The following is a 1153433-nucleotide window of genomic DNA, read 5'->3' on the forward strand; positions in this document are numbered from 1 at the left end:
CTGCCCCCAAAGGATGCTCCCGGGGCGGCGGTGACCCACGTTCCTCCATCCTTGCGCGGAAGCCCGGCTAGCCTCGCCTTTCCCCACGCGCGCCGCGTCCCCGCGGGGAGGTGTGGGGGGGGGGGGGAGAACCTGCCACGCGCCCATCCGTCCGTCCATCCATCCATCCATCCATCCACCCTCGGGCGGGGCGGTCGCCGGGGACCGTGGGGTGGGGTGGGGAGGGGGTGGCGCGCGCCGAGCCCGGCACCCCGCCCCCCCGATCGCCGGTGTCCATGTGGAGCCCTCTGCTGCTCTGCTGCTCGCTTCTCGGGGCCGTGCCCGCCGCCGCGCTCGCCCAACAGCTGAGCCCGGAGAACAGCGCCATATGGGGGCCCGGGCTGAAAGCCGAGGTCGTCCTGCCCGCCCGCTATTTCTACATTCAGGCCGTGGATGCATCTGGAAACCGGTGCGTAACCGTCCTCGACTTTCCATCCGCTCCAACCCCACCCCCAGTTCCTGGACCTCCGTTTTCACCCTGCCAGGGGCCCTTGGAGTGTGGTTGCGCACCCAGCTGGGGGGGGGGGGGGGCGGCTGGTTTCCTGTCTGGGAGCACAGGCTCGGGAGGTGCAATGTGTTCCACCACATTACGGGGGCGATGCCGTGCCACCCTATGGCGGCAAGCTGAGCGCCTCGCCATCCCCGGGGGTGGTTGTGGTCGAGAGCAGAGCCAGGGCTCCAGGTAGGCAGTGGTAAGGGATTTAAACCCGGTTGTTCAGGGGCTTGCGCACAATTTCTCCTGTGCGGGCCTCGGTTTTTGGGGCGGGGGGGGGGAACAGATCTGTCAGTAGGCAAAGCGTGTCTGGAAGTTCTGGAAGAAGAGTGAAGGACCCATTCAAGCTAATTCAATGTGTATGTTTGATTTAAAAAAAAAAAAGCTCAGGGGGCTGGAATTCATGCGGTAGCACGGTGCTCGCCTTGCATGCATGAAGCCCTGGGTTCGATTCCTCAGCACCACATATATAGAAAAAGCCAGAAGTGGTGCTGTGGCTCAAGTGGTAGAGTGCTAGCCTTGATAGTGGTCAGATCCTGAGTTCAAATCCTAGACCAGCGCATGCATGAACACACACACACTTTAATCTTTATAATTCACAACTTCTGTCATGATGATGTTCATTGTTTGTGGATGCTGACTGTATATGTTTTACAGGCACAAAAGACAAACAAAAAAACCTTGGGAATTCAATGTTGTCCAAAGCAAAGAGAGGAAAGGTTGCAACTTTTGTGATTTGGCTATGAATAGTATGAGTAGAAAACATAAATGCCATTTTAATAGCAGGAGTATTCACTTCAGAAAACTGATGACACTAGTACAATTCGCCACCTTCTTTGATTTTTTTGCGTGCGGCTGAGCACAATTTAGGATCGTGATACTTTTTAAAGCATCACTGAGGGGCTGGGGATATGGCCTAGTGGCAAGAGTGCTTGCCTCATATACATGAGGCCCTGGGTTCAATTCCTCAGCACCACATATATAGAAAATGGCCAGAAGTGGCGCTGTGGCTCAAGTGGCAGAGTGCTAGCCTTGAGCAAAAGGAAGCCAGGGACAGTGCTCAGGCCCTGAGTCCAAACCCTAAGACTGGCCAAAAAAAAAAAACAAATAAAGAGTCACTGAGAACAATTTTTAAAAGTAAGGTCCTCCCTGGTTGGGGCTGGAGATATAGCCTAGTGGCAAGAGTTCCTGCCTGGGATACACAAGGCCCTAGGTTCGATTCCCCAGCACCACATATACAGAAAACGGCCAGAAGCGGCGCTGTGGCTCAAGTGGCAGAGTGCTAGCCTTGAGCGGGAAGAAGCCAGGGACAGTGCTCAGGCCCTAAGTCCAAGGCCCAGGACTGGCCAAAAAAAATAAATAAATAAAAAGTAAGGTCCTCCCTGGAAAAAATTACGTTAACTGAAGTAAGTCAGGCTCGGAGAAACTGTGTCTGTTTTCTCTCATATATGGAAGTTAGATCTAACTTATAAATAGATGTGAAAATATACACGGGATTCTATACATGCATATAAAGTATAGTATACTTGGGGGAGGGGCATTCTCATGGTTTAACTCTTCTGAACAACCGAATGTAGTCTAACGAAATAAATACCAGAAAGCTGAAGCCTGCTTGCTTGCTTGCTTGTTTGTTTGTTTTGTGGGAGTAAGGCAGGGGAGGGGAAAAGAGAGACGGACAAATGGTAGGTAAGTGAAGTGATATTCAAGTGCAGATATGAATATGCAACTGGGCGACTTGAGGGGGTAGGTGGGATTGGGAGAGGGGAGGGAGGACTGCGGGAGGGGTGACATTGATCAGGATGCTGTTGTAGTTAACACTTTGTATGTTGACTTGAAACTTACAACTACTTAAAGATTACCAGAAAAAAAGGCTACTTGCCTGATACATTGTCCAAAAAGCAATGTACTCTTTACCTAACTTATATAATTGTAACCCCTCTGTACATCACCTTTATAATAATAATAAAACATTAAGGTAATAAAAAAGATACAAGGTCCTCTTTTAGGGTTCCATTTGATCACAAACTTCCAAGTAGGAGTGACATGAATAAATAGACTGATAGGAATATTTTTACATGTGGAATACCTAGATGTTCTGTGCTTACCTTGATTAGGAGTCATATCTCATGTGTCATATCCTGTTAGATGAATATATTTTCCCTTAGTGGAGCTATTGTTTAACCTTTTTTCAGCCTGGACCCACCCTATTTATTCTTGAAAACATAGAAAGAAGCAATAGGCATATGTTAGAACATAATCACTATGCATTTATTCCGCCTAATAACCTTTCCTTTCATTGCTTCCCCAGGTTTACATCTTCTCCAGGTGAAAAGGTGTTCCAAGTTAAAATCTCAGCCCCTGAGGAGCAGTTCACTAGAGTTGGAGTCCAGGTTTTAGACCGGAAGGATGGGTCTTTCATAGTAAGATACAGAATGTATGCAAGCTACAAAAATCTGAAGATAGAAGTAAAATACCAAGGTCACCATGTGGCCAGATCTCCATATATTTTAAGAGGTACTTTGGAATGTAATTTTGTAACAGTCGTGTTGGAATACAATAATATCTGTCCTTCCATCAGTAAAAACAATTTAGTGTATTATTTAGTCAATGAAAGAAGAAAAGTAGATGTTACTTAATTGAAAGTAAAATTGCAAGTCTACTTATATGTGAAAATATCACAGGACTATCTTGTAAAGTTTACCTTGATAAGTTTAGAGGGCCTGCTTACTTGTAAAACCCTGTATATCTCTTTTATAAGATATTTTCAAGCCAGGCACCAGTGGCTCATGCCTGAAATCCTGGCTACTCAGGAGGCTGAGGTCTGAGGATTGTGGTTCAAAGCCATCTTAGACAGAAAAGAGACTGTTAACCACTCAAAAAAAAAAATGCTGCAAATGGAGCTGTGGCTCAAGTGGCAGAGCACTAGCCTTGAACAAAAAGAGCTCAAGGCAGCACCCAGATCCTGAGTTCAAGCCCACCTAACTAGGCAGAATTCAGGCAGAGCATGATTTGGATAGTTGTTACATGTTTCAAATGCTGAGTAGAATTTTCACTTGTACTTTTGTGTATCTAAATAGGGCCAGTTTATCATGAGAATTGTGACTGTCCTTTGGAAGATAGTGCAACCTGGCTAAAGGAGATGAACTGCCCAGAAACCATTACTCAGATTCAGAAAGATCTAGCACATTTCCCTACTGTCGATCCAGAAAAGATTGCCGCAGAAATCCCAACAAGATTTGGACAGAGGCAGAGTCTGTGTCACTACACCTTGAAAGACAACAAGGTACATTGTTTGGTTCAGGTTTGCTTGTTTTCCTGACTCTGGTTTGTTTTCTTTTTTTTTTTTTTTTGGCCAGTCCTGGGCCTTGGACTCAGGTCCTGAGCACTGTCCCTGGCTTCTTCCCGCTCAAGGCTAGCACTCTGCCACTTGAGCCACAGTGCCACTTCTGGCCGTTTTCTGTATATGTGGTGCTGGGGAATCGAACCTAGGGCCTCGTGTATCCGAGGCAGGCACTCTTGCCACTAGGCTATATCCCCAGCCCTGGTTTGTTTTCTTTTAACCGTAACTAGATAAATAGTTTTATGAAGCATGGTCTTAATGGGAATCATTGTGACCAGGATTTCTTCGGGGAAGTTTGCCAAGACTTTCAGACTGACCTACCAAACGTTAACTTCTCTTTCAGGTTTATATCAAGACTCATGGTGAGCATGTAGGGTTTAGAATTTTCATGGATGCCATCCTGCTTTCTTTGACTAGAAAGGTGAGACTATATGTCGCATATATTTCCTGTAAGTATATATAGGCAGTGCGAATCCTGGTATTACAGTGTAACTTTTCAAAACCAAACGAATAACATGAGAAAGGGCCTGCTACTCTGGAGATCTTATTATAACAATATTCTGAACTTCCATGTCATATATGAGAGCTACTTGGATTCTTTTCCAAGGGCTGCTGTAACAAAATGGTACGAACTGAGTATCTTAAAACAATGAATTTATTCTCTCACTGTTCTGGAAGCCAGACCAGAAGCCCCAAACCAAAGAATGTCAAGGCCATTTTCCTTCTTTCTGAGGCTCTGGTCCTATCTGTCCCGTCTCCCCCACTCTGACTTGCTGGTTCTTCCAAGCTTCAGGGGCTGGCTTCCCAAACCTGGAGTGGCCTAGTTTTCCACTACCACTTGAGTCTTTGAAGATGCTGATATTTAAGAACAAAGCATATCTTTCTTGAAGAAACATCTCACCCCTACGAAACCATGACTTGTGGCAAAGAGAAAAATGCCTTATAGTAACATTACTTTGGTACCAAACCTACTTTGAGTCCAGTGAAGGCCTGCCTTATACCAAACTGTTCTTGGTGTTAGGTGTTATAATTGAGTGCCAATAGAATAGTTAACAGCATTAAAGTGGTCAGAATAAAAATGATAGCATTTACCAGTTGTATGTTTGTTATCTATCATAATATTTATTTATCAGATAAATTCTGGACAGCTTAATTGAATAACTCATGCAAGAAATGTGAAAATGATAGTTCCTTTCCTCCCAAGTTTGCAAAGCATTTACAATCACTTAATTCTGAAGCAATGTATATAGAGAAGATAGGATACATCCTTTAGGTTCAGACAGTGGAACAGCAGCAAATACTCCTCATTTGTTGATGTCAATGCAAAGAGAGGACTGCCCATTTCTGAAGGTGCTTCTTAGACTGTTCTCCCCTGGAGTGGGGGAGGGTGTATACAAACATCCATCCATATATAAAATAATTATGTATGATATTACATGCTATATAATATATGATTGACATACTACTATATTAATATAGTGATATAGGTTGTTCAGCTTCCAGAGTTCAGATCCTTTTCCTACCACTTATCAGCAGAAGGAAGGAAGCGTCTGGCTCATTTACAATAAAGCACGGCTGAGTGCTGTAATTGCCAGTGATTTTCTTTCTCTCTTTGATCATGTATTAGTACAGAAACGACCTTTGCATCTCAGCCTTGTAAGTCTGTTGGGCCAATGTGCACATCACAGAAAGGAAATACAGAATGCTTTTACTGGGGTAATTATCATGGTCTGAAGCTTGTAAGGTTGGCCTCTCATTCCATGCAATCGGTGACTTAATAGATAATTAAAAGGTGGCATGCAGTGTAAGAGCTTTGAGTAATACGTTCTTTCTCTTCTTTTCCCTAGGTGAAGATGCCGGATGTAGAGTTTTTTGTTAATCTGGGGGACTGGCCTTTGGAAAGGAAGAAATCTGATTCAAACATCCATCCAATCTTCTCCTGGTGTGGCTCCACGGATTCCAAGGACATTGTCATGCCCACCTACGACCTGACCGACTCTGTTCTCGAAACCATGGGCCGGTGAGAGAAGAGTCAGGGTTGACCCCCAGCCTTGCTTTGCTCTCTTTGGTGAGTTCTCCTCCATCTGCCTCGGTGACTTGGTGGTTTGGGAGGAAGACGTGTTGCGTTTTCTGTCTTCTAGTGTGAGTCTGGATATGATGTCTGTGCAAGCCAACACAGGGCCGCCCTGGGAAAGGAAGAACTCTACAGCTGTCTGGAGGGGACGAGACAGCCGCAAAGAGAGACTGGAATTGGTGAAACTCAGCAGAAAGCACCCAGAGCTCATCGACGCCGCCTTCACCAACTTCTTCTTCTTTAAACACGACGAGAGCCTATACGGTCCCATTGTGAAGCACATCTCGTTTTTCGACTTCTTCAAGGTGGGACACTAATCCTCAGGTCATCCTTCCTGCTTTTCCAGTGTACAGTGATATGGGAATTTTAGGCCGAAGTATGTCGGTGACAGAGGGGTGGCCAGGCCAGCCCAAACCATAGTGAGCACCCTGGCACGGAGCTGCTGAGAACCCGTTCCCACTCCCCCCCCCCCAAGCTTTCCCTTAAGATAAGTGCAGGTCAGCGCACGTTCTTTTTCTGTGAATGAATGCAGGTGGGTCATTTCACAGACGCTTCGCAGAAGACACACTGCACCCCAGGCAGGAAAGTGGAAGCCAGGCGGCCCTGCTCAGGCCTTGTGGTGGGCAGTGACTTGAAGCCCAGCTGGACGGCCAGCCTGGGAATTCTGAGGGTGAAGGATGGCTCTCATCTCGAGTGTGGGTTGCTCCTGTTTCTCACATGTAAATTTTTTTTTTTGACGGCTCCCTTTTTCAAGCAGTGCACGCCGCTCTGTGTTTCACACCACTGATGATTTTTGTTTTGTTTTGTTTTGTTTTGTTTTTGCCAGTGCTGGGGCTTGAACTCAGGGCCTGAGTACTGTCCTTGGCTTCTTTTTGCTCAAGGCTAGCACTCTGCCACTTGAGCCACAGCACCACTTCAGGCTTCATGTATACAAGGTGAGCACTTTTAGCGCTAGGCCATATTCCCAGCCCCTACCGATGTTTTTTGAAAGTCCTCTAAAATGTTCTATGAAAAAAAAATTTTTTCTTCTTTTTTTTTTTTTGCCAGTCCTGAGGCTTAGACTCAGGGCCTGAGCACTGTCCCTGGCTTCTTTTTGCTCAAGTCTAGCACTCTGCCACCTGAGCCACAGCGCCACCTCTGGCCATTTTCTGTATATATGGTGCTGGGGAATTGAACCCAGGGCCTCATGTATACGAGGCGAGCACTCTTGCCGCTAGGCCATACCCCCAGCCCTATGAAAAAATTTTATTCAGAGCTGTTCTTGTTCCAGAGTTTATTAAGTTCCTCCCAGCACATGTGCCCATGTGATATTTAATAGATATGATTAACATGAAACAGAATGTACCATCATGAGGAATGCATGCGTAATTACTAAAGAAGTGGAGGGGCTGGGGCGTGGTTGAAATGATAGAACAATTGTCTAGTGAGTACAAGGCCTTGAATTCAAACCCTACTGTGGCTAAGCAAAGAAGAAGATAAAGATAAAGAAGATGACAAAGAATGATGATTATTAGAGGTATTACAAAGTCACAGATAAATCTCCCTTCTTGTGTAGTGGGTCAACCATTTTATGACTTTATCAGCTACTTGAACATGAGATTTATTGTTCTATTTATGAAATTTAGAAGCACATCGGAAATAAGCACCAGCTCTAGGTCAGCCTGGTACCCACCAGTACTGACTAAATGGCAAAGGCAGGGGGCTGGGAATGTGGCTTAGCAGCAGAGTACTTGCCTAGCATGCATGAAGCCCTGGGTTCGATTCCTCAGTACCACATAAACAGAAAAAACTGGAAGCAGGGGGCTATGGCTCCAGTGGTAGAGTGCTAGCCTTGAGCAAAAGAAGTTTAGGGACAGTGCCCAGGGCCCTGAGTTCAAGTCCCAGGACTGGCAAACAAATTAATATGGCAAAGCTAGTTGGAATGGATGTGGGGAATGGGAAATGGAATTTAACAAAGGTTCCTTTCCTCTACTGTCATCATACAGCACAAGTATCAAATAAACGTCGATGGCACTGTGGCGGCCTATCGCCTGCCCTATCTGCTGGTAGGTGACAGCGTTGTGCTGAAGCAGGACTCCATCTACTACGAGCACTTTTACAATGAGCTGCAGCCCTGGAAACACTACATTCCAGTGAAAAACAACCTGAGCGATCTGCTGGAAAAACTCCAGTGGGCAAAAGATCATGATGCAGAGGTAAAGTTAGTCTCTTGAAAGTTAGTCACTCGAGCATGCGCACTAGCGACGCAGCCATGTTGGACATGTCTAACAGAAGGGTGTTAAGGTGCTCAGCTACAGCTTTTACCTGTGCATGGGAAGCTGCTAGCTCCCAGAGAGTGCAACAACTCCCTTCAAGACAAACACAGCCTGCATCTTGTATTAGCTGTCCATTTATCATATGAAACAAAAGCTAAGCTCTGGCGGGCTGGGAGTGTGGCTTGGTGGTAGAGCGCTTGCCTGGCATGCATGAAGCCCTGGGTTCGATTCCTCAGCACCACATATATAGAAAAAGCCGGAAGTGGTGCTGTGGTTCAAGTGGTTAGAGTGTTAGCCTTGAGCAAAACAAACTCAGAGACAGTGCTCAGACCCTGAGTTCAAGCCCCAAGACTGCCCCCCCCCCAAAAAAAATAAAAGCTAAACTCTGGCCTTGGCCATAGCTTTCTCTGTCAGTAGAGTTGTTCTGAAAGGTAAGTGTTGCCTCTGCTAGCAGTGTGACTAAGCAAGAGCACGAGGCCCTGATTCAAGTCCCACTACTGACACACAAGAAAAGGAGGGAGGGAGAAAAAGAAGAGAGCAGGAGAGAGGGAAGGAGAGAAAGAAAGGAGGAAGGGAGGAAAACTGGGAAGCCAGTACATTAATAGGGCATCCTATTTTGTTTACTTTGTAGCACCGTTGTTCCTTTGTGTGCTGGGTGTCTTCTCTCCCCTAGGGTGTGCAATATGACTACTCAGACTTCCCAGTCTTCCAAACCACTCTATGAACAAACATACTCTGTTCAGTGTTCCTTTCCCCACATAAGTTGACCATCAAGTGTTCCTGCCTTTGCTCATCCCATGGGTGTATACGCTAAAGATATGTTTGTGTCTCTCAACCCTAGGAGAAAATATGTTCCATGAAAGGATTTTCTTTTCCCCCGTAGGCAAAGAAGATAGCAAAAGCCGGACAAGAATTTGCAAGAAATAATCTCATGGGAGATGACATATTTTGCTATTATTTCAAGCTTTTCCAGGTTTGCATTTTCTAAGAAAATAATCTTACAACTTAAAATTGGATACCCACACCTATATAGTATGTATTATATGTAAAATTGTATATACATATTCTAAATTGTATAAAAGATATTTTGATTAATATAAATATGTAGCTGATTGCACATATATGTAAAATTGAAATATACATACCTTTTAACATTTTCTAAATGTGGATTAACATAAAGCATGTAGAGACACATGAACCTCTTTAGATGAAAAATCAAATAAATACTAAGTAACAGGTAGCTGAAAACCAAAGATTTAACTGATAGAGAATGTTGCAACATCCAGTAAAAGGTTTTCTTTATTTTGTTTGTTTGTTGTGCCAGTGCTAAGGCTTGAACTCCAGGCTTTGAGCTCTCGCTTAGCTTTTTCACTGGAGACAGGTGCCCTATCATTTGAGCCATACCTTGACCTCTGGCTTTTTGCTTCTTAATTGGAGATAAGAGCCTCGTAGATGTATGCGGCCAGGCTGGCCTCAAACTGGCTTCAGAGCTCATCGTCCTAAGTAGCTGGGATTACAGGCACGAGCCCTACTACACCTGACTGTAGTGACAAGTATATTAGTATTACAACCATGTGAGATGGGATTAGCAGGTTGGCCTCTGACCCCGTGGACTCCCATTTGCCCTTCATGTTACATTGCTGCTGCCTTACGCTTTCTTTATTTAAACAATACGAGATGAGCCCAGCCAGTTGCTCACACCTGCAGTCCTACCCAAGAAGCTGAGATCTGCGGGTCACAGTTCAAAGCTAGCCCAGGTAGGAAAGTCCACGAGACTCTTATCTCCAGTTCACCATCAAAAAGCTGGAAGTAGAGCCTGGCTCAAGTAACTGTAAAGGCACTAGCTTTGAGCAAAAACAGCTCAGGGATAGCCCTCAGGCCCAAGGTTCAAGCCACAGTACTGGCAAATAGGTGTGCTTGCGTCTCTTACTATCACCTCAATTGAGCCCTTACTGCTTTTGAAAATTATTTTCATGAACCCATGCATTTAGAAATTGTAAGCAAGGCATATATGATACTTTAAGAGGTTTTATTTTTTTTAAGGTGCTACACCATGGGCTGGGGATATGGCCTAGTGGCAAGAGTGCTTGCCTCCCATACATGAAGCCCTGGGTTCAATTCCCCAGCACCACATATACAGAAAATGGCCAGAAGTGGCGCCGTGGCTCAAGTGGCAGAGTGCTAGCCTTGAGCAAAAAAAAAGAAGCCAGGGACAGTGCTCAGGCCCTGAGTCCAAGCCCCAGGACTGGCAAAATAATAATAATAATAATAATAATAATAGTACAGAAACACGATTGAGCTTGCTTTCTCAGAATTTCAGATACCGAGCCCCATGTTATGGGGCTCAGCTACAGAACAAAGCTGGTGTTTCTGGCCTGCAATGACGCCTCCTGTTCTTTTACCATCCCCGGGAGATGAGCTGCCGAGGGTGATCTGTGTAAAATGAATGAGTGAACCAGGGGAAATCACGGTCTGAATTCCTAGAAGACCCACTGAGCAGTGTTCCTTCCCGAGTGCTTAGCACAGTGCGCAATCCCAGTGTAAGAGCATCACCAGGGAAGAGGGCAACTGAGGCTTCTGCCCGCCACATGGGCACAAGGCAGAAATCGCTCTGTCCTCGGATTCTCCCTCTAGGGGAAGATCATGGGCAGCGTTATTTTCACTGTCAGGCAGAGGTGGTGAAAACACAGAAAAGCAGTCATGCAAATTTGGGGCGGAATCGTGAGGGAAATAGTCAGTGTGATGCTGGTTCTCTGATTGGAGAAGGCCAAAGAAAATGACAGGCCAGTAAGAATTGCTGTTGGGGCTGGGAATATGGCCTAGTGGTAAAGTCCTCGTCTCATATACATGAAGCCCTGGGTTCGATTCCTCAGCACCACATATATAGAAAATGGCCAGAAGTGGCGCTGTGGCTCAAGTCGCCAAGTGGTAGCCTTGAGCAAAAAGAAGCCAGGGACGGTGCTCAGGCCCTGAGTTCGAGCCCCACGACTGGCTAAAAAAAAAAAATAAGAATGGCTGTTCTGTGTTATTTATTTAAAGGCTGACCTGGGGGCTGGGGATATGGCCTAGTGGCAAGAGTGCTTGCCTCGGGAAGGCCGACCTGTCCACAGACTCGGCAGCAGTAGCAGCACACAGCACAGCAGCCCTCCATACGTTGGCCCGTCTGCACTCTGTCCAGCAGTGGTGCGGACTCATACTCCCAGGAAACAGGTGGCATCTGGCCAAGTACAGCCACAAGGCTACCTAAGGGAGGGCATGCATTCAGGACTTAAAAGTTACACGAATAAATATGTCGTGCAGCCAAATCATAGGCCCAAAGCACCTCCAGAAATTCCCGCGATGAGAGAGCCAGGTATATATCCATCCCACTTTCCATTCAGATAGCGTTCACAGGATCCACGGGGCCCAGACGCTCTGAGTTACACGAACCTGGGAATTCTAAATTTTGGCATGTCTCATTTGATGAATGTGCTTGGGTAAGGAATGCTTCTTTTTTTTTTTTTTTTTTGCACTGTTGCGTCATAGGAGTATGCCAACCGACAAGTGAGCGAGCCCCAGATCCGGGAGGGTATGAAGAGGGTAGAACCACAGGTGGAGGACGACCTCTTTCCTTGCACCTGTCACAGGACAAAGGTAACAGAACTCAGCTGCTGGCCAGTGTCCGTGTAAGAATGAAGGTGGAGTGAATATCAGTAATTAGGCAACAAAGGGTTGAGTTCCTCCTGACACCTCCTTTTTATTCATGCTTTGTTATTTTTTTCTTATTTATTGTCATACTGATGTACAGAGAGGTTACAGTTTCATATGTTAGGCATTGGATACATTTCTTGTACTGTTTGTTACCTCCTCCCTCATTCCCCCCTCCCCTTTTCCCTCTCCCCCCATTAGTTGATTTACACCTAACAGTTTTGCAAGTATTGCTTTTGTAGTCGTTTGTCTTTTTACCCTGTGTCTCTCGATTTTGGTATTCCCTTTCGCTTTCCTAGTTCTAATACCAGTATATACGGTTTACAATGTACTCAGATAAGATACAGTGATTAGGCTAGTCACAGCAGAGGATCACAAGAGCCCAATATATACCCTTATGAACACATAAGATGATGCTAAGTGAAATGAACTCCATGTTATGGAAACGACTGTTATATCGCTGTTGTAATTACTTTCAACATGCCATGTGACACCGTAGCTTCTATTGTTGATGATCCTCTTGTATCCCCTTCCTGTGCAGCTCAGTTCTTAAGAAGGCAAACTAGCTCCCTGGCAAAGCTAAGGGAAGCCTCTTAGAATGTGAGAGTTCAGATCACATAGCTCTGAAAAGATGTTGGCAATCTGAAAAGGATTTTCACGGGAATTATCCATTGCCCTCATCTTCCCATGAGATAAATCAGCTGTGAATATTCTTGTTACTCAACTTACTCATTTTAATGTAACCTCAATATTAGGACGTGATGACTGTTTATAAAAATCAAATGGAGGGCTGGGGATATGGCCTAGTGTCAAGAGTGCCTGCCTCATATACATGAGGCCTTGGGTTCGATTCCCCAGCACCACATATACAGAAAATGGCCAGAAGTGGCGCTGTGGCTCAAGTGGCAGAGTGCTAGCCTTGAGCAAAAAGAAGCCAGGGGCACTGCTCAGGCCCTGAGTCCAAACCCCAGGACTGGCCAAAAATAAATAAATAAAACTAGAAGGGCTTGGAATCTGTTTCTTGAATAGTGTAAAGGTAATACGTTAATGTTAGGAAGATAGGGGCTGGGAATATGACCTAGTGGTAAAGTGCTCACCACGTATACATGAAGCCCTGGGTTCGATTCCTCAGCACCACATACATAGAAAAAAAAAAATCAAATGGACACCTGAACTTGTGAAGCGAGAAAGGGGCCTGGAGGTCATGAAGTTATTCTCTTTATGGTTAGCAAAACTGAGTCCGAAGAAGAATTTAGCTCAGAAATCACCTACCTGGATGATAGCAAAGCTAAGCCCAGTTTCTCATGATCAGATTGTGTGTATGCTTATATGCAGAGATATGATATACAGGGAGAGTAGGAATGTACTGTTTGAGATTAGTGTAAGCAATGTCATCGTGTTCTGAATGAAGAAACTTAAAATTGTGGGAAGGCAAGATTTAAAAATCATTATATTTTGCCTGGCAAGGATATTCAAAAAGAATAAACTGATGTAACTAAAACAAGTCATTTGAGTTCCTGATGGCTAATTATTTCTGGATTTAGCATACTAGTTAAGATTCCGGTAGCTTGGAATTAACCTGGTAGTAATATTTATGCCATGATGGTCATCAGCACACGATATAAATCAGAATTTGTGTTGCTTTATTTGTATCTTTGTCTTTTTTTTTCCAGTCCTGAGGCTTGAACTCAAGGCCTGAGCACTGTCCCTGGCTTCTTATTGCTCAAGGCTAGCACTCTACCACTTGAGCCACAGGGCCACTTCCGGTTTTTTCTATATATGCGGTGCTGAGGAATCGAACCCAGGGCTTCATATATACGAGGGAAGCACTCTACCCACTAGGCCCCATTCCCAGCCTTTGTCTTTTTTTTTTTTTTCTTGAGAACTGATTTACCACCGAGTCACTGGTCAGTAGTGCATCATCAGTGTTAACAATCAAATCATTTCTTACTCTTTGTCTACTCCAGTCGTAACACAAGGGCCTATGGTAACCCAAACCCGTGGATGCTTGGGTGAGGGGTGGGGGTCCCCATGTGAACCCCTGTTCTGATCCTCCAGAAGCAGTTCTGGGCTCTAAAACCATCTAGCCTTTTTATTCCTTCATTTTTGTGGGGGGGCGGGAAATAACTCATTGTCTAATACAAGTTTTCTTTAATTATATGAAACGTCTTACTAGTTTTAAATATTTTGTTTCTCAATTACAGACCAAAGATGAACTCTGAAGTGCAAAGTACCTTCCACTCAAATAATGGTGCTCCGAAGACGTTTAACTTTTTGCAAAGAAGAGTATTTTTTTAAGCCTGAATTCCATAGACGATATAACAACTGCTGTGTGCATTATCAAGGTGTTTCTACTTATAAAGTATTCGCATGTCTATCTTTTACAGCATTTTAAAAAATGTTTTATAATAAAAACCACCTTGATTTTTAAAGACTTATGTCGTGCTAATTATTAGCAGTCCTTAGACCTTGGAGAAGAAAGGGAAAAGTCGGAGTCTGGCTCCCACAGCTGGCTGACCACCTGCCCTGAATTAATGTACAAGACTGAAGAGCCAAACTTTGTCCCCTGAAAGCTGTTATTGTGGATGCTTATTCACTCTGGCCACACCTCTTTCTAAGCCTCATCCTAGGCCTGCCTTCCTGTGGGCAAAGTTCCTCCCATAGGGAAGCCCCCAAATGAGTAGGGCCAGTCCTTTCTATCAATGCCTGTTTCTGTTTCTTTTTCTTCTTCTTTTTTGCCAGTCCTGTGGCTTGAACTCAGGGCCAGGGCACTGTCCCTGATCTGTTGCTCAAGGCTAGCACTGTACCACTTGAGCCACAGCACTTCTTGTGGCTTTTACTGTTTATATGGTACTAAGGAATCAAACCCAGGCCTTCATGCATGCTAGGCAAGCTTTACTCTACCACTAGGCCACATTCCCAGCCCTTGCTTGTTTCTTTTTGCTGTTCTTTTTTCCCTTGGCCTGGAAGCTGACCCAGACTTGGCAGACCTCTGGTCTAGCTCCAGTGCTTAGCTCAGGAATCTGAGCACAGTTCCTCACTAAATCTTCCTGCTATCTCTTGGTGTCCACGGAACTATGTAGCAATGACCTGTAGATTCTCTCCCGCTCCCCCATATTTTCAGCAACTTGATTGAGGATACCAAGCTTTGCTTCTGAAAATGTGGCTTCTCTCTATCTCCAGACTGAATTCCTGTATAACACGCCTTTTCCTCTACCTCTTCCTCTTCTCCTCCTCCTCTTTCTCTTCCTCTTGTGTAGTGCCACCAACAAGGCTTGAACTCAGGGCCTTATACATACTAGACTGGTGCTCTCTACCACTGGACTCAACCCTCCAGTCCAGGATCGTTTTCTTTTAAGTCTCTCACTTCAGGAGGAGAAGGAAGAGGAGCAAAACATACGGATGTGAAATAAGGAGGCTGGGTCTAAATTCCAGGCCCTGCTCTCACAACTATCCTGGTGCCTGGCGGGGGGGGGGGGGGTGGGGGGGGGGTAGGGGGGCTTTCGCCCAGCTCAGAAAAGCCTCGAGGTCAGACAGATCTCATGAGCCGCTGGTGCAGTAGCTTTTGATAGCACAGAGAATTTCTGCTGTTCTCGTAGCTGATCTTTGAAATTTTTGTTTATTTGCGTGTGTACTTTGCTGAAGATCAAAATCTTCAGTAGGAAGAGCACACCACTGGTGGGTCTGACACTCTAGATGGAGATCCTAGCTCCAGCTCATGTTTATTTGCTCTTAACTACTTTCTATATTTGTTATTATTTTGGTTCGAAATTTTTAAAATAGTATTGCTAGCTAGCTAATGTGTTTAAAAGGACTAGAGATTTATGTATGTTCCTTGCGAAACCATGTAAAATGATTTGATCTGATCAGGTGTTTGCTGTTATTTTTTTTTTCCTATTTGAAAAGAGCAACAGTGTCTCTTTCTTACTTTTTTAATAACTGGAATTGTTTTCCACCCTTAATTGCCCTGGCTATAAGTTGTGCCACAAATAGAATGGCTGTGACGATAGAAGACATTTTTATCTTCTTTTGGAATTCCATGGTAACGGTAGAATTCTCCAGAGACAAAGAACTATATACAATGCATCTAAATAGAAAACTGTATGAAGAAGTTGGCTCACCTATTTCTGGAGGGTTAGCCAATCCAAAGTTCTGTAGTTAAATCCAAAGGCTCAGAGACTCAGGAAGAACCAGGCTTGTAGTTCAAGCCTAAAGGCTATCTCCAGGTAGAATGCCTTTCTGTTCAGGTCTGGTTTCGGGTGCTATGAAGCCCTTCAACTGGTTAAACAAAGCTTACCCATGTTAGAGAGGGCAATCTGCTCCACTTTCACGACTTCAATGTGCATTTCACCAAAAAAAAATACTCTCATAGAAACATCCAGAATAATGTTTGAATATACACCCTGGCCAAGCCACAGTGACATAACCAAAGTTGCTCACCACAAATAGAAATTCATTCAATAAGTATTGGTTGAAGATCTTCTATGTGTCAGATGCTGTCCAGCAAACGACTGGTATCTCTAGTGGGGGAAAAGAGTGGAAACAAGTAAAACATAAACAAGGTAATTACAGATTATAACAAGAGGACGATGGCAGCGACTACTGCCATGAGAGGATGATGAGAGGTTACTGCTTTTTCTCTTTCAAGATGTTTGCTATAGTTTATGATTAAAAGCACTATTAAAATATTAAATTCTCGGGCTGGGGATATGGCCTAGTGGCAAGAGTGCCTGCCTCGGATACACGAGGCCCTGGGTTCGATTCCCCAGCACCACATATACAGAAAATGGCCAGAAGCGGCGCTGTGGCTCAAGTGGCAGAGTGCTAGCCTTGAGCGGGAAGAAGCCAGGGACAGTGCTCAGGCCCTGAGTCCAAGGCCCAGGACTGGCCAAAAAAAAATATATATATATTAAATTCTCCTAATACTAGTTTATTAATAAAGATTCTCAGCAGGAAAGGCTCACATTCTATTGATGCTTTTGCGGTTTGTTGAAATGTCCTATTTCCTTACACTGTGCACTAATGCACAATGAACTCCATCAATATCATTCTAATTGCGAAACAAAAGTCCATGGCCATTATACAGTATGACTTTAATACAGGCCTGTGTTCACTGTGACAATTATTTGGGGATATTTCAGACTACAACACACAAGCAAACTCTTCCCCACCACCTGGCTTTGTAGAGCTCAGAAGCTAAGAATAAGTTTTAATGTTTTCAGTGTTTTAAAAAGTCAAAATATTTCATTACATACAAACATATGAAGTTCAGACTTTAGTTCATTAAAAAAAGCTGCTTATATTAGCTTCCTTTTGCTGCCATTAAAAAAAAAAACGCTGACTTTGTATTCTAAAACAACACACGTGGCTTTTGGAACCGTTTTGGAGGTCAGTGTCTGCAATCAGTTTCTTTGCATTAATGACTGGGTACTGACCCAGCCAGTTCCTTCTGGGGACAATGTTTTTCCCAGCCTCTTGGCTTCCGATCCTACTACATTCCTTGCATTTCTGGGCTTGAGGACTTTCCTCCATCTTTCAAGCTAGCAGCTTAGTACCTTCAAAACTCTACGTCTTACCTCACCTCTGCCTCTTGTACTGATGTATCCATACCATGCATACTGTCCACGCGGCCATCACATGGTAAGTGGATACCTACACAAAACTATTGAGTAAATGGCTGGAGGAGCTTGTTTACCTGGATGAACTGGGAACAGAAGAGAACGTGGGAAAGAATCATCCACCCATGACATACCTGTCCAGGGGTTATTCCCTACATAGGCGATTCAGCACACACGCACAGAGGCAAACACCTTATCTATCTTCATAAGACACACACACAGGCAAACACCTTATCTATCTTCATGAGACACACACACATACACAGAGGCAAACACCTTATCTACATGAGACACAAACATACACACACAGAGGCAAACACATTATCTTCATGAGACAACACACACACGCAACCACCTTATCTACATGAGACACACAAGCACACACACACGCAACCACCTTATCTATCTTCATGAGACACACACGCACACACACAGAGGCAACCATCTTATCTATCTTCATGAGACACACACATAGGCAAACACCTTATCTTCATGAGACACACACACAGAGGCAACCACCTTATCTATCTTCATGAGACACACACATAGGCAAACACCTTATCTTCATGAGACACACACACAGAGGCAACCATCTTATCTATCTTCATGAGACACACACATAGGCAAACACCTTATCTTCATGATACACACACATACACACACAAATACTTTATCTTCATGAGACACACACACACACAGAGGCAACCACCTTATCTATCCTCATGACACACACACACACACACACACAACCACCTTATCTACAAGAGACAGTTCACTATTCCAGGAGGAAACGCATGCACAGTGGAGACCAGAAGTGTGGGGAGATGATGGCCCCTGAGCCCGAGTGATGTGTGTGTGTGTGTGTGTGTGTGTGTGTGCGCGTGCGCGTGCGCCTGCTCCACCAGATCCCTCAGCTGTGGAGCCCCAGGCCGGTGCAGTGCCCCCCGAAGGAAGACCTCCCCGGAAGGGTGGCCGGCCCGGGGTTGGAAGCAAGACTCCTCCCTTCGGGTGCTCCCCGTCCGTGTGCCCCTTACTCAGGCAGACGCGGGAACGCGCGGGCTGGGCGGTAGGCGCGTGCCCGTGCGCGCCCTTCCTTTCCCCTGGCCCCGCCCCACCCCCCGCGCGCGCGCCGGCGGCGGAAGCTGAGCTGGCGGCGGTTGGTGGGAAAACTCCCACTCCCGGCGTGCCCCGCGGCGCGGCGCCGGAGCCGGGGGGAGGGGGCGGGGCCTGGCGCGCGCCGGCGCAGAAAGTGCCCGCGCTGACGGCGGGGAGCAGCGCGGAGCGGCGCGGCGCGGCGGTCGCTTCGAGCGCGCTCGTCGACTCCCCCCCCGCCCCCTCCATCCCCTCCGGGAGGAGACGGAACCCGCGGACGGGTTTGGTGGCCGGCGGCCGCTTCTTCGCCTTGCCGGGTAGGCGCGGCGGCCTCGGGGCGGGGCGGGGCGGGGGAGCGCGGCCGTGCCCGGCGCGCGCGCGCGCGGGGGGCTCGCGGGGGGCGCTCCTCAGCGGCGGTGGGCCGTGCCGGGCGGCGGTGGGCGGACACGGAGCGGCGGCGGCGGCCCGAGGCGCGGTCGGTGCGGCCGTGGGGTGGGGGGGCGCGAGGCCCGGCGCGGCGGCGGGGCCCGGGAGCGGGGCGGGGGGGGGCGGTGGGAGGAACCCGCGTGGAACCCGCGGGCCGCGGAGGTGGCGCCCGGAATCCCGACCACCCGTCGCCCCGGGTGGGGTGGGGGGGGGATGGGAGGGGAGGCGAGTCCCGGTCCTCAGGCCCCGGGCTCGGCACGCGCGCGGACCGCGGTGTGCTTCTTAACCCCAAGCCCCCCACCTTCCCCCCCCCCCTGAGCGGCTCGTGGAGCCCGGGGCGGAAGATGGGGGTGGGGGTGGGGGGGGTCGCGCGTCCCCGAGACCGAGGAGTCAGCTGTCGGGGAGGGGCGGGGGGGGGGCGCGGAGGGAAGGTCCGCCCCGTCGGGCCGCCCGCCCCGTCGATGATCAATAGCCACCCACCGGGGCTCCCCGTGGACGACCGCTGACCGCTAACCAGGCGCCCAATGGAGGATCGATTACCACTAATGGGGCGCCCCGTCGTGGTCATTTCGCCCTAAATAGGACACGCCTATCGATTACCACTTTAAATCGGGGGGGACCCTCTTCCACGATCGATTCATCGCCCCGTGCCCCCCTGCCGCGCCCGCCCCCCACTCCTCTCCCCCTGCACCTGAGGCGGGGTTGGGGGGGGGGAGCGCTCCATTCCCGGCCTTCTTGGGTACACCAGCCAGCCGAGATGAAAACCTTCTCCGTTGCCCAGCGGGGTGCTTTGTGGGGGTGGGGGGGGGTGAGTGTCTCCCGGGACAGACAGTTTGAGTGTGCCCCGTGAAGTGGGCGAGGACACGTTGTGAAGAACGAGTTGTTGATCACAGCCTGGAGGAAGGAGAGTTTAAAAGACCGCCACCCGGACGAACGGAACCCCGGGGAAGCAAGAACGTTCTGATTTAAGACAGTGATTGAAACCTGAAATCTCAGCGGCCTTGGCGTTAAGGGGCCTTGCTTGTGTGTGTGTGTGCGTGCGTGTGTGTGTGTGTGCGTGCAGGCAGGTGCTGGGGCTTGAACCCAGGCCTGGCCGGGCACTTGTCGCTTAGCTTTAGGGACACGACCCCCACTTGGCGCTCTTTGCTCGTTATTTGGGGCCAAGAGTCACCTAGACCGAGCCCTGGCGGCTCACTCCTGTAATCGTAGTAGCATCCTAGCTACCGAGGAGGCCGAGATCAGAGAATAGCGGTTTGAAGCCAGTCTGGGCAGGAAAAGCCCGAGACACGTAGCTTCTTCAATTTAACCCCCCAAAGCGGAAGCGGAGCTGTTGGCTTAAGGGGTTTTGCGCGCTGGTCACGAACACAAAACCTCGGGGATAACACCCCAGGCCCAGAGTTTAAGCCCCAGTATCTGCAGTTTTAAAAGTCGTTGGCTATGTGGCTTCCAGATGTCTCCTGAATCGAATTACAGGCATGAGCCACCAGAGCTCAACTAGTAAAGGGAGTTTTAAAGACCATCACACAGGGATAGAGTTTTGAGGGAAACCGGAGGATGCAATAAAATGATGAACTCTAGAAACCAGCTGTCTTAGCATACATTCACATAATTCTAAACCTGCTGGAAGGGATGCTATGAAACAAGTCTGCATAAAACAATATTTTTCAAAATGCACACAACTTAAGAGTCACTGCACATCTTTGCAATAGGGAGTGAGGGTAGCGGTGGCCTGGAGTGGGGAGGCTTGAATAAAAGTAAATTAGGTGAAATCTGTATAAAAAGCAGTTATTTTAGATCTCTCACTATTTCCCTCTTGGGTGACTGTCTTTCCTACTCTTAAAAGACTGGCGTTCATCGAGAAAGTAATGGAGAAGATTTTTAACTGATGGATGCAAGGCATAGTAAATTATGTTGTACATTGTGGGAAAGAGACAGAAGCCTGTATTGCTTCATTCCCTTTTGTTAACTTCCAAACTTGTGCAACCAGCCAGACTAATACTTTCCAGGCTTAAATAGAATTGAGAATTGTTGGTGAAAGAGGGTCAAGTAAGGATGCACAGTTGGTCATAGCAATTGCTCCTGGAAAAGAATTGGATTCCTGAGAGAAGAGTTTGAAAAGACATTATTTAACACTTTTAAAAGTTTGTGTTAGCTGAGTGCTAATGGCTCATGCCTGTGATCCTAGTAGCTATTCAGGGAGCTGAGATCTGAGGATCTCAATTCCAAGCCAGCCTGGGCAGGAAAGACCCGGAGAAACTCTGTCTCCCCTTAATCATGGAAAAAGCCAGAAGTGTTACTGTAGCTTAAGTGGTAGAGTGCTAGCCTTGAGAAAAAGAGCTTAGGGACAGTTCCCAGGCCCAGAGTTCAAGGCCCAGGACCAGCCTCACCCACCCACCCAAAATGTGGAAGGTACATATATTACCTACCTAAAAATCAAATCTATTTTTAAGAAGTTATGAACAAAGCTTGACAAAGCAGTTCTTCTCTTAGGGCCTGTGAAAGTAATGTTAAGTACAGTATTGCCTGGATGGATAAATGAATTAGTAATATTTTGGGATAATATTGGGGGAGAGAGGTTTTGAGTGAGTGACCAAAGTGGAATGTCTTTTTCTCTACATGGTTAGTATATTTTGAAATTTGAACCATTTATTGTTGCCAGTTAGTGAATAGGTGAATTTCAGTGGGGCAAATGAATGAATAGTGGAGTTTGTGACATTGATAACCTGAAAAGTAAAAGCTCTCATAATGTAAAGGAGTATCACCTAACAGTCTCAGTACTCTAATGGGTTACATTTTGTGCACACTGTCCTTAGGTCACCTGTGGCTTGTTATGGGTGGACCAAACTACTCCAGCCATTTGGGGGTGGGGGGGGGTGACTTCAAATGTAGTAAATGTTAAAGGACTTAGAGGAACTTGCCTTCTTACTCAGGAGTGGTACATCGAAACTCCTGCCTATATTCTATGAGTAAAAGCACCTCTCATAGCCAGGACCCAAAGTCAGTAGGATGAAGATGCAGGCAGTGCCTCGAGGGAGGCACTTCAGAGTCACATGCCATTACAGGAAAGAATAAAGGCAATAATAATAATAAAGGGGAAAATAAATAGCAATGCCAAGAAATTAAGCGGAAACTGGTTGAGATTGGAGATGCTCACGAAAATGTGTTCTTGTAATTTATTTTGCCAAGATACAGCATCCTACTTTGAGCTATTTTAAGGCTTTTATGTCATATCTGTCCTATCTTATATAACATTTGCCAACCCAACACCTGCCCTATAATAAGCACACATAGAAGCCTTTGGAATAATATTTGGTTGATATACATATAAAGACATCAATTTTAGGCAACTAGTTCTATTGTGTTTATTTCAACTACTTAATTTGGTTTTATTCATAGATTTTGTGTCATATCCATGTCTGACAACTCACCTTTTACAACACAATCTTCTTTTCAGGGAGATGTCCTTTGCTTCCCAGATGTAATGCACCTTAAATTTACTCAAGAGTGAAAATGAATCATACAGAGGTAATATTTTCAGTTATTCTTTATCTTTGAGTTAGTGGGGTTTTGGGGGGGTTTTTTGTAATGACTTTAGAGTGATTACTTTCATTTGGACTATAAGAAGATATAGTCATATTTAAGTATTCATATTTAAGCATGGTGATTTCCGGGCCTGGCGCCAGTGGCTCATGCCTTGTAATCCTAGCTACTCAGATGGCTGAGATCTGAGGATCATTGTTGGAAGCCAACTTGAGCAGAAGAGTCCATGAGATTCTTATCTATAATTAATCACCAGAAAGCTGGAGGTGGGCTGTGGTAGACTGGTAAGAGTGCTAGTCGTGAACAGAAAAGCGCAGAGACAGTGCACAGGCCCTGAGTTCAAGCTCCAGGACACACACAAAAAAAACAAAAGTACTCTGGAACAGACTGATGAATTCTAGCAATATGACCTGAGCAAGTAAGTTATTTAACTTGCTGTACCTTATCTATAAAATCAGCATCATAGTAGTAATTGAATCATAGAATTATAAAGGCTTAAGGATTCAAAAACCTATAAATTGCTTATAGTATCTAACGCAGAAACCTCTTAAGTTCAATTATTATCAATGTTTTTTATTTGGAAGCCATAACTTAAATCATGAAGCTCACAGGAAAACACTCAGACAAGGAAGATTTAATGCTTGTATTCTCTTTAATTTCAGGTTAAATTGAAAATACCTTTTGGAAATAAATCACTGGATGCTGTTTGCTTGGTACCTAACAAAAGCTTAGCATATGGAGTAATTCTTACACATGGAGCGTCAGGAGATATGAATCTTCCTCATTTGATGTCACTGGCATCTCATCTTGCAACTCATGGATTTTTTTGCCTGAGATTTACCTGTAAAGGCCTTAATATTGTACATAGAATTAAAGCATATAAAGCCGTTTTGGTAAGAAAGTTTCTTTATTTTTACTTACAACAAGATTCTTTTTAAAACTCTTTATAATAAATGACTGTCCTTAGAAACTCAATAGTACCTGAAGTGAAGGCTGTTTCATGGTCAGATTTCTCTCTTCTGTCATCAATTCATAGAGATGAATTCTCATATCATAAATGTTTCTCCTGACATCGCTCAGGAAACTCCTAGGACAAAGAGATGAAGACTGGAGATAAAGAGTCTGCTTTGAACTGCAGTCCTGAGATCTCAGCCTCCTGAGTAGCTAGGATTACAGGTGTGAGCCACCAGCACCTGCCTGAAATTTATTTTATTATAAATTATGTAACTGCTAATTTTTTAAAATAAAATTTCATATAGATTAGAAGTTTTTAGTTGCCTTCTTTTAAAACTTGTTCCTTAAACATAGGGCAGTGCTCACCGGGTGCCAGTGGTTCATGCCTCTAATCCTAGCTAATCCAGAGGCTGAGATCAGAGGATTGGTGTTTGAAGCCAGAGTAGGAGGGGAAGTTCATGAGACTTATCACCAATTAACCACAAAAAGCTGGAAATGAACTGTAGGTCAAGTGGTAGAGTGCTAGCTAGTCTTGAGCAAACGAGTTGAGTTCAAGTCTTAGTAGCAGTGTGTGTGTGTGCGCGTGCGTGTGCTCAAATGTTTTTATAAAGATAATTTATTTTTCATTCCTGTAGCTTTAACTTAACTGATCCCAAGCTTCTTTTGCTCAAGGTTAGTACTCTACCGCTTGAGCCACAGCTCTATTTCTGGCTTTTTGTGAGTGGTTTGTTGGCAATAAAGTGTCTCATGGAATTCTTTCCCAGGCTGCTGCAAACTGCAATCCTCAGATCTCAGCCCCCTAAGTAGCTAGGATTACAGGCTTGAGCTACCAGCACCCAGCTAAATCTTTTTCCCCCCCTCACATTTGCTAACACCTACTACCCAACATGTGATCAAATAGTAAATTATCAGAAGAGGGACCACTCTACCTTCTTCAAGAAGAATTCTTTAAGATTTTTATGGTTATTTTTATGTAAATTTTCATACCTGTTAGTAATGGAAAGAAACAGCTTTGCAGTAGAATGTGTTTTAAAAGAAAATTAATGTTTTGTATTTGTTTTTGTATTTTGGTGTTGTTTTGGTTGATTTACCTAGAATTACCTAAAGACCTCAGGAGAATACAAACTTGCAGGTGTTTTCCTGGGAGGTAAGTTTCAATGCTTTTGAATACTTGTTAACCACCCCTTTTTAATATTAAAACTGGCAACAGGAAGTTAAGTTAAATACTTTTGTTTTGGTAAGTAACCTCCTTGAAGTTAAGATACTTTATATGCTTAAAACAAATTTAAATCTTACATAAATATGTATTGTAACTTGAAGACCACTTTTTTATTTCTGTCCTTGAATGATTCTCTTGCAAGTGGAGAGTCTATGAATTATTTCAGAAAAACTGCTTTTTTCAAAACTTTATGCTGTTTGTAACTTTTCATAATATAATTATTTTTTCCAGTGAGCAAATATGAATAGCAGTAAATAGACTCATAATTTTGCCACACGATTGCTGCTGCTTTTTTGTGTCTGTTGCTATTTCAAACTGAACTTAATTGTAATTGATTTTAGGTCGTTCTATGGGCTCAAGAGCAGCTGCCTCTGTAATGTGTCATATTGAGCCAGAAGATGGTAATGATTTTGTTAGAGGCCTCATTTGTATTTCTTACCCACTGCACCATCCAAAGCAGCAGCAAAAGCTCAGAGATGAAGATCTCTTTCGTTTAAAAGATCCTGTACTTTTTGTGTCAGGCTCAGCAGATGAAATGTGTGAAAAGGTAAGGTGAATTAGAACTCGGTTTTGTAGGAATGAGTCAGAGATACAGGAGCAGGATTAGCTGAAGCATTTAGTCTCAGAAAAAAGGCTAATTTGCCTAATGCTAGTTTCATGCCTTTGGAAAAGAAAGTTGGTAAGTGCATTCTTCAGGAAATGGTTTTGACCTTAGAATGTACATTTGGTTTGTGACTTCAGTATGTAGGCAGACTTACAAGATTAACCTTTAAGAAAGGGTTGGCAATATTTACTTATTACTGAGTGTTATCCCAGTGCTAATTTCCAGAGCTTATAATTTTCTTGGGAAAAATAGTGTTTTGGGAGGGAAAAATTGACAAGCTCAAGTTTCCTTAAGTTTTTATCCCTGATAATCAGTGCTCAGCCTCTTCGGGGGTATAATGATGTCTGAGGGAAGGGAGCTGCCACTTCCGTGAAGAGTTTTGTGCATTCTGTTGCTAGCAAGTTGTCTGTGGAGTAGTTATTTAATGAGTACTTGGTGAGTGGATGCCAGTCTAGGTGGGGGAGGTTCGAGAATTCTTTATGAAAACAGTAGAGCATTAGTCTAGGATCCTTTTCTTTTTCTCTTTAGAATTTGTTGGAGAAAGTGGCACAGAAAATGAAAGCTCCCAATAAAATCCACTGGATTGAGAAGGCAAACCATTCCATGGCGGTGAAAGGACGGTCAACAAATGATGTTTTCAGAGAAATAAATACACAGATTTTGTTTTGGATCCAAGAAATCACTGGAATGGACAGGAAATAATTGTCCTTAGCTAAAAGCTGTGTTATTTTGAGTACAGATATTGTTCTTTATCAAAGAACAGTATACCTCTCAGCATTATGGTGAGACATATTTCAGACTATTGTTGTTCAATGTTGCCCTATTTTTGAAACACATTTTAATTGTGAAATATCCTTTACAAAATGTCTTTTGAAAGCACTGTTATAGTTGTATGAAGATGATGTACAATATTGAAGGTGGTCTAAATATAATTTATTTTCTTTAGTATAGTTAAGTTTTGGAAAAAAAATTAAACATTTGAATTTTGTTACAATGGTGTTTTTGTCTTGCTGAAATGGAACAGAGGAAGTACTCAGTTTTGAGTTTGTCATCTTTTAAAAAAGAAAAATGCCAGTTGCTGGTGGTTCATGCCTGTAATCCTACCTACTCAAGAGGCTGAGATCTGAGGATTACAGTTTGAAGCCACCTTGGGCAGGGAAGTCTACAAGATTCACCAAAAAGACAAGTGGCGCTGTGGCTCAAGTGGTAGAGTTCTAGCCTTGAGCACAAAAGCTCAGGGACAGTGCCCAGGCCCTAAGTTCAAGCCCCAGGACTGGCACAAAAAATAGAGAAAGAACTCAGTAATGTAGCGTAGTGTTAGAGTAATTGATAGAACATGCTCAACTCCAAGCTTTTATTCTTAGCACTTCAAAGAAGAAGAAAAAAGAAAACTTACTTTTCTACATTAAATATAGCCAGAGAATGGTAAAACATATACAGTTCTCCATGTTGTCTTTTTATAAATCTCTAGGAAAAGGAGTAGGGGTCCATCTTAAAAATAGGACCCAACACTATTTTCAATACGAAACTATTCTCATTCAAGCAGTGTTTACTGAATGCTTGATAGAAATCCAGCTTTATCTGGTTAGCAGATTTTAGTAAGCATTTGTGCTAGGGCGAGTCAATGAGTAGGAGTAGTCCATTCCAGTTGAAAGGGAGGAGAATTAAAAAGTGGAAAAATGGTAAGACTAATGTGCACTTTGCTTACGTAGGATTAGAAGAGCTTAATTTTGTCGTGGGAAAATCAGATATCTCCTGGATTGGACTTTGTATTAGATTTTTTTTGTATTTCTGTATTTTCCATAAAGTGCACAAAATGAGATTGACATTAAATTTATGGTAAGGAATGGTTTTTCTTTTTGAGTGCAGTACTGGGGGGGCGGGGGGATGAACTCAGGTTGGCACAATACCATTGAGTCAACCACAGTGGCCTTTTTTTGTTTTTTAAGTTTTTGTGTCAGTCCTGGGGTTTCGAACTCATGGCCTGTATGCTGTCCCTGAGCTTTTCTACTCAAGCTAGCTTAGCTCTCTACCACTTGAGCCACACCTCCACTTCCAGCTTTTTGGTAGTTAATTGGAGCTAAGAGTCTCAAGGACTTTTCTGCCCAGCCTGGCTTTGAACCAATCCTCAAATCTCAGTCTCTTGAGTAGCTAGTATTACAGGTGTGATCACCAGTGCCCACCAAGACATAATTAAAAAAAAAATGCACACCTTAGTTACATAAAAATTTAAAACAACTGAAGACCCCGAACTATAAATGGAAAACATATCCAGAGCTATCAAAAAGTATAATCATAAACCAATGGGACTAATATGAATAGAAGCAAAATAAAATGGAAAATAAAAGGTCTGGCATAATGCAACTCAGAATGTACTACACATGCTAGGTGCTGGTGGCTTGTGCCTGTTCATCCTTAGCTGCTCAGGGAGGCTGAGATCTGAGGATTGTGGTCTAAAGCAAGCCTGGACAGGAAAGTCTGAGACTCTTAGCACCAAAACCATAAAGGCTAGAAGCAGAACGGTGGCTTTGTGGCTTAGGCGGTAGGTGGAACACTAGCCTTGAGTGAAAAAGCTCAGGGACAGCACCCAGACCCTGAATTCAAGCACTGCCACTGGCATGCACAAGTGCATGTGGGCACACAGCCCGTACATAATTTCAGTGGATTTAGGAAGTTACCATGCTTTGCAGTTAAAGTAGTTAAATTTATAAAATTAATCTACAAGCATACAAGTGGCCACTCAATTACTTCAAATACAGATGATGTAGCTAGCCATTTAGAAGTTGACATAGCCCTGAGCAATGCTTAAACTACATTCCTACTTGTAATCCCTTGCTAGTACACGGTTCCCTAATCATGGTTAAGGACCGTATAATTGTGAGAAAGATGTGTGTGATATTTCTAAGGCTGCAACGAACGTGTAGGAAAAGACCTCATCTGCTTTCCTTCCGAGTGGCCACATCTTGCAGGAAATGATTCAGCCCTTTTCAGGTTTGAGCTATTTAAAGGACCCACCTTTCTGCCTCACTTGGGAAGAGAGTAATCACAAGCGCTCATCTAGACCAGTATTGCTTATCTGGAGGCATTTGGCGACGTCTAGAAACACATTAGAGTATCACAACGGGAGCAGGGGATTTCTGTGGTATCCTGTCCCCTAAATGGAAGAAAAGGATATTGTAAATACTGTCAGGCTGGGCAGAAGTGTGCACCGAGCCATGTGGAGGGGCTTGGTCTTCAGCCCGTTTGGAGATGAACGCATTTGCTTCCTTTGTGTTTGCCCTGCCATCGCTCTTACTCAGGCCATTATCAATTCTTACTTGTAGGAACTACAGTAGCTTATTATTATTCCCTATTTATTTACTTATTTCCCTATTTTATTATGACTTTGATAACTGCTATTTTCAACCCAAAAAACTTGATGTGAAACGGCCTGCTTGATGATACCAGCAATCGAAAGGCAGGGCTGGGGTGTCTCGAGTGTGAAGCCCCCTTTCCTATAAAGGGAGACTATCAAAACGTTAGCCTTCCCACTTTATACGGTTTTATTAGAAAGACAGTCTTGCTTCTTCTTCCTGAAGCTTTCTTCTATCAAATCCTGCTCACCCTGTAAGGACTTAAGACAAGTTTTCAGCCCAGCTTGGATACAGTCGTCCCTCGCTATATCTTGGTTCAGTTATTGAGACTTCACTGTATTATGGGCTTTTTAAAAAAAGAATAGTGATCCCTCACCTGTCGCCGGAGTTATGCTCCAGAGACCCCCCGTGATAGGTGAAAATCAGAAGTAGCAGTAAGGGAACCCGATACAGCGGGGGATGACCATCTAACCTGCCTTATTCACCTATCGCGGGGGTCACTGGAGCGAAACTCCCACGATAGATGAGGGATCCCTGTACTTTCTCCCCTCTCTCTTGTCAGTCCCACTGCCTTCTCATTAAGGACGATCCCATCCGTTTTAGAAACTACAAGGGAAGTAATACATTTTATTCATCTTTAAAGAACTCTTTGTTCAGTGCCTTCCACACTTACGAATTAAGACATTTATAGCAGAATTCCTAACTTATGAACAGTTTTTGATTTTATGCTTGTATTTTATATACCTGTTATTCAGACTTTCTCCTTCAAAGAACAGAAACCTCTACAATTCTGTTTATGGTAGTCTCTAATTGAGCTAATGTTGACTAGCTGCAATCTGGTAAGAGAAATTGGATATATGATGGGGAAGCCCATTAAAATACCTCCTTAAACACACATACACACAAGCTAAATAAGAATTAAAAAGTCTAGCTGGTTGTGGTGGTTCAAGCCTGAATTCTTAGTTACTTGAGAACAGGAAATCCAGCAATCAGAATTTGAGGCCAGCCTAGTCAAAAAGAAGTATGTGAGACTTCCATCTCAACCAGTGGCTAAAGGTAGTGGTAAATGGAGAACACAATGTCTGGACACAGTGGCACTTGCCTGACATCCCTCGCCACAAACAGGAAGATCACAGCTCGGCAAGCAGCACACTACCTTGAAAATAATATTAAAAAGCGCTGGAGGTGTCGCTCGAGTGGTAAAATGCCTGCAGCTGCACAAGTGGGAGGCATTGAGTTCAATCCCCCATCCTTAATATCCCCAAATAATAATGAAAACAGCTTAAGAAGAAAAAGGTTTTTACTCAAATCACTTCCTTTGTGTATATGGAGACAGGGAAGGGAGAGGCACGTGTGTATACTTTACCACAGTTTGAGAAACTCAGAGTACTTGTGGTTTCTTCCAGTGCTAATGAATGCCTCCTTTGCTAAGGCAAAACCAACATCAGAATTAAGCCTGAGGAGACTCGTTACAGTAGACTGAATCTAAACAGATGAAATTCTCTTTAGAATGTGTCATTGGTCTCATGATCCTCACTAGAGAATGGAAGAGCTCAGTAAATCTTTGTTGTAATCCGAAGAGGCCTGAATGATTTACTCCTGCGAAATGAATGCTGCTTTCCAGTTTTCCTGACTTAAGTGATGCCAAAGGAAGTATGAATTACATCTTCAGAGGAAAAATATACTGTATCCAAAATAGCATTGAAAAATTTCACCTTTAGTACACCCTATCCTGACTGAAATCAGATGTGCTCAGCAAGCTTCCAGTTCTACCTTTGTAGACTTAGGGAAAATAAGCAATACTTACATCAACCTCAGCCCCACCCTTCAGTTCTGACATCACAAGTAGTTCTTTAAAATGAGTGTAGGCATGGTGAAAGGCAAGTAACCAGGAGGCCATTGCAGAGTCTACATTTGGTTTACAGCACAATATATTACTATATTGTAGGAGAAATTAAAGGGAGCCCGTAGAGCAAAAGAAATGAGAAAATAAGTGCTTTGAGAAAAAGAAATCTGGCAGTTTTATCCTAAGAGACAAGTTACTGTATATGTTAGAAAGGGGCTATAGGACGTACTCCTACAAAAAGCCTATTTGGCCTAATGCAAATTAAAGTGGGCACCCAATATTTTAATTTGCTACATCTGTCAACCCTAAAGTTGTCCTAACAAAGGACTATACTTTCGAAATAAATGCAGAATACACAGTTACTGGTTGTAATAGAAATATTCAATCAAATGCCTCCTACCAATTCAAATGTATTCTATATTTTTCAATTATATGGCCATGATAATATTTAGAAAACATATAGAATGCTTTTGCTTTCTATGAAATTAAAATAGTTTTTAAACTTAAAAAGCCCCTAGCATTGTGTTTCACCAAGTGAACTTGCAATACTGCTGAAAGTAGGGTGCTATGAGCTCAGTGAAATGCCCACTGTGACACGTCCGGCCCTTGGGCCCAGAGCTACACTTGGTAAAACGATGAGTAGCACTAACATAGGCTTCTGGCAAAGCTTCGTATGCGGTTGAGATGGGCATACCACTTTTTATGTTTGGGGCATCTGAACTCAAGGACTTCTGAATGAGATACCAACCCATTTCATATATTACATGAAGATGTCAATGTCATATTATTTCTTTAAAAATCTAGCACGAGATAGATCAGAAGACAGCACGTTTTTGACACTATGGGACCTCCGAGAGTCTTGGATCTTTCAAAATGATTGGATGTTAATCTTGTTTATAACTTTCCTAGGAATTCTTTTTGAGGTAATACTCATAAAAACATATGCATCCCTTAAGAAGAAACCTGTGTGTCCAGGAAAGAGTAGTTCAGATTCCCAGCAGGTAAGGATGAAGTGATTAACTTACACTTTGCTGCTTTTCACACATAATTTGTTTCCGGGGGCTGGGGGTTCGTGCCCGTAATCCTGGCTACTCAGGAGGCTGAGATGTGAGGACCTGGATTCAAAGCCAACCCAGCCAGGAAAGTCTCTGAGACTCTTATCTCCAGTCAACCACAGGACTTGTTAGAGCACTAGCCTTGAGCAAAAGAGTGCAGGGCCAGTGCTCAAGCCCCACAACCGACAAAAAACAAAGCAAACTGATATTTGGATTCTCTAACATTTAACTTTCTCCCTTGAAACAGAGTGAAGATACTTGCCTAGAAAGCGTGGCATTCGGTAAATATCACACTATTTCTTCTTTTAACGTGGAGTTTTTCTAGCTTAAGTTTCTTCACTGATACTATGGTTTTTAATTCCTATTTAGCTCCGATGAGTCCATCAGTTGTCTATACAGCTCCAAAAAAAAGGTAAGTGATATGTTGTAAATTAAGTGAAATAGGTCATTTGTATTTGGTTGAAAAGTGTATTTGAGGGCTGGGATGTAGCTCAGTGGCAAAGCGCTTGCCTAGCAAGTGCAACGTCCTGGGTTCGATCCCCAGTACCAAAAAAGAAAACAAAAAAAAAAATACAGTTAAAAAAAAAACCCAACCGAAAAGTGTATTTGCTTCTGAAATAGAGAAGGATTTTGCTATGAGTACAGTGGAGTGTAACTGTTCAACATCAGAATTCATTCTAACATCTATCTTAAACGGTTGCTACATTCTAAGGTATGTTGAGAGTGTCTTCTATATTATTAAAATTATCTTTCAAGCTAAAAATTATTATTTTTAATATGTATTTATTAATTAAATTTTGTTGACAAGGTGGTGTGCAAAAGGAGTACATTTACATAATAGGGCAGTGTATACATTTCTTGTGATATCTTTCACCCTCATTTTTCTTTCCCTTCCCTAGATCAGGTAGGCATATATACAATACCCAGTGAACCAAAAACATATACAGTAGCCACATGGCCTATGCCAAAGGAAATTCACCTAGGACTTTAAATATAATGTCAACAATAGAGTTTGCTTATCCTTGTCTTATATGATCATATGCACATAGCTGTTGAGCTATTGTGATCCACTGAGAGGTCTATTTTAGACCTTTTTATGTTTAGTAGTTGTTTGGTTTTAGTTACATAATGTAAGGTTGCTGACCCAAACCTGTGGGAAATATCATTTGACAAGAAGTTTTTTGTTTCACAGACCCCTCCCCCCCAACAGTCATATATCAAGGAGACCATGCCCCTTTGTTCTCTGTGTTCTAGGCTCGCCTCGCTCAACATTATTTGTTCGAATTCTGACCATTTCCCTGCGAATACCAATATTTCACCATTCCTAAGCGCTATGTAGTATTCCATTGTGTATAGGTACCACATTTTTTTGATCCATTCTTCTGTAGAGGGGCATCTGGGTTGTTTCCATATTTTGGCTATTGTGAATTGTGCAGCGATAAACATGGAAGTGCAGATGTCTTTTTGATATCCTGAGATCTGTTGTTCAGGATAGATGCCTAGGAGTGGTATGGCTGGGTCATAGGGTAGGTCTATGTTGAGCTTTTTGAGGAACTTCCATACTGTTCTGCAAAGTGATTGTATTAATTTGCACTCCCACCAACAATGGAGAAGGGCTCCTCTTTCCCCGCACCCCCTCCAGCATTTGTTGTTTCCTGAGTTCAGAGTATAGGCCATTCTAACTGGGGTGAGGTGGTATCTCAGGGTTGTTTTGATTTGCATTTCCTTTACTGCCAGGGATGTTGAACATTTCCTCATATGTTTCTTTGCCATAAAAATTATTTTGATAGATAAGAAAAAGTAAAGTTTAGAGAATCTCTAAATTTTTTCCTCTATAAAAAATAGTAACCGCTGCTTATTATAGTTCCATGAAGATTGAATCTGAAAATCATGTCCATCTAATTTCTTTCATTTGTCAGCTGGAAGGGGGCTGAATTGATTTAATCAAGTTGCTTTCGAATGGCACCTCGGGTTCTATAGGTGCCTTACATGCGCTCATGCGCGGCCCGTCATGACGCGAGCGAGATGGGTGTATGTTCAGCTTGACAGACAGACAGAAATTGGTGGTTGAGACATCAAAGTCATTCAGAACCAGAGGATAAACGTGAGGAAGTGATAAGCAGAACTGGGGAAAAAGAAGTGTTCAGTCGGAACAAGGGCTCCTACGTGTTCAGCCTCCGCGTGCCGTGATTCCTTTCCTGCCTGGGCGGGAGTTAATCCTTAGGTATTTCGAGGGGACACTGGGAAGATACAGCCGTGCTACCCCAGCTTGCGGTTTCACTTGGTATGGTTTCAGTTGCCAGAGGTCGACTTTGGTCTATTAAGGTGAATTAGACAATTCCAGAAATAAACAGTTCCTGAGTTTTAAATTGCATGACATTCTGAGTAGCATGATTGAATCTTGTCCAACCTTTCCAGGACGTGAATTAGCTCCAGCATACTTCCCGTGTAGATGCTATCTTCCTGCTAGTCAAATAGTAACTACTCTATGTGATTGTCTCAGCACTACTGAGTTCCTGCTTAACCTCACACAATACCCCAAGACAAGAGACAAGGTGCTGGCAGTTCAGATATGCCAAAAAGAAGTTGAAAGAAGTTTCCTTTTAGAGCTGGGCACAGGTGGCTGAGAGCTGAGGACGAGGTTTGAAGCCATGATCAGGAAAGCCCATGAAATTCTTTTTCCAATAAACTACTGAGAAAAAGCCACAAGTGGCATTGTGGCTCAAGTGGTAGAGCCCTAACCTTGAGCACCAGGCCTGGCCAAAAAAAAAAAAAAAAGCTTCCACTTAAAGTCTGAAATAAAGATTTTTTTTTTGAGGCACACTATTTGTCATATGATATACTGATATAATTGTTCTCCTTTATTAGTAGTAGTCTCCTAACTAATTCATAAGTTAAAATTTCAGGATGGTTCACCGATAAATCATGTACTTAGCATGCTACGGGCCCTGAGTTCAACCCAGAAACACACTTCTGAGTGGTGTGTGTGTGTGTGTGTGTGTGTGTGTGTGTGTGTGTCTTCACTGAGGAAAGGGTTAAGTTTTATGTCTATTCACCTTGTAGATGGAAGTAAGCAATGGAAAGCTTAGAGCTAGAGGTAACCATTCAGCAGTATTGACCAAGGGCTTCCCTGTGCCAGCCATTGTTCTAGGTTCTTAAATACACAGTGAACAAAACACAGATTCTTGGCTTTCCTTTTTGCTTTTGTTTGATTGTTTTGGAGGGAGGGTAAAATAATAAACAATAAGATAACAAATTACATTTTTCAAAAAGATGTAATGTGAGACTAGGAAAAGTTATGCTTGTGAGGCTTAGTTCTAGAAGGCCAAAATAAACAAAAACCCTGCTGATCTTACATTAGGTTTGGAGGAATGATTTGTTCCAGGTTTTTCTTGTGCTGGGTTCAGATCATGTCTATTCCTAAACTAATGTGATTCCTATGTTGCACTGAAGCTAGTCATCTGAAGTAGATTGGGAAATATGTGTTATTATCATTAATTCAACAAGAGATATGAAAAGCGACCTTGCTACCAAGAATTATATACTAAAAGTAACAAAAATGTAGACACAGCCTTATAAGTCTGCCACAGCTGCCATAGTCAGTTACCCACAAGGTATCAGAGCTTAGGTTTCTCCGACAGCCTTTCTTCTTGGTTTGTAGGTAGGCACTTTCTTGCTGTACATAATCTGGTTGTTTCTTGTATGCATATGCCTCTTTGTCCAGATTTTTTCTTCAGAAGAATTGAACTCTTTTTTTTTTTTCCAGTCATGGGGATGGAACTCAGGGCCTAGGCACTGTCCATGAGCTCTTTTACTCAAAGCTAGCTCTCTACCACTTTGAGCTGAGCCACAGCTCCACTTCCTGTTTTCTGGTGGTTAATTGGAGATGAGTCTCACAGACTTTCCTAGCTGGTTAGCTTTGAATTGTGGTCCTCAGATCTTAGCCTCCTGAGTAGTTAGGATCACAGGCGTGAGCCACCAAAATGCTGCTAAGAGTTAAACGCTTAACTCCTAAGAGCTAAAATAAAAGGATTCATGGTGCTGTTATAGGTGCTAGTGAGGAGGAAAGGTATGATCCTTTCCTTAGCCTTCATAAATAAGGCAGCATTGGAAAATCTGCCTCCTAGACCAGAACTCAGAATGCCTTTCTTCTTTTAAAAAAAAAATTAAAGATTTTAATTGTTAATGTAAAGGTGATGTACTGTTTCATAAGTCTGATAATGAGTACATTTCTTTTTGGACAATGTCACCCAGAACATTTTTCTTAAGGAAAACTTGGACTGGACACTGGTGGCTCGCACCTGTAATCCTACCTACTCAAGAGGCTGAGATCTGAGCGTCACAGTTCAAAGCCAGCCTGGGCAGGAATATCCATGAGACTCCTATCTCCAGCTAACTATAAAAAGCCAAAAGTGGAGCAGTGGCTCAAAAGTAGAACATTAGCATTGAGCACAAAAGCTCAGGGATAGAACCCAGGCCCTGAGTTTAAGCCCCAGGGCCAGCAACAATAAATGAATAAATGAATGAATGAATGGGAGGCTGGTGTAGCTTATGCCTGTAATCCTAGCTACTCAAGAGGCTGAGATCTAAGGACCCCAGTTGGAAGTCAGGCCAGGCAGGAAAAGTCCCAAAGATTCTTATCTCCAATTAACCACCAGAAAACCTGTGCTGTGGCTCAAATTGGTAGAGCACTGACCTTGAGCCAAAAAGCTCAGAACAGTGCCCAAGCCCTGACTTCAAGCACCCCAATGGACAAAAAGAGAAAAAGAAGGAAAAAAAACAGGAAATCTTGTGGAAGCAAGGCATAAATAAGTAGTTCACATTGAAGCTACACTGGAGATAGAAAGATCATGGTGATATGAAACACTGGAAGGCTTTGGCGTAGGAGGACAACAAAATGGCTGTTGCTCCTGTTGAACGCAGAGACACCTTGGGGAGCCTCAGCGAGGTGTGGGTTAAAGCTTTAATGAACATTCAAGAGCATGAAAAGCAGGGGACACCCTTGGATTATGACTTGTAGCTCAGGAGGTTGAGACCTGGAGGATCTTAGTTTATGCCTGCCCTGGCAGAAAAGTACAAGAGATTCCATCTCCAGATAATCATCAAAAAGCCAGGCTGGAGACATGTTTCAACTGCTAGAGCACTCGCAATGAATGAACAATGCAAGAAAACTCAAGGCCTCTGAGTTAGAGCCTCTCTGTGGGAAAGTTCATTTATTATTTTGGGTCTGTAGCTTTATAACCAATAAGCTCCTTGTCCTCTTCTCTCTTTCATACTCTGGCCCTTTGTAATTAAATTTACTGCATCTTAGAATTTTTCTCTTATTTTAAGGGTACAAATGAAGAGTTTCAGAAGTTTGGGTTGGAGGAGTGGCTCAGTTGGTAGAGCGCTAGGCTGTGAGAGAAAGCATCAGGTACCAAGTTCAAGTCCTGGTCTCAGATGTTAAAAAAAAAAAAAGTCTCAGATTTTGTTTCAAGTTTCAGACTAGTCTTTTCATACAGTGATTTTCAAATTTTATCGGGCATCAGAATCACCTAAATGGCTAAGACTCAGATTTCAAGTTGGGTGCTAGTGGCTCACACCTGTATTCCGAGCACTTCACAGGAGGCTGAGATTTTAGGATGATGGTTCAAAGTGAGTTAGGGCAGTAGAGTCTGTGAGACTCTTATCTTGAATTATCTATCAAAATGCTGGAAGTGGATCTGTGGCTCAAGTGGTAGAGTGCTACACCTGAGCAAAAGAAGCTCAGGGACAGTTCGTAGGCCCCGAGTTCAATCTCCAGAATTGACATTAAAAATAAAAGGATGCAGATTTCTAGGCTGTACTAGCAAAGCTTCTGATTCAGTAGGGATAGGGTGAGGCTTGGAAATTGGCATTTTTAGCCAGTTAAGACATTTTGTGAGAGAAACAGAACCAATGGCATGTACACAGGTGTGTATGCAAATATACTATTAGTTCTGTGTGTGTGTGTGTGTGTGTGTGTGTGTGTGTGTGTTAGGATAGTTGTAGTGACTAGCAACATGTGCAGTGAAGTCTAAGGACCATTTCTGCTTCCGCTGGGGAGGTTAGTCTTTTGTTCTATTTGACCTTTTGCTGACTGTAAGAATGATACCCATGTTAGGCAGAGCAATCTGCTTTTCTTCGAGTCCATGGATATGAATGTTAATCTCATTCTCTAAACACTGTCACAGAAATATCCATTGTTATATTTGACTATGTCTCTGGGTACTGTGGCCCAGCCGACATGACGCATAAAATTAGCTACCACATTAAGCATTGCTGATGTTATTGATCCTGAACACTCATTAAACTGACAGTCATTTGAAGTAAATGGATCCTTTAATATGATCATTACCCCCTTGCTCTGACTCCCAAATTGTATTGAGAAATACTCTTTCAAAATGTAGGCTTTTCAGTTAGTTACAAACCAATAGCTGTTAAGATATTGTTGATTATCTACAGAAAGCTATAGTTTATACTACTAAACTTCTGATAAAATTTCCAAAAAATTATTTTCTTCTGGTAAAAAGTTCATGTAGAGAACAGAAACAAATTGATATTCTTTGTAAAAGAACAGTAATCTTGGCACTTCGACTCCTTGGTGTTTGTTTTTATAAGTTAAAATAGATTTCTCTCATTCTCTGAGATATGTAAACAATTTGCTTTACCAGCTGGTTGGTTAATTTAAAAAATGAAACTAGGTAATTATTCTGTAATGTGGATAGTATTTTTCTTTTTTCTCTATGTTGATCTGTTTTTACTTATGATATGGAGTTTTCTTAACTTTATGGAGACCTTGTCAGAAATAACTCCTAAGTGAAATTTCATTTGCACAGCCTTTTATGTTTTAGAGATGACATCTTTTCAGAAAATACTACTTCAACACTGACATCCGAAGAAAATGAAAGTAACCTTGAAGATCGCATTTTATCCTCAGATGAAACACTAGGCACAGGGACCATTGAGAGTGACTCTCAAGTAAACTTCTATTGCAAACGCCACAGGCCGTTTCCGGCTGGTGCCAGCTCATCTTCGTCATTGCTTAATTCAGAAGTCAAGGAAACATTTCAGAGCCATAGAGAACATTCAGAAAATAAATATGAGCCAAAACATTTTTCTTCAAAAAAATTATTTTCCATAATGAAAACCAACAAAAATAAGACGCCAGAGTTTTCTTCTGATCTTAGTTTATCAAAAACTTCTAAATCTAGCAGAGAAAGCAAGGATCTCAATGTGGCACCCTTCCCGCCTGCTCATTTATTTCTTCCTAGACACCAAGTCAGACTTCTGGAGGAAAATGTGAGACATCGAATTTCTTTAAAACCCAAATTTACACTACAGACTAAGCATAATGACGTATATCCAAGACCCCAGGAGAACTCTCAACGTCCTGTTGAAATGCTTATTTCTGCCCAACCACAAAATTCTTTTCCAGAACAAAACGCTATTCACAATCAAGGGTTTTGTGATGCCCAATATGCTAGTCAAGCCCAACAATGTATGTACAACCAAGAATCGGTCAGTAACCAACCTAGTAACACAGGCAGCTATTTTGATCGAGATTTGCTGGTGAAACCATTGTCCAGCAGCACACAGGGCTCCTCCCAAGCCCGAGATATGGATAGGAGCCAACATTTCATCAAAGTTCCCTGTATTATTGAGGTGAGAGATTTACTCAAGAGTCTAGAGGCGAATGAATACTTGGGCCATGCCCAGTATTCTGCGTGTTTCAAAGATGCAAACATGACTAAATGTTCAATCAAGGAGCAAAATAGTGGTTTTGAGAATGCTGAATGTTTAGCTTTAAGTCCAAATTCAGTTGTTAAAGGTATGCCACAACTAAAGGAGAAAATGCCAGAAGCCCAGGGAAAACTGGCTTCAACTGAATTAAGTCAGTATTCTGGAAAAAGTTCAATGCCTTTGCCTACCATTAAAGAGCAGAAAAACAGAAAAAAATCATCAGATGATAAATGCAAACTCAGTCTTAAAGTTCCGTCCCTGAAAGCTAAGAAAACATCCACTTCACAGATGTTTCAAATCATAATGTGTAACACTTCAAAAAATAAGGATGAGTTAGGATCGAATCCTAACACTGACAAAGAAGAATTACATCTTATTTCTGTCTCTAAGATTATTATTCCATACATTAAAAAGCATTCTAGAGCAAATCTAGTGAAAGTCCTACCAGAGGTAATAAAATGTGACTATTTTGTGAAGACACAAAATAAGTCACCAGACATAGAGAAAACCAATTATGTGGGTTCTATTGAGAGAGGAACGTCAGGCATTATTGAAAACTTAAAGCAATGTGGCAGAGAAAATACAGCACTACAAAGAATTTCATCAGAATTGTTGCCTCCATTTGAACAATCTTTTGTGGTCAACACTGATAAAGTAAAAGCACCTTATTTCTTTTTAGAAGAAATAAGCAAGAGGAGCAAAGAATCGCCTGAAGACCCTATTGAGCAAGCATTTCACCTGGATATTCCAAAGCGTGGGATAGCTTCAGAAGAAGCTATGTCAAAATCTCAACAGGAACTAACCTCATCTCTCAGAGTAAAAACAAACAGAGAAATAAAAATGAAGGAAGATCTACAAAATGCAGTGAACAGAGAGGAGTTACTAGCTAGTACACCAAACCTGCAAGGGGACTGCCCAAAAGATAATATACAAAAACCAGATGATTTACTGAAAATTGTTCTGGAATTCTCAGATGTCAATTTGCTTATTTCTCTAAGACCCAAAAACCATAAAAACAGTGAATTACAAGGCATAAAAGTACAAGCAAATACTGAACGTGTACATCTAAAGAAAAAGATACCATTGTCGCCCAACATTACAGCACATGGTAACCTAACTGAACATGAGAAAACAGAATTCAACACCAGAGGCAGTATAAAAAATATGCATCACACTAAAAGCTCATCTGATGTATTTAATGATACAACCTATGCTACCATTTCAGAAATGCCTGATACAGAAATGCATAGCAGGTCAAGTGCCAAAGTAGGTACATCAACAATAAGGCTTAGTAATTCAGTATTAAAACAAGAGAAATTACAAGGTGAAAAGGAAACAGAGGAAGCAAAACAGATTGATGAAGGCTCTGTAGTTAAAGAGCCACAAAAATGCGACAGAGAAGAAGAGAAACAGAGAGCAGTTCTACCACCGTCAGAAGACCTCAGGTTCTGCACTGATAGAAAGAAAAATGGTAAATGTGTCAGATTTAATATAGAACCCATCAACTTGGAAAGCAAAGCCAATAAAGAGCAACCAGTGTGTCCACAAATTCCTTCTATACAAACTGCTACAAGGACTGTTCCATGCCCTATAACTGATCAGTTCCAAGTAGAGAAAGTGAAGCAAAACATATCCAGACCTACCAGCAGAGAAAGTGCTCTTGCTCCTGTGCATCCACTTATGGCAAAGAACTTGCCAGTTGGTGAACATTCAATTGAAACAATAAAGAATCGGGTCCCCTTATCTGAAAACCTCAGAAAGAAATTAGATGGTCATATTGCGCAAGAGAAGGAAGACTTAAAAAGTGGTTTATCTTCAGTTGCTATAGAGTCCTTTGAAACCAGAAAAAAATTGTCAAGAACAAAAACTGCACTCAGTGTCAGACAAGTAATTAGAAAAGTAAAGCAACCTGCAATTTCACAGATGCTTTATATCAATGGACATGACACTTCTAGCCATAGAAGAAAATTGAGAGATAATGTTGAAATTATCATTATACAAATGCTGCAAGATAAAAGCTTGACAGCTGAGCTTCTGAATGTTTACCCTAATGTGTCTGTTTTGCCAAATCCTGGAATGTATATCAGATTAAATGCAGAGAATTGCTGTTATCGCAAGTTAACACAAGGAAACCCCCAGCTTGACAGTACAGGGAAGCATTTACATTCCTTTTATGAAGAAAACACATCTCAAAACATGCTGGAAACTAGATTGCAAGATGAAATGAAATTGGTAGGAAAAGCTCAACCCAAATTAGCCCCTCTCGATAGCTGGAGATTCAGCTATGACTTGGCCACCAAAACTAAAGATATGCCTCAAGGTACAGAAGCAGCAAATGAAATGTGCTCTTTAACAGACATCAGTAGGATTAGTGAGACAGAAACAGAAAAAGGGATACCAAGAGAAACACGATTCATGTCTACACAAGGAAAGCATGAAGCCAAAATTACATCAGAGGACATCCAAGAAAGCAAACTTCAAGATGAGGAAGAAAGAGAACAAGAAATGTTGTTAAAAGTAACTCCCCAGTCCAGCCAACATCTTGAATTCTGCTCGGGTCAAAGGAAAGATCTGAACTTTTGCAAACCAGAAAGCCAAGCAAGTAGGAAAATTCCGTATGTTCTAGAACAACCTGCAGATCCAGTGCAGGGAAAGGAGCTGAAGAAAAGCACACAGGCACAAAACAACACGGCGGGTACAGCAACTGTGAAGCTTTCAGCTCTGAAATCAGAGGAATCGCTAACTGACGCACTGCCCGAGGAGAATCGTTTGACAGTTATACTGCACAACTGGAGTGGAGCGGAAAAGGCGGAGTTTAGAAATGACCCACGAGCAGCTATTCTGGAATCTTTGGACCGCTTCAAATCTGATCTACCCGAATCTAATAGGCAGAGAAAAACATTTACTTGTAAAGCCTTAAAAAGTAAGAGACTCACATGCATAATTATGAAGGTAAAGAAGCCATCAATTTCAACGATATTTAATATTCCACAATGTGGTTGCCGAAAATGTCTACTTCCAAAGACCTTAAAATCACAAATTGTTGAATTTTTAACCTGCTCTGGGATCCTATCTGATAGATTTTATATGATTGTACTAGAAGAAGAGAATCAGAAAGGATTAGCACAAGAACCACCAGCAGTTTTGGAGTCTTTGACTTTCTCCACCGGTACTTCACTGGCACCTAAAATAGAGAGAAGCAATTTAGTACTTATGGACAAAGGACTTAAAAGTTCCAAATGTGTAGCTTTGAAAGCAAAGAAGGCACCGATCTCCCAAACGCTTAGTGTCCTAGGATGCAGTACACTAAGCTACAGAAGGCCATTACCATGCAGCTCTGAAACCAAGATCAAACGAGGTGAATCAGTGGGAGATGTGTTCCTAAACGCCATCTCCTCTTCCACACCTCAAGATGAAACAGTGGAAACGGACCCTCATTCTGAGGAAGAAGTAAGCAGTGTTGTAGGTCTAGAGACTTCATTTCCAAAAGCAGAAGAATCAGAGATTGGCTTAATGTCCTGCGATACAAATTGTGATGGAAATCTTGGAAGGAAATGGGATAGTACCATTTCTGAAAAAAAGCTACAGGATCAAAAAGACTTAAGAGATTCAAAACCTGCAAGTTTGTCTAGTCCTGCATCAGCTCAATCTAAAAGTGAGAGCTACACGTTGGAATATGCGGGCAAAAAGGATATGCGTCCCAGGCATAAAATGTTGGGGGCAAAACAACCAGGATATCCTACAGGAGGCCATAGAAAGAAAAAGCAGCACAAAATTAAATACCAGGAGGGAGAGAATCGGTGGTGTGCAGGTGGGATAGAGTCATTATTCAGTGACACCGAAGATGCTCCAAGTCCATCATCCAAATTGATTATGGATAAACTATCATTTGATACAACAAAAAGGGACACGCTACCTGAGCGAACCCTTGAAAGTATTGTGAGTAATCATACAACAGTAGAAAAGGGAAAGGTAGAAGAAAACATTGCCCCAAATTGCTTGAGATCTGTAGATTTTTTTATATCTGTTTCGTCTGACTCCAAAAGCAAGGGAAACATAAGACAACTATTGAAAAGTGAAATTATAGTGACTCTCAAATGTTTAACTGGGAAGGAAAAGAAGCGATCAGTTTTACAGATACTTAAAATCAATGGATGTTGTATCATAAAACATAAGAAGAAATTCCAACTCCATTTAAGAAGTAAAATGAGAGCCACAGGGCACGTCAAAAATGTGACAGACATATTTCTGAATACCACTGACTTCACATCAGATTTCTTTGACATGACAAGGCAAAACCAATTAAAACCAGAGATAGCTACAAGACAATCAAGGCATAATCAAACACAGCTATCACAAGCAGTATCACCTGTTGAAGGCCTAGCAGAATATTCTGATTCCATTAATGAGGGTGATGCTTTTAACCTTTTAAAGGAAGTAAAACTATATAATGGAGAAAGTGAAGGAGAGAAGCAAAAACCGCTAATAGAAACTTGTCCTTCCTACACAAGCAACTTAACAATAAATGTACAGCTTATAAAGGAATCTGATCCTGGCAAGTCAGAGGACGTGCTTTTAGGAGAGCCTTCCTTCTCTCAAAGCCAGAGTTGTGAAATGAATCCAGAAATAAATGTAAAATTAGAAAACAACAAAAATGTGCAAGTAACTGTTAAAGTTGGACTCTCAGAGATGGAAAAATCACCTATTTGTGCAAAACTCAGTGATCCAACAGATGATACTGCATCTAGAAAATATGATGAGAAAAAAATGAACCATTCTGTTTTAAAAGAAAAAGCTCCATACCATTTGGCAGCAATTGTAGATTCTGTGGACAAGCAGTTATCTGCTTCACAAGAAATGAAAAACTTGGCAGATACCCTGAAAACACCCGAAATGTCAAGTGCTAAAGTTATACCTTCACAAGTAAAACAACCAGCACTTTTACAGTCACGTAATGCTGTAAACCATGCTACTGTAACCATTAATAAAAAACAGAAACAGAACTATAAAGCTGAATCAAATGCCAGTGTAATATCAACACCTGCTTCTAGGCCTACTCTACAAAATATGAAAATGGAGCAATCACTTAGTATATTGGATGTATATGGAAAATCTTCTACAAGGGGAAATGCCCTATCCAAAGCAAAAGTTGGAGAGGAAAAGGTATATAAAAAACAAGTTTTGTTTAAAAGAACTCTACAGAATTGCCAACCACTTGAGTTTGAAGTAGTACAAACCAGAGAATCAGAAGCACCTTTAATCAATAGAGTATGCCCCAAGAACATCCTTTCTCAGAAAATAGATATTAATTTAATGAGTCAAAATGTAGAGTTAAATGATGAGTTTACTCCAGAGCCTGACTTTTTGTCTGAGATCCATCCTACTCAAAATGAAAAGCAGAATGAATTTAAATCCGGGATGTGGAAAACAACGAATCCCAAGACAATTGTCCCGCACAAGAAACAGCAAGAGTCCGATGTCCCAGAAGCTATCTGGAGTTCGACTTGTGCTTCCATTACTATGTATCCTAAAATTATAAAATCTAAAGATAAGGCAAAAACAGATGATGCGAAAAACACTCTGCCCATCAGACAGAAAAAACTGAAGGCCAAGAGAACACCGGTTTCCCAGTGCCTTGGAATTGGTACTGGGAGCAATACAAAAGGACAGAGAGTTCGCATACAGCAGCCAAAGGCATTCCTATTGAGCGAAAATGTAGCAAATCTAGTTCTTGAAGGTCATTTGGACTCTGGATGCCTTATGTCTCAGCATAAAATGCTTGCAGAAATGAAAATGAAGCAGGACAAGCTGAAAGAGGGGGAAGGCATCCTCTTACGTGTAAAGATGGATAAACTACTAACCAAAAGGCCTCTGTTGTCATCAGGATGTGTCGATGTGTCCAGCGTCATTGAAAAACTGGAAGAAAATAATGGAAAAGAACAACAAAGTCACCAAGACATTTTAGCAGACATTCCCCAGGGCTGTGTGCAACCATCACAGCCCGAGTCACAACAAACGAAAGCACTTCACCATGACATGTTAGTTTTACAAAGACAGGTGTGCTTTGAACCAATTTCACGGAATGATGGAACTGATCACATTGATAAGAGTGCTACGCCAATCACTCTCAGGAGGCCAGAACACTATAACACAGATCAAAAAGAACTCCAAGTTCTTTCATTAGACATTTTCCCACCATGTAGAGATTACTTAGTGGTTAGCCCACAAATAGAGAAACCTTACCATGTGAAGTCAAAAGTTGGCTTGGAAAGAGAAGTAGTATATGGTGGTGTATTTCCAAAGAAGACAGACACCAGTGGCAATATATATGATACCCAAAGAGTTAGAACAAATGCAGAACCCCTTCATCTGGAAAACATAGGAGAGTTACCTAAGGAAGGAGAAGTGTGTATTAGCAGAAAAAATATATCCAGTCTTTTGGGGGACGAAGGATTAAATGACACTGGTATTTTTCTAAATTCCAAAGGACAGAAATTTCTAGGGGGTCTGCACAAAACATGTCCAGCTTGGAAAGAACAGGCAAAAACATCTAGCGATCCTAAAAGTATTCTAGATTCTGTATCCTGTGCCACTAGGAGGCCTCTCCATTTAAACCAGACACTGAGTACGACAAGGAGACAAGATGATAATATCTCTCTAAATGTCAGTGTGGACCCATGGGGTCATAAAGAACGATCGGAGTTATTAAGTGCTATTCCAATGCGATCACAAAGATGGAAAGTGGACTTTTCAGAAAAACCAAGGGTAAAGCAGCTGAACATTTGTAACCAGAATAAAGAGAAAATTCTGGAATCCATTTTCTCATGTGTGTTGCGTCAATTCCACACTGTAAATTCAAAGAGACAAGGAATGTCGAGTTCATCAGTTTTAGAAAAAGCATCGAATGAAGTTAGTATTCCAGCAGATCCTCCTCCACGTACTGAAGGGATTGACCCACATTTTGGAGGGAGAGAAGAACACCCGGGAAGTACACCCACAGCTTTTCCGACACGGGTTTCAAGCTCTCTGCACGATACGTGTCAGATTGCCTCACCACAACGAAGCGAAGCAGTAAAGCCAACAAGTAGTCGACAGTACACTTCGGATACAGAAACGAGGAAACAGAGAGAAAAACATAGGTATGATCATCTCCCAAAGCCTACATCTCACTCCAAAACAGATCTACTTCAAATGACACATGACTCTTCAACTCCACAGACCAGACAAACACTAAGAAAATTGGACATGATCAATGGCTATACTCAGAAAAGAAGAAACAGACAGACACAATATCACCCGCCAATTTCCTATGATAGCGTCCAGGAGACTTTGTCTTACTCTCAAAATTATCCCTGTCATTGGCCACACTTAATGCCTCAGATGAAGGAAGTGTCTGAATCAGGTCGTGTTTCAAACAGGAAAAAAGGACTAGACTTGTGTTTTAAAAATCAAACAAGTATGGAATGCTTTGTGCCATTAATGGCTCCAAGGCAAATGAAAACACAAAATGCAATGCTGCCTTTGGAAGCATGCAGTAAAACCATAAAATACTGGAATCCTGTATTTTCGAAAGGAACCCAGTCATCAGATAAGCCACAGGTCACTGAGACAATAGTTAATAGTAACTCACCCAAGATAAGAGTTACAAAGAAAGGAGACTTATGTAAGGCCAAAGAAAAGCAAATAGAAGCATATGTGCCTAGAATACTTTTACATTTTCTTTCAATATGTATGCATCTTTGGCATGAAAATAAGAGACAGAAGGGTGGCCTGAAAGAGGGGGTTATGAAAGGCATACGATGGCCCGAAAGTAGAGCTCTGAAATCTGTATTTTCAGATACATTTGGTGCCACTGACTGCGATATCACAAGCAGTGGACTAGAAATGCAATGGAACATAAAAGATAAAATAATAAACATAAAACAGAGGCATGGTGACCAAAATTGGATTGTCACAAAAATAGGTGAGCCCATCCCTTCTTTACCTCACTTCAAATCAGGTGAAGAGGCAACAGGTGTGATTGGCTCCAGTAGTATAAAAAGAACAAAACAAGCATCGCAAGAAGAGAATGGTGCAAAGGCAGTAGAAATGAAAGGAATAAGGGACTCTGACCTTATTTCAAAGACAGAGAAGTCATCACTGTCACATGTCACTGGGGAAGAATTACCTTTGTTATTTAATATTGTAAAACAAGAGAAAAAGGTACAACTTGGTGAAGGTAAATTAGCTGTGAAACTGACAAACACTTGCACTTTCTTACCATCTTTGTGCCATGCTAATTTGAATTCAACAATAAAAGTAGGACAGAATAAGTCAAAAATACTAAGGAGCAACCTGCCACCACTAAAGTCCCAGAAATCATCAAAAGTCAGAGAAGTATCACTTTTAGAGTCAGCTAATCAAGCTAATTTAAACAATGTAATAGAAGTAAAATGTCTGCCACAGAGGAAGAAAGAATGTGCAGAAAATAAAGTCGATGTAAAGGATATAATGGACCTCATATGTACCACTCTAACAAGGAAGCAGTCACCTTTTAATCACTTCCTGCATGGAAGGGGACCATGGCGGAACGACAAACACCGAAAGAAAATAGCTCAAGATAATAAAAATAGTCTAAGCACAGTTCCAAATAAACTGTGGGATTCCATTCCCTCTTCACCTCAGTTGGAGTGGGATACTGAAATAAATGAAATTTACAAGCAAGGAATAACAAGATTCTGTCTTCCATCATTGACACTCCAGGAACTGTCAGATGCAATGAGAACAGATAAGAAGCCAAGTGATGCTACCTTAAGCGGTATGAGAAGAGCAAAACATTTGCCACGGAAAGGCGGAGTGGAAATAGCTCCTGCAGAAATGATACAGTCGGAAAGAATAACTGTGAGGCTGAAGCAATCTTCAGTAGTGAGTAAATTACAGTTGAATACTGAAGAAGAGGAGAAAAGGATGCAGGATGATAAACAAGGCACGATTCAGAGTGACTATTCCATCTCTTTTCCACCTTATTCTGAAGTGGACATGAACACAAAAGGAGAAGAAGCTAGGCAAAGGAAGGTAAGATTTTGTCTTCTACAGCCAGAGCTTCAGGAGACATTGGCTAGAGATGAAATAACATACAAAATGTCTGCATCTAGTCCTACCTCAAACGGTGTAATAAATGCCACAGAAAAGATAATGTACAAAGAAAGGGAGACTTCGAAAGTGGAAGAGGTCATATCTTTGAAGAAAAATAAATCATCACATTTACAGAAAATTCAGCTCGAGAAAAAACATCAAGAGAAATATCTACAAGATGATGTTCTGACCAGTTCTAATGATTCGACACCTTCTCATCCAAAACTGAATTTGAATGTAGAAGAAATGAACTATGTAACCAAAACATCGAAGTATTCTCTTCCAGAACTAGCATGCAAGATATCATCGGTGGCAGTGAGAAAAGCAAGTAAAATGTCCATCAAGGGTAAGATCACAAGTGGCACCGAAAATGTAAAAGAATATGTACTGCAAAAAGAAGATGATAAAGTAAAAATATTAGCCAAGAAAGACATAATATATCCAAAAGATAAATATTGGAAAGGAAGTAAAGAGCAAGGGAAAATGGACCCACAAAGTGAAAAACAAGCAAAACCAGATGGAGAAGGCATCAAACAAAAGAAACAGGATGGCACAGATCAAAAGAAAGTGGAGGGGGAAGGCAGAGAACAAGGAAAAAGTAGAGACCATAAAATGCAAGGGAAAATGGAGCTACAAGGCCAAAAGCAAGAGAAAATAAACAGAGAGGACAAAGAACAAGAGGAATGGAATCGAGAAGATAAAGGACAAGAAAAAGGGGATCCAGAAAGTAAAGGCGGGCAAAAGACCACAGATTCAGAGGGTAAATTGCAAGGGAAAGCAGATGCAGAAGGTCGAGGACGTGGGAACAGAGGCCCAGCGTGCAAAAATACAGAGATCGTTATGTATGCACATTTCCATTTTGAATCTTCCCAAATTAACCATGAATCAGATACAAGAACGAAAGGAGAAGAAGCCGCCATACAAGGAGTATCAAAATGTGCTATTTCACAACTACATCACCAAAGATTGTATGATGCGGGGCAAGTGATACCTACCAAGCCCGTCGTCGGGGATGACAAGTCCGATGACACCAAAACAGCACGAGAGCACCAGCCACAGGGAGGGGGAGGGGGAGGGGAGAGGGTGCGTGTGAAGCTCTGGGCAGGCAGGATTTCCAAGGTAAATCAGTGCCCACTGCCATGCGTGCCCCGCACTGCTAGGCGTGGTGGCTGTCAGACCAGCGAGAAGACAAATGCAAATGAAAACTTGGGACATGTGCCCCAAAGAGAAAGTAAACGAGGTGAAGTTCTGACCCTACCTTTTTCCCCCTGCGGTAAATTAGACAAAGGAAAAAAAGCAAGGGGGGAGAAACAAGAATTAACAAGATCCATTCTCCCCTGTACACAGAACATAGGGTCGTCCAGTTTAGAGAAATTCAAGTATATAGTGTCACCTCTGAATGACATCGTCAGCAACTCAAAACGAACAAAAAACACAATAAAAAAAGTGCAAGGAGAAATGGAGCCAGGAATAATGAAAAGCTGCTTATCACCTCTTGTGCTGCAGAAATCATTGCCTGCAAGACAAACAGCATCTATAAAGACGACTGCTAGACAAATGAAGAAGGGCAAGGCCCCTCTTCCACCAGAAGAAGACCGAGTACAAACTTTAGACAGAAATGGCTTGACACACCCCAATGGCGCACTTTCCCAGACACACACATCTATATCTCCTTTGATGTCTCTTATCAATCAGTGCAGTATAATGAGCAAGAGAAAAGAACCACAGAGGAGCAGTGAAGGAAAAGCAGGACAAAAGCAAGAAAGAATAAGATACTACAATGTGGTTCTTGACAAAACGGATTCTTCTCTGTCACATCCTTTGCAAGTAAAACTTCCTGAGCCATCAGGTGCGGGAGAAGTCCCATATGCAGATGTAAATCAACAAAAGCTGTGTGAAGAGGCAAAGGCCAGGGTGATAACAGAAGACACACAGTGTGGAGTACTCTGCCAAAGTACAACTTTAAGAGTAAAGATATCCCCACCTGCATATAGGTTCAGTAGAAAGATACTACCTTTGAGTATTAAGGAGCAAAGGAAAGAAGTTCAAGAAGCTAAAAGTAAACCTAGCATGGTTCTAAAGAAATCTTCTTCCTTACCTTCTTTGCCTTGCTTTAAATGGGACAGTAGAGTAAATGAAAAGGAAGGTCTACTAGGAAGAACACAGTTCTGTTTCCCATCACTAACAGTTCAGGAGAGTGAGTCAATGGAGTCACTGGATGGCAACAGAAAAGAACTGATAGGGCCCATAACGCAGGAAGAAGAAAGAGAGAGGCTCCAAATAGATGTGAAAGACTTTTTAGATCCAACAATAAGGAACTTGTTATATTCACATATTATCAGGACTGAAGAGTTGCAAAGGAAAATCAAAGAACAAAGAAGAAAGACGCAGGAACATAAGAATGAACTACTTTCTGTTCTGGAAGACAGAATTAAAAAATATTCTTTCACACAATTTCAGCCCAAGAAGTCATCAGATACAGTTAGAATCACATGTCCAAAAATAATTGATGATGGAGATCTTGTGAATGATTTACAAGAAAAGAAGAACAGAGAAAAAGTTGCAAGTATGAATAATGTAGTAGACCCCACAGATAGGTACTTAAAGACAGAGAAATCACCTATCTTAAAAACATGCAATTTCAGTAGCCTTCAGTGGAAAGCTAGCGAGCAAGAGGGAAAGATCCAAGAAGGGAAACGTGAGCCAGATTTGATGCTGACAAAGATTTCTACGGCTGGATATCACCTGCCTTTCCCTAGCACATGTGCTGGGATGGAGGAAAAAAGATTAATGTCAACAAGATCCTCTTTGTCCTCAACAAAGTTGCTGAAACCAATCGGACACGACAGCAACACGTATTTAAAACCAGTTACCGGTGATGTTTTAATCAATCTACAATGCAGAAAAAAACATATGCCAGAGAATAGGGAAGAAGATGAGGATCAAGTAGGAGATACACCAGTGTCCCCCAAACATCAAGAAACGAAAGGGCAAGAATGCAAAGATGAACCAAGTGTGGTTCTCACCAAGTTTGTCACTTCATTACTGTTTCTGCCTCGCTTCCAGTTAGAGAAAAAAATAGACTTAGATGATGGAATGCTAAGACTTACAAGATCTTTGCAGAGAATATCAGAAGCAGAAGAGGTAATGCCTCGGGAGACAATTGTAGGAGATAGCACAGAAGATGCTGCCAATCAAGACATGTCTCAGAGAGGAAAGACAGACAGAAAAGAGACCATAAGGAAGAGACCCCCTGATGTAATTATGAAGGGAAGGAAATCACTTTATTCCTGTAAGCTCCATAGAACAGAACTGTATGTGCATATCAAAGGGCACAAGGAAAAGGAACAGGAAGAACAAGGTGAACCACACGGTGTGATTCTAAGACAAAGTCATCCTTCTAAATCTTCTTTACCTAATCTTAAGCGAGATGAAAGTACACAAGTAGATGAAGAAAAGATTGGAAGCAAAACTTCTTTACTTCCGTTAATATTTACAGCATTCTCTGGTGTGGAGAAAATAGCAGACACAAAGGCCTTGAGTTTTGATGCCAGAAAAGGAAACCCATATAGGACTCCAAAAGGAGGAGGATTCGGAGTGACTACCACAGACATGACAATCAAGGTACATTGCAAAGGGCAAACAAGGTCGCCAGTTCCACATATCCTTAATACAAAAGGATTCACCCTGAATTTGAAGGTACGGGAGAAACAAGTGCATAAACACAAGGGTGAGCCACGCGTGATTCTGTCGCAGACTTTCCTTTACACACCATCGACATCTCTCTCTCATCTGGATTCAGGGGACAAAATAGACAAAGACCTGTGCGGGATCTCAGGATCCTCTTGTCCACAGCTAAAGCTCCTGGAACCATCAGGTGTCACGGAAACAGCAAAGAGAGAGTTGGTTGAGGGTAATGATAACAATGCTATTAGAAGTTCAAAACAGAATGCTCTGCTCCAGAAAGAGACAGAGCAGCAGTGGATCTCAGATTTCATAGTTGATACCCAGCAAAGGAGTGAACCTTCAAAAGTTAGATCAGAAAGAGATTTAAATCCACAAGGCGAGAAAATGTATCTCAGCGGATTCGGTACCATCAGGCATGGGAAACTGCTGGAATTGCACTTGATGGAGCAACAGGAGGATGGACCTGAAAAATATAAAAAGAAACATTTAGCTACCTTTAACTCCTACTCCACAACTGGAAATCTGAAAAGACAAACAGACGTCATCAATAATTCTAGACAAAACGTAAGTCCTAAGGTTTCCGCTTCACTGCCGAGGCAGATAGCCAAGGGAATGTGTGTCACGTTTGGCACGCCTGTAAGTTTAAGAGGATTCTCTGTCGCAGAGAGAGAGACCCACCAACAGGAGACCATATCCAAAGTATCTCCAGCATCTGTGGATTCCTTAAAATGGTATAACCCAAAGAAAGATGAGCGCAATAGCGACAGAATGATCGAAATGTTTTCTCCCCCAAAGTTAGGATCACTTGAAACAATGAATACCACCAAGTCGACTGCCCCTCAGAAACTAGAAAAGCAAGATGCTATTGCAGAAAAACAAATAATGCCGCATTCCAAAAGTGGTCACAAGGCTAGGTCAAACTCGACCCTGTCTCTTAAGTTTCCCTTCCGGGATAGAAAGCAGGAGGAGACGTTAGAACTCGACGTGGGTAGGAAAAGGACAGTGTTCACCAGCCTCCCCATGCTACCCGCGGGGCACATGGGCATCACCGAGCTCAACAACGCCCTGGGAAGGAAAGCAGAGCTGACCTTGCTTGGTCCGGCCCGGGAAGCGCATGTTCTGGAACTGCTTCAGAACTCCCTCAAACTACTCTGGACCTTTCTGCTTCAGTCTGGACACCTAGAGGGGATTCAGAAAACGAACCAAACCACCCCCGTCCACCTGGAGCAGCGGGGGGGAAACGAGGCTCAAGGCGTCACCCATGCAGAGAACACCTGCCCCGGCCAGCAACCACAAGAAAAGGGGGGGCGAGCATCGCCTGGCACAAACCCAAACCTGCAAGCGCGGGAAGCCCTGGGGAGGGCACCGAGTCCCCCCAAGGAGACAGGTGCAGAGCATCCTACGCCGCCACCGAGGCTGGGTCTCGCCGGACGGGGCGCGCCCACCCGCGGGACGGGACGTCGCTTCAGGAGAACGGACGGTGTGATTTCCCGGAGCCGAAGGAACCCAAGGGTCGTGATCGGAAGAAACCTTTGCCTGTGCGTGAGGAGCCCCGGTGCGGGAGGCCCCGGGCGCGCGCGGGGAGCCGCTGTCTCCCGGTTCAAGGAGGATGCAGCCCGCGCGAGCCCCGCGAGCGCCGGGGCGCCCCTTGGACGCGGCGGAGGGGACGGGCAGCTCCCCCCGGGGGCGGCAGGAAGCGGGGGGATCCAGAAGCTGCGCCTGCACGTCCTGGAGCGGGAGGGCAGGCTGCCCCCCAAGTGCGTCCTCCCGCACGCGGGGTGCCCCTTCGCGCTTGCAGATGCCAGCGCCACGGGGGGCGTCCGGGCGGAGAGGCCCCCGAGTGCGGCCCTTGGAGGAGGAGGAGGAGCCCCCCGCGAGTCCCACGCCCCAGCGGGGAGCCGGGACACGGGGGCTCCGGACGACCTGGGGACACCGCGGGGACACCCACCCGGGGACACCCCCCTCCTCCCGCCGCCCTCTCCCGGGGGCTCGCCGGCTCGGCCAGCCGCCCCGGGTTCCCAACCCCACGCCGTCGTGCCGTCGTCCTTCACTCCCGGAGGAAGACACGAGCCGGCCCACGACCTCGATTGGAAAGTTCTAGAAATAAACCGGAAGGCCGATCTGGGGCCTGACGGCTGGACGGTCGGGGTTCCGGATGGAGCTGGTGCGCCTGGACTTGCCGGCCCCCCCGCGCCCGGGACCCCCGACGTCCTCCAGAGCTACTCGGCCCAGCAGAGGGACCGGCTGCTCATGCACCTGTCCATGAAAACCCTGGAGATCCAGATGAAAGCCCCGTCGAGGGTCGTGCGGGACTCGTGCGCCCGGGCCCGCGCCGCGCACGGCGGGAGAGCAGCGCCGCCGCCGGGCAGCTGCGTGCACCCCGCGCCCCGGGCGCCCCGGCGGAGGAACCGAGTGCTGCTGCTGTTCGAGGAAAAATCCCTCCACCAGATCGACCTGGATCTGCGCTCCCGCTACCTCCGCTTCCACCGGGGCCTCGCCCCGCACCGCGCGGCCCGGGAGCAGGAGAGCCGGGACCCCGGTCCCCCGCGCCGGGAGAACGCGGCGCTCCGCAGCCGAGCCCCGGAGCCCGGCAACCCGCGCGCCCGGCCCCCGGCTCCGTGCGCGCCGCTGCGGCTGCGCCCAGACGCCAGGCCGCCTTCCCCGCCCCGGCCCTGCGCCGCCGCCCGGGCGGAGGAGGAGAGACGGCCCGGCGTGCGCTTCCGCGAGCCCGGGCCGCGCCCAGCTCCGCCCCTCGGAGCCCGGGAAGCTGCCGGCGGCGTGGAGGGTTCGCACCCGAGCCCGGTTTCTGACCGTGTCTCGTCTCAGAGGGGCCCCGCTGCGGGGCTGAGTGACGACGACGAGGAGTGTACGTTGCTAGCTGGCACTTTGACGAAGGAACCGCGGGACATCCCGTCCGAGCTGCGGAAGGGCCTGCCTTTGGGAGACAGCACTGACTTGAAGCCGCCGTTTCGCTGGGAAGTTCCGGGAGACCGTCCAAAAACGGCTTCTCGAAAACACGCCTTGAGTATGCCCTCGCCCCCCAGCGGGTCCCCCAAAAGCGGGAAATGCAGACCGCCCCCGAAATGTCTATCTCCGGACAGGCTGCGCCACAGCGCACCGAACGCTGTGGACGTTCACTCCGCGCCGTCCTCGGTACCGTTTGATGGAGAGAAGAAGCTCGCGTGGACCACGTCGAGCACCGCAAGCTCCCTTTCAGCTTCCTCCTCCGGGTGGGTCACTCAATTCCATCCTGGGAAAAAGCACCGCCCGTCTCACGCGCATCCGGAAAGCAAAGACAGAAAGAAGACCTCCTTTGAGGTCTGTGGAAAGCACGCGGGTCACCGCGGCCACCCCCGCAGCACAGAGAAGCGCGCCAGAAGGAAGGAAGTCGGGGACTGTGAAGCAGAGAACGCGACCTCTTCCCAAAGCAAACGCAGACCAGCAGCAAAACATCATCAGGGGGACATCGACTTCGGCTCAGAAACACCAAGGCAACCCTTCTTCTACGCCTGCGTGCCCGCGGACACCCTGGAGATCGTGCCCCAGACTGTGCGCTGGACGATCCCCTCCAGAACCTTAAGGAAGAGAAACTTCAAAGTTCCCCTGGTGGCAAAGATCACGAGTTCTTGGAAGATATGGGGTTCACAGAAATAGTCGTTGGGGTCCTTCTCGGCACCCTCCAGTGCAGGTCATCAAAGTTAATATCCTGCGTGCCTTCCTCCAAATCAGAATGCTGGCTGCTGTGGCCGTGAAAAATAAAGAAGGATGTCCGATCGTTGGCTTGTGAAGTGTTTCCTTGGCAGATACGTACTTTATTTCAGGTTCACGGAGGCCAGGATGAGTGAGAAGATGGCTTTGGATGGGGTCTTACCTGGCCTGAGCTCTCCCTTTAACTGATGCTGCAGTCTGATAGCAGAGCATTCCGTAGGCGCTCGGTCACCCAGGGTCAGGGGGAGGAATTGGAGATGGCACGAGATGCGAAATGTCTAGAGAGCGAGGACAAAGGGAGCGCAGGGAAATCAACGGTCCGGATTCCAGGGTCAAATCCTGCAAATTATGGGACAAAATAGAGTATTAAGTATTTTAATACTCTCTATTATAGAGAACTTTGACAACAGGGAGGGAAGGAGGTGGGAAGAACGAGGGAGGGGAGAGAGAGGAAGAGAGGAGAGGGGAGAGAAATGAGAGGGGAGGGAAAGGGAGGGGAGGAGAAGGAGAAGGAAAAGACAGGAAAGGGAGGGGAGGAGAGGAGGGGAGGAGGGAAAGGGAGAAGAGAGGGGAGGAGGGGAGGGCTTCCTGGGGCCTCTTTGATAAGGAGTTAGGATGGATACTACTTCTTTGTGGAGCTAAAAACACCTCCAACTAGCAGTTCACGCAACGTCCAGCAGGTGCCGCTGCCTTCCCCTCTCAAGCCAAACTCCACACCTCTGTAGGTCATGTTTAGAATACTCTGCCTTAAGTTCCTTTCAGTGCCCAGTTGCCTATGGTCTGTGCAAGAGCACATCTTCAGACAACAGGACAGACGAAGTGTTACGAGTGGGGAGAGGGAAATGTGAACATAGCGAGACACTAAAGCTGGGTTCATGGTTTTGACCGCCACGTTCCCTATGTATATGAGCCACTTTAATTAGGATCATTTTCTACTAATAAAAGTCTGGTTGACTTTAGTGCATTATGATAGTCTGTTCATTGTCCATCTGTTCAGATGCCCCCTCTCTTCCCTTCTGTAGCTTGAACACCTTCTCTGAATTTTTAGAAGCAAATGACCTTGTTTATAGTCCCTCGAAAGCTGAAGCGACTTCTCGGATGCTTTACCAAATCATCTCCGTATCTTTCTCCCTGTATGTCTACTTTGAGGTGGCAGTCACAAAGTATCTGAGACTCTGCAGTTTACAAAGATCATCAAGTTCGTTTCTTACAGTTCTGGAGGCTTGCAAATCCAAACCAAGGCACCAGCCGATGCAATGTCTAGCGGAGGCCTGTTCCTCATGGATAGTAGGTTCTTGTTGCCTCCTTACATGGCAGAAAGGAAAAAGAGGTGAAACAGGCTCCATTATGCCCTTTTATAAGGATTCTAATCCCATCCACAAGAGCACTACCCCATCAGCCAAACCACTTCTGAAAGACCCCATCTCAGAGACTGAAGTGGGAATTAAGCTCTAGCATGAACTTTGGGAGATTCGAATGTTCACAAAATAACATTCCTCTACTCCAGCTTACTGTGAGCATTTCTGCTTTGTTATGTCAACATCCTTTGTCTTGTTTTGTTTTTTGCCAGTCCTAGGGCTTGGACTCAGGGCCTGAGCACTGTCCCTGGCTTCTTTTTGCTCAAGGCTAGCACTCTACCACTTGAGCCACAGCGCCACTTCCGGCTTTTTCTATCTATGTGGTGCTGAGGAATCGAACCCAGGGCTTCACGTATAAGAGGCGAGCACTTTACCCCTAGGCCACATTCCCAGCCCTATGTCAACATTCTTTCATGCACTTCCCCACTATTTCTAGCCGCTTACGAGCTTTCATTTCTTTCCTTAAAAAAAAAAAAAATCTCCACACACGTACCCCCATTCCAACTCAGTTCCTAACTTTTCCCTTCCTCTCTGGAACAAAGGTTCTCAGAATTATCTTTTCCTCAAAATCCAATTTAAACATTGTGTTTGTTGTTTTTAACATTTGCTGTTGTTAATAAATTCTTGAAATTTAAATTTTTTTTCCTTTGGTGCTGGGGATTGAACGTAGGGCCTCATCTATTCAGGTAAACACTACTGCAGCCTGCCCTGTGCATCTGATCTTTAAGGGGGAAAAAAAAATCCAAGCACATAGGGTAAAATATTAAGCGGAAACTCTAAAGAGTGGAAATAATGGCAGTTATTAGTCTGTATTTTTTTTCTGTAATTTTAAGCAAATAGATCACTATTACTGAAGGTTAGGAAACTTGGAACTGTTAATTCCATTTCTCTACTTAGAGGAAAAACTAATCTATACCAACTCCCCGGTTTATGTGGTCTGAATTCTGCTGGGGAAATAGGAAGAACTTGTTCCTCTTGTTTATCCCTATGATTATTGTTTCTTAGACATTTAATTGGCATCTTTTTCATGCCAATAAGTAAGCCAGGTGGCAAAGTTTCAACCCTCATTTTTCCCATACTCTATTTGAAAAAAGAAAAATTCCTTTTTTTTCTTTTTTGGACTTTTGACTTGGGAGGGAAATTTTATTAATAAAAGAAGACATACTCATTTTTGTCTTGCCTAGAAAAATAAATATGCATATATACATATACATATATATACACATAGCTATGTATTACACAAGGGTTTTTTAATCATATTTTTAAGAGACTAGCTTCACAGCTAGGAACAGAAGCACAAAAAACAGACATTCAAATCTGTACTCACAAATCTCTGATGGACAGGAACCCAAAGTACCACAGCAGAAAAGAAGAGTGCTCAGAGTCTTCTGCCAGAGGCACTGTGGAGGACATGAGGTTTTTACTTTTCCTCATTGCTCAGGGTAAAATTGCTCCAGTCTGAAGGCAACATGGAGAAGGATTAGCATAGGACAATGACCTTGAGAATCATTTCCAACTGAAGCTGAAAAGAGAACAATTCTGAGAGAGCTAAACCGCACCACACACACAAAAAAAGATGACAGAGCCAGAATGTATGCAGAAAATGTTCTAGAAGACGTCTTGGTATGGACCATGCCTGCTATCTGCTGAAGGAAACACAATTGCCTGGGCAAAACGAGGCAGGAAATTTTTTCCTATGAGGAAAACAGTTATTTAGGGAGGAAAAATGGCTAAGCCTGATGTTTTAAAAAAAATCTATTATAAAAAAGAACGATTCTAAATAAGATGACTTAAGTTTGATGGCACTACAGCATTTATAACTGATCTGTGACCCTTTCCCCATTGTGCCAGCATAGCTAAAAAAAAAAAAAAAAAGGCAGGCTATATTTGGGTCTCAGTCTACTTCCAGAGCACCGCGGGGGGGGGGGGGGGGAGGGGGGGCAGAAGGTTTGAGGTGTCAGGGATAATGCGGGTGGAATCACGCCACCGGGACAGGTGCGGGGCAGAAATCTCCCAGGAATGCACGTTGACTCCCATTTGCCCTCGTGTAAGGGAGAGGACTGGCATTCTCCTGTTCTGTCCTGTTGATCCCTGGCTTGAGAGAGGCTGAGAGATGACAGCCCTGTTTTCCACACATGTGTAATTGAGTATTTCTGCTCTCGTCGCATGCTGCGATCCTTCCTTGGGGAGATCACTGTGCTGTCATCCCAGCACCTCGAGTGATTATTCATGTGTCAGGAATGCAAAGATGACCCGTGCCGGAGCCCCTGACAATGCCCTCGCCCTGCAACCCACCGCGGAGCGCCAAACCTGTGACTATCCGCCTGCGATTCACGGTATCGGCTTCCATCCACTTGGTGACTGATTTCTGATTTCCAGTCAAGGTTTTCTGCAAACATTGTGAGAAATGATTCGTACAATCACAACATCGAACATACCCCATTATCACCAAGTCTCCATTGAAATATTAAACTGTCAAGATTTTGTTACTGTGTACTGTTGTTATATTCAAAGTTTTGGGGGTTTTCCACATAGATTTAATTTTAATTTAATTTTTTGCCGGTCCTGGGGATTGAACTCAGGGCCTGGGCACTATCTCTGAGCTGCTTTTGCTCGAGGCCAGTGCTCTATCACTTGAACTGCAGTGCCATATCCAGCTTTTTAAATTTATTGAAGAGAATTGTACAACTCACGGGGAGGGGAGGGAATAAGGAGAGGGCAAGGAGTATGAAAAATGAGGGAGGAGGTAACAAGTTGGAGAAGAAATATATGCACTGCCCTACGTATGTAACTGTAACCCCTCTGTACATTACTTTGACAATAAACAAATGAATAATTGGAAAAAAAATAAGAAAAAAGAGAGACTCTCGAGCTTTCTGCTTGGGCTGACTTTGAATCACAATCCCTAGATCTTAGCCTCCCGAGTAGCTAGGATTACAGGTGCAAGCCACCAGTGTGTGGCTAGATTTCATTTTTCTAGAGCAATTTTAGTTTACAGCAAAGTGGAATAGAAAATACAGTTCCTTCCTATATTCATCATGCATAACATGACGTTTCCCACCCTCCTCCATCGCCAGAGTAATTTGTGATAACGAATGAGCCTACCTTGACATCTGTGTCTCCTAACACGTATGGTTTGCATTAAGGCTCTTTCTTAACATATAGTCTATGGGTCGAGACACGTGTGTTGGACCTGGGTAACTGCAACTGTAGTCAGGACACAGGGGATGCAGAGGCGAGTGGACCAATGCACACTTTATTTTAGGAGGGTCAGGGTTTATGTAAGGTTAGAAATCCATTCACAACTGCCGGGCTCGGGTCGCCTCCCCTGGCGTGGGAACTAAGGCTCTGTTATGCTTCTAACAGCTCCCTTTCTCACCCTCTCCCCTGGTCACCCGACCCGCAGGCAAGGCCAGGGTGGAGTGGGGGGCTCAGGAAAGACCTCAGGTGCACGGGGCGTACGAGATCGCTTTACCTCCCTCCTTACCCGTGAAGAAAGCCAGGCGTGCGCGGACCTCGGAGACGCTTCGTGAGCAATCTGATTTATTAGGGCGAGGCAAAGGCTAATAGTAGGAAGGGACGAGAGAAGGCTGATCGGCCAGGACGCTGATGATAGGCTACCAGCTTGCCATAGGACCCTCCCATGAGCTAACGTCACTCGGAAAGCGCCAGGCCAGGGGGAGACTGGGGGCACATGGGCTGGCGAGAAAGTTTGGGGGCTGTTCGCAAAGCCGGTTCTTCTGGTTCCGGACCCAGAGAATTGTGGCCTGCTTCCGCATTCCCCAGGGCGGTGTCTCGGGTGCGCGCTCCAATGCCCATCCCCCGTCAAGTCCAAAGGTGAACCCCAACACACAACTTCAAGAGTAAAGTTAATACAGAAAGATATCCATATCAATACAAAAGTTGCAGGATGTCGCTACTGCAAGGGATGTTGCTACTACAAAGGTTGTTGCTACTACAACAAAGGATTAAACCAGTCAAGGCAGAACTCTATCACCTAGCTACTATTTCCTCAAGACTAATTATCTTAGACCATTGGCTTCCCTGTTTACTGTAAAAAGCTTTCGCTGGAGCAGCTGGGCAAACAAGTCTCCTCAGGGAGGCTCTATACAGGGGGAGAGAGTCTCATGACAAAGTGGCTTCCTTTGGCCAACAAACACAGGATACTCTTTAATGCAGATTTTTCCCCATAGGCCTATTAGTTTGCTAATAAGGCATCAGAATAACTGTGCCGAGGCTAAGTCCCCCACTGGTCAGAGAAATTATTCTCCCACACATGTGCCTGAGACCTAGCTGTCATTCTAGTGTCATACAGAAGAGTTTCCCTGCCCTGCCACTCTTCTGTGCACAACCGCTCATCATTCCCCCACCCCTCAACTCTTAGTAATCACAGATGCTTCTATTATCGCCATAGCTTTCTCTTTTCTAGACTCAGTATTTGTTATGTATCTTTTTTTTTTTTTTACCCTTTTCTCCTTTGGAGTCACATTGGCTAAACATTTTTATTTTTAATCTTTTCAGAGAAACATTTTTTTAATCATTCATGGAACTTGAACTCGGGGCTTGTGTGCCGTCACTAAGCTTTTGTGCTCAAAGCTAGCATCCTATCAGTTTGAGCCATAGTGCCGGTTCTAGTTTTCTGGTGGTTAATTGGAGGAGAGTCTCATGAACTTTACTGCCCAGGCTCGCTTTGAACCACAATCCTCAGATCTCATGTTCCTGAGTAGCTAGGATTACAGTTGTGAGCCCACTAGCGCCTGACCAGGAAACAACTTGTAAGTTTGCCAATTCTTTGTAAGTTGTTGTTGTTGTTTTGGTGTCTATTTTATTGATTTCTGCCCTATTTTTTTTTCTTTTTTCCAGTCCTGGGGCTTCGACTCAGACCTGAGCACTGTCCCTGGCCTCTTTTTGCTCAAGGCTAGCACTCTACCACTTGAGCCACAGTACCATTTCTGGCTTTTTCTATTTATGTGGTGCTGAGGAATCAAACCCAGGGCTTCATGCACACGAAGCAAGGACTCTACCACTAAGCAACCTTCCCAGCCCTTGGTCCATTTTTAAGTTTTATCACTCATTTTCTTACTATTGAGTTTTCAAATATTTTTTGTACATTTTGGATAACAATCTCTTATTAAAATAGTCTCTTGCAAAAGTATTCTCTGAGCCTATGACCCATCTTATTCTTATTCCTTTGATGATGTTTGCACAGCAGATATTTATTTTAATGTAGCTCAGCTTACTTTTTTTGTGGATGAAGTTTGGTTTTATTTGACCATTTATTTCTTTGTTTATTGAATGTTTATTTATTTATTTTGCTCAGATAGAAATAGTTGTTCTGTAGCATCTTCCTCTCCTCAGGGAGGAGCTTACCCTATCTCCAGCACTGAAGGTAAGGCTCACAAAGGCTGTGGGCAGCTCATGAGATACTTACAAATGGGCTTTTAACTAAAAAAACCTGTGCTGGTCACTTGCATTATTCATATTACCATTTTATTAGCATTACTATTAACATTAGCATTTTCTCAGAGTAGTTCAAACAGCCTAACTTCCACCAACCTCAGGTGCTGTCTGCGTACCTGCCTTGAGGTAGGTCAGAGGAGGCAGAACTTCTCTTACCCCTGGAGTTTGCTTAGTCATCTTTCATTCCTTTATACCTACCCTGATCCTTGGTGATAAACCCTCACTTGTTCATGTTGTATTTGTGGTTGAACCCAGTCTCTTCCTGACTGCAAAATCTGTGGCGGTAGTCCAACCCCTCAACACCTACCATCCCAAATGATCTGACGCACCACATGTTACCACATACCATTAGAGCTTTTTCCTTAACAGAAGAACCAATAATCATTTTAGGATTAAAAGGATTATCCCAATTTGTATTCAATTCATTTAGTTTGAAATTGAAGTGATAATGAAAACGTGTTTCAGGTTTGAGTTAGGAATGCATACTCCTTATGGAAAATGGAGCCAGCATATGAGGATGGACAAGACTCTTGCTCAGTTTTTGGTCATCCTTCCCATCCTCTCTCCTCTGGCCATGGCAGACAGTCTACACGGGGACTCATGATCATAACCAATGTCACCTCCACTCAGTTCTTCCCACCGTGCTTCCTTACAAAGACTTGTCAGATGCAAGGTTTGAGGCACCTTAACCTGAACAACCCAGAAATGCACACAGTTATATCCCTGGGGTGTTTGTGACCACTGGCTAAGAGGAATGCATGGAAACAGTTCCCACTTTGGTCCTATGGTGTAGCAAGTCTGAGTTGCATTTCAGAGAGCTCCTGAGGAGCTCCCAAGAATGACTCCCAGAACCCGCACCAGTGAGCAACGGAAAATGTATCTTGCTTTTGCCTTTCTTAGTCTCTCCTCTTGTGCCTGGATTCTACTTCTAGGTAAAGCTTGCATGAGGAGCTCAGATTATGACAGCTTGTAATGAAAGGAAACAAAAAGTCCACTCAAAACACATCTGACAGGAGCTGGGACTGTGGCCTAGTGGTAGAATGCTTGCCTGGCCTACATGAAGCCCTGGGTTCTATTCCTTAGCACCACATACATAGAAAATGCCTGAAGTAGCTGTGGCTCAAGTGGCAGAGTGCTAGCCTTGAGCAAAAAGAAGCCAGGGACAGTGCTCAGGCCCTGAGTTCAAGGCCCAGGAGTGGAGGGGAAAAACACACACACACACACACACACACACACACATCTGTCAAAATGTAATTACTATTAACATTTCAGTCATGCAGGTTATCCTATCATCGGTGATTTTTTTTTTTTTTTTTTTTTGGCCAGTCCTGGGCCTTGGACTCAGGGCCTGAGGCACTGTCCCTGGCTTCTTCCCGCTCAAGGCTAGCACTCTGCCACTTGAGCCACAGCGCCGCTTCTGGCCGTTTTCTGTATATGTGGTGCTGGGGAATCGAACCTAGGGCCTCGTGTATCCGAGGCAGGCACTCTTGCCACTAGGCTATATCCCAGCCCCGGTGATTTTTTTTTTAATCCAGCCTTTGTTATTGTTGTTACAGTTATCATCAGCATCAGTGATATGAGATTGCACACGAACACTGACACAGACATACACACACACACACACACACACACACACACACACACACACACACAGTGGCCTGGCTATAATTCAATTACATATGTTAACAAGATCCTGACATCTCAGTTTCCCCCCAAAGCCTTTGTCTTGACTTTGTAAGATCCGGTGGCCATGGAACCACTTTCTGGGGCAGATGTTCATGGAGGCAGCGTTACGGAAGCGCTTCTTCATTTCTCCACTCCAGACCTCTGTGTGGACTAGAGAAGAGAACAGGCCAGATGCATTCCTTCTAGAACTTTCAGGAGAAGGTAGAGGGAAGAGGTTACTTTCTCTACAGAGGTATGAAACAGCGTCACAGGCTGACTAGGTTAGAGCGACGAGCAGCAGAGCAGACCCCCCAAGGCAGATGGGCCCCTCCAATCCTTTTCTCCTGAGCAATGCAGCCCATTTGTCTCACGCCTTGTCAGGGGCACCTCACCAGAGAACAGGCTGATCTACAAGGGGAACAAGAACAGAAGGAATTCCCCGCCGTGGAACATCCCCAAATGGTTTCACCAGGTAAATACATTCTTTCCTAATAGAGCTCTGTGGGGAAATAGTTTTCTCTCAGAACCATGGCCAACTGCTCCTGCCAAAATCAGAGCAGCACCGGGTACAGCCATGTCCATTGTCCTCTGTGGTCCCCCCCTAGAATCCAGGGGCTTCTGAGAGAACCAGGTTGGGGAGGAGAAGACCCTGAGGTGGGAGGTGGACGCTGAAGTAGAGGGAGGGCAGCCCTCTCCTGGCTTGTCCTCTCCAGCACCCTGCTGCCTCCGCACCCCACATCTGGCCCATTTTCCATGAAGCCGAGATTCCTGGGATCAACTGTTCCGCCAGCGCTTGTTAGAAAGTTATTTCCTATCCAGTCCAAGCCTGCCTCGGGAGCTTACTTCACCAGCAAACCCTCCAGAGCCCCGACGAGCCGGCAGATTAGCCTGCCTAATCCCTCCACTGGAAAGATTTGAACTCCCGTGTCCCTGCCCACCCTCCCCGTCTTCCCTCCTAAGCCTCGGGCGCTGGGGGTGGGGGTGTCCCACAGAGCCACCGCAGCAGCTGCGGGGAGCCAGGCCCCAGAGGGCCGCTTAGCCCCAGCTTCCTGGCTCCTCCTCAAGCCTTTGCTCCAGAGTTTCAGGCTTCCGGAGACTTCTGATGGGAACTGCAATTCTGAGTGGAGGATCCTCTGCTGTAACTCATCCCGACTCCTGGAAATAAGAGAGCAAATGCACTGTATATCACAATTACATCCATATATACATCTATTTTATATATATATATATATACATATATACACATAGTACACTATGTATGTGCATTATATACGTATTATGCATAAACATTTAAGCATTGCAACCAGATTTTAGTTTGTTTTATAATTTTGTTGCATTGATGAAGATAGAACACGGGGCTTTGAGCATGCTAGGCAATTACTTTACTACCGGGTCTATCCCTTGTTATTTTAGTTTTTGTTTAGCTTTTGGTGCTGGTTCTAGGGCTTGAACTCAGGACCTGGGCACTATCCCAGGCCTTTCTTGCTTAAAGGTAGCACTTTACCATTTGAGCCACGTATCCACTTCTGGCTTTTTTTTTGGCCAGTCCTGGGCCTTGGACTCAGGGCCTGAGCACTGTCCCTGGCTTCTTTTTGCTCAAGGCTAGAACTCTACCACTTGAACAACAGTGCCACCTTGGCTTTTCCCATACATGTGGTGCTGAGGAATTGAACCCAGGGCTTCATGTATGCTAGGCAAGCAATCTACCACTAGGCCATAGTCCCAGCCCCCCCCACCCCACTCTGGCTTTTTAGTGGCTAATTGTAGATAAGAGTTTCACAGACTGCCCTGCTCAGGCTGACTTTGAACCACAGTCCAATCAACCAGCGATGACAGGGAAGTATGTGTCAAAGATGGGCAGAAAACTGAAAATCGTTTTTTTATGTCCATTTGAACCACTACCCATCCGTTCACTGATTGAACACTCCCAGAAATGACAATAACCTACGGAGTCCTTGGGGATCTCCATCACAGGACTGGTATTCTTTTTCTTAAGGGTTTTAGAGCTTCATAAACAAACAAGATTTTCCTTCCAACTACTACTACTACTACTACTACTACTACTACTATATTATTTTGTTGGGGCTTGAACGCGGAACTGGGCACACTGTCTCTGACCTCTTTTACTCAAGGCTAGTACTCTACTATTTTGAGCCATGGTGCCTCTTCAGGTTTTCTGGTGGTTAATTGCAGGTAAGTCTCACTGAGTTTCCTGCCCGGGCTGGCTTTGAACCATGATCCTCACATCTCAGTTTCCTGAATAGCTAGGATTACAGCCACGAGCTACCAGCACCAGTACTAGCCCTTATTTCACTTAACCCCAATACAACGGCTTCCTTTTTCTTGGAAGAACCTCTCTGATGTGCTCTTCCTGCCGCCCCCTCTTAATCACCCTGAGTGTCGCTCAGGACAGATTTGCAGACAGCTTTCCTCTTTTCTGGACTCGGGGGTCCTGGGCAGATTTGATGACAGGCCCACTCCTCCCCGGAGCGACAAGGAGTGTGGTTGGTGTGTACCAGGTTTGTAAGCCTGTGCAAAACCCCAGCTACCCAGCCCCCACTCCATTAAATGTGAAATCGAAGTCCGCATTACAAATGGCAGCACAGCAACTGGATACGGCTAGGGAAGCCTCCGTTCTGCTGGAGAGATATTTCTGGATCTTTTAAGGGCAATTCCACTTCATGTCACAAGACCTCTGTGTGTGTCTGTGTGTCAAGAGACAGAGACAGGTATGTGTGTGCGAGGGAGGGAGGGAGGGAGAATTCTAGCGAGGTAACGTCTCTGGGTACTAGCAGGTAATGCTACCCTAAATAACTTGAACTTCCACTGGCTGGCTTTTGTTCGTGACAAGCTAATCGGTCCAGGTGCAGAACTATATAACACATGAGGGACTTAAAGGACACACTGAAATCTCAGTCTCTTCTGCTTCCTGAGGTAAGTCAGCCTTTAAACTAACAGCTGGACACTGCTTTTTAAGAGCACTAACAAGGAGTCCCTTTGAAAGACTGTGCAGCTCTTTAATAACCGCTGACATTTGATACCGATCATAGTTCTATCATAACAGGCATGGGGTAGAGGAAGGCAGTGGTTTGGACATTGCTTTCCAATGCACTGCTGTCCGCGGTGCGGGGAATGAAAAGGGGATTTCTCCTGTGAACTACTGTGGAGGAAAGAGAGTCCCTTCACTTAACAGGACTAATGTCACCCATATTTGAAAAGGTTTCCTTCCCTTGCATGCAAAAGAAATGTGTCCAGTGTGACGTAGCGCGTGGGGTGGCCCGGGGGGGGGGGTTCTGTGTGCCGTGGCACATCGCGTGTGCACGTCCACGCTCTGTGGGGGTCACTGCTCTCGATTCCTGTCACGTCACCCAAATCACAGTTTCAACAGACACTGCCCACAGCAGAGCCAGCTTCCGGGCGGACTCCTCCCCACAGTGCTGGGCGGTAACTAGTCGTGGGGCTAGTTGGTCCTGGGGCTTGAACTCGTGGCTGAGTGCTGTCCCTGCGCTCTTCTGCTCTACCTCTTAAAGCCACAGTGCCACTTCCAGTTTTCTGGTGGTTGATTGCAGGTCAGAGTCTCACAGACTTTCCTGCTCAGGCTGGCTCTGAACTGCCATCCTCAGATCGCAGCCTCCTGAATCGCCGGGATTACAGGCGTGAGCCACCAGGGCCAGTTTAGTGGGCTATTTGTTTTTTTTTTTTTAATTTTTAAGGTGGAACCACTAACTTCTTGGAGCTGCAAGCGAGCTTTAGAGGAGGAAGAAGTAAGTATGTGCGCGAGGGGAAAACCCCCGAGTGGGGCAGGCACCGGCAGAGCATGCTTGGGCTGGTTTGGTGAGTTGGCCAGCCCGTTCCCTGCTTGAGCCCAGGGGGGGACACCGGTGACTTCCCAGCTGGACTCCACTGTCGCCTGCCAGCCGCGCCCTGGGGAATTGGGGCCTGGGCTGGGGTCTGAATCCTCGCCTGTGAGACAGTGCACAGAGCCATGGCTGCCTTCTGGGGGTGGTGGTGGGGGGGGGGATTCCAGGAGGTCACTCGGTGTTCTAGAATGTGCTAGCACGCTGGCTCACAGTGTGGCTTTGATGCCCATGTGGGGTCCTGCAGCCAGCCCCCCCCCCCATCTGAATGTGGAGTTTTCCTGGACTCTGAGCTGCCTTCACCCTGCTGTTTCTCCCCCTTCCCCCCGCGGGTAGCTGGCAGATCCTCTTCTACCCTTTGGCCCATGAGGAACTGGGCACTGGGGGGGGGGTGGCAGAAGGCCAGGGGTGGCGAGCTGGGCCAGGTCAGCCTGGCCCTCGGCCGCCTTCCAGCAGAGCCTCAGAGGAGAAACGCAGTTCAGGCAGATGGTGGGGTGCTGCAGACCTGCTGGTGAATGCAACGCAGCGATTCACAACAGCACCCCCAGTTTCCTGTAGAGGCCTGAGCAGCCCGGAGCTGCGCCCCAGGCCCCCCACCCCACCAGCTCTGTCCTGTGGCGGGGTGTGCCAGGCTCCCCGCTTTCCGTGCCTCACTCTGCACCACCAGATGGCAGTTAGTGCCTTGGGGTTCGGCCGGGCTGGCGCCGGACAGAAGCCGGCAAGCAGCCGTTCTTCTCGGCTCAGCAGATGCTAAGGCGACAAGTTAAGCCTGGGGCGCCCTCCAAGTCCCACTGGGCTGCGGGGGGAGGGAGGAGGGGGGGAGGAGGGGGAGCTGCCCAGTCCTTTGCTCTCCGCAGGCTCCGGTTATGGACGGGAGTGGGGGACAGACCACGAGCTCCAAGGACGACGGCTTAGAAGCCAAGGAGGTGGGCGCTTTCCAGGAAAGTGACTCTGGGGGACCCCCAGGAGGTAAAGCCCTTCTTCAGCGAGCTTTCCCGGCCTTGCTGTGTGTGTTCAAGTGAAGGTCAGAGACCACAGTTGCCATTCCTGATGAATGCTTATTGTAATGAAGCAGAGTAGCCAAAGTGCCTTTGTCCCTGTGTTTGTTTACCCAGTTCACCAAGTTCTTGTACCTTACGTAGGAACGCGAGAATGTTGTCATTGCAAACACTTAAAAAGTGCCGTCTAGATTTACTCCCGATGGAATACATTCATACTAGCTTCTTCTTTCTAGCATGGAACCTTGTAATCATGATATTCTTCCTTGAGGACAATGTATGAGTTGAAACTTTCATTTCTGGACATGGACTCAGAAGTAAATAAGCAAGAGATATAGCATAGGTGTAATCAAAGCTCCTGAAAATTTTCCACTCATTTCCAGTGGAAAGGTCCAAACTCGACTGAGGATGTTCTTGGCTTTTACTGAATTATTTACAAGTGCCACTCTACCTTGCCTTGAAAGTGACCAGGTTGGCAGAGACGTAACCAATGAACAGACTGGAAGTGCGATAAACTCTTTTTCATCTCCGCAAAACTGTGAAGAGATGTATTGGACAATAGTCATAGGCCAGTCTTTATAAATAATGTTGAGATGGGCTGTGGGGCAATACACACCCGTAAGCCCCACACTTGGGGAGGCCGAGACAGGAGAATTGTGAGTTCAAGACCAGCCTGAGCTACAAAATAACAAAGGCAGGGGCTTGGAGGCACGGCTCCAATAGCAGAGCACACGTTCTTTTGTTAGACGTCAGAAACTTCCCAGGGGTGGTGTGCAGGGTCTGCGGGTCCCCTTCCTTTCTCCTGTTGCCTCCCTCTGCCCGCCTGGAGGGCAGCACGTGGAAGTAGAGGACGGGGACCCGCAGCCCCTGCCTGGCTCTCTGGTGGTTCCAACGAGCTCCACGGAGCTCAGCTTTGTAGTCAGGGAGGTGGGGAGGCCGCTGCAGGCGAGGAGGCGGCCTGAGGGCTCCTGCGTGCTCAGAGACCACTCGCTCCACGGCCATGTCCCGATGCACCGTGGGCCCTTCCTGTTGTAAAATGCCACAAGAGGGAACTTCTGGGAGAACTCAGTGGAGACACACACACACACACACACACACACACACACACACACACACACACAATGTCCGAGCCTTAGGCTGCTCTTACCCTTCCTTCCTCAGCCGACTTTCAAGCTGCACCTGCCACACTGACCCTACTGCGAGCAGCCCTGGACCCGCAGTGGGGCTGTGGGAATTTGGGGTACCTGAACTCTCCACAGGCTGGGCCCCCCGCACCCTCAGGAAGGACCACTGGTGTGACTCCCTCCCCCAGACATGGTTTCCGTGTTCCCCTCGCCCACCCCCTGTGGCCGTTTCCATCGACAGCATCTCAAGTCCTCGCTCTCCCTGCCCCCTGTTCCAGTCGCCGTCCGAAGCCCCGATGCCACCCCAGTAAAGACCTTGTAGGCCACGATGCCGAGTGCTCTGCAGGTAGAACCAGGGCCTGGCCCTCCTCCCTCAGTCAGTGCCCCCGATGGCGGGCTCCTGCCCTGCCACCCACCAGCCACGGTGCCCGGGACACCCCGCCCCGCCTTCTCCCTCCTGACATTGCACCTCATTCCTCTCGAAGTCCTGCAGTGCTCGGTCATCCGCGTGGCAATCTGTGATTCCTGCTGTCAGCCGATCCGGTGTGCAGTCCCTCGTTTTAGGATATCGGGGTGCTCCTCTTGTGGTCACGGGGTCAAAGCAGTATTTAAAGCAATCGTAACTCAATAGCCAGGGCTCAGCCCACAGCCGCCGGCCGCACACCTGTAGGGCGGGCATGTCCGTGGGGGGGTGGTGGTGCACACCTGTAGGGCGGGCATGTCTGTGGGGGGGCTGTGCCTTTTGAGGGAATGTTGTGAGCATTTCAAGAACACACTCCAACCAATGTGTGGAATTATTACTTCAAGACCTAAAAATAGTTGGGTGTTGATTTAGTTTCCCTTTCCGGAAAGCTCTCTCGGGCCATATTGCTTTCTCCTGGCATCAGCACACGGAGTAGACATCGGCTGTGTCGAGAATGCCCACAGTCCCAGCACGTGCGGTGTGGAGCCAGGGGTGACAAGTGGGAGCCTGGCTTGGTCTCCATAGCAAGGTCCCGTCTCAAACAATGAGACCAACAAAACACAGGGTGGGGGAAGGGAGAAGTCCCCCCTGCGCCCTTCTCCCGGAGGAAGGCCGTCCAGGGCGTCCTGCGGCACAGGATATCGATGCTGCTTCTAAATCCCATGCCCCCCGCACCCCGTGGAACCCCACGTGGGGCTGGAGGGTTGAACTTACCGTTAGGTGGCGGAGCTGAGTCCTGTCTTGCTAGTTGGACCATCAGTGCATGGCATTGGAGTATTATATTGGAGTATTGCATTGGAGTATTATATTGGAGTATTGCATTGGAGTATTATATTGGAGTATTGCTCTGGTGTATTGCACTGGAGTATTGCACAGGAGTGTTGCACTGAAGTATTGCACTGGAGTATTGCACTGGAGTTCTACATCACGAGTGGCACCTTATGTCTTCTGCTTCCCAGATGTTAACAGGGCGGAGCCCTCTCCGCAGAGCCTCCAGCAGTTCGTTCCCACCGACTACGCGAGCTACACGCAGGAGCACTACTGCTTTGCGGGGAGGCAGATCGTCATGCAAGAATCCATCGAGAGCTTCGGGGCGGTGGTGTGGCCTGCGGTGAGTCCCTGCACTGGGGACGTCAGCTCCCGGGGGAGGAAAACTGCAGGAGTTGTGGGGTGTCCCGGGAACTGACCTACACGTTCAGCTTTGTGCCAGGGCCCCCGTGCTGCACTTGCGCTTTGAAGACACCTGACAGTACTTCACGTGATCTAAGCATGTTCCTTTGCTTTTCTCCTCCCTCCCTCCCTCCCTCTGCCCTCCCTTCTTTCCCTCCTTCCCGAGTAGCTGAGATGATAGGTGTGAATCCTTGTGCTTGGGCCCCCATTTCACTTTCATTCACAACATGGCCTTTCACCTATCCCATTATAACTCTGTTATGATCCGTGCACACCCGGTGACCTGGTACGTCTCGGTGGAGACTCGAAGGTACAGAGAAAAGACCTTTCACGAATGGATTTGTTTTCATACAGTGTGGGCCACCCCACTGACGTCACCTAGTAGACAGGTGGGCTCTTGATCCTCCGCCCTTGGCATCCGAGGCCCAGCTCTTCCACGAGCTCTTCAGGATGTTTGTTGGCTGCCTAGAGATAGAGCAGCACGGTCTGTTGGAGGGGCTCTTACACAAATCACTTAAGGGAGGCGGGCCAGGGCCCCAAGCCGCTCAGTGGTCTAACGCAGCACACTTCTAACCAACCCGAGTGTGGACAGGAGACCGCCACGGTAAAGCCGGTGGGAGAGGTTTGTCGTGTGCGCGTGAGAGCTGACACCATCCACTAAGCCTCTCTCGGGACCCCTTTTCCTTGGCTATTCGGTCCACTCACGTAGATGACAAATTCGTTTCTGCAGTGTCTTCGCCGGCATTGTACTTTGGACAAAGGCGGGGCACCGTGTGAGATGTCTTTTGGTTGAGGTGAATCCTGTGACACACTGATTGTATTTAACACTCGCCCTCGGGCTTTCACGGGGGGGGGGGGGGGGGGGGGGGGGATGGGCTCCTGCAGGTGCCGGCATCCCGGGCTCAGGTGGAAACTGTTACTGTCATCACTCTTAGGCTATGGCTTTGTGCCAGTATCTGGAGGAACACACAGAAGAACTGAAGCTCCGAGATGCGAAAATACTTGAAATCGGCGCCGGGCCAGGCCTGGTTTCCATCGTGGCCAGTATTTTAGGTTCGTCTAGACAGTTCCTTGCTCTTGTCCTCACAGCATCCCTGTGCCCGTGATAGCACACGCAGCCATGATTCGCTCCCCCGCGTTTCCCGGGGTGGGGGGGGATCCATCCTGCTCTCCGCAGTCCAACAGTTCCAGGAGGTGAAGCTGTCTACAGAGGTGCCCGAGTGTCCCCTGGTTGCCATGACTGGGGTGGGGGTGACGTTGGGGTTCACTGGACCAGGTGGGGCAGGACTAGAGAGGGCGGTGACCACACAGTGGACAGGAAGGAATCCCCCCCGCGCCCCGGGAAGGCTACAGGTGTCCCGGCGTTAGGGAGGCAGGGCGCAGCCCTTGGGCGCGGGGCGCACGGTCGTTGCTCTCGTAGGCGCTCGGGTCACAGCGACGGACCTGCCCGACGTCCTGGGCAACCTGCAGTACAACCTGGCGAGGAACACGCGGGCCGGCGCGGCGCACGCGCCCGAGGTGCGGGAGCTGGTGTGGGGGGACCAGCTGGAGCGCCAGCTGCCCAGGGCGGCCTTCTACTACGACTACGTGCTGGCCTCGGACGTGGTGTACCACCACCACGCGCTGGACACGCTGCTGGCCACCATGGCGCACCTGGCGCAGCCCGGCACCGTGCTGCTGTGGGCCAACAAGTTCCGCTTCAGCACCGACTACGAGTTCCTCGACAGGTTCCGGCAGGTCTTCCACACCACCCTCCTGGCCGAGCACCCCGAGTCAACAGTCAAGCTTTTCAAGGGCGTGCGGAAGTGAGGCTCCAAGACCAGGTCCACGTGTCCCACCGCCAGCGGGCTCGGGGCTGGCGATTCTGGGAAGGACCGCGTCTCACCGACCTCCCGGCCTGGGCTGACTTTGAACCGCCGTTCTCAGGTCTCACTCTCCTGGGTCGCTGAGCCACCTGCTGCGGCCAGCGTCGGCCGTGGGTGGTCGCATCGGCTTTGACAGAGCTGTTGTCGCTTCAGAGGGACTTTCACTGAAGGGGGGGGGGGGGACGAGTCAGACAGACGCTTCCCACTGAGCAAAGGACCTGGAGGAAGCGCACGTTGACTGAGCTGCAAGTACCAAACGCTTCCCCTGTGTCAGTCCCCTGTGACGATGCCAACTTGCTGAACGGTTCTTTGTCCCCAGCTGTTTTCCAATTAAAATCCCTCAAACACCAGGGCAGAAGGATTTTTGTTTAATTCTGTAAGTATAGAAACAATCAACAAGCCACACGCTCAGCGTCTTTGTGTGACGGGAAACTGAAATGCCTGCTATCCTCTCTTGTCAAGATTAGGAAGATTTTTAGCGTAAGAAAACAAAACTTGTCAATGTGACATGCAAGTACAATTTGTGCTGCTCACGGGCATTGTGGGGTTAGGCCGGGTCACCCAGGGGCCAGGAGGCGGCCAGTCTGGGAGGCAGGCAGGCCCACCATGGTTGTTGTTTGGCCAGTCCTGGAGCTTGAACTCAGGGCCTGGGCACTGTCCTGACCTTCTTTTGCTCAAGGCTGGCACTCTGCCACTCGAGCCACTTCTGCCTTTTTGTTTACGTGGTGCTGAGGAATCGAACCCAGGGCTTCATGCATGCTAGGTAAGCACTCTACCGCTAAGTGACATTCCCAGACCAGGCCCAACGTGCTTGCCGGCGGAAAGCGGAGTCTAAACCATCCTGCCCAATCTGACTTGCAGTTGCTTCCTGGGTCACATGAACGTATGTGGGAATCAGTGGATTGTGAGAATGAATCTCAGTCATCAAGTCACTTGGCAGCAGCAAAGGGGAGCCATGTGGGTAAGAATGGAACAGGATATATTTAAGAAGCAGAGCCACACGTCTGGCCATGACCAATACTGACACAGGCAGCCAGGCTAATCAAGGGGAAAGAATGCTTTTTAGGCCAGTGGTCTCAGGACTACTTACAAGCATGTATAACCTTGAAACTCCTCTAATTTCATACATAAAACCAAACTGAAATAGATCATACATCTACGTTGTTATGAGGCTACAAAAACTACAGTACGTTTAATACAGTATGAAATCTGTGACTTAGGGTGAGATTTTTTTTTTTTTTGCCATTAGTGGAGCTTGCACTCAGGGCCTGAGCACTGCCCCTGGCTTCTTTTTGCTCAAGGCTAGCACTCTGCCACTTGAGCCACAGCGCCACTTCTGGCTTTTTCTATATATGTGGTGCTGAGGAATCAAACCCAGGGCTTCATGTATGCTAGGCAACCAATCTACCACTAGGCCATATCCCCAGCCCCAACTTTGGGTTAGATGATGATAGCTTAAATACCTCAGATACCAAAGGCTCAATTCAGAAATGAAATTTAAAAGACATCATGGAGGAAAGGTACAATGAAAACATTGGGGGTGGGGTGGGGTTAGATTATTTGCAAAACATACCCGAAGGAAGGGCCTGTATCCCAATATAAAATGGACTCCCCCTACTCAGTAAGAGAACAGGGCTGGGGATATGGCCTAGTGGTAGAGTGCTTGCCTCTTACACATGAAGCCCTGGGTTCGATTCCCCAGCACCACATATACAGAAAACGGCCAGGAGTGGCGCTGTGGCTCAAGTGGCAGAGTGCTAGCCTTGAGCAAAAAGAAGCCAGGGACAGTGCTCAGGCTGAGTCCAAGGCCCAGGACTGGCAAACAAACAAAAAAAGACAATTCAACTGATGGAAATAGGCAAAAGACTTCACCAAGGAATACACACAATGTACACAATGTATAAGGTCAATATTTAAGAACATTTGGCTTAAAAATGAACAACACACGAGATCCTCTAACACAAGTGCTAGAATAGTCAAAGACGTGATGCAGGTGGGGAAACCTTGGTACAGCCCCAGTCCTTACAAGGTTAAAAAGCAGCACGCGACTGAACAGCAATTCTGCCGATCAACTGGATAGATGGTGTGGCACAGCATACGAATGGAACATAACTCGGAAGCAAAAAGGACTGATCGTCTTCAGTGTGGATCGAAGTCAAGGCCATTTTGATGCTTCACTATGGCAATGACATCTTTTTCCTTTTTGGTTTATGTCCGGGGTTTCTTTTCTGCGTGGTACGAGGGATTACACTCGTAGCCTCGGGTGGGCCACCTAAGTCACAGCTCCAGCCCCGCAGGGCCTCTCTGACTGGCTTGTTCCACAGGGAAGTCCGGCCCAGTTGGGAGGCGAGTCCCCACGTGCCGGCTTCTCACGCCTGTGATTGCAGAGAACGGCGTACCAGGCTCACTTAATTCACAGTGACTCTTCCATGAGAGCAGATGATGGGAACACAGCTGTTTCTAGATGGCGCCTGGTGGTGGAGCCAGGGTTGGATGCCCCCCCCCCCCCCCAGCAGGGCCGGGCCGGGAACCCACCCGGTCATCCAGCCACGGGGTGGCAGAGTGAGAAAGGACGGGGCTCTTCTGGGATAAAGCGCGGCTAATTCCGGGAAGCGGGCACTATCAGCAAGGAGCAAGAAGTCCACGGAGGGGAAGGTCCTGCCCGGAACCCTCAGGTCCCACTTGTGAGTGAGCACACCCCGGGCAGCTCCCAGCCCTTCTGGCTGTTTCCAGGGGGCGTGGCAAGCATTGGCAACACAGACCAGCCATGCTTTTGAAGGCGCCCTTCTCCCGTCCTGCGCCGTCTCGTGCAGCTTGCACCTACTCTGCGGCTCACGAACGTCCACGTCCTCCAGCAGGCACGGGTGCGACCCAGCACAACTCGGTGCGCAGCGAGCGCGCTCCTATCAGCGTGCGTGGAGGACGAGGAGGGGCCGAGGAAGCCCCGGGGCCCGTGGGTTCGGGGCAGCGCCACCGGGGAGGTCAGGTGTCGCCTGGGTCGTGCACGTGGGCGTTTTCTCAGAAGGGCGTTGGGCTGTCCCCACACAGCGGGCGGGCCTCCCGCCGCGCCGGCGCGAAGCAAGGACGGCGAAAAAACCACGTCCACGCACAGTTTGGCACCAGACAAGCGGCCATACGCTTTTTAATACTGTCTATTTCTATGTATTTCATAAAGGCGGCAGGGTAAGAGAAGCAGGAGTAACCAGAAAGGTAAAATAAAAAGTTAAATGTACACAATAGTTAATCATACAATAGGAATTGAAACTATATTCAAATCATTGCGAGCCTACAAAGAAACATTATAAAATAAATTACCTCATGTCTAATTTGTCTAGGAATTTAATATATTATTTTGTTCCAACCCCAAAGTTGATTTTATGAAAAATTAAGAACAACTTTCAGAAGCTTCAGTATTCAGTTTTATTATTTATAAAAAAAAAAAATTAAGGTATCAGAGTGCATATGGTATTTTGGGACCGTGGTTTTGCACATTTATTCACGTGTTTTACATTATTTCAACGTTAATAAACATACCATGTGCGCATCTTTACAATACCGGATAAAGGTTCAGCTGTCTGGCACTTATACATGTATTACTGATTCATTCTCTACTGTGCACTTCAGAGGAGAATGTACAAGACTTGCCTGTCATAATCCCAAGATGAAACAAACTGAGTAGTTCTGTTCCGTGGAGCACCACCATTTGTGCCTGTTTTATTTTTCTCCCTTAACAATGCAAATGTGTAGCCAAAAAAAAAAAAAAATCTGGAAGTGATGTTTTAATTTTCAGTCCAATAAATAATTTTAGCTACACTTAACGTAGCTTTTTAAGGCCTTCATACAGTTGGAAAAAAAAATCTAAGTCAAGCATTTTAAAACCCTGTTCATTTATAAAATAAAAAATAAAATGTACAAGTTTGCAGTTAAAAGTTACGGTTGGGGGCCTCTCATGCACATGGCAGAGCTGCAGCGCCGGCGGCTGGGCCACACCTCCCTCGCCAGCTGCGGGCCAGAGGCCGGGACTCCCATGGACCAAGCCACGAGCCGGCCGATTCTCGGATAAATACACATCATTTTAATGGTCAGCATTGGAGAGCGATGAAAACATGCAATAGACTAAAAATGCCACAAGTTCCTTATACCCATTCACTATAAAACTTTCTTTGTCAAAATGTAAAGTCTTGGATCTCGGTTTAGAACACACAGTAGTCGGGAGGATACATGATGGGCAGCCAGTTTTCAGTGAAAGATGCGCAATGGGTCCAGCCGAGTAATTTCATCAGCTACAAGACAGCAATAATGTACGATTAGAGGAGAACACAGGCCTCCCGGTCCACTATTCAGGGTAAATTCTGAGCCAAATACTTAGTAATAACAAAGTAATAGCATACGGAACCTTCCTTCTATGAAACAACCATTAGTCTACCCACCTGTCACCTTCCCTCCTACCAGCCCCAGGGGAGGAGAGAGTGCTCATACAGATGTGTTACACTGCCACACACAGCCACTTGCACACCCACAGGGTAGTACTAAACACAAAGGCGGCTGCTCTTGACTACAAAATTCAGCTGTAATTAGCACCATCAACCCTCTTCTGCTTTTTACACACTTTAGGAAGGAAGCCATTATTTGTATCAAAAACAATGAGATGTAAAATAATTTCTGGAAAAATAAGTTTTTATACTAGAAACTAACAGAAACAGCTCAACTAGAGAATTTTTCTGCATATGACATATGGCAAATAAACATAGCCTATCGTGTTAAGAGTAAAATGAAATATAAACTCCACAAACCACTGAGGTGAAGCATATTTTCGAGGGGATGTTTCTTTCCTAAAGGAAACTGTCTTCTAAAGTATTTTACTCTTGCTGAAAATATCTGAAGCCGATAGAAGTTCCCTACCCAGGAGTGACAAACGTTCTTCAGTGTTGCGGGGCTCTCAGACGGTGCCTCACGCATGGCTTCCGGTTCCTCTCACCTGGTTCAAGTCCCACCCGGCAGTGGTAAGCCCTGACCCTGTAACACAACACCCGCTTCCCTCCAGACCCCTTGCCGGGCAGTGAACAGGTAGGCCACTCAGCAGTGATGACTTCAATGGAACTTACTTGAATACAGTTCTTCCAGTTTTCTTTTGTTGGTTTTTCTTCCACAAGTTTAGTTGCAAACTTAAGGCCTCTCCCATACATTTTATTTACTAGTGCATGTTTGTATGCAAATGTCAAAACCTATGACACAAAAGAGAAAATTAATCCATGAAATATTTACATGGTAAGCCATACAGCTTTTAATAATGGAAGCAATGAGGCTTTAACTGAAGCATAGCTTCTACGGTGAATATGTTACATTAAACATTTCTAAAAAGAATAGAGCGTCTTCAAACAGGTCTGACAGTTCCACAGGAGGAGAAATGTACTTGGGGGTAGGAAACTATTCTTAGGAGAAATCACCGGCTGGCCATTTAAATCCACTCTAAAATACTACTTCAGACAAAAAAAACACCAGAGTTGACATAAATAATGACTAAAAAAAGAAAATTAGAGTAGAGATACTAAAACTTAAAGAGTGATGAGAAATCACTACAATGGTAAATAAGAATCAGACTACAAAAACATGCTCTTTTAGTCTGCAGCATCTGTCAACCATAATAGTTTATTTCTATTCTCTAGAACATGCAGAATGTCGTCCAGTAAGGCATCAGAGATAGCTCCCAGGCCGAGTTCAAGCCTCAAGACTGACAAAGAAACAAACACACCAACACACACACAACCTGGTTGTCTAGAGATTGAGCTTATTAGATATCGGAGTCCTGAGGAGGAGAAATAATATCTAAACCAATCAGTGTGAGCCCTTCTTCCCCTAACAAACAGGTATACAGATCTGGTTTAACCAATTAGCTACTACCTACTTTCTGAAAATGCTTCCAAGGTTACTGCTGAGCAGACACACCCTTTGCTGACATAAAATAACGGCGATCATTTTAAGCAATCTGGCCACACACGAGTACCAGGGCTGACAAGGGGTCCTGTTGAGAGCAGAGCCGAGTCCCTGTCATTTATCCCTGTCCTCTTTGGCAAGCAGGCACAAAGGAGTCTGTGAGGGGCCACCAAGAATTGTGCTCCAACAAGCAGGTTACCTTATTGTCAAAAAGGTCTGTCCATTTTGTAGTTTCCCAAAACGTCTCTGACAGAGAATCCAACGTGCTCTCTCCGTCCTCGTCCTTGGCCTCCGCGTCCCCGGCGCCCGCCCCGTCGTGGGCCTGCGCGTGGAGCACGTGGTCGGCCAGCGCGCACCCTTTCCGGCACAGCGCGTCTACCAGGGTGGACTTCTGCTTGTCCATATCACTGGGTGCCAAACCAAAACACAGTTCACACATCAGGAACATGGCTCTCAAAAGACTGTCTGGTCTGAAATTAAATGAATGTAGGTTTTGGTTTTTTTTGTGTGGCCTAACCTACAGTGCAGGTATTTGGTAAATCCATGGATATCAAGTAAGACTCCCTCTTATTAATGAAACACGAGCCACTACGCTGAACACAAAGGTTAGCAGTACTTGAAAACAGAAGGCCATCATAGGCAAGAGTTGAAATATTAATTGACTCTAAATTCTGTCAGCTATGTTACCCTTAACCAGAGCAGCATCTTTTAAATCTATGGCTTTCTTACAAATACCATGTGCGTGTACAAATGGACAGAGGCTCTTTTAGTCATGAGCATGGTTTTGTAGGTAACCGGAGTAACAAATACAATGCTTACTCTGAGTGTGCCATTTAAGCATCTTAAATCATTGTAGTCAAAAACGATCTTATGAGTAAGAAACTAAGAATCACCTCCATTTTGCAAAGAAAATTGGGGGCCGGAGGTCAGAGATTTGGCCATAGCCCTCCAGTTAAGAACTAAGTTTAGGGGCTGGGGATATGGCCTAGTGGCAAGACTGCTTGCCTCGTATACATGAGGCCCTGGGTTCGATTCCCCAGCACCACATATACAGAAAACGGCCAGAAGTGGCGCTGTGGCTCAAGTGGCAGAGTGCTAGCCTTGAGCAAAAAGAAGCCTGGGACAGTGCTCAGGCCCTGAGTCCAAGGACCAGGACTGGCCAAAAAAAAAAAAAGAAAAAAAAAAAAAAAGAAAAAAGAACTAAGTTTAGCAAGCAGGTTCTGGAATCTGTGCCCGCGGTCCCTTTGAAGGCAAAGCAAGCCTCCCAATGCATTCCAAGTGCCCGGGACCCTGCCTGGCACAGACAGGACACGTAATCATTGTTGAGTGAAATATGGCCACAGCTTCACGCCAAGGGGAAGTATTCCTCTAAGAGAAGCTTACTTGAGACTTTTTGTCAACTCAGGGCAGCTGCTTGTGAAGACACCAAAGCCGAGTGATGACGGGGAGGCCCTGTCTGGGGTGAGAGTGAGTCTCCAGGAGCAGGAGTGAAGTGTGCGTCCTGGGATCTGCTGGGGCTGGCAATGACAGCCCAGCAACCTGGGGGCTTGGGGCTCCTCCAGGAGCTCACCCACATGAAACCTAGCTAGTGGAAAATCTGCTGCTAAGACACTGCCTAAGACCCGGGAACACTCACAGGTTCTGGGCCCCTTGGATTCGGTGAGGTCACTGACAAATTTGCAAATGGAGACGAATCCATTCCTGCAAGGTCACTGAGAGTTTACAAATTAGAGTGCTCATTGCTCTCTGTGTGCTGTGTGTGCCACGGCTAACATTCACCAACAGGTGTCCAGCCGGCCTTACCGGCTGGGAGTGGCTTCCCACAGTGCCTGGGGCTGGAGAGGGCCCTTCGTGGAGGACCAGCCCTCCTCGCCCCCGCAGTCCCGTCCCAGCCCAGCCCATGCACTGCCTCTCACTGCCAGCCTGCGCCAGGAGGCTGTGATACTGGCGCCATTTGCCTCCTACCCTCCAGCTCTTGCTCGTTTTGTCTCTCTTGGAAAGACTCATCTGCCAAGAGTAGCCAGGCAGGCAATTATCTTACACACTCTGGCTGGACCAACAGAAGAAGGGATGTTCTTTCTTCCTAAGTCCCAGAGGCCTGGCCACTCATGTGGCCGTTCCTCAGACCTTACTGACACACCAGTCATTCCTCACGCCTAGTTTCAGATGTTTCAGGAACCTCACAACCCAAACTCCTCATGTGAGCCTTGGCCTTTGAGGTCCGATTTGGTTGCTTTCTCTTCTCCATCACCAATACCTAATGGTGGAGAAGGCAAAGTACTTCCCCAGCTGAGTCTTAAAGGACTTCAGAAAATTACTGTAAATTTCCTAAGATGAGGTAACCAACTATTGATAGTCCCGATGATGAAGATAGGAAAAACAACACCCTCAGTAACAATAGCAAAAGACAGTCTCTCATTTTTAAACAAGTAACTAAGAAATGAGATGCAAGAAAGATTATTTACTGGTTAGGTACTTTTTTATAATAGCTGCGTCAGGCCGGGGGTCAGTCTTCATTGCAATGTAAACTGCTAAGGCTGTTTGATCTATATGAGAAATAACAGCATTTGCAGCTTCCACAATTTCAGTCAGTCTTTTCATTCGTTCCTAGGAGGAAAAAAAGGAAAACAAAAAAAGGAAGAGAAAAAGAAATGAATATGTGACAAGTGTTTCATGGCCGTCATTAACTGCTGAATGAGGACAGTCGCCCCCTGCCACCTAGAGGCTCCACGCTACCTCCTCACGGGAGCTCTCCACGTGCCAGCATTTCTGAACACTTGAGAGCAAATGCTGAAAACATCCAAATGACACCCCTCCTTAACTCCTTGTCTGCATATTGTGAAGACTTCAGAACTGTGACTGGCTGCGTTACTCCCTTCCACAAGAAGACACAAATAAACAACAGCTACGAACCCTACCCCCAAATCCAGTCCTAGCTGATGGAAACAAACTCTTTACCCTTCCATTAAAAAGGTAAAGATAAAATAAACAAGATTATGATCAACAGAGTCTAACTAATCAATTACCACAGTATCCTCCAACAGCTAGCTTCTGGAAGTCTTTTAAGAGTTTCCTTTACAGAGGTAAAACCCTGTACAGGACCTTTAAGTGATGATGATTGGCACTTTCCTACAAACCTCACTACTATAAACAAAGTAAGGTTAAAGAAGCGATCAAAGCTAACCTTTTCAGCATCCAACTGATGAAGCCGTGCGACGTACAGAGGAAGGTAAGAAGGGTATGTTTCTTTCAGTTCATTATAAATGTCACTAGAATCCAGCCTGAGCATGGGTGAGAGAGAAATATTCACTACTTTCTTTTAAAAAAGAATTTTCTAACAGAAACTATTTAACATTGTTTAGAAGTACCAGTCAACAAAATAAGACAATGATTTAAAAACATAAGTATAGGGGCTGGGGATATGGCCTAGTGGCAAGAGTGCTTGCCTCGTATACATGAGGCCCTGGGTTTGATTCCCCCGCACCACATATACAGAAAACGGCCAGAAGGGGCGCTGTGGCTCAAGTAGCAGAGTGCTAGCCTTGAGCAAAAAGAAGCCAGGGACAGTGCTCAGGCCCTGAGTTCAAGCCCCAGGACTGGCCAAAAAAAACAAACGTAAGTATACTCACTGATGAACGTTATCATTCTTGGCATGCATACCCAGAACACCGAGAAAACCAAATCAAGCTATTTTAATTACTAATTCAAGAAAACAGGCATGTATACAGCTGAACAAGTATTACTAGATACATTAAATGTGAGACCACATTTCTATTAAAAAGGAGGAAAATACACTTGTAAGATCTACATGAGGAAAATTCTAAAGCGTTGAGTGAAAAGACTATCCTGCTCCTCAGTAGGGAAGTTGAAAAGTGTCCATTCTTCCACACTGTACATCTTATTATTAGGGTAGAAACAATTAAAATGAATACCCAAACAGTAAATAACCACAGAAGACAGGACGCTGATGGCAAATTCACTTACAATAATCAAATTCACAGAAACATCATGAAGAACACAGTTATGGAAACAAGGGAACTGAATTCATGCAACTATGCACACTGGTTCTTTCTACCAAGAACTAATTCAAGCCAGGAACCAGTGGCTCATGCTTGTAATCTTAGCTACTCAGGAGGCAGAGATCTGAGGATTACCATTTAAAGGCATCTGGGAGCAGGTAAGCCTGTGAGATTCTTATCTCCAAACAATCACCAAAAAACCAGAAGTGGAATGGTGGCTCAAGTGGCAAAGTACTAGCCTTGACCAAAATCTGAGGGACAGCATTTAGATCCTGAGTTCAAGCCCAGGACTGGCACAAAAAACAAACAATTGAAATTGTTTTTCCTCTCTTTTTCCCTTCCAATAATTATTTTTAAAAAATTTATTTTATATTTAAATCTACTCCAGCTTAATTATGGAGAATGTTCTTTACAAAAGCATTTCAGGACTTCAAAAATTCTGCAAAAGGGGATCTCTACTAATTATTTTTATTTATTTCCTATCGGGGGCAATGGTTCTTTTTAAATTTTCACCTCCTAGCTGTGAACTGTCAAACCATACTTAATCTGGACTTGTGAATAATAATACACTTCATTTAATTCTCTAATATCATTCAGATCAATTTATTAGCTCATGAATGTTTCACATAAGACTTGCTATTTTGCTTTTTTTTTTTTTTTTTGGCCAGTCCTGGGCCTTGGACTCAGGGCTTGAGCACTGTCCCTGGCTTCCTTTTTGCTCAAAGCTAGCACTCTGCCACTTGAGCCACAGCGCCACTTCTGGCCATTTTCTGTATATGTGGTGCTGGGGAATCGAACCCAGGGCCTCATGCATACGAGGCAAGCTCTCTTGCCACTAGGCCATATCCCCAGCCCCGCTATTTTGCTTTTTAAAAACAAATCTTATTTGGTGGCAGGTTGAAAAAAAAACAACCCTTAGATATTTCTCATCTCAACCCACTTATGGCTAAGTGGTGTTAGTATATTAGCAGACAAGGGCTGGGAATATGGCCTTGTGGTAAAGTGCTCGCCTCGTATTAGCAGGCAGGTAGAAGAGCCAGGCGTGAGCTAACTCTGGCTGACCAGTGGGTCAGCCAGTCAACTGTAAGAATTCTATCACAATCTTCCTCTGGCTGTGCTGGCTGTGCAGGCCCTTCCCTCCTGTGCACTGCTCCCCGCTGAACCAGCCAGGGCCCCCAGAAGTCCTTACCTATCATCAACACAGAGAAATCTCTTTCTTATTTTAACTGTCCTCAGCATCCCCAGCTTTCCTAACCCTAAGCTGTTAACTTACTGCTGCTGTGTACCTTTCCCTATTTTGAATAGGATCATGAAATAAGTAGCTTCTTTGTGCTGGGAACTTCCACTTAGCATCCTAGTTTTAAAGTCAAGTCAGTCCTTTTCATGGGTGTGATGTGTGAATAGACTACATTTTGTTTGTTTCTCATGAACATTTGGTCTCTACCTTGCTGGCCACTGTATGAATAATGCTGTGGGCAAGCTTCCACTTACGAGTTTCTGCTTAGATGTATTTTCTTCTGCCCATACCGGGAGTGCGATTTCCAGAGGAAATGACTTTCCAAACAAGTTGCAATGTTTGATATTCACATCAGCAGTGTCTTAGAATTCTGCTTTCTCCAAACACTAGCCACAACTGGCTATCCCCTCACTTTGGGTATGACGCACTATGGCTTTAGACAGGGGTCCTGAGGATCAAGGACGCTGAGCACCTTTCCGTATGTTTACAAGCGGATCATAGCCTCCTTTGACAAATGTCTACTCAGTCTTCGTTCACTTAAAAAAATGGAGCCATTACCGTGTGGCTACTGAGTCATAACTTTCCTTTTCTGTACTGCTGAGCCACACCTCTCACCCTCATCTGTCTGATTATTTTGAGACCTGGTTATGCCTCTAGTTCGGGTGTGCGCTTGGACTACAATCAGTATCTTTTAGGTTCCTTAGCGTAGCTGGGAAGATAGGCATATAACACCATGCCCAGCTTCTTCCATTGAAATGGAGTCGCTCAGACTTTTCTGCTTGCTGGCCTTGCTCAGCCTCCCAAGTGCCTAGGATTACAGGAATGATACCATACTTTGAAGCACAAAAGTTCTTTAATTTTGAGAAGTCCAAGTTACTTTTCCTTTTGCTTTTCTTTTCTTTTTTTTTTGGCCAGTCCTGGGCCTTGGACTCAGGGCCTGAGCACTGTCCCTGGCTTCTTCCCGCTCAAGGCTAGCACTCTGCCACTTGAGCCACAGCGCCGCTTCTGGCCGTTTTCTGTATATGCGGTGCTGGGGAATCGAACCTAGGGCCTCGTGTATCCGAGGCAGGCACTCTTGCCACTAGGCTATATCCCCAGCCCTCCTTTTGCTTTCTTTTTTTTTTTTTTTTTTTTTTGCCAGTCCTGGGCCTTGGACTCAGGGCCTGAACACTGTCCCTGGCTTCCTTTTGCTCAAGGCTAGCACTCTGCCACTTGAGCCACAGCGACACTTCTGGCTGTTTTCTGTATATGTGGTGCTGGGGAATCGAACCCAGGGCCTCATGTATATGAGGCAAGCTCTCTTGCCACTAGGCCATATCCCCAGCCCTCCTTTTGCTTTCTTAACTAAGAATGCTGCGCCCAATCCAAAGTCATAAATTGCTATGTACTACTATGATATAACTTAGCTATTAAAATGAGCACTTAATCTGTACAGATGATATAAAGCAGGTCTAACTTCATTCTTTTCCTATGGCCGTGTACTTATCCCCAAACCCTTGACTAAAGACTATTAGACTATTTTTCCTTATTAAATGGTCTTGGTCTTGATGCCCTTGTCAAAAGTCAGCTGACTACAGACAGTTTTCTTTCTAGACTCTTCCCTATTTCATTCATCTACATTCCTTATCCTTTGCAGCACACCACTGTCTTGTTTACTGTTGTTTCATAGTCACTCTGAAACCAGGGCTCGAGACCAACTTTGTTCCTTTTCAAGATGGTTTGGCTACTTTGGACCTCCTGTCATTCCATACCAATTGTAAAATCAGTGTTTATATGGAAGTCCGAAAGGACTCTGATGGGGAAATGCTGTAACACAATTAAACCCATGAACATAGGATATTTTTTCCACTACTTGGCTCTCTTTTAATTTCTTTCAATAGTGTTTTATAGCAGACTATGTCACATTTTTTGGCTTACATTTATTCCTACATATTTTCTTTTGGACCTTTTGTGAATGGAATTATTTTCTTACTTTCATTTTAATATTTTTATTGATGTCTTTGGGTTGGTTTCTGATATTTTCCCTTTCACTTTATTTTTGGTTCACCAGTTCTCCTACCATGGCTAAGTCAGCAGTCTCGCCCGGGAAGAGGAGGTCCTGATGTGCTTACTACCTTCCTCACAACATAGGAACCCATGGCCGTTCATCAGTACCCAGTGACACGCATGACACGATGCGCTCAGACCCAAATGACTGGACTGTGACGTACCATACACAGCTACAGACGCAAACTCGGGGAAAAACGACTATGTTTGCATGCTAAGGAAGCTACTTTTCTTTTGTATATTCTCCAAAAAAAAAAAGTATCATCAGAAGCAAATTAGAATGGGATAAAAATAAAATTTTAAATTATTTTCTTATAAAGATAGAAAAATACACGTAAGAAAAATTCAAAGCACCCGAATGTAAGAAAAATTCAAAACACTTGTGACCCCAACATCTGCCATTAATAGTTTTGAATATAGTCTATGCATATGTACACAGTATTACCACAGTTGAGGAAACGACACTGAAGGTTCAGAAGGTTAACCTACTTTGTCATCCACTGAATTTTAAGATCTCGCAATGCTTCAGTAAACTCCTCTTTCAAATCTTTCTCTTTCTCTGAATCTTTGTCTTTGTCTTTGCTGCCATTCTTAGTCTTCGTTGGTGGAGGTATTAGGTAGTAATGGACAGGGATTACATCCTACAGAATGTGAGAAGAGATTCTTAATTTGACTTGAAAATCATCTTCAACCACTGAACATCACGTAAAGGGGGCTGAGCCTGATGTGTTACATTGTCTTCCAGATTCAGAGGTTCATGAAACAAAACCAACCAACAAATAAAAGTCACTGTAGTTTGCTCCTAAAGTCCTGAAGCTCTCTAAATAGCTCCTTTCAATAAAGAAGATGAGAACAAATTTGATTTTAAACACACTCCATTTGAGTGGACTTAGTATTCTTAGCTTTACTGGACAGACTAAGGAAATTTCTTTGAATCTACCTTTAAATCTGGGCAGGGAGTGAGGGAAGGATAACTGAAAACTAAATAAGCAAGCGTCCTGGTTTTAGGAAAACTCTAGGAATAAATTTATTCCTGTGTGGAATTGGCGGCTTCCCCACAGGCCAAAGCCTCTCCACCTTCACAGACACTATTCTAACTGGAGAAGTAAGACAAACATGTCAGCATTTGTTACACAGTTACATATACGGCACGAAGGATATAAAAAAAAAGAGAAGGATAGAGAGTGTGACTCTGAGGTCAAGTACAGGCACCAATGCAAGGAAAGTGGTTTCAGAGAGGTAAAGGAACTTAGGCAGGACTATAAATAAACTTGAATGATCTAACTCAACAGAGGAGGAAGGAGCCTATCTGGGGCAGACTGAGCGTCTGCAGTTGAAGATGAGGAAGTGAAAAATCCTGAACTTGGAACATGAATACTGGCCACAGTAAGGAGGGTTTGATGGAATACGGCAAAATATACAAATTGCAGTGCAATATTTGGAAATGAAGTCACTTTACGACTTGTTAGCTTTGCTTTGTCACAATGCCTTGCTGTCTTTAAAGTATTATTAAGTCAGTTTCCTCAAATTCCACATTTAGGTTTGTATTTAAAAGTCGCGTGCTTCTGTGCGTACATGCGCGCACACACGCGCCAATTCTGGGTCTTGAACTCAGGGCCTGGGCACAGTCCCTGAGCTTCTTTTCTTTTGCTCAAGGCTAGCACTCTACTACTTAAGCCACAGCGCCACTTCTGGCCTTTTCTGTTTCTGTGGTACTGAGGAATTGAACCTAGGGCCTCGTGCATGCTAGTCAAACACTCTACCACTAAGCCATGGTCCCAGACCTTAAAAATCTTATATTCCTTTTAATTGGTCTAAATTGGAACAAACTACTTTACCAAAGGACAGTCACTGCTTTCAACAGAGTGTGTTAGGAAAACTTCATGCAAGTTCAGTCCAGGGTGTCAGCACTGCCACACCGGACTCCCCAGGTGTGATTTTTAGGTGTGCATCAATACATTCATGTCAACAATATTCTCAAAATAGATTTTGGGTTTTAAGATGACATAGTAGCAAATAAGAGGAATAAGGTTTCAACACAAATAGTATCATCTCTTTATCATGATTAAGACATAGAAATTCACTTCGCTGTGCGCTATCCATCCAAACCCATACACACCTCATCGCTGCTGTGCCCCGCGCTCCCGTGGCCCCACCCCCACCCCGGAGCCTAAGCATGCCACCAGGGGCTTCTACCAGACACACGACTGCTGGGAAACAGGTTTACTGCTTGGGCTCATTCTTTCAGGACTTTGCCACCTGTCCTTTTTCTACTCCTTGAAGATCATCACTCTCCTGGGGGGCACTGCCCTGAGCAAAAGCAAAGGTGCTTGAACACGAGCCTCAAACTTAGAACCCGTTCTTTCTGTAACAGACCGTTTCACTGTCCTGTGTTCAGCACAGGCAACTACCTAGAAGTAGAAAGTACAGGTCTAAGCACCCTCTGTTCTTTACTTTCTATGAATACAGCACTGTTCCCTTTGGAATCCGACTGTTCATTACCTAGCATGTTAGAATGTGAATGACACTTGCCTGGCCGTCTCCATTCATTCTAACAGCAATGTGCCTTTCCTTAGTTTCCCAGGCTAGGGAGCCTATGTGTTGTGAGGCAATTCTCTCTCCTGACTGTCAAAGGTAAGGCATTGGCTATTACTGCTTTAGTACAGAGGCAGAAAATAGAAGTGAGTTTAAAACTAACAAAGACCTACAGAGACAGGAATAATAAAGATGGGGGAGCATCTTATTAAAGTACATTATACATGTGCATAGTTTTTTCAATAAAATCTCTGTATAATTAATGTTAATCAAACTTCTAAAAAGAGATTCTATCATAGCAAGCTTAAACTATCAACAATACAGAAGATTATGATGAATTATTTTAGAAAAATATTCAAGTTCTAATAATCAGAACAACTGCAAGTGTAACTATCTTATAAAATGTTTTAGGACAGTAATTTTTTATTATTAAAATTTAAATTAAATTAAAAATTTTAAATGTAATCAAAAGAGAAGTGAAAACTGGGGACATGGCTCAAGTAGTAAAATGCTTGCCTACCAAGCCTGAGGCCATGAGGTCAATCCCCAGTAGTGTAAAAGGAAAAAAATGGAGTAGTGGCTTTCATTTGCCACTTGAAGAAATGCTCTTTGTTCAACAGGTGTTTTCTCAGCTCACTTCTCAAGGACTTAATGCAGGGTCAGTTTCGTGGAAATCATCTGTACCTTAAAGCTGGAAAAATCTTGATTATGGTTTAGAAAGTCAAAAAGAATCATTAGTGCCAAAATAAAAAAAGAGTTGTCAAGATACCAAGCAGTAAGTTGAAAACTTTCTCTAGCTATTCACAAAGTATTTCAAGTGTCCAAATGGAATCATATTATTTACAAGGTTAAACTCACCCACCCAACCAGTAAAAATTCTTTGGGAAGCCTAATGCATCATCATTTACATTCTGGTTACAATTTCCTTCGTTTTTAAGTTACTAGTAACTCTAAATTCAAAAATTTTACACAAACTGAATGACTTTAATGATTAAGACCATATTTGAGTGCTATTTATGATCTGTCAAGAAGTAACTTTTCAGTTACACACACACACATTTTTCTTTGTAACTTGCCTACCCTGTTCATTCTTTTAACAGCTTTTGTGCACTTGCGCTAGAAATAGGAAGGAATGGGCAGAGATAATTCTAGCTGCCAGAAAAGTTAAAGGTAACTCTAGTTGCTGAGTTCTTCATACAAAACTTTACTAGCAACCATCTAGTTATAACCTTATTCATCTACCGCTTCCTAACTCACACAACATAATCCAAACAAAATCCAGCAAAACTACAGGAGGACATTTTTTAATGAGTTCCTAGAATACCATTACCCTTTTCTCCAAGCCGTGACTTTCAAACTACTTTCACAATACCCCAAGGACACTAAACACATGGATACTAAAATAAAATACAATTTTCTGAACATTAACTATGTCCTATTCAATGAGTTTTCATGGCTGCAAATGGGTCAAAACACCCAGCTGAGAAATACTAGTCGTTAGTCCTGTATCTGGGAAGATGATTCCTAGTGGTATATTTTGTTTGAGGAAAGAGTGCTTATCATTAAACAGTGAGGTGGACATTTGCTTATATAAAAATGTATTTTACTTACTATAATACAGCATACCCAGAGAATTATCACTATGTATCAGGAAACATTAGGTTGGGTGCCGGTGGCTCACATCTGTAATCCTAGCTACTCAGGAGGCTGAGATCTGAGGATTGTGGTTTGAAGCCAGCCCAAGCAGAAAAGTCCCCATGAGACTCTTATCTCCAATTAACCCCTGGGGCTCAAAGTGGTAGAGTGCCAGCCTTGAGCAAAAAGAGCTCAGGGATAGTGCCAGAGCCCTGAGGTCAGGCTTTATGACTAACAAAAACAAAACAAAATAAAACACGTTTATGTCACTGAAATGCTTAATGATGTCAAGCAGATGTCCTCACCAGATAGCCAGTGAGTTTCCTGAAATATGTGTCCCTTCCTCTACAATGTACTTAAAATTATCAGTTTTCTGTTTTGAGTTAAACTTGGCTACAGCAGTCAATAAAGACTGCTTAATAAAGCTGCAAAGAAGTCTAGCAGTCCATCCCAGTTCTTAAAATCTGTCTGTGCTCCTGCAGCAGGTTTTATTACTGTTCCTGTTCTCTCTAATGTTTTCTCTCTTTTGTCTCAGTCTTCTCAGAACTAGGACAGATACAAGAGCAGAGAATAAGCTTCTCTTCAAATGGATAAAATACTTTATTAATAAAATCATCTAATTTAAAAATACTTCTGGATTTTAATTGCTTTGCTTCTGTGGCTAAATTATCATACAGTTCTCTTTATGGGACCATAGATAGATATTCAAAGTTTTAAAATTGATTACTTAATATTTTATCTGGAGCAAGAGATGAACAGCATTAAATTTTTTCTATATAACACAGGAAAAATAGGGGGTCTTCCATCAATTTATGGTTGAAAAAAACCTTTAGAAAAGCTTGTAGAAATAGCTAATAGCACTATACTATAGAATGTAAACAAAGGAAACTAAGGGAAAGTTTGTTCTTTTTTCTTTTAAAGATTTATAATAGCGACAGAAAGTTTATTATGTAAATAAGGCTTTAAGATATGGTTTTTAAAAACTGACAATCAGTACCTTTTTAAATTTTCCTTGTCGTTTTGCTGCAGACTGGCCCTGGGAGTTAGAACGACATTCTGTAAGAAAACATGCACAATCTACACAGGATGGAGACACCACCTCTGTCTAACTTTCCTCCAATCTACACGCTGCCTGAATGTGTCACAGTATACAGAATAGTCGGGTCTGTGATCAAATATGGCATGTTCTTATAGAATGAAACATTGCCATATGTGTTTAAAATGAAAATGTATTCAAGTGTTTAGTAACCAAGCTCCATTAGTTATGAAAACGTTTTAAAAGAATTAAATTTAGCTGACAGTCTGCAGAGTCTGACTTAACAGAATTTTATAACCATCACATGAGCCCTATGTGTAAGAAACACTTAGGGTTATTGTGAAGTTACTATCAAAAATGTAAGTAGTATAAAACTACTGAGGACAGGCTAACAAAACTATGCAACGAAAACTGTTAACTAAGTCAAGTGCTTAACATCCCTGCTCTTTTCTTAATATGTCTACCTTTCTAACTACAGCCAATCCCACACTTAAGTACTTTAATTTCACAACTGACTCTGAAACAGTACAGCCAGGAAACACTCTTTCAAAGGAGTTAATTTTTAAAAGTCATCTGTATGAAAAATTCACAACTGAAGCCTCATAGTTATACTTTCCATGAAGTAAGTCTTAAAAAAAAAAGAAAGACCACCAGGATTTCGAAAATCATACATGTGTCCAGTATTAAGTACTGATTTACCTCAAATTACACTAAAATATAAATGTTTAAATTGAGATCCAAGAAACATCAAGGGAAACAATTTTTCTAAGAGAAAATCCTCAAATTATGCTTCAATTAGCCAACAGATGACCTTGGTTCCACAGTGCAAATGTAATTTTCAGGATGTATGAGATCATCTATCTCATTTTGATAATAGCACTTATAGATTTCAGCATTATGAAGTAGATTCATTCAGCTTTGTATGAACTGATGCAAAACAGAAATGCAAAACTGTAAGAATGACAACTTTTACTGGTACTGAGTTGTGATACCACAATAAAAAGTGACAGCTATGTAAACACTGTTCTCATAATGAATTTGCAACGAAAACACAGATGGAAAAAAGTTGTACCTATAAAGCTGTAACATTTACTTCTATAAACTTAAAATCAGAAAAATGTTTTTAACAAAAAGCAGAATTTCAAAAATTTTAAAGGCAACGTCAAAAGGAATACCTCCTATTTATTTATACAATTACGCAAGATTCTAGTAAGTATGTACAAATGTGAAAAATGTTGCTCATTAGTAACAGTTGTTCTGGTTGGGTTTTAGAAACAGCTCAAGAGATTTTTCCCCTAACTATGACACTGCTTTGGTCAAAATCCTGTAACATGCTCTAATTTTAAATATCCCATTTACTTAAGCCGAGTAGGACTTGGATCTACTCACTTCATAGGAAGCTCAAGCACATTAGCCACTGAGGTGTATAGATTCAGGGCATGAATATGTAGACTTGTAAAAAACAAATAATAATATTTTAAAATGACAACACACTTTAAAAGGCAGCCCAAGTATTAATTTACCTTCACTAGTAACTCAAGGGAAAAAAAGAAAAAGATTAAAATTGTTTTCCTCCACCTAGGAATAGCTTCATTTGCCCATTTGGAAACATCTTCAAACAAACAGAGATTTTGGAATGGGTACTCTGAGTGTAAAATACGTAATACTTACAGCTTTCTTGCCAAGTTCAGTCTTTGACAGCGTTAAGGATCCTGCCAGGTAGCATCCAGGCCCTGCCCCTTTAGGTACTCTAGTAAGAGAATTAGAGAGGGGAAAAAAGCAACAAGAGATAGTTTCACAAAGATAATTAAGGGAAAACATCACAACAATTCTGAACTGAAATAATTTCCATGGCTAAGATTTCAAAATCAAATGGAGGAATAACTTGAAATGATTAATGACAGTCTACTATAAATCTGGCCTAATGAATTCACAATACAAAGACTACAGTATGTAAAATAGGCATTCTATATCAGTAATGTCATCACTTACTTATCATCAGGTAAGGAAGTAACAAAGAATGGCTGGTTATATTTAGGTGGCAATGTCAAATTGTTTGCTTTCTTCTTTCCTAGAAGTGCAAGGCTATGATTTTCGTGAATATCTAAGCTCAAGGTATTAGACAACCTATGAGAAACAATAAATGGAAGATCTTTAAGACGCTCCAAATCACTGATTTGCTCATGACGAATCTGTAGTCGAATTGTATAATCTCCTTTCTCCAATTTCAAAGAATACTAAAAAAGAAAGACAACATTTGGGAAATGTAAGTTTAGCTAAGTACAATGAAAGGGGGAAAAAGGGGAACAATTCCATTTGCAGACTGCTGACAGGGCATGAGGGACAGGGTGCCACTCCTCAGATGGGTTTCTACACCCTAGGTGCCTAGTGTCCTTGAGGGCAGAGATCAGGGAAACCAGGTGCCGTGCCCAAGGACACAGAGAGTGAAATGCAAGGGAGTTGAGGTCAGGTTTGAGTCCAAGGCCCTCCTTTTGCCCACAGCAAATTATTCTCACATTACTGCATAATCGGTGTCTGCTCCATCACCTACAGTGACTTTTTGTACATGGGTTCTCAAAGGGATCGTATAATATCCATAACAAATAGACATTATATATCAATCCATGTTGAACGTTGGAAATTGTTACCTTATAATCAAAAGGTCACCCCTTTAATGCAAGCAGGAAAACTAGTAACAATCAACAGGAAGAAAGCTACTTTGCTTCTCTATGCTTATGAAGATGAATGCTGAACTCTGTGTAAGTTTCTTCTGAGAAGGTTTAAAAAGTATCAAGTAATGGCACTACAGTAATGTACTATACTGATAAAACTGCTGCTTGCTTTGAGGAAATAGGTATTATCATTCCTTGAAAGACTAAAAAAACTCCACAAATTATTTTCATGATTCAGTGTACAATTGTAAATGCTATGCTCATTTCTCCACATAAAATTTCAATCATAGATTAAATTTCTCTAGGTTATATAACTAAAAGATCTTTTCTCCTTCAATCTAACAGCCCAAAACAAAGCAGGTAGCAAGTACTCAATACAGAGTGCGCAACCGTGAGCACTTACTATATGCTTTATTGCATTCAGCTCTGAGATGGAGTCAAGGTGCTAATATACTTCAGGGGATTTCTCACCACCTGCAGACAGGTAGAACTACAACAAACATCCACACTGAGCTGGTAGTGCAGCTCAGACGCAGAGTACTTATTTCTTAGGATGTCCACGGGCCTGGGTTTAATCCCCAGCACACATACATACACTTAAAGCTCTGCTTGCTAGTGTCTTAGAAGCACTGTTCTGTCTTCCACTACATGATGACAACAGTCTGCTATTCAATAACTACATCAAGAAAGCATCTTGTAGTTGGTGAAAGGACTAAATGAAACATTACAATCTTTTAAAAATTTTATCAGCATAAGAAATCAGGAATTAATCAGCTCATGAAACAGGTTTCTTTTAACTGAAAATTTCACTGCAAACTTTATACCTGGTGTGGATAGGCATCGCCTGAACCCATTTGCCTTTTGTTCTGGTCAAAAATAATCCATAGTTGGCTGTCAAATTCTGATTCATATAACAATTCACAAAGCAGTGGGCAACTTGGAGTTACTTCTCCACTCTTGGGCTATAAAACAGTAAAATTGATTATTGATGTGTTTGTACATGATTTCTAATATAGATTAGCTTGATTATAGGCATAAGGTTTTTGTTATAAAATATTCAAAACACTGCAAAAAATGTCAAATGAAGACTATTTTGGCACTCATTAAATGCACTTTATCTTTTAGAAACGTTTAAAGATATAAGCCAAGTGATATATAATAGCTTTATATTAATAAAGCAATGTATGTTATTGAGTATATGCTTTATAAAACTGAAATTTAATCTCTTGTTTCCTTAACACTAAAAGCAAATCCATATTGTATTTCAATAATTGTTTTATTGAATGCTCACTGATCCTAAAAAAAAAAAAAAACAAAAATACCTCTTTGGTCCCATTATTTGGGTACCTTATTTCCAACTACTTTAACTGTTCATTCTATAAGGAGCAAGTGTTATCAGGCTTAGCATTGTTACCAGCAGGGATGTGGTATCTCTGAATCATTTCACGATGCCCTGCTCAGGAGGCAATGGTAGATGTGTAACAATGCTTATCAAAATCGAGGCTGAGAGGCCAGGTCATCACTAAACTACACAGACATCACAGCGGAGTGGTACTTAATTAACCATAATTTCCTAAGAATCATTCTAATTAGTGAGGGTTAACAACTTGATTTTATTTCATAGATACAATGTAGTATGTCCTTCTACTTTTGATTATTCATAAAATGCAACATTCAAGGTGTAGGTATACTTTATTAGGCAAATACTTACTTGATGAAAGTTATATGTCAGGACCATCTCATAAAGCTGACGATTATTTGGCAAGACATCTCTTGTTCCTAAAGGTTTTGTTTTTGCACTTACTGGGCTATAAGAAGGCAATTGCAAAATCATTTGATTCAATAATCCATTTAACGAGACTTAAAACTCTTAAGAAACAAAATCTATAACGTATTATATAAAGTGACACATCAACATTCTTGAAAACCTTGTCAGTATACTTTGTATTTTAATCACCAGCATGTAATTTTTCTTCCTTGAATCAGAGCAATATAGTCTAAAATTTTGCAAAAAGACAAAAAAACTGCAAAGAAAGTCATCATGATCAAAACACTGCCACTGGCTCTCAGCACATCCTGAGCTATTAATAGTAGGGTGACTGCCACCAACAGCATTGAAGGTACATTTTGATTTGTATCCTCTATTTCAAACGTGGCTTAACATAGACATGGCTCAAGCCATAACCAGTACAGCTGCTGTTCTCCAAATGCTAGGCTGATGCCCAGTTTTCCTGACCCTGAGAAGAGCACTGAACCTTTTTGATGTTCATTAAAGCAAATTATTAAACTACAGACATTCAAAAGGAGAACTCTGAGACTGGGAGAACTGTGGAAACGTGAGGCAGGTGCCCTGCTCATAACACCTGTTCATAACAGGTGTTGCTGGGCACAAACAGTACACTACTTAAGCTTCTCCCATTCACTAAGGTAAGATTAGGCACTACTGCAATTTCTGAAAATGTTTGGCAAAAGACTCATAAAATAAAATCAGAGAAGCTTAACTTGTTAGTTATTTCATGTCAAGGAATAAAAAGCCAGGTGGCGATGGCTCATGTCTGTAATGCTAGCTACTCAGGAGGCTGAGATCTAAAGATCACTGTTCAAAGCCAGCCTGGGCAGCAAAGTGTGTGAGACTCTCATCTCCAATTACCACCAGAAAATGGGAAAGTGGTGCTGTGGCTCAAAGTGGTAGAGTACTAGCCTTGAGCCAAAAAATTCAGGGACAATGCCCAGTCCCCGAGTTCAAGCCCCACAATTGTCATTAGAAAAAAAAAAAAAGAATGAAATAAAAAGGCTACTGATAATTGATCCGAAGTAGCCATGATAGGAACAGCTATTTTCTTCTGCCCTAAACCTTGCCAGGCAGGTGAAGAGCAAGACCAGAGACATGGCCGGGCTGCATCTCAAGAGATCCGCAAGGATTCAATCGTTCTCATTACCACACAGTATCTGTAGCCCTTAAAACAAAGAACAGTACCGTAGTGTCTGGACCCAGCTCTTCAAAGTTATGCAGGGTGCCAGATCTTCATATTTCAAGGAGGACTGAACATCAAAACGGTTGATTCCTTCTGATGCATGCTGTAAAGGATATTTAACAAGTTGATTCTTCATACCTTAACAGTACAATCTAAACTAAATGTATCTAATATAAAGTTTGCCCCACATTAAAAAATTACATCCATGTGCTACACAAGTGGGTTTAATTTTGACATGTCCATACAATGTACCTTGATCAGACTCATCCTATATCACTCTTCTACTTCCTAACCCAGTCTTAAGCTTCACTGTTCTAGTTTCACAGATACACCTAAATTCAATCAAAACTTCGCCCTCCTTTACTTTGTTTGCCTCTCCTGCTCCCTCTGCCATTAATACCCTCTACCTTTGACAAGACCTGTTTTACATGCCTGTCATTCATATTTTGAAGTGCATCTGAACTGTTCAAAGGAGTTTCACCATGGTGCTTGACTCACATGTAAACAATACTTTAATCACTGTCCTCTCAAAGTCATAGTCTCCCTGTCACTCGCATCATTTAACAGCTTTCAGTGAGTTTTATTTTGTCATCTTCATTCATAGATGCAATGTATTTCAGTATTCTTACTTTCACATTCAGATTATCTAATGAAAGGTAAAACCTCGACAATACAATTCTTTTTTCACAGAAACAAAAATGGCAGCAAAGAAGGTGCAAAAACTTACAATGTTTAACTGCGGAGCAGTACACACTATGCCATGGAAAGAAATTGTATAGTCAATATTGACATCACTGAGACTTGCCCACCAACGAGCTATGCAAAACTCAATTGCTTTCCCACCCTGCGGATAAAAATAAGAATACATTATATAAGTTGTAATATATTACACATATAATATATGAGTCACTTTTTAAGTTTTTCCTCAAACTGCAAAATATAAATGTCAGTGCAATTCTTTTTAAGAGAACTCAGAACTTTTCTCATTTGTGCTAAGAATTAAACAAATCCAATTTGTATAAGTGGGTGCAGGCAATTTAAAGACAGTTATTAACTAAAGATTCTACTTCACTAGAAAAGGTGTGAGGCAGCGTTTGAAAGCCATGGGGAAAAGTATAACCAAAAAAATTGAGAAAAGATGGTAAGTTTGTAAAACTTATTCACGAAGGCTGAGAGCTGCCTGGGAACTGAAGTGGAATGAAATTATGGTCACTGGCATTTTTCTTTCTGTTAAAAAATAACAAACTGGGTACTGTAATCCTAGCTACTCAGGAGGCTGAGATCCAAGGGTTACGATTTGAAGTCAGCCCAGGCAGGAAAATCTGTGAGGTTCTTATCTCCATTACAAAAAGCTAGAAGTAGAGCTGTGGCTAAAGTGGTAGAGTGCTAGCCTTGAGTACAAAAGCTCAGGGACAGTGCATAGGCCCAGAGTTCAAGCCCTAGGACTGGCAAATAAATAAATACATAAAAATTAAAAAAGGAGATTACTTTAAGTTTTCTAGAAAACTTTCCATCAGCAAGTTTAAAAAGATGAATTATTAATGCAAAGATTTAAAATACAACTAAGGGATTATGAGAGACCTGAGAAGATTATATAATTAACCAGAGAAGCAAAGTAGTAAGAATAGACAGCATCTCAAAACATCTACTCCTCCATGTATGGAGGGAGGGCTGGGTGCCTCATTGTGAGGTGGTTTGCTTCAGCTCACAGATTCTCCACAGAGCATTAGTAAAATGACTTAAGTGATCTGTCATAAAGTTTCACAGAAGAGTAACAGTCTACCACATAAAGAAATGAGGAGATGTAAACTGAAGTCCAAATTATGAAGTGCCAATTAGATTAGCATTATTCATTGACTGAACTGTTTGAGATAAAAAAGAAACAGTGGCAGAGGATAGAGTTCAGTGATAATAGTGCAGGCCTATTATGCGTAAGGGCCTCACTTCAAACCCCAGCACTTCAAAACAGAAGCAGAACCCATTCAGAGTTCATTGTAGTAATCTAATTAGTTTACCTGTCTTCCGACTGCATTTGTTAGTCTTAGCTCATGTCAAAAAGGCAAAGAAAGTACTTGGGATTTCAATCTGTGAATTAAACTTACTAAGACAGGGAAAGCTTCAGTCAGTGTTCCTTTTTCTGGAAGGGAACAGAACTTGTAGAATTCATGGCTTCGATATGCTCTTTGCTTCACAAGCTGTACTGCATGTAGAACAAACTTGGCTGATACCTCAGAAGAACAGGAACACACGGTAACCTCTAAAACAAGGAGTATAAAGTTTTAAATGGGTAAGATTTAAAATGCTCAGAAAATGGTGTTATAATGTTTATTTGGTCAAGAATTAAAGGATCCATTCAAATGGAAGTAGAGGTTTCTTTAAAGACAAAGCAACAGAGTATTAGTAAACCTGGGAGAATAGAAGATATTTTATAGGAAATAAATGTATTTAAATAAACCACCGCCATACTAAAAACTGCCCACTGATACACACACAAGTATCTAAATAGGGTTCCTTTAAAAATATAACTTTTCCTTTGGCTTTCCCTGAAAATCCACCCATTTGTGATTATACAAAAGGGATGATAAATTTTGGAAACATCTATTTCTTCTACCTAAATTGCACTGAGTATCTATTCCACTTTTCCTAGCTTGACCGCTCCTCTGGTCTGTGTCCACACTGCTTCTGCAAAGTATGACCACCAGAAGCACACCTAGGCAGCTTTGTAGCAAGGCAGAGGCGGAGGCAAGTTGAAATCACTTTGGAGGCAAGTTTATCAGCTCTTAGAACCTCTGTCAAGAACACAAAATCCAATGTTTCTAATTTGAAAGATAAGCCATCTGTAATACTTTCTAATCTGACCCTGTATAAACCCCAGTACTTGGGAGGTAGAGAGCAGAGGATCATGGCTGGAGACCAGCTAGCAAAACACTATCTCAAGAGCGTCCTGGGTTGGGAGTACATGCCCGTGGGCCCCAACCCTGGGGAGGCAGAGGCAGCAGGACCACAGTCCAAAGCTGGTCAGGGGGGAATGGGACACCCGTTCTGAAAATCAAAAACAAAACCCTTAAGGCAAAAGGACAAGAGTGTGACTCAAGTGATAAAGCACTTCCCTAGCAAATGTGAGGCCCTCAGTTCAATCCCCAGTAAAGTTGTTTTAAAAAAGACAGACAAACAAACCCAAATGACAAAAACAAACAAAGTAACTCCTCTATTCCTAAGGTATATTCAAGACATTTTTCAGTAATGGCACCTGTCTACCCTATAGGACTGTGACAAAATAATCTGTATAAAATGCCTAGCAAGGACCACAAGTATGCAGTCACCTGGGTTACGAATTTCCACTCACTTCATATGTCTGTGACACAATCACGGAGAGACGGAATGTACATAAAAATAAGGTCCAGACAGCAATCCTTCTTACCAGCCCAGGTTGCGCCCTCAGGAACCTCAACAAAATGCCTTCGAATCTGACCAGGTTTAAAATGCACATCTGTGAAGGCCACATCATAATGTGATGACTCACTTACTCTGAAAATGAACCAAAGTCAACGTTAATAAAGGGGATATTCTTATAAAATAGCTCTATAGACTTAAAAATAATGAGTCCACTGATACTCTTGATCTTACTAATATTTTAAGAGTTACTTAGAAATAAACACTGGGACTTGTTACAGGCTGGTTACAAACAGTAAGCACAGTATTAGGCCATATTTGTAAAATATTAGTAGGCATATACAACTATAGCAGAGTACAGGTGATTTTTTTCTACTTATCTTTTTAAAAATAACTTATAAAACACATTATCCAAAGCTCACAGTCTTTTCTGTTGAAGGAACTTTATAAAACAGAATTTTCTGATTTGAATTATAATAATTCCTAGATACTAAAAACAAGGGCAGTGTTTTATCACTAATACTGTTTTATACTTCGAATAAAACTGATATTAATGCCTCTTGCAACCTTTAGAATGGTTTCATGCTATGAAACAGTAAGTAAAGACAAACTACTTTTAGAAGAAATCAAAGAAACTACCAGAATAGCCAAGTATATGCTAGAGTCAGCATGATAAACATTTAGGGAGGGTCTACTATACAAGAAGCATTGTGTCAAAGCCAGAAATGTAACACTGAAAAAATATTGTCCTTTGTCCTAGACAAACTAGTGGGGAGAGAAAAACTATCAGAGATACTTAATACAATGTCCCGGAAAGAAAGTTGTGGGAATAAAGAAAGTGTTAGGAAACAGATAAAGAATGCTTAGTTCACTCAAAGGGAGACTGGGAAAGCTTCCTGTGATAATGTTATTAGGTGTTATATACTGGCTTAAAATTCATGCCAAATTTCTAGGAAATACATGACTAAGGATTTAACTGTAGCGTAATTTTCCTTTTGCATGCCATTTAAAAAAATGTAATAAACTTAAATTTCTAGGTACCTTGTGGGATGAGATGTGTCACAAGCTTGTTTACCCAAGTACTCAACAGAAACTGTTAATTAAGGGACAAATAGGAGGCGGTGGAAGAGAATGAAGAAACTTTGTTACGTATTACAAAGGGATGGGGAAGGAGAAAATCATGGAGGTCCATACAGCCATTAACCATCAAACATGCCAACAAGCTGTGAAAGTTCTCACTTACTTTTCTGCTATAACTGCAGTGATCGGAACTCTGAACAGAGGACCCGCGTTAGGGGATGCTATGTCATAACCACACACCTTAAAGAAAGAAGGGTGAGTCTCGATAGCCATAAACAAACTTGTAAAATAGGAGATAAATGTGTGTGTGTGCATGTGTGTATTCACAGAATAAATTCATCTAATGTTAAAACTTAAGCTGACGTTATCAAATTCCTGACATAATTAACAGTTAAAACAAACCAACAGGAGGATTTTACTGTTGTCAATGTTTAATGTACTAGGTGAATTTCCTTTGACGTACCCCCTGTGGTCACTGTATGTGATTCTGGTAAACTGGATATTGTATATATGCTTATCTGAACTGGGGAAGGGAAAGAAAAATGAAGGAGGGTGTAACAAATATGACAAGAAATGTACTTACTACCTTATTATGTAACTATTCCCTCTCTGCACATCACCTTATTAATAAAATTTAATAATAAAAAACACACACACAAAGAAAACAAATCCATGTACCACAATCCTTGGGGTAAAATGAGACTTCAAGTAATTAGCTAAAATGAAGACTAGCTCAAACAATTTTTAAGGTACAAATACTGCTATACTATTCTATATTTATGTAACCACCAGCACATGTTTTTATAAATATTTTCATTTGAATGTTAAAGATAATTTCAGTCACTACAATTTAGTAGGATTAAATAACCGACAAACTATACTTGAGTGAAAAAGCTGTGCAGTTCTGCGTCTTTCCCTGGCTTCCTTTAGACAAGGATATCTACATGTCAGACATTCAAAAAGTACCCAGCTGTTTAAATAGGTGCAGATAAACTGGATGCAGATAAATCGGGTGAATACAAAGGATGACTTGTTTCTTAACCTGAAAGCAACACACTGCAAACACGCTTGCAACTGCTTATTCTGAACTCTTAACAATTTAAAGAGGAAAGGAATGAAAAATGAAACCATGACAGTACCTCTGTGTAGTGCAATCCTTCTCTTAAGCCCCTGGGATCCACACGAATGTTTATGTGTCTACATTGATTCATGAGTTCCAAATGGCTTGGACACTGAACCCAGGATGAATTTGAAGTTAAAGCTAAATGAAGCTGAAGGGATATTTTTTCAGAGTTTTCTGTTATTAAAAAGAGCAAAAATTAAAATGAGCAGTATTTTCCCCTTTCCTTCCAAGCTCTATTTCCTGTTAGGACAATTTAGCAATTTAGTCTGGTCAGTTGTAAAACACAGCTTGCTTAAAAGTCACAGAATCGTCCTTATTAGACTTGTTCATACTTTCAAACACTGCTCCAGGTGTTAGAGAGTATCAGTGAGTATTTTATAGCACCATATGCAGAGATTAACATCTGCTGAAATACTGTCAATTATGCAGTGATAACTACCTTTGATTTGTATCTAACTGAACGGTAGCAGTCCTTGCCTGCTTCTGACTCTCACTCCCATCTCAATGCTGCTACATCCATGGGGTAAAATGAAGAAAGAAAAGGAATTTGAAATTTCATTGCCAAGCTACTAGACCTGTAGGCCACTGAAAAGTCTATCTACTGTTTTCCTTGTTGAGATGCTATCTTAAGTGCCATAGTACTGGGACCTAATCACCCTAATGTTTGCCCTTAAGCCTACTTAGCTTTGAAATAATCATGGTATTTCCTCTGCAGAACATTAGCCCAACAGTATTCTTCTATTCTGTACTGCTCTTGTGAACCAGCAATGGGAATTCAACTCATGGCCAGATTATAACTTACCTGTGTTCTCTGGAAATGCAGGCTCAATGCCAACGCCATGATCTGAAGGTGCAGCCACCTGCACAGGGTCTCGGAGGTAGATGCCACGGTTATTTCCAACAGTCACAGTAAAACCTAATCTATTTGCAAATGATGTATTCTGAACGAGGTAGTCATAGGCTTTATCAACCTAAAAAAACATAAATGATAAGATATAAATGTTTGGGTCAAGAAAATATTTTATTGCAAATTACAGGCCCATTTTATTTCAGCTGTAGCAAAGTAGAAGTGACTTTCTATATTCACCTCTCCAATGACACCTCAATAAAGTCAACTGCACATTTTAAGCAAATTGCTAATCTAATTACACTAAACAAACCTACTCCACTCTTCATTCACATTTACTTCTCTGCTTTGCATTTCCAGCCTCTATCTGTCCTCTATGTTTCTCTAGTGTTACTAAATTTGTCTCAACTACAAACTTGGTGTTTTACAACTAGTTTTTCATGTGGACAATAATACCTGAATAATACCATGTCCTTGGGCAAATACTTCAATATTGTCAGCCTTCACTGCAGTGTTTTCTAGAGCTCTTCTGACTGAATGAACTGTATATTCAACATTATTAGCTTTCAGACCTAAAATAAAAAACAAAACAAGAAAATTAAGAGTCAGTGAGCTTGCTAGTTGAAATCTTTTATTCTTCATCACTATGATGGAGATTGAATCTCTGGTTTTCACGTCATATTTCATCACTGATTTTTTTTTTAAACATACTTTCTTAAAAACAGTCCAAATAGTCATAGTCAAACTGCTCGCACCATACAAAGGCTTCATTCAAAGACATCACTGCAGGGGCATTACTGCAGGCCCATGCACGGGTGACAAGCATGTCAAAAGAGTAGACCGCTAAACGCATCTGCATCTGAGTAACATTCTCTTTAAAGCACTGTTGATTAAACACATTGGCGGCAGGCCATGTTTTGCAACACAGGTGCATGTTTATAAGCACCTGGAAATTCAGGCAAAAGGCAGAAGTTTCATGAAATAGCAATTAAAATCAGAATCAGGACTAGATTCCAGCCAGCATATTTTTTTTTATTAAAACCTTCCCATCTGATCCCAATATGTGGCCAGCAGGGTTGAGAAGTCCAGGAGGCCAAAAAGTAGTCAGGCTTGAGTGACTGACTGCTGCAGAGATAAAGCATAAATAGTGCATCATTTTTGTCCCTTCCACAGCATCCAACATAAAAACCCTTAATTACACTGTAGTAAGAAAACAGTACAAACATGGAAAACATCATGAGTAAGAGCAAACTGACGAAGTGATCGGTTTTATTCATGAGAATCCGAAAGAGATGGAAGCCCACTGGCAGACAAGCGGGGTCTTCCAACACGTGGGAGTTTGCCCAAAGAGAAAAATGAGACACCTTGACATATTTGGTGAGCTTGAAAAGGACCAGAAAAGTGGGTAAAGGCATCAGGATCCCATCCTGAGAGCTCTGATTCAATCTGGCAAGTGATCTAACATTGATGAGCTTAAAATAGGAGGCTCAAAGTAATTCCTGGCTTGTTGCTATCCTTTTTAGCACTGTGTGGATGAGTCTCATGAAGTCAGCTATAGTGGTCAGAGAAAGACTACCCCGCAGGGGACCTGGCAGGTGACCCTGACAACACCCAACTACAAATCTTACCTCTCTTTCTCCATTTTGCTCCACAGTATTTATCAACTTCTAACATGTATTATAAACATTTTAAAACATTTTTTTTTGGCCAGTCCTGGGCCTTGGACTCAGGGCCTGAGCACTGTCCCTGGCTTCTTCCCGCTCAAGGCTAGCACTCTGCCACTTGAGCCACAGCGCCGCTTCTGGCCGTTTTCTGTATATGTGGTGCTGGGGAATCGAACCTAGGGCCTCGTGTATCCGAGGCAGGCACTCTTGCCACTAGGCTATATCCCCAGCCCTAAAACATTTTTCTAATATATATTTTCTATTATCAAACTGAATTACAGGGAGGTTACAGTTTCATACATTAGACATCGGATACATTTCTTGTACTATTTGTTACCTCGTCCCTTGTTCCCCCTCACTCCTCCCCCTTTCACTTCCCTCCCATGAGTTGTTCAGTACACCAAACAGTATTATAAACATTTTAAATTTTTGTTTCAAGTTTGTTTACTCTAATTATAATATAAACTGCATATGCTTGATACTGCTTGATAATTATTAACAATATATATTTGCCACATAAACGAACCCATATCAAGTTATCACTATCCAATAAACCATTTTCTATCTTAAACTTTACTCTGTCCCCAGGACAGTATCAGCTTTCCCCCATGTTCTAACTCCAAGATATCCAGCAAATATAGTCTCTGGTAAGCGATGAGAGAAATATGCAGTGACCTCACCTGAAAGTATCAGGGCGATGCCTCCACATGCATTGGGGGAAGACATAGATGTCCCATTCATGAGCTGAGTCCCCCTCAATGTCCAGTTAGGAACAGAAGCAATAGCTCCTCCTGGTGCACTGATGCTCACACCAAGGGCCCCGTCAGCACTAAACACAAAGCCATGGGAGTTTGAGTAGGTCAGTGAAAGACTGATATACATACAGGAGCATTCTGAAAAAGGCCACCATTTCAGCTCAACACTATGGACAGTATAAACGATGACAAAGATACTACTGGTATCAATGTTATCAATGGTGGAGCAGAATGAAGAACTACCCAGCACAGCTATTTTCCATCACAATGCATTTGTTTTTCCAGTCTAGGTGAAAATTTTCCATACCAGGTGCTGATGGTTCACACCTGCAATCCAACCTACCTGGAAGGCTGCGAACTGCAGGAGGAGGGTCAACAGTTCAAAGCAAACCTAGGCAGAAAATTTCACTAGGTTCTTCTCAATGAGAAGTTTTAGAGATTTTTGACTCAGGTGTGTCCCCAGAGAGGAAGTGAGACCCCTATCCTAAAAGTAACCAATGAGAAACAGTGCTGGAGGCATAGCTCTTTCGTATTGCCCCACACGAGGCAAGCAACAAGTTCAAAACAAAACAAGAAAAGACAAAATCTGTACATGTGTTGTATTGGGTTTACACGTAACAGGCCAAAGAAGTCAAGGTATATTTCAAGAGAAAAAACTGAAAAGCCTACTTTTAGGCTTCCCATCTCAGAAATCACCTCCAGGGAGATGGACTCTCACAGGCTTTTTTGCTAAACTTGCCTGACACCTCGTTCCAACCACTCTTATCCTTTCACGCAGCTTGCAATGACAGGTGGGTGCAGGGCATCGGCTGGAGGCTGAGAAGGCTCCTATGAACTTGTCTGCACGGGCTTGCACTGACTTTCAGTCTTCTTGATAAATATACTTTTTTCCTACCTAAATGAAATGCTTTTCACTTTGTTTAAGGTCTAATTTAGCACTGTACAACAGAAACATAAGGGGGCCTTGTATATAATTACGAATTTTCTGAAAGCCACATTTTAAAAAACAAGCTAACCAGAAGCTGGTTAATTTAGTAATATATTTTCTTTAACAAGATATTCAAAATATTTTAACATGAAACTGCACAGAAACACTGAGATTGACCTCTTATGATTTGTGCCTGCCAAACCAGAGAGCTGACATCTAACAGGACCTCCACTGTTGAGGGATTTGGCTGAGCAGTGTGGAGTTCAAGCCCTTGGAGTCCATGATCACATGGTCATTCACCACAAGCTCTCTCCTCTGTTCTAAGGAAAGTGGTAACCTAATGGCATGCTACTTCCCTAGAGGCTCCTGGAATCTCCCTTTATGACTCTCCCCGTAAGTGTCTAGTATATGGTTGTTCCTGACTAGGAATATTTGAGATAATTAGTTTTACTTTTTTTTTTTTTTTAAGAGAACTGAGAGCAATGTATGCATCTTTTCTTTGAAAGAGGCTAGCATCACCCCTTTTGGTAAATATCTTAAAAGAGACTGTTAAATATTAGCTGACAGGATATTCATACCACAGTCCTGAGTGACAAAAGAACACAAACACAATGATCTGCAATGAATGTCATTCTCAAAGGAAAATGACCCATGCATACAAATCCCAGGTGATGACTTAAGAGTGACTTTCACTTTGTTCGTTTCTGGGGGTGGGGGGTGGCTTGAATTCAGGGTTTCATGGTTGCTAAGCCACTACTCTACCCCTTCTGTTGGGCCTTCAGCCATTTTCTTGCTGGTTATTTTGGAGGCAGAGTCTAATGAGCTGCCCTGCCCTGCTGGCCTCAGCCACAATTCTCTACTTCTTGGCTTCTGGAGACATGAGGATTACAGATGCCAACCAGCAGCAGCACCAGCCTGACTTTTACTCTCTTGTTTGTACATTCTACATTATTTACTAATGCTTACAATGAATTCTGGGTATATAAATGGAAAAAGTGATTACAAAGACTCATGAATTTTAGCTGACTACTATTGCTGTTAATCTTCTACTACCCTGCAAAATAGCTAATCATAAAGTATTTCTCTAATGATTAAATCAATATTCTAAAAATGATTTTAATGAAATGTTTCATTAAAAATTTAAAAATATTTGTGGTATCTGTTTTAAATTACCATACACAATACAATCTCAACCTCTTTCATGTAAACATTGTTGGTAACATCTTTAAGAGGTTTGTCACACTTGCAAACATCAGGAAATGAAAACAGATACTGAATGCCTAAGTTTAACACTGACAGAGGAGCATTGGTTTCCAAAGTGCACTATCAAATATGTAGGGTTTGGCAATTAGTCCATATTTTATATCCTAATAATTAAACTAAATCTATGCAGTTGTATTTCAACTTGCATTAAAAAAATTAAAAATTTTTTTTGTCAATTGTGGAGCTTGAACTCATGGTCTGAGCACTGTTTGAGCTCTCTCACTCATGGCTAGCACTCTATCATTTTGAGCCACAGGTTCCACTCCCAGTTTTTGAGTGATTAACTGGAGATAAGAGTCTCACAGACTTTCCTGCCCTGACTGGCTTCAAACTGTGATCCTTAGATCTCAGCCTCTTGAGTAGCTAGGATTACGGTCACGAGTGAGCCACGGGTATCTTGCATATGTTGCTTTTTATAATGACTACAATATAAAATTTAATATTTCGTGGGCTGGGGATATGGCCTAGTGGCAAGAGAGCTTGCCTCATATACATGAGGCCCTGGGTTCGATTCCCCAGCACCACATATACAGAAAATGGCCAGAAGTGGCGCTGTGGCTCAAGTGGCAGAGTGTAGCCTTGAGCAAAAGGAAGCCAGGGACAGTGCTCAGGCCCTGAGTCCAAGGCCCAGGACTGGCCAAAAAAAAATAAAAAAAATAAAAATTAATATTTCAAAATCAATTTTACAAGTAACATATTTAGTAATTTAAAATGTTTATTAGCTGAACAAAAAAACAAAAACCACAAACTACTGCTGGCCTCGGTTCTTATCATTAAAAGACCAGGTGTAGCAAGTAGGACAGTTGATGGTGACAGTACGAGACAAAGCTTTCAGATCAGAGAAGACACACAGCTTGGCAGTTTCCAGTAACAAACATTAGTTTGTCAGTCAACTATACACATTAGTCTGAAGCAAGCTAATAAGTTTGTTTCTTAAATACTAGGAGGATACCCATAACTTAGAGAATTTGACATCATCCTATTTGATGTGATCCCGATCAATTTTCTAATCTTATCTTTCAATATACCCCACCACTGACAGTTCAAATACACCCAAGTACAAGCTTTTTCCTCCCTAATCTACTAAATTGATGTAGCATCATGAATCAGTTTTACATTAAAATCTGCTTCTCTTTGGTAAGACAGAAGTACCTTCTCTGCCCACCTCTGTCAGTCCTTCAAGGCTGACTCTAATGCCATCTCCTTCATGAAAGGTGCGGATGACTGCTCCACTCCTCAGGTCCCAGCGCCCCTCACTGGCATTCTCGATTGAGAACACAAACTGTTGATGCCTTCACTACTTCAGACAGTAACCTATTTGCTGCACTAAAGTCAAAGTCCATCCTGCTTCTAAATTAACATCCAAGACGTAAAGTGATTTGTTTACTCTCACACTCATACTCATTTGTTTACCATACTCATTGATGTCATATGGAGGTATTATAAAAATTAGGACTTAATACACCTCTTGGGAAAGACAATTCATTCTTGGAATCAAAGAAAAACAGATGAGAGTCATGAGAGTCCTAAGTCAAAACTTGCTTACTTTTGGGTTTCACCCAGAATGTTCAAAGTAGTTCTAAGTTCAAAAGCACAAACACTCATAGGCAGCCTTGGCAATGTCATAAACTACAAAAGCTTAGTGTTATTAATAACAAAATATCAGACTGATTTAAAACAAGGCTATTTAAAACTCTTGCCCTTATCAACTATGCAAAGTTTAACAAAATACATGCAATCCATCACCTACCTTGGGCCTCTTGAAGACCACGTATATTGATTTGCAGGTAATTTCTCTCTTAGTGAATACTCCGCAACCATCATATCAGGAGAAACATAAGCACCAACACCTGTGGGATGGGTTTATTATTAACAAAACAAAGCAAAGTTTACTCAGTAAACACTAACTTTCTCAATGAAATTCATGTGCTATATTCACGTGGATTTTATGTGAGTAAATTGACTTATACCAATTCACTCTTGCAAGACAGAAGGCTAAAAATGGAGAAGGAAACAATGGAAATTTACATTATATTAAGTGCACTGCTTTTGGTCATAAAAACAACTTCCAGGATTATTATGTGGATTAAATAACGTACATGTGTGCATCTATTAACTCACTTATTTTAGTTTTCTTTAAGTTCTAGATAAGCTAGTTCCTAAGGACAGTTACGGTCTACAGTGTCTTGGGTATGGGAGAGAGACAACTGACAGATTATTAACAGGGCTCTTTGCATGGCAGTCCAGGACAATCTCTATCTTGAAATCCCCCTGCTTAAGCCTACTATTTCCTTTTTTCTTTTTTTCCTCTGAAACCTCTATTTCTCTAAAGAGAAAACTTACCTATCACACTTGATGTGGTTCCACCTGGACAACCAACTGTAGACAGGCAAGGACCATTGTTTCCAGCACTGGAAACATAAATTATATTATGCTTCCATACTGCTTCATTGATTACTTCACATATTCTCCTGAAAAAGAATAACCTCTTTGAATAAATAGAACCATTGATTTTTAAAATTTTATACCAAAACAAATTACAACTGGGTGCTGGTGGCACATGCTTGTAATCTGAACTACTTGGGAGGCCGAGATCTGAGGATCTCAGTTCAAAGCCAGCCCTGACAAGAAAGTCTGTGAGACTCTTACCTCCAGTGAACCTCCAAGAAGTTGGAAGTGGAGCTGTGGCTCAAATGGTAGAGTGATAGCCTTGAGCAAAAAAAACTCAGGGACAGCACTCAGGCCCAGAGTTCAGGTTGCAGGATTAGCACCAATTAAAAAAAAAAAAAAGTACTACAATGAGGGTTCTAAATTGTAGAATCAAAACAGTAGCTATAGGAAGTATGCTTTGGAAACAAGAATAAGCTTTCTAAAACTATACGTGCTCTTCCTCTATTCTTAAAGCATGTGTATGTGTGTTTGTTTTATGTAATACATATTTATTTAGATACACACAGAGTATCAAAATCATCTTTAAATATGCCTCTAAGTGCTGACAGGTCTGCTTGCAGTGAAACATGATACAGCCTGCTGAAATGATATGCCATAGTTGTGTTTTAGTGTATGGAAGGAAGAGTAGTTATGAGGCTAGAATACATATGAAGAAAATGCTGGATGCAAAACTGTATTTTGGAAAATATACTTCAAATTACTAAACTTTCAGAAGTGACTAGGTAGTGAGACAATAAATGCTTTTACTTCTAGCCTCCCCTTTAACAGATTCAGAAAAGAAAAACTTCCCTCAAGGGAGGCCTACATCTATTTTTGGCTAGGAACTATTTGACAAAAAGAGCTAGTATCGTTAATGGCAAGGAAAACAAGAAACAAGCTACTTGGAAGGCAGAGGCAAGAGGATCTAAAGTTTAAGCCAGTCCAGGCAAAAAGGTAGGGAGTTCCCATTTCAAAAAGGGTTGCGATGTGGCTCAAATGGCAGAGCATTTGCCTTGCATACACAAAGGAGGCCCCAGGTTCAGTCTCACCGAAAAAGGAGAAAAAAATTACACTTAGATGACAAAAAAAATCATGAAGCAAGAGAGGAATAAGTCTACAGTAGCCGAGGATGAACAACAACTGGAGCTGATGGGTACACACTTTGAGCGTAGCACTGTGATGTTGCACAAGGACCCCCCAGCAGTGATTTGAGAAAAGCAACAGTGAATTTAGTAACAGGCAAGTACAGGCTACAACTCTGTAAATTTTGCATTTTTACAAGACTTTATAAAGTTTCAGAGGCCAGATGATTGGTATACTTTAATGCCTTAGGAGAGAGAGATGGCTAGAAAGTAAATGCTCTAAAGCAGGTAATTTCGGGCTGGGGATATAGCCTAGTGGCAAGAGTGCCTGCCTCGGATACACGAGGCCCTAGGTTCGATTCCCCAGCACCACATATACAGAAAATGGCCAGAAGCGGCGCTGTACATATACAGAAAATGGCCAGAAGCGGCGCTGTGGCTCAAGTGGCAGAGTGCTAGCCTTGAGCGGGAAGAAGCCAGGGACAGTGCTCAGGCCCTGAGTCCAAGGCCCAGGAATGGCAAAAAAAAAAAATAAAATAAAATAAAGCAAGTAATTTCAAAGTCTTCACAATGAAGAAAAGTTAAAGGTTACATCAGATCAAGGCCACAACACTGAATGCGGAAGGAAAGATACTGACACCACCACCTGGGATGAGGGAAGAAGACCAGGTGGATGGGGAAGCATGGGGGAAAAACAGAAGTGCATCAGGTAGAGAGGTGAAGATACACAACCAATGCGCAGGGAAGCTGAAGGAACAGAAGAGGAGTGGGACGATCCTGGGTGTCTGTCAGGTAATTATTACTGAGCAAAGTTACAAGGTATTTGTGGAGTGAATAATTTTACGAACAGTCAACCACAGTCCAACAGATCTGACAGGTCTCTACTGGCTAACGAAGGGAGCAGACAGTGGAATCAAAAATAAAAACAAACAAAAACAAAATGCAAAACAAAACAAATACACACAGGTCTTGAGGGCTTTGGGCTTCAGAACTACTCCGGCCACAGAAGAGTGCAGTACTGAGATTTCAGATATGACCAAAGACTGATATTGATATCCAAGGACATGACAGTACAAATTCTGAGGTTTAGGAGATATACAGTTAAGCAAATGACTGTGGTTCTTTAGTTACGTGAAACATCTAATGATCTTCATCAGCCTATGTGTCAACAACAGTCAAAAAAACACTCACCCAGAATTTGGCCAGTGAGTTGCTTCTCCATAGCTGTAGTTGACAAGATCACACTTATGATTTATAACTTCTATCATCTATTAAAAAGATTAAGAGTCTAGTTTAGGCAGAAGTTTCTAGAAACAGATTAGTAAAAGTATTTGTTTTTTTTTTTTTTTTTTTACAGTCCTGGGGTTTGAACTCTGGGTCTGGGTACTGTCCCTGAGCTTATTTTGCTCAAAGCTAGCAGTCTACCACTGGAGACACAGCTCCACTTCTGGCTTTTTCTGAGTAGTTTATTGGAAAAAAGAGTCTCATGGACTTTCCTGCCTGGGCTGGCTTCAAACTGCAATCCTCAGATCTCAGCCTCCTGAGGAGCTAGGATTCCCACTAGTGCAGCTAGTAAAGTTTCTTAACCAAGCATATTCTCATTTAAAAATGACATCTAGACATATCGTGATAAATAAAAGAAGTGGTAGAAAGAGATATACAGTAGAGTAAGTAATCAATAATAAAATATTATTTCTAGGATGGAGTGGGATTAGGGGAAGAAAGAGACAGGCTTTGAAACATGATAAAACAAAGTACAGAATATTTGTGCAAAGTTTTAAATATCTTTTAGCTGATGGGAGTGAGCTAGATGCTTTTCAAAAGTGTTAATGGTTTTACTAGCAAGGATGGGTAAAACTTTTTTTACTCAAATCATTTTCCTGATAATTTTAAAGAAAAATAATCGTAAAATGATATAAACATATTATAAGCAAATATAGTTCAATAAACTTCCACAACCACCAATGGGTAATCTATATCAACAACTCACAAATACTCACAGCTCTGATGAGGCCTGTTCCTGTTTCCATAGTGCTAAGCCGTGTATCACCAATCTTGATGGAAAGGATTTGTGCACCAGGAGCTACTCCATTCCGTTCAGGCTCTTCTGGAAAATGTCCAGCTGCTATACTGGCTACATGTGTCCCATGAGCTCCTAGAGGAAGGAAGGGGGACGGGGGAGGGAGGAGGAACATTCTCACACATATGAAAAATTTAACCTTTCCATTCATCCTGTACATGAAGAATACTGATTTAAAGAAATAGCCAAGCAAAATACATCCTGATCTAATTAATTTTAAGTCCAGTATTACAATTCACAAAGATAAAACCTTTTTGATTATATATACTTTCTGCTACCCTGGATTCTATTCTGTTCATGGACAGCAAAATACAAGTCAAGTCCCAAGGGTGACAGTGATCAGGATGCACTGTACTCGTAATACTCACTTCTGGAACTGAAACCCCTTTGTACAACTACTTATTAAAAAAGTATTTCACAAGAGAGGCTACCTCCACATAGCAGATAAGCCTATGAGATGATGCTTAGTTATCTGGGGAGTTGAAAATTAAAGCCATAAGGAGATACCTTATATACTTTCAGGACAGCTAACATTTTAAAGACTGGCAATACCAAGTGTGGACAGGGTTGTATATTACATGCTGCTGGTGAGCCTAAAAGCTCAACGTAGGTACACTCATTGATCCAGGGATCCCAACGTGAGCTCCACACCAGAGGAATGTGCACACATACACAGGATATCCTACCCACCATAATGTCTTGATGCATTATGTGTAATTCAAAATCCTAACATGAGTTCAAGATCATTAATAGTAAATGAATATATGGCATCTCCATTGACAAAACTGATCACTGGACCTATAAATATGGATTGTTTTTGTGTATTATGAAACAAAAATAAGATTGAACTGAAGTGCCATACAAAAGGTTTGATTAATTTCATTTACATATGGAAATAAATATATGGAAAAAGGCTGAATCATGTGAAATGGCCCAGTATTTTATCATTTCTGATGCAGCATGTGGTAAAAAGTAACAGTAATAGAAATCAGGGCACAGTTAATGAGCTGACTTGCTGAGGGAATAAGATTACTGAGAACAAGATCATGATGTAGGTTTGTAATGTTCTTGTTCTTTTTTTTTTTTTTTGGCCAGTCCTGGGTGTTGGACTCAGGGCCTGAGCACTGTCCCTGGCTTCCTTTTGCTCAAGGCTAGCACTCTGCCACTTGAGCCACAGCGCCACTTCTGGCCGTTTTCTGCATATGTGATGCTGGGGAATTGAACCAAGGGCCTCATGTATACGAGGCAAGCACTCTTGCCACTAGGCTATATCCCCAGCCACATGTTCTAGTTCTTGACCTAGGTAGTGCCACCAATGGATAAAATTATCTGTATATACAGCTCTATGAATAAAGTAAAACAAAAATGCATACCTCCTTTTTCCCCGAGTGAAAAAGTTTCTTAAGATAGGAGTATAGAGAAATATATGTCACAACTATTTAACAACAAATAAGCAATGCAGGTACAGTGACAAATGACAACGGGGCCTTATTATGTGGGGAGTGGAGAAGCAGAGCTCCAGGACCCTTCAAAGTAAGTCTGCCACAAAGCGGTCTGAGACTCTCCTGCTCTGGAAACCAACTCTGGTCATTTCCAAGAAAATACATACTCAAGATTTCAAATTCTCATATTTACTCTTTCATTTAATTTTAGTGTTGTTTCCCCTCAAAAAAATCTTGTCACCACCACCCACCCACCTACCCGTCAAGAGTGGCTATCCTAAGGGAAGACCGAGGACCCTGGGCACAGGCAGCATGAGGGACACGAGCAGCTCCCAGCTCCCTCTGCTGGGATCAGAGGAGGCAAACCACCAACCTGTTTTTAAAAATTCAATGTGCTTTTGGCATATTGAATCAGAACGCTTAGCTACTGGGCCAGATAAACAAAAACCTATTTCCCTATCAAGGTTCATACACAACTGTTGAAACAATCTAAATATCTACAAGCAGGTGAAAGGATAAATGACTATGCCCATGTGATAAACACTACTGAGCAACGAGGGGAAAACTATTACATACATATAAAGGTCAATGTCAAAATCACCATGCTGAGTGGGGGAAAAAGAAGTCTAAAAAATACCAAGTAATTCAGATAACAGAAAGCAGTTAAGTGGTTGCCTGGAATGCAGGTTGAGGAGGCTGGATCACAAAGCTTTAGGAAGAGACAGATGTTACTGTAATGATGGCTTTTCAAGTATATACACATATCAAAATATATAAAATAAGTGTGTGTGTGTGAGTGTGTGTTATATTTTAGCTACATTTCAAAAAATTTGGGTTTGGGGAATGGAAGAGTTGAAGCCCTTCAGGGCCATCTTACTTCTTTTTCCCTCTCCAAAGTAACCACCATCGTAAATAACATCATAAATACATGTACCTGTAAACAGTACACAGTACTACTTTGCATGCTTTTAAATTTTATGTAAATGTTTCATAGCTACATATATATTTCATTAAAATTATGCACTTGAGATCTCTCTCTGGTTCATGTTGACTGTTACATAACATTCCTTGGTAGGAATAACATTAAAACTTTTTTAAAAAAAAGTTACTACACATTTAGGTAGTTTCTAACTACTGGCAAGTTACAGAGACTACTGTAGTGAGGATCCTTTTACTTGATTCGCTATACTCATGGGTGTTATGAGTGAATTTCTCAAGGGTTAATATTTGGAAGTAAACTTACTTTTCATATTTTGCTGATGGATTTTCTGATGCTAAACCATGTTTATATTTTTGGAATGAATCCTATATGTGGTTATGACTTTAAAACCCAACACTGTTTCAAGTCATATCTATGTTTTTAGAGCTAGTCTTATAGTTGGGAATCTCCAGATTAAATTCTGTAAAAGGCTGCTTTGTACTATAGGATTTTATTATTCTACTCCTCCATCACCATCTCTCATTAGTAAACACAAAAGGGAATACCTCCACTAGTCACAATGGAGAGCAGGTTTCCATCATCATAAATATTAACAGAATAATTCAACATCTCAGCTGTGCCAAAAGAGCCATATTCTTGGGCCACATTGTAGTTTCTCAATACAGTAGATTTACTCAAGTCTCCATCTTCATTGGAATCAATGCAGGCTCTGTTAATTGAGAAATAAAATCAGCTATCAAATTTACCAATTTTCTTATCCTGAATGACACATAGTAGTCTGTTACCTTCTTACTGCTCTATTCTTCCCATTATTCAAACACAATAACTAGCTTCCTTTATTTCGGAGTCAGCAGTAAGGCCTAGACAAGAGAATTCCTAGGAATCTTTGCTTAAACCATGCAGAAGGGCTTAAGTACATTGCCCATGAGTAACCTGCAATGGAAAAAATATCTGGTCACAGAAGAACTTTGACCCAAAACTTGGGCTGTAATATTGGATACTTTAAGATGGTTTAGACAAAGCCTAGTCTCAGTTCCTGCTGCTCCTCTGTGAATCCAGAAACCTACACAGGTGTCCTCAACATACATGAACTATTATCAGACTTCAGTATTACAGTTCAAATGAGCAATCATCAAACTTTGGTATTAGGCATATGCATTTTATGGCTGTGCTGCCTAATCTTTCTCTACTATGTTCCTAATTTTAAAGACCCGTTTCAAAATTGGTAGGTAGTGTAAGTAAATAATTTTAATATTAAAAAGTCACAAATGGGGTGCACAGCATTTAAAGATCCATATTACATTTTTTGGTGCAGGTCCTGAGGCTTGACCTCAGGGTCTAGGCAATGTCCCTGAGCTTTTTTGCTCAAGCATGGTGCTCTACACCACTTGAACTTGTACACCTCCATCCCCTGCTTTTTGGCGGTTAATTGGAGATTAAGTCTTTCAGGCATGACCCAGCTTTGGAACACATTTCCTAAATCAAAAATTGTGTTTTACCAAGTTGAACCTCTGTAAGGTCCCTCATGATCAAACTTCTACTTGTTTCCCCTGTGCCTTCCTTCACAAAACATTCTATGGCGGACTGGGAATGTGGCTTAGTGACAGAATGCTTCCTACCAAAACCAAAAAGCCAGAAGTGGCAGTGTGACTCAAGTAGTAGAGTGCTAGTAAAAGCGGCTCAGAGACAAGCAAAAAACCGAATAAATAAAAATTCTGTGGCCATACTAAAATTCTTACACTTTCTCCAATGGCCTCTGATCTTTCTTCTTTATCTTTTAAAGTCTTTTTTAAATCCAAAATAGTGCTTTGGGGAAATCTTCCTTGATACTTACTAGATTGGTCCCATATTCCCAATACAGAAGCAATGATTCTGCAGAATCTAGGACCATGGAATGGCTCCTATCAAGTTTTACTTAATAAACACTCACCAAATGATGAAAGAATTCATGAATCGACATTAACAAAAATATGGTGATGCATTTTTCACACACCAGATTCTTACAATCAATATCAACTTGGAGTGAATCAACAATACAATAAAAACTTATGTAGTTATTAGTGAGTTCACTAACTCCACAGAGGACAAATGTGAAACTGCTTAAAAATTATAACTTTCTTAAGAGTTGGTTGGTTTAATCTAGCTGTCAAAATCCAGAGAAAGAGTGTATGAAAATGAATTTATTGATACAGAACATACTGAGGAGCTTAGGATTGATAAATTACATTTCCCACATAGTTCTTTAACCATTTTCTATGTAAGAATTTCAAAGAATGACAAAACCACTGAAAAACAACCTGACAGCTTTTTCCTTATGTAATCATCTGTAATAGTCTAAGTGAGTGACAAATACCTAAAAAGAATCATCATTTTAGGTCATCTGCTGAGCAAAGAAACAGAGTTAAACAATCAGAAATGTGGTGCGAGAGGACAGATATGATATTCTTTTTTTTTTTTGGCCAGTCCTGGGCCTTGGACTCAGGGCCTGAGCACTGTCCCTGGCTTCTTCCCACTCAAGGCTAGCACTCTGCCACTTGAGCCACAGCGCCGCTTCTGGCCGTTTTCTGTATATGTGGTGCTGGGGAATCGAACCTAGGGCCTCGTGTATCCGAGGCAGGCACTCTTGCCACTAGGCTATATCCCCAGCCCCAGATATGATATTCTTTACATAAACATATCTAACCATATATAAGGATTTTTCAAACAGGTCACTTTTCCCCTCTCAGAAGTAGATGACATTTCAAAAGCAGAAACAAGAACACAGATAGTGCTTCAATTTGCCTTAGGAATTTTGGGACCCTTAAGATTCTTCTTTAAAATCTTTGGACCCAAGCCAGGTGCCTGTGACCCACACTTGTAATGCTAGCTACTCAAGAGGCTGAGATCTGATGACAGCCACCACTGGGTGGAAAAGTCCATGAGACTATCAACTCCAATTAACTACCAAGAAGCCAGAAGAGCTGTGGCTCAAGTGGTAGAGTGCTCACCTTGAGCAAAACAGCTAAGAGATAGCACCCAGGACTAAGCCCCAGGACCAGCACAAAACTACAGCATTTATTGTATCATGCAAAACAAGTACCACCTGAAAGAATAATTTTGCTGCATAGATTATACTACAATTTTCACAGATTACACTACAATTTTCTAAAAAGTCCTCTAGGTTTCCAATTTTATACTACAATTTTCTAAAAAGTTCCTCTGGGTTTCCAATTTTATTTCATTTAATCTTTGAATTTCATTTCTAATACCAAAACTCTAAAGGTAATAGGTATTAACAAACTACTACAAATGAATCATTTCCTCCAGAAAGTTTTCTGTAAACATAAATGGGACCCTGCTTTTGACTCTAAACTATTGCTCTTAGAGCTAAGGACAAAACTAATCCGCAGTGTTTTCAGTATCATGGCCAATACTCTCCAATCCCCACTGACATTTTCATATTTAAGTCCTTCTGTAGTATATTCAGCTTTGCATTCAGCATCGCCCTTATATTTTGCCTTGCATCCTTCTCACACACCAAAAACTTAATTCATGTTTACCTAACAAAGTGACAATCACTTCAATAGCACACCAAGTGGTACATGTACTAAGATATACTGAACTATACATGTAAATTACTTTATAAACACTGTGACTAAAAGTTTCTGTACAAAACTTGAAGGGAAAATATCAACACATGTACATGCCTACACAGACAAACCAAAATATCTGAACACACATAAAAAATAGTTTGGATTCAAACATGCATCTTATTAACAACCTCAATGTCACATAGAACAGAGACTTTGACTAAATAGTAGTGAACAAAAATGAGCTGGGACTGGCATAAGCAGGAAGGCTGTGTGGTAAAAGTGAGCAACCTCAACAGTTATCAAGCAATGATGTCGTAATCCATATGGCCTTTGTGTAGGGATTTATATTGCAAATGCTTCCTGGTTACAAGGTTCAAAGAAGAGGCCTGCCTTATTATTGTAAGGAACTCTAAAACATAAACAGGACCCATCTGAATTCAGAGCGCATTTGTATTCATGCAGATAGCAATGCAAGAAGAAACTCTAATTACAAGAAACACATCAGCTGTGTACAAGTTAAAAAAGATACCAAAAATTAACTTGGTGAAAATCACATTATTATTACTAGTGATAGATATAGTAGCAGAAATAATTGCAGAATAGCTTCCATTTACTGATTCTTTACTGTATCTGGGAAGACCAAATTTAATTTTCATAAAACATCCAACCAGGGGGCTGGGAATATGGCATAGTGGCAAGAGTGCTTACCTCGTACACATTAAGCCCTAGGTTCGATTTCTCAGCACCACATATAAAGAAAATGGCCAGAAGGGGCGCTGTGGCTCAAGTGGCAGAGTGTTAGCTTTGAGTAAAAAGAAGCCAGGGACAGTGCTCAGGCCCTGAGTTCAAGGCCCAGGACTGGCAAAAAACAAAAAAACAAAAACAAAAAACATCCATCCATACTATGATCACATAACTAGACAAATAAACAGGTTTAAAAAGGTGTAAATACTGTATTCAAAGTTGGAGGATTCCAACTCAGCCTTCAATCACTATGTTATAGTGCTTCTTTTGACTCATTACACTGTCTTTATTTAAAACATTATCACCCAACTTTCCTCCTTTGTCACTGGTTTGTAGTAATGCAGTTACTTTCAAATTGTTCAGGTGCAATGAGGAACATTGCTGTGAACACTCACCATCAACAACCTACTACAACGAATGAGATAAGTTTCTTAAAATAGAATCCACAGATAGATGAAATTTACCTCCAAGCTTCGCCATCATGCCACACCAAGCAGTCATAAACAGGACCAGGGTCACTATACTTTTTCTCAAAACAATTTAACAATTCCACTTGACTTTGAAGCTCTTCCTTAATTAGTTTATTTGCCTAATTAATTAGAAAACAGATCATTATTAGTACATTTTGTGCTTTTAAGAGCTACTAACAAATGACGGAAGACAGTGGTTGGCCAAAAGCAAAGCCACTTTACCATGGTAAGATGTTTCATTAAAATTTTTTATACCTATGTAGTTCAGTTCAATGAAGCAATATCAATTTGTAAATGAAATATTTAAGAATTCTTTTAAGTGTTTTAGTCACTTCCTCCACTTGCCTTCAATTTGTTATAAAGTAGCATACCAACTTTCTATCAAATTTACTTTTCAAGAACTCAAATAGGGGCTGGGGATATGGCCTAGTGGCAAAAGCGCTTGCCTTGTAAACATGAGGCCCTGGGTTCAATTCCCCAGCACCACAGATACAGAAAATAGCCAGAAGTGGCGCTGTGGCTCAAGTGGCAGAGTGCTAGCCTTGAGCAAAAAAAAGAAGCCAGGGACAGCGCTCAGGCTCTGAGTCCAAAGCCCAGGACTGGCAAAAAAAAAAAAAAAAACTCAAATAATGAAGTGCATAAAATATCTGAATCTCTTTAAAAGTTTTATGTACACAGAAGGACTTAATGGGGCAAGGATTTATTGGGACTTTATTTTAGCTTTGTAGTCATGAGACTAAACAAATGCTTTAAAACAGATTATGGACACACTGAATAACCAAACTCCCAGGGACATGACATGTTTAAACAGAAAAAGAGGGGCAATAAAAATCTTGTCACAAATAACCAATTATAGTTTGGAAACAAAAATGTTTATTCATTATGTAATTATTAACCTCCAGTACAAGTTGAAAATTGTGTTATGTGGGCTAGGACCAGGACCAGGTCTACCTTGTTTTAATCTAGCCTGGAGTTTTAACTGGAATACAATCATAGCAAGCCAGTTACACGTTGCTGTATTTTCATAATAAAAATGTTGCATAATCATGATATGTAACATTTACAGAAAGGTTTAGCTACCTCTGAGAAGCAGCACTTAAGACTGTTCAAGACCAATTTGCTTTTTGCAAATAGTGCAGTATGCGTATTATCTTAGAGCTGAGAAATGTTAGTTCAAACCTAGTTCTGCCATTTATAAATTACTCAATCCTGAGCAAGTTACTCATCTTCATGGTACTCCTGGGAGGCTATCGGAGACTGGCAGGACAATATTGCGGACCATCATTTGAAAATTATACAGATGTTGAAAGGAATATACACATATTGTGCAATATAAGCTTAATTTGTACACAGGAATATGGATGGGAATAGGTCAGTGCTTTTTTCCTTTCCTAACGTTAGCTGTACTTTAATGTTCCTTGAGAGCTTTAAAAACACCTTTCTCCTATATGGCTTGAACTTAATTTCTTTCTAGGACACGGGCACTGGTATTTTGTATAATTCTCCAGCAGTAGGTCTACAACTGCCAGTGAGAGTCCATTTTTGGTTAGTGAAATGGTAAATGTGGTGTATTCAAAGCACAATTCACAACTTCCAGTTGTGATAAACATTCCTGGTCTTAGCTGTATGAAGGCTTTCACCTGCTGCTTCTGTACACTTGGTCATCCCAAGTTGCTGCAATTAGCAGGTATTATTTATTTATTTATTTATTTATTTATATATTTTTTGCCAGTCCTGGGGCTTGACTCAGGGCCTCAGCACTGTCCCTGGCTTCTTTTTTATCCAGGCTAGCACTCTACCTCTTGAGCCACAGTGCCACTTGAGACCTTTTCTGTTTATATGGTGCTGAGGAATCGAATCCAGGGCTTCTTGCATGCTAGGCAAGCACTCTTACTACTAAGCCACATTTCCAGCCCATGTATTAGTCTATTTAATTATTTATTTTGCCAGTCCTGGGGCTTGGACTCAGGGCCTGAGCACTGTCCCAGGCTTCTTTTTGCTCAAGGTTAACACTCTTACCTCTTGTGCCACAGCACCATTTCTGGCTTTTTCTGTTTATGTGGTACTGAGGAATTGAACCCAGGGCTTCGTGCATGTTAGGCAAGCACTCCACCACTAGGCCATGTCCCCAGCACATCCCACATATTATTTTTATAATAAGGAAATTACTTTCATTTTAAATTGATTAAAAATTAGTGGGTTTTTCATATAGTTCTATTGGGAATACAAATTAATATGATCAGTTTATCACCTACCAAAGACATATTGAATATTTAAAAAAATTAGCATAAACAGACAAAAAATTAAAACTAAGCAAGTAGCTGTTGGCCAAATGGGTAAGCTGTGGTACATACACTAAACAGAACGAACTATAATGCCCCATGATGTGAACAGATATCCTAACATTACCAGTGAAACAAGCTCTGTGCCAAATCAGAAAATCCAAGATAGGAAAAATCATTCCACAGGGTGAAGGAGGCAGAATAATGGCTGCCTTTGGGGAGGAGGAAGGAGCAGGGGCTTGGATGAAGGCTAGTACAGCTAACGTAGCATAATTCATAACGCCTAGTTGAAACCATTGATAAATAAATACAAGAACGGTCATCAATGTAAATAATAAAGGAAAAATCAGTGAAATTAACCCACTAGGTGGTAAAAATAAAACTGTAAACCTGTGAAAAGTAGTTTATGCATTCTCTAAGAATTCTAAAAAAATTCTGTGGCAATGTATAAAAAACCAAGACTAGCACCAACTTGGGAAGTGCCGTTGTTGCTGACATCAAATTCTTCCTGTTTTCTACAGGCTTCTGCAAGGGCCACTCTGTGAACTGGATCCCAGATTTTTTCCTTCCGTTCTTTCTGTAAAGACAAAAGACTGACCTTACAATGGGACTAGGAAATCTTCAGGTAACCCCAGACAGTAGTCGACATGGATGTCGGCTGGTCAGCAGCTATGATGCCACACAGCTATTTTACAAGAACAAGCACCAAGACAACCCTCTTCTTCTATAAAACACAGAAACGGCATCAGAACATGGAATTCTCAGTCATTTAGAAGAAGAAAACACTGAACTCTGGCATTGCAAACTGCCTGAAGCAAGTGAAGTCAAGGATGGGTGTTAAAAGGACAGCAACTAATGGGGATGGGCATGCAGGCATCCCCAGTCCTAATCACTCTTGACTGCACAGGGGTCTAGATTCCTGGAATGGCCCCTTAGCCTTTATCTCCACTGTCTTTAGCACTCAGTGACTTCCAACAGAAGTTAGAGGAATCCTTTTAACAAACTAAACAACTTGACTAAGTAAGCTAAAAGAAGGTTCCACTTCAACATTTCATATTATATCTTTCAACAATTGATTAAAGCTTATGTACTGAATAGCAAGGTCACAACATGTTTGTTTCAGCCTGAAAATTAAAATAAAATAGTACTCAATCAATGTTGTGTGTATTAGAATAACAAATTCTGTGTTGCAGACCCCAGAAGGAAGCATATACCTCTGAGGTCCAGAGGAATCACTGCTTGTTTACAGCCGCAGCGCTGGACTTGGACCCACCACCACAGCATCTTACACGTGGCACCGTCAAATACAGTGACCACTAGCCACGATTGCTATGAAAACTTACACAATTAACATTCCAATTCCTCTGTTACCTGTGGATTTCAAGTCCTCAATGCCTACTGGGGCTGGTGCCTCCCTCCCGCAATGGACAGAAGAGATACTGAATAAACACTTCAAGCACTTGTATGCTGAAAGAAAGTTCTATTTTAAAGCAGGAGCCTCACCACTCTTATTTAAGCTCTTCTCTAATGACAGCCTTACGCTTCTTAAACCTCACTTCAGCAGCTGTGCTCTGATTATAACCCTACACTTAATGGTGACTAACTGTACAAGAAAAAGATAGTCAAACAGCAAGAAACGAGGCAAACTTTCTTAGAAACTTCAGGAACAAAAATAAATGTGGTAGGTCTAGACTTTAAGTCAACTATCTGTAATACTTTTCAAATAGAAGTCTTTCAAAAATCTAATGAAAATTCTATTTCATTTCCCAGAAAGCACAAACACAGAAAAGTTTGAGTGTATTTTTTATTGTATTTAGATCCCTTAAACTTTACCATGAGTGGGTAAGAATCCATTAATAATCTTTCTTTATGTAATAATCTTTTGAAAGTCACCCAGTCTCCAAAATAAAAGTTAATAAAAGGCTAGGATGTAGCTATAGTGGCAAAGCACTTACCTAGCAAGTACAAAATAGCCTGGATTTGATCACCAGTACCAAAAAAAGAACAGACCAAAAAAAAAAAAAAAAAGAGATGTTATGAAAGACCTTTTTCTTTCATAGGAATAAAGCCCCAGGAAGATTTACAAGTCACGGACACTAGCTCTACATACCTGTATCCTTTCCTTGAGAGCTTTTGGATAGAAGTCGTAGCCATTTTTTATGCCAATATGATACTTGCCTGAAGGGTTTGTCCAGCTTGTCGGAATCTATAGAAAAAAGGTAAATCATTCACTCAGTGTTTTCCAATAACCAAGAGTACATCCTGACATCCTGGGGTAGAAAGTACTTTACATTTGTGCTTCATGGTTCACACTGGATAAGCTAAGCATCTGTTAGAGAAATGGGTTTAATATTCTAAGTAGTTAATATCACTATGGCTTCATTTTTCACATCTATAAACAAAAGACTGCTCGACCAAAAATCCTTTCACTTACCCAGTGCTTCTGTTTATAAAGTGTGTACAAAAAAATACTACTTCATTAAACCACTAAGAATATATATATACACACACACACATATACATATGTATATATTGCCAGTCCTGAGGCTTGGAACTCAGGGCCTGAGCACTGTCCCTGGCTTCTTTTTGTTCTAGGCTAGCACTCTTATCACTTGAGCCACAGCACTACTTTCAGCTTTTTCTGTTTATGTGGTGTGGAGGAATCAAACCCAGGGTTTCATGCATGCTAGGCAAGCACTACCACTAAGCCACATTCCCAAGCCCTGTTAATATTTTTTAAATATTGCTGATACCTCACCTTACTCTTCACCACACTTGAGGAGGTAGGGAAACAACTCTCCACACACACCACAGGGATAAAGAAAGGATGCTAAACAAGAGCTCTGTGAGCCCCGGTGCAGAAAAGCTCTATAGAATCATATCAATTACACAATCTATCGTACTTTTTAACTACCTCTCTGTATTTAAAATAATCCTTAACACGATTTTAATAGAATGAAAGCAAATCATAGTCAGCTAACAAGTGGAACAAGCCAAACAGCAAAGAAGTTAAACTACTTGCTTGAACATGGCATTTAAAAACCCAGAGGCTCAAGCCAGGTGCAGCTCCTCACAACTCTGTAATTTTAGCTATTCAGAAGGGTTCTACTGGTAGGACCAGAGTTCAAGACTAGCATAGGTCAAATGTTAGCAAGACTCGGTATTAACCAACAGCTGAATATGGTGGTGCACATCTACAATCCCAGGTACATGAAAAAAAGCATAAATTGGAGGATTGCATTTCAGGCTGGCTTGGGCAAACACTTGAGACCCTATCTAAAAATAACTAAAGCAAAAAGGGTTTCGGGTATGGCTCAAGTGGTAGAGCTTCTGTCATCAAGTGTGAGGCCCAGTAGTTCACACCCCAGTACTACAAAACAAAATCGGCCCAACCCAACCCTAACCTGGAACGCAGCTCTTCTGGAAACCAAAAAATTCAGGGTAAAAGTCATGGAGTTTTAAACAACTCAAATGTGGCTATGAACCTAAACTCTCTCTGAGGTAAAGGTGGGGGCCTCACAGGCTTATTTTTTCTTATGCGCAACTTAAAGAATAACAAAAAGCATTGAGAATCAACTAATTTGAAATGACATGGTTTTTTGGGGGGAGAAGGGGTCCAGTTGTGGGCTTGACCACAGGGCCCAAGTGCTATCCCTGAGCTTTTCTGCTCAAGGTTAGTACTCTACTCACTCTAAGCTACAGCTGCACTTCTAGTTTTTTGATTATTAACTGGAGATAAAACTTTCTTGCCCAGGCTGGTTTTGAACCACGCTCCACAGATCTCAGCCTCCTGTTTTTTTTGTTTGTTTTTTGCCAGTCCTGGGCCTTGGACTCAGGGCCTGAGTACTGTCCCTGGCTTCTTTTTGCTCAAGGCTAGCACTCTGCCACTTGAGTCACAGTGCCACTTCTGGCCATTTTCTGTATATGTGGTGCTGGGGAATCGAACCCAGGGCTTCAAGTATACGAGGCAAGCGCTCTTGCCACTAGGCCATATCCCCAGCCCGATCTCAGCCTCCTGAATAGCTAGGATTACAGGCATGAGCTACCATATCCAGCTTTAAAATGCCAGTCTTAAATGGAATTAAAAAACTGAAAAATTAAAAGGAATGAAGACATTTAAAATCACAATTATTTAAACATCACACAATGAAAATAATCCAAGACAAAATTTATACTTAATAATAAATGAAAAACTAGGAGAGCAAGGGAAGGGGTGATACTGTTCAAATAAAATGTACTCTTTACCTGATTTATGCAGCTGTAACCCTTCTGTACATCACCTTTATAATAAAAATTCTTTTTTTTTTTTTAAAAAGAATGAGACAAAAATTTGCAGGAAGCAAGGAATCACATATGTCAAGTCATGACTACATATTTCCCATACACTGATGACAGACTACACAGTTACACAAACTGTACACAAGCTGTACTCTGGTCCTCACACCTGTAAACCTGGCTACCTGGAAGACCAACAATGCAAGGATTGGAAGTCTAAGGCCAGCTCAGGCAGAAAAGTTCAAGCAGTAAAAATCCTTTTAGGTTCTCCCTCATCCAAGTGACTTCAGACTCTGCAGCCTAATGACACATGCCAGGGCAGTTGAACACCATTTCCTCCAGCTGTCACCATACCTACATTCTGTGCTAAATCTAGCCATGGTATTCAGGGTGACTAGGCTTGCCCTTTACATTTGCTGTTGTTTTCTTAAAACATTTGAAGCTAAATGCTAGTAATTTTTAAAGTATTTTCAACTTAAAAAAAAAAACAAAGAAAAAAAAAAAGCACAGCGGTGTTCCCTTCCAAAATGTGACTACAATTAGAATGGGATGGGGAACCACTCGAAAACAAAGGACGAAGACAATTAGGAAATGAGACGTGAGAAGGTCACCACATTTTGAAGATTGTAAAATGAAAAAAAGGGAGTAATACTGGTGGAGAAATACATGGTCCTAGGCTATTGGGACTTCTTGTAGAAAAAACAAATAGGACTTCTGTTTCAAACCAAGCATAAAATCTATTCATCAAAGTCTAGACCAGATGTGAAGAGAAAAAGTAAAGGTGTTTAGAAATATAGAATATCTTCATGATCAATGGGTCAAAAAAGTCATAAATTAAAAATTCTATTGAAAAGACAAAGATAGTTTTTCAACTAAGTATTGTGGAGGGGGCTGGTCATCAGGCTTGAACTGAGAGGCTAGGCACTGTTCCTGAGCTCTTCACTTTGAGCCACAGCACCACTTCTGGTTTTGAGTGGTTAATTGGACTTTCCTCCCTGGGCTGGCTTTGAACTGTGATAGTTAGATCTCAGTCTCCTGAGTAGATAGGATTACAGGCAAGAGCTACCAGTACCTAGCTTCAACTAAGTTTAAGCATGTCCATCATCCATTCATCAAGCTAAATTATGTGGAAAGTAAAAATACATTATATGTAAATAAAAATACAGACTGAGGGAAAACGCACAGACACACACATGCAATACATATAGTCTAAGGACTGGAAAATAGATTGAAAATAGCAGACAGTTCAGTAGCATTAAAAAAAAAATAAAAGGAACAGAAGGCTCAGCTTAAGTGATAAAGCACCTGCCAGAAGCAAAAAAACAAAAACAAACAAAAAAAAAAAAACTTGAGCAAGAATACAGGCCCCTAGTTCAAGGTTCAAGCATACAATAATGGCACAAAAGAAAACAAAGAACATTGCTACATACCTACAACAAACAACTAGACCTAATTGAAGCCAACAGTAAAGACAAAAAATATTACTATTATCTCAGAAACTTCTTGTCTCTTTTCAGATTACAAGCAATTTAAACTTCTGTGGTAATAATTTCCTTCCTTTGCAGTCTGACAACTTCTATGTGAGCACATAAAATGAAATAAAATTTAGTTTTAACTACTTTTGAACTTTATGTAATGGTTTCATTCCTGTATCATTTTAATAGTCTCTTTTTTTAATCTTTCTTTTGTTGTGCTCACAGGACTTGAAATTCTTTGATATTTTAAGATTTGGCCATAATGTTACATGTAGCAATAATCTGTTCAGTTTTAGAGCTGTAATGCCATAGCCTGTGTATATACAGCACATTCTATCCATTCTACTGTAATATCTAGTGAGAGAGTGTCACTAGCAATTTTTTAGACAGCTTATACACATTTATTATGCATGCACATATATATTTGTCATGGAGACACACTTCACCCTTCTAACGCTCTATATTTTCAGATTTTTAATTGTTTAAAACATGCTGAAGAAATACATCAAGTTGAAAAAACATGTTTTATTAATCTTATCAAAGGTTTTCACCTCTCTTAATGAGAACATATATATAGTATCCATGTAATTTTACCTTTGAGTACTAATGACATCAGTTCATATGATTTATTCTAAACAACAGGCTACTATAGCTATCTAAAAATAAATGACTAAGAATTATATCTGATATGGTTCTAAATCTGAAAGACTTACTAGGAATGCTGTTTCCTAGAGTAATGTAATTCATTCCAAGCTAATTCTGTTTATTAGCTTAAAAAAGAAAAATGATGAAATTGCCATCAATTTTTTCCATCCTCCACACTCACTTGGCTAATATCTCCTAACTACTCTTGTGTTTGTTTTGTAATTATTTTTTGTTTAGCCTATGGAAGGCTTTCTAGCAAGGACACAGAATAAAGGCCAAATATTTAAATCTACAGTTACTATGGCCTAAATATTCTTCCTAGTCAAGTGAACTGATAAAATTATGAAGGGATAGAAAGTGATGAAGTCAAACTACAGGGGATCACTTTCTCCACTCTACTATGCAAAACTTAAAAGTGGAATTTTTCAACCTCATGAAAAAAATAACCCCTGCTCTAGGTGCTTTATCAAATAACAAAGCAAAGAGCTTCTTCTAACATGATCCTAATGACCAACATCCTGTAATCATTGTGAAATTCTTTCCTCTCAAATGTATGCTGGAGATACTGAGTTACTCCTAATGAAAAGAATTCAGTGAAGTGATAGAATATCACTTTCAAAATTACTCTATAAAAGACTGGACTTTCACCTGCCCTACGATAAGATAGCTGCCATGTTATGATATAACGCAGCATGGTGGAGAGGCCAAGACATGCCTAAACCCTTTGAATAAGCTTGTAACAGCTACATACACATGCACAAGTGTGTTGAGCCTCCCTATAGCCAATAAGATGCAAGTTTCTGAGAGACCAAGAACAGGAGGTTATCCAGCTATCACAACTAGATTTCCAAATCACAGAAATTCTGAGTTACTTAAAATAGCAGTTGCTTGGTGATTTAAACTTTGACTTTCTATACAACTTGGGATGGGGCTGGGGACTGGGGAGGAGGAAAAGTGGGAGAAAAATAAGGGAGGAAGTAACAAGTTTGGCAAGAAATGTACTTTTACTACCTGACGTATGTAACTAACCCCTGTGTATATCACCTTGACAATAAAAATAAATTAAAAAAAAAAGCAGCAACAACCAAAAAATAAAAATGAATGCACTGGAAGAAAAGAAAACTTTGACTTTCTGGGTAATTAGTTTTGCAGAAAATGACTATCCTGCCAACAAATGTAAACTAAAAACATTACATGTTTGAGGTAACAGTACAGTAATAAAAAAAACCAATAAGAAGACAACACTAACCTTAAGCACTCTTCCTGAAAGACCAATAATTTCACCATCTTTTGGCTCTACTTCTGTAGCAGTATTCACGTCACCACTTCCTGTTGTATCAATGATATCAATGATTTTTGGTTTTCCATCAGTTGTAACCTGAAAATTGAAACAATATCAATTACAGGTTTTAACTTTTAAAGATAGCAATGCAAACCGATATACATGTGCACATGTATAAAATTTCCCACAAAAGTGTATTTATTTTAAAAAGAGAATTGACCTGTTTCAGGCCCAAAGCCTAACAGATACTAATAAGAAAGTTTACTTACAGAAATGCATCCTAACTTTAGATGTTGGGGACACAGCAGAGATCAGTACATGAATATCTCTTATCTCACAGATCATACAGTGAGGAAGCAACCAATAAACTAATAAAAAAATGCATTCCACAGAAAGGATAATGAAAAAGGAGCCGAGGTTCATGGGCTTTCAATTTTAGCTTGGCTGGCCAGGGGAGGTCTTGCTGATAAAAATGTGAGAAGAGATCTGAAGGAGATAAGCTTTGAATATGAACTTTAAAGGAAAAAAAATACTTTCTGACTTCCTTATTGAAATGCCACACTTAGCACTTCAAATTTAAGTATACCAAGTTCAATGTAACATGCCCCCAAATCTGTTTTTCTCCAAGCTCTGCCTTCTCAGGAATCACCACACAACTCTGCTTAAGCCAGAAACTAAAAAATTCTTTTCTGATTCTCTACTCTAGTTTATGACTTGCACCAAATGCTAACAGGAAGACCAATTCTTCCTTTAAAGTAGTTGAAATCCATCACTCCACCTGATTTTTCACAACCCATTACCCTAATCTTCGACCACTAGCTTCTCTTGCCTTTCTTTGCCTTCATAAGCAGGTCACTTCCTTAGTGTCCTCTTTACTTCTACTGCTGGCCTCCACCATGCACTATAGTAAAAACAAGCTCTCCATGGATGCACAGAACACTCAGAATATAAAAACCTGCCAATCCTGTTCACTCATGACTCCTAACCATAGTTGCCCCCTCTCAACTCCAGCAACATACTAACCACTCCCCTGACTAATCATCACCCTTTGCACAGGAAATGTTGTGCCTGAAATTCTCTACCCCTGAAGTGGTTCTAGAAGACCCAATCCTATCTTTTGGTTTTCTAGTGAAATGCCCTCCAGGAGCTGCCCCTACCCGCACCCCCCACCCATGACTGCCATCTAAATCTTGACCTCTTTCATACTTTGTGTCCTTCACAGACATAGAGTACTTTGTAATTATCAATTTCTACTATCATATTGTAAGCTCCACAAGGACAACAACTATAACTTCTATTCACCAACCTATACCCAATTCCAAACAGCGCATGCCTGGCACTCAATGAGCCTCTAATTACTATTAAAATACTAACACTATTGTTTTTGCAAGGCATATAGTTTCTTGCCAGACACACCTTTTGTCTGCACCACAATATGCTTGTATAGGAAACAAAAGCACTATATATTCATTTGAAAAATCATTTCTATATACTTTCTGGAATAGCTTTGCAAAAGTTATTCACTGAATTTAATAATATATGTATTAAGCTCTATTATGGTAGCTCACACTTGTAATCTTAGCTACTTAGGAGGCTGAGATCCGAGGACTGCAGTTCAAAGCTAGACCAGGAGGGAAAGTTTGTGAGACATTTTTTTCTCCTTCTGGGTGGTGGGGCTTAATTCAGGACCTGGGCCCTGTCCCTGAGCTTTATTATTGCACAAGGCTGGCAGCTCTACCACTTTGAGCCACAGTGCCACTTCTGATTTTGACGGTGAATTGGAGATAAAAGTCCCATGGACTTTTCTGCTCCAGTTGGCTTTGAATCAGATCTCAGCCTCCTGAGTAGCTAGGATTACAAACATGAGCCACCAGTGCCTGGCTCCATGTGACAAGCTCCAAAATACTCAGAAAAGGCTGGAAGTGGTGTGGTGGCTCAAGTGGTAGAGTTCTAGCCTTGAGCAAAGCAGCTCAGGAACAGAGCTCAGGCCCTGAGTACAAGTCCCAGACCAGCAACAACAATAACAGCAACAAACAAAATACCACCAACAACAATAAAAGGAGAATCATCTCAACTAATGAAATTAAAAATGTAACAAAAAAAGGAACAAAATAGAAACAGAAACAAGAGGAAGTCAGTGCTACACCTAAAAGCTAGCTAGATCATGCACTGTAAGAAAATGTTTCAAATAAATATGTAATCTGAAAAAATACACAATAGCCTCTCTTCATCTTTAAAAAGGGAACCATCTCTATGACAAGAACAAAAGATCACAAATAAGTCAGAGTTCTCTCATTAGAAACCTCATTATGAACATCTGAGCAAAGGAAAGAAGCCTACTGGGACCTATTGGGATTTAGTGGCTTATTTACCATCTATTAATTCTACAAGCTTTACTCTCAAATTTATCTTGCTCCCTCCCATCTTCCTCATTCTCTCTTCCCATTTCCTCCTTTCACCTTGATTCCCATCCCACCATACACAATACATTTTCATTAAAAAAAATTATGTGCACTTTCCCCACCCATTTACTTTTAATTTTAAAATGAAAAGCAACCACTTCACTGAAGACAACAGTATTTAAAGTTAGAAGAAATTAAAAAAAACACATGAGAATTTTGCAATGGACCATTAGGAGAAGTGAAACTGGGCACCTGTGGCTCACACCTATAATCCTAGCTTCTTAGGAGGCTGAGATTTGAGGATTATGGTTCAAAGCCAGCCCAGGCAGTAAAGTCTGTGAGACTGTTACCTGCAATTAACCACCAGAAAACCGGAAATGGCTCTATGGCTCAAAGTGTTAGAGTGCTAGATTTGAGCACAAAAGCTCAGAGACAGCAACCCAGGGCCTGAGTTCAAGCCCCAAGACCGACAAAAAGAAAGAAAGAAAGAAAGAAACAACTATAAATGTTGGAACTATGTCCTCCATCCATCTCTGAGGAGGAAAAGGTGCCCAGTAGGTGAGTGACCAAAAGCCTGGACAAAGCTCAGGTAATACACTTTGTCCTGTGTGGAAGACTGAGAAATGCTAACAGGCCAGACAAAAGAAACTGCCCAAAGTTTCCCCCAAATGTCAAAAACCCAAGTTACTATCTCCACTATAGCCATTATGCTGAGGGAATTGATGAGCGTTGTGATCCACCCACTGAAGCACCTGGAGAAAGGAGTGAAACAAGAGGGCAAAAGCAGAAACCCAGGTGAATGTGTAGGTATTTACTGGAGATACTAAAGGGAGACACTGAAAATGTGCTCCCAAGTAAGAACATGCCATACGTGAGTAGTATGGAGTGATTTTTATTCTGAGAACATATGCTAAATGGGCAAGAGGATCTTTGGCTTTCAGAAAGTTTTCCATCATTTGAGAAATATCAAGTAGAGAAAATTATAAAGGTTAAGCACAGCTTATAAGAAAGAATCCAAGGGCTGGGGATATGGCCTAGTGGCAAGAGTGCTTGCCTCCTCTACATGAGGCCCTGGGTTCGATTGCCCAGCACCACATATATGGAAAATGGCCAGAAGTGGCGCTGTGGCTCAAGTGGTAGAGTGCTATCCTTGAGCAAAAAGAAGCCAGGGACAGTGCTCAGGCCCTGAGTTCAAGGCCCAGGACTGGCCAAAAAAAAAAAGAATCCAAGAACATAATAAAACCTAGCTTTCAAGAATGTTAAAGAGATGACAGACAGCTAATAAAAATTCAAAGTAGGCTGGGCGCCAGTGACTCACACTACAATCCTAGCTCCTCAGAAGGCTGAGATCTGGATACTCAAGGCTTGAACTTGGTACTGGCAAAAAAATGTCCAATTAACCAGCAAAATGCTGGGATGCAAGCATGGTTCATGTGGTAGTGATAGCCATGATCAAGACGGCTGAGTGAGCTTGAGACTGAGTCGGAGCCCCCAGTACCAAACAAACAAATAACAGAGTAACCAGTTATATACTACACAATATAATTACTTCCTCATCATTTTTCTCCACAAGAAAATCATATGCCCGTATTATGTACATACATTATATACTTTTTCTACTAGCAAAAAATTTAGCAGTACCAGATTACAAATATATTGATATATGCTTTCAAAGAATTTTAACTTAACCAGGAAACCAGAACCTAAATAGAAACGTAAAGTATTTTAAAGAGGATATGAACAAAAAAGAGGGGAAACCCCTAACTAAGACTACTGTCTTAGTAGGAAATGAGCTTTTTAATCTTGAAGCCATAGGCCCTCACAAAATGGCTAGTACATGCAAATATCTACCGAATAGGAGGCTGAATTCAATCAATGATTTCCTAAAAGCTGATGATGTCAAGAACCAGTTGAGTTGTAAAAGCATTAGACAGAGGTTTACAGGCAATGGGAGAAGGCGTGGGGGCAGATTAAACTCCACATGCAGGGGCATGCGTATTGGGAAAAGATCAGCAACATCTGGGTGACCAAAAAGAGGAAATATTCAAGGGGCAAGCACAGAGTAAAGGATGGTGGCTAGCAGGCTGCAGACAGATGAAATGGTGGGAATTTCTAGCCATATAAGAGACTGGAGTTGAATGTTAAGGGTCTTAAAATATAAGCAAGATCCGATTTTTTAAAAAAATACTTACTCAAAAAGCAATTGAGATTTCAAAATAGTTTTGTTTTGAACAAAACTATAACACAAGTTTTTTTTTTTTTTTTGTAATACAAATGTGGCAAGGTAAAGCAAGGATCAAAAAGAAGACTAGTGGCATGGAGACTTGCTGACTGCTGCACTCAGTCCCGGTCTAGTCCAAATTCCATCTTGTCTGTGAAATCCTACTGGTCAGGCTCTCATAATCCTCCCCCTTCAGCCCATGTCTCCCATCTCTGTAATAGCTACAATACAAAGCTTCACCACTGAACAAAAGACATCTTAGGCATCTGGAAGAGTCTTAAAGTTTGTGGAGGAAATATTTAGTCACTTACGTAGTAACTACTCCTCTTGTGCTATCATCTACTTCTTGACATACCCAGAAGCTATCACAAAAGAGAACTTGGCCAAAGAAGTCACCAAAGAGCGAGACAACTGTACTTCTTCCAAATTCTATGTCTCCAGGTCTTGCTTTAGGACTTGCTTGCCAAATGATCAGTTCCGCCTCTTCTTCCTGTCTTAGTCTTCCTTTTTTATTTTTACCCACTTTATCTTAATGAGGTATATATAAATCTACAAAATAAATTTGAGGAGAAAATAAAAACCTTTAAAACTCTAATCATGTTTGAAAGCCATCTTATACTGAATTTCTTTCACCTTACCCTATTTGGTCAATATCTCAGTTAAAGTTGTTAAAAGAATTGTTCCCATTTGTTTTCAAACATTTTACAGCTTGAACATGTATTATGGTATTACATGCAAATAGCTAATACATTTTCCCTTTACATGTTGAATCAAAGACAAGCATTCAACTCCTCAAAAATTAGTTTAATATTTTAAAAATATTTAGTACTTTCCTTGAGCACTTAAAAGTGCTCTAAGTCGCATGTAATTAATTTTCATAACAACATCGAGGGGTGAAAATGGTTACTCCACAGAAAGTAACAGATTGGACAGGCAGACTACTGAGCAAAATTGCTCCAAACTCCTGATTCCAGATCCTCAAAAGGAACCAGTGAGTCTCTTACCCAGCTATTCTCCACCCACTTAGCCCTACAGAAAATAAACACACAGTGAGCACAAAGGGAAGCATAACCACTCTACAATAAAGCCTCAATGAGGTGATGCTACTCTTCTAAGTCTCAGGAGTTTTTAATACAGTAATTATAGTTACGAGGAGGTAACTCATCATCACTGCTCCTCTTCTAATTCAGATGCTGCTAGGCAAGACCATCACAAGTATGTCATTCTTCTCTGGAGAGAATTCACATAAGGAAGCAAGATTCCTGGAGGGTTTTTATAGGTAGTGGCCAGACTGGCTTCCACTTTTTTCTTTTTCAACTAATTTTTATTATCTTTCAATTCGACATGTCTGCACCACATATCTTGACCAATGTCACCCCTTCCACCAGTCCTCTCCATCTTTCCCAATCCTATTCATACCCTCAAATTACCTGTGTCCATTTTCACATATGTGCATGGAATATCATGACTGCCCTCACCCTTCTGTATTGCCTAGGAACTTCAAAACTGCCACCTCAATGATCAGAGAGGAATAAAGGACCCAGAGGGGAGGAACATCAAAGAATGATTAAGCAGAGCTTAGAAAGGGGGGGGGGGCGCTAAGGTAACAGATGAAGGAAACAGATAAAGAAGTGACCTATGGCCATCAGGATTAGCTAGGGAAGACTTTGGGAGATAGATCCCGAACAAGTACTTCATTTTGCTTACTAATACATTTCAGTAAAAGGTGAAGTCTACAAAAGTTAAAGTTTAAAGACAGAATGCCTTTAATTGAGGACATTTGTTTTAAAGTTAAAAGTGTTCCAGTTTGGCACCTGGAACTAAAGATTTTAAAACTGCCTAAGGCAAAACGTTAATATTTTAAACCGCAATTAAAAGTATGCTCTCTCGCGTTCGGAGGCTTGAAACAAATAGAAGAATTATTTTCACAAGGCCTGAAAAGTTCGACCAAAATAAAGGAACTTGACTTCTTATGTCAAAGGCTAGGCTACGAGATGCAACGACCTTACTAAACCGATACACTACAGATCGCTTAAAAACAGAATGCACAAAACTATCGGAAGGGGCACTACCGGAAGTGGACGGAGTTAAAACTTCTGGAAAGCCGGCTTCGGTGCTGAAAGATCGAAAAAAAAAAAAAAAAAGACCATTCTTTCCAACACCGAATCCCCCGAACCACAGCAACAGCAGCAATTCCGTCAGGTCTTTGGCTCCCTTCTATTTTCTTCACCCTACCGCCGCGCCCCCCGACCCCCCACCCCCGAACCCCACGATAAAAAACGAAAAATTTCGTCTTTAAAACACCAGCCGAGGCTCAGTGCAGGAGACACTTTGGGGAAGGGGCGGGGGGGGGAGGGAACCCCCAAGCTGAGGTGGCGCGGTGGGAAGGACCCCGAGGGGAAGCCCGGCCTGACACCGCCGGGGCGCGGAGGGTGGGGTGGGTGGGAGGAAGACGCGGGCGACCTGAGGCCCCGGTTCCCCGTAACCTCCGCCGCAGGCACTTGGCTTTTGTCCCGGCCGGGTTCCCCGCGCGACCGGGTTCCCTCACCCCGCGCCCTCCGGGTCCCGCGCCCGGAGCTGCCTCCTTCCCCGCCGGGAGGCCGGGCGGTGCTGATCTGCCCCCTCCCTCCCTATCCCCACCCCACCCCCCCCACACACGGCCCGGGCCCAGGGCTGGCTGGGCCGCCTCGGGGTGGGCTGCGGCCTGGCGGGCTGGGGGCGGCGTCCCCGCCGGGTCCCTCACAGCCCGCGCCGGGCGCTCGGGGGGGGAGGGGGAGGGGGGCGGCCTCACCTGCATGCCGGGGGCCCCGGGGTCGACCCCCGTATCCAGCACGGCGATGAGCACTCCCCGCCCGTCATACTCCGGGTAGCGGCAGAGGAACGAAGCGGCTCCGGTCTCTTTCTTCGGCAGGAGACCGTGGAAAGGGAAAGGCTCCTCGGTCGTGGCGGTGGCCATGGGCGCCGGGCGGGAGGACGACGAGGAAGAGAGGCAAACCGCCAGGCCGCGCGCGACGAGCAGCGCGAGGACACCGGGGCGACCGAGGCCGGCGCAGCGGGCGCGGGGCGGGGCCTGCCTGCGGGCAGCCAATCCGACACCGCCAGGCCGAGGCGGCCAATCACGCCGCGCGACGTAACCTAACGGCGCCGCTCTCTGGAGCCGGGTCCCCGTGTTGCCCCGGCTGCAGAGAAGGAGGCGGAGTCTGCGGTGCGTTAGGGTTGGATTTGGCTCTCGAACCCGGGGACTGGGAGACCCACGGTTGGCATTTTGAGGATTGGGGGAATTTATTTTATTTTTTTTTGGCCTTGATGCCCAGGGTCCTGCCGTCCTAGACGGCTCGACCGCGCGGGAGACGCGGGCGGGAACGCACCGCCGGCGGGGAGAGGCGGGGACCTCGGGCCTGGTGGAGGAAGGTCTCTCAACTTGAGGTGGCGGGAAGGTTGCGGGGGGGGGGGGCTCTGGGGGGGCCGCAGCCCCGGGGCGCGGGCAGGAAGGGGGCAGGCGCGCTTCTCTGCGGCCCCATCTCTAGCTCTCGTCCTTCTTGAAGGAGACATAATCGATTCGGTGGCCTAGGCGTCCCTGGTCATGGGTGGCGGGGGTGGGGGTCGGGGGGGGTGGGGTGGGGAGGCAGCGTGGGGCTGGCTGCAGGTCCAGTCAGCAGAAGTCGGGGTGCCGGCCATCCTGTTGTCTGTGGGGCCTGTAACAAAGCCAGAGGCAGAAATGGGCCCCTGTTACCCTTGGCATCCAGGATTGTTGTAAAACTGTGTGTGTGTGTGTGTGTGTGTGTGTGTGTGTGTGTGTGTGTGTGTGTGTGTGTGTGTGAAATTGAACTTCCTGACCCGCGCCTTACCGCCGGCTTTCGACAGGGTCGTGGAGACATCAATTCAGGGTCACAGTCAGAGCCATCTGTTGCCGCCCTTGGCAGAGCTGTCTGCCCATTTCAGGGCCAGTCTGATGTGGGCCCCTGGGCAGCATTGTTTTTAAAAGCACCCCGTGAAACCTGTAGGACGATAAGGAGAATTATTTGTAAAAGACACTTATCAAGAATTCTATTTCAGTAGCTTTACATATATATGTGTGTGTGTAATTCCACGTATGCTTTCTGCATTAACAGGAGGTAGTGCCACGTTCAATTCATACCACAATTTCAGAGTAGTAGAGCAACCATAAATGGCACAGTTAGCTGTCAGAACTGCACAGTCAAGTTCAATTTTACTGATGAAAAAGTAAACTGCTAATACTACTGATTATTGTCTACATCTATAATTACAGGAAATGTTCAATTAGGTTAGAATACAGATGCTCTTTTTTTTTTTTCTACACAACTTTTTGAACCCCTGTATTCTACTTAGGGTCTCCCAAGTTAAGAATGACTATGTGTGCCAATTCCCAAACCAGAAGATTTAGGAAACCATGAGTTTCCAGTAGCTGCCCTATGAGCTATGCAGTGGTTCCAGCAATTTTCTTCACCACTTATTTACTCCATAAGATCAGAGAAGCATGCTCTCTTCAGTGGAGAGTAAAAGAAAAGCTAATGTGTCAGATAAACTCTAGTTCAATCACTTCATTTTACATGAGGAAACAAAAGGGATGATGTCGTGAGAAAATGAGATACTGGAAGAGCTGGATTACTGTTTTCATGGATTTTCCCCAGTATTTTCTACCACTACATGTATATGTCTGTGCTAATAATTTCCTACCCAAAGATCAGGGAGTGAGCTATTTATTATGAAACCTAAGTGTCCAGACTATTGTTAGACTCTTGAAACAGTATGCCTTACGTTGTCATTATTATTTTGTTTTGGCAATATTGTTTTCTTTTGGCAGTACTGGAGTTTGAACTCAGGGCCATGCACTTGCGAGGCAGCTGTTTGGCTGCTGAGCTATTCCCCTAGCTGTTTCATGGGCTGCAGAATATGGGCCTGGACCATGAACCACCTATTTTTGGCTTCCTATCATAGTTGGGATGGCAGACGCACACCACCACACCCAGTTTCTGTTGAGATGGAGCTTCTGGACTCTGCTGCCATCTCCCTCTCAGTCTCGCATATGTAGTCAGGATGACAGGCTACACATCAAAAAAAAAAAAAAAAAAAAGCCAGTCATATACTAAGGCATCTTGTTAACTTTTCAGATTGGCCTGGGCTAGAACCACATGAGCCACCAGTGACTGGCGGATTATTGCTTTTTACTGTGTACCTGACAAAAGTGTTTTAGCAACAGTATGTATACCCTCCTACAGTTGATGATGATACCTATATTTGTCATAAATTTAGAAAATTATGAATGACATAATTTAAGGCATATAATACCTTCATGAGTTTTTAATAACTTATTTAAATATATCCAGTTGACTATATCTGATATTTTGATACCTGTCATTTATTTATAAAATAACCAAACACTTTAACCAGTTGCATGATTTACATCACTATGTCTTAAAACTTTATTGCCAGTCTACATAGGTCATAATGTGATTTCCATTTGACCTATTATAAATATAAATCATATCAAAATATATCTGTCAATACATACATAATCAAGATCTGCCCATTGAAATTTTTATTTTGGATTATCTTTCATTACAAAGATGATCAAAACTGTGAATAAATCTCAAACTGCTCTAAAATGACAGAACATGAGGTAGGGATACAGATCAGAGGTAGTACACTCACCTTAAATGTATAAGGCACTGAGCTCAATCCCTAGTACCTCAAAAAGAGAAGGTTAAAAATTAAGCAAAAGGCCAGGCACCAGCAGGTCATGACTGTAATCTTCATTACTTAGGAAGTAGAGACCTGAGGATTATGGTTCAAGGCCAGCCCAGGGAGAAAAGTCTTGAGACCGTTTTCTCCAGTTAACTATGAAAACTCTGTAAGTGGAGCTGTGGTTCAAGTGGTAGTGCAGATAGCTTTGAGCACAAAAGCTCAGGGACAGGGTCCAGGCTCTTAGTTGAAGCCCCTGGACCAACACACACACAAAATGATAGAACAAAAAGAAAAAAAATGGAGAAAGACTTTTATTGGAAAATGTAGCTATTAAACAAGCCATACTTGCATTAATGACAGGGCTAGTCTAGTTACAACAGGGTTTTCATGACCGTTTTTCTTGTAAAATTGGAACCCTCAGCTGCTAACCTTTCAGGAAGCATGACCGGGGTAGAGAAACATTGTGTAACTTGCCTCGAAGGTGACATTAATGAGATTTAGACGCACAGCTGCTCCCATTTTATGAGCCAGTCATCTGACAAATGTCATCTTTTGCTATAACCTTTGCCTAAATTGGAGAAAAGGTGGATTTAATGAGACAAATGAAAAGTTTAACATAACACACAGTAGAGCACTGTATGCTGCTGGGCTTCAGTGTTTATTTTCTCGTGCCTGTTCCTCAAGGTAGATTCTGGGATGTTTTGAAAGTCTGTACCCTTTTTCTAATAATCATGCTCTTAAAATTTGTTCTTGGTTCCCAAACCAAAAAAAGATTCATGGGTCGGGTTGGTGGCTCACATAATGTTAGCTACTCATACAGTTCAAAGCCAGCCAAGTAGAAACTAAATGAGTCTTTCATCCCCAATTAACCCCTAGAAAAACAGAAGCAGAACTATGTTTCAAAGTAATAAAGCACTAGCCTTGAGGAAAAAAAAAAAATCCTGGGAAGGGAAGGTGAAGGTAGTAGGATGGAGGCCAGCCTAGGCAAAGTAAGACCCCATGTTAAAAGAAAAAATGCTAGGGGAATGGCTCCCTTGTTAGAATTCTTACCTAGGTACCACATATAATACCTAGTACAGAAAAAAAAATCAGTGAAACAATGCATAGGCATTGGACTTTGATTGAACAAAACTTTAGGTTGTATAACTCTTGCCCTATAAAAAGTGAGAGATTGGGTGAGGGTAACTGTTCAAAAAGAAATGTACTCATCACCTGACTTATGTAACTGTAATCCCTCTGTACATCACCTTTACAATAAAATTTTTTTCTAAGAAGAGAGATCCATCCATAAAAATAGGAGGTGCAAAAGAGAACAAACGTGACCTTTATCTAAACACATATAGTTAGGATCTTTTAAGGCTCTGAAAATTATATAGGAATGCTTTGTGACTTGATCACTATTTTATACAAGGCTTGAAATCACTTGAGCTCAATATGGAGTCATTCATTCTTTATCTTCAAGTTGTAGTGCTGTATGTTTATACTGTTTACTTCCTTGATGTAATGTTATTCCCAGCTGCTCCAGGGCGGGTGTGCGGTGGAGGGAAGGGCAGGGAGAATATCAAAGTGCTAAGTCAGTTTGTGCTACTTGACACCTTGACAGCCCACTGGATGTGGGAAGGAAGCAAGTAGAGGATAGTTGGCAAGGAAGAGGCAATATAGATACATAAAACAAGACTTAGATAGGGGAGAACGGGGAGGAAAGAGCAAAACAAGGTCATCAGGCCAAGGTGTCGGTAACACTACATCAAGTAAAATAAAAAGTGATGCCCCAAACCTCCCAGGAAGTGGGAGGCAGGTGTGACTTCTCCTTTTCCCATGACCCTGTCCCATTCGTCCTCACTGCCAGTCAAGGCAAAGGTGCCATGGAAGGCAATATTTCTGCACCATGTAATTTTGTTTTCCAGTCCTGGGGCTTTGACTCAGGGACTGGGCACTGTCCCTGGCTTCTTTTTGCTAGCACTCTACCTCTTGAGCCACAGAGCCTCTTGCAACTTTTTCTGTTTATGTGGTGCAGAGGAATCAAACCCAGGGCTTCCAGCATGCTAGGCAAGCACTCTACTGCTAAGCTATTCCCAGCCCTGTACCATATAATTTAAAAAAACGTGTGTGTGTGTGTGTGTGTGTGTGTGCGCGCGCGTGTGTGCCCAAGTCGGCCCTAAGGTTTGAACTCAGGGCCTGGGGGCGGTGTCTCTAACCTTTTTTGCTCACGGCTAACTACACTTACAGCTTTTCGTCGCTTAATTGAAGATAAGATTCTCACAGATTAGCTTCAAACAGCAATCCTCAGGTTGCAGACGCTCACATAGCTGGAGTTACTGGTATGAGCCACCAGTGCCCAGCCATTTAGAGAACCCTTTAAAATCAAATTTCCCAAGCTGTGTAGAGATTGTGTAGGTTCCAACATGTTCAAATCATCCCCAGAAGGCCATACCGCTTTCTTTTTTTGTACAGATACAAGCATATTATACTAGTCTCACTGTTCTTCACCTTTGCATATTTTGCAATAGTTTCTGAAGAATGTTATTACACAGAATAATTCTTTGTAGGCATGCATACTATTGTTTGGACATGCTATTGTTTATTTAATCTCGTGGGTGTGTTTTAAAATACCTTGGGGAGCTGGCAATGGGTATTTTCTTGCAAGTACAGTTGTTTCCAAAACACAAATCTATCATGAAATAAACTTCTCCATTTACTTCAGTTCTGAGAAAATCGAAGTTTCATATGTGGCTTTTTTAAATCCACTTGTAGTACTTAGAAAAATCTGACCGGTGATCTCTGCTATGTAGGCAGGGAGACCACAATCTGCGTGCTTTATGGCAATTAGTGATTGGCCAGGAATGGACTCCCAGAATGAAGCAGATAGAAGGAAGCAGGGAGGGGCAAGGTGGAGGCTTAGACTGAGCTCTTTGAAAGGTGTCTTCCAGGGCCTGATGTGGCCTCTGGGCCACCATGGACCCCAGATCTGTCTGTGGTTCTACCCCTAGAAAAGCCCAGGCCCAGGAGCCTTTGTTCCTGTGAGTCCCTTACTTCTTTACATGGAGCACTTTTGCTTGACTTTCTTTGGGATTTTCTCTGACTTAAAAAACTATAATGGTAACGGCACATTGTATGTGTAAGACAGCATTTCCTTACTATAAAAGATACATGAGATTATCAATTTATAAAAAGATATAGTTTCAGATATGTGGCTCTATTGCTTTAGGCTCTTGATGGTAGATGATGATTGGAATGCTTAGTGGAACAAAGCCACTCTCCTCACAACAAGAAGTGAAAGAGGAAAAGAAGATAGGGCCGGGGTCCCACTACCCCCTTCAAGGGCACACTGCTAGTGACCTAAGGGCCCCTTCTACTAGTCCCACTCTTAAAAGTTTCTACTCCTTCCCAATCGTGCCACTCTGGGGACCAGTCCTTTGGGGGACGGTTAAGATCTAAATGACAGCATTGCATGACTTTTGTTTGAATTTCCCTGCAGAAACATACTCCCATTCAGTTTTCTGACAGTCACCATGGTGATGATGATAACTCTGCGTTAAGTGGGGCAGGACTGGAGTTACTGGCCAAGGTGTGGTCCCTACCACAGCAGGAAGCACCTTAGGGAACCGTGGGCCTCTTCATGCACTCAAGCCTGGATCTGCCTAATTGGGATAGCTGTCTTTTGCAATATCTTTATGGTGTTTCATAACTTCTGACCATCTGCCCACACTTGAGGTGCCAGAAAAACATGTTAGGTCTAGGATTCCAATTAAAGGCCAATCTAGATGATGGCTTTAAGCCTCCTGAGCTGAGAAAAAGAGGCAGGGGATATGGTTGCAAGGCATATTTAGATAGAATTTAAAGGACCTTGTCTTCCAGATCTAGTTCTGCCACCAATTAGCTATGTGGTCTTTACCAAGGCCCTTTTTCCTCAACTGTAAATATGGGAGTTTTATAATAGTTAATGAGCAAAATAATAACTTCCACAGAAGTAATACCTAATTGTTATTATTAGCATGTGGCTGGTATATAATATAGATCCAATAAACAGATGAGTAAAGTTTAACATTCTACAATTTCAAGTTAAGACAAAGTATCGTTTAGAAGGATTGTTAAATTTGCAAAGAATTTTTTAAAATCTCAATTTAGGCATATATGGTAAAGAGCCCTTAAAAGCCCATTTCCTTGAGATAACTAAACAATGTATAATTTGTGAAACATTATGGACAAATGCTTTTTTAAATCTTTCTAGAATTTATCTTAAATAGTTAACAACTACGTACAATATATAATATTATTTATACAGATATATAAGATCTCTGATTTTATAGCACTATTCTTTTTCTCTTTTAACAAAAGAATGTCATGGGCATCTGACTGTAAAAAAAATCACTAGTTATAAAAATCACATAGGCGGGAATAGCACCCTTTTAGGGTGACAGACAGAATTCTTAAGTCATTTGAAGCTGCCACTAATTTCCAGTTGAAACATTTTTCTCATAAATTCATAAAGCACTTATAGAAGGAATCAGGCACAAGGTGAAAATGAGAGAAGAAAAATTTTAAGTGTAAGCTTTTGTTTTACTAATTAATAGATTTCTCTAAGATTTTCAGTTATTAATCTCAAGCAAAAATAATGTAACAATTACATTTATGCATGGGTGTATATACACAGTAAAAATAAAGGGCGTTATAACATGAAAACTGAAAAGGGGGGCTGGGAATATGGCCTAGTGGCAAGAGTGCTTGCCTCGAAAACTGAAAAGGATATTTCCCGAACTAGTATTGCAAAGCTTGCCAAAAGATTTTAATCACCTTATGTTCTTATTTAGAATACAGAGTATTCTATCCAGACTGCTGAACCAGGCTGTCTTGAGGGGAGGGCTCCAGCCATTTGTATTTTAAATAAAGAACTCAAGGGCTTCTTACAATCAGGAAAGCTAGGGAGATTGTGAACTCACCAGTACTTGCTTGCTGTACTTGGTACTAAGACAGTTCTGTGATAGAATTAAAACTAGAAAGTGTTTCTAATATTTTTTATTCCACTGGGGATGTGCCAGTTGTGAATTTATTGCTTTTCATCTTCAAATCCACCCTTTTCTGCTCAGCTGTGTGATGCTGGGCTTGGGCCCTGGAAATCTATCCCTTTGCCAGCTGGAGTAACCCTAAGCTTTGCAAAGTTTCTACATTTATTGTCTTCAATTAACCTCCTCTCCCTCCCCCCCACCCATATTCTTAAGAACTCTTGGATTAGGCTTCCATTTTTTTTCCCTCTGAAACTAGAATCTGCAAATATTTCTTTGAAACTGTGTTTCCTTGGAAACCCACATGGACTACACTTTGCTTGAGACTGTTCATTCAAGCACCTCCATACTGCTGAATCAGAAGGTGGAGTCTCATGTTTTCACTTGGCTGTGAGCAGTCTTTCACAAAGTCAAGCTGCTTCCTCCTTTCTTCCTTTGGTTTTCAGAATAAAATGCTCCCCCGAAGTCTCCCTGTTCTCTTTGTTTCGGTCTCCTCTGCTAGTTCTTCCTGCCCGTCTGACTTCTGCCACCGGCATGAACTAAAAATTAGTCTACGTGCACTGAACTCTTTCAATGATGACCTCAGTTGCATGATTTGAGGTTCTGAAGACAGCAACACTGGAAGATGGACCTCTCTCCCAAATTTCCATGGCCGCCTTTGATATTTCCACTTGGATACCTAATTGGAATTTCAAACTTAGCTGCAGACCTAACTCAGTCTTCTCTTTTTGCAGACTTTCCTCAATCTTCTTAGTTATGTCGTGTTTCCAGTTACTGAGGCCAAAAAATCTTGTCTCCTCACTCTCCTCTCTCATACTACATCCAATCCATCTACAAAGTCTATTGGCACTGACTTGCAAACACGCCAGCAACCCGATCCCTTCCAATCACCTCCACCGCTAACGTTTCATCCCAGCGGGATGCATTCTCTAGATGGAACAGTGGCTTCCACTCCCAGGACAGGGCTAGGTGATATAATCAAAACGATCTCCCAAATCTAGGTGCCTCACCTGTTATGTCAGTCTGGCTCAGTCATCATTGCCTCATTGCCTCATCCTCTGACATCTTTTCAGCCCCCGGATTGTAGAGAAGCTGGAGATGAGCGCCTTGCTGGTAACTATGTGGTTCGACGGGGGTGGGGGTGGGGTGGTGTGGGGGGGTGGGGAGGGAAGAATAATCAAGAATACAGTGGGTGGTGGTACAGTGGCTTTGAGTACATATGGCTCCTCTGCTTCCGTGTCTTCGGCCGGCACCACCACATGCTGGAGTGCTACAGGACAGGAACGTACACTGATTCTTGTAATACTCTATCAGGTAGTAACACTCTACACAGTTGTTGTCAACTGCATATTGATGAGCCAGTGCCGCTCAGTTAGGAAACATGGGGTCAGGTTTCTGCGAAGCTCAGGGGAGCATATTTCCATCCAGGGAACTCCCTGGGTCAGCATCCTGTAACACAAGTCAGTCTCCTCTGTGCTGGAAACCTGTCCTTCCACACAATCCTTTTTCTCCATCTCACTCACATGCATAGGTGTTTTCCATAACTAGCCCTTTGCATATTGGGCTAGTAGAGGTAAAAGCATGCCTTATCCTGGGACTGGTCCAGTGGCAGCGTCTTCTTCCACAGGGTTGCCCTTCCCATCCCCCTCCATCTTGCTTCAGGCTGAGAAAGCACCTCCCTTTCCTGTTTGTTGAACGTCCTGCAGTGATAGAAACTAAGTGCGTGTAGGACAACACACCCAGCATGTTGGCAAAGACGCGTCTGAACACTCATCATCCCAACCAGCTCCACTGAGCACAGTTAGTGATAGATTGCCTCGGCTAGCAGCTCTGCCCAACAGTCGAGTCCCAAACTGGCTTTCCTGGCCGTATGACTCAAGAGCAGTGGCCTCTCCAGCCCCATGAGCTCACCAGTTCCAGCAGCTATTTCTCAATTCCTTTTAAGTGTCCAGGCCTCAGAACCAGCCCCACTGCCAAGCGGAACATTTCTCCTGCCATATGGTCTGCAACAAGCCAGCCTACAAGCGCTGGCCGAGAAGGGTTTCATGCTTTTCCTACCCTAGGGAACATGACCTGGATTACTTTTGGCATCCAATCTCAAAACAGGCTTTGTGGTCGGTGGTCATCACACCTCTGGCCTGAAGGACTTACCTCTCCCCTCTTGGCCCAATCTTCTTATGTATCTAAAGATGGAATATGAAGGATTGGCCCCCCCCACCCTTTTATCCCAGGTACACCGGGACGTTAGTCAAAACCCCAGGTATGTGCGGACGTGCTTGGCCTGCAGGCAGGGCAATGTGACCTCAGCCTAGCTGGAAACATTTCATTGTGGGCCTGACTGACAGTCCCTGACTCCCCAGCCCCAATAGTCTTTTCGATAACCTCTGTGTCCTTGATCAGACCCCATAAAAGCCTGATTCCAACTCCACCTCTGCCACAATCTCCACTCCTGTCAGAAGGTTGCTGCCCCTTGCTGTTCCTCAAGAAACAACCCTTGCCTGTTCCTTTTTCCTCCATTTTCCTAACGTGGCCTCTCTCCTGTCTTTCCCAAGGCTTTACTGCATGCCATAGATGTTAACTTCTTGCACTTTGGGGCTTGGCATTCCCTACAGATGAACGCATTTACTGTTTCTTTCCATGGACATACCTATTGTTGATTTGCTAACACTGAACTCATGGCTGATAGCACTTATCTAGCAAACCTAATTTTTCACATGGCACACCACAGACTTACTGTGTTTAAGAACACTAGACAGTGTGTTGGCATTAAACTTGGGAACCATTTTACATAGCAAAATTACCTACAAGAAGCACAAAAAAGTTCATACTTTTCTTCACACATATGCTAGCAAACAGAATTTGGAAAGGACTCTTATTTAGGATATGGAACTATGACACGAAGGCAGACAGTTGCTTTGCTTGACTTCAGTTGAGATCTTGTCCAATGGCCAACTCCATGTTTTCCTCTACCTTGAAAGTTGGTTTTAGAATAACAAATAAACTTGGAATAGGGAACCCATGGGTAAGGAGCCTCAACTGTAGCGTTGTCTCTCAGGGAGAACCACCATACTTTCACAGACAGTAGGGGGAATGGATCATACTCCCTGACTGTCCTCCCTGAGTTAGACTTTGCCCAATTCCTCCACTGTCCCCCATCAGCCAATGTCCTGATGGAAGACAACTGAAATTCTGCTGCTTTTCTGCTGGAGACAGCATGTTATTTTGGTGGCAAGCTTTAAAAGTACATGTTCAGTGGGCTGGGGATATAGCCTAGTGGCAAGAGTGCCTGCCTCGGATACACGAGGCCCTAGGTTCGATTCCCCAGCACCACATATACAGAAAACGGCCAGAAGCGGCGCTGTGGCTTAAGTGGCAGAGTGCTAGCCTTGAGCGGGAAGAAGCCAGGGACAGTGCTCAGGCCCTGAGTCCAAGGCCCAGGACTGGCCAAAAAAAAAAAAAAATACATGTTCAGTTGTATAGAAATCCATTATAATTATGAATAGGAATATACTTTAAAAAATGCCAGTCCTGGGGCTTGAACTCAGGGCCTGAGCACTGTCCCTGGCTTCCTTTTGCTCAAGGCTAGCACTCCACCACTTGAGCCATAGTCTCTTTTCCTTCCTAGATAATGTGCCTGACTGCAATCTGCCTTCTTGATGCTTCCCAACAAACACCACCACACCAGATGTAGTCTTGTGGACTTTTCTGGGTTAGCTTCAAATCTATGATCCTCATGATTTCAGTGCCCCATGCAGCTGGGATGGTGGGCTGTACCACCTTTCCAGCGATTGCATGAGAAGGGGTCTCCCTGGTCTACTCAGGCTGGCCTTGAACCTCCATCCTCCCAATCTCAGACTCCTAAGGGGCTAAGGTTACAATGGTGAGCCACCTGAGCCTGGCTAGAAGTATACATTTCTTGATTCTTTGATCCATATAAACTCTATTCTGTTTATGTGTGTGCACATGCGTGTGAATCAACGGCAGAAAGTGTAGTAGATTAAAAGCAATGTCGTTTTTTTGGCCAGTCCGGGGTCTTGAGTTCAGGCCTGGGCACTGTCCCTGAGCTGCTTTTGCTCAAGGCTAGCACTCTACCCCTTGAGCCACTGTGCCATTTCTGGCCTTTTCTATTTATGTGGTACTGAGGAATTGAAACCAGAGTTTCATGCATGCTAGGCAAGCCCTCTGCCACTAAGCCACCTTCCCAGACCCCTAGGTTTGTTTTTGTTTTTGTTTTTAATTCAGCATTTGCTTTGCAATCTCGCCACCTTCTGGTTGGGACCTGCTTTTACAAGGCAGACTCCAGTGCATGATCATTTGTAGGTGGTTGGTTATGAGATTTTTGTCCTTGGGGATGTTTCAATGACTCAAGGAAAACAGGTCTGGCAGACTACAGCCGAAAATTCTTTCCCGAAATGTGCCAGAAGATGAAGAACACATACAATATACAGAAAATTGACCTATGAGCTATACACATACAAAGAATTCAATACAAGTTAGTGTGCTTGTTTGCTCATTTCTCCTTTAAGAAAGAAACAAATGGAACTAGATAAGCTTCAGAAAACACTAAATAAAATAATCAGCTCCAGATGCCTATGTCTTCCTACAGTTCTGAAGAAAACAGACTTTGTTATAATTCTGCTAAAGGTTTACTTTGAACTCTCCTCTTCATGCATGGTCCTTTCTTTATGTTTCCTACTCGGGCCCTCTGCTCTTTTTTGACATGGCTTTCTAGGAGAGCTGTGTGTCATTCCCATCGCTGGACATGCAGGAAGGCTTGTTGAGTTTCGTGACATGTTCAGTGCCACCAGAGAAGGTAGGGAAGGCTACCTTTAAATGCAGTTTTATGCTTCTGCAAAGCTTGATATTGGGAAACAAACTGTGGTATATAAATATAAAAACTTCAGAGTTTTGATGGTTAAAGAACTCTTCAGATCCATGAAAAGAAGCTGGTCCAAAGCAAAGGAGTGAAGTTTTTTATCTACTTTATTCTTCTGTTCTTCTCTCTCTTTCTTATATTCTCATCTAAATACTGGTTTATTTTTATAAGCTAAAATCAAGAGGACAAACACTAGTGGATCATGACTATAATCCTAGCTTCTCAAGACATTCAGATGTCAGGATCCCAGTTCAAAGGCAGCCCAGATAGGAAAGTCCCTGAGACTCTTATCTCTCACCAGAGTTGGGCAAAAAGCTAAAGGATGGGGCTGGGGATGTGGCCTAGTAGCAAGAGTGCCTGCCTCATATACATGAGGCCCTGGGTTCGATTCCCCAGCACCACATATACAGAAAATGGCCAGAAGTGGCACTGTGGCTCAAGTGGCAGAGTGCTAGCCTTGAGCAAAAAGAAGCCAGGGACAGTGCTCAGGCCATGAGTCCAAGCCCCAGGACTGGCCAAAAAAAACAAAACAAAACAAAACAAAAAGCTAAAGGATAGCATCTAGACCCTTGTTTTATTAATGTCCCAGCACCCAAAAAGAAAAAGAAAGTGGTGGCTCAAGTGGTAGTATGCTGGCCTTGAGCAAAAATAAAAGCTCAGGGACTGCCCTCAGGCCCTGAGTTCAAGCCCCAGAATTCACACAAAAGAAAAAAAAGAGAAAAAAATAGTCCTATTTCTGTATGTACATATGTAAAGGAACAAAACTGAAGCAACATCTTATAGTATATACAAAAACCTCAAAATATATGGAAGACTTTAGCAAACAATCTGAACTACTAGAAGAAAATACAGGGACAAGAATTCTCGACAGTTAAGATATGACTTCAAAAGCCCAGGCAACAAGAGGAAAAGTAGACCTACAGGATAAGGTCAAACTAAAACATGTTGGCATAGCCAAAGAAACAATAAAGAGACAAACTACAAGTGGCAGGAAATATTTGCAGATCTTACATTTGACCAATATCCAATATTAATAAAGAACTCAAGTACTCAAAAGCGAGAAAACATTTAACAACTAGCAAAACCATTATGTTAATCAAATAAGCCAGACGGAAAAAGACAAATAACATATGTTCTTTCTCATATGTGGAATCTAGATCTAAAAAAAGAATGATCTGGGTATAAAATGGGGGAGGCTGTTTTGGGGTGAAATCTAGTAGGAGGGGAAAGAGGAAGGAGAAGGAGAAAGCGGGGCTGTCATGTACATATGTGAAAATGGAACTCGAATCCAGGGGATGGGTCTAGTGGGAACGACGAAGAGCTGACATTGATCAAAGCGCATAGTATACCTGCTAAGTTGAAACCTCTTTATACAACTATTTGAGGATACTAATTCAAATGCGCCAAATATATTAATGTAGGTACATTGCTTACTCTTCATCCTTTTAAAATGCATTCAAACTATCATTCTTACAGCAAAGTTCAACGGATTTAGTAAGATGTTGTGCACTAAATTACTATCTAGATGCTGGAAATTCTATTATTATTATTATTATTATTGCCAGTCCTCGGCTTGGACTTAGGGCTTGAGCACTGTCCCTGGCTTCTTTTTGCTCAAGGCTAGCACTCTACCTCTTGAGCCACAGCGTTACTTCTGGCCATTTTCTGTATATGTGGTGCTTGGGAATCGAACCCAGGGCTTCATGTATACAAGGCAAGCGTTCTTGCCACGAGGCCCTGGAAATCCTTTTAATATTGTGATACTTTTAACAAAAAATATTTTAATTTGCAATCACAGAAATTGATGGAATCTTTTTAGAGATAAAAATGGGTTCTTAGTTAACAAAAAAATTAATTCTTCAGATGCCAAAATTTGCAATTGAGGGGCTGGGAATATGGCCTAGTGGTAAAATGCTTACCTCACATACATGAAGCCCTGGGTTTGATTCCTCTACCACATATATAGAAAAAACCAGAAGTAGAACTGTGGCTCAAGTGATAGAGTGCTAGCCTTGAGCAATAAGAAGCCAGAGACAGTGCTCAGGCCCTGAGTTCAAGCCCCAGGACTGGCAAAAACAAAAATTGCAATAGAAAATAAAACAGACTTAAGTTTCTTTTCCTTTTTAATTGGTCATGGGGTTTGAACTCAGGGCCTGGGTGCTGTCCCTGAGCATTAACACCCAAAGCTAGTGCTCTACCGCTTTAAGCCACAGCCTACTTCTGGATTTCTGGTGGTTAATTGCAGATAAGAGTCTCATGGACTTTCCTGCCTGGGTTGGCTTTGAACTGTGATCCTCTGACCTCAGCCTCCCAACTAGCTAGATTACAGGCATGAGCCACCCATTCCCAGCTGGGCTTAAGTATCTTATTGATTTCACTATGAAGCACACCAAACAAAACTTATTCTTGAATTGATACGTAGATGTTAAGAAATGTATGATTTTTCAACTCTTCTCTAAAATTTGGTAACAAGCAAAGCTCTTAGCTTGCACACATATATTTATATATTCACTTCATATTTCAGTCACCAAGACTAAAAGGAGACTTGACAGATCAGATCTGGTGGTTCATAAACATGGATTTCCTTCCGCTTGCACCAAACAAGGAAGCACCATGGCTGTCCCAGTTCACCGTCTATATTTGGACTTGTGAGATAATTAGTCAGCATATTATTTATCTCCTACACAAGAGTATTTCAAGGTCTGTGGGAGGTTTTTTTCCCCCAGTTCAGATTGATCAATCTTGATTGCTCTCAATTTTAGCTTCACGGATGGTGAGGTTTGGTGAAGATTAAAAAAAATTAAGAGAAGTTAGCTAATCATTTTCAAATTTGCCTTCCTTTGCCTGTTTCAAAGACCTGCATTCCTATCGCTATTGAAAAAGGAACAAATATTGAAAATACCAATGACAATGGTAAACTTCTTATCTCCATAACTTGGAGTCCATTTCATTTAGCATCACCTATGTGTTCATATGTACATAACCATTGAGATATCTTCTGCTAGGACTATCCTAGACATGTACAAATTATTACCAATGAGGGAAACCATAGCGCCTATGTTTCTTTGGGTCTGGCTCACTTAGTATGAAATTTTCCAAGTCCTTCTATTTCCTTACAGAGGGGGCAGTGTCATTCTTTCTGATAGAGGCAAAGAATTCCATTGTGCATATACACATTTTTGTGATCCATTCATCTACTGAGGGGCATCTGGATGATGGAAAATTGTGCTGTGTGGTCATTTTTAAAAAAAATAGAGCCCTGTGCTTTTTGTCCCAATTGGCCTTCAACTACCATCCTCCTGATCTCTGCCTCTCACGTAATTAGGATACCAGGCATGAGACACTGTACCCTACAATGTCTGCATTATTTCATAAAACTCAAATCACTGCTTGAAGCTAGCCCCTGGGTTCCTGCGTGACTGACATTGCTACAGATGCACTACAGTGCTAGATTAGGTTCCTTTCCTGTGACTGCAAATCAGACTCTGACCTTCTGTTGTTATCCCCAAGTGCTACCTTGGGCAATATTCTCCTTACTACTCGTCATCCGCTGAGGATGCACACTGTGCTGTACATGCCTTGATTGTGAAGGGACCCATCCCCTTCATGTTTCTTTGCCTCTTCTGGAGGCGCTGCTTTTGGTGCTGGGTTTCCGTCCACCTCTGGCTGATGAATGAATCTTGAACTCTGCTCTGGTAGAAGCAATGTCTTTGCCTGTGCTCTTCTCAGTCCTGTTTATAGCACTTCCCTTTTCAGGTTCTTTTGTCTATTGCCGGGGAAAGATAACAGGAAAGAAATATCAACTTTAATAACCGTGTCTTTATTTTGATTCCATTTTGTGGCAAGCCATGGATTTTTGGCTTCATTAATTTTCTTTGTGAAATTGCTTAAATTCTCTCCAAGTCCTCTGCTTACATTTGAATGGATTTGGCACATCCACAGTTATTACCAAGAGACAGCCAGCCATTCAAAGCCTCTTGCAAATACAATCCAAATAAAGACTTGTAGTTAAAAGGGATTTCAACATACCGCCTCAAGTGACACAGTGGTGGAGTCTCATGGGACAGAAATCCATATACAGAGTGGAATAAGTTTTCTACTATGCAGATTTCTCAATGTCTTTAGGTTGAAAAGTATTCCTTATACAGCCTGAACATCTTTCCTTCAAAAATGTGAATTCTAAAAATGTTCCAAAAATTGAAAACTTCTTGAGGGTAATGATGTTTCCCCCCCCCCCTTGGGGGTATTTTGCTGGTGAAATCTACACAAATAGCCAAAATTTAGAAAACTCCAAAATCTGAAGCTCTTCTAGTCTTTGATATCAGACAAGTAACATTTGAGCCATATGCTACATCTATATTTCTAAATCTGTATCATCTTTCACTGGAGACAGAATGTCCCTTGAGCCACACGAAACCCATTAGGATTTCCCCCACCGTTTCTGTGTTCTCTCCGCCATTCGTAGGTCTTCCTTGCTGAGGGCATCATCCTAATTATCCCCCAGATTTACCCACTAGGCTGAATTTCCCAAGATGCACAGCTCCTTAGCTGAGATGAAGGACCGTGGCCATGTTGGGAGGTGTGCATTTCATGGCACGTGGGATGCACGGGCAGGCTCTGTTCTTGGCTGTTTGGAAAAGTCATGAGCTGCAGTCATGACTACAGCTATGAACTGGCAGGCATCCTTGATACCAGAGACTCAGGTCTCCTAAGCCAAGTGCCTGGAGCAGGGTACTTGATTATGCCATACATATTTATGATTAGTGGCTTCTAGGATGTGCCTATGGATGCTCTCTTTGTGCACCATCCTCCTGGCTGGAGAAATGGAAATTGGAGAGAAAACAAGCAACCTTATATTTCCAAGTATGAGTATAACCAGAGGGAACAAGCTTGTCGTAGATTTCCTGCCAGCTTGCAATTTGCAAGTCTTGTTTATGCTGAATTTTGTGGAGCACACATCCATGAAGACTGCTCAGATCTCCCTCGGGGATGCCCCACCCCCAAAATGGAAAGGCATCTGTGCAGCCCAAGTCGGGAAAACCTGCTAAAAATATCTCCTCTTTGACATAACGTTAGCATATTGAAAGAGCGTATACTTCAAAGTGGAAGTTTCTTCCTTTTATTCTCTTTTAGTCTTATTATCCATTTTTGGATAAACCAAAGACTTGGTATTTAATCTGAAGACTCTGCTAGCTAAAAATAAGTTATTGATTTTTGTTTTGTTTTGTTTTGTTTTGCCAGTCCTGGGCCTTGGACTCAGGGCCTGAGCACTGTCCCTGGCTTCTTTTTGCTCAAGGCTAGCACTCTGCCACTTGAGTCACAGCGCCACTTCTGGCCATTTTCTGCATATGTGGTGCTGGGGAATTGAACCCAGGGCTTCAAGTATATGAGGCAAGCGCTCTTGCCACTAGGCCATATCCCCAGCCCAAACGAGGTATAATCTGTTTTTTTTTTTTTTTCAGAACTGAGGTTTGAACTCAGGGCCTTGTGCTTGCTAAACAGGCATTCTACCTCCTGAGCCACTCCCAAGCCCTAAGTTATTGATTTTTAAAATAAACTGATGAAAAGATTTCTTAGGTGAGCCCTTCGAGTCCTTCTTAAGTACCTAAGTAAGGTTAAATATGGAGAGCTAACACAGCATTACAAATTAATCAAACATTTTAAAAGCAATTGTTATGTTGTTTGCTTTTTATGTAGAAATTATCAATTTGGCTTTATAAATTTAGTAGTATCAAGGTACATAGTGGTAAATCCAATTTTGTTGTCGTTGTTGTGGAGCTTAAACTCAGGGCCTGGGCATTGTTGTTGAGCTTTTTGCTCAAGGTTAGCTCTGCACCACTTTGAGCCACAGCTCCACTTCCAGTTTTCTGCTGGTTAATTGGAAATAAGCGTCTCATGGATTTTCCTGCGATCCTCAGACCTCAGCCTTCTGAGTTGCTAGGATTACAGTTGTGAGCCACCAGCACCTGACTAGTCCTACCTATTTTTAAAAGTTTAAAATTAATTTAAATTTGTGTGTGTTTGTGTGTGTGTGTGTGTGTGTGTGTGTGTGTGTGTGTGTTGTTAGGGCTGAACTGTCGGCCTAGGTGCTGTCCCTGAGTTTTTGTGTTCAAAGCTAGCACTCTACCACTTAAGCCACAGCTCCACTTCTGGCTTTTCTGGTAGTCTATTGGAGGAAAGAGTCTCACGGACTTTCCTGCCTGGGTTGGCTCTGACATACAGTCCTCAGATCTTGTCCTCCTTAGTAAGCTGGGATGACAGATGAGAGCCACTGAGCTCACGTAACCTGTTACTGACAACAATAACATAATAATTCTGTGTACAATAGAAACGGATGTAGTAACATATACATAAGAGCTCCTTAACAAGGAGTAGGAGGCTGCAGATGTCTAGGGGAATTGGCACACAAAACAGATACATTTTCATAAAGGGCTGAGGGGGAGTTGGAAGTGTGTCAGGAAGAAATGGCTGCGTGGCCTGTGGGTGAGGTTGTTGGAGAGGAGAGGCCACAGTGCCCTGGGAGATGCAGTAGGAAGAAAGCCTAGAGGATTCCCTTCCTTCCTCCCCATCCCCAGGTGCCGCTGGGGTTCTTGCAGTGGGATTTGCATCCCTGGGAGCAAACGCAGGGCTCTTCCTGCCTCCTGGCACACCACCGCGTGCGTCCACTCGGTAGCCTCTCCTGCTGCTCACCCTTCACCTTCTCCCACGTTCCCCTGGCTCTTTCATGTCCACCTGCAGGCACACGGAAATGTCCCATGTGCCAGACAGACCTGGGGTCTCAGAGTCCTCCATCAGCAATGGCTTGCAAGCGAGCTTCTCAGGGAATGATGGAAGGGGTGATGTGCTTATAAACTGGCAGGCTGAAACTCCTTTGCACACCTTGTAAAGATAATATGAAACAATAAAACCAGAAACAACCCCTCTCCAAGGTTCCCTAGAAATGGCCCACAGTGAATTAAATCTTCAAAATAATTTCTCCAAACACCAATACCTGCAGCCTGTGGCAGCTGCTTTCTGGGAGAGAGGGTCTTGTGCGGATACTGCTTGGAGATGAACCACAGATGGCGTCAGTTTGGGTTTTAGGCTGGGTCCTGAGCTCCGTGCCTGGAGTCTTGCTAGGGAGAGGAGAGTGAGATTTGGGAAGAGGAGACAGGGAAGGAGGAAGTCATGGGAGGATGAGGCTACCACTGGAGATCTGCAACTCTCAGCCAGGGAGTGGTGACAGGAAGGACGGCCACCACCAGAAGCTGGCAGCAGCAAGGGAGGGCCCGGGGAAGGATGGTTGCTCTCCAGACAACTTCCTCTGACGTCTTCACATCCAGAGACGGGAGAACAAACGGGTGTTATTCTCAGCCACCAAGTCCGTGGGAACTTCTGTAGCCCCAGGAGAGCCCCTCATATGTAATCATCTTAATTTAGCGCTGGTCCTGGGGCTTGAACTCAGGGCCTGGCCGCTACCCCTTAGCTTTTTCCACTCAAGACTAGTGTTCTACGACTTGGGCCACAGCTCCACGTCTGCCTTTTTGGTGGAGATAAGAACCTCACAGATTTTCTTGCCCGGGCTGGCTTCCCTGATGGAGTCTTGTTCTCTTTGGACTATCTCTTAAAGTTACATGGCCTTATTCTGTGGATTTGAAAAATGAGTCAAAGGAACTGGCTGTATTTTACTCAAGAAAACAATGTGAAAAAGGTCAAGGAAACGTTGAACAGAATCTAAGAGGTATAAAAGGAAGTCATATTTTTATGAGATTATTTTGCCTACATTTGTTAATTGCCTCAAATGATTGTCCATTTTTCTGTAGGGGGAGTATTTAATCACAATAATTGAAATTTTTATTACTAGGGCAATTTCGTATTGTGTAAAGGTTTCATATTGGCTCCTTGTTATTGCCAGGGAGCAGAGAAATGTAGAAAAACATTGTGTGAAGCAAAGTAGCTCTTTAAAACCCAAGAGACTTAAATTAACATCGTAGAATATGAGCTATTCTAGAACGAAAACATTTCATGTAAACAGCCGTAGGAGATTCATAAACACAGAAGCTCGCCACAGCACTAGGCTGACTTGGGCTGGAAATACTGAAGGGAGAAAATGAATGTGTTTAAACATTCCTCACACCCAAGGCTGCGGGTAAGTCACTTTCCACAGGCTTGCCCTTCACGAAATGGGAATTAGCTACACCAGCCTGGAAATGACACCCGTTATCCTCTCCATTGTGAAAGTCGCAAGGCAGATCACACAGGGTCTCTGACTGGACTTAGGAGTCGACAGGATGGAGTTCTGTGGGGGCCTCTTGCTCCCCAGTCACCTCTGGGGTTTTCATAGCTGGGGCGTTGTAGCTCTGGTTGGGGGGGAGGGAGGTGAAATATATTTATGTCTAGTCATTGTAATCGACATTGCAATGAATGGTTCTTTTCTTTCCTACTCCATTGTGAAGTATAGGAAGACAGTCTGTTTTTCTCACTTTTCTCTCTCAAAGATGCAAGCAACGCACAAATAACATTTTCCAGCTCCATTTCCCTTTCAAATGTTTCTATGCCTGTCCTCAAAAATGTTTACATGTCAAATAGCATCAAGAATTATTGCTCATGTATCTTCATAGATTTTTAGAATTGAACCAGTGGCATAAATGCAAGCACCTTTTCCAAGACAAGCATGCACTTCTCAGTGGTGTTTATTGCTTGATACTTTCTCTTTCTGGCTTAAGTGCTGGTCTTTGTTCCCTACGTCTTAACTCTCAACTGCTTCTCCTTATTCTTAATGCTTGGGCCACATCGTATGTGTGCATTACATAACACATACATTATAGAACCTTACTTGTAAGCTTTTGATTTATCCTGACAGTGTTCTTCATTCCATTGCTTACCTGTCAGTGCAGAGAATGGAACAGATACATGATTGCCAATACTACTAAAGAAGAGTATATTGTAAAGCAACAACAACAACAACAACAACACAGTAGCAGGATGTCCATGTTGTTGTAGCTAGGGCTGTGTCTGGAGTTTCCTTATTGAATTGCGTGCTGGGAAGGAGATGTTCACCCTCCCAGTGAAAATGATACAGATGAGTTTAGACAGAAAAGGTTTTCTCCTGCAATCCAACTGATAAGAGTTGGAGAGATGTCCACTAAGCATTATTACTATATTTAGATTGAGTGGCTAATCCAAGATAAAATAACATTTTGACAATGGTCCAACTTCCTTTCATTTGTTACCAAATAATCACCAAACCTGATTTTATTTTCTACTGGGAAGATACATACAGAAGCCCTTTTTGACTTTGAGTCACAGATAACTGTCCTCATCTTCCCTTTCTTGATTGGTAGCGTTTAGGGGCTTCTCTTTCTGAATGACTGAAGGGGAGGCGCCAGATGGCTCCTTGGTGAGCTCTACAACGGGCATTCAGAGAGAAATAGCAGTCAAACCAGTGCGGTGTAGGTACTGGTAGTGAATCGGGACTCTGCTTTTTCAGCATCCGGGCCTCAGGCGTCTCTTGGACCCTCCAGCGGGTGACCTGCCTCTGCTGCTTCAGTGCTGGCGGAGGAGGTGATTGAGGCAGAGTCAAGGGGACTGGTGCTCCCTAGGACCGTCCATGAATCCCCAAAGGGCCGCAGAGAATCACCTAGCAGAGGCAGGAAGGCCCAGAGGAAGACAGCTCTTCCATCCACTCATAAACCGGCTGTCTAAAATTTCAGTTTCACATTTATATGCTAGTTAGATACAGCAAATTTTGATCAGTGAGTCATGGGAGACATCGGGGAAGATTAAAAAGTTCTTAGAATCGGACAAAAATGGAAACACAACTTAGCTACTAGAAAACTTGGAGGATTGTTTGTGCTTCTGAGTGCGTTCATCAAGAAATGAGGGAGATCCCAAGAGTAAGGCAAGGATGCACCCCAGGCTCCTAGAAAAACAAGAAGAAGCAAAATCCCTAAGCAGTAGATGAAAAACAAACAAAGAACCGGGGAGAAGTTAGTGGACCAGAGATTAAAAGAACAGTACAATCAATGAATCAAGGAGTTTGGGTCTTTGAAAATGTAAACAAGATTGACAAACACACAGCCACACGAACCAGAAACAAGAGGAAGAGATAAACAAAATGAGACTTGAGAAAGAGGATGCACAAATGCCGATGGAATTCCAACAAGCACAAGGGAAGACTGAGAATCTGTCTTCACACAAACCAGAAAACGTGGAAGAATCTGAGAAATCACTAGATGTATATGAGTCAAGAGGATTTAAAGGACATAAATGGGTGCATAACAAACAAATGAGACTGAACCAAGCAGGCGTCCAACTTCCATCAGCTGCACCCAACCTGGGTCACTTTGCCCTGCATACCCTCCTGGGAATTGAGTGCTGCTGCCATCTAGTGGGAACTGGCCAGAATTGGTGCTTCCACCCCAACCCTGTTAGCCCCAATAATGACAAAGAGCCAGTCCAAAAGGTCAGTTGTGCAGAGAGGCCTAGAAATTCTAGAAGAAATCCTTTGCATGATTCAATGCATATACTCCACAGAAAAGCAGTATGAATGGACGAGGGTCTAGAATTCAAGTTCTGAGGCTGCTAATGAATACTTGTGTGGTTTCACGGTGTGTTCCCTCATACCTCAGTTTCAGACATTTCATTAATAAAGTGAGAATAGTCCCTGCCTGTTGTTCAGATAGCTACGAGGGTCAAGTGGGATGACACGGTGTGTGAACAACACACTTGTGAACAGTAACATTGATTAAATTGAGCCAAAGGGCTTTTCCAGTGGAAGCAACCCAAACCCCGAAGTGAGAGTAAGATGCTAAAAATTGTTAGAGCCTCTGATTCAGCTGCTGAGACTATCCAGATTCATTAATGCAAATCTGACGCTTGGTGGAGACTTGTCCTGTAACGACTTCTCCTTTGCTGTGAAAGTAGCAGCCACTGCCTTTCACAGAAGTAAGTTTCTTTGGCATCTGAGTCATCAAAGGTCTCAAACTTAAGCGTGCATCAGAATCACCAGGAGATTTCTGTTAAATCTTCTCAAGTACAAGAATCTAAACCTGAATGATAGATTTAGGTGTATAGAGGCATATACTGTATGTAGAACAGGATTAGAATGGTGGTTCTGTTTGGAGGGCTGGGGAGGAGGGGGGTAGACAGAGAAAGATAGAGGATCAATCAGAGCAAAACACATCATACCTATCTATGAAGATGGCATAAAAAACTTCACTGAAATTTGTAAAACAGTGGGATAATGAGGGTGAGGAAAGAAGAGCAAGAGGAGGGTTAATCTGGCTAAAATATGTGTGCATGTTAAGTACAACTAATATACACTTATAAATGGCAGGAAGCCATATACTGGTAGCCCATGTCTGTAATCCTAGCTACTCAAGAGGCTGAGACCTGAAGAATGGTGGTTCAAAGCCAGCCCTAGGCATAAAAGTCCACAAGATTCCATCTCCCAAATAGCCAGCAAACCCCACAATTGGTCTGGAGGCATGGGTCAAGCGGTGCAGTTCCAGCTGAGTGAAAGAGCTGAGCAAGCATGAGTTCCTGAGTTCAAATCCACATCCAAGGTGCTGGGGAAGAAAGACAGGAGAGAAAAACAGGGTGGTACCAGTGGGAGGAAAACAGACATGAAGCTTGTTGAAATTGTTTGAAGGAGTGTTGGAGGAGGTGAATTTGATGTGTTATATTGAAAGCAAACATGGAGATGTCATAATACACCCTCTTGTGCAACTATGTGCATACATATGAATAAAACATATTTTAACCTTCCTTTCCCACCAGCAGAGTTTCTCACTCTGGAAGTCTGGGCTGAGCCAGAGAAATGACATGTTCTGGAATTTTCTAACAAGTTCTCAGATGACACGGAGCCTGCTCCCTTGGTGTCCAGATTGTTGAGAGGCCCTGTCAGCCCCATTGCTCCCCAGAGTTCTGAGGAGAAGGGTTAGGTTTCCAGTGTCCAATTATCCCTGGCAAACTTTGGCTCTGCACGGTGCCGCGGGAGCTTCTGGCTCTGCACGTTTTGGTGGTTCACTGCCAAGCCTCCTTTGACATACGGAATGGATTTATATTCCTGGCATGCGAACGCATCTCTCATTAATTCCTTGCCTAACGAGGCCCACTTACTTCTCTTTCCCACTCCCAATGGTGTTGGTGATGGGAGAGATTTAGTATTGGTAATGGCTTTGGCTTGTTCCCATTTGTGCAAGCGTGTTAATGGCAGAGGGTGTACGCTTGGCTGACACGAAGACAGGATGTGCTGATATATTGCAAATGAAGAATAATTTTGTTTACCCTTAATTCAGGAATTATTGCACCAGTGGAAAGCAAACATCAGTGAGCATGAAAGGACATGTTCTCTTTTGCCTCAGGGTCAATGAGAACCTTTGCCTACAGTGCCTCTTCTTGGTCTCCTCATTCGGTGGGTGGACTGAGACCTCAGGGCTGTGGAGGGATTTGGGAGGCACCTGCTTCCTCAGCTGCCTACAGGGAGGGGATATAAATTCCTCCACGTGCTTTCGGCATCTGTGGACAGGCAGGGTTGGGAGGAGCAAAAATCCACCTGGCTGTCCAGGGCCCCTCAGTGTTGTTTTCCTGAGCACTGTGCCAGTGGAGTAACAAAGAGAAGCAGAGATGGGAGCTCCTGGCCTTTCCCCCTCTCGGTCCCCATTTCCACTGAAATAAGTGGCAAGCTTTGCCTTTCTACCTTGCAAGCTTCTGGAAACTCTCCTGGGCATACACAGTTGAACTGGCAATTGTTTTCTGTATTGAGAATCTTCTGTTTAGCTGTGTGGGACTTCATGTTACATCTCTATGGGTCAAATCTTCTTTTATTTTACCTACCGTGACTCTAGGCCTCTCAAATTTACATATAAGAGAATTGACCTGACCTTGTGATTTCCACCAGAGATAACTAACTCTCATAGCTGTAAATCTGACGTTTCCTGGAGGGCAGCAGCCATGATGTGCATGTGTTATCACAGGACTCCCGCATGTTTGAGCGAATGATAAGTAGTTGTTGGATAAATCAAGAAGCTCGGAGTTAACTCTCATCACCATTGTTATTATTTTATAAAGGACGTCTGTGGAGGTCTATGGAGGTCCAAAATGGATTTATTTTCTATTTGGTGTAGTGGAAAGTCATTACTATATTTATTCTAACAGCTTCATTGAGATGTTATTGGTAAATAAAGAACTGTTTGAGTAGGATGGATACCTCCCTCAGTCTATCTTCCTTGGTGTGTGTGTGTGTGGCTTTTGCTCCTCAAGGTCAGAACACTGGGTGCTAGCTCTCCCCTTGCAGTGGATCTCACAGGGCACAGCAGGGAGTGTCGGCCAGTGGCAGTATCTGTGGAGCAGATCTTAGACTTGTTGAATGGCTCCTTCCCTTTCCATATTGGGTATGTAGTGGTAAACATAAAGCACTTCGAAGTCACTTAGTAGGCCTCTAGTGCAAGGAGAAGTAGAGTGCTTCTCCTTTCTAGCATTGTTTTCCGTTTGCATTGTGAAGCATGTGTTATTCCAGAACGTTAGTGAATTTTGCTCTGGTGGCCTCCTGTGGTTGACTTGGAAAGTGCAGAAATGTCGGAAGGCATGGATCAGTGCTAGGAAGTGTTACCAGGAAGTTTAAGAACTTGTACTCACAAACATGGAAGGATGTATCTGACTTTCCGTTAGTATACTGTCTGCACTTAAGTTAACAAACTAGGCACCGCTAGGCACCGGTGGCTCACGCCTGTCATCCTAGTCATTCAGGAGGCTGAGATCTGAAGATTGAGGGTTGAAGCCAGTCCAGGCAGAAGAGACCATGAGATTCTTATCTCCAATGGAAGAAAAAAAAAAAGCCAGAAGTGGTAGAGCATCAGCCTTGAACACAAAAAGCCTGGGGACAACACCCAAGCCCTGAGATCAAGGCCCAGTACTGACACACGATAGAAAACAGAAGAAAGGACAAAAGAAGGAAGAAGAAAAACAACAGAGGAAAAGAAGAGAGAAATAAGGAAAAAGAGAAAACGATAAAAGCAAGGCAGGTGATCCTGGGAGACTGGAAGCCTTGATGCTATGCGGTGGCTTATGGGAAGAGTTTGTTTGGGAGCGTGTGCATGGTAACAGGGAGTGACGTTGTGCGGAACGTCCTGTCATGATGACCGGCTGAGATGACCACTTACCTTTGCTGTCACCTTGCCACGCACATCAGCCTCCTTCTTTGTCGAGCTCCCTCACCCCTCCACCAGCAGGGCAGGATTCTCCCTCTCCACCGAAAATTTTGTTTGGTTTTGTTTTTGTTGCCAGTCCTGGGGCTTGGACTCAGGGCCTGAGCACTGTCCCTGGCTTCTTTTTGCTCAAGGCTAGCACTCTGCCACCTGAGCCACAGTGCCACTTCTGGCTTTTTCTATATATGTGGTGCTGAGGAATCGAACCCAAGCTTCATGTATATGAGGCGAGCGCTCTACCACTAGGCCATATTCCCAGCCCTCCACGGAGACTTTTGGAATGGTGACTCAAAAGTTGTACTACACTCATAGTCAGCAGACTGCGCGCTCCCTCACACAGAGAGCCAGAACTCAGGCCATGAGTCAGTTTCCATCTCCCTGGAGTGTTTTAGTAGCAGCATTATGGGAGGTGTGGATTTAAAGGTTATTTACAAGTGCATTTGAAGGTTTAAAACTTTTTTTTTTCAGGCAAGAGTCATGTGCGTCAATTACATCCCACATACTACTGTGCTTTGTAGGTCACAAAATCACAGCTCTGTGTTCAGTGAATATCTCGTATGCACTACCATAATTTACCACACCTAAGTTTCTTGAAATCACCACGTGTTAGTGCGGAGTGTCATTTTGGAGGTCCTTGGGAAGCTCCTGTTTCTGCCCAGCTGATCAATGCTGATGGACTCACTAGCATCAGTGGAACCAAACCCCAAACAGCTCTGCCTTCCAGAACATTTCACTGTTGCTTCACAGATTGAACACAAGGCAGGACCACTGGCTTTTTGTTTTCTTTTTAATTATTACTGCCTATTACTGTCCTCAGATAAGCTTAGTTTCCCATCGTTATGGGGATTTTTTAGCTGCCATGCTCCTTGTTTTCTCTCCATATTAGACTACCCATTTCCTGTTCTTGTACAAACAAGTATTTTGCCTCTGCATCTGCTTATGCATCCTGTTCTTCTCTCCCTGGGAGATCTCTCTCCTCCTTTGCATTCCAACTCAGCAAGGACTCTCTGACCTAACCTCATTTATCGCTTATCCTTTTCTCTGAATCCCTACTGCAGCCTAACTCTAGACTTTCTATGGTATTTGTCATCCCACAGTATGAGAGGCATTGTTCCTTCCCATGGCCTATGAGTTGTCGAGATTGCTAATGGGAAATGGAAGTCTTAAAGGAGGCCACAGTGTCAGGAATGGAGGACCCTGGCTTATTCATTTTGAATGCTTCCTAGAATTGATGTGGCATCAATTCTCACTAGAATAGAGGATGTGCAGTTGTTAAAATTGGAAAGCCGTCTTGCCACAATGGAATGTATGATCCATACAATGGCTTTTGTCTCCTGTGGTAATGTTAGTACAAACGGAAAACAGCTAAGTGAGTTTTATTCCCATGACTTGACTCATTTGTTTGTGGTAGGGGACTAGCAAGTCTGACAGTACTCCTGTCAGCCATCGCCTGTGTCTGCATCAAATATTATTGAACTCCTAAAACTCACAAAGAGTGGAACCTAGTGAGGGAAGTACAATAAATGTGAGCAACTAACTGAGGTTCTGCTATGTCCCTGGGTACACACTACACTCTGTGTTTTCCATGCATGATCATTTACTGTTCCTAAAACAATTGCGTGCTTTCAGTTCTGCACAACTTCCTTGAGAAACTTCAGTGACCCAAGATTTACATGCCATTTGTAGGCATAGTTCTCAATTTGAAATTTCATTTCAATCTATTACTGAGGATCTACAATGTAGAAGGGATGAAAAAAAATAGTATTTGTGTGAAGGATGCCAGTGGCTCATGCCTGTAATCCCAGCTGCGCAGGAGGCTGAGATCTGAGGGTTGCAGTTGAAGGCCAGTCTGGAGAGACAAATCACTGAGACTCTTCTGTCCAGTTATCCAGCAAAAAGCTGGTACTGAAGATGTGTTTGCAGTGGTAGAGGGCTAGGCCCTGAGGTTGAGCCCCAGTGCGGGTGCTTGTGTATTTGCATGATAAACTCTAGTTCTATCAATTCCATAAGGGCAAATGTACGATGCAGGGCAGTTCCCCAGTGCTCTATGCATGTGTGGGCAGTTGGACGGTGGGTTCCAGGCAAGCAGGTCTGCAGATGTGATGAGGTAAGTGAGCGGACTCTTGCCAGCGAGCCGGGCCGCCTCACCATCTGCTACAGAAGTGATAAAGCTGTTACCTGGCTGAGGCTTTTATCTTCAGTAAGATGAGTAACACAACCCACTTTTATTTCTAATCTTTGCTTTAGAACGAGACTTCTCATCCACTGGCCCACCACACTTGTTCTAGCATTGTGACAGGAACTGAGGACCAGAAAGAGTCCAGGCAAGTGCTCTTGCTTCTAATAGTAAAGGAGAGGGGGGGTGTGGAACCCCCAAAATGAAAATTAGATTTCCGTGCAAAATCATGAGGCAGCTGCCATTGGCTTCCATAGGCCACGGTGCGTAGATCGCATGCAACAAGAAGTCTCAGTCCTGGAACCTGGGGGTTTGCATGTGTGCGGATGCGTGTGCAGGCACGTGAGCATGAGTGTATTCAGTCAGCCTGTTGCTGCATGACTCACCGTGGAGTTGTCATGGAGGGAGATGGAGAGATGAATCAGCTTCATTGACTCCCTTCAGAAGTGATGTACCCACCCGTGAACATGCCACGCTTTCTTAAAGCTTCCTCCTCCGCTGACCCGCAGCAGCACAGGCCGTGGAAGACAAAAGCGGAGCTTTAAGGAGAGCTTCGCAGCCCGGGACGGTCCATAGTTTTATGGACCACTGGAGATGCTTTTGGCAGAGAGAAGGAGTGGAAGGAAAACAATGGTTCCTCATACTAGTGATGGGGCAGGTTCAAATCGTACGGTCAGGCGAAGTGTGGACATTCGCTGCATTCCTGAAATCATTATTGCTGAGATTAGCAAATGGAATTTTTTTTCCTTGTAGTATCTCGTATTCTCTTGCTCTGGAAATGCAAGTGTTTCCTTAAGTCATAATACATTAAAAATATTGTTAGATGATGATATTTTCATGAAGAACATTATATTCTGTTTAGTGTTTTTTAAATTACATAAATCACTAAAGTTCAGTAAACTTAGATTAAACTAGATAACATCATTTTAATACTTTTCTATGTTATAGGACATGGTAATGTAAGAATGTGATTTTTCTGCCAAGTACTCTCAAACCTAAACTGTTCAGAGATTCTCTCACTGTTTCTGTCTCTGTGTCTCTCTCTATCTGCCAGTCTTCCCCCCCACACTGTGTATAGATACATACACATAAATGCACACAGATATTTCATTTAAACATACAGTTAGAGATAGGAGTAGCTTCTAGGCAGATGTGTTCATCTGATCTTCACAAACACTTAAAATTTTATGCCAAAATCCCTTGTGACTGCAATTTTATGAAAATGGGATTCGGAGCTTTTATCTTCCTGTTCCAAGGATCTCTGATTCGAAATGATTATGAATGAGTGCATTAAATAGTATTGAAAAATCATTGATAAAGCTAACAATTGTCTCAATAATTAGGAAATACATGTGTTTGCTGTTAATGACATGAATATTTTCAGTGACATCTGTAGTGTAACGAAAACGTATACCGCGAAACACATTGTTGCATTATCCATCCTTTCCTTTCTTGTACATGTGATACCTACCCTGTGTCCCGTGCTGTGTGTGTCCGTGCCGTGTGGATGAGAGCTTGGTGTTGGATGGCTAGATGGTTGATCTCAAATATATTAGGTTTGCATCAGAGCATTTCCGTTTCAAATCCCCAACTTCCTAGTCCATTTTCTGTGGCTTAACTCTGCAATATAACTATGATTCCCTGAAAAATTTATCAGAATGAATATGCAATTTACCTAGTTGATCATTATTAATATTACCAAGAACTAGACTGGCAATCTTTCCTCAAGATAAATTTCTCCAGTGCATGAACTCCATGGTGAAAACTAGTTTTGCCAAAGTTGTTTCTTGGTGGAATAGATATTTTAGAATAGACTCTGGCCAACTCTAACCTTCAAAGTTGGTCCACGGGCAGTGAAATGTCTGCCTTCTGGAAACACTGGACGGCTCAGATTCCAGCTGGTCAACATCTGAGTTCCTCATAGAGTGGCAGAGGTGGGGTCGGGCCCCACTTACATGGAGAGTGGGTCTGTGTGGACAGTCCTGTGTATTCCAGTTATCCATCACAAAGGAGCTCCTTCATTTTCCAGTTATGCCTCTCCTCTTAAGGTTCGCTAGGAGAGGCTCAGTGATCACCCCACCTGCCCCTCTCCCCTGGGAACTGGTAGAACCAACCAAAGCAGGCAAAGTATTCCGAGGCCTCAGAACTCCTGTTTGTGCGTTGAGACCAGAGTTTCTAAATGTAAGCTTGAAGGAGGCATGTCCGAATGTATGCATGGGCAACAGAGGGCGCTCGGGAGCTGGAATAGATTGAGGTCATTTTTGTACCTGGCCCCGTTTCAAAATGAACTTTGAGGCCCAGGCATGGCAATGTATGTCTAAAATAACCAGCTGTGCGGGAGGCAGAGGTAGGAGGATCACAATATGAGGCTAGCCTAGGCTCAAAGCAATCCCCCATCTGAAATATAACTAAAGATAAAAAGACAGAGGCATGGCTCAACTGGTAGAATGCCTGACTGGCAAGTGTGAGTCCCTGAGTTCTGCCAGTTGTAGGGCATCCTTCTCCTCCTCCTCCTCTTCCTCCTCATCTGGATGGACCTTTGAGACAAGACTCTCACGAGATAAAACAACACCATGATGATAAGGAAGATAGTATCTCCCATAGGAAACAGTGGTTTTGCAGTTGTTCAGAAACCATTTAGGGATCATTTTTGTGCACGATTCCGTTACCTGCTCTGCTTGGCCTTAAGTCTCTTCGTCGGCTGAGTCGAGCGAGGAAAGACACGTGTGTCAAATAGCTTGAGTGAGTACTAAATTATCACGTGGTAGATAAAGAAATGGGATGCGCGGAAGCCAATGGACAGTCACCGAGGAGGACTCCATATTCTTCAGCTGTCGTGACAGGGAGGAAATTCTTCGAAAATGTGTGCATTGTGACTTGAAATCAAAACTGGAAAGGCGAGGCAGGCTGTTTTACGGGTACTTAGGTATGGTCCCAGGACAGAAGAAGATCTTTAGAAGTTACACACAAACTAGGTATGATTAATTATATATATACTTTCCCAATATTATTCATATATATATATACTTTTCCAATTACTTTAGAATTGTTAGATTTTTCTATCTTGCTTAGAATTGAGAAATAATAAAAGCAGTAAAATCACATTTTCTGATAACTTAAATATTATTCTACCACTTTAGAAGTTTATTTAGATATATATCTAAATATAAAATGATGTATATTCATATACATATGTTTATACATATACATTATTATACATATTCTGTGATATGGATACTATCTATGAATGTTCAGAGTAAGTTAAAGTCCTTACCTGACTAATGGCAGAAATAATTGGCACTCTTACCTTATAAGTTTGTCTGCTCATGCATAACTGAAAGAATTCTGCTTCTTAAATTGAGAAATGAGAAGAAATGATGAGGAATTGTGATTGAAAATCAAAGCTGTGATCCATTGCCATTCCTCCAGCTTCCTTTTCTTCTCCTCCTTTTCCCCATGTTTTTTATTCTCTTTCTCCTGCCCTTCTCTTAGTATTCTATAGTCCAATATTATTTTAAAGTTCATTTCATAAAATTCTTCCCAGGTGTCGTTGTTCTCCAATGTAATGTGCCTCCTTATGATTCACATTCTTTATTTTGATTGCAAATTCTTGTCTGTGTTCTAGCAGCATTATGGAAGTCCTTTTTTGTCTCCTCCTCCTCTTCCTCCCTCTCTGCCTCCCCTTCTCCTCTTTCTCTCCCTCCTCCTCCTCTTCCATTAGGTTTGAGCTCAGGACTTCATGTTTACTAGGTAGGTGCTCTACTTCTCCATGAGTCTTTCCACCAGACCTTTTTGCTGTGGTTATTTTTGAGATAGAATTTCACTTTTTTCTGGCTGACCTGGACTTTGACTCTCCTATTGAAGCTTTGCACCATAGCTGGATGACAGGCTTATATCACCACACCTAGGACGATGAGCTGTCTCTGGCTGCCACATAACTGAGATGACGGATACAAACTGTATGCCCAGCTGGTTTTTTTTTTTTTTTTTTTTTTGCCAGTCCTGGGGCTTGGACTCAGGGCCTGAGCACTGTCCCTGGCTTCTTTTTGCTCAAGGCTAGCACTCTGCCACTTGAGCCACAGCGCCACTTCTGGCCATTTTCTGTATATGTGGTGCTGGGGAATCGAACCCAGGGCCTCATGTATATGAAGCAGGCACTCTTCCCACTAGGCCATATCCCCAGCCCGATGCCCAGCTGTTGAATGAGATTAGGGGGAGGGTTCTCATGAACTTTTCCCTGGGTTGGCCTTGAACTACATATGGATTACAGGCATGAGCTACCACAGGCCAGCTGGGTTTGGAGTCTGAGATTAAATCCTGAGCTACTCAAGTATGAATGGCAAAATTACAATAACACTAGCATTTCAGTCCTTCCTTCCTTTCTTCCTTTCTTCCTTCCTTCCTTCCTTCCTTCCTTCCTTCCTTCCTTCCTTCCTTCCTTCCTTCCTTCCTTCCTTCCTTCCTTCCTCCCTCCCTTCCTTCCTCCCTCCCTTCCTTCCTTCCTTTTTTTTTTTTAATCAGTCCTTGTACTTGAGCTCAATCCCTGGATGCTGTCCCTGAGCTTTTGTGCCCAAGGCTAATGCTCTACCACTCAAGCCACAAGCCACAGCTTTATTTCTGGTTTTCTGGTGGCTACTTGGAGATAGAGTCTTGCAGACTTTCGTGCCTGGGCTGGCTTCAAACCACAAGCCTCAGATCTCAGCCTCCCGAGTAGCTAGGATTACAGGCGTGAGCCTGTAACCTCTTCAGCACCCGGCATCACTTCCGTTTTGAACACCACAATTTACAGAAAAACAACTTATGGCCCAAGAGAGATGTGTGGAGTAAGATATTTTTAAAAAAACCTTTATTATAATAGTATATATATCTGTACATAACATTTTGTACTTTCGAAACCGTTTCCATGAATACAATCTCATTTATTTTGCTGAGGATAGCAGGATAAGTATTATTATCCCTACTTCCGCATAGACAAGAACAATGAAAGTTTGAAAGGTTCAGTGGTCTCCTAGCCCAAAGAGCTTATAAAGTTGAACACTCAAATTTTCACATGCCGTTTTTCCAGCTTCCTTTTAATAAGGATTATCAAGGAGAAAATTGAGATGGATGAAGTCATTTTGTAATCTCAGTTAATTCTAGTTTTCTTCTCACAAAAATTGCCTTCAAATGGCTGTTGTACTATGCCTCCTTTTTATTGACTAGAATTATAATCATCCCAGATAATTGAATAATTCCATATATAAGAAGGAAGCTTATGGATAGTTAGACATGTTTGAATCCAATTCAATAACCATAAAACCCATCTGGACATTGATATTCATTATTTTATTTCTAAGGGTAAATAATGCTAATATTGGCCTTAAACAACATCAACATTTAAGAAACACAGAGGGTGAGTTTCAGCTTAGCATTATGAAGAAGGAGTAGTGGTGGGTGAGGGTAGGGGGAGGCAAAGAGCTGACTCACTTTCTGGAATTATACATCTTGAAGAGCACAGCACAGTGGAGTATTTGGCTCTTGACATTCACCGTGAATACAGAAGGAAAGGACTCACAGTCATGTCGTGCCTGTAGCTGTCTCTCACTCGTTTCCTTGCTAGCGGCTGACCCTTTCCATCGGGACCTCTGCCGGGGCTCTCCCTCGGATGCCCATACACTGCTAGCAAGCATAGCTAGATGCTATGCAGAGGTTGAAGCTTGCTTCTGGTTTCTATGAGAGTACTTGGAGAAAGAGAGGATGACAACGGGTTGCACCGTGGAAGGTGACAGGTTGTTAACATCCTGCAATTCCTCTGTTCATGTGAAGCTGAACCTAATGCCCTGCAAGCATAGGTTCCAAAAAAGTAGAGTGGGTTTGAGAGAGCTCATGAAAATGCTATTTTAGTACCCAACCCGTGAAGTACACTGTTGTCGTGTGTGGACTTGACCTTCACCACGTAGAGCTTATACCTAAACAAGGAAGCATCTGGCTAGCCGTCCAACCGCAGACATCCAGTCTTTCCATCATCCTACCTGGTGAATTGGCACCCAGTCTAAGGCCAAGTAATAAACTGTACAAGACCAAGGTTGTTTTTTTTAAGTTTTAAGTTATTATTATAAAGGTGATGTACAGAGGGGTTATAGTTACATAAGTCAGGAAATGAGTGCATTTCTTTTTGGACAATGTCACCCCTTCCCTCTTTATAAGTTGTAGAGTTCATTTTCAACAGAGTGTCTAGTGAGTACCAATGCTGCATGTGTTTACCCTTTGTTCCCTCCATTTCTGTGCTCCCCTGTCCTCCCAAAGACAGATAAATGAACACACAAGACAAAAAGAAAACAAAAATGACAACAAAAAGCCTCTTGTTTCCATTTCTTGGAGTTAATTTTGATAAATATTAATTTACACGATCAGAGACACATAGGTATTGCGCCTGTGTGTTCCTCTCCTGAGAGTGTCCTGAGTCTCGCTGTGAGTGACTGTCTGGAGTCCTCAATCATTTATCAAGTCCTGGTGTATTTTATTTTATTTTTATTTTATTTTATTTTCTCTCACCTATGGGGGAAAGGGAAGGCGATCCAAACCATTCGATACTCGGTTAAAATTCAACCTCCAGAAGGATCTACTTACTTTTTAATTTTATTTTTTCTTTAAGTAGTTATACATAGGAGTTGTCATTTAAGAACCTATTTGCTTCAAGGAGTTGAAACATGAATGGGAATTTGGAAATGATTGCCACGAGTGTAGACTACTCTTTGAAGCCATTGAAGACCGAACAGATATAGAAAGGCAAAACTTTATATTGCTATACATTTTCCTTTAAAAATCATAGCTTCAGGGAGGAGGCAGGGGAAAATGAGGGAGGAGGTAACAAGTTGAACAAGAAATGTATTCACTGCCTGACGTGTGAAACTGTAACCCCTTCGTACATCACTTTGACAATAAGTAAGCAAATATTAAAAAAATCTTAGCTTCCTGATTTGAGAAATGGCTCAATAACACGGAAACCTGATTATGGATTAGTTTTATTAATCAGAGGCGTGAATCAATAGAAGGATATGGAGATTTTAATGGCTCTTGAAAATTTGTATTTCTTGTTTCAAACGTTTGGCTTAGATGGGAGTGTTCAATTTCTCATCTGTCAGCTTTCAGTCCTAGCCTTGGCCAGAAAAGCCTTGCAGAAAATTATTCATCCTTGTGTCAAAAAAAAAAAAAATCTTCTGGGAATGGTTGACACACAGTTATAGTGCGCATCTGTGTAAAGTCCAGACGGCTCGTGCACCCAAGCAATACTACCACTTGTTTTCTTGAAGCAGACCTTCTATGACTAAGGACAGATTCATCGCTTACCTCATCTTAATTAACTTATATTTTTGCCTCAGTGAAAAGCAAACAAATCACAGTCTGGCAGCCCGGAGATAAATGCTCTCCACATTAGAGGCATGCTGTGTTTCTTGGGGCTTGTGCCACAGCATCCATGACAATGAAGACTTGAGATGAGCTAGGATAACTTGGAGTTAAAGAGGAATCGGAACAGAAGTATGGAAGCGTATGAAAAGGAGTCATCTAAATGGCCAGGTGGTGTCCAAGAATTGACTGGGGAATCGTTGAATCAGAAATTTGCTCTCGTTGCTGGCCCAAGTACAAGGCTCCCAAACCAAAGGCCAGTGTCATTATTGAGAGATGACATTCTTGCCCCCAGCCTTACTTTTTTTTTTTTCTTTTTTTTTTTTGGCCAGTCCTGGGGCTTGGACTCAGGGCCTGAGCACTGTCCCTGGCTTCCTTTTGCTCAAGGCTAGCACTCTGCCACTTGAGCCACAGCACCACTTCTGGCCGTTTTCTGTATATGTGGTGCTGGGGAATCGAACCCAGGGCCTCATGTATACGAGGCAGGCTCTCTTGCCACTAGGCCATATCCCCAGCCCCAGCCTTACTTTTTACTTACATTTTACTTAGACAGATTTCTTTTACTACTGGATCCTGGTGTCTTTAAATTGAGGGGCATCTTCAAATTTAGGGGTATTCAAACACTATTTTCCTATGACAGCAGAAGGGGAACAGGGAGATAAGGAGGGGAAAAGAGAATGAACTTGGGAAAAGGAAACCCTGAAGTCAGATTTCACTTGAACTGTATCTAGAGACAGCCAGGAAAGAGACAGGAAAGGGCAGATAAGCAGTTGTGAAAATTGATAGGACTTAAGAGTGCTGGCCACGGCTGACAGAAAGTCTGCAGGAGGACAGGCAGTTCAGGAGCTATTTATGCAGAAGGCTAGGAGAGGTTCTTAACCTTGACAGCACATTGAATCACCCAGGGAGTCAAGAAACAAATGGATACTTGGGTTCTGTTCCCGAGACACTGATTTCATCTGTCTAGCTATCCTCTTGAACATCCAGAGTTTAAAAGTTTTCCATGTACAGTAATGTTTGAGAAGCACAAAATGTAAATCCCTTTACAACATAAGAAGATAAGTATTTCAATCTGGTTTTATTTATCTTTGTGTCCTGGTATTGGGATATTGCCCAAGGCTGGGGCTGTACCACTTGAGTCATACCTCTAGTCCAGCATCTTGCTGGTAAATTGGAAATACACTTGTCTGTTCAGGCTAGCTTTCAACATTCATCCTCAGATTTTCATCTTCCTAGATGGCTAGGGTTATAGCCACAGTTGCTTGACATAATTTTAAAAGTGACATAAGTAAGGCTCAGATAAAGTCATTATTCAAAGTCATATGGACAAAAAGTGTCAGTGAGGTGGCACCCACTGAGGTGTAGCTCTTGGCTGGTGCTTTCCTGGAGCTCATCTCCTATTGATGATACTGATGATACTGCCCTACATTGACCAGAGAGTTCGGCCACTCATTATTCATCGTTTTAACATTATTATATTTTCCAGGATTAGAGGTTGAACTCTGGGCCTTTCATTTGCTCAGCTGGTGCTCTACAACTTGAGACACATCTTCAGCCTAGCTTTTTTGCTAGTTATTTTGGAGATGGAGCCTTGAGGACTATTTTCCTTGAGCTGTGTTTGAACTGTGATCCTCTGAATCTCAGCCTCCTGAGAGGCTAGGATTGCAGATAGGAGCCACTGCTATCCAGCGTTGTTATTTACCTTTTGTATTAAAAAGTAGTTGTACATTAGATGTTAGAAGCTTAGAACAATACTACTCCCATTGTACAGCCTGATGTGTATAAATGAAACTGAGTTTTTCTGTATTTACAGAGCTGAGGTTGGGTCTCTGTGATCCTGGATTGTAAGAAAAGAAAGGTTATGTTGGAATTATACTTCAAAGATAGAAACCAGTTCAGCTTTATGAGTGAATTATAGTGAATATATTTAGCATTCTATAATTTGTCTTACCTCCTCTATTACGTTTTTTTAGGCTCACTTTTCAAGTGACAGAATGACTTATTGACTGTTTTTCAACATTCCTTTGCGCTGAACCAATCGTGAATGTGAAAATCTGCCCCTTGACCCAACACTGACTCAGATATTCAGAGGCTTCATTTGATTAAAAAGAACTCATCAAGTGAAAGCTAATAAATGTTAGAATAGAAGAAAATTGAGAAAATCCCAAGACTTAGTCCTTCAAAAGCCACCAGGAAGCAATCTAAATGACCAGAGGCAGCGATGGCTTTTGATTTGCAAATTACATGTTTTAGCCCACGTTTGCCTGCTTCCCACCGACTCCATCATCCGTACCTGAGGAGCCAAAATGCGTGTGTGCCCACGTTTCAGGAGACACTCTCACTAAACACTCTTACTCTTCCATGCCTCCTGCCAAAACCTGGAGCAAATTTACTTGCAGGAGGAGTTAGCTATGCATCCCCAGATCAAAATCAAACTTCTAGGTTTGTTCAGAAATGAGTTAATTATAAGGGATCTGGGAAATAGCTTATCAGAGCAGATACTCTCCTACCTGGGCCACACCTCCACTTCCGACTTTTTGCTGGTTAACTGGTGATCAGAATCGTCCTGCTTTCTTCTGCCCAGGCTGGCTTTGAACTGTGATCCTCACCTGTCAGCCTCCTGAGTAGTTAGGATTACAGGTGTGTGTCATGGGCCTCCAGCTCCACAGGTGTCATTGAGAGAGGAGTATGGTAGGGGCTGAGTCCGGGCAGCACGGGCTGGTGGGGTAGGAAGGGCAGTACTGGTAGGGTGACATTGCTAACACGCAGAGGAACCAGTCAAATGAACCCACTAAAGTAACAAGGCGAGGCCAGTGTCGTAACAAGAGGAAAGTTCTCCAAATATTTAAGGGAGAAAATGAGAATGTGCACTGTGGCGTGGACTTAGAAGTGTAAGTGTGTAAACACTTGATTTTTAATGTATGCAGGCAATGAGATCAAGGTAAACACAAATGGGTCCCGGTGTTTAGAGACATATAGGTCCACATGTGTGATTTCACGTGTGGTGTTCTGTGTGTTCACATGGATGGCCCCTGAGAGGAGCCGAGAGGAGCCACGTCCCAGCGGACACGAGTGTGGTTACCACCGAGATTCTGGCTTCCACCCGTTCTCCGTGCTAGGGCAGTACTTACATTCTGTGGAGGAAGGGCTGCTCCATACCTTGGGAGGAGCTGGGAATTTTGTGTGTGTGTCCGAAAGCACAGTGCTTCAAAAATCAACGAGGACATTAAAAAAAAAAAGACACAAAGCCAGCCCCTGATATTCAAATGGAGCCCAATTTGAGCATCCACATTAGTAATGATAGCAAGGGCTCACAGCTGGTTCTGTAAAGCGAGAAGTCACAAGTCCATATGAACTGTACATAAACACATCCATGAAAGGTTGAAGGGAAACAGATCGTTCATGTCCTTTGCCACAAAACACCTGATAATAAAGAGAGAGGAGTAAGAGCAAGCTCGTGGGACGCCCCTGGTGGACGCGGCCCTAGCACAGAGAGCAGGGGTACCCGGGAGCCACGACCAGCATCAGAAACCACCTGTGAGGAGGGCAGCCAAGTGCACAACTTGTGTGCGGCTCCTGCTGTAGGCCCACGCCACACATCCAATCACGTGGAGTCGTGAGACACACCCACAGGCTACGAAAGCTATGAGCCCACGTCGCTGACAAGTTTCCTGAGCAGGGAAGTCCAAGACACTGCATCGGGCTGAGGAAGACGAAAGAAAGAAAAGAAGTCACACCACGTGTCTGCAAGGGCAGCAGAGGCCTCGTGTGGTTCTTGAGAGAACGAGACTTGGGGCGGAGGGCTGTGTCCACTCGAGATTTCCTGATGGAGCTGTGGGTTACAGACGAGAGTGTCCTCCTGTGTCAGAGACGCCCCTGACACACTCATTGCTACCAGGGCATCATCCTCTGCTACCAACTGTTCTTGGATGCGTCAGGACAAAGGAAACATTCATGTCTTGCCCCTTTGCAGTTTCCTTGTGAGCTTGAGGTTCATTCACATTAAAAATCTGAAACGAAACCAATCATCCTCAGGTGTTCTCAAATTTCCCTGCTCTTCCTGCTTTTTCCCATTGCCAGGCAGCGTGGACTCTTCTTGATTTTGGAACTCTGCAAGGCCCCGGGGGAGCAATTACTCTCAATCTGGTGCGAGGTTCAGATGGCCGCATGCTCCTCAGGCTGAGCCGAGACTGCTGACCCGGCTGAGTCAAAGCCATTCCCAGGAGACGAGTTAGAAAAGGCCACCTGCCACCTGCCCAGATGAGGGTGGTTTTGTTTTGTTTTGTTTTTTTCATTTCTGTGTTCTAAAATATAGAGCTATCGGATAGGCAAGAGGCCATTTCAGAGCCTCTCTCAGGGGAAATAATGAACCCCACGTTTCTGCCATCTGGGCTTGCCCTGACCACCCCCAAACACTGCCTGGCTGCTCTGCCCTGTCTTCCCCTGCCAGCCTCACCCTAGGCCTCCCCCCCCTCCTTAGCTGGCAGGCCCCTGGCACGCTTGCCTTCCATTGCACACATCCCAACGTTCCGATCGCGTTCCTCTCTCCTCAATCAAGATTTATTTGCAGGTGTAAGTTGAATTTACTCTACACGAATAGGACTTATTGGAATCCGGAAATGTCTTGTGCGGAGATGAGCCGCTTTTAACTTTCATCTGTGCTTTACAAATTTGCAAACACGTGCGTGCATTCCTTTGCAGCCAAGAAAAGGCTCCTACAGTGCAGAGCAGATCCTTGGAATGGATGGGGGTATGGCTCCAGAGAGATCGCCCCTGAGAGAAACGCTCGCACAAGCGCAGAGGCAGAGTTCAGTCCTGCAGCTACTCCGTTCCTGTTTCCCCCGAGCGCAGCCCCAAATCTCAGATCCTTGCTTTATGACAGCCATAAAGCGCATGCACTTTTACCTCAGCAGCGTTGTGGGTACCATTTACTTATTTTTATTGTTATCGTAAAGGTGATACACAGAGGTTTATTGTTGCTATTATTATGAAGGCAATACGCATTACATATGTCACGTAACGAGTACATTTCTTTTTAGACAGTCTCATCCCTTACTTTCTCCCAAACAAACAAACAAAATAAAAAGAAAAGGGCTGGGAATATGGCCTAGTGGCAGAGTGCTTGCCTCGTATACATGAAGCCCTGGGTTCGATTCCTTAGCACCGGATACATAGAAAGAGCCGGAAGTGGCGCTGTGGCTCAAGTGGCAGTGCTAGCCTTGAGCATAAAGAAGCCAGGGGCAGTGCTCACGCCCTGAGTTCAAGCCCCAGGACTGGCAAAAAACAAAACAAAACAAAACAAAAAGATAAAAAGAAAAGAAAACAACAAAGACAAAAACCTATTGCTTCCATCTCCCAGAGTTCACTTCGATGAATATTATTGAATACGACGAGAGGCACACAGGCATTGCACCTTTGTGTTCCCGTCCTAAGAGTATCCTCCTTTGGTCTCAGCATGTGTGAATGCCCAGAGTCCTGTGTACTTTTTTGTGTCCCAGTGTCCCTTGGTTCTAGCCTCCACATGTGTGACAAAACATGTGCCATTTGTCTCTCTGAGCTTGGCTTGCCTCACTTTACATGGTATGTTCTAGGTCCATCCATTTTCCTGCAAAGGACATATTATTCTTTCTAATAGTGGTATAAACGTCCACTGGGGTACATCAACTTTTTTTTTTTTTTTTTTTTTGGCCAGTCCTGGGCCTTGGACTCAGGGCCTGAGCACTGTCCCTGGCTTCTTTTTGCTCAAGGCTAGCACTCTGCCACTTGAACCACAGCGCCACTTCTGGCCATTTTCTGTGTATGTGGTGCTGGGGAATCGAACCCAGGTCTTCATGTATACGAGGCAAGCACTCTACCACTAGGCCATATTCCCAGCCGGTCAGAACCACTTGTAATAAATCAAGGAATAGAACAACCTTACCACACACCCATTGTATGGATCTATTATCTGAATAATACATTGAATGGTGAGAGCTTTTAGTCAAAAGGACACCTGCTTTGTTGGAGGACTTCTGTTGCCTTTCTTTTTTCTCTCTAATTGTCCACCTTCTTTAAGGATGCTAGACATACAAGAACTTTCTCCTTAAAATCAATTCACATTGCTTCCATTTGTTCCAATGGAACGCACCAACTCACAGTTGGTTTTAAGGGTGAAAATGACAACAGAACAGCAAATGTCATATGGAGTAAGTGGCAGGTCTGATAAGAAGCCATGTTAATTACATAGACATTAGAAGAGTACCAATAAGTGTTACAAGTTGCCAGTTCTAGCCAGGTGCTGATGGCCCACACCTATAATCCTACCCAGGAGGCTGAGATCTGAGGATTGAAGTTTGAAGCCAGTTAGGACAGGAAAGTCTGTGAGACTATTATGACAATTAACCACCAAAGCCAGAAGTGGTTCTGTGACTCAAAGTGCTAACCTGGGGCACAGAAGCTTAGGGCTTTGAGTTCAAGCTCCAGGATTCACACACACACACACTCCCCCCCCTGCCAATTTTTCCACAAACCAAGTTGTATTTATTTCTAAAAAGGAAATAACTCCTTCTGAAGCACTTTTACTTTGAAGCGCTTCTACTTCAGAGAGAAGTAATGGTCAAAAATTACTTCAAATGTTATAACTAAATGGGAACACTAATGTTGCTCATGAAGGCAATGTATATTGCAAAGCAAACAACAGCTTAAATGTAACTTTTGATCTGCCAGGACAGGAGACATACTGAGGGTCATTTAGATGGTAGGAAGTCTTTTGGAACGTTTCACCGATGATTAGCAAGCACTAGAATAGTTCCTGAGACATAAGCGAGGAGGAGAGAGGTTCACTGAACGTTTGCTGGGTGTTGAATTCTGTTTCTTTGTGAATATCTCTAGTTACAGCTCATGCAATCCGAATGGCAATACCTAAAGCATGTATGTATGCCTCTCCCTGAGGTATTTTGGGGGCAGGCAGTTATTTGGGAGTTATTTGGCAGTTATTTTGCTTTGATGATTCAAACTCTTCATGACCTAGAAGTGAGGTCAAGGAGAAGGCAGGGAGACCCTGGCCATAGATTGGAGGTATTTCCTTCCAGCATTTCCAATAGCACAGCTGTGAAATTCCTACCTGTATTCACCTTTCTACTCCTTCCAGACTCAGAGACAGGGAGGCGCTGTGGTTGACTGTGCCCCTCAAACTCTGTAACATATCTAGTTTTGGTCTTTTCTGAGGAAACATGCTTTTCTCTACTTCAATGATTTGTGATCTAGTGAGAATTGCCAGTTATAAAGCATCAAACTTTCTTTCTTTCAAGATGGTTGGGTAGTGCAAGTCAGCATACTTCCTTAGCATTTTTATTTAGTGATGGTGGTAGGGTGGTCATGGTAAGAATAATTGATATAAAGGATCATGAGCCCACTTTTTCTCTGGTGTCATTCTGATGTTTTCTGTTTTGACTGTTCTTTAGTGATTGGATCATATCTTTGCAAAGTTAATCATATACTTTGGAATGATTAACTGAGCTGTAGGTTGGCACCAATGGAAACGAGAATTAATTGGTTCAAGAAGGCCCAGTGACTGTACACTTAGAGAATGTTCTTCAGTTATGTTGAAAGGGTAAGAGGAGGGAAGGAAATTATGGGACAGAAGAGAATGGGGTTTGCCACTAAATTTAATTCTTGACTGGTTGAGATGGCTGGTAAGTAAGATGTAATCAGCCTGGCTTATTGAAAAAAGATTCACAAGGGAGAATTAATTAAATGGTACAAGTCCCTTCCTTCTGTGTTGCAAACTTCTATTTCTTTTCTATATATTTTTTTCAGGTTAATAACCCTAGCTTTCTGTCCTTCAAAGTCTCTTCTGAATTCCCAGCCAGGGTCTCTCTTTGTGGATAATAAACTTGATCTGGAATCCGCTCAATGTTGCTTTAATACGAACTTTTAAAGCCATAAACCCTGCTGGGCACAACAATATCCAAGATCTTTTAGTAGATGTAATATTACTTAGTTCCTTTAGTAATTTAAATCCTTCAAGTTGTTCTCTACTAATAAAACAGTAATGCATTTAGTTTGGAAGAACATAAAGATTTATAGTCTTCTGAAAATATTGGGTTTGTCTTAACTTTCATTCAGTACAATATTTATCACTCTTTTGGTCATTAGAACATAATGTTCATTTCAAAGGAAGTCAATACTTTTCTATGCCTGTGAACACGAAGTGCTGTTAGATTCTAAAGCTGATTCGAGCTGACAAAAGAGTGACTAAGCAGTCCAAGTTTGCCTCTTGTTTGAAAAATCTCCCACTTGTAGAAATGTGTGACTTATGAGCCACGCTGGAAAGGTTTATGAATCTCTCTGGTAATCAGATAATTCTAGCAAACAGTACACTTGTTAGAATTTAGAAGGGACATGTTTAAAGTCAGGTGTAGGGAAAAATCAAAGCAAACAAGACTAAACATTCAAACCGTTCAGGTAGATACCATTTGTTAAGAACAAGAAACTTATTAATATGCCCTTCCTCCTGGGGGTCCTTATTCTGTCCTCTGTTCTGACAGTGACAGTCACCACTGAGGAACCTCAACAAAGATACATGGGGCTTCATTTGCCCAAGGTCTCTGCTGCATGCAGGCCCTTTGCTAGGAACTTCTCTTGAAGGGGAGCTCAGTAGTGTCTGGAAAGAGAGTGGCTTGTCCCTAGCTGGGGCGTTGGGACAGACATCTGGAAGTGTGTCTGATTCCACCAGCGAAAAGGCTGGCTCTGGTGTCCCCTGCAGTCTCCCTGTTTGGGTCTGTGTGTCAGAGGTGATTTCATGGGCTGCAGGATGGAGGCTGAAGTTGGAGTGAAAATGGTTGCTGTTAAAGGAGCTTATCTACATGGCAGAGAGCCAGTCAAAGGCCAAGAGCTTGGAACACTACAATATTACAGGAAGTAAGCTAAAATGTCCAGAGGGAGACAGGAATCTGTAGGAATGCCCATGATTTGGACCAGTGGACTAGAAGTTTCTGATCTTTATGTAAAACACTTCCTTTTTCATTGAGGTATAACTTAATAACTTCACAAATTCTTCATTTCAGTGTAAACATTTGAGGGCCTTTCTCCTTATCTTCTACTTTCTGCCTAGAAAGTCCTTGTGTGTTAGGGAGTGTTTCATTACTTAACATCTGTCTGTCTGTCTGTCATTGTGTTTGTTGGTGGTGGGGCTTGAACTCAAGGCCTGTGCTCTACCACTTTGAGCCACAGATGCATTTCTGGTTTTCTAGAGGTTAATTGGAGCCTCATGCACTTTCCTTTCTGGGCTGGTTTTGAACTGTCATCCTCGCATCCTGAGTAGCTAGGATTATAGACGTGAGCCCGCAGTGCCTGGCTACCATCTATATTTTTAAGGCCATTCAATCTCACCACAGGCTGCCATACATCCACTTGGCAGTGATCAGGAGTCATGTGATTTGCCAGAGCTCCTCATCCTGTGTGCAGCCAACACATCCCTTGGGGTTTTGGCCAAGGCCATCTGTTAGTCTGGAGACTGGATTTCAGAGGCTTGCACACTGGACTCCTGCACGTTCTGTCCTGTCTTCTGCAGCTCCTCCGACAGCAAGGAATCTCCTCCTTGGAATTTAGCAAAAACTCCAAATTATTTGTGTTTGTGTTTCAGCTGGTTCTGTGCGTGGTGTGTGCCTTTATTTCACATGCTGCTGCTTTCCGGCTGGGCATTGAAGGAAATGAGTCTCCCGGATCCAGATGCCTCTGTAAACCAGGTCCTAGGGGTCTATCTGATTCTTTGATAGAGAAGTAAATGAACCAGCCAAATGAGGACATTTTGAAATTATGTTAACATGTAGACAACAAACTCAATTTTTGGAGAATATTTTGTTTACTACATAATTCTGGCTTTTAAAGATCTCATGGAAGACACGAGAACTAGGATAATATGCAGAATGGCTTCTTAGAACTCTTACAACATTGCTTGACCAACTTTCTCCCTCCCTTTCCAAAATACAACAAAAATAGAACCCTCAAAGGAAAACTTTCTGACATGCCACAACCTTTTTTTTTTTTGCCAGTCCTGGGGCTTGGACTCAGGGCCTGAGCACTTTCCCTGGCTTCTTTTTGCTCAAGGCTAGCACTCTGCCACTTGAGCTGCAGCGCCACTTCTGGCCATTTTCTGTATATGTGGTTCTGGGGAATCGAACCCAGGGCCTCATGTATATGAGGCAGGCACTCTTGCCACTAGGCCATATCCCCAGCCCAACCTTTTTTTTTTTTTTAAATATAAAAATAGCTTAAGAAAGTCGGGCACTGGTGGCTCACGCTATAATCCTATCTAGCCAGTAGGCTGAGATCTGAGGATCACGGTTCAAAGCCAGCCTAGGTAAAAAATCCCAGGGAGACTCTTATCTCCAATGAAGAACTCAGAAAAACAGAAGTAGCCCTGTGGCTCAAGAGGTAGAACACTCGACTTAAGCACACAAGGCTCAAGGACAACACCCAGGTCCAGAGTTCAAGCCCCAGGACTGGCAAAAGAAAAAGAAGATAGGTTAAGTAGACTCATAGCTACTCAGGAAGCTGAGATCTGAGGATCATGATTCAAAGCCAGTCCAGGCAGGAAAGTCCATGAGACTCAGGCAGAAAAGTCTATGAGATTCTTCTTTCTGATTAACCAAGCAAAAAGCTTGGAAGTGGATGTCTGGCTCAAGAGCTTTGAGTGAAGAAGCCAAGTGAGAGCACGAGGTCCTGAGTTCAAGCCCCAGTATGGGCAAAAGAAAAAATTTTAAGCCCTTAATAAAAGTCAATATAAACAACTCATGTGGGATGTAAAGTGTGGAATTCATATGTGTATATGTGCATATATGTATGTATGTAAGTGCATATGTATATATACATATATATGCATATATATATATGATTGGCTACTCCTTGTAAAATAAAGACACACTGCGCAACAAATATGTTACGTTCAAAGCAGAGCTGGGCAGATCATGTTCTACAGGCCAAATCTGGCTGATGACCTGTATTTTGTAGACTCTGCAAGAATTTGGTTTATTACATTTTTAAAGGTTTACAAAAGGAAATAAAAGAAGAATATGTAATTATATGTGGCCTTCAAAGCTTAAAATATTTAGTAGCTGGCTCTTTCCAGAAAGTGTCCTCTGAGATAAAGGCCAATGTTGCTGAGGCACTATGTATCTAGTGAAGCATTAGAAACACAAAATGCAAGCTTAAAAACAGCTCAATTAAAGTTGTCCCACTAATAATGATCTCTTATCTGGACCTTAAAATTTTTATTTTATTTGATTGTTATGTGAATCAAATAGTCGTTTTTTTTTCGCTTCTTTTTTGTTTAGTTCTTCAAGGGCAAGACATGATTTATGAGAACGAGACTTGTCATCTAATTAAGGAGATGTCACCGGAGGTCAAGACACTAGCTAAAGTGGCTTAGATAAAATAATGCATTATGCTTTGGTGGCTGGCCTGAACTCTTCCTGGTCTTGTACTCTTGTGCTCAGATATTTGTGGTTTAATCATCCCCTGAAATATGCTGATGTGGGAGGACAGCCCGGTATGATGGTCAGGGAGGCGGGGGTCAGAGGCCCTGCTTCTTGTCACAATGCCTCTGCCATGGATGGATGTTGAACCCATCGACTCTCTGCCCCCTCCTTCTCTTCTTCCTTGTCCTGGATCATCTTTTCCAGGGCCAGCTCATAGTCTTCTGCTTTGAATGCACAATCCTACTGACTCCAGTGTGGGGACCAAATGTGATCTGATGTCGTTTTATTTTCCCCTTCTTGATGATCACTCCTGTAATCTTGTCTTCTTCCAAACCCGGCCATTTTTTTTTTCTTGTGTGTCTATCTTTGCATTTACAGTATTTTCAGAAGCTGCAAATGGCATTATATGCTACAAGAGGAGAGGCCGCTCTCTTCTATGGGAAGATAGATAGTGCAACAGGTCCACCAAGTTCAGCTCCACCGTGGATGGAGCGGAGGCACAATTAGATGACCCTTTTGGCAAGACTCAGTCTACATTTGGCTTTGCTGCAGTTTCTGAGGCTGGCTGTCCCAGACATGATGTAGAGGGTAGTCCTGTGCTTCATACGTTTCAGCTTTGTTCTTTGGCCTCTCTTCCTGCACTGTTCAAAAGATAGAAAATATAGTGAATAGCATACCATTGCCTATGCATTTTCTCACTGACAACCTGAAACTCGGGAAATGCTCTATGACTTGTCTGTGGTACGATCTACTTATCTCTAATTTGTCAGCTCCGATAGTGTTACTGCTAAAAGCTTCGCTGATTTCTTTTCCTCAGCAAAAGTCTCTACCTGATCATAGTCTACCTCAGCACATGCTCAGAATAAACAAAAGTTTTAGCTGGGGACTGGGGTAAATTGGAGAATCTGTGATATGCATGAACTCACTTTGAAACGGTTCTTAAGCTGGGATGCATTCCATAATGTGATTATGCAATGTAGCAGGCTTCTACTTGTTGGAGTTTTAAGTTGTCATGATTACTTTACAGTACATGGAAGTATAAATTCCCTGCACATGATATGTAAGACGTCCCGTTACCTCATCTCTTCAGTGAAGACTTACCCAAGCTCATTAACTTGACTCCTAATGACATCTCAGTTATTCGAAGTCAAGTCAATAAACATGTTATAATCTTTCTAAGTTCTCTGTCATATTGTCCTAAATCATCATGTCCTGTTTGGACTCCTGTAATACGGAGCAAAGAATGGATAAGGAACAAAGAAGTAAATGATTGCATCAACAAGTATTATAAATGCATATAGTTATGTAAGTAAACAAACTCAACTCCATTTGTTTCATTATAGAAATATAACTATCCCACCATCTCATAGCTTCTGAAAGCATAAATGTGTCTCATATTATACAAACAGCCACTTTGGGAAAGAACTAAGCTTTTTTTTAAAAAAAGATATAATTTTATTGTTATGATTCAGGTGTTGTACCATTTCATAAGTTGGGTAATGAGGACAGTTCTTTTTTGGAAAATGCCACCCCTTCCTTCGCTTTAGGACTAAGCTTTTTAAAACTCAGCTGGACTTGCTGCTCCTACTTCAGCTCTTCATCTGTAATTTCAACACATCTAACAACAACCCCCCCCCCCCGATAACATATTTCCCAAGCTATTCAGATTGTGGTGGCTGCTGAGAACCCTCTAAACTCCTGATTCATATTACCAGTACCCATCCCCATCACTTCCGCTCACTGACCCACGATGTCTTTATTCTCCATCACTTCCTATTTTGTACTTCTTCTTTCGAGACTTATTTGTTCAGTTCATTTGCTCGTTTGTGATGGGGTTGTATGTCCATGGAAGCTCTGTGTGTACGCTTTTGAAAGAATTTGTGATGGCTTTCCAAACTAACTTTACCATGCTACATTTCCATCAACATGTTTGAGGCTTCCAGTGTCTCCGCGCCCATTCTCGTTCTTAGCGGGTGTGATGTGGGATCTTGTGCTTTGCTAGCTAGGTTCATTTCCTAAATAACTAATGATGCTTAGCATCTTCTTTCATGGGCTCCTTGGGTGTCTCTATGTCTTTTTGCAGCTGTGTCTGCTCAGCTCCTTTGCTTGTTTTTGAGTTGGAATGGCCTTTGCATTTATATATTCTCGCTACTCCTCCCATATCATACAGATGATTTACAAATATTTCTCTGGTCAAGTGTGTTTTCACTTTGTGATAGGTCCTTGAAATTCCCCAAACTTTAATTGATCTATTTTTTTTCTGCTCTCACTGTGCTTTTGGCGACATACCTAGGAAGTCTTTGTCTGCCCTATCTTTTAATACTAGCCAGAAAAAGAAAATGATTTACCTCAAATGCCTTTCCTCTTCTGGTGCTTGTTTTCTTTTTTTCCTGAGTTCTTGCAAAGGCTTGATGAGGATGCTGTTCGCACAGCTCTTGTTTTCAACTCTCACTTGGTGTCTACTCTATCATTTCCATCATCCTCCCTACTCCCTGCTGGGAATCCTACTGTTTGGGACCTTTCTACACCTTCCATTCCCACATCCTGTCCCTATCCAGTCTCCCCAACATCTATTATTGACTACTGTTGGCCGGCAACAGTCTTCCCCTAGAAATGACATGGCTGCAGGCAAGACAATGTTTTCTATGATCTGCAACATGGGGGTGGGGAGGAGGGTCAGTCCTGAGATTTGAACTCAGGGCCTGGGTTGTCATCCCTGACCTTTATTGCTCAAGGCTGGCACTCTACCACTTGAGCTGCAGCTCCACTTCCAACCTTTTAGTGCCTTATTGGAGGTAAGAGTCTCCTGGTCTTTCCTGCCTAATCTTGCTTTTAACCTTGATCCTCAGATCTCAGCCTCCTGAGTAGCTAGGATTGCAGGTGTAAGCCACTGGCACCCAGACACAGTTTCATTTTTTAAAATATTCTGTACAAGATTCGGATACTACTTTGTGTAACAAATGCCTATTAAAGTATTTCTCACCTATCTATCCCCCCAAAAAAATTCAAGCTCCCATCAGAAATATATTATTGTAATTGAAAGAGGAAGCTAATTAAAAATCGTTCCCTATTATTTCATTATATATCATGTGGGAGGGACAGGGACACGCAGCAAGTAATAATTTATTTCCATTATTTCCAGTAGAGGTTTCTGTGGTATAATATGGCTTTAGTATAGGGTCATGCCCTGGCAGAAGAAATCACTCAACAAAAATGGTAACAGTGGAAGAAGGTACCAGGTACAGTGGCAATTTATCTTGTGAAGACTTGCAGGCATTTTGAAATTCCCTCAAAATCATTTTCATTTTTTTTAATGTAGTATATTGTTCGCCCTCCTTTCCTCACATTTTATTTTCCTCACCGAATCCCCTCAAACAGTCCCACAATTGCCAGCATGTGCGCGTGTGTGCACTCCTGCTCATGCACGCACACACACACACACACACACTTACAGTTGAAATAGTCACAATGCTCTGGCAGGACCGTATAGTAAGATGGCTGTAGTATAATTTCTCCCTACTGAATGTGGGGATGTCTTAATGGCCAGTCTCCCCCCTCCCATCCTCAGGGCACCAGACCTAACCTCCCAACCTCACTTAGATAGAGGAGACCTAGCTGGCATCACTTGTATTTCTTTGTGATGGGCTGATGTTACCTGTCCTGAGTTTAACCATTGTGGAGTTTAACCTTGACTCACTAACTGCTTCTTTACTACCCACTAAAACGATCCTGCTGAAATGTTCACCAATTATATCAGAAGGATGCATGCCTTTAAGGTTTAATTTCCCCTCCTTCTCGCTCCTAGTATTTTTATGCTCGAAAAGGGATCAAGTCAATAGTGCTTTTCAAAAAGTCCTTCTACCTCTTCTCTTTTTCTGAGAACCTAACCTAAAGTGAAGCATGCTCACGTGACTTCCTTGAGCCAATAGCGGGTGTCGCTTTTATCTAGAATCCTTCCTATGTGTGATGCAATGAAGGGAGTTCTCCTGTCTTTGGCTAGAGAATGGAGTCACTGAAGAGCAGAACTCCTAACCAATGAACATACAAACGAGAAGTGAAATTTACAAACGTTCTAGTTGTTGACATTTTGCCATAATTGTCTGACCCAGTCTGTAGAACTGTATTTCAATCCAGGATCCCGGGGGGACTACTTAGAACGTTGCACAGGAGTTGTACTAATCTGTGAAAGTTCCTGAACTCTGGACTTATTCCTATATTAAAAACAAAATTACAATTATTTATTTGGAAGTAATTTTTTCTTATTGGCTGACCTTAGCAATAAGGTTTCGTTGATAGAAGGAAAAATAATGAAGTAGAGATAGCTAGCAGGATAATTGGATTTCTCACAATTTTTCAGTATTTTTGAAATTCTAGCAGAAATTATATACTTGCCAATAATACGATGTCCTAACTGAGCAAGGCAAGTTGCCTTGGCGGGTTGAGTTGAAATTGCACACATACAGACTCAGTAGTCTAAGACTTAGGATGGGAAAGATCTGAATTTGGGACTGAGTTCCACAATTTCTGGACAGATATCACTAAAAATTTTTTTTTCATGTGAAATGGGTGGTTTTGTACCTACTTAGGAAAATTTTGCAAAGATTAAAACAGGTAATAGGTAGAATATCTTGTCCAGATATTTCGCTTTTGGTGACTTAGTTGGAAGTTTTAGAATTTTTAGAGAAAAACCAATACTATGTGATCCAGGACAGTTAAAAACAAATATTGTGAACCATTCAGTTAAATTAAGTGCTGTTAAACTGTTTAGGGCAGTTGTCTTGAGGTTGAGAAAGGGCAAAAGCAACTGGGAAGCTCTGCTTTCATCCCTTTTCTATATTCACACCTGTGCTTTATAGCATAACACTGAATATCAACAGAAAAGTTCTCCTTGCTACTAAAAAATGTGTGATAGTTATTGACTTAGAGAGGTTTAAAAATAGGTATTTGATGTCACCTTGACTAAGGTTTTCCATCTAATGGTGTCATTTCACCCTTATTAAATCTCTAAGTGGAAACATTTACTTAGGGACCTGGGATTATTTTGTAGTCAAAAAAAAAAAAACAACAAAACAACCCCACATGCACCTTCCCTTCACAAAAAGACATTTTTATTAATTCAGATCACATTTGCATTTCCTCAAAGCATTGTCACCACTAATGACTGAGTTCTCACCTTGTCTCACCGAAGTTCATATGTTTGAAAGAGAATTCTGCCATAGCATGAGAGAAGAGAACAAAGAAAGACCTTTGCTGCTGACCTTCCTGCTGTAACAAGGCAAAGTCACGGCCATGTATTGAAGAACTTGATTTATTCTCGGAAAACCATTTTGTAGATCAATGCCGAGGTCCTGAGTATAAGCCAACTATATATAACTTTTGCTTTTCAACTACCCAAGTCGCAAATCAGTTTTCACCAAAGATGAATGAGGATTTGGGCATTTTATTCCACTCCCAAGCTGGGTGCAAACAGCTACACAGATTACCCATTATTCTTAGACCTGGGCAAAACTAAGAGGGCACACATGAGGCTGTCCAGGAAACCAACCTTTTCTGGCTTTGTTATTCTTTTCTTTTCCCCCTCCTCTCTCCTCTCTTTCTCTTGCTTCCCTCCCCTTCCCTTCTCTCATTTTCCCTGTCCTGCAATCCTATCTCTTCCCCTTGCCTATGAATTACATGCTATTATTGCTAGACAAAAGAACTACACAGTATCTACTGGCAGAAACTGAACAAATCACAGTAGCTAAATGCCATGTAGGAAATGTTGCAAAGAACACTGGCATTGAATCATGGGAAGGCTCTGATCTAACGGTGAAAAAGCTGTGATCCAATGGTTGTTGTGAGATGGCTTGAGGTGACTTGGCCAACTTGATTCTAGCTCTGAATAGTTATTCCTTCATTTATTCTACAATGTTAGGCATGGTGCTACTTTCTAGCAATATGGAAACGAATGGTACAGTCGTTGAAAATCCCAGTCTCCTGATAAAATATGTGTCAGTGAATAGATAACAGTGGATGCATTCCTTTGGTGAACCAGCTGAAGTTGATAGTGTTCAAGAGGAGAACACTGACTTTCAGGAGATGTGAATATTCATGGTGGACCTTAACATGCCAGGGGGAGACCGAGGCTCATATGAACATGGAGGCGCAGAGTTCAGAATCACGGTGGGTCCTCTGAGGTGGTGTACTGCTGACAGGCTTTCTCAGGAACCACGGCATGCCTGTGCCTGGGGGGATGGGGTGGGGGGAAAAAGGGGACTGGAGGCAGAGGAGCCAAGAGTCTGAGCCTGAGTATTCAGTACCAGGCCAATCTGTTTCTCTTCCGTCTCCCAACTCTCAAAGTGCATGCAGCCAGGCTGACCATCTCAAACAAAACTAATATCACAGGCTCACAGCTCCAGTCTAGAGTAACTGGTTGAGCTGGGAAAATCTAACACCGCCAGTCGAATTGCTCGTATTTTCCCTTGACATTGTCTTGTTCCTATGTTTGAGGATTACATGAGCCTTTTTTTTTTTTTTTTTTTGGCCAATCCCGGGGCTTGGACTCAGGGCCTGAATACTGTCCCTGGCTTCTTTTTGCTCAAGGCTAGCACTCTGCCACTTGAGCCGCAGCGCCACTTCTGGCCATTTTCTGTATATGTGGAGCTGGGGAATCGAACCCAGGGCCTCATGTATACGAGGCAGGCACTCTTGCCACTGGGCCATATCCCCAGCCCCCTTTTTTTTGTTTTTAACTTACTCTTAAGATCGCAAGGACAAAGGCATTCAAAGGACTGGCCATCACAGACACAGAACACACACACACACACACACGAACACACACACACACACACACACACACACACACACACACACATGCACACACCAGGGTCTGTCTTAGCTGAAGTGCCAATGGCCTGGCAAGAAGCAACCCACTGTCTAAAGGATTCTGTTGTCCCTGTCACTGTTGCAGCCACAGGGTGTCACTGTTGAAGCACAGGCAGACCAGCTGCCAGCAAGGTCTCTTTGTCCCCAGAGCTGGGCAGGAGCCTCCTGATCTCCATATTCACTTCCTAAATCGAAACAACCTGCAGACATGGAAGCTTGATATCTGGTCTGATCCAGGTCTGCCTTCTGGCTCAGTTCCTCCATGGGCGGAGTCACCAAGACTTCTGACACAGGCACTAGACATGCAGGGATGTCATCTACCTGTCTCAGGTGTGCAGACTTCTGAGGGTACACACCAGCCATCTGGGTTCTCCTTCCCTCAGTGCAGAGCAGCTTCTTGGGCTTAGACAAGCAGCGGGGGTGGCATGCTGGAGATGGCTCGATTTAGTTTTCCTCCCTCAGCCCAAAAGAAAAGACACAACTCTTTTTCACCCCCCCCCCATTGTGTGAAGTAACTGGTTTATTAATTCTGAAAGAAGGGAGGATGGAGATTGTTCCATTCAACTTCATTGTCAGAAAAGGGATACACAGTTTTTAAAGTTTAAGTCAGTCTTTCCCTTCCTTCCTTCCTTCCTTCCTTCCTTCCTTCCTTCCTTCCTTCCTTCCTTCCTTCCTTCCTTCCCCTTCCCTTCCTCCCTCCCTCCCTCCCTCCCTCCCTCCCTCCCTCCCCTCCCTCCCTCCCTCCCTCCCTCCCTCCCTCCCTCCTTCCCTCCCTCCCTCCCTCCCTCCCTCCCTTCCTTCCTTCCTTCCTTTCTCAGAGAAAAACTTTGTTATGTTCTCAAAAGGCCAGGGCCTTCTTTTGGGCAAACGCGTTTTCTTCTAGTGAGAAAGGGCTGATTAATGTCTTACAGATTGAAAATAAAACCAAGTGACTGAAGACATCCTCAGTTTAAAGGGAAATGGGAAGGTGGGTGAAGGTTTTTTAATGGGAGCAGTAGACATGCAGGTTCTAGCACAATACTGCTGTGGTCCAGACTCGGGGAAGCTGCTGAGGGAGAGACCTGCCTAGGACAGCTGGTATGGGTTCTCCGGAACAGAGGACATAACCGTACCAACTTCCCAAGGACTTGGCTGGCCCACACCTGTAGCCGGTGATGGTTTTATTATGTTGGGACTGGCGGAGCAGGTTGGAAAGCTGGAGTTGGAGGGGATGGTACAACCTGGAGAGTGGGATGCTAGGCTCCTTTTTTCTAGGAGTGAGTGAGTGGAAGAAATCATCTTTGGAATATGGAAGATAATTGGTTTCTTTAACTACCCAAGGGACAGTGGGCGAATTCCTCAGCCCTTAAGAATGTACCTTTTTAAAACCAGTGTGGCATTTGGATGCTAAGCCAGATTAAACTTAAATTTGGAGATAGCATGAGAGACTGGATGCTAGTTTTGAGAAATAGTTTGTAGAATTTCTCCCTCCACCATGCTGGTTAGTTCCTCCATTTTCCTGGAATCTTCTGCTGTGCAGAGTGTAGAAACCCTTTCCTTTCTTTAGTCAGTTTCACCAGCTATCAGCTTGTGGGAGATTGGGAGATATATTGTTCACAAGAAATACATACTGGGCTAGGCACTGGTGAAGTTATTCCATCGTTCTAGTCCACCAAATGGTGCATTCAGGCCATTGTAGTATGGGAACATTCCGATGGCAGCTATGCTCCATCCCCAAATTCTACTCATGAATGAGTTTCCTTTGTGTCACTGGTAGGGTATTAAAACTATGGAAATCACTTGGAAAAAGTCTGCTGTGGGCTCAAGGGGAGGACGCAGGCCATTTCCTGTGCTCTCATTTGGTGACCTCGCTCCATTCTTCCTTCCAAAGCTAGGAGCAGGATCTTTCTCATTCTTGTTTCCTTGGGAATCTTAGAGAGTTTCATTTGATCTCTAGTAGATGTAATTTTTTTTCTGGTTCTTTCCTCACGTATGTGCCGCTCTCTTATTTTGTAACATAATCCTAGTGGGTTTTGGTGTCATTGGCATGGACATTAGAGATGTTTCCATTTCCATACCCTCTGCCTGGAGCCCACGGTCCCCTTGGAGATGATTAGATTTGGGGATGAGGTGTGTCTGGGCTTTCCTCTGGATTCTGCTTCTGACTTTCAGATCCCTCAGGAGACGATCACTGCTGGCACGTTTCATTTAGTTATCTCTCTGATCATCTAAGCTTTGTTTCTTGCTACTTCCCTGTTTTGGGTGTGTTCAGGCTATGCTCCTGGCCAGTGCTTTGCGGTCAGTGAGTGCAGCAGGTGGCCTCCCTGTCTGGGAGTGCCTGGGGTGTGATTACCAAGAGCATAGCCACATAATCCCCGAGGTGAAAGCGTGCAGGCTCCTCTCTCCGTCCTTCCGATCACTGCCACGTGGAGAGTGTTTCCTCTGGACAGAAAAGTGTTGAGAAGAACCCAAACTTGAGTGTTCAGATGACTGGGAAGGTATCCAACTTGTCACGGCTGTACTTCTAGTACTGGATCACTGGTCACATTCATAGTGACCTAAAAGAAAGAAGTGGGCCAAATGTGCTGACCTTCCCTCAATTCATGCCTGCTTGCTGCCAAATGCACTTATTCTGGAACTCTCTTTGGGGCTCTCTCCAGTTGTGGAGTTTCTGCTACTTCCTTTATGGCTTTCCTTTCACTTTCAAATAAACTTAAAAACGATACACTCATTCCATCCCAACAGCTCCCAAAGGCTTAGCTCACTCCGGCATTACTTCCACAATCTGAAGTCCCAACACTCATCTCAATAGAATCAATATCAGTCCTAAGTGATACGGGAGGGACAGTTCATCCTCAGGTACAAACTTTGTCTTCCCAGTGGTAAAATTATCCTCCACTAGGGAAGTCGCAGGTTTCCAAAGTTGCTGTGATGAAACAGGTCCAGGATGAACATTTCCATTCCAGAAGAGAGAGACAGAGGGCATACATAATGACCAGTCCTGAGCCAGTCGACATCTGGAAGCCAAGGCCGGAGGATGATCTCACAAATGTGAAGCTCTGAGGCCTTCTGCATCCAGCTGGACAGTGGCACTCACTCGGGGACTCAGGGCCATGCTGCCGGGCCTCCCCAGCTCTGCCAGGTGGACATTGCCTCCCCAGGAGTCCTGATGGCCATGAGCTAAACTGCTGAACACTGAGGATGAGACAGTGCCGTCTCTCTGCCTCCCTCTCAAAGTGAGGAGCAGACTTCTGGTGATCTTTGAGCTCATGGACGTGCCCAGTGGCCGTATGGGCTGGCCTTGTGCCTACCTTCATTCCCTCCTATCTTCAACTCATTTGTATTTCTCCTCACCATTTTTAGACTTGTGGCTTTAACTGAAGAACACTCCCTCAGAACCCTGCTTCTCCTAAAACCCTTCAAGTGTGGAGGTATTTTTGTTTCGCTCATGCACCACATAGTTTAAAGCCAGGTGGTAGGGTAGGTGTCTTCTGAACGTTCACCACCACTTCTGAATCATTAAGGCTCTCATGCTTTTCTTTGTACAATTGCACGCTCATAGCAGCTGACTGTCTCAGGGTGCCAGTCAAAGTTCCAGCAACGAAACAGATGGCATGCTCAAAGGAGGAAAATTCACAGCGTTTTAAAAAAGAGAGCATTTGCAAAGATACAAGCAGGATGGAGAGCTACCACCAAGAGTCGCCGAGGGGCCTGCTGCCGGTGCTAGCAGTTACCTGGAGGAAGATAAGATGGATTGACTCCTTGACTTTCAGCCAAGAAATGCAACTTGATGCGATTTGGGGGCAATAAGCCAACAGGAAAAGGAGCCCTTATGGGATATCCTTATGAGTTACTCCATACAGGAGTCTTTAGGGTCACAAAAAGTAAAAGGTACAGTGATGCCTCATAGGTACACAGACATAGCCTAGCCAATCTCCTCTCTCTCTCACTGCCGCACTTTACCATATATTCCACTGACCTCCTGCTCGTGTGTGTGTGTGTGTGTGTGTGTGTGTGTGTGTGTGTATGTATGGGGTGGGGCTGGGCTTGAACTCAGGCTCTGGGCACTATCCATGGGCTGCTGTGCTCAAGGCTAGTGCTCTACCATGTGAGCCACAGCTCTACTTCTGGCTTTTCGGTGGTTGGAGATAAGGCTCTCATGAACTTTTCCTGCTCAGATTGGCTTTAAACTATAATTCTTACGTCTCATCCTCCTGGCTAGTTAGGATTAGCCCAGCTAACCCTTTTTCATAGTCTTCGTTTTCTCCCCAACTCAAAGCCCCTTTCTCAGTGATGTCAGTATCCTGGTGCATCTGGCAATGTGGGCTTTGTGGTCCTTTGGCCATTATTTCTTCAATGATCTTTTCTCTCATTCCCCCTCAGACTTGCAAACCCACAATGCACCTGGAACTTGTCACTTGTAGAGACAACACTGGCTTTGAAATCTTCTATTTATCCCAATTAGGCAACCACCTCCTCTCCTAACAGCTCATGCGCTCACGTAATCCTACTGAGAAAATTCTTAACATTAACTAAGTCTTTCAAATGGTCCATCTCAATACTTTCTCACTATCAAATAGCCTTTCGTTGTATAACTCAGCCCATGATGTTTTATTATTATTATTGCTCTTTTGAATTCTTTAAACTTTTCGTTCCTTTTGTCATATTCTGCCTGGTACGACTCTGATCTACGGTGACTCAACCATCCAGGCACGTGTTCAGTTCTTACATACAGACAGTTAGGAAGGAATACAAAAAGAAAGGAATGCAATCAAGCATTTAAATAAATCATATAAAACTCCATGGAGCTACTCAATTCTGAATGACAACTCAAATCGAGATATCTTATATGTTCCTTTACTCTTGGAGCTAACTGTTTTGTATCTTTTCATTTCTCCACAAACTTCTCATTCTCCCTTTCTCTACTTCTGTCCCCACAATTTTTTTTTTTTTTGTCCTTTGTAGGGCTTAAACTCAGGGCCTGGGCGCTATCCTTGAGCTCTTTTTCTTAAGGCTAGCACTCTACCATTTTGAGCCACAATGCCACTTTCAGTCTTCTTGTGGGTAATTGAAGATAAGAGTCTCAAACTTGCCTGCCTGACCTGGCTTTAAACTATGATCTTCAGATCTCAGCCTTCTGAGTAGCTAGGGTTACAGGTGTGAGCCATCAATGCCCAGCTGTCCCAACTCTTGATAATGCTTCTTGCACTTAAACATAAAAATGATCAGCAAGGAATTTGTTCTTCTCATTGACATGTTTAGAAAAGTACCTCATGTCCTCTATCTCTTCAGAGGGTAAAAAAAGTTTTGGTTTTTATTTCCAGTCCTGGGCCATGAACTCAGGGCCTGAGCTTTGTCCTTGACTTTTAATTTGCTCAAGGCTAGCACTCTAACACTTGAGTCACAGCTCTGCTTCCAGCTTTTTTGATAGTTTATTGCTAAGCGTCCCATGGACTTTACTGCCTGGACTGGTTTTGAATTGCGATCCTCAGATCTCAGCCTCCTGAGTAGCTGGGATTGTAGATGTGAGCCACTGGTGTTGGGCTAAAAAAGGTAATTTTTGTAAGTTCTATGCCTTTGATGTTTCTTTGAGGCCTTGGATCCTGTCTCTTTCAGCCTTCTCACATAGTTTAATAACGTTTCTACCTTCTGTTGCAACTGGCACCAATGCCGCATAAATACTAATGATTTTTCCAGCCCCCTACCTAACAGAGTCATGTTTCTGATTTTACTGCTAGTACTTTATCTCTCAGCCTCAGATGTGTCTTGGCTTGTCCACTTGTATTCCTGATTTTCTGCTATCTAGAAGGAAGCTTTCCCTTCCTTTCCTTTCCTGGAAACTTCTGCTCTATCCAGTGCCTATTCAGGGATGAATTCTAAAATTCCCCAGCTCCTTCACAACTCTTATCCACTCTCTTAAATACCAACTAGCCACCAGCAATATTTTCTCGTCTAAGATTACGCTCTTGCACGAAAACGGTAAGGAGAAGAGATATTTATGATCTCTTACAGCTCTAATTTTTTTTTTTTTTGCTCATTTCTTTATATTTTGCCTTTTTCCGTTCCCAAAAGGTCCTTTCTAATGAGAATAGTCTGTGCTCTTTTTAGGCGAATTGTCAAGGCCCTGGGCATAGAGGGCAGGCATAGGTCTCATTTACTTGTCACCTTCCTCCCATTATGGAAGGCACATGGTAATACTCTTGTCTAGCTAATGAGAACACAGGACCACAAACCTTCCCTAAGAGCTGTCAAACCATCCACTACTGGTTTATTGATTTGGAACAGATGATAAGCCTAATTTGCGATTCTTGGTCTACACAATTCCCACAATTTAATGATTGCAGTCTCATTTCATTCAGTTTCATTGCATTCTCCTCCCACTTCTTTAATTGGTAGAGCTCATTTAGATGATAGACCCCCCCCTTTTAATGTGAATTGTTATATGGAAAATCTCTAATATCTACATAAAGTAAACACCCATATTTACATTTATTTGTAATGTGGCTTTTTTTCTAGATCATTTGTTTCAGGTCTATAATCTGCCGTTTGTTTTGTTTAACAAAAGCACTTTCTGTCTCGAAAGTGGTAACCCACACAATGTTTAGTTGAGATGTATTAGGCTTGACAGTAACTGAACTTCCCACAACACTAAAAACAGTGGATCTATATAACCAAAATTACACAAAGGTATGGAGTTTTTCTTGTCCTGTTGGATTCCTGAGAGAAACCATAATTCCCACCTAAAATTAAAAAGAAAGTGAAGCAAAACATTATCCAAGGGAGTTTGCTTTGGGTTATCAAAAATGTTTCTAGAAATAGATTCTAGAAGATAAATTCCTCCATATTTTAGCCTAGATCTTTCCAAACACAATAGGGAATAATTTTGACATAGAATTTGCTAAGTGCCTCAATTTCAGTAAGCTGTAGTCCAGGAATCAGTCCTGGTGGTGCATCTCATGTGACAAAACTTTATTCTCTTCATCTTGACTCAATTCCTCCTCCATAAAATGGACATGTTTTCAAGATCCTTTTTTTTTTCAATTGGATACACCTGGACAGTTGGCCATTGATTTAATATTCATTAACCTCCTAAAACCTTTATGTCTGGAAGTATAAATATTTGGAAGTCCAAATAATAATAATAATAATGATAATAATAATAATAATAATGATAGTAATATACTTGTGGTAATTGGCTTCTTAGGAATGGAGTTTTTTCTTTTTACTTCCTTTCTTTCTGAAGTCATGTTATAGAATATATACCCCCCAATCTACTTGCATTATTTATTCTGCATCGTTTAATAAATACTTCCATTAGTATTTATCAGTTTTAAATATTTTGTTTTGGAAATGCAAGGCTACATAAAATAGAATAAACAAATCATGGATATTCTAAAAAGAAATAATAATTTCTTTTTATTTTTCGCTTTTTTCCCTTCAATCTACAGAAAGAAGAGGACAGGGCTTATGTTTTCCCTACCTGAAACAGTCATGATAGGTTTTGCTCATCAACAATATATGACAGTTGAAATGTGAGGAGATCCCCAGAAAAAAACAAAATGTTGGCAACTTAATTCTAGTTTAGCTTGCTTTTTTTGGGTTCTCGTCAAAGCTTTTCTTTTTTAATTGCCCAGTATTTGTTTGTACCTATGGGGTATGTGATAATTGCCTGTATGTTTACAATGTCTAATGGCCAAGTCATTGTCATTTTCATTGTGTTGTACATGTATCATTTATGTTTGCAGCCATCAAACTCTTCTGATCTTGTTCTTCATAAAATATGTCATACACAGTTGTAAATAAGTCTTCCCAAATTGCTGTAGAACACTGAGTTTATCCCTCTTACTTAAATGTGTTATCCAACCTCCTGCCTGAAGTAATTTTGTTGCTTAGGTCTCCCATCCATTTTATGTTTACTTTTTTATCTGGTAAAGAGGTGGGTTTAGTTTTATCTTCTTGCCTATGGATATCCAGTTTTCCTACCACCACTTACTGAATTGGCTGGCCTTTCTCCAGCATGTTTGGTGTTTTTGTTGACAATCAGCAGAGTATGGATGTGTGATTTATTTCTGATTTTTTGTTCTGTCTGGTTTATAAGCCAGTGCCATGCTGCTTGGTTACTTCAACCTTGTGGTACATCTTGAGATCAAGTATTGTGATGCTTCCAGCCTTTTCTTTCTTTCTTTCTTTCTTTCTTTCTTTCTTTCTTTCTTTCTTTCTTTCTTTCTTTCTTTCTTTCTTTCTTTCTTTCTTTCTTTCTTTCTTTCTTTCTTTCTGTTTTCTTCCTCAAGATTGTTGTGGCTATATGAGACCTTTTATAGGTACATACAAATTTTAGGAATTTTTCTATGGCAAATAATGCCATTAATATTTTCATGAGTGCCTCTTAACTAGATTGTGTTTATATGTGAATATGATCAGTTTCTTTGTCTTATTTACTGAGCCACACCCTTGAGGTAGAAGCAATAGTCTCAGATTTCCTTCAGGTAAGGGTTTGGTCTTTAATAATAGCAATGATTTGTATAATATTTTTCTTATTTTGGGCACAAATGAATAGTTCCTCCTTTCAAGATAGAGTGATAAAAAACATTTCAATTTTCCAATTTAACCAACACTACAATAAGAATATTTCCTTATAAAACCATATTTAGTGTGAATTTTTTTTCTGGATAATTGATTTTGAAGTTAGGCTCCAGAAAAAAATCACAATGAAAAGAAAAGGTGAAGATAGAGTAGAGGAGGAGAAGGGGCAAGGCATACCAGAAAACAAGGTTCTGCTTCTCCACATTATGTGAAAACAAGAGAAGACATTTCTTCTGTGAGCTCCTTCTTCTTTCGATAAACAAACACTCCACCACTGCCACCTTGCAAAGCCTTTATAACCAAGTCCAACAAAGACTCTAGAACCAGCTGCCGTTTTGCAAAAAGTGTAGAGAAAAATGTGCCAAAGCATGAGTGTTCATTCAGTGAAATCTGGTGATCCATAACAACAGGATTTTTCTTTTTAAATGAATGAACATAGGTAACAAGATAGAGGAGAAAGAAATGGAAAGATATAACCTTTCAGAAATGGGAAGGTCAGGGTGTAGGGTGTAGGGAGGGATACTGACTAGGGTAACAAAGCAATAAAAAAAATAGTGAAAGGAAGTGAGTACTATGAAAACCAGGAGCATGGCTCTTTTGGAGAGAGAGAGAAGAGAGAGAGAAAGAGAAAGAGAAAGAGAAAGAGGAAGAGAGAGCGAGCATATGCACATGTGAGAGAATTGTGGGTAGTATTGGACAGTTTGGGCATTTCTAAAGCAGTTGCGTAATACTTGATCTGTGAACTGGGTACAGGTATCTTGAAAGACTTGTGGAAGAGCAGACAAACAGAAAATTATCAGAAGGAAGAATATACTAAGGATCAGAATAGAAATAAAGATGAGGAAGAGTATACAAAAATCAACAAAAGTAAGAGCTAGTATTTTAGAAACACAAAAGAATGTAACCTTAACTAGACTAAAAAAAAGACAGAAGTCTCAAATGAAATCAGAAATTAATGTCAAAGTTGAATTAAAACTCAGCAGTAAAGTATAGATTAAATAAAGAGTAGGGTTGTCACACCAATTTATTAAAGTGTCTGATAAGATTAAGGATTTCCAGTAAGTTCTTTTCCCCTTTAGTTATTTTCTGCATAGGATCTTTCATTTATGTCCAGTGTTGGCCTCAACCACGATTCCTCTGTGTCTCTGATTTAGCTGGGATTATAGACATGAACCACCATAGCTCAAGTTCTTGGCTGAGATGGTGAGCGTTTTCCCCAGGCTGGCCTGAAATTTGAATCCTCACAATATCTATCTCCTGAGTAGCTGGGATTATAGATATGAGCCAGTACAACTAGCCTACATTAAATCCCACCCTTTATTTATCTATGTTTTCTTAGAGACAATCGCCTTGTTTTTCAGGTACTAACTGCATTTGATTTCCTTGTTGTTTTATCATATACTTCATTATTAACTATAACAAAACTTAACCAATGAATCCTGTTTTGTGTTTAGTTTTTCTCCTGGCTATCGGAAAACTTAGCTTTCAGAGGCAATTCTCTCTATCTGATCAATCTTCATATATTTTATGACTCTCTATCCTTACAAGTATTTTGTAGTATGTTGGCTCCAAGGAAGGAATCAATAATCATAACTTTAAAAGATGGAAATGATTCATTTTGTTTTGAGGGAATGGTATTCCAAGTCACACAATTTTAAGATGAACATGTGAAATACAATCTGAAAATTCAGTAATTCACTGATAATATTCTAGACATTACTCAATATGTTTATCTGAGTAACTTCCTAGATGCATTCATTTCCTCTTAATTTTATGAAAAAAAGTCACGCATTTCTGATAATATGTTATCTGTGCAGTACCTCAAGGAATGACTCACCGTTATCATGCAATTGTAGCCTGAACTATAGTCTAAATTCCCTACTGCTTCCTTATGCCACTGTCTTATTTGTCCCTGAAGTTAATAGTTCAATGTCAATTTTCCCTGATGTCAATTTTTCCATCTGTTCCAATGTTAACTTCCTATATTAAGTTCATAATTCACCTGAGTGATTTCTCTTTCCTGAATCAAATACTGACTGATAGTCTTTGTGTGTGTGTGTGTGTGTGTGTGTGTGTGTGTGTGTGTGTGTGTTTCCTTTCCTGTGTATTTCATTGCCTACCTTGACTAGCGGTGGCTAGTATTCTCTTCAGAAAGAATCCTTCCCTATTTTATCCATGTGGTTTCAAACACTTTTAATCTTTCCAAGATAGTTGACTAGTATAAACTCAGTCAATCAAAGAATTTCCCTTGAACTTCTAAAGTGAACTCTGAATAACAAGTATCAGGTATTGAAACTTTTAAGCAACTACAGGAAGGAATAGGGAAAACACTGCACTCATTGGCATAGACAGAAACATCCTGAGTAGAATTCCAAGAGCTCAGCAAATAGGAGAGAGAAGCTTAAGAGCTTCTGCACAGCAAATGGTATCGTTTCTAAGTTAAAAAAGAAAAAAAAAAAGCCTACAGGATGAGGGAAGATCTCTGCCAGCTGTACATCTGACAAGATTTCAATAACTAGAATATATAAGGAGCTAAAAAAAAAACCCCAAAGAATCAATTACTCAATTAATAAATGGGCAAAGGAACTAAAGCCACTTTTCAGAGGAAAGTGGTCCATAAATACATGAAGAAAACCTCAACCTTCCTGGCCATAAGGAAAATGTAAATCAAACAATATTGAGATTCGATTTCACCTCCAGTTAAAGAATACAAACAATAAATGCTAGTGACAATGGCAGGAGAAAGGGCACTCTAACATGTTGTTGGTGGGAACGTGAACTAGTGCAACCACTGTGGAAATCAGTGGGGAGATGCCTAAAGTACTGGGCATGATTTGAAAGTGCACATCAGCACGTCGGGTTACTACAAAGACACATGCACATCCACGTTCAGCTCAGCCTAGTTCACAACAGCCATGTTAAGGAAACAGCTCAGGTGCCCTACAATAGATGAGTAGATCAAAAAATGTGCTGAATAAAATAAACCAGGTGCAGAAGGACAAAGCCCATAGGTTTTCTGTCACATGTGGATCTCAGATCCAAATACAGCCTCCCATTTAAACACACAGGGAAGCACAGATGATGCAGATGAATGTAAATTGGGGTAAATTCAGGATACTCAGCACAATCTTTGACTTGAAAATTTTCTACCAGATTTTATGGTCAGCCAGTGTTTCTAAAGTTCACATAAGATATTTACAAAGATGGAACTAGTTCTCTTGTAATTGAATGTTAAGTAGCAATAAAAATGGACACATTCCGGATTCACACAACAATGCTGAGAGTGGAGCTAGGAATATGGATGGTCTAGTGGTAGGGTGCTTGTCTCTTATACATGAAGCCCTGGACTTGATTTAACCAGAAGTGGTGCTATGGCTCAAGTGGTAGAGTGCTAGCCTTGAGCAAAAAAAAAAAAAAAAAAAAAAAAAAAAAAGAAGCCAGAGACAAGGACAGTGCTCAGGCCCTGAGTTCAAGCCCCAGGATTAGGGGGAAAAAATCAGTGAGAGCATTTCATGAGTCAGTCCATGTAGACAGAGTTGAGCATGAGGCAAACGGGATGGAGAGGTGGTAAACAGTGGTTGCCCCGGACGCCGAACAATGACTAGGTTATTGATACAAAGGGAGTTTGGGGATGAAGTTAACTAATACTCCTTGATTAGGATGCTGGTAGTTAAAATTCATTGAAAGTATCATTATAATTCATGACTTGTTCTATGTAAAAATCATATTCTTTAATATACATTTTTGGCTTGAAGATTTTTTATTGAACTTCAGAAAATATTGGAAATAAAGAAGATGAATCCTGCAGAATTTCACATATAAATCTTCCAGTTTCCGCACCCACATTTATCATTCAATGGCGAAGCAGTTATCATGCCGTAAACATTCACCATGATGTATGTGCCAAAATAGAAAACAGGCAAAGGGAGACAGTAAAATATGACTTACAACATTATTACAACCTATTCTTTAATATTCCAAAGTAGATCTAATCACTTCAATGGATATATAGACTTTCTATTATACTTGCAAACATAAACCCTGTCTTGAATTCACATTGCCATTTATCTAGCCCTGATAGCTGTCTCTGCATAGGCATCTCAGAGCCTATCACACCTGAATGAGAATGGCAGTCAAGAGAAAGCAGTCGCCTTATGTTTATGCTTGTGAAAGTGCCATGTTGGAGAACAGGAAGGGAGAAAGAGAAGTCATGAAAGTGGTCTAGAATGTAGGCATTTTCCTGCTGAGTGTGAGGGTCTGAATGTCTATGTCTCTCCCAAATTCAAGTGTTGAAGCCCCTGCCTGGACCACACGATGGTATTTTGGGTGGGACTTTGTAGGGTAATTCAGGTGAAAGGAGATTAGGAGGATGGGGACTTCATGGTGGGGTTGTTGCCCTCTTAATAAGAGACACAGTTCTCTTATCCCCTCACTCACCTGTGTGCACCAGAAAGGTTGTGTAAGCACACACCCAACTGGTGACAGTCTGTTCATCATGAGTAGAATTTTCATCAGATACAAAGTCAGCTGGAGCTTTGATCCAGGACTTCTCAGCCTCTAAAACTCTGAGAAAATAGATTTCTGTTGCCTAAGCTATCAAGTCTTTTGGGTGTTTCTGTGGTAGACAAGGAAGCTAATACAAGTGGATGGCCTTATGAATAGAGAAAGCCGAGAGCTCCCAAAGACTCAAGACAAGTTCCTCGCATTCCCAGGTGCTTGTCAAATCTTAATACATTCACTGGCTTACTGCCAGAAAGAAAACCTGTAGACATGCCTGATACGGATTTTCAAGATTTTTAATAAGCAGAACAATTGATCTTCAAATCAGTGGTCTACTCTGCTTTTTTGTCAAATGCCACTGAACACTGATTTTTATATGGAAAGATAGTCTTTATGTACAGAAGATGGCATTCGTTAGCCTAAGAGGACACTGGTCCAAAGACATTGTCTCTTCAGTGATTTGCATTCCATCTTAAAGAAATGATAGCTAACTTTAAAATACAACAGGCACATGATGTGAAGTCCACAGTTTATCTTCAAGATATACAGAGCCAAGTTAATGGAAGACATTTCACATGGGCTCAGATGGCAACTTAGTACAGAGAAAATCTCTGAAAGCCAAACTATCCTCTCTCTCTCTCTCTCTCTCTCTCTCTCTCTCTCTCTTTCCCCCTTCCTAATTACCTACTATCTATCCACCCATAATAATTTTCAAAACAGTTGTAAAGAGCAACAACTTTGGCATTTAGCCTTGAGTAGATTCTCCACTCTGGAAATATGAACAAAACTCTTCCTCCCCTCTTTAAACTGCATTCTGTTTTCAGTGAGCATTTTTTAAAAAAGGAAAACAGTTTAAAAGATGTAAGGGAAATTGTGAAAAGGAGCAGTGAGCTTGTAACAAGAGTCCTAGAAGAAAAGGAAGAAATTAAGGAGAAAAGAGCAATGTTAAAAAATAGATGCATAGGTTTTCAGACATCAACATATGAGTTCATCTAGCCAAGCCACATAAATAACAGAAAATCACTTCTGGTCACACCATATTCAAGCTTCAGAAAAGGAACTACAATGAGGAAAAGGTAAAATGAGACATCACTTTTAGATGAACAGAACAAGTGTATTGCTTATTGATTTGTCAAGGAAATTATTAGCCAATACTAGTAACACATTGCAAGTATCCAAAGAAAAACTCAACCTAGGATTATATATTTAGCAAAAGTACCCTTCAAAAATGAATGTGAAATAAAAACTTTAAAGGACAATGCCAGAAAAAAAACAAAGAACAACCACAGAGATCATTAAAATAAATACATAGGGGGCATGAGGGACAAGGTAACAAACAGTACAAGAAATGTATCCAATGCCTAACGTATGAAACTGTAACCTCTCTGTACATCAGTTTGATAATAAAAATTAAAAAAAAATACATAATGGTTATAATGACAATGCACGGTTTAGAACATATGTCAAGGTAAAATATATTTAAGATTATTACAAAAAAAGAGGCAAGTAGATTTGAATTGTTATAAATTTATTGCATTATTTGGTAAGAGACAAACTGTCTGAATTCAGAATTGAATATGGGAAACATTTAAAAATGATTTTTGATGGGACTTGAGATTGTAACACCAGCCAGTTATAATAAAAAGGCTTTGCTTTTATGTTCTCTCCTGTGCTCACTGGTTGAATCCTGGAAGAATTCTACACAAATATGCTACACCTTTAGCTTTGACATTTTTAAATAAAATCTTGGCTAATAAAATCAAGACAAAATACAAGAGACTTGTGTTTTCTCACTAATATCACCCTGCACACAAATGAGTTGGATTTGAATTTCTAAGGAAAAGACAAGCTTATGTGTGATCTACCTAGACAGAAATAAGAAGAATTCATGTGGAAACAAAACCTTTCTATCATATATGAATCAACAACACTGATTTCATTCATTTTTCTAAAATAAAGAAATAACAATACTTTAATTTTTAACAGCAGCATTATGCAAATGAACTTCAATACCAATGAGAAAAATTTGAAGGATACATTGTTTAAACTTATCAATTTTGTCTTCTATAAATTTTTACAATGTTTGTTTGAAGTATATATTTAATAATACTGTGCTCATCCAAGACTTAGATAATTTACTTTCCTTGAAAGACATAATTTTGAATTTAATGTGTATTTTCTTCAACATCAAATTAATTATTCTAAATAAATTTGAACCAGCTTTGTCAAAATGAGTGAAAATATTAAGGAAATACAATTCTTTGATAGTCAATTCAATTACTGGAAAATTTACGTACATTTTGAGCACTGTGCCTATCTGATATTTTTTCAACTGTAAATTTTATAGTATCACTATATATAAAGTAATCTCAATTGAGATATACTAAAATCAAAACATTTTTAATAAATTTTGAATGAAGCGAAAGTAAGTTCAATGAACAAAAACAAAATTATTTTAAAATGGTATAATAAAATTAATAAATGTAAGAATGATTACTTAGGCTGGGAATATGGCTTAGTGGTAGAGTGCTTGCCTTGCATGCATGAAACCCTTGGTTCGATTCCTTAGCACCACGTAAACAGAAAAGGCTGGAAGTGGTGCTGTGGCTCAAGTGGTAGAGTGCTAGCCTTGAGCAAAAAGAAGCCAAGGACAGGGCCCAGGCCCTGAGTAGTTCAAGCCCCAGGGTTGGTCAAAAAAAAAAAAAAAAAAGAAAGAAAGAAGAAAAGAAAGAATGATTTCTCAAACGTGAATTTTGAATGACATTATTGGGAATAAAAAAGGCATCAGAATTTACAGATATTAAAACTATAAGAAGATATTTTAAATAACGTCGTGCCAATTCATTTACATAATACGAAAGAGTTGCTTGATAAACACAGCAAAACTGACATGAGAAGAAAATTCCAAAGAGTTCTTTATCTGTTAAAGAAATCTGATCTGTGATTATCCTGTGTTTACATAGATATGCACATTCCATGATACCCCATAAATATGGACAATTTTTAAATATATTTTTATTATCAAACTGAATTACAGAGAGGTTACAGCTTCATACATTAGGCATTGGATACATTTCTTGTACTGTTTGTTACCTCCTCCCTCATTCCCCCCTCCGCTCCCCCCTTTCCTCCGTTCCCTCCCCCCCCCCCCATGAGTTGTTCCGTTGTTCAGTTCATTTACACCAATATGGGCAATTTTATGTTTTTGTAAGGGTGAACTTACTAGCCGCATATCACATTAGACAAGTTGGTTACTTAGCTTGAAATGCCCCAATTTTATCCTCACAAAGTAGAACTCATAAGAATGCCTGTATCTTCAGGCTGTGGTGAGCATGCACTGCTAAATCTCTCGTCATCATGGTGACTATTGTGATCACATTCTGTGGGCATCATGATGTCTCCAGTCTCCCTTTGTACTTCCTCCTCTCTGTGTCCCACTTGGGGATCCCAAGGTAGCCGTCTCGACTCCCCTTTTCTCTGTCTTCAGCTGGGTTTGGGTAATGGAGGTTGCAGCTGAAGAACAGAGGCAAAGGGAGGAAAATCAGAATGTTGCTTCTCTCTGTCCTCTGCTTTGGCCGTGGGAGTGTGTCATGATGGCAAACATTTTTTTTTTCCACTATTTTTGCTCTCCTAGAAATATAGGGCCCTGGGGTTTCCACCTTACCAGGGACTGGTCACCTGTTCATTGAAACCTGAGAACAGTGCTATTAAAAAATCTCTTTAGTGAAGTCTCACTGGATGGTGTTGACTTTTCACTTAGATTTTTTTTTTTTATGAAAACAGAGTTAAAACAAAACCAAGAACAACCCCTTCGATGCACTTCTCATTGAACACTTTCAGATTGAGCCCAAACTCCATGGAACAATAGGCCATAATTAATTTTGAACTTCATTTTGAATCAAGAGCCCGCAAGTCCTGATGAGTGTGTCTTCTTTAATCCCGCTTCTATGCGAGGCCCCTTCTCTGAGGATAGGTTCCTTGGTCTCCAGGGCACTGCCCAAAGGGCTTCTTAGCCCATGGCTATGGAGACAGGAAGACCAGGCATCAAATAATCCAAGTAATGCAGAAATCGGTCTTCTCTGGAGGGGTCAACTAGAAAAGAATTCTATTTTCTATATCGACCAAACAGCAGAGGTATACCCTCTGGGTTGACCTATTTAGAAAAATGCACTAACTCTAAAGGTCCAGTTAGGAAAAGACAAGCCCTGAGGCAAACTAATAATAATAATAATAATAATAATAATAATAAAAAAGAACAAAAATTGTCCTTCCTCATCTACTTCCACTTCCAGGTGGTTGGCAAGTGAACAGTGAATCACATTTTAGTTCTGACTAAGGCCTTTGGGGTCAGTGACTGCCTTTGAGCTGTTCAGGGACTAAACAACAATGTGTAGCTGAAAATAGTGGTCTTATACTATGTGTTGTAAGAAATAAAATGGAATTATTATTGATAAATTTTAAAAGTTCCATTTTGTCTTTTCCCCTCCTCTACTTTGGCATTTTGGTTCCTGCTGCTATTAATATTCATACTATAATTTGATAAAAGTGGTACAAGTTTCACAACCAAAGCATATGACTAAGCAACATTAATATAAGACTGTTCTATGTGGTCCTGCTCTGAGCATAGCAATCTCCTGGTTTCCACTACCTGAATGTATTTGAAAACCATATTTTAAAATCTTAGCTTAATAGAGCAGTATCAGATTCAGCTTACTAATGTACCTTCGAAACAGAAGAGACGTGCATTTAAAGCAGATGCATCCCTAAAACTTGGGAATATCTGTATAAATTATTGTATTTAAAAAGGTAGAATGTGCTCATGTGTATCCTAATTAAAAAGTATTCCTCATGGGTTACACTGATTAAGGGAAAATGATTGGTATCCAGGTTAAAATATAACTTTGTGCCTTTTATTCCATTTTTATCTGAATTACAAATATGTTAAAATATAACCTAAAATATGAATGTGGATATGCCTGATGAATTACTTATGTTTTATTTCCATGATTTTTTTAAAAAATGGAAATGAGGTGAATGCTAAGTAGTAGTTATGCTGTGCTATTATACATCAGTGTCTATGTTCCTTTATCTATTTTATTTAGACAAATAAACTAAAAGTACCTTATTGTCTGGGTGCCAACAGTGCATCAAGTCAAATGAAATTTAAAACATAACATTTTAAATTTTTTCACACCTTCATAGACAGCCATTTAATTACATGCACGTAGATCTAAAATATTGTGTATGCTTATGAAAATGGCTGCGGGTGGGAAATAGGACCCAGAGTTGAAATACATGTGGAAATTAAATACTGAAGACATCAATCATTGAATACCTATGCATAGGAGGTTACCAGGATTCTACCTTAAACAAGTTAAATAGCCTTATGTTTTTGCCTCCTAGGCGCTGATGGTTTCAGAGACTTGTATTATCTCCCTCTGGAGTCTAAATGCTTTCTGCATTTTTAAAATAACCTTACTATGTGACCGTTTTCTGAGAATTTCAATTTTCACAGTGATTTTTGATAAATTGCTTTGTATATGATAGATTTTCACTTTACAAAGGAGGTTTCATCTTATAGGTCAAATAATTGTGTGAGAGTTGGTTTTTATTTTAGAAACCTCTTTTATTTTGTGAGGAATTATAAAGCCATAAGTCTAAGTTATTTTTATTCCACTCTGAGTGAAACGTGCCACAGGTTCATTTAGATTCTTCCCCAAAAGTAGCTTGTTAGAAGCCCAGGCTGGAGTGCTCAGTAAACACTTAAAGAAAGAACCCGTTCTTGTTTGTGTGTAGGGTGTAGGATAAAACATGCAGATTGGATTGAACTGGCGTGTAGGTACCAAGTGAGCGATCAGAAACTCAGAGCAATTTTTTTTCTTAATCACCAAGGCATCAAGTGTTTCTAATGTCTTAGAACCTGGGCAGAAAAAGGAAACTGGGGCTTCTTATCTATTTGAGATCAGGCAAAGATAACTGAAGCCTGTGGATGATTTCTGGCGTCTATGTTTTAATCTAGGAATCAAGGATTGCTGGGGAAGCTGGGAAGTGAATGTCAAGGAGACTACCCCACAACCTAACATCCAGAAGCACCAACAATGGATGCACTCAAGAACTGGTTGGTGAGTAGCTGGGATTTTTAGCCGTCTGTTGTAGTAAGTGACTGTGCTGAAGGATAGACCAGGCAGGAAGACCTGCAGCTGTGTTCAAGAATAATGGCTTCCTTTTGCTTCTGTCATCCAACTTTTACTTGAGCGCCTCTTGTAGGAGAGCACTAAACTGTAGCTTTATAGATTTGGTTCTCTGGGAAATTTATTCTTCATTTACTCTGGGGAACCTGGAATGGGATGCTGATCATACTGGGATGACCGCAGCAAGGTCATTATATAGAGGGATTTTCTGTGTGGGCATACATTCAGTAATGCTGCTCTTATTCCATACTTAAATAAATTTTTATGAATTAGCATCCAGAGCGAACATTCTATGTTTTGGAATTGACCAACCTCCTCACAAACTGAAAAACTCAGTAGAGATATTCCTTCCATAAATTTACAATGGCAGATTCACAGTTATTCTATCTAGTTGCTGGAGAAATTATGGAATTAAATTCTATGTATAGAACGTTGTGGCCTCTCCTTTGAGTAGTTCATGTTATAGAGAAAAATGAAACATTTTTAATCATTGCCAAGTTTTGGGTTAGAGAGCAAGGAAAATGTGGTTTGAAATAGTGTATAAAAAGTTACTATAGCTTTGATTTTTTTTTTTTTTTTTGGCCAGTCCTGGGCCTTGGACTCAGGGCCTGAGCACTGTCCCTGGCTTCCTTTTGCTCAAGGCTAGCACTCTGCCACTTGAGCCACAGCGCCACTTCTGGCCATTTTCTGTATATGTGGTGCTGGGGAATCGAACCCAGGGCCTCATGTATATGAGGCAGGCACTCTTGCCACTAGGCCATATCCCCAGCCCTATATAGCTTTGATTTTGTTTTAATCAAGATATTTCATATTGAAATTTGCACCCCATTAAAGAAAGTTTAATACAATTTTTAGTAGGAGGCATGTATTAGAAAGTTCCAGAGACATGGATACAATGGGCCATGTTGCATAGATCTTCCTCATGATTTAAGGCTAGTTCTACTTGTAAATACCTATTTCTGAGAACTTAAGATGGCTCTTCTTGATTCTTGCTGGGCTACACAGAATTTGGAGTTTTATTGCTACATGAGCTGAGCTGACATTCGTTTCTGTGAGAAATGAAGCCTTGTGGCACATAGCCGAGAGAAACTTATATTCTGAGAACTCAGGGTCTGTTTTCCCTTGGATCTCTTGGTGAGTTCTTCATGGCTTTTTTTTTTTGTTGTTGTTGTATTTTCTTACATTGTTTTTCATTGTTAGGGTGGGGAAATCAAAGGTGATAATCCTTCTCTCCTCCACTTCTAAGTTCAGGTGCGATTAGGCAAATGGGTCGTTAACAGTTACATTGAAGGAGATAAAACCATTAGTGGTACTACTGATCATGCTATTTAGGCAGGAAGAGATTGGACCTGTGGAAAAGAATTGAAAATTGCAGTGATCACCCAAGGAAAGCGTTTGGGTGCAGCAAGCAAGAACGGGTCTCAAAATCCAGCTTTCCCTTTCTAGGCCTGTTTTGGCTTGATCTTTTCACCAGAAAATGAAGATTCCAGTGCAAGTAGTTTATTTAGGAAAAAAATACAGCAAAGATGAAAGAGCCAGAAAACATGGTGATAAGCCACCTTAGCCCGGTGGAGAATGTCTGAATCCCACATGGAAATTCTAGGAAAGGGTGTAAAATAAGTACTTCATCATTATCCCTCCCGAGAGGCAAGGGAGCAGGAAGATGAAGGGTGGAGAAATTCTTCTAGGAGCCGAGTGTTAAGTCCCAGCCTTGCCTGTGAGCACCTAAGCTTAAGGAATTTACATGGTTTTGGGTGGGTGGGGGAGGGGGGCGGAGGAAAGTCCAAGGATCAGAGACAGAGGTAGAAGTGACTATAGGTATACCTGAGCACTCTGAGATGGAGCAGGAAAGGAGTGTGGAGGCCACAGGGGTTTAGAGCCTGCACAGGTGTTTAGAGAGGAAGCTCCAGATCTGCCTCTAGAAGGGAATTACGGGCTCTGAGTCTGGACCAATGCTTCATTCATGGAGAGCACTGAGCAGAGGAGTATCCTTGAGTCATTCCATCTTCCTTGAGAAGTTAGGAGGAATAGAGAGAGGGACTGAAGGGAAACTTCTAGAATGTTTTCTCCAGGAAAGAGGAGGGGGTTAATGTAGGAAGGAACATGGGAGAGGAAGAACAGGGTGTAAAGAACTAGGACTGGGATGGAAGATTTAGGATTATTCCTTAGAAAGTAAGAATTATTAGGAATGATTCCTACAATAGAAAAGTGGGTACAAATAATAAGAGGCTCTATCTTTTTGAAAGATGTTTGTAAATAGTCAGTAAGCTCCTTGAATACACAATGCTCCGCTTTTTCTATGTCTACTCCGTTTATAACTCTTTCAGTTGCTTCCTTCTCTCTTCTGCATCATGATCAAGGTTTTATCATCATAGTCATAAGTTCTTGACTGACATGGGTTAAGGATTGGAGCAGAGAGGGAGGGAGATGGGGAAAACCATCCATCCTATAGTGGGTATTTGTGCAGGTGGTGTCGATAAGCAAGGGTGGTTTGGATGAGGCAGTCAAGAGATAGAGATATCCCAGTGAGGGGAAAGGAACATGTAGACTGTGAATAAAGCCATAGGTTTTATGGCATATACGTCTGTCTACATCACTTCAAAGCTAATAACCCCAATATATGTAGTTATCAATATAATGCTAAGTCCCTAGAAGATTAAACTTTTGCAAGAAATTCACACAAAAATGCGATGATTCTGCTATGACCATTCAATGGCTCATGGAATGTCGTCTCCTCCTCTGCCCCCCAGATATCTTTCTGTTGCAACTGAATGCCCCATGTGACAGCATTGAAAGGTGGGCCCTCACATGGCGAGACCCCTCACTCATGGGATTAGTGCCCTGGGGTCTCCTCGTACCATTGACAGCACAGCTAGCAGGCACTGTCCACCAGCAAGCAAATCTTTAGCAGAGGGTGAATTTGCTGGTGCCTTCAGCGAGGACTTCCCAGCCTCTAGAATTATGAGGCATAAACTTGTGTTGTTTACAAGTGACCTAGTTTATTGTATTTTGCTAGGACCAAGACAGGCTCAAACAACATAAAAGTGTTTTCTCTATGCTTTAACAATGCAAAAGCAGGTGAGCAGTCGCAGATAGAGGAGCAGCTCTGCCCAAAGTCCCAGGTCGTGTGTGTGTGTGTGTGTGTGTGTGTGTGTGTGTGTGTGTGTGTGTGTGTGTGTTGATCTTGTACCCCACACTACTTCCCAGCTCACCGGAAGGGTTGAAGTGGAACCACTTCCTTTGTGGTGAGGAACTTGAACACACCCTTGGGGATCCCTGTGCTCTTCTCAAACAGTGGTACGAATTGTAAAATAAAAGAGCAACAAAAGGGAGTAAACAGGAAAAAAAATAATGCTCACATAGTCTCACATATTTTTTGTTGACTAATCCCCTGAATGTTTTTTTTTACCTGTTCTGTATTAGAATAAAATATGTGCAATTTATGTGATGAAATTCCTCCCATTATACTTACTTTATGTTTGCTTGCTATGAATCACTGACAGTAACTTTAATTTTTAAATGAACTTGACTAAGACTACGGGATTTATTTTACTTTAGGCTTATGAAAACATAGTCCTAAGATTTTTTTTAAAAACCAATGAATTACAGATGTCATGGTCAATTCTTTCAGTTTTCACAAAGAGTTGTTTATGTTTACTTGCCTTCGGTTTAAAAGTTTGCAATGCTTTTCCACTAGTTTCTGTTTTATCATCTAATCTTGATTTAAACATAGTGTGGTTAAGCCATGTGATAATTACCTTCCAAAATGAACATTAAATAGGTTCCTGAGGTAGAAGTCAACCAAATAACTGTGAACCAGCTCTCATCTGAGATGAGGCTTCTCCAAAGCCTAAATTAATCCTAGGCTATCATTTGTTGTGTCATAGGAAATCTTACCTTCGCCTTTCATGTGCAAGTCTATACAGCTACTTTCAACTATTGGCTCAATGATTTACATTAGGCCATTCAGAGCTCATCTGAAATTGTGAGTCCTTTGCACCCAAAGACACTTGAATTTATACTCATTTTCTTTTCCAGAAAAATAGTGCCTTGTCTGATGTTTGCTTAATTATGGGCAAAATAGCCTGTGTGACATAAATAAATAATGTTCTAGTAAAAAGCATGTACAGAATCTCAGAAAAGTATGAGGAGCAACTAACAGCGCCTGGCATAACAGATTCTCAACTGGCTGCAGGTTGGTACCGTATTCCTTAGGTTGCAAGACAAAAGATTTTCCAATAGGTAGCACAGAAAACCATAGCTTTCTGGAAGCCATTCTTCATTTTAGTAGGGAACAAATTTACTTTCACACTGTAGGGAGTGAAATTTGGAATTTTAAGAAGTGCCAGCTCAAGAAATACTCTTTATATAGACTTAGCATATAAAAAGATGCAATGATTACAGAGTATCTTCCCCAATTTTACTCTACTTGTGAAATGCCCCAGGGAACTCAAAGCTTTTATGGAACCTTAGAGCCTGGTGGAGAATAATTTTAATTCAACTCTTTCACCGGCATTTGCCCAGTGGTGTAATACATTAGGATATTCTGGAACCCCCTAGAGGACACCAGAATGTTATAGAAGTAGCATATGGTATCTGTCTCTGATTGATATAAAAAAAATCATGTCCTAATTATTTGCCAGTGCTATTCTACTTTTCCTTTTTTTTCCTTTGAAAAAGAATTAGCCCTATTATTTTTTTCCAGGTTACTTCTTCACAGTAATTCACTTGGCATTAAGTTCATGTATTCCATCTATACGTTCTAAAACTTCTTCAGACTGCAGTTCATCTTGGGAATTCCTTTCATCTGTATGACGTGATCCTTTTGACATGTACAAGGAAGTCTGATGGCTTTCCAATTTCTTAACTTGAATAGGTTTACTTGCTTTATTTTTAATTACTGGCAACTAAGAAGTTTATCTTGAAAACTCAGATTCTTCCATCAATCCTCAACCATATAAACCTACATCAACACCTATTGTTTATGAGACTGTTTGCTTATATCATGCAGTAGAAGTAATTTAAAAAACATCGGGTTGGAGTTTCTAAATGTATACTTTGAGTTATATTATAGTGAATCCAATTTTGGTGGATTTCCTTCGGAAATGGAAGTATGATGGTATGACTTTGCCTAAACAGAGTGAGCACGGTCAGTATTGTGTCTCCCAAATCTTCATCTCTCAAGAGTCTGATGGAAGGCTAATTTTTAAAAATTATTTTTAGTAATGAGGACAGTGGAGTTCATTACATTACTCTCTGTAACTACTTGCATATTGTAGTTATTCCTCCAACAAAACAAACCAACGACTCTGCTACCAACCTTTTGGCTTTCTAAGTAGGAAGCTGGTTATGAAAAGAGACCACTGGGCCCATTTTGTTGAGTTACATTGAAGTGTGGGTGACATGGGTAGAAAAGAACTAGATGAGGATGAGTTCAGAATTAGTTCAACGAATGGGGGCAGACCCAAGCAACTAGGCTGCAGTGGGCTTAACCAGGGTGTTTGCTATATAATAACATACTGAAAGATAAAGGGTTATCTGTCTAGGAAGGATATACATTTCCTCATGTACCTATGAAGCCTCTGTATAAAAATGTGTCTCTAGATTTCAAGGATCCTCTTCACTCTTACGTTCATACAGAGATGTCTATGTCTGTATCTGTACCTCTATTTATATCTATATCTATGTCATCCACGTCTGTAATCTCAGGACCTGAAGTAGGATCCAAACTGTGAGAGTTAAGGGAACTTGAGTTTTATTTCGTGCTTGTTCAAGGTGCTGTCCACACAGCTTCTACCAAGGCGAAGCGGGGACTCATTTTGGCGGATGCCAAGTGGTACTAAGCGCCCGGTTCCCTTCCTTCCTCTCTCCCCAATCCCCATGTCTCCTCTAAACTGGGCTCATTATACTTGTTAATCTCCCCTTTTCTAAATTCACTTTTCACAGAGGGCTGTTAGATTGGCTCCTAGAGGCGGCAGCAGGCCGACTGCAAGGCTGGCGAGGAGGGAGAGGGGTCCCACGGTGGGTTGGTGGTGGGCTGGGGCTAGGTTGGCTGAGGTGGGCAGCTCTGAGGAGGGACCGGCCAGCCCAGAGACTGCAGTGACTGCCCTCCCCACCTCACTGGTGACGGGTCTGAAAGCACGTGGCTACGTCATGGAAAGCCAGTCTTTTCAACGCAAACTTCCACTCCTCCTCCTCCTCCTCCTCCGGCGAATGCCTGCAACTCCCCATCCGAGGCTGGGCGAGGAATCCGGAGGGGAGATTTTTCCTCATGCTCGCGCTGGTGGCTGGAACCTGGAAGCCAGAGAGAGGCAGGAGGAAGGAGCTCCGGGGCTCTACCTCCCTACTCCGAGACTGACCAGGGCAGGGGACTCCATCCATCCATTCTTCGTGCTGATCCAGAACTGCAGGTTCAAGCCCATGCCACTTGGCGCTGCCGATTGATTATTATTAAAAGGAAAAGAAAAGCCCAACCATCTCGACACTGGGGAGCAAGAAGGAGGCTCTGGTCTCCCTCCGGCAGGGAGACATCCAGTCTGCGAGGTGGTGGTATGGATGAGTGAGTGTATTCGGTGCTGCTGCTGCTGCTGCCTTTGCTTTTTTTTTTGCCTTGCCTTCTTTTTTCTTTCTTTCTTTTCCCCCTTCTCTTTTCTGTTCTTTTTTATCCTCCCCCCACCTCCCCCTCTCTTCTTCCCTTTTCTTTTCCTTCTCTCCTAGGGGCTACACAATGGCAGTCTCCTCTCAGTGAGATGAATCCGGCTTTGCCTTCCGCAGATCCACCCATCCTCACCTCGACCGAGTAACAAGGCTATGGTTTTCTCCTGGAGGATTTTTGGGGTATTCCTCTTCTCCCCGATTAGTTGTGATCTCAGTTGGGATTTCTTTGGCTTCCTGCTGAAAAAAAAGGATTTTTTTTTCTCTCTCTCTCCTCAACCTTGTGCTAATATAATCCGGTGGTGATCAAGGAAGGGGAAATAAATCATTCACCCTGGCCGAGAAAAAACAATCACTGAGAAGTCTCCAAGAAATAGACCACGTGAGGGGGAGAAACTGGGAGAAGACCCGGAATCTCATCGTTTTTCCTATGGTAAAACCGGTGCCCCTCTTCAGGAAAACTGATTTCCAATTATTATTATGCAACCACAAGGATCTCTTCTTTCTCAGGGTGTCTAAGCTGCTGGATTGCTTTTCGCCCAAATCAATGTGGTTTCTTTGGAACATTTTCAGCAAAGGAACGCATATGCTGCAGTGTCTTTGTGGCAAGAGTCTTAAGAAAAACAAGAACCCAACTGGTAAGCAAAACAGGCTTCGTGCTCTGCTTTTCTAAAAAAAAAAAACAAAAAACAAAAAACCAACAAAAAAACCCCCCCTCCTGGCGCGGTGTCCGCGGCTCAGCCGTCAGACCTGCCTGCAGTTGTGCTATGCAGGCAGGCAGGGGAAGCGAAGTGGGGAGCCGGACACAGTGTTGCATTTCGAGGTGTTGCTTGAATAATCAAGTCACAGCTTGGATCTGCGTCTACAACCCCCCCCCCCCCCCATCCCCGAGCAGCTCAGGTTGTGACACAACCAAGCCGAGGAGGAGGAGGAGGAGGAGGAGGAGGGGAAGGAGGGGGAGGAGGAGGCAGGAGCAAACTTTTTCTTTTTTTTTTTGGGTCCCCTGTACGTGCATTCATTCGGGTCGGGTGTCGGGTGTCGGGTGTCGGGTGGAAGGGTACGGTGGCAAAGGTTGCGCCCGGAGGCGGCCGTGGCCGTTGCTAGAGAAGGGGATTGGAAGGCTCCCTTCACTTCGGCTGCCTCCTGGGGGCGGGGTGGTGGTGGTGGGGGGGGGGGTGGGGGGAGCATAGCTCGACTTTCCGGGGAGCTTGCACGGATTCGACACCCCCTATCCTCCTCCTCCCCCCCACCCCATCTCGCTCCGGAGCCGGAGCCTTGAACTCCATCCCTCCCCCCGCCCCCCCCCCCGCCCCCCAACGTCTGCCACCGCCGGCCAGAGCGCAGCGCGCAGCGCGGGGCTCCGGAGCCCGCAGGGAACCCCGGGATGGGGGAAACCAAGCCCGGGACCCTCGAGTGCACCGCATTTGCATCCTCGAGCCGCCCCCCTCCCCTTGTCGAGAGCGCTCGCCCCGGGGTGTGGGGTGGGAGCGGGGTCCCGCGGGGTTCGGGGTCGCCGCCGTGCGTGCGCCTGGCTCCCGAGGGTTCCGGGAGGGAAACTTGCGGGTGCATTACATAAGGAATGCCAGGGCCGGGGCCCGGGGGGCAGCCGCGTCCCCGACGGGGGAGGGGGAGGAGGGAGCGCGAGGAGCCCCGGGGTGGCGGGGGGTGGGGGGCGGCCAGGCCGGCGGGCTGCGTGGTGGCGGTGGCCGGGCGTCTGGGCGCAGCCCGGCCCGGAATGGGGTGCGCGGTGAGCGGGCATCCCCCGCGCTGGCGTTTCCCTAGCTGAGTTCACCGACGTGGGGGACCCGGGGCCGGGGTTTGTGTGTGGAGGAGGGTTGGGGACGGGCGGGCCCCGCAGTGGCGGCGCTGGAGGCTCCCGAAGCGGGCACTGCGGTGCGGACCATCACGGCTTGGCGCGGGGGCCCCCGGACACTCCCAGCTCGGCGGGGGCACTGCCCGCACCCCGACAACCCGCCCCCCCCAGGCGGGGGCTCGCAGCAAGTGGCCGCTGGCTCCCCGATGGCGCCACCCCCCCCCCCCCAGCCCCGAGCTGCGCTCCGAGGAGGCCTGGGCTGTCCGCGGGGGGCGCGGGGCGGGGACGGGGCGCCCCGGGTGGAGGTGGGCGGGGATGGGGGCCGTGGGTGTGGAGGCCCAGCGAGCGCCCGCCCTGTGAGGCCACGCTGGGCAGCGAAAGGGAGGAGGCCAAAGGGAATGGGAGTGGATAGACGGTGGGTAGACGCGAGAAGGGGCGCGGGGGAGATGCTGGCGTGGATGGAGGGGGGGGGGGGGAGGCAGACGCCGGCATGGAAAGATGGCCTGAAGGGCAGATGCAGGCGTAGATGGGCGTCCAGGGTGCAGATGCTGGAGTAGGTGGGCGTCCAGGGGGGCAGATGCTGGAGTAGGTGGGCGTCCAGGGGTAGATGCTGGCGTGGATGGGCGTCCAGGGGGCAGGTGCTGGAGTGGATGGGCGTCCAGGGGGGCAGATGCAGGCGTGGCGTGGCGTCCAGGGGGCAGATCCTCCCATGCTTGGGCAGATTAGGACGTGTTGCTGGCCACGAGTGTCCACTGAGTAGCAGCCTCTGGCCGCCTCGCGGGGCCGGGGTGGACACTGTTCCTCCGTCCTGGGGCCCTCGGCCCGCGTGCTAGTTCTTCACCGCGTCCAGCCATCCTCCTGGTCCCCTGTCCTTTTACCCTTCTCTGGCTCAGCTCCTTCATGTGAAGCCCATGGAAATGAGTCCGTCTGCCTTGCAGAGAGTTGCCAAGGGGGCATAGCGTGGGCAGCTGACTTCACCTTGCTCGTCTGGCTGTGAGGTGCACCCTAAGCCCTGGCACCCCAGCGATTCAGGCCGATATCTGGTACCTACAAACAACCCCCACCCTCCCAGTCCCCTATTGGCTTCCTTTGCAAGGTTTCCCCCGTGGGACAGGCCCGGGGCTGCAGTGGGAAGGGAGGAACTACTACTACACACCAACAAAATAGTAGTGCCTGGCAGTCTCTTGTCATCTGCTTGCGGAAAAATGTGGTCCCCTTTTGAGAAAGAAATACTGGGAAAGCAGTTGAAAAAAAATTATTTTGAGCTTTCGATGTTTGCCTGGGGACCTTGAAGTTAAGTTGCTCCATGGTACTGGAGCGTGGGGGATAAGACACAAATGAACAATACGTTTCTTAGTAGGCCTTTGTTGTTGTTATTATGTTTGGTAAAGGATTTTGTTGGAAACCCTGCTTTTCCCCATATACATGATTCAAGATTGTTTTTACTAGTCTTCCCTCCTGCCACCCACTTGCCTTTCTGGGATAGATATTTTTCCCCATCCAATGGGTGTCACACAGACGATCCTTTGCTTTTAGAGCCATCTATTTGGTAGCTTATGAATGCTAAGGAATCTGGGCATGAGGTGATGGGTTATGTCCACAGATGTGGCTCTGAAAACCTCCTCAATGCCTATGACATAGAGCTATGCAGAGATGGCCAGGATGAGAGTTTGCAGCCTGGGAGTTTGGAACACTTAGTGATTCTTCTTTTTTTAAAAAAAATAGGACGTGTATGCCTCATACTTTTAATTTCAGTTTCTAAAAGTTCTAAGCTTGAAAAGCCTAGCCATTCCCTTCCAGTCTTGTACGTAGTGACTTTCATCCCCTCTGCTATTACCCAGAAGCCTACAATCTTTTGCAGATTTTTGATCCCAAGATAGCAGTACAACTAAGAAGTTAATTGGGTAATTAAAATAAAACAAAGGCTAAAATCCTCTTAACTGTTAAAGCCAAAAGAGGAACAGATTGACTACTACCTATTATGTTATCTTAAATCTAAAAAGAGGACAATTAACCGCTTTCAAACTAAAAAGCTCAGCTGAATTCTACCAAGGACCAGTGAATTTGGTGTGAAGCACCTGCCTTATTTATCTGCTGTTATTTCAGGGATAAATATTAGTATTTCCTGTAAGTTAGGAAGTAAGTTACTGATCACTCCCAGTTATTTAAATTGTCAGCAATTTCTGGTAGTTTGGTCAGAGGTTCCTGGGGAGAATTACAGTATGAGTTGATATGCAAATAGGCAGATAATGAAAGTGTGAACTTGAGGTGAAGTTTATGCAGGCAGCTTTTAATTAGGTATGCAATACTTAGAGTATTTTGAAGTTGCTTTATGTAAAACTTAACAGACAACCTACAACATGTGTTTATGCTATGTACACTTAAAATAAATTACTATAGTTTTAAATTCTGGGTATATGCTAAATTTGCTATTTTCATAAAAACACAATCTCACAGTACAATGATTATCAGAGAACAGACTTTCTCTCTCTCTCTCTCTCTCTCTCTCTCTCTCTCTCTCTCTCATGTCCTACTTTCCCTTATTTTTCTAGCAGACCAATAACTGTGCACTTAGAATAAGTGTTACTGGCTGCAACTTTCATTGTGTGAGTCATGCCGGGTTACTATATTTTAAACAATCATTGAATAGAGAAGACCAAGGTACAATAAGTACCTGGAGGAAGCTTGGTATGTTTCTTTGAACCAGTACAAGAATTTAGATTGACCAGTGTATATAACAGATCAGTTTAGGAAACAATCTAGGTCACTGCTTTTGAAGCAAAGTGTGATAAGAAAACTGGCTAAAAAAAGCCCCCAGTAAAGATAAGTACTAAGGTCATAGAATTGCTATCTTTTCTGACATATAATATAAAATAATCCAGGGACTTTAAAATGTGTCTCCCCAGTAAGCCACGACAGTACTTCTAAACCTCTTTACCTGACCAGGGCTCGGAAAAATACAGAATTTAAGATAAGTCACAACCCAAAGAGACTTTTATTGAGTTTCAGTGTCAAGAAAGGTGTGTGTAATGCACATGTCCTAGGCCTTGTTCTGCATAGCACTCTTAGAATAGCTACAAGCTGTGGCCCTGACACTCTCCATTTCTGAACCCAGTCTCTTCTTCTGCTGGGTAACTTATTGCAGGGCTGGGCAGGACTCCTAGGCACATGCTATTTCCCACTGGCCTTGGGTGCCTTTCTGATCTGCTTTTGCTTTCCTCTAAGCTGTTTCAGTATATCAAACCAGGTATGCCACTGTTTTTCATTTTTCTTTTTTTTTTTTTAAGCTACTTTATGTCTAGGACCGGCACTGTGTTTTGAAGTTAGGATATAGGGAGGGAGGGAAGAAAACAAAGAGTAAGCACTTTTTATTCCTTCTTTGGAGCCTGCAGACACATCCTGGCTTTCTCTAGAATTGGGCGAACCACAATTAGGCCACAATGTCTGCATTTCTAAACCCCACAGTCAATGAAAGCATTGACTTCAGGCTGCATGGCTGGGACACCAAGCAGGTGTAAGTAAGGTTCTTCTTCCACCACACTTGGCTTTGGAGTGGGATTCCCTGTAAGGCGAGATGGCCTTGGGCTCTGGCCAGGAAGCTTCAGTTACTAAGGTAGCAAAGTAAGTGCTGCAGAGCAGTGCTGCTTTGTCAACCAAAAGATGGCATTTGCACTGACTTGTTCACTTCTTGAAGTTTATATTCAAGTTAACAACTGTAAAGTTTAATTCATAGTAACCTAAATACAGTTCTAACAATGAAGGCGACTTAGGCTCTACTTATATCCGCTTGTTCTTATCTTCCTCCATGGGGAAAATCTGTCCAAATATTGCATTACTCCACAAAGGGGCTAAAGCTAATTCAGTGTCACACTTCCTGTTTCCATTGTGAACTTTCATATGTTCAAACCCAGCCTTCCATGTTTTAGCAACACAGATACTGGAGAGTTTTGTGAAGTGTTTTTACACGTAGGTTAACTAGAACAACAACTAAGGTTTTCATTTCGTTGTACATTCTGGCATCCTCGTGACGGACCAGTTTTCTATAAATACCATGTTAATGTCTCAAATGGAAGCATTCCCCCCCCCCCAAATAGTTTATGCTTTAAGGGAAAACAGTTGGGACACCTCAACAGTGTAGCAAGAATTACTCTATTGTTTTAAACCCACACATTGCATTGTCCTATGTTTATTTATTATCCTTAAGTAGTTGTACAAAGGGTTTTAATTCAACATGTCAATTTGAGAGCAAATTGACCAAGGTCATCCCTTTTATCATTCTCCCCCATTTCTTTGAGTCCCCCCCCCCCCCAGGTGTGGGGGAAGATTGTGGGTCAGAAAAAAATCTCTTTAACACATCCACCAGTAGTGTTGTGGCTTGTGTAGTGTTCCTTATGGTTTTTTTTTTTTTTTGTCCGTGTAGCATACATCGGATTTAGTTTTCAGTTGAACCTGGATATGGAATTGCCAGGAATCTCCTGAGGGAGCTTGTCTCAAATTATTTTTTTAGCAATAATTTGTTTAAAAAAATTGTTCAGAATGTAAAAGAATGGATAATGAAAGGAAGGGAAGTCAAAAGGAGGAACTCCTAGAACTTGTTAACCATGAAGGCCAAAAGGAGGAAGAGTGGGTTCACAGAGAACAGTGCCATTTCCTGAAGGTTTGGTTGGTCTCACCGACTTACATCATGGAAGAAAGTCGTCCAACAATGTTGCCTGCGCCTGCCCTCCTCCGCTAGTCTTTGCCCTGGATCCATGGTGGTTGTCCGAATGGGTGGGAAAGTGTAAAATGGGTATCTCTACAAAAGTGTACCTAAAAGGTAGTTTCCAAAGTTCAATGAATGCTGACCCTTCTTCCAAAAGGACCAACCAGATTTGTTTTATTTTATTTTATTTTATTGTCAAACTGACGTACAGAGAGGTTACAGTTTCATACTTTAGCCCTTGGATACATTTCTTGTACTATTTGTTACCTCCTCCCTCATTCCCGCCTCCCCCCTCCCCCTTCCCCTCTCCCCCCATGAGTTGTTCAGTTGGTTTACAACCACACAGTTTTGCAAGTATTGCTTTTGTAGTCGTTTGTCTTTTTTGCCCTGTGTCTCTCCATTTTGGTATTCCCTTTCACTTTCCTAGTTCTAATACCAGTATACACCGTTTCCACTGCACTCAGATAAGATACAGGGATAGTGCAGGTGCAACCCCAGGAAGGGGATCCAAGAGGATCATCCACAATGGAAGCTACGGTTTCGCATGTCATGTTGAAAGTGATTACACTAGTGATCTAGCAGTCGTTTCCCTAACACGGAGTTCATTTCACTTAGCCTCATCTTATGCAGATTTGGTTTCTAAATGGTAAAAAAATCAAAGACAGAAAGCAGCCACCAGCGCGTGGCCATTGTGTGTGTGTGTGTAGCTTTTTCTTTCTTTCTTTTGTGCCAGTCCTGGGGCTGGGGGATGTGGGGTGGGGGGGGGGGGGGGAGTCCTGAACTCGGGGTCCCCGAGCGTCTTTGCTCAAGGCTTAGCTGGCACTCTACCCACGAGCCGCCAGTTCTGCTTCCAGATGTGTTTTTTGGAGCTCTCAACTGGAGCTACGGCTCATGGACTTTCCTGCCCCGGGCGGGGGGAGGCTGCTGGCTTCGAACTGGCGATCGATCCTCTCATCTCATCCTCACGTTCCCCCCCCCCCCCCCCCGGCCCCCGAGCCGCGCTCCACGCCCCGCGGCAGGGCCGCCGCTACGCAATGCGGCGGCGGCGGCGGCGGCGGCGGAAGCGTCCCGCCCGGGCCACCGTAGCGCGGGAAGTTTCCGTTGCTGCGGAGATGACCTCCGACCCCGGGAGCGTCCCCGGCCCGCTGGCTGGCGGGCGGGCGGGCGGGCTGGCGGGCGTCGCGCGGCCGTCGCCATGGAAACCAGGGCGGGGCCCGAAGGCCCCTGCGGCGCGCGGATGGGGGCGGGGCGTGCGGGGCGCGCTCCTGGGTCGGCGAAGGAAGTTTGTTGCGGCCCACAGGTGGACGGACGCCCGCCCGGGGCAGGGGGGTAGGGTGGGGGGGGGTATGGGGGGGGGAGCGCTGTCCGCCCGGGAGCGGATGATCTGGGTGGGGGGGGGGGGTTGCACCCTCCCCTCCCCGCCCCCCCGGCAGTCCCCCGGGGTGTCTGTGACTGTGCCCACCTCCCTTCCCTCCTCCTCCCTTCCCTGCACCTCTCTTAAGCGGGTGAGGAGGCCCTGCCCTGGCTGGCCTTCTTTCTCCCTTCTTGAGCTATTGGGGGAAAGATGAGGAGGCTGAGATCTGAGGGTTGAGGTTCAAAGCCAGCCTGGGCAGGAAAGTCCTTGAGATGGTGAATCTCCGATTCACCACCAGGAAGCTGGCCGTGGAACCCTGACTCCAAGGGTAACCGGGCCATATGGCACTCAGGACGAAGACGCTCAGGGACAGGGCCCAGGCCCTGAGTTCAGACCCTCCCAACACCCGCAGAAATACAAGTGCCAGTGGATGGGAATAGAAGGGTTCCGCCCTCAAGGAATTTGCAGGAGAGACAGAGGAAAGGGATGCGTTTTGATGATGTGATTGGTGGTGGATGGAGGTGCCCTAGGTCCGACAAAAGTATGCCCTAAGCTATTGAGGCAAGACCTAAGGGTGTGTGGTTCAAGACCTGTAAGGAATCTGTGGTGGGCTGGAAAGGGGACGATCACGTCTGTGCGTTCTCAGATCACATTTACCCTTTAGGCAACCATCGTGGCACAAAGTAGAAAACGACTTGGAAATAGGAACTAGGGAGCAGCTAGTGAGGCAGATGAAGGTCCGCATCTGGTGCCTAGGAGGGGATGGAGTCCCATCGCAAATGACAGTTTGAATTTGGGCAAGGAAGTTGAAAGAAGAGTCTGGAGTGCTCTGCCGGCAACCTTTTGTTTGGACAACTCTTGGTGCTGTAATCCTCTGCCCATGTGTCCATAATATGCCTTTCTTTTTGAAACGTGCGGTAAAATTCCAGACTGAGGAACTCCATGTTGCAAAATTGAGGAAACTTGTTATTGAAACAAGTCAGAAAATTTGACACTCTTGTTCAGAAGAGGAGGGGGTGCCCTAGCATGAGGCGTTTACATTTCCTGACTTCCAATATGAAAATCATCCGGGATGAGGAAAAATACTTTAGCATAAAGATAAGTCCAGCTGTTCTTTTTATGAACATATTCAGTTCTTTTTATTATAATATTAAATTCTTTGCCAGTAGTAGATATTTAAGGAGACAGTGCTTGGTTCAGTTTGACTAGTCACATAGTCCAATTAAAAGCTAAGTTTTCAGACTGACTATACAGGTCTGGCAAGGAAAGGGAAGGAAGTGTGAATTTGTTGATTTACATATCTAAGTATATGCACCTGCTTTTTAGATAGAAATGAACGTAATTGTAATTAAAGTGCCTCCTGCTATCAGTTTTTGTCTGCACCATCATAGTGGATCAGCACAGTGTGTGTGCCAGCCTCTTCTGCAATGCTGATGCTGCCTCCTAGATAAAGGGCGCTTGGGAGGAATTGCCAGCTTGATTCTCTCCACTTCCTGTGCGCAGTACTTGATGCCTTATTATTGTACTTTAAAAAAAAACAACAACAAGAAATGTGGAAAGAAGAAGGCCAAAGACCAAACTATATGTCACTTAATTGTGGGCTTTATTTTTTAAGAACTAATATCACTTAATCGTGAGCTTTCTTTTTTTTTTTTTTTTTTTTGGAATCAGTGTCATACTCATCTTTCCTGTGTCACTGATGTGTAGCAGGTATTGTAGTTCTTAAGCAAAGAACGGGCCCTGTTTGCTAGGAGACCAGAATCACTTCCCTAATGAAACACTGAAAGGTCATCGTCCGTCTGCCCTAATGTTTTATTGTTGGGCAGATTGAAAGCAGTAACCCAGTATGCTCAAATTTCCTGACTTATTTCTTAAACCGTGATCATTTTCATTAACTTAATAATGTTTCTTTTCTATTACAAGTACTTTCTCACTCACAGGATAGTTAAGTGAAGTTGCCTGTTTCTCACGCATACAGTAATAGGTATGAAATATGGGGAATCATTTTCAAAAATGTAACTGGTACATGAAAATTACACATCTGTAGGTTTCCATGAGCTATCTCAATACATGTCATATCTCTAGGAAACACTTTTACCGAAGTGAATATCAGCTGTTAGAAATATTTTCATGATGCAGTGAATCGACGGGGGGGGGGGGGGTATCTTGATCTGTTTTCTGTTGCTATGACGATACCCTAGGCCAGGTGATTCCTAACAAGCCGTTTATCTAGATCAAGGTGCTGGAGGCTGACACTGGTCAGGTGAGGATCTGTTTCTGTGTCACCACGCGGCAGGAGACATCATCTCACGAGACAGGGCAAGCTCCTAAGCAAGGCACTCCCTTGCTAACGCCTCGGTCCCCTCACAGAGCTAGAACTTCCCTAAGCCCCATCTCAGGAAGGTGCCACAGTGACCGTAAGATTGCCACTTGACTTTCTTCTGAAGGGGCAAACCACATTCAGTCCAAGGCCCTGTGTAATGGTTTTGTGTAAGTCTTGCTCATTCCTAGACCCTGCTTCTATTTTGTTTTTAAAATACTGGGGAAAGTCTTAAGGACACGGCACTAAGGTGACTGGGCGTGCATGCCTTTGCACAGGGACAGTGACCCGTGCCACACAGGCAGCCGGTGGCCTGCGGGCCATGGCCAGAGGAGGATAGGACTGACTCCCTCTGGCTCTTTGCTCTTTCCTATGCCAAAGTGCTTTTTCATCCCTGAGAATCATCTCTTTGTCTCATCGTCGTCCTACCCTACATTTCCTCCTATCATAATTTTCCATTTTTCCTTTTTTAAATGTCTTTTGGGAGTTTTGTCATAAATTTCCTCTTCAGGCAATTTCAGGATTACTACTCCATCGAATTTTCAACTCTTACATGCAGTACATTGGGGAAATAGGCAAATAATAGAGTGGTCAGAAAGTAAATGGATACATCTGTCTGAACTACAAACACCCAAGAGGCATCATTTGACTTTAATTCCCCCTCCCCCCCCCCGTTGTGTTTCAAAGCAACCAAATGAATCTGTTAGTCTGTTGAATTATATGTTTAAATTATCTGGGGGTTATTATAAGGAAATAGCTCGCCTAATTTCCCCATTAATGGGTGAAAATTAAACAGTAGATTTTAAAAGCGTATTATTACTCTTCTGCTTCCACACATTATTCTGAATTATTTTAAATTCTTTTATAATAACTTACTCGCTATATAGATAATACAGTTACTGTTTAGAGAATCCTTTCTATTTGCTCTATTTGTATTAGGTAATTTAGTTCTTAAAGCTACAGGTAGGAATTTCTGTTATACTTCTGTAATAAATTATGAAGCTAGGACTGGATATATGCCTCAGTAGTAGAGTGCTAGACGAAAAATAGGAAAGAAAAAAATTATAAATCTAAAGCATGACAATTTTAAGGAAGAGTCTTAAGAGTCTCCAGTTAGTACTAGAAAGATCTGGATACATACCTGAGTAATACTAATGCAGAACAGATACCCTTACATTGTGCTGCCTCTTTAAAAACAATGTCCTATAGCATATATGTGAAGTGATCAATAGATTTGTAGTTTTATAAGTCATTTTGACTTATAAAAGAGTGCAAAAAATTCAGTGTTTAGAAATCTAGAATTTTTAATGTATTAAACTTTAGATAGCACTTATATACATTTAAATGCACATTTCCTTGTAGTTTACTGCTTTTGACAATTATGGGCATCATTGTAATCACTATCCCAATCAAGATACAAGGTGGTCTCATCACTCTAGAAAATCATCTCCATTTCCATTTAGTTCCTACCCTAAGAGGCGTTTGAATTTTAGAACCTCACATCATTCAGATACAGAGTTCTCATACTTTCAAGTTTGTTTCCATCAACACATTGCTTTTCTTGACGCTAAACACAGCTCTTGCTGCAAAGAGAATAAAAGAGAATCTATTCTGGTCCAAATATCAGTGGCCAAGGCCCAGAATCAGGGATTCAGATCACGTGGCGTAACTTGTTCCACCAGAAGGTGACTTGTTTATAGTCACAAAACAAAAGAACCTCCTAAGTCACTGAGTTTCTCAAATACGTTGCTGGGGGCGTCCTTAGACAAGCTGCAACAGAGCTGAGAAATAATTTCTATAGTTTTCAGCTTTAGGATTGGTGGCGTCTAAAATTCTTCTAGGTTAATCAGTGTAACCTGGAGGTTTAACCTAGTGGTCACACTAGGGTGTCAGGTCACACGCCAATGTTGGAGGTAAATGGCTATTAAAGAGGTCAGAGATAGCCCAAGGTAAGGTGGCTCTTAATCCGCAGCAATCCATCTCTCCATAGTCATCATGTTTTAGTCTGCTGGTCAGTCTGCAGGGTCTTCAGCATAGACGTGGCTTCTTCAGAGAACTTGAGTTCACACACTGTTTGATGTATAGAATTTGATGTATCAGCTTCTATTTATTTAGTAAACTGGGACTTTGTACCTGAACAGACTTTTAACATCCAGAAGTTGTCATACACAACCCAGGGATGGATTTTCTGCAGTTTGCTGGCCTGCCACAGTTAACATAGGAACTGAGAGACAGAGACCTCTGGGTCAGAGAAAAACAATTAGGCAGATCATAGCAGGCAGCAGGAGCTTCCTATTCTCACCAGCTCACCTTGCCCCCTAAGTCCCTCAGGGACAATGCTCCCAGGACCAATAGAGGCTCGTGCTCAGTGGATTTGTGTGGCAGCGGAGGAAATCTCCAATCTTTTAAGGGGGCTTCTAGCAAATCCACCTAATCTTCTCAGAGAGGATGGCATTATGTTTATTATTCCCTTCAGAAAACAAATGTGTCCTCTAACCCAGAGGGAAACAATACCTTAGATCCCAAGCTTGTTTGCTATGCAAATATTCTTGCAAACATAGTCTGGTGCAGGCAGTCAGACTGCAGAAATGCCATGGATACGTTGTCATTTAAATCTATTTTTTGCCAGGCAACTCTCTCTTGCTGTTTCTCAGCATGTCATAGTATTCTCATGGCTCCATAAGTCTTTAGAAAAATATCTGGAGCTTATGTCTTAAAAATAATCTTGAGGTTTTGAGCTGATGTGCAGTATATAATTCTATATGATAAATCAATCTGTATTAGTTTATTAAATAAACTACCATGTGATAACCATGTCAACATTTAAATAATATGTGGGATAGTATGTTAATTCCTGGGAGAGATATAAAATCCTCTATGATGATTTGATCCTTGACCCACAAGTCCCTAAATGTATAGACAATCCTAGGCAGGAAGCAGTTTTGCCAGAAGATCCATCTAGGCTAAAAGGAGAAGGAAAGAAAATCTTTTAGAGAAGTATGACCAGATGAGATTCTTCATGGTTTAATTGGCCAGAGAGATAAGCATAAATCCTTGACAAGGGAAAAAGGTAATATATGTGATAGAGCATCAAGGTAGGTGTTTGGAGATTTGTGGGAAAGCAAATGGAATCATATTTTGGAAGATTAGTGGAATCATATTTTTAAAGTCTAAAAGCCTGGCAGAGGAGTGAGACTGGAGGTGTAAAAATTAGTGAACTAGAGAATGTTTCCAAAAAGGAGAGTGAGAAGATTGAGAATTGTAAGATTGCAGTTAGGCACTGTAATTGATGTAGCTGATTGTGAGGAGCATAGTGCTGAGGGGAAGGAAAGGTTTTGTAATAAGAAGGCAATCTAATGAAATGTCCTGTTAGTTGGAGAGAGGAAACAGGAACTTGGGTGACAGGGTAATCTGGGGTGTATAATAGGCAAAGAAGGAAAATGGCTCATCAAAGGCCTTCATGGGAGACTGGAAGGAGCTCTGCTTCCTTCTGGGCTTGGAAGGGGGAATAAGGTGAGAGGTGTAAATGAGCAGTGTTCACGCCTTCCTTGCAGAGGCTCATGGGAAGTTGGCTTCCATCAACTCTCTAAGGTTATAGATGTTCTGCAGAGAATGCCAAATAGGAAGTGTATCTAGTAGCTACATTTAGTAGGTAGTTTATAGAGATGTTCTGATGGAGCTACATGTAGTTGAGAGTGATGAGCAAATATTAGAGCTTTTCCAATGTAATTTGAGACGAGCTCCCTAGATCTGGTAACGTTGTTGGCATTCTAAATAAGGGGAGAATGGCTTTTCTTTAAGGTGTGGCACTGAACCACTGTGGAGCACTTAAATGCTCTTCTAGAAACAATGTATTTCCTGAAAGATGAAATACCATAACTGGTGAAATACCACAACTGGAGAGGACTAAAATTGTCACAGGCTCTTTGGACAGAAAGAACTTGGCACAAACTTGGACCACTCAGGCCTTCCCATATACTACATCCTTTACCATCTGAGCCATGAAACCTGAAAGACACGTTGTATTTATTTCTGTAGAAATTCTGAGGTACTGTCTGGCTCTTCTGGCCAGTCATAAGGTTCAGTAGCCCTTGCTGAACAGTGCTTTGTGGAGACATGCCCTACGAAACAGTTTACTAAAAGCACAGGTTTGTAAAGGAACGTTGATTTTCTACGCTTGTCTATTACAAAGTTTAAATTGTGTTTTAAGGGATCAGTATCCATGTCCTGGATATTTTAATGACTAGGAATACCACAGAATTTACAAAATGATGTTATAAGAGAGATAACTTTAATTAAAGTATTAGTAGTTAACTTTACTTTTTTTTTGTCTGTTGTGGGATTTGAATGCAGGGCCTGGGCAATGTCATTGTGCTTTTTTTGCTCAAGGCTAGCATTCTACCACTTGCCCATAGTGCCCCTTCCTGTTTTCTGGTAGTTAATTGGAAATAAGAGTCTCACAGACTTTCCTGCCCAGGCTGGATTTGAACCACGACTCTCAGATCCTAGTGTCCTGAGTAGTTAGGATTACAGGTGTGAACTACGAGTGCTCAGTGAAGTAGTTAACATATTAATGCTTAACAATTTAAAAAAAATGTAACTAACGATGCCATATAATTATGATTTTCAATTTCTTTTGTGTAAAACTGGCATCTTTGCTAGAGATCAGTTTCTAAGACTTATGTTTAGCCAACTGGCAGCTCCCACCGCGTGGAATGAATTGTCATTTCAGTGGGCGACTGAGTAGTGATTTGATCAAACATTTTTCAGTTAGGATAAAGGCAGTAGTCAGCTGCCCAGTACCAAGGGTCTGAATGCTACAGCATTTCAGAAAGCATCTGACTGTTTTGCACTAGCATATCTTTGCATAAGAAGTGAAATGTACACCCTTTGCATAAAAAGATGGCACTGTGGACTCATCCCAATCTAGGTCTTATGGATGCATGCACAACTTCTTACCCCATCTCTCTGGTGTCCACTCATTGCATTTGTTTTAGGGTCTTTCCATTTGCTCTGTGACTTGCAACTTTCTTCAGCTTCTTAAGGTATTTGTCACAAAGAATATTCATCCAATGAATAATGGGGAAAACTTTAAAGAATATTTTCCGTTATACAAAAGTAATCTAAAGTAATTTGTACTCTCATAATATTGATGTGATAAAATTTCCCAAATAGAGATTGAGTTATAAATCTCACTTTTATAATAGCTTTATTGAGATATAATTCATATAGTATAAATTTATCATTAAAATGCATTTCAACAGTTTTGTGAATAGTGTATTCCCATTACTGCAGTTTAACTTAAGAAATTTTTCATCAGTGTATAAGAAACCCCAATTATCAGCAGTCCCTTCCCATTTTCCCTTTCCCCATCCCCTAACTGACCCTAGTATTCGCATCTTAATCCTAACTATTTTCTACTGAAGTCTGCTATTCTTTGTTAAATCAATCTATAATCAAGATTAAAGCTGGGCCATTCCATAGGAAGAGGCTCTCTAGAAGCAATTGGACAGCTTCAAGATCAATCACTTAAAAGGAGAATGATGTAGCTGGGAACATGAACACTAACAGTGCGAAGTAGCCAAATAAAAATGTATAGTTGTATGGTTACAGAAGCAGGATGTTTCTTTTGGGTTTGGGGATTTAAACGGGCAGATAATATTGAACATTGAAGATAGGTTGGGAATTGAGGAAGGGAGGCATCCGAAAGTTAAATTGAAATTGAAATAAGTGAACTATATGTTATTCAGCTTCACGACATTCCATGTTGATTTCTTCTGTGTGACAGCCAAATACTTAGTTAGCTGTTACACATTACATCCTTGCCTTGGTTGTGCTCTGGGGAATTAAGAGAAGGAATGATTGTTACTTAAGCCCCTGTATTTACTCAGAGCAGTGAGTGTTTCCCTTCTGAAGCCGTCATTAGTGAGGTGGGATGGAAGAATATCAGGAGACTGGTGCAGATGTACAAAGTCCAACTCGCTTTACAGTGAGAACATTGGAGGATATTGGTTTTATTTTCTTCTTAAGGAATGTGGTAAATTTTTTCTCTCCAAGGTATTTTTTTATGACAAATTCTCTGCAATTACATTGCCCAAGAAGAGTATCATTGTATCAAATGAGTTTTGCTTTGCTATTCCATCTTCCTTACTTCTTAGACAAATAAGTGAGTTGGCTCCCAACTTGTGGAATAGGGCATTAGTATTAAAACATTAAAAATAATTTTTATTGCTATCATTCTTCTTATGGATAAAGCCAGAAATATATGAATCTTGACTTAAAGATTGAAAACCTAGTATTGCAAATTATGCTTTAGGATTTGCTTTTGTTCATTTTGTTTTTGGTAGTTGCATAGTGCAGTCATATAGCTCAGCTAAAGAAACACACAGCATGTAGACATTATTAGTTATTTTGTACCTATTTCCTTGTCTGAAACAATGTGTGCTATATTCTCAGATGAGAGATTGATGCTAACATTAGTATTTTTATTAACAGAATATTGAAAAACATTTACCTGTATTTAGTTCTATAGTGTTATTACACTAATATATATCACTTTATTTTTAAAATAATTTTTTGTGTGTTTTTTTTAAGTTAAACTTCTTTCTTTATTGTCAAAGTGTGGTACAAAGAGGGGTTACAGTTTCATATGTAAAGCAGTGTGTACATTTCTTGTTCTACTTGTTACCTCCTCCCTCACTTCCCCCTCCCCCTTCCCTTCTCCCCCCAAGAGTTGTGCAGTTGATTTACACCAAATGGTTTTTGCAAGTATGGCTTTTGGAATGGTTTGTCTTTTTGTCCTTTGTCTCTCAATTTTGATATTCCCTTTCCCTTCCCCAGTTCTAATACCCGTATAAACAGTATCCAGGGTATTCGGATGAGCTATAGTGGTAGCGGGGGTACAACCACAGGAAGGGTCTACAAGAGAAACAAAACTAAACAAAACATAATTTACTTTTTAGAGCTGAGGTGAGGCTCAAGTGATAAGAGCACTCTCTTTGCCAGTGCAAAAGCTCAGGTTCAAACACCAGTACTTCAAAAAAATTATTTTTTAAGAAAGTTTTAAGTTCACAGGAAAACTGAAAAGGAAATACAGGGATTTCTTATATCCTACACCCTAACACATGCATAACCTCCTCCACATTTGCTAAAAGTGATGAATCTACATTGAAACATCATTGTCACCTGAAGAGCATAGTTTATATTAGGGTTCATTTGTGATGGTGAATGCTCTATGAGTTTGGACAAACACACAATGAGTCTTCTATTAACATGACAAAAAATAATTCTTGTTCAAGTAAAGGCTGGAGGTAGACCCATTTGGGAACCTAGGAAGAGAAGTTTTCTCACTGAATCTCATTTTGTACTTTATGAGCCTAACCTATGTTTTTTGTTTTTTTTTTACTTGTAAGCCTTTAAGACCTAAAGGAACCTAGGAAATTATGACTTCTGCCCAGTCCTATTGGGACTGGCTGTAAGTAAACAGTTTTCCTTATTATTGTTGAACTTTTAAAGAACATTGTCATGTATCTGCTAGAATACTGAACTATCTTCTTACATGCACTGGGAAGTTGAATATTAGCCATATATTCACATCAGAATGAATACTTAAAAATTCTAGGCGTTTATAATGTATAATTTCAATATTTTTTATTATCTTCCTAAGTTGTTTCACCTAACAATAATGACTTTAGAAACTTATAGGTAAACATTGTGAGTTTCCCCATCTTCTTGTGCTTTGTACACTAGTTAAAAGTGAATAAAACACATTTTAAAGCTAGAGTTTTATGTCATTGTTCTTCTAGAGATTGTTCTCATCCAAATCTTATTCCTTCACATCTTTGGGATTAAGATAATTTTGTTTGAGGCTTGAATTCTGAATTTTGCACTTGGGCTTATAAGTTTCTCTTCATAATTCTCTCCACTTCTACCCAGTTGTGCCATTGATAATTCTGCTCACAGTTGAAAATATTGAAAATAGTTTTTTTTATTAAACATGCAAATGGTACCCTCTTCTTCAGTTTTTTAAGACTTAGGGCTTTGCTATTCATTTCTTTCCTCAGGGAACAATGTAACATAGATATTTGGAGTCTAGCTTGAATATGACACTTCCAAAGGCTCTGGAGGAGGCACTGTTCCATAAAGACCAGACAGCTGGACCCTGCAGGTCACCTTCTCCCTGAAACTTAAGTTACTGGTAATGTTTTTCATGGTTCTGCACTTGGACTGGTGGTTACAAATTGCTTGGGAATGCCAATACCAATACCAATGAGTCAATATAATAGGAGGCTTCCTTTTTTCCTGGAATACCACCAGGAAGCATGCAATTCCAATGTGCACAGAAAATACAGTTTAGAGAAGGCAAATGTAGATCCTGATTCAAAATGTCAGTCATCTAATTGAATAACTCACCTCCTGTTGAATGTTTAGTTATGAGTCTTATAGCTGAACGTATATGAGTTGGAGTATATTTAGTTTCATTTGAAGCTAATTCATTTAAGGTTTCATTAAAAAAAAGCCCAATTACAAAATAAAGAGTTCCATACTTCAAATGAGATTCTTTTACACCCAGAGAAGTAAAGACACAGGAAATCAGACAGCTAAACAATGACATGAAAAAATTACTTGAAAATGTGCTTCATTTTTTACATAGGGCATATTGAATACCACGGTTTCATTTGTTCACCCTCCCTCTCTCCATTTCTGTGTCCCCCTGCTCCCCTCTGAAAAGACAGCTACCTTAGGTTTTAATTTCTTAGAGTTTTCATTTTGATAAATAGTATATTAGAAGTTCAGAGGAGTTACCTGTGGGCAGGGATGGGAGGGGGCAACTGGAGTAAAGTGAAGGAAGGGGTGACGTTGTTTAAGAAGAACTGTGTTCCTTACCTGACTTGGGGAATTGTAAACTCTATGCACAATACCTTAATAAGAACAGTGCAATTACATTACAACTCTGCTTCATTCATTTATAAGTAGTGTTAAAAGCACCTGAGAATGGGAAAGACCCACTAATATTCTAAATAGTACAGGTCCACAAATATGTGGCATCCAGAATTCTCTAGTATTGGTTTTTCCTACAGGCAGGTCTTTGGGGGGAGAAGAAAGTTAAGATAGCTGCCAAATAGGCAGTTGTGTACCCTATTTATAAGAGATAGGGGAATCACTAAAGACAGGGGGACACTACCAGTGTGGCTTAAAACTGAAAACAGAACATTTTGGGCAGAGGAGAGCAAATAAAAGCAAAGGAGCTCACAATAGGGTCATTGGAATATTTAGTGAGTAAGCCTTTGCATTGATAGCACAATCTTTAAAGCAGGGTTAGCAGTGTGATGTATGGATACCAGCTCTTAAAGCATTAGAATTAATAGATTTTTCTTTTAATCAGATTTGCATTTCATAAAGATCATTTTAAAAGAAGATGCATTATAATGTATATTTTGTTCTTCTGGTCATAATTTTTGACTTTATATGTCTAATTTCTTACTGTTGATGAAATAAATGTTTATTAATCATCATTCTGTCATATCTTAAATATTCTTTATCATGGAGAATCCGCATCATTTAATAGCAAGCTTATATTTTTGGGAAATCGATCAAATTGTTGGAAATATAGTTCAATTACATAAACTATCAATATATCTCCAATCATGTTAGAACATTTCAGTTTATTTCTTGATTGAAAAGTCTCTACAAGAGAAGTCTCTATAAAAAGGATTCATTGTAGTAAGGGTTTAATAATTTGGCTAATAATCGGAATACTTGGTTATATTTTTATGTATATCTATACATGTGTTTAAATTTACCCAGCCTTTATAACTATAAATTTTCACTTTCACATCTTTTCAAGAAAATATGTAAGGTATGGAATTTTTCTGTGGTAAAAAAGAATTACTTCTATCCATATTACTCCCCTCTTTACTCAAACACAATTCCACAATTCCTTTATTTCAATTAGCATAAATTAATTATAAAAAATGGAGTTTCATTGTGATACTCTCATGGATGCTTACGAGTGGACCTAATTTCTTCAATAAACCATCATTCAATCAGGTTCAGTGGTACATTCTTTATTTTGTATTACAACCATATATATGCCTACAAAATCATAGGTTCCAAGAAGATCTCAGGCGTTTAACTCATGATTTGAAAGTTCAGTGCTTACATGGCTATTTTTCAGGTTATTTTAATAGATATTTAAAAATGAATCAAGTTAATTATACAATTTTAGTATCTCTTCAGTATATAACCAGAACCTAGTAAACAGAAGGGTAAATAATGTAGGAAAATACTACTTCAATAATTTATTCTTAAAATTTGCACATCCGAAGACAATTCGAGTCCAGTCTAGGCAGATCACCCTAGGGTCGCGTGGGTAAATCAAGCATACTGAAATCCCACCCATTCTATTGTCCCATCAAATGTCTGAAGTCCTTCTGTGGCACTGATTCTCAGTCTTAGTCATGTACTTGGGAAGTTAAAGAGAAGTTCCAGGACTCAGGTCCTCCTCAGTCCAATTACATGAAAATCTCCTGGTTTGGGAGCCAAGCACTGGTATTTTTGAGTTTTTTTTTTTTAATAATTGAGTAATAGACTAACAGAGGTCCTTTATGATTCCAGTGTAAAAATTCAGATTGAGAACTATTTTTATATAAAACCCCTACAAAGATTTTTTTCTTTTTCTTTTTCTAGGTTGACTGAACTCCTCTAAAGATGAGCTAACAGTTTTGGGTTTATTCCACTTATTAAAATGTTAACCTAATTGTAAGTGTTCAAATTATAAACTAGTTAAATTATATAACATAAATCTGGCTTAACAATTTAATAATTGCTGTTTATAAACAGCACCGAGGAGTGACATTTAACTATGAATTATTTTCTTTGAAGTAGTATTTCAACATTTTTGAATGATTTCCAAATGGCTGATCATAATAATCACAAGTATCTTCAAATTTTACTTTGGCAGTCATCAAGTTATTTGGTATGACTCAGATGAACATTTTGCTCTATCAGAAAGCAGTACGATCACTTTTTTTTAATATCTAAGGAATCAGAAGTGATGGACAGATTATACTTGTTTTTGGGTCGGCAGCATTTATTGTTAAATGTTAGGAAGGGAATTTGTTGTGATGTGATGGCTTCCTAGGAAAGTGACATACCATGTGGGAAATGTCAAATATATGGAAAGAATTGGGGAATGGTGAGGCTTTAATTTTATCTCTTTAATTTTGAGGAAACTTTACAGAAGGTGGTAGGTAGGTGACAGCTCCACATACACAAACCTACATTCTTGCATAGAAAACTATAGATCCTGAGTTTCCTGTGCCAACTACTTTGAGTACTTACGTGTTTTCTTTGGCTCTTTGGTAGTATGTGACCGTAAAAAGTCAATATATGGCATCACTGTTAAGTACATTCTGGACCCAGACAGGTTGGGCAGAGTTTTGCCTCTGTCTGTCCTCATGTGTTGTGGCTTTGAGGAAATTCTTAGTCTGTCTAAGCTTCGTTTTTCCTATTTGTAAAATAGAGGTAATAGCACACATCTTATAAGGATGTTATATAGATTCATAGTAATAATGAATATCTAATCTCATAATGACTTCTTGGCTATAGGATGTCTAACCTAAGTTATATAGAACCAAAGTTCTGTATTGCATTAGGATGTCACCAATATTTCTGGGTAAATTGCCATGACTATAAAATGAAGTATTAGAAGAGAGCCACAGGACAAAATTCCCAGGTGAAGTAGTTCACTGAAAACATCACCTTATTCTCCTTTATAAAAAAACCTTGTGTTTTAAACAATTTCCCATTGAGAGTCCTAATATCATAGTCACACCTGCAGGGCCGTGACTTGGTTTCTTTTTTTTAAAAATATATTTTTATTATCAAACTGAATTACAGAGAGGTTACAGTTTCATACATTAGGCATTGGATACATTTCTTGTACTGTTTGTTACCTCATCCCTTATTCTCCCTTCCCTCTTCCCCCTTTCCCTCCCCCACCCCATGAGTTGCTCAGTTCATTTTCACCAAAGTTTTGCAAGTATTGCTTTTGTAGTTGTTTGTCTTTTTTTACCCTGTGTCTCTCAATTTTGGCATTACCTTCCAATTTCCTAGTTCTAATCCCAGTATACCTGGTTTCCAATATACTCAGATAAGATACAGAGATAGTGTAAGTACAACCACAGGAAGGTGATACAGGAATATCATCAATAATAGAGGCTACAGTTACATATGGCAAGTTGAAAGTAGTTACAACTGTGATATAACAATCGTTTCCATAACATGGAGTTCATTTCACTTAGCATCATCTTATGTGTTCATAAGGGTATAGCTATTGGGCTCCTGTGATCCTCTGCTGTGACTTGCCTAAACCTGTACTAATTATTCCCTATAAGGGAGACCATAGAGTCCATGTTTCTTTGGGTCTGGCTCACTTCACTTAGTATAAGTTTTTCCAAGTCCTTCCATTTCCTTACAAATGGGGCAATGTCATTCTTTCTGATAGAGGCATAAAATTCCATTGTGTATATGTACCACATTTTCCTGATCCATTCGTCTACTGAGGGGCATCTGGGTTGGTTCCAAATTCTAGCTATGACAAATTGTGCTGCGATGAACATTGTTGTGCTGGTGGCTTTAGTGTGATTATGTCTGTGGTCTTTTGGATAGATACCCAAAAGTGGGGCTGCTGGGTCATAGGAGAGTTCTATGTTTAGCCTTCTGAGGAATCTCCATACCGCTTTCCAGAGTGGCTGAACCAGTTTACATTCCCACCAACAATGAAGTAGGGTTCCCTTTTGGCCACATCCCCTCCAACAGTTGTTATTGTTAGTTTTCTTGATAGAGGACATTCTTACTGGGGTGAGATGGAATCTCAATGTTGACTTGGTTTCTTAAGTGCTGTATAAAAGGGAGTAGTTGAGGCCCCTGTAATATTTCAAGAAACCTATCCCGATGAGAGTCCTGGTCAATAAAGATATCCTAGCATCCCTTTATTTTGTTATGTGTAGAGTTGCCAGGTAAAATAAAGGTTGTTTATTGAAATTAAATTTTTTTTATCAGTACCTATTTTTACTCGTATAAGTCTGGCCTCAATATCACACGGGGTGTGGTTACATTAAAAAGGTCTGTATTACCTGAAATTCAACCTTCAACAAGGATCCTATGGATTTCTCATCTTAATTCTAAGGTTGAGATACTAGGCAGGTTTTCTCCTAACATAATATTTTTGAATGAAATAGAAATACTGCTTGATTAAGTGAGAAGGATAAATTATAGCACAAAATAGCTTCTTGAACATTACATATATAATTAATGTATTACACATACACATATGCATGAACACAAATATGTGAATGTAGTAATTTCTATACACTGTAATGCTGGATTTTCCTTCCTGCATGTTCTCAGAACTTCTTTTTCTTCTTTCATTCATTTGTGCTTAGTGCTGGGGGTGCAAAAAATAAACAAGACAGAGTCTTTCACTCTGTGGAGTTTATAATATGACTTAGAAACAAATATAAAATTGAAATTATCATGTAATGTAGCAAAAGTTGTTAATGGTGAGATGGATTATTTTCAAATGAAGACAAAAGAGTCTGAAAGAGGCTTCATTGAAGAGGTGATTATTGAATTGGATTTTCTGGTACCAAGAGGGCAAGAAGAAAGTTAAAGCTATTTTAAGGAAGGAGTATGGGAAATGTAAGGGTCTATTTTTTGTAGAGGAAAGAGAGAAGGAAAGAGAGAGTAAAAACAAAAGCACTCTGAAAACCAGAGACAACTTGTGAAAGAAACAGGTACAATTTGGAAATATCACCCAGGCGACAGGTGAAGGGTTCAATGAAGACAGGTGGCAGAAAACACCTTCTAACAGATTTTGTATTTTGAGTTATATTATCACATCAGCTGGGTTTTAAGTAAGAGAGGTTTTAAGTCAATAAAACCAAATCATTCACTTCAGGAGTAGTCTTTGAATATAAAAAAATTAGGTTGCCAGGCTTTGTGGAAGTTCTGGGGTTCATGATAGTGAAAGGAATAGAGTAGTTTACTCCAAGTAGAGAGATGGTGCAAGGGGAGATTTTCAAGGAGAACGAAAGGAATTGAGACACCTTTCTCCTTTTCTTGCACTTTCTTCCTACTATTCTTTCTCTTATTTGTAGGAGGCAGAAGAGTTAAATGTGTGTGTGCACATGGGAGTATACATGTACCTACATGCACACATGTGTGCACGTTTGTTTATATTATTTCCCCCAAGTCTTATATGTAATATTAGAGGTAGGAACTGCTTACTAGTAAACATTTATGTTCAATAAACTTGTAGAAAGAAAGATGAGGGTGCATTTCTACGTCTGTACCTCATTTTTATTTTGAGAACTCTTTTTTGGTATTGCAGGAATAACATGGGATGTGTAGTGACATACCCATTTTTCATCCCTTGTAGAGAAATAATCCAGGAGCCTGATATGTAATGATCTTACCAAATCACTCCTCATCTCTAGTGACTTAGGCCTGTGATGGGTATCATTTCCTTTGAAATTTGATTATCTACAGTTACTTTTCAATGCTTTTATTGTGTCTATAGAATTGTTCTCACTGTACAGTTAAGGAGTTCAAAGCAGGGACTGCGAGATAGACTAAACTATGGACTTGGAGTTTGTGGTTATAATTTGGAGTCTTGTGCTTGAACCATAAAGCCAGAGACAAACAACAATGCCAATGGGGAGGCGTTTCATGTTCAAAAGAGGGTATTACTTTATTTTCATAAATCATAGATGCTAGCACTTCACTTTTCTATATAATTTGTTTTTTGCTTTCATGCTTTAAAAAACATTATCGTCGAGGTGATGTACAGAGGGGTTACAGTCACATACGTAAGGTAGTGAGTACGCTTCTTGTCAAACTTGTTACCTCTTCCCTCATTTTCTTCCCACCTTCCCTCCTCCCCGAGCCCTCCTCCCCTGCTTTCATGTTTTATAACGCTGATGTACAATGCTGTTTGATTGTGATGCCAGTTTCACGAGCATGTGTGCAGGTAGGCACACCTGGGGAGGAGGTCTCAGGGTGAGGTCTTCATGCACACCCAGACTCTACAGTAGCAGTACTGAAACTTGCACAGGTGAAGAGCCATGGGGCCACTGATATCGTAACTTCCGGGTGACACTCTCTGCAGGGGGACATTGTGTCACTATGACTCAGCACTTGCACAGTTAGTGTGAAGCTGGGTTGTCAGGTGGCCTCCTACATTCTCAGTGCTGTCTGCTTCTCATCTCGTATCGTCTCTGGCTACAGCTGGAGCCAACAGAATGGTCATGGGCAATTGCTCTTCTCACTTCTGCCAGGACCATGCATGACACTTACTTTTACAGTGTTGCAGGGGTCTGTTGGCCATTGCTGGAACCCCTTCCATGGACCATGACAGAAGAGGGCCTGGCTGTCTCCATGTGGCTGAAGAATTCAGTTGTGTGACCCACTATCCCAGATTTAGGATGTGTGAAGTGGGAAAATAACATAGGCCAAAAAGCCAAGAGCTGACATCCAAAGGATAATGGGGGACTGATGGCTTGTGTCCTAACCCTAGCTATAGCTACTCAGGGGGCTGAGAGCTGAGGATCGAGGTTAGACTCGGATCTCCAGTTAACCACCAAAAAGCCGGAAGTGAGTTGTGGCTCAAGTGGTAGTATCTTAAGTGAACAAGTGAAGGGTAGAGCCTTGTCCCTGAGTTCAAGCTCTAGTGCTGGCTGAAGAAGAACCCCAAGATGAAAAACAGCAACAACAACAAAAACCAAATAGACCAAAACAACAAAACCCCCAAATAGACCACCAGTGTGATTAGTTTCTCAAGGAGGAGGCATTAGTTTGTCCGTTGAGAGCTCAGGACACATTCTCTGTGAAATCCTTCTGAGGTGAGTCCTGTAGAACAGCATTATGTCTGCTGGCACATACACACCTGGATTGTATTAGAGAAAAAATAATTCCTTTCAATACCTCTTGCTCATATTCACTTAGAGGACCCAATTATACTTCCGTTTTTAAAAAATGTTACTGAATTTAAGGACCACAGAGGCTGTCACATCTTCTCTTGGTGAGATAAAGGACACATGACTGAGCAAAGGTTGTGTTTAATGGCCCTTCAGTATCTACCTAAAAAGGAAGAGAACTGCCATTTTGGTCTATAAGAAAACAATGACTACAGTAATCCTGAAGTAACTCAATGAATGCTTATGAGGATGGGTAGGGCTTTTAATTGAACTGTAATCATATGTGTCGTGTTTTATGTGTTAGGAAGAAAGCACGCTGCTTTTGCTGGAACTATCTATCAGATAAGTCCAGTCCCTTAAGCTTCCCACAAGCATTGAGCTTTCAATGCATAGGTTGAGGAATTGCCCTGGCATAAATACTCTTATTCACCTACCCTCACACAGTTCAGGGGAAAGAGGGACTCCCCACCACCTTGAGTATTTATAGCTCCTTACCATGTGGTACAAGTATTATTGAATTTACTTTATTATCTTCAAGTTTTTAAGAACAAGGGAGTTACCATTTTCAACTAATCAGTTTATGAATACAGTGCATCTCGATCCATGATAATCCTTTCATCGTCTCCCCTATCCTTCCCAACCTTCTTTCCTCCCCTCTAGTTTCTTAATTTTGTAAGACATGCATTGAATTTTGTGGCTATATTCTTCCTCTTTTTATTCATCTAACCCCCTCCTCTTGACAACTGCCCATCCCTTCCCTTTCAAGCATTGGATTTGCAGTCCTTAACTTTAAATTATTTTCCAATTAAGTGCTGTAGTGAGAGAACATTCATTACAGGTTTCTTTTTGTTGTAAAGTGAAAATCAAGGCATACCCTTGAGAATTTTTCATTTACATGTTCATAAAGTTGTTTTGAGTAGGAATTTATGCATAGTATCTGGATTATTAGCTTTGTTATTATATTTCCTTTTCTTTCAAAAGCAACACCGTGAGCTACATTTTATTCCTTCTTTTTTAAACGAATGAGGAAGTGAGCTGAATTAACCAAAAATTCTGAAACTGATCACCGTCTGTCATGATCTATCATGTATTGGGTACCCCTAGGAACTTAATATAGAATCTATTTTTCGAATGAGTATCATTCTTTCACATAGGTGGGATAGAATAAGCTAGGTTATACTATAATATACTATGAGACTCAGCATCTCCATGCCTTAATAGAGCAAAGGTTTATTATTGTTTGCTCACAACTCATCATAGTACCCAGTAACTTGCAATTTCTTGGCATTTGCAGTCAGAAGGCCTTAGCCTGGAAGTCCGACATATCACTTTCCTTCAAAGCTTTGTGATCAGAGCTCGAGTTGCATGGACCGGTGTCACTATGAGTGGGATGGGAGATGTAAAAGATAAATGGACATTGGCAAACAGGGTTCCATCTCTCACAACGTTGTGGAGTTTTCAAATGAGAAGACTGAAGTTGAGACATCTTAGATCGTCTTGTTTCTATGGCATGCTTGGTAATTAGTAGGTTTAGTTGTGTTAAAGAGATCACTTGAAGTCCAAAGATGCTGGTTAGGTCTTCCAGGCCACACTCCCTGGAACTGTCACTGGATTCATAGTAGCCAGCCTCTAAGGTGACTCCTAGATCTCCTGGTTTCCCAGAGTTCGGGTCCTTGTGTATTCCTTTCCACTGACAAGAGAGTTGCCTAGTGTAATCAATATGATATTGCAGGAGTGACAGGGTGACTTCCGAGACCAGGTCATGGAGGAGTGGTTTCCATTCGCTCTCTATTGGACCCTTCACGGGGGCAAAAGCCAACTGTCATTATGATGGCACGAGACTGGCACATCCCTGTGGGAAGCAACTGAGGCCTGGCGTCAGCACCCAGAGCCAATGCCCTGTGAGGCTTTGTCGCCTTGAAGCAGCCTCAACCTCTGCAGCCTCCAGCCTTCCGATGACAGAGCAAATCTGTGAGAGGTGGGGCCTCGTGTGAGGTTTCTGGGTCTTTGGGGGCATCTCCGTGAAGGCACTTCTGGGTTCTGGCTTCCCCTGATTCTGTTGTTTCCCGGGCAGTATTGCTGCTCTGTCCTGCACACGTAGCCTTACCACAGGTCCCCAAAGAACGGAGTCAATCATTGTGAGAGAGTGGAATCTCCCAATCCGTGAGGCAGAAATAACCTTTTTTCTCTTTATAAATTAATCATCTCGGGTATCTGTTATAGTGATATGACGGGGATTTCTTTCTTTTATTGCTTCTTTTCCTCTACTCTGGGACTCTTCCTACTTACCATAGGGAGTTTTAAAAATCAGTTTGAGTTGTAGAGTGGTGCATTTGCCGGTGATTGCCACACAATATACACACACCCTGACGCACAGTAGGGCAGCATCTGGTCTCACGAGCCTAAGTTGACAATGCACTTAATACACCTGTCCTACCAGCCATCACAACAGTGTTAAATGTTTTAGAACATTCACAGCTTATAGCTCGGTAAAATCATCTAGCACAGAGGTATTTTTTATGACAGCGTTGACTATTTTATATAATTTATAGAAAAGTACGCTGAAAGTGAAAAACAGGTGTGCGGCATGCTTTCATGCCAATATAAAGTCAGGAAAGTGTGAATTGAAACCTCATAAACTCAGGCCTGCCTAGAGTATGTTAGACAATTTTAGCTGAGTAAATCTTACTTTCACTTTAGTAGTTGTAGGCTAGCTCAATATGAAAACTTACACTAAAAGCAAAACAACAGAAACCCTCTCTATACTCTTCTAGTTCAGAAGACAGAGCGTTCTGCAATTTATTTTCCTGACAAATGTTTATTTTTCTGTTTTAAGAGATTACCTTCTGGAGGTTATTTTGTATTGTGAATTACATCATGACATTTTGAGAAAGAGCAAGCCAAGGACATTTTTTTTCCTTGTCTCTTGTCCGCTAAAAGATAATGTAGCGATACCTGCTTGTTTATTGGTGGTGAAGAGTGTTTGTAGTGTCACAGTGCTTATGCCAAGGCAGAAGATAATTGGGTGTGGAGGAGAGAGAACCTCATTACCACGGACACCATGGTGGACTGCCGTGTTCACCAAGCCCATGTGTGTGTCATGGAGCTACACCCAAGCATGTGCATGGTTGTGGCATACTCAACTGCTGATATTTAGAGTATTAGGCACCATGTTGTAGTGACAAACGTGATTTTCTGAAATAGTAGAATTCAATAGGATACGTGTTAATATGTGGTGCTTTTAATTTTTTAAGTCACCCGTGTGTTGCTCTTTTGCTCAGTCTCTCAGAAATGAACTCTAAGCTAACTATTCTTATAGTTCCCAGGCTACCAAGAGGGGAGGAGGAGGTTCAGTTGTCTAGGAGCTCCAGTAAAAGGCAACCGGATGCTATTTCTATTGTTTTGTTAATGGTGTCTTGACATTTCGGTTTAAAAATCTTTGTGGTATTGGATGAGATACAGATTTCTTAACAAAACGTTTTTCATTTATTCATGCCCATTTGTTTCTTTCTCTATTAGCAAATACTTTATTTAGCAGAAGCTCTTAAGTTTCTATCTTGGCTTAATTTTATTTTTTAATTTAAGTAATTGTATAGAGGAGTTCAACCAGTCAGGTTAGGAGAGCACAAAGTATCTTTGTCAATGTCACTCCTTCTATCATTGTCCTCCATCTTTTCTAGCCCTATCCGTAGTCTGAAATTATGTAGTACCGTTTTTACATATGCATATTGAATACAATGGTTGTATTAGTCTTAGCTTAATCTTTGTCAGCGTGGCAGATGACTGAGGGAAAACCACTGAGCTCGAACAAGACAGGCTCGATGGAAGCACAATTATCTCATGGAAACATGGCCAACTCAAGGGAATAATCGACAGTCATTTGCACATTTAAATTTTGTATACTTGCATTACAAGACTCTAGACCCATCTGTATGTTTTCCCTTGTGACAGTGTATGTTTACAACAGGTTAGAGGAAGGGGGTAGGTCTCAAAAGAAGTCTGAATTCAGCGATGAACTTAGCAAGGTGGGGCAGAAAGTAATAACTGGTCAAGATAGAGTAAAGGAACATTAGATAGATCTTAGAAGACAAAGGAAAAGGAAAAGTCAAAGATAATTCCAAGGTTTCTTTTTTTAAAAATTTATTTATTAATTAAACAATTTTTTTGACAAGGTGTTGTGCAAAAGGGGTACAGTTACATAATAGGGCAGTGTGTACATTTCTTGTGATATCTTACACCCTGTTTTTCTTTCCCTTCCCTAGATCAGGTAGACATATATACATTGCACAGTGTACCAAAAAGATATACAGTAGCCACGTGGCCTACGCCAAAGGAAATTCACCTAGGGCTTTAAATGTAACGTCAACAATAGAGTTTGCTTATCCTTGTCTTATATGAACATACATACACAGCCAAGGTTTCTAATTACAAGGCACACTTTAACTTGCACAGGGAAAACAATAAGATGCTGAAATACATAATAATTTTTATTGCTAGGGCAAAGGGAGGTGGTTACAACACAGATGATGGTCCCATTTTATAAACTGGAAAACAGGCTGGGACATAGTTCCTGTATGTGTTTTGAGGAAAACTTCACAATTAAGAAGGGACATTACTAGAATAATCTGAATCTGGCCCTGGCTTCCATGTACCATTTGATGCCACCGAGACTTGGGTGACTGTGGCGTGTCCCATTTAGAGGACTCACGCCTGAGGCTTTGGAAGGGGCGAGGACCGACAGTTGAGGAAGCTGCTCTCTCCTTGGCGACGGTGGGGTCTCCTGACGGGAAGGCTGATGAGATGGCAGCAAGTGGCCTTCTCAAGCATTCCATCACCGAAAAGTGCTTTTCCAAAATGGAAGGATCCCACGGACTGAAGAACCTTGATGTGCACCAAAGAGAAAGCACTGAGGCTGGAGTTTATTTAACTCTTTCAAGGGGAGCTTTTGCCTGGGTTGGGGCCAGCTCTGCAGCGAGTCAGACTTGGGAGCTTGGGCTCCACCGCAGCTCGGGTTCATGCAGGGGGTTCCTTGTGTTTCTGGAATCTCTGCCGTGGATGGTTGGTTTTGTCCTTTGCTGCGTGCTGGTGGTGACCAACCGCAGTGGTGTGGAATGAACGGTCTGTGGTTTCTGACTACTGGTTGTGGTGCAGAGATGGGTTTGAGTGACACTGGTAGCTGCCTATTGAAAAACTGCTTAGGCATTATTATTAAGGGTGGCCCTCTGGTTTTTCTTTTTTTGTGTTCAAAAGCCAGATCCATTTATACTCTGTCAGCAAAATATTCTTGGCTTTCATAGGCAATTTGTAGAGTGGGGAGTGTCAACTGAGCAGCCTTTCAGTTGCTTCAATCCTCTCAAGAATTTCTGTGTCTGCTCTGGGGCTTGAACTCAGGGCCTGGTCACTGTCCCCGAGCTTTTTTGCTCAAGGCTAGAGCTCTACTGTTTGAGCCACAGCTTCACTTCTGGCTTAAAAAGAAATGGTAGCTGATAGAAGATGAGAGTCTTCCGGGCTTTCCTGCCCTGGCTGGCTTCCAGCTCCATCTCCTGAGTAGCTAGGATGACAGGTGGGAGGCACTTTTGCAGGCAGCGTTCTTAAGTATGAAATAGTGAAGGACTACTGTGATAGAGCAGGCCGTAGACACTGCCCAAATAAATTCAGCCTGTGGGAGGATGCTCCTTCTGTTGGTATTACCGTGAATGTGCAACCTTTCTTATGTTAAAATGAGTCCACTATGAGGTTCTAGCCTGGTTCCAAAGCCTTGAAACCATAAAAACAATTCAGCATGCTGGTGATACGGCAAAGAACTTCCAACCACTTCTACCGTACAACATGGTACGCTGAAAGATAGTTAACGGCACAACGGTTTGGGACATTTGATCATTTACCAGAGCTGTTGTATCGTTTTATTTTTTTTTTTGTAAGAATGCTTAAATTGTTACAAACGTGATATACAGAGTTATATAAGTAAGATAAAGAATACATTTCTCTTTGGACAATGTCACCCCAACTCTTGCTTTCTCTCTCAGTTTTTCCCTCCCATCTGCCACTCACATAGTGTATATTCATTTCCAACATAGTGGCTCACATCATTTTAGATGTGTGCACTTAGGCTATTGATAATTGATTTTAAAAGTTGACAGCACACCAGGTGCTAGTGGCTCATACCTGTAATCCTAGCTACTCAGGAGGCTGAACTCTAAGGATTATGGTTTGAAGCCAGCCTGGGCAGGAAAGTTTGTGAGGCTCTTATTTCCAGTTAAGCACCCCCAATCCCCTACCCCAAATAATCCCAAAACAAGCCAGAAATGGAATTGTAGCTCAATGGTTGAGTCCTAGCCTTGAGCACAAAGCTCAGGGACAGCACCCAGGCCATGAGTTCAAACCTCAGAACTAACACACACACACACACACACACACACACACACACACACAAATTTATAGTAACCTTTCTATTATGACACAATAGCTGTAATATAGTTTCAGACCTACTGCCATCAACTTGGGTATCCAAATAACCTAAATCTTTTTTGCTTAACTCTGTGTCTATCTGAGCTAGAGATGAGGAAGATGAAAGTGTATTTCTGGGCTCAGGTGTCCTCATTTGACCAAATTACAGCAACTACTTTTCTTCACGGAAGAGCCACTGAGAGGCTCTAGTCAAGGTCTCATAGGCATGGAGGCCATTCCTCTGAAACTTGGAAGTATGTATTTGTGTTGTGCTAAATATGTGCGAAAGCTATCTTGCTATAAATGTGAAGGGGTGCATCGTGAAGAGATCAAACTGTTTAAAATGGCCTCAGGATAAGAAAAGTGCTCCAAAGCAAGAGGATAAAGATATCAGGTTAAAATACAACACATATCCTTTTTAACCTCAAGGAAATGGCTTTATTTTCCTTTTGGAACAAGAACAGATATTCATCTTATTGAACGTATCACGGGAAAAGTAGTTTGTAGGAGATCACTGTGGAAATGTGTTTGGACATTCGGTGGTGTAATCAAGCCCATGCAGCGCTAACCTTTTAATAAGCTCTAGTTTACAAAGTTCCCTTAACAGTATCTCATTTAAATAGGCTAGAATCCTTTTTCTGACTTCTTAAGTGACCATGTAAAATGGAAAAAGTTCCTAAGCCTTCCTGAAAACATTCTTTTCTTGCAAAATATGGAAGTCAATGCTATCCTCAGTGACTGCTTTTTTTCCCCCAACAAATAAATGCATGAGAATGTTTTCTATGTAAATAAATTAGCAACCACTAGAAGGGAATGCCACAAAAAATGGATGTAAATATTCAGTCACTTAACCATTTAATCTGAATTTTGAAGCAAGTCCATTCTATGAATGAGTAAAAGAGTTTTGTACAAAATTGCATTTCAGTTTCTTTGACACTTAAATGTTTTTCTTTCATATGTAAATGTATAATATGTAGTAAATATGATATACATCACAAACCATTGTATTGTTTTGTAAATTGCAATAGTGGAGTATTTTATTATAGATTCTAAAGCATTATACCTTAATTGTACAATTTTCCTAGCATGCTCATTTTTGTGATTATTTTTTTCCCATAAGAAGTAAATAATTTTCTTTTTCAGCACTTCAAAAAGGTAATATTTTCCACATAGATTGTATTTTTGTTAGTGCTTCATATTTCTACCAGTTATATACGCTTACTGTTGGGAAGAAACAAAAGGCCTAAAATGATGTTACATGATTATTTTCAAAGACAAAAACTCTTACATGTTACCTTTTTAAATATAAAGTTCAAAGTTTTGCCCATTGGAAAGAAGATTTTCCTCATGGAAGAGGTTCCCATCAACATGGGAATAATTGAGCTTTCCCTGGTTAACAGCCTTTCTAGTCTCAAGCGTCTGCATCCCATTATTTGGCTTGGAATTGCTTCTATAGCTAGTGTCCACCCACAGACACACAATCTTTCTCTAGAAAACAATGAGATAGACCCTTTAGGAGTAATTTTTATGACCCTTAAGTAGGTGTACAGCAGGGTTTCGGGCCAACATGTCATTTGTAGGTGGCTTTAAGAATGCAACAGTACCTGTGTGCTGTGGACTCTTACATGACGTCACTAGAATCCACAAAACTTTAATCAGGGCCTTAGGTATCATAAGTGATAGCTGGGACACACAATGACTGTATAAATTTCATTGGGCACCATGATAAAGGGACCAATATGCCTTCTACATTTGTTCCTTTGTCACGAACTGTTGAAGCCCGTGCTTTATTAGAATTTATGTTTGAAAATATATTAGCCAATTGGTCTATTCTTATTACTTCTGTCATTCATCTCTCATTGAATAATTATTCGGTCCTTTCTGAGCAATATGTCTTAAATACTGTGTGCAAAAAGGTGAAAAAGGCATATCCTTCTTTTTCTTGAAGCGGTTACAAAGGCGAAGAGTTATATTACAGCAATAAACAGGCTGAGGGTTGCGGGAAGGGCAGGAGCAGCAGGGGCTGGTTATGAGCTGAGGTCAAGGAAGTTTGCACACATAACTCTTTTTCTTTTTCTTTCTTTTTTTTTTTTGCCAGTCCTGGGGCTTGAACTCAGGGCCTGAGCACTGTCCCTGGCTTCTTTTTGCTCAAGGCTAGCACTCTACCACCTGAGCCACAGTGCCACTTCTGGCTTTTTCTATATATGTGTTGCTGAGGAATCGAACCCAGGCTTCATGTATATGAGGTGAGCACTTTACCACTAGGCCATATTCCCAGCCCCACAGATAACCCTTGATCTAGGCCTTGAAGGATGAGCAGATTTGACAAGTAAGTGAGACAGAAAAGTCCTTTTCTACAAAGACAGAATAGGCATAGGGGTGCGTGCTCAGTACACAGGTAATGAAACTGCACACATCAACCAACACACAACTTGGCCTAAGGAAGAGAAGTTGCCAGGAAGCAAGAAAGTAGAATGATATCAAAATAGAATGACATCAGAGGAGTCCTTGCATAACCACAACAACAAATTTAGACTCTGGTGGTGGGCCTGGGTTTCAGAGAGGTGGCTGATATAAGGAGGAAAAGCACTTGAGCTGCAAAGGTGAAGAATGGATCTGCAGGCTCTTGTGATCCTCTGCTATGACTTGCCTAAACCTGTACTAATTATTCCCTATAAGGGAGACTATAAAGTCCATGTTTCTTTGGGTCTGGCTCACTTCACTTAGTATAACTTTTTCCAAGTCCTTCCATTTCCTTACAAATGGAACAATGTCATTCTTTCTGATAGAGGCATAAAATTCCATTGTGTATATGTACCACATTTTCCTGATCCATTCGTCTGAGGGGCATCTGGGTTGGTTCCAGATTCTAGCTATGACAAATTGTGCTGCGATGAACATTGTTGTGCTGGTGCCATTACTGTGATTTTGTTTGTGGTCTTTTGGATAGATACCCTTATGAACACATAAGATGATGCTAAGTGAAATGAACTCCATGTTATGGAAACGATTGTTATATCACAGTTGTAACTACTTTCAACGTCCCATCTGTATCTGTAGCTTCTATTATTGATGATGTTCTTGTATCACCTTCCTGTGGTTGTACCTACACTATCTCTGTAATCTTATCTGAGTATATTGGAAACCGTGTATACTGGTATTAGAAATAGGAAATTGAAAGGGAATACCAAAATTGAGAGACACAGGGTAAAAAAAGACAAACAACTACAAAAGCAATACTTGCAAAACTGTTTGGTGTAAGTGAACTGAACACCTCAGGGGGGGAAAGGGAAAGGGGGAGGAGGATGGGGGGTATGAGGGACAAGGTAACAAACAGTACAAGAAATGTATCCAATGCCTAAAGTATGAAACTGTAACCTCTCTGTACATCAGTTTGAGATAATAAAAATTTGAAAAAAAAAAAGAATGGATCTGCAGGGTCAAGAGTGCAGGGAAAGGAAAGTTAATAGCTGGGTACAATCAATAGTTGAAGAGAGAGACTGTGGGGTTCAGAGGGGGGGAGTTGAAGAGATCCAACTACTTAGGAAGTAGAAAGGGGGTGAATTAGCAACCAATTTGAGCTAGGGAAAGTAGAGGCGCAAAAGGTAAGCTTGATTTTGGGGTATTGTACCCAGAAGTGCCTGACGAGCTTTTGCAGACAGGACAGTTGCTCTTGGTTTAGGACAGCCCAGAGTCTGAAGCGCTGGGAGGGTTTGCGGTGTGCTGGTGTAGGTACTGGGAGAGCAGAGCCGTGAAGAGGGGACTGGGCTGGTACAACGGTAGTGATCACAGAAGTTAATAAGTGAACCCGTGGGAGCTGATGAGACCACCGGGAATGCCTGGCAGATGAGAGCACAAGACCACCCACACAACCTCGTATCACACAGATGATAAAGATTTGAATGGCAAAAGGGAATGAGCAGAGAGTGTGAGAAGGAATGGTGAGAGAGATGAACCAGCAGCGCGTTCTGGGCTGGAGTGTGCTGTCGTACATCCCTCTCTGCGGTCATGGGTGAGCTCGACGTCTTCCTGAGCCAACCACACCCTTCTTGGTAGGGATGCCAATTGTGAATTTCACCCTGGAATTTTGTTTTAGATAAGACACGTTAGAGGAGGAAAAGAAATCTGAACTCTTGTGGTCTGGGCACTTTCTCATCTTTCAGGGCAACTGAAATAAGCAAAGTGGGTAGAAGAAGGGGTGAGATTCTATTGTGAGAGAAGGTACTTTGAGGGGGAAATATTATCTCATTGTGCTCTCACTAGCTGTATCTGTAAGGAAGTTTTAGATTGCTTCTGGCTGATGGTAGACTTGCCTTAGTTTGTGAGTAAATGTAGATAAGGTGGATAAGCTATTGCTTCGTAAACCTTCCCTCATGCTTTTATCATCTTTTAGTGGTTTTCAATGAGCCCTATAGGTATTCTATGGATAATGTGAATTTGAAATTTGTGTGTGTGTGTGTTTGTATGTATGTGTGTTTAGACAGTTGATAGATGAATAGATTCTGAATATTTTATAATGGGGCAAACAATGAACTTATATCTCTCAAGTGTAAGTCTCACTCACATGTGCTATTTGGCAACTTCCAGCTCTATTCATACATCTCTCCCTTCCAAAAGACTGCATTGTAAATCTTTGCTTGTGGGTAGCAATAATGTCATAAGAAGAACTTGAATTCAGGCCTTTCTCATTGTGGTGGTTTGAAATGCATCCAGAAATTTGTTACACACCCTTCAAATGGTGGAAGTAATTCCCCTCTTGAGCTCAGCCTGGATTTAGTGACTTAATTACAAGGGGTAGCATAGGAGACGGATCTGCCACGTGCCTGAGCCACCCCTGACTTTCAGACCCACAAAACAGAAGCTGCTTTTGTTGATTTCGTCTTCATTTCTGAAGGCAAATTTTGGGAACTCTCAGTAGCGCTTCCAGATCTATTACTTGGGTATAACTTTTTTTTTTATCACGTTAATAACTATACAGAAAACCTCTCCTCATCTGCACTTTCATTCTTCATGGTTTCAGTTATCTGAGTTCATCTGCAGTCCAAAAAACATTAGGTGGAAAATTCCAGAAACAATCGTAAATCTTAAATTGTGCATTATTCTGAGTCATGATGACATCGTTTGCTGTCTAGCTCTTTCTTGCATGTGTTTTCCCTTTGTCCCATGTAGCCATAGCACACATTAGCTGCCTGTCCATTTGTCATTTAGTAGCAGTTTTGGTTATATGGTTGAATGTAGAAATGTGCAAGTAATTTTATTTAATTTAATGATGTTTACAAAGCATAGGAATAATGATCCTGGAAATTTAGAAATGTGAAAGAGAAGCTGCAAAGTGCTTCCTTAAGTGAAAATTGTGTGTGTGTGTGTGTGTGTGTGTGTATGTGTATATAAGAGAGAGAGAGGAGAGAGGATTAATCATATTTTTATATATTTTATATTACAGTACTTATTACATTTGTTTTACTTTATTATTACTTCTTTCTTCTTTCTGTTATGTTCTTCCTGTGCTTTCATTTGAAACTTCATCATAAGAATGTCTTACCTGTACAGAAAAAAAGATATATATATATATTTATATTGATATATAAAATTTGGTACTGTCATGATTTCAGGCATCCATTAGGGGGTCTTAGTACATATCCTTGCTGGAACAGTGGTACGATCTATGTTTTATGAAATTATGACTCATGAGAAATGGAGAAGAGAAGTGGAAGGGTTTTCAAAAGGCAAGAGTTGGAAGCACAGCAGGAGGAAGAAGGAGTTCAAAGGAGAAGTGAGGCTGGAGCTTGGGAGTCAAGGGTCTGTCGGAGGGAGCAGAATTTGTGTGGAGACGGGAAAGGAGCAAAGACTGTGTGGCTGGTGATTCTTCTCCCCAAGGAGAGCAGCTTTTTGTGTGTTGAAGCATATGGTATTGGACTGATCTTGAACTTACCATGTCATTAGGGAGGTGGTGGGTCACTGACCATTTACACGTAAAAAGCTCAGATTAGGTTGGATGGGCTTGAAATATGAAATAAGTCTAGAAGCTAAGCCTCTTTTTAGCCTGTAAACTTGTTATTCTTGCCTAGGTTCCTTTGACTTCCCATATCTTTGTTTTATACCCAAGTACGTGGAAGGTTGTTAAGGAAAACTTGACAACTATATCAGTTCTGTATAAAGGCCATGGCAGGCAGCTAGACTTTTGCCACATCGTATCCTTCCAATACATTCTACAAGGTACAAGATAGAAAAGTATACTGGGTAGGAAAATACAGTTGGAAAAGTGACCCCTGTTGAGAATTTCCATTTTGGATGCCGAGATGCTGTCCCCCTTTACTCCAAACGAGCCCAGGACAATGCTTGGGACATCTACAGAGTCTTTCCTTAAGAGTTTTGGAGCAGTGAGTTCCTGAAGGTGCATAGGGCTGGGCCATCCTTCATAGTCACATGGTGATTCCCATTGGTAAGCGTACTATCATACATGGTAATTATTCATCAATAATGAATGTTTTCCCAGAAGCATGTGCTTCTAACAGGTTACTATAGTTCATAGCCACTCTTGGGTCTTTTTCCTTCCTAGATATGTATTTAAAAACAGCCTGGCACAATTCTGTGTGTGTGCACATGCCTATGTTCATGTATGTGAATGAAATATTTATATTTTTCTTGTTTTTAGTGTTTACTTTTAGTCTGAAGGACAAAAATAGGATCTATCAAGTCTACCAGACTATTGCTTGATGAAAGTAGTACTATGAAATACTGATTTGTCACCCCAGGGTTTCAATCTGGCATTCTTATTTGGGTGAGTTCAATTTAAAACTGTGGGTTCATGTTATGTTTGGATAAAAATCAAGGAATCAAACATGTTCAGAGTTTTAAACTTTCTTCCTAGAAAAATTCAACTCTTGGCTTCCTGGCTTTGAAGTTTCTAGTGACAGAAAGAAAAATAAAAGCTCGATCTGTAGAGATATGCTTATTTGTTATATTTGATGAACTAAAGCTTGTAGATTTTATGGATCTGTATAAACACATTTATTATAATAATGATCTTTATGTGTTTATCCAACATGTTCAAGTTAAATACAGTGAACAATGCATATAGAAACGTCCATTATCTTTGGGGATTTCTAGGTGCTAAAATGGATGTTACATTCATTGTTGACCTGGAGAATAGAACTGAGGCTTGTATCACCCAAGGGAAACCACATACCATTGAATAGTTGGAAATGGGGATGTTAATACAACTGAATTTATCAGTGGAATCACAGTTTCTAAGTTGGTAGGACCAATTTTTTTGGATGAATAAAAAAGGCCAAGAGAGGATGTTTTGTATTATTTACAGTCTCCTTTCTATCAGAACAACTGATTTGGGCCATAGTTTCTCATGGGAAGGGATGTCCTATACTTTGGAGAAGGTTTGGCCTCATCCCTGCCCTCTACCCAATAGATGACAGTGATCCTACCGCATTCACCCAGTTATGGCAACTGAAAACGTCTGCCACTCTTTATCCAGCAGCTGGGATAAACCCATGAGAGGAGGAGGCATTATATATCAGGAGAGAAACACAGTATAAGTTTTTCTTTCTTTCTTTTTTTTTTTTTTTTGGCCAGTCTTGGGCCTTGGACTCAGGGCCTGAGCACTGTCCCTGGCTTCTTTTTGCTCAAGGCTAGCACTCTGCCACTTGAGCCACAGCGCCCCTTCTGGCCATTTTCTGTATATGTGGTGCTGGGGAATCGAACCCAGGGCCTCATGTATATGAGGCAGGCACTCTTGCTACTACGCCATATCCCCAGCTCTTTCTTTCTTTCTTTCTCTTTCTTTCTTTCTTTTTCTTTCTTTCTTTCTTTTTCTTTCTTTCTTTCTTTCTTTCTTTCTTTCTTTCTTTCTTTCTTTCTTTCTTTCTTTCTTTCCTTCCTTCCTTCCTTCTTTCCCCCCTCCCCCCCTCCCTCCTTCATTTCCTGATTGTGAAAGGGTTTAGAGAGAAACAGTAGCTCTTTAATGATGCCTCTGTGCAGAGCCGTCTTGCTAAGTAAGCACCCAGGCTTTGGTATCTTTAAGGTTGCTTTGGACCCCACTGACCCGACATAGGTCCTGGAAACAATTTGCACTTCTGTCTTAGCTCCCAGCTGAGTTCTGATGCATCTCAGAAACCCCATTTTCAACACCATTATCATAGAATGGACTTCCTTTGACTTGTCCAGTGTTGGACCTGTCATGATTACCTTTGTGGTTTTCTTTATGCCCAGGCTTACTTTCCTTAGTTGTTTTTATATTTGTTTTTTTCTATTGAATGTTTGCATTGATTGCCTCCTGAAGGTTGGTAATTGCCTTCCTTAATTCACATTACATACTAATGGGTTCAAGGAAAATACCTTCCTTTTTTTTTTTTTTTTGGACTCGTTGTATATATATGTTTTTGCGCATCAATGTGAGACACAGTTCGCGTACTGCAGGGTCCTTTCCAGTCCCTCCCAGCTGACTGTCTTTTAGGGGACCTGGCTGTCAGCATATGCCACAGTTGTCAGTCCTCTGGTTACTGAGCATGTCATCTGATGTTCTGACCATGTATTTTTAGGGAATATCTGACATTCTGAGCAGTCACTGTTTTCTTGGAACTCATCTTTTCTACAGGGGACATTTGAATTATTTTACATAAATGTATAATTTTACACTTGCCCACATCAAAGCTTATCTGTGAATTTCTTGCCCACACACATATCCTCCTGTGCTGTTCTTATTGGGTTGCATTTCATTACCCAGAAAAGCATTCTTAGGGTCATGAGCATTTGTAGAGGCATTGGTGTGTTTTATGGTCTCTCTTTTCCTAGTCATTGAAATGATTTTTAAGTAGGTATGAATTGACCCTTGGGGAGACAGTCCATCCCTGTTCATGTTACCGCATGTTGCTGAAGAGTTCCCAGTTCAAGGGGTGGCAGTGATCCAAATGCACTGTACTCATCAATTGATTCGTTGAATCGAAGCCCCGTTGTACAACTTCTTTAAGAGAGAAATTAAAAAAAAAAGTAGCTTGAGAAAGGAATTTCCTATCCATGACAAGGCAGAGCTGCAATCGGATTTGGGGCTGAGAGTGAACCCGTTTCCTCGCATGCCACCTGGTTTTCCTGGGAATAGGTCCCCTTGAGAAGGTTGGAGATCACCGGGAGTCCGCCATTGTCCTCTGAGGAGTGTTTTATGTCCGGGACCCTTTGGTTTGCGAGTCTGTTCGCAATGATGGCTGTCTATGCAACAGCGTGAGGTTGCTCTGCAAGGGGCCTTTCTCTCTCCCAGTGCGCACACTCTGAAGGGCTCTTCTGGTTTGAGCACTGAGCATCCTCCTTGCCGGTCCTGCTCCTGACTCTCTTTATGTGCTCATCCCACCGCCGAGAAGCTCTTCCAGGCCACCCAGCACAGCCGCCATGCCAAAAGCTCCCCTTCAGGGCAGGCCATGTAATTTGATGATCATACATGGACTCTAAATGACAGATAAATGTAGTAGAAGCCTACATATTCTATTACAGTTATTATATTAGCTCTCCATCATTCTGGGGATATTAATACAATAGAACCTAACACACTTTGGTTAAGACTAATTGGTTGATAGTTAATGGACAATCAGTTGGATAGAATATAAACTGGATATGCCGCCCCCCCCCCCCATATAACCCTCTCTTCCCAAGGAAGAGCAGGAGAAAAACCCATCCAGAAAATCTATAAGGAATTTTCATGCCACATTCTAACGATCTACCTCTCCAGTAAGAGGTCTATAAAAGTAAATAATGTTGAGTTACTATGACGAGCTTATAGTGAATCTATGCTAGCTCCTTGAGTTTTTCCTATTTTCTCAATAATCTAGGGGGTATGAACACATGGAGTTTAACTTCTTATGCCATGGGCAAAGTAAAATCTATAGCAACACATTCTATACAGCATATAAGATAGATGTGTGTAGGCTTTTTACTTTAGAAAGGGTGAGGAGAAAGGAAGGAATGGGGGAAAATAAAACCCAAGATAGGAGAATTTTTATTTGCTTTATCATTTTTCTCTTGGGACACACTGAATTTCGAAAAGAAGAGAAGGACATGCAATGGGATTTTGCACTGCTTAATAAAGTCATTATAGCGTGAGATGCATCTGAATGCAAAATAATTACTATTATTAAGACAATAAGTACCTGAAAATAATAATTATGTTACTTAAAACACGGTCTTATTTACTGTCTCTTTTAGTTTTGAAACAGCTTGGTAGTCTATCTCTCAAAAGGGATAAGGGATACAGAAAGACTATGATTTCTCCAGGAGCTCACCGCAAGTTACAAGTAGGATTCAGAACACAAAACAGAGGACACAGTACTAGACTCTCATTGAGGTGCTGGTGGCTCACACCTGTCATCCTAGCTCTAGGAGACTGAGATCTCAGGATTGTGATTTGAAGCCAGTCTGGATAGGAAAGTCTGTCTGTGAGACTCTTAACTTCAGTTAACCACCCCAAAGCAGCAACTGGAGTTGTGGCTCAACTGGTAGAACACTAGCTTGGAGCATAACAGCTTAGGAACAGTGCCCAGGCCCTGAGTTCAAGCCCCAAGACTGGCACAAAAAAAAATACAAGAAGAATTTCTTCTCCTAGGTCTATTTTGGGAGTGTGAGTCAGGCTTGTATAATTGTTCTTGAAGACCATTCACAATCTAGCCCCTGGCTTCCTACCCCTACACCATCCTCACTCAGGAATGTCTTGTTGTTCACCCCAGTGCTGCCTCAGGCCACTGGGTAGTGGACTGCTCAAGTCTCTAAATAAAATGCCCATTGCCCTTTCCTTTACCTGAAAAAATGATTCCTCATGTACCAAACTTCAGCTCCTCACCCCTTGGAAGGCTCGAAGGTTCTTTAGGAAAGAAGATTCTGTTTAAGTTCAACTTCCTTGAGAGGGTGTAAGAATCTGAGCTTGTAGGTGTAGAAATTTGGCAATATCTATCTATTTATCTATTTTTTTAACATTCTGCCATCCAAGCTCTTTGATTAACTTAGTTTTTAATAGGTATGAGGACTTTTTAAAAGTATTCCCACAGGCTAATTTATTCATGGAGGATTATTTAATAAGTAATGGATTTCATTCCTTTCACTTTTGGTAGAAATGGAAAAACGTATATGGATTGCTGCTACTTAATAATTTTACTGATAGCTAGGAGCAGAACAGATCACACTGTGAATTATATAATTGCTTCGAAAGTACTCTATATTCTTTCTGTGACAGAGTATGAAAAACACAAGGCACAGAATACGGTTATTAGATTTTTTTCCCCCTTGTAAAGCTTAACCATGTTGTATTTAATAGTATAGTCTGAGAAAGACTGGCTTAGAAAGATCAAAACAGCTGCTCAAGAAGTATATCTTAATGTCAGCCTGGAGTGGCTTTGCTTTTTCCTGCTAAGAAAATCTAACAGGATATTAAAAAGCATATTAACCTTCAAACGATGTTTAGATTTTTCTCTGCTTCTGTAGAGGCAATATGAATGTAAGAGCTATGTTTAGTATAAGGTTTGACCCATAGAATTTGTAGAAAGAGGTCACTTAAATTTAGTCTGGAAGCTACCACTCCTATGCGAGTGTGTCTATTGCTGAACTCGCCAAGCCGTTCTCCATACAGTTACCTCCCTAAAAGCAAATCTGATTAGGTGATCATCTGTTCAAAGCCCTGTAGTGGTGAAATCTAAGTTGATTGGTTCGATAGACCTGGAGTGGGCCTTTTTGCCCTCGAAATGAGTGCTGGAGCTGTAAGGAGTGGCTGAGAATGTCCTCCACACCTCAGCCACTGGCCACTTGCTGTTGTTTTCCAGTTGGGTCTATCTGTATGGAATATGTTGTCTCTGTCATGCCCCAGGAATCCCGCCTTTCACCCTCCGGCTGCCCCTTATCATTGTCTTTTCAAGCCACCCATAGCAGTTATGGGCTCACTTTCTCATCCCTCTAAGATTCCAGGCTCTGCTTAATGACATGTGGTGATTACATAATGAGAGTTGGTTGAGTAGATTTATAAATGGAGCCACTAGCCCCTGAGAGACATGTTGAATGGTCCCACTCTCAGAACATGTTGACAGCAATTTCAAAATAAATTGTCTCCATCTTGGGCTGTTTTCTCTGAGTTTTTCTTGCTATACATAGTGATGACTGTATGAATCTAGAAGTTGGAAATGTTGAAATTCAGTAGCTCTGGTATAATTTTAACTCTTACCCAAGTACTTACATTTCTTTAGAGGAAAGTACCTTCAAAAAGAAAACAAGCCCAGTAAACAAATTTCTGAATCTGAACCTTTTAAAAACTCATGTATGGACACCTTCCAATAGATTTCTACTAGTCATTTTGTATATCACCAATAGTGTTGGATATGTTTAAGATTTTGTAGAGAGCAAAAATGGGAAAGATGTCACTATTTTTAGCTGGCTTCCTGAGGTTGTTTTCCTTATGACAATTTAGTATAATTCTATGTTTTGTTCTCTCTTGAGCTATCACTAATCTTGGTTAAACCTCAAGATGGTTGTTGTTGCTTATTAAATTATAGAAAGTCCTATATTAGCAGGTAGATCTATCTAACTACAGAATTAGTCATTATTTGGGTGAGTATAGAAGTAGATGTTGCCTCTTGGATAGAAACAGAAACATAAAGTAGTGTGGAGTTCATTTTTCCTCTTCCTCCCCGTCTTCCTCTTCTTCCTCCTCCTCTTCCTCCTCCTTCTCATTTTTTTTTAATTAAGAAAATGGAAGCCCAGAATCTTAAGGGACTTAAGACTTCAGAGAAAATTCAGGAAAGCTCTAAGGTCTATGCAGGCCCTTGTAAAATACCTCTGTTACCTTTTGTGTTGGAAATCCATTCAGTGGCAGCCCAGTTCATGGGCACAGGGCTGGGAGCTGGGAATAACACCTCAGATCGCCTTCCATTGTGTTCTGTTGCCCCTTTGCAGACCAGTGTCTCATGCATTATTATTCTTCAGTGAATCAGAAGACAGAGGCGTAAGGCTACCTTGGGAATTTTAGGTAGTGGCTTAAAAAGATCAGAAAATCGAGTTTCTATTTGAATCAGCAAATAACTTTGAGGGAAGATTTCTATCCTGGAATTACTTCTGTTAGCAAGTGAGACTGTTGTTCTCCTGACGTTTCTAAGATCCACATTCAGCCGGTTCTGTTAGAATTGACGACATGGAGCCATGGATAAACCAACAACAGAGGCAAAGGGAAAGAAAGAGGCTTAGAGGAAAATGCAGATCGTCTCTGGGGTTCTTTTGAAATATATCCACACACCTGTCCCTGCAGGGCGCCTGTCTGGCATTCTTCCCCAATAGGTCAACCATTGTGGTTAGATGGCTTCAGTCATTTTGCAGTTTCAAGTTAGCAAAAACATAAAGCAATACCCTATCTGTCCGTCAGCTTCTGTCTTTTATTCATAGTGAAGGAGAATGTAAGAAGTGATGAAAGGATTGGAGTTGAGGCTCAGAGTGATAGAGTATCAGCCTAGCAGTAAGTCAAACAAGTATGAGTTCAAGCCCTGGTACCAACAGACACAGGTACACACACACACACACACACACACACACACACACACACAGTAATAAAAAATATGTTCTGTCTTGGAAATCTTGCAAGGTGATTGCCATTCTGATCATATATATAATTACTTCAAGGGGCAATTTTATCCAACTTCTTTCTTGGAGCTGATAATAGGGGCAGTAAAAAGGTGATAAAGGGAAAGGACAGCCTTCAATTACATGTCAGTATCATTTTAAGAGAAGCAACTATATGTGTTTGTAATTCTTCAAAGCTTGCTACTGTTTTTTTAATTATTATTTTGATCTGAGATCTGGACTTGAACTCAGTATCTGATGCTTTTGCTCACCACCTACCACTCTACCAATGGAGCCACACCTCCAAACCTGTTTGCTGTTATCTTAAAAGCAGAAGATCCCTCCTAAAGAATTTGCTTAATTGAATGATTGGTTGGATGGATGGGTGGTAAATGGACATTGTAAGTCTAAGTCATTGTGAATGACACAGGATCTCCAAAGCAAATTTATTTTCTCATAGTAGAGTACTTTTCCTTCCTTCTCTATTTGCACAAATGAATAAATACCCTCTTATTTTGCTCTAGCCTCATAAGAAAAACATTTTCTCTTGTTTGTAAAACTCTGCACTTTTATTGTGGATTGTGTTCCATTGTAATTCTTGGTGCCCTTAGCTATTTCCCTAGCTTTCTTAATGTCTGCCTCTCACAAGGTCCCCCACACTCCTCTGGGAGGTTCAGCTGCTTAAAGGTATAGGAAGGGCTTTTTCCTCCCTCTCACCTTAAAAAAAATTATTTTTAACCCTGTTGGACCTGAGGTTTGAACCCAGAGACTATCACTTGCTCAGCTTTGTTTTCTTGGCTAATGCTTTACCACACGAGATAGGCCTCCCACCTGACTTTTTGCTGGTTACTTCTGGAGATAGAGTCTCGTGGAATTTTCTGTCTTGGCTGGCTTTGAATCATCGTCTCCTGAGCAGTTTCTCTTCTTAATTGCCTGCAGCTTGGCTCAAACTCTTTGAGAATGGACACTTCCACAATTTAAAATGGAAACAGCAATTCTCCCTAAGCTTTTTCTCAGTTGCTTAGCATCTACACAGAATTGATGAGTAGTTTCTCTAAATGTGGTGTTGTGACAAGTATCAGAAACAAAAGTTTTTATTCTGATCAAGCTTGGATCGCTTGTCTTTTTCCCCCTTTTGTTTATTAGAAGTTTGTCTCAAGGCATAGCCAAAGTTAACTTCCTCCAAGAAGCATCACGATACTATATGTATTTCTAACACAATTACTTTTCTTACCATAATCATGCAAAGCAATATAATAAAACAGATTTTACTCAAAAGACTTCAGCATCTAGTTCAGTTTTGAATACTTAGTCGTTAAAGAATTAATGCATCTTGATTGACCAGACCATTGTACACATGGGGGGACTGACGCTTGTTTGAGTCAATTGGATTGCAATTTGATTGCAGACTCTGAATGCCCACTAAAGTATATTCATCTTGGTAATTTAATTGATCACTTCCCTGTTCTGCAAGAGCTAGCTATTATTATAAGGAACCCTATACATCTTTATTACTACCTTCTTGATCCACATATTGATCTTTAAGTTTGTTTGCTAGACCTTTTACTGTACTTATTTTCATATATAAAAGGTCATTGTAGTTTCAAACTATTGTTTCAGAGGTAGGAAACACAGTTTTAGACAAAAAGAATAATGAGATAATAGTGTATTCTTGGTTGTAAGTTCTTGATTGTATTGGGTTGTATTACAAGATTTTGCTCTATGAAGCTTCTGGGATGGATAAAGTGTATTTTTGGCTCTGTGTGTGTGTGTGTGTGTGTGTGTGTGTGTGTGTGTGTAGGCTGAGGAAATGATATTAAGACAAGGAATTTCTGATAATCCTAGATATAGCTCAAAGAAGAACAAGACTATAAGTATTGTGGTTTTATTTTCCTCTTTTGAATTCTCTCAAAGATGTTTATTCATATGAAAAACAATTGCTTCCAGTTCCAAGCTATATGACTTCCCTCTAAGGGACTTGCCAAAATGACAAAAGAAATGCAGGTGGGGAAACTGGAGTATAAAAAACAATGCAGTTGGCAAGAAATTCAGGGCCTTGTCCAACTGGACAGAATTATAAATGAACTAAATTCAGTGGAATTTTTTTCTAAATCTATGACATGTTGGAGATCTGAAGACCTTAACTTTTTCTCCCTTTTTTTATTGAATCCAACATATTCAAGTGTCTGAAATTCTTAAAATTTTCTTTTTGTTATTATTAATGTAATATACAGAGGGACTACTGTTACATAATTCAGAGTACATTTCTTTTTGAACAATGTTATCCCTTCCCTTGCTTTCTCCCAGTTTTTCTTTCCCATCCTCACCCACAAGTTGTATAGTTCATTTTCAACATAGTGTCTACTGAGTACCACTGCTGAATTTGTTCATCCTTTGTCCCTCCATTTCTTCCTGACCATTTTTTTTTTTTTTTGCCAGTCCTGGGCCTTGGACTCAGGGCCTGAGCACTGTCCCTGGCTTCTTCCTGCTCAAGGCTAGCACTCTGCCACCTGAGCCACAGCGCCCCTCTGGCCGTTTTCCATATATGTGGTGCTGGGGAATCGAACCTAGAGCTTCATGTGTAGGAGGCAAGCACTCTAGGCCATATTCCCAGCCCCTTCCTGACCATTTTTGTACAGCCAATTCACCGTCCTTCCATAGTTCGGATGTTTGTCATTCTTTTATTTTATTGTTATTGTAAAGTTGATGTACTTAGGGGTTATAGTTACATAAGTCAGGTAATGGGTACCTTTCTTTTTGAACAGTATCACCTCTTCCCTTATTTTCTCTCAGTTTTTCTCTCCCAGCATCCCTCCCCTACAAGTTATATTGTTCATTTCAACATAGTAGCTAGTGAGTGTCACTGTTGCACTTGTTTATCCTTCGTGCCACCATTTCTGTGCTCTTCCTTTCCCTCTCCAAACAGATAAACTTGCACACAGGACAAAAGGTACAGAAAAAAAACCATAATAAAGGGGAAAGCAAAAGGAAAAGCAAATTAACAAAAAAATGTTTGTTTCCCTTTCTTTGGTTTCGTTTAGATAAATATCATTTTGTATGATCTTATGTCCATAGTTATTGAACCTTTGTCATCCTCTCCATTGGCCTCATTGTGTGAATGTCTAGGGTCCTGTATGATTTATCATATCCATGTTTTCAGGGTTTTTTTTTTTTTGTCTTTTACCATTCAGCATATTTACTTGTAGATTTAAAGGCACTTTTTTAGGGGGGCCAGTCCTGGGGCTTGAACTCAGGGCCTGAGCACTGTCCCTGACTTCTTTTTGTTCAGGGTTAGCACTCTGCCAGTTCAGCCACAGCACCACTTCTGGCTGTTCTCTATATATGTGGTCCTGAGGAATTGAACCCAGGGCTTCATGTATACGAGGCAAACACTCTTGCAACTAGGCCATATCCCCAGCCCTAAAGGCACTTTCTAGTTGTAAAGAATGAGGGAAACTGTGCAACCTATGTTTCTTTAGGTCTGGCTTACTTTGCTTAATATAGTTTTTTCCAAGTCTTTCCATTTCCCTAACGAATGGGGCGCTGTCATTCTTTCTGATGGAAGCATAGAATTCCGTTGTGTATATATACCAAATTTTCTTGATCCATTCATCCACTGAGGGACATTTGGGTTGATTCCATATCTTGGCTATGGTAAACAATGCTGCAATGAACATGACTGTGCTTGTGGCTTTACTGTGGCCTTGTTTGTGCTCTACTAGATAAATGCCCAGGAGTGCGATTGCTAGGTTATAGGAAAGCCCTATGTTTAGTCATTTGAGGAATCTCCATACTGCTTTCCAGTTTATAGTCCCACCAACATTATAGTATCATTCTCCTTTGGTCATATCCACACCAGCATCTGTTAGTTTTCTTGATAATGGCCATTCCAACTGGGGTGAGTAAAACCTCAATATTGTTTTGCTTTTGCATTTCTTTAATTGCCATGAACATTTGTTCATGTGTCTATTGGCCGTTCTTATTTCTTCTTTGGAGAAGTCTCTCTTTAAGTCTTTTTTTTTTTTTTTTGCCAGTTCTGGGCTTGGACTCAGGGCCTGAGCACTGTCCCTGGCTTCTTTTTGCTCAAGGCTAGCACTCTGCCCCTTGAACCACAGTGCCACTTCTGGCTGTTTTCTATATATGTGGTGCTGGGGAATTGAACCCAGGGCTACATGTATACGAGGCAAGCACTCTTGCCACTAGGCCACATTCCCAGCCCTCTCTTTAAGTCTTTAACCCACTTACTAATGGGGTTGTTGTTTCTGTGAGGATTTGTTTTTTTGGGGGGTTTAATTTTTGAGCTCTAAATATATTTTAGATATAAGGCCCTTATTTGATGTGTAGTTAGTAAAGACCTTCTCCCATCCTGTGGGCTTTCTATTTATCTTGCTATGTCTTTTGCCATGCAGAAACTTTTCAGTTTGATGGAATCCCTCTAATGTTTTCAGAGCTTTAATTCTGAAAGGATGTTGAATTTTTTTTTTCCTTTACTGAGATTAAGTAACTACATAAATTTCACAGTATACAGCTTTACCTTCCCAATGATGGATGGATATCGTCATTCTAATCTAAAAAGCTTATAAATTCTACAAACATTAGGATGTTGAGTTTTTTGTCAAAGTTTTTTCTACATCAGTTGAGATGATGGTGAGATTTTTGTCCTTGATTGGCGTTCTGTGCTGTGTTGCGATTACTTGATACATACAATGTGGAACCATCCTTGCATCCTTGCTCCTCATTAAGGTAGACAGAGAGATCCTTTTCTAGAGAGACTAGGGAATACGAGCTCACACTGACATTTGGGGATCCCAATGAAACCATCGTGGCTTGCTGGTAATGGAGCCTGGATTATGTCTGCTAAATTTATTTGGGTTTCAAAGTGAACTCTTATTAGCCAGGCACTGGTGGCTAAGGATCTGAGAATTTCTGTTTGAAGCCAGCCCAGAGAAGGAAGGTCCATGAAACTCTTATCTCTGATTATCCACCGGAAGTGGAGTTGTGGTTCAAGTAGTAGAGTGCTAGCTGTGAGCACAAAAGCTCAGGGACAGTACCCAGGCCCTGAGTTCAAGCCTCAGGACTCGCAAAAAAAAAAAAATCACATAGCAGAAGTAATTTAGAAAAGTTCCTGAAGTCCAAATTCCAACTGATAGAATTTTCAGCAGGATAGACTATACCATACTAAGCGGTACATAGGAATGATGAAATGAGGGTAGCATGTAGGTATAATGTGGTATCTGTGATGAAGCTGCTCTCTCTCTCTCTCTCTCTCTCTCTCTTTCTCCCCCCCCACTCTGAATTTTGAGGGAAAAAGGAACCAAATTCAAAAATACCTTATAAAACCACATTACTTCCCAATGATTAAAAAAAAAAATACCGTGTGTGGTACAGGAACTTAGAATTCTGTTCACCAAAGCCTTACAGAAATACATGCTTCTATCTCGACCTCATCTGTCATAACTGGCACGTTCTCTGGCCAAGAGAGGGAATCTTTGTGCAAGGGGGGGTGATATTGAGGTAAAAGAGGACGTCTTGCGCGGCTTTACTTCACTGAGTAAAGCCGATGCCATCGCTGTTTCTGGAGAGTGGCCACCACTGGCATTCATTGACACAGACGATGTAGCTACCTCCAGTCCTTTAGGCCATTTGAGCATTGAGAGAGAAGGGATGCTAACATTCCATCAGAAAGGTTCGAGCGCGATGTCCTCTGCAGCATCACTTTCTATGGCATCGCTGGTGATCCCCCCTGCGTGATGAGCAGATAGGACTCAGCCTGAGATGGTCAAATCAAGTCTAGATACATCCCAGGAATTGAACTTCAAAATCCTCGTGACAACCCCTGACTTGATTACCACCGGATGGCAGGGGAGCATTTCCTGTTCACCTCAGGTGGCTCTTTCTCAGGGCTGGTGCACACCCCTTTTGCATCATCTATCTCTGTGTGTGTGTGTGTGTGTTTGGAGATACTGGAACCGAACAGATGGCCTGGGTATGGGCTCCCATGACTACCAGGCGTGCCAAAACAGGCAGATGAGTGATCTGGCTTGTTCTTTCTTTTTTAAATTGCTGTCAGCCAGGGAAAAGTAGCGAAAATAAATCAATGGCTCCCTCCTCCAGACCCAGCATGTACCTTTCAGTCATCAAAATAGGCGACATTCTGGGGCAGCTGTTGGGTGATTTCTTCAGTAGGAAGAGCCTTTCACACCCTGAAGATTCATTTAACCAATGGCCAAGCTAAGCTTCAGAAAGACCCTTTCTTGGGGGAAGGAGGGAGGGGTCAGGGACCAAATGTTGGGCACTGAATAGCCCGTAGCACGTGCCCTGGGAGCATTGTCCATTTGTTCCCAGATGCTTTGCATCCTTTGTTACTGAGGTCAGCGTTTGTGGCAACTGGTTGGTAACTCTTTCCCTTTCCCTTCCTGCAAAGTCAGGAAACCACAAACAGGAACCTTGCTAAGTAAGGATCACTCCTGGCAGTGCCTTTGGGTTCCCACTATGCGGAGAGCCCAGGACACTTCCTCTTTTGGGACACTCATTGCTTTGACTCCTTCCCTCTCCCCAACAAAACAACATAAAACCAACAAGAAAAACTGAAATCCAGAGATTATATAGCAAGGGGCTAAGTTTAAGATGAATGTTTAACTCTTGTTTAATCTTCAGATAACAGGTTGACATTGGCATGGATTGATTCGTGGCCCTATTTTCTTTCTTTCTTTCTTTCTTTCTTTCTTTCTTTCTTTCTTTCAGTGGAATAGAGACCTCCCTCCTACCTTGCTTACAAATCTATGACTCAAAGTCTCAGAGCCCCCAAACAGATTATCCACTTAGAAATCATGGACATTTGACGTGTTTTCAAACAGTAAAAATTTACATATGTGAGAGCCATGTGGGGTTAAGATAGAAAGGAAGTTTTACTTTTTGGAATGAATTAAAATTCATATGTATATGGTGACTTCTCAATTTGGGGAGTTTCATATGGCCCGTGGGTGGCCTGTTGGATATCCCAAGATTTACTTAGTGCAGTATGATAATCTAGCTCCAAATTTTTACATCGCTTAACACATAGGCTTTGTAATGTTTCTAGAAATACCATGCATAGAAATATCTTCAGAAGGGCTTTATTTTGTTATTTGCTTTCAATTTTTATTAGCTGACTAGAAGCATCATAGGATTTTAGTTGGTCACATTAAGGAATTAAAAGGCTCTATTTCTGATTTGGTTATGACTCAGTTTTTTTTTTCTTGAGAAAGGTTGTTTATTACATCTCATCAAGATGATTTTTATATATCTATCTCATCTATATCTATATGCAAAACAAAGCCATCCAGTTTGCACAGCTTTGGAGGTCTTCTTTTATAGATAACAAGGCTCTAAGTAAAAATTGTTCTTGATGGTTGCATTGCTTAGACCCGTCAGGAAGGGATGGCAGCATTTCAGCCCGCCCTCGAGAGGAGACAGGTCTGCCGGGAGTTAGTCATTGCTGGGAATGATGTTTTTGAGGACATGATGCACAGAATTTGAATTCATAAAACAGTGTTGGTAAAGCTCTTTTTGGAGGCATCATGAATTGGTGCCTTACGTTCCGGGAAGATGGAATTTTCCCTCAGCCTCACAAACATAGCAGAAGGGATCCTCACTATTTTCCATTTTCGGATTCTCATTAGTGTTTTACACATACACACACACACAGTGTCAATAAAATCTGTGATAATAAAATCTTATTCAGGTTTGAGATGCATTAAAAATGTTAATATATCATGGCATCTCAGGAAACAAAAAAGAGTATTCTTCACTTATTTTGGGGAGACCAGTGGTCCACTGTTTATGCTCATCTTTTCTCACATATTCTACATATTGACATAGGATGTGACCCTTAGGCACTCATGTCTTAAAAAGTTTGTCTTCTCCTTTGTCTACCTTTAGGATTTAATCACTACTCCATCTGCTTCAAATTAGTAGGCCCCTCTGATGTATGGCAAGTCCAAAAAATCAGGAAAATGACCCTACAGAGGTGAAGAAACTAACTGAAGAAGTGATTAGATAGTGTCATGATTAGAATTCAGGTCATTGTACTCTTTTTATTTTCCAGGTCATTATACTATTAACTCCGTTCTTGCACAAATATTTATTATGTTGGATGCTGTGCTGGTTGCTATTTCTGTGGCCTTTCCATTCTGCTATGCTGATGGTCTGTCTTTGTTGTGGGAGATTGCTCCATGGAAGTTATTTCCCTTCTCCATGTAACATTTTCTTCCTATTAGTCTTCACATAGATGTAGGGGGCATTCTCAGTTTCCTCTTTTATTCAGTGAGGTTGCTGGGTGGCCAATTCTACTTTCACAATCCATCGTCTTTTCATCAAACAGACATGAAAAATGCATTTGGATTCTGAAAATCCTTTATTGTGTGTTATATTTTGCTGGGGTCCATCAAGTTATTTTTGTTTTACATCTTCAATTCTTAAAAAGGGCCTGCAAAGTAATTCTGTAAAGCTTTTTGGTGATGCAGGGCTTAAGCAAAGGGTCAGTTACTTTAATCAGATGATTATACTTTTGTGTTAAGTTCTATGTGAATTAAGGGTCAGTTACTTTAATCAGATGATTATACTTTTGTGTTAAGTTCTATGTGAATTAAGGGTCAGTTACTTTAATCAGATGATTATACTTTTGTGTTAAGTTCTATGTGAATTAAGGGTCAGTTACTTTAATCAGATGATTATACTTTTGTGTTAAGTTCTATGTGGATTTGTGAGGTGTGCATTGTCAAGTGTATGTGTTTGCACATTAGCAGCAGCTGGAACGACTCTCCTTGGGAGCCAGTATCATAGGAGGAAATATTTAGCTAATAAGTACAAGCCAACTACAATGCAATGTATAACAGAACTAAACCATATTTTTCAATGGGCCCATGGTATTGGGATAATGTCAGTATTTGTGTTAAATTATAGAAACTAGATGTATGTCTGTTGGGGCTCTGGGATATTAAAATATTAGAAGATGAAGTAGTTTGGGATGTAATCTTGGAAACTGCTTCGTATAGTTTGACCTTGGGTAATGTAACAGTGGCCATTCGTTTTTTAATAGTTTCTTGTGTCCTCAAGAATTTGCTTTACTCACAGAATTTTGTGTCCTAACTTTAATCATTCTGTGCCATGGCTCACTATACACGTTCCACAACATATCTAGAGCACTGAAAGCTGCTATTTATATGGAGGATTGTCAGATTCCAAAGCTTTGTTGTCAGGAAAGCATCCCGCTTTAATTCTCTCACATCCATTCATTTAGTCCTTCCCCACATATTTGTTGGCCAATTATCATTTTACGTGCTACTGTAATAGCGTAAGATAAAATGAACAAGTGATTCTGAGCTCACAGAACTGTGAGCTTGTAGGGGTAATAGCAAGTGAAATCATGGAATGTCACCGTTTCACAGGAGCTTTGAAGGATAATTAAGCAGAGAAAGAAGCATGGAGCAATAAGGAAAAATCCAAGGAGATTGCGTTGGAGCAAAGACATAGCAGAAGTAGAGGAGGAATATGACTGAAACCATATTGTACATTGCTTATTAGAACTAGGAGCAGAGAAATGGTAGAGAATATGAGCGGAGAGCCTGGTGGTAAACAGTTTGATCCTGTATCGACAATATGTGCGATCATTTTAAAGATCTGAGGTATCAGAGTATGAAGGGTACGTGGCCTATACAAGAAGGAAACCTGATGCAAGTGAGTGAGATGGGAATTGTGGTAGCCATGTCCTCAAGTAGTTGAGGGCCAAGTACAAAGTACTAAGTGGAAGACTTGGTCATTATAATAGGAGGGAGGTGGAGGTTGGGGGGGGGAGGGGGTTTGCCTAGATGCCAGTAGTGAGGAGGGGAGCTTCGGGAAATTCTCTTCTAGTGGCTTCTATGTTCTTTTTGGCAGAAGCAAATCCAAATCTTGAGAGTGGCTGGGGGAGGGAGTGTTGGGAATCTGAAGCAAGAGTGAAGAGCTGTCCTTCAGAAGAGGGCGGAGAGGGCGGAGCCTCTGCCAGCCTTGAGGGCTGGTTGCCAGGTGATCAGAGGGAAAAGAAAGCAATGGGCATGTGAGTTCAGGACAGTGAACCTCTCCTGCTTCAAGACGCCCACAGTAGCTGGGGGAAAAATGTTTCGTTTTGCTAGAAGAGTGTAATAATGAGAAAATCTGAGCTGGAAGGTTGGGAAAGGAGTAGAATGAGGGGCACAGGACGGGTGTAAATCAGATTAAGAGAGAGGGAGGGAGGTGGGAAGAGGAGGCTGCAGGCTGCTGGACAGTGGAGTCATTCAGCGTAGTAAGTTTTTCTGGCTCTTTCGGGGGGCATGAAGAGCTGAGGCAGCTATCAGGGGACACAGTCCCCGGAAGAAAGATTCAGGGGCTGGAATGCCACCTCACAAGGGAAAGCAAATTATTCTTGGAGAGCTAAAAGTTAAAGAACTCAGATCACAATAATCAGAGGTTGAAGATGGATTTTGAGTGGTGGAGAACTGTCCGGCCATGATGAACACCGCCTACAGGCAGAATTGAGCAGCTGAGGTCGAAATGGAGAATGAAGGGACGTGGTCCAGCAAAGAGGAGCCAAAGGATGTCAACCTAGTGTTCAGCACCATCATTTGGGGGAGAACAGCAGCCTTTACATGTGGCCTAAAAAGAAACAGAGTCAGGAGAGAGCCAGGTAGGCAGCCTTGTGTGGCAAGAAGCTGAAGGGGAGAGTTAACAGAAGCTGGGCACACCTGGACTTGTCCTGAGGGCTATGAGCTTGAAGGCACAACACCAAGAGCTCTGGGAGTTGGCAGCGTCAGACAGGAAGGTGTGTAGGGTGCTAGGGATTGGCAGTGTAAGAAGGAAGAAATAAACCAGACCTTCCTGCATCCTTAGAGCTAGAAAGTAAACTTTGCGTCTTTGCCTGCTTGGTGGACTCTAGGCAGGCAGCCACGGCAAGGCTGATCCAGAGGCTTATGGGGAGCAGACAGGCCTCAGGGTTCTTCCTGAAAATGATGCCATCACTTTCACTAGGAGCACCAGACATTGCAATGCTCTTCAAACTCCGAGGATGTGAGCAGTGTCACATTTGCAATCTATACAAGATATTTATAGGTAGGAACTCATTTTCTTTATTTGTGAGAATAAAGAGGGATTCCTCCCTCCTCTCTTCCTTCCTTCATGTGATTGCTCTTTCTTCCAGTGCCATATTAAGCAGTCTAAGCATCCATAATGCATCAAACAGTCCTGCAAATACTTGAAAGGCGGGAGTGGGAGGGAGCTCCATGGATGGTTGGCGTCCTTGCTTGGAGGCGTTTACAGTGTAGACAAGCAAGGATCTATTCAGATGCAATGACTGCGAGAGGCAAGAAGCCTGTGACAGGTGCCCCGATTGCAATCATTACCAGGTTCATGACAGGCATTTTAAAAGTTTATATGATTGGACAGGAATTATACAGGGGATTTTTATTGTGATATTTACACACATGCATATAATGTTCTTTACTGTCTCTTAGCTCTCTTGTCTTCTCCCTGGTGACTGTCTGTTTGAGAGGCAGTACTGAGAGATCTATTTGGAATTGGATGCATCTATTAGTAAGTTACTACCTACTCTCTGCTTACATCATGGATTGATATCACGGATAACTGTTCTTACCCATGCTAAGTGTTCAGTGGTTGTGTATGGTTGTGTGATTCCCCTTCTCCTCTGTGTCTTGCATTCTTGTATTCTAACAGCTGTACCACGAAGTAGCCAAGCATGAGGAGTTAGGCATATGAGCGTTTGTGAGCATCCCTGGTAATGAAAGTAAAGACATAGGCACTTAAATGGTTTGCATCTCCTTGGCCCACTGGGGAGCCATTGGATGCTTGGCATGTCATTCCCTGGCATTCAGATGAAGGTGTGAACACAGATGAAATGTGAGCAAGGAGTCTGGAAAGCAGGTTGCTCATGCAAGCCTTTTCATCTGAGTGGTCGGAGTTTTGCTCTCCTGGACGACAGCCAGCTGTTGTTCTGGTTTAACAGGAGTCTGCCTCCAGAGGGGACTCACTAGGGTTTCTTGAGCTTTTCTGCCATTTGTATTTCTATTGATGTGTAGTTTATAGATTTTAGACTTCGTGGTCTTTCTTTTCCATTCCATTTAAGAGTCCTGGTAAGGACTCTGAAAAACTTAGTTTCGTCACATGGGTACAGACTCGAGGCAGAACATCAGATTTTAGAATGCCGTTACTTATAATCATTTTGGAACTATTTTGAACTATTTCACATATGAACCCTTGTCTTGCTACCTTAACCATACTCATTTTTTAAAAATTATCTTTAAGCAGTTGTCCAAAGGGGTTTGGATTCAACCTGTCAGTTTGTGAGTACGATGCACTCCGGTCAGCGTCCGCCTTCCATTGTTCTCCCCCTCGTCTGCACCCCACACAACCCCATGTAATAACCAACACCAGAATAGACATGTACTCATTTTCTTCTTCAGGAATAAGGAAAAAAAATGTGGCTGTCATGTTTCAGTGGAAACATTTCTTTTCTCTAGTTGCTGCATTTGATATTTTTGATTGTTTCTTGGTTTCTTCTGTTTGCAGCTAGCAATCAGTTGAAACTGGAATAATGCTTATAATGCTAGTGATTCATCTTAACATTTCAATCACATAAATCATAGATACTGCAAGTTCTTTTTCCTGTTAAGAATGTCAGCCAGAAACACAAGCTTGTTTTGTTTTGCTTTTAAATATCACCTATGTCCATTGTAGCATTTGCAAAAAAAAAATCATCAGCATTTAAAATTTATTGAATAAAAATTTTTAATGGCAATCACTTTTTATATACATCCAGGATATATAAATGAATGGAGGGATGGAAACAAAACGAGCTTCATATTCAGTTTGGGGTAGGCAAGGAGAAACAGACTGAAAATAAGCATTTTTTTTATAAAGCTTGGTAGATTTAGGAGAAAGAGTACACCAGGAATGCTAGATTAGGGATGAGGTTGAATCTTTTAACTATAAATAGTGAAATCAGTGCAGGCTTTCCCAAGCAGTTGATGGAGTTTCCCATGATGCAATCTGGAAGATACACTCAGGTGATGCATGGGTGGACAGAATAGCTGAGAGAACTGAGAAAGAGAACAAGGTTGGAGCCAAGATCAGAGAGGAAATGGTCCTCGAAGGAAATCATGGGGCTTTGAATGGCCCAAAGTAGTATTTTAAGGACTCTTGATATTGTTTCCCTTCAACAGTAAGAGAATTCATTAAAAAAAATGTAGCTTCTTCTGTTGGTGACTTTGACTTGATTTCTTATTGGATGCTCTGTTCCTTTTGGTTTGAAATATATAATCTTTTTAGCTTTCCTTGGGAAGGTCTTATATTTCTTGTGTCTTTGGGGGAAATGCTTGGTAACAGTTTGTTGGAGTCTGTCATCTCTTATCGAGTTCTTTTCATTTCCTTTACACATTTTCTCTGTGTTGTTGCAAGGGTCTTTAAAAAAGTCTTATAACTGTATTGTGCTATGTTAGTGTGTTTATGATAATGGATTGATAATCACAGTAAAGTTTTGAAAAGTTCACCTTTTAACATTTCTAAAATTATCAACAGAAATAAAAAAAATACCAATTAGCAGTTAGCAGGCAATGTGGTACAGTGAAAAGAGGCTGTTTTAGTAAGTCATTATTTAAATGTGTTAATACAATTTTCTTACCCCAAAAGGCAATCACTGTACTCAATAAAGAAAGAAAATTGAATGGAAAAGACACTATTAACCCATTTATCTCAGTTTCCTTGTATGGAAAACAGGATTAATGATGGTTTTATACAGTTGTGAGAAATAGCAATCATTCTTTTTATTGTTTTTATAAAATTAAATTTTACTGTCAAAGTAATATACAAAGCAGTTACAGTGGCATACATAGATAATGAGTACATTTCTTGTCGAACATTGTTACCTTCTTCCCTAGTTTTTCTCTCACTTTCCCTCCCCCCTAACTCCTCTCACCCAAATTGTAAAGTTCATTTCCAAAATATTGTCTTGTATTGCTGTTGCATTGGTTAGCTCTTTGTCCTTTGTTTCACCATTTTGTTATTGCCCTTCTCTTTCCCAATTCAGATAAACATATACACAAGACACAGGGTACCAAAATCAAATACAGTGGCAACGGGGGGGGGGGGGGGGGGAAACTAAAGAAAAAAGAAATCACACAGTGCATTGAAAACAACAACAAAGAAAAACCTCTTGTTTCCACATCTTGGAATTCATTTTATTAGCATCCTCTTATGTGGTCATATGTACTTAGCTATTGAGCTATTGTGAGCCTCTGCTAGGACTATCCTAGATATATACTAATTATTACAAGTGCGGGAAACCGTAACTACCATTTATCAAGGGTCTGCTTTGTTCCAGCAGACCACTGTGCCAATAATAGCTTCCATCTGACCTCACAAGGACCTCAGCATGAGGACTCCATGAGGGAAGAACTCTCAGTACTGTTCATTATTGTCTTCTAACACAGAACACAATGCTTATCATGGTAGGCATCGGATACATAGTGATTGAATGATCACAAATGCTTACTTTCCAGATGTAAATACTGAGTTACTATATGAAATTTATATAGGAATTGAGTCTGTATAGATGATCCAGGTGGATATATGGAGTAAACGTTGGAGCACAGTTGAACCAGGCATTCTGAGCCAAACCCAGCTCTAAACTTCAGTACCTGGAGACACTTACTAGTGGTTTTATGTGGCATGAGACCAGAGGGGTCTTCTCATTCCTGACGATTACAGTTCTTCCTCTCCTCTTATCCAAGACTGAGTGCGCCATTCAGCACACTGAATCTTAGTTATGATTACTATCTGTGCTTGCAGAAACATGATCACATCTCTTATTTTCCCCATAATACCAGACAAGAATATAGATGGCAGTTCTCCAAACACACGCACACACACAATCACACACACACTCTCACACACACATTCACTAGCTCATGCCTTCCCGCGGCTTGCTGGGATCGTCTGGAGACTCATGGGAGATACAACTCTTGTAAGATCCCTTTAAACAGTAGTTTGAGGCATAATGAAATAACCGCTGATCTGGACTAAATCTGTAACAAGTGATAGGGGAACAAATGAATCCCAGTTTTTGAATTTCAGTTCCCCAAAGGCCTGGCATTTATTGCTACTAGGAGTTAGCTTTCTTTCCATATTTCAGATATTGGTTATTTTAAGTTGTGTACCTTTTCCAAGGTTTAAATGTTAAAATAATAGAAGGAAGTCTAGTAAGACCTTACTGTTTATATATAGAAAGAAACCAAAAGAAAAGATTCTTGGTAAATTTAATCAGGATTATTATATTGCTGATATGATTTCAACTTGACTCAGTTTTTTGGTCATTTATAATTTAATGTCAATGCCAGTTGAATAGTGAAATCAGGCTTTTATATGCATTTATTTGTTAGATGAATCACATGAACATTATGAACGGAGTTTGCACTGGCATTCAATTACTCTATCAGTAAGAAAAATAAGACAGAAGAAGAGTAGATTAATGAAGTATATGGAAAATATACTTTTTGTGTTTGTACTACTACTGGGGCTTCAGGCCTGGGAGATGTCCCTGAGCTTTTCACTCAGGCTGGTGCTCTACCACTTGAGCCACACCTCCACTCCCAGCTTTTTGGTGGTAATTGAAGATAGGAGCCTGACAGACTTTCCTGTCCAGGTTAGCTTCAGCTCCCAGTTCTCAGCTTCCTGAGAGAAAAATATTCTTATAAGTGTGTTGCAACTATTATTTTGATTTAATTTGAAGACTCATACTGTTAAGTAATCTGTGACGAGTAAAGCACAAAAGGTCTCAAGCTGAGGTGGAATAATTTTATACACCACGCACACCCACACCTGCACACCTGCACACACGCAGACACACATATTGGAATGTGTCAAATACTGAGACGGTAATGATAATAATTTATATATTGACATCACAGCAACTTCCTTAACCTTATACACTTGGGCAAAACAATGAAAAAATTAATTGTTAATTTAATCAAGTCAATAGTAACCAAAATTTCAAGATAGAGAGAATTCACAGGTTTTGGTGGTTTCAACTTTATGCTACTTGTTAGCTTAAGATATGCTGTGATAAGAGCAATCTCATTTATCTAGCTTGTACCTTTTGCTGTTGTTCTTAATAGCACATGATGAAAGTTTGTTTTTATGTGATCAGCTTGGACGAGACCAAGATAGGTAGCGTGAAAGTTGATGCGTATTTCTTTAATAGATGTGTGGAATCAGAAAACATGTTATAATGTGAATTTTAGGAATAATTGATATTTGCTTTATGATGAGACTGTATACTGTGATACAGCTTCTGAAATTATCAAAGTTTCATGGTGGCATTTATGTTTGACATTATTTTTGTGGCCTTGTGGATGATAATTATACCAAAAGAAAATGACACAGGTTACAGGATATGATCTACAGAATCAAAATGTGATTTACAAATAGGAGTGAGTTAAATGTTAGATGAAGTATTTGGTATTGTTTTGGAAGATTATAAGCATCTCAATGTCCAATCAGTAGTTTCTGAGCTATTCTCTTTTTAGTAGAATGCCTGTGACTCAATACCAACTACTAAAATCAGGGCAGTTATAGGGCCTGCAAAGCCGAATTCAAGTATTAAGTGGCTGAGTTTGCTACTAGAAGAGTTGGTGGTGATACGCTGCACTTCTTGGTGCGACATTTAGGAAGAATTATGTCAGTGTATTTAGTTAAGTGCCCCTTTGGCTCTTTCTGGAAGGCATGTCTCCAGACCATTCGTTTTCCATTCCAGTGAGTCGGTGGCGCCACCATGTCTGTGTGCTAGAGTTTAGGTGCTTCTCTACTAGGCTCAGTAGGCTCAGTTGGCTCTGCCTGAAGACATTGAAGCTATTTCCTAGTACAGTCCAGGCTGGAAGAATTGGAAAGGCCATGTGGAATTTTAGGTTTGACAACAAAATGTGAGATTGTTGGGGATGGTTATGGAAATTAATCTTTACCTATTCATTAGTATGAACCATGAGTCTTTACTAGAGCATCCCAAGATACTGAAAATTTCAAAATCATTATAAATTCAATGCTAATTAATAGCGATCAGCCCGATGTGAAAATTGAACTTTATTGTATTTGAATGTCCTGTACAAGTCTAGAAAGTATATTAAGGCCAAATCAAAATAATTGAACTGTAAGCACATTTAAAAAAATTTTATTTTTGTTATCATTGAATAGATGTGCAAAGGAATGATCATTCAACAAGTACAGTGCATCTTGGTCGATGTCAGTCTTTTCGTCATTCGCCCTCGTGCCTCCAACCCATCCCTCCTTTCAAATTCCTTGGTTTCATAGGGCATGCATTAAAATATGCATGACACATCATGACTGCATTCTCTGCTTCCTTCCCTCATTCGTCTATCGCTACCCGTAGTCCTCGCCCCTAAGCTTATGATCCAGCAATACTACTCTTGGGCATTTATCCAGAAGATGACAAGAAACATGAAAGCCACTGCACATGGCTGTACTATGTGTTGCAGCCAAGGTATGGGATCAGCCCAGATGTCCCTTTGTGGATGAATGGATCAAAGGATGTGGTATATATACACAGTGGAATGTTACTCATCCATTAGAAAGACTGACATTGTACCACGTGCAAAGAAATACATGAACCTGGAAAAAAATATGTTAATTGAAGTAGGTAGGTGCAGAGAGACGAAGGCTGCGTGTGTTGGGGATATGTAGAAGCTAGAATTAATTTATAAATGTACAAGTTAGCACATGTGGGATTGTATGAAAGTGAACACAAATGAATGGAAACGTAAGCAGCTTTTGACAATAATTCAAATGTTCAGTCACCTTCACCTGTAATCATATCTCATTTATGCATACACTTTAGAAAGTGAGGTATAAGCAAACCAAACACTGAGAATTTATTGAGGATTTCTATGAGCTAGTAAAGATTTATTAATAAGTAAAAAGTTTAGCTTATAATAAACTTGAGAGGTATTAAATTTCAAATTCATTAAACATTTAAGTTATGTATAGTTGCACTATTACATATTCTTTGCACTATAATTCTTTAGAAGTGGCTAATTATATGTTACTTCATCTATGAAATTATAAGGTAACTCCAAGTTTATAAAATTGACATATAAATATGGAAATTAATAGAATATGCAGAACTTGAAATTTGCCCTTTTTTGTCTCATCTCTCTCACTATGTATCTATATATGTATGGATGTATGTATTTATCATGTTTGTATGTATGCATGCATGTATTTATCATTTATCCATCCATCTTTCTGCCAGGTTAGCTGTATGCGTAAGTTGCTTATTCATATTGAATCAAGGAGTTGTAGAAATGTAGATTTAAAGTTAGCCATTAAAATAATTAAGATCTGCAATACTAAGTAACAAAAAGAAAAGAATATAATTTGACTTAGAGATTGATACACTTGTCAGTACAGCATGCATGTCTTGTAGGAATCATAAATTCTTCTTTTAGGCTGGGAATATGGCCTAATGGCAAGAGTGCTTGCCTCATATACATGAGGCCCTGGGTTCGATTCCCCAGCACCACATATACAGAAAACGGCCAGAAGTGGCGCTGTGGCTCAAGTGGCAGAGTGCTAGCCTTGAGCTAAAGAAGCCAGGGACAGTGCTCAGGCCCTGAGTTTAAGGCCCAGTACTGGCCCGAAAAATAAAATAAAATGAATTCTTTTTTAATGACTTTATTATTATTATCACTAAGTAGTTGTACAGAGGGTTTTGACATCAGTTTCTGAGTGTAATGCATCTTGTTCAATGTGTCCCTTTTCAAAATTCTAACAGTGTTGAATGGCCTAAAGTTTCTCTGTATTTAAACGATTCCAGGAACAAGATTATGAATTGGCCACTATTCTAGAAAGGCTGCTTAGAATCTGGCCATATTGAGTCCTTCTGGGGAGTCTATATGATTATAGAATTAGGTACGGTTTCAGTGGGGAAGGAACAGCTAAATAGGAGGTTAAGTCTTGCCTCTAAAAGTGCTCAGAAAGAGCCACCGACCCTTCTTCCTAAGGTGCATTTCCAGGTGGGGACGGCTCTCAGCGGCTCCGCTGCTGTCCTGGAGTGAGGAGGAGTCAGGCCCGTCTCCATCTGAGTCAACACGGGTGGCCTGAAACTTCTACCTCATGTTTGCTACGTCTGTGGCTCTGTGAGTCTCACCGTGTCCTTTATCTTTGGTAGTTTAAAGGGTGCTTCCTCATACTCTCTTACTCTCTGTTCATACTTTGCACCCTTTGGGCGAACTGGGACTCAAGCCAAGCCTGTCTGATTCTCTCCCCAACCATTGTTCTCACAGGTGCACATCACCGGTCATTTAAACAACAACAACAACAACCCCAATAACACGCTTCATATACTATTTGAATGACAAGTTGGAAGACTCAGCAGAGTGCTTTTCATTATTCTATTCATGTAGATTGATATACACACACAGAGGTATATTTGGATCCGTATGTGCACATGCAACATTTGGTCTACATATGGCTCCATGGATGTCTGTGTGTGTGTAATGCATACCTGTATCTGCATGTCACCATCTGTGTATCACTGTCCATAGCTAACGTCCTCTAGGCATCCGCCTCGAGCTGGTTGTTTCTGAGTAGATGGAGAAGAATGAGCAGCCTGTTGTTTGACTTGAGAACTCAGAAAGCCCCCCACCCCTTACCCCTCTCCCCATGCATTCAGGACGTTTCCTCATCTCACTTGGCTTTCAGTGAACACTGACCTCCCTCCTATTTGGCTCCCAATACTGCCACTGGGATGGCTATATCCCTGTGGTCTTCGTTACCCCTCACCCTGTCACCCTTGCTGCGGAGCTGCCTTGCGGCGCGTGTCGGTGCCGTGTGGAATGGAGGCCGAGGCCGACAGAAGCGAGGGGGGAGGCCAAGCAGGGCCCTGTTGGCTGCTAAGCCCCGTGGTCGCCTGTGAAGCCCTGGGTGGCCTCAGAGCCCCTGTGCCGAGAGGGAGGCACGCTTCTCGGCCCAAGCAGCGTGCACTTTCCAACCTTTGCCAACTATGATTAGACATGTAATTGTGCAGCTAAATTTAGTCTACCATTTGCATGTGTAATTAATTATAATATAGTTAGATCTCTCTGGTTCCCTCTTGGTACAAATCGAATTACTCAGGGGCTGTTCTATGACACTGAAATTTTCTTTGAAAAGTACATGTGACATCTTGAAGTTGAAGACGGAGTGCTATTTATAGTGTTCCAAATCAAAGCGGGAGCGTTGTTGCGCTGTGATCAGGGCCTGTCTTTCAGGAGACACCTCCTATAAAGCTTTCCCATCAGCTTCTCTTCGCAACAGTGTTCCACGCTGAATAGTTGTCAGGGAAATCACTTCACCCCAAGTGAGATACTTTCCATTGGCACTCAGAAAGGGTTACTCATTCATGAATTCACTTATTCACACATATATTGGGTACCAGGCGTCGTGTGCCAGGCTTGTCTGCAGGTCGATGTGGATGTCCGTCCTAGGATTATGGATTGAGCTCTGCCACCTACCTCCGAGTTTATATGTTGGCGTCCTAATTCCCAGTGCCAGCATATGACTTTATGCGGAAATTAGTTATGATAGAGTCATACTGGAGTAAGACGGACTCTAATCTCATGTGACTATCAGTATACAAAGTTAAAATTGGGCACTTGCACATACATACACACACACACACAAACTGACACAACAACAACAACAACTCTACATGGAGTTAGAGGCAAAGATTGGGAGTGCTTCTCTAAGCCAAAAGATGCCAGCCATTGGCACTAACCCAACAGAAGATAGGAAAAGGCACAGGTCAGATCCTTCCTCAGTCCTCAGAAGGAATCAATCCTGCCAACTCATGTGAGTGTGTGTCTCTCTGTGTGTGTGTGTGTGTGTGTGTGTGTGTGTGTGCTCACTGATCCTTGGGCTTGAGCTAAGGGCCTCATGCTAGAGGGATTTTCACTCAAGGCTAGTGCTCTACCTCTTGAATCACACTTCCTCTTCCAATTCTGCCGTCTCTCAGATCTCACCCTTCCAGGCTGAGATAATAAACTTCTGCTTTCGGAGCCAGTTAGTACTTTGTTCTGGAGGCCTGGTAAACCAACCCACCGAGGTCTCTAGTTTGGGTGGAATGGGGCATCGTGGGGCTGAGGATCAGGGTCCTCTGTTTCTGACAGTTCTAACAGCCGGAGGACATCCCTTTGCACCGAGTCCAGAAGAAATTCTGAATGCTCTCAGGGGTTTACCCCACCTCTGGGTCCTAAGTCCCTCAGGAAGCTTGAGGGTCGATCTCAGCCTTCCAGATCTTTGGAAGAGCCTTGAGTTACTGGAATTTGTAGATTCCTTCGTATACTGAACATGCCAAATGCATTAACATTAAAAACTGTAGGACAGATGGGAAAATAATGGAGAAACATTTGAGCAATTGAAAGTCAAGCATGGTTGGGTCCAATTTTGATTTTCAAGTAGCCAGAGTGAGGGCCAGAGGGTACACAAGAGTATTCGATTTTTGTGTGGAAATGGTTTGTGTTCTTTCCAGTGTTGTAGGAGGCTGGGTGGGGGCAAAGGAGGAATTACCTGCAGTGAGTGCAGACACTGCAGATAGAGAATTTATCAGCAGTTGCAGAAGTAATGGTTTTCCACGTGGTCAAACTGGAATTTGGAGCTGGCTGCCACCCAGGCAGGGGTTAGGAGTGGGAGAGGAAGGCCAGCCTTGGGAAGAGGGCTGGGCAGGCCAGTGGCCTTGTTTGTAGATGGGTAGACACTATTTACCCAGTGGAGAAGAGGGTGTCCAGTCCTGCCCAGGATGGGAGTCGTTTACCACTCTCAGACTTCCTGGGCGCCATCTGTGAGTCCTGTGTGCTCCTATGGTTTGGCAAGTATGTAAAAATAAATAAATAAAAAAAACCCAAACCCAGAGGCTTAGAAACTAGTACAACTTATACATATTCATTTATACTGAGATGATGTAATTTATAACAGGGAGAAAAGGGGGCAGGGGGGAAGAGCCAGAAGAAAGAACGAGACATTTTTTCAAATAAGCGAAGAATGGATGAATTCACTCCTCATATCTCTACATTCATTGCCAACCTCTGTTTTAAATGGAGGCCAGTTTTCTAATAATGCTGATAATATACAGAACACATGACATTTGCGTGTAAAAGGTGTTACCTTTTCTATGCTGGAGCCCTGATGCGCTTGTCACCCCCTTTATCCCTCCCCGCCGCCCCTCCCCCCATTACTTGCAAGGACAGATGTACCTGAAATGCTCCCTTTGAAACGACTGCCTACAGACACATTATTCGCACACTTTCCATTGTTACCCTGCATCGTTACTGTTGCTTTGACCTACCACCCAGTTTTCACATGAAAAGGGTATGCCATGAAGTCATGACTGAACCCTGCATGCCACTAAAGAGTCCAAAGTGTAGGATCTAAGAAAGCTAAGTTGTTCCACAGTCACAGCACTGAGCCTTCTGCTAATCTCTGGCCTGCCACAGGCCACTGGATTTATTTTATATACATATATATATATATATTTATTTATTTATTTTTGCCAGTCCTGAGGCTTGGACTCAGGGGCCTGAGCACTGTCCCTGGCTTCTTTTTGCTCAAGGCTAACACTCTGCCACTTGAGCCACAGCGCCACTTCTGGCCATTTTCTGTATATGTGGTGCTGGGGAATTGAACCCAGGGCTTCATGTATATAGAGGCAAGCACTCTACCACTAGGCCATATTCCCAGCCCAGGCCTCCGGATTTAATATGAGTCTTTCTGTGGTGACGTTTAGTTTGAGTCCTTGCCTCCTCACAAGGTATATTTTCACTAAGTAGATGCATAGTTCACAGGCTTTCATTTCTCTCTGAACATGAGATGGAGCCTGGAGCTGCGTAGTGTTTATTGCGCACCCAAGTAGTTATTTGCTAGTTGCACAGGCTGGTATGTTCATGGCGGTGTCCAATAAAATATACAATGGGGCTTAAAAAGTATCGTGGGGCATTGTGTAAAGGAATCATTTGCTCGGTAGGTGGGAAAAGGGGATTCAGAGGTCCCCGAATCTGTATTAGCCTCCCTGCCTTGGTGCTTCTGAAGTCTTACCCGGTCTACCTCAGGTTGCCTACTTGGGTTGTTCGACGTGCACATAGTGGCAAAGGAATTTGGAGCAGACATTTCCCAGTGTGGGTTTGCAGTCTGCTTGGGGATCTTCAACTGTTGCAAGAGGGATTACCGCATAGCTCAAAAGAAAATCCATTTTCCATGGATTTAATAAAGGAGCAGATGTCGTTGGGCCCCGTTCTCTGGTGGTGGAGTTTCACCTACACTACGCTAAGTCCCGGGAGCGTGGAGGCCAGCATTTCCCAGTGCTGCAGCCCAGCGAAAGCCGCGTGGGAAGGTGTGGTGGGTGCCCGGGGCGCAGCGTGCAGGGAGGTGTCTGTGGGAGTGCTGGCTTTCAGAAGCTCAGGTCGAATTTCAGCAGAGAGATCAAGTCCCTGTTGCTCAGTGGAGGTGCAGCCTTGGCGCAGTTCCTTCTGCTTCTGCTAGTCTGACGAACTTGTAGAGCAATCTGGTAAGTAGAAGCACTTCCGCTTATTCCTTTGACCTACTTATTAGAAGAGAAAACATGTGCGTATGACGTCTCATATTTGTATAACATAGACATCAGTATTTATTAGACAAATCATATCTATATAATATTTAATATCTGTGCAATATATACACATAGATATGTATACATCCATACTGACATTTACTAACCTTACTAATATATACTAACATATACTTATTCATGCACACATACTGACATGCATGTGAATGTATGTGTGTAGATTTTATGTGTGTGTGTATTGTGTATACATTTGTCATAAATTTATATGTACATTATGTAAGTATATTATATCTAGTGTACAAGCACGTGTGTGTTTATATATATGCTCCACGTGCATAATTTTGTGGTTAAAGCTAGTAGAAAGAAATCAATCAACAGTGTATTTACTCTAATACCCACTAGCTGGCCAGTGTGATCAAGTACTTGCTTTCAAAGCCTAGGAGGAAATCTCCAGGAATCGATACACAAGAGACGATTATTTTCTGAGGGCGGGCATTAACTTTCAAAACAGCGTCAGCAGTTCTTGTAAACATGGAGACATGTTTGGCATTAATTTATTTACATGTCTGAGTCCTTCTTGAATGCTTACTTGAGTAATTGCCTTATGAATAACTACGGGAACACAATCCCTCTGGCAACTCTGAGGACAGGGTGGTTTGTTAGGAGTTATGGAATCCTTGTCACTGGCAGAGTCTCTGGCAAATGTAGACACCATAGATGTAGTGTCAGATTAGCATAGCTAGGCAGTGCTGGGTGGACATGTTCAAAAGCCCATGGAATGAGCCAGTGGGTTTATATGTGAGCTGTGATGCGCTTCTTGTGCATATACTAAATATATGGGGCCATTGGTGGAGAGACAAAGGAGTTGCAATGGAGTAAAACCTAAGATTCCTTTGTGGAAGTGTTTCAGTCACGGCTTCCATTTGCTAAACGACTGTGCTAGGCAAATCACAATGTTGCTAATTGACTTAGGGCCAAGACAGATTTTCTGTTTTTATGCAAGCCGTAGAAAGGAATTTCTTTTTCTTCCTTTCTAACTGGCCTCTAGAATATGAGACTTTTCTTCATGGGTCTGTGGAGTTCTTTGATGTGTTCTTAAACGGAATCTTTTGAATAAACATTTTCCAGTCTGTCTGTTGACTGGGTCAGCTCATCTCAATCTGGTAGGCTTGTCATATAATTGCTGCATTTTCTGCCTCACGGATGGATAACAGGGTTGATATTTTTTGAGAATTGGTATTCAATAAATTATTGCTTAATTATTGCCCTTTTAACCTTATCTTATTTCTCTATATTGGGTAGCCCTGAGTTACTGTGTTTGGTGTTATGAAACTGTTCAGGTGATATTGTTTTTCTGGCATTTGGACTTTTGAAAGCATCTTAAAGGTTGATGACTATGACTGGTTTTCTGTGGAGACTAACCTGAAGGATGCTGTTGAATGTCTCTTATTTTAATTAAAATAGTTAATTTATTGAGACAGAGTCCTACTATGTTGCTCTAAATTGGTTTCACACTTTCAATTCTGCTATAGTCTCCTAAGTACTGCTTTGCATGAATACATCCTTTAACAAGAAAATGTTATTTGCCTTTTAGCTGGGTATAGAAGTTGACAGTTTTGATGTCACTATTATTCATTTAAATATCTATTAAATTAAGAATTTGAACTAGCTCAGTTCAGAACTAGTTCCTTCTCTCCAAGATACAACTAGTATATTTCTGAGAGAACTCTTCTGGTTTTCTCTGAGTCTCTTGCTTGGATCATGAACTGTGGTTTCAATGTTAAACTACTTACCATTTCCTGAGACATCACAGCCCCTTCAGGAGGAATAATATGCCTTCCCCACTCCAGCTCTGATGATACCCTCCTGCTTGTCTTTCATAACTGAGCTCAGATGTTAACCCAGGATACTCTGACAGATTTGGAGATCTCTGGTTGAAAGAAAGAATAGAAAGTGAAGTTGAATTTCACTTTGGCTGAAATTCACAAGGAGCCTAGGCACACAACTAACTGTAAGTGAACGCTAAGCAGCCCTGTCTCTCTTGCCTGCTAGGACTTCCGGTGTGGCCTCTTCAAGGCACAGGGCTGTGTGCCAAGTTGAGATTTAACTCTTTGCTGGACAGATGAATGTGAACCGTGCCCAGTCCTTAGTCCTTAGAGGACTGGAAGTCTCTGGACGCTCCAGAGCTGCTCTGCTCTCCTTGAACTAGATTGACTCCTGTGGTGGAGGCCCAGGAAGGGCAGACTGGCTCTGGAGAATCCTGGCCAGGGAGGTGGAGGATGCCCTCATTTGTCTCCTCTCCACCCCTCCTGCTTTCACACGGCCTCTGAGTCACTTCTGAGGGGTGAGTTCTGAACCAAAAGGACATGCTGAGAACCAGCGCTTGCATGTCACGGGCCGTCTCTTTGTTGGCTACATGTTTCTCAGGACATGATGGATAGAAAGTAATCTACAAGAGTGTCCTGCTTAGGAAGCTTTCAAACCTGCTACCCCCACACTTCAGAAGAGCACACCTTCTCATACAAATAATCACTCATGATTTTTCCTGTGTCAAGGACTGGATCTCTCTATTTATTTCATCTGTCTGTGGCTCACAGAGCTGGATTTATTGTGTAGTGACGTAGTGCGACCAGCGAGTATTGTCAGGGAACAGAACTTCTGGAGGATTCCATCCATCCCCAGAATATAGAGATTTAAAGCCATTTGTCCAAGTGTCAGCCCTATCCATCCATTCTTTCAGGTAACATGTTTTGAGTGACCCTGGGTAAGGCTGGATTTCCCCACTGGTGAAACAGTGATGAAGCTGGCCTTTGAAGTCTGCTGTGAGGACCAGTTAGGCTAATCTGATGGACATTTTTTTTTTTTTACTAAAAATAAGATATTCTTTATTTTCAAAGAATATTAAATCTCTCTAACAGTACATTTTTGTTTTCCTACTAATATTCAACTTATGGCCTTATAGAAAGGGCTCATCTGTGTCAAACTACTCCACATCCCCTCTTGAGTTTTACATTCTGTGATGGCATACCTTTGTAATTTTGAGATATACCCTCGCTATGTAGGCAATGTTGCCTATGAGAAAATGTCTCTCTTTTCCACTTAAGACCCTCTTCAGTGACCCTGAAGGCAGAGCGTCGGGTGTGTGTGCGCTGACTGTTGGCTGTCTCCATATCAGCCTTGCAGATAACTAGGACTTGAGTTACCAACTCGTGGACCGGGCATACTGATCAAATATAGTAGAATGCTGGATATTCTCTTCCCATTTTTACCTACTACAAGCTCCCATAATTCCCATGTGTGATCACAGCTATTTCCAGGAGACAAGTTCCTCCATTTTTCCTTAACCTCATAACAGACCCAGGGCTAAAAGCCTATATAACCTCCCTCTCCTTCTGCCCCACTCCCTCTTTCCCTTACAATTTCTACCCCCCCTTTTTTTTAATAGTGGTAAAGTGTACACAACATAGAATGCACTAGCCTAACATTTCTAATCGCAGTCTGATGGACATTTTTGAAAGCAAAGTATGAGTAGGACCTCTGATGGAGGTCCTGACATAAATTCTCTCCTATGAAGCACATTTATTTAAAGGAATGTTTAGCTGTTGTACTTTATATTACGGAACAGGGACAAAGAGAGAATAGTCACAGACAACCTTAGACAGGATGGAATTCTGTTCTTAGCTGATAGTCAGAGCATGTTCCATACCAAATACAACTTCAGGCCACTTGGTTCCCAGATTCAAGTGTTATAAAGCTATAACTACAAAAGAACAAATTCTAAGAACTAATAATCAAATATCAAAACATGATATCTAAGAACAGGTAAATATTGCATTCTTTTTGGTTTGCCTCAATACTTTACAAGAGAATTTTTAGTGGTTGCTTTCCTAATTACTGTTGTGTCTTATTATATAAAAGGAATATATCATTTTTTGATGTGTGTATATATGCATGTGTGTGTGTGTGTGGACGTATGTTGGTACTGGGGCTTGAACTCAGGGCTTCCTGCTCTAACTTTGCTTTTCCACTCAAGGCTGAGGCAGTCCCACCATAGCCACACTTTTGCTTCCACCTTTTTGGCTGGTTATATGGAGATAACAGTTGCTCATGATTTGTCTGCCCAGATTGGCCTTGAACCACAACCCTCAGATCTGAGCCTTCTGTGTAGCTATTACACAGACATGAGCCTCCAGTGCCCAGCTGTCTTTTGTATTTCTAAGAACTATTCAGAGCATTCCTTACCTTTGATCCCAGGCATTTAGGAGAGCTTTGTCTTTTTAGATCCCCCATGTTAATATTCTTCCTTAAAACTCTTTGCTTTGCCTGACCCATAATCTCTTCTGCTTATTTTTGCTTCCCTCTTCCTTTCCTACAGTTCTGCTTCTGGTCATGGGTAGCTTGACAGCTTTTCTGAGGTATATAGTATTTTTCCACATCACTAACCTGTCCCAAATGCTTGAAGTGACTTTAAACTGGGCCAGACTCAGCTGTGAGAAGCAGGGACACTTGCCAGCAGGGGCGTGGTGGTTCACACTAGAACCACCCTTCCTCCTTCTTCCTCATTGACAAAAACCTCATGTGGCCTTAAAGACTTCACACAGAAATGGCGTTTTCTTCAGCACAAACCACATAGCTGCGCCCAGTAGATCATAGAGCTCAACTCTCTGGAGCCCAGAAAGCAGGGCACAAGAAACTCCTCCCACCAGGTGATCTGTTCATGACCTTCATAGAGGACATTTCAGGTGCGCCCCCAGACGCATCTTCTCCCCACCCCAAGAAATATCCTCTTCCTTTGGACCATGTGAAACATAGCAAACAGAAGAACACTGATAGAGGTTGGATTAGAGAAGCTTGTCCAAGTGGAAGGGCTGGACAAATTATTGTTGAGTTGTGTGTGTGTGTGTGTGTGTGTGTGTGTGTACACAAGTGTGTGAATGTGAAGGGAGGTGGGCTGGGGAGGGACACAGCTGGTCCTGGTAACCGAGGCAGCGCTCCATCCTGGAAGGGCACAGGCTGGAATTAGATCACTCCCTCCACGCTGTTCTCGGCTCCTGAAGATGAGACCCTGGCAGTCACTTCCTACCCCCAAGGGCGAGCAATCTGCTCTGGAGTTTGTCTCCAAGTGACTGATTCAGTCCCCAGACCACGGATGCCAGATCTGGTAGAGGTCAGGCTTCCCGTGGTGGACATGGCCGTTATTTCGTTCTGCTAGAGGGAGTGAACATTTCCTGGTAGAGAACTTTTACTTTCTGCCTTCCTCTACCTCCAGGCCCAGGAAGCCATTTTTTATTCCATTTTTAAGGCACCAACTCTTGCAGACAGATACAACCAGGATACATATTACAGCTGCTCTGGTGCTCCAAGAGAAACAACTCCATTTTAATTCAGAGTAAATTCCCTATCTCTTGAATATTTATCAGCTCCATTCATTTCTCTTCCTTCTCAAGGTCACTTCCACTTTTCAAGTGACAGGTTCTATGTGTTGCAACTTTCACCTGAAAGAGTAATTCACATAATGAAAACAGAAAAGTGAAAGGTAACTACCTAAGGAGAAGGGGAAAGGTGTGTGTGTGTGTGTGTGTGTGTGTGTGTGTGTGTGTGTGTGTGTGTGTACTTGTTTGAGAGAGGGAGAAAGAGAGAGAGAGAGAAAGAGAGAAAGAGAACAATATTAAATCGAGGAAGAACAACTCTATCATTTATTTTCCTTTCTTTTCTTCTGCTGGCGTTAGAATGAGAATTTGTCTGTGGTTTATCCAGACTCAAACCACACCGCTGAAAGAGACGCTGAGGCTCCAGTTATGGGGCCTTAAGGAAGCAAACTGCCTCGTTTTATGGGACCAGAAAACAAAACCAATCCTGATTTGGTGAAACGACAACTTAGATCCACACAGAAATGTCTGTGGACAGTGAATACCTTGTGTATCTTGTGAGAGGTATCTGTGCACAGCTGAAAAATTTAAAGTTACAGAGACACTAGCAGTGATTTTCTTCTAGAATTTACCAGACTCAAATTCTACTAGTTCAAAAATAGTTGAGATGCCAGGATGGAGCTAAAGGCAGGTAGAAGACTCACAGAGGAAGAGAAACCAATGCAAATCCAAGAGCACCCCCCTCCCCGGCCTTCCCTGCCCCAAGCAAAATACGTGGCTCTAAGATTGCTATTTGTAGAATTTTCTGCATTATGATTCCTTTATTCGCGCGACTTGTGGATGGATATATAGCTGCAGTTCCTGGCAGTTTTGTAACAGACACTACTAATTTTTAGCCTCCCAGTTTACTAAGCATTTCAGGCTGGTGGGATTTCTGCAGTCCATTACTGAGTGTACTTTCTCCTGATTCCTCGCTTTGTGCCCAAGCTGCCTGGGCCCTTTTGTATAAGAGACATCATCTATGGGAACAACGCGCGACTCTCTCCCCTCTTGTGTCTCTTTGATTCTTTCCTAGCAGGATTTAGGCAGAACCCCCTCTGCTCACTTGGTACTGCAGCGTGGGTTCGGAAGGGGTGGCTAATCGAATACCGTTACCTAGTGGATCATATAATCTGGGTCTGGCAGAGTTCCAGAGCCTGCCTTGCACAGGAGAGAAGTGTGCTAGCTTTTCCAGGCGTGCTGAGTATGGTGTTTGGTGCAGTGCAGCAGGCTTGTGTAATCAGCCAGACCGCGTTGATGGGCTCATCGCTCTACTTGGAAGAGTGGGAAGTGTTGGCTCATGGCTGAGCAAGGGGCTGTGCGGAGATCATGTGTATGTGTGCATTTGTGTGGGTGCGTGTTTATTTTCCTTCAAATCCCATTAACCAAGTGTCAAGCACGTCTGCCGTTATGTACTTAGCAAGGTTACTATTTCTGGTGTCCCATTTTTATTCAGGTCTTGGAAAATTCATTACATTTTTCTGATACTTAGGAGCGTTCCTTTTTTCAGTGTATTACATATATGTATATATCTGAAATATCTGAAATAGTCCAACATATATGACTTGACCTGAGATTCATCTATTTGATCTATTTGCGGTTTTCTGCCATGTTAGTTCCCCAGGTACCTAGGACCCACACACATTCACTGCCCAACACTTTATCCGAGATGCTGTCTAAATCTAACATTTCCCATCTGTCAGGACAGATGGGCAGATTTAGAGTAGAATCATGGAACTCAGAATGGTATGTGATACTTGATATATGTCCTTCATAGGATAAGATATATGATGTTTGCATAGACCAATCCTGCCTTTTTACAGATGAGGAAACAGAAGTAGGCAAGTGAGGTGTTCAAGTTAGTCAGGAAGAGCTCAAGCTAGAAACAGAGTCTGCTGGCTTTTAGTTTAATTCTGTTTTCTGATATCCTAGCATTGATTATTTTATAAATAACAACAAGTTGATGGAATTTTTGAATTCTCCCTGATATAGCCTATAGCTTTCTTTAAAGCCATGGTGGTTACCCAATAGATCACGGAAGCTCTTTTAATTTCTCTTGTATGTTACAATCAATATACTTAGAAAAGTGGTAAATATGTTCATACATGCTTGATCCACACATAGTTGGTGTCTAAGAAATGTTGGGTCTGTTTTGTGATTGGGATTGTATTTGAATAGAGGGGAGATGACTGAATTTTATCCCCCCACACCAATAAAGAGGTCTCTGATATTCTTAGGGAGAAGTATGATTTTCTTTTCTTGTAAGCCATGGGGCTTGAATTCAGGGCCTGGGTTCTGTCTCTGAGCTCTTTTGCTCAAGGCTATTATCTACCACTTTGAACCGTGATCCTCAGATCTCAGCCTCCTGAGTAGCTAAGATTACAGGTGTGAGCCACAAGCACCTGGCAAGAGGTCTGATTTGACTCAGTTGTTTGGAGAGCTTTTAGTTGAACTGTCCTCAATGTAAGGCCTTCTTCATACATTTCTGCCCCTGGCCCAATCTTCTGGGACTTCATTTGACAGGGAGGGCTGGTAGTGAAGGAAGTTCTAACCTTAGCGGCACTGCCTGCCCGTTGCATATTTACAAATGAGTTGTGAATTTTGTTAGTCTGTCCTGCCAAGTGCAGTGCTCTTGGGGTACCATGTGCTGTTAAATAGGAAGTACTTGGCATGGTACATGGAATGCAGTGTCCTCGTACACGCTGCTTCTGTGAGACACTTGCTAGGGGATTTAGTAATCACCCTCTGTGTGTGCCCCCTGGTCACTTTACTCCTGTCACCTGGGTCTCAGTTGCTGATCTGTGGAACGGGGTAGTGACATGACATTGCCTCATCAAGTTATTGTGGATATTAGATGATTCACTTCACGTCAAGTGTGGAGGAAGTGTAGCACATCCTAACATGTGCATCTTCTAAAAATTAGTAATTAGTACTGCTAGATAAATCACTGGACTCCATAACTCGTCTATAGTATCGCCTCAAGAAATAGTAGCTCTTGTTGTTACTATTGCTTACTTGCTCTTCCTTTTTAAAATGAATCCACAGAGATAGCATATCATTGTAGCAGCATTTCTAGGTTTGCACACCATTCCCTTTCTAAGTTCAAGTTATAAGTCTCCTCTTGTACCTTTACCTTTAATAAGAAAACCAGAACACATCAGTATGAGGTTCCTAATGCTGCTGTAACAAATTACCACAAAGGCAGTGGCTCGAAAACAACACAAATTTATTATCTTACAGTGCTTTAGGTTAGAAGTTTCGGGAGAGCCTCACTTTGCTAACATCAAGGTATTGGTGATGCTTTCTGGAGGCCCTTAGGGGAGAATTTGTTTCCTGCTCATTTGGATGCTGGCAGACAGTTCCACTCCATTTGCTTGCTGGCTAGCAGCTGAGGAGCCCCCTCATTCCCAGAAGTTTCTCTCCTGACATTCCTGTAGTCTCCTGGATCTTGGAACCAGGAACTGGGTATTGAATCCCTCATTGCCTCTCTCTCTCTCTCTCTCTCTCTCTCTCTCTCTCTCTCTCTCTCTCTCTCTCTCTCTCTCTCTCTCCACAGCCAAGGTCAGTTTCTGATTTATGGCCTTGAAGAATTAGATCAGACCACCTGGATCATGTTGGAGCTCTCCTCATATTCAGGTCCTGACCCTTGGTCTTACCTGAAGACTCTTCTTTGCTGTCTGGGATGACATACCCAGCAGTTCTGGTGATTAGAATATGGGCATCTTTGCGGGGGACAGGCACTCTAGTTTGCAGTACAATTGCAATTCCAGTGGGCCAACAGACAAAACAACTCTGGCCCACCAACCTCATGGATTGTGGATGGTTCACGTGAAGGTTGCCACAAGCTCCAAGTGTCATGGTCCCAAAGGTGGAAAGGCCTGACTGCTGTAAGAGAAGATGGGCTACCTTCTCTGCTTAGTGCTTTGGTCTCATAGACCTGGCAGCACCCTTCTTTGCTGATTACTTGATTCCTCTTCAGGTAGTCTTTCTGATACCCAGTCTTATTTGGTGGAAGTGCCAGGTCTGTGGGACAAGGGCCCATTCCTTGTCCATCTGTGGCCCTCTTCCTCCAAGGGCACCATTGCCACGATGCCCTTTATTGTGTCCTTTCAATCTATCTTCTTTACTTCTTTTCAGAATATGTGATTCTCCTTTTTGTCTTTCTTCAATCATTCAACTCCCTCTCAATCATTATATATATTTCCCCTGCCCTGATTTTGTCTAGGTACATGCCAAAGTTGCCCCCTTACTGAAAGTTTGTCCACAGTTAGGATTATTTCTTTCAGTGTTTTGGATTCTTGGCGCTTCATATCGTGCCTCTTAGAAGACAAACAGGCCACGGGTATTGGTGGTATTTTCGTGTGCTGATTAACAAATGAGTATTTGTCTAATATGTCACTCACCAGTCATCTACTGGCCAAATACAGGATGCAAAGAATACTTGTAGCTAGAAGCAGAGCAATATATAAACATAGTTCTGGGCCCCTGGGGCTTTGCAGTCTAATTTCTAGGGACTCCTTAAAGGATGCATCTCTGACAAAATGAAGTGTCCATTACTCAGGAGGAGATGCATGCTAAAAGCTTTATTTCAGGGTAGGGCAGGCCACTGAAGTTATTTAACTTTCATCTCTTAAGTACTTCCCCAGAGGTACAACAAAGAAGCCAAACACGATTCAGGTCTTCTATCTTCGGTTTAGATTGATATCCCTATTTCCTGTAGTGTATGGTATATCAACTCCACACCCAATATTGACAACGTTAGGGGCCTCTCTAAGTTGGGCCCAGAGCATGGCAGTAACTTGATCATCTGAACACTGGCTGCCTGCTATTGGCAGATTGGTTCACTGGAGTCAGGTGGATTTCTTTCTCAATACTTCAAAGAAGGAGAAAGGATGGAAAGCAAAGAAAGAAAAACATGAACAGAATGGTAAATTCCTATGTAGAATGGCTAGGTTCAGATTTCATATTGGCTTTTTTTTTAAAAAGGTAAGTGGAGTAAGTTTATTTTAAAGAAATGCTGTGAAAAAGAAGTAGTGAAACTCTTAATTTGGAGAGTGGTCTCAAACACGAGTCCACTGTAATTGGCTTCTTAAGGCAAACTTAAGTTATTCTAAGAAAATGCAATATACAGAGCTAATTACAATACCATTCTGGTAATAGCACCATACTTTCAACCATAGGCTAATATTTCTGTCTTGGTCTAATAGTGATATTTTCTTTCACAGTCGTGGCCTGACCATTATCTTTCAGTTTCTGCCCTGTGTGTTTGCCTTCATCCTGGATAACCTGCATATGATTGGTAATTGTTATATTTCAAATTACAGCTATTGCCTTAGCAGCAGAAAATTACAATTCTTAATGCATGTTTTAGAGTTCAGGGTTCATTCTTTGGAGCCGTGTTCCTATAGTTTAGGCTATTTATGCCATTTCACAAATTTACTGAAATGCTGATAGTTAGGGCTCTGTTGAAGGTCAAAAAATATAGCCAGCTGTTTTTGAAAAAAGACAAGTCTTACATGGAAAAAAAAGACAAGCCTTTGAAAAGAGGTTACGTTTTATAAAAAGACTAGTTTTTCTTTAGCTGTTTTATATCCCAAATATATATTCAATGCTACGTTGAATTTTTAAACATAATTATTATTTTAGGGCTCATGGCATTTCTAAGTTTGCTTCCTTCACAATGGACTTAGTCTCTCTCTCTCTCTCTCTCTCTCTCTCTCTCTCTCTCTCTCTCAACCCCCACCCCCCCATCCCCCATCCCTTGGCAGAGGGACTCTATGTACCCCAGGGTGGTCACAGATCTGACATTTTCCTGCTGTGGCCTCCCAAACGTATTGCTGGCTGATGGGTGTGTACTTCCAGGCCTGGCCTCACAGTGGATTTTGTATGCATCATCTTTCAATTATCTTTTGGCACATAATAAATTATCTTAAAGCTCAGTGGCCTGAAACAAGAAAAATCTCTTACCCTGTCAGAGATTTTCTGTGGACTAGAAATTCAGGAGTGTCCTAGCCGGGCAGTTCCAGCTCAAGATCTTTCCTCTGGGTTGTAGTTTGAGTGCAGACTCTTTGGTCTGCCAAGGGCAGGTTGCTGGGGCTGGGGTGATACCTGGCGGATGCTGGCATGCAAGTACTTGAAGAGGGAGAGGCACTACTGCACCGTCCAGGTGCCCTCACCGCAGCTACAAGATCCATCCTACTTGATGGAGGAGAGGACTGTTAAAGACCATGGACACTTGGAGGTGTGAAGTCACGGGGGTGTGGAAGTCTGGCTCTCATCACTTGGTCCTCTTCCGTGTTTATTAACTCTGTCTGCCTAAATAATGCTGCTTCTGCATACTTAGAAAAGACGATTTAGATGAACAGAGGCTAGATGAGACAACTACATTATGGAAGCATCGGGAGCCCGTGCACTGGGTGTTAACAATGCTGGAAATAGTAGGGCTGGATTCAGAATCAGAGCGGCGGCAGGAATCTGGGTCAGGAAGACGGGTCCAGAAAAGAGCAGGTATTGAACTGATCTGCAAGGCAGGCGATCCCCTCCTTGGAGCAAGAGTTCATTGTGTTTCCTAGGAAGAGAGGCGTCCAGGGGATGGGCTCTAGAGAGGAGAGGAAGATGCATCACTGTGGGTACATGCAGTGCCCAGAAATCTCGAGCTCCATTTGAATCTAAGGTACCATTTAGCGTTTCAGCTGCTGCATAAAGTTTAATTTTAAAAAAAATGATACGCACTGGTTATGCTTAGTCAATTTAGACAAACAAAAGGCTGTTGGGGAAAATGGAGCTTGAGTGTGTGTCTCAGGTCCGCTTCATACACCCTGTGGGTGTGCGGCTTTTCATGAGTTACTCCAGCCATCTCTGTTAGCCTTCATTTCCCCTCTTGTAAATGTGAGAATCACTAGGAGGATTTAATAAGACCATACTGAACACATAAAGCTCTCTATGTGCCTCATGGAAAATGAATACTCAGTATATGTTAGCTGTATAATTCATATCTATATAGATACACACTTTTCAAAGATTTCAATTCATTATTTGATAATCATTTATTGATTTGCTTTTATGAACCAGGTGTATTTTGGGGGTCTGGGGGAATAAAAGTGATAACAAGTTATCAAAATCTCCATCCTCATAGTGTGTAAGAAAGAAATATGAAGTGTGTAGGATGATGATAAACCCTGTAAAGAAATTCAAACAGAGAAAGTTGGGAGCCAGGGCTGTAGTGGTAGAATGATCACTGTTTTATAGGCTGTTATGGGAGTCCTCACAGACAGCTTCCCACAGGACTGGCAGGAGGCATGCACAGATCTAGGTAAGGCCTTTTAGGTAAAGTGAGAGCCAATGCAAAGCTACTGAGGTGGGGTGCCTTCCTGGCTCAATCGGTAAGCATTCTGAAGTCCTCTGAGGCCCGAATGGAGAAGGTGAGAAACCAAGTGGGCCTGTCTCCAAAGCAGAGTTAACAGAAGACAGAGAGAACCCCGCTGTTTCTTTCTTCTTGGCCTGAGCATTCACAACAGTGAAGCTATGGCTTACTGGGATGAAGACACATGTGGAACCTCAAGGTTGTGGGATGACAAGTCTGGTTTCCGACTGGCCTCTTTGGGAGCCTTTAGAGATAGTCAGGTGGAGGTGGTGAACCGACAGCTGGATGTCTGAACCTGGAATTCAGAGGAGAGGATAAGGCCTGGAGACTTAAATCTGGGAGTTGCTATGCTTTTTTTCTTAATGTCACCGTGACAAAATGCCTTAGAGAAATAACTACAGGGAGGGATAATTCATATTTGCTCATCGTTTTGGAGGTTTGGGTTGGCTCTGTTGTTCCTGGGCTGCGTTGAGGCAGAGCAGCATGAGGACCATCTGGCAGAGCAAAGATGATCGATCCTCTTATGGTGGTTGGAAAGAAGATAGAGAAAGAGGAAGGGGCTGGAGACAAGATAGAGCCTCCTGAGACATGCCCACAATGACCGACTTCCTCCAACTAGGCTCTTCCTTCTGTAGTTTTCACCATCTTCCTCCCACCAGTCTATCCAATTATGAAATCATCAAGTGATTAATTGGTGATGTCATGCGCCAATCCCCTGTCAATAATGCCACCAGCTGGGAGCCCATCCTTCAACACGTGAGCTTCTTGAGGTCACGTCCTCTATAAACGATAGCATACTTGATTTCACAGCGCCCTCTGGAGAGTCAGGGTGGCTGGAGGAGAGGAGCCCCTGGCCGGCTGGACAGACCTGGGATGGAAGTACAAAGAAAGCATGAGTCCAGAAGACACGTAACAGAAGCACTTAGAGAGAGAGGTGGGTGGGGAGAGGGAGAGAGCGAGAGAGTAATTACACTAATAATTATACCGCTGACATGTTAAGTGGGATAATGACTGAGATCAGCCACTAAAAGATCTCCACCGTGGTGACTGAGGAGTTCCAATCTGCAGAAGACAATGGAAAAGGCTGACGGGATGTTTGAGAACCTTTGAGAATTTTCCGTGATGTGGCAAGAAAGCACGGAGTGAAACGGCTGTGGAGAATGCTCCTGGAGTGGCTGAGGAAGGAAGGCTGGGGAAAGGTGCAGGATGGTGCCGACACCTGTCCGCATGCAGGTGCGGGTCTGGGAAGAAGAGCTGCTGCTGCTGCTGGTGGGAATGTGTCATGAGCATCTGATCGTTTTTCTCCTTTCTTACATATCTCTTCAGTGAAATCATAAGTAAAGCAGGTGTTCGGTGACTAAGAACTAGAATTTTGAGAAGAAAGGAGGTATAAAATAATCTTCAGGGATGTTTCAGATTGTCTGCCCGCCCCGGAGGCCCATGTGATGCTGGTAGTCATGGTGACGCTCTGGGCTTTTCCTCACTCCATTTACCTGTGTACATGCAGGTGTGGAGTGAGTGGGTTTCAAGGCTGTGTGGGGAGGGAAAGATGAAAGGGAGGCCCGAGGGAGGTGAGGGGGTGGGGGGACAGAAACCGAAACCAAAGCTTTCTGTTTTTCCATTCTGCCATTGGTTATAATCTACCTCTTCCATTAATGTACACTTATCTTATTTTTTTGATTTTCCCCACATAGTCCATAGCATTTTTTTTCCCTCTAAAGTAGGACATCAATAACTGCCAATTAAATTATGTTTTCATATTTTTCTTAGTCATTTTACATCAGTTACTGATGCAAAATTTTATTGAAAACTCTTTTTAAAAAGTCAAGATTCCCTATAAATATGCATAAGGAATCCTGTTCCAAAATGCCACTTTTGATTATAGGTACAACTGCAAAGCTAGAGTAAATTAAAAAAATTTAACAATTTAGTCAGTATCTTCAAATTAAGTAGATGGAGGAGACACAATACTTCAATAGGAGATTTGGCTGAAACGATTTGATTGGATTGTTTGCATTTTGTCAAATTGACCTACTGGCCAATTCCCATTTTATTTTCAGGGAAGTCTAAAAGATAAAAAATGCAACCACTTTACTTTTGTAATATAATGTCTTTACAATGATTAACAATTTGGAATGTTGTTCAGGGCAGGTATGTAGGCATGGGAAGGAGTTGATAGGGTCAGGAAAGGAACATGAAATATAAAAAAAATTAGGTTTGGGATCAGTGAATGGTAGACAATCCATAAAATACCTTCTCATGGGTGATTATGTATCACATAAAATGCTGACCGATTAAAAACAGTGTCTTGGGGTACATTAATAAATAAATGGAGTCACAAAGAAGCATTACACAGCTTCTGGGGCAAGGTAATCTCATTTCATGGCTACAAGTATAAAATCAGAAAAACAAAATGAAGATTCTTACTGTAATGATGATTAAAAGGACTTATAAGCTAGAATTCTTGTAGACTTAGAATGGGAACTGGCTGGTCATGGGTGGTCTGGGAGAGAAGATTACAAAGATCATTCAGAAGTTCTGGCCTTGAGTCACTGAGCCAAGAAGTGGCATAGATTTGTGTAGGGTACAGAAGCGAGTGGAGTCTGTGGAGAGGTGTGGTTCAGATGGTGAGGGTATATAGTTGGTATGTACAGGCATTTTATGGAAATGTCCATGTGGATGGGTTATTATAATCAAGGCATAGAGAACTTTCAGTATAACAAGGCAGGCAGGCGTAGACATCACAATGCTGCAGTTTTTAGGACAAGGGGAGGGAAGATTTGTAGAAGTAACAAGAAGGTTGGTGGGAGAAATTAGCTTTGAGCCAGGTTCTGAACGAATGTTGATTGTTGCTCACTTAGAAGATAATCCTACTTTATATTTATGTATGAAGTCGATTCTAATTTTTGAGGATGAGGTTTGCATTTCCTTCACACAGCAGATTTGAAATTATACGAGCTGGTAGCAGGAAATAGAAGTATATTCTAAAACTGAAGTTTCAGTGATAGAACATGTAGCTTTAAAATATCAATTAAGTATATTTGAATTTCAAAGATGAAAGATGTAGGTTCTATATATTGTGTGAGCGTGTGTACGTGCGCGTGTGCTTTGTCACATATTTTTTCTTTCCCTTGTGTTGCTAACATAGGAGTTGGAGTGACTTTTTATGTTACCTCATTGCTGTCGTCTAAGACTCTCTCCGTCCTGAGGACATAATCTCCTGTGCTGCCCAGCTCATTTCCTTTCTTTTTTTTTTTTTTGGCCAGTCCTGGGCCTTGGACTCAGGGCCTGAGCACTGTCCCTGGCTTCTTCCCGCTCAAGGCTAGCACTCTGCCACTTGAGCCACAGCGCCGCTTCTGGCCGTTTTCTGTATATGTGGTGCTGAGGAATCGAACCTAGCGTCTCGTGTATCCGAGGCAGGCACTCTTGCCACTAGGCTATATCCCCAGCCCCCCAGCTCATTTCCTTTCTTTGTGGCTATACTTTAGTCTCAAGGCTAATGCCTGTAGGAAGTACTGAAGGGACAGAAAGAAGAGCCTTCATCAGCCTGGAGTTTCCTTCCTCGCTTCACTCACCTGCCACCTCCCTGCCTCCCATCCCCTGCTCCGTCCAGTCACCTGCCCTGGGAGAAAAGGGTGATGTCGAGATGCAGGTTGGGTTGCAGCCAGCCCCGGGGTTCATCCCCTGTTTGATTTTCCTTGTGATCCCTTGCCTACTTACCAAACCAAACCCGGGGCGAGAGGGTGCTCCTAGTGGAAATCCAAACAGCGCAGCCAAGCCTGTGCACACACCGGAGATGACGCTGACCTTTCCACACACTCATTCCTTAATCCCAACACACGTGGCTTTCAGACTCTCTGGACGGTTCTGTATTTCTAAGGGATTAGCTAGCATCCTTTTGTTTTTGCTCCTCTGATTTGGATTCTCAAGTATATTTTTATGAATGTCCTGTTAGAAATGACTCTCCCAAAGCAGATTCTAGTCTGAAGCACGTTCATTTTTTTATAGGGACCATTTTCCCCCTGGGTGGTAGTGGTGGTGGAGAGGGGCAGCTGAATTTGTCAATAACCATTTTAATCCCATCGTTGTGTGCTTAGAATATTGTGCTATCATTTTGCTTAGAAAATCCTAATAGCTTGGTTCATTTCAACTTAGATGAGAATGAGTTTGCTGCTTACGTAGACAGAGACAGCTTTGTCACCATCATTGAGGAAGATGGACTGTGTTGGGGAAGGCAAAGTATGTCTTTGAGGTCTTTCTTTCAACATGGAGTAAGAAACAGCTTCACATCGGGATAATCTTTCTGGTATAGAATTGATTACCTAGAAGCCAGGAGAGAGGAATATTGCATTAGTTCACTTTCCATGCCTACTCCTGCTTAGTGTACTTTGAAAACACAGTCCTTCTGTTTTAAATGATGCTGTTTTCTTAGACACTGAATATAATAGAAATAGTTTTCAGCTCCTTTGTTCTTGAGGATTTGTTTGTTCCTACAACTTCCACCCAGCACACTGCCCTGTTGGTCTAAAAAGCTACTTTAACAGATTTGCTTCTCAGAAATGGCACAGTATAATTAGACAATTACCCTCCTGTCTAGAGTCCACCAGGGGAAAAAAAAGGTGACAGAATTGCACAATGGGCTCATTATGAAACAGTGCAAAATAAAAATCTGAGCTTACCAAATGAAGTAATGTTAGAAAAAAGCACACTGTAAAATATTAAGGCATGGGAGACAAAATTAGAACTCACCTTCTACCCCATGTCTTTGTCAGCTGGGATCAGTAGTAATTTAGTCATTTGAAATGATAAGGTAGCAAAAAAGGAAGTGGAATAAGGAAATTATTAAAAAATATGCACATACACATTATACATCTTATTTCATATGGATATGTTAGAGCACCAGTCCCTTTAGGCCAGTCTGTGATGTCTTCCCTGATGATGGCTGAACTGGCTTGGAAGTCTTACAGAAATCACACCTGTGGTTTATCATTCCTGATTTTGTTATGATGAGCTGGGGCAGAACATAAGGTACACAAGTACAGTGCCAATACGTGCATTGATGGAGCTAGCGATTGAACTCAAGGCCTCACATTTGCTAGGCTTGCTAGGCAGGTGGTTCGCCATTTGAATCACCCCTCCAGCCCTACACCTTTGTAGTTATTTTTTTTTCATTATTTAGAGAATACTTTATTAGTTTCTGTAATCAAACCCACATAGATAAGACCTTACATATTTAATACAGTACATTTACCCCTGTACAAATGGAAAAAAAATTAAGTTTAACGTTTCTAGACCAATATGGCTATTAAAAGATATTTTCCCCTTCCTTTTTTATGTAATGGGATTTGAACTCAGCCTCATGCTTTTTTGGCATTTTCACTTGGTTGGACCTCTACCACCTGCCATGGCCTCTAGTCCTGCTTTTTGCTGGCGATGGAGTCTCCTGAACTTTTCTGCATGGACTGGCTTGAACCTGTGATTTTCTGCATCTCAGCCTCCCAAGCAGCTAAGATGACAAGCATGTACCACCAGTAGCCAGGGCTCTTGATCGTTTATCATATAAGAACCTACATGTTCCAATAAATAGTTTTAGCCATTTGCCGTTACTAAGTTGTTTCCAAATCACTGTTTTTCATAGATATAACAACTCTCCCTTGCAATTACATTCGTCATTTCAAAAATAATTAAGTGACATAATTACGATAGCAAGTACAGCGTGTATAAACAAGATGGAGACTTCAAAAAAAAATACAAGTAGCACTCCATTGAAAGGAGTCTGTCAGCCTTGCTCACCACAAGGTCAGCTTTCTCTAGGCACTCCCATGTTGCAGGACAGAACAGAAATAATGGAAAGGATTTTGGTTGATTGAATTGTTCTGGCCCTTAGAATTTAGGAAAGGAGAAGGCGTGAAGTTTTACTTCTGCGCAACTTCTTAATCTGGAATGTTTAAACTTTATGGGAGCTCTACTTATTCCCCACAGAGGGTCCTTCCTCAACTTACACACGAATGCTGCCTTTGCCCTCACCAGCGAGCACTGGCACTGGCATTCTTACACAGCCTGTGTAAGAATGGCATGCGTGTTCTGATAAACCACTACAGTACATGGTTGCTCACCAAGGTCCCAACTTCTTTAGCAGCCCATTCTTTCTCCAACCAAATGCCCCTTGGCTATTCCACGACACCATATCACATGGAGTTGTTTGTCACGATGGACAGTTTTACCAACTTTCCTTATTTTGGATGGGCCTGACAGCCTTGAAGAGCCCCGGTTAAGTATGGTAGAGATCATTCCTCAGTATTGGGGTATCTGGTGATGAGAGGTTCCTGGAGAGGAACGCCTCACTCTGGTAAAATCTGGATTCTCTACATTCTGTCAGAGGTGCCTCTCAGTGCCACCGGCACTGGCCTTCATCTGCTGGGGACAGTGCAGTCCTCTCTCCCCTGCAATGTTCGGTTATTTTTTAACCAATGATTCTAGTAGGCAGATCGTATTCACTGGGTTTTTATAGTGTAATAGTTTGTGACAGTGAAGTGGCAACGTGTACATTTCTTTTTCAACCATGCTCTCTCTATCATGGACTCGGACAACTTGGCCTCTAAGGATCTTGTGGATAGCTGAGGGGAAAAAGACCTGCACCTCCCATACCTTCTTCATACTGCTAGTGACTTCTACTTTTCTCATGATGTTTGTGTTTCTTGGATGTTAGTGACCAATGGAAGGAAAAGCAGCCTCCACAGTTTGCATTTGTTGGAGAAATGCAGCAATAAGGTAGCACAGGTATGCTCTGCCATTGCAGATCGCCACAGAGGCCATTCCTTGACTTTGTTTTATTAGCATCTGTGCTTAGTATTTTGATGGAAATTTCTATTGTTCTCACTCCTCTTGTGGGAAGCTAGGAAAACCTTACTTGATAATTGTGTTGTAAAATAACAGCAGATGACCAAGGTCAACACTATAAGTCCATTGCCGTAGTTCTCAGGGGAAAAACAGATTCTAATATGCTCCAGACAAGAGTTTTGTATACCAAGCTGAAAAGCCACAATAGCTCATCACCTTTTACTTGGCAGAAGAAGTAGATGCACCAAACATAAAAAGCAGTCTTTAAGAGAGAGCCAGATTCCTATATAACGTCAATCAATTGGAAAACATTTTGATATAAAACACAAAGAGATCTCTAAAATTCAGAGGCCGTCTGCACTAAGAGGAACAGAGAAGAATGCAAATTTGTAGCTACTGCTCACATTTTCAAGCCCTAAGCTTAGATTACAAGTGTACTTTAGAGTTATCAGGAGCTGAGAGAAGTACAATTAACTTAAGTGCCTGATGACCATAATTACAATGATTAAGAACTTAACTCAGTAAAGTAGAAGTTGATACCATGATTTTTAGGTTTCTTCCTATTTTAAAATCCTATAGATGACCAATTTAAAATTAATCAATGAGCTGGGGGTGGTGGCCTAAGCCTACAATCTCAGCTGTGTGGGCGATGGGGAAGGAGGACTGAAACACAAAATTCCATCTGCAAAGCAAATGAAAGTACACAAGACGGAGCTCTTGTTCACTTGCCTCTGGGTAGGACCCTAGTTCAGTCTCTACTGCTTACAAGTAGAACAACAAAACCAGTTACCTGAACCAAAGCCCTCCAGAGATGAACGAGAGTGGAAGGCATGCAAATAGGGATCTTTCAATATTCTGAATGATGCCACGCTTACCTTTAAATCACTTGGCTTTCAGGATGCGAAATAAACACAGATCTTATGTGGGGCCCACCATTGCATTGTTCTGACTCATTCAGACAGCACTGGATCCTTAGGAGCTGGGCAAGGAAGAAACTGCGCCACAGAAAGAAGAAAACGTTCAAGAGCGTTCCGACCAATGGGTTCCAGGGGCTCAGAGTGGAGATTAAGGCAGTGATTGTCGAGGAAAAATTAAATTTGAAAGATGCCACTAATGGAGTCAGGATAAAAAAGTAACCACTTTGGCAACTGGAAAACTAGGGAAAGTCAACTCGACGAGGAATGAGAAAGTACCAGATGAAGCAATGCCATGGTATGAAAGTCACATTCTTGAAATTCCTATTTCCAATGTATTTATTAAAAAATAACATTAGATGACTCATTACTAATATAGAGAAAGGGTGACACGTCTAAAAGTTCCAAATATATATATATATATATATACATATATATATCTTTAAAACAATACTCTTGAAAAAGACCAATGGAGGACAAAGATTAAACAGCGGTGAACAGGTTCGTTATCTTAAGAAAAGTAGTAGAAAAGACAGTCAATGGCATTTGAATGACTATAATTTCTCATTGAGCTGATTTTGTCACTTGTACCACATCATTCACAAATTTATGCTTTTGAGATCTTGGATGAAAGAACCCACTTAGGTTATGATTGTATAAAAATTGCTGAGTTCCATTTGTTAGTGATTTTTGCCTGGTATTTATGGATGTTATGTGTTTATTTTTGTCTACATTGCAACCCTTGAATACTTATGAAACATTGCTGTACCTATGACAGGTTGCATGATTTTCTCCCCTTTGTGCACTCAACTTGTGTACTACTGGCTCCTATGATATTTTGAATCAAGGGGTTGCTTGTGCCAATCTGCTATCAGCAGAGGATGCCAAAAAAATCTCCATTGTAACACTTCTCAGCATGCAAGTGGGAGCACACTTCTCAGCATGCAAGAGAGAATCACAGAGGCAGAATTTACAGCCTTTGTTCTTTTCTTTTTTGCATATGATGCAGCCAAAAGAATGCAAAACAAAGGAGGATTTATTAGAAAACAGCACCAGAGCAAAATGTGCTAAATCACCAATCCTTGGCAAAATTCAGCACGGCATGAGAGATACCTTGTCAGAGGCCCTCTTTCCTCAAATGGTTTTAAGTGGTATTTCTGCCCAATCTTTGGTTATATGAAGGTACACACTACTTACACATCTGCAAGCCGGCACCGACTTCAACAGAGACCCAGAAAGTGGAAGGTACAGCCTGGCAGTCCCCTGTGTGTGCATGCACTCACTGGTCAGGACAATTGCAGTACTCAGGGTAGCAAGAAGGACACAGAGAGGGCACACAACAAATTAGTAAGTAAACTTTGTCACCCTTTAAGATGAGCAGGTGCCAAGCCAGAGACACTGGCCATTTTTCTGTAAATTAATTCAATTCACAAAGCGCACTGAGATTTGGAGAGGTGATAAGATACCCGGAGATGTCATGGTACAGATGAGAAAGGCTTGGGAGGAAGGGGCAATTCTGGACGTGTGAAGTCCCTGTGCCACCTGTTATACCATCTTCTGGGAGGTAGAATCAGAACTTTAGGTTGGGCTTGGATTCGATACTAAAAGATGATACTAAAAGATACTAAAAGATGATACTAAAAGATGATAAAGTGGGGTTGGTGAGAAGAAGGCTAGAATTTGCTGATTTTTTTTTTTTCCTGTACTGCCTGAAAACCTGGGTGGTGGTGATCTTCCTTCTCTACTGTACCTGGAACAGTTGTGAGCAAAGGCTGGAGTTAGGCAAAGGTCCTCTTCATTCATGACCATGCCTGGTATTCTGAAAGCTGCAAGTTCTGAACACAGGGCATTTACTTCAGTTTATAGAAATCATCAGTGATGACACTGGTCCAGTAGAGAAATAGGTAGGGTCACTTTATTATCACAGTTGTCCAAATTGACGCCTGCGCACCACTGGCTCTTGTGGTTGTTGACTCCATGGTTAGTCTTCCTAGTCTCCATCAGTGACTGCTGAGAGTGGTTTCCTGTCCTGCTGTCTGCTGCCAGTTTCCCGTCTCAAGCCTGTGGCTGTAGGTGCAATGTTGCTTTGCTCTGTTGTACGGTGTTTTGCATTCTTTGCTTTGGAGATCACAAAAACTCACCAAAACCTCAAAAGAAAAGCTAAGAATTCACATGCTGAAGCATCTGGCGGGTGTCTGAGACTGCCGCAGATGCTGTCTACACACGAACCAGGGCAACCTGAAATGCAAGGGGCATGTCTGAAAGATAGAATTACCTAGCTCTGGCCTAGGAAACCAGTGACGACACAGACCTCAAATCCTCCAGCACGTTTCAAATTCTGGCAGACAATATCTTCAGAGATTTACCCTCTAGAAGAACAATACAAAAACCAATCTCCCACTTGGAAAAGGTTTTGAAAATTTCCATATTTATTTTGTTCTAGCATGTAAAGAGATCTTTGTTAGGTTCAACAGGGACTTCTTTAAAAATCTAGGATTTTGTCAGCTCACTGAAATTTATAACAAGCAGGTTTTTAAAAAATTTATTAATACCAACAACAAAGTCTCAAAAGAATTTTTTCCCCTCGTATCATGTTATCAAGGTATTAAAAAAAGTTGGAGATTTTTCTGGAATGACAAAAGATAGAAGAGGCCTAAGATGGCTTTGCATTGACCATAGATCCATGCAAAGTAATTAAGTACAGGCCGGAAGGACAAATCTGGGCCGTCTCGGGTCGGCTGGCGCTTCTGCGGAGACTGGGGTAGGGCAGTGCGGGGAAGTCCAGGTTGCAGACAAGGCCGTCTGCAAGGCCAAGAACTGTGGAGTCAGCAGTAAGGTGCTGACTCACCGCAGCAGCGCTGATCCGCTCCTCCCCGGACGTGGCTCAGTGAGCAGCATGCTCAAGGTAGGAGTGATAGCTCCGCTCCTATCATCTCCTTCCAGGTGGTCCAAGGCAGAGCACCCTGCTTCTGGGGCCCCATTGTGTCCTGCCATGCACACTGGAACTGCTGGTGTCTGAGCCCTCTCTCTCTCTCTCTCTCTTTCTGCTAGCTTCCTTCTTAGGACCACATTTTATTCAGTTGAAGTCTCTGAAATCCTTCCCTTGGTTTCTCCAGGGCAGTGTGGGACTGTGTAGGATGTTTGAGCTTGATAGGTGGCAGTTTTCTGCTTCTAAAACATTCTGTGTATCAACCCATTGATTTTTACCTTATGCCTATGCATTTATTTACAGGTGGTAAATACTTAGCACAGAAAAGAAAAGAGCCCCACTGGTCTTCTGATAGCCATAATTTGATGTTTTTTCCCCTCCAAGCTAGAGAAAATGCTAACAGGTTCATGTCTCTGCATTTTTGCCTTGCACTTGGCATACAGTTTCCTCTGCCCATCCTTTTCAAGCTCCATATAGAAAATGCCCAGGATAATATAATGTTTGTAGGGAAAATTTCAAAGCACGACATACTTAGTTTTCCTCGTAAATGATGCTTCGTGTAGGATTTAAGCTAATTTGTATAGTCGTTTCGAGTGGAATGAACTGTGCAGTTTGTTGCTGCAAAGTTAGAACATTTATATCAAATATGCTTTATAACATGACCTCTTTTTACTGTTTTTTTCAATCCATGGACGGAGTCTGTATGGGGCTCACTGCCTACAAAATACTTTTTGTTCCTTTCCAATGCTTTGTTTTTTTTTTTTGTGTGTGTGTGTGAAAGTGTTATAAAGCAAAAGCAAAAACAACAACAACAACAACAGAGAATGTCACTTTGAAAGTGTTGTGGGTTATATAATTGATGCTTAATTTCTGCAGCTTTTGCCTATAGGAGAATTAGACCGTGTAGGTTTCCGTAGATCCATAATGCCATTCTCACAAGAGGATTACTTTTGGTGGACTGCGGTGCGTTGTTTGAAGGCGCAGTCAAGGGGCAGAGGCTGGTGACAGCTCTAGGCGAAGAGTGTGACAAAGAGGTTAAACGGCGCTGAGAGGGAGACAGGGCCTTGGGGGGAGCTCAGGGCTACGTCCTGCCTGGTACTCCACACTGAAGGCCAAGACCCACAAAGGCAGGGCTGTGCGATGCCCCATGGAGGCCCCGGCTCAGGCACAGCCTTGGAACTGAATGGCGAAGCGGGAAGCACGCACCAGAAAAAGGCAATGAAATGTTCCTTTCAAGCTGATGGGGTGCTGACCATCGCGCTCACAGCCGTGGCAACTTTAATCACGGGCCAGGTGGCTTGTTATCGTTTATCTAAGTCTGCTCAGACTGGGGTAAAGGCACGCTCATGAAAGCTGGTAGTTTATAACAGAAACTTCTCACAGTTTTCTGCAGGCTACAGAGTCCAAGACCCTGAGGGGGACTGAGAGCCCTCTGGCTGCACTAGCCATGGGGAGGGGGTAGAGAGAGACAGAGAGAGAGACAGAGAGACAGAGAGAGAGACAGAGACAGACAGAGAGAGACAGACAGACAGAGACAGACAGACAGAGACTGAGAGACAGAGAATTCACACACACATAAATAAGCTAGCCATGGTTTTAAGATATCTACAGTTTGTGTGTCCGACAGTAAACCTGTTCTGAGTGCTTCAATCCATAGAGCACGCACAGTATAGGGTCTGAGTCTCAGTTGTAACTGAAAGCTATCTCTACATGTGTAAAACGGGTCAATTCCACACCTGTTTTTGTATGCACCATAGATTAAGCTAAAAAAAATTAAAAGAAGAATAATCCTTTGTGGTTCATGAACAATTATAAACTTCATTTAACTGATAGGATTTTAATTTAGGTGTATAGGCAATGAAATAAAATTTCATTAGAATGCAGGCACGTCCTGTTTGTTGTACTTGCATCTTACGATTGTTTCCATGTTGCGATGGTCATCTTGAACAGTCTCAGCACGAAGCTGTTCATCCACCAAGGCTAAAACGTTTGTTTAGTGGTAGCCTCTTTACCCAAAGTTTATCCACAGGCTTTTTAGTATGTTAGGAGGTAAATAATATCATCACACCATTAAAATTACACAGGAGGTGTGAGATACAAGTGAATAAAATTGTGCAACAGTATGTAGAAATGTAGTCATATTAACCCTTCCCTTCTTATGAGCAATAAAATATTCACTCCTCTGGCAACCACACTCGGGGAATGCTAAGTGAATTATAGTTGGTGGTGGTGTTAGGTAACACCAAATGTGGAATGTGGTTGCTATAGTGCTGAGGATTTTTATCACACACAGGGGCAAGGAAAAAGCTTAGTTGCATCCACTGTCTTTGGTTAAGCAGGGCGCTGTACATACTGTAAACAAAGCCAAACCCTAAGACAACCAAAGCCAGAATATGGAGAAAACATCAAAGGATCTACACTTAAAAACGAGCAAAGCACTACCTACAAGAGTTCGTAAAATTATAGGAAAGAATTTTGCTCCGTAAAGCAGTGACTGAGTTTATTTTTGTGTCTTTCAGGATCTCTTTAAATTTTATGGCAGTAATACCTTTTTTTGACAGATTCAAAATGCTTGTTTAAATTTACTTAATAATATTAATTAGTATTAACTTGTACTAACAATATTATTATTTTGCTTAAATTTAATATTATTAGGCAATGGCAAAGAAATGTAAGTCTCCTGTTTGACCTTTAAAACTAGTACAAAGCCGAACCTTTGAATTAGTCTTCCTGCTAATTATTAATAAAATAAGAGAATATGTAAAAATAAGACTGCCCACTCAATCATGGGAGGTTGTTTTCATGAATTTGTAATAGGCTTCAGATTTCCATCTTATGGATACTATTACTTTCTAGATCTTTCCCAATTGTGATGAGAGAAATTTTAAAAAGCTAGAAAGGTAAAATCATTATTTCAAAGTGGTGTTGATATAAACAAAATGTCAGTGTAGTAGACAAGAGCCTTTGAATTTTGAAGTTTGTAGATTCAACTTCAAAGCCACTTTATCCTTTGACGCAATTAAAAAAAATTATCTGTCCTCAAAAGATTCTAGTTCATTTGTGTAGCTTCAAAAGCTTCTCATTTATCCATGGATCAAACAATTACTGAGTGCCTACTGCGTGCTAAGTTTTATGCGTGATGCCCGGAATCACAAGACAGAGAAGGAATGGCTACACAGTACGAGTATACGCCTAACTAAGTAATAAACTAAGGTGGCTTTGGTCTCTGACTACAGTCATATTTACTTTTCTACTCTTAATCCCAGACATAGTATGAGAAATATACTGTATGCACACAAGATTTACAAAAAGGCCAAACCAAACACATGTATACATACACATACATATATGTGTATATATGTAAATATATACGTGAGGGTCTCCATACCTTGAGTCTCTAGCTTTCGTACTGATAGCTCTCAATAAAAAACTCAGATTTAAATGAGGGAGGAGGTAACAAGCTGAACAAGACCTTAGAGTCCATGTTTCTTTGGGTCTGGCTCACTTCACTTAGTAAATTTTTTTCCAAGTTCTTCCATTTCCTTATGAATGGGGCAATGTCATTCTTTCTGATAGAGGCATAAAATTCCATTGTGTATATGTACCACATTTTCCTGATCCATTCGTCTACTGAGGGGCATCTGGTTGGTTCCAGATTCTAGTTATGACAAATTGCGCTGCGATGAACATTGTTGTGCTGGTGGCATTACTGTGATTTTGTTTGTGTTCTTTTGGATAGATACCCAAAAGTGGGGCTGCTGGGTCATAGAGGAGTTCTATATTTAGCCTTCTGAGGAATCTCCATACTGCTTGTCAGAGTGGCTGAACCAGTTTACATTCCCACCAACAATGAAGTAGGTTCCCTTTTGGCCACATCCCCTCCAACAATTGTTATTGTTAGTTTTCTTGATATATGACATTCTTACTGGGGTGAGATGGAATCTCAATGTTGTTTTGATTTGCATTTCCTTTATGGCCAGTGATGTAGAGCACTTTTTCATATGTCTCTTGGCCATTCTCATTTCCTCATCAGAGAAGTCTCTTTGTAAGTCTTTAGCCCACTTGATGAGGGGGCTATTGGTTCATTGCGGTTTTGTTTTGGAGGAAGGTAATTTTTTTTAGTTCTGCACATATTTTAGATATGAGGCCTTTGTTCGTTGAATGGCTGGTAAAGATCCTCTCCCAGTCTGTGGGCTTTCTGTTTATCTTGGGAGCTATGTCCTTTGCCGTGCAGAAGCTCTGTAGTTGATGCAGTCCCATTTGTCCAACCTTTCTTTGATTTGTAGCCTTTCTGGGTCTTTGTTAAGGAAGTTCCGTCTTGCGCCAAGGAGCCCAAGTGTTTCTCCTACTCCTTCCTTTAGTGTTTTCAGGGTGTCTGTTTTGATTTCGAGGTCTTTAATCCATTTGGAATTGATTTTGGTGCAGGGTGATATATAAGGATCTAGTTTTAGTTTGTTGCATGTGTTGAACCAGCTTTACCAGCACCATTTGTTAAAGAGGCTATCTTTCTTCCAAACTATTGTTTTAGCTCCTTTATCAAAGATTAAGTAGGCATAGTTCTGTGGGTTCATTTCTGGGTCTTCAGTTCTGTTCCATTGGTCTTCAGGTCTGTTCCGGTGCCAATACCAAGCTGTTTTTATTACTGTAGCTGTATAATACAGCTTGAAGTTGGGTATTGTAATTCCTCCAGCATTGTTCTTTCTGCTTAGGATTGTTTTTGCTATTCTAGGTCTTTTATTGTTCCATATGAATTTCTGGATTGCTTCCTCTATTTCATTAAAAAAATGGTGTTGGGATATTAATGGGTATTGCATTGAATTTGTAGATAGCCTTTGGCAATATTGCCATTTTGATTATATTAATCTTCTAGGAGCATGGGAGGTTTTTCCATTTCCTTAGTTCTGCCTTAATTTCATTTTTCATGTTTTTAAAGTTCTCATCGAAGAGGTCTTTCACTTCTTTGGTTAAGGTTATTCCTAGGTATTTTATGTTTTTTGAGGCTATTGCAAAAGGAGTTGCTTTCCTAATTTCCGCCTCAGTCTTTGGGTCGTTAGCATAGAGAAAGGCCGTTGATTTTTGAGGGTTTATTTTATATCCTGCAACTTTGCCAAAGTTTTGGATCAGCTCTAGTAGCTTGGGGGTAGAGTCTATGGGATTCTTTAGATATAGGATCATGTCATCTGCGAAGAGAGAAAGTTTAACTTCATCTTTTCCTATTTGGATCCCCTTTATATTTTCTTCTTGCCTAATTGCTCTGGCTAGGAATTCTAGTACTATGTTGCAGAGCAGGGGAGAGAGTGGACATACCTGCCTTGTTCCTGATTTTAAAGGGAATGGCTTTAGTTTTTCCCCATTTAGAGTTATACTTGCTGTTGGTTTGTCATAAACTGCCTTGATTATATTCAGGAATGTTCCCTGGAATCCCAGTTTTTCCAGGGCTTTTAGCATAAATGGGTGCTGGATTTTGTTGAACGCTTTTTCCGCATCCAGAGATAAAACCATGTGGTTCTTTACGTTGCTCCGGTTGATGTGGTGGATTACATTAATTGACTTGCGTATATTAAACCAACTTTGCATCCCTGGGATGAATCCAGTTTGATCGTGGTGTATGATTTTTTTTGATGACCTGTTGAAGTCGATTGGCCAGAATTTTGTTGAGAATTTTTGCGTCTATGTTCATCAGGGAAATCCGTCTATAGTCCTCTTTCCGTGATGAGTCCCTGCCTGGTTTTGGGATGAGGGTTATGCTGGCTTCATAGAATGAGTCTGGTAGTGAACATTCTCTTTCAGTTTCATTGAAGAGTTTGAGAAATATTGGTGTGAGTTCCGTTTTGAAGATGATCATGATCTTGTAACGCTACAATTTCAGACCACCACAGTGAAGTCAGTCATAAAGACTTCCTGAATGCTTTTTTTTTTTTTTTTTTTTTGGTACCACAAATAATGAGTGAATGGAAAAAAGTATTCTGACACAAGAGGGACACAAGAGGTGGCATTTCCTGGCATACTTCCTTAACAAATTACCCCTGTGGCAGCTTGTATGAGCGAGACTGAGGGTGGAACCACATGGCCAGTGGCCTCTGAAGAGGTCCGTGTGAGAGTGAAGCAGATGCAGAAAACCAGAAAGGAACTGGGACTGAGTTTAGCCAATAAATATGGAAGCCATTGCAGGCCTGGGGGCAAGAAGATGACCCAGCAGAGGAGGAGCTTCATTTGCTTGCATGTGATGGGTAAACTGAGGGGCAGGACATCTTTTCCACAGAGTGCGAGGTGAAGGTCCTCGTCTCGTGTGCTCAGGAGAGAGCGTGGGGAGACATACGTCGGGAAATGGTGAGAACGTGCAGTGCTCTCATCCCCGGGAACTCCGCTCCCCTTCCTTTTTGCAGTCCACGTAATGTATGAAGTTTGAACAAAGCGTGGAAGATGAAAGAAAGGCTAAGAGAGTTACAAAAAAAAAAGCTACACTCACCTGCTGATTTCTTTGCAATAAGGAACAATGGCTGTATTACGGTTATATTTATTCATCAGTTAGTGTAAAGTCTATTAAGATTTGAAAAGTTGAATTGTTTGCCTCAAAACTATGAGCAGGCATTTAAGTTTGATATCCCTGATGAAATGCTTTGGTTTTATGTTTCCATCATTTTATGGCTAGATCATGAACACAAATATGTTCCTGTACTTGTACTCAAATACACAGTGGTATTTCATCTAAAATTCTTTTACACCGACATTAATATTGCAGCTGAATTAAAGTTTTTTTTTTTTTAAGCAAAAAACATCTTTTGTAGCACCAACTGTGCTTCCAGCTGTCTTTTATTTGTATCCATTCTGGGGCTTACACTCAAGGCCTGGGCACTGTCTCTGAGATTTCTTACTCAAAGCTAATGTTCTGTCACTTGAGCCACTGCTCCATTTCCAGCTTTTTGGTAGTCCATTGGAGATTAGAGTCTCACAGAGCAGTTGAAGTGGACAATGAGTTCGTAGAAATTGTTTCCCCTAAATCTTTGAAAATCCCCTATCTTGAACTGTTTTAATAAAGGAAATGTTCTAAAACTAGTTGCAATCTACGCTCAAGTCTAGGAAAATATGGAAAGGTAAAATTTATGCCAAAGCATTGTTTTTGTTTTGGTGAGAACTTTTGGGGAGATTTAATTCACTGGCCCAATACTCCCTTCGAGGTCACTTAATACACATCTTCCGCCCCGGGGTTGGCTTCCAACCACGCTGCTCAGGTGTCAACTTCCTGAGCAGCAGGGTTCCAGGCAGGAGCCACCAGCTCTTCGCGACTGCTTCCTTCTTTTCCAGCAAGTAGACGCTCTAAGCTGTGTACGTGGCCATGTGTCTTAGAGCTCGTGGCGCTTATGTAACAGAGCCAGGCAACTGGCATACGTGTGAAAAGAGTGTGAACAGCTTCCAGTATATTTGTTTAAAACAAAAGGTGTGGCATTTCCACGTCTTCTCGTTCCTGTGAAGTGGAGCGTAACTGCCGGCAGGAGCTAGAGTTGTTGTCTTCAGCGATGGGGTGAAAATCACCTACCAGAGCAGCCACACGGAAGGAGGCCTTGCGTCCCTCGTGCCTGAAGCCAGGGGTCCTGGGTTCAACTCTCAGTACCTCAGAGAGAGAGAGAGAAAAAAAAGAGAAAACTTCGATTGACTTTTGTGAACCGATTCCCCCGGAAGCTCAAGCCCTTGGGGGCTGCAGGGAAGAAGGAAAGAAAGCAACAGCAGGAACAGATGAAAGCTTTTCACCCTGCTCTCTGAGTTCCTTCTAGATCCTTCTAGGGTAGGGATGGCTTCCATTGCTTCAGGAGGCCCTGTTGACAGCTCAGAGTTCAGTGGAGGAGGCTGGCTGTCCCCTCACCATTCCTCTTCCTCCCCAGACTCTGTCTTGGGTTCCCACTGAGCTCCAGGACTCACAGTTTCCTCTGCACCCAGGCCCTTCTGGCTTCTCTAGTCCACACGTCCCCTCAAGGGAGCAGAGGCCCCGCTGGCCCCGCCTGGCAGTGGGTGCCGTGTACCTGTGAGATCGGGGCAGACCCAGGCTAGTCAGGCTGAGGCTGGGTTTCATACTTCTCCTGTGCTTCCAACAGTCTATCCGGGTATTTTTCCAAAGCAAAGACAGCTTTCCTCGGGGTGACTCTGGTGCCAGCTGTTAAAAATGACATTTTCTTCTAGCTCGCTACATAATGTTGAAAAGATAAATAGGTTACTTATGCATTGGTGATCGGCAGGTCTGGATTACATTGGAAATAATTGACTATTATTTTTTTTTTCCTGAGGCCCCGTGGCCCAAGTAAGAACTATTATTTGAAGAGAGGAAAGAGAGGAGATACTAATGATTATGTCACAGGCACAGGACTCCATCCAGGATGGACTTCAATGTGCTTGTAATAATGGTATAGCTCCCTGATAGAGCAAATCATGCATATCATGTAGTGTAAGGCCTGCCCCCCCCCCCCCCCCCGCCCCCAGCACGCCCCAAATCAGCATCATGAGAGGGACAATTCCCGGAGGCATTTTGGGGGAGGGACTCAGGGCCTAGGGCCCCAGGGACATTTCAGAACCTTACCCTAGATAAGATGTTAATTGGTATGAGGGCTTAGGGTTTTAGACTGTGCTGTAGAAGTTTTCCTTTACTCATTTGCTGTTTTTCTTCTTTTCAGTGAGAAAAGTACCATGTCATAGGAATTAGGCACTACATTCATTGCTTTGTAAGTGGCATTGGATTTCATCCTCACTAGAAAGCTGAAGAGACAGGTGAAGGCTCCTATTTTCAGATTAGACATGTCACTAAGAGCGTCAAGTATGTATTATCCTATCTCACACAGAAGGGTAAAGTTAAAAATCAACTTCAGTCCCATCATGCCGTGATCATTCAGAATGTGCAAATCACAATTCTCTATTACTCACGTCTTGAACTTAAGACTTTGTATTTTAATCATTCCCTGAACAATAGGATCACAGTGCTTTGTAATTCTACAAGAAGAGGAGTGAGACAAATGTCATTTGGAGGGAAGAAGAATGAGCTGTTTCAATGAGAACTGAGTCTCTCTATTTTCTTTGGTCTTTTTTCCCCCCGTTATTCAATGACATTAATATTCTCATTCTTACACGCTATTTTTAAAAGGGGATTATATCAAAAGGGCATGGCTCATCAACGTGATCTTAACCTTTACAGAAATGACCCACTGGAATGACTCAGAGGAGGGTCTTGGACTCAGGTGTTTGTCTATCCGTCTGTATTGACCACTTGACTCTGCAAACATAGAGGGTTTTCCTTCTGTGGAAAGATCATGGAAATGATCTGATAAAATTACTGTAAACATTAAAATGTACAAATACAAGAAAACTGCTTAGAATGTCATCTGGCATCTACATTTACTATTAAATTATACAATATAAATAGACTATAGTATTATACTTGATGAGTGTCCACAGACAACAGAGATGAAGACATTCCTATGATGAAACTCTAAGTTGAATCTGGGCACTGACAGCTCAGATCTATGATACTAGAGACTCAGGAGGCTGAGATCTGAGGATAGCAGTTAGAAGCCAGCCCAGGCAGATGATTCCAAGAGGCTTCTTTCCAGTTAACCAGTAAAGAAGCTAGAAGTGGAGTATGGCTCAAGTGGTAGAATGCCAGTCTTGAGTGACAATGCTAAGAATGTAAAGCCTAGAATTCAAGCCCCAGTACTGACAACCCCCAAATTAAACAACTCTTATTAAGAACATTAAAAAGAAAACTTTTGCAACAGAACTGGTCAACCATAACATGTACATTTTAGTTAAAATTTTGCTAACTATAGTGCCGTTTTAATACGCAAAAGATGGCAATACCCAGAACCTCTAACAATAGACTATCAGCTTGTTATAAGACGGTACTTCTCAAAATATCATGCTTCCTACTTAATGCTTACACATAAATATATTATGGGGAAAGGATAGAAACATTGTATGAGTTGAAATGAAAGCTGCTATTGGTCTATCTATCTATCTATCTATCTATCCATCTATCCATTCATCTCCACACATATATACAGGACTGGAAGGAAATAGAGCTTTACATTAATAATAATCCCCTAATGGAGTGATTGCAAATCATTTTAATTTTTTTATCATCTCAATTTTTCTCCCATGGCTTTTTAGTACTTTCACAACCACAAAATGATGTTGAAATAAAATTGAAAAAAAAAACAAAACAAACCCCACAACCCTGTTAGCATATGTCACAGGAGAAACACTACGTGTTGTCGTATCATCTTTGGCTCTTGCGAAGTCACCCCCTAGGGGCTTGAGCTGCACTCTGTGTTTCTATTTCTTCATTACACTCTGAGCAGATGGCACTAGACCTTCTGTGTTTGGTGGAATTTGATTTCTCCTTTCACAATTGCTGTTTGCTTCCAATCATCTAGCTTCAACTTAGCAAATGAGCATTATGAAAGAAGCAGAGAGGAGGCTTCCAGAGCAATGCAAGCACGTTCTGAGTGTCCTGAACTGTTTCCTTACACAAAATGTGTGTAGAGTGGACTTTCCCTGTTTAGTTTATGGGTCTAAACTCTTGAGTTTTGTGGCAAATTGATTCATTGAGGCAATGATGCCTTTTGAACCAATCCCCAGCCATCTCCTGCTTCATCTACCCAGTCAGTTGATTAAATACATCAGCCCGTAACAGAATAGCTCTGGGAAAGGCCATGGCTGATGTCAGTACAGATCACTGTTTTCTTTGTATCCCTCTCTCTTTTTTAGAGCGAAGCTGCCTTTCCAGACTTTTTTAACTTGTCTGCTGCTTAGCTTGTGACAGGCGAACTCAGAGCCTCGGGAGAGCTGGCTGCCAATTAGCTCTGTAATTCTGCACAGCTCTACTTTCTTCCCCAGGCCTGCGTGTTCCTCATCTGGGAGCAAAGGGACTCTGGAGGCATGGGGCCGTGACTCAGATGGCCTGTGAGCGCGCGCCCTGGGTGGCTTCCGCAGGATTTCAGCTGTACTGTGGTGTTCCTTTGGCGCATCCAGTTATAGAACCTGGTAATGGAGCCCTTTCCGCTGGGTGGGGTGGAGCGGCTCCCCCAGGGGCTGCGTTTCCAAGGGGGCCTCACTGCAGCCCCAGAAAGGCATGCAGCTGAAAGCTTGTATTTGCTTCTGGGCCCATCGGTCTGCCCAAGGCAGTTAATAATGTCCTGGACTGGGGGAATCTTAAGGCTCTAAGTGATGGATGTACATAAATGTAGTCAATTAGGGACTGGCCATGGAAGTCCACGAGGAAGCTTCCAGGGGGACCACACAGGAACCACACTTGCTGCCATTTCTACCTGTGAGCCGAGCTCTTTATTCATTCACCATTGCTCAGAGTTGGAGACAGGGCAGGAGACAGGACTGACACAGAAAGGTGGCAGAGAAACATCCTCTCCTTCAGGACAATGTGTTGTGACTTGTTCAAGCTTGAGTAACTTTCTAACTGTTCATTTCTAAATACCTTTAAGTAGTTGCTCAAAGAGGCTTCCATTCAACCTGTTGGTTTATAAATGGAACCCAAACGCGTCTCCATCAATGTCACCTCCTCCATCATTTTCCCCATCTCTGCCTGCCCTACCGAGTCCCCCAAGTTCCCGGCTCTATTTTCATCGTATGTGTACACTGAATATTAGGACTGCATTCTCTTCCAGCTTAAGTCCCATTGGGGAATCAGCCAGGGGCATATAAATTTAAAGCAAGGAAGGCTTTGCATTGTTTAAAAAGGAATACAAAGTCCATAATGATTTAAAAAGTAGAATTTCTTGACAGCCATTGGAAATGAGGTTTATCATCAATTACCATCTTGTCATTGTCTGCTTCTGTTGGAAAAATAAGGTGCACAAAAATAAAGCTATTTTCTGGTAATGTGACAGTTGATAAAAATCAATGCACAAAATTCTTAGAAAAAGAGCTAAAATTTAAGATGCAAAAATTCAGGCAAAAATATTAATTTTTATCTTTCTAGGTTGATAGCTTTGTAGGCAGCAACTTTGGCTTTCTAGTCTTTACTTCTTTGCTTTCATTAATTTTATAATGGGGTGATTGTCAGCACAAATACCCACACCTTACCCACACTATAAAATTAGTCATAGCTCTATTCTGTTACGAATGGCAGCACAAGGACCTTGCAATCTCTAGTTCTTTGCATCATTTACTGTCAACTTTCAAATGTCACACTAGTAACTAAGCACATCGTTCTTGTCTTCCTACAGACTTATATAAGACACTGCTTAAATAAAAAAAGTTCTCTAAATATCATCAAGGCCCAAACACATACATCTTTGCAGGGTTTCAGAAGGAAGATTAGTTATGTACTTCTTAGGCAAATTAAACAATGCACCAAGACTTCAAAACTCTTCTAAAAAGGAAAAAAAATGAGTCTTTGAACTGACAATGAGTAAACAGTCTTTTCAAAGCTACACAATTCTTTTTTGATAGCCTGTGTAGAATGCAAGAAATTATCAGACATGTTCTTTACTTTTATCTTTAGGAGAAGAGTTCAAAGAAAAGATCTTTGCTGAAGTGTTTCTGATTTCAGCAACAATAAACTTAGTGAAGATAGATAGACAGACAGACAATGAGACAGAAATTTCCATAAATCCCTTGTTTGCATTATATTCGGTAGTTAAGCCAAGTCATCAAATCACCAGTATTGAGCCCTTTTCTATCTAGAAGTATCTTATATTCTCACACATTTCGAGAACAACTTTTTAACTCCTGTTCATGTCTGACACTAAGAGGTCTTAGACTGAGCAATTTATTTAACCTATTCAAGCCCATTCCATGGGCTCTGACTCTAGAGTTTATACTTATTTCTTACAGCACTTCCTAAAAGGACTATGTACCACTTGAGTCTTTATCTAGTAGAAAGGTGCTAGCTTAAGATCTATCACATTGGCTTTTTATTAATCTTTTTTTAACTGTTTATTGTTCTTAAGTTTATTTTTATAAATGTCCATAAGCAGTTTCATTCTGTCTCACACACATATTTCACATCAAGTAATTCCTTTTTGGAGGGAATTAAACTGAGGTCAGCATGTTCTCTTAGGCTTGGCAGAGATGAATTTGGGGAGATATATTTCCTTTGAGAGTCCAGAACCCTCTGCACTGAGAACAGCACAGGACGGGACTTTAGAAGTAGCATTGCTGTTCAGAAGTTTATGAATTCATAGGATTAAAGGACCGAGATATAAATTCTATATTTAATATCCTTTGCAGGAATCCATGTAAGCTGTTGGCCCTACTGGAAAATTCTTCCCCAATGAAGAGCCTCTATATCTAAAACTTGACTGAATACTTTGAAATGTATTCCACCCCCTTGATTTTCTCAAACATTTCAAAAGTGGTTTTTAATATAAAAACTGGGAGAAGAATCACTCTAGGTTTGAATGAAAAAAAATTACACAGATTGTGAAAAAATACTTCTTGGTACAGATATTATGATTTAAATTTCTTAGTAGACAGCATTTTTGCCTATTTTAAAATACAAAGGATGAACTCTGTAATTTTTAGAGTGACATAAGAGGGATCTAGTCTCAAGATGCACGTCAGAAGTTTCTGTGGAACGTTATTTCCCACAGGGAGAACTAGGAGAAGCCAGTAAGCCGTAGACATAACTGGTCTCTTGAGGCAGTAATGTTAACACTCAAATATTCTAAGACTCTGTCCCTAGGCAACAATATATAGTGTTTAATTACTGAGGATTTCTGGATATTTATGAATAGATTGCTATCACTGTTACATAAAAATTATTAGATAATCACGAGAAAGCTCCACATAAAGCACATAATATATCAGCATAGTTCTCTCACCTGACACCTGAGACTCAACGACAGAATATGCCAAGGCAAACAAAACCAGGGTATGGGGTAAATAAGTGGTTTTCAATATTTTTCCATGAATTTATTTTCCATTGTGTGTGTGTGTATGTGTGTGTGCACACCTTCTTTGATAGATTTTAATCTCTAAACCATATTCTTTTAAAAAGGATAGACATAACAAATGTGTATTAGAACTTTTGAGAAACATCAGAAAACTTGGCATTTTAGTCTTTTGACTTATGGATAACACAATTTTCTTCTGAGCATCTCATTCCAGGCTCCAAGCAAACAAAGTTGGGGGCTGTTGGTCTGGGACAGAGCACTTGCACAGCCCGTACAAAGCCCTGGCTCAAATCTCAGCATCACCCCTTCCTCCTGCTACAGGTCGAAGCAAATAAGGCTAATCCAAGCACACATGTATTCACTGCCTAAAAGAGTCTTAGGGCAGGATAAATCGCTAATAAAATTCCAGACCCATTAGAAAGAACTTTGATTTTTAGTTTATGCAAGGTTGCTTTAAATATATGTAACATTTCTTTAGGATTTTAGCAGGGCTTGCAGAGTATAAGTAAACAAGTAAACAAGATGAGAGTCATTGTATACAACATGGGTAATGCTGTGTTAGAAGAATATTTGAAGAGAATGTATATAAAAAAGAGGGCGGAATTAACGATGCCCCGTTGGTCATTGACTGCCTGCCACATGCTTTTTACAACACCTTGGGACAAGACTCCAAGAGGTGAGTGAGTGCTAGCACACTATTTCAATATGATCAAATGAGTCCCAAGGAGCTGGATCACTTGCTGAAGGTCACATGGTTTGAATGGTAGTAACTGGATTTGCTTTCAACCCTGACTATACAATACGTGCAGTGTTTATGACTAAACCAGAAAACAAAAAAAGGAGGCCAAACAGCAGAGAAAGAAACATTTTGTTTCTATAGGTACCAACCGTGGACCTGTATAAAAAGCAAAGAATGCTGAAAGGTGCTCAACTGGAGGAAAACATTTACTATGAATCACGAATACACCTTAACCATCAAAGTAGCCCTAAAAATAACACAGTTGTCAGCTTATTAAATTTCAGGAGTTCTAAATTAGTGTGCACAAAATATCTGTTGCTAAAATTAAGTTTGTGAATGTAACTATTTTTTACTTCATTCTTCAGATTGCAAAATTTACCTTTCAGTAAGCACAATGTTTATTTTTGTCGGGCGCGCATGCCGTTAGTCATGCTGGCGAGGGGCCATTCTAAGTCTTAGGAAAAGCACACATCTGAACAGGTGGTCCATGTTCAGATTTCCTTTTGGTGAAGGCTGTGCACCGGGAAGGAAATTACATGTTGTGGATTAATTATGTCCCATGCTGCTATTTCTTTTTCTCACAAATTCTATTTCCTATAAACACCATTAGTTGACGGATCAGTGGTTGGCTATTATTAACTAGGTTCAGTATTTTTTTTTTTATGTCCCTGTCCAAAAGCCACTCAGCATGGATTGAACCACACCATATGTCCACTATTGGTAGATTGGTCAATGGTGAATGCAGTAAAGTTCCATAGATGTCCTTCAGCTAACGGGAAAATAAATTTTTTTTTTTAAAGAAAGAAAGATGCTGGATTTAGATTTTATAATTTGTCTCCTGACAGGTCATAAAATGTAGTTTCAACAATGGCAATCTAAAATTTGCTTTGTTTGCAAAACTCTTGTTTTTGACTCATAAAATATATTGTTAAACTAAATTAAAAATGCATTAAAATAAGAAAATGAAACAATACCTTAAAAATAATTTAAAAAATGTTTACTAAGCTGGGCCTGGTAGCATATGCATGTAATCCCAGCACTGGGGAAGTGGAGACAGGAGAATTGGAGGTTCAAGGACAGCCTGGGCTACTTAGTGAATTCTCAGTTATGAGTTGTTTCCCTTGTTTCAAAATGAGATTCATAGAGTGCAGTGGTACTGATGACAAATGATGGAAGACCCATTCCCTGTCCTGTCTTAGGCTCTGTAGTTATCAAGATAACTACAGAGGGCTGGGGATATAGCCTAGTGGCAAGAGTGCCTGCCTCGGATACACGAGGCCCTAGGTTCGATTCCCCAGCACCACATATACAGAAAACGGCCAGAAGCGGCGCTGTGGCTCAAGTGGCGGAGTGCTAGCCTTGAGCGGGAAGAAGCCAGGGACAGTGCTCAGGCCCTGAGTCCAAGGCCCAGGACTGGCAAAAAAAAAAAAAAAAAAAAAAAAAAAAAGATAACTACAGAGCTGCTGGTCAAGTTCTGGCTCACAGAGTTATCAAACTAGGAGTGGTGAATAGATGGGATTCAGCCATGTTGTAAAGATTGTCAGGATGGTGATTAGATTTGCTTAGGAAATTCATGATCTCTTATGTTTGAACAAAATTAGTATAATTTAAACTCATTTATTGCTCAGGCTGCTCCATAAGGATGATAAAAAGAAAAGTTCTTTAAATGATAAGTAGAATCACACTGGCTGTGGTTATGCAAAATAACTTTCTCATACTATTGATGTTGAGAGGAATTTTTAGAGCTGCCAAAGTGGACAATGTTTTATAATTATGATCTCTTGCTAATCGTGCACTTTATAGTATATTCCTGGAAATTACCTTAACCACTGAGTTCACTTTTATGTAGTTGGTCACCTCCTACGTTTTTGTTTTGCTGATATTTTTAGGAATATTAGGGCCTAAGAAATCCTTTACTCTCTGTTTCAGGCTATGAACCAAACCATTTAAATGTTATTTGAATGCATAACGAGAAGGTTCTATTTCAGCAGAATGCTAATTATTAGATGATAGGCTAGAAAACTGAACACTTATCCCACTAGGACAAATGACGTTTCTGTCTTCTCTGTGACCTATTGAACAATTTTGTGATAGAAGCAGATAACACCAGTTTCCATGGCAAATTTTTCATTAACTTACCATAGGATGAGTCAGGCTTTTGATATAAATACTATTTCCTCATTTGTCCCTATTAGAATAGTAAAGCATATTTTCCTCCCTATTCTTTTGTATATCTATCTTAAAGGATTATTGCTATACATTTCTAGATGAGATCATGGGCTTGGTGTGTTTCCCATTAAAGTGATTTAACTTATAAAACTAACACACTTACTGTAAAATTAAGACATAGCGGGCGGTTATGAAATGAGAACTATTCCTTGTTCTGTTTTTCCATTTTATGCATCAAAATCTTTATTAAATTTTATATATTTGTATATTTTTCTAGATTTTCTTTTGAAACACTGTATACATGTAATGTGCTTTGAGTCAAGCAGATTTTCTATAAAATCTCTGATATTCAAACAATAGAGTAATATTCCTTGATGTTCTAGTACATATGTAAATATTCATAGTGGTGATTTTTAAGTCTTCCCTATAGGGTCTCACATTATTCCTTTGTATGGACTATGGCAATTTTCTCTCCAATCTTAATGTGTGAACCAGTGAAACTGAGTCCTGCAAAATACTGGGACCTTTTTTTTTTTTTTTTTTGTGGATGGGAGGTGTTAGGAGCACAGTGCTGGAGGAGATGGGTGGAAGTCTCTCTTCCAAACACTCACATTTTTGTGCTCTTAACGATGGCATCCTGGAAGGATGACTATAACATTTGAGGCTCATCTCTTTCTAGAAGAATTTTGTAGGCATTTCCCTATCACGTTGGTTATTGGGAATAGATGTAGAGATGTCTCTGGCCTCTCTGCAAAGCCTCCTACAACCTAAGCTGCCCAGTATAGTGTTGGGGACTGGAGGCAGCTGGTAGACCAATCTCAGGAGGGCAAGGGGCCAAGCAAGGCCGGGTGGGAGACCATGACTGTGAAACTCGGCTTCCACCACAGACCAGGCCTGCTTCTGAGAAGGTTTAGTTAGTGTTTTCAACCTGACCATTTCAACGTAAGCCTTTACAACATACATTTATTTATTGATTGATTCATTTCTGCTAGTATTGGGGCTAGTATTGGCACTTCTCTGTTGAGCCTTCTCTACTCAAGGCTGACATTCTGTGACTTGACCCGCAGCTCCACTTTTGAATTCTTCCCAAATGAATGAGATATAAGAATCTTATGGACTTTTTCTGCCTAGGCTGGCTTTGAACTCTGATCCCTAGATCCCAGCCTCCTCAGTAGTTACGATTACAAGTGTAAGGTACCAGCGCTTGGTGTATATAACTTTGCTTTTTTTTCCCCTCTTTTTGCCAGTCCTGGGCTTGGGACTCAGGGCCTGAGCACTGTCCCTGGCTTCTTTTTTGCTCAAGGCTAGCACTCTACCACTTGAGCCACAGCACCACTTCCGGCTTTATCTGTCTATGTGGTGCCGAGGACTTGAATCCAGGGCTTCATGCATGCTAGACAAGCACTCTATTGCTAAGCCACATTCCCATAACTTTGGTTTTTAATGTAAAATAATTTAAGATGCCGTATCTTGAGCATTTAGGATCATAAAGACATTACAAGTATTTCTTGCACTATCCATGAAGAAAAGTTTTCCACTCGTGATTCTGAAGATGAGCCAGTGCTTTGGAAGGTTCACATTTGTTTGTCCAGTGGAATCTACTTTTGTCCCTACCATAGCTGATGCATGCATGGGCCCACAGCGTTCAGAGAGAATCACGTAGCCACGTTCAAGGAACTGAAATGGGCATCAACCTTCCCTGACTCTTGACACTCTGCTAATGAAACCATTCAGCTCCTCTGTGAATCGTTTCGGATCCTCACAGTGAGGAGGCCCTGAGCATACTCCCTCCTACAGAGCTCCAGCTCAACCAAACTTGCTGTAACCCGTCTATTTTTAGGGTAGTAATCGTTTCTTTATTGGAAAAGCAATATGAAAAAATTTATCTCTAACGCATTACGAAAGTGAAAATAAGACTACGACTCATTTGAATTCTAGGAATATGCAAAGCTGATAGCCACCCTTGCTAGGAAGGAATCATTTAGTTATTATTTTTCGAGCCCTTCTGTCATCTTCTCTTCCCTAGATCAGGAGAAAGAGGGTAGTATAGCAGGCTATTTTGGAATATGCAAGACATGTGCTGATGAGCTATAATTACATAGTGACATCTTAGGAACTGCTATTTGTATGCTGTTCCTTGTTAATCTATAATTCCTTAAAGATGCTACATTCACACTGGTTTTCTTTGACTTTCATCCTCCCTGCCAACCCTCTCCCCCTCTTTTTTGTCGGTCATTGTGTTATATGGTACATTATCTGAGAAGCTACATTTTGAAGGATTGAATCTTGGGAGTCTTTATTAGAGCATTAGCAGTCTGCAGGCAGCCAGTTGTTACAAAGGCCTGCAGCCTGCAAATATACTCAACACTGTCAGGAAACAGGCCAGAGAGGAAAGACAGAACAAAAGCAGTACTAAGAAACCAATTCAGCTCCAATGGAGAGCTGACTTGGGATGCCATGGGGAGGGAGACGAGCCAGGAGACGGGACACAGAAGGCAAAGACAGAGACATGTGGCATGGCATAATGACACCTGGGCTGGTGTGACAGTAAATAGGGTCAGGCCAGGGGCTGGGTCACAGGAAGCTCCCAGTTCCAAGCACTTGACAGACAGGTTCAATAACCTATGGGCCAAATACACACCCCTGTCTCCAGGGATTTGGAAACACCCCTCACCTGGGGTTGGACTTCCCTTCCTTCAGGAAGTCAGGGACACCCATCAAGACAAGATGTCAGATAGTATAACTCACCATGTGGCCAATGATGGCACTGGCCAGATCTGACCTCCTTATTACTACAATGGGGCTTGAACTCTGGTCCTGGGCACTGTCTCTGAGCTCTTCAGCTCAAGTGCTCTACCATTTTAAGGCACAGTGCCACTTCTGGTTTTTCTGGTAGTTACTTAGAAATAAGAGTCTCAGGGACTTTCCTGCCTATGCTGGCTTTGACCCTGCTGTCCTCAGATCTCAGCCTCCTGAGTAGCTAGGATTACAGGTGTGAGCCACTGGCCCGTGACCCCCACCCTTTTTATCTTATTTTTGATAGTCCTGGATTTGAATTCCCCACTTGAGACACACACCTGCCTTTCTCCCATTTCTTTAAAATTAGGAGCATTTCTGTTGGTTGAAAAAAATGTAAAGACTTTTCTCTGCAACATGCTGCCAGCTGGACTAAAACTTAATTGCAAACAGCAGAAGTGAAAGGTATTTAAGCTCCCTAAATATTGTCCCATATCCACTCCTGTGTTTCTGGGGTTTGGTTGTGTCCGGTTTTAGACAGTGGAGATGGGTCTTACTTGCAGATGGATCTATACTCAGGGCTAACTTTATCTCCCCTAAGAAAGAGCTCTATACATTTGTCCAGGTAGAACAAGTTAAATACTCATTTTTGTCTGATATCGGAATGTTGCTGGACGATGTGTATGGAGAGACAGGAACAATAACTACAGGGGACAGTTGGGAAATCTTAGGGCCTGGCCTCTGGCTTTCTTGAGGAATCAGGAAATGCTATCTGAGAAAGTAACTTCCCTGCTGAGACACTGGAAACAACAGACTTTATCCACAGACAGAAGTGCAATAGGCCCAGGGAAATAGCAGATCTAACAACAAGGAAGTAAGAGAGTAGGACATACTTGTGTCATGGCAAATTATTGGATGGGATAACAATTTCCAAATGCTGATTCAGCCCATTCTTAGCTCACTTCCAAAATGTCTTAAAATAAGGTAAGTTATTTCCTCTCCTCCTTCCTCCACTTTCCCGGTTAGCTTTTTGAAACAGGATCTCACTATGCAGGCAAGTCTCTGAGCCTGGCCTCAAAAGTCTCTCGTCCCCTCAGTGTGGGATTGCAGGCTCCAGTCACCACGCCCAGTGCTATTCTGGCATCTTCTAGTGCAATGGGCACAAGTCAACGTGAAGGATGGAAAATGTCGCAGCCTTACTCAGCCTATTAATAGGTTGTGGTGAATCAGGGGAAGGAGTCGTAGGTTTGCAGAGAAAATCTGAAGATGGCAGTCGCTGATCATGTGTGCAGAGTGGGCTGCGGGGGTCTGGCAGACACAGTGCTGGCATCCAACACTGAGTCACTTGATCTGCATTTGCACAGTTTTCATCTGACAGTGAAGGGAACTTCTTTCCCAGAATCTGGGCGGGGTAGGGGGAGGGGAGGGCTTTAAAACCAATGGTGAGCTGATCTATTTTTTTTTTTTTTTACTTAAAATAAACTGTGCTTTTACTTGAGGTATAGATTACTGAAGAGTTGGGTATCAGGTATCCATTCAAAAGGCAACCAGGACTGGGTGCCTGTGGCTCATGCTTATAATCTTAGTCTCTCAGGAGACTGAGATCTGGTTGTAAGCCAGCCCAGGCAGAAAAGCCTTAGCTCCAATTAACCACCAATACCACAAAAGCCAGAAGTGGAAGTGCAACTCAAGTGACAGAGCACTAGCCTTCAAGTACACTTGTGAAGGGCCTAGAAAGTCGCAGGGCGGTGGCAGGGATTATGAGTGTAAAAATGGTCTACCTTCAGGGAACAAAACTTGGTGAGGAGCCAGCTTGTACCGGAGTGACGCATACAGAAACAGGCGGACACGTGCTGATGGTGGGCAGCCTGGAGGGTGCGAGACAGGTCTACAAAGACAGGGAATGTCACTTCACAGTCACTGGAACCCCGGGCTGCACTGAAGGAAGTTTTCATAAGGGAAGGATGTTAGAGAAGCAAATTTAGTTAAATGATCTAGGCGGGAAGGGAAGGGAAATGAGCTCCAGGAGGGAGTGTAAGTCAGTGTTCTGCGCGGGGCAGGCAGGCTGAGAGGTGGTGCAGGGGACACTGGAGAAGGGACCGGATTCCCACTCGTCTTGGCCCACCATGCTGCCATCTTATCTGGAGGAAGGCTGAGTCTTTCACATGGCGGCTGAGAAAACTGTACTTGAATCGGGGACAACCTGTTTGACTGAGGTTGCCATCTTTAGAATGTGAGATGCCTGAGATGGATTCTAACTTCCTCAAGTTGTTTCTGATGTCTTGAGGATATTTAGATGCTCAGAAGAATCTATGTGCAAGTAAAACTATGCATAAAACTGCCAGAGTCAAAAAGGATCCCAGCTATCTACCCATGGATGAACTCACACCTTATTATAATGTTCCCTTTTTTTTTTGCATGGCATTTATTTATTTTTTTTAATAATTACTTATTTATTGTCAAAGTGATATACAGAGGGGTTACGGTTTCATACATTAGGCCATGGGTACATTTCTTGTACTATTTGTTAAGTCCTCCCTCCCTCCCCCTCCTCCTTCCCCTCTCCCCCCATCATGTTCTCTTATTAGTCTGACGTGGAAGGTATTTGTTCTAAATCTGCTGAGTGGATCTGACAACGTTACCTTACCGTTTGTACACCGTCCAGTCAGCAAAAGAAATCACACACTCATGTCTGCTAAGTTCACATGTAGGTTCCCTGGCACCCTGTCCACAGCACGAAACAGACAGAATAAAGAATTCCTTGAGACAGCTGCCACTCTAGGGAGCTCCGCCTCGAGGCACAGCACAGAGAGTCATTGGCCCTCTGCCAACTGCCACCGTAGTCCTCCCAGGTGCTGCCAGTCCACAGAACTGGAGATACCGGGGCCGGAGATGCTGACTAATCCAGGGATTGGCATCCAAGCATGCGAATGTCTAGGAAGTCCTCAAAGGGAGCTAAGACAGAGTCCCTGAAGAACTGAGAGCCGTGTAAAGTGGGCCAGGGGCGGAGGCAGCCCGTGTGCCTGTCTGCCTGGTCTCCTCGCCTGGAATCTGAGGACCAGGCAGGAGGAATGGGTGAAGCACCTCATGCACAAGCAGGGCTCTGCCATTCTCTCAGCTACAGGTGTAACTGGCTGAGGGACTGGCGCGGGGAAGGCCTTGAGCTAGCTCAGCTTGTACTGTGGGAGAATCCATTGCTCTGAGTGAGAAACTGCAGACGGTTCTGCACATGTGCTCTGGTTCTTGCGCGAAGCCCTCTCCTTTCCCGTGGCACAGTGGAGGCCAATAGGGAAAACAGAACTACTGGGGCACAAAAGGCACATGGTCAGAAGATCGGGGGTTGGGTTCGAAATACCCATGCTCAAGAAAAGGACAACTATCTCCGTATTGCCAAGAGAAGTTTGGAAGTATTCCAGCAAGGTCGACACATTGCTAGGCACTACCTACCTTAGCTTCTCTTGAAAGATTTCTCAAATATGTGTGTTCTAGGTTCACAATCTGCTTTTCACCCCTCCCCCAAGCCCTCAACTCACACACACCCATGTTTGATGATGAAAATTCTATTCTTCCTGCGTTTAGAATTTGAGCAAAGACTGAGTCTCACCCTCTTGACAGGTGACAGGCCTCGTGTACTTTTCTAATGGATGAGTGCATTGTTTTGAACCATTGTTAAATTCCATTTTAATTTTTCTAAAACCTCCTTTATCTCCCAGACCAGGGGGAGCATGGCTGAGGTATTCTGTTGAAAGGCAGTTCTAAGGAAGTATGCCAAGGTGTGGCCCTGGGCAAAAGTGCTCTGACAGGGACTAGTCACTTAGAAATGAAGGGGCAGGGTGCTACTCGTCCTCATTCCAGAAGCCTGGTCTTCACTCTGGTAGACACACAATGAACCAGCTGTTAGTAGCTGTTGGTCTCTGGGCAGAAGTTCTAAGGAAGAGAGATTGTTTTCCTTTATTTAATTGTCCCTTCCCCAGATGCAAAATTTCTTGATAAGATAATTACATGGAACCAACACAGAAAATTACATTACTTTATAATCTTACCTCACTATGAGCAAGGATAAATCTTGTTGCTCTTGTTCCATCATAAGACCTTTCTTTATATATCTCTGCCCAAGCATTGGGAACACAGCTGATTGTATAGGAGAGGCTGCTTTCTTTCCTATTTTTATAATACTTTCTTTAAATAGATTGCTTCTCCTCCAGTCATGCTTGCTTTTTCTTCATGTGTGTTTGTGTGTATATGTGCTTTTATATATATCTTTATATATAAATACATATGTATAAATATATGTGTATGTGTGGGGGTGAATTGACCAGCTATGGCTTGATAACGTCTTTCTATAATTATTTATTGCTAAAAAGTGGTTAGTCTCTTGGACTTGATTTTCCATTTATAGTTTCTCAAGATCAAATTTTCCCCCAAATTTTATCAATAGCTATAGTAGTTAAAGATCATATATGACTCTTCTGACATGAGAGTGGGAAATTCTGAAGTGGTCTACACTGCATTTCTGATTCCCAAGGGCCAAATCTTTCCATTTTGATCAATAAAAATTAGCGCTGAGAAGGACTCAAAGGAAAGAGGGTTTAGACTTTGAACTTCTGTGTCAAAGCAGAAGTCACTACTATTTATCTAAATGGAACATGATCAATAACTTTAGAAGTGTCATCTAGCTTTACTCTGAAATGACCCCTTAGCAGTGAGTGAAACAAGAACACAGTAAGTTGGTCAGCAGAGCCAGTAGCTTGTAGTCTCTGTTGCATTTTCTCCAGGACTTCGAGCTTTTGTCATTTACTTTCCAGTGCGAGTATTTGTCCCCCAGGTGACGTTTGCCCACATCTGGAGACCGTTCTGTGTGGTGTGTGCTGGAACACAGGCCTGCTGGTTTCTACACAGTGTGGCCACTGAGCCTCCTACCATTCTAGATACATCCCCAGCCAGAGAACAGGCCAGCTCCCAAATGTCGAGATGCCACTCTGGGAACCCCGAGCTGCACCTGCTGCGACCCTCCAGCGTTGGGGTCACCCGTGGATGTCCTGCTCATCAGAGTTCCCGGGAACTTCAGTGCCATGTAAATCTGCTTCTGAGTGGGCCTCATTCAGCCTCCGGAAAGCGGGTTCTGATTAGCCTCCCTCCAGAATTTCCAGGCAATTCTAGAGTGCTTCCAGGCACCCTGAATTGCGGGTTTGTGCGGTGGATACTTAATCATGAGACAAACACAACCATTAGCTAGATCCTGAGGGCTGCTGATCATGGTATATTTTTGGAAGGTGGGATCATGAATCAGCGTTTTCTCCAAATAATAGCGAGATTCCCCATCACCGTTGTGGATACCTTTCCCTCTACTGATGAGGGTGCAGCCAACCAAAATTATATCAGAAAAACACAAACAAGGAAAAGAATCTGAACCTTATTGGCCTGGCCATGGGTGGATTGTGGCTGCAGGGTACAGACCTGTCTCAATGACATGGAATGTTTTCCTCTCTCAGGTTACTGTCAATCAGAAAGGCTCCTGACTTACAAGGCCTATAAGCTACTAAAAGTACTTATGTGTACAGTTGACACAGCTTTTCACATTCATTCCTTAGTTGGGGAACTCCTCAGGCGGTATTATTGTCATTTCCATTTCATTGATGAGGAAACTGAAACTCGGCAAAGGTACCTAGTACTGAAGGTGCAGAGCCAGAGCCTACTGTTTCTTTCCTTGACACAGGGAGTCTCCTACTCTCAGTCAGACTTCCCTTGGCGACCTCAGCCAGGGAAGTACCTGTGCTCTCTCTCCATCATGCCATGCCTTCTGTCTTAGCCTTCCCTGTGGAACCTGCATTGCACAAGTACCATATTTATTTCTATTAGGCTCTAAAATGTGCACAAAGTCCCTCCAGCTCTCTTCGTTCCGAACACAGTCCAGGCAGATTGGACTAACCCTGAAGATTTTCTTGTGTGTGGGGTCAGTATTAAGTTGAGACTGGGTATAACATTATATCGACTTAATTAATTTTACCCAATTGTGGGTTGTGGCCAGTTATAAGCTGAGATGCAGGGGAATAAATGCAATGTGTTTGTGGGGTGCTAAATTTCACTTCAAGTTTATTGGTGATTTAAATAATGGTGTACTCTTGCCAGTAAAGCAAGCATTATTTGAGGATTCAATGAGCCTTGGTAGAAGGATAAATTTGCCAGTATTATTTGGAGGATAAGAAAGGAAAGCTGAAAAAGAGTTACGCAAAGGGTGCAGTTAGGTATGTGATTTCCATTGCGGCACCAGAGCTGGGTTGTAACGGTTCTGAATCCCCAGAGTGAATGTGGACAAGGTTCTTCTCTGACCAGTAAAAACTTGTTGCAAAAGTATGTTTCATAGAATAAGAATTTACCAATATTTCAGATGTCTATAACAATGCTTTTCAAGATCTGTTCAATGAAATATTAGATTATCACGATGTTAGTGTTCTCCAAAAATTATTACTCAGGTAAATACTTGGCTATGCACAAGTATGGCAATGTCTACCACGTTTGTACGTAATTCCATTCCCCTCGGCCTGCCTGGTCCTTTCCATGTGCGATGGGGATGGATTCCTTTTTCCCAGGAGAGAGACTTGCAAGGGACCGTGACGTTTGATTACTCTCGGGGAGTAATGCTCCTTTCTTATAAAAGAGACCAAATTCAGGAAGCTCAGGCAAAATAGTTTAAATTCCAAACAAGTATATGAAACAAATCCTGAACTTCTCTTAGGTCAGAAGAGGCTCTGGTTGGAAGCTTGTATCCCAAGAAATGGGGGTCACCATGGAGCTCTCTGGCTCCCATCACCTTGGCTCAAGTCTTATCTTCCCTCTTCTCCCCTAGGGGCACTTCTGAGGACTTCTGAACCCTGGTTCCATTGACAGGAAACACAGGCTTTTTTATTCCTGGAATAGTCTCCTCGTAAACTGTAGGCCTCCAAGCAGAAACCTTGTTCAGCCAAGTGTTCATCATCTACTGGGAATGTCCACGAGCAGAGGACTAGGCCTACTGTCTTTCCTGCACAGTCTGGACCTGGCTGGGTGGAGGAAGTCTCATGCCTCCCTGAGCACGCGGCCTGCAAGTGTAGGCTAACCCAAGCAGGTGCCGGCTCTTCTGATCTGTTTCTACACCCAATGGCCAGCTCTTCTCTCAGGCCGCAGGGGTCCATTCTAGAACACAGGAGCCGTTCTTGTGAGGAGAGGAAACAAACCAAGAAACGTGGAAGTCATTTCCAAGACCCTAAATTCTGCTTAGGGGTTTGAGGACAAGAAGGGGGCACTTTCTTGATTATTTTACTTAATTTCCACTTAGATCTAAATTTAGCAAATAAGGGAAAACATGATATTTGTCTTATTGAGTCTGACTTGTTTTACTTAATTTCCATTTCCATCCATTTTTCTTGCAAATGATATTATGTTTTTCCTTAGTTCTTAGTAAAATAATACAGTGTACGTGTGTGTGTGTGTGTGTGTGTGTGTGTGTGTGTGTATCACTTTTTAATCTAGTTATCTGTTGATAGCCTAGGCTGATTCTACAGCTGGCCTCACCATTTCTATACTGAATGCATTGTTCATATTTCCACACTTTTCCTCTTCTGGGATACTGCCTATCTCAAAGAACTATGTACTCTGATCTACAAAACGCCTGCCTACAGCATTTCCTCACTAAATGTTTCCTCATCTTATTAAAGTTGTTAAAGTAGTACCCACTAATATTTTCTAAAAGTCTAAGAGATGGGGACAGTGTTGTAAGTGTCTTCTTCTTCTTCACCATAAAGCTGAATTCAGTTCCGTGTAAACACCTAGTACTTTCTTGTTGATAGCAAAACCATAGTAGAGGAATAAACTGTTGAACAAGCCTGGCTATGACATTTTTCTCATTTTCCTCTGTGGATAAGGAGAATCATTGTTTCTTCTCAGCAAACTTTGCCTTTTCTGTTGGTCCAGTTCCATCTCTGTTAAGTTTTCCATTTACATTTGACAGGCATGAATGTATTTTTCTACTATGTCTTCAAACCAAGGCATCTTGATCTCCAACAGTTAAAGTAGATATGGTAGCATTGTTTTACTTTCCTGCGTTTATTCAGCAGTGCAGTGCTAACTGGTAATTTAAAAATCTTAAACATTATAATGGCTGCTAAGCTAATGTGACAACTAAACACCAGCAGGTTATTTACCTTATTAATTGTTTATTGAGAGTACATGTAGAGATGAAGGAAAAAATAAGTCTGGGGAATAATTTTCCTTCTACCTTAGTAGATACTTTTGTCAAGTGACTTGACCTTTCTGTGCTTTATTTCTAAGAAAAAGGACAGTGCTAACATTCAGCTAACACAAGTTGTATAGTTCATTTCAACATAATATCTAATGAGTATCACTGCTGAATTAGTTCACCCTTTGTCCCACCATTCCTGGACTCCCCTTTAGCCTCCCCCAAACAGATAAATTTACATATAAGACAAAATTTACAGAATTAAAAGTTAGCAACAAAGGAGAATGCCCCACCCCCAAACAAAACCACAACAAAAAGTAAAATAAAAAGCTCTTGTTTCCCTTTCTTGGAGTTCATCTGGATAAACATCATTTTATATGATCTTATTTCCATAGCTATTGGGTGTTTGTGATCCTCTCCTAAGAATATCCTTTCTTGGTCTCACTATATGAACATTTAGAGTCCTGTTTAATATATCATGTACAAGTGTAGTTTATTTTGTCTTTTTTGTTTACTTGTAGTTTTATAGACACATTCTAATGACTACTAATGGGGGAAACCATGGTTTCCCTTTTTGTTTTTTTAGGATAATCAAAGTCCTTCACATGTGTGATTGTGCTTATTAAATGGTTTCATTTTTTCTGTTAGTGCTCATTTAGTTCAGTGAATAGTCCAGTATGTGTGTGTGTGATGAATATTATCTATTTTCACAACATAAATTATTTTTCATGATTCCTATTCACAGAGAGAAATAACACAACTGGAAAATTATATCAAAATGTTAGTGGCAATTGAATTAGAGATTATATATATATTTATATACACACGTTTCTTCTTTGAAAATGCCATTATTATTAACTTAACCCTATCATTTATCTAGTAAACTTTCTATCCAATGTCTCCTATGTAGCAAGCACTTTGCTAAGGCCTAGTCATCCAAATATGGACTAAGACCACCTTTCTCTTCCAGGTGAAACTTGGCTTGCATTTTGTAAAAGAAGTTTCCAGTAATTGTTTTATAATATTTTCTACTGAACAGATTCTGCTAGCAGAGTTGATATTTGCATTCTGCTGTAGGTGTGGTAGGACACACACATTATTGCTCTTCCCAATAAATTTTTAAGCCGAACTTTTCAGAGCGACTCTTTGATATATTATGTTTTTCTATAGATGGGGCTCAATAATAGGGGCTCAGTCAAGCTTAGATGGGAAGCTGATGGAATCTGGGATTATTTAAAGAAGGGGCACAAACACAAGATTGGTTTGTCCACTGGTTGGGATTTCTGAGGAAAAGTTGAGATAAGAAAATTCTGCTGCCATTTCCTAAATACATTTTTTTCTTTTGACATTGATTAGAGAAGGCTGATAATTTCTGTATTTTATGTACTAAGAAAAAATTGGTGGTTTTCTACTATGTTACTGAAGGGCTGTTATCGTGAAACTGTTTCTTTCTGCAGTTCAACACGTTCAACCTTGTTTCTCTGAGCCCTCCTCGTGTGTTGATGGAACTGTGTCTCTTCTTGGGAAATGAATTCTTGGAAAAATGCAATAACGGTTCCGCCCACAGGGTCTTTGATGAAGATGAACCGAGTGCACTGGCACATGCATTGTTACATTTTAATATCCTTTATTTGTGAAGATCTGTTTACTTCACAAAGCCATTCATGATCAAATAACCAACATGTGATCAAATGACACCTAATTTTCAACAGGTAAAAAACTTCAGCTTGCTGCATTCAAAGAACTAGAAACCTAAAGGACGTGAGATAATTCATAGGTGTTCTCATTCTAATGAGTATTTGCACATGAGTATTGGTGAATAGAATTCTATAATTTTAAGAGACTTAAAAAATAAAAATGCTGTCCTCTCCTTCCCTATTTCTGCATGTGAGTTGGTCAAAGCATAGAATTTTGGGAAGGCAAAGAGGATGTGAGAACCACAAAAGCAGAACCTTTGCATACCTGTTCTGATGTATCAGGGATGGGGTTTTTACCTCACACCCAACTTGCAAGTTGCATTTCCACCATGGAAAAACTCAGGACCAATAGGGAATGTAAAAATGCCAACCTCAACCCCATCACAAAGCTTCTAGTCCTGCAAACGCCATGAAAAATAGAATGCCAGAATAATCAGTATCAGATTGAAATTTACAGGACCCGTACATAATACAAATTTTAATATTTCTCTCACTTAAGATTTAGAATTTAGGGGAAACTTTGAAGTAAGTGTAGGCAAAGAATTTAGTGGCCATACCAGTAAAGGACTTTAATGGGGGATAAAAATTCCAGTATCCAATAAGTGGAGTTGAGAGTAGGAAGAGATTTTCACAAGATTGGTTGAACCTAGACAATCCAAGAAGAGGGACATGAGGCCAGAAATATAAAATCCTCATTAACAGTTGCTAATGAACTTATCCTTGTGTTTCAGTGAGAGGGGTTGTTCTTTACAGCTATTGTACATAATTTTTCTCATTAAAATACTAGTAATTAAATCCACGGTAGCTGTCTGTTGACTGGTAGCTACTGGTAGCTCTTCTAGCTGAAGACATTGTACATCATTTATTGCCTATTGTATGTGCATATTCCATGCACACAACTACCATAAGACTAGGAGAAATTAAGGAATGTGCACCAAGCCACTCTGCTACTAGTTGGGAAATAATGAATTTTCATAGCACTCATTTTCAAATTACTGATCATTTACCATGATGAACTTGTCAACTGACTATTAGTATCAAATATTATTTTTTTGCCTGTCCTGGAGCTTGAATTCAGGGCCTGGGTGCAGCCTCTGGTCTATTTTGCTCAAAGCTAGTGTTCTACTACTTGAGTCAGAGCCCCACTTCCCATTTTTTTGGTGAGATACCAATTCAAAAAAATTAATTGGAGATAAGAGTTTCTTGTGTTTGTCTTCCTGAACTGTCTTTAAACTGTGGTGTGGAGATCTCAGCCTGCCAAGTAGCTAGGATTACAGGCATGAGCCACCAACACCCAGCTTCCTCAACTTCTTTATAACAGTGATTGGGAATTGGTTCTCTCCCCCATTCAATTTTGTTTATTACAAATAAATGTCGGCCCTAGATGTTTATTTGTTACCAATGCAATGAGATTATAAAATGACAATCTATTTTGTACTTAATTTTTCATAGAGCATCAAAAGAGCATATTCAAGTGGAATTACTGCTTGAAAGTGATCTTCTAAAATTAAAAAAAAAGCAGACTTTGATTGAACAAATCGGTTTCTTCTGTATTTTTAATGGGTAAAGCTAAGCTACACCTGAAAGGGTTCTCATGGCAGCCATTGAAAGCTCGAGGACAACTTTCCCTTGTGTGATAGTCCAAGTTAGTTTGACAGGGTAGGTTGTTCTGCTTTGTGATGTCATCCACAGACCCAGGGCCATTCTATATTGCTGCTGTACTCTCTTTTAGGGCTCTGTCCTCATCTCCATGGCCATTTTTAGATCGCTGAAAAATTACTGTTGTAGTTCATGGGGGAATAAGGAAGAATGGTAGAGAGCATGACTGAGGTTTTTATGGCCAAAGTGTAGAAGTGACATACAATATATATTTTTTTTTTTGCCAGTCCTGGGCCTTGGACTCAGGGCCTGAGCACTGTCCCTGGCTTCTTCCTGCTCAAGGCTAGCACTCTGCCACTTGAGCCACAGCGCCGCTTCTGGCCGTTTTCTGTATATGTGGTGCTGGGGAATCGAACCTAGGGCCTCGTGTATCCGAGGCAGGCACTCTTGCCACTAGGCTATATCCCCAGCCCGACATACAATATTTTAAAGCGCTTCCAGTAATAGGCGTTAGTCACATGATCATGTCCAACAGCAAAGGCGGCTGAGAAATACAGTCCGTCTGCTGTACAGCCAGGTGCCTTCTGCAAGAGTACAGAATTAACTTTGAGGGAACACAGTCATTAGAAAATAGAGTATTCTACAAAGATACGGCAGATGGATCAAATGGACTTCAAAGCCAACTATTGGGAGATGGGTAAAGTCTAAGGATGGAAAGGAGATGTATCCAAAGAAGGCAATACTACATTCTGTGACTTAAAGCCTATTTCAGAGAGCGTGATTAGAAGTGTATTCTCCCACTTAATAGCATTCAGGGGTAGAGACCAATAAGTAAGAATTGATTAGGCCATGAGAACTCCAAATTCATGGGTGGACAAATGCAGTTTTCAGGGGAGTGGCTTTGTAATTGCAGAATTTGTTCTCCTTTCCTCTCTCTTGCCCTCTCTTTGCCCATCTCTCATGGAATGAGGCAGCAAGAAAACCCTTGCCAAATGTACACCTTGATATTCCATGTCCCAGACTTTAGGAACAGGAACCACAAATTTTAGTCTAATGACTCAGTCCAAAGTACTTCATGGTGGCAGCCCAAATAGATTAATGCCACTGGATGGCACAGTCGGGGTGTGGCTCTTCTTGTGAGTCAGGTTCTTTTTGGTCATTACAGCTAATGTAAGTACAATTTAAATGAAATACAGTCCCAAATGCCCGGGGGGAAATACTAGGAAAAGAGAGGACAGCAGCAGGACCAGCTGGCCTTTGTCAGCTAATGACTGACTTATGCAATTTATTCATCTTTTACATGCGTTTTATTTCATTTCAGCCTCACAAAATGGATTATTCTGTTGATGCCCCTCATAAAGATTGCTTTATTGAAATCCAGACCAATAAATGCAAGGCACAAGGATTCGTTTTCCATGAAGGAAAACCATGTCTCTTTCACTACCCTTACTTTGCGGTCCTAATGCTAGAAGAGGTCATTTAGTTTATTTCCCATTTCCAGGTTGCTGAGAGCAAAGATGCTTTAAATCTTAAACACAGAGCCAGCAGAACTTGCATGACTTGTAGAAAATTATTCCTTACCTAAAAATAAGACTTCCTGGCAGGAGCTATTTGCTGGATCAGAGCTTTAGGACTCTCATTGGTGAAATTTTGTCTCTAGTGGTTTGTCTCTGCTCATTGTACTCTAAACAATCACTTTCTTTCTTCATTAAGTGGATGGCTTTGTAGGTAATGAGAGGACAGGTTGGTGCTACTTATAGAAAGGGTTTTTTTTTTGTTGTTCATAATGTAAAAGAAGACTATCTTGATGTTGAAGTTCTTGAGCCCAAATTAGCAAGGCAGGTGAACGATCATATTTTCTCTGCAGCTTAACTCCAGGGGGATTCTGAACTGTTTTTGGAAGTTGTCCCAGTTCTTTCTGACTAAGATGCAACAAAAATATGACTGTTTTAACTTTATTATTTTTTCTTATTGTTTTTAAAGAAGACAGTTGGGGTGTGGTCACTGCCACTGTGTTTTGTGATATGAACTGTATTACCTAATAATTCTAGGACACACTGTGAAAGAAGCTGTTAGAGACCCCTGTACTTTATTTATTAAGGTAAAGGATAGGGAATTTGGAATTATCTTCCAATTTTCATGGGGTGGCCTGTACACGCATACTGTTCCTTCATTCTATGGGAATTATATTGCTAGTAATATAAGTTCTTCTAGCTGGGATGTATCAGTCTTTCTGCTTTTCTCTACAACCTCCAAACCACTTCTTATCAATCCAGTGGAAAATATATTCAGTGAAAAATGACAGTTATCTGAATTTGTATTTCCTTGATCTCAGATAAATTAGAGCTCAGATCTCTTGCTCACTCACATTTTGGGCTTCTTTTCTCTTAATGGTTTGTAGAAACCTTGTCCATTTGTCAGCCTGAATACTTTCCTAGTATGAATTTTGATGAATAAAGAGTAAAAATGATTCTCCTAATAAAAATTGTTTCTCCTACTCTTTACCCCATTATTGTTTTCCTTTTCTCACTCCTTCTGGAACTTACAGGTTATTCTGTGGAGATGCTTATCTTCCATCCTCTGTAGTTTTCTATAGCAGTATGGATTCAGTACGTCACAGTTGGTGAGAAATCTGACTGTGCTGTTTGAATTACAAACTAGGTGTTTCTCAGGATGCTACTTTGTAAAAGATGGAGACTAGAAACTGGATAAAGAGGGAAATGGAAAGTGGGTGTACATTGTTTCTTAAAGATGCAGCCATCTGCTCCTGAATTTGCTGGAAGAGATTTATTTTAGCTGTACAATGTTACAGGCGAGCTCAGAAGGGAGGCAAGCTTTGCAGAGTGAAGACAAGTCTTCATTACATAATGTGTGCACTGGAAGAAGCTATCACTTTGTAGAGCAGAGAGTAGTGGGGATGGGCTTCATATTCTGTCTTTACAGCACTGTGCATACAATTGTTTCATCCATTAAGTCTGAGTGCCTGCGCATGATGTTGTTGAGAGTGACCTACGTTATCTATAGGAAGGATTTTCTGTCCATATGATGCTAACAACAATGTAACACTGGAGATGTGATAAGACAGCAGCATTACTGGTACTCTCTTTGAGGTGGGCTAGGCTGGAAAGCGGGGGAAAGAGTCCTGTGAAAAGTTTCCATCATAATCATATCACATTTGGGGAGTGCCAATTTTAATGAGAGACTTTGTCTAATCAGAATTCATTTTGCATTCATTCTGTGAAAGTATAATTTGGATGTTTGATCCTAACCATGGAATTTTGGATGATTTCCTCCTTGCCATTGATGTTTCTTAAAGGGGTATGCCTTTAAGTTTTGCGTTGAAGGAAAGGACTTCCTGGTCCTTTTTCTAGAAGCTGGCCTGTGCCAAAAGGTGATACCTGTGAGAATGCTGAAGGGAGTTGAGTAGGAAAAGCAAATACAAAGTATTAAAAGCCAAGGAAATGCTATTTAGGTTTCAAATCTTGATCACTTGATGACTGTTCATTTTCAATAATGGAAGAATTTAATACATATATCCATCTGTGTGTATGTATATATGCTTTTTTATTTAAATGTGCAGGTGATCCCCGTTCTGGTAAGATGAGGAAATACTATCAAGGCATATGGACCATATAGCAGTTTATTCAGCTGCATTCAAATCCCACAGCTGAATATTGTTCTCAGCTCTCCTTGCTATAGTCAGTGGACAGCGGTACTTGGTGCTGGCTAGGAATTCCCCAGCCAGGCAAGAGGGAGTCTGAATCTGTGTGGCTCCCAAGATTCATGTCGAGAAACACCTTTTCACCTCTAATAGAAACATACCATGGACCATAATTTATCTTCTTTGTATCTCACTAGTAAGTGGTACATCAGATATTTCATTGAATAGAACAAGAGACCCCCCCTACCCCCAAACATCCAAAATGCCTCCAAGCAAGCAAGCCAGCCAGCAAACAACAACAATAACAACAACAACAACAATAACAACAACCTTCTCAAAATTGCTGGGCCCTAGTATGACAAAAGAGAGAATCTGATTAGGAACAATTGCTGGTTTCAGGGCTGTGCGGTCTGTGGGACTTGGGCAGGAATCTGGCTCCATGGCTTTTCAGTTGTGACATCAGCAAGTTAATGTCCTCCCCCAGCTCAGCAGGCGCTACAGGCTTTACTTTTTAGCTCCACAACCCTCCATCTCCCCTGTACTTGTACTCACCGAGTGTATAAGCAAAGTGGTTCATAGGGGTCGGAAAGACCTTCAGCCATGTTCTTCTCTTTAAAGGTTCTTCTCTGTGAATTACATTTGATTTTGCATGTTCTGCTTTATGAGAAACAGACTTAGAAAGTACACTTTTAAGACAATAAATGAGCTAAGAATAGGAGAATGAAGGAGCTGTCTGTGTAAAAGCCCTACTAGATTGTTTTGATATTTTAACTAACATTAATAAATCTCTAAGTAATTACATTAAAACATCTCTAGCTAATTTGCTGTATAAATGAATCAATGGCCTGGCTATCTGCCATGTCACCGTCTAATTTTCGAATCTGGATTCCTGGTTATAAAATACAGAGCTCAGTTTCTGAAATAGCATCCAATGGAGAGGTGAGATATGCAAATGACCTTTAATTGAAGAAAAACACACTAGTGATGTGTATATCCTTGGCAAAATAAAAATTCGCTCTGCAAAAGGTACAGGTGGAAAGGAAGGACAGAAGATGAAAACCTTCATGTTCTACACGATTTTAATTATCCCTGGGAAAGCGCTTGTGCTCTGCTCTGTCTTGAATTATGACATTTGTTCTTGGCATTTGTTAATCACTGGATTAACCTTTATCCTATCCTTTTAAAGCCTCTACTTCATATTTTCTTGTTAAACCATTTCATCAATGTATTGTGTCTCACGCCGGCCTTTACAACATACATGTCTTGTGTCCCAATTATCACATTTCATAAGCATGCCAATTTAGTTAAAAGACAAATGTAATGATGATAAAGAGAATGTCTCTTATTAAGCACACGCTGGGTACCTAAATGGCAATTAACTAGGCTTGGGAGGAGTATAACTACCTGCACAATTAAAACGTATGTAAATGTTAGACGTAGGATTCACCTGTGGTAATACATGTTCCTGTTACCAGTGTAGAGGAGCTACAGGACTGGTTGACTCAGTAGACGGTGCCCCAAACTCTGCATCTGTACATGAATCTTTAATCCTACATCACATTGCTTCCCTACCAAACTTAATACCTGACCAGCACATGGCCAGGTAGTGAATGCTAGGGAGGTTCTGCACAATCTCCACCTCTGGCCTTTTCTTTCCACATGCCTAAGCTTTCGGAGTGGCGCTTGACTTCCCAGGGCAATTCGCCTTTCTGGGTTCTTGCCATCTATTGTTATGCTTCTTGTCGATCTGGGCTTTTAGGGGTAGTTCAAGAAAAGAAAAAAAATGACTCCGATGAGAATGCTCAGTTTACCTTTGCAATGGTAAGTGAACATGGATGATGTGGTATTCAGTGCAGGCAGAATTCTTGCTAACAGTTCTTTGGGTGATTTTCCTTCTAGAGAGACATGTCATACAAGGCTGTTGCTAATTTGTTTCCTCTGTGACCATCTATGACCAGATAATCTGAAACTTGAAAGACAGGGATCCTGTGTCAATCCATCAGTGAAGCAAGAGCCAAGGAGGTTTACCAGCTAGAGGCAGGGGTCAGGACATCAGAGAGATGAGGAAATGTTCTTCCTTGATCTGATTCCCTTTGGCCCTCAACTTAGATGTTTAGTATATGTGTTTGGATAGCCTTAGGCAGATCTTTTTAAACCTTAAGGCACGTGCAGTTTCTCCCCAACAAGGGATTCAATAAAGCCCAGGAGGTCTCCAGCTCTAAAAAATTGCCAAGTGACCTGGATTGCTAGTGGCTTGGAGGGCCAAAGTTTGAGTAGCAAAATCCAAGAGCCAATTTTCAATAAGCAATTTTATTGGGTTATTTAATAGCTGAGTGAAGATGGGATCTGTGATTTATTCATAATCTTTATTCACTTGTGAAACTTTAATGATATGCTGGGATTTTATTATTATTTTACCTGGTTTAAGAAGTCACATTATTTGGTGACTAAACAGTGCAGAAACATAGAAATAAATCCTACAATGCAATTCCCAGAGGAGTAAATGGTGCCAAAAAGTTTTTTAAATTTTCTGTTTCAGAAATTTGCTGAGCGTTTTTGTAATAGAACTGGTAAATAAACCCGATTAATGAGTCAGATGATTTTCAAATGATGCACTGAGTTTAGCAGGCAAGATCTAGCTCTTTCTGCAGGGCTTGGATATTCTAGTCTACACGAATAGCAGACATGGGTACAAAGGAGCACAGCTCACATTTATGCACACAGTCCCTCTTGCTTATAGAAAGTACGTGTGATCATAGGAACCAGGGTGCCAAAATTCATAGGACACTGGGGAGATATGGAAGGTTTAACTTTTATAAGCTCATATATGATTTATTAATGATATATATTTAATGCATTTGACATATATCTGTGCATAGATCAATACATGTATGCAGAACTTGAGAGAATAATCGTTGTGCATGGTAAAATGAATGTCAAAAACTATTTTATTTGTGCCCTTCAAATAGTTGTACAGGTGGGTTTGGTTTACTATGCCCATTTGTGCATGTCACACCTTGATTAGAGTCACTCCCTTCTATCGTTCTCACGCCTCCGAATTGTTTTATTGGTGGTTGAGACAATTTCGTGGTCATTTTTAAGTGTGCAGTTCTTTTGTATTAGTACTTTCACATTGCTGTGTAACCAGCAACCCCTTCCAAGGCCAGAGCTCATCGTGCAAAGCAGAGCTGTGCGTAGGTACCAGAGCGTCCTGCTCTCTCTCTGCCTTTGTGATTTTGGCCACTCGAGGAATCTCATGTAGGTGGAAAACATCTACTGTTTAATACCTAAATGCTGACGAGCATACTTTATGAAGACAGGTATTTCAAAAGCTTGTCAGCAAACCAATTAGAAACACATTAAAAGCCAGCATGAAGCTGGACTGAGGATGTATAAATCCAGTTTCTCAGGAAGCTGGTGTGTTTGCATGGCAGCCACAGTAAGTGTCCTGGTGATGTTTCTGGGTTTCTTCTGCCTCATGGAAACAGCCCAGTGTCTTAGGAGACTTTCACATCTGTGTCTCACTGCAGCTAAGGGACTTCAGATATTTCATAATGACAGTGGGGGGGGGGCTGGATCAGGGATGGACTTTCTAAGTCATCCCGTTGTTGATGATGGAATCTGAGCTCTTCCCTGTGCCAGCTGTGGTATTGGTGGTGAAGAAACAGCAGGGAGGGAGACAGACAGCAGTCCTCATCTCCTGGAACTTTTGCTCCAGTGAGGAGGTGAGCCCCCTACGGATGTAAAAGTCAGTGTGACAGAGGAGGCAAGAGAGCGAGAAGGGGATGGTAGGCAGGGCCTGAGGAGGCTGTCCTGAGAGCAGAGGGTTACAAGCTCAGGGAGGGAGGAGGGTGCTGTGTAGCGGATTCACGTGGGTGAATGGCAGCAGTGGGGTTGGGCGTGTGGAACTGTTTTATACTTGTGCATAATCTGTCGAAAGCCCACTTCTCTTTCACTTAACATATGATGAGGATATTTTAAAACAAAACTACGACCTATGATTTTTTTTTTCTTGGTTGGACTGGGGTCTTGAACTTGGGGGTCCTGTGCTTGCTAAGAGAAAATGCTTGAGCATCCTGACCACACTTTAGCCACTCCCCTACCATCATTTTGTTCCAGTACTTGGCCTTGAACTCTGTGCCTTGTGCTTTTGTTTGACTTTTTAGCTTTTGACTGGTGCTGTACCACTTGAAACACACTTCCAGTTCTGGCTTTTTGCTGGTTAATTGGAAATAAAAGTCTTGAGGATTTGTCCTCCTAGGCTGGCATTGAGCTTTGACCTCAGACGCCAGCCTCCTGAGTAGATGAAATTCTAGGTATGAGACGCCATGGAAGGCTTCGGCTCTTTTGGAGTTAGTTTATTTTTTAGATAAAGTTTCATAGTTTTTGGCAGGGCTGGACTCTGACTTTAATCCCCTACCTAAGAGCCTCCCATAGTTAGAGCTACAGGCACTCAAGCTTGGCTTTGTGTGTGTGTGTGTGTGTGTGTGTGTGTGTGTGTGATAAGGTCTCTAATTTCTCTTGTCCCAGGGTTTGCCCTGAATGGAGAAACTTTATTTGTATCTGCTAAGTAGTTGAGGTTACAGACATGAGCCACCAGGTCTAGTTTAAAGTACTATTTCTTTTATTACTATCAAATATTAAACGTAATGTTTCAGTCTTTCTTAATATTCATGTAAAAAGCTAATTTTACCTATTCTTTTGCGAACAAGTGTTGAATAACGTATTTCTCTTTGAAGTGATTGTAAAGAGGATGAATTAAAAAGTATAAAGAATACTCCAGCAAGTTTATCCTTGGGACAATATATGCTCAAGTATGTTAAAAATTGAATATATTAACAGTAGGTCAAAATTATTCCTATGGCTTGCAATCTAGAATTCATTTTTGCATAAAAGCCACCTGGTAGTTATTCCCAGCACCATGTTGTGCTTCTATATGTCACAGAACAGGGTTCGTTCAGAGTGATATTTGTGAGCACTGCACATGGGATAACTTTTGTTTTCAGTAAATGAAAAGCTGAGGTGCATGTGATTGTCACTGAGTATTTACCTAGTGTTCCTTGTCTTACGGTGCCTTGTGAGTTCTTTTTTCTTTTCTTTTTTTTGGCCAGTCCTGGGCCTTGGACTGAGGGCCTGAGCACCATCCCTGGCTTCTTCCTGCTCAAGGCTAGCACTCTACCACCTGAGCCACAGCGCCACTTCTGGCCATTTTCTGTATATGTGGTGCTGGGGAGTCGAACCGAGAGCTTCACGTGTAGGAGGCAAGCGCTCTTGCCACTAGGCCATATTCCCTGCCCATGAGTTCTTGATAGGTTCTATAAACTCTCAACTTACTATTTAGGTAAAATTGTTTTGGATTTGAATTGATATTGCTTTGTATATAATATTTTTATCTGATTGGTTTGTATCTTAACAGCACTGTGACCTTTTCTTTCTGCTTTCATTTGTGTAATGTATTTCTTTTTAGTACTACAGACTGAACTTGAGTCAGACCCAAGTTTGCTTTGCATCTGTGTTTCAGATGGGGTCTTGTGCATTTGCTCTGGTGATCTTTCTACCTCAGATTCCTCAGTAGCTAGGATTACAGGCATGAGCTATAATACCCAGCTTTAAAAAATGTAGTTAGCTTGCTTCATCTAGCTTGGTGGTGATACATGAGTTTGGATAGTTTAAAGTACAATATCATAGTCTTTTACATTGGTAGAAGTCTTCCTTTCTCCATTACCTATCAAAGAGGTATCAGGAATTAGGAAAGAATTAAGGGTTGCATAAGTTAAAGTACACTATAGTTGGATATAACTGACATATAAGTCTCAGGGTACTAGTAAGTAGTAACAATATTAATTTTATCAATAATTTATTGATTATATTTTAGAATTTTGCGTGCATCCTTTTATTCACTGCTTGAACTGTTCTGTGACTTAAGTATTAGCATTCTACTCCCAACCTTTGAGAGAGAGAGAAACTTTCAGCATTTCCCCATTGCCATTTAGTCAGAAAGAGGTCAGACTTGGTGCCTGAATCTCCTAACATCCATGGGGTGATGAGACCTCCTCTCCTGGTGTTCTTAGGATAAATGGCAGAGTCAATGGACAGAGCCAAGCTGGACATGGAGTGCACAGACTTTGGCTGGCTTGTTGATTATGTAGTCCTTCAGAAGTAGCACAGCTGCAAAGCAGCATAATGCAGATATTCATGGTGTACCTCCCAAGCATTTGCCTTACAGTTCTTTAATTCTATCTATGGAGATAACTTGTCTCATGAACTCTTCCTTCCGTTCTGGATTTATTTTTTCTCCTTCATCTATAAGCATTTCTAGCTCCTTCCTGCAGCCAGCTCTCATCCTGCTGGAGAGATGACTTTAAAAATAAACAACAAATATCTAAAAATGCAAAACAAGGTACTTATTTTACATGGCCTCCATAAGCTGTTGAGCTGAAAATTGCCATTCCATGCATACATTATTTGCTATTCATTTAAAGCTCAGGACATTAAGAAAAGATCCATATATTCTCCAACATATTGCATCTTTATCTGAGAGGCAGAAATAAAAAAGACCAACAGCTTGATTCACCAGAGTAGCAGATATCATGATAAGACATTACAGAACAAGAGAAGGAGAATAGTTTATTGGAAAGAACAGGTTTTTTGAATCGAGATGCTTATGAACTTCTTTCATCTTCTGAGCAAGTCACCTTAGTTAGCTCTTTAAGCCTGCTTCTTTACCAGATACATAGGGAGACATTTTGGCTAACATTGGCTTGAATATTAATATGGTATATATGGCATATGGCTTTGTCCATTTTAGCTGTGCATTTGTATAAGTTTGGGGCAGCATCATAGCAAAATTTGGTGATTTTTTCAATGATTTATGCAAGTGTTTTAGAGGATTACAAACAAATGCTCTCATCTGCTCATTCACTTTGCTAACTTGAGGAAGCTAGGGGCCTTCAGGAATGACCACCACAAGTCTGAAATAACTCCCACCCTAATAGAAATAGGACCAAAATGTGTATCTACTTCCTTATCCGGGAACCCCTACTTCTCCCACCTTCTACTAGCAGCTGGACCCTCCCAGGTGCCTTCTCTGCTAGCCCTACCTGTGCTCATATTCTAGGGGTGGAGCAGGGCTGAGGGCCACAGTAAAAAATTGTTCATTTATGTCTCCAAGACACCTCTTAACGGAGGTCTAATACAGGACTCTATTAATTTCAGTTTCCAATTATTTGTTGTTTGCATTCTCAGTGCATTTATTAAGGAAAATCATTTCTTATTAATCAGTAATAGAATAGAACAGGTATTTAATAAATATTTATTGGAAAGATGAAAGCCATTTACTTTTTTTTTTTTTCCTGTAACAAAGACATCCATAACACACTGAGACAGTTTGCCCGCATGTTCACATGGGGTCTGTGCATGGTCACAATCCAGCTGTATTTAAAATTTAAACTTCTACTTTTCATGGAATCCAAAATTTCTAATCACGGACACTGGAAGCCATACATTTAGCTATTGGACAGGCAAAGAGTATTCTATTACACCCTGACTATGCCCCAAGAAGCCCTGGGATTGGATAATGAAAAAAAAATTCAGGAAAGGAAATAGAGAGGGAACAAGAAGGAAAGAGGGGGACATGCTGTCAAGAGAGCACCATGTCCTCCGGGTAAGGCAGTAAATCCTTATTGGTTGCACCTTTAGAATCATTTCCACCTGCCATTATCAGTAGCAAGAGATAATCTTAGGAAGGAATACTGGACAGGGCATTTGCATATGCAAATTCATCACGGTCTCCTCCTGCCTCATTTGAAGAAGCATGGCCAACATTAAGCTGTGGGGTTGAAGTCATAAAATTCATGTGGAATCTTCTCCATGGATCTTTTCCCATCCTAAGTGCTGATTCAGTATGATCGGTCAGTTCTCTTGCTGGTTGCATGGTCCATATGCAATTAGGAAAACAGAATTAGATATCACTGCACAAGGCTTTTGTCTCTAGCAAACAAGAAACGGTCGTTAACTTTCCAAAGTCTCCTGTGAGTGAAAGATCCCATGTAGCACTGGCTGCTTCAGGGTGAGGTAGACTGGACTCTGACCTTTTTCCTGGGATATAATAACCACTCTAGGAAGAGCCAAGGTAGGGGAGGTTGGTTCTCTCTCAGACTAGACGACAGGAAACAAAGAGATGTTAGAAGTAGTTAGAAAAGAGAAGACCAAACTCAGTAGAATATGGAGAATTTCCATTTTAAAATCAACCCAAAATGTATGAGGGATTGCAGTTACGCACACTCTTGGCAATGGACGGGCTTTATGTTTCAGTGTTTGTGGGGAGGTGTGTTATGTTTAGAAGGGAGTGAGCCGAATTCTCAAGAGTTACCTCTCAACCTCTACAGCTATGCAGTAATACCGGAGCAAAAAGAATTCCAGCGTTAGCAGTTCTTCATTGTGTGATGATGGGGGGGGACAGGTCTTAATTAATCAGGCCTTAGTTTTCTTATCTGTGGGTTAGGAATTATCATGGGCAAACCTATGTGGTTATGCTGAAGATAAAACAGGCTAACATTGAGGGCATACTTAGCCAAAGACCTGATGCAAAACAAAGAATCAATGAATCTAGGTATTGTCATGATGAAACGATGAGTGGATTGCTAAATCAATGAATAGGTTGATAGACAACCACTGTTTGTGTTTAATTATAGGGAAATAGCTATGAAGCATAAATTAGGTAATTCTAACTCTAGAACTCAATATCTCCGAGTAAATCCAACAGAGGAAGGCTACCTGCAGTGGGACTGAGAATTTGAGTGACTTCATATTCATTTGGTTTGCTTTCACCACTTCCTAAAGGACATTCCTGTCAAAATAATGAATCTTCACTTTTATTTTTGAACAACTAGGAGAAACATTTGTGTTGGCAGAGAAGTAAAACTCTTCAACGTACCTGAGGGTAAAGATAGCAGGATAGAGTTAGTATTCATTTGTGATGAATGAAAACCGTTGAAATAGGAAAACCTGCCTCAATTCCTCATCCAGTGGGTAAACACGAAGAGAGTGTTAGTCATTACAAATTTTCACTAAGAAATGTTGGCTGTCACCCAGTGAGGACTAGGGATTGCCATATCCCAAGGTTGCCCTTGTAAATATGTTTAAAATAAAGAAATCTGGAAGTATATGTGAGTTAAAAAAAAAGTGTTACGTGCAATGTATGATAAAAGAAAACAAGGGAGGTGGTGGTCTCACCTTGGTTGAGCAGGCAAGATGCCAGATGGTGTATATGCCTGACTGAATGACACACAAGACAGGAACCCACTACCTGTTACTCTGAGAACACAGTGGGTAGAAAGGGAGACTTCCTATCCACTCCCTTGACAACTCTAATGTTTCCACACTGAACATCTCTCTGTTACCTGTCTCTATTACTCTAGGTTGCAGTCACATAAAGGATACAATTTAATTACTAGGTAAGTATTAGTAGGGGAGGAAGACTCAGAATAAAATGCAATGAAAACACATATTCAAAAGTAGTGCAAATAATCTGATTGGAAGAGAGCATAACTGGAGACGAGGCAATCTAGCAGAGAAATGATCTATGCAATGAGCAGATAGATCTTGTCTGCTAGCTAAATAGATCAGGCCATCCCAACGTGAGCAAAAGTCAAATTTCCTAAGACAGGGCAGTGTGTACCAATGCAGAGGAGGGATGGGAAAGAACCCCAGGGCAAAGCTCCCTGGTGTGGAAGGAGAGATAGGGAGAGATATTAACAGACCTTGAATATTAGTATAATAGCACAGGCTTTACTCTGAGATGAGAGTTTATTAAATATTAAACTAGAAGGGACAATGACCAGAGGTGAGCATTAAAAAAGAGAAAGACCATTAGATTGGAAGACTACCCCCAGGAACATGAAATGGTGAAATATAGGGACAGGGGAAAATTACCGCTGAAATGTTTATGGGGGTGCATATATGAACAAATATGGTATTATTTTATTTTTCCTGGATTGGACAACATGAATGAAAACAAGTGCCTTTCACTAAAATGGGATGGGGGGGGGACAGAAAGAGAAGATAAACTGAGAAGGGAATAGAGGGATGAAGGTCAGATGTGTGGCTACAATGATTGTTGGCAATTCACACTGAAAAATACTGTTAGTGTTAGAAGTAAAGATTTTTTCCCAAGGGAGCTAGCAGATAGAGATTTGGGAATAAAATAAAATAATAAAAGCAATGGTTATAAGCATGAGTAAAGAAGATGTTGCCTAAGGAGATCAGGCACAGAGAGAGAACCAAAAAAAAAGATTAAAAACAATGAAAGGATTTCATCTTAGATTTCAGAGATAAGAATAGACTGTAGAAAAGGAGACTAAATAATACTTGGAGACATAAGAGGGCAATGAGAAGGATGAATTGTTGCTGAAGTATTACAGTCAAAATGTTGAGGAGCATTTCAACATTATTACATTCCAAAGTATTACCTGTTGTCAAAAAAGTTGAATAGGAGAAGTAATAAGAGATTATTGAAATAGACATTATCGGTTAGAAGTACGAATAACTTCAAGCAGACAGGTAAGAAAATTTGAGGTAAGCATAACCAGGTATTAGTTACTGAGCCATTTCGTGGTTGGTTAACTCCAGCCTTCCCAATACTGTGGTGGGACAGAACTCATCCCTAATAGATAATGTTGGTTGCAGAAATCAAGGCATGGAAACGTTAAATAGCTTCTTCAAGAACACAGGGATGTGGCTCAGTGGTAGACAGCATGCCTAGATTTCATAAGGCCCTGGGTCCAATCCTCAACATAGAAACAAGTAGATGGATAAATGGATAGATAGATAGATTATAGATAGATAGATATAGATAGATAGATGGATGGATAGATAGAAACCTCACGCTGTGAGTGTGGTGTTACATGCCTACAATCCAAGTTACTCAGGAGGTAGATAAAGGAGTATCGTGGGTCAAGGTCACTTGGTGTACAAGGACTTGGTGTACAAGGACTTGGTGTACAAGGCCCTACTGAAAAACAAACTAAAAGCAAGAGTGTTCCTTAAGTGAGAAAGTACTTGCCTAGCAAAGGTGGGGCTCTGACTTCAATCCCTATTACTGCCAAGGGAGAAAGTGGGGAGGAAGGCAGAGAGATAGACAGACAGAGAAAGAGAGATACAGAGAGAAAAGGAAACAAACCCAAAGCTGTAGAAATGTGCACAGCACCTCTCACCCCTAAGTGTAGCAAGCAAGGACCGGACAGGAAGCGAGGTGAGGCTTTAGAAGTTGTGCTCACAGACGAGTTCCAGCCAAATGGTGGACTGGCAGGGCCTGAGCATAAGCCACAGAAGAGCAGTTAAATAGAATATGTAAGAATCGGCAGGGATTACAGATGGAAATGAAAAATTTCCGGGATGTGCCCACAGTTCAAGTGTACAAACATAGGCTCTAGGTTCAACTCAGGGACAGTCCCAAAGGCGGTTGCCTCAAATGGTAGTTATAATTACAAATGTTGTAAAAGGAAAAAAAAAACCCCAGAGAATATTGTTTTCAATGAAAATCATATTTGCTTTATTATCTAAATGTTCGGTTCTTTCCTATACCCCCCAGTAGTGTGGCTTATAAACTAGCAAGAGAAAATCAAAGAGAAGACGAATTTTGCTGACCTGAGAGCCAAACAATTTTTTATGAACCATTTTTTGAATCAATCTTTTAATCTGTATTTTTCTTCCATCCTGAGTATGTACTCATAAAGACTGATATTATCTGTTGAGATGTGATCAGAAAGAAGCAACGTAGAAATTCTAAATTTGCTAACTGTGGCATTGATTTAGAGTTTGAAATAAATCTCTTATTATGAGCTAATGGACAGGCCTGCTGTTTGTATTCATAGAAAATTGTTTTCTCTGGAGCATCATAAAATAAAGGAAGGCCTAATGGTTCGGAAGAGCATCGCATAATTAGTCCTCCGTGGTGCCCACACACCTGGTCTGCCCTGGTCTAGCCCTGAATGAATGCAGAGTTAAAAATGGAGGAAAACGATCTCACCTAGTGCTATCATATTGGAAATATGTGTATGGATTTGCTGGGTACATGGAGAAGACAGGAAGAAAGCAAGAATCTTTGGTGGCAGAGCCTCTCTGAAGGCTCAGCACTGGGCCAGTAAAGAGAAGAGGGAAAGGGAAGGACTAAAAGGGTGACAGAATTCAATGAAACCATTTCTAGAGCTGGGAGCTACGGGGTTCTGTAGGAGGAAAGCATACGATTCTGAGCCTTGTGAAGCACCTAGCGGTGGGGCTGGGACATGGGTGCCATTGGGGGCAGGGAGTGAAGAGCAAGCAAGCTCTTCTCAGAAGTGAGGATGAAAGCAGGCTTAGAATCCACAAGATGATGGACATTCTGGTGGAGAAACGATCAGAAAGGAACTACCGCCCAGCGTTAAAAGATCAAGTTGCAGTATTGGTCCAACAATTCATACAACAAAATGTGTTAAAGCAAGCCAGGTGCTAATGACTCATGCTTGTATCCTTAGCTATGCAGGAGGCTGAGATCTGAAGATGACAGCTGGAAGCCAGCCCAGGCAGGAGAGTCCAAGAGATTCTTTACGTTCAATTAACCACCAGGAAAAATCAGGAAGTTCGGCTGTGGCTCCAGTAGTAGAGCCCTATCCTTGAGCATAAAAGCTCAGGGACAGTTCTCCAGGCCCTGACACACACACACACACACACACACACACAGTTAAAGTAATTTTGTTCTCTGTATGTGGTGAACTTGAATGGAGGCTACAAATGATCAGCTATTCGTAATTAAAGACATAGTATTTCTTGAGTTACCATAAAACAGGCAGCGAGAGTTGGAGAACATGAGAAAAACTGAGCTAAAACATTTCTTTTCTCGGTCATCTTTGAAAGCAAGGCATTACTCCCAGGGATAGAACTAGAGCTAATGTACTAGTAATGATGTCGTGTCTTTCATATGATGGAGATCTGTTGAATGGTTCAGTTAGACTGGCATGAAAAAAAAAAACCAACAACAGCTTACCAAGTGATTTGAAATTCAATGTGTGTACATAGCACAATTTTCTATCTGGAAATACTGTCATAAGTACTGCTTGATGCCTTTTAAAATCATTTTTTTCTGTTTGGCTTTGGTAGGATCATGAATGGTTTGTGAGTGGCTTTTCTTTGTCTTAGGATCCCTAGTGGAAATGAGAAACAGCATCTATTTATTCAGCATAGCAGGATTGGAGTATATCTGGGCATACCAAGGAGATGACACTTGGCTGACCCTGAACAGAGTACAATGAAAATAATTCAGTATTTATGAAAAGAAGCCATAGAGATATCCATAGAGATATCACCAAGGAAATGATTCTGAAATCATATTGAACCTGAAACTTCTTTATAAGTAGTGTAGAATCTGCCAGAATGGCACAGAAGGAAGCTTCATTCTTTGGAGGGCCTTGGCGCTGCCTGGGAATGCATGTGTTAAGCCATGTGTCCCCATCCCTTTATTTTCCTGTGAATTATGTTAAGGAAAAAGTGATAGGATGGAAGTATGTTTGGTAACATATTGCAACCAAATCTTCATATTCGTGTCAATAGATTTGCACATGTTTAAAAAAAGTGCTTTCAGAAGCTGTGAAATTTCATCCTCCTGGGTCATATGATCAACCCAACTATTACAATTGTAATTTTTCTAGCATAACAGAAGGAAATATAAAAATCTTTCATTAATGTGTGGTATTCTATAATGAAGTATTAAAAAAACTATCATATATAAGGCAGTGAGCATTTTATAAGTGACAATTGGTGAACTGCAGAAAGAAACAAAACTTAGAGTGGATACTGATGGACCGAAACAGAGATATGACATGTAAATTCTGAATATAGATTGCAAAGCAAGGGCAAGACCATGATGCCTCCTAACTGTTTATAAAATAGGGTGAAACTTGTAAACATCCATAGGCCACAATAGGTGACTATCGCCTTGAAAAAGGAAAAATAAACAGTAAAAATTATCCTTGCAAGTATGGATAAGAAGGCCCTGAGAAAATTCTGACCCTTCTCAGATACCGTAGAATTCACACACATCATACCAGGTACGTGCTGGAAACAATCAACGTGGAAGGCATAAAAACTGCCATATATTTTTGTCCCCCTTGCATCTCCAGCAATGATGTAATTTTCTCTCTTGAGCTAACACGTTCCCGGTTCCTGTGCTTTGCCTTCTGGCCCCAGGCGCACACTTGTCTCTCTCTATCTGGGCAATGGCGCTGCTTCTTCCTCTGAGACTACCCTTCTTCCCCCACCCACCATGTCTTTCTTATCCCTGCCCATGCCAAAATTTTGGTGAAGGTGGAAAGTTGTGGAGTTAGCGTTTCTCTAGGGTGGTTTTTCCTCTGGATAATTTGGAATCTATATTTGGAAGTGTAGAAAATGAGGTTTGAAACAAAGTGAAAGCTAGCATATTCCAGGACAGTTGAACTGACCCAGATAGCATCTCCATGGATGATAAAAAAAAAACAACAAACCCTCTACTGAAAGCTAAGTTCTACATAACCCCTTCCACCACAGTGGGAATGGGACTCCATGTCCTCCTCCGGGGGGCTCGAGCTGCGTTCAGGGAGGACAAGGTCCGGAGCTCGTTAGGCAATCAGCAACCGGGCTGGTCGGAGCATGCCCACAGAGGACTGGTTTCTTTCGGACGGACGGATGCTGACTTTCAGGAAGGGTTTTGTGAGAGTTGTGTTTCTGGAGAACAGCCAAGTCTCCTCAGAGCCTGCAGGATGTTCACCCTCGGATCATCCTGAGAAAGACAGGCTTCTGGACCTAGATCTTCAAAGAGCATCTTCTAGATGGTTTAGAATAGGCGACTCTTACACCTTTGTCTTATCACAGACTTAGGACTAGTGGGCAGGTGGCACAAGGAAATGATTTGGGCTCTGAATTTCTCTGACAAGTCAGTCTTAGGAGCTTCTGAGGTATTTTAGGCCGAGTGTGGCGAACTATTGGCCAGATTTCCTCAATATTTGGTATAAGCAATGTCTTTAACAGTGGTTTCAACTTCCAAAATGACTTGAATTAACTGTGTAAATGGTCATTGTATCTGTGATACAATGTTCAGTTCTGAATACTAAATTATTCCTACCAGGAGTGTCTAGCACCCTAATTAGAGGAAACAATAGGCACAGGGCTAAGTGTGTATGGTGTAGTATGTGGAAGATATCAGGAGAACCAAGAAGAGTCTGGGTAGTAGAGTAAATGAACTGACCATGACGGTTATCCTAGAAAGAAACATTTTCCTATGTTCTCTACTGGGTGGGAATGGGCTGTGTACTCCAGGAATGCAATTAGTGTCGAGGAAAAAGGCCTTGGATATCTGTGAGGAATTCCACATTGGTGTCAGCAAATGATTTTGGGCTCTTAATCAGTGATTAAAAACTCCTAGTCTGGGGCTGGGAATATGGCCTAGTGGTAAAGTGCTTGCCTCATATACATGAAGCCCTGGGTTCAATTCCTCAGCATGACATATATAGAAAAAAGCCGAAAGTGGAGCTGTGACTCAAGAGATAGAGTACTAGCCTTGAGCAAAAAGAAGCCAGGGACAATGCTCAGGCCCTGAGTCCATGCCCCAGGACTGGCAACAAAGACAAGACCAATTAAAAAAATAAAACTCCTAGTCTCAGGCAGGCACCTGTAACTCCTTAGGAGGGTGAGATCTGAGGATTGTGGTTTGTAGCCAGCCCATGCAGGGAAGTATGTGAGACTCTTATCTCCAATTAACCACCAGAAAACTCTAGGTGGTAGGGCCCCTGACCGACAAAAACAACAACAACAACAACAACAACAACAACAACAACAAACTCCTGGTCTCTACAAAGTTAAGTGACATATTCTGACCCAATTTATTTGTTACATGCCATCTGTGTTCTACCTAGTGGGATTTTAACCGGAAGAAGAAAGCAATTCATGCAAGGTGCTGGTGAGTCCCGCTTGTGATCCTAACAACTCAGGAGCCTGAGATCTGAGGGTGATGGTTCATAACCAGCCTGGGCAGGAAAATCTCTGGGGATCTTATCTCCAGAAACCTACCAAAGGAAAAGAAAAAGATGGAGGTGGAGCTGTGGCTCAAGTGGTATAGCAGTAATCTTGAGCGATAAAAGCTCATGGACAGTGCCCAGGCTCTAAGTTCAAGCCCCAGGACAGGCACAAAAAAGAGGAAGAAAGAAAAAGAAAGAAAGAAAGAAAGAGAGAAAGAAAGAAAGGAAGGAAGAAAGAGAGAGAAAGAAAGAAAGGAAAGAAGGAAGGAAAGAGAGAGAGAGAAAGGAAGCGATGTATTTTCTAATCGAAGAGAATACGTTAAGTCATTCCTACAGCTTAGAAGCAAATGAAGGCCATGACATTAACACACAAGGAAATGGACCATTGGAAACCCAAGGCTTAGACAAAACAGTCTCTCTCAGGATCTGCTGTATGTCTGCTCTCTTTCTAATGCGGCTGATGTCAGTGCTTCCGTATTCCCCTGCCAGAGCACTCTTAGCCTGCTGTTGGGCCTAATACCGGTTGCTGTAGCTGTCCTGTAAAGTACACTTCCGGTTTTACAGATGGGAAGATGAGGGATTGGCACTCTGGCCGATTAGGTAAGCCATCAACAAGCTGAATCGCTGAGTCAACACTGCCGTGTGCACTTTAGTTGGAGACTCAGTTCTACTGCACGCAGGCATGATGATGTGAATGTGAACCTGTTTGCTCAGGGCTGCCTCAACCTGGTGCAATACGCAGCCCAGCGTAAGCATGTCCGTGGTGGGGGCTGCACATCTCAACAGTAAAGGAAGTTCTAGCACTCTCCGAATTGTTCTCTGGGAAAATCCATGTCACACTTTGAAAAAGTCTGCTGTTGCCGGGCAATAAATGCTTTTTGCATTAGACAGGGAAGGCCGAAGAAGGGAGGACTGTAACAATATTTTAATCCTTTCCAGCAACTAAGATTGTGTTTTGACAGATGCTCTAAGTAAAAATTCTTTCAACATCTTCAAATATCTGGATAGGCAGCTCTCTTCCTTCATTTCTGCATGTTGCTGATAAATTGCTGATAAAATGCCCGGTTGGGATTTTATGTAAAGAAGTAGATTTTGTTCTACTCATAACTAAAAGGGAAGTTTCATTAGAATTCTTTTCCTTAGACTCTTATTTTGGTTATGATTTCTGAAGCAATAAGCACTCTCTAACCTCCAATTCTAATTTCCTACACTAAGATCGGCTGCACAGTAGCACAGCCAAGCACGAGAGGTCAGGTTCTTTCCTTGGGCGAAGGGCCATTCTGCTATGGTCGAAGTTTTGGATTTCAATCATATTTGCTAGACATGACCAGTGGGGACCACATGGGCCCTGTGTTCAATTCAAGCAGAGCTCTAGTTGTGAGCCAAGAGGTGGTTTGGATGAGAGATCATACTTCTAGCTAAGACTGATTGTTCTGGGAACCAACGCTGCACCTGCAGAGCTGGGCCGCACCACGGACGAGGGTCTGAAAGTAGATTGTGCCAGTGAAAAGTGAGATGCATGAACACTAAAAAGAATATTTATTCTTGTAAAGCGGGGTCAAGATTTACTTTTTAGGGGAATTCTTTGAAACCATTTCAAGATATGTTTGCTACGCATTACTGGCTTGCTCTTCATAATTGAAGGGGTGTTGTGGTGCTCCTTAAGCTCATCCTTGGTGTTTCTGGATTTCCCAGCTGACTGATGGCCTGGTTCCTCCTCTCCCTGCTGTGACACCTCATCCAGGGCCCCTCCCCTTTTCCAGTACTCACTGGTTGGTGAGGTAGCCTGTTGCTTTGAATCTACATAAGAAGGTGTGATTTTTGACTTATGAACTGTTTTTCGTTGTCTGTGTCAGTATCTTCTTGACTTCTTGGCTACCCTCTTGGGTACCTAAATGCTAATTTAAACACATAGAGTAGGATTTTATTTGATCCTTGCTAATAGAATAAAATGTGATTCTTTTTGACTACTGGAATGTCTTTTCATCTCATTTGTAGCAAATAAGTTCTTAGCATCAATATGTTTTTCTTTTTTTTTTACTACTAATAAGTTCAGTAAGTTAAACAATAGACATAGCACTGAGGGTAGGCTTGGAAGTTTCTGGATTGTAATTTTCCTTAAAACAAAGATCATGCTATGAAAGTTTTTTAAGAGTATGATTTTTCCTTGCAAGGAGATTGTAATAAAACTGCCTCCTTCCCTTTCATCTTCCAAAAGTATCTTAGAATTGCAGTACTGTAGAGTTCTTCAGAAAAAAAGCAAGTTTATCCTCAGGGACATTAGCACTTAATTTATTAAGTTTTGATTCTCAGTTACCATTGTATTAGATAGGTTCGTGACTCAGTTTGCTTTCACTATTGCTAACATATTTTGTCCCTACTACTTAGAACACACTGTGTAATGTGATACTGAAGTCTTCCATGTAAGTTTTTGCTTATGAGCCTAATACTTTATGCATACTAGTCCAATGCATTAAGGATACATAAGTGCCCTTGCTTTAAGGAATGGGAAATACACTTTGGGGTACTCTGAGTGGCCCGTTCGAGGTCATCGGGTGAGCAGCTGGGTGGAGTGGCAGATGCAGCCTGCTCTGTCTAGGTCCGTGGTGGTGGAAACTATCCCACATCCTACTGGAGTTCCTCAGACTCAGGATGAGGTGCCTCACAGATCAGGGCTCTATGTCGCGAGGGGAGACAGCACCTGTGAACTCTGCGTCTCTCCCACCACAGAGAGCCCTCTTTCTTCCTTGCCAGGCTTCTGTAGGCTTTATGAGGTTTCTTCCTCCCACCACTTAACTTCATGCCCCATTTAGTCTCTTAGCTCATTTCTATAAATATTCTTCTACTTCTCTTGTGACTTCACTTCACATTTTTGGGCCTATCTGGACCTCCATCTCTGACTTTTCCTTCTCCCACTCCATCTGCTCCAGGCACTTGAAAATTACAGTGTCAATTCCAGCTCAAGAGTGAGTGAGGACAGCAGGGAGGAAGTATGTCTAAAATAACACACTGAGCGTCCTCACCCCAGTTCCACTCAGAGATCATCAACATCCACCAACTTCAGCTCAGTATTAGGCCATGGGGCCCGCCCGTGCCTGGAAAAGTACAGTGTGAGATGACCCAGGACTCCGAGGCTGCTTTTGAAAAGCAAATCTTGTACAAGAAGTACATGGAATATTCTAGTCAGAAACTTAGAAACAGGGGCCGGGAATGTGGCCTAGTGGTAGAGTGCTTGCCTCACATACATGAGGCCCTGGGTTCAATTTCCCAGCACCACATATACAGAAAACAGCCAGAGGTGGCGCTGCGGCTCAAGTGGCAGAGTGCTAGCCTTGAGCAAAAAGAAGCCAGGGACGGTACTCAGGTCCTGAGTCCAAGGCCCAGGACTGGCAAAAAAATAAACAAATAAACTTATAAATAGTCTCATGTTATCATGCCATTGCTGGAAATGGGGAGGGAGGGGAGAAAATATCAATGTTTGATGGTTTAATTTGGGTATCTGACCACTTATAGACTGTCTTGATGTTGGCATGGGGAGGACCAGACATGGTGTTTATGTGGGGACATCCCCTGTCTAGGAGAGTTCTGTGTACCTTTTCTCAATTTGGAGCCAATTTGCATGAAACATATGTTGCATTTATATATATATATTTTTAAAGAAGTACAGAGAGGAACAAAAATAAAGAAGCAAAAAAGCAGCACCCACTTCTGCTTAAAAGCTTATTTTGAAAAGCTGGAATCAACTTGGTGAACTTTCATATGCATGTGTATGTTACTAGCATTCTAAATTACTATTTAGGGGATGCTAATGCAGTCGCGGGGCATCAGAGGCAGCTGACTTCAGGTCCTTCCGTCTCAGTTTTCTGTAGCTGGGAGCCATTAGTTAACCTGTCAGTGTCTCCAGTTTTTCAGTACATCATCATTTGCATATGAGCCAAAAAAAGAGGTAAATTGTGAATTTTTAAGCTTAATTTTCCTAGAAAAGTGCATAGTGATCTACTTATCCTTCACAGGATGTGGGTGGTGGCATTTATTTGGCACTAAAAAAGAACGCCTCTTTCCCACTCCTTTGTTCACAGGTGAGTTGTTCTTTCAGGATTCCTGGGAGAGCTTCAGGCTGATGAGTACAGTGATCTTTCCATACCAAATATGAGCAAGTCAGAAAGAGAAATCATCTAGATCAGGTTTCTCAGTCTTGATACGATCTATAGTGTAGGCTAGATAATTCTGGTCGGGGGGGGGGGGGGGTTGTTGCTCTGTGCTTTGTCAGATGGTGATCAACTTCCCTGTCTTCCTCCCACCCAATGTCAGGAGCAAGAGCCATGTCACCACAACCAAAACTGCCCTGGGAAATAGGCATAAGTTCCCTGGGGTAAGGAGGTAAAATCCCTTCTGGTGGAGACTTCTGCCCAGGAAGTACATACATTGCAAATGGATGACTTAAAGACAACTTGGTGGGAAGAGACATTCTCAACGAGTGCCTGGCTTCTTAAAGGAGGACTAAGGGTTGCAACTCAACGCAAGGAATATGACTTGAGTTGATGGATTTAACCAGCTTAATGGGTAGAGTTTTCAGTCCTGTTTACTGAGCGATGACTAATTTACTCACACAAACGCAGAGAAGGCTGTGGATTCCTCTTGAGACTGCCCAATGATTTGCTCCTAGGAAAGAAAATCTATCACTTCCTGTGAACCTCCTGAATCCTACGTGGAAAGTAAGCTATTCCAATGAAAAGTCTAAGGAGACAGGGAAATGACTCTCTGTCATTGCTTCCAATGATGGAAAGTTTCCAGTGTCAATAATTCATCATTCAGTTGTGAGTAATTAACAGTGAAGAAAAAGAGCTAATGAGCAAGACAGGAGAGTGGAAGGATTTTTCCCAGGAAGTGATTCTCATCCTCCCAGGTACACTGAAGCCAAGCAGCAGGAATCCTGTAGTGCAATCCAAGACCCTGAAGGGAGCGTGAGGCTTTGTCTGGGCAGTAAGTAGTGGGCCCAAGTAGTGTTTCCCAGTGTGCCTGCCACTTCAGGAGAGGGGTTCTTTGGTTTGTGTCACCTGAGTCCTGAGTGCTGAGCTGAATGCTACCTGGTGGGCCTGTCAGATGGAAGACACCATCAGTCTTCTTCCTTACAGAGGCCGAGACATTCTGGAAAGTACCTCTTAGTCCCAGAGACTGAAAAGCCTGCTAACTAAAGGCGATAGACAGAACACCAGGCAGTGCTTCATTAGTGCAATCTAGAGAACCGAGGCTATGTCCGGGCTAATCAGAGCTGCGTTCTTCAAGCTGGTTTGGCAGCCAGCAGGCAGAAAGAGACACTGCTGAGCTTATTGTTGGAGGAAGGAGAATAAAGAATGATGCCATTTTAGTTGTTAAGTCTATTTCTTCTGACTCACCAGTGCCAACCCTCTGATTTATTGCCTCTCTCATTAACATTGACATGACAATTATTATCTAAATAAGTACAATATTTCAGGGTTTTCAGAGAATTTTCTCCTTTGGGCTTTGATTTATTGGCAGATGCTCTAACAGAGTCTCAACTTCATAGGCACTTGATGAATCGACTTCCATACATCTGAACGTTGACTTGCTTTGTGTGCTTCCAGTTATCCTTGCAGAGAGCATTGGAATGATTCTCTGTTGTATCTCCAGATCCCTCATACTGCAAACACGCAGAGTGATTTAAGAATCACAAACGGAGAGAAAATTCTAGGAGGAAGCCTGCGTGTGTTATTTTCTAACTCCACGATTCTAAATTCTTCCATTGATTCTTCCCCCCCTCCCCTTCCAAGGTGAATGGCTCTATTAACATGTGGTCCCCCTCCACGGAGACCATGTAATGTTCAGTCCATATGTATGCTGTTTGTAAAAGGTAATGGCAGATTTCCCTCGGCAGTTCATTGCGTGCACAGATTCTTCAATTGCAAAAGGAGCTGGGGAAGTGCGGGCTGCAGGCGGGGGCCTCCTGCCTGGCATACTGCTTTCTTAGAGACTTCTAAGAAATCTCCATCTTTGCCTCTGTCTCTTTCAAGGTGTTGAATAATTTCAAACGTGGCAGTTGTAACAATATCTAAAAAACTGCTGACAGCTGGCAGCATGCACCTTACTTCTGTGTCCCTTTCCTGGAAAACACAGTGTTTTTCATTTTGGGGGGGGGGGGGGGAGAAATAGAGTTTCAGGCTTTATTTGAATGTGGGCACATGGTAGAGTCTGTTAAGCATACTCCTCCCAGAGCCAAGCTTTGTAGGAACGAGCCTGCCTTGGTATTTTGGTAGTTTTTCCTTCAATCGCCTCCACGTACCTTGGGATACTTGCACTCGCCGGGCCATGCGTTTATCTCCAAGGGGGTGGGAGTCTATTTTCCTCCCCCGATGGTTGTTCTTCATGCCTCACGAATGTCAAAACCACGAGTCCCCGTTTTGTTCCTTCAAGGCCTGCGTGTGGAGTGAGTTATCTGTAGCTCATGCAGCATCTCCAGAGCTTAAGGCCGGGGAGAAAGGCAGATGTGGGAAGGATGGTGGACTTGCCGTTGTGGGAAGGATGGTGGACTTGCCGTGCAGGTGCAGATTGCTGCGCCCTGGGCTCTGTCAGTGGGCCCAGGGTCCCCAGAATAAGCGGCCTGGTGGGACTTCATTGTGATCCAGACTAGGAGGGCTGCTCTAGGCTGAGGCTCTCGCACCATTTACTTGGAAAGAAAGAAACAGGTTGGCCAATGTGCATCCTGGGAGAATACCATCTGAGATGAAACAAATAAACAAGGAGCTCTGGAGGAGTTCTGGGGCTGGTGAGAAAAGCACATGCTGGAAGGGCAACGGTTGGAAAGGGAGCCGTGGATCTGGTGAAGGGAACTGGAGTCAGGACCATCTGTTCGCTCCCAGCAAGGCTAAGCCCGAGGATTCACCAGGGAGCAGCCGAGCCGTGGTGAAAGGGGGAGTGGAAAGCAAACTCAGACAGCTTGACTTAGGAACGAGCAACGTTAGCAACGTCCTGTGCACATGAAGCGCCATCACTAACCAATGGAAGCCTCCAAATGGAGAGCCTGCTCACGAACAGGGGTCTGAATTGTACCCCCAGCTGGTAGCTGCCCCGAGAGAATTTTCTCTGCCAGCTCCTTGGTTTTGTTTGAGACGTTTTCTAGAATGTGAATAAATTATGGATAACCACATCGATTGGGAGGTCTTTTTGAAATGGCGCGCTAAAGGAGCACTGGAATTCATTGGACCATATTGAAAAAACGATATTTCATGTGGATGTGGAAGGCAGTGCAGTTTTCCTCTTGACTTGCCTGGTGTGTGGCACAATAGGGGTATCAGTGCATGGCTGTTCTGTGCAAGCAGAGCAAGTCCTAAGCATGGAAATTTCACCTGAGTTGGTTTTTTTCTTTTTTTTTTTTAAATCTTTTCCTTCTAGTCCTAATAGGTCAGGTAAGCAACCCATTGAAGCTGGTATTTGTGTGTGTGTGTGTGTGTGTGTTTCTTTGGTGAAGAGACACAAATTGGAATACAGTCCATCATTGATAAGTAGTTTGCTTTATTTTTTTCCTAATGAGTCAGTAACACTTCTGGAAGGGTCTTAGATAATCGACTTTGTTTCCAGTGTAAAAAAAAAATCCCAAATTTGTGTGTGAATATATTTCACACACAAGTGGGGAAACATACTTTATAACTGTGAGAGGAAGATTGGAAAGAACTTTAAATAAAGTGCTCTTTAAACTCATTTGCTTGCATACTGCAAGCACACAAAAATAAATTAGGAAAATTTATCCCTTGGAACATTTTAAAATAAAGCCAGATATTTATATCACATGTTGAAATACACAGATCCAATGTATGTAGTCTTAAAAGAAACTCTTCTGTTTGAGAATAAAGTGTTATATCTCTCCTTACCATCCTCCATTTGAAAACTACAGAACAATGGAAATTAGCATACGGAAACTTTCAATCATGCCCTTTCCACCACAAGCTCATATTTTATCCCACTTTTTTTTTTTCACAGAATTTAACTAACAGATTTGTTCTCCAAAGTCTTATGTTGATCACACTTACAAACTTCTCTGTAATAGAAATATTTATTATGTAATTTTATTCTTTCTGAATTCAACTTTTCACTGGAACCACTTGTCAAAATAATAAATTTTAGATTCTGGTCTGGTGATTAGTAAATATAAAATCTAAAATTGTTTTAAAATGAGTTTTTGAAATGCACAGGACATATACAATTCAATTAGTTCATACTGTTATGCCAGATTTCTGGTCCCCAAAGACCACCAAGGAGCTGATACCGATGCAAACGCATGAAAGTCTTTATTGCAAGCTCCAGCCTGGACTCCCAACCGTCACTGACCCAGCAGATCTGGATTGAGAGTCCCGGCCCTCAGATAGGCAAGGTTTTTATTGTGATTACAACAGGGGCAGGGTATTTCCAACTTGGCAGATACTTGGTTGGATGGCATTTAACAAGCAAGTCTTGTCTTATTTCTATTAGCTGTCTACCCTTTTAGTCATCTATTTTGGCTTTGATATCAGGAACTGGCCTCGATATCAGGAATTGACAACAGGTGGTCACGTAGCACTGATGCAGGGGGTTAGTGCAGAGGGTAGAGCGAGTCACAAATGGGTTAAGTAAGCCATTTACAGAAGCAGAATATGCGGTCAGGCTGACCTAGTACCAACTTTATTTTAACAATTGTGACTATGTTTTCCCATTACCACTAAGCAAGCTTGAACGGGCTAAAATAATCTAGTACTCAATCATAAGTAAACCAACCCAACAGTTACCATGGCGTTTCTACTACTATTATGGTTATTTCTATAGTCTATGACTATGATCATTTTTTACTGTCCGTTACCATGGTTGTTACCCAGGTATAGAGGTGAACAGGTGCTCCCTACATTTTTAAATGTCAAACTGTAAGAAACTATTCTAATGGGTGGGGGTGCAGCGCTCTATCACGGAGTCATCACCAGGGTTTAGAAGCTGTTATAATTTTAACACTAAAACTTATATTTAGTTACTCGAGTTTTCAGGTCAGCCCTTACAATACATCTGGAATGAATACAGTTTACTCCTTGAATGACCAAAGCTCCAACATCAGTGCTATGTTTATTATTTTTTAAGTGGAGATTCAATTTGTTCATATAAATGAGTTCACGTGAAAAAGGTTTACTTGTTCTTCCTCCCTCACTGATACTGTGTGTGTGTGTGTGTGTGTGTGTGTGTGTGTGTGTGTGTGTGATGTACCTGGGGCTTGATTTGTGCTATGTCAATAGTCTTCAATTTGAAGAATTCCTTGAGCCTTTTATGTTCTGGTTCTCTTTGAGGTGGGTTCTCTATGCTTGGCCCGGACCAGCCTGGATAGCAGTCTTCCTGGTTACCACTCCTGCTGTAGCTAGGATGACAAGAGCAAGCCACGATGCACACACAGCTCTGTTTAGTGAGATGGAATCTTGTAAATTTTTTTTCTGTTGAGCTGGCCTACAACTGCAATCCTACAAAGTCCTAGAACCACAGTCTCTCCTTCCTAAATGGTTAGGACATAGGTATGAGGCACCAGTAGTGGGCCTCCTGTAGTCAATAAAAAATTGGGTTTCTCTCTCTTTCAGTATATGCTTGGTTTCATTGGCTAGTTACCCACAGATTATCACAGGTCTTAAAGGCAGAATCAAGATTTTGATGGCTTGCCATTTGACTGAGTAGTTCTTGGCACAATTAAAAATTTCCTGGATGGAGGGTGTCTCATAACTCTTCCTAGATTCCCCCCCTTTAGAGGAGAGACTTTATCTGTGGAGGTCAAGAAGCATGGAAAAACAGGACATTCAGTGTCCCTCAGGCCCTGCAAAAGGCCCCGCCCAAGGCTGAGCCTTCAGGCATGTGGCCAGTGTCTACCTGTACAGGGGTACAAATGCCTGAAGCTGAAGGCTCATCCTGCTCTTGGGTTCCCTGTAAAGTGGCCTGAGGCTCCCATTGTGACTATACCCATAGTTCAGAGTTCCTCCTCACAACATGGCTGCCTCATGGCCTTGCATAGCCCTTCCGTTCTTCCCTCCATCTGCTTCTGCTTCCAAGAAACCCACGGCAACACATCCATTCATGGAACTGCATGGCAGGTGAGAGGTAACCTTGAAGAGGGGAAACAAATCACTCTGATAGATGTAGAAATGATAGAGTGGGCCTTTTCATTCCTTGTAGTTATTTTAGGGGCGTGTGTGTGTGTGTGTGTGTGTGTGTGTGTGTGTGTGTGTGTGTATGAAATATCTACATTAAACAGAAAGATCAGATGAAAACATGTCCCACCCCTTATAAATACTCTCCTGAATTTTTCCCTAACAAGTCAATAATGTTTTGGCTACACATGCCTTGGATTGTCCACCTTTCATGCAAAGTCTGAGACGTAGACTCAACTTGGGAGTTGAATATATTTGAGTTTAATAATTTTGTCACGCCCTGATTTAAAGTGTCTCCATAGGAATGACATTGCAGTTGAGGATTTCAGTGCCTAACAGACAAGCATACATATTCCTTAATAGAATGGAGCCAAGGGAAAAGCCAACTCCAGTCCATGAATAATGCAAAATTTTGCTGTTTACACCATTTCCATCTGTTGTGTGCATAGTATTTATGGGAGTCACAAGCTAAACTGATAGGAGTGTGTGATCTGCTAATATGTATATTTTTAAAAGCTTTAATTACTGTATTTATGGAAGAATGATGCCATGTGTTCTGACTCCAGAGATATGAGTATTAGAAAATAAAATAGCAACATAAACAACTCTTGAACACCCAGGCTTTATGTTTTCTCAGGAATGATGGTTGGTGAGTGTCTCATTACCATGGCGAGGACCTCAAATGCTGGCTGGCATTGGCTTCTGATTGACCATCTGGTAACCAATCAGGTTAAGAACTTGCTGGTCTGCTTCTGATTTTCCCTCTGAAGACTGTTCGCATCTCTGCCCTCTCAGGGGCTGTGTGTGGAGTCGGCTGAATGTGAACATAGTGACTCTGGAACTTCTTTTGGAAATTAAAATTTTAATAAAGCAAGAATCCCTAGAGAAAATAATCCAGAAACACATCTTTTTTTTTTTCCTTCTCCAGAAACCAAAGGCACAATATACTCACCAAAGGAAATTTGCTTTATAGTTTATTGACTTTTTATTTTTGTTTAAGAGGTGATGGGCTTTAGGGGGAATTAGTGTGGACAGAAGTACTGAATGTTTTTGTCAATTGAAAGAAAAGCACAGGTTCATTCTGTGCCTATGAGACGGTCATTCAGCTTCTTTGAACTTCACTTTTACAGTGAAAATCATGCGAGGTTTGGCCTAGGTAACTTTCCATATTATTTCACTCCACACTTCTTTGAGAATTTCTGAAACCACTTTGTACAACCATTTGAAGATAATTAATAAAAAGAACGAGGAAAACGTACTATATGAAAAAAAAGATCAAATTGTCATGATTTCAGTGGTCAATAAAAAAGAATTTTAAATATGAGAGATTTTTAACCTGTGCCACATTTGAAGCAGGTTGTCAGGCTGTTGCCCTTGAGGCAAGTGCTCTACCATTTGAACCATGACTCCGGCCCTATTGCTTGTATTTTGTTTGTGAAACAGGGTCAGTTTGCCGTGTCCTTTGTGGTCTGGAACTGGCGATTCTTTTGTGTCCTCCTTCTGAGTATTCGGGACTAGAAGAGCGTTCTATCATGTTGACATGGGCTGATCTAGGTCCAGATGCACGGATTCATTAAACAAAAAGTCTGTGGCGGCTCATGCCTAGAACCTGGACTACTTGTGGGGCTGAGATTGGGAGGATTTGGACTTGAAGCCCTCCTGGAAGAGAAGTTTTCAGGACTCACCTCAACATGAGAAGCTGGGCATGGCAGCATGTATCTGTCATCCCAGCCGCAGTGGGAAGTGTAAATGGGAGGATCATTATCCAGGTTAGCATTGGCAAAAAGTGAGAACTTATCTCAGAAATAACCAAGGCAGAAAGGGCTGAGAGTGTGGCTCAAGTGGAAGGGTGCTTGCCCAGTAAGCTTGAGGTCTTGAGTTCAAATCCTAGTACTACTAAAAAAGACAACAGCAAACACAAACAAACAAAAAGGAAGAATAAAAGGGAAAATCAAAAGCCCACTGTTTTCTTAAGCAAAACTGGGGAAAATGTTGAAAAAAATTATTAAAACACCCTTATTTTTTCCCCCATACCAGTGGTTTTCAAATGATTTTCAGATACTTTTATCCCCATTTGTGGAAAGATTTCTAAAATAATGTGGAGCCTGTCTCTCCTCAACGCTAAAAATCTTATCTCTAAGTAGTTGTACGAGGCCGTTTCAATGGAATCTGCCAGTTTGTGAGTATAATGCATTGTGATCAACGTCGCTCCCATCAATCCTCCTCCTCATCTCTCCCAACTCTCATCGCTCAATTTACCTGATTCATTTCCACATATGTACATTGAATATTCTGGCTGTATATTTCGTTATTTCTTCTTTTCATTTTTGAGCCAGTGTCTTGCTATGTAGGACAGCTGGCCTTGGACCAGAGATATGCCTGCCTCAGCCTTACAAATGCTGCGAGTACAGAGTTACCTCACCATGACTGGCTTTCCCAACTTTTTCGTTAAACCAGGGGCTTTGCTGTGGTTTATTTTCAATGACTTCCTTTTGATAGTTGTCGTAAGTGTAGACATTTAGAATTGAAAAAAAAAATGGCGTCTGGGAAGCTATCTCATTAACCCAACCGGGAAAGTGCTCATCCCAAAGTTCTGGAAGGAAGGATTTGTACTGACCGTTTTGTTTTGTCAGATTTGGATTCTTTTTTAAGGCATTAATGAATATTAGCTATTCAGTGGTGTGATGGAGCCGAGATAAAGCCCAAAGATTGCTGTCACTGCCAGGAATTGCAGCAAATATCCATGCTTCTGGTCTAGAAGAAGCAAAGTACACACAGTCGTGTGTGTATGTGTGTGTGTGTGTGTTTTGAACTATCACTGGTACAAATTAGTTAAGTGTTTCCATTCCAACACTTCCACTGGACTGTCTTGGAATCCTTGCAGCACTCACCTGTTGCATTTCTTCACCAGAGAGTCTTTTGCTGCTGTTTGGAGAAAGCCAAGTCCAGAACTAGTCCTTGTCCACCCAGATGGACAGTATTGCAGCTTTTTTTTTTTTATGGGTCTGCTACTCTTGGCTTGCCAGATGCATGCACACTCTCCATTCCTACTTCCAGTGTGCTTCTTCAAGTGCTTAAACGAACTAGTTGGTGTCGAGTGCTCCCACACTGCCTGCGTTATTTCCTATGGTCCCAGGGCTTTGATCACGTAGACCGTGGCCTACAGTGTATCGATCTCTGTTCTTTTCTCCTGAAAACAGATTTATCCCTTGTCTTTCCTCAGTTTTACCATAAAGATTCTTCTCAGGGGCGTAAGTAGAGCACTAAGGCCCTTGCGCACCACATGAATGGGTGCTTGTTCCATTGGCTCAGTCCCAGTTGCTGTGGAGGGTTTGCACAGAGTGGTGGAGGAGGTCATTCTCTCTAGTCTGAACATTAACTGAAATATCAGCGATGGAGCTGGGAGCGTATGGGCTGGGGGCTGGCATGCCCACTTGCTTCCTAGGGTGTGGCACTATGTGGGTTATGGCAGGGATCGTGGACAACCGTAAAATAATGGGGAGGCCTAGACAAATCTGGCAAAAGTGGGTCAGAGATCAGAGCACTAAACACAAATGCTATGACCTCCCAAGTATACCTTGATTACACACAATTTTGTTTTAAGAGCTCAGCTTAGTCCGTTTTGCATCTCATCGTAGATTTATTGGGCACTGTTCTAATGTAAACGATTTAGGTGAGCACCCGAGCAAAATCTGTGTTGCTCTGCAAGACTAGGGTCCTCCACGCACAGTGGTTGGCCACAGAGTCTTTTCCACTGAGTGTGGTTAAGCTAGTTCATCTGCCGGAAGCCTCTCTCCTAATTAAGAGAAAGTAACAATTAGGCTGTAATTAGCAGTTACTTCCAATTGTACAGTGTTTCATAGAGGGATGGGGGGAATGGTCTCATAGAATTAAATTGTATTTACCTTAATGCAATCTGGTATTAATCAGGAGGAAAAAAAGACATTGTAACCTCACTATAAAACAAAACAATGAGACCCCAGAAATAACATTTTATATCTAATTAGAAAATGTGTAACATTAATTGACTCAATAAAATTTTATGTCTTTTCAATAGACGTATCCAAGATTTGAGATATCAGGATTTTAAATATAATAAACATAATCACATTCTGCTAATTTTTCCTATCATTTTCATTTTGCACTAAAATCAGTAAAAATATGCAATTTACTGTCAAGGAACTAACAGATGAACGCCAGGAAACTTTAACCAGAATATGAGGACAAAATATCCAGTCCTGAGCCACTGGCGATTCTTCAGAGAGACTATCATTTGAACTCAGGGTTATTCAAGGTTTTTTTTTCTCATAAAAGTCATACAAAAAATCTATATGTACATCATCTGATTGAAGATTTATAATATGAATTTAAAAACCATGTTCTTTTCAGTCAACCATTGAGCTTTCTGGGGACTGTCTTACATAACCAGCTGTTGATGTGTGTTTGAAAGATGTCAATGAACATATTACACTACTTGCATCAGAAAATCATATTTCAGGGGGAAAATATACTGGTACCAAAATGAAAGAAAATGCAGGCTGTATTAAAATGTCTAAGTGAAGTAGAATTTCCTTTGTGTGTTGTAGCTCTTCATAATAAAGCTGGATGGGTTGACTACCTTACCTGTTCTATGTTCTATCTTTGTCTTTTCTGGTGATTCTTTATCTGTACTAGAATTGAAAGGATTCAGGGAGACTGTGATCATCTTGGGGTCAGCACTGCCTCTAGAGTAAGAATCTTACTGACTTACCTCATAGGTAATTTTGGATAATGCATTAAATTTGCAGTACTCTACTCTGAGCATCTTGCTAGTGATTGACTATAATGTTATAGAGTCTATAAATGGAGATCCCTGCACCCCCCCCCCCCCGGCCCTGATTTTCTACTACTAGGAATATCACTTCTCACTGGGCTCTGGTGGCTCATACCTGTAATCCTAGCTACTCAGGAGGCTAAAATCTGAGGATCTCTGGCCGGAAAGCCCATGAAACTCTTGTCTCCAGTTAATCACAGAAAAAGCTGGAAGTGGCACTGTGGCTCAAGTGGTAGAGAACTAGCCTTGAGTGAAAAGGAGCTCAGGGACAGAGCCAGAATTCAAGCCCCAAGACTGACAAAAAAAAAAAAAAATCACTTCACTACAAAACTTTCCAAAGGTTTAGAATGAAGAGCGAGTAACGTAACCCAGGATGAGAAGGTCAGCAAGTGCTAGAAGGCTAGAATGAAAACGTTTAATTCTGCACTACACTGCAGATGAATAGGATTTTCCCCAGCACAGCAGTTGTGATCAGGCATGAACAGAGGATTCACTCTGTCGTGTTAGCCACACGCTAGTGTGATTAGTGGTGCTCTGTTACTCCTCCTCCGGCTCTCTGGCCCATCATGCTGGCTTGTAGCCTTCGTTCCCTGTGTGTAATAGCATGACCTTGCTGCTTACTAATGAGGCCTTTCCTTGCAGAGTGGAAACAGACATTACCCACGTCTGCACCACCATGCTGCTGTGTGTAGGCCTTCTGACAGGCGCTTGGCGCCGAATGTGACAGGAGCCATGGTCCATTTCCCAGCGCGCTGGCTCATGGGAAGACAGCTGCTCACAGAATTAGGGATGAGCCAGACTTTGGTTGTAGTTTTCAATCCTTGCCTGCCACTCTCTCTATTCTTTCTTTAATATAACCTATGATCACAATCCTACCAGCTTAATATATTCTTCAACAACCTCCCTCCACATTAGTTTCTCCTTCTATCTATGACCATAGTCAATGGTTCATCATTTAGCTGGGAGCCACACATGATTTAACATCCTCTAAACTCACGCTAAGGAACCAGATGCATGTCTCCAAGAGACTCCAGAAGGGATTTTATCCTTTTTTTTTTTTTTTTTTGGCCAGTCCTGGGCCTTGAACTCAGGGCCTGAGCACTGTCCCTGGCTTCTTTTTGCTCAAGGCTAGCACTCTGCCACTTGAGCCACAGCGCCACTTCTGGCCATTTTCTATATATGTGGTGCTGGGAATCGAACCCAGGGCTTCATGTATACGAGGCAAGCACTCTTGCCACTAGGCCATATTCCCAGCCCGGGGATTTTATCTTAATTTGTTGGTTTATTTTACTTAAGTTTTTTTTTTTCAAGTACTAAGGCTTGAATTCAAAACCTTAAACTCTTACTCAACTTTTTTTCTTAGGTTGAGACATACTTGAGACACACCTACACTTTTTTTTTTTTTTTTTGGCCAGTCCTGGGCCTTGAACTCAGGGCCTGAGCACTGTCCCTGGCTTCTTTTTGCTCAAGGCTAGCACTCTGCCACTTGAGCCACAGCGCCCCTTCTGGCCGTTTTCTGTATACATGGTGCTGGGGAATCCAACCCAGGGCCTCATGTATACAAGGCAAGCCCTCTTGCCACTAGGCCATATCCCCAGCCCCTACACTTTTTTTTTTTTAAACTGGTTGATTGGATATAAGAGTCTTGTGGACTTTTCTGTCCAGGCTGGCTTTGAACTGCTATCCTCAGATCTCAGCCTCTTGAGTAGGTAGGATTACAGATGTGATCTAGCAGTGCCAGCTCAGAAAGGATTCTCAATGAAGCAACTGAAGAATGTCGGTTGGTGGGGCTGAGACTTCAGCTAGGTCCCATTCATAAAAAGTCTGTGACTGTGTTTGGAGGGATGAGGAGAAGGTCACGTCTTTCTTTCACACAAGGATGTCCTTTCCTTCTCTTTCACTCGTCCTGTAGGTATTTTCACTATTTCCTTTCAGTTTCTTTCATAGTCTCTGTCAGGGCAGGAGATCTGAAAGTAGACAGCTGTCCCAGATAAGTAAGTAACATTTACTCACAAAGAGATACTGCTCCCCAAATCTTAAACTCAGTATTCTTATTTTAAACTCTATTTGAACTGACTTGTGATGAAGAAGTTAGACTTCTAAGAAAATCTGGGGTCTTCCCTGTGCTATTGTTTGCATATCTGTCCATGTCTTCAGGTTATCAGAGGTGTTTGGACTTGCCTTGGCACCTGGAGGTGTGGCTGAGGTGCCACCCGCTTGATACGATTCACACACGATGACTGCGTTTTCCTTTTCTGGATGTCGCTAGTAATAATGACGTCCAGTTCATCAAGGATAAAGCGGGTGGACATTCTTGACTGAAAACAAAAGTGAATGAATACGAGGAGGTCTGCATTTGTGCATGGCTAGTTGCCTATCCAGGCACTGTTGTATTTCTCTAGCCTTCATTTTCTCTAGCCTTCATGACTTTTGGTTTTCCTTTCTTCTTCTGTTTTGAAGATAGTGGGGATTGAACTCAGAGGATCCTGATTTATGAAGCAAGTGCTTTTTCACTTGAGCGAATCCTCTTGTCCTTTGTGCTTTTAGTTTGATTTGGACATAGGCTCTTAAACTAATCTTGCCTGGGCTTGTCTCCAACCAAGAACCTCCTGCTTATACCTCCTGCGTGGCTGGAGGGACAAGTGTGTCTTGAGAGATTTTTATACATGTGTACAGACTTCTAGGGCACACACAAACATATGTCATTATAGGACTAAGGGAAGTGGACCTATGAAAGTGAGTGTGTACAAACATTTGCATAGCTTGGTGTGGATACGTGTATGCTTTCACAAATTGGTTCAATCCTGTGACAACGTTTTGTGGAAGATCATGAGGATCCCACACCACAGATAAATACACCGAGGCCACATGGCATTAAGAAAAATCAAAAGTAATGCTAAGACTTCATCATTGGCTTCTGGACTCTAGCCTTGTGGTCCTTTTACTCAAATACCTTTTAAAAACCAGTGTTAGGAGGAAAGCACAACTTTCTTGGAAGAAAGGGATTTGAAAGAACATCTTAGACCGCCCCCCTCTCTGGGGCTAGGAAAGAAGCATACAAACCAAGGAAAAAGACAAGGTTTCAGTAAAAAACAGACACATCGTTTCAGTAAACGGGGGGACTGAATGTGGAGGGTATGCAAAAGTGAAAGATTTGAGTCTCTGGATTGTTTTTTTTTTTTTTTTCTGCAGAATTGGGTTATAAAGGCTATTACCATAGTCCATGAGGATTGGGGTAGAGATTCTCTGTGGAATGAGTTACAGCGTGGGGTGCAGAGATAAGGCATGGGGTATTTGCACCTGCCTGGCCTGGAATGGAAATAGGAAACTGTGAGCAAAGGAAGCTGGAGAGAGAAATAGTTTTGGAGGACTTGGCCATGGTCTAGAGTTAAGGATTGGGATTGTAACTCCCTCCCTTTCCTCCTTCCCTCTCTCCCTTCCTCCCTCCTTCCCTCCCATGGTTTCTTTTTTTTTAATCACCTGAAGAGTTGGTACCTTCATGAGGCATAGTCATATCTACTTCATTGTATTGTTCTGAAGATAAAAGAAAGAAGCTACTTAAAGCTCATCTGAATCCAGTACCTACCTAGCATTTTATAAAGCACGCTCTACCTATTATCACTTTCTCTTAACTCTTCTTATAGCTTAGCTTATTACTTTAGAGGGAAAGTGGTAGGAGATGTTTAAAAGTAGTATGAAACTCCTGTCATTCCTTGGAGGACAAAATACTCCGCTAAATGAAGGCTGTAGGCTGCTTCAGCTAAGAAGCTGCAGACATCTGCCTTTCTGTCTATGAGATTTATTTTAGTGTGGATGGACAATTTCTACCATGATACTGTGTTAGTGACTCACGACAAACAATAAAACTGAGAACCACCTACACATCCTTATGAACCTTACAAACTGTAATAGTGGAGTGTTGATGCTTCTTGTTCTGATTTATAACAACCTGAACCACTTGTTCGTGTGTTCAGTGGGGATTTCCAGAGGTCCTTTCACGGTTAGAGTTTGGCAGAGTGTGGACTAAGCACTTGCCATTTACTCAATGAGCTTAAAATTTTAAACCCATGGCAAGGTAGGATATCCATTAGCTGTTTCATATGCCCACGAGGAAGGCATTAGATGAGGGTGTATGTGGGGTGGTATTTTATAGATCCTTTGAAGCATTGGAATAGTCAAATCGCTTTGGCTGAATTTCCTCTTAATATTTAAATGACAGTCAATTCTGAGAGTGATATTCTGAAAATCCAAAAAGAAATAGAATTCTGTCAAGCAGAGCAGAAATCTTTGGTCTCCAAGAAGGGACTAAAATGATCCCTCCCCCTCCCTTCTTTGCCCCCTCCGAAGTATGCCCAGTTCAATTTCTGCACGTATTACTACCTGGATGCATTTCTCAGACCTGCCTCCTATTTCCCAAGGGCAATTTTAGGAATCGGCAGCTATCAGTAGAATATAATTTGGGTGGAGGCAGAAAGGCCCACATGCCTGACATCTCCACGCTTCGAATCATTAAAGGTGAAATGGGCTATCGTCCAAGTTTGTAGGTGTTGTGTTTTGTATTGGTGTTCACAGGATGTCCTGGAACTGTGAAACTGGAAGTTACCTTCTATAAGACTGCAGAGTAACGTCCTCTTCCAGCTGAACCATGGGACCCTCAGCCTCCGAAGACCGTGTGTCTCATGTCTTTGACACTTGTCTAGCCATGAGCCTGAGCTCTGGGTAGTCATGGGAAAGCATCATTGTTTGATGATGATGATGATGATGCCCCAGTGGACTTTGCCCAATAGGCAGTAAAAGGAAAACCAAATTGGATGAGGGTTTGATGGATGGTTAGAAGAGGATTCCTCTGCCAGGTGCCAGTGGCTCACGCCTGTAATTCTAGCTATTCAGAAAGCTGAGCTTCAGAGGATTGTGAGTAGAGGCCAGCTCAGGCAGAAAAGGCAGTGGGATTGTTTCCCAGAAAAAAGCAGGGTAGGAAAAACAAATTTTGCTCTCAGCTATGGGATCTTTGCGATGATATCACCCACTGTTAACCATGACATTATTGCTTACCAACTAATGTAGAGAGTGGAGGCTGGGCGTGGGAAGAGCGGACGTATTGATCACAGGATAGGGTAAGGAGCAAAGTTTGGTTAGATGTGAAGAAACTTTAGTGATCTAGTGTGTTAATGGTGACTGCAAGAAGCAATGATGCAGTACTAGTTCAAAATTGGTCAAGGGGCAGATTCTATATATTTTTACGTCCCCAACCGATAAGCCTGTATGGTGGTAGTGATAATAATTAGCATGAGTTACACACCTCCTTGTAAACACCCCTCATAAATGTCACATTGTATCCCATCAATACATGCAATTAAAAGTAAGACTAAAAAATGATAAGCCTTTGGCCTGAGGCTATTAGATATCTCCCTGGTCAGTCAGAGATCCTTGTAGGACAGAGGCCCCGGGGAGAGATAGCTTTTCTTCCTAGAATCTGTTTTCTTCAGTCCAGATTCTTTTTATAAAGGACTCAGTTCTTTCTCTGCCTCTAACCACTTCTATTGACTGTTCTGGAGAAAAAGCAAATGAGTTTAGCATTTGCAGCTGATGTCTGGAGGCCATGAGACCAGGACACTTAACTCAATATGATACGGTTAGCTTTGTTTTGAATTAAAATCAGAACCAGTAATGTCTTAATTCTCTTGTCTAGACAATTGTCACAGCTGTAAATTATCATCATAATAGCCACTGAATAATTTCTAATGACTTTACCAAAACATTATTTGGCAATCTTATAAACTTTCAGAACATGCTGTTTAGTTTATTCTAATTAATCTATTAAGAGGAGACTTATACATCCTGCTACCTCACGCCAATGTGATATTTGAAGATTTAATTCCCTACTTGATGCTAAGACAAGCTGGAATCTCACTGAAGATTTAATTCTGTCTTCTGTCTGTCTGCAACAAGTCTAATAAAAATAATCACTAACCAAATGCAATGTTCTGTTTTGTGTGTTTGTAGGGAGCCTATTGCCACTGTAGAGTCTTAGAGTTGCTCTTCTTAAGTGATTAACAGCGATGTACATTTAGGGCAGCAGAGGGTTGGAGGTACATTGCGTAGGTTATGGTATACACTGATCAATGTAAATGAACTCTTTTAAGCAAGGACTTGGAGAGTTCAAGATGCTCAGAAGGCAGTCCTTTATCTCTAGGGGCTTGTTCATGGAGTATGGCAGCAGCGTCTTTAAACCAATCGCAGGAGGAAGCCAATTCACCTTGAATGTGAATTACATAGGCAAAATCTCAGCTAATATCTAAACTGCCTAATATCTCAACAAGCAGCTAATGTCTCAAACAGCTAATGTCTCAAGCTCTAGTGTATGTACTATTGCTTGTTATTAGGGGGGAGGATGTTAGGATACTAGGGAGTGAGAAAATGATGCCAAAGGAATTAAGAACATATTTAAAATCCTGGGAAAATTATCTCTTTAGTCTGTGGAATCTGTAATCAAACCTTTGTGTCTTTCTTTTGCCAAAGCCCCATGGACGTCCATTGCTCTCTGATAGGAACTTTTTCTGCTGATCTTTCTGCCAGCAAAATATGAGCCCAATAGCAGGGACATGACAGTTTATGGTCCATCGAGAGGCTGATTTAAGATTGGGATAGAATTTACTATTGCTGCTTTGTTTTCGTAGCTGGGACAGTTTTAGCACCTTCTTTCTTTTCTTCCTTGGATTTAGTTTTCTTTGTCTGAAAACCAAAGATAGAAGTAATACCTGCTTCCTAGGATTATTGTAAAAAATATGATTTTAGCTGCCACCACCACCACCATCATGACATCGTACTCCTGTTGCCATTATAAGACACACAGTTATTTCAACCAGCCAATTTTTTTCATGTAATATTATCTTTAATTACCTGAAGTCGTAAGGCCATATAATTTACAAGTTATCTCCTCTACCTGAATCCTAAGAAGCTGGCAAAAAGCACCACTGTCAATCACACATACACTGTAGTCCACAAAAAATTGTGTCTATGGATAGCTGCATAAAGAAAATCCTGAATTATGTCTTAGTAAAGAGTTCAAAAATAAATTTGGCATATTTTCTATCACAGTCATTTAAAAAGTATCTGAACTTATAGATGAGCTATAAAATGTGAGAAGTGTTAAATATTCTTTATTTGACATTTATACACAGCTACACTAAAATGCCTTTCAATAAGTAAAAGACGGATTTCAGAGAGACAGCAAATTCTAATGGAATTTGCATAGTCAAGACCAAAAATACAGACATTGCTTCCTTATCTTCAACTATTGCCTTTAACAAGTTAATAATCACAAATTCAAACAGGTTAATGTTGCCTGGTTCTGAGACCTTGAAGGGATTTCCCCAGTATTTAAAGATGTTCTCATAATTAGCTATATAAATTTGAATACGAAACCAATATGACAGATTTGGAGATGGTATTATTCCCTAACTTGTTGAAAAAAATTGAGCATTACTAAGCCTTATCATATCATAGAAAGGGGAAAAAAATGACAGTATTTAAAAAAAAAAAAAGATTATATGCACTTAACCACAAACCAGTTTTATTTAAATTGGGCCCATCCAAAAAGATTCTGCCAGCCATTCATGATCTGACATCTGATATTGGAGATTAATTGAATTATGGCGCACATTAAAAAGCCACAAGACATTTGTTTTGCAATAAATAAATCAGGCAGTGGCTATTACTCATTGGTAGCTTTTTTGCAGTAAGCTGTCAAATCCGCCCTTTCTCCCATCTTCTTAATGCCAGCCAAGATCATTTGTGTTCCAGGGATATGCTTGTGAGGACTCTCCAAATACTCGGTCTGTGTATCCTCTTCCCCAAGGATGCCTTTGTTCTTGTTGGCCTCTGAGTAAGCGAATCCAGCGGCTTGCCTTGTCTTCTGAGCGAGCAGACCACGGAGATTGGGCCTTGCCTCCGTTCTCAACAATGTAGCACGGGGCACACTTCTGGACAACAATCTTCTTGCCCTTGTCAACATCACCCATGTTAAATTCTCTCCTCTATGGCTACTACAGCAGAGGCAGCAGCTCGGAGACCAGGTGTCCTACTCACTTCAACCAACAAATTATTTTTTTCTCATAATGACCCCCAGTTCCGTCATTGGAAGGTATCATCCAATCTCCCTTCTAGTTTTAGCTTTGATCTACTGGTTGTTTAGGAATGTGTTCTTAAATTTTTCCAGACTTGTAACTCCCCAAATTTCCTCTGTTACTAATTTCTAATTTCATTCCACTGTATTGAAAAACAACAACAACAGACTTCGTGCAATGTTAGACTTTTAGATTTTATTGTTAGCCTAGTATATGACTCTGTTCTGGGAAATGTTCCCTGTACATTTGAAAAAAACTTGTCTTGCAATGTTATTAGGAGGACTGGCGGATCTGGCTATTTGAGAATTATTAGAGAATGTTATTTCCTTGGTAACTTTTTTTTTTTACCAAGTTATTTAGCCATTATTGAAAGTAGTCTAATTATTATTGCTAATTGTTGGTTTTAACTATTAATTCTGCAGTTACGGCATTGTATTAGCAGTCTATGTTAGCTATATGCATGCCTATAATTATTATTTCTTATTAATAGACACTATTATCATTACAAAATAACTTTTTGTGCCTAGTAATAGTTTTGGTTTTAGAATGTCTTTTGTTTGATACTAATATTTCAGCTATATTAAACTCCAGTTCTCTTTTGGTTAGTTTGTGATACTTTCATTTTTAACCTATGTACTATTTTAACTTAAAATGTGTCATGTGTAGGCAATATACAATTGGATTATGTTTTCTGTTCATTCTTCCAATATCTGTCCTGAAAGGCTTATTCCATTTGCAGTTAATATAATTACTGATAAGATAGTATTTATGTTCTGTCATTTTGCACTTGGATCCTATATATCTTCTGTTTCTCTTCCTTTCCATTACTATATGTTTTGTGTTAAGTGGACCTTTCCTAGCATAGCATATTAATGTTCTTTTTTCCTATCTTAAAGTGGTTTTCTTAATGGTTGCTCTGAGGATTACAATTGTAATCGTAACAATCTAATTTAGATCAACACTAACTTAACGTCTACAGCATACAAAACATTGCTATTTAGCCCCATTCTTTCACCATTCTTTGTGTTTTTATACATTGTAATTATAAGTATTTATGTAACTCCATCAACATAGTCATATAGTTATTGCTTTACACAGATATCTTTCAACAGAAGGGAATAACGAAGCAAAAGCACTAACTGCTGTCTTTTATATTTAACCATATCATTACCTATCGTAGTGTGCTTAGTTATTTTTAAATGTAGATTCTACTTAGTGTCTAACATTTCAGCCAGAAGGCCTTCATATAGCATATCTGTGTGTTACATCTGTAAAGGACAGTTTTCCTGTTCATCTTACAGTGTCTTCATTGCTTCTTCATTGCTAAAGGATAGCTTGTGTGGTACAGAATCATGCTTGGACCTCTTTCCTTCAGCATTTGGAGTTGCTCTTCCATTGCCTTTTGGGTACTGTGGTCTTGCTGAGGAGTCAGCTGCCTACCCTTGGCTGTATTCCATGTTCTGTTTTTAATCTTTGACTTTTCATAACAATTGGATTTGTATGTAAATCTCTGTAGTTTGTTTAAATATATCCTTTGGGCTTAATGCTTTAAAAAACAAATTTGGAAATTTCAGATATCATTTTCTGAACTATCACCTCTGTCCTTTCTCTTTTATCTCTCTTAGACTCTCCTTGTGTAGATGGTGGTGTCACAGAAACCTGGGAGTCTTTGTTCATTTTCTGTATTGTTTTGTTTTCTCCTTTCTCCTCAAGGCAGAGAAGACCAATCCATCTATCACCAACTTCACTGGGATCTTAGTGTATTAAGTGAAGTCTGTTGTTAACCCCCTCTGCTGAATTTTTCGTTTCTGTTATTAAGTTTTGTGGACTTTAATTTTCTATTCTTCTAGATAATTTATATTTTTATCAAAATCTCAATACATCATTGCTGAGATATTATTTTCATAATTTTTATACTTTTCTTCAAGTTTTCTTCTTGGTCTTTGAATATAACTATAATGGATTAAAATTAAAGTGATAATTTAAGGTAATTCTTATTTTTTTGGTGAAGAATTACCACATATGGCTTTTTTTTCAGTGACTGTATATTAAATATAGTTTTCTGCTCTTCTCTTTCTTTGGTTTTGTCAAAAAGTAGGCATTACATAATATAATATCACAACTCTTGGAAACATTTCTCCCCATAGTTATTTTATTATCCTTATTTGTTGGATCTGTGTCTCTTACAAAAATGAAAGCACTGATAGTTTTTCCTGTGGAATGACCGATTGCTTAATGGTAAATATGTGTGCAGATACTTCCTTAAATATCTTGAACCACGACTAGTTCAGTCCTTCCTAAACAGTTTTATGTGAATTCAAATGCATGCCTTTAATTTTCTCTCAGGCAATTGAAAACTCTGCCTTAGCCTTCATTTCCTACTTACTCAGAGTCTCAAGTTTAGTCAGCATGGAGGAATTAATACTCTCCCAGGACTTTTCAAGAAGAAATGATTTTGCATGTGAGAACAGCATTACTTTTGTGTTCATAGGACTGGGATGTTATGGACAAAATACTTGTGTCGTCCAGCTATTCTTATGTTAAAGCCTTGAACACAAATAGCATTGTATTTGGAGGTGGGAATGTAGGAGTATTTTAAGGATAGATGAGGTTGTGTGAATGGAGCCTCTCACAATGTGATTAGTTCCCTCATGAAATAAGAAATCTTGTTCTTCTCTTTCAGTGTGTATGCAGCCCCTAGGAACACACATCCAGAAAGTGACTATTTTCAGGCTAGAAATGTGACCAAATTAATTTTTGTTGTTTAAACTACTCACTTAATTTTTGTTGTTTAAACATCACAAGCTCCCAGTTTGCATTGTTATAGTGCTACTCTGCCCAATCATTTTTTCCACAAGTTTATTAAATTAGTGAGTTTGTGTTGGTCTTTCTAACATTGGTTTTATCCTTTTCGGTTAAGTAGAGTTTGGGTAGGAGCTGACTGATATAATTCTCAGATCCAGGGGTAACTCCTTATTGGTGTCCTCAAACTTGACATTATTAAAATTGTGGACCCAGTAATTTTGTGTTATGAAGAAGGGTTGTTCTGTGCATTTATCAGCCTTAGCAATCTTTAGACTCTACTGACAATGCCAGTAATGGTCCAGTTTTGATGGCCACAAAGATGGGCAGACATTGTCTCATGTCTCTGGCGGAGTGAAATTCCTCTTGGATGAGAATCACTGCTCCAGTCAAGTTAGTACAGTTGCCCATTTTTCTGTAAAAACGATTGGTTGAGAGAATCCAGGCTTTTCTCTTAAATCATGTGGCAGTTCCCTGGCTCCAGTTACTGGCTCATGAGTGAGTGCATAACCAATTTAAGACAAGGAATCAAGACAGAAGGCTGTTGGAAATTAGTGGAGAAAAAATTTCTTCCCTTCTCATTCTGTGTTTGGTTGTATGAGGACATAAAGTCTGTTGGATGGCCAGTCCACACATGGAACTAAAAGCACAAAACATGTGTATGTGGTGCTTAGTGTCATTATTAATTCACAGATGGGCCTATAAAATGGCCATTCTTTGTCATTTGAGATCTATTTTATCCATAGTCTTTGAACTCAAATGTGTCACCAAGAGTGGTAAAGGGTCTTCCTCCATAATAATTGAAGACCTTCTTTACAGGTTACTTTAACTGCCTAGCTCTCATTTCATCTCTTATTTAGTTAATTGAGATACTTACAGTTCCCATAAGCTTATCAATGTTTATGGGAACTGCTTTATTTATTTCTCAGTGCTTTATTCACTACAACAGTTGTTGCATGTTTTATAAACTACCATTCATAAAACAATCTCTGGTCATAATCTCTGACCTCTCCAGCACACCCTGTATCCTGCTAAAGTTTTGCAGGTTCTTTAGATGTCAATGTGCTAAACCAAAGATCAGTAGCCCATTGGTTAGCTTGGTAGCCTTTCAAATCTACCCATCTTTACTTTATCTGTATAAACTAAACTTTAACCAGCTGACAATGGTCAGAACTCCTAGAACTGATCTCATATTTTCCTTCTTTTTATTTTTCTTATGTTATTCCTGGTACTAACAGATTAAAGTATCAATTAAAATGCAGTGTAGAGCTAGTCTTTGTTAGATACTGTGCCTTATCTAATTTCACTCTCTACAGCAAAACAAGATGAAAATATTTCCAGTCATTGTCACTAAGAAGCAATTATCATTTGGAGAGTTAAGGGTTGTATAGGTCCTTGAAAACACTCCTTCCTTCCTTCCTTCCTTCCTTCCTTCCTTCCTTCCTTCCTTCCTTCCTTCCTTCCTTCCTTCCTTCTTTCCTTCCTTCCTTCCTCCCTCCCTCCCTCCGTCCCTCCCTCCTTCCCTTCCTCCCTCCCTCCTTCTCTCCCTCCCTCCCTCCCTTCTTCATTCTTTCCATCCTTTCTTTCTTCTCCTGTGAGAACAGTTCCCTTTTGTTTTGATTTTTTTGAGTATTTTGATTTTTTTTCTTATTTTGATAATTACTTATCATTATCTGGGTATACTCTACCTTCTTTAAACACATACCTAATATTGATCATGGATGATTTCCAGTTTCTTTCTGTTCTAATGCCACACTTCTGTGTATAATAACTTGTGTGAGCTTTTGGTTTGCCTTCCTATAGTAGTTACTAAAAAAAAACTTGAGAGAGCAAAATATATGAATATTCTAACTTCTTTTGATAAATGGTGCGCAATTGCTTGCCAGCCTCACAACAATTTTCACCTCCATCTACCAAGTCTGGGTTTTCGTGGTGCCCTCAGTGACCTGAATATTATTCTTTTTCCATTTGACAGGTAGACCTTGTATGACATTGACTTAATCAGTATTGTTCAAACGGATGAGTTGGTTTTGATCATAGTTATTAACCATTTCTTTTCTTCTTTGGAAACTTCCAAATTTCCTTCTTGCTAATGAACTTACCACTATTCAGAGAAACAGAATTGCTAAAAAAAAAAAAAATTGAGAGTTATGCTGAGTAGAATGGTCAACCATCAGTTCACATGCCATCTGGTAGTTTAATGGATCTGAACTAGGAACTTATCTCTTCCATATCCATGGATTTGTGCTCTGTTCCTCCTGCAGATCTTGATTGAACTCTCACCTGGGCTGTACTCTTAGTCACCCTGTGTTCAGTGTCCACTTCCTCATCATTTTGTTATTCTCTTCTCAATTCAATCTCTGAGACTTGTAGCAGTTACCAGGATTAGAGATTAGAGCAATAAATGGGGATGGACAGAATTCAGTGCTTGCCTTCGTTCTAGTGTCATGTGATTTGCTGTGGATCTGTTCACTGTCCACAATTATGTCAAGGTGTATAGAAGGAGCATCATTATTCCCTAAAAGACAGAAACCTAGTCACTCAGTAAGAGACCTAGAGACTTACCTAGAGAAACCTGAGTGTTCTTGTCATTGTTTTTCTTTCAGCTTCAGTTGCTCCAATGATGTATATGTTTAAAATTTACTGAGCACTGTCCACGATACGTGAAATGGGCAATGGCCTGAATGCTTTCTTCCATTCCTTCTAATAGTCTTATTTTGTGTCTGAGCTGGGTTCCACTTGTGTGAAAGAGACTCTTCCCCCTGTGGCATCGCTAACCAAGTAGGGCAGTGGGTTTTCCTCTGCAGAGTCAGCTTGTGCCTGATCTCGGCCACTGTGCCCCACAGTGGGACTCAGGTGGGTGGGTACAGTGGAATGGGAAGCAGATGTGAGATGACCTTCTACCTGGATGGACGGGGTCTGAGCTCACTGAGGAGCAGAGGCAAACGTGGGTTGCCAGTGCCCAGCAGACCATAGACACTTAATGACGATTTGTTATTGCTGAATAAAAGATGCTTTCATTAAGTGACCATCTCTCCTCACATGAAAGCAAGGTTAACTCTGCGAGGCAGAGGCAAGCTGGCAAGGTTAACTCCCTGTTAATGACTCAGACCTTCTTGAGAAGTTCCTTTCTGTGTTCTTAACTTTCTCTTCTTTAAAATGACGCTACCGATTTCCAAGGAGCATGATTAGCAGTAGTAAGTTTGAACTTGTTGGATGCATGACTGGTAAGTACAGCAGTATAGTATCTTTCTTTACCAGCAGTCTAATTAGTTTCTGAGAGCCTTCCAGGGATGAGTTCTGGACATGACATAGCATGGTCTCACTTCTCAAAGAGGACAATATGGAGTTTCCATGCCTTGCACAGTGCAACACCAGCCATGGTCATGGGTGGTGGGGTTCCACTGCCTCCCTCTGTGGAGATGACTCTCTGGGGTCCTTGGAACCAGACATTCTTCCCCATATCCTTCCCAGCTGTCCCAGACTTCATCCACATCCTACCCTTACCCATGTGTTTCCTAACCCAGCTGAACAGTGCTCCAACACCACCAACTGTGTGAATAAACTTTACGAGTGCATAGCATGGTCATCGTAAGAATTGGTTACAGGTCTTTTTGAAAGCTACACCAAGGGAGCTATCTTTTTGCAGTTTATCTGCACCTGCCATTTAAAGTGGGTAAACGATTTTGTTTTGAAGTATTTATTAATAAAAGATGGTCTTATATATCTCCCTCTTGACAAATTTGAAACTTGCTAACATGAAAACAAACCAGAGGGACTGGAGGCATAAAAGCATCGGGAGCTGAGTTTGGGACCTAGAAAGCAAACCTAACCGAGGTGAAGAAATTGTGGCTGGGCATGTTGGCATGTGGCTGTAAGCACACCTCCTCAGAGGCATAGACAGCAGGATGCAAGCGGCAGGCCCTTCCAAGAAGTTCATGGAATTGTTATTTCAGAAGAAAGCAAATGGGCGGGGCCAGGGCATGGCTCAAGAGGTAGTACCCTTGCTTCCCATGCTTGAAGCCCTGGGTTGAATCTCTAGTAATACTAGCAATGACAACAACAAAAACCTTTGTCTGACAGAACCAGATAGTATTAAGCTTTGGGGCCAAGATGCAAAATTGAAGCCATCATTTCATTATCTAACCCAAATATCCACAGATTTTGATAGAGTTCGATATCGGTAAATGATAGTAGTAATATTAGTAATACTTAGTAATCATGAGAAAGAATAATTGCTACTGATAATGAAAATGTTAGCAATAATGACAACCAAGAACAAGTGGGTTTTTATTTATTTATTTATTTATTTTTTTGCCAGTCCTGGGCCTTGGACTCAGGGCCTGAGCACTGTCCCTGGCTTCTTCCCGCTCAAGGCTAGCACTCTGCCACTTGAGCCACAGCGCTGCTTCTGGCCGTTTTCTGTATATGTGGTGCTGGGGAATCGAACCTAGGGCCTCGTGTATCCGAGGCAGGCACTCTTGCCATTAGGCTATATCCCCAACCCACAAGTGGGGTTTTTGTTTTGCGTTATAATCTTGTTGTACCGTAACAAATGCATAAGCCTAGTGAGGTCCACAATACGAATCTGCTGTGCTGCAGCGTGGTGCTGGAGGGCCCCAGGCCAGCACAGGTAGCACTGGCTCAAGTGAGGTCGCTGGCCTGGCTGCATTCTTTTGGAGACACTGCCTTCTCCACCTGCTGGGTATTGCTTGAGTTCCCAAGCCTTCGGCTTTTTGCTCTGTGCTCAAGGCCAGCACAGTAGCACCTCTCTACCCTGCTGCTATTGTGATTATTTTTTTTTTCTGCTGTGGTTCTCTACTTTTTCAGATGGTGTCATTACCTTGTGTCCATCTGCAATCCAGACCAACCTTCAAACCTTGGTTCCATGAGTTAGTTTCCCCGGGCTTCGATAGAAACTCACCACCAAATGGATAATACAAAGCATCAGCAATTTATATTCTCACAGAGCCAGAGGCTAAAATTCCAGAGTGAAGGTGCTGCAGTCACTCTGGGATTCGGTGCAGCATCCTTCCTTTCTTCTCTCGCTACTGGCAGAGCCTCTCCACTCTGGCACTCTGGAGGGATGTACGCACCTGCACTGCTCCTCGTCTCTGCTGTTGCGGTCACCTGGCCCGCTCCCTCCCATGTCTCTGTCCCTCTAACACAGGAAACAAGTTACAAACTGGATTAGAACTATCCTCGGCCTTTAACATTTCTCGATAGGAGACATACTCCAACCCATAATAGTGGTATCTTTCGTTACATATTCCAAACTTCTTTTACTGCGTGCTGTATTTATAGATTCTGGAGATGAGGGTGTGGGTAGCTTTCGGGGCTATTATTCTGCCTACCACTCTTACTAAGAATAATGGAATTCTTTTCTTTTTTTTTGAGAAAATATTCTGTTTAATTGGGATTGAGAGCCACATTCCCTATTATCAAACTGACTGCAAGTCTGGTAAAAATCATTCTCAATTTTAGATCCTACAAAAACTAGGTAGAGTATTTGATTTGGCTTTGAGGCTATCTTTTGCTGACTTCCTCTAAATAAAATCTTATTTAGGACAAATACTAGAAGAGTGTTGCTAGAAACACCATTATTAATATAAGCATTCTTTGAAATACATATTAGAAACAAGTCTCAATCCTATGCACCTATACATAAACATATCGACAAAAGTATAGTTTTAGCAGGGGAGGATTGCAATGGAGTAACCCAAGTTACAACTTAACAAAATGAATACCAGGAAGCTGAAGTATTGTCAGAAGGGAGGGCAGACAAATGGAGAGAGGAAGAGCCAGTGAATAAAGTCCATAATATTCAATGTACATATGTGAAAGTAGAGCTAGATAACTTGAGGGGATGGGTGGGCTTGGGAAACAAGAGGGAGAATTATAGAAGTAACACTGATCTGTGTTCATACACTGTGCTGTATTCATAAAGTGGTTTGTTTTACAGAAACCCCTTTGTACAACTACTTAAATAAAATAATTCAGAAATAAAGAATAAATTAGTCCAGTCGTGAACTAGATATGTGTATGTAAATATATGAAACAGACCATTTTGAATAATGCTTGCCAGATATAGGGTACAAGCTTTATAATTGGTTTATTTTAAAGAAATGCTATGTTAACATGCACAACTCTGGACCAGAATTTCATAAGCTAGGTATATTTTTCTCAGTTGTTCATAAGCAAGAAAGTACCACCAGGCTTCACCATTAGGAGGTGGTAAAAAAAACATGTATTTTTTATTTAAAATAACTCATTTTAATAGGTTTCAATAAAATCTGATATTTGGGCAAAATTGAAGCATGGGAATGATTAGTAGTTTGTTCTAATGATTAACATTCCTACTGTCTGTAGGAAGATATCCATTTCAAAGAGTGTGTCTTTCAAATTGGAAAATGGTATGTGTTGACATTTAACTGGCTAGTCTAGATGTGGCCTTAGAAGTCAATGCTAACCTTTTTTTTTGATTGATTTCCACAGGAACTCCAATTGCCAGAAACGTGTTGGGAATGTTTTTTTTCCATATTAGTAATAAAATGTAAAGTTGGAGAGATCCAATCAGGATGGCAAATGGTTAAGTAGAAATGTGGATTGGTCACACTTATAAATCTGATTACATTTCACTGGGGGTTATGTTGAAAGGTGTGGCCTTGATCAAGACATTGTATTCATAAACTGCTTCGTTAAATAGCAACTCCTTTGTACAACTATGTAAAGATAATACTAAAGAAGTAAAAAGAAATAGTAACTACAAAGATTTTTGGGAGCAAAGAAAGGGGCTATCGTCTGCCCGACCCTATTCATAGGGTTATCCTTAGGTATGCATTTAGTTTCTCTTCCATTTATTATCATTAAACCTTTACTCTAGAGCATGAACAGAGAATAGTAACGAGGAACGTTCCCTTGGGAGCCAGCGTACATGGGCTTAAATCCCAGACCTGCTACTTCCCTGCAAGCACTTAACTCTCTTACAATCTCAACTTACTTGTGTATAAAATAGTCTTCAATGTAGTATCTAAGTAGAAGATGATTTCTGGAAAATTCTTGGAACAATGTGAGTATTGCATAAACGTTGCTCTTTGTTCAGTGATGATAATATTCACTGTAAGGAAAGGAAGACGCTGTACAGTGAGCGAGGCAAACCTCAAGGACACAGCCAGCAGGAGACTGTGCAGTCCTCGCACAGGTAAGAGAGGGCTGGCTGGCTTCAGCTTACCATGGAAAGGCTTGCACCAGAACTGAAGCATCAGGTCCACAGCAACACTACTGGTCAGAGCAAGTGGGAGAGGAGCAGGCAGACATATGTTTGGTTATTATAAATACAGTGTTAATTCTTGAGGAGAATTGGATATTTCGTCATGGTGCCTATTTCTTGTTTTGACTTTCTTGTCTTATTTTTTTGTCTGTTTATCTATGTATTTTTGAGATGGCAGGTTTTTCACTATTTAACCCAGGCTGGCCTTACGTTCACCATCTTCCTGTTTTAGCCTTCCAGCTTCTGGGATGACAGATGTGTGCCACCATCTCCAGGGAATATACTTATTTCTCTATCCGTTCTTACTTGCCTAAGGTGAGCCCAAGAGTGACTGAGACTTTATGTTACACTCTGCCTCTGTGTTACTTGGTAGATAGCTGCTCATTTACAGACTGTGTAATTGAATTCCATTCTGCAAGCTTCCTTTGGGATTTCTTCTAGATTTCTTTCATTTCCCTTTCACTCTCTTATGTCCTTGTTTTTTTTCCCCCCTAACATATTTTTCTCAGCTTCTTTTCCTCATGGCTGTTACTGTTCTTACAATATCAGCTTCCCCCAAGGATGTGTAGCATCGTGATTACAAAAAGTGAATCAGATCAAAAATTGCATTAATGTTTAAACCATAATCACAAGCGCAATTTCAAATTAAAGTTGAAGTAACTAATGGTGACTCTTCCGCAGTTCTATTGGAGAGCCAAGGAATTACAGTGAAATTGGTGACCTAAATCAGCAAAGCCACTTTTTAGTAGCCGTTGGGGGTAGTGTTTTATAGAGAAAGAAGGCGGTAATTTGCCTTGGAGAGTTTTGGTTTTCCAACTGCTGAAATGGTAATGGTGTTTCGCTAGGCCCCATTAGCAATGGCTGGGCTCTCCTTCCCTTCCCTTCCATTTTCTTTTCATTCTCTCTCATAGCTACTGAGGCAGAATGGAGGTGTGGAGATTGTGTTAGGGAAATGAACAGTGAACAGTCTGAGGTGGGGAGGGAAAGGTACGGTTGGTGAATTCAGTCATGAAGATGTTGCCCTGGACTTGTGCTGGGGGTGAGGGTCTGGGGCTGGGGAAGGCTGGTGTTTAGTGTGTGTGTGTGTGTGTATGTGTGTGTGTGTGTGTGTGTGTGTGTGTGCTGTCACTAGAAAGGGGAGGGGCATGAACCAACAGAGCTGTGTGTTGTTGGCTATCTGTCATGGCCTCATATCAGCTTTCATGTAGAGGTTTGTATGGACTCATTGGGGATCTGTTTAAGGATTTGCATATTTTCTTTCACAACACATTTAAAAGAACGTAGTGAAATCCGATTTCAGGTAGACATCATGAAAGGAAAGGAACTTTTTTTTTTTCCTGAAATGGGAAAGCTTTTTTCTTAATAATTTCTTCTGTGTCTCACTGGCCTTAAATAGCTCTCAGTAATAGACTCCCCTAGCAAGAGTACAGGACTTCAATGAGCCCAAAGGTTGCAGAGAACTGTTAGCATTTCCCTAGCCTCAGGTCCTCAGCTCCTCCCACTAGCCCCCAGATCCACCCATACCTAATGAGCCACTCCTACTCACTACCTAACTACTTCCCCTTTACCCCCCCAGAGAGTAGCTGCCACCTGGATAAGGTGCAGACGCCATGTAGCTCCCTCTCCCGTGGGAACTATGACCCCACTAATCAACCTCCTTAAGAACCTTCTTCTCCTGTCTGTGATTATCTCCGCATGGTCTTCTGGGATGGCCGGGACATGTCCTTTCAAGAACAGTGTAAGATAGATTTGCTATATGGACATCAGCAGATGCAGGAATCAGAAAGATTGTGTTTCTTTGACCTGTAGGAGTGAGGGTGTCCAATATCAGATTCATAAATATGTGGAGCTTTCATAGAAGGAGATGATTCTCATCAAAATAACTCAACCAACCAACCTGGCACTAAAAATGATTTAGTGTCAGTGCTGGAGGCTCATCCCTGTAGTCTTGGCTGTGCTAAGTGCCTGAGATCAGAAGGATCATAGTTCAAGGCTAGTCTGGGCTGCAAAGATCACAAGACTCTTTCTTAACCCATGTCTGGCTGCAGTGGCGCACATTTGTCACTCTAAGCTATGTGAGAAGCTGAGATTACGAAGCTCGTGGTTCCAAGGCAGCCTGGGCATAAAAATCCATGGCCCTCCAGCTCCACAGAGAGAACAGCAAGTGCCGTTGGGGATCTGTTTTCCCAGCACCCACAGAAGCAGGTGGATTTCCGCACCATCACCGCCCAGGCAGGAAACAAGAGCCCATCCTAAAATCACCAGCAAAGTCAGGATTGGAGGTGTGGTTCAAAGTCAGGATCCAGCCCAGCATAGCTGGAGTCTCTGAGCTCAAACCCCAATATTGCCAAAAAGAAAGGAAAAAAAAAAAAGAAATAGATGATTCAATGGCCAATAACCCCAGTTTTCCAATATGGTTCCTTCTGTGCTCAATGACTTATATAATTGTTTACATTATAGCACAATGAAGTTCCTTTTTGAAGAACGATTTGTCACTTGCAAAATTATTTACTAGTTTTTGTACAAAAACTAAATATTTTTCCAAGAATAAAATGAGAAATGAAAAACTAAAACTTACTCTTTTCATGTTCTTCTGTTAATTCATATACTAATAGCAAAGATAAGCTTTTTTGTTGTCTTTTCCCAGAAAGATTTCCCAGCTAAGGAAAAAAATTAACCCCTGAAAAGGGATGTCATGCTATAGTTAGATGAAGACTCTGATGTCAAAAACTATTTCCTCATTTGTCTTTTCTAATGAATAGATGTAAGTACTTAAGTGTCTTTTTAAAAATTACTAACCAATCAGTTTCTTGTGTGCTTCCTCTGGTGACCCTTCATCAGCCAGTCATTATTTCTGTGCTGAGCTTTGGAAGTAGCAGGTGTCCAAGAGCTGACTGACTTTCCTCTCTGAAAGAGTAACATCAGAACAGCACACGGTAAATACTGCTTTAAAACTTATGAGCCTCTACATATATGGTACATTTGCTAGGGATTGTTTAAACTGTCCATGTTTACATTGTCCCAGATGATGTCTTTATATCCACAGCTGTATTGGTTTTCAACTACAGGATGTTTCCTGCAAAATAACTAAGAAAACTCAATACTTTTTACATTCCTGATAACAGCTTTTACCTTGTTAGTAGGTTTACAGCAATGCTTTAGCAGTGCTTTGCGTAATTTCCTACACTTTACTCAAGAGGAAGCCTTTTTCAGGAGTAATGGTTGAAAAATGTAGAAGCAAATAAAACCAAAGTTAGAACAGAAGATTACCATAGGATGAAGATTATAGATCAACTGCAAGGGGCATAGAAGAAAAATTTTGTTAATCCTTTTAATTCATTGAAAGGATTTTTCCACTGATTTTTTTGTGATCTGGAGGAGTATAGTGTTGGGTAGCTGATTTTAACAGAAGGATTTCTTTTCTTTAAAGAAACCATTGTTGATTAAAAAATATGGGGTCCTCTATAGGTATATAGGAACAAAATCTACCTTATTATGTTCTTTTTCATTGTAGGTCTTTTCAATTGTAAGTTGAAGTGGTTGTAAAACCAATGTCTTTGTGAAGAACGTCATGTTCAGAAATAGTTAAGGCTTCTTCGGTTGCTTTTGTCAGTAAAGGAATTTCTCCCTAACCTGGACCAGGACAGCAGTGTGCTTGGGTGTCAGACAGAAGTAGCAGCATTGCCATAAAATGAGGAGGAACGGGAGAAGAGGAGGAAAGGAGAGGACAAAGGAGAAGAGGGAGAGGAGAAGGAAGAGAAGCAGGGTGAAGAAGGAGAAGGAGGGAAAGGAACAAGGAGAGGAGAAAAAAGGAGCAGGTGAGAATGAGAACAATGCAACAAGTAAAAAGAGAGTTGACATTTCATACAGTTGGATTTTTTATGACATTTGAAAGCTAGGATTGATTTTTTTTTTTTTTAAAGAGAGGCAGTTGTTATCCAGTGCTGTGCAATTTCACAGTCACTAGCCCATGTGGCTATCTAAATTTGCATTGATTAAAATGAAACAAAAATAGCCTCTCAGATTTCTCTCCCACACTTGGCGAGCCCGTGTTCACGTGGGGGGCTGAAATCCCACAGGGAAGGCTGCGTTCCTCAAGGAACTCCCTGTAGTTAGCTGGGATAAAGGGACCCCATTAGGTTGCTTTGGGGGGACTGGTATAAAGCAGACTTAGATCAATTAGCAGGCAATACATTGTTGTTGTTGTTTTTTAAATTTGTTCCTTTTCCTGCAATAGTGTGAATTCCCAGAATTGGTTGCATATTTTCCTAGCGGAGAGGCTGTAGTTGTTCCTTCTGCTTTCTTGAATGTCTAATGGGCTGGCTATGCCAAGTGCCTCTTCTTCCTTAACTTCTGCATGACATCCTTTGTGCTGGGCACAGGGACACACAGAAAGCCCGGCCTGTGATCCAAGTCCTGTGCACAGAGACTCGAGTTGCTGGGGTCTACAGGAGCCTGGGAAGCGGCGAAGTACCAGCTAAAAAAAAAAAGCTCTTTTAATGATGCTGTGAGGAAAATGTGAAGAATCATAAAGCTAGGGCAAACTAACTCACCAAGGGGAACTATTGAAAGAGTCAAGACTATGAAGGAGGATAAGGCCTTTTGGCTAGGAGTAGAGACTTTTCAGTGTCATCTAATCTTCATTGTCTAAAGATGATTAAATCCGTAGATTATCCATGGATCATTATGAATCCAGAGACTCACAAATCCAGGGATAGAGTGAAAAAGAGCCAACTGAATGTATGCATTTTAACTCACACCTAGTCCCAGAGACTAGCTAGCCTGTAACAGATTCTCCATATTCCTTTCCCAACTCTGCTGTAGTGTCCTAAGCTCAGGGCATCAGCAATTCCAACTCTCTGTAGTTTCTTTAGCATAAAGCAGGATCTTCAAACAGTTCTGGTAGGGAAGAGATTGCTACAACTGAGAATCAACACTAGCTTTTTCCTGGAGCTCTCTGCTGGTTTGGTGTCCAGGCCCTAAATTCAAGTCCTGGCCACCCCACTCCCCCCAATAAACCCTAATAAACTTCAGATCTCTATCCTCTATTTCCTGGGTTTTTCCCTCCCTCCCTCCCTCCCTCCCTCCCTCCCTCCCTCCCTCCCTCCCTCCCTCCCTCCCCCTTTTTCCTTCCCTCTTCTTTTGTCCTTCCCTTTCTCCCTTCATTTCAATTACAAAACTGACTCCAGCTCTGAAGAACATTGCTATGGTCCTAGGAAAGTAAACATAAAAATGCTAATGTTCTGCCTAAATCAATTTTAAAGCAAACTGCAGCCACGATGAAATAATAATTTGTGTTAAACAAATAGTATGCCAATGCACGTTTAATCATAAGCAAGTCAAAAATAAGCCACCCAACTATTATTGTGCGTTGTACGCTGGATTTATGCAAAACAATTTCTTCCCGTCATTTTCAGTGTCTGCAGTGTGGCGCCATTGCAATCAGCCGGGAGCTGTGCTCTCCGTCCACTGCTTAGGTTCAGCAATCTCGTGCTGCTGCTGCAAGGAAAGAATGAACTACACTAAAGCTTTCTCCTCCTTCTCCCGTGGTTCTGAGGACTTACCAGAAACGCATTCATCGTGTCTAAAAGTAGTAGTTTGGGGCTCTTATCTTTAGTTTTCCTTGTTCTGTCCCTCTTTTCCAATTTTTTATGATGGAGATGGCAGCTGCTCACTCTTCCATGGATGTGAATTTATCTTTTCATTATTATATTTTTTCTGTCAGTCACATCCTAACCTTCGTTCAGCAGTAGGATGGAAACTTTATTATTCGGGTTGGTTTGCAGGTAGGAATGTGTCTGTGGCCAGATTAAACAATCTGGACATTTGTATGTGTTCTCAAGTTTCTTGCAGTGCAAGGCCTTCCTTCTGCAGCGGGATTCTCCTAGGAGAGAGCAGCATTGATTAGACCAGAAGCTTCCAGTTCAACATTTAAAGGAATGGCCTCTGTAAAAGGAAAAGAGTTTGTAGTGGAAAACGGAATCCATCACATTAAAAAAAATGAAACATCGTATGTGCTCACCGTACATCTAAATGGTGTCAGAATTCGGAATACTGCCAAAGGTACGGACATAAGAATGGCAGTTTCCTAAGAGCTGGGAGTGAGGGTGAACACAACGAGCATGGTCTTCAAGGACACATACAACTAAGTAAGAGGCTGGAATAATTTATATTCCAATTTATCAGCCATGTGCTGGAAAATATAACCTGTGTCATTCAACGCAGAAGACAGTTTGTGGCCCAAAGAACAGATGATCTTCCTTGTAAGGAATGTATAGACGCACTTTATTTAGCTCATCGATGGGACACAGTTGAGGGAAAACAAGATTGTGATGACTGTGCAGTTGAGGTGTGACCTTACTGTTTCCTGCGGTCACAGTGATCCATTGCAATTTGTATCACTGTTGATTCAAACTTGAACCAGGCCAAATGTCAACTGAGTTCACGGGCAGGCATCGCTCTGCTCTCCGTGACTACTGGACACTGCCTTCCCGCATGGACTTTTGTTGTTTTTGCTTCCCTTGTTCGTTTAATCCTTACCAGTAATTTGATAGCATACTTTGTCTCCAGGGGAAAATGACAAGCCTGGAGGCCTGGAGGATGGAATAAAAAGACAAAACTAAGGAAGTTATGGCCTTTTGGAAGGTCAGGGTGCATCGTGGTTCCAGGAGAGTTTCTGTAAACAACCAAATGTCTACACTAATCACGGAAGGCTCACCGTGAAGTTGGTCCTGGAGGGGGCAGGGTTACACAAAGCACTGATAAGGCTGGGTCCTTGCTTTGAGGACTTTGAAACTCTGATGGTATGAGATTTGACCATCCTTGTGTGCTGTTATATAATCCACAGTCCTTCAGTGAAAGGTGAAGAAATCAAATTTTGTGAATGTAGAGCAATTCATTGATTCAGTGACCTCATTTCCATGAGTTCACCCATTTAACAATGGTTTTATTGACCAAACTCCTGTTTTGTGCAGATAATGAGTACCTATACATTAGAATGAATGAACAGTACCATACTTCAGAACAGGACAGATTTCTTGGTTGAAGATAGGTGCAACTGTAAAATCTCACATTGTTACAAGAGTGTAGGAGGGGATTCTCAGGGAATGAGAAGGAGACAGGACAGATGACAAGTATGACTGCACACTGGTGTTAGTGGAATTTGTTGAGATACTGCAGGTTTGACATCTTTGCCTGGCTCCCGTGGACATTTTTCTCCAGGAATTGTTTACATTCTTGGAGTGTCTATTTTCTATATGCTATAATCAGAAATCCTATACAAATATAAAATTTCATGTTTAATGGAATGGAGAGGAAGATTTAAGGATTTTCTTTGTATATACATTCATAGTCTGTGGAAAAAAATGAAAAATATCTCTCAAGGTTTTTTAAGCTATAATTTTATTTAAAAAAATTTAGTGAGTGTTTTCACTAAAATACCATGTCAGAAAAGGAAAGAAAATTAGACTCTGTGTGTGTGTGTATGTGTATGTGTGTGTGTGTGTAAAATTCCTGGTTCCTTTATTTGTTCACTGTTCTTGATCTATCACCTCAAAGATTGCAAGGCATGGCTTTTTATTACTCAACAGGAATATTGCTCAAGTTATTTAGTTTGTTTCAAACCATAATTTGAAAGAAAATTTATGTAGTGTATCAGCTTGTACTACTTTCCTGAGGTCCCTTTACTGACTTTTTCAAAGCCCAAGGTTCTCTGGAATTAAAATCCCACGTGTGTGCAGCTGTTTAACACAGTGCGTTCTCTGTATCTCCTACTTTCCAGACTTCCAATTTTCTAACTAGTCAGAGAACTAGAATAAAAAAAATCCAGGTTGAATGATTCGTAGGTAAACAGAAATCAGAACTCCTATGCCTAGTATTTTTTTTAATTAATGGAAAGCTATGAAAAATATTGTGTGGATTAGGTTAACAAAATAGTTTGGGTATGCAAGCCAAAACAAACAAACAAACAAAAAAACCTAGTCCCAGGTGCTCCTGATTCAAGAATCACTTTGAGCAAATCTCATGTTTTAACTAAAGTGAAATTAGGGTTGGAACTCAGACCATATTGTTCTTATAGCTACAGTCTGAAGCAACCATTAATGTGTTTTTTATCAGCCGCTTAGTGTTCAGCTTCAGTTATATTGTCCTTTGCAATACCTCTTCCACACAGAGTGAATTCTTAATATTCATGATAGTTGTGTTCTCTAAAGTCATCAATTGAACTAGCAACAGGTAAACCACTGTGCATAAACAGAAGGTTAAGTTCTTGTGAGCCTCTATCACGGAATTTCCTCCAACTGAACAATATCTATAATCTTGTTTCTGGTTAGTATACACTATTGATTTATTAAAATCAAAATAATGGCCAGAGGCGCTGTAACAAAACTTTCCCAATAAATGTACTTTCTCCATAAGGTAAATTGCAGCGTTCTTAATGCTAAGCACCATTACACTATGCTTCAGTACTCTCGTTTGGGCCATTTTAAACAGCAAACGACAATACAAAGCATACAGAAGAAAACCCTAAAAACTGTGACTCCCCAAAACCATTTGGTTTCAGCGAGCCAGCTGGAGCACGAAGTGAGCAGTTCACCTTGGTTGGTGTCAGCGGGGGGAACGTGAGCATGTACAAGGAGACCAAAATGTTCCTCCATTCCATTTGTGTATACAAAGATACTTTTATTATCTTTAAGTAGTTGTACAAAAGAATCTCCACTTACCAAAGCAGTTTATGAATGCAGGGCATCTTGATCAAGGACACCCCCTTAGTCTTCTTGCTCAGACCTCCCACCCCACTCCTTTCCTCACTGTTGTCCATTTTTAGGTTTTATATATATATTGAATGTTCTGCCATTTAATCAACCATTTTTTAGATACAGCACATCTTGATCTATATCCTCCCTTCAATATTTTCAACTCCCCGCCTTCAACCCATCCCTTCCCTTATTTTTCTTGGTCCTGTGGCATATATACAATGCATTCTTGCCTGCGTGCGTTCTACTCATTTCACCTGTTCATCCTTTTACCCCTCTGTCCTTTGCTCTTCCCCCACCAATTAGTCATTTCCCATTACCTATTTTGTTGGGCTTTGGCTTGGCCTTTCTAAAGAACGATGCGATCAGTGCTCTCCATACGTTCTATTATACTTCAGTTAATTCATTTATAACCCCTGGATGACATCCAGTGTGTTTGCTTCTAGATTTATAGGCACAGAACCAGAGAAACACAGATTAAGTTCTTTTTCTGTCATCACTACTCTTCTCAACATTTTAACTGTTAAAATGAAATGGAACATTACACATGCATCTAAAGACTTTCTGGTTAGGTATGTATTTTTTCTAGTTTTAAAAATCTTATTTACAGACTGGCACTTTCCAGTAGACATTTCTGCAGTAGTTGGACTGTTCTCTCTCTGTGCTGAATTCACCACACTGACTTAGTCCTTGAGCCATTGACAGTGTGACCGAAGGCCTGCCAAAGTATTAGATATATCAGATAGTTTCGCTATTGACCACCTTTTAAGAATGTTTGCATTCTGTGATGATGTACACATTTCTTCTTGCATTTGTTTACATGACTCCTCTTCCAGTTCTCCATCTTCATCTTAATTGTACACTTGCCATTTTCCTTTATTCATTCTCCACTAGGAAGTAATCTATAACCCATGCCATCCACGCGGAAGACATTCCTGTGTTCTCTGAATCCCCCAAGGATTCTTTGTTGTTTAATATTATCCCTACATAACTTCACTAACAATTCTCTAAGGGCAAAAACTAGTGAGTAGTAAATGTCTAACAGCTAGGAAGAGATCCAATATATACTGATGGAATGATAGATTATCCAGCAAATAGTTATTTATTGACTGCTTTTCAGCACTTCTTATCTTCACAACCCTGGAGACTGGTGTCATGCCTGAGACTCTAGCCTAGTGGATACTTCCTCAGTGGAGAATGAACAGCAAGATTTCCAGTCTAGTAAAACATGACAGAGTTTGCACATCAGATTTGCACTTGTAGCGTTCATGAGAGGACAATTTACAAAATAAAAGTGGAGAGGGTATGATACCAATCAACTGTCTAGTAATCTCTTCTCTCTGCAGGCATTTGTGAAAGGTCCTTAATGGAATGAAAAAATAATTTTACGTATCTGAGGAAACTTTTATGACCTTCTCCAAATGAAATGTGTGACCATAGTCTTAGCAAGGTTGTTTATTTAGAGCTACTTTTAAATCAGGTTTGGTTCTCCAAGAATGGGAAATACCATTCACCTTTTTATTGTTTTAACCACTAACCCACATACAAATTAGAGGCACACTACTAGCCACTGAGATTGAATGACAACATTCTCATAAAAAAAAGTCTTTCCTAAGCATCCATTAGGAAGAATGCAACATCTTCTCATGCATTGGGCTGAGGCTCACTTCTAACAGTAAAACCCAGTGATCCATCACTATGACTTTGGGAATAATTTACTCTATCTTTTTTTTTTTTGCTTTTAAACAAAACTTGCCATCAGTTAACACCTAGCAAAGTCTCTGGTTATACTTGAAAGTCTCAGAAACTTTATTGGTGAATTCTGAATGAGCAGAGCTCTCCAGTATGGCTTGTAGACTTCCTAATGTAGACTTGAAATAGTGGACTCTGGATCCAACATACTTTTATGTTGCAAAGTATTCATTTGTCAGCCTGAATATTAGTCTCCACATCCTGGCATCTCATCTAAAAGAATTGATTTTTTAATGCAATGTTCATTTATATTAATTGCTTTGGAAATTCAATCCATGGGCTTCAACATGCCAAAAGACCAGAACAGCTCACAGTGCCTTCCGCCAAAAATCTGTTCTTCTAAAAGCTTTCTCTTCAATTGCTTTCAAGTATGTGTATTCCTGTGATCCATCCTTATAATTTATCACAAAATGACCAAAATAGCAGTCTTTGTTCTGCCTCTGACCAAAAGACCATGAGCTTGCTGAAGCTTCAGTTTTTATTTGAGGGAGCAATTGTTTTGAAGCGTGCTGCACCCAGGCCCCGACGCGCTTCAAGTTAGGAAATGTACATGAGATACTAGCCCTATCCTCAGCACCTGTTTTCCTCTTCCCAAAGCCAAGTGCAAGGGTTTACAAGAGCAGCCCTTGCTAAGTGTACGGAGTCTGCCCCATGGTGGCCAAGGCAGACATGCCCGGAGATCCCCAAGTCTCCTGTAGGAGAAGGGTAGGGGAAGGGAGCTGGATGTTGGAAATGACATGATTAGAGGAGGTGCAGGAGTGGAGATGGCATTGGCATGCAACAAGTAGCTTGGTGATGACTGGAGTGGGGGGAGTGTAGTCAGCCCTGAGCCATCTTGCTATGACAATGTCTAGAGGACTGTCCCCAGGAGAAGGGGCCATGGCAGCAGGGAAAGGTTGAGTGGGCTGCCTATGGCCGTGTCTAGGGAAGAGTCGAGGATGCCGGCTGGCCCCTGGTCTCCTTTGTAGAGCCCTGTATGGTGATTCTGTGTATGTGTGTTGTGTCTGATTGCAGACAAGGACCAATAAGGAAAGGGCCAAAAAATGTACCTTTCTTAGCTCCCCTTCTTGGAACCCTGAGAAGAGTGAGGAAAAGGAGATTGTGTTACTAGTGGAGCATTTTATACAGGGGGGGAGAAAGAGAGAGACAGACAGAGAGAGAGAGAGAGAGAGAGAGAGAGAGAGAGAGAGAGAGAGAGAGAGAGACCTTGAAGAAGACACCAGAACGAAGTTTTATTTTTTTATTTTATTTTTCAAATTTTTATTATTAAACTGATGTACAGAGAGGTTACAGTTTCATACGTTAGGCATTGGATACATTTCTGGTACTGTTTGTTACCTCGTCCCTCATTCCCCTCTCCCTCCTCCCTCCCTCCCCCTTTCCCTTTCCCCCCCATGAGGTGTTCAGTTCATTTACACCAAACAGTTTTGCAAGTATTGCTTTTGTAGTCGTTTGTCTTTTTTTACCCTGTGTCTCTCGATTTTGGTATTCCCTTTGAATTTCCTAGTTCTAATACCAGTATAGACGGTTTCCAATATACTCAGATAAGATTACAGAGATAGTGTAGATACAACCACAGGAAGGTGATACAAGAACATCATCAATAGTAGAAGCTACAGATACACATGGGATGTTGAAAGTAGTTACAACTGTGATATAACAATCGTTTCCATAACATGGAGTTCATTTCACTTAGCATCATCTTATGTGATCATAAGGGTATAGCTATTGGGCTCTTGTGATCCTCTGCTGTGACTAGCCTAAACCTGTGCTAATTATTCTCTATGAGGGAGACCGTAGAGTCCATGTTTCTTTGGGTCTGGCTCACTTTACTTAGTAAAATTTTTTCCAAGTCCTTCCATTTCCTTACACATGGGGCAATGTCATTCTTTCTGATAGAGGCATAAAACTCCATTGTGTATATGTACCACATTTTCCTGATCCATTCGTCTACTGAGGAGCATGTGGGTTGGTTCCAGATTCTAGCTATGACAAATTGTGCTGCGATGAACATTGTTGTGCTGGTGGCTTTAGTGTGATTTTGTTTGTGGTTTTTTGGATAGATACCCAAAAGTGGGGTTGCTGGGTCATAGGGGAGTTCTATATTTAGCCTTCTGAGGAATCTCCATACTGCTTGCCAGAGTGGCTGAACCAGTTTACATTCCCACCAACAATGAAGTAGGGTTCCCTTTTGGCCACATCCCCTCCAACAATTGTTATTGTTAGTTTTCTTGATATATGACCAGAATGAAGTTTTAAATGGAATCATTCTTTTAGGGACCAAATACTCTGCAGAAAGAAAGGGAAATTTGGCAAAATACAGGAGTATTGAAAAAAAACAAACCAAAAAACATTTCAATAGTGTCCCTAACTGAGGTAACATCTTAATAAACTGGCTCCAAGTGCTAAGTTTCTTGGTTTGTGACAGAGATAACTTTTACTCATAAAATTCCTTTTCCTTCCTTCCTTCCTTCCTTCCTTCCTTCCTTCCTTCCTTCCTTCCTTCCTTCCTTCCTTCCTTCCTCCTTTCCCTTTTCTTTCTGGTCCTGGAGCTTGAACTCAGGGCTTGGGTGTCATTCCTGAGCTTTTTCTGTGCAAGGCTAGCACTCTACTACTTGCTCCACAGCTCCACTTTTAGCTTTTTGGTGATTAATTGGAGATAAAAGTTTCAAGGATTTTCCTGCCTGGGCTGGCTTTGAACCACGATCCTCAGATCTCAGCCTGCTGAGTAGCTAGAATTAGAGGCATAAGCCACCATAGCATCTGGCTATTACAAGATTTCTTCATAAAACTTAGGCTCTACTGAGTGTGTATGGTGATTTAGAACTTAAATGTATATGAAATTTTTCTATTGGCCAGGGATCATGCCAGGGGTTAGAATACAACAAAAATGATAGGTTTCATTGTATATACTTGTATGAGCACTAGGGAAGGGAAATATCAAAATTGAGAGACAAAGGATAAAAAGACAAACGACTCCAAAAGCAGTACTCACAAAACCATTTGGTGTAAACCAACTGAACAACTCACGGAGGAGAGAGAGAAAGGGGGAGGGGGGCAGGGGGAATGAGGGAGGAGGTAACACGTTATACAAGAAATGTACCCATCGCCTTACGTATGAAACTGTAACCCCTCTGTGTATCACTTTGACAATGAATAAATAATTTAAGAACTCATAGGTTTCCATAAAGTAATAAACAGAAATTACTCTACAGTTGATAAGCGAGAGAGCAGAAGAGTAAGCCGTGGAATGTGTGCACCTCTTTGTGAATAGGTCTTCCTAAAAAACCTAAGTTCCATGGCAGTCACTGCTATTCATTTAGACTGTAACAGAGTAAGGAGGTCTACCAGCCATGTCTCAGCTCTGTCTTCTGAACTCTTGTCATGTTGATTTTTCTATTTTTCTCATCCTCTGAGGCCAGCCCTATAAAGTTTTCATAACTATGTCTGGTTGAATTAGTGCCTTTTTTGGCCTATGCATTTTGTTCCTATCACTGATTATTACATTTACCATACTCTATTATGGCTAAGCGAGAATGTTTTTGAATTGTACTATGAATGGTAAATAATACAATTTGGTTGCTAATAGGTTGTGTCTAGTCAGTTGACTTCCACAAAATTAGCTGTAATTCAATGTGTACATATTCATATCCAACCTCTGAATCCTCAAAGTAGAGGTACTCGTCAGATTTAGATACTTAATCATCTTCAGCTTCTCCATGAACTCTATGCAATATAGAAACTCATGGTGGAGATAATGAAATTCAAAACTAGGAAAAAAAATCTGCTTTTGCTTCCCGTCTTCTTAAATATTGTTTGAGTATCTCCCCAGCTAGAACAAGGAAAGCAATGCCTATCTCAAAGGAATTATGTGAGAATGATCTAGAGCAGTGTGTATACATTGCTGTGCCCAGCCATAGTGAGAGATTAGTGAATCTTAGTTGTTTGAATTGTTTCTATGGTTACTTGTGATTGTTTCTCTCATTGCTTACAGTAGACGAGGTTCCAAATGGAGGAAGGAGAAATAGACATTGGTGTGCTTTGGTTTGCAAACTTGTTCCCATGCTTTTTCCTCTTCCCTACAGTGTCTTGAACAAAGTGGGGGGAAAGGAAGGCTCTCTGAGATTAACTACCTTTCTCTACATAATGGTACTCATTTCTTTAATGAATGCCAAGCATCCTATTATGGAAATCAAAGTTTCATTTAAACATCCGCCTGAATTTGGCCGTGGGTTGTTGTTAAAACCTTGAGGTGTATGCTCAAGACCTTAAGGGAGAATTTGTTTTCAGGAAAATTAACAGAAAGTTAGGGAACTGAATCTAGGCTCTCCAGAAAGATCTTGTGAACCCAAATTCTCAAAATGGCAATAGTTTATATTACCATTTCATTTACTGTATCTCATTTGATCCACCCAAAGCCTGTCAAAAGGCTGTGCTGAAACTCTTACTGCTCCACTGCGTATGAAAGAGTGAACCGGTGACTGGAGGATGTAACCCAAGCTTCATGAACCAGGATTTGAGTTCTATTTCTAGAATTTGCCATTATGATACAGACCCGTTGCCACTATTATTTTTGGAAAAAAATGCCTATGTATGTGGTGAGAGGACCTACTTTTAAAAGTTCGGTTCTTTCTCATGGTCCATCTACAGAGTAGTCCCCAGCTTTGGTAGTTAATTTCCTTCTCTACGAACTCCTTTTCCTCTTCAACCTCCCTTGCTCTTTTGAAAATGTCAGGTGTGTCTAGAGAAACTTTGCCTCCTTTGAGATGATTCTGCTTTCGGCTAATTGTTTCATTCTATCGGAGAATCTCAGGTTAATGTACATAGGAAAAAATAGCACCAGGCTCCTCTGTTCCTCGCAGCTGCACCGAAGCAATGCCTGGCTCAGTGTAGGAGGAGAATGAAGTCACACAGAAAGTCACAAAGTGGCTTCCCGAGCCGCCAGAAACAGGCCTCTTCAGCAGCCCCCTCAGATTTTTTAAAATTAAATTGTTCAGCAGAACTTGAAACATTAGTAGATTAACATGTCAATACATTTTTTCACATCACTGCACCGAGGTAAGTTGCAAGAATAAAATGTACTGTTTAGGCATTTTTTTTTAAAAAGAGATATAAAAATTATAGATGAAAGCAGAACGCAGCAGAACTCTAAAAAGCTCTTTCTATTTTGGAATTGAGGTTGTGGTTGCTGGTGGGATCCAGATCTTAGTTCTAGCAAATTCCTTGACACCAGTGTTATAGGCTGTATCAAGCTCCTGGAAGATTCACAAAGACACTGTGTTTGGACGCTGGATAGAGACAGAAGTGGTGGAGTTAAAGTAGGCTATCAAAGTGGCCCTTAATCCAATTTTGACTGTAATCTTTTTTTTTTTTTTGTCAGTTCTGGGGCTTGAATTCAGGGCCTGGGCACTGTCCCTGAGCTTTTCTGCTTAAGGCTAGCACTCTAACACTTTGAACCTCAATGCCACTTCCACTTTTCTGGTGGTTAATTGGAGATAAGAGTCTTATGGACTTTCCTTCCCAGACTGACTTTGAACCGCGGCAGTCCTCAGATCCTCCTGAGTAGCTAGGATTACAGGCGTGATCCACCAGCCCCTGGATGACTGTAGTCTATTAAGGGACAGGTGATGAGATGAAAGAAGACCACATAGGGACACAGGGCATCTAGGAACGAAGGGGAAAGGCCTTAGAAGAAGCCAACGTTGATCTCAGACATGGACTTCTCAATTGTGAGAATGGGAATTCTGTTGTTTTGGCTTCACAATTCCTTACTCTTTCTTCGGGCAGCTGCAGCAGGCGGAGACACCACCAGAGTTTTCCTGGTGCTCATTGCTCTTGCCAGGTCTTAAATCTGCAGAGACATGATGATGCAAGGTTGGCATTGTTGACAGCAAATTGCACTCGGTAAATAAAAGCGTTCTTTATATTCAGAGGTGTAGAAACAGCAATGGGTGCAGGAGCTCAGAAAGGATGGAGTCCCACAATGAGCTCTTTCATGCTTTGTGCTGTCAGGGGGTGAAACCGGCTGCGTGAGGACTCAGGAGCTGTGTGCATTCCACTAATACTGTAGTGTTGGGTAATGGTGAGATGTTAGTGAGCTAATGTCCAAAACGGCCCCACATAGAAACTATACAAGTTTCCAACAAGTTATTTTTTAAAATGTGAGCTTTATTTGAAGGCTAATGTGGAACCGAAGGCACTTGAAGTCTAACGTAACTTTATCATAGGTTTTTAATACTAGAATGGATGCACCCTTGTCCCTTGGGAAGAGCTTTGTAAAGGAACCATAAGAAATTAAGTATGTGTGTGTGAGTGTGTGTGTGTGTGTATGTGTGTGCTCGCGTGCACATTTCCCATGATAATGAACAGTAGTCTATAGTCAAGAGACACACTAGCCAGTGCCCACAAAAATTTGCACCCACATTTCAGTTAGAATCTAGTCCAGATAACCAATGAAATAATATCATACAATAGAGTATTTTTTAAGATTTTGGTTTAAAATTGTATTTGCCTAATATGAAGTTGCTCCTCTTAATTATTTATGCTACCCTGATTTTTACCCCACATTTGCAAAGAGAAGTATCAACTTAAGTTACAGGAAGATTCAAAAACACATAAAAATGGAATATAAAAAAAGTCTGACCTTGGGGCTGGGAATCTGGCTTAGTGGCTAAATGCTTGCCTAGCATGCATGAGGCCCTGGGTTCAATTGCTCGGTACTCTACAATCAATAAATAATAGTCAATAAAATATCTGACTTAGAAATTTTTATTTATGATGAATGTGATAAAGTGATTTTTATATATTTTTGCAAAAAATTCAGATTACTTAACCAAGTTGTCTGTTGGAAGTATTAAATGACTTGTCTTCACATGTCAATTAGGTTACACTTCCATATAAAATTTGGTAAAGTAACTGAACAGAAAATTAAATATAAAACTTGAGAGAATAACAACAGAAAATACATTTTATACCAAAAGAAAAATTCCATTTTTGTCACAGAAGCTGTTGATGCATTATCCATTAGAGCCTTGAAGGTTCTATGCTTGGTAGAACACTTTAATTCCTAATTATTAAATAAAGATTTTTCTAAAGATCACATGCCTTCTAGGTATGGGGAAATTGCTGTGTTTTGGGCAGTTGCCAAAGCTAGAAGAGTAATTATCACTTATATTGTGTGTGCTGGGAAGAAATTCTCCGTAAGACTAACACCTACATGGTTATTTTTTCCCTACTATTTGGCATGCAAAGGCTTTTTGCAGGGGCCCAAGCAAGGCCGCTGACTGGGAGTGGATTTGACTTTTTGAGTCCCTTTAGCCTCTTCCCCTCTGCTCCCAGTAAAAAAAGGCCAGGCCTTGGGGGTGGCGGCGGGGTGGGGGGGGGCTCCCCTGCTGGAATATTTGCATTTCAAAAGTCTAAATGGAGTAGTGTTTGGGTTTTACCTTTTGGTGTCTTTCTCCCAAGAATGACCTTTTTGGTCTCCCTGTGAATTGCTACCTTGGGTCCTGATTTCTTTGTCCTGTCTCTTGGTTATTTATTTCGAACACCCACATATCAGGGAGACCATGCGCCATTGGTCTCTTTGTTCTAGGCTTGCCTAGCTCAACATGATTTGTTCTAGTCCTGTCCATTTCCCTGTGAGTGCCATTGTTTTTTTATCATTTCTAGTAGCTGTGTAGAATTCCATTGTGTACAGGCACCACAGGTTTTTGGATCCATTCATCTGTAGTGGGGGCATCTGGATTGTTTCCATATCTTGGCTATTGTGAACTGTGCAGTGATAAACATGGATGTGCAGGATGGATATCCTGGATCCTGTTGTTCAGGGTAGATGAACTAGGTAGATGCCTAGGCTGGGTCATAGGGCATGTCTGTGCTGAGTTTTTTGAGGAACCTCCAGACTGCTCTCCAGAGTGGTTGTACTGATTTACACTCCCACCAGCAGTGCAGTAGGGTTCCTTTTTCTCCGCATCCCCTCCAGCATTTGTTGTTGCCTGAGTTCAGATCATAGGCTGTTCTGAGGTGGGGTAAGGTGGCATCTCAGGGTTGTCCAGGCAGTAAAGAACTCCAATGATAAGGAAGCAAAAGACCTCTTCGTAATCAATCTTAGAGAAACTAAAGGACCCTATACCCTTTACCGCACACAAGATGTATACGTGTGCACATCTGAAAGAAGCTGGGAGGAGGGCACAGAATGGATGGAAAATGGGAGGGGGGATACAATAGGTAGGGCCTAACAGCTGCAATGGACACCGATGAAAACAAACTAAGCAGCTCAAGGGCAATGAGGGGGGAGGGGGGTGGGAAATTAGAGAAAAAGAAGGAACAGCTTACACCAACCAAAAGAAAAGAGATGTACATATATATCACCCGATCTGGAAAGAATTGTTTTACAGGTAATAATCATAAAGGATATAAGCATTGTAGACTAGACTGACAATGTACATCAAGGGTAAGATTTTAATGTATCTACTGCCTTACGTATGAAACTGTAACCCCTCTGTACATCACTTTGACAGTAAATAAGTCATTATTCATAAACAAAAGAAGAAAAGGGTAAGATTTTTATTTTTTGAAAAAAATGAAGAAAGCAAGGGGGGCAGATTGAGTGTTGTGGGGAGGGAAGGAGGGAGAAAAATGAGGAAGGGGATAACAAGTATGACAAGAAATGTATATGTATTCACTACCTTAAATACATAACTGTAACCCCTCTGTACATCATCTTGACAATAAAAGAAAATCTAAAAGGAGAGTATAAAAATAAAAAATGTGGTTTTGTTTATTTTTTCTTATTTATTGTCAAAGTGATGTACAGAGAGGTTACAGTTTCATACATTAGGCATTGGATACATTTCTTGTACTGTTTGCTACCTCCTCCCTCATTCCCCCTCCCTCCTCCCCCTTTCCTTCTCCCCCCATGAGTTGTTCAGTTGGTTTACACCAAACAGTTTTGCAAGTATTGCTTTTGTAGTTGTTTGTCTTTTTATCCTGTGTCTCTCGATTTTGGTATTCCCTTTCACTTTCCTAGTTCTAATACCAGTATATACCGTTTCCATTGTACTCAGATAAGATACAGTGATGGTGCAGGTACAACCACTGAGAAAATACTCTTGGAAGTTTGTACCTCGTTCCTCTGTGTTTTGTTCATTTTTCTTTGTATTTCTTCACTGTAATAAATCATAGTGATGCTAAAAAAAATGTGGTTTTGACATGTACAGGAACGGCAGTTTCTAACAGTCGGTCTGCTAAACTTGCAAATCTTTCCACTGTGGTGGTATTTGCCATGCGGTGCTGTTCTCCATGTCTGCCTTGCTCTGTGTCACAGGGCACTGTCTCGTAGCTTCTGTTACAGTTCCTGTCCAGGAGAGGTATGAGGTGGTGTCGTGTGAGTGGCTGGTGTTATGAACGGATGCATCTGCCTGTTTCTAATGCCTGCACTACTTTTGCAACAAGCTCCTGTATCTTACTTACCTGGCTACACTTGGATCAGAAGGTCAGATTGAGATTTCAGAAAACTAGAATTAGAATCCCATGGGTTACGTCCAGGCACACCTTGAGTCAATGGCTTCATCTCATTTCCCATTTCTCCATCTGCTAGTGGAGACATTTCATTCTTTTTAGCAACCCACTCGTCTAAGTGAGGTGGCCTAGAACAATAATTTCTAGGGCACAGTTCAATGTAGAAGGTTACATATTTTTGAATTCTGCTTTACTCAAGGAATACCACTAATAAGTCTTTTGATGGCATAATATAAAACACAACTCAAGAGTAGAAGCTAAAATGCAACTAGAGGTTGGGAATTAAGTTTCTGTCAGCACTTGGGTTTTAGTCCTTTCTCAAATTATCCCTGTTACTCTGTCTGCTGCTCTTTTCCTATGTTGTATATAATCCACTTTTAAATTTTTAAATGCACATATTTTGGAATTGCGATAGGACTCTATTAACAAATAGGAATGATTTTTAAAAGTATGGTTTCTGGTGTATTTTACTTTACTTACAGAGAAATAAGGTATCATTCTCTAAATGCTTTTTCTCTTTGGACAGAATTTCCTGTTCCAAATGTATTTAAATAACCACATGCAATGATTAATATTATTAATGCACCAATATTTCCCCAGATGGATTTGGGGCCTAATGTAACTCTTGAGAAGAAACACATATATCATTTGCTATTCATGCATAGCATGGAAATTATAGAGATCTTGCAGTGTAAAGACTATTATTAACTAGTTCCATTGAAGGAAAGTACATATTTAGAAAAGAGAATGGTCATATGATTTATCATGAAATAGGAAAAAAAAGATCAGACAACCTAGCTAAAAGGTGCTTAAGCAATCAAGCAAGAAGTATGGAGGTAGAAAAGTTTTACAGTTGAGAAGTTCAGCAGCTCAAAAACATTCCTCTGGACTCTGCTCTTCTGTATTACTGCTCTGAGACCATGATGTATTGACTCTTGATCTTACAGTTACAAAATAGCTGCAAAAGATCCAGATGTCACCCAATTAAGTCCAAAACACTCTCTTTTGGTAGCAGGTCTTCTCCCAAATCTCACTGGCCCCAAATTAGGTTCCATGTTTCTAAGACAGACATTGAAAAGAAAACCAGCCATCACGATTATTATAATTGGGACCCACAAAGTACAGTTAAGAAAGGTTGTCACATTCTCACTCATAATATCTTGAAAGAAACTGAAATTCTGTTAAAAATTGAAGAAAGGAGATACTGGGTGTTAGAAACTAAGATAACCTATTACACTGGTTAGACAGGAATATTTATTTTTAAATGTATGCATTGCATGTTACCAGAGAATTACTTGGTATTCATCTTGCTTCAAATGAATAGATAGAAAGACAGGAAGATAAACAGAGAAAAATTCATTCATAGAAGGATTAACTTTTCTGATTTTGATCATATGTTAGAATTCCTGTTGCTTTTATTCTTTCAGGTGGAAGGAGTTCAAGGAACATGTACTTTTGATGCGTGTGACTTCATGCGTGAGTGGCAGGCTACCACAAGGAGGGGTGAGCCTGCCTCACTGGGCACAAGCGAGGAGGTGAGCCTGCCTCACGGGGGTACATGCAGCGTGTATGAACACAAGTGGCTTTGAGGAGGCATGGGGAACTGGAAGTAGACATGGCCACCCTTCTGTGACGACCATTTCATAATGACTGTATCATACAATACATATGATCTCACCTAGGGGTTTTCAGACTGTGCCTCAGAAATAGTAAAATGTCAAGAGATCCTACAGGGGGGTTGCTAGCACTGCTTGAACTTATTTTAAAGCTTATGTTACAAATCTATTAGAATCATAACAAGCAGTACCTATTTTTGTAGGATGGATCCATCTGAACATGTCAGAGATCATAAACCTGTCACGCAGATTCTTACCACTGCAGACACGCTGCTCCTAGTTAGTCTCCTCCAGCCTTCTGATGACCCGCAGGAGCTCTGACTCTCCCTCCTCCTAATTCCGGCTTGTACATGTTCGTTATGTAACACGGTACAGTTCCTGCTGCAGTGCATGTGTGGTTACCTAACTGCACACCAGGCAAGGTTCAGGAACCCTGTGGCACAAGCGAGGCCTGTGAAAACTCAGATGTCGATGCCCCTATGTACGAGTTTTTGTTTTTTTTTTCTAATGTGATGTAAGTTTGTTAGATCAGCCTTGACAGGTCACAGACCAGAGACTACCTAGCTTAAACGATGGAAAGCGCTCTCACATTCCTTCAGTCTTGTGAGAAGGAGTTTGGGTAGGTGCCAGGAGAGAGGGAAGGTGAGCTAGGGCGTCACCTGTCATACAGGCACCAGTTCATCCTGAGTGCTCTGTCCCCCCCCCCCCCCCCCAACCCCCAAACACAAGCAGCCGCGGCTGGAGGTCAGGCCCCAGGCATGCCTTTGGGAGACACCCAACCAGTTTACACCAGATGTTAACATGATTCCTTCAGTGATGGATACTGGGAGGGTCCCATTGTTAGGCAGAACATTTCCCAGCATTCACTAGGGCTCACCAGTGTCAGTGAAGAGTATTCTGACCGCATGACCAACTTGCTAAGACGGTATTGTCATTCACAGATACTTACTTGAAAAAATTCGTGAGTTAAAAAAAAATTCTCTATAGTTAAGATATTAATACAGAAATAAACTAGAAATACAGAAATAAACTGAAAAGAGAAGGAAGACTGTAGCTATTTCAACTTTTGGTGCAAATATGGATTCTATTCTCATTTAGTTACTGTAAAGTAACATATATCAATTTATAGGCTATCACATATATATATATAATGTTACCAAATATGTTAATTTGTAGTAATAAAATATACCTGATCTTTTTGGTGTGCCAGTTCTGGGCATGAAGCCAGGGCCTTGGCCCTGTCCCTTCGCTTTTGGCTCAAGGCACTTGATCCATGGCTCTACTTCTGGTGTTGACGCTCAAAGCTCAGCCTCCTGAGTGGCTAGGATTACAAATGTGACACATTGATGCCTGGCTATTTTGTATAATAACTTCTAGTTATGGTTTTGGTTTCTTGTGGATATACGGTTCTATGTAAAATTCTTGGTCTAATTAAATGTTTTAGAAGGAAACTAATGAATGATGGATGCAATAAAACCATTCAGAGGTTCACAGGAAGAACGAATGGTTGTAATTATTTTATTCCTTAATTATAGCATTCCTGGGATGTATAATGTTTTAGTTGTAAGACTTGGGAATATTTTTTTCTCGATAATCTGCCTACTACTTCATAGGAGCTATATAATGTAAACATTGATATTGTCCATGGCTCTGGGGGGCCTCTGGAATCTGTAAGCTCAGGTGCTCTAGGGGTGACAGCTGAGACGAAACAAAAGGGGACAAACTTCATCCAGGCCATCGTGCATTGTACAGCTGGCAGAGATCTCTTCCCGTTGTTAGGTTGTCTTTGTAGCCTAGTAACGATGTCCTTTGCTGCATCTTAGCTTGATGCAGTCTCATCTGTCAGTATTCTCTCTGATTGGCCCATGCTGATAAGTTCTAATGATGCTCTGACTCCTTCCTTTAGTAGTTTCAAAGTTCTGGGTCTTACTCTGATGTCATTTCTACTTTTAAAGGCACAGTACCTCCGTAAGCTTTGTTTTGTGTTGATTTCCAGTTCCTGGCTCTACGAAGACCCAGATCCTTATGATCTGTCATAGTTATTAGTACTTGTTGGACCTTTGGAGTGACAAGATTAGAAGCTTTTTGCTTAGAGAAGGTGGTTGGTTTTTCCTTCTTTCCAATAGTAAAACAGCTGTTTATGATGGAGATATTCTGTAAGCATGACTCAGGCACAAAACCACATCCTATTTTTACCATAGTGCTATATTTGCTAAGACAAGATATAATAATGCCTGTTTATTTACAGGGTGTACAATCCATCTTGTGAGCCATGTTGTGCTTTATGATTTTAGATGGAAATTACTCTGTGGATTTGAATTGTGCTCTAGACAAGTATGACTATTTCTGCAATTTGTAGTAAATCGCTAGACTGCCATAGCAAAATTTTATGTCCTGATTTATTCATTGATAAACATCACTAATTTTATTTACATCTAGAGTTTTAGGAGTCATTGATATCTTCTTACTTCCTGAAGTGTGAATGTTTTTTGAAAGATTGAGAGAGGGAACAGAGCAAAATGGTACACAGTTCAGTATGAATATGTTTTGGTCCTTCTTCTCAGATTTACTGAAAACATGCATATCTACATATCTTTCCTCAGCCACGGTTCCAAATACAGAATTTTATCATTTTCAAAGCTCTTTTCCCCAAAACTAGCCTTATTTGTGCCCTCTAGTGGTGGATGTATAAATTTATGCAGTAAGCTGGAAAAAGCTGACTGTTTTCCCTCTGTTGGTATGTAATGATTCAGCACCGAGCTGAATGTCAATTATATATGGGCAAAACCTTACAATAATTGCGCTTAATGTATTTTCTGCATGCATCAAAATTATATATTATAAATTTAATCCTATTATTAATGCAGCAGGATCAAGTTCTTATAAAGCAAAGATGTGTTTCCTTGTGATTTTGTTTAAAAGTCCGTTTGTCCAGCTAAATGCTGTTACTATCTGAAAATGTAAGCACTGTATTCACAAATACATTTTGTTTTTTTTTTGGAATCTGTTTTCTGGAAAACCTTGTAAATTGCTGCATTAATCCATAAATTTCTTGTTTCGTATTGACAAGTAGCACGACAAAGGTATATAGAACAGATCATCTTGTTTATCATGCAAAAAACTTATTTTGATCGAAAATTCCCAGGTAGACATTGAGGATCCTGGCCTAAAGGCCCCACCAGACATCTCCAAGACTGATACCCAGTTATTCCTGCTGAAGCAGACACAGCCTTCACTGGGCACGTTCATTTTCTTACATGACCAAAGTTGTCTGGGCCAGGAATGTATTCTTATTCAAACCAAGTTCACCAAGATGTTCCTTTAGGATTATTGAACTAATCTTGGGGGGGGGGTGGAGAGAGAGAGATACAGAGAGAGGAGAGTATGTGCCAATCTACTCCTAGTATAACAAACTCTAGGATACATGTGTTTCTGAAACTATTAGTAGCCATGTGGTTAGTCAAAGAACTGAAAGACAGTTTTGGTGGTGTTTAGACCTGCTTTCTGTCTCTGCTGACAATTGTATGTTATCCTGGTGTTGAATAACATATTAAATTCCTAATTTGAGGTTGAACATGTTTGTTTTTAATCGCTTTTCAAGAAACCTAACATAAAATATTACAAGATATGTTGTTCTTAAATTTCCCCATAGCTCCGTTTTACAGTGAGAACTCTGAGAGGTCAGGGATGGGATTTCTGCAATGTGGTAGGTGGTTCCCATCACACCGTTGTGAGGAACTATTCCACTTCCTTTCTGCCACTTTACTCCAAGGCTGCAACTGTCTTTCTTCCTCTAAGTGTGTTGACTCTTCCTCCTTTTCCTCTATTAGCAAAGGTAGCTCATTTTATAAGCATATGAATGTGCATACATGGCAATTTGTTATATCTTATAGGTAATTGGCACAAATAGTGGAACGATAACCTTGGTCTTTTTGAAGTAATTTTGATTTAAAAGTGGGAAAGGGAACGTACGTGAGTGGGCCCTCGTTTCTTGTCTGTGAAATGATCCAGCATCTAAACTCAGCCCAGCACTGTACATTCCTGTGAACACGTGGGTTCACCCCCTTTAATGCCCACAACACAGCTAATAATGAAAACTTGTGGAGGTGTCCGGTGACAGCGAGGACAGCCTTTGTCACATCGGGCTGCTTTCTCCCCTTAGGATCAGCTCTGCATGGCAAGGGGCAGCTCATTGAGCTGTAAGGCATTCTCTCGCTGTGCTACCATTCTCAAGGTATCATATCAGACGGTCAACCTGAAATCCCGAGCTATATTTCCCATCCACCCCAGTCGAAGGCCATCACCCATCTAAGGCCCGTCTCCTAGGTTACCATCTCCTATCTCCAGACTCATATCTCTCATTGATTGGCAATGGGATTTTTTTTTAAATCTATGGTTAAAAATATTGCAGTCTAATCTTACTGAAGACATGTTAAATATGGAACCAAACATTTTGACCTTCCCACCCCCCCCCCAATTATCCAGATTTGGTTGAAGGAGAGGCAGATATCTGATGACAGGTTGTTTCAGCAGATATATCGTAATCAATGGAAGCACGATTTAAGAACAAGTTTACTGAAAAGATCGAAATGGACAGCAAGGGTTGAAGGAAGGATTACACAACGGTATAACGTATAGAATGCCAACAACACCCACTTAGCATTGAAAAGTCGGCCTAGTTTAGGAGTGACCTCGTTGCTGTTTCTAAAATACAATGGGCAGAGTGGCCTAGTTTCTAATTCATAGCATTGTGGCAAATTTTGTCAATGTTCACTAAAGAGCCTAATGCTCCAACTTTCCTCCCTGTCATGCTAAGAACTGTCTATTGGGCCCATTTGACATATATGGCGGCTATGAGGTAGGAAAAGCCAAAAATACATATGCTCTAGTTGAGATAGCAAGCACAGACCTGGTAATGGTAACATTTCATGTGAACATTAATTATACTTACTTCGAATGATTTTATATATTCAAGCCTGAGGACTTACCAATCTCTGTGTCTTTTTTTCCTTCTTAGAATTTATTTATTTAATCTGTGCGCTGTGTCATAGCCAGGCACGCTGCCTGTGTTGATCCTAGGAGAATTAATTCTTCCAAGAGAACCATTCTGATTGCTATAGTGTCTTTTGCAATTAAAGCTTTTTGAGTAAAGGAGCTCATTTTCAAAACAATGGTGTGGGTGTGTTGGAACTGATGATTATTATTTTTTTTAATTAATGTGAATAGCATAGCAATCAGAGACTTAACTTGTAATAAGACTACTTTAGGTCTGCCACCTAATGTGTGATCTTGGACAACACTTAAATTTCCAAGGTTCAGATCCCTTGTCTGTAAAAAGGGACTAATAATGAATTATAGCCAAACTCTTATTTAAAATTCCATTAGGATTAAGCTTTAGATCTTAAATATAGAAAACTTCTGTTTACAGGTAGTCCTCTAACTGTGATACTTTGTCATAAAAAATCCTAAGATCTTGCTCATTTTTAACTGCCTTCATATTACTTGTGATTAAAAACACCCAACTAACAGACCACTCAAAGGAAATTCTGAACTTAGAGAGATTTCTTATAATTTTTTCCCCTAAAACTGTGAAATTTGCTCATATGGCATATAGAAATCAAATAATATTAGGTTTTCTCTCAGTACATATAAACTGATCTTTACAGAAAGGGCTTAATTACTTCTATGGCAATTCCCATAGAAGAAATGATTTTAAGAGGGACACTGCCATGTTTACTAAGAGAGCTGTTTTTGTGTGTGTGTGTGTGTGTGTGTGTGTGTGTGTGTGTGTGTGTGTATTTAGACTGTTTCTAGGAATCTTCTCTAGTTTGCTAGCTTGAGAAGACTGAGCCTGAGGATTCATTGAAGAAGTTTGAACTAAAGAATCTAAAAATGATGAGCAATCATTTTTACCCACATAGATATTTTAGTTGGATTTAAAAATTCATAATTTAATCCACCTTTAACTTGATAACCAATAAATATTTAATTCTGAACTTATCTGTTTCAAGATGCCCTTTCATTCATACTAATATGTATGACTCTCTAAATGCTGAGTTTCAGCACCGTATGCCAAACAGCCATTAGCAAGTATTCCAACTCGTCATGTGAGGGGAACCCATTGGCCAGTGTGCACTGTGAGTTTTTTTCCTCTCTCAGTTTTTAAGTCATCATGATTAAGGTTATTAACTATATGACGTGCAAGGACACAAGGCTTAAGATAGAATAAGAATCAATAATATTAGTTGTCCATAATTCTTTCATTGATGATGATTCTTTCATTGATGAGTTTTGGTGTATTCCTCTTTATCACAGGTAGGCAGAAATATGCCTGCAACATTTCCTAAGCACACAGAGGAAAAGCTTACACATTTGGTCAAGCAATACTACTTGTGGGGGATGGGGCTAGGGGTCTTCTTTGCTAAGTCTTGGAAAGACTAAGGAAATGCGAAAAACAGGAAATAACTCTGGACAGGGAATAGCATGGAAGACAGGAAGGAATTATCTCTGGGTAGGAAACAGCATGAAAAAACTGGAAAATAACTGACTGAAATAACCCAGCACTTGACTGACCCCATTCTCTCTCCCAGGCTGGCTCTTGTTGGGAAGGCCTGGCACCTGCCATTTCTGTTGGAATGTTTTTGATACTGGAAGTCCCAAGACATAGAGACAATATATACTCCAACAATACAAAAAACATGTAGAAAAACCTGATGTGGACATGGTTTAAATGATGGTCTACTTCAATAAGACTTCTGAAAAGCTAAATCTTTTATTTCTTCAGGTATAAACAATCCTTTGTATGCACCTTTCATGTGTGCACTTGTTTAATTAGCAAAGCTACTCCAATTTGGCCATATTCTTTTACATTTTATGGAATAATTATGATGAAAGAGCAAAGTGAACTGGTCTGTCAGAATAAAATCAGTGCAGACATAGACTCACAATACTAAAAAGCAATTATTTTAAAAATAGCACTTTTATTAAAAATAGTACTGTGCTAAGGGGAGATTGTTGGTGAAAATAAATGTGTTCAGATAGAAAATAATGGTCAGCAACCCACTCCAAGTGTAATTGTAGGCATTAGAATAGAAAGGCCTTCAGTTTGGATGGTTTTGATAGCAGATATTTAAAATTTCCCTGCTGACTCTGCTTCTAGGGGTAAATGCAGCCACTCAAATAGGAATGTATTCAGGTCAACCAAACACATGAAAGTCTTGTTAATAGAGCTATAAAATGTTCATTCCTTTCAGAAGGAGGAGGTAATATTATTTAAGACAAAAAGCAAACTCTATTTAGAAACAGAAAACTATTTCCAACCTATTTTGTCCTGTTACTTTTCTTCTTCCAAAATTTTAATTAATGTACAATAACTGATCAGATTTATAGAATACTAGGATATAACTTAATGTATGTATTGATCTTAATGACCAGATAATCAAAATGAAGACATACCCAGGGTTTGAGTATTTTTTATCTATCTGCCTGTCTTTTCATCTACTTCCTCAGTTTGATCCTGAGAATAAGATAGTTATACTTAAAATTTAATAACACTGTACATAAAATGGAATTTTGTGGAATTCCCTAAATCTCTCTCACTCTCTCTCCTCTGGCTCTCTCTCGTGATTATTTTCTCCTATTATGCACACATGACCCACAGTGAGCTATCCTAAATCCCACACCCTCACAATGGACTGTAGCTTCCATTCAACCCTCATTTCCACATCAAAAGTAGGCCATGGAAAACACTGTGTCATGTCTCCTGGTGGCTCTGGTGAGAAGTTCTTTAGGACACATACCCAGAAGTTGAGATTGATCTGTCTTCAGAGACATATACTGTTCATGTCATAAAACCTGACCCAGAATGGCTCCTTAACTCCTATCTTTTTGGATTACTCTTTACTAACAGTTGCTAATATTGACTTTCATAACGTTGATCGTTTTGATGAATATGGTGTGTTATTTAGTCATTTCTCGTTGTGATAATTTATGGTTCTGTGATTACCAGTAAGGTCGCATATTTTTCTATGTCAGACAGAAATAAAAGATAAGATGTAAAGTCAGAAGCAAATGTGAGGTCAGAAGCAATTCATATAAAAATATCATATAGAAAACAATCTCTGTGACTTCAGTACTAACAAGATTTTTAAGTATGATAGATCTGAGTTGCATTTGACCAAGGATTCATTTTTTAAAAAAAAATGTTTAGGGATGGTTTTGAGAAAAGTCACTGTTGTAGGCCAAATAACATGAGTGAGAATATGAAGTTGGGAATGTCCTAAGCTGAGACATGGGGAAGGCCAGATGCATTCCTTTTTAAAAGACATGGAGGGAGCCACCTGTGCTTTCCTAATATAAAGAAAATCAGTTGCAAGAGGAATTTAGTGTGCGCTACCTCTTTGCTTCACAGAGACAGCTAGTCACATCTTAAATTCCACTACAAGCATGGGTGACACGTCACACGTAGCAAGCAGTTCAGACTTACGTCTCAATTGTCAGCTGCTTGTTTTCAGAGAACACTTAGCCTCCATTGTTTGCTGCCTTGGGTAAAAATGTTGGGAGAGGGACTCCCATGCTTGTCTGGGGACATCGGAAACATATCAGCTGATCTTCGCTTTTAATTTCAACTCATTTTGAGTCATCTTGTTTGGAGTGCTGGCTGTGCGGAATCCAAGAATATCCCCAGTTTGGCTATGTTTCTTCGTTTGCTAGAAGTCATATCTACACAAGCAGGAAGAAGGGGGTACACAGAATTCATTGCTTTGAGCAACGTTTACCTACTTTGGAGCCTTTCAGGGGGAACATTTCAAAATAATAGCTCTGTAATTATAGTCTGCAGATAAAGAAGATTGTATCCCTGAGACTCACTAAGGCTTGTCTTTCCCATACAGAATTGTAGGCATCCTACATATTCAGAATTTTTTTTTTTACTTTAACATTTTAAAGCAAGACAGGTGGACATGATGTTGGAAAGTGTCATATTAGGACATTTAACTTTTTCTTGTATTTTCTTTTTCTTCAAACTCTATTCCTTTGTTTCTTACATGCTTGATGCATTATAGTGGCTCACCAAATATGTCCATAATCTAAATGTATGGGTATATCTTGCTATTTGGCCAAAGGGAATCAAATATGCCAAGAGAACTGAAGTTGCTGATCTTCTGACCTGAAAATAGGCAGGTTATCTTGAATTATTCGCATGGACCCAATGTATATAATGTGGAATCCTGAAAGGGCAAGAAGGAGGCAGAAGAGGTCAGAGGGGTGGTAAAAGATGACCTGCCACTTCTGCCCAGGGCAAATGATAAGAACATAAGTCAAAAAACGCAGCCAACCTCCAGAAGCTGGGAGAGGCAGGACACCCATTTTCTCTTTTTCAGAAGGTAAGAGGAGCGTGGCTATACTCACACTTTGACTCTAGCCCAGTGAGATCTATCTTGGATTTCTGTCCTCCAAAATGGTAAAACATAAATCTGTGTGGTTTTATACCTCTACTTTGTGTTAGTCTATTATGGGAGTAAGGAAAAACTAAAACAAATACTCGAATGGCTTGATGTGGGCCAAGCAAATCATGTTTCATAATCTACTAGCTCTGAAATGAGGAACTTCAGTTTGCCAGGTTTACCTTAATTCTCTCTCTCTCTCTCTCTCTCTCTCTCTGTGTGTGTGTGTGTGTGTGTGTGTGTGTGTGTTTTCTGGGACTTGAACTCAGGGCCTGGGTTCTCTCAATTTTCTCTCTTCTTCAATTTTTCTTCTCTCTCAAATTTTCTCTTTAATTTTTCAGTTTTCAAATTTTCTCTCTTCTTCAATTTTCTTTCTCTCTCATTTTTTTTTTTTTTAGCCCATTAGCTACCGCTCCACTTCCCAGCCCTATGGTGGTTAATTGGAAATAGAAGTCTCAAGAACTTTCCTGTCTGGGTTGGCTTCAAACTGCAATCCTCAGATCTTAGCTCCCTGAGTAGCTAGCATTGCAGGCATGAGCCATAGGTACCTGGCTTTTAACTTAATTTTTCATTGTACATTGTTCTGCGTCTTCCTAAAGAATAACTAGCATGTATAAAGGACTAGAAAAACTCCTACAATATAGGTCTCTTCACTGGTGTTAAATGAGACTGAAATCTATTCAAATGCTGGAATTTTAATATCACTACGCTCTCTGTGTTTTGATAAAAGGGGGATAATTTATGCCAGGTTCAATGCTCTTTGTGGAATTTGTCAAGGAGTTATAGAACTATATCACAATGAAGTTATTAATGAACCTCCTTGGTTCAGTGTTTAATCAATGTCCCCAGAAATCAATTCTACGTGGAATAAACAAGTTCCATAAATAGGGAAAGTAATTTTTAAATTTAAGAGAACTCCGCATTTTTTTTTTAAAAAAAGAAGGAAAGCCTGCAGGGAGTGTAATAAACCTCTCCCAACCCAAAGACTTCTCTTTAGAATACAGCTCCTGTCTTTTTCACTCGCCTTTGTTTGGGGTCCCTGAGAACCACAGGAAAAATATGGAGCCTCTTTTCTACAGTTCCGGCGCTCTCTTTGTCTCTCAGATAGGAAAGGTGGGGTTTTCTCAAACTCAGCAGGTTGAAAAACCCAGTCTGTCTGATTTGTTACAACTAATTTAAATGTCTTTTCAGAGCTCTGGGAGGCTAGCCATCTAGAGCCTCAACACGGCAGGAAGCAAGCGTGTCTCCTGCCTCAGCTTTCTGGTGCTCCAGGTGCTCGGTGCTCCTGTTAGACACGCAGGTTTGTCCAGCTTCTTAAAGAGACTGTAGGTCCTCCATGGCTACCCTGCCTTGTGAGGTAAGGCTAATGGTGACAACCATAGCTGCTAGCTGAAAGCTACTGAGCTCTTGATAAGAACTTGTTGCGGTTCCTCACTTCAAGGAACCTGCTTTCCCAACACTTAGGGGTTAAATGACCTGGTCAACCTTTCTACAGATGAGATTGTCACATTATTGGAGCCTGGATAATGCAAGCAACGCCTCCAGGATCCTTTCTTAGGAAGTGCTGGGGTCAGGAATTGCTGTGGGGTGGTACAGAGGAAAGAGGGCCACTGGGCTGACTGGTTCTGTGTAAGAACTGAGGTGGGCAGTTCCCTTCACCCTTGGTGAAGGACAAGTACTTCCTTCCCACGGAGACAGGAAGAGCAACAGGAACAGGAGAAGAGCCAACAAGTGAACTCTACATGCCTGTACTGTCATTTAGAGTCAGAGTCACATGGTAGCTGACAACTCAGTCCTCGTGTCTGAGAACAGGAGAATTCTTATCAAGTGTTGACATTCTTAATGTATGTTCCTTTATTTATTTCCTTTAATTTCTCCTTCATTTCAGTCACTGACACACAGGCACCAACATTGCATGAATTTAATACTTGGAACGGAAGAATAGAACTTTGTTAAATTAAATGGGTTTGAAATGTTTGCATTGTTTATAATGGTTCTGTATGTTAAAATGATACGAATACTTTATTTATGATGCATAGTTATTACTGAGTTGATAGCATGGATTTTGAATTTGTGCAATTATAGTGTAGAAGCTTTCCTGTACAACTCAGTAGTTCTGTGTCCTTGGGGAAATTATTTTTTTATTATTTATTTGTTTATTTATTTATTCATGTATACGAGGCAAGCATACTTGCCACTAGGCCATATTCTCAGCCTTAATTTTCTTTTATAAGACTTGGCTTCTACTTCATTTAGGCAGTGGAAATGATAATAACAGCTCATAGGTTTACTGAGAATTTTAAACAAGTTGATACACGTTAAAAGTGTTTGCTCTAATTCTTATGGTGAAGACATAATCTCATAAGGAATAGGTGCTTATTGTTATTTTGTTATTGTTTCCCAGTTTTATTTATCTCTTTTCCCCTAAGTCAAGGAAACTTATTTAAGAGACAGAAGAAGGGAGAGAGAGAGAGAGAGAGAGAGAGAGAGAGAGAGAGAGAGAGAGGGCACTCTATCAATATATAAGGTTAATGTCACTAAAATTACAATGTATGTGAATTTCCATGGTGGGAACCCTTTTCAAAGCAAAAAGAAAGGAAAGAAATGAGAGCATATAAATGAATGGGTATGCATGGTGAAGTGAGTTGTACTTTTTTTTTTTTTTAACTGTATTTTTTTTGGTCTTTTTTTTTTCTCTTTTGGTACTGAGGAATCGAACCCAGAACATTGCACTTGGTAGGCAAGCACTTTGCCACTGAGCTACATCCCAGCCAGAAGTGCATTGTGTCTTTTTCAGAGGGTCTGATGATGATACTGACGAGTCAGCAGGAAGTAGGGGCTGGGAACGTGACCTCGGGAGATGCGGCTTATTATCCCCAGCAAACCACTCTCCTTATGTGGAACTTGACTCACTTGTGCAGTCTTCGGTAGAAACAACCCTGTTCACATGGTCCCACGTGGACCGTTGCCTTGACGCGCTCATCTCCATTTCCTTATCTGTAAAACGAAGTTAAAGCTGGTCGCTGTTGCACATGGTAGTTGAAAAAATAAGAGAAGATTCCAGCATTTGGAGAGGGCCTCCTACGTACATTAACTGCATCATTATTGGTATTTTTTACATTAATTTTGGTATGAATTTGAAATGATTGTGCCTATGACTTAAAACAGTTTGATAGATGCTCAAAAATATTAAAGGTGGAATCACCATTACCCAGCAGTTACAGTCCTAGGTATATACCCAGAGGAATAGAAAGCGGACGCTAGAGCAGGTGGTTGTACCCCATTTGGCCCAAAATTGGAAACAACCCAGTGTCCCTTAAAAGATCAATGAATAAGAAAAGCATGCTCTCTGTTATTCAAGTCATAAAAAAAGAATGAAATTCCAGCCTATGCTTCCACCTGTGTATAAATCCTGAAGTTCAATAGTCCAGACACAAAAGAACACTGTGGTATGATTCCACACACATGAAGTTCCTAGAAGCAACAAAAGTCACGTAGACATAAAGGAGACAAGTTGTTAGAAGTTATTTTTTTTTATTATTGGGACCAGATTCAATGCTTGGGACGATGAAAAAGTTGTGGGAAGACAATGGCGAGGATTGCAGGCATATTGAATATGCCTCTACATTCTACAGTTTAAAAGGGAACGAGAAGGAGTCAGCATCTTTTAATTTTTTTTAGCAACCAAGTTCAATACTTTCAACTGGGACAGCTTTTAAATTTTTTTAGCAATTAATTAATACTACTTTTTATCCTCTCTTTCTTCCCTTGTTTCCTAGAATTTACCTGACAATGAACTATTCTCATTTCCATTCTCCTTGCTCAGATTTCCTTTCTTGTCAGCCATTCCCTTTCTTACCCTTGTCTATTGATACTGGGAGACGATCCCTGGAGAATCTTTCATCCATACGTATTCTTCATCCAAATCTAAACATACTTTGAATTCTGCAGTAAGTACTGAGATACCATTAGGGGAAATTTCTGTTAACTAAGGTCATTACTTGTGTTGCTAGGTTCAGAACACTTCCATTCAAAAATATCCTCATAAGTGGCCATTGTTATCTTTTCATCCCTTTTATTTGAAGGGCCTTAGCTCTTTAAAAATAAATCCATTGTAAGTCTCAGCATGTGAAGAGTTTAAATCTAGCTGGAGGGGCAGGAGACATCCCCCAAATCGTTTAACTTTGAAGCTGTCAGTGACCCCAGCTATATTCCACACACGAACTCCTTTAAAGACATAGAACAATAAGAAACCAGAAAAGTAATGGGAATAATGGGGAGATTGGAGAGTAGGTATTGGGAGCTTAAAAGCTTCCTATTATTTGAACTTGGAAGCTTGAGCAAAGAATTACCTTTTCTTTCTACTCCTCAATATTCTGAACGTTAGTGTCTCTCAAGAAAAATCAATTCTTTTATTTAATCTTCCTCTCTGGACTGAATCCTGAAGCAGCAGCATTATATGATTTTAATTAAGCGTTCTAATATTTTCCTCTAATATCCTTGCTTCCAACTTAATTTAGCTATCGATTAACCTTGTGTTTTCCCTCCTCCTATCTTGGTGATTTTTTTTTGAGGAAAGAACTTACAAGAAAATAAATCTTCGCAACCTGGTATCAATCATAGCCAGCTGCTGGGGGCTTAGAAATGTTGTGTTAAACTTGACTTGTGTATGTGCACGTATATGCGTGTGTATGTGTGTGTGTGTGTGTGTGTGTGTGTGTGTGTGTGTGTGTATACCAGTACTAGAGCTTGAACTCAGAGCCTCATACTCTAGCTTGGAATTTTCTGCTCTCGGCTGGTATCCTACCACTTGAGCCACACTTTCACCTCTGGCTTTTTCCTGGTTAAATGGATGTAAAGAGTCTCATAGATTTGTCTGCCCTGATAGGCTTTGAACCACAATCCTCAGATCTCAGCCTCTTGAGTAGCTAGGATTACAGGCGTGAGATTCCAGTGCCTCACCAGACTTGAGTTTTATGACCTGCAACAAATCCTTCCATCTTTCTGTGTTTCGGTTTTTGTGCACCTGCTAAAAAAAAACCCACATGGCATGGAGGCGGATGCGTTAGCCCACCCATGCCATCTCCACATCTGTCTGTCAAGTTCGTGGTAAATTCTGCACTCCTCAGGAACAAGTCCGAGTGAATGCTGTGCTTGGGTCCTGCAGAGGGCAAGATCTGAGGCCAGACTGCGTCCATTCAGACACTTACTGCTTTCTTCCTTGGCCTTAGGTAATTTGGATAAACCTTCTCTTTGGAGCCTATGAATGGAGAGTTCAATAACTCCATGTTATCCGAGGGATTCAATGTTTTAATTAATAGGAGTCAGTATATGGAATATTTGGAGCCTATGGAACATTGAAGTTCTGGATTGGTATTTGTTGTTACTGTGGGGGATATTTATTTCAAACTCATTTTCAGTGCTGTTCTCTTTAGAGCACACTGTTCACTTCCTGCCAGAGTAAATACAAACTCGGGGACATAATGCACTTCCCATTATGAGTGAAATGCTTAGCAAAAGGTGTGTTTTGATTTTCAGCAGTGTAAAATACTAATTTAATGGCCAAGTTTTTAAGGCCTGAAAACTGTCAGTCAGTTTTAACAACAAGGTGAAGACCCAATATGAAAGGGGGTTCATAGGAGGATAAAATGGGTTTCCCCTGAGAACAGGGGGAGGATGCACTGTATAGAGTGAGATATTCAGTAAAAAGTATCTGTGAAAGAAGAATGATGGATATAGGCAAACATGACCCAAGGATGTATTGTCAACAGACATGACATAAAAGGTCCTGGGTATGATGCTCAGTACCGCAAAAAAAAAAAAAAAAAATAAGATGCCTGATGCAAATACAAGAGAAGAGGTAAGAGGATGGAGTGTGAAGTGTTTTAAGAGAATGGAATTGGAAAATCCTAGCTGCGATCAATTGCCGTGCTACTAACTTGTGGATAGTAAGTGATTATAAAAACAGCAAACTACCAAGAAAATAGCAAATTTCAGACTAAGACTCTTTGTGTGTTGGCTGATATCCTGTTTGGATGAACATGTGAATAAAGTAAATTGCTTTTTAAAATTTGTTGTTTGCAAATCCAAAACCTCCCTGGAGAACAAAACCCATAACTCTAATATATCCCATTGCAATTACAAACAATATTTCAGTCCTTAATGGCTTTTACATCTTGTCTTTGTCAATTTACATTCTTTTCCATTCAAGTGAAATGTTACTTTTGAGTGCCAAAATAAGGGTCTCTTAGTGGGAAGTGGTTTTCTTATGCTATTCTTCGAAGTTGTACTGATTCTTTTTTCCTTTTCTTATCCTGGGGCTTAAACTCAGGGCCTGAGCTCTGTCCACTTGAGCCACAGAACCACTCTGGCTTGTTCTGAGTAGTTTATTGGAGATACAATCTCATAGACTTTCCTGCCCAGCCTGGCTCCTCAGATTTCATCCTCTTGCATAGCCAGTCTAACAGGCATGAGCCACCAGTGCTAGGCTTATACTGATATTGTGTGTGTGTGTGTGTGTGTGTGTGTGTGTGTGTGTGTGTGTGTGTTATCTGAGGCTGCGAACTTTGGGATCTGGTTCTTTGGTTCTTCAAACCCTTAGGGTGCCTTGCAAAGCTCTCTGGGGTGCACATTTTGCCCACATTCTAGACGTCTCCTGGGCAGCCAGTGAGCCAGGACACTGGGAACACCTGCCCACTCTGCTTCTTTCCCTCGTACTGAAAGCATTGCTCCTCTCAACGTTCTCAGCCCTTCCCTCACTCTTCTTGATCTTTGTAGGGTAGACAGTGGATTCCTGACTGTGTTCTCTCCTTCTTCTCACTGGATCCCAGCCTTGAAGCCCTGTGATCATCGTGTCTCCCCTCCTAGCTGGCTTACACCCTCACTGGAGTGGCTTTCTGGTCTCTTCCTAGGTCTTACTCAGTTGAGGCCGCTCTGTGTGGCGCCAGACTTCCTCTCTGTCCCCGGCCTCGGGCCTCCCCTGCATCCCGGGGCCTCCCCATCCCCTGCACTTCATAGCTGTGTGTTTTCATCTTTCCACTCTACCACCTTTCCCTGATGACTGTTGATTTGGCAGAGTTTTGTTGGGCCTTATCAAGCCACATAATGGAGAGTTGAGGAGGGGTGAGGAGTTCTCTTTAGAGACGTGGGATGCCAGCATCTAGCCAGGTTGGGTGGTTAGGAAGGGGGAGCGTGAAGAGGAAGGAGAAGGTACAACCTGGGCTGAAGATCAACTACACAGAAATTCATTAGCAGCATTAATGCCCAAGGCTCGTCCGGGCTAATTGGAACCTCTGGCATCTGTAACATTTTAGCTTTTATGATGGAAACGTTTACGCATACAGAAGACTCTAAATCCTGAAGCAATGAATGCCTGTATTCACCATCCGGCTTCAACAGTTGTTAGCATGTTGTTATTTGTTGTGTTTAGGCTCACCTGCATGGAAACATGTAAATATACCAAGGAGGCACACACACACACACACACACACACACACACACACACACACACACACTGCACTGATTCAGAGACCAAAGTCCATTCATTGCACTGTTGTTCATTGCACTGTCTCATTCTCCTGCCCCTCAACTCATAAGATTTAGAAAACCCAGCTACTTGTCTTGGAGAGTACGGATCCTTAGAGTTGACCTGCGTGCTTGCTGGCTCAAAGGATTAACTAATTTTCCCTTGAGGCTTATATTCCCTAGAAAAAGGAATTTAAATCTAAGTGTTTGATTAGACCTAGCTTTACCCTTTTTTTATTTTATTTATTTTTATTTTTTTGGCCAGTCCTGGGCCTTGAACTCAGGGCCTGAGCACTGTCCCTGGCTTCCTTTTTGCTCAAGGCTAGCACTCTGCCACCTGAGCCACAGCGCCCTTTCTGGCCATTTTCTGTATATGTGGTGCTGGGGAATTGAACCCAGGGCCTCATGTATATGAGGCAAGCTCTCTTGCCACTAGGCCATATCCGCAGCCCAGCTTTATCATTTTTGACAAGGGTACATCAAGTAGATGATGACGCCATGGATTTCCTATTGCCTGGGCCCATGATGTCACTGAAGATGATGATGGATAAATCTCCTTGGGATAGAGATTTATCACTATTATCTCAAATTTATTAAGGATTATAAAAACTCTTCATAATCCTGGGGTCCATCTATCTTTATCAATAGGCAAATGAACTATACTTACTACAAAACAATAGTAAACTCATCATCATGTTCTCTCATTACTAATTTTCAGAATAAGGATTGTATAACAGTTATACCCACGGTTTCAATGTAGGATCATTATTTTTTATTTTTCCTTTTGTAAAGAATAACTATGAGGGAAACCATAGAGTCTATGTTTCTTTGGGTCTGGCTCACTTCACATAGTATGATGTTTTTTTCTAAGTCTTTCCATTTCCTTAGGAATGGGGCAATGTCATTCTTTCTGATAGAAGCATAGAATTCCATTGTATATATGTACCACAGTTTCTTGATCCATTCGTCTACTGAGGGGCATCTGGGTTGGTTCCATATTTTACTACAGTACGTCACCTTACCAATGAACAATAAAAAAAATAACTACCAATTGTGTTTACTTTCCATCTAACAAACAAATATGTAATTATAAATTCATTTTGTTAAAGTTGCAAAGTAGTAGTCCTTGTAAGTTCACCCAGGGGTCTTTTGAAATACCTTATTACAATTGGGAGAATTATTTGCTTCCTGGCACGAACTGTATTGATTGCCTCTTGCATTTATCTTTTCACTTGTTTGAAACTTCTTATCTGTTTTTGCTACTAGCCACTCTGCCTATATGATGTCTATACTTGTGTGGTGGAGATGGTGGTAGTGATGATTGTGGCAATTGGTACAAAATGTGCAGGTGCTATTCAGATTTCCCTATTATCTCGTCTCATCTCTCTCTGTCTCTCTGTCTCTGTCTCTCTTTGTCTCTGTGTCTGTGTCTGTCTGTCTGTCTGTCTGTCTGTCTGTCTGTCTGTCTCTCTCTCTCTCTCCCACCCCCGGGCTTGAACTCAGGGCCTGGGCACTGTCCCTGAGCTTCTTTTGCTCTAGGCTAGTATTATACTACTTGAGCCAGGGTTTCATGCATGCTAGGCAAGCACTCTACCACTATGCCAATTTCCAGCCCCTATCTTGTCTCTTTACTTGCCTTCTCCCCTTCCTTTACTCATCCTCATCCTTGCAATTCAAGCAGGCCTACTCATCCTCATTCATGCAGGTTCTCTTCTTTTGAAACTCGGAACACAAACATCTCCCTGCAGTTTTAAGCACCTCATCGGAAAATCATCCAGTCCACAATAATAATCTTTACCCCAGGACTCCTCAAATCGTATTCCTATTAGAACTACTTGTCATGTTTTAAAAATACTCATATTCCAAGGCAAAATGATACCTGAGCACATACCTCCAGATGTACGAAATAGCATCTGTATAAGGAGGCATTCTTCATCACAGCAAAAGTCCATCAGCAACTCAAATGTTCATCTCTAGGGCACTAGCCAAATAAATTATGGCAAACCTATTCATTATGCTAACAGAGAGAAAAAGTACTGTATTGGAGAGATCCTAAGAATGGACTATTTTAAGGATGAGAAAGGAAAAAGGGTGATATGCAGACCATGTATATAAGTCACATAGTCATTTTCTAGAACATAAAATTAAGAAAAATGTATATATTATGCAAGTATATTTGCTTATCATTGCATAGATAAAAGTGGTACCATAAATTATAAATAAACGATTTTATATAATTTTGACTTCGAGCCAGATAGACATGACAGCCGATAAACACAATAAATGGCAGGGCACATACCTGTAATCTTAGTGATTCAGGAGCCTAAGCAATGAGGATGGAAGCCAGCCCAGGCAGGAAAGTTTGTGAAACTGTTATCTCCAATTAACCACCACAAAGCTGGAATTGGAACTGTGGTACAAGTGGTAGAACGTTAGCTTTTGCCAAGGAAAGTTCAAGGACAGTGTCCAGGCCCTAAATTCAAGCACCGGGTTGGGTATTTTAAAAAAACAACCCACAATAAATGTATGTAAAAGTGTGTGCAAAAGGGAGAACTAATAACAAGTCAACATGATTATTTCAAGTGACTTAAACACAGAACTCTTTGTATATATCCAAGACAAAAGTAAATCTAGTATGAGAGACAGAGCAGTCAAGGAAAGCCTGGCTCAGGGATTGGCATGCTGTTCTGTAGATATCAGCTAGAAAATATTGTCAGCATCAGGGATCATAAAGTCTATGGAGACTATCCAACTTCACCGCACATACAGAATGCAGCATAGACAGAATAGAGGATAGTGAGAATTTACAAGACTGTAGATTCTTGCCCACATCTGTTACACTTATCTATGTAATTGCATTTCTTGTCCTCTAACATATATCTTAATCATTTTCTGATAGTGTAGCATTTTGCATCATCAGAAGATTTTACACTAGAGTTTAAAAGATATCATCTCTTTAAGAACCAAAATAACACACACATGTGGACTTCTCAATTAAATGTGTAATTTGACATTTATGAACAAACCTATACACATCCTCTTGTAAAAAACAACAACATAGATTTGAACATATACCTGTCCATTTGGTAAAGTAAGGCACCAGGGTCGTTACAAAGAGCTGATGCTGTATATTCCAGATTTGACTTACACAAATCTCTTTTTCATGGCATTCCCAATTCTAACTTCCAAATACATGCTAGGAATATAAATATGTTTGAGACATAGTCTGCTGAGATGAATCAGTGAGAAGTAAGCTAGTAAGACATGAAGCTAGCCACATCTCCTGTTGTCCTAATTAGTAGAATTTGAGTAGCTCATAAAGACACAATTACATGAGTAGCACAAGGATAATGGGATGAAAGAAAGGATAAGTGTATTATTTCCTCAAAATGATATAACAGAATTTACAAAAAATCAGTCTGGATCAAAAGATAATTATGATCATTAAAAAATGAAAAAGTCACATAAATGATGTAATTCCTACTTAATAGTTCATATTTAGTGAGTACTAATGAATTATACTTAATATGATTCAATGTAATGCCATTGTGTAGTCTAACCATTTCTAAATATCCTTAGAAGTTTCTATAAAAATATAATCCCATAAGCCATTAAAGCCACTGAGGATATTACGTACACATAAGTTATTATGCACACATGGGTGCAAGTGCACACATGCACACACACATATTGAATATAAGAGTCCTGAAATGAGACTAAAAGTCTTTAGAATAACTACACAATGTAAATCTATCTTTCTGGCTAAGGAAGACAAAAATGCCCCCTTTCTCTGGCGTGTCTACCACAAAGGCCAGCTCCATGTCCTTCTCTTCTCTGCCCATGTCCTATAGACCCTGGGGCTAATGCCTTTGCTTGGGTAGTTCCATCTTTCTCGAATGCCATCATCTTCTTTCTTAGAATTTAGAATCTACCATTTTACAAAAACATCTGGTTCTCAGCCACTTCCTGAGACAGTGTTCGTGGCTCACAGCTGGCTCCGGCTCATGCTACAGATGACTTTCTCTGAGCTCACTTCTCTTCAGATCCATGGATTTTCTCTCATGCAAATAGCATTTATTTGAATGGAATATGGTTTCTAACTCTAGGAAAGATGAAGTTGGCATGTGGTTAACTATTAACTAAGAAGTCACAGTGCATTTCCCTATATGCTGCAGAAAGCACATTAAGCACATTTTTTCTCAAGCCAGCCCTGATAAAAATATATGATTCTATCTACAACAAAACATTGAGAATTGTTTACAGTTAGCTGTCTACTTCTGTAAAGCTTTTTCACCCATTGAGTGTAACAGTACATGCACATTAGAATGGGTATTTTGCTATCAATCACTCAACACTACATTGGCTAATTGAACAGAAAATGTTCAAGCTAAATGTTATCCTAGAAAGGAAAATGGATTTATTTTGACAAAATTAATGTTCATTTGACACATAGAAAAATGTTCTTAAAGTTGAAGTATTTTCAAACTCCTTAGTCCAATGTAAAGTCTGCTCCATTTGAATGTAAGCTTCTTTGGATAGAGACTCTAAAATTAATGATGACCTTACCACAGTCTAGACTTTGTCACCATCACAAGTGAATGATGATTGAGTATGCAAAATGTTGGTGGTAATATGTTGCTATATATAGTAGCATATGGTAGTGATTAATAGATGGTAGTGTTGACTATTGAAAACAAAATACATTGTGTATTTACGCTGCTGTCTCCTGATGTTCTGGCTACACTGAAATGTTCTGAAAATTGAATTCACAAAATGACAGGCAGTGCCTATTTAATTTACTTCTACTTAAAAAAGATTCTGGTTCTGAACCACTGAATGCTTTGCAAGAACAATGTGTCAGCCAAGCCCATTTGAAAGAATAAAATAAATGAAACAAGCTTAATGCCCCACTTAGCTATATTTAACACAGAATATTTCATCTACTCTAACTGCTCAGAGACCCCCTTTATTACTCATACTGATTTATAAGTGATAAAAAAAATACTTAAAGAGCCCTCAGAATTTCTAGAACTTGGCAATTCATAAACATTTATACACAAACATTCTCACCATCATGTGTCAGATATTGTAAAAGAAATAAAAGTGGACTAAAATAGGTTAGTGGTTCCTCATGAAAAAAAAATTAATTGTCTCTCATAGAGGTCAACCATGGTCAATTAAATGATCAGGGGAAAATACCTAATTATTCTTCCAGACCTACTTAATCCTGGCAGCAATTTTCTGCCCTTCTCTTAGAAATAAGAAAGATTTTGCCTGAAACAGTAGTAAAATATTTTGAGTGCAAATGTGGCATCCTAACCTCCAGTGGCGGGATACATGGCTTCCAGTGCAGCATCGCTGGTTTACTGACAGGAAGGAACGAGTCCAGTAACATTATTATTGTTAAGTTCTTAGCAAACACCTCTCAATCAAAGCAGCAGGAGAACAATGTGGTGGAACAAAGCCATCTTACATTGGGAAAATTGCTGATTCCCTTGCATATGGCTTATCTTGCCGCACACTCTGTGTGGATTTTAGACGAGTCCTTGCTGTCACCTGGGTTTCGATTCTGGAAATGCACTTTCTTCTTAATTTAAATCCCTAAGTGCCCCTGCATGTTTGTAAATGGGGCACTGTCTGAGGCCTCGGGATTTCAGAGGGGCGAAGGAAGGCCCTGGGAGGGGTGGTGGCAGCTGAAATTGCCAGGTAACTCTCTCTCTCTTCAGGCTTCTGTGATCGCTGGGATGTAGATGCCTTGGAGGTTGAGAGTTCTCAAGTCACAGATCACTTATACCTGGGGATAAATGAATAAATGTTAGTAATTTTGTCACCGGTGGTAAGTGGTTTCAGTCCTTTTCTTAGCCATAAAATGATGTGATGATAGTTATTTTGCGACTTATTATTAGGGAACTGATAAAAAAAAAACATTAGAAGAGTAAAGTGCTTAACTCAGTACATGGCAAGTAACACATTTAATGGGTGCCCATTGCTATTTCTCTCTCTTCTTTAGTGAGGTAAGAGCTGAGAGCCTCATGATTGCTGAGTAGTGATTCTACCAGTCAAGGCACACCTCAGCATTGGTGGTGTGAGTTTCATTTTTAGATAGGATCTTCTGATTTCAGCCAGATGAGCCTCAGGCTACAACTCTTTTGCTCCTGCCTCCTGAGTAGCTGGGATGGTAGGTATGTACCACCATCAATTCTTTACATCCTCTCCTTGTAGGCTCAGTGCAAGTTCAGTGCGAGTCCAGAAACTCACTGTAAAATCTTGTTAGTGAGTGTAATGTGGATAGCAGTGCTGAGGGATGGCTTAGGGGAAAGCACCGAACTAGAAGACAAATGAAGACAAATACAAAAGACACATGTAGGGGCTGGGAATATGGCCTAGTGGTAAAGTGCTTGCCTCATATATATGAAGACCTGGGTTCGATTCCTCAGCACCACATAAACAGAAAAAGCCAGACGTGGTGCTGTGGCTTAAGGGGCAGAGTGCTAGCCTTGAGCAAAAAGAAGCCAGGGACAGTGCTCAGGCCCTGAGTTCAAGCCCCAGGACTCGCAAAAAGAAATAAAAACGACAAATGCATTATTTTGTGGTTTTAGTTCAGGAAACCCCTTTTTTCTGCCCTTTTTGGGAAGGAGAATGTGGAAGTCACAGTAGGGGCTGAGGAGTTGAGAACTGCTGTGGTGGCGAGCAATGGATATAAAGAGTGGAGTGGGAAGAGACCTGGGGAAGGAGCAGCTGGAGAAATAGGATGGAGCCTCAGGCTCTGTCGCCAACTTGCGAGAAGACCGGGGTGAATGTCTATAGGTCTTTGAGACTCTGAACATCCTTGATTCCAGGGGTGGTGGTAGCTTCTACATTACCCTGCGGTGGGCAATGGCAGAGTCCAAGGCGGAAGAGGCAAGGACCCGGATCATGCCCACACGGGCAGAAAGGAACTCTTGTGTCTCCTTAAGCTTTGCCCTGATGAGAAGGCCAGGAAAAACTCCTCTTCCCAACTTTACTGCTCAGAGTAAAGAAGCGCCATGCTTCTTCTCGTCAGTCCCAAGCTTCAAGATAGTTGTCAACAAAAAGCAATTTCTTTTTTCTGATTTCTAATACCATGGCTTACAAAAGGAAGTTTATTTAACATCAAATTGGCAGAGATCTAGAATGGTAAGGAAACCATTTTTAAGTGCTTGTGCTGCTTTGGGCAAGGAAACACTTGTCAAATTCTTTTATATTCTGCCCTTGTTACTACTGATTATACACATAAACAAGAATATATATATATACATATATTTACACATATATGTATATATGTATGCATTTATACATATATATTTAAATAATACATTCAATTAATCACCCATGAATTTGTTGGATCAGTTTTCAGTAGATTTTGTCTTTACCCCTTAATAAAATGCTCAGTACTGTATTTAACAACTTCTGCTGGCTGGTATCCTTCCTATAGGATATATTAGTAGTATAGTAAGTTGGTGTTCTCAGGGAGAGAAACATTGTTCGACTGATTCTTATACATCTATAGAGTAAGAATCTATAGGCTCTTTCAGGCACTTTTCTTAGGATAAGCACAATTTATATTGGAGATGATGAATAGGTACAATCTACTGCCTTTGTAAACCTGGACCATGCTCTAACATTTGACAAACAATTAAAGGAAGGATTAAATAGTGGATTTAAAGAGGAGGGTTTAAATAGTGAATTTTCACGGCATCACTTTCTGTCAAGTGTGCATTTGTTTGCTCGTCTTTCTCTCTGAGCCTGTTCATCGTATGATACTGTTGACAAATTAATCACAGCTAAGAAGAACCAACTGTAGACACATTCACTGAAATACTGTGGCCTGTTTCAAGCTAACCATTTTCATTAAGAGATTTTCACTATAAAAATACTCTATAGATTTTTTTTTCTACAAAACATTCTTTGCTAGAAGTCTAGGGACTCACTAGAAAGGACACAAGGCTCTAAGCGGAGGTGAGGAGTTGAGTAGAAGGGAGATGAGAGACTGGTTGAGGAAGTGGAAATAAGGAGCCCGCAGTGTGGGGCTTTGGGCAAGCTCTTTTAGCTTCCTAAACTTCGGGTTGCTCCGCTTTGAGATACAGATGGGGCACGGTTCCCAAATGCTCTGCAAGACTGAGTGAGTATAGGTAGGTATGGGAGGCACCCAGCTGGCGCCTCTTTGCGGTAAATACATTAGCAAGTGGTGCTGTCCTGTATGAAGGGAGTGACTTTACATTGGAAGCTGAGTGAATCTGGCTCCAAGAGGCAGCTCTTCTCCTGTGGAACCTCAAGGGAGCTCCCAGGAGGCAGCAGAACGTGACTGTCCCCCAGGCTCTCATCTCCAGGCCCTGTGTCACCAGTAATGGTAACAGTGTCCTTGCACATGATATGCTGACTCCACAGGTCGGCTGTCTGCAGCACTGTGGAGTGGGGACTCGGCTGCTATTGCAGTCTGACCTTGACTAACCCATCAACAACTTTACACGTTCCCAAGGCTTGGCAGGCTGGCCAAGGGAGAGAAAGACGTGGCTCTCCCTTCACCTTCCAGTGTGGCGCGGGCATCCCAGGCTGCGTTTCTCGAGACTCTATCTGCAGGTGTTGGAAAGAGTGGTATTCTTGTGTTTGTAATTCTTTTTTTTTTTTTTTTTTTTTTTGGCCAGTCCTGGGGCTTGGACTCAGGGCCTGAGCACTGTCTCTGGCTTCTTCTTGCTCAAGGCTAGCACTCTGCCACTTGAGCCACAGCGCCCCCTCTGGCCATTTTCTGTATATGTGGTGCTGGGGAATTGAACCCAGGGCCTCATGTATAGGAGGCAAGCACTCTTGCCACTAGGCCATATCCCCAACCCCTGTAATTCTTGTATCCTTGGGTTTCTGCTCTGCAATTTTGGCCTGGGGAGGGTGCAAGAGGGCCATCACTACCTTCCCAGCAGTCTCTTCTGCCAGCTCATTTGTGCACCTGGACCCTCTGCCAATGCCATCGTGCCATAGGGTTGGTTTATAATCAATTCTTCTTTGCTGGGACAAGTCAAAACCTAACTATGATATTCTCCTTCAGACTTACCCCGTTCCATTAGGACTGGTCTTATTTGTCAAACTCTTAAGACCTAAGTCCAAAGTTATAAGACTTGACTCTGAAGTCCAATTCTTTTTTTTTTTTTAAAGAAGACCCCCCCCCTCCCCTCAGGAACCTATATAAACCTCTGGCTGTGAACACATATTCCTGGAAGAGGAATTGCTGTGGACATATATAAATAATGACTCTCCTATTGTTGGAGTCCTATTAAAATAAGAACTACACAACATCATCATTAGTTTTTTAAGTTTTATTGAAGTATACTAAGAATTTTATCAGTCAATACAGTACAAATACAGCTATGAATTTATTCAATAATTTGACTAAATAGGACATATTAACAAATGCCACATGGCATTGTTTAGGTACATGTAGTGAATGAACTTCGGTTTTGGCACCAGATGAAGCTGGATTTAAATTTTGATTACCACCTGCTAATTCTATAACTTTGAGTGATTTACTTAGGTTATAATTATTTTTAACTGGGGAAAGACAATGAACGAGATGTTGTACATCTCATTGTAGGAATGAGATGATGTACAGTAACTGTATAAAATTTCTAGCTCAGTGTCTGTAGAATAGTAGATGCTTAATGAGTTGCAAGTGTTTTCATTTTTATGTCTGGGTAATCTAGTTCTAGGGAATGGCCTGCAGCTATGTGGCAGGCGGCTGTGGACCAGAGCAACATCTGTGGGGAGATGTCGAGGACAGTGGTTAGCACAGCAAGGCTGTGCTGCTTCTCTATCTGGAGACTCAGTTTTGCAAGCATTCTGCCATTTCTATTCTCTTTCTATCCATTTCAGTCCTCATTGAGCATACGGTCCTTTTTCTTTTTCCTTTTCCACTCCATTTATCTTCCCTGTGTGTGCATTCCTATGCCCCCTGGGAGAAAAAAAGGATGACTTTTAGGAACATGTAAATATGCCATATGGCTAAAAGACCCTTAGCCAAGGCAAAGTAGAAATAAGGGAGGATGACTCCCCCCACATGACAGAATTTTGGATGGATCCTATAGAGTATTATACCTTGATGATATGTCCATTCTCTTGGGGCAAACACCTGATTTCAACCCGATTTGTTTTTGATGATATGTCTATGATCTATCTACCATTTCTTGCTTATTTATTTCATTAAGAAAATCACTTTCTATCCTTTATACTTTAATATATACTCAATATATACTCAAGTCAGTCTGTTTCTTCTTCTCAGAGTATTTACATTTTGATGTCTATGTTTAATGTGTTGTGAAGGCTTTGCACTTTTAAAAAACATTTTAGACAACACACCAATCGAAGACACAGCAAACCTTCACAACCTAGCCATTTCCTATCCGCGGCATTTGAACCATGTGCCCAGTAGGTATCCCCCAAAAGTGGGGTTAGAGGCTCCTGAGGCTATGCAGACCCCAGGGTTTAGCACATCCTCGCACCTGCCATTCTCTCGTTGAAACTGTTTTAGGTAACAATATTTATAACCCCTTTTTGCTTTCTAAACAAATTCTTGCTTGTGTCATCATTCTGTATCTAAATCTAATCAAGCCAATTATGAACTGCAAATTAATGATATTGAATATACTAATAGAATGTAGCAGGAGGAAATTATTAACTGCTGTCAGTGAAACATCTTCCCAAACTGTCACATACTATGCTGGTGTAACCACATGAAACTTAGCCTAAAGATAAGCTTGGGCTTGGAAGAACTTGTTCAGAAGATACGATGGCACTTTTATTTGTAAGAAACAAACTTTAGGAGATTATCTCAGTGTTATACTCAGATATCCGTCATATTAACACAAATATAAATGCCCAGGGACTTTCTAGAAGTGAGGTACTAAATGAAAAGCAAATTGCTAACAGTCTGTTCTTTTTCTGCATGGAGGCTCGGGGAGCGTGTGGTGTGATGCTTGCATTCATCACTGCTGGTGATACACAGGGCTAGCGATTGGGTCTTGAGACAGCTTCATCAAATGTGTACAATGAGAATAGATCCAATCACAGCAGTCCAGGGAATGCGAGAGACGGGAACCAACCCACCCCAGAGGAGAATGCGCAACACTGCAGTAAGCAACAATCTCCTAGGCTTGGGCTAACACTCAGCAGTTTCCCTTTGGGTTGTCTGCTCATTGTGACACATAGAAACAGAGCTCTAGCTCATAATTTGCACACCTGTGCTCTGCCATCTTCACTAGTGAGGTTTACACACTCAGCATTTATTATTAATATTAGTATTGTCTGATAGCTCCAGTTCTGTTCCTGTTTAATAGAATGGCTCTAAAGCCTCCTCTGAGCATCGTTTGATGAATGCTTTCTAGCACATAAAGAGCTTCCTGGTAAAGGAGAGGAGGCTGGTAATGTGAAAATAGCAAAAGCCTTTCAATCATTTGTACATCCTCCCCTCACACCCCGACTCCCCCCCTCCCCCGCCCCGGCAATCTTTGACGTCAAGAGTTTGGCTTTCTGCTCCCCTATTACTTTTATGCTTGAGAATGATTGAATTAGTCTACAGATTTTGGACTCTTAATCATTTGGCTCATAAGGAATATGGCCGAGTTTCAAGTCTGCTTGTGAGACAGAACCGCTGCCTACTTAAGAGGGCATGATAAATATGTCTGATTTGGCTGGAGGATCAAATGGACAAAAGAATTCATTAAACTTACTATAAATTTGTCTGATGCATATTGGGAAAGCATGCTGGACAGAGGGATCAAAGGTCAAAGTGCAGAAACTTAGGAAAATATTGAATTCGGAATCTTCCCGCTATAAAGCTTCAGTCATTTGGGGACAGAAGGTGCATAGGTATGTTTTGAAAAAAAACATGGTGACCATTTAGAGATTAGTATGGTCAGCATTGTGAAATAAGGGAAGTTTGTCTTCAGTATTTTACGACAAGCACTTGGGACTTTGGAATTTGATATGGAAAGAGAGAGAGAGAGAGAGAAAGAGAGAGAGAGTATGTGTGTTATTTTCAGGGCTGAGACTTGAACTCAGGGCCTCTCACAGTTGCTCAGTGTTTTTGTTCTACCACCTGTGTTACACCGTCAGTTACTAGAAGGAACCTCATTTTTAAGAACACAGTTTTGGTGTGTTTTTTTTTTTTTTTTTTTTTTTTACTGAACTCCATCATCAGTGAGTGACTATGTTAACAAGTTGATTTACCTTAGTAGAGAAAGCCATTTTATCGCAAGTATAGGAGGGCAGATGAGGTACAAATGGACAACTCCAGCAGGGACAGGCACTGGGAAGAATTAGTTTGAAGTGGTATGTGTGTTGTGATGATTTCTTGTGTCCTGGCCCATACATGGTCCTGTTTAACTTCTTCCTGCCCCCACTCTCAACCCCCAGGCCATGAGGCTTGAACTCAAGGGTTGGACGCTGTCCCTCAGCTTTTTTGTTCAAGGCTCTCTACCACTTTGATACACAATGTTACTTTGGGTTTCTGGGGGTTCACTGGAGATAAGTCTCATGGACTTTCCTGCACAGGCTGGCTTTGAACCACAGACCTCAGATCTCAGACTCCTGAGTAGCTAGGATTACAGGCATGAGCCACTGGCACTAAGCTTGGCTTTCCACATCTTGCCTGCTCCAGAAGTGTGTTCCCCTAGGTGCTTGCATTTTGTATTTACTCTCTCAGGAAGGAAAATCTAGGCATGTTAAGTAGAAACTTGAAATATGATAATCTGGGTCTAAACTGCATTTTTGGAAAAGTCAAGTCTGAGTCTCCCAGCATCCTGTGGTGTAAAACAGCATACATATAACAAATTCCCTCTTCTGTTTTTTCCAATGAGTAAGCGAAATCTCACATAGAAACCCTGAGAAATAATACATTCTTATTTCATTTTCTTTTTCGTGTGTGTGTGTGTGTGTATGTGTGTGTGTGTGTTGGTACTAGGACTTGCACTCAAGGATTGAGCACTATCCTTTTGCTTTTTCTCCCAAGGCTGGCACTACCAGTGAGCTATAGCTCCACTTGGTGGTTAATTGGAGATAAGAGTCTTATAGACTTTCATGCTCAGGCTGGTTTTGAACTATGATCCTCAGATCTCAGCCTCCTGAGTAGCTAGGCTAATAGTGGTGAGCCACTGGTGCCTGGCTGCCTTTTTCTTTCCTTCTGATTTTAATATTTTAGTTGTAATAGTAAAGGTGATTTACAGAGGGCGATAACAGGTACATAAGTCAGGTAAAGAGTACATTTCTTTTTGGACAATGTCACCCCTTCCCTCCATCTCTCCTAGTTTTTCCCCTCCTGTTTCTAAGCGTTCAAGATGGAATGCCATCACCATGTTGTTTTTTAGAATTAAGAAGGACACCATTAACGCACACCAGGGAGAGACTCGTACATCAGGACTGTCTTTGACAAGGCAGTACGTTGAGCCCTGTTTCCCAAAAGGTCTAACCCTCAAGCCTAGTGTGTAAATGAACATAGAGCTTCACAATTTAGTGACTTTGACTCCTCATCTGGGAAGAGAAGTTCAAACAGATTCCCAGCATTTCCAGTGTTCTTTCTTTTTGGTTGACTATTCCTGCTCAGTGCAATTTGCCATTCATTCCTGATTTTATATTTATTGAGCTGACCTTTATTAAAACCCATTATAGTCTCCATGTAACCTAATAACTCTTCTTTGATTTACTAAATATCCAAAGTGATATGATGTCGGGGGTTTTTAGCCTCCCAGGCTCTCCTGTCCTACGGGAGAGACGGCAAAACACACCCCACCCGGACAAGCCAAGAAGAAGAAAAGAGGGCTGACAGACTGCCACCCAGCCCCCCTCTCAACGGAGGACACACAGACAGCCTGGGAGCCAGTCAGCGCTAAAACTCCTTTAATGGCGGCAATGAGCTGTTCTTTTAAAGGGGTTGGAGGGCGGCAGAAGGGGAGGGGCATGTGCACCTATGCTCGGGCTGTGATTGGACGCCTGAGCTGTCCGTCAGGGTGGAGCTCCGAGGGATCTCCCTAAGGGGCGGCCTACATCTACATCACAGGCCTACCTCTACATCATGGCCCACAGGACTGCCTCTGGGTTCACCACCAGCCGCCATCTTGGCTCACACAAGGTCGGAGGAGGGAGGAGGGGCTGGTTAGAGCTGCCTTTCCTGTTCTGGACCCAGAGAAGGCAGGTGGAGCTAACAGCCACCGGCCCCAGGGCTGAAGAAGAGGTGGACCTGCTAGGACCTCCTCTTAAAGCTGCAAGCCAGTGCCCCACAATATGATTCAGCTCTTAATAATCCAGAATAACATGCAAAGTGACAGTGCCTCAGTTATACCAAAGAAGTGTAACTTGTATTTGAATATCCATCACCATCTTCATCTCCATCTCCATCTCCATCTGTGTATCTGTGTCACAGCCAATGGATTTCCAAAGCGAAAAATGCCTCTGAGACTGCTTCCTGCCCTCATCTAACTGCCCTCCCCCTATGCTGTCAGGATACCCTCATCCTGACCTCCCTCCTTTATGTACCCCTTTAACCTTGTTCAGTTTGTATTCAACTTGCCCACTCATAGGCCCTGTTCTTATGGGTGTGGTAAGACATCCTCTGATGGTCTTACTAGAGCCACAGACTGGGAAGTCCCAAGCAAACCTCCCTCTCCAGCCTCCATGATCACAGTGCCTCTAGTGGCCAAGTCCTGAAGGAGGCTAACCAAACTGAATGGAATTCGCAGGAGCCCAGCCAAGCCAAAGGAAGCAGAGTGTGGAAAAAGGAGCTTAGAACCGAGAGACAGTGAGTATGGGTCTAGTATACTCGGTTGCTGTTCTACATTTCCCAAATCCAAACATACTCATTTAAATCAGGTCATCTGTGGACCTGTACTAAGCATCTGTCTGTCTATCTTAATAATATATATTTCATTATCATGGATTAGTCTTTTGCTTTGTTTTTTTTTTAATGTCAGAGGTATCAGGTCAGGTTGATTTATGTGCTATGTATGGAGAGTTCATTTCATTTCACAATAGCACAGGAGATGGTAACGATAATTTGTTGCAACATGTGGACTTTGGGTCGCATGGTGCTGGAGCCCTAACTTGATTCAGGCAGAGGAACACATCCTTTGGCTGGTTCTTGTCAGCTCAGAGGGCTGGTGACAAGTGATCTCGGGTGTGAGGCACAGCCGTGCAGAGAGAGGCCTCCTGTGCGGTTAGGACCTCACTTCACGAGGGAATCTTATCACAGCTGGTGCACTCTGCTCATTCCGGAGTGGGCCTAAAGGAATGAGAGGGGAATTTCAGCAGTGGCTTTCGTTGTCCTCCGCGGATGGGCATTGGGGAAAGTGCCACATTCTCTGTCCGTCATCCTGTCTCAGTGGTGAAACTCTGTCCGAGAATCACCATCCGGGCCCGGGGTGTTATAAAAACTATTTCCAAAACAGTGTTCCTACTTGGGGAACTTTTCCATCAACTGAGTGCTCTGACAGGGGTTACAGCAGCTGCAGGTAGTAAACATCATCTCCATTTGATACAGTGTTTACCTAAGGCCAATGTAGTGAGTGTTTTACTTTGTTTTTCTAAAGGACCATCAACAAGAGCAAATGACCCCCTTCACAGAATTTTCTGTTACTTCAGCTTCAGATATATCTAATAGAAAATCACAACACAAGAGAATAAAGAGAATACAAGATAAGGCTTTATGAAAGGCAATTCTTCCCAACAGAGGATTTCCATGTATAATCCTTGGACACAAAATAGAGCGTGCTTTCTTTGGGTGTCCCTGGCTTACTCTTATAGTCCTAGCTACTTGAGGGGCTGAAACCTAAGGACCATGGTTCAAAGCCAGCCCAGGCAGGAAAGTCCATGGGACTCTTACCTCCAATTAATTACCAAAAAGCTAGAATTGGAGCTGTGGCTCTAATTCTGGAGGATAGAGCACTAAAGGAGGATAGAGCAAAAAAGCTCCAGCGGCAGAATACTGAGTTCAAGCCTCAGGACTGGCACAAAAAACAAAGAGTACTCGCACATCTCATTAAGAATTACTTGAAAGACAAAACTAGGATGCAAAGTGAACTGGAACAGTTACCTGATTGATAAGTACTTGCCTCTGCCACTCAGGAAGTGAGACCGACTAAAGCTACCATTGTTTTCTATCTCCATGTCCTAAGATTCAGTGAAAAGGATTATTTTGAAGACTTGATTCCATGAGGAACATTAGTTCTTAGCTCTCTTCTGTAATACAGGAAGGATTTTAGAAACCACTATGAAATGTAAATGTTCTTGAAGGTAAAAATTGTTAAGCTAACCTTGAATCCTTCGGTAGTGATGTTGATTAGAACTCAGTTAACCTGGCTCTTAAAACTGAGCTGGTGATAAAAGCAGTAGTGTCGGTTTTCTAAGCATCATTTATTAAGGAATATTCATAGTCTTTGCAGGGCAGGAACCATTTGACTGCATCAAACTAAATACAAGAAGTTGGCTCCAGTTCTTTTCAGATGCTCTTCTTTGATACTTTCCCACCCTCTTTTTTTTTTTTTAACCTCCATGCTACTTTGGTTTACTCACATCTTGCATCTTCAGGGTTATTCATCGTGGGTATAACCTTCTGAACTGTACAATGACCTTTAATAATTCCAATTCCCTCAACTTTTATCCGTCTGGATCCTATTTCTTAAGCCCACTAATCTGATGAACTAAACTATGTTAGGGTTTTTCTCTAGTGCTCTGTGTTCCTCCTGGAGAAAATGGTACCTTTGCTCTTAGAGATAGATTTTTTTTTTGCCTTGAATTTTATAAATCAGGCTCTTAGGAGAGCCCCCAGGTCAGGACTGTGCTCCTCATTTCACCCCATATCAATTTACCACCCACCACTAAAGTGGGTTTTATTTGCCCAATATATTGATCTTAAAGAACTTAATGGTCTGATTCATTTGTGTAAACCTAGCTTCACATATTGATGCAATATGTCACTTGTTGAATTTCAAGAACTCACCAAGAACAATGACTTTTTTCGTCCCTCCCTAATTGGGTTCATCATTCCGTCTTGGGATGAAGAATGACAAAAAAAGAGAGTAATAATTATTGAATATCTATGAATGCTAGAATACATAATATTCAAAGCCTTAGACTTAAAAATACATGTGGCTTTTATCGCCTTAGTGGCTTTTCTTGATAAGATCAATTAAGTTCTCATAGGTGAAATGAAGGGATTGTATACAATGATAGCTAAAATACTTTGTGAGTCTATGTTTAATCTGAGTTGAAATCAGCAAGCAGATTTTGTTTGTAGTCAAGATCAACTATAAACCATATAAATAAGATCTAAGAAAGAAAACCCATCATCTTTCCTTCTTTCCTTCCTCCCTCCCTCCCTCTCTTCCTTCCTTCCTTCCTTCCTTGCTTTCTTTCTTTCTCTTTCTTTCTTTCCCTCTCTCTTTCTCTCTCCCTTTCTTTCTCTCTTTCCTTCCTTCCTTCCTTCCTTCCTTCCTTCCTTCCTTCCTTCCTTCCTTCCTTCCTTCCTTCCTTCCTTCCTTCCTTCCTTCCTTCCTTCCTTCCTTCCTTCCTTTCTTTCTTTCTTTCTTTCTTTCTTTCTTTCTTTCTTTCTTTCTTTCTTTCTTTCCTTCCTTCCTTCTTTCTTTCTTCTTGGTATGAGACATGGTCTGACGGGGCCTACATAGTCTTAGTTGGACTTGAACTCCCAAGTCCTGTTTTAGCATCCAGAATGCTGAGCTTTATGTGTGTACACCTGACTTTTTTTTTCTTTTGCCAGTCCTGCGGCTTGAACTTAGGGCCTGAGCACTGTCCCTGGCTTCTTTTTGCTCAAAGCTAGCACTCTGCCACTTGAGCCACAGCGCCACTTCTGTTTTTTTCTTTCTTTCTTTCTTTCTTTTTGTTTGGCCAGTCCTGGGCCTTGAACTCAGGGCCTGAGCACTGTCCCTGGCTTCCTTTTGCTCAAGGCTAGCACTCTGCCACTAGAGCCACAGCGCCACTTCTGGCCGTTTTCTGTATATGTGGTGCTGGGGAATCGAACCCAGTGCCTCATATATACAAGGCAAGCTCTCTTGCCACTAGGCCATATCCCCAGCCCCCTGTTTTTTTCTATATATGTGGTGCTGAGGAAATTGAACCCAGGGCTTCATGTATACAAGGCAAGCACTCTACCACTAGGCCATATTCCCAGCCCTCATGCCCATCTTTGTCTTCAAACTTTTAATAGCGCTGTGGTGTGTAGCCTAACTTTCTGTCTCAAGCCTTTCTAAGTGTTCCTTAGTTCCTATATAGGTTCATTTATTTTTTTAAAACTCCACTTTTGTTTCCATTTCTTGGAGTTCATTTATTTTGGCCAGTCGTGGGCCTTGGACTCAGGGCCTGAGCACTGTCCCTGGCTTCTTCCCGCTCAAGGCTAGCACTCTGCCACTTGAGCCACAGCGCCGCTTCTGGCCGTTTTCTGTATATGTGGTGCTGGGGAATCGAACCCAGGGCCTCGTGTATCCGAGGCAGGCACTCTTGCCACTAGGCTATATCCCCAGCCCGTTGGAGTTCATTTTGACAAATATTGTTTTATATGATCAGATGCACATAGGCATTGTGCCTTTGTGTTCCTCTCCTAAGGGTATCCTACTTTGGTCTCACTGTGTGAATGCCTCAAGTCTTATATAATTTATCATGTCCTTTATGTGTTTTTTAAATGGCTTCCCGTCCTTTTGCTTGCTTTAGGGATCTTGGATATTGAATACATGTTAAATAACTTTAGTTCTCGCTATCACCTAGTAAGGCTGAGAAAATATCCTATGCTTAATTTTCAAGATTGCTACTAAAATAAATTTTGAAGAGCAGGAGTCAAAGGTGCCTTGCCTGCTTTTGCCTTTGCCTTTGTCTTTTGCTTTATACATGGAGTAAGAGTGTTTCTCCTTCCTTTACTTTCAACCTATATCCTCCCTAATGGACTATGGAAAGAATTCCATATTACCAACTCTGCCCTTTTGACAATACCCAAAGCAGTTGGTGATTACCTTAACTGACTGGGTCTTTGGTTACCCAAGCTTTTCATCTCAACTGATCACAGTTACTCTTAGGACTGTTCTTTGTGAGAGAAACCACAGGACTCATTTTTGCTTTTCTAAATAACAATCTAGGAAATGGCCAGTGCTTTCCATTGTTAAATATTGTCAGTCACCTGTCAGAACTCTTCTCTTAATAGCTGATCACAAATGGACTAATATAATCATAAGCTGGGTTAGAAAACAAAACATGCAATTGTGTGTTGTAAAGTCTTTATTAGTCGAGGGCTTATGGACAAGATCTTCATTTTTTTTTTTACACTGTTTGGTGTTTAAACACACTTGGATTAAATAAAGTAGCTGGCACATACAGGGTTCTGGGTACTTGGTAGCTCACACCTTCTCATCAGAGTGCATGTTATTGTATGCTGAGCAATGGAGAGAGAGGATAAGAGAGATAAATTTAGCGTTAGTCTTAATAGAATTGAATTTATTCAGTAAAGTATGTGGGGAGCATATGACACAACGTGGGCAGAGGAGAGGTGGTAACTGTTAAGGCCAATTATACTACTTGTTAACTTCCTTTGTTTAACTCTGCTTTGTCTTATATTGGGGCAGTGGCAGTTCCTATAAAAATCCCAACTGCCATCCAAGGATAATTATTTGGAGTCTTGTAGGACCTTGTTGTTTGGAGAATGAAGCCTGGAAAGTGTCATAGTAGGAGGGATTGAAAATCAGATTTCTGATACTTTTACTCTTTTTTGTAGTTTGGAGTGTCACCAGATTAGATGTAACAAAGCAGTCATGGAACATGCTAATTGGGAAGTACACCTAGGCAAGCTAGGCTTTCCTAGCAAGGAGGCTCTCCTGCTGTCCAATGTGCTCACCACTCGCTGATTAAGAGACCATCTTCACAGCATTTCCTACCGCTTTCCCCTCCTGTGATTACCTCCACAGCTTCCTCCTCCCTTTGACTATATATAACTCATATCATTATTATAATGATATTTACATCTCACTTCCAGAGCAGATCTTCATTTGATGCCCTATCCTGAACTGATCAGCAGAAAGGATTAGGCTTCTTGAATCTTGGTTAGAAAATTAGAGCAAAATATAAAACTAAAAATAGAAACAGGAAAATTAGGAAATAGTATGATGAGGAAACTTAGGAATGGTAGAAAAGTTAGGAATAGTTGATATAGATAGTCATGGATATATAGATACGTAGATATCTTTCAACAAAGATTTCACTGATACACACACACACACACACACACACACACACACACACACACATTTTTCAACAAGTATTCGCCACTAACTAGTCCTCAGTGCCAGAGATAAATCTATGAACAAGAAGAAAATCCCCCAACTTCTTAGAAACATAGAATGTATATTCTAGTCAGGCAAGAAAAATGACAACAAATAAGGCTAATGCATAATCTATTTTAAAAATACTGGGAACAATACAGGAAAACAGTGGAATCTGAGTAGGGCTTAGGATATGAGTGGGGAAGTTGCGGTTTGGAGAAAATAATACTTGAGTAAACATTTGGAAGTCAGGTTGGAGTTTACCTTATAAACAGGAATAAAGAGCCTGTGGAGAGGTGATTGAGTCTTGATTGAAGGCTTTGGGATGGAATGTGATTCCATCCTGAGGACAGAGCCAGTCCTCAGACTGGAGAACATCATAGAGAAGTTGGCGATGAGCCTGAGAGGGAAGAGAGACACATCTTAGAGGGCTTTTCAGGTTATAGTAGAGATTGTAGCTTTTATGCTGAACAAAATGAGAAGCTATTTATCTCATGATTTTGAAAAATGTGTTGAGAATCTGCCACAGACTTAAAAGGTACAGAATAGAGACAACTAAAGAAAACCAAGATAATGGGGGATGCAGCTCAGTATTAGAGCACGTGTCTACATGTGCAAAACTTTGGATTTAATCCCCAGGGCACGCACTGTGGGGGAGAATAAGGACAAAACAAGAATGTTTGGACCAGGAACTATTTGATATGTTGGACGAAAGACACTTGGGGAAGTGATGGCTAGAATAGTGCTAATTTGAAAACAGAGCAGACTTGGTGGTTGAATTAGGAGTGATTGCGAGAGACATAAAGGAATCAAGGACTGACCGTCACATCTCCTATCTTGAAAGGATGGAACATTGTTAAACTTGGGTGAAGGAACCAACTCAAGTGACCATTGGCAAATCAGTTCCCTTGAGTTGTTAAATGAATTGCTGAGATGCCCTCCAAAGCATGGACCATTAATCTGAGTTTAGAATATTTCACTTATCATTCAAGGCCCAAGGATTTATGGATGTATTTTCTTCTTGAATATTGGCCTCCTTTTTATTTTTTTTTTCTTATCTCTCCTAGTTTTGAATCAAACAAGGTTTTTAAACACATCATTTAAATAGACATCGATTTGTTTTTGTTGCTGTTGTTGACATTCTGGTTTTAGCTCTGGCTCCTGAAATTAATGAGAACTAGTCTAGGAGAAGAAGAATGAAGGTCGTTTGACAAGAGTTGGTTCTGCACTGTCTGCTGTCACAGGGCTCCTTCTGTAATGAGCGCAATCACAAGAGGAAAACTTCACCTTCTTTCTAACGCCAGGAAGAAGCGTTGGTGGTGGGCTTGCCTCATGCCAACAAATGTGTGTTGTGGTATTGGTTTACCTTTGAGGTTACTGCTGAGAGATGATAGCATTTCACAATAATTTCTCACCATTTCACAATTTTTATATCGCAATGTCTCTAGGGTACTGTTCACAAAAAGTTATAGTACTACTTTGTTCCTTTCCCATTTTGAAATCATACTGTAATTTTATTGGCAATAGTTGAACATAGAGCTCCCTTATGATATTATCCTACTGGATAAATGCATCCAGACAACGGTGGCTACTTAGGAAGCTGAGAGTGGGAAGATCAGGTTCAAGACCAGCTCAAGCAACAAGGCTCATGAAATTTTATCTAAAATAAAACAAAACCCAAACAGCAAAAGGCAATGCTGGAGATGTGGCTCAAGTGGTAGAGCACCTGCCTAGTAAGCCGAAGAACCTGAGTGCAAACCCCAGTCTGCTATCCCTCAGAAGGAAGGGTGAATCCAAACATGCTGAAATTTCATTACCTGTTTGTTTTGGCTGCTTAAATAATCACAAATATTTATTTTTATTTCCTTGTTTGTCAGGGAGCTTGAACTCAGGGCCTGGGTGCTATCTCTTAGCTCTTTTGCTCAAGCCTACCATTCTATCACTTTCACTTCTGTTTTTTAAGTGGTTAATTGGAGTTGAGAGTCTCACAGACTTTCCTGCCTGGACTGGCTTCAAAGCGATATCATCAGATTTCAGCCTTCTGAGTGGCTAGGATTACAAGGTGTGAGCCAACAGTGCTCACACCTAATACTAATGGCTAATACCAGCTATTTTTAAGGAAACACATGTTACTATTTCGGTGTTTTCAATGTGAATATTACGTTTTCACTTATAGAAATCAAATCTGTCTGCAACATTAGACTTATATATGTAGAAACACATTCTAGTTTTACTTTTATAATTTCTACCATGCTTGTTCTTAATTAACATGTAAGTATGTAAAGTATTTAAAATGTAAGTTCATTTTCACAATTAGATGTTATCCTTACACAATAAGAATTTATAGAATGGAATTTTATTCAGCCATAAAGAACAAAATGGTGTCATTTGCAAAAAAAAAAAAAAAAGAAGAAGAAGGAGCTAGATATATTATGAGAAAAAAAAAAACCAAACACAGACAAATGTCACATGTTTTCTCTCATGTGTGGAATCTAGATTTTAAAAATATATATGAAATAAGAACAGGGTCTATTTAAGGAAGAGGAAGGAAACCAATGAGAGGGGAAAAAGAGGACAAGAGTTGGTTCTGTGATCAAAGCACATTACACATGTATATGACAATTTCATGTTGAAACACACTAGTTATATTTAATGCAAATTAAAAAAGACTGTTGTTTTACATGGTAAACCAATGCATGCATTTGTGGTAACACACATAAACAAATATTTGTAAGATGATTATGTGGTTAGCATATGAATGAGTTGCAGCCATAAAATGCCAAAGCATCTATTTCAATTGATAATTACGTCACATTATAAAGGAAGCAGCAAGGGTACAGAGTTGCATTCAGGGGAAGGTTCTGAAAGGTTGTAGAAAACCCGTGGGTGTGTCTCAGGGAGCCTCTGATGGAGCTGAGCAAAGAACGTTTCAGAGATGAACAAAGCATTCCAGCTCGATGAAGGGCAAAAAGAAAGAGCAGAACAGCCTGCGGATTCCCCGTGTGTCTTCCGGAAGCCTAAGTTCTTTAATTAAAAATATTGTTTATTTTCCTTTTCTATGTTTTGTTTGGTACTGGAGGATTGAACTTGGGGGACTGGGCTCTATCTTGAGTTGTTGTTGTGTTGTTGTTGTTGTTGTTTTGATGAAGGCTATTCCTCTATTATTTTGAGCCACAGCTCCACTTGTGACATTTTTAGTGGTTAATCAGAGATAAGAGTCTAAGGCACTTTCCTGCCCAAGCTAGCTTCAAATTGCAGTCTTCAGGTCTCAGACTCCTGAGTAGTTAGGATTACAGTCATAAGCCACTGGCACGTGGCAAAGTATCATTTCTTGACCTAAATTCTTGTACATACTTAAAAAGTTGTTATTGTAAAGTTGATGTACAGAGGGGCTACAGTTATATATAAGTCACCTTTTTGGACAATGTTGCCCCTTTCCTCCCTTTGTGCAAAAGTTTCAACATCATGCCTCCATTCAAAACTTTAAGGACTGAGCCAGGGAGACAAGTCAAAATGACTTTCTATTACTCTGTTTGACTGAGAATGGACGATAGAAAGAATGCTTATTTTAATTTATTAGCTAAATAACAGACGATGCCTCTCTGATGAACATGAATTCGGATTCTGTACGTGTGTGTGTGTGTGTGTGTTTACATAGTTTACGATTTCTCCTGATATTTCAGTCTTCTCTTCATAATGCTTCTAATGATTGTGAAAAGTTAGAAGAAGGTTGCAGGCAGAATAAAGGCATTAGATTACCTCATCTTCTCTCATCCAGAGGAATAGGTCATTGGTTCAGACCAAGAAAGACAGCAAAATGCACCTTGATCTTCAAAAATGCCTGATGGCTTTCCCTGGGGGGGCGCGGGGTGTCTCTGGACACTTGCAGCTTGCCTCTCCCCATGTATCTTGCTGTGAGGCAAATTTTATTTGGCCTTTAATTCAGCAGCACAATATGATAAATCTAGTAGATGCGCAATTTGAAAATGTGGCTAAATTAGATCATTACCCATAGAACAAAATGAGCTCCCCTGAAACCAGGCTAATTCCTCATTCTGTTGTCTGTGTGTCAGGAATCTGTTCTGCAGGGAGGAGAGGCTCTGCAGACACAAGCCAACCTTCCTGCTTGCAGGTCAACATCACTTAGGACACTTTGGAAAATAGCTTTGTTTTCCCAGACATTGCACACATTGGGAAGGCTGATTATTGGAAGAAAGTGGTATACACAGATGTAGGGAACAATGCTTCAATGTGCTCATCTTCAAACAAAAATGGCCAGCAAGGGAGCTCTTGGTCATAGGGTGAGAAAATAATCTGGAGGAATTGACGTAGGTCCTTTTGTTCAAGACTGAAGAAGATGTGGCTAAATCCCCAAGTTTTAGAGTGCTTTGAATCTGTACCATGTTTCCTCGAGTTTTTGTGGACACTTCTTCAAAACACATACAGAAGGCGAGTATTTCTCACGCCCTTCTGTGTATCATTTATCAGGACATTTCTGTCCTAACAGTTGTGGTATTTACTCAATTGCTTTTTCTGCACTTAATGAGATGATCATGCACTTATTCTGTATTCTGTTAATGTAGTGCATCTTTTTTGCTTATATTTGTTTGTCAGACCATCCTTGCATTCCTATGATTAACTCTACTCGACTAAGCTGAATGAGACTTCCAATATCCTCTTATGTTCAATTTGCTACAAGTGTGGAAGGCTTAGCATTTATGTGCGTCGGGGATATTAACCTCTAATTTTCCTTTCTTGTCATATCTTTTTCTCTCCTTGGTATCAGAGTGATTCTGGTCTTATAAAGTGAAGTACTCCCTTGTCTCTAAGACTTCATGAAATTGTGGACTAAATATGTCCTGTTCACTGCTGTCTCTTCTGTGGCTCATATTAAACATGATAAGTGGAAAAAACAATAACTATCAAGGGGAAGATGTTTTTATTTAAAGGCCTATGAATATACCTGCATTAATTCTGTTTAAAAATCCATATTTTTGGCTGGGCATTGGTGGCCCATGCCTATAATTCTAGCTTCTAAAGAGGCTGAGATCTGAGGGTTGTGGTTCAAAGTCAGCCCAGGTAGGAAAGTCCATAAAACTGCAATTTTCAGTTAACCATCAAAAGTGCAGAAATGAAACTATGTCTCAAGTGGTAGGGCACCACCCTAGAGAGAAAAAGCTGAAGACAGCTCCCTGGGCGCCCTGATTTCAAGCTCTTGTACCAGGAATACACACACATGTGCACACACATATTTATACATAACAGTGTACAAATTCAGGATTTTACCCCTGACATGTGTGTATGCAAGCTTTACCAGTTGTTGCTAGAATAGAAGAGAAGTGGCGATTCCTGTACTTACCAGCAAATGGGGTGCTAACTTCCCATGAATTTGGTGGTGAAGGATGAGGTTTAATACATGGCAAAGGCTAAAACAAAGGTGTGAATTAAGGGCTGGTTGGACACCAAGGCAAGCTTGAGTTGTATTTACTTGACAAAGCAAATGTACAGTCATTTGTAGCTAGAAACCATGAAAGAAAAACACGACATTTCACGTATTAGAGCTTAAACACCTATGTCCCTCTGAATGGAGGTGGGAATATGATATATTTTGGTATTTGTACTCCTCTGTCTTTACAGGGGTATGAATTCTGATTTGTCCCAAAATCTCCACTCCTTACTGCCTTGCATCAGCCAATTTGCAAGTTGATATTACTAGCCTTCTTCCAGGAAGATGTTTGATATGGAGACCTCAATTTACAACTTCGATTTCCATGTTTCCTAAGTTCTTTGTTTTGCTTTGCCTATTATCTGAGTGAGATTGCAGGTATTTTTTTTTTCCAAGAAGTGTCAATGAATGATATGAAGGCTTATACGTGTTTATCCAAAAATCTCATTCTGTTTTCTTCACACTTTAGAACTACTTACCTGTGGAGAAATTAATGAAATCTAAAAGCTTTTCCTTAGAACTGTACCTGCTATTCCAATGTGCTGTATAGATTGACTGGTATTGCTGTTGGAGTTTGAGAAAGGGGTATATTCAGCTGTTTAGAAATTGTATCTCCCTGTATCAGATGGTTCCTTTTAGTTCAGAAACCCTTCTTTCTCTAGTATATTGTTTCTGTTTCTGATGCTTGTTTATTAATCTTAAAAATCTCAGAGTGACATTTTGCTCTGCACCCATTATTTATTTCTCCTATGCTGCTGATTACAGGTTGATTTTTAAAAAAATTTTGGTGTAGCTCCTGGGGAAAATTCTGAAGGTCCTTCCCTAAATCAATGACGCCATTTGACCCACAAATAAATCCTTCTGTTGACTACTATTAATAAGGATGGCAACTCTATGTATCACATTCTACCCCCTCTGTCTCTGTCTCTGTCTCTGTCTCTGTCTCTGTCTCTGTCTCTCTCTCTCTCTGTGTTTGCATCATGTTCTATTGCCTTTGTCCTTTGTCATTTCCTGGGTTATGGTTTAGCTTTTTTTCCACAAAGATTATGTTGTTTACTTCTATCCTTATTTGAAGGCTTCAGAGCAGCTATGACCTCTGCTTTATTCTGCTGTAATTTTCAGAGGAGTCTAGGCCACTATATTATTCCCCAGTTGGTATCTTCTGAGGAGAGAGAAAGAACAGACAAAGACTAGATATTTCTGTATCTACTTAGGAGCCATTGGTGTAAACACAGAAGAAAACTACCATTCCATGATGTAGAAAGGGGAGAAATAGTGGATCCTTTTCTATCAAGAAACATTGTTCATATAAAAGCACACAAGAAAGACAGTGATGAATCAGTTTGCTGCTGCTTCTGGAGGAAATGATTTGCTGTTATTTAATCTTGGCTTGATGATTATAAAAAAATTCAAGAGGTAGGAGTAAAAGTAGAACAGAGAGTAATTAGAGGGAGGCCAACAGAAAGCCAAACAGGGCCAAGTAATGTATCAGATAGATTAATGTCATTAACTTAAAATGGAATATCCCCTGGAGATGGCTGGAGCTTCAGATCATCAATCCCAAACTGGCCTGTTACACATTTTATTGTGAGTCATATGCATGGTGAACATTTCTCTTCAGTTGTTTTCCATTTGCTTACCCACAACGGCACTATATTTAAACCTCCCTACAATCTTACTCTGGCTCTTTTTCCTTGTTGTTTTGATGTTACTTTATCACTCACTATCAGCATACAAGTTCTTTCAAGGACAATGAGTAACAGTTTAGTTTTCATTCTTTCCTCCGCCCCTCTTCTTGTGATTCTTACCCATGATGTAGAGAGGAGGCGGACTGGCCTGGTTTTGCCGCCAGTTCATTTTCATGCTGAAGTTGTAAGATGTTTGCCTTTCCTTCAGTGATCGTTTATTCTCCTTGCCATTGAGGTCACATTCCATAGCTAAAGAGCCAGTTACCCAGTGGTGTCACAGTGTTCAGTTCCTCTTCATCACATTATTTATGAGGACAAGGCAAGCTAGGTGTAACAGAAAAACAAAAATCTTACTTAAAAATGCCTTATTTAACACAAATATATTGGTCTTGTTTCCCATGAACATTTTGTACCATAGTTTTATTCCTTTGTCAAGGTGCTGCTGTTACAATTTCAGTGGATCTGTTTCCTGTAAATCATTTGGGGTATGGACACTCAGCAGTTTTTCATTGAACAAACGCATCTCCTTTCATCCAATTCCTTATCATTATCAATATTTCTAAATTATCTGCATGATATGAAACAAATGATGAGTGGTATTTCTGTAAGGCAGAATTCTGATTCTCATCTGTGAATACCTGGTTGGGTATGTTTAGGTATAAGCTAGTTAGTCTCCTTACCTAACAACTACATATCCATATTGCTAAAGTGACAGGATTAAACTAAGTGCTTTCCAAACAGAATTTAGATGATCACATAACTCAGAACAAATCAAATTTCTCATGCATGTTGCTTATTTTGTGCAAACTTCAGCTGGAGAAAAGCAATTGGAGGAAAAACATAACTTCTATGTGGGGCTAGGTATGCTTTGGAGAAAATATCTGGCCCAAAGGTAGGGATGAGAGCTTTTGTGGGTAAGCAAGAGTATGAGGAGAAGGCAAGTCAAAATCAGGCTGTGGGTGTTTTTCCTGCACTCCACAGGATCTGTTCTTCTTTGGGGAAGGCGCATTTCATGAGTAGCACCAGAAGATATAGGCCAGGTAGATGGGAGGGACTGGAGACAGGAGGGTAGACCCACAATTTCTAGGTATGAAGTCTAGGTCAGAGCATACAAACGGAGATGAGATTGGAAGTCTGCCAACTAAAGGATTTTAATTGAAAACAATTAGAATTCTACAATAATCATCAAGCTAGTTTAATAAAAGCACATGGACGTAGGGCTTACAAAAATAAGGAAAGAAATAAGAAGAATATTACAAGAAATAAGGAAAGAAACAACTAGATTCCTTACAGGAACTTTGGCAACATTGCAGGTATCATTGGGGAATACAGAGGCATATTGGAGAGAATAAGCTTTGTTTTCTATATTTGATAGATGCAATGTGAGAAGAATCTAAACAAAGTAACCTGCATTCCATGATGAACACTTGTGTGTATTACTGCTTTTATGGTTCCCTGTCTTGGGTAAAATTGTATGGTTATTGATGGGGTAATTTCACTGTTTCTTTGGAGTGCTTAATTCATTCCCAGTTGAAAATTAAGAGCCCAATGCAAATTAGATGTCAAGGAAAGCAATAGCTTTTTAGGTAGTTATCAAATCACATGCCACAGTAACAATGATAAAGAATTTCGAGTACATGAACTAAGACATGGAACTAAGATTAATTTTTCAAGCAAAGTTACTATTATGAATTAGCCATCTATTTTAAATTCTGAGCATTCTACCATGATAATGAGCATGGATTCATAACACATTAATAACCCCCTGCTTAAAATCAGAGTATATTTTAAGCCAAATGTTATTATTAATGTATTAAGTGTATTCTTGTGTGCTGACAGTCTTAACTAGCTGCTGTTGAAACATAGTTGAATAGAACCAAGAGCTTCTACTCAGGATCTACACCACAAAAATGACTTATTATACATCAGAAATAGAAGCACCTGAAGACTTCAGTAATCAATGATCTATAACAATGAGTAAGCAACTGATGGTTTGTTGTCAGGCTACTTCATATTAAATTTCTGTTCCAATCACAATATATACATATATCTTTATTGTGCTATAAGCATGTGATATTTATTGCTCTATATGCATTTAAGCTTTTATTTTGATTTTTATTAGTATTTTTAAGACTAGTTCCTGCTATTTAGTCCAGGCTTGCTTTGAACTCATAACCCTTCTGCATCTTCAGTCCTAGGATTACAGGTGTGTGCCACCACACACATCAGCTCTTTATTCATTTTTAATTAAACAGTATTATCTTAGATTTTTGGAAATAAATTTCATAGTTGTAGAAAAACGAACATAGGAAACATTCTACAGGGATGGTTTATGAAGGGCTACTATACTCTCACAGACTCTGTGCTCGTCATTGTAATTGAAATATGTTATTATGATTTAAGGACCTAAGGGAACTGAACTCCATTTGACTTCACTTTTAGGAATAGGGCACAATTTATTTTAAATCAATGCTTTGCCTCAGATGTAAATTAGACATTGTAAACTTTTATAGTAATGGTGTCAAAAGGTTGAAAAAGTGTTACATGAGCAATATTTATATTTGAGCGAAATTTCTAGAAATTTCCTCTACATGAAGTCTATCTAGCTTTAAAGCTGAACACGACAGATTAAACATTTTAGTCTTAATATTATTTGAAGCAGACAGCAGTGTTTAAGTGCTTCAAACTCTATTTTATGGAAGTATTTCATTTGGGGGCTGGGACTATGGCCTAGTGGTAGAGTGCTTGCCTTGGGTTCAATTCCTCAGCACCACATATACAGAAAAAGCCAGAAGTGGCGCTGTGGCTTAAGAAATGGAGTGCTAGCCTTGAGGGGGGCGGGGGAGGAAGCCAGGGACAGTGTTCAGGCCCTGAGTTCAAGCCCCAGGACTGGCCAAAAAACAAAAAAGAAAGAAAGAAAGAAAGAAAGAAAGAAAGAAAGAAAGAAAGAAAGAAAGAAAGAAAGAAAGAAAGAAAGAAAGAAAGAAAGAAAGAAAGAGAAAGAAAGAGAAAGAAAGAAAGAAAGAAATGTTTTATTTTTAAAGAGAAAGTAACATCACCATTTGTGATAGAAGTCAGCATTTTCAACAATCTCTTTATGTTTCATATGTTGTCAACAGATTCAATTCTATACCACATTTGAATTGTTTGATATATAAAATGCTTTGCTTTTTTAGGGCAATCTTTTAGTTTTATTTTGTATTCCTCATATAATTATAATCTTAAGATTTTACATGGAACAATCTTTTTTATTGAAGTTTGAGTGGGAGAGGAATGTATTTCAACTACTTCAGCTTCTTTTTTTTTTTTTTTTTTTTTTTTTTTGCCAGTCCTGGGGCTTGGACTCAGGGCCTGAGCACTGTCCCTGGCTTCCTTTTTGCTCAAGGCTAGCACTCTGCCACTTGAGCCACAGCGCCACTTCTGGCCGTTTTCTGTATATGTGGTGCTGGGGAATCGAACCCAGGGCCTCATGTATACGAGGCAAGCTCTCTCGCCACTAGGCCATATCCCCAGCCCTACTTCAGCTTTTTTTTTTTTTTTTTTTTTTGGCCGGTCCTGGGCCTTGAACTCAGGGCCTGAGCACTGTCCCTGGCTTCTTCCCGCTCAAGGCTAGCACTCTGCCGCTTGAGCCACAGGCGCCGCTTCTGGCCGTTTTCTGTATATGTGGTGCTGGGGAATCGAACCTAGGGCCTCGTGTATCCGAGGCAGGCACTCTTGCCACTAGGCTATATCCCCAGCCCTACTTCAGCTTCTTAATAAGGCCTGAATTTGTGTCAAATGGGCTACAACACGGAGGTGGGTATTTTCTGATTTTTGGAATCCATGTGTTTGTATGTAACATTCCTGAGATGAATCTAAGAAATAGCTCTCCACTGACATTTTGAGGAGCATTTAAACTACCTCCTAGCCAGCTCATGAGGAAAGCACATTGTCTTCTGACCTCAAAAAAGAAAAAACAGAAGAGGAAAGTAAAGAATAGAAAGGACACAATTCAACAATCTTCCAGCCCAAATCCAGCATGAATCTACCCAGTTCGTGCGCGCACATCCTGAGAGCACACTGTTTCACAGTTGTGTGAGTATTCTAACTAGAAATTCAACGAACAAAGCCTTTGTTTTTTCCCATGTTTTCAATTGTTTGCTATGACTTCTGATAAGATGCAGTCATTTTGGGGGGGGGGGGGAAATCCAACTTGGGCTGGGGATATGGCCTAGTGGCAAGAGTGCTTGCCTTGTATACATGAGGCCCTGGGTTCGATTCCCCAGCACCACATATACAGAAAACGGCCAGAAGTGGCGCTGTGGCTCAAGTGGCAGAGTGCTAGCCTTGAGCAAAAAAAGTAGCCAGGGACAGTGCTCAGGCCCTGAGTCCAAGGCCCAGGACTGGCAAAAAAAAAAAAAAAAAAAAAAAACACACCAAAAAAACCCACAATCTAAGAAAATGGCGAGAAGTGGCGCTGTGGCTCAAGTGGCAGAGTGCTAGCCTTGAGCAAAAAAGAAGCCATGGACAGTGCTCAGGCCCTGAGTCCAAGCCCCAGGACTGGCCAAAAAAAAAAAAAAATAATAATAATAAAAAAATCCAACTTTTACCCTGGGTTGCATCTTAGTTTTTTTTTTTTTTTCAAGACTCATCTCAAATATTTAGATGATAACCTTCTTTAACATCCTTCTGCTAGTCTGGATGATAGGGTAAATTAAATAGTTAACACTAGTAGGGCAGGGAAAAGGATTTACTCTGTGTGTGTGTGTGCTAGGAGGGCAAAATTCCCTTGCTGGCCATCGAGCAAGATTCTATTATGATCTTTATGGTGTCTTATAAAAGAGATCCCACTGACTGCAGTGTGAAGAATAAACAAGGCCGGGAGGAAAGCTCAGTGTGGCAGGAGCTGTTTCACAGATTCAGACACTGGGTCAGGAACATGAAGGACAAATTGCACTCTGCTGACCCTGCATCAGGGAAAGCACCTCAGGGACAGGGCGTAGCATGCAAAAGCAGAGGATCTGTAAGCCCGCCACACACACACACACACACTGGGGATTTAAAACTGGGGTGGCATGGTGTCGTACTTGCGAGGCGTCGGACTGTGAGAAACCATCAGGCAACTGGCAGAGTTTTTGGTGGGGGGGGGGTGGGATTTTATTGCGAGATAGAAAAGTAGGACTTGGCGGGTAGGTAGTGAACTGATATCTGGACGTGCAGTCACCCACAAAGACACTGATGAGAAATGAGATGGAGGTGTGGGTATGGAAATGGAAAAGAGGAGAGACTGTCAGAAGGAATTGTGACCACCACACCCGTGGCTTTTGGTGATTGGTGTCCAGTGCATGCTGAAAGATGACAGTAGCGTGTACCCCTGGAGCCTGCGAGCAGCCGCGCTGCCCTGTGTTGAGGGAGAAGCAGAAAAGGAGAAGCACAGGACCTGTGTTTTAGATATACTACATTGTATTAGGGTTGTGACATCTAGGTGTATTGTCTAGGAGGTTGTAACTAAGGGATTTGGGGATATTTGCTAATCAACACAGAGTGGATAGTCGCCAGTGGCATCAACGAGGCAGAGGAAACCCAAAGACCATGTGAGGATCGCAAAGAGCACCGAGAATGGCAGTGTGCATAGCCAGCGAGGGGAATGGAGCCCTCTGGTCTCTCTTTGTCTTCCAGGATAAAGAGGGGCAAGCTGAAAAGTCTGCGAGTGGCTCCTAAACAATAACTAAACAACTCTAGTTGTGTAGAATTTAAATATAGAGTCTACAGATGATGTCCTTTATAAAAGGAGATCTAAAATTCCCAGAAAGAACACCTTCACATGTACTCATATAAAAATTATCTTTGTAGGAAGATGTATCTTACCAAAAGGGTATGGCTAAAACTTACAGCCCTTCAATAGTGCAGTCAACTCTCATTTTGCAAAATGTGGTCCTCATGTTACAGTTTCAAAGGCAAGTAAGCATTTCCTTACATGAATGAAAGCAAAACTGGTATTTCTGCCTTAACTTTAGCTCATTCTGTCTTGCCTTATTCTCGACGTTTTTGTGAAAACCTTAAGCAAATGTCTATAACTATGATAACATACATATCAAGCACTAAGTAAGTTTTGCTCCTATATCTGGAATTCAAAGGAATTTGAGTAATGAATTCTCCTTTTCCCATTCACTTAACACTTGTGGGAATAGTACATTTTATATGTGGTAGCTGTCATGTAGTTAAAATAGTGAACCCTTTTCTCTTAAGGCTCAGAATTAGAAAAATCAAAAGAAACTGAACAAAAAGAAAATATAACAAGTTCTATTTACTTTTGTATGTAAAGGTATGTAATAATTTTTAAATCCTCACTGTGCAAATTGCAAGTTCTAGGCCATTATGTGTGTTGATTAACTTTTTTCCTCTGGGACATGAATAAAATTTGTTTGTATCCCAAGGCTCATCTGAGAATTAACCATTTGTAAAATACTAAGTAGATACATGAAACTTAGAAAGCACTTAAAATCTTTTCTTTTTTTCTTTTTTGATGCAGGCAATTACTGTTATATGCTTAACTCTTACAACTGTTTTTGTTATGTCGCAGTATTTTCAAATGATTTTTCTACTTTTGTTCATCTCAAACATATTTTTACAATTTACTTTCAGTTTCTTCCTTGACTTATTGACTAATTAGGTACATGTTTAGTTTTCATGTTTTTATAAACATCTGAGTGTTTTTATTTCAGCCACCATAACATTGCAGGCAGAAGAGTTACTGGGTAGTCAGTCTTGTTGAACTTGTTAAAATTGAATATACTATGGTGAATCTTCTCTGTGTGCTTGAGAAAAATATAAAGTTTCCTGTGATTGGATAAAAGATTATGTATGTGTCTGAGAGGCCTACTTGGTCTATAGTATAGCATAAATTCAGTATTTCCTCATTGATTTTCTTTCTTGATGTTTGTTATTTTTGAAGGTGGGTCATTGATTTTTCCCACCTACTGTATTATGGTCTGTTTTTTTCCTTCAGCTTTATTAATATTTGTTTTATAAACTTTGGTGCTCTGATACTGGTTGCCTAAACATTCACAATTTTAAGAGCCTCTAGACAAGTCTATTTGCTACCATTGAATCACCTTTTTTCTTTCTTTTAACAGATAATGACTTAAACTCTATTTTGGTCTGACATGACTATAACCACCTCTTTCTCTTTGTTCCCATTTTCACAGACTTTCTCCATCCCTTCAATTTCAGTCCACATGCATCTTTAAAGATGAAGTGAGTGTCTTGTAGACACTACATCCTTGGATGTACTTATTTATATCTGTCCACCAACTCTAGTTTATTGAGTGGTTAGTTTAATGCATTTACATTTAATGTAATTATTCATATGTGATTCTTTCCTACTACCATTTATTCGTGTTTACCATTTGATTGGTAGATTCTTTGTTTCTTTCTCCTTTTATTAATTTTTCTTCATAATTTCCTGTAAGAAATAGGTCTGATTTTTTTGTTCATTATCTTTACTCCATTTATGTTTTAATGTGCATCTTCTTATATCATATAACCCTTAAGAAATTGTTATAGCTATTTTTATTTTAATATTTTTCACTTTTAAATTGCATACTAAGATATCAGCGAATTACTAACCACTAATGCAGTATTAAAGTATTTTGACTTTGTGCATACTTTCAGTAGTTTTATACACTCAGATGTTTTGTGCTACCCATTTGCATACTTTTTCTACCTTGAAGAACTCTCTCTAGTATTTCTTGTGAAACAGGAAATAATACTCTTCCTCAGCTTTGGCTTGTCAGAGAATATTTTTTTTCCTCTCCACTTCTAAAGGACAGTCTTACTTGTATAGTATTTTTGATTGCGACTTGGCTGCTTTCATGTTAATATCCCACCGTCTTCTCATCGGTACTCTTTCTGATTCTCCTTTGGGACTCCCTGCAGAATGAGCTCTGGGAAGGGTGCCTGCCCTGTGAGTCAGAAGACTTTCAGAGGAGTATGATAGGACACCGAGCCAGCCCCTCAGCCTGAAGCCTTGTGTGACTCCGTTCATGGATGGAGATAAGGCTTATCTTCCAATGTGGTTGTGAGTGCAAAACACAGGAAACTAAATTAGAAGGTACAATCCATCAACGCATATTTTCATAGCAATCATACAGCACATGCACTTATCATTATCCCTGTTTTCAGAGAAGAAGAATAAGACTGATTACTTTTCTTAAGGCCACAACAGCTCATATGTGGCACTGTCAGCATGCAGTATAAAAACCATGATTTTGTTCCACAGCCTTCTGCAGGAAGAAGATGTTTCACACCATCCCGATGAAGCATCTGATTCTATGGGCTTAATGTAAATCCTTTCATGGCTAGAAACTCTGTTTCTTCAGAGTAAACTTTAGCTCAAATGAGAAACTTTGCATCAGTTACTGCTTTCAAAGAAATCTAATCTTTCCTTCCCTATATCTATCTCTATCTCTCTGTCTGTTTATTTCTTTATCTGTCTGTTTCTATCTGATACTGTCTTTGTTTCTCTCTTGATTCTCTCTTTCTCTCTCTCTCTCTCTCTCTTTTTTTTTTTGGCCAGTCCTGGGCCTTGGACTCAGGGCCTGAGCACTGTCCCTGGCTTCTTCCCGCTCAAGGCTAGCACTCTGCCACCTGAGCCACAGCGCCCCTTCTGTCCGTTTTCCATATATGTGGTGCTGGGGAATCGAACTGAGAGCTTCATGTGTAGGAGGCAAGCACTCTTGCCGCTAGGCCATATTCCCAGCCCTCTTTCTCTCTCTTGTTCTCTCTGTCCTCTCTCTGTCTCTCTCTTGCTTTTCTTCAATACTAGACTTACTTCACAAGTGCTTTCCTCTTGAACAACCTTTTTAGTTGTATTTTTTTTTTGTCTGGACTGGCCTCAAACCATGGCCCTCCTACCTCTGCTTACCAAGACTTAAAATTTTTCAGTACTTATTCTCTCTTGAGTAGTCCGATGAGTAAAATAAATTTCTTCAAATATATCTCAAGAACAGAAATGATTACGAGGTTCATTTGATGTTTCTTTTTCTTTCTCTTCCTTCCTTTCTTTCTTTTTTTCTGTTACTGGGGTTTGACTCAGGGCTTTTTGCTCTTGCTCAGTTTTTTTTCCACTTAAAACTTGCATTATACTACTGGAGCAAAACACCATGTTCCAGCATTTTACTATTTGTTTGGAGATAAGTTTCATAGACTTGTCTGCTAGTTTTGAACCTCAATCTTTAGAGCTCAGCCTCCTGAGTACTTAGGATCATAGGCATGAGCCACTGGCACCTAGCTGAAGTTTAATTATAAAAATTATTGTTAAATAATACATTTGATCCTTCCAATAAGTGTATATGTTTGTGTGTGTATGAGTAAACAAATAGTTCAATGATTTTTCACTCATTGTACTATTTCTGCTTAAAAAACCTTAGTGTCTTATTTAAGATGCAATCAAGAAAAAATGGAATATTTATTTATTTTGGTAAGTGAGTTTTGAGTTCTAAGTGTAGTTCTTGAGTTTGTAGCCAGTATTGTATGTGTTTGATTCTGTAAGTACTATACAAATAATGCATTCTTAAAACTGTTATGGTAAAATCTGTTACTCATCTGATACCTCTTCAGCAGATCCCTTTGATAAGATGATCTGTGGCTCAACTGACATTTTCCCCTGAGTAATTAAGGCAGTAGTAGCCATGGGGAGATGAATTACTGAGACATTAACACCTATTCTAAATTAAATCATCAATAATGGAAAAATCACAGTTGAAGACCAGCATATGCATACATTTACATTTCTTCTGTTTAAAAAAGTACTTGTTGATGGTCAAAAAGAAAATAAGCTTTCAGTTAATCAACTTGTGCTTTTCAACAGCTGACTGAAGATGAAATAAAGTAGTTTTAACAAAACCTCTCAGAATGTTCTAGAAAATATTGACTCACAGACAGTACCCACAATTTGTTCGCCGTGCCATTTGAGGGAGGAACAATGAGAGCAAAATGGCCCTTTAATGCAACAGTGCCTTAGACTGTGAAATAGAGATTGATGACTAAGTCTCCAAATTTAAATATCAGCATCTATGCTTTCTTTTCATATTTCTGCATTATCATATTCTTGCTTTTACGGCTGTTCGGATTTAATTCATGTTCCCGTGAAAGAGCAATAATTGCGAGAGTTTCCATTAGTGCTTCTAAAATCAAACTAAAAAACATTGCCTGATAGTATGTGCTGACTTCTCTTGATCTTTACAGACAGATGCGAATAATAATGGTGTCCATTTGCAGTTACTGCCAAATATAATGTAGCATGCTCATTTTTTATTGTACTGATGTATCGTTTTCATGTTAATAACTTTAGTATAAACATCTTTGCAGAAATCCGGTTTTAAGAGACGACTAGAAGAATTTAGGCATAGGAACTTAGAGAGAGGGTTGGATCTTCAGGTTGGCTTGTGGCCAACACTCCCTCTCTTTCTTTTCTCTGTTTCTGTCTCTCCCTGTCTCTGCCTCTGTCTCTGTCTCTCTTTCTTTACTATCCACCATGATTATCAATCAGATTTTGAACCCTTCTAAATAAATGCCATGTTTGATACTACGGTGTCTCCAAGCAGCTACCAGAAAGAGTATTCTACAGGTCAATTCTTAGAGATTTTCAGGTTGATTTAAGATTCACTACTTACACAATTTATTTGCTCATTTAAAAACATGCCACCAGGGCTGGGGATATAGCCTAGTGGCAAGAGTGCCTGCCTCGGATACACGAGGCCCTAGGTTCGATTCCTCAGCACCACATATACAGAAAACGGCCAGAAGCGGCGCTGTGGCTCAAGTGGCAGAGTGCTAGCCTTGAGCGGGAAGAAGCCAGGGACAGTGCTCAGGCCCTGAGTCCAAGGCCCAGGACTGGCCAAAAAAAAAAAATAATAATAAAAATAAAAAATAAAAAATAAAAACATGCCACCAGAGCCCATGAAGAAGACATGTTATTGGCTATCATTCCATGTATCAGGTACCACACATTATTTCTTATCAAATATGCATAACTTGTGCTACTTCTTTTCAAAGGTCCCCATGTACACTGTAATGCGTTCTACAGCCCAATTTTCCTGCCCTTGAATGGATACTCATTTCATGACATTTATTATTTATTTCATTACACATGATGGGTATCACAGTGTCTGCATAGCATAGCAAACTCCCCTGGAAAAATGATTTCTTTACATATTCACTGAGAACTTCTAGCTCCGCCTTTTCTGCCATTTTCATTACTCCTCATGAAGTTCTGACAACTTAATGTTTATAGAAGAGATCAAGCCTTCCCACTGACTGGAGAGTTCCACATCTGCATGTGATTGCGTCTGTGGTTACTGCCTTTCTTCCCTTGAGGCAATCCTAAGGATCAGACTTAGCTGATCCTGGGAGTTGTCTGGCTATGTGCTCGCCCAGGTGCCTGATGGGAAGTATCTAAGATAATACAAGGTTATCTTCCAGTGTATATTTTACTAAAGAAAATGGAACATCAGAATTACCAGATAAATGAAGAAAAGGACAGCTTTGCTGGTATGAGTAAGGAACACCAGTGGGTTTGTAGGCAGATTTTTGTCATTGTTGCCATTTTGTTCCTTGTACAGTGTGGCAAGAAATAGGCATTCCTATTTGTAGTCCGCTTAAGGGGGCCAGAGTTCTTTAGTTTTTATTTCTTCAAAAGATGTAGAATATACTAGACACATTTCATCAGTGATTTCACTGAACTGAAAGAGTTCTGAGTCTACCTGGTGAAATAACCTTTTTATGATTTGGTATGGGAAATCCAATATTTTTTTTCTTCTTCAATGCCAGAGGGTCATTTGAGATTACATTCTTTTTCCTGAAAGTATCCTGTGTTACAATTAAATAACTTTGTGGGATTTTTAGGTTGGAAGTAATTCATGTGATGGTCACTTTAAGTCAGGGCTATTCCCTACCTGCCATTCCCATGTCCCTTAAAAACGATAATAAATGTTATGCATTTTTTCAAAGGAGGAGAGAGTTTGCTTTCATTCTCTGCTCGAGAATAGGATCTAGTATTTGAAAAAAATGCCTGTTGATATAGAATGAAGATAGAGCACATGTTCTTATGAACAATGACTTAAACTCATGTGTTTCTTCCAAAAAAAAAAGAAAGAAAGAGGAGTAGATTCATGTGATTGGTTTAGGAAAAGCAACTTTCACATTTGGAATCTCTGATAGCCAGGAGGAGGAACAAAGAAAAGCACATTCAATATCTTATCTTGCATAATTAGTAATTAAAGCAACAACAGAGTCTATAGAAAGCCAGTTCCTGTGCAAGTGGTGATAAGGCCACTGACTTCCCTAAACTTGACTGAGCAGCGTCTCGGTAGGAAAGAAAATCGTGATGGTTCCAGACATGTCCCCCTGCAAGTAAAAGGCTTGAAGGTCAATTAATAAGATGGCCAGAGCCACTCTGCCTTAACTTGGGCCTTTACACTGTAGTGTCATTTCTGTGTATCCCACTCCTAGAATCTTAGGATCCATGCTTAGCAGAATACCAGCCCTGCAAGCTCTGCGATCTCCTCACTGCATAAGGATGGTGCAGTAGCCATGGCAAAAGTGAAGCCATAAGGCAAAGGGACATGGGCATGCCACAGGACAATGCTGTTTGAATGTTATTGCAAACATTTAAAGCAACAACAAAAAGTCTGCTCTCTTCCTTGCTCTGTTCTTGATTCTGGGTGCTAGCACTGAGTAAAAAATGATAAAAAATCATCTTCCTGATGGCATTTCTATTCTAGCTGTTGCACACTATGAGATGTGCCTGTTAGACTTAACATTCAATACAAGAGCCAGGCACTGGTGGCTCACGCCTGTCATCCTAGCTACTTAGGAGGCTGAGATCTGTGGCTCAAAGTTGCAAGCCAGCCCAGGTGGGAAGTCCATGAGACTCATCTCCAATTAACTACCAGAAAACTGTAAATGGAGGTGTGGCTCAGAGTGGAGTGCTATCAGAAAATCTCAGGGACAGTGCCCAGGCCCTGACTTCAAACCCAATGACCTACAGAAAAAAAAAGTTAAATGCAAGAATAGCCAAGGTCACAAAGGAACAACAATTATGACTTTCTAGAGGACAGTGACTAACAAGAAAGAGAGGAGTGAACTGTACTCATCGTTGGTAATGAGCTGAATTATCACACATTTCACAGTTCAAGGTCATGTATGGAAGCGCCTGTTTCACTAAGTGCTGCCATATTTTTATTAACATTTCTTGTCAGCTGCATGCTGCAAACCACCCTTTTATTGGATACGGGGATTCCTGCCCCATGCTAGGTCATAGATGAGCCAGAACTCATGCAAAATGTTTTATTTTGCTTTTTTTAAATAAATATTTCTATTCAAGAGAAAAATAATTCAAAAGAGAAGTTCTTTCTCTGTCTTTGTTGATATCCTCACTTTTGTATTATTCATGTTGTTGTGCTGGACATGAAATGAGTTGTGTAGATTCAGAGCAGGCTGGCCTCTGGGGGATTAGGTTGAGTATCATTGGGTAATAGCATTTAGGAAGAAATATGAAGAAAATTAGAAATTTCATTCAGTATGGGTGATTCTGAAAGGACATGAAAATATTGGAGGGATTATTTCATCTCTCTTTCTCTCTCTCTTTCTTTCTTTCTCTTTCTTTCTTTCTTTCTTTCTTTCTTTCTTTCTTTCTTTCTTTCTTTCTTTCTTTCTTTCTTTCTTTCTTTCTTTCTTTCTTTCTTTCTTTCTTTCTTCCTTTCTTTCTTCTTTGTTGTCAGAATTGTAGCTTCAACTCAGAGCCTGGCAATACCTGGGCAGTTTCTCTACCATATGAACCACACTGCCAGCTCACAAGCCATGCAATTAGAAAGAATCTTGACTTATGTGTCGGGACTCCCATGGGTGGGCTGCTTCCCCCAGGGGAGGGTTGGACCTTTCTAGAGAAATCTAGAAGTACTTTGGCCTCTGTTACATTAAGAATACTCCTAAATGTGGCTTGTACTAGTTTATAGTCCTATCAACACCTGTATGGGAGTTCTTCTTTCCCTGCATCTGCTCTAGAATTTGTTTATTTTTTTTATGGAAATAAGAAAACATTCTGATTGGGATAAGATTCAATTCTAGTGTCGTTCTGATTTATATTTCCTTTATGGCTAGGCCTGTCAAATACTTCTTCATGTGTCTATTCGCCAATTACATTTCTTCAGAGAACTGTGTATACTGTGTTGGCCCATTTATTAATTGTAATATTACACATTACTTTACAAATATAGTTTAGAAATACTATATGCTATCCTGTGAAATAACACCCATCCCCCTCTCCCTCTTTAACTACAAAGGGGGAAGGGGTACAAATGTTATTTCAAAGAATAGCCAATAATGAAGCTGGTCTTAAATCTTAATGAGAAGCCAATCTTACCATAGCCTTTATTAAATGAGTCAGCATGCAAATTAATAAAATAAAAACAATTGGGTCCCACTTGGTCATTAGGTAAAGATTATAATTCTTCCAGTTACACTTGGACTGACTGTTCAAGAACCATGAGACAACTGAAATGCATATTGTAGCTTGTCATTCATATGTGTTAGAATTTTCAGAGATTTAATAAGCTGGAACAGAATCAGGACATTGACATCCAATAAATATTTATTCATTATTTACAGTCTATCCTATGAAAGTTTTCCCAGTATTTCACTATCTCAGTGATGTCAATATGAAGTCGTTTTTATTATCTACATTTTACTGATACGCAATCAGGGCTCAGTAATATGGAGTGATGTTAGACTCTTCACGACTCTTTCTAAGCAACTGTCATTGTAAAAGTGAAAGGTTTTCTGAAATTCTTGACATTCTCTCTGTCGAACTGACAAGCATGTAAGCAGCACTCTCTCGTGGAAAGTCACTCTATACCTGAAAATGTGAGAGATGCAAAGACAAATGTGATTATTCACTGTGCCCAAAGCTAGTAAAATATAAGATTGTATAGAAGAAAGATTTGATCGCATCAGTTATCGGATGGGTATTAAAAAACACAACAGCACAGAATTCAATATGTTAGTATGCAGAGAAGGGCAAGAATTGTTAGGGCCAAAGGGGGAGTCTTTATAGAGAAGATCACAATTTTAGAGGCCTTGAGAGTGGACAGGATTTTGAAGACAGATGACAAGTTGCGGGTGAAAGTGGTCTGAAGATGAGAGTGGTTTGGGTTGGTTATGGTTTGCAGAGGAATATGAATATTCAATCCATCTTACTGTAAGGGGACACTGGAATCCACATAGAGGAGGGATTCCTCTGATTGGGGAAATCACCAAAAAAGTAGATTTTGAAAAGCATCCCATTACTTTCAAAGGCATAAGAGATCTATGGGTTATATTATGCCCCTTCAAAAGATATTTTGAAGTCCTCACTTCTTTAGGGCTTCACACAGGCGAGGCAAGTTCTATACCGCTTGAGTCACATGCCCGATCATTATCACAAAATCAGTAACTTTTGTCCCGCTGGTCTTGAATGTGAGTAGAACTTCTCACCTCTACCTCCTGAGTTGCTGGGGGTATAGGAGAACACCATCATGCCTAGATCCAAGTCTTCATTTCTGGTACCACTTAATATGGCATTCTTTGGAAACCAGGTCTTCTTAGAGTAACCAAGTCAAGATTAACGTCGTTAGAGCGGTCCCCAATCCAGCATGACTGATGTATTTAGAAGAGAGAAATTTGAATGGAGACTTATTGAGAACAAACCTCATGTGATAACAGGAGCAGGAATGGACTCCAGCCCCACAAACCTTGAGCACCAAGGACTACCAACAACCAGCTAAGCCCAGGAGACAGGGAAGGGCTGGACCCCACCTCAGAACCGTCCGAACAAGTCTGCTGATGCTATGATGCAGACCTCCTCACCTCCAGAAGAGAGAAAGTAGATTTCTCTTGCTCTAAAGTGTGTGTGTGTGTGTGTGTGTGTGTGTGTGTGTGTGTGTAGGTAGGTACTACGGCTTGATCACAGAGCCTTGGTGCTATTGCTTGGCTTTTTAATTTATTGTCAAAGTGATGTACAGAGGGATTACACTTTTGTATGTAAGGCAGTGAGTACATTTCTTATCAAACTTGTTACATCCTCCATCATTTTTCTCCCACCTATCCTCCTCCTCAACTCCCCACCCCCCAGTTGTACGGCTGGTTTGTCCATATTGTTGTGGCATTGGTTTGCCTTTTACCTGTTGTCTCTCCATTTTGATGTTCCCCTTCCCTTCCCTTGCTCCAATAAATATATATACAATATCCAGGGTACCAAAGTAAGTTACAGTGACATCAGGGGTAAATCTACAGGGAAGAAAAACAAAAGAAAAAGGCATAATTTCACATAGTACATTTGAAAATAACAGCAACAATGCTTAGCTTTTTTTTTTTTTTGGCCAGTCCTGGGGCTTGGACTCAGGGCCTGAGCACTGTCCCTGGCTTCTTTTTGCTCAAGGCTAGCACTCTGCCACTTGAGCCACAGCGCCCCTTCTGGCCATTTTCTGTATATGTGGTGCTGGGGAATTGAACCCAGGGCCTCATGTATACGAGGCAAGCCCTCTTGCCACTAGGCCATATCCCCAGCCCCAATGCTTAGCTTTTTTGATCGAGGGTGGTGTGCTACCACTTGAGCCATAGCTCCACCGCAGCATCTGGGGTATTAATTGGAGATAAGTGTCTCATGGACTTTCTTCCCAGGCTGGTTTTAAATTGTAATCCTCAGGTCTCAGCCTCCTGAGTAGGTAAGATTATAGGCGTGAGCCACACACCCAGTTCATGTCTCTTGGAAACCCTATCGAAGGACTTTATAAGAGCTTCATGTACTCTCAGGATGAGATCTTCCTCCTGGAATCTACTTCTTTCTGTCTGATTTGTGAAAGGAAAATAAATTTACATTGAAACAGGAGAACTAAAGAGATGATATGAGTGATGAAGAAAATTTCCCTTTCATTAATGAGAGCAACCAAAACAGATCGACTATTCTAACATGCCCAGGTGACAATGGGGTTTGAAGGAGGACAGGCTTGAATTCAAGTTGCGATTTTACCATGTCGTGATTCATCTGTGTCCTGTACCTGGGCTCTGGTCTCCCCCTAGTGAATAGTGAAGACAGAGACCTATCTGGAAGCTTCTGCTGAGAGAACTAAAGCAATCTATGCAAACACAATTTAGCACCCGATGTGATGCACATTGGAAATGGTCATGTGACAATGCTTTTGTAGGAGTTCATATTATCATGTGGGGCAGAGAAGATCTCCCTTGGAGCTCACTGGAGAGCCGCAGTACCCGTCACCACAGACTAGCTAGAAAACAGGCACGATTCTACTTGACTTAAACGTGATGCTTTATTTCTTGCGACTATTTTTGCAGTGTTTTTTTTTTTCATTTTAGACATATTGCATAGCAATAGTACCTTGATTATTTTTAACTTTTTGTGGCACTCTATGAAATTTTGTGCCTAATCATAATACCTAAGCTTCATTAACACAGGATGTGTTTAACAGCCAGGATGAGGGAACAGGCCACTAGACCAACCACCTGTCCCCCCAGCGAAACCTCTAAGTCCTAAGAGCTCCCCTCCCCCACCCCGTCATTGGTCTCCCCACAACAAGGAGGAAACATCAGGCGTTTTTAACAGGATGGCGGGTCGCACTTCATTGAGTCAGCGCCATCTCATTATGGTCTGCTGGCGTCCTGGGCTCAGTCCTGGGCACAGTCTCTAGGGAACTTGGGTTTTAGCCTCTGCATTAACATCCTCTCCCTTTGTATCTGCTGCCACAGTGTGCAATCATCTCCTTTTCCTGCCGTTAGATTTTTTTTATTTTTTATTAAATAGTGCTTTGATCTCAGAAAGAAGGAAAGCACAGCTGTGGAAGGCAGGCAGAGCCACATTTGCATTTCCCTCCGCTGGGGGCCTCCTTGTCCTAAGCTGGAGCACTTTGCAATGAGCGGCTTTGCAGGCAGATGTGGCGCTGACGCCCTGCAGTCTCCAGACAACAGCGCCTTCGCAGACTGCACGGTGGCGGCGGCCTGCTGGTTGCCCGAGCTGATGGGCTGCACTCCTTTCAACTGCTTTCAGTTGCAATTGTGAAAGTGTTGCAACATCTGGGTTTTGCTGAATCCAAATGATTACTAGCAAAAATAAAAATAAAAATAAAAACCTTAACGTTGACAGCAATGTCTCAGAAGTAGTGAGTGCTCTTGCTGAACAGACAATGCTTTTTTCTTTTTCTTTTGGGCTAACACTAGAGCTTGAACTCAGGGTTCGCGTGCTATCTTTCTTGCCAAAGGCTAGTGCTTTACCACTTGAGCTCCATGTTTGGCACTTTGGTGGTTCATTTGGCTTTCTGCCTAGGCCGGCTTCAAATTGCAATCCACAGATCTGTTTCCTGTGTTATCAATGCCCTGCTAGACATTGCACTTTCATATAGCTAAGTATCAGGTATATCACTCTTTTCCCCTAAGCCTGTATTCCAGCATGGATACTCAGACCTTGTCCTGAGATGGGCTTTACAAATCAGGACAAGTTCTTCTGAATGCAAAAAACGAAGAGGCTAACTCTTGTAAGTCCTGTTATATGCTATAGTAGCATTGTGTATTTATGCGTGTGTGTTTGTGCACGCGTGTGCACTGCTGGCTGAAATATTGATTGGGTTGATATAGCCAAGTGTGTTCTACTAAAAGATAGCATGCTTCTTTTTCTCCAAGCAGTCAGTCCAATCTCATGCTTTCTTCCCTAAATATCCTGCTAGCCATGCATTTACTTCTTCTTATAGTGAGCCTATCACAGAGCTATTTTATTTCATTTAGGCCTCTCCTGTGACTTGCTGGTGTTTGACACACTTTTGGTTTATACGTTAGTTATAGTCAGATGCAATTTAAAATGTTTTGTAAATCAGAATATACTTCAAATGCCATGAAAAAATAACATTGATCATGGAAAATCTGCAGATATGATCATGTGCACGCATGGAAATAGAGTCCAGGCTTTAAGGTCTGTGCGTACTTGATGCAAAGAGTTTTTCATTCTCGGCCATTGTGCAAGAGTGAGAGGAAATGAAATACATAGTCACAGTCAAGGGACGGCTTGATTATTATCAAGTTGATTCTTCTGAAGAATTTTGGGCCAAAGTTAGACTTCTAATTATGATTTTTTTCTTGTGTAGATTTCACCCAAAGGATGCCCCAAAATACTAATTAGAAAGGAATATCCAAGAAAAAAATAATGCACACTTCTGGGATTTCTGGTGTCGATCTTCAGTACCTTCCTTATGGGTGATCTTGTATTTGGATGGCCTTCTGTATTTGTCTGTTACCATGCACTTCAAAAGAATGAAATCATTGCTAGGTCTGCCCCAGGCCTGGATTCCCACCAAACCACGTAACACTTTTCTGCACCAGAGACCTGCACACAGGTGATACCTTAAAAGACCTTAAAGCCTTGACGACCTGCCCCAAGTGCTAGCAAGTGAGCAGCACAAGACCCGAATGGAATTTTTCATATACTATGGAAGGGCCACAACTCCATAATCTCAGTCTTTAATTCAGAGCATTGTCTTCAATCCTACTTTCATATGGAATTGAAAGTGTCAACATTTTACCAAACTATTGCTAAGCTGAGAAGAAAAGAAAGAATTTTTAGGGAAGAAAGCATGAGCTTCAGAGTAACAGCAAAATGAGCTTTAACTCCTGGGGCTAGCCCTAAGGTGGAAGAATTTCACATATCCTAGCTCAAGTATTGTAAGTGCATTTATTCCTCATTCGTGAAGAGTAAATAATACACAATGTGTGCTAAAACTCAGGCAACCACCATCTTATTCTAATATAGCATGATCTAAATTTCATTTTTCGTGACTGAGAATATTCTGTTCAAATCTTTCTCATATCCCTGGTATCTAGTTAGGAAAGATAAAAAAAAAAGGAATATGTCAAAGGAGAGGAAAATTAAGCAGCATATATATTCTTCGTGGGTGGTTACATAATGTGACACTATGCAGAACACTTGGTAAACCATAGATGTAAAACATGAATGTGTTTGCTGCTTAGGATTTTTATATAACTATAGGGGAGGCACGGGAACCAATTTTATTTTGACTTATGTTATAAAGCTGTTGCCAAACACCCTACGCTTAAGTCAGGGTTCGTGTGGAGATCGTAACTCTTAGCGCCTTTCTAGGTAATGCGCATTGTAATTTTCCCCTGCAAGGTGGGAATTTGAAGTTCACACTGAGCATTCACTAATTCCATGTTCCATCGAGAATCACCTCAGGGGCCTGGATGGCGGTGGGAAGGAAGGTGAAACAGCGACTCTGTGCGAAAGGATATGGGCCGGGGTAGCAGATGGGAAGTTGCCAGCTCCCGCTTGCCTCCCCTTTCCTCCTGGCTTCTTTGTTGGCCCTTTGTAGACTCTAGCTGGCCCACGAGCAGCAAGATAGTTATGGACTCAAGGCCTCGGTGAGCTTGGATACCTGAGCTCTCCTTGAGGATGGTGGTTCCCATTCACAAGATTGTGAATCCTTGTGGGATGACGCTATGCCGTTTTAATCTTTTCCATGAATTCAGACAGGCTAGGCCTCTCCTTGTCTGGTGCCAGCTGCGTGTGAGCTGTTCTTCCTTGTGTCTCATAAGTCCCCCTGTTGAAGGCTGGTTGGTTGGTGACAATCATTTCTAGGTAAGGATACCCAGCTGCATCTGTGGCCTGTGGGTTCCTTGTCCCACCGCTGAAGGGAGGTGAGAGCCGAGCATCCCCTATGCAGGTCCCCTGGGATAGACTGAGATAGGCACTGGCATAGACTGATTCGAGAAGCGGATTCACTTTTTGCCACTTCAAAGACCTTCTGAAGCCAAGATACACTTTTACTGCCTTCCAACCATTTTATCTAAAAATCGAATTATTCACACGCAAAAATAAGTTTCTTCTCCTAAAGCCTAACATTTTTCCCATAGGAAATAATGGTATTAGGAATGAAAATCTTTTATATGGTTGATAAAGTTTTGCTAAGAAAAAAATACTATTGCAAATTGGACACATTATTGCTCTCTCTCTATCCAATTAGAAAAACCTTAGACTACTTCCTATACACATGCTCTCTGAAGACAAGAAAAATTATCTATCTGTTGTTCACCTCATATTCTAGCATTCCATATTGAGTGAGAGGCTCAAGGTCTGTAAATAACCTAATAGATAAGCAGTCTAGACTTTTTTTTTTTATCTTTCTTATTGATTAGTAGCTCTCGACTCCCAGAGAGATTGCCAGTTCCATTTCCATTGTGACCACTGTTTCATAGGGATAGATAATGGGAATGGAGAGTAAGAAAAAGCAGTTTTGTTTTATAACATATACCTTACAAAGATGTTTGTTGTTTCCGGTTATAAAATCTCAAAATCAAGTATAATGACTCCTGTTGTTTAAACACATTGGAACCATACAGAGAAAGAGTCACAAGGGGCTATCTCAATGTTATTCAGTCTTTGAATTAGTTAGAGAGACACAATGTATGTCCGTCAACATACATAGAGCTGGAGGGACTCAAGCCGTTACACTACTCAAAATGTGTGAAAAATATTTGTGATACAAGTATTTGGGTAGGAGGATGCTTCTTTCTCTTTGCTTCTTTTTTTTTTATTTTGGCCAGTCCTGGGCCTTGGACTCAGGGCCTGAGCACTGTCCCTGGCCTCTTCTTGCTCAAGGCTAGCACTCTGCCACTTGAGCCACAGCGCCCCCTCTGGCCGTTTTCCATATATGTGGTGCTGGGGAATCGACCTGAGAGCTTCATGTGTAGGAGGCAAGTACTCGTGCCACTAGGCCATACTCCCAGCCCTCTTTGCATCTTAACTCTTGAAAGTAAATAGTAAAATGATGAAATATATTTTCTATTTCCTGAAACCCATAATAACCTTAACTTGTAGGAGGACTGAGTGTTTTGACCAACTGCTTTATCCCTAAGCCCCAGAACTTTGCATTAGCTAGGAACTAAGCTCTTCTTTCGGAATCCCCATGCCCCAGCAGTCAACTGGGCTCTGCAAGCTGGCAGAAGGCACGCTTGTGTCATTTACTAGTTTGCTCTAGGAAGGACTGAATATGGTCTGGAACTGTAGGAGGGGTGGTTTATAACTCTAGAGATATAGTTAAGGAAGAAATGGAAAATGTATGTTGAGATACGCTATTAACAAAGGAAAAGCATCTTCCACAATGCATGGCAGCAATACATTCATCAAATCAGCCTTTTTGGATGGAAGAGCATCTGTCTTAAATAGACCTGGCACTTCCTCAGCTTTGAAGAGAGACACACACATGCAAGACAAGAGACTGTCTTCTTCTGCCCTTCCTTTTCGTGCGTGTGTTGCTGTCTGGCTCATTTTCCAAGCCAGCAAAATTACCATGTGTGCAGTGACAAGCGTGTCGCCATTGTTTGTATATTAATCAGGCGAGTTTGACGTGTGCACTGATGGGCTGTGGGTTCCTAATGGATTCCTAATGTGGATTCTGTTGAGACTTGTCTTCAGTGGCGAGGTGATTACTCTGTGTAAAGAGAAGGCAGAGGCCGGCATGGTAGACCCCAAATCTAGCCAAGCCTGGGGTGGGGAGACCTGGAGACGGATGATAAATGCTCCAGGGGAGTTTTAGATGAGTATAATTCATTCTGCGAAATTTGTTTTTCCATGGCCAGTCTTTGTTTATTCTGGAAGAAGGACATCTGTTCTTCAAAGCCTAAAAAAAAAGGACAGCATCGAAAAGAATCTCCTCCTGCACAGACTTGAGAGTCTGAGCAAGGACTGACTTTTGCGCTGTTGTTCCCAATGCATGGAGCCCTTGTGACAAGGTGAGTATGTAGTGAGCGCTAGAAGCATTAAACTTTAACATGGTATATAGTTTACTCAGACTATGTCAACAAATATACCATGACCTAGCATAGCTTAAAAACACAAGAGGTTTTTTTTTTTTTCATGTAGTGCTAGAGGCTCAAAAATTGAACATTGAGTCACCTATAGAGTTTTTCTACAATGGCGATGGACTTTCTGGTTGAGGGATGGTGCTTTCCTGTTGGTTCTTTAGTGGCAGAAGAACAATAAGTGCACTGAGCAGCTTGCATCAGCCCCCTTCTTTTTGAATTTTTAAAACTATAATTTCATTGTTATTATTATTAAAGTGTTGTACTGAGGGGTTACCGAGAATAACATGGTCGCATTTGTTCCTCCCTCCCTTTCTGCGCCCTGGTCCTACTTCCAGGGCACTTCAAGCTACACTTGTGATCAGGTTTCAACACATGAACATTCGAGCAACATAACCATTCAGGCTACAGGGAGAAGGATCAGAAGAGGGGAGGGGGGCATCAGGGGCGAAGGGAGGGAGGTCATTAATGTAGCTAGCTGTCTTTTGAAAGACATCTTCCTTCCCTCCTTCCTTCCTTCCTTTGGGTTGTCTAGTAGTGACAGATGGCAGAGTTGTGTTGTACCACCACAGAGAAGAGGTGAGAAATTTGACTATATTAAGGTCAAGTCAACCCAAACCAAGTCTCAGAAATGGCCACGCTCTTTGTCAAATAAAAGTTGATAAGGGTGATACTGTGCAAAAAGGAATGTGCTCATTATAGGGCTTATGTAACTGTAACCTCTCTGTATATCACCTTTACAATTAAAAAAAAAAGGTGACGCGTCATCAGAATATTTGTATTGAAGAACGAACACCTGTAACATTAGTAAAGGCCTCTTTTCTGACAGCAACAATACCAGCAACCTTGTTACTATAGAAATATCAGAATCCTGTCTCTGACTTTGCATTCATTTTATTTTGGTTTTTTGTCAGCGACGATTTCCAGTTGTGGCGCAAGTCCCCAGTTGTGGCAGAAGTCCCCAGTTGTTCGCTTGCAGCGTCCCTGGCCTCTACCTGCTGTATGCTACTGGAGGAAGCCATATGAACACATAAGACTCACCTCACCTGGGGCTACCCATAGTCCTCTGGTCATTTTTTTTTCTGCCCATGTCCCTATTCCTGGCTTTGTCTTATTTCCAAGAGAATTTTAAACATTTCCCTCGACTTTTTTTTTTTGCCATAACTATAATGCTAGACAAATCTGAGTCACGCTTACATCCTTCCCTTCAGAAAGTCTCTATAGACCTTTTCCCATTCCCAAACCCTTTCTTCTTGTATGCACCAGCACCATATCCATCAAGTGGCTACTTAATAGCAACTAACTAGAACATGCTTTCCCTAAATATTTTAATATAATTCATTCTCTCATGCTTTTATTTTATTTTTGCTGTAGGTAAAAGAACAAAAGCATGCTTTCTTTCTGAGCTAAATGTCATCTTCCACTGAAGGAATCGTTAATGTTTGCCTGCTGGGAAAGGGGTGGCCCTCCTTCCTGACAGGAATACAAGCCCAGCTCTTATCCTTTAATGACAGAAAGACAATTTTGACTCTCTTAGCCCTGGCATTTGAAGTGTGCAGTTGTTACATAAACAACAGAGGTATACCTTCCGAGAAAATATAGCAGAGAATTGGAATACCACTCCATTACTTACTACTTGTGGAAATTTAAGCACATTTCCATTTTTCCAAGGGAGAGGCAGAAGGACAAGCTTATCCTGGAAAAAAAAATGGAATGCTTATCCATTTTGATAATTAGGGAAGGCAGACATAAATTTCTGGAATAGGAAACTAGGACTCTGAAAGTCTTGGCTGGCAGATAAGGAGGTTGCCAGGCAAATGGATGTCACGGTCCTACTCTGGAAACAAGTCTACAGAGCCAGACTGCTCTGTGTAATAGAACAGAAGCAAATGAGTCATAAACCCCACTTGCTATTTGGATAAAGGACATTAATGGGAGGGAGGTGGAGATGGCCTCCTGTCCTCGTGGATCTCCAGGTGATGGCCTAGAAGGGGTCAGAAGGTGAGGAGGGGATCAGACCAGCTCAGTCTGTTTTCAAAGTTTTCATAACTCTCGCTACTTGTCTCATCACAAGGCTCAACCTGTTGTCCTCATGCCTTGCATCGAATGTCTTCACTGAGCTAAACTTAGTCTCTCCTTTATCATCTTCTACTTGGAGAGTGCTGGCACCGGAGGTAGCATTTGGATGGGGTAAATGATAAGGATTGGTCCTCAGCTTTGGTTGGAAATGACTGAGGATGTGAATGAAGCATGCATGTTTGATCTCTGTTCTTGGAGGTTTGTTCCAGCAGATCTGCAGTGTTGGATGAGAGACTCATTCTGTGACTTCCCTATTGACACAAATATAGCCCATTGAAGAAGAGCTGCCATGTTTGAAAATATTGCTTGGTCCCTTACCTGGTTGGAGCTTGAACCCACAGTTGGGCCTATGGATTTGTGTAGGTTTCAGCCTCACAGTGAAAGCTCTCAGGAAAGTCACAGCTAGGAAAGAATTCATACCAAAGCTTCCACGTGATTATAGTTTCTTCTGTGTGGCTTTGTTTTGTATTGGTTTGTATTTGTTTGTACTGGTTTTACATTTATGTTTTGAATCTCAAAACCTTTACAGATTATTCTGACAGCAGTTAGCTAAAATTTCTAACTAAATAGAGTCATACATATTATAGTATGGGAAGAGAATGAGGAGTTTTTCTCCACTATGATTTTTAACCTATAACATGGGAATTACATACAATAGAGCTGAGTTGGGTCCTAGGATCATGTGAAGGATTAAATGAGCTGAAATAGTAATCAATTGTGCCCTAACTACTTAAATGTTAGTTGTGATTCATTAAAACCACAAACTTGCTTTCTTTTATTGAGAATATATTTATGCCAAGTCAGGATAATTGTTTGCCAAGGGAACTTTGGAATGAGGGACAGAGAGTTCTCTATTCTGTCAGCTCAGTTTCAATGATTAATGATGGATCTGATGTGAGAGACTATTTCTATTTGTTTAATGCTTTGAAAACAAACTTTTAGCACACTGCTTGCTGAGAATACTACTGAAGCTGAAAATCTTAGCCTGAAATAAGACTATTTTCAGTGTCTGTAGGGAAACAAATGCACCCTGTGTTTTAGGGGAATGTTTTTCCATTTGGGTAACAGCATGCACTGAGCACTTAATTTTATTAACACTGTTGCTGTAGGTTCTTTGGGAAAAATAGCACAGAAGTCAATGGTATTATTTCTGCTCCTCACCCTCCAAACCCTGACCCCATGGGGTGGGGGGTTGCGATTTAGACTTGACTCTGATGCATAGCTTCCATAATTGATGCGAATGGTGCTAATCAATTTGAAAACCACATTCAGGGACAAAGACTTATAAATGGGCCACCACAAATCCCTTCAAAAGAATTTATCTTCAATGTCTTCTATGTGTAAGAACCAGGCTAGAGAGAGCAATTAACAGGGAATTAATAGTTCATGTTTTCAATGCTACTCAGTGTTTCACAGTGTACCGGTGTCTACTAAAATGATTAGGAAACATTTTATAATTTGAAAAGATATCAACTTATTTTCTTTTTGTTTAAAACATCATGTTTTCAATGATTAGGGATTTTGATGTAAATTACAGTTTATGTTCTCATAATTTCTCCCTAGTCCATGATTGCTTTACAGTTTATTATTTGGAATATAGACAACACAACCATATCTATGAGTTCTGATATGAATTTCTAATCTCTCAGGTTATATTGATTTGAGAGATAAGCTGTATTTTCAATTCTCTGTAAGGGCTTATTTCTGTGTCATGGTGGGCTGCCAAAGGCATCTTAAGAGACCATCTCATTGATATAACAATATTTTATTTTTATTGTGTTTTGCTTCTCAAGGTACAGTTGAATAAATGGTCTCATTTTGTTCCCAGAAAAAAAAAATATATCATTCTTACTTTGCACACCAAACACTCATGCTCAGAGAAGGTGGCATTAGGAAGAGTGTCCAACTATGAAGCTTGCATTGGGTGAGATGAGGCACCTTCTGGCACCTTTAGGAACTCTAATTAAGGAAATGTAACCAAAGAGAAGGCCTTGCTGCAAAATTCAGACACCTCTTCTACTTCCTGATCTGTTGCATTGCAAAGAGAGATTCTCTGCCAGGACTGCCCAGGACCAGACTGTGCAGTTTCTGAACTGTGCCTGAACTATGTGCTTTGCACATTCATCTGTGCATTCCATAGAGATGTTAAACAGACAAAAAGCATTCTTACATTTAGACTGTGCAGTTTCTGAACTGTGCCTGAACTATGTGCTTTGCATATTCATCTGTGCATTCTATAGAGATGTTAAACAGACAAAAAGCATTTTTACATTTACAATGTGAACTATTGGTTCTCCTTTGCATTTTACCTCTGTCAGACAATCAAAGAGAAAATTGCCAGCATAAGGGGAGAAGTTTGAGGTGAGTATAGGATACTTACAGTTTCCTCTCCATGTTCGGGTACAATGCATTGGGGTTCCAAACTTTGTCTCTGGAGTTAAGACTGTCCAGACAAATATACTGCTCCACCACCACATTTTTTTTTTTTTTTTGGCCAGTCCTGGGGCTTGGACTCAGGGCCTGAGCACTGTCCCTGGCTTCTTCTTGCTCAAGGCTAGCACTCTGCCACTTGAGCCACAGCGCCACTTCTGGCCATTTTCTGTATATGTGGTGCTGGGGAATCAAACCCAGGGCCTCCTGTATACGAGGCAAGCACTCTTGCCACTTGGCCATATCCCCAGCCCCACTACCACATTTTTTGACCCTAGGGCTGTTCTCAAACCACCCTGTGATTCATTCATATCTTCATTCATACATCATCCATCATCATTTATACATCATCCATCATCATTCATACATGTCTTCGTATGTAAGATGGGACTTTTTTGATTAAAAAAACTACTGTTAGGTGTATGACTCCATTGAAAGCGCCTAGAATATAGAAAACACTCAACAAATACTAGCTTATAATCTTGTGTCCTTGCTACTGGAAATTCTCTTCTTATTCCACCTCTAATTCTACCTCTTATAGTCATTAGACTTTCAGCAAATCTCACCATGTCTCCAGCTGAACTTATCCTCCATAACAGAATAGTTATTTGGTGTAATGGTGTTAGGGATAAAACCAAATGATCTATATGACAGTGCCTAGTACACACGAAAGGACCATGAAACAGGTAGATATCAGAAGTAACTCCTCTCAGCAGACTGTGCTTCAGAACAGCAAGATTAAACAGGAAGTTGCACATTGTATTTAAGTTGTCATATTGTACAGCTGATGGGTTCTGTGATTCCAGAATTGCACCACTCCATTGGATTTCAGAATCTTGTTTATTTATAAATTCTTGTTTCGGTGGAAGATTTCAAACAGCCCCTTGGCAGACAGCAGATCATTTGTGAGCATCTCAGAATTCGTGACAAGAACTGTAAATAACCATTCAAGTGTTGTTTCTTTTTAAATGTAAGAAACCAATCTCTAGGAAAAAACTGTGATACATGCACTCAGTAATGTTTCTTTAAATTGTTGGATTCTTGGCATTTAGTTTTCTTAGACAATTTTTTGAAAAATTAAAGTATGGGACATGTTAGTAGGAAACTGTAGATGTGCAGGTTAGTTGTGCTTTTAGTTTTACATCTTTTCCTTTTCAATCTCTTCCTCTTCCCTTCTTTTCTACCTCTTTCCTCCCTTGTTTCCCTTTGTGTGACTCTGCTTCAGTACCTGTATTCTTCCATGGAAAGGAGCAATAAGATGTTTTGAAGGAGTAATTTATCAATATTTAACCATCATTAATACCTCAAATTGCAACAAATCAATGCCTGATCACTTAACTGAGCCAGTCATCAGAGCTAAGTTAAGTCTGGTCACCCACTGAAGCAATTTTCATCCATGTGCCAGTGGAATATGGTGGGGTATGACTGGCAGAGCTCTGTCCTTACAAGTCCTATTACTGGGTGTGGCTCCTCTCTTGCCCTTCTCCCCCCGCTTCAATCATACCAAATCTTAAAAGCCAATGGCTTTAGTTTTCATCATTTGATTTATTTTATTTGTGACTCAAATTATTTCATTTAATTGTAAAGAAAATCTACTGTGGATCGTCCTAAAAGTACATCCTGTTCTTTTATCAATTACTTCATTTCTACTAGCTGCCTCCCATGAGTGAAATAAGTTCTCCAGACCCCTACATTTGGCAAGAGAATGTATGTGTGAACACTCCACATTCAGGCTAAAACATTCAGAGTATTTCCTTACAGAACGTGACAAAGTCCTTCCAGACATCTGGATGATTACTACAGAGGAAGCATGGTGTTAGGTGAGAAACAAAGCCTTCGGTTTCTCTTTCCAAATCCTTCTCCTGAATCATCTCCAGAAAGCATTCCGGAATGACCTGGCCATTCCTGGTCACTGATTCGCAAAACCTATTGGTCTAAAGTAGAACGTTGAGAGAGTATTTGAGATTCCCCTATGCCCCTTCAGCCCCAAGTGGCAGCTTAGGAGATCTTGGTTTCCACATCAAATCTAGAAAATTTCAGTAATCAGTATTATTTTAGGGGGCAAGAAACATAGCTACATCACCACAAATACCAGTCATTCATGCACAAAGCCATGAATGATACCTGGAGCTAGACGCTTTGTTTCATCCATTCTTTGGCTAAGGAGTTCTTCATGCAAGGGTAGAAAAAGATACTTCCTTGGCAGATGAATAAAATGAAACCAGGTTATTTGTAGAATCTGTAAACAGAATTGGGCAGCCAGAGACTCTTCACTCCTGTGTTCTTTCAGAAATTCCTCCATTAATTGCCACCAAATGGGTGAAAAAGCATTCTTTACATAGCATCCTGGGTGACATCCGGGTTTCTTCCCCAAGCTCAAGCTCTATGGCTTAACTAAATACCCACATAGCATTGAGAGACTCTGCATGGGAGTTTTCTCCTGGGTATCAAAGAGATCAGAAAATAAAAGGAGTGTAGATTATCTATTAAAAGATGTAAATATGTTGGGTGAATTTTATTGGATACTCTGTGATAGAAGGATTAAAAATCTGTCATCATATTGATTTTATTGCAAATGATGTTTAGGAGACTATCATAAAAATTAGAAAATTAGTAAAATGGGTTTGTAACAATATCGCCGTACATGATTCTCAAAGGAACAAAATATAACAAAGACAAGGTCTTCAAGTTTTAAAAACTGCATTTCCATGGTGATAAGGACTATTAGCTTCTCATAAAGGGCCTATCAATGGACTAATACACTAAAACGAACAATGCTTTTATTAATAGGAAAGCTAGCCTAAGCACATTCATTTCTTTTTTTTTTTTTTTTTTTTTTTTATATTTTTTTTTTTTAAATTTTTTTTTTTTTTTTTTTTTTTTTTTTTTTTTGGCCAGTCCTGGGCCTTGGACTCAGGGCCTGAGCACTGTCCCTGGCTTCTTCCCGCTCAAGGCTAGCACTCTGCCACTTGAGCCACAGCGCCGCTTCTGGCCGTTTTCTGTATATGTGGTACTGGGGAATCGAACCTAGGGCCTCGTGTATATGAGGCAGGCACTCTTGCCACTAGGCTATATCCCCAGCCCAGCACATTCATTTCTTAAGTTTAGGATATTATGCTTTACATATACAATGATGGAAATACAAGTTCACTTTTTTCAGTATAATTTTGCTCCTTATTTTCTTATTGCTCATTTCTACTCACAGATGATTGAAGCTGAGCAAGTTATTGTGCTTCTGATATGCTATCCTGTTATTCAAATGTTTTACTATTTTTTACTGTTTTTTATTATTTGTGGTCATGAGGCACTGTATTTATGGTTCACCATTTTACCCTGTGCTGGGTGCATTGTCTACAGTCACCGGGCAAGAAGATTAGTCCTATCATGTTTACTCTGCAAAGGAGAAAGCTGAACTGGAGAGAAGCTCATACATCTAGGTAGCAGAGCTGGCAAGTGGCGGAGCCCGGTTTGACACTTAAGTCTCTTTTCTATAAAAACCCAGTCATCATTCTTTCCCCCAAGAAACTGAGCTGTGATCATCCCCCAGGATCTCAGCTTTGGCACCAAAAGCAGTGTTTTATACGTGCTTATTTTGTAAATCAACAAACACGTTTAACTTTGCTTTTTTTTTTTTTTTTTTTTTTTTTATAAACCACTGCTTTCCTGTTCTGCACCGAGAGCTGGTGAGGTTCCTCCGCTGCATGGGCTGCATGTCTGCGAACTCTGAAATGCAGACCCAGGCAGGAGACAGAGGCCCTGGAGAACCTTCCTCCTTGCGTGCAGCACCTCGGGTTGCCGTTTTCATGGTTTGCTTTGATGGCTTCACATCAACTTTATTTTTTTTGTTTCAAACCTGTTATATAACATAAACCCTCACGGTGAGAGAATGTTCTGTTTCGGCATTCAAATGAGGAGCTATGCTATTTCAACCCGGTACTTAGTAAAAAGAGAATGGCTCATTTGAAGTGTGAAAGTAACTAAATAAGGCCCCGGAGGTAGAAGAGGAATCTTCTTTCCCTCTACCGATTGCAGACCTCACTCTTTTCTTCGTGTTTAGTTTGGGTGGTTGTTATTTTCATCATCAAAACTCCAAAAATTTGAGAGTCACAAAATTTTGTACTCAACCTTGGGTTTCTATGAGTTGGAAAAAACGTGTTCTTTGTGGCATCGCAGTCTGACTTTAGAAAGTTTGGCTAAAAGGCTTCATATTGCTAGAGCTCACTGTACCTGCTATGAAGGAATACTCTAAGAAAGTATTCTGGATTGTTCCTTTTAGAAATCTAGAAACCAGGCCGTAGTTCACCTACAAATAGAGTTCATCTTTAAACAGATGCGTTGAATCTTTCATTAAAATATTAATATATTGGGATACTTAAACAAGCTAGAACTATTTTTCAAAGGTAACAATGATTGTGAAGATATTCAGAAAAGATTAAGTTCATATCATAGTAGTTGATGCTTATATAGTGTGTACTATGTGACAGACAATTTTAGAATAAAAAAAGTGTAATTTGCCTCAAATTTTCTATTTCTCATGTCACAGTTACACAGTAATGTGTAACTGCATATAGATGTAGAAGGTATGCTAACTATAATTTATAATAAAACTACAAACTCTTGCATATCAAACTCATAAACAACAAGTTCCAGTGCCTTGAATATATAACAAGTTGATCAAACAAGAAGCATTGTATTTATAACCCGATTTATGGAATTGTAACCCCTTCGAACAACTACTTACTGACAATAATAAAAAAGAAGTTGATCAAGCTCACACCTGTGATCCTAATTAGTCAAGGAGACTGAGATGTGAGTATTATGGTTTAAAGCCAACGAGGGAAAGGGAAGTCCTTGAAACTTTTATCTCCAATTATTCACTGAATAGATGGAAGTGGAGATGTTGCTCAAAGTACCTTGAGCAAAAAAGCTAAGAGACAGTGCCCAGGACCTGAGTTCACTCCATAGGACTGCCCTACCCATGAACAAAAAATTGAAAGGAATTGGTTAGAATCTATATCAATAAAATAAAAACAGCATGTGGTCAATGAACATAATCCTATAAATATCTATCTATGTATCTATGTATTTATCTATCACTATCTAAACTGCTCATATGGAAAGATGCTTATAACTTACTATTTAATAAAAAGGGATTATAAATGTGATTTATCAATGAATTTATACATACGATACATGCACACAAAAATGTAGAAGGTAAAGTATGAAATAATATACAACAAGGTACTAAACATGTAAAATACTTTGGATTTGTATTTTCTGGACTTTTTTTTCCCAAATATATATATATGGCTTTTGCATTAAGGGAATTTTTTTTGATAGTACTTGGGTTTGAATTTAGGGACTCATGCATAGTAAGTTGGTGCTTTACTACTTGGACCATCCATCAGACCAAAGGGGAATGTATTTTTGTGCATGTTAATCCATTCTCCCAAATAACAAGGTGGATGATAGAGTATATATTAGGTATATTAGATCTTTACTGATGATGCAATGTAGACCTGAAATTGAATTAGATCAACAGAAGTTATGACTGATGTCTGAATATTCCTCAGTCTATTCCACCCAACAAATTTGTGTGGTTGCATGTCAGTTTTATTGGTCACAAAAACCTACATTGAAAATGTTTGATTTATATTAAGTAGATTGGTTCCAATAACAAGTTTAATAAACATCTGCTCACATCCTAGAAAACACAATTACATCCAAATTCACACTTCCTTTGTTCAAGAGAGCTGTCAAAGCATCATTTGAAAAGAAATAAATATCCCATTCATCTTTCTATTTAAAGACAATTACTTGTGTGACTGGTCTAAAAGAGAGAAAAGTCACATGGCTAGGCGTCAGTGTCATTGTATTTTCCTAATGACACATGTCGGGTATTTCTAGCACTCTGTACTATGGCATGAAGTCAAACAGCATGTCAAATGGAAACCCAGAACTTTAAAAAGTTGCCTTAGGAAGTGAAGAAATCTGAAGTCTGTTCATCAGACAGAAATTATTTTAGTAATGATAAAGTGATTTGCACTTGGGTTATGATAGGAAAGTCACAACTGTGGAAGATGAAGAGCAGATCAATATGTTTGCAACCAGATATATTAGAAGACCATTTTACTGCTTTCAGAGATGAAAGGTTTGCGCTAGTTCATAGCAGCTAATATAAACATGGTAAATGCATAGCAACTAGAGGGTGATTGATTCTCATTATCCGGTGTTATTTGAAATTTCTCTTGGTACTCATGACTGCATCATCTAAGAATATAAAATTAAAGTATGTCAAAACATCTAGAGATGTTTATGACAATCTGTATATAAACTCCCAATGGGATACAGAAAACTGAATACCTCATCTGTTTATTCTATCCCTTTATTCATTTCTTGATTCTACTCTCTTTTATCTCCATTATTATCTTCAGTGTGACTTAAAGCTTCTTGTTTTATTCCCTTGATTTCTTCTTCTTCATCCATCGGATTTATTCTAATGAATAATGAAAGGTCTTGGGGCTACAGTAGAACCTCATTACAGTTTTCTCTTTCTAGTAATAGAAATGCATCACCAGGGGACCTGAATTACAAAGTGAAAGGTCAATAACCCATGACATTATTTAGAAAGAAACCACAGGCCTTGTCCCTGGCCTTCCTACTTCCAAGTGAGTCTCACCCTGGACAAACTCTTTGGCATTTCAGGACAGCACAATCTGATTGGCAGGAAAAATCAGATTGTCCTTTGGGGACAGATAGAGAAATACAGTGAGTCACAGAGTCCTGGAATAGCACCCTGCTGGACTGGACAGTGTCCAGCAATGATGGGACTCTAATCTCCCTTCTCCTCTTTGGTGAGGAGTATATCATTAAGAAATCAGAAACATGCTAATAGCTCTACCCCCTGCATACTTAAAATTTTATCCCATGTCTTACACCAATGTTAGAGATATATTGGTAGCTTTTTGATTATTGAATGTATTTGGCCTCAAAGTAAAACTTATAGTAAGGTCTCAAATTTATTTGAGTCACTTACACTGTACACAGTGCATTATTTTCAGTTTAGATCATCTTATGATTCTGGAGGAGGAAACCCAAGATTGTTGTTATTAAAACAAACAAAACACTCCTCTTCTCTTCTCCTGCCCTTGGTTACTTTTGGCTTGTTTCTATATTGAACTGCAAAAAAAGGAGTCATCTTTTATAAAAGGCAGGTCATTTCTACATAATTTCCATAGTGTCAGGGGTATTGGTGAAAATCATTTTTGCTTCTAAGGTTTTGCTGCATAATCACAAAAAGATTAATAACAGGTGGCCTCCCATTGAGGCCTCCTGGTTAACTAGATGGCTTACTCCGAGTTCCTCTCATTATTGGCTGCTGTGGTTAATTTTTATTGTCAACTTGATTGGATTAAGAAGTGCTTGAAGAAAAGCATGCTTCTGTATGTGTGTGTGAGAGCGTCATTACAGGCCATTGGTCCATGCAGACTCTGGCCGGAAGAATGGGTTCATCCCTTGATGAATTCACAGTAGGATAGCACTCCTGGGTGGGGGCAGAAGGTAGAAGGCCCTGTCTTGTCCTGGCTTCTCCTCTGGGGTCTCTCTGCTTCTGGCAGCCAGGAAGTGACCTGTACTACTTTCCCACACACTCTGCACAGTGTGGACTGGCACTGCTGAGATGGTACATGACAATAGGTAATTCCTCCCTGAGCAGTTCCCACATACTTTGGTCACAGTGACACAAAGTGAACTGATAACTGACTGATAATTAAGTAGAACCGCTGCTGTTCTCTTTTTTATTTTAATTTTTTTTCTGAGGCTGGGACTCCAATTATCTAGGATCACAAGTTCAGGAACATTTAATTGGTTCAGGAGCTGGTTAAAATATTTAACTTTCTTTATATTATTTTCCAAATTAGTATAACAGGAGTTTTTGTTTTGTCAAGATTTTACCACTCTCAAAAATGCTTGAGAGATCATCACTGGTTCATTTCCCTGCATTGATTCCCTGTTACATCAGAAATCATGTTTCAAGAATGAATGGTATTTATATATTATATCAGATAGATGAATTTCACCAGTTATATTAAATGGATGAACATCACTGGGCTTTTTCACATTTGATTCATGACAAGAAGCAGATGACAAGAAGCGTCACCTGTTTCTAAGATGACTGAAATACCCAGGGAACCTCTCTATAAATACTGTATTGACTCTACTGTGTCAGCTAGATAGGTTATGTGTGATGTGCACTGAGCTCCAAAAACCAATCTGAAAAAAATAACCTGCCAATCTCTCCAATATGGGAGATCTTGACAACCAACATTTTTCCTGCACTGCATTAAAAAAAGTAAAAAACAAAAGCAAAACCCACTAAAACATTGAATTCTAAGCCACCCTGTGATCAGTTCAATGGTGCTGACTTTGCTCAGAGACAGCTCTGCAAGTTTAATAGCTGCTGTTTGCATAGAGAAAATGCTGTAATTCAAGAGCAAAATCCACATTTCTTGGGCTTATTTGCATTTGATTATCTAACCATGTAAAGATATTTTTTTAACAACAGCATCACTAACAGGTTATAGACACACACAAAAAAAGTCTCCCTCTGTGGCAAATAGATAGTAATGCAAATGAGGACATTTGTATTATATTTGAATTCGTTTCTTAGATTAAATCCCAGTAATAAATTAGATTAAGTGTCCTAATGTCATCTATTGTCTGAGATTCCTAATAGAGTTTCTTCTCTGGAAAGGAGTGGATGGCTCCCTTTTGGTTCCTTTTTCTCCAAAGGCAAATCAGCTGTAATGGTTATTGAGGGATGAAAAAAATATCTCACATTCAGGCCCAGGAGTTAATCAGGTTAATATGTGCTTGGAGAGGAGTCAGCTAGGGAGGTATGTTGTCCTGGAGAGAAGGCATTTCTCAGTTGATGGGCATTTCTCTCAGTAGAAATGAGGTTGCTCTGAGGCCTGTAGCGAACAATTGGCTAAGATGTCATTCATCCCCAAAGGAATCTTCAGGTCAGGCTTTTGCACCTACCACACCTTGGGGTGTAGAGTTGTGAACCTGACACAGTCCAGGCTCAACTCAGGGAAAAATTGTGTTCTATTCCTGTGTCGAATCATGTAAACATACTATCCTGAAGTGACTCATGTCTTTTCTTTCTCTAAACCTAACCAGAATGGAATAATTTCTGGTCCTTTCTTTTCAAGTAGAGGCCCATTAAAGTGATCTTTATTTCCCCCTCTGTTAAAGGCACTGGCTGTTCCAACCTGAGTGAACAAATAGTGCTTAGTTTTGTTTGTATTCTTTTGGTTGAATGAGTCTAGTCCAGGTAGAGGCCTGGGCTACCAGTTTCCTGAGAAACTGGGTCTTTTGTGCTTGCTCTCAACCTTTCTTCTGTATATGAGGATCACACAGTTGACAGTAGGGGTGGGTGGGGGGGCAAGTTGAGGCATTAATGAAGAGCACCAGATAGTAAATTGGAAGTCTGGGGTCTGGTCAGCATGTAGCTATAACATGGATGTCAACTGTACTTTGTTGTCTAAATTTAATATCTGTTTGTTTCTGAGCTCTATATAAATTGCTAGAAGTACTTAAAATTGTATTTGAGTGTGAGGTTGTCATCTGTAAAACCAGAATAAAGCTGACAAAAGAAAGGGCAAGCCATATCCCTTTGATCATTTCTACATCTACATCATACATTTATTAGCATTGTACTTTCAACGGGGAAAATACTGTTAAGAAACGTTAGTTTAATTTGTCACACGTGTCCAAATGATCAGGTAATTCAATATTATAAATTTCAATTCTTCCATTTTTTATGTCTGTGAATACTTTAATTGCCAAGTCTGTTCCATTAAAGAAAATATTAAAAACTTTGGAGGTTTGCCATGTATCCACTTGTAAGTTATTTTTTAAATCTTTTGACTTTGCTATTTATTACAGAAATAAAATCTGATCTTTAGAGTTTAATAGTTAAATGTGATTATCAGTTTCCTCTTCATCAAATTAAAAATTGATTTGATATTCCATAGCCATCACGTTTAACAGTACTTCCCAGGCCAGAGTTGGAACTTTCTCCAAAATGTATTTGCTAAGGAAGGTATGCCGGCAGTGGGACCATTTGTGAACATTTGATTTCTGTATTCCCTTTTTCTGCTTCCTGTCCAGGCATGGATTCTTCTGCTCAGTCTGCCATGACAGACTGTAGACGCTCAAACAGTTGCCAAAATGCACACTTCATTTCGGGCATTTTAGACACAATTTCACAAAAGTACTGCACAGAATAAGCTACCACAGATATAAAAGGCAATAGAAAAATAGAAAAACAGAATAGAACAGTGGGAAAATCTAAAGAAATGGCTGTATCCTCGTGGGGTACAGACCAGATGGAAATCCTGGTTTCTGAGGTCAGTACCATCCCGCTAAGGACGCATTCATCCGTCCTGCCGGCCCGCAGTGATGGGAGAGGAGAAGGCCAGCGCCATCGACGACCTCCAAACTGCATTTCACAATGAGGACCTGGCACTGGAGTCTCCATAACTCAGTGTGTGAACCATGGAGGCGAGCCAAACGTCTCTTAATGCTTGCTGATTTTTCTGTTGCTAAGTTTCTATGGAGCAGTCATCACTTAAAATCTCTTTCCTGGATTTTGTCCATCTCCTGAAATCAGGTTGTATGCTTTAAAATTATTTTCCTTATTTCTAATCCTTAGACTCACACTGACTTTTCTTAATAGATCTTTTCCTCGACGCGGCCCTTCTGTGTCCCTAAAAGATAAGAAAAAAACAAACAAAGAAACCCGATCTTTTTGACTGTGAGTCCTTGTAAATGTTTGCGGCCAGTTTTTTTTGATTGTCTTGGTTCTGCTGTCATGGGTGTTGGATAGATCTTTTCTCCTGTTTCCATGGCATTGATTTCTGCTGTGTTTTTCCCTCTTTCTTTCCTGACGCCAAATAATAATTCTCTTCCTAAACTCTAGCCCTGAACTTGTGTTCTAGTCTCTTAGCCCTCTGAGTTCCTTGACTTTTGCTATTCTCTCTCAGTAAATAGTCTAACCTTCCTCTCTAGCCAGAGCACATTATACACAGTTTCAGTGGATTTCAGGACATTTTCTGTCACAGACAAATCATAAGATTAAAATAAGAGAGCCCAGGGCTCCTCTGAGGTCCGAGACGGGATGAGCAGGTAAGCCACCATGACTAGGATCAACTGAGAGTTGTGACATTGGAAGAATGAGCATCTAGGGGAACAGATACACCAAGGAAAAGGGGAGAAAGAAGCAGTGAGGCAGAAAGTTAGAATACTGGCTCACGGGATATATGTTGGTTATCCAGATGTTTTCCTCTCTTAGAATCACAAAAACCATATACCCTCTAGAAGAAACAAGAAAGTATAAATTTCATTTGCCTTAATCTTACTGCCTAAAAATTTAAATCTATTTTAATTGTCATTAATTTTTATAAATTCTGCTTATGAATTTCTAGTGGCTATACTGAAATTTTCCATGTCTGTATACATTTTTAGCAAAGCTCCTTGGCTCAATGTCTAGCTTAAGAGTGGCTTTTGAGAAATCCAAGGAATCTTTTTTTTTTTTTTTTTAAGTCATAAGGGTTTGAACTGAGGACTTGGGCTCTGTCTTTGAGCTTTTGTGCTCAAGGCTAGTGCTCTACCACTGGGAGTCACAGCTCCGCTTCGGTTTTCGAGGTGGTTAATTGGGGATAAGGATCTCATGACCTTCCTGGCCTGGCTGGCTTTGAAACAAGGTTCTCAGATCTCTGCCTCCCGAGTAGCTAGGACTACAGGCATGAACCACCACCGCTTGGCCCAAGGAATAGTTTTTGTGCTCTGTGGAGACTCTTGCGCTGAGTTGATCCTGAATGGCTAAGGCAGAGGAGGGACCTTGTGACCCCTTAAAAAGAAGACAGCACCCCATGTGAGAAGACAAGAGCCTGGCACTTCTTTTATCATCTCAATGTCTGGCTGGGTTATGTCACATTACAGGGTTTTAAAAAATTCATCAATAAAATTAGGGGCTTTGGATAAAAAGACAAACGATTCCAAAAGCAATCCTTACAAAACCATTTGGTGTAAACCAACTGCACAACTCGTGGTGGAGAGAGGGAAAGGGGAGGAGGGAGGGGGGAACGAGGGAGGAGGTAACAAGTTGAACAAGAAATGCACTCCCTGCCTTACATAGGAAACTGTAACCCCTCTGTACCTCACTTTGACAATAAAGAAAGAAAAAAAAATAGGGGCTTTGGATTAGTTTTCCTATCCTGTCTCTCTTCGCCTCTACTTCTAATGACTCTTAGTGCCTGAAGTTAATGCATTAGGAAGCGTCAGCTGCATGAGTATCAAGTGATCGATTCTGCTCGAAAGTAGAAATGTGGAGCTCAAGTGTGAGAACTTCGAATGTGTAAAACCCTCCCTGTCCTTTCTCCATCTCTAGCAGGCAGATGCTTCTCCCAAGGAAAGTCACTTTGCCCAATAGTTTGGTGCTTTTAGAGACGGGACTCCGTGTAAGGGGAGAATTAATAAAGACCAGAAAGGCTGAAACAACCTGTCTCAAGTGACCGCCTGCCACATGGGGTGGGGGGGGGGGGCTTGTCACATTGCCAGACTCTGCTATTTTCTTTGACTCATAATTCAACGAATGATGTACATATTCCATCGGTGGTTTTAATCACAAACTCACACCACCACTTAAGATGCTTTAGACACACATTCTTTTAGTGAAATGTCAAATTAAAATAGGAGTACTGAGATAGTGCAGGTAACAATACGAGCTTTTCGCAGCCTCTACTTTCTACGCTGTGCCCTTTTCTTACCCCTTTTCTCCCACCCAGAAATTCTAAGAAGCAGAGTTGGAATATTTTCCTGAAGCTTAAAAATCCGATATTAACCTCTAGAACAATCGCGTTTAGCATTTGCCTTTGGACATTCACAACCTTGTCAGGCAGTAAGTGCAGGCAAGTCTACATGAGCTGGGCTGGCAGTGTGTGTAATTGTTGGGCTGCGTGGGATGGCCCATCACTTACTGATGGGAAGTAAAGGGACAGAGCAATGCAGAGCCACGCTGGACCCTGTGTGTCGAGCGCCATCTTGGCCTCTGAGTGCACCAGTTTGCAATCTTGCACACATACGATGCGTTCCAGTGTGTGAGTGTGATCTTTCTGACATGGCGCCATATCCACTCCCAATAAAGTTCAGCACTATAAAAACAATAACAGCAAATGAACATGAAAATAAAGAAAAAGCAAAAGAGAAAACCTAAACGGGGCTTTCAATGACGCTTGAGAACATTGCTGCCCTTTAGATAGTCCATGAGCACTTAGACGTGACAATTGATGACAGGCATTAGAGACCTTACTTTAGCAGGCAGATGTTCTATTCAAATTGCTATAATTATTTTTATCTCCTGATTATTATAGCAGCACAGAGAAGGTAAAGAAGAAAGATAGGTGTTTATAATGTCCTTGCAGTTTGATTAGCTATCTATTAATGTGTCATGCCTAATTACATAACAAAATTCATGATAGTCCCATAACTGCTTTTAATCATGTGGAGAATATACTATAGCATGTAGCCATCTTTCAAACAACTGGAAATTGACTTGAGGAGGCCTACTGATTCAAAATGAGTAGCAAGAGATAGCATTGTAAATTTAGTAAAATGTGTGTTTATTGGCATATTTTTAATGTCATATGCTACCAATTTTATTTCCTACAGTTCATATGAACTTCAAATCACAAAAGTGTATTGCTTAGGAAGTAAAATAAAAATTTTATAGTTGTGCTTTATGGATTTGTGACTGGTAGCAGATGATTTGATAGTCTCTTGGGGACGAAACCAATTTATAATAACCCTCTAGAAGTTGTTTAGAACACTATCAGATGCAAAGATCTCATTATTTTATAAATCTAAAGAATGTATTTTCATCTATCTCATTGGCAAAAAGTCTTTTGTACTGAGAGTCTTCAAAGGATACCTTAAAATTTAGAATGTGAATTTTCTAAGATCTTTGATACACAGCCTATTCAATACCCAATAAAAGAGGTATATATATATGTGTGTGTGTGTATATATGTATATATATCTCAATAATAATCCATTCATTTAATTTTCATTTTTTATAAATCATTTTGGACAGCCTATAAGGAAATTAAAGGAGCCACACAATAAATAGCACTCAGATATCATCTAGAGTAAAAAAGAAAAGTCTGGAATTTTGAGTTATTTTGTCTCTGTGTATAAACACACAGTCCAAGCCGTTCACAGTATCAGAAAGTCCTTAGTTATACATATATAATATGTTATATATGTATATATATTCATTCATTACTGAGTGGAAGGAATAGAAGAATTCTTAATAGCCTTGCTTCCACATCCAGCCCATGTTTTTATTTTCCCAACAAAATCTTTCAGAGCTTGTCTTTACTTGTCTTCCTCCTCTGTCATTTTCCTGCCTTCTCTTGTTTTAACTGATCATTCTCTAAGATTTCATTTTCTCTCTTAATGGAGATTCTCTGCAATATTTTTTTCTAAAAAAAAACAAAACCCCAAACCCAACAATCCGTAGTGGTGGTCTAAGAATTGCAGCACACACATAGCACCCTAGTGTCAAAGACCACCGGGGCGCTTCGCACACCAGGCGGTACCTGAAAACGTTCCCAATCTACCCCTCTCTCAACCTTCACCCTTTTACCAATTCATAAGCCGCACATACCTCAGAGATTATTGCTAAAAGTACTCTGGAGAGGGCTGGGGATATAGCCTAGTGGCAAGAGTGCCTGCCTCGGATACACGAGGCCCTAGGTTCGATTCCCCAGCACCACATATACAGAAAACGGCCAGAAGCGGCGCTGTGGCTCAAGTGGCAGAGCGCTAGCCTTGAGCGGGAAGAAGCCAGGGACAGTGCTCAGGCCCTGAGTCCAAGGCCCAGTACTGGCCAAAAAAAAAAAAAAAAAAAAAAAAAAGTACTCTGGAGAAACTGCTACGTGCTAAATTAAGATACAAAATGAAATGCTTATTTCCCTTTATTTCTTCTTTAATGTGCTTAGTTTCTTTTGATCAAGTTTCTCATGGATGGAATGCCAACTAGGAGAACCTCTCAAACTTCTCTCTCAGAAGCTTCTTTTGTAACGTGTTACAAAAACGTGTCTTTTGGTAACGAATTAGCTCAATGTGTGTTTGTCAATAGTCTTTATTACTCACAAGCACAGGATAAGCTAAGAGCTGGTGACTCACACCTGTAATGCTGGCGACTCAAGGGGCTGAGCCTGAAAGTCCAGATTTGAAGCCATCCCAGACAGGAAAGTCCATGATTCTCTTTTCTCCAACCCACCAGCAAAATGCTGAACTGGAGGCATGATTCAAGTAGTATAGCATGATCTATGAGGAAAAAAAGCTTATGGACAACATGAGGCCCTGAGTTCAAGCCATAGTAATGGCACGAAGTAAAAAAAAAAGGGATCAACAAATAAATAATTAGTTATAAAAAAATACAGTTAGTAATCAAAAATACCGAGGTGATAGCTTTTTGTTGTTGTTCATGATGCTTGTTCTTTAGCAAGTTGAGATGTTTGACTCTACTTTGTTCCTGCCTGTATGCTTCCGGAAGAACTCTAAGTGGTATCCTTGTTTTTCTGTATGTAAGGTTTGTGCTTCTCTGATTTCTCTTGCCTTTCTTCTTGCCTTTGACTTTCTGCAGGCTGAATACAATATGGATGGCGGGGGGAGACATTTTGTTCTTTACCCTGCTTAGTGTTTTCTGAGCTTTCTGGCCTATGGTTTGTAGCCCATCATCAATTTTGGAAAATTCTCAACTAATTACATCATGTATTTCTTCTATTCCTTTCTCCCTTCTCCTTTTGCTATCCTAAATATATATGTATATAATTACCCAGCAATTTTGAATATACTGTTCTTTGTTGTTGTTGTTGTTCATTTTTTTCTCTTTGTTTTTCAGTTCAAAAACTTTTTTTTTTTTTTTTTTTGGCCAGTCCTGGGCCTTGGACTCAGGGCCTGAGCACTGTCCCTGGCTTCTTCCCGCTCAAGGCTAGCACTCTGCCACTTGAGCCACAGCGCCACTTCTGGCCGTTTTCTGTATATGTGGTGCTGGGGAATCGAACCCAGAGCCTCGTGTATCCGAGGCAGGCACTCTTGCCACTAGGCTATATCCCCAGCCCTCAGTTCAAAAACTTTTATTGACTTATTTTCCAGCACAATGGTTCTTTTTTAGATGAGTCGAAATTTCCAGTGAGCCTCTCAAAAGGTACTCTTCATTTTTGTCCTCACTTCATCTATAAAAAATATCATTTCTAGTTTCTTTCATTATTCTCTTTATATCCTATGTTCCTACATCTTTCTCAATTTTTCCATTAAATTCCCAACATATTAATCATCATTACTTTAAATTCCTGATCGGATAATTGCAAGTTCTCCATTAGATCTTAGTCCTGCCACTTGTTTGTGATGTTTCAGACTGTGTGTGTGTGTGTGCGTGTGCGCGCACACGCATGTGCGTGTGTATATGTGTGTTATTGTCTTTCTTTTCCTTTCCTTTTAGCATACCTTCTGATTTTTTTTAAAGTAGCTATGGTTTGTTGGATAAAGGATTTGAAGTAGATAGCCTTCAATAGTGAGCTTCTTTTTCTTTTGTTCTGGCTAGGAATGAGACCGTGTTTTTTTGCATGTACAGTCTTAGAGTCTAATTTTCCTCATCTGCTTTACTGCTGTCTTTGGGTGTTCCTGCAAATAGGTGCTTCTTTAACTGGTTGTGAAGCTCATCTTGGTTATTTCTGCCTCTATCTTTCTGGCTATGGTCCCCCACTCTGTGGTTAGCTTTGCTTTTAGTTAGTTTGTTCATTAATACCAGGACTAATGGCAGTTGATTTAATCACTTTTTTCCTCGCAGTTTTGCTCTAATTAAGATTGTGGCTTATCTTTTTGCTGATAACCCAGAATCTTGTCACCTTTCTAAATCTAAATACATCTCTCCATGCATTTTCACATAAACTTCAAGGTCTCCAAGAAATTTGCCTGTGTCTTATTATAGGAAAAAAAATACTCTTTCTGCATGTTTCAGTTGTGATCCTAGAGCAGGAATAAAAATATGCTGGGTGCTGGTGGCTCACACCTGTAATCCTAGCTACTCAGGGGGGTGAGATCCAGAGGATTTGAAGCTGGCCTGCATATAGAAGTGTGCTGGACTCCATCTGCAAAATAACCAATAAAACCTGGGCCAGGTGTATGGCTCGCGAGGTAGAGTGCCTGCCAAGCCAAGTGACCATGAGGTCCTGCCTCTAAAATCATTGGCCTAGAAATCCAAAAAGAGGACACTGGAATTTAGTAAAATGAGTAATATTTAGAAGTGGATGGGTTTTTGGAAGAATGCCAAGAGTCTAAATTTTAGACAAAGTTTGATGTCTGTTACATGTTCAATAAAAATTTCTCAGAATACCGGTGCATAGTTGATATGTTTTCTGAATTTGTCTCAAAAGTGTTTTGATTCTAAGCTGAGAGATAGAACTGTCTTTATAAAAATATATTCCAACATTCCTATCAACACTTTCTATAAATCCAGCAAAGAAAACAATAACAAGGAGGCCCATTTAACTGATTCATTGTTTTGATATTTTATTTGGCCTAGAACACTCTTTGTTTTGTTTTTGTTTTGTTTTTTTGTCTTTTCTTTTTTGGTACTGGGGATCGAACCCAGGACATTGCACTTGCTAAGCAAGTACTTTGCCATGAGCTACATCTCAGCCCCAGACACTCTTTTTCATTGGGATTTCTATAAACATTAAACCAAACACTTCTGTTTCATGTAGCACAGCTTGAAATAAGTCCATATAGACTAATTACAATTCCAGTGTTAAACTGGCATGGAGTCAGAATATAAGAAAGCATTCAGCTGTTACTTTATAGATCTCCAACAGGTATAGCCATGAAGTAGAATGGACCAGCAGAAAATTGGAAAACATGTTTATTTATTTATTTATTTTTAGAAAGGAGGCAATGAAGAAACAAGCTATTAAATGTATCCATTACTGTTACTAAGGGAAAGTCTTCATGGAATGTTTGGAAATGGGAACAAAGTCTAATCATGGTTAGGCTTTCCCTAGCTAATAGCAATAAGTTATTGTGATAGTAGAACCAACTTGAAAAAAATAATTCTCAGGACTCAAATGGAACCTTGTGTCCACTCAAATGGAACCTTGTATTTTTTCCCCTCTAAACAATGTTACTTTCTTAGCCCCCAAATTGGAATTTTCTCTGTTTCATCTGCCATCTGTGTACAACTAGATGAGTAGATAGGAATCAAATTAAAACCCAAGCCTCAGTAGCCATAGGAGTATATTTGGAATCTTGCAGCCTTGGCAGAAGGAGTGAAATTGGCAATCTGATTATACAGACATTTGAATGAAACTTTGGAGAAAAATGAGAACTCAGTATGGCATTTTTATTTTAAAATATCTAAGCTGCATCAACGTCTCCAAAGGTAATCTTATGAAGCTTATAGTTTGAGTATTGAATATTAATGACTTAAAATAGCTACAGGTAGCATTTCATAGGTTTTGTGTGCAGTTGTATAATGAGACAGAGATGCAGAGGGAAGCGACACATCTTCAGGTTTCTTTTTGTATGAACCACACATTTATTTTTCAACAAAGAAAAGGCTATTTCCCTGGTAACTGCCCTCCCCGCATGAAGGACAGTCCTAATGCATTAGCAACCTGTCATCTATGATTAATGAGAACGATTCAGTAAAACCCAGCAAGACACTGAAATAATGAGATTTTTCTGCATTTTAGGAATGAAATCATCTTAACACATGGCCCGCCAGATATTTTAATGTATGTGTTAATTTGTTTTTAATTTTTAAGTTACTGAGCATGATAATATAAATAGGTTCTGGGAAAATAATGAAAAAAAACCACATCCATCTCCTTCTTTCCTAAATGGAAATCACCTACACAGCTGGGACTTCCATCAGTTCATTCAATTACTCTAACTTAGGATGTGCTAGCAGATTGAGGACTCCCCCTGTCCTTTAAGCAGCTGTCTAGGGGTTAATCTCTGTTAGTTGATGATTTCTGCTTGTAGAGGAATGGAGAATCTGTTTTCTAAAGCAAGTTCTGAGATAATGGATGCTAGGTAGCACATCACTGCAAGTCTTGAATCCATGACTAGTTCTTGGGTCACTTATGACTAATATGGATTATTGGTGCAGCTATTTTTCACATTCTAAGTGTTTGCCTTTCCTAATCCTGCAAAACCCTAGGGCTAAGCCATAGTCTAAATAGATATTATATACATTTAATTTTTTTTTAAAAAACAGCTCTTCTGTGCTTTTCTAGCTCTAGGTTTTCCAGGTTCTCTGATGGGTTTAATTGTAATATTTTCATAACTCAGGGCTGCATTCCCCAGGACATTACCTTTTCTTAACATTTCATGAACATGTGTCTTCAATACAATTTTGTCATCCTGATTTGTCTTCAGTTCAGTTGCGTATCTTTGGAGAACACCAACTCAGTCTCCTAAAATGGGAGCACTGAATTCTGTAGTTGATTATTTGGAGACTGAAGAAAATCACGTATGCTAGCATTGGTTAAATCACAGTGCCATAATTTGGAGCTGAATAAATCCCTTCTTCCAGTAGCTTCTAACATTGCAATTGGAAGTGAGTTTTGGTAAATGCATTTAATTTATTTATGATTCAGTGACTTTAAGTTTTACCCCTATTATTGAACAAACTGAAAACTAAATAAAGCACAGGTTCTTATAAAAGAAAGCTTTGTAAGTCTTGGATTATCAGATAGATAGACAGACAGATAGACAGATAGATATGATCTTAGTATAGATACAGATAAATACCTTTTAAAAATTGTTGTTTGAACTGAAGGAGATTAAATTTCTTTGAGAATGGGTTCAAAGATCTTATTCCTAGCAAAAATCATGTTTTAAATATTGAATATTTACTGGCAATTAGTGTTCAGAAATTTACCAAAAGCTTGAATTTCAGATGTCTAGGGTTAAAATATATAAAGAACAGACTGTGTTCCAAAGGTAGTTCCAGTGGAACTTATCGTCCTAACAATGACACAGAATTCACCTTGTATAATCAGGTTAATTCTGTTTTTAGGAAAAGTGAAAGATGACATTGAGTTGTAGGAATATAGGAATGGATGCACAAGATTCTGGGCAGTAAGAAGCCGTGCAACTAATTTATTTACATCCTAACAGGTAAGCCCTGAAAAACAGGTTGTTTATTTATAAATGCAAAGTAAATGTTAAAGAACCACTGTGATCAACTATTATCATTCATGATTTGATATGTTTTTGAGGAGCACCTGGGTTAATTATACCCATGAGAATTTTAAAATAAGATGTTCATGCATAAGTGGATATAATTGCATTAGAGCAAGTCTGTTGCATTACACCTCTTAAATATAGTCAGTCCCTTCATACCCTTAAATTCTACATCTGCAAATTTCCCTGATTGAAATTTAAAAAATTGCATCTGTACTGTACATTGTGTGTGTGTGTGTGTGTGTGTGTGTGTGTGTGTGTGTGTGTGTACATGCTGGTACTGGAGATTGAGCTCAGGAGTTGGGTGTTGAACCTGAGTTATTTCGCTCAAGGCTAGCACTCTGCTGCCACTTGAGCCATGGCTCCACTTTCAACTTTTGTGCAGTTAATTGAATATAACCACGCCATGGACTTTCTTGCCCAGACTGGCTTCAAAGTGGGATCCTCAGATCTCAGTCTTCTGAGTAGGAAGAATTACAGGCATGGCTCACTGATGCCTAGCCACTGATAACTTAAGACATTTTTACATGTTTGTCACAATTTCTCAGACAATAGAATATACCAGCCATTAATGCAATATTTATATAGCAGTAAGTGTTTGAGTAGCCTGGAAATGATTTAAAACATATATGAGAAAAGATGTCTAGGTTATTTGAAAATAAACATGCCATTTATATACAGCAGTCTTGTGTCCATAGATTTTGGAATCTCTGAGGAAGCCTGGCTCCGATCTCCGAGAGATGGTAAGGCAGGGCTCTACTCGGCTTGTGCCCCGTTTTCCATTTTGCCACAGACTTAGCTTAGAAGCCTGACTAGCATAAAATAACCCAGGTGCTTAGTCTCCTGCATATTTATTCAAAACAGGATAGTTTGATCAGACAATCAGTAAGGTTTTATTCTGTCTTTCTGTTCTCTATAAAAGGAAGACAACAATAAAAGGTAGTTTAACAAAAAAAAACCCATGATATTTCTTCTCTTCTTTTTTTAAAGAAGGCTTTGTGTCTCTATAACCAATTCCATACATTTTGCCTGAGATCTGCCATGAATTGATGCCAGACATGTTTGAGATGCAAATTTGCACTTTTCCATAGAATATGAGCTGTTTTGATTCATTGTTAAAGAATATGCTGCAGGTTAGAGATGCATACCGCTGATGTGGACTTTTAATTCTTCACTTTGCAGGGTGGCGAAGTATGTCAGCACTTATTCCAGGATGTCAGACCATTCACATCCCTGCTTGAAATTCTCTTCTATTATTCTGTCCTGAGCAGTGGCACGCTTGAAAAATATGTCATAGTACTGAATCTTAATATATAGGGAGTTCATTTAAATTTTAAAACCATCAAGTTCCTTTAGCACTAAACCTGTTGAATTAAGTTGGAAAGTCATCAATTTTATAAACATGTTAATAGGAAGTAGGTTTTTGAGGTATCCATTACCATGGACAGCGCAAAACTGCATTTATGCCTTGAACCTGAAAAGTTAAGAGTAGCACTGAAATTAGAGGGACTTTCCACTAAACTTTGCCTCGTGGATGGATGCATGGGGGACGGGGAAGGTCTCTGGAAGGCATGCTGTCTTTGAAGCTCTTCCATTTTGTTTGTGATTGCTCCCACAATGAAGCTAAAATGACCTTGATAGATGCCTCTACTGAACCCCAGGCAGGTCCAAAGGCTGGCTTGCGTAGTTGGTCTAATGTCTTTGCCATACCCTTCTTGCCACTTGGCTGATGAGAAGCTAGTTTGTGCTTTCTCAGCCTCCTTTTGGCCCACAGTTCTGAAGACTTTCTAATCTTCACTGGACCTCTGAAGACCATAATGAGAACTAAGTTTGCGAACCAGTGGGCTTCTTTTTATCTCACATCTTGACATGATTTTGAGCTCATCCTCCTGTGGTGTTCATTTTCTGATCATTTCCCATCCAGTGTTCTTAGAACTCTTGCTTGCTTCACTAAATGTTTATTAGTCCCATGATGAACTAAAAAAACCAAACTTTTCGTATTGTTATTTTTAGTGCATGCACAATGCTATAACCAGAATCTGTGGGAGTAGTTTATATACAACAGAAATTTATTTAGGTAATTCTAGAGGTTAAGAATTCCAATATCAAAGTGCTCACAAATTATTTTCTCTCCCACTGCTGTTCTATTGATCATTCACTTTCAGCATGGGAATCTGACACACAGACATTCAGCATGTATCCTGAGTGGCTGTGTTCCAGAACACATCTTTGTTGTTATCTAATTGTTTCTGAGTTCATCTCTATACGTGCATAGAGACTTACTGGCATCTAGAGAAGATTCCTTGATGATTGCAGCAGAATATTGAGAAATATTGTCACTCTCCAAAAGAAGTGGTTATTTCCTAAAGAGCCCCATTTTTTCCTTTTCCTCTTTCTCTTCTTCCTTTCTCCTTCCTTCCTTCCTTCCTTCCTTCCTTCCTTCCTTCCTTCCTTCCTTTCTTTCTTTCTTTCTTTCTTTCTTTCTTTCTTTCTTTCTTTCTTTCTTTCTTTCTTTCTTTCTTTCTTTCTTTCTTTCTTTCTTTCTTTCTTTCTTTCTTTTGCAAATACATATGAGTCCATATCTATACACAGAGACATCATACACTATTCCTTATCAAATGCTTCATGGTAGAAACTTAATCAAAATCGTTATGATTTTCTAATTAAAATGTTATTTTTTTCCATTTATGATAGACTTTTTTTACATTCTCATATATTTGAAAATACTCTAATAATCAAAATCTTTGGATGGCCAGGCACTGGTGGCTAATGCCTGCAGTCTTAGCTGAGATCTGAGGAATGTCTGTTTCTAGCTGGGACAAAAAAGTTCAGGAAACTCTTGTCTCTGTTTAACTACAATAATGCTGTAAGTGGAGCTGTAGCTCAAATGGTAGAGAGCTAGCCTTGAGTGACAAAGCTAAAAGACAGGGGCTGGGAATGTGGCTTAGTGGTAGAGTGCTTGCCTAGCATGCATGAAGCCCTGGGTTCGATTCCTCAGTACCACATAAACAGGGGAGGAAAAAAGCTAAGGGACAGCACACAAGCCCTTAGTTCAAGCCCCAGTACAGGCAAAAAAAACAAAAACAAATCTTAGATTGTTACTTTGTTTTTTTTTGTTGTTTTTTTTTTTGCCAGTCCTGGGCCTTGGACTCAGGGCCTGAGCACTGTCCCTGGCTTCTTCCCGCTCAAGGCTAGCACTCTGCCACTTGAGCCACAGCGCCGCTTCTGGCCGTTTTCTGTATATGTGGTGCTGGGGAATCGAACCTAGGGCCTCGTGTATCCGAGGCAGGCACTCTTGCCACTAGGCTATATCCCCAGCCCTTACTTTGTTTTTTTAATCATTGTTAATCTAATGAATAATACTGTCAAATTAACTCATAAATCCATGTAAAATATATACTGTTACTATAACTATACCTTTTCTTTGTTGACATAAATAATTAGAAATATTTTTTTTTGCAATTTTGATGAATTTAGACATCATTGCGCATGATTGTGCTTATGAAGTAACAGGGTATTTTTTCCACTATGGAATGGTGCAAAAATGAGATAATCCTTTAATTTTTCATAAATAGTTATAATAGCACCATGAGTTTTGTACTTCTGAGTAGTTAAAAAAAAATTCCTGTCTCATGACATAGGTAGCCTTAAGAATGATAGCAGCTTCCAGTAGCCAGCATTAAGTATTGATTGACAGTTAAATGAGAATCCAGAAATTGGTGCATTTTTCATGCCTTTTCTGGCTTCACTTTGACCTTTGCTTGTAGTAAATGAATCTGTGTTGTCTTTGGAGTGAATTATCATACTGTTTGCTTTATTTTCCTGTTTTCTTGCCATCATCCTGAAACAATTCTCTATCAAGCTATTTTCTTCCTTAGTTCATATGTGTTAAATTGTGTGACGATACAGATTTTTAAAAATGCTATTTGCTCTAACCTATTCAGGATTTATCTTCATGTGCTTCATGGTTTTTAAGCTTCTTTCTAGTTCAACTTCGGTCCTTTGTCATCCTCTTCCAGCTTCTAGATATAAGGCCATGCAATGAGGGAAAAACAAGCAGACAAGCGAACAAATATACACGACCTCAAGTGTAGAGGCAACAGGGACCCAGATTCAAATCATGGTGGTCAACAGGAAGTTACTTATACCCCTTGCCCCTCTGAAAAACAGAGATACTAATGCCTATCTGGAGGTTTGTACTGGAAAATTAAGTGAGACAAAGAGAGCAAGTCATGTATTTCTTTGCCCTTTGTGGGAGGAAATAAAAGGATAGAATCAGAGTGAATGTTCTCCCTCTCTCATTTATCAAATGTGAAGAATACTTAACATTGCTCTTGGTACTTAACAAATATGAATGTATTTAATTTCCACAGCCATCCCTACAAAATAAGTCTCATTAGTTTTCCTATTTCAACCCCCAAGAAAACAGAATTTCTGAATAGTGAAGTCTCTTAATGAAGGCTGTGCAGCTGGACCTTTTCTGAGCCCAGGTGTTTGGCAACAGGCTCGTGTTTCGGCTCCATATTTCTTCTTGTTCAGTACCTAAGAAAACAAAGTCAAAGCTGACAAGGTTTCTTGTTTGGAGATTTGCTGGTACATTGGTTTGAGATGTTCTCTTTCACTCTCTTCTCTGCTATTGGCCTCAGGAATTCTAGCACACGTTGGCCATTACCTCAGGAAGTCTCTAACAACATGACAAGATTGAGCAGGACTTTGTATAATGAATGAATTACTCTCCTCACCCACTAAAAGTACTGATGTCCTTCAGTACCTCAGTACCCTTGTTAACCTGGCCAGAGATAATAATTCATACATTTTCACATCTGGCATTTACATCTGGCATTTACTAAGATTAGCATTGCTTTCTATGAATAACTAATGAATTCTAATGATATTACCAGCACAAAAATATGAGAGACCTTCCTATTTGGTTTGTACTTATCTGATTTAAGGCTTAGAAAACCCATTTGGTATTTAATTTGAAAGCTAATTCTTCATTTTTTAAAAAAGTTTATGCAAATAACTTCTTTAAAAAACTCATTTGCTTTGGCCTTTTATATCACTGGCAGAAATGTCTTTGATAACAAACCCCCCATCCCCTTTCATGCTATTTAGTGGCACTTGTAGCTCCATGGAGTTGTGATTAAAATCGGAAGTTACAGAAAGATATCAGCTCTACTAATGCAAATGGGAAAGAGACAATAAGAACAGTATGATTATAGTAGGATAGAAATGTCAAGAAAATGCCACAAGAAAATATCCTGCTCTATACAGATTAGGGGTAAGTGGAAAGCTTCATTAGCAAGACAAGGGCAGCAAGGAAATTGCGCTTTGAAAGTGCAATGCAATTAGAGGAGATTTGTCTGTTACAGCTGGAAGGTTGCACTTAACAGAATACTTTAACCATCAAAAGAATCCCACTTTTGTTCACCTTTTAAATTTTCCCTCTTTTTTCTTTTTGCAAGATGTATATGGAGGTTAACCATGGAGCCTACAAAGATGAAATTATTATTCCATAAGCTACCCCCTCCCCAAGTTGTAAAGTTCATTTCCCAACATAGTGTCTAGTGAGTACCACTGTTGCCTTTGTCCTGCCGTTTCTGTGATTCCACTCCCCTTCAGCAAATCAGATAAACTTATGCAAGATGAAGGGTACAGAAATTAAAAAAACAACAACACAGTGACAACAAGACATAAACCAAAAGCAAAAAGAAATAGCTACAAACAGCACAGTATAAAGACCTCTTGTTTCCATTTCAGAGTTCATTTTGATATGCTTCATTATATGTGGTCATGTGTCTTGAGCTCTTGTGATCCTCTGCTCAGAATATCATAGACATATTATAGTTATTACAAATGATGGAAAACATGCAGCCTATGTTTCTTTGGGTCTGGCTTGCTTCACTTACTATCATCTTTTCCAAGCCTTTCCATTTCCTTACAAATAGCACCTTGTCATTCTGATGGGAGCGTAGAATTCCATTGTGTATATATACCATGTTTTCTTGATCCATTCATCGACTAAGGAACATCTAGGTTGGTTCCATATCTTAGCTATGGTAAATAATGCTTCAACAAACATGTCAACATTCATTGTTGTATCACAATGAGGAAAGGGTAGAATGCCAACCAGGAAACAATCATCATTTTGTTCACTGAAAAGCATAATATGTGCACACATAAGCATTTCTCGTCTCTTCTGTGGTGTTAGATGTCAGGGCAGTGGGTCAGCTTTAGGGAGGAGGGGAGGAGGGATTGGAAGGAGACATATTGGGATTCTCATGGGATGTTGCTAACCTTCTGTTTCCTAATCTGGTCAGTCATTACACATGTGTTGGCTTTCCAAAAACCCATCTAGATATATATTTGCCATTTGAGTACCTTTCTGTACCAATCATTCTTCCATAAGTATAAAACTTAACAGAATAGAAAAGATGGCTTGCATGAACTGTGCTAACTGTTCTCGAGCCTCACACTAGGTCCTGAGGTGCCCCGAGGTGCTCCCAGAACCCACTGTGATGCAGGAAAGAACAAGATGCGGCCTCTACAGACCACTCATGAAATCTATCTAGGGTAACTCGCAGCAACTGCACCATCTTCACTTCAGACATATCTTACGTTTGTGAATCTATATTTTGCTTTTGATGTTATCTGCAAGAACTGTAACAAAATCTTTGTACTGCGGGGAAAATTAACCATGAAGATGAGAAGATGGTGATCTAGTATCTAATCGAACTCCAAGGTTTACAAAATTGTACAGTACCTAACAGAAGCCCATAGCTTCTTAATAATTGTGGCTAGCAATGAATGATATAAAACTGTAGTTAAATTACGCCCTGTCTAGTAAATTTTTAGGGCATCAATGACTGTTAAGTTGTGAGCACATAATTATTTCATAAATAGATATGGGTGATAGGTTTGTTTTGGCCTCAATGTAGTGTGAGAGCTATTGAGATACACAAAGAGTGGGAATAATGGGTTCTTAGTATTCGGGCGGGGGGGGGGGCTACCAATTACCTTCCATTGGTGACTCCTCTGTGATCTGGTCAGAAAATTAATGCTCTACCAAAAATGCAAACTTAAATTCCAAAGTGAAAGAGTACATAAAGCCAGCATTTGGTAGGCCTGTTGTGACATTACTGAGGCTAAAGTCGTGATGAAGGTCTGGTTGTCTTTCCAAAGCTATAACGTGTAAATAGAGGGATCTAACCCAGATGCAGGCAGCAAGTGGAGGCTGATGTAATGGAGGTTTGTGAAGTTAGAACAGGTTTGTGGTTAGAACAGAGGGACAAAGAATTCTGAATAAAGGAAGACAATCAAAGGTGAGGTTTCAGGTAGCAGGGGTTTCACCAGACAAAGGTGGTGTCGAATGCACTGAGATGGAGGGAAGAGCTAAGGTGAGTGTTGGGGCCAGGGTGAAGAGCAGGTCAGGTCCCTGGGCTAAAGCAAATGGTGTGAGCCACAGTTGAGATAGAGGCAAGAGGGTGCCAAGATCCCGTGGTACCAACCAACCAGGATGGGTGTGATGTTCAGCATTGTTTAGGGAGATATTCATCGTTGTTTTCTGGAAATTGGGCTTGAGTCTACAGCTAATTAATGGAGCCAGCTGAGTGAGTCAACAGACAGGGAAAACTCCAAAAACTACAGCCTTCGTCCCTTTGTCTCTTCTCATCCGTTTTACTCACTATGTTTCTCTTCACCTTTCAGCTCCCCTTACAAGTTTGTTTAACATGAATTTCTTGGCTTTTATCTCAAGAAGTGTAATTGTTTTATCTTTCCGACTCAATGAGAAATTCTCTTATTTCACCTAGCTTGGGCCTGTACACATGCATTCATTTGGAGGAATTTATTGCAGAGCTGTGTGATCTTGGGCATTATCTGTAGGAATACTGGAGAGGTGCTACAGGCTGTTCCTCAGCTGTTGTTTGCAGTTTGGTTCTGTTAGTGAGGAAGACGTTGTGCACAGGTCTATCTTAGATGACTAAGTAAGGTCTGAGAGCATTATTTAAACAGGGAACATTCCTACAGTGTGGGATGGAATAGCAGACTCCTGTGTCAACCCTGTAGCCCTGCCTAACAGAGGAGGGGGAGCATATTAAATTACTGCAACATATTAAAAATGCAGTGTTGGGGTATCACCAGTAAGTATAGAGATTCTTCTACAACTTTGAGAATTTGACAAGGACTTGCTTGGTCATTTCTAGATTCCCGGAGGTTTGATGTGGACCTAATCTTTCTTCATTCTGTGGAAGATCCTACAGCATAAAATGGATTAAGAAGGCAGATATAGTAGTTAAACTTTAGGCCTGTCAGAGATACAACATTCAATTACCGTACCAAGTGACACAACCTATTTACTAAAATGTAATTAATAAAAATTTAGACCTTTAAGCAATATTGAAGAAAGAATTAAAGCTAAAACTAGCAAATGAACTATCCAACACAAAAGGGGAGTAAAATAACTACTGAGGTGTAGGAGAATATTTCCAAGTCAAATTCTACTACTTCATAAAACATTTAGCTTTGAATATAGTGTGAAATTTTTCCTTTGAAAAATGTGGGTATATTTAGTTTAAAGGTATTAGAACATTTCCATGGTGATAAGTTCTGTAGGAAGAAGATAACTTAAAAAAAAAAAACCCAACACTCCTGTGTATCATTAACTCTTGTGTTGAACTAGCTGGTTCAATGATTTTCTCAAGAATTTTAAACCCACAGAATTTTTTTAAAAATGTAGTTTTGAGTGCACTTTTCAATGACAAAACATTCTTTCTCAGAGCCTAAGAGGACTATGTAGCTTTAAAAATTCTGAAATGAATTAAAACTTAATTTTGCATAGGACTTTCTGTGTGGTCCATTAGGTAATTGGAAACATCAGTGAACAGCACTATAAAGTCAGTATTATTTTCCCATCTAGGATTCTAGGAACCATAGATTCAATTAATCTGAAATGTCACTCAAGAGAGCTTCTAGACAGAACAAATTGCAATATGATCTCAAAAATGTTTTTGTGCATAGAACAAAATACATTGTGATGGGATTCAGAGTATAGCTCAGTGCTCAACTACGTGCTTAGCATGAGTTCTTAGCTCCAGAAACATATGTCTGTAGAAATGAACTACTCTTAAACATGCACTGGGAAAAAAAAAATTGAAGAAGTATTTGCTCTTTTACTAAGGCTTTGAACCCAAGGATTTGAATTCAAGGTCTAAATTGCCAGTGTGTTATCTCTATTACAAGTTGACAAATGCATCATAGAATGGTTGTAAGAATATAGTGTGCTTAGAGACATAAGAGATGGAAGAAGAACTACAATTCGATCTCACAGGATTCTACATGCAATTCCTTTGTCTTCTTATTCCTTCACTTCATTGAAACAATATTTGGAACTCAGCAAGAAGCTTCAGAGTCAGAAATGTTTGGGACTTACTTGTGATTACTCAAATAAGAAATACTGGACTACCCTCAGTCCAGAGTGGCAAGCACAGGTAACGTTGTTTAGTCATTCGTTGGTATGCTGGCACTTTACTACTGCCAAGTACAGTGGTAATGGTTGTCATGAAACTAAGGCAGTACATCCCCACTCAAAGTAGGTTCCAGGAATGTTTTGAAGACTCAAGTCCTCAGGTAGATTTCTTACACCTTCCTTTTCTTCCAAGCCTCCTCATCTTTGAACCAATGACTGGGTTAACCTCAGGCTCTAGGCACTTCTTTTTTTTTTCCTTTAGAAGCATAAATTGAAATGATAGACAATAAAAATGAGGAAATCTAAAAGCAGACAAAAATTAAAAACAAAAACACCTGTCTACCTAAATTCACTTAACTCATTCAATCCCCACCACCACAGAGAGGAAAGCAATCCATCCATGTGAGAGTACCCTTCCTTCTTCGGAACTCTAGTCAGTTCAAACAGTGCCCAGATCCAAAGCAGTCTGATAATGGAATGAACCACTCAAGAGCAAATGGAAGAGGGATAAAGGAATTATGGGAGAGAACATGGATTCATATTCACATGTCTTTGCAAATACAATATTGTAGATACCGTAGGCTACTGAATTCTCCTACACACTTGCATTTGGGATATTAATCTAAAAATGTGTCCAATAACCATCAGAAACAAAAATGATTTTGTATACCCAACAGTTAAAATACTTACTGGTATTTGGTGAGTTAAGAAATCTAATAAACGTCTTTCAGACTCTTAGACTGGGTTATGAGGACATTCTTAATAAATTAGATATAGCTATTATATCACGATCTCACCTTTATTCACTTACATTAATCCATCTTCATTTCTGAGACAATGTGTGTCACTTAGTGCTATACTTTCACTTGTTTGAGTAAGAGATTGGTTATAGAATGCCATCAATTATAGCTTCCCCTCTGAGTCATCCACCTTAGCTAGTAAGATTCAGTTGTCTTAAATAACACCTTAAAGCATCGGAAGGAAGCTGGCTACAAATTCACAAAGTAAGGGTTAACCCAGTGACTCATTTCCATTACAGTGGTAGGTAAACTTCCTCCAACTCTGGAAAAGAAAAGGCTACCAGGGTGCTAGAACCGTCACCCTCACCCATCTCAACAGTATTCACCATCACCCTGATCCATCCCAACTGTATTCGTGCGTTCGCTATTTCTCTTTCAAATTAGGCAGCAGGAATGCATTGGGCTCTTCGTGTGTCCGAAGCATGTGGTAGCTTTTGTGGAGGATTCACGTGCGATACGAAGGTATCATAAGCAGAGCAGGGACCGGGGTGGAGCCCCCAACGGCTGCTTACTATGGGAGGGATGAAAACACAGAGGCATGAGAACAAAATGTATAGTAATGTCGACTTAGAAGAGGCTGTGAAAAGCGGATTAAAGACCCCGTGATCATTAGCTCCCATTGATTTTCTCATTGGGATTTGTGCAAGTTATTCTTGAGAAGGAACAAGAATTTTCCCATACTAGGTAAATAGCCCTACCACATGACCTGGGAACAATCATACCTTGTTTGTTCTGTAGGAATTAATGTTGGCACATACTTAGCTTGACAATTTCTACTTCTCTGTAACCAGAAGGAAATCTATGCACATAGTCAAGCAAATGTGGAAACAGTGGTGTTTGCAAAGACGGTATAAGAGGAGGTGAAAATGACTTGTAATCATTCAGATCCACTAGAAAACCCCACCTCTGGACACCCTATCCATTCACACCTGGGAGACATAAGTTTTAAGGTTCATTCTCACTGACCCACTGCAGGAAGCCCAAGGGCACACGACAAGGTGGTCTGCTTAGAAAGGATCCTATGGAATACCTCCGTGTTACTTGCCTGATCACTTTTCCATATAGCTGAGTATTACAACACTGATCCATGCTTGGCGTTCTTATTCAAAGCACGGGCCAGGTTGCTGTGAATGCAACTTCAAACTAACTGACTGAAGTCTTACTTGGATGGAGTGGTTTTCATAGACATTCCATTAAATCTTTTTTTTTTTTTTCTTACTTGATCAGGAACCCTGCTGTAACTTACTGCATCTTGGTATCTCTAGATTCTTCACTCTGGTCGACCCTCACAAAGCACCACTTACTGGGTGGTTTTAACAAAAAACAAACACAAAAACTACATAGTCTATAGGTTCTGAAGTGTAAGAAATCTAAACTCCAAGCATCTGCAGAACCATAGTCTAAAGTGCTTCTTACAGGCACCCTGGCCTACACTCAGGTTTCCCGTTCATGTAAGGACAGTAGTTGCCCAGGGTTAGCACCCCCTACCCTGTGACCTGATTTCACCCCGATGTCCGCTGTAAACATCCTGCTTCCTCGTAAGGCCACATTTTGAGGTAATGGGGTTTACGATTTCAGTATGTTTAGAGAGGACATGATGCTAGTGATAATAATCTTGTCACCCTTCATTGTGTTGTGGATATACTGCAGAACTAAAGAAAATCATAGTGACAGCCAGGGAAAGGTGGGTTGTGGTGGCCATGGTACTGTGGCGGACTCCTTACGGAAGGTGCAATCACCACTGCTTTTTGAGGATGCCACTTCTCTTGAAACATGTTAAGATTGGGCTATGATAAACGAAGGGGAGTTTCTTAACCCTCTTTCCGAGGGCAAAAGCAGTCCTGTCCCTTAAAATTGATCATTCTGTATTTTGAGCATCCTTCCCCTCCACCCCACCTCCCCTACTCCCAGAGAAAATTGACTTTTTCTTCATTACATGCCTGTATTTTTTCCCCTGTCATGTTATTTAAAAGATCCAACAAAAAATCCTTTTCTAAGATTTCCAGTTCCTTGTAGCGTGAGATACTGGGAATCAACATTCTTTTTTTTCCCCTTAGCATTTGGGTTAAAGTGAAGCTTACCATATTACTATGTGTTAAAGGCAGAACCTTTGCCAATTCTGTCACCAACTTTAATTCCTTAGTCATTAAGAAATGTTAAAGCAAATCCAAGTCAAAGTTGGATGAGAGTTAAAATATTCCCTAATCTTACATGATGAATGAAAACATTGTGAAGCTATCCATGGCAGTCTTTGGCCACTTGTGAAGGCATATATAGGTTTTCCGATAACTTACTCCACAGAATAGAGTGTTTTGAATGAGATGATATGTCAAAAAGCAAGACTGAATATGGGCTAGAAAATGGAAACAACAAACAGTAATGAGTTGGGAGTTCATCCACCATAGAATATTACTCAGCTATTTTATACAAAGGAGATACATAGGCTTATAAGGGTTACCACTAAAAGGAAGGAATTGTGTGAAAGAAGTAATGGAATGGGAAATAATATTCTTTGATTGCTAGAAGAGAAAGAAGAATTATAATGAGCAAGATGCCATGTAATGGGTAATTAATTTTATTATTGATATAGTACTTCTGGGACCTCTACTAAACCAGGCAGTAACAATTGGACTCTGGGATTCAAGATGCAAGATGATGGCTTAGATCATCCTGTTTCTTTGTTGTGTTGTGTTGTGTGTTAGAACTGGAATTGATTCTTTTCCATTTTGTTTTCTGCTCTGAGCACAGGTGGCAGGCAAATCTATGGGACAGGATTGAATTTCCCAGTCACTTATAAAGCAGTCTGTTCTTGGACTGGTAGACTCAGCTTCCAGATTCATAGATCGATCAGATTAGAAATCCATAGAGCAACTCTGTTATACATCATTCCCGGGAGCATATTTGTGCTCCATACCTTGCTGTGGGACACTTATTTATGAGCAGAAATAATATGGTTTTAGGCATATAAGACATGCAAGCAGTGAAAGACCAATTAAAATGAATAAGAATGTCTTTAACATTGAAAGTGGACAATCACTGTTCATCCAATGAACTTAAGTCCATAACTTCATGTTTTTAAATAAATTAAATCAATACTTTTTTCTTAATGATCAAATACTATTTATAAGCCCGCAAACCAGTTTATCTACCTTTAGCCCCCAACTATTTGGCTGATGGAATTGTTGTAGAACTGGTGGAATAGAATTGAAGAATAGAATTGGTAGTATTCTCACTTCACACTTTCACACTGAAAAATGTGAACAGTCCACATATATATATGTATATATAAATATTTACAATTGGAAATTTCTTTGTGTCTACCCTAGTGACTCATGAAGTACATGAAATGTAATAGTGAGCAATTACACCATAGTTGAGTCAGCAAGGAAGTGATTCATTATAAGCACAGAAAGTGTGTGAAGATGGTTCAGGGCCCAACACGATCCTCAACAAGTTTCTTCATATGGAGAATGGCGGAAAGCAAACCCACACCAGTGGGTATCGTGAAAGTCACAGGACCTGAGGTGTTTTGGAGCAGAAAAATGGAAAGCTACTGGGTGATTCTGATTTCCACTGTTTCTTGTAAAAAGGAACTTCAAGCAGATGAGGGAGCAATTATTAGAAAAGCAAATGATGTCAGGATGTCAGAATTAGAATGAAATCTTGGAGGGATGAAGATAGTGAGGACAGAAGGAAATAAAATAACTACTATCCTGACCAAAGCCAAAGAATCTAGCCATGAATATCTGAACTTAAGAAAAAGGGAGGAAAGAAACAAGCAGAACCTAGGTACATAAAATAGAGAACTGACATTTCTAGCAAATAGAAATCACAAAGTGGAAAGACACAGTGATATGAGATAATTGTCACAAGATGTAGGTTGAGTAGACCATGGCTCATGCCCAGTGGAGCTCCAGCAGCTGAAAGGGAACAGTACTGAATGACGTGAGGATGTCATTGGACTGGAATCTTCCAGACACATGGAACCTTTGAATGGCTGCAAATGCAAGAAACACAATTATATATGTAGGAATAAAGCCAGAAGAAAAGCTATGGCAGGGCCACAAGAAAAAAATTGTCATAATAATATTTATTCCCTGTCTCCCAGTTCTGTGTACAAAGTGCTAGCACAAGAGCTTTCTTTGCATGTATTCACTTAAGCCATATAGCAAATAACATATTTAGGTACTGTTCAGATGAGAAAAGTTGAGAAATAAGGAGATTAATTAACTTAACCAGAATTTCATAGGTGACAGATGGTAGAGCATGATTCAAACCTAGAATTTGACCCTGGTCCAGTACTCTATATTATTATTACTACTACTATTATTATTATTTTAACTGGTCCTGGGGCTCCAATTCTGGGCTTGCACTCTGTTCCTGGGCTCCGTTTTGCTCGAGGGTAGTAGTCTACCACTTGAGCCACAGCACCACTTTCCAGCTTTTTCTGTGACTAATTAGGGATAAGAGTCTCATGGACTTTCCTGCCCCAGCTGGCTTTGAACTGAAATCCTCAGATCTCAGCCTCCTGGGAAGCTCAGATTACAGGTGTGAGCCACCCACATCTGGCTCTGGTTCAGTATTCTAAATCATCCTATAACTAAATCTCTTCAAATGGCACATCAAGAAGCAAAGCACACACATGTCACAAAAGCATATGGCAAGTATCACCAAGATCGTGAAAGCATTAGAAAAGGCATGTTCAAAATATGGGTAATTTAACTAGAGCTATCTGAAAAGTGCAATCGAGAGCTATACAATTTACTATTTTAGGAAAAACGATTTTTATTATTTCCTAATTTGGCTTTGATCTTTTCTCTGTATACATTTCAGTAGTTTGTTTTGTTTGTGATTGACCATTAAGTAACTTTGATTTTCATCAAAATTTTAATGTGTGGAACACCGAGACCCGTGAATTCAGCTGACAATTCTCATTTTCATATAAAAATCATTATCTAATTTAGGGGGAAAGTAAACATTGCTTTGAAGAGAAATTTTAATGTCAATCTATATGCTTAATAATAATCACTTTTTAATATGTATGTAATTGAAAATAATAAGCACCTTTGACTTAAGGCAAATAAAATGGAATTGTGTCACTCAATAAATAGTTGATAATTTGACATGCTTAATTTGATTGCTATCATATAGACAGACTGAAAGGGGGAACTGGAGTCAGTGAACAAATTTAAATTTATCTCTCAGAGCTTTCAACTTTAACTCAGACAATTTCAAATTACATTCTCAATGCAAGTTGGTCAATATGATTTGCATTCTATCGCACACAAGGCTGGGCGCTGATTGGTTGCCAGGGAGGAGAGAGAGAGACATGTGACTTGATTGGAATTCCTCAGAAGCTCACAGAGATGGAGAAAAGGAAAAGACATGCACAAGTAACTATGGGGAAACACTTATTTTTAGAATAAATGTTGAAAATTCACAAAACACTAAGGAGAAAATGATAGGTTTTGATTACAGAAATCAGAGAAATTTACTTGTAGAATTTAATCTGAGTTCTGCAAGATGAACAGAGTTCTAAGAGTTGGGAAGTTATAGGAAAGTTGAAATAATTGCTTCAGCACACATATAACTGTAAAAATCCAGAATGTATTGAAAGAAATATGAGTCATCTCATGGTGAAGGTGGGATTTGAGCCTGAAAAGCACAGCATCAAATCTGGGAATATATTCGCCCTCACTTCGATAATAGATTCTTCCAACCTCATGGACATAGATGTAATTTTTCGAATGTTAACAGTTTTCCATAGGCATAGTCTTAACTCTGTATATATTTAAATTTTTGTTGTAAAGGTCATGCACAGAAGGGTAACAGTTACATAAGTCAGGTAATGAGTCATTTCTTTTTAACTGTGTTACCTCCTCCCTCATTTTCTCCCAGCTTTTTCTGGCCCATCCCCATGTCCCCCAAGTTGTATAGCTCATCTTCAACAATATCTAGTGAGTATCATTGCAGAATTAGTTCACTTTTGGTCTCACCATTTCTGAGTTCCCCCTTCCTATCCCCAAATAAGATAAACCTCCATACAAGATAAAGGGTACAGATATATTTTTTTAAGCCCTAAAAGGAAAAAGAAAATAAAACCCACAAACACGGGCACTTTTGGCATTTTCATTCCATTGCTTTCTCTTGCAGTCCTCACCTAGATAGAAATCGCGTATGAATAAAGGAGTGGTAATGGTTTCCTTAAACTCTGCTACAATCCTACTATAGGCTCTCAAACGATTTTGTATGTAAACCAATAGTAGGCATGTGTAAATAGGTAAACACTGACCCCATAGTGTGGTTATATGGTTTAGACCATGAGTGGGAGGAAAAGTTGAATTCTAAATCCTAGTTTGTGGAGCGATTGCTCCAATGTAGAGCTGTTCAAAGACTAACATACAGATGAGTCACCTGAAGGTCTTGTCACAAAAAGATAGATCCTGACTTGTCAGGGGAGATGAGACTGAGAATGTTTCCAAAAGTCACAGAATGGCGTGAAAGCTGTTGGTGAGGGACAGCGGGGGAGTGGCCGGCTCAACTTGCCTTGACACTTAGTTATTGACTATTTAATGTTCTGTGACCGCTGGTTGGATTTCTCCTAAGTACTTTCCCATCCTTCTGTCTTCTACACATATGGCTTCTCTTCATCCCTCACCAATCTTTTCTTCACCCCTCAAAAATAATTGTAATGAAGTCACTTAGTGCTGTGCTTTCTTTAGATGACACACCTGACTTTTGAAGTTAGACAAAAAAAAAAAAGACGTAACATTCAAGGTACACAAATCTAGATCTTGTTGCTTTAGATAGTCTCTTGTGTGGTACTTTTCATAAATAAGTTTGGCTACTAGACTCAAACACTGGAGTTTAAATCTTGGAATTTTGTATCTTCTTTGTAACTTGAAAATCATTCACGTTCAGGAAGCAGAGTCTTGGTTATCCTGATGATCTTGGATGTTTTGGTTAAATGTCTATGGTTTCAGTATTCTCTCTGTTACATGTGTCATGGTAGTCAGAAGTTTTATTATCTACATCTAAGATGAAATATATGAAGTCGGTGGGGGCGGAATAGAACAAACACGGAGGAAGAGTATTTTATTCTATTTCTTCTTTTCTGGGAGCGATTTAATGGTTTTTTTTTTAATAGTTTTAAAACTGGCAGTAATAGCTCTTTTTTCAATAAACTGAATAATATATGTTCATTAGGGATCTTTATTTTTAAATACCACCAAAGAGAGGCTCCTTTTGCAAACCAAACAATAGTTTAACATGTACTCCACATTCGATTTTACTTCTTAAAGACCCAGTGGATATTATATTTTTATCTTTCAACTCTTTGAGACTCGTAGCCATTTGTGTTTTGTTGAGAAGTGGGCTCAGAACTAAGGTTGGTCCCTCCCGAGGTCCGGCTGGAGGGTAAAGAGGCCAGCAGTTCACTGCCAGACACTTCATAAGCTTCAGACCTTGTACACTACACCTGATAGTAGGAAAAGTCACATGTTCTTCTCTTTGCTTTAAGGAATATCTACTATTGTAACATAATAATTGTAAACAAGAAGGTTTGCACAATAATGTGAAAGCTGTGTGTGTGAGAGAGAGAAAGAAAGAGGAGAGAGAAAGGGAGGGGGGAGTTTGAAATGTAATACTCATACTAACAAAGTAATTACTCATGAATTTGTCAACCAATGGGCCATTTGTTTGCTTGGGTAGAGATTTATTTTACATACATTTCCCTTATGAAGCTGGTGGGATCACCTGACTACCTCAGGCAATAGCAGAGAAGGCAGAGAAAACCTGAAGTAACAGAAGATGGTCAAGATACATTTTAAATGTTTTTATTAACTTTAAAATAGTTGTACAAAGGAGTGGGCATTCGACAAAATCGTTTATGAATACAGTGTATCTTGATCAATGGCCAGAAAAGTTCATTGCTTCTTTTTCTTTTCATCTGAGTCTTCCCTAATGAGCACACTTGCAAAATACTTGTATGAAATAGAAAAATAAAATACAATATTGGACTTTCTTTTGCCCCTCTGCTTTGATTGGATTAAGGGAGGCAGAGACTATCTTTGGCTGAAATGCCAAAGGGAGGCTTATTTTTTGTACAAATTTTCATTTAGTGAATAAAACTGAATTCTGGTGGTGACATAGGTGGTGTAGCTATCCATGCAAATGTTTCTTAATCCAATTTGCCTGTGACATTGGAGCCAACAGCCTTGATCTATAGGAGTCACTTCAGAAACATCCATGGCATGCAGCCATTTGTACCACAAAAAAATATTGACAAGTGCATTTTCCACATAGCTTCTATTCAAAATTAGGCACTGGAGTCTTTTCTTCTGCTCCGGGGCTTTTGCACGTGCGTTCAGCATCTACATACATACTCATTTATCACATGTCAACGCTGCTTTCCTATTCTGTTGACAGAACGCGTTGGATTACATCGGCTTGAATACTAATGATTGTGACTTCCAGTGCTTATTTCTCCTTGTAGTTTCACAGCAGGTGGGCTTACCCACAGTTGAGGAAGCAAGCCGAAATATGAAGTCATAAAGAGTGACTTCAGCAAGAACTATTGAAGCCACCTTAGAGGAGCATTGTAGGAACGGAAGCTGACTGCAGGACAGAACGGTGCCTGGGCAGTTGCCTGCCTGCTCAAGGCCACTCCTGAGAACTGCCTCTTAGGTAGCACACAACACTGGAGAGAGTAGTGCTGCCATTTTCAGGCCCCTAAAATGAAGGCAGTCAGACTGCACCAAGCTGTACGAGTATTGATTCTGGCTTGCTAGATCCACCTATAACCTCCCACAGGAAGCGATCTGTTGGCACTGACCCAACCTACAGGCCTTATTTTGGAAACAGCCCTTGTTTCAGATTTAATTTGGGGAATAAGAGATGATTTATCAATAACGGCAAAAATCATACATTCCCTCCTTCTAAAACACTCTCCATTGGGAAGAGTCTACTAAGGCTTAATAGCCACCTAGTACTAATTTCTTTAGCTTATGAACTGCCTTAACTGTGAGCAGTTGATGTTTGGTTACTTCTAATGCTTCCGTGTACAAACCCATGCATGCATTCTCTTTCCCTTCCTCCCTCCCTCCCTCTCTCTCTCTCACACACACACATACACACATACACGCATGCATGCACGCACGCACTCACACAGAGTTAATGCTAAGTTGTATTCATGGGAACACAAGTCAGGCTACCTGTGTTTCACTCATGGTGGTTCACAGAAAAGAAGTGTATTAGTCACTAATGTGTCCTGTATTTTTTCTCAGGTTCTTTATTAAAAAAAAAATACTTTTATTAGCTAGGTGCCAGTGGTTCGTGCTGAGATTTCAGGATCTCAGTTCAAAGCCAGCTGGGGCAGGAAAGTCCTTGAGAATCTTATCTCAAATAAATTACTCAGAAAAAGCTGGAAGTAGTGTTGGAGTTCAAATGGTAGAGTGCTAGCCTTGAGCAAACGAAGCTCAAGGACAGAGCTTAGGTCCCAAGTTCAAGCCCCAGGACAGGCGCACATACACACAAACTTTTATTATCTTTAAACAGTTGTACTAAGGAGTTCAACATTCTCACCCACTCATCCCTTTTCTTAATTTTGTAGGATATAAATTGAATTTTTTTTTGCCACTTAACAAAGCCCACATATAAAATGTGCTGTATAACCATGTATCTTGATCTGTGTCATCCCTTCAACATTTACATCCTAGGTTCATATAAATTACAACTTCCATCTTTTCCTGCTGCAAATTTCCCCTCAGTTCCTCATATATTGTTGAAGCTCTATTAATATTGACCAATGGATTAATTATACTGGACAGAGCAAATCAAGGTTAGGCCCAGTCAGGTTTTATGTGGTGTAAAGAAATTAGGACTGACATCATGTGCTCCTAAATGATTCGCTGACACTTTTAATTTTACAGAAACGCTGTCAACATTGAACATTGGACAGATAAATCTAATCCATTCACCCTCTACTTCACAATATTAGAAGGAGGCCTGATTGCTATCAAGCCCATTAGTACTGGAATGTAAATAACTTTACACTAAGGAAAGGAATAGAAAATCTCTAGTTACTCATCTCCATTCAGTCTTTTCTCAGTGAGACTTAGGAAGAGAGTATTAGATGTGTGAAGTAAAATTTATAGTAATAGAGTGGTTAAAAAATATTCTGGCAACCTAGCAATGGGCCAAACAGTAGTTTGTGGCGTCCTGAGCAGGGTGGCACCTTTAGAAGAAGATATCTGAGCACGAAAATGGCATCTCCCAGTGAAGCGTAGGGCTCACCTTTCTTTTGCAACCACCTTTGACTTTGTGGGATCATGGTAACACCCAGGGTTCTGGCCGCGTTACACTGACTGCACAGCGTGTGGTTGACAACGGAGTACAGATGGCAGAACGAATTTTTAAAGAAAGACAAAAAGGGAAAAAAATTAAGATAATATAAGAGTTTGTGCGCAGGTGAATTTGAAGAAAAGATGACTTGCAGTCTGCTGAAAGCTGACAGGTAATGGTAGGATAGGTAATCATGCTCGAAAGAAAGAGAACTTTCTTGAAATAGTTAAAATACTCCAGCAACTCTGGACAAAGTACTAAAGGTACTCAATCTAATGTTGGTTCCCCACTTTCTGAGGCCATTTTAAGCATTTTTCAGAAATAGTTTAGGAATCGTGTGGGTAAGGCTTATTTGAGGGCCGGGTTCTCCTTTGGGCATTTTTGGGCATCATTTGTGGAGTCTGGATGTACACAGAGGCGTCATTCTATCTGCTTCCAGGACTTCAAGGAGGTGTACCAGTGAGCCTCCAACATGGTGGAAAAGCGAAACCTCATTCTTCATTCTCTACTCCAGATGTGGCAAGTGAGGGAGACCACATAGCCTTATATTTAGTCAGGGGGTGTTGTATCATAGTTTATTAAAATAAAATGACCACTGGCATAAAAAGGAGACTTTTTATAATTGTGGTAGAGTTCAATATTATAAAGCATGTAGAGAGGATGTAAAAACAGGGCTAAATGGTGAATTGTAAACTTTGATCCATCCAACACCTTTCTGGTAATCTTTATGCAGGTGTTAATTAAAATACATTACCTTCTCCAGTAAGACCTTGCTTTTGGATACATCTTACTAGTGTCAGGGACAATGTTTAGGTAAGGCCACAAGACTCATGTCTACTCTAAAACAAAACAAATGGACATATCAGGGAAAAAAAGATAATGAAAATTACAAGGGCCACACACTCTACCTACCACTCTTCAACATTTGTGGAATCACCAAAGAAAAGTTATTTTTTTCCAAGTCATATCATTTTACCATTCCCATGTGCTATTCTTAGGCAATAGACTACCTAGGACAAAACGGACCATTTACTTGACACTTCTTTTGCTTTCTGATGATGAAGGCAGAGGAGAAAACACATTCCCCGGTAAAGAGGAAAGAGGTGGCAATGAATCATAGATTAAAGAAAGTTCCTGAGAATCCCTTGTCTTTAACTACTTTTGTTTGTTTGTTTGTTTTCAAAGTGATGTACAGAGGGGTTACAGTTTCATATGTAAGGCAGTGAGTACATTTCTTATTCAACTTGTTACCTCTTCCTTCATTTTTCCCCCCATCTTCCTCCCTCCCTGGTTCCCTTCCCACCCTCCCCCAAGTTGTACAGCATATTGTTTTGTAAGTACTGCTGTTACATTGGTTCTCCTTTTACCCTTTGTCTCTCCATTTTGGTGTTCCCCTTCCCTAGTTCCGATGAACGTACATACAATACCTGTGCACCAAAGTCAGTTACAGTGACATCAGGGGTAAAACCATGGGGAAGAAAGTCAAAAGAAAAAGGCATAATTTCACATGGTACTTGGAAAATAACAGCAACAATGATATACCACTTGTTTCCATCATTTGGACTTCATTTCACTTAGCATCATCTTACGTGTTCATATGTACCTAACTATTGAGCTATTGTGATCCTCTGCTATGACTATCCTAGATGTGTACTCATTATTACCAATGAGAGAAACCATACAGTCTATGTTTCTTTGGGACTGGTTCTCTTCACTTAATATGACTTTTTTCCCCCAAGTCTTTCCATTTCCTTATGAATGGAGCAATGCCATTCTTTCTGATGGAAGTGTAGAGTTCCACCGTGTATGTATACCATGCTACTTGCTTCATAGTATAAATGAAGAGGGCCATCAGAAGAAAGAAACCAGCAATGAATCTGTGGGTGAAGCTGTGGGAGCCAGCCCATCCAGCTCTCCTACTTATTCCAAAGATAACTGGGGAGAAAAGCACAAAACACCTTAAAGTGATTAACATTAAGTAAGCACTGCTCTATTCACTTTTGATAGACTCTTAGTGTTTATTCCACAATATCCTATTGTGTGTTACATATTGGCAACCTGCTTGCCCTTCAAAGCACATCCCATTACTTTCCACCAGAGAATATGAGAGGTTCTGTCAAGTGGAGCCTCTGCCTTCTCACTTGGATCATTTTAACACACCATTTTCTTTCCACCTATATATACTCTTTCTCAATCTACATGAGAATTCCTAATGGACAAGGGTTAAATAATCATATTGTCTTAATTCGGTAACCCCTCTAAGGGGTTAACATTGGCATTCAAAAGCTAAAAGCCTGCCGAGAACAAAGAGCTAGCTTAACTACTTTTTCCTCCTGAACGAAAAGATATTTTGAGTTTGTTTGCTTAAAAGGTGCCTCTGGTTCAGCCATCCTACATGGTTTGACATTACTGTATACTGGACAGTGTTCTATAGTACTGTATACTGTATTTGATTATTTCTCAAGTGCCTTCACTCTAGGTATAGTGCTGAAGGTGTGTGTGTGTGTGTATATACATATACATATATATGTATACATACATGCATAGATGTATATATACATTTATACATATGTATACATGTGTATGTATATGTATAAATATACAGAGAGAGAGAAAGAAAGTGCAGAGTGTTGAAAGCCGGTAAGAGACATCCTCTCTATCATGGGAACTGTTCTCACTGAGGAGGAAGACTAAAGCGGCAGAAGGCAAGCAAATGCAGTACAGTATTCTTGTCCTTGGAGGCCCTCAGACCTGCTTCTGTAAGGATAACTAATGCTATATGTTAAGCACACCTAGGAAATACCTAAGTGTACAATTAGGAAGCATTCAGCTGCAATTAACCAAGTGACAAGGCACTAATAGCTTAATCTATAAATATACATTGGGTTGTTTGTTTCTTAAGTTGGAATCTCCAGTGGAAGGTCACAATCAGCTCACTCAGTGGCTCTGAAATGACTGAGAAATCCAGACCTTTCCCATCTTCACTGCATACCTCATGGGAACACCATGACTTCTGTGACTCCAGCCATTGCACACTATCCAGCTGTCTCAAACGGAGAGGAAGAGGCTGGGTTGAAATGGATTGCCACTTTCCTAGTAGCAGTCCAATTCATTCCCTGCCTCTTGGCCCCCAACTTTCTTCTATATCTGCATATGCCTGCAAGAAAATGAGAGGAAATTATCATGTAGAAAAAAAAAAAAAAACACCTAGACAATCCAGAGGTGGCTTCGGGCAATTGTGCTTGAGTCCTTGAGTTTGAGCACACTGCCATAAAAGCAGGGTTCTTAAAATAAAACACAAATGGATGGAGTGTTATTTGATGGGTATTCAGAACCTATTTTATAACTCTTCCTCTGAGTCTCTTCAGCAAGTTAGCCTCTTGCTGTGATCTCTTTAAATCCCGAGTGTACAATATAAAAGAGCATGCATTCCTAAGCACCAACTTGCCCGGACTGGAGTTTTCTGTTTACTTTTCAGCACTTACCCAATTAATAGCATCTATAAACCACATTCACTTACGAAATACAGCCCCAGTGGCCCCCCAGAGAACAGAGCAAACCCCAGAGAAGCTGTGGGTAATACAAGGCAGTCTGGGGGAATTTTAAAGCAATGTTGTCCTCGCCAGCACCGTCGTCTTCCAAGTACACATTGGGCAGGAGGAGAACTGGTGTGGAGTGACTTGGGCATTGCATGCGTTACTTTGCATCTCTGTGACAAAATACCTTCTATAGGTAGGGATGAGAAGGGGGAAAAGGTGAAAGATGGAAGGGATGGTAGTTATCAAGATGCATTGTACGTATAAGCTGACATATGGAATTGTATCCTCTTAGTTCAATGACTTAAAACTTGAACAACAAATACTGCCGGACACAAATGACATAAGGGGGGGGGGGAAGGAATTCTCTCCCTAATCGTTTCAGATGTTGTATTCATCATGTCATGGAGGGTAGGGTAGAATATGCTTAACTCATGGCTGCCAGACAGGAGAAAATTCCAGGAGAGTTTAGAGTCAGATTTGATCTTCAAAGACAGGCCCACGGCAACTGGCTTCCTTCAACCAAGTCCCATCGTCCACACTTCTACACCATCTTCTACCTTCCAGTAGTCAGTTCAGGGGCCTGGGAATATGGCCTAGTGGTAGAGTGCTCGCCTCGTATACATGAAGCCCTGGGTTCGATTCCTCAGCACCACATATATAGATAAAAGCCAGAAATGGTGCTGTGGCTCAAGTGGTAGAGTGCTATCCTTGAGCAAAAAGAAGCCAGGGACAGTGCTTAGGCCCTGAGTCCATGCCCCAGGACTGGCAACAAAAACAAAAACAAAACAAAAAAACAACCAATAGTCAGTTCAGGTTTTGAGTCCCTCAGTCCATGAAGTCATTGATTAGGTCCATGGTGTAATTACTTCTGGGGAAGCGGAGAATACTGTCCCAGGTCTGCTCAGAGGTCCTACTTAATCCAATCAGCTTAACAACCAAGATACCCCACCATAGGCATCTTCTTTATTGTTTGCCAGAACTCAGGGCTCTCAGCACAAGATCTATTGGCTATTTCCTAAAGAGGAGAACTAATGCATAGACACACTGATGGAGGTGCGGGGACCGGAAACGGACAGGCAGTCATGTCATTAGGAAAGCTGCCACACGCATACACAAATGGAAAAGAGACAGGGACTCAACCGTATCTCTTTTAATCTTCACATTTGTGGGAATGAAAGCACAACAGTCCCTTGGACTTCATGTGCAGAACACTGACGGTAAAGCAGAGCAAAACACCACAAAATGCTTGAGAGAAAAGAATGTTCATATTTCAAATGTTCGGGGGCAATTCGTACTGACCCGTGTCCTAGTTTAGGAATATTTGGTTATTGTGTTGGTTTAAAACTTTTTTTTTGCAGATATAAACAGTGTGTCAAACTTTCTTTTATTTCTTCTTTAAAAAGAGAGGAAGTACACTCACTTTTGCTTCATCATTAACGAGGTTTGTGCATCTGGGAACTCATGTAATACTGCTAATGAGCTCACTTTAATATCTGTATTCGTAATAAAGCTAACTTCATTAGAAGGGCCTAGATGGCTGCTCTTTTTGGTACAGAAGCCGTGAGACAGCTAAGTCACATACACCAGCCTCCTTGTCTTCCCCTCTCCTTCCCCTCTCCTGTCTACTCTCCTTTCCTTTCTCACAAGCCGGCACACCCACGAGACAGGCTGCGCCCCTTGAGCCGCAGCCTCAGAACTGTATTTCACAGGAGTGCACAGATCTTGATGCACTGTGTACTAATGCCTGTATCTTACAGTTTATTTCCTCGAGACGTTGAATGAAAATCACCACACAACAAATACTCTTATTATTTTATTAAGAACGTATAGTTTGTTGTACAACGTGGTGACTATGATTAATGACAGTACATTGTATTATTAAAAATGCTAAGAGTGGGGTTAAGTGTTCTCACCACAGAAATGGTGACTACGTGAGCAAAGGCTTAGGTTAAGTCACTTGACTTAATCATTCCACAGTGTACTCAAAGCATCTCAACAGCGTGCACCATGCCGCACGCAATTTTGCCTGTCGGTTATGAAGGTTTTCAAAAGGACATTAAAATTTTAAAACACAAAAATGAAAATATGAACTAGTTATTTTTTTTTAAAAAAAAGCTATGTAGCCCAAGGATTTCTGAAGATTCCGCTCCAAATGTCCGTTCTGAATTCTGGGGCCTCTGAGAGTGAGGACACCCATCAGGACTTCCCAGTCATCTCATTTACCTCCCATTTCACACTGTGGCCAATCACTCCAAAGTCAGAGTGGGGAAACAGGTAAAATCTATAGAGCAGAGCAAAAGTACTCCAAGGGCAGCTGTCCAAAAGGAAGGGAGTGTATTCATTTACTCATCTGTTCTGTAAACGTGGGCTGGGCACTGGCTTCCACTCGATTATGAGTTGAGGGTTTGGGGGAGCTACTGAAGTGGGGTCAGTGCATGCTGTGCTGTGTGTGGTATTTGGGTTCCATCTGTGTGGATGACTGGAAGCTGTGGCTTTTGGGGGGGGGGAATTATGGGCTAGCTCACATGAGCAACTTCGCCATTACCAAGCATTTAATTTTTCCCTCCTGCAGTCATAATCCGCCATGTAAATATATTCACTCATTCATTTTGGAGGTGACTGAGAGCCTCGGAGAATTCAAAATTCATCACATAGCTCCAGTTCACATGACAAATAACTGCAGAGCCAGGGTTCAGAGCCAGCCTCTTTATTCTACGGCTTCAGCATGGCTGACACACAGGTGCGAATTGTGTGGTGCTTAGTGATATTCCGCAGCACTGTAGAATGCTTACCAGGCTGTGATCAGTTTACCCTTTTAGGAGAGGACTGTAGTTAAAGACTACTGATCTGTACTCATATCTTTACATCATACTGTTCCCATTTTCTATCCCACAACAATTCACCATCTACTGGGTAGAAGCAGACACACTTACATTCAAAGCAGTGGAACATAATACTAAAATTTATCAGGGAATGTAGAGGAACAGATCAGAGTGCTCTTAAGAGCATTAGCCTTCCAGTAGTCTCTGGATTTGAGATTCCCACCCAATATTTATTATCATGCATAGGCTCATTTGTACTGATCTGTGCCTCAGTTTCCTCATCTATAAAATGGGCAATAATAATAACCCCTACTGGACACAAAATAAATGCGCTGCGTCTGCAGGCTGAGCCCTCCTGTGATGTGAAGTGGAAGCAAGGAGTGAGCATTTTTCTATTTTGAGCCCTCTGCCTGATTTTCATCAGCTCTGCAGTCTGGTTTCCATAAGGTTTGCCCTGAGGGTTGGAGCTGATGTGTCTGGCCTCATTAAGGAAGGAATTGCTGTTTTGTGTTGTTATTTTCTGGATGGAGATTAAACAAATCACACGGTACCTGATTACACAAGTGAAGCCAAAGCTTTTAGCTCCATTCTGTGCTGAGAGAACCATAGAGACAGAGACACTGGAACTGGAATTCTTGATGACTGTTTAGGAGCTTCTTTTGCAGACATGAAATGACCAAGAGCCAAGAAACCCAGGCCTGCAGATAAAGATCCCGGGAAACCAGGACCGAGATCGGCCTTTCCAGTGCCCTCCTCTGGTGTCTTGAGGAGAATCTTTTGTAGATACCTTTGATATACTTGAAACCAAGTTTGGATATGTTGTATCTGGTAGCTACGGTTTCTTAGATGTAAACTTTTACACCAAAGAAATATTAATTTCTTACTGATTATCTTTGGGTGCCTAGGAATGACAGCCATATTTGTCTAAAATGTACTTTATTGTTTTGTTTTTCCCAGAATGGTTACCTGTGTTGCCCAGGGCTGCTCTGGCTAAGAGAACACAGAGCAAGCATTTCCTGTGACATTAGCAGGCTTTTTCTTGGGCCCTCTATAGTAATAACTAGGGTAACAGTGTCCACTACTGGCAAATCACATAATTGCACCATACTTTCTTCAGGCTGCATAACACAACCTAACACCAGTTGCCTGCTCAGGATTCATTTCCCATGTGGGCCTCAAGCCTTGCCATCTGAAGACACACTCCACACTGGCTTTAAAAACAAAACATGCTCATTTTATACTAGTCCAACAACCATCGAATGATTTATACTTAATCAATCTATACATACGAGCCTAAAATTACAACATAGTAACCACCAGTTAGGAAAGAATTTTTTTAAAAATATTAACAGAATAGAAACTTTTTTTCTGAATAATTTTTCATTGTCAAAGTGATGTACAGAGGGGTTACAGTTTCATATGTAAGGCAGTGGGTACATTTCTTCTACAATTTGTTACCTCCACCCTCATTTCCCCCCTTCCCCCTCCCCCTTTTCCTCTCCCCCTATGAGTTGTTCAGTTGGTTTACACCAAATGGTTTTGTAAGTATTGATTTTGGAGTTGTTTGCTTTTTATTCTTTGTCTCTTGATTCTGATATTCTCTTTCCCTTCCCTAGTGCCTCTATCAGAAAGAATGGCATTGCCCCATTCATAAGGAAATGGAAGGACTTGGAAAAAATTATACTAAGTGAAGTGAGCCAGACCCAAAGAAACAAGAACTCTATGGTCTCCCTTATTGGGAATAATTAGCACAGGTTTAGGCAAGTCACAGCAGAGGATCACAAGAGCCCAATAGCTATGCCCTTATGAACACATAAGATGATGTTAAGTGAAATGAACTCCATGTTACAGAGTAGAAACTTTTACACAAGGAAGTTTGTCTTTAGCACTATGAAATTAATGACCACTTTATGGTGGCATACTCAGTTTTAAAAAGTCACTTCCAATAGTAATCCACTGATATTTTACTTGGCTTTATTTTTTAGAGAACATTCATCATAGGTTTGGGGAAAAAAAATTAAAGAATTATTGGAATAAGAAAAATTTCCAAAAACTATATTCATGATGTTTAAGGACACTTCTATTTCCTAAACTTCTGGAGTACATCTGCTTTTGTTGTTGTTTTTTTTGCCAGTCCTGGGCCTTGGACTCAAGGCCTGAGCCCTGTCCCTGGCTTCTTTTTGCTCAAGGCTAGCACTCTGCCACTTGAGCCACAGCACCACCTCTGGCCATTTTCTGTATATGTGGTGCTGGGGAATCGAACCCAGGGCTTCGTGTATAGGAGGAAAGCACTCTTGCCACTAGGCCATATTCCCAGCCCTACATCTGTTTTTTTGTAATCTAATAATTTAATTTATTTATCTGGACATCTTGGGAAAAAGCCAAATTATTTTTTTTCCCTCCCAAGATTTCTGTAGTTTAGAAAACCCAGTTTCAATGCCAAAACCAGTCAGCAGAGGACTTGACAACTTTATGAGACCTGCTGAAAAGAAAACAATGTTTTCCTCTCTTCTTTAAAGTTTTTCCTTAAAATTGGTACTTGTAAATGGCAGAGTCTAGAAAGAAAACGATGAGGCTATGTAGATAAAAGGGTTTTATAATGTTAGTGGACTGTATGGAAATACACAAGTAGTAATTGATTGCAATTATAGGGTTCCAGCCTAGAAAATCGGGGCTCCTGGGTCATTCCATTGTTTATTTGAGAATGAGTAATTAGACTTCCAACAGCAAGCAAACACCATATGTGAAGATTAATGATGATATATTGACAAACACTATGAAATTATATGGAGATTTGACTTGTCTTTTCAGTCTGTTTAAGTTTTGTGGTGAATCATACATTTTGAGATTTGGAGCTCCAAGAATCCACGATGCCAGGACTGCATACATCTCTGCGTAACCAGATAGCATAAACCTCTCCACCTTGATTGATTTCATAAGGTTATCTTTAGTGATACTGCAGGGCTTTCCCTGTCCTGTCCAACCAAGTTTTTTTCCACATCGGAGGCCCTGAGTCGTCGCCCAATAAGAGTCTCCTCTCTTCATCTGTTCCTAACATATCCCATTTCTCTATTCTGGATATTCCCGTGGTCAGATTTTATTTGCAGGATTATTTATGCATGTATTCGCTTGTCCTTGTAACAAATATGTATTAACTTTTAAACTCTTCACTAGCTTCTGGGAACGGAGTCATAATGACCCAGGAAGCTCGTGGATGCCTGGCTTTTACATGGTGGTGCAGAGAGACACTGGTCAGTGGATAAAGACAGAAGAATCAAATTGGGAAAGGGTGCTGGTACTACCTTAGGTTGGTAGTTACTTTAAAGTTGATAGGCAGGGACTGCCTTTCTGAGTTTGTGAGATGGGAGGGGGAACTTGAGTGACAGGAAAGGGTCGGCCCTATGGAGGATTGCAGGGAGTAGAAAGCAATTTGTGTGAAATTGATTCAAGGCGGCAGCATAAGCATTTCTTGTCTGAAGAATGGAAAGTAGGCCGCCCGTCTCCCTGAGCTGTTTCCACTTCACCTTGCAAAGGGCAGGTGAGCACAGGGTCGCATCTTTCTCCTTGTCTCACCAGAGAGCGAGGGCTACACCCTGTGTCTGGGCCTGCCTTCCTGTTCCCTTCACTGGTGCCTTCCATATGCTTCCAGAAGAAGATGTGACCTCATTAGGAAGACCTCCCAGTACCTTTTGAAAATACCGCCCTGCCCCCGAACCCCATTCTTTATACTCTATGGAAAGCCAGCTTGCTCTTGGACATTTGGAGTATTGAACTTCTCACTAGAGAAACCAAGGTCTGACTCCTGACTAAGTGCTTGGGGGAAGGGTCTTAATCATGACGATGCAAGTCCTCTGTTTTGCAGCTTCCCATGGGGGGAGAGAATTGTACAACTCGATTTTTTTTGCCTATTTAAGAAAAAAAGAAAACCAAGAACTTTTCAGCTTCCCCCTCCAGAGCTGTTTGAATGACCTTGTTCTGTCTGTTGCTTTATATCCATTTGCAAAGTCCTGTTTTTCTCCCCAATCACTTTTTTCCCTACCATCTTGAATCTCCTGCTTCCTTTACTTTTTGCCCTTTCCATGTACCCTATTTCTTTCTAAAGCATATCATTATTTAGGAGAACAGTTTGGTGTCCTTTCAGTTCCATTTATTTCTTTCAAAGTACAAAGACTAAAACCACGCGCGTGCACGTGTGTGTGTGTGTGTGTGTGTGTGTGTGTGTGTGTGTGTGTGTGTACTTATATATTGAACCTTTCTCCTGTTTGGATAATTGTTAAAATGGGTTGGCATTTGTAGTCTAGGATTCATGAAGAAAGATGGACGTATTATTGGCACCTAATAAGATCTTTACAATGCTTACTAATGAAGATGACAAGCTAACCACAGTACACTATAGAGTCCTGCATTACTCAGTTCCTTGGGGCCACGTGGCCTAGTTCTAAGTTCCTCACTGATCAAGACTCAGATGGGAGTTGGGCTTACAGTCAGAGCTAAAGGGACTGCTTTAGCTTGTGAGAACATAAACAGTCAAGTAAAAATTAAGCAGGAAATGGATTGGATGCAGCTAACTAAGGCCATTTTAGCCATCATTCAAGTGAGGGTATATAATCATGCTGTTAATAATTTTAACTTTCCAGGAGGACCAGAGTAACACTTCCACTAATGCGTGTAGAAAGATGCCGAATCAGAAGTGTCCATAAAATGTACAGAAGGATAGCATTAGGAAAGTTAGAGACTCATATAGAACCCAAAGTTATTCATTCATCAAACATTTGATGTTTTTTTTCCATTACCCAGCTATTTTAATACTGCAAATGTGCTCTATGATATGACTATTCAACCTCTTGATATTTTCAACTGACTAATTCTTTGTAGTGGAAAGAGCTGGATTAAATAATGCACAATGTTTGGCAGTATCTTTGGTTTCTACCCACTAGAGGCCAGTAGCACCCACCCACCCACCATTCCTTCGGTTCTGAAACTTTAATAATAAAAAAAAAATTGCCTCTAGATATTGTCAGAGGTCACTGGGGAGAAAACTTGTTCCTAGTGGAAAACTAGAAACACATTATTATTTAAACTTCATTAGATTCCAAGAACCGGATTTAAAGAAGTTTTTTAGGGACCCAAACATTGTTTGATATGTTTATTAGTTTATACACTGACGATTTAAGGGAACTCAGGGATGAGGGATGGAAGTATACCAGAGAACCAGGCTAAGCAGCACAATTATATTTAAAGAAGTCATTGGCTTTGGGGGTTCCTGTGGGATCAATTTAAAAGAAAAATAAGTCATTCTCATTAACTGATAAAATAGAAAAAAAATTGTTTTGTTTTGTAGCTGGAACCCAGGGCCTCATGCTAGGTAATCACTTCATCACTCACCTAAGCCCTACGTGCTAGTTTTATAGAATTGAGATTTGTCTCTTTGGCCTGAATATGATTATGAGAAACATAATGCAATGGTATTTTGGTAGCAATTTCCATTAGAGCATAAAACAATTTTATTCTTATATTTAGTTCTACTAAGAACAAAACATAAAAGCAGAGAGACTGATTATAAACAATACTTTTTTTTCCATTTGTGGTGCTTGAACTCTGGGCCTGGGCACTGTCCCTGAACCCTTCAGCTCAAGGCTAGCTCTCTATCACTTGAGCCACAGCACCACTTCCCATTTTCTGGTGGTTAATTGGAGATAAGATTCTCCCAGACTTTCCTGCCTGGGCTGGCTTTGAACCGCAATTCTCAAATCTCAGTCTCCTAAGTAGCTAGGATTACAGGCATGAGCCACCTGCATCTGGTTTATCAGCATTAATTTCATGAAAGTATTTCTATCAGATGTTCATCATGATTATTTTTTGACAGTACTTGAAAAGGAGAAGCCATTCCTACTAAATACAAACACATATGCAAAGTCTCTTTCTTGCCTAAGAACTAACTTCCTTCCTTCCTTCCTTCCTTCTTTCTTTCTCTCTCTCTCTCTCTCTTTCTTTCTGTCTTTCTTCTTTCTTATTTTTTTATATAATAAGTGAGTGTCTATGACAGTGGTGCCTGCCTGCAAGTGTTGCCCATTGTATTTACAAATGTATTAGGCCTCCAGGACCAAACTGTGAAGTCGCAAATGAAAGCATGGTAAGTCAGTTGTGACTGCAACACAGTGGCCTGCCTGCTGCTGGAACACCCTGGAAGGTATCTGGTCTCGGTGGCAGCGACACTTGCTCTGAAAGCTTGTGAAAAGCAATCACTTGTCTGAGTTGTGTTTCAAGTGCGAAAGTAGCCCTTGCCATTTTAGGTGGTTTTCTATTAACAAGAAGATGAATTCATTTGCAAATAATGTATTAGCTTGCGAGGGCTTTCCTCACAATGCAGCACAGACCTAGGATCTGAAACCAAAGATAATGGATGGGCCAGGTCGAGGTGTCTTCACAGCTGGTTTCCTCAGAGGTCTCTGTGGTTCGTGGCAAGCTGTCCTCTCCTCAAATCTCATGCGGTCTCTCTGTGGGGTCACTCCCTGCTCCCTCTTTGGGTGTGAGGTTGCCAGCAAGATGAATCAGACTGGATTAGTGCCCACCGAACTGCCTCCTGTTAGATGACGTGGCTTTTCACCCCAAACAGCCATAGTCTGAGGTAATGAGGTTAGGGCTTCAGCATTTGGAAGGAAGTGATAGTTCAACTAATGACAAATAGCTTTCATGTTAATATTAATCAATGAGGAATGATTCAAATACATTCATTATCCTACATTAGTTCCATTAATCCAAACAGGGTCACGGATGTAAAGAAGGCACATCGCCACAGTGACAGCGAATATGAATACGACTCCAAAGTCTGTCAGGATTGAGGCAGGCTTGAAGGTGTTGTGACAAATTAAAGTGTCATCCTTTTTATGCATATTTCACAGATGTGACTTGTATTTAAAAAAGAAACCAAACTTTCTTTTGCTTGAGCTTCATAATTCTGCTTCGCTCTGATGTTTTGAATTGAAATGTTTTATCCCACAATTCCCACACACTGTTGAAATATCTCACAAATACCAATACTTGGGCACGCACAATCATTTGCCTCTAGCTGCGCCTTGATTTTTTTCTCCCTCTATTTACAAATATCTCATGGAGGGAATGCTGAATATTTCTATCTCCTTGTTGAGGGTTGTCTCCTGAATGTGTGTTCTCCTCCATCTAATCTTCCATTTTCTTCCAATGAGTATTAGATATGAGCACTGCACATGCTCTGTAAGAGACGACACATTGAACAGATAACACGACTTACTTTCCTCCGGAAACCAGGGGAAATAAGACAGAGAGCTCCAAGAAGAGTCCAGCAAACCTTCAGAGTACAGGGTTTCTGGTCCTGATTTTTCATGGTAGCCCCATATGCTGAATCTTTAGAATCAGACACTAATTAAAACATTTTATCCCACAATCCTCACACACTGTTGAAATATCTCAGAAATGCCAATCCCCGGACATGCACGATCATCTGCCTCTCATGGTTGGAAAGCAAGATGCTGGTGACTGCCTGGGGTCTCTGATGTGACTGTTCCTCTGGATTGTGTAGTAAGGCACAGCCGTTACTGACTAGAAGCAGCTGTACTGTGGCCTTAAAACCCAGTCCTTCTCCTGAGATCACCAACCCCTCCATTGTAGCGTTCTCTGCTGGCATCAGGCAATCTTCCCCCGCCCCCTACTCCTGCTCCCTGCACCAGTGCATAGTTCCCATGGGGCTTTGGATTCCCACGGCATTCTTTTCATTCCTTTTCCACGTGAACACCCACACGGCCATTGCCTGGCCATTGAGAAACAATTTGGTTAAGCCACAGTAGACTCTAACTGTCATTACACATGGTACTCTTCTCATCTGGGGAATGGAAGGGAGGTTTTCTCCTATATGAGGTTATCCCGAGGATTAAATGAGATAATATATGTAAAGAAAAATCTGGCTATGGGGAGACTCAATGGATGCTTGTGTAGGCAGCATATTTGAGAGCATGGAAAGGCCAGTCGGTTACCACTCTTCAGTCTTTCTTCAATGCCCAACATTTATTCTTTTGAGATGATCTACCATGTTTCAAAATCTCTTATTGAGAATTAAGATACTTTCCATGATCAGCAAGGGTTGATGTATTTAATGAGTACGGAGATGAATTGGTCATGCTAGCTAGATGCTAATTTGGAAGCTTTGTGGAGAAGAGACATTTTATTGTATACATAGAATGCTTATATTTGTTCTGTGTAGTTTCATATGTGCAAGTTGGAGTTGCAGGGAAATGGAGAATCATCAATCAATGTGAATGTGAGATTTCAACCTTCAATGTTCTTGAGTATCCCTGAGTGTGGACTAGGAGGTGGAGACAGGGCCCAGGGCCTGGGATACAGAGGTAGCCCCGAAGGATAGAAGGCCTCCACTATCTCTCATGAGCTCACTCACAATTTCACAAAGTCTAATTTTAGAATGTTATGAGATTTCTTTGATCATTTCCATGTCAATGTGAAGTATTTTATTAAAATGTATTCTTGGGAATAATTGCTCTTCTTTTCTTTGGTTTCATTATATTATATCTAAAGCTTCTTAATTTCTTTTTGTATTTCTGAGAGCATACAACAAGTTAAGCATGATGAATGAATTTCAGACATCTGTGATACACACTTATGGGTATAGATAACAATAGTTTATTGTCCAGTTAGACAGCTATTAAAGGTAGATATCATGACAAGTGATTTTACCTCAATAAAGTGCTCTCTAAAGTCTGAAAATGAGATGGACAGCTGGAATTGATTTGACTCTCTTTGTAACACGTTGGACTATGGAGAGATCTAGTGAGTGGAAAGTCTGTGGGTTCAGGGGAAAAAACGTTGTGTTCCCTTAGTCTCCACCAATCATAAGAGGGTCTCACTAGCTATGCTCAAGGTCAATGGCATGGACCTCTAGAACATTCCATCAGCCAAAGTTAATGATTTTTGATTTGATGCTTATTTAAGATCATACTGTTATTTTCTCTAATGCTACTTTATTGTTGTACTGTACATACAAGGTGAAAGGCAACTAATTTAGATGCTCATCAGAAAAAACTATGGCAGTTGATACTATTACCCAGATCAAGGCAAAGACCGTTGCCAACATTCCAGAAACTTCTTTTGTGGTACTTTCCAGCCAATTCTTTCACCACAGAGACAAAGACTCTTCTGACATATTTTTTTGAATATGTCAGAACTTGAAATGACTAATCCAAGGTCTTCTATCTTGTAGAAGTAAGGCTCACACTACAGTGCCTTCTATTGAAGATTTATTTTCCCCATATGCTAATGGGGAAATATTAGAGCAAGGTTACAGGTTAACACATAAGATAGATGTTTTCAAAAGAAGGTATGCTTTTAATTTTAATGCAGTGTTTGATCATTTACATGATACATTAATATTTCAACTTGATCTTGGGGAGTTAGGAATTATTTTTTTGTAGTACTAGAGTTTAAATTCAAGGCGTGTGCTTACTGGAGAACTATGTTGCTTGAGCCATGCCTATAGTCTTTTGTTTTGTTTTAAGTTATTTTTCAAACGAGATCTGAAAAACCACAGCCTGGGCTGTGCTCTTCCTGCCTCTACCTGCTGTGTAGTTGGGTTTTGGGTGAGTAGTACCATGCCAGTCAGCTTGACTACTGAAATGAGGGATTGCTAAGTCTTGAACTATGATCCTGTTCATTTTACCTCTTGAGTAGTTGGGATTACAGAGGTCAGCCACTACGTTTACTAAAGAATTCTTATACTTAGAATTTCCCCCTTATCCTCCCTCCCTCCCCCCCATACACATATAGAAGATTCTTCTAAGATGCTTCCCCCATGATTCTAATAAGCAGCTCCACAGAGTTCCACTGGACTCAAAGGATAACTTAACTTCTAATAAGCCCCGATGTGAAGAAGATGGAGGGGTCTGGTGGGACAGTGCTCTTTTCCGGGCACTCTCCACAGCGAGGGCTCGAAATCCACTGAAACCACATCCTATCTGTCACTCTGGTTTGCGTCCTACTATAAGGTGTTAACATGATCACCTATACTCCAGTCTAGCTTACAGCTGACAATGGATTCTTATGGGAGAACTTTGAATGGTGGAGGAAAACTGAATTATCCCATAAACGTTTGTTGAGTTGTTTCTTTGGGTCAAGCATGATGCTAGGCTCTGAGGACAGTGTTGCAACAGGAAGGAAGAAAAAGGCCCTAAGTCAGTGAAGCTGAAAATCTCCACGGGGTTAAAGCTTTGTGAAGGAGGAGAAAGGGGAGGACCAGGCTTAAGGGTTTAGCAGGATTGAGGGTAAGCAAGGCCACATTTTGATGTCTCTTAGTGTTTCAGATTTAAGAGAAGACCTAAATGTCTTTTCTGAAGTAGCAAAACACAGACATATAAAATCGGAACTGAAGTACAGCAGAACAGCCTAGAGACAAAATAGATGTGCAGACTTGGAGGTAAGGCAAGATGACAGAGGATGCGCAGACGTGGGCAGTCAAGGACAAGGGAGAACAAAGAAGGCAAGATTGAGATGCTTCCTTTGAGTGCCAGACAGCAGCAGAGACCTTGAAGGTCCTCATGTCCTTGATGAGGGTTCTCCTGGGCAGACCGATGGCCCTGCATCTGGAGGGACGGAAAGAAACGGAGCACTGTGGCTGTACCCTCATGTGCAGTCGCTCATGTGGATGAGGGAAGGATGTTTTGTCCCAATGGGTGTTGCGCGGTGAGCGATGACTAGATGTTTTAGAAAATCAACCTTTGCACCTGATTCTGGGAAGACAATTCTAAAATTCAGGCCATCTAAAAGAGGAGAAGGTGACTCTGCCGGGGCTCTGTCACAGACTGGTTCACGTTGAAAACGGACAACTCTTTTTTTTTTTTTTTTTTTGGCCAGTCCTGGGCCTTGGACTCAGGGCCTGAGCACTGTCCTTGGCTTCTTCCAGCTCAAGGCTAGCACTCTGCCACTTGAGCCACAGCGCCGCTTCTGGCCATTTTCTGTATATGTGGTGCTGGGGAATCGAACCTAGGGCCTCATGTATCCGAGGCAGGCACTCTTGCCACTAGGCTATATCCCCAGCCCGAAAACGGACAACTCTTAAGGGCTGGAACCAGGCAGGACTAAATGATGAGGCGTTTCCACTGAAATTTTCGGTAGAAGGGTACATATGGATTCAACAAACTTCAGGAACTCTATATGGTGGCCATTACTTTTATTTCCCTTGACAGACCCAAAAGTTTTAGCAATGTTTGTGTGTGTGTATGTGCGCACATGCGCGCGTTAAATCTGTACTGATGTTCGAGGACTATTACAGTATAAAAAAATTTACTTCCTTGAAGAAAGTGACAAGGAGCTGTTGGGACCAACTAGCCAAGGAAAGGAGATGGGAAACTTTTGGCGAGTGACTTTCCTTGAACTGAAAAGAGCATCACCCAGTGGCGGTGTGAGCTCAGGAAAGGCACCATCCCAGCTCCACGGGGTCAGTCCCGTGATGGGCAACATAGCATTGGTGCTGGAATAGGAGGACATGAGTGTAACGGGGATAAAACAGAGTTTGTTTCCCTGAGAGCCAAGGTATAGCCACAACAGAGAGTAATATTTTATTTAATTTTACTCCTATCCCTCAGAATCTATATTAAAGATTGTCTCAAAAGCTTTTAAGTATAAAACATATTTTTATTATTATTTTATTGTTTCTTCTACTTTTGACATTAAAAAAAAAAAAACCAACTTCCTTAGCATCACCTTAGGCGAACATGAAGGTCTTTTTATCTCTGAAAGGGGGCCTGGGAAAGATTTCAGTGTTGAAGCATCCTGAGTGCAAAGTTTTGCTGTCATTCAAGCAGGATAGCCTCTCACGTGCACAGGATACTAGGGTCACATGAAACTTATGATACTAGGGTTATATGAAAGCTTTCCTGTGGTATGTGTTGCCTTCCTTCTACCTCTTCTCAATCTGATTTTTATGAAAGTTCAATACTTTGTGAGTAAACAAGTAGCGCATGCTCTTCCTGCAGAAAGAGTTAAAAAATGAGAGCAATAGATTGCCCTTCTTATCAACTAGGTAGATGTCCCTTCAGTCCATTTTTATATCCACTTACGACATGCAGTGTCTGTGTGTCGCTGTTCATTGCAATGACTATATCTCAAATATGAATTAAGAACTAGGGAAAGTTCATCCCGAGAACAATGATGAAATGAAAATCTCCAGGGAAGCTTCTTGCTAAACCACTCGGCATGCGTTTGCCAATGATTTTCTTCTTATGAAGCTGTGTCAAAAAACTTGCTATTTCTCTTGCTTGACACTTCCTGCTTGGAATCTCCATTGCCCCAGTTGGCCTGGTGACCTCCTCATCCTTTAAACCTCCACGCTACCTTCTGAAACACACCAGATAGGACCGATTCTCTGCCTGCTTTATACCCGGCCTCTCTGACATAGAACGCACATTCCTGTCTCTCCTCACTCTACCCCACTTCTTGTCTGACTACTGGTTCTAGGAATAAAGAGTCAGTACTCATTATCTTTTCTCTTTTTCTTTATGTCAATCCTGGAATTAAAATTCACATTTGCTAGACATGTGCTCTACCTCTTGAGCCAGGCTCCCAGCTCTTTTTGGTTTAGTATGTTTCAAGTATAGTCTTGTGGCTTTTTATTTTATTTTATTCTTCCCTAAGGCAGCCTTGGGCAGCAAGCCCATGCTTTTCATGTGGCTGGAATCCCAGGCCTAGACCACAATGTCCAGCTTATTATTGATCAAGAAGTGTTCTTGCTACCTTTATGCTTGGGCTGTCCTCAAACTATGACTCTCCTTATCTCTGCCTCTAGAGTATCTAGTATTACAGGTATGCACCGGATGGCTTTCCTAGTTCAGTGATTTAAAAACTGGATGTATAAAATGCAGTGCTGGTTTCAACATCTATTAAAAATGGATTAAGTGCAGGTGGATCATATCAACCATGATTTTCAGTCTCATTATTGTTGAGGAAGCATCGGCTTGGCCTTGGGGCTGCTGGTTTTCATTATCTATTGCCTGTCTTCCTCTTTTATTAAACTATCAAGACAATCCACTAGGCAGTTTCCTCTCTACTTCCTTCTAGAGCCAGGGTAATGCTGATTGGGGTCTGCAATCTTCCACAAGCCCCTTGGGCTCCTTGTAGGGATTTGGCAGTAAGAAGCATATATTTGAGAGAGGTGCTATTGTCTAGATCATTTGAAAAGTCATTGTAGTACCTGCATTAGGGGAGTGAAATGAGACCATGAACACAGAGGCTTTGCCTGTAGGTGGAGAGAGACTCACAAGGATTTTTGAAGTGCAGCTCCTCTGACTATCCTTTTCTGTTCTTTGCTCTCCTTTTGACCTGGGCTGACTGTGTACCTCTGTGTGTTCTGCTCCTGTGGTGGGCAACTTTGAGCAGAGGAGACTGGGAATGGTCAGAGCCCAGAAGATCCTCAGAGAGGCAGAGGAAGCGGGTTCCGGTGGGCATGCGTGCACTGAGGGGCCGGGAAGGTGGAGCTTAGTGAAACAGCATACAAAGGCACCTTAGGATCCCCCAAAACCACCTCCTCAAAGGCTGGGAATCAGGAAACCTAACTTTTACAGTCCGCTCTGACTCTTACAGCTTCACATAAAGGCTGAAACCTAAACTTTATAGTACAAAAACTGTTTTAGGCCATGTCTCCTGTAGGTAACAACCACCAAAAAGTCTGTCATAAATGGATCTGAAACTTGTCCTGCCAGACCGAAATCTCCCGAGAGCATGGCTCAGCCCATTTCATGGAGAAGTGCACACGCCATAAGCACAGACTGCATTTTTTGAGGTATCTGGGGGAGGGAAATGTTTGGACTGTTCCTCCCCGCCTGTTTGGACAGATCCATTCACTGATAGGTCTTGGTGCTTTCAAATACTTCATGTGTGTATGAAATGTATGTATAAAAGAAAAATCTATAAACCCACAGCCCGAAGCTTCTTCTAGCCACTGGCTGCTCTTATCAGTGAAAGCCAGTTTCAGCTGTCTGTCACGACTCTGGAGAGGAAGGCTGACAGAAGGAATAACAACACAGACAGGGCCAGAGGGAAAAGAGCAAGAGAACTTTAGGGAGCCCAAATTTTATTTTAAAAGGCTACCTGGTATTCTCTCTGCCTGAAATTATTTCTCTTCCCCATCTACATAAATTCTTGGGAAATATTATTGATCCCTTAAAAAAAATCTTTCACTTAGATGATACCTATTTTATAGTCTGTGTCAAACTAGATAGTTAAGGCAAATTCTTATTTATTTATTTATTTATTTTTTGTGCCAGTCCTGGGGCTTGGACTCAGGGCCTGAGCACTGTCCCTGGCTTCTTTTTGCTCAAGGCTAGCGCTCTACCAACTTGAGCCACAGCGCCACTTCTGGCCTTTTCTATATATGTGGTGCTGGGGAATCAAACCCAGGGCTTCATGTATAGGAGGCAAGTACTCTTGCCACTAGGCCATATTCCCAGCCCCAAGGCAAATTCTTACTTAAGGAGCTAATCTAAATGTCTAAGAGGAAAGAGAAATTTTCTAAGACTAGCCCTACAGCTACATTTAAAAAGAAAAAAAAGGAAATGGAATGAAGAAAAAAGGACTGAGAATCGATTTTCTTCATTCTGTGGTAGCCTTAGGCCCCATATCTCATTTTGTAGAGAATCTCAGGTTTAGCTTTTTCATTTCATTTAGCTTGATTCTATGGCCCTAAATCTCCTGAAAACCATTTGATAAACTCAAGAAATTAAATTCTTCATGGCTTATGTGATGCTCAAGAAAATGCATTTTTATAATCCACAAGGGAGTAGAATGCTTTGGTTTCCAAAATTGCTGAAAACTGCTCTATCTTTGTTTCTGAGAGGTGCAGTAATTAAAGTATGTGGTGCTCAGGTAAATGGGGTATCTGGGAGGGTCAGTGTATGATCACATGTCATTTGAAGCAGGGTGTGAAGCACCTGAGAATGGCCAGAGATTCCAATAAATGATATGTGTCTACAGGTAGGAAACAAGAATCTTGATTTGAAAAGCAAGAGTGCAATTTGGAGCTGTTCATGGTGGTGTTGCTGGATGGGTTATTGTCAGTTGCTAAGCAGAGGTCTATTTCCAGGTACGTATGGGGTAGGTGTGATAGGCTAAAAGATATCCGTCTATAATATCTCCAAATAGCACTTTCACTCTGCATCCCAGTCCATGCAATCTCCTCTTAGGTTAACCTGTATGATAAAAACGGAAGTTTGCAGACGTGATGGTAGTAAGGATCCTGAGATGCCTGGATTTTCTAGTTGTTCCCTGTGAAATTGCAGCAGTCCTTGCAAGAAGGAGACAGGAAGCTAAGAGTCAGTAGTCAGTGTGTGAAAATGGACTCCATTGGTTTAGGGTGGGGTAATCAATAGCCTATGAACCATAGAACAGCAAGGTCACAGAAAGGTGGCCTCTAGTAGGTATTTTTAAAGCACTAAAATGGGTTTTCATCAACACCTCCAGAAGACTCTTGTCAACAACTTAACCCAGTCACATTAATTTGGAACTTATTTTCTCCAGAGTTATAAGAGAAAAAAAGTGTGTGTTTCTAAAGTGACTGAGTTTGTGGTACTCTATTACAAAAACAGTAAAGCCTAGACCATAGATTAGTGGAAAAGACTCGGGATAATTTAAGGATGTATTTTTTGTTTAGTGCTTGCACACAAAACAGCAACAATGCTCAGGAACAAGGCAGCCAGTTTTAATGATAGCATTTCAAAGGGCATGTACTTTGGAAATTACATTCACCTGTATCTTTCAGAAGTAGATTACAAGATCAGAGATAGAGTAAAATAACCTTGCCAGAATCTTAAGGCTTTGGATGTTTAGTTAAATTTCCTGGGACCAAAGCACAGAGCCTGAAGAACATTCCGTGGGCTTCACAGTGTTTGCACACCCTAGGATTCATCATTCCCCAGGGCACTTCCAGCTCAAATAATTAAAGTGTGATATCTTTGATACACCAGATTTTACCTCAGTTGTAACTTCTCACAGGCACTAAATTATACAAAATATACAATAGAAAAAAATCATGCTGAAATCATTCTTTAAACAACTGGGCAAGTTGTACCAAAATTTTACATTGTACATTGAAGGTGTTTCATTTATTATTTATCATTCCACTCCAAACGATTTTCAGTGAGTTAGAAAACAACATTGGATTTTGTGTGGACATTCTTTCTTTGCCTCCATCTGCACCTGAAGGTTCTTATTCTTGGTTTGGTCTCCACAACAATGGAATCGAATATGTTAAGCTTGATGGTGTAAAAGTGCAGATGCACACTTCAAAGAGATTCAAGGAGAGTCAAGGTATCCAGAGAGAGTATCTGTAGGAGAGCTCCTCATATATCCCTGATATTGTAATAGATGGCTAGATTTCAAATAGCTGGCTTCTGGGTGGAAGATGGGTTGGAAATAAAAGCATGAGCTTAGAATCCAGATCTTTTATTTGCTAAGAGTGAAAATTTGGCAAATACATACTAACTCTGGAGCTTAATTCTCTCGTCTATTAATCAGGGACCTTGGCACCTAGAACACGAAATGGAAAATTTCTTTTCACACTATTGTTATAGCTATCTATCTGTCGGTCTCTCTGTCTGTCTATCTATCTGTCTTGTTTTTACTTGTATGTATAGAGGTACATAGTCTTAGTTCACGATGAAATGTAGTCTCAATTACCAATTCTACTTGACCATTGTGTATAAAAATACTTCTTTGTTTTCTTAGTTAAATGACAACTGTATTTGTGTGTGTGTGTGTGTGTGTGTGTGTGTGTGTGTGTGTGTGTGTTGCTTTGGAAGTCACTAATGCTTCATACATTTGACAAAATCAGAAAGTTATTTACATGTCTTATGCATGCACATGAATGTGTGCATGTATTTAAATAATATACACACCACATGGGGAGCAAAGAGCCTCAACTTGAAATATTTTTGGCCATTCTAGGAATCAGTTAGTAAAGCTTCATTGTAATATTAAATACAAATCAGTTTGTACCATAAAGGCACACAAGAGTGTTGATATTGAGAATTTAAATGAATACTTACTTATTTCTCAGATTTTGAGGACATTGGGTAATTTTTTTTCTGCTGGAAGAGTCAATGTCTCTAAAATTTACCACTGTCATTTCAATTATGAAATTGATAATATTTTTATGTCCCACTCCTGATTCACAGCTCTGCAATAAATACTGTGCTCATTTTTGAGTACACTTTAATATAAAATCCTGAAAACTGTTGAGGATTTTTTTTCCAACTTATTAGCCAGATTTTTAAAAAAATACACTAGATTTATAAAGCTAAGCCATCTGCTAGTATCAATATGGTATTGCTTCTATAGGGAAAAATGTTCACAGATTTTTGCATCAGCAGCTTTCACTTTTTTGAACCAAAATATTAAGCAACTATAAGTTCCATCCAAGTTTCCTAAAAGAGGGAAATGTGTTGTTTACTAGGAATGAACATGTCTGGAAAAGTTAACCAAACAAGATTGTTGTGACATTACTGCAGTCACATAATTCTTGAAAATCTAAACATTCATTAATATTTTTTTTAGATTATCCTTTGGGTCTAAAGTAATGATCAATGATACTCTTACAGAAAGAAATTAAAAATGTTATTTCTGCATTTAGACTGCTGACTGGGTAGGCACTCACCTTAGATCACTAGTCAAAAATTTGGACCAAGCATATATGAATATTATTATTATTATTATTATTATTATTATTATTATTATTGCCAGTCCTGGTGCTTGAACTCAGGGCCTGAGTACTGTCTCTGGCTTCTTTTTGCTCAAGGCTAGCACTCTGCCACTTGAGCCACAGCGCCACTTCTGGCTTTTTTCTATATATGTGGTGCTGAGGAATCGAACCCAGGGCTTCATGTATAGGAGACGAGCATTCTTCCACTAGGCCATATTCCATGAATATTATTTTACAGTGTTCTTCTAGATAAGTAAAAATATGAAAAAGGACACCTATATTCTATACGTCTAAAAGCCCCTCCAGACATTTAAAAATAAAACCCACTTACTTAGAGCAGAAGATGAATCCAAATGGCAATGTAACCTTTCTAACCTTGTTCAAGCTCACCCGGAATTTGTTTGTAATCACTGATTGTCAGTGACCTCAGTTTTCAACCTCACTTTAGGGTGTGTCAGTGTAGCGACAAACACTTGTGGTATGTACAGTCCTGACAGGAGGATCTTGGCCCAAGGCCACTTTGGTAAGAGCAGGACTTTATCTGAAAAATAAACTAAAGCAAAAAAAAAAAAGTTTCCTAGCATGCACCAAGGGCCCAAGATCCAAACCCAGGAACACCAAAAATTAATCATTTCATAAAAGACTGGCAGAAAACCACGTGATAGGGTGGAGTGAGTTATTTTTCCTCCCTAGGTGCCCCTCCAGGTCATAGCTACTAGCAGATGAAAGCATGAAAATCACAGCAACAGCAATAACAAAAAACACGTTTCCAACTATATTGAAGAACTTATTTTTTTACCCAAAGTTTTGTGGCTTCTCCTGAAATACAGAGTACAATAGAATAACAATGGTTAACATCGTTTATAGACCTTCCTCGGTGTTGTCACTCCATGTGTCTTTGATCTTAGTATGAAAAGACTTGCTACATATAAACATATCTGAATTTAGTATGCATGTCATACATATAATGACCTTTGTGGGATTAAATTACAAGGATATAATTTAAGAAAGCACTTATTTCTTTTCTTTGGGTATCTAATGTATTTATGTATTTAAAAATTGATAGTTTGTTAGATCAGAGGCTGTGCCGATGGCCAATGTATAAGAAAAATGGGCACAAATTTATTGCTTTATGAAAAATCATACGTTAAAGAATTATTAAAAACATAGCTATATGCTGTTTGGATTTGGGGTTTTTAGAAGAATGACAAACCTTGTGCATTTTTTTAGAATGTCGCACAAAATTTTATCTACTTAGAGCTCAAGCCAAATCACATAAAGCATTAAGAAAAAAAGGTGAAAGCAAAACAAAAGTTCCTTAACTAATGCTATTTTCTTTACATACCCTACCCCTGTAAGTTGTATTTACTATAATAATTCTAGAAAGTATGTTCATCTGGCTTCTGATTCTATGATGGATTAGATGTAGCAAATATGCAAAGGGACGTATTACCAGTTAGCCAATGAGAATCAAATGGCACAGAGAGCATTGGAGTGTCGCCACAGCTCCTTGGAGGAAGACCGAGTGAGTGACAAACAACAAATGGAGATGATGTCAGAAGGAAGGCCGAGGTGAAACTCATACTGTGTGAGTTTTGTGGTTTCTGTTGAGACATACGATTTAGGGGAGGGTTGTGATAGAATCTGAGTTTTCACCTTCACCATTTTGACTGCTGTGCTGAGAGCATACAAATAGCAACAAGGTGGGAAGCAAGAGGCTAATGAGGTTGCTACTGTAATCGTCCAAATTGTTTATGGTTAGTGGACAGTGATGTACAAATGTACATTTAGATACGTGTGTGTGTGGGGGGGCTCACTTACTGCTTCTGTAGCCGCATTAGAATTCAGTAAAAATCGAATCATTGAATAATGAATTAATGGTTCATTCAACCACGAATTCAGTGGTTATCAGTAGTCACTATTCACTGAATTTCAAACACGTGCCAGGTACAGCTTTGAGTGTTTGACTCAGAGGTGGGATGTGCTTCTCCTAGTGACTTTACTGGATTACGACAGTTTTACAAAGGAAGAAACCTGCTGAAAAGGCGAAAAGAATTGCTCAAGGATACTGGGTGGGGCCTCTGTTTGCCTTCCCCCAGTGTGACATTCGCCATCGCTGCTGCTTCCAATTACAAAGAGGCGTATGAGCGTGGACATCCAGGTGAAGGCAGACACAGGGGCCAAGTGTGAGCCCACGGCCTCTTTAGGGAATCTTCCCACGCAGAGAGGTGGAGGAATGATTGCCTCTGATGAACTCATGTCTGTGTGGCACGTTACCTTTCTCCAAGTATTTTCTCATAGGCACTAATAACCATTTCTCAGAGGTAAGGTTTGAATGCTCATTATTTTTTTGTGAGGGGTTGTAGAAATAACTTACAGGGCTAAATTCACAAATCTAGTCAATGATAGCTAAAGTTGGTACTTGGACTTTATTTACCAAAAAATTAATTTCTTACACATTTTATCTAACATTTTATCATATATCTATTAAGGGAGTAAAGAAATGTGCAAGGAAATACCTGTATTTTATCATTAAAATGTCATATGAAAATTGGCAAAGAATTCATACAATAGAAGAGAGGACCTAGGAGATGACAACAGTGTCAGTCATTAGTTCAGCACTCAGGATGGGCCACACATTGTGTTACTGTCTTCATAGTCACCAGGAATGAATTGATCCTTCCTTCCTTCCTTCCTTCCTTCCTTCCTTCCTTCCTTCCTTCCTTCCTTCCTTCCTTCCTTCCCCTCCCTTCCTTCCTTCCCCTCCCTTCCTTCCTCCCCCTCCCTTCCTTCCTCCTTTCTCTTTCTTTCCTTCCATCCACTTCTCTTTTCCCTTCTCTCCTTCTCTTCCTCCTTCTGTCTCTCTTCCTCCTAAACTCTCCTTCTTTCTCTCTCCCCCACCTCCTCCATCCCTCCCTGCCTTTCTTCCTCCCAACCTCCCTCCACTCCTCCCTGTCCCCTCCCTTCCACTCCTCTTGCCTCCTCCCCTCCACTCCTTCTGCCCCCTCCCTCCCCTCTTCCTGCCCCTCCCCTCTTCCTGCCCCCTCCCCTCCATTCATCCTGTCCCCTACCCTTCACTCCTCTTGCCCCCTTCATTCCTCTTGCCCCTTCCCCTCCACTCCTCCTGCCCCCTCCCCTCCCCTCCCCTCTTACTGCCCCCTCCCCTCTTCCTGCCCCCTCCCTTCCACTCCTTCTGCCCCTTCTCCTCCACTCCTCCCTCCTTTCCTTCATTCCTCTTGCCCCCTCCCTTCTACTCCTTCTGCCCCCTCCCCTCTCCCTGGCCTCCTTCCTTCCCCTCTCCTCCCCCCCCCCCCCCGCCTCCCTCCCTCCCCCCGCCTCCCTCCTTCCCCTCCCCCCCCCCCCGCCTCCCTCTCTGCCCTCCCCCTAGCCTCCTTCCCTCCCCTCCCCCTGGCCTCCCTCCCGGCCTTCCCCTGGCCTCCTGCCCTCCCCTCCCCTCCCCCTGGCCTCCTTCCCTCCCCTCCCCCCGGCCTCCCTCCCTGCCCTCCCCCCCGGCCTCCTCCACCCTTCTCCTGGTGGAGTCCAGGGTGGCCCTCAGAGCTCTTTGGAGGCTCTGCGCAGCGGCCCCTCCTGTCTGTGTCCCGGCGAGGGCTGGTGGCTGCTGGTGTCTGGCTGCGGGTTTCCAGGCAGCTTTGTGCTCTCTTTTATCACAGCTTAAGACAGCAGATGGCTCTCTTGCGTTTCCTTTCACTTACCTCTGTCTGTAAACAAGGAAACAGCTTTTGGGGGAGGGAAGAGGAAAACATGGGAATTAAGCTCGATTATCCCACTCCACCCCCCCCCCATCCATGGGCTCCCTTGAAATGGGGAGCCACATGGAGGAGGAAGGGCAAAGGACGGCTTGCGGTCTGTGGAACGCACGGTCTGAGTCCCCGATGCCCGGCGCCCGGGGCAGAGGCTTCAGGAATGCCAGCAGAGTCTTTCAAATCTCCCTGATGGAAAAGGCAGGAAGGCTTTGTGCTCCCACGTGTGTTATTAATGTCAGTGGATGCTGAGAGGATTAATTTCCTTTCCATCTCCTGAAAGGAAAAAAAAGAAAGAAAGAAAGAAAAAGTGGGAAACTGCTTTTAAAAGGAGGAGAGAGCACGGAGACCCCAAGCGCCCAGGGCGGCCAGGCCGGGTGCTGTCCAAGGTGCTGAGCCCAGCCGGTTGGCCAGGGGCTGTAAGGCAGGGAGATGACTGCCAGGAGCTGTGAATCCACCTTCCCACCACACACCTCCATCCAAACACCTGGGAAGATCACTGCGGTGGAAGCAAGTAATTAACAAAGCAACAACCAACGAGAAGCCTAACCTCAGTGTTTGTAATATTAATATAGTCGGCACATCGAAAAGCTTAGAAAGCCTTCTCAAACGAACTACGTGTGTTGGTTGATGGAATTGTGGTAGATTTAATACTTTACACTCTTTGCAAAAGAAAAAAAATCTCTCTAAAAGCTTTAAACAAACCTATTTTAACCATGCTGTATTTCGGAAATCCAACGCTAGAACGTCTGAGGATCCAAATGGCTACTGTTCAGTAACGGAAGTTAGTCAAAATGACCATTAGTGCTCACTGGGGCTTTTCCCCCCCATTCTCAGCAAATAGGAAAGATAAGACAGATATAGTCAATAGGCAGTTTACTGGGTATAATCATTTCTCTTCAAAGACATGTTAACTCAACATTAACAAAACACACTAAAAATGAATGATCAATTAGGCATGGTGGTGCGTGTTTACAATCCCAGCACTCAGATGGCGGAGACAAGAGCATCTACTTTGAGTTAGAGACTACTTGGGCTCCCTAGTGAGACTGCCTCAAAACTAAAAGAAAATGAAGAGGAAGAAGAAGTAGCCAAAGTAGAGTAGATAATTAGCGCACTTCTTTTACTACCTCATGGGTGATTAAGAACTGGAAGATTTGACAAAATGGTTCTGGCACATTGCTTAATGGCGGGGTATTTCCTACATGGAAATCTCACCTGCAGTGTAGCCCTATCATCATGGTCCCATTCAATAAAATTCTGTTGGCTAAAGAAGGAGTTAGTAACTAGGGAGTGATCTTACAGAAGAGCCCGTGGCAGTGCTGGCCTCCTGGAGAGATTGGGGCTGAGCTGTGTAGAATAGGCAGGCAGCCTCCCCGTGGCCAGTTCTGGGCTGCCCTGCTCTCTCTTGCCTGCTGGTGTGTCTTTGTAGTACTTTCTGCATGTTTCTGAGACACAGGGAAAGTCTGCTTTAGTTCACAAGCGCTTCCAGGGGTTCTTGAGTTGTGTGGCATCTCTTTTAGCCCTATAGTAGTCACTGGAGGAGACCTCAAGCTTCAGGATCACTAAAGGGGTTTTCCTTTTTTCTCAAACCGTTGTGAGCCTCTCTTCTGCATTCCTTCTGCATTACCTTTGTTGGATAGCAGACAAAACAGGAAGGGAAGAGACTGAAAGGAAAGTCAGGAAAGCCTTCAACAAGGCTTGCATTTGGTTCTGCCACTGGGGTGTATGCTAGAAAGTCTGGGCTGGTGTTCATCCAAGCAGGAAAGGCTTCTTCTCCCCAGCCACCTTCTTCCCTGCGCCCTCCACTCTTTCCCTTGGACCTGCCTAGTTGCAGCTGGCTAGGAAGGAGCACTGTAAGGCCACAGACAGTACTGAGAGTGCGGCGGCAGCTGCTTTTCTATTTGAATTTCAGACCCAGCTCCTGTGGCTTTGCTCCCTGCCAGTGCAGTCCCCACCCCTCCTGTTGGGGTGTCTTGGCTCTGGCTGTTTATTTTTGCTGTCACTGGACTACTGTGACGCCCTCTCTCTCGCAGTATCTCTACCTTGACTAGTTCCAGCAGTATTTCTGGCCTGACATCTTCCCCCCCTTTCCGTGGCCGCCCTCTCCGGCCGCGGGGTGCAATCCCTGTCTCGGAGCTGTCTCTGCTTGCGAGTGCTGCGAAGCAGACTTGGGACTGCGGCTCCCCGGACCACATTAGAAACGTCCTCTCCTCTCCGTTCTTTCCTCGTTGAGGGTTCCGAATGACAAACCTGCCCTTCCCCACAGCACAAGGGAGAGTCCAGCAAGTTGGGGTGCACGAGGTGAGGAGTGGAGGCCCCTCCTTCCTCTCCGCTCCTCCCCCCCGGGGCTTAGAGGCCACGGGGATTAACTGGAGAGCAGAAAGCTCCTGGCCCAGGCCTCCAGCGCGGGCTGAGCGGGGTTTTTTTTGGGGGTGGGGGGTGGGGGAACAAGGAGTCACCCAAGCCCCAAGTCCCCGCTCATCCAGGCAGCCTCAGAAGCCGGCGAGCTTCATCGGAGCCCAAACACGGGGAATACGGTTCCCCACTTGCTTTGGCTCAGCAACCCCCCCCCCTCCGTCCCCCGTCCCCAGCGATCCATCCTAGCTTTATTATTATTCATTATTATTATCATTATTATTTGAAGGCGTGACTCGCTAGACTTTCTCTTCCTTCTGCAGAGATCCATAGGAAGGGACCTCCTAGGTGGTGGGGGTGGTGGGGTGGGAGCGGAGCGCTTTGATTAGAGATCTCAGGGGAGAAGATTGCTCTCTCCAGATGCTGATTTCCAAAGCACTTGACAATCACCGGCAGAAGCTAAGAGCGGGCGGTGGCGGCGGCGGCACCTGCCAGGGGGCAGCCGGAGCCCGGGGCTGAGACCTGCCTGCCCACCGCGCCCGGACCCGCAGCCCCGGGGGGCTACACCCCAGCCAGGACCAGCCCTCCAGCCAGCGTCCAGGAAGGAAGCCGCCGGCTCTGCCTCCCGCCTGGCGGGGCAGGCAGGACCCGGGCTGAGCTGCTGGCGGTGGGTGGCGACCCCCGAGAGGGCATCGCTGTGCTCTGGACTCCTGGGAGGCCCGGCAGCGGCGGCGGCCACGACCTCCAGCTTTCCCGGGCTGGGCCCCGCTGCGCCCCGGCGCATCTGCGCGCCTGGCCGGGCGCTCGCTCCGGGACTCCGGGGGGACCGGGCGATGGGTCCCCGGCGGGACTAAACGCTGCCACCTCGCTGCCCAGCCCGGCCAGACCGCTCCTCCCTCCGCTCTCCCGAGGGCCAGCGGCGATCGGCGCCGCCCCTTCCCTCCCCGGTGCCCCCCGGCTCCCCTCCTTCGGTCCTCTCCCTCCCCGGGACCCAGTCTCTGGGCCACCATGGCCGCGGCCATCGCCAGCGGCTTGATCCGCCAGAAGCGGCAGGCTCGGGAGCAGCACTGGGACCGGCCGTCGGCCAGCAGGAGGCGGAGCAGCCCCAGCAAGAACCGCGGGCTTTGCAACGGCAACCTGGTGGATATCTTCTCCAAAGTGCGCATCTTCGGCCTCAAGAAGCGCAGGTTGCGGCGCCAAGGTCTGTGTGGGTTCCCGGCGGGGAGGGGCGCCCCCCGATCGCCCCGGGGCTCCCCACCGGCCTTCCCTCCCTTCGGCCCCGCTTTTCCACCCTCCTCTCTCTCCCCCGTCGGTTCCCCTGGGCTCCCGGAGCGCCTTCCGCGGGCAGCTGGGAAGCCGCACTCCGACAACCTGTAGCCTGGGAACTCAGCCCGCCAAGAGCCAGCAAGTTGGCTGGCTCATCCCGGCCTGCCTTCTAGAAAATCCCCTTCTACCCCGTGACTCCTGGCTGGCCAGGGCTGCAGCTCGCTGGCCCGGGTGGAGGGGGGGCCCTTCCTGCCCGCCCTCCTTGGTACTGCTCCATGGATCCACCTGGGGGGGGCACAGGCCTGCGCCCCCCCCCGTCCTCCCTTGGCCCTTGGCCCTTGGGCCCTGGCTGGCTTAGAACAAGTGAGCAGTCCGACAGGGGTGTGCGCTCTAGATTCAGGGTGAGGTTTGCCAGAAAGCTGGTGAGCAGGCAGCTCTGAGTGTCCTGCTCTCCCTGAACCCCTGAGAACCTGGGCACCGACCCGGCTTGGTGCTGCGCCCCTCGAAGAGTCAGCTTGAATGGGGGGAAGTGCTACATTTCTATCTACTACGTGAGTTTTCTTGGAGGAAACTAGTGAATTCTGTGGACCCAGGCCACAGTGAACGCAGCACCGGTTCCCTTGTGGTAGGTGATATTGTTATTAGCATTTTGAGAAACAACTAGTGTCCACAACGACCTTGTTTGGGGCCTTGGCAATGTCAGGGTGTGTGTGCAAAGGCCACTCATCCAGGGGATGGAGCCGGGCCCTGTGGCCTCCGGCCTGCTTTGCTCTGCAGCCACTAGCTCTAGTGTGGGGCCTGTGAGGCTGCGGATGAAGAGATGGGGTTTGTTCCTCTTCTCCTTTTTCCTAAGCAAAGTGGGCTTGTCAGGGAAACAGAGAAGAATGTGTTTACGGTCATGGGAGTCTATGTTTGCCCAGCCTGTCGAATCCTCAGCGCCCAGCTGTGTTTGTTTTAAATGCCCTGTTGGTGGGGACCAGAGACAGAAGGAGGCATATGGTGTGTGTGTGTGTGTGTGTGTGTGTGTGTGTGTGGTGTGGGGCGCGTGGGGAGTGTGCCCCACACTTACAAGTTTCCATCCAAAGTTTTAAAACTCTCCTTTTAAAAAGAAGATGAATGCTAACTATTTCTGAACAACACTAGAAATAATAGGAGTTGGAGCTTACTTGTAGTAGCAAGCTTAAAAGGTAGACGTTTTTGCGAAACAGCCGGTGTGGTGTACACATTAAATGAGGTCAGGGTAGAAGGAGGAAACTCCATGAGGTGGAATCTGAGGACTGCATCCTCAAACCAGTGTACAAGCGATGGAGAAAAGTGAATCTCTCTGTGCCGTGTTGGCTGAGAGCCTGTCCGAGAACACCTTTGTGTAATGAAAACAAGTACTGCTCCAACCACCATGACACGTGGCCTGCCGCGCTCACCTGGCTTAAGTTGTTTGGTCTTTCTGCTTGTTTTATCAAAAAGTTCATCTTTTGCTGGGAGCTGGTGGTGCAGGCCTATAAGCCTAGCTACTCAGGAGGCTGAGATTTGAGGATCCTGGTTCAAAGCCAGTCTGGGCTGGGAAACCCATGAGATAGTTATCTCAAACTAAGTACCAAAACCAAACCAAACCACCACCAACAAAAACCAAGCAAACAACAAGAACAATAACAAAACAACAAGTGGAACTGTGGCTCCAATGCTAGCTTTGAGCAGAAAAGCTCAGGGACAGTGCCTGGGCACCGAATTCACGCCCCAGGGAACCCCCATCTTGTTTTTTTTTTTTTTTTGGCCAGTTCTGGGCCTTGGACTCGGGGCCTGAGCACTATCCCTGGCTTCTTCCCGCTCAAGGCTAGCACTCTGCCACCTGAGCCACAGCGCCCCTTCTGGCCGTTTTCCATATATGTGGTGCTGGGGAATCAACTGAGAGCTTCATGTGTAGGAGGCAAGCACTCTTGCCACTAGGCCATATTCCCAGCCCACCCCATCTTGTTTTGGAACAATTTTCACTACAGAGTATACTGGCTTTGCAATTATATTTAAGGTGAATGGGCATATCATCTTCTAAATAGGCTTATTTTATAAAACAATACATGTTATCTTATACATTAAGTATATAACAAGTAGATTATTTATATAGACCATCTTCTGCTTCCTATTGGGTGATGGGACAATTTTCTCTACATTTAATAATTTTTTTCAATGGATATGCCCTTTCTCATAGAGTAGAAAAATAGCTGAGCTTTCTAATAATAGTAAATTTCTCTCTTTTCAACCTTGATGCTTTCTTGTTATTCATGAGTTTCAGATGATTCGTGTCTCAGTGGTTGGTAAGCGAACTATGTTGAAGCCTATGCTATTTTAGCTAAAGAAAGAGGAACACACAAGAAATCAATAGTTAGCAGATTGCTTTATTATTTGGAATCAACAAATAAAATAAAACAAACTAAATGCAGCCATATGCTTGTGTTCTAAAATTATTACATTTCTATTACACGTTTTTAAATATAAAAATAACCATGAGTTCTTGCTGGTAACAATCTCTCAAAACCTTGGGTGTGGCTAATGTAATGTAATGTAATTTCTTTTTTTTTGTGATCATAAAACCCCTGGTTTCATTGGTCGTTTATGTTTAGTCAGTGATTGTACAGTGATTTCTGATAAGGTATCATTCTTCAGATACATTACAAGATGTTACAAGAAGTAAGGAATGAAAGACTGGCTACAAAATTGTGTTTTTAAGTTAGTTTGTAATATAAAAAGAAGAAGAAAAAAATGTATGTGATACCCATCATGTTTTCTAAGAAATGAGACATATCCTCATGCTTTTACACAAGGCAGTATGTAAGGAAAATAATCAACAGGAAACAACAATCAATAGTAGGGGGGGGCGGGGGCTGGAATGTAGCTTAGTGGCAGAACAATTGCCTAGCAAGTGAATGGATGTCCTGGGTTCAGTCCCCAGTACTAAAAAAGAACTGTGTGTGTGTGTGTGTGTGTGTGTGTGTGTGTGTGTGTGTGTGGTTGTGAGTGTGCTGTTTCAGAGCCTTACTAGGTACACACAAGAGCACTATGTTCATTTAGCTCTTAGGTCAAATTACAAGGTATTTTCCTCTCTAAGGTACATGTCTTTTGGGGGGCGAGTCTTTCATTTTCCTTTCAGTTTTTCATTTGTTGATTTTTTTTTAATATTTTTTTTGTGTGTGTTCTGTTTGCTTGCTTTTCAAAACCTTAGAGGTCTTCCTGAAGTCTTCTGATACTTGTTGCTAGCTTTGTAATGATCAGTGTTCTGTATTTTGTTGGCTGTATTACAGTTGGATAAAATTACGTTGTTTCTAAGTTGAAAGATCTAGGTTTTTCAAAAATAGAAAATACTTTACAATGCAGCTTTTTCTTGAGAAATTTTTGCATTACAGAATTAGAAGCTGAAACAATGTTAGAAAACAGAAATATATGTTGTTTTCTTACGTAATATTTTCCTTATAGGTTACTTGTTTTTATTTCAATATGCCACTATGTCAGCTGTAATAAATTAAAAATGGTGCAACAACACATAAAGATAAAATAGCTTATTAGGTTAGAGTACATACAAAGTTAAATAGTATAGTTTATTTGTGGTTGAGTCATATTGATAGAATAAATTGAGTTTACACATACTTTGGAAATATTTAATATTTCAAGGCCAACTATTCAGTGAAGAAATCTTTTGATTTAATTTTTTTTAGTTACCTTTAAGTAGTTGCACAAAGGGATTTCAATTCAACATACCGGTTTTGATGCATCTTGATCAATGCTATCTTCCCATTGCACAATCATTCTCCCTATCTCTTCCAACCTCATTCCCTTTCAAACTACCTGGCTCATATTCATGTGTACATTGCATGTAAAAGATTTTGGAGGTGCTTTCCCTCAAGGTATGCCTCTTTCCTGTTGACTTCCTTCAATTCATTTACAGGTGTCCTCTTATATTTCATATGAGGGGAATATTTCAAGTAATCCTATAGTTAGCCCCGAACTTTTGCCTATCTATTAATTAATGTTTGAATTCGATTATATGGATTTATCTCCACCTCAAGTATTATCATTTATTGATGGCAAAACGTTCAAGATCTTTTCTTCTAGACTTTTGAAATTCACAGTGTTTGATGTTTATATGTACATAACACTATGCAATAGCACACCAAAGATTCTTCCTCTACCTGACTGCAACTCAGTACCTCTGGTGAATTTCCCCCCATCCATTCTGGTAGCCACCATTTGACTCCCAGATTCCGTGTGACCCACTCCATAATACTTGCCTGTGAGGGAGGTCACTTAAGGCCTGTCTTGCTATGCCTCTCTAATCTCACTTAACATTATGACCTTCAGTTCCTTTCATAATGCCTTAAATGAGAGGGACCTGTGCTTTTCACAGCTGAAAACTATTCTGTGGTGTATGTAGGTGAATATAAGCCACATTTTCTTCATCTGTTCATTGTGTGGAAGACTCACATTGACTCTGGTTTTTGGCTACTGTGCCCAACAGCCAAAACACTAACAAGAGGTACACATGTCTACTTTGTTTGCTTTGATGCTTCTCAGGGACAGGCTCCCTTTCACAAAGTACACATGAATCTCCACAGACAGTGACAACTATGTTAAATTTTACTTGGCTTTTAAAAAAATAATTTAAATTTTAAATAGTGAAGGTGCTTATCTGCTTTATGCATTTAGTAATCTGAAATTCCAACCTCCATTTAAAGTTATTCTCTGTATTAACTTCTTCCCAAATGACAAGAAACTTCTAGCTAAAAAATGCTGTGACACATCACACAAATTGCGTATGCTATTTTAAATACTGTTATTTGAAGAGCTAAAGAAAGAACTCATAGTAGTAAACTCACACATGTAAGTGCTCATTTTAGTGAGATTAACACAGTTTAAGGTTAATCACATGTTAATGTCATATGGAACACTTGTTTTAGCCATTTCATACATGACCATCTTGATCTTTATTTGAAAAACTTCAGATGACATTACAGCTATTAACCATTTGCCTTTTCCCCGAGGTGGGAGAGGAGCAGGAACTGAAGAGAAGGTGAACACATTTCTGAACTATTTATGGCAGATACTTGCTTGTAATCGGGGGAGATTTCTCCTTTCATGATGCTATTTCATTTGGTACTAGATGATTCACCCAATGTTCTTATACTCCTCTCATATGAGAATTAGTAAGATTTCACTCATATGGACAATAGAATTAATAAAAGCCCCATCAGTCTAGCCTGGTAAGAATCAGAGCACTGTTTGTTCCTGGTATACAACTAACACTCCATAGTTCTTGATGAGTGAGTGAAAAATTCAGCATTCCTCAGGACAAAGGTGGCAGGAAAAAGAGTCACGGTTGAGATGAATGCACACCTCGCAATGGGTAATGGATAGGATACTGATTCATGTGTAATGCATACTTACATAGACACTCTGGGTCTGTTGGATATTCTTCAGTCTTCACAACCAAACTATGTGGTAGACACACTATTTTATGTGTCCATTAAGACACTACCTCATCCACTAATGGTTAAAACAATAACATGAACCATCCAACCTCTTTAAAAACAAGTGATCTGATAAAAGATCTGATAGAGCCACAAGATTTTCATATTCTAGCATGGTATTATTATCACCATATAAATAAAATGCTCAGGTTTACAGAAGTTTAAACAACAGGGCAGGGATTTAACCCACATTTCCAGATCAATGCTCTGAGCAATGCTGATTTTCTAGTGTCACTTATATTGTTTCCTTTTCTTAGTTAATTGACATTCATCATCAATTTCACAGCCAAGAAGTGGAAGCTCAAAGACTCACACCTAGTAAGTGCCTCAACTAGAATTTCCTTTTGTCTGTCTGCCCTTAAAATCTCTATCTTCCCCACTGTGTGGAAACCATTCATTTATTACAATGGAAACTCTTCAGTGAAAGAAATCCCATTACCTCAGAGAGTAGTAGATGCTTAATTACTATTACTGTTATAATGGAAATCCAAATTCAGTTATTCTAATAGTGTTTTATTAACTTTAAAATAAAAGGCATAAGAAGTTTACCTAGAAATAGAGATTAGTTTGTGAGCTTTGGAAAAGCAAAAAACGTAATTATTGCTATGTTTTTAAAAGTTATTTATTTTTGATTTTTTTATTTTTTTGCCAGTCCTGGGCCTTGGACTCAGGGCCTGAGCACTGACCCTGGCTCCTTTTTGCTCAAGGCTAGCACTCTGCCACTGAGCCACAACACCCCTTCTGGCCGTTTTCTATAGATGTGGTGCTGGGGAATCGAGCCCAGGGCTTCATGTATACAAGGCAAGCACTCTTGCCACTAGGCCATATCCCCAGCCCTAAAAGTTATTTTTGACATAGGATTGTCACTGGTTTTCAGAGTGCTGGGACATGGTCCATAATAATATTATCACCTTAATAAATTACAACTTTGATTTGAAAAGAACAAACTAAAGTTTTTTCATCATCATGTAATGAAGTTTGTGTTAAGTATGTCAGTACATTTCATTTGTTGCCCTATTTGATGTGTTTTAGACATTTCTTTCTAAAGAGATGACTTACTCTATGCTATAGACCGGTTCTATTCTTTTCTGGCCTTATTGTACATGACAAACTGAAGCAAATCACTAAATCAGGAAAATTATCAACTGTTGAAAGTCTAGATATGGTGTACTTTGCTGTCTAGTGTCTGTTTAGTATATTGGTTCATCATCTTTTCTTAATGAGTTCTTCTAATGTAGCAATGTCTAGCTTATCTGTATTATTGTGTACTTAAAAAATTGTACATAGAAAAAATTGTCTCTGGAATTGTCTTACAAATCTAGTCATTTTCTGTTTAGAAATGTTTCATCCACTTATACCTCTGGATCTTCTGACATGTCCAAACTACTTAATCCACCTAACTTCTTCATGCTTATGGTGGCTGAAGAAAATCATACTGTCTCCTCAATGGATCAAATTTATACTCAGGCACCCCAAGTGGGCTTTTGTACATTAAAAACTTGTATTTCCACTTAATTAAATATTTCCTACCTTCTTTCTTTTCAAACTTATGACACCTTCCCATCCCCATTCTTAGTAATGGTCTTACTTCTGTTTTCCTAAAAAAAATAGATATAGTCAGAAATATATGTTCACATTCCTTTCAATTGGTTCCAGAAGCCCATCTGCAGAGCCATCCATTCGCTGGTCCCATACAGAACATGGGATAAACTTTTAGGGTTCCAATCTAAGGTCAAAACCTCCTTGAATAGAACAGTATATCCTCTCCAGTTGGGGTGTCAATCTAATATATTTTTCCCCCGGTGTCTTTTCTGGACCATGAAACTTCCATATCCTACTCTTGTTATTCTTATCAACTCAAAAGTGTGTGATAATCTGTCTTAAAAGAGAATCCCACTCAAGTCCTCTTTGAGAGGGAACTTAAAAGGTACCTTAGGTACCCTGTACTTTAAAGGGCAAGGGATAAATAATTTTAGATTGACAACAAAATTGGAAATAGTGAGGAAAAACACTTTTCTCAACTATGTGAAATATGTCTTCTCAAATGTAATCTTTGGGATCTTGCATGTAAACCAAGCCTTTCAGGCCAAGAATACTTTTCTCTCAGTACAGCAGTGCTTCATCAGGGTATTGAAGGCTCAGGCCCATCACTTTAAAGGACAGAGGCCCAAATGATCAACAATGATGAGTGAATACTACAATCTGCCACCTCGAAAAAAAAACAAACATTGTTTATGGAGTTCAGAGCTTGGAGATTCAAGTATTGATTGCAGTTTTATTTTGAAAACATTGCTACAACGTAATGTGGTTTTTCTTTCTCATGTTTATATTAAAAGAAAAGCTAATAACTCTATTTTAATTTAAAAAAAAAGAGAATCACCACCTGATCATGCAATCCTCTCAACCCTTTGAATCAACTGTCTTTTATTGACAAAACTTGCATGAAAGAGACATCTTCAACTCCCCGCCTCCCATTTGTCTCTTGCATTCTTTCTAATTAGTTGAGTTTTTGCTCCTGGCAATCAAATGTTATTGCCAAGGTCACCATTGCACTTCAGGTGATCAAACACCAGGACGAGTTCTCAGCCTTCATGTTACTTCCCCAGCACCTGGCATTCAAATTTCCACAGTGTCTTTGTACTTGTTACAGTAATATAACATCATTGTATCTTAACCTATCATTTATCTCACATGATCTTTTTACAGTTATGTTATATGTAGATCTTTATGATGATACATAGATATAGAGATACAGAGGTAGAGACAGATGACATATCTATATATTTCTAGTTGAGTGAACAGTGGATCATCTGTTGCTATCAAGTGACATGATGACAGCCAAGCATTCTTTCTCAGTGGCTTCTTGGGTACCGAGTACAAGGACAATGCCTTGTGCTTCCTAATAATGAAAGATTGTTTTGTTTCCAGTACAAACTTGTGTGCATGAGTTATTTATGTATATAACATATAGAGAAGTTTGTGACATGTAATTCTAACATTCGTCTTACCTTTTGTCTTTATATTCACATAGCAAAGGTTTGGTTTTTTTTTTCATCATGAATAAGTATTCTGATGTCTGTCCTTGCAAATAAATTTGGCAAATTGAAATACTGGTTAATTTGTCTAATGTTGGACATTACTCACATGCAGGCATTACATAGGAAGAAATAGATATAAGCTGAGGAAGGGACTCCATTTGCTGCCTAGAATGCTTTCTCTGATATGCTTGCTGTTTTTGTGTCTAAGGACTTCTGGCAGTGTTGCTATATTCCCTTCTTGGCCCATCCATTACCTACAGATGCATAATTAGAAGCTCTAGTGAGAAAGTTAAAATACCATTTTTGTATTTGTGTTTTGGATTTTCTAATTTTATTTCTTGTCAGAATGACAAAAGACCCCCAAGGTATGAGGAATGGTGCAGATCCAGCAATTGGAGTCTAGGAAGACATTTGTGTCTCTTCTTGTTGGATCCAGTAGGAGTGGGAGGAAACACTGGCTTTTGTGTCTAATACATGAATGGTGGATCCTTTCTCAGGAAACTCCTGCCGGCTCAATGAGTAGTTGTTTATCTGTTTGCTCTCTCCATAATCCAACAATTCTCTCCCATCTGAAACAGATCTTCAAGCTAGTCAGAATCTCATTGCTTAATGTCTTTTTATTCCACCACATGCCTTATTTCATCGCTCTCAATTTCTGTAAGTAATTCCTCCCTCTCCTTGGATACAGCATGCCCTTTCAATATTTGCTCATGGCTTTTTTATCCTTCTTACCATTTGGCCAACTTACAATTGTTTAACTTTATTTGTCTCTCTGCATAAGTAAATGCCACCAGCACCTTAATCATTTCTGTGGCTTAGATTGTCCAATAATTACCTCATTCTTATTCCAGCAAATGAGATGACTGATGTTTTCATGAACAGAATTTCATGCAGATGCCTCACTCTGTGGAAGATGCCTAAGTACATCCTGAATATTCACTCCCCTCTTTCTCCCTCTCTCTCTCTCTCTCTCTCTCTCTCTCTCTCTCTCTGTGTGTGTGTGTGTCTCTCTCTCTTTCTCTGTGGTGGAGGCTGGCTTGAAAGAAGGGTAAAGGAAGTTGTACAAATCTATGCAAATGGTCTTGGCTTTGTGCTTGTCAAATTTAAAGAAAGTGTAGGGAAAGTCACCAAACATCTTCACTGAATCTGCTAGAATTAGAGGTGCTGTACACCAGAGCTCATAATTCTACCACAGGAAGTAGGTGGTGTTATTTTCCTTTTCCTGGATGAGAGAAATGAGGTACTTTTCCCAGGGACTCATACTTGGCAGAAACAGTATGGGATTGCAGATCTGCCTGATTCAGAGTTCACAGTTTCAGAACTAACTCAATGGATGGCAAGTGATAGCAATAGTCAGCATCACATTTTAGCATCTTTCTTGACTCACTCTTTGGAGTGTATAGACTATCAACCACTGTGTCCTCTACTCCTTCCTGAAAGTTCACGATGAGAAAACACTGGCACCAATCCGCCAGTGGTGGATTGTGGTGGATTTGGCCAGTGGTTTGGTGTGATCAGTGCTGGGCACAGTACTAAGGTCTCTGGTTCTGCATCTACTTTACCATTCCTTTCTACTGCTTAAGATGCCATCTTAGGAGCGGGCACTGGTGGCTCATACCTGTAATCCTAGCTACTCAGGAGGCTGGGATCTGAAGGTTGTGGTTCAAAGCCAGCCCAGGCAGGAAAGTTCATGAGATTTTTATTTCCAATTAATCACCAAAAAGCTGGAGGTGGAGCTGTGGCTCAAGTTGTAGAATGCTAGCCGTGAGCAAAAATGCTCTGGGATAGCACCCAGATGCTGAGTTCAAGCCTCAGAATTGGAGCATCTACACAAAATAGATACCATGTTAAGATTTTAGACCTAGAGCATGAACACATAGACACATGTACGTGCATATATGCACATATACTCATATTCATACTTTATATACATATATTCATATGAATATATATGTAAGCATACAAAAAAGACAGCATACTAACAAGCAGTCTGGAACCACAGAGCATAGACACAGCCATCCACTTCTACTGCTCCTTCATTTGTGGAGAAAGCCATGGAAGGAGGATGGGAGTTCTGGAGTTTTCCTTTGAGGTGTGGAGCATCTCATATTCACTCAAACTTGTTTTCTTTCTTCTAAGGCCTTGGCATTTGGGAAAACTATAAAAGTTATCAAAGGTTGCTGAAAGTCCAGGAATACCACATGGATGACTACAGTTTCCTCTTCCCATGCTGCTGAGCCAGTACAATTCTTATGGTCACCAGGAGCCATTCAGAAATGCAATTTTTATAGTTTATTGTTACACTGAGTGAAATCAATATACACAGTGCAGTATTAAGTGTTTGTGCCAACAAATGAGCTTGAAGGTAAATCTTCCTGCTTGCCTCTGTTGGGCAGTTTCCTTTACACCTTGATAGAAGCTCTAGGGGACAATTTCAGCATAACCACAGCCCTAGGTATGCTAGTTTGCAACCTAAACACTCCTGGAATGTGTTTACTTAAACAATATAAACCACACATATAAATAACAGAGTTACTTTGTATCAAGTGTCATCATAATTGACTGATCATCTTTTTGTTTTTTTTTGCTTTTAAAAAATTTCATTGTCAAGGTGACATAGAGAGGGGTTACAGTTACATACATAAGGTAGTGAGTACATTTCTTGTCAAGCTTAGTACCTCCTCCCTCATTTTCGCCCCTCCCCCCTCCCCAATTCCACACTACCTTGCAGTGTACAGTTTACAATATATTGTCTTGTAAGTATCACTGTTGCACTGGTTCACCGTTTACCCTTTGTCTCACCATTTTGATATTCCCCTTCTCTTCCCTAATTTAGATAAATGTATATACAATACTCAAGGTACCAAAATCAAATACAGTAACAATAGGCCCAAAGAAGCATAGACATTCCCTCATGCTTTCCCTCATTGGTAATATGTCAATGATATTCCTAGCCAAGTATCACAGTAGCTCAATGACTATGTACATACGATTATATAAGATGATGCTAAGTGAAATCATTTGCTTTTCTTTTCAGCCAGACTTCAGTATTAAGTACTGTTTGGTTCTACATTATTTTGTGTTTCCTTTGACTGATCATCTTGTTTACTGTCCTTCCATTTATTTACTCACTTTATAATTCCCATTTTTATCTCCCGAGACAGGTCTTTGATCATTTTTCTTAAGAATTCAATGTAATAAAATACATCTTCCCTGAATTGCCTCTCTTACAAGCTCCTATCACTGTTCTAATCACTGTCCTTACTGCAGCCAAATGCTCCACACATGGCTGTCCACCTCTTGGGGATTCCTGGGTTGCAGTGGGTGTTCTGGAGCCAAGAGCAAGAGACTGCAGGCCTCAGGCTTGCCAAAAGATGTCGGGAGTTTGTCAACAGGCAGGTTGGATGAGACAATTTGGAATCCGCCTTAACTTCTTTTGCATACATACTTCTTTGCATCCCTCAAGACCTCAGACTCATAGATTTAGGACAGAAATATATTTCTTTGCAGCAAGAATTTCGTCTTATATTGTAAGGTCATCTACAGATGAGCACAGCTGTCCTCTCGATCGAGGCTTTGTGTCTGTCCCCTTGTCCCGGTCCTAGACCCGAAGGAGTGCTTCCTGTCCCTTGTGATTTAGGGTTTGTTCTAACTCCATACTTCATATTGACTTCTCATTGATTACAACCTGAAAATTCTTGGTTGATAAGGTGTGTGTGTGTGTGTGTGTGTGTGTGTGTGTGTGTGTGTGACTTGTAATCTGACCAATGCTGCCATCTATGTCTTTTTCTTTTCTTTCTCCTCAAATATGGAGATCATGATTCTTTAGGAACTTCTTAGGCTGTTCTTGAGGAATAGGTTCGATATGTCCTAACTGAACATGTGAAGTCTGAAGTGGTACCATGACATTTGATTAGGTTGTGTGCTGAGATCACAGAGATTATGCTTGTGTCTGTACCCGTGTGCATTGTGTTGTGTGAGAATTACATGTTGTGAGTATGAGCACTTTTTCCTTGCATTTGTCATCATTCTGTACCTACTCTTTAGCTTCTTGGGGTTATAGCCCAAACAATTATAAATCCCACCTATTGAAATTTATTATTCGGGTTGGAGACAGTTGTAGCTAATGCTATTCTTTCATTTTTGTGCTACCACTGGGGCTTTAACTTAGGGTTTTATGTTCTCACCAGCCCTTTTCTCTCCTTGCTGATGCTCTGTCACTTGATTCATGCCACCAGCTCCAGCTTTTTGCCTATTAATTGGATTTGTCTACCTGGACTGTCTTCAAGACATCATCCTTATATCTCAGTTTCCCGAGTTACTAGGATTATGGGCATGAGACACCAGAGACACTAATGATGTTCTTATCTGTATATGTGTTATGTCTGTGTGCTGTACATATGTAAGCAAGAGGTCTAAACTGAAGCATGCTATGTGATGAGAATAAGACACAGGGCATTAAAGAGCCAAGTCTTAAGTTTGTTTATCTCTATATTTATGTATTGAATTTATTCTGCCGAGACCTGTCTCCTCTCCATGTAGTCACGCTGCAGTCATTAGACATGAAACGCAGCAATCCTCTTAAAGTCACAGATGTTAATATTTAGACAGAATAAAGCAGACAGCCTATTCACTTTCTTAAAAAAATGTCTATGGAATGCCTTCAGTTTTTGTTGAACTTCCTACACACCCTTACTTGTTTTACTTTCACAATATACATCATTTTCTGTTGGGGTTGGAATAAGCACAGAGTATTTTAAAAATTTATAATTTACGTATGAGACCATATCATACTAAGTGCCAAGCTGAAAACCACTTAAAGAAAATAAATAAATAATGCTTTGTGAGGAAATATATATATATATACATATATATATGTACATATGACAAGCATGGAGAAATAATGACTCCACACATAGCACAACACACCTACAACACACATGCACACAACACACATATAATATACATAACATACAGACAGAACACACACAACACAGACACAAAATCACATCCCCAAGGTTATAATACATCTCTCAAATGAATGTCATGGTGCCGTCTAAGCTTTTCATGTCTTAAGTGCAAAGTCCTGTTAGGTGATATTGAAGATATTCCTCAGAAACATCAATATCAATTCCTAAACAGCCACTTGAATACACCGAGGAGAATAGAAGGGAAAAGTCACAGAGTTGGTAGCACTGGATGTACTAGAGAAGGTAGAGGACATTGGATATGAACCTATTCGAATTGGCAGCAGCAGCAAGATTTCTTCGGAAGAGAGGCAGAAACACTAAATAAGTGAAGCTCTCAATTTTAATAAGTCAAATTAGTCAAACACAAGACTGAAGCTATTGGATTTGTACTAGAAGTGCTGCTTTTGAAAGGAGGCCAGACGAATGTGCCTCTGATTAGCAATTAGCCAGCCAAACTTCAGACTCTCCGAGCCATGATGGGGTTTGGAAAAACATCCCTTGGTAAAAGCCTCAGTAAATGGTAATTTTCCTAGTGTAGAAAATAATTATAAGTCAAGGGGACTCATGTGTAGTGTCAGGGGGCTACTCTGCGTTTATGAACCCTTGCAGCCAAAGCAGTTCCATTTATATTTGCATCACACCCAGGTGTTTGATTAAACATGCTGATTGAATAGTGCTGGAATCAATATTGGCTGAAAGCATTGTGCTTCATGGGGAAAGTTGGGGGACCTTGCCCTGCATGCCTTTAAGTGGCATTTAAAGTTTCATTAAGAAACTATATAACACACAAAGGAAAATCTGCTATGTAGATGTTGGATGTATTCTTGAGAAATACAAGAGCCCCCTTTTCAAATATCTCTGGGAAACATAAATAAACCTTAATTGAAATTAGTATGCATTTCTTTTCTTTGGTGTTTGAGATTACACCCAGTGACTTGAGCTAAGCACATAGTTAACATCCAGAAGGCAAAGAAGAAATGTCTACCTTCTAAAATGTGGAACAATTTGAAATTTTAGACCATTTCAGAAGGTCAGTTAATGACCTACATATTGTATAACATGTACTTATATTTCCTAAGTTTGATATTAGATTCTAGACTCAAAATCCAATGTCACTTTAAAAATATTATTTCTGTACAGCATGTATGCCCCAAACCATGCAAGTCACACTTGATGTAATTAATTTTCACAAATTGGATACATGGACCTCTGTAAGGACTTTCCAGACAAATAATGAGAAGCTTCTGGGTCCCCAGGAACCCCACTTACGGCCAATACAATCAGGCAACCAAGAACTAAGCACTATCTCTTGACATCTAACACAATATGGTAGTTTTGCCTGAATAAAAATAGTTATAAAACTGATACCATACAACATGACTTTTTATATCTAGCTTCTTTGAACTACTATTTTATTTGGGGGAATCATTCATGTTATTTTTTTATCATGTTTCAAAAGATCTGTACTGATAACCTCTCTACTCTGATTTTAATAACATGACCCTTACTTTTTTCTCTTCTGGAATATTATTGTCAGGATATGTTAAATTTTATGTCTTTTGCAAAGATGCCACTTTGGGCGTAGTTGATTTTTTTTTCTATTATATTTTGCGTGCTGGATATGCTTTAATATTTCTTCCTATTTTCTTTAGATGAGATCTGTTTTTCTTGTCTTTGTAACTTTTTGAGACTATAAATTGATTTTAAGGAATTTGAGCATGTAAATAAAGTATTAGTTATATTATTTAGAATCCATAGCAGTAATTGACCACAAAGTTGGAGCTCTTTACAATCTTCTCATCCCCAGTGAATAAAATGCTTTCACTCTTAAAAAAAAGGAATTTGAGCATGTATGTGATTTAACTGTAATCGTTTCACAATAGTGACCAATTCTATTTTAAGTTTCCTTAGTACAATGAATGACTCCTAAATCCAATTGTGATTTCTTCCTGTACTCATGATCCTTTAGAAGTGCTTGTTTAATTTAAATGCACTTAGCAATGTGTTCAGTAATGTCTGGCCATGTTTTTATAACAATAAATGGCCAAACCTCAAGATAAAATCTGACAACCAGAGAACAGGCACCTCTCCCCTCCCCTTTCTCCCCTCATTCTTCTTAGCTTCGTAGGATGTACATTGGGTTCTTTTCTGCATGTCTCCTCTCTTTTCTTCATTTGTCTACCTCTTGACGCCACCCTAGCCCTTACTGGTATTTTGTTTTGCTGAACTCTGATTTTGGCTCTCCCAGGGATTACACTATTTGAAGTCTCCCTTGAATCTACTGTAGTTAGTTAATACATTGTTATATACTTGCATGCCACCCAGTGTATTTACTTATGAGTTTGAAAGCTAATATGTGTTCTTTATCCTCTGGCTAATTTTCAGATCTTCTTTTACTCTTTAATATTTTTACCATGGCTTTGTTTGTGGTTTTATATGAATTATCTCTTATGAGATTCATACCTGATTCTAAATTTTGGGTGTAAAGATTTATTATAGCTTCAGAAATGATTATTTTGCTCTGCCTTTGGTCCAGTGTGCTTAGATTCTAATTCAATTTGTTTTAGTCATTTTCATTATTTCCATCGGCTCTTATTCTTATTTTCAAGTTCATATACTTTTATGTTCTGTGCTTTTGTTTTCAGTGGAATTATTTTCCAAATATTTAAATTTCTCTCTTTTGCTGTTGAATTTGTCAGCTACATTTTCCTTTGTAGTATTATATATTTGCCATCTTAGGTCTACTATTCAATTGCTTTAGTTCTCTACTTAAATTGCCAGCCTTCTGAAACATTTCTTAAACATATTCTTTGTAACATGTGTGGCATTGTTATCTCATAGTTGGATTACCTCTGCATTTCTCTTTGTGGTTCTCTTGCTCTTCTTGCTCTTTTCTGATTAATTTCGGTAATTTTTATTGAATGTTGAAAATTTGGAGAATGAATCAAAAGAGCTTTGCTCTGGTTTTGTCTTTCTTGAAGATGATTTTCTTTGAATAGATACGTAAATACATAAAAATGCCAATTTAATATGCAATATATTTGATGCTGGTTTTCAGGTATGTATATGTGTTAGCATGTCTCTTTCTGGTTTAATTCTTGGCTAGCATATAGTTTAATAAGGTTTCCAACAAACAGTCTGGATGCTTCCCAAGGCTACTCTAAAATCCAATTTTTGTCTCTTTAGCTTAGTGTACTGCCAAAAGCGTTGCTCTAATTTTCAGCCCTTTGCCTTCCTGCACTTTGGAAATGTCAAATTCTTAACTGTGTGATGTACAAGATGGCACACCTCATTGCATCTTTCTTTTCTTCTCATCATTGGTCCCTCCAGTTCTGTTTGTTTTGGGAGCCTTCCAGTCTTCAGCAAAATATTATTTTCTTTTCTTGTCTTTCTTGTAGCTAGTTTTGATGTTTGGTGGGAGAGTTAGCCATACATCAATGAAATGATTATAATTACTTGTTTTTCTAATCTTAAACCTTAACTTCAAGAAAATGGTTATTATGAATCATCTCCTATCTTGCTATCTACAGATTACAAAATGAATTAGAAATCTCCAGAATTACAAAATGAATGAGGGAGGGAGAGGGTGTGCGTGTGTGTGTGTGTGTGTGTGTGTGTGTGTGTGTGTGTGTGTGTGATCTATAGGTCAGAATGAAGTCTTCACCTAAATAATTTTCAAGTAAGTCATTTGGGCTTTTAGGAAGGAAATTTCTGGCCATCATTTTTTTAAAAAGATTTGATTTGATTTGATATTTTGGAAAGTACCTACTAACATAAAGCCATATTCAGTTTGGATTTCGAGTAAAATCTGGGACAAAGATGGATATTTTGGTTAATAATTGTTTCTGGATATATAACTTTTGTGCTCGATGTGTTTCATGTTATTATGTTGCTAATACTGCCAGCTGAGATTATTTTAAGCCTTTTGTATTCTGTTGTAAAAACTGGGTTATTCTTTCAATCTTCAGCTTTATTTCCTAGCAGTTGCTAGTAGCAACAAAGTTGTAGATTACCAAACTACCTTGCAGGGAAAGATTTGCGGGCTTACCTGAAAAATGCAATGTGAAGGTTTATGTGAGCAGTCTAATTTTGGCTGAGCTCCAAAGTTTATAAGCAAGAGGAAATGACAGATTGTTGCTCCTGGCTGCTATAACCCTGGGCAACAGGTTTGTTCTAAATCCACACATCCATGAGGGACTGGAATAGTCCTGACAAGAAATGATGATTTTATTTGCATTCTCGGATGCACTTTGCTAACCATGCTAGTTGAAGCTCTCTCTGAGCTACTTTTTCTTTCAGAATTCTTTGCCATTTGCTATTTGCTCATGTGCTCAAGTTCTCTAATCGTCAGTATCTTCATTGCTCAAGTTATTTACCACCTCTACCTATCTAATCTGTTTATTTCCTTGGAAAGACTCAAAAGGAATAAAATGTTTTGTAAGTTGCCTGACTGCATGCATCATGGGAGGGCCTAGGAGATGGGTTCAGCATGTCCATTGTTCTGAGCCTTCTCCATTGGACATGAGACCTTTGATTTCATTTGTAGAAATACTAATACAAATCAGTATGGAAATCTGGGCTGGGTAGAAAAGGTAAAGCAGGTTGGATATTTTCCCCACATTTGTTATCTTTACATGAACCATGGTATATTTCTCTATGTCGTCCTAGAAGGATTTTCAAAAACTATTGGTTCCGCTGGATACTGGTGGTGAATGACTGTAATTATTCTAGCTACTCAAGAGGCTGAGATCTGAGGATTGAAATTGGAAGCCAGGCTGGGCAGACAAATCTGTGAGGCTCTTATTGCTTAATGAACCTACAAGAAAATGAAAAAGATGGAAATAGAGCTATGGTTCAAGTGGTAGCCCTTTTACTAGCACAGATACAAAAAGACAAAACCAAACCAAATAAACCCCAACACAACCAACGAAACAACAACAAAAAGAGAAACTCATCAGTTCAATCAAGTTATGTATAGATAAGGTAGCTTAAAAAGCTACTTAGGACCCCTAAAACACCCATTCTGTTTTGATTTCATGGTTAGTTGTTGACACAAGACTAAAAAAGGAAGTCCCCTCGTTCCTTTCCACAATATACCCAGTCATTTCAGATCAAGCAGATGCAGATAAGCAGACACGGCCCCCATATACCCATTACACACATGGAAACCAGAGGAAAAAATAGCTTCCCTCAGGCTGTGAAAAAGATATGGAAGACATTTTTCATCTCTTCCTCCATCTTCCCAGGGACAGGGTAGAATGCATATCTTTCCCACCGTGATCTTTCGTTAAGATGGTAGTATCATCTTGTTAGAATATTCAGCTGCCTCTCAGCTAGCATATTTTTCTTCACGGTGGGCTTACCTAATGAAATCTGATATTAGAGTTCCCAGTCTGTGAGTACGATCTATGAGGGTGTCGAGTGTTACTACCACATGGGCAGGGAGCCATGGCAGAGGCGCAGGACGGAACACAGAGCAGTGAATACAGGGACTCGGATCAACATGGTAAGAAAAAGGCACAGCACCTAACTGTGAGGGTGACAGTCTTAAACTTTGTGCTCAGACGTGCAGAAGATATCTACATATTTTAAAAGGAGGGCTATCTAAATAAGGTTGAATTGATGACATGAACAGAAATGAAGAAAAAAGGCTCAGAGATGATGACGGTTCCATATCCTTAAAAAAAAAAAATAAGGGCTGTTTGCTACCTAGCACACATTTCCAGTGTGTATGGAGTCTTTGGGAAGAAAATTAGTATATGGTGTAAGAACACATGTTGGGTATACCTTTGTTCATTGTCAGTATTAGTTATGATACAGGTATCAAGTACTTAACGATAGTAAATAAATAAAAAAGCAATACCTAAATAAAGCACCTTACCATAAGCACAAATTGTTGAGTAGAATACAAATGTCAAAAATGTTAAATGGAATACAGAATTCCAAGGAAATTCTTACTATTGGGTGTTGTTTGAGTCTCTGTCCTTCAGCTTTACCAGTGAACACAAGCATTTACTCTTTTTTTTTTAACTACCAAAAGTAAAACCAGACCCTTTATATTGCAAGGTCTCTTATATCATTCTCACCTGTCCATCCCTTTACTTTTCTGTCTCCTGAATATGAAACAGTATGAATATGAATATGAAACAGCTCCTTCTTACTACAAAGTATATTAAGTCGAATCTGTGAATTGACGTGTTCTCATTGCTTAGGTGACTTCTCCTGCAATGATCTATGTGTCTCTCAGTGACCTGCTTATCAGTCGTTACTTTTTTAATCTAGCTTTTACAGACGTTACCATTTTGAATGATTCTTTGTGTTACATGGGTGAACAGGTTTATGACCAGGATGAGACATTTGCTTTTGCTGTCCAAAATTACCTTTGAATAAATGAATGGAAACAGAAAATGAAGGAAAATTTATAAACTGCTTCATCCGTGGGATCATTGTTTGAAATGGTTGGCAATGAATGTGAAAAGAAATTAAACAATCAGACTTTAACAAGTGTTGAAAATCCAACTTTTTTCTTATAAATATGACAATGTACTTTGTAAATAATCCTTCTGAGCAGTCATTAGGAAATTAATGGCATAAAAGATCTCTGATGCCTATAGCAACATCAAAATTATAATAAAAGGAACTTCACTTAGACTTTGATTTAAAGAGATCTAGAGCTAGATATTAATATCAACTAAGTCCTCAAACTTAAATTATTAGTCATATTAAGGAAATAATTATACTTTGGATCCCAGAGTTAATGGTTTGAAACATATCTATGAATTGGATAAATTATTATTTCTTGTATAGCTTTTAAAAGAAGAGACACATTTATGTTCTATTTTACTTCAATGTCTTACATTAAAGTAGAATTACTACATTTTTATTTCCATACTGGTTTCTCAATGAAGAAATGTAAATTGTGCGAAAAACGTAAAACTAAACATGACAAGTACTTAAGTAAGGAGATAAAACACCCATGACAGTTTTAATTACTCCATTGTTAAATTCATCTTTTTTCTTCCTTAATCTTTTAAGATCATAGGGGCTCTTCTTTTTTTTTTTTCTTTTCCTTAATTGCTTAAATGTATTATCTCAAAGCTCTGTAGGTTCGGATTCTGGGCTAAGATTGGGTATCAGAGGCTCTGATGCAGGATGTTCTCGCACAGTCCATTCCTTGGCCTTTTCCTGCAGATGGCTCGGCCTCCAACTTCAGCCAGTAGCTTTGCACCTCTGGTATTCCTAGCCATCTCTTCCCTTCTCTATCATTTTAAAGATGGTAGGTTTACACCAGAAGTACTCAATATCCCAGGAAGTCTCACTGGCCACTGCCCTTGACTTCATGCTGTCTGCAGAGGCTCTTTGGTGGTATCATTGTATATGTTTCAGGTATAACTAGAAGTAGGTGGTAGACAACTTTGGGGAAGCACCTACCTCAGCAAGACAAGCCGTAAAGAGGTTATCACAGCACAGCACAGTTCATGCTGCAGAGGCAATAGTTGGCATAATGCTGGCTGGCTTTGTGCAACCCTAGGCACAGGGGGCAAGCAATCCCTGGGAGAGGAGATAATGGACAGAGAAGTAATGACAGGGGTGAATAGAAACAGCATTTGAATAGCCTTGGAGGCTGGTTCTACCCAGCAGGGTGCAAATCTCTAAAATCCATCCTATCCTTTCTACCTCCCAGAGCTCTCCTACCTGTGCATTTGCCATTATCTCAGGGTTACCACTTCACAGAAAAGCTTTCTTATCTATAGCTTAATCACAGGTATGAAATTTTAACTGCCTTAAGCCCCAGAGTCCAATAACCAGAGCACCTTGGTAAACATCTACACTGGACCCTGCTTTTCTGCTTGAATTTGATCCATGGTATTCTAATGGAATAAACTAGCTGTCTCCAAATTTGAGCAGGTGCTATCCTTCTTGTGTTTATTTACTGATTGGTGTGCCAGTACTGGGGCTTGAAGTCAGAGCCTCCTGCTCTTGTTCACGGCTAGTGCTCTACCAGTTGAGACACAGCTCCACTTTCTGCCTTTTGCTGGGTGTTTGGGGATAAGAGATTCAGGGACTTCCCATCTGGGTGAATGAACTGTGATCCTCAGATCTCAGCCTACTCAGCACTAGGATTGCATGCATGAGTTGTGAGCACCTGGCTTACATGTCTTTTCTAGCCTCATTGGTTGGTGGAGCTCCTGACTCCCTTGGAATCATGGGTAAGATTCCTCTAGCCTCCTGTGAGGGCAGTTGGTGGGTATTTTGATGACCACTGTACAGAGGAATCTGGGAAGCTGACTTAACGCACCCAGTTTACAAGTGACTCAACCCCATGACACGGTAGGGAAACAGCCCACTGCCAAGTGTGAGGTTTTGTTCCTGGAGATTCCAGGATGGATTTTGGAAACAAAATACTTCCTTGTTTTCTGCAAATTTGTTTTCCCTTAAGCTAGTTAACAGTGAGGATGAGCATCTCTAGAGCACGGAGGTGAGTCCTAAGAGGTTTAATTCCTTTCACTCCGCATGTTCAATGGCCCGTGTAATTACAAAGCACAGGGATTTCTTCTCTGCTCTTAAAGAGAATTACCATGTTAGGAACGTGTTCATCTTAATTAGGTTTTGCTAGGCCTTTCTGGAGCCCAAATAATACATGTGGCTAGATGAAAAACAGTAAATGTAAAGGCAATTTCTCCTGCTTCTAAAACAATTTCTAAAGCATGTACAAAGCGATGACATGTAAATCTTCATATCAAATGTCTTTATGTAACATATGAGGTTTTTTTTCAGGGAAAATTTAGAGTTTACGTAGAGACATTTTTCCTTCCTTCCTTCCTTCCTTCCTTCCTTCCTTCCTTCCTTCCTTCCTTCCTTCCTCCCTCCCTCCCTCCCTCCCTCCCTCCCTCCCTCCTTCCCTCCCTCCCTCCCTCCCTCCTTCCCTCCCTCCCTCCCTCCTTCCCTCCCTCCCTCCCTCCCTCCCTCCCTCCCTTCCTTTCCTTCCTTCCTTCCTTCTTTCCTTCCTTCCTTCATTCCCTCCTCCTTCCTCCCTTTCTTTGTTTTATGTTTTTTATAACAGAAAAAGAGAAAGAAACATTTCCTGCTCACCATGCAGGAAACTCTCCTTGTACATAAGAAATATGTTAAAGTGTTATTATTGCTCTTTAAATTGACTTGTTCTTTCCTGCTTCTTTTTCCTTGTTATTCAAACTCTTGCTATCTTCAACCTTAGCCATTGATCTGCTGTCAAGTATTTTATAAAACTGTCAAGTAACTAGTTGGATGGCTTTTCCCTTTATTTTCACTAGGTCCCAACTTCCTCCCTTCTGACCTTCAAACCCTGACTCTGCACTCATGTGAAGCTTCCGCACTTCAACTTCTTTATCCGAAGCCTCCATCAGAAGGCTCTGTGACTGACGGAACACAAATGATGTTCTATAGTTATTTATTATGATGCCCAGCATCTTTGTAACAGACTATGGCCCACATTTACAATTTAACAACTGTACTCATGTCAGATTCCTTATTTGCTTACGTCTCTATCTATATTCAAAAGTGAATGCTACTAAAAATAATAATAAATTTATATGATTTTCAAAGAATGATGCCAGTTTGTATTTATAAAATTCGTAGGCCATTTAGCATACAGTGAACAGTAGCTCCGTGAAGATTGTGGTTACTGCCAGTAATCTGACCAGCACCACCAGTTTCTGTAGGAGAACATGCCATACCTGAGTCCTAGCCAGATCAGAATGCTTTCTGATATGGTTGCTAGGCATCAGAGTACAGGTTGGAAGGCCGTAGTTTGATTTATGGATCTGTGGTTTTCCTAGGTGACCTGTGAAAGGCAAGGGGCAGTCTGCTGAGTGAGCATGGGAGTGCAAACCCATTGCACAAGATGCGCAAGATACGAGGCCGAGTCTCCCATGCACAATACCTGCCTAGTCTTGCTAACGTTGCCAATTTCCCAGGAGATTAAGTATTCTGATTTGAATGGCCTAAAAGGAGGAAAATATGACCATGGCTAAACATCTACTAAATTCTAGACAGGATTTTCAGACCAGGGTGGGCCTGACCCCATTCTGTGCCCCCCCCATACCCCGCTTGCTGTAGCAGCCCTGTCTTGATTATAGATATTTCACTCTTTGTCTTCTTACTGGTGGGAAGACAAGCTCCTGTAAAATCAGGCCCCTAACTCAAGCTGGCAAGGGAGCAACTGGCTCCGCTTTTGCCTCTACTTCCAGCTCTTTGTTTTCGTTTGGCCCCAGGTTCCATCCCATCAATGGTCAATTCTGCAAATACCTTATGACATGGGCTGGCAGGTGACACAGGGGGCGGGCCCCCTGAACCTGGACTTTGCACTGCGTGACATCACCAGGGTAGTTCTTGTGTCCTGGGGCTCTCAGAGACCTGCTTTCTTTCGTGAATACACCCAAATATAAATTCTGTCCTCTGGGAAACATTTTGTTCTACCATCTCTGAGACTATATAGGAGTAAGGCACGGTTACAGCCCAGTTTATGCTGTCCCGCCTGAGACTTGAAAGTTTTCTTTAGGCTTCAATTATATGTAAAGTTCCGCTTTCCTGAAATGACCTTATACACACATCTCATTTTTGTGGAGTTGCTAAGAGCAGAAGACAGTGTGTTTTCTTACACACTGCAGAGCCAGGCCTCAACAGAGTCCTGAGCTGTCAGTAATAGCATTTGTCCATTCCTCGAGATCCTTCTCTTCTCCCTGATGCTGTTGATAAGTGGCTGAATTGGTATCCCACAGGTGTGCATGGGTTTTGACACAGATGAAACCATCATACAAGAGCACCCTACCCGCAACATGCCCCAAGGCTCTGGAGGCTGAGTGCCAGCATTTCCCACGTTGCGTTCAGGTTCTGGCATAAGTCAAGTGATGTGTGCAAACTTCACTATGACATTTCTCACTGAAGAGGAGGCAGGACTTTTGCTTTTGCCTTACGTCTTACTGTTTAAACATATTAGGTTGTATAACCCAGTAAAGAAGGTTTGTTAAAATCTCCGTATGTGACTCTTTACCTAGATGAAGAATGGAAGGCTATTTCATCAATGGAGGAATATGAGGGAGGCCAGGCCTTTCATGTAGGGCACAGGAGGTAGTTTGAATAAAGGCATATCTAATAATAAATTAAAATGTCTATGCATGGGCAAGGCAGCACCATGAAGCAATCTTTTCAGACCCCAGATTATGTCCGTGGCTTCAAATCAACTCCAACACTTAACTAGGGAACTGTAGGGAAAAAAAAACATTCTATGCTCTCAGATCTAACTTTTCTGCATATATTACGTGGATTAGGCTACAGATGCAAGTAGATGATGGCATTAAAAGTTCTGAGGTCAAAGAATCACAGGAGAAAGCCCCTTTCACTTTGGTCCAGCAGATCAGCCACTTGGCATTTGGTTTTACAACAGTGATTTGCAATTTATTTTCCAATGTGAGCGTGGACAGATTTCTTCCACTGAACTTTCATACACATGTATGTTTTTGAGATTTATTTCTATATCTTGTGATCCAAGTTGGGAGCATAAAAATAGTTCTGTATCGTTCCTGGTTAAGTCTATAAAGTCCTTCAAACTTACATGTCACAATACTTACGTTTAAATAGGATGTTAAATCAAATTCCTTTCTTCACATATGCTACTATAGGAGAAAAAAGGCAATAGCTATCTGAGGAAGAAGAAATGACAGATCCATGTTTTTCTCATCCTCAGCTACAAAGTTTTTAAAAATAAAACTTTTTTCTTTCTAAATCAGTGGACATGATAGTGTTGTTAATTGACAATCTTTGTATTAGTCTAATAAATACATCTTAGCAAAATATCAAAATCTCAGGGCTAAACAACAAAAATGAGATGGTCTTTCATAGTTCTGGAGAGTACTAGCAGGGCTGGTTTCTGCTGTAACCTCTCTCCAGACTTGGTGGAAGGCTGTCTTCCCCTCCTGTCCTCACGTTATTTTTGTGTCCTAAGAACATCAGCCTTATGAGATTAGGGGCCACCTGAACACCCTCCTTTCTTCTTAATGATCTCTTTAAAGGTCCCATTTCCAAATACAGTCATATTCTGAAATACTGGGAGTTAGAAATTCTACCTATAGCTTTCGGGGTGACACAATTCAGCCTCCCTTTGAGAAGTTCACACCATCGTGGGTAAGAAGGTAGACATAACTTTTGGGAAATGGTTTTCTACATCTCAATGTAATCTTCTTTTTTTTTTGCCAGTCCTGGGGCTTGCTCAAGGCTAGCACTCTACCACTTGAGCCACAGCACCACTTCTGGCCTTTTCTATATATGTGGTGCTGAGGAATCGAACCCAGGGCTTCATGGATATGAGGCGAGCACTTTACCACTATGCCATAGTCCCAGCCCTGGATGTAATTTTAAAAGGAAGACATCATTTAAATTTCTCTGAGTCAATAAGAGGCACTACTTTGTTTGATTCCCTGCATAAATGTATTTCAAGTGTCTAGAGGGCTTTAAAGAACGTTGTTTTCTATTTGTGATCTTGTTACATATTCTCTGATCATGAATTCACAGAGTTAACTGGGTTTAAAAATTATTTAAAATAATCTCCTGTGGAAATGACAGCAGTATTGCTCTCAAGTCACCTAAAGACCCTAGACTGTCCTAAAGTCTCCCCATGCTTCAATATAAACCTGGGATACACTCATATGTATGTACACACAGAAATACAATGTTGACACTCTATAGAAATAGCTCCTAATTTGGGGCCTAGGAATCAGTCAGAGACATTTGTTTCAAGTGAAGACTTCAAGGCTTATTTCTTGAAGCAATTGTTGTCTGAAGAAGGATGGTTTACTTCCATCAGGAGATAGCACAGCAATCATGTCTGCCATCTCTCCAGTGTTTGATGTTCAAACTCCTTCGTATGTTTCATGTATGCCCAGAGCTGTGTGCAGACACGGCCATTATCCTGAAATCCTCCATGCTGACATTTCAATTGCGACGTCTTCAGATCATTGTTAATTCTTTTCACCAGGACATCTCCTTACCTGACCTGGAAATCCCTGCTTCCTTCCCTTCTCCTCATCCTGGCCATCTCTGACCCATTTCACACCGCCTTTCATGAACTTCCTAGGATGGGACAGCCGATGTTTATCGTTTATGTGTATACCCATTCTTTTCACAGTGATCAAAAGAATAATCATCTTCTTTGATCAACAGCTTTATATAAATGGATAGTTACTATTTTATTAATGGTTTACTTGCTTCCTATCTAATCCAGATTCACGTTCAAATAAAAGTGTGAATTTCTAGACAAGCAAACCCAGCGAAGTTGTGGATTTCTTAAGAATGAAAGTGCTTAAACTTCCTTGCCAATTTTAACACGCTGTGTTTTATGTTTGTTTGTGCTGGAATTAAATGCTCATTTTTTTTTAAGCACAAGTGTGCAAAGATTGGACTTGGATTTAAAAACTGGTGAAGATGTTAGAATTCCAAAAGTGTATTATGAAAGAAAAATGGGTAGGAGTAAATACTACTAAGAAGTATTTCAGAATGTAATGTTTTCATGCTTTCTTGTTTTCATTTTGCTAGTGCTATTCTTCATCAATGAGGTGCCTTGAGATCTGTGGCCTCCTTTCTAGCTATAGGCTCCCTGTCTTTGTTAGTTCTTCGGGACTCTGATAGTTTCAGAGACCTTTGGTAGGTCAGTTATCATTCCGAAATCCTTGTGGGTGTAACGGAACTTTATGCACTGAGGAAAGAGGAATGGAATGAAACCTCAAAAGATAAGACATAAAGTAGTTACCCATGCCACTTCTAAAGAAGTGTGCTACGTATGCTGTTTGCACACTGCCTTCTCTGACACGTTTGCCGTATTTAAGAAACTAAAAATATAGATCCGATTCCAAAATGCAAACCATTAATTCAAAGGAGATACTCAGTGTACCTCGGAAATGGTGAAGGAAAAACGGGAATCTCTGTATTGGTGTAACTCCCCTCTTTCCCTTCCCCTCCCATCCTGTACCCTGAACATACTCAAAGGAGGAGGCTGGTGATCGAATTCACACCTCCTCACTATGTTAAGAGGCAACAAAAAATGTTAAATACACAATTGAGTTACAAAAACACAAACATGAAATACAAAGAAGAAAGTTGAGCGCATTATCTAATGCGAATGTTCTCTCAGATTTGAGTAGATCTCCCTTCCTTTTAAGGTAGGCTGGCTTGTCCACAGCGCCACATCTCACAGTTCGCTTTACGAGATAGCAAGACATTCTCAGACTTTCAACTGCTGCAAATTTCCATATTTTTAAACTTGGGCTCCTAATAAGCAAGGTCTGCCTGTCTTTGGGGGCCAGATGATAAGAAACGGTTTCCTTTTGGCTCTACTGCTATCATTCATTCACTCTTCCTCATTTGCTACCTTCCTCATTATCCTATCTCCTAGGAAAGGCTGAAAAAGAGTTCCTGTGTGCATAAGTTGGCGTGTCTGCCACCCATGTCGCATGTGTGTCCATGCATGCGTTATGCATATGTATGTGTGTTTCAATGCATGAGTGTAGCAGTGTCAAGGCAGGGGGCTGGCAGAGAGTGTAGGGATGTTAAGATGTAGGGAGGGGGCTGGGAATATGGCCTAGTGGCAAGAGTGCTTGCCTCCTACACATGAAGCTCTGGGTTCAATTCCCCAGTACCACATATATGGAAAACGGCCAGAAGGGGCGCTGTGGCTCAGGTGGCAGAGTGCTAGCCTTGAGCAAAAAGAAGCCAGGGACAGTGCTCAGGCCCTGAGTCCAAGGCCCAGGACTGGCCAAAAAAAAAAAAAAAAAGATGTAGGGAGGAGGATGAGATCAATAGGAAATAGACTTCCTAAGCTTATCCAATGTGGACAGACTTCCATAAAGGCTGCTTCTCCCCCCTTATATTTGTTCTGCATCTTTAGGTAAAGAATTGTTTTTAAAGCAATCCTGAAACAAGAGCAAGCAAGTCACCCATTCTTCCCCTGGTTTCTTTACTAGGTAATCACACAATCCTTTCCTTCTTTCCCTGGAAAGCTAGGAGGTGGCAGTTTCCCAATTCCAGCGACTCATTTACTCATATAGTTAGCGTATATTTCTTGAGTGCCCACTGCATGGCACGCTGTCTTCGAGACACCTGGAATCTAGCAGTGACCAAAGACGTAACAATCACCGTCCTTGTCTATGTTCAGTCTTGATGTCTCTGTACTGACTTAGCGTAATTCTGTCTTCTGAAAAGTTCCTTTTCTCTCCTTCTGACAGCTCCACACATGTGAGAAGATGTCATTTCATCACCTCTGGAATAAACAAGTCTCTAATATGACTTTTCTAAGACACACCACATCAGCCACTCTCCTCTAATCTGTCATTGCTTCTCGCTGCGTGCATCTACAGCCCCATGTAATCTGGGAACTCTGGCATCTCTCCCCTAGAGTATCACTGACTAGGACATGGTCAGATTGAGGAAAGCCTCCTGGGGCTTTTGTATCAGCTCATCATTCTCTTGTGTTACACTTAGGTATGTGATTTAGGGTCAGGGTGCCCTGGTTTTGTCATTCTTCAAATGAGGTTAACCATACAAAGTGCACTGAAAAGTTGCTATCAGGATTAAATGAGTTAGTACAAACAGAACAGTTGAGTGGTTGGTTGCTGGCCCAAAATATTGTTTGGGAGACAACAACTATTATTCTATTACTGTTTAATTAACTTTGGATACTACCTTTCTGTTCATGCACCTTATCGTTTTAGTGTCAAAATCACACCACTGGTTTACTGAGGATGAGAGCAATGAGCAGTATTCTGTTTAGGCTACAAATTCTTTTTGGCTCCAAGTAAACAACTTGGACAAAGTAGCTTCTTGGGAAATGGTCGCTAACTGAGCATACAAAATAGCTTTTGAAAATGCCAGTCAATAGAAAGTGAGAAGTGTTTCTCTTCTTATTTTCCAATGTAAATGGATCGGTCCCCACTGCGATATTGTGTAATTTTAGTGATTGATGTGCCCATGTAGGATTTGTCACAGACATTGTTATGAACAGCAGTTCATTTATTAAATAAAAATGCTGCAGAGACATCTCTTCCTGCTGATAAAATAATGCCAAAGTTTTGGGGGTTTGATGTATTATAAACATGGTCATGACTGACTTGCAAATTAAAGACCAACTTCTCTATCATCCTTCATGGGACTTTCACATTGATTTCTAGGATTTGTTTCTCCTTCCTCATAATCTCTGTGTTCAATGGTTGCCCTCTGGTTGAGAGTGAGATTGGCGACGTTGGTGAGAATATCACTGAATGCCTCTTTCCTCACTCCATGGCTTGGGAATGTAGGGAATGACAATGGCAGGAGACGATCTGTCATTCTTGTCTCCCTGGGGGAAGCTGGTCCGCAGGTGTGTGGGAGACATTCTCAGGGGAGAGCAGAGCTCTGATGCCTGTGCCTTCCTTCAGTGGAAATAGCTTTCAGATAGTCATTAGTAACAATTCTCCATACCCATGCAGCCGGTACTCACTGGGCAAAGGTTTCTGAGTTGAGGGAGAGCCCAACAATAACATGAGGTCTGTACCTGTGGGAAATAGTTTTTCAAACTCATACACCTCAGCGTTGAGCTATTCACTAATCATTTTTGTCATATATAAATATATTTCTTAAATTCATCTACTGTGCTGCTTAGTTTCTTGGCAAAAAAAAATGCATTTAGGGATGTTTAGTGGCCCTAAAAGAAAATGTGTACAAAAACATTTAAGGCACTTTCCCCCATATTTTTTCCATCAACTTCTGATTTGAAATTTTCTATAATTTTAATATTCTTCATTTGCTGATAAGAAGCCAAACCCAGCTACAATTCTGATATTCTTAATTTTATGGCTAATGCAATATCCTGATTGCAATATAACTTTCCCTGAAAGTCTTTTGATGCTATTTTTATTAAATAATAATTCACTTTAATTTCAGTGGATGCCCTTGATTCTTTAATACCATACTTTTTGATGTGTCATTTGTATATTTCAAACAAAATAGTAGCTGGAGAGTGAATTGAAATGATCTGCTATACGTCTGACTGGCTGTGAAAATTCTATGAATGAGTCAGTCATTTCCCAAATCTTTTAAATTTAGGCGATTTATTTCTACTTTCTGAAAGGTAATGAGTCATAATGTGTAGTGATTTATTCCAACATATTAAACTTATGTATTACATCTGGCATATAATTTTCAAAATCTATTATCTTTTTATATACTTATTGATTTTCAGTAGCAATTCCCTAATAATACCTTGTAATGAGGAAATAGAAATAGGATCCTCATTAAATGTTTATAGGCTGATTTAAAAGAAGCATGGAATAAATCAGAAACATGTAGTGGTAGGTGCTTATGACAGAAATATTACTAAGAACATGAATACCTTATTGACATTCTTACCTGAAAATATCACAGGGGACACAAAATATCTATATCTAGATTTTAAAAATTATATTTAAATTACAACTAAAATACCTTTCAGTATGCCCTGTGCATGACAATTATCATTTGAGAAATCAAGGAAAAAATGGCAGACTAATATCTTTTTTTTTTTTTTTTTTTTTGGCCAGTCCTGGGCCTTGGACTCAGGGCCTGAGCACTGTCCCTGGCTTCTTCCCGCTCAAGGCTAGCACTCTGCCACTTGAGCCACAGCGCCGCTTCTGGCCGTTTTCTGTATATGTGGTGCTGGGGAATCGAACCTAGGGCCTCGTGTATCCGAGGCAGGCACTCTTGCCACTAGGCTATATCCCCAGCCCCGCAGACTAATATCTTAATCATGGAGGAAATACTCATGCTCTCAGTTAGCTGGAAGCATAGTCACTCCTAATGTTTGTGCTAATAAAAGCTCCTGGAAGGAACTTTGAGGATTTGCTGCCCGTGACTGGTTAACGGGGAATCTGACAGTGAGAAGTGTGCTTCTGTCTGCAAAGGCTGAGCCTCTCATGGATGCAGCCACCACAGGCAGAGTAAGCCAGCCTCCTTCTACGTGCACACGTTGGTGTTCTGGGAAGATTTAAATAGAATCACTCAGAAACTAGCAATCCTGCAATAATACAGAACCAGGAAAGATTTCTTGACATACAATAGTAGTAGTAGTAATAATAATAACAATAATAGAATCACTTGAATTCCTAATGTTGCCGCTAAAATACATTTTTCCTTAAATATGCCCCAAACATTGTTTATTATCTCCTTTTACAATTATACAATTATTTAAAAATATACCACTACAATTTGAAAGGATCAAAGCATAAAACATTTCATTCTCAACGAAACATCTTTGTAAGTAATAAACAAGTAAGAAAGAACAATATTGAGTACTTTCACCTTTTTATCATTGAATTCTTGATGATGTTGGGGGCTGTAGATCAGGATATGTTTTGACAGTGTTAGGATTTTGTAATTAGATATTATCATTACTTTACCCAAAGAGTATTTTTAAACCATAATATAGTTGATTTTTTTAAAGTTTAGAATTATTGGTGTTGCATTTCAACCCAAATCATGCTTGTTTATTCTGGCTCTTAAATAAGATAGGAAAGCAATGTATTTTCCCTTGAAAGCCATTTAGGGATTATATTGAAATTCTCTTACAGACAGAGAATGAATTCATACACGTTGAAAGGCTCCCCTTTGCAAATCATAGGGATAGGCTCTTTTGAGTAAGGGATGATGCAAATATAAAAGGGGGTTATAATGTATTTGCAGGAAAGAAAGACTTGTAAATATACCATATAAGAAAATATTTTAAATCAATTTTATAGCTCCCTGTCTCTTCCTTATTAACGGTGTAGGAATGGAAAGGTGTAATACTTATTCTTACGCACCACAGGGGTCATGCTAACACTCTTGTAAGAGAAGACAGCTTAAGAAGCAAGAAAGCACATGGATGTATATTTTCAAATTTTTATCTAAGGTAGCAGCCTTCAGAAATGAAGACCTAAAGACACAGGGAAATCTGATTACTTCTGCGCCTGTGTTCCATAGATGGTATCATATAAGAAGCCATAAACAAAAGTAGGTGATCAAGTGACAGAAGCCCAGGGGACCAGACCACCCTGCAGGGCCAGCCTGGGCCTGGCCTGGGCTTCTCCCAGGAGCGCTGCTTCCCCTAGCCACAGACCAGGATCTCTCCCTCAGGCAAAACGGCAAGAGTGACTTTCGGGTGTATGGTTTGCTTCAGAAGAAAGCTGTTCTAGTTTCCCTGATCTGCTTTAGAAAAGAGAAGCTCTGCTCTTTAGGACTCACCTTGAGGGAAGAAGAGAAGTGGAGACGGAAACGCAGGAGCCGTTCGGAGAGGCCTTGCCCCTGAGACCTTGCTGTGTCCTCCATTGCAAAGCCCTCACCCTGCCTGAGGGCCAGCTTGAGGGTCAAAACTGTTGATTGTGTGGGGTTCTTTCCCTCCTGTCAAAGGTGTAAGATTCTGCTAGGCAGAGCACTGGTGGATATGCCAGCCAGGCTAATGTGGATGCCACAGTTAGAAGTGAACACACACTGGGCACACTGGCCTAGGGTGGTGCGAAGGGCCCTTCACACTGAAACGGCTGGAACAAGGTGCTCATTGCCTGGGGTTGTCAAGGTGGCACCAGGTCAGTTCACAGTGGAAACTGAATTTCACCCTCCATGGTAAGAAAGAACAGTGGTCCAACGTTCTCGTGTCTAGTTTGAGTTACCATTTTCTGTACTGTCCTCGCCTTACCCTTTCTCTTCCATCTTTTGGAGGAGGTTCTGGACTTGGTTTATTTTTGTGATTGGATGACTTGACGATTTATAGCTTTGGGCAAACTATTCGCAATACTATTTTCTACTTCTAGGAGTGCCAAGATCTAATTAGATCTGCCATGTTTCTCCACAAAAATATATACTCTAGAAAGTTGTTTTTATACTGCTAAAAATGTGTGTGCGTTGCTAAGCTAATTGAAGAGTAACACTTAAGAATGCACATTGATGTCCAATTACTATTAAGATTTATGTGTATATCAATACAGTATCTACAATTTAATACTTTGGTGGCATGTTTTCTATATAAAATGAGACTTATTTTACATTTTCCAACTTAAAGTAGTGGTCTAAGTGCGTATATTTTTTCATAGAGTGTCCTGAATTCTCCTTTCTTAACTCTGCATATTGCATGAAAAAACATGACAGTGATTGATTTAATTGAACCCATTTATGAGAGAGTGTTTTAATTAAAACGGGCATTTTTCTTCTGTATCTAAAGGCAGTTGGACTGATTTCCATTTCTTTCAGTTCTGAGTGTTGAGGGTAATATAAATTTTTTTGCTTAGATATGCTTTATATATTAGCTTTCGTTATTTGTATTTTAATTACTATCAGAAAACATAGTTATTCCAGAATTTCATGTATCTCTACAATGGTTTTAATAAAATGAAATATCAGGGTAAATATAAAGTAAAAGACAAATGGGAATGAAATGGAATTAAAACAAAAGAGACTATGTTATTGTATTTCTTAAGGATATCACACAAGCCTTCTTTCCCCATTAATTTAATGAAAACATAAGTATTGCCTAAATGTATGTTTGTTTCACATAATGTAATATGTTTACTATTTTATATTTCAAGGCATAACTCTCACTTAGGGTGAGGACCCATCCAATTATTGTGCTCGCAATAGATATATATTGGATAGTTTTTTTGTGTTTTTTTTAAACATTTTAAAGTTCGTTCATGTTAGGTTTGAAAAGATCATTCCTCACTCTTGTTGCTGGTTTGCTGGCCATTTTTACCACATCATCCATACAGGAGAATAGGTGGCCTGCTATTTTTTTTGGTGTCTTCATCGGCTAGTTTTAGGAATTTTCATCTTTAAGGAAGATTTTTCTCTATGAGATGTTTCTTCCCTTCAGCACTCATAACTTTGCTTATACTAACTTCTACTTCACCAAGAACATACAGATTTCAACATCTAGCAAAGTATTCAGAGTTTGTATGATGGCAAGCCAATGTCCCTCGGGATTATGGCGAACGCCAACTCCGATTCCTTAAAGGCCTAGTATACCGTGACTGCCTCAAGATATCAAGGCAACCCGTGTGTTCAGTAATCTACAAAGTTGATTTCTTTCTCATGTTTTGTAGATCATTGCCTTTTATCTTAAAAATTCCACTTTATGTGTTCCAACTCTCCCATGCTCCCTGCTTAGGGAGATACCTCCAACCCCACTTTGCATGACTAACAAATTTAGGGGTGGTTGCCCTTGGGGGTTCTCTCTCTGCTGGCCATTGAATGGTTTCCCTGGTCTCCCTTTGCCAATTTTTCTCTCATGATGACATGAAATACCACACAGGTGAGCTAACCCATGGCACATGGTAGCCTGACATTGATATTTGCCGTGGAATGGAGCAAGGCTTCCCCCCTCCTATTCTCAGTAGATCTAGAAACCTACATCTAGGCACCTAGTCTGATGCTCTGTTGTTTCCATATTCTTTTTGTCTGCTACTATTTGGATGTGTATTTCTGGCCTTCGGGGAAAAGGTTTTTGTTATATTTTGCTAGGTTTAACATTGGAAAGAGTGATCTTAAACTATGAATAGCCACCTTGCACCGTGGCTTCTTTTCTAAGTGGTAAAGGGTCATAGTAAGCATTTGTGTAACTAGACACAAAAATAAACTAATAAATGGAATCCTTGACAATTAGACCAGTAATAATATACTAGTATTTATTTACTGGTACTTGGACCTGTGATGGCAAAGTTATTTATAAGTGTATGTGGAATAACAGCAGTTCGTAGATTATGTTAAAATCTCTGCAGTTTCATTATAAAATTAGCTTGTCCTTATGAAACAAAATTTAGCTAAAAAAATGTTGAGGGGTAAGTATTCTGATTATTATCACAATATGCTATATTTAACAATTTGGGGTATTCTATTTCTTTTACATTTATTTTCTAATAGATATTACTTTTTGCATGGTTGTGTTCCTGTTATATCCATTTCTGTCTCCAACAAAGCTTTAATCAAGGCCTGGGTGCTGTCCCTAGCTTTTTAGCTCAAGACTGGCACTCTGCTTCTTGAGTGACAGATCTACTTCTGACCCTTTGGTATTTAGTTAGAAATCATTTCACAAACTTTCCTGCCCAGGCTGCCTTTGAACTGCAACCCTCCTATTTCAGCTTCCTGAGTAGCTATGATGGCAGGCATGGTCCACTGGTACCCAACTTGTTATTCATTTTTTTTTTTTTTTTTGCCAGTCCTGGGCCTTGGACTCAGGGCCTGAGCACTGTCCCTGGCTTCTTCCCGCTCAAGGCTAGCACTCTGCCACTTGAGCCACAGCACCGCTTCTGGCCGTTTTCTGTATATGTGGTGCTGGGGAATCGAACCTAGGGCCTCGTGTATCCGAGGCAGGCACTCTTGCCACTAGGCTATATCCCCAGCCCCTCAACTTGTTATTCATTTTGACGATCACTTAGGAACATGAAAATTATGCTGCACTGTCACCATTCAATCACACACATTTAGTGCACAGCTCCTTTTTATTTAGACACTGGAGATGTAATGATAAACGATACAACACATCTTCATTTTCTTCATTAAATAGGAATTGCACAAATAGGAATTATAATCGTGGATTAAGAAAAAAAACAAAACCTGTCTGTTGTTAAACAGTCGTGACAGGTACCAGAAGCATTTTATGTTGTTTTCTGTACTTTTTCAAAAATGTATTTAGGTGTTTCTAATTGCTATGCTTTTCAAAAACGTGGTCTTCAGAACCAGAGAGTTGGTTCTGTAGAATGTGAACACAAGTGTCGTGTTTAGGGAACCGATGGTGTTCATAGATAGGGTCAATTTCCAGGGAGGAGAAGCACCTTTGCCAGGAACTTTTGCCAGTTGTTGGGGGCAGACATGCAGAGAAAACCGCCCTGGAGGAGGTGTGAAATGTAGAGTACGGGGTGTGTGGTCTGAGTGGACATTTCATAGTATAGAAAATTTTCAGGGTTGTGGCCCATGAGGAAGTAGGGTGGATCCTAAAAGAACTCGGATCCTTTCAAATCCCGCTGGGACGGCTCGGTCACATCCGAGGGTTTGGGGGTGGGATGGAGACACAGCTCTGGGGCTGATCTTCAAAATTCTACCTTGATGGTTTTGTCTTATTCATTATTTTGTTGATTTTTTAAAAGAAAAATAGATTGGCTAACATTTTATTTTAGGTCCTGTGATAGTTTAATTATTCAGTGTATGGAGGACGCGTGTCCTGTGTCTCCTGGGCAGTACCCAGAGCTTGTACTTGTATCCCTAACCTTGTACTTTGTCAAGTGATTGAATCATCCTGTCTGGATTTCTTCATCCTAAAAGTCCTATGAAGTAGACATGTAGTGAGAAGCCAGTGAATTCTTCATAGAACTTTCTGAGAATGATGTTTGGCCCCGAAGAATACCATCATATCATTATACTTTTCAAAAACAAAAATGAAACTACAAGGATCCAGACTGAAAGAGGACAGAACCCAAATTCTGTGTCTGAGTTTAGTTCTGTTAACAGAAGTGAGGCTTGGTGGGAAAGGGCTCTGTGTAAGTGTGTGTGGCGGGTGGCAGCTCTAAGTGTATAGGACCTTGCCGGGGTAGGGGTGGGACTGGTTTCTTCTTCCTTCCTTGCCTGATCTGGTGGACTTAACTTCAGAAGTAGGAGCCCAAATGTAGTATTATTTAAAAGTTAATGATACCAGAACATACAGAAAAACTTAGAGAAAAATTGCCAGTCTCCGAAGGGGTTTGGTATGTTCTCATGTTCCCCTATCAGTTTGCTTGTATTTCTTCATGTTCATCATGCCTATGTTCAGAGATGCAACCGACTCAGGCAAGGAGGTCTTCAGTAGACAGCAAGTGCTTAGCCAGGAGCAGATGCCGGCTCACAGTGTTCTTTTGACAGTAGCACACCTTATCTTGAGTATCTCATGATGAGGAATGCATGCAATATATTCCTGATAATCAGGTCTTCCTTTTGAAAATCCTAGCCTTTTTGTTTGTTTTTTATCTTTTTTAATTTTTTCAAAATTGTTTACTTTATTGTCAAAGTGTGATACAGAGGGGTTCATATGAAAGACAGTGAGTACATTTCTTGTTCTACTCGTTACCTCCTCCCTCATTTCCCCCCTCCCCCCTCCCCCTTCCCTTCTCCCCCCAAGAGTTGTGCAGTTGGTTTACACCAAATGGTTTCTAAGTGTTGGTTTGTGAATTATTTTTTTTTTGTTCTTTGTCTCTCCATTTTGGTATTCCCTCTCTTCTCCCTTCCCCATTTCGATTACCCATATAGACAGTATCCAGGGTATTAAAAAAAATGTCTAAGTCTGGACATGTGGAGCTATACTGATGGGCATCGTGCAGTCATTGTGTCTCAGAAGATGAGTTCCAAACCCTACTCTCCATGCAGCCAGTGTGTAGAGTGGAGGTGTACACTCAGAGAAACCTTTACTGCTGTACTTTCTCATTTCTGAGAATGAGACAAAAGCCCGAGGGTGTTTTGTTTGAAGCAGCTCTGCCTTTGTTCCATGTGTGTCATTTGTGTTCACTTGTTTGCATCTCCCTAGTCATTAGGAGGCCGAGGCACAGAGTTTAGCAGCATCCTGCAGTGTGGACAGGGTGCTCACATTTACATGAACCCTTCTGCTATTGTTGGGAAAACCCTGTTGCCATGGTGAGGAACATGATGCTCCCTGTCAGATCTACACCTGGTGGGGATGGACTTAGAAAAGCCATGTGCAAATATTTATTTTCCTAATGTATAGCTGGGTCTCTGTGAAGCCCTGGATGATGACAGTGTCTACTCCTTAGTGTGAATCATCAGATAGTGTAGGATGTGTGGCTTTCCCCCTTTGTTTTCCTTCCTTCCACTGGCTTCTGCCTCTCACCTGTCATCAATAACCAGATGCTGAGATTGAATGCAGCACTCATGACTGTCATCCTACCTGCTTGGAAGGCAGAGGTAGGGGACCATGGTCTGAGGCTATCCCCTTTGATTAGTTACCTCAGGACCTGATCTGAAAAAATGAATTATAAGCAAAAGAACTGGGGACATGGCCCACGTGAAAGAGGAGTTCAATCCTTACTACCTATGGTAAACTCAGCAATGATATTAAGTCCGAATCTGTGTAATTTGTCCTTGGCAATTATATAATTGAGTAAGTTTTGTTCAATTTGCCTCATTTGTCACTTTGGAGAGGACCTCTGTGCAAGGGTTAGCCCTTTGAGAGTTTAGGGTTCCCCTGTTTGTTTTCGGCTTCGTCTTGGAGATTGAGCCCAGAGACATGCAAACACAGGATCCTGCGGGCCGCTGAGGTCTTCAGTGCAAGCCAGTCACTCTGCTTCTTCCTGAGGTCAGAATGGAGGGGCTCCACTTACAGGTGCCTCCTGTCTAAACACCACGAGTATTTCCATACAGGTTAGGGGCCTTCACATCACGGGACGTTTTTCTAGCAGGGCTCTTTCTAAGGACCTGTATCAAGTGTACACACACACACACACACACACACACACACACACACACACACACACACAGAGACTGGTTCCCCTTATTTGAAGGTTGTCAATTTACAAAAGAAGAGAAAGAAAAACTCTGCTTAAAAGCCTTGAGTATAAGTTTCTTAGTGTTACAACTGGCAAGATCCCTCACCTGCAATCCAGAAGGCAATCTTAGCTTATATGTATTGCAATTAAATAATAATTAAATCAGTCGCTTGCTTTGGTCATTTTAATGAATAATAGCAGCACACATATATTAGTTTTCGTTTTGCTTTAGCTCAAAGATGCATTTTTCTATTCCTTCTGTGATAAATGTACTCCAGGTTTGAGGATATATAGGCCAGTTTAAGTGACATAAAATCAATGGGCTAGGGCCTGGGACACTGGTACCTCACATCTGTAATCCTAGCTGAGGCTGAGATCGAAGGATCGCAGTTCAAAGCCTACCTGGGCAGGAAAGTCCGTGAGACTCTTATCTCCAGTTAACCACCAGAAAACTAAAAGTGGCACTGTGGCTCCAAGTGATAGAGCCCTCGCCTTGAGCTGAAGAGCTCAGGGACAGCACCCAGGCCCAGATTTCAAGCCCCATGACCGACATAAATAAATAAATAAATAGATAGATAGATAGATAGATAGATAAATAAATAAATAGATAAATAAATAAATAAAATGAGCTGCTTCTATAAAATGTCCTCTGGTGAAATAAAAAGAAGCAGAAAAGAAAAAAAGTTATATCCTGACACATTTTGAGGCTTACGATCATTGTGTTTGCTTTTCAGATCCCCAGCTCAAGGGAATAGTGACCAGGTTATATTGCAGGCAAGGCTACTACTTGCAAATGCACCCAGATGGAGCTCTCGATGGAACGAAGGACGACAGCACGAATTCCAGTAAGTGACCGCCGGTGGCCTCCCCTTAGCTCTGCCCGAAGAAGATGCCTGCCTCTTTAAATAACCTTCAGAGACACATTTGCAAGTGCTTCCTTATGTTGGCTTCTTTCTACAAAATTTACACTCTACAGTGCCATTTTTAAATTTTCCTAAGACCGTATGGATGGCAATGTCAATGCAGAAGTGAAAGAATCCTGTGATTTCAGGATCATTATAAATAAAGAGCTCTATTCTCTCCCCCACGATTGTCCTATCCCCCCCCCCAAATCAGTCACTTTTAATCTCATGATCACAAATGTCAAATAGCATTAGTGTATCAACATAAGAACAGGTGCTTCTTCTGAAGGTATTGTTTTATTAGCTTCGTAATGATACCTGGGGAAATTCAAGGGATAGAGGAACCAAGTAGTTTCAGTGAGCAGAAATATAATTTTAAAATTCTTTGCATTTGAGAAGCAAAGAGACTATCTCCCTTCTAGAGAGGATATGTAGGTAGTATACCTCTACGTACATTGTACACAAGGTTTAACTAGTTTACAGAATCAAGTCAGGGATAATTTACTTAATTAAAAATATGCCCATCTTCTATTACATTAATGTCTGTATATCCTTTTAAGTGTGTGTGTGTGTGTGTGTGTGTGTGTGTGTAAGAAAGAGAGAGAGAGACAGAGAGACAGAGAGACAGAGACAGAGACAGAGAGCATGTGCACATGCTTGCATCATTATTGGAGCTTGAAGTCAGGCCTGGTCACTGTTGGTTAGCTCCCCCCGACCCCTCATGGTGGGTCTACCACTTGAGGCACAGCTCTAATTTTGACTTTTTGTTAGTTAATTGGAAATAAAACTCTAATGGACTTTCTTGCCTTGGCTGGTTTTACACTGCAATCCTCAGATCTAGGCCTCTTGAGTAGCTAGGATTACACTTGTGAGCCAGTTTCTGGCTCACACTTCTTTATATTCAACAATTCTTTGTACAGGTGTCTGGCGAACATCCTCACCCAACTGTTTTTCCCAATGTTTGTTCATACTGGCACCTGATTCCTTCCAGTTTAATATAAATTTTCAGAACACACATGCTCTTTACTGCTGTAGTCAGGGTGATTTATTAGAAGTATTCCCAGCATTTCTTTCTATCCATTTATTATTTATTCTTCATATATAGAACATCATTCCATGAAAAGAAGAGAAAATTAGATAAGGTGCTTCCTATTTTAAATTCTAGTAACAAAAATTTCAGTAACAGGTTCTGAGAATACCTCATCACATAAAACACACTATATTTTTATTTGCTATTTCGATGTGAAACAACAATGCTTTTCTAACCATCTCTACAGAATTTGGTTACTTCTTCCAGTTTTCTTTAATTTTTAAATTTATCTTCATTTTTCTCTTCAATTTCTAGTCCCTTCTATACGGCTCTTAATTTTTTTTTTTTTTAGCAGCTTAAATGATTTATTAAATTGTCTTATCTACTCTTTCTCACCCACCAATTACCTTCAAGTATTCCAAACATTATCTCATTTTTACCTTGTAAATGCTATCAGTATGCAGAGCTAACAGATAAGTACTCTTTTTATAACAGTAACCTCAATCCAATTATCTAGTCTAACAAAACTCATAGTTCTTACTATCTAATACCTAAACTGTGGTAATATTTCCTTAGATATTTTTTAAATGTGTTACAATCGTTTTTACTAGATACAGCCAAGGTCCGCTTGTTGCTTTTATCTTCCCCGCCTTTTTTTTTTTTTTTTCTCAAATTTTTATTTTCAAACTGACGTACAGAGAGGTTACAGTATCATACGTTGGGCGTTGGATACATTTCTTGTACTGTTTGTTGCCTTGTCCCTCATGCCCCCCTCCCTCCCCCCCTTCCCTCCCCCCCGCCCAGTTGTTCAGTTCACTTACACCAAACAGTTTTGCAAGTATTGCTTTTGTAGTTATTTCTCTTTTTTTACCCCGTGTCTCTCGAATTTGGTATTCCCTTTGAATTTCCTACTTCCAATACCAGTAAACACGGTTTCCAATATACTCAGATAAGATTACAGAGATAGTGTAGGTACAAACATAGGAAGGTGATACAAAACATCATCAATAATAGAAACTACACATTCACATAGGACGTTGAAAGTAGTTATAACTGTGATATATCACTTGTTTCCATATCATGGAGTTCATTTCACTTAGCATCATCTTATGTGTTCCTAAGGGTATAGCTATTGGGCCTTGTGATGCTCTGCTATAGCTTGCCTAAACCTGTACTAATTATTCCCAATAAGGGAGGCCATAGAGTCCATGTTTCTTTGGGTCTGGCTCACTTCACTTAGTATAACTTTTTCCAAGTCCTTCCATTTCCTTACAAATGGAACAATGTCATTCTTTCTGATAGAGGCATAAAATTCCATTGTGTAAATGTACCACATTTTCCTGATCCATTCATCTATGGAGGGGCATCTGGGTTGGTTCCAGCTTCTCGCTATGACAAATTGTGCTGCGATGAACATTGTTGTGCTGGTGGCATTACTGTGATTTTGTTTGTGGTCTTTTGGATTTTCTCAGTGATTTATTGTTGCTTTATTTTTCTCTATAGTTAGGAAAAGATAAGATAAAATTCAAGCATAAAGAGGAAAGAAGAGAGAGATTTTTATTTTTAAGAACTATGTCAAACATTGTTTATACTTATTGGGATTTTGTTACTAGGGTGGGTATTTCCAAATGATTAGTGCTTTAACATCTTTGGCCTAGAAAAGGTGTCAGTTTCTTATGGTTCAAACAAATATGTATGTATCTTCTTGTTTTCTTTTCCCACTTAAAACCCTTGATCTCTTTGGCCAAAAGGCATTTTTGTTTAATTGTTGCTTCCAGTTGTTAGGAGTCATGGAACTCAGAAATACATAGAGTCTGGTGTCTAAAACATTATCTGATTACATTTGGCCAGAGTCCAGTTGAACATGAGAACTAGTTTTCCATAACTTCTTACTGTTTGGGCTTTGTAGATCCAAAGCTTTACTGTACTAGATACTGTTTCCACCTCACCTTTTTTCTGTTTTAAAAAGTAGAAAATCAGGCTGGGAATATGGCCTAGTGGCAAGAGTGCTTGCCTCCTATACATGAAGCCCTGGGTTCAATTCCCCAGCACCACATATGTAGAAAACGGCCAGAAGTGGCACTGTGGCTCAAGTGGTAGAGTGCTAGCCTTGAGCAAAGAGAAGCCAGGGACAGTGCTCAACCCCTGAGTTCAAGGCCCAGGACTGGCAAAAAAAAAAAAGTAGAAAATCATCTATAACTACAGGAAAATGATGCGCCATCATACTGCTTAGAAAACCAGTTTTCTTTGAGCAAATATTTTATGAGTTTTCTTTGGCATTTGTCTTTCATCTTTGAGGGCAGATTGTATGCGCTTCGTGTGGAGAATCAGTGTCACATTGAGAATTATCATGAAGACATTGTCTGTTAACAGCCTATCCCTTTTAGAATTGAATAAACACCATGGTATTTTCTAAGACATTAAGTGCAGGTGTTGACAATATACACATGTGCACATATTTGTGTCTGGTTATGGGAAGATCATAAAGAGCAAAACTGGAAAGCGGAGGCCCTGCAAGATATTCTGTTTTCTCTTCCCTAAATTCCCGTGGCATTTTCTTCCAGTTCTTTATCTGTACTGAAAGGAGCAGGAAACCCTGTATCCCTCTTCAAAGTCTGCCTGTCCCATCTCCTGCTGCTAAGAAACAGTCCCAAGAAGGGCACTGCACAGATGCTCCTGTGTAAGAGCAGAGCACAGTCAAATCAGAGTCCTACCATAGGGCCTTGAGTTCCTAGGAACATATCCAGCCCATAGCTTCTCTTCCTGCATGTTATTATACATTTTAAATGCACTGTAAACCAAAGTGGTTAGTTTAGTTACCATTGCCACATTTGCAAAGATGTTGGAGAGTAAGATCAAAGTTATCTTTTCAAGATTCTACTCAAATTATAGACATACAAGATGTAATGAAAATTGGCAGGATTATAGCAGATTTGTAAAAGCAATGGGAACTGTTAATTAACTCCACTTTTGTGTACAGCCACCTCTTTAAATGAAAACCCATCCTTTTCAGGATGAACTTTAAGATTGTCTTTTCCTCTGGTTAATTAAGATAGCCATTGGAATCTTAGGAGAATTGTTAGCAATGAAAAGATTTATTTTTATACTTATTTATTTTAGAAAAATAAGTGTGTACTAGAAATGCTGACATTTCTACATTGCCATAATACTTGAACTTAGCATATTTTTCCTCAAGGGGAAGTCTTCCAAGTGCAAGTAATATGTGCATTCATTAGAATATACCTCTTGTGCTTTGAGGAAGGGGAGGTATAACAATTCATAAATAACTAACATTTAAAAATAATTCCCTGAATACATACCAAGGATTAATTATATGCAAAAGGGGAAATAAGCAGAAATAACCTAATACTCACCCAGGATCACCTTAAAAGTCATCAGATGGTAACACTGAGGGTCTGAACCTTCAGATTTCCCTGATTTAAGACTTGCAGGAGAGTATGACTGTGTAAAAATGCACTGAAAACCATGGCCATGTCAGGACCTCAGCCTAGATCATGATGTATAAAAACTGCAGTACCACCATACAGCAGGGTTGTAGAATGGCTGTTCTCACCTAGATATGGAATGTGCTATTAACTTTATAAAAAAGTTCCTTATTCCTATATTCTACTCCAGGGGATTATGATTTAATTGGTTTGATGCTGGGGCTGGCCATTTTATTTTATGAACACAGCCAGTTTTAATATTGTGTCAGGGTTGTATGGAGTCTAGAGTATTCCAGAGAATACACAAAGCCACAGAAACATCTTTGTCATTCTTTCTCCCCTGGGCTTTGTGCCCTTGCTTTATAACCATCTAGAATTTTAAAAGTGCAGAAAATAATATAGTATCTCAATGAACACATTGTGGTTGTAGCTAGCACACACGGCCATCATAATCAGCTGTGAGGGTCTTCTACGTCACAGTGGATCCTCCTTTATCATCATTCTGGGAATTATAATAGCATAGTTTATAATCCAAGCCCTACCAAAATTCTAGAAAAAAATACTATCATTAAAAAAATGGCTAAATGTCTAAACTCTTCAATTATCTTCTAGAATTTAGAATAACTTCTAAATATGGGACTTTTTAATGCCCATTCTAGAATTCCTCTATAGTTGATCTATTTCCTATACTACATTGTTTTGAGGAGAACATGGTAGACTCACCATTGACAATTGTACCATCCAGCTTATCTGAAATACAAAGCACCTACAAATATTGACAGCAATATGGAAAGGTTGGAATAGGTTAGAATTAAGTTAGATTAAGTTAGTTTAGATAGGTTACATTGACAGACGAATGATGACTCCTTTACATTAAAATTTTGTACAAAATAGTCAGGTATTATCCTACCTATCCTTTCAACACATAAGGGAGACGGTATATTTCTGGTATTACAAATAAAAGTGAGTGTGGTTTTCTCCCATAAAGAAGCAGCACTGAGGGCTGGGGATATGGCCTAGTGGCAAGAGTGCCTGCCTCGGATACACGAGGCCCTAGGTTCGATTCCCCAGCACCACATATACAGAAAACGGCCAGAAGCGGTGCTGTGGCTCAAGCGGCAGAGTGCTAGCCTTGAGCGGGAAGAAGCCAGGGACAGTGCTCAGGCCCTGAGTCCAAGGCCCAGGACTGGCAAAAAAAAAAAAAAAAAAAAAAAAAAAAAGAAGAAGCAGCACTGAGTTACAAAGGCAAGGCGCATCTCAGTCCTCATATTTAAAAGTAAAAAAAAAAAAAAAATAGAAATGCCCAAACATCAGCCTCTTTCTCCCACGAGGTTACTATAGCTCCCCTAACTCCTGTCGAAGACAGGGCAATATTAGGTTGCAAAATGAAAACTAATATTCAGTGAAACACACACAAAAACTGCATGCATTCTTTTTGGTGTAATTACCTTAGCCATAACATGCTCTATTCCCTCCATTATTTGGGAGGCAGAAACATCTTAGGACCTTGGGAACAGTAACCTGTAATTATTGGAAGAGAGGGTGTAACTTTCTTCACCCTATTAAGAGAAAACATGTCCCTGAGAACAAAATAAAGCACATTTGATAAAGTTGCTGTTTAATCATCCACCAAGGAGACCCATCGAAGGAAGTTAAAATGGCCCACAAAGTTCAAGGGATTTGTGAAATCAACAAATGCCTGAAGTTAAGGTGTTTTACTTATATAGTCACATCTATACCTTAGTATGTAATGCCTGTTCTAGCCTGGTTGTATTGCTTGGAGTTTGATATGCAGTTAAAAAAAATTAGAATAGGGACAGATAATGAATCTTACAGTTCTACAACGAATCTATAACAAAAATCTACAAAAACATCAAGTAGTTTTCATTAGGAATGGTGCTAGAAGACCAGCAAACAGTAAGCAGGTAACAAGCGGTTAGCAAGGGAATAAACAAAACATGAAAACATGACTTCTTATCTCTTAGGTAAAATTCTGAGCATTTTTTTCACCTATTTTTTTTATCCATAGTTCTATAAGGTATTAGTAAAGAAAAATTCCGTCCCTAAAATTTCCATGTCATTTAACAGGATAATTCTTTGTTTTTAAATATATTTTTACGATCTTTAAGTAGCTACACGACGGAGTTGTCTTTCACTGAAGCAGTTTATGAATATAGTGCATCTTGATCCATTTTGCCTCTTTCAATATTCTCACCCACCCCTCTCCATCCCACCCCTTCCCTCACTTATCTTAATCTTAAGTTATGTATTGAAGGGTTGGGGGTTGGGTTGTTTTTATTTGCCATTTAACAAAGAAGTTTATGTGTACAATGCATCTTGCTTTGTGTCATCACTTTATATCTTCACACCCCTTTGACCCACCCCTTCCTTTATATTTTTCAATGTGGGGCATATCTAATGCATTCTTGCCTGCATTATCCCCCCTTCCCTCCTCATTCTTCTAATGTCTTTCCCCTTGAGCCCATTCTCCCCTCTTGAAAACATCTATTTCTTAATAAAGGTGTATCTCTTTTTCTGGCGTATTAGGAGGGATCTGTAAAGAAATTTCGATTTGGAGTTAGCCCTCTCACTCACTTCCGGCCTACAGAATGTTGCAATGACAAACCCCACCTTCTACATGAAAGAGGAGGGTAAATGTTTAGCATCTCAGATTCTGCGCTTGAGAATCTTCACAGCTGATTTCTTTTGGAATCTAATGGTGTCCCAGGCTGAGAAACAAGCCTAGGCTTGGCTCAGTTTATTATCCTACCTGTTCATCAGAATGTAGCTGAAGTGCCCATTTTACCTGTGGCACACAACATTTCTTCATTCTAAGGAGAATTCTTTTTTTTTTTTTTTTTTTTTTTTTTGGCCAGTCCTGGGGCTTGGACTCAGGGCCTGAGCACTGTCCCTGGCTTCTTTTTGCTCAAGGCTAGCACTCTGCCACTTGAGCCACAGCGCCACTTCTGGCCATTTTCTGTATATGTGGTGCTGGGGAATTGAACCCAGGGCCTCATGTATATGAGGCAGGCACTCTTGCCACTAGGCCATATCCCCAGCCCCTCTAAGGAGAATTCTAACCTCCTTTCGTTGTTGGACCGTCTTCTTGGAAAGAGATGATATTTCGTACATAAAAGAAGTGAGGGAGAAAGCGGCTATGGGATGGCCGTGCTCTGCTTCTTCACACACGTTGGTGACCACCTGCCTTTGTTTTGCCAGCACTGTTCAACCTCATCCCCGTGGGACTGCGCGTGGTTGCCATCCAGGGAGTGAAGACGGGCTTGTACATAGCCATGAACGGGGAAGGCTACCTCTACCCATCAGTAAGTACCCGCCGGGGCTGCTGGAAAACCCCCAAGCCCCAGCCACAATAGCGGTGACAACCACAAAAACCACAACCTTCTGTCTGTTGCTTCAGCTGCTTCATATGTGGTCTGGCTTAAAAGAAAACAATTGTAGGAGATGTGTATTCATTACTCATCCAAGTTTGGCAATATGAGTATATTGACAGAAAGAGGAATATAGCTCTTGGGCTATGTGTTTGTCATAGTTAACAAGATATATTATTGTCACATGTTCACTATGTGGGTGTCATATTTAGTTCAGAGAAAATGATCAGTTTTGAAAGAGCCGATGTTAATTTTCTTCTTAACTTTCTGTTTATGAATGCCTTACAGAATGCCTTATACTTTAGAAAAATTACTATCATCTATTTCTCCATTTCGCTAACTTATTTTTAATTTACATAATACTGGCAAATATTTGTTCGTCATAATGCATTGCTCTGATTGACACAGGTATTGTAGGAAGGTTTAGTCAAGCTGATTTGCATTTCTATCATTATCTTTATGTAGGGTGGTGTTAAAATCTATTCTAATTGATTTTTAAATATATTATTATTATTATTGAGATATTATGACATGTTATTATTGAAATATATTATATATGTATATTAACTATGATTGCCATTAGTTATGACCACCATGCTAGAAAGGTAGATTGCTAAAACTTGTTTCTCCAGTCTGACTGAAATTTTCTGCCCTGAAAAGAAGTGGGGATCGAACCCCAGACCTCAAGCTTTCTACACAGGCACTTTGCCATTTGAGCTGGGTACACTTCTATTTCTTTCTTTGTTTATTCATTCTTAAATCTTATTTAGCTTACTTTGCCCTGAATGACCTCAAACTCACAGTCCTTCTATGTCTGCCTCCCAAATAACTGGGATTACAGGCATGTACTACTTAGCCTGGTTATTGTCTATATGTTAATCCTCGCCATCTCTCTCTCTGTCTCTCTCTCTATCCCTCAACTTATGGTAGCCACCTATTTAGTCTCCTGCTCCATAGGAACCACATATAATAAATATATGATCTCACATATGTGGAATCTAAAAGGTTATTGTTTAAAAAAGAAATATTAATATGTGGACAAATATTGTAGAAGAGAGAAAAGGAGGGTATTTGTGGCTCCCCTCTAAATTCTGGTGCTGCTATATAGGATGAATATACAGCACACTGTGAGTTGGAGCAAGCTAGAATTTCCTCAGCCTCAATTAGGAGAAAAAAACAGTATAAATAAAGACCATTTTCTACAGATGACTCACTTCAGATACAAATCAAATTTATTGATTTGATATTTTTCTGTTATTTTTTTAAACTTGCTTTTTTTTTCCCTTAAGCCATTTTTGGAAGGCCTGATGTTGACGAGATACTCTATCCACCTCTGCTCCTACTTGTTATTTCAGATAATACTGACTTTTACAGTTGGTAATATTACCACGCTTTTGTGCTCTGCTGTGTATGCTGTTGGTGGTTGGTTGTTTTATATTTTAGGGTACTGAGAGAGATACTTGGTATCTGTTTGTCTTGAGACATGTAAATGTGTGCTTTTCTTCCTTAGGATAGGCTATGCATGTTGAGGGTGTGTTGTAGTCTAGAAAATAATGCATTATGTTCCGCACAGTCAAGGCAGTACAGTAAGAATAGGAGCCAGGAAGACACTGCCTTGCCTAATCCCGTTCCCAGAACTTACATGTGGCTTCCACTCCTAGGAATTAGATCTCATGAGAAAACTGCGAGGAGCCCATTGACTCCAAATCTGTACTAGCCAGTTTCAGCCTTCCCATTGCCATCCACCCATGGTCTTGGTACTTGACAACCATCCTCCTCTGTGGTGGCTGTCTGCTCTTCCCGTCTTTGACTCCATGCTCTGAATTCAGGCTCTGGTGGTGGTAGATATGCTATTTGCCCAGGCCCCATCTGAAGAGCTCTCTTCTGCTTGGGTGGGGCCTCCTGTTCTTAAATATCTCCCAGGTAAAAGAACCTAGATCAAAACCAAAGGGGATTGCAAATCTTTAACATTCCTAGTTAAACTGCTGTTTGTTTAAATGTCATAAAATCTGACCTTCTAATATTTTAACAAAAATGTTTTCCCATAGTTATCATAAATTATTAAGAGCCTACAAAGCACACTGTAGCAATTAGTTCCTTACTTAGTTGTAGTTATATACATAATAGTGTATCAATATTTATCTACTCTGCCTAGCACTGTTCTAAGCATGAATTATCTCATTTAATCTTCCCAACAGCCTTTATTTAAAGCAAATACAATTTAAATGAGGACACTGATATACAGATAGCTGAGTCTGCTCCAAATCACCCAAGTAGTAGATATTAAACGACAGGATTTGAGCAGCCCTGGTTTGACTCATTAGCCTACCTTGTTAATTGCATTACTGTACTGTGGATATGTGCCAGATGTTTTTCATAATACTTATTCTGGCAAGATGCTGCAAACACACCATGATGTAATTAAACCTTTAGGGTAGAAGTACCTGGGGAATACACTTCATTTCAGGGCAATTATTAGGAAATATGAAGTGAAATGTTCCCTTTGGAGATTTTCAAATTAAAAAATGAAAATCACCAAAGACAGTATTTATTTGGGGTAAGTTTGATCATATACAATGAGTACTTACCATTCTTGGCCTTTATTATGTTTAACACTTAAGCTTTAAAAATTTCAAGTCATGGTAAACATTTTAAACCATTTAAGTAGATTTGAACTAAGTTTCAAAAATTATAACTTTTACTAAGATAATGAAGATTTAATCTTAGAAAGTTAACAATATGCTTTAAACACATGCCCACACTAAAGAAGATTAACTTAGTGTTTTTGTAGTGTTCACTAGTGTCTAGTAGGTGAGAAATTCATTGAAAATCAAATAGGTTTAGAATGTGGGCAATAAAACAGATCATTCAAAGTGAACTCTGTTCAATGAAAATTATACCAGAGAGTTAGCTCCTATTTTTGGAAGTAACTCTCATAATCCCTTGCTATACAAATAAAGATATCAGTGTGGCAGATAATTCCACCTTGGGAAAAGCAGAAAAAGTAGTCTTGACTGAGATGTCAATAATTGCTTTTCCATTGCTGAAGGCATTTGTTGGCTGTAGAATTTTTTTTCTTCCATATGACAATAGCTGTTTCTGCTGTGGACCTAAGATTGCAACACATTACTTGATACATGTCTCAAGAGATTTAGTATCACATGCAAAACATTTGCTTGAAGGTATAATGCAACGTCACAGAACAAAAACTGATAACCTATTACTTGGTGCAAGTGTTAGCTGAAAGTGAGTTGAAGGAAAAACGTGTTTTAACCTACTGTAAGCCAAATACTGGGCAGAGAAAAAATGCTGAAAGCTTCATTTTGTTTGTTTTGTGCCACACTACTTCCGAGTTTGAAGAGAAAACAAAATACCCCACAAGATGCCAAACGTTGTAAAGAAAATTTGAAACACTAAATAAAACCTTGGCATACAAGAAAATATCGATTGTCCGTGGGCAGCAATAAGCAAAAAATAGTTGAAGTCAACTGTGTTTCTGGTGAGAGAAAGAGTGAGAAAGAGAAAGAGAAAGGTGAAGAGGTGGAACTAAGGTAGCTGACGAGTCCACCGGCAAAGCCTGCTGTTTATTTAGGATAGCTAGCTGGCTTTGCAATCCATACCCAGCATCTGCATTTCAATCGCTCCATATTTCTGGGTCTGTTGCCTTATTTGGTAAGTTGCACAGATTTCATGGATGGCAGAAGTTAATTTAGAGGTTTAAAATTCTGGTTTTAGCCTCATGGATTTTTTTTTCTAAAAGGTGAGGGATAGCTTTTACATGAACTCTCCAATGATTCATTTTTCATGGTTTGTTACAGCCTGGCATTCATGCAAGTATTAATATTATTTTTACAAGTGTTGTCACTAACGTTTCTATCACTCACATGCTAGTGAATATTGGTGTTTTCAGGAAGCTAATCTCGTATCCGCATCTCCACAACAGTTATTATGAAGGATGAAAAGATATATCATTTTTCTTGGATTTCTTTTTAATAAAGAAAATGCACTGGTTCCGTGCTTTGCAAGCATCAGGGCTCCTAGGAGCCTCCTGGGAAGCCAAAGAAAATGAAGATTTCTCAGGTCAGACTCTAGATATTCCAGTTCAGTGGACCTTCTGGGAGGCCAAGGAATCTACACTTCAATAAGTGTCATTCTGCCACGCTCCCACGAGTGATTCTCAAGTTGGTATTGCAGCCATGAGTCACCACACAGGATTGAAATGGGCCATGGGGGAGGAGATGGTGAAGACTGGCGATGAAAATGGTGGGGATCAAGCTTCAGATGAGGTGTCCTTGGGGGGAAAAACACCTCTTAATTTGATTGAGGAAGACACTGGATTCACTGCTTAGCCTTGATTCTGTATACAGTATTACTTTGTGGGTGGGAAGCTACCCCAGAATGAAGGACGGGAAGGATGAGAGATACGTGAACAGGGGCATTGATTGTAGGAACAACTCTGTGGCTCCCTGAATATGGAGGTGACACAGTTACTAATCACTCTCGTATGCCTGGCTCAGAATTATTGGCGTATTTTGGAGGCTGCACACCACCGAGCCCAGCATGTCTATCTATCTTGGTTGAGTTTGACAGGGTTTATTCTGTGATTGTTTCATGTCTCGAAGTTTGTGTGCCTTCTTCCTTCTGAGAGAAAGTTTACTGCCTGTGCATTACCTGCCTGGTGCTCTAAGAGCTCCAGGCTTCTAGCATTTTCCTTGAATGCAGCCCCAGGCATTCACTGTTCTACATCTCAGCCACTTGGAACCTGCAAACAAAAAAGTACTTAAAAATTCACACAATTTTTTTAAACTACTCTTATGTCCAGAGGAAGAATCACAGTCATCTTTCTTGAATAACCACCCTGTTCTTCTTCATGTATTCTATAGTAAACACTAGCAAAAGTCTTCTCTCAATGGTAATTTTCTTTGTTTCTTTTTCTGTGTGTTTTCTGTTTTGATGGTGCTGATTTTATTTTGATGTAATGTAGTATTACTTGAAGAACAATGACAACTTATCAGACTGCAAATATTGGCCACCTTCTCATTCTATGCTATCTATAACCAACCTTGATGTACCACACGGTACAACCTAAAGAAATATCGGTGACAAAGACAAACACAGACCAGACATAGTCCCGAAGAATTCACCATGAATGTAGATTCTCTCTTGAGATCATTGCATTTTAACTGTGGGAAAACACACATTATGCCCTGAGCCTCTTAGGGTCTTACTGAATGTTGGTTGTTGGCTCTGAGACAATTCTTTCCGTTTTGAGGTCAGTTTCATAGGAAGGTACACAGTGCACTCTGAGCAGGACATATTAGATCTCATATGAGTGTTATCTAGAGCTAGATATTGGTTTTAAGATCTGATCACTGGTCTATTAAGTACGGAGAGCTGAGTCACACATTATTGGCTATGCCCACACCCAGGCAACGTCATCATAATTGGTTGCTATTTGCTGTTCCAATAGCGGTCAAGACTGAGTGGGAACAAGATATTCTTGTCATCCTTTAGAGTCACTGTATTTTTGTTCTCTGACAAGATGGAGATATTTGATTTGGTCATTAATAATGACTCCTGGCCATTATTTAGCCAAATGGTCCAATGGGAAAATAAGAAACAGTATTCTGCTTTACTTCTAAACTGATACACCTAATACTTTTTTCTACCAACCTAATAAATGGTAAGTACTGGTAGATGTCATGAGTACTTGCTGATAAAACAAAGCAACTGTTTGTGCCCCTTCTGAAACCACAAGCAAAGCCTTGGATGTGAACTTCTCCAATTAACTCATTGGTTGATCACCTGGACTAGCCATAACAATAAATTTAGGTCAACTGCCTATACCCACATTTAGTGACTATCACAAGTGGCAACTTTTTCCTGATGGGTATCCAACTCTGTTTTGGTTTAGGAGTATATTGCTTTATTGGGCTATAACTCAAACCTATCATTGAGGATATCAGCATGTCTCTTGCTTACAGATGATAAAGGGAAAAATGGACAGATGACACAGAACCTTGAGCACTGCATATATAGTGAGACATAATACTACAGATTTTTGAAAATTAGAAACTGAGTAATATGCTCCCATTGCAAAGATGCTAATTCATTTAAGCATTTTCACTATAATCAATATTTATGCTTGTGTTAATTTTGTTGTGTTAAATAGTAAAATGATAGCTAAATATATAATATGGAACTCTGAAAAATGCTATGGCATTGATTATATTATTGGTTATTTAAGTATTGCTGTGTACCATTTTTCCAGGTCTATAATATATTATTATCAATGGAAGGATAGAAACTTTTGGTATTAAAAATTACCAGTGGTCATTACTTGAAAAGTATCTGCTTTGTCACAGAGTAATGGATATTGATTATTTGGTAATGGTTTAGACTTCCTAATGGTTTCTAATATATCTAACTCCTACCCTGATTTTTATCAATTAGTTATATGTTCTGGAATTATTAATAACAAAAACAACTTTTAAACTCTTCAAAAGTTTTCTAGCCAATTTCCACCTGGGGACTAAGTCAAAGGCATTTTCTTAATGAGTATGGAAAAATAAACTCTAATGTGAAATATCATATTAAAGAGAAGAAGTATTAAGAAACAGTTCCACAGGTGCCCTAAATGGATTAGCTATTTTCCTAATGCAGTCTGAGTCACTTGAAAGACTATTTCAGAGAGTTAACAAAGGCAAGTGAATACCTAGGAGAAATGAGCCTTTATTTAATTTAAAATATATTACACAAGGAGGCTTGCAAGTTGAAATGGATAGGCAAAACATTACCCGGGGAAAAGTTCTTTTGTGTTTACCTTTAAAACAATCAAATACCTTGGAAGAATTTGAATGAAGACAAAGTTCATATCATTTTTATGCATCATTTTGTAATAACAACAACTAGGAAAGAAAGGAAGAAAGAAAGAAAGAAAGAAAGGAAGAAAGAAAGAAAGAAAGAAAGAAAAAAAGAAAGAAGGAAAGAAAGAAAGAAAGAAAGAAAGAAAGAAAGAAAGAAAGAAAGAAAGAAAGAAAGAAAGAAAGAAAATTCCCCTCAGCAAAACATAACTGTTTTAAATGTACAGGAGGTCTCAGTCTCAACACATGTTGGTCTTCTGAGCCACGAGAACCAGTCTTGCTTTTACTCTATACTTGATGGTCAGTTTTTCAGGCCAGTAAGAAATGCCTCAGAATTACAAAATCACAAGTTACCCTGAACACAATATAATGCTATTCCAACAAATGTCATGAGTAGTAACATCACTGAAGATTGTGCTCCTAACAGTTATGAGGGAAATAGACCAATGTAGCACGTTTTGATACTTAATGTCAGTGATCATATATTTCAATCATTTTCTTCACAGGAGACCTTCCCAGCCATCTGCTGACAGATCACCCATCTTGCAAATGATTCATGTATACAAATTGACACACCATTAGATGGTAAAATTCTACCACAAAGGGCTGTTAAACTCTGTTCAGTGGCTATTTTCTTTTTGTTATTGATGTTAGAGATATACTGAGAAGCGCAGTCTGTGAAATAATTTTTTACTTTGTAATCATTGTTAGATTGCACTAACAGTTACTGGAGGTAATTCTACAATTGAGACAGTGAAGTTAAGAACAACAAGGTAAAGACGAGGTAACATAGCATTTAAGCTTGACAAGCATATGGAAATAAAGCCCTGGAGACATTTTTATATATGGTTAAGTTATTCTTAATTGTACTTCATAAGGATTTTGTTAAGGGTAGCTTTATAAACAGAAGGAAACACACTTCTGTTTTCACTAGAGAAAAGTGTATTTATTTGTACTATGTGTGTTTTTGTGTATGTTTTTATAATCACAAACTACTAAGACATAATCATTTCTACATAAGGAAAAGGATATGCATTCTGCTGTGTACATGTACATATTTTTCTCTTTGTATTATTTGTGAAGTCCTATGAAAAGAAAATCTATCTTGAGGGCTTTGGTATAAAATCTGTAACTCACAACACACTTTTTTTGTATTTCTCTAAGGCTATGGGAATAGACACCATTTATTTTTTAGAATTGGGATTTTCTTGGTGGATAAGTTTAATGGGAGAAACTGCCTAGACCACAAGATTGCATGTTTAGGAAACAGGACAAAGAAGAACACATATTTAGTGGATGTGGCACACTGCATCAATAGAGTGAAAGACAAAGCCCATACAATCATCTCAGGAGACGCAGAGAAGACATTTGATAAAATTCAAAATCCTTCTGGTTAAAACTGCCAAACAAATTACATATAAGTACATCCTTCAACATAATATAGAAAGCCGTATATTACAAGCCATACAAAAATGAGGAAGCACTGAACGACTTCTCTCTGAAATCTAGAACAAGACAAGAATGCCTATGTTTATAACTCCTATTCAGCATAGGAGTGGATATAGTAACGAGGACAAGAGACAAGAGAAAGAAAGCCCAGTGAAATTAGAAATGAGCAAGTCCATTTCTTGCTGTGAAGATGACCTGATCTTCAGTGTGGGAATCTTCAAAGATTCCACCAAAAAACTATAGTAGGAAAGCAAAGAATCTTAGCATGTGGCAGGTCACAAAATCAGCATTGAAAAATCAAGAGCATTGTTATCCATCAATAGGAAAATTTCTAAAACAACAATCAGAAAAGCAATCACATTTACAAGGGCTATAAGGGAAACAAACAAAAAAATTTACCAGGAAAGTTAAACAAAGAAATGAACCATATTTGTAGGGAAAACCATAAAATATTTATGGAAGAAACTGAAGAACACATAAAAAAAGAAAACTATTCCAAGTTCTTAAGCTACAAGAATCAATAATATTGGATTTCTATACTGCTCAAAGTGATCTACAGTTTCGGTGAAATTTCCATGAAAATGCCAATGACATGATTCACAGCCCTAGGAAAGATTAAACTTTGTTTTGGCCCACAGAAAATGTGAAAGGAAAATGTAATCATGAGTGCAAAAATGACCAAATCAGGAAGCATTACAGTAGCTGACTACAAAATACACTACAACACCATAAAAATCAAAACAGCATGGCATGGACATAGAAATAGACACATAGACCAAAGGAACAGAATGCCCCAGATGTCCACATGTCTACAGCTGAAGGATTTTCAACAAAGATGCTAAGAGTATATAGACCATAAAGAAGACAGTATTTTCAATATATTGTACTGGATATCGGATATCCACATATAGAAAAATACGATAGATTTCCATCTCTCATCAGTTAAAAATAACTTAAAATAAGCCCAGTACTAGTAGTTCATAGCTGTAATCCTAGCTACTCTGAAGGGTGATCTCTGAGGATTGTGGTTCAAAGCCAGCCAGGAGGTACTGTTCACAGTAGCCGAGAAATGGAAACATTTCTTGGTAAGTATTTATCATTGGATGAATGGATAAAGATAATTCAGAACATATTCATGATGGGATACTACTTAGCCAAGAATGAAATCTTGTTATTTTTTTAACAATATGGCTGAAACTAAAGATGATTATATTAAGTAAAATAAACCAGGCACAGAAAAATAAGTATTACATGCTCATACTCATACATGGATCTTAAAATGTTGGCCTCATAGGAGTAGTTATCAGAGGTGAAGAAATGTAGGGATAGAACACTCTGATCAACGAGTAATTAAGAATTAGAATAAGAATGTCTAATATATTACTATATAGTAATTTAAATATATAAAAAATAATATACTATAGGTTTCAGACAGGTGGATGGAAAGAGTTGAAGTATACCCATCAACAAGAAATGTCAAACCTTTGAGGAGGCATATATTTTTGATATGACTGAATATTACATAATACATACGTGTATCAAAATATCACATTAGTGCATACAATTTTTATACTTTTAATATTAGTAAGAGTTAAGTTTTCAAAAGATCAAAATGAATCTTAAAACAAGATATGAAAGAACCGCATCTGTAATTGCTCATAGTCATTAATGTTGTTATTACAGTCATTAATGTGAGGAACTTTGAATGAGAGCTGGCTGGCAGTGTCGACAGCGTTAATTGGAGCACTGGTGCCTTCGGTGTGACCTAGAGAATGTGGAGTGACTTTTTAGAACATGAAGATGACATTTGAAATGCTTTCCGAGAAGTAGATGAAGCACTCACTTAGGCTTTGTTTAATCTTCAGATAGTGTGATTATGGTCTAGAAGGATGGTGGCAATTAATTACATTAGGTCAGCACACATCTCTGCCTATCACATTCCTACCAAGAGCCAGTCAGGCTGTGCCGTCAGCCCGCTGAGTCTAGCGCCAGAGACTGCATTTTCTTTCTCCAGTGCTTCTGTTAGCACCAAGAGCTTTCAGGGAAGAAACACTCCTTTAATAGAGAAGGAACACATGCTATTGCCATTTTCCTCTGAGTATAATGCAGGACCACTCTTTAGACATTTTGACAGAAGCTATGAGAACTATAGAATGGTATTTATACTCATAGATGTGTGTAGGCCTACTTTGAATCACCTCAGAAAAAATTTCCACTTGATTGTTCAAAATAGTGCTCACAATTTGAACATTTGTAAGAGGTCCATCAATGTAGATTAATGTCATGGCTTTGAACACTGCATTCACTTGCATTAGGTGAGCTCATTTGTAAAACGATATAGAAGATTCATTTTAAATACTATATCTTCTAGCAGTGACTGTAAATACTTTCAAAAACAGTAAATACTATGGTGGTGTAGAGATGTCTGAGAGTGAATTCAAAACTGAGCTTTTGTGCTTCTAAAGCATTTTGTAGTCACATGGTAAGTCTGAAATATAATTAATAGAGAAGCTTTTTCCCCTTGCTAAGAGATTAAAGTATATGAAATATACATTTCGTCCTCCCAGTATGAATTGGAAAGGGCCAAAATGTTTGGGATGAATTTAGCATTACTGGAAAAGTAAATTTAAAGTGGTTGTCACTCTTGTTTGTGCTACTCCCAAAGGGGTGAGGACACAGATATTTCCAGGCCAGGAGCGTGGATACTGCAGTGATAGGAACAGTAAAAAGAGAGCCAAGTCTGGCCACCCCATAATTGCTGTGCTCTCAGCGCCCTATGCTGCCTGTTGACTCCACACCACCTGGGCGGGGGCGGGTGACAGAATCAACAACGCCCCTCCATCGTGTCCTTTGTGTACTGCGACCACGGTGGCCCTATGTCCTGAATTAACAACACTTATGTGTCTCTATCAATCTAATCTCCTGAATCTGCCACAAAGTATTAATTTCCTTGGCGTAACCATGAATTTAAGAAATGTTCTGAATGCACTTTGTTTCAATTACTGGTATTTAAACAGTGACCTAAATGAAACTGATCATTTCATCTGAATATTATCAACCTGATATTTTATACAGTAGATTTCCTGGCACTCAAAAATATTTAAGTGATTATGAACCAGATAAGTCATTGATTTGCATGTACCTTTAGAAAAATATATGTTCATTAGCATGAGACTTTTCGAATCTCACTGTGTAACTCTGGCCAGTCTTAAGTCACAATCCTCCTAACCTCAGCCTTCAGACATTATTTTGTTTTTATCACTTGACATTTTTAAACAAAAAGATGCCCAATGGTAAGAACTTGAAATTAGGAATATGGGGAAGAATGGTAGAAGGGGTGACTGATCAAGGAGTATTAGACACAAAAACAGGTTAAATTATAACCCTTTTGTACAACTATCTTTTGTATCTTTTGTACAACTATCTATATTTTGTATCTATCTATCAATCATCTATTTATATATCTACCATCTACCTATGTATCTATGAAGAAGCAGGAAATCAGGAAAATAGCTGAGAAGCAGCCACATCTTTGTGCTGAAGAACAGCACTAACTGATGGTCTGGTAACTTTTGAGATGGGGTCTCATTTTCTGCCTTTGCCGTCCTCTTATTTAGGCTTTCCACTGTAGCTGGAATGACAGGTATTCATGACCGTGTCCAGCTTTCTCTGTTGAGATGGTTCTCATGAACAGTTTTTGCCCAAGCTGGAATGGGAACATGATCTTCCAGATCTCAGCCTCCTATAACTAAGGTGGCAGTGTGAGCCACCATGTCTGGTCTTTATAATACGGATCCAGAAACAGAAGTTAGACTTAAGACTTACTAGTTAACTCTACAGTGATCCTAGAGTTTACCTTACACAGGAAAAAGACAATGGACTCAGATTAACAGACTCAATGCACAGTAACTAAGAGGATTTTGAAAGCCACTCAGTTGTGTTAAACCAGAGCCACCCAATGATTATTTCAGTGATCTAAGCTTCATATGAGCAGGTGTTGCCCTTTAAAATTTCCATATTTTTATGGACTTCTTTAGCCCTTATTAAATATGTCTTTTTTACCTCTCACATACATGATAGAATTATTGTCTAAAGATGTTATTTTCCTCTGTTGTGTCTTCAAGCTAACTGAGCATAAGGGTTGTAGAACTGAGATCCACCATAGATAAAATGCTTCAACTTCTTTAGAGATGAATAATGCAAGACTAAGAATAAAATTTTATCAGAGGACGTACAGAGAAAATTCATGGGCCTAAAATTCATAATGATTATTCCATTGCCAGGAACAACTTTTCCTCCCAGTTAAGTGGCAATGCAAAATTTACCTGCAAGACTTTGCTTCTCCAATCCTTTTTGACGTCACCCTCTGCTAACGCCCATTTTGTTTCTCCACTAACAGAGCTCAAAATTTCCTACACGCTGATGAAGCCTTGAACTGATAATGAACTTGAGACTTCTGGAGAGGATCTCACTTGGGCTGAAGTCATTGCTATCATAAATTGAGACCTCTAAACACAGTTATTTCACCAGAGAGAAACCCACATTTTAAATCAATATGGAGTCAGCTGAGGCCATTCTACCTTTCTAGTACCTCATATTTCATTTGCCAGGTGAGGCTGAGGCATCATTGAAGAAATCAGTGGCCTTGAATTCCAGTTTTAATTTAGGCAAAATTCAGTGGGTTGAGTTTGTGATCAATGTAGACCCAACACATTCTATTCCAGAGGAAGAATTGACTTATATAGGTAGAAAATGTCCCCACTTTTCATAACTGTTATTTTGCTCACCTGCTACTGAGTAATTCACAATTTTTTCTGGCTTTCTAAGTTTTAGAAAGTCTGGTAAGTTTTAAAGAGAGCTAAATAACCTTTCTTATATAATATACCACTTAACAAAGCCTGCAGAAAAGAAAATCTGGAGAATTTTGATCATCTTTTTCCTTTTTTCTTTTGTAAGGCCTTTGATTCAGTTCAGCTCATTGGTAGATCTGGAGATTTCTTTATTGTTTACCTACAATTATAATTGTATTGTATACAATTGTAATTGTGTTTCTGTTAACACGAAATCATTTACACTTCGTCACTGAAATGAACTTTAAAAATAATCCATAGAACAGAGCCTATAACATCATACCTTTAATGTTCTAAAACTAGACAAAAATAGAGCTACAGTACAAATATATATGCAAACTAGAAAAAGTTAAAGTAAGCTTATAAGAAGAATTTAGTGCTTTAAAAAATTTATTTGGCAATTAGCTGATTTGTGTACTTTAATGTCTTCCATTCCTTCTTCTCTTGCTCTCTCTCTTTCTCTTTCCTTTTCTCTTTTTCTCTCTGTCTCTTTCATATTGCCAAGACTGGTCTTAAACTCATGGCCTGTGCTTTTGCTTGACTTTCTTGCCATGGCTAGTGCTTTACCACTTGAGCAATGCCTCCAGTCACCATTTTGTTAGTTAATAGGAGATGGTTATAATCTCTCGGATTTTTCTGGGCTTGCTTTGCACTGAGATCCTCCAGTTACTGAATTACTAGAATTACAGCCTCCTGAATTGCTAGGATTACAGATTTGAGTTTCTGGTTCTGGGCTCCTTATAATTTGTTTTTATATTTATTTACTTTTATTTTCTTTATGTAGTTGTACCAAGAAATTGCTATTTTAAAAGAAGTTTATGAATACAATGCATATTGACCAATGTCACCCATTTTACCTTTCTCATCCACCTCTCCCTTGCCCCTCCTCTCAATGTAGGGTATACATTTAATTCTTCACTGTATCCTTACAAATGTTAGGGTGCAGAGAAGCTAAACTTTGACTTTCAACCATTCCACTATCCTTGCTGCTATAGACTTTAGGAATGTCACTTGTGATATAATCTATGTGAAGATTTCTGCTTCTGTGGAAATCTCACTATTGTTTTCTCTCAAACTGATACATTTAAATAAAACATAAAATGGGCAAAGCTCATTTTGTTGGGCTTCACTGTCTTCCATTTTGCAGATGTTATGTTGAATGAAGAGTTGCAACAACCTTGTATTCAACAGGTTTGTCAGCATCATACTTTTGTGTGTGTGTGTGTGCATGGACTGAGGCTTGAATTCAGGGGCCTGGGTACTGCCTCTGTGCTTTTGTGCTCAAGGCTAGCTCTCTACTACTTGAACCACAGTTCCACTTGAGCTTTATGCTGATTAATTGGAGATAAGAGCCTCATAGCCTTTCCTGCAGGGGCAGGCTTCTAACTATGATCCTCAGATCTCAGTGTCCTGAGTAGCTAGGATTATAAACAGGAGCCAGGCAGCACCTGGCTCTCAGCATCATTTTTGAAATGGTGCATTTCTCTTATGTCTGTCATATTTTAGTCATTCTTGTATTGAAGCATTTTAAAACGCTGGTGTGAACGGCAATCATTTATCTTGTATGATAGCATTAAATTGCTTAGGAGCACCATGAACTGTATCCATGGAAGATAACAAACTTAACTGGTAAATACTTTGTGGTGTGATTCCTCCTCTTCCATCAAGCTGCTGTTTCCATGTCCCTTACCTCTCAGTTCGCCTCCTTATTCCTAAAACATAGATTATTCTCCATGCTTTTGCCCAGACCCAGCTTGAGACTGAGATCCTACTACCTCAGCTTCTGACATAGCCAGGATTAGAGATGTGCATGACCCCACCTGGCCTACATATTCTCATTTTAAGCAAGTAGCTTGGTGTGGTGACATAATTCTAGTTCCTAGCTGGGGCATAAAAGTGAGAGACCCCGTCTCAAGAAATAAACTGGGGCTGGTGATGGATTTGACATCTGCATTTCCAGCAAAGTAAGAGGCCCATGTAGGAGAACCACAGTTTAGCACCTGCTCTGGGAGAAATGTTTGGGATCCTATGAATATCCCCCCAAAATTAACAAAAAAGCAAAACAGACGGAGGACATGGCTTAAACAATGGAGCGCTTTCCTGAAAGTACAATGGCCTGTGTTCAAACATCAGTACTGCCAAAACATTTGCTCTAGCCATTCCAGTCTTTAGCATGCAACACCCCTATGGGTCAGGGGCCCAGGCATCTGAGTTTACGCTTCCTTGGAGGATTGAACTTTCTACCACGCTAACCTATGAACTTTTTCTTGACCCATTGCCCACTCCCATGACATCTCACAAAGAAGATTAAAATTTTGTTCTGTAAACACCAATAAAACTTAGTTACTTTCTTAATGGTTCTAATGATATGCTTTATTTGTGTTCAGTCATTTGGTTAAAAGTCTTCAATATTTTATTAATTTACCCCTTTATATAGTCACCTCTCGTTCTCTTCATTTTTTCCCCCTCATCTCACAACATGCGTTCACTGTGGTCTGTCTGTGTTTTACCTCCACAACAATCTCGAAATCCTGTTAATTTTTACCATTAGGTATTTTCAAGTTGGTCATTCACCTTCACATTTGTCCTTGTAAATCACCATCTCAGAAATCGGTGAAATTTTTCCCTATCGGGGGCAATCATTAAAGGACTCACTCCTCGGTTTTTCGTATCAGAGCAGAACTGTGCTTTGTAGTTTGGCATGTTCTGTGCAAATGATTTATGAAGCAGATCCTTTACAGTCTAGGACCGGAAATGTTCCCACCATGCAAATATGGTGATAGCTCTTCTGCCAGCTACTGAAAATCTGACAAATTCACCCGAGCACTAAACTTGCCAAAAGCATTCTGTGTTCGTTACAACGGATATAGTTATGCTTCTTAGCCTAGTTATTTAAGAATATCCCTCCGTTCTAAATGATCCTATGTATTGTTAACTAAGGATTTTTTTTTAAAACGCTTTACATTTTCATTTTCTGATTATTTTCTGCAAAGCTGCCACAAAATGACAAATGAGGAAGTATGAGTAGATGTACAGCATGGAGGCGAGTCTTATAGGACAAGTTTTTCCTTCTGGGCTGAGAGCTTGCATTTCAAGTAGGTCATGGGGATTTACTGTTATTCAACTAAGTACCAGGAAGAATCAGCACAAATGAGAGGTTTTCTGGGTCTAAATCCCTCCCTGAGAGTTTCTGTAATGTCAGGGGAACAAGACGAAGTTGTGCTCCAAAACCTGCAGTAGTCTTCTCTATTTCTCATGAAATATGAGTCCGTGCTTCTTGTGAGAGTGTTTGCGAGAGTATGTTTAAAGAGACACATGTACTTTTGCCAAAATATCTCCCCAGCAAATAGCTGTACCCAACCTAAGGTAATTACATTCCTCCTAAAACAAAATTCTGTGGGATATATTCTGAAAATGTGTGCAATGACTATATTTTATCTCTTAATATTTAGGAATTATAAAACGAGAAAACTGTAATTGGGATACTGGTGGTAAACCCAGAGAACCATATAACAAAGGTTTTTAGATTCTGCAATGGGGCGATGGATGAAAAATATGAAGGACCAAGCCATACTTGGAAATTAATAGAATAGCACTAAGTAGCTGGTCAAATAGAAAGCCGGAGCCTATAAATGTGGTCACTGTGGACTTCACAGTGTGACCTCTGGCCAACAAGGCTGCGGAGGGGAAAGGTTTCAGGGAAGGAGGTATGTTTATGTGTGGCAATGTTTTCAAGGATAAGTATCTTCTAATGAAGTTGAGAGGTGTCTGTTCTTCCTCATTTTAGAGCCTCTGAAATAGCCAAGAAGGCAGAGATTTGTCTATGTGTCCTAATTGGAGGAATGTTTTATTCAATAATTACTTTATTACTTTATTTATTATGTGTCGATTCTGGGGCTCGGACTTTGTGTCTGAGCACTGCCTTTGAGCTTTTGGGCTCAAGGCTAGCACCTTACCACTAGAGCTACAGTTCTACCCCAGGCTTTTTGGTAGTTAAGTGGAGATAAGAGTCTCACAGAATTTCCTGCACAAGTTAGCTCTGAACCACGATCCTTTGTCTTGATCTGAGTAGCTAGGATTATGAGAGAAAAAGAGAGAAAGAGAGAGACAGAGAGCAGCACTCAGCAAAGGGAGCAAAGGGGAACATTTTATTTTAGGGGTGTCAGGTCCTGTCCTGATTTTTGTAGAGCTAGAAAACGTACTATGGATATACAAAAGACATTTTATAATGGAAAGAATTTGTATCTTTGAAAACAGCTCTGTCTCTTAGTAATCGTTTTAATTAGTTTTTCCCTATCTTGTCTATCTGGTCTTTATAATGTGGAACTGCGTGATAATTTCTTAAGCCTCATATAGTATTAGGGTTCTTTCTCACAGCAATTCTAATAGGAAGGAAGGAAGTAACTATCATTTATTTTGTTTGTAAGTCTCATGTGTTTGTAAGTCCCATGGAGTTTGACAGAACTCTATTTATGTGTCATTTACTCTATTTTAGTGTAAGAAGCCACTCATACATTTCCTATCAGTAGAAGTTTTTAATCCATCCATTGGCCATAGATTGGGCCATCAAATTTCGGTGCCCCACCCCCTGGAAACTGATTTACTTACTATTTTATATTTTATCCTCTTCTATTACGACCAGTTACTCAATTGATTTGCTCCTTATGCTATTTCTCATAAGGATTTCTTTACATTATCATCTCCTTCCTATAATAAGAGTTAAACAAGTGAAGTATTTAATTTCCCCTCTGGGTACAGCATCATATTGGAAATAACTTGGGATTTTGAATTCCGTATGAGTCATATAGCATGTATAGTTGTTAGCAAATTGTGTTAGAAAATAAACCCCCACATATATTTGAATATGCAAGATATTAACTTTTCTAGTTCAGTCAGTGGCACGTGGGTATTAGTTGATATAACACTATTCCCATATACCATGTTTCCAGAGAATTCTACATGGATACAATCACCCAAAAGTACAAAATAATTTTTCTGCCAGTTCTTGGGCTTGGACTCAGGTCCTGAGCACTGCCCATGAGCTTCTTTTTGCTCAAGGCCAGTACTCTACCACTTGAGCCACAGCTCCAATTCCAGCCTTTTCTGTTTATGTGGTGCCGAGGAATCGAACCCAGAGATCTGTGCATGCCAGGCAAGCACTCTACCACTAAGCCACATTCCCAGCCCCCCCAAATTTTTTTAAAGGAATTTAGGCAGTCTTTTAACTTATCATCTCTTTATATGCTACATATGTTTTTTTTTTTTTAATCAGAGGGTAACTACTTGCAATGGCAGAAGCACGGATTTTATTCCACAAATCCATCAACTGTGACTGAGAATACTTACCATAAATACTGAGAGGACAGGTGAATGCATGTCCGTTGAGGGACAATGGGAGCCCAAATGCATGCCTGCCCATTTGGCTCAGCTCTTAGAACATCTCAACAACTAAGCATCTTGCATGGTAACTACACTTTATTGCATAGTAGAAATAGCAAGATGAAATTATAATACGTATTGGCTCCTAAAGCCATGTCTCATATTTTCTCTAGTATACAATGAGGTACAGAAAAGTTAATTAATGTGAGTGTGTATGTTTGTCTGTCTTTCTGTCCATCCTGGGGCTTGAACTCAAGGCCTGAGTGCTGTCCTTGAGCTTTTTTCACTCAAGGCTAAATTACCACTTAAGCCACAGCTCTACCTCTGGCTTTTTGGTGGTTACTTGGAGATAAGAGGCTAATGAGCTTTCCTCCTTGGGCTGAACTGTGATTTTCAGATCTCAGTGTCCTGAATAGCTACAATTATAGGAATGAGCCACTAGTGCATGGCTGGTTCAAGTAGTTTCAATCCTAAAGGAAAAATTAGAGCTGTTGAACATAGCAAAATGAATACATTAATGTCCAAAAATACCACATCAGTCTCCAAAAATGTGATGGCCCCAAGAAGTGTTCAAAATAAATTCTGACAAAATTTAATTTGTGATTGCTTTGCACACCACTACTTACACATCCAAATCTCTTACACATTGCAGCACATTCCAGGTGCTCACGCTCATGTCTATTTGCTGTTGAAAGCTTCGGTTATATGTCTGTCTCCATACATATGAATGGTGTTCGTTTGCCCAGGCTAATTCCGCGTCACATACAGAGTTCCGCTATATTAGTGGTATCTTCTTCCATTCTAGAAAGCATGGCAGATGGTGGATAAATTGTGCAATCACCTTAACTGTGATTGTATTTGATATCATTGCTGCCTCTCCTTTGGAGATTGGCTTGTATGACGGAGTGAAATTAAACAATGCTTTACTCAAAAGAGTGAAAGTGTTATTCACCATCCTTCACTGTGATGCTTACAGCTCTTCAAACCACAGATCCAGATGTTCTTGCTTGTTTCTTCCTCCTTCTCCTCTCTCTTCTCAGCTCTCCCCTTTCACTCTCATTTCCTCTTACCAGTTATATTTAAACAGAATTCCATCAACAACCAAATTTTGTTCCTTTGAGTAGCTTCTGCATTTCTGCCCAGGTATCCAGTGGCACCTGCCCTTTGGCTTTTTGGACAGGTTTTGTATTTATTCACCTTTTGTATTTATTCCCTTCTGGCTCTGAATTTGACATACTGAAACCATCAGTCTCCTGCCCTGTGGGGCCCTGTCAGGAGCCTCTGTATCGTTCCATTTGCCATTTGTGAAACTAATATTGGACAGGCAATAAAACTGCCAAGTAAAGCTTAACCTTATAAAAAGAATCATTAATGTGCTGGTGAGCAAGACGAGAGGAAAATCCTGGACATGTTATTGAGAGGAAGAAACATAAAAGAGAGAGTAGAGAAAGTAAAACAATATAAAGGTGAGAATGGATAGAATAACAACTGATGATTGCTTCCTCAAGGCAGGAAAAAAAGAGGGGAGAGATTTGACAGCCAGCAGAGCTTAATTGCTTTTCTTCTCTTCCCTTGCATCTGATGTTCCTTAGAAAAGGTTAGGTGCCAGCCTGGAACTCTACTGAGTGAGCAACATACTCTATAACAGAGAAACCAGTCAGACTATAACAATAGCAAAGAAAACTCAAAATATTCAAAAATTTGTATTTACATAATCATATGCCTAGTTTTATTCTCCATATAAATCAGGTAGTTTGCATAAAGTACTCTAATATGTATTCTTTTCCAATGAATTCCAGCTATCTACTGTAGAAAGGCAAGAGAGAGAAAGAGATCTGAACAAAGCAGAAACTCTTGCATTTGTAATCCCAAGACACCGATGACCAAACACCCCACTGGGTCCACCAGAAAGCTTGACATAGAACTCAGCCAGAAGATAACAGCAAAATACTTTGTGATAGAGTGCTGGCACCCTCGCCCCTATAACTATTAATGAGGTTAGCCATCAATTTTCTGGTAAATTCTACAATCAGTCTTGAACTGCTTCCTTAAGTCTTGAACTGCTTCCTTACCTCCTAGTACTTTTTCTTAGTCTTTGTCTTGGGGTTCTTTTTAAATTTTTTTTATTAGATTCTTTTTTTAAAAAATTTATTTATTTTTATTGTCAAACTGATGTACAGAGAGGTTACAGTTTCATATGTTAGGCATTGGATACATTTCTTGTACTGTTTGTTACCTCCTCCCTCATTCCCCCCTCCTCCTCCCCTTTTTCCCCTCCCGCTATGAGTTGTTCAGTTGGTTTACACCAAACAGTTTTGCAAGTATTGACTTCCTTGAGAGGGTTCTGAATTTCAGTTTGAGAATGAGATGGGATTTTCAATTACACATGAATACTATCACACATTATGTGTAGTTGCTGGCAAATTGTTAGAAAATAAGCCCACACATATCTTTCACCTGGAAACGAGTGTGAGAAAGTGTATGAGAGATTATCTTTTCTAGTTTAGTCAGTGGCACATGGAATATTTCTGGATAAAGCATTGTTCCCATGTACCATGTTTACAGAGAATTCTACATGGATGCAATCACCCAAAAGTACAAAATAATTTTTAAAAAGCAATTTATTTTAGCCTTTTAATTGTCACGTCTTTATTTTGTATGCTACACATGTGCTTTTATAAATCAGAGGGTAACTACTTACAATGAGAGAAGCACTGATTGTATCCCACAAATCCATGGCATAGCTATCTCCATTATTTAAAATTGTCTGATTATATAGGACTCATTCCAGGAAACAGGATTAAGCCATTATATTTACTAAGGAGAAGTATTCCAATTAAATTCCAGGTTTGAAATGATAAACACAATGTAGACAGCTCATTACAAAGGAGCCTAATAGATGACTGTCCCCGATAATATTTTGTACTAATCTTTTTTCAGAAAAAACCCTACGTAAAACCTGTGAACTATGTTTAGAATATTTATTAAAGCATGGTGAAATTTGTATTCATCTTTTCTGGACACAGGTTTGAGTAGGTAAGGTAAAAAAAGAAATACATTCTTACACCATTTTATGGAGAAATTATCTTTGGAGTGTATGGAATGTCCTCTGAGCCTATTTCATTGTTATTCATATATAAAACATTAGTTTGCTTGATCCACTTAAATACAGGTGACAGTTCTCTTGATTTAAATCCAAACTTCTAGTCATAAATCAATGTGATTCTATCAATTTACAAATGAACATCTTGTCATCATACAATTTGCCAAGAGAGCTAATCAAATTACCAGAAATTAACATTATATTTAGTGAATAAGTCATTGGACACCATTAGAAGACATTTGTGAATACTTTGAGTAGTAAAGGCAATAAAATAATTGACACAGTGTCTATTTTAAGTATTGAGAAATAAGGAAGAATAATTGTCTTCAAATTACAAAATAACTTATATGAACTTATAAAGAAAGGAGATAATGGCACATATAAAATAACTACATTATTTTAGTGAATCGGATAAAACAAACTAGAGAAAATTTACATTAATTCATATTTTAAAGCAAAATTGGAATTATTTAAAATATGAACAATATTTCTTCTAGATGAGAAAATTTGAAATAGCAGCATGAATCCACTTCACAATAGAATTAATTGAACTGGCATTTACATTTCAGGACATTTATTTCTTATGTTCCAAAAAGAGTTTGAGGCTTAGTTTTTCTTCAGCAATATCTTTAGTAGGTACCGAGAAGAACATGAATTTATTAAACTATCCATGCGATGGGGACACAAAATGTATCTGCCATTTTTTTCTGGGCAGAATAGATTCTATTTTCTGTCTTCTCTGTCAGGGAGCCAGGTTACAGTACGATATTTTAGACAGAAACATACCATGAGGCAAGATAGGCTTTCTATTGAGTTTCTACAGTGTACATTTTTTCTGCACCTTGAATCTGTTCACATGGAGTAATATTCTAAATCATACATCATTTACTTAGAGCTTTGTTTAATATAAAATGGACTGGAGTTCAACTTAACTAGAAAAGAACAGCAATTACAACAACATATACTGAAAAGATGAAACTTCTTATCCTAATTAAATTTGTTTGGCATACATACCCTGAACTTCTCTTGTTCTGTATGTCCTGCCTTTTCTTAAGCTAAAACCAGCAATAGGTCCATTTTAGTTTTTCAAGAATCACAATTACCCAAAATCCTATCTCGGTCTTTCTAAATATCATCTTCAACAACTGATTCTTTGCTTTTCTTATCAGGCTAAAATCCAAGTATTTCTCAGGATGATATTTTATATCGGCTTTAAATTAAACTTCCTGTAATATTTAATGAGCCAATGATCTTACAATACAAAGTTCTATATTATATCTGACACTTAGCAGGACAGAAAAACAGGTATGTGTTGAAGTGATGGGTTTCTAGTTATTAGGCGATAGGTACTATTTTTAATATTATTATCCCATTTTTGTGTTATTTTCAATTTTTTGATGCATGTGATTCTGGTTTAACTGTCTAGGCATGGCTATAGATAGTAAACATTTTGAGAGCTCTCTAGATGAAATGTAATTATCCTGTTTTTCATCTTTGTTCAGCCACCTATGGCACTAACTGAGAGATGTAAAAAAGAATTTACAAAACCATTTGAGCTGGATGGGGAGGACTGGGTGGGGAGGGCTGGGTGGGCAGGCTCATATCTGTAATTTACACTTCTTAGTCTGCAGGCAAAGGTCAGGAGGGTCACACATTGAGGAGAGCCCAAGGAAAAAGTTAGTGAGACCTCTATCCACCTCAACCAACACGTGGGGAGGGCTTGGGGACCGCTGTCATTTCCAGCTGCAAAAGAAGCTGTAGGTAGGAGGATCATGGACTAAGGCCAGAAATGGGCAAAAACGTGAAATCACTGAGAATAAGCTTAAAAAAAAACTTTAAAAAATATTTTTTGCTTTATTAGTTAATTTTGTCCCTTGCAAATATTTCCTGGGCATTAATTGCTTACCAACGCCCTCATCAATGAAGGGTTTTCATTAGGTAAACATTATAAGCATTAATTGTTCCATTTCTTGAAAATCTGTGGGTGTTTAAAATAGTTTCATCCTAAATCAAGACAGCTATATTATAGCAAAATTTCTTTAGACAAGGATTTTATTTACATTTTTTGCCTATTCTGCACAGTTCCAGAAAACCTTTTGCTTATTTGCTCTGGAATTTCATAAGAGCAAAAGGGTAAAAAAGTACATATTTCTCAGAAGAGTTCTTATGAAGGCTATTATCAAGTGACCGAAACTCTTTGCATAAGCACTCATTAGCTCTACCTGAAGCTCTCTTTTAAATATGAATTTTAGTCTTTGAATATAGTGAGCTTCCTGCACAATTTGGATTCAGGCTTGAGGCTGAGTCACAGTGCCTGGAGCAAGAGCTTTGAGAGAGACGGAGCTGAGCATCCAAAAGAGCAATTGAGATTTGGGGGGAGCCCTGGGTACAGAGGACAAAAGGGGGGACTTTTGTCTCCTGTACATCTTCTGGGTACATAGAGCAAAGTGGGGGCCCCCTGTCTCCAGGTCACCCCTTATATATAGAGGTCAGGACTCCTAACAGCTGCAGAAAGTTACAGGTCAGACGGGATTATCAGAGCCATTGTAAGGAAAGTTACTTCTGTTGGACCTGAAAAAAATACATTAAAACTAACCATTTTGTGATGACACATAAGTGATCTATTTTTATTTAAAAATACGTTTAAATACGAATTCTCAGTTAAGAGTTAAAAAATATTGATAGTGGGCTCCTATCTGTTCCTTTCTCATATAACTTTGTCAGGATACACTGTGGTTATTCAGACTGATTGGTCTTAAATTTGTATGTGCATATGTACTAGTAGTGGACCTGGAACTCAAGACTCAATCTCTCTCTCTCTCTCTCTCTCTCTCTCTCTCTCTCTCTCTCTCTCTCTCTCTCTCTCTCTCTCTCTCTCTCTCTCTCTCTGCTCAAAGCTGGTGCTCTACCACTGGATCCACACCAGCATTTTGCTGGTTCATTTGAGATAAGATTCTTTCAGATTTGTCTACCTGGACTGGCATTGAACCCCAGAAGACAGTGTCCTGAGTAGCTAGGGTTACAGGAGTGAGCCTGGGTTTTGTCCTTAGTTAAAAAAATAAAACATGAAATGATTTGCATCTGTGGGGTACCCTGTGATGCTGCAGTGTACATAATATTCACATCATGATGAAACGGCTCTGCAGGTAATTTTCATACAGCAAAATTTGAGAGGCACCAACATAAAGCTTACCCTGACCTATTCAATTCATTTTCACATGAATGTGGAACCTAGTTTCTTGTGTTTTAAGAAGTTTGCCATATAAGCCATGTGCTCACTAGACTTTTGATATTTACTGCTATTACTATGTAATTATGGAATTACATACTAATTTTTCTTCTAAGAAATCTGGGCCTATCAAACCATTCTGTTCTTGCTTCTTGAAATTTATTTTATGTACAAATGTGTGTGCAGGAATTCATTCTTCTTAAATGGGATATGCATTTATTCTCCATGTGTCAGCTGAAGCATACCCTAGCTATTCTTTTTTTAAAAAAAACTTTTATTGTTATTTTTAATTACAATAATTCTTTTTTTATTTTTTTGCCAGTCCTGAGGCTTGGACTCAGAGCCTGAACAATGTTCCTGGCTTCTTTTTGCTCAAGGCTAGCACTCTACCACTTGAGCCACAGCGCCCACTTCTGGCTTCTTCTGTTTATGTGGTGCTGAGGAATGGAACCCAGGGCTTCATGTATGCTAGGCAAGCACTCTACCACTAAGTCACCTTCCCAGCCCCTTATTGTTATTGTTGAGTCAATATACAGAGGGATTGCAGTTACATGAAATCAGGTAGTAAGTACAATTCTTTTTGAGCTGTGTCTCCTCTTCCTTTACTCTCTCCGTTTCCCTCTCCCGTCCCCACCCACAAGATGTACAGTTCATTTTCCATACAGTGACTAGTGCATACCACTGTTGTATTTGTTCACCCTTTGTTCCATCTTTTCTGTGCGCCCCTCCCCCGCCTTATCCTCCCAAGTACAAACTAACAAGATGAAAGGAAAAGAAAACGAAAACAGCAACTAAAAAACCTATCTCTTGCCCCAGCACTTCTTGTTGGGCTGGCTCTTCCATATGGAGTAAGGTAAGATGGTAGAGCAGCTCTGCTTTGTAATTTTACACCTGCTGTTATATGGCTGGCAATGCTTGCTGATTACTCGGCTTAGTGCACAGTTGGCTAAATCTTCATCTCAAAAGCTCTTGTGATGGGTCTTGGATGGCTTGCTTCATAGATGAAATGACAGTTCGGATCCTGGTCTCTTAGCCAGTGTTTTGGAGAAGGCAAGGACACACACTATGAAGTCTTCAGAACCATCAGTCTTGGAAGTGCTCGTGATTACCAATGCACAGTGATGTATAATGAGAACATGAAAAAAAATCTGTGGTTTTTCACTTGGACCCACCTAACATATTTGTAACCTCAAAATGACTTATACATAGAAGACATTCAGAAATACGGTCTTGACTGATTATATAACTGAGAATGATTATCTGCTTCAGAAAAATTAAGATGTTTGGAGATTGAGAGCATATTTTGTGTAGATCCTTATTCTAGCACTAGCAATTTTATGTCTCCTCAATATTTCTTTGCATTTTTAAAGTGTCTCTTGGTTTGATTTTCTTTTTTGCATGAGAGAGGTGAGAAAAAAAATTATTTTTCTTTTCACCTTCCAGCTACCTAGGTCTGTTAAGTTGGAAAAGGTGCTAGAAGAGCATTTTGAGAAGCATTAAGTGGTGTTCACCATTACTATTAAAACACACTTTGTTAAAGCTAGGTAGCTGCTTCAATATGATCATCTGAATTCAGTATGTGTTTGTTCACTGTCTTAAAGCAAATGATAGTGAACTGATAGTTTTCTTCTGAAATATAAGCAAAATTAGTGTGTCTTTCATAAAGTGGTAGGTTGGAACTGAATTTGCTGTCATTTTTTTCTGAGATATGAGGTTGATGGATGTTTAGAGCCTTGAAAGGTCTCCTGGTCATGACTGGATTGTGAGAAATATTCCTTCAACCTCCAGAAGCCTTGGTGATTTGTGATACAGTCACTGAGGTGGAGTTACCATCCACTCCCTGCTTGAAGTATGCATTTCCCTTTTTACTGATAGAGGAGGGTATAAATGCAGATACCTTAGTATAAAAGTTATGAACCATCGGCTTAACATTTTAAAAAATTCATGCATTGTTGTTTTTCAGAGAGAAGACTTTTATTATAAAACACACAGAAGTTCACACACTTCCCCATAACCGTGACCCAGCAGTATACTTTCACAGAGGAGTTATGCAATGTTTATGACTTACCCACGCAGAGCAATGATATATGCAGAATAAAGAAATAGAGAAATGGATACTTTTCATAGGAAATTTTAATTGAATTGATAAGACTGGGTTAAGGTCACAGATAATCTATAATCAAGTAACAATAAATATTGGTAGGTATTCAAAATCTGCTTATTTGGGGAGCTTTCTAGGTAGAATCTACACTAGCCCACCATACAAAAGCAATGTCCTCAGAGGATAAGATTGGATGAGTATTTCTGGAACTATCTGTATCAAAGGAACAGAGAGGGAGACAGAGAAAGAGAGAGAGAGAGAGAGAGAGAGAGAGAGAGAGAGAGAGAGAGAGAGAGAGAGAGAGAAATACTGTGTGTGTGATAGTATCACTATGTAATTCAGGCCAGCCTCAAATTCATGATCCTCCTGCCTCAGCCTCCTGATTCTGGTATTACAGCTTAATTCTTGTCTTTTATTGTACCCATGAAGATTCTAAGGAATGTTGTAGATAGACTTTGGTCCCCCCGGTTAGCCTGGAAACTGTAGGTAGTGCCTGGATGGCTTAGCATATGCATTCAGGCCCTAACATCGTCCTCCCCATGAATGAGATATTTGAACTCTGGGCTCTCACTTGTACCTTTATTTGTGGCTTATCACCCATGGACATATCAGAGACTTTGAGTAGCTTAATTCCTTTAACAGTGTATTTTTGGCCCTATTTTCTATTGAGTTGTCAGAAAGGGGAAAAGAGCATTGGCTCCCATGTGGTTGTTCAGCTGAGACTGGAGATTTGACAATGCTGAGTTGTCTTCTAGCTTTCTCTTGGAAGTCCTGTTTTATGATGAATGATCTTCAGCTTCCTTCCTGTCATGCTGAAAACAATAACACACTCTACCTGCTACTTAGCACATAAAAGGGGATGTGGGGAAGAGTATTTTACTTTATATACTGAGCCAATACTGAACTAAGGGGCTTCTACCTTTGTCAAGTGACTGTAGCTTCCAGTCACCACATATAGTCATCTTTTGGTATAGTTTCACTAAAAGTGGCTCGTCTCGTGTGTGTGTGTGTGTGTGTGTGTGTGTGTGTGTGTGTGTGTGTGTACATCTGTAAGGGACCACATTTCCAATTAAGGTTACAACGATGGTTTGATGCAAAATGTGTAAAGTACCCAGAGTTTAGCACTGTGATATGATTAATAGGCCATTGGTATATAGATTTCATTAATTTCTGAAAGCCTGGAAAATCTGAATCAGATAAAGCTATTTTTACCCCAAGATTAGAAAGCAGGAACATTTTATTTCAAAATCTACTCTGCCTCTCATTTTCAGCCTTTCTTGTGCTCTCACTCCAAGTAACTGTGGAAGAATAGTATTTATTTGGGAGATGTAGCAACTTTCTCTTTATAGTTTCATGAAGCAGTCCCTACATCTAGGAATTCCAGGTGAATTTGTTTGTACAATAAGAAATAATTATGCAGCACTGACAGAGTATGCAACTGAAGAAATTTTCTTTATCTTTCTCTGGTGAAAATTCAATAATATCAAACACACTGCATATTTAAGGCTTTTCTAAGTTCCTGATGCACAGCTCATGTAATTTTCACAAATGTCAGAAGACCTGTGACACTGTTACCTTTTGTGGCAAAAGGAATGATGGAACATTGAGATGAGATCATTCTGAGTTATCTCAGCAGACCAAATAGAATCTTGGTCCAAAGTGCTTCAAAGTAGAGGACAGGAGCAGAAGAGGAAGGAGAGCAATTCAGGGTGATAGGACTCAACTCCTGGTGTTGGGGATGGAGCCTATTGAGCTGCAGAACTGGCAAGGCAAACCCTTCCCCTAAATCCACCCAACAGGATTAGTGCTCTGCCAACACCTGAATTTTAGCCAGGGACACTCTGGCTCTTCCTCTAGACTGTGAAAGATAATGTAGTGCTGCTTCAAGTCCCAAGCTCACACTACAGTGCTAACAAGAGATTGATGACCATGTCCCCCTACTTTATGAATTAGGCAAGTGAGTCTTCAAGAGTACAAGTGATCCGCCTATGCTCAAACAAGAAGTGAGAGAGCAGGGATTCAAATTCAGATTGTGGGCCTCCAGAGATAATGTGCTTAAACTCATAGGATCCTGCGTCTTTCCCCCATCTATCTCAGAGAACCACATTGGTTCAAGATGAAACCACTTGATGCAGCTATCTATAAACTTTTGGTCCACTTGGCACCGGCATTTCTCAAGGCACCTGACTCATGGCGGATCATTTTCCACCAGTTGGTTCTGGTAACATAAAATCTCTGTGCTTCTTTGCCCTTCTGTCCTTCATAAGAGCAAATTTTTTTCTTAGTGCGACCTAGATAACCATGTCTTTTCTATCATGATGAAAATGATGCTGAGATAAACAAAATCAAAATCAAAATGCTATTCCTCCAAATTTTTTCTCGCTCAGCCTTCTAGACAGATGTTTTGTTTCAGGCACCACAACTCTGTTAAGCAAGCAGCAGTGGTCTTTGTGATAGAAGTTTGACATTTAAGCGAACTATTGCTTAAGAGAGCTCAGTGGTGGGACTGTTGCCCAGGGAAAAAGTAGTAGAGACCAGAGCTGGTTTGTTCTCCCCAATGCCTGTGCTTCAGTGAAGACTGAACAGATTATGGAATCTAAATTTGGTTTTATACTATAGCATTTATTTTTAAAAATCATGAAAAATTCACCTAACCTTTGAGGAACTGCAAAAGAGAGGTACAGATCGTCATTTCTTCTTTTAAAATTTTTAATATTTGTTTATTTTTATCATCAAGGTGAAGTACAGAGAGGTTACAGTTACATATATTAGGTAGTCAGAACATTTCTTGTCCAGCTTGATACACCCTTCCTCATTTTTCTCCTACCTTACTTCCTTCCCCATGCCCCTCCAGTTGTACAGTTACTTTACAACATATTGTCCTGTAAGTATTGCTGTTGTATTGGTTCACCTTTTACCCTTTGTCTCACCATTTTAATGCTCCCCTTTCCTTCCCTAATTCAGATAGTCATATTTAAAATACCCAGGGTACCAGAATCAAATACAGTAACAACAGGGGCTAAATCATAGGGAAGATGAACAGAGGGAAAAAGAAATAATTTCTCATAGTACATTGAAAAGAATAACTTCAATGATAAACTACTTGCTTCCATATTTTTGGAGGTCATTTCTCCTAGCATCATCTTATGTGTTCATATGTACATAGCTATTGATCTATTGTGATGATCTTCTAGGACCATAAGCGAGACCATAGAGTTTATGTTTCTTTGGCCTGGCTTACTTCATTTAATATGATTTTTTTCTAAGTCTTTCCATTTTCTTCCCCCCCACTTCATTCATCTCCCCTCCTCCTTCTCCAAGAGAAGCTATGGTGTTTTTAATGTGAAAAGATACATGTCCTGCTTCATAAGAAGGAACGTCTTATGCTGAAACCAAGTAAATCTTCCCTTGGTGAATTTGTGATAAGGAAAAGAAAATTATTCTGGTTTTACTGTCACTTCTCAAACTGTAGAAGTCACCCCCACTACGAGTGGTAACTGCTTGGTTACGGTTAAAAAAAAAAACACCTAAAACCCAGCACTACAGGATTTGGTACTATCTGCAGACTCAGACTAAGGGACCTTAGAATACATCTTCCTTGGATGAAGCAGAACTACTGTATTGACTTTAGCCCTGAACCTTCAGTTTCCCTAACAAAATGTCCTTGTTCATAATGATTTTAGAAATAGATTTTGGGTAGAATAGATTCTTTTATCTTTCCAACATTATGACAATTGACAAGTAAATGTTTTGAAGTATGTAGCAATGACCAATTTATGTTAGGTGGAAAATAGTGAAATGTAATTAATTACTGTGTGTGTGTGTGTGTGTGTTTGCACGTGTGCATGCGCGCGCAATCACAAGCACACACACGTCTGTTAACTCAGGGCCTGGGAGCTCAACTTCCTGCTTTCAGTGGTTAATTGATAAGAGATGAGTCTCACAGATTTTCCTACCTGGGCTGACTGAATGATGATCCACAGATCTCAGCCTCCCAGTAACTAGGATTACAGGCCTGAGCCATAGGCAACCAGCCATCACCTTTTTTGTTGTTGTTGTTGTTTTTCAACAAATACGCAAATGCCATTTATTTGGTCCATAATCACAGAGTATTCGTTAGAGTTTTGCAAAACATCAAATATAAATAACTTGAAACTGTTAACGATATACAAAACTGGCTCCTTGCAGACATACCAGGCAGTACGGACTGAGAATCTGAGCAAATGAACATTGTTTTACACCAATATACGTAGTGCCAATTAACATTTAAAAAGAAGTCTCAATGCGTAGCCTGCGATACTTCTCCGAAACAAACTACTGTTAAAACTCCTGTTTGCAGGCTCTTGCTGTTTGTAATTATGAAGTTTTTATTCTCTTTCATCGGGCCTGTGATCCTTTGTCGATTAAACTGCAGGAGGACCCTATGTAACACCTATGCAGTCTCATGGAGCTGATTTCACAGATTACATCCCAGTTGCTCTCACCCTGCTCTCTGACACCTTCTTTGAAAGGTGTTTCCCCCACAGTGATGAGCAATAACCAGGCTGGCTCCTTTTCCAGTATATTTATGTCTTAGTAGAGATTTTTTTTTTGACAAGAATATTATCCCTTGATTCTGGTTTTCCCTAACCCCTTGGAAGTCAAGGCTCAACTGTGGTATAGCTGTCATTGAATTCAAAAGCAATAGGAACCCAGCACTAGGAGGCATTAAGAGGGAGAAACTACAAATGGGTTATCTGACCTTGACTTCCTTTGCCATCAGGAGTTCCTGTTACCTAGGGTGACGCTGGCAATATATTTCTAATGAAAAGACTGAGAAGGGAAAGAGAGAGAGAGAGAGAGAGAGAGAGAGAGAGAGAGAGAGAGAGAGAGAGAGAGAGAGAGATGAGGCTGGAGCTAGGCAGTTCACTTTGCTTTCACTTCTTGAGATTATAGGTACACACACACACACACACACACGTGTGCAACCAATGCAAATCTTGTTTTTTTTTGTTGTTGTTGTTGTTTTGTGTGTTTTGTTTTGCCAGTCCTGGGGCTTGAGGCTCAGGGCCTGAGCACTGTCCCTGGCTTCTTTTTGCTCAAGGCTAGCACTCTGCCACTTGAGCCACAGCGCCACTTCTGGCCATTTTCTATATATGTGGTGCCGAGGAATTGAACCCAGGGCTTCGTGCATGCTACGCAAGCACTCTACCGCTAAGCCACATTCTTAGCCCCAAGTTTGGGGGTTTTTGGAATGTGTCCTTTCTGTGTTAAAGCCAGAGATCGTTTTATTCTCAACTCAGGGAGTATTATTAGAATAAAATTAGAGCACGTAAGGAATTGAATTTGTACATGGATTAGAGCCATCTGTTTGGAGCAGACTAGTCATCACGGGTCCAGTCTCAACCTCCGTTTTGGCCGTGTGGCTAAGTGGAACTCCCTGGCGTGGCCACTGTGACCACAGGATGTCCTTTATAGGTCTCAATTTGGAAGCATCGTGATACCATTGATTACTAGGGAACTCAGGAACAGATATTACCAGGCATGCTTTCTCTTGTCTCCATGCCATAAACATTTGCTTTATTTTTAAAGTCTTTGAAATAACTCTAGGAATTGTTCAGCAGTTAATGAATGTCCTAAGTTGGCAGAAGCCGTTGTCAGGGATGCTCACTGTCTTTTACAAAAGCTCAAAGGCAGGACCCAAGGAGCATGTTCCTTCTCGGTGGGCAGTCTTACACAAGTGATTTGCTGGACCAAGCCTGACTCAGCCAGCCATGTAGGAATGAGCCTATTGCTATTTTGGACACACTGAGATCTATAAATTGCCATGTAGTAGGCCTGCGAATGGGGGTCCAGCCGAACAATTGCACATCATACCAACCCAGCTGTTGCCCTTCTTAATAGAGACAGAAAAAATGAAATATATATGCAATACGCATCCATACATGTGTATATGTGATAAGTGTTTATGTATATATGATATATATGTATGTGTGCATTTTATTTTTAAAGATATAACTATTTTTGCATGAGGGCTTGAGAGAATAAAAGAATAAATTGTGTGTGTGTGTGTGTGTGTGTGTGTGTGTGTGTGAGTACTGGAATTAGAACATGAACATAGGCTCCTGATAGCTCAGTTTTTCACACTCATGGCTGACACGTTAGTATTTAAGGCATACCTGCAGCACAGCGCTTTTGCATAAGAATCTCATGGACTTTTTGTCCAAGTTAGTTTCAAAAGATGATGCTCTGGACCTCAGCCTCCTGGGGAGGTAGCAGTGCGGGGCATGAGCTGTTGGCACCTGGCTTAAAAGGATAGATTTTATAATAATTCAGACACAAAACTGAAATCTGTATCTAGACATCTAGAGTAAGCATACCAGTGTTCTCTCTCTCTCTCTCTCTCTCTCTCTCTCTCTCTCTCAATATTCTCTCTATGCATCGTACATGCATTCCTACATACACCCATGTATTGTATACCTGTTTAATATTTATTATATTGAGTACTCTAAACATTAAGGGTTCAGGATAAGTAGTTAAAGATAGTTAAGCTCTATGATTAACTATCTAAACTTAACTATCTAAGGATAGTTAAGCTCTGTGATTTGGTCAGTTCCACCAAAATGAAACGACTATGTTTTAATTTCATTCCAAGATAACAACGATTATTCATTCATTATCATAAATCACCAATATTACAATACTAAAACTATTTTATGATGTTAGCATCAAACATTTATTCACTGTAGAACACATCATAGTCACTAGATAATAAACAAAAGCATGAGAGATATCATCTCAGGTAAAGAGAGACAGCTTGAATAATAATTGGAGAAACTGGTTGAGCAAATTGACAAAACTTAACAAAATGAAAGAAGTTTGATCTGAAAAGTCTCAGGAAACCTCAGGAAAGATAAATACAAAGAAAAGAAAATATAAGCCCATCACATTCAAATGGTTGAAAACTAAAGCAAAGAAGAATTTGTAAAGGGACCCTGTTAAAGACAAAACAGTCATAAAACCCAAGCACTCATAAAAGAGGACTAATAAAACCTAAGGTATCTTCTCAAAAGGAAAGTCTGAATCCAGAAAAGAAAACCAAATCTTCAGTAGGTGTTTTTAAAAAGCAATTTGGAATTCCATAATGAGGAAAAAACATCCTTCAGCATTAAATTTTAATATTTTGGACAGATAACATATGAATGAATTCTTCATGAGAGTAAACTTACATCAAAAGGTTCATTTTGGAAAAGTCTTCAAGATGAAGGCAAGTCATCATATGATAATGTCTTATGGGATTTATATATATTTACATGTAAATATACAAATATATTTATGTATATTTATATATTATATATAAATATATTTATGTATATTTATATATTAAATATATTTATATATTTTATATTTGTGTTACATATTTTATTTTTTATATAAATATGTATTTATATTTATAAATATATTTATACATACAGAAATGTCTTCCTCAATAACAGCAGCAATGAAGTTTGGACGCACACACAGAGGTGAACAGCAGTATACAGCACAGCTGCTTTGAAAATTGCCTTTCAGTTGCTTGAATAATTAGAAGTAAAATTTTCATATGACCAATCTATTCCACTCCTAGGCTTCTACCCAAGAGAATGCAAACCTGGCCTATTCAATACCTTAGAAGTGACTGTCTATAACAGCTTTGCTCATATGCCCAGAGGTGAAAAGAACTGACATTCAGGTGATCAGTCAATAAATGGTGTGTAGCATTTATATGCAATTGAAGTATTATTTAGTAATAAAATGAAGCCGATTCTGACCCACAGAACAACATGGTGACACTTGGAAACATTAAGCTCTGTAAAAGAAGCCCGTCACACAGCTCTGGAACCAAACCATTCCATTCACATGAAAGGGACATTTAGAAAACATGTCGGTGCGGTGTGAGGGAGGGCTGAAGTGAGGAGAGGCACCTGGGACATGCTAAGAGAAGAGTTTCTTTTGATGTGAGGAAAATGTTTGAAGTTGGTTGTGGCGTTAGATACACATATCTTTGAATACTGAAAAACACTGAATTGTAAGTGCATGAATTGTATGATAAATGAATTCTATCTGAAAGTCTTTAAAATCAATGAGATGGAATGTAGAATTGAAAATAGCACTGAAGCCAATTTGACATCAATTGGTTCTCACTTGATAAAGTTGTTTTTTATTTTTTTTCTGCCATGGGGTTTGAACTCTGGGCCTGGGCACTGTCTTCAGCTTAAGACCACTTTGAGCCACAGCACCTTTTTATCTGGTTTTCTCCTGGTTCATTGGAAGTAAGAGTCTCACAGATTTTCCTGCCCAGGCTGTCCTTGAACCACGATCCTTAGATCTCAGCCTCCTGAATTGCTAGGATTCCAAGCGTGAGCCATGGGCACCTGGAAATAAAATGTTTATATGATAAAGTCTGACATCTAAAATCCCATTCAACAAAGCATGCAACAATTTTTTGAGATTACACACAGGTAACTAAATCTAGTGTCATCATTTTTACTTGATACCGTAGGGATAATGTTACCTAGTACATGAAGAAAAGAAGAAATTTCAGTGATAAAGACAATAAAGCAGAAATGTATTATTATTTTTTGAACATGATTTGATTGTGAGCAAAGTAATTCCAAAGGATTCTTAACAAAACATTCTACTAGAATTATTAAATAAATTGAACAGTATTGCTGAATACAGTGCCACCATGAAAAATAATTTCTTTTCCTTTGGTAAAAAGAATGAAAATGCTAGTTAGAATAGCATCACAGATGCATCAAGAAGGGTGCAGCATGGGCTGGGAATGTGGCCTAGTGTCAAGAGTGCTTGCCTCGTACACATAAAGCCCTGGGTTCGATTCCTCAGCACCACCTATACAGAGAAAGCCAGAGGTGGCACTGTGGCTCAAGTGGTAGAGTGCTAGCCTTGAGCAAAAAGAAGCCAGGAACGGTGCTCAGGCCCTGAGTCCAAGCCCCAGGACTGGCAAAAAAAAAAAAAAAAAAAAAAGAAGGGTGCAGCATTTGGTAGCAATAAATCCAACTAAAATATCCTAGACTTCCTTATTGAAAAACTATAATACATCACTGAAAGAAATCAAACAAGTTTCAAGAACACAGAAAGAAATGTTTTGGTCATATATTGGTAGGTTCAAATTTGTGAAGATGTGACACCTATTCAGTTGATCTAAAGATTTATTAGGAGCCAAATGGATATTCTATAAGCCTTTTTTTTCTGTAAAATTTACAAAGGGACTCAAAATTTACATGGAAACTCCAGCAATATTGAACAACAAATTAGTAGAATTGGGTTCAAACATCTGACTTCCTATGAAAATGTTGCAGTAGGAGAGTTGTACTTTTGGCATTTAATTGGCTGTCTTTGGCAAACTCAGATGGTTATTAAAGCAGATAATGCCCAGTCCTAGGTACATGGACAAAAGAGATGAATGTTTGTTCCTATTAAAGTGATACATCCAAATATGAAAATTGCACCATTATGAATAATAGCTCCAACGAGAACAACTTAAAATGCCTGTCAGTAGTAGAAATGCCAATCAATAGAAATCCTCTGTGGGTCCACAGAAGGTCCTGCTCTCAAAGGCAGGGTATAATGCAAAAGCTTTCAATCACTCAAGAATGTATGCAGAATGGTCAATAAATAAATACGAAGTTGAAAATAGACACATATATAGTCATGGATGATAGAAATTAAATGGTAGTTGACAGTATACTGATTAGGAAGAAGGATAAGTGGCCTAGCGTGCTAAGAATGCTTTCCTTAATGATGTGCTGTGTTTATGTGTACACCAGGGTTTTGACTGTGAACTTAGTTTGGAGGAACTCTAAGAAGGCCAAGCAACAGTTTCATAGAAAAGCTAAAATTGGTCGTAAACATAGATAGAATTGCCTCCATGTTTCTTTTTACAGTCCTGTTTAAAGTAGGTACTGTCTTACTTCATATGAAAAAAAAGAAAAGTATGGCTTTGATAAGCTTTGAGTATGGAAATCCCAGAGCATTTTAAATTCAAATTTTAGTTCCTTCTTAGATATAAACAATGACTTTTCTGTAATAGCTCAACTCAGAATCAAATACTGAAGTGAGTCTTAAAACTTCCTTCAGGATATGTTATTTTTTTGGACTTATGGCACAATTTTAACTTTATTGTTAACCAAGGTTTATGGTACTTTAATCTGGTTTTCCCTTGGTTTTAGTAACAAAAATACTGAAGAGCTTATCTACTGGTGCTATATGTAGAGAAATGTTGTTGTTAATAATGTGTCACTTGTAAAAATGCTATTTTTCTAAGTTTTCCTATACAACCTTATTACAAAACATAGCCACTTTTATGGATCAAATGTGTTTTGTCAAGCATCAGAAGCATTTGTATCATTGATATATTGCTGCTGCTCTTTCTCTGGAATTTTATATCCTTTGGAGCCAAGAAACAACATACATGCTACCCACCTCGGTGGCTGTGGCTCGTTGTGATTAATTCTCATCTTCAGTCTTTTCACTTACTGTCAGTCAAGAGATAGCTAAGAAAAGGTGATTTTCCAAAAACATATGGCTCTGCTGACAGAAATGAGTGTGAAGTTGAGGGCCAGGTATTATCCTTTTTGCTAATTATTCAGCCTGTGTTTTGGAATGCCTGCCAGTGACCAGCATCAGGGGGTGAACCTTGATGAAGAACTTAAGACTTTCAAAGGAGGGCTATTCCATAGGAGGGACAGAAGAAGGTAGAAGGTTTGAAGTTCCAAGATGGAAGATGTTTTCTTTTTTTTCCTGAATAATTACTTATTTATTGTCAAAGTGATGTACAGAGGGGTTACAGTTTCATACGTAAGGCAGTGGGTACATTTCTTGTCAAACTTGTTATCTCCTCCCTCATTTTTTTAATAGAAAAGTACCCTTCAATTGAGAGGTAAGACAAATGTATTTACAATATTCAATTGTTAATATTTATCATTTGACTGTGAGACTTTGTTTCTGTAAAGCAGCAATATTTCGGGAATAACAATCGATAAGGGCAAAAAAAATTAAAAAAACAAACATTCCAAGTCTGTTGATGTTACAGAAAAATACCCTTGCACAATGACAGAAACTCTTAAGGCTAAAGTAGCATTCGACCTTTTCTTCCATCTTGACAGAAAGAATCAAAATATATATTTTTGTCACAAACACCATTTATTTGCAAAACAGGTCCTCCCTCATTTTTATTGGTCTCTTGTGATCCTCTGCTGTGACTTGCCTAAAGCTGTGCTAATTATTCCCTATGGGGGAAACTATAGAGTCCATGTTTCTTTGGGTCTGGCTCACTTTACTTAGTATAATTTTTTCCAAGTCCTTCCATTTATGAATGGGGCAATGTCATTCTTTCTGATAGAGGCACAAAATTCCATTGTGTATATGTACCAGATTTTCCTCATCCATTCATCTACTGAGGGGCATCTAGGTTGGTTCCATATTTTAGCAATGACAAACTGTGCTGCGATACCGGCCATACAACAGACAAAGGCCTCATATCTAAAATATACACAGAACTAAAAAAATTAAATTCCTCCAAAACAAATCTTCAAAGAACCAACAGCCCCCTCAACAAGTGGGCTAAAGACCTAAAAAGTGACTTCTCTGTAGAGGAAATGAGAATGACCAGGAGACACATGAACAAGTGCTCCCTATCACTGGTCATAAAAGAAATGCAACTCAAAACAAAACTGGGATTCCACCTCACCTCAGTAAGAATGTCCATTGTCAGGAAAACTAACAAGAACAAATGCTGGAGGGGGAACCCTACTACAATGTTGGTGGAAATGTAAACTGGTTCAGCCACTCTGGAAAAGCGGTATGAAGATTCCTCAGAAGGCTAAACATAGAACTCTCCTATGACCCAGCAGCCCCACTTTTGGGCATCTACCCAAAAGACCACAAACAAGAACACACTAAAGCCACCAGGAATGTTTTCTTATTACTGTAGGTCTCTTATATGTCTTCCCAACCCTTCTAAACCCTTCTACCTTTGGGATAAACAAGGCATAGTATGCAGAAAGAAAGAAGCATCTATCTTCACTTTATGCCCCCAATTAACATGAAGCTGTTGATTTCTATTATTATTATCTTATTCTGAAGTGACCTAAAAGATTCAACTTCACATGCTACATTTTAGTATCAGAGAGACATATTATTGCTTTGTTATGTATTTGTAAGTTTGCATGACTTTGAAATTATTGGTAGATGTTTTTTAGACGATCTTTTCTCATATTATTAATATTATTGAAATATTAATTGTTCAATATCAATATGGTAATGACAAGCAATCATATATTTTATAATATCATAAATTAAAATTATTAATTAATATTATTAGCTATCATTTTAATATCATTCAAGTAATGATTAAAAAGTAGTTTTTCTTTACCTGTTACATGGGATGATGACAGTGAATCCTTGGGCTAGAGCTATGTGCCTTCTGGCTCTTTCTATTGACTCTCAGTTCTTGTAAGAAATATAACTAGCTTATACCTGGAAAGAGTTTTGCTCCTCTTCTCTTATCTCTCTCTCTCTACCCTAAGATTTTTGTTGACTTACTCAGATGGTTTAATTTCTCATAAATTTATTGAACCCCTCAATGAATTTAAAAGATTTTCCTTAAACTAAGCTTTGATTTTTTTCTTCTAATTTTCTGCAAGCAGTTCTAAGTGGGTAAACTTATTATAAGGATTAAATGGGTCCAAACCACTGGGCAGAGAGGAAATGCCCAGCCAATGACTGCTCTCAGCTTTGGCTTGAGTTTTAGGCCTTCATTCATCCTTTCTTGGCTAAAGAGGACACAGGCTGTGTCCAGAGGTGAACTTTACATGGGAGAAGGGGCTGAAGAAATGGGAAATAGACGCATTTTTGATCAGATGTCAGAGATGGGACATGCATAGGCTGAGAAGGAATTACCAATCTTACGCTACCACATCACGAAGTTTCCCAGGCTGTTTAAGGATCACAGTGTTTTTTGTTCTTTATTGTTAAAATGATTAATAGTACATATTAATGGCTTTCGCTGTGATATAATGAGCTATCAAGTTGAAAAGGATTAGCATGTCTGCACATCACAATTGCATCCACTTACCCAGCTTCCCTTTTCTCACTTCTCCCTTATTCCTTTCCTCTGATTTCCTTAGAAGTCTCTGTAATATTTTAGATGATCTTTTCTTTTCTTTTTCTTTTTTTTTTTTTTTGGCCAGTTCTGGGCTTGAACTTAGGGCCTGAGCACTTTCCCTGGCTTCTTTTTGCTCAAGGCTAAGACTCTGACAATTTGAGCCGCAGCGCCACTTCTGGCCTTTTCTATATATGTGGTGCTGAGAAATTGAACCTAAGGCTTCATGTTTATGAGGCAAGCACTCTTGCCACTAGGACATATTCCCAGCCCCTTAGATGATCTTTTTAACCTAATTTCCATATAGGTAAGAAAACATGTAATATTTGCCTTTTCTTGTATCTCATTCGCTTTCCTTAGTATGATGACCTCTAGCTCTATCCATTTTCTTGTCACCACTAAAACGCAAATCAAGCTACTTGAGATTTCATCTCTCCTCAGTCAGAATGGCCATTATCCAGGAAAGAAAATAACAAACACTGGCTAGAATGCAAAGAACTCTTACTCACTGTTGTAAATATTACAGCGAGTTCAGAAACAATTAGCAAGATTCCTTAAAAAATGAAAAAATACAACTACCAGGTAACCTAGCTATCCCACCCCTGGGTATAAATCAAAAAGAAAGACAGCATATGAGAGAAATGCTTGGACTTTTCACAAAAACCAATCCATGGGATCAACATAGTTTAAGGTTCCCTTTCTTCCTAATATACTAGATACACAGTAAAAAAAAAAATCTTAAATTGTTTTACTCTCTGAGAGCTTAACAACAGATGGGATGATCATAAAATCAGTTGATTTGGATAATATATTACTACTGGTTTTTAATTCTAGAAAATCATTACTATGTATTAATAAAACTCGCCAAACCATCTAAACATTTAAGAGCATAGTTGTGTTACGCAAAAGAAGCACATATTTGAAATACGTGCTACAGTTGTAATTGTTGTTCAGGTATTTGTGCCATTGGCTTCTGTCTTGCATGAACTCACAGTAATTAATGCATATACAAACCAACACATTTCCCTGTACTTACAGGATGATAAGAACCTGAAGGGCTTAGTGGAAGCTGGGGGGAAAGAATTCACCCAGTTGATCCCACCTAGGGAAGGAAAAGCATCTTTGGCAGGCATCTAAGCTCAGGTCCTTTGGCACAGCTCACACAGATATACAACCATATTGAATGGTTAGGAAAGAGTTCTCTATCCAAATTGCTGAGTTCAGATTTAGTCCAAGAAAATCCCATCTAAAGAAGGTTTAAGGAAACAACAAAGGAAGCAAATTTTGTTTTTAAATCCTCGCTGTTGACAGAGTGACCCAGAATATTCTTAGTGAGTTCAAGCTTCACTGAGCATTTGGAAGATTTTTATGTGTCAGCATAAATTTTCCCCTCGGTTAGAAGCTGAAGACAACATCTTCATATCACGGTTCACGTCTTCTTCATCTTAACTTTCCAAGACCATTGCACAGCAGTGACGGTACAATAACCCCCAGCAGAGGCATCTTGACTGAGTGAAGTAATGAGCAGGTGAATGCAGAATGATGAAACTAACCTGTAATTTGTCTACTTTGTCTCTGTTCTTTATCGCTGTACATGGCAACTAATCATCTTTTATCTCTCTTTCTCTTATGGATTTGATTAGCAAAGCCTTAGCTGACAATCCTCCATGCTCCAGAGAAGAAAGATATTTCTCAGGCTATTACTTTTTTGGTGTGGTGGGAAATGTACTCATTTTATCTGCTTTGCATATAAACTCACATTCTAGAAGTAGCTGGAGCCTGGTGGTATCCAGAATGCTAATTACATTGACAAGAATCAAAGCAGGCTATATAATTTCCCAGAGTATCTCTACACACAATTTTAGAGGCTAGGTCCCATTTCTCACCAGCAAAAGAGGGAGAAAAAGAAACACAATGCTGAATAAAACATTAAGAGTTCTGTCATCGGAGGGACTGTGAACCAAAATAATGACATGAAATTATGTACCTCATGATATATTAAACAGAAATAATCACTACATGTGATTTTCTCTTCTGAATGGCATGCTATTAGAAAAATAAGTGTGGTCCCAAATAAGTAAGTAATGTCTACATTTAAGGCATATTTTTGTGGTACTTATTTAGGTTCTTTTTAAAAAAAATATCTTTATGTTTGAGGTTCTTTAAAGATTTTAAAAATTATTTATTTAATTTGAAGAAAAAACTTCATCCCTATTTCAAAGAAGCATTATAAAATAAGGAGACTATAGCCTGATATTGCTAAAATAGTGTCAGTATAAGTACACTTGTGGAAAAAGCTAGATATGATAGTTAGATATGTTAATTAGATATGTTAGCTCCAGGAACAATCTCACAAAAATTCTCTTACTCATCTCATGAAATTCTTTAAAGAGAAAAATGAGATGTGATCTCCAATATATCTTTAGAAAAAAACATATTTTATGTAAGCTTTGAAAACCTGCCCCAAAGGTCAAAGTTATTAAAAGAAGATGAATTTAGCAAAATAACAATTACCCTTAGTAAGATAGTAGAGAAAAATTTCCCATGAACAGTAATAGGGTGATTTTGAAATATATTTTCTATATGTGATCCTGCATGACCTTTGTGTCCCAATAAAACTGAATATTACTTTTAAAATGTTAAATTTTCCTATATTTTAACCTAGAATTTTGTAAAAAATCTATACAATAGAATGACACTTATCCATGATAATAAGAGGTTGATAAAGTACAAAAAGATGTATTATTTTTCCAAATATGCAAAACATTGTTAATTTAATCCAAAGTAAAGTGCTTTTTATTATTAGAAATTCTTTGGGTACCTAGAACAATAGGTCTTTGTACATAATATTGTTTTATTAAATGGCTTAGATTAAAACTGTGACCTAGGTAATTATATTTTATGGAATAAGTAGATACTGGCTTATTAGTTTAGCCAATTTTATGACCTCACTTTTATGAGAATTTTTAATCCTTCTCTTTTACTTCATTGAAAGGGAAAATAAGAAATTCTAAAGTCCAAGAGGTTAAATAGAAATTTTAACTCCTAAGTCTCCCTTTAAATTTTGGGCAAGCCAATATTTTTATGGCCTTACAAATAATGCCAGAATACTCAGGGCTTTGCATTGTGCCGAGCTGATTTAGAAGGAAGCTCTCTTGTCGGCCATTAGCAAGGTCTTTCTTCATAACTCTCTGCCGGCTGTTCATTACTATGCTTCTCAGCTTCTTTCTCTGGTCACCCTTGACTTTCACAGACACAAGCTCTCAGAACCACCTACTTTCTTCTTTTTCTAACTTTCAGTCTTTTGTTTATTCCACTTAAATGTATTATGCTCATGAACAGAAGAATGGAAGAACACAAGCACTTTGTAAGTCATGATAGTTGTAAATGCTATACAATAGAGATGCACAAAGTTAAAAGTTAAATTACCCTCCTGTGCTCTTTTCCAGAAGAATAATTTTTTTTATAGTTGGCCATACATTCTTTCCAGTTTCTGAAATGCCTCCACTGACAGTTATTGCAGTTATTGTCAGTATTAAAACATACAGAAAATTTATGATAGTTAGGGTCAGTATGAAAATATGCATCACATCTCACATTTCACTCTTCCATTGATCGCTGTGTCCATGGCGTCCTAACCAAGGGCTTAAGTGAGAGCTAAGCCTCGATCTTAGGGAAGTGAATGAGCAAATCCACGACCCTGTCACCTGTCCCTCAATTTTGCTGTTAATCTAAAAATCACTTCAAATATTGAAAGGGGCTTTTTTAAAGTAGTAAGTGAAGTTCATAAAGATAAAGCATTCTGTACAATCACAGTCAATGCCTTTCCAATTTTTATCTTTCATCAAAAGGAGAGACTTGAGAGAAAGTACACATGGGTGAAAAACACAGGAGAATTTGGAAACTACATAATATGCCTCCTGTTTGTAGAATGAAATATAAGCCAGCCTAAACAAAGATCTCTCGAAGATTTGATCATTGATGATATGGGAGCAGGTTTGGAATTCAAGTCTGATGCAATAAGACAGAGATTGAGCACCGGTGATCAGGAAGAGAGCTGAGGGATGTCCATGTGGAGAAGGAGGGGTAACCCGGAATTAGTGGCAGCTAAGCAGGAGATCTGGAATCTTCCTGGCAGGCCAGCAATGGTGAAGCAGCAATGTTCAATTATTCACTAAGTAGGCCTCATTGGTTGCAAAGATCCGCATGTACTGTGAATTATAGTGTCATTCACTTCAAATAAAGTTTACGACAAATGGTCGACCTTGTATCTTTGGAAGGTTCTAATAAAATGGCATTTTTGGCACCATGTATATACAACAACCAAAGGGCACTAATCTGTACATATAGGACTAAGCAATGACCAAGATGCACATTTAGTTTTCAAGAAGCTGACAATCTAAAATAGGAAAGAGTTTTCAAGCTCTTGATTTGATTCTCAGATGGCCAGCTCACTAGCTGATTATCCAGTTGTGTGATCTTTGGGAGTTATATTCTTTATTAGATGTGGAAAATCATTAAGAAGGCTTTTGGGTTCTTATGAGAATTAAATGAAATTCTGCAGAATTAGTTCCAATCTACCGATAGCTTTCAATCAAGAGCAGCACTGTGTAAATATGACTTAATCTGCATGGTCTTTAGAAAATGCAAAGTGTAAGAAGTCTACACAACTTTGGGCAAACTTTTCATGCTCCATGATGTTGAAATCTTGTAATCTATCATTCATCATGACCAAACCATTTTTCCCTAGATTAAGAGTGTGGCACAATCATTTACTTGTTTTTCTCTCTCTTTTTAATAAATCTCTTTATCTATTAACTTTGTTAGATAATTTTATTTGGTAAATCCATAGTATGCATAGATGTAGAATGCCATAGTTCTGTGGTAAAGCGGAAAACTGAAGACCCACTTAATTATTGAGATATTGGCTGGGATAGTTTTGTTCCTAGATATTTTAATATCTTCAAGTCTATTATGACTGGAATTGTTTTGTGATATCTTTTTTTTTTTTAGTCTGTTATGTTGGTGTATAGGGTTACTGATTTTTTTAAAAATCAGATCTGAGAGCTTTCTAGTAAAGCTTTCAGTCTTTTTTGTTGTTGTTGTTGTTCATGGGGCTTGAACTCATGGCCTAGGTGCTGTGCTGGAGCTTTTGCAATTGAGGCTACCAGTCTACCACTTTGCCCCAGTGCTAATTCCGGTTTTCTGGTGGTTAATTGGGGATAAGAGTCTCATAGCCTTGTCAGCTCTGGCTAGCTTCAAACTGTGAACCTTAGATTTCATCCTCCTGAGTAGCTGGGATTACAGGAATGAACCACAGGTGCCTGATTTATGGTGTTTAAGTATAAAATCATATCATTTTCTAATAGAAAAAAACTCAACTGCTTTTTCTCACATTGCTATCACAATGATGTCTTTTAAAAAATTATTATTGTCAAGGTGATGTTACAGAGGGGTTACAGATACATACATAAGGTAGTGAGTACATTTTTTGTCAAGCTTGTTACCTCCGCCCTCATTTTTCTCCCACCTTCCCTCTTCCCCAACCTCCCCCACCCCCATGGAGTTGTACAGTTGGTTTACAATATACTGTCTTGTAAGTATTGTTGTTGCATTGGTTCTCCTTTTACCTTTTGTCTCACCATTTTGATGTTCCCCATCCCTTCCCTAATTCAGACAAACACATATACAATACCCAGAGTACCAAAATCAAATACAGTGACAACAGAGGCTAAACCACAGGGAAGATAGACAAGGGGAAAAAAGAAATAATTAAACAAAGTACATTAAAAATAACAACAATGATAAACCACTTGTTTCCATAACTTGGAGTTCATTTGGCTTAGCATCATCTTATATGATCATATGTACATAGCTATGAGCTATTGTGATCTTCTGCTAGCCCTATCCTAGATGTGTACCAATTATGACCAATGAAGCAAACCATGAAGTCTATGTTTCTTTGGGTCTGGCTCACTTTACTGACTCACTTCACTTACCCACTCACTTCCAAGTCTTTCCATTTCCTTATGAATGGGGCAATATCATTCTTTCTGATAGAAGCAAAGAATTCCATTGCCTTATCATTCCTGCTAATATTTCTAGCACAGTGATAAATAAGAGAAGAGATTATGTATATTTCTGTCTTGTTTCTAGCTTTACAGGAATTGGTTATAGGATTGTTGGTTTTTTTCCCCATTTAATGCCAATACCGAACCAAATGGGAAAAATGGTTTGTCTTACAGAGCCTTTATTGAATTGAAGTATATTCCTTCTAGTCCTAGTTTCTTCAGGACTATCATCACAAAGAAATGTTGAAGTGTCCCAATGCCCTTTTGTGAATCTATTGAAATGTTAATGGATTTTTATCCTTTATTCTGTTTAGGAGCTCTGTTATACTTATTTGTATTTGTTGAAACATCCTTGCATTCCTTGATTTATAACCTCACCCCCCTGTGTGATCTAAAAGATGAGCAATGTGACTCCTACTGTAATAGAACTATTGAAAAGGAGTGGCTTTGTGTTTGTTTGTTTGTGGAGTTTTTTTGGTGCCTGTCCTGGGGCTTGCACACATGACCTGTTCCTAAGTTTCTTCGCTCAGAGTTAATGTTCTACCACTTGAGCCACAGCTCCATTTTTAACTTTTGGATGATTAGTTGGAGATGAGAGTCTAACAGACTTTTCCTCCCTGGACTGATTTAAAATTGTGAGCTTCAGATCTTAGCCTCCTGAGTAGCAAGGATTAATGGTACAACTGGTGAACAAGAATATCTTTAAAGTTCATATGTTCCATCATGTGAATTCCCAGAAGATGACAAAATGCCTATGTTTCTACCTTTGGTGGGATCACTGTACATGCAAATTCTGAGTGCTGATACATGTAGGTGTGCTACACAGGTATAATGAATGTACCATCAAATAGGTGACTTCCTTAAACCCTAAGTAATTTTGGATTGGTTGAATGAAACAAAAGATAGTACTTTTTAAATTTACATTGTCTTTTATAAGGATATACATGCATACATATATAAAGTGTGTACATATGTATACAACCATATGTATGATATATTAAGGTAAGGCATGCAGTTTCTCTGAAATAAGATCCATTTATAGTCTTCCCTGAAAGCTTCTATCCATCCCAACCATGACATTTGGAAAGGAGTGGTTGATAAGATGATAAAGAAAAGAAAAAGGTAGTATACAAAGGGTAGAATAATAGCGTGGGATAGATAGTATCAATTTGCTTCCATATGAGTATATGTGTGGATTTTTGCCTGTTTTATTTTTGTGTGTGTGAATAGAATTGTGATGTAAATGCAAATAGGCAGAAATAGACTTTGGGTCAGCTCAAATGTCCTATGGGCAAAGAAAATTTGCAGAAGAGGCAGAATATTTTTTTCTTTGTATGTGGGGCTTTCTGACTTGCTTTGTGTGTGACTTCTGTATACCAAATGCCAGTGGTACTTATCTCTAGATATCAACAAATATGAAAAACTCATTCTCTTAATTATCTTTTTGTGACTCTACTTCAGCCTAATACTTTGATATACTCTGACATTCACTTTAATCCGGCTGTCACTGTTTTCTCACCCATCTAGTAAAAACTGAAAGAACTACATGGATCCTATTCTCACTGAAGTATGCAAGTTGCTAAAAAGCTACTGCATCTGGCTTTGAAGAATCCGCAGCTCAGCCACCTCAGTGACTTTCCTGATTTCATATCCTCCCTTCTCTCTGGCTTTCTGCTGGATCTTTTCAGTAATCTTGAAATATGGTAGTTCCTTCAGGCTTGGTTTTAGGCCCTTTCTAGCCTTCTTTATTTATGTGGATAAAATAAATAAAAGTAGAACTAAGCGCAAATGATTTTTATACATTTCTAGCTTACATCGCTCTTCTGAGCTTCAAATTTCATACGAATTTGACTTCCTGTTCTGAAGATTTATATCAAAGTCCCATATGCATCCAAAATGCAATATGCCTAAAATTGAATCCCTCTGCTCTCACCTTAGCTTTCTTTTGCATTTTCTGGTTCAGTCAAGGCAGTTCTTTTTTTTGCCAGTCCTGGGCCTTGGACTCAGGGCCTGAGCACTGTCCCTGGCTTCTTCCCGCTCAAGGCTAGCACTCTGCCACTTGGGCCACAGTGCCCCCTCTGGCCGTTTTCCATATATGTGGTGCTGGGGAATCGAACTGAGAGCTTCATGTGTAGGAGGCAAGCACTCTTGCCATTAGGCCATATTCCCAGCCACAGTCAAGGCAGTTCTTTAGACTAGAAATCTAGTTTCCATCCAGATCATTCAGTCAGTGTGTTGCCAGTCCCCAGTTACATTCATCCATAACTCTCAATGTCCACCCTTGAGGGTGGTTTCTTCAATCCAGTTTCTATTCTGACCAAGGCCTGACTGTTAGGTACTCTCTGCTCTTGAAATTACTCTACTCCACGCAAGTCGGAGTGAGATTTTGAAAACCTCCCCCTCCTGCCCTCTCTTTCTGTGTCACAATAGACCCAGAGTCCATAGCCTATGGCCAACCCACCTGTGGACGAGAGCAAAATTGACACATAATGTTCTATTTGAACCCAGCTACACATACCTGTGCGTGTGTTGTCTGTGGCTGCTTTCTGGAGATAGCTGTGGAGCAGAGTAGCTGCAAAGGAGATGTCGAGTTTCTCGAATCCTGAACTGTTTACCATCGGTCTCTTCAAAGAAAAGTTTTCCACACAGGCTCTGGCATTAAGTACATATTAAATATAGGATACACGTTTGATGGAGTGCTTTAAATCTTGTTCTTCCCTTCAGACAGCACAGTGCTCCTGGTTGAATGTGGCCTGTTGTTCTATATGACCTTTCTAAGCTTCGCTGTAGATAAAGACCTCACGCTTCATTCTGACTCTGTGTCTGTCCAGACTTCAATCATGCAAAGAAAGGAATTATACATTTATCATCAATGATAAAAAAGCTCAAAAAGTTATTTGAGGTATCTTTTAAGTGCTCCTTGAGAACCAGCTTCTGTCTAACTGCTCCTCACTCGGTCACTTGCTGTCTGGCTTCCAGTCTGACATTCCCTTCAAAGGGAATACCATGGTATTATGTCAGAATTTTCTGAAACACTTTCACAGTCCATTCTCCAGTAGATTTGCTATTAAGTTAATAGTTGTGAAGGTTCAGGATGTTCTGTCTTTTGATTGTGGCTGCGCAAGGTGTCCTATCAAAGTGCTAACCCTGTGTGGGAATCTCTCTGGAGGAAGGTGGATGCATGCTCTTCAGAGCTCAGCTGCACTTTGTCGGGTTATCTTGCCATCAGTTCAACAAAATGGGCCAATCCAGAGTGCTCAACTCATGGACTCTGGAGGGGGGTGGAACAATGGGATTTAATAAAGCAGGTACTTACCTTAGAGTTGGAAACATTTCTATTATAAGTGGGAGAACCGTTAGGAGCTGGTATTTTCTGTGCATAACTGAAGACTAAAATTTCAATGCCAATAACAGATGGATAAGTCCCGAGAAGTAAATCCTTCCAGGTCACCTTACTCTGAAAACAAATTCAAATAGGAAAGGAGAGGAAAGTCATACAAGAAAACAAATATTCAACCCCTAATGATTTCTCAGATACTCAGTCGCTATTCAGAACACTCTGTCTAAAAACTCTAGTTTGATTCTATATCCAATTTTAACAAAATACTAATTCTCTAACACAAAAAGACTTTTTTTTTAAGATCAAACTGAAAGGCTACCCATTATCTGTGCTAGATCTAAGTCCACATGCTTCTATGTTATTGTGTCATGTTTTCTGTAATTTCCCTGAAATCATTCCACCTGTTATATTAAAGACTACTTTTAGGCATTCTTTTCCCCTTGGATTATTCTTTTCATGCATTTTTTATGACAGCCTTTAAAATATTAACTTTCATTCATTCTTTTTGGAGAGTCTTCTCAAGAGCAGTTAGAAGTAAGGATAGTTCACTTCAGGAAGAAATAGAAGGTGGTCTGCAAAGCAGAAGAATCAGCGTTCTTAAATCCAAGCAATGAGTATTGCGGAATCACACATAAATACTATAGATATTATCTGTTTATAAATTTCCCCCAGATAGTTAGCTGTTCCATGTTTCTGTCGATGGCACACATATCAATCTGACCTAAAGCCATATTTCTCTGTTTTATATCATTTTTCCCCTCCAGTAGCAGACTTGCCAGAGCAGTCCTTTGCAGCAGCAGTTGCCCAACAGCGCATTTGCTTTCACATGTGCCCTGGGCTTATCAGGGGAGCAGCAGAGTCTGCAAAGGAAAGAGGCAGGCTGCAGGGACATCACATCAATGTCGCAGGAAGTCATTGATGTGACTCCTCTATCCTTTGGGCTCCTAGAGCCTATGAAACTAAAGATTTGAAAGACAAAAGAGATATCAGAAGAAACAGCATGAATTTGAAACAAGAAAAATCAGACAGGAGGAAAAAAAAATATCTCCAGGATTTTTTTTTTCCTAAATGGACTTGAGTTACAGAAATCAAATAAAACTGAGATTTGAATAGATACCAACCAGATACACACACACACACACACACACACACACACACACACACACACCCCACATTAGATTTTTGTAAGACATCATTTGTATGCAGTAAATTTTACTTTGTGGTTACCTTACATGTACAAGGCAATTTTTGCTTCAGATCAATTCAATGCCAGGTGGTGAATGCCCTAATTAATTTTGTACTGAATAGTAAAATACTGTAAACAGTTTCAGGAAACATTTTTTTTAATTACAGTTGGCTCAGAATTTTGCAAATGTCATACTAAAGTCAATGATGATGCATTATCACTGTTTACTACAACACACAGTCAAAAGGGTAGTTCTCCCCCCTCACACACACACACACACACACACACATACACACTTACTTTTCAGTCTAGTCCTGATTTTCAGTTAATTTTATAGGTACATAGCTGAATAGTCGTCTCCTAGAGAAAAGGAAATAGGCCTACGCTCCCACAGAACACTTAAAATGGTGAAATGCAAGACGTATACAATTTAAAAATTTTAAAGATTTATAAAATTTGAGAAGACTGCTCATTGGACTATAGTCATTTTCAATTTTAACTCCCACTCAAAAACTGTAACACTCATGTGAGATATGGAAAGGTGCTATTCAAAGTTCATTCTGATTTTTTTTCTCACTTATTATTTTCTGGACTAACTGTCATAGAAGTTGCAATGTCAGTGAAGTCTGTTCTTTATGAACCAGCAGAACTGAATTATTTTACTGTCAAGCTATTTCATTATGGAATATCTTTCTAGATCAAAGACTGAGATTGGGGAAAAAAAAGCATCAATATGTTTCCAAGGGCTATTCTGGAATGAATACATATATATATATGTATATATATATATAAAACACATATATATTACATACACATATTTCATTGTAAAACAAATTCTTACCTCTTTGCTTTTATACAACAGCAAAACACCTCTGTCTCTGTGGAAATAACTTGTTCACAACATCATCTCAACATGTTGTATTTTTATTGTTACTTGTGTAAAACATGTTGAGATTGGAAATTAAAAAAAAAGAAATAGGTCATGGGCTTGAACTCAGGGCCTGTGCACTGTCCCTGAGCTTTTTTTGCTCAAGACTAGTACTCTACTACTTGAGTCACAGCACCACTTCCAGTTTTCTGATGGTTAATTGGAGATAAGAACCTCATGAATTTTCCTGCCCTCTTGGCTTCAAACCATGAACCTCAGATCTCAGCCCCTTGAGTAGCAAGGGTTATAGTGGCCAGCTGGGATTTGTTTTTAGTAATTCAGGATAGAAACAGCTTTTCAAGTCAACTTCTGTCCTTCATTATAAAAAATAAAATAAAATGAGTTTCTCAACCATTAAATATGAGAAAGAAAACACAGAGTCATTCAACAACATAATGAGAAGGGGAAGGAGAAAGACATTTCAAACCACAACTTATATTTGGGCAGCAAAGACTGTTAGCAGATATTTTCATAATTTAAAAATCTTAGCATTTAATGATAGCCACTGTGAATTTTAACTATATCTTTCCTAGTTGTTTTCTCCCTTCAAAGAGCTACTTTTTGAAACAACTTAAAGACAATGAAATGATGGCTTTATGTAGGTGAAGACTCCTCATTTTCAAACTATGCTTTGTGTACTGAATTTAAATACCTATTTCTGTTACATTTGAAAGCAAAGTATATACATAAATGCACATCAAATCATGACAATCGATGACTAATCTCCAAGACTGATAATACGTTCATTTTCCATTAGTTAGTTAAGATTGCAATGAGGAAGAAATAGAGTAACTTTGTTTTCAAAATCATTACGTAGTCCAAAAATCAGAAGGTGGAATCAAACTTTGTCTGCCTATAATGCAATGAAATGTATCTAATCCTGACTAATCACAGTAAATATTTGCTCAATTAGCTTTCTGTGTAGTTCCTCTCCTTTTCTTAAGCACACAAAAATGTATATTCTATAAATGTTTTATAATAAACTCAATCATTTATATGCATCATTCTACTCACTAACAAATACTTTCAAAAAAGAAAGATAGCTATGTAATATGTTGGAAATTTTATTAATTCTTTTCCTGAAATAATAATTAAGGAATCATAGGAAAATAACTGTACTGACATTCTGCCTAGAAAGATGAATATTGATTAATCATTAATCTAATAATTTATAATCATAAAGAAGAAATAAATAAAGGGGAAAAATGAAAACCAAACACCAAATCATAAAAAATAGGGTAGTTTGGTACATGTTATAACTCAAAAAAATGCACTCAATAGACTGTGAAACATTCAGTTGTCTATGAAGAACCAGAAACTGTTCACACATATTGTCTCCTATGGTAAACTGTATTATGCTAATTTTAGTCTTTTTTTTTTTTTTTTTTTGCCAGTCCTGGGCCTTGGACTCAGGGCCTGAGCACTGTCCCTGGCTTCTTCCCGCTCAAGGCTAGCACTCTGCCACTTGAGCCACAGCGCCGCTTCTGGCCGTTTTCTGTATATGTGGTGCTGGGGAATCGAACCTAGGGCCTCGTGTATCCGAGGCAGGCACTCTTACCACTAGGCTATATCCCCAGCCCCTAATTTTAGTCTTTTTTTATTCATTATTTATTAATTAAATTTTGTTGACAAGGTGTTGTGCAAAAGGGGTAGAGTTACATAATAGGGCAGTGAGTACATTTCTTGTGATATCTTATACCCTCGTTTTTCTTTCCCTTCCCTAGATCAGGTAGGCATATATACAATACCCAGTGTACCAAAATCATATACAGTAGCCACGTGGTGTATGCCAAAGGAAATTCCCCTAGAACTTTAAATATAACGTCAACAATAGTTTGCTTATCCTTGTCTCATATGATCATACATACCTAGCTTTTGAGCTATTGTGATCCACTGAGAGGTCTATTTTAGATCTTTTTATGTTTAGTAGTTGTTTGCTTTTAGATACATAATGTAAGGTCACTGACCCAAACCTGTGGAAATACCATTTGACAAGAAGTTTTCTGTTTCGCAGACCTGGTCTCTACTGTCCCCCCTCCCTGGTGAACGGTTCTTGAACACCAAAGATCCAGTACCCTCCCCGGCACTGTTTCTTGATGCCGGAGTGTGGCTTTCAGATGGCAGTGCCATTTCTTGAGGCTCAGCCACTGCCGAGCGCTCCAGGTTCCATTACCGCTCCCAGACAACAGAAGAGGAGCAGGAATCTAAGAGGCACTCAAACACTGGTCGTTTAGGTCATGAACTTATTTCATGAAGGTGGGTTGAGTCTCCTTGGGAAGCTAGGGCAGGATGTAGGGAGTGGGGTGCACATCCCAAAATATACAAAATGGATGCTGGAGTGCACCCAGGCCTCTAAGGCAGAGACCAATGTCCTCTCTACTTCAGGCTGGTGAGCCATTTGTCTTTATCACATATATTATACAAGGAGTGTGGATTAGATAGCGTCTCAAAGCTCTCCCCAACTCATTTCCATGGATGTAGATTGGGAAACTAATCTCAAGCTTGTTATTTATTTATTCATTTACTTTTGTGCCAGAACTGGAGCTTGGACTCAAGGCCTGAGCATTGTCCCTTAGCTTTTTCACTCAAGCCTGGCACTCTGGCACTTAAGCTACATCTCAGCTTCCAACTTTTCACTGGTTCACTGGAGTTAAGAATCTCAGCATTTTCTGCCTGGGCTGGCTTCAAACATCAATACTCAGGTCTCCGCTTCCTAAGTAACTAAGATAACAGGCATGAGCCACCAGCATCCAGCTGAGAAGCTCTATTTTATTTTTTGAAAATTAGACCAAGGTAGCCCCAGTTTGGGGGGGGGGGCTGCAAGGGAAGAAGTTATAACTTTTCAATAGAAAGAAGACAAAAAGAGGAAATGATAAGCTAACCTGATGCCATCTATATTTAGCTCTCAGAGTTCAGACCAGAATCATAATTCACATAACAGCGAAACTCATTGGCCAAGTTTCGGGTGTGTTTTGGAATAAAATTGCACATCTTCCCTCCCAGGAGCTGTGCGGCCTGATCTTCCATGGTAGCACCTGTGCACAGGAGGACTTTGCCCTGTGTCAGGTACTGGATGGTTTCTGAGGTCTTCTTGAGGCATTCTTCAGAAAGATAGGGAGGATCTGCCACAACGATATAAAAACTGTGTGCAGCAATTTTCTCTGGCAAATCCAATGGATGATTGTAATCATAGAGGATAAGTTCCTCTCCATACATGGCAAATCTGTAATATTCAAAGATGTACACAGAGAAGTCTTGTCTGTGCAGTGCTCTGAGTTTCTGGTACACGCTGGGCACACTCACACAAGCTATTCTGCCACCTTCCCCAGTAGCAGCAATGGTTTCCTGCACAAGTCGCAAGGCTGTTTCATGGCTGTACCAGAACTGGCTCAACTGCCAGTTCTCATCTATTATTCCAATATTATATTTCTCCTCCTCACATGGGTCAGTGCATTGCTTCTGCTCAGCATAAAATTCCTGGAGAGCTGCTAAGATGTGGAGAGAAAGCCGGGGGATATTGTCATCTTCCGAATCACTCATCTCACCAACAACACGTCACCTTACAACCAACCACGCGTGCGCAACCCATAGGTGGGCCTAATTTTAGTCTTGAGAAAATGAGGTTCGGGATAATGCGTGTTTTCTGTAGGTCACCATTCTGTTTAGCCTGGGGGTGGGGGGGGAGGGCTTACAATATCCATGTCCTGGATTCAATTCCTATGTCATAGAGAAGACTTAGTTACACCTGGTAAGGGCAGGATTTTCACTCACTTGAACGGACCAACTGCTGCTACATTAGGCCCAGAAAGTGGAGCCCTGGGTTAAAGTTCCTTGGATAAGAGGAACAACCATGAGAACGTGTTAGTCTTCCAGAGCAGTGAGAGCTGCAATAGCAAATTACAGCAGCCGAAGAAGCAGAAATGGATGTCTTCATCCTCCCACTGGCTGACTGTCCGTTGTGGTGCTAGCAGGGCCGGTTCCTTCTGAGCTCTCCCTCCTTGGCTTGCAGATGCTTTCCCCCAGGATGTTCAGCTGCATGTTCTGCCTCTGTGTGTGTCTGTACTTGCATCTCCTCTTCTGAGGGAGACACTGGTCACAGTGGGTTAGAACTTGTCCTCGTGACTCATTTAATGAATTCTATAAAGACTCTAGCACCACATATGTGGTCATATTCTGAGGCACCAGGAGTAAGAACTTGTGGGGTATGAAGGACTTTTGAACCCTCCACGATGGTAAAAGGCCACTGGGTACAGTGTATGTCTCTGTGCACCCACAAGGCACTCAAGCTAAGGTTCAGAGAGGAGAGGAGGGAGCACCAGACCAGCAGGAGGCGAGGTGGCTCCCTGGGGAAGGGCTGAGCAGATCTAGCATGACATTCTATCTATGGAAGGGGCCCAGGCTTTACTAGGCAAAGATTAGATGGGAATTAAAACAAAGTTTGTTTTGCCAAGAGTTTAACAGATAAGCATCTTCAATTTAAGATGTTTACTTTAAACATACAACCACTCCATCGAACATTGTATTTAGTACTAGTAATTTGTTTCTAGGAATTATTATTATTTTTGGATGTCAGCACTATCTCTTTGGACACACATTTTAACTTTTAAACTAGGATTTGGGAATTATGTTTAGTATCCACATGAAACTCACTTTATGTAAGTTAACTTATAGTTGGAATTTTCTCCTAAGGCAATAACATTTTAAGATAAAAGTCACATAATAAGCTGAATACCCGTGGCTCACAACTGTAATCCTAGCTACTCAGAAGGCTGAGATCTCAGGATCATTGTTCAAAGCCAGCCTGGGCAGGAAAGTCCCTGAGACTCTTATCTCCAAGTAAACATCAGAAAACTGGAAGTTTCACTATGGCTCAAAGAGTGGTAGCCTTGAGCAAAAAGGTTCAGGGAGAGCACCCAGCTCCTGAGTTCAAGATCCCCAATGGCCAAAAAAAAAAAAAATCCCCCAAACCAAAAACAAAAGTCATGCAATGATTAAATGATAAGAAATATAGGTAGAGTGTGGAAAAGAAAAGCCCTATCCATTGTTGGCTGGAATGTTAACTAATATGCCCACTATAGAAATTAGTATGAAATATTCTCAAGACTAAATTTAAAACTAAAACTTCAAGATGATTTAGTAATTCCATTCCTGGAGATACGTGCATACTGAGATCAGTATGTTGAAGAAACATTTCCACGTTTCTTACAGGATTACAGAGTTCTTTCTGCTTACTGAAAGACTATGTAATACCCTAAATAATAATTTGCAATTTTAAGAGAATACATATACTCTCCAGACAACATGTATGCATTTATCACAGCACAATACATGGATTTTCTCTGTATTCATGTTGTATTTAATGATTGTTTGTACATACTGAGAAGTAAATTCCTATTTAGACCATGTGACTAATTAAACATCTTGCTAGTTTTTACCCTTTATTCTGCTTCTAGTTTGTTTTCTGTGTGTGCTGCTACTTTTATTTTTATTTTCTACCAATCATACTTGGGGGAATCTGAAGACAAAGCATAAAATAAGTGTTTGATGCTTTGGTAGCACTCTTCCAATATAAAAATCAAGGTACAGAATTCTGGACTTCAAAGAGAAAGCACAAGGTTAATTTCTTACTCTCATATCCTGCAGTTTCCAAATTACTAATGATGTTAAATGAAGAACTGCAAATTGAAGAAGACTTTGAATAGAAAACAGATTTTGTTTTTCTTTACTTAAAAATACACTTAAAGAGATAGTCCTAAGAAGACATTCTTCTAATTAAAAATCAATTTTAAAAGTAGAAATGTTCATTACAAGGATCTGGTCAATATAAATTATGTGTATATAAAAATTTTCTCTCTATATACACATTATATAATATATATATATATAAATATGTGTCACTGCACCTTATAAGTAGAACTTAACATGTTAATCAAACTTTCTCTTAAAAGTTAAAAATGCTGTAACAATGCATGACTTAAAAGCAACCATGAAAACAGAAGTCAAGGAAGCTTTTGGAAAATGATGGCTGCTAGTCTAAGCCATACCTACCCTATTTCTGTTCATGAAGTTTTATTGGATTCCAGCCATGTCATTCACGCTCACACACACTGTCCATCACTGCTCCTGCCCTGTACTAGCCAAGAAGAGGTGGGATCAGAGGCTGCTTGGCCTCAGAACCTACCTGGACTTGTACTCTGGTTTTGGGTGATGGCATCTATTAATGAACCTACTCTAATTATGTGACAATAACGATTTCACTGCATCATTGAAGTACATTTCCCCCCAAATAAAACCAAGTAGAAATATAATTCTAAAAATCTTTCATCATCTTGCAGAATTTTAGATGATTTTCTCATAACAGGAAACACCTATGTTTAGACAACAAAAATGTGTTAAAAACTCTCTGCTTCATAGGGAATAGGGTAATATAGGACTGACTGCCTCAGCGAGTTTCCAGTGGTAAAGATATACACTGACTACATGTTGTTGTTGTGAATTTGTCAACTTTTCCACTTGACAATTGTACTAAATGGCTAGGGGTGGCTTTTTAATCAAAGAAATGAAAAGCCTGGAAGTGTGGCTCAAGTGGTAGAGCACCTGCGACTGAGCAGGACTTTCTCAAACCCCACTGTGACAAACAGAAAAACAGAAGGTACTTCTCATTTGAGCATAGCATGGGTTTGGTGTTTTGTATTCATTTGTTTAGTTCCTCTGCTAGGTAGCTTTATAGGCTCCAAGGTGAAGAATGGAATAGAAACATGATGTTTGGAACTGCTGAAAAATTCTGGAAATGCTGTCCACATGTTGTCTGGGTGTCAAAGTACTTGCTGTATGGCAGTAGGAGTGACCAAAGGCCGCTCTTTGTTTGTTAGTTGTCATGTTCTGTGTGCACCGCGTGGCCATTCTTCTTCCTCACGTCTGCTGGGGACCAGCAGCTGGTAGCTGAGGAAGACCTGAGCCCTCACAGTTCACCGTGTCTTAGGAAAATTTCAGCAGCTAGGTCACTCCACTGGGATGGTACCCAGTGCAGCACGCTTCAGATGCAAAAAGAAAAGAAGGGAAGGGAAGGAAGAGAGAGCAAGAAAAATGTATTCAAATCAGAAGCAAAGAAAGAGAATGAATCTGAAAAAAAGGGCAGGATTAATAAGGTCACGGGCCAATTCCTTCCTCTTCTGAGTGCATGAGTGAGTTGTTGAGTGGTATTGGAGGTGTGTGTGTGTGTGTGTGTGTGTGTGTGTGTGTGCATTTCAATTCTCCTAAAGTTATGGACCTGGCTCTCATGTATCTCCTTGCATTCTTGCAAGAAACCCATCACCTACACCAGAGCTACAAACATCCAAGGCTACCCGTGTCAGTAGCTAACTGGGATACTTTCCCTAATAAAATAGAAGCAGTGAGTCACACACCAGCACCATTTATGTTTTTAAGCAGATAATCTCCATTTCGAATGTCTCTGAGGCCAGGCAGGTGATGACAAGTGAGACTGGTGTGGGAGGCAAAAGCAATAGTGGCAATGAGGGGCCTCCCTGGACGCCAGCAGGCCACGGGTCACAGGCTGTTATAGGGATGAGTTACAACACCAGAGTTTCCAGAGCATCTAGAAGTCACAAATACAGGTGAGTTCTCCTAGTGTTTTAGTCGTAGATCCATATAATTAAAACCAGTATGGGTGGAAAAGAGAACACTGCATTTGGCTTTACAACCCTTCGCAGAGCTGGTTTTTCATAGTCCTCTTGCAGTAACAGGGTGTTCCAGGTATAAATCAATAACTCTTTCCTATGATTTGTTTTCCCTTCGCAGAAATGGCCTTGATGCTACAAAATGTCAAACGAGAATTCACTGTGTGGCATCACCTTACTTCTCGGTCTGTCTTTGTCTCTCTCTGTCTGTCTCTCTGTGTCTCTGTCTTTCTCTGTCTCTCTGTCACTCTTTCTCTTCCTCTCTCTCTCAAGCTCCAAAGCTCCAGGATAGCCAGTGTTGGGTTGTGAACTGAGTGCCGAGCATCAATTGTCAGCTCAAGTGACACGAAAATGAAGAGCTGTCATTTTCTTTGAGAAAGCTTGTTGGTTTATTTCCCATTATCTCAACAGTCCGAAGCATCGATGGTTTGGGTTCTTTAAATTCTATGTAAGGATTTCACCTGACAGTAGAGAAATAGCTGCAGTTCACTGTAATCAGTAACCTTTATGCCACCATCTCAAATCTGGTCTTTTGTTTGTTTGCTTGCTTAGTTTTTACTTATTCCATTTGAGTTGTCCTTAAACTCTTCACTATTAATAAGATGATTTCTTATTTGCAAATTATTGTCGGTGGAATTTTCGGTCTTATTACTGTGACAATGTTGATTTACAGTTTATGATCCTTCATGTCACAAAGGCCAGATACAGCTTTCATAATGTTTTCTGTTTGTCTTTATTGGATAGTAGTATAATTAGTAGCACTCATTCTCAAGAGAAAGTTTGTACTGCCTTGATTTTATGTTTAATTATGTCAATGTATAAACATATCCAGCTTGTCATTTGACACCCAGAAAACTTTACTTTTGAGTGAGAACTCCAGATGGTTGGGTGAAAATGAGTCATGGTGTTTTCTTAATGCACACAACTCCTCAGTTTGGGGCACTTGTTTACACTGTGAGTTTTAGTGAGCATTTATAATATTTGTGTGAAAATGGTAAGGAAATAATTGAAACTTAATTGTACTGGGTGGAAGACAGGTAGTAAGTGAAGTCAAAGATGCGGAGGGGAACACAGTCCTTTAGAATTCTCCCATCCCACCCTGCAAATCACACCATTCTGTAGCAGAAGTTCAGGGAAGAGTCTCTTGTTAATATTATTGCCCTTCTTTGTAGGAGGGACTGGGGGGAAGGATTTGGAAATGATATGAGCAAAGAGCTGTAAAGTAGCAAAGAGTATATGTGTTTATCAATGCACCCACTTAAAACATTTATTGAACAACTGTTCCTTGTAGGCTGCCAAATTGTGGGGAGATCTGAAGAAGTATGAGGAGGGTTTTGAGATCACAGAAACTGTAATTTAGAAATGACAGGAGGCCTGTATGGATGAAGAAGAGCGAATTTCTCAGTTTCTTAAGGCCAGAGTATGTAATGTACTAAGTACCTCATACTTTCTAGCCCAAAGGATTAGCGTTATCTAGTTTCTGTCCCTGCTCATGGCAGCTTATACAAGATTTCTTTGATTTGTCCAAGGGTTCTTTGAGTTAAGTGGTGACATTTCCATATTGCACAGAGAAGGGACACAAATCCTGAGTGTCCTATGTTTATTCAGGGATGCCTGTTAGAAAGAGGAAGAGCCAGAGGAGGCTCAGGATTTCACTGAGTACTTAGTGCTCCTCGCTAACTACCCATGGGGAAAGCAAGCCCCCGTGGTATTCACAGCCCCCACTTTCCATCAACACCCTGGTAAGTCCTTTACTTTCTGTAGCTTACAACTGAACAAAAGAGAAAAAAAATATCACATGCACTCTAATACCAGGGGATAAATTATACTTGACACCGAAACATAATCATATCCACATTGTACAAGGAAGATGAGTTACGGGAACTCTGAAGAGCTGCAACTAATTACTCTTATCTAATCCTTTATCATTATTTATTATAATGTGATCCAAGGTTAAACTGGATCAAATGTACATTGAATCTTTATTTAAAATATTCCCTCTCAAGCCGGGCGCAAACTATATAACCCGTACCTCTATGATAGTACCCAGGAGGAAGCTTTTTAATGTTTTCCTCCAAAAGTATTATGTATTTATACTAAAGTCTAAAATCACGGGCTAGCCAATGGAATTTAAATATTTCATGTCTCGGTGGTATGATTATTTCATAAATTTATATTTAATTCTGTAGGAGACAGCATAGTAAAAAGCAAATAAATATTGGAAATATTGGAAATATATATATTGGAAAGAATATGAAATGATTATAAGATTTGAGCATAGAGATGAGCCCAGGAAGTAGAATATAAGGCTATAAAATCAGAGTGGCATTTGACATCTGGTTGAATGGAATACTTACATGGACCAACTCCACGATGGCTGGGAAATCCGGAAGAGCTTAGGGCATGGCTTTCCAAGTGAGTTACAAGTCAGGACAGAGCTGGGAAATGAAAAATGTGTCTAGCAATACCCTCTCAGGGTCAGATATTGGGAAAGAGGACTCTGAGTATGCTCTGAATGGAAAATAATGTACGGTAGTTGATGAGCTTTGAGGGATTTAAAAAAAAAGACAGCTACCTGGTGGGGTTCAGAACTTCCAAGCCTGGAGCTTCCTAAGGAATGAGGGTGAGGGAAAGCGTAAGTGTGTGGAGAATCGGGGCCAGGTCTGGTGGCTCACATTTGTAATCCTCGCATTTCTGGAGGCAGAGATTATGGAGGATTGAGTTACAGGCTAGCCTGGCCAAAACAATTTAGTAAGACCCCCATTTCGATGAACAGGCTGAGTACGGTGCTACATACTTGTAATCCTGGCTACACGAATGACAGACAGGAAGGCTGTAGTCCAAGGTCAGTCATGGGAACCTATCTGAAAAATAACTGAGGCTAAAAAGGACCGAGGTGTAACCCAAGTGGTAGGGTGCCTGCCTAGTAAGCACAAGACCTTGTGTTCAAACCCAGTATTGCCAAAAATAAGAAAAAATAACAAGCAAATGCATAAGAACTGATTTCTTAAGGATGAGAACTATATTGCACTTTGTTCCACATGTTGGAAAATTAGAATAAAAAAGCTCTGCACGTGTTCAAATACAAATAAACCACCAGGGAAGGGCATGGGAGAGTCTGAAATCAGAGAAATCTATGAGTCACAAAAATTAAAATTCCCTAAAGGAAGATGAATGTGGAGGAGGCAGATGCCAAGTCGTTGGTCCTCCTGTGGGAAGGAGAGGGAGAGACTTGAATAATGCAAAGAGAGACTCATCAAAATGTTCAGGGGGAATGAAGGAGTGGGATTTTCTTATAGCAAGAAGCATCTTGGGAAAAGAAAATGCCAGAATAACCCAGGTCAGTTTGTGGATGCCTCTAGAGCTAAAGAGAAAATACATCTTGTTAATATTACAAACACAAAACGGGCACTTGTATAGAAAAATGAGCTGTAAAATCCATCTCTGCATCTGCCTGCCCTCACCTTTGTTGTTTGGTTCTGAATGTGATCACACTCAAAGTAAGAAAGGAAGGCAGGCATGTCCAGCCCAAGTCACATGAGCGAAATCATCAATGTTATCCCAGGGTAGCAACCTGCTTTGAGTTCATAATACATTAATGAGTCAGGCATTCTGCCTCAGGACTGCACTTTTTGTTTCACAGGCAGCCTAGTTCTGAATTTTCCTTTGCGCTTTTGTGCAGATTTCTTGGAAGGTGGCTGGTGATTACAGTCCCCAATTAATTTTCACATTCAGAGTCCTAATGACCAGTTAATTGCTCTGATCTGAGCAGAGCATCCGGGCCAGGAAATAAGAAGCCACCTCAAATGAGCTGGGTGATTTCCCCAAGTCCTCGAGGCTCCAGAGTTCCCAAGGAACCACCCTAGTGGTCAGAGAAAGCCATGAAAAGACCAATCAAAGCAACCAGACATTTCCATGTTCCAAGCTTCCCAACACTTAGAGGTGAGCTATGGGGTGAAAAGAAATGCCAAACCATTAGCAATCCCACATACTGTAGGGGCACTGGGTTGTAGAGGAGTTGGGAATGTGGATGGAGGGAGGCTGGGAGAAGGGGAAGGAGGTAGAAGAGAGGACAAGACATCAGTGATCCACACTGAGAAGCTATGAAGGGATGCAGCCAGGACCAGGAGTGGCTTGCAAACAGCACCGTTTCCTTCCAAGGATTATGGAAGAAGCAGGTGAGGATAATGAACACTATTATGTAATGATAAATTGACGGAGTTACAAGAACATCTATCTAGGAATGAAATGAGCTGTGGAAGTACAAGCAAGGAGCCTTCATTCATTCATAAGAAGGGACATAAACACCAGCAGTGGTAGTATGTGGCCTTCAATGTACATTCAATGTATAGATTCTAGCTTTCGTGTCCTTTTGCAATGCTATTAGAAATCCAGGGCCAGTATCGCTGATTTGGTTTTACAGTGCATTCTTGGACACTACGCTGAAGGATACACAGTTCATTAGTGAGTCAAGCCATGTCACATTTTTTTAAATGATAGTCTAGTGTGCTCATTCTATATTTTTGTGTAATCGCTTGGAGGATAAAGAAGAGAATTAGCTGTGGATTCCAGCTTTTAGATACTACATAACATAGAATAACTGGAAACACAATACAGAGTGCATCCACTGGAAAGTGAGGCAGGATTCACAGCGCCACGACACGGATTATGAGCTGAAGTCCTAGCTCATGTATTCACACGAACCCAGATGTTCTTTAAGGTCTCCATCAGCCTTCCAGAAACCTAAATAGATGCTGGTTTGCTTAACAGTAATGACTATAGGGGGGAAAAGACTCTATGAGTAAGATAAATTGGGGAAATGTTATTTATGAGCCACATAGTGCTTCCTTCCCCCCCGCCCCAATTCCTATGCAGAAATTCTCATCTTCAAGTTGTCCCAATCCAGTACAACTGATGGCCCTTATAAGAAGAAGAAATTAAGGCTCAAGCATCCTAATTTCAGGAGAGAATACTGTGTGAAGGCAGAGAAAAGAACTTTCTGGAAGTGAAGGTGACAGGCCTCAGAAGAACCAACCCTATGGGCATCTTGATCTACAATTTCCGCCTCTGGAACTGTAAGAATATGCATTTCTGTGCTCGAGGCTTCTCAGGATGTGGCATTTTTGTGAGGGCACTTCTGGGAGACGAATGCAAAAACGTATTCTCTCTAGGAACTTGATTATGAATGGAATCTCTGTGCAAATAGTTCAATGCCACCCCAGTGCTTGCAGATAAAAGAAAGGAAAGGAACAGGGATCTGTGATCACGAACATGCTTGGCGTGAATTAGTTCCTCCCTGCTCCTGCAATGCGCCACAGGAGGCAGAGTCTGAGCCTGTGCTTACACCTGGGTCAGGCTGCTGCTGCTGCTGGGTCCCATCAGCCTGTCCAGTTCTGTTGGCACAGAGTAAGAGTGACATCCAGTGGCCGGTTCTACCTGCCAGGCTGCGGCACGAGGACTCCCCAAGAGCAAGGTGCTCTCGGACGAGTCTTTAGCAACGCGGATGAATTCTACATCCAGTTCAGGTCTCGACATCTAGGAGTGCCCTTTGAGCAAACAGCTGCATCACTAATGTTCTGAAAGATTGAGAAAAGGGTCCCTGGGGTCACACAAGGGACATGTTGGTAGCCAGAAAAAAAGCAGAACCATACATCATTTTCGGCTTTTAGATACTTCATGCTTATCTCCATCTAACACTTATGAAAGAACTGATTCATGAAAAGAATCTGAACCCCTAATAACACCTCGATTACGACCGGGCCACCAGACTCAGGAGGGGAAGAAGTTTGGCTTACGTGATGTTTCTTCAAGTTAAATATGTTAGCTTGTACCCAGTCACTAAATTAATGCCAGAAGTAGATGAAAACTGCAGAACCTACACATCAAACTACCCACCACTCAGAAATGATACCGTCTTACCTTCTATGTTTATAATGTATATATTCATCACATATGTTTATACTGGTTTTTCTTCCTTTCTTCCTTGGGCTTGTGAGATTAACTAGGCTTTGAAATGCAGGATATGTGAATGGAGCTGTCAGCTGCCGCAAGACGGTGTGTCCCCCACTGCAGAGGGAGGAGATGCACCTTGCCTTCTGGGGGTTTACATATCTACATGTGATTCAAAAAATTAACAAGCAAAGATACGCCAATTTCAGATCCATCAAACATGCACACATGCACCTACTTAGAAGAGGTACATACAGGGACATATCCTAAATATACTTTCCTTTTCCTCAAAGGGTACATGAGTCAATAGGGAAATGGATGTCTTTTGGCAGATGGGAGCGCTGAATTTCTATCTTTATGGCGTGTATTTAACATTGTGCATAGAGCTAGAGGTGACCCTGAGAGCGGTTCATAAAATAGATGGCTGGGACCCAGCTGGGAAATTTTAGACCCTATTAACCCACCATCACAGACCTGCCGGCATCTGGTAGCAGCATCCATCTCCTGGGCTGTGATTATTAATATGCAATGATGTAAGTGGTGCTTTCATTTGGGACCAAGGCAAAGAGCAACTCTCATTTATTCAATGGTGTATGCCTCTTGCCTTAAACAATTCAAGACACAACAAGTGATTGATAAATGCATGTTGACCCTTGGAAACTGGAGAGGGACAAGTGGTAAAAGAGAAGGAATCATATATGACTGAAAGAAGAAATAGACGGGCAAGGAGAAGATTATATTCAGCACACGGTACAATTCGGACATTGAAATGATTAAGCAATCTTTAGGATGACATCAATTAAACTTAACACAGGACTCAAGTCTCAGTGAAAGAAAGGGCAATGTCAAGGAGCAAACAAGAAAAGGATCCCCTGGCATGCAAATATGTTAATGGAATCGTCTGTAGTTCAGCAATTGTGGCAACCCAATCAGGAGGGCTCCCTGAAGGTGAACGGGGAGCTGAACTTTGTACAGTCAAATAAATCAAAAGAGGGGACTGCAAAAGATGATTGCAATGCCAAGTTCTGGCAAGGAGGGGAAATGCAGCAGTAAAGCACATTTTGGAAGGCTTCCTCAGCGTGAGGAACATGAAGGAACATGTGGATCCGCTGTGCGGTTCCTACAGCATGGGGCCATGTGGAAGAAGGTGACTTCCAAGTCTGAGTTCAAACTTTGAACAGTTGGAAATGACTCGTCAAGAGAACCTGAAGGAACGTTGATTTGGTTCTGATGTTCAGGACGTATTTTAGTAAGAAGACAGGAAATAGAGAGAACAATAAAGAAGCTATCATAATAATCTCCATGACAGTCTACATGGATCGGAAATTTGATATTGCAGTAGAGTAAAAAGATAGGGATACAATTTAAGCAAGGTTTTCTGGAACATAATGAATTTTAGTTTAATGTGTCTAATCCTGAGCTCCTAGATTATAATCTTTCCCTTCCTTCCTTCCTTCCTTCCTTCCTTCCTTCCTTCCTTCCTTCCTTCCTTCCTTCCTTCCTTCCTTCCTTCCTTCCTTTCTTCCGTCCTTTCTTTTGCCAGTCCTGGTGCTTGAACTCAAGATCTGAGGCGAGCTTCTTTGGCTCAAGGCTCTGTGTATGTGGTACCAATGAATGGAACCCAGGGCTTCCTGCATGCTAGACAAGCACTCTAACTCTAAGCTACACTTCCAGACCCCCCTAACAAATTTCTTAATTCAAGGTAAGCTAAAAAGGAGAGACACAAAATTACGAGAAATGTTAGGTATTATTGATTCAATGGCAGCTTTGGTTCTTTGCTTTCAGAAACACCGACTTAATTTATTCGGTTACCACAGCTGATAAAGCAGTTACCTTGTAACAGTAACTACTTAAATAGAGCTTAATAAAGTCTATTAATTTCTCCAAATTTCTTACAGATTTACTTTACATCTATAAAATGAACAGACATAATTACAAAACAAGCCTTAAATCTAAGCAATCTCTTGCTAGACACATACTTTTCGATTGAGAAAGTTCCGTGATTTCTAAAAATCAAAGGCTTCTGTTGTAAAATGAGGAGAAAAGACATTCCACAATGTGTTTCGATCACTAAATGTGGAGGTGAAAATAATCATGCTCAGTATATATTAGTCCCTGATTCTTCCCTACTGATAAATCTACTTAACAACTTTATGTGTTATATTTGTTGACCTATTCAATCTCTCAGACCCAATCATGATCAGGCTCAGGTCCAGATGGTGAGGACGCAGGAAAAGAGACAAAGTCTTCTTCTGAGGTCCTGGACTAGGGGGAGTTTCAAAAGGAAGAAAAACAAGAAAACTGAAACGATGTATCTTCAAACTGTGGAAAATGCATTGAAGCATAATGAAGTACAAAAAGAAAAATTGCTTTAACTGTAGGGGAACAGCTTACCTTCAGAGAGAGAAAGAGAAAAAAAGAGTGAGAGAAGGGAAAGATACAGACGGAAGGAGATACAGAAAGAAGGAAACACATGAACTGGACAGAAAGGACAGCGTCTGTTATACATTAATAAGGAGCAAACAGAGGAATCAGCAAAAAGCCAGAGGCCTGCGAGAGGTCAGAGCCAAGGCAGAGAGGCATAGTCATCTCAATCCCGAGTCCTGGGAAGTTCAGAGCAAAGGTTAGCATTGCCTGGTTGGGAGGAACCTTAGCATTCGTGATTTGGTAAAGAAATGCCACAGGGGCTGGGCACTGTGCCTTTCTATGCCTCTTCGATGGGCTATACTGTATTTTTTATTCTTTTTTCAGTAAAAGAAGAAAAAAAAAACATAGGTCAAGTGCACCAGACTGACGCTGCGTTACTTCAAATGCACATGAAAAGAAAAATGTCATTATTTCAACCAAGTCGCAGACTACTCATTACAAGTCCTTGGTGGAACATTCACCTTCCAGTTTAGGAACAAAAGTGGCAAAGATTTTTCAAGTTGTAGCTTGGCACCTGCAGAATGAAAACCACTTCTTAAAATGTTGCTAGAATTTTTTTTTAAAGAGAAAACACTAGACCAGATGGTGCTTCCTTCGCATATGCCTGCTGGAAAGAAAAAAAAAATCATAAAACCAGAAGCAATGTTTGTGGCTACACAGACACCATGAGCAACAGCTGCCTCTGAAAGATGGAGAGAATGGCAAAGCCGGGGAGCCTTGACTTCATGTCGTCTGTAGTATTTTACCAATCATCCCTCTCACCTAGCAAAGTCGCTCTGTCAATAACGTTACAGGCTCACGCCTGTAATCCTAGCTACTCAACAGGCTGAGATCTGACGATCATGGTTCAAAGCCAACCTAGGCAAGAAAGTTAAGGTAAGGGTCAGTGTCTGGGGTCTGAGTTCAAATCCCAGTACTGGCGCGCGCGCGCGCACACACACACACATATACACACACACATCACAATGGGAGATTAAATAGTCCAAAAGACCCTGGCCCACAAACTGAAGTTAAATGAATTGGCTTCCTTCGTCTGTGGTCTTGATTTCATCAGTGAAACACAATGTTGTTCAGAGAGTTATATTGATTAATGCTATGTGACTCTACTTTGAAAATTTGCCGAAGGAAAAAAAAATATTAGAGGAGCAGGTAACTCGTGTAGTTTATTTCAGTGCTTCTCCATAGTGTCATTCAAAGAAGGTGTTTGACTCTCCTTTTGAGTGGTAGTCAGATCGAAATGTTACTGGGACACACCAAATAAGCCAAATTAGCACTGGATATCAAATTAGCTTAGTAAGTAAGATAAAGACAATGTTTCCAGTGCAATATTCAGATCGACAGTTTAAACCCAAAGGACCCATAACTTCAGATTTGATGCATGCAGATTCATTGGTTCCTATGTCTTTTATGTTGGCTGCTAAGTTACTTTTATGAGAAATTCTTGAGAAGTAATGTGAAATTGAATTAAAATTAATTGAAATGAATTTTTTTCTCAAAACATTTCCTCTTCCTTATCATTTTTTGAAGTGACTATTTGTCACAATGAAAGATTTGATCCTCTCTAAGGCTTTGAAAATTAGCTTTGCGTGTGTGTGTGTGTCTGTGTGTGTGTCTGTGTGTGTCTGTGTGTCTGTGTGTGTGGTGCTGGGGATTGAATTCAGGATCTCACATTTACTGGACAAGTCATCTACCGTTTGAGCTATGCTCCCAGTAATTTTGATTTTAATTTTTTCATGTTGGGTACTTTGTACTTTTTTATGAATTTTTTTGTTTATTTATTTTTATTTTATTTTGCCAGTCCTGGGGCTTAGACTCAGGACTCGAGCACTATCCCTGACTTCTTTTTGCTCAAGGCTAGCACTCTGCCTCTTGAGCCACAGCTTCACTTCGGGCTTTTTCTGTGTATGTGGTGCTGAGGAATCGAACCCAGGGCTTCATGCATGCTACGCAAGCATTCTACCACTAGACCACATTCCTAGCCCCACTTTGTACTTTTTTCTTGGCTAACCTCATACCAAGATCCTCCTAAGTAGCAGGAATTACAGATGTGTACCACTACACCCAGCCTGAAATTATTTTTTCTTATAGTGAAATTATGTTCATATCTCTAAATTCTGAAGGAACTTTTGTGTTTTTATAAAGGTGACTTCAGATTATATGCTAAATCTTGGTGCTCTCCCTAGTGCCTGCCTTTTCAAATGACTTTTTAATATCACATACACATAGGAAAGTAAGGAAACTAGGGGATTCAGGTTATGAAATAAGGGAATAGAGATACAATGATGCTTTGACATCTTCCATGACTTCAAATGATTTATCTTGCTAGCTGACAGATCTCATAAGAAATGAGCTAAAATACAGCTAACCTTTGAGTATTTGCCCTACTTTATGAGGACACGAATTCACAAATGGGTCTCGATATTTAAGAAGAAACCAACAAAAAAGTAGAAACTATTCTATGTAAAAATGAGTTTGAGCCTATCTAGAGACACGTGTGTTTACACATGTATACAAACATACATGTATGCATTTACAACCCTTGGGATCCTATCTACAACACTTTAGGCAGAAGGGAAGAGTCAGGAATAGAAGGCAATGGTCAAGTGTTAACCTAGCATATGCAACACTTGGCTTCACTTCCCAATACCACAGAGATAAAGAGAGGAGGGGAAAGTTGGATAAAAGATGTAGGCTTTGCAGATGGAGTAGAACTTACCAGAACCTTGAGAGTGATAAGCATTTGGTAACAAGGAGTTAGGGACAGAGAAAAGGATGGTTTGGTCCGGGAACGTATTGTGGGTAGTGGCATGGTCATTGACACTAACTGTAAGTGCTGAGAGCTTAGTATGTCTTCAAGGAGGACAGGGTGGTGGACAGGAAGAGGCTGCTGTGGGCTAGTGCAGAGGAACACTGACTGTGAGCTCATGGGAGCAGATGAAGGTCGAGGTGGTTCTTCCAGTCTACTCACTGAGGAGAATCATAATAGCAAGGGTTCATTCACGTACCCATGGCAAGGGTTGTACTAGCCAAAGTGGGGACTACAGTCTGGAATAGAAACAGACACTTTGGGATGAGAAGAGTCTGGTAAGATTCAAGGGAGTCAGCGTGTGTGTGGCTCACGCTTGTAATCCTAGCTGCTCAGGGAGCTAAGATCTGAGGATCACAGTTGGAAGCCAGCCCAGGCAGGAAAGTCCATGAGATTCTTATCTCTACCAAACTACCAAAAAAGCCAGAAGTGGAGCTGTGGCTCAAGTGGTAGAGCATGAGCATTGAGCTCAAAGAGGCTCAAGGACAGTGCCTTGGCCCTGAGTTCAAACCCCAGGAGTGGGGGAAAAGTATTTCAAAGGAAGGACCAGGAACTGAAGTCTTTTTGAGCACTGATAATGTCAGACAATTCCACTTACATAAAAAAAAATATTACAAGCATCTCCTAAGTAAATCATTTGGCAGCCTAGACTTTCTTTTGCTTCATTTACCGAAGCAAGAATTATAAGCATCCTGATTTATCAACTGCTCTTCCCACATAGCTCAAGGACATGCTCCCTTCCATGTGTCTAATCATAATTTCATTGCAGTAGACATACAGAGTTTTCTTCCCTGGGAGTTTAAAGGGCATTTGAGGTTTGGAGGAAATTTAGAATCTCTCTCTCCCCCACCTTGAGATTAAATTAATGTTAGTGTAGATTCAACATTTTCTTATGCACACAGTAGATCATTAATATAATTGAAGGAGATCTGAATCCCAGATGTTTTATGTATTTGTGATCCTAAAGGCCTCCCTGAAGGTGGCAGTTAGAGAGACAATGCAAAAACAGCCTTGGAGCAAACAAAAGATGTCAGTTAAATTCAGATGTCAAGACTGGTTTTGGATGACAGCCCTGGAATGTCACGTGGTTTCACGGAGAGGTCTCACATCAGCTTCTGAATCTTTCCAATCATGATGCCCCAAAGACTGCTTCTCAACCTGGCCTCTTAATGAATATCCAATTGTAATGATTATGTCTATTCATTTCACCAGTGGAAGAAAAAAACCTTAATAATAAGAAGAAAATTCTGCTGACTGCCATCTAGAGGCCCCTTTATCAAAGAGGGGCAACCAAAATGGGGTACTGTAAGTCTCAGACTTAGACATTAGAAAAAGAGATGAGACCAATATCAAATGCCTTCCAAAAGCTCTACCTCTTAGTACCACCGCTTTAGGGATGAGGATTTCAGCATACGAATTTTGAGAGAGAAAAAAAATGGTGAAAATGTTCAATTCTCCTCTTTTGGAAATATCTATAATTCCAGGCCAAAGAACAAAGGGAAGAGATGAGATCATGTGAGTAGAGCCCTTAAAATGAGATTAGTAACTGTATATGTATCGCCAAAAATCACCCATCACACCTTCCCCTACCTCAGGTCACAGAAGGCACTGACCACGCCAGAAATCCTCACCAACAATCGGATCTGCGAGAGCCTTCATCTTGACCTTCTCAGGCAAACCATTAGAAATATATTTCTGATGTCGATAAACTAACCCTATTTTGGCATTTTGTGATAGCTGTTCAAATAGACTAAAACAGTGAAGTAAGAATGATGACAGGACCCCAAAATGTGGCTTCGGAACATGCTTCATAGGACCGGATCACCCCCAGGGGCACATATATGAAGAAGCCTGGCTTTTGTTCCATGAGGGGGGGTTCTGCTGTATTTGTCTGCTTCTGGGTCTCTGGCTGGCGCGCTGTTCTGCTTCGTTCTGAAGAGGTCAACTTGGAAACCGTCTTTCGCCAGCTGAGGTCCAACACTGATCAGCATAAATTGGAAGGGGATTTAGTTTATTATCTTTGAACTGAAAACCCAGTCCCCACTTGGCAAGCTTGCGGAGGAGATGAGAGCTGGTTATTACCCAGTTGCTCCCTGCATTGCCCAGGAGAAACACATCCTAATAGCTATGGCTTCAAGTTAAGATGACTGCAATAACACCGCATGGTTTTCATTTCGTTGTTTCACAAAACAACTACCTTTCCTGAACCCCATTCTAATTTTGAACATTTTCATATTCTGGCTGATGAGCTGGCAAGTGCCGTTAGATAATGAGCTTACACTCGGGGAGATAATGTGTAAAGAAAACTGGCCTCTGGTAATCCCACTGAAAATGATGGGAATACAGAAAGATGGGGACCTCGTTCCTGGGGATCTCTTTGTCATTTTCATCTATATAAATGGTTTTCCAAGAGGAAGGGAAATTCAGGAAAGCAATATACGCATTTCTGAATTGAAAACCAGCCAAGTCAGAGAGAACTTCCTTCTACATCTTATTCACAGGATATATTTAATAGTCCATTAGTAGTGATGTAATATATTTCATAATTACTTTTGAAATGAAGGATTTCTAATTGGAAAAGCCCGTGTAGGTAGCTTGAAAATCTGGGCTCGTGTAGAGTACATTTGGTTGCAATGAATTATTTTGAAGGGCAAAAAAAATGCATTTTCCCCTTGGCTAAGTAACTATTAATATCAAATGAAAGCATATTTGCATCAAACCGACAAGGGAAAGTCAGTTTCTGGCCTTTGTAATTCTCCTTTCACATTATCTGTAGAATTCTAGGAAATCCTTTGGGCATAATTGCACTTTTTTCCCCCAAGGCTACTTATTTTTCCTTAAGGTACCCACTTTTCTACATGAATCTATACAGGCCTAGGGAAATAGCTCAATGCACCTCCATGCTTCCTAAGATACTCTGCTTGAGTATAAAGAAGACTAGCAATCACACACACACACACACACACACACACACACACACACACACACACACACACACCAGAGCCTCTCAGAATTTCTCAGCTCTTTGCAAGAGTCTGTTGTCTCCTTCTGGAGAAGTTGATATGGTTCCATTTATAAAAATAGCAGCTATTAAAATGGAAGAGCCTTCCTTTCTATCATCTCGAAGCCAAGTATTTTTCTAAAAACGTACCACAATTTTTCTAGCAGAGAAGACTGATTCTAAGTGGATTCAAGGTTTATCTGATGTGTAACAGTTATCTGAGGGTTATCACATTAAGTGTACAATAGCAAAATGTGAATAAGTGAATTGAGGATTGTTCTATATAATTGCTTTGTGTATGTATATATTTTTCCTGCATAAGCTTTATCGATGCAAACTGACATATATTTATGAATCCATGATTATGCTTATCTCCTATATACAATTGTTTATAGTGATTTTGAGAAAGGTGTACACAATAAATATATCATCTGAAATGTATCGTTTTCTCTGGTTTCCTAGACTAGGCATTAGAACAGAGACTGATGTTTAAATGTCCACTCTCTATCTGCTGAAAGTCTCCCTGTATCATTGATACTTGCCTCCCTTTCAACACTTCCACCAATAACAGATTGGGAAGGGGTCATGACAGGGAGGGACTCAGGAGAGTCTTATCTCCTTCAGTACCCCCTTGATCACACAAACAGAAGCTGAGTAAAAGCCTAGAACTTGTGACCTAAAGAGCCCTTCATGTGTAATCTTCAAGTGGAATTCTTACCCTTAACGTTCCTGTGCTTTTAAGCTGCTCTACCCTTTCTTAAGAGAAAATCTAGAATTCCAATTGATTTAAAACAAAAAAAAACAGAATGACAAAATACATTGCAGTTGTCACAGTTTCTGTCTTCACATTGAGTCTCATCTGTCTGTACCACTGGCCTCTGTTCTATTTCTCTGAAATAATACGGTATGTATGGGCGTAGACAATATTTTTTGTTTATTTGTTTTGTTTTTGTTGCCAGTCCTGGGGCATAGACTCAGGGCCTGAGTACTGTCCCCGGCTTCTTTTTGCTCAAGGCTAGCACTCTGCCACTTGAGCCGCAGCGCCACTTCTGGCTTTTATCTGTATATGTGGTGCTGAGGAATCGAACCCAGAGCTTCATGTATACAAGGTGAGCACTCTACCACTAGGCCATATTCCCAGCCCCTGTAGACAATATTTTTAAATAAAATACTTCTTCAAATATTTGAAGACAAACATAATAATTTACCCTTTGTAGTGTTCCTATTCAAGTTGTTTCTATTTATTTAAGCATTATTGGCACTTTGACAATTCTGGAACACTTTCATATGCTCCTATTTTACACGTACAGTAACAGCTGTGGGTTATTAGCTTTACAAATGAAGAATCTAAGGCTCAAAGAAGATCAGTCACGTACGTCAATAATTGATTCACCAGCCTCTTGGTATGCTATGCACTGGGAGAAGGTTGGAAACAGGAAATACCACAAGAACAAACTGTCATGGTTTTTATGAGAAGACCTTAGGAAAAAAGCATTACAGATGCTGTTCAGATAATCGAGCTGTGTCAGGTAGGACTTTGGCACAAGTTGGCCTCCAACTGAGCTCCGGTGGCCTTCACTGCAGGGTGTACTCCACTTGTAACTAATAAAGCAGGTTCAGTTAGTCCTTTAGGAATCCGGTGTGGGTACAGCCCTTCTCAGGTTAATCCTACTCCATTGTAAACAGTCATGTTGTTGGGCCCTACCTCTTATATGGTGAACATTGAGGGAAATTTCACATTGGTAGTATCAAGTGTTATCTTGCCACTGCCGTGTCATGATTCTGGTCTGCCAACCTCTTTTGAACTCTCATCCCACCATGCTGGACACATCAGCACTTCCTCTCCACGTCTTCTGCAAGGTTTATTGTGCTCATCCAGGAAACAAACAAACAAACAACGTCCACATGCATGTGGTATGAAAGAAAGTTCATTCGTTTGTCATCAGACCTACATTAGACTTCCTATCAGCAGAGTGACCTTGGACGGACAGACAGCATCCTCTCCAAGGTGCCGCACAACTCATTTGTGACATGAAATAGAACTCAGGAATTTCTAAGGGATTCCCTGCATTGAAAGTGTAATGGGTCAGTATGCTTTCAAGTGGTATGCTTACTTGTTCTGAATATGGAGCAAAGGAAATGTAGAATGCACATGAAGAAGAACTAAGGGAGTGAGAAGGGTTACTATACAGGGTGGAGGAGGGTGAACATGGTTGAGTCACATTATGTAGGTGTGTAAAAGTGGAGCAATGAAGCTTGATAAGACTGGTTTGGAGAAGAGGTAGGAAGATGAAGAAGGTAATGGAGGGTGTGAGTCTGATTGGTGTGCATTGTGTGTGTGTGTGTGTGTGTGTGTGTGTGTGTGTATCAAGGCCCCAAAGCTCTACAAAACAGAACAATAATAAATAAAATAGCTGCCAAACATTGTCTTAATCTAAAGAAATGTCTCCACTAAGTCTTGAACAGTTTCTTTCACTGCCTCCATATTTTTAATGTTTAGTAACCAACAATTCTACATAACTTATTACATATAACGAAACCAAATTATTTAGAAAGTGTCCATAATTTAGGAACTCCAATGTACTCTCTGTTGCTCCTCTCCATAGGAAACTTATCTGATTCTACACGCAGTGCCCTACAAAGATGATGTCTGAACACTTGTCCAGTGAAAAAGAAATCTTCTTTCAATTCTAATGCTGCAGTTGAGTTTGCCTTTGAACTTGAGCAATTTCTTCATATTGCTTCATTGTCACATAACATAGATGTTTTAATCAGTTCTATTTTTGTTGCGATATGTGCTATAATTTCTTCCTGTCATTGTCATAAGTTTACCAATTAGAGAAAATTCAAACTTAATTAGTAGCAAATTTCATCCAACCTCAACTAGGAAAACATGGAAAATAATTTGTAAAAAGACTAACACTTTTCTATTCTGAGGGGGGAAAAAATAGCACCCACCTCAAAGTAAAATAAATTCCCTCTTCTACATGGAAGTCTGTCACAATACTGTGATTTAAATGCAGACTACTCAAAGGTATGTCTACCCTTGAAACTACTGGAAATATTTTATTTCTCCATCCCAAGGTGATTTGATATCTTCACTGCAGTTGGCTTAATCAGGAAGCCAGACATGGATTGGCTTTTACATCTGGCTGTGTGTGTGTGTGTGTGTGTGTGTGTGTGTGTAGAATTTTCTTGTGGAGAAAGTGTCCATTTTGTCTCACAGTTTCTGAGGTCTCAGTCTGTGATCGACTGGTCCTTTGCTTTGAGTGCTTTGGTGGGATAAGACAGCATGAAGAAAGCACCTAATGGACCAACCCACTCATCTACTGAGCAGGGAGCAAAAGAGACATGAACAGCTTGGGCTCCCACAAACCCTTCCATAGCTGGGAACAAAGCCTTTAACTCATTGGCTTTAAAGGGACATTAATAATATAAAGTATACATTCATTATATTCAATGTACATATGTGAATATGGAACCAGTTCACTTGCCGGCATAACTGGGATGGCGAAAGATGAGGCAGAATAATGGAAAAGAGGTAACATTGATCAAGATGCACTTTTACTCATTAACTGACTTATTGAATTGAAACTCCTTTGCACAGCTACTTAAAGATAATTAAAAGTTCAAAACATACCAACAAAAGCACCTTTAAAACATAATATCCCATTCCCTAGTTCAACATTGTGTTTTCTCATTTTAGAAGAGGGCAAATGGCTTCCATATTTGATGGTGTTACTTTGCACTATCTTTCATAAAAAATGTATCAATTACCAGCAACAAATGGCAACTGTTTGATAGCATTATTATTTTATATACTACATGAACAGATGGGAGATTTTTTTCAGCTCTAAAGTTCAAGAGACAATTATAAATCATCTCCTGAAAGTTATATGCATTAAAATATTTTTTAAAGGGATATAAACCAAATTTGTGGACTCACCAAAATTCCATAAAATTCAAACAATAAAATCTTCAGTTTTATATAAAAATGTTACATCAGCCCTGTTACAAAACCAGACCATATGTTAGATATTGTCAACCAAATAAATATTCAATATCTCAAGAGCTCTAATTGAGCTAACATTCAGACATCCGTCTAAAGTCTAAAACTCTTTGTAAATACAATTTCACTAAGGCTCTTTATGGCTTATTCATTTTAGTAACATAAAGAGCCTTACGATTTAGTAAAATTAGCCTTCATACATAATGATAATCGACTGATGCTTTTATCCTGGTTCCTAGGCTAGCTATAATGAGAAGAAATACTCTCTCAGGTTAATATTTGAAAAGGGAAAAAAAGGCTATTTCTCACATTAAGTAATTAAAGTCTTGCAACATGTTAAATTAACCTTTCAGCGTGTGTCTTATTAGCCTCCACGTATTTGCTGAGGTTTTTTTTAATCCTCTTGTTGCATATAGACATAGAATGCTAATGCACTGCTAATAAAACCCATTCTGAAGCAGGGGACTAAAAAGTCTTTGGGGAGAAAGCTGAAGATCCTGCCAGCTTGCACCAAAACGTCCTTCTGTGTCTTAGATATGTTAGGAAAGACAAAGGCTTCAAAGCATCCTCTAAAATGCCTTCAGTTTATTTCACAAATTATATTGGAGTTGGAGTATATGAACTGTTTTGATTTAGTTTGCATGAAGTTTTGTAGCAAACTCTTTTCCTCTGTTTACTGTCCACGTATCTGCCCAGTAAGTTATTTGATCTTCCATTTACCTATCTTGATTTGTCTCCAAGTAACATTCTGAAACCACTTCAATGTATCCTTAAATAGTACTAATTACTTTGCTTAGAAATCCAATGTGCTTTGTCCTTTCTGTCCAAATCAACAAGACTTGAAAAAGAATTTTGTTAACTGTCAATCTATTACATGAATCCATTTTTTAGGTATTTTAGAACATATGATTTAATACTAATAACTTCTAAATAAGTGACAGATATGCCTTTCTTGTTCTGTAGTTATAATTATTTTAAATAAGAAAAATAGAGAATTGTCTTGTTAATAATTTAACTATTCTCAAACCTGAGGTTAGGTAAGAGAGTATTTCAGGCTATACTTTTCAAAATGTAATATTTATTTTTTTAGGCTGGGTAGGACTTTGCCTCTTGTGGCCTCAGACATTTATTGGAATGAAATCTACTCAGTAGACAATACTTAACTATTTCCAATAAAATATTTGAGTGTAGTTTTATTGTTTCCCTTTGAGATAAAAATACAAATATAGAGAGAACAAAAGAAAATTACTAATACATAGTTTATTCTGCATATGTCTGTACTCATGACCCCAAAACAAATGATTGTATGAGAACTATTACACTCAGTTCCTAGCTATTTGTATGTAATTCTGTTTGGGTTGCAGGAACATCCACAAGAGTAACAAGCTCAATATAAATGTACTTAAAAAAAAAAAAACTCTCTTTGTTTTCGGAGTTCAGAGTAAATCAGGGGGACAGTACTAAGATTTCACATATACCCCCAGCCACACACATATCTTCCTTACTGAAGTAGTGAATTTTTTCAGCTGATGAATTTACATGAACACATCATTATTGCCCAGAATCCATAACTCACAGTAAGGCTTACCCATACAAATCTGAACAAATATGCAAGTTCATGTATCTACTATTATAGTAGATATTACATAGAAATATTACATAGAAAGTTTGTATTGCCCTAGAACTTCTCTGTGCTCTGCCTACCGAGCCCATTCTAACCCCAGGCAAATACTTATCTTTTGATGTCTCTGTTTTGTCATTTCCACATTGTCCCTAGTTGAAATTACATACAAAGTTTGTAGCTTTCTTAGATTATTTCTTTCACTTACTAATGAACATTTAAATTCCTTCCATGAGCTTCATAGCTCATTTCTTTTTCAGCGATGAATAATAATCCATTTTCTACAGTCTTAACTCATCCATTTACCTACTGAAAGACATTTGTTGTTGCTTTCAAGTTTGTGCACTTAGGAGTACAGCTGTTACAAGTACCTTTGTGCAGTTTTGTGTGCGCAGAAAATTTCAACACTCTTGTGTAAAGACCTGGGGCAGCATGGCTGGATTGTATTGTAAGGACTTGTTCATTTTTGCAACCTATCACCACAGTCTTCTAATACGGCTGTATCACAAAGGTGCATTCCCACAAGCAATGAATGAGCAGTCCTGTTTTGGATATCCTAGTTAGTAGCTGATTCTTAAGTACTTTAGATTTTGGTTATGCTGATGTGTAGCAGTCTCTCAGTGTTTCTTCCTTAAAATTTCCCTGTTTGATGTACAATGTGATAGATATTTTTATATAGTTACTTCCCATCAGTATACCTTCTTTGATTGACTATCTGATAAGATCTTGGGTTCTTTTTTTGGAAAAAAAAAAAGCAGATTGTTTCCGTATAGTTGAGTTTGTAAGAATTCTTTGTGTATATTAAATAACAATCCTCCATCAGATTTTTTTTGAGTTTGTAAGAATTCTTTGTGTATATTAAATAACAATCCTCCATCAGATTTTTTTTGAGTTTGTAAGAATTCTTTGTGTATATTAAATAACAATCCTCCATCAGATTTTTTTTTCACATATTTCCTTCCATTCTATTACTTTTGTTTTACATCCTCTTGACAGTATCTTTCATGGAGAGAAATTTTTGTAATGAATTCTAGTCAATTATTTCTTTACCTTTAGTGTCATATCTGACTATTCATATCCAAACCTAAGATCAGCCAGATTTGCTCCTATGTTATCTTTTAGGACTTCTATGAGTTTGTATTTTACATTTAGCTACTTGAGCTACTTTGATGCAAAATACATTATATTTGAGATATAAGGTCTATATATAGTTTTGTGGTTGTTGTTTTTTTACATGTGGATGTCTAGTTGTTTTTCTACCATTTGTTGAGATTACATTTCTTTGTTGTATTGACTATGTATATTTGTTAAAGATCAGATGAACATATTTATGTGGATTTATTCTTTCTTTTTCTCTTGTGTCCCGCTGATATATTTGTGGAGATTTTTTCTAGTATCACAAAGTGTTGATTAATGGTGTTTGGTAACAGATGGTCAAGTTTGGTAGTGCTAGTCATCAGCTATTGTCCTTTAATATTGTGTTGCCTATTCTGGAATATTTTTCCATTCAAATAAATTTTGAACCAGTTTTTTTTTTCAATATTGATATGTAACCTCCTGGATTTTTATTGGGATTGCATTCAATCTATGAATCAAATTGAGAAGAACTGTTATGTTGACAATATTGATGCTTACTATAGGTTTCTTCATTTATTTTGTTCTTTTTCATTTCTTTCATTAGAATTTTCTAAGTGTACTTATACAGGTCTCAAATATACTCTGAAAGATTTTTGAGTCAGTCCTTTTGGATTATGCTTTAAAGAATGTATGGTTGCAAAAACATTTTATTTTATTTGAAGTTAAAAACATCCTTGATGACAATATAAATTTATCTACCTATATAGTTTCCATTTAAGTATTCTTTTAGCACACTGGAGTTGGAACTCAGGGGCTGATGCAGGTTAGGTAAGCTCTCTACCCCTTGAACCATGCCTTCAGGCTTCATATAGTTTATGAACAACATTGCTTTCCTCGAAATTATATAAAATAATAAAACACAAACATAAGATTCAAAATTGAAGATGAGAAAACCATTTTAAACTTGCCAAGCTACAGATTCTCTGCTCTGTATTAAAAAGCACCTCATTGTTCTAAAAAGGTAATCAGATTTAAATCCATGCTTTTATAAGCATGGTTTTTAAAAAGCCACATAATTATTTCTGGAAGAATATATATATATATAGTAAAAATAGCCACTTTTTTCTCCTGTTTCAAATGATCATTCTAGAGAGTTTTCCAAAAAGATACCTCCGTTTTTTGTTTGTTGTGTACCAGTTCTGGAGCTTGAACTCAGCTACTGAGCTGGATATTTTCTCTGAATTTCCTTGCTCAAGGATAGCTCTCTTGCTACACCAATGAGACAGAGCTCTACTTCCAACTTTTGGAAGTTAATTGGAGATAAGAGTATCATGCACTTTCTGCCTTCACTGGCTTAAAGTGTAATCCTTAGATCTCCTCCTGTGGAGTAGCTAGAAGTACAGGCATGAACTACTGACACTGGCTGTCTGTACTTCAAGCCTTTGGGCTTTCTCTGCTTCAAATCTTTGGTCTTCAGGCTCCTTTTCAATGAGACATTGGATGCAGCTCACATTTCATTATCTTTTATCTCCCCCACTTTTTATCACAATCCTAAGGGGGTAAACTACTGTATAAGTTTGGCAAAGAATTTTAGTAAAATAGAAGCAGGAATTCAAAGCTTATCCTTGAGTTCTATTCATATTTACAATACTGCACCTTTAGAATATATTTAGCATGTTTTGCTCTAGCATATCTACTTTCAGAAAAGGATGTCTCTGTACCAGAAGTTTTCAAGCTATACTACCTAGAGAACTTGAAACAAAACTGACTTAGGATCATACTAGACTAATTAAATCAGAATCTCCAAGGGCTAGCATTCTAGCCAGAGTGCTCAATACAGCTCCCCAGGTGATTCTCAAAGGCACTAGCGGTGGCAAATCACAGCTTTACATAATAGAACAGGCTGCTCCTTGCAAAATACTAATCACGGTGCAGATTAATTCATCATCACCTAGGTGGCTAGAAGAAATTTTAGAATAAAAAGGTATAGAACGCCCTGTAATAATTTAGGCTATCAGAGAGAAGTTATTATTTTATATTTTTAATGCTATTTTATCTCCTGTCAATCCAATCTGAGAAGGTATACACAAAAAAATACTGGAAAAATGGCTGAATTTTATTTATAGCCTAATTAAATAAGCATTATCGTGAATAAAACACAGGAAAATTACCCTTTTCATTCATATTATTCTTACACAGGATACACATTCTTCTCTGTCCCTCCATTCATTTTTCTAAGGATGCTACAAAAGATGTCTACCATCTTGGCGGCTTAAAACAATAGAAATTTATTTCTCACAGTTCGTAAAGTCAGAATCCTGAAGTCACTATGTCCAAGGGGTTGGTTTCCTGTGTAGACATGGGGGCAAATCTGACTTGGTTTCTCTCTGGTAGCTGGTGGCTGTTACTCTCCTTTCAGGCTTTGGCTGTAGATGAGTCACAGAAATCCCTATCTCTGTCTTTGCATGTCCTTCTTTGCATCTGTGCTTTTGTTTAGCTCCTCTCTCTAGCAGTTCATCAGTCAGGAGTTTTACATTCCAGTCTACTCCAGTGTGACCTTTTTAACTAATGACATCTGCAGAGCACATGCTTTCAAAGAAAATTATATTCTGTATCTAGACAGGGATCTGAGAAGGACATTGTTCATCCCACATTCTATTATTTTGTTTCTTCATGGCTTTTGGAGTTGTTCATCATATGTTCCTGTCTTCTGTGAAAATTTTGCATGTTTTGCTTGCTTTCTTCATAATGTCTTTAAGCACAGATGGTTGTGTTTTCTTCCTACTGTAGTCAGTAAGATTCTGAGGGGCAAGAAAGTAACTTCTTCATCAAGGTAGTATTTGAACACTTGCCTGAGTTTCTGGTTCATGCTGTCTTCAGTAAGTTCTGGAAGTAAGACAAAGAGGAAGAATGAGAGCAAAGCAGACAAGGGCACTCAGAGCAACAAGGCCTCCTAGATATCATTAGGTAATGACCATCTTTACTTGGTGGATCCCTATTGCTGTTTCATACCCATATTGAGCATCTTACAGAGCACAGAACCTGCCATCTAGTACAATTTCTGCTCATAAAATACATCAATCAGGATCATTGACAGTTGGGGCCTCCCCGCCCCCAAACTGTGGAGCCTCACCTTTTGAAAATATAATCTCCATAAATTTGTTCAGGAAATGAAAGCTTAATCTATGAACCAAAGGATTTGTTGAGTGCACATATTCACCTTTGTCACCTTCAGTTCTGCAGCTGGGAATCTGTAGGGTGAAATATTTACTTAGTGTTTAGAAATTTTTTTTTTCCACAGAGAAGGAGTGTGACAATAACTCAGGGTACTTTTGAGACCTCACCAAATCAAAGATCCACCTGCATGTCTTAATGGGAGCGATGGGGGACTTCTAGCACCATTAGAAAGTGAAAGCCAAGTGTCTTTGTGCTGACATTTTCCAGCCCGTAGCGACTGTGCTTTACCTGGTACTATCATTTATTTGTGCCAAGGAAGAATCTGTGCCTTCCTTGACATCTGCGTGTGATTTTCAAAATATTTTTCTTTTTTAAATTTTGTGCAAATCTTTTTCATGACTGATTTGCTTCTTATTCACTAACTCCAAGGTCCTGAAACTGACTTCTGACGCTGGGAGGGAAACAAGAAGGGACATGCTAACACATGGTCATGTCTGGATTCTTGTTCACTCACAAAGATCAAAGTCATTCTTTCGCTGTCAAAGTTGTATAACACATGAGTAAAATCGATGGAGAACAGCGAGAGCTGTTTGCTTGCAAAATGCCCATATTTTACTTCACACACTACAATGCTACATGACAGGGGCAGGGAGACTAAGGAAAGGACTCTAGGAGTTATTTTTAAATGGAACCCAGTGGAGTCACTAATGCTTGATTGAAATGTTAATGTCTGGTCAAGGTCAAATCCAATTCCACATATAAATTTAAAGAGTCACTTTGAAAAGGAAGTAACTTGAGATTATCTGCAATAATTCAATAACATACTTGGAAATTTTCTGGCCTCCTTTGATTTAAGACATTCATCTACCTTTTCCCCTCTGGTTCTGAAATACTGACATTATTTTAGAGCAATTGTTCTCAACCTGGGATGATTTTGCTTCCCTCAGGGTACCTCAGGCAATCTTTGGAGATTCTTTCGGTCTTCACAATTTCCGAAGTGGGAGGGGGAGGGCCCATGCTTCCTGGTGAGTAGAAGCGAGGGATGTCAGTCAGTAGACTTACAATGCACAGACTGGCCTCGGAACAAAGAACTATCCGGCTAAGACTGCCAGTCATTCCAGTGTTGAGAAACTGCTTAGAATAAGAAAATGAAGAAGCCGACTCTCAAACTAGTGAGTCTGGATTTGATAATGCTGGCATTCTTCTCAACTCAGGTTAGAGAGCCCTAAAGGAAACATGGAGTGAGGAGATGCCAGTGAACTTCCCTTTCCCTTGGCGTTTACTCAGCCCCACACCCGGTACCATCACATCATCAGCTGCCGCAAGTTGCCTGACAGTTCCAGAACACCTTCTCACCCATTATCACATTTCGTCTTCACCAGCTTGGGGGAAGTCCATAGGAGCAGGTATTGAAGTTGTCATGTATGAAGCAGAAAACTTCCTCGTAAAGATAAACACCTTAGAGACCTAAGATGAGGGAGGACTGTAAGGAACAAGAAATGGAAGCTGCCCCTAGGTTCAGGAAACAAGAGGATGCATTGCCCGAAAAATGTTCAATAATAATAATAATACCAACTACAATGTGCTTTTACATTTCTACTCTGTGCCAACTCACAGAGACTCACTCTTATGCATCTCTGATTTTGTTGAAGGTGAAAATGGCATTTGTTCCTGTAATCACAGGTTCCGGGCACTGCCTTCCAATACACTCTTTACTGGAATTCCAACCTGACCAGACCAAATGTTCTTGCCTCTGGACATCTTGTACACTTCCACATACCCTAGGTTTGACTCTCCTTGTGATGAGGAAGAGAACTGGCAGTTCTTTGTCTGAAAGACGTCCTTGGCGGCACTAAGATCATCTGGGTCAATGAGAACTGGTGTACTGCAGGCTCCCAACCAATATTTAATATTGAACCATGATTAGCAGTGATAAACTTAAAACTAGGCTGACTGCACTATGGTTGTTTCCATTCAAGTGCAGTCCCTGCACATACAAGAGTGTCTCATAGGCAAAAGGCAAACCAACAAGAGACACAACCCAAACTGTTTTTTTTTTTTTTTTTTGGTGTAATAAAAATGTGAGCTTATTATTATTGGGGAATCTCAAATTTGAACTAAATGTCTGAATTTTCCTTAACAGAGTTAGAAGTGGCAACTAAAAAGTGTTTCCAGTTAAAGTCAGATGCCATCAAATTTTAATTTAGGGCATAATCTTTCAGTGTAGCACAGCGATCTACAACCGAACCTTCTTTTCTCATAGGTACACATCCCAAAAGCTTTTCTAGGCCCGTTTACTGTGGCTACTGAAAATCAGACTAAATGTTCCTTCCATCTCAGTTTTGGCTTCAGCAAGGTCCCTCAGATCCTCTAGCTATAGAAGAGCTCAGGGTACTCCCAGCCATGACAGTGCCTGGTGGTGTTTGCTACACAGACCATCAATACATACAATTTTCTGCTCAAAATGTCAAGTGAAGTAAACAGAACCCAAAAGAGCTGCAGCTGGCTCATTTCGTTCCATTTTCAATTCCTTAGCAGTCCCTCTCTGATTGCCCCTTTATTGGTTTATTTCCCCAGATATGGGAGCTTTTCATTGTGATTTTTAAGTCCCTGGATTTATAATGGAACAAGTACAGAGAAATGCCCATGCATTTGTGTATTTTGATTGCTGAGAAGGTAACAGACAAAATTCAATAAGCATTGCTACACAATCAGCCTTCCATCAGGCCTCCAGATACGAAATGGAGACTTGCCAATGAAGCTTGTGTTTGGGTGGTCCACGCCTGTGGTCCAAGCTGCAGACTTCACCTTGCCTGACCAAAAAATAGAGGCAGCTCAGTTTTCCAACACTATTGTCATCCACCTACAAAAACCAGTGATCATTGGTCTAAATTATCCTTGTAAAGTGGAAGATTGTTAACAATTAAATATTGGTATCTGCTAGATTTTTTTCAATTCTTTCCCCAGAAACACTTTAAAGTATTTCATACAGTAAAGCCTAGGAATTACATACTTAAAATACAAGAACTTAAATATAAAGTTATCACTTGCTATTTGTCGTTAGAACCTCTGAGAAAGTTTCTAAAAACCTGTTTGAGCAATTGCTTTAGCTAAAAAAGACACATAAGTGTATACTGAAGTTTTATATACATATATTTATGTTCATAAACATATATAATATATCAGATTATATTAGTAGTGTCATTTATAATTTATACAGGTACATATTATATAATGAATTCTGAGAATTGAATAGTTTATCATCACATTTTATATATTTTTCTGTATCCTTAAGTACAAAGGATTTTTAATTTCAAGATGCATTGCACCCACAAATTGATGTAGCCTTGAAACCACATTTATTTTAACAAACGATGAAAATCAGAAGATAAGACTTTATTGTGGACGTGTGGGTGTAGGGACACAGAAATTGCATATTTCTGCCATTTATGTAATTCTTGCCTTTGCCTTAAGTGAAATGACTTCTTTAAGGTTCCTTGTTATAAAATAGGTTTTGCAAGTGTTGCAGAGAGTGCTGTGTTCTCTTTGCAATTCATGTGATAATAGCACAGATTGAGGGATAAAACATACACAGAGTAACTATGACACCACTCCGAACATGGCCAGTTTTAATACTATCCATATTAAGCACCTTCATTGGGAAAGTACAAAGAATTATTCATTACAGGTGGGACATAAGAAAGTGATTTGTAGATCAGGTGGCATTGAAAATAGAAGACATGGGTGTGTTTTGGGTGCATGGAGAATGGGTAGGGAGAGCCTGTCATCTACTGTGGCTGTAGCGTGAGGAAAGTTAGGAACCATTTTATTTTTAAGCATAGTACCAACTGATATGGAAGAGATGCTCAGAAAGCACTTATTAATATTTACATAAATGATTAACTAGGTGAGTGAGTTGCTTGATTAGGGCATTTTCAACATATTGCCAGCCAAATGAGACTGAAGGAGTAGGGAGTTCCTGATGGCTTTTGATCAAGGAAATCATGTAAACAATGTGTTGAACACCGGAATCATTGAAAGCTATTTTTAATATGTACCCTATGCTTATTCCTGTTAAATCAATTTTGTTGTCCCTTCAGCTCTCCCTATGATGGTCCTGGTGATTCTAACAATTACATGTGAGTAGGTGACACTGCACAAGGTAAACATTAAGTCACCAAGGAAGTAGAGGTCATTTCTTTCTTTAAGGCCTTTTTAGGAGCTGGGAATGTGGCTTAGTGGTAGAGTGCTTGCCTAGCATGCATGAAGCCCTGGGTTCAATTCCTCAGCACCACATAAACAGAAAAAAGCCAGAAGTGGCTCTGTTTCTCAAGTGAGCCAAACAAGCTCAGGGACAGTGCTCAGGCCTTGAGTCCAAGCCCCTGCACTGGCAAAAAAAAAACACCCAAAAAAGCCTTTTAAATCAGAATAGAAGCTAGATAAGAGGCAATGAATGAAAAGTAATCCATATCTATATATCTCTATATATGTATCTCTCTCTCTCTCTCTCTCTCTCTCTCTCTCTCTCTCTATATATATATATATATATATATATATATATATATATATATGCATATATTCTCTTTCCCACACTCCGGGACTGAAATGGTTCCAAGGAATTTAATAGAAATGGTCGCTCTTGTCTTTCATTCTCAGATACTGATTCGTATTTCACTCAGGTTTGTTTCTGTCAAAAATACTTTCCCTGTGAGGCATTTTGATTATCCAACATAGTCTTTAAAAGTAGATTTTCTCTTTAGTTGCCATGACTGTATCTTGTGCAAAGAACATGGAGACACCCCTACTATTGATAGGCTCAGAGGTGGTTATTAGATGAAGAGACATGAAATTTCTCTGCCAGCTGGGAAAGCCTTTTTCTTCTTAGGATTTTATTGGGTTATTTAGCTGCTACTATGTTTAGCTTACAGAAAGAGATGGAGGCAGCCTCTGAAAATGTCCAGCCAATCCTTTTATTTATCTAAATGCGATTTCAATCATCTGTCCTCCACAGTTATGGCTACACTTCAGGGTGATATGTATCACCCTTGGGTATAAATCCATTGATCTATACCCAAGATATTCTTTCTCTCTCTCCCCCCATCTATTGCTTATATGTATATTATATATATTGTATACATACTATTATATGTGTATATATATATAATATATGTGATATGGATAGGTATGGACAGGGCGGGCTAGAAATATTAGAATCACTCTACCAACCAAGTCCCAAAGAATTACACGACCTTCTCACATACAACACGTAACACTCCTAAAGGACTTATAGAAAGTTAAATTAAATAAAATAATTATTGGTTGACTGACATGAACTGACTCTCCACTCTAGAGATTAGAGGTTATGAACTGTAGGAATGAGTGTCCAGCTGATGGGTATCAGAGATGATGGGAATGCTGGGAAGCAAGTGTAGTGAAGACAAGAGAAGCCCAGCCCAGCCATGAACTGTGCATGTGATAGACCACCGATTGCATTTCTGGTGATCACTTGCAGGCCACTGATGCCATTAGCTTTCACCATGTCGATCACTTAGATTCAGCCCTCAGTGTCTGCTTTACCACAGGCTTCCCAACACATTGGGTTTGTGCTTTGTTAACGTGAAATTTACACTCACCGATGGGGCACCTGAATGGCCATGTCCATCCATGGAGTTCCCTAGCTGCTGGGGTCGATCGATACACAGGAGGTGACGTGAGGATTGAGGTACTGCCTCTCGCCCATCCCAAGTCTCCCTGCGCAGCTCTGTGCACTACGCCTCTGTGTTACTCTGTCATGCTCTGAGCACAGTTTTCACCAGAAATTGATTCCCTAGGGGGAACGGTGTACTTTATGTTTAGTGTTGCTATAGTTATTCATTTTTTGTTATTAATTTTATTATCCTAGAAGCAACCAAACATTCGTTGAACCTTAAAGTCAGAGTATCTCAAAGCATATTAGAATACCTCTGCTTCAGTTTTATCAAACATAGTTATAAAGCATATGATATCCCCTCAATTCAAAACTGCTCAGCAAGGTCCATGGAGTCTAGATAGAGTCATTAGTCTCATGGAATTTTAAGCTCCACTCATCTATACTCAAGATGTCCATCTGTCTGTCCATTCATTCATCTGTCTATCTCGTGTGTGTGTGTGTGTGTATGTGTGCGTGTGTATTCCTATAAAACACTGCATTCACTTAACTCCTCCAACTCATTACATAGAGAACTAGACAATTAGATGGCTGGATTATTAGATATTTATATTCCTGACTACAACGAGTCTAGATTTATTATGTCTTGATAGTTACTGTCACGAAACTAGGTCTGTATGGTTCCTCTGTGATGCTCTGCAAGGGAAGAAAACTGAGCTGTATTTTCTGTGAGTTTATCCTAGCCAAGTTGGGGAATTTCTGTTGGCAAAGTCACATGTGGGTTCTAACTTGGTGTGCTGGCATGTCCCCTGGGGCTACAGGAAGTACCTGTTCTGCCTGCTCCATTCCCAGAGGTATGCTTCAGTTACAGGCTGAACTTTAAGAACTGCTACCCTAAGGTCCCATTTCCATGTCTGTCATGTAAAAGCAATTATTTATGCCTGATAGCTATGCTTCTTGATTTGTTATTACAAAACTATGACAATGTTCAAAAAAGGATTTTGCCCAACATAAAGATTCAATAAATATTAATGATGTTGTTGAGCCCATATTTAACTTTCAAGTCTGCTCTAATGTTAGACTTGCTTAATTTCAAGTGGCTCTATGGGTTGCCTACAATACTTGCAGTCCTAAAAGGAGTTCTATGTGTAGAGGTTCTAGGAAAATTCACTTGTAAAATTGTGGTATTAAAAAGGGAAAGGACAGATTTTTTTTTAATTCTGTTTTAAATATAGGGCCAGGCTATTTATCTTTCTATTGTCATTTTAAGCCATTTGAAGATTTATTCACAGATAACTTTACTATGACATTAATAACTTCAGTGGGTTCAAATTTCTTCACCTGAGTTCCTTGGGGACAAAGTTTCCTGAAAGTTGGTCAGAATCAATCCTTTGGGATTGAAAGGCAGAGAAGGTTCCATTTCTACCCTAAGAAACAGGACTGGGATGAAATGCACACCCACTCCACCAGTGGATGAACCTTATCTAAATGCCCTCACAGATGGGCACGGCCATCTTCAGAAGCCATCTCATGATCTGACTGTGCTCTCGTTATTCAGGGTGACTCACACCTGCTTCTGCGGGGACACACAGTGGAGCCGTACTAGATTAGTTATTCTTTGGGACACATTTTTTTTTTTGCATAATAAATGTCTCCTAGGGGCAAAATTCACATTCGCCTTTGCAGGTTACCGGTGAGCTCAATTCCTGATTCCTATAGGAAGGAAAGAGAAAATGCAAGCAACTCTTAGGAAAGAACCTGACTAGACACCGTGCACTTACAGTTGGAGAGGACTTGCTGGCTCGTGTGTGCTCAGATTCACAGTGATACCACTGTGTTTGTCCTGCGCTCTCTCCGGGAAATGGTCGGGGCATAAGGAGTGGAGAGGGTGATCAGCAAGTGACCTCTCTGTATGAGGAAATTATAGATATGGGTGGATATCTCTATTCCAAACCCAAATTACTGGCAAGGAAGTTCTCCAGATATGAAATACTTGATGGGAATGTAAAGAGTCAGCTCGATAAACTATGACCCCATTGTCTGCTTTTACACTCTCAAAACGCTGAGAATAATTGCTAAATTATCATGGTGATAACAATCAAAGAACAAAAATGCTTTGTGGCACATGTACATTGTATGGAATTCAAAGTTTAATTGACACTATTCATCTACGTGTCACCTGTGACAGATTTTGTTCCACAACAGAGCTGATCACTACACAGAAACCGCATGGCCCACAACGCATACACAATTCTTCCTGATCCTGTACAGAGAAAACAAATGGCCAACCCCTCCCTGCGCCCTTCTTTCATTTTTGTGCTGTGTCTCCAACCTCTTAGGCTGTTACTATCTACTGCTATGGTAATTCTTGTATATCAATAGTAGTATTTGTGATTTTATTCTCTTTAAGTAGTTGTGCAAAGGCTTTAGCATTCAACCAATCCCTTTGTAGGACAATGCATCTTGATCAATGCCATCCCTTTCATCATTCTTCTTTATTCCCTCTAATCTCTCCTCTCAATGTTTTTGGTTTCCTAAGATATGCATTGAATATTATGATTCTATTCTCTCCTACTTCTTCTCTTTACTAATCTACTCCTCTCCCCTTGACCTCTTTCCCAAACTTCCTGGTATTCTTTTTTTTTTTTTTTTTTTTGGACTGTGAGTTGTACTATGCAGTTACTCTGAATTCTCCCCTGAATATTCCAAACTTTGGCTAATACATTTGCATATGTTTCTAAACAACCACATATATGTTTACTTGTATGTTTATTAATTAGACGTTGCTTCTACATATGAGAGAAAATATGCATTCTCTTTCTCTCTGTGCCTGACTTACTTCACTTACTATAATTTTTTTCGAGGTCTGTTCATTTCTTTGCAAATGATACATTGTCATTCTTCCTAATGGATGAGTAAGATTCCACTGTGTATATATACCAAATGTCCTTGATTTATTTCTCCACTGACAGACATCTGGGCTGTTCATATACCTTGTTTTGGGTGACTAGTTCTGCAATGAATATGGTTGTGATAGCATCTGACTTGTAATCTTTTGCATAAATGCTCAAGAGTAGAATAGCTGGATCATAGGGTAGTTCTATGTTTCATTTTTTAAGGAATCTCCAAAATGCTTTCCAGAGGTGGCAAGAGAAGCATCTATTTATGTCAATGCATTTTAATGCTTAAATTATTTGTTAAAAATAAAGACCAAATGATTATTTTTAAAAGAGACTAAAGCACATTTCTGTTTTGAATGAGTGCTTTTCAGTGAACTTGTGGCTTATGGTAGGTGCACTGGAAATATCAGACAGTCCCAAGATACAGCTATTCAAGGAAAGTCTCTTAACCTCGTTAGTGCATGGCGGTAACTTCCAACCATGAAAAGGTCTTACTCACTCCCAGAACAGCATTGTTACAAGTCTTGTGAAAGCACAAATGGCTCTGCTTTTAGCTAAATAACTGAATTCTTGCTGCTTGTGTCTTTTATGTGAACAGTAAGAAGTACAGGAAAAATAACGTTTGTGAACAAAATGCATACAATGTCTTTAGGAATCAGTCCTTCAAACCACTAGGGCAAAGGAATTTTTGTGGGGTTTTTGTTGTTGTTGTTTTTTGTTTTGGTCTTGGGGGCACTGTCCCTGAGCTCTTTTGCTCAAGGCTAGCATTCTACCACTTGAGCAATAGCACTTCTGATTTTCTGGTGGTTAATGGGAGATAAGAGTCTCACAGACCTTCCCGCCATGTCTGGCTTCGAACCACGAGCCTCAGATCTTAGCCTCCTGAATAGCTAGGATTATAAGACATGAGCCAACATTGCCTGGAAAAACAGTTCTCTTTCTCTTTTTTTATTGCACAAGTGATATACAGAGAGGTTGAAATTATATAAGTCAGGTAATGAGTATATCTCTTTTTGAACAGTGTCATCTCTTCCCTCCTTGGAAAAGCAGTTCTTAAGTATTTACCACAAAATTTGCAAACTAATATAAGGGAAGAAAAGCAACATTTAGAAACAAACTATCTTTAGATTGTATTATGCTAGGAAGATGGAAATAAAATGGGATTGAGGTTCTATTTTATCACAGTTCAAATTACAGACATACATGTACGTATGTACACGTGTAGATATACATATATGTAGATTTATGTATGAACATTTGTGTATATTTACCCATACTCAATTATATATAATTACAGATGATACTTATACATCTTTATATTATACATGTACACATACATTTTATGTATATATGCTCATATATGCATATCTGTATATGTGAATGCAATATTGTTTAGTTGTAATTTAAGATATGAAGAAATCATACCATTAAATATGTGTAACTCATATAGTTAAATATTGTAAGTAAAAGATAAGGATGAGTTTAATTTAATGTTGCCTAAAATGTTCAAAATAATTTATTCTTCCTCATTAGCAGAAGCCCACTTCATTGGAGGCCCATATACCTATATCCTGGAAATTGTAAGACTTTATTTAAAAGTTAAATTGTATCTATATGTAGTATAGTGGTCCCATTCCATTTAGCCCACTAGCGGTGGTGATGTAACCCTAATACTGACCATTAAAGAAAATAACTTCTATTAAGGAGTCTCTGAGAAAAGATTTCCTCCTTCCTAGTTTGGCTGCCACTCTGTAAAAATGTGATTGATGGTTAGAGCTCCAGCAACTGTTTTTTGAGAAGGTCACCAGAGCACTTGGGATGATGCAGAGGAAGGAGAGAGGAGTCCCTGGTGAAATCACGGGCACGGTCCAGCTGTGGAAGCATTATTCTCTGGAGACGGTTTACACAGTTTCTACACTTAAACTGGTGCAATTTAATTAGCCTTTTCCTCATAGCTGAAACCATTCTGAAGGATGTGTGTATGTATGTCTATTTGTGCGTGTATAATTACAGAAATCCAGCACCCTATATGTGTATATTTTCTCAGGCATAATTCAGACTGACTTCACAGGTGCTTTTAGTTATTCCTTCTGCTGAAAATGTCATTGCCCATAATATTAGGATTTGTTTGATATGTAAAGCACACAAATCCCTGTTTTTATTGTAAAACATAAGATTTGTATTGAGTATTTTGAATTCTGATCATTTAATTTTTACTTCTCTAGTCAACAGTGCAGGAGACCAGTGAGAGGCTAGATATGGAAATCTGATTTTGAATGTTGCTTCTAGCTCAGTAATACACATGACTCACGTTTCTGTTTTTCTCTTTAATTGTTTATTCTGCTTTTATCACAGATTAGAATGTTTGTCTACAAGTTTACTGATAGGAGCTGAAGTGTATCAAGTGGATAACTGAAATAGAAATTGAATATATAGGGATGAATATTCAATCTTTTATAATTGGATTATCTTAATGACTCAAAATTATTAATGACAATATTAATTATCTAGACCAAGTTGCAAAAACATTTTTAAAATCCCATTCTCTCTTCTCAGATAATCTCAAAAGAATCTCACCATTGGTTTATTTTATTCCCAGAATTTTTCCTATTACAAAATAATTTATTTCCAAAATGAGGCAGTCCCTTGAGGGCTGCATTTAGGATGGAAAAGAATCTACAGCGGTGTCTTTCTTGTCAGCAAACTTGATTGTAAAGGGCAACATGTTAAATTTATGGGTTCCAGAGTTACAGGCCCTGCTTCTCAATGGCGGTGATCGTCCTGTGTGATGTATAGATGAATGGGCTTGGTTGTGTTTCAATAAAACTTTATTTATAACAGATGGTTGGTTCCATTTGCTCTGGTGGCTGTAGTTTGTTCCTCTCCTACGTAGAGTAGCAAATCAACCTTCCTAGCTGGGGCTTTCAGTTAATGTTCTCGCAAACGGTTAAGATGTGAGTCTTCCTAGATGCCAGGCTGCAGAGGATTCCCCTTGTGGGATTTACTGAGGCATTGCTGATGACACCTTTTTTTTTTTTTTTTTTTTTTTTGCCAGTCCTGGGCCTTGAACTCAGGGCCTGAGCACTGTCCCTGGCTTCTTCTTGCTCAAGGCTAGCACTCTGCCACTTGAGTCACAGCGCCACTTCTGGCCATTTTCTGTATATGTGGTGCTGGGGAACCGAACCCAGGGCTTCATGTATAGGAGGCAAACGCTCTTGCCACTAGGCTATATCCCCAGCCCCTGATGACACCTTTTCTGAGTTGGCAACCTCTCTGCCTCCAGACCATTTCCTTTTTCTACTCTGAGTCATGGTTTAAAAAACTTTAACGACTAGGTTTTCTTTTAAATCAATTTTAGGTTTACTGTCAGATTGACTAGAAAGTACCTCTAGCCACCAGCCTGCCTTGGCCTGCCCGAGAAGTTTGTCCTGTTGTGAATATCACACCCCAATATGGTACAAATACTACAGTTAATAAGTCAACACCTATTATTTAATGAAAACCGTGGTGGCCTTAGAGCTCATTCTTGGTTTTGCATGTTCTGTGGCTCTAGAGAAATGCATAGACTATAGCCATGAAAATCTCTTCTAACCCGTCTATCCACCCCAACCCCACCCTCCCATCCCCCACCCCTCACCACTGATCATCGCCACATCTTCACAGTATGTCCTTTCCAGGACATCACGTGTTTGGAATCATGTATCCTTTCAGATTGGCTTCTTTGACTTAGTCATATGTATTTACATTTTTATAGTTTTCACTGGCTTCCAAGTTCTATCACTGAATAATTATCTTTGAATTGCACGTTTGTCCGCGTGCCTAGTGCTGAAGATAAGCTTGTTTTCTCCAAAATGCTGACAGTCATGAACAAAGTCATTATAAATATTCGTGTACGTGTGTGTGTGTGTGTGTGTGTGTGTGTGTGTGTGTGTGTGATATAGGTTTTCAGATAACTGGATCATGTGATGAGTTACCACTCGAAACACCAATCTCATCCTATTCTCTTTTTGGTTGCAAAGCTTTGGGGGTCATCCTTGTTCATTTGGCCTCCCTCCCATCGTACAGCCAGTGTGATCTTTGGCAGCCATCTTCAGCTGACCCCAGAGACCCTAGTGTCCATCACACTGCTCCACCATGTCTACCTCCTAGAGTGGCTTTTCTGAAACACAGTCTTTTCCTTCGGAATGAAATGCCATTGCCGTTCTCATTCATCTCTTCCTCATATGTTCCTACTCACCTGTCAAGATAGAGCTCAACAGCATCACGTTTTAGAAGCCCTTGCCTTTCTCCTCAGCAGCAATAGGTCTTTTCTCCTGTGATGTATCATTCTCGGTCTCCAGCTGTCACGAGGCCTGGATTGTAGAATACAGTTCTAATACAATATTGATGTTCTTTATAAAATGAAAACAGAAGAGTTACAGCCAGGAAGCGTGCCTTAACAGATTTTTCCACTCTCAGTGACTAGTACAAAACTTACACAGGATAGTTTTGACAGCTGCAATTTTACCTTGTCTTTATGAATTTGATTACCTGAGATATTTCATGAAAGTAGTTTCCTATAAGATGTGTCTTTTTGTGATGGGCTTATTTCAACAAACACAGTACCCTAAAGTTTACCAAGGTTGTAGCATGTGTCAGAATTTGCTCATTCTAGAAGTAAATAAGACCTTCATTCTTAGTACAAGCTGCATTAGCAGCAGCAGCAACAGCTTCTACACACTAAAAGCAGAATGGCATTTTGTTTTGTACATGAACCACATCTCTTAATCTAGACATCCACTGATGGATTCTTGAGCCATTTGTACCTCTTGACTACTATGATAATGTTACAATTGAACATGACTGAACAAGTCTCTCCTTAAGCTATAAGCTTCTACTTACTTTTGGACATACACCCATATGTAAAATTGCTAGATTTGTTTTATTTTTAGTTTTTTGAGGATCTTCCAAACTGCTTTTCATGGCGAGTATACTGCTCCTACAAATGGTGCCCAAAGATTCTATTTTCTCTACACACTTGCCCACAGTTGTTATTTTCTGGGCTTTAAAAAAAAAGGAGTATCCAGTCTAATATATGTAAGATGTTTCTCACTATGGCTTGAATTTGTCTTTCCCTGACAATGAGTGATTCTTGTTCATTTCACACTTAAGTGGCTTATTACTTTACCTGTGCCTTCACCCTTTCTTGGATATTTAGAAAGATAATTGTCATTCAAAGACTTGCCAAAAAATTAACTCAGTAGATCTACTTGGAACTTTTACTTGTTAGCCTAGTTTAACTTTTGTTTTTGTAATTTTTAAGGCTAAGTTTCCTAATAAAATATAGTTTTCCTGAGGATAGGACATTCTATCTTATCATTCCTGAATCTCTGACACTTGATACTGACCTTGTCACTTAATGGGTATCCAATATGTGTTTTTCGAAGTAAATAAAAGAGTATGCATGAAAGAAATTCTTTCCAACCTTCTTCATGAACTTATTAACACAAGTCACTCATCAAATTTCCTTCGCCATAGGTTTGGGGTTTCTTTCTTTCATATCTCACTTTCCATGTCTACTTCTACTCATAATCTGTAAATACTGCCAGCTAGATTTTTCTAATCACTGTTTCCCTAAATACATTCTCAAAGTTTTACCTACCTAAACCCACCTATAATGAACTCTGCTGTTCTTCTTATAGTTTTGTTCTTCAAGACCTAGTGAAAACCTCTCTTTCTTTGTAAGTCCCTTCAAACCATCTAAAAATGAAAGTGTCCACTCATGAGCCACAAAACCATGAGATGATATAGATCAAATTTAAGTGCATATTCCTTAACAGAAGAGCCAGTCTGAAGAGGCAATCTGTGTGATGTAATTATGTGACAATCTTAGAATACATAAAACTATGGAGACAGCAGTGTTGGACAGAGAATTGAAAGGTTTGATAGAGCACAGTGGTCTTTTCACCAGTGAAGTATTTTCTATGGTGCTGTAATGGTGGATATATGTTATACGTTTCACAACATCATTAAAATATAAATCACCAAGACCCTGCCTTAATATTAAAAAGATCATCTTTGGGCAATAATGACGGGTCAATGTAGGTTCATCTGTTGTGATAAATGTATACCATGCTAGATTAAATTGATAGCAGGGGATGCTGAAGATTTGGGGCATAGGCTGTATGGGAACTCTCTGTAGGTGATGTGAAACTTAAAAGGCTCTAAACGTAAGTTCTATAGAAACATATTTCCTTACTAAGGCATGATGGAATTGGTGTTGTCTGTAATGCATACAGCCAACAAAAAGAGACATACAGGATCATGTATATATGTATATTGATTTTCATCCAATTGGAAGAATCAGAAGCAACTGGTTATATGAAATATCTACCATGTAAAATTTGGAGGCTAAGTGACTTTTGCTAGGATCATTGTGGGGAAGAGGCCAGAGTAGGAAGAAAACAGAGCTCTCTTTAGTTTCACAATCTTCAATCTTTTGAATTAATTTTCTTCCTTTTATATTAGAGGAATTGACTGCTAAATGAACAGGGTCTTATGAATACATCAGTTAATAAAGGGATTTTATCGAATGTGAGCAATGTCATGCACTACACTTAGGTTAAGTCACACTCAACGATTTAGCTTTCTGTCCTTTTCATGCTCTCTGGGTGACTTGGGCGAGATGACATTTCTTTGTATCGATCTCTAATTGCAGCCATTTCCTGACCCCTTGATTGATTTAGGTGTGCCTCTCTGCATGTTTACATTATCCTTTCAAATGTAGCTCCTCAGGAGCCGCTTGGTTCCCCAAGACAGAATGACAAGGTGTGCTGATACTTGTGAACTGATTTTCAATTTTCCTCTTCAGCGTGCCTGCTCGTTAGTTGGCCTTTTTAGGTGCAGCCACAAATGTGACCTATCAAGTAAACGGAGGAAACTAACTTATGAATCCATAGCTAAAGGTTTACACAATTTAATTTAAATGGTGCAAATTTAAATGTGGAAATTTAAATGTGGCAAGTATAGGAACAGAGTATGTATATTAATAAGAGACAATAGGAAGCACGGATTGAATTTTTTTTTCTGTTATACTAGTAAGAACAATAACACCTTATAAATTATCCTGAAATGCTATTAACATGACTACTTTGGCAATTTGGGGGTCATCTGCTTATGACCCAAGCTAATTTCCTGAATGGATATAGAATTGCATTCTGCGACACTGAGGTTTTCAGGCGTATTTCCTACTTGCTATAGTAATAAGTTTTCTGCCACAGAGAGTTTAGGCGAGAAACATTTTGCCAGTTTTATTTTTTGCCTTCCACATAGAAATCTGTCATAACCATCTTTCTCTTACGCTTTACTGGCACTCTGGGAACCACTTCATTTACTGGCTAGGACTATTTTCTTTGGATCAAGCAGTAGAAGTTTTAAAGAACCACTCTTTCCCAATTTTAGTCTTTTCATTTGTTTTACATCTAATAACACTTTCTCAACTGCGATTTTTCTTTAAGAATACACAAATTAAAAAAAAACACCCTAATCTCTAATTGAAAAAAAAAAAAAACCAGGCAGACCATTTATGTAAAAATATTTTAACATAAAATTGTGGTAAATTACTCTAGGTACTGGAAATACTATTTCATAAAAGGATAGAAAATATGAAGCAAATATATGTTACCCACTAGCTTTTTTTCCCACCCATGAATACAAAGTTGAAATATTTGACCTTTCAGAAATAGCAGTGCACACATCCCAAATGTCATCCAGCTCCACAGGCAAGAGTCCTGCGCACCGTTTGACACGCGTGCGCCCCTCGCTGCCATAGACAATCACACAGCACTGACTGTTTGACCTCCCAAACGTTTTCCCCCCTCTCCAAAATGTCTCCATCCAGCATTCTCCCTCTCTGCACAGCAGATGCGCTGGCTCACAAAATAGCATCTCCTGCCTGCTGTCGCAGTAGACAAATCAGGATTCTTATGTCCAGGCTGGCGCTCCTCTTTCCTCCACTTCGTCCTTTGACACGCTTGTACTTGATTGCGATCCCTTGGATTTCATGGAAGGATTAAAGCCTTTACAGGACCACATTGCTCGGGCTTCCTGCCTAGATCCTGAACTCTAATTCCACCATTATCAGTTCTATATTTGCATTCTAATTTCACTGTTTGCTTTGTCCCTGCCTCTAGGCCTTTTCTCGGGATGTCATCTTTCCCAGGAAAATTCTTTAGCTTTTTTAAACCTCCTTAACGCATCCTGGTGTTTTTGAAGTCTCATCTCAGAATTGAATGGCTTGTTTACCAACCTACCATTAGGTTAGGTGTTCTTATAGAAGCCATTTCTATTGTTACTGGAGTTTGTCTTCTTTTGTAATGATATGATTGTTAATGTAAACACCTGTTTCCTTCAAGGGACGGATGTATGCTCTAATAGACAGAGCGTTCCGTTCACCCCAAGGCACAAAACTATGCCAACTGGTGTTCACTGCAGAATCTCAGCATCAAGAACAGCAGCTGGCTTCTGTACTAGGAGTTTTTAAATACTTAGTGGGAAAGTATACTAATTTACCTACCATTAATCATAGAATAAATGGATATTTGTTCCCATGTCTATATTGTGCTGAAATTTTCCAATTTATGATACCAATTTATGGTACCACTTGTCGAACGCTTATAATTTTAAGTAATCATGTTTTTCTTTTTCCCCTCAATTTTATAGTCTTATATGCTCAACCCAACAACCTGGAAACTATTTTCAGCCTTAAAATATCCACTAACCAGTGTCTTTTTAAAGGAATTTAATCCATGAAAAAGTGAACTCTATTGGGTCAGCTTCATGTATTTAATCAGGAGTTGATATTCTCCACTCCTGAATGGCCGCTTTTACCCAGGGGTTATTGCCCCTCTTCTTCTTTTCCTGGCTTCTATTTTTAGTGTTTTTTTTGTCTTTGTCCTTTTGTGTCAACCTGAAATTATCAAACAAGTTGGGAGCCATGAGCAAAGTGTTCCTAAATAGTAAAACCAAATCAAGTGAATAAAACCAACCTACATATTTTATCTTCCACACAGTTAATGTCTCTTCTTCTTCTTTAAAACAAAAGATCATTACTGTCTGTAAGTAGTTGTAAAAAGGAGTTGCCCCTCACCAAAGTAGTTTATGAAAACAGTGTGCTTCGACTACTGTCACCCCTTTCAAGATTCTTACCCACCCCTCCCAACCCACTCCTTGCTTAATTCTCTCTTAATCATCCAGCAGGATGATTTCATTGATTTGGGGGGAAAATTAAACCTCTTACACGTGAATCATAGTTTCAACAGTAGCAGGAACTATATTTACTAAGTAGAAAAATGCATATATGATATCACATGGGCAGATATAAAGGGTCTTAGCTAATTCATTGTGCTTTCCAAGGAGCAGAATCAACATCTAGGCTATAGAGTAGAGCCACTCTCCTTCCAGAAGCATTGGGAACAGCATGACGGATGAAGCTAAAATATGTGTATACCCTCTTTGAAAATAACAAATTCAATATTTATGAATATGATATTTTGGGATTATTGTACATCCTACATATTAGCACCTTCATTTTTTCTGTGAAAAAATATGGCTTAAATGGCTTAAATAGAGGAACATATAGAGCTGATGGTAGTAGGAAAATACAATTCAGACACTGAGGAGAGCTTGATTAAATAAGTGCCTATTCAGGTACAGAATCTATCAGAGTTAAAGTTACTGAGCTGTGTTATTTCTCCAAAATGGGTCACTTGGAAACTTTCAGTGTGCCATTCTATGCCATAATATGAATGGGCTGAGAACAGTAAGGAAGTGAACATTGACGAAAGAAGAAAAAATAACCAGACTAGGTAGACCATAGCACTAAATTGGTACAATCTAACTCCATTAACTAAAAAAAAAAATTTTCCAATGGTAAATTTTGTCTTTTCATTCTGCTAACAAAAAAAAATCTGCAATGCATTGAAAATGCCCAGGAATGAATTGAAAATGTATAGTTTAACATGAAAATTTCCTGTGTTCATTTAGCTCTTTTCAGAAATTGTGCCTCCTTCATTCCCATAATAATTGTCACTAGGCACCTGTGGCGCTTCATTGGTGCTAACAAGCTTCCTGAATCACACCGTTAATCTCTACTTTGATGCCTTGGAGTAGTGTCAGACCAAGAAACTCTGGTATCACTCTGCACAATTGTTATCTTGTGAGATTCATTCATATGGTCCAGAAAACAAAAATTAAAAACTCATGGCAGCTTGTTTTCTTGATTTTTAAAGGATTATTTTTCAGTTTTGGTGATGTCATACTGCAAGATAATATCTGTTTATTAACTTTAAGTAGTTGTGCATAGGAGTTTCCATTCAACAAAGCAGTGTATGAGTATGATATCTCTCACTGTCGCCTTTTTCAACATTCTCACCCATCCTGCTCCTAGCCATCCTTTCTCTTGCTCTTCTTATTTTTGTCGGTTGTACATTGAATTCTTACCTGAATTTCCTCCCTCTTCTCTTCATTTTCTTACCCCTTTCCCCTTGACTCCACCCCATCCTTTTTGAGCAGGACTTCCTGGTGTTTTCTTCTGCCAATGTTTGATTTTTGGCTTTGTATGGGATTACGCTATTTGAGATCCTTCTTGAATCTTCTGTATTTCAGTGAATACATTTATATACAGTTGCATAGCATCTAATGTGTTTACTTATGAATTTGTAAGCTAGTTGTACCTTCCACATATAAGGGGAAATATGGATCCTAGGCCTGAATTACTTAACATAATTTTTTCCAAGACTTTCTAGGTCTTTACAAATGGTACATTATCATGCTTTCCAATGGACAAATAAAACTCCATTGTGCATAAGTACCACATTTTCTTGAATCATTTGTCCATTAAGAGGTGTCTGGGCTGATTTCATACCGTGGCTATAGTGAGCAATGCTGTAACAAACATGGTTGTGCTGGTGGTTTTACTGTATCATCTTGCACCAGCATCAATTCAAAATGCGTTAAAGCCCTCACTGTAGGCTCTGAAACCCTGAAACTATTTCAAGAAAGAGTGGGGAGACTCCTGGGCACAGGGAGAAACTATCGGAGTAAATATCCAAAAGCACAGCAAATCAAGGAAAGACTTAACACATGGGACTACATCAAGCTAAAACATTTCTGCATGGCAAAGGACATAACCAATAAGCTAGAAAGACAACCCACAGAATGGGAGAAGATTTTTACCAGCTACACATCATACAATGGCCTAATATCCAAAATACACAGAGAGCATTAAAAATTAAACCCTTGAAAAAGCAACAACCCACTTAATAAATGGGCTAATGTGCTAAAGAGAGTCTTCTCAGAAGAAGTGAAATGGCCAACAGACTCATGAAGAAATACTCAACATCTCTGGCCAGAAAGGAAAGGCAAATCAAAACAATGTTGAGACTCCATCTTACCCTTGTGAGAACGGCCATCATCAAGAAAACAAACAATAACAGGTGCTGACAAGGGAATCCTAATACACTGTTGGTGGGAATATAAATCTGCACAACCACTCCAGAAAGGAGTGTAAGAGGGTCCTCAAAAATGAAAGCATAGAAATATCCTATGTTTTCTTGATTTTGTGTCATATATTCAGAGTGAATTCTTTTATATAAAGGAATATGAGCCTTACTAGTTTCTTCTAGGCAAAGTCCTATTGAGTGTATGTCCCAAATATCTCCTGGAAGTATGCAGTTAAGGGACTGAGGGCCAATTATACGCTTGCTATAAGAGTTCATATCCCGCTCCTCCCCCACCCCCAATGACACCCTCATCCCATCCCAGCTTTCTGCAGGGGATCTCTGATATTTGTGTTCTCCTGAAGTATTTGCTTCAGAGAGAGAGGCAGCTGTGTTGCTACTGTGTTCTCAGTTATGTTGATCGGTGGGAAGAAACTGGAATGTACAGGTGGGAGAAAGTGAGATTTATTTTCAGTGTTCATGTGTATCTTTTTTATTTAAGATTACTTTTAAGAGTATACTTTCCTGTCGGCATATTGGCAATTGCAATTCGTTTCTTCAAGGAGATGTGTCCACCCCTCTTAGTGTGCTAACTGTCTAGGTTTGTCCATATATAGGGGGAGGAGTTGATAATGATAAGCAATACGTATCATGTTCTGTGATCCCTTAAATTAGAAATTATCTGTGTCAGTTATGGAGCACCTCAGTTATAATACTGAAGAAACAATCTCAAAACATGGCATATGGCAATAAGTGTACATTGTTTATGCACCTAAGGTGAGACAGACCGGGCTAGCTAGCTCTGTAGATCGTGGCAGGAGCTGGTCACTTGTATGGGAATGGCAGCTTTGAATGAGATCACTTGACTTCAGGAGTCTCTGCTCTGGCAAGCTTGGCCCCTCATGGCAGCAGAAAAGACCTAAGAAAGGGCCAAGCATACAAACAGTGCTGTGGAAGCCTCAACTTTCTCCATCTTGATTCACAGCAGGAAGAGGACACCTACTTATTGACTTTAGTTAGGGGCAGTGGAATAAAGAATTAGGGCACATTTTACAATTGGTCAAAGATTGTTTAAAAAACGATCCTTTCAGGGGACTAAATGTGAAGCGGTAAATAGTATTTATCTTGACAGAAGTAAATGTACTGGAGCAAGTTGTTTAACCGCTCTTGTTTCTCTAAAATGAAGATTGATAATAGTAATGATCACATAGGATCACTGTGAGGATTCAGTTACTTCATTGCATGAAGTGTTTCCAACGTCTGATAGAAAACTCTGCACAATTTAAGTGTTAACATAGCTGCCAACCTTCTAATTCATGCTGGGGAAACACTGTTGACTGTGGACAAAAGTGTGAGGGTGATATGTAGCTATCTCATTACTTTCTTAGGCATTTTTAATTTGTGATATTTTTGTTAATATTCATAGCACTACTGCCATCTGTTCATGTTACAAGAATTATAATTTGGAGGAATTTATACATGTGTATATTTTAGAGAAATAGTTTTAGCATTATACTACCAGTCAAGATGCATTTTTATTTATAGATTTCAAACTTTTTCTCTTAGAGATGTGATTTAAATACTTCAATTTTTTGTTGCCATTTCTTTCTTTCATAGAGTTTATGTTAGGAAATGGATAGAGAGCTTATGAATAATGCCAGTTTAAGTGAAAATTGCTCAAAATGTTATGATCACTTATTCATTTGTTCTGTATGGTAATGAGAACATATGGCAGTGTTTCCCAAGCTTTAATGCTCATCAAACCATACAAGGCCTTGTTAAAATGCAGATTCTCATTGCTTAGGCCAGTACCGGGGCTCTGCATTATTACCTGAAGCTAAGTACCACATTTGAAGGTTATAATATGTGTGTGTCTGTGTAATCTTTGTATCTTTCAATGACACAAAGGGGTAATACAATATATTTGTAAATATATAATACACATTTTTATTTAGTCGATTTTATTTTATTTTTATTTAGTAAATGGAATGGATCATTTGGTTCTCAGTCATTAAAATAAATACATCACAAAATATACATAAGAGAATAAACCAAAATAATAATATGGTATTTAGTAAATAAATTAATCTTCTTAAGCATGTGTTTATTTCTACATATTGAGTAGCATCTTTACTGACAAAAGAATGTTTTCCTTTGCAACTTTGTTTCCTTGGAAACTACCTAAATAACAGCATTTTTCCCTGTAAATATAAGTGTTTGTGGAGACTGCTTTCTTGGTGAGAACATTCTTAAAACTAACTAGGTCCTATTATCAAATCAATATATACGGGATGGTTAGTTTAAATCACACTCACAATTTGTTTCAAGAACATGCAGTTTATTATTTTTCCCTGGAGGCATTATGCGTTGCCCAATATCATGCATTTTTGATTGTGTAGAATTTCAGGAAATTAAAATGCATTAGCGAACCTGCTATTTTGTTTTTTTTAATGTTAAGTATAGATAATTTCTCTTTAAAACTTGAGGTGCTGGTAGCTTTCTAAATGCTCAGACCATGCATGCTTTCTATAAGTAATCTTTATACCCTTCCTTTCTTTTCAAGGAACTGTTTAGTGACCGAACAGTATCGTTAAGAGTTCTAAGCTCTGATGACCTGATGTTAAACTTCAGTAGACCATATCTCACAAAACAAGCAGTGGGAGAAACATTGAGTTCCAGATCAAATAGATCATTCAGATTCCCACTAAACATATGTCTAATTAATTTGAAACTTGTTAAAAATAAGGAACAACATTGTTTCAGGTAACAATTAACATTTGAGTTTCACTCTTTATAATTCAGAAGTGTAAGTTTTACAATTTAATTTATAGATTAAAATTATTTTCCATCACTTTTATCTTATCTGTTAAATTATTAAATAAATATCTTAAATAAAAGTATTGAATTTACTAAAAATAAAATTATTAAATATTTCTATGATTTGTTACTATTTCCCAAGTAAGAAGTATCTGAGGCTTTGTTTTCCCATTAATAATTACTAAAAGGTTAACATCAGGATTGTTGGGACAACAATACAAAGAGACCTTGTTTTGATAATTGGAAAAGAGAGATTAGCATAAAGCATTAATAGATACAATTTTTTCATGTGTTTTCTGTGTTCTTTCCTAATCTATGCCTGATATAATTTCTCTGTTCTGTCTTTTTAATCTGTTTTGGAACTGTCTTATTTTTTAAGAAATGATGTAAACTGTCAGAAAGCCTTCTTTTTATTTTCCTCTTGAAATCATGAGAGTAGGCAAACTTTAGTGTAAGAACAAAATTAAATTTCATTTAGCCATAAAGCCCTCTATTTTGGTGCTACGGGAGAGGATATAGGATTTTGTAGGGGGTACAACTTCACTGAAACCCACGCATTCGCCTACAGTAAATGCAGAATAAGCTTAACTTGGGAATACTTAGATCTTTAGGAATTTGAGATTGAATTAATAAGCATTCTGCACATTGCTTATCACAATTTACTTTGCACGACAATTGGCAAACATTTTGGCAAAGAACTGTCACAAAGAGAATACTTAATAAAGAGTTGATCTTCTCAATAGAAGGCCCAACCCTCTACTCAATGCTCTAGTTCCGCTGAGGCCCCCTTGGAACTTGGGATAAAAATGAAATGGCTTTGGAACTAATCTACAGATGGAGGCACACAGGTAGCAACCTTTAGAGATTTATGTAGCATAGAAAGACAAAGTGGAGTACAAAGAAAGGAAGAACAAAGCAGCAGTACCTCTGACATGCTGCCCCAGCTAGGATCAGCAGACACTCTTGACAGTCTCCAGCCCAGATCTTTATGTCCTGTAACCAAGCCGGGACATTCCAGTTAAGAACAAGCTACCTGGAGGCATGTATATGTGAGGTTTATTAAAGTAGGTAGCCTATAAAGGAGAACACCACCGGTATTCAGGCAGAAGAGAAAGTTTATGACCGAACTGCTGGCCTGTGGCTGAGATGATGCATGGTTGGAGAGAAGGGGCAACCCGCGCCCCGCCCTGCCTAATCTAGGACAGGGGCAGGGGGTGTGGCCAGGTGGATTCGGATGTGACCTCAGGGAAGGGGGAGGTAACTGCCTCCAGGTTTGCCAGTTACCCACGTAACTGGGTGGAGACTTAACCAGGTGGGGGCATCTACATGGAGCCCTCCCGGGACTGACCTTACAGTCACCTAACAACCTCCCAATTATCCCACCTCTAAGAAATATTTTTATTGTCTTCAAGAATTATGCAAAGGCGTTGCCATTCAACAACGCAGTTGATGAACACAATGCATCTTGATCAACTTCCACACTTTCACCATTCTCACGCATCCCTCCCACCCCCTCCCCTCGCTTTTCTTAAATTTTGTAGGATAGACATTGAGATTTTACTTCCTTCTCCTCACCTCTCCGCCCCCCTCCATCCCAACCTTTTCTTTTACTTCATCCACTCCCCCTCCCTTTGACCCAACTTCCCCCTTCAAATATCCCTTGCCAGGAGTTTAGTACATTGAATTATGATTTTGCCTTTCTAAGAAATTACACTGTTTGAGCTCTGCCCAAAATTGACTGTATTTTAATTAATAGGGATCAAGAAGATGATCTTACTCATGCATTAGAAAGAATGGTATTGTATCATTTTGTACAGAAATGGAAGGAGCTGGAAAGGAATACATCAAGTGAAGTAAGTCAGGCCCAGAGACAGCAGTTGCAACGTTGTCTCTTCTGTGTGGAAGTTAGAATTGGTTTCCCAAAGTCACCTCCTTCAATTCTGAGGTTGTAGTTCTGCCAACCTGTCCTGGTTTATGGGTACTTCATTCCTTAGGAGTTCTGGAATGTGGCCTCTCTCTTCTCTCTGTCCTTTCCTCTTCTTTCTAAGCTAAAAGCCAATCTTTGCACATGCAAATGGCCCATCAGGGTGTTTTCCTAATCAAAGATATTTCCCAGAGAAGAGGAATTCTGTGGCGCCTGTTGGAGAGAATAAATACACTACAGATGGTGCTTTCATTTCTAAAACATCACAACATAAAAGAAGATACAAAATTTCTTTTTTAATTGTCATGTTTTAAAAAAAACTTTTTTCTGCTCTGTGATTTGATGACTTAGTTTGGCATTGGTGCAAATTAATACTTAAGCTTCTGTTGGAACTTGACTGTTGAAGTGGTGGTGTTTCTAAATATAGGCTGGCAAGAGGAGAAAAAGACACATCAAATGCCTTATCTATCTCATTGTGGCAGTTTCCAAGTATTTCTATTTAAGCATAAACTTAAACAAGCCTGTAATACTCCTGTAATACTGCTAGCTTGAAAGCATTGCACTATTATAAATGTCGTATTACCCAGCTGCATAAAATTGTACATTAGAGCTTTCCTTGTTAGGACAGGTCAAGCAGAAGACAGGAGAGAAAGGAGACAGATACCTCACAGATCTGATTAGCATTTAATCATCACTGGAGAGAGGTCCCAAGTAACTCAAGAAACTCAAGAGTCAGAGGGACAAGGGGTGTAGAAAGTGGAAGTCAGGGTTTAAGTGAGGACCAAGGGTTTAAGTATAGTCAAAGAAAGAAGTCAAGTCAGGCAATTGCAGCAAAAGATCCTGCCCAGGGTAATGCATAGTTTTGGACAGAACCAAAAGTGAAGTTCCTCTGAGAATTGCTCCACGGCGGACACTTCCGAGAATGACAGTGCATTTGGGGTGGGAGGTGCGCAAATGATCCATGAAAGCAGCACTGGGTTATGAGAACCATGCAAATTCCTATCAGCACTGATGGGCCACCTGAGCTCCCTTCTCTTCTTAGTTTATCCATCCATCTATCCATCCATCAATCCATCCATCCATCCATCCATCCATATCTATCATCTCTATCCATCTGTCTGTCTATTTATGCCAACTCCACCAGAGGTCTCCAACTGCAGCACCACAGGCTGTATCTTTGCCCTGTTCCTTGGCCCAGTCAATAGTGCACAGTCAATCTAAGGAAATAGTTCCAAGGCATCAATACTAAGTGGAAACCACAGATTCCCCACTGGGCGATGGTGATGGAAGCAGCTATTCTATCTTAGGCCCATCCTGGCAGTGATGATAATGTAACAATGAGAGTTATGTAAGACTAGGGATCTACATTTCACAGCTGGAGGCCTTCATATGCATAGAAAGAGTCTGGGAACCATAGTTTCCCTGACTAACATGCGCCAGGCCCTCGTCAGGGACCTGGCTCCCTCAAATCAGGTGCTAAGCCCTGACTTCCACTGACTGACCTGCCACACTAGGCCCCCTCATCCTACTCCTAGGCCTTTGAGGACAGGCTGTTACTAGTAGGCATGTTCTGGCCTGCCTTTAATTAAAAGATTGATGCTATGACTAAGCTTTATCTATTTGACCTAGAAGATTTAGAGTTGAGAGCACTATGGTGTGTTTTAGTCTCTCTGGGATGAGCCAGTTTTACAGCATTTCATTTTGTTTTCCTCACTGCTAATTGTGAAATATGACCTTTTATCAGTGTGTCCTCTGAAATATGGCTTAGACCTGGGCTGGGAGAGGTTATAGTTTATTCTTACAAGAACCAATGGGAGGCTATTTGGAGAAGGGGAAATTAGTAGGAGACAAAGGTATTTGATTGGGTGGGATATTACCCAAACCTTGAGGTAGTAGAGGTTAACAAATGCAGGTCTATGCAGAGCCCTCTGGAAAAGCCAAGCTGTGGATTTTTGGCCATGTTAATCTCATCATATTGAACATTCTATCAATCTTTATCCTCTGCCATTAAAAAAAGCAAACATTTTCTCTGAGAAAATTCTCAGAGAATTAAGAAAATTTATGGAGCATGCTGAATAAATTGCATTCTGCTGGCGACACCATTTGCTAATTCACACCCATGGGAAATACAGGGAAAGATTTTCTACATGAAATTCTGGCACCTTCCTTATTATAATCAGCATGGATTCAATGCTTAATGACTTTTATCTCTTCAGCTCATAAAGAGTATCTTTTTCAGAATGTATATAAAAGATGTTTTGTAAAGAAAAAGAAGTTATTTTTTCTGCCATAGTAAAAATCCATTAAGGTAAAATTAAAACCTGTGTATACTTTTGAGACAGTGGTATTTCTAACAAGGCCAATGACAAAAATGTCTATTTTTTTTTTTTTGCCAGTCCTGGGGCTTGGACTCAGGGCCTGAGTACTGTCCCTGGCTTCTTTCTGCTCAAGGCTAGCACTCTACTACTTGAGCAACAGTGCCACTTCTGCCCTTTTCTATATATGTGGTGCTGAGGAATTAAACCCAGGGCTTCATACATACGAGGCAAGCACTCTTGCCATTAGGCCATATTCCCAGCCCCCCCAAATCTCTACTTTACATCTGTGTTTCCTGTATGTGTGGAATAACTTTAAGCCTAAACAGCTAAACAGCTTCCTAAACAGAGTGAGTATCTTTCATGGTCTGTAACTAGGATACCTGAATTTAAATTTTACTCAATTGAGAGGTATCCGAAGCGCATGTAGGGGGGCTGAGCATGATCTTTACTTAGTTGAGAGGTATCAAAGATGCATGGAGGAAGCTGGTCATGATCCCAGGGACCAGAAGAGGTTTGTAATGTGAGATCAACTGGGGCACAAATTGGAAAACCTATCTTAAAAAAAAAAAATCCTAAGCAAGAAGTGTATGTCTCAGAGTGATAGAGGGGTTTCCTAGCACATGGCCCTGAGTTCATACCCCAGTCCTACAAAAAAAAAAAAAAAACACACCCCCAAAACCCAAAGGTATATAGGTTGGACACTTAGGCATTTTGGTAAATATGTATATCAGCATATTCACCATGATTCGTTTCAAAATAGGAATTATTTTTTACAAGTACATAAAATCATCTGTGAATATTTGTGAAATTAATGATCATCCTAAACCGGAAGCTTTATGCTCCCCACTGGTCAATGCCAAACTATAGGAGCCGCCCATCGTATTTAATACTCTAGCCTCTTCCCAAAAGTGTTTAGTGGTTTTCAGTGAAGGAAACTTTTGCTATTTACTTGCAAGAGCTCCAGGGCATCTCCAAACCATGGAATTAAGCAATTTGTTTTTAGTTCCCATCACTGTGACCAGCTAACATGACTCCTGATCTCAGCAGTGGCTCTGGTGGGTAACATTCACAATACCTGGTTATTACTGTTACAGTGTGAGGTTTTGCTTCGCTTCTTTTTAGGGAAAAATGTATCGCCCTATCCCACCAGTGATTTGAAGAACAAGTGACAAGTAACAGAGGACTGCCTGATTATTCCTACTGAAATATGTAAAGCAGATGATGAAATATCTCATTCATTTTATTTGTGCTTATTTTATTGTGATCATAGAATGTTACTTTAATGCTTGTGCGGATGGTGCTCTGTTGAACCGCGCTCTGTTTAAGTACTCAGATTGCTCACAGACTCGAGGTTCCTAATGAAAGAGGGGTATGCAGGTTTTTATGTGTGCATGGGTGTGTATATGTCTTCCAATAGTAGCAAATTCTTCTTAATCTGTTTTGGGTTGAAAAGAACGTGTGGGCAGTTACTGTATCTTGGAACAGGGGTGGTCAGTTTCCTTCTCATACATGCAGAAGATCTGGAGAACTTGGACGACTTTCTGGAGGACCAACCAAAAACACAGTGAAGATTCTGTTTCTCCTCTAACTTTTCTCTTCTTCTCTCTCAACAGGAACTTTTTACCCCTGAATGCAAGTTTAAAGAATCCGTTTTTGAAAACTATTATGTAATCTATTCATCCATGCTGTACAGACAACAGGAATCTGGTAGAGCCTGGTTTTTGGGATTAAATAAAGAAGGGCAAGCTATGAAAGGCAACAGAGTAAAGAAAACCAAACCAGCAGCTCATTTTCTACCCAAGCCATTGGAAGGTGAGTGTAACGTATGCATTGTATGTTATCCTAAGAGGCTTTATTTAGTGTTTGATTCTCAACAATGGTAAGTCTGCCATGGCTACAAGGAAATTTCCATAGGGTGCTAGAAATACCCTTTCTCTTGACAGGAACGGTGTTTTGCACTGGTTTTTACTTAAGGTGGTTAAGCTTTGCTGAGCTGCAGGTGAAAGTCAGTGACAGAGTATGTGCTAAGCATAGATAGGATTTAAAATTCTTAGCATAAAAGAAAAATAGATTTGTGGTCTTTATACACTTCACTGTCCATCCCTCTCCCTCCCCAACCTGTGTGTGTGTGTGTGTGTGTGTGTGTGTGTGTGTGTGCGTGCGTGTGTTACATGATAGGCACAGAGATACCATAGTTCTCATTAAAACCTTCTCTGCTAGACCACAATGTATGTCACCTGGGCACAGATTTTAGTTACGAGAGCCAGAGGAAGGGATGTTCCCTGCAAACTGGACACTACTCCCTTAAAAACCTGAATCTCCTACAGATGGGGAAACAGAGGTTGGAGAGACACCTCAAAGTCAGTGTTTGTGGGAGAAGCCATCCTTCTTGCATGTAACATTTCCTTCTCCTTTCTCCCCACCACAAGTTGCCATGTACCGAGAACCATCTTTGCACGATGTTGGAGAAACGGTCCCGAAGGCTGGGGTGACGCCAAGTAAAAGCACAAGTGCATCTGCAATAATGAATGGAGGCAAACCAGTCAACAAGAGCAAGACCACATAGCCAGACCCTCCCGGGCATTGTGACTTACTTGTCCCGAGCACTGCTGAGCGATTTATCTCCTTCCCAGACATTCCTGCTCCTGTGGCCATCAGCAGCGGGGAGCGAGCTGCTGCTGGCTTTTTGCTGTCTTGAAACTTCTTTGTATGCAGTGGATAGATCTGAACCTGTGGGTCCCCCACAACACGAAGACACCTGGACAACCAGCTAACTCAGACCATGGAATGCCCTACCAGATATGGAATGCCTTTTTACTCTTTTCTGTGACTGTGACACTTTCTGTGAATGACATCCTTCACAAGTACACGCCATACCTTTGCCTGCTGACAGCTACCCATAACCCTTTTTGAGTCCTGTTTCAGCAAATTCCATGTGTTTCAGTTCGATTTTGTAGCACACACATAATATCGAGTAATTTCTAGTTAGACGCTGTAAACCTGTGCTATCCCGGATTTCTCTTCTCGTTTTTACAAGGCTGCTTGCTCCACTGTCTGTGACCTATTGCAGGAAATGCGTCCCTCGGAATCTCAAATGTTGCAGTTGGCTTAGGTTGGAGAGCAAATCAGGGAATGGGGAAGCCTTCTAAACCTATTACTACAAATTGCATCTATAAAGATTTATGATTGTTGTCTCCGGCTCACATTATTGATTAAACACACATATACACGGTATCCAATCGCAGATACTGCACTCCCAAGAGTACCATTGCCTGGTGGGACAAGGGTCAAACACAATCATGGAAAGCTTTCTACGATAAGTGTTTGGCCTCCTCTCTAGTTTCTCTGTGTGCGTGTGTGTTTTATACATATCACAAGCTTACTGGTAATGGTAACATTTGCCTTGCCCAGCGAGCAAGACCCACTGGTTTTTGAGAAAGTGGGTCCAAAGATTTCTGTAGGCCTTGTGGGCCTGATTAAGGTTCATTTTTTTTTTCATCTATTAATCCTCATTATTGGGAAAAAAAAATCAAAAAGGAAAACTCAGTCATTACAAACCAACCAGAAATGCGCTACCTAAATCCATTTTCAACCAAGTCCTTCCTGTTTTTAATGAGTGGAACTTAATGTCATCCCTGTTTTGGGGCTGCATTTCACTCATATCCAGCGAGCATGGGCAAAGGCGGCTGTTGTGTTCTTTTCTGCAGCAGCAATGCAAACCGTTATAAATTAGAACTTTAATATTTTTGGTGTTTAATGAGAAGTTTTTAAACTGGACATATTAGGAAAACCTATTTTTTTTAGCTCAGCATGCTGAGTGTGGTACTGTAGAGCTCACCAGTACATACCCCTAACTCAATCTTTGGGGGACCCAAGTTGCCCAAAGGCTAGGTTAGAGGGTGCCTTGCCATGATCTCAGAATACCATCTGTCGAATAGCCTAGATTTAAAAAATAAAATAAAATAAAATAAAGGCAAACCAACACACTCAAACAAGATAGTTTGGGGCCATCCAATTTTATTTGTTTTAGTTCGCTTTTCAATTTCTTTTGGGATTGAATCTGGCTAAACTGGGAGCTTAGGGAAGACAACTTAAAAAAAACAAACAAAAAACAGGCCACGAGGAATTGACACCACAGTGAAGATTTCGTGCAACATGTTCACTATTGGATATGCAGAGCTTCAAAATGTTTAATACTAAACTGTTTGGAAATATATTTGTTAACTCTGTGTACACTTAATAAAATTCAATGTTTCCTTCTCAGAAGAGTGATTTGAGACCCAACTGAACCTCATTTAGAGAACACACAAGTGACGGGGGAGCGATGATGTGCTGGCCTCTTGCTGTGACTGCGGTGTGGAAGGATGACCTAGTTGCCATTTACCCCATCTGCACTGTATTTCCTGGGAAATTATTATTTTGTCACTGCTTTCATAAATCTCCATGACAGCCCTTGCCCAGCATTTAAAATTTTTGGCCTTGCTTAGCTGATTAAAGACTCATTATAAATTTAACTGTTTATGCTTATTTCATTTTCATACTGGATTCCATTTTAATAAATAAAAAGTTAGCATAATGTTTGAGTAGACTGACTGTGGATGCTAAATTATAGATACAATATCATGGTTCCTTTGACTGTTCTTGATTTGGTGGTCTGCCATTCCAGAGTCTATTCTTTGTTTTTAACAAGGAGAAAAGACAGAAACCCCACCAACCAATAATTTAGGGACAGTGTATATCCCAGAATATGTGGTCATATGAATTGATTTGTAATTTCAATGGGATTATACACACTGCTTACACTGCTACATACACACATACCCCAAACAAGCCCACCTATTCATTTTTTTTTTTTTTTTTTTTTGCTAGTGCTGGGGCTTGGACTCAGGGCCTGAGCACTGTCCCTGGCTTCTTCCCGCTCAAGGCTAGCACTCTGCCACTTGAGCCACAGCGCCACTTCTGGCCGTTTTCTATATATGTGGTGCTGGGGAATCGAACCTAGGGCCTCGTGTATCCGAGGCAGGCACTCTTGCCACTAGGCTATATCCCCAGCCCCCACCTATTCATTTTTGATAATCAGCTCAATTTGGGACTTCTTTCTCTCCTGTAAGCCAGCTTATTGTTTAAAATTAAGTTGAGATTTATTTTTGTAAATGACAGTAATTTATGTAAATGTATGACTTGGCTTGGTTTGTTAAGGGTTGTCTATGAGGGCATTTATTATCATTAGTGGATGTCAAACTACTTTCTTCAAATATGTGTTTTGTTGGTGTTGCAGAGGAGTCCTTGTCCTTTGTGATTTAGTTAGGCCACCTACCTGTGTCAGGTCTCACCTGTTGCACGGAAAGAGGACAGCACCAATGAATTGCATGCAGTAGGACCTGTGTATCAAGAGCAGTTGGTATGTATTATTTGATTTAGATACGAAGAATTGTCTGCATTTGCAGTTCTGTATTAATTATCATTTGTTGTATTTACAAATACAACACATTGAATCAAGTAGTTATATGATGGCATATGAAAAAAAAAATCAAACCACTTTATGTAACTAAATGGCACTGTGTCACCCCTCCATATAGAGATATGTCATGTAAATAAGTTGGTAAACTCAATTTCCCCCTTTACCATGCCAAAGAAACTTTGAGCTCTTTGATGATACCTCTCTTGCTTTTCTTCCAGGATAAGACTTCATTATTTTTCCCCTCAAAATTTAAGTTTGCTATCACTAAGTACAACTTGTCTCTCTCAATGTTCTGTATAGTAAATCGGATGGAATTCCTTTGTATCCACAGCCTGTGTGTTTTGTACTGCCATGTCCACGTGTCTGTTGTGCTGACTTTCTATAAGGTCCTATTCTTCTGCATGCATACCTGGTGTGGGAGGGCTATGTCTACCTAATGGTTGTGATAGACAACTGCTTTGCCATCCCTGACAGTGCTCCAAAATCTTAACTCTTCTGATTCCATCATGTTTGTTTTCTAATGTGTGCTTTCTAAAGTTTGCTACCACTGTATTTGAAAATATATGTATTATTATAGAAGACATGCAAATGTCTATCTCGTGAAAAGAGCCAAGGGGAGGGGAACATCATTTCATCACGAAATCCAGAGAACAGAGGAACTTTTACTGAGTGTTCTGAGTGATTGGAGGAGGGGTGGCTAAGGAAATCCACAATGGGCCCCAAAGTTTCCCATCCTCTCAGAGTTTCTTTATCATACTTGGCCTCTTGCTTAATTCATGCTGATATTTTTTCTTCAGATGACAAGTTATGAAACTGGATTCTTTTTCACATGACAACAAAAACTTCATTGTCTTTTGAGATATATTATTTAAATATATAAATTTAATTTAAATATCTATTTAAATACATAAATTTAAATGCAATATCTCTATCTATCTATCTATCTGTCTATCTATCTATCTATCTATATATATATATATATGGCATTTAAATTTCTCCTCAGTATTACAGGGAGAATTAATGTTTGCTACCTCCCCGAGAAAGAGAGACGGGCTGATAAAAGATTCAGTTCATAAAGTGGTAAAAATAATTCAAAAATACTTTCAGTTTTCCTTCAGGAAAAAGGTGATAGACAGAGAAAACTATTGGGCTAACTGCTCAATTATTTTCCAAGAGGCAAACACAATTATATCCAGAATATAAATTGTGTAACTTGTATTGGAGTAAAATGCATTTGCAGCTAAGATGTCTTAGCTTAGAAGGTGACATACAGAGCCAGGTGATTAGACATACTAACAGAGTTTCAGAGTTGTTCTGGTTGAATCAACAGTCTAAGGCTGAATTACATTTTGGGTGGTTTTTGTTCTAGATTCATTCAATCTAATTCTAAAGTCTGCTGCCAGGGGTTGTGTTTACGATTGAGCAGGTAGAAGAGTTTCTTTCCAAGGTACTGTTGGGGGCTTGGTGACCTCAGGAACAGGAACAGCAATAGGTACAATGTCTCTTTTTGTGTGTCTGAGGACTTTGGTTGACGATTGTAAGTCCTGTGGAGGAATTCTCCATGAGTCCCTGCCATCAGTGAACTTGACTGCAATGAACGTTGTTCATTGAACCCATTCTGAGTTTTGACAAACATGACCAAGTTGATGAGTCTTGCTTTTCTCCTACCCATTGCAAATTTGTTGCTGCCTTGCCTTTTTATAGATGAAGTTTCCTATCCCAATCATGGAACAAAAGTCAAAATACAAAATCCAAGAAAGTTACATCTTTACATGGAACAGGTTGTGGGTTTTTTTTTTTCTAGTGTAAAATCTGGAAATTCAATCACTTCTTTATAGTTAACACTGGTGTTGGTATTAGTAGAGCCCCAAACACAAATGAACTGGTAAATTAAAAAAGTGAAATAAAATATTTCTGTTTTCATAGAAAAAGCATGTGTTAGAACTTAATTGACACATATAATGGAATTCAAGTTTTCTTTGTATAATTTGTGACTCATTGATCCCCAGAGCATGGGTAACCTGAACATATTTTCATCCAAGAATTAAGCAAATCACATTTTGAAATTTTGGTGTAATAACTTCTCCAATACCTTTCTTATAGAACACTTAAATATTGTTGATGGTTTCCTTATGGGAAAACATAGAAGAGACACAATTTAATTGTAATTGAAGAAAAATATAGAAAGAATTATAACAAAAATAAGATACAACGGAAGTTATATAAGGAGCCACTATGAGTTTAGGGTAATTCCAGTGGTGCAGAGTTTCGATTTTTTTTTTGTCCAAAATCAGTCCCAAACTCTTTTTACATGACCTGGGTGCTCAGAATAAATTTTTAATTTTTGCAGTTTTAAACTGTTGAAACAAACAAGAATGGTATGTTACTAAGCTATACGTGACTTACAAAGCCTGCATTGTGTGCTATCCAGTCCTTTGGAAAGAAAGCTGAACCCCAAGAAGAGAGAATTTTGAAGATCTATTATATGACAGGTAGTAATGTTGTAAATTGCAGTATTTGTGTGCACCATCAAATAGACCACAAAAATAGCTACTGAATAATTATAATGGATTTGTTTGAGGCTTCAAATGCTTTTCTAGGAAAAAGGAAAAAAACACTTTGTACTGTTTTTGACTATTATAGTCCCCTTGTTCTACAAAACTGATAAATCAATCACCATGCCCAATAAGAGAAACACAATAAATATGGTTGAATAACCTAATCTCAGGAGAGAGATGATAATTTTATAAATCAGCTAAATGATGAGATATTATTAATTATATAAAGTCAGTGTCAATTTTCTCTTTAAATAATATTTAATATTAAATTTTTAAGTGATAGTGTGGATGTGTATTTTTCTTCTTTTTGGTGATTTGGCTAAAAATGGCCAAGCCATGACTCTAGTCTATTTATGACCTTAACATAAAATTTCCAAATACAAGTTTTCATCTTAACATAACATAGAAATGATTTTGCTACATTATTTCAGGATTTTACCAGATAATTCATAATCAGAGGGGAAAATGGTTGTGTTTTTTTCTTTTGTTTTTAGCTCTACGTAATTAAAGGTTTTCTAAACCAATATGTGTAAGTAGTTCAAGTTATATATATATATGTATATATATACATATATATGAGGGAAGTACCAAATATTGTACATTTTCATAATTCAATGTGAATTTCAAATAGAGCAAAATTTCACCACAAAGAAAATAAACACTTTATTCCTAACACTGAGTGAATATTTTCAAATTCTATGTAAACCGTTTCTAGATTTTTGGGTCTTCTGAGCTTCTGAGATAAGTGCCGCATTAATGCAGTCCCTCTTCTTGACTTCTTTGTACAAACCTACTTTCTCATAGAAAAAGAAAGACTTTTCAGAGGAAGAAAATCATATTTGGGGATCATATTTCTAAATAGATGCTGTGTTTTTTAAGGGCCACATTACATAGAGTAATGTAAAGAGTTAAACATGTACATGCAAGCCCTTCCTAATTTTCTCAATAATCACTCCTATTTCTAGAAACCTAAAGTGGTTATCTTAAATATTGATTTGCTTTTGTTAATTATAAATAGGTAGATACAGAGACGTAGAATATGAACAATTTATTTATTTAAAGATGGTAAATTGTATATTTTCCAAAATTTCATCACGTATCTTAAGAGGCTCTTCTTTTGTGGTTTAGCATAAGAATCAGGCAAATGAAAGTGGAAACCAACCTGTCTTTTCCTTTCTGAAGCACTCATCATCTGGTGATCAGTCCAACTCAACCTCACATCATGTGTGCTTGTGTGTGCGCGTGCATGCATGAGTGTGTGTGTGTGTGTGTGTGTGTGTGTGTGTGTGTTCACTGTCCCTAAATGGAAATGCTGGTGATATGTACTGAAAACATCTAATTGATATATTTGTGGGAGAATATATCTTTTCTCTAGATTCTAGTATGTATTTCCAGAAGACTTTTATATTCAGGCACCATCAACTGGGATCAGAGAAAGATCTTGTTTGTGAGGGGCACCCTGTGTGTTGTGGGGCATCTAGCACCATCCATGGGTTCTACCCAGTAGGTTCTCATAATATTGCCCCTTACCCCCCTCCACTCAAAATTGTCTATAGCCATTGACAAATCTCTTGTGGGCGACAATGGCCTTCCTGAGAGCTACTAATATTAGGTGGGGAAAACAACTCTCGTGTTATTTATCACAACTCTTGTGCTATTTGGCTAAACATGTTTGTAATGGATACCCAGATTTCATTGAGGCAGTCAGAAATAGCAAGAACATACAATGGCCTGTCAAATTTGTCCTAGTGGTGATTATACATGGTTTCTTCTGCACTTCTATGTCCTAAAATGGCCCGGAATATAAGAACCCAGTCCTCTCCCATAGAACGCTTTAAGGATATTCTGTGCCGAGCCAGATTTCACATGCATTTCCATTCCATCCATCCCAGCATTCACAGTTTCCACAGTTACATATTCCATTCCCTGCAACAAAATACACACAAGACTCATTATGATGATCAAAACGCACTATTCAGATGGGTTATTACAAACCATAACTGTCCATAAATAAGAAAACCATTCCATTCATCCTCTGTAGATTTCCTTCTTGTGCAATCATAGTATTACCTTTGGTTAAGCAGCTGTGAGAACTCAAACCACCAATGCCATCCATTTGAGGCCATGATTTATCCATCACACAGTTGTAATCTAGTATCACTCAGCTCTGCTACCTTGTCACACTTTTGTTTTCCATACAGAACAAATTCATATGTTGTTATCCCTTACACTTTGTTTAAACGCACATTATTTATACCCAATTATTAGGACTCAATAAATGACAGTACAGCGACTACAACCCAGTTCAAGCAGCTTGTACATATACTCCCTCTCTGCACATAAGTGAAAACAACCAGCACAACAATGAATGGCACCTGAGCCCTGCTAAAAACAAGCGTTTGTCCCTTACACTGCACTTGATATAGGATGGCTGTCAAGAGACCTGTTTTCAGTATGACTGAGGTTGTATGATTTCATAGAGCCAGTTACCACATGAGATTTCTCCTAAAAGCATTTATTCTGCTTCACTCTTTTGTGTTCTGTGCCTAGGGATCATGGATGTGCTTATTCACAGATGCCTACTCAGTTTTCACAATTACTTCATATCGACAGTACTGGCCTGATTGTATAGAAGCAGTCTTCTCTGAACACTTTAAATAGTGTTGGCTGGGTGTTATTTTGCCCTATTGTAATCTGTGGCACAGAACAATTAGAGTAGCTTAACACCGCACCTGTGCAAATGAGACCGTCGTGTTTGTCGCAGTCTCTGTCATCGCAATCACAGAATTCCCCTGAGATGTACCACTCTTCCGCAGAACAAATGCACTTTCCACAATGGCAAGAACCTGAAATCACAAAGGCATTACTCACTGTCCTCATCTAACGGAAGGTTTCCATCTGGAATAAAGCGGCGCGGCGGCGCAGATACACTGACAATAGGCTTCTAATCACCTGTCTTCCAAAGGTAAAAGTTTATTGAATGGCTGTTTTCTCAGAGGGGAGCTTTGCTTACCGTGATTCATAAAGGTCATCCAGGAAAGGCTTCATTATGGATCTAGACAGTTGCAATTAGCCTGGAGCAAATGTTCCCAGGCCTAGTCTCATTGAAATGTCAATGAGAACACAATGTGGCTGATTCCTAGAGATGGTCTCCCAGAAAGGTGTTCAAAAATAGGTGTTGGTGATTTTTGTTGTTGCTGCTCTTTCTTCCATTTATTCTAAGACGAGTCAGATTTTAAAGTACCCGTTCTTTAAAGTAGCCCAATAGTAAATTCTGATAAATGAGAGTGTATTTTACAATTAAAATAAGTACTCAATTATTAAGCTCATTGTTTGGGTTTTTGTTTTCATGGGTTTCTCTTAAATAAAGTTACTTTTATTATCTTTAAATAGTTGTACAAAGGGATTCCAATGCAACATGTCAACTTACACAGGCAATCAATGTGTCTTGGTCATGGTTTCCCCCATGTCTAGTCTACCCCAAACCCACTCACTGCCTCCAATTTCTTGGTTCCTTTGTCACATAGGTCCCTGGAGTATACAGGTGAAGTAGGACAAGTACATACACATCCTGAGTGGCTAAGTAAAGCCATGAAAATGTGCACACTATCACTTAGTAGGTTTGACTTTGAGACATCATCCTCAAGATTCTCTGCCATCATCAATGATAGTCCTCCACCCCAAAATAAACTTAATCCTTTCTCCCACCACTATACTTCCTTTACTTGTACCTAACTATAAAACACCACTGCTTATGAAAAACTACTTTTGGTTACTGAGACTTTTACTAGTGGTCTATTGAAAAATAAACGAAAATAGGAGCTATGTAAGGTCCCAAAGAGGAGAGAGTTTTCTCAATTTAAACATCCTTTATGACAGGCCAAAATATCTTCATGTTGCAAAACCATTTCCACTGTACGAAGAAAGACAACTTTCAAATTCCAAAGACTTTCCCCTTGCATTTTGGGGGGTTTATTATTCTTTTCAAATGTAACTTTCCCCCGGGGCTGGGGATATAGCCTAGTGGCAAGAGTGCCTGCCTCGGATACACGAGGCCCTAGGTTCGATTCCCCAGCACCACATATACAGAAAACGGCCAGAAGCGGCGCTGTGGCTCAAGTGGCAGAGTGCTAGCCTTGAGCGGGAAGAAGCCAGGGACAGTGCTCAGGCCCTGAGTCCAAGGCCCAGGACTGGCCAAAAAAAACAAAAAAAAACAAAAAAAAAAAAAACAAATGTAACTTTCCTTTTACTAAAAGACTGCTAAAGGTATAGCTCTTTTTTCCCAATTCAAAATTCACCTGGAGAAAATGTGACACAGTGAAAGTATTGTCATAGTTAACAAATACAAACTCAGTAAGTTCAAATCTATTGCGGGTGAGTAGGAAGCAATTGTGAGTGCTTCTACTGAATCACAACTGTGACTGAAGGATAATTGACAATTTGGGTAAATGGAAAATCAGGAAACCTAAGAACCAGGGAAATGGCATTATAGTTATCACTTGAAAGAATTCTAGATGATATGTTAATGTATCCAAATGTTAAATACTACATAGCGTTCATATCATGGAAAGTGAGACATACATTTTAGGTAACAAAACCCCCAATGGCTAAATTAAACTTGTAACATTGCTTGTTATACATCTCAAACGAAAAGAGTAGCCAGAATTAGTCACATGGTGAGGACTACGTTTACAATTTTTTAAATACTTATTTATTGTCAAAGTGATGCACAGAGAGGTTACAGTTTCATACGTTAGGCCTTGAGTACATTTCTTGTACTGTGTTTTACAATTCCTTTTATACTTCTTGCTTAATTATAACCTAATTTCATTTAGTCTTGACTTATTTTCCCAAGGCTCTGTATTGGTTTACAAGCTCATAGGCAACGTTTATCCATCTTGCATTTCCCAGGAGTGACTGACAATCTGATGGTTGCTCAGGACCTTGGCAACTGAAAGAGATGGTGACCCCTTTGGTAGAAGCAGTGTTTCCTTATTTTAGAATATTTTTTATCCTAATCTTAAAGCCTTTCTTTGGAATTTCTAGGACTTCTTGTTTAACAATGGCTAGTGATGGGACATGATGTTGACTATTAGAGAAATTTCTTCAAAAAGCACCAAAGTTCAGCGTGTTATTTCTGTGAGTGGAAAAAAATTAATGATTTGAAGGATGTGCCTATTTTTAGCTGCTTCTAAAATAGTATTTCCTTTCCACTGCAAATTTATTTCCACAACAGAAATAAATGATTTATGTCCATAATATTCATATATTACACATAGAACACTTTTTATGTGTCTCACAATTCATGAAATGGTCTCACATTTCATCTTATACTTATTTCCTGCCCCTGGAACTATTCTACTCACTGGCTCTTGCTCCTAGAATACTTAGTAAAACATTTTCTTAAAATTGGTCAGCTAAGCTCAGGTCAACATGGTTTAGACTGATAGGGCATTTGATGGGTAAATTCTAATCCCGTTCTAGTAGTAATACAATACTTGGGGGGGGGGGAACACTTGATTTTGTATGTGCCATGAAATTTTCACTTCTTTTGGTCAGCATTTCCCCAGCCATATTGTTCTTCCCTGTTGGTTAATATTCAATGCATCTTAGACATAAGAAATCCTTCTACTGCTTGTGTAACTAGGAATAGCATAGCATGTAATAACAATACAATGTGAATAGCTCTTAGGTCCTACTATAGCACTTTCCTCATAGAGTGCTCTGGCTGCTACATCAACTACTGATACCAGGCGTGGACTGCACTCTGAAAATAGAAATACTTAGGGAGAAGATTTGGTCTGGCAGATGTAGGCTCCCTGACTACCCAGATGTGAGCAATTGCTCAACTCCACTATCTGGGTGTCACCAACACCAGACACCCAGACCAGCATAGGGGAGCAGTTGGCCCATCTTGGCAGGAGTTCTAGGCTGGTAAGTTCACAACATTACTACTAATCCTGTTGTCTTTTTCAGTGTAGACAGCCTTAAGAACATTGTATCTCCCTCTGTGCTTTTAGCTGGCTTTCATTCCTGGGAAGTCAGCCACATTTCCTCCTGTGTCTTTGGAACATCCTTAGGACACAAGAGAGGAAAGAAATAAACATCTCTACTTTCAAATAAAAGACTGGAAGAATAGAATGGGCAAGGGAATTACCTAGGACCTCAGAGGTAATAAACAACAGTTACTGTAGTATTTCCCTCTGATTCAATCTGCTGTCTAGCTATCTGCCTCTGATGACTCTCACAGACTTAAAATAATTCACATTCTTTCAAAAATGAGATAGTTGTTGCTGCAGCATTGATAGGTGAGCATACTGGATGGGGACACCAGAATGTTGGGCTGAGGCCAGTGTTTTAAAGTATAAATTTGATCTATTCTCTTTTCCAGGGGATATAGGACAGGGAGCTGGCAGAAAAAGACATAAGTGGATGAGCTGGTGTGCTGTGAATTTACTGGATGATTTGGGACCCAACTAGTGTCATTGTGAGGGTTTAAAGGGACACTGAATGACACGTAATTGTAAGCACTGTCACACACAACATCTCTAAGAATATGAGAGGATCTGAGTTGAATTTATTAAGGTAAAAATATTGTGTGTCATCTTGGATCCAAATAAATAAATTCCCCCGAACTAGCAAACAAGCCCATGAGTATCATGTATTTTGGTATGTGCTAGGTAAACCTTACTGGAGATTGGGCCATCAAATGTATCTCTTAGTTATTTCTAACAATTTGAGCCTAAGGGCAAGGCGCCTTTGTGAGTTGCCCCGTTCCCTGTTCCCTGACTAATGTTGGTTGGACTTCCTTTGTCATTCATCAAGCCTGACAAAATGCTGCAATCTGACATCCCAGCAGGCAGTTTTCACTATTGTACTAACGACTCCATCTGTTACGAAGGTCACAACAATGTATCTTGTTTTAAATTTTTCTATGGAGTGATTTATTGTCTTGGCTATAAATTTGTAAAGAAATAAAATGCTATTTCTTCATGGTCTCCTGAGGTAACGGTTTTATTCACAGCTAGTGGTGAGCTCATGGTTCAGACTTTCCATTTGGGTGTGGGGAGTGTGGGATGGAGGGGTGGGGGCGGGGAGGGAGAATCTAAGTGTCCCAAGGCAGCCATCATAGCCCTGGGCTCACACCTGTTCTATTGTCAGAGAGAGTCTTTCATGACCATCAGGATGAGGGCTTTTCACTTACAGATTTTAAATCACCTCTACATAGTTTAGAAAAACCCACGAAATGTATCACAAATGCAAGGCCCCAATCAAACAAATTGGACAGCTTACATTTTTCAGCCATCACGCTGAAAGGCTGCGTGGGTTGCATGATGTGCCCTTCTTGTGTCTTTCAAGGCAGAGTGTGAGATGGCATCCTCCAGGGAGTACAGGAATAACCGATACATCCCAGGATCCTTTCTGTGTCCCAAAGACCCCAAGACCCCAGTGTCACCCAGCACCGCTTTCGCCAGAACAAGAGGACAGCAAGAAGTCCCGAAGTAGCTCCGCCCACTGACTGCGCAAGCGCTCAGGACAAGTGTGGCCTTGGGAAGCCTTGACAGTGCTTTTGTCATCTAAAGACTCAAATGCATTTCACTTGAGTGATACACACTCAGTAAAATATGCTTTCAACCCACTGTCATTGATTCATCACCCAAAGCAGACCACAGGGAAAGACGTTCACTAGACAAGAGTTTGTGGTTTGGTTCGGAGTAAACACTTAGTGTAGGTCAGTATTTGATCCACCTAATTTTTTTCTTGTTTTACATTTATGATGCAAAAATGTTTTCTCAAACCCGAATGAATTGGACAGGAATGTTTATTCCTTGCAAAGGAAAAACCTGTTGCAAGTCAATTTAGAAATGGACTACATTATTGAGATAAGTCTGCGTGATTATATATACATGTATGTATATACACATGTATGCGTGCATGTGTATGTATATATGCATGTGTATATACATATGTATGTATATGTATATATGCACATACATTAAACAGTTTTTTTTTTAAATAAACAGATACAAAGGAGCACATTTATATTTCAGCATGAAGAGGTTCTCATTTGTTGGTGTTTCTGTGAAAAGCTTATTCCAGTGATTACTCTTCTAATGAGAAACAAGCAAAACAGTATCAAATGATCAATATTTTTTCCTACATTTCTTCTCTGAGCTCCAAAGCAAGTCTATCCAGGTACACAAAGCTCACATCATAGGAAGGTCTCATTGGCCTCAGACTGCATACAATTTACTAGGAGACTGGACCCAGGGAACAAAGAGCTGGCTTTCAACCTCTTGGAGGGCAATTTGCCTACTGAAATGACATTAGGTTAGAGGTTTGGTCTCTGAGCCAGCAGAATGTTATCAACAGAAGTCGTTAACAGAATTCTTGGAATTCAAGGACAGTGCTGTCTATTGAAATGAGGCCTTGTGTATCTGTGTTCAGCCTTCCTGAAAGCACCACAGGTGGCCAGAGCAGCCATTTGCTTTTAGCTCTGAAGTCAGGTCAAGCACAGGCCTTGTTTGGGAAGTGAAATATTAGCTGCAGTCAGGGTACAGAACATGCATGGTGCATCTCGCTCCCCGACACCTTCATGGGCCACAATGGCGTCTCTGGGATGCTACAGAGCTCTACCCAGCATCTCTGCAACATGTTTGCGCTACAGAATCCTCTTTACAAAGGGATGGTATGCTCACAACTTCCCCCCACCCACCCCAAGCATTGCTGTTGGGGGCGGTACTGGAGCTCCAGCTAGACTGAGAGTGTGTGACTGTGGCAAGAGAACAGTTAGGGAGGAATCAGCCTTTGCAAGAAACTGCTAAAGGAGAGTGAGGGCACTCCAAACTTGCAACTCCACAAAAGCCAACTCTTCAACTTGTGGGAGAGTCCTGAGGCTTCCACGTGGGCCTAGGCACGAGGCAAGGAGGATTGGAATACCTTTAAGGAATGCTAAGTGCCATGATTCTTGAAGTTCATTGTTCAAAGCCAGGTACCAGTGGCTCACACACGTAATCCTAGCTCCAAAGAAGGCTGAGATCTGAGGATCACATCCAGATGGGACAGACAAACTAGCTCCAATTAATCACCAGGACACCGGAAGTGGGGTATTCTCAAACAGTAGGGTACCAGCCTTGAGCACAAAAGCCAAGAGCGCGTATCCAGGCCCTGAGTTCAGCCCTAGTTGAATGTTATTGTTGTTTTGACCAATATTATTAAAATTAAGGTGTCTAAAATTTAATCTGCTTGTAGTCTTTACTCAGAAAAAACTCTGCTGTGGTGTGTGTGTGTGTGTGTGTGTGCGTGCGTGTGTGTGTGTGTGAGTGTGTGTGTGTGTGTGTGTTGGGTAGTACAAGGGAAAGTCTACTTTTTCATTATGTAGTTTTTAAGGCAAGGAAAATTGCACCAAAATTATGAAACCCATATACTTGTTTCCTTTGTCATGAAAAGTTTGAGGGTTTTTTTTTTTCTATCTTTCTTATATGAACTCTTCTCATTTCTTCCACAGACACGTGTCAGAAATTCATGAATCAAATCATATCATATCTGGTCTACGCTATTCCTGAGCTAAGCTCAAAGACTTTGCCTTTTCTTCTGGTTTTGGTCTATTCTATCCTGGTTATTAAATTAATCCATTCTCTCTTTGAGCGACAACGTTGATGATCTTTTGCAGGGGAGCGTTCCAGTGTTTCATTATCTTAGATCCTGACATTCTTCTGGTTAATTGCAGCCTGGCTTTCACGAAAAGTTCAGTCTAGACAAGATGGTTACTACTTGATGTCTTACAAGCTATGTGTCAGAACAGGAATACGGTCCAGATTCAAGCAGAGATACTTACCCTTCCCCGAGCACAAGATGCCATCTGCTGATTCACACAGACTCCTGCTTTGTTCTTCTGTCATGTTACATTTCCTCGGATGTTGGCAGAGCTTGCCAAACCAACCTCTCTCACAAACACAACGACCACAGGAGCACGTGCCGTGGCCTATAAAGAGCCACAGGGTGGGGAGGAGAAGACGCGGTGGATAAGTAACCTGTGGAATTGGAGGAGGGCAGAGCGCAGTTGGCAAGTCACTGCTTTAAAAATGTCACTGGAAACCAACCTTAATGTGATCAATTTGAATGTAGAATGAGATGGACTTGAGAGAAAGAAATCACAAAACAATTTCAAATGGAATTACAACATTCAGTTTTTGAAACAGAGTACTTCCTCACTTATATACTTATCAGTATGGAGTCTCAGTGCTATCTTCAAAATATGGAAACTCAATTTGTAAGGCCACTCACATAACCATTGCTTGCAGCAGTTATTAATTTCTCTCCTATGGCTTCATAGTAAAAACAAAAGACCCTTGGCATTGCTTTACTTCTGTGCCTCTGTACTTGCTAACAAATAGAAGTACAAGTACTGATGTGTCTCTATTACTGAAAAGAAGTTAAAAACAGTACTGGGTTTAGAATCACATTGGGATTCTTATTCTTTTAGCCAGACCCATTCCAATCTCTGCAAGATAGCATCTGTGACTTGTACAGGGCACATGTACTTTAGGTGCTTGCTACCTTTGCATGATTTTTCAATTTAATTTCTTATTTCCACTCAGTGTCTTATTCCTTTCCTTGACACATGCCAGATCTGTTTGACTCACTTATTTGCCTATAAAGGATTTCCTACATATCTATTAGGAGCATAGTAAATGGCTATGTTCTAGGGGCCATGAACTCAAACATGAGGCTCACAGTGGGTCCTGTTCATCTCTCTGGGACATATGTGATCACCATTTAGACTGGCTAGGTTCTCTCAAGCTATTGACATCATTATCTTTTGACTATTTGCTCTAGCAGAACCTTCAACAGCAAATTTGACTCCATCTGCTCTCTGGCACTCATTTCTGCACAAGGAAAGATGAATAATGAACATTTGTTTTCAGTTCATTGTTATAATTAATTTAACATAACCACCCATGAAGCCAGGCCATGGTTTTCTTTAGCACATGACCATCTGGAAGTTAATGGAAAGCAAATGGGAGAGGAGTTCAGAAAAGAATTGTCTTTACAGAATTATTTCCAACAGCTTCTTGGTACCTATGTGGCAATGTATAAAACTCAATTTCACCCCAACTCTTAGAGTCTATTACTATTCCAATCTTTCAGTCAGGAAACTGAGGCACAAGAATAGAAATTAAGCTTGAAATCTCATAGTTGAAGAGCTCTAGATCAATCTTGATCCTTTCCTCATATTTCAATGCCCACACATATTCTATTCTGTCACAATTTTCTCTAGTGTTCATTTTAGAAAACAAGAAAGAAGTCTAGCAGCCTTTTCTTCATTGCTAATTTTCACTGGTTGTGTTGTCATTTAAAGGGATGCATTCAACATTCGTGGGGTGTTTCTTTCCCCCTCTCAAAGTCTCTCCTTAATGCTGGACACTCCTTGTCCCTTTGACAATCCTCCTCTGTCTCTACGTCCCTGTTCTTCTGACATAATAAATATAGATATGCCGCATCATCTATTTTGAATTACCTTTATTTCTCTCTCTAAAGTGATTGAAAAGTTCATCAAAGCATAAGACTTTGGACAATCACAATGATCACATGGCTGAATCTCCACTGCCTACTTCAATCCTGTAATCTCCGGCTTTGTGGTCTATAAGCTTCCTAAATAGCTCTACCAGACCTACACAGATAATTTTCTTCCCAAGAGCCAATACAGAAGTAACTTCTTTATTTGCCATTTACTTACATGGTACAACTCTGCTTCCAGTCTATCAGTATAAAATGTTTTAGACAGTATTTTAATTTCCTCAACATTCTTCAGCAGTTGTCGTTTCATTGAAACCACCTCCAAGTTTCTGCTTTATATCGCCGCCATCCACCTTTGAGACACCTGTCTACGATGTCCCGGCACTGTCTCTCATTCCCTACAGCAAACCATTCTGTACATCACAGCTGGACCTCTAGTTCTGAATAACTCCCTAATGCTGTATCAGCCTTTGATAAAACATAGAGCTTGGAGCTATTTTTTTCCAATCATAATCTTTCTCTTCTTCCTTTCACCAAACAAACCCAACAATCCCTGTGCCTTTCACATGCTTTTCTGACTTCATGCCTTTACTCACTAGACATTTAGGTTTGCTTTAATTTTAAAGCTTGGCAAATAACTAAACAGAGATTTTTACCAATAGTCACAAGTGGAACTCATGACCTTTTCTTTGAATTTTCCCCACCTTTCATTTCCTCTCATTCCTCATTCCCCCTCCCTTTCTTCTTCTCCTGTCTTATTTTTCTCCCTCCTTTCCTCTCTCTCCTTCCCCCTTCTTCCCTCCCTCCCAACCTCCTTCACTCTAGCTCTCCCTAGATAAGAAATTCTTCCCTTCCCTCCTTCCCTTCCCTCCCTCTGTTCCCTTCCCTTCTGCTTCTTTCCTCCCTCCCTCCCTCCCTCATTCCCTCCCTCCCTCCCTCCCTCCCTCCCTCCCTCGCTCCCTCCCTCCTTCCTTCCTTTCCTTCCTTTGACTCCTTCTTTTCTCTCTCTCATTCTTTCATGTATGTGGAGCTGTCGGTAAGGTGGTAGCAGCTCAATACAGAGAAATGGATGAAGACCTATTCTGATCATAGAATCTATCCATAAGCAATAGGCTATTGAATTGGATATAGCATGGGAAGGAAAGAAACAGCTGGCTTTCTGGCAGAAAACAGCCCAAATAATCATGCAACTTATAAAATACGGAAGTTTCAGGAGTAAGAGATTGAAGGCTACTGCCTTGGTGTGTGTTTTTTTTTTGTTTTGTTTTTTTGTTTCTTTTTGTTTTTGTTTTTGTTTTTGGCCAGTCCTGGGTCTTGGACTCAGGGTCTGAGCACTGTCCCTGGCTTCTTCCCGCTCAAGGCTAGCACTCTGCCACCTGACCCACAGTGCCCTTTCTGGCCGTTTTCCATACATGTGGTGCTGGGGAATCAAACCCAGAGCTTCATGTGTAGGAGGCAAGCACTCTTGCCACTAGGCCATATTCCCAGCCCCTTGGTGTGGTTTTTGAACCTCCTGTGTTTTAGAGATCTTAAGAAATAGAGTTGTTAATTCAAGGAAGAAGTTGACTCATATCTGCAGCTCAGAGGCAGATCAGGGCCTAGAATGCTGGCATTTGCAATATTAAGTGACACTTAGAGGTTAAAAGTGAGTGACCCAACTCATGCAGAAATAAGACTTGGAAAACTCTAACATTAAAAACGAGGGTACAAGAGGAATAGTCAGACAAGTACTAAAATCCAGAGAGAAAAAAGCAAAATAGGCTGGCAAATGGAGAATGTCCCATATAACAAGGCTAGCAAGTGAAATATTCTTGAAAACTTGAGACAGAAAAAAATAAGAAATCGAAAGTGGTTTCAGCCAACTTTTCTGAGTGTGTTGTTACTTAGGCCTGTAAAGTGGAACAACGTAGTGAGAAAAATAGCTTCGAGAATCATCTATACCCACTATTCATGGAGAACAACTCTCTGCTACTCTAGCAGTGTCAGCAGTGAAATTACCATAGAATGGATTATCATAGCACAGTCCTGTTCAGAGAGACTTCTAGCATCTGGACTGACAAGAGTGTGGTAGGGTTTTTTTGTTTGTTTGTTTTGTTTTCTTATTGTCTTGTTCTCTCCCTGCCAAGCATCCATGGATGGGGCCCAATTTCCTCATTGTCCGACATCCATACAAGAATCAGCAGCCACAGGCACCTATTTAGATTTACTAAATTAAAATTTAATACTCAGTTTTCCAGGCTTCTTTAAACACACAATATGTATCAACAGCCTCCTATAGTCTAGTGGCCAATGGTTATGGTGGTAAATAAAGCAAATACCAAAAATAAATAAATAAATAAAAAGCAGATACCCCATACTCTTGTGTCCTTGAAAGTTTTACTCTAGATGATGACTTTTCCAATGACATTTCTTGGCTCCAAGGCACTTTTCTTTGAAACACTGAGAATGAATACTAATTAGATCACGCATTATGTATTGCCTTCCTATTATGCTTCTATCTATCTTAAGAGAAGCACATTTTTTTTTGGATTAGTTGATAATTTGCCCGTGTGAAAAGTGTTTGATTATTTTGGCTCTTTTATTTACCTGGATGTGCTAATAAATGAGAAATAAGAGAAAATCTCCTGGGGAGGTTTCCAGGAAACAAGTGTTCTCCAAAAGGTGGGATGAACTCAGCTAGCTTTCTTTACTTTTCCTGCCCATTTCTTTCTCCCTAGCAGATGGACATATCGCAGGTTGCCTACAAGCAGGGTAATGCAAGTCCTGTTTTTAGAGAAGGACAGAGCAGAAGTGAAGACATGGGAGTTAGAGTTACGGCTGAGTCATAAGCCACCCTCTTGCCATCCATCCCAGAGTGACACCTGCAGACTGATAGTGTCCATCACCTTCAGTCAAACAGAGTCCCATTGGGTGCACTTACAAATTTGAAGAGTCTTGTGATTGAAAAGTACAACTTGGAGACAATCTCCTGTCACTGTCTCCATTAAAGGATGTCTTGCCCGGGTGAGTGGCCAAAGGTCTTCCTTTTCTTCATGTAAAAAATCCAGTCACACCACGGTGTCCTGGAACTCATGGTATTTAGTCCACACAGATCTCTCCAATTGCGTCGAAGAACTAAAGAACTCCCTAAAGAAATGTGAACTGATTGTGTAATTAAAGAGTGGCTCTTCATTATCCCTTCTTGTTTCTAAATTGGACTCGTGGGCAGCTATTCCAGGAACATAGGGCAAAGAAGAAAAGTAATAAGAAGTCTATTTCTTTTTCTCACCCTAGATAAATGTATGCAGAAGGGAAGTGTCTGATTAAGCTTGTATTATGCTCAAATAATTAAACCAACATGATCCAGCATATTAATATAGTTTTTTTATGGAGTCTAAAACTCATGTGTCAATGAAAATGGGTAAATCTTAGAAGTGTCAATCTACACAAAAGCATTTTTCCATTGTAAGATATTTGATAAGAAATATATGCCATCTGTAAGATACTTACATTTTAACTTTTAAGAACCCATGTTTAAAGAGAACCTATACACAGTCCATGATGATTGAATATGAGTCACAAACAAGCTAATTAAATGAAGAATGCTCTTACATCGCCTGGCTTTTTTCAACCAGTCATTTTCACGGCCCTTTTGAGGTTGTAATTTTAGTGTAATCAAAACTGAACTGCTTTAAATTATGAAATTACTTACATTCACCCTCAGGTACAATTGCTAATTTATCCTGATCTACCAGGATTGACTTAATCATTTTTAGTTTTATTGTTGGGAAGGTGGATAAATAATGCTGGCTCTTGCTTCTTGTGTGTCTGTTGATTAGGGACAGTTTGTGGATCATTTTGAATTTACTTGTTTGTTTGCTAAAATGCTTAGTCCCTGCTTCAGAGTCAGGAGCCACCTTTGGCTCTCTGGACACACTCTGAATTTGAAGAGTTCCCGTTCATTTTTCTAGATGACATGCCACAAAAACTATGGCCCAGGGGAAGCAGAGGGAATAACCCAACATTGTAATTCTCAAGTTCATTTTCTGAAGCCAAGTGAGAAGGATGGTATTCTTACATTTCACACTTTCATGTGAGTAGGATTTGTTCATCACTGGCTGACGATGATGGGGCACAACTAATTGCTTTGGAAAAGCTAAAAGCCATTCTTTGCCTGTTGGGCAGTCCCAACTTCCTTCTAAAACACTTTGCAGCTCTTGGTCCACATGCCTGAGGCAGAGGCATAATTCTGCAGAGATTGCTATACCAGCCTTCTTCTTTCCTTTAGGCCACTAGATGGAATATCTACTTGGTACATAGAGCCAGGAATATTTTGTTCCTTGTGTCTCATTCTTACCAACAAGCCAAAAGCTGGGAGTTGTTACTCCTGTTGTACATATGAGTAAAGCAACACAGAAAAGCCAAAAAGCCTGTCAAGATTCTATGCTAATATGAAAAAAGTAAGAATTCAAGGAGACAGATGGATCAAGAAAATGTCACAGACAGACAGACAGACACACACACACTATGTAATTATACTTATCCATCAAAAATATTGGAAAATATTATATTAAGGCTTGGAAAAATATTATATTAAGTGAAGTAAACCAGAGCCAAAGAAACATAGGCTTCATGGTTTCCCTCATTTGTGGTAACTAGAATGTGGTAACTATAAATCTACAAGTAAACACACTGAATGACTATAATAAATAAATAACACTGGGACATGATAAAATATATAGGACTCTAGACATTAACACACAGAGGCCAAAGAAGGCTATGCATAGGATTGGAGGACAAAGGTTCAATAACTATGTATGGATGATCATATAAAATAATATTCTATGAAGTGAATTCCAAGAAAAGGAAACAAAGAGATGTTCTTTGGTTGTCATTGTTGCTGTTTTTGTTTCCTTTTTCTTTTGTCTTATTTGTTATTTTGTATTGGGGGGGTAAAAGGGGGCATATAAAAGGTAGAACAAGGATAACAAATACAACAACGATATTAGACACTATGTGGAAAATGATTTATACTCATTATGCATTACCTGATTCACATAACTGTAACCTCTTTATATGTCAACTCTACAAAATCAATAAAAAAGCAAAAAAAAAAACCCAAGTAAAGTCCAATAACACACACACACACACACACACACACACACACACACACACACTCTGAAGAAAAAAATTTTCCATGAAATTCTTTGTACTTTAAATAAACTAGTACTTTGAGGGGAAAAAAAATTCAAACCCTGGTCTATCTGAGTACTAAGCACATGCACATTTTGCTTCCTTTCCTCATTTATTTCAAGAGAAAAGTGATTACTTCAACTCATATCTAATAAGGAGACTGCAAAGCCAGGCACTGGTGGCTCATGTCTGTAATCGTAGCAACTGAGATGGGAGACTGAGATGTGACGGTCAATGTTGGAAGCTAGCATAGGCAGACAAACCCAAGAGACTCTTATCGACAATTAACCAACAAAAAGTAGTTAACTTCCAGAGTGGAGGTCTTACTCAAATGAGAGAGGACCAGTTTTGAGTGAAAAACCCAAGCAGGAACACAAGTTCCTGCGTTCAGGCCCCTATACTAATAGAAGAATGTCCAGAAGAACGCATGCACATATGCCATTAATGTACTTGAGTGTAGCAGAAAATGTGGGTTTTCTCCAGACAAATAATCAGGCATCCCAAGAAGATTCATAAATCTGGCTTTGGAGAGCTCTACCCCTCAAATAAACAGAAATACAAAATATCATTGGATATTATCTTTGATGATTTGTTTCTAGGTGCTTTTTATCTTGTTCTCTATGTTTTAGTTTTTAAATATTGAAAATGAAGCATTAGTGTTACTATTTTAAGTTCCGTGGTATGTAAAGATGAACAAAGTATAATAAATGGAGATAAAATACTTTATATCCCAAATCAAGAGTAAATATAACCGTCTCAAGGTCAGGTTCAAGAGAACTGAGAAAACTACAGACGCAAGAAAGTGAAATATGTTCCTTCAATATCACAAATATTTTTTCACCTCTGCTTTTTCCTCAGCCTTCCCAGATCTAAAATGTTCCTCACATCTAATTCCCACATATCCAGATATAAGCCATTCAAAGTCCAAGACGGATGCAATTTCAAGTTGGCAGTTCCCTGATCTGAAACTGAAAAATCTTCTCATTTCTCTCTCTCCTTCACTTGTTGGTGAGTCCCTTCATTCATAGCCTATTTAAAAGAAGGTCTTTTATCCTGTGGTGGAAGACACAATAACCTAAGAGGGGGAGGAGGCGGGGATGGGAAGAGAGAGGGATGGGATGGGAGGGAGATCCATTATATCCATGAGGACTGTGCAAAGACTTGAAGAAAAGAAGCAGGCGTACTTAGAGCACAGCACAGACATCGAGCCATGGGGTGGCATGTGCCACACAGAGGAAATAGTAAATAACCTCGCCAAGGCTTCCTCCGGGATACAACCTGGAAGAGCAATGGGAGAATGGCAGAGCTCTTCAGAAGGGAAGGTAAGATGGCAAAGGATAAGGAAAACGACAAATCACAAAAACCCAATTTCACCATTCTTTGTTGCCTTTTATGAAGAAAATGTTTGGTGTTTTTTTTTTTTTCCTTAAATGTAGACATACTTGACGGGGAAGCTGGTGGCTCACACCTGTAATCTTAGCTGTTCGGGAGGCTGAAATCTTAGGAGAGTGGTTCAAAGCCAGCGTGGGTAGGAAAGTCTGTGCCAGCCTGGATAGGAGAGCCTGTAAGACTTATCAATTAACCGACAAAAACTCAGAAACGGATGGAGCTCCAGAAGGAGCTTCGAGCAGATTGTGGGCATGACAACCTGTGTAATGGAGGTTTAGATTCTCCACAGATGACAGCCCAGATGCAGGCAGATGAGAGACTCTGACCACACAGATGTGGAGGCACCTGCCTTCACACAGCTTCCTCTCTGACTTAGGCCAGTCTCTGCTGCTGATTCATGAAGCACCTCCACAAGGGGAAATGCGGTGGCCAGTTAGGAGATTTCTGGAAATGAAAACATTGTCATTTGTCACTTACAGTTGACTCACAATTCTCTCTTATGCAGTTGAAATTTCTCAGTCTTAGGTCAACATTAAGATGACTGAGGTCTTCAGGTACTATTTGGAATTCTGTCTTTTCAGGGAATCAGAACCAGGAATTTAACAAGATTGGCAACTTATTTTTGTGTGCCAATATCGGCCTCATGTCCTCACTTGGCCTTTTTCTGCTCTACCACTTGAGCCACATCTCTACTTCTATGTTTTGCTGTTTAATTGGATATAAGAGTCTCATGGATGTTTCTGTACAGGCTGGCTTTGAATTGTGATCCTGAGATCTCAGCTTCCCAAGTAGCTAGGATTACAGGTGTGAGCCACCAGTGCTTAGCAAGGCTATCATCTCTCATAACGGGGCAAATGACTTTACCAGTGTGTTGTCCACGTTTCCTAAAGTCCCAGTGACTCCAACTCTACTGCCTCCATGCAGGTAAAGCATGTCTATCTCTCATCCCTAATATCTACATTCTGCCTCTTGTAAATCCATTGATGGCTGCTCTGATTTATGCACTGGATTTTGCTAGTTTGGCTCATAGAAGTATATTCTTCCAGAGACACCGGCAACTCTGTGTAGATGCTCAACACACATCACTGAGAAAAGGTCAAAGATGTAAGATGTCTCACTTACCCACTCTGCATCTGATCTTTCCTACCAGGGAGACAGGTTGTTTTCATTTATTTAATTTTTATTTTGAAGTAGCATACATTAATATCAATGGAGAATTTCATTGTGATGCTTCCATAATGTATAGCATATATGTTGAACAAATTATTTTTCAGTTTTGATTTTCTCCTTACAACTGGAGACTAAGAGAGGCTTATGGAAGGAAAAGTTATAATTTAATGGGTATGAAGGTATAACAGGTGTCAACAAACCCATTTGCCTTAACCACTTCTCTGAAGACATTGTATAAGGAGGCTTATAAGAGATTAATACGGCAGGTCAGAGAGAGGACTAAGATAAGGAGTAGAGATATGTATTCCATATCCAGAGGCCAGGGATATGTATACATACATATATAATGTATATTATATAATGCATACTATATACAATGTGTTTTATAGATTTGTGAGAATTAAATGCATTTATATACAACATGTGTCTTAGCAAACACAAAGAACTATAATCTACTTTGATATTTCCAATAACTAATACAATGTGAAAGAAGGACCTAACCTAAAGAAATAATATTTTCATAATATGAAAAATTTGAGGTCAATCTAGTGAATTAAACCTTGAAGGTCAAGTTATGGACCTGCATTTTCAATTGTGATATAGTAATTCTTTTATGCTCATTCACATTACCATGTGTGAAAGAAAGAGAGCAGAGAAGCCCCAAGATCACTGCTTGATGGCAGCCTGGCATTTGCTGTGTACAACAGTTACTGGAAAAATAACACTTCTGCATGACTCAAAGGCAAAGAGAAGAAGCTATGCTTGTTCGAACTGCAGGTGTATTGCAATAGGTCATAGAAAGGATAGGTTATTGAGCTAGCTAGTACGCAGGTAATTCGACAAGTACGTAGGTATGTAGGGCAGGTGGAAAGATAGCTGATAGATGACAGATGGTCTATAGAGATGTCAGGTAGTCTAAAGATGTGTATTCACCTCCAGATGTCCATAAAGAAAATGTATGCTTTGGAGTTTTCTGATAATGTAAAGTCCAATGCACTTGAACTATTATATCTGACAGATACTGTCTTCATGGGCTTTCACATCCCTTTCATTTCAATTTCACTGAAAACCCAGAAGAGCCCCTGCACTGATTTCTACAATAGGAAGTGTTTCAAGACTGAAACCCAATGCCATGAAGAGTGGCTACTCCATGAGGCAGATATTGGGAAGATCACACTACTAGGCCACCCCAGGCAAAAGTCAGTGAGAACTCATTTCAATCAGCAAGTCAGGTATGTTGGCATGCATCTGCGATCCCAGGCACGCAAGAACCCTAGGTTCAAGGGTCATGATCCAAGGCTGACTCCGGGGAAACCCCTGCAAAACCTTACCTGAAAAGTAGCTGAAAGGGCTGAGCACTTGACTCAAATGGTGGAGAACCTGCCTAGCAAGCATGAGGCCCCGAGTCAGTCCCGAGTCGTGATCTGCAGCTCTGCTCTTCCTCTGGGTGATGTTCAGGATGAGCCCACTTCTGAAACTCTCACTTTTGTTTCTGCAATCTCTCTCTCTCTCTTTCTCTCTCTCTCTCTCTTTGGGTTTATGAGATTTTAGTATGGGTTGGAGAACTATCATCTTGACTTTACAGTGCAGGATGACTGCTCTTTTTCCAAGTCTGTGTGTGTTACTTCCTCCCTCCCTCCGTGTGTATGAGTAAAGGAAGAAAAGAAAAAGTGGAGCACAAAGCATCCCAGTCCTTACCACTTCGTTCAGACCCTGTGACCTTTTTTTTTATTGAAGGCGCACAATGATCCCTTTTATCAAAAGTGCACGGTGTACTTTCAAACACCTCGAAATCAAGAATTCAAGAACATAAAGTCACCACTAGCCTCACTGTCCATTGCTTTTAGGCTAATGATACGCTAGGTTTTGTTGATCTTACTCTCCTCAGCGATTTGGAAAGAGGAGTGAAGTGAGGGGAGAAGGTGAAGCGGGTTTCGCACTGGGGGTGGGGGGGAAGGCATGGGGTTGAGGAAGAGTTACCACCTGCACAGACCACACCCTCCAGGTCCTCGCAGCGCCGGTCGTCACACTGGCAGGTCTTGCCATAGACCCTGCCGTCTCCCGGGGGGTAGCAAGTGCATTTGCCACATTCACATTTGCCTGAAAAGTATCAAGAGAAAAAGCACACGGGTAAGGTACGTGACAGTCTCAGAGCCATCTTCCAGAAAGCAGGCTAAGTAGGAAACTCAGATCTCTTGAACGGCTCAGCCGATGATTTTTCTGACCTCTCTACCGTGCACTGCTGATCAAGCTTTCATCTTTCCTACCCTCCGCTGAAGATCAAGTCCAAACGCTGAGCGGGTCAGGAGCTAGCCGGATGAAGGCTGGCTCAGACAACACTTGGTGTTTGCTATTCCCCTTTTGTTTGACTCTCCTGTGAACACTAGTTCCACCACAAAATTCTCTTCCCGTTTCATATTCAATTTCGTTGGATGGTACGGCTTTAAATAATTGATTGGCTTTGTGTTTTTTGACCTGACTTAATATAATATGGTTATTTATTTAAAAAAAATCTTTTCATTAAAGAAAACTGTTCTTGAGAGGTTACTCCTTTAGAGATTATTTGTAGTCATTTTTGTAGTGCATGGAACTCAATTTCACATTAAGTATTATAACAAGATACATGACCCATGACCCAAACATTTTATAATTTTTAACTTAAAATTTAAAAACCATTTTGGAGGGGTGGGGGATGACATTGGTTCATAGTGTATTTCTTAACTAGCAAGATTACAATGATTTTTGTCATTGTTTCTAGGGCTATCACGACAAGACCAGCATTATAATTCCTTGCTGACATCATTTTGGTTTTATAATAGCACACATTGGCCAGCGTTACTACAAAGCAGGAAACTAAGACATACTAATGCCAAATAACTGTCCACAGTGAACCAGCTAGCCAGGGACTAAACTGATGACCCATCCGTTGTCGTTAAACTGTGCACATCACCATTAAGTCACATGGCATTTTATACACTCATAATTTAGCATCAAAGGCTCTATGAGAAAGAAAATTCCTCTTGTCTCAGAAATCATCCTGGTTTGCCAGAAATTCAGCTGTGTAATAGTTCCCTAAGACATCTGTTACCCTTCATCATTAGCCTGACCATCATCATTACACACCCACTGAAATGATGCTAAGGTGCTTCAAGGCTGACACCAGAGAGCTGTTAGTCATTCACTTTCTTGCGGCACTTGTATTTTGTTAAAGAAATTTGGAGTTGGTGCCTAACAGAGGAAAGAAAGACTAGTATTTAGAGTCATATAATTTCAGAGCCGTAATTATAGATAATCTAATGTGGTGATTCATCATCTTTCTGCCAGCATCCCTTTTGTAAGTAACGATGACACAAGGCAGGGTTGTTCTGGTTGACAGTCAACAGCTCTTAATACTTGGAGAGAGTTTTACATTCAACAGATGGCAGGAGCTCTCCTCCAGTAATATGCCTGGGTGGACAGAGCGGGGACACAGTGGAACATCTCGGTGCAGGCTCTGTGGTGGAGCAGTGACGACCACAGGAGAGTAGCACGTGTCCACAGTGCCAGCATACAGCACAGCAGGAGTGTTCAGAGCAACAACAGCAGGGATTGGTGCCCAGCCATTCTTGGTATTGACAGGCTTCGCAGGCACGATGGTCCATAGAATTCTATGCCTGAACTTACAGATTTATTTATTTATTACCCCAGTTAACGAACTTGGTTTCTGATGTTTGCAATAAACAATGTTATCAGGAGGAGGTATGAAGTTATTTGCCAAAGTTATCTTTGTCCAATATCCAATTAGACAAAGTTGTGTCATCAAAAGCAGTTTTATACAACAGGACATAGCCAATAACCGTGTATTGAATCTGAAAATCGCAACTAAAAGAGTAGCTTTTAAGCGCTCTCACCACACAACATGGGTAAGTGTGCATGGTATAGTAAAACATGCTTTGGTTGAGCAATGTATAATTAATACATACTTCAAAGCATTATGTTGATAGATGGCATGTTAGAAGGATCCACAATTTTGACTCCATGAATGAGAGGAGTCAGGTAACACAGGAGAAACTACATTCTAAAGAAAGAGAGGAAGCGCATCCGAAATTATAAAAGAGGTGGCAGGACAAGGCACCAAAGAAAGGCAGCAAAGAGCTCCTAGCACTATTCCTGGTTCTCAGGGAAGTGTGGGGGAAGCTCAAAGTTTGATCACAAGGTCAGTCGGACTGCCCTGAGGCTAGTTTGACAATTCTAGTTACAGGATAAGTCAACACTTATATCAGCATTAAACCCACTGCAGGATTCTCTTAAGAAGTGACTGCTTCAGTGTTGAAGGAAGCTATTGCATTACTCCTCTAACTTGGGAAGGTTATAGAAAAATGCCATCTTAAAGTAGGGCCTAAGATGTGATATCCATGGCTCAGGGAATCGTGACACATCCTCCCACTGTGTCTGAGCAGCAGATGGCCTTGCGTATTCAGCTTCCAAGTTCTCCTAGCTTGCAAATGTCCACTGTTAAGTCAGTCAGAAACCTGAGCGGTCTGGACTCTTGAGTCACATGGTATCTTTGACCTTTTCACAGGAGTTGAAATTCTGGATAAGGCTAGAATGCACTGAGACCCATCTCTTCAAGCTGTGCCCCAGTATATGGGTGCAGCCAGGCAACCCTGAAGGCCCTGGGTCCCCACTGCTGAAACACAGGATTTCTGCAGACTCCTGCTCTCCAAACAAAAGTGTACTGCTGGATGAGGTCTATGGGCATTGAAACAGCAGTCAGAGTGCCCAAGCCCTTCAGTTATCCTCCTCTTTGTGCAGAACCCAGTGCTCTTGGCGCCTTTACCCTTTGACACATTTGGGGGTCAACTTGAGGATTAGATGCTTACCCTAGGAACACAAACTGAGGCACTTGTGCAGCCAGTGGGAACCAACCAGGTCTATAGGGCCTAAAGCTCCCCTATAATCAGCAGTGGCTTTTAGCACACAAAGGAGGGAAACTTCTAAATTGATAACACACTCGAGGTAGACAACTGACCCTTCTACTAAAGGCTCCAGCTAGTTAACCTCGATCTGAAAAGTGCTGGGAATCAGGGCTAGTACTCTGATCATGTGAATAAGATCTTGGCTACTGAGCCATACTTCTAGTCCCATAGTGAGAAATAGGATCTCAACCTGACAACTATACTGTCCTGCCTGATCATCAGAGATTAGCAATTCCCAATGAAGAAACACAAGAAATATAAAAGACTAGATAACACGGTCGGTTCCTCCAAAATGCACAGAAACGAACACAAACGACAGTGAAGTGCATGAAATCCTAGACAAAAACAGTATTAAAAGAAAGTAATTATGAGAATTGTCAATGAAATTAAAGAGGACACAAATAAGTGGCTGAATGAATTCTAAAAAAAAAAAATACTTAAGGGATCTGGGAATGTGGCTTAGTGGTAGAGTGCTTGCCTAGCATGCATGAAGCCCTGAGTTCGATTCCTCAATATCATATAAGCAGAAATAGCCAGAAGCAGTGCTCAAGTAGTAGAGTGCTTGCCTTGAGCAAAAGAAGCTCAGAGACAGTGCCCAGGCCCTGAGTTCAAATCCTGAGATTGGCAAAAAAAATATACTTAAGTGCTTGATGGACTAAAGATAATGTAGAATGTATGTGAAAGAATAGCTCAATGAAGATATTCAAATACTGTACAAAAATCAAATTGAAATTTAGGGAATAAAATACTCAAGGGAAATAAATACAGCTTAAAAGTCTCCTAAGTAGATTGGAACAACTGGGAGATAGTACCAGGTTTGAAGATAGGGTAGATGTTTTATGACAAGCAGATGAAGATAGAAAATAAAACTATACAAATAGAACATGAAAGCCCATTGGAATACTATTAAAAAACAAATCTTAATAACAATAGGAATAGAAGACGGAGAAGAGGTGCAAGCTAACGTCATCGGAAACACATTATTAATAGAAATAAAAATACTTTCCAAATCCTGAAAAAGAGATGGGAACTCACATAACAGAGGATTTTCGTATTCCAAACTGACAAGATCAGAAAGAATCTACCCATGCCATTATAATTAAAACATTAGGCATAGAGAAATATACCAAGTTACATATAAATGCAACCCCATATAAGGAACAGTATAGTAGACAAGAGAACATGGAATCAGGTATTCAAGCTCGGAGCGTTTTTGAATGCAGCAAAGTTATCTTTCCTAAGTGAAGAAATAAAAGCCTTCCATAATAAGCAAAAACTAAGGCAGTTAATAAACACTCATGGAACACTGCAGAAAATACCCAAAGGAAACTCACACAAAGAAGAGGAAAATAAACACACAATCATTTAGAATTTTTGTTTTCTGGATAACTGCCCAATGTGCTACAAGATACTTATTTTAGTATTAGAAAGAGAAAATAGTTCTTTCATTCTTTTCATAGGATAATTTAGAACATCTTAATTATTGGAAATAAAGAGTAACTGAGATTCTTACAAAGTACAGATTGTCTCATTTCTACATTGAAAGATCAAAACTTTATCCATTAATTTGTATTCTGTCTATATTCACTGCAGAGGCATATTCACAGCAGAAATGGTCATTTGATTGTTTCACCAAATACTGGAGCCTATTATAGACACAAAATTCACAAAGGAAAATCAAGTCCAACAGTCACCATGATTTACAAACAAGGAAGTCTGAGAGGAAGGTAACCTGTTACTTGCTCAAGGTCATATAGTCATTCACAGACATGCAGTTCATCCCTCCAGGTCAGACAGTGGTTAAAGAGATGAGAAAGTCATCTCCTACTTCTCAATTATTTACATAGTGCCTGCCATTTGCCTTTTTTAATAGTTAAGAATGAATATGGAATGATACCTAGAAGCATTGTCATATGGAAAGATGTTAATCTCTAAAACTGATATAAGGTTGACTGTGTGAAATTATGAAGACAGAGGTACTTGTTTTCAAGGGATATATGTCTACCTCCTTTTTTTCCTTCCCTCTCTTCTCTCCTTCATTCCTCCTTTTCATTTTCTATACCCTCCCTTATACTTTTTCTCCTCTCGCACACACATTATTTTGAGCTGTCTTCTCACTAAAGTGTTCATATGGGGAACATTAATTTCTTTCAAAATATCCCACACAAAAAGGACTCATCTATTTCAAATGTTGTCATTAATGTGATCATTGCTCTGTCATTCATTCAGCCCTAAAAACAAGACATATTGTGAATATCAACTACCGGTTAAGTCTTGTGCCAGATTCTGAAGATACAAACTTAAGAAGGAAGCTGAAACACCATTAATCATCAGGAGAATAAAGAAAAACACATGAGCACACAGGCCTACAGGGCAAGAGCTGCTAGTGTCACGGGTTTGAATCTTTCAGGACTTAGTCAAATATTTGAAAGAAAAACTGATTGCATGGCCAGGATAACATTTAAAAGCGTGGTCTTTTAAATACATCTGGTCTTCGGTCTGAGCACATTCTCCAGTAAATGTGATTTTTAAAGAGTAAGTTAAACCTTAGTCATCTTCATTACATAATGGCAATAACAATAATATCCTTAGGATAGGCTTATGATGAATGTTATGATGAATGTTGGAAAGTACATAGAAGAGGGCCGGCTCACCAAATGTTAGACATTACCATTGTCATTATCTATATGATCATTCTATTTTCATATTGTCATTATATGTGCTTCATTAAAAAAAAAAGCCATGCTGTAAGATTCAGATTTCAATCACTTAAATAAATTTGTTTACTTCCTTTCCTTTTAAATTTTCCTGTAAAACCAGAAAACAAAGTGGATTTTCTGATCCAGAATGTGAGTCCCTCAGAAGAGCATTGTGTCACCCAACGCCCTGCCGGTGTGGCTTCGGCTGAGAACACTATGACTTATGTTATTTCCACTTTTTAAAATGGTAAGAGCCACACTTGCAGCACATGTTCAATAGTTGCAGAGTAATTAGAGGCTCACATAAAACAGAAAAGAGATTAGCACTTTTACTAACACAGTCCTGCTTTGCCTAAAATAATAGGTTTACCATAGCAACCTGATTGCACTAGGAAAAGCGCCTGCCAAATGCATCCTAAGTTCCTTTGAAATGTCTATGAGAAGGAATTAAACACTTGAGAACTATAATATTCTGTACTGTTTCCTCTAAAGACAAATATTTTGCTGGGGGGAGGGAGAGTTAACATAGTCTTGCTCCAGAGATTTGAGAGCAAAGAGTCACCCTCATCCTCCTTCTCAAAACAGTGAAATCGCTTTCCATTCAAGCCACATTGACATTACACATTAAGTGTTAGGCAAGGAAAAGTTGTTCTGGGGTTTAAGTACAAATAAATGCCATCCCCCTCCCCCCCAATTTGTGCTTTCTTAGTACCCAAGAACAAGGGTAAACAGTCCTGGTGAGTGTGAAGAAGTTAGATACATAAGCACATGGTAATCAATTAACTACAGTCTACAGTATAAAAATCGAAAATAAGAAGACCCCATTCATTTCCAAGAGTTTTCTGTGGCATCGAGCCAACTATTTTAGGGGAGGTCATTTACTCCTCCAAATCAGGTTACTTTGCTAATTCAACATTAAAAATGTTCTTACAAATAATACTAAAGGTACTCAATGTTCATTGTCTTTCCAACAAAAATCCCATAAACTAAGTAACTAAGAATATCACATTCTGAAAAATTAATGAGTGATTGAGGTGTGAAATGCGAAACTGAGTGATTAGATAATGTAACCCACCATGAATCAGCTAAGACAAAACTCGAATGAAGGAGAACATCTTGTCTTACTGCTTTGGCTAGGACTTCCAAAATTATGTTGAACAAAGATGGTAACAGTGGGCACCTTGTTTTGTCCCAAATCTTAGAGAAAATGTTTCCAGTTCTACCCAATTCACAAAATGTGTCAGCTGCTGACTTATTACCAATGTTTTTTTAAATTATGTTGAGTTATATGTTTAATTTGTTCAGCATTTTTATAATGAAAGGCATATTGAATTTTACTGAAAGCCTTTTCAGCATCTATCGAGAGTACTACTAGTATATTAACATACTGCTAGATTTGCTAGTATTTTGTTGAGGATTTGTAACTAGATGTTCATTAAGAATAGTGGCATATGGTTTTAATTTTTGTCATATATTTATCTGGTTTTGGTATCAGGAACATGCTCATAGAATGAGTTTAGAAAAGTACTTTTCTATTTTTTTTGGAAAAATTTAAAATTTCGATCAGTTCTTTAAATCCTTTGTAAAACATAGCACTTAAATCATCGGATCCAGTGACCTTTTTTTTTCGTGAGGATGAGTTCACCTGGGGGAAGGAAGAGGAGGGTGAACTCAGCCTTGAATTGATTTTATACTTTCAATTTTGCTACTTCAATAATTAAAAATAGTCAGTTAATATGAATGCCACTTCCATAATAGACATTCAGTAATGTTAATTAAACGGATTCAAAACACATGTGGACTTTCTTCCCCAAATAGAGCTAATTAGCAAATGTACTTATACATCTTACAATAGCATCAATCAAGACACATGGTAACTTCACCGTAAACAACAAGAAGGTTAATCTTTCCAAACTAAGGGAAAATTCATCATGAAGTGAAATTTTTCTACCCAAACCACATTCTTTCTTGTGCTTTGTTTCTGAATCTACACTGGCTTTCCAACCCAGAGGATATTAGAAAGAACATTATTTATTTATGTACGTGTCAACACCCAGAAGACTTCACAAGTTAGGGGATGCATAACTGATCCTCCAATGGCTCATGCCAAAAAAGGCTGCACGATTCTTGCATCTTTTAAATTTTGAAATTATCCTTAAGTCAAACTTTATAATCAAATATACAAGTAAAACTTTATCATTTTTTTATCTAGTCAAGTTGTACAATGTGTTAGATCTGATGTCCACTATCCTGATATATGCATTCTTTTCTCAAAGACTATTACTGCCCAATGCAAATATGAAAATCATACTATTATTTCAGTTTTTATTTGGGTACTGAAATTGTCATCTTCCATAACAAATTGGTAATCTCTGTGGTTTCCAGTGACTCAATGTCTTTTTTTGAAGAAACTAAGAGAAACATTTCCTGTTATTTACTACTAGTTCAGTATAGAAATGCAGTTCCAAATATTGGTGTTTTCTGAGACCTCTAAAAGCACAGGAATCCTCAAATTATACTCTAGTGAAAATTTTCTATAAAGGTAAAAGCAGTAGTGTTAAAGTCATAGAAGCAATCAAGGTGGGGTAAGCAGGCCTGTAATCTCAATACTTGGGAGACTGACGCATGGAAATGTCATGTTCAAGTGCCAGCTGATTATATAGAAAATTTGGACTCAAAGAGACAAAAAACTAAAGCAATAAAGCCATGTGGGAAGACACATAACAGAAATCCCCAGACAATCTTCCACAATATCCCAAGATAATTAAACACTAAGCAGTAAGGGAGATCAGAGAGATTTCTATAGACAAACTTAGTTACCAATGAAAACTGGGGTGATGTAAAACTGAGTGAAATAAAGAAGAGTTTTCTACTTTCCTTAAATTCTACCACAGGAAAAAATATTCTAGTTCAGTAAGACTTTATTAACTTCTTTTGTGTACCAAATAAAGGTGGTAGAGATGGAGAACGAAGGTAACAGTGTCAAAGATGAAAGTTCCAATACGGGGAAGAAGGGAGGGCGGGTGGGATTAGAGAAAGCAGTGGAATGCTTGTCATTCTGTCTCTGTGAGCGATGGAAATACATCAGACACAGAAATGTTTGAAATGTAGCCCCCTTAAGCAAGCTTTCACATCTCTCTAACTACAGAAAATGTATGATAAATAGTCATTTAATTTCAATAAAACCTAACCTTAGTTTGGGTCCAAATACTGTATTATGAGATAAACTCTGCTGTCTGTCTCATTCAAATCTTCAATAAAATCAAAGACCTGAATATGGAAGAAATAAAGCAAAACAAAAACACACATTAATGCTAATGGTCATCAACATTCAGGTTATTGTTTGAAAATCAACATCTTCCTAGAAGTAACAGGAAATTGCAAGGAGACTGTGATATTGTGACACTGGCTCCTTGGTGAAATGCTTTGCTTTCACGTGATGCTTATCAAAAGTTAAGAGACAATTCAATCAACCCAAACAACACTTAGCATCACTACTGCAAAACTATTCTGCACAGAAATGAAGGTAATAAAAGAGAACAAAGGAAGGCTAAGTGGTTAGTTGCTTTAAAAGATGATAATTACCTAGAACGTGCATACAACACACACACACACACACACACACACACACACACACACACACGAGTTGGAAGAACTCTGATTAATTTTGGCTTGAATCATCTTTGGCTTAAACACAAGTGACTGAGGGACTGAAGGCTGGACTGCTTTGTCCATGTGCTGTGTAATGAATCGTTGCATTAAATCCACTGGGAACTTTATTTTCTTCCTGAATATTTATTTATTTATTGTCAAACTGATGTACAGCGGGGTTACAGTTTCATATGTAAGGCAGTGGAAACATTTCTTGTAATTTTCAGATTTTTTTTTCTGTGAAAAATATCACAACTGCTTTGTGAGAAGCATTCTATACTGACTTTATTCGAAGTCTAAGTTTATTTATTGCCTATTTTATTTCTCAACCTTTCCCAACTCCAGGTCTGGACGTATGACTTTTCTTTTTGTTTTTTTGAGACAAGGTGCCACTACATAGCCAGGACTGGCCTTAAACTCAGCTCTTGTGAGAATTACCAGCACGAGCCACCACATCCAGATGGGAAGACATTTTAAATTTGAAATTTTAGCGGCTAACATTTCGAGCCAGCATTACACAATCTCTAGTAAATCACGTGTACAATGTATGGGCTGTAGCTTCTAGCAAAAGCAAAAATCCAAAAGTTTATTGTATCAAAACGAGTTCCATTACTGAACTCTACAGCAAATAATTCATTTCTTCAAACAATCACAAAACAAACAATAAAAGCTGAAACAAGAGCATCAAACCCTAAGCTCACATGGCCAAGGCTTTGACAATAAAGCCCTAAATGAGCATATAAAACTCCAAAGGTGACAAAGATGAATCTAACTCTGCTTCAGTAAGCTGGGGCTCCTGGAAAAATGGCTCAAGGTCAAAGACTAGTGATTTTTATTCCAAAATCAAACACAAATCCTCACTGAAGAATAGTGTCCTGAAATTAAGCTACAAGATTCTCCAGCTCTGAGGATAAGCCATATTTAAGAAGTTTGCAAAGACCAACAAATACACATCAAGGAAGCCATGCAGACTGGGAGTCACTAAAATCAATATTCTTTTAGCTCCCCACGCTCGCACTCGATATAGACTAATTACTCACACTGCCATCTTTTTCTTGACTATATTTGTTATTGAGATCTCTGTTCATTCCAGTAACTGAGTCATTTGTGAGTATATTCCCATTGCTTGTTGTTTTTTCATTTCTATTTCTTATTTCACAGAGTTCATTCAATTCCTTATTCCATTGGATATTCCTTATTTCACTTCAGAAATAATAAGTTTAAAAGATGGCAATATTATTAATATAAGAGCGATGTTCTCAGTCTTGTGCAAGCCTTCCCCAACTCCAGGAGACATTTGCTAATGTTTGTGACGCTGTAAGACAGCAATGACAAGAGAGGTATTGTTGGCATCCAGTGTGTACTGCCAGGGGTGACACTACAGTCTCTACACTGGAAAAAGTAGTCCTCTCAAGAAAAAGCATAGCAAGCCCCAAATGGCAGTCGCACTGCTCCCGAGAAACTGAGAGGGAGGGTTGCAGACCAGCGACTGCATTTACCAGAGGCTGAGTCACAGGTCGTCCTTGCGTGCTCCCCCTGTCCCTGAGGTCCACATGGGTGGCATTGAACTCACATGCATGCATGCCCAAACTACCTTGCCTTGTCCACTTCATCTCCTCCCAGAAACAGTCCCTGTAACCCCATAATTAATGACCACTTGAAGGCTGGATTAGGTGTTATGTTTAGGATTAGAGCTTGGTAGTGTTCTAGTGTAAGAAATATTGATTGCTGTAAAATGTGTTCCATGGTGTCAAAGCCTAACACACATACACATACACAGACACAGACACATATACATACACACAGACACACACAGACATCCACAAACACGCATATGCAACTATACATACAAACATACATACATTCATATACACATACACAAATAGGTTTCCCATTTATAACTTCAACTAAATGCTTGATTGAAATTATTTTAAAATAGTTAAATCAATACATAAATAAAATGAATGCAAAATCACTGAAAATTTTAAAACCTGAATAAGTGCAAGGAAGAAAACTGTTCCATAAAATTCAGCTCCAGTGACAAATATTATTAATGTGCCAAAGAGTTTCCTTTTAGTCTTTATAACTATACCTCTTTTTACATGTATGAGTAAATAATGAAATCTAATTTTACCTAAAATTACAGCAAATAGGAGTACTTTGAAAGTGACTTATGTTAATTAAGATCATTTTTCTGAAAGCCCTTTTCATGGTCCAAATAGTGATTGTACTTAATCTCCCCCATTTGAAATTGCTTCTTTTTTTTCTTTAAAAAATTATCTTTCAGTAGTTGTACAAAGGTGATGCCATTTAACAAAGCAGTTTACGAATATAATGCATCTTGATCAATGTCATTCCTTTTAATATTCTTTCCCATTCCTCTCCTAAATACCCCTTCCCTCATGCTTCTTAATTTTGTAGGAGCAGATAATTCACGAATTTTGCTGGATATATTTAAATTCTTCCTGCTGATAGAATTTCAAGTGTGTATTGATTAACTTAAAGCTTGAGTAATTGACCATTCTCTCCAGTGGAGAAAGAATGCAGATTTTTAAACAAGCCACCTCTAGAAGAGAAAAGAAATCCTTTTACAAAAGACCTTTAAGTGTTCCCCTGAACTCTCACAAATGGGCATCGTCATCTTCTGTGCTACCCAAGGGATGGGGGTTATATGGGTCAGCGAACTGCTACTTTGCTGCTCAGGACTATGCTCATACTAGACAGACAGAGAACTGCAGTTCCCTGGGTTCTTATTTGTAGAGACAACCATTCATATTCATCCAGACATTCTAGGCACTGGACAGTATACAGAAGGAGAGAGTCCACAACTGAAACCAAGCAAACTCATGGCAGAGAACACTACATACCATTTAATTTTTTACAATTGTTGAGGAAAACAAGAAGTCCCATTATGGTTTAGCTAATCTTTAAGGGTTGAATCTAACAAATTATTAAAAAGAAACACACACACACACACACACACACACACACACACACGACCCAGGAGGAACCCATAGTAGCATAGAGAAAGAAGATGGAATCATAATCTGAATGGGTCACTCTCAGAGCCTTACCCAGAGCTGAGCTATGGTCAGTTTGGAAGAAATGGGAAATTTTTGATAAAAGCTGAAAAACAACGAATTACATAGAAATATTAATGATAAGTCATTTTGCCAAGAAGAAAAATGATATATTTTTGTGTAAAACTAAAACCTGATGACAATTTTTAAAACTCACTGATTGAATACAACCAACATATAACAATTACATTCATAATCAAACTTAAAGTGTAATGCACACAATATGAGTCACGTTTTTTATGCTCTGCATTTGAGCTAGTCATCTATAGTTAGAAGATGGAGAACTTAGTTCAACCAACTTAAATAACACAGTGAATGAGAGACTTCTAAGATGTATAAGGACTGGTTAAGGGAAAAAGTAGTTAAGTATGAAGGATATGCAAACATACTGTCTGGATTTAGAAACAATAAAAGTATTAAGATGGCTTCAATAATGTGAGAGTTCGTTTTACATAAATGAGAAGAAAACATTGCCTCTTGTTGGAAACAAATCAGGAGATGAGAGAATTTTGGAAAAGTAGAGTGCTAAGCTGGCCACCCTTACTTTTCTGTATGCTGTTTTCTGTTTCCTATTCTTAGAATATTTATACTCCCCGGAGCCTCTCCCATGGTCACCATGGTTACCAGTTGTAATTGGTGGAAGAAGGTATGGCCCACCACATCAGTCAGCCCAGATGCCACAACGAGGCACGTCAATAAAATCATGTTGCCAACTGATTTATCAATGAAGAAGCACGTTGGTATTGGTGGTAAGTGCGAATGTTTTAAATGTAGTTAAAGAGGTGAGATCTAGACTAGGGAAAGGGAAAACTGAAAAGTTTGGATTTATAGAAGAAGAACCCGAGAATGTAATATTGACCCAACTTATTTCCCTAACCACACGACTCTCCATTCCAATCATAAGGTTTCCTTGAATGATCAGTTTCTTAATTACATATGTGGGACTAAGAAAAGAAGTACAACAGCAATTTGCATTTCCTGGGGATAAATTATTAGTGCATTAATTCGACTAAATTTATCTTGTCTACCACTTCGCTTTCTGCTACATTTACACATGTTACATTTGCATATGCAACTGGCATTTGCAATATGTCTGCTCCTCCTACAGAAGAAAGATAAGCAAAAACAAACATTTATTTATTCGATGCCATCAGTCCAGGCTCAGACCATCAGTGTGCTGAGATTCCGAGGGCAAGGTGTTTTGTGGAAACCCTCCTCACCCCCACATGTGGCCAAGATCTCTGCGTCAAGGGCAAGTTTAGCATTGGCTGCATCATTTTCACCTCAGGCACCTTCAAAAATTTCAGGTCAAAGATGACACAGCATTGATGGAAAATACAGGACTACTCTGCTCCATGGCTCTGGTCAACATCTCTCCCGCACCCCTTCAAGGCATCTATGAGTTTCAAGCACCAGCTCACCCATATCCCATGCTCTTCTCCAAACACTAGTTTTCTTCCTACTCTAAGTGCAATCTGGCTGCTATAAGGAACTCCCTCGGTCCTTTCTTCCTGGTGTCCTTTGTTCTCTCTCCTTCTAGATTCTTAACTGTTATTTTGAATCAAAGCTTGCCCATCATTTTGGATACTCCCTCCCCATAGGGGCTTGTCCTATCCCAGGACTTCGTATCCATTTGCAACTAACGTACAAATGCAGACTTCCTCTCCAGGCTTTCGTATTACCCAAGCTCCCAAATTTTATCATATGCAGCCCTAACTTACCATGATTAGAAGAGGACTATTGACTCTCTCAGGCTGCTGCTGAGCACAGTTATTGAAAGCCTTCGTTATCTCTGCAAACTATATCAGCATAAACCCAATGATTCAGGTCAAGGGACCTCGGTTCTTCTTTTTCACTGATATTACAAAATCCAAACAGGTGACAAAGTTGATCACAAATGATGACACCAGGCCATTTCCAGGGCTTCTACTTTAAGCAGACTTCTTCCTGATTTCCTGTTGTCTGTTTAAGTTGGTCTCTGTCTCCTCTTTGGATCATTAGAAGCCATTCATCACAGCAGTGAGACTGATCTTTCAAAGGAAAGAATAAGCATTCTAGAATCTTCCCACTCCTATAGCCTTCCACTCTTTAATAATCCTGAATAAAATCAAACTTGGGCTTTGGGGACCCATGGGGTCTGCCTCGGGCAAGATCTGAACTCATCTCTCTCTCTAGGCCTCACTTTTAGTCCTAGTGATCTGATCACAGTGGGTTGTTTTTTTTTTTTCATGCAAAACTTGGGGACTTTGTCCTTAATATTCTACTTGTAAAGTCTTTTCTGTGCCTTGCCAGTGCTTCACAGTTTCTCTCTCACCATACTCATTTAACTACCACAATGTCATGGTCTGTCATTGTACTGATTAATGTTGTGTATAGTCTTGACATCCATTTACATAACCTTTGCAGTCTATTGTTTCCTCAAGTAAAATTCATCTTTCTCAATGTAAAGATTGTCTCTTGAGCACTAACTTTCCTCAAGCAAATTTATGTTAGTTTTAGCTTGCAACCACTTGTCCAATTAATCGGTCTGGGCCCATTACTCCTCCTTTCCATGTGATGAATCATTTATACAACCTCTGGGAGGCTTATCATCTTGTGTGGGAATGTATTTCCCTTTTGCAAATTCAAACATAGGGTTTATGTTCTATGTAAGTACATGTATCAATGGGCCTCAACTCATTTACAGCTTTCAGTATTTCATGCTCCAGGATGGAGAAATCTGAGTCTGTTGCCATACAAGATGATAGTATGCATGCCAATTACTCGGGGTTCATTTGAGAGCAGACTGCTGCCCATGGAATAGAGACACCTGTTGAAGCTGATCTTACGTTGGATCTTCTCCAACGAAAAAAGCATTGTTCTATCCAGGGGCATTAATATTAACATATTTATGGTGAATAATTATTTTATTAATTGTGGCAATGTTTGGGTATTTGCTTTTCCTCTTTATTTGCTGGCCTCTTGGTGAATCCTCAAATTCTAATATATTGTATATGTATATGAATATATGTAGTCTTATATATGTTGTGTGTGTATCTATAATCCTAAAAAGGCTAATCTTACACAGACCTGTAGCCATCTAATATTTGATAAGGGAGCCCAAAACATAGGTAGGAAGAAAGACAGCCTCTTCAACAAATGGTGTTGGCAAAGCTGTCTGTCCAGATGCAGAAAACTGAAACTAGATCCCTGTAGATCATTTTCATAGAAGAAGCAATTCAAAGTGGATCAAAGACCTCAATGTAAGGCCAGGTAACATGAAAATATTACAGGAAGGGGTAGAGGAAACACTAGGGCTTGTAGGCACATTTTAGAACTTTCTAAGACCCAGACTCATAACAGATCAAAGCAAGACTGGAAAAATAGGATTGCAACAAACTTAAAAGTTTCTCCATGGCAAAGACACATTTAACAAGCTAAATAGAATGCCTACAGATTGAGAGAATATTTTCACCAGCTATACACCAGACAAGGGTTTAATATCCAAAGTATACTTAGAGCTCAAAAAAACTGAACCCCTCAAAAATAAACTCGTGAAGAAATAGCAACCCAATTAACAAATGGGCTAATGACTTAAAGAGAGATTTGTCCAAAGAAGAAGTAAAAAAGGCCAATAGATACACGAAGAAATGTTTAACATCTCTGGCCATAAAGGAAACACAAATCCAAACAACACTGAGATTCCACCTCATCCCAGTTGGAATGGCAATTATCAAGAAAACTAACAATAACAAATGCTGGTGTGGTTGTGGCCAAAAGGGAAGTCTATTATTCTGCTGGTAGGAAGTTGTTCAACCACTCTGGAAAGCAATATAGAGGTTCCTCAAAAGACTAAACATAGAGCTACCCTGTGTCCCAGCAAGCCCACTCCCGGGCATTGATCTTAAAGGGCACAAATGCAAACAAAGCCACACTAAAGCTACCAGAACAACCATGTTCAGTGAAGCATTATATATGATAGCCAAGGTATGGAATCAACCAGATCACCCTTAGTGAATGAACAGATCAAGAAAATGTGGTATATATACACAATGGAATTCTATGCAGCCATCAGAAAGAATGGTATTGTATTATTCAGAAGGAACAAGAAAGACTTGGAAAAAACTGTATTAAGTGAAGTAAACCAGACATAGAGGGACATGGTTTCCCTCACTTGTGGTAGCTAGAATGTGCCTATAAATCTATGAGGAAACACACTGGGTAGGAAGCAAAGGGTTACAAATGAAGTAAGTGAAGTGTAATAGAGCACAAATAGTATAATTCTCTTAAAAGACTAAGTCAAAGCCCAACCAAGTAAATACTGTGAAATTGATACTTGCAGGAGGGAGAGGGGTAGAAAGATGAAGGGGGAAAGTAGGAGAACACAGGCAAGACTTTGTTGTATATCCCACAGAATTGAGAAATACAAGGAAGGGGGTAGGTAGAAGGGCGTGAAGACGTTGAAGTGGTGACACAGATCAAGATGCATTGCACTCATAAACTTCTTCGTTAAATGGCAATATATATATATATATATACAACCTAAAATTCATATAAGTAAGAGAAAGGGCAGGTTGGGAGGGGGGAGAATGTTGAAAGGGGTAACATTTATCAGGATGCTCTGTATTCATAAACTGCTTTGGGGAATGACAACTCCTTTGTACAGCTATATAAACATATTACAAATATTATTAAAAAGGAAATGAGAAACCCCTTGTAGCACATCTGCTCAAGAGTTAGATGATAGAGCTCTCCGCATAATGTGCTTGACAGCTGTGTGAAGTAACCAATAAATTAACATTCAAAAAAAAAAGCCAGCTATACAAAGTGATCGGTATGCTGATATTCACTTGAGCTAACTCTCCTGTATGTTCACAGTCTTCTCCAGGAAAACAATCCCAGACATCACAAAAATAATCCTGACTCTCACAACCCAATGTGGGAAGAATGGGATAAACAAAACTGGGAGAGAGATCACCAAGTCCCTGCCCTCCTAGCTTTTGGGAACCCATGGGAATCTGCCTTGTTCTCATAACCCCATGCTCCTGTCTTCATGGTCCACTGCCCCCCCCACCCCACTACTATTCCCCCCCACCTTACCCTCTCCTCCCCCAGCAGAGTTCATGGAAAAATCTCACTCCTGGCCCTTTCTGGAAGGATGCATTGCCACTGGCGAGACCCTCTGCCGGATTCCACAACCTAACAGCGTCCACACTTTTGACTGTACTCATACCCCTGAACCCCTCCCTCGGTGTTCCGGGCATCCCCAACTGTCCTAGGTGTTACCTGACTCCCCCCTCCGGAGGTGATTAACATCTTCTCTGATCTGCCCCGAAAGCTTAATAAACTTTCAGGTGAAAAGTTTTAAAATAGAATTTAGATTTTTTTTTTTTGGCAAGAGGACCTTGAAAGGAATGTGGAGAATACATAAATCAAGGTGTGTTAGGAATGGGCCATGGGGCCAGCCGGGAGGTTCTGAGCAAGCCTGGAGCAAGAGGGGTGAATCTGTGCAAGGATGTGGCAGAGGTGTGTGGAGGACCAGGTCTGACCTCACTCTGCTGGACAAGACCATGTGTGAACAAGCGTAAATTCCGATTGGAAATAGGAATTTCCAGCAGGACATTTTCAATAGGGCATTTCTGTTCTCAAGGTTATGAGAACACTTAAAAAAAAACTTTCTAATTTTCCAGGTAACCCAGCTATCTGCTCTGTAAAGTTGTGGATCATTCATCTGACACTAAACTTGCATAGATAAAATTCTCTAATTAAAGAAGACAGAAATAAACATGTGCAAAAGTAAATTTCTCATACAGCAAGTACAATTTGCTGATTTTAAGGCTGTCTTGTTTTCTTTCTCTTGGTAAATAACATGAAAATACATCCATTCTATTGTTTCAAATGATCTCTTTAGTTTACAATTGTCTCATCTTAAGAGTTCACCACAAAACATCAATCAGAGAAACAGATGTTTTCAGATTTGAATTTCAGGAAACATTTAAAACCTGTGAGCAACACAGATGTTCAAAAGCCAACAGGATTTCGAAATGAAAATTATCCATTCTCGATTCATATGTATATGCTTCTTTATTAAGAGGAAAATATGTGAATCACACTTTTTATTATGGCTCTTCATTATAACCTCTGGAATCTTATGTAGTTGTTGCATATTTCCATCATGTTAATACAAATGTGCATATATTTATATTGTCCACAGAAAAGCATGAAAATCACAAATGTGTGACTCAATGAATATACACGAAATCTCACATCTATGTATCACTCAAATGAAGATATTTTCTTATTAGATTATGACTCCTATTTTTCCCCATCAGCCTTCAAAAGTAACTAATAATGTAACTCTTATTGCTATAAAACAAAATTTGAAATTTGTATATATAAAATACTACAAAATATATTCCTGTGTTTATCATTTTTCTAGGATAAATTATGCAACTGAGTTTTTTTCTGTTATTGTTTTCTAGTAAGATTCCGAATTTCTTTACTAATTTGAATGCTTTGCCTGAAATGCTTTCAGAAATGTTTATTATTGACATTTTTCTTTCTTTATATACTCTCATGTATTGTCTTGTTAGTTTTCTTTCTTATGTACTGACAAGGCATTCACCAAACAAATGGGCAATAGAAGTGGTACTATTCAGCACGTTGTGCTAGCGTGTTTCTTTTGTAAAAGACATTTTAAAATTAAACATGTTTTCCATACTTTGTGGTAAATTCTTTCCTTGTATGCTCGTTAATTCATGGTTAAATCTGTAAGTTGACTTCTCGATACTTTAATACTATAATGTCATGATTACATTGATTCAGCATCAATGTTTCTAACACCCATGGGTACATTTCTATATTTCTATATGTTTTCATTACCCTTCTGCTGTCTGCTTTTGTATTTTGTCTGCTTAGATATATTCTTAAGTAAATGGAGGATGATATGCAACTTTTGATGGTAGGATAATTCCTTTTAAATACTGGAGCCTGTTTTCTCTCCATGAGGTGTAACCCTCCTGAGTCCCATCAGGCTCTAGCTGACTCACAGCAAGTTGCCATCTTGCTTAGGACTGATCTGTCTTTGACTCCTTAACACTTCTCCAATCTTCCAAGATAAAGGATACCCAAGCTCCTTGAAATGTTTCAAAGTCAATTTTCATCTTTGAAGCATCACAGCATCTCCCCGTGTTCTAATCAGTTTGGTAGGCACGTCTTACCAGACATCGTTAATAAATCTTCCACTCTTCATGAATTGGCAAATGACTTGGAGAGAAAATGGGGTTGGAATATTTGGCTCCATTTCCTGGACCTTCCTATTTTCAAGGTCAAAGCTGGTAGCTTTGGTAGCTTCAACCTTCTCAATTTTAATCCATCACTGTAAAACCTCGAAAGATCTAGTAGTTTCTCATCATACAACCATCTCCTGGGCTAGTATTCTTACTGATTCTGGACAAGGTTAAGATAAAAAAAAAATGGCCTAAGGGGAAAGTATTGCTTAGAAGATAAGTCTTCTCAGTCAAATGGGCTTCTTTTCTTTATGAAGTCATGGTTTCTCCAGCCTCAGTGTTAATTTCAGCAAATTTGTTTGGCGTTCTGCCCAGGTTTTCTTCTTGCATTTGGCAATAGCATTGGTCTCCTAGAATTATTTCATCATAGCGAGAAACTTAATCACATTATAATTTTTAAAAAGTGTTTGTGGTGACTTTCACTATATAAATACTTTTGTAATTTGACTCTCTGTTTTTGAAGTTATTATTTTTAAGTTATCTTTAATTGGAGCACAAATACATTTTAGACAAAGGGGTTTTTTATTATAAAGTATCTTGAAAATGCAAAATATTCAATGTGTTAACTTTGTTTCCCTTACTCCCGAATAAATTGATTTCTATAATTAGGTAAATGGAGGACTACAAATTCATTCTCATGTTTATATGACATTTCTCCTATCATTTTGTTCTAGAAATTTGTTTTAAGTATTTCAGTGAATGATAAATATTATACAACCAAGATAATTAACCATGCTCTAATGATCTAATTAATATACATTTACTGTAAATTTTTCCAAAATACAAAAGAAGAAAACAAAAGTAATTTAACAGCCTATTTTTATACATCTGGTCTATTTATTTCTAATCTCACTTTCAAACAAGTTTTATATACTACATAATGCCATCAAATTTATGGATATATTTTGAATCCTACTTATTTTGCTTATAATTTTTTAATATTGTGACTATCCATAGTTGATCCCCTCAGTTCTTAGGGACAATACTTCTAATTTGCTCAAAGTTGACAATATACCCATATAAAAGGCTTGATCCCAAAGCTCGCTCACAGGTAGGCATAGTTAGCACAATGAATATGTTCTTTTAAAGATGCTGAATCCCTTCCCACTTGGGAAAATGACTATTCCTTAATCTTAGTTTTGTACCTTTTTCCTTCCTAAAATATGGATAAGAATCTAGGGTCCTAGCAGGTATGTTGAGAGCATGAGGACTTGTGTGTGACACATGGACATGAGTCTAGGGTCCTGGCAGATACCTTGAGAATATGAGGACATGTGTGCTCCAACTAAGGAGCAAATCAAACAAGAGTCCCTGACCTAGGTACCTTCAGGTTTCTGCAAAATGAAAACTCCTTCAACATTGGTGCATTACGAGATTGCACAGATCAGACTTAATGAGAGTCAAAAGTTAGTCTTGATGGATGCAATCTCTCTGTTCTCATTTAGCTTCCTGATTTCCACAGACTCTTTACTTTGATTACAGATTTGTTCTATATAAAATACTTCTGTCTGCTACTGGTTAACTAATCTCTCCCAGAATCTAGTGCTTAAGATATTATATGAATTAGAATTCATTCACATTTATAGAGTCTAATATTTTCATCACGTACTTTGCACTACCTGATTTGTTCTCTTATTTGTCAATTACTTATTTACATAAAGGTGTAAACAACGACTACTCATTTAAAGAGTTGCTGGATTTTTTTATTAAATTGAAAAATCAGAAGCATGGTTCCATTCTGAACAATTATGTCTAAAACAGTACATGTATCATTTGTGCAGATGCAGATTGACTTATGAAGATGATGTTGATGTCTAAGTATTTACTGAATCCCTAAAGTAAAACTGAAAATCTTATGGTTTTGTTTAACTTTTTTCCGTAGGAATATGGTGAATTTTAATCTTCCTCTTGCAATATCACTGTGGGTAGGAAGGCAGACATGAAAGAATTGCTAATTGAGAGTCACATTCTCCTACCACATCCGTACATACCACAGTTGCTTGCCAGTACCATTATCTATATAGACAGTAGAAAACACTTCTTTTATAAGATCTACTTATTAGCCCACTTATTATAGTCATTCAGTTCATTATCCTCTGTATTAATACTATTCGGCTTCCATACGAAATAAAAGAGACAAATTACATTTAACCATCTCCCTTTAGTTTACATAAAAAATTCCATGGTTTTGCATCTGGTCAGTGAGCAAAGAACAAATTCAAATACGTGCAGTAACCAACTCTTTAAATTAAATAAATGAGCTAATTCATTTAATGAAAGGTATAGCTGTTAGTTTTTCTTACTTTATGTTATTGTTATTTTTAGCAATACTAACAATTTAACTCTGAAGTGATGCCTCCAGTCCATTTGCTCTTAGAGAGTTTTTGATTGTTTGCGTTCATTTTTCTCCCATGTAGGGTGTTTTACTTTGTCTGGGCCAATCTAGGATCAAGATGCTCCAACTTCCATCTCCAAAGCAACTAGATTATCATTGTTCATCACAGTGTCCAGTTTGTTTCTGAGGTAAGGTCTCACTGAATTATTGCCCAAGATGGTCTTAGCCTATGACACTTACTATCTCTGGCTTTCATGTAGCTAGGGTGACAGACATGTACCACCACACATAGCCTCTGGCTAATTATCTTATTCTCCTCTAGCTGTACTGGACACTTGATCACAGCAGGTAGTTACTGCTAATGTTTTATGCAAGGAGAAATATGAGTAGTAGGGCAAAAAGGCCAGAATTGTGAGCTTCTCGTCAATCACTCAAGAGCAGAGGAGGCATAGCCATCTGAATCTGGGTCCATGTTTCTAGATTTTCTTTTGTTCAAGTTGCCAGAAACATCAGTGTTGATCCCAGTTCTAGAGTGGGGCTAAGCCTGTGAGGTCCCATCTAGAAGGACACCCATACAGCCCAGGAGGAAGAACATGATCTGGGTGTCTACTAAGAAGCTTCAGCATTTTCCAATGCGAACCAGTAGTGCTGAGCACATAGCCCCAGATAAAAGGGCCACCCGTATCTCTAGCCACAGGTAGGAAGAAACCCATAGATGTCAAGCTCCAAGAAACCACAGGTAAACTCCTGAGAAAAGACAAGGTTCCTGAAAAAAGCGACACCCATCAGTCTGTGGAAAGAGGTAGTGCACACTTCCTTGTATTGCATTGCAGGAACAAAAAAAAATCTCAATTTTTGACATTTTTAGAAATAATTATAAATCTCTCATATTTCTCAGAGTCTTTTTTTTCCCCCTGTGATGATGAGTACAGAGGCCAAAGCTTTACCTGTGTTAGGCAGGAAAATCATTGTTCCAAACAGCAGTAGTCCCAGGCTCCAGTGTTTCTTCAATTTCCTTTCCATTCAGTTACTTATTTACTTATTTATTTTTTGTTGTCTGTGTCACTTATTCATTAGCTCCAGCTAATATGGACTTTCATATTTTGATTCATACCTTTCATATTCATTACATCATTTGATCTCTAATTATATTTTAAGAAGTTCATCTAGTTTTGTTTTGTGCAATGGTAAATTGTGCATTTTAAAAATAAATATTTTTTCTATTGTATTTTAATTTATAAATTATTTCAATATTAATACAAGAAGGTGGTATTCTTTGTTTCCCTTTTGTAATACCATATGCTATACTAGCTTTTTTACACTTATCCCATTATGTAAGGGATATCTATATCTATCTATATATGGATAAAGATAGATGAATTTCTTTCTCCACGATTACCTTAATTGTACAGAAATACAAATTCTTATTATTTTAAAATAATGCTCTCTTCCCACACTGAGCAATATTCAACTCATCAAGAAAGGTATTATTTACAGTCCTTGATTATTGTTTTTCACAACTATTGGTACAGAATCATTAAACATTATGTAGAAATACAAACTCAAATACATTTTAGGAATGAAATAAATAATAAAAACTGGGATGCAAATACCATTCTAAATACTAAATATTATTCATTCTTTGCATTCCATTAAAATGCAGGTTGGATAATCTGAAGGATTCAAGGAAAGCATAAACAGAAAGGTAATTCCTGGAAGCTACTAATAATTTCAAAACAGTCATGGCAGAGAACTAAACCAAGGCTGACCCGTCTGTGCTGAGGGAATTGTCCATTAGAGTTGGTTCACAGGCATCTGCATCCAACCACACTGCCAAGGGAGACATCCCTCTGACAGTTTTCCCAGGGAGGGGATAAAAGCCTGGAGCGATGTAAAGACTCCCCAGTCTAATTCAGGAGACCCAGGCAGCTCTCCAGTTGTCACCCTTTGCCTATCCCAGGCCATGAGGGCATGCAAGGAATTCTTCCACCGGTGACTAAGGTTACATGTGTAAGAAACCAAAGGATTCGACATCTTTTCTTCGTAGCCTACATTGTATTACCATGTTGGGCTTTATGACAACCATGGAATAAAGATAGAATAGAGTCCATTATAGTAATCAAATGGAGAAATACACATAAGATTATGAAGAACTATTCCCAATTGTGACCCCAAAATATAATAACATAAATAGATTAGAGGAAAAAATGGGAAGTGCTTAAGAAAGCATGAATTTTAAATTCATATATACATATATAAATATATATATATCTGACACTAAGAAATAATCACACTCAAAACAACAAAAAAAACATATTAACTGGCAAAAAATATTCCTGGAGAAATCCTGCTGAGCAGATTTCAAAACATTTAGTCAAAACATCATGCAAGGAAACTTCTTGGTAACAAAATGAATGTCAATACAAAACAAACTAAGTAATAGTGAATTTTTTCATTTATTCCATCAGTCAGTCATCAGGTATTTATTGAGACACCACAGAATTTGTGCCATAGATATCAGACCATAGAGATAAATAATAAAATTATGCATTATTCTGTAATTTGTGACTAAAATGTCAAACAGATGACTTAAAAGTATACCAATAAATTTCAGGGAATAATCAAATGCTTTGTAAAAGCAATGTTCTAAGCTAAAGGATATAAAGATAGAGGTCTTGGTACAATCTGAATTTCCCATTAGACTCCATAATTCTTTAACTTCAACCGTATAAAACTTACATGTGAGCAAATTAGAAGTGCTATCCCAATTGATATCATATTGCATGTTCTTTAATGATAACCAACAGGTAATAAGCTTAATTTTTAAACTCTGGATACTTTATTCTCTGAAAGGAGTATCTTCTCAAAAAGAATAGAGGTTACTGACTTCTGTAGAGCTGTTGTCTTTCTGAAAGTTGATTTAAAAATTAGTGTGTAAAGTTTCTGCCTGTAAGAATGATCATTTTCACTTGTGAACATGAGCAGAGAAGATTATAAGCTGTCGAGAATTTCCAGAGCTTCTGTCCACAGCAGAATGATGGGTCCACATGTTGTATTTAAAAACCCAGCTGAATAGATAAAAATAGTATTTAACTTTCATAGTCATTATGAGCTGGAGCAATTTATTGAAGCCTTCAATCAGGAAGGGGAACAAAGAATGTGAAATGGGTGAATGACTCATTTCTTCATGTGTTGTCTACATTGTGCTATTCTGGTGATTAAATGATCTGAAGCTTAAATGAAACTGCATTAAAGTGTTTTAGAAGAGAGACAACCACAGAATACTCTAAACACACACACACACACACACACACACACACACACACACACACACGCAAACAGCCGAAAGAATCCAGGGAAACAACATCTTGTAATTAGAAGCACATATTTTGTGCCTGATGGAGAAAGATAAAATAAAAATAAAATAAAAGGTAGAAAAGTTTTCCTTACTCCTAAAACCCCAAAGTAAAATCTTAGATTTATTCAAAGTAATAATATAGCACTTTGTGATAGAACATATCTTTCAAGAAAATATTTAATTCTCTTTAAAAATATTTGAAATGCTAGCTGTATCAGGAATATTTGTGGGCTATAATTTAAATAATTAACTTGATCATCTTTCAAATGAAACAGTTTAGAGATGACTCACCCAACTCCAAGTGACAATGAAATACATGTATTTTTCTTTTTTTTTTGTGAAACATTTCACAGGAACTTCAAATATCATTGTTCAAGAAATTTACTGCCATGGATTTCAGGACAAAGAAAATGTGGCTTTAAGAGCAGTTGGCCACTAATAGAAAATATGGTATAGAAAAAAATATCTATGAGATATTCTTTTAAACATATCTCTGTTCCCTTATAGGATAAAATGTTTAAACAAACAACATATAATACTCTCCCCCAAATCTCAACAGACATCTGAGGTCTAACTTGCAGAACAACGATTATCTTAGATATGGGTTTGTGGCGGTGAAGTCTCAATGGGGAGGTAGCAGACTCTCAGGAATTTACCTTTTACTCTAAACCAGATCATCTGCTTACATAGAGAGTGAAATTCAGTCTCTTCTCTTTTTTCCTATCCGCCAGACGTTTCTTTAATATTTCACAGAATTAATAATATTAACTGTTTTTCTAAAACATGCCACTCAATGACTAACTTGACTACTGAAAAACAAAATTATTTTTACTCAGAAATATTACTGACACTTCTCCATTTGTATCTTTCTTTTGTACTTGGTCATAATTCTTTCAAGGAATTGCTGGTTGTTTGGAAGAAGGTTAACAAACATCCAAAGCCTCATGTATGCCAAGTAGTTTGTTAATTCACTTAATCCTTAGATTACACCAAAAAGTGAAAGGAGGGACTTCCAATGTTGTTCCTTAGGACAGTTACAGCTTGCAGTCTATATGCTCATAGCTCTTACAACCATGCTGCTTGTACTTTTATATGGCATTAAAGTACTTCACTTTGACAATGAAAGAAAGGTATATTTCACTACATGAAATTACATTTTATTCCTACTAAATCTGTTTACGTAAAATGCTATCAACTTTCTTTGAAAAAGGAAACTCAGTTTCTGAAGGATGAGTATATTTTCATCAGAATCTTCCCAAAATCACACTCAAAATTCTATATGATGGTATTTATTTACTAGAAATCTTTCCCTTATTCTGCACTCACATGAATATTAAGTAATACATTTTATAGTGGACTATAACTTTCCTCTTTCCAACAGGGCTTTCTTCTATTTTAAAAGGGGTTATTTTCAATCATAGTAATAATAAATTGAGCCAACACAAGTGAGGATTTGTTTTTGCTATAGATTTCAGTTTTCTGGCATAAAATCAACTCTGCTCTGTTATAAGTGATTAGATAATGGCAGATTAATTTAAATGTCAGCAGTGTTGGACAATGAAATCAACTGAATTGTTGATGTCCAGAAAATGTATTTCCTTCTAGCCAGATTTTCAGATATGGATAGAATTTCTATGTGTAGCAAGGATGAATTGGTATTTGGTTCTACAGTAATGAGAAAGTTTCCTTCTGTGTAATGTAGCCAATATAACAAAAATTTATAGCTTTAAAATTACTGTTCAAATCATTTTGACTTTGTTACACCAGCAGAGATTTAATTTTAAAGCAAATGCATGCACACCATGTACAGTTAGAAGTGAATACATGCTTACACACAAATATATATTTATGTAGAGCTACAATAAACATTGAATTTGTTGGTTTTAAATTAATTTCTTTGAAAATATCATCTCTAAGTCATTGGAAATATGTACATATTTGGAATATATGTACATATATTGAAAATCCAGGTTTAGCAACATCTGTGCTATATCATTTTTATGCACCTTCAAGTTTTGTTATTTTTGGAGTTAAATAAATACACTTTTTACAAAAAAGGGACTTATTTGTATAGTATCCATGGATCTTCTTGACTTGGTAAACTTCAGCTTTAGTGAAATGTTGATTTCAGAGTTAAGTGAGTGTAATTATTTGATTATATTATGCATCAAATTTATCTAGTCAAATTCCTTCATGAAACATAGTTGATGTAATTAGCTAAAACTAAATTTATCAATGCCACAGACCAAGTCTTTGACACTTAGGCAGCCACTTAGGCAGCTTATATTGTACTTGCACTAAAATAAAACAACTCAGCACTAGAATATTCAGAAATGCCAGAAATGCTGAAAATCCATCCTGGTTACTTTATTGCCCATTTTAAGTCAGGAATAAGTGTCTTTGTTTGTTTGTCTGTTTGTTTTCTGGCGGTTGTGGAGCTTGAACTCAGGGCCTAGGTGCTGTTCCTGAGCTTTTTGCCCAGGGGCTGGCAAGTTACCACCTTGAGCCACAGGTCACTTGTAATTTTTGAGTGGTTAAATGCAGATAAAAGTCTCATGGAGACCTTTCTGGCTGGGCTAGCTTTGAACCCTGATCCTCAGACCTCAGCTTCCAGATTAGCTAGGATTACAGGCATGAGCCAAGAATAAATATAATATAATACAAATATATGTAAATAATATAATATAAATATAAATGACTGGCAAGAATAGATATCTATTATGGCCTTTTCTCACCTTTGCAAAGCACAAACAAAAGCTATTGTTAAGCAGTTAACAATACTCTGCTAGAACTCCATACCTTCAAAGAAAGCCAGTCAAAATGTTGCAGTTAAGTTTTAAATCTTTTATTTTAGTTAAAATTTAGGAGATATCACTAATGTATTTATAAGCTAATAATTAGTAAATGTTTGAATAAGCTTCTACAGCCGTTTTATATTTATTAAGAGTCCTAGCTCTGGGCTGGGAATATGGCTTCGTGGTAGAGTACTCCCCTAGCATGCATGAAGCCCTGGGTTGGATTCCTCAGCACCATATGAACAGAAAAAGCCAGAAGTGGCACTGTGGCTCAAGTGGTAGAATACTATCCTTGAGCATAATGAAGTCAAAGACAGTGCTCTGGCCCTAAGTTTAAGCCCCAGGACTGGCAAAAAAAAAAAAAGAGTCCTAGTTCTGCCTGCTAAAACTCGATTTAGCCACATATTATGTAAGTTTCAGATGCATTTACTTTGAAATAAATCATAAATCATAAGGTTAATTAGCAACATATTCCTATTGTTTATAACATTTGCTTATTTAAGGTGCAAGGAACTGTTTTAGGACCTTGTCACTGGCTAATTAGAAATTAGCTTTTTGTTTCAAAAATGCTTATAAAAGATTTCTGGTACTCAAAATGATATTTCCATATTCAAATACTCTTCTACTAGGAATGACCATGGTGACCTTCCTGGCTAATGTTAGAATCAAGATGAAAGGAACAAACAGATTTCAAAAACTTTAAAAATGTATTACAGAAAGGTACAAAATAGAGTGGGATACATCACAATATAGTGGTCGCCTAGGCACTGGGTCAAAATATCATTCTCATCAGAGAGTAATTATTCATTTTCAGAATTATGTATATTCATACTTCCTAATAATTCATTTTAAAACTAAATTATTTTAAAACACAGCTCTATTTTTGTGCTTATGGTTATGTAAATAAAAATAGTATTCTTTATGTATTTGTCAAATGCTTATGTCAATATTAAGCTACAATGAATATAACTGGCAAACCATGTTTTTGTTCTGTATGGTCTTTAGTTTCTATGAGAGTTGAAAATCATTCCTAAGGACCGTATTTGGAACAACCTAAAGTGCACGCTGTCTGCCTCCTGTGTGGTCCAAGATCACATAGTTAGTAGCCCTAATTCAAATACACAGAAGATTATATTTAATATTCTTTACTTGAGTGTGTACTGATTACAGGACATGTTCTCTATCCTCACGACAGCATTAGTAAATATGTTTATATCAGCACTATTGGAATGGGACCACATTTGAGCAAATAATTCAGTTAGATATTCTCTAATAAACTTTGGGATAGAATTGACTTTACCCCATTGAGATACATGACTTAGACTATTTTAATGAACATGAGTGATTTGGCTATGATTAGACTAGTTTACTTCAAAGAGATCACATTCTTATTTATTATATTATGTTTCATTTGTTTATGCTTCAGAAAACAATTTTGTACAAGGGAAAGAGGATGGTCAAGTGACTAATTCTTTAGCTTCACAGTGACTTTGTGTCATGAAAGCTGGGGCAGCCAAATTTTGAGAAGCAGAACAGTCAATTTAGGCAACCAAAAGTCTTTTCCAAAAAGTTTGTCTATTGATTTGAAGCATAGTAGATCATTATACATGCTCATTTTCTCTTGAGTATATAATATACATCTTAATATTTTCCTCATATACCTGTTCAAACATGCTTATATAGATAAAACAAAAACAGAAACTAAAATAGGAAGTAGAGCACATTCATCGGTAAGACCAATGGTTTAGAAGGAATTCAACAGTAGAAACATACACATTCTTTTCATAGATTCAAAAAAATCTGTGTTTCCTCAGTTCATTCAGATTGCTCAGGCCAACAGTTGGTTCTCATGGGCTCCCTTTTCCTCTGATTCCTTCCACCTTCTTCCTAGAAATATCAGCGTTCAAGTAATTCTCAATTCCCTCTTCTGTTCTCATTTGTGTTTTGGATATTTGCAAGGTGATGCTTTTATTCACTGTTGCTTCCCCACTGGAACTAAGGAGATCAGTGAAGCTTTATTTCATTTTTATCACGTATACCCTTATCTGGGGTGCACCAGAAACACTTTTTAAAGAAAAAAATGGGTGCAGTAGTTGAGAAAGTGAATCCAAATTAAGAGTTCAGTGAATTCTCCAGTCTTCTTCATACGACATGTAAACTGCAACCTTCTCCATCTTAATGGTAATTTTTTTGTCTTGCATATCCCTCAAATTAATCTCTTCATTCAAATGCACCGCTGATGATAGACTTTCAGCGTGAAGGCTTTGATTCGATCTCTTTTGAAATTTTCACTTACTGTCTATAAGCAACAAAAACCCCTGTGCTAAATCAAAGTATTAGATTGATTTACTTAACCCAAGGCATCCTACCTATTGGATGGAGTTTACCTTTTATTTTTTTTTCCCATTTCACACATCAAAATGTTAGCTCACCTAGTACGTAAAACCGAGTGAAATTGAAATTTCAAAATTTTTAAAGCAGAGACGTTCCACTGGAAGCTTTTAGATTTTTAGTGGAAAGTTAAAAGATGCATTTAATCGACTTTGAACGAAAAAAGAAATTATAGTGAAAGATTCATTATGGTGAATTGATTCAGCCTACTATAGCTAATCCAATTTTTGCCACTGAGCAACATATTCAAATTAGAAAGCTTAAGCTAAAAATACTTATAGATAACTTTTCCATCTTTTTATATAATTCTACTTACATTTTATCATTTATATCTTTTTTCCTTCATTTTCTCTCATTTTATTTTATTTTTAAATTAAATTTTATTGTACAGTTGATGTATTGTGAAGGGATTACAGTTAAGTAAGTCAGGTAATAAGTACATTTCTTTCTGAACAGTGTTACTCCTTCCATCTTCTCTCACTTTTCCCCTCCCAACTCCCCACTTATATCTTCTCATGATAACTCTGAAAGAAATATCTTTCCAGAAGTAATAAACATGTTGCTAAAAACCTTAATTTTGTCCTTATAACTTTGGAAAAAAAATATTTACTCAATAATATGATTGTGATGACTAATGCTAGAAATATACATAATGGGTCTAACTAACCCCAATCTGACCTGGCACCAAGCGGAAGGCTGGACTATCTGCTATTTTTCTTTAAATGTCCTATAATATCTTCAAAGTCTCACTGGTATATAGTAAGAAATTTTGTTTGTGGCTAAGGCTGCACCTTCCTTACCTAATTTACTCTTTAACAGGATCTGTGTGACCTGCCATTCTTCTGACAGAAGGGAAAATGCCAAAGAGATGAGAGATATAGGGCAGCTATCATAGCTTCTGCTCAGAACTCTGGTCCTCACATTTCATTAGTATCTCCTGGGCTAAGATAACTCATAAATAGTTTCATACAGCAATGTATGTCACATGACAATACATAAAGAAGGAAGGACCGTGCACAAGAATAAAAACCCACCACATCATACTCCTTAATTCAAAAAATGAATGTCATGGCTTAAAAACATACACCTTGTGCAAAGCTCAATGCCAAATCATGTAGGAGTTTCAGAACAGTAATGTCTGAACACTGTGATTACTTCTCCTTAAGCTATGTAGATATAAAAAGTCCATTTTGGCCATAGGTAGGAACTGGCATTGAAATGGTTCCTCAAGTAGTTTCAAAGAGCTTGGGCAGCAGTTAAATCAGTGATAACCTCAAAGGAGAGGACTCAGCTGGAGACCTCATAGACCCAGCTCGCCATGCCGGGTACACTTTGAAATAGAAATCGTGGGATTAGCCTTTATGTTTTCAGTCCTTCCACTGTGACCCAGGGAAACCATAATCCGGTACTTCTCAACACTTCTCAGACCAGCAGTGTGCACCACTAGGGAATGTGTTAGAAATGAAAATTCATCGGCTCAGTTCAAGTTCTACTGAATCTGATTTCATGTGGTTCTGATGTGCAGGGAGGTTTCAGAATCTCTGTTTGGGCATTAATGGTCATTGCCAGATAACAAAAAGCATTGTCTCCAGGAAAAATTTAACCAAAGGATGAACTTAGTCACGACTCAGAAGCTCTGCTCTATGATGACAGGTCAGAAGACTAGTATTCCTGTTTCATACTCGGGAATCTGACAGACCCTTCCATGTGGGTGGGGAGGGGGGCAACAGGCAAAGAAGTGAAATATGTATCTTAACCCCAAATCAGTCACTTTATGATGGGTAGATACAAATCATATGTGTGTGTGTGTATGTGCATATATATTTAATATATTGTAGAATGGTATTTGATTACAAGAGTTCCCGGCTTCCAAACATCACTGATATACAGTGGGCTTTTAATTTTCTTCAAATTTATTGAAATTTTAATTTGTACTCCATTTTTTGCCAGTCCTGGGGCTTGAACTCAGGGCCTAGAGCTTCTTTTTGTCCCTGGCTTCTTTTTTCTCTACCTCTTGAGCCACAGCGCCACTTCTGGCTTTTTCTGTTTATGTGATGCTGAGGAATCGAACCCCGGGCTTCGTGCATGCAAGGCAAGCACTCTACCGCTAAGCCACATTCCCAGCCTCTAATTTGTATTCCTTTAATAAAGATATATCTTTCCATGTGGTTACTGACTAATCATACATATTCTTTTGTGACATCTGATGATGTAATTTTTCTAAGTAATTTTTTTTATTATTGAGGAATTATATATATATATATTTAAAGGACATATTTACATATTAAAGTACAACTTATCACATATATATATATATACTGAGAAAATTTTATTCTAGGTATGAAATTCTTTTTCCTAGAAGTGACCTTGGTCAGATAGAAATTTATTGTTTTCCATATAATTTTTATGGATTATGCATCTTGTATCCACTATAAATTCTTGACCTAACTCTAGGTCACAAAAATATTGTTCCCTCTTTCTTCTCAGTTTCTTGCCACAGTACCTTCTATATTTTGTCTGTGTGGTATGTCTATTAATTCATTTTCCTCAACCATTTGTTACATTTATTCCTTGCTCTAAGAACATTTCTTGAAAACTTTCTTTCTCCTCTGTATCTTCCTTGTGGATATGTACTAGCTGAAGAGACTTTCTTTTGCTTGTTTGTTATCTAGTTTTCTGTAAACATCTCTTTATGAGTTGGAGCATAGTTTCTACAATATGAACATAATTATTTGACATCGTAATATACTCACAGATTTTTCTTCTTTAGGTATTTTAGGCAAACTATTCTTTCACATCCTGTAGCTAATTACTTTGACCTCTTTAGCACACTCCTATATATCAGTATCACTTATAATAGTAGGATATGCATGGTAAATGTATTTTCATTGGTCTTCTATAATTTATGTCTATGAGTTTCTGAAAATATATTAAATAATTCTAATTTCCTTTTCACTTAAAGAAACATAGTTTGTGCATATACATTTAATACATATGATATTTTTGCATTATGAAAAATTGGAAAATTCTGAATCACAATTTATTTCATTGTAAAGGAGGCAAAATTAAATATGACAGTAAGTTATTTGGTCTTGTGGTGCAGAGAACTAGTATAATAGTTAAAAATATGTCTTACTGGGAGAAAATGAGGGAAGAGGTGACACTGTTCAAACAGAAATGTACTCATTACCTGATTTATGTAGCTGCAGTCCCTCTGTAACCAGCTTTATTAATAATACATTTAAAAAAAACAAATAAAAATATCTTGTAAACTTTATCAACTACAAGCTCACATTTTTTTTTTTTTTTGCCAGTCCTGGGCCTTGGACTCAGGGCCTGAGCACTGTCCCTGGCTTCTTCCCGCTCAAGGCTAGCACTCTGCCACTTGAGCCACAGCGCCGCTTCTGGCCGTTTTCTGTATATGTGGTGCTGGGGAATCGAACCTAGGGCCTCGTGTATCCAAGGCAGGCACTCTTGCCACTAGGCTATATCCCCAGCCCCCAAGCTCACATTTTTAACCCTTAGTAGTGACATTGTATCTTGTAAACCTCTTGTAGGGTGCTGGATAGGGCAGAGAGTTCTTGAATCGATTAATTTAAAGGGATATTGGTTTGGAAAGGGAAATATTTTTTATGAAACATGTTTCAAAGCCTTTTGACAAGACTGTCTCTGAGGGGAAAGTGACGAGCAAATGTTTTGCAAGTTGGTGGACAAGAATCACTATAGAAACAAATTGACAAAGTCCTGTTTCTCAAACAGGACTTCTTCTGCTTCTGAAACTATTTTCACATGTACACTAAAGGGATATTTTTTCTTTATTGACTGTAACAAAATATATAACTCTAATTGAATAGTAAAAGCAAGAGAAAGACAGAAAGAGAAGATGAAATAACAAAGAAAATTACATTTTCATAATTAAATTTTGCCTTGCCAACATTAAGGACTAGTACTTATATAAAGAATTATCCAGCTACCCATGCAATAAAAATGTAACCATTTTCCCCAAAACACAGAGGAAATAAATTTAAGAGAAATCATTCTCACATAAGAATAGATATTACTAGGTGGCCTAAAAGTTGTTCCCTCAGAACAAACTCAATGGCACCAGAGTGAGGCTGAGGAACTCTCTCACACATACATCTTTGTGCCTAAAACCAGATCTCAATCAGGTCAGAAACAACCAATCATGCCTGTGAAAAGCTTGGTTAGAAAAGAGTCACCAAGGCTGGGGATATAGCCTAGTGGCAAGAGTGCCTGCCTCGGATACACAACGCCCTAGGTTCGATTCCCCAGCACCACATATACAGAAAACGGCCAGAAGCGGCGCTGTGGCTCAAGTGGCAGAGTGCTAGCCTTGAGCGGGAAGAAGCCAGGGACAGTGCTCAGGCCCTGAGTCCAAGGCCCAGGACTGGCCAAAAAAAAAAAAAAAAAAGAAAGAAAAGAGTCACCAAGTTACAGTATTTAAATACCCAGATGAGAGATAAATGGAGATTCTTCTACAGATGATCAGACTTCCAACAATCAAAACACCAAAAGAAGACAGAACCAGAGATAAAATAGTGTCACTTTAAATATTTCTCCTAAAATAAAATGAAGTCGTTTATGAAGGTGATAGAAAGATTAGCCTCAGTTATCCAGGTTTCCAAACGCTCAACCACTCCAATAAATTCTTGAAAACCATTATATCACATGCATCATAAAGAAATGAAAGAAAAGATGAATTGATTATAAATACCAGTCATTACCTACAATCGTTTTCTTTAACCATCCTTATGGCTACTTAATTCAATGAAAAATTCAAAATTAATGCTTCAAGCAGAAGTAGTATAAAATTATCACTTAGTTTTGTTTTTGTTTTTTGGCCAGTCCTGGGCCTTGAACTCAGGGCCTGAGCACCTGAGCACCGTCCCTGGCTTCTTCCCACACAAGGCTAGCACTCTGCCACCTGAGCCACAGCGCCCCTTCTGGCCGCTTTCCATATATGTGGTGCTGGGGAATCGAACCCAGAGATTCATGTGTAGGAGGCAAGCGCTCTTGCCACTAGGCCATATTCCCAGCCCCACTTAGTTATTTTTAACACCTGTAATATTACTGTAATAATCCCAATGACTAAGGATGAGGGGGAAATGAAGAAGCCAATTGTTTCATTTTAAATCGATGAAATATAAATGATACTTCCCAAGTGACTTATAGATGCAAAAATACGACCAATGATTTTTTAAAATCACAGCAATCACCAGCTTATTTTTGAAATTATTCATTTTCATAGTCTTGCAGATTAAAACCAACAATACGTATTCAGTATAAAAATAAGTAAAAGAGTACAGAAAGTAAAAATGGCATAAAGGAAGGATAAAAGAAGTTTGTAGGAATAAAATTCATGACGAGAGGAAACTCAATCTTTATCTCTTTCAGTAATGATTCATAGATTAGGTAAAAAAAATCATAAAAAGTATATGCTATTCAAGGGAACTTTTCCTTTTTGCCAGTCCTAGGGCTTGAACTCAGGGCCCTGTCTTCTGTCCATGGCTTCTTTCCTTTTTTCCCTCAAAGCTAACACTCTATTTCCAATACACGTTTATACATTATCCGAAGGACTAGGGAAGGAAAAGGGAATATCAAAAAGGAGAGACAAAGGATAAAAAGACAAACCATTGCAAAAGTGATACTTACAAAACCAATTGGTGCAAACCAACTGTGCAACTCATGAGGGGAGGGGATGACTGGGGAGGGGGGAGATGGAGGAAAATTGAGGGAGGAGGTAACAAGTTGGATATGTAATGTACTTGCCTTACATATAAAACTGTAACCCTTCCACACTTCACTTTGACAATGAAGGAGGAGGGGGAGGGGGAGGGGGAGGGGGAGGGGAGGGGGAGGAGGAGGAAAAGGAAGAGGAGGAGGAGGAAGGAGAAGGAGAAGAAGAGGAAGAGGAAGAAGGAGGAGGAGGAAAAGCTAGCACTCTACCACTTGAGCTACAGCGCCACTTCTGGCCTTTTCTATATATTTGGTGCTAAGGAATCGAACCCAGGGCTTCATGCATGCGAGGCAATCACTCTACCACTAGGCCATATTCCCAGCTCTCAAGGAAAATGTTGAACTCAAAAGAAGGAAAACGATTACAGGGAAAAGGATGGAATACCGAACAAATTACTGATATAAATTTCAGACTCCATATTATTCAATATGAAATTAAGTAAGAAGGGCCTATAATTTTGATCTATTATTTGGATGTTAATGAACAGGTGAAATCAGTAAGCTTTTGTCACTATTCTGCACACTTTCTCCATAAAACCATTAGAAATAAAGTAAAAAATTATTGTTAGTGGAAGCTCTCAGAGTTCTTTTTCCATCTCTAATAGATAAAACTCAGGCAGAATAAAGGATGTGAAAAGAATAATCCATGTGGATAGCTTACTAAACTGTGAACTTTCCCCTTTCTTTACTCAACATAACAAAATTGGAAATGTATAGTACATATTATATCGCACAAAACAATAAAGTATAAAAAGAACAAAACAAGAAACGTACTCATTACCTTACATATGTAACTGTAACCCCTCTATACATCACCTAGACAATAAAATTCTTTAAAAAGAAATAAGAAGAAACACCAAAAAATTTTTAATAGTGCATCAAAAAATAAAAATATAAGGAACAAATAGGGAGAGATTATATGTTGGAAATATTTTATCTGTCAAGACTGACATGCCTCAATCTCAACAATAAATTAATGGGTCCAAACCATGAGCAAAAACCTAGCACCTGGTGAGAGAATATGTGTACATAGTCCCTTCCCCCGAAGGATATAAGTAAACCATTTGTGAATTATCATGAAAGAATTGCACATGAACACCATTATAGTGGCATGCCTTGTCATCCAACTGCACTGAAGGCTGAGACTGGCAGGTGAATGTTCCAGGCTGCCTTGGGAAAATGCGCATTATCTAAAAGAATAACGAGAGGAAAAAATACATCGTTCAAGTGGAGGAGAATTTTTCTAATGAATTCAAAGCCCATGTGTTCAAACAAGAGAGAGACACTGAGAGAAAGACAGAAACAAAGACACTACCAACAACAAATCCTAGCAAAGATATAGGGCAATAGAATCTTTCCTTCATTGATGGTTGAATTGCAAAATCATGCTACCACTTTAGAGGATGTTTGAGTGGATTTTCTTTTACACAATGAAACACAACGTGTTATCTTCTCATCGTGCTCATTGGTGTTTAGCTGAAGGAGCTGAAAATTTGTGACTATACAAAAGCCAGCCTACCTGACAGGCATAGCCACCCATTATTATTATTTTTTCTTCTATTTATGTGGAACTGAAGAATCGAACCCAGGGCTTCATGCATGCTAGGCAAGCCACTCTACCAGTAAGCCACATTCCCAGTCCACCACTCCATTCTCAATAGTGAACACCTAGCCGCCCTGCATTGAGTGAATGGATATATAAACGGGTGTGCATCCAAGCAGCACGATATGATCGCGTGCCAGGAATACATGAAAATACCTAAGCCAAAGAAGCCAATCAGAAGAGGCAACAGATAGTATGATTTCAACTAGCAATGATACAAGATAAAACTCTGGGGTCACTGAAGAGATCATGTTCACCAGGGATTCCCGGAAGCAAGGGACGAACAGATTGAGCGTGGAGGGCTTTTAGAACCTCGAAGACATTTAATATGATTTATAATGGAAGACACATGACTAGATATTTGTCTCCACCCACAGAATGTGCTGCAGCGAGAGTACTGCACTTGACTGGATGGTAAGGGTGCATCGGTGTAGACCCACGGATTATAAAAAGTGGATCGCATGGTGGCCGTGTGCAAAATGGAGGCGCCATGTTCCATTGTTGTCAACTTGAGAAACTACTCGAAAATCTAAGGTCTACGCAAGTAATGTTGAAACACCTTACTATACGCTATCTGCAAGCTGTGTCCAGTGATCCTCAGGGCATAAAACTTGAAAGAAAAGCCAAACAATATGTGTTAATTTAAATGAAAGAAGAATGTTACAAATCAGACTTCACTTGGAGGAGCAATGGAATGGAAAATAAAATATAAAACCTGCTACAGAGATGAATGAAACAGAAAATGCCCAGTAGTTAATCCTTATGTAATCCTAAAACGTGTTTTATCCATATGTGCAGATGAGATAAAGGAGATTATGAAAGGTTAACGTGACCTATGCAAAGGGCAAGCAGGGGAGTCCCATCCGCCGCCCATTTCCTCTCCTTTTTGGAGATCAGGCGAGCAGGTCCACGTAGCACATTGTCTCCACTGAATAAGCCAAATCATGCTACAAAGCATTTGATTGACTCTCAAACATGTTTTTCATATTTCTAACTTGCTGAAATATCTTAAAATGGTGTCTTGTAAAATGTACCCATGGCCTAACGTATGAAACTGTAACCCCTCCGTACATCACTTTGACAATAAATAATTATTATCTTTAAAAAATGGTGTCTTGTAGAGAAGAGATGCAATTTCATTGTCAGAATACAGGCAATGAACAACGATGGAAAATATATACTGATTAGATTTTCTACTCCATTGAAATATTAGCTTTAATAAGAATATATACTTTCAAGGTGTTTCCATTTCCTTCCGAAGGGGGGCAATGATATTCTTTCTGAGGGAAGAATTCTATTGTGGCTATATACCACATTTTCTTGATCCATTCATCCACTGAGGGGCATCTAAATAGATACACCCAAAGAAATATACGATGCCTAGTTTCCCTCATTTGTAATAATTCCTATATGGCTAGGATAGTTGTAGCAGAGGATCACAATAGTTCAATAGCTAAATACGTGTAAAATGATGCTAATCAAAATGAACTACAAGATATGTTTGTTTTGTTTTGCTTAGTGTACTGTATGCATTTATTTCTGTTTTCTTTCATTCCCCTCTCCTTTTGTTTTACTTCCTGTTGTCACTGTTTTGTTTTGTTTTTTAATTTTGGTGCCCTTTGAATTGTATATAAGTTTATCTGATTTGGGGAAGGAAAGAAGAATCACAGAAATGGTGAGAAAAATGACAAAGTATGTACCAATGCAACATTGATACTCATAAGACACTATGTTGGAAATGAACTTTGCAACTTGGAGGGAAGGGAGTCAGGAGGGAGGGTAAGTGGGAAAAAAGTAGAGAGGGTGTAACATTTTTTTAAAAGAAATGTACTAATTACCTTACTTATGTAACTGTATCCCCCTGTACATCATCTTTATAATAAAAAAGAAAAAGAATATTTGTAATTGTATCTTCATTTGATTCATCATTATAATTAAGATATATGAAATACTTATTGAGACGTGAACTAGTCATGGGTGAACTTGTATGGCCATTGTCACCAAAAGGATTGTTAGAAGCAGAGTAAGGGAAGGAAGTTGGCACAAAATGCCAGAATTCCTGTAGTACATGGAACCTTGGAGAGCAATCTCTTTTTGTTTGGTTGTTGTTTTAATTTTTATTAGCATGTATTAGTTATACAGCAGGATTGTGTTGTAACATTTCCATATATATATATACACAATATAGCCCAGTCGAACTCACCCCTCCATCTTTCTCTAGGGTTCCCTTTTACCTCTACTACACAAGCCAGGACCATCAGGCCCCTTATCACACAAAAGGCCCTTCATCTCTACAGATTTACATGCACTCTCCAAAGAAGTCTCCCTTGCTTGCAGAGAGACCCAAAGCCCTCTGTATCATAACAGAAGTAGAAACCATTGGTAATCCTTAGCACGCAGATTCTGATTCAGTGCCTCGGGGGTGAGATTAAAAATCTGCATAGCATGTGGAAAATGAACTCTGTAAGTCGTGGGGAGGGACTGGAGGGGAAACTGAGGGAAAGCAAAGAAGTCGTGACATTATCTAAAAAAGAATGTACTCACAACCTGACTTATGAAATGGTAACTAACCTCTCTGTCCAACACCTTGGTAAGAACAATAAAGTTATATTTTAAAAGATATGCATCATCGCAAGGTATTGATGGCCCAAAGATGACAGTGAATAACATTGATTCAAGAGTCAAGAATGTAAGTACTAATGCCTAACCCAACGGAGTCACATCTCACCCCATAGTCATGCATTGTTGTACAGTTCATTCCCCTGCATTCTCATTTCCTTCTGAATAAGAAGAGAGTACCTGAGTCATATTTTATGTAGCAAGATAGATAAAAAAAATGTATAAGAAGTCATTAGGACAATGTCTACCTTAGAAGTACTTGATACAACCTAACTTGTTTACTATGCATAGGGTTGAGTTAGATGAACTTTCTCAATGCAGTTTAATTATATAACTGTGTAGACATTTACAGATAATACAATGCCATACCCCGAAATCAAGTTAGACTTGGCATTCTTGCCTTGCTGACTTTTCATAGAAGTAAAGGCACATTCGGTGTTAGTTAGCCAAGGTGTCATTAACTTCAATGTGAAGAGCATTGTCGAGGAGCTGCCCATTTCTAAGGGCACAGTTCTTGAAGGGTTAACGTCAGTGTGGACTGTGTGTACCAAGCGAATCTGCACCCAGCAGGGCCACCTTCAGCGGGCTTGTTCCTGTCATTTTCTGACACCACTCTCCCATCAGGAAGGACGATTACATCCCCAACTTTTCCTTTGGTAACACAGGAGAGGTAATCAGCAGGCTGGAACCGCATCCCCAGAAGAAGTCTTTCAATTTAAAAATAAATACTCTCTGCCTTCGCTTCTACTACCAGGGGGACCATTAGGCAGTGACAAGGTTCTGTGTCAGAGTTATCTGAGTAATCACCTGCTTCTTGTGTCTTTGGAATGCTCTAGCAGCGCAAGAGTGGCGTGTGCTGGGTTTTTACAGGTTGCCCATTACTGTGATGAAGCTACTATTTTTGACTGTGACAAGATTGGAGGTGAATAGTCGGCTCTTGGCGATGTGCTGCTCTGCAGTTCAGTTCACTGGAAGTATCTGGGGAAGGTCTGTTGGTAGCGGGGAAGGCTTATCTGCACAAGGAAGTAGGGGGCGGCTCCAGCTGGTTGCAGGAAGCAGCATTTTAAGGGAAAGGAAATCAATGGGCTGGACTGTCCAGTGGGATTCTCAGGAGAGACACAGATACCACGGGAAAGAGGCTGAGCAGAGGCTGAGCGCTGCTGCTGCAGGGTGTCGGGACTGAGCAAGGCCAGAGCCCAGGGCTCCCTGAATGCTGTCTTATTTTACTCTTCCTCACTTTGCTTTTGGTCACAAAGCAGGGCCAGTCCCCGGAAAATAAGCACCCTGTGTTTTCCTTTTTGTCTTCTTTGTTCATTCATCTGTCTTTTGGAGGGTAAGGGGAGCATAGAAATAGAGGGGCAAATGGTGAACAAATGCAGCACTGATACTCACTGGACACTGTGTTGAAAATGAACTATACAATTTGTGGGTGGGGAGAGGAGGGAAAAACTGGGATAGATTGAAGGAAGGGGTGATATCACTCAAAAAGAAATATACTTATTACCTGACTTATGTAACTGTAACCTCCTTGTACATCATCTTTACAAAAACAATAAATGTATTTTTTTTTTAAAGAAATGGTGTGTGCTTTCACTTAGCAAAAGATTTTCTTAGAGGGACAGAAAGAAAAACAACCACTTGTGCGAAATGTAATTACTCAGAGATAATTGTGAATTGACATGTATGCAAATAAAATTTACCTAGGGCCAGGGTGGCTACATGCCAACAGGCAAAGTTTTTATTTCTCCTTCTGCAAAGCCTCAAGTCTAAGATATCTTCAGGAACCTTAGGGCTCCGAGTTACCCTGTGAAATCACTACTTGGATTGAATGAGACTGTGTACATTTACTTCTCTTTTCAACAGATAGAAGTTGTTCTTTAGCAAGTTTAATGTAATGCTAACAGAATTTGTTCCTTAGTTTGGGTACTTTTAAAAAAAATAAGGCTTCAGGCTAGGTGTGGTGGCTCATGTCTATAATTCTAGCTATCCAGAGCAAATATTGGGAGGATCGTGGTTCAAGACATCCCAACTGTGCAGCAAGTGAAAACAAGAGAATCGTAGTCTGAGACTGGCCCTGGAGAAAACATATGATTCTATTTGAAAAATAACTAAAGCAAAGAGGACTAGAAGCATGGCTCTAGAGAGGCACCTGCCTGACAACTACGAGGCCCTCGTGCCCAAATCTTTAAAAATGATAAAAGTCATGTTTAAAATGGGCCCACAAACCTTGAGTGTGTACTTGACAAACTGTACTGCATCCCTTTGAAATATTTTGTAGTCGGACTATTCTCTCCACTGCTCTGACATCCTCACTCAATGTGGAAACGGTTCATGTGTTAATTGTCCTTGTCCAAGTCGTGCACCTCCCCTTGTACCCACACGCGTGAAGGTTAAGTGAAATGACAAATCACAGCGTTCCATTTTTAGAGCTCCAGTGACTCCCAGCAAGAATTACCTGTCCTCGGATAAAAGTCAGCGAGAGACCCAGGTTGATAACGGCAGGAATCCATGCATGGGTCATACATGAAGATGTAACGTCATTTAAAAATGTCTATGCTAAAAATAATGATGCAATGTACACAACTGTACATTAGCTATTGGGATGAAAGTAACACACTAATTTACATATAAAAGTACAAGATTAGATTTCGGTTCACCAACTCTTTTTGGGTTTTAAAGAAGATTATGCGCCATTATTTATCTATGAATAACTTAAGAGGTAATCTCTGCTAAAGTTTTTACAAGTTTCTGAACATATACTTAATGTTAGCTTGCTCTGACACAGGCTCATGTGAAAGTTATTAAACAATAGATTGTATTATTATAGCATTTTTGAAATCGTAGTGACTTATATGGAAGATTAAACATGCAATCAGAAAAGATAAACATTAAGTTCAAGAACACTAACCAGCAGTGATTTCTCAACACTATATAGTATTCACGAATTAAAATTTACTTGCAACATGCAAACCATTTGATGAAGGAAGAAAAACATAAATAAAGAGAAACATTCATTTAATTCTGTAATTGACTTTGGCATTAGGTCCAAACGTATGAAAAGACACACAGAGATCTATGCCCTTCCCCTCCCACAAAAACACACACAGGGCCCTCCTGATTTAGTTTTCTTTTCCCCTGCCAGATCATTCTAGAAAACCTAGAGCTGAACTCAGAAGATGAAGAGCTGGATGAAATGATATGAATAGTTCCCACTCATAGTCCTACAACCACATGAAAACCTCCTCCTCAGTCCCTTGCCCATGATCATTTATTTAAAAGAGGATCCTCTGGGTTTATAGGTATGCTCATGGCTATGTATTAAGTCACTTATCAAGTCACTTTACTCACAGTCGTGAAGTTGCTACATTTAATTTCTAGGTCTGTTAAGGAAGCCATCATGGCTCAACGTGCCAACAATAAGAAGGACCAACATAAGCAAATAATTACATACAGCAGCATCTATGTGATAATTAAGTTTGTTCAGGTAGAGTTGCAGCAGCACAGCAGAGAATGTGATTATATCTCCATGTGGACTTCGATTTCCACAGGCATACAAAGCATTGGGATATTTCACACAGAGAGAATGGTACAATCAGAAACCTGGACTGGAATCACATTGGTGACAATAGGAATAGCTGGCTTGGTCTAGACAGAGAGAGACACAGACAGAACAACAGACATACGTTCCAATTAGCTGTCGAGGGACAATCATAATATCACCATCATGTTGTTGGTGAGAATATTAAATGAGTTTATGAATCAGCGCAGTATCCAGGACTGAATAAGTACTCATTAAATGCTAATTACTGTTACTCACTAAATCTTCAGTCTAATATTAGAGTCATAAGAACAAAGGTTTAATCATACAGAGGTGTTTTGTTTTTTTTTAATTTAGTTTGTTGTTGTTCTTGATGCACATAGAGAACATCCATTCAAGAAGCTCAAGTAAACACCTAGTCATTGTGCAGGCAAAGGAAACTCAAGAAATAGAAAACATGACTTTTTCTTGCTTATTCATATGCCACTATCATAAAAAAAATATATAAACAGTTTCTTTTTGTTCTGTTCTCTGTGCTCCCAACCAGCCCTGGACCTGAATCTGAGCATCTTCATTCAGTCTGTGCTGTCGATGGCTTATTTCCTTTACTGATCCAGGATTTGGTGATAATCCACCAAAAGCTTGCACTTTTTTACTTCAATTATCCCCTCAAGCCTTAATTTATCCTTGCCATCACTCTTACTCCTTTGGACAAAGAGAAAGGTCTGCCTTTTCCCAAGAGAAGTCTTACTAAGTGGAAAACAGATTGAAAAAGCTTTCATTTTCTATTATCTTCATTTCAGTGCTTTAAGACTGGAAATCTCCCACTCCTACAGTCTTGTGAAGAGATGGACAGCAGCATTTCAGAGGGTGACATTAAAGAACAAAGCGTGAAGCTCTCTTCAGGAAGTGCACAGAGCTCATTCGGGGCTTAGTATGGATCCGGGGTGGGTCCGCTTCCTCATCCCTTTTCATGGGAGAAAAAATAGGAAGGACTCTGAATTTGTATGATTGAAAAACCTGGCCTTTCATGGGCTGAGAAAGTAAAGCTCAAGGTCTTGATTTTATTTTGCTGGAATGTCTGCAAAGGTTCCAGATTGGCAGGTCATTCTGTATGACAAAGAAAAATAGAGAAACTGAGACTGTCCATTTCTAGAACATTTTTACTTAGAAAATGATGGAGACACAGAGAAATGATCTAGACAAATTGTAAAAACCGAAGTTGTCCACTTCCAGATCATTTTTTTTTAATGAGAAATAGGATCTGGACTAAAATAGAAAAAAAAATGTGGCTGTACACTTAGAGATCATTTTATTAATACGTATTTGGAAGCTGATAATGTGATTAATTGTTGGAAAAACTCTATACATGCAGAACATAGGAAAAATGCCTAGGCTCTCGGCCCCCTGCCTGCATAGAACTATATATCTACAGAGCTACTTCCTGTCAACGTTCAGGAGAAGGCTGGCTGCTGACATCAGCTTCATGCTAGGAACAAATGTACCAGCTATCCATTAGGGGCCATCCTAAGGAGGTAATCACGGACTCCCCTTGAATAGTGATGTAAAGAAGACCTGAGTGTCAGCCCCTGTTCTGCCTTTGAAAACAGTGGACTTAAATTTTGTTGGAAGGTCGATACCAAACAAAAACTCACAGCTATCTACTTTAGGAACAGTTCTTTCTGTAGCTCCGCCATATAAATCATTGAATCAGAATATCTTCGCCACTGAGCTAATAACAATTAACATTCACATTTCTTCACTGGAAGGCATTATTTTCATAGCCTCAGGAAGGAGCCTGGCAATAGATAAGCGTTTTCCAGACTTTTCAAAAATAAATGGGTACTGAATTGCTTATTAGGCAGTTTTCCTATTATAACATGCGTTCTGCCTCATGGCTCTCATGTCAAAGGGAAGTTTTGCTGATACATTTGCTTTTAGGTGAGTGCCCTCTAACCACTTCCGGGCTTCTCAGGACATAGGAATGACACTGAGTGACAAAGATGCAAACCTGAATAGTAAATCATAGAATCATGTGCATCCTATAATGCCCAGCACATATCTGGGAAGTTGAGAAGAAACAAAGCCATAAGGTATACAGGGCAAGTTACAAATGATGGAGACACTTATGTCATACCAGATCTTCTGATATTTATGCTAGTTTTATGCTCTTAAGAATGCAATTAATGCTGAATACCTTTTCATTCCAAGTCAGTATTCACCCTAATTAACTTTGTACTTCACATTTTAATACATTTTCTTTATAAAGGGGGACTCCTACTTGGGCACCAGTGACTTATGCGTATGATCCTTGCTACTCAGGAGGCTGACATCTGAGGATCAAGGTTTGAAGCCAACCCTGGGAAGAAAAATCTGTGAGACTCATCTCCAATTCACCACAAAAGCCAGAAGTGGAGCTGTAGTAAGTGATAGAGCATTAACAATGAGGGAAAAAAGCTCAGAACAGCTCCTTTAGCTAAAAAAGAATGGCCAGATATGTCCAATACAGGAAGACATCATAAAAGCAGAAAAAAAGTCTTATGTTAATGCATTAAGCTGAAAATGGATTTAATGATAGAAGAATGATATATATTATGATTTGTCACATATCAAAATAGTATGAAACCATTAAAACATATCAAGACTATGCTACAATTGAAATATATTATAAGCTATCATGCAAGTACAGACAGTAAGATGTAAAGTTGTGTTTGAAATGGTGCTCTCATTAGTTTAGTGCAAGAGTAATAGCAGGAAGGAAATTACATCTCGGGTAATCACCCTGTGGCTATTACTATATTTCAATACCAGTGTAAAATAATTAATCTCTTTAACACTTTCCTTTTTCAGATTGCATTGAGTCTTTTAAACATACCAAGAAAAACTCCATTTTGTCACAAACCATTACTGGCTTTCATTCTAGTAATTATACCAAAAATTATGTTTGTTTCCTATTGCTGCCATTGCATATTGCCGTAATCCTTGTGGCCAAACCACAGCTTTGTTATATTACGTTCTCTAGATCAGAGGCTTAAGTCAGTTTCATCGGTCTAACACCAAGGTTTTGGCAGGGCTGTCCTCTCTGGAGGATCCAGGGTGAATTGATTTCTTTGCTTCCTCAAGCTGCTGGAGGCCACCTGCCTTCCTTGGCTCCATTCTTTCTTCAAAATCACCACCAGCAAGTTGAGGCCTTCTTACGTTGAGTCAGTCAGATTCCGATTCATCTCCTTTCCAAGTGTAAGGACTCTTGTGATGATTTTTTTGTCCAGCCAAATAACCTGGTATAATCACTGATTAGCAACCACAATTCCTCTTTACTACATAATCCAGATTATGCATATGTTCTAGTGAGTAGGACTCTGGTATCTCAGGGGTGGGAGGTTGGCATCATTTTGTTCATCACAGTCATTAACAAATTGCTTTGTCTTGTAGTGCTGTACTTTGTTCATAATTTGGAAAATAAACTGCTGGCAGATGCAGAAACATGTGCTGGGCACCACTGAGTGAATGTGATTGTGTGCATGTGTATGTGCACTGAGCTCAGAAGAAATTGAGCCGGATATGAAGTTGTTTGTTGTCTATAGCGTCCATCCCAATGTCACTTTCACTCTTGTCCTTCTTGGTTCATGAGCTCATAAATCATCTGCTTGTGTTAGGCTGTTTGAATTGGGATTCTGCCATTTCCATCCAAAAGACTCTTAACTAAAATTGATGCTGTGTAATTTTGTTATAGGCTCGCCACTGTAATTAGTGACAAGGGAATCAAAAGTATAATCAAGAGAGCTACACTTGCTGTGAGTTGTGGAAACCAGAGCAACTCTTCATACATCCCAAACTGGACTTGCTGTTCACTGGGACCCAGCACCAGAAGCCCTCAGCCCTTCATTCCAGAGACTCTAGGATCTATAGGTGACATCAGCATATTCCAAATTTATAGTGCATGGTACTGACCATCATTTCCCTTGGAAGAGCTCATTTATAACATAGAAACAAAGTCCTTGGATTCACTCAGAAGTTATAAGGAACATAGACAGAAGCAAAATAACACCTGCCCAAATTATTTCACTAAATTTGGTTGAATCTATATGTAAAGGAACATAGGACAGACGAGTATCATGGAGCAGCTAGGAAACAAAGAGGAACGTGAAGAGACAATGAAAGGGCATCTGAGGACAGGCATACTTCCTTAAGGATATTTGCTAGCATTGGGCTTGAGGTAGCCTTTGGACAACATGCAGTGATTTTACTGCTTCCCATAAATAGGCTAATTGCTGCCCTGAGCACGCACATCACTCCTCCCAGTGTCTCATCTTATGGCACCTATAAAAAGCCCAAAGCCAGGCTTCCAAAGCAGTCAAGGCTTCGACACTGCAGCCAACCAAGTGAATTATCTGAGCAGCAAGAAAGACCTAGGGAGATAATTTGAATCCGTTGGTCATGTTTTTGATTAAATAATAGACAATGTGCTCAAATTAGCTTACTCAGAGCCATCCACAAAAACATCTTAGTTTCTTTAACGAGGAACAAAAACCCCCAAATGTATTTCTGAAAGGGCATCTTTTTTGGCATCTTAGATCATCTATCAGCCCAATTAGCATTTTATAGAAGACAACAAAAACATTGTCTAGTGAGCGCATAGGCTACCAGTGTTAGAAAGTGCCGCAAACTGTTCATCAATCAAGAGTCTTTCTGTTGGTTCCTCAAAAAAAAAATAACAAAATTGACAGACCCTTAGCAAATTTTACTAAAAAATGAAGAGTACACGCACAAATAAATGAAATCAGAGACGAGACTGGAAACATCATGACAGAAACAACCAAGATCTAGAATGTTAAAAGGGATTATTTTGCAAACCTATATACTAACAAATTTGAGAATCTGGAAAAATGGATGAATTCCTAGCAAATATTGATATGCTCAGACTTAACCAAAAAGATTTAAACCAACTAAAAAGACCCATATCAAGTAATAAAATATAAATGGCAATAAGAGGTTTCCCATCCAAGAAAAGCCCAGGTCCATATGGATTCACAGCAGAATTCTATAAGGCCTTAAAAAACAGAATTCACACCAATATTGTTCAAACTCTTCAATGAAATTGAAAGCAAAACTTAACTACCAAACACATTTCATGATGCCAGTAGAATCCTTATCCCAATACAAGACAGGACCTCATCAAAGAAAGATAACTAGAGACCCATTTCTTTGATGAATATAGATGCAAGACTTCTCAACAAAATTCTGGTCAATTGACTTCAAGTAGTCATCAAAAAAATATACAGTATGATCAAACCAGATTCATTCCAGGGATGCAAAGCTGGTTTAATATACGCAACTCAATTAATGTAATTCACCATATCAATAGAAACATGGACAAGAATGACATGATTATTTCTATAGACATGGAAAAAGCATTTGACAAAATCCAACACCCACTTATGATGAAAGCTTTGGAGAAACTAGGACTCCAGGGAACATTCCTGAATATAATAATGGCTATGTATGACAAACCTACAGGTAGGATTATACTATTAATAGAGAAAAGTTAAAACCATTTCCTTTAAAATCAGGAGAAAGATACGGATGTCTGCTCTTTCCACTCCTATTCAACATAGTATTAGAATTCCTAGGCAGAGCAATAGGCAAGAGGCAAATATAAGGGAGATCCAAATAGGGAATGATGAAGTAAAATTCTCTCTATTTGCAGATGACATGATCTTGTGTTTAAAGAACCAATAGACTGTACTCCCAAGTTACTTGAGCTGATCCAAAACTTCTGCAAACTAGCAAGATATAAAAGAAATCCTCAAAAATCAATGGCTTTTCTGTATGCCAGCAATGTGAAGAATAAGGATGAAATCAGGAAAGCAACTCCTTTTGCGATAGCCTCAAAAAAATACTTACCTTAACCAAAAAAGTGAAAGACCTCTACAATAAAAACTTTAAAAACCTGAAAAAGGAAATTAAAGCAGAACTAAGGAAATGGAAAAGCCTTCTACGGTCCAGGATTGGGAGGATTAACATTGCAGTTAAATGCATTAAATGGCAGTACTGCCAAAGGCTATATACAAATTCAATGCAAGACCCATCAATATCCCGACACCATTTTTTAATGAAATAGAAGAAGCAATCCAAAAATTCATATGAAACAACAAAAGACACTGAATAGCAGTAACAATCCAAAGCAGAAAGACCAGTTCTGGAGGAATATCAGTACCAAACTTCAAACTCTATTATAAAGCTATAGTAATAAAAGCAGTCTGGTATTGGCACAAGAACAGGCCTGAGGAACAATGGAATAGAACTGAAGACCCAGAAATAAAACCACAGACCTATGGCCACTTAAGCATTGATAAAGAAGCTAAAAACTTAGGATGGAAGAAAGCCTCTTAAACAAATGGTACTGGCAAAATTGGTTCAACACTGTAACAAACTAAAGGTAGATCCTTATACATCACCCTTCACCAGAATCAGTTCCAAATGTATCAAAGACCTTATGGTAAAAGCATATACCCTGAAAACATTGCAGGAAGGAATAGGAGAAATACTAGGGCTCCTTGACACAGGTTGAAACTTTCTTAAGAAAGGCCCAGAAGCACAACAAATCAAAGAAAGGTTGGACAAATGGGATTGCATCAAACTGCAGAGCTTCTGCATGGTAAAGGACATAGCTTGCCAGATAAACAGAAAACCCATAGATTGGGAGAAGATCTTCACTGGTCATATAATAGACAAGGTCCTCATATCTAAAATATACATAGAACTCAAAAAAATAAGTTCCCCCCAAACACATCCTCAAATAAGCAACTTCTCCCTTAATAAATGGGCTAAAGACCTAAAAACAGACTTCTCTGAAGAGGAAATGAGAATGGCCAAGATGCACATGAAGAAGTTTTCAATATCCCTGGCCATAAAAGAAATGCAAATCAAAACAAAATTGAGATTCCACCTCACCTCAGTAAGAGTTTCCATTATCAATAAAACTAATAATAACAGATTCTGGCAGGGATGTGGCCAGAAAGGGACCTGACTACACGGTTGGTGTGAGTGTAAACTTGTTTGACCACTCTGGAAAGCAATACGGAGGTTCCTCAAAAGGTTAAACATAGAGCTCCCCATGACCCAGCAACCCCACTTTTGAGCATTTACCCAAAGGATTACAAGTGAGACCACACTAAATCTATCAGCACACCCATGTTCATCATAGCCCAATTTACCATCACTAAAATACGGAACCAACCCAGATGCCCCTCAGTAGATAAATGGATCAAGAAAATGTGACACACATCCACAATGGAATTCTATGCTTCTGTCAGAAAGAATATTTCCCCATTCATAAGGAAATGAAAAGACTTAGAAAAAATCATACGAAATGAAGTGAGCCAGACCCAAAGAAACATAGACTCTATGATTTCCCTCATTGGTAATAATTAGTACGTGTCCAGGATAGTCCTAGCAGATGATCACAATACCTCAATAGCTATGTACATACGAACACATAAGATGATGCTAGGCAAAATGAACTCCAAGTTATGGAAATAAGAGGTTTATCATTGTTATTATTTTCAATGTACCATGTGACATTACACCTTTTCATTTGTCTTTCTTCTCCATAGTTTTACCCCTGATATCACTGTAACTGATTTTGGTACCCAGGGTATTATACGTACGTTTACTGCAACTAGGGAAGGGAAGGAGACCATCAAAATGGAGAGACAAAGGGTAAAAGGCAAAGCAATGCCACGGCAATGCTTACAAGACAATGTGCTATATACCAACTACACAACTGGTGGGTGGGAGGGAATTGGAGAGATGGGAGGAAAATGAGGGAGGAGGTAACAAATTTGACAAGATACGTACTCATTCCCTTAGGTATGAAACTGTAACCCCTCTGTACATCACTTTAACAATAAATAAATTATTTTAAAAATGAATAAATAGTTAAGTCTCTTTCTTACTCCCTCATCTAGATCTCTCTCTCTCACTCACTTTCCCTTCTTCCCTCTCTCTTTGCATCCTTCTTTTCCTTCACTTGTTCCCTCCCGATACAGCTCAGCCATTGGGAGAGATACCACATAACAATAAGTTTTGTGTAACTTTTAAGCACTCCCGTAAGCCCCATTTGCTTTGTGGGAAGTGGGGCAAAACCTATAGCATCCATCTTCCTCCCGAGACAGGACTGGGCCCACTTCAAGGCTCTTCACAGCAGCGATTCTTCATGGCCCTGAAGAGCAGAATCACCCTGGGAGCTATTAAAATCCTTGGTGCCCGGGCCACAGCAGACCCATTCCATCAGGCAAGAACTGAGCACTGGTATTTAAAAAATACTTCTGCAAAATCTAAGTGTCCTCAAGTCCTCTCTAAGGAAAGAACTCACCTGAGCTACATCTCTTCTGGAAACCTCCATCAATCGCATCTGAAATTTGTACCAATGATTTTCTCTCCTTTTTCTGTTGGCCATTATCTCTCAAGTTTCCTCCCCTACAACTGGCTCCAGTACTGAAATATGACTCTCAGAGAGGTTTCCTAACCACCATACCTGATCATTCTATTACATTGTCTTTATTTTGGTGGTTTAATTTGTCTTCTCAAACCTCCTACGAGTTCTGTGACACTTCTGACTTATTGGTATATCTTCAGCTCCTTGGGAGGTCCACAGCCACAAATAATATTCTGATAACTCTATGTTGATGGGATAGATGAACAAATGATTTTGGTTTCTCTGTTAAATTCTTTGTGCTTCATGTCATTGACAGGTCATCTACTTGAACCCTTGTGACAAGTGCACATTATGTTGAAGTTGACTAAATTCGTATATGCTGCCACATTTGTCCTTTAAAAGAACATCATAGAGGCAACAACAGTTCTTATAACACCATCTTACTGATAACAAAATTAAGAGCCTGTGAAGCTAAAAATGAAGTTCCCCAGGATCACACCAATACTACATGGTGGCGAGGATCGCTCTGTGGGGGTGTCATGGGGCCTCTCAGCCATCTCTCTCCTTCCTGCCTGCCTTAGGGCACACGTCTTCATAGCTGGAAATGGGCTGCATAGATCACGTGACACTAACAAGAGATGGCCCAATAATGGTAGCATGCTCCCATCTCTCTGTCTAAACAGAAAATTGATGCCAAAAGAAGCTTTCCCAGTCTACGTGTCTCTGAGGAGCCAGTATAGGATGGCTAACATTTCCCAACAGGCTAGAACACTGCCAGCATCCTCACTCTCTCTTCCTCTGATGCAGACCTGCAACACTCCCCAGATCTTATTTACCAATAAGCATTACCTGAGGATTGCAGTCGCCCTGGGGTTCTCTCCTTATGTAATAGAATTATCCAGTAGAATGTGTCTAGACTCAAGCATGAATTTGTGCCACTTGGTTTCTGCTACTGCTTCTTTTATAATTACAATAAACAACATTCAAGATTCCAAGTTCTGCAATTCTGTCTCTAGGCCACAGCTATAATTCAACAGTAACATGACCACATGAGCTTTCCAACGGAGTAATCAAATAAAGCAGTGTGATACGCCCTTCAGAAACTGTATACTTGATATTTTCTTGCATTGCACATTCACAGGCCCTTTAGTTAACTGAACAATGTAGGTCCTTGGGAAGAAAACCTACCCAAATAGTTAACACCATTGTAAAGAATTTTGTATATGACCTCAAAATATTTCCTGTTTCATTCCTGGAACTATCTAAACTTGAAACGTCCCACAACTCTACTATGCCAGACCATTTGGTATCATTTACCAGCATCCACATGTCGAGAATATTTTGAACAGAAAGGAGGCTAAAATTATTTAGAAACTGAATTAGAAAGCCAAAAAAAAAAAAAAAAGAATTCCTGCCTTTCCCCTTTATTCAAATAAAAGGCATCCCATGAGAAATAAATATTTATGGAGAAGCAAAATCTCATCCATCTTAATTGTTCTATTCCAATTGAAAGGATGCCATAATGAAAAATATATTACTTGGTACTCAAAACAGAAACTGGGTAGCAACAGCGCTCTCCAGCATGTGTGTGAGTCACATTCACATGCTTCCCCCAGGAAGATGCATCTCCCAGTCCCTCCATTAGCTATGCAGAACCAGACTCCAGCTCCTCTGTGCCAAGGCTGGCAGGGGTCTGTGAAGACAGAGCTGCAATGCAGTCTCCAGATGAGTCAGAACACAGAGTCAAGTCCACAGACAGTAGAGATGGGAGAAAAGGGAAGAAGGCAGATGTGTGGAGACAAGTTCTACCACTTCAGCCTGTGGCTTGCTGAGTTCTTCACCTGACTAGTGGGAGAAAATAGATTTGTCTCATATTATCTGGGATAATATACCCCCCAACACCCATCAGACTGCTAAAACAGCTGTCATTTTAACACCTTGCTGATATGAATGAAAAAAAAATTGGATTTGTGCTTGTTTTCTCACAGCTAGTGAACAAGCAGACATGATTTGAAGTGCAGGAAGGAGATAGAAAGGAACCTGAGCAAATGAAAAGTATCTATTCTCTTCATGGAAAGGTTAGTTCTTGGTAACTAGTTGCCTTTGGTATTTTAGCAGTGATGCAAAGGATTGCATTAAGCAAGCTAACCTGGCATTTCTATGACATTATTTGAATCCTAAAATTTTAGTGGACGTCTTTACTAACAAGCTCACAAGACAATTCTGAGAAAGTTCTTCAAAGAACATGCTTACTGACTCAAACCTATCACGACACCAGAAGGGCAGTGGCAGGCAGAGGAGACAGATTCACCCGGGTCTGTCTCCTGCCACATTTTTATTCTTTCCCCATTATCAGATGTGAGTTTCTTTCCGGCTCTTAGGCCACCTTAATTTCTCAATTGCTTTTGTATACACCCTTTCCTCTACTGTTAGTCATCCCAAGAGATGTAGCTTTAGCTCCATTCGTTTAATAAAGTGGTATAGAACAAATAATAGTTTTCCCCTTTGACTCAAAATAATCGGTCGTTTCATATGTGAAGAGATAGCAGAGGAGTCAGCACAATTTTCTGGATAGGGTTCTATAGTAAATAGATGGATACTCTCTGCGGCAAATACTCGATTTTATTGCAAAAACATAACTCTATGTAAACAAATGGGTGTAGCTGTGTTCCAATAAAACTTTTTTAAAAACAAAAACAGCATATGGACTGACGAGTTCTGGGATCCTGACCTAAGGTTCAGAACAGAAATAAACGGTGGGGTGAACAGTAAGTTTTAGATGCATAGATTTGACAGGCACCATATTATATGAAAATAGAATGAATAGTGCCTCCTAAATCATAATGTAAGGATACAGTGTGTTAAGCTTCTGAATGCATTTTGTGATTAGACTATTAATTTTTAATAATACCTTATATGTTGAAGAAGGAGAATTTTAACATTCTGACCAGCTTTGAGCTTTGTGACCTAAAGCTGAAAGTGATGGCATTCTGCCTCACTAATTTTTTTTTTTATACTAAAAAGAACATCTGCCTTGGCTATGAAACTCTGAAGACTATGGCTGATAACCACGGAAAGCATATGGCTGGTGGTTTTATTGAATAAAATCAAGTAAATAACTTCTAGAGACCACAGTACATCCTCTACTAAGATTCTAGTGTTTTAATAGAAATAAATATATAATGGTATTAACAAAATTATCACACTTGTCACACATTTCATTTTAAGCTTGCTTAAAGAAATTGGGATTGAGTTCCTGTCCAATTTTCTATTTTCATTTCAAATAGATTTTGACAATGTTTGTTGCAGTCTTTATGAGGAGGATTTCTTAGCCAAAGAATCTGACTGGTTTTCAATTTACCACATAAAAATGATGCCGAATATAATAAAAACTACCTGTTTATTAGAATCAATTATTCTCTTTGATACAAAATATTCTGTTTCCACAAATCAAACATCAATACAAGACTGGTGATTGGACTACACACAAAATAATACTCTGTCTTATTTGGTAGAGACAAAGTTTTAATGACAGTGGGTTAAAAAGCCTAAGGTAATTAAAAATAATGTGTTTATTATTTTTCCAATGAATTATTTGCTATTATCTTTAAAGATAAATATGATTACTAAATTCACTCTCTGAATACCCTGCATACTGTTTATACGGGTATTAGAACTGGGGAAGGGAAAGGGAATATCAAAATCGAGAGACAAGTGACAAAAAGACAAACAATTCCAAAAGCAATACTTACAAAACCATTTGGTGTAAATCAGCTGCACAACTCTTGGGGGGAGAAGGGAAGGGGGAGGGGGGAGGGGGGAAATGAGGGAGGAGGTAACAAGTTGAACAAGAAATATGCTCACTGCCTTACACATGAATCTGTAACCCCTCTGTGCCACACTTTGACAATAAAGAAAAACAGTTTAATAAAATTTTTTACTTTCTAAATTTTTTGTTTGTTGTTTTGAATATAAAAAGAACAAAATAAAGACAAGATAAAGGCAAGGAAATAAAGTGCATAAATAATTACCCACTGGAAAAGGGAATCCCTGAATAAATACCTCATCTTCTACTTAACATGGTTCTTCCATTTCTGCAGCAAGTCCTTTAAAAAAAATAATTCTTTGGCTTAATAAATGAAACCTTACCTATGAGTGAGAGATGTTATGCTAGGTTTAATCAAACCTATGGATCTATTTCACCTTCAAATAGCTCAATAGTTCTGTGTACCTGTGTCTTTAACCATCTTTATGGAACTACATGAAGTTCCAACAGAGAAGTTAAATCATAGACATAAAGAAAGGATGCTGAAAGCATCCTCTTCAGTTTTGCCTTTATCGAAATCTTTCTGCTCCAGTCACATCTTCAACAGAGTCATAATAAATAATAATTATTATATACCTGAGATTTTGTGATACAACTAAAGATATTTGATTCTGCTTTTCTGAGTAAAAAAAATTAAGCAAATGATATCAAAGGATCTCCTCCTTCTATGTGTCATCATATTTGGGGGTCACTACATGGCAAGAGAAGACACACAAGCCGCAATAGTAAACAAAATGAAGTCCTCCCTCAAGGTACAAAACTGATTTCTTATCATTTAATGGCTGTAACATGCCAATGTTCCCTCTTTGGCTTCCGGCCAGTTCATTTGGATTTCTTATCATTTCATGCTCATGGGAAGTGCCCATGCAGAATCATTCTCCCTGGCTAAGCAGTAAAGAAGCAGATCAATTCAGCAGGGCCATTCTTTGCTTGCCTTTGGCAAGGGCCTATTTAAAACCAGATTTGAAATGCCATCATTCAGTGCATGATTCCTGCGGGGTCTTGAGCATTTGCACACCTCATGGATCAATGGACTGGCACAGAGGCTAGAGCAAGGGCTGAATCCCATTTCCTTTTCCCAGTGCTACTGGAAGAACACACCAGGATGCTCTTACCACTTGACCACCACCTGCTAGAGTAGATTTACAATAAGACAGTTAATTAGGCCACAGAGAATTTAAAAATTGTAATCAAAGTCACAACATGTGGTATAGCGCTTAATTGAAAATGTCTGGAAATTTTCCAAAGTTATAACTTTCTCTCTGTGCCAATAAATGATATTTCTGTAAACATGAATAAGGAAAGTCATGATTCAATGGCCCAAAACACATACAGTAAAAATATATATGGGTTATAAACTCTGATAAATAAAAGAAGAAAATTTGAAAATGTTTCTTGCCAGGAAAAGACAGAGCTAAATCACATCTTTAACTAAAAAAAACTCTATAGATGGTGAGAACCTGGCATGCTATTATTCTTTGAAAGTATGTTCTTAGGTAAAGAAATTGAAAAAAAATTACTTAATTCAAAAATTAAAGCTTGTTAATTGAGAAAATCTGCAAGGCCAAGCACAAAGACGAATGAGATTCAAATACTAATGCTGGCCACAGAAAGTAGCTAAGCACAACTTTTTGAATAATAAAATCTTAAAGCAAAAGATCAAAATACACTGAGAACTGACTGTCTAAATTATCATTACTGATGGCTGAAAAGAACCTTTCTAATGTTCCTGGTAAAAGAATATAAATTGTCTGATAATTTTTATTCCAAAGTTTAATTGGTTTTTGTTCATTTTAACCTATGCATTTTATTTACCAAAGAATTAATGCTCACTGTGTGTACATTCTATTATAAGATGATATTTCACTGAAGGTAATATGAAGCTATGCAGATTTCTAAGTTAAGATGACTCCTTAGCCAGGTATGGTGGCTCACACCTGTAATTCTAGCTACTCAGGAGTCTGAGATTTGAGGGTTGTGGAATGAAGCCAGCCTGGGCAGGAAAGTCCGTGAAACTCTTATCTCCAATAAACCGCTCAGAAAAAGCCAGAAGTGGAGCTGTGGCTCAATTGGTAGAGAGCTAGCTTTGAGCACAAAGAGGCTCAGGAATAGTGCTCAGGCCCTGAATTCATCCCCTAGTACTGGGAAAAAAAAGAGATAATTAGCTAAATTAGTTTGGTACAACCATATACTGGGTATTATTCAATCATACAATAGAAATGTTATATATCTGTTACAATGATTTTCAAAATTGTATATTTCAAGTTAGTTTAAAAAAATACATGTATGTATTACATATTGTTTCATGAATCAGCATGGTAAAAGAACTACAAATTATCTAATATCACACTTCTGGAGTCAGAAGCTCTGTGTTCAGAATTTGCATTAAAATTTACACCCCTGGAACTTATTAAGATAAAAAAATTCCAATTAATTTTTCTGCTAAAAATCAGGTTTCTTCCTACATCATTGTGCTTTGGGAAAATTTAAAAATTGATTTAATGTTCTTAGTATCTTTCTTGTTGAGTAACATGAATGCTGTTTTTAGAATAACACATTAAGAAAGTATATATGTGTGTTCACATTAATTTTGATTTAATATTGATAATGATAACATAGGCATTTAATTAAAATCCTCAAGCATTTTATGTTTTTTTTTAATTGTATTATCTTTAAGTAGTTGCACAAAGGGGTTGCCATTCACCAAAGCAGTTTATGATCAATGTCACCCCTTTCAACATTCACACACACACACACACACACACACACACACACACTCCTCTTCAGGAGCATGTATACCTTTGTTGTGTTTTCTTGTTTGATTTGGTTTAACTGTATTTCAAGTAATCATTCTACTGCAGCAACAAATGCTCTCTAAATCTCAGATACTAAAACAACATAGGTTTCTGACTCCTGTTACACATCCTTCTGCTAACTAATCATAATTCTAAGACCCAAGCTAGGGATCCGTGCTTTCACTACTGCTACAAATCCTCTGAGGAAAAGGTTATCAAACCCTTCCCTATCTCCCACAGCATCTGCTCAGAAATAATACACATCTTTTTTACTTGTCTTTCACTCGGTCAAAGTCAGAGTCATATACAGGAAAACTTCAGTGATATGAATAGTAAGTTTTAAGTCAAGAAGAGTTTGAAATAATTGTGTAGGCTACATAAGCCACTGTGAATTTTTGAGCAGAGCTTTAGCTTGAGAAATGAGAAGGTGATTTCCCATTTATCTTCCCAAGAGTGGAAAACAGGATGAATCAGATTATATCTACAATGACTCTAGGAGATAGATGTATCTCCTATGTGATATCTATAGATAATGAGGAATAGAAATCAAGAGATGCCAGAGTTAATAAAGTATTTAAGAGATCCGTGAGTTATTCTCTTACTTATAGAAACAACATTCTACTTAGTCATCACCAGCAGAAGGAAGTAATCTAATTTAATTTCCAGCAGCGAAAAGGCCTTTACCTGGCCCTAAGGAACATCCTACCAGGAGAATTTTTCTCCCAGCAGGGAGCGATTGAGGCTCTCAGGCTTGAGAATTGATGGGGCCTGTAATTGGTTTCTTCACTCATCACCACAGCTGTGGTGTTCATTCAAAAACTGCAAAACTAATCCTTTCAGAGCTTTCATATTGGATGTTTGCTTCAAAACATTCAGTGCCAACAAGTCTGTCGATGCTGCTCTAGAGGAAAGCAAAGGTCTCTGACCACTGGTCCGAACTCCAGACAGGCTGGCATAAATCCTTCATTTTCATTCTCAACAACTGACTTTGTTATCATCCCCAGGGAGATCATTTCCCTCATGGATACCTCCATTTTCCTGTAAGGAAACTGGTGAAGTGGATTGCTTATCTGTAAAGTACTTCTAGAGGCTTAAGTGAATTTAATATTTAAATCATGTTTAAACATGTTTTCAACATCTTCCTGAAAAAATATATTTAAAATACACTGTACTGTTTTCAAATGATAGCTAGCTACTCTTGGGGAAAAAATACAGGAAACTAATATGTTTTTTAAGAATAAACCATTTATTAAGGATCAATGTATATAAGACCATGATAATTTTCTTGTACTTGTCTGATATCTTTTAAATTACCTGGGCAAGGTGGTATATGCTTGTAATTCTGGCTACTCACAGGTAAAGGTGAAAGGACTGTGGTCTAAGGCCATACCAGGAAAAAGTGAGCAGGAGACCTAACTGTAAAATCAAACTAAAAAATACAGGATTACAATAAGACTGACCCAAGTGGTAGAGGACTTGAAGCACAAGGCCCCGAGTTTAGCTTTAGCCTTAGTATAAATGTAAACTAGGAATGCAAAATATGTTTTCCTTTAAATTGTACGTATAGGTGAATAGCAGTAATCTGCTAATTTTACTAATCCGCTAACAGTAATCTGCTAATCTACTAGTTTTTTTTCTCAATTTAGAACTTCAAAAACATGAAAGGCTTATCCAGCACCATCCAATAATATTACTAAGACAAATCGAACCATGGCGCCCTCTATGTTTGTTGGTGAAAGATAAAGCAAGGAAGAAGTACTTCTGACATTAAAAATACTTCTACTCATATCTTATACATAATCATATCCTATTTATAATCATTAGGAAAAAATAGTAATTAAAAATTCCTTATGGTGCCAGGTGCTGGTAATCCTAGCTATTCAAGAGATCAGAGGATTGTGGTTCAAAGCCAGCCTGAGCACAAAAGTTTATGAGACTCTTATCTCCAATTAACCACCAGAAAACTGGAAGTGTCACTGTGACTCAAAGTGGTAGAGCACTAGCCTTGAGTGAAAAACCTCAGGGACAACAGCCCTAGGTTCAAACTCCATGCCCAACAAAAATATTTTTTAAAAAATTTAAAATGCTCTGGTATACAAGAACTTGGAGGCTTTGAGGAGTTTTCCACATAAAGTGAATTGTACATAATTTCAAAAGACAGACAATAAAGAGTGTTAACAACATAGAGGAACTGGACTCCGACATTGCTGATAGAAATAGACAATGATGTTGAGACTTTAAAGAAAGCCTTGAAATCCCTCAGAAAGTTAAAGTTTGCATTTGACTCAGCAATTCAACTCATAATTCATGTACACAAAGAAAGTGAGACCAAGGCCCACACTAAAACGTTTTCATGACTATTTATCATGCCATTATTCATAATGAACAAATTGTAGAAAGCATCCAGTTTTCTACATGTCCTTTGCCTGACGAATGGACCCATATCTGTTATATCCAGGTATTTAACCATAAAACAAATGAAGTACGAATGCATGCCATAACATTGAAGAACCTTGCAAACACAATACCAAGCAAAAAACACCAGACAAAAGACTAGTTATATTATAATTCCATTTATCTGACATCTCCACCATAGACAACTCCACAGACTGAAATGTATTAGTGAAATCAGGGACTTGGAGATGGTAGAATCAGCACTGATACAAGGTACAAGGTTTCTTCCCTGGACTAATAAAAATGTCTAACATTAGTAGTTATGGTTGCGTAATTCTGAAACGATGTTGTTGTTGTTTTTTAAACTGAGTTTTCCAACCCTTCCTAAAGCTATTTTATATTTTGCAAAGCTCAATTAAAAATGCAACTTTTTAAAAGAAGATTGCAAAAAACAAATTAACTTTCTGATCTATCATTCAAGTAACATTTTTCTTTCTTGAACAAAATTTGTAATAACTCCAATTGCTAGTTTCCCTGTGAGCTATTTCATTATTAACTTTGTTATTCTCTTGCGAGAGGCGAATTTATTTCTTATTTTTATAAATCAGGAAGAAACCCTCAAGGTGAATTTTTCTTTCTCCTGAAGTGTGTACTTGGTCTGGTAGCCAAAGCCACTAGAGGCCACATTTTTTCTAAAATGACACAGCTTATCCATGCCTGTCTACTTACGTGATACTTTTTCAAAAACAATATCCCCCAAATAATGGTACTGAGTTTCATAAATGTCAGTGGACAATTAGATGACCTTATCCAGAATGCTTTAAACAAACACCCAAATTATACTTTAGGAAATGTAACCTTGAACTGAACAGAACTGAACTGGAGTTGAATAGACCTCAAAGCGAAAGCAGGCTGACAGAGGCGTTGGGGAGCAGAGACTCATCCTACAGATGGCGACACTCACCAGAAAGGGGCTAACTGGAAGACCGGAGCTGTCTTTTAGGTAAGGCACATGGGACCCGAGTTCAGGTAAATGTGACTCTGTGGACTTACCCCTTCCAGAGCAAGGCAGGTCAGAGGTCCCCTGACACTTTCTGGAACTTTCCTCTGCAGAGAGTGGGCAGGATCGTGGATGTTCACACTTCCTCCCAATCCAGCCGGCCTTGCAGTCACACCTTCCACAATTGCACTGCCCATGACCTTCACCATGAAAGGAGCAGAAGAGCATGCACATGAGAATAGCGGAGTCTGAAATCATTCATAGATTCAGTTTGAGACTGCATCTGAATCTCACACACAATGTAAAACATGAAGGCAAAGGCTTGCTTTTTACTCACATTTTTCAGTAACTGTTTTATGTGAATCAATCTTGAAAGGTAAGAAATGCACTACCTACACATAAATGAAATGGGTCAAATTCCAGATTAATTGTCTTCTGGACCCTAATAGGAGCATTCAAAGGATTTGGTGGTCAATTCACATGGAAAAAGGCCACAGGGAATAGGAAACAAAGAAAAAGCTCTTTCTAAGCAAAACTTTTCACTAACGAATCATTCAGTGGATCTGAATCTGTGGCAGTCCCACGACTATAGGAAAACTAGAAGCCAAAAATAACAAGAAAAAATTTAAAGTGTGAAGCATGATGCTTTATTAAGCATGCACATATTGTGACAAGGAGCTGATTTCCTTTTTCTCACCTGTGGGTATTAAGCTTTCCTAATATCATTTATTGGGAAGTCCATCCTTTATCCGTTGTGCATTTTTGATGCGTTTGTTGAACATTAGTTGACTATTTAGAAACAAGTTCATTTCTGGACATTTTTCTGTTGGTCTATCTGTCCGTTTTTATGCTAAAATGTTATTCTTTGAATAATTATAATTCTTTATGGTAATTGAAGCAGGTCATCATGATCCCACTACATTTTTTTTCATTTCTTTAATGTTAAAGTGATGTACAGAGGGGTAACATTTTCATACGTAAGGCGGTGCGTACGTTTCTTATCCAACTTGTACCTCCTCCACTACATTTTAATATTACTTTTCTGTGAAAAATGGCATGGAAATTTTGAAAGAGGTTTCATTTCACTTGTAGAGCACATTGAGTTTTACAGACATTTTGACAATAGTGATTTTTGGATCCGTAAACATAGGATACCTTTACATTTGTTTATGCTTTTAATTTCTTTCCTCAATAGCTATTGCTTTCAGTGTACAAACTTGTCACTCTTATATGCCTTTCTCTTTTGTCTTTCTTCCCCATGGTTTTACCCCTGTTATCACTGTAACTGACTTTGATACAATGGGTATTGTGTGTACCTTTATCGGAACTAGGGAAGGGGAACACCAAAATGGAGAGACAAAGGGTAAAAGGTGAAGCAATGCCACAGCAATACTTACAAAGCAATATTCTGTAAACCAACTGTACAAGTTGTGGTAGGGTGGGGAGGGCATCGGGGAGGAGGGAAGGTGGGAGAAAAAGGAAGGGAGAGGTAAAAAGTTTGATAAGAAATGTACTTACTGCCTTATTTACGTAACTGTAACCCCTCTGTACATTACTTTGACACTAAAAAGTAAATTTTAAAAAACTGTCTCTTTCTTGGTTAATTTCTCCCCAAATATATTATTTGTCACTATTCTCTTAATTTATTTGATAGATAATTTCTTGAAGCAAGATCTTATCTTCTGGAATCTCTACACTGTATTTCCATTTCCATTTACTACACACTTAGCCTAAAGCCTAAAGTTTGGAGTTCACAATTCTTACCAATATTTTGTATATAGTAAAAAAAAGTAATGAAATATGTAAGAGTCCTGGACCCACACACACAAAGTTTCTAAGGAAGTATCAGGAGAAATGGTATAATCAAGTTAAAAAATTGATTCTTTTCAAATATTAGGGTCAGCTCCTAGGTTCTGCTACCTACAGAGTGAAGCTAGTCAAATGACAACCTCTTTGAGAGTCAGTGTCTTCCATTTTAAACAGGACAGCATTCTTTTCTCACTTTTATGTGAAGTACCTTATATATTTTAATTGATACGCAAAAGTGAACTACTGTTCTTTTTAATACATTGGAGCCCATGCACGAAACCAAGAATGGTAATTTCAACTATGCTGTTTGTTTGCTTGTTTTGGTGGTAGGTGGAGGTCTTGATCTCAGGGTCTGAGCACTGAGCTCCTTTGCTCCTGGCAAGCACTCTACCACTTTGAGCCACCACTCCACTTCCAGTGATTTGTGTAGTTAATTAGAGATAACAGGGGCTTTTCATCCCAGGCTGGCTTCAAACCCCAATCCTCAGTCCTCAGCCTCCGGAGTAGCTACAATTACAGGTGCAAACCACCAGCACCTAGCCAACTAAATGTTTTTAAATTCATAATACATATGTAGATCCTTATCATTACAGATGCAAAACAGAAAAGCAGATTTCTATCAGTACTGCAAAAACTCATATGAATTCTAAAGAAAATGAAACCTCATGTTTTAAAAGTATGTCAATTACCATGGTAAACCATTAAAACCCATGCTAGAACATCATCAATAATAGAAACTACACATACACATAGGACGTTGAAAGTAGTTACAACTGTGATATAACAATTGTTTCCATAACATGGAGTTCATTTCACTTAGCATCATCTTATGTGTTCATAAGGGTGTAGCTATTGGGCCTTGTGATGCTCTGCTATGGCTTGCCTAAACCTGTACTAATTATTCCCAATAAGGGAGACCATAGAGTCCATGTTTCTTTGGGTCTGGCTCACTTCGCTTAGTATAACATTTTCCAAGTCCTTCCATTTCCTTACAAATGGAACAATGTCATTCTTTCTGATAGAGGCATAAAATTCCATTGTGTATATGTACCACATTTTCCTGATCCATTCGTCTATGGAGGGGCATCTGGGTTGGTTCCAGATTCTAGCTATGACAAATTGTGCTGCGATGAACATTGTTGTGCTGGTGGCATTACTGTGATTTTGTTTGTGGTCTTTTGGATAGATACCCCAAAGTGGGGCTGCTGGGTCATAGGGGAGTTCTATATTGAGCCTTCTGAGGAATCTCCATACTGCTTGCCAGAGTGGCTGAACCAGTTTACATTCCCACCAACAATGAAGTAGGGTTCCCTTTTGGCCACATCCCCTCCAACAGTTGTTATTATTAGTTTTCTTGATATATGACATTCTTGCTGGGGTGAGATGGAATCTCAATGTTGTTTTGATTTGCATTTCTTTTATGGCCAGTGATGTAGAGCATTTTTTCATATGTCTCTTGGCCATTCTCATTTCCTCATCAGAGAAGTTTCTTTGTAAGTCTTTAGCCCACTTGAGGAGGGGGCTATTGGTTCTTTGCAGTTTTGTTTTGGAAGAAGGTAATTTTTTTAGTTCTGCATATATTTTAGAGATGAGGCCTTTGTCTGTTGAATGTCCAGTAAAGATCTTCTCCCAGTCTGTGGGCTTTCTGTTTATCTTGCGAGCTATGTCCTTTGCCATGCAGAAGCTCTGCAGTTTGATGCAGTCCCATTTGTCCAACCTCCTGTGGTTGTACCTACACTATCTCTGTAATCTTATCTGAGTATATTGGAAACCGTGTTTACTGGTATTGGAAGTAGGAAATTCAAAGGGAATACCAAATTTGAGAGACACAGGGTAAAAAAAGAGAAACAACTACAAAAGCAATACTTGCAAAACTGTTTGGTGTAAGTGAACTGAACACCTGGGGGGGGGAGGGAAAGGGGGGGAGGGAGGGGGGCATGAGGGACAAGGTAACAAACAGTACAAGAAATGAATCCAATGCCTAACGTATGAAACTGTAACCTCTCTGTACATCAGTTTGATAATAAAAATTTGAAAGAAAAAAAAAAGAAAATTGCATTACATTAAAAACTGAAGAAAATGTCTATTTCTTCACTTGATTGTGCAAAATAATTTGATTTTGTTTTTTATAACTTGTAATAGTGTGTATAAATAGAATATATAATCATGTATGATATTCCTGTCCATTAACATTTTGGACCATTTTAATAAAAATGAATGCCTTAGGAAAAAAAACCCATGCTAAATAAGAATGGCCAAGAGACATATGAAAAAGTGCTCTACATCACTGGCCATAAAAGAAATGCAAATCAAAACAACATTGAGATTCCATCTCACCCCAATAAGAATGTCATATATCAAGAAAACTAACAATAACAATTGTTGGAGGGGATGTGGCCAAAAGGGAACCCTACTTCATTGTTGGTGGGAATGTAATCTGGTTCAGCCACCCTGGCAAGGAGTATGGAGATTCCTCAGAAGGCTAAATATAGAACTTCCCTATGACCCAGCAGCCCCACTTTTGGGTATCTATCCAAAAGACCACAAACAAAATCACAGTAATGCCACCAGCACAACAATGTTCATCGCAGCGCAATTTGTCATAGCTAGAATCTGGAACCAACCCAGATGCCCCTCCATAGACGAATGGATCAGGAAAATGTGGTACATATACACAATGGAATTTTATGCCTCTATCAGAAAGAATGACATTGCCCCATTTGTAAGGAAATGGAAGGACTTGGAAAAAATTATACTAAGTGAAGTGAGCCAGACCCAAAGAAACATGGACTCTATGGTCTCCCTTATTGGGAATAATTAGTACAGGTTTAGGCAAGTCATAGCAGAGCATCACAAGGCCCAATAGCTACACCCTTAAGAACACATAAGATGATGCTAAGTGAAATGAACTCCATGTTATGGAAACGATTGTTATATCACAGTTGTAACTACTTTCAATGTCCCATGTGTATCTGTAGCTTCTATTATTGATGATGTTCTTGTATCACCTTCCTGTGGTTGTACCTACACTATCTCTGTAATCTTATCTGAGTATATTGGAAACCGTGTATACTGGTATTGGAAGTAGGAAATTCAAAGGGAATACCAAAATTGAGAGACACAGGGAAAAAAAAGAGAAACAACTACAAAAGCAATACTTGCAAAACTGTTTGGTGTAAGTGAACTGAACACCTGGGGGGGGGGAGGGAAAGGGGGGGAGGGAGGGGGGCATGAGGGACAAGGTAACAAACAGTACAAGAAATGTATCCAATGCCTAACATGTGAAACTGTAACCTCTCTGTACATCAGTTTGATAATAAAAATTTGAAAAAAAATAAAACCCATGCTACTGGTATAATGTATATCATGCCAATTAAAATTTTCTTTCATTAAAGACTGGTTCCTTATATCAACATTCCCTGAGATTTGTAGATCTATCTTCTGAGTTTAAAGACATTCATCAATACACATCACAATACACATGCAGAAACTTCTCAGCCTTCATTAACCTGGCTCATTATGGGGCAAATCACAAATTTAGAGGTCAAAGTGGAGTAACACATTAGGGATCATTTAATGAAAATTATTTATCACATACTAAATTCAAATTAATGAATATTTATTTACTTCAATTTCTTTTGTGGACTTACTAGTTTCTCAATGCCAATAAAACATGTCAAAGAGGGAGGGAGAGAATGAGTTACTGAGTAGGGAAATAATAAGATGAAGAAAAGTTTAGGAATGAAAAAATCTACTTAACTTTAAAACCCTTTAGACTGGTCCAACATATATCAGTGTCTTTCATAAACAAACAATGAAAGGGCATAAGAAATCTTTGTCTTTCATTTACATGTGCTGCTATTTTTCTCAGCCTCATCTCAATTTAAATTTGTCTTTCAAATGGAGAGAACTAAAAGAATATTTTTTCACATAGATCTAAAATATAACACTTCCATGCTAGTTTGTCAAATCTGTGTATATTTTAAGCCTGTGGGAATTAATTTCATTGCTTCTAACAAGTATTCCTTACACTGTGTAGGCAGAAGATCAACAAAGTAGAGATGAAAGCTATAGAATGCTGTTGTCTATCTCTGGTCTCAAACATCAGAAAAATTAAAAATAAGAGAATTGCTTCCAAAAGATCTATGTGCAAGCACTGGCACGTGAATATGCTCCCCCCACCCACACACATGCACAATACTGGAAGATCACATAATAAGTAGCGCTGGCATAATCTGCCCACTAGAAATGGGACCGCAGTCCAATCTACAGCCTGTGAACAAGAAAGCTTTCTGCATGAGAAGCCAGCCAATGGAAATAGTGAGAAGGCAGCAGACTAACCTCTGACTGTTCTAGGGTGTGAACACCAAAGCATTCTTTATTTGCAATTATTGAGCTTTGTTAGTTAAATTATCTCAAATCTAGAATTATTAGTCCAGAACAAATTTAAGTGAGTCTATTCCGGAGAAACACACTTCTGCTGGAAATAATATTTCTTCTCTCTTTTTTTTTAATGATGTAGAATTTCCTGTGAATGGAAATCTGATATTTACAAGTTGCTGCTTACAAAATAACATGATGACCATCAATAGAGAAAAAAAATGTAGGGAATGATTAGATTTATCTGGTGTTTGTTATTTTTAGAGCGCTATTCAATATGTTGATTTTCTTTTCAAGACAATGCAGGCTGAATATACTTATTTCCCTTCAGTTTCTTTGTCCTAAATGCTTTGGTAGTCCACAAGGAATAATTACCCTACATTATATAGTTCTAGCAAATGATTCAATTTTCTAAACTAATGCAACATAAAGTCAAGAATGCCCTTACATTTTTATTGTTTTGGTAGGCAGGACAAGTTAAAGGAGCTAAAGGTCATACTGCAGCAAATGTTTCCAGTTATGAAATTTGGGGAAATAGACCAAGATTGGTAAGCAGCCACCAAGGATGAAGGCATTATTTCATGACCAGAAAGTAAATTGAGTGCAGCAAACAGAACAGTTGGTACAAAATGGGATGGCTGGCACCCCTGACCAATGTGTCTACACTTAAATAGCATCCACACTATCTCCTTGTGTGTATGTATGTGCTTATGTACATCTGTGTAAAGCAGTCTTGCTTGTTATTTATGAATAAGCAAGCACACATACACACATAGACATATACTGTATGGATGACATATACTGTAGATAATGAACCAGAAACAAAGAAACCTCATCAATTCAGAGTAGCCAGGTAATATACGTTAGTACAGTTATACCCTAGTACCCACACTGTACTAGTAACCAAATATGTATATTTAGGTGCAATGTGGATGGAATGGGAGTAAATAAAATGAGAATGTCAACTTAAGCACCAACTTAAACCAACCCTCCAGGAGATCTCCCTTGGAATTAAATAAGACGAATACTCTCAGGGTGGCATGAACAGGAGCTAAAAATAAAACCGCATTTCATCTGAGCTTTATTACATCCCAGGCTTGAGAGAATCGCTGGAGAATACTGATGTAGTTCGGTTCCTTCTGTCTCATAACACAAAGGCATTAACATACTCAATAATCAACTGCATGGCATTCTTCCTACAGACATCTTACAGTGGTAATTAGGAAACCTGTGAAGTCTAACCGCTCTCTAAGCATAAGATACAGAATCCCGCAGACTTAGTGAAGAAATCCTCCTGAGATTGGTGCCTACCCCAGATCCTCAAAATGTTCAGAAAAGATTAGTTTTAAAAGAAGTTTGGCCATAGAAGGATAGAAGAGAGCTCTTCCTCACCAAAACAGGTAAAACTGAACAGTCTTATTTGCATCCCTTGGAGACTGAATTCCCTGCATACTTAAGTGTTTTCAGATGCTACTTAATAGCAGGGTGAATTGTGTCAAGGTACTTAATTTACCTAAAAGTGTTTCCTTTTCTGTAAAAAATGTAGATAATCTCTACCTCCTTGTGTTAGTACAGAAATAAAATGAAATGAGGTGTTTGGAAAGAACACAGTCAGTCTGGCAGAGTGGGAGCTCAGTTCATGTGGATTTCTTCTTTCCTCAATTCCTCATCCTAAGTGTGGGAGACAGGCTGGGGAGGAGTGACCAGTTACACCCTCTTTAATCGATCCACAGTAAGATTACAATTATAGACCAGCATCTTATTGCTCAGACCACAGGCCATTGACCCAAGTTTCCTAGCATCTATGTCTTCACCACAATATGGGTGCCATATGTCAAGGGTGAAGCATTTTGTGGCTAGGTCTTCTCCTGACAGACTCCGTTAGCCAGGAAGCCATTTCTCACGGATTGCTTGCCTATCTTCCTGTGGGATCTCACGGGGGAGGGAAGAAATAAAATGTAAGGAAAAGGAAATCAGGGCAGAGAGGAGAGAAAGGGAATGGTTGAGGTGGAAAAGTCAGTTCCAGGAAGGAGTTGTGGAAGTCACTTCACTTGTTTAACGAACAGCTGTAGGTCTATGCCTAACTAGTGCACAGCAGCAAAGTGCAAAGGTGCTGAGCTATCATTACCCATTAATCTTCATCATTTCTTGGTCTTGAACTGTCATGAAAAGTAGTATTTTTGAATCACAGAGGTATTTACAACATCTTCTAAACTATTAATTGATATTAAATTCTAGATCATACCACAGTTTAATTTGCATATAACTCCTAATGAAGAGTTATTGCATAAAATCATCCCTAGGATCTGTATTATCTTAAAAGTTTGACAATATGTCACCACAGTGATCCTAATAGAAAACAGGTCTGACACCAGGTCTGCTACTTTTGTCTTCTCAGAGTTGAGTGGATATCAAGAGCTAGTAGCTCACTGATGAGCAATTAAAGACTGATTAATTCTGAGAGAGTGGGTAGGTTTCCATCCCCAGCCTTTGTCAAATGTCTTCATTCTCTGGAAGTTTCCTAGATCACTAGTAGTTAGTATGAGCACTAAAAATATCAAATGTTTTACACCGTGTCTCTAAGAATCAGAATGAGTCCTGCAAACAGGCTCATGCATATCTTATTATTGAAAAATAGGAATCAAGGACAAACTTACCTGAACAGAAGTCATCAGAATAACGGTCATAGACAGGCCTGCAGTCCCTCTCATCACATTCGCAAGTGTCCCCATGAATGTCACCCCAGTCTCCCGTGGGGTCAACGTCATGGCAAGAACATTCCCCACACACACACGTCCCTGGGTGGGAGAAAGTATGGTATAGGAGTCAAGAAAAAGTGACAAAGCAATTCACATGTGGTATTGTTTTCCTGTTGCTCCTTTAATATTTGGAAAAATCTAATATTCTAAAAAGAAGAGGAAAAAAACACCATCTGAAAGAGATAGAAGAGATTCCTCAGTAAACAAATGGAAGTTCTCAGTTAATCATGTGAGTCTGTAGGATGTACTGTTAGCAATCACTCTACTGGTTTCCTAAGTAAGTGCCATTTGTACTAAAAAATCAAATGGACAAAATAAAACCACAAAATAAGAACAAATTCTTCTTTGTTCCAAACACCAAAAAGAGAATTACTTAAATTAAAGAAAAAGAAGTAGAAATCTAAATAACTACATAAAAATCTGAAACTGGGGTTGAGACCAAAACATTATGGAGAGAAAACAGCTGAAACAAGTGTTTCCTATGCATGCAAAATGATGAACACTTCCACAAATATACAAGTAATCCTGAACAAGTTAAATATAAAGTTAAAGATACCTAAAATGAAATAGGCAAAGCTGAAAAACAATTTCATAAAGACTAATGATCGGCATGAAAAATATTAACTGCAGCCTTCCAATGCTATTAAGGACTGGGAATGAGAGATCTTTAAAACAATAATGAGGTAGAGTTATTCTGGATGTTAGATTGCCACAGATGACGGAGATGCTGGCATTGAGAGCTGCTAGGGATAGTGTGCCAACTCACAATATGTTCATTTTAGATATCTACTATTATTTGGAAGAACAAGTTTCTTCAATTAATGCATCTGAAAAAAAAAAGAATATTCATAGAAGTACCTGTTCTGGAATACAGGGCATGGTTTTATTTATGTTGTTATGTCCTACAAATGGAACCTGGGTTGTTGGTGTTGGAAAAGGAGCAAGAAATTAGTGTAGCACTGAACCATTTGTAACATGGACTCACAGTCATAAAGAGTAATAATTAGGGAATCATCTCAGTTTTCTTAAATTTGCTGAGACTCACTTTATAACCCAGAATATGGTTTATTTTGAAGACTATCCAGTAGGCTGCAGAGAATAATATGTAGACATTAAATTCATGAGCATTAATTTGACATTTGAGCCAAGCCTTTCCATTACTTACAATTAAGACATGAGAGTTTTCTGAATGCTCTCTGGATAATTAGATGCTCATGCTGTCTGTGGTTTTGTGAGTCAAGAGACATTTAGCAAAAGTATCTACAAGACTTGCCTTTTAGCTGCACTATGTCATTTCTGGATGGCTGCCAAAGAAATTCCTTGTGTTAACTACTTCCTCAGTGAAGCTTAAAGAATGACAACAACTTTCTTACCTTTCTGTTTTCTACTCCGTAATGTACAAGAAAAAGACCACTCTGGTATAGGTAATGCTGTGTTAGATCAAAGGAAATGTCTCTACAAGCTGCCTTCCTCCCACACTGAAGGAAACACGGAGAGGGGTGTTGCCAGTTAAGAGCTGTGTTTGTCTCCAATGGGGTAGAAACATGTATGAAGGACACACCTCTGTTGCTGCAGACTTGGCCATCTGGAGATGTGCATCTTCGCTTGCTTTCCCAGGGGGTGATGTCGCACTGGAATTCACATTTATCTCCATGCCAACCAGCCTGGCAGTAACAGTTTCCACAGTAACACTTCCCATGGCCTTTACCCAAAAGAATTTTATAGAGTGAAGAATAAAGCAACTTTTCAAAGCAGCATTAACTTTCTACCTCTTTGTGATCATAGGCACCTTTGAAAATAATATAAAGGCTCCATGTTCCTTACTTAAAATAAGCAAATTATATAGTTACCTCCCAAACCATCAGAGTTGAACTTATAACTACACGAGTCTACAAACAAAGCAAGCCAACATGCCGATGAGCTTGGCATACACAGGAAGCTGATTCAAATAGAAGTATTTTTAAAGAAATGACATGAATCACTGTGCAAGTCTATTACTCTACTCTCTCAATGTGTATATCAAACTCAAATATATACTGACCTTCACTCTAAGAGTATTTCTTGAGTTTAGAAATCAAAATTGTTTATTTAAAATCAACTACTCAGAAATCAATGGTGCATATTTACTTAGATACCCATTACCAATGACTGGTCCCTTTTTAAACTGGAAGGAATATTTCCTCATTTCATTCATCTGTGCCCCACAAGCTGCCATGCTCTACCATGCAGAGAAGAGGCTCCGCTAAATCAGTGTCTGGTCCTGATTTACACTATAAAATACTGAGAATACCATAGGACTTTGATCCCATTCTCATCCTGGCGCAAAGAAACTGTAAATGATACTCAGAAATACTCTTCATTTAGCGTCTAGATCCCACCTTTCGAACTCACCTCTCCACAACCTCTCATCTGTTCATTCCTGCATCTAATCAACCCATCCGTATTGAACTGTCACATACTTCATCCATTCATGTCTAGCCAGTTTCCCACAAATTTCCCAAAGTTATCATTTACCCTCAGATTCACTTCCTGTGCCCTCTCTTCGTAATAATTATGGCCACCAAAACATGAATGTCCTGTGCCTTTGAATTTTAGTCGAAATTTTCTGTTTTGTAGGCATTTGCGTTTTTATTTTTTACATTGATGACTAAAGTATTTGTTGTTCCAGCTGTCTTCTGCTGAAGCCATAATTCTGTGGAATTTTAAGAACCCACGGAAAAATGACTGTGGTTCCACTTTTCAATTGCTTAATGGCATATTTTCATTCTAACATTGTGGTACCGCTAAGCCAAGGTCAAGAGCATTAGCAGGGTCAGGTATCTAGTCTCCTACTCAACTCATGAGTTGATGAGACACATTCATGAGAGAGACAGACAGACAGATAGACAGACAAACAAAGAGAGGAGGAGTTATGGAGAAAAAATGAGACCCATGCACTCAGTGGCATTATTTCTGTCGAAATGAACTCCAACCGTATCACCCCTCACTAATTTCATAGACAATGATCATTTCTACAACAAATTTTTATTTTCAATTCTTTTTGTTTTATTTTTTTATTTTCAATTCTTATTATGAAATTAAAATTAATAGTTATTTTAAGCTTTGAAAGATCCCCAATGTGTATGCAGCATAATCGCATTCTAATGCCTGGCCACAAGCCTCAAGAAATTCAAGATTACACTAGAAAAAAGCATGCCTGGGCACTAGCTGCTTTTCTATGAGTCAGAATCCAAGAAACTCAATCAATTTCTTACACTGTAGAATTTATTACCTCTAGAGTTTTAGGATATATATGCACATATATATATATATACATGTATGTACATATACATACATGCATGTATATAAGTCCATAATGTAAACTATTATAAACCTATGCACTTCATACTCAAATTCTTTGTATATCTATAAGTTTAATTGAGAATTAGGGTGTTCCTAAGAAGCCATTAAAATAAAGATCAGCAAACAAATTAGGTGCATGTAAAACTAGTTATATGCAGATGTAAACAAATTAAACCTATATCCATAAAACTCACATGGAAAATGCTGTAATAAGAAACACTGGAACAATTAATGTAAAATATAAGTTTCAGGAAAACATTTTATGCAATATCCATAATACTGTTTTATGTAAACAGAGAGAGAAGAAAAATCTCCAGTGATGGACTGTACAATCATCTCTCAAGAGAGTGTTTTATGTGAACAACAAATGAAAAACTATGATTCTAGGCAGCGGGACCATCATGGAATGTTTCCTGGATACTGAAGTCTGTGGTCAGAGACCTTGTACCATCAAATTGCCTAAGCCCCAAACAAATGGAAACAATAAGTAAGAAGAATGAGAGTTAAACATTCCTGTTGTATTTTTCAAATTTTATGTTCCATACAAATGGAGTTTAGTGTGGTGGAGTGACTCAGAACACAACTGATACAAAGTGTGCTCCTTTTTAAAAAATATATGCAGCAATTGGAAGTGAAATCTCGAGTATAAATACATAATAATTTTGGATAGATTCATCTATTTGTTCTAGTTGTCTTGACTGATCCATTTAGCAGAAAATAATGAGCAGCATCTAGCTGAGGTTACTGGCTCAGGAGAGAGAGAGAGAGAGAGAGAGAGAGTGTTATGTCTTTAGGTCCTGGGTGCTATCCCTTAGTACTCTTGCATGAGGCTGGTACCCTACCACTTGAGCCACAGCTCCATTTCCAGCTATTCCGTAGTTTATTGGAGATAAGAATCTCACAGACTTCCCTGACTGACTGGATTTGAATCATGATCCTCAGATCTCAACCTCCAGACCAGCTAGGATTATAGCATGAGCCACTGCTCTGGGGAAGTGATTGTTTTATGTGTGTACTATTTTATACTAGTATATTGTTCAACCAGGAGGCATGGAAGAATGAACAGGCTAGTTTAAAGCAAGAGAATCCATACAACTCCACTACAGGAAGCAAGGTAGAACAAAGAGTAGCTGATAAGATCCTAGTTACACTTCGTCCCTACTTGTCTGTTAGTGATCTTTGTTTCTGTTTGTCCCCGATCTTCCTCAGGAAAATACTTCTCTAAGACCACTATTTCTGTATGCAAGATAAATTGCCATGGACAAGGTAATCCTTTTGTTCAATATTAGCAGAGAAAAATTGGCATAGATAAAACAATTCTTACTGTATCCTATGTTCATTTTGCTGTAGCAGTAAAAGCTGCAAATGGGAATTCTGAGCAAGGATTTAGGGACAGAGAAGGAAACTACAGGTGGTGAAGAAGGGCTCTCAGAGAACTCTAAATCCAAATCCCTGGTGGAGTTCTGAACAGTAAGGACGAAGAACATACTCTTTAGTGTCATATAGTATGAGTGCCATTCACTGCAATTGGTCAAGGGTCCTAAGTAAAATGCATAAGATGGTCCTAGGTAAACTGCCTAAGATACCCAAGTTTCAGCAGCTACATCTTCCTGTGTATATAAAATTCTACAATAATTCTTACCCTAGAGCACATGTCAGATACAATCCAATCAGTGTAAAGCACTAATTATGGTATCTAACAGCAGGAAACATGCAAGAACTGGTACAATAGAAAAACAGATTAAGTAACTGTGATGCATAGAAACAGAAAAGGTCATGAGAAGTGGAGGCAAGTAAACTTGAGGATAATAATTACATTAGACTCCAACGTCCCCAGTAGACAAAGCTTATGGTTTACAAAGAGAATCAAATTCAAACATATGGTTAAGAGATAGGGAGACAACTTAGAAAAACACTGGCTAAAGTAAGCCACAAAGATGGCATCTCAGTAGCGCTAACTCTAAAGCTATGTTATTGGCTTGTTTCAATGTGGTTGAGCCTTTCTTCCAGGGACAGTTTGGTTTGACATTCAAAATGAATCATTTCACATTCTCTAGAAATGAAGTGTTTCTCCAATAAGCACAGGTTCAAACTAAATGAGTTCACCCAAACAGAAACTTTTATATAGATTAAAGTAAAGTGAAATAAGTGAAAAAAGCATATAATTATTCATTTCCACTGTTATTATACATACCTCCACAAATTTCTTCTGTTTCATCATCTATGCATTCTCTATCATCACATTCACAAAATTTACCATAAACGAGTCCATTTCCATCTGAATTATCACACTTACATCGGCCACAGTGACATGTACCTAGACCATTGAAATAGAGAGAAAATTGATGCATGGATATAAACCACAATTAATTAAATTTTCTCATTTCTTTTAAGAGGATCGACAATTCAGGCCCATTTAAAATTCTAATTATGTACTTCTGTTGGTATGATGAGATAGAGGAAAATCCACTCCTGTTTTTAGATTATTGAGGCCTGGCAATTATATTGACCTCTGATAGTTTAATGAATGTAAATGTGACCTCCTTGGGTGCTGAACCACTTCCCACATGTCCCTCCAAGCGATGCACGAATGAATATCTTCTGATTGCACCTGGGTCTGAAGAGAACTAAAGCAGAAAATTCTAAGCTTGTGGGTAAGTAACCTTGCTTATCTCCCCCACCAGTATTTATTCATTGCTTTGCACAGTGTTTGAACATACTATTTATATAATAAATATTTGTGGAAATATTTCATTAGTAAATGAATAAATGAAAAAAATCATAAGCCCCTGATAATCTCAAATGCCCAGTATTAACCGATATCCTTGTTCTAAAAGGACCACGGTAGGTTTGCTTAGGCAAAGGTTCCGAATTTCAAGGCAGCTTAGAGGGACACAGCAACTCTGAGGTCATGTTGTCTACTACCACAGCCACATATTAATCAAAGTCTGAAGGTTTAGCTACGTCCCACAAGAGTGATTTCACTGACAGGCATATAGCATGCTAATGATATGGAGAGCTAGATGTTTACTTGAGGAAATTGTTCTTTAATATATATTCTTTTCAATGTTTAGTTAATATAGCAATCCTCACATAAAAAGATTTTTATCTGCCATCAAACACCACTCTAGATTCAGGAATCTAATATGAGATCAAGTCAACCATAACCTTCCTTTCAGCATTTATATGAGTAGAAACAAACGTGCTAAAATACATAGGGAAGTGAAAAGTGTCGCAAAAGCATATAACAAGTGGAGATGACTGAGACCTAGAGGTCAAAGGGCACCCACAAGGAAATAGCTGAGAAAAAAGAATCAGGCGAACAGCACCTAACTTCCCTTGTCTCCCCCAGAAATAGTAACTCAGAAAAGTGAGATGGAGAGAATCAATTCCAGCAAGAGAAAATAGCACAAATTCAGTGAGAGATGAAAGAATGGATCGAGTCAAAGAGGGCTGAGAAAGTGGACAGTGACATGAAATGTTTAAGACAAAGGGGCAGTTTTGGAAGTTTTCTGTGTCACGTGAACGATATCTAAGTTTGCTGCAAGACTGGAAAGCCACAGAAGTGTTCTCAGCAAGGGGTCACGATACCAGGGTGCCCCAGCTGTTACATAAACAAAGAACTGATGAGAATCAAAGTGGATGTAAGAAAAATGAGTCAAAAGACTCCTACATTTGTCCTCAGGAAAGAAGATAGAGAGGCTCTGTGAATGATGGCACTGGGTTTAGTCAACGCAAACATTTTCAGGAACATTTTCACAAGAAAGAACAGACAGCATTTGGTGACTAATTGGGTGTGAGAAATGAAGAATGGGGCCGCACCAAAGACCATACTTTTCTAGAGTGACAGGATACTAGCAATTCTGTTTGGAGAACACTGGGAATAGAAAGGTTTAGGATGAAGGCAGACTTGTGGTCAGACTCAGTTTTTAACTCTCACCATCTGTGCATTTTTGAGATTGTGGCTACTTTTCATCTTTTCTTCTCACATTCCAATCTGCAACTAATCTCTGCTCATACTTTGGCTGCCAGGACCATGTGGGAATTTACCATCCGGTTACCTTTCTGAGCACACTGCCATGGAGAGTCTACAAGAGGCATTCAGGAAAGGTGGGATTATTTTTCTTCTACTAAGATATTAAGTATATTCATTATATTTTAAATACTTTTTGTCTTGATTTACCCTATGCTCAGGGACCCTAACAATGTTCTCCTTACAGTGCCTTCTATGTTATTCAGATTGCTTGAAATTTGCTTCATTTTGAAAGTCTTTCTCTTACAGGTACCTATAAATGATGGATTTGACAAAACTTGAGTTTGTTATTTTCAATCTTGAGAATGAATAGTCATGTAATTTTTTAATTAAAATTGAGAACTTTTTTTTTTTGCCAGTTCTGGGGCTTGAGACTCAGGGCCTGTCCATGGCTTCTTTTTGCTCAAGGCTAGCACTCTACCCCTGGCTTTTTCTGTTTATGTGGTGCCGAAGAATCGAACCCAGGGCTTCATGCATGCAAGGCTAGCACTCTACTGCTATGCCACATTCCCAGCCCGAAACTTGAGAAGTATTTAAATTCATAAATGTCATCTGAAATCCAGTGTTTTGAGTCCTACTATTGCTTCATCAACTTTTTCTCAATATCACCCTTTCTTATTTTCACGTCTCATTCTGTCTGTCTTTCACCTATATATCTTGACATTTAACTTCCACAGGACCTATGGTCTTAGCAAAGAGCTATAGGAGATAATAATACGAAGAAAACTAGTTAAACCACAGATTACAAGAATAATATAAATACTATAAGTGTACACATATCCATATGCAGAATGGGTATGTGTTTATAAATACCCATGCATATACATGTGCATTTTAAACCATATATATATGTATAATACATATTGAATATATGTGTAAAAGCAGAAGATAGATATATAAAAGTAATACAGTGAATTTTTGGCAAATTATGTATAGAAATGATAAACCTCAGTGTGAAAAGGAAAATCATAGGGAAGGAGTAATTTCCTGAGTTGGTATATCAGACATAGGGTAGAATTCCAAGTGGAAAGGAAGAAATGTTTTGCTCCTGAAGAAAAGGGCTACGTAAGGAATAAGGAAGGTGTATGAAAAAAACTGTGAAGAGTCTGGCTTGAATTTGAATTTGTAGAAAGGGTAAGCTGAATGTGATCAAGAATATTGATTAACCAGAGGCTCACACCTGTAATCCTAGCTTTGCAGAAGGCTGAGCTCTGGAGCATCGTAGATTGAAGCAAGTCCAGGCAAAAATAAAAACTCCACAAAACTCTATACTCTACTGACATACCATAAAGTCAGGACTGGAGCAGGTGGCTCAAATGGTAGAGTATCAGCACAAAGCAAACCTTTCAAGAGAGAGTATGAGGCCCTGAATTCAAGTGCTGATTCCAACAAACACACACACACACACACACACACACACACACACACACACACAGCACAGCACATTGGTTAATGATTTTAGATATTTCATGGGAATCCAAGAGTCTGCTCTGATTTAGAAGCAGAGGAACTCGGTTGGAGCTGTGTACACAGAAGTTGCAGGGAAAACAATGTCTGTAAAGATGGGAAGGAACAGAGCCTTCCTCCAAATTCTACAACTCCTCACTGACGTCGCCCACTGGCGGACTTGCTCTCAGCGGCACGTGTGAGCCATTTCTGGCTAGTGTGGGAAGTTTACAACAGCCAGAGACTTCCTGTCTCACCATTCAGCGGAATTCACAACTGAGCCTCTGAGGCAGGGCATATGGGAGCCCAGGCAAAAGCGCCAGACTCCTGCGCTCATGGTGTGTCATGCTGAGGCTCTTGCTTGGTTGCCAATCAACTCACTCTCTACAACTCATCTTCTGAGTTACACTGGTTATTTTAGCTCTGCTTTTTCATGCTGCCTAATATAGCCAGCTCTTTCTAGGATGATTTACCAAACTTGAACAGCAGTCAGATTCATGTGCCAAGGCACTGAAACACTGAAGCCTCTCCTTGACGGTTACCCTGTCACCTTTCAATGCCCCTTAGGGAGTTAGCTTCATCCCCACTTCATCTTACCCCACCTTATGCACTTTTACTACCTATTCCCTTCAGCTCCAAGCTGCTTCCACAGAAACCCATTGTAATAAGGAAAGACCAGACAGAACCTGTAGGCTAAAACAATTGAAAAAGAGTGATCCCGAACTAGGATAGTGCAGGGAGACGTTAGAATAGTAATAGCATGAGATTGCCAAAGTGGATATCAGTGGCTCAGACACTGAAATGAGAAAGAAATGATGGAACATTCAGTATATATTTACTTTTGGCCAAGAAATCATACTCCTGAATGTGCAAATCTAAAGATATCAGGCTGCAGATGATGGAAATTGCTATGTACAGTTTCAAAATACAGGAAATTCTCATTGCCTAAGCATAGAGATTGATAGAATGAATGATATCCATACATAAAATTCAGTACTATGCTTTCTTAAAAAAGGATAAAAGTATGGCTCGGAATGGATAAGAAATGAATAATGTTAGTGGTAAACACAGACATCAAAAGTCAAGTGATACCACTCAGGGGTGGGGGGGATAACAAAATACCGATACACAATTTACTTTCACAAAGGAAAACAGACCAAGCAGAGAGCAACAAAATGAAATACCTATAATGCTGACAGCAAATAGGGTGCAAGGATTCTTTTTAACCAATGGGATGATAATTCCCCAAGTATGTAATTTTACATATATTGAGTCTTACAATCTTTTCTGTATCTGCATTAATAATGAAAAAGAAGGAAGGAGAAAAGCCTAAAACCAACAGCAATCTAAAAAAATCAACTCCATTACGTGTCCAATGAGTACCATAACCATCAGAAGGAATGTAACAGGAATATAGCATTTGGCCATCTATCCTAATTTTAGGGCCCCTTAGAGTGGGGTGAAGATGGGAAGAGGTGGACTGGAGACAAATTCTAGTCTTTTGAGATAGATTTGTTTTTATAGAGTTGTGCATGGAGCCAGTCTAAAAACAATTTTAGATGCAATACAAGATTGAGAAAATAAATACATATATGGATGATCTCAGAATTATCAGGCAAGTCCAAAGTGAGCAACATTTTACTTTAAAAAAAAAAGAGACAAGGAAGTCATTTTCCATTGTCAGTACTATAAAACAGAAATCCCTAGATTAGATCATCTAAAGGGAAAAGTTATCATATAGGACATTCTTGATTCTACCAGTAAAACTGAATTATGGATGTCAGACTGCAGAAAAGTATTTATCATCATCTTAAAAAGACAGACAGTGGCAGATATCTTAAAATGTGTTTGGTATCTGATCAAACATGTTTTATCATTTATCCAAATTTTTCTGTGCATTTTCCCTTTAAGATGTGTCAATAAGGTGAATCACAATCCTTAACATTAAATCATTTCAGGTTTGTTGGATTAGCCCTTCTTTAGTTATAGCACTTTTTTTTAATACCTCAATTTTAGTGTCAATAATAAAAGTAAAGTCAATAATTAAAAAAAAAAAAAACAGAGAACTCAAGTCCAAAATAAAATTCAAGCCTTATCACTGAGTAGATCTGCAAAGAAAGAGGTCTTTCAAGATTACAAAGGGCTACAGGATGGGATGTCTATGTATGCGTTTATACATGTGCCCTGGTATCCATGAGTGTTGTGAATTAGAGGGAAAAAAAATCTACTGATGAAGGAAAAGACTGAAGAGAAATGAGGAGAATATCCTGAAGAAAGAAAATGACCCCGCTGCTCAGACCACTGGCCCTGTCACTTGACAGATCTTGCCACGCCTTGCTATGGGTACGTACCTGATAGCTACTAGTCAGACACCACTGCGGACTTTAGTCCACACCACGCAATGAAAGACTGTGGCAAGGTCCTAGTTCTGATTGCAAAAGGGACCTCCCAGTGAGGCCTCTCTTCAGCAGGAAGAGATTGGGCCACAGAGTCAAGCCCTTGCCTTCAGCACACCCAGCAATCTGCGTCACTCAGGGAGCTCAAAACCCCACAAAGTCCAGCACACTTGGAGTGGAATTTAGGGTAAGGCATGAGCTTTGACATTTTATTACTTTCCCCTTCGGGGCCACAAGTCCAATCATGGCCGAGGAAAGCCTACTTTTCGGTTCAGTGTTCCCAAATGTTAAGACTGTTTCATTAAAGTAACATTGCCTGAATACCACTGATAATTAAAGTACAGCTGTTTCGCTTTATATTGTTGTGCTAATTAATTTCAGCAATTTCTCTATAATTTTAAAGTATTTCTAAGCAGCTTGTACAAAATACCCAAATATTTTAGTCAAACAAAGTATTTTGTTGTCACTTATATTTCTCAATGAGCTTCAGATTCCATACATCTGAAACTTCAATCAAATTAGAAAGAGCTGCTTTTATTTGATGCTGAGGTATAAATTGAAAGAACCATTGATCTTTGACAGAAAATAATTCAGTTAGTTAATAAACCCTCTTTAAAAAGATTTGATCTTGCATTCAAAAATCATAAATTCCCATTTGCACAAATGTCGTCAAGTGCTGTTCTCAGGCATCTTCTGCTCCAAAGATGCATTTGAAACAGCTGGAGAATATCAGAGTTGCGAGTCTCAGCAAGATCATATTTTTCCCTATTTGTTTATCTGAATTCCATTTCTAAAAATTATACTCAAAAAGCAGTCCCACTCGAGTTTCCACATTTCCCCAGCCTACGTATTTCCATCAAGAAAACCCACAATTTTGATTTCACTTAGGAATATTTTTAGGACATGGTTCTTACCTGCATTCGAGCAGATGATGTCTTGAGAATTCTTGCACATTTGGTTGCTTTTTTTCCTTGTCAGCTCACAATTCGTCGGGTACTGGCATGCATCCCCAGACCAGCCAAGGTCACATTTGCATCTCCCACAGTCACAAGTGCCGTGGCCTGTGGAGCACACAGCATTCCAATTGTTTATCGAGGAGACAAAAATATTACAAGAAAAAAACTTATGGGTGGTATTGGTTCAAAATGGGATTTCACGGGCTTTGATCTTAAAGTGACTGCCAGGTATTGCTATTCTACATACTATAATGTGTAGAATTTTAATCAACAACCAGTTTTGATCAATAATTACATAAATGTTAACTTACATAGACATCCGGATAATTCATCAGGAATCTATTGGGTCAGAGGATCAAAAACTCCTCAGTAATAAAAAAAAAATCCACCTGCCACAAGTATTTGAGACAAAATACCACTAGAAATTAGTTCTATTTAACTATACTTTATAGGACATAGAACCCCAACCTCAGAAATGGGAATCTTACATGAAACTGTACCTAATTAAGTATGGGCTTCCTATTTACTTTAATTAAATATGTGATGATATTTTATGGAAATACTAATTACTGCCCATAGGCTAAGACTGATACAAAAGTAGGAATATCTTTTGTTTCTTAAGGAGGAAATTTGGTTCCAGAGTCAAAATCCTAAGAGCCATAACCATGTGTTTGCATAAGATTGACCAGATAGCTTCAATGTTCTCACCCGTAAGTTTTAAGCAATGAGATTTAAACAGTTACGAACACCACCTTCATTAAACCATACTTGACTAAGGCTCATGAATGCTTTTTCAGGTGCCACAATAGTTTGCCACAAGTACAAAACACATACAGTACTTGTCTCTTTTTGAAGAACCTACAAACTTCAAAGTCAAGGCCGGCATACACAGAAACTGGAGTTGTCACTAGTCTGCCGTGTTTTGTGCTTCCTGTTGAACTGATAAATATGGTCTAGGCCTTTTAGGAGGAGGACAAGAAACTTTTAGGACTCCTTTACCTCCTAGGCCTTGAAAGTTGAGCTGAGTTCGGATGGGTTGTACGAGCCCGTTGTTATGTGCTCAAGACAGTAGTAATACTGTGTCTTGCTGTCTGAAGTTCGTAAGCCCCATAGGATAGAATCCTTTATCTAGTGACAACCATTGACTGATGTCACAGCCCAAATCCCTATGCTGAGGTCAGGGTGGACATTGGGAACACATGACTCCAAGGCTGCCTGTTTGGGCATGTGCAACAGAACCTGACTCTGTGATTGGCTCAATTTTCCATGTCCTCTTCCTAAGGCCCCATCCAGTAAATGTTTCTCTTCCTATTAATTTGTCAAATTCATTATTCAAATGTACAAACAACACTTTTTTTTGGAAACGCCTTAATTAAATTCAATATACTCACTGCATACTTCTCTGCAAGACCGTATCCATTTGCTTTCTGCGTGGCCTCACATGATGTTTTCAGTCTTGGCCAATTTAGTGTCCCTTTATGAAACCCAAGTGGTTTCATTTGCCAACCATCTAGTCTATGTCAAGTGGGCTAAAGACTTATAGACTTCTCTGATGAGGAAATGAGAATGGCCAAGAGACATATGAAAAAGTGCTCTACATCACTGGCCATAAAAGAAATGCAAATCAAAACAACATTGAGTTTCCATCTCACCCCAGTAAGAATGTCATATATCAAGAAAACTAACAATAACAATTGTTGGAGGGGATGTGGCCAAAAGGGAACCCTACTTCATTGTTGGTGGGAATGTAAAGTGGTTCAGCCACTCTGGCAAGCAGTATGGAGATTCCTCAGAAGGCTAAATATAGAACTCCCCTATGACCCAGCAACCCCACTTTTGGGTATCTATCCAAAAAACCACAAACAAAATCACAGTAAAGCCACCAGCACAACAATGTTCATCGCAGCACAATTTGTCATAGCTAGAATCTGGAACCAACCCAGATGCCCCTCTGTAGACGAATGGATCAGGAAAATGTGGTACATATACACAATGGAATTTTATGCCTCTATCAGAAAGAATGACATTGCCCCATTCATAAGGAAATGGAAGAACTTGGAAAAAATTATACTAAATGAAGTGATCCAGACCCAAAGAAACATGGACTCTATGGTCTCCCTTATTGGGAATAATTAGCACAGGTTTAGGCAAGTCACAGCAGAGGATTACAAGAGCCCAATAGCTATACCCTTATGATCACATAAGATGATGCTAAGTGAAATGAACTCCATGTTACGGAAACGATTGTTATATCACAGTTGTAACTACTTTCAACGTCCCATGTGTATCTGTAGCTTCTACTATTGATGATGTTCTTGTATCACCTTCCTGTGGTTGTATCTACACTATCTCTGTAATCTTATCTGAGTATATTGGAAACCGTGTATACTGGTATTACAACTAAAAAATTGAAAGGGAATACCAAAATCGAGAGACACAGGGTAAAAAAAGACAAACAACTACAAAAGCAATCCTTGCAAAACTGTTTGGTGTAAGTGAACTGAACACCTCATGGGGGGAAAGGGAAATGGTGAGGAGAGAGGGGGGTATGAGGGACAAGGTAACAAACAGTACAAGAAATGAATCCAATGCCTAATGTATCAAACTGTAACCTCTCTGTACATCAGTTTGATAATAAAAATTTGAAAAAAAATATAGTCCTGAAGAAAAAAAAAAGAAGTGTCAATCCACAATCTTGAAGCAGCCATGCCTCTTTCCATAAATTAAGTACCCTGAGAACTATGCTGACTCACTCTCTATTATATTAATATTACTGTCTTAGATTGGATCCCTTGGTGTGACATAATGAGATGGCTCCTTGTCAATAGCAAAGAACACGAATTATTTTGAAGATAAATCATCATGGCATTTGTGATTTGGTACATGGGATGTTTTTAAGAACGTTTCTTTCACATGAGAACAGTCTCATGTTTATATTATAATCAAGGAAAGATATAATGAAGCCGTGTCAAAGTTTCATGAAATTTTTGTAGGTCAAACACAGCAAGGTTTAAAGAGGGAAGGGATTACAAGTAGAGAGAACACAGGAAATATGTATATATAGGGAAAGATCCATCCATCTGGGGCTGAGGATATGGCCTAGTGGCAAGAGTGCTTGCCTTGTGTACATGAGGCCCTGGGTTCAATTCCCCAGCACCACATATACAGAAAACGGCCAGAAGTGGCGCTGTGGCTCAAGTGGCAGAGTGCTAGCCTTGAGCAAAAAGAAGCCCGGGACAGTGCTCAGGCCCTGAGTCCAAGCCCCAGGACTGGCAAAAAAAAAAAAAAAAAAAGATCCATCCATCCCAAGTTGACCCAGTCAGGCACCAGCAGAATCACTGCAGAGATAACAACGTAAGATACAGTACTGATGAAGTAGCGTAGTCCCCTATTTCAGCGTGGATAGCGTCTTTAGAGAGTACGGAAGTCTAGCTATAAAGACATGCATGCAGGTAGAATCCCATGCTTTGGAGAAGGCAGAGGTCTGGGCAATATGTCTACAGCCTAGGAAGAACAGATCTTGCCATACACCACAGAAGGTCAGGAGAAAGGCCTGGATCAATCCTTCTCAACTCTCACAAGGAACCCATCCTGCCAGCACCTTGGTATCTATCTCTCCCAAGAACCGTGAAACAAAGATCTCTGCATCGCAAAAGATCCACATTGTGGCAATTTGCTACCGCATCCATAGTAAACTATTACTATTATCCCTAGTAAACTATCCAGTAAACTGAAATGAAATGTAAATGCGAACGATGGGGAAATGGAGAGATGTCATTTGCTACTCATTGATCCTTTCAGCAGATCATGATCCCGGTGATGAAAGATGACTCTGTAAATTGTGTCTGAAGTTTCCCTGCATCGTGGTGGAATTATTAATTCTGATCTCATTGGAAAGTAAGTACTTTTGAACAAAAAGTATCTATTTTCTTTGTAAATTTGTGCCTGTAGTCAACAGGAAAAAGTGCAAATGAAATTTTTTTTTAAATATTTAAAAACTCATTTCTTAGGCAATCACTGGGAAAAACAAACAAACAAAAAAACCCCAAAACTCACTGGCATAGCTTATAGTCAATCACTTAGCATTGTGCCCTTCTCCAAACCATGTTTTCCAAATACAAGAACACTTTTATCTGAAAAGAAAGGCAGGCTTTTCTTACCAACTCTGCTTTATTACTATCCTTGGTGTCTTCCCCTGCAGAGTTTACAAAATTATGACTGGGAAATAGGTTTATAATAGAAAAAAGGTTTGTTTTTGATGACTGTGAATTGAGTTAAGACTCTGTGGTGAGGAAATCAAAGGCCATAAATTGATCATAATTGCCTTATGATCAACCAGTTTTTAGGGTATCAGTCCTTTTGAATGTTATTTTCCCCATATCCAACTAGAAAAAAGTAGGTGGTAACAATGTAGTTTTAGTCTTCCTTCCCAGTTTACAAATGAACTAACATTTGTGTTAATTTTATGTTAAGTCTTCTATGTGGAATGACTGCTTTTACTAATTATAAGTGCCTAGGGAACTTCTACCATAAACTGTTACAAAGTGAGCGAGCAGTTAGTGAAAGTTATTGACAGCTTGGTCTTCCTTAAAAAAAAAAAAGAAATCAATCTCTGGCATGGAGAAAAGAATTTCAAAGCATAATTGTTTCTATAATACAAAATCAGCCATGAGAAAAATATATTTCTGTAGTTTGGCTTGGAGACTACCTGTAATTCATTACTACTCTTACTTCAAACTTGTTAATCACTTTGGAAGTTTTTCACAGAATTTCAAAAATGATTTACAGACAATGTTATAAATGTATTGTTGCCTTGGATTCCCTTTTTAAAAATTTAAAAACCTGGATCAGTAGACAGAAAAATTAAATTGGGAATAGAGCCATACGGCCAAGCAATACGTTTTTGGATATGGCACTCTGTCACTGTATTCTGATCCTCCTACCTTCTTTCCTAAGGTAAAATCTAGACATAATTCATCACGTTGATCAACCAAGTCGAATTCTTAGACATATCACATAAATGGGTAAAAGAGAGGAAACTACCCTCAGGAGTCCACAGTCCACCCTGGTGATCGGAAAAGAAAGGTTGCCCTAGTAACCAATGCACTTGGTTGTTTAGAAATGATAGAAACAAAACAGAGGTATGTGGAGACAGAAGAACACAACAGCAGTGTCGTTGTCCATGGCTCCAAAACCATCCAGGAGACCCCCTCTTCTGAGTAATAAGCTTTGTATTTCCCCAATTTGTTTTCACATGTAAAAGGATTCTCGTTCCAAATCATTTTCATTCATGTACCCTCACTTTTGTTTTTGCACCTGCATACCCATATTGCCTTTGGAAAATAATGTTACCCAGTTTAGAGTACATAAAATAACAAATACATGTTAAACTCCCAACTGACAAATAACTTCATCCTCAAAACAACATAAAAAAGAGAAAAGACAGCTATACAAGCTGAAATTATTTTTTAAGTTTCTTTTTTAAATTTAATTTATTTATTAATTGAACACAAATTTTTTGGGCAGGGTGTTGTGCAAAAAGGGTACACTTACATAGTAGGGGAGTGTGCACATTTCTTGTGATATCTTACGCCCTGTTTTTCTATCCCTTCTCTAGGTCAGGTTGACATATATACAATATACAATGTATCAAGAACATATATAGTAGCCATGTGGCCGCGCCCAAGAAAATTCGCCTAGGGCTTTGAATGCAATGTCGATATTAGACAATATGTCGACAGTAGTCTTATATGAACGTACATACATAGCTTTTGAGCTATTGTATTCCCCCTGAGAGGTCAATTTTTGACCTTTATGTGTTGAGTAATTGTTTGCTTTTACTTACATACTGTTGGGTCGCTGCCCCAATCCTGTGGGAAATACTATTTGACAAGCAGTTTTTGGTTTCACAGACTTGGTCTCTACTGTCTCTCCATCTCCCTTTATTAACAGTCATATATCAGGGAGATCATGCCCCTTTGTTTTCTGTGTTCTAGGCTTGTCTCGCTCAACATTATTTGTTCGAGTTCTGACCATTTCCCTGTGAATAACAATATTTCACCATTCCTAATCGCTATGTAGTATTCCATTGTGTATAAGTACCATATTTTTTGGATCCATTCGTCTGTGGAGGGGCATCTGGGTTGTTTCCATATTTTGGCTATTGTGAATTGTGCCACGATAAACATGGAAGTACAAATGTCTTTTTGATATCTTGGGGTTTGCTGTTTAGGATAAATGCCTAGGAGTGGTATGGCTGGGTCATAGGGTAGGTCTATATTGAGCTTTTTGAGAAACCTTCATATTGTTTTCCAAAGTGGTTGTACTAATTTGCACTCCCACCAACAATGGAGAAGGGTTCCTCCTTCCCTGCACCCCCTCCAGTATTTGCTGTTGCCTGAGTTCAGAGTATAGGCCATTCTAACTGGGGTGAGGTGGTATCTCAGGGTTGTTTTTATTTGCATTTCCTTTACTACCAGGGATGTTGAACATTTCCTCATATGTTTCTTTGCCATTTTTATTTCTTCTCTTGTGAAGTCTCTCTTTAGTTCCTTTGCCCATTTCCTAATTGGTTTATTGGGCTTGGAGGGGCTTAGTTTTTTTAGTTCTCTGTAGATGACGGCCTTTGTCTGTTGCTGTGCTGGTAAATACCCTTTCCCATATTGTTGGCTGTCTTTCTATTTTGGTGGCTATGTCCTTAGCTGTGCAGAAACTTTTTAATTTGTAGTAGTCCCATTTGTCGAGTCTTTCCCCTATTTGTTATGCCCCTGGGACTCTATTCGGGAAGTTCCTTCCTGTGTCTATAAGTTCTAGCGTCTTTCCTACTCTGTCCTTCAGTAGTTTCAGGGTTTCAGGTCTGATGTTGAGGTCCTTGATCCATTTTGAGTTGATCTTGGTGCATGGTGATAGGCTTGGGTCTACTTTGAATTTTCTGCATATGGCTGCCCAGTTCTCCCAGCACCAGTAGTTGAAGAGGCTTTGTTTATTCCATTGTATGTCTTTAGCTCCTTTGTCGAATATCAGCTGACTGTAAGAGTGTGGTTTTATTTCTGGATCTTCAATTCTAATCCATTGGTCTTCCGGTCTGTTTTTATACCAATACCAGGCTGTTTTTGTTATGATGGCTCTATAGTAGAGCTTGAAGTCTGGTATTGTGACACCTCCTGCATTGCTTTTTTTTGCCTAGAATTGCTTTGGCTATTCTAGGTCTTTTGCTGTTCCATATGAATTTATGGATTGGTTTCTCTATTTCAGTGAAGAATGTGGCTGGGATTGAAATTCTTGATGAAAGACTTTAAAGTAATTCAAACAAAAGTTTGGGAAGTTTCTTTGAGATTTTCTTTGGGGGGAAACTTAATTGTTTGAGTGCTAAGTTTTTAGATTTGAGGCCCTTGTCTGTGGTATGACCATTGAAAATCTTTCTCCCAGTCTGGCAAGATATGTCCTTTGCCGCACAGAAGTGCTGCAATTTGATGCAATCCTATTTTTCCATCCTTTCCTTGATTTGTTGTGTTTCAGGGTCTTTATTAAGAAAGTTTTGACCTGTTCCAAAGAGCCCTAGTGTTTTTCCTATTCCTTCCTGCAATGTTTTCAGGGTATATGCTTTTACCTCCAGGTCCTTGACCCATTTGAAATTGATTCTAGTGCAGGGTGATATATAAGGATCTAGCTTTATTTTCTTACAGGGGTTTAACCATTGTACCAGAACCATTTGCTGAAGAGGCTGTCTTTCTTCCATCCTATTTTTTTTTGCTTCCTTATCAAAGATTAAGTGGCCATAGGTCCATGGATTCATTTCTGGGTCTTCAGTTCTAGTCCACTGGTCCTCAGGCCTGTTCATGTGCCAAAACCAAGCTGTTTTTTTATTACTATAACTTTGCAACAGAGTTTGTAGTGGATATGGTCGAAAAGGAACACTACTACACTGTTGGTAGGAGTGTGAACGTGTTCAACCTCTCTGGATAGCAGTATGGAGGTTCCTCAAAAGGCTAAACATAGAACTCCCCTATGACCCAGCAACTTCTGGCCGTTTACCTAAAGGATCACAAAAAAGGCCACACTAAAGCTACCAGCACAGCCATGTTTATTGCAGCATTCCTTTTTTTTTTTTTTTTTTTGGCCTGTCTTGGAGCTTGAACTCAGGGCCTGAGCACTGTCCCTGGCTTCTTTTTGCTCAAGGTTACCACTCTACCACTTGAGCCACAGCGCCACTTCTGGCCTTTTCTATATATGTGGTGCTGAGGAATCGAACCCAGGGCTTCATGTATACAAGGCAAGCACTCTACACTGGGTCATGTTTCCAGCCCACATTGCAGCATTCTTTACCATAGATAAAATATGGAACCAACCTAGATGCCCCTCAGTGGATGAATGGATCAAAAAATTGTGGTATATATACCCAATGGAATTCTATGCTTCTATCAGAAAGAATGACATTGTCCTATGGGTAAGAAAATGGAAAGACTTAGGAAAAAATAATCACACTTCACACAGGTGAAGTGAGCCAGACCCAAAGAAACTTAGAATCTATGGTTTCCTTCATTGGTAACAATTAGTGTATGTCTAGCATAGTCCCAGAAGATGATCACAATAGCTCATAACTATGTACTTATGATCACATAAGATGACACTAGGTGAAATAATCTCCAAAATATGGAAACAAATGGTTTATCATTGATGTTATTTTTAACATACTATGTAAAATTATTTCTTTTTTCTTCTATTTATTTTCCCTATGATTTAGCCTCTGCTGTCACTGTATATGATTTTGGTACCCTGGGTATTTTATATATGTTTGTCTGAATTAAGGAAGGAAAGGAAAACATCCAAATGGTGAGACAAAGGGTAAAAGGAGAACTAATGCAGCAGCAATACTTACAATACAACATGTTGTAAACTAACTGTACAACTTAGGGGTGGGTGGGAAGGAGGGAAGTTGGGAGAAAAATCGGGAGGAAGGGGGTAACAAGTTTGACAAGAAATGTACTCACTACCTTACGTATATAACTGTAACCCCCCCTTCACATCACCTTGACAATAATTTTTTTCTTTATTGTCAAAGTGAAGTACAGAGGGCTTACAGTTTCATATGTAAGGCCGTGTGTACATAAAAATTTTCTAAAACGTTTAGAGAGTCCCAAAGAGAAGTTTCCTCTTCCAATCTTACCTTTTATTTGCAACCAGATTTGAATTCTGTCACTCTACCAACATTTTTCTAAGATGACATTTTCGAATGCGCTTTTTCTTGCTTAATTCCATTGGCATTTAGATCTTTACCTGATTGATTGCTTCTTGCCCCCGCATCTTCTCTATTCCTCCGCCCATCCTCCTCTGCAATCTCACCCCATCCACTCAGGCCCACACACAGTGTCAGCAGCCCACGCAATCACCGCATCTCGGAAAGAGTACAGTCACTCAAAGGAGAAAGACAAACATTTACAGTGAAGTCAATTCAGGAAACCAAAGACATTCTTTATATTACCGTACTACATGATATTTGAAACTGGGTGAACCTAAGTTATGTATTTTAATTTTCTTCCTGATAACCAGTGGACAATTGGAACCAAGAAGGAAAGTTCATTTGGATAAAAAATGATAGGCGTTTATACATTTTCATTAACTTTGTGTACGTGCATGTGTGCAAATGTATGCACAAGTCTCAGTTTTAGGCCTTAACTCAGGGCCTGAGTGCTATCCTGAGCTCTTCTGTTTAAGACCATACTTGGCTTTTGGGTGGTGAATTGGAGTGATCCTACCAACACTGGCTTTGAACCAAGATTGTCATACCTCAGCCTCCTAAGTAACTACCATTTCAGGTATGGGCCACTGGTATGTAGCAACTTTTATAAACATTTATAAATGGTGATGTTGAAGCAAGTACTTTATATGCATGTATGAAAATAAAATAATGAAATCCATTGAAGTTGTGTAACTGAAGTAAGAGAACTGAAAAGCAAGAGTAAGAGAGGAATTAATAAAATGTAAGTATGATATTATGAATGTATGGAAATCTCACCATAAAACACTTTGCACAATTACCATATGTTACTAATATTTAAGAGTCGTAACCTTGCCACTGTTCTGGTGGCTCATGTCTGTAACCCTCGCTTCTCAAAATGGTGAAGTCTGGAGGACTATGGCTTAAAGCCATACCAGGCAGAGAAGTCCACTAAACTGTATCTCTATAGAACCAAGCAAAAGTACCGGCTGGAGATGTGTTTCAAGTGGTAGAGTACCAGCCAAATAAGCAAGTAGAGCAAATTGGAGGCCAAGTACAAAACCCCAATAGGCAAAAAGAAAATTAAAAGCTTTCCTCCCTACTGAACTTGGTCCTGTTTTGTAATGCTATATTTGGGTACATAGCTAATATTTTTAGGAATGCTCTTTGAAGATTTCCCTCTATTTCAACATTCTAAAATATTTGAAGAAAGCCCACCACATCCTACAAAATTTTGTCAGTAGCCATGAAACAATTTGTTTTGTTTGGAGCATTTGGGAAATGTTAAGACTTCACAATTTTTTCAAATAGTATAATGTTAGCATTAATTTCAGCTCTTAAGTTCATTTTAGGAAATATTTTCTAATTATCCATTGTATTTAGGCTTTAAAGGTTATATGCATAAACATCCCTTTGTTCAGCATTATTAGATAAAATTTTATATGTCTAAAGAATTTAAAGAAAAGTTATCTTCTTTAATACGTTTTTACCCAATAATAACATAATTAAATCAAGATTTTAATTAAAAATAACAAGAACATAAGATGCAATTTTTAGGAAATAATAAAGGATTAATCTAAGACAAAAATAGGAATTAATAAATTAGAAGATAATTACATAAATAAGGAAACTGAATAAAACCAATACTAGCAAAATGGCAAATCATTAGCTTTCATCATGAATATAGAAGGAAGAGAGCTATGCAAGAAACAAGAAAAATGGAAAAATGATCAACCAAGTATGAGGCAGGAGAGCAAATCACTAAGTGCTTAAAAGATACATACACAAATAGGATGTACATATACATACAAATTTTTGACATTCATAATTCCATAATTTTTTGGTTTTGGTAGTTCTCAATTTGAGCCGATTTTTTTTGGTCAGAATTCTGAGAGAGCTCTAACCCATTTGCTTACTTGTTTATAGAGAACACTGATATTATTAGATCCTTTGAGCTGTGAGCCTAGTAATTGCTAAACAAGCACTCTACTACTTGAACCACATCCCAACTCTAGAAAAATAACTTGTTAATTTTCAGATACAGCCTTACTTTGGTCCAGGATAGCCTGAGACTATGAGCTCCTATGTCCACCTCCCAATCTCAGATAACACCATCGTTGTTACCCGAGATAAGGCCAGGCTAACATTTTGTCCAGGATGCACTAGGAGATGTGGGAGGATTCTTCCACATCAGACTTCCAAGAAGCTATAGAAACAGGCATGATTCACCAGAGTCAAAGAACACCCTTTTTCTTTTACTTTTTTTCTTATTTATTGTGAAAGTGACATACAGAGAGGTTACAGTTTTATACGATAGGCATTGGATACATTTCTTGTACTGTTTGTTACCTCCTCCCTCATTCCCCCAGAACACCCTTTTTCTATCAAATTCTAAAACAAATTTTACTTTACTTGCAGGCATCTTCAATAAAATACCGAGAGGGGTTAAGATACTGAAACAGCTTCATCTCATTTCCAATAGTGAATGCTGTCTATTTCTATTTGAGTCCAGTTAGTGAAAACCATGTTTTAGGTTTATGACTCACTTTCTTTTTTAAATTATATTTTCATGATCTTCAAGTGTTATACAAAGTAGTTAACCATTCAACAAATCAGTTTAGGAATATGAAGAATCCTGGTCCATGTCACCCCTTCTATCATTCTTTCCCATCTCTACCAACTCCATACCGTCCCTCAATTCTCTCAATTTCGTAGGAAAGGCAGTGAATTTTATGAATACTTTCTTGCCCTTCCTCTGTTCATTAGTCTACCCTCTTCTTCCTCGGTCCCATTCCTGTTCATTTTGTTGGACTGTGAGTCAGTCTTTCTGAGGATTTACTCCATTTGAGTTCTCCCCTAAAAAACGCCCTACTTTGGTTAATACGTGTGTGTGCTTACTTATAAGTGCATTGACTTGCACATATGCATACATAGTGGTCAAGCTTCACACATCATCTAGTTTACAAAGGAATTATACTGTATAGATACTGTCAGTCAATCCTATAATTTTTAGCATAACATTTTATCCAGTTTGTTACATTCATTTTTCTCTTTATTATACTGTTGATTCAAAATTGTTTTCTTCTGCTGATCAAGTTTAAGTTATTTCAAATCCAAATACTGAATTGTAAAGAAAACATTAAATAAGTAGAAGCCCAGAGGCTCACATTTATGCTTTGTGGTTACTAATGGGGATGGGGGGGTACCGCTGTATCACAGACAGGCCCTTGGATGTTAGGGGAGACCCTTCAGTGGATAGAAAGACTCGAGAAGCTTGCACAGACTGGAGCAGCATATTTTCCATTTTTTAAGTATACCAATATTAACAACTACTTTTATTTAATCAGTATATGCCAGTTGAATATCACCCTGGCAATAAGAATTCTTGGACAGACTCACACATTTCCGTTCTCTGACTTATTTCTCTCTATACCATTATGTAACTAGAATGCTAGCTCAAGGACAGCCCAGACAATTGAGTCTTTGCACCTATCTATAATACTTAGGAAAAGAATTTAATAATGACTCATCAGTTACTTTCTTCTGGTAAGAATTTTATACTAAGTGAAGTAAAGCAGACCCAGAGGAACACAGGTTGCATCGTTTCACTCATTTGTAGGAACTAGAATGTACCTATAAATCTAGAAGGAAGCACACGGGCTGGCACCCAAGTGGTTACACATGAACTAACTGAAGTATAATAGAATTTATGGATAATTCAAATAGTATAATTCTTTAGAAAGACAAAGTCAAAGCCTAACAAAATAAGTAACAGGAAATGGGTACTTGGAAGAGAGGAGGCTGTAAAGGGAGGGGAGTAGAAAAATGAACAGGGAAATGAATAGAATGCAGGCAGAAATGGTGCACTGTGTATGACACCGATCTGAGAAAAATAAGTGGAGAGGAGGGCCGAAAGGGACTGAAGGTGTTGAAGGGGTCACACAGATCAAGACACACCACGTTCATAAAATGCTTTGTTAAATGGCAAAGACAAAAATTGAACACATAAGCTAAAAATTGAGATAAGTGAGGGAAGGAGGAGGGAAGATAAAAAGGAGTGACATTGATCAAGAGGCATTATATTCATAACCTGTTAAATGGCAACTCCTTTAAAAAAAAAACCACCTAAATATACATATTAAAATGGCTGTTAAAATCCATTAAAAAGAAAAAAGAATTTTTCCTCTAAAACAAAAGTTACTAGTTAGTACCGGTATTCACTAAATTGCATGCTTTATAGCTATTCTAATAGAAAAACTGGGTGGTACCACTCATAATTTGTACATCAATGCAAAAGTTATTATAAGCACTGTAGGGCTGGGGATATAGCCTAGTGGCAAGAGTGCCTGCCTCGGATACCCGAGGCCCTAGGTTCGATTCCCCAGCACCACATATACAGAAAACGGCCAGAAGCGGCGCTGTGGCTCAAGTGGCAGAGTGCTAGCCTTGAGCGGGAAGAAGCCAGGGACAGTGCTCAGGCCCTGAGTCCAAGGCCCAGGACTGGCCAAAAAAAAAAAAAGTTATTATAAGCACTGTAAAACAAATAGTTAAGTAAAAATCACCATACTATAACGTTTTTCTTTATTTATATATGGTATTAAAACATTTAAGATTGACTAAATTCCACCTAGCAACTAATCATTTACTTGGCTACTTAAAATGATATTGTTTTCCATATCTTCTCTAGCATCAAGTGTGTTTTTATACTTAAGAGCTTTTTGGAAAACCATTGAAGTATAGTCTTGGCTGTATTTGAAGTAAAGTGTTCCCATATAGCAGAGATTTTGTTTACACATTTTTTTCACTCTAGTAATTTCTCTATGAGATGCTTTGTATATACTGTCTCAGTTCTTCCCTGTGTGAACATAATGCTTTTGGATATGTTCCTAATTGATGTAATGCAAATTTCTCTGAATGGGTTGGTGCTTGCTTGATATCACATGCTTAACCTATCTTAAACTGTCTTAACTTACTCCCCTGATTTTTCCTTTACCCCTCAATTCCAGTAACTTTGACCACATTAAATGTTGCTGCTTGATCCTTTGTTGGTGGTGGTGGTGCTGCTGCTGCTGGTGGTGGTGGTGTTGATGGTGGTGGTGGTCATGGCACTTGAGCTAAGGGTCTGGGCGCTGTCCCTGAGCTCTTTTGCTCAGGCTAGCGCTCTACCACTTTGAGCCACAGCACCACTGCTGGTTTTGTGGTGGTTAGTTGGAGACAAGTCTCAGAGACTGTCCTGCCCCAGGTAGCTTCAAACCACAACCCTCAGATTTTAGCCTTCCACCAGCACCCAGCAATCTGTATTTTTTTTAACTTGAACAAATTTTTGATAATTTTAATAGCTCCACACTCAGATCACTGTAGGTTTTTCTCTTTCTGCAGATTAAGCTGCATATACTTCCCACAAACCTCCTCAGCTCACCTCAGGAAATCATTCTGTTCAGCATTCTCTGTTTTCTTCTTTAGATAACCAATTATGTTGATGTTGATATTCACATTTCCCTTTCTTGTTTTTGTGACAGTCTGGGGACTGAACTCAGGGCCTGGTATACAGCTTCCCGCCACACATTTTCCTTCTCCATATGTAATTCTCTCTAAACCTTGGATACTTCTCCATTTATTTCATCTATTATTTTGAATCCTAGTTGCCCAAGGAACAATCATTCTTCTATTACTCTACCAATAATTTTTCCTATATTTCCCCAAAAGTTATTTTACTTTTTTTTTTAGAAGCAGCCTACAATATATACTGTAACTGCCTCTGGTGTACAGTCAGCACATAGCTTTGTAGTGTGAATTGAAAGTTGTTTCACTTCTCTATCCATCTCAGATACCTCATCTGCTAAGTAGAAAAAAAATGTGTTTGAATTGCACTGACTTTATAAGGATTACATCAAATGATAAATGTACAATGTTTAAGAATGATTACAGAAGTACTTGTTAAATCTTTTTTTTAAAAAAAAAAAAAGAATTGCCCTCTGGATTTCTGCAATTCCTTCTAGTACTGCTTGGCACCTGTTCTTTAATTAAAATATTAGCATATGTTAATTATAATAAATAATGGATTTCATTTTGATATCTCTATTTGTATATATAAGGTTCTCCATTACCACACTTATTCTGTCTCCATCTCCCAAAGGTGCCTTTCTTTTTCCTTGCAATTTGTTTCTTATTTTATAAAAAACATTTAAAATTCCATAACAAAAAAACTATAATTTTTCTCAATCCCACAGAAGGATCATTCCTGATCCTTTACCTGAATTGTGCTTGTTATGTTCATGTTCTGCATTTCATTCTTGACTTTTTCCCTTTTGCGGGTTTAATGCTAATTTCTTAATTAGTATTCATCAGAGAGGGAGAAGAATTTTTCCTGGAACAATTCTTTTTGAAAGATGATGGGTTGAGAATACATGCAAGTGGACCTCTTTACAAATATGACTTTGCACGTATGTGCAAATATTTTACCACCAACTTCTAAAAGTAGATTTGAATGATCAAATACAGTCTGAATTGTAAATTTAATACCTATGACCTTAATATTTTCTAAAGTGACTGTAAGCTAGTTTTACTCCCACCGATAACAAGTCAGCGCAACAAGTCTCCTGCTCATGTTGCCCCTCTACTTGCCACTTGATTCTCCAGATTTCAATGCATTATATGCATATCCGTCACTTCACCAGTCAATTACTGTCGGTACTGGGCACTGTACCCTCACATTAAGCTGATACTTTCTTTAGAATGCAGATTGTGCCTTCCTTTTTTGTTTTGTTTTGTGGTTGATTTTTTTCTGATATGTTAGCTTGCCTGAATATTGTGAATTTCACGTGAATTTCAGGAACAATCATGGAATGGAAGATAAGGCTTCATTGTTACATTGACACTACTCCCATATCTTCACACATGTAACTGCAATCAGAAGAAAATGAGGTACCAGAATAGGTCTAGAAAATGAGTTATTTAAAGAATTCAATTATGCTGCCACAAGCCAAGGAACACCATAAGTCACCGGAAACCCAAAGAAGCCAGGAAAGATTATCCCCCAAAACTACCAGAGAGGTGATGGATCTGCTGACAATGTGAGTTCAAACATCAAACCTCCAGAACCACAAGAGAAGAGTCTCTGTTGCTTTAAGCCACACAATTCATAGTACTTTGTAATGGCAGGCTTATGAGACTAATTGAAGAAATTTGGGGCCACTGAATAGATATATTTCTCAGAAGATAGAGGAAGGGGTATTCATTGCCTGATTCCTCAAACTTATTTCTGTAATTGCCTAAGCTTCCACATCCAGTGGGAGAACTTTGGGCAACTATTACAGAACCTGGCACTTAGCAGATTGTCAATAAATACTTATGAAATGAAAAAAAATAACTCAAACTAGTGATAAGCAAAACATATATGTATTAAAATGTATTACATCTATAAGTTTGTGCTTCTATATACCAGTTGAGTTTACTTTTATAAAGAAGCACACTGCATGACGGTGGTTTAATATATTTAATGCTATCACTTTAGGTACAAATATAATTTGTCCTAGATACTCTTCAGAGGATAATTAGTGTATAAACATGAGACCCTAATAAATTAACCAATCTACAACTTAACTTCTGTGTTTAAAACATTCTTTATTAGTGAATAATCAAAGGAAGATAATAGAGATTGTATCAATGAACTCAAAAGTTGTCATGAAGCATAAAATGGTTTAAAAGAAAAAATAAACCTAACATTCGTTGATTTCTTATTTTGGCTAGGTCTTTGACATTAATTAGCATAATGAATTATTCCTCAAAATCTTATGAGTTGAAAATGGGAGGACAATGGACTCCACAAAAAAAAATCCATACAGTTGGCACAAGATAACTAAGCTCAAAAGCCAAATGCCCTTTGCTTTTGCTCATTTGTGACTTTAATTATATACATACTATATATGTGTGTATGTGTATATATATGTATATACACTCATAAAGATGTATGTATATGCATGTAAGATTTGATGGTGTAAAGGGATTTTATAGAGAGTAACTATTTGGGGAGATTAGAGGGAGGGAAGAGAAGAAAAAAGAGTGGTTGAAGCTAACATCAAACTACATTGAGTCTCTGTGATGTGTGAAGATTGCATAAACAGTCTGAAAGCTGTTGCACATTAGAAGGGTGAGCTATAGGAGAAAAGAGAGCAATTGAAAGGGAAACTGTGATTCAACTATAATGTATGATGTATGTGCAAAACACCATGGTGAAATCCCTTGGTAGAATAACCTTAAAAATTAATGACAGGAGAATAAAATAGGCTCTATTATGTATCAGTGGTATGGGGAGGATGAATCAGGAGTGTGAATGAGTGTGAACATGGTTCAAGTATTTCATGTGCACATATAAGAATAGAACAATTAAACCTATTGAAATTGCATTAAAAGAGGAGTAGGAGGGAGAAGGGAAAGGGGTTAAGACTGATGGGGTATGCATGTACAGAAATGTCACAATGAGACTCCTACTAAAACCAATGCATGCTGATAAAGTGTCTTTTAAAAAGTATACAGTTGGGTTTAATTCTACTATCAATGGCCTTGACCTTTTACAAGGAATATTTTTAAACTACAATAATCTCTTGTTTCTAACATATCTTTCAAAAAAGTGCATAGCTAGATTTCTTCAATTTTTATCTGCTAGATATTATATTAAATAATTTCTTCTAGAATTAATATGCTAGAGAAAATAGATGCTTTTTATATGTTCTACCTTCAGGAAACAGAATGCTTACAAGCAATAAAAAAAAAACAGGGACTGGGGATATAGCCTAGTGGCAAGAGTGCCTGCCTCGGATACACGAGGCCCTAGGTTCGATTCCCCAGCACCACATATACAGAAAACGGCCAGAAGCGGCGCTGTGGCTCAAGTGGCAGAGTGCTAGCCTTGAGCGGGAAGAAGCCAGGGACAGTGCTCAGGCCCTGAGTCCAAGGCCCAGGACTGGCCAAAAAAAAAAAAAAAAAAAAAACCAAGTTGTTGGAGAAATAAGCCTGACTTTGGCTTTGGGGAAGACTAAGCAGTTCATATTGTTCTTAGTAAAATAGTATAGTCTGGTCTTCTGATTATTTTTCCAGGCAGAATTCTTTCAAATAAAGAACTACCAGGCTTCCAAACATCCATATTTAAAAATAAGAAAATGCAGGCAGTATACAAAAATCTATTGCAAGAGGCTAAAGTAATAGTTAAGTTTATGAGATACAATTTAGAACTCCCAACCCAAAGTAAGCCAACTGTCAATGTTTGATTTAAACTTTCTAAGAGCTCTTTGAAGAATGTTCATCTTGAACTTTTAGTAAGATGACTATGGAGAAGATGTTGGAGCTGAGAAATCTCACAAGAAAAAAACTTGTGTAAAACTCTATGGAAATTTGGGGGAGTTCAATTTTCTTTGAAGAGCTTAAGGACATCTTGGGAAATGCTTGTGCTTGCAATGTTTCTGATGCTGATGACAATCTCAATATGTTTCAAGTTCTTGAAAAAAACAACAACATAGATACTGAAGAGAACTCTCAATTTATCTGTAAGGAAAGAATCCTTAAGAGAAAGTTTCCATAGATTCAAGTTCTGCCTCAATCTCAATTCCAGTAAGTCAAAGGAAGCCCAGAAAAAAAAATTCTCCTCTCATAAGGATTCAATGATGTTTGAAAAGAGGCTGAAAGTTTAAGCAAGCCCAGGACATGTTTGTCAACTCCATCACATTCTGTGACTATAACATATGACATTTGCTTCTAGCAAACTCCAGAGTTCTGATTTTATCAGAGCATCCTCTCCTATGAGCCATCAGCCTTTGGAGTAGTGAAAAAAAAATATTTATTATTTCTAAAATACCATCTGGGAGGATTTAACTTCATTCTCTCTAAACCTTACATCCCATGTCTGTAGGGTTTAAATAAGAAATGTCTCACCACCACCACACAAACACAAAAGTGTTCAATGCTGGGTCCCCAGCTGAAGGTGCCAGCTGGGGAAGTGGTATAAACTTTAGGTTGGCTGGGCATAGCTGTAGGTGGGGTCATTGGTGGTGTGCCTTTAAGGTTATACCCAATCCCTGCTTCCGCTTCTCAGGTTGCTGTCTACTAAGAGGTGAAGAACTCTGGCATCACATGCTCACTGGACTAGGATATTCTTCCCAAGCAACCACAACCAGGAGCCCTTAGAAACCATGAGCTTTTAAACCGTTAGTATGAGGCATTCTGTTACAGAAGAGAAGCTAACACAGTGTGCCTACACCGTAAGAGATTGGGTAGCTTAGTCCCAATGACAGAACGAAAGAAAAGAGAAAAAAAAAGAATAATCAGCTGTTGTCTTAGGAAGGCCAGAGCTACGTGCAGCAAAAATTCTGTTGCTTGTGGGAGGAAACTGGAAAGGCAAGAGGAATCCATTAAACGAAGACAACAGGCATGATAGGATGCAGAGACCGGAAGACCATCTGACAGTGTGCTTTCTATCCTCCGCCAAACCACCAGAGAGCAACTTCCGCCCACTTTGAATTTACCCTGAACAAATTTCACAACCTATCCTCTCTACTTAGATGAGAATTGGAAAAAAAAAATGTCATACCTATGTGCAGATTTTGGGACAAGAAAACCAGGGTCCTGGATTTCCTTGTCTTTTTTTTTTTGGACTGGATTACCTTTCATCACCTTTTCAAACTTTATAAGCCTTTTGTACTTACTCTCTGATCTTTATTCTTTTCGCTCTTAATGGACTGACTGCCATCCTTCCTCAGACACAGGACTGAAGGCAGTGAGGCCATGGACTCTGAGATCTCTTCGTTCAGGCCCCACCAGTTATGAAGCCCATTTGCAGCATGAGCCCTTGCCCGGTGCTATGCTCAGAGGAAAACAGAGGCTGCATGCTTATCCCTGCTCACTGGTGCAGGATTCCCTGTCCACCCTCCTCCTGGACTTGCATTCAACTTGCATTCATCATTCTCCTATACCAGCAACCTTTTACCGTGTCCCCATCAACCTCAAATCATTATTGCTTAAAAAAAAAAAAAGCAAAAAACAGTTTCCAAGTTAAGACTAAACAGAAAGAGCAACCCATCTAACAAAGGCGTAGGTCCTGTCACCTATCCGAAAGGGTAAGTTCTGCCTGTAGCTTTATCTTTCCTCCATACGCAAGGGGTTCAGGAGCAGAGCCCCGCCTCTGCTTGCATTGCTCCTCATACTCGCCCTCTGCAAAGCTTAAAAAAGACGTAGATGCTGCAGATACAACAGTATACTATTAAATGACTGAAAAGTTAGCCATCTTCCCGGGCACCACTGATCTTGAATATTCTCCTGTCTCAGATTATTTCTGAGTTGCCTAAATCATGTCTCATTTTAAAGCAGTCTGTAAGCAATACTTGAACAACTGATTCTTTCTGCCTCACTCATCTGTTAGTAGAATTAGCTTCTTTGGTTGCATGTTACCAATGTAGCAATCAAACAGATTATTTATTATTAGTCAAGCATATTCCATGGATTATATTTGCATGGATTGAATTTTAACTTAGCCAAGATGTTTAATTAAACTTTTATTAGACTTCAGCTGTGGGATCTGAATAACCTAATATCTACTTCAAAAATCTTTCTCATCTCAAACATCACTCCAAGTATCAACATCATACCACATCAATTTTAGAGCACCAGAAATCTGAATAAGACTTAGTAATTGGGTTTTCTTTTGTTAACTTTCAATCAAAAGGTTTTAATGATAACGTTAAATGTTTATTTTGTTTGTGTGTTTTATGCCTCTCGTGAGGCTTGAACTGAGGATTTAGGAACTGTCCCTGAGATTTTTGTGCTCAAGAATATGGCCTAGTGGCAAGAGTGCTTGCCTCGTATACATGAAGCCCTGGGTTCGATTCCTTAGCACCACATATATAGAAAATGGCCACAGTGGTACTGTGCCTCAAGTGACAGAGTTCTAGCCTTGAGCAGAAAGAAGCCAGAGACAGTGCTCAGGCCCTGAGTTCAAGGCCTAGAACTGTCCCCCCCCCAAAAAAAAGAATAACACTCTACCATCTGAGCCACACCTTTGCTTCTATGTTTTGGGTGGTAAATTGGACTTTGCTGTAGCTACCTGCCTGCTGGTGCTAGTCTCCACCTTCAGAAGTAGGGCTGGCTTCACTGTGGAATGAGGGGAAAGGCAGTAAGGATGCTATTTACACTTGGCCTAAGCTCAGCTGGAAGCTGACCCTGACCACCAGCCCTGGAGAAATGATACCCAATTCTGTATTGTCAATTCTGCTTTCAATGAGAGTTACTTCCTATTGCAAATAATCCTAGGTCAACAGCCATGCAAAAATAAAACAACAACAACAAAAAAAAAACAAATGAGAAGAGTTAGGACCAGAAGTTTCTGGGTTTTTACTGATAATTAAAATCATCCTCAGGATAATAAAATACTATTAGTTAGATTCATTATTTTGGCCAGCATTTTCTCTTAATCAAAACAGAGGAATGGATAACAAAATGCTTTCCAAAACACAGTATGAAATCACTTTGCCTTTGTTATAATCTCACTTCAAACACTTCATATTCAGACAATTTTATTTGTTTAACTGCTTTCCTTTAGTCCTTTTCATTTGGAGGGCCAGGCACTGAAGAGCACTCTACTAAGAGAAAAACAAAAAATATACAGTAGGAATGCTTATGAACTATACATTTTTAGACTGATATATCAAAATTCAATTATCATCTAAGTGCATGGATTCTGGATTTCAAAAATATACATTAAATACATTTAGAATCTGCTAAAATTTATTTCGGTGCCTAACAGACAGAACAATTCTGATCCTGATGATTTTTAATTTGCAATGAATAAACACACCACATGTCAATTAACATACTGAATATTTACTCTCTACATCTTCTCAAAATAGAAATTAGCTTCTTAGTGAAGTAAAGAATTACTGCAAATGATCTTGTGTACTTATTTGCTTCTTTGATTTTGAAAATGCCTTCAATGGCATTCATATCATTTAAAAGAATAATATATCTTCAAATGACTTTTATGGAGTAATTTGCAATACTTACCTCTATATAAAGAAATGTGTCTCATTTTAAGGTACATATAACCTCATTTGACTTGAATATAGGAAAGTAAATAAAATAGTGTGAAAACTTGGAGAAAATAAAAATTATTAATAAAATCCTTTAAATTTTTAATGAAGTTATACCGTGTTTCAGACACCTACAGTTCTCATAATTCTGCCAAAAAAATAAAACCTGCTTACTGACCTGCACTTCATATTTTATCGTCAATTTCTAGTTCTTTACCTGTTACCTGCTCTCTAATATTGCTCTAAAACAACACAATACCAAAACTACAATATTTATCAAGAATCTTGACAAATAAGTAACAAGTAAATATGTGAATGAATATTAATAAATAACAAAGGCTTAAACTGAAACTCTAAGTTACAGTATAAAATTTCATTTCAAGAGGAAGAGAAGAAATAGCAAAGTCCCAAAATATAAGCCATTGTTTATTTTGTCTATTCAGTAACTTTTAAAGTCATTTTTTAATTACATAAAGTAACACTGAAGACCTCTGATTGGAACCAATTAAATATAAGGTTTATACATTTCAGTGGAGTTTAATGAACTTGGCTATCTTTTAATTGCCCCATACACCTCTAAAAGTTTCTTCCTGGAATGAATGGCAACTCTTCTAATATTTCCAAGTGAAAACAAGAGTGGGGCATGTCTGGGGCCTTGCAGTTCCAATACTTGGAAGATGAATCTAGGCTACATAGACTTTCTTCAATATAATTAAAAAGCAACAAAAAGAAAACACAAAATTATAGGAAACTTTCAAACATGTAAATTGATCTTTTTTAGTCATTTTTCTATTATTGTACCTTAGTTGTACAGAATAATGAATTTCAGTATGACATTTTCAAACGTGTATATGAGGCCCTATGACTATATTTATCCCCATAAAATCCAGTTATCTCCTGTCCCTACTTGGTCCCAGTTTCTAATAGTTCCCTTTATTTTAATGCTTCTTTCTGCTCTTCCTCTTCCTCCTCCTCCTCTTCCATTATCATCATCACCTTCTTTATGGAAGAAAACATGCAGTTCTGAGTATGAAGACATAGTTTCTGAGTCTGCCTTAACATGATCCATTTTTCTAGGAATGGCATGATTTCTTTCTTTCTGCTGTTTGGATAGTCCTGATTTTATTATCCACTCAACCTCTGTAAACCCCATTTTTTTCATCTACTTATCTGTTAATGGACACCTAGTCTGATTCCAGACTTGGCCCTTGGGAATGCCATCACTATCAACATGGATATGCAGGTATCTCTAGTGCATGTTGACTTTGATTCCTTTCAGTGGGTAGCAGGAGTGGTATGGCAATTCTAGCTTATGTTGTTGAGGAACCTCTACACTGGGTTCTACAGTGTTGATACTGATTTAAATTCCCACCAACAGGGTACACGTTCCTTTTACTCTCACACTTTGTCAACACTGACTTTTCTAAAAAAAAAAAAAAAACTCTTGATGATAGTGACTCTCATTTAGATGAAATCTCAGTGTAATTTTGATGCCCATATTCTGATGACTAAAAGCATTGCCTGTCTCCAGGTATTTATTGGCTATTTTCTACATTTGAAGAGCATCTTAGTTCATTTATTTCCTCTATTGATTGGATTACTTTGATTATTTGGTTCTTGTTTGGTTGATTGCTTGCTTGTTCCTTTTTATAAGATTCAACCAGACATAAAAAGAAGTGTGGTTTTTCCCTCTGAGGACTTGGAATCGATAATTAGTTCGGGAGAGGTTCACTGTAGCTAGCTGGTTGCTACTTACAATAAACCATGTCACAAAAATTCAGGGATAAGTGAATGAAATCACATAGGGGTTAACGTTTCATCAAAAAAATCCACTGTTTTACAGTTCCTCCCAAAATCTTAGTAAAAATCAAGCAACTTGACATCAACATTCATCACATTTGCTCATTTATAGATGAGAAGAAACTAGGATATGAAATAAGGTTTCATCCTTCTATCAGTTTTTTGACAAACTAAAAGGTCTATTTGAAAATTATCAGAATGTGAAATAAAAATAATACAAATTTCTTGAATAAGAAAAATGCATAAGGATTACACAGCAGCCTAAAATAATTCTGGTTTTGGTCCTAGTTTTTGAGGTCATCCATCAACAGGGTAGGGCTATCAATTTGCACACAGTGATAGAATCATCTTTTGGGAAAACTTTCCAGTAAAAGCCCCAAGGGAAAAGCAATCATTCTGGAACAATGAATTTTATTCTGTGTCCCAGAAGCAAAAAGACAAGCATGAATATCGTTAGAATTACTCTTTAGACATATCAAATACTATTCTTTCAAACACATACATAATGAGCCAATGGTTCAACAACTCTTTATTAATGCATATTTAACTAATCTTTGCTCATTCACTACTACACACAATATTGTCAAAAACATATTTTATATATGCATCTTTGTGCAGAAGTATGAATGCTATCAGTTATTTTAAGTGGAACTCATGAGTGAGGGAATATGCATATCACTAAAACTTCAATAAATACAGCTATATATATATATACATATATACATATATATGTAGTCATTACATATTATACCAATTCCTATGAATCCTCATTTAGTCAAAGTTCTATTCTGGTTTGTTATGCTCTAGTTTATTTCTGAGATTCAGAATAAAATGTCATTAATTAAAGAGGACTTTAGCTTTTCATCTGTAATGTTTTTATGTTACATAATGAGAATGTTTCCAAATGTGTGTGTATCACTGCTGTTTTTAATTAATAAATATTAGGTAGGTAAGATAGAAATAGCAACATTAAAATGCCACTGATATAGCCATTTCAGCCTTCTTAGTCACATATATCTTTTCAAAATATTTAACATATTGAAATAATCTATTGTATTGAAATATCTATTTGCATGAACCATACACATACAAAAAATGGTTTAGATTACACTGAAATGGAGAGACAGTAGGAAAAAAGATGCTAGTTTTTGTTCCTAGGCAATGAAAATGGCATCTCCAGTTTTGCAGAATAATTTTTGGACAAAGTAAGATTTTCAAGGAAGAAGTCTGAAAAGGAGCTTAAAGACTGCAGATGTGAAAAAATTCATCTTATATACAATAATAGATAAAATGAGTTCAACTGACTTTTAAAGTGTCCATATTTTTTCTGCCACAAATCCTCCCTAAAAACATCTTATCTAGTTGAAATGAAAAAGCAATCAAGTTGTAGAAATAATGATTAAATAGTGAGAACACCAAAGAAGACTACCCTTCAATGTCAAGTTATCCTAGTCTACACAATATCTTATTTTTACAGTCAAATCTATAGGTGACAATGTTTCAATCTGATGTAAGAGAAACATTCTAATTCTCCAAACTGCATGCAGTGCATGGAACATGCTTTAGAAGAAACATTTACCATCAGACAGGATCAACAGTTATTCATGATCAGAAAAGTTGGAATAACCACTTTAAAATACCTTGCACAAAACTAGTTACAGTACATCTCTTTGTTCTTTAACTCAAATGTTCAAAGAAAATGTCAACCATGACAAAGACTGATGGACTATTTTCTGTGGTAATTATCTCCACATACCTTACACTTAGATAGGGATGACAGATATTAATCAGTTATTAATCAAGTGCTTATATTAATGTAAAATTACATCAGTGATTATAGCTATAGTTACTTGGCCTAATGGCCATCAAAATCTTTCCTTAAAATGAAATAAAGCCATTCTTGTTGACAGTCCCTATTCTAGTTATCAGCTCTAGTCATATTTTTAAGTAGGTTATTCAATACGTATTACCAAGGGAAGAGATTACAATGAGTTCTATAATCTATCTCTCCCTGATAAAAGAAGTGAATTATTTCCTTTATAAAGTGAATCGTGATGGGGCAATGCAAGATAATTACATGCAATCTAAGCCATATTATAAATGACATTAATTCTATTATGAAAGATAACCTATGCTTTTTTAGGGGAAGAATTTCCAGTAGAGGAACAGTGGTTCCCAGGGTTAAAACTTCTGCAGAACAAGTCCTTTAACTTGCGGTGCCGAAAAGAGCTAGTGAAAAAGACAAGGCTGAAAATTGTGTTTCCCCCTTTCCTCTCCTTAGAGATGCACAGATTAATCATTCTTAGCTGCAGTGACAATGCTTCTGTCCCCTTCTCTCTTTTGCCCACACCAGACCAGGGCGTGACAATTCATTGCTGGGGCCCAGCTCACGTTCCTCACAGCCGTCTCAGGTTCTGTGGTACTATACCAGACTCGAGCCAGTAGAGCTGCCAAAGCTGGAGGCAGAGCCCCCGGGGGTCCACACAGCAGTCCCCAGGGTGGCCTGGAGGCTGGCCCTCCCACACGCTGGAGTGACACGCACTGACTCCAGGATGAAGCCAAGAGTGACTGAGAGAGAGCAACACGTGAGCACACGATGCTACCTTCTTTGGACAGTCACAAACCCTCTAGAAACGGTCTGCTGTGCAACCCAGGAGAACAAAGAAAAAAGCGATCTTAGATGCAAGCCACACATGCTCCCCTAGTGAACAAGCAACGTGTTTCGTTTGGGCAGTTTTAGATAATAGTAATGACAGGTCTATGGATTTCCAACAGAAAGAAAACAAAAGGAAACAAAGGACAATCCTAGAATAATATTGCTCCAGAGCAGAAGAGTCGCTGCCACTAAAGGCACACAGGAGTTTTTGTGTGTGTGTTTTTTTTCACAATCTGCTATCTAGAGAGTAGAACCTCATTAACTTGACATTCAGTTAGCAAAAACATGTACGGCTTCCAATACAGTGGGTGGGGAGCTGCACTCCGGGACTGCATCCAAGCCAACTTGGAGCTGCACCCTCAGGAGGACTGGCCAGTTTGCCCAGGAAGCCAAGTCACAGGAAGAATGAAAAGGCTATTTTCTTTGCTATCTAGACTTGGCCTTCTCTCCTTAGGAATAGGTCATTTGGGGTCACGTACAGGTGATGAAATCACTTCCCCTAAGAAATTTCATTTTCTAAGAAACCTTGGATCTAGGACTATTTGTTCCAAGGAGGAAGGAGGTAAAATAAGAAATACTTCATCTCATAGAACATGCACGCATTAAGCCAGGTAGCTGCAGAGCAAATTTTTCTAACGCATCATTTCCATTTATTTTCATTTCTTAGCCCTCACAAAAGGCAAACCACTCCTGATTACTATGAGGTAGAACCCTAGGATGAGAAGGGAGTGCTTATCAAAATACATCATGATATCTGTCTCCTGGCCCTATAGCATCTGCAGCTATACCACCAAGCAACTGGTCTCATTCCCTTAAATATAACGCTTTGTTGTCGTCATGCCAGAACTATTTAATCACAGCTTGTGGCTCCGGATCTATGACACCTGTCAGCATGAATTAAAAAAAGAACACTGACTTCCTATGTCTGGGTTTAAGGCTGCTAAAATCCACATTTTCTTACTTTCATTAAACGCAAATGCTACAAGTGCAAGGAAACTCAAGGCCCAACCGTGGAGGTTGAATATGTGGCAAATATTCAGAACATCTTTGTCCTCTGAGTAAGACTATGGCGTCATACCTAGTGAACAGTGGTCTTTGACTTTATGTCCTCTGAACACACTTGACTGCTCTCCCAGATCTTTGGAATCTCCCTACTTTTCACTGAGCAGTTGCCTCTGTTTCTATTGCTCATTGGCAGTTTTTTGTTTTTTTTTTCAGATGGCTTTTGTAGGCTCATCACAGTGAATCCATGTTCCTCTGTAGAATGGGTTAGGAGATGAGAAATCACGATCTTCAGCACTGGGATAAATGGAGGTAAAGTGGATGGAAGAGCAAGAATGTTTTTGTTCTTCCTCCTCCTCCTTCCCTTCCTGATCCTTCTCTTTCTCTGCCTCCTTTTTTTTATAGTTTTCTAGATGGAAAATAACTAATCTGTAAGGCCACAACTTGCATTCTGTTGACAAGCTTTATGTTACAACTTCAATTCATATATAGCTGTAGACTAAATTGAGTCCTATGTAGAACCCTCCACTCCTGATAAACTATAACTAATAGAAATTGTACTTTTATCTTCCATTTTCTAATCAGAGTTCCATTGTGTAGACCAAGCTGGCCTAGAACACACTATACATCCATCTCGGCTTCAAGTTCAAAATCCTTATGCCTTAGCCTACTAAGTGCTAGGATTACAGGCAAGCGCACGTAGCTGAAATGGGACCTTAGTAGGGCTATGCCCTTGTAAGAAAAAAACTCATTTGGCATCTGCATTTACTAACTCACTCAGGCCCCATGATTCATGACATGCCCTCTGCTTTCTCTTTTCTTGCTTTGTCATATGAGAAAAAAAAACCTGCACTTTTAGCGTACACATTCTTTCCTTTCAGGTATTTTCTAAATCCCAGGATACTATTAGATAAAACAAAGTGATGTTAATAAGCAATATTTGTATCCAATGTCATATCTAATATGCAAGCAACCAATTAGTATAAATTGTCATTGTATTAAGAATTCCATAAATGTCGCTACTAGTCACTCTCATCTGACTTGGACTTTATAAAGCTGAAGTGTGTGTGTGTGTGTGTGTGTGTGTGTGTGTGTGTGTGTACACGGCAGTCCTGGGGCTTGAACTCAAAGCCTGGGCACTGTCCTTGAGCTCTCTTGCTCAAGACTAACACTCAGCCAGACCTCTGTTTCCAGATTTTCTGATGATTAATAGGAAATAAGATTCCCAGGAACTTTTTCTGCCCTGTTTGGCTTTGAACCTTGATCCTCAGACCTCCACCAGCTCCCAACCAGGACGTTACATTTTCTTTATTGTCAAGATGATGTAGAGATGGGCTGGGAATATGGCCTAGTGGCAAGAGTGCTTGACTCGTATACATGAAGCTCTGGGTTCGATTCCCCAGTACCACATATATAGAAAACGGCCAGAAGTGGCGCTGTGGCTCAAGTGGCAGAGTGCTAGCCTTGAGCAAAAGGAAGCCAGGGACAGTGCTCAGGCCCTGAGTCCAAAGCATAGGACTGGCAAAAAAAAAAAAAAAAAAAGATGATGTAGAGAGGGGTTACAGTTACATACTTAAGGTAGTGAATACATATACATTTCTTCTTATACTTGTTACCCCCTTCCTCATTTTTCTCCCACTTTCCTTCCCCCTACCCCACCCCCACTTGCTTTCATCATTTATTTTAACCTTCCCAATGGTGCTTCTAGGCCACATTGCTTACAAATTCTGAATATTCACAATAAAACAATCCTCCCAGGTCAGGTGATATGTACATTTCTTTCCTTTTGCTTAAAGTAATAAGTTCTTTCTTCTTCTCTCATTTCTTCCCTCCCCTGCTGCCATGGAGTTGCTTAGTTTGCTTTCATCAACGTCCATTGAAACTGTTGGGCCCCCTCTACTGTATTTTTTTCATCTGCTTTCCTCATTCTGTGCCCTCCTCCCATCTTCCCTCAGATGTTGCATGTGTATACACTATATGTGAGATAAATAATGTAGGGTCCTCTAAATACTGTAAGACTAATTAGAAGAGGTCCTTTGCTTCCTTATCTTTGGATAGTATTTTAGGTACATATGAAGTAGTGTTTGGCTTTTACTTTTGGGTGCCTTTCTCCCAAGACTGACCTTTTTTGGTCTTGCTGTGAATTGGTATCTTCATTCCTGTTTTCTTTGTCATGTCTCTTTGTTATTTAATTCTAACACCAGCATAGCAAGGAGACCGTGCACCTTTTGTCTTTTTGTTCTTGGCTTGTCTCTCTCAACATGATTTGTTCTAGTCCTGTGCATTTCCCTGGGAATGCCATTATTTTATCATTTCTAATAGGTATGTAGAATTCCATTGTGTACAGGTACCACATTTTTTTTGGATCCATTCATCTGTAGTGGGACATCTGGGTTGTTTCCATACCTTGGCTACTGTGACCAGTTTGTCAAAGAACATGGAAGTGCAGGTGTCTGTGTCATATTCTGGATTCTGGTGCTCAGGATATATGCCTACGAGTGGAAAGGATGGTCATATGGTATGTCTATGTTGAGTTTTTTTAAGAACCTACAGACTGTTTTCCAGAGTGGTTGTACTAATTTAATTTCCCACCAGCAGTGCAGTAGGGTTCCTTTTTCTCTGTATCCGCCCCAGCATTTGTTACTGCCTGAGTTCAGAGTATAGGCCATTCGGACTGGGGTCTCAGAGGTTTTTTTTTTATTTGCATTTCCTTTACTACTAGGGATGTTGAACATTTCCTCATGTGTTTCTTTGCCATTTTTATCTCTCTTTAGCTCCTTTGCCCATTCAGTGATTGGCTTATTAGGTTTGGGAGGGAGTGGTTTCTTGAGCTCCCTGTATACAATGGCCTTTGTCTGTTGCATTGCTGGTAAAAGTATTTTCCCAATTGGTTGGCTGTCTTTCTAGTTTAGTAGCTACATCTTTAGCTGTGCATAAACCTTTTATTTTAATGTAGTCCCATTTGTTAAGTCTCTCTCCCGTTGTTCAGGAAGTTCCTGCCTATGCTTGTAAGTTCTAGTGTCTCTCCTACTCTGGAGGATGATTTTTTTTTTTTTTTTTTTTTTTTTGGCCAGTCCTGGGCCTTGGACTCCGGGCCTGAGCACTGTCCCTGGCTTCTTCCCGCTCAAGGCTAGCACTCCGCCACTTGAGCCACAGCGCCGCTTCTGGCCGTTTTCTGTATATGTGGTGCTGGGGAATCGAACCTAGGGCCTCGTGTATCCAAGGCAGGCACTCTTGCCACTAGGCTATATCCCCAGCCCCTATATTTTTTAAAGCCCATGTTACACAGACTTGAATCCCTAAGTTAGACAGACTGAGAAGACACATTCCATGGTGGAAACCATTATTTTCCCCTTAAATTGGGTTTAAGTGCTAACTGAAATGGAGTAATTAATCCAAGTCAATAATGAAAAGAGTCTCTGAATGACAAGCAGAATAGCAATAATAGGACTCATACGAGGATCCTGGAGGTGTAATGCTGGAGGTGTACCGGCTGATACAATTGTATGTGTGATTCATACTGTTTGGACAGATGACAAAGGGCCTCAAAGAAGACAAAGACAAATTAGACTTAATTCCAGAAAAACAATCGGAGTGGAACAACATCAGATCATCAAACTATCTAATGCTGAAAAAGTTACTTTAGAGGGATGATATCAGAGTGCCTTATAAGCTAAAATAGGAACTTATAGACTTTTAGCTACAGAAGATGGGGGAATAGTGGTTTTGCTGACCAAGAGCTTCACTTTAATGACTGATTCATTTGAGAACATTTTTGCCTTTGAAATCACACTTAGGAACAATAACAACCTTGCCATTATCCTGAGCATGGGGAAGAGAAGAGAGGAGACATTTTTGAGTGTAAAGGCCCTTCAAGAAGGGTTGACTGTAAGCATCGCAGGTCCTGAGAGGTGCCAGTTTCCTACCACACAACATTTATGTTGTTCAGCAAGGCTGCCAGAGCCCTTTCTAGCCCTGGCTCCTAACATTTCAGCACCCTACCATCCCATCAGCCATTACTTGTGATCCTAGGAAAAGAAAAAAAACACTATCCAAATGGAGTCTATGACTAAAAGTCAAGCTGTATGCCGGAAACATCTGGATCCAGAGACAGACCTTCACTCACTGCCTATGTCAGGGATTTGGGAAATGATGTTATTTGTCAATGTTGCCTTACAAGATAATGGCTCATGAATTTGGATCCGTTAACTCGTAGTCACTGAGGGAAGGTAAAAATGCTACCAATGCCTGTTGCCATTCTTATTCAGCTGGTCTATATAATATAGCCAGGGCACGAGGAATTAAAGACACGCCTCAAATGAAAGCAACCTGCACCCAAGATAGTATGCCAGTATTCTAAGACATTTTGCTCCTCTCTTTTTGTTAGCGAGGTCCTAAAGTCCTGGGAGAAATATAGAAATGCATCCACAACTTGATAATGGAAGGTTGCCAGGCAGGATGGTTGGCTGTAGGAACGGAGGCTTAATTTGGGATTAAAGAGTTAGCAACGCAGGGCCTCTCCCCGCACCGAGTCTCTATGCTAAGAATTCAGTGTTTTGGTCTTTTTCTTGAAGTCTAAATATCATGCATTGCTAGGGGCTGAAAAAGGCAGTCAAGGTTAGCATTATCCTCAAAAAGTTCCTTTCTTCTTTTGCTCAAAATGAGTGTTGAGAAAAAGCCACATTTTTCCCTGGTGACCAAGGCTCTTAACATCACCTAGGCTGCAAGAATATTGGCCAGAGAAACCTTCACAAATAAATGTCAGGAGAAGCTTTTGAGCCAAAGATCATTTTATGCCAATTCAATTTCACATAGTGTAGCTAGGAATGAACTTTCTCCCTAAATGGTAAATACATACAACTGGAATAGTGTCTGAAATTCATTATTGAAATAATTATTCAGGAAACTAAGACCTCAAGCCACTTCACATGAAATGGTTTAGATATATGAGTTAAAATGTTTTAAGATATTTACAGAGTTTAATCCTAAGTAACATGAGCTTGAAAATGGTATAATTATTATCAAAGATATTCGTGGTTAAAATCTATTAGACCTGAAATTTTTTCCTTGAGTTTTAATTCAAAGGTTCCCATGAGGAATGTAGAATAAAAGACAATTGTATTGTGGACGATGGTAATAACAAGTCTCTATCAAAACTGGTTTTAATTTTTTTTCTTTTGCTTGGGTATATTTTGAACTAGAAATGAGGCACTATCCATTTCTTTCATTGTTCCTCCACTTATTGTGGTATCAGAGTTTGAACTTGGGGCCTAAAGTTTGCAAGAAAAATGCTCTGCCATGTAATCCACATATCCAACTTTTTTTTTTTTTGCTTTAGTTACCTATATTATTGAGTCTCATGCTTTGCCTTGGGGTATCCCCAGACAGTGATCCCCCTATCTAAAGTTGTGTATAGGTGAATTATTCCTGATCACCCACCAAGACCAGCCAGGACTAAGCAAATTACAGTAAGCTACTAGTTGTAATACTGTGGAGATCCTTGAGCAGAAATGAAATACAAATATATCCAAATACAAATAGACCCAAATCCCAGTTATGCACAGGAACAAGCTGCACTAGATTTGTTACTATGTGACTATGGATATAAGTGGACTCTATTTGCACAACAAAATAGATCATTTTATTCCCGTATTTCCTTTAAACATGGCAATCTAATGCAAAAGACTGGAGTCATTTTTAATCACTATTGTTTCACAGAGAGAAAGCAATAGCTGTAATAGAAGAGGATTCAATACAATGAAAGTCTGTGCTGAGATTAAAAACACAGATTAGATCAGAATTCAAAACACCGCCTTGAATCTATTGCAATAAATACAAGAGACACCAAAATTAACTCAAGTGTTTATTCCCTTTCTCAAAAGAAAAGCACAATCAATAATTCTCACACCAGAAGAACATAATGGATAGAGGGGAGAACAGATTGTTTATTTGCTCCTATAACCCAATATTTCAGTCTTGCAGTCACAGGCAGCCTCTAGATGTGGGTATATAACTGAGTTAATCAGGCCCTCCAGGTCATTATCATCTTTGATGCACAGTTAAGGGAAGAAATAGTAAGCAATATTTTCTAGAAGAAAAGTAATTGGAAAAGGTAGACCGATTAAATACCATTTCAGTTACAGTGATAGATGAATTGTTGTTTAAAGCACTTCAGCAGGATGATCAATCTGATGACTCATTTAACTTGTTTCACCTAGATTCAGAGTTTCTGAAGATGTTTCTTTTGGAAGTTTGTTCTGCATGAATTATAACATTCCCATTTACTGTGACCCCTTCCTTTTTCATCAAGACAGAAACACACTCTTGTACTTAAACACTATAGGCAATACCTGGTTTGTTAAGGCCAGACAAACTTTCACCAGTAGAAAAAATAAACATCAGATGCCAAACTTGTAGAAACTCATGAGTTCCCCTTTCAGTTGGAACTGGAGTTCAGCTCACGTAACTCAACAAGAGGCAATGGAAAAGTAAAGAAAGAAAATAAACTTCTCATCACTCTTGTATAAATTATCAATAGTTTATTGCATTAATCTTCTTAATATAGTGCACACTTAGGAAAACCCCCTCTTCTTACTCTATAAGGTTTTGTGTTATGTTAAGTGAAAACAAAAGAGAGAGAGAATATTGGGATAACAAATATACCCAGTATTTTAATTAGAGGTTAACTATATACATTGTTGGTGGCCAAAAAACAATCTCATGACTAAAATCAGTTATAGTTAAAATTCCAAGTCATCAGTTATTAAGTATTATAACTCAATACTATCACCTCCAGAAACAACACAAATAAAATCAGCTATCCATTTAATTACTTTGTTTTAATAAAAGAGTTTAGCTTCTCAAAGTTTTTCATTCAAGCTATGTGATATAAGAACACTGTTGTTTTCTATATCCCCCTTCCTAGATATCCATAATTTTCTAGTTAATCATAATGTTCTACAGGAATTCTCATTCAGTGCTGAACTTTTATGTTAGTTGCACTTGGAGTTTTGTATGTAGATGGAAGGAATATGGGAGCCCTCTGGTGGTGGATATTAAACACATGGCACAACCCAAAGTCTCCTCTCCTGAGGGCATCAGGGCAAAGTTGGATGGAATAAGAAAAGACGTCCAGGTTTAGGTAGCCAAAGTTACATACAGACCATACTACTTCTCCTCCAGCTTGGTGGACAATTTATTGTCATTGGTCATTTGAGCTTCAAGGTCATCTTTTCATAAATGAGGAATACCAAAAAAATGGAAACTTAAGCATTACAATAAGACAAGTTTGCTGAGGATAAGGCAGAAAATGTAACATATAATATGTTGTTTTCTAGTAGTCACAAATTTTTATCTTATTAATATCTCTCATGACACAAGTAACACTAAAGGAAAATGGGAACGTATGGGGGGAAAAAACTCCTAAAAATGATCTAAAACTAAAAAACAAAAAGAAAGAGAAAGAAAGAGAAAGAAAGAAAGAAAGAAAGAAAGAAAGAAAGAAAGAAAGAAAGAAAGAAAGAAAGAGGGAGGGAGGGAGGGAGGAAGGGAAAGAGGGAGGGAGGGAAGGAGGGAAGGAGGAAAGAAAAAAAGAATTAGGTGTGATTCACTAAATAACACCTTGGTGATCAGAATGAGTTCACACATTTCAAAAATTGATTGTTTTTCCAAAACAATATTTATATATTATGTGGATTAAGTTATAGCAATCCCAGTAATAAAATACAACACATTTTTAAACAGATAATTATATTTGGATCACTTTTAAAAGACAAGCTTCCTCGGTCTTTAATTCAGCAATAGATGGATATCTAATATCTACTGTGTGTATAGACCAATTAACATCTTTTCTTATATGATGGAAGAAGATGGTTGAAGGATTGACCCTCACCCTGTTTTCCCAGGTGCATACAGATACCAGGCAAGCCACAAAAGATAAGTGCAGACTGCCTAACTCCAGCAGGGCAATCTACCTAAGCCTGGCTGTAAATATTCCATCTTGGGCCCCCCAAACAGCCCCCTACCTCCCTTGTCTTTTTCATTAAACCCCTGTCTCCTTGCTCAGACCTCATCAAACCCAGCTCCTGTCTCAACCCTGACACACAAGCCCGTGTCGCTCGCTGCTCTATCTTAATAAACAGTCCTCACCTGTGGAAGACCAAGACCAGTCTGTTTCCTTTCTTTCTCCTCCGTTTTCCTAACAATGGGACTATATATAATAAAATACTTATGGTGTGTTATTTTACTTCTAATTTTAGAATATTTCCCAATTGATTTGTTATCACAGGAAAACAAAATATTTGTTAAAATCATAAATAAAAAATATATATTTATATATAAATATATTATATATTAATATATAATATATTAAATATACATTTATATATTTAAATAAATATATAAATAAAATTATAAATGCTTTAAATCTCACAATATGAAGTAGTAGTCAATAATGCAGAGAGTATTACTGTTTAGGACATTAATTTCATGCAACTAAGTTCACACTGAAAAACTGAGCACTGTACGTGTACTTCATCTCAGCAATGGCAGGAATAAAAATAATTCTATACTCATCATTAGTAAGCTGTGTTTTGAGATCAAAAGTAGTTATTACATCTGAAACATTTTCAAGGATTAATTACTTCTAAAATATTATTAGTCTAGAATAGCATTAGAAAATAATTACTGCAGATGTGAATAATACATCCTTATTATGAATTCATTACTTGTAGGTCAATTTCAGAAGTTGATTTCACAGGGTCATTGGTTCTTCATTAATTTGAAGTGTAATTATAAATGACCATATTAAAAGCTTTAGACTTAAAAGTACAAGACAATTATGAAGGCAGAGGTGGCCTAGTTCACTTCAAATGTTAATTTTGATTCACAAAAATAATTCTGAGAAATCTGTGCTTGCTCTTTTCAAGGCAAAATATTCTTTTAAGAATCTGGGAGAAAATGTTCATTATTTTATCTTCATCATCAACATCGATTCGATACCAGGGAATAACCTTCTCAAACTTTATGAAGCACAAGAATTACTTCCGGGCTTCCTGGATTCCCTAAGACCATTCCAATGATTCTGATTGCGTGAACTTCCTGTGCATCCACCTGAGGGCCCAGCTGCTGTGCGTGCATCCACCCACCTCGCCAACACCATCTTCTAGCAGGCCTCACCTTCGCTCTATAGGGGAGGCATTTTGGTATACACCATGAAGTCAATCCTTTTTCATCTTTTTCATTCATATCTCTGTACGTATACCCTACCTTATCGTAATTATTCACCAGGTATTTATTAAATGAAAGAATGAGATGTTTTAAGTGAAGGAAGAACTGTCAAGCTAACCTAATTCACTAACCTGAACAGTCATATTTCCCACCCACATAAATGGACAGACCACAAAGCCATGCCTATGTGCCAATTCAGGGAACACCAGCAGTCTTTATGCTGGGTTCTGTTGTATATTCTGAATATCAGCTTCCAAGAGCATGGAGCAAATGCAGTGCCTCACCCACATCTGACACACAGATCAGATGAAAGGGAGGTGATGAAAGATAAAAGGCCATGTGTCCCAGAGCTTCTAGAGCAGAGAAAGGGTCTTCCAGCCAAGGAGCTACCACCTTTCCCTTCAACAGTGTACTCTCAAACTAGGCTGTTCTCGTCACAAAAGGGCATTCCTGTTCACTCCAGAGTGTGAACAAAGACTGGGTGGGTTGTTGATAAGAAATCTGTATCCAGTGATTAAAAACAAACAAAATTACAAATCCATTTATTCACATCTTAAGAAAAATGAACATGACCCCCGTAAAAGAATAGACTAAAACCCCACATTTCTAAATCTGAAACTTGAGATGTAGAAAATGGAAATTCTTAAATGAAGGGGAACCTGAAGGAGGAAAAAAAAAAGCAGAAATGTGTGTATTTTTATTGGTGCCTCTTAATAAAAAATAATCGATAAAGAAAGTAATATAAGGAGTACCCTATCCCTTCCTCCAGCATGAACACAATAACTTCAGACCAGAAGGGCAATATCCAAATTAACATATAGACTGAGAAAACAACATCACATTGGCTTGTTTGAGAGAAGGGCTCTCCCTTCCTTGACTGAGAGCATCAAGAGGACTACTTGACTTTTGTTTTTTATTGCAACATCACAAATCAGTACACACATGAATGCTGCAGGCAGCATCCACCTGGAATCTCAAGAGTCTGGGCAGCAGAAGTCTGAGCCAGCCTGGCTGGGTGCCGTGCTCCTTGGGGACAGGGAGCTGAAGCTTCTTCACCAAGCTCCACACACAGGTTGTCGGTACAGATTATTTCCCAGTGGCTGCAGTTAGGAAAACTGCTGCTTTCAAAGCCAGTAAAGGAACGAAAGCATCTCTGCTGTTTTGAATCTCCAGTTTCTAGAAAGATATATAGACAGAGCCTTCCTCTCAAAGCCTTATCTGAGTAGGTTGGCCCTACTCATATATTTTCCTTTCAACTTAAAGGCAACACTCTAGGAATTAAACACCCCTCCAAGCTCTTCACCTTTGCCTGTACATTAACAGGGTGACTGGAGTGACATCGGACATGCTTGTCCTGTTTGCTGGTTAAATGTAAACCCCATTGTCTATTTGAGACAAAGAGATCATAAAGGGCAGGAAATACTGTCTACTTGAGTGGATGCACCATTTTATTTTACACACAATTGTGAAGCCTTTAAGCGTTGTTCATATATAATATTCAAATACATGGGCCCATATTTTATTCTTGAATTTTTTTTCAAAACAGCATAATAGACAATAGTTATGCCAAGATAAAGCCAAAAAAAAAACCTAGAAAGATTTATGTCAACATAGGTGCAACTGTGGGTGCTGTGTTTTATCTCACATTTTATATTTTAAAAGGACTGATTACATATATATATACTGCTAATGATTTATAATAATATATAACAATGTAATATGATATCTATATTATATGGTATATAATAATATATCACATAATAGTAATGATATATTATAGTAATAATATATTATCATAATAGTATCATAATAGTAATAATATATTATCATTTGCAATATATTATCAGAAGCAAAGCTCAAAAAATATTTTAGAATCAGATCGCTTGAACTAGAATAAGAAAAAAAATCAATTATGTCTTCAACATGATCATAAAATTTAGTTGCTTATTTAAAACATATTTATTTGTTCCATTACTTTCCAGGTGCCTACTCTGCCAAGGCGATATCCTTACTGTTGGACTTAATTCAGAGGACAGACAGACTTAAGCTTCTGGAAGGGAAAGGGTAATGCCAACGGGACAGCTCCAGCCTCTCAACAGACGGAAGTTAAGAGAAATACGTCATTCTACCTATGACGTGGAAAGACGTTACCCTGGAATGGAGAGAGGATCTGTTTTAAGTGTCTTTTTCCATTCTCCCTAGTCAAGTAACTAGGCCTTCTTTATTTCCCCATCACCCCAGCAGCGGGGTCTTCCCATTGTCCTTGCATTTCATTTCCTCATGCAGAAAGGCCCAACTCTCCCAATCCCTTCTCCAAGCCCATTGTCTCTACAGAACAAATCATTCTCTTTAAAATTCACAAGCCTCAGAAACTGGAAGCTTATTATTATTGTTTTTTTTTTTTTCATGTCACCCTGGGTAATCAGTTCAGAGTTGAGAAAATTCTCAGGAGATAACAATCCTACATGACATGTCAAAGGAAATCAGAAATGAAATGCAAGTCACAAGATTTTAAAAAAAGACAAGAGGTCTTTAAACTGAAGTGGATTTTGATCTCTGTTGGAGTCTCCTATGCCTTTACTGGATGGTGAAAAACCTTTCCTGACTTGCTACAGAGCCCGAAGGTCAAGGGCGGGGGTGGAGGGGTGGGGGTGGGGAAGGGAATGGCAGTAGAGAAGGGCCTGAGCTAGGCACTGCCTATCTGAATATGGCCTTTTCACTCACCAACCCAGCTGTTAGTTCACCTTGAATATTTAGCACAGGTTTCATGTACCCCAGTCCTTGTTGTGTGTAGGCTTCCACGGTGGCTGTGGATGAAAATAGCCCCCATCGACACCCCATTATGATTCTAATACCTTCAACACTTGAACTTCATCCTAAAATGAAGACATTGTAGCACTACCATTGACATATTTTAGTTCTGTCTTCAACCATCCTGAAACTGTAACCTGTCTTCTCCCTTCAATGTCACAGTTGCTATAGAAAAGCTGAATGCTATGTCTCCTGATATTTTGTCCTGAATCAAACCAAGGTCTAAAATTCAACACATGGGGAAACGCCTTGTTTAGCTCAGCAGTGCCTTATCACATTGGAGGAGATCTGAAGTGTTCTCAAACGTCCTTAGGTTAGTTCCACAGGAAGAACATGGCAGGGGGCCCATCATCAAAGGAAAATTCACTTGGTAGGAAAACCCACCTTTTCAGAAGCAGCTCATTTTCCTGCTAACAGGTTTTTCTTACTTTACCCTGTAGTTGACAGAGACAGGTGTTCTAAAAGGGAACTCAGCTGCTGTGGTTCTAATGCCCAAGCAGCTTTAAATCTTGTAAGCTCACTTTCCTTTCTGTGGTCAACTTAATAAACTCGCAAGGACTAGACAGTTCTGCCCACGTTTCTCATGTCCACTTATTGAAGAGTTAGTTCACACTGTGCTGTAATTGCTCCTGGTAAGAAGGAGCAAGCAGGAAAGGGTGGTAAAGCTGGTGGCTGGTTGCTCAAGCCTATAATCCTAGCTATTCAGGAGGCTGAGATACGAGGAACATGGTTAAAAGCCAGCCCAGACAGGAAAGACCATGAGATTCTCATCTCCAAGTAACCACCAAGAAGCTGAAAGTGGAGGTGTGGTTCAAGTGTTAGAAAAATCTATGGGACAGTGCCAGGCCCTGAGTTCAAGCCCCAATACTGATGTGTGCATGTGCACAAGATGATAAAGTCAACTCTTGACTCTTTTTCAGAGTCAAGGGAAGTCTGGGTTCCTTTAGATAGCAAGGTGTTTACAATCTCTGTGTCTTCCAGTGTGTGGTGCCAAGCATACACTAAAACACTTCATAAAGACAGAACGAGATAATGGGAGTTTTAGTTGTTGTTAGCAACTGCAATCCCCCCAAGCGAGCCAGCCCTAATCATTTAGAGAGCCCCAGACAAACCTTTCTTTCAAGTATTTCATGACACTCTTTGTATTTCTTTCCTTACTTATATCTTCTGCTAGACTTGACTGCTCATAGGATGTGGGCATTAGGTACACCATAGGCCCTCGAGAAGTGATAATAAAATTGGGTCAAAATACCACTTATGTCCACACATGTACTATAAGATCTCCCTGCTCTTGACTGACCCAGCCAAATGACCTACAAAGAGGCACAAATATCCTTTCAGACAAGTCTGCTGATGGTATACCTCACAGGAGAAATGCCACACTCAAGTGTTGTTAATGTTGGCCTTTTATGAAGGTCTTAGTTGTAAATGTTTATAATAAATACGTAGGCAAGCTTGAGAGTGGGTAACAGCTTAAAGCACAGCATGGATACCACAAAGCCTCAATATTAAATACCTCATGGAGAGATGACCTACTGAATGTTCTATTTTGCCAGTCCCTTGCACTACTTAGGTAGAATTATTCCTAATTGTACAAAAAGGTTCTGTGATGCCGGTGCATTTGTTTTGTTTTAATCTTTTGTTTTTGTTTTTGTTTTTCTGACATCCTATGAAGTGTCATTTCTACCAAGTATAGTGCAATGCACAGTGGCGAAATTACCAGGTATGTTTTTTGCCTTAAAACCTAAATAAATCAAAAGAAATAACTAACAGAGCAAGTTAAAACAACCAGTCAGCCAGCCAGGTGCCAGGGGCTCTTTTGGCTTTCTTAAAGTATCTTCCTACAAAATAGGTACAAAAAGTTTCTAAATAACCAGACAACAAGAGACATTCATGAAGCATTTCTGAACTCACTATTTACTTTATTATATTTTTCTCTCGTGTGCTTATATTTAGGTCTCTAAAATAAATTTACTAAAATGTGGATTATAAGTACTAGTAATGGAAGGAGAGTAATGTTTTGACATTCTTGATGAATATTTTTAATAGACAATTTTTATTATTTGTTGAAGGTTCTCTACCTTATATAAAGTTATAATGCACCCCTATTTTCATATTTAATCATCAAAGCAAATCTCATTGCAATACAGAGGTCACTTTGCTGGTGGGTGACAATGACATGACATAACTTTCCACCTACATTGTGCCTTTGGTAGATAAATTAAGAACTAATAGGAAGAATTTTAGGATGAAATTTGAGTCTTAAAAAATAGATTTATTTTAATCTTCATGCTTATGAGAGCCCATCTTAGAATATATGCATATACATATATACACATACTTATACATGTGCATATACATATATACACATGCACATATGTGTATGTGTCTTGAGGTTTGAACTTAGGATCTCATATTTCTAGGCTGGCACTCTACTGCCTGAGTTATGCTTTCAGCCCTGCTGTTAGCTGGTTATTTGCAAAACAGGGTCTCTCAAACATTTCTCTCTGGGTTGGTCTCGAACCATGATAATTCATTTTTTTTCAGCCTCCTGAAAGCCACCTTGAGCCACCAAGTCCAGTGTATAGTTAATTTTCAGATTGTCCTTATCTTGTACAGGATAGAAGGATGTGCTATTTTTCAGCCCTGATCTGGATTATTCTCGGAATCCTTCCGATGGGTAGACCTGAGCAGAGTCCTGCTCTTCTCTACTGACCATGGGTCCCAGCATTTCGTGTGTTACTATTTTGCAGCCATTTGCTGTGATACCTAAAGAGTCTGTTCTACCATTTTAACAGTGAAAGATAGTCTGGGCTCAATCATCTCTAACTTCTCCCTTTTAGCTGCCAAGAATGAGTAAAGATTCTTCCTTCCAGGGACGCGAGAAATCCTTCCTTTTCTTTTAGTGACTCCTCACTTTTTTTTTTTTTTTTTTAGAAATGTGGGTTTCATTCTCCCAGGGGCTGTGTTAGAGGTCATTTCAGATCTGTCCATCAGAGGCATATTCAAAGGCTGTCTCTGATAACCTGGGTGGACATTGCATGGATCTGGCCCAAAGGACAAGCAAACTCCTGACCTACCCAGCAGTCCTTGCTTGATCCCAGCCCCAAAGCAGTTACTGTGATGCTTCCCATCATAATTTCAGAGTACTGCTTCTCATCCCTGGAGCTTGCCTTTCAACTCAAATTTATATCACCATGTCTTCCACAGACCCAGCAGTCCTTTCTGCAGAGTAGAAATTATCAGTCCCATTATGTCTCCAGTCATGTGGACAGGAGCCTCAACCCTGACTCTGGCCTCCAATACTCTTTGGAGTGGCAGCACCACTTGCTCAGATAAACATTCACGCACATGTCAGTTTCACCAAGTGCTCTGTAGCCTTCTGCCTTGTTTTTGATTTTCACCACCCCAAGTTTCACAGTTATAGAAAACCTCAGAGGATTTTAAAACTGATCACCTCACATTTCTCTTTTCCAAAGATAACATCTAGCTGATGGAAGATAGCACTTGCTTCAGGTTTTGTACCTTTTGAACAAAGCACTATCAGATTAATGCCATTTTATTGGCCACACATAGAAGAAGCTCCCAGGAGAACCACACTCGAATCAAAGGAAGAAAATTGTTAGAGGGCACAACCATAGACAGAGAAGTATAATGGAAAAAGACTGAGAAATAACCCAATCCATCTTGTCCTGTTCTCTTCTCTCCCAGGAAATGGCAAGTGTAGAAGAGAAACATCCCAAGTCAAGCTATTCCTTCCCCTCTCTGCCATTCAGCCTATCACCAAACTTATGAGAACTTAAAATAAAAGTTTCTGACCTTTTAGCTAGCTGCATTTTTCTTTCATTATGTTTTGCATGAAGAAGCATTTCAGAAACAAAGATTGTGATGTTTATAGCCACCTCTTTCATAATTATCAACACAAAATATTAAGTTATCAACAAGCATCTATTTAGCAAATATATAATCTAGCCTATCTTTACTCAAGTAACCACAGCAGTCATATAAACAAAATCTTTTGACAATGAGTTTGTAAGCAAGGAGAATCAAATGTTCTTTGAACAATTCCTTGGTACTTAAGATGTCATTCTTACAAGTCTCACATGAGAGAAGACACTGACTGTGCCACACACTCTAAAATAATTACAGGAGGAGTGAATAAGTGAATAAAGGAATAGCTACCAGATCATGACTACATTTAAAAGGAGAGAATAGGGTCAAATTTGGGAAGGGACACAGAATGGCACGGCACAAACTTCAATTTCTTTGATGTATGTAGGGGACACAGGAGTTCAATCACCTGGTAACTCATTGTCTGTTAGAAATAAAGTCATTGGTAGTCCATTTTTTTAAGATAAGACGTCTGACCCTGTGTGGAAAATGACAGTAACATGTTTACGTAAAGATTTGTGGAAGTGAAAAAGTTAATGCATTGGGAAGTTTGTAGAGAAACAAGACAGATTAGAAAGGGGCCAGGCCAAGTAGAAAGGGGAAAATGAACTGCAAAAATTTGAAACTATTGGTAGAAACTGTGTACATTCCAGATATCCTATACACAAAAAATTCTTATGACAATAAAGAACAAAGGAGAGTGGAGAACAATGAGTAGCCTAGTCTCTAAAATTCAATCAACTTCAAGAAATACATGTACATGTATTGGAATTACCGAATGGAAATTAATGTAACTTAGGTCACATTTGGGATAAAATGTCAACTTCCAAGCTCTCAATCAGCGAGGAATTAGGGAAGGGACATGAGGTACTACGGAGAATAGATTGCATGTTCTAATTGCACAGGGCATGCCTTCCTACAAGACACCTGATCTTGCAAGACTGTCATTTGCTGGTCTTCTTGTCCCCAGTCTATCCTTTGAACTTGACAGGTGAGTGTGTTTCTCACATTATACCACTGTGCCATACATACATTTGTTTAATGGCACACAAAATTTCAGTTAGAGAATAAAAAATACTAATCCACCTAAAATTAAAGACTATCAATAGCTCCATCTTTTTCTATACCCACATAAGAGTTTTAACTGTCACAGAGCATTAGTTTTAAGGAACTGTGTACTGGTGTCTGTGAAGTTCAGCTGATCCTAAATTAGGGTTTCTCCTTGGTTGATGGTGAATGTTCTCCATTTGCACTGTCTGAATGACACCTGCTTCCATGAGTGGGACCTACCCCAGGTCAAAAAGTTACTGAAATATTTGGGGAAAGAAATATTTGCTAAATGTCCCTCTGGGCCTCAATTTCTTCATTTCTTATGTTATGCGGTTTTCAGTTATTAATAATGGAGCAACTCCAGAAGCGGATTGGAGGGGCTAGGGATTTAGCTTAGCGGGAGGGTGCCTGCCTGACAAGTGCAAGGCCCCGAGTTCAGTCCTCAGCTCTGGAAAAAAACAAGCTATAAAACCCCAAAAAGGCAACTGGCAGAAGTGTGTTGGATTGGATACCAAATCCCCTACTAGCCATAGTTTTCTCATTGCTAGTCCAAAATTTCATCCATTCTGTGAGGGAGCACAATACACACTGAAAAATAAAACAGTATGTGAGAGCTAAACCGCTTTCGCTGAAGAGTAGAGAAGCTACGGATGGGTCAACCAGAAACTGCAAATGGTGGAAGGCCGGAGGAGCTCTTGTGGGGCATTAGGATTCCCTGGGATTATACATTTCTGTGGTGTTCTTGCTGAGAAATGTCTAGGAGTCATTTGTCTTTTCACACAATTTCATTTTGATCTACTGCAATCAATATATCACAAGTAAGGATGGAAGTGCCAGACAGAGGAGCCCTCAGTGGAAGGAGAGCTGGCCCGTGGCTTTCCCTGGAAACAGAATGGCTGGAAGGGCAGCAGGGCAGGGCACGCTGAGTCACAGAGGATGAACTAGCAGAAATGTCAGGCACCAGGAGCAGCCGGGGAGGGGAGGCCCCCCCACTTCCCGGGGGCTCCCCTCTTCCAGAATGCAGTGTGGTGGACTGCGACTCAGAGAATCTCTGGGCCATCGGAGAAAACATGGGAAATTCTAGACAAAATTCCAGCCATCTCATTTCATCTTTCCTTTCCTCTAGAAGGGTTAGGGTTAAGATTTAAGTGACTCTACTTCACCTTAGACAAGTAACAGGAACTTCATTCAGGGTGAACAGGCATCATGCCACTCTACATAGTGTGAAACTGAAATAGACGGAAAGACTTATCATGAGACTAGTAATAACAAACACTAAGACATAGATTGCTTTGCTGTTTAAAAAAAAAAAGCTAGTCATTTTTGTTCACTGTGGAGAGAAAGCCGGGGAATAGTGAGGCTAGTCAGGGATTGTGCAGGGTAGTGTGGTAAGGATAGGATTCCAAGCTCAGTTTTTGTTTTCCTGAAACAGTACAAGGCCCTTGTGGCCTGGATATTGGTGTTGACTTTGGTTCATCTGCTAGACACAAGTTCACAGGAGACTTAAACATGTACTGAAGGAGATCAGAGAGATTGGATTATCATTTGCTTGGGGAAAAAATGGTTTGAAAGCTATAAAATAATATTTTCTGTCAAGATGTTCATCTGAAATATGACATTTATGTAAAAATAAATATTAAAAAATGTAATCGAGTGCTTATTAGCCATCCCATTATTGGAAACAAGTTTGATCCCTTCACCAATGGGTAAATCTGCTGAGGTTCTTCCTACTTCTGAAGTATTTGCAAAGATTCGTTAACAAATGATTTTTGTTTCAATTCTATGTATTGGAAGGAGAAGAATCTCACAATAGTTATCTGTCAGTTGGTTAATATTCAGAAAGAAAATTAAGTTCCTTAGAAGAAAGGATTCACACAAATATAATACAGCGTATTAAACATCACAGACAATGCAATGTGACATTTCTAAAGTAGAAACGCTTTAATTGTAGTCCTATAGATAAAACTTTCATTTCCAGTTTTTGTCAGCAGGAATTCCACTATATTTAAGTCAGTTTTATAAAAAAGTAACCACAGGAATCTGCCTGTAACTATTTGAGAGAAAAATTCATGAAGAGATACTTTATGACACAGCTCTTTGGATTTTTTTTTTTTTTGCTAGTTACTGAGAGCAGGCATAAATCAAAATGATCCTACTTCTGATGAATTAAGTAAGTAATATTTTAAATTTGCAGCTGTTCCTCAGTAGATTTGGGGGATTGATTCCACATACAACTAAGGATATTCAAAGACTTCCTATAAAATGGCATCGGAGTTGTATATAACATACCCACAACCTCGAGTACACTGTAAGTCCCTATAATACATCATACAATGCGAATGCTTGGTATATAAGTGATTGTTAAACTGTGTGATTAAAAAAAAAACAGTGAGAAAAATGTCTGTTGTGTGATACATTGTAAATTTTTTCCCAAGTATTTTCCTTTTAGTGGGTTAGATCTACGGAGTTCATTGATACTGGTCACAATCCTGTGCCAGCTGAGACCACACAGAATTTGAGGGACAAGTGAGCCAGCTTTGATATACCAAGTACATGCTACTGGACAAAATCTATGGCCTACAGAAGCGATGGGAGGTGATATGGCTGATGGGGACAGGGGCTTAGCCTCTGCACCCGCCAGGGGCCAAGCCAGGAAAGCCAAACTGAGTGGACAGGGGCTTCACAAAGAATCCAAGAAGGAAAGCTCGACCAGCAGAAAGTGGAAACGAACGGATGAGCCATGAACCCCCTTCCTGACACTTTTTCCTTTTTCTCCAGTTACTGTTACTTTTTTGAAAAGACATTCAGATATGGAAATGGTTTCCTTTTTAACACCAGCATCATACATTATTAATTCCTATCAGGGTATCTGATTACAAACAGAAATATCAAATTGCCACAGTACGTTTTTTTTCGAAGTAACTCCCACTGAGGGGCTGGGAGAACTTGAGAAATGTCTTGCCCAAGCCAAACATGGCAACTCTAGACTTCTTTTGTTCTTTTGATAGAGTTCCAAAATTGAACCAGGGCATTTTATAGTGTAAATCAGATGAAGAAAAAAATAATAAACATAAAGAAAGGGATACTTGAACACTAAAAGCCAGCTTCTCTTTCCAGAAAACACAAAACCATGTATACTAACCTAAAATCCTATGCCACCTCCCACTGCAAACCAACCAGCATCACAACCACTGCTGGTACAATAGATTTTGCAACAAGTCCTGCCAAGTAATTGCAAATATTTAGGTTTGGAGCAGGCATTGCGGGAGTTAAACTAGGAACCCAAGCAGCTATCTCCAGCCACGAATGATCTTTAATAAAAGAGATTAAGAGAGATCTGCCATAAAAAGAAACAGACTGCATGGGGTAAAGGCATATATCTGAAGCTTTTTTTTTTGATTGTTTGTTTTGGACAGAAAAGGAAGACCCACACAAAGAAAAGAACACAGACCACAGACAACACAGGGTGAGATCGCACTGGAGAAGTGTTTTCTGGAAAGCAAAATGGGTCCCTTCCTTCAGTGACTGTTCTTGCTGCTAGACTCCAGGGCTATCATTGAGGGAGAGAAGCTGACAACACATTTCTTGGGCCACTTTTATAATTTTTTTTTTACCTGAATGATGTTTCATTTCTTCCTGATTATTTTACTTCTGTTAAGATCTTAAATCCTTCAAGAACCAAACTGACTTGCACCCCATCACAAATATCTAGGCATAGGTCAACACAAATGGCATCTGCTTCTAGGTGAGCCAGTCAGTCTGTGAAGGGATCTCACAAGTGTTAAATCAAGTGCAAAATAGTGGGACTAGGGAAAAACATGCCACTTGATGATATTCTAAGATACACTATTATGTAAGGTTATTCTAGCAGGCCTGGATACTTATTTCACTGGAGAGGTTGAAAATAGAGAGTTTTTCCACATCTGCAAAGAAAATCTAATGATCAGAAATTAGGCAAGAGACTTCTCACCCGCCTGTCTGGAAACTAAGGCCAGACATTTCAATTTCAAAGGAAATACAAGTCGACAGTAGAAGCCCTATTCAATCTCAATCAAGAGTTTCCTTTCTCTTTCTTTCTTTGGTATCCATTTTTTTTAAGTGCAGCAAAAAGTGAAGGGTAGATACATTAAAATTCAAACCTGCATACCAGGAATACCACAAGCACTTATTCGCAAGTACTTTCATAATTCTTATGAATAAGACTGAATGGAAAGTCGTACTGACCACAGAACCACTACTGGGGAGGAGGGCTTATCTGAATAGAGATTGGCATCAACATCTCCCTCTCCTTTACTGACACTTCCAATGTATTAAACCCTGTGAAAGGAACACTCATCTTTGAACCTGACAGCAGGGGCTTCTATCCTTGCCTAATAGGGGGGAAATTTCTAGCTGAATTCCTAAGAAGAAGAAAAGGAAGAGATGACTATTACTTGTCTCAAGGACTCCTCAGCACCACACTCCATTTTCAGGTCGGTGTTTTCTCTAGAGAACACTGGCTGCTCACCAGGGGCCTGGCCTGGAGGAGAGCTGCGAGGCCGCTCCAGAGGCGGGGCTGCCATGAGCCTTTGCTCGGATGAGAAGAACCAGGACACCGAGGGCATCAGGAATTCCAGGTGGCCAATTATTAAAATACACCAAGCAGAGAGAGGCTATTTGTGTGGAAACTTAATGGTTCTTTTTTTTATTATTAGTTTGTCCTATTACAGAGTTTTTCAGAGACTCAATATCTTCCTGGCTTACATTTTCTGGCCCACACTGACAAGGAAAATCTACATTTCAATCATACTTATTTTTTTTTTTAGGGAAAAAGACAATTCCATCTCTTGTGTCTGAAACTGGCTCTGTGTTCTGGTATGCATGTGACTGGGCCTAGATTTGTAAAACTCTCAAAAACATAGGTTCCAGATCTTAGAACAAGGAAATGCAAAGCATTGACCTATGAGAAATTAAATGAGTAAAACAATCATTTTACAGTATTTATTTTGGTCTTGCAAATTAGCAGTGGCCATTTAGTGTAATTTTGATCATGAATATGATGGTGGAATTGTCACTTACAAAGCCAGTAGATCCTACTTCTAGCTTTCCCCCTCCTATAAGGCCAGGTCTTTCTCTGTTTTTTTCTCTCCTCTGAGACTCCCCACAGTGGGAAGGCAGCTCCTGGCCTTTCTCATGGCTTTGCCTTCCGCCATGTTCCCCCAGCTTCCTGACTCCTAGACCTTCTCTATGTCATAATCTATATTACTCATGCTCCTGCCATACCCAAGTACTCACAAGTTCTTGCTCATCTCTGGATTTTCAGTGACACTTTCTTTGGGATATGGAGGGAACTTCACTGAAGTATTTGCAGAATGAGAGTGAAGGCTATAAGACAGGACATATTGATGGCTAGTTGCTCCCCAAGAGCCCCCAAGTTAAACATTTGAACCCCCAGAGTGGTGCTATTAGAAAATGGTAGAAACTTGAAGAGGTGGGGCTTAGTGGTAGGTCTTTAGGTCATTGGAAACATTGTGGGACGCCATTCTCCTCTTCTGATTTCTCTATGACTCTTGACCACAAGATGAGTGGATTTGTCCCACATCACCCTCCTGCTGGGATGGCTGCCTCATCACCGGCCAAAAAGCAATGGGCCAACTGACCATGAACTAGGGACTCTAAAACTTTATGTATTAAGACCATTTCCATTTATATGCTGATTATATCTGTTGTAGTATGCAAAGCTGACTAACAGAATGGCTTTACCTCAGCAATCAAAAAAAGAGAGTACTCAGTTGTATGAGAATTCATATTCAACATAATGACCTTTCCCAAAGTGTACATTTGCGATTATGACCACTATTGTGAGAGGGGACAGTGCAAGCTAAAGGTTGAGCATGCAATGGAAAAATGGATGCATGCTCTCAAGGAAAAAAAAACAGTAGTCCAGAGACATTGATTGTGGATATTTGAAGGGAAAAAAAATCAATATAATGAGTACAAATTTTAAACTAAGTTTGCTCTCTGTAGGAATAAAATTAATCACACGCTTCGGTTGTGAATCACTTATCATTCATGCTCAATTGTCATGCAGCCTGTGGACCGCTTTATGTGTTGTTACAAATTAAATTCAAAACCTAAATTTTCAAGCTTGAGGAGACTTTGAGACCACCTAGGTCAAACCACTTCTGTTACCGACAGGGAGTTTGAAATATGAGGGGTTAAATGATTTCTTGATGATGACCCAACTGTGTTCTGACTGGGGCACCGGGCCAGCCTGAAGGCCAACCCTACGTGCGGTCCCCACAAGCTAGCCCACCTGGGAGCTTATCAACATTTGGAGCAAAGTAGTTAGGATGACTGTATGAAATTCTACTGAGCTCTACTTGTCATTCAGAAACAGAAATTGCTTTCAACCCTCCCTTCACCGCACTATTCCTCAAATCCTGGCGAATCCTACAAGTGGAGTTATTCTTTGAGAAACAGTAACTCTAGAGTAACACAGACTGGCATACGGAAACATGGAGGAAGTTGTAAGTAAATATGTGCACACATAAATTGTGGAAATTAAGACTAGTTGGTGAAAGGAAAGGATATTAAGAAAGCTGACACGAGACACTGTTTAAATGCACCCTTTTATTTATTATGTAATATACCGTGTAAGACATGAGATACGAATTTTATCTTGGTGAATTGGCTCTCTCTGGGATCATTGTATTTCCTCCCCTACTTCACAATAAAAGAATGGCAATGATATCAATTCTAAAACTTTGGCTACTCAAACATGAAAGCTTATTTGTAAGCATATCTTGGACACCTTGTGAAATCCCTTGTTATCTCTCTTCTACCTGGGTCCTTTTCTACTTCCCCTATCTAAGCCCAACCTCATGGGAGGGAAATATACTTGCTCCTGCTAGTTACCTCTTTGTGCAAAAAGTGTGTACCCCAAAGATTCCTAGAAAAATAGTTGTGCTACAGTGGAGAAGTAGCAGCCATACATAGACTGAGTCCTGGGAGTTCGTGGTAAACAAAAGCCAAAGTTTGAAGGATGTGATAGGGACAGGATATTCTCACTAGACAGCACTCACATGGAACAGAGAAGCATGCCTAGGGGAAAAGTTGCATTTCAGTCTTTAGTATGGGGACAGAGCATCATTTGTGCAAGGGTTGGGAAAGAAATATAAGCTAGTGAGGGAAGCTCCTGCCCACTGCCTACCATGTCTGCGTGCACTGGGGATTTTCTCCATCACTACTTTTCCTATTTATGGATCAAGGAGCCCTTTGGAAGCTAACAGCCTTGCTAAGACATTCATTTGGATTATACCATGCACTCCACCTTAAGAAGCAAAAATAGTTAGCATCTCCTATGCTGTCGCTGAGTAGTCTCTAGCTCAAAGGTCTGATTGAGAAGGAATGATAGGCAAATTCTGTCGTGATGCTCAGTGTACATATGTGAAAATGGAGCAAGATGACTTGAGTGAATGAATGGAGTTTGGATAGATTGGGAGGGGGGTGATGGAAGAGGTGGCATGGATCAAACAGAAGAGTTATAGTTTGAACAACTAAAGATGATGGTGGTGTAGGCAGGGGTGGGGGTGACCTTCCCTGAAAGATTTTAAGGTACTAGCCACAAGAAGCAGACAATTAGAGATTAGGTAGCTGACTATCACCCCTCCTCAGCTAATGTCATCATATTCCCAGAGAGCAATGCACCCAAGAGAACAGTATTACAGAGAAATGTAAACACAGAAAGACTGCTTGGAATTTCACCCAAATACTACCCGTATTTCACAGAATTTTTGTTTGTATGCATACATATGACTCATGGAGTGGGGAGTGGATTAGACACATAACAATGTTTAAAACTAATTTGTGTATCATATCTCCATATATTTCAATGACTGCACACTATCGCAAGTTAATATGCTATAATTTACTTCACAGTATTGAATAAATAATTTGCTTACAATTTTTGCTATTAAGAAATTTCATCTATTACTTCATGTGTAACTTCACTTATAACTGCATTTTCCTTCTTCGGGATTATTTCCTTGGGATAAAATTTTAGATGGAATTTAGTGGCACTTAGAACTTAGTATATGAGAAAGTCTATGTAGAGTAGTGTAGTAATATGACATATAATTTAAATGTCATTTGTTTATATAATAGATACGGATGCATATAAAATTCCAGTATTATATTTTAGTTCCTCTCAAATTTTACTAGAAAATAAGTATCTTAACTTAAGAAAAGAATCAGCTATTAACCAAGAAGCCATAAAGAAGATCTGAAAAATAAATGAGTGAACAACTTTATTGCCACACATATTTCATCTAGAACACAAGCTAATTTCTGAGATCTTGAGGAAATCATATTACCACCTTGGATGTCAACATATTTGCTTTAAACAAAATATAACAATTGGAATCTCTAACTACCTTGCTTTCTCTTAGGGTCTCTACTAATATACAGTATAAAGATCTCTTAGGGACTTTACTCATGTGCGGTATAATGACACTACATTTTATTGCAATAAGTTGCATGCAATCAGTTCATAGGTCCCTTCAAAATGACCTGAATGCTGAGATATTTAGGAAATAACATTGAATGGACAAACCTAAGTATGCACTCTGGAGTTAAATACAAAGAAATACAATTAGTTAAAACGTCTATATCAGTCTAGCTTTGCAAATCTCTTTAATGGATTTGACGTTAGAAACTTGCAACAGATGGCAACTGGCTTTGCACAAAGCCAACTTTTCTATAACCTTGAAATTTTGAAAGGTCTCTGAAGAAGAAAAATCAGATAGGCTCTGCCGGGATTGTCCTCGGGACAGATGAAGCTAATGGACTTGTGTCACAAGAAAGAAAACGAGATCGATGTTCCACAGGCTCAGGTTCCCCCGGGGCGGGGGACAGACGTTCTGCCATCCAGCCTCTGGAATAAATCTTCAGGCAAATGGGAGGACAGATGTGGAGCGCGGCCTGAACAGGTACACAGAGATGGACGCCCAGGTGTGAATGCCACCTGAGGGGGGCGGGGGGGAGGAGTAGGCTGCCAGCAAAAACCCCGAGGGATGCTGTGGATTTTCCCACCACAGCTCAGATTCACTTAAGAACAGGAGAGTGGATGGATAGAGAGCCAAAGAATAGACTTAATCACATATTCACTCACAAGACATGATTTATGGCAATATTAAGAACCATATGTGACAAGAAGAATATTAAAATATTTAATGGGAAGTGGTTGTATTTTCTCCAACAAGTAATACTGTAGTGACATTTTCCTCCACATGTCTTCAAGACAGAGACAAAAGATGAAGAGGAAAGTGTTCTATTTCTGTCAAGTAAGAATGATTTAATTCCTTCACTACTAGAGGTTTTCATGGCTCCACATATCTTCTCCATGAGCAAAGTTTTTAAGAACCTAGGATAATCTCAAATCTGTTTATTCCACAAAATCTTCAGTCTCCATTTTCTCTTCTACCAACTCATTTTTAATTATGTGTGGAAGAGGTTTTATAGAACTACTATGTGCTCCACAGAAGACTTATTCCCAGAAAATGGCTTACCTAAAGGGATTTCTCAGAAATAAGATCACCCATTGGTACCCAAAAACCAGTTCACTGACAGGAGAAGAGAGTAATTTTGGACTAATATGGATAGTCGTGGAAGGAAGAAAGGAAGACTTCACATCAGCTCCCGAAATTCAAGAGTTGTGTGCAATAAGAAAATACACTTGAGAGCTAACCTGTGTCAAAAGAGCTAGAATCTTTTCATGGCCTCTCTGGCAACAATTTAACTTACCAATATCCACTGTTACACATGACCTAGGGGATGAGAAAGGAAAGAAAAGGGAATCTCATTCTTTCAAATGCTTAGAAATTCTGGGAGAAAAAGAAAGAGAGAAAGAGAGAGAGAAGAGAGAGAGAGAAAGAGAGAAAGAGAGAGAGAGAGGAAGGAAGGAAGGAAGGAAGGAAGGAAGGAAGGAAGGAAGGAAGGAAGGAAGGAAGGAAGGAAGCAAGCAAAAGAATAAGAGAAGAAAAGAAAGTGAGGCAAAGCCACAGATAAGCAGTAGATCTGCCAACCTGCTCAGGACTTCAACCAGCCCCAGCCTTATTTCCAATTCAATAGAAGCTGCCTTAAGAAATCTGAGCAGGAAATTACTATTCACTGTAAATTATAAAGAAGCCCTAAAAACTGCAATAAAGTGTGTCAGCTCCATTAAGCCAAATGGCTTTCTGGACACTAAAAGTCACCCAATTTATTCCATTGCCCTTTCCACATACAGAAAAATAGCCACATTGTCTCCTAAATAAATAACTGTTGAGCATGATCACAAATATAACCACATATTTTTGTGAAGCATTTAATGTTCAAAAGGAAAGAGCTATAGGTATTCCAGATTCTTCTGTAAGAACACAATGTCCATCTAGATTACCAAGAATTTTCAACTTATAAAACTGTCATCTTATAAAGTTTAAGAACAAGTAAAATATTTCAAAGCATGAAACGTGCCATTAGAAAATAGTAACACGTGATGGAAGAATTGTTGCAATACCATAATTTACTTCATCTTAAAATCTCTTCCAATGTAACGATGTGAATATAAGGCTTTGCAATGTATACCTTCTCTATAAACTGTCTCATGATAAGACATTTAAAAAGTGGATTTATTTTGGAGCTATCTGCTTTAGAAGGGAAGTTTTGCATTGATAATGGCAATGGGATGATTTCAGGAGTGTTTACTGTGCCAGAATGAAGCCATCAACTCCAGCATTCTACCACCTTGCAGAGGACAGGGTAGCTTATTTGCAACTTTCAAACAGATAGAGAAGAATTTCATTAAGGAAAAAATTATTCACAGTAATTTATTTACCCAAAAGTTGCAGATTATAAACAATATAGCAGAAAAGTCATTAGTGTCTCTATAAAATGAATCATATATACTTGCCAGCAATTGGTCCACCCAAAACTACCCAGAATATGTCAACATAGCACATATTAAGAATGGACCCAGTGAAAAGGAGAAATTTTACATATTCTTTACTAAAAATCAATAACTATCTTTGACTTTTAAGCAACCCTAGAGATTCTCCAGCCATTAACAGAGAAAGAAAATTGAAAATTGTTATTCAGTGAAGATTTCACTCTTTGGAGTAAGGCTGCATATTCTCTCTCTCTCTCTCTCTCTCTCTCTCTCTCTCTCTATCTATCTATCTATCTCTCTATCTCTCTATCTCTATCTCTATCTCTCTATCTCTCCAGACCAAAATCTGAAGCAAAGAAATCAACAGAACAAGACCTGTTGATGTGGCTTGGCTACATGCGTTAGCCTGGGTCTATTTTGCTAAAAATGTTTACATGTAGTTTGGCCTTTTCTCTAGACTTACTTCCAATATCACACCCCTCAAAAAGGACAGCATCCCAAGGATCCAAATTCCTCTTGTTTGTCAAGAACAGCTCAGAAGGCAAACGATAATCCCAGATGTAGAACTGAAGGCCACTTGCTGCACATGAACACACACTCCTAACAGCTCTGTCTGTAGCATCACTTTAATAAGTCTTGAATTCATTGGCTTCAAGGTTAGACTGTTCCTTTTTGCTTAAGGGAACTCTGGGTGTGAGACCCAAAGCCGTACACATAGGAATCTATCAGGCCAATATTTTTTTCCTTCTGTAAGTCATCTCAGACTACTATAACAAAAGTACTGTTGACCATGTGGCTTTAAGCAAGAGATGTTTCTGTCTCACAGTTGCAGAGACTGGGAAGTACAAGAACAAAAGCACCATCGGATTTAATTCTTGATGAGGAATAGTCTTCCTGTCTTGCAGGTGGATGGTCACCTTCTTGCCATATCCTCACCCCTGAAAGGCGTTACGTCCTCTTTACGTCACCTCATCACAGCATCTGCCCCCAGAAACTCATCTGAACTTAAGTGTTTCCCACAGGCCCTGCCTCCAAACACTACAACAGGGCAAGTCAGGTCACAAAAACCCATCCCACTGCAAATGGCTAAGTAAATTCAATCAAAACACAGCTTACCGGTATTGAGGATTTCGCCCACTACAGCTAAGCTCATAAGACGAAATCTAGAAGGCAAACACTTTGCTCTTCACTTGGTCTCAAAGTTAGCAATCGTCACACCACAACCTTCAGCTCATCTCAATGGTTTCTGTTTCCCACCAGTGAGTCACACAAACTGCACGGTGTTGAACGCGTGTGCAGCAATGGGACAGTGTCCTTCCTCATCCGATGACCTGATCACCAGCATCACCTTCACACCGGACTGTACCTCCACTGTAAAAACCATAAGAAATGTTCCCTGAACCCCCTCATTCAAAATGGACTCGACTAAATGTTACTCGACAGTACCCGGCCCTGTCATTGTCTAGATTTCATTTTTAAGGTTAAGTTTTCTCCTTCAGATGCTCTGGTGTGGACTCTCCCTGGCAAAGCATAAGTCTGCATATTGCTGTGGAAGTGGGATATTTCTTTTCAAATCTGCCCCTACACTTCAACATCCTGTGTGAAAGGTCACATGACAATTTTTAAGTGTGCTCTTCATCAGGCTGTCTTGAAGTAATGCTCACTCTCCCCATGGGACTGCGTGGAAGTGGATAGCCTGTCTACAGAGGCAGACACAAAGCCACAGAGAGAGGAGTGGAGCTCTTCGCCACATTCCCTACCTTCATTCGGATACATATCCAGTTGTGTCAGCGGGTCTTTCCAATCACTTACCAACACAGGAAGGAAATCTAGACATAGATTGAGCACTTCCTCTATCACATGAGTGCATAGGTGAAGAAGGACTCTGTAAAAATCTTAAAAGGATGAGATGAGAAGAAAACTTATTTCAAACCTATAAACAAGTTATGTCTCAAAAGAAAAATGTGATCACTGCTTTGGAACATGGCTTTGGTTTGTTTGGGTTTTTCCATACCCATCCTTCTATTCATGGAGTCGTGAATCCGTTCATTTTTTTTTCACTTTACTATATTTCAAGACTTCGTAAAATAGAATTTTACTTACATACAATTTCAGTAGTTTTTTTTAACATTTAGTTCGATAAGACAAATGCTGTCTCGTAACACATTTTAAGAGAGACATAGTAATAAATGCCTCACTATTGCTTCTATGTTTAAAGATGTGGTTTGGAGATTAAAAAAAATCAAATTTCCTCACTTGCAACTCAGGTCAGAGATAAAGTAACCACATCTCTCAGTTACTTTAGGGTGCTCTGTACAAGCTATCAGAGAATAGCTGTGAACACCTGTATCTAGGCTGTTCGGTTCAGATAAAGTGGTTTCCTGAAAACATCTAAAGGAGTAAAAGAAATAACCACAAATAAGGGACAAGGAATACAGTTTGCTTTCTTTGAGAATTACAGACCTAATTATTGGCAAGGTGTGAATGACCAAGTCCGGCAAGGAAGAGTCTCCTTTCTTGCATCTCGGAGGTCCCAGAGATTCCCAGGCTATCAGATGGCAGAAAAGGCTTAGCACCTGGTCACACAGCATATGCACCTCAAGCAGCACTTCCAGCTATACTGCCCTGCACTGCTTCCCAGCGAGTGTGGGGTAAGCAGGCTTGGGCAGCTTGTATAGCTTCTCTATACATATGTCCCTCACAAGGTGGAGTTAATAGTTAGAGTAGGTCTTCTTTGACCAAGGAACTTTCCTAGTGCTGATGATGAATGCTTTCCTAGAAGCATTCTAATTCCATTCCCTTTGAAACAATGGACATTGGAAATCTGAGCAGGCCAATGTCCTTAATCCACACACATGAAAAGAAATGACCTCTGAAAACTACATACTCTTCCATGTCAAGACAGGGGGTCAGCTAAATGTATATGTCAAGCTAAAACGTGCACTCCCTTTACAAAGACAGCACGGAGGACATTTGACTCCCGACTCATTTCCTACTGGATTCTCCCCCACCAGTCACAGCTCAGACCAGCCCTTTTTGGGGGAAAGCATGAATTGTATATTCCAGCCATGTTCTAGGGAATAGCAATGTGTCTGCTGTCTAAGCGTGCAAGTCACTTCCACCTCCTGTCTCTTGTTGCTTCCCATGGGCGAGCCACTTGCTGGACTCCTCACAGAGCCGGGAGTGGATGGTCACGGCTGCCTCCTCAGCCTCCGCCTCTCTGTGGGGCTGGAGCCAGCCACAACTGCCTTGCCAGTGCCATTCTAAGCACAAACCTGGTGAACTTGCATTTGCCTTCCTAAGCTCTATTTTCATTAGGGTGGAAATATAGCCGACATGTAGAGATTGGCTTTGCTGCCCAAAACAACAACACTCAGGTCCTTTAAGTAATAAAGATGCTTTTTTGAGAGCCAGTATGTTGCCCTGATGCCTGAGCCTTGAAATCGCAGGGCCTTGGAGCAGGATATACCCTACAAAAGCACCAGATCATTCTTACACTGACTCAAATCTGGACTAGGTGGCCATAGACGACTTGTATATCCCGGAGGCAATTTCTAGATCAAATAGGCGTCATTTAAAAGACATTTTTTTTCCAAAAGCAACTGTTTATAAGTCTCATCTAACATACGACCGCCCGCATGCCACATTTTTAAGTTGCAGTTTTCTCTCTTCAATGCCGTCAGTGTAACCCTCCAACTCAGAGCTTACATTTCAGCAAGAGGGCTGGTAATGCGGCAAGTGTGGTATGATTTTAGGTCACAGGACCAGGACAAGCGGTTCACAACAGGCTCAGCATAACTTCCTGGGTTTCTCAAACTTCTCCTCATAACTGACTTGACATGATTTAAAATTAGCTGGAGCAATCTGACAGGATCACAACACCTGCCCTGTAGCTATAACTCCACATTTCCTCTCATAAAATTTCATGTGCTGGGTGTAATGTGCTAAATCTGGACATTTTTACCTTCTACCATGAGAGATAACAAAAGTAAGAAGTTATCAAAACCATTGAGTACCTACACGCAATAAATTTAAGGTTCATGGAGTGTTACGAGAAATTTTCACGGTTATAAAATAGGGAGCCTACGAATGCTTTTAGGTTTATTACCCATTTTTAGAATTTTTATTTGGATAATGCAATTTAGAAAGCATTAAAAAAAGTAGAAATTATCTACAGAATAGTCCTTTCTGCATGTAAAATTAAGCCAGGTAAAACGCGGGTTGCTAGATACATGCTTATGTCACGGACAGTGCTAAACACACACGTATTAGCTTAATAAATGAATGATAACCAGCCACCTAGAACAGCAATTGGCAGTAATGCTTAAATTACTATGATTAATTAGTAAATAGGGACAGAAATGAGATCAGTGGATGACTGGAGACCGAGGTAAGGTAGGATTGGGACAAGGAAAACAAATTCCAAAAGGGTGTATGGGAACTATTAAGGGTTATAAATTTTTCCAAAGTAGTGATGGTTGTTTATGGTTTCACCCATACAAGTCAAAGCTGATCAGATTGTTCACTTTAAGAATGCATACTTCAGCCTAGCACCGGCGGCTCACGCCTGTAATCCTAGCTACCCATTCAGTGGAGGCTCAGAGAAGTTATGTGACTTGCAAAAGACCACACAGCAAGGAAAAATAGTGGGAGAATAGCAACTAGCTTTTATTTTTCATTTACAGTTCTCAAGTAATTTCCAAAATTGCCCTCTCTCTATTTCTCCGTCAGATCCAAACCTGTCCAATTAGCTTTCCCAAAGGAAAGATGACTAAGGTCATTAAAGACTACATTAGCAGCACGTCGGGGCTCCACAGTGTGCACATCAGCTGGGATCCTGCAGGCACAGAATTTCAGGACTCACAGCATGCTGATGATTGACACAGGAAGGATAACCCCGCAGCCGCTATGTCATGACACAAAGGCCAACACACCCATCTCCAAGGTGCGAGGCAGCCTCCCCGAGGACCAAGCTCATCGTTTCCGTGTCTGGAGCCATTCTTTCCCTTTTTCTGTATTTCTGTTGCTTCAAAACACTTTCATTTCCAAACCGCCATACATAGAGTAAAATTCTCATGACTTTGAACTTCCGGAGTTCATTTTCTAAGCATTTTAATTTGGTAACAGCAAAAGGGAGAGATTCCCCAGGGTGACTCAGCCATAAAAATCCCAAAGTCATAAAACATAATAGAAAGAAAATTATGTCCGTGTGTGTGTGTGTGTGTGTGTGTGTGTGTGTGTGTGTGCATGCACGCATGTGTGGTGGTGGGGAGGGGGCGTGCACATGCTGATCCTAGGGCTTGAACTCAGGGGGCCTGGGTGCTGTCCCTGAGCTCTTGTGTTCAAGGTTAGTGCTCTACCACTTTGAACAACAGTCCATTTCCAACTGTTTAGTAGTTCACTGAAGATAAGAGTCTCACGGACTTTCCTGTCTGGGCTGGATCTAAACCATGATTTTCAGATCTCAGCCCTCTGAGTAGAAAGAATCACAGGTGTGAGCCAGCACCGGCTCCTGGCTTTTCCTTTTCCTTTTATAGACAAGGAAACTCATGAGTTGTGGGGGAGTTTCTTCAGTTGCCGGCTCAAGAGAGCCATTCTTATGTGGATAGTAGTTGATGCTAATTGCAATCACTATAAGAACCTCAGTTACAGCTGAGAAAGTGTTCTTTCTTGGCATGACAAACAAATTCTCTTACTTCAATTTCTTTTGACATTAAATACAAGACGGGATGGCAGGGAGAGGAATACTGTCATAATATTTAAGCCTTTATGTATACTTACTACTGGCATAAAACAAAACTGGTAATCAACGTTTGGCTTCCCATTACTAAATCAACAGAAGTGTTCTCTACCTAATGCTTGGGTGGTACTAAGTAAGGCTTGGAGTCAGGGCTTTCTGATTGCAGCAGGTGCTCTGCCCCTTTGGCTACATCTTCAGGCCTGGAAGTTTTATCTTTAAATGTAGAAATGAGGTCCTTTAAAGTTGCGCCTTCACTTTAGTCCTCTGAAAACATATGAAAATATTTTCCTCAGTTATGTGGTTTGGGGGCAACTGTCATATTATATTTGAAAAGAAGCCTGGCATGGATTCTAGGGGAAGTTTCTTAGTATGATGGTTAGAGAATAATTATTTTGACTACTTTTACAAGTCATGAAAACCAAATGAATTCTTTTGTACAGAAATATCTTCCACCAAAGCAAAGGGAAATGTAAGTCGATAATTTCTCCCCTATTCTTTTGTTATTACTAATGCAAAATTGACTTTAAGGCTTAAGTCCACCCAAGCAGGTAAATTAGAGAAATTTGTCCACTACATTATTTTTTTCTTTAAGGAATTATTTTCAGGTCAAGAATTCTCCTGGAGCTTACGTAACTGATGGTGCTGACCAAAGAAATAAAAGTCTATAACTTGTCTTCTGTGTTTTGAAAAGGAAAAGACTTAAATAGCCAAGTCATTTTGTTTAGACAAAAACTAGTTTTGTCCAATGATTCAGCACAGCAGAAAATAATAGCTTTGAAAGAGCAGCAATGATCAATTAGAAAACGCATTTACCATGTTTTGATTTTCTGATTTTGGCTCTTACTCTCCGCCATTGACTTTGTCCCAAGTGTGGGTGAGTGCCTTGCCATAAGAGAACATTTCTAAGCGATATCCAAATTCATTGATGTCTTAAAAAAAAAAAAAAGAAACTTATGATCTGTCTTTTCCTAGGAAATTTCCTGATAAAATAATGGAACAGGAAACTGGGGTGGGTAACTATTCACTTGGAATAACTTGATGTTTAAACTCAGACTCCACATGGGTAACTGGAATGGACAAGACTCTTGGCAGAGGTATTTACTTTCCTGCCCAAGCTAAGCCAGGGGTGATACAAGGTCAAGGAAGTCAGTGCCCATAGAAAGCTCTCCTTTTTCTTTTTCTTTTATAAAGCCAGTATTCTTCTACCCAGCTCTAAGGAAGAAGATTTGGGGTAGGCAGAAGAGTGGAGTCTATTACCAAATATAGTTTCCTATTTGCCAGCAAAAGTGATTCTTGAAAAGACAAAGCACTCCTTTTTTCCCCCAAGAAAATCTGATTTGCAGCTGTCTATCTTTATCAATTTAAGAGTTAATGGAAAATAGCTTAAGAATTTACCCAGGCAGCAACCTAAAACCCTGCCACAAAAGCCCCCTGGCACCCATAGACCCAGCAATATGAGACTTCTCCACCTCCGAAAACATGGTTCTTGCCTTTAAAGCCAAGGTCAGCTCTGGAAACTACATTCCCCAAAGGACAAAGGCTTCTGATGGCTCAGTTCCCCTGATGAGAAACTTCCCTTGGCCAGTACCGGCAACATCTGAAGGTGTTCTTGTTTCCGTGCCTTTGTGGCAGGGATCCCTTACACTTAGCTGGCAAATCACCTCACTCTACACGCATGGCAAAGCCATGGTGCTCGAAAGCCGCGTGCAGCTCTGTGCACGACTGTGGACGCTCTGCGTTTAGTTTTAGATCTGAATTTGAAATACCAACTTCTTGTGTATCGAAAACCAAGAAACATAAAACAAATAAGATGGAACTAGCCAGAAGCACAAAGAGTTCAGTAAAGTAAGACCAAAATGCACTACATACACGTTATTAAACTACAATGGTAGGTGTGTGTGTGTGTGTGTGTGTGAGAGAGAGAGAGAGAGAGAGAGAGAGAGAGAGAGAACCACTTTGCTCGTTTGGATCTGTCCGTTTGAATAAACATGGGATAATATAAATGCATACATCCTAAACTTAGACTGGTTAAATTTGAAGATTATGGGTGAAAATAAGCCTGGAAAGAGTCCTAGAACACACATGTTTAACCTGCTTCAATTAAATTATCAACACCTAGGCGTTGAAAGTATACACTTTCGTCTTTCGAAAGGGGAGACGAACCGTGTAAATAACTTAGCGATGCTGCGGTCTCCCTCAGGGGGCCAGTGTACCAAGAGGGTGAAGTGCGGATGGGCGCGGGCTCTTGATCCACGGCTGAGACTCCTGCCCCGCGGTCAGCTCTCACCTGGTGCGTGTGAGCACCCAGGGTCTGAGAGCCAGGGAAGACTCCATGCCCGGTCTCCCAGGTGTGGAGAAAACACTCACTCGGGGAGGGCTGCCCTAATGAACTCAGGCATGGAGCCTCTGCCCAGAGATGTGTTGGGCTGGTATTTAAACATCCAATGCCTGCTCTTTGGGTTGGTTTAGAACCTGTTCCTTGCATGAAGTACCATTCCCTTTTACTGATTTTTATTTGCCCACAGAGACAGAATCGCGTGTGTTTATTGCACACAACATAACCTTTTGAATTTTACCATGTGCCCAGTTTTCACTTTTGTGGAGAATACACTCACATCCACTCTCCTCTCTACTGGTGATTTAGAACAAATGAGCCTCATGTTTTCCCAAGTTTTAGGTACATACAGAAACTAGAAAAGTTTCATATTTAGGCAAGTACCTACTTTTTTAAATTCTCTTTGGGAATTCAATTCTGGTAACTAGCATTTTTAAAACTTATTCCACCCTTGCATAAAAACAGTAACTTCCTAAAATATTAAAAAAAAAGACAAGCAAAAGTTATATATGTTGAAACCATCTCATCCATCCCTGGCTACCTAGTCACTAGCAAATATAATTAAAGCAAGAGAACAGTCCCACGCGCCTTCGTGTAAATCCCTTAGAGACTGGCAGTTTAAAAACAACAGCAGTAATAGCTGCTGTCCAGGGAGACAGCGGTGTACCAGCATCCTCCTGCCTGCTCCCTGGGTGTCTGCTCCCTGGAAATCGCAGTCGCTCTCGCCACAGTGTAAATTATCCCTCATTTCTGCGAGGAGCAGATGACTCGCAGGCTTTATCCATCTTGGAAAGGTACACGGAGCAGGTAAACGAATGAGGAACCCAGCCCTCCTTATTGTAGGATCAAGCTGCAGCCATGTTAGTATTTTATACATGCCCCTATCCCAAGGGGCTTGGACCTCTGGATCAGAATCTTCAATAAACACTGGATACAAATTAGTGACCATGAACAGCAAACTCAGAGGCTTAGACAAGATAACATTTCATCCATCATACACACAGAAGCGGTCCTGAGACAGGCAGCCCAGACCCCCAGGGCGGCTCCCTGGAGCCTCCGAGAAGCCAGGTGCCATGCAAGAGGCTAAGGTACCCAGCTAGGGCCACCATGTGTATCTCTGGATTCAAAGGGGAGATGAGAGGCGCAGGTGCGCTCTAGGCAGGAAGACAGGTGGACAGTAAATCATGCATCTTGGCAAGTCCACCCGCTTGTCAGAAGAGAATCCACCAAACACACAATACTTGCTAAGTGTTGGCCCAGTTTGAATTAATTAGCTATTCCCAATGACTAGAGCTTAACTCTTTGAGTGACATATTTCAAAAGCAGTTTGAAAGGACCAAGACTTCATTTAAGTGTCATCAGAGAAGAACCTGGGATTACCCAGTGACACTTGGGAAATATCAACTGCAAGTTTGTTTCCATTCAATCAAATATGCTCTTGTGCTCAAAGGCACAGTTCACCAAAATTAGTTTTATCCCTAACAGACAAAACTGCTTGTACAATCTTTGGGCCGAACCTCTATACTATAGAAGCATGAGGTAGATTCATGCATCATGGACAAGTAGAATGGACTTGGTAGTTTGAACATAATCACTTTCAAGTAATTCAGACTAAAGAATGTGTCTTGTGATTTGCAATAGAAAATCCCAACACTGTACTTAAAAAGAGTACCGTGTGTCTCACCAGATGCTCTGAGACAGAGCCCAAACAACTGTTCTTGCTTGACCTTTGGGACCTTAAATCAATAGTAGGCTACATTACATGAAGAAAAACAAAGCTATTCTTATTGTATCAAAATGTCCAATAATGCTGGGTACCAGCAGCTCATACCTGTAATCCTAGCTACTCAGAAGGCGGAGATATGAGAATCATGGTTCAAAGCCAGCAGGAGCAGAAATGGTCAGGAGACTTTTATCTCCAATTAACCACCAAAAAGCTAGAAGTGGAGCTGTGGCTCAACTGGTAAAGCATAACCTTGAGTACAAACTCTCAGAGAGAGCACCTATCTGAGTTTAATCCCCAGTATCGGCAGACACACAAAAGTATGCACACCACCACACACACACACACACACACACACACACACACACACACTTCCCAGTAACTGTAAGGCCATTTATCCATTCATCCACCTAGTCACATCTATTTTCCTACCTTTTGTGCTTCACTGAAACACTACATCAAATAGATAGGTAGATAGATGATAGAGAGATAGATAGATAGATAGATAGATAGATAGATAGATAGATAGATAGATTAAACTGTACTGAGTATTTATTTTGTTTTATGTACTTGACATGTTTTGACAAATGTTAAACCTGATTGTAATTCCAAAAGGTATAATTCCATGTATTGGGGAATGTAATTCCATAATAGCCTTATCTTACACACAGAGAAATCAAGACTCCAGATATTTGAGAACCTGCCCAAGTTCAAGTTTACACAGCGTCTGGGTCAGGATTTGAACTCTACAAGTTCTGCCCAGGATTCCATACTCTTAACCACTTTATGACCTTGTACCAGAGGAGGGCTCTGTTTTCCTCATGGAGGTTTGGAGAAGCCTCTAGAATGCCTCTCTATTTCTGGAAGAGATTTACAGAGGTGAAGACCCAGAGACACACCAGCAGAAATCCTGCTCTGTTTCTGCAGCAGTCATGAGGAACTCTTCCTTGAAAATGGAATTGAGACACGGAATGTGATATACAGAACAAGCTATCCAAATGATGGTGTTGCCTGTTGTATGTGGGCAAGGATAAGTTCTGGGCCTAACAAAAGTGACCAAAGTGTTCACAGGGGCAGGATTCTGTACAGGGTCCAGGAGAGAAGACTCAAAGAGTGAAAAATGACCGATGAGTACAATTGTTTCACTGCACACTGAACTAACTACTGAGAGCATTTCCCCCTGTATAGAAATGCATGCAACCGAAGCAAAAACATGTAATGACTCAGTACTGCATCCACTATCAAGAAGGAAGGAATGCAGTGGTTAGGATGTTATGGGTAAACAACAAATCCCTTTCGATGGGAGGGGGAAAGACCCGCATCCAAGAGCATTCTTCTGTAGTTTCTGAGCAATGTGCTGCTCAGGACCGTTCACCACAGCACGCAGCCTATTTGATGGCACTGGGACATCTGCCCGGTTCACCAGCTGAAGGCTTCATCTCATCACTTTCTTTTCCAATGAAACTCCAATAGAAAAAGCCCTGGGAAGCTTGTTCCAAACCCATAATATTAGCAAGGAATTGCCAAAGGCAGTAAAAGCCACAGGATTGGGGTAACAGTTTGAATTGGTTTAAAATATTAAGCAATATTTAGCTTTCATCCCAAGGAGCTTTCCTTAAGAATTCTGAGCCTTCAGGACCGATGAAGTGGATACAGTAAAGGTGACCAGGTTCCAGGGGCTCAGGTCTAAAGCCCTAGCTATTCAGAGGGATGAGATGGAGGAACTGCAGTTTGAGTCCTGCCCTGGTGGGCAAGTCCATTAGTAAACTCTTAGCTCTAATTAGTCACCAAAAAGCCAGATGTAAGGCTGTGGCTAAGTAGTAGAGCTCCAGCCCTGAGGGAAAAAAACAAACCCTAAGTTCAATACCTAATACTGGTAGACACACACGCATTAAGAAAAACAACAAATAAGTATGTCATTTAATGTTTTTAAAGGCTTGAGCTCCAGTCTTCACAGTTTAAAAAAAAACACACACACACACAAATCCATGCACCTGTACCCTTAATTCCACTCACCCCCTTTCCTTCTAGGATTATTTTTCCTACTTTCCGACAGTCTACAAATGAAGAATTCTCACAATGTACGCCTGAGCCAGGTGCCAAGGAAAAATATTTTGCTTTCAACTTATGTTTGATCTCTCTGTGTTGTTCTTGGATATTTTAATCTTAGAAGCATCAAGGGCAAACTCCACTGCTATTTTTTCCTTACCCATTTTTCCAAACCCCTTCTGGGAACTCATTATGTTTGTCCTTCTAACTAATGGGGTTCCTGTATGGTCAGGATGAACTGGAGCTGTTGGCCTCCACTCAATGACACATTTATGTGAAACCAGGAAAAGTGGTCAAGGGTTTTCTACCAAGAAACTTCTTATCCATTTCCCAATATCAGAATTTGAAACACTTCCTTTTTTTTTTTTTTTTAAAGGGGAGGGGGGCGGTATTTTTCACCCTGCTGCTAGAAAATACTGTTTCACTAAAATCAAAATTCACTAAAATCTCAAAAATTCCAGCAGCTAGCCACCCACTGCTAGCTTAGCACTAGAATTCTTTGGTCCTTGGAATGCTGAATCTGAGGATGGTGGGTGGGGGGGGGTGGGGGGGGGAGAGAAGCAGCCCAGACAGACAAATCCAAGAGGCTCTTAATTCCAATTTCCCAGCTAAAGCGGCGCCTCAAGTAACAGAGTAGTGCCAACTTTGAGCCCATTAGGATAAGGCTTTGAGCTCAAGGCCCGGTACCGGTGCTTGTGCACGCGTGCACACCTGTGTGCAAACACACACACACACACCCCTCCCCCTCCCCCCTCCCCCCCCCATGAGGCCAGCAGCGCCTCCCGCCACCCCCTTGCGGGACGGCTGGGACGTCTGGATGACCACGCCCTTACCTGCACAGGTGCTCCCGTCGTAGGTCTGGCACACCCACTCGTGGCATTCGCACAGCGGCCCAAGGTAGGTGCCGGGCTCGCTCACCTGGCAGATGCAGACTCCGCATTCGCAGCGGCCTCGGCCGTGGCACAGCGCGCCCCCTGGGGGCTGCCCGGGGGCACGACACCTGCGCTCCGACTCGGCCCGGGACAGCCTGCAGGGGGCGCCCGACCAGCTTCTGCAGGGGCCATAGAGACCACAGCCAAGGTGAAGGTCAGGCTCAAGGTCAGGCTCAGACGCTGCTCCTGCCCTGCCCACGTTCCCACCCCCATAGCATCCCCTCTGCTCCGTGGGGAGGAAGCCTGTGGCTCCATCTCTCTGGGGACGCAAAGCTCCCTGGACGGGCTGGCATTTGGGTGGTTTTTTTGTGTGTGGTTGATGCTTGCTTTTAGCTTTTATTTCAAAGCAGGCAAGTATCATCCGGCTAAATATTGTCAAGGATCATTATGACCCCCCCCCCCAAAAAAAAGACATTCCCCCTCAGGGACAGAGGTGATCCAGCCCGGTCCCCTAGCAGTGTGTCACAAACTCTAAAACACACACGTGCAGATTAAAATTAAGTTGGTCCAAAAATGAGACACGGGGCTGACTTTCCACTTTTCTTCTTTTATAATGTCCCATTGCTATCGGATGGTCAGAGGGAGAAAAGAGCATATAGAACATACAGGAATAAATCATGTCTCATATAGAATGATATCACAGTTTGCGTTAGGCAGTCTTTAGGAAGTGTACTTTTAAGACAGTTGAGTTTGGCTGTGACACACGTCCATGTCTCTTTTCTGGATTTATTATGAGTACCCAATGCACTGATGGCATTCGCATATAAAATTTCTTTTATAGGTTATGGGATGGTACAGGGACTCAGAATGACACCTGAAACTCCTGGCTGAAATTCTTTCTCATAGGAGGTATTCACAGAAGGAGAAATGGCATTCATATTCAACGATTTGATTGTTCCAAAGGAAAACAGCAAAAGAACAGACTTGGGATGGGCATGAGGAAAGAGAGTAGAACAGGTTGAAAACAGTTTATCCCATGTCCAACTTTAGGAGCTGCTCTTGGCGTTGGATGGCCATCTGTACACTCGTGTCCTGCCTCTCAAAGCAGGGCAGGTCTGTCCTAAAGAATAACCAAGTCAGACTTACCTCAGAGAAGGAGAGAAGCCTTGAGGAACTGCGGAGAGCCCAGCAAAGAGCAAAGAGGATGCCAGCAGCAAGAAACTCCCGACACCCGGGGGACACATGCTGAGCTCCTGGGCTGGCCGAGGGGCTGCCCTTCTGCAAGGTGGGGCCGTCCAGGAGGTTACAGGACGGGAGGTGTCACCGGCAGATGGCCCAGGACAAGGACCCAGGTCCGGAGCCTCTCCTGGAATTGCTATTGCTTGATGAACCGCCCGCCTGGGAGGGTTTGGGCAGCAGCGCTGCTCTGGGCGGGGTCCCGGTGCCCAGCCCCTCCCCGAGTGGAGACTCCAGGCAGGGAAGTAATTAGAAACAGTTGTACAAGCAGATGGTTTATTTTGACATTAAAAAAAAAAAAGTCCTGTTCACAGATTTGAGAAAATCGTTCCTTTCTTCACGTACAGGCCCCAGGAATATCTGACAGGAGTGTATTCAGGGGATTGATATTAAATAAACCATTAAATAACTCCCAAGTTGTGACAAGAAAAGGGGGGAAGGCTGGGTGAAGGGGAGAGGTGTTAAAGATAGTGTGCCGTTTGGGGTATGAAGCACAGAGGGCAAGCAACATGGGCAAACACAACTTTTTCTTCTATTTATTATCCTCCACTTTAAGCTGTGGCTGTTTTGGCTTCTTAGATGTCTGAAAAGTATGTTCCGATTCCAGCTGCTTATCACACCACATTTTTTTTTCATGACTTGGACAGTGCAAACTGTACTTGACCCAATTTCACTCCATCTCTCCCCTCTCCAGTAATCCAGTATGCAGAAACAAAGAAATCATCTATTCCCAGTATAACTTGTACTGAAAACAAATCTGTGTCCTTTCTTAATCCCCTACTGGGTGCTGGTTGTTTGTTGTGTTATATCTCTAATTGGGACAACAACTGCATACTTACTGATTAATTGCACTTCTATCAGGTGTCAGGCTTTGTGCCAGATGGAAGGGACATCCAGAGGACTGACACTTGAGCACTTCTTGGAATGCAGTGGGCTAGTAAGGCATTAATCAAACACACACACACACACACACACACACACACACACTACAATAACAAGTTACTTCCTCAGCCAGGCCACTGGTGGCTCACACCTGTAATCCTAGCTACTCAGGAGGCTGAGATCTGAGGACAGTTCAGGCAGAAAAGTCCATAAGAGTCTTATCTCCAGTTAACCACCTGAAAATGTAAAATGGCACTGTGGCTCAGAGTGGTAGAGTGCTAGCTTTGAGCAAAAGGAGAGCTCAGGGACAGCTCCCAGGCCCTGAATTCAAGCCCCATGACTGACAAAAAAAAAAAAAAAAAGAAGTTACTTCCTGGTTAAACACAAGTACCTGACCTGCACTGACCCTCTCTTTCATATTCCTGCTTTATGTATAATGGAATATTATACAGACATAAAGAAAAAATAAAAGTATGTCATTTGCAGAAATGGATGGAATTGGACATCATTGTGTTAAGCAGGTTAAAGCTAAATATGGCATTTTTCAAACTTAACACTAGACCTAAAGGACATACATTCATGGCTGTGTGTGTGTGTGTGTATGCAGACACATAAATATCTTTATTTAAGTTCACATACATGGGACATGATTGTAGCTATGGAAATGCCTAGAGAATGAGGGGAAGAAAATGATAGAAAGCAAATAAAAGAAATATACTGGCATGTGTAATGGAGATGGCAAAAGGACTCTCGGTGAGAGCTGTTGATCCATAGGGGGTTAGAAATGAGCCACATCAACAACACCCTTGGCCTTTGGCTTGAGCTATTTTTTAATAGGGCCTCGTGTTTTGCCTGGACTGGCTTTGATCCTACCCACCACGTAACAGGCACACGTCACCATATCCAGCTTCTATTTCTCAAGATGTCTTCAAAAATTTTTTTTGCCAGAGCTGTTGGACCTAAATTACAATTCTCCCCAGCTCTATCTCTCAACTAACTAGTATTAAAGGCATTTGACTCCAACCTCTTTTGCTCAGATCTCAGGCTCCTGAGTAGCTAGGATTACAGGCTTGAGCTACCAGTGCCCAACTCATCTGACTTTTTTAGCCATCTTTTTTCAAGGACTATATTCATTAAAAACATAAATAGAAAGCTGGACACTGGTGGCTTAAACTTGTAATCCTAGCTAATGAGGAGGTTGAAATCTGAGAATTGGGGGTTCAAAGCTCCTTGCGGAAGAAAAGTCTGTAAGACTTCTTCCCTCCGCCCCTCCCCCCCCCACCAAATCTGGAAGTAGAGATGTGGTTCAAGTGCTAAAGCACCAGTGCCAGCCTTGATAAAAAATAAAATAAAAAGCCCAGGGACAGTGTGTGAGCCCTGAATTCAAGCACCAGTATTGGCACAAAAGAAAAGAAAATCTGTAAATAGATATGTCCCATGAGGGCACCCACTGGGCAGCGCAAGGTGGGAAGCCTCGTTCTTCAAGTCAAGGAGCCCCTGTTCAATGGCCACTATGCTTTTCTTTTTCTTTCTTTTTTTTTTTTTGGCCAGTCCTGGGCCTTGGACTCAGGGCCTGAGCACTGTCCCTGGGAATCGAACCCAGGGCCTCGTGTATCCGAGGCAGGCACTCTTGCCACTAAGCCATATCCCCAGCCCCTATGCTTTTCTTCCTAACAATGCCAACGGTGTGCACCAGCAGCCACCCATTAGTGAAGGCAGTGTGAAACATCCCCAGGGTAGGAAGTGAAAAGGTAGAGCCTTTCTCAGACTTAGTCTCGCCTTTCCTGTATATTAAAAGATGGCAGGGTTCTTCTGAAGCAGTAAGCATTGTTATTGTGACTTCTCTAGTTGACTTTAGGAGAATATGAGCGTGGCCCGCTCTACTTTCTCCAGGAACTCACTTGAGTCTGCAGGAAGGTACACAACGAACCAAATTGCAGTTCTTGGCCATCACAAGTAGGTGTGGATCAAAAGGCCCCCAGGATTAAGAGAACTTCAGTAAGCCCATGATATCCTTTCCAAGTTTGCTGGGTTGTTTTGCTTGTCAATCTTAAACGAAGACAAACCAAGGTAGTCCTTTAGTGGGGGTTTTGAGTATAGCCAGCACCATCGGGCATTCAAACAAAGGGAAAAGGGGACTTCAAGTCCCTGCTGGGCCAGTTCACTGAGAAGAAGTCGCTTTCCACCTGTTCAACCCAGAAAAATCACCCAGACCTGTTGTTCGTTCCTCACAACTGCCAAACAAAGAGTCCGTCCATGCATGCTGACGGCATGAGTTGTATTGTCCGCTTGTTGCTGTGGTGGTGCTGGGGATCAAACCAGGAACTTATAATGCAGAACAAGTGCTCTTGCCACTGAGTTACATCCCAAGCCCAAGTAGTTTTATTTATTTTATATTTATTTGGGGTGTGTGTGTGTGTGTGTGTGTGTGTGTGTGTGTGTGTGTGTGTGTGTTTTTTAGGGCTGGAACCATGTCTGGGCACTGTCTCTGAGCTTTTGTGCTCAAGGTTAGTGTTCTACTGCTCTACTATTTGAGTCACAGCTCTACTTCCAGCTTTTTGGTGGTTAATTGAAAACAGGAGACTCACAGGGCTGGGAATGGAGCTTAGTGGTTGCCTAGCACGCATGAAGCCCTGGGTTCGACTCCTTAGGACCACATAAACAGAAACAGCTAGAAGTGGCGCTGTGGCTCAAGTGGCAGAGTGCTAGCCTTGAGCAAAAAGAAGCCAGGGACAGTGCTCCGGCCCCGAGTTCAAGCCCAGGAAGAGCAAAAGAGTAAAGTGAGACTCACAGACTGGCTTCGAAAGGCCATCCTTAGATCCCAGCCTCCTGAGTAGCTGGGATTGTAAGCGAGACCCCGTCAGGCTGTTTTTGGTGTCTCTGTTTATTTGTGACAAGCTCTCACTGTGTAGCCCAGGCTGTCCTCAGCCTGAATCCTCCTGTCTCTGCCTCATAAATATTGGGCCCAGAGGCCTGCACCACCATGCTCAGAGGTTCGGTACTGTTGTTTCAAATTACACTTCCAGGGATGAGCAGAGACTCAGTGTTTTAAACATGATGCAGTCTCCCTCTCTGAGTCCTTGCCGGGTTCTAAACGCAGGCAAGCTACCACTACTCTGTCCCCATCGCCACGATCTATCTTAGGGGCCGATATTCCCACAGCTCTGTCAGGTTTGGTTTCTAAGCCTGACCCCTCCCCGCCACTACTGTCTCTCTTCCACTTTCTCCCTCCTTTCCCATTCCTCTCTCTCCCCTTCTCCCCCTCCTTCCCCCTCCCTCTGCTTCTATCTCCTTCTGTGCCTACCCCATCTCTCTCTTCCTCCCTCCTTCTTCCCCTTCTCTCCCTGTCTCTGCTGATAACCCCCCTGAGATTTGTGTTGAAGCCTCATCTGAGCCCCTTGAGTGATATCCAGTGGCGTCTGACCACGCACAGGACTGGCCATTCTGTGGTTGCGGAATCATTAGGGAGGAGGGCCAGAACCCACTGCTGCCAGACCCCACTTACCTCAGAGCTGGCGGAACCGATGGGCTGGCTGGTGCTCCACTCTGTTCATGCAGGAACATCACTCCCTTCCAGGCTCTTATCTGAAGGTGCACATCCCACCAGTTAGAACCTGCTGCTATCCGTCATTATGCTAATATAGCACATCTAAGGTGTACACACACACACACACACACACACACACACACTCACTCCACATGCCGATGCTTCCAATGAAATCACCACAGAAGCAAGATGCAGCAGGTTCAAGCACAAATCGACGGCCTTCTCCCACTCCTCACCCACCTGTTACCAATATTACCAATATGATTACCGATATTACCTTGAACCTAGTACACTGTGCACTGGCAATGGCCATGCTTAGAAAGGAATGATGCTCCTGGACAGATCAGTTATAGGTAATGCCTCAGAACCTTCTTACGGACTCAAGGGTTGTATCTTTACCCTTCCTTCCTTCCTTCCTTCCTTCCTTCCTTCCTTCCTTCCTTCCTTCCTTTCTTCCTTCCTTCCTTCCTTCTTTCTTTCCTTCCTTCCTTCCTTCCCTCCCTCCTTTCCTTCTTTCCTTCCTTCCTTAGTTCCTTCCTCCTTTCCTCACTTACTCCCCTTCCTTCTTTGTTTCTCCTCCTTCCTTGTCTTTCTCTCTCTTGCTTTCCCTTGACTTCCTTCCTTCCTTCCCTCCTTTCTTTTCTTCTTCCTTCACTCACTCTCACGTTTTCCCTCTTCCATCTCCCTTCTTTCCTTTGCTCTTCTTCATCCCTTCCTCCTGTTCCTCTTCTCCTCCTCTACTTCCTTCCTTCCTCCACTTTCTCTCCCGTCATTTTTTCCTAATATTTGATAGCTCCACAAATCAAGGCTGACTAGTCTCTTCTCCAACCCTATAGAGCCTCGCATGACTCGGCTCCGCAGTTCCTCTTGCTCTTCCTCCTGTTACTCAATACACACCAACCAGTTGTCCTCCCTCATTTTCTCTCATTTTCCTAGAACATTCTAAGCTTGCTTTTGGCTTGGGTTATCTGTGCAAGGATCTCTCTTCCCTACATCTTCCAACTTGATGGCTTTTCCGCAAAATCTCCCTGCTTGGAGAACCACTCAGTGACCATATAGTCCAAAGCCACCCTCCTCTCTATCACCCTTTATTATATTTTGTTTTCTTGCAGCCCTTACCAAGATCTAACTTTATTGTTTGCCTCTTTTTTACAGTATACACCCTTGTTTCAGTGCAAGTTCCTATGACAGCTGGGACCTTTGCTTTCTTGTCCTGTGCTATAACTTTAGTATATTTCACAGAGAAGAATCCCCAAAACTATAATCTGAGAGAATAAATGAATTAATTAATGACATCCAAAAGTTCCAAAATACATCGATTAAATAAACAATCTCAACAAATACAACCTTGGAAGGAAAGAATAAGCACATAGTCTTCAAGTGAATTCAGGTCACTGAAATATGAAAATCAGAAAGAAAATTATACTTATGAAAAAAATTAAAAGAACCAATCTCAGGTTAGATTATTCACAACACCTTACTGAACTCTCCATGTATGTATGGCCCTAATTGTTAAAATCATTTAATATCAAGTTTGAAGTTAGGAAATATATATATGTATATATATATGTATATATACATATATATATTTCAGTCAAGACCCATTGGTTAATATTTTCAACAAATGGTACCTTCCAGCTTTTGAAATAGCAAAGTGCGCACCAAAGCCTTCAGGAAGACTAAATAGTCCCAGTCAGCAATAAAAATAAGTTTGCATTTCCAAGAAAAAGAAGAACTTTGTAGCTGGGCCAAAGCTGTGGAATACGAAGTGCTGTATGGCTAACTTCTTTTCCAGACAAGAGTGTAGGCTAGGCCCTGAGGACATTTTCCCGTCCCACATGGTGAAAACACTTACAACCATCAGGAGTCTCTGGGACAAGAAAGATTTCTTCTCTCTGCAAATAGTTTTCAGTTCTAGCTGATGCTGAAGGGAAATTTTAGGGACAAAAAAAAATCTAGAAGTCATTTCTATTGGCTTATCATTTAACATTTACTATTTGAATTTATCATTCAAATATTACTTTATTTCAAGTAGGTAATCAGGATCCCACAAAGCACAGAGTCCTTGGCAGGCTCCTCCACCTGCTGCACCCCAGCTTTCAAAATGGCGGGACGGACTCTAAGCCATGAAAGGAGAATTTGAGCCCCTTGGCTCTCTCTTTCTCAAGACGATACCCAAGGCTTGTGTGCAGTGTGTACTGTACACTGCTCTGCTTGACAAGTTGTATTGGCTGCCATTTCCACTGTTTCCATTTTGGAAGATCCATTCCACCTGGTACAAGTGAAGTCTTAGCAGAGATGGAAAGGGTAAAAATGAATAGTCTTCTAGCAGCTAAGAGGGTGTCCACTCTGGCCAGTTTCTGATTTAACACTAAGCCAAGGCTCCCTTCCCCAGTGCCCAGCCTGGGTCACTAAAACTGTGCTCAGGATCCATGGGCCTCTGACTTTGCCCCATCTCCCTTCTCCCAGGGGTTTCTGTGCGGTGCATACCACACACCACCAGGGTTTACAACTTCTCTTCACGCTGTTACCATTATGATTGCTGCCACTCCAGCTGTCAGAGTCCTTCTACATAAACCAGGGGGAAAAAAAAAAACCTGACAGATGAATTCTGTCGACAGAGACAGATGCCAGGCAGATTTTGTACCTAAGGCCAGAGACAGAAGGCTTTGTCTTGAGTGTGCTGGTTCCGACACCAATAGCTTTCTTTCTCTCTCTATTTGTTGAATGCCAACTTTCTTTTCTTTTTTTTCGTTTTGTTACTATCTTTAACTAGCTGTGCAAAGGAGTTGCCCTTTAGTAAAGCAGTTTATGAATTTCATATCTCTTGATCAATGTCACCCTTTCAACAAGCTCACCCACCCCTCTCCTACTCACTCCTTCTCTCCCTTTTCCTATTTTTATAGGATATACATTGGATTCTTCACTAAATCCTTCCCCTTTCTCCTCGTTACTCATCTACGCCTTTTCCCTTGGTCTCACTCCATCCCGTGCAACTACCCACTTCCTGGGGCTTTATTTTGCTGAACTCTTCATTCAGATTTCTAAGGAATTACACTATTGGAGATCACCCTTAGATCTACTGTATTTCAGTGTTTCATACTTATAAGTTTATAAGCTAAATCAGACTTCCACATATGAGGAAAAACACTCATACTTTATCTCTCTTGGCCTTGAGCTTACATGATTTCAGGAATGTTTACAATACCATAGGAGATTACATTGGTGCTCACAATATTCCCATACTAATATGCAACTTATAAAACTGAAATTATGCATTTAGAAGACATTATATGGACTCAGATGAATTGTGTTTTCAAAGGTAATTTGCCATGAACATTGTCTTATTGTGATGAAAATGATCAGTTAGCCAAGATTCTTCATTTTCATATACAATAATTCAGTCCTAGAAAATTTCATTTAGGATGAACCTGGTAACATCTAGATAAATGACTGTGAATTCTGTATAAATTAAGTTGCTTTCAGAAAAGGAACAAGGGGGACAATGGAGGCCGAATACTGAACAAGAGAGGAAGTGGGCAGCTGAGATCAAAATGCAAAAGGCAGCTCTAGAAGAGACACAGCTCCTGGTGGCACAGAGCTGCACTGCTGATTGCGATTTTCCTCTCTTCCTACTTCCCTCTTGACGCCAGCAACCCCAGAAATCACACTTGACTTTCAAGCTGTCGTTAGCATGGCCTTGCATCTTGACCCTTTGTTAATTTAGCCTCTAAGTCAGTCACTTCAGCATTGTAGAATCCAATGAAGCTTTGCAGTCAAAAGAACTTGAAAACCTAGATATTCTTAGTCAGGTCCTAGTGTACTAAAGATTATTCAATGCTGAATTAAATAAACTATTTCCACTCTATTTAATACAGTAGAAAACCCCAAGACAATTGGTTTTCTTACTTTATTCATTTCTTTATTGTCAAAATGATGCACAGAGGTATTAGTTTCATACATAAGGATCCATTTCTTATACAACTTGTTACCTCCTCCCTCATTTTATTTCCCACCTTCTACCCTCCCCATTTCCCTCCCCCCTCATGAGTTGTGCAGTTGGTTTACAGCATATAGTTTTGTAAGTATTGCTGTTGCATTTGTTAGTCTTTTTATCCTTTGTATCTCGATTTTGATATTCCCCTTCCCTTCCCTAGTTCCAATATACATATATACAATATCCAGGGTATCAAAATCAGTTACAGTGACATCAGGGATAAAACCATGGGAAAGAAAGATATAGGAAAAAGCATAATTTCACATGGTATGTTGAAAGTAACAACAACAATGATAAACCACTTGTTCCCATAACTTGGAATTCATTTCACTTAGCAACATTTTATGTGTTCATATGTACATAGCTATTGAGCTACTGTGATCTTCTGCTAGGATTATCCTAGACATATACTAATTATTACCAATGAGGGAAGCCATAGAGTCCATGTTTCTTTGGGTCTGGCTCACTTCACTTAGTATGAATTTTTTCCAAGTCCATCCATTTCCTTATGAATAGGGCAATATCATTCTATCTGATAGAGGCATAGAATTCCATTGTGTATAAGTACATTGGTTTTTAATTGTCATTTTTAAGATCAACTGTCTTCCTTGACCTATTTATAATTAACAGGATATATTTGTGGATGGAAGGAGAGCCACCAAGCATGCATTCCAGGCAATGATGTAATTGTAACATAAAATAAGAAGATATTGATTACATGATTTAATCTCTGTATTTTTCTAGTTCATTATTGAATTTTCTGCTGATATTTCAATAATTTGTATATAAATGAGTTGTTAAAGTTTAGATGGGTCTATAAATATTATCCAAATATTGATTTTCAAGGGCTCAAATACTTAAGTTCTCTAGTACTGGTAGCACAATGTGAAAATTAAGTCTTCACTAAGGAATTAGGATGTATTGATTACATGTATGCTGTTGTTCATCAGATAGAGACATACTGTGAGTCATCATCATTTCATGTATAAAAATATATAACTAAATTGTGACGGATATTCGTATCCGAATTTTAATTTAACACTTATCGAAAGAGACATTTTAGACTTATTTAGAAATGTATTGATTTTTGTCCTAACTTTTTACCCCATTAAAAAAATGGAAGATACGAGTGAAATGGGTTGGTTGAGATATTTCCAAAGCATGTTTGGAGAATCCAACTATTTGATTTTTAACTGGGAGTAGCAAGACTGAGATGTTCATATGGCCTCACCCTTCACCATCAAGTGTCTCTGATGCAGTTTTGCTCAACAAATTTGAACCTTTTGGTGCCGAGTTCTTCGTTTATTTGTGTAACTGCTAAACTCATCTTAATCCCCAAGGCCCGCTCCTGCCCCACATGCTCATTTGTTTCCCAGTTGATCACTACGCTATTCTCTTCGAGATTTTCCTCCAATCTGCTGCATCTATTCTCTCAGGTTTCAGAGTAGAAGCTTTAGATGTTCATGCATGCTCACAACTGCTTTCACAAGCAGAGAGCACAAAGCACCAATGGTTGCTATTGATCCAATGCCAGATGTGCTAAAAACATAAACAAAATCACTTCCACTTGGAATCAATGATATGATGTTTTATCTCAATTACACCCAATAAATTAGGCAATAAAGTCTGAGATATATGCCCCCCCCCCCAAATCCAGTAAGTTCCATAGAAGCCATTTGTACCACAAACCAGTTGCTTCTTTTGGAACAGAATTGTGCTTTGGTTCAATTTCAGCTCTTCGTTCTCCTTCCCTGCCATATGGTCTGTGGTAACTCAGTTTCTTTGGTGAAACTTGAACATTGAATTAGCTCCATATTCTTCCTTTAGCAAAATGTACCTGCCAAGAACCATTCAGTTTTTCACTCAAATATCATTTAGCAGGTTTCCAGGAAGTGCTATTAGGAATGATAAAAGGTTTTAGATGCAAGGACAAATATCCACAAAGGACAGCCCAAAGAATATTCTGTATTATCAGTAACATTTATGAAGATTACAAAGGTACTTCCTATTTTAGTCCTATGTCAGTGATGGGTATCAACTTTGTAATTCAGATGGGATTCTTTTAATCATGAGTGCTGTGTCCACTTCAGAAAAGCACTTCTCAGCCAGTCAGGAGGAGTGTGGGAGGCTGGAAGGCAAAAGCTGTTGGTCCCTTCAGAGACTCCCTTGGCTTTTAAGCCACCATCTTGCTATTTTCTTTAAGGTTGGCCTATCACTGACCCAATGAGGATCTATCAATTTCTGGCCAACATGGCACCCTCCAGGGGCAATGTCTGTTTGAAAGCTTTCCATGAGACCATAATAATCAGATGGCTTCTCTGTCTGCTTTTCAACTTTCCCTGTCCCAAGAAACCTTCTGTCCTTCCGATTCTACCTCAACATTGACTTTCAGTCTGCAAAATCTTGCTTATTGATCCTCTTCAAATGACCTCTCTTCTCTTCCATGGATCTAAGTTTAACTTCCACATTTTCAAAAGCCAAATTCAAATTCCACAAGTCTATTCAGCATCTTTCAGCCCTGATAGAAATCTTGGGGTTGTCAGCTTATGTTGGACATACAAGGAAGCCATTGAAATAATGCTTCTATTTTACTGTGACTACTTCTTCGGGACTGGTTGCCTTTTCTCAGCATCTTGAAGACATCTGCCATTAGTACAAGACAGTCTGTATGCCCTGTCCAGGTTCCCTTGGGCTATTACTATTTTGTGTCACTATTGGTGGAGCAAACACCTTGGATGTCCTTCCAAAGAGCAGCTCCTGTATATCTTCTTCAAAGTACTGTTCCCAGACTATTGGGGCCACTTGAGAGGAATCAGAATTTCCTGCATGGTTACTTTTATTATTCTACCTTCTCCATGTTTCCCTCTCTATTTGGTTCATGAACCTGTTCATCAAGGACTGTTGGACAAAAACCCAGAAGACTTGCCTTATGTTCTGTCAACCCTAAAATGAAATTGTAATTTGGAATGTCCTACATAATGATTCTAAAGACTACTCTCTGGAGACCTTATGCTTATAGTTACCTAATTGCTTATTTTCTTTACCTCTCTGTCCTCTTCTACTTCCATTTTGTTTTTCATGGAAGTATTTGTTTTAAAAATTAATTGTACCCAAATATTCATCTCAGAGTCTGTTTCTGGGAACTACAAACCATGATAGCATATCAAAGTAATAGAATTACTGGAGTCCAAAATTTTACGAAGATTGACTACACTGTTTGATGTTATAAAATCCTCAAAATTATTTCCATGTTTTTATTCTGTTATATAACACAAAAATGCATTGATAAAATATTTTATAGTTATTTTCACTGAAGATTTTTTTTCAGTAAGAGAAACAACAATGTTTTATATAATTTGGTTCGTCACTTTTCCTGGAAGCAGACGATGAATTCATTGGTCTCTTAAGGCTGTTCCCAGTCCTGCAATATGAAGATGTTTTGAAGACTAATGAGGACATACTTATTCAACATCATCTTCTGTTTTATTTTCACACAAAAATAGAAACCTTTGGTTCCCTGGTGGCTTGGTAATTATCATGGCTATGTTTGGAGATTGATTTTTGGTCAGGAATGGAAAATTTTCACTTCCTAACATAAAAATCCTTGTCTCTCTCACTACAAATGCCTACTGCATTGAAGAGAGCAACTTTCACACAAAACATTTAAACTGTAATTACTAAATTACTGAACTTAATGGTCTTTAGTTAATTCATTTAAAAATATTGACTGGGTGGTTTATTGTATAAACAAGTATAAGCCACGTAAGGGATTGCAAGGTTTTATAAAAATTAATTTACTCTTTTTGAGAGGCTTGAAATATAAAGTAAGTTTGTAAATAAATCACCTGAAAATAAAGTATTGAACAGGAAAAAAGACAAAGTTTCTCAATGGAAATTTTGTAATATAGTATAATTATTGCAATTCAATAACTATGCCTCCTGTGTCTTTCAGGCACAACGTATTTTACTCTTTAATGGTCTTATTGTGGTTAGCCATATGCTTTGACTGATTCCAGATTTAAACCGATTGTGTATTTCTAAGTGCTCAGAGTGTTTTCTTGGAGCCTAATACGCATGTGAAACTTTACATATACAGAAACAAACCATACCTAACTTCTAACCCACATGTACACCTATTTTTTTTAGTCATCCCTATTTAAATAGGTGGTAAATTGCTTATTTCAGAGGGCTAGGTCCAAAAATCTCAGGCCCATGTCAATTCTTCCAACACACATTCATCCCTGTAGCCCACATTCTATCTACTAGTAATCTTTAAAAATAAAAATACTCAGAATCTGAGTACATCTTACCATCTCTGTTGCTGTCCTTCTGATCTAAACCATTGTTTCCTTTTGCCTGGATTACAAAAGACACTAATCAAACATCTTGCTTGCTTTATTTATTCTCTTAGCCAATATAATTTAGCAAAATGACATCAGTGCCCTCCTTTGCTGGAAACATTTACATTTCTTTGAGAAAATGTAAGAGTTGGGCTACTTTGTTTTGCTTTGCTTTGCTTTGTTTTGAGGCAGTGTCTCCCAATGTAGCCACAGATGGCCCAGAACTTCACATATTCTGAGGCCTGCTTCAAACCTGTGATCTTCCCTCAGCTTCCTGAGTGTCAAGACTACGGCTGTTTCCCACCATTCTTCTGCTAAAAGTCACACAAGCCCATAGAAGCCGGTGCGGCTTCTAGGTACCTCTGGCTTAGCATTCCTCTTTTCTACTTTGCTCCCTAAATTCCAGATGCATTGAGCTCTAGCCCTTGGTACTATATATTCTTTCTCCAAATGTCTACAAACACCTTCCCTGTAAAAGTTTAGTGAATCATCCACTACTTTAAAAGAATATAAAACATGTAGAATATGATTTTTGAAAAGTCTCTTCTGTTTATACAGTATACCAGGCTATTCATTGCATTTAACTTAATGTGCACTTCTAAGCTTATTTTCGACAATTGGTGTGGATGAATTCCACATTTGGTAGTTGGGAACCTAATGAAAGTTGGCACGGATGCTGATTGGTAGCACAGGAAGTCTTCAGGTGAGGGAATCTCAAGTTTATCACAGCAGATCACTAGTGACATTCTGGTGTCCATTTCCTGCCTGGTTTTGCCTTGTCATCCTCTGTGTCTGCAGTTAGTTCTGGACTTCTTTATGGTCACCAGAGGGCTATTCCAAGTGATGAAGTGCTAGCAGATCAGGCCAACTGAGGGAGCTCAAGTCCCTGAGCTCAAATGTTCAACTAAACTAGAGTTTTGTATGTCAGGATGGGATTATTTATGGAGATTTCAAAAGTACTGGTATAGACACACACGCACCTGCACACACATGCACACACAAAGCAGGTGAAATAGCTTTAAGAACCAGCAAGCAATAGCAACTGATCTAGTCATAAAAATCATCAATATACCATTTGAAATCTATACAGCTGGAATGAAAAACTGAAATGACACTGTTATTAATAATTGAACACACAGCAAAGCAGATACATGAACTGAGAAAAAAATACAAAATACAGATTGAAATGCATGAATGATGATAAAGCATGAGATGTACATGATACACAGTTAAATTAGAGCCCCGGGAAGAGAAGAGAAAGAGCAGGCAGCCTCAATTGATATCAATCCCAGAGTTCCATACATTTAATCAATCTCTATTAGGATGAATAAATAGACAGCTTCAGGTAGATTCATGACATTGGTCACATTTCCATCACTGATAAAAATCCAAGACAGCAATTTGAAAGGAAGAACGATCGATTTATACTCACTGTCTGGTTCAGCAATTTCAGTCTGTGGTTAGCTACCTCCATTGCTTTGGGGCCGTGGTAAGGCATAACCTGTTTATTGGCAGACACAGGGTGGGGACCTACTGCCTCCTGGTAGGCAGGAAGCAGTGGGTGGAATCTGGGGACACCCTCCCCCCCTTCCCTTCCTAAATGTTCATCACCTCCCAATGATGCTAAATGTTCATCACCTCCCAATGATGCTCTCCAATCATGGCTGTGATTAGTGGGCTAGGGCCCTGATGTTGCCAGCTCCCCTCAGGTGGAAACCAAGCCTTTAATATATGAGTCTTTGGCTCAATCGTTATGGACGGATGATTATATAAAACAATATTCTATTCAATGAACTCCAAAACAAAGAACACAAGAGATACACTTTAGTTGCCACTGTTGCTATTTTTGTTCTCTTTTCCTTTTGTATTGTTTGTTACTTAGTTTGTATTTGGGAGGGTAAAGAAGGACACATAAAAGGTGGAACAAGAATGAACAAAAACAGCAACGATATTCATCAGAGACTATGTAGAAAATGAATTGGGTATTTTATGGGTAGGGACTGGAAGGAAAGATTGGAAGAGAGCAATAGAAGGGGAAAAATGGTTCAAAAGAGTTTTATTGATTGTACCTGGTTCGTGTAACTGTAATCTCTACATATCAGCTACACAAAAACAATAAATTTAAAAAAGGAAAAAAATATATGAGCCTTTGGGGAACATTCCAATTCAAAAGCTAGCAGATATCACAGAGGAACTTCAGAAAACCAAAGACAAAGATTTAAAACAAACAAAAAAATTTAAAACAACCAGAAATGGGGTAGATTTCAGCAGAAAAATGCCTATTGATGATTGGCTTCCCAAAACTGAAAGTTTGCCAGCAGATAAGAACATTTTATTTCAGGCTGAGAGAGCATAAATGTTAAACTTGGCTAGAATTTAGTATGTCACAATTAAATTATTTATGAAGATTTTAAAAATTACTGGCATTGTAAAAAATAAAAAATAAAAGAACAAAATGAGCCCTTTGCCACTAGCAGGTTTTACTGATGGAAATTTGGGCCAACATACAAATTTTCAAAATACTGAGAAGATAAGAATTTGCAGCCAGAAACATATTTTAATGTGGATCTAGAAAAGTTAAAAGTAAGAAGCTACAAATAAAAAGCTGAATTTAAAATAAATATTTAAAAAAATGTAAGTCTCGGCTGGGTACTGGTGGCTCATGCTTGTAATCCTAGATACTCAGAAGGCTGAAATCTGAGGATTGAGGTTTGAAGCCAGCCTGGGCAGGAAAGTTCATGAGACTCTTATCTCCAATAAACTACTCACAAAACATGTTTCTGTGGTTCAAGCAATAAAAACACTAGCCTTGAGCACAAAGAAGCTCAAGGATAGCACCCAGGCCCTGAGTTCAAGCCCAAGGCCTGGCAAAAAAAATAAATAAATAAAATGAAACACATAAGTCCCAACAGCAAAAACTAAAACAGTGGGAAATACATGCACAGTAAAGCTGAAAGCAATATTAATATCACTTTAAAGCAAAATATATGGCCACATGTAAAGTCACTTTGAAATGAAAAATGTTTTATTTCATTAGGAAAATACAGTAACTTTAAGTTTATATGTACTTGGCAACATGTAACTGTCTCAATAATCTAAAGTAAAGCTGGGGCTGGGGATGTAGCCCAGTAGCAGAGTACTTGACTAGTAAGTCCTGGGTTTGATCCCCAGTACCAAAAAGAAAAAAACAGAAAAGACTAAAGCTGACAAAAATAATAATCATAAAAAGCCTCACTCATAATGAGGAAATCTGGGGGGAGTGGGCAGTATTGAGGTTTGAACTTAGAGCCTCACATTTGCTAGGCTGATATACCACTTTCCCACACCTACAGGATTGCTTTCTGTGGGTTATTTTTAGAACAGGATCTTGCTTTCCACCTAGGTTCATTTCTGATCTGTCATCCACCTACTTTTAGGCTTCTGCAGTTCTCAGATCACAGATCTCTTGATCTGACGTGAAATCCAGCTTCCTTCAATGGCAGTAGAGCCTCTCAGACTTTTCTGCTTGGGCCAACCTGGTACTGCAAACCTCCAAAGTAGTTTGGGATGGTGAACATGAGCCACTGAGCCCAGCTATGGGTTTGGACCAGCCTGACCTTGAACCAATATCCTTCTGTTCTCAGCCTCCTAAACACCTAGGATTAAAACGTGACACCTGGCTTTAGGAACGTGTACACGAAGACACATGGATTTGAGATGCAAACCACTGAACTGCATCACCAATGACATTGGCCTTGTTGACACAGGAGATACTATCTGAAACAATCTAAGCAAGGACCTGGGCATGTTCCTTTCAAATACGCAGGACAGTGGAGTTTTGTTCCACCCTTGACCTTCCAGGAGTTCCAGAGAGGGATTATGTCCAGACGTGAGCCCCGTGGGGGAAAGTGTTTATTTTTTTCCCTCAAGTGTGTATGCTATGGTCTTGAACTTATTCTGGGATGGGGTGAAACTGGACCAACACAGAGCTGCATCTCCCAGTCTGAAGAAGGCCATTCTTGAAGTAGACAGTGACACACCCCAACGACAGCAGCCGGGTTGCAGATGCACTCGCCACTTAAGGCAGATCTTGGTATGGGGTTGACTCTATTCAACTCAAAGGATATTTGCTCCTTAGGTGACTCAGAACCATTTTTTTTGGTTACTTCCATGTAGGCAGAGACTGTGTTTCTTATTAATTCTACCTCCGGGCCATTTACAAGAGCAGACTCAGTGAATGAACAATACCCTCCTCCCATCCAGCTGACTCCAATTCAGCAGGTAAGGCTCATCTCCCCTCTCCCATTTCCCATTCTGGATCCTTTCCCTTTCACTGTCTAACACCTTGGGTGGTTCGCCTTACAGAATAACCATACGCCTGGTTATCCAGCACTTGCTTAGATATTTTACACAATAAATAAGATCGTCAGGTTAGTTTTAGAATTCAAAGGTTTATTCTTTTCTGGTGGCAGCTTCTATTACATAGTCAAAACAGGCTGCATTTTTATTACAGGGTGTTGCACTTGAAACGTGACCTCTGTTTTGAAGAAGCCATCGGTGCCTTGGGATGAGGGCTCCGGGGCTGCCTAACACAGTGAGGCCTCTGTTTTGCTCCTAGCATGAGAATTTAATTGGAAGCACTGCTTATTTATGATTTCACAGCCTTCCACTTTTTTCCCCTTCTAAAACCAAGTTTTCTCTGAAAAAGTATAATCGTTAAGGTAAAACAAAATACCAAAGAAGGAAATAGTTTCAACTAATCCCCTAAAGAGTACAGCACGAAGCTCATGTACCTAACACTGATTTTCTAAGACCAGGAAGCCCTCTGCAATCTCCCCCACAGATGAAATCATTTATAGTTCTATAAGAGAAATCAGATGCCTTCCTTGCCCCTGCATATTTCTGCCCAGTTCACAATTCAGATTTCTGCTTCTTTAAGGATTTATACTTCCTTTTGGAATTTTTCCTCTTGAAGGGCATTATAAGCCTCTCTCCCATGTAGACTGTTCTCTGTGTAAGTGGGAACTCCTTGAAACATTAAACAGCCCCATGACAAGCCTGCCAAGACCTCAATTCTGAGACAGCAGATGTTCCCTTGCCGCCCAATTGCACTCACACAGTTTTAGATCACACAGCTACAGCAGAAGGGCAGGGTCTGCAGGGTTTGCAGACCTGATCCAGCTCCCCTAAGAGGAGGGTGGCACAGGGGACTTACAGAGAGAAGAGAGTGGGTAAGCACTAGGCCCTTGGGAAGGAATGCCTGCTAATGGGGAGAGGGGAGGCAGGTGGACAAAGACTGAAAGAGAGCGACACCTGTATCCAGGCAGGTGTTGCTCCAGGAGTTCTGAATCAGAATCTTCAGCAATGTGCTTAATGTAGCCCAGGTGATCCTTACAATACAACAGAAATTTCAGACATGTCCCTTAAAGAAAACGTGAGATGAGAGTTGTATTCTAACAGCCTTACAATGTTTACATTATGATAAATGTTTTGTTGTTACCTAGAGACACTAGCCCATGAGAAGACAAGGATTTATTCAAGATATCCATCTAGAAAACATCCCCCTAGGGTGTGTAAATCACAGGAAACACAACATCTAGAAAACACAAGAGAAGGAAGCCGAGACAAGAATTGCAACAAAAGTTCAACTCCAGTGGGAGTCTTGCAAGGTGTGATGTTTGTCTGCTGGTGAGCATGCCCTCCACAATTACCACACACAATTTTCTCCATAGCACCTGAGGGCTCCTCCCCCAGCTGCTCATTGGTCTGAGTGTTGGGTTTTACTCCTCCCCCAGCTGCTCATTGGTCTCAATGTGATGGGGTTTACATTCCCTCCAGGACACTGTAAGTTGTTACATCACTTTCTATTGGGTAATTCGAGTACATGCACCCATGGAGATTGGTTGAGTTTTAGAAGCAGGCTGTGGGCTGTCTCCATTTCACTTAGTTCTTGGTGATGAGAAAGCTCTTCTGGATGTGTGCTTTCTGGCTTACACACCATTTCAACCCATTTTCTCATCTTATTGCGGTCCAGTCTTCCCCTTACTACTGCTTCTCCTCTCATGGGTCCTACCCTGTCTGTGACTTTCCAGTGCAAGAACTCTGTCACATCCCCAGGTCTCTCTGCAAGCAAGCCACTGGTCATTCCCCACCCAGAATCAAATGGTTTGTCTGAAAACGGACTAACACTGACCATAAGGGAATTCCATCGACCCAGAAGTTCTTTTCCTTAGTATAAACTTATCGTTTGTTACATTTCACTCTAGAACTATGGATGAGGTGTAGGTCATTCCTAGAACTACAGATATGACCTGGATTGTTAGGCTCCAGGAAACTCCCATCCTTTACCCAATTGTTAAGATTGTTGAATTCGGGTAAATCTCTGCCCCTGATTGTTCCCACCAGTTAACTTCTAACAAAACCTAACTGCCCTCCTAGGTTAACCCATAACTGGCTTGTTTTGCTTCTGTAAACTTTCTAATCCCATACCATGCAGTGTCTGCCTTGGTATGGTTTTTTGCCTTCATAAACTTTGTGCTAACAACATTAGGGCTGCAGATTCTTTGGGACATGAGTCTGCCTGCAGTCGCCATCTTTCTAAAGGATTCCAGATAGGACCTCTTACAGTGTGGCTTTTCTGTAGCTCACTGACAGAGTTCCTCTATAACAAACACTCTAAACATTTGAGACAGAGCTAAGGGGGTCTTTGGTGCTGCCCAAGTCTGCAAATCTCTCTTAAGTACCCCCCACTCTTTCCCCAGAGCACTGAAAGTCAGGAGTCCTGCTATACAATGTCTTCATTAAAAAGTCAATTCTGTGATATAACAATCGTTTCCTTAACATGGAGTTCATTTCACTTAGCATCATCTTATGTGTTCATAAGGGTATAGCTATTGGGCTCTTGTGATCCTCTGCTATGATTTGCCTAAACCTGTACTAATTATTCCCAATAAGGGAGACCATAGAGTCCATGTTTCTTTGGGTCTGGCTCACTTCACTTAGTATAATTTTTTCCAAGTCCTTCCATTTCCTTACAAATGGGGCAATGTCATTCTTTCTGATAGAGGCATAAAATTCCATTGTGTATATGTACCACATTTTCCTGATCCATTCGTCTACTGAGGGGCATCTGGGTTGGTTCCAGATTCTAGCTATGACAAATTGCGCTGCGATGAACATTGTTGTGCTGGTGGCTTTATATCACAGTTGTAACTACTTTCAACGTCCCATGTGTATCTGTAGCTTCTATTATTGATGATGCTTGTATCACCTTCCTGTGGTTGTACCTACACTATCTCTGTAATCTTATCTGAGTACATTGGAAACCATGTATACTGGTATTAGAACTAGGAAATTGAAAGGGAATACCAAAATTGACAGACACAGGGTTAAAAAAAGACAAACAACTACAAAAGCAATACTTGCAAAACTGTTTGGTGTAAGTGAACTGAACACCTCATGGGGGGAAAGGGAAAGGGGGAGGAGGGAGGGGGGTATGAGGGAAGAGGTAACAAACAGTACAAGAAATGTATCCAATGCCTAATGTACGAAACTGTAACCTCTCTGTACATCAGTTTGATAATAAAAATTTGGAAAAAAAAGTCAATTCTGTCTAGTCAGAATTCTGTACATGAGAATTCACCATCAGTGAGTTGGCAAGCAGCAAATGCCTTACTCTTAGCCTCTTTTGGATTTGATCTATCATCTATCTGTCTAGCTAGCTAGCTAGCTATCTACTTATCTACCTACGTATCTCTCTATGTACTTAAACATATTAGAGTAAACTCCTTTCTGCTTCCTCTCTCCCTTAGGTGCCATGTCTAAATCATAGGCCAAACATTCCCTGGTGATTTTATATCGGACCTGGCAAGATGCCACATTCTATGCATCTGTGGATAGCGTGGTGAATCGGATTCTGTGCTCTGATTCTGAGCCAATGCTTCACGTCCAACATGGCCCCGGCCCTGCTCCTCTGGGAGCTCTGGGAGACCGGAGGCCCAGGTTTCCGTCGGGGACAACACCCCGGCATCATTTGTGAATGGACTCCCAGACGACTCCACCAGATGACCCATCTGCAGGGAAAAATGGCAACCTAGCTGGTAGCCTAAGAGAAGTGCGGTGGATGCATTCAGAACCTCGTGATTTCATTGATGCTTACGGGTGGAACTGGACTATGTGGACTCTGCGCCTCACACCCCGGGGCCCCGCATGTACCCCGCAAATACAGGGGGGAGGGGGCACCCGCGCGCTGCCTGGGCGCTAGAGACCCAGGGCAGCCCCCCACTGCCCCAGCAAGCCGCCAGCTGTTGCTGCTGGGTGGATGCATGCGGTGGCCGCCCGCCCCGGGGAGAGGGACCCGCGAGTGCCCTCCCTCCCGCACCCGCCGCTGCGCACGCAGGTGCCCCCCGCGAAGCCCCTGCGGCCAGGGCCAAGCCCCAAAGACCAAACCCAAACCCGCCCAAGGCCTCGGAGCCCTCCAGGTCTCCGCACCCCACTCCCACGCACCCCGCCCCCACGCACCCCGCCCCCACCCCCCGCCGGCTGAGCGGAGGCGCGGGGGAGCCGCGGCCAGGGCCCGCCGAGCGCCGCCCGCCGGAGCTGCCATAGGTGTTGGGGCCACGTCTCCCCCACACCCCCCCTCCCCCGCCCCGGCCGCCGCGAGCCGAGCGCCCGGTACGGACCCCGCGTCGTGCCCGCCCGCCCGCCCGCCCGCCCGCCCGCGGGGAGCCCAGCGGCCCCGCCCCGCCGCCCGCAGAGGCCGCGCGCCCCGCACGCACCATGACCGCTCCGAGCGCCCGGGTTACAGGTTGGTCGCGGACGCTGCGGCGCCGCCCGCCCCGTGCCCCGGCGGCGCGCGCGCGGGAGGCCGGGCTGGGCCCCGGCGGCGGCGCGGGGGGTGGTGGGCCCCGGGGGCGCGGCGCCGGGTGGGAGCGGGGAGGCCCCGAGGCGGCTGGCTGGGCGCGCGCGCGTGCCGCCGGCCCCGGGGAGCCCACGGCGGGCGGCGCCTCGGCCGGGGAGACCCCCGGGGCCGCCAGACCCACCCGGGCCGCGCGCGCCCGACCGGCCCAGCAGGTGTTGGGGTGGGGGGGAGCAGGTGGCCCGGGGCGGAGCGCGGCGGCACTGCACCCATGGCTCCTTGGTCACCCTTGGGGCAACCGCCGGGGTGCCAGGCCGCTAGGCCCGCAAGGCTTCCTCCCCCCCCCCCCCCCCCCCCCCCCCCGCTGCCGGCTAAGGGGCCCTGGCTCCCTGGTTTCCTTCGTTGAGAAGCTGTCACTGGGGCTGTATCCCGCCCTGGCAACACCATTTTGTCATTGAACCGGTGAGGGCCCTGCACAGATGGCGCTGCTTGGCTGCCCAGAGCCCAGCGGAATCCCGTGCGCCCTCCATTCTCTCAACCCGGATCCTAAATCCTCCCCACCTTCACCCACAAGCCCGCCTTGTCCTCTCAGGACTGCGGTGCTGTGGAATGAATGGGGCGCGCTGGGGGAGCGCACAGTCTGTCAGGCCCTGGAGGGTTCCCGGGTAGCTAGACATCCTGCAGGCCTCAGGGCCCCGGGTGCGAGGGACTCGTCCCAGGTCGGTGGAGAGCTTCCCGGAAGCATCGGAAATGCACAGGTGGATGGGCCCTTTTGTTGCCGTTTATTTGTTAAATTTATCACCCCTGTTTTCATAGCGACCGCTGTGGCTTGATATTACCTGGAAAAGGAGAAGGTAGATTATGACACTTATCTCAGAGATAGGAGGACTTTTTTTTTTTCCATTTTTAGTTTAGCTTTTGTTTTGTTTTCAGTCAGTGATTGTATCAACCATGCTAAATATGTTGTGCCATTCTGTGTTGGAGATTTTATTCCTCTGTGGGTTTTTATTGCTTTAAAAAAAATACATTGTTATTACTCGACGGTATGGAGGAGAAAAGCACAGTTTGGAGAAAAGTGGAAAGGCCCATTTAATTCTCTTACCTGTTGAAGACATGGTGTCCTTGTAGAATAGATAGGCTGCCACTTGAAAGGATTATGCTTGCACCTTCTGGAAATGGAAGAGAAGCCATGTTCTGTGAAATGGTGACAATAGAGTTAGGACTTTGGATGTGACGTGCAAATTACTCTCAAGAGGAAAAAAAATGTACTTTTAAAAGATAGTAGTATTATTTTCTTACAGCCTAGTGAATGGACGGTTAATGTAAGGCTTTCTGCTGCCTTTTCTTTTTTTGCATGGCATTTCTTTGCAATGTGCTCCAGTCACTTCTTTTTTCTGAACCGGCATATGTGGTTGAGTCTACTATGTCCGTGTACGTGCTCATACATTGGTTTAATTGTTCATCAGTAATAAGACAATTGCAGAATTTTTATGGCTACATAGTTTAGTCTTGGGGAAAAGAGACAAGTAGAGTTCAAGTGTGTGAAGCAAAGTCCATCACATCTACACTACTGTAAGCCATGCACTGGGCCGGCACCTGAGTGTCAGGTAGGAGAAAACCATGGGCCCAGTTAGGAGTCTGTTGGGAAAGAGATAGGTAAGCAATGGTCTGCACAGCAAGATCTGCTGACTTCTCTTTGGGGCTTAGGATAAGATGGTCTTGAGCTTCAAGAAAGGATACACTATTCCCCCTAAAGGTATCAACAACATTTAGAACTTGACTGTCACGTGATTCTTACCTGGCTCTAGGACCTGCCCAAGAAGGTGTACACCTTTGGAACTTTTCTTGTGAAAACATTCATATTTCCTTTGAATATAAAAGTAAAGAGGATAGAGATGACAGAAGGTTGGAAAAAAGTTTATAAAAATCTCATAGTTCTGACTCACTAACACAACTGATTTCAATATGTACATGTTGCCTCTGGTTTTTTGAAGATCAAGATTTTATGAAGCCGCAGTCATGATGTTATACTTTTACACTGGCCTATCCAATATTTGTCATGCACATTTAAAAACTTCCTTTTTATATCTAAGTGGTCATTACAGAACAATACCATGTGTTAGATAGCTTTTGCCTCTAGGACATTTGCTGTATCTAATTTTTCTATAGTCCAATGATTTACTATTTTTTTGAAAAATGTAATTATACATTTCTGTAAAAAAGAGTATAAATTATTGTGGATATGTACATATATACATTTCATATCTGTCTACATTTACATCAAAATGTTATTTATACATATACAATCAGATCTATATGTATGTCTTCAGAATAGCTTCCTCATGACTTCGAATTACAATTTTGAATTATATGCTTAGCATACTTTAAAATCCTTCCCTTTAGAAAGGTTTTGTGAACCTCCTTCCCATAGGTTTTATGGGACTTAGAGATGATAAAATAATGTGGGATTATGACTTTTGTGACATACAAATCTCAACCTTTAACAAAGTCAGCTGAAAACCAGATGGTAAAACAAAAGAAGGAATGTCATAAAGATTGAAAGCTCAAAAAATAATGTAAATGTGATATATTTTAGGGGAAAAAATGGCTATTCGATTTGGTCTAGTGTTGCTTTCCTAGTCAGACTTAAATGAACGTCATAGGAATTTCTTAAGAGTTAAAATCACCCAAAGGTTGGCACAAATAATTTCTGATCAGTTTACTAGAGATGGAACTGGAATGAAGGGAGAAACTAAGGGTCAGTTCCTAATAGCTAAAGAGAGCAGTACCTCTTTTGCACAACACCTTGTCAACAAAATTTAATTAATAAAATAAAGAAATAAAAGAGAGTTGTACAAAGACAATTATCAAAGAGACCCAAGAAACCCTGCCCTCCCAGGAGTGAAGGAGTGGAGGGTAAAGGTGAGAGCGGGCTGTTGGTCAGACAGATGTTTGACTTCAGATGCCGTCCTCCATGAGGTCCCAGAGCAAGTAAAGCTTGTCTAAGTGGAGCATGCCCCACGGTGGGCATTGCCCCCTTGGACTATCAGGCCAGGGGCAGCAGCAGGGCTCCAGGGAGGGAATCGAGGAGAAGCACAAGTACAAAAAAAGGCCAGAAGCCACAGGGAGATGAAGAGTGTGTGCGGTGGGGTGGTACGCAAGGAAGCCAGCCAACAGAGACACGGACACCTGCTCCTCTTGACAGACCGCAGAGCACATGGACCACAGCCAGGTTGTAAAGTGAAATTATTTTTTAAAATACCCAAATATATGCATCAAAATGGGTTATTTTTGTGCCAGGAAAACGAGTAAAACATAGCCAGCATCTAGATATAGCCAGGGGAACACTTTGAGTTTGCAAGGAAGAAGGAAAATAGCCCATCTGCACACAGATAGAATATTGGAAACGTTACCTCTACACAAATGGACCACTTACACTGACTTTGCAACCCTCTTCCAAATGAGCAGGGGACGGTTCAACAACAATGTTTAAACTGTACGGCGGGGAAAACATATCAGAGGATAATATTCTTACAGGTCAGAAGTAGAAAATAAAAACCATGAAGAAATAAATGCTATTCTACATTACAATAGCAATAATCCATGACCAAACAAAAAGCAAAACAAAACAAGAAACAGCAGCTTGTGCTGAAATGGAACTCGGGGTGGGGGGGGGAGGGCGAGGTCCCCAATACCACGTACACTCCTGCACACATCCTTCTATACAGACGTCCCCTACGTTTTTTCAGCTCATTTATAACGGGACTGTTGAGTGGTGAGGAAGTTGGAAGCCTCTGGCACTTTGTGAAGGGGGGATGAGGACAAGGGCTGGTGAAAGTGGCTGCCCGGATTTCCTGAAGAGAAGTTGAGACTGACTGCTTAGCCTTCGTGTGCAACCTGACTGTCTTCACTCTGCAATCGACCTGGAATCTGAAGTAATCCAACTCTTAGCAGCACAGAGTAGAACAGTGGTTTCCAGGGGATGGGAGGTAGGAGGAGCGGGAAGTTGTGAATCCCTGTGTACAAAGCATCAATTGTGCAAGGTGAGATGTTCTATGGCCCTGACATTGAACATTGTGCCCCCAGTTAATGGCATTGATACTTAGGCAATCTGTTCGGAAACTAGGTATGCAAAATGCTATTACAAAAATAACAAAGCCAGTTACTTTTCTGCAGTGGGTTTAGGGAACACAAATACAATCTATATCTTCCACTCAGCACAGCCAGTGTTTTACTGTGGGCACATTGAATAGTGGGTCAAAATAGTTTATCCTGGATTCTTTGAACAAACCCAATAATATTTAGAGGTTAAAGAAAATTTAGTGTTTACAAGTAAAAGGAAATTAAATAGAACAATCCTTAGTGGATTAAAAACAGTGTTTTAGAAAGAACCAGAGGAAACCAGTAATGTACTACTTTTCTTTGGAGTTTAGGGATTAAATTCAGTAAGAAGAGCAAGGATTCATTTTTCTGTTTCTAATCAGTATGTTGACAAAAAGCAGAGGAAAGAGGAGCCTATCTTTGGAGATGGGCCCTGGAAGCCTCTGGCTCCCTTTGCTTGCTTTGTGTGGTCACCTACCCTGGGTGGCCTTGGCAAGCCTGCTCAGTTCCACTTTTGCATAGCTCCTTGCAGGTTTAGTGAGGTCACAGAGATGAGCAAGGACCCCCCCCAACCCCCCCCCCCCGCCCCCCCGCTGGTAAAAGTGGCATTTGGAGGGAGGGAAAGATGGAGCAAGAGAAGAGAAGGAGAGAAAGACCAAGGAGGAGAAAGGGGGGGGAGGAGAACAAGAGTAAAAAAATGAGAATGAATCACACTAAGTCAGGCTATTTACTTCCATACAAATGCAGTTGGAGAACAACCACAAGGATCCCATAACTCCTGGAACTGGGATGGCCTGGGAAGAAACTCCTCCGCTGCGCCAAACACACATTGCAGCTTTGATACCCCAGGGGTCAGATGTTTGAGGATGTCTTACTTCTGCTGCTCACAGAAATGCTCTCTGCCTTGACGTTGCCTGGAAACCCAGGACTGCAGGCTGTGTTTTAGAGTGCAAACAACCCAGCTGCCTGCTTTCTCCCCAAGCAGAGGCCACAGGAGAAAGGCACTGCCAGACCATGGGAGCTCATGAGTAAGAAGTCTCCAGGAGACAGAGAGGCCCTGCACTGAAGGTCACGGGAAGGCGTGTCCTACTCCATTTCTCCATCTAGACCTAAGAGAGGCAGGCAGCTAGAGATTCCCGGCTCTGTGCTCGGGGAAAGGAGATAGCTCTTGGAAGGACTTGATTAAAAGAGGACACACCAGGAGAATCATGGGAATCAAAGTGTACAGGACCTGGCTCCCGAGTGGCTGGAGGCACAGTAGCCTTATGTCCCTGACAGGCCATTTACCTACTCCAGACCTCAGTTTCATGGTGAAATCAAAACAAGATGCTGTGACTCATGGGGGCATGGTGAGATGGAGAGGAAACAATTCAGAGTTCTCAGTCTTGCGCAGTGTAAGCCCTTACGCAATGTTAAATGCAAACGATGTAAACTTCGTGTTCAAAAACACATCGCATCGATTTTTACTTATTGATTTATTTTTGAATATGTCTAGTTTTAAACATTGGGAAATCATTGGACACATCACCACCGCCAAATGTTTAGAAATTTAAAATTTCTTAAGCTGAAAATGATAAATTTCTCCATCTATTCTTTCCCTGCCTTTCTTCTCCCAATGAAATGGACTATACTTGGATTCTAAACTTGCTTCTAACTCTCTATGGGCGGGGCATGTTTCTCTCCAGGCATGTTTAACCTGTGCATTGAAGACAATACTTAAGATGTTAAAGAGCTCAGAATAGTCTGAATAGGTTTTTATTTGAGAACTGAAGGCATCTGCCTGTACTGCATGAGGTGAGATTATCAGATGAGAGTAAGAAAATCCTTTCACCCGTTTCCTGTTAAAATTGAGAAAAATGTAGTAAAACTACACTAGAACACATCTGGGACTTATTTTCAAAGGGAAAATATGAATAAATGATTAATAGCTTCAGAAACTGAAAGTGTCATTTGATTTAGATGAGAAGCTTAGCTTTCTTAGCAGGAAAATAATAGACATTCTTTAACTGTATTTTTTTTTTTTTGTCTTTTCTTTTTTGGTACTGGGGATCAAACCCAGGACGTTGCACTTGAGCTACATCCCAGCCCAATAGACATTCTTAATAAGTAGGTACTAGGAAAAATCTATGAAATAAATCATATAATACAAACAGATTCAATGTAAGGAGATGAGAAATGTCTGTATTATTTTTACAAATATTGAGTGATTCTAAATAGTTTAAAATCACACGATTGCATAAGTAAACTACTTTTTTTTTTTTTTTTTTTTGTTTTTTTTCAAATTTTTATTATCAAACTGATGTACAGAGAGGTTACAGTTTCATACAATAGGCATTGGATACATTTCTTGTACTGTTTGTTACCTTGTCCCTCATACCCCCCTCTCCCCTCCCCCTTACCCTTTCCCCCCCTGAGGTGTTCAGTTCACTTACACCAAACAGTTTTGCAAGTATTGCTTTTGTAGTTGTTTGTCTTGTCTTTACTCTCAATTTTGGTATTCCCTTTCAATTTCCTAGTTCCAATACCAGTATACACGGTTTCCAATATACTCAGATAAGATTACAGAGATAGTGTAGGTACAACCACAGGAAGGTGATACAAGAACATCATCAATAATAGAAGCTACAGATACACATGGGATGTTGAAAGTAGTTACAACTGTGATATAACAATTGTCTCCATAACATGGAGTTCATTTCACTTAGCATCATCTTAGGTGTTCATAGGGTATAGGTATTGGGCTTTGTGGTGCTCTGCTATGACTTGCCTAAACCTGTACTAATTATTCCCAATAAGGGAGATCATAGAGTCCATGTTTCTTTGGGTCTGGCTCACTTCACTTAGTATAATTTTTTCCAAGTCCTTCCAGTTCCTTACAAATGGGACAATGTCATTCTTTCTGATAGAGGCATAAAATTCCATTGTGTATATGTACCACATTTTCCTGATCCATTCGTCTACTGAGGGGCATCGGGGTTGGTTCCAGATTCTCTCTATGACAAATTGTGCTGCGATGAACATTGTTGTGCTGGTGGCATTACTGTGATTTTGTTTGTGGTCTTTTGGATAGATACCCAAAAGTGGGGCTGCTGGGTCATAGGGGAGTTCTATATTTAGCCTTCTGAGGAATCTCCATACTGCTTGCCAGAGTGGCTGAACCAGATTACATTCCCACCAACAATGAAGTAGGGTTCCCTTTTGGCCACATCCCCTCCAACAATTGTTATTGTTAGTTTTCTTGATATATGACATTCTTACTGGGGTGAGATGGAATCTCAGTGTTGTTTTGATTTGCATTTCTTTTATGGCCAGTTTTTTTTAAATTTAATTTTATTGTCAAGGTGATATACAGAGGGGTTACAGTTATATACATAAGGTAATGAATATATTTCTTATCAAAGTTTTTTGCCACTTTATGTTTAAAAGACAGTTTTCTTATAATCTGCATATTATATGACATTCTTTGTTTAAGTAGAGTGGTTATGATACATTTTCTTGGTCCATATCATGGATAATCATTTTATTTTTATTGTCAAGCTGAAATAGGAGGGTTATAGTTACATACATTAGGTAGTGAGAACATTTCTTGTCCAACTTGTTACCTCCTCCCTCATTTTTCTCCCACTTTTCCTCCTCCCCAATCACCCTCCTCTGAGTTGTACAGTTAGTTTACAACATATTGTCTTATAAATATTGCTGTGCATTGCTTTGTCTTTTACCCTTTGTCTCTCTATTTAAATGTTTCCCTTCTCTTCTCTAATTTAGACAGACATATATAAAATACCCAAGATACCAGAATCAAATACAATGCAACAGGGACTAAATCATAAGTAAGATGAACAGAAGAAAAAAGAAATAATTTCATATAGTATGTTGAAAATAACATCAATGACCGCTTCTTTCCATATTTTGGAGATCATTTCTCTTTGCATCATCTTATGTGATCATTTGAACATAGCTATTGTGCTATAGTGATCATCTACTAGAACCAAGACACAGAAACACAACAAATCAAAGAAAGGTTGGACAAATGGGATTGCATCAAACTGCAGAGCTTCTGGATGGCAAAGGACATAGCTCGCAAGATAAATAGAAAGCCCACAGACTGGGAGAAGATCTTCACTCTCCATACAACAGACAAAGGCCTCATATCTAAAATACATACATAACTCAAAAAATTAAGTTCCACTGAAACAAATCCTCAAAGAAACAGCTGCCCAATTAATAAGTGGGCTAAAGACTTAAAGAGAGACTTCTCTGAAGAGGAAATGAGAATGGCCAAGAGACACATGAAGCAGGGCTCAACATCACTAGCCATAAAAGTAATGCAAATCAAAACATTGAGATTCCACTTCACCCCAGTAAGAATGGCCTTCATCAAGAAAACCAATAACAACAGTTGCTGACAGGGACATGGCCAAAATGGAAAGCTACTACACTGTTGGTGGGAGTGCAAACTTGTTCAACCAGTCTGGAAAGCAGTGTGGAGCTTCCTCAAAAGGCTAAACAAAGAGTTCCCCTATGACCCAGAAACCCTGCTTTGGGGCATTTACCCAAAGGATTACTAGCAAGACCACACTAAAGCTACCAGCACACCTATGTTCATCACAGCACAATTTACCATAGCTAAAATATGGAATCAACCCAGATGCCCTGCAGTAGATAAATGGATCAAGAAAATGTGGCACTTATACACAATGGAATTCTGTGTGTCTATCAGAAAGAATGTCATTGCCCCATTCATAAGGGAATGGAGAGTCTTGGAAAAAAATCATACTAAGTGAAGTGAGCCAGACCCAATGAAACAAGGACTTTATGGTTTCCCTTACTGGTATTAGTTAGTACATGTCTAGGATAGTGCTAGCAGGTGATCGCAATAGCTCAATAGCTCTGTACCTATGATCACCTAAGATGACACTAAGCAAAATGATCGCCAAAGTATGGAAACGAGTGGTTTATCACTGACGTTGTTATCATGTTATGAATAAATTTTCTCAATTTGTACAATAACTTATAGGAATTGAACAAGATAATGGGCAATATACGTAAAAGCAGGTGAGGCACATAGTAAGTCCTCAATAAATGTTTTTATTAGAAGGGGTTTGTTTTTACATTGCCATACATGTACATAGGATGAAATAAGCCAACAAGTTCACTATTTTATCCTGTAACTGCCATGTCTCCTAAGCATTTTATCACATACATGTGTGTAGATGTGTATGAATGAGATAGCTGTTTTATTTTATGTTTTTTTAGAAGTGTGTGTGTGTGTGTTCTGTAAGTTCACTAACATGCTGTGCTGCTCTCATTTATACTTTTCTTCTCAAGTACCGAACCTTTCAGTTGTCACAAATCACATACACAGACAGAAGCTGTTGGTGAGTTAAATTAAGTAGTTAGGGACAGCTGATGTGTGATTGGCCATGGACCATAGAAGACACAGATGGAATGAAGGCTTTCAAGTAGCTGAGGAAGGTTGGAGGACAGAGGGCTGGAATAGCCAACTTGAGGTCATTGAAGGAATTCAGGTAAAACTTGTGGATTCAGTGACCTTAAACATACGTTTAATAAACAAAAAGGCAAGAGTGCTTCTATGGTTCTCTGCCGTCCATTGAGCACACTGCTCTCAGTCCCCAGTGCCATGGTGCCTGTGTAGTGTTTTCTGCATGGACGAAGGAATGCTTGAGTAAGAGAAACAAGCTGAGAGTTCCTGGGTTGTGGGAGAAGATTGCACCAGAAGTGTGAGGAGGCTCACTTTTAAACAATATTAACATTTGAAATCCATTATCATTTTTCTCATTTACTTGTGTATTCCTCATTTTCTTTTATCAGTGTTTGTAGTTTTCATTGTACTTGTTATTGATTTCATTTACACTTCCTTGGTTAAATTTATTCACAGGTATTTAAAAAATGTGCTATGATTGCAAATGATCTTGTTTACCTTTTTTTTTTCCAAATAGTTACCTGTTAGTATAGAACAATGGTGCTGATTTTTACATGTTATTTTGTGTCTTGCAATTTTGTCCAATTCATTTATTAATTGTAACAACATTTCTAAAAGAGTCTTTAAGGTCTTCTGTATAGAAGAATATGTCATCTGCAAACAGTGACAGTTTTAAGTTCTTCTTTCTCTTGCCTGATTTCTCTGGGTATGACTCCTAGTAATTTGTTGAATAGCAATTTGGAGAGTAAACATTCTTGACATTGTTAGATCTCTTAGAGAAAAATCTGTCAACTTTTGAATATTTAATGTTACCTGTGTGTTTATCATACGGATGTTTATTGAAGTATGTTTCTTCTGTATCAGCTTTTAGAGATTTATCATGAATGAAAGTTGAATTGAGTCAGAATTTTTTCCTTATAGATTAAAATGATCATATAGGAAGTTAAATTTTGATTTAAAGGAGAGGCTATATTAAAATGAAAGCCCCAAGGACTGGCAGTGTAGGTCACTGGTAGAATACTTGTTCCCTATGTAAAAAATCCTGGGTTTATTCTCCAGTATTAAATGAGTGAGTGGATGCATACATGAATGAATAAATAAATATAAATTCAACTAAGATGTGTGTTCCCGTGGTTTAGAAAGATGCCTAATAGTTGGAATTAATGCATATATAAGAAATTAAAAAAAGAAAAAATTGTTACTGAGAGTGTCTTTAATGAGAAATGGTGTTATCTCTAGGAGTTTGGAGCAGTAGGATTTGGGACATGAGAAGAAAGAATGAACTGGAAGGACACCACAGCCATGTCGTTTGTGAGGCTGCACTTTAAATGGTGATGAGGTTGATGTGCTCTTCCTGTGTTGGTGAGAAGCAGCCCAGACACATGGCTCAGTAATGATAATGGAACTCTAGCAGATCATAATGGGAACCAGAAGTGTAGGTGATTGTTTAAAGAGTAAATACAACAGGAAATATAGAATAGCTGGGAGAGGATATACCACAAATCATAACTTAGAATATAGAAAAAGATCTCTAAAAATATGATTCCAAGGCTAAGACAGTTTAACAGAGGAGAAAAAAGGATCCATAGTGTTGCAAGACTATCAAGAGAATAAGGATGGGGTAGGCAGAGCATGTACCAATAGATAGAATAAAATTGCTATCATGGATTATAAAAACTAGATCTTAACTAATTAAAGGAGAAAAAAGGACTGGAGTTCTTTTTCTCCTAGAGTTGATGTTAGCTGTCTCCATGTAGAAAGATTTGTCAATGAACATATTGTAACTGTAGCCTCTCTCCCAATCCTAGGCAATTTAAATAGCAACTCCTTCTAGGAAGTGCGAAAACACCATTGAAAGCCACGTTCTTCAAACTTCCTGCACAGCCTGATGAAGAACACTTCTGCAAACACAAGGAAATGTACTGGCTTATAAATACATAGTACTGATAAGGCAAAGATACCCAAAAGCCGTTTCCTATCAAAATACTAACTTTACCCTAGAATATTGAAATATCTCTGCTGGTCTTTATCAAGGGAATAATAGTCTTCTGTGCTCATGTCTATTGATTCCACATGAACGAAGGCATAAAACAACATTACTGAATCCAAAAAAAAATAATCACAATCAGCTGTTTTCTAACTAGGGTAGATTCCTCATATGTTTGTAATTAATTTCTTTTACTAACTGAATATCTTATATAAGACTTACATATTGAATACTTTGTATAAGACTTAATATCGTTGAATCAGTCCCATTTCCATGGACTGCAGGAGCGGCATATTGAGCTGTAAGTCACATGTGGAGTAGCTAGACAGACTCTTGGGACCTTAGGCCTCTTTGCCTCAGGTAAAGTGAACCTCAAAGTGGGTGACAAGAAATGTCATTCAGTTGTTGCTGTGCTGCTTTGATAGACCAAAGATAGCCCAAACAGATGCTATTTTTAAAAATTACTGAATTGTAGATGTATACTTCTCTAGATACACCAGCCCAAATCAATTTTGCTTCGGGTAGTGTATTGGTAATGAAAGATGACTAGAATTCATATGTCCGTCAGTCTCCTCTGGCTCTATGGAAAAGAGATTATGGCTAAGGCAATAAATTTCTTACATAATCTTTGAAATCAGTTCATTGTGAACCCACTCTTCTTACTTTGGCTGCATTGTCATGGGGGGTTTTCAGGAGATTTTGCATCTAGTCTTTGGATAAGCAAGAGACAGTCATTGAAGAGGCTCCTCAAATTGAGGCCACCAGATGTTCTTCCCAAACAGTAGATCAGAGAAGCATCATTTGAATATTCTGCATACATTTACATGGATGTCAAGAGTCCCTCGCTCCAATTATGCAAAATAAAATTAATTAGTGAAACCTACTGCAAAGCACATATTTTACTCAGTGTTCGAGTCAGTAAAAGCCTAGAAAGACTTAGCATTTCTTCTTGACAAGTAGCTTGATTTCCTCTGGGAATCAGAGGGATGGGCAGAGGCCCCTCCTCAGGTGAACTGAGGTGCAGTGGAATAGATGCTTAAACACAGGGCACTGGATTTGAAGCCGCTTTGCCCCGAGCTCCTACATTGTATTCACTTTCTCCATGAACGTTGCAACTGTACGTATGCATAGGCAGTGCAAAGACTTTCCTGTGCTCCCATGAGGACCGAGTGGCACTCTTGGTCCTTGGGTTTCTTATTCCAGCTCGATGGCAGAAGAGATTATGACCTTCCTGGCATTTTCATAGCCACCCACTGCCCGGAGAACTCTCCTCTTCCTCTGATATCTGCCATGAATTCTAACAGCTCTCCGTACCCCCATGACCAACACTAGACACTTTACACCTCATCAACAAATAGACTTTACTTTTTTTATTTCAACTGCTCAGGTGAACTTGGCCAAGTTATTATATACTTTGAGGCTAGAGTTTCTTATGCATGTAACAAAAGACAAGATGTCTCCTTTCTTGTCTCTGTTGTAAAGATTAATGTATCACCGACATACACTCCAAACTCAACATATGTCTAAAACATAAAGATACTTTCCTTCTTTTAGGACTTGATTGTTCTGAGAACAAAGGTTTATTTGGGGGGATTTAATTTTCTGAGCTCTAATTATACTTTGGATACTAGACCCTTGTCTGATGTATAGCTGGTGAAAATCTTCTTCCATTCTGTGTGGACTCTATTTATCTTGTTAGCTATATTCTTTGCCATGCAGAAACTTTTAAGTTTGATGTAATCCTTTGATTTGTTATGATTCTGGGTCTTAGTTAGAAAGTTTCAACCTGTGCCTAGGAGTCTTAGTGTTTCCCCTACCCTTTTCTGAAGTATGTTCATGGTTTCTGGGCTGCCTTATATTGAGGTCTCTGACCCAGTTTGAATTGACTGTGGTGCAAGGTGATCTATAATGATCTAGCTTCAGCTTTCTGCATGTAGATAACCAGTTTGGCCAGAACCATTTGTTAAAGAGGCTGTCTTTCTTCCAATCTATGTTTTTAGCTCCCTTATCAAATATTAGGTGGCTGTTGTTAAGCAAGCAGGAAATCTCACTGATAACTCAGATTCACCAGATACCAGTTGTCTTGACAACATTTCCTCTCATTTATATTTTACTCCTTTGCTGTTTTAATCTAAGGACTGACATAGTAGGCCCTCCTTCAACAGCTGTTGAATCTTGTAAGGTTGTAACAATGATCACAGGACAGGAAGGTGACATATCAACAAGCATTTAAGTGACTGAGAATTGTAGCAATCCAGATACTCATCCCCCTCTTCAGTGCACTTTGATGAAGAATCTATTTCAAAGTAGCCAGAAGACTTTAGACAATCACAACCTTCATGAGAAAGATTAATTTCCAGGTAGAAATGTTGTCTCTTTTGTCTCCATCCTTTCTGACAATGTTAAAATTGGGACTTTGATTCAAGACTACTGTCGGAAATAGATGTGTATGGATGTCATATTAAAGGAATACAGGAAAACCAAGCACTGGTAGTTTACGCCTGTATTCCTATCTAGCTACTCAGGAGACTGAGGAAGATGGAGGTTCAAAACCAGCCTGGGCAGGAAAGTCTGTGAGACTTCCCCATTATCCAGCAAAAAGCTGGAAATGTAGTGTGTGTGAGCCTTGAGCAAAAACGCAAGGGGCAGCACCCAGGTTCTGAGTTCAAGCCCAGTGCTGGCAAAGAAATTAAACATTGCCGAAAACCTTAGGGCTGACCTGATATTTCATCTGAATTAGTGAAAATTGTTCAGGCATAAACTGCTTCGAAGTAGAGGGATACATGTATGGATATATATGGGATATGTATGGATATATGGGATATATATTTATATATGGATGGATATATGTGTGTACTTATAGCTTAGGAAAGTTTGCTTAGAATATGTATATCTTGAGAAGCAAGTTATTCTTATCCCAGATGTCCAACACCAGTCATGAAGAAACTACTTACCAAAAACTACTTATGAAATAAGTAGTTGAGTAATGACTACTAAATAATCAGACTCGGGGCTAGGGATATGGCCTAGTGGCAAGAGTGCTTGCCTTGTATACATGAGGCCCTGGGTTCGATTCCCCAGCACCACATATACAGAAAACGGCCAGAAGTGGCACTGTGGCTCAAGTGGCAGAGCAAAAAGAAGCCAGGGACAGTGCTCAGGCCCCAAGTTCAAGGCCCAGGACTGGCCAAAAAATATATATATATATATATATATATATTATATAATCAGACTCAGGGGAAAATCAAGCTTATATTAATTTCATCGTATCCTTTCAAAATGTCTCTGTAAATGTGTTTGTTAGGTACACCAGAACCACGCATATGATCTTCAGATGCACAGATTTATGTGAAAGATCCCAAGTCTTGATGGAGATGAAGAGGGATTAAGTGTTGAGTGACTGCTCTCTCTCTCTCTCTCTCTCTCTTCCCAGACTGCGGTTTCAGGACTGTCCGCCAAAGCTAAGTTCAGCATGCTGAAAAGGAAGCAGAGCTCCAGGGTGGAGGCCCAGCCAGTTACTGACTTTGGTCCTGACGAGTCTCTGTCAGACAACGCCGACATACTCTGGATTAACAAGCCAGTAAGTGTCCTTGTTGAAGTGCAGGGAACACATGCTGCTATCAGGGAAATTTGATTCATAAATTCAGAAACTCACAGACCTTGGACTTTGAACTCTCTGTATTTGAGCCTCAGGAGAACATGGGTGACTCTTTGAGTTGAGAACAGCGGTTGGGAGCAATTCAAATGCTCTGTGTGTTAACTCTGGGGAAGATCGGTGGTGGGGCTCCACCTACCAGTACTCTGGAGACACTGCCCTCAAAGCCCCCCTCACTAATCAGAGCTGTGCAGGATTTCCAGACTCTCCTCATTTGTTCTTGTAACAGACAGTGTGGCCTCTTTTTCCATTTGTCCTATTCTAAACTTGGGTATCCGAATAAGTGTATATTGTATATAAATATAAATAGTGAGCTTCTTGTATCCAGAGGTTCTACATCCACAAATTCCACCAAGCACAGATTGAAAATATCTTAAAATACATGTGCAGTGAACATGAGCAGACTCTTTTCTTGTCATTATTCCAGAAATAAATCTGTATAATTGATATTTACATAGCATTTAATTAGTATTAAGTAATTTAGAGATGATGTCAAGCATACAAGTGGATGTAGATAAGTCATATGTAAACAGTCTCCCATTTTATGTAATACACTTGAGCATCCTTGGACTAGGATATCTGAAGAAGGCATCTTAGAAGTGTTCTCCTACAGATGCTGATGGATGATTGTATATAAATTATATATATAATGTGTATGATTGCTTTTGCTGCTGTAAAGTTATTATGAATCAGACAGTATTACTTCCATCTGTAAGTCCTCGGAGTCCAGCACCTCTGACATTCCGTCAACTCCTTCCTGTTTAGAGAATTGAATGGGATGTAAAAGAAACCACTTGCTAATTTTTGCTTAATGTCTACTCTATAGAGAAACTTCTGAGGCTGTCTGAAGATAAAATTATAGATTTGGCATCAGAGACACTAACTGAAGTTATTAATGCTTAATTATAATTCTTTAAACTCAAAGCAGCTTTACTTTGTAAAGGAAGAGAAATATCATTTGAAGTTCCTTGGGTAATTACATTCTTCATGTTGGAGGTCCAGATGGGGCTAAATTCACAGACTGATGTTTTTTGAAGCTCTTCCAAACTGCATGAAAAATACATCAACCCTTAAAATAAGTTGAATAGTAAGTGGCCAAAATATGGTATGAATTTTTGGCATTATATTTTCATGAAAATGTTGCAACTCTCAGGCAAATATTAGAATCCACTCTTTCGTTAAGCCTTCTCAAAGTTCTGACTGTTTTCTGCTCCAGAAGCCATCGTCTCCAAACTGTCCCCTTGCTTCTCCAGGAGGAGAAAAAAAAGTAAGGAATCAGTAGGGTCACATATTACATAATGGTTAATAGTTGTGTATTGAACAATCTTCTAGTACTACTAATTTTGACATTCAGGATGGAGCTGCAACAAAGTACTCACCAGCTAACCCAGGCTAGCCTGGAATCTGCTGCTTCCTACACCACTTTGTCCACCATCATTTTGTGAAAAAAATAGGATATGTGAGTGGTTGTATGTCCTATCCATATACATATGAACACACATTTATTTTGAATTCCTTCTTAAGTTGTAGTGAATAGAAACCTTCAGACAGTGGACATACTTGCAAGGATTAAGCAAATCTCATTTTTAGAGTGGTGGAATCATTTGTAGAAAAAAATACTTTATAAAAAATAAAAAGTTCCCTGATTGTCTTTTGAGAATTGTAATTTTTAGGAAAAAAACATTTTAAGATATGCTTTTGAAGTATAATTTAAACAAGGAGATTCTATCTAATGCAAATGGAAAGAAAACCTGCGCCTAGGATGTGATACGTGTCAATTCAGTTAATGCTAAATAATTGTGCTAGATAAAAAGGAAGTTACACGACCCTACTTCTAAGTAAGTGCTCATAGTTTTATAAAAGGAAAAGGTAATCTCAATGTTCTATGCGAGTAAATTGCTAATATGTAATTTCATTACACCAGAAAATGTATACCTATGTATGTACACATACATCTATATCAATATATGATACCCTAGAAATTACTACAGACATGTTGGGGGTAGTCTTACCAGCTTTAAACCTGGAGTTTGGCAGTTGTTAGTATAAGATCATAGGAATCTTTCTCGACCTTCCTGAGTCTTAACCCCTTTGAGAATTACACACTCTAAATGTGTGAAAACGCTTTGTACATACTCTTCACTCAACACAGTGTGTGTCCTTCCTCCTCACCTTCGCACTGGTGGACTCTCTGGGCCTCCGTTTGTATTCTGCCACTAAGTGAATCCGGGTGAGTTGCCTCGCCTCCTCACTCTTGGGCCTCTGTTTCAGTGGGTGCACTCCCTGCTCCGCATCTGTGCCATCATCAGTGTCATCTCGGTGTGCATGAACACGCCCATGACCTTCGAGCACTATCCTCCTCTTCAGTATGTCACCTTCACTTTGGATACTTTGTTGATGTTTCTCTACACGGCGGAGATGATAGCAAAAATGCACATCCGGGGAATCGTCAAGGTGAGTATTTCCATGTCCTTGAAGGTCATAGCCAAAGGTCATGGAACAGCCTGATGGGTTTGAGAAGGCTTTCACATTCTAGTAAAATAACGCTCATTTTGTGTGGATGGAAATCTTTTTTTTTTTAATTACGTTTTTGTTATCTTTAAGTAGTTGTATAAAGGGGTTACCCTTCAACAAATTATAAGAGCAAGGCATCCCCGTTACCAATGTCACCCCTTTGGAATCTTTTTTTTAAATGACATAATTCCAGAAATAGCTAGAAGTGTTACATAAGAATATTTTTTGATTAGTTGCATCTTATAAGATACAAAGCTCTGGAAAAATCTGGAATGAAAATGGATGGTCCAACCACTAGCTTCATGAATACAGAGAGGTCTTTTTCATACGGCCCAGGGTCGCATTCATGGCCCGGCACAGGGACTTGCCTACAGGAAGCATCTCCATGTTTCTTGATTTACAGAACGCAGGCTAAATGTTACGGGGCAAAGTCAGAGTGTGAGGACTTTCAGAAGGAGTCATAAACCTGGGATATTTTAATAATCTACACAGGACAGAGGATAGATAGAAATCTGCAAGTATAAAGAAAAGACAATTTTAATCGATGCCATTGAGGCAAAAATAAAAACATTTAAGATGCTACAGAAAAGGAAAAGAAAGAAAGGAGGAAACTTTCTACTAAGCTTCACATTTTTCCTCTGTGACTCTAACTTTCCACAGAGGTTAAAAGCTGTATATGATTCCATCACGAGAGTAATTCACTTAGGGAAATAGCACTCTTAAAGCAATAGGACTGTGGGTGTTAGGGCTTGACAAACCACAGATCTTACTCAAAGCCTGAGTCTTATTTACTGATTGTACACACATCTCCAGGTAGGTTATGTGGGGAGAAAGTAAGTCACTCTGTACATGAATTTTAAAAGTCTAATGAGATGATGAATACTTAAAGATGATTACTTAGCTTGCCATTTTTTTCTTTTTTTACATAATGTATCAGTGTGCTGCATTTAACAGACAGTGATTGTAGACGATGTATTACTGTGCTCATTTTTTCCTTTTTGTTATGGAACTTTTAAAGTGAACAAAAGCATATTCTAGTTACATGGAATCTCAAGATTCATTTTTCCAGTTGAAAAATATTTGACCAGTTCTGGCCATTTTAAAGCAAATCTGAGAATTCAAGTCATTTCAGAAATAACTACCTATGTATTCTTGAGTGATTAAATTTGCTTTATTCTTTTACATAGCCATCATAGTTTTACTTAAAGGCTAATTCCTAATGTAGGCAATATTTATTCCATGTTCTTATAAATCCAAATAATTCTCACAAATATTTCTCTTTATGGTTCCTTTCTTTGAATAAAGATGCAAACAAGGTTCAAATTATAATTTGACTGTTATGCTTTAAAGTGTCTTGTGATTTTAGCTCTAAATACTCTGTAAAATATTTTTCTATGTCATTGATTCTTTGAGAAAAACATCTTTTGTTTTGTGGAAGAGGCCACATTCTAGATTTGGATTGTTGTTTCTTGATAATGTCAGGTAATAGATTTGATGAGCTCTGTACTCCCCAAACCATTCCATAGCTAGACTGGCAGTATAAATAAATATCTCATTCTCACATGGTCATCATAAATACACTACTACACGATATTTGCCAATCTAATAGGTGGGAAATAGTAACTCAATGTAATGTTAATTTGCATGAGTATATATATATGTGTGTGTGTATATATATATATATATATATATATATATGAGCCATACCTTAAAATTTCTTTTTAGACTGGGTTTTACTATGTAATCCAGGCTACCTGAGTTCACAGTCATCCTACCTCAGCCTTCCTGAGTGCTAATAGTTCTATGCCACCACATCCAGACATCTAAGAGCTCTTTTAAGTTTCTATGTAATTGAAACCTTGAGCAGTCTGTACATGTGTTTGTAAGTCCTGATTGTTTTCCTTAGTTTGCCATTGTCTTCGACTTTGTTCATGGATAGGTGTATCATGAGTGATCAGTCTTTCTATCTTAAACCATAGGTGCTTTTTCTATTCTGTCATGTCTACCTATGTGACTTATAGGAGTACATTAAGTATTTATCATATAGATTTTACACTTTTGCTATATATTTTTCTTCTTTTTATCATTTGTGTAAGATTTTTATCTTTGGTTAGTACACTCTAAATTCATTCTTTCAAATGAGAGATGCTGATTTTTATACTAATATTATACTGCTACTCTTCATAAACTCTGATTTCTTGTGTTGTTTATTTTTTCAATTTTTTAAAAAAATTATCTTATTTTTAAATTTAATTGTATTGTGAAGGTGATGTACAGAGGGGCAAGAGTTACATATGAAAGGTAGTGAGTATATTTTTTGTCATATTGGTTACCCCTTCCCTCCTTTTCCTCCCACCTTCCCTCCCCCACCCCGAGTTGTACAGTTAATTTCCAACATATTGTCTTGTGAGTATATAGCAGTCTACCCATTAGTTATTTTGATATTTCCAAGTCATATCACATGAAACAAAGATAGTTTTACCTTTTCTTTCAAATTCTTATGCATGTAACTGCTTTCCTGTGTTTGATTAGATTGGGTAATCAGCTGATAAAATAATGTAAATAATGTTGCAGACATGAGCATCTTTCCTTTGTTCCTGGTTTATCTGAAGTAAATCTGATGAGTGTTTTTTTTTGTGTGTGTGTGTGTATATGGGTGTGCCAGTCTTGGGGCTTCAACTCAAGGCCAGGACACTGTCCCTTAGCTCAAGGCTAGTTCTCTACCACTTGAGCCACAGCACCACTTCTGGCTTTTTTTATTTTAATTTTAATTTTTATTAACAAACTGATGTACAGAGAGGTTACAATTTCATATGTTAGGCATTGGATACATTTCTTGTACTGTTTCTTTTTCTATTTACGTGGTACTGAGGAATTGAATCCAGGGCTTCAAGCATGCTAGGCAAGCACTCTACCACCAAGCCACATTCCCAGGCCAATCTGATGAGTTTTGTGTTTGTTTGTTTTGAAGCTAAGCAATTGAAAGCATTTAAGCTTGAAGTATTTAAATGTTATCACTTCAGGGAAGAAACTTCATTTATGATTATTAAGTTGTGTCATGAATAGCTTTTGAATTTGGACAGATGATTATTTTTCTCCTCTTGCAATAGAATAGATTTCCTAACATTGAGCTATTTTTATGTTCCTGCAAGATTTCCCCATTAGGTAATTATATATTAGGTAATTATATATTGTTATTTTGTTTTTAATATACTATCATAATGTATTTATTGTTTTACTTATTTTAAATTCTGTCTAATCTTTGTCAGGCTCTGGTACTAGGTTTCTCTGTGTGTGTGTGTGTGTGTGTGTGTGTGTGTGTGTGTGTGTGTATGTATGTGCATGTGTGCATATCTGTGCTCTAAAGTTGTCTGAGAAGTCTTAGATTTTCTAACTTTAAAGTTTTGACATGAATCCCCTAGGTAACACGTGGCCCTAGAGCTTTGTCGGTGGAATCCTTTGCAGTATTTCCTACTTCTTCTGTGGAATTCCCTCTGCTGAGACCTGCCTGATTTATTGGGCTCTGTTTGGTGAAAAATATTTTCTTGGGAATTCATTTTAGTGACCATTTTGTTCTCCACTGCTGAGGTTCTCGTTCAATATTCCACTAGTACACACTAGTAATTTCTCTGTTTTGGAATCCTGTTGGCTCATGGGATAGGCGAGCACCCATGGCAAACTCTGTGAGTGGATTTGAGGATAACATTTAAGATGTGTAGGTCTTCTACAGAGGTGTCTCAACAGTTTTTCCAAGCACCAGGTTTATATGAGCATCACTTCAGCAAGTGCGTAGCTGTCTGGGGAGACCCACTGGGAAAGCTAATCTTGGGAGAAGGCTAACACACCTTTCCACTGGTAGGCCTAATCCTGGGCCACGCTGTGTGTCCGCCAGAAACACGGATGACCCCCATCTTATGTGTACATTGTTCCCAGGGCCGCAGCAGTCGCTGCCAATGAACTTCATAAGCTGCACATTCAAGGTGTAGCACTGGTGATTCTAATCCTCATTATGGACTTTTTTTTTTTTTTAAGATTGCAACTTGAGTGAAACAAATGTATGGCATTTTCCTAGAATAAAACTTTTGTTTTGTATCTGTTTAACGAATTAAGACATGGATTTCGCATGGCAAAGAAGACACCAGGCACCAGTCTGTCACAGCTAAGGATGGAAAGCACAGAGGAGGCGGGTGTGATACCTAAATTACACACTCACCGCAAGTGAACGCAGCTCTGAATGAACAGGATTTTTAATCATTTAATATTACAAGTTCAATCCATAGTGCCAAAAGAAAACCTGATTTATGCACAAGTTCTTTTTAAAATGTGGTCAATTAGCTACTTCTACTATTTCCCCACATTTTTTTATTAGTATCAGCTTTTTTTATATACGAGATGGGTCACATTTCCATATGTTCATATTTGCATACAATGGATTCTTGTTCAGAGTCACCCTCCCCCACCCCCACCCCCATCCTTTCCCTCTCCGCCCGCCTTCCCAAATCAGGCTCAGGTGTCACTGATCCATGTTCACACACCAACACAAGCCACTTTGGCCATAATCACCCTCCTTTCACTTCTGTATTTACCTTCTCCTTCACACACTAATGCCCACATGCTGGATAGGACCTGTTTTAAGTTCCAGTGTGTGCTCATTATTCAGAGAGTTTCATTGTTGTATTTTGAGTACACATGTACAGAACTTAGATCAGAACTTTTAAAATTCCCATCAAAAGTCAGCATGATAAGTTAGTTACTCATTAAAAATGAAAAATATCTTTCTGATTTTTTTTTGTCTTTAAGAATGGAAAATTGAAAATCACATATGTTTTTCCTACTTTCCATTCAGGAATGATTAGAGTAAACACAAATGTAATGCCTATTTTTCGCAGCATTGTATTGCTCACATCATCTTGATGTAGTCGGTACAATCCATCTCTCATGAAAGCTTGTACTCAGTAAGTACTAGCTAAGGCCCTAGATCCATGAGGTCCGACTACTCTTAGCTGAGCATTATGTCTGTCATTTCACTGGCTCTCCATCAAGGCCCCTCTGATCATTAGACATAGAATACTACAGATGCCTTCAATTGGATCATCATAAAACCAGATCTGTCATTCTGTGCGCATATGCTAGTACTGGAGTCTGAACTCAGTGTCCCTGTACGCTCCTCTAGCTTTTTCCCTCATGGCTGGTGCTCTACCACTTGTGCCACAGTCTACTTGTCACATTTTGGTGGTTAATTAGAGATAGAAATCTTACAGACTTTCCTGTCTAGGCTGGCTTCACACCACGATTCTCAAATTTCAGCCTCTGAGTAGCTAGGATTATAGACACGAGCCACCACTGGTGTCAGTTGTCTTTAAAACTTTTTTGTCACAGGCATAGTTTTGTTTTAAAGATTGCTCATTTTTTATATTTCCCCTGTATGCAGGATTCTGTCAGTTCTTACCTGCTAGTAATTTACTAATGCCTCCCCTGTAATTCTTCTTTGTGGAAGCAAATTGATCACAGAATCCCTAAACTCTTAGGATGATATTGATTTATGTTGTTGTAGAGTTTCCCATGTATTATAGACTGAGAATTCTTCCAACAATCACAGTTGTCTGTTTTTCATCTGCCAGTTGGCCTAGGTAAAATAGCAGGCATCCTTTGAACACTGTTGAAGTAATGACTAATAACTCTTAAGACATAGAGGCGGGCTCTGGGAAGCTGGGAAAATAAATCAAGCACCCACGAAGCTATGGTGCATATAATTTTGAGACCACAAAATATATCCTCATAAATGTATTGGTTTCTCTGCTAGTTAAATACTTGCAAGACAGTTTCAGTTACTTACTTATACTGGATAATTGATTGACAGCATCCAACTGTTTACCTTTGTACAATCTCACAGACAGGTCTTGAATAACTAATCTCTCCGTTGCCAGTATGTTGATTTCTTCCCATAGCTCAGGTGCTGTTCGCCCTCTATTTCTGTTGATGCAATAGACAGGTTAAAATCTTTGAAGTATGTGTCGGGTTCTGGTTACAAATTTTAGAAGGCACACAAAATGGAATCCAGGGTTGTACATCATAATATCAGATATAGAAGACAGTGTTGTATTCATTAAATTTTTTAAAAAATATTCAACCTTACCAGATATAGATAATAATAGGATAGTAATTTCAGTTCTACAAATTCAATTCAACTTACAACTTCCCTGCAATTCAAAATGATGTAAAGCTTGACACTTTTTCTCTCCTCAGCTCATCTAGGAGTGCAGGTTTTCCCTTCTTTGGGTATAAACCATATGATAGCCATGACATTTACTTAAATAGCCTCTTAGTCTTCCTTGCTTTCCAGAGCCAAGTCTGCTTTCAAAATATCTCGTTGTCAGTGTTTTCATAACTATGAGTCACCAAATTGGGTTGACTGTATCGCCTTTTGCACATTCACTTGGGAGCTAGCAGTGTTCCTCTAATTTCTCTACAGAACTGATCTGTTCATTTTTCCTACCATGTTTATAGCTTTGATATAAGTTATTAGGCCTATGTGTTACCTGGCTTTGTTGACATCTGTTTCTCAACAAAATGTGTGGTAGTAGTTGTTTTTGATGTTGGCGGTGATGGTTGTGATTGATGGTGATGGTATGTGTTTGCTAGGCATTCATTATCTTTTATAAAACATTAAGTTCATATCTCATATCTTCATCTGAGATATGAAGATACCTGAGACAACTTTCACTACATATTTTATTGCCTGTTTTGTGAACAACAAATTATTGCTAGGAGCGTCTCAAAGAAATATGTTATTGATTTATTATGTTTTACTAAGCATGGAAATCTATGGGAATTATTTTATTTTCCAAAATATCCTGAAGCACATTTTATATGTTACACTCTCTTCTACTTTTATTTCTTTGTGGGTTTTAAGGCGGGAATGACGGGTATCTAAGTTGAAAATTGAGTTACATAGATGAAGACAGGTCTAGAAGCCACTAAAACAGTCTGTTTGGGTTTCTAACTCTAACCTAGAGAAGCTTTCTGATTTGTTATTCCAAAGGAGATTTCTAAGATTCTTCTTTTATTAAAATATCCATTCTAGCATCAGAATAGAGTTCCTACTAGAAAACAGAGACATCTTCTTTGTCTTTCTTTTACATCTGAAATCCAAATTAAATTAATCACAATATTATTTGTTCTTTGCAAAGTAAGGCCAATTTCTTCCTTACTTCCATATTACTTGAAGTAAATTCCTGGGTGATTTTCCTTCTAGTACTTGTCACCATGCAGTTTTAAAGGCCTCCATGTTGACTATGGCATGCTCTTATCTTTAGGAAGAGCACTAGTTTAGGATACAAACAGCCTCTAACAATGATCTCTGTTCCTTTAGGGGTAGAGTTAGTGTGGCTAAAAGAATAAATAGTGGGATTTTCCTTTTGCATGCATTTAACATTTTATACTTGATGTTATGAAATTCCTCATAATTCATAATTAATTCTCTTTGAAATGAGATCATTTGAAAGGCTGAAAATATTACATTTGAAAGTCCATTCTCTTATGTCACAAAAATTGTGCATTTTTTTTTTTACTGTTTTTTTCTACAGAATTTTTTTTCTAATTATTTTTGCCAGATAATGCATGTAACTTTTCCTTCTAGGGGGACAACTCCTATGTGAAAGACCGCTGGTGTGTTTTTGATGGATTTATGGTCTTTTGCCTTTGGGTGTCATTGGTGTTACAGGTATGTAAATACATCATATCACAAGGGATGTTTTCCTAAATGAACATTATTTTGCATTTAAAGTTTAAATAGAAGCATTCCTTTGAGGTTTCAGATTTTTTTTTTATTAAAGAACTATATATATAGCAAATGTGTGTAAATTCATACAGCTCAAGTTTTGATACATATTGATGGAAAAGTCTAATTGTGACATTTTAATTACTGTTGACAACATTTACAAACTTTCTTAGAAATGAGAATCAATGCTTAGCCGGGCTATTGATTAGCTTGATTGAATGCTTAGCCAGGCTACTACTAGCTATTCAGGAGGCTAAGATCTGAGGTTTGAAGTCATTTTAGGCAGTAAATCTGACTTTTATCACCAATTAGTCAGCAAAAAGCCCTAAGTGGAGCTGTGGCCCAAGTGGTAGCATACCAAACGTGGACAAAAAGGCCAAATGAGAACACGAGGCCCTGAGTACAACCCCCAATATCAGCACCAAAAAAAGAAAAGAAAGAAAATCCATGCTTATGAAATCAATATAATAATGCAGTCATCAATCAAAATAAAGGAAGTGATCTAGACTAAGAACTCTCTATTTGTAAAATTAAAAATTAAATTTAAAACAAAATTCTGGTCTCTCTTATGATTAAATACTTATTTTAAATAACTAAGTAAATTAATATAGATATATTGATCAACATGAAATACTACACTACAAATACTTTACTATAAGAAATAAAAATATATGAAAAATGTTCAATGAAAGACTATATTGGAAAATAGTAGAATTTAATTCCACATATTGTTTTATTGTTTCTTCATCTTTTGGCTAAGATCAAGTTATTCTATATATTTTCTCAGGTAAGGTTTTATATTTAATATTCACTGGAAAACAAAGGTTCTTCTTTTACTGAGTTTCTTTGATTTCATTTGATTCTGGTAGTGAGGTACAACCTGAGACCTAACTTTTTAACAAAATATCAAGTGAAGAGTACATTATTGCTGACTATAGATAGAAGGCTGAAGAGCAGATCTCTAGCGGTTACTCATCTAGTCCTTGTATCAAAAAATTCAGGGGAAAAGAAATTCTTAGTTCATTATGCTAATACATGAAAGTGTTTATTGATAAACTGTCTTCCCTTCCTTATTTTTATAAAGATTACCTCTGCAGCAGTCTAATTTCATCTGATGTATCAATGTGTTCATTTTCATTTGATAACTGTTGTGTGCTAAACACTTTCGAATTACTTTTCCTCTGTTAAAAAGTAGTAAAATTAGCCAGGAATTGTTGGCTCACCCTTGTAAGCCTAGCCCTGTAAGCTGTGGTCTGATGATTGCAGTTTAAAGCCATCACAAGAAGGAAAGGCTGCGATACTCTTTTCTCCAATTAGCCACCAAAAAGCCAGAAGTTGAGCTTAAGTGGTAGAGAAAAAAATATATCGGGGCAAACGCGTAGGCCCTGAGTTCAAGCCCCAGGATAACACACACACACACACACACACACACACACACACACACACACACACACAGTAAAATTCTTTTCTCATACTTATAGTAATATTTTAACAATTTCTTCATTCTCTTCTAGATATTCAAATATCTCCATCAAGTAACATTATCCGTGAGAGACATTTAGCAGCTTATTCTAAATAGGTATCTGTTTTAGTCAGGAAAAGGATGCCTTATGAATTAGGAAAGGAACCAGATGAATGGCATTTTCCTTAGGTGGTGTGCTTGTTTGTTGTAACAAAGCTACAGCTTCAAAATGTGCTCAGACGAAAAATCGATTTTGAGCTGGACATGAAAGCTGCTGCCCATAATCTTGGCAACTTGGAAGCCTGAGACTGGGAAGATCATAGGTTTTTTGGACAGCTCAGACGAAAAGTTCATTTCAACCCCTTACCCCCCCCCAAAAGAAAGGGCTGTGTGTGGTGGTCCCCAGCTAAAGCACCCCAGCAGGATGCCTATGTAAGACAAACAAATTCTAGGCCTACTTCACCAAAAAATGGACACTACTTTAAAAGAGAAGATGGTGCAGACGGTGTGGCAGAGAGGTAGAGTGCCCACAGAGCAAGGGCAGCAAGTCTGGGTTCAAACCCCAGAACTACAAAACAAGAAGAAAAGAAAATCGGTTATGGCGGCAAGTAATATGAAGGGTAGAAGGTACAGTTTTGGCTTTTTGCCAGCGCATTCCGTTACTACAGCCTCATTCATCCTCTCTCTTCATCGACAGGTGTTTGAAATTGCTGACATCGTCGATCAGATGTCACCCTGGGGCATGCTGCGAATCCCACGGCCACTCATTATGATCCGGGCATTCCGGATTTATTTCCGGTTTGAACTGCCAAGGACCAGAATTACAAATATTTTAAAGTAGGACACAGTTGGTTGCATAAATTTAAAGAGGAAAGTTTAGGTCAATTCTTTTGCAATATTATGTATTTTACCTCTTTTTTTTTTTTTTAACCTAGGCGATCAGGAGAACAAATATGGAGTGTTTCAATATTCCTACTTTTCTTTCTACTTCTTTATGGAATTTTAGGAGTTCAGATGTTTGGGACGTTTACCTATCACTGCGTAGTGAATGACACAAAACCAGGGTAAGTTTATCCCCTGACTGTACGTTAGTCTAGGTAATTAACAAGAGCTTTACTGTGACTTTTGTTCAAAAGACGTTGCTGCCCAGAGTTTTTTAAAACAGTGCCTCTGAAATCCGGGATTCATGTTCTTTGATTCCTTCACATAATTTTATCCATTTTCAAAGGTCAGATGTTGCACACAAGTCACCTTGAAAACTACAGATGTCCAAGTGTACATTAGAAGCCTTCCCCTAAGTGGCACTGGAAAAGTGTGCTAACATCACCAATAAAAGTCTTCATGGTGTTAGGGTGAGCTACGGGTTAAGAAAGATCTACATTTTTATAGTAACTATATCATCCTTCCCCAAAGCAGTGCCCTCAACCTGTTATTTCATCATGTCATTTCTAGATAAAAGACTATTGACTACTAGTTATCTACTATCAGTTATATTGACTACCCTAGTTATATCTCTAAAACCCAGGGGACTAAGCCATTTTTATTGGTGATATTAATAATTTGCATTTTCTTTCTTTCTTATGTTTTATTTATTAGTTGTATTTATACACTCACATATTTTTGGACTACTTAATTTTCTCTGCCATCCATTTTCTATGCTGGTTTCTGATCCTTATTATTTCTTTTTCTGCTTTGTATTTCCATCTTTCTTAACCCATACAATGAAAACATATCAATATCTTTAAATATTTCTCTTTTGTTTGGTAAGTGTTTAGAATACCATTTTCCTTCTAAGAACTGCTTTAAATTACATCTCTAACTTTCAGTATGTTTACTTTAATTTTTTTTCTAATTTTACTCATGGGTATTTCTTTGACCTGTAAGTAATTTAGGAGGATGAATTTGGAGGGGGAACACCGTGTGTGTGTGTGTGTGTGTGTGTGTGTGTGTGTGTGTGTGTGTGTCTGTTCTTGTGTGTTGCTAGACATGAAACCTATGGATTCATGAATACTAGGTAAGTGCTCTATCAATGAGATACATCTCTAGCCCCAAAAGATGCGATTTTTTTCTAAGTGTTTTTATTGGTATGTCATTTTATTTTGTTGTGGCCAGACAATAAGCTCTGTAAAATTTTAACTACTTGAAATTAATTAATCATTTTAAGCACTAGCATTTGGTCTAAGCTCGTGGCAATTCCTTGAGACTTTTAAAAGAATTCAGGTCCACAGTTTTTGAGTGCTATTTTATAAATACAATCTTAGTGAATTTTCCTTAGCTGTAGGTATTTAAGCTTGTTTATTTCTTTGTCTTATAATTTTAGTTGTTCTGTCAGTTATCAAAACTGAATTGTAACATTTTCTAAACACATCAAAAACATTCAACTTCTTTTTTTAGTTCTATCTACTTTTGCTTTATGGAATTGGCACCTCCAATTAGGAACTTGAACGCAAAATGTCATCCTGTCTTTCTGATGATCTGATGATCATTGTAAAATTGAAACATACTGAACTAGGATCTATGAATTCAAGGTATGTGGTGGATCAAGAACTTGATCTTTCAAAATTTGCTTTAACAATAACAATTAGATTTTATAACTCTAATTTTTAACCAGCCTTTATCTCAATAATCAATTGATAGCTCTTCACAATGACTTAAAATACAACATACTAATATGTATTCCTGGCTTGGCCATGAAAGTAAATGCATTGGTAAGTTCCTATTTAGAATGATCCACATGCTTTTGAGCCCATTCAACCCAGTGTTGAGGTAAAATTAAAAAGGGACCCAGCGGTAACACAACTGGCATACTTAGTCAGATGCTTTAATTAGCCTCTCTCATTCCATCTCCAAACTCTTGGACTTTGAGGAGTTGCTTTTTTTAAAATAAGGGAAATTAATCAACTAGTGTCCACCAATTTATTTTGCCCTTCCCTGCACTCTCTGAAATGTAGAATTCGGGGTAGGAAACAATTGGAATTCTTGTACACCGTTGATCAGGATAGAAAGTGGTGCATCTACTTCAACTGACAGCTTTATTTTTCAAAAACTGGATAGTCATTTGCCATATCTCTTATTCATTCCACTCCAGATTAGTCAGAAAAAGTGAAAACTGTATTCCTATACAACTAGGAAATGCGTTACATTTACACATGGAGGTTCATACTAACTTTATTTGATAGTCATGAGAACTGGTGACAGCTCACTGAGTGTGGTACCACAGCTCTCCTTCCCCAGCTCTTGTCTACCTGTCACTCAGTTCATCTGGTCTCCATTACACTTGATGGATCCATTTGACCATCTTCTGACAGACTCGAGAACTCTTAAATTACAGTGTGGCTTTATGCATGGGGTCCGTTCCAGCTGGTAGCCTTACAACAGGCCCAGTACTCAGTCTTCTGCCCCCTGTGGGCATTGGGAGAAAAGCTTTTGGAAGGGGACTCAGCTCCATGGCTATCACCAGCCTTCTAGCTCTTGTCTTTCCCTTCCACCCACCTAGTCCCCTCACTCCCATGTATGTAGATATTTGGGAATGTATTTTTTCTTTCTGTATAAAATACAGTTTTAAATGCTTTTACCCAACAGAGTGAGTTGTTTGCCCTGGAAGGAGCTGGTTTCAGTGTAGTCCATTTTTCTAAAACAAACATTCAGGTGCTTAGGCCTTTTCCTTTTGCTTTTCTTGTTTTCTTGTGAGGACTTTGGGAATTCATATGGGAAAAGCTGAGGGGGAGACACTGTGTTCCATTCATCTTCATCTCCAGTACCTGGTATCGTAGCACAGAATTAGCATTTCATAACTATGGTTCACAGTCATGGTTGATAATGTATTTTATCTAGATACTAACATCCCAGCAAATCAATAAATGAAAATATTTTCATGATATTTTCTTTTGTTTAAGCTCTTGAAAATAAACTCAGAGAACTGTAAAAATGAATAAAATGGAATAGACACGTGTTTAAAGACAGGCATGAAGAAATTATTACTGTTAAGTTTTAAAAAATATTTTAAGTAGTTGTCCAAAGGAATTGCCATTTTACAAGGTAGATGGGAATTCAATGCATTTTGATTGATGTCACCCCTTTTAGTCTCCTCCCCCATCCCTCCCAACCTACCCCTTAGAAAAAAAGGAAAAGTGAGAAAAGTAAGTCATTAAATTGGGGGAAAGAGAGATGGGACAAAAATATAAAAGAAAACATTCATAGAAGACAAAAGTAGTAAATTGATACAGATACAGGGTAAGAAAACGGTAGGAAGCAGTGAGGGGGAGCTGGTTGTACAGGTGAGAGAAGAGAAGAGCTCAGGGAAGAGAATCTGTGGCTAGGTCATCATTTTTTTTTCAAGGGAGATAAGCGAAGCAATCAGATGTCTAGCTTGTTCTGTGAGTGAATATGAGAACGAGCAAAGCTCTGTGTCGATGGGAAACCTAAGCATGGAGAGTAAGCAGAGGATGCCCTTTGGAGGGAAATGCCACCCTTAGAGAACTGATGAGCTCAGGGGCTGATTGAAACCACGTCAGAATGTAAGACACACAGAACTTGTGACTACAGCTGGAAGATGGTAAAGGCACCATGCATTACGTGTTAGCACACATATTAAATTGCAAAGACATGTTCACAACAGACTGATGTAGCATTGCATAAAGGCATCAATTGGAAGAAGGATACGAGGTTTCCATAACTATAGTCCTTGAGATAAATCACCAGCTGCGGTGGGCAGCTCTATACACTACACTCAGTTTTCAAAACTGAATAGCACTGAGGAAGATGTTGCAGGACCTCTTACATTCTGACCCATCAGCTTGTCACATCGTCTTAAAAATATGCTTCATGATGAGCAGTTCTGTAGCTGCTGACAGAAGGTTCTGGAGACATCACTGTGATGGGATGGCTACACTTCCTCCTTCTCATTGAGAGAAACCTACCAACAGCATGACCTACCCACTTTTGTCTTTTCATATGACACTTATGATTTATGCAGAAAATACCCTACCTAGCCACATGGTACCTAATAATCACAATTTTCATGGTTTTGGAGACACATTTCAAGAGCCAGTTTTCTTTTCTTTTCTAGCTCAGTGTGACTTGAGTTTTCAAGTCCCACGCCTAAGCAGAAAAACTGTCAACACCATTTTACCGTTAATTCTAGCCTAGACACCAATTTAATTTTATTTTTAGAGATTCAAGAACTGTCCACATTCAAAATAAAACTTAGCAAAGTCTCAATTTATGAAGAACTCTCAACTTTCTTTGTTTCCTTTTGTGGTTCCTTAAATCCTAGTTTTGTACCCTCATGAATGAACCTGCAGGACATTGTTTGAAAGGAAAGGAGCCAGTCACAAAGAGATACTCTTGTGGATGTGGGACAGAAACATGTTGATGCACAGAAGTGCAAATAGGATGGTGTTTATCAGAACCCAGAGGTTGGCAGAAGTGGTAAGGGAATGGAGTTTCACCTAGACAAGAAAATACATTTGGGGACCTCTTACATAGCTGGGCAACTATAGCCAAACACATTCTATAATTCAAATTAACAAAGAGACCTGGGCACCCGGTGGGTGGTGTACACCTATAATCCTAGCTACTCAGAAGGCCGAGATCTGACAGTAGTGATTTGAAGCCAACTCAGGAAAGAAAGTGCTTGAGACTCTTGTCTCCAGTTAACCAGCAAAAAAAAACCAACAAAAATGAAAACCAAAAAAACCAGAAGTGATGCTATGGCTCAAGTGCCAGTGTTCAGCAAAAAAGAAAAAAAGCTAAGGCACAATGCCCAGGCTTTGAGTTCAAGCCCTGATACTGGCACCTAACAAACACACACACACACACACACACACACACACACACACACACACACACACACACTCACTCTTCAAATGTACTACCACAAAAAAGTTAAGTAGTTTAGATGTTGGTTATGTTAACTAGCTTTATTTAATCATTCTATACTGAATGTCAAGATACCACATCTTGCTCCAAAAGTGTAATGAATACACTTATAGTTGGTCAGTTCTACTACAAAGACTTTCTCATAATCCGTGCTTGCATTGTCAGCGCTCGATACTGCCAAATGATGTTGGGATCTCTTTATCAATTTTTCTGATTTCAGAATTAATTGATTTGAATGCGTGATGGCCTATTAGGAGGAGTGCTTTTAGACCAGAGGTTTGTCCATCTTGGGTTTCACGTCTGACAATGGATTCTGTTTAATCTGTGAGGCAAAGGGGATCAAGAACGAAGCGACTCAGTGCATGCAATTTTGCTTTGAAATAGAACCTATTTCTTTAAAAACCCACAAGAAATGAATCTTAATGTGTCTTCAGCAGAATAATGATGATGAACAGCAACATAAAGCAATTGTGAATAGAGTAATGAGATTTGACTGAGCAATGCAGCTCATTTTCAAAAGAAAGTTAAGAAGAGCAATGTCCTGTAGCAGAAGCAGGGGCTTCAAAGGGTCAGATGTGATCGTAGCTATCTCCCTGGAGCAGAGACAAGACCATGTCAAACTGAGAAAAGACTCACCCGACACCTTATTATCATTCCCGAGAAAGCAGGGCAAGGTATTCATCAGTCTGTATCAAATAATGAAATCTTTTCCCAAGAATAAGGTTATTAGAAAAGCTTTAAGGTAAGTAAATCTAAGTGTTAAATTTGTAAAACTTTACCATAGAGAGAATAAGAGTTTCAGCCACAGGGCCAGATCATCATTTGCAACGATGAACAGTCAGGTGTAAGAACTGACCACAGACCATCCGTGCCCAGGACAATCCCAGGCTGCCCCTGTTAGGGTGTGAGTTATGACCGTGACTGAAGGCTGCTTCTTGGTGTGGCTTCTGTATGCTCTGGTCACCCTTCTCAGGAGCAGCATTTAGAACTTAGTGATGCTGCGTGAGATGTCATTAAGAGGTATGCTAGTGATGTTAGAAACCTAGATTTGGGACAGTTTGTTACTGCCACCTAAATAACATTTAGGTACTGAATGAGTAAACTTAAAATTTTGTCGTATAAATTCTGTTCATAGGATAATGATTTTGTAGTTTTGTGCCAGTGCTATCTATAGCTTGAACTCGGGGCCTGGGCACTGGCTCTTAACTTTTTCATTGAAAGTTAGGGCTCCACCAGTTGAGCTATACCCTCACTTCTTGCTTTTTGGGTAGTTAGATTAGAGCTGGGTCTCACAGATTTTGCTGCCCAGACTAGCTTTGAACTACAAGCTTCTAATTTCATGCTCCTGGGTAGCTAGGATTTCAGATGTGAGCCACAAGTGCCTACAAAAAGTAATCATTTATTTTGCCCCCGTACTGAAGCTTGGATTCAGAGTCTACACACTGTTCCTGAACATATTTGCTCAAGGCTGGTGCTCTATGGCTTGAGTCACACGTCCACTACCAGCTTTTTAGGGGTTAATTGGACATCAGAGTCTCTTCCTGAGTATGATCCTCAAATCTCAGCTTCCTGAGTAGCTAGGATTAAAGCTGTGAGCCACTGACATCTGGCTAAAGGAATGACTTTTAATCGTGAAAATAATCATAAAAATAAAGTTAGAAAGATAGTGGAACTTAAGAACATAATTTCTGTGGACTTTGGCTGTAGATAATGTTTTAGAAATTTATAAAAATCATACGTATCTCAAGAGTCTTACAAAGTCTATAAACCCTTCTGTTTAAGTTTCTTTTAAAAAGAGGAAGAGTAAGAGCTGCATTTAACTTACCTTACAGGATTTGTGCAGAGATTTCTACCAGGATACAAGGTACGAGAATGTATTAGAATTGTTATTGGGAAACTTTTTAGTTCAAATACTTAAATAAGAAGCAGAATATTGCAAATAAGGGTCTTCTGTAAATTAATATTTATCCAGGTATTTTTCATTTGTTGTTAATTTTTAGAACAATTTGAAAAGGAATATTGCTTCCATTTTGCTGATGGAGATCCAGACCCAGTGAGCTATATCCATTCCAGCTGGTAGGGGAGAGAGTAGAATTTGAACTAAGCTTATTACATAGCTGGAGCAAATATTTTCACTCCACATTCATAAGCCTAACTACACACTCAGATCCACCTCTGTATGCCTAACTCTCCTGATACATGTCATATACCTCCTATGCATAGAGGAAATTAAAGTCCAGATTACATGTTCTCCCTGTCCTTTGTATAGACATTAACTTCCAGAACATTCAGCCTCATTTGAATCTATAAAATGATTGTAGGTGATAGGGTTCAGTACCCCATACGTTTCTTTTGAAATTATCCTTTTGCACAAACTATGAAAATAATGAGCCATCTGGACCACCATTTTTATGTGTGGTGGCCACAGTTCTCTGCCACTTTGGAAATGAGTAAAGGAATAGAAAAATCATCTGAAAATGCTCAGCTTATCAATAAAGAGAAATTCTTAGAATATGTCCCAATTTAACTTGTTTATTTAAAAAATGTGATGTCAGTATAACTTTCTACCACCTACTATTTACCGTCTTTCATAATCCCACCTAAAGTTAGACAACACTATTCAAAGTTGTTTTTAAAAATAGGTAAATAACTTATCTTTGTAAATAAGACCCTCGCCTGGCCAATACGTAGGATCTTTGAATTAATTCTGGCAAAAGAAGGGTAGACAGTGTTGAAAGGAAGCCAAGTAGTTCTCTACAATGAACATTGAAGGCAGGACAGAGGCAGAGCAGGTTTTCTGTAGGCCTAAGCACTGGAGAGGCACAGCATCTAAATCCAGGGTTAGCTTTCAGCAAGACAGTAGACCTTTTTTATCATCTACTACTAAGTGTAAGACATACCATAAATGGTATTAGAAGACATGGTCTCTTGGGTATAAAAGTATGAAGTGGTACTGGGAATATGGCCTAGTGGCAAGAGTGCTTGCCTCGTATACATGAAGCCCTGGGTTTGATTCCTCAGCACCACATATATAGAAAACGGCCAGAAGTGGTGCTGTGGCTCAAATGGTAGAGTGCTAGCCTTGAGCAAAGAGAAGCCAGGGACAGTGTTCAGACCCTGAGTCCAAGGCTGGCAAAAAAAAAAAAAAAAAAAAAAAGGTGTGAAGTATGTGTGTGATTCTTATAGGTTTAATTAGAAATTCTGTTTATTTTTTTCTTACTAGAATTAACCACTTAAATACAACAAAACTACAAAAGTGTTCTCTGTTGCATATGGATTTGTCCTGCTCTATCTTTCTTTGCATTCTTAACAAGTTCTCAGGGATTTACACCTTCAGGAAAGACATTGCCGCTTGGTCTCTGTGTTTATTTTTTACAAGACATGGACCAAATTTGGTTAATTAAGAAGTCAACATGATTCCTGCTAAATGTGGTGTCTTCAGAGAGCAAAAGTAATCAGAGAAAACTAAATTACTATCTATAGATTTCCACCCAGAGTACATTTTGCGAAAAACTAGTAAGTGAACTTGGTAATGGCCTCTCTTGTAAAATAGTGGGGGCTTTGTTTGTTTGATGATCATCATCAGTCACATTCTGTCACTTTGAGGAAAAAATATGTCATGGAATGTTCCCTACTCTATAAACCTCTAAGCCTATAGTTTAGGAAAATGCTTAGTGTAATCACAAGTGTTTGTTTACAGACCTTGATTAAGCACTGAGTACCTGCAGCTATCACTGACCAGATAAAAAGCTTTCCTTTCTGCTCCCACTTTCTTCCTCCCCTTCCTCCCTCTGTCCACTCCCTCCTCTTCCGTCTCCTCCACTTCCTTGCCCCTCCCTTCCTCTCTCCCTCCCTCTCTTTCCTCCATCTCTCCCCCTCTCCTCTCCTACTCTTTTTTGTACCCACATGCCTTGACAGTCTCATTTCCCAGAATGCAGTGTGTACTCCAAACCTAGAAACCTGCGAGTACTGCCTGTTCCCCTGCCCCCAGCCCATGGTGACATGTGCTATTTCTTCAAAGTGCCTCAGAAACACGTCAAGCAAATACCAGCTCTTAGAGCAGAATTGTGCTGTCCAGTGGCCATTCTTTTCCTATCTCTCACACTGAACAGTGAGTCAGCCTGCCCAAAATATTTATTTTGAATGAATAAAGTTCCAACTGAAATAAATTGGTACTCATTAAGAATATAGTAAAGACAGTTTCTGAAAACCTTATACAAATAATCGTAAACAAAATTGCAATAGCTGCATTACAAGAAGCAGAGGCAGTAGTATATAGCAGTAGAAAATGCTGACTTTCTAAGCAAGAAGAATTTGAACACAAGATTTAAGAGTTGCAGTAATCAGTCCTACTGAGTCTTGGAGCAGAAATTGAACATCACAGTCTCATATGAAAGTGTGTTCTCTTTCCTACAGAAGATGATGATGTCGCCCTGGGAACTTCCTTCCCTCCTTCCTTCTTCCAGGGTTGAGCTTTAAACTCAAAGTCTTGAGATTGCTCTATCACGTGAGCCACGCCCCCCAGCCTTCATTCTTCAGTTATTTTTCAGATAAGGCTTCATACCTTTTTCCCCAGGGCTAGTCCTGAACTGGGGTCGTCCTGCTCATCCCCCAGAGCAGGTACCACAGCACCGTAAACCAGCACTGCTGGTTTACAGGGTGAGATATTAACTTGCTAACCTTTTTCCTGAGCCAACCTAGAACGACAGTTCTCCTGCTAAATGCCTCCTGTGTACCTGGGATTATAAGCATGAACCATCACTCTCAGCCCTTGTAATTTCTTTCTAAATTGCTAGAAAATTACAGATGAGGAAACCAAAGCTAAAATGGTTAACGTGAGCTTTCAAAGTAGTTAAGTTGGATAATCACTGAAATGCAATGATAATTCTTGGTTTCTAATATGCAGCTCAGTGCTCTGTGCCACTAAGATTTGTGGTTAATTTAAAAGCATAGAACTCTAAAGTCCTAAGGCATTATTCGAAGCTATTATTATAGACAATTTTAGTAACAGGCTCATGACACATTTTCTTAGATCTCAAATTCCTACATAATGTTATTTGTAAATAGGGTATTTTGTTAAGAATTTTTTTTAAAAAAACCATATGCCAGGAGGATAATTAAAGCCTTTTGAGAAATAATTAACTTCTCAGAGGGATTCCAGTACTTGTTTTGAAATGTGGAAAATACTAAAGCCAGAAATGTAAAATATTGAAAATCCATGCCAATGTGTAGGTATCATACTAAGAAATGCATACCCTCAACAGGATGCACTTATCTAAGACTTTCTTTCTGTGGTTACCACTGACTTAAATAATGGTGGAAGGTCACATTCATTCATTTGTTCAGAAAGTAATTTTAAGGCATCAATTAGACATTAAGTTCTCTAGAGAAAGACAACTATGTATTGGCTCAAAGGAGATGTATAAATAAGGAGATATATTTTAAGGATTTAGCTCATGCAATTCTAGAGGCTGGCAAGTATCTTTAGGGCAGACTGGTGGGTTAGGATTCTGGCAGGTGTTTTGGGCGTACGTCCAAAGGCAATCAGGACGTTTAATGCTTTCTTTGGAAGACTGCAATCTTCTCTGAAGGCCTTTAGCTAACGAGATGATCTACTCTTGTTAGGTGGAATTGTATGCTTTACTCAGTGTCGACTGACTTACATGTTAATCACTTCTAAAAAATCACCTTTACAGAAACATCTAGGATGGAGTCTCACCAAGCAACTAGGCACCATAGTCTAACCTAAAGTTGACATATACATTTGACCATAGCCTAAGCAAGGTGACACATACATTTAAACATTTACCCATCACTGGCTATGCTTCAGGGACTGCATGGATTTAGAGGTTATTCTCGGGAGCCATTGATTTTGAGAGAAACCCAGTGAACAGAGTCGCCTTCATCCCAAGTGTTGGGAGCAAAAATCAGGGTATTTAGGGAAACAGCCTGGTCTGAGAGGTTTGAAATGGCTCCTCTAAGAAAGTGACATTTGAGCTGGAAGCTACAGGCTATAGATTGCACTTAACTAAGGAAAGATGGGAGGAAAGATTTCCATGTAGAGAAGACCCTGAAGTAAGTGGAGAAAATGGATATATGGAGACTCTTGGCAGGACAATATAATAAAGATGTTTTACAGTGTGGGAAAAACCAGATCCTTCAGGATCTTCACTATCCCATTGCAGATTTGCCAGTATTTAAGTAGGGCAAATAGGATGATAAGTCTTTCTATATACCCAGTTCCAAATGAGATTTAAAAATACATATTCATTTTGGTAGGTCACTTTGCATTTCTGGGCTTCACTTAGCCCTCTGGTAAAGAACATGACTCAAGTGTAAAGCCTCACACTAGCAAGCATGAGGCCATAAGCTTAAATCCTAGGACTTCTGTGCGTGTGTATGTGTGTGTGAGTGTGTGTGTATTTGAAGAAGTAAAGTTTTGCCTATAGGAGCAGGTATTTTGTGAATAATTGACAAGCTAACATTTCTTGCAAATCTCTAGGAAGATTTCATTGCCTGTTGCTGTTGGTCTGGATCTTATTTTCTAATGACAAGAATCATTCATTGTCGAATTCTTCTAAGACACTCTAATGGGAATGATTAAAGTATCATTTGTGATGGTTTTACATGACATTGATATTCCGCCTACGATTCATTAGTTGTGAAACTCAAACCTCTGCCCACATGCAGCAGTTGTTAATGAAAAATGGCCCGACTATTCCTAATGCCATGGTGTATTCTTTGCAGGAACGTAACCTGGAACAGCTTAGCCATCCCTGATACACACTGCTCACCCGAGCTAGAAGAAGGCTACCAGTGCCCGCCGGGATTTAAATGCATGGACCTGGAAGAATTGGGCCTTACCAGGCAAGAGCTGGGCTACAGTGGCTTTAATGAGATAGGTCAGTCTTACTTGAAAAAAACACATTTCTTACTTTCTCTTTTATGATGTTTATGAAACAGAGAACAGAATTCTATAATTGCTATATCTTGTTATGACCACAGCATAAAAACACGAATGCAACTTTTACTTCTATGCCTATATTATAGTCTATTCTACCCTACAGTCTGCCAAATGTAGGCTGTCTATGTTATATTCCACAGGCCTTTTGTTTTTAGCCTCTCTTGATTCTTAGTTATAGCATTTAAAAATATTAATTGAATAACTTTAAGAGTTGTTGACTCAAAGATAATCAAGAGTTCAGGACTCTTTACGTGTAACTCTACCCTAGCAACCAAGGTAAGTCTCAAGAAATATATTAGACATTTATAAAATAACTGAAAAATGCACTGGAGTAGACAGCAGCTAGCAAAATACTTCAGGAGTGTAAATTCGCCATGTAGATATATGGAGAATGCTATGACGTGAGTCTATTGTGCCAGAGGGCTGCATCTTGGAATGTCCTGTAAAGTCCTGACTTGCCTCTATATGCATAATGAAAAGAAGTAGCATCTGCCTTTTACTTGATTCCTTTGTCCTTATTCTAGTTCTATTCAAGTTGCACCTATTTCCTTAGTAATGTAAGAAGAATTAATTATAAGCAAGTATTTTGTACTTGGAGAATAGTTATAAAAACAGTTTTTAAGGAGTTAGTGATGGTTGTGCTGTTATTTCTTGGCTTTTACCTTTTGGTGAGAAGCTACAGCATGAGATCCTGTAGCCTGGGCTGAGTACTGGTCCAGGTCAGCGCTAGAATGGTGTATGAACTCTACATTGGGGTTTTAGGAAGTATATGTGACCATCTTGTATTGCTTGAGGGACATTTTCTTGATTTTTTAACAAAACCACAAATAAATGCTTGAATGTGGGCTGAAGAAAACACAAATAGCATTTTAAAGTCAAATTTGTAACTAACACCTTTGCACTTAATTCTTATGTTCTTATATGTTTGTGCTGGATTTCCAATATGACAGTTACATGATATTCTTCATTTCTTTTGAACAATGACATTGTTTTTGATGATTTTTTTCTATGACAGTTTTCTGATTTTCTCAAAAACTGAGAAACCAACCAACATGAAGAATTTCAATTTTCTGTACTCCAACCTATCTTGCTTTGTAAGCAATTTATTTTTATTTTTATTTTTTTGCTTGTCCAGTGGTTTGAACTCTGGGCCTGAGCTCTGTCCCTGAGCTTCTTTTTCTCAAGGCTAGTGCTCTACCACAGCACCATTCCTGGCCTTTGCTGAGTAGTTTGTTGGAGATAAGAGTAAGAGTTTCATAACTTTCCTGCCAGGGCTTTGAACTGTGATCATTAGATCACAGCCTCCTGAGCAGCTAGAATTACAGGCAAGAGCCACTGGCATACAGACTTTTTAAGCAATCTTAAATTCTTGCCAGTGTTCCTGAGATACTGTGGCTTTTCAGAGATTATTCCACTAACTTTCAGGAATGAGAAGAGGCTGTGGTATAGGCAGTAAGACGTATAGATTGGGCAGACTGCAGGAAACAAGCTCCAGCAATGCCACTAGCTAGGCTGAACACGCAGGACTGCAGTTTATGAGGCTCACTGGGAGTGCCCAGGTCTCCTGTGAAGAGTGGCCAATATTCAAGGGCTCATCTGCTCTTTCAAAAATACTCTGATCACACACACAGACCATTTGAAATGCCTCAATTTTGCCACAGTTCAGCACACTGAGTATATATCAGAGTTGGTTCATCCTTCATAACTATGGCTTATATAACAACTTCGATTAATAGAGGGTATAATCTCTCCTTGAGAAACCGTCTCCTTATTAAGAGTGTTGGATGGGGAGGAACAATTCTGGGAGATAATTTTCCTGGAAACAGTAGGCTCCCAACACACAATTGTCTTACTGAGACTAGACTGTTGATTTGCATTTGTCTCTAGAGGATTTAAATCTTGAAAACAGGAAATACATCTGATCTACATGTCTCCAGGGCTTCACACACTGTCAGCCTCCCAGGGAGCCCTCTATAAATATTTACTAATCGACAGGACAAAATGTGAGTTCCTCTGAACCCTTCAGTAACCAGGCGTGTTTGTATTAAGATATGGAGCACAATAGCAAATGGAGTTGTTTTCTTGTTCTTTTCCCTGATTTTGCCTGCTTTTGTTGGCAATATTCACTCTTCCTCATAACCTTTCTTTCAATATAAGCTAAATTAGTCTATGTGTTTCTTTGTCTCAAATGACAATTGAATTCATCATCACTGTTTGCTATTGAAATGCTGTGGACTTAATACTATAATCAAAAAAATGTTAAAATGGTCATTACAGTTTACATTAAAATGGATAGCTTTTGCCTAATATCATGTATCTCTGTAGATACACAAACCACTGTGTTTTAGGAGATTATGTTCAAAGGTCTTATGGAAACAAAAGACAATGTTTACTCCAAAATGAGGCAAAGAGATAATTTTGTTAGATATCCATGAGTATCGATTTATGTATTCAGTTGAATCTTAAACACAGTGAAGTGCCTAGCCTTGCATATGAATGTGGACTGTACACATGTATATGTAAGCAATGATGATTAATTTAAATGGAACATATTCCCTCTTATTACTAACCACATTTACCAAGTTATGCTAAAAATCTTAGCATAACTAAAGGCACAGAGGCCTCGTAAAAGTTCTGCACAAGCTTGTAATGTGCACATGGAGGTGCAAGCCAGTGAACTGCCACAACACATGCATCTGCCTTATACAGTTTTACTCTGCTCTGTCTCCGTGCATGCATAATGCTGTAATACCACAGATGGAACACCTTATAAACAACAGAACGTTATTCTTCACAGACACTGAAGCTGGAAAATCCCAGACCAACACACTGACTTATTTGCTATCCTGCAGGGACTTCCTTTTGCTGTGTATTCAGGCAATGGGAAGTGAGAGCTCTCTGACCTCTTCCACGTGACCTCCTAGACCGCAATAAGGACTCACGGTCACTCAGCTTCTGAAGGGCCCGCCTCTAAATACCACCATGAGGCCATTCGGGATTTTATCATAGGAACTTTGGAGGAATACAGTCACAGTCCATTGCACCTTACATCACTACTCCCCTAAGAAAATAGTGACAAGTATCTGTTCTTATGAAACTTGATTTTTATGACAAATACTAATAAAAAGAATCATACTCATGTCTACGAAAACGAACTGAAGGTACATTTGAAACTGAAAAATAAGATATATAGCTCATTAGAAACTTTACAGGGAAAAAAGAACAGAGTATACATATGAAAAAGCTACAATGTTTCTCAGGAAAAGAACACAGATTAGTCAACACTAAGACATAGGTTAATAAAATCACTGGACTTCAAAACTAAAGAAAGCACTCATTTGGGCATCCAGATTGAAACATGATCAAGCAAATTTTAGGGGGTCATAATTGGTGCCTGGACTTTCTTATGAATGATCAACTTTAGGATGTAATGATATGATACTCATAAATTCCTTAGGAGAAAAATGGATCAAACTCTTAAATATTTTTGAAGAGACACATTCTATAATTTATGTGAATCTTCTTGAAGGCATTCTGCCAATTTAGTTCAACTAGTTACTAGCACCAGTTTGTGGTAAGAACAAAGCTAATAAAGCTCTAGGATGTATGGAATATAATGTAAATATTACCAATGGTAATTGTCACACCCCCAATCCTCTAAACTTATTGAGAACCATGCGTTATTGAAAGGGAACATTAAAAGACCACAAAGTCTGTTGTCACACTTTCAGATTCCATGGTTGAAGCATGGCAGGCAGTAGTTTACAGAGTGGAAAGATTTAGAGATAGATAGCACCAACTCCCCTTCATGATCCATACAATCTCTATAACTTGTCTTTACCAGCTGAGATCCCAATGAATTCTGCATTTAAGGAAGAAAACCATTCAAAGATAATTTTCAGAATAGCGTGGCTTTGAGTTTTGCAAGAAGCTGTCAGCACTGCCCTACCCTTTGGCAGGATACTGATGGAAATGAGGGCTGTCCAAGCAGATCATGAACTCTTAAAAAGAAAAACAAGCAGTATCAATTCTGTCATACAGATCAGAGGAATACCATTAAAATATCAATTTCCTTCTGGAAGTAAGATGTCTCCTGCAGGAGATGACTACAAAACTATTCAGGGGCTAGTCTCAACTCTCCAATAACTGGATAGTCTAGTAAAACACAAAACATGATCAGTTTGATCAAATAACCCATTGGAAATAATTCAGTGGTAAGAGTCATCTTGGATAGTGATCAGCAAGGAAATTGACAAGAGGCCTTTTTTGTTAATCATCTTTAGAAACGTAAGAAGAAAAAAGCCCAGTTTTAAAACAGCGAGAATAAGTTAAATGACTGCAGTGCATACAGTACTGAAAACATATATTAGTTAAGTCTTTTCAGAATGCCCTAATTTATGGTTTGATCTTGCTTAGAGGTGTACTATATGTAATTTATAGCTGCATGCATTCATTTCTCTTGTATACTTAGATTTATTTTCTCCACTTTGAGATGTAAATATTTAGTTTTGCTTCCTAAATCATGCATTTCATCCAAAATTGCTTTGAAAATAGATAAGTTTATTTTGAGTTGATATTATGAATTAATATTTACTTAAATATTATATAAACATATGCCTGTCACTCCTCTTTATTAATAGTCACAAAGTCCTAGCATATGCCCTTCTAAAATATTAAGTGGAAAACCTCAGATTGTTAGCTGCATAGAAGTTGAAATGTGAATTTTGGATGTGTATAAAAATCAAAGGTGATGACTTGTAAACTTCATAAACTGTATCTGGCATCAAAAAATAATTGGTCCCTGGAAGAAAGTGTGGGGAACGAAAGAGTGAATCTGCTGGATTCTCAGGTTCACCCAAATCACTCCAGAAGAAAACTATGACAGAGGTTGAAATTTGAGCATACTATATTTTCCAAAGGAAATACTATACATTTCAGCTATGATTTACTTTAGGCCATCTTTGTCCTTTGACTAGTAATGCTGCCTGTAAGATATGGATTTTCATCCTGCGTGAACCATAAATCAGTTTTATTAAACACTGATGTGAATGAAGGAGCTGCCGTTCCACTCATCACTGGTGGTGTTACGTTCAGGGAAGAACTCCATATTATGCCACAATGATGCAGGTGTAATGTCTCTGTTTTGCTACAATATATGCTTTGCTTTAAAATTCTTCCCTATGTATTGTCATTCTTTACTCTTTTAATTAAATTTTACTGCATATGATACTAAAAATGGAGATAAGATATGAAGAAAATTACTTTGATTCAAATAATAATAAAATATGAATTGACTTTTGTGGATGCTGCTGCCAAAAATTGATGTATTAGATTTAACTGTGGCTAAACTATGTTTCAAGCTGCTTAGTAGAACTATCAGCTGAGAACGTTACAAGAGAATAGAAAATAAGCTGATTTATTACAGATGTACGTGTTTTATTGCAATTGCTTAAAAAAGCCACAATCAAGACTAATTTGTAAAACAGGTAATTGAGATTCATAATGCTTTCAGAGAAAGCACTGAAGGTGTGCTTACCTTGCATTTATCTTTATATTTAGTGCTACCAGTGGAATTACTTATTGATCTTTATGGAAACACACACACACACACACACACACACACACACACACACACACACACAGAAGAGTCAATAAGAACAACAGAATTCGACCCAAAGGGTGTATGTATATTTTACTGTTTTAAGTCTAATACTCGTTTTCTGAAGAAATTACTCTATCATGGGGCAAGGATAATCTGACCTTTTTTCCTCTCTTGTCTAATAGAGAATAAGGTCATGAAACTCACAAGAGAAACTGTGAGTCAAACTGATAAAACCCTGCAGCAAACCCCATGATTTTATCATGTGTCTGGGATAGATTGCAGCTAAAGTATGAGTTTGTTTTTAAAGGCCTGAAGTCTGAGTTTTATTAGATTCTGGTATTATTCAGAATGTTGGGAAGATAGGTGCTTTATAGGTGGAGGCTGTAAATGTGATTAAGAGAGATAACCTCTGTCTGGTGTCTAGCAGCTGCTGAGAGTTCCTACTAAATAGATTTTAAAAAGAATACTGCCAGAGGGGGTTTTCATCATCAGACAATGAAAAGAGACTTGAAAAGTGGACTTCTGAGGGCAAAAGGGATGGTGGTTTTTTTTCTTACAATACATAGAGAATAGTATGTTATGCAGTATCTAGTAGTTCCTAAGAAATGATCATTTATGGTTATATTTGGTATGCTTATAACATACAAAATTATATCATGAAACGTGCTTATTCTATAGGAAAGTACCAAGAATTGTGTCATTTGTAATTCTTTTCTTTTCTCCTTTTCTTCCTTCTTCTTTAAAAATGTTATGGTATGAAGTGAAGTGTTTTCAATTCTTCCCTTACTAAAAAATATTTCAGTGATTTTTTTTAGCATTTAATATAATAATAGGAATACACTAACAGATATATGTTTTGTAAGAATAAGGAATACAGAATAGATATGGTTTTTCTTTCTCATCTTCATCACATTAATCATACTTGTTTTAGACTATTTTCCCTATCGTTGTGAGTTTTTGACCTATCCTTTGTAGTAGCCCATTATCTTGTGGGGGTCACGCTATTTGGCCGTGAGTTTATCTTTACTGGGCTTCTGGTTCAGAGGCATCTGGCCTACACTATTGCCTGAACTGGGTTTACTACAATTTCCTAGATCCCAACTACTGGGAAACTAATCCCTCTGCTACTTTGGGGACTAAGAGAAGGAGGACCCCTGAAGTATTTGCACTGTACAGGGCAAAGCAAATCTGGGTATCCCAGCGGTGGGCCCAGGGCTAGGGCCTCCCTTTGTCTGGGAAGACTTGGCCCCCATGGATCACGAGAAGGCAGGACCTATTTGGCGCTGGAGGGTAGATTCTTCCCGTGTCCATGGGAAGTGCAGAGCCCCCTCTGGACTTTGCAAGTCTGTAGAGACGCGGTAGCACTTGGGCCTGCCTGCTCCTGTCTGCTGGCCGTTCCAGCTGCGAATCACAGGCCTTCGAGTTCTCATCACAGGCTGGACTTCACGTTTGCAAGCTCTCACTGCCGCATGGCTTGTCCACATTATATCGATCTCTTTTAGACACTCAATAATTATTCACCTTTATAGGTCTGCTTCTCTCATGGGTTGGACAGCAGGTAGGGATGGTGAAGGAAGGAGGTATCTAACGAGGCAAAACAAGCCCATTGATCTACAGCTTTTGCTTTTTTCTCATTTTAGCCTTTTTATATAACAACATGATCCACTTTTCTTTGAAATGATATATATATATATAATATATGATTAGATTTATACTATATGTAATGCATTTTTGTGTTCATTCTAAAAATTTGATGAGTAAATAACTATTTACAGGCATTTAAACTTGTACGAAGATTTTTAATGTTATGGTGTATTCTTTCTAATATTAAATCATTATAGCAGCCAGTATAGCTTGGTAAGACAATTTATCAGTGATTTATGTAAAAACAGAAAATAGAGCAATGAGATAAGACTACAAATAAGCAATGATAATTGTGTTCATGGTGTGTGTGTATGTGTGTGTGTGTGTGTGCGTGTATATGTTTGTGTTTGTGTGTTCCAGTCCTGGGGCTTAAACTCAGGACATAGGTGCTGTCCCTGAGCTTCTTCTTTTGGTTAGTTCTCTGCCACTTGAGCCACAGCTTGACATCCAGCTCTTTTCAGTAATTTATTGAGGATGAAAGCCTTACAGATTTTTCTACCTGAGGTGTCATCGACTATGATTCTCAGATCTCAGTCTTCTGAGTAGCTAGGATCAAAGGCCTGAGCCACCAGCGCCCCGCAGCTATGATAATCGCAGAGCACCGCGAACAATTCTGATGGTTTAAAATTGGAGGTTCTTAATCCTTTTAATATTAATAGTAACACACGTTCGAATACTTTTGCTCTCCACATAAGCGTGTTAGCAAATAAAACATAACACGAAATTAAAACCTAACTCCAGAATTAACGAAACATAAAGCTAGTACATTTTCCCGGGAAATTCTTATTGTTCTGTATTTAATAACAATAATTGTGTATATTTGTGAATATAAATACGCTATTTCATTTCAAAGCGAGTGGGGGAGGGCAAAATCTTGACATCCTCTCAAAGTTGAACAGGAGATTTTTCAGGTAAAGAACATGTGGGAGGCAGATGTTGGGTGTGAGTCGCATCTCTGTGGCACACTGCTCCAGTGTGAGCTGCACTAACTGCTGTACTAACTCCATTCTAAGGGAAGGGAGCTGTGGTTGTCGTGAGCACCAGCAGCCCCCTGGAGGGGCAGGGATAAGCAGCCAGGAGTGTAACCGCCATGTCTCCAGGGTTAAGCCACAGTAGCGAGGGAGCTTCTCAAGACCAGATGACAGTACTCTGTGTGGGGATACAGTCAGTATCTTACTAGGTAGGTAATAGTGGACAAGCTCCTTCACCTTCCTAGTCTGTAGAGTAGGGGAAACTACATGCATGGGGCAGAGGGGAACAGCAAGGTTAAGGGAGCCTACTCTCATCCTCAATCCCAAGAGTTCTCAATACAATGTAACTGTGATCATTGTTTTCCCAAGGTACAAAATTACTAAGTAATGAGTGAAGGAATTATAGCACACACAATTCTAGGGTCATTACAATAAAACAGAAAAAATAGGATTTGTATTCTTTCTACAATATGACCTCTTTTCATTCGTGTGTGTGTGTATGGTGTGTGTGTGTGTGTGTGTGTGTGTGTGTGTGTGTGTGTGTGTGTGTGGTGTGTGAGTCCTGGGCCTTGGACTCAGGGCCTGAGCACTGCCCCTGGCTTCTTTTTGCTCAAGGCTAATACTCTGCCACTTGAGCCACAGTGTCACTTCTGGCCTTTTCTATATATGTGGTACTGAGGAATCGAACCCAGGGCTTCATGTATACGAGGCAGGCACTCTACCACTAGGCCATATTCCCAGCCCCCTCTTTCCATTCTTAACACTCAAGACCATCTAGCATAACTTTTAAGTATACTTTAATTTCCCTGTGCTAATAAGTAAATCTAAACTGTGATAAATAATAATAGATGAGTTAGGCATCCGAAGAGTTTGCATAAACGCCCAAGTCTCAACCAAATTTCTAAAACCAAAATCTTATCTTTCTTGGTTTGAACAGAGTACCTTGCATTAAGTTTGTTGTTGTCCAGTAAGCTGACTTTTACAAAGTTTTCTTAAAGGAGGCCAGAAGGGACAGAACTTAAGTCAGAATAATTGATGGTGCCTCTTACATATTCTCACCATCTTGTGTCCTGGCCACACTGCATTTTAACCTACAGGAGGACACCTGCAGGGCCTAATTACCTTGTATCTGCCCATGATCACACTTCAAAGCCTCAGAAGAAAATCAGCTATCAGAAAACAGCCAGCACAGTCTGGACAGAGAACAAAGGAAATGGGTAAACTTGTTGTGGAAATGAGATTGAGACCTTTCCAGAGGAGGTGACATTGCCCTAAGCCGCTGGGAAGAGATGCTGGGAGGACATCTTGGTAGCAGCTACACAAAATCAAAGGGCAGCAGCACCCTGTACTTGCAGTAGGAGTAGTCTAGATTTGTGAAGGTTTATAGAGAGCCAGGCATGGTAGCGCATGACTGTACTCTGAGTTACTTGGAAGAAAAGAGTTGGGAGGATCTCGGTTTGAGTTTTACTGGGATCTGAAGAACAAACTAGCCTAAGTAGCAAACTCTTATCTAGGTAGCAAACCCTGAAACTCTTATCTCCAATTAACCAGCAAAAAGCTGAAAGGTGAGTTGAGTCACAAGTGGTAGAGTACTAGCTGTGAGGGAGAAAGCTCAGGATAGCACTCACAACCTACGTTTAAGCCCCTGTGTCAGTACAAAAATGAAATAAAATTTTATAAGGATCAAATAACTACAGAGGAGCCATGGAAGGAGAATCCAGGAACATATTGTACTTCTGCTGAGTGTGCAAAGTTGCATTGTGTTGTTCACACTGAAGATTAAGAACAGATTGGTTGGTAATATCAACAGATGATGACACACTATATTTCTAATTTGTTTGTTAATTTTTGGCAAGGCAGAACCATTTACTCTAATGAAGATAAATGGCCAAGCTCTGTAGTTATAAGTGATTTAAGCCTTATCATCTGCCAAGAGATTTGGCAATTTCATTATTTTTTGTCACTATCTACTACTCCAAATTAATTGTAAGTTGACTTTTTGATACATTGATGCAATTAATAGTACATTTTATGTTACTTAAGCATACATGAGATAAGATCACAAGATTCGTGATGATAAAAACTATTAATAAAGCTAGGGTATCGTGATTACTTTTTGACTTACATTTCTAGAATTAAAAAAAATTAATTACAGGGTAAAATAGCATAGTTGTTTCACTTTAACATGTACACATAGAGTTTTAAACTATATTACCAATAAAATTTGTATAGCAGTTTAAATAAATGGGCCCTATATAAATTTAGTGGTAGATGTTAGCAGTGAAATTAAATATAGAAGATCAACTCCAACCTTTGACTAACAGTCAGGACCTCAGAGAAGGCTTCATGCCAAATACTAAACAGATGATTTCTTTGATTTTCTTTTTAAAGATACTGAATTGATAAATGGAAAGTGTTTCTTAATTTGTCTTTGGGAATAGTATAAAAGTATACCTTAAGGGATTTTTTTTTACCAATACTAAAAAAGTTATATACCATGGAGCCTACAATTTGATTGTATACTATCAAATAATTTTTGCACCATCATTTACACACTTGTACCATATAATTTGTTTTACTTGGCATAAGGTGTGTTTATACATTGTGGATTTAAATGTTGAGAAATAGGGTCATGTCATTATATTTGTGTGAACTCCTGTTGTTCCACATGCATGTAACATACTACAAACATGTACAGAAAACAAGCGCCATGAAATTAAATCTAGTTACTATATACAAACATAATGGGGTTTGCCAGGTATGGAAGCGCACACCTGTAACCTCAGCACTCAGGAGAGAGGCCTACCTGTGCTGTCTATGCTACACAGCAAGACGCAGTCTCAACAAACTAAATGAAACTAAAATTCAGAGTCAACAACACTTACATAACAAAATGCTGTGTGAAGTCAGATGCGTACTTTTCCCTTTTAAGTAGTTAAAACTTACGAGTAGACATAGTATTTTACTTCTGTTTGACTTGTAAGATGTTAAAGCAACATATTTCTTGAATTTAAATGCTTGATTATAGAAGTAAACATTTCACTTGCTTCTTTAAACTACTAAAACAACAAACAATGTATGTTTTGATGACAACTTCCAGTTTGGGTCCTCTTTCGGTATCTCCAGAATAACATTTTTTAATGAGTTAATCTATATTCTTTCAGAATTTCAAAATGATTTGCATATGGATGCATATGGATGCTTATGTAAAATATATGAAGTGTTTACATATTATGCATTTGAATAAATGTATATGTGAAATGTTTGCATCCTATACATTTGAATAAATAGGCTCCATTTTATTTAGTTTAGCTATGACTATCACATTATATTCAACATCTTCATCTTTTTGTGTGTGATTACAGTCATTAGAGTATTAAATATTCACGCATGAGTCATGCAATGAATTAGTAGTTCTATATAATAGATATGTGGAAATGGAGCTGCTGGATATGCACATTTTCATTTTTTAAGTATATACATCTACTTTTCTCCTGGATTCCAAAGAATCTGGTCCCCTTACAGTGTACCGTGTGTGGTATAATCAAATGCTTAAGTTTAGCCAAGGAAACAGGTGAGAAGGATATTTCTCCACCTTCCTAATAAGTTATGGGGTTATAACCAAATTTAAACCATTTTATTTATGTCTGTTGCCAATCAGCTTTGTTCAGTGCATGTTCTTGGCTCATATTTTTCCTGGATTGTTGATCTTACTTTGTTTTCATACGTGACCCTTGTATATTAAAGTTATAGGTTTTGGGTTTGTTTTTTTTTTTGAGTTAACAAATGATAGAATGGCAGAAGCCCAGAACTCAGAATTATGTGTGGAATTCTAAGCAGAAACCATGTTCTGACTGAGGATTAAGTCTGGGACAAAACCAGTAGAGTAAGGTATTGAGAGATGGCACCAAATCAAGAATGAGTTGTACTCTCGTCACTGTCAAATGGTTGCCATTTAATTCAGAAATTAGCAGTATTGCTCTAATGACTGAAAATTTGGATGCTCTTTCTTTTAACCATGAGAAAGCACTATCTGTATAGAGAAGATAGGTGACAAGGAATAGTATTAAAAAGGTGTTAGAATCAAAGGAAAGGGGGAATAGCCTTCCTAAGAGGGCCAGATTTGATAGCTGTCTCCATTCCAAGAATAAAGTACAAAAATAATCATGAGTAGGTCCATCAGCACATCTGTCAGGAAGAAGGTTGGGGCTCTGAAAGCTGAGTGCTGACAGTCACAGAAAATCTTTTGAGAAGGTTTCCAAGAACTAGAAGGACGGGTAATGGACCATTCCTTATAATTGGTATCCTAAAAGGCAGTAAACCATCTAATGGGATACAAAAATAGGGCCTTTTTCTTTCCTACCCTAATATTCTTCTATAAAAAGCTAACTTTCTGTGGCAGTGGAAATAATAGCACACAGCAAGAATTCTACTTTGTGACATTATCGAGCATCTCAAGTGTCTGAAAGGTACAAAGCTAAAAACCAAATGATTTCAGATGGAAAATGTCCCAGAATCTGGTTTTTATTTCTAAAACAGAAATACAGGAAGAAAATACCGACCTAAATCTAAAATCAAATATAAGTGGCAACCAGAGGCTTCCAGATTACATTTTATTTGGGAATGCTAAGAAATTATAATTTCCTCACTTTCAAGATTAATATTAGTAAGTTATAATTTGAGGAAGCTAGGAAAGGTTTCAACACTCCTTTGTGGCTGAGAAATTGCCACATACATGACAAGACAAACAATTTCAATTTTAGCAACCACTTATTGATGAGTTATTGAAAATTCTAGAGCCTTCTTTAAAAGTTCTTTTAAAGAACTTTCCTTAACTGCATACAATTCTTGCCTTTTTCACCCACTAAAGATTAAAGGGACAATTAAGTCTTGGACTTAATTGTGTTTTTTGGTTAAGACAAAGTCATTTGAAAAAAAATCAATCTCAGGTAGCTCTCTCAGAACAAAGAGTCCTAGATGGTTCTTTTTTAAAATTCGTTTTATTTTTAAAACTATTTTATACCAAGTTTGGTATAGCTTGCCTTTTACCTTTAGTTGAATGATTGTTCTGTACTGTTGGTCAAGTAGAGAACAGTGCTGAGTAATTCGCGCTTTTCTGTGGGCCATGGCTGAAGGTGCTGAATTGAAGCTGGACCTTGAACATAGCTGCATTTGTAGAGACTGGGGAGTCACAGTGATGGAAAGATGCGGGCTGCAAGAGACACCATCTGTCACAGAAAGGGCTCAGCAGTAACAAGCCACCTGTTGCTCTACCGTGCTGTCCCCTGCCCGCAACTTTCACACGCACTCTTCATGTTTCTCTGCTAGCTATCTGACTCATGAAAATACCTAATAACTAAAGCATTTTATTTATTGGTGTTGTGTTGTTTGTAGTGCTGAGTCTCATGCTTGCTTGGCTAGCTCCAGCCCTATTTTCACGGTGGTAGCACTGTTTCTTTAGATTCAGATAAAGTCCCACTTCCTCCCTGGACATGTGTCTGAGCAAAGACCCACCTACTTTTGATTTCCCATGGGTATGGGGCTGTAGGTGTGTGCCCCGATTTCAGACCTCTCCCTAGAAATGGAGTCGTGAGCACTTTTCAGCCCAGACTGGCCTGGAATCAGAGCCATCTCCATCTCAGCCTGTCTTGTAGCTTGGGAAGAGAGGTATACCTCACATGACCCAGCTGTGCTACCCAGCCTGACCCGAAACCACTCATGCTCCTCCTGACCTCAGCCCCCATGTAGCCAGGATTACAAGAGTGAGGCATTGGCATCCAGCTAACGAACCATTGAAACCTACACCATACATGAAAATGCTATTCTTTGATTTATATCTGACTATTTTATTTCTAGTTCAGAAAAATGTTTTATTCCTTCAGCATTCAATCATAGTTTTTTAAGGACCTTATCCCCAACTTTGTTTTTTATTTATTATTGGGATTGGAGAGTTAAGACTGGGATTTAAACACTGAGCTTAGAGCTTGCTAGACAGGTGCTCTATCACTTGAGTCACATCCTATCCCTTTTATTGTAGTTATTTATCAGGAAATGTCTTACTTTTTTCTGTGGCCAGTCCAGAACTTGGATCCACCTACTTTTGTTTTCATTGACAGTGTAAAACTGCCATACCAAGCTTATTGGTTAAGTTGGGGATATGCTAGCATTTTTTCTGGAATAACCACAAGCTGAGATCTTTTCTGTCTCCCTCCAAGTAGCTGTAATTCTAAGTGTGGACCGTTGTGGCCAACCCTGGCATTTATCTTTAAGTGACATGAGAATCCATTGGAACATTGAGACAAGACTGTTTAGAATCACTCTGCCTACAACATAATGACTCAAGGAAAGCTACGGCAAACCTGTAGCCACATAGAAGAAGCCATTGTAGTTCAAGGAAGAGGTGACAAGATGGTGGTGGTGGTGGGAGCTATTAGAGAAGATTCAGATGCATTGTGCCTGTTCTATAAATGATGTTCACTGAGAAATGGCCTGGGTGTGGAGGGAAGGATCACCCCAAGTGAAGGGCAGAATTGACTGACAGAAGAATTGTTCATTTCCAGAACAGATCTCTGTTTTAAGTTTGAAGAGTCTGCTGAAGTTGAAAGTGCTGTAGCTGGCAGGATTTTTTTTTAATCATTTATCTTCTTATTTTATAACAGGAAATGTGATTGAATAATGAAAAGGGCACAGACTTAAAGTTTTTAAAAGTTACTTGGACTAACTAAGGAGTCATATTGACTTGTCAGTTTTTTTTTTGTCAAAAAAATACTAAGTCACCAGTAGCTGAAATGAAAGTCTTTCCTATAACCTAAAATGGAAGCATTTGCAAAGTCTACATGATATTAATTTCCCTTCAGTCAGACAGCATCTCTCTAAAGTTTTGCTGAAAATCAAGTTGAACTCTTTTAAGAATTCCTTGCAAATAGACAAAAAATAAAGACTTTCTGGTTGGGGGGGGCTGAAGTAACAAAGTATATGTGACGGCAGAAAAGCAAATTGATCTCTACATTTTGTCATCATGGATACAAATGCAGCATACTTGTGATGATTATCTAAAATACTCCCTTTTCCAACAGTAAAGAATTCTCATATTTCCTTGCCTAGAATAACAAAGTCCGGGCTTGATACTCTCCCAAGTAAGCAAATTTCTGTGAATGTATTTGACTTTGGTAAAGTTGGATTTTATGGGTACCAGCAAGTGTGTGTGTGTGTGTATGTATGTGTATATACTTGTGTATGTTTGCTATTGTTAGGACTTTGCCTATGTTCAAACATTTCCTTCAGTAAGAAAAACTTTAAAAAGCTTTTAAGAACCATGAAATGAGAACAGTTAAAGTCTTGGGAATTTTTTTTCATGTTTCTGAATCATGCCATTAGTCATGGAACCCAAACCCTATATTTCAAAAGTATTCTCATATGTAAAGTATCTCTTTTGATCATTTCAAGAAATTGTAAGCAACTCTTTTTAGCAAGTCTTTATGTAACATTACATGTAAATTTCGCCTTGTTATCTTAGATTTTAGGGGAAGGGCTTCTATAGAAAACGAGTGCCTATGGTTTGGCAAGGTTAATAGAATAATTTTGTGAGGGACAAACAGAGCTATTTTACAGAAAATTATTTTGGACATGGCTATGCTGTTTCCCTGAAATTTCGACTCCAATCCATATATTTGTATGTGATCCTAACATATCGATGTATTACAGTTTAGACATCACTTTGTTACCTTTTGAAAGTTGTTGACATCTTTTGAAGGTGAAGCCATTTCTGAGAACTTTGCCTCTGGCCCATGAGCTACTTGAAATATTTCTCTGTGTAATGGGTGAAACAAAGGAAGTCTGGGAGGGAGTCCCAGAGACGATGGTCCAAGTAAAACACAAGCCGATTTTATTCAGACGTCATTACCCTGAGTTGGTGGGAAGATAATTGTACTCTGACCCAAGAGGTCCTCCCAAGGTACAGGTGTGCTCCTCGGCTCTGCTATCCTCAAGGCACACTTTCCAAGTCTGCCTCGGGAAAAGCCTTCTCTCTCTAGCTGGTAGTAGAAAAGGATTCTTGTAGATGACTGGAGGTTATCCACATGAGCAAGCACTTTGTCACAAGGCCACACCTCCACACAGGAAATTCCAAGAAATATATTCCCCAGCTGGGCAGCCACAGGCCCAGGCAGAAGGAAAGAACAACGTGTCTTAAGGATTAAATAAGCAAATTCCTGCCACAGGGTTAAATAAGCAAACCATAATATATTCCTAAAATAGCCACGTTAGTTAAATCAAAACAAAATTATTCTTATACAATACTTTCTCTTCTTAATATTACTTCTCAAATAATTATACTTGTGTCATGAAACAGGGTGGTAGTTAGACTTTCAGTGAGCAAAAATATGGCTGGAAGGTACATCTGAAACTAAACAAGAGTCCCTTGTGAGTTTTATGTTGTGTCAACTTACTTAATAGATTAGTGAAGGGAAGAAAAATCTTGCTGGAGTCTGGGTATGATTTCTGAGAGTGTATAAACCTGTTTCTGTCCATTCTTGTTAGCCAGTAATCTGAGGAGCTCAGAGAGAGTTGGAGAGACGGCAGAGATGTTTTTCCACCACCCCAATCTGAAACTCAAAAGAACTATTGCTAATCCAAATGCACAGAAAGGAATTTTTCTCTTCCCCTCCCTTCCCAGTCCTTGAGCTAGTCTGTTGAACGTTAAAAGCAGAACTTTTGCTCCTACAAAGTGTACCAGACAGGAATTTATTCAAATTCCTCAAAACCAGGCCAGGAAAAGTTCAGAAGTTTCAGGCATGCATGGCAGAGGGGGCAGAGCATGGTGTGGTGGCAGGGTGAGTCATTAAATTATTGCTTCAGGCTTACTTTTCTGGGCATACTCAGGGATGTGTCTTAGCTTTCCTGAGCCATGGTCTCCTCGATGTTAATAACAGACAAATAGGAATGAACTTGGCAGTGTGTTGATACAGAATTAAAACATAGAAAGGGCCTATGTGTAAGAAAATAACTCTCCCCATTGGCATAATCTCAGAAAGACCTAGGGAGCTTAGCCACAGAGTTGCCTGTGGTTTCCTAGGTTAGGGCTGTGGAATGGAGCTGTCCATTGCTTTGTTATCCTAATGCCTGGAGCTTTTCAACAAAGACTAGCACTCAGAGATCTGAGCTAGCACTCAAAGATCTATGGAATGGAGTAGAAAAGAGACCAGGCTTCCTCTGGTTATGAAGGTCATCTGGTTATGAAGCTCCTCCTTCTGATACTAATGTCAAAGGTGGTTAACGTTTACCAGTAGCAGGACCTCCGTGCCTACCCTTTATCTGTGTCTTTCAAGAGCATCTGTTCAAAGCCCCACTCTTTATCCTATTAGCTACCGAAAGCAATCTGGCTTCTTAGAGTCCAAGATAATGCACTGGATGATAATATCAAATTTCCAACACACAAGGAAGATCTGCTAGCAGGAGTAGAGGGAAACGCCAACCTGTAGTGCCCCTTCCTAGCCAGATTGTCTTCAGCAAATGATGTAACCGTCTAGATTCTCTTTCTTTATCTCCTCTGGGAGGATGCTTTGAGGACAAATGAGAACTACATTCTGGTGCACCCCAACTTGTTTCGTCTCAGACATTCCAGTTCATCTAGTGACCTGCGTGACCGGTGTCTTGCCACCTGTCTATGTGGTAGGGGCACCAGGAGGAAGGTGGAAGCAGAGCTATGGATGGAGAAGGCTGTGTGCACGGTATTCTAGGGGGCGTCAAGGGGCTTCCCAACATGGGCAGTGCAACTGTTGTTCACCTTCTGAGCAGCAATAGGAGAGAAGAGTCACCAGAAACAATCAAAGAGGGTGGTGCAGAGCAAGCAGAAGCCAGGCCTGGGAGAAGTAGAGCCACACAGCGAGCAACCAGTGATCCCTCTGGCAGGGAGTGGGGGCTCAGCGATGGGTGACCCCATCTGGCTACAAGGGCTGCAGCCCTTGCTCACACCCAGGTGAGGTGTGTTGCAATGGGCATCCGGAACGCGGGCAGCCGCCGCCTGGCTTCAGGCACTGTCTCTTAGTTCAGTTGTCCTCTCCTGGAAAGTCTCCAAGCTGGCAGATGAGCTGGCTGGCCAGCTTTCCGTCTGTTGACATCTATAATTGTGGCTCTCCTCATGTTGCCACATTCCCTAACCAGTATCTCTATCGAATATTACTGCCTGGTTTTCTCCCTGACCTACTTTCACAGTTCACTTTTAAATGATGACTTGACTCTGAATGATTATGTTTTTCTCCCCCTGTGTGCACTTCCAGTATCACTAGGCTGTTTTTATATGGATTTACCTTAGATTTATCGAAAATTGTATTTGGCTAATATCACTTGAGTATCTTCCTTTCTCATTTAGATCTGAATTGGATTCTACTATCCTTTGGTGAACAATGTTAATGGTTTATTTACGAGATCGGTCCACGTTTTATTCTAGTCTTGCTGTTGTATCTATTTTCAGGTAGACCAAGTAGGTCTAGCACATAGTCGCTTCTGAAATTTTTATCTTTACTGCTTGTACATAATAATACACAGATGTGATGTATTTTATCCCCCAAAGGAAGAGATAATAATGCTTTTTCCGAGTACCTGCTTCTAGATTTTTGTATTGTGGTGAAATTCTTGTGCTATTACGGTTAAGTTCCGGCCTGTTATGCTTTCATTTCTTTTGACTGTTCTTCCTAATACATCTTTCAAAAATGGGTGGCAACAAAGCCAAAGAGACCAAATTCCTGGCCTGATATTTCAGGTTTGCTCTTGGCAAAAGCATAAAGGCTTCTAATTATCATTGATTTCGTGTTTTAATAGTAGCCAATAGCATCACCGGTGCCCCAGGGTTCCCTTGGGAGCTGAGGGCCAGGACGGCGACCTGGCTGATTCCACATCACACGAGCAAGAAATCATGGATACTTTGAGTGTTCAGGAAGGCAGTGGAGAGCTAAGTGTAGGTTTCTTGAAATCAACTAATGGAAAGAAAGTGAATTTCCAAGGTGCTCTTTGGATGTGAAATCACTGCTCCTTAAAGGGAGAAGGGATAATTCAAAGGCAGACAGGCCTCTGGCAGGATTTCTTTGCTGTCTCCCCTCCCAGTCTACCTGGAAAGTGCCCAGCCCAGAAGACAGGAGCTATTTCCCTTGGCAGATGGGTCTGTGTCTTTGGAATGTTTCTACTTTAATACCAAGCGTTGCTGCCAACATCAGCATCAACACTTCTTTGCCATCCGTGAAGACGATGGCTAAAGATTTCACCTCTCCTCATCTACCAGCATTTTCTATTCATCATGTGAAAGCTTAGGAATTTTGTAAAGTTTACAGAAATATGTTTCAACTAACAATTTTTATTACTTATCAAAATTTTACCATAGGAAAATAGATATCAGCAAACATATGGGTTTTTTTTTCAATATGATCTTTAATTTTTACTGTAACATTTTAGAGCTAGGACAGTGACCATTTAAGTTCTGGTCAAAATTAAAATGCAAACTGAGAAATGTAAGGCTCATAAGTATGTCTTGCAGTGTCTATAGTAAGATATTTGCTGATGGGCACTGGTGGCTCATGCCTATAGTTCTAGCTACTCAGGAAGCTAAGCTCCAAGGGTCATTGATGAGAGCCAGCCGGGGAAGGAGAAGGCTCAAGATTCTTATCTCCAATGAACACCAAAACTCCAGAAGTGAAGGTGTGTCACACCGACAGTGCAACAGCCCAGAGAGAACAGAGCCAAGGCAGAGCTGAGGCCCTTACTTCAAGCCCCAGTGTGGCACAAAAAGAAAATAGTAATAATCTCCTTAGGGTTTGTTCTATGTTGTAGAGTATCAGAATTTAAACGTCTTATTTTGCTTTGCCTGGCTTTGTCCTCAGGCTGCGTGAGCACTGCTTATGAGTTGGACATGTGGACCTGATATTTCAAAAAATAATTCCAGTTCTAAGATTACATCGGAACCTACCACAAGGTTACATCATGGGGGAAACCCTCCACAAAATGCTTCTGGAAGTTCATTTTAGCAAATGGGAAGAAGAGTTTTGGGAAATGACAAACATCATTCATGAAGAATTAATCCACTAGAACAAATTATTCATTAACATAATTACCAAGGTGACTTCATTCCCAATAGTGTAATTCTAGCTGATGTATCTCTCAGTAAACCTCTGCAGTTTAAGATGGGCTATTTATGCTCATGTCAGTCTGTTGACATTCCCCCTTTTCTGAAAATAGTTACATTGAGCCTTGGTGACAAAGTTTTATTTTGTTAAAACCAAATGTCTACCTGAAGAATACACTTCTCTCACTTTGGTTTCTTCAAATTGACTTCTGACAAAAAGGTTTACTTTATGATAACTACTGCTGGGTAAAATTAATTCTTGCCACAGGTCTTCCTGTCAGGATTTGTGTTTGAGTTCCTATGAAGACGTAAGTGTTGTGGTGGCAGGAGCTGGTTGGTGGGGAAAAAAATAAATAAAACAAAACTCAAGAGTGAATCTCACCCCTAGCTTAAGTTTTTTTTTTTAATTCTGTGGTTAAAATCTGTCAGAGATATTACAATTGACAGTGGGCAGATTATCGGAGGGTAAGGGAAACAGTTCACCAAAACAAAAAAGAATTAAAATATTGAGTTTTATCCCCAGCCAGTGGCCTCAAGCTACAATTTAATTAAAGAAGCAGCCTCACAGGGCTGACTTCCTTCCTGCTAGGTAGGCTTCCTTATGGAATTTGCACCTTTGGGTCTGAAGCTATTTAGCACATTCGTATTCTGTGCTCCACCTCATGGACCAGAAAGAACTAGATTCACATTTAGTCCATTTGCTCATGAAAATATTGGATGCCTCACCTTGAGCCCAAAGCAAAACCTGCAAAACTTGCAAAAACAAAAGAGGTATATGTGGTTTTACTTTGAATAAAGGTAAATAAAGTACTATAGGCAGGCACCCGTGGCTCACATCTATAATCCTAGCTACTCAGAAAGGCTGAGATCTGAGGATCATGGTTCGAAGGCATCCAGGGCAAGAAACTCTGTGAGACTCTTATCTCCAATAATCTACTCAGAAAAGGCCAGAAATGGTGCTGTGTCTCAAGTGGTAGAGCACTAGCCTTGAGCACAGAGAGGCTCCAGGATAGCGCCCAGGCCCCAAGTTCAAGGCCCAGGACTGGCCAAAAAGAGAAAAAAGTGCTACAATTGTGTTGGGAAAGATTCTGTGCTACTTAGTACCTTGACGCTCTCCCTGAGGTTTCCACGTTCAAAACTAGCAGTCTACCACTTGAGCCACAACTCCACTTACGACTTTCTAGCAAGTAAGAACAGTCTCACCGACTTTCATAATTGGTCTGCCTTTGAACCACAATCCTCAGATCTCAGCTTCCTGAGTAGCTAGAAGGACAGGAATGAGCCCACGGCCCCGGCTGGAATGGATTGTTTTTAGAGCAGGTATCTGGTAAGTGCGTGTGTCTGAACAGCATGTGATCGTTTCCCTTTGTTGAGTGTTTCTGGGTGGCTGGCACGGAAGTGAGCACTCAGGAGAGCTCACACTCAAAAGATGACATGAGCCACACTGCCCAAGTGAACCGGGGGCTCTCTGAAGGTCCTGGGGGACTCTCACTGGGCTGGGAATAGGGGTATTAAGGCCCAGAGGACATCAAAGAGGAGGAGTCTGCTGCAAGGCAGAGGGGAGGCTTCACAGACTTGGCCAGAACCACTCAGTGGCCAAGCTTCTCAAGCGAGTCACACACTTGACATGCAGCCATTTAAATGGTGCCCAGCCAATGGGAAATTGGGGCCGGAGGGTTTTTCTCACCCCTATTTTTGCGAAGTCAGAAGCAAGGAAGAGATGAGGAAGGACTGCCATCTTTAGTTGCTTTTGCAACTACCAGAAGCAACATCCTCAAAGTCATTTTTGCGGGTGAGGTTCATAAGGATGGGAAACATTTCCGTTATTACCCAGCATTTATCTTCCTGCAGAGATTGTTTTTTGGGGGGGTTACATTTTCACAATTTTCTCCTCTCTTTGTATCCACAAACCCGCTCTTTGAGTTGCACTGTGGTTTCCAATTCTTTTCCCTTTTTCCCCTCTGTCAAAATAGGAAAAGTGGATAAAAGCTTCATGATGACATAGTTTGTGTTTATATTCTCCTTCATTCAGAAAAAAAAAAAAAAACTCTTCACTTGTAGATGTTATAATCGAAAATCTGGACAAAGGGAGGGAGGATAATTTTCATTGTTCCTCTCTGATTTAATCTTTTATTGACAATTTTCATATTTTAGCCAAATGCTCAAATTGTAAAGCTATTAAACTTTATTGCTTGTTCATAATGGATTTGGGCATCTGCTTTTCTGTTTTCAGTCAATAAATAGAAGAAAATAAGGGACATAAATTATTTGTTTTATGTTGAAATTGTTGTTCAGATTCAGTCCACAAAAGCAAAAGTGCCAAACATTTTCAGTGCATGTATGTCATTAGCAGGAACAGGACCTTCTGTCTTCTGTTTTCGTTTTATTCTTTATAAGAGCTGTTCCTCTCTAAATTCTGTTTTAAAAGCCATCTTCTTACATGACTTCCCTGATATACTATGCATTTAGCTTAGTCTTTCAGAAAAGAAGTAACTTTATTTAAATTCGGAGTACAAAGGGAATATAACCTTTTTTATTTTTTCAGTCCTGGGGCTTGAACTCAGGACCTGGGAGCTGTCCCTGAGCTTTGTAGTTAAAGCCTAGCACTCTACCACTTGAGCCACAGCGCCACTTCTGGTTTTTTGGTGGTTAACTGGAGTTAAGAGTCTCATGGACTTTCCTGCCCGGTTTGGCTTTGAACCACACTCCTCAGATCTGTAAGCCACTGTCGCCTGGTTCAATAATCCCTTCCTAAAGCCTTGCTCTCAATCACGAGAAAATATAAAGAAAATGTGTCAAAAATTGAGTCGAAACCATGTAATATGATAAATTCAGTTTGTTGTTCTATTACAATTCCATCACAATTGTCTTGACTAACCGATGCTCTTCACTTTCCTTTGCTGAGAAACTTGACCAGCAATATCTGCCTTCATCCCCAATTCTGATTACCTACCAAATAAGACTGAGATTTGCCCAGCTAAACATGCTTTGCAAATACCACTGGTTACAGAAATGGTTTAGCAACATAGAGATATGGTTCTTAACATGAGAGGCAGTGTGCCTCCAATCCTAATTTGTGTACGAACACTCAAAAGTTGACCTCATGGAAATAGAGAACAACCTGGGAAGGACCAGAGGGATGAACAGGGGACAGGGGACTAATCAAGCAGTAGCAGACGTCTCGTGCTCTGTTGTACACTCAAATAGCTGTAGTTGAACACAATTAATTCTCTTTCAAAATAGCCTTGAGGGAAAATTTTGAGTGATAACCATCTGAGGTGATGGATATGCCAATTACTGTGATCTAATTATCACAACATATTTTATACATGTACTGGGATGTCATACTGCACCCCATAAATTCATGTAATTACTAATGTATCAATTCAAATGAAAATACATTTAGGAAAACACAAGAAAGGAGTCAGCACATATAGAAATTATAGTCTAGGTATTAAGAACAGGAGCATACATTAATGCATCATAGGCAATCACTGAGTAAAGCTCCATTTTCCTGTTTGTCTCAACTTTTCTTTCAAGTCTCTTCATTTTCATTGCCTCTTTTTGCAGTGGCTTTCTGCATGCATCCTTGTGTTGGTTCTGCTCTGCTGTTTTCTGCATGTTTGTCCTTCTTCTATGCACAGGCCCAGCGACAGAGAGGTCCACACCTAGCATAGCAACATCCTTCTCGGTCTGAGTATTAGGCCCTCTGCAGTCCCACTGAAGCCTTCTGTGAGGTCAGCATCTATGCGGGCAGATGTTGGTTTCTATTCTGCAGTAATTGAAGACCTTTATGGCAGCAAGATTTCTTCAGGCCATACGTTTGACAGATTTATATATAACAACATAAATCACATTTGCTTTACCAGCAACTTTGTTTTGACAGTGCATTTTCATTTGCAGGTTTCTCATAAAATGTTCGTAATATTGAATAATTTTTTTTCTGCTTTATAATAATACTGGGGATACCTGAAATGCCAAAGGCATGACAATATGCCAAGACTTAACAGAAGTTGTCATTTAATCATGTGAGTTCTGTGCATAAAGGATGTCAGCAGGGAAGATGCCCTTTCAGTTAGCAGTGTAGAAAATTCCAGAACATCATTCCAGAATGATTGCATTAAACCTGCTTCTCCTAGTCATCATTGCACAACCTGGTTACCCAATTTTCCTGTGCCTTAGTTTCCCCGTCTGTAAAATATCTCCTAATGTTCTAAAAATAAAACACGTCTTTTCCCTGGGTGACAGTTTAGGTTCCCTTTACCAGATGTCCAAAAATCTGGTCATATGTTTTAAACTTTCCAAAGAATTACTTTCCAATGAGACAATACTTACTCCTCTAAAATAGAAGTCTGTTGAGTTACCGCCTTTCGTCTATGTGCTCAGTATTTTTAGTAGTGGTGAATACGTTAGTCTCCCTGCGAGGAAGTGATTGTAAATAAAACTCAGTTTTTTTGATTTATTACATTTTGGTTAAAGCTCTGACAGTGGCTTTACATACTCAAAGAGTAATGTGGTGAGCTTACATGACATGCCTCCTTTTTAAATTATCTCTCTTCCCGTAATGGGTTTGAAAGTTCATCTCATTTTTCTCCATAGTAGATGCACAGATAACGATAGGGCAAAATTATATTATCATTACAGAAGTCCAAGTACCCTGTTTGAAGTCAAATACAAGAATAGGAGTATGAACAACTGTTCATGGGATTTTAATCTCTTTGAAGGTGCTCTTGTCCTTGAGAAAAGGAGCATGAATAAATACTGATGGTTTCTCTGAGAGGTGTCTTCCGATTTCAAAGGTGGGTCTGCTCTCCCCTCCCGATAGGCACCAGCATATTCACAGTCTACGAGGCGGCCTCCCAGGAAGGCTGGGTGTTCCTCATGTATCGAGCCATCGACAGCTTCCCCCGCTGGCGTTCCTACTTCTATTTCATCACTCTGATTTTCTTCCTCGCCTGGCTTGTTAAGGTACTGGAAACCATTGGCCTTACACCAAGCTTAGATCTTGCACAGTTCTGCCGTTCTTTTCGTCTGCTGATTGCTTTCCTCTGCTTCCTCATTGCCGATGTTTGCTAAGTGTGGTTTGTCGTTCTCTTTCAGAATGTGTTTATTGCTGTCATCATTGAGACATTTGCAGAAATCAGAGTCCAGTTTCAACAAATGTGGGGATCTAGAAGCAGCACCACCTCCACGGCTACCACGCAGGTACGGTACCTGACAGTGGATGCCACAACCCACTCACAGATGCACAGTTCCCCTTGTGTTCTCCGAGGCCACGTGAGGGGGACTCTGTTGTGAATGGAATGCTGCCAGGGAACGCTGAAAACCCAGATGCAGGTGTTCAAACCCAGAACAACTCAGTGGCACCATGAGATCACATGCAATTTTTCAGCAGCTCCATGGGGGAGCTTTTACTATGCACGTTTGATTTGATTCCGATACCACAATTCTCGAAGGGGCTTGAAGAGCAAATAAAGCACTGTGAGCTTCCTCCTTTTTATGCACATTTAGTCATGTACTGAGAAGCTAGTTCATTTTTCTTATCTACAGGATTAGGAATTTGGGAATGGAAAAATGCATTTCAACCAACTATGGGGAAAAAAAACCCTTGACCAGGGTCATGCCTGTGACTATTGAGGAAGTGTTCTCAAAAACTCCCAGAAAATGGGAGTTGATACAATTTGGCCAAAAGTAGCTTTGAAGTTCCTTGCACAGAACTGGAGAGCAACTGAATCCACAGGTCTTGGTTTTTACCATGGTATTGTGTACACGTTTGGTTGGTTGGCAGTTAGGAACAGCAGGGACAGGTTAAGGTATCTTTTGTATAAATCCTTACGAGAGAAATCTAAAGTAAAATAACCTAATATCTTATAAGTGTTATTTTGATATCAGTTTGGAAACGTAATTGAAGTTTCTGCATACTTGTAAGGATCTGTTGTGACAAAGGCTTCTGTGGAAAGGTCTAAGTACAGAATTTTACTTTGGAAGGCTTTAAGTTGAAATTTTATTGATGATATATTTAGATGCCATTAAATATATTCAACACATAACATATTTAGGAAAGGCCTTGCGATATTGTAGCATCTTGATGAGTCTTTGGAAGTCTGAACTGTTCACCCGATTCATTATGGATTAAGTAGTATTGTCATTCAGTTTTGACAAGCAACATTTCAAACTTCCAAGCGCAGTTTTTTTAATGCTCTGTAGGTTTTATAACAAATACGACATAGGGTCCCCATCAAGGAATCAAGCCTCCAACTCTCATCTCTACAGACAGCTGTGAGGGTCCATTCTGAGGTGCCCAGCACTTGAGGAGTCTATTTTCAGTTACTGACATGGAGACCTAATTGTGACCTCGGCATTTACACAGGCAGTACTCCCGAGAGACGACCTACAATGTCTCTAAAACCCTATTTTCTTTATTAAGTAACTCTGATGGATGGAATCACAGCTGGAAGGGGAACGTTTGGGCGCACACTTCATCTGCTAGCCGTTTTAATAGGAAATGAAATGTGAAGAGTTTGAACAAAGTTGTACAAAATTATTTTGAAGCAAAATTGCACTTAATCAGGGAGGCATAAAGTCGGCAATTCAGAGGGAATGTGTCTACATGTTCAGCAGAGGTAATCACACAGAGAATTGTGAAAAACCTTCATTAAGAAAAATGCTGTGGCTCAGAACCCAGTTGCTAAGCAACTGAAGCTCCTGCAGACAGCCTCCTGGTGAAACACCATTTAGGCACCCTAGCAACAGGCCCCAAGCCCCGCCTACCCCTAATAACCACTTCCAAGAGGTCCCAGATGCGTTTTTTATGTATATGGAAAGGAGAGATAGCATTTGCTGTGATTCTGTTACATTTGTTAGATCTAACCAGAGTCTGTGAACAAGGACTTTGTCATAAGCATTCTGAAGCACTAAACCACAACTTCCTAATTCCAAGAACACTGGCCCTAAGGAGATAAAATAATGATGGTCATTCTGTTGCAAATCACAGTTTTCTAGACAGGAAGAACATTTTTGCTTTTCTCTGGGAATGTGGACAATCCATAGTTTGATATGTTTTATCACCAAAGGGTCCTTTAGCTGTCTCTGTAGATTTCCTATGTTAATCGTACATAGGAGACACACACACACACACACACACACACACACACACATTATGAAAATTATAAGGACACAGAATAAGCAATTCACTAGGCAGTGGCTCTGACATGGATCATTCAGCGGCAAAAAAGAATTAGTGAGGAGAATTTTATCTTTCAAATATGAAAACAGCTGGGGGCCAGTGGCTCACACAGCTATTCCTAGCTACTCGAGAGACTGAGATTTGGGGATTGCAGTTCAAAGGTAGCCCAGACAGAAAAGTCCATGAGACTTTTATCTCCAATTAACCCACAGAAAGCTGGAAATGGGGCTGTGACTCAAATGGTAGAGTGCTAGCTTTGAGAAAATAGCTCAGGGACATTGCCCGACCTCTGAGTTCAAGTCCCAGGATCAGCACAAAAATAAATGAATAAATAAATAATATATCAGAGCAACATTTTTCAGTTGAGTGATCACTTACCAAATGCCTCTGAATCACCTCACAGAAACAAATTATAGAAAAAAATTAACCTAAACATCTTATGGAGACCGTAACTCAATGTGTGACAGCAGAATGGTAAATGGTAAATGGATAGATGGCACGGAACACATTTCAATCAATAAGTTCCTAACTTTCATAGACAAGTCAGGCTCCAGTGAGATCCTATTGGATATTTGGTAAACAAATACTGTTTGTATAATGAGAGCAATATCTTCTGGATCGGTTCTGTTCATTGAGCATTCTCACAGGATTGTTCTCTGGATTATTTACCCCTCGTTAACACAGAAGACCTTCAGGGGTAGAGCTGAAGATGCTTTGGAATTCTACCAGCTCTGCCCTTGAATCAGCACTCTGAGGATATGCCTAAAGCAGCTTTTGTATAGAGAATGTGCAGTGCTCCGTGGAAAGACAGAAAGGCATAGACGAAAAGATGTATGAGCAAAAATGGAAAAAAATGTCTCTACCAACAATGAGGAAACAATGCACAAATTAACGTTCAAAGACAGTACTTTAGGAAAATAATTTGTTTATGGTGTCCCGAGGCCCTTGGCTTCCACATGAATATACATCATTAAAGTATGTAAGAAAGCAATTAATAAACATGATTCCAAAGAGGGCTGGGGCCATAGTGACCTCCGTCCAGAAAGAAAACATAGGAAGAGAACAAGGTATTCACCAGAGGAACCAGAAATGACAATTTCATTTAAATTAAGTGTATTATACAATAATGAAATCAAATCAGTGTCAACTCTTGCTATTTTGTATAACAACTATTACCTATTTCTTAAATCACTCATTTGGAAAGAGCCCAAGGAGTAGATCACAAGAATTTCAAAATAAATTTTAGAGTTTCTTTACCTTATTAATGTATGTACATATGTATGTGTGCTTGTGTGAGTGTTGCATTTCTAAGTTTAATCAAGCATTTGACCTTTTCCCCTGTTCCCAAGATTCTTTCTTTTTTCACCTCCCAATAGATAAACTAACCATAAAGATATGTTCCCTATAGGAAACAAAACATTCTTAATGGTTTTACCAATGGAGTGACCCTTTATCAAACTCTAACAGTTATAAACTACAAGCTTAAGATAATTCTCAAGGCTGAAGTCACCATGGTTTTCGAATGATTACACTATGAGGAGGGTACTCATGGAAATCCATTATGAGTAATGGATAATGTTCTTCCCTTCCTAACATCTTATAATCCCAAACATAGATTGGCAGTGGCACTGAGCAGGGTGTAATGACAGCAAAAGCCATCTTGTTTAATTGTCATGGTAATATTGTAAAGTAGGTATCATTAGTGCTTCAGCATTAGAGATTAAAAGTTGACAGAAACTGAAAAGTTAATTTTCTTGCTCAACATTACATATGCATGTTGCCCAGATGCAAACACGCTCTCTTTTACCTGCTGTGCAGTCCTTTCTTTTCATGCATTCATTCCAGATGCCACTATTCTCTTGATGTCTTTGTTTTAGTCCTCTATGAACTTCTTCTTTTCCTTAAGAAAATAATAGTATTGTTGCCCAGAAGGGATAGAGATATTCTGATATATTGCTATTAGCATGTAAACAGGAACATCTCCTCTAGAAAACTATTTCACAATATATATATAAAAAGCCTTCACACACACACACACACACACACACACACACACACACACACACACACACACTTTGGCCAAGAGACTCCTATATTCTAGGAGCTTGTCCTAAGAATTTTGATAAGTAGTCAAAGACTGATATTTGAGGATGTTTATGGAAGTATTTTGTGTATTTAAAAAGTAGTTTGAAAATAGGAAGGGTGAGGCTGCAGTCAAAATATTCTTCCCATATCTAGTGAAACTAGAAAAGTTGAGGGGAAGGGTGGGGGGGGAGATGGAAGAGAATGATGAAAGGGGTCACATTGATCAAGATGCATTATACTTATAAAGTGACAGGTGACTTGTTGAGTGGTCCCTTTGTACAACTACTTGAAGGTCATAAAATACACTAATTTTTTTGTAATTATAGTATTGTCATGGGATGTAAATTATGAAAATGGGATAAATGCAGACCATTACAATAATGATGAATATGCACATGTAAGTGTGTGTGTGTGTGTGTGTGTGTGTGTGCTGATACTGTAGCTGGAAGGCAGTGCCTGGGTACTCTCCTTAGCTTTTCTGCTTAAGGCTTGAGCTACAACTCCACTCCTTGCTTTTGTTAGTTAATTAGAGATAAATCTCTTGGATTTATTTCTCTGCCTGCATTGGCTTTAAACTGTGATCCTCAGATCTCAGCCTCTTGAGTAGCTAGGCTTGTAAGTCTGAGCCACTGGATTCCAGCTAGAATTGAATTTTTATGGACATGAGAATATTTTTATTGACATCACAATATATTAGTACAGAAAAAAGATCTCATAAGAGGTGTGTGTGTATGTACAGTATGTGCTTATATAAAATACTTAGGAGTTTAAACTGTTTATGGAGGTTGTCTCTAGAGAGAATACATGGTTTTACATCTCATTTACATTTCCTAAGTGTTTACTAGAATACATTTTCAGTGATGTAACAGGAAGGAGAGGGTTACATCATGGAAACAGGAAATCACTGAGCTTTCTTGCTAAGGACAAATGTCCTCACCTCTGCAAAAGACAGGTGTTCAAAATAAACAGTGTAGGCAAGATAAGCATGTGGTCTCTGTCGTGTGAAGTGGACGGAGGTCGTTTGAGGTTGGGATGGCATTCCATGTTGCCACAGAGCCAGCTTCCTTCCACCTTTCCACCCCACCTCGCCCAGCCTACTTTCCCAGGGCTGCCTTGTGGACTGAGATGCCTGCTGTAGCTGGTGTTACCGATTGTGGACGGCAGGAAGGAGAGGGGTTTTACTTCTATCTGACAGGCTAATAAAGAGTTACATGGTCAAAGCAAGCTCCCAGGAAAGGACAAGCATTGCCGGTCCCTCCCTCTTTGAAAGGCTTGGAGGTACTATTGAAAGGCAATGAAGAGCAGAGGGACACTGCCAGCTCCCATGATGCCCCACTGGAGGACTTGAGTCTTTGGGATTCTTAGCTGTGGCCAACCGGCCAGGCTTCCACCTCAAAGACCTGCTGTTGTCTTTACCAATCTGAATGTGTTATAATTGAGCAAATGAAGAAAAACTGAGCATGCTTGCTTTACCTTTATTTCATACAAAGGAATGACCTTCTAAGAACTATTTTACTGACAATTAAATTGATTCATTTGATTTTTGTCTGCTGGAGAAAAAAATAATATAATGGAAAAACTAGTCTGCAACTCATTAAAGCAAATAAAAGCCCCGGGATTGCTTTGTATTGTAATAAGACAGTACAGGGAATATCAACAGAGGGTTCCTGGCTGACAGGTTTGGTTTTGTCTTTAGTCCTTAAAAGGAGACTCCCAGAATTCTGACAGGGACTTTGTAAGTCACATTGTGCAGGTTTGCACTCCCACCCACATCTGTATTCTCAGGATGAGCCCATTGACAAAGGATGTGATTGATTCTACCACCAAGAATAGCTTTTAAATTTCACGTTAAAGAAAAAGTGCGTCCTGGAAAGGAACAGCATTTATGGTGGTATTGAGTTTCTTAATTTTGCTATTTGTCAAACAATAGTTGGACCTGTGAGTCGTGGTTCCTGTCTATTACTATCCCATGTCATTCTATACAGGACATGTCTTTCTTCCTGCAAAGGATCCGCTACTTCTGGCTTAGAGTTTGAAATTAAGAGTATGGGTAATGTCTCTCGCATCATTCCACTCAGATTTCCGCCAGCAATTACCCATTTCCATGCAGACTAACATGGGAAGATCAATAAAGATGGTAAAGGAACTGTTTGTGTGTACACAAAAGAGAGCTGAGGCAGGAATAAAACAGGGAGCTTTGTACTTAGTATCTTTAACACACACACACACTCATGCACACACACATACCTAATGAACTAGCAAGAAAAATATATTACTTTGACAATAAATAAATAATTATAAGAAAAAGAAAAATATATTTATGGGAAAATACTAATCAATAGTAACCATCTCCCATTTATATGGATGAGTACTCTTTGTGATAACAGAGTATGCAATAGAAGAGTCACATAGATATCCACAGGAATGGATTCCAAATAAGTGGTTGTGGTAGCCTGAATTTTATCACATACACCTTCTAAGCCAAAGTAAACTCAGTTATTTCCTTCATAAATGTGTGTATGAAATTTCTGCTGAGCAATTTGTCTGTGGCCTAGTTAAAATAATTGCACCAAGTCAATTAAGTAGTATGGCAGTCTCCTATCATTAAAATAATGCCCGACTCCTTCCCATGGCACATACTTGCTCTGATAATTTTCCTGAGGATATTCTTTTAATTAGCTCAGTGAGAAATTCCCACTATGTAAAGAAAACATCCACCATCTATAGTAAAAACATAGACAACCCCATGATTTAGAATTCTAATTGTCTTTTTCTCTCAGGTCTACTAAAGCATGCTCAGTATAATGGGGATAAAATACTAAAGAATTTCTCTTGTAAAGTACACCTGAGCAAATGTAGACAGCCTGTGAAAGGTCGAAATTGCCTGGCATATAACAAGTGCTCAATAAATGCAGGCTATTCTCGTTGCTCCTGTCGTTGTGATGATTCACTCATGTCTTCGGTGTTAAAATGATCATAATGGAAATGGTTCAGATTCCAATTATACATCCCTAAGAAGACGCGAATGTTTGATAGCATGAAAAAAAAGACATCTAGAAAGTGGAGACATAGAGTTCTCAGTGTTCCTTATTAAATGTCTCTGACTCATCTCCCTCTTTGTCTTGAAGATGTTTCATGAAGATGCTGCTGGAGGTTGGCAGCTGGTAGCTGTGGATGTCAACAAGCCCCAGGGACGCGCGCCAGCCTGCCTGCAGGTGCAGTACGAAGCCATTTCTAACCATCACCCAGCCAGATCTTGAACTGGTATTTTATGCAAGGACACCCGCAGCCTCCAAGTTCTAGACTGGCCAGGCTTGTCCCTGAGAAATCAAGGGTGGGGTTTTCCTCCTTCCCTGTATTTCCAGGACCTGGCATTGTTTTGGACTGCGCAGTAGTGACTTTTCCAGCTTGGTCAGTGAGTTTCAGCAGCCCTAAATCAGGGATGAGATTCATTATGTATTCAGCCTTACTGAAGTATTTTAGGGCGGGGACTCAGAGATCAACACATTCCACAGTCTTTTACTGAGTTCCTGGGAAGTTAATAGATGTTAATTCTTATTTCATCGCTACATGTTTGAAACCTCTGGGGCAACAAGACCTCAGGGTACTTCCAGTGCAATAGGCCTGGGGCAATGGATTGTGGGGAGCCCAGGTCCCCAGAGTCCTAGTGAGACTCCTCTCAAGGGACTGAAGATGGGACCTCTGGTCCCAACCTATGACCTTTCTGGATGCCTCCTCTATTCTAAGCAACTGACAGGGCCAACAAATCCATTGTCTCTTCCTCTATGGATCACACGGGCATCTTCTTTTTCTTTGTCCTCTCTTCTGATCTGAAATACCAACAACTCATTACTAGTGGTGCGATGATTTGATATATGTACACATTGCGAATGCTGGCTGCCACCAAGTCACAAGCACATGGTCTCACAGAGTACCTTTGTGTGGGTCTGAGGGAGATGGTTGTGTGTACAAGTGTTTGTGTGTATGTGCGTGTGTGTGTGTATTGGGAACAATTAGGTTCTCTCTTAGCATTGTTTAAGGATACAACACAGTATTAAATTTGGTAAACAATTTGCATGTTAGATCTTCACTCTGTAGTCATCTTGCAACTTTTCTACCATCTTGTAGTTTCTGCTATCTTCTGATTTCTGTCCTACCCGATCCCACCTTATAGCCCCAGGCAAACACCACCCTGCTCTCTGCTACTAGAAGTTTCCTGTCTTCTGTTCTACAAAAAAAGCAAAGTCAGGAAATCATTGCTTTCCTGTGTATTACCCTTATCCCCTTAAGGCAGTGCCCTCCAGATTCACCCATACTGTTGCCAGGTGGCAAGAGAGATCTGGTCACACAGGACGCCCATTTTCACCTGGCTGTCATTGGCTAGCATGTTGTGGTGAGTGCCACGTAAACCTTGGCATAGACTTTTTATCCACCACAGTCTCTAAACTGTATTTCCTCTACAGACTGGAACTAAGTGCTTTGTTTGTCATGGCCTCTGACATTTACCTTTCACAGAGTGTATGAAGTTTTTCTGGGTATCTGTAACTCTATGGTGACGGGGGGGGGGGGGGGGCGGGGAAATGAACCCCTGTGCTTACAACATGAAGATTGGCCCCGTGTCTAGAGTTGTAGAAGCCAGAGCTCTTCCATGTGTTTAGTGCCTTGCGGTGGACTAGGTTTTCTCATTTGCATTGAGTGTTTGGTTCCAGGAGACATTTGACCCGTGAAATAAGTTATAATAATGTGACATTAGCTCATACCAGAGACATAATAATAAGTAGCATGTAGACTCAAACTTTTTAAAATAATAGCTTTAATATAACTTCCAAAATTGGAATAAGAAAATGACATTTGTAAAGATAAATTCCATTAAAAATGTGTTTTCAAGTTGACAGTAGGAGAGGAAAATCGGGAGTTCAATATTGACATTTTTAGGCTTTGATCAGTTATACTGCCTTAACGGTTTTTCCTCTTTTTTTTTTTTTTTGGCCAGTTCTGAGTTATTTATTTATTTGAGTATTTTAATTTTCTTTAAGTAGTTATACAAAGGAGCTGCCATTCCACAAATCAGTTTACGAATACAGTGCATCTTGACCATAAACTGATTGCAGCATATTCCTTCTGTAATTTTAAGTTTATAACTCAGCATAAGTGGAAACTGGCCCAAGACTCCTAGAAGTAAAGGCTATTAAAAGGTAATCTTTCTCTCATTTCTGCTAATTGTTCTAGGCTCTCTCTGAATTAATATTAGTATATTTCCTCACTTCCTTCTCCGCTTTCTCCACTGGCATATAGAACATCTAGTTTTTTGGTATATATATCTGTCTTACTTATCAACTATAAGCAGTTAGGTACTTTTATAAAATAGGATTAATTATTGTGACTTAAATTTTCCCCATCCATATTAAATTTAAAAAATTATGTAATGGATGGTTCTTTGATGGAGTGTTTTACATGTAGTAGTTTTCATTTTTTCTTCCTCTCTTCCATAAATCAATAAACCCATTTAAAATGTACATTCCAATGAACCCGTTTCTCTACTCCTGTATATCTGCATACGTGTTCTACCTTATATCAAATATTTCAACTCCTACAGGATTTCTGCCCCCTCTTGTTTACATCAGGTGTGGAGATACTTAAATGAATTATGTGATCTAACTTCCACACAATAGGCTCGACAGAGCCATTGGTGGAGGAACAAATAGGCAGCTCTTGCCTATAATTTGAAATTATTCAAATCCCTTCTGCGTTCTGAGAGACAAACTATAATTATAGTCATAGTCATAATACATATGTTCATTTATTTAATGGCAAAATCCCAAGTTCAGAACCAGAGCATGAGTACAGCAGTATTGTTGGTCTGGTCAGAAATGTGTAAGCTCTCTAGTGACACTTGTTAAAATTTTAAATCAACTTAATATTCACTAAGCTCACTTTGCTAGAGCCCTGCTCACACTTAACGAGTTAATGAAATTCCTATCGTGTTCCCTAAGATTGCTTAATGTGATATTTAATCATGGTAAATAGACACATTGCCTAGTACATTTATTTCTAAGTTAAGGAAAACTAAGCAAAGGCTCTGTAGCCCATAAAATACCCCCTGCATTGTTTTGCCTGTCACGTCTTTCTGCTCTGTCTCCATTTCCTGTGCTCACCAACTGAGGTTCCCCTCTCCTGATTTTGGTTCTCGCTAAAGGAATAGGAGGGCAGAAAGTGAAGGGAAATCCTAGTAAAATGAATAAGCTAAGCCTTGTAGCTGGTTTCTCTTTCCTTCTGTGGTACAACTGCCCCCTCCATATCCATCTTCCACCATAACTATTTTGCTGTCCACTCTACCTTCCCCAACTACAGATAAGCTCCTCCTCACTCTACAAAGTAATACTCAGTACAGCATCCTCTCTGAGGTAGAAGAAACCATTCTATTATATCCTCCTAGAGGCTCTTAGAGAAGAAGCTCTAGGAACAGACATATACTAGCTGGGACACTTACTAGTGATGTGACCTTGGACATGTTGATGCAAAATGGGGACAATAATACCTATAATGATAACAATAATACATGTAAAACTCTGTCCCTGGGTTTGAAAGGATTAAGTATTTGAGTTTCCATTAAGAGCTGTTTAGTTGCAAGGGACAAATCACATGCTTAAGGAGTATTGTTATAGGTGTAATTCAGCCCTTGAAGTGACTGCTCTTCCTGTGTCCTCTCTCTGTGTTTTGGACCACATGATTGTTCCATTTCTCTTTCTGTCTGTGCATTTGTCCATTCACTCACCTTGAACACTCTAGCTTTCTCCCAGTTCTTACAGATCACCCAACATGGCTGATAGCGATAGAATTTAGTGATATCTTAAGTCGGAGGGTCTGAAAAACTCACAAGAAAACTGCCATGGATAAAGGTGAACAGAAAGAAACCATTTTTAATAGACCACAAAAAGGGAAGACTTTGGTCAGAGTAAATAGTTATAATACCTAAAATGGAAGCTACAGGTCTACCTACTTAAGCAAATCAAAGTCATCTTTTCGTTATCAGTGGGGCATAGTAACCAGGATTGATTCTTCTTAAAAACCCAAACTGGTGGAGGCTCAAGTTCTTTATATATCATGTACAGGCATATAAACTCTGCATAGTCTTCTGTATATTCTAAATCATCTCTGGGTACCTTAAGTTACACAATACCAGTTTGAAAAAATAGTTACAAGGAGAAATGTCTATCTATGTTCAGTACAGGTGCAATTGGTTCCATTCCATTTGCAGTTGGTTGAGTATAAATATAAGGGCTCATCTACACAAAGGACCAACCATATTCTTTTCCTGCAGCATACACTCAAAGTAATATGAAATTGCCATTCTTAATTCTGTCTGAAAACTTGACACTACCTCTGTCTGCAGGAGCCAATACTCAGCCACGTCCATGACCATCATGCAGTGGCTGGAGAAGAATCTTTAATACGTGTTAAGTAGAGAGACTTCACCTGAGTAATTGTAACTCCGGCATACTTTGGCCTATCAAACAGTTAAGTCTATAGGACTTGAAACATATATTAAGGGTTAACATTCCTATTACTCTTTAACCTACATCTCAAGTCAAGTCCTTCCACATAAGACAGGTTATTTTAGAAAAACACCACATGATTTTCATGTAGCCACAAATGAATGATTTGTAAAATATGGTATTAACTCATTGCATTACTGTTTTATAAAATGTTACAAAAATAATTTAGAAGTGCAGATAATGAAGAATATTTATACATCCACCATTATCAATAATAATAGCTAGCATTTATTGGCCACTCACAATGTGTCAGGTTCATGGTATTTTATACTGTGTTAAATTATTTAATGCTCACAACAACTCCATAAATCTAGCTATTGGCATTATCTCTATTTTAAAGGTAGGAGGTAAAGACACAAGACAGCAAAAGTAACTCAGAGGTCATGTAGCTAGTTATGGATTGGGAATTTCATTTTGGACAGTCTGTCTTCTATTTTTAATCACTTCATTTCCTTCCTTCCTTCCTTCCTCCCCTTCTTTCTTTCTTTCTTTCTTTCTTTCTTTCTTTCTTTCTTTCTTTCTTTCTTTCTTTCTTTCTTTCTTTCTGTCCTTCCTTCCTTCCTTCTTTCCTTCTTTCCTTTTTTCTTTTGTTGGTCATGGAGCTTGAACTCGGCATGGGTGCTATTGCTGAGTTTTTTCACTCAAGGCTAGGACTCTACCACTTTTACCTACAAACACCACTTCTGGTTTTCTCGTGGTTAATTGGAGATAAGAATCTCACAGACTTTCCTGCCCTGGTTAGCTTTGAACCGAGATCATCCTCAGATCTTCGCCTTCTGCGTAGCTAGGGTTACAGTTGTTAGCCACTGGCACCCAGCTAACCTAATTTCATTTTTCATGACGGTATAGTACCCTTTTATAAAAATATGTGATGATTTGGTCATTTATTCACTCTCCAACCTGTAGATATGCAGTTTAGTTTTTGCTGTTACAACATACTATGACCCTGCTTCTCCATGCCTCTTTATTCTCAGGTGTTGAATTGTTGTAATATGTATGTATGGCGGGAGGAGTAAATGTTGAGTTAAAGGATATAAACACCTTCAGCTGTTGGGAGATACTGCCAAATGGCTCCCAGGTGACAGTGCCAAATTTTTACACCAGCTAGCTTCTTGAAAGTGTTCTCATTGTTTTACATCCATTTCCACACTTGTTATCAGATTTTTTTTTTACTTCATGCCACAACATGACACCTCATAAAATTACATTTCCATCCCTCTGATTAGAGTCTATAAATGTCAAACTTTTTTATGTATTCAGAGGCCACTTACGAATTGCTGTCGATTCATGAGCAATCTGCAGATTGCCTACTTACATCATTTGCCCACTTACATGATGATTATTCTAAATGATTTTCAGAAATTTTGCGTATTTCTAAATGCTGTATGGCTTCTATCTAAATAAGGAGACATCAAAATAGCAGATAGGAAGACGAATACAAAATATTAATGCTGGAGACCTAGATACATATTTTGCTCCCTACTGTGTTGTGGCAGTATTTCGTGTGGAATTACCTGACTATTTAGAAAGTTCCTTGAATGTATGCTTAAATACGAGTCTCAAAAATTCAAAAAGTTCTAATTGACTCTATTAGCCTCAAGCAAACCTCCTCTGGTGCTTTTTAAATGCTACTTTTGTGTAAACAGCATCTGCTTGAAGGGGTCACTGTAATGTCTGATACACAGAACTTGATTAAATGGGCTCTCATTCATCAGCTACTGCTGTGACTAGCCATTTCCCCCTCTTGGGCAGAAGTTTTCATCCTTGACAATTTGATAGATGTGGCTGCACACTTCAAGCCGTCTTCTAACATGCACATACCCAGTGATCTATTTTCATAAAGAAAGAGATTCTGACAGCAAAATGAAGGTCTACATGAGACCTGGCATGCGCCGGCTCAATTTCCCTCCAGCAGCATCTCACGGTGCACCTTCTGCGAAGAACAGAGGTAATAGGCTCTTCCCATAAGTAGGTCAAATTGAGGGTGAGAGAGAGTATTCCTGTAGAGTTTTCATGCTCTTTGAGAAATTTTCCAGTGACGGTGGAGATTAGGAGGAGGTAGATTTTAAGATAAGCATATTTCACGTGACATCCCAGGCACTTCTTAGGATATCTGTCCCCTTAATGAACTGGCAGATCATTTCAAGAATTGATAGAGCCCATGAGAATTTGAGTTCCTTCCACAAACTATCCTCTTCTATACTCACAGACCCCCTGTGAGAAAACACAGTGCCACTAAGACAGAGTGGCTAATGAGTACTTAGAACAACCTGTTGCGTCTCCCTGAGCCTCAGTTTCCGAACCTGAAAAATGGGGTTAAGAGTAGTATATGAGTTTCATAAATACTTGAGTCGATTCACCAGGATCCCATATGGGTTTTGTAAGTATTGGAATTGATTCACAGAAAATATCAAGCAAAGGATGTACGTGAGAAGGGAAAGAGTACTCAGTGTGGAGAGAGAGCCATCGTTGCCATTGGCATACACACGTCTACCCTTGCCACCTCAGCAAGCCAGCTCCTAAGATGTCTCCTTCCACACACGCCTGTCATCCAGTCATGTGCAGCTTCTCATTCCACACTTGCTTCCCTTCCTAGGTCTTAGAAGCATATTTCTCCCCCCCACCTTGCCCCCCTAATGTATTATTTGTTCGTCCATTTAATGACAAGTAAGACTGTACGCATGTACCTCATGTTGTCTTGAAGTGCATACGCAGTGTGGATTGTTTACATCAGACAATTATTGTCCTCTTGTGAGGGGGACCCCAAACACATGCATATTCAGTTTCCAGCGCCAGAACAAAACCAAAATTTGATAGTGAAAAAAATAATACAGTAATTTCTCCTGTCTACCACTATTTTTCTAGACACAGGGAACATGAGGAAAAAATATGGATGAACTAATGCTTTGAGCTTTATTCAGCAAAATAGGGTCAAGTCCACATTACTTAGAAGCTAAGGTTCGAGCATTCTCATTTCTAAATTTTTATAATGTTGATAGTGAAATCACATAGGGACATTGAATTCTTAATCCTTAAATTACAGCTGAGCTAATTGACAAGGTTTTGTACAGGTCTTCATTTACTTTTCTTCTCTTCCACTTATGAATCCACTTATGGATTCATAAATACACAGCCACCATGTGTGAGGAAGCAAGGAGACATTTAGCAGTGTTCTGTGAATTGGTGTACATCGTTAGTGCCCATTCTGACATTGTATTCTGGAAGATTATATTGCCCTAATTGAAGCTTTTATAAATAAAATGTACCAGGGTTTAAATCAATCCAGCAAAGGCAATTTAATTGGGCAGAAAACTGGAAACTTATTTCTACAACCAGATCACTGCTATCTTAAATACAGTCCCTCCATGCCTAGAAACAGCTTTTGTTGCTCCTGGTACTTAGAAGATCATCATATTGATGTGCATGCTGTGGTATTATGGGTCATGATGAGCCTATGACTAGACTGTGTCTGTATTGTACTACCTAGAATAATGAGGCTAAGCACCTCTGAAAGTCCATACGTGGTCTTCCCTTCACCCGTGGGAATACTATTTTTTTGGTATTACGAGTTTCCCAGTACCCAGAGCACAGCACTGCTCTGTGAAAGGAAGGGTCAGAAGGGCTGTGGTAGCTGGATGGTTAACAATCGTGTTAACCAGGGTTATTTAAACCACCCTGGCTTCTACAGTAGTTGGTGATCTGAGGTAATCACAGCTGATGACAGCCGAACTCACTTAAGCATCCGTGTTCAGCTACTCTTCAGATCACATCTTGCACCTAGGCTTGGCTCCCTGTCAAATGGCATAAAAAGATGTTGGGGGTCCAGCGCTATTGTGCTACGGTCAGGATGGGTGTCAGTGTTGTGTCTCCAGGTTCCAAAAGCGGTGACAGTTAAACACTGAAGCTATGTTCGAACTCCCGAGTAAACAAGACCCAAACCACACAAGTTCTCCAGACCAAAACAAGTCACATGAGTGAGTTCAGAATCTGAGTCAGTGTGGAAGATTCTGCCAAGGGTGTGAATACGGGCACAAAGACTCAACTCTGCCACACAGATGAAAAGAAACTGCAAATGGACTAAACTCACTGGATTCATATCATAAGTCCAGCCTAAGTACTTTTTCTTTTCCATGGGGCATTTATCCCTTCTTATTAAAATCTAGTTTGTGTTCCAGAGTCAGAGCTGGAAATGGAAGTATGGAAGTATAGTAACCATTACAAACATTAGTACATCAATTTCCAGTGGGAACATCTGCACTCCTGTGGAAGCTCCTCTCATGCTGGACAAGATATGAAAGGTGTTTGGGGGTTTTTGTGTGTGTTTTTTTTATGAAACAACTCCTTTCTCTTCCAACAACTTGACTTGCAGATGTTCAGGATTCCCTTTCTCTTCCCCGCCCTCAAAAAAGATGAGCTTACTTGTAGAGTGATACAGCTGGGAGAATGCACTGTGGGCCGCTGCCATGGTAGGGAGTTCCTTGTGGGTCCCTTTCTATGCTGGCTTGCCAAGGACAGTACAGCGGGAAAGACAGCCTCCAAAGAAGGGTTCGCTTTCAATGTAAATCCATTGCTTTTTGAAACAGAACTTCTTTCTGTTAGATCGAATCACTTTCATCACCACTTTAGGAAAATGATAAGCAGTCAGATGTCTTCTCAATAAGGATGCACGATGTACAAATGGGAGGTTTCTTTTAGATTTTGTACAGTTGGTCTTTTACATTATTAATATTCTTGTTCTTATGTTCATGGCTCACATGCAAGACGGTTTCTGCATTTTCACCTTGTAATTGTTTTGTTCCCCAAATATTCACTTTGAAATGTTTGTTTCTCCAAATATTTAGTTTGAATTAGAATGCAAAGTTTTGTACACGAGTGATGCAATGTTACGTGGATGAAAACTTGTTTCATGCACTCAGCATCAATCAAAAGATTGAGCTGTACTATTTTTTTTATCCTAAGTTACATGCATTGAGTCCTCTAAAGTCACAAGTGTGATGTGTTGGATGTTTGTCTATCAAGTCTTCATAGTCTTTAAGGAATTATTTCATAGAAAAAATACTATCTGGAAAATTTAATAGAGTTCCAATAAAGTACTTAAAGCTTTATACCACTAAAAATGAGACCGTTTAGCTTCTTTGAAAGTCTGTAAATTCTGGGGCTGGGAATTTGGCCTAGTGGCAAGAGTGCCTGCCTCATATGAAGCTCTGGGTTCGATTCTTCAGCACCACATACATAGAAAAGGCCAGAAGTGGCACTGTGGCTCAAGTGACAGAGTGCTAGCCTTGAGGAAAAAAAAAAGCAAGGGACAGTGCTCAGGACCTGAATTCAAGCCCCAGGACTGGCAAAAAGGAAAAAAAAAAGTCTATAAATTCTTATGGTTTATCTCCAAATTTATTATTCTGCTTGATTTTCCATGTTAAACCTTCTTATCTATAAATCAGTAGTTGCTTCTCTAGCTTTAAATTCTTAGTGATTTTCCAATATGGTATACAAGAGCTACAGAATTCAAGATGCCTACTCTGAATCAGATTATAGGATAACTATTCCCACTTATGAATCATGTTCTCACCTAAAGGTATAGATATGATATGCATGTCCAGTGTGACTAACCCATGTGATGACAAGGTTAAATCAAGGTCAGAGTCAAGACCAGTTCAGCTCACCTTGTCTTCTCACAGGCATTCCATTATGCTAGGATGATCTGAACACCATTGGGCAAGGAACAGATAGCCTTTAGCTTTCAAATCAGCCTGTAGTACTTCTGCCTTCCATTGTACCACTAATACTTGGAGGTGAGGTGACTGCTTCTTATTGGTTCTAGTGTAAAAAACACCCTCAAGTGCTCAAGAGAGCATCTTCTTTGCTCCCCAAATATCTGATCCTGCTTTCTAACTCTGTAAGGCTTAGAAAATTACTCATCCTTTGTGAAAGATATTTGCATACGACAAAGAAATAGGAAAAGTACTTATCTCACAGGATTCTTGAGGATCAAATTATGTTATGACATAAGCATGCAGTATGCTTGAAATGAAGTGTGTCACAAGCCAAGTAGTTCAGAAAATAAGCTCTTATTTTGATAAAAGATAGTGTTCCTGTCCATTTAAATTGTGTGAAGATGCTTATCTATGTTCAGCTTAGACTTCATAGTATCTTGAGAGCTTTCCTTTGGTAGGAAAACTCAAAACTAATTAATAATAATGCTGACCTTTCTTGCTCTTCTTTTTTTTTTTTGCACTGTATTTTTTTTCAAATTTTTATTATCAAACTGATGTACAGAGAGGTTACAGTTTCTCTTGTCCTTTTTTGTGAGGTTGGACCCAGAGTCTTTTTTTTTTCAGATCTATTGTCTCATTGTACTTTATGATATAAAGCAAGATAAAAGTCATAGTTGGCATAAGGTTTCAACCATAATAATAATAAATTTTACAGAACACTATACTGGCAAGTCATTTTGAATGTAACCCTTTGGACAGGTAGAATTTTGTAGCACAGCATTAGTGTAAAATCATATTGCAAAGGAGTTGCTTTGCTAGCCTCTACCAACATCACTGGCAATAATTTAATTTCCTATTGCACCTAAAACAGATGTCTACAAGTTTAGTGATGTAAAACAAAAATTTGTTATCTGATAATTCTGCAGAACAGAAGCTCAAAATTGTTTGCACTGGGAAAGAAAGCAAGGTATCAGCTTAGATTTAAGTTAATAAATTAAATTTAAATTAAGAAATTTAAGACTAGATAATTTCCAAGCCTTTTCCAACTGCTAAAAGCCCTCTGAATCTTTTGACTTCATGAAAGAGTCTGAGAATATCTTCATAAAGCCCCCAAAAGTTAGGGGAAAGGAAGCAAGTACTTTCTCTTACCGATTTAGTCTATTCTTGACCCTGAATTTGAGAGGGATATGAGTGGAGGAAGTTTGACACACACTTTCGTGTAGGTGTATCCTAATGTACTATTGTAATATTATTCTAATCTATATTATGTTCTATTTTACTCTTGACAGCATTTTAGAATCATGTAATTTTATAGGTCACCCAGTTCATCCCCTACAAAGATGCGTCTCAGGCTTAGATTTGCCACACAAATCTCCTGGGGACAGGTGGCACATTCAGATTCAGTACGTCTGCAGTGGGGCCTGAGAGCTTGCATTTCTGATAATCTCCCAGGGTGATACTGGTTTAGGAACCACTGTTTCAGTAGAAAGGCTCCTGACAGATTTTTTTTTATGCCTTGGAGATAATTCTATTCTAGTCTTCTCTTCATACTTCGATAATTGCAGCTGTCACATAAACAAGTCATTTTTGGATCAAAGCCAAATTGAAAACATTCAGAACTTGTCTCTAATTTCCTTAAATGTAAACTAAAATGATATTGCAATTAAAGAGAAGTTTTAAAACATTGAAGTGCATATGTCTGAAAAGCTTATATTAGATATATAGAGAACTATAGAAGTATGCACATCCATATATATATATGTGTGTGTATGAATGTATATACAGACATTATATATGTGTGTGCAGCTCTATAAAAGCATACAGGTAGATTATACCTTCCTGTTGAAAAAGGCAATTATGGAAACCTTAAAGTATACAATTTTTTGTGGCACTGATTACACTTGAACATATTCCTTTAATTTTTATAAGGAAAAAGAAATGGAAGGTACAAATTTAGGCTCCCATATAGATATAAGCGTGAGTCAGAATATAGTATTACCAGCCATTTTGCATTATGGAAAATGATGAGAGCCAGTTTCAAATATTGGTTGAATTGAATTATGCCTGTACCACCGGCTCTGGTATTAGGGCTGGAGTTACTGATTTTAATGTTTAAATTTAGCTGCTGTACATACTTATCACCTTAATTCTTATTTAATATCTGAAAGTTATTACCTTGGAGAAAGTCGACTAAGCCATGGTGATTATAGCATATCAAAATCTATTGTAGGTGATTATTTTAATGACTCTATACCAACAGAGACATGTAGACATTCAGACAAAAACCAGCCTAATTACAATGACAGCACCAAAGTGAAGCTGTGACAGTTACAAAACCAATTTAAAAGTTTTTTGACAGCCATGGCTAAAAGCTTTGTTTGGACCTTTCAGTAATAACAGTTTACTTAAGACATAAATACACAGCTAAGGAAAATAGAAAGAGAAAGTTGTGGCTTTCCTGTCATGCAGATGAAATGGAAGTCAGTTGAAATATTTTTAATAGAACATTATGTTGAAAAGAGTATAGAAAGGGAATAATCGTTAAGGAATTTAACTCTCTCAGTGCAAAGAAAGACTGCATAACAATAGAAATCCTGTGAGGAATAGAAACTTGTCCATTATTTGTTCATCTTCATTAGGAAGGTCAGTAGTTCCTACAAGTGAATTCAAGTGTACAGAAGCATGTTGATTGGCAGTTCTCGAATTCGATTTTATATTACCTTTAAATAAAAGCAAGTGGAAGTAAGAATGCATCAGTAGCCAAGGTGACACAAAACCACGCTAAGTCTGTTCTTCCCACGGCTCTGACATCTCCTGGTTTATTAGAACTTTATCCCCTGGGTCTGCACTCAGTCAGATGTACAGTGTAATTAATTCTTTGACTTGGAAAAATTATTTTCTCATTCTTGACCGAAAAAGAAATACCTACAGAATTGCTCTCATTTTTACTGAAGACCTTAGTAAGAACATCCATAATGGGCATGCACTTTTCAAAGCACTTTATAAATGTTGACCCAGTGAAGACTGGAGTAGGCACCTTGATGTTCATTTTACTGAGAAGAAAACCAAGCGCTGAGAGGTTTGAATAAATCCCCCAGGACACAGCATCCACAAGGGGTGGAGAGCTGGCTCTAGGTGTGGTGGCCTTGACACCACACAGATAAGGGAGACTTAGAAGCAATGGAGCTGTACTGAAACTCCAATGCAGGTGCAGGAAGGCAGTGTTAAGAAGAAGCCTCCTCTTTACCGTATCCCTCAGCAGGTCATATCAAATGGCAAGAGCATGGGACACACCCAACCATATGGGAAAGAAATAGGGCCCAGGAAGAGGAGCTTGGCAAACCTAGCTCTGAGCAGTAGTGCAGAGGAATGAGGCTTGTTGTTTGGGGTTAGGTGCTTGGCTCCAAACCTTGGACATCTCTTCACTTGTATTGTCTGGAGCCTTTTGTCACAAGCTCTATTTAGATATTGTCTACTCCTCAATTACAAAATAGACTTTAAACAAGCTTAAGTGTAGAACCTTGTTCTGTAACTCTCTGAACTCTGTAAAAAGTGTGTGTGTGTGTGTGTGTGTGTGTGTGTGTGTGTGTGTGTGTATTCTACTATATCCTACTATAGAGAGCTATGGTGGAAATTAAAACAAACTAAATGAATCATGGATGTATAAAAATATGCAATATAGTAACACTCAGTACCTGGCAACCATTGTGATACTAGCTTTTTTGAATATTATTTATCTCAACCTTAATACAGGAGATAAATTTGGACAAGACGTAAGTAAGTCCAAATCCTGGACCCACCTTCAATAGTCACGTGTTATCAAGAAAGTTATTTCACTTTTCTGAACTCCAATGTCCTTAGTCCTAAAAATGCCATCACTTCTTAGAACTGTTATGAATATGAGTTGAACCAATCTCTGTAAAGTGCCTAGAATAACTCAAGGAATCAAATAAGTATAATGTAGCTATCAGTCATTATGATTACCATAAATTGTACTATTTCCCACAAGTATTTATGGAATCAATAAGAAGGAGAAACTGAAGACAGATGATAAGATTTCAGTTTCTCCCACTTGATCAATTTTCTGAAGATCTCTAAAATGTCTTTATCCTCAGTCATCTCCCTCTTGACACAAAGTAACATAATGTTTATTTTGTAGTGTTGCCCTCATGAAAAAAAAAACCATTTCTCATGTATTCAAAAAGGCTAGAAACTCATTTAATTGATCAGTGAGAATTAAGTTGTATACAAATTAAGTGAAATGTGTTTTCCATCTTTAGCGGAAGGTCTCCAAAGCTATCTTTCTAGTCATCATTCCGCTCCTTGAAGTTCACTCTGGAACCTGTGGTTGCCATGCAGAGCATTGTGCCAGTTGGTGTCGCTCAAGACCTCCGCGCATGAATTATATTTAAGGATGGGGGTCTCTGTGTGTTTATTTCAGAGTTTATTTCTCTTTTGCCTCCTCAGAAAATGATGCGGTCTTCGGTGTTCCACATGTTTATTCTGAGCATGGTGACGGTGGATGTGATAGTTGCAGCCAGTAACTACTACAAAGGAGAAAAGTTCCGATCACAGTATGACGAGTTCTACCTTGCAGAGGTGAGTGGGCTGGCCAAGGTAATGGTGAGCGAGGGAAAGGGCCTTTCATGAATGTGAAAATTAATTTCAGTGCACTAATTACTTGACTGCCGCCAAAGTGGTTTTATTGTGGGCTTCATAAGTGGTTCCTCTGGTCACTGTGTTGTCTGATTCATTTCCTGTCACCATGAGCCTGAGCAATCTTCTCCACAGTATGTTCTGTTGCCAAGGTAACTCTTTTTCCCTGGGTCTTACCGGAACTCTTGCTGTTTTTCTACCTCCTTTCCATTTTCTCTGCCTTTCTCATGTTGCCTTAGCTTGTTTGCTACTAATATAAGCAAGCACAGCTTTGGAAGATTATAAATAGACAAGTCATCTCAGCAACACCAAGCTGGAGAGAAATTGAAAGTGCTAGTACAATAATGATTGCACTAGAAGCTGAGGTGTAAAACCTGGGCTCCACGTTCCATATCAACACAAAGAAAGGACAAAATTTTGAGGTGATAGATATGCTAATCACCTTGATTTGCTCATTACATAATGAATACAAATACCATAACATCACATAATATAACATAAATTTGAATCATTATTGTATGTCAATTTAAAAGAAAATAAAACTGAAAGAAAAGATACTGCATTCATAGCAGGTAGGTTTAGTAATTCAAAAAACATCCCAGAAGCATCCAATGAACTGCATGAGTTTCAGAGAAGTAATTGTTATTCCTTGAGTGCCTTTGTTTATCTTTAATATATCTTTAATTTAATACCTTAAATATATTTGATGATATCCAGAGGTCATTCTTTACATTTGGTGCAAAAAAGATCAGATTTCAGTAACGATATATTTATGGAGAGATTGATTGGCATATAAGTGAGATATACATACAAATCCATGCTACACTTGAAGAAATTCCATATATATAAAATTCCATATATAAAAAGTATTTAGGCCTGCCACTGGTGGTTCACACCTGTAATCCTAGCTACTCAGGAGGCTGAGATCTGAGGATCCTGGTTCTAAGCCAGCACAGGCAGAAAAGTTCATGAGACTCATAGCTCCTCCAGCAACTACACAGGAAAAGCAGGAAATGGCTCTGTGACTCCAGTGGTAGAGCTCTTGCCTTAAACACAAGGCTCAGGGACAGCACCCAGACCCTAAGTTCAATCCCCAGTACCAGGGGAAAAAAATAAAGCTATTTAAAGGGCAAAAATAAATCATGGTTATTTTATTTAAAAAATAGTAATTTTCACATAAAATCGACTTGTTCTACTAGAGAATAAATACTAATACCAAAATACATGAAGACAGCACAATGGAATTCATTGAGAGCTGTTAAATAATTTAAGGGGGTAGTAGAAACTGGGAAAGTAGAAGAACTCAAGGAATTAATGTGATTACGTACCATATATGCACACATGAAATACCCAAGGTGAAACTCCTTCAAACAACTCGGCTACAGTAAAGAAAATGAATGACAGGAACATGCAGGAAGTCCTGTCCAGGGAAGAGGAAGGGGAAAGAGAGAGGTTGAAGGTGAAGGAATATGGCCAAAGTACTTTCTGTGCCTGTGGAAACAGGAAATAGTGAAGCTTGTTGAGATCAGCTTTGTGAAGAAGAAGCAGGATATGAGACAAAAGTGTTGGGGTGAGTCTGATTAAGGTGCATTGCATGCATATATGAACATGTCAAAATGAAACTCCTTGTACAGTTGAATTGATGCTATTAAAAATGTGGGGAAAATTAGTTTGCCATTGCATTGACTGTTCCTTGGCACCCAGAATTTTCCCAACACATTCAAAATTGACTTAGCAGATAAAAATTCACACATAAACTTTTCTGCTAAAATATGATTGCCTGTGTATCCACTAATATAAACATCTATAAGAATGTCAAGAAACTCAGGAAGTTGTTTATTAATATCCTCCTTCATGAAGGGTTCTTTCCTGTAACAAAGTATTAGTCCTAAACTTTCACAGTTAGGACTCTCTATAATGTGACATTTACCTATTGCTTACCCATTATATTACACTTACAGTCCAGGAAGAAATTTAGATCATAAATAATAATGACAGGGCTGAAAAAGAGATTATATCTAGATAAACACCTGTATTTTTCCTACAAATTGGGTTGTCATTGAAAGGTGATAGAAACATGATGCTTCCCAGCAAAATTCTGACACAGAGATTCAATGTTGAGGGTGCCCTTGGTTTTTGTACTCAAGGAAGTAGAAAAAATCCTAGTATAACCAGGCTAATAATAAGACAACATAGTGGGAAGTTTGAGTATAAAGGGGAGAGTGACCAAAAAGTACTAATAATTGAAGTACTAATAATTAAATTAAAACATAATTATCAAAATGAATTTGAGGCTTATAAATTTGTAGTGTACCGGTTTCAATCAGCAGATTCTAGAGCAACACATAAAGAGATGCCCATGAAGTTGTACTTTTTTTTAAATTAAATGACTAGTATTCCAATACCACTTTGGGGGAAGGAATGTGTTTAACCCACAGACATGACGAAACTGATGATGTCCTCCCCACCCTCTGCTTTTATGGGCTCAGAAAATATCAAGAAGCACTAAGATATGTAGTTTCCAGGATGCACTGCGCTAAGTATATGCTAGGACTCCTCCTGCCCAAAGGCAGCTCAAACACTCATCCTCTTAGACATAGGATAAACAACCACATATCCAAGGTTTTCCACTGGTATTCATGCTTCAAGCACACCAGTCAAATCTCCAGTAGCCAGACACAGTCCCCACAGGGCTCTAGGTTTCCCCCAATAGTGGTACCAATTTAGAAAGATAGATAACATTTTGAGATCTTGTATAAGAAAGGAGAAAAGTGAGCTTGACTATACATCTGGTTTTAGAGGATTTTTATAGTATGATCGATCTGAGCCACCAAGGGATAAAAAGGGAGTCTGTGTGACTCACAAAGGCACTTAAATGAAGACCCAAGAAGTCAAGATTGCATAAGAAAGGATATAAAAATAGCAGGAGTATCAAAGAGCAAAGGCCAGGCATGGTGGCTTATGTCTGTAATCTCAGTTAGGTAGGAGGACTGTGATCTGAGGCCAACCTGGGGAAAAGTGTGAGATGCAATTTTTGCAGATATAAAACTCATCTCTTTTATAATAAAAACTTAAAAAAAACTCATCTCTTTACTAGTGGTGTTTATGTGGATTAGGTAATTTATCATCATGCTGTAAGAAATTCCTAAAAAAAACAAACAACTAAGCAGCTTATATGATAGAGTTCACTGATTACTGTTTTAATTTTGCAGGCTGAGTTCAGGGATACTAGATAAATGCTTTTCATTTTCTGTTTCTTCCTTTCTTATTGTCAAAGTGAAGTACAGAGGGGTTACAGTTACATACATAAGGCAGCAAGTACCTTTCTTATCAAGCTTGTTACCTCCTCCTTCATTTTTCTCCCACCTTCCCCCATCCCCGGTTCCCTCCCCATACTTCCCGGAGTTGTACGGTTGGTTTACAGCATATTGTCTTGTAAGTATGGCTGTTGCATTGGTTCACCTTTTACCCTTTGTAAAATATCAACAATAAAACAATCGAGGTATAAAATAGCATATGTCCCCTATTTGTTAGCCCTTTCCAAGCCACTCAAAGTAGATATGATAATTGTATGCTGAGGTAAGATCTGGAGATTTGCCACCTATACTGCATACTATCCACAGCTAACCATTAGGTATTGTACACACTTGTTTCTGAAAGTATATTAACAATAACAACAATGAAGGTGGCAAGCGGACACTTGGAAGGGATAAATGTTTATACAGCATTGGTAGCAACGGTTTAAGTATATGTTTAGTCTCAAACTCACCTAATGAATACATTATATAAATAAAATTACATAACAGTTACATATCAATAAAGTGATCTCAATGAATAAGGTAGCCAACTCTGAAATCCCAGAAAGAAAGAATGTGGCAGTGACTTACTTACTTAGATCAAATGGGCAATAAATATCCAATTGTTTACTCTTGAACGGATTAAGGATTCTGAATTTATTCCATTGGATTGGTAGACTTTGGCTGTGTACAACTCTGAATTTATTCCATTGGATTGGTAGACTTTGGCTGTGTACATTTTTCAAAACATGTTTGGTCTTCATTCACATTGAATTCTTCCCTTTGAATCAGAAACTTTCATACAAGTCAAAGTTAATTGTTTCAAGCAAATATGGATAAATCATTCCATTAAATTTACTTCTTTAAAATAAGCTTTCTTTTCTTATTAGTTTATAAAAACTCTTTTTGGTTTAAACCAAAGGTCACCTAACTACCTTACTGAGATAACATTTTATTCTTTGTAGACCATCTGCTCTGTCTCAACTCTTCAACCTTGCCACTGTTGTACAAAAAATGAACGTTGTCTTAGGATGGTTTTGTTCCAATAAAACTTTATTTTACAAAAGAAATCACTAGGCTGGATCTTGACTTAGCTATAGAAGTAGGGAACATTTCCAGTAACATTCTTGCAGGTTAAATTCAAATAGATGAAGATTAACAAGGGTAATAGCTGCCACTTTGGGGAGGGCCTTCTATGTGCCAAGTGCCTTAAGGAATTCATTATCTCATTTAATCCACAAAACTACTATAATGACAGCAATTGAAGTTTATGGACTCTAATGATGCTGTGTTTAAGGCATTTTAGCATTATGTAACCGTTTGAAAGCATATTTTTAAATAGATCACAAAAGGCCATGAGCTTTTAAAGAAGTAATTTCTTTCATAGGTTTCTACATATTCCAGAATGAAGTATTTAGTAAATCCAAAGTAAATCACTGTACCCATTAGGAGTCAACTTAGAATCCAAAAAGATTTCCTTTAAGAATAAATTAAGCTACTTACCTCCTGTTGTAAAGCTGATGAATTGTTTTACTTTGAATTAATTAACCTAAATTTAGAATTAGTAAAGAAACAAGTAAAACTTTATTTATAGCCTATGCATACACATGAACAAGACTTATATTTGATAAGAACTTTAATTTTTCATTTTGATTTAAAAGAAGATAGCATTGCTTCCCCATCTCACCTTTTAATAAACATGATTATGTTTTTAATTTTTTTAGTTTTCTTAATGATAAATAATAGAATTATGACATTATTTTCTCCTCTATTGGTATATGTAATTTGAAAATATATGACATCCAGGACTATTATATATTTAACAAAAAAAACTTACTGGTACAGCATAGTGAGCAGTTTCAACAAAGTCCCCCTTTTATTTAAACAACAACAGTGGTCTCTGCTCATAATCCTAGTTACTCAAGAGGTTGAGTTCGGAGGATCCTGATTCAGGCTAGCAAAGATAGACAAATCTGCAGTTAACCAGCAAAAAGCTGGTAGTGGAGGTCTGTCTCAAGTGGTAGAGTGCCAGCTTTGAGTGAAAATGCCAAGCAAGAGCACAGACCCCAAATTAATGCCCCAGTATGGGCACAAAGAGAAAGAAAGTGGGGGGGGGGGTTAGAAAGGGAATAATGGGGGGATAAACTGATGGGAGGGATATAGGAAGCCAACAGTGTGAGAAAGAGACCAACTTTTTTTATATTGCCCCAAGTCAGTTCTGATTGTATTCCTAGCATTATCCACAGGAACATACTCTGCTTTTGTCTAGACTTACCTGATTGAAGAGCACGGCTCTCTTTCTGCTGCTGAGGTTAGTTTTCAACAGGCATGCCTATGTTAGTTCTTAAGTAATGAAGTCATGGGGCAGAGAGAGCCGCGTGGACAACACACATCATGGCGTTTCTGACCAACAAAGGAATGTGCCTTGATCAGAACTTTAGAGCTCTCTGTTTTCATGATTTTTTTTTAAATCTGTGATTGCGACGTGTTTGGAATCGCAAGGGCTTTCATAAAGGTAGACTCATTCCCCAATTTACAGATAGCCATCTTTTCTTAAAGAAGCCCTTTCTGCGTTCCTCTGAAGACATTTACTTTAATAAAACTTGCTTAAATGGAAAAAAGTGAAATGATTTATTTTACCTCCAGCAAAATATGACACCTATAGTTGAATTCATTAATCACAAGAAATGATTAAATTAAGAAAGTAACCCATCTTACTATAGCAGCAGTCTTTGGCATCATCCTCAAGTTCATTTTTTTTGAAAAGTTTAATTAGTTTTCTTCTGACCTTTACTTTTTCGTAAGTTTCTAAAGGATTTGGAAACTGTCATGTTAGGTAAAATAGTAATACGATACTGACAATCAGAACTCTTCACTTACCCATCTCCGAACTTGGCTTTCTCGTTCTCGAATTCTGAAAATTCACCACGGAATTGGTGGCTTACAGGCAACACTAGAATGATGCAGGCAGCAAATTTTTTGGTATTTTTGAATTTTTATTTCACCTAAGAGATGAGAGCTTCCCCTTACAAGCTTCTTTCACAATATTTTCTCCAACCCAATTATGATTTTGAAATAAAATAGAAACTGTATATCACCTAGAAATTGTATTTCACCTCAGAGCCTAGAGCTTCCTCTCACAATCTCTTATGATATTTTCTTCAGCCCCATTATGGTTTTGAAATTAAATAGAAACTGTAACACAAGTCCTAGGTGCTATATTTCATGGATCTTGTCACATATAGGAAATCTCTCTACTGTTTGATCTTCACAGGCCTGCGTGCCACAATCAGCTATGAATGTTCATACATTATTCATCGAATTAAAAGGCCAGAGCAATTTCCATTGTTCCATTTATATTAAGCATGCCATTTTCCATTTGGTTGTTTTTTTTTCTCCTTACCTTTACAACTTTGGGGATCATCTTGTTTTATCTGCAAGCCTCACCGATCCAATTACAAGTTTCTTTTCAATACTATTTTAAGCTGAATTTGCACACTTTTTACTCACAAAATTGTCTTTCTGCAAGTTGTATGTTTATTATGTCTCTGAAAAAACATAATTATGTTTCTTTGAATAGAAACTGGCTTAATTTTAAAAATCGGCACCCCATATTGATCCAAGAAAATGTAAAAAGGCTTAAATTTAAATAATGTACGCCATCTAAAGAATGTATAGAAGTTGTATGACAGTAAATATTAAACTCAGCTAACATGACAGCAAGCTAAAATTTTTCCCCTCAAAAGTTCAGCCTAAAATGAGATGTTAAAAGGATGAAAACATAAGCTAACTATGAATTTAGAGGTGTGGCCTTTGGAGGTCATTAGCATTAGAGGTCACCATGCTAGGCCCTCCTGAGAGAATACAGGATGGCTAAGCTACAAGGAGGCACTGAGCAGCACCTGTGAAAGGCAGGGAGCCCACAAGTACCCTAACCAAACTGTATTCCCTGCCAGGTCCACAGTAAGATAACCTGTTAGCCCATTACCATAGGGAGACATGATAATGGAGATAATGGAGCATGGCTAACAGGCATGATAAGTGGATCCTCAACCTTCCACAGGCTGCCCACTGATTGTCTGGGATTTGCAGAAAGCTCTAGGACTAGACTCTGGCTCAGGTGCTTCTTGGGGGGAAATGCTCATAAGTGACTAGGCTCTGCAGACAGCGCATCTTGCAACACCCTGACAATTTCTACCCTGTCCAGCTACTGTCAGAGTTGGGTTCACTGAAATATGCTGGGGTTTCTCACTTAGAATGGCAGAAAGCATGCTTTCTGGCTGCGTCTCCTCTGGAATTTCTAAATTGCTTATATTCTCTTGATTTTAAATCCAGTGCCAAACCTCATAACCTACACTAAAATAACTAGTAATTATTTGAACTAATTTAATTTCCCTAATCCCCTCCTATAAATCCTGACATAGCCTTCCCTTTGGCAGGCTAACCCATAATTCAAGTACACTAGGCTTATTTTTATTCTTTTTCTGTATAATATAACCACTTTGGAGTTAATTATGTTTTCCAGAGCTACAATGTTAGCTTGTAAAAATTAACAAATTATGGTAAAAGCAAAGTATTTGATCACAGGCGAATCTAGGAACTGGAATTCCAATAGGAAAATCAATGAGAATATGTATATTTAAACACAATAGTTGGCTAAATCTCTTGTACTGTATTTTAGTATGTTTGAAAAGGTCATGGTTTTCTCATAGTGAAAATAACAATGCATAGATTCACCTGCACATTTGAATGTGGTCATCAAAACGTGTTGTTCATCAGTTTTCTTTTTGGTGCTTTTTATTAGGTTACATTAGCTATAGGGATAAGATTACATTGTTACATTTCCACAATCAATCTTCCTTCCTGCATCATTAACATGTCCCTTTTGTCTCCTTCCAAAAACAATTTCAGTAAGCTTCACTGTTCAGTTTTCATGGTTTCAAATAAACTGTTTCAGTAATATTCATGTTATTTCATGCTCCATGTTATCCTATCTGTCACTCTTCCTAATAACCAATGTAAAATTAGTAAATGGCTTATACTCACATGGAACTAGATGATGGTCTATGGGAACATATTTTAGACATTTGGTACTAGTAACCTTACTTTTTAAGCTCATTTTGAAATGGCCCCCCACTCTTCTTTACAGCAAAAGTCTTTGTAGGGAGAGGATCGATGACGTGGCTCAAGTGGTAGAGAAACAGTCAAGAGATTGACTTAAGGGCACATTAGAAATTCAAATTTTCTCTAAAAGAACCAATTCTGTTTGGAAGAATGTACTATAAATGCAGGTCTTAGAGGAGGAGATGATGATTACCCAGAAAAACATAAACAGTTAGATTCATGGATGATGTTTGAACCTTAATGTACAATATTGGAGAGTTTTTTTTTTATTGTCAAGGTGATGTACAGAGGGGTTACAGTGACATATGTTAGTAGTGAGTATATTTCCTATCCAACTTGTTACCTCCTCCCTCATTTTTCTCCTACCACCTCTTATTTTCTCTTTACCTCCTCCCCACTACCCCCTCCCCCCGAGTTGTTCAGTTAATTTACTACATATGTCTTGTAAGTATTGCTGTTGCATTGGTTCACTTTTTACCTTTTGTCTCAGAATTTTAATGTTCCTCTTCCATTCCCTAATTCAGATGAACACATAAAATACCCAGAATCAAATGCAATGACAACAGGGGCTAAATCACGGGGAAAATGAACAGAGGTAAAAAGAAATAATTTCACATAGTGGAAAGTTTTATCTGTAATTACAATAAGGTCTGTGCCAAAGTGGTTTTCAGCATAATCTAGCTACTTTTTAAAAGTTTATCATTGTAGTTTTGCTTGAGAAATTTCAGATCTTATAAGAAAGAAAACAGAAACCCTACAATGTGGTTGACACAGCAAAGTATTATTAATCAAACCAAATAATGATATGCAAAAAAGTCAAATTACCAACCAAGTTCACTTATCACAGTAGATGCAAAAATATAAATAAAATATTATCCAGTAGTATCCGACAGGTTAGCATTGCCATCTAAGATTATTTCCAGGAATCAACCAATAGAGATTAACAAAAGCTGTCATGACATGTCCTGAATGAATTGAAAGCTAAACTCTTCAAAGTAAAATAGTAGGAGCAGTAAAGTTCCTAAGCATGGTAGGACTTAATTACCAATACCCATTTCAACTGTTACATGTGAGTGCTGAAGAATCTTTCATTGGAAATAAAGAACAAATTAAAGATACTTACGTTTTCCAAATCACTTTTCAGCAATTACTATATTTGACTATATTGTTATAGAAAAGAACAGTCTTATCTCATTTACAAATTATATGCATTTAATAAGTTACCTCCTCTACTGTCCACACCGTCATTCACAGCAGAGGTTGTTTTGCCTTTCCATGATTTTCTAGAACTTTCTCACAACCATGCTCATATCTCCAGGTTAAGAGATAAAGGTAGCATCTACTCTTTCAATCAGCTAATTTTCCATAGTGTTCACTCCTTCCAGTCAATAATCTTCTTACTAATTCATAGAGGGGTGATATTTGATATTTGAAGGAATCAGCAAGAAATATAGCCATTTTGCTATTCCCAAAATAATTCACCTTATACATATTGGTGCTTACGGAGGCTTCTTTGTTTGTTTGGTGGTACTTTGTTTTGAACTCAGTGCTTCAAGGTTACTAGGCCATTGCTGTGCTATTTGAGTCACAACTTAAGACCCATTTTGCTTTAGGTGTAGGTCTCTAGTTTTTACCCATGGCTTGCCCTGGACTGTGATCTTTCCAATATCCATTTATTTTTGAAAAAATTAGGATCCATAATTTATCAAATAAAACAACAATTATTAGATTTTTTGAAAGTAGATAGATTGTACTAGAAAACCACTTTGGCACAATCTTTTTTGTAATTATAGATAAAACTCCCCAATATTGTTATGTTAAGTTTTTACATCATCCCTCAATTTGACTGTTCATGATTTTTCCAGGAAATCATCAATCTCCTCCACATTTCCAAAACCTGAATTTATTTCCAATAAACATAGAATATCGTCTCAGATGATTTTATTAAAACTAATCCAATACTCACTTTACGTTCTTTAACTACAAGATAATCTAATATTGCATATTTTAATTCCAGTTACAACCTTCTTTACAAAATGAGAGCTCTTGCTCGCAAAACAAGCAAAAGAAACATATTATCTTAAATAAACACATTTATCTTTATGTGTTTATTTTCTACAATTGGTATTTGTAATCGTACATAGAATTTATATGAGAAATTAAAGGTTAAATGAACACATACTGATATCAACTCTATATTCATTCATTAACAACAGTAACATTTTGCAGCAGTAACAATAACAATTTACGTGGGCCAGCACACATAAATTGATTAGTATTGAATTTCCATTTTTCAGTTTGACATTGTCCTCAAAGAGATGGTTGATATTCTGTTTCACTCTGGAGCAATTATGGTAGTAATATATGTCACTTTATAAAATAGCATGTAGATCACATTATAGTCTTCACATAGTTTTACAAAAGAATTTCAGTTTAATGTGTTCCTTTGTGTACATAGTGCATCTTGATCTATCACCCCTCTCATGAGAAATTTGATCTTTAGTAAGAGACATTATAATGCTTACAATTTATAATTAAGTTTAATATAGTTTTCCTTGGTATCTACAGCAGTTCAACAAATTGAACTAGTTTTTAAAGTATTACCAAATTGCAGCTGGGCGCTGGTAGCTCACGCCTGTAATCCTAGCTACTCAGGAAGCTGAGATCTGAGGATTGTGCTTTGAAGCCAGCTAGGGCAGAAAAGTCCTGGTGAGACTCTTATCCAATTAACCACTCAAAAACCAGAAGTGGTGCTGTGGTTCAAATGGTAGAGCACTAGCCTTGAGCACAAAGAGACTCAGGGATAGCACTCAGGCCCTGAGATCAAGCTCCACAGCTGACAAAAAAAAAAAATTACCAAATTGTAAATAATAAATAATACCACTCACAAAATTCAAAAATCTAACATTTTTCCTAACTCGTTAAGGTAACTTGGCTCTAGGCAGAATGTTCCAAACGTATCTTTTAAAATAAAAGGTCATTATTTACTTATGGAGTCCTCAGTTCATATAACTGTGACTAAAACTCGTGCACTGTTTAATATCTGAAATACTTAGGGATGGGAATTTCAGTGTTTCTTTGTTCCTCTAGGTGGCGTTCACCGTACTCTTTGATTTGGAAGCACTTCTGAAGATATGGTGTCTGGGATTCACTGGATATATTAGCTCATCTCTTCACAAATTTGAGCTACTTCTGGTCATTGGAACCACTCTTCACGTATATCCAGATCTTTATCATTCTCAATTCACATATTTCCAGGTAATATAGATAATGGCTATTGATTTTTATTCCTTTCCAAGGTAAATAGAAGTGATACTATTATAATAATATGTACTCACATATTACAAATACATGTCACTGGAAGAAGTACAGTGATATATTTAATATCAGAAATAATGCTTTTATAAATCAAAACAATTATTTTGAAACCTTCAGAAAATTTAGTTGAGTAGAAGAGGCTCACACCTATAATCCCAGCTACTCAGGAGGTTGAAATTTGAGAATCACAGTTTGAAACCAGCAAACAAATCTGAGAAACTCTTATCTCTAATTAACTAGCAAAAAGCCAAAATTGGAAATATGTCTCAATTAGTAGAGCACCAGACTTGAATGAGAAAGCCAAGTAAAAACCTAAGGCTCTAAGCCCTAGCACTGGCAACAAAAAAAACAAACAAAAAGTTTCTGAAAATTTTTAATAATTTACACTTCCTCCACATGTAAGAACATGTGGCTATAATATGTCTATACATGACTAGCAAATTTTACACTGTGTGAAGTTGTTAGTACAAAGTTTTGAGAAGTATATATGAATTTAATTCCAGGTGTATGTCAGCCTTATAAATATCCTGGCTTAACAATGGTTTACAATGGAAATAGTAAGAATTTATAAATGTAAAATCCACCTTTACAGGATTTCATTAGCCACACATTATTCATAAATACCTATTTTTTCTTTGTAATAATTAAATAAAGGTATTATAATTTGTATTTTATAATAATTAGATATCTAATGTTTAATGGGATATATTAAATCATATTAACAATAATTCAATTATTGTTATTCAATTAGTAATTATTAGTTATAATCATTGTAATTGTTAAGTGAGAGCAACATGCTTATTGCTCTGTTAAATTCTAGGTAAAAAGATAAAGTATGCAAATGTGATATCCTAGTGTAAACATACGAAATACAAGCATTTTTCTGTCTCACATTTTGTCATTTTTATAAGTTATCATGGTACCTCCACAATGTAAGTTTTTCTACACATATTTTTCACATATTTTGCACTACGGTTAAATGCACAACTGAGTAAAGGAAGAAGACCCAAATGGAAGGTGGGCCAAACTGTCACGTGGGCTGTACCATCTCATTGGCTGATAGGGCCTGGAAAGAATCAAGGAAGAAAAGAAGAAACCAGCTTTCTGTGCTCTCTCTCTCTCTCTCTCTCTCTCTCTCTCTCTCTCTCTCTCTCTCTCTCTCTCTGCTGAGATTTTGGAAAGCATCATCAAAATGTCTTCGACCATTTGTCTAATCAACTTACTCTACTTGCTGCTGTGGTTATTAGTGTTCTACATGCAATAAGTGTGGTTAGATTCACCAACAGTATTTCCTGTGAGACTCCAGAAACATCAAAGTCTAGTGACCTCAGTGAGGAAAAGGCCTAGTGTCATCAGGGGCCTTATGTTCCTTCCAGAAACCTTTCTCTCCTGCATCCCTCACTCAAGTAGACTTGCTCCAGGTGGTTTGAAAACAATGCCACAACTCAAGCCAAACATTGTGTCCTAAGTCTCAGTAGAATTCACTCAGGCTAAAAAGGATATCTAAAGAAAAGTAATAAACCAATCCATAAATAGGACTTGAGATCCAACCCAGTGTAAACAATCAGCAATTTTTAAATGAATGAGTACATTAAATAATTAATTTTGAATGAGACTTTTACAAATATACATATGTAAGACTCAACAAATATATAATACATATATGTACATATATAGAGAGAGAGAGTATAGATAGCAAGTTAAACATACAGCAAACATCCAAATGAGCAAGACTCACATGAGGTAGAACCCTGTTTCTATGCAGCAGTTGGTGGGAAGGTGTGGAGCAAAGGCTCCTGCTCTGTTGGGTCATTGAAGCAGTCAGGTGAGGCCTGTCATGTTCTTTATAAAGCTCTTCCTGCTCCAGAGGTGTCTCTCTAGCTTGTCTCCATTTGCAGACTAGGGGAACTTCCAATAACTAAGTCTAGGGCAAACTGTTTAATATGCCCCAAATTGCACAGAGCATTTCCTTATCCAGATGCTGGCTATGTCTACAGCGTCTATAATCCTGATCATGGTTTGAGGTGAGCCCAGTCAGAAAAAAAACTTTCTCGAGTCCATCCGCTAAGTCAGCAGCAGACTCGGGCATGGCTCAGGTAGCGCATCACCAGCCTAGCCAGTACAAAGCCCTAAACTCAAATCCCAGTACTACCAAAAAACATTCTTTTTATATCTCATAAGCCTGAGCCTAGTTCACAGGAAGAATCCACTTGCCAAGAGTAGTGCAATGGGTGGAAAATAGATTCAGTGCTCAGGAGCCACTTGCTAAAGAAATTTTCCAGAAATTTCTCCCCCCCCCTTTTTTTTAATTGTCAAAACCTCTGTACATCAGTACAGAGAGGTTACAGTTTCATACGTTAGGCATAGGATACATTTTTTTTTTTTTTTGGCCAGTCCTGGCTTCTTTTTGCTCAAGGCTAGCACTCTGCCACTTGAGCCACAGCGCCACTTCTGGCCGCTTTCTGTATATGTGGTGCTGGGGAATCGAACCCAGGGCCTCATGTATATGAGGCAAGCACTCTTGCCACTAGGCCATATCCCCAGGCCCATGGATACATTTCTTGTACTGTTTGTTACCTCCTCCCTCATTCCCCCTCCCCCTCCCCTTTTCCCTTTCCCCTCATTAGTTGTTAGGTTGGTTTACACCAAACAGTTTTGCAAGTATTGCTTTTGTAGTCATTAGTCTTTTTATCCTGTGTTTCTCGATTTTGGTATTCCTTTTCACTTTCCTAGTTCTAATACCAGTATATACAGTTTCCAGTGTACTCAGATAAGATACAGTGATAGTACGGGTACAACCACAGGAAGGGGGTACAAGAGGATCATCAACAATAGAAGCTATGGTTTCACATGGCATGTTGAAAGTAATTACACCAGTGATATATCACTCATTTCCATAAAATGGAGTTCATTTCACTTAGCATAATCTTATGCATTCATAGGGGCATAGCTATTGGGCTCTTGTGATCCTCTGCTGTGACTAGCCTAAACCTGTGCTAATTATTCCCCATAAGGGAAACCATAGAGTCCATGTTTCTTTGGGTCTGGCTCATTTCACTTAGTATAATTTTTCCAAGTCCTTCCATTTCCTTACGAATGGGGTAATGTCATTATTTCTGATATTGGCATAAAATTCCATTGTGTATATGTACCACATTTTCCTGATCCATTCGTCTACTGAGGGGCATCTGGGTTGGTTCCATATTTTAGCTATGACACATTGTGCTGCGATGAACATTGTTGTGCTGGTGGCTTTAGTGTGTTCTTGTTTGTGGTCTTTTGGGTAGATGTCCAAAAATGGGGCTGCTGGGTCATAGGGGAGCTCTATGTTTAGCCTTCTGAGGAATCTCCATACCGCTTTCCAGAGTGGCTGAACCAGTTTACATTCCCACCAACAATGAAGTAGGGTTCCCTTTTGGCCACATCCCCTCCAACACTTATTATTGTTAGTTTACTTGATATAGGACAAGGAATTTCTATTATTTTAAGGAAGCAGGAGAAAAATGGTCATTGGGATAGGAATCTAAGTCAGAAATCAAAATTCTTTGATAAAAGATTGATTTTTCTCCCATGTCTCTGTGAATGTGAACTACCTAGGGAGGGTTACTTTATGAAACATTAGCTATAACCTATACTGAACCTATACTGAACCTATAACCTATACTGAATTTTCAAGCATTAGAAAACTAGTATGTACTATACTTCATAACATTTTTTGAATGATCACATGGCATGTTAAAACACTTCATTCATTACGATTTGTCTTCATTCCCTTGAGACTTATCATGCGGCAGTTTCTGAGCTAGATGAATATCTGTTACTGTCGTGGTTTTTAGTGTCTGGATGATCAAGTGGAAAGATGTGATATTTACATTCCTATGAAAAATTTCCTTAAGACTCAGTGTGAAGATGATTAAAACTAAGTATTTTGTACCTCTCGTGATAGGTCCTCCGAGTGGTTCGGCTTATTAAGATTTCACCTGCATTGGAAGACTTTGTGTACAAGATATTTGGGCCTGGAAAGAAGCTGGGGAGTTTGGTGGTTTTCACGGCCAGCCTCCTGATCGTCATGTCAGCCATTAGTTTACAAATGTTCTGCTTTGTGGAAGAACTGGACCGATTTACAACCTTTCCAAGGGTAAGAATTAAAAACACGGTTAAAGTCATTATCTCCTATTAGTAATGATGATTTACATGAATGTAGTTTTACTTAGCCATGGCTTAAAAGCATTGCTGTATTTCTGATGACTTAATTTTTAATGTTTAATGTCTCTTCAGCAGAGTGTAAGCGTCAGAGCACATTTTCCATACGTGCTCCAAAGGTACATTCATTCTAAAAATCCAGGAAATAACATAATCAGACGCCAAGAGGATAAATAAATGAAAAATGGGAGCTAGTGTTCTTCATAGCTATAAACTGCAATGTAACAGGATTTTAAAGTAAAACGGTCATTTTTGCATTTGTGAGAGGAAACGTTTTCTAAACATGTTTTATTGTTCTATAGCTCAGATACTTAATGTCAGGCATAATCTAAAAGGAAAATCTGGGTTTGTCAATAAAAGAAAATGAATGGTCTTCAAATTGGAAATGTCTTTAAAAGGTCGTCTTACTCATCCCTCTGCATTCTCATTAGAATTCACTTGGGCTATGAAGGAAGTTAAAATCAATCACTTCCTAAATAGAACTCGTGTGGAAGATTCAGCCCCTCACCAGAAGGATTCTGAAATCCAACTCCATGTAAACTTAGAAACTTAGTAGTGACTAAGACAATGACTGTATCTATTTTTACTGTAAGTTAAAATAGTAGGGCCTATTTCTAGGAAGAATAATCTTGGAGTCAAAACAGGAGAAAACATATTTTTGATGTTAAAATTGGAGAGCAAATGGTGTGTATTTTTACTGTACTCCTAAAACTTTCTTTTTTAATTTTGTGCTCCCTTTCTTACTTTAAATATTCAGTGTTATAATTCTTTCTTTTAAAATGCACTTTTTTTTTCATTCATACATCTCTTTTTGTTGCGTGCTTCTCAAAAGTTTTGGTGAGGTCAAGCTCCCAGACCTCAAGAGAGTCTCCATTGAAGGGAGTGACCAGTGAACTAATACAAGGCCCTCCTGGCTTTGATGAAAACGGGCACACGGTGCCCTAGATGCTCAGAAAAGGCTGGAGCCAGGAAGAATAAGGCCAGGAAGGTTTGTTGGATTGTTATTATCATAGGTGTAGTTCAGTGAAACCTGGAAGTGTCTCCTACCTTGGGCAGCATGAGCAAAAAGTCAGAAGTTATTATAAAGGAGCAAGAACAGTCTGTGGTGGTCAGGAGCATCCTGAGCAGAGGGCCTTTGGCTGGAAGAAATTGCTATCAGGTTTAACTGTAATGGGAAAATGAGGAGAGAGTAAAGTTATGTGCCTTAATGAGGAAAGCAGCAAGGATTCATGGGGAGGAGCAAGAAGGCCATACCTAGAGCATCGGACTGGGACAAGGGTTGGCCTCAATCAGGTATTGTGTTGCCAGTTATTGAGGTGATGAGTCACGAGGACAAGAAAGCTGTGGAAGTCACACTCAAGCTTTTGTTTTGTCACTGCGCAGAGCAACCTGCCCAAATAGACCCAGCCCCAGTGTTTCAAGTCAAACAGCGTGAAGCAAGTGCTGGTGGATCCTTGCAGTAGTCAAAGGTAGTTATTCAGTTCATTGCTGGGTTGTCATGAATAAAACCCTCTGGCCCTTTTAGGGCCAGGGGTGGTGATGGTGGTGGTGGGAGTGGAGTGAAGGGAGTGGCATGTAGCCGGCTTCAGTTGGACACTAGTAAGGAAGCTTCTGAATGAGGGGTCTGGACTAGGACCATGGCTGACCAAGCAGGACAGAGCCTCAGTGTCTTATCTCTGATCACTCTGTAAAACTACGAACATGCAGGCTGTATGGCATGGTGATTGAAGCCAGGCAAAGCCCTCTCGTTGTCTGTGGTCTGTCCTGAAGGATCACACAAAGGATTTTGTCCAGGAACCAGCCTCTTCCTCCAGGGAAAGTATGGAAAGCAATGATGAAAGCCATGACATAAATCTTACCTCCTTCTGGTAAATCCTGTCCTGTCCCTGGTAAATCAAAACAGCAGATGACTACGGTAACTGTGGTCATTATTCTCATGCTACATTCCTTCCGGTCTAGATCAGCACACACTGTCGAAGGCCCCCAAATCACAGGGAGGATTTGTGTGGCCAGACAATCCTTTCAGACAAAGGGTAAAGACAAATCTTAGGCTAGATCAGATTCTTCCAGAATTTTCAGAAATGTTGGGAGTTTGAAAGTAAAGATTAGAAGCTTCTGGGAAAACAGATGCTAGATGACACTGAAAAAATTATGCTGTAATTTTTTTTCTTTAACCAAAATATTGGTAAGTATGGAGTTTTTCTCCTGTAGTGTGTATTCAACAGCACACAAAAACAACACAGTTGGGCTTAGAAAGCATTGTGTAAAGGTTCCATTATATATCCCAGATAGCGGGTCTGAAGTTGGTACTACTGTAGCCTGTAATAAAGGCCAGGCTGCTTTCCAGATCCATTCGTGATTTAGCCCCAACTATACTTACTCTAATTTGCACCGTAATAGTAATCAAGTCACATTACTCGTTCAGCTCTCCAGTGACTCGGCTGTGCCTGAGGACTCCGCCATCTTTTTATTTATTTATTTATTTTTGCCCAGTCCTGGGGCTTGAACTCAGGGCCTGAGCACTGTCCCTGGCTTCTTTTTTATGCTCAAGGCTAGCACTCTACCACTTGAGCCACAGCGCCCACTTCTGGCCGTTTTCTATCTATGTGGTGCTGAGGAATCGAACCCAGAGATTCATGTATGCAAGGTGAGCACTCTACCGCTAAGCCACATCCCCAGGACTGCACCATCTTAATGCAGGCAGGCCACTCACTCATTGGCTGACAGTGTGGTCCTTGTGAGTGTGTGATATGACAAGGCAGGGCTAGATTTCGCCTTCCATGTGCACCTCATTGAAAGTGAAAGCTCTGGAAAATGATCAAACGTTACACGTTGTGTTCAAAATACTCCAATTGCAAAATGGCGTCACTACTATTCCTAACAAAAGGAAGCTCCATACCACCCCTGCATAGCTAGCTCTTGCCTGGTGCAGAGGTATCAAGAGAAAAGTTCACTTCAGCTCCCTTTGGGGGCTCTCACTCCCCTCCCTTCCCCTGAGGCCACCTCTTGTCCTATCCAGTGGTTCAGTGCTGGCAAAGCTCAGTTTATAGCATTGGCCAAAGCATAGCACAGATTTCCTATAAGGGAAGTAACGATAGGCTCTACAGTAAGTAAGTTAGCAAGTGGGAAAATCAGCACTGGTTCCCATTATCTTGACTTATTTGGTCATACTTGGGATTGAACTCATGGCCTAGTGTCTGCTAGCCCTGGAGGCAAAGCCTTTCCTACTCGAGCCACCTCCACAACACTTTTATTCTTTTTAAGTCCGTTTTCTAGATAGGATCTTTAACTTCTGCCTGAGCCTGTCTCAGACCTGCCATTCTCTTTGGGCAGGATTGAGTAGCAAGGTCCTTTGTAACCCTTAACGAGAGGCTGCAATTTAGACGGACTGACATAGGTTGATCATATAGAAAGGGATGCGTACCGGGAAGTCAACCATAAAAAAAAAAAAAAAAAAAAAACACCTACATCCTAACCTTGGATGAGTATCCTCTGTCTGTCTCCAAAGCTTATATATGCCATTTACACACAGGGGGTCTAAATATACACATTGTAGGAAGTCACCTGGTGTTTAGTTACTCTCACTAGATGCTTGTGGCTGCTAGCTCCTTCCCAATATTCCCAGTTGGAGCTTACAAAATGGACAGCGTGGCAGTGGACACATAGGGGATCCCTGTGCCTGTGGCATTGCCCAGTTTCTATCATAAGCTATGGATGCAGACACACGGGTGCCCTGAAATAGAAAGCCCTGTGCATCCCTCACACCATTCAAACTGTGGGGTCCACAGAAGGAGACCCAGGCAGAGGAACATCAGCAGAGATTTGATATTTCACAATGGAAAAGAACAAGAGGATGTTACGTTAGTAGAATTTAATAAAACGGTGTTTCCTCCCAAATCAATACTATTCTATTCTAGTTTGTACCAAACAGATGTTCTGCTGAATAGAAATAACAAGTGGGATGGAATCCTGCTATAAGGCAATATCCAACAGTTCCTGTTCTGTTGGGATGAATGAATTGTACCAGGAGGGCAATTTCGATGAGCTCTTCATAATGAAGCTTCCAGTATAGGTCATAAAACAGATTGACATAAGCATGAATAATCATAATCTTTCTTTAACAAAGAAAAAAATGTATGTTTTCCTGTAGTTGCCTGATAAAAGGTGGTAAGAAATGTTTCAGTAAGGTTTTAAAATGTTTGTTTTTTCGTCTAAGCTTATTACACAAAACAACTGCCTAGAAGTTACTAAGATCCATGCAATAAACATTTAGCCAGTTCAATATCTACCTTCTAAATCCTCACCAAATTAATAATAAGCAGGCCTCATTTGGTTGTAATTGTGTAAATGAAGAGTGTTTTTGCTTATATGTAATACATTACTCTCCATAACATGGATTTTAATATTATTCATTTGATTAAAAAAAATTCCTTAATTTACATTTTAAGTGCTAATGAATTTTTCTATTGAATTTTCACTTTTAAACTAATGTCCACAAGAGTTATTATGTACCATACTATAAAACACATAATTAAAGGTTAATTCCCTATTTTTCAACCATCAAAATGATGGTATAATGATTAGCTTTTAATGTATTAAAAACTAGCTGGGGAATTTGAAAGAACATCTTTCTCTTTTTTTTTTATTATTTGCCAGATAATTCAATAAATTTAAAGTCCATTACTCCTTCAAATGTATTATTTGATTGCTATTTCTGAAGTGTTTATTTCTTTTCATTATTTTATATTTCCTATAGTTTAATGTGAAATACATCAGACATGCAAAAATATAGAGAGAATAGTAGAAAGAGGGGCTGTAGTATAACTTAGTAGTAGAGAGTTTGCTTACAATGCAAAGTTTGATCTCCTACACCATACAAAGTTTGATCCTAAGTTTGATCTCCTACACCATACAAAATGTGTCTATATACCTAGAGCTTTACATGGAAAATAGAACAGTTGATCTGAATGCTCTGATCACTTCTCCTTCTTTCTCTCCCACAGAGAATCACTTTGCTAAGCTGGATGTTTATGTTCTTAGTACATCTCTTTGTGCTTTCTGTAGATAGAGAAACATTGACTGAAAGCCTTTTATCTTTTGTGCATAACAGATTTGCTTCCCATGGCATTATACATCACTGTTTCTTCTGCTAATTGCTTTTATTGCTCACATAATTGTGAGACTTCCCTACCTAAACGTGTATAGCTATGTTTTCCTTATTGTCATGAATTTGTAAGATACAATCACAAATTTTACTGTATGTGGTGCAGAACTTACCTAAGCATACCACAGTTGGCAGGTTAAAATTCTTATGTCACCCCAGTATATCTGTCTTTTAGGGAGTATGTCCTACTCATAGATTCGATTCAAATACCTTATTCAGTGGTAGAAATGTCAAGAATGAACCCAACTAGGCCCACTAATAAAATAAGCTACAGAATGGATGTACTCAGTTTGAAGGTAATACCAAATATGTCCTAGATGATGTTAAAAGATTCTGGGAACTTACTGTGTCCAACTACAGTGTTTCTAAATATTACCTCCGTCTACCCAAAAGACCACAAACAAGAACACACTAATGCCACCAGCACAACAATGTTCATCGCAGCACAATTTGTCATAGCTAAAATATGGAACCAACCCAGATGGCCCTCAGTAGACAAATGGATCAGGAAAATGTGGTACATATACATAATGGAATTTTATGCCACTATCAGAAAGAATGACATTGCCTCATTCGTAAGGAAATGGGAGGACTTGAAAAAAATTATACTAAGTGAAATGAGCCAGACCCAAAGAAACATGGACTCTATGGTCTCCCTTATAGGGAATAATTAGCACAGGTTTAGGCTAGTCACAGCAGAGTATCACAAGAGCCTAATAGCTATGCCCATATGAATGCATAAGATGATGCTAAGTGAAATGAATTCCATGTTATGGAAGCAACTTTTATATCACTGTTGTAATTTCTTTCAACATGCCATGTGAAAATGTAGCTTCAATTGTTGATGATCCTCTTGTATCCCCTTCCTGTGGTTGTACCTGCACTATCACTGTATCTTATCTGAGTACACTGGAAACTGTGTATACTGGTATTAGAACTAGGGAAGTGAAAGGGCATATCAAAATCGAGAGACATAGGATAAAAAGACAAACAACTCCAAAAGCAATACTTGCAAAACCATTTGGTGTAAACCAACTGAACAACTCATGGAAGAGAGGGAGAGGGGGATGGGGGAGGGGGGAATAAGGGAGGAGGTAACAAGCAGTACAAGAAATGTACCCGAGGCCTGACATATGAGACTGTAACCTCTCTGTACATCACTTTGACAATAAATAAGAAAAAAAATTAAAAAATAAGAAAAGGCAAAGACTACTTCCAAGAAAGGCAATCTGCAAAGCTTTAGGGCTAAGTGTGAATTCAACAGGTGAAGATTTGAGTACGGAAATGGCATTTCTTGGGGGAATTCCACAGAAGGGAAGCAAGAGACAGGGAGAGCCCTGGCATGGAGACATGTAAGGAGAGGGGCATAGTGGTAACATGGAGAGATACAGGCCCGAAGCAACCACAAAGGGTCTGCAGTGGATGTAACCAAGGAATCCACCCAACATTTTTACTCCTTTTTGCTTTTTTTTTCTTTCTGGATATGAAAGTAAGAAACATTTTGAAGAAATCATGCTATTTCTCAGAGGGGGTGTTTTTACTGAACTAAATTCATTTTTCTTGAGCAAAGGCAAACATTTATAACCAGTTGAGGAATTGCAGGCATCTCCGGAGATCATTTTTTATTTATTTTTTCTGAGAGGCTATTACTGTGTCAAATCTTCCACAGACTCATAAAGTGAGATCCCATCTGAAGGTTTAGTCCAGACTGTTTTCCATGCCTGGGCATGATTCTGCAAGAGAAATGAGCAACTTGCTTCCAGTTTTAGTGATGCCATGATACAGTTTAATGTATCTGTCTGTTTCCTTCCTCCATGCCAAAAATATGCTCTTAAAATTAATGTTTCCCAGTGTAATTTTAGGGTCCTGTTGTTGTTTTGTTCCTGTTGGATTTACTGTTTGGTCAATAACCACTGTCAGTGGCACAGTGGTAAAAATAATATTCTATGAATCTACCTTTAGCAAATAGTTTGAAGGGAAAAAAAAGGGAGGGAGGGAGGGAGGGAGGGAGGGAGGGAGGGAGGAGAGAGGAAAGGAGGGAACGATTTTAAAGCACTGTCTAGTTTGTATGTGTTACTAAACAATTATCATATCAGAAGTGAAATAGAAACTATCATCTGCAATCGCATAGTCCAAATTGCCAATGAAATGCACCCTTTACATTATGAAAATGTAATATGACTGACATTACCAAAATCACTAATTAAGAAATAGAGCATAAATACTCCAAGAAACTTGACAATCTATCCTATGAAGAAAATTAATTCAGAAGCCCTTTATTTGCATAAATCTCTAGGTCTCATTTTCACAGCTGTTTGTTGTGTCAGCTTGATGGTTGCATTTCAAGATTATTTTAACATAATTGCTGGAGAATGTACCTTTCTACTAAAAATATCATGCCCTGTAAGGACGATTGTTAGGGTGGGGGAAATCTGAGTTTATTAATTTTATCTTAATATGTTTCTTTAAAGTGTTTCTGATAAAGGAATTTTAACAGCTAAGTCTTCAATTACTAAAATATTTTAAAATATAAAATTGTAATTTCAGATTCCTAGAAAATGAAAAGGTTATGACATTTGTGGAAAAAAAAATAAATCTTAATGAGTATGGCTTATTTCAGCCAAGGCTGGCTATAACTGCTCTTGATAAATCTATGGAACACCACACAGAAATTCCCATTTGTGTGCAGTACTGTGCTAGACATATTTGCAAAAATTTCAAAACATGGCTAGGAATAGACAAGTGCCTTGTTTGCCTCTGCCATTTGGATAGCAATGAGAGATTAGCAATTTGAAGTCTTAAAACATATTTTACCTCCGACTTCTAAATGGACAGCAGGAATTTTATGTCACCACTCTTGCACTCCCATTTGCAGTGTATGTGATGGAATTAACCACGGGAGCCCTCCCTTCTCCCATCTGCTGGAAGGACTCTAATACCTACCACGCACTATTCATGATTATAGGAAAAAAATAATGGACAGTTATTCTTTGGTTGCTGCAAAGCACAAAACCAATGCTATTCCTGAGTCAAAGTCTCTTTTCCTATCATTGAGTGTTTTCTGAAAAGGCCATCCTGAGAGGCTATACAATCCACATCCTTGTCTGCATTCTCGTTTGTGAGAATGAATATAAAGTTACCCAAAGCATGGGCAAGAGGAAAGATGAGTGGATGAACCTACACCTATTCTTCTAAGTACAAAGGCTTCACTGATTTTTTTGCATTATTTTTCTTTTACTCTTGAAATTATATTTAAGTGTAGACTCCACTTAAAGTAATTTGCTTCTAGGAGAGGTCTGAAGTTCGGACATCTGCTTTGCTTCTAATCATGTTTAAGCTCATTTTGACATTTAAGGCCAATTAAATTAATTTAGATTTGGTAAGATTTTTCCTTAGTCATCTAAAACTTGACCAATGAACAGTTCCTCCTCGCCCTCCCTTTTAATTTATTTAAATGGAGTGCTTGGCAACAAGCATATTTTTGGATTTGTAAAAGCAAAATTAGTAATGCTAATTCATTTTGGAATAAAAAACAACAACAAAGAACTGGTTGGTCTTTCTTGTCAACACAAGAGGCTGTCACAGAGCTAATAGAAACCACTTATTTCAGCTCTCCAAAACACTAGGAATGAGACATGAGAGGAATTATTGTAGGAATACTGGTGTTTTATATGTTTTTAATGTATTGGTGTTTTAAATGTTTCATAACTATTAACAGAAGTAACTAATGCAAATAAATCCCTGATTTCAAGAATTCCTATACAAAAAGAAACAAAGGTGACCCCAGGAACTTTGTTATTTGAAAGTTGCTAATAATTAAACCTTGCAGAAAAAAGCCCTAAAATGCTACTCAGTCAGTACTCCTTGTGTTGTTAATGGTTTTTGTTTTGGAGACCGGGGGCTAGAATTTGAACACTGGGCCTCACGCTTGCTACACAGGTGCACTACCACTTACACCAAAATGCTCTCATTTTTTGCTGTATTATTATTAGACAATATTCCTTGTGCTTCAGATACTATGGGCTGACTTATGACACAGCACAAAGCACCTAGTTTACTGAGTTCCTTATATTCTGCTACTGAGTGTTTCTTACTCCAACTAGCTTCAAATGAGTCAAGAGCACTATTTAATTAGCAACAAAACATTTCCTGTAACCTTTTTCTAGAACCTTTACAGGCTTGGGTTTGGAAAAACAGACCAAAAAGTATACTCTGTAAAAACAGACATTTTCCAAATTACTGTTATTTTCAACTACCTTCGATGGATTATAAAACAAAAGCTGGAGGCATGGCTCAACTGGTAGAGTACCAGCCATTAGTTTAAAAAAAAAAGCCAAGTGGTAGTTGAAGGCCTTGAGTTCAAATCCCAGTACTGGCACCATAAAAAAATAGAATAGTAGACACATATTTAGAAGAGAATAAAAGAACTTTTAAAAGCATTTATCTAAAGGAAACATCTTCTTTAAAATACAATATATTCTATATCATTTTTGAACTTTAGGAAAAGTATAATCAGATTGCATATGACATTAAAAATTTTAAGTCCTAGAAATTCTAAATGTTGACTAGTGTCATAGCTATTTTGTCATGGAGGGAGATCTCTAATACAGATTTGTAGCTTAACAATTGATGATGCTATCTGTATGGTGCTTCAATGTTCTTTAAGTATTCATACATACTTTACATTGATTCTCAAAACAATCTCAGAGAATGAAAATAAGATTTTGGCATGATTGCAAATTTGAGGAAAGCTAGTCTCCACTGCCAAGAGTTTTATCCAAAACCATGAAGGCAGGCAGCAGCTGCTTCTCAAACCTGACTAGTGATCAGAAATGTTGGGTCTCAGTCTTGGGCCTCTCTGCTGTTTTGAAGTCAGAGCATCGCAGACCTTGTAATCAAGCCAGACCTTTTAACCCTCAGTCTTTTCCCAGTATGATCTTGAAAGGTTAGCCCCTTCGGGTGACAGCAGAGATAGGGGTGATGAAATTAAACCAAAGGAAGTTTTGAATCGTTCTTAGCTGATACTGTGTTCCCCAGAAAGCAGATGTGAGTTGAACAGGGCTCTTGGGTCCAGTATGGGGCCTATTCCCAGTGTAGGCAGGAGAGAAAAACAGCCAGACAGAGTTCAGTTGACCTCAGAGTTGGCATTTTTCTGTAGACTTTGGCAAAAACGACGTGGTAGAGTGGATGGAATTTGGAGAGCCAGGAAAAGCATGATTGAATCCATGGGCCATGGCATTCCATCTAAACTAGATAAGGTGGGGTTGAGGTAAAGGAAGATGATTTTCGCATTTAGACTTTATATATTCACTCTAGATTTTAAATCTATAGTATTTGTGTTCGTGTGCAATTCCATTTAGTCACAATAGAGCATGATTCTTACCTTTTAGTTTCTGAGAGAATTTAAATACATGATGAGTTTTTTTAATAAATTTTCCCAATGTCAGATTATCTATTAAGACTTACACCTTGTACGATCTTATCAACCAACTTAGAAATGTATCCCTAATATTAGGTAATTTTCGTTTTCATTACACAGTGATATCACTTTAAATATTGTTAAAGCTTTGGGTAGTTAAGTATCCTTTTAAGAAGAGAAAGGGTTTGAATAACACGAAACATAATAAAAATTAACAGACTATTAGAAGATCATGAGACCTTTGGGCTTTTTTTTTTTTTCTATGATTAAACTCCTCTACAAACCAGTAGTATCTGGATAGGAAACGAGATCGAGTAAGTGAGTAATTATGGCAATTAAAGCCTGAGGAGATGTCACTTGGGTGAAGAGTGAATCCCAACCTGGCAGATCTATTTTAGGGCTGTCTGGTAGTAAGACTCAGCAGGGGACCGGCTCAGGAAATGGTGGCGCTACTATGCAAGTTGTCAAGTGGCTTGCATTTTGAAAGCAAGTCTTTTGTAGAGAAGCAGTGCTTGAAACCAGCTAAGAATAAACAAAAAAAAATAATAGTAGATTCATTGTAAATGGAAGGCATCACATGGTGACAACCATGGCATTCCTCGCCACGCTTGCATTTTTATAATGTACATGGTCTGAGAGCAAAAGCAGTACACGTCTCTTACTTGTACTGCCATCTCAACAACACAAGCACGTCGTAAGATTCGTTGTACAAGACCCAGGATCGCACCAAAACGTGTACATGAATGTTTACAGCAGCATGGTTTGTGATATCATCGCAGATCATCCAAACAGATGAAGACGTAAAACATAGTAGATGTGGACAGGGAAATTTTATTGGACAACAAAAGGGAAGAAGTGGCGACATATGCCAACGTGTGGGTGGACCGTGTGACATGGGGTGCCGTTTCCGTTACAGAGCCACCGAGATAACAGTATGTTCACCGTGTCGGTGGCAAAGGCAGTCCCACTATCTATTCTTCTTGCTACATTCTGACCACAGGCTAACGGGCTACCCCTTCTAGTTTTCCTAAGTATTTGACTATGTTTAATCTACCAAAAGATGCGCGGGGTCATCAAATTCCAAATGTCATCCGTGGTATTTATGTAAGGGGTTAAGAATTGCTTTACATGATCTGGGACCACATGTCTATCTTTCTTGACACTGGCAAATTGCTTTGTTTTCACTGAATGTAACAATGTCTGTCAGAGAGAGGTGGGGTCCCAAAATGAAAAGGATTTTCTGTCGTTGGTGACCTGGCTTCTGCCGTAAAATGCTCACATGCTCAATCCACAGTGGATAAGGAGACGCTGTCCCGAGTACCCGTGATCAATGTTCAAAGCATGGTAAGAACAAGAGAAATGATTTCTTAAAATTCTGTTGATTACCCTTTCTTCTACTTGGCTGATTTTATTTCCAGCTAAGTCTCTTGATTTTGGTTTATAAGTGTAGGCGACACTAAAATATAGAGTAACTTTAGGGGAAAATAGTAACAGCAGCAGACAAACTATTAAGGAAGGTCACCAATAAATGCAAAACTGGGAGGAAGAACTAAGGTTGGGTTCATCGGTATTTCCTGAAAGATGGATACGATGTAGGATAAAATGAGAAAGGCCAAATATGTCCCCGAGTCTTTACTTTCTGAGATAGACAGGAGAGGAGGTCCGGGCTGGGAATGGGGCATGAAGAATGGAGATGTGCAATGCCTGTGATTCCTGGTGGATCTGGATTCTGGAGGGAGAGCTGGAAATACAAGCGTGGGAGCCATCTGTTACAGAGCATATCAGAAGGCATTAAAATGAATGAGGTAAACTAGCTGGTTATATTTGAGAGAAAAGTAAAGGGTTCTGGGATCATGCTGGAGGTCTGTGACACTTAGCATTGAGGAATTGAGGAGGCACGGGTCATGGGAACTGAGAAGGGTCTATGTTGCAGTACTTTGTTCCACTGATTCAGGGGCCCTTGTTCTCGGTGTTTACCATCGGGGGCCATTGCTGTGTCCACTCACGCCCTTCCCTGTGGCTTTTGCCTTCTACTCTGGACTGTCTTGCTCTTTGTCTTGCTCACAACCATCCAGAGAATGTGGCATCTGATTAGAAGCAGAAACTCACTAAGCTAATGATCCTCAAAGCCTTTCTTCTCCTGAGAGGAAAATCGTGGCAGTCTCCTTCTTCAATCCTGTTCTTAATTACTGTTCGTTCAGAGCTTTTTGACTCCTTGCCTTGAAACAGGAGTGCGCTCTGGCTGTGATTCTGCAGTTTCCTCCCACCGCTCATGTCAACTGCAGGGACAATCACCTTTCATTCACTCACCTCCAGATTCTGCTGACAACAAGATGATTTTACGAGGTAATTTCCATTGGAAAGTCATTTACAATCTTTTTTTTTTTCTGATTCAGTTCTTCCCTGAACATGCAGAGTTGCTTTTGCAGATGACTCCATGCACAGCTTAAGCCAGACTCAGCCTGAGTCTGCTCATCCTGAGTCCCTTAGCAGTGAGGAGGCACCTTTGCTTCCACAGGGACTGCTCCGTACAGCGGTGTTCACTATAATATGCTGTCCTTCCATGTTACAAGGAAAATGCAGGCCTAAACAGCGCAAGTAACGAGTAAGCAGCAAATAACAGTGTTACTCACACTGCTTTACACCATTAGGTGGAGAGCTAAAGGGCCAAACAGCAAAATCAAAACTCCCTTGATTAAGGTCTAAGGGGATTAGTAGAACAAATAATAGCCAACCTGAAAATTTACACCAATATAATCAAACAAGTGAAGAGCCACCATTCTCTTTGAATAATAGCTACTAGGAAGAATGGAGATTGGCAGGGAAAGAAGCAGGGATAGAAAGAGGCAGGAAAAAAAGCAAGAAAGACCAAGAACCAGCCTAGGATAGTCATCTAGTTTTGTCTCCCGAAACAAAAAAGAAAAAAAAACGGGGAAGCAAATCTTTAAAATACACTCATATCCCATAAACTCAGACCATTCCAGCAGAGGGAATATGTAGAGTCTAGAAAAAAAAAAGAACAAGGAAGCCTCATGTGTTCCCCAGTCCACATTTGTCACTTACTGAACACACTAGCTGAGTGTTCCATCGGATGAAGCAATACATGGAAACAAATTAAGTTGACTTGTGTCTAAGATAGAAGAAAGAGCTGAATGTCTGGTCTTCAGGTACCCAGAATATATCTCTTATATTTAATCATAAGTTTGGTCATTGCTTCTGGGAAGAAGAAAAGCTATGTTCAATAAAATTCTTGTAGCACTTGTGGGCCTGTAATGGTTCACCTACTGCTACTGGGTCTGGAGTGGGCACACACTTTCACACTGACTATGTTGACAATGAACTATAGGCCATGTGGGGGAAGAAAGCTGGCGGGGGGGGCAGAAACTGGGAGAAAATGAGGGAAAAGGTGACATTATTCATTACCTGACTTATGTAACTGTAACCCCTCTATATATCACGTATACAGTAACAATAAAAAAGAAAGTATAGAGAGGAATAAGAAGAAAGAAGCATTTACAATACAAAATCTCTAAATTGCTAACATAAAAATCTCTGAATATATTAAATTCCATTCCATTCCATGAGTCAGCTTGATCTATAATAAACTAATTGACTAAAAAGGACTTTCATGTTGACCACATGTTTGTGGAAGAGGACAAAACAATCTCATATTTTCAGATGAATCATCTGTGACATTTGTGCTCCTTGACATTGGATGTGACACATAGAAAACAAAGAAAAATACAGGGACAAATAATTGTTCTTAGTGCTTAGTTCTAGTATACTTATTTAAGAGCTTAAATGATGTGTTGGGGGGAAATGTCTATAGCACTTTTAGAGTTGACGCTAATTTTTGTCAAGAATGCCCTTCTATTAGCACCAGGTGAGGAATGGAATGTTTATTATTCTTGGTAATATGAGGTCAAGTCTCAGTAAGAACATATTCACACTTCCCTGCAAACAAACAACGCTGGTGGGATAATGAGATTACAGAAAATACACTCAAGAAGCAGTGCTTCCACCTGCACAGGAGCCGATTTCACATTCACTTAGCAGCTAATTGTTCCTTTATTCAGATGCTTCTATGATGTCTTCCACATTGGCACTCCTGAAAAATTAATCACCCCTAGTAACAGAAACCAAATGAAGAGAGACCACTATGTCATTAGGATTGGGAAAGGTGGATCCAACACCTCAGTGAACGCAAGATCGAACTTGGAAAATAGTTTATTTGGAGTCATAATGCCTGGCTGTACTGCTTGTTTCACAAATTAGTGAATTTGGGCTCATCGCTTCTCAATTTTGAGTCTCAGCTTCCTTATCTTCCTCTTGGCTCTAAGACAACTTTTATAATACAGCTTTTACCTCAGCCTCAGTCTTTCTTTGTGTTATCCTGGACTTTATTCTTTAATGGACTTGATAGCATTGAAGCCTATGTAAAAAATTGCAAAGTCACTAGACTACAGTTGTCCAAATTTGTAAACATTATCATAAAGCCTCATGACAAAGCGTTTATTAGCTGCAGACAGTAGCTTGCTCCTGTGGTCCAGCTACTGGGAAGGCACAGATGATCAGACTGGGGTTCCAAGAAAGTTCTGGCAAAAAGTAAGAGAGACCCCATCCCAACCAATGAAAAGCAAAGCATTAGGTAGTGCCTATAGTCCCAGCTGTGCAGAAACTGTTACTAGGAAGATCAAAGCCCATGCTGGCCCATGCAAAAAAAAAAGAAAAAAGACTAGATTGTATCTGAAGCCCATGAAAGCAAACTTGGCAGGCTCCAGTGGTAGAGCACCAGTGTAATGGGTGCAAGGCCCTGAATTCAAACACCAGTACTGGGGGTGAGGGGGGTGGGAAAAGTATTACAGACATCCTCACAAAGTCATTAAGAGGCTTTTATTGATCTCTAAGATACAGAAGACACATGAGTCAAAGATGTGCATGTAAATCATATATATCCATGTAAGATGGACCTACCCAAAGATTTTCGCAGTAATTGTATGACACTCAACTTGACTGCCGTTTTTGGAATATCCTGGGTGTTTTTCGTTCTTGACTTCTTCTGCAAGCTTCATTCTGCTTTGGATATTTCTTTAAACCATGAAAAATGTGTCTTTGTAAAGTTGCACAGCATGGAAATATTGTTCAGAAATACTTCTTTTTAAAAGAGTCACATGTTTAATGTGATAGCTGAAATAACTTGATAAATGAGTACCATAAAAATAAAATTAAAGTCATTATTATTCTCTTATATGCCTTAGACAATCAAATGTAATTCACTATAAAATAATAAGTTTCTCCTGGCAGCTGCAGCAGAAGTAAATAAATCTGTTGGGAATGTGAAATCGTTTTCTCATCGAAAGAGGGAAATACTAAAAGGCAACTAAGAGAAGCTTCTGAATTTTTTTTTCTAATTTGCTCAATAATATTTGCCAGCACCGAGGCTCTTTTTAAACTCAGTATCATTATTTTAGCTTCTAGAATGGTTAGATACAGTGCTTTAAGACTTTCCTCATTGGCTGCATCAAGACTGTTCTTCCCTGATGAATCAGGTAAGAATCCATAATACTGAGAGCAGGGCTCTCAACAGGGCCCTGGAGATGGAGCTGAACCGGCATTCATTCTTCCCCCTGCTAGGCCTTCATGTCCATGTTCCAGATCCTCACCCAGGAAGGATGGGTGGACGTGATGGACCAGACTCTCAACGCGGTGGGCCACATGTGGGCACCCGTGGTTGCCATCTACTTCATTCTCTACCATCTCTTTGCAACTCTGGTAAGTTTCACCTTTCTTTTCCGTTATATCCGAAAATCCACAATGGATTGGCGTCCCCTGACATTTCGCAAGTGGTCCCTTTCGCACTGGGAGCTACAAGACGGACTCAGAGCACCCGGTGGGGATCAGACCTCTGCAGTTCCCAGTCCTACACACCTGAGGGCCACGTGAAGAGCTGTTGGTTCAGACACAGTGTCTCACGTCGTGATGAGTGTTTGCATCAGAGAACAGGAGACAACACGAGACAGAAACCTCATATTCGCACACCAATTTAACTAGCTTGAAACCTTCACAGATCACACTAGACCTCCGTGACTCCTTTCTTTGCTGTGTGAAGACGCCGTTGCCGATTTCCGCACTGCCTCTTCACAGCTGTAATTACACCAAGGACAGAAGCCGCAGACCTCAGGGTGCAGTCATTTAATTAGAAATCAGCACAGAGTTTTGTACAATGTGTGAACGAAACACATGGGAGAAAATAAAACATAGATGAAAATAAAATAAAAGCCCCAGAAAGCTGAATACCAGATCACATAAAACTGATGCCTGTCACATAGATTTTTTTTTCCCTTCAATGTATTTATATTTAAATCAAAGAAAGACAGACACAATACAGATTCTGACAAGTGGGAAGTACAGTTCTTAGTTCTTCCTAATGCCAAATCCATACCTGCGTGTAAATAGTTTATATTTAATAAGCTAAGCTGTATTCAAGGGCTATGTTACAAGTTCGAGTTAGAAGCTGGGCGCTGATGGAATTAGGTTTCTTTAACTTTAAAAACGATGGCTGTGCATACTTAAAGGACATCCTGACAAATGTTAAAATTATATTCTATTAAGTCACAGGCTTTCAATTTATAGAAGCAAAATGTACTTAATCAGTTTAATGTGTCACTTATATCCCCTTTTAGACCAATTCCTTGTCTCTCTTCTTTCTTTTTTGCTGTATGCTTTCTCTCCCAGGAAAAAGCAAAAGCACTGATGAATTTCGTATGAGCCCATATTTTAGTTTTAAAATTATATTTCACTCAATTTAACATCTATCAATTATAGAAAAACTCGCTTTGATAACACTAAGGAAGACAACAATTAAACTATACACATTCTTCACAAGGTCCATTGCTATTTCAGATTCATTCAGATGTAAAAATAAATATGTAGTTTCCAATCACTGAAACACACAGATTTCTCATGGATAGAAAAATCTATTAAAATCTGCAGTATCTTAAATGTAAGGTTATGATTGCATACATTTTACACTGTGAATTTTGAAATTCAGGTTACCATATTTTAGTTTTACAAGTGCTCTGTTACAGCTGAGATCGTTTCATCAATACCCATGGAGCTAATTCAGTCACTAGTATATACAGCCGTATACTGGGCTATTGATTAAATATCCCCTATTTACTTTTCAGCCACCTTCCTGATGGCTTTTTAGACTGTTTCCCAAAGTCTAACTCCTCTGCAGTCTATGCCACAAGTGCGGTGCCTCCGTCCTGAATCAGCCCAAGTCCCTCAATCAAAGTTCTCAGGCCCAGATACTAAAGCCAGTCCACCACTTGTATTTATGCATCCAGCGAGTTACAGCTGGCGACTGCGGTTTTATTTTCACTATTTACTTACTGGCTTTTTGAGACGGGGACTCCCTAGGTAGCCTCTGTTGGCTGTAAGTCCTCAAACATCCTGCACCAGTCCCTGGTGGGATCATATCCAGCTCTGTTTCTGCATCTTTCAGTGGTTACGTAAGCAAGCTCTCATGACCTGGATGCGGCCCTGTGATCCTCAAAGCCTGGCATCCTCACCGTGGGGATTATGAACCATAGACACGTGGCCCTGGTGCGGGAAAACCGTCCTAACTCAGCTCTGAAACAATACAGTGGTGGAGATTCCGGTTCTCTTACATTTCTTAATCATCCTCCATAATGTTTGGATTTTCAGATTCTGATGCTCTTGCCAGTGTATCTTAGGTATATCACTCTTCCTAAAACTGCATTTTTGCCCTTTAGTCATTGTTAAGGGAGCACTTCTTTTCCTGTTCCCCTCATCGCTTGCTTTAAGTGTTTTCTTCCGTGGACCAGGTTGTGATTTTAAGTTCACTTGAGGGAGTGATACACATGCTCCCCATATTAGCCCTTTGACTACTCCCTACATTGCAAATATCTCCTCTGAGTATTCCACTTTGTGATATCTTTTCACATCTTTTTTGACATGGTTAAAGCCATTGATTGTTCCTTTAGGGCTATATCTCATTTGAACTATTGCTAACCTAATAAAAAAAAATTCTCCTCCATGTTCTTTTTTTTAGAAAAGCTTTTCTTCTCACTTTGACCTGACTTAGATTAATTTATTTATAGCATAAATTAGAGGAAATCTATGGCTTAATAGAACTCATCAGTTTTCCCCACCCATATTTAAGTGACAATTTCAGTGGTTAGAGTATTTATTGGACTTAGCTAGTTATTAAATCTGAAACCAAATGCTAAACTAGTTTGACACTTCTATTTAAATAACATTTTAACATTATTTAGTAAGATAATTATTTAGTAAAACAAAATAGCATGTAACTAAATTAAAATCAAGAGTATGGCATGAGTACACCCCAAATTCCAGCCACTACAGTCACTTTCTACATGTCACTGAGATTTTGCTTAAAACATTGTGAGCAATTGTCTTTCTTGCCCTGTGTACCCTTAATGGCTGACAAATAAATAACCTCTACTAGATGGACTCTAATTCTCTCAATCCCTCTACTACCATGTGTAAGAGATAACTTTCATACTGTCCAAAGTGTTAGTCAATTAGCACTAGTTGATACAAACCCATCAGCAAAAAAATACAGTTCCTGCCATTCAAGTAATGACTTCTGCCTAGAAGCACAAGTGACTAAAGTGGGGGTTGGGGGAGTATTGTACATTGGTACTTGCTACAAAATCAGTGCCCAAATGATAAATGTCTTCTTCCATGTGGTTTCAGATTAAACTGCTTTGAAATATTCAAAATATAATCAGTAAAACAGCTGGGGCGTTGTTTTGGAGATTTGGGGTTTGGTGGTAGGTACTTGCTTTTGAACTGGGGGCCTTGTGCTTGCTAGGCAGGTGCTTTGCCACTTGGGGGAGCTATGTGGCTGCCTAGAGGCTTGGAAGTCCCTGCCCCAGCCCATCTCATTTTTGTTTTATTTTTTTTATAGGTACTTGATTTTTGCCTAGGTAAACCTGAAGCATGAGTCTCTGGTTTACACTGGAAAGAGAGGCACATATCTCCTTTTTATTGGCTGAGATGGGGATCTCACGCACTATTGTTGTTGTTGTTGTTGTTTGTTGTTGTTGTTCATGTGCTGCTTTGGCTTGAACTCAGGGCCTGAGCGTTGTCCTTGAGCTTTTGTGGTCAAGGCTAATGTTCTACTACTTTGAGCCACAGTGCCACTAACAGTTGTCTGGGGGTTAATTGGAGGTACCTGTCTCAGGAACTTTCCTGCCTGGGCTGATTTGGAATTGGGAATCCTCAGATCTCAGGCTCCTGAGAAGCTAGGATTACAGGCGTGAGCCCCTGGCGCCCAAGCTGACCTCAAACTGTAGACCTCCACCAGAGTTCTCCCTCCCGAGTAGCTGGCATTCGAGACCCAAGCCATCCCACCAGACAGTGTGTGCCAATATTCTGCTTCAAGGTGATAGGCCTGTGTCACACATCACAGGACTCTAAAATGGAAAACATATTTCAAGCTCAAATCTCTATTCCATAAATCTGTAGACTTAACGTGAGAATTTTATTAAGTTTTGTATGTTTCGGTTTATAAAATATTTCAAAACATCTGGACTCAAATTGGGAGAAATCTACATAAATACACGATCTGTTAGGTGCCTTTCATCCATTCCCACAAGCGGTGCCATGCAGCCTGGTGAGTTTCTGATGTAGCCATCTCAGACACAGGCAGGTGCCAAACAACAACAACAAAACAACAAAAGTTTACCTGCTGATTGTCCTGGAATAAGAAACAACAGGCAGTTTTATTGCTCCTGGGGGCACCAATTTGTCGGCTTACAATAAAAATCAAGCTCAAGTGTATAGCAAATGCATATTCATAATGATTACCTATTGTCCCTTTAAAATCTCCGTTCTGCATGCATGTACTCTGTATTGCTGCTCCAATTGATTGCAGTCTGCAAAATGCTTGTTGAATTTATCTCTTCTATCACTTTTGCCAGTGATTTGGAGGTCAGGAAGGGGGGAGATGTGCCTAGTGGGGAGATTCTATTTCTCCTCCTTGGGTGTTTCTCCCTTTATTAATATCTCAAAGGAAAAGATCTGTGATGCAAATACAGAAAGGAGAGAAAATGTAATTAAGCATTTATTGTGGATGGTCTTTTTGTTACCTTTGAAGTGCTGAAATTAGCACAGCAATCTCTTGATTCTGCCTTGGTAGTGGCAGCTTGCTGAGAACAGTCATATTTTGCTGATAGAAATGTGCATTCCAAAGTGTAAATTAAATAACTTGATTTGATAGAGTTCATTTAAAAGTGCATCTGCATTGAATGGATCACATTTTACACTGCTCTGATTACATTTGACTTTTTGTTGACCCATATAAAAAAGGAATGGTTTCATAGTAAAGCCTGTAAGAGCTTAAGAGGGCCTTCTTCAAAATGGTAAGAGAGCAAGGGAGAGAGAAAGAGAGAGAGAGAGAGAGGAAAGAGAGAGAGATAAAGGGAACTGTACCACAAGAATGGAGGATATTAATTTGACTCCTGCTGTGTTTTTGCTGCATACTTGAAAATAATTTAAAGATCAGAAGGGTAGTATTTTAGCCAAAGAGCCCACTAAAAGCTATCTAAAAGATAAAGGAATAAAACTAAGGTTCCGTGAAAAAAAAGAAAAAGAAAAGGGGAACAATAGATAGGATCACGTTAAGACTACGTGAAGTCTAGTGTTAAAGAGAAATAAAAAATAGAATATGTTAACATAGTGATAAAAACTATTAACCAAGTAAATCCTTTCCAAGTGATAAGGCTATCCACTTAAAATAATAAAACATAGCTTCCAGCAATCTGAATTGTTCTAGCCCCAAGGTGAGTTGTTGTTGTTGTTTTTCTTGGACCTGTACTGGCGCTCGGACTCCAGCCCTGTTAATCTCTCATGGATTTTTCTCCCAAAGCTAGCACTCTACCCCTTGGGCCACAGCTTTCCTTCCTACATTTGCTGCTTAATTATAGATTTCTCCTAGGTTTTTCTGCCTAATCTGGCCTCAGACCACAGGCATGAGCCACTGGCACTCAGCTCCTAGTGAGTCTTATGTATATAGAGGAGAGCCACCGTGGGTCGAAGAGAGTGACTGAGGAAATAAAACTTGGAAATGCCATTGTATTAGTCATTTATAGAATGTATCACGCATGAATGTCAGAAAAACAACTCTATGGTTAACTGTATAAAGCTTGCAATGCCTAGCAAGCACTTAGATCAGGTGAATCTGTGCATTTTCAGGATGGTGTGAAAAGTAAAAGGGAGAAAGAGAAAAATCCTAAGAGACAAGACAGTAGCCAAACACCTGGGAGATAGCAAAGCAGAAGGCACATGGACCCTGAAATTTTCACTTTTGAAGTTTCACAAATGATGTCACAACATTCATAAAAATCCTAACTGACTTTTAAGACTTCAGGGGGCTTTGGAGAATGGCTCTAGTGGTAGAACACCTACTGAGCAAGTAAGAGGCCCTGCGTTCAAAAGAAAGGGTGGGAGGGAGGGAGGGAGGGAGGGAGGGAGGGAGGGAGGGAGGGAGGGAGGGAGGGAGGGGAGAGAAAGAATTACACAGTTCACAGCTATTGCATAATTTACACCTATCCGCATATAAAAGTGTTTCTCATACATGATGACACTCTTATGGCTTAACGTGGCAAGTCCCTATTAAATAATCATTATTGCATCAATAGTTTTTAATGTAAACCTATAAACTGCACATAATGGCCATGGAAAACCTTTTAGCGTAGCACCTGTGGCCATGGATGAAAGCAAGATCCAGACTGGGGTAATGGATCCGGATTATTAATGAGTATCCCCTCAACCTTATATAAAAACAGAGCAAACACAAATGCCCAGGGAATTGACGAATGAGTCTTACTTTCCAAATGAGGACCTGTCACTCCTTCTCATGACTAACGATGCCATGTGTTGGTAAGTGGCAGATACCAGGCCAGCCTGTTCCCTTGGTCCAATTCCACTTTGAGTTTGTAGGAAAATAATAGATGACTGACAAGGTAAATGATGGTATCCAGGCTGGCAGCTTTCTCTCACCTCTACTTCTTGGTCATGCTCATTACTGTATCCTTATTAGCGTCTACAACAAGAACTACAAAGTGATTTCCACCACTTCATGATCAGCTGCCCCACTCACTCTGGTCTCCCTCACTGTTCATTTCCATTCCAAGGAGCTTAGCTAGCCTCCGGGCAGATTTTCCACAGCCCCATTGGGGTGCCAGGTCCTGACCTTACCACAGTGTGTGCCTTATGCTGGAGACCTGAAGGGAGGAATGGGTGGAGGAATTCCTCCTGTGGGAGGAATCGCAAGCTGCGATCCACATAATCCATTTCTGCGGCTCATGACTGTCGGGTTTTGACATCAGTCTGTCAGTTGAATGATGAAACTTAAACACAGAGATCTTCCAAGAATGAAATTAGGTTTAATGCTAGCTTAATGAAAACGTTAAGCTTTCTCTTCTATTAATCTTAAATTGGTTGCTCATAATCTCCCCTTAACCTTTTGTCCTCAGTCCTGAAGTTTAGGGTTACCTATTGCAAATAACCGTCTACACTTTCCATGGAAGATGTGCCTTCTCTTGTCTACTGTGAAAGTCAAACTTGAATCTGCCAGGATAAGGAGAAAGTGCAGGAAGAAAACCACTTCCCTCTCTGGTCTTCTTCTCTGAGTGTAACTTTATCTTTTTTCCAAGAACCATATATAATGCACTGTTGGTTTTCAAATGAAGGAAGGACATCATTCTGCTATCTAACCATCTTTTGCCAAATTGCTCTTAACACTATCCAGTAACTATCCAGTTACTGTGTCTGTGAACCAGTTTGACAGAACTGCATCATAGGCATTAAACAAAAACACCAGAGAAAACGCGAAAACAAACAAAACCAACAGAGTAAACCTGATGGCCACCTGTTAGAGTTATAGCAGAAGTGGTTATGGCAATAGGAGACTCATTTCTAGGCCATTCTGCATCTTCCTCAAATCCCCATTGACGTGGCTATTAAAAAGAATAGGACTGGTTCTAACACCAGCCAAGTGTACCTACCTGTCACAATTGCCTCCTTATTATAGTCTCCTTAACCCTGAAGGAGAGCTAGCCATTAACTTCTGCAGAACTCTCTCTCTCTGGTACCAAAAATCAAAGTCAGGTTTCCCTCAACTTTCTAACCTTCATGCTCAACCACCTAATATTAACAAATGGGAATCATTTGTTAACAATGAAAATGAAGCTATTAAAAAAAAGGAATGCAAAAGATAATGTCATAAACACAAGACACATAGAATTCCAAATTGAAAGGAGCACTAGAAATTAAAATATTTTGGAACAATTATATAGTCATGTTCTTTCTTTACTACTATTGGCCTGTTCTAAAAAAAAAGTATGTATCTTTTTTAGCTTAGGATATAGCCTAGAAAGGGAGGAACCTCATTATTTACTACCCAAATGGCACATTAGCATTTGTAAAGTATCTCCTAGCATTTTCTCCATCACTCTTTTCTATGGCTAGCTAGACTTCTGCCATCTGTAATCTTACTATTGTTACAGAAGCAGTTTTCAACACTACTACTATAACATTTCAAAGCACTGGTTATCTAGTACTACCTAACAAATTACCCAGATGTTCGATGTTTAGTAACGAATTCGTCTCATTTACCCGATGTTGATTCTGTGAGTCAGGGACACGGGACCAGGTTTCCTGAGCAACTGTTGTTCAGTGTCCTACAAAATGATGCCCAAGATAGGGCAGGGGCTGTGGTCGCCTGGAAGCCATTCGTAGGCTGAGACTATTTCAAGATGAGTCACTCCCATGACAATTGGAAGGGGACCTCCGCTTTTTGTGGGCTGCTGGAAGGAAGCCCCAGGTCATCACTCTGTGGGTCTTTTCGTAGTGTCTCGCACCAGGCCTCTTCCAGAGCACATAGTCCAAGAGAAAGTAGGTAAAAACCACATGGCTCTTATTGCCTTACCGTGTATGCTGCCTTCTACCATTCCCTTAACTTCCCAGTTATACATAATCAGGGGGTGGGGACCGCACCAGGACAGGAACTTCAGCAGCTGACAGAAGCAGGGAAGGCCATCTGGGACCTAGGATAATGCAAGTGTTTAGTGGCTACACACATTTCATCATGTAGCTAGAACGGCATCAACGACTCATTCAAGGCTGGGTATGATTGCCAGTATTTGGTGATTGCAAATAACCCTACAAGCACTTTTGCATATTAAGCTTTTTATCAAGACTTTAGAATACTTTCTGAGCAAATAGTCTTAGAAGTAGGATTGTGAAATTACCAAAAAAAAAAATTAGGCTTTTCCTTATTTCCTTTATAAATTGACATCATGAAGCAAATTAATATTCATACGGTTTATTTCAGTTAGCACGTGCATTTATTTTCGTGTATTTGCTGATAACATGACTCAGACTGGATATTTGTCTCTCACCTTATGAATTATATGGTAATATATCTTAGCAGGATATTTTATATTAAATGAATTAGTTAGAGACTTATTGCATGTGGGGTTTCTTTTTCATTATTATTTAACCATTTTATAGATTCTCCTGAGTTTGTTTGTTGCTGTTATTTTGGACAACTTAGAACTTGATGAAGACCTAAAGAAGCTTAAACAAGTAAGTAATGCATGAAAGATTTTTCTGAACTGCATTTAGAAAAATCAAAGACAAAATAACTAAATGCAAACCCTATGCTTACTTTAATAAAAAAATGTTTGAGCCTCAAAGAAAATCCAAATGAATTTATTAAGTGTAGACAGTCTGAGCTGGCAAAACAAGATTCTTTCTAAATATAACTTTTATCTAATATAATAGAGAGTAAACTGCATAACTATAAAATTCCTAGGGATACTTTTATATTACTATATTTGAGAAAAAGTAAGATGGGCATAGTGTAATAAGTTGGACTTGGGAACCATTAAATAAAAGATTTTTGAAAATCAAATGATGCAGAAACAGATTGCCATTTTGCCTAATTATATATAATGTCTTTGATCATGATCACAAAAAAATTAAGCACTGACTTTTCTGACCTCTACACATTAAAAGAAAATTTTAATCTGGGTGACCATAGTGATTATAAGAAATAGAGTCGAATAAATGCTCAGACTTGTGCCTCATTATAAAACAGACTGTGTGTCATGGCATTGAGTATTATACCCAAAGGATGGAAATAGAAGTCGCTTAAGGTCCTGTGATTAACAGTGGAACGATAGCAGGTGTAAATGAGTAGCTATTCCCATCATCTCTGTCGCATGAAGGATACTTGGTTTGCATATTTGGCTCCACTGAAGAGTACAAACACTTTGAGAAGTAGGTTTGCTGAGAGAGAAAGACATCAGTAAAGTTTTCTTGGATGACTGCCTACAACTCAGAAAGGATAGCTGAGATGTGAACAGACAGAACCAAACAAAGAGCAACAGCAGTACTACCAGAAATGTCAAAAGTTGTCTATTTTTAACACAGAAATAAAACATAACTATCAAGAATTATTTTAATTGCTATAAACATATGTAACATTTACTTTGAACTCTGTATTTCTATAACCCTTCTCGGTAACACCACTGCTTTAACCAGGAGTATAAAGTTCCATTTTAGATAATAATCCCTACCTTGCACATACTGAGGAAGGTATTTTTTAAACTGATCCAGCGCTACAGAGGTAAATAGCCTGTGGTAGAGATTTTTTTTTCTAGATCTTTCACTTTTACATTACCAAGGAGAGGATATTCAAGTGAGATTTGGGGCATTATTTTATGCCATTGATTCAAGATACTTTGTGTTACTCTTGTAAAAAAAAATATCGGTAGTATGTGAGTACAAAATTGAAAAGCATCAACTGTTCTATTTGTTATGACAAAAAACAAAATCCTCTGATGAAGAGTGACTTCCCAAATCTGGTGTTTAGGTACAGATTTTTCCTGAACAACATGTTGAGTATGCAGAGATTGTGAATACCCCCTGACATAATATGATAAAATGTGTATTTATATACCAAATTAAAACCATTCAATTTTTTCCCAACTGGCACTACAGTCTTATTCACTGTGGGGTAACCCAATTACTGGCCATATAATTCTAGCCCACAGTTAAATAATTTTCCTACTAGAAAGAAGTGGGAAAAGTGTATTGGTAGCAAAATCTTCAATGTAAGAATTCAAATCAAAGATATTTTGCAGTATTAATTTTCTTCTGTCTTTTAGCCTATGAATACACACATATATATGGCTTCTTTAAATTTTTTTTTCTTTTTTTTTTTTTTTTTTTTTTTTTTTTTTGGCCAGTCCTGGGCCTTGGACTCAGGGCCTGAGCACTGTCCCTGGCTTCTTCCTGCTCAAGGCTAGCACTCTGCCACTTGAGCCACAGCACCACTTCTGGCCGTTTTCTGTATATGTGGTGCTGGGGAATCGAACCTAGGGCCTCATGTATCCGAGGCAGGCACTCTTGCCACTAGGCTATATCCCCAACTCCTTCTTTAAATTTTTTTAACTTTACTTTTGTCATTTACATACCTAACACTCATGTTAGACATCTCATTTTATTTTTATCTGGCCCCAGTAAAAAAAAATAACAGCACAAATCATCAGGACATGGCTCTTCATTGTTAGTATATGTCATTAGTTATACAATGATTTTTATTTAATCAGTTGCTAGGTATTAGTAGGCTTTGTGTTTCTGGAAGTTCGGAACAGCAGAATTGATTATTCAATTGTGCTAACCTATAATTTGGAGTATTTACTTTGAATGGTTAAAAGATACTTGAGCACTGAAGACTCCAATCAAAATAAAGCAGAACTTCCATTTTCATTAATGCTCTTCACATTGTTCTTGCTCGTAATTGAACTGAAACTATGTATCTGTTAAATTCACCTGTTATATTCATAGCTGAGATGCCCTCAATTTCATAGTTGAAATTCATTGGAGCAAATAAAAATGTGCCTGGTTCATTTAATTTCACTTTTGCATCAGGATGTTTTATGATTTCATTAGTTTAAATAATGGTGTATTTTTTATTTTCACGATTTTCCTTATTTTTTATGATCTTGGCTTTTCAGGTAGAATAATTTCAAGAACATAAACACCTACATACACATTCATGTGTACCCTTGTGTCCATAATAATATGGGTACTCAAGCATTGTGCTCGATGTTATAGCTTGTCTTAAATATCCAGTATACAATTTTCTATGTATAATGAACTAGCTTTTGATATTAAATGTGTATACACTATTTTCACTACCCCTAGAGACTGGAATTAGTTAAGTTAAACATTTTAATTGAAATGCTAGGAAAATATTTTTCAGAAAGTACCATATGTTCTAAATCCTATCTTAGTTCAGTTCTAACTTAATATTTAACTGGTTCTACTCACTAGTCTGTAATTTCCATAATATTTGTTGAATTCTTAGTCAGTGCCAAACCATTTGTATTTCCACTTCAAAATCACCATGCAGTAAAAGTATTATTATTATACCTATCTTAGAACTAAGGAAAATAAGTCAATAAGAAGTTAAATAATTTGCCTAAGTTCTCATGGTCAACAAATAGCAGAGCTAGGAGTTACACACAGGTAATTTGGACTCAAATTCTAGACTCTGAACCTCTAAACTGTATTGAATCAATCTACATCTGTATATAAATATCTATCATAAGTCAGGCATGCAATAGAGCATACCAACAGGACTATTAATATTTTTTATAAATAATGATATTTAGTATGACAGAGTCATCAATATAGTCACCCAATAACTATTGAGATGAGGTTCTGTTTTCTGAGAAATGGAAGTGGGTTAAGCAGAAAAGCTTTGAAAACTGTCAAAAAATACCTCTTTGTTCACTTCAAATATCAGATAGTTAATCAGAACCAGTGGCATTTAATGCTAAAGCTCTCAGGTGTCCTCAGGTAATCCTTCTTTTGAGAAAAAAAAAAAGGTGTAACCATGAATTTTGGTGAAGGAAAAGCTGGGGATTGTTTTCTGTTTTGAAGATAAGATTAAGAGAGAAAATAAAAGAGCTTTTTAGGAATAAATTTTGTGAGCTTCCCCATATTAGTACCAGTTGTATCCACTCCCTCCCAAGATATCACTAGTGTGTGTCATGATTGCCACTAATGTAGCTTTTCTTTGGTTACACTCAAAATAAGAATTGTTCCAAAACTCCAGCCTAACTGCACACACAGGAAAAGTCCCCATATAAAATGGTTTTCTACATAAGATCCTTTGGATTAGAAATGAAATGATCTGTGAATGTGGTAAACTGCAGAAAAGGCAGCTCAGTTGGCATAAGAGTTAAAAACAAACAGCAACAACAAAATCATGGCCTAAACTAATCTTCAAACAGCCTTAGGAGACAATGACTGCAAACTCTGGGGAATGTGGTTTTGGACCTTTTCAAACTTGGGAAAAGGAGAGGACTCATAGTTTTAATGATAGTTTTGCAAATTCAGTGCAAGATATCTATAAATGGTTTTCTTGAAGCTAGTATAAATTCACCAAACTATTAGAAAAAAAATCTACAGAGAAGCCTCAAGGAAACAATTATTGAAAATTGAAGTACAGATAGTCCATTTAGATTAAAGTCAAAGCTATGAAATTAAAAACTGCTTTCCTATCTGTGAATCCTTTCTCATTTGAATCTGATTCAAGTGTGATAATGTTGATCTTTGATGCAGTTCACTGAGTAGCGGTGAGTAGTTATTTAAAGAAGCTACTTGCTTTTATTAACTGGGATTCTTTAAGCAAAAAAAAAAAAAAAACCTAAAAATAAAAAATATCATGTCTTTTAAATAAATGTGAGCTTCAGGATAATATTTTTGTTTAGCCCATATGAGGGTTGATTATACATGTCAGGTTCATTGGTAAAGTTTTATTTTTTTGCCAGTAAAAAAAAAAAGAAAACAACTGGTAAAATAGCATTTGGGATGATGTTTCTGCGAAAGATTAGCCTTGGAATTGAGAGATTCTCTTCTTCAGCATCCAGGATCATCACAGAATCTTTTGAGAGCCCCAGGAAAGTAAAAAAGAAAAGAAAAGAAAAGAAAAGAAAAGGGTGCAGGAAGTTGAATTTCCTCTCTGCCTGATTGCTTGAGCTGAGTTACTGATTTCCCCCTGCCTTCCTCCCCAAAAACCATCAGCTCGCTGCCTCTCAGGCCCTCAGACTCTACCCCTGGCTTTCCTATGTCTCCAGAAGGCAGAGGAAAGACTTCCAAGCCTCCATAATCTAATAGGCAATACTAGTATCATACTTATGTACGTTGTTTGTGTGTATGTATATATGCTTATATGCATGTAGCATGTGTGTAGGAAATTAATATATTTGTTTAGATAAGGTTCTGTATAACAAATGAGTATACTTAACACTAATGACTTGCACACTTAAAAATGGATACTGCGGTAAATTTAGGTTACATAGTTTTACCACAATTAATCCCTAACTTTAAAATTTGCCATCAAATTACCAGTAAAGAGATGGTGTGAGAGAGCACAAAAAGCAGGTTCCGGAGTGTATGTGTGTACAGACTCAACTGGCAGAAAGTGGGGAGGGGAGGACGGCCCGGCGGCAAAGGTGAACGGCCCATCCTCTCAGCTGTGACATGCTCTAAATGTTCAGAAAACATGTCAACTGGTTGTGGAAACTTCCTTTATTTATGTTAGCAGCAACTCACTACAGTGCTGCCCAACTTTATTTCACTTGTGGTATACACAGAGCATAATACTTGTACAACATACTGGGGTTCACAAGTAGAACACGCTCAGCTGGAAGAAACAGATATGTAGGATTTCTACTGCTTTGGGAAGTGCTCGGCTCCCCATGGTAAAGAATCGATACCCTGAAGAACTATAAATCATTAGAGTGTGCGGGCTGGATCACTCCACGTTTGACTCTAAGTGCTTGATGCTATCAGATGCCACTTGAACCTTCTCTACTGGTGTTCAGGTTGAACATGACTCTTAACATTTTCAACGTAATGTCATTTTCTATCACACGGATCTCAAAAGGCCATTGGTATAGGACTTTTATCTGTGATGGAAGAAGCTTTCTGAAGAAGTTTCATCCAAGTTGCACTTCTTTTCTACAATAAACAAATTCTTACATCACATGAAGACTTGAGCAGTAGTAAGATCAGCTTAAAGAAAGGAAGTATCTTAGACAGACCTGTTTAGACCAAGGTTTAAGTCAAGTCACAGCAAAGACTCTGCATTTGGGGATGTCAGTTATCACTATCAAAATAGCAGCTTAGAAATGTACCAGTCAGTTCTAAAATTGGGAACAGCCAATTGTCTGTGGAATCAGGTCTAATTTAGGGATGGAGGAAGTCAAATAAAAAAAAAAATTTTGGTAACTGATAGGACTGACATCCTAGCTATATAATAGTGGCTCATGCCTGTAATCCTAGCTATTCAGGAAACTGAAATCTAAGGATCATAGTTTGAAGCCAGCCCAGGCAGGCAGGCAGGCAGGCAGGCCAATTAACCACTAAGAATCCAGATGTGGACCTGTGGTTCAATCGGTAAAAGTTCCAGTCTTGAGCAAAAAAAAAAAAAAAAAAGGTGCTAAAGTTCTAGCACCCAAGCCCTGAGTTCAAGCCCCCAATAGTTATGTTCCCCTTGGAGAAGGGGAAAGGAAAAATAAAGAATGAATAATTTCAAAATACATGGCAACTATATATGAAAGCAACAAAAAGAACCACAATGAACGCTGTCAATTCATGAGGAGATGGAGGAGAGGGGAATGAGGAGCATTCTGTTGAGAGGGAACTGGCAGGACACAAGTGAACTAACAAGGGAGACTAACGAGGATGTGAATGGTCAAAGTAGATTGTTTGCATCTATGAAAACAAAACAGTGAGACCTGTGGAAGTTGTTTTGGGAAGGGAGATGGGAAAGCGACAGAGAGGATGACATTCATTGGTAGAGAGGATGACATTCATTGGTAGAGAGAATCCATTGCAGACATGCATGAAAATGGCATGTATGGCTAATGTATACTAGTTTTATTTTTTTTAATCAGATGTGCTCTTCACATGAGTTGAAATGTTTTCACCATAAAAATCCATAATCTCTGTTTAGTATCTACTGGATGTGGGATGGTTGAAAAATAAGGCCTTTTCAGATAAAATCCATTAAAATGAGGTCAAATTCCCAAATTGTATACACGTACAGCTTCCAATGCTGGAAGAAGGACTTCACTCCATGCTTCATCCGTGTCACTCTCCGTGCGCTTACCCTGAACATGATCGCCTTCCGGGAATCCCATTTGGGATACCTTGATCCTCCTCATCTAGTGAAAGGCAGAGATTCCCTTTTTAGTTTAATTTAGCTTTGACCATTGAATGAACCCAAAAGCACACCTCTAAGATCATCTTTTCAAGGTGATGTTATGGAGTTGTTGGTTGTGTTGCTCTTTATTGGGTTAGTTCAAAATAATTTTTAGTCTATTTTCCCATAGGAAGTAATTTCCCATTTGCCTTGTCCGATTATTGTTAAAAGAGTGATGTTGGAAAGGAAAACATGCCCAAACTTGGGGAACAGATGACACTCCGACTCCCCCCTAATCCAAGACCACACACACCTTAGCAATGAGGTCGTTATTTCATTTTACTTCCTTTAATAAAAAGAAGAAAACTTTTAGAAACTTACTGCATTGAACCATTGGGGGAAAAAAACAGCAAGAAAAAGAAGGGAAAGCACCCCAACAGCTTTCTAGATCCTGTCACAAAGCAGTGGGAAGCTAGATTGTTATGGCTCTAAGAAAATAGTGTGACAATTGGTTTTTGATTTTATGCAGTGTCTGACATTTGCTGAATCCCCAAAAGGCACTTTCGTAGCTGTGCTACAAGTCTCCCTGAGCAGGTGGAATAATGTGTTTTACCTTGTGTAGTCTGAGAAGCCTGATTTGAACATACCGGAGGCCTCGTCACTGCCCCGGTTCCTTTAGGACTCAAGCTTCATACATCTTGTCTGGTTCTCGTTTCTGAAGAGTTCAAAGACTTTCCTATCTCTCCCACTGCATCTTCACCATCTCATTATTCATTTATTCACAAATATTCAATTCCCTCTATGACCAAGACATTGTACCAGGAACAAAAGAAATAAGACTAACAAATAAGTTCTCTGCTCTCAAGTCTAATTTGAATACAGGTTGAGCATGCCTTATCCAAGTCCATGGGATGAGAAGTATTTCAGGCTTCAGGGTTTGGGGCCTAGAGGGCTATTTACATGGATTTTCCTGGTCAAGCATTGTTAATTTGCTGCCTGGCCTGTGGGTCCAAGATGACCAAGCAAGTCAAGACGTTCAGAAGCAATCATACAAGACAGCTGACGCTCGCACTGTCAGATTACCAAGCTAGGTCTTGTCTAGGATAGAGTTAGGTGCTCGCTGAGCTGCGCAGCTGCTAGAACCTCTTGATACAGCCACTGGCTTCAAGTAAAGCACATTGACTGTTGAAAGACAGCAACCACTTTTTTTTTTTTGCATAGTGTGTCAATTAGTGTAAATTTTCATAGTGCAGCCAATAAGCCCTATGATTAAGGTATAAAAATGTAATCTACAGCTGACCGTGGGCTCACTCAGGACTGATCCAGGACTTGTGTGACCTTCATCGCCTGGAAAGGGACTACTTAAGGAGACAGAGTGCTGGCGGGGTCCAAACTCCACCCACCGTGGGGGCTCAAGGCTAAAACGGGTGTCTTCTCCTTTAAATGACTCTATTTGTGTTGTGATTCGACTGTAATCCAAGCTTGTTCAACCCAAAATGATACCAGCGTTCATAGTTTTGGTATTTGTGGGAGAAGGCCTCGCGCTGTTGCTCAGGAGGGTCTCTCTCAAACTACTGGCATTAGAGCAAGCCTGTCTTCCTTAATCACGGCCCCCAAGCCCAAGAGCAGCCATGCTGGCCATTGAGGCACAAGAAAGAGAAGCTGCGAGCGCTTCCTTTAAGTGAAAACGCAGTAAGGTATCTTGAGTCGGGGAGCATCATAGCCACATAACTTTTATTATAGTATGGCAGAACTATTCCCGTGTTGTTGTTGTTCATCTCGCAGTGCCTAACTGACAAACTTGATGATGAATCTTGAGGTGTATCCCCTGGGGATGGGGGCACTGTGAGTACTCGTGACAGTGAAAGAGAGCTAGGGCTAAGTAAGGTTCTTGTGCTAGCATTCCGTGATGCCAAGACATTAGACAAAAGGAGGGAAAGGAGGAAGGGAGAGAGAGCAGGAGAGAGAGAGAGAGAGAGCCAACTGAAATAATAGGAGATAGGGCCAAGAACTGTAATGTTGTGTCCTAGATGGAATTATGAAACTGAAAAAAAAGTTCATTCAGGCAGAAGCCTGGGTAATCCGAAATGAGCCCAACACTTTAGTTAAAAGTATTTGTCCCGGGGCTGGGAATGTGGCTTAGCGGTAGAATGCTTGCCTTGCATGCACGAAGCCCTGGGTTCAATTCCTCAGCACCACATAAACAGAAAAAGCCAGAAGTGGTGCTGTGGTTCAAGAGGAAAGAAGCCAATCCCCTGGACTGCCAAAAAAGAGGTATTTGTCCAAAGTTAATGTCTTGGTTTTGAACATTTGGTATGTGGTTATGGAAGATGTTAACATTAAGAAAGCTGGATCCAGGGTATACAGGGACTCTATGCTTTTTGAAATTCTTATGTAGGTTTAAAGTGAATGTCCATAAGTAGGAATAGGTTTTCTATGGTGAGCTCTCATAACAACATATAAGTTAGGTGTGTTGCATTGCTCAAAGATGCATACATCTGCAAAGCATTATGCCAAGTTCACACTGCATCGACACTACTGCATCTTGAGAAGTTAGTGCACACAATCCATTAGGAGCCAAATGCTTTGGATGATTTTTTCTAAGAGAAAATCCAATGTGACTATTGCTTCTCCACTCCAAAAAAAAAAAAAAGATACTACTCATGTGTGTTAGTATGATTGACTCCACATCATAAAGAATTCCAGGAAGGCATAATGGAGTGATGAGACATATTACAAATGGCTGGTATTTTTCTATTTGGGGTCCAGTGTTGCTGTGGCCTTCTCTGTTCCTCTCCTCACTAGTGGAGGGAAGACATGCATAATTAGAAAGCCAGAAGGCAAAGCCTTGGGCAGTAAGGCGGGGAAAATACAAGGTACACAGAAGAGAGTATGTGCTTAATTTCGATTAGAGGCAGATCCTAGGAGTTGTATCAGAAATGGTAGATCAAACTGTGTTTAAAAAGTAGGAAAAACTGTTCCAAATAAGAGGAATAGAAAGTGCAGAAGTAAATATGAATGTGTTGATTGCAAACATTGTGGGAGGAGGGCGGGATAAACAATTTAGTCCAGGAATGAGGAAGCTTGTAGTCAAATCTCCAGTTTCACACACATACATACGCACACATGCCCACATACATGTACCCATGCACGCGTGCAGGCTGCATATATGTTTACACACATACAAATACACATATATTTAATTCCTTTCGGTATTTGGGTTTCCATGCTATAGGATAGTCATCTTTCAAAATGAACTAAATATGTAGCTTATATGGAAAAATGTATTTTTATCATAATAAGCATATCCCTATGACTCAGTAATTTCCCAAACCAAAACAATTGTGTCCCAATTGAATAGAACAAGAGAGATATAACATAAAATAGAGGAGTTTGGGATCTAGAGGAACAGAAAACATAGCAAAACAATCCTTTATTCATCACCACTGACGAAGAAGGAATTCATTCCATTAATGGGATTTTAACAGCCAATAAGTATAATCTATCCACTCAGTATAATAAGGCAATCTCCTTTTAAAACAGATTCATATTTCTGTTCAGAATTTATTGAAGTTGCCACTAGCTTGGCATAGTTATAAATATTGTTTACCGTGTTGTCCAAGTAACCTCTTGGAGGACATTTAGAAGTTGTAAGATTGTAAGTTCAGTGTGAAGAGCATGAAAAGAAATATTTCATGCACATCCCAGCAATCTCACAATGTAATATCAAACAACAGCCCTTGGTAAGTGCTCACCCGGGGGCCCAAACCAGAGCATAGAGCACCTGCTCCCCTCCCAGGGCCCATGGGTCTCCCAAATACACAGCACCCACAATTCTCTCCAACCTCCTTACTTGGCAAATAGGAGAGAGAGAGGGAGGAAGGAGGGAGGGAGGGTGGGAGGGAGGGAGGGAGGGAGGGAGGGAGGGGTTGGTGGGTGAAAGGGTGGGTGAGTGAATGGGTATATGATAGGTGGATAGATGGATGGATGGATGGATGGATGGATGGATGGATGGATGGATGGATGGGTGGGTGGATGGATGGATGGATGGATGGGTGGATGGGAGGATGGGAGGATGGGTGGATGGATGAATAACAGATTAGAATCTGTGTGTCAAAGAATATATTGCATGCAATTAATCCACGCGTGATTAAATTGCTGTGAATGTTTCAGGGTGCCAGATGTCATACAAAAATATGATTATTGTGCTCATTGAGCCAACAGTGAAATAAGCCCACCAGTTTTACATGAATGGTCTCAGTAGATTTGCCAAAGCAATTAAATCCCCAACTTGACCTTGAGAGTACAGGATTTATGAAAGATTTTTTTTTCCTGTTTTTTAAGGAAACGTTTTAGAAGTGCGTAATATTGCTGTCTCCTATGTAATCATGCGAGTTGACTGCCCTTTGCATGCAGCCAAAAATGATAGTTTCTCCCTTTGAGAAACTAATAGATTTACCAAGCCACTGGGGGATTTTTCTGTACAGTTTTATAGCAAGATTTTATAATAACCCAGGGATATCATTTAAAGCCAATGTGTTTGATCATTACTCCAGATACCCCATCTGTTTTAACCCAGAAGCCATGAAACTTGTGTCGTAAAACTACATAAACAAATTAGCTAACGCAACTCCCTTGGCATGTATCATAATCCTTTAGGCTTTGTGAAAACTATCTTGAATTGTTATGCCATAGATGGGGCCAGGAAAGTCAGCAAGTGCCATCGTGCGAGAGGCAGAGAGCAGCCTTCACGTGCTCCCAGAACCACAAGGAAGAACTCTCTTTCCTCCCTTGGACACAGTGTGGTCATTTCTCAATACACACAGCAGCCAAAAACCTTGCTTCCAGTTTCATTAACCCATACCATCCATGCACGTGTTTCCAGCTAGCATAGACTTGCTGTGAAAATGAGAGTGGTTCACAAGTCTGGATGGTTTTGAAATTGTTTTTATTAGGAACACTACACACATAAAAAAAAAATCCCCCCACCCTCCTAATTCTATTTAATGTTATCCTCCGATTCAGTGATGTGCCAGAGCCTGCAGAAAGGAAGTGAGTACCTGCACAAGAAGGCAGCCCAGGGAGGAGCACGGACGATTGAAGTGATGAGGCAGAGCAGGTTCTGTGCCCCACAGAGCAATTACCTCAGCTTTCCAGGGAAGCCCGGAGACGGGAAAAGCTTTCAGCCACCCCCCGTGTCCGATAGCTCACAGAGACGGCTGCTGAGCTGTAGAAGAGCATGAGCTCAGATGACTTATATTTTGAAAGCTCAAGGGTTGAAATGGATTGCTTAGATTCTAATTTCCCGTTTTTTTCCTTTGCATATGTGTGGTTTTTCTCTCCTTTTACTGAGTGACTCTGCTACAGAGCGATCATCTGATCTCTCGGTGAGAGGCAGACGTCAAGCGCGGTTGGAGGTATTATTGACGCTCTCTTTTCTCCATTCTGTACATTGGGGTTTTCAACATAAAGGGACGAAGCTTAGCCGTCTCTGCAGTATGTGCCTTCCCTTCCAAACTCATGATCTTTGCATTTTTAATGGACATTTGCAATTATAATTACTCTTTTTTTTGTTAAATGGCCTGCTTTTGGAGGGATTGGTATAAATATCCTAACTTCATATCCAGTTCTTGTATTGATATGATTCACTCATTTACATCAAAGTAGATGAACTGTTAGAGAAAAAATCTGTGTTTCCATGAAGAAAGGAGAAAGAACATGGATAAAAGGTTGAGGATCATTGTATTCTATTTTTAAAGGAACTTTCAAGTGACTTCAAAGTATCATGAAATACTTTTATTCGTCCCCAGCCCCTCCCATTCCTGCCCTCAACAATCCACTAGACCCGTCCGTCCTGCGCTTTGCTCTCTCTATTTGTGTCTTACTCAAGGCTCGTGCAAGTGAAAGGAGAACTGGGTGTGTCACTACTGGTAATGAAGGAAACCACCCCCCTTCATACTTGAACTGGAATACCTAGATGGAAAGAGGAATTGTGTTGAATCCATCACGAAATAGCCAGTGTCGATTACAAGCAAGCCCCTGCCTGGCCTTAGGCCCTTCAGTTCTCCATCCACTCCCCTTGCCCAGGACACCCCCTGAGCTCACGTGTAGCCACCCAGACCATCACTGTCTGGATGCTGAACTTGCAGTGGGTGGAATCATGCTCCACACTCAACTGCTGCAGACTTCGGCCACCGTGTAAGGATGTAGTGCACTCGTTCAAGATGTTTCCATTCACAGGCGGTGCGGCGGCGCCTACCACTCTGGCTGGCGTTCGTGTTGGGGTGGCCCACTGGGGGTTCTGGTGTGTGTGTGTGTGTGTGTGTGTGTGTGTGTGTGTGTGTGTGTGTGTGTGTGTATGCGTGGTATTTTTAGTTGATGCTGCTTATCTCTTAAGCACAGGAAAAGCTCATGGGAGCTGCCGTTCAGAAAAAGACTCTTACATCCCTGCAGGAAGTAATTCACTGCTCCACGGAGAGAGTCAGGTGCCAACCATTCAAGCTGCCAGTCACGTTGCTAGCTTTCACCTGACCCCACTGAAAAGCTGGGCCGCCACCAGGCCCAGGGCATGAGAGACTTCATACAACCATGTGAAACCTTCCAGGTCCTCCGCAAGAGCTGCCTTTTGTCCTGTGTAGTTCTGTGGGACCATCGCTCACTCGGACTAAGTCTAAATTCATTGCCAGTGATTGTGAGCAGAAAGGGCACATGGGTTGGTTTCTTTATTTCTGCATCCCCAGAACGTAGCACAAAGCCCTGCCTTTGGGACGGGATTCAGAAACCGCAGCATCAGTTTTCTAGACAAATAAGTCAGCAATCGGCTGAAGGAGAAGGGATTTCTTGCTTCCTGTGACCTCCATCCCAACCTGTCACAGGCCCCCTATCACTGATCGCCTTCAGAACTTAACGGATTTGCTTTGTCAGCGTGCTCTATATACCACTCCCGAGTGCTTTCTATGCCATCTCTATGAATGACTTTCTAGAAAACCCACCTCTTCCTCACAGTCTTCACTAAGCTACAGCGGTACTTTTTCTGACTGTCCCAACTTGTTTGTGCCTACACCATTGCCAGTGCATATCCGTGAACTACTCAGAAGATCGAAACATGACAGTGCTCGAGGGGCAAACAGCACAGAGCTCCTTCTCTAAGTGAGATCCCAATCTGAGCAAAGGCTACTCACCAAGCCAAAGCAGAGGTACACAGAGCTGAGGTGAATTGCATCTGTTACACAAAACCAAAGTGGATGAGCAATTCCTGTGGCAGAATGAGAAAAATCAGAGGGCCACCATGCTCAGACCATGAGGGGGCTAAGCTGTCAATCAAATTTATATTGGGATCATAAAAAAAAAAAAGATTGAGGACCACTTCTGTTCCTCTGGCCAGTTCCTGTCTCCGTACATGGGTAGGAGAGAGTCACTGTCCTGCTGTTCCCATCACCAAAGCTTGCTAGGTCCCTACAGCTTATCTTTCCCCAATCTCAAGACAATTCATAATTTTGAAGCAACAAGACACTCCACAAAGAGGTAGTAAGCCATGAAGCCAGAGCAGAAGGCAGGGCAGACATGGAGATGTAAATTCCAGGTAAATTCAAGGCCCTGGAGAAAGGTCAACATTAGAAGGACCAAAAGAGAACGTAAGAAAGCACAAGCTAAATTCCGCCACACGAATGAATCCTTGTATTTCTCCTTCGTCAGCATCACTCATATTAAACCAGTTTTCCCCAAACCCAAGTTGCAGAAATATAAATGTCTTCTCTGGCATAGAGAAACATGTAGATGAGGAACTCCGTTTGCTTGCTATCTTGGAGTATTTAAGGCATTTCCAGACTTAATGAAAATTTGATCACAAATGTATTATTTATGTTTTAAGCTTTCTGTAATCTGCTAGACAATGTGTGTTCAAGATTTTTCTCTTTTCAGATACTGCCACGTTAGTATGATTATTTAGCTTGCATTTTCATTTTTTTATTATTATTTGGATTTCTTTTTTTTTTTTTTGGCCAGTCGTGGGCCTTGGACTCAGGGCCTGAGCACTGTCCCTGGCTTCTTCCCACTCAAGGCTAGCACTCTGCCACCTGAGCCACAGCGCCCCTTCTGGCCGTTTTCCATATATGTGGTGCTGGGGAATCGAACCAAGAGTTTCATGTGTAGGAGGCAAGCACTCTTGCCACTAGGCCATATTCCCAGCCCTATTATTTGGATTTCTAATTCTGCCATGTACATGTGTTGAACCAATTTTATTGCTTCAATATATGAAAGTTTTAAAGTAAAATCTGGGGGGTAGGTAGTGTATGGAGTGAAAAGAGACCTATCTTTGGGGATACGTTCTACTTGTGCCTTCTTCTGGCTTAGTTTTCTTGTGAAGTTTTGGGCCCTGTAGAGCTATCTACCACCGTAGTTACCATGGCAGGCAAGAGCAATATACAATGCTTGGTGGGCCTTTGCTGCCATCTACTGGTCAGTCTTGTAATTGTTCATTGTTATCTCAAATTCTAATTTTCTACATAGTACACTGTTCTATAGAGATCCCCTTTTCTTTCATTTTTCCCTTCAGTTGAAGCAAAGTGAAGCAAATGCAGACACAAAAGAGAAGCTCCCACTACGCCTGAGAATCTTTGAAAAATTCCCCAACAGACCACAAATGGTGAAAATCTCAAAACTTCCTTCTGATTTTACAGTTCCTAAAATCAGGTATGAATCTCAGATCCATGGTAAAAGGTTCGTGTGGCATTGTGGGGGTAGATTTTTTTTCAATGTCATTATCTATACATCTCCTCTGTTTTGGAACTTTGACCCCTGAGTGCAGAGTCTTCAGAGGAAAGGCAGGCATCCCCGGACCCTGAGGCCGCTTGTCTCTAGGGGCTCTCTCCCACGTCCTCGATCCCCCAGGAGAACAGCCAAGGTTCTGGGTGTGCTAGAAGAGCGGAAAGAGGCCTGTGCTAGGATAAATTGCCTGTACAGGCTTTTATTTTCAAATAAATAAAGAACTCACTCTTGGGGGAGCGGTGGTTTGAGCCTTCCACTTTTTTTTATGTGGATTAGATTGGACATGGTACTGTAATCGTTCTAGTTCCAATAGAAAAGTGCAGTCCTATGTCACTGAAGGCTGGGAGAAGAGCTGCAAAACCTGTGACATTGGCAGGTGTATTGATGCAGAGCGTGACCGCAACAGTGTCACTGGCCGACCTAACTACACAACCCCTGCCAAGTGCACAGCCCATGGTCCAAACACCTTCTCATGACACATTACTATATTCTCCCTTCCCATGGAAAAGAACAGTTAATTGGATAGGGTTAACTGAGGAGCTGTTATTTGAATTTTCAGTGTTTCAGAGATCAGAAGAAATCTGATTGGGTTTTTTTTGTAAGTCTTTAATATTATCTCTCAACAATTTTTTCTGATGCACAGAAGTATAGAGAGATAAATTGAATCTTTCAAGCCTTAGAAGAAAGAATGGAATATCTTATTACTACCATACGATTGATGATTTTAAAAAAAATACCACCAGTTATTGGCTATCCTTGTTTTAAAGACGTTTCTGGGTCATTGCCTATTTCAACGGAAGCTGGTGAGCGCTGATTTCCATCCAGCAGATACCATGATGGCCGATGAAAAGTTGCTCCTATGACAATATTTTCACCCATGAGAGCAAGGAATGAGTTTAATTGACAGACAGGATTAAACTGAAGGCATTTTCCCCAGCCTCTGCTTTTAAGGGCTTACAGGAGTTTGTTTGAGGCAGTTTTTGGCTACTGATAGAAGGCCACACTGGAAGGGGGCAAGTTACAGCCTATCAGGAGGTAGTAGGATAAGTACATACAGGCACTGGTCCTGTCTTCTGGAAAGCTTACTGCAGAAAGTCAGACAGACACTCAGAATCCCATCTTTACTGAGAAACAAGATAAGGCAATCCTACAAGCAGCAGTTTTCTGCTGGCATCTGACATTCTGTAGGCCTAGAATTCACTCATACTTTCTTCACCTAGGCATAATTCTCCCAGGGTTCTCCCAGGTAAAGCTATGGGAAGCTTTCTCTAAGTTAAATACTTTGACAGTTAAACCTAAAGCTCATTCTTTTTTTTTTTTTTTTTTTTTGCCAGTCCTGGGCCTTGGACTCAGGGCCTGAGCACTGTCCCTGGCTTCTTCCCGCTCAAGGCTAGCACTCTGCCACTTGAGCCACAGCGCCGCTTCTGGCCGTTTTCTGTATATGTGGTGCTGGGGAATCGAACCTAGGGCCTCGTGTATCCGAGGCAGGCACTCTTGCCACTAGGCCATATCCCCAGCCCCTAAAGCTCATTCTTGACAGGCCTTGTTTTCTGTGACCATTTGACATTTCCTTACTTTCCCATCGTTGCAAACAGCCACCCCTGCCTCCTTCCATTTCATTGACTGTGTTCCCTGTGTTGCTTCACTTGCAAGGGAAAGTTTCATGAAGCAGTTCATTGATCGCCAGCAACAGGACACATGCTGCCTCTTCCGGATCCTTCCTTCAGCATCCTCCTCCTCATGCGATCACAAACGGTCGGCCATCGAAGACAACAAATACATCGATCAAAAAGTAAGACCTACTATCCTAAATGACCACACTTAAAACAAGCAGGTCACTGTTTTAGGCTCCTGGAGAAAGTCACAAGAGAATGTCAATGAAAAGCATTTTATTTGTAGGAGAACTCATGGACACTTCATTCTTGAATCATATGAATTGAAACCTTGCATGTCTGGAATTCAGCTCACATAGCTTCCATTGCTGTGCTTCAGAGTTGGAGAGAATTATCGGCTGGCACACTAGCTGATTCACCTTCAGATGCGCCGCTTTCTTCATCAGCTGAAGTTTTTCTTCCTCCAATTCCACACTCCAAGTGTCAGTGGGGAAACCACCTGCAGACACAGCAGATGTAGTTAGCAATCTTACACAAATAGAATTTCTCCTTTTTCACTTCTAAAATCACTGCCAGTATGGGATGCCCACACACACGCATACATGTGCATTATGTGCGTGTGCGTGTGTGTGTGTGCGTGCGTGCATGTATTTTATTATCAGTTGGGTCACAGAATCCATGTCGGTTTGGCAGTATAATCAGCTGGAAATTTTTTTTTAAATAACACTTTGGAACATATAAAATATTATAGCTTACAGTAGCTAATTCTCTGGCATATGTTCCCTGTGGAGTTCCTAATTTCTATTTTCTCAAATGGCCACCACCGCTTGGCTACGTGCCGTTCTTTCATAATGGGATCTATGGGCCAATGAAACACCACTTTGCTCGGTGCTCAAGTCCCTCTGCGTCTAGTCCAGGATGACAGATTTAGGGTGCCCTCACCTTCCTCCTGGACTTCTCCGGGCCCATCCTCTCCTGAAATATCACCATTTCCCCATGTGTCTAGGACATCAGCAGGTCGCCTTTCCACGATGGTTTGGCATTTTTTTCCCTAGGCTATGTCAGTATGACTGACTTTGTGGTGTCTCTCGTATGTTTAAGGCTATGAGCCCAAGATTGTAGATGACATGTATGATGTCAATATCTTTTTTTTTTTTCATCTTCAAGTAACTAAGTCATTGTCTGGCTGGACATTTTCTGCTTTCTTTGGGGAACGTTGTTGAATTTTCTGTGCACGGTTTGATTTCGGGAATGTTAGCAAGGGTGTACTTCATCTGTCTTCTCTCATTGGGGCTACCTGGGCTACAGTTTGTAGACTAAGATATTTGCTTAGGGTTAAGTTTGTTATTTAGTCAAGGGTTGCTTTTCCATTTAAAGATTTTTTCCTCGCTTGGATATTCATCTCTGGTTTTTGTCTTGTGCTTTGAGATGATACGTTTCTTTTTCTGTTTAACCTGGCCACTCATTTGATCTCGACTGATGACTCTTTGCTCTTAAATGTTTGGTGGGGAAAAAAAAAATCATGAAATGTGTGAGTAATACTTTTAACTCTCTTTAAAGGCTTCTGCTTAATTTCCTTACTTGATGTGATCACTTCTGTTCTTCAGAGCCATAATTTTCTCAATAGCATAAACAGATTACACAAGCTGAATTTCATGTGTCAGTGCATAAACACGTTATTCTTCTCAACCATCCAGTCAGAAATCACATCGCGCACACTAGGAAGCACAAGGTTTTGCTTTCTGGCTTGGGTTGTTTCTGAAGCATGTTATAAATCAAAGGTGGAAAAATTCCCCCTCCCCAGTCTGTACCCTGGCTCTGACAACCTTGTCCCCATGGGAACACCAGGGACCGGTGAACCCAAAGTGCCAAGTCCATGACACACTTTTTAACTTCCCTAGGAGTAAGATCTCACAGGAAACATACAGTTGAAATATCAGTCCTGAAAATTAATTTTCTCTTGGAAAAAAAAAAGTGTGATGTTTCTCACATTTCCTAACCAAGGTATTTATCATTGGGTGAGGGAAAAGAAAATGATGCTAGCAGGTGCCTTCAGCGGAGGAAAGCACCGGAGGAGTGGATCGCCACCCTTGTTGGGAATCCAGCGCCTCGCATCTGCCTGCCGCTCGTGGGTTGAAAATGTTGTGGCCGATTTCTTTCCTGTCCTGCTTTTATGTGGCTCCTTTTTTAAAAATGTGGCTGATGGTTTAAATACAGTTTTATTGTTATTCTAAAGATGTTATACGGAGAGGCTACCATTTCAAAAATCAGGTACGGGGTGCATTTCTTTTGGGAACAATGTCGCCTCTTCCTTGCTTTCCCCTCCATCCCCCCCCCCATCCCTGCCCACAAGTTACATAGTTCATTTTCCACATAGTGTATATTTTGCCTTCTTTTAAGTAACTAGGTAGAATGACAGTTTTAGTTTTACTCTCTAATCTTATACCCGGACCTCAGTCCACATCTCCAAAGACTCAGTGAAGGAGCACAGACACCGTAGCTCTGGAGCCATCTGAGTTGCTCAGACGGGGCATTTTTGCAGCTGCGCCATCAGTTGATCCAAACCCACATTATGTTAAACAAAACTACTGTAAACGATAGTTGTGTGGCCCTTCCTCCCAGCCATGCCCAGTCGTCAAATGCAGGAAAACTGCACTTGGAATATGTTGTTCGCTGCTTCTAACCTTCACTCTCTGGGCTCTGTTTTGGCAAGTGGATACACAGTGCACAACACAGGCCTCCTCTGGATGCCACCTGCAGCTACGTGGCTGACTGTCTGGGAGAAAGCATCACCCGGCAGCCACCCAACCATTCCAAGCTATGGACCTGTGTCAGGCTCAACCAAAGCTTATGGTCAATCCAGGCAAACAACTTCTACTGAAATGAGTGTCACCTTCAGAAATAATAGTGTCATAGGGCACAATATCTCAATTACTAATTTATTTCCTCTAGTCTGCATGGTCTGATTTTTTTTTTTTAGTTTGACTTTTGTGGATATTTCAATTGCTACCCGCATTGTCTGTCCCATGTCTGAGGCTGTCAGAAGTAAATTAAATCGTTCTCTAGGATTTACACTTCACAAAGCCTTGTTGATTGCTATTCAGCGTTTTTGCAATTTTCTATATGATTACAGAGTGTTTGATGGTTTGTGTTAGTAATTCTACATATACCAAGTTACTCAGCCTGATCTGTAATTTCCAGATTGAACATTTACTTCTTCAAAAGAAGACCCAGAATGTGAGAGAGAAGAGCTTGTTTTCTTTCGTAGGATTTTTGCTTTTTCAAAAGACTAATATAATAGCTTAGCAATTCTGCATAATCACAAAGATGCATCTACAGAAGTGGGGGTGTAAGGGGACCTGCTACATAACCACTGCCCCAGTGCCGAAGACTCAGTGTGGCTTCAATGCTAAGGGCTGCTCTCCATCACACCCAATGGGAAAATCCTTTGCATTTCTCTTCTAAACGTAAAACTGCCAGAGAAGACACCTGAATGTCCAGTTAGGCTCAATGAGGGGGAAATTTAAAAGGACATGCAACCCCAAATCAAAGCAATTTTTCCTTTCTAAATTGATAGTCACCGTAAATTATTGAGTTGAAAGTAAGGCATGGCTGTGTTTGAAAGCTCAATATTTTACTTGGGCATCCTCAGTGACGATTGTAATGTGCAAATAGTGCTGGTGCAGGGAAAACCATTATCCTGCCTTCAGCTAATGAGAGGGACAATTCCCTACCAATGTTCACAAATATTCAACTGTGTAATTAATTTTATCTTGAGATTTATGTAATCTTCGGTTGTATGTTCAATGAAGATTAAAAGTAAATTAGTCTAGGACTATGACTAATGTGAAAGGTTTTTTAAGCAAGCATTTCCCATACTAACTCCAAAACAAGTATCAAAGAGTTGAGATCGATGCTAAATCTACCTGTAAAATATATTTTCTTATTTGGAGATAATGGATAATTTTGTACATACATTTTGGTGATTGTTTCACAGATGTAGACTTAACTCCAAGTTCGTCAAGTTGCATATATTAAATATGGGGGTGATTTTGTATATTAATCATACCACAATAAAGTGGCTAACAATTGTGAATATATATATATATATTCTTCTCTTTTGATATAGTTTACTTCAGATTCCAACTTTCATGGTTAGGCCCATCTTGCTCTGTCTTAATAGTTGTTTATTAATGATATTCTTATCTATCTTATCTACCTATCTATCTTATTTCCTTGACATACAGGAATGCTATGGACTTTTAAATTTCAAACAGTTACACTCTTAAAGGCACTGACACTTTTTCTAGGATCATAAATCCAACCTTTTTATTGTCTCCCCAGTGTTTTCTTTATCTTTCTGTTTATATGAGCTATAAATCAGTAGTTATTTTGTCTTTTACCTCTGTGAAAATCTCTCCAGTATAGCTTCATACCAGAAATCCCCATATATTAAACATATTTGAATCTTCAATTGAAGATATTGCTTTTCTTCTTTGGGAGTAGATTGAACCGAATTGAAGGATCCTTGACTATTGCTTTAGTGATCAGACTGTCAAAAAAAATACAAGTACAAAAGAAGTCGACCAACTTTCCAGTCAGTCCTTTAGTTTCCAGTTTTATTAGACCTCCCTGCATATAGTAAGTTGGCTCACTTCACTAGAAGTAGTCTATCCTCAAAATTCATATAATTCATTCACACTTGTGATGTTATTAATAAGACAAACATGTACAACAGAAAAAGGAATCAAGATTTAAAGTAAACTTTTAATACTGAAAATATAATTCATTCTCAAAATGCAGTTCAAGTCCTAAGCACAGTGGTAGATAATCTTTGAAAATTAAGTAGATACCACTCTTATCCTATGGAGCTTATGGTCTAGTGAAATTCACAGGATGCCTAAGAGACGTTTCTCACGGGTGAGAATTAACTGGTACCAAGTCCCAGAGCCTAGAAGAGTGAAAGTTTGGTAAATGGGGGGGAGGAGATATACATATTAATATGCGCATATAAAACCATAGCCTGGTATTTATTCAGGTTTAAATTTTATAATATAAAAATGACTTAAGATTAAAAAAATCATTTAAAACTCCCATTCCACAAAATTTACATTTTAAAGACACATTTCAAAGCTCTGTAACATGAGATTATAATGGAATTCACCTTTTTATATGTTGCAAGATGACTGTTTTAATCTTGCTGCGCCTACATTAATCACCTTTTAAAATTCTTTCATTCCATGCATAATGCCAATTCTATAAAAAGTTTGTTTTATAGAAATCTCTTGTCATACACATGATCTGTCATATCCACTTTGATATTAATTTTCAATTCATGGGTGCATGAAAAATTCAAATATAGCCAAATGAGGTACCACCTTCAACCTATGTAATTTTAAGTAATTACTTATTTCCAATGACTATATTTTATGTGGAAAACTTATTCAATAGAATGGCTTATTACAATAATTATACTATGCCTTCCTAGCAGAAATGACACTCATCAAGCCCTATTCATTGGACCATGATTTTGTGCCTTATGGTCATATGTTCTTAGCATGGCTTTCCAATTTACTATCAATCTGCCAATGTTTTCCAAGTGAGAAAAGAAAATAGGGCACTCAAACTTTGTGCTTCTTAGAAACAGAACTTGATTGTCAATACTGCAAATCAAAAACAATTAAATACTTGCAGTACCTGGCGTGCTCTTTCTCAAGAAAATATTAATGGCTTCATCTTATAGATGGTCACCTGAGTGGCATTCCAATTCTGAAGGTCTCTACATAGCTATATTCTAGAGCAATTGAATAGCCCCTAGTAGATGTGTAGTTATTCCCAAGGAACTGACTTCACTGGATTGATTTTCTGATTAACTAGAAGCTGGGATCGATTTCCTGATTATAAGGCATCAATAAACACAAAATAGAAGTACTATGACCATGACAGCTTTCATGGGCTAGAAAATTCATAGACCTCTTTCCGTGCTTTAAAGCTATTGTTGTGATCATGAGAGTGTGTGTGTATGAGAGATAGAGAGAGAATATGTGTATGTGTGTGTGTGTGTGTGTGTGTGTGTGTGTGTGTGTGTGTAAAGTGAAAAAGTTGGTTAGTTTCAATTTTGCATTGACATTTGGGATAAGTAACATTGAGTAATATATGCCAACTCAATCTTTTAAGACAAGCAGAAAATATTGTGCTGTATTTCCATTTAGGTTTTTTTTTAATTTTGCTAAAGCTAATGACATCTTACATGGATTTCATGATATATAGTGACAAAACTGAAACCCTGAATTGTGCCATCCAGAATTCTAATAATAGTAATTCTGCATTGATAATACACATGACATGAGACAATTTAGTTTTTGTGATTTTCAGTAAAAGAAGAGTAAGTCTTATTTGAAAGAATTCATTTGTAAATTAACTTTAAAGTATATATATGTGTGTGTATATATATATATACATTATATATAAGTAAGATATAAAATATATATAAATATATATCACTTCAGTACGTACCAAAAAATGAAAAAGATTAATTAAAATATATGGATTTTGCAATATGCATGAAAATTATATTCCTATAACTCTTCATTCAATAGCTGAAGAATATTAAAAGTCAAGCATAATATATGGCTTATAAAATTTGAGCATTGACTAAATATACACCAGATCAATATGCTAGAGCATAACTTATTTGACCAAAGTGTAATGAAATTAGAAACTTGTAACAAGAAAAGAATAACACTCAGAAAGAAACACCTACACATTTAGAAGTTGAAATTTTACTTTAGATAATTAATGGAGCAAAAAGAGGGGAGAAATCAGAAAATAGCTACAATTGCATAGCAATGAACACATCAAATTTGAAGATAGTAGCTAATTGTATTTTTGGAGAGAAGATTATAGTGTCAAAGGCATATCTGGTAAAGGAACAAAGGCTTAAACGAATTAACCTTCCATGCATTCAACTCAAGAGTTTATAAAAACTGTCACCAAGAATATGGTAAGGCAGCAGAAGGGAAAGAACATTAAAGATCAGATTGAATGGTAACTAAGGGGGAGAAAGCAACAAATAATATTAATAAAATCAGAATTTTATTCCCTGAAAGAGTAATAAGGTTGGTAAATGTGCATCAGAAATCAACAAGGGAAAGTAAGAAGTCTTGCAGAAAGACAGTGACCACTTAGTATTTGAATCTCCTTGGTTTACGACGTAAGCTTAAACAGAACATCTCCTCAACAAAACCCTAAGTCCCTAGACAACATTTCCAACAAAACTAGTCACTCCCAGGCCGCCATACCAGAGCAGCTTCAGACAAACCAATGGCCGCATGCTTCCCACAGTACTGTGACGTGGAGGACAAAATGAGTGACAGAGCATTCCGTGTTCATGAGATGAGAGGCATGCTGTCTTTAGGAAGAAACACGTCCAGGAGTGAAGCCAGAGTTGAATAGGTGAGGGCAAGAGTGACGAGAAAAACATGAGATCTGGATAAAATGAGGAATGAGCAGAGAGGGAACCAGGAACAGAGCCCTGAAGAAAGCTGACCATTAGCTCATAGCATGCAAACAACAGCTGACGTTGAAAGTGAAATCCTAAATGGTTTGGACAACCGAAGTATGCACAAAAATTAGCCAGAGAAGACGATCACAGTGATTATAAGAAAAATAATTATCATTGGCCAGTGGTGATTCATGCCTCTAAATCATAGCTATTCAGCCGGCTGAGATCTGAGGATCAAGGTTTGAAACCAGCCTAGGGAGACAAATCTGTGGGACTTTTATCTCAAATTTAATACCAAAAGGCCAGAAGTGGAGGCATGACTTAACTGGTACAGCAACAATCTTGAGAGAAAAAGCTAAAGGACAATGCCCAGGCTATGAGTTCAGACCTCAGTACTGGCACAAAGGGGGAAATAAAAACACAAAAGTCATGCCATGAGAATTGCTCTGAAACTACTCTACCTGTAACTTCCTACTCAAAAATAAAAGAAGTTAAAAACCATGTAAGTTTTAAATCACAATATAAATATGAATTAGAAAAACACGGCTTGGTTCAAGAAAGTTATAAATGAATGCAAGGAAGGAATAGGTAGATCAGATCCTGCCCCAAAAGACTTAGAAAGTAACTTAGAAAGAAAAAGACATTTTTTTAAAAATCAAAAGGCAGAGAAGTACAGGATGAGAATCACTTATAGGATAAAGACAAACTTGATAAATCTAGAGCCCACACTTAGAGTTTAAAAGAAAAAGTCTGAAGAATGATGTCACACTAAGAGATTAGAACAAGTAGTAAAACTTTCTGACGTAGGAAAAGATTTGAAACCACTTACTGATATCATATACCATGTACCTGAAAACATCAGCCCAAAATTGAGAAGAAATGATATATACACCAGACTCTAAATTTTAAAAAAGATAGATAGGCAGGTAGATAGATAGATAGATAGATAGATAGATAGATAGATAGATAGATAATTTGGCACCCTTAAAAGAATGGCAAGGGGTTTGTAAAGGAAAGTACATTAGATTATTGTTATTCAGCAACCAAGTTTTATATTAGAAGAAACTAGAATGGCATCCATTGGGAAAGGGCAGGTGAGTCACTTTTTTATAACCAGGAAAACTGAGTTTGAAGTTTAAAAGGACAGAGAAACAGTTAGAAGATGTCTTCTCATAAGTAATATGATAGGCAAATAATGGGGTTCCCACCAACCTTTTCCAAAGAAACTACCAAAAAATGTTCTTTAGACAGTCAAATGAACTCCCTACATGACTAAGGATGGCACTGACAGAGAACATGGTGGGAGGCATGCTTACATGAGAGCTGAAGTAACGGAAGGATGAGATAAGGAAGAGGTCCGATATGCTCTAGCGTTTGGGTCTGGTAGTGTGGGAATCGTGGGAATGGACAGATAGAGAGAAAGGGCAGAGAAGGGTGGGAAGAAGAGGTGCAAACGTTCTTTCCCATTCACTGGTTGTCTTGTGCTAGCCAGGGTTATTCTGAGGTGACTCGTGACAGGTGAAACCCCAGATGCGCGACTGTGAGACCGTCTAAGACTGCCGTCCCTTTGTCTTGAAGTGAGATTGATGTCAGTTAGAATTTAGATTAAACTGTTGTAATTACTCTCAACATGCGATGTGTAACCGCAGCTTCTATTATTGATGATCCTCTTGGATCCCCTTCCTGTGGTTGCACCTGCACTATCTCTGTAATCTTATCTGAGTACATTGGAAACCGTGTATAGTGGTATTAGAACTAGGAAACTGAAAGGGAATACCAAATCCAGAGACACAGGGAAAAAAGACAAATGACTACAAAAGCAATACTTGCAAAACTGTTTACTGTAAATCAACTGAACAACTCATGGGGGGAGAGGGAAAGGGGGAGGGGGGAGGGGGAATGAGGGAGGAGGTAACAAACAGTACAAGAAATGTATCCAATGCCTAAAGTATGAAACTGTAATCTCTCTGCACATCAGTTTGACAATAAACGTTTTTTAAAAAGGAAGTATACCCCCCAAAAAAGAATTTAGATTAAAAAATCTATTAAGAGTGTGACAATTCAGAAAAAGTTCTGGAAAATGACCAGCTCAGTACCAATAAGCACAACAGCTAAAATCTGGATTGTATTCTCTAAACAATCCTTTCGCAATAAATAACCCTGGGCCTCTTGGAGAAGATCGTTGATGGTGACGGGAAGTACATTGGAACGTCTCATCATTGCTGAGATCAAGGCAGCTGTGCTGTCAACTCGGGTTAAGGGTCAACCTGCCAAACTTCCTAAAAATTAGCAGGTGAGCCTTCGGCCTGTAGTAGGAATAACCACTGTCATAGACTGATATCCATCATATATGTTCCAACCTTGAGTTCATAATAACAACCAGCTACCCTAAGAGAATGACAGAGAATACACCAACTATTAAAAAAAAAAAAACTCCAGTTAAAAGTCAAGGGACCTGGAGTACTTTTCCTATACGGGCATGTTTCTGGACAGTTCGATGCGGCTCTCTGTCCACTTGCTTACCCTGCAAATGATCTGACTGAGTAAGCAAGTGGACAGAGAGCCACATCGAGCTGTCCAGAAACATGCCCGTATAGGAAAAGTACTCCAGGTCCCTTGAGTTAAAGACCTTGCTCCCCCAAATTGGCAAGACCCCGTCAATTGATGTGTCCTAGGTCAAATTAGTCTGCACAAATTGAGTTGAACTTTTCAGTTCTGTGAAAAGAGTGAGTATCTGGAAACAATTTTTCTGGGGTTTTCTGTTCTCATTTGTTGTTTGTGTATTTGTTTTATTTTATTTTTTCCCCCAAAAGATTGAACCTGAGGCTGTGCACAAGTTCTACTAATGAGCTACACCCACAGACCTAGGCACACCTTTTTAAAAGTTGTAAGACTGTTGTCGGATGCCAGTGGCTCATGCCTGTGACTCTAGCTATTCTAGAAACTGAGATCTGAGGATCACGATTCAAAGCCAGCCCCGTATTGCTAAGTAACCACCAAAGAGCCAGAAGTAGAGGTGTAGTTCAAGTGGTAGAGTGCTAGAATTGAGCAAAATATGCTCAGGGACTGTGCCTAGGCCCTGTGTTCAAGGCTCAAGACTGGCACACACACACACACACACACACACACACACACACACACACACACACAGAGTTTAAGACTGTCATCTTCGTACTTTTGATTATTTAAATTTAACTTATTTGTTTCATTAATTAAGTCAAGAAACTATTGCCTAATCGAGTTGAATGTTTGAAGCCTACCAGTAAAGTAAATAAAACCACACACAAAAACTCTTCTAGCAAATCTTTCTTTGTTCTCAGTGCAGACTCTGTAAACATAACTGCCTGCTTTGTAATCCCTATATCTTTCATGCATTTAAATACACAGAGGTCAAGTTCTGATTTCTTTCACAATTATAAGTGACTATTTATGATACAAAACTATCCTGAAATGGATCTGTGTAATGCCTGGTGGTTTGATTTTCAGGAGGCTGTCAGCATCTTTTTGATGCCAGCAGAGGGCACTCCAGAGCAGTGTAGCAAAGCGCTCTCCTTAACAGAAATCTGCAAAGCTTTACTAACGCAACAAGAGACACCGAGAAGTTAATTAGGTAACACTAGAGGTCTTCACTACTAAGAAGAACAGTTTAAACATGTTTAAGTGCATATACATCGTATCAAATACATAAGCATGTATATACATATACGTATTTGTATAGATGTGTTATATATACAGTCCTTTCAAGAGCACCCAAAGCTGAACCTTACAATATTATTTCTCCTTCCACTGCTTCTGTGGCAAGTTATAAAATTTGAAAACATGGTTAGGATATCGCTCAGTGACAAAGCACTTGCACTAGCAAGTGCAACATCCTGGGTTCAGTATCCTGTAACACCACCACCCCCCCCCCAAAAAAAAAAAGGAAAGACAAGATATTTGAAGACAGTTCTCAAGAACTCCCTTGTCCTCATTAATTCTCTATTTATTTTAATCAATTCAAATTTAGTACAAAAACTGTAGCCTTTGGCAGTTTTGTGCGTTTAGGAAATCGTGAGGAATTAGCAGATATTCTTCCCCAGGCTTTTGCTGGCAAGGGAATCTGTTTTAGGTGTCTTTGGCTCCACTTGCAGGGCAGTAGGAGGAGGCTAGGCTTGGAGGGCTTCCTGATGCAGGCCGACCAGGAGGGCGTGTCCCCAGCCATCGGGATGGGGGAGGAGTGGGAGGGCTGGCCGCCCTAGGCTCCCAGGCCTACTGCAAGCTGGGCCTGTGTCTAGCTCAGCGTGGCAATCTCCAGTTCCACCCCTTTTGTTGCTACTAACCTAATTCCCTCTTGTTTCTGGCTGAATGCTATTCCAGTGGGCCACATTTCGTCGAAGGGTAGGGAGAGCAAGCAGGTGAGGCCTTGAGTTCAATCTTCTGCCTTGTTTTTTTCTCCCTTGCCACCACTTGAAGCCCCATCAGTCTAATAGCATTTCGTCTATTTGTTTTGTTGGAAAATCCACCTAGCAGGGCACACGTCCTGAGGGTTTTCACCCAACTCACTCACCCTTGTTGCTTGTATTTGCAACTTCACCGACTGCTACCTTTGCCTGCAGAAACACAGTCAGGCCTCAGCGTCCCCTCGCCTTCCTCCTTCACGTGAAGTCACCGCTGACGCTTCCAGACTCCCCTTTCTTCCTTCCCCAGCTCCCACGCGGAAGCCCCTCGTCCCCCCTTCCCATGGCACCTACTGCTCAGCACCTTTCACTAATGACATCTCGCCTCAGCTGCCTTCTGCAGTCGGCTAGTCCTCACTCCTGGCAATCCTTGGTCGCATTCATGCCCCATGCTCAGTCCGTCTTAACCTCTTGGCTCCGGTGAGCACTTCTACTCCAGCTGCTGGAGTTACATGCTGGCTATTCGCTTTGGAGAGTCTACCCCGATAGCGTGATTGCTGTTCTCTCCCTGCCCTTGGCTGTCCATTCTCCCACCTCATTCACTTGTCACCGTCTTAACTTCTTACAACCAAGGAAGAAGACAGAACGGAGTGTGCCTCTCAGACTTGCTCCTCTTGCCTCTCTTCTTGGGACAGGTCTCACCGCTGCCCCCTCGAAGGAAAGCTTCCCATTCCTCTCACATGCCAGCCCGCCAAAAGATAAAACAACTTCCAAACTCATGCTCACATTCATTCCCGCGGGCTGGGAACCTACAGCAAGACAACCATGTGGGTTGGAGAAGGGCTTCCTGGACAGTAAGGAATAAGAAGTCCAGTGTTGGTTTCCACTTTAAATTCTTTGGGAATCAGAAGCCGTGGTGATGAAGGGCAGTGGCATGGCCCTGACGCCCAGCCAGCTGGCTCATTCTGCTGGCTCATTCTGCGCATTCTCCGCAGCCGGGCACATTTGCAGTGCTGCTCAAATAAGAGCAAAAATAGAATAGCAAATCCAAATGAGCCATGTGATGCTGCTCCCGTGAAAAATGGTCATGGTGAATGGGTTAATATCTGAATAATGTCTATTTAATAATTGCCCAATATCTTATGCTATTTGCTTTCCCAAAGTGAAATTATTTTTCTTATCTTTTCCAGCTTCGCAAGTCTGTTTTCAGCATCAGGGCAAGGAACCTTCTGGAGAAGGAGACTGCAGTCACCAAGATCTTAAGGTAATGCCAATAAACATCATGACACACTTGAACACAGGCAGGGTTACGCCAATGACTATGCTTTCTGAACTCATTTCCTGGATATTGACAGGTACTTTCAGTTACAAAGTAGGTTTTGACTATCTATATATTTATTGATAATGTCAAACACATCACCAATGTCTTTCCAAAGAAAGTCATAGTTTACTAGCGTAATAGGCTATGTCTTTTATGTATCGTATATTTTAAAACACACAATAAGAACAAATATTTGTAAAAAGGCAAAAGTAATTTGCCATTATTATTAGAAGTTTATATCTCCTGTGATATTTAAAGGGAAAATAATCTAAAGGAAAAATGGTAAGAGAGCAGGTTTTTAAAAAGTAATCATGACTGACTTAATATATTAATAAATGAATGAAAATGTAGTAAGGATTGAAAACAAATATAGCCTTCTCACAATGCTTGTGAGAATATGTAATTTTCATACTTTCTAACCTATTACTGGAAGGCAGACTCAATAAGGAAAATTAAGCTATGTACATAAGTGTACAAGATTCACATTATAATAGAGTAATTCGATCCACTTAAAGGCCATGACTGCTAGGAATAGCATTCTTTCCTGCATAGCGTACGTAGACACAGGTAAATGGCGAGGTAGAGTCACTGACAATGCCAAGGGAACAGTCATCCTCCCAGTTGTGGCAAGTGGGTAGAGTTAGCTGCTCTTCTACCACATGCATTGTTAAAAGTGGACATGAACGCATTTTCTTGAGAATGGATATTACTGTAACATGGAAAACTGTAAGGAGAAAATAAAGCTAAGTATGCATGATATGAGAAACTACTTTCACCTTATTACCTGTAATTTGTGAGCAAAGGGGAAATATTCCACCTACCATGTTCCCACTCTACGCTGGTTCACATTCCCACATAGAATGTCATATGTGTTGGATAGCTTTCCAGAGGAGACTGTTTCTAGGAGTTGAATATTATCTCTACCAGGATGATGGGCTCCGTAAAGATCTAATTGAAACAGAAAGCCTGACTCCCAACATGGCCTTGCTCCGATTAGCTGCTGGCTATTCCTGGTATTACCCCTGGATCTTACCAGAAGACTGGCCTTGAATACCTCACACAACTTCAGGATCATCACCCACTCTGTGACTCCTACCACACAAGTTCATGACAGGGTCCCACAGAAATACCAATCCACTCACAGGAAGACACGTACCCCTTCAAACCAGAAATGCTCCCCCAAACCAGAGGTGGCTGTTAAATGTGCTGCCATTCAGACCTCGACTCTGCTGTTCGGCTTCACTGAAGAAGCTTTCTTTCAAAAAGCAATGACCTTTCCTCTGCAAACAAGTAAGAGAGGCTTTTCAAAGTGCCGCCACCTCTGCTGAGGTTTCCTCTAATTCAAAGCCCTGAAATCATGCAAAGCACATTATCATTCCTGTGAGCCTGAGTAAGTAGAGAAATGTCACAATGAAAGCATTAAACATGTACACTATTTTTGAAAGTTCCATCCTTTTGTTAATGAGTACCTCATTAGCGAAGACCGTGTCTTTCTAACCTTGCTGAATGCTCAGTCTGTATGATATTTAAATTATGGTATTTTGATTTATGGCATACTTTTCATCGCAATGCACTTCATCTATTTATTTTTGTGCCAGTACTGCACCTTGAGTTCAAGGCCTGGGAGCGCCACTTCTAGCCTTTTGGTAGTTAATTGGGGATAAGACTTTGCTGCCTGGATAGACTTCAAGCCCGAATCATCAGCTCTCAGTCTTCTGAGTAACTAGGATTAGAAACGTAAGTCACCAGTACCCAGCGAGTACTAACTTCCAAAAGCCTAAGGAATTGCTTTTATATGTGCTAATATTAAGTAAAATAGATGAAACACACAGGGCTAGCTTTTCTCCTAGTTATCATTTTCCCTTATTTATCTGATTTAGCCTTTCATTGGACATAAACACAATTCATGTACTATATGAAATCCCTATACCTTTATTCAACTATAATTGTTGAAAGAACACCAGCTGGATTTTCTTTTTTCACTGAAAGATGTCCCTAAGCCTTTCATTCGTTCATGAAAGGTTTTTACCCCTTTGCTTCCCCCCCCCCCCAATTTGGCAAGTTCTTCTATTAAAATGATCGTTGCGCTACTTAATGCAGCCATTCAGCAACTCCAGATAAAGCTGTGTTATTTCCCTGCACCTTCATGGTTCACATGTGACTAATACCCTCACTCCTCTGTGAGGTCCTAGGAGGCTGAGGGTCTGGACCACCCTCCTGACATAGTGGTGGGCTTACTTTGGCCCACTTTTGGCAAGAATAACCCCAAGCTTTAAGATAACCGAGTATTAGGAATTAACATCCTACTCCTCTTTATGAGTCCATTAAGACGAACGATTTGCTGTTGGTTTTTCCTTCAGATGTTTCTGACATTTGAAAACCCCTGTAGACTAGTTGAAGGATAATTCTGTGATAAACAAAATGAGTTTTTTTCTATAAGTTTTTATGAAAACAGGAAGTGGCAAGATATGATGACAATAGTTGCCTCATCCAAGGTTTGCTTTGCGTGTGTCAGTTACTACAATCCACCAGAGGAAGAAACAAATGTAGAAAGGCTGGAGAATTCCTCTTACATGATCCCAAGTGTGCGGCATCCTGAGAAAGAGAATCCGTAAAAGCAACACCTTGTTCAGATATTTTTCCCATTCCCCTCGATTATTTGATCAAGGTGTTGGTTTTATTGTTGCTTTTACTATTTTTATCATTGGAGTGTGAAACAATAGGTAATATAGAAAATATAAAGTATGTATCTGTAGACAATTAGTATTCTTTCAAAATTTGCCAAATTTTACTTAGAATAGTAAAAAGTTCAGTCATGTTGTATTTATGTGGAGTTTGTTTGTTTTTTGTGGTGGTCCTGGGGCTTGAACTCAGGGCCTAGTCACTATCCTAGGACAAATTTGCTCAAGGCTAGCATTCTACCACCTGAGCCAGAGCTCCACTTCCAGCTGTGGGGGACAGGGGGCACTTAATTGGAGATAAGAATCTCATGGACTTTCCTGCCAGGGCTGGCTTCAAACCAGGATCCTCAGATCTCAGCCTCCTGAGTACCTGGGATTACAGGTATGAGCCACTGGTGCCCAACTTGTATTCACTTGTTACTGAGCCTGTGGCTGGTTTATGAAATTTGAACTCTAATGAGTGTGGTAGGGGAAGTTTAGAGATTTTGCTTCTGAATTTTCAGGGATGCATCGAAAACATAGATCTCCCATGAGGTAATTCCTTTTTGCCTGAAGCACATGCATATGGCAAATACAATATAATGATAAAGACATCCAGAGATGATTTGGAAGCTACAGTGAGGTCGTGGTCACCCGTGTATTTACATATCACTATAGAAGAATATGCTTTAATGAATAATGCAAAACTGGGAAGAAATAACCTGCTGTTGCTATTAAAGAGCCATATCCATTTACTCGGGAAGGGGCGGAATCTAAAGGAGTGGAGAGTTCATTGCGATGGATGAGAGGCTTTTTCCTCTTCTCAGCAAGAGGCCATTACCCAGAGCCTCACCCAATGCCCATCAGCCTGCCATTGTCTCTCTGCTTTGGATGGTCACATTGTCAGGAGTCAGGTAAGAGCTGCTTCCAGGAAATGTTCATTATCTCTTCTCTTGCTCCGTTGTACCATCATGGTTTTACATAATTACCATGAAAGGACTATTTTCCTGTTGTCTGTGGATGATTACATTACATTAACCAACATCTGATAATCCTTTAAAGTGCACTACCTGGTGGAGCTAAGGATTTGCATCAAGCCAAAGCTCCGCAAAACTACACAGAGGTTTCTCTAGCTGCTAATTACATTTCATACCAGATGGTATCCTACGTACCTCAACTTTTCTATAATGACTGGAAATAATATGAGGACTCAGAGACTCTCTCTCTCTTTCATTACAGAATGTGCAGTCTTTTCCCACACACTTGTTCTGGAACATTAAGAAAGGAGACACGAAGACAAAGAGAGGAATGGAGGACCCCTGCTACTGGGTCTATAAACAACCGGTGGTGTTTAAAGGCTAATAAAGCTCCAAAGAGCTCTCTTATAACCGCCATCTTTGGGCCAATTTAAAAATATTTGAGGTGGAGAAACGTCAAGAAAAATAGAGACAATTTCTTGAGACATGATTCTCTTTTCCCAGCCACCATAAAAGAGCACGTATCTATGTATATATGGCTGTTGTATAAGGGGAAATTTGAAATTCCACAGCACAAAGGCAATGCAAGGAGAGTGAAGGGGGAAAAAAAAGAATAAATCTTTCATATTTTTTTCAAAGGCTTGGCAAGAAACCAGGGGTAATATTTTTGCAACTGGGAATGAGTGTTTGCTGAAAAATATTCCCACATTCTAACCATCATCAGGGGTCCTCATCTTGTTTTACTTTCAAAGGTAGAGAGGGCATAACATTAACCCCAACTGGGAAAAGGAAAATGCCTCACTGTAATTCTCCTCCAGGGAGCAGGAATAAAGGGATTACATATGCCTGCATAATGGAGAATTTCCTCACTCACACAAGACAAAAGACTTCATTATTTTTCACCAGACATTTGAAGACTTGTGCCCTCCCCCTTCTAAAAGCTGGATAGACAGATCATTTTTTTAAAAAAATATGAAACCACTAGATGGAGTTTCTAAGAAACTGGCCTCCTCTGACCTGCCAGTAGGACGAGAAGCAGCAAAGATGTCAGAGAGCTTGGCCCCTCTGATCTCCCCTGACCTCCCTCCAAGAAAAGCAAGATGGTCCCGGAAGACCATGCTTTCTCAATTCCATTAGCTTGGCTTTTCTTCTAGATAGCAAATAAGTGAATGTTTTCTTCTAGAAAATATACTTTATTCTTTTATGAAGTCCAAAAGGCATCCAAATCCTGATGAAAAATTGCAAGTGGCAAATGGGACTTCATTGAGCATTCAAGAACTTCTCTTCCTGAGGAGGACCGAATGCTGTGTGCATCTTATTTGTTGGGTGGCGAATGCAAGCTTCCCACCCCTGGGTGGATCATGATTCCAGTCTTGCCGGTGGATTGCCAGAAGATGTGCTATGTGCTGACCATGTTCCCAGGACCCGGCAGGATCTCTGGTTCTGGAAATTGAAATGAGTTCCACTGCTAGAGTATTCTGCTCCACTCTGGCTTTCAAGGTCTTCTAAAAGCTTTCACACACAACACGGGGAAAGGGTTTCACTTTCTGGCTACTATGAGAAGCCACATCTGACTTTTCCATTACTCTCAAAAGATCATCTATTAAAGGTAATCAACCTATCCCTCTAGAATGACATAGCATTCTAACTTGACATAGGAGTAAGATTCCCTCTACAAGGATCATTTGAACATACAATTTGTCGTTGTTTTCATACTTTACAAGCACGAATTAAGTAAAAAGAAATGAAAATGTTTGATCTTTGTAGCATTTCAAGGTCTATTCATTCAACAAGTATTTCTCGTTATGTACAAAGACCTGGAAAATGATACTCAGTGACTTTATAATCAACCCCTACTCTGTTAGAAGAGCTGGGAGCATGTCACATGTAAGGAACTAAAAGACCTGAGAGGATGAGGTGGAAAGGAAGAAGGTGATTTTGGTAAAAAGAAGAACCTAGAGAAGGAGACTAGAGGAGGCCGAAAGAGCTGTGCAAGCCAGAACCGGCTTGAGATTCATCTTTTCCTGAGGACTAACAGACAGTATCCAGCAGTGGTAATAGCCACTTTAATTCTTCCTAGAAAGCTGCATAACAAATGATGCCAGAACCACCATGACCCATGCATGGGGCAACTTGTCTAGCCATAGTTTGGACTGGAAATCTGAGCATAGCTAATTCTCAAGCCTTGGGTTGCCCACAAAGCTGCACACATCTGGACTTGAATGCATCACCCCGTTCCTAGGCCACTCATGTCTTACTAACAGAATTCAGTTTCTCCCAGGCTGTGAGTTCCTTCTGAACTCTCATTCTTTAAGAAGCAAGGCTGTCCAGAGAGCCCCTCACAACATGGTGTCATGATTCATCAGAGCATAGAAGGAGAAAGCAAGCGTGCCGGTGAAACAGAGTGTGCTGGACGATGGTAGTCAGAGTGTCCCATCCCCTTGCCTTCTGTGCTATACTGCCCAAGAGATTCTGCAAGGGAACAAAAACCATGAAGTGGGGATCACTGGGAACCATTGTATCATTGTGGTGGCCATCTTGAGATAAACAGACAACACATTGTGGAGAATGGAGAAATGGCAACTGGTTATGAGCAACGGCCAGCCCCTGTCCCTTGCAGATGTTACTGTGGATCAGAGAGAAAAGATTGACCTTCCAGTGTGGCCCTTCTGTTGAACCTGATACTCAGTCATCAGCCCTCTCCAGAGTGTTTGTTCTAACATCAACCATACCTGTGGGACAAGGTAGAGAAGGAAATCATAGCGACTAAGCATTGAAATGAAGTGTCAGTGCTCCCATGGCATTTTCTGACCATCATCTTTGTCTCTTTTGATTCCTTGGGAAGGAAGCAAGGAAGATAGGTATGTTCTCCAGGTTTCACCTATGGGAAATGGAACTGTGTGTCACTTCCCTAAGGAGCCCTAACTAAGCTGAGATCAGAAATGTCCCGACTGGGTTTCTTAACTCTTTTCCCTTGGGCTCCAGACAAAGGCAAACTATTCTAGATGAAGCTGCACTGCTGGGTGTAAAACTGGAAACCCATTGTACTGCTTTGAGTCATGCGACGTTCAAGTTGCAATCCAGACCACGGATCTTCTGACACATTCTCCCTTCTCTTCATCCTGCTGTCAGCTGCTGGAGTGCCAGGAATGGAACTTTCTACAAATGTGAGGATGAATGAGAACGTGGCCCCTGAAGAACATCCAGTTGGAGGAATAATTGATGATGGCCATTAGCATGAACCATGTGCTGTTAACATGCTACAAAAACATGGGATACAGAGCAGATAATTTTTCTGTGCTTCCATATTGGTGAAATACTCATGTCTCATATTATGCCACCCATCAAAACCCATTTATGAAAAAGCTTGTAATTGTATTGTACATAGCCAAATAGTTTTTCTGGCAACTTGTCTTTTGGCTTACTGTTGGGACTTGCACACAATAAAATCCTGTTTACTTTTTAAAATAGCAAACCCAATTTCTGCCATACTTTAGTCTGAGCCTTACCCATTTTCTTAGAATATGTTTAATCACCCAATATACTGAGCCACATCCAATTCATATAGAGAACTTTCTAACACTACTGTTTTTCCAAAAGAACAGAATATCTTGCATGAGCCAAGAGTGTAAGCATAGCCTAGATGTAAGGATATTTTATGTGTGTGGAAACGTGCTAATACGGCATTCCTGGGACATAATTTCCCACTCAGGTCAGCCCGGGGCCAGAGTTCAGCAAAGCCCACGTCCTATAAATAAGCTGACCAACTAGCATGAACATATGTCAACTAGGACTTCACTTACTAGTGTTGTGTCTCTTCATCACACAGACAAAACACTGAGAAATCCCAGAAGGCCCAGAAGCGTAGCCCTTAGTGAAGAAACCCTAGAATTGACTTTCTGAGTTTCTTTCATTATTTGGTCCATGGTTAGACTCTTGATCAAGAGACTCTTACATGAAGATGGAGACTGTGTATCTCTGACTTTGCACAGAGCAGGTGATCAGAGATCCCAGCCGTTTGCCATTTGTGGGGCCTGAGACTCCACCGGTGACTTCCCAACTCCAAGGCTAGTCCAGTGGGCCTGATTCCACTGTGCTTAGATTACATACTTCAGGAAGTGGAGTTGTGGCTCAAAGTGGTAGAGCAGTAGCCTTGAGAAAAGGTGCTCAAGTACTGTGTTCAGGTCCTGAGTTCAAGCCTTACCACCAATCAAAAAAGAAAAAAAGATTATATAGGTTCTTTTTGATCTACTGGTACATAGGTAGGCAAGTGCTCTTCTCTGTTCCTAGGAAGGGTTAGGCAGGGTCCTCCCAGAGGAAATGAGCCACTATGGCTCATTCTGACCTGTAAGAGAGCTCTGACTTCACTTGCTAGAAGTTTTATCTAGCTATTAATGAGACCGTAGTTACTGCACATTGAATTCTTGCTTCCACCATTATCCAGTTACAAATCATATTAGCAAGCAGTAGTGCGGACATAGAGTAAAATAGTAGCCAAGGAAATTAAAGCAAATGGTGTATCTATTTCAACACATTTCAGCGTCTCTCTTAATCTGTTTTAGGGAAGGTTTTCTGAAGGACGCACGGGCTAAGTAAGCATCATGTTGAACAAGCCAGTCCTCCAGACAGCGATTCCCGTGTATGTGAAGTTTCCCACCCCTTTTAGTCTTCTGAATTCCCTAAACATAGAGGATAAAGGAATGAGTCAAAGAGAAAAAATAAAACCTGGCTCCCGAAACCTCACTCGAGTGGCGCCATGGTGGGAGGAGACAGAGGGAGTCCCCGGAAGTGAGGAGTCCTTCCGGTAGTCATGGCCTCCATTGAAACATGCTCTTCCATTCACCCAAGTCAGAGACAGAGTAGGACTTCCCTGGATGTCCTCAGCAGGCTCCGCAGAGGAGCCTTGTGAGCATGTTACATGGATTCAGGGGCAGGGGACAGCCATGAGCGCCTTAGGTCCCTGGGTCCCGTGGACATTTGGGCAACTAACCCGTCATCCTGCAGCACACAGCCTAAAGCGAATTACGCTCTTCCGTCTCCAACAGAACACGGGGCCCCCCCCACCCCACCCCCACAAATAGGTCTATTATAAGCAAATCGGATGGGCTTTCCTTTGACACTGATACGCCTCAACTACTTAAAAGGAGATTTTTTTATTTTTAATTTCCTTGCCAGTCCTGGGCCTTGAACTCAGGGATTGGGCACTGTCCCTGAGCTTCTTTCACTCAAAGCTAGTAGTGTTCTATCACTTGAGCCACGGCACTTTGGATTTTTTTTTTTTTTTTTTTTTTTTTTTTTTTGGTAATGTATGGGAGATAAGAGCCTCACAGACTTTCCTGCCCGGGCTGGCTTTGCACCGCTGCCCTCATCTCTCCTGAGTATCTGGGATTGCAGACGTGAGCCACCCTTTGCTTTACTTTTGTTAGCTCTCTTCCACACTGTCCTAGGATTTTACCCCATCAGGGACTTGGATGCTCACTTTTGATAGCAGTCATTGTTTAGGCTTGACTTCCAGTAGTGCGCCTATGTTCATTGGATTTGGGTGATTCTTCATAGATTGGTCATTCTTATCTACACCAAAAGAATGTTTAAGTACTTAAATCTATGTACGGTATTATAAGAACTTACACAGTAAGCGGATACACAGCCTCGTCTCAAAAGAGCTTCGTCGTGAGAGAGATAGTGCTAATTTAAAGCTGTTCTGGAAACACATGTTTAAAAATGCAATCAGTAACATTGGAAGCCTTCCAGTAGGAGGAAAACACAGAACCAGAGATGTTCTGGAAGGCAGTAGCAGGAATACATGGACTGAGGAATTAAATGAATATGGTCTCATAAGATTCACATATCGCAAAATCATTGCATTTGAAATCTGTGAGTTACATTCAAGGTCACGTTCTTCCTCCAATTTTATCAATGAGGAAACTGAGCCCTGACGCTCCTCAACTAGTTAGGGATGGTGTTTGTGTGCCACACAGGTCTTCTCATCCCCCATAATATTCTTTCCAGTTGGCCACTGCTTTCTGGAGAAGAAATCTTATTTTCTCACCAAAATCATTCACACCACAGGTGTGGGGTCACCTAACTGTCCTCACTTATTAGCAAATCTGAAATTAACACTGGCTCAGTGTTATGGTGAAAGGAGATGGTGTTTTTAAATGTCTTACACTTGTGAAAAATACAAAGAAAATGACAATTGCTTCCCAGTAAGCCACAAGATTTAGACTGAGCTTTCTCCAGGTAGTAACTCTAGCTTTTTATACAACCGTGATTATAAAACCACGTAACACGATTAACAATCTTGACTATTTCTCACTGCATAGTTTCAGCAGACTCACAGTGTTGTGCTGATTTCAAGGTCAATTATTGCTCTCTGCCTCTGACTTTATGGTTTTATGTTTTCCTTAATTTCTGCCAAATGTCTTCAATACATATATTTCAAATCCCCGGGAATCTGGCTAGACAGCCCCTTCCCTGGGGGCTTTTATGTAAATGTTTAAGTTCAAAACCAACATCATGATCGCCTGTGAATAGCTGGTCTTGTCACTCACAGAATTCTGGTTGGAACTCCACCCTTTTTTATTTTCAGTACTATGATTTAAATTTAGGGACTCACACTTACAAGAATTCACACTACCCCTGGACCTATGCCTCTAGCCCTTTCCTCACAGGCTTTTTATTTTGTTATTTGTTATCGTTTTGACATAGGGCCTCGCTTTTTTGCCTGGGCCCATACCTGAACCGCAGTCCTCCTATTTTTACTCCTCGGCATAGCTGGGGTGGCCGGGGCACACCACCATGCCGAGCTTCGTCCACTGAAATGGAGTCTCATGGACTTTTCTTCCTGGGCTTGGGCTGGAATTGTAATCCTCCCGATTGTAGCCTCCCAAAGTAGTTACGATTGCAGGAGTGAATCATCAGCACCCAGCATTAACTGCCATTTTGTTTTAAATCGGGGCTGGTGGTAAAGTCAAAGAGTAAAAGGAAAGCTTTCCATTTGTGTTTCACATCCTCTTATACCTGGCGAAATTTCTGCTTTGCAGCTATTCTTTATACACCGACTGACGGGGCTTATCCACCGACTGATGTGACATTTTCTGTATTATTTGTCTTATCATTGGCACTCCCTTAAAACTTACCAGTGCAAGGAGACGTGACGTGTTATTCATCCCGAGCGTAAGCATCGTGCACCTCTCCCGAGCTCTCTTCTCTTGTGTTTCTTCCCCAGAGCTTGCACTAGACAGCGCATGCTGAGCGGATCCTTCGAGGGGCAGCCGGCGAAGGAGCGGTCAATCCTCAGCGTCCAGCACCACATCCGGCAGGAGCGTAGGTACATGTGGCAGGAACCTGTGCTCCGGGGACCCGGAGGAGAGTGTGCAGGACAGCTGGCAGGACCAAGTGAGGCCCTGAGTTCTAGCGGCTGGTGGTAACAATAGTGAAACTTACAGTCTGGTTCAAAGATTCTAAACCTCTTTACTTCAAAGACCTTTTTCCTTGCTGATCGCCAAACTCACACTTTTGAGATCAGAAGGAAAAATTCTGAAATCTTGTTAGAGGGTATCAAAGGCATTCGTCCAGGCAGACCATAAGCTTTTTTTTTTTTACTCTGAAAAGAAATGAGGCACTAGTGATGTGGCATCAGAAAAAAAAAAAATGTGTTTCTTTTCCCCTAATATGATCATTGCTTCAAAGTCAAAAATTGATCTTGTAATGTATTGACTGGCTGGTTTTTGTCCTTCCAGATCGCTAAGACATGGATCAAACAGCCAGAGGATCAGCAGGGGGAAATCGCTTGAGACTTTGACACAAGATGTAAGTTCAAAGCCATGTTTTGGATTTTGGAAGCATGATAGTAAGAGTGTATTTCGATGATTGCGTAGACAAAGGCGATGCTGGGTCTTTCTGTTGATTGCCATGTCTCTTAACACGTCTTACCAAAAGGAATCAGAAAACAGAATACATGCCATGTATGGGAATATGACCCTTAACTAGAAAAATCCAGATGTTTCACAAAGACCTTGTCTTTGATAAAAGAGTAACCCAAAAGTGGCTTTATCCACTTCATTTGACTGAAATTAGGGGTGTCTAAAGCATTCGTAGGAATGATTTGCATCATTAGCTTTGAAAGTTTACCAAGTTCCAAATGTTCTAGAATCTGAATCCACTGTAATTTCAGGACCGTAAAGTTAGGGCATATTTTTTTTCTAAAGTTTGTCTGACAAGAATAACGGAATTTCCCAGTAATTTTTGTTTTTATTTTTACACTCTAGACCTATCGTGTGTGTAGTTACTGACCATAATGCATTTTTCAAATGAGTGTGTGTATTTTGTTTCGGGTTTAGTTCTAATCTATCAGGAGTAGGAAGGACCTAGAAGGACACATAGCCCCCTGGAAATTACCTCCTAGCCAAAGAGACAGATGATAAATAAATGGACAGGCAATAGAATTTCCAAGAGTGATTCCTTTTATTTTATCCAACATCTCCCTGTTGGTATATTAGTTTTGCTATAGTCTATAAAGTAAAATAAAGAAATCAAGGTAAAGATTTGAGGGCAGGGATAAAATGGTTAGTGTCTTTTATGTAACATGTAATAGAGCATATTATATATCATATATATAACTGCTTTGTACATATTGTAATTATTTTATATGCATACTTATATATAGCCATTAAATGACTATGCTATGAACATATATTACATTTTATATGTAGTTTATATATCTTGGATATATATATACATGGGTTTTGATCTTTAAAAAATGATAGTATTCTGGGCTTCTAAAACCATCGCTGTAATATGTGTTCTCTTGATATAATTCTAGCATTCCAATACAGTGAGATACAGAAATGCACAGCGAGAAGACAGTGAAATCAAGATGATTCAGGAAAAGAAGGAGCAAGCTGAGATGAAAAGGTATAGGCTATGGCCATGGTCCGTGGCTCTAATGTAAGAACGTCAAACTTTGCTCTGGCTTCACTCTCGCATCAATGTCCTCTTCTAGGAAGGTGCAGGAAGAGGAACTGAGAGAGAACCACCCTTACTTCGACAAGCCCCTGTTTATAGTGGGCCGGGAGCACAGGTTCAGAAACTTCTGCCGCGTGGTGGTCCGAGCGCGCTTCAATGCGTGAGTGTACTCCTTTTCAGCCAGGTGTTTGGCCTGAGTCCTGAGAACAGCAGGAAGCTTGTCACAGGAAGAGAAAGGACTGTGTAGTCCTAATGGGGTCACAGAATCAACCGCAGGCTAATTAATCATGCTGATCCTCTTTGCTGAGCAAATGACCAGGTGGAAAACAAAGAGAGGTGGCTTGCCAGTAGTTAGCATTGGTAGAAAACTCTCACTGATAAAGTACTTAATCGCCATGTTTATTTGTGTACCTATATACCCCCTTAATACATTTAGATCCATGTTATTAACTCTGTTTTGAAAATAATAAAACAAAAGTTTACCAAGGCTTACTTAGAATCATGATCCTTTGGCCTGTGCTTCCCAGTTAATTGGGATTAAAGGTGTGCGCTGTGACCGGACAGGTTTGAATGGAGTCTCTCATCTACAACTCAAGAATTGGGAGAGATAGAAAACTACTTCCATGAGCATGAATTGCAAACTCGTCCATTTTTTTTTTTTATTCTGGGTTCTCTGCCTTCTGGAGTTCTCTATAGTGAACAGGTTTCACATTGCACATTTTATTGAGGGAATGAACGAAATCTCAGGTTGGAAAGATGCCAGGAAGCCGAGGAGTGCCAGGCTGTGTGATGTGTTCTGCTGAGGAGCCTGATGATTGTTCTTCTCTTACAGATCTAAAACAGATCCTGTCACGGGAGCTGTGAAAATTACCAAGTACCATCAACTTTAGTAAGCATTCCAAGCGCTGCTTTCCACGCACATTTCAAGTTCTGATGTATTATTTTATGCTGCATAAAAATATAAAAAATGCTCTGTTATTTTCTTCCTACATAGTGCTATGAAACAGATAATTGGAGAGTTATTTTGTACAAATACCAGTCCTATGAACAGAGTCAGGAAAAAAGCCATTATCTCTGACTCTGTAGGCTTTTGCTAGAGAGTTGGTGTTTCTCAATTTTGTGTGGTCTTTGGCAGTGATTTGCTGGGATTGGTCACTTACCTGGACTGGGTCATGATCATTGTAACCATCTGCTCCTGCATCTCCATGATGTTCGAATCCCCCTTCCGAAGAGTCATGCATGCACCGACTTTGCAGGTACTGCTACTCAGTCTCAGCTCCCAGCCAGTTGCGCAAACACTGACCTGTAATTTCGCCATTCCTGGTGACCAGCCTGTGTTTCGCCTGTTTCAGATTGCTGAGTATGTGTTTGTGATATTCATGAGCATTGAGCTTAATCTGAAGATTATGGCAGATGGTTTATTTTTCACTCCAACTGCTGTCATCAGGGACTTCGGTGGAGTAATGGATATATTTATTTATCTTGTAAGTCTTTGGTTATTTCCTAAATGTAAAACCTAACAGTTTTGTAAGATTGCCCCTGTATTTCTGGGGACTAATAGGAAAACTTGAGGTCTGGTTGCTGCAAGTGAATTCTTATATGTGAATAATACTTGAATAATTACCCTAAATAACTATCCTGAATGAAAAGCACTAAAACAGATGTGGATAGTTGTTATTCAAAGATATCAGCTACAATTTTGTGTGTGAATGAAACATACAATAACAAGGTTTAAAATATTAGCAAAGCTAGCCGGGCACCAGTGGCTCATGCCTGTGATCCTACTCAGCAGCCTGAGATCTGAGGATAGCAGTTCAAAGCCAGCCCAGGCAGAAAAGTCTATAATACTCTTATTTCCAATTAACCACCAGAAATCTGGAAGTGGTGCTGTGGCTCAATGTGGTAGAGCACTAGCCTTTAAAAGAGCTCAAGGATACTGCCCAGGCTCTGAGTTCAAGCCCTATGGTCACTACCACCAACAAGAAGAAAAATTGGCACAATTCCTATGTTCCAGAATTTTTAAGTTTGTATCACATAAGTTGCATGACTAGTTGATGAGCCCCTTGTTATTAGAAGCAAGCTGAAGTCATTTGGTTGGCCTTTATTTTGATTCAAGTGTACAGAGTACCTGGCTGTTTCAGGCGTTCATTTGAGTGTTCAATTGAATGAAATTGGGAGGCCATAGGAGTGGACCCAACGAAATTTCATGAACCAGAGCCTGCAGACGCAGGGAGAAGTGTGATCAGTAACACCATCTTGTTAATCACTGATAAAACAAAAGTCACTGTGGTGAAAGGAATTCCGGTCTTAGTATACCCGCAGTGCCTCCAGTGCAATACATTTAAAAAGGAGCAGACCTGGGCACCGGTGCTCACACTTACAATCTTAGCTACACATGAGGCTGACAAATAGAGGATTTTATTTTAAGCCAATCCTGGCACTGTGTGTGTGTGTGTGTGTGTGTGTGTGTGTATACATACATATATACATGTATATATATATGTATATATACATGTATATGAGATTCCTGTTCCAAACAAATCAGCAGCAACTCCAGACTAGAGGCATGATTCAAGTGAACAAGGAGCAAGAAAGCCTGTGACCCTGTGTTCAAACCTGATATCAGAAAAGGAAGAAGAGGAAGAAGAGAGAGAAGAAGGAGAAAAAGGAAGCAGAGGTGTTGGGGGGGGGGGGAGGGTCACACAGACACAGAGTGAGAACCGCCATTCATTCAACATACACGTGGGGAGTTTTCTTGGAGGCCTCATTATGAGAGTCTAGGTTGAATTTGTTGTTCAGGGTCAGCAGACTGTGCGCACACGTGTGAGCGCTTGCTTCACACGACCGTGAGAGCCTGGATGAATGAGAAGTTAGAGCTAGTTGGCTCTCAGCCACACGGAGAGTTAAGAAGATGTTGTGTAAATTCCAGAGGTTGTTTTTCCTTCTAGGTAAGCTTAATATTTCTTTGTTGGATGCCTCAAAATGTGCCTGCTGAGTCTGGAGCTCAGCTTCTGATGGTTCTGCGGTGCCTGAGGCCCCTGCGGATATTCAAACTGGTGCCCCAGATGAGGAAAGTCGTGCGGGAACTTTTCAGCGGGTTCAAGGAAATTTTTCTGGTATGCGACAGCAGCCCTTTGCTTCCGGTTCCCCCACAGCCCACCCTTTCCTGTCACTTGTGGAGAAGAGGGGTGGGGTAAGCCAATCCCAATGGGCCAGGTGAATGGTCAAGGTCAAGTCCACAGTTCTGCTCAACGCCAAAGCTTAGAAAAGCATGTTCAGAAACTCCATCCGTGGATGCTTCTGGAAAGGACGAGTGGCAAATCCAGAGAGGCAGGAGCCACTCACTCTGTCGTTCTTCACTAAGATACTCCTGATTTCTACTTTACAGTTCAGTGTCTCCGTCTAGCAATTAAACATAAGAAAGCTCCACCTCGCCCCCTTCACAAATGGAATCAGAAACTGGTACATTTGTACTCAGAATCCTATTCTGTGTGTCTCCTTAAGCAGATAGCATAGATTTTGAATGGAGGTTTTGGTAATATTGACAAACAATTTACAAGATGCCTGGGTCTACGTTGCATAAAACAAGCTAAGTGTGCAGTAAAGAGTAAATATAAATGTAATGAAGAAAGGATTATTCTTTTTAACCAGTCTTTTACTGATGGTCTTCTAAGAACAGAGTTGGAGATGAAGCAGAGTAAAAGGCCCACAGCCTGTTAGAAAGCTCTCTGCCTTTTGAAAGAGTGGCGAAGGGCATTTTTAAATTATAGATGAGCTAAACTTGTACATGAGTAAACATCCATTGAGTTGCACAAGGTTGTTTTTATTGTACTTTCTCAAAATACTATAGCCTTAGTGTGAGAGAGAAGCTGTAGTTTTAGTTGACAGGGGAGGTATTTTTAAGGATAGATTTTGATGTTACTGCAGGCATGTAGTTGCTAATATATCTTTAAAATATATTTTAAAAACACTTTCTTTGCACAAAGTCATGGAACTCTGTAGGGCTTTTCACACGGCTGGACATGAAAGCAAGCAAGAATGTCACCTAACAGTTTATGTAGATGAACCATTTGACAACTTAAGAGGGCTTGAGAGGGAATGTTATTGGGCTTGTCCCTTGACGATGTTTCCATGTAATATAGGCCCTTGAAGGAACATGTGTGCATTAACCAGCCAGTTTTAGCGAATTGTTCTGAAATTTGCCCTTTGCAAAATTTCTTGCAGAGACAAAAGTGGGAGCCAGCAGAGGGCGCACAAGTCAATTGACAGATTTTCTTCTCAGTGCTGAAATTATCTCCTAACTCTACACAGCACACCTTCGTGTTCACATGGAAGCAAAAACCCCCATCTTCCTAATGTGTGCTCTGCTAATAAGGATAGGAATTCCTTTTGAGAACACTGGGCACCACTAAATTATTTAAATAGTTTCCTCTGTCCCATGAAATAATGTGTAGCAAAATGTTGCCTTCCAATCAGAAAAAGCATATAAAATATCTCACCTCATTTTCTTAGACAAGAGCCCTATGCATTTATCTTAAGAATTAAAAGCCCATTGTTAAGTTCCTCCTTCTGAAATTTCAGTAAGGCTAATTGAATGAAGATGGGGAAGAAGGTTTCAATCTGATCCAAGGAGTCCTTTTTTATATATCACTATTGAAGACAAGCCTAAACCTTTTACCCAGAGATTTACCATTTCGTCCATTTCTTTTAGGTCTCCATACTTTTGCTGACGTTAATGCTTGTCTTTGCAAGTTTTGGAGTGCAGCTTTTTGCTGGAAAGCTAGCCAAGTGCAACGACCCCAACATCATCAGAAGGGTAAGTTGCTCCTGCCTGTCTTTTGAAGTAAAAATCAAGGTAGTTTACCATCTGTCAGGAAGCCCATGTACCACAATACCTGCCAAGGTGACTTTGAGAATACCTAAACATTAGAGCACTGTCCAGCAAGCAAAGGGGCCTTGAGTTCAATTCCTACTACTAAAAGGGAATCCACTGTTGACATCATATACGTAAGTACCATGCATTCCGGATGCTAACAGCTCGAAGCCCAAACACTTCCCCTTAAGGTCTTCCCTGAACTGATCCACTGCCTCTGTTGGCACACGAGAATCATATCAACAAAAACAGAAAAAACAGCCCCCTGCACAAAAGAACAAGAAGCAAAGTGTAAGTAACACACTCCATTTTCTTTCTTCACTCTTAGCTCCAGGAAAGAGCCAGAACGTACATGATTACTCATAAATACCCCCCCCAAAAGCCCCCTTTATGTCATGGAAAGTCAGCAAGGATTCAAACTTAATATATTCATTTCTTTTCTGTTTTTTCAATAAGAAGGTACCTCTGGAGCCACCACATATTGAAGTAATCTAATATCATGACATATTTGTATTGCATCTTGTATAAGCTGAGTATTTCTCCTCCAAATGACCACCCAGGGACTCAGGTTCCTTTTGTCTGCTGTAGTCACCTTTCACTGTGTCCTCAGAGTCTTGTCCATTCGACTGGCAGATAAGAACATTATAAAGAAGGACTGTGGCCTAAGCCTTCAAGAGGGGTGGGTTACATCAACACATTTCCCCTGGAAAAAAGGATAGACTCGCAATTCTGAGAGGAAGGGCGGGCTGGGAAGAGTGCTTTGTGACGTTCTCTGCAGATAAAAAGGGTAATGTTTGATTTGTACTTAGCTCAACTCTGCTCTGACATCCAGTGTCCCATTCTCTTGGGATTATGTTCTAAATTACAGTGAAGTAAATCAACTACAGCTACTGCATGAACTCTTCCATTCAAATAAGATAATGCCTTAATTCCACTTAAATATGTGTCTCTGAAAGCTCTGGCAGAGCTGAACATTGCATTATATAGTTCTAATAAATATAACTAATAGGTTTTGTATTATAAAAGGCATTAGTTCCCTAATTATAATACCAAACAATGTCCTGTCATGATGCATTGAAAATTATGTTCAAATGAGGACTTCAGGAAATGCTGGATAACGAGAGACATTCCAGAATCTTCCACAATCCTGAGAAGACACAACAAGCAATATAGTATGAAGGTCCTGAAGTACCAAATTAGCAAATGAGAGAAGTAATAAAGGGTTGATGTATTCGTCCCCAGGCTTGTGTAAAGAAGAAGAGTTATTTTAGACTCACACTGAATAGAAATCAGAAAGCTAATAGCAGCATTTCAAGTTGAAGCCTACTAGGAATCCTGGGTGACTCAGATTTCTAATAATGGCCTAAGAGCACCATGGTGGCTTTACATGATGCGTGCATACTCAGCAACTTGTGCCTTCCTGACCGTGCTGGTGGACAGAGGGTGCCCAGGTACAACGCGCAGCGTCCTGCAATCTTTTCTAAGCCCCACGTAAGAGAGCAAGGCCAAGGTTGCCACATGGATGAAGGGAGCCAAAATTCCGCTTCAGAGTTCCTGTCCATCTACAGAATAGATAAACACATCCACCTACATCAGGTTCACACGGATCACATCTAAAGGCAGCAAGACTTGATTAATTGGGCCATGCTTTCCAGTTGGAAACGCACATTATCATTTCCATCCTGTAGTCCCTTGAGATGAGAGAAGGAGATGGAGCCCGGAACTTTTGGAAACAAAGTCTGATGATACCTTCTGACAAATAATTACAAAACACCAGTTACATCGAAGGCACCGTGCCAAATAAAATGAAAAGAAGACTAGAAAAAGGAGACGGCTGCTGCTTTTGTTTTACCATACTTCCTGGCCAGTCAGAATATGTATTTATCTTCAAGCAAACAAAATATACAGTCAACGGTTAAAGGAACAAATGAGAAGCGGAGGCCATGTGCCATCTGGTCCCATTGTGGGGATTTGTACCTCCCCCAGGGATACTTAGCTGTGTAGGCCTTGGGCAACAGAAAGGACATGGTATGGGCAGGAAAGGCCTTCCATGCAGAAAATGGCCAAAGACACCAACCATGCACATCTTCCTGTGAAGAGACAAGCAACACAGAGAAGAATAACATAGGCCTTGGGACGTGAGTTCAGATCAGAGTCCTGCAGTAGATGCATCCCTTGGTCCAGTCCCTTCACCACTCTAGATCGATGTTTTTCTTTAGAAAACTTTTGACACATTGATCTTATAAAAAAAAAACAAAAAACTTTACTAGCTAGATTATGGATAGTACCTTTCCCAGTCAGCAGTCACTCACATCACTTATAAATATTTGGAGGAAAAAGGCCAGAAGTGTACATTAGACAGACAGGCAGACAGACAGTGTGTGTGTGTGTGTGTGTGTGTGTGTGTGTGTGTGTGTGTGTGTGTGTGTACACACAGGTGGTTTGTTTGTTGTGGGTGTTTGTTGGGAAGTTAATAAGAAGTCATTAATAGTTTGTAAGATGAAGAATCCAACATTTCTCAGTCCTCTTGCACAGTGCAAAGCACTAGCCTTAGACTACTTTTGTCAGTAATAGCCTGTGAATGAGGTAAACAGGTATAGAGTGACAACATCACTTGTTGATGATCACCCATGTAGTAAATGAGGAAGCTGAGATTCACACTTTGTAGCCTGGATCCGTGTGTTGAGATTTCAGCCAGAATACCAGATCGCCTCATGCAGCCAAAAAAGGGCCTCACGTGGCCTCAGAGGACAAATAGGAAGGATGAGAAGGCCAAGTGCATTGTGGGGCCTCATTACAGCACCCCAGTACAACCTTTGAAATAAACATTGGGGATGAATAACTGTGGCTGTGTATTTTTAACTGAAAAAAACTGGATTAAAAAATGGAATTCATAGGGACAAAAAAAGACTAGAAGGGCGTGTAAGATGCTAATTGTATTTATGACTTTTCCTTCCCGTTAATTATTCATTCTAAATTAACACTGCATTATTTGAGTTCGAAGTTCTCTGTACTTCGAAGAATTTAATTGGAAACTCAGAGAGAGAGATAAAGTTGTCTTTAAATAGTTGAAATAAGAATGGACCAATGGGCTGGCCGCAGGCACAGAGGAAGCAAAGCAATGTTGGGGTCTCCATACTCACAACTGTGAATCAAGAAGGTGACATAATTTAGGGTCAAAGGTGATTACACTAAACAAGTTACCACTGAATTTCTGTTGAAACAGTCAAATGACGAGCAACAACTTTACCACATATAATAGGCTTACCAACTAGATTTAGGCTCAATACGGTATAATCATAGTGTAGGGAGCCAATATAATCAAACGAAGAATAGACCAAAAAGGAGTTGGAACTTCTTCCTGCATCTTTCCGCCTTCAAGAATACAGTTCAGGGCTGGGGATATAGCCTAGTGGCAAGAGTGCCTGCCTCGGATACACGAGGCCCTAGGTTCGATTCCCCAGCACCACATATACAGAAAACGGCCAGAAGCGGCGCTGTGGCTCAAGTGGCAGAGTGCTAGCCTTGAGCGGGAAGAAGCCAGGGACAGTGCTCAGGCCCTGAGTCCAAGGCCCAGGACTGGCCAAAAAAAAAAAAAAAAAAAGAATACAGTTCAGTATTTTATTCACATATTCAGAGCTCTATCACCATAGGTTGGCCGCTTTGAGAACATTTGTTTCATTGCAAAAAGGAACCGTGCCTCCATTTATTCTCACCCCTAGGCTTGGCTCTCTCACTCCACACCAGGTCTAAATCACTCCTGACCTATATTGTGTGTCTGTAAATTTCCTGATTCTGGGATTTCATACAACTGGGATCGTCTAATCTGATTGGCTTTCTTATCTAGTATATTTAGGCTTCCAGTGGTAATCCATGGATAGAATGTGCCCATACTTCCTCTCTTTCTACAGTGGAATAATTTTCCATATATTAACATTAACATTGTTATCTGTTTGTCTAGAGGACATTTGAGTTCTTTCTACCTTTTGGGCATTTGAATATTGCCAGTGTAAACATTCATGTACAAGCTTCTGTATAAACACATATTCTATAGAAATATGAATGCTCCTAAATAACCAGGCATGGAATCTCTTAGTAGTATTGCCTAACGGTCTACTTTCCATTGGTATGCCATAATACCTGAGGTTGCATAATTTTATAAAGACAAAAAAGAAAGATCTAGATGCTGAAAGACCAAGATTGGGTGGCTCCATTTTCTCAGCTCCTGTGAAGGTTCTCCTAGCTGCACGAAGGCAGATGGCATCATAGTGAGAGAGAAAGAGAGAGAGAGAGTGCAGCTGGGGAGAAGACAGGAAGCCAGAGACTAGGGAGACCTCTCCAGTGCTTCCATTCTGTCATGGGAATGAGCTCTGAAAGACTACCATTAATCGCTTCTGAGATCAACACCCCACTCATTTAACCACCCCCTACTAGGCCTCCCCTCTTCAAGCTTTCTCTGTCTCCCACATCACCGCACTGAGGACCAGACTCCAGCACAAAACCCTTGCCATGCATTCAACAGATGCCCAAATAACAGCATGGAGTAACACTGTTTAGTCATCTGAGGAGCTGCCAGGTTGGTTTGATTTGCATTTCCCTGGTGGCATCTTTGCATGTGATTATTTGCCATTTGTGTATCATCATTGAAGAAACATGTATTTAGGTCTTCTTCCCACTTACTGTTGTTCTTAGGACCAACTTTCACCTGCCTCTCTCCAGTCTTTGTTACTGTTTGAGAGATAATTGTCATCACCCTTAGATAAAGACCTTTACTATTTGATATAAGAAACGTTTCTTTGATCTTTTGTGACTTCACTTTCTGACTTGATGTCTGTCTCCCTTGTTTTCTCTTCCCATAGGAAGATTGTAATGGCATATTCAGGATTAATGTAAGTGTGTCCAAGAACTTAAATTTAAAATTAAGACCTGGAGAGAAAAAACCTGGATTTTGGGTGCCACGTGTTTGGTAAGCCCATCTTAAAAAACAACATCCTGAAAAATGCTGTACTTGTCAGGTTAAGTGTTTCAATCAGTATGATATGGTGTGAAACTGAAATCCTTAGGCTAGACTTGTCAAAACTATGTCAAGTACTACAGAGCAAAGCAGTGGGTTGCAACAGGGTACAAAGATAAGGTCCGTAAGTAAACACGTGTTCAGTGACTACCAGGTTGCTTCACAAAACTAATGAAATACTAAGTAGTATTTTTCTAATAGTATACATATCTGAATCAAATAGCTTTAAAATTAATGAGGCTTTCAAAGCAAAGATTTAAAGCTAGCGCATGAAAGCCAAACTCAATTTAAATTTTATCCTTAGCATAGGATCTGATGTTCTTAGAACTGTTGCAGAGAATACTAAATTATAAAGCTATTTCGATTTTAAAGCCCACTTACATTGATGGATTTCCATGTTTGGAAAACTGGAGGGGAATAATCAGTAACGTGATTTTTTTTATATCTCCTCCTCTCTTTAAAATACATTTTCCTCAAAAATAAGTTTTCAAAGTATTTGAAGAAAAGTAGCAGTACCCAACACCCTTTCTCTCATCTATTTTATTAATGACTTTAAATGGAATCTCTGCTTGGTTGATGAACTGAATGGTCTACTAACTTCATTTGTCCTTTTAATTACTTTTTAATTGCCATTTTTTTACCTCTTCGTATAATGAATGAACCACAGAAACTCCTTTTGTTACAACTGATGTTCTCTTCTAAACATCAAAACTTTCAAAGAGGAAAGCATTTTTCTCCAGCTATAGCTTAGAATTCATTGTTAATTGTTTGGCATTTCCCTCAATAAGAAATTCACTCTCATAAGCAAGTATGGTGCATATTGGCTTTAAAAGCAACACCTAACCTGTGTGGGAAAAGATTAATTCTGGATGTGTGGCTTGAGCTTAGATAAAGAGTATTGTAACTCCCAAGGGCATCCTCATTCTCATATGTACTAGAAAAGCAGTCTAATTTCCATTAAAATAAAAATGAAAGAAGCATAAAAGCTTGTTTTTGTGCGATGAAATTTCATTAGACCATAATAACTTATTTATACAAAGAAATCCAATAGAATCTTTCCCCTGCTGTTTTGGGGATTTGCTATAAAACATATAAGCTTAGGCCAATCAGAAGTAAAATGTCCTTACATCCTAAAGTGGACCAATTCAGCAGAACTTACTAAGAATTTATCGACCCCACCACCCACCCACTATGCTTATGCAACAGGAAACTAGCCAAGGATAGCATCCTGGAAGTGAATGAGAACACTGTGGGAACTTCCCACTCCCTGGTTGTGGAGAAAGGATGAGATGCTGACTGCCCTGGCGTAGTGAGGTCCCATAGGAGAACCACTGAATGCCAGACCTTAGCAAGGCAAGAAGATAGGCTCTGGCAGCTAGCTGCTCTTCACCACCTAAGCAAATCAGTTACCTTGTCTCTCTGGAGAGCCATGTAGTCCATGCCTAGAGCCACCTGGTCTGAGCGACCTTGGCTGGAACTTGGCTGCAAAGAGCTAAGTACTGAGGAGAGTGGACATCACTGACCAAAGGCCACTGGTGTGCTTCAGAAAGCAAGAGTGGAAACTCAACCAAAGACTGCATGCTCGAAGCAGGAATGGTGCAGGGGGGGGCACTCTTGTCTTAAAACACAAGGTAGTGATGGGAAATTTGGGGGCATCTCAAGGTCAGGCAACCACTACTTTGGGAAATGCAGAAGAGGAGGGGACATGCCACACCATGGGGAACTGTGAAGGAAAGCACCAGGCTAGTCACCAAAGGGAGACAGACAACCAAAGCAAGAGCCCATGTTGTGGTTTACCTGGAAAGGAATGGAGGCAGAGCAAATGGCCTTAGGACTGGCTAGTTTGAGTCATGTCAGCAAGCTCTGAGCTGTACACACTGACCCACATGCAGATACCTGGCCTGGGGGTGACTAATAGAGCTATAGAGGGACTGGGTAATTAATCTGAGAACTACAGCCTCAGAAGGAGGATTCTGATCTTGACTAATCTTGTGGCAGAAAGTGACCAGAAAGTTCTGGGACCTCCCAGATGTCAGAATAGAATTCCCCAGAAGGCAGTGTCACAAACAAACTTATCCCAAATTCTACAGTGTGACGGACAGTCAACCTATCTTATAAAACCAGTTACATGTGATTTTTAAGATCAAATCGAATTGGAAATACTGTGTTGTAAGTAAAGTATTACTAACAGCTTTAAGTTCAATGGCATTTTAAAAGCAGAAGCCAAGAGAGGGGCATTCCTTAAGCAGCACTAGTTGTTTTTGTTTCTTTGTCCCTACGTGATAGTAAAGTAAAAATCTTCAGTCTAATAAATGCTAGCTGCAGGCATGATTGTTTTTATATTTTTTATCTAATCTAATCTAGTGAGTTAGAAGCTAAAATTTTACATTTGGTAAATTATGATTAAGATAATAACTTATATTTGGGAATATGCTTAGGAAAATGATTTGGAATTTATAATTGGCACATAAATATATGCTATCTAACGCAGGACTCGTTCTGGTTTCTATATTTTCTCTTCAGATGAATAAATTCATTTTCTTCTGAGCCCCTCTGATTTGATGAGATAAAAATCACCTTGGTAAAAAGGATTAAACATATCACATATTATAAATGTTGCACCTTATTTGAAACAGAGATCTGAGACATAGGAAAATGACATATGAGAGAAAAAACAAAATATAGGTTTTGTGATGAATGTACTTGCTGAAGGCTGCCTACCCACCAGACGGGAATGAATGCTTATCAAAAGCCATCCATGAATGACTTACAGATTTTGTTCCTGACAAGTCTAAAGTGTAGTGGAGGAGGTTAAATAAAATTACAACGAATTGCATATAGCATGCTAAAGGCTCTGATGCCACAGAAGCAAAGTCCTAAGCATACTACTAGCTTGCTCAAAGTTCATCTCCAGGTATTTTTAAGTTACATTCTAGAACAAAGAAAATAAGGTTTTGTGGAGTCTCGAGTTCAAATATATGGACTTCTAGGGTCTGCAAATGGATCTGTGCAAGGGAGGGTGGATGATTCCTCAGTCTTAGATTCTTTTGTTTTATGGACGACCTGCCTGTTTCCTACAAAAGCAAAGGTTCAGTGCACTGAACTCAGGAGAATCTCCTAACCCAAAGTACCAAAGGACCAGGCAGGAGAAATAGTGAAGAAGACACTCTGGCTAACTTTTAAATGATAATAAATAGGAACTGGTGAAATGGAAAGGAATTATGACTGGTGGAAGGGAAGGGCAAGGCTCTTGAGCCCTGTTGATGAAGTTCAAGGCAAAAGAAAAACCATGTGCATCGTAGGAAGTACAAAGTCTCTGCTTGTTCAGGTTGAATAGACAAAATACATGAGACAGATGGGGTGATGATGAAATCTGTGAGACAGGGTGGCATTTGGGACACATTCTCTGCATCTTCACATCCAGAGGCATCCTAGGTCACGATTTTCTGTCATCCCCAGAAGAGGGGAGGCTCCTTTATTAAGATTTGAGAGGACTTGGAACAGTTCCCTCTGAGAGTTGAAATCTGACACATTTCGAGGCAGGAACTAACGGCACAGCTTTCCAAATTGGAGAGATAGACAATGTGGTAATCATTGTAAAGCTAACCTGAGGGGAGGGGGAAAGATATGTAAACAGCCTTCCATTTTAAGTAAGAGCAAGATATAAAATGATTATACTCCATATGCTTGTGAATTATTGAAGTCTTTGATTGTTATAGGGAAAATTTCAGGCTATTGAATTATACTAGCATAAGTAAAGGACAGACTAATTTCATGTATGTATGTATGTATATGTATATATATTGTTTTGATGTGATATATTCTTTGGACCATGTAAGCCTGTGATACTATATTTTGTTTTTCTTGGCTTAGCCTAATAGAATATTTTTATCATATTCTAACTTTACAAGTATGTGCAAAAAAAAAAGTAGTTTCCATTGCAAAATTGGCTGAAAATCACTTCTACATAAAAATAATGGATGAGTATGGAAATTCAGCATCAGATTGAAAACTTGTCACTTCTTGAAAAATGCCCTTTTGCCACACATATAATCCTCAAACTGCTATCTACTGTAGAAGACACTTCCTTAAATTAAAATCTTCTTCCCCAAAGATGGATTGTAGGAAAGAACTACAAAAGAATACATCTGTACTTTATATAAAAATACAAATCATAATTCCAGAAATCTGAATTTCTGAGCAAAATGTTTATACTATATAGGAAATGTCTCTTCCAATCAGCCTTAAACCCTTAGGGGCAAGTCATTTTCAATTTTATATTTTCTTCTTTGTTTTTCAAATATTTTAATACTTTATTTAATTTTTATTATCAAGGTAAGGAACAGAGGGGTTTCAGTTACATACGTTAAGTAGTGAGTACATTTCTTGTCCAACTTGTTACCCCCTCCCTCATTTTTCTCACGTGTTGCTTTCTAGTAAAGGCACTGGTGGCTCACACATGTCATCGTAGCTACTCAGGAGGTTGAGAATACAGACTGAGGTTGTAGGCCAGCACAAGCAGAAAAGTCCATGAAACTCTTGTCTCCAATTAACCAGTAAAAAGTTGCAAGTGAAAGTGTGACTCAAGTGGTAGGGTTGCTATCTTTGCGTGAAAAAGACAAGCAAGAGCTCAACCCTCTGTTCATGACCCAGGACTGAGAAAAATTTAAGAATACCCATCATTTACTAGTAAAAGCAACAGTAAATTATGACCACGTATTGTGCTACAAAGATTCAGCAAATGAAGTCACATGTCCAATCTTTCCAAAGACTGAAGAAAGCCTGCACCCACGGTGTAGGCTTCCATTAAATTTCACACAGCATCCTTCTTTCCGAATTGCAGGGCTAACCCTCGGAACTTTAATTTTGACAATGTGGGCAATGCTATGCTGGCATTGTTTGAAGTCCTGTCTTTGAAAGGCTGGGTGGAAGTGAGGGACGTAATTATTCATCGTGTGGGGCCGGTGAGTATGCACAGTTCATCTGTTGAACACTTCCAAAGTGCCTTTCATTTGCTTTGATGAATAATCACATTTTTTTTTCATTTATGCAGATCCATGGAATCTATATTCATGTTTTTGTATTCCTGGGTTGCATGATTGGACTGACCCTCTTTGTTGGAGTAGTTATTGCTAATTTCAATGAAAACAAGGTAAGGTTCTTGATTTAATACAACAGAATGGATTAGGGTTGTGTTTTTTTTTTCATTTCTACACATAGTATGAAGTCAAGTTAACTATACTATGATGGGTATAAATCATCTGTGTCACTATTTTACAAGTGATGCCTATTTTACACTGATGCCTTTCAGGCCCATTATTTAGGAGTCCAATTCTCTTGCTACATTTGCCCTTTGGGTAAATGTCATTAATTCTCTGACAACTGGGAAGTGCATCTCCTCTTGTTCATGCTGAAAAGATGTGCAGCAATCACTAAAACACAATGGCTAATAGATTGCAGGTGATACCTCTTTCACAAGTTGTAAATTGCAGGCCTCTTTTGTAACTCAGTAGGTAAACTCAGAATTGTGATGGGAGAGGAAGGTATGAAAAAGTTCAAATTCTAATTCATAGAATGTAAAGAAGATGTGCTTATGTCACATAAAATTTACATACTACATGAATTTGGGATGAATACTGACTTTGTAACAGCTCTAGTGATTGGTACCAGCTGCACAAATGGGAAGACAGCAATGTAGTTTCCTATCAAAAAGTGAATTTAGGGCCAGGCACCAGTAGCTTCCAGCTTTAATCTTAACTATTCAACAGGCTGAGATCTGAGGGTAGTGAATTGAAGCCAGTTTAGCCAGAAAAATCCAGAATACTCTTATCTCCAACTAACCTCCAAAAAACTTAATGTGATAAGTAGAGGTGTGGCTCAAGTGGTATAGCACCAGCCTTGAGCAAAAAAGCTAAGGGATTATACCTAGACCCTGGAATCAAGCCTTAGAGAGCACAAAAAAAAAAAAAAAACCCAAAAAAACCAAGAGGGAATTTAGAAAAGAACATTCTATTAGCATTTCTTGGGAAGTCACTTGTTCTAGGCCCAACTAATAAGTTCTGTCTGTAGAATCATAATAACTGACATACCTACAGTTTTTTTTTTTTTTTTTTTTTTTTTTGGCCAGTCCTGGGCCTTGGACTCAGGGCCTGAGCACTGTCCCTGGCTTCCTTTTGCTCAAGGCTAGCACTCTGCCACTTGAGCCACAGCACCGCTTCTGGCCGTTTTCTGTATATGTGGTGCTGGGGAATCGAACCTAGGGCCTCGGGTATCCAAGGCAGGCACTCTTGCCACTAGGCTATATCCCCAGCCCCCATACCTACAGTTTTTGAGCACTTACTGTATACTAAGCTTTTTACATACATTTCTCTTAATTCTATTAAGCAATAATTTGTGGCTGGTAAGGAGTAAAAAAAAAAAAAGAAGAAATCAGGTCAGAATTCTGACTTGGTCTCTGACTGCAGGGTCTGTGATTCTTCAAATGGCAGAGTATAAAAACCTCGACCACAGAGTTAGAATTGCCAGCAAAGCACCTGCTGTTCGATGTTATTCATGGCTATGGTGGATTCCCATGAGGCCGCATCAGAGCACTTTGGCTTGTGCAGCTACCACGTGGAACTCGTATCATTCACTGATCCCGGGCTCAACATGTGTGGTAGCACTTACTCAGTCAATTGACACCTTTGATATGTGGCTAATGAGTATGGCACTTCATTCAGGCTTTCAAACAGTACAATTTAAAATCCCTCCTTTGGGCCCCCACACTCTGTGACCCACAGAAACATGGAATATTAGAGTTAGAAAGAAGGGTAGCGATCGTGTTGCATGGCCCCTCTATTTTACTTCCTCACATGTTCACAAGTGATTTTTCTCTAAGCCCTACAGTGTTTTCAGTGTAATACCAAGCAAAAAGAAGGAGGGAGGTCTTTTTACATGCCTTTGAGCCATAGAGGGGAGCAGACACTGGGAATTCCGAATATGAGCAAAAAGCTAATCAGCCAATTAACAAGACAGCTTAGTCTCTCCTGCAAACTCAGAACAGCATGCTGAACCCAGAGCTCCTGATTCCTAGAGAATTGGATCCAGTGGCAGCTCAAAAGTCAGCGGCATGAATGATTCACGATAAGTTGCTCAATAACTGGAAACAAATGCATAATTCATGGCGGGTCTGAGAATTACCACGGAAGCCCAGCTCCAGTGCTGTCCCTATGTTCTGAAGGAGGGCTGGAAGTCACAGCCAGTCTTGGAGTGTGATAGGCAGGCCAAACAAAGGTTGAGGGAAGAGAGGAAATGAGACAGCATTTTGCCATAGGTGGCAAACTTGATTAGAATGAAAATAAAAAGATGTCTTGCTTGTGTGAACCTTTTAGAAAAGGCTCTGCACGTTTTTGGATGATTTCACATGAGCTGTATGTCAGCATTTATTCACCTACCAATCATTGAAGAGATTTATTTCAACATATAACAGGTGGCAGGCACTGGCCTTGGCAGGAATTTCTGCCCTCACGAAGTACACATGGTTAATGTCCCACCAGGGTGTGTGAGTAAACTACCAAGGAGAGACTCTGATAATATGCTAAGTTTGGAGGGCCACGTTTTCAGATCTTCCTTAGAAAATGGAAACCTCTTTATAAAACTCCAAGACAGCAATATAATTTTTTCTGGCTTCCCTACCATGTAGTAATGTTTGATTAATACACTTACTTTGACAACAATGAACATTCAGAGATTGTTAAATATAAATGATAACTCCTGTTTAACTATTCTTTTGATCCCTTTCCAAAACATCTTATGTTTGTATAACAAAAGGATAATTTTGAAGTCGATTGTGCCTAGAGAATAAGTATTTATTTGCTATTTGTGAGAAAAGTGATTTAGCGATAATAATATCAGGAAAAATTAAAGCAAATTCTATGATCATGAATGAATGGTATAATTGAAATTTTTCAAAAGGTTAATCAATAGAAAGAAACCTTGTATCTCAGAGTATACAAAACCAAAGTAAGCTGTTATAAAATAACCTATCAAATACAAAATCAGAGTGAAATGTATTAATGTAGTTCTCTAAGAAAGTCATAAACCTAACAAAAATAGTATATAAGAAATTTGACACAATGAAGTAATTTTTTTCAAACAGAAACATAAAAGAACAGTTATCACAGTATCTCATCTTAGTACTCTGGATACTGTATATACGTGTATTAGAACTAAGGAAGAGAAAGGGAATACCAAAATTTAGAGACAAAGGATAAAAAGACAAACAATTCCAAAAGCAAAACTTACAAAAGCACTTGGTGTAAACCAACTGTACAACTCATGGGGGGGGGGCAGGGAAAAGGGGAAGGGGGAGGCAGGGGAAAAATGAGGGAGGAGGTAACAAGTTTTACAAGAAATGCCTTACATATGAAACTGTAACCCCTCTGTACTTCTTTGACAAATAAAGGGGGAAAAAAGAACCATGACCCCCAAATTTGAAAACAGACATTATTTTCAAGTAGAAAATTAACCTTCAAAAAATCCATAAAGCAATAGTTTTCAAACAATGGATTATTACAGAACATGGTTTCTGATCATAACAGAAAGCATAGCAAAACCTTTATAACTTGGAAATATTAAGACAGGGTTCTAAGTTTGAATTAAAGTAGAAATTATAATGAAACATCACAACAGCTTTAGAGATAAATTGTTTTAAATATCAACTATAGTAATTAGAAAGTCTTCAGTTTACATTAAAGAAAAAACAAATGTTAATATACCAAACATCCAATCAACAAGTTATCATCCGAATGGCAAAAACAAATAGAAGACAGTAAGAGAAGTAAAAACAGTCAAGGCAGAAAATGACATTTTTAAAAAAGAGAAGACACATCTATACTTTCTAAAAAGCTCAAGAAAAGCAACAGCTGGTTCTTTAAGAAAATTGAGTCAGTAAGGCTGAGCCTCAAGAACAAAAATATGGGAAGGAAGGCAAGTCAATGGGAGTAATTCCAGCAGTGTTGGGGTTGGCATGAGGATGAAGAGCTGGACTTCGAGGACAGAGCAGACAGCCCAGGAAAGTTCAGGTGTGCACAAAGACAGCACAGGAAATCTGTGCGGGATGAGAACACCAGGTGTGCTGGCCTCAGCCGTCTCAATGCGAAAAGCCAAACTGAGTTCCCAGCAAAAATAATTTCAGCCATTTGAACCTACAGAAGCATTTATTCTAGATCTTGGGATAGTCGTGTGTTTATTGACATCAGCCACAGAGCAAGACCTATAGAGAAGAGTTATGAATTAAAGGGCATTAAAATGGTTTAATGTCTTGGTGACAAGAATTTAAAAAAAAAAAACTGAGCTAAGGGCTGGGAATATGGCCTAGTGGCAAGAGTGCTTGCCTCCTCTACATGAAGCCCTGGTTTCAATTCCCCAGCACCACATAGATAGAAAACGGCCAGAGGTGGCGCTGTGGCACAAGTGGCAGAGTGCTAGTCTTGAGCAAAAAGAAGCCAGGGACAGTGCTCAGGCCCTGAGTCCAAAGGCCCACAACTGGCAATAAATAAATAAATAACTGAGCTAAGACTGAATACTATGCTTACAACTCACATAAATGACAAAAGATTCATTACACATATGTTTAGAATAAATATGGATTAGGGTCCATAATATATAAAGAATTTCCACAAAACATTAAAATATCAAAATACAAAAATATGCGAAGACTATGAATGTGCAGTTCCCAGAGGATGATAAAGGAATTACCTTTCATACACATAAAATGCTTCATCTCAATGGTAATAAAACTGAGTCAATCACATTTCATACCCATCAAGATGACCACATCAAAATGTTCAATAACAACTAACATTGGTGCAAATACAAGGAAATAAGAATACTTGTAAGTTATTGATAGGAATTTTTCTTTTTTGGTATTGGCTATTTGGTTATTTGGTTTTTTGGTTATTGTTCTTTAGCAACTTGGCAGTATCAACACAAAGATGCTTACATTCCTAAATACCAGAAATTTTTCTTCTAAAGAATTTTGTGAGTGTGCACCAGTACCATGGCTTGAACTCAGTGCCTTACACTGTAGTTCACCATACTTGCTCACAATTGGTGCTCTACCACTTGAGCCATGCTTTCAGATCAGCTTCTGAATGATGAAGCAGAGATGAAGTAGCAGAGATGAAGTCTTATGGACTTTTTTGCCTAAGCTGGCTTAGAACCACAATCCTTCCATCTCAGCCTCCTGAGTAGCTACGATCATAGATAATAAGCCACCAGCACTAGGCTTCTCCTAGAAATTTTTAATGGAGACCCTGTCATTGATGTTTGTGACTTGACAGTACTGACGCTTCTTGCAGCATTTATTGTCATCATAAACTGACAATGAATGATTTGTCATATATTAGTGCAGTGGACCATTCTATGTGATCAAATTAAATGAACAAATTGGGTTTATAACTCTGGTTATATGAAAAACATACCCTTCAACGAGGATAAAGACAAACTGCATGAATAAACACAGACTGTTTCTTGTGTACTTAGATGTTACATAAACACAAACTTCTGGAAGGACAGCCATCAACTTTAGGGAAGGGAAGGGAGAATGGAAGTGACTTTGGGTCTTTTTTCAATTTCTTAAATTATACTTCTGCCTTTACGACATAATATAATAACATGTAATTCATTGCAATACAATGTAATATAATTTATGTGCATTTTTATCAAGTGTTCTATTTTATAATACAGAAGGTCTGATCCCATTTAGCAAATTATCACAGCACTAATTTCTTAAAGAGGCAAATTCCATGACTTCATACCTCTTAAAAATAGTTTTGCGATTGCACATATTAGAATGTATTTTTTAAAGAAAAAAAAATCTCCTTCTCTAGAAGCATGGGCATTGACAAGCTATAATTTTGCTGCTAAGAAATGAAAGTAACCATTATTAATATCTTTTTTGAAAATGTAATCAGGTAGAAAACTTCCCACCTCTGAATATTATACATGTTCACAGATATAAATGGAAGGTGTCTGCATACTCTGAAATGTTTGTCCATCTTGTTGGGAAATCCACTGAAGACCAATTGACAGTTCTGACCATGTGTCTTTAGGCACCATGGTGCTTGCAGAATATCTTTCTTGCAAGCCCCTGCCTTAGTCCTGCGTGTCAAGCTGCCCCATGCGCAATGTTCTTTGCCTTTTGCTGCTTTCTTTCTTTGTCAGGGGACGGCTCTGCTGACCGTAGATCAGAGAAGATGGGAAGATCTCAAGAGCAGACTGAAGATCGCACAACCTCTTCATCTCCCACCTCGCCCGGGTATCAAAGACGTTCTGATTTTATTCATGTTGGCCAGTAGTGTTCACAATTCCCCCAGGAGCCTCAGATTTAAATTAAAATAATAATCGTGAGGCCACTAGGAGGTTGTGCATAAGTTAATAGAGAAACAGGCTGCAAACTGCAGATCTCTTCACAGGACTATTAAATCAGCCATCCAAAGGCTGCGCTTCAATGCACTCGAAATACACATGAAGGGGGGCGGGGGGAGAAACAGCGAATTTTTAAATAAAATAGATTGGTGCTTGCCTTTTGAAAATATGAGTGAAATGTATTAAACTGACAGAAATTCAATGATGCGCTTCTCCTTCCAAGGTGGACTGCGTCATGCACTGATATTATAAATAATCAGAGCCAGCTGCTTCCGCAAAACACTTCACAAGACAGTGCAGGTGTTGGGGGGCACAATGGGTTTTAAGATGAGCACTGAAGGACAATGAGAGAAAAGAGTAACTGTGTCCCCCATCTAAACCTTTGCCTAAACCTTTCTTTTCCAGATAATGATGGTTTTCGAGCTAAGATGTATGACATCACCCAGCACCCATTCTTTAAGAGGACAATTGCACTGCTTGTTCTGGCCCAGTCGGTGTTGCTCTCTGTCAAGGTGCTGACTTCATTTCACCCTGAGGCCCACGAAGGGAACCGTCTGTTTCCTGGACCATCTAGCTATCTCGCAGTCTGTTAGAGCCATTTGCATCTCCATCCTCAAGTGAAGAGATTCACCAGGCACCAGTGGTTTATGCCTGCTCAATCCTAACTACTCAAGAGGCTCAGTTATAAAGGACTGTGGTTCAAAGTCAGCCCCTTAGTCCACGAGGCTCTTCTCTGTAATTTACCAAAATAATCGGAAGTGGTAGAGCCCAAGCCTGGAGTGGAAAAATCCAAGCCAGAGTGTGAGGCATTAAGTTCACACACACACACACACACACACACACACACACACACACACACACACACACAGAATGAATCACAGTTGCATTAAAATGGGCAGCAGAGCGGGAAGGCCTGTGTGTGTGCAGTGTTACAGTGTTCCTGTGTTCCTTGGTTACAGTGGGATGTTGAAGACCCTGTGACAGTCCCTTTGGCAACAATGTCAGTTGTTTTCACCTTCATCTTTGTTCTAGAGGTAAGTCACCGATCGGCTGGCCCTGGGGAGAAGTTATGCACTTTTAAAATAATTCAGGGCCCCCTTTTGATGGCTCTTTGCCTTCAGCTCTGCGTTCCTTTGCCTTTGAAGTCTTGGGGGAGAATGGGTGGAAGGAGGGAAAATTCCTTTTTAGGCAATTCTGCCAATAGAACACTCCTATGGACTGTTGTGTCTGAACACTGGCCCACCTACTTATGTGAGTTCAGATGTTTAGCGCAAACTACCTATGCTATTGTCCTTCGGAGATTCAAATTATAACATGGTGGTAACACAGGCAGTTAGCCCAGCCAAGAGTCTTTTAATAAGAGCTCTGTATAATATATCCCTTTGCAGTGAAATCTTCTTTGAAATGCAAGTGGACTCTCATTTCACCCCATACTGTCTGTGGTTGTTTATCATTTGTTGTTGTGTTACTTATGGAGGAAAGATGTCCTGCTATCAGACCTAGCCATAAAATAAAAAGAAAGGAGTGTGGAGAATATAGATTTGTAAGCTACTAAGCCTATAAATAATATATATCTTGTTGGTAAACTCTCCTCTTTCATTTATTACATCCTTAAATATATGATATGTTTCATTCAAGTTAGTAGATGTAAATAGATATTCAACACTGGCCCTGAGTTCTCTTTATCCTCTTTCTCCAGGTTACTATGAAGATCATAGCGATGTCACCTGCCGGGTTCTGGCAAAGCAGAAGGAACCGATATGACCTCCTCGTGACTTCCCTTGGCGTCGTCTGGGTGGTGCTCCACTTTGCTCTCTTGGTGGGTGCATCATTGAACTTGGTTTGGGTTGGCAGCTTCAGTACTTAGTTCAATCCTGGTGCCAGTCTTCTTTCATTCCATATCCGTGGATCTTGGTGCTACATTAGCTTTCCTACAGCCCAGCTGTGGTCATGAATGGCCCTTAGACATGCGTGCATACTCTCACACACTCTCATACTCACATGTGAATGTTAGGTGTGTATTGCACGCACTCCCTTCAGTTAGGCAAAACGTGGACTCGAATGTGCAGAAGTTTGTCTTCCCTAGGCCTCTGCTTTCACCAGTTGGCCTAAATTTCCTTCATTCCATCCGGGCTAAGGTTCAGCTCAAATTCTACGGCTATGAATGTACTTGACTGTAATCTAGGGTGGCGTTGTCCAACGGGAATGAAATATGGCCACGGATATCATTTAAATTTCTCTAAAACCTACATTAATTTTTTAATAAATAGATGATAGTAGTTTAATGAGGTATTTTCCAGCCCACCATCTCATACTGTTATCATCTTTTCAACATGTGAGCAACGTAACATGTAGTATCTGTGTGAAACCTTTGAGTGTGGGTTTTGCATTTTCACGGCATTCTTTCTTGGACTGGCCACATCTCTAGTGGGCAGGAATCACATGTGGTGGTCCAGTTCTTGTATTGAGTGAGCATTGTGGCTTTGAAAGGTCCCAGTCTCCTGTCCTCCTCCATTTTCCAGACTGGATCAAATCATTTGTCCTTGGCAATCCTTTGATCTCTACTCTGATATATTAGAAGCATGCTAAGACTCATAGCACAGAGAAGCCTCTGCCCCATCAGAAGAGGTTTTCTGTGAAATAGCCTATGAAACTGCTGTGCTGATGAACATCCCTGAAGCAGTGATGGCCTTCTGTGTGAGGGATTATTTGGGCCTTCGGTTCATTTTCTCAAATCATCGATGGTTTGGATGTATACTGCACTGTGCTAAAACTGAGAAGAATGTGATGAGCAAAACACTCCTCTTGGCTTGGAAAACTAGGTAGACATTTTCCACCTGCTCACAAAGCAGTGCGGAGGGTGCTCTGGTGGAGAGGACTGCTCAGTGTGTTCCTGTGACAGGAGTTGGGGGAACAGCGTCATCGAAGTTCTTCGAAGGCACCTCTGAGGGAGTGGTTACGACTTGGTTCCACTTGTCTGGTGTGTGTGTGGTTGGGGGTGGGGGGTCCTCAGGCAGCCGTCCCCTGTGATGGAAGGCGTGCGGTCTGGAAGAAGGGGAGGCTGTTGTTTGCCATGACTTCTAGAACATGAAAGACAAAAGTATCTACCATAGACTCTGAGGTAACATGGACAGAACAGGCAACTGAGCCCGTGTATATTTTCCTTCTGTAGACAAATGCATAGCTAAAAGCTACTCCATCCAAGCAAAAGAACCCCGCACGCTTCCTAGCGCCCCCTATCTCCAGAGAGGAAAAGTCTACGCCACCAACACCAACGTGCCTGTTCTCCTTGACTGCTTTTGTTCTTTCCCTAAGAACCTCTGGTCTTGGAAGAGTGATCCATCGCTGCCGTATTTTGCAAGTGGACTGCTGGGAGGAAGGCACGGTCCCTGTCCCCCATCCAAAGGCGCTCTGTGTGCGCATTCCTGTCCACGTCCCTTGCGGCAGATCTCCCCGGACCCCCTTCGCGGGGGCCCATCTGTGACTGCTGTCATTTGGCGAGGCAGCCTCCTGGAGAAAGCACCATGCTTTGGCACCGGCTGAATGTCAAAGTTGTTATTTCAGTTGCAGCCGATGGCATCACCGATTCCCAGAGGAAGCCTTCTTAGTCATAAGCTACAGAGTCATCTCTTGTTGAAATCACACGCTGGAAGAAAGAGCTGGCTGTGTTCTTGAGCCAGGCCATCTTCCCTGAAACCAGCTTGGACAAGAACCTGAGTCTGGTCTTGGGAGAAGAATGGGCCTTCAGTATTCTTCCAGTACCAGCCTTTGTCCTTGCCAGAAGGACTTGATTTCCTACCTCACTTAGCTTTCTGGTGGAGCACGGTCATCCTATGTGTTCCACGCTCTCCTCAAAGGAGCCCGACACTGTTTTGTGTAAAATAAAAATTCGGAATTCAGCTCAACAACACAAAACCCAAACTTTCATGTGAGATTTTGATTTTATAGCTAGTATGCATGAGTTTGGGCAGTGACCTTTTCAGCTCTTTTTTTTTTTAAAGGTAAATTTCTTATAGAGAGATGTTTCATATCTTATTAAAAGCAGTTATTCAGTAGACTTCACAGAAGATGTAAAATAAAAGAGGGAATGGTGACAGGATCTTTTGTGCGGCTTCTGAGAGGCTTTCTTCTGTTTAAATTTCAGAATGCATATACCTACATGATGGGAGCGTGTGTGATTGTCTTCAGGTTCTTCTCCATCTGTGGGAAGCATGTGAGTATTGTGGATAGGATCTCACTGAAGGTCACACACACATTGGACAATGAGTGCTTGCCAAATGGTTATAGCTCTCCCGGGTGCTCAGGGCTCATCAACAAATTACGAGACATCATAAGTCAAGATGAATCAATATCAAACTCAGTCACTTTATTATCTTATGATATGCTTCTTACCATATATTTTTAGCCTTCCTGTTTGCTGAGTGAACTCGGGTATAAAGCATAGCATATTTGCTGTGAAAACAAAAAACGATCTTCCCTAATGTGCCTGAAGTTGCGTTAAGTAACTTTATGGCAAAGGAAGATAGTCTTAGTGAAGGGTTATGTGAATCCATGATTCTAGTTGATTCTCAGTTTTCATTAATATTTATGTATACCTTCTATCTATATTTTTCATTTTTAGAAATACTGTTTTGGTGGTGGCCAGTTTTATTTTCATATGTGCATCCCATATATCCTCCTAATCAATATATTTTATTACTCTTTAGTGTTATGCCATTATTTCTATTTGTTTTGTGAACGTCTAAGGGAGTTTACCTCTGTAAGATTAGAAAATGAGCAGCCATGAGTAAATAATTGGAGAGTAAGAGAAGAGAAAATGGAAAGCTAAGGGGATAGAGATGTTCTTTTTATTCATTTGTCTGGGGAGACAGAACATTTTCAAGTATGAGTAGAATTTCTTAATACCTGGTAGCTTTTGAAGGTTTACACTTAATGCCTAAGAGGAAGAAACTTACACCTGATAATCCTGGAGAATCCTTCTTGAGCCACGCTGTTTACTACCCAGTTCTTCTGCAGCCTGCTGACATGAGCCTTCCCTCCCTGTTTCTCTTCCCCCCTGTCTCTCCCTGGCCACCGCATCCCTCTTCATCTCCAGGTGACACTAAAGATGCTCCTCTTGACTGTGGTGGTCAGCATGTACAAAAGCTTCTTTATCATAGTAGGGATGTTCCTCTTGCTGCTATGTTATGCTTTCGCTGGAGTGGTTTTATTTGGCACTGTGAAATATGGAGAGAACATTAACAGGTTGGTGTATATTCATATGGCTATTCATTTCACAAGCAAATATTTTTAGTAATCAAATCATGAATAAAGCAGTATCAGGAAAGAAAATTATTGGTTGGAAAATAAAATATCCAAATTTTAAATGTTATTTGCCAATTGTAAAGACCATGCCAATTTACTTTAGAAACCCCAGACAATTCAGAAATAATATAAAACAAAAAACGCATAATTCTAACAGCCCTGAGAAACCACTCCTTTGTGTACCACTTTTTCCATGCATGTACTCTAAAAGTGATAGAATTTTTAGATGAAAAAATGTTGAAGATTTCTTTTCTGGTAAACTATGGAAAGGTAGAAACTCTCCCCCAAGTAGTTTTTACTTATGAAAAATATTTACGAAGTATTATCTTAAATTGTGTGAAAGCCTCTTGTGATATTTTTAAAGAGTCCAAACTGAGTATGAACAAATGTGCTTGATGCATGAAATAATCCAACTGAAAATAGGAGCCACTATTAGTGGCTGAAGCACACTCCATCATTCAAGATAGATGGCAGTAAATTGGTTGTCTCATCAGACAGTTAGACTTCAAGGAAAGTGGAACTGGCTAACACAGTAAAGGGTCCAGCCTTTGGAAACAGAATTTGCATTAGAATTTATCTATTTTGGTTTTGACAAAACATACTTTTCCATGTCAAACCTAACTAGTCACATTCTTTTTTCCCCCTAAACTAGGCATGCAAATTTTTCTTCAGCTGGCAAAGCTATTACAGTACTGTTCCGAATTGTCACAGGTGAAGACTGGAACAAGATTATGCATGATTGCATGGTGAATATCTCCTTTTCGCTATCTGTGTCTCAACTTACACTCAACATGAAACATTTTGGGAGACAAAACAATAACCATTGAACCATCCTTGCCATTAATGCACCTCTAAATAACAGGAAGACTTTGAATAACCTGGATCTTTTGCTATTCCACAACGTTCTATAGTAGTACCCCAGGACTAGGATTATTCCTGTATGATTTAAAGGTGAACTGACTGCATGTGTAGTCTGAAAAAAAAATTTATGTTTTCTTAGCTAAGCACTGGTAGCTTGTGCTTGTAATCCTAACTACTTAGAAAACTGAGGGGAGGATCATGGCTCAAGGCCAGATAAGGCAAGAAATTCCATGAGACTCTTATTTCAAGTTAACAACTAAAATCCTGGAAGTGGAGCTTTAGCTCAATTAATTAGTAATGCAGAGCCTTGAGCAAAACAAAACCAACACCAAGGGACAGAACCAGGCTCTAAATTCAAGCCCCCGTACCAACACACTTGCCCCCACCACACACATATTATTTAATTAGCATTTAAAGTTTGATTTTAGCAGCTATTTATGTCTTGGGGTTTGTGGAGATGGCAGAAAGATTGTCAAGTGGACGAAAACAGTTCCTGTTCATTATGCTTCTAACAAGGGCAGTAAACTTGGGAATCAGTAATATTAAAAGTATAGCAGAAATGAAATCATCTTTTTATTATTTTTGCTACAGGTGATGTGACCAATGCGTATGTGTTTTCCAATATGATTTGAAGGTTAATTATATTCTACTTGGTTAAGAATCTGTTCACTCTCTACATGCAGTAGACACTTGTATCCCCCTCCCCACTCCCCCCCACCACCCCTCAGGTCCAGCCTCCGTTCTGTACGCCAGATGAATTTACCTACTGGGCCACAGACTGTGGAAATTATGCTGGAGCTCTCATGTACTTCTGCTCATTTTATGTCATCATTGCCTACATCATGCTGAATTTGCTTGTAGGTAAGTGATGTTCACTGAATATTTTTTCATCTCTTTACACTCAGGTACTTAGATAATTATGTACAATTTTCAAGTAATTATCCTGGATTGCTTGGGGAGACTGTTTCTTGGCATTAATTATAAATTGTCGCCTCTTAGTCCTGAAGCTGAATACGCATGTAAATGACAGTTGATTACAATTTCAAGAGTTGTACTATTTGGGATGATCATTAATTTCAAAAGAGCTCTTCCCAGGGGCTGAGTTGAACAAGAATTGGGGATGTCGACCTTTATAGCCTAGCAATGTCACTTTTTTTTTTTTTGAAAGATCTGCATGTTCACCCAACACAGTGGCTACCCAGAACGCATGTGACCTGTAATATCCACCCAGGGACTCTCAACTATGAGTTGAGCCAGTATAAATGGCTACATACATGGAGTATGTATGAATGACCCTGACATTTTGAAAGGCACGACCTAGATTAGCTTAGTCTTAGTATGAACCTACCATCTTTTTTTTTTTTTTTTTTTTTTTTTTGCCAGTCCTGGACCTTGGACTCAGGGTCTGAGCACTGTCCCTGGCTTATTTTTGCTCAAGGTTAGCACTCTGCCACTTGAGCCACAGCGCCATTTCTGGCCATTTTCTATATATGTGGTGCTGGGGAATCGAACCCAGGGCCTCGTGTATACGAGGCAAGCAGTCTTGCCACTAGGCCATATTCCCAGCCCCGAACCTACCATCTTGAAAGCCATTCTAAAAGCACCTTCAACATTTGGTTTTATAATGTAGGTGATAAAGTCTATGATTCATAATAAATGTTTTACTTTTTCTAAAAGAAAATGACCAGTGAACCTCATTGTCTAACTTCTGAAATTTTCTTTTTTAAGCAATAATTGTGGAGAATTTCTCTTTGTTTTATTCCACGGAAGAGGACCAGCTTTTGAGTTACAATGATCTTCGCCACTTTCAAATCATCTGGAACATGGTGGATGATAAAAGAGAGGTAGGAGAATGGGTTATCATGTTGTGATACATCCCAGATAGCTACTGATCTACTGCAAGTGGTTAACGGCTCCTGTTGGCAATTGACATTTGCTGAATTTGCAGTGGCCACTGTGGAATTATTGCTGCCAATTCAGCCAAGTAGGGGAGCAAGAGAGATTCTTTCTTCCTCATGCCAATGCCAGCGATGAACATCCTTATCTTCAGACCTGTAGGAAGTCCACATGGAAAGGGAGGTAACAGATACCACAGTTCTGAAGGAATTGCCTTAGGTTCTGAAGAGGTAAAAACCAACTGTGACTATCAAAGGGACAGCATATTAGAATTCGCAATCAATCGACATCATGCATCTACACAGACTAACCACAAAAAGGAGTCATAAGTGGTATCTGGACGTGGTTATTTTGCACTGTTTCTGCGTTATCATGAAAATGGGTTAACTATGAAACTTAAGATTTCCTAGAATTAGTCAAGGCAGCACTTGCTACTCCCCTTTCCTCCTCCTTCTCCTTCTTTCTCTCCTCCACCTCCTCCTCTTTTTCTTCCTCTTTCTCCTCATGCTCTTCCTTTGCCTTATCTTTCTCCTTCATCTTCTCCTTATCTTCTCCCTCTACCTATTCTCACCTTCTTTGTCTACATCTTCCTACATCTTCCCTTTATCCTCCTTCTCCAACTCCTCCTACATATCTTTGTTTTATTCACTCCTCGCCCCCAAGAAAAATACCTTGTCAGACACAGATCCAGTCAGAGATAGATTAGTGACCAATAAGTTTTCTGTGCTCCTAGGGGCTTACATTGAAATAGATGGAAACAAGGCATAGATAGTGAAATAAATATTATCAGTAATGGTTCAGGGTAAACATCCCTAGTCCCCAAACCTCAAATACTAAATGAAAAATTTTGAGTCTCAACATGATACCATGGGTGGACAATTCCACACCTGATTTCATGTAGGAAGTTTCAACCAAAACGCAAATTCACTAAAAAATATTGTATAAAACTACCATCAGACTTGGTGTTAAGATGTACATGAAAGACAGATGAATGTCTTCTTTAGTCGTAAGTCTCATCCTCAAGATATATAAATATATATGTAAGTATTCAAACTCAGAAAAAAAATTTCAAAACACATTTTCCCCGTGCACTCTGGTAAAGAAGACCAAACTGTATGATTTTCAGAAGGGATGAGCACTCTGAGAAAGGAAAATGGCTGAAATGAAGGCGGATACTTTAGCAAGGGTGGTTCACAGCCCACCTCAGGAGGTGTGATTTGTCCTTGCACCTAAAAAAAAAAACACAAATGAAGAGAGGTCAGCCATGTGGAGATCTGGGGAAGATCCAGATAATCTCAGGAAGAGTTGACAAAAGTACCATGAGAAGCCAAGACCTTTCAGGCTGCACATGACCCCCTCTACCCCACTTCGCACTCTCTCTCTGTCTCTGTCTCTGTCTCTGCCTCTGTCTCTCTCTGTGTCACTCTGTGCCTCTCTCTCTCTCTGTCTCTGTCTCTCTCTTGTCTCCTCTCCCCTGCTCCCTACCCCCAGTAGCCCCCATACCTTTGCTCCACTCTCTTAGGATTGTATTCTGAATCGGTGACCTGAGTGCAGGGAAGCTAGCCTATCTCTTTCTTTTTTCTTTTCTTTTCATTCCCCCCCCCCCCCAAATCCTGGGGCTTGGTCTCAGGGCCTGAGCAATGTCCCTGGCTTTTTGCTCAAAGCTAGCACTCTACTTCTTGAGCCATAGCACCACTTCCAGCCTCTTCTGTTTATGTGGTGCTGAGGAATTGGACCCAGGGCTTTGTGCATGCAAGGCAAGCACTCAACCGCTAAGCCCCATTCCCAGCCCTATTTTGTACCCATTTCTGACCCATTGTGTGTGTGGGGGAGAAGGGAATGGGCTACTGAGCCTAAGCCTTAAGTATTGAACCCACAAGGGAGCCAAGGTAAAGCCTTTCACCTTGCTGGCTTCCCATGCTGTGATATCCCACAGAATCAGAGGATCAGAAATTCATTGTTCAGCTCATGTTCCTGTGAGCTTATCCCACAGCCCAGCCACCAAGGAGGCCGGCTACTTCGTTCCTGGGTCTACCACTTGGTTTTGAGAAGTCGCTGCCGTTTTCCATTCTGTTTTGTCTCCCGCTCTTCCTCTTTGTAAACATGGCTTACCTCATCATTGCCCTCCCCACCCGCCCTCCCAGGGTGTGATTCCCACTTTCCGAGTAAAGTTCCTGCTGAGGCTGCTGCGTGGAAGGCTGGAGGTGGACCTGGACAAAGATAAGCTCCTGTTCAAGCACATGTGCTATGAAATGGAGAGGCTGCACAATGGGGGCGACGTCACCTTCCACGATGTCCTGAGGTAGGAGGCAGGGTGGACTTCCCAGCTTCACCGCGCCGAGCTGGAATCCCGGAGCCACACCTGTGGTCCTCAGAGGCCGGCGATAATAATGCATAAGTACAGTCTAACTCTGGAAAGCCACCTTGCGATGCTTAAAAAGCAAGGTCACACTTTCCAAGCATGAAATGGCGTGATAATTATCAGTGACTGGAGTGGGGAGGGTTGAGAACCAGTGACCCAATAACCCACAGGAGCAGACAGAAAGAGGGCCTGGGAGAACTCCATCCTTCCTGCTGGGATGGAGCATCTGTCCTGTGGCAGTTTAGAACCTGCTTACTATACCAGGGCTCATGGCAAAGGTGGGGCTGAAGTCTACATCTTCTCCCTCACATGGGACTGGGGAGAATATTCCCAACCTGTTCTGTCAGTTTCTCCCAAGTGTATAGAATACCACATCTTCCAGACACCAAAAGATCACCCAGATAGGACAAAGAGTCAAACCATCCTGGCTCTACCTTTTATTCTCTCTGAGAAGCTTGTGTATTCATTTCCTAAGGCTGCTGTAACAAAGCACCACCGTTAGCTGAATGACTTAAACAACAGAACATTGTCATCCACGTTTCTGGAGGCAGGAAGTATAAGATCAACGTGTTGGCAGGGTAACTTCCTTCTGGAAGAAATTGATCCAGGCCTTCCCCTAGCTTCTTGGTTTTTTATTTTTTGTTGTTGTTGTTCTTTTGTTTTGTTGCCAATATTTAGCTTCTAGAGTAGTCCCTCATCATTGCCTTTATCGTGTGTGTGTGTGTGTGTGTGTGTGTGTGTGTGTGAAAAAGTTCTTTCTTTTATAAGAGCACCAATCATATTGGATTAAAGCAACCTATAATTAGATGATATCTGATGTACTGGGGATCAGGGCCTCAATATATTTATTTGGAGGAAATACTTAACCCATAGTAACTTCTTAAACAGGATCTCACAGGTAAAACTTAGAAGCCTATGATTTGCAAGGTAAAACAATGTCCTTAGTACCAATCATTGTTCCCCAAAGTGCAGCATTTTCTTTGCTGATGAATGTAGGCAAGAAATCAGGCAATGTTAACAATATGCATATCTTTATCACTGATACCTTAAAATACCTGTGCTGTCCAGAATTCCCAAGTTGTACTAGTCATGTGAGCCCAGCTAGATGTAAGTGAAACAATAAGGAAGAACTGTGTCACTTATCTGCCCACTGCCTTTGCAAAGAAACTAATTGGAGAAACTTATTTCAGTATCTTTAGTTTACTTCATAGTAACGTTTATTTCACTGTACACATTGAAAACACAATTCTAAGAAATGTCTCCATAGGCTCTACTGCTAGTGGCATTCACAATGCAGAAACACTTAAGAGAATGTTTTAAATTTTTTTAAGGAATCCTGTGTAGCAGTAGCTATTTTAATCATGCTGAAGTACCTGACAAGTTAAGTGTTGGGTATTGTGTTTCAAATTTTGGGAGCACTCAGGTGTGCAGAAGTACACAGTAGCTATGAGATGAACAAAGGCCAGATCTGAGTAGGAAGGGCCCGGGCAACGTTCCCCAAAGTTATCCCTTTTATCCACCCCTGTCCATTTCTTCCTGAATGAGAGAATCCCGACATTTGAACAAGCTCAAAGGCAAAAAGAGACGCATCAGAAAGTGCATGTGAATAACATAAAGAGTGTTCCATCTCAAGAAGTGAGTCTCTTCTCAGTGACAAGTTATTTTTAGGTTGACTGTGACACACATGGACATACTGTTGTCACTAATCATTAGCATCCAGCCTCCGTGAGCACAGTGGTAAATTCAACACATAGAGATCCAACACAGCATTGGTGGAGGTGGTGTTCCTCCAACTTAGGTCATAACACAAATAGATATGTGGAGATAAAGGTTTTGTTGAGTGGAGGACAGGAAGAACAAAGGCAATCTTTTCCCTCCGTGATGGGAAGAGCCTTAGCCAAGAAGAAAAGGCCAGTGCCCCTTGCCCTGGGAGCCCTTACGTCATGACTTGGACCCCGCCTAAGCTGACAGTAGGGGGCTGAGTGGGAATCTGGGAGTGTGGGATTATACCACAGCAGGGTGCAGCATGTTGCTGGATGAGTCTGTGTTCGCCTGTGGTTGTGGACTGCTCAGCCGTGGCGTGCTGTGTGGCGTCTTACGCCCCCCTGGTCCCAAATGCAACTTAACCAGTGGTGCTCGCTTCCCTTACCACTCTATGATCACATTGAGCCATGGGCTACATGGGAGTGAATATCCAGTTCTGCCTTTGGATCCTCTAAGATTCATAAGGAAGGCACGGAGGAATAGATCAGGTAAATACCAAACAGGGACCCAGGCAAGCCCAACTCGCAGCCAAGCATACTAACCATCGCCTAATGGAGCTGCGAAGAAAGTATGGAGGGAGAACTCTTCCTTCTGCAGAGAAAATTACACTCCGCTTTTAGCCAGCTAGAAAGGTAGTTCATGACCTAGTTTACATCTTTTGTTGTTCACGTTTTTCAGTGGCACTTACTGTTGTTGTAAGTACCTCACAGATAACTCAGTGCAGCAGGAACCAAGACTGCCCTGGTGCTATAGCCAGAACACGTCACTCAAGGAAGGGATGGGGCCACAATGCTGTACCGGTTGGACTGAGTTATGGTGTGCTGTCTGAGTTGTGAAACAGCTAAGAATCTAAATCCCATGTAAATGAGACCTGTGTCCCCCACCTCCCAGCATGCTCTCCTACCGCTCCGTGGACATCCGGAAGAGCCTGCAGCTGGAGGAGCTGCTTGCCCGGGAGCAGCTGGAGTACACCATCGAGGAGGAGGTGGCCAAACAGACCATCCGCATGTGGCTGAAGAAGTGCCTGAAGCGTATCCGGGCTGTGAGTGAACCCCACACCCACACGTGTGGATTCGGACGGACACACACACACACACACACACACACACACACACACACACACACACAAAGGAGGGGCAAAAGGAAGCTTCACCCGCAGACCTGTAGCTACCTCAGTGGTCCTCACCCATCCACTCAGGACCACAGTCAACTGCCGCTGCAAACCTTCTCCCAGATTGGATTCAGCGTATTTCCTCAAGCTGAGTGCTTGACATGTTTCACTTTAGCCATATTTTAGAAATATGACATAAAACGTTGAAGAGAAGCTTATAGATATTAAAATATTTATAATCCTCACTTACTGTATAAAATTTCAAAAAAAAAATACGTTCTGAGACTGAACGTATGGAAACTGCTTTTGCACTGCTGCTAAGAAATTCCAGCGCACAGCTGATGAGGTCGCTTTATCTCTAAAGACCACCTCTCATAGGATTTTAATGGTCTATTGCTGCTTCCTGAACTGTAAGGCTTCTAAGAGTCTTTGACTTTTAAACTAATGAATATATACTATGTTGGCAAACAGTGTGTCTACAGTGAATATTTCTTTTACGTATTTACTTTTGTGGATACTTTTTAACTTATGCTCCATGTACAGAGGAGAAAATAAAACCCATCACTACATAATTAATATATGACAAATTATATATACATATATATGTGTATACACATACACACACATATATATACATGTAAATGTATATATACACACATATCTTCGGAATACCACCAACCATCGCAGATTCACGTGGCAGAGGGAAAAGGTTCCCTGGAGGAATGAAAGTCCCCATCCTGTGCTTAGTATGAGGCCAACTGCCCACTGAGATCCAGTTGCCCGCTGTGGTCCATGGTGGCTTTCCCAGCTCCGGGGAGCCCAAGAGTCCCCCACAAGCCCTGGGAGAACACAAGAAGTTCTGGCTTCAGGATGAGCCAAGACAGACTGGCGGCTGGGTGGGCCTGTGGATGGGCCCCACTTCACAATTCAGACAAAGGAGTAACTCCCCTTTTCCAATCCACGGCTCTTTCCCGCTTGCAACTTGCAGGAAAGGAAGGACTGACACCGGTTTAGTAAGAAAGGAATAACCAGAGTAACCACATTAGTCGTTTTAAATGAACGTTAACTACCTGCAATAAGCCTAACTAAGCCTTCTTTCACATCAGTCTAATTGATGATAGAAGCTAGCTCAGGGTCCGTATGTGGAGGGTTGTAAGGTTAGCAGTCCTTCCTCTGGAGAGGGAGTGAGAGTGGGGGGAGCAATCCTGGTTTTCTTTTCCCTTACGGAACGACCACCATGTTCCCATAGAAACAGCAGCAGTCATGCAGCATTATCCACAGCCTGCGAGAGAGCCAACAGCAGGAGCTGAGCCGCTTCCTGAATCCTCCCAGCATCGAGACCACGCAGCCAAGTGAGGACGCACATGCCAACAGTCAGGATCGTAATGCGCAACCTGAGGTACGTAGGCCAGGAAGGTGTCTAGGTAGTCGGTGGGGGGGGGGGGTTTCCGTGTGTTTAACAACAACAACAAAAAGAAAGAAACTGGTTCTAGTTACAGCTATTTCAAGCTAGTTATAATTACAGCTATTTCAAACAAGGTCATAATATTTCTTATTGAAAAAAATGTTAAACCCAACGGGAATGTGTCCATCCTGGTTTGTTTTGGTCTCACCATTCAGGACTCCGTTGACATGTTACAGAGATCCTGATGTGTAACGGCATGTTAGTCATCTCTCCTCACTGTTATAAAATACTTGAGATTCAAGTTAAAAGGAGAAAAGGTTTATGTGAGCCCACTTAGGAGATTTTAACCACTATAGTGCTTGAGTCATTGCTTTGGGACTTGAGCTGAGGTAATACAACATGATGGGCGTCTATAGCAAAAACAAGACCACAGGAAGGAGATTGCATACCAACATCTCCTTCAAGGCATGCTCCTGCCACAAGGCCCCCACATCTTAAAGGTTCTACCATCGTCCAGTATTAGTCCCCACAGGCTGGGAACTAAGCATTCAACATGTGGTCTTTAGGGAATGTTCAGGATCCGTAGTATAGGTACCATGAAATATTAATGGCCTGAGTATTGTTGCTAATTTGAATTTTGTCTAAAGGGTTAATATCACTTCTAAGGTTGAACTTGAGCCTGGGAAGATCATCTACCTCAGAATCCGCATGATTTATGTGCTTTCTTCTCCTCAGCAAGTCATAGATATCGGCTATAAAGACAGTGGGAATGTTTGCATACTGCCTTCAATAATCAGTCATTGAGGATGTGTCCTTTCTTAATTGCACATCACAGAAGCATATGGAATCAGAAATATGGCTTGAGGAGCTCTTATTTACTCAGCCCAGCCTATTTTTATTTCTAAACTCGATCTACATGACTATTAAAAAAAAAAAATCCGCAGGAACATCCCTCAGTATCCTGGGGAGGGCTGTGCTGTGAGAAGCAGCTGGCAGGGAGCTCCTGCCCCTTTATGAGGCTGCAGCAATGACAGGAATAGGACTCTATGGAGTCTATCCAGCACTCTGCAGAGCCCGAAGCACCCCTGTAATCATGGTGTGGAGCAGCACAGTCAGGGCTCAGAGAGGAGACTCAGAAGCTTAAAGTTCTGTGGCCCAGAAGCTCCAGAGGCTACCTTTTGCCCTGCCTCAGTTTGGAATGGTTCCAGCCTTTAGGTCCCGCAGCCCAAAGGGATCACCTGCCTCCTTCTACTGGGGTGCCTGCAGAGATGGTCAAGAAGGGGGACAGTCTGTGTGTGGGAGAGCCAGGTGAAGTTGGGACAGACCCTGAGACAGGACCAATGTGACAGAGGAAAGTAATGATGGCAGAGTCCTTACATTGAAAGTCCAAGAAGTATCCCAAACGCCAACAAAGGGAATACTGAGGCAAAGTGAAGACCCGAGCATTGATTAAGAAGGTGATGGGTAAACCAGAGACTAGCTGAAGTTAGCCTGGGAGTCATCAGTCTGATCTTCATCCCCTTTGTCCTCTGTGGGTCCATGGCTCTGTGCTGAAACACTTTCCTTTGGAATTCCACATTTCGGGCTCTAGGCTCCCCAAACTGGCCACTCCCCACCCCTTTTTTTCCTGCACTGCTACCATGCCTGTTTACCAGCCAAGTTATAAATGATCAAGGTGTCTTCAAAGCATGGAGGGAAAGGGGAGTAGATACTGCTTAGGAGTGGCAAAGTAGGGCCTAGAGAGCTGGGTCATGTTGCCTGCTGTGTGCTCCTGGCTCAGTGGCTTTCCTCAACAGGTTTTTGTTTGTTTGTTTGTTTTGCCACTCCTGCGGCTTGAACTCAGGGCCTGAGCACTGTCCTGGCTTCTTTTTGCTCAAGGCTAGCACTCTGCCACTTGAGCCACAGCACCACTTCTTGCCGTTTTCTATATATGTGGTGCTGAGGAATCGAACCCAGGGCTTCATGTATACAAGGCAAGCCCTCTACCCACTAGGCCAGGCCATAGTCCCAGTTCCTCAATCGTATTTGACACACTTTCATGTTTCCTTTCCCTTTTGTTGACACTGCTCATCCCCTTTATTCTTCCTATTTGTTTTCCTGCCATGCTTTCCCCTTCTCATTTTAAAATGAAAGGTCCAGACTAGTGACTGAGGAGAAAGATCATTGTAAGAGCCACAGCTGAGAGATCACCTTTTTAACATGCACAGAGTAGTGGAAAAAAAAATCCCTCACAGTGTTTGTCTTTCTATGCCTTGACTGACTTTATTCAATATGAGTTCCTCCAGTTCCACCCATGCTGATAGGTTCTGGAGTTCTGTAGCACAATAGGATGAGTACAGTCTACCACAAGGTCTGGAAGTACTTCAGCATAGCTAGAAGAAGCCAAGTGTCAGTGGCTTATATCTGTAATCCTGGCTAGTCAGGAGGCTGAGAGCCAGAGAACTGTGCCTCAGAGCCAACACAGGCAGAGAAATCCACAGACTCCACCTCTAAAACAACAAGTCAGGCTGGAGTTGTGGCTCAAGTGCCAGTCATGAGCAAGGAAGCCAAGAGAGAGTGCAGGTCCTGAGTTCAAACCCCAGTACTTGCCAAATTATAGATAAATAAATAAATCCAAAATTCCCAAGCCTGTAGAGATAATAAATATTTGAGGAGGTGGAAATGCTGACTTTGTCATTGTACATTTTATATGTGTGTATCTATACACTGAATTAATACTCTATCACATAAATACCTACACATACTTTGTGACAAAAGGGGAAAATAGCATAAAATAAGAAGCCATTATAACTGCTTAATTCCTCCCATACCCAGACAAGCAGCCAGCAGCAGCTCCTGAGCCCTACTTTGTCAGACCGTGGAGGAAGTCAGCAAGGTGGAAGTGAAATTGGGAAGCCCCAGAGGAAGTTAGGACAATGGCGGTTGCCATCCGGTAGGTACATCTATCATCTCTTCATTGCCAGATCATCAAAAAACTGCTCAGTGTGTTTTTTGAGTCTTAGGTTTCAAGGTCTGTGTTAGTTGGCTTTCTTGTTGTGACCAGTACCTGAGACAATCAGCTTTAAAAGAAGAAATGTTGATTTTGGCTCACACGGCTGGATTTTCAGCAGTCTGTGGGTCCATGGCTTTGGGGCCTGTGGTGAAGCAGCAGATCATGGTGGGAACGTGTGTTGGGGGAAGCCATTCATCTCACCACAGCCAGGAAGCAAAGAGAAAGAGGAGGAGATTGATGTTCCTCATCCTCCTTCCAGGGCAAGTTCCAGTGGGTTTAGAGATGTGAACTTGATGATGGCAATGAGTCTACAGGTTCCGCCACATGTGTTTCTTATACTCACTGTTTCCTTCTCTTTCCTTGCCATCAACTACATTATGCCTCCTTGTCCTTTGATTGTTGCTTTTATATGTATAGGCTAATCCATACCAATGGCAAATATTTCTGTGATATTTCTGTTTCCCCAATTTGGAACTGTTAGTCTTGACTTCTAGTTTTTATTATTACCTTAAAGTGAAACGAGCCAGTAATGTATTTTTTCCAAGTATCCATAAGCATGGTTTAAATATCTACTGCTAAGAATGAAATGTTGAAAAGGTTTCTCATGGAATCTCTAGCAATGGCACTTAGGAGCCAAATGCGCGGCTGATGGGGATAGTGTTGTTCTCCACGAGGTGCGTGGAGCAGTACCAAGTTGCTCAGAGAACTCTTCTTCATCCACAGCACCAAGACCAACAAGCCAACCAGATCAGCCCCCGGTCAACACGTGGTCTGGAGGGAGAACAACCATGAAATCAGTTGTATGCAAGATGAACCCGATGCCAGACACAGCTTCCTGTGGCTCTGAGGTTAAGAAGTGGTGGACAAGACAGCTGACTGTGGAGAGCGATGAAAGTGGTGATGACCTTCTGGACATTTAGATGGTAGAACAAAGCCTGGTGGTGAAACTTTTCTAGTATTTCCCTTCACTGTCCAGGGAATAATCCATAATATAGATATAATTTCGTTCCAATTTGGCACAAGATTTTTTTAAACTGATTATTGTCCTACCATAGAAAGGCATAAAAATGGTTCTGACAGTTCTGTGCGTGTGTGTGCGTGCGCACGCGTGTACGTGAGTGTGTGTGTGTGTGTGTGTGTGTGATGGATTAATATGTATTCAAGAAAGTTTGGGACTAGGGTGTCCTTCAGTGGTCATGTGCCTGCCTAGCATGTACAAGGCCCTGAGTTCTATCCCAGCACCATAAAAAAAAGAAAAAAATATATATAATGGCAGTATTGGTAGTATTAGAAACTAAACCAACAGCAGATGAAGATCATTTAACTATTGTATATCTTCTGTCTCTGTGAACTGAGGTGTGTATTATATGTATTCTTTGGCATTATCACTACCCCCAAAAGAGTGCTAAGCCCAAAGTGGCTACTATTTATGGTACAGGAGTTACAGCTTCGGTTTGCTTCCCTCCCCTCCCCAATTTCTACTGGAAATATTTCTCTTGGGAAAATATATTATGTATGATGGATCTGAAAAGGTCAGCACTAAGCCCATGCTAAAATAATAACAGTTTCCCAAACTACAGATTCTGAATTTTTAAGTATATTCTTTTTCTCCTGCAGTTAAAAAATATGCACAAGGGCTGGGAATATGGCCTAGTGGCAAGAATGCTTGCCTCCAACACATGAAGCTCTCGGTTCAATTCCCCAGCACCACATATATGGAAAACGGCCAGAAGGGGCGCTGTGGCTCAGGTAGCAGAGTGCTAGCCTTGAGCCGGAAGAAGCCAGGGACAGTGCTCAGGCCCTGAGTCCAAGCCCCAGGACTGGTCAAAAAAAAAAAAAATGCACAAGATGTTAAAAAAATGAATATAAGTTGATTTCTGACTTGTCAAACCAATGAAAGTGTACCTACTTTCAAGAAAATTCTATGTGCTGGTCCCAGGCAAAGGAATACTAATACCAGGATACCAATTGATGTAAAGCCAATCTGTAGATACATCTATGAGGCCCACAGTGATTCTTAAACTATGGTTTATTTGAAAGACTTTTAATGACTGAGATGATCAGAAAGGGTAAAAACAATTCGGATTATTTTTTAAAATATTTTCATACATGCTATTTTTTATTTCTTTTCTTACTCTTGTTTTTCCTTTTTCTTTTTTTTTGTGCCAATCCTGGGTCTTGAACTCAGAACCTGGGCTCTGTCTCTGAGCTTTTGTGCTCAAGACTGGTATTCTACCACTTGAGCCACATTTCCACTTCCAGACTTCTTGGTCTCTAATTTGAGATAAGAGTTTCATGAACTTTTCTACCTGGGGTGGCTTTGAACTACAATCCTCAGATCTCAGCCTCCTGAGTAGCTAGGATGACAGGTATGAGCCACCGGTGCATGGCAGTTTCATGGCAGTTTCATTTCGTACACAAGGTGTATGAATTAGCCAAGAGTCCCAATCCACCATCACTGTGTTATAGTCTAAATGATTCCCTTCTGCCATAATCTCTTGTGGAAAGAATGGTGCCCTGAAGAACTCTTGCTCTGAACTCCACATTTCTGTACCCTACAACTTAGCTATGTATTTTTTCACATATCTGTGGGCTAGGTCCTCAGGGAAAATTAGACATGAGAAATAATTGTAAAATACTGTTGGACTCTTGTGCTGGGACAAACAAATAAAAATTAATTTTTGGCCTTAACTATATTATTATTGTTGTTATTGCTATTGACTGGACATTTGTGGTTCAGATTGACTTTTAACAGATCAATTATCTAAGAATCCTTTGACTCCTAGGTTACTTTCTGATTTCATTTTCTCTAGTTAGCATTCTCCAAATAGTCAAATGTCACATTCCTTCTGTATGGAGAGGGTGACATCATGGTGACTGATCACAGTGATAGCCTACTGTTTATATGATTAATTTGTAACAATTCAGGTCAGCGTATCCAGAAGGCTATTATTTGGTTTTACGTTCATTTAGAGTTTACTTTTTGTACATAAAAATAAATAATGAATTTACAAGAGAGTATATACAGAATTGATCATTTTTCAATCCTTGCATGTGTGGAGAGGGGATCTAGGTAGCTAATAGCTTGCAAGTCTTGTCATAAATATTGAGTCGATAATTGATTGGCAAAAACTCTGCCTCTTATAGTCATTTCTGAAAATTCCCTGGGCCAGAATGTTCCTTCTCTGTTGGTACCTATAAGGCTGGGTGAACATCCTATGTTTCCAAGCCCACGGAGAAGCAGGATACAGGTCTACACCAGGATACAGGTCTGTACTAGTATTGCATAAAAACACAATTATTTTCTTGGTGCATTACACTTCATTCTCACAAAACTGTTGCACTCTCCCAAAGACGTCTGTAATTGATACTCAGGAGAACGTCATTGTTGCTAATTCTGTAGGACAGCAAGGACAGAATAGTAATGCATTTAAAGCCACAGCACCCTCCATGTTCAATGATGTAAACACATTTAAAAAAACAGAGGGACTTGACCCTATGATATTCCTGAGGTTGTCAGACAGTAGCAAGTCAGAGAAGATAAATGTTGCCCCTCTTTAGACTTTACCTCTTGCTATGTGACCAGAATAGTGACACAAATGGGAAAACATAGGCTACAGTGTCCCACCTGGTCCTTAGAGAACCAGCCACTGATAATAATCCTGTCATCGTGCCATCTATTGCCTTTAATTAAAGGAGCCATGGGCCCAAGGGCACCTGAAAGCCTGAGGGATAGAACACTTTATGTGGAGCCCCCAAGAGAGATCAGACCACACATACATTTCCCAAGCCAAGGGCACTCAAAGGAAACAGGGTGAAAAGCTGACACTGTTCACTCTGTGCTTTGTGGTCATTCCAGACTGATGCCCACCACTAGTTGCTGGCTGCTTGTGCCCTTACTAGGCTGACTGAAATAATGGCACACAGGAGAAAGATCACCATTATACAACCTTATACAAGATCAGTTTCTTAACCAGTTAAATGATATGTTCACCTGTGTTTTCTTCATTGGAAATGTCACACTTCGAGATCTCAAGAGGTCTCAAAACTTTAGCCAGACAGAAGCAGCACAGCGGATGAAGATAAGAACTTGTCTTTCTCACACTATTATGAATTGAACTACATACCCCACAATATAGATTGGAGCCATTGCCCTTGCCCCTGTGAATGGGACCTTATTTGGAAAGAGAAAATTTGCAGATGTAGTTAGTTGGAATAGAACCATACTAGAGTGGGGTGCCTTAATCCAATAAGGCTGATGTTTCATAAGAAGGGAACACTGGGTGTGTTAGCACACACCTTCTCAGAGATGGAGGTAAGAAGATCGAAGCCCCAGGCAAGCCTAGAGAAAAGCGCAAGACCCAACTTGAAACACAAACTAAGAAAAGCCAAGGGGCTGGTGATGTGGTACAGGTCGTGGAGCTCTTGCAAACACAAGACCCGGATTTCAAACTTCAGTATTTGAGACATACAGGAGACCATTGTGAAGACAGACATAAGGAAGAAGACCACAAGAAGATAAAGGCCAAGATTGGGGTGCTGCTGCCACCTGGGACTATGGGAAACTGTAAAAAGCAAGGAAGTTTCCTCTCCATAGGTTCTGAGGGAGCAGGGCTTTGAGCAGGGCCAAGGATAAAACCTTGATATTTCAACTTCTGTCAGCAGTATTTTGAGAAAATAAATTTCTATTCTTTCCTGCCATTCAATTTGTTAAACTGTGCTATAGTATCCCTAGAATACAAGTACACCCAAATTCACCTCATCTGCCCCAAAACGGTCCAGATCAGGGCAGACAGATAGCATAAAGGTCCCAGGTTATCACGACAATGAACAGCATGACTAGGGTTTGTGATAAAACCTAATCCTTCCATAATGCTGTGATAAAACCTAATCCTCCCGTAACGCGTCCCTTTTTTTGACCTTCGAAGAGAGATTACAAAATGATTCATCAATTAAGTCCCACTTGAAGGAGATAATAGATGCTGGTAAAATTTCTGGGGCCAAATGAGTTAAGTCCTGATAACCAGAGGGTTCATCTGGCAAGCAGAGCGCCACCTCCATCAAGTACACATGTGCACAAGACAAGAACTATGACTCTACCGTGACCTCTTGGCCCTGTGGTTCCTGGTAACTCTGTTAGATAATTCATTCTCTATGAGGGGCATATGAGACGTACATATGGTATGTAGCTTCACCTGTCAATCAACCTGCCCATCAGAGTTCACACCAAACAAAGAGAGGTCCACACCTGACCCTGTGTGGTTGAAACTCCTCCAGCCAAACAACGCATCGGTACTCTGGAGCCTTGCGGGAGCAGCTGCTCCCTTGCAGTATATCCCATTTTCACTTTTAATAAATTTTTTCCATTATGGTCATAATAATTTGGATCTTGTTGGAATTTTTTCATGCCAGAAAAAAAGAATTGAGGCTTAGCTATAAAAAAAATTTCCATATTAGATTAAAAGATTTATGTTTATACATTTTTATGACACATTATAAGGTTTTTCTTCATTGACTTTCTGGTAACACCATGACCATGCATGTTAACAGGAACCTGGCCTGACCAACACCAGTATAGATTACAGATCCTGAGTATTGGAGTGGGACCAATTGTTCAACTCCAAGATTTGTCTGGTTATTTTTTATGTAATCTTGAATGAGTTTGATAATCTCATGGACACAAAAAAATAAGTTTCTTGCTTTTTAAAAAGGCAGGAAAGGAAATTTATGCATTCATTTGCTTGAGAGATTCACAAATGCTTTTATTAGTCTTCCTCTGAGCAAACCAGCAACATACTCAAAATCATTAACCAGCTAACTATCCTCCATTCCAGAATCTGCAATTGGCCAGTTGTTAGCCTTTTGTGAGTTGTTTTTTGCAGCTTAGATTATAATCAGGTTTGAAGATTTCCTCAGGACAGGACTGAAACACTAACTTGGTTTGGTGGCCACTCCTTTCTTTAATCAGCTCAACTTCCACAGGGAGAATTTCTATAAAATATCTTTATAGCACCACTCAAAAAACACACCCGAACATTATTTGTTAGCATTCTCTTCTTACAATTTCCTCTCCTTCATTCAGCTTCTCTACAGGGTGACATCTGGGTAAAGAGATAGATATTTTAAAAGAAAGCATCCTGAAACCTTAGCGTTCAATTTACTGTGAGACTTTCGAGTCTCTCCTGTGACTCTAAGTCAGAAAAATGTTGGCTTTGATCCCTTCGGGGATGTGAGAAAACAAGAATGCACATGATAAGTTGAATGAAGTATTAGCTCCCAATAGAAAGCAGCGACAGAAAGAAAGTGTGCTCATTTCCATAGCATCCCCTCTTAACTGGCGAGGTGTTCAGAGTTCTGCCAACCTTGAGAAGCCTACAGAAGAACGTGGGGGCTTCTGGGTTCTTGCCTTCTGCCTGACACTATCTTGGATTCTTTCTCTCCACCAAAGAAAGAAGTATGAGGCTGGAGAAGTGGGAGCAGAAGCAATGTTCACTTGAAGGTAAGGGTAAGATGCCAGGAGAAACTGAGGAAAAGCCTCCTGGCTATTGACTGGTTGGTATAAGCCTTCAATCTAGCCTCCCAACCAGGAAGGCCACCTTGTGCCCCATGAGGTCCTACCCACCTGTTTCCCAGGCCAGAAGGAAGAGGAGGAGAGTACAGATTCTCAGTGTAAGAGAGTGAGAAGTGTGGTTCATGGATCCTTATGAATTTCTGCTGCTCTAATGCCTGGCTGATCCCTGAGATTGTCTTTTCCACACAGTTAATACGAGGGGTTCTGGTGGGGGGAAATGTCTAAGTATTCTATTCAGTGAAAACTCTTGAGAGAAGAATACTTCCCTTAGAGAAAGCTTTCTGCTTATATTTGTTGGTTGTAGCTTGTATTTTCTGCTTGTTGACCCTCCCTTTCCAATTCTGTTTTAGAGTTCTCTAATGTGCCCACCTCCTTCTTCCTCCAGTCTCTCCTTTGTATGCATCACCACACATTGTTTCTCTGAGCTTGATTTGTCCATGTGCTTCTCCTCCACAAACACACACTCCCCGCACACCATCTCCTTCAGCACCGCCAGCAGTGACTCTGTGTGTATTTCTTCACTGGTTTCCACTGCCAGCAATAGATCTGTGTGTATTGCTTAACTACTTTTCTGTTTTAACTAGTTAAAAAATAGAATTATGGATGTTCCTTTTGTGATTTGTGTCTGTAGATACAAAAGAATTTAAAGCAGGGTCTTGAAGGAACTTACGGATATGTCTCTTCAAGATATTTGTATGACTCTTCATAATTATGACAATATTTACCACAAAAAAAAAACAAAAAGTAGAAGCTAACCAAATATCTGTGGATGAGTAAATGGCCAAACAAAATGTAGGTAATACACACAATGAGATATAACATAACCTTTAAAAAAAAAAAAGAAATTCGGACACATGCTACATTAATAAACTCTAAGATTGTTCTAAGTGAAATAAGCCAGTTACAAAAATACACATACTACATGATTTCAGATTACCATGTGAAGGATTTATCTCTCCCCTCGTGACTCAATCTTCTTATGTATCTAAAGATGGAATATGAAGGATTGATGCCCCCCCCCACACACACACAAACCCTTCTAGAACAGATGTATGCAAACTGCTTGACGCAGGCAGGACAATACACCTAAGCCTAGTTGTCATCATTTCATCGTGGGCCTGATAGTCCCCCTCCCCGGCCCTAAAAGCCTTTCTGACAACCTCTGTCTCCTTGCTCAGACCCCATAAAAGCCAGACCCCAATGACACCTCCTTGCACAACCTCCATTCCCATGGGAAGGTTTGTTGCCCCTCACTGTTCTTCCATTAGCAGTCTTAGCCTATTGAGAACTGAGTCCAGCCTATTGCTTTTCCTTCCTTTCTCCTCCATTTTTCTCACACCAGGCAATGAGGGAAGTAAAACTCATAGAATGGTGGTTTGTCAGACCAGGAGGAGGATGAGTGACTGCTTAAGGAGCATGAACTTTTATAAGATGAACCAATACTGGACATAGATACCTGACCATGTAGATATAATTAATATAACATACTAAATTGTATATATACTTCATCATAACCAAACATTTTAAGTGCATCTTGTTGTCTGATCTCAAAGCAAGCGCCAAAGTGAAATAGCAAATATACTTGCAGTACCACTCTTTAATTACATTGCATGTCTGTTTGCTTTCTCTATTGGAGCAGTTTACCTGGTTCCAGGTCTCTATTTTAGTCTGCTAGCTGAAAAGACCATCTAAAGCAACAATTGTGTTTTACCCCAGTGTGGATATCACTCACTCAACTTAAAAAAAAAAAAAGTTTCCTTGCAATATGCCTAGTGAATAAGAAAATTCTATTTGAACACTAGAGGGCTGGTATTCCTGTCTTCTGAATTAAGCTGTGTTTACAGGCATACTAGAAGTTGGTTTCTGATTCTGCCTTCCCAATAAGAGGTTCAGTGTTAATTTCTGAGGCTTGGTTACAAATCAGCTAACATAAAAGAAGAATTGCATAGCTTCATAGTGTTTCCTTCATAGATTGATAACTGTCATTCCATTTCCTCTATGATGTGGATCGTGATCCCAAAATAACACTAAGGGGCTGGGAATATGGCCTAGTGGTAAAGTGCTCGTCTTGTATACATGAAGCTCTGGGTTTGAGTCCTCAGCACCACATATATAGAAAAAGGCCAGAAGTGGCGCTGTGGCTCAAGAGGTAGAGTGCTAGCCTTGAGCAAAAGGAAACCAGTGACAGTGCTCAGGCCCTGAGTTCAAGCCCCAGGACTGGCAAAAAAAAAAAAAAAAGAAAAAGAAAGAACACTAAATGAAAGCATTTGTTTTGATGTACCATTCTTAGAGGTGTTCTTAATGTCTGACTAACCACTGAGATATTTAGCACTTAAATGAGATCAAGCCTACCTGTAGGTGCAAAATGGTCCACACCCACACTCCTCCGCCAAAACATACACATTGGAGAATTATATCTTTGCATTTTAAACTATATCAAATTTATCAAAAAGAATAAATTAGTGACTTGACCAATGATTGCCAAAAATAGCAGACAGTTTCCAGAAAAGCCTTCTAAACTTCAAGGAAGTCTTGAATTCCAAGAAAAGAACTGTATAAATTACATTAAAAAAAAAAGTGGTAGCCTTCTTATTTGTATTATCTACATACCCTCTGTCATTCTTTTATTTAATTTTGACTTTGGGTATCTAAAGGATAAAAAATAATCTGGAACTATGACAGTAGGTTAGAAAAATTAAGATAAGGGTAGAATACAGGGAAACAGGGGCATAAGAAGGTGGGGAAACTCAGTCTCCAATTCAGTAGGCTGAGATCTGAGGATAGAGGTTCAGAGCCGACCCATGCAGGAAAGACCGTGAGAGTCTTTTCTCCAATTAACCACCAGAAAACAGAAGTGCAGCTCTGGCTCAGTGGTAGAATGTAAGCCTTGAGCATAAAAGCTCGGGGACAATGTTGTCAAGGCCCTGAGTTTAAACCTCACGACCAAAAACAGCAACAACAAAATCAGTCTTTATTAGTCTTCTGTGCTCGGAAATATATTATACTATCCCTTGCTTGTTAGCAAGTGTTGACAAATGTATTAGGCCATGGACAGATGATTGGAAATAGAATGTGTACATTAATCAAGGCTCACCAAAAACACAGAACCAGCAGGCCATATATGTGTAAAGTTTATCTTAAGAAATTGGATCCTGCTATTTGGATGAGAGATCTGTAGAGCAAGCCAGTGGGCTGGAAATTGAAGCAAGACTTCTTTGCTACAGTCCTGAGGCAGAATTCCTTCGACAGTCTCAGTCATGTTCTCAAGACTTTCAACTGAATGGATGGAGAACACTCCTATTATGGACAGTCCTCTACTGTACTCCAAACCTGTTGATTTAACTGCTAATAACATCTCAACAATACCTTCACAGCAACATTTGGTGTTTAATCAACAAATGAACGCCACATCACAAAGTGTTTTAGTTTCGTATAGTTGCTGGCTACTACAGCCTTACATATACTCATCCGTCAGCCTGTGGACGCCAAGCACCTGGTTCCCTCAGAACAAGAATGTTGGTTTTAATCATTCGACTGCTTGCATTTCTTCTTTCCAAGAAGAAAAGAAAGCAGCTTGAGAAAGAGAACGGCATGCAGCGATCGTTATCTCATGTGTTTTCTGGGAAAGCAGTAATCCTAATTCACCAGGTGGTGTCACTTGAAAAATACAGCAAATCTCACAAAGTTACAATTTGGCCCAAGAGCACTAAGACTTAGCCTATATGAACTTAGCCTCCATAGGTCCCAAGGTGTCTCCTTCACAGTCCTCCGCTCACGTAAGAAATATCATGTACACCTCCCACCCCGTGGCATGTTGGAAGCACAAAGAAAAAGTCATCTAAAGACCATTGGGCTGGCAATATGTTACTAATGATCTGCCCCATCGCAGGCAAAGCCTGGCTCCTGGTTCTCTTCTCTAACACTAAAGAACACCCCAGGGGGGCTCCCCCCGAGTACAGAGAGCTTCTTTCTGCACCTATACCCTGAAATACGTGGACAGGAAGGAGTTTCGCTCCTTGGAAAGCTTGCAGATGAACTAAAACAACCCTTTGGTATGCCTTGCTCTGGGTATGTTGGCCTTTGCACACGCCATCTTTTCCTGCCCATCCGTTTAAAAGTCTGCTTAGCCACCATGATGGACATTTGTCCTTTCTGTAGCCATGATTGGCTGCAGACAATGCTTCGTTTCCACCAGCTTTGCATCAGCACCAAACCCATGAAGGATGTCAACATGTGTGTTCTTTTGATCCATTGATTCTTTTCCTGGGGCAATGCAAAGGGCCCTGCTCTGGGCCAGGTCAAAAGATAATTGGGAGTTTTGTAAAGCCCTAATGAGCACAGCCTGGAGGTCCTGGCTGTGTTCTCACTTCTAACAGCTACCACTCGACAACATGTCACACTGCCGGCCCTGACTCTCCTATCTAGGGGTTTCCCAGCCCAGGCAGGGTCTCTAACTCCCCTTCTGCAATTGCCTCACACCCTTGTCTAACTGTTAATTAGATGCCTCATTTCTTGGCATGTGTATGGGCTTGGGCCATCTGCTTATTGATCACTTCTTTCAGAATATATTGGATTTTAAGAGAGCCAGCCACAAAAGCAGGTTAGGTGGCAGGTGGTCCTTTGAGAAGGTGTGTCCAGACTGAACTTGTGAGTGTATAACCATGGTACACCTGTGGTCATGCACCTGTGTCAACAAGCTACAGGCATCGTGGCTACAAAGCTCACAGACTGCCATCACCAGAAAGCAACGTAAAAACGAAACTCAAAATTTCAACCAGAAATCCTTCCACTTTCATGGGTGTTGAAGGAAAGACAAATGTATGGAATGGGCCAACAAGTTGCACCGTTTTTGTGACCTTGATCAGGTCCTAAGCAGCTGATTCTCTAGTTTTCCAGTTATACTTAGGCTGGCTTCTGCACCCCATGCCATGTGAACCATCCACTGGACTGTGCGCTTCGGGGGCCAGAATGTACTGCCTCTCTCTCAGTGCCTCCGGCACCGATAAACAGCCTGCCGGCTAGTGTGTGGTTCTCGGTGTTGCTCCTTAAGCTGAAAAGAGTGAAAAGGCTTTATATGGTTTTAACTCACTTGCAAATAAGCATGTTTCATATCCCTAGCACTCTCTAAATAGAATGACAACCACTAGAAGATTTTCTCATCTTTCTGTCTTGACCCAGTTCTTTTTTTTTTTTAATTTTTAAAAAAAAATTTTACAGGGGCTGGGGATATGGCCTAGTGGCACGAGAGCTTGCCTTGTATACATGAGGCCCTGGGTTCGATTCCCCAGCACCACATATACAGAAAACGGCGAGAAGTGGCGCTGTGGCTCAAGTGGCAGAGTGCTAGCCTTGAGCAAAAGGAAGCCAGGGACAGAGCTCAGGCCCTGAGTCCAAGGCCCAGGACTGGCAAAAAAAAAAAAAAAAAAAATTACAGTTTCATATGTTAGGCCATGGGTACATTTCTTGTACTATTTGTTACCTCCTCCCTCATTCCCCACTTCCCCCTCACCCTTTCCCTCTCCCCCCATGAGTTGTTCAGTTGGTTTACACCAAATGGTTTTGCAAATCAAATGGTATTGCTTTTGGAATCCTTTGTCTTTTTATCCTTTGTCTCTCGATTTTGATATTGTCTTTCACTTCCCTAGTTCTAATACCAGTATATACAGTATCCAGTGTACTCAGATGAGATACAGTGATAGCGGGAGTACAACCACAGGAAAAGGATACAAGAGGATCATCAATAATAGAAGCTATGGTTACACATGGCATGTTGAAAGTAATTACAACAGTGATATAACACTCGTTTCCATAACATGGAGTTAATTTCACTTAGCATCATCTTATGCTTTCATAGGGGTATAGCTATTGGGCTCTTGTGATCCTCTGCTGTGACTAGCCTAAACCTGTGCTAATTATTCCCTATGAGGGAGACCATAGAGTCCATGTTTCTTTGGGTCTGGCTCACTTCACTTAGTATAATTTTTTCCAAGTCCTTCCATTTCCTTAGGAATGGGGCAGTGTCATTCTTTCTGATAGAGGCATAAAATTCTATTGTGTATATGTACCACATTTTCCTGATCCATTCATCTACTGAGGGGCATCTGGGTTGGTTCCATATTTTAGCTATAACAAATTGTGCTGTGATGAACATTGTTGTGCTGGTGGCTTTAGTAAGTTCTTGTTTGTAGTCTTTGGGGTAGATGCCCAAAAGTGGGGCTGCTGAATGACCCGGTTCTTTTCCTCCTCTTAGCTCACTTCCCTGGGGATCACAGCAGATTTGACATTAGGCTAAGGCACCACACCAGCATAGACAAAGCACCTTTGGCATCATTTTTCAATTGTTGTACAAAAGCTCTATTCCAAATATTCCAGAAGTAAGCAGTGTTGCAAGAACACAGCGAAACATGGAGAACTTGGATGAGAGTAAGGAAGACCTGGGATCAATGCCACAGTTCAGCCACCCATCCCTTCAAGATGTGGCCACTGGGCCAGGTGAACAGCTGAGCAACCTAGGGCCACATGCAATGTTTTATATCAAATGAAATAGGGAGATTCTTTAGATATTAATATTACAACTTTTCAAATCAGTCAGTTTTGTAGGTATTTCGTCTGTGTTGATTAGTATATGTAAATAGTTCAGCTGATCTTTCTTGATTGGGATGGGAATGTGTGGGATCTGTATCGTGTTCTATTGTAGGCAAGAAGGAGATTGTGTGGGAGTTCTCCTCAGTTCCCACAGGAAAGGTCTGGTCTTCACAGTGGCTGGCTCCTGGAACACAGAACGCCCAGCTGTTTTCTAGAAGCAGGGGATTCAGGAAAAGCTAAATAGTGTCCATCTCCCCCCCACCCCCGCCAAGTCCCACCATGTCTGAAAGATTCTCTTTTCTCTTCTGTAAAATGAGGTTCATAATAATCTCTGCTTTATCTGCCTCCCCATGGAAATTATGATGATAAATGAAGGCATGGTGACTGTATTTTAGAGCAGGTGAAACACTGTGTGAAGAATGTCATTAATGACATTATTCTTACTCTATGTCGCCATGGCTGTTTGTCACTACTCCTCGCAAAGCATCATGCTGGATGTCATTATCTCCATAACATCACCATACTTCACAACCACAGGCTAAATTAGTTGTAGGTATGGCAATTTTCAGGATGCTGGCCGCTCCTTAATAAGTCTTAGGTGGGGAACCACCTGAGTGCATTTCTAAGTTGAAGAGGCTGACCTGAGCTTCAGTCAGTCTGAGGAGCTGCTTAACTGTGAGTGCATAAATATAGAAGCTCGGAGAAGACAGCAGCTACCGTACAGCAATGAGGAAGCCTGCATCTGTGAGAAGCTCTCCTTGTACATCCAATTTCTGCAATCAGTTCCATGGCTCATGTCAGAAATTCTGGCCACTGTCACTCAGGGGCTGCAGTCAAGGAACAGCAAACAGCAGGTGTGATGTTGGCCTAGCCACAAGACATGGGTGAATAATGCAACCCAGATGAAGATGACTGGGGAGGAGAGTTCTTTCACAAAGAAGATCAATGCTCCTGGAAGAGTAAGAGAGGGAAATCTAGAGGAAAGGTAAATGAGTAATGTGTAATGCAATTTAAAGAATCTTTATACCTGTCAGATAGATGACTGAATAGAGAGCAAAATCTGGAAAATATCTTGTTGAAAAGGTGTTAAGTAGGAAGAATCAGCCAGCTTTCATTCCCATGACTCTCTGTACCAATTCTAGGCTATAGGCCTTCTTTTCGTGTCTTTGTGTTTGTTTCTTTGGGTTTACAAGTAGAGAGTTGATTTGGACATTCGAAAAATGGGACATCAGGTCCAAATTTGGGAAGAATGCTATATCAGCCATTTTTCTCCAGCTATAGATGAATGTGGCAGCTTTTACATTTGACTTCATACACGGAAGTGAGCAAACATTTTTCAACATGGCCTTGAGCAGCAATTTTTAACCTTGAAAAGCAACCCCAGTTTTGCATTTTTAAAAATAACTGTGTCAGAGATATGCTTGACTTCCCCTGAATGAATGGGAGATATTAATAGATTACTGTATTATTGCAGGTAATTACTTTTTGATTGCCCTTTACCAAGAACAGACACATCCATTTTCAAGTAGTTGAACCAGTATTGGAATTTGTCACATTGACTGCTGATTACTGTGGCTTCTTCCATTTTTTCACCAACAACCAAATTTTTCTTACAACTGATTTTCTATAAAATTGAGAAAGATCAAAATATGGGTTGATTATCTGCTATTCAAAATGCTTATGGGTGGTAGTGTTTCATATTTTGGTTATTTTTCAAATTTTAGGATATTTTTCTATACATACTGAGATAGATATATTGGAGACTTGCTTGTTTCATGTAGAATTTATGTACAGCCTGAAGGTACTTTTTTATTTCTTTTTTGTTTGTTTGTTTTTGTTTTTTTTTTTTTTTTTGGCCAGTCCTGGGCCTTGGACTCAGGGCCTGAGCACTGTCCCTGGCTTCTTCCCGCTCAAGGCTAGCACTCCGCCACTTGAGCCACAGCGCCGCTTCTGGCCGTTTTCTGTATATGTGGTGCTGGGGAATCGAACCTAGGGCCTCGTGTATCCGAGGCAGGCACTCTTGCCACTAGGCTATATCCCCAGCCCCTTCTTTTTTTGATTATTGTTAATTAGTTGTACATAGAGGTTGCCATTTAACAAGGCAGTTTAGGAATACAATATATCTTGATCAATGCTACTCCTGTCAACATTCTCACACATCCCTCCCCTACCCATCTTTTTTCTTTATTTGGCTGTGGGGCTTGAACTCTGGGCCTGAGTGCTGTCTCTGAGCTCTTCAGCTCTAGGCTAGCACTCTACCACTTGAAGCACAGCACCACTTCTGATTTTCTGGTGGTTAATTGGAGGTAAGAGTCTTATAGACTTTCCTGCCTGGGTTGGCTTTGAACTGTGTTCCTCAGATCTCAGCCTCCTGAGTTGCTAGGATTACAGGTGTGAGCTACCAGCACCTGGCCCTCCTGCTCCTTATGTTGTAGGACATATACTGGATTTTTTTTATTGCGTCCTCCTCCTCTTTTCCTCTACATTTGTACACTCCTTTCCCCTTGACCCACCTTTCCCCTTTTGAATACTCACTTCCTGGTGTTTAATTCTGCTGAACCTTGACTTTGTCTTTCTAAGGACTTACAGTCTTTGAGTTCTCCCTTGACTCTACTATATTTCAGTTAATACATTTGTTTACACTTGCATAACACCCAACATATTTATTTACAAATTTATAAGCTAAATCTAGTTTCCACATATAAGGAAAAACATGAATTCTTTGTCTCTCTCAGCCCAACTTACTCTACTTAACACATTTTTTTTGCAGGTCTTTCATTTCTTTACAAATGGTACAATATCATTCTTTCTAGTAGATAAGTAAAATTCCATTGTGTATATATACCACGTTTTCTTGATTCATTCATCCACTGAGGGACATCTGAGCTGATTCCATACCTTGGCTATGGTGAACAGTGCTGCAATAAACATGGTTGTGCTGGTGGCTTTGCTGTATACTGGTTTATAATCTTTTGGGGAAATGCCTAGGCGTGGAGTTGTTGGATATGAGGGTACCTCATACCTTTTGAGGAACCTTCACACTGCTTTCTAGAGTAATTTTTGTACCAGTTTATATTCTCACCAACAGTGTATTAGGGTTCCCTTTTGCTGTACACTCACCAGCATCTGTTATTGTTTGCTTTCTTGATAATAGCCTTGCTAATTTGGATGAGGTGGAATCTCAATGTTGTTTTGATTTGCATTTCCTTTATGACCAAAGATGCTGAGCACTTATTCATGTTTCTATTGGCCATTTTATTTCTTCTGAGAAGACTCTTTAGCTCATTACCCATTAGTTAATTGGGTTGGTGGGTATTTGAGGATTTAATTTCTCTGCATACCATTGTCTGATGTGTAGCTGGCAAAAATTCTTCTCCCATTCTGTAGGCTGTCTTTTTAGCTTGTTGGCTATATCTTTTGATGTGCAGAAACTTTTTAGTTTTGTGCAGCACCACTTATCAAGTATTTCTTTGATTTGCTGTGCTTCTGGATCTTTACTCAGAAAGTTTCACCCTATGAACAGAAGCTCTAATGTTTCCCCTGCTCTTTCCCGTAATAACATCATGATTTCAGGTCTTACATTGAGGTCTTTAATTCATTTTCAATTGATCATGGTGCAAGGTGATATGAAAGAATCTTGTTTCAGTTTTCTGCATGTGGATATCCAGTTTTGCCTGCACCATTTGCAGAAGAGTTCTTTCTTCCAGCCTTTGTTTCTGGCTTCATCAAATATTAGATGCCTGTAGGTCTGTGGGTTTATTTCTGGTTCTTCTATTCTGTTCCACTGATCTTCAGGACTGTTTCTGTTCCACTACCAAGCTGTTTTCATTGCTTTTGTTATTCAAGGTCTTTGATTGTTCCATATAAATTTTTGGATTGCTATCCCTATCTCATTGAAGAATGATACTGAAATTCTAATGGGTATTGCAGTGAATTTGACAATTGCTTTGGACAGTATTACCATTTTTAGGATGTTAATTCTTCTAATATAGGAACATGGAAGCTCTTTCCATTTCTCTAAGTCTTCTTTAATTTCCTTCTTTAAATTTTTAAAATTTCCACTATAGAGATTTCCCTATTCAGATTTCCTTTATGTTTTTCTCTTGCTTTGTTTCTAGGAATTCCATTACTATATTGAAGAGGTGTGGTGAGAATGAATAACCTTGTCTTGTTTCTGATCTGAAGGTCCTTTAAAATCTTACTTTCTTCAAATAGTTATACAAAAGGGTTTCAATTCAACATGTCAGTTTATATCTACAAAAATGCATCTTGATCAGTGTCACTCCTTCTATCATCCTCCCCACTGATCCCATCTCTACCTATCTCCTTAAGTTTCCTAATTTATTTTTCACCTATGCACATCAAGTATTATGACTGTATTACCTACATCTGTCTTTCCATTTGTTTCCCCCTCCCATTAACATCTTCTCTCCTAAGACTATACATAGTTCAACTTCCTGGTATTTATTTTGTTGAACTGTCTGTTGCCACCATTGCTGTACTGGAAGCCACACCTGGAGTGCTGGGCTTGTAGGTGATTTCCACAATGGATCTCAGCGCTCACTGAGTAGTTCTCAAGTACTAAAGTGTTTGGGTTCCCCTTCTCATTTAATTGGCCTTGGAAAGAGCACAGGCATCAGTATCTTTTTTTTTTTAATTGCTCAGTGTCCCTTTCTGAA

General features: G+C 40.2%; 9 protein-coding genes and 1 long non-coding RNA gene across 19 annotated transcripts; 6 read left to right on the forward strand and 4 right to left on the reverse strand.

The window, feature by feature from the left end:
* The first annotated feature begins 236 nt into the window (after window positions 1–236).
* On the forward strand, window positions 237–14341 carry Poglut2 (protein O-glucosyltransferase 2). Its single transcript, XM_048341115.1, has 10 exons — window positions 237–448; window positions 2841–3046; window positions 3610–3815; window positions 4216–4293; window positions 5720–5892; window positions 6014–6251; window positions 7932–8141; window positions 9085–9174; window positions 11727–11834; window positions 14093–14341. The coding sequence occupies exons 1-10, from the start codon at window positions 276–278 to the stop codon at window positions 14108–14110; spliced, it is 1500 nt and encodes a 499-aa protein (XP_048197072.1). The 5' UTR covers window positions 237–275; the 3' UTR covers window positions 14111–14341.
* Window positions 14342–18863: 4522 nt separating this feature from the next.
* Tex30 (testis expressed 30) lies at window positions 18864–26335 on the forward strand. Of its 2 annotated transcripts, none has more exons than XM_048341116.1 (6): window positions 18864–18915; window positions 22479–22549; window positions 23227–23457; window positions 24614–24665; window positions 25079–25284; window positions 25870–26335. In XM_048341116.1, exons 2-6 carry the CDS (start codon window positions 22535–22537, stop codon window positions 26041–26043), a joined length of 678 nt encoding a protein of 225 aa, XP_048197073.1. In that variant the 5' UTR covers window positions 18864–18915; window positions 22479–22534; the 3' UTR covers window positions 26044–26335. The 2 variants fall into 2 exon arrangements, with proteins under 2 accessions (XP_048197073.1, XP_048197074.1); XM_048341117.1 differs by lacking the exon at window positions 18864–18915 and adding an exon at window positions 19914–19932.
* A 16213-nt stretch (window positions 26336–42548) lies between these two features.
* Ccdc168 (coiled-coil domain containing 168) lies at window positions 42549–55790 on the forward strand. Its single transcript, XM_048340575.1, has 3 exons — window positions 42549–43421; window positions 44631–49291; window positions 53093–55790. The coding sequence occupies exons 1-3, from the start codon at window positions 42549–42551 to the stop codon at window positions 55788–55790; spliced, it is 8232 nt and encodes a 2743-aa protein (XP_048196532.1).
* An 11209-nt stretch (window positions 55791–66999) lies between these two features.
* Mettl21c (methyltransferase 21C, AARS1 lysine) lies at window positions 67000–74154 on the forward strand. Of its 4 annotated transcripts, none has more exons than XM_048340791.1 (7): window positions 67000–67056; window positions 67192–67261; window positions 68041–68091; window positions 69042–69153; window positions 71729–71880; window positions 72875–72992; window positions 73360–73819. In XM_048340791.1, the coding sequence occupies exons 2-7, from the start codon at window positions 67211–67213 to the stop codon at window positions 73746–73748; spliced, it is 873 nt and encodes a 290-aa protein (XP_048196748.1). In that variant the 5' UTR covers window positions 67000–67056; window positions 67192–67210; the 3' UTR covers window positions 73749–73819. The 4 variants fall into 4 exon arrangements, with proteins under 4 accessions (XP_048196748.1, XP_048196747.1, XP_048196749.1 ...); XM_048340790.1 differs by having other exon boundaries at window positions 67002–67056; window positions 67179–67261; XM_048340792.1 differs by lacking the exon at window positions 67000–67056 and having other exon boundaries at window positions 67100–67261; window positions 73360–73457; window positions 73667–74154.
* Window positions 74155–77255: 3101 nt separating this feature from the next.
* Tpp2 (tripeptidyl peptidase 2) lies at window positions 77256–139332 on the reverse strand. 4 transcript variants are annotated; one of them, XM_048341118.1, is made up of 30 exons: window positions 139080–139332; window positions 131633–131761; window positions 126099–126194; window positions 124461–124565; window positions 121701–121825; window positions 117466–117629; window positions 114459–114613; window positions 113650–113726; window positions 111290–111417; window positions 110697–110796; window positions 106681–106829; window positions 104793–104908; window positions 104292–104460; window positions 103506–103663; window positions 102530–102606; window positions 101315–101421; window positions 99996–100150; window positions 98621–98737; window positions 97896–97996; window positions 96630–96726; window positions 95743–95880; window positions 94239–94483; window positions 93918–93996; window positions 92208–92246; window positions 87530–87681; window positions 82923–83019; window positions 82215–82345; window positions 79938–80145; window positions 78910–79029; window positions 77256–78087 (listed from the first exon to the last, which is right to left on the reverse strand). In XM_048341118.1, the coding sequence occupies exons 1-30, from the start codon at window positions 139242–139244 to the stop codon at window positions 77998–78000; spliced, it is 3789 nt and encodes a 1262-aa protein (XP_048197075.1). In that variant the 5' UTR covers window positions 139245–139332; the 3' UTR covers window positions 77256–77997. The 4 variants fall into 4 exon arrangements, with proteins under 4 accessions (XP_048197075.1, XP_048197076.1, XP_048197078.1 ...); XM_048341119.1 differs by lacking the exon at window positions 92208–92246; XM_048341121.1 differs by lacking the exons at window positions 77256–78087; window positions 78910–79029 and having other exon boundaries at window positions 79978–80145; window positions 82204–82345.
* An 80572-nt stretch (window positions 139333–219904) lies between these two features.
* Window positions 219905–725938, forward strand: Fgf14 (fibroblast growth factor 14). 3 transcript variants are annotated; one of them, XM_048341122.1, is made up of 5 exons: window positions 219905–220492; window positions 602711–602821; window positions 610574–610677; window positions 722829–723027; window positions 723645–725842. In XM_048341122.1, the coding sequence occupies exons 1-5, from the start codon at window positions 220285–220287 to the stop codon at window positions 723779–723781; spliced, it is 759 nt and encodes a 252-aa protein (XP_048197079.1). In that variant the 5' UTR covers window positions 219905–220284; the 3' UTR covers window positions 723782–725842. The 3 variants fall into 3 exon arrangements, with proteins under 3 accessions (XP_048197079.1, XP_048197081.1, XP_048197080.1); XM_048341123.1 differs by lacking the exon at window positions 219905–220492 and adding an exon at window positions 562666–562858 and having other exon boundaries at window positions 723645–725938; XM_048341124.1 differs by lacking the exon at window positions 723645–725842 and having other exon boundaries at window positions 220157–220492; window positions 722829–723112.
* LOC125348127 lies at window positions 286561–300599 on the reverse strand. The gene is made up of 3 exons (XR_007210302.1): window positions 299198–300599; window positions 293694–293698; window positions 286561–286571 (listed from the first exon to the last, which is right to left on the reverse strand). It is a non-coding gene; the product is annotated as an uncharacterized LOC125348127 (long non-coding RNA).
* On the reverse strand, window positions 665259–665962 carry LOC125348126 (EEF1A lysine methyltransferase 1-like). Its single transcript, XM_048341125.1, has one exon. The coding sequence runs from the start codon at window positions 665924–665926 to the stop codon at window positions 665285–665287; it is 642 nt and encodes a 213-aa protein (XP_048197082.1). The 5' UTR covers window positions 665927–665962; the 3' UTR covers window positions 665259–665284.
* A 4311-nt stretch (window positions 725939–730249) lies between the features above and the next one.
* Itgbl1 (integrin subunit beta like 1) lies at window positions 730250–903855 on the reverse strand. Its single transcript, XM_048341127.1, has 11 exons — window positions 903613–903855; window positions 902428–902645; window positions 834072–834218; window positions 827477–827599; window positions 823502–823642; window positions 821839–821979; window positions 813046–813192; window positions 750469–750585; window positions 739073–739219; window positions 731967–732080; window positions 730250–731160 (listed from the first exon to the last, which is right to left on the reverse strand). Exons 1-11 carry the CDS (start codon window positions 903708–903710, stop codon window positions 731069–731071), a joined length of 1485 nt encoding a protein of 494 aa, XP_048197084.1. The 5' UTR covers window positions 903711–903855; the 3' UTR covers window positions 730250–731068.
* A 21352-nt stretch (window positions 903856–925207) lies between these two features.
* Window positions 925208–1137224, forward strand: Nalcn (sodium leak channel, non-selective). The gene is made up of 44 exons (XM_048341128.1): window positions 925208–925253; window positions 940269–940415; window positions 942762–942944; window positions 950644–950727; window positions 952944–953083; window positions 953182–953310; window positions 964874–965028; window positions 990245–990387; window positions 990520–990624; window positions 997819–997905; window positions 1012428–1012559; window positions 1024127–1024294; window positions 1028301–1028492; window positions 1044775–1044912; window positions 1053709–1053783; window positions 1068978–1069114; window positions 1070843–1070981; window positions 1083873–1083946; window positions 1094869–1094970; window positions 1095383–1095452; window positions 1096465–1096556; window positions 1096645–1096767; window positions 1097440–1097496; window positions 1097743–1097863; window positions 1097960–1098091; window positions 1099556–1099723; window positions 1101319–1101423; window positions 1106340–1106446; window positions 1111338–1111458; window positions 1111548–1111646; window positions 1117700–1117793; window positions 1118309–1118415; window positions 1118863–1118937; window positions 1119603–1119722; window positions 1122048–1122116; window positions 1122999–1123147; window positions 1123860–1123953; window positions 1124797–1124929; window positions 1125797–1125912; window positions 1128109–1128266; window positions 1130982–1131132; window positions 1132451–1132600; window positions 1135421–1135538; window positions 1136322–1137224. Exons 2-44 carry the CDS (start codon window positions 940308–940310, stop codon window positions 1136516–1136518), a joined length of 5217 nt encoding a protein of 1738 aa, XP_048197085.1. The 5' UTR covers window positions 925208–925253; window positions 940269–940307; the 3' UTR covers window positions 1136519–1137224.
* Window positions 1137225–1153433: the final 16209 nt, after the last annotated feature.

Source organism: Perognathus longimembris, chromosome 3 (genome assembly GCF_023159225.1).
Source record: "Perognathus longimembris pacificus isolate PPM17 chromosome 3, ASM2315922v1, whole genome shotgun sequence".
In the NCBI taxonomy this organism is placed as follows: Eukaryota; Metazoa; Chordata; class Mammalia; order Rodentia; family Heteromyidae; genus Perognathus; species Perognathus longimembris.

Excerpts from the sequence above, each read along its gene's own strand:
- Nalcn (XM_048341128.1), top strand. The coding sequence starts at position 940,308 with ATGCTGAAAAGGAAGCAGAGCTCCAGGGTGGAGGCCCAGCCAGTTACT. Across the intron at positions 1,099,724-1,101,318 it reads GGTTCAAGGAAATTTTTCTG|GTCTCCATACTTTTGCTGAC; the intron begins GTATGCGACAGC and ends CATTTCTTTTAG. Across the intron at positions 1,106,447-1,111,337 it reads TTTTGGGTGCCACGTGTTTG|GGCTAACCCTCGGAACTTTA; the intron begins GTAAGCCCATCT and ends TCCGAATTGCAG.
- LOC125348126 (XM_048341125.1), bottom strand. The coding sequence starts at position 665,926 with ATGAGTGATTCGGAAGATGACAATATCCCCCGGCTTTCTCTCCACATC.
- Ccdc168 (XM_048340575.1), top strand. The coding sequence starts at position 42,549 with ATGGACAAAGGACTTAAAAGTTCCAAATGTGTAGCTTTGAAAGCAAAG. Across the intron at positions 43,422-44,630 it reads TATTGAAAAGTGAAATTATA|AAAATAGATATTAATTTAAT; the intron begins GTGACTCTCAAA and ends ATCCTTTCTCAG. Across the intron at positions 49,292-53,092 it reads AAAAATACAGAGATCGTTAT|AAAGCAGGAGGAGACGTTAG; the intron begins GTATGCACATTT and ends CTTCCGGGATAG.
- Fgf14 (XM_048341122.1), top strand. The coding sequence starts at position 220,285 with ATGGTAAAACCGGTGCCCCTCTTCAGGAAAACTGATTTCCAATTATTA. Across the intron at positions 602,822-610,573 it reads GGACGACAGCACGAATTCCA|CACTGTTCAACCTCATCCCC; the intron begins GTAAGTGACCGC and ends TTGTTTTGCCAG. Across the intron at positions 723,028-723,644 it reads TCTACCCAAGCCATTGGAAG|TTGCCATGTACCGAGAACCA; the intron begins GTGAGTGTAACG and ends CCCCACCACAAG.
- Poglut2 (XM_048341115.1), top strand. The coding sequence starts at position 276 with ATGTGGAGCCCTCTGCTGCTCTGCTGCTCGCTTCTCGGGGCCGTGCCC. Across the intron at positions 4,294-5,719 it reads TGCTTTCTTTGACTAGAAAG|GTGAAGATGCCGGATGTAGA; the intron begins GTGAGACTATAT and ends TCTTTTCCCTAG. Across the intron at positions 6,252-7,931 it reads CGTTTTTCGACTTCTTCAAG|CACAAGTATCAAATAAACGT; the intron begins GTGGGACACTAA and ends GTCATCATACAG.
- Tex30 (XM_048341116.1), top strand. Across the intron at positions 24,666-25,078 it reads TGCAGGTGTTTTCCTGGGAG|GTCGTTCTATGGGCTCAAGA; the intron begins GTAAGTTTCAAT and ends AATTGATTTTAG. Across the intron at positions 25,285-25,869 it reads CAGATGAAATGTGTGAAAAG|AATTTGTTGGAGAAAGTGGC; the intron begins GTAAGGTGAATT and ends TTTTCTCTTTAG.
- Itgbl1 (XM_048341127.1), bottom strand. The coding sequence starts at position 903,710 with ATGTGTCCCCCGGGTGTCGGGAGTTTCTTGCTGCTGGCATCCTCTTTG. Across the intron at positions 902,646-903,612 it reads GGCTTCTCTCCTTCTCTGAG|AAGCTGGTCGGGCGCCCCCT; the intron begins GTAAGTCTGACT and ends TGGCCCCTGCAG. Across the intron at positions 739,220-750,468 it reads GGAGGGTGTGGTCTGTGCAG|GCCACGGCACGTGCTCCTGT; the intron begins GTGGTAACTCTT and ends GGCTCTTTATAG.
- Mettl21c (XM_048340791.1), top strand. The coding sequence starts at position 67,211 with ATGAGGGACTTAAAGGACACACTGAAATCTCAGTCTCTTCTGCTTCCT. Across the intron at positions 69,154-71,728 it reads CTCTGGGGGACCCCCAGGAG|ATGTTAACAGGGCGGAGCCC; the intron begins GTAAAGCCCTTC and ends TCTGCTTCCCAG. Across the intron at positions 71,881-72,874 it reads GGGCGGTGGTGTGGCCTGCG|GCTATGGCTTTGTGCCAGTA; the intron begins GTGAGTCCCTGC and ends CATCACTCTTAG.
- Tpp2 (XM_048341118.1), bottom strand. The coding sequence starts at position 139,244 with ATGGCCACCGCCACGACCGAGGAGCCTTTCCCTTTCCACGGTCTCCTG. Across the intron at positions 97,997-98,620 it reads CTGCTCCGCAGTTAAACATT|CATGCATCAGAAGGAATCAA; the intron begins GTAAGTTTTTGC and ends TATCCTTTACAG. Across the intron at positions 79,030-79,937 it reads CAGACCTTTTTGACAATAAG|GTTTTGACATTTGCATACAA; the intron begins GTAACCTGCTTG and ends TTTGTGTCATAG.